General features: G+C 37.8%; 3 protein-coding genes and 1 pseudogene across 9 annotated transcripts; 1 reads left to right on the top strand and 3 right to left on the bottom strand.

The window, feature by feature from the left end:
- Positions 1 to 60,179: 60,179 nt before the first annotated feature.
- LOC137763437 (uncharacterized) lies at positions 60,180 to 61,480 on the bottom strand. The gene is made up of 3 exons (XM_068541956.1): positions 61,449 to 61,480; positions 61,037 to 61,401; positions 60,180 to 60,887 (listed from the first exon to the last, which is right to left on the bottom strand). The coding sequence occupies exons 1-3, from the start codon at positions 61,478 to 61,480 to the stop codon at positions 60,649 to 60,651; spliced, it is 636 nt and encodes a 211-aa protein (XP_068398057.1). The 3' UTR covers positions 60,180 to 60,648.
- A 32,050-nt stretch (positions 61,481 to 93,530) lies between these two features.
- On the top strand, positions 93,531 to 152,014 carry IL15 (interleukin 15). Its single transcript, XM_068542543.1, has 7 exons — positions 93,531 to 93,628; positions 131,296 to 131,394; positions 132,756 to 132,853; positions 134,178 to 134,262; positions 139,471 to 139,515; positions 141,591 to 141,728; positions 151,651 to 152,014. Exons 2-7 carry the CDS (start codon positions 131,383 to 131,385, stop codon positions 151,759 to 151,761), a joined length of 489 nt encoding a protein of 162 aa, XP_068398644.1. The 5' UTR covers positions 93,531 to 93,628; positions 131,296 to 131,382; the 3' UTR covers positions 151,762 to 152,014.
- Positions 152,015 to 311,281: 159,267 nt separating this feature from the next.
- INPP4B (inositol polyphosphate-4-phosphatase type II B) lies at positions 311,282 to 918,245 on the bottom strand. Of its 7 annotated transcripts, none has more exons than XM_068542548.1 (26): positions 810,675 to 810,701; positions 756,588 to 756,683; positions 696,442 to 696,507; positions 660,648 to 660,859; positions 658,379 to 658,423; positions 631,199 to 631,317; positions 629,008 to 629,124; positions 553,925 to 553,975; positions 544,267 to 544,346; positions 517,174 to 517,285; positions 507,081 to 507,153; positions 495,060 to 495,207; positions 472,918 to 473,048; positions 472,423 to 472,527; positions 459,943 to 460,051; positions 443,152 to 443,329; positions 432,679 to 432,882; positions 416,995 to 417,154; positions 398,408 to 398,580; positions 396,949 to 397,072; positions 395,758 to 395,875; positions 389,723 to 389,863; positions 385,431 to 385,528; positions 356,866 to 356,978; positions 352,930 to 353,084; positions 311,282 to 311,604 (listed from the first exon to the last, which is right to left on the bottom strand). In XM_068542548.1, the coding sequence occupies exons 4-26, from the start codon at positions 660,736 to 660,738 to the stop codon at positions 311,472 to 311,474; spliced, it is 2,778 nt and encodes a 925-aa protein (XP_068398649.1). In that variant the 5' UTR covers positions 660,739 to 660,859; positions 696,442 to 696,507; positions 756,588 to 756,683; positions 810,675 to 810,701; the 3' UTR covers positions 311,282 to 311,471. The 7 variants fall into 7 exon arrangements, with proteins under 7 accessions (XP_068398649.1, XP_068398645.1, XP_068398646.1 ...); XM_068542544.1 differs by lacking the exon at positions 311,282 to 311,604 and adding an exon at positions 312,821 to 312,995; XM_068542545.1 differs by lacking the exons at positions 311,282 to 311,604; positions 756,588 to 756,683; positions 810,675 to 810,701 and adding exons at positions 312,821 to 312,995; positions 918,181 to 918,245.
- On the bottom strand, positions 530,714 to 540,836 carry LOC137764426 (large ribosomal subunit protein uL18 pseudogene; annotated as a pseudogene).
- Positions 918,246 to 1,153,433: the final 235,188 nt, after the last annotated feature.

A 1,153,433-nucleotide genomic window follows, 5' to 3' on the forward strand; every position in this document is an offset into this window, starting at 1 on the left:
GCGTAGGCTGCAGTAGTTGTGGCTCGTGGGCTCTAGAGCACAGGCTCAGTAGTTGTGGCGCACGGGCTTAGTTGCTCCGCGGCATGTGGGATCTTCCCGAACCAGGGCTCGAACCCGTGTCACCTGCATTGGCAGGCAGATTCTTAACCACTGGGCCACCAGGGAAGTCTGTGTTTTAACTCTTTAAAAAAATCACCTGCATGTCAAATTCAAGTAGCTTGCTTTGTCCAGCCTTTTTATTTTTATTTTACTTAATTTTTTGGAGCAGTGAGACTATAAATTTTTTCTTGCAGTTTTATTGAGATATAATTGGCACACAGCACTGTATAACTTTAAAGTGAACAGCACAATGATTTGACTCACATACATCATGAACTGATGACCAAAATAAGTTTAGCTCATCCATCATCTCATACAGATATAAAAGAAAAGGAAAAACAAAAATATTTTTTCTTTGTGATCAGCACTCTTAAGGTTTACTCTCTTAACGACCTCCATTTAAAATGTCCAGCAGTGTTAATTATACTTATCATGTTGCACATCACATCCCTAGTACTTATTTATCTTATAGCTTGAAATTTGTACCTTTTGACCACCTTCGTCCAATCCCCCCTCCTCCCAACCCCTACATGTCCAGCCTTTTTAAATTTTGTTTTTGAAATCAGTTTGGATCTTGGATTATTTTGACTATATTTGTTTTCCTAATGATGTTTCTCAATTTTATTCAGAAATGAGTTGCCTGAGTGGATAGAGTTTAATAAAACTCTGATAAACTAAAAAGTGAGTGCTTATGAGTATATTGTTGAAGGTGAAGTTGAGAACTTTTTACTTTACCAAATGGATGTTGTATATCTAATAATTAAGTGCTGGGACTTTATTAAGACAATCTCTTGGGCCTACATCCTGGGAATAGCTGTGTGAAACCAGGGAAGTGACTTAACTTTTCTGAACCTCAGTTTCTCCTTCTATAAAAGGGAAATGTCTTACCTTGAGTTTTCCCAGCAGCTGACTTTGAGACAGGAATTTCACTGCAAGAACTTTATTTGAAAAGTAGAGGGGGAAAAAAAAAGTAAGAATGAGTAAAAGTGAGACAGGGAAGAGAAGGTGGCCAGCAAAATGTGTGTTTGGGGGCAGTTAGCATGTGAGCCTTGGAGCTGAAGTTCACTGGGGAAATTTTGGGAATCAGTGCAGTTACCTTATAAGGTCGGGGGCTATGGTCGTGGGGGGCAAGATATCAACTCTTGTCAGTCTTTGGCAGAAGGCTGCTCCACGGAGAGTTAATTCCCTGCCTGCCTGCTAGCCTGTCACACAAGCAAGTACTGTGGGTTTCAGCAGCCGGAGAAAGCCCTTCAGTACCGGTTAAAGAAATACAGTTGCTGGGGATTGGAAGTTGGACAGTGTGCACTGAAACAGTAAATAGAAGGGAATATGGATGGGACAGCAACAGACCTTATTTCATAGGGTTATTGGGAAAACAGAATGAAGCAATGCATATCAAACACTTAAAACATACTGAATACTCAATGTGTCCGTCCTTCAACCTCAGACTGCGTATGAAGCTTTATATATTAATTTTCTTAAGTCTCTAGTGTTTGCTTTCTTATAATCATCACCCTTAACTTAAAAAGTTTTTTTGGCCGTGCCATGCAGCATGCGGGATCTTAGTTCCCCGAACAGAGATTGAACCTGTGCCCCCTGTGTTGGGAGCGCGGAGTCTCAACCACTGGACCGCCAAGGAAGTCCCAACTTAAACATTTTTGTAACAACGCAATAAATGATTGATTATTTAAAGTACAATCTTTAAGAGTCAAACAATACAACTATTCCCATAATTATAATCTCTCCCTATTGGCATATTAAAGTGATAATATAGTCATGAAAATTACTACATTTTTCCTCTTTTTGTACTTTCCAAGACCTGGCTGTTTAAGAAAATAAAAAAATGTGTTCTTGCTACTGTCATATGACAAAGTCAATATAACAGTGAAAGAATAAGCTGTGTTCCATTCTGTCTCGTATATCAGCAAAATTGCCCCGAGTTCAGACATGCTGTTATGTGAGATAGTTGATGATATATGGATCTACAGAATACAGCTGGGTTCCCAGATTACAGTTCAGTTTATGGCAAATCGTAGTTAGATTTGTAAGGAGAGGTAAAATGGTATGAAAGATATTGATAGGAAATACGTAACAGTAAGACTTTTTGTAACAGTCCATCTTGAGCTATCAAGAGTTTCAAAAGACATTGCTTGAGGCGTTATTGCTTGACAAAGCTCTAAAAGCAAAGAATAACAGTCTTCCTTTCAGATCATTGTCAAGACATATAACTACCTAAAAGCCAAGCTACTAGATAATGTGGATTTTATGGCATGGCTATCTCCATTATTGTCAGGAGTCTTGCTTTGCATGTCCAAAATGTGGAAGAAGTTTCTCTGGTCTGTCTACAAGCTAGATGCTGTTTTCAACAGAGCTTTAAGTTAGAAAAGCTTCTACTATCATCATCTGTTCCTTGGATCTAGGCAGTGACAACAACTTTGAAAGCTTTCAGATCTCTGCTTCATCTTGCCCTAGAAGCAATGCTTCCTAAAGCTCATTGGTAGGGATGGAACTAAATTTCTCTAGTCCTAGTGAGAAGTTCCACTCTTTCTATTTCAATCTTCCTTGCCCCCTTACTAAACCTTTTCAGAAGAAAATTGGTGATGGTATTAGATATCTCTTTGGCATCAGTGGATGTTGGTCCACATTTCCATGAACAATGAAGAACAAAATATATGGAATTAGGTCCTTTGGTTCCTGTGGTTTTTTCTAGGAAGTCAAATAAATGCACCAATGTGGAAATAGGCAGGTGTCTGTCCCCAACCATAGCCAAATCCATTTCATATTCTGGAAACAATCTCAACACGAAGGCAGATAGCTATTGGTATAAAGTTTGGTCTAAAATGCTTGGAAGATCTTTGTAAAGCTAATGGATGTTACATTTAGTCACATGAATCCTGAATGGGATTAAGGTGCTTAAGAAAGCACAGGAAAGTGTGGGAGAATTATCTTCTGTGTTCCTGAGATGAGCATAGGGAAAGAAAAAGTGTTTTATTATCAACAAAGGTAACATGTACGAATCTGATGATTCAGTGAGGAAAATACCTCTTGAATATCATTAGGCAGATGTTCTAAAATGTTGCTTTGCCATTTAAAAGAGACAAAATGTAAAAAATAAATATGCAGTTTGTTTTTTTTGAAAATAACTACCAAGATCAGATTTGAACATCCAAAGACAAATGTCCTGAGTATTTAACTTAGCCTCTGGCTAATGCATTATGTACACGTGTCCTCATCCATCTCTAATCTAGAGCCTCAACTCCTTTCCCCTCATCTCCTTTACTTGTACGATAAGTACCTAGAGTGCTTCTCTGATGTATGATGTGTTAGGAGTTGTATGTATAAGAGCATCAACAAACACAGCTGTGCTCTTTAATCTGTAGATTTTTAAACAAGAAAATACTACAACCAAATTTGTTTCAGAGCTATAACTTGCATGACCACACAGACTTATGATGCTGGCTAGGACTGACAGAGTGTGAGAAGGGGCTCCTGAAGTCCAGGGGTGAGATTATCAGCTCAAATTCAGATAATCTAGGTGGAAATAGATTAGCGTGGACAGATTGGAATAGTATTTTTGTACTATAATCAACAGAACTTGGTGAGTGCTTTTACATGTTTAATAAGAAAGAGAAGTCATTTTTGCTTCCATTTTTCTAGAATAAACAAGAAATTATACATAACAGAGATGATCAGATTTTCTCTGTAGAAATTCCAGAGGAAAAAATAACGGACAGCATGTTCATATCTTAGTGCTTCTTGAGTCATGTTGGGGATCAAATAACGTATTATTTACGAGATCAACATATAAGTTGTAGAGCAACATATAAATATATAATTATCCTTGTGAATTGTTTTGCCAATTATGATTAACATAACTTTGTGCTTTATGGCTTACAATGTGCTTTAGTGTATATTATCTCATCTGACATCCCCTTGGTACCCATATAAATATGCCAACTTCTTTTCCACATTGTGTGTTTGTTCAAGCTGTTCTTTTTTCTGGGAATTCCTCAATGTACTCTTTTCCTGCTAACTCTACTTATCCTTAAATTCTTGGCTTAACTGTCTTCTCCTCCAATCTCAATTTTGTCCTGTATACGCTACCATATATTTTCTATACAATGTATAGAAAAATATTCTTCTTTCAAAACTTACCACTACTTGTAATTATGTATTAATATGTGTGATTCTGTTGTTAATAGCCTTCTTCTCTACTCCATAAAATTCATGAGGGGAATGTTTTGTCCCTCGCTGTATCACCAGTTCCACAATGCCTGGCTCATAGTGAAAGGTAAATAAATACTTTTTTAAAAATGTGAAAAAATAATAATTTTACAATTCCTCTTTGCATATGGAAGACATACTTCACTTCTTACACCATGTTTGACTTTAGTTCCTCTCAGGGTTTTCTCAGCTTCATTATTATTAATAACATACTATACTGTAATTTTTCTAGGTCCACTAGAGCATGAATCCCTTGAGAAAATGTGTTCATGTCCAGTTCATCTTTGCATTCCATCCCTTAGTTCAGGGAATAAAACGGAGTCAGTACATAGTTTGCTGACTGAATGGCTCATTGAGACCCATAAGGAAATTATGTGCCCAGACTTAAAGTGAAGGAGACTTAGGTGATTATATTAAAGTGTTGGCCTGATGGGCAGGCATCTAATTTAACACACACATCTAGGAACATGCTGGAACACTCTCTGGGGATAGAGACTGTTGGATGCCACCATTGAGATTTCCCTTTCCCCTGCTTCAGGGTACCAGAATCTCCCAGAAGGGACCTTTCACATGTATCTGATGTCCTGATCTTCACGGTTGCAGCCCAGGGGAACCTCTTGACAGCCTGACTCTGGAGGCCAGGGGTGACTGCCTTCCTGGTCCCATGGGACTGTAATAATCAGTGTCTCACCCAGAAAGGAGGTCAGACCCTTGTCTGGCACCCTGATGTTTGTAGCAACAGTCAGGGGACTACATCACCTGGCTCTGGCAGCCAATGGGACTTACACTTAGGGATCCCACAGGACTGAAACCAATGGAGAAAAAGTTCTTAAACAGCTATGACCCCCAAGGCACAGGAAGAGTTAAGAGACCCAGGAGCTCAGTCTTTCTGTGAGGGAACCCTTTTAGCTAATTATCATGGCTACAGCCTGAAGGACAGTCTTCTAATTAAACAAGCATCTAAAGGCTGATGGTTATTCTTTCCAGAGGCCTTGAAGGGTGGGCGCTGTCTGCAGTCACTCTCTGCCATGCTCCAGAGCACCAGTATATCCTGGAGGGGAGCTTTGATCATCCAACTCTGGTGACCAGGGTTGGCTTGCATTCCTGGGTCCCATGGGACTATGGCAGTCAGAAAGATGGTTCATGTCAGGCTGCCACCCCCAGGGCACTGTGCAGAAAACAGAAAGGGGAACACCCCACAGTCTTTCTGTGAAGGAGGTCTCTTCTTGTCCTGGAGCTTCAGTTTGAGGGGCAGGCTTCAGGTTTGGCACACATCTAGTGGACTATGGTGCTGCTCTCAAGGAATGTGTGCTGCGGATGCCATCTTGGCTCTCTCTCTCTGCCTTGCTCCTGCCTGCTGGTATCTCCCACAAAAGAGCTGATATGCTCATTTGGAATTCTAATTTTTGCAACTGCTGCCCAGGGGACACTTCCAGAAAACCTGGCTCTTATGGCCAGTGGGGCTTACACTTGCAGTCCCACTGGACTGTATTTATTTGCATACATTTAGAAGCTTCTGTCTGTGGGTCTGGCTTCCAAACAATGTGAATCTAGGTGCTGAGATCCTCCCCTTTGGGACACTGACAGGTCTTGGCACATCATCAACTACTGGGAGCTGTTAAAAATATAATAGTCTGCTTGGACAAGCACAAAAGTTTGAGAGAAGACAGAGCTGGGGCAGGGTTCATCTCCTCCATGAGACCACTCCTTTAAGACTTGGAGAGGTGCTCGTTTCATCTACTGTATAGAAACCAGCACAGAGAGTTAAGGAAAATGATGAAACAGAGGACTATGTTCAAATTGAAAGAATAATATAAAATCTTAATGAAATGAGAATAAGTAATTTACCTGCTAAAGAGTTCAAAGTAGTGCTTATAAATATGTTCATCAAATGTGGGAGAAGAATGGAGGAACATAGTGAGAATTTCAACAAAGAGATGGAAAATATAAGAAAGTACTAAATAGAAGACACAGAGCTTAAGAATATAACTGAACTGAAAAATACACTAGAGGGGTTCAATAGTAGACTAGATGAAGCAGAAGAAAGGATCAGTCAAACACAAGGTGGTGGAATTCAGTCAGAGTAGCGAAAGGAAAAAAGAATGAACAAATTGAAGAGAGCATAAGGGGCTTATGGGACAATATCAAATAGGCTAACATCTCCATTATAGGGGTCCTAGAGGAGAAAAGACAGAGAAAGAGGCAGGAATCTTGTTTGAAGATATAATAGCTGGAAAACTTCCCTAACCTATGGAAAGAAACAGACATCCAGATCTAGGGAGACCAGAGAGTTCCAAATAAGAGGAACTCAAAGAGATCCACACCAAAACACATTGTAATTGAAATGCCAAGAGTTAAAGACAAGGAGAGAATATTAAAAGTATCAAGAGAAAAACAATTTGTCATGTACAAGGGAACCCCCATAAGAGTATCAGCAGATTTTTCATCAGAAACTTTGCAGGCCAGAAGGGAGTCCAATACAATATATTCAAAATGCTGAGAGAAAAAAAAAACTTCCAACTAAGAATATTCTACCCAGCAATGTTATCATGCAGAATTTAAGTAGAGATAGTTTTCCAGATAAGCAAAAGCTAAAGTAGTTCATCACCAGTAAACTGGCTGTACATGAAAAGTTAAAGGGACTATTTTAAGCTTAAAAAAAAAGGTGCTAATTAGTAAAAAGGAAACATACATTTATTTCACTGGAAAGGTAAATATATAGAAAATGTAAAATGTCAGAAGGCAGAAGTATAAAAATAACTCTGATTATAATAACTGGCTAATGGATACACAAGAAAAAAGATGTAGAATGTAACATCAAAAACATAAAACATGCCAGGGAGAGTAAAAATATTCTAAAATGGAAGTTCATAGCAATAAATGCCTACTGCAAAAGACAAGAAAAGTCTCAAACAACTTAAATTTATACCTCAAGGAGCTAGAAAAAGAACTAATAAAGCCCAATGTTAGTAGAAGGAAGGAAATAAAAAAGGTTAGAGCAGAAATAAATGAAATAGAGACTAAAAAGACAATAAATAAGATAAATGACGCTAAAAGCTGGTTCTTTGAAAAGATAAACAAAATTGACAAAAAAAGCCTTTTAGCTAGACTAACCAAGAAAAAAGAGGACTCAAATAAATAAAATCAGAAATGAAAGAGGAGGTATTACAACTGACACCACAGAAATACAAAAGATCATAATAGACTACTATGAACAATCATATGCCAACAAATTGGACAACCTAGAAGAAATGAATAAAATCCTAGAAACATACAACCTATTAAGACTTAATCTTTAGGAAACAGATAATCTGAATAGGCCAACTTTTGTTTGTTGGGAGGATTTTGATTACTGATTCAATCTGCTTATTAGTAATCGGTTTCCCTCTGGGGACATTTTTCAATACTGGGAACATTCTTGGTCATCACAGTTTGGGAAAGGGCTAGAAGATAGCTAGAAGCCAGGGATGCTGCTAAACATCCTACAATTATCAAGCCCAAAATGTCAATAGTGCCAAGGTTTTAAGGTAATTCAAGCTAATTCAATTTCACAAATATATGTTGAGCTGCTATAATGTGCGAGACACGGGGAATACAGCAGTAAACGAAAGTGATACGGTTGCTGCCCATAAGGAATAATGATATTTGTGATACTTGAATCTTATATAATGAGTCCTTTATAAATTAGCAAAAATCATAAAGTCATATTAATTAAAGAGAGGAGAAAGGTGAGCCTTAAAAATATGTTTTCTCTTTGATCTTTTAATTCTACTCATGAAAAATTTTAAGGCAATAATAAGAAATTTGCACAAAGATTTATCTACAGTATGTTTTAATGAATTATTCTTTATAATAGTGGAAATTTGGAAACAAATGTGCAAAAGGAAGGTAAAATAAAGTGTGAACATTCAGTGGAATCTTTAAAAATTCACATGTTTGAAAAATACTGATATGAAAAATATTCATTGTATAAAGTTAAATGAAAAGCAGATGACAAATCCCTAAGTACTGCATGAACCTAATTTTAAAAAATAAACATGGGGAAAAGACCAGGAGGAATTATGCCAAAATGAGTTATGAATGGCTCTCTCTATGCTGTTGTATTATGAGCAATTTTAATTTTTTTCTTTACAGTCTAGGTTCTTTCCAAATCATATGAACACATACTATTTTTGTAATTAGAAAAAGAAACATGCCATATTAATTACTACATGCAATGCCCTATATTAGTATAAAAGCAAAGGAGATACAATTTTCCCCCCATGAGGTACTTAAATATAAAATTTAGATAAATGAGTGATACATGTGTGGGAAGTTTATAAATAATAATAATAAATACAAAGGTTAAAAAAAAGATCAAAACAAATTTATTTTGCATATCTACTAGTCTGGCCCTGTGCTAGGTGCATTCACCAACATTATCACATTTCTTGGTACCAACGGTCCTGTGAGGCTGGTATTATCACCATTTTAGTGATGGTGAAATTAAAGCTCATTGAGATTAAGTATCTTGCCCCAGGTCACCCACAGGTATGAAGTGGTAGCTCGAAGATTCAACCTCAGGCTTGAGTCATTTTTGTAAAAATGATCGTTTCTTCCTTGTATGCTCTTCCATTAGGGAGACACAGGAACAGATGACCATTATCATTAACCTAAGCATTTCAATGGAATCCATGAAAACCCACTCATTTTTCTTGAGAGACTTAGGGGATGGTCCTCAACCAGAGAGGCTGAAAAGTATTTTTTAATTCCTTCAAGGACTAGTGAATGTCTTATATGCTCAGTGTGTTATAAGTACAGAATTTTTATGTTTCCGATACTTGATTGCTTTAAGAGATATAACATGAATCTGCATAGCCATCAATTGCTTCCGCAAAAGGGGAGTTCTTAAACACCGAAGGTGAGGCGGTGATGTGTGATTAATAGCTGCAGCTGGATTACTCTTCTGGCCATTCTCCTTATCTACAAGTGATATAACTTGGCAGAAAGTCAGAGAATGGATGTTTTAATCAATCCTGCTTTCATCTGTGACAGATCTCTGTCTGAAAAGGAGTGGGCAGTCCCGTGTCCTTCCTCTCCTTTGTCTATATTACAGGGTGTTGGGCTCCATTTTCTCTGACACGATAGAAGAATTTATTCAAAATAATAGTCCTCATTTAGATAGGGGAGTTAGATCTAGCATTATGCCCAGACAGCACAACCAGACCTAATTCTCCCCCTCTGTTAAACAAATAAAACATCACCCTTGGGCTTCCCTGGTGGCGCAGTGGTTGAGAATCTGCCTGCCAATGCAGGGGACACGGGTTCGAGCCCTGGTCTGAGAGGATCCCACATGCCGCGGAGCAACTAGGCCCGTGAGCCACAACTACTGAGCCTGCGCGTCTGGAGCCTGTGCTCCGCAACAAGAGAGGCCACGATGGTGAGAGGCCCGCGCATTGCGATGAAGAGGGGCCCCCGCTTGCCGCAATTAGAGAAAGCCCTCGCAAAGAAACGAAGACCCAACACAGCCAAAAATAAATAAATAAATTAAAACATCACCCTTGTGTCTGCTACTGAAAAATGACAGTAGCTCAAGATTTTTCAGTTTGTTCAAGCCCCCATTACAAGAAGCCTAGAATTTCTTTTGTTGTGTAACTCAGAACTTTAACCAAGCAAAAGTTCCTGGGAGTAGCGAAGAGGGGGAAAAATGTAAGGTGCGTTTTATTTAAAAGACACTGAATATTTTATTACACTTTAGCTTTTGAACATTAAAATTCAATTTTATGATCATTATTCTTACTGTTTTAAGTACTAACTTCTTTTTATTTCTCCCTTAATGTAACGGTAAATGACTTGGGAAATGGAGTTTCTTTGCTATCAGAAAAATTGGAATTTCATATGGAATTTTTTGAGTCTATCTAGCATCCTGATATGAAACATTAAATTTATGTTCACATTATTAATAATACTGACATTATTTGACTGTGTACCTTAAAATCTGAAAAATATGTATGATTTCCCTCACTTTCTAGATGAAGACACTGAGGCTCAAAGAGTTTAAATACATTATTCCGGGCCATATAGTGGTAATTATTTGACTTCAATTCCAACCTAGTCTTTCTAAATACAGATTCCATACACTATTCTCTTTCCTATACACCATACTCACTTTTATGTCAAATATAATTGTTGAAGCACATGAAAATATGTTCATCACTAGTCATTGTGGAAGTGCAAATTAAAACCACAATGAGATACTACTTCACACCCACTGGAATGGTATTATAAAAACAAATAAACAAACAAACACAAAATCAAGAATAACAAGTGTTGGCAAAGATGTGAAAAAGTTTGAACTCTTCTGCATTGCTGGTGGAAATGTAAAACGATGCAGCCATTGTGGAAAACAGTATGGCAGTTACTGAAAAAGTTAAACACAGAATTACCATGTGATCCAGTGATTCCACTTCTGGATATGCACTCCAAAGAATTGAAAGCAGAGACTCAGATACTTGTACAGCAATGTCCATAGTATCACTATTCACAATAGCCAAAAGGTAGAAACAACCCCACATTCATCAACAGATACATGCATGAACAAAATGTGCTATATACATACAATGGAATATTATTCAGCTTTAAAAATTAATGAAATTATTATACATGCTACAACATGGATGAACATTGGAGACATTATACAAAGTGTAATAAAGCAGACACAAAATTATAAATATCATATGATTCCACTTATATAAAGTACTTAGAATATGCATAGAGATAGAATGTAGAATAGGTGCTGGGGGGTGAGGAAAATAGGGAATACTTGTTTAAGGAGCATAGAGTTTCTCTTTGGGATAATGAAAACATTCTGGAAATGGATAGGGGTGAGGGTTGCACAATATTGTCAGTGTACTCAATGCAACTGAATTGTATACTTTAAAATGGTTAAAATGTTATGTATATTTTACCACAATAAAAAACGTAATTGTTGAAAATGATAAAATTGGGGTTTATGAAGCCATCTCTCTGATGGATATTAGAAGTTGAGCTCAGTATTTGCATGAAAATAAGTTTGTATTCAAAACATTAGATCAAGTTGTGGGAAATACTGAGAGCTCTATGGAGTAAGGAGAAAATGTCTGGACAGAAAAAGACAACTTAACATCTCTGGTCACATGCATCCCCCAATGTCAATTTGAGGTTCACATGATCACTCTGTGTGGTGTGGCCCTTGCCTTTTGTTCCTGGGCTCTGACCCTTAAGTAATCATTTTATTATCATGAATTGTCAACCTCACTCCTCTGAAATGGTAAATACGCTTTCCTTGATAATTAGGTAGTTTATCAATCACAGGAAGTTTTAAATTAAATGAGATAAGGAAGTATATTAACCCAAGATCATTTAGATCTTGAGTTCAAGGTCTGGAATAAACTTTTTAACCAAGGGGGCAGCTTTATAGATTTGATGTCTAAAGAATTTCCCATGTTTAATAGAACCTGGTGAGTGAAAGGATTTGAGTATAAATTAAAATGTGCAATAGATTTTGAAATCATGCTTTTAAGCTAAAACTATACCTGAGAATTTGATTAAGTTTGTAAAAATCCAAAAGCTGGAGATGCGCTTTATTTTCAATTCTACTTTATTATATATACAAGACTGTTTTAAGTGTATAGGCAGGTTTTCTTTGTTGCAGTTTTGGTTTTGAGTTGTCAGGAAGTTTTTTAAGTGCTCTAAAAATAAAATATATTAAATTTCTAAATACAATCTAAAATATTCTAGAAAATGTAATTTACTAAATTTGTCAATGGGATTATTTAAAGTAATTTTGTCTATTCAACTTGAATTAACTGAACATTCATCAAAGAAAAAGAGAAAATACTTGCTCTTTGCTTATTAGTTTTATAAATAGTAGAATAAGATGTGTTAGTTAAATTAAAAGCCTAAAAGAAGTTAGTTTCCTTTTTAATTACAATTTTGATAAAAGTTATATTAATTAGAAAGCTAAGTAATTAGACATAGTTTTTGCTATGCACAAAGGCCCCTTACAGATATTTAAGAACTCAGACCAGTAAATCAACTATACTTCAATAAAGTAAATTAAAAAAAAAAAAAACTCACACTGATGATCTTGACATGAAAATGACACTAAATCAATGGTTCTCAGCTCCAGTGGATATACTTTTGGTTTGGGGTCAAGTAAATTGTCAATAATAAAATTAGTCAGTGTACAAATCACTTACATTAAAGAGTAGAGTAGATTCTTGGTTATCCCTATAAGAACAGTGACCTTCTTCCTTGTTTTACTGCATGCTTTCTTTAGTAGGAGTATTTGTGAATTGCAATGCATTGGGGTATGTAACTATCACCCACAAAGATTCCCTGCCCAGGAGTCACTCCAAGGACTGTGGAATGACTAGGAGGGTGAGAAGATTATGAAACAGTAAAGTAAGACAAAGCGTTCACCAGAATGTCCCATTCTCTTTGGTTCGTAGCACAGAGCACAATTTCTTGCTAGACATACTTGCATGAATATTCCTGTATTTCTGTCTCTGCCCATAAAGGATTGAAGGATTAATAAGACCTGATATATGAAATTTTAGGGCATGACAAATTTTGACAAAAATTTTCTTGATTCTGGTTGTATATCACTAAATAGGAGTCAATTGAGTACAAACTATCTCTACCTCTGAGTATTCTTTTTCTTTAAATAGAATGTTTTTATTAGGAACTGTTCAAGAAAAAAAGAAAGCCCCAAATAATAAATATGAGTATTAATTCTTAAGAAACTTTGTCTTAAGTGTGAATGAAAAGAAAGCACAGAATAAGACTTGTACATAACCTCTAAGCAGAGTGTTCTGGTACATATTTAATAACCAGGTATCCAGGGGAAAAACAAAAGCAAAACAGAACAAAGCAAAAAACCCTGATATATAGCATTTGCCAATGTCCCTGTTGTAAATAATCTCACCATGGCCAATTTCAAGCTTTCAACATCAGCTCAAGTGTGAGTCAGTTGCAGCACATTAGTACCTTTAAGTCTTGTATTCCTTCTTCTTTATTCTGGTAGCTGATTATGAAAAAAAAAAAGAAAGGAAGAAAAGGAAGGAAGGAAGGAAGGAAGGAAGGAAGGAAGGAAGGAAGGAAGGAAGGAAGGAAGGAAGGAAGGAAGGAAGAGAAAGAAAGAAAGAAAGAAAGAAAGAAAGAAAGAAAGAAAGAAAGAAGGAAAGAAAGAAAGAAGGAAGGAAGGAAGGAAGGAAGGAAAGAAAGAAAGAAAGAAAGACAGACAGACAGAAAGAAAGAAGGAAAGAAAGAAAGAATGAAAGAAAGAAAAAGAAAGAAAAAAGAAAGAAAAAGAAAAAAAAGAAAGAAAAAGAAAGAAAGAGAAAGAAAGAAAGAAAGATAGTGAGAAAGAGAGAAAGAGAAAGAAAGAAAGAAAGAAAGAAGAAAGAAAGAAAGAAAGAGAGAGAGAAAGAAAGAAGAAAGAAAGAAAGAAATGTGTATATCATGTTAACTCAGACTCATCTTACTTTATAGTTCATGACCATGAATCCCAAATGGGCCCTTAATTTGCCAGGCAGACGTGCTATACATTCCTACTCAGTTCACACTCCCACTGCTCTGGATAAATATTTTGTACCTTTTCCTTTCTCCCAAATTCCAAACAATACCTCTCCCATTTTCACTCTCGACTGATGGCCTTGCTCTGTTTCATTTAAAAAAATAAAGCAATCAATCAGATAAGAAGCACTACATACTTCCTCCATCTTAAGACCTACCTCCAAGCATCTGTACTCTCTTCCTCCACCTCCTACTCCTTTCTAAAGCCAATTCCTGCCTTTGTGGGTCAGAGTCCATCCTCTGTTTTACTCAAGTCATCACTCCTGTAATTCTCCCCACTCTCTTCTGAAGCATCAGTTTCTTGCTTTCTACTAGATCAACACAATCTGTTAAAGTGTTACATTTGCTATCATTTTGTTAAAGTTTCTCTCAGCCCCACTACCTCTATCGGCGGTTGTACCATTTCTTTGCCCCCTTTTCAGTAGAATTACTCTTGAAAGAATTGCCTGCACTCATGTCATCAGTTCCTCTCTTGCTACTCTCTCTCAAACCCACTCCTATCCGGCCTTCACCTTCATCACTACTCCACCAAGACTGCTCTTATCACAGACGCTGGAGTGTCCTACTCGCCATTTCTCCATGCTAAAGATCAACCCGAAAACTCCCTGGCTCAACATCTCTGCCTGAGAGTCTTTCCAGATGCTCAGAAAGTCACGGTTATGTGAGGAGGGAGTGAGAAACATCGGGGAATTAACATCACCCGCACTCTCCCCACCCCCACGTGTTAACTAATTCTTGAGGGGTCTAAAATACCACAGCGTCCTGCCTCTTGGGTAGAATAATTCTGAGCTGTGTTTTATACTCTTTCCCAGGGTTTTCTTGTGAGATGGAGGCCCAGTTGTCATACGTTGCTCAATAAGGCACACTGATTGCCTGCCTTTTCTTCTCTTCCTTATATCATGTCCCTGATCCACTATTGACATTCCTGCACTTCTCAAATGAGCTCCTTCCTCTGAAGTTTTTGCTTAGAGTCTGCTGCTGAGGGAACCAAAACTAACACCATCACCAGTGACCTCCACATCGTTAAACTGAATGATCAGTTCTCAGGTTTCTTCTTTTGAGGCCTTTCAACAGGATCTAACACAGTTGTTTACTCCCTTCTCTGGACTAGCTCAACAAATCTTTAGATTTGTCTGCTAAATCACCCATCACTTCTTCTCAGTCTCTTTTAGTTCTGTCTCTTCTCCCCACTTCTACGTTTGGAGTGCTGCAAGTGAGCAGTCCTTGGTCCTCTTCTTTCCTCTATCAGTGACTCTCCAGGTTTTATAGACCATCTCTATGATTTTTGTCAACGTCTGTTCCATTTCTTTCTGATTCTAATTTATATATTAGCTCCATAATGATGTCATTTTTGTCCTCAATTTGTTTCCTTAAGTATGCAGTTTCTCTTATCACTTTATTCTGTTGTATTATCATCTTATGTTTGAATTCTTATTTTATTGAATTCATGGTCTTATTACATATTTCTATAGTGTAAAGCAAATTTGTGGAATTTTTTTTCATTTGTTGTTTTCTTCTAGGTTGAAATATCAGTCTGAATTTTGCAAACTGTTCTTTTCTTTCATCTTTGCCACATTATGTTTACATAGTTGCCACAAATTTTCTATTTATCCAGCTCATAGTTAGGTGGCTTTTCTCCACTGAGTCATCATACTAGCTCTGATACAATGTAGCTTTCCTTTTGACTCCAGGGTCACCATGTCTCTTTGTGCAGCTCTGCTATTGCACAGGGCATCTGGTACAAGAGGTGACTGGGGTTGACAGGTTGACATTCATTTTTTTTTTTAAGATTAATGTTATTTGTTTATGATTTGATGATCAGGTCATGATTTATTGTGCTGCATCTCTTAATGGGAGGTCTTTTATCTAATTGACGTAAGTGTGCCTTAGAGTGGTCCTGCTAGATTCTCTTCCCTCCAGAACTGAGACCAGGCTTTTTTGGTCCCTTCCAAATCTGCTTATTTCGTCTTCTAGCTGCTTTCCTAAAGTTTGAGAGAATGAGGGTGAAAGGAGCTAGGTTGAGGGGATATGGAGACATTGTCATACCTTGATACTCAGCTCTGCTCTCCTGAGATTTCTAAAATGTCCTGTGCCCGGATTCAGGCCATATACTTGAGGATGGTATTTAGAGTGATTTCTATTCTCATAGGGATAATCCCTAAACTGTGAATTCTTTCCTCAGTTCAGGGAGGGGCTCTGGAGCCTTTCTGTCAAGCACAGAGTCACCCATATTTTTTAATAGAAAATATCCTGTTTCTCCTCAGCAGCCATTTAGTCAACTTTTTATCAGTAGATGAGAAAGACCAGGATCCTACTCAGTTGCTTTTCTCAAAATGTGGAGGGTCTCAGTGAGGATATTCAGAAATTTCTCGACTCAGTAGCCTGGTTTCTTTAGGAGATTGCAGTGATTTGTGGCAGAACAGTATTTCCTTACTCTATGCAGAACCATGTTTTTTCTTGACTAACCACCTTTAGTCATTTGATCATTATTAGAAGGTTTGATTTTTTTAAAAAATTAGTTTTTTTCACTCCATTAAGGCAGGGAAATTCTGTAATACATTTTTCATCCATTATTTTAAAAAACAGAACACAAAAGTCAAACTTTAGAAAAGTGATTCTAAAAATGAAACAATGATATCATCTTAAGATGGTTGCTGGTCAGAGCTGTGGTCATTTCAAAATATAAACAAGTATTGTGAACTTGACCACAGCAAATGCTTTGTTTACATAATAAAGCCAAGAAAAGAATTTTCCCCAAAGGCGTAGTTACCCTCTACTCTCAAAACTTCACACAACTATCTATTCCTCATTCTCTCCTTCATAGGAGGGGTCATCATTAAGGAAGGGAGTTAGAAACATTTGCTGCAGGAGGAGTTCCTTGGGTACAGAATAAATCAACTTTTTAGACCAGAAAAATACAGCATCTCCTCTTCCTCTTCTTTCTTCTTCTTCTCCCCTACAAAGATCACTTCCTCACCATAAGAGATTTATACCACTCCTGAATATTTGCTTGTCTGACTTTGCATATAGCAACTCCAGAAAGCAGTGTTTGCAGGTTTAATTGATGTAAGTACAAGAAAGGGCCATTCTGGTATCAGAATTCAATTTTATTATTTTGCTTGTTAGCTTGATTCTTCCTTTAAAAGTCAGAAATAATTTGAATGATAGAAATAATGCCAAGAAGGCTTGACATAAGGAAAAAAATGTAATTAAAACAAATAACACACAATCATTTAAATTTTAGCATATTCTTATAATCCTGTTTTCCTTTCTCATTGACCAAAAGAGAATTATAGTTAATACCTGCTGATCTTGAGTGAAAGATAGAGAATTCATTATTTCCAACAACTTCTCGTCTTCCAGAGAGGTGGGCACAGTGTAAATTTACTAGTAAAGTATGTAGCAAACAGGCCGGACTCTTAGGACAATGCAGATCCATCAAGGCAGAGTTCTCAAGATAAGCTCTATGGGCTTTTAATGAGTGTTTTATTAAAAGACAATTTTGGGTTGAAATAAGCTATTTAAAATGAAATAAATTTAAAATATTATTTTTAACAGCAAGACATCTTATAGCCTTTAATATGTAAATTCTAAGAGACACATTTCCCACCTTATCTTATCATGGTGGAGTTCCATATTGTTTGGCTGTAGGGAGTTTGTTTTACTGATTTACTTGTTTTATATTTATGAGGCACTCTCCTTTTAGAGCACAATGTAGGAAAAGATAATGAGGGTAAGAGGCAAAATTGTGAATAAGTTAAAAGTTTGCTTTCTGTACCTCCATTTCCTTTTTCTGGCTATGTCATACCTTTGTGTGACCTTAATTGTGCTTTCGGGAGTTTTATGTTTTCTTATTTCAAATTATGGAATGAAAGTCTTTCCCTAGTGATGGATCTTAAAGGAAGGGGTGATTGAGGTGGGGAGTGTAGGGAAGCCCACAGGAGGACCACCAACATCCCATGGGGGGACCTGGAAAGAGTTCAGACAGGTTAAGACTACTTCTGCCAACTGAAATTGTAGATGAAAAAATAAGCAGCTCTTTTCATTAACAATCTGATAATCACTTTCTGCTGCTTTGAGGTAAAGAGCCTGGAAATTCCAAACTATTTTGAAAGTCTCCCCACTGATCTCTGCCAGGCTTCTTAGCCTCTGATGCCATGTGCACCTGGATGGGTCTGGCTTGCTGAACCATATGTTGGTTTCCATGTGCCGCACCTGAAGATTCCTCTGGTCCACAGACCCTCTCATCACTTCTGCTTCCCCTCACCATGTCATTTGGGCACATCGCAGTCTTTGTCACATACAGGCAATAAGGAACCATGAGATCTGAATCAGGCTCATCTATATCACGTGTCCAGCTACTTCCATTGCCCCAAACCATGTTGGATAACTTCTCCAGGCTAACAACTTCTCCTTATTACTCCTGAGAGAGCATACTACTTCTTTTGTACCTATTTTCATGTTTTAAAAACCATGCACCATATATACACTACCAAACGTAAAATAGATAGCTAGTGGGAAGCAGCCGCATAGCACAAGGAGATCAGCTCGGCGCTTTGTCACCACCTAGAGGGGTGGGATAGGGAGGGTGGGAGGGAGGGAGACACAAGAGGGAAGAGATATGGGGACATATGTATATGTATAACTGATTCACTTTGTTATAAAGCGGAAACTAACACACCATTGTAAAGCAATTATACTCCAATAAAGATGTTTAAAAAAAAAACAAAACCAGGGAATAAAAAAAAAAAAAAATGCACCAGTTAGCTTTTGCTAAAATAAAGCTGCATAACAAATAACCAACAAACCTTAAAGGCATATGAGTTAGACATTTACATGTGTAGAGTCAGCTGGGGATCAGCTAGGCAGCTCTACTGATCCTGGCTGGACTCACACACCTTTTGAGGGGTAGCTGGTGTTTACTACTCTAAGCTGCTTTGACAGATGCAAGGCAACTCAGCTATGTTCCACATGTTTCTCATCCTCCAGTAGGCTGACCTGAGTGTGTTCTCATGGCAATAACAGAGACACAAGAGAACAAGCAGAGGCAGGAAGACTCCTTAAAGTTTAGGCTCTGAACTGGCTCACTGCCATGTTTGTCTCAATCTATTGGCCAAAGCAAGTCAGTGGTTGAATTCAGAATCACACTGTCCACAGGGGCGGGCACTGCAAAGTTACATGGCAAAAGGGTATAGATACAGGAAGAGATGAGGTAATGTAGTCAAATGATGCAATTTCCACCATCTTGGTACAGACATATTTGGAGTTAAGTGAGGACAAACCAGAGCCTTGGTGCTTGACTTTCCTGCTTTCCTTCCAACGCCTCAATTTTGCACCATTCACCAGGACCCTAAGGACCTGGCTCCCTCCCCTTACTCTTATGACCTGGATGTGTTCTTCCTTACACAATTGTGTATAGTCAAGCCCATCAAGTAAGCCTCTTTAGTTATGAAAGAGTGAAATAAAATAACTTAGAAAATTCTTTCTTTTCTGACATGATTTGCATGACTACAGTTTTGCTAGAGGGACTGATAAATTCAGGTTTGAATCTCAAAGGTGACTACTGGCCTCTTCAGTTTAGGCAGTATCCTTGCTATTCTTCCCTTGAGAAATAAGCTTTGAGCCTAGCTTTGGAAATTTAAGGCTGCCAGTAAACATGATTTGACGGAGAAATAAAAATGCATCAGCTTAATACTTACAAAATACACTCCTATTACATTTTACTTCTAACTTCAGATACAGATTTTACTTCAGGCAGTGGATTTTATTGCTTGATTTCATAGTTTGTTCCAAGTATATTTACATTTTGATACAGGACCTGAGCTATTTCACCTCTCTGAGTTTCCATTTCCTTATCTATGAAAATAAGGGTAGAGTAACTGAAATGTGTAAGCTTGGGAAAGTTACTTAACTTTTCTGGGTTTTAGACCTTGGACCTAGGGCAAGGCAGAATACACTTGACCAAGAACTCATGGAATTAAAAGGCTGGCCTCAGTGGGTTATAGCATTGTGAGAGCTGAATGGGCCCCAGTTAGAAAGCGAAGATGGTCAGTTCCCAAGGCGAGGTGCCAGTGTCAGAGAGCAGGCCATGAAATCACCAGTCACAAACTTCAACACAGGAGATCAGCAGAGAATCTAGTATCAGGTATAGGAAGGACATTGCTGAGGAGTCCCAAAAGACCAAGGGTAGTACAAGTTTGCTGCACTTGTGTGTAAGCTAGTGCTTACCTGACTCACCCACTTGTCAACCCCCGAGGGCATGGTCAACTCCCAGATGCAATCATAGGGCAAGGGGGTGGGATAACCAGTGAGTCATAGCTCAAGACTTGACTATTTATATGTTGGCACAGGATAAAGTCTATGAGGAGACACTAAAATTTGTGTCTGCACCCACACAGCAGCTCTCCACCCAGTTTCATGGGGTCTTATAAAAAACAGCAGATCAATTATAAAGAAAAAGAAACTCCATTTCCTCTTCACATTTGAGAACAGTGTGAGGGAATTCCCAATAATACCATAAAAGTCATTGTGAATTCTTTTCATTGTTACATAGGCTCATTGATAAGTAAAACAATTCTTAAGATCATTTCATATGCAAATGTCAGAAATCTTTATTTTTATTTTTTAAAATTTTTATTGGAGTATAGTTGATTTACAACGTTGTGTTAGTTTCTTGTGTACTGCCAAGTGAATCAGTTTTACATATACGTATATCCATTCTTTTTTAGATTCTTTTCCCATATAGGCCATTACAGAGTATTGAGTAGAGTTCCCTGTGCTATATAGTAGGCCCTTATTAGTTATCTATTTTATATATAGCAGTGCGTATATGTCTATCACAATGTTATAAACATCATTAAGCCCTTTTTTTTTCAAATAAGGCATTTTATATGGTCTTCATAACTGGCTAATAAAGGAATTCTAATACCTACAGGTAGGAGACACAACACTGTATTTCTGTTGCCAGTGTATAGTGGGTATAGCATTTTTTCATTAAACTTTCATGATAATATTAATTGATGAACTTTTGGAACACCGAGTCTGTGTCCCACATGTGAAGTTAAATGGTGCATTGAAACAATTTTTAGAGAACTCCAGTAAAGTGTTCCTTTCTACAAATCATACCAACAAAGCATATTTTCTCCACATTGTCTTTGCTTTTTGTGTGTAACAATCACATGAATGTTTCCTAAGGGGAAAAATACAAAACTATTCTTTTTAAAAATGACTATGTCTATGTATTGCACAAATGTCAATTTCTTTAAATGAAGAGTTTGAGAGCGTTTTTGCCATACAGCTTGTCTTTTTTTTTTTTTTTTAATGTTTTAATGACACTAGGAACTGTACTAAACACTGTAGGTATTCTTTTATTTATTTATTTATTTATTTTTGGCTGTGTTGGATCTTCGTTTCTGTGCGAGGGCTTCCTCTATTTGCGGCGAGCGGGGGCCACTCTTCATCGCGGTGCGCGGGCCTCTCACCATCGCGGCCTCTCTTGTTGCGGAGCACAGGCTCCAGACGCGCAGGCTCAGTAATTGTGGCTCATGGGCCCAGTTGCTCCGCGGCACGTGGGGTCTTCCCAGACCAGGGCTCGAACCCGTGTCCCCTGCATCGGCAGGCAGATTCTCAACCACGGCGCCACACAGCTTGTCTTTTTGAAGAATTATAGTTACCAGTTTAAAGTAGTATTGAACTAGTAAAGCATATTACAAATAATATTACTTTCATCTTCCTGAAAAAACACCTGTAAATATCTGGTTGAATGTAACCATAAATGCAACACTATAAACTTTTCTTATCTAGTAGTTTTTTCTGAAATGAGACAAAGTATGTGAAATAAAGAGAGGACATTTTCTGGGCAGGGGGGGCTCCTAGAAAAAATTAAGTATTATTGTAAATTTTTAATTTTACTCTTTTTACTGGAAAAAAATGATTGAGGTTTAATAGTTATTTTAATTTCAGTAAGCTTGCCATGTGCTCGTAATGAAGTGAGCAACAAAAATTAGATGGGAAAGGCACAGCTTTAAAACACATTACTCACAGGAATTTCAGCAAAAGAAAAACGAGTGGTTGAAAAATATCTATACCAGTTTTCAGAACTCACACACTACACTGAGGGGGCCAACTCACCACCAAGAACATGGAAATGATAAAAAAATATGATCCTCTCCTGGTAATTAATCTGTAGGATAAATCAAAGGTCCAGACATTATCTAAACACACAGAACTCTCGAGACAGGAGGACTTGACTGTTTCCTAATGGGATGTATAAATGCCTCAAAATGATGTCTGTAGCCTTAAAAGCCTGGGGATGGGGGCTGGAAGAACATTGTTAGTGCCCATTGAAGCACAATCCACAAAAAAAAAAAGCCTTAGTTAACAGCCTTTAAGTTCCTTGGCCCCAATGTTAACTCAGCCCCAGTCCCTTGATTTGTAAGCTAATCCCCTTTCTTGATTCTATGCTCACAAAACTACCTTCTGATTCAGATTTGTTTCTCCATTTTAGGGCTACCTCTAGAGAAAGAATGCACTGGTCCTGTAAGTACAGCTATTTCAGTCCATGTAAAAATTATATTTCACTATATAATTAAATAAATAGCTCTTCTGGTAGTGTGTCAGTCTTGAGTATTCCATTAATAGGAGCCTGACTCTGACAGATAGATCCAAATCTCTACATAGTCTCACCAAAGCCCTGTGAGGCCCACTGAGATCTTTCCAGCCTGATTTCTTGCTCAGTGGCTGCAAGAAACTTTATTATTTTTAATAGTCGTGGCTTTTCAGTATAATACGTGGTGAGTCTTAGTTTCTCACCTCTAAAATGTGGATAATAATCCTTCAAAGCCTATAACATCTTGCTAGTACTTTGCTCAGCAAACACTATTGGACTCTACTCGGGTTCCCTGCCCTCAATTCCTTGTCTAGAAGAACCTGCTTCCCACAATAGTGAATACTCTATATAATTCTAGATAATTACTTTCCTAGCTTCCTTTGACATTATACAAATGGAAATGAAGTGATCCGGATGTAAAGACGTATTAACCTTAGAAATCGTGGAGGGCAGAATTCTAAATGCCCCCCAGGATCCCTGCCCTGTGTGTACACACACACAGAATCCCTTGGACTACAAATACGATGAATTTGACTCCTGAGATAAAGCTACATTAGATGGCACAGTTGACTTGGAGAAAGAGATAGTCTTTTCTAAACACAGGAGCCCTTTAAGTCTAGATCTAGAGGTCAGAGACTGGGAGAGTCAAAGATTTGAAATAGCAGAGACATTCTCCCACTGGTCTTGAAGAAGTAACTTCCAAGTTTTGGAGAGGGTGACATGGCAGGAAATGGCAGGCTGCCTCTAGGAGCTGAGAATGGCCCCCTTGGTCAACAGCCAGCAAGAACTACAACAGATTCTGCCAATAACCTGAATGAACTCAAAGTGGCTTCTTCCCCAGAGAACTTCAGACAAGAACTCAGTCCAGCCAACATCTTGCTTTCAGCCAGGGGGACCCAGATACTGGTATAAACACCTAACCCATTGAAACTATGGGTTGTTTTAAGCTGCTGACTTTATAGTACATTGTTATACAGCAATCAAAACTAATGCAGGAGTCTGGCCATATCATTACTAGACTGAAAACAACTAGAGTTTTCAAATAAGAAAAATCCAAAAATACTTCAAGATTAGGACAAATTATGACAGAAAAGTATAATTTTATTTCACTAACAAATGTGGTTGAAAAGCTCCTAAATAAAATACTTAGCTGATTAATCTTGCCCGTATTTTTTTTCAAATAGCAATCAAGTAGAGTTATTTTTTTAAGGCTTAACAAATTACCCCCAAAATTACTAGTTAAAAAAAACAACCTTGTATTTCTCTCTGGACTTTGGGGGTCGGGAATTTGGGGAGGACTGCTGGAGCCCCTCTTGCTCAGGGCCTCCTTTGATTGCAGTTGGACGTGGGCTGGGACTGCAGTCTTCTACTTTGCCTTAGAGTTAAAGGGTGTGAACTTCAACTTGGCTGTGAAGAATCGAAGGAATTTAAAATAACTTTTTGTGGTCTGACCAGTCTTTAATCACTATTGTGTTGCTTGGGTCTCAAAAATCCTATTCAACCGTCAAAGTTGAGACATGACTTTACTGTTTCAGCTGCTACTGCCTCTCCCTTAGAAAAAATGACCCCTATTGCTTCAGTAGGCTGGGATCCACAAAGCATTGCAATCTACAATTTAACCTGATATGAAAATTTCACACCTACTTTTTATTACTTCTATTACACGAGATATATGCCAAGGACTTGTTACAATCTTAGCCATGAAGATGAATAAGATAATATTTCCGCCCTAGAGGAGTTCCTAGCCTCAGGGCTAACCACAATTTTATATAATCAGTCCTATAATAATGGTATGAGCAAGGCATTATGGGATTATGGAGAAGGCTCAACTGAAAATACTCAGAAATAGCTGTGCTTTAGGCAACATGATTATACTCCTGCTAAAATAGGACTATTTCATTGGCAATAGCTAGTGTAATTGAGAGAAAGTATTGTGGTACATGTATACTGTAACCATGGGACAGAAACATCCTTTACATGAAAGGAAAACTGTTTCTTGCCAATTCAAGATGTTTGACCTAGGGTCACAGGAGGAAAACAAACCATTTCCTGCCTTTCTTGTTTCCTGTTTGCTTGCTTGTTTGTTCCTTTTCTTGGTTATGGTTTGGTTTTCATTAATGAAAGATTATTTTCTAAAACTCCATTTCCCTAAGATAAAAGACCCATGCAATTTTGTCTTCAAAATTCGTTTCTGGCCTTATATTCTAGTAGGAGAGACTGTGGCACAAAAATAGTGCAATAGGAAGTAAAATAATAGAAATGCCATCAAAATGTTAGAGAAAATGAGGTGCATGTGCTTGGAGTTTAGTCTTCCTGATTACTGGTTTGGGGTGTGCCTGTAAGCCCAACAACATAACATAACTTCAGGTTGAGGTTTTTAGTATTTTTATAACTTCATTGTTAGTGCAGAATTTTACAGCGGGGAGTGACTCTGTCAGAGGAGTCTAATTATCTGTCCAGCCTCAAGATTCTGACACAATGTTTCACAATGTTTACTCTCTAAACCAGGGACTGCAAATTCATGGCCTGTTTCTAAATTTGGCTCTCAGTAAGTTTTAGTGTTATTATTTTTAGCCACCTCGGTATTTCAGAATAATTTCTTGGAAGTAGTTCTAGCTGGGCATGCCTTCTTAAACATATATGTATGTATATGTGTGTGTGTGTGTGTGTTTATGAGGTTTGGCCATCTTACAATGGTGAGCCTCCAAGGGCACCTGAATCTGAAATTACTTCTGAATCTATGCTCTAAGTATGCACCATATACTACATATACTACATGAAATGCAGTACTTGAAGTTCCCAGACCCTATTAAGTTCTCTTTAGCTTCTGGGTCTTTGAACTTAGAGCTCCCATTTCTTGGGACAAACATTCTCATCTTTTCTTTTTCTCAACTGAATATTATTTATATCCAGACTCAGCTAAGGAACCACCCACCTAGAACGTGTGGCCAGTCTGGTTTTTCCTTATCTTGTAAGCACTGCATGCTAAGTTTATCTCTAAGAAAAACACTTTAACTCTATATTGTAATCATCCATTTACTTCCAAACGATTTGAAGACAGGAATTATCTGTTCATCTTGGACTCTCTAATGCTGTGCAATATCTCTGGCACATAGAAAGATTTCAATAGATGTTTACTGGCAAAGTGTTATTTTTTTAAATGGTGTAGAGATGTTAAAAATGGCATGAGAATTCAATGTTTATTTGTACTTTCTTAGGAAACTACTCTAGCATAAGCACATTCTTTGGATATGATTTAACATCATATGCTTTTTTGTCTTTATTTCTATTTTAAGATCTTCTAGGGAAAATAATTATAAATCTTAAATTATATAATAATAGTCAAAATGATATTGAAAAAAGGGGAATATACAAAGAAATTTTACTATCTTAAAAAATTTTTTTGAAAGTGTGGCTTATATAAATTTGGTTCTAGGCCAAAGGGAAGTAAAATATATAAGAAAGCAGAACAAAAAAAAAAAGAAAGCAGAACAAGAAAATTAGTAAAATTTATAGTGAAACCTAAATAATAGTTGACAACATAACTACAAAGCTTCAGGAACTTGTTAAGCAGTGATGCCTAAAAAGCAAAACAGAGGCATAGATTTTCCAGTGGTTTCAACAAACCTTGGGACTTGGCAATGATAAAGAGGGAGGGAAGAATTAAACTGTTCTAAAAATCTTGCGAGTTTTATGGTTGGCCATGGATACTGATTAATTCTGAATGTTGATCAAAGTGTGATGATCAAAATGTATGAGTTAAATTTTAAGTGTAACTTTTCTGCTTTTACTTAGGGTGTAGAAAGTTGTATGAGTGCATCATTCCACCATGAGAATGAGAAGAAGCTGGATAGCCAACAAACATCATAGCTTTATTGTTTAAGCCCATCTGAGAGCTAAGATCACAAAGCGATCTAATGAACAAAACGTGAAAGAAAGCAACCCTTCCTAGGAAAGAAGAGACATATGTATGGCTAATTCCATCTTGGGCAGGGGAGAGAGAGGAAGAAGGAGCTCCCATAGACATAGGTAAGAAGAAAACAACTTTTAATGAATATTTAAAGTCCAAATGTGGGCTGGTTGGCAGTTTCAATGACTAGAAACCCCAATCACAAAGGGAATCTGTACTCACCTGTCAGCTCTTTTCCATGGGCCTTCACTGAATGTTTGTGAAAAGATTAAAGGCAGAGCAAGAGGGCTGAGGTAGGTCCTATAGGTTTCGTAGGCATTAGATTTAGCAGGAAGCAGAGGTTGTCTATAGTCAGGGCAAGAGCAAGCGAGCTGGGAGAGACACCCCTTACCCCTTCAGAGGACCAGGCATGCGGAGCCCGCTGAAGTCTGGGGCAAGGCAAGGGCACAGAAAGAAACCCTATAGTTACATTAGGCTTTATGCTAAATTCAAGGTAGTGGTTTCCATGGTCTAGGCAGGTCTGGTAAAGCTTATAGAGACCCCTCCCTGGATGCAGTTTTATGGGATCTTCTAAAGGCTGAGAGCAGGGCACAAGAGAACTGAGATAAACCCTCCAGGCACTCAGACCCCAATCTCTGCTAATAGGAGGGCTCTGATCCAGCCCTCAAATAATTTGAAGCCTGTGGTGAGTAGAGTTTAATGAAAACAACAACGAAGCTTAGGCTCAGTCCAAATCCACCTCAGCAGCCTGACAGAGAAGAGGTCCCCTTTTCTAGGAATAAATATTGTTTACTCAGTCTCCTGTCTTTTTTTTTTTTTCAGGGCATTCTTAGCCCATGCTGCTTTATTGCCAAAATATATATGTACACAGGTGCAGATGCTCAGTCTCTACTCTTAATTTACTCACAATGTCCAGCATCGGGTTAAAAGAAAATTGAGACATTCAAAGAAGCAAGAATGACCAATTATCAAGAAGAAGTAGTCACTAGAACTAGGACCAGAGATGACCCAAATATCGGAGTTTTCAGACAGGGACATTAAAATATAAGTGAAAAATACTTTAAGAAATTTAGTGGAGAGGAATGGCTAACCTGTTGTGGACTGATAGTGTATTGGCTTCCAATTGTTGCTGTAACAAATTACCATAAATTTAATGGCTTAAGAAAACATAAATTTATTATCCTCAAGTTCTGGAGGTCAGAACATTGAAATGGGGTTTATGGGCTAAAGTCAGGTATAAGCAGGGGCTGCCTTCCATCTAGGGGGGAATACGTTTTCTTGCTTTTTCCACCTTCTGACGGCTGCCTGCATTCCTTGGCTCATGGCCCCTTCCTGCATCTTCAAAGCCAGCATCACAGCATCTGCAAATGCTCTCTTCAACTCTGACACTAACCCCCTGGCCTCCCTCTTATACATCTTAGAACAGCGGTCCCAACCCTTTTGGCACCAGGGACAGGTTTCGTGGAAGACAATTTTTCCACGGATTGGGGGCATGGGCGTGTGATGGTTCAGGCAGTAATGCAAGTGATGGAGAGCAATGGGGAGCTGCAGATGAAGCTTCACTCTCTCGCCAGCCGTTCACCTCCTGCTGTGCAGCCCACTCACCGGTACCAGTCCAAGGCCCGGGGTTGAGGACCCCTGTCAGAACCTTGTGATTACATTGGGACCACCTGGATAACCCAGGATAATCGCATCATCTCAAAGTCAGATGTTTAGCAATCTTAATCCTATATGAAATCTTAATTCTCCTTTGTCATGTGACATACCATTCACAGGTACCAGGAATCAGGACATAGACATCTTCAGGGGGCCATTATTTTCCCCACTACAGATAGGGAATTTTATCAGAGAGATGGATTGCAAAAGTCAAGTGGAAATGCTGAAAAAAATATAATAAAAAGATGAAGATCTCTTTTGATGGGCTTATTGGCAGACAAACAGCAGATTATATGCTGAATCACAAAGCATGTATCAATAAATTTAAAAGTATTAAAATGATACTACATTCACTGAATTAATATTAAATTAGGAATTAAAAGCAGTAACATACCTAGAAAATACCAAGACATTTGGAAATTATACAACTGAATAACCCATGGGTCAAAGAAGAAATAACAAAGGAAATTAGAATGTAGTTTAAATGACTAGATAATGCATATCAAAAGATGTGGAATACAACAAAAAGGGAGTCCTTAGAGTAGAAGTATATCTTTATATGGCTATAATACCCAAGGGAAAAGTTGTAAAATCCATGCTCTACGCTTCCAGTTTAAAAAAATAGGAAAAGGAGAGCAAGTTATATACAAAGTGAAGAGAAGTGATGTCAATTTTGTTGATCTTTTCAAAGAACCAACATTTGGTTCATTAATTTTCTCTACTATTTTTGTATTCTCTGTTTCACTAATTGATGTTCTAATCTTTTATTATCCCCTACCTTCTGTTCTCTTTAGGTTTAGTTTTTTCTTCTTTTTCTAGTGTCTTAAGGAAGAAGGAATCTTTGGAGATTTTTACTCCCATGTTTTTCACTGATGTTCCTCTAGCCCTGTAGGATACTGGCGTTCAACTCACCACCTTACCCAGTCTTTTGGGGGTTAGAAGGTGCCCAAATTCAAATGAAGGATTTGAGCAGGGTTCATAATGGGTAAAGGAAATTAAGTGAACGTTGTGCATGGAGCTCTTTAGGCCAATTCAAATGTACTTTTGTTGTTGCTTCTACATCTAAATGTGTAATATGATTTGATGTGTCGTAGGCATGTACTTACTAATCGCATTGGTGCCAAAGGAAAAGCCGGATGTAGAGAAAGTGCTAATACCTTTGAGGACTCACAACTAATGACTCCCTTGAGCTGTAAGTTTCTAGGACTGATGATTTTGCCGATTGAAGACTGGAAAAGGGAGGCAACTACTACTGGGGGGGCGGGTACACCTGGGGTCTTAGATTGATCACCTCCCAATCACATTTAACTATTAGCTCGTCTTAGGGTTCTTCTCAAAAATGAACTCCCAACCCAAGGAGCCCTTGTATCTCTCTGGCCTGATATTTCCATTTTGGTGTGGTTCAACTCAGACCCCATAACTAACGAGGTCGGAAGGGTACAAAAAGCCTTGTAAAGTGAAAATAGTATATCCAAAAATGCAACTGGCTTGGCTCCAGTGCTTTCTTGGACTTTGCAAGAGAAAGTAGCAGCTATCTCATTGAAAGAAACTTTCTCCCCCTACTCTGCTGCCTGAAGCAAAGCCAGTGTATTTTCTTGATTCAGGGAGATTCACTTAAATGCCTGGGCCTCATTCACTTATAACTTGGCCAAGCTGAAACCTAATAGTATCTATTGAATTACACCCACAGTTCAGCCTCAGTCCGAGCTATGCAGGATCAAAAATAGACACAGTTACTTTGCTCAGCTAAGGACTTAAGGCATTTCACATATCTCTGTCCAATATGCACCTCAGTGAACATTTTTGTATTTTTATTGACTTTTGGACATTTGTCAATGGTCTGGCTGTTTGGTCTGCCACTTAGAAAATTAAAGACAGACCTCTTCAGAGCCATGAACTATAGAAATAAAATCATGGTTAAGGATGATACTATCTGAGTCACACATGTAGATACCCATGGTAAGGGCCTGTTTTCTGATGAGACTGCATAAAATCAAGCTACCAATGGGGACTTCTCCACCTAGTTGCCACCATTGCTGCCTGATTCACCATTGTACCAGACATAGCAACACATTCAGTATCAGAGACTTGGCAGGCACAAAGCAAAGGACTCTTAGTTTTTGTTCTTGTTCTTAAATTTTATTGGAGTATAGTTGATTTACAATGTTGTGCTAATTTCTGCTGTACAGCAAAGTGATTCAGTTATACATATATATATATTCTTTTTCATATTCTTTTCTATTATGGTTTATCACAAGATATTGAATATAGTCCCCTGTGCTATACAATAGGCAATAGGGCCTTGTTGTTTATCCATCCTATACATAATAGTTTGCATTTGCTAATCCCAAACTCCCAATCCTTCCCTCCCCTACCCCCTCCCCCTTGGCAATCACAAGTCTGTTCTCTATGTCTGTGAGTCTGTTTCTGTTTCATAGATATATTCTTTTATGTCATATTTTAGATGCTACATATAAGTGGTATTATATGGTATTTGTCTTTCTCTTTCTGACTTACTTTGCTTAGTATGATAATCTCTAGATCTATCCATGTTGCTGCAAATGGCATTATTTCATTCTTTTTGATGGCTGAGTAATATTCCATTGTATATATAAATATATATATATATATATATATATATATATATATATATATATATATATATATATATATACACACCACATCTGCTTTATCCATTCATCTGTTAATGGGCATTTAGGTTGTTTTCACATCTTGGCTATTGTAAGTAGTGCTGCTATGAGCATAGAGGTGCATGTATCTGTTTGAATTATAGTTTTGTCTAGGTATATGCCCAAGACTGAGATTGCTGGATCATATGGTAACTCTATTTTTAGTTTTTTGAGGAACCTCCATACTGTTTTCCATAGTGGCTGCACCAATTTACATTCCCACCAACAGTGAGGAATCCCCTTTTCCCTACACCCTCTCCAGCATTTGTTATTTGTAGACTTTTTAATGATGGCGATTCTGATTGGTGTGAGGTGGTACCTCATCATAGTTTTGATTTACATTTCTCTAGTAATTAGTGATTTGGGGCTTCTTTTCACTTGCCTATTGGCCATCTGTATAGGACTCTTAGTTTTTGATTTAGAGGGCACCACTACCAGACTTGTGTCTCCTACCAAAAATTGACCCATTTGGCTTGCAATGGAGAAGACCACATCACACGGGGCATTGCCCCTGCTGTTCCCAGAAGACTGACTATATTAGATCTTTGAACCCTTTCAGGGCTATCGGTAGTGCCTCACTGCTGTTGACACTTTTTCAGATTACAATGTTATTCTTCCAGTTTGATCAGTCAATTCTAGCCACATTATTGTGTCCCTTGAAACTAATCTATGTCATGTTTTTTTTTATTTCTGGACCATTTGCAGTTGGGAGATGACATACCTTTTATCACAAAGGCCACTCAACAATGGGTAATGGTCAATATATTCAAAGGACTTTCCAAACTTCCCATCATCCAGAGGCATCTGGTAACCAAAAGGGAATCTAAGGGATTCAAGCTTAATTCTGCTTCAGACACCTGGATTCACTTGTTGAATGGACAGAGTTTTAGATCCTAAAGATAATAACCACTTGTCTGAGTGTACTGCTCACTGAGTCCCCTTACAGTGGCCCTTGCAGGTCACATGGGGCACATAATTGGTTTCTATTAAGGTTTATTAAAATATCCTTGTTCCTCTAGCACCTGACCTTTCTCTGTGGAAAATATGGGTGAGAGTAAGAGATGACTGGGGAGAAAAAAGTGAAATTATAGCTACCAGAATGGGACATACCAATTTTGTAATGACTGAGCGAGAGTAACAATCCTAGCACCTGGGGAAAGAAGACCTTAGATGCAGGGTGGTATGAAGGAGGACAGGATATTAATGATGTTTCTCTTTCAGAACTACTCTTGGAACTTTCTTTATGAAGGTAAATGCCATGCTCCAGTTCTACCAAACTGTTGCAAGTGCCTTGAATTTAACCAACTGCAGAGTCTGCCAACTCTTACCAGATGATTATGACCATAATTTGATTGATGTTCCCATTAACTTTATTATAAAACCTATCAGAAATATCAGGGAATGATCCCAGGTCCTCTACCTGCAATGCCAAACACTTGTCATCACATCTGAATATCTTTCCCAGTAACTTTCTCATTCTGTGGAGAGGACAAATGTTGCCCAGCTGGTGGTGTGGACAAACAGCATGGATTGGACTGTCTGTCCTCAGAGAGTCCCTAAGGAAAAAAAAAAAGGAACAAAGACAACTATTTGAGCAGAACTGGGAACCCTAAGACCTACCAGTCAACTAGCAGACTGCATTGGAAGCACTGTCAAACTCCTTGACTCATGTAGGTCCCACTGGGAGGGCCCTCAAAGTTGAAAACAACATTTTTTTTCTAGGTAGCATATGTGCCCCTGAAATAGTACTTCGTGTGTAGAAGCCAGGCATTAACTTGCCTCCCTCTTAAAAACTTGTACCATAGGATGCTTATATTCATGTATTTAAGGAAACACTACAAGTAGATCATGTATCTCTCAGATGGCTGCAGAGACCTCTCCAAAATGAGCCTATCTTTAGTTATTTGGGAGAGTTTCCCCAAGGGAAAGCTGTCTAGTTATTTATCCCTATGATGATACTCATTCGATTCCAACTTGTATGATGTTTGTCCTTGATTTTAGCTGAAGTAATCAGTGGCACCACTTCAGATCTGGAAGGGATTCAAGTCTGCCTCAACTCACTGGCCAGGGTTATTATGGATGATGGAATTGCCCTACACCTCTTCCTTGCAGGCCAAGACAGAGTCTGTGTAATCTCTAATATGTCAAGCCACACCTGGGCCAAGTGGAAAGGCCAATACAGAAATGTAAAAAGCCCCTGGGTTTTCAAGGTATACCCTGATGGTTTATGGCTTTTGTTCAGCTAGCTTGGCGGAAACCACAGGAGGGAGAGCATGGTAGAGTTCAGTACTATAGGCTGAACTTATTCTGGTGTTTGGAGCCCTGCTGACAGTAACCTTATTAAATGTTGTACAAGACAAATAAATATATTTAGTTCTAACCTCTGTTAGTCAGATTAATCAGAGTAACAAACAGGGTGTCATACTCATAGGGAAATTTACCAGAAGTCAGTATGGCATAAAAAGCAGGAGCCCATATGGTTGGGGATAATTCCCTATAGGTTGGGTGTTTATGTGTGCTATGTGACCAGAGACACTGACAGTCTTATTTCCAAACTATCGTTTTAAGGGATTTGTTTATTTGTTTTTTTAAATTTATTTTATTGAAGTATAGTTGATTTACAATGTTGTTAATTTCTACTATACAGCAAAGTGATTCAGTTATGCATTTATGCATATATATATATACACTCTTTTTTCATATTCTTTTCCATTTAGTTTTAGTTTTTTTTTTTTTTTTTTTTTATTAGTTTTAGTTTTTTGAGGAACCTCCATACTGTTCTCCGTAGTGGCTGCACCAATTTACATTCCTACCCTTTTCTCCACACCCTCTCCAGCATTTATTATTTGTAGACTTTTTAATGATGGTCATTCTGACTGGTGTGAGGTAGTACCTCATTGTCGCTTTGATTTGCATTTCTCTAATAATTAGTGATTCTGAGCATCTTTTCATGTACCTGTTACCCATATGTATGTCTTCTTGGAGAAATGTCTATTTAGGTCTTCTGTCTATTTTTCGATTGGGTTGTTTGTTTTTTTGTTATTGAATTGTATGAGCTGTTTGCAATATATTTCGGAAATTAAGCCCTTGTTGGTCACATCATTTGCAAATATTTTCTCCCAGTCCATAGGTTGTCTTTTTGTTTTGTTTATGGTTTCCATTGCTGTGCAAAACTTATAAGTTTGATTAGGTCCCATTTTTAAATTTTCACTTTTATTTCTATTGCCTTGGGACACTGCCCTAAGAAAACATGGGTACAATTTATGTCAGAGAATGTTTTGCCTATGTTCTAAGATTTTTATGGTGTCATGTCTTATATTTAAGTCTTGAAGCCGTTTTGTGTTTATTTTTGTGTATGGTGTGATGGTGTGTTCTAACTTCACTGACTTACATGCAGCTGTCCAGCTTTCCCAACATTACTTGCTGAAGAGACTGTCTTTTCATCATTTTATATTCTTGCCTCCTTTGTCAAAGATAAATTGACTGTAGGTTTGTGTGTTTTGTTTTGTTTTAAATAGACTTTATTTTTTGAATGGTTCTAGGGTTATGGAAAAATTTCACAGCAAGTATAGAAAGTTCCATATACTGCCTACCACCCTCTACCACTGTCTCACCACACACAATTTCCTCTTTTATTAACATTTTGCATTAGTGTAGTGTGTTGCTACAATCGATGAACTAATACTGATTCATTACTATTAACTAATTAAGGGGCTTCCCTGGTGGTCCAGCGATAAAGAATCCGTCTTCCAATGCAGCAGACGCAGGTTTGATCCCTGGTTGGGGAACTAAGATCCCACATGCCGCTGGGCAACTAAGCCCGAGCGCCACAATTGCTGAGCTTGCACACCTCAGAGAGCCCGTGTGCTGCAAACTACAGAGCCCACGCGCTCTGGAGCCCAAGTGCCACAGAGAGAGAAAACCCACGCGTGGCAACTAGAGAGAAGCCCGCACACCTCAACAAAGACCTGATGCAGCCAAAAGAATAAAGAAAATAGATAAAATAAATATTTAAAAAAACAGTTAAAGTCCTTAGCTTACATTAGGGTTCACTCTTTATATTGTAAAATTTTATGGGTTTAGACAAATGCCTAATGTCACGTATCCACCATTCCAGTAACATAGAGAATGATTTCGCTGCCTTAAAAATGCCCTGTGTTCCACCTATTTATCCCTCTCCGTTTCCCACTGAACCTCTGGCAACCACTCTTCCTTTTGCTTTCTCTATAGTTTTGCCTTTTCCAGAATGTCATATATTTGGAATCATACAGCACATAAGCTTTCCACATTGATTTCTTTAGCAATACACATTTGATGTTTCACCATATCTAATCAAGTCTTGGTAGCACGTTTCTTTTCATCATGGAATGATATTCCATTGTATGAAGGTACAATGATTTGTTTAATCGTTCACCTGTTGAAAGACATCTTGGTTGCTTTCCAAGTGTTGGCAGTTATGAATACAATTGCTATAAACATTCATGTGTAGGTTTTTGTGTGGACATAAGTTTTCAATTCATTTGAATAAATACCTAGGAGTGCAATTGCTGGATCATATGGTAAGAGGATGTTTAGTTTTGTTAAGAAACAGTCAAGCTGTCTTCCAAAATGGCTGGACCATTAAGCATGCCCACCAGCAATGGGTGAGAACCTGTGCTGTTCCACGTCTTTATCAGCATTTGGTGTTGTCACAAACCCACTGCATGCATAACACCCACTTGGGTGCCACCGTATCATCTCATGAGACTCGGAGGCAAGGGGATCTGATGCAAATATACTGATACTCAAGAGCTTACTGCCCTGAGGAACAAAGTCTTTTGTCTTTGACTCAGTAGTCTCTAGTGTTATGCCAGAATCCATGAAACTGTGCCAAGCAAACTTTTTAGCTTGCAAAAAGGTAAAATCCCAGACTCTTTTTAGTTCTTGGCATGTACATCCAGCAAGAAAGACTTACACAAAAATGTTTATTATAGCTTAATTCATTATTAACACACATTTGGAAATGAACAAAATATCCAAAAACAGGTGAATGGATAAACAAGTTCTGGTATTTTGTACAATAGAATACTACTTAGCAAAATAAAAGAATGAATTGCTGATACTCACAATAACTTGGATAAAAAGTTCCCACATATGCTGACTAAAATAAGGCAGATGTGAAACAGCACATGCTGTATACTTCCATTTACATGAAATTCTGGAGTTAGCATAACTAGTTTATGGTTATAGAAATGAGAACAATGCTTGTGTCTGAGTGGCAGAGATTGATTGGGCTAATATAAGAAGGAAATTTCTTAGGTGAGGGAGATCTTGATAGGAATACATATTCAACAGTCAAGATTTGTGTCATCCATACATTTCCTTGTCTGAATTTACCTTTTCTAATATAATTTTTTTAGAAAGGGGCAAACTGGCATTCAAAAAAAAAGTGTATTTTCAAAGCTGATCAAACTGTACATGCAAGGTCTTTGTACTTAACATATATAAATTATACCTTAGTAAATAACAAAAAATTAAATATAACCAGTAGATGAATAAAAACGTGATATGGAAATTTGCAGACCAAACTAATTCAAGCCAACAATATAACATAAAGGAACAAATGAAGAAGAAAATAGAGCATGTGTAAATAAAAAGCATAAAATAGATAAGTCAAAATATATCAATAATAACAACTAACTCCTTTCAAAAGACAAAAGTTTCCAGATTAAGTGACATAAAATAAATCTGAAAAACAAGTGTTAAAATTCTAGTCATTAGGGCTTTGCTAAGAGGTACCCATAAAGCAATATGAAATCAAAAGTTTTATGGCTAAAGAATGGATAAACATAACTAAGTAAAATGAATTCCTTATGGTACTATCAGGAAACAAATATTCCCAGTCAGACAAAAGACATTTAATGTGACAGTCTTATATATTGTTGTAAAGGTACAACCTACCAGCATGTTATATCTCATGAATCATTTAAAGCTAACATCGTAGATTTAAAGTAAAAGAAAAACTGTTAGAAATTTAAGAAGTACCTCACAAAGGTATAATCCTAGTTGCATCATCCTTATACAAAGTTATCTCAAAAATTCGCTGTTAATGGGGGTGAAATGTATCAATATGTGTGATCTGGCTAATTCTGTTAATAATATTGGACATTAGAGATAGCCTCATCCACCAGAGGGCAGACAGCAGAAGCAAGAAGAACTACAATCCTGCAGCCTGTGGAACAAAAACCACATTCACAGAAAGATAGACAAGATGAAAAGGCAGAGAGCTATGTACCAGATGAAGGAACAAGATAAAACCCCAGAAAAACAACTAAATGAAGTGGAGATAGGCAACCTTCCAGAAACAGAATTCAGAATAATGATAGTGAAGATGATCCAGGACCTCGGAAAAAGAATGGAGGCAAAGGTCGAGAAGATGCAAGAAATGTTTAATAAAGACCTAGAAGAATTAAGGAACAAACAGAGATGAACAATACAATAACTGAAATAAAAACTACACTAGAAGGAATCAATAGCAGAATAACTGAGGCAGAAGAACGGATAAGTTATAACCACTTTGGAAGGCAATTTGGCCATATCTACCAAGATTTAAAGCATTTATATATTTTGTCCCAAAGGACTTTGCTTCTAGGAATATATTCAACAAAATCACTCACGTATGGGCACAAGAATATTTGAATGAAGATGCTGTATAAGACATCACTGTAATATCAAAAAACTGGAAACAATATAAAAAAAATCACAATTAGGAGACTGGCTAAATTATGGTAAATCCATACCATGGAAAATGCTGAATTCATTGAAAAAATGTGTGTGTGTGTGTGTATATATATATATATATATATATATATATAAACTTATAACTATATGAGGTGATGAATAACAATTTATTGTGGTGATCATTTCACGATATATACCTATATCAAATAATTATGTTGTGCATCTTAAATTAATACAATGTTTATGTCAATTATATCTCAATAAAACTTGGGAAAATAAATGTTATATATGTATTGATATATATACATAAAATACTTCAGAATTTATAAATGAGCAGAAATAAGCAAGTGACAGTAGAATTATATATATTATAATATGATCCCACCACTTTGTGTGTATTTAAATGCCTAGAATAATGGAAAGATATACCCTGCAATGTGGAGAAGGGTAACTTCTGAGGAAGAAAATGGGATTTGGTTGTTAAAAGGTAAGGAAGTTTATTAAATGGGACTTATACATGTTATTCAATATTTATCTATAGTTTGAGTATATTTATAGCCAAATATTCATTTATTAAATATTCAACAAAATATCATTCTAATTTAATCTGTAAACTACCAGTCATCTAATTGTTAACGACATCTTGACCCATGAGTTAAGTAAAGAAAAATAAAATTTTATTTCTTAATTCACTTAAAATATGTTTTTTTTTTAAGAACAAGATTCAATATGATTATCATCCATGCTTAATAAAAACTCTGTCATTATGGAACACTTAACAATAGCTTAATATAATGCTCCTCTGGTGTGCACTCAATAAAAAGTTGTTGAATGAATTAATAAGCTCTTAGTATTTAGAGACTACATGCACAACAACGACAGCAACAATATACAGTTAGTAACTAGCATATGAAAGGAAATTTACAGGGCTTCCCGGGTGGCACAGTGGTTGAGAATCTGCCTGCCAATGCAGGGGACACGGGTTCGAGCCCTGGTCTGGGAAGATCCCACATGCCGCGGAGCAACTGGGCCCGTGAGCCACAACTACTGGGCCTGCGCGCCTGGAGCCTGTGCTCCGCAACAAGAGAGGCTGCGATAGTGAGAGGCCCGCGCACTGTGATGAAGAGTGGCCCCCGCTTGCCGCAACTAGAGAAAGCCCTTGCACAGAAACGAAGACCCAACACAGCTAAAAATAAATAAATAATAAAAATAAAGGAGTTCCTTTAAAAAAAAAAAAGGAAATTTACAATATTTTTTCTTTTTTTAAAAAAACATTTATTTATTTATTTTTATTTTTGGCTGCATTGAATCTTAGCTGCGGCATGTGGGATCTTCGTTTGCAGCATGTAGGATCCTGCGCTGGGGTGTGCGGGCTCCTCATTGCGGCGTGCAGGCTCCAGAGCACATGGGCTCTGTAGTTGCGGCACGCGGGCTCTCTAGTTATGGCCCGTGTGCTCAGTAGTTGCGGTGTGCAGGCTTAGTTGTCCTGTGGCATGTGAGATCTTAGTTCCCCGACCAGGGATCGAACCTATGTCCCCTGTACTGGAAGGCGAATTTTTAACCACCGGACCACCAGGGAAATCCCTACAATATTTTTTGTATGTATTTCCCATCTCCATGGATTTCCCAAAACTTGTGTGTTACAGACTTTGGAACCAAATAGGAGATCAAAACAAATAAGAGATTTTTCTAGATGTGAACAGAAAAGTAAAATGGCCTAGCCCTGAGTTGAAGAAATACAGGCAGGGTAAATTTAAGAAGCCGTGAAGTCTTTGATGCGTGCCATGCTTGATAATTTTTAATCAGAATCACAGTTTGGGAGTACTTCAGTCAATACATCATTTTCTTTTTTATATGTTTTAGTTTATTTCTCTCTTTGTTATAGATCTATCTCATCTATAAGTCTCTGAATACGTTCAGAGAGTCTACCTCAGGCACTGAATGGTATATTGGACTAGATCAGATGTTCCCAAATTTTTTTCAGTTATGGTGTTCTTAGTGTCCCAGTAATTTTTCCATGTCACCCCTGGCCCAAAAGAAGTAACTTACAGATCCTTTTTTAAGTCCCTAGGTCCAAAAAGTTTAATAAATATTTATACCTTCACAACTTAATATCCATTTTTTAAAAATAATAAAAATCATTAGAAAAAAATGTCAAAATTTTAATTCTTAAATAAGCACAATTAGTTATTCCTGGGATGTGTTGAGCACTGCACTTCTCAAACCTTGAAACCAGACTGGAGACTGCCACCCTCTTCTCCTGTTTCACGTAGGTTATACTACAGTACTTCTTATCATCTCAACCCAGGAAACTCAACAGTTTCAAAAGGTATCTTGTCGCTCAAAGGAATTTAACATTATCTAAAGTTGAAACCGAAATGCCTTGAGCTAGTAATTCAAACTGCATCTGACAGTACTTGGAAGATAATGTGTTTACAATGAAAATCTTGAAGGTCCTCCCTACTAACCTTTTGAGTTTGTGAGTTTGCTGCAATAGACCAGGGCACACTGGCCCCCAACATGGGAACTACAGGACCTCATGGTTTGCAGGGCTTTTCCAATGGTAAAATGCTATAATTCTATGTTGGGAGAAGATTCTTACATAAGAAGATGATATTCTGTCTATAAAGCAAGCAAATTTAAAGACACCATAATGAAAAATATTGAAATGCAGCACATAGAAGAGTAAGTGATTAGAAGCCAGGCACCTATGGATTTGTATCCTGCATCCACTACTTACCATCTGGGGACCAGCTGGTCATTTGAATTCTCTAAGCCTCAGTTTCTTCAAGTGTAAAATTAAGATAATATTCTGCATACCTCATTGCAGCATTGTGATGATTAAATGAGATAATGCATGTAAAGCTCTCAACCAAATGCCTCATGCCTTGTATGTGCTCAATAAATGTCAGTAAGTGTTAAAATGAGAATTTTTACCACTATTTGAGTCTGAAGAAATTTTTTTAAGATGATGAGTTTTTCATAAACAAATCAAGTAGCCTATAATGTCAAGTATATCACTAAATGTAATTAGGAGATTAAAAGATAAAGCTTTATGAACTAGCTTAAAAAATATTAATCATTTTTCTGAGTACATTCTATCTTGTTTAAGAGCTTACCAACTTCTAAAAATTAAGTATGCATAAATCTCTACTTATTTCATGAAAGTATAACCCCAAAACTATATTTATTCTGTTTTTCAGGTTGTCCAGAGAATTGAAAGATGGCGAGGTCCTAAGAAATTATAAATAGCATCAGTGACTTGTTTTTGATAATTTTTAAAATCCATATTACCAAATTAATTGCATGGTTTAATAATAAAAATTTATTTAATAATAAAAATTCATATTTAATACAGCTTTTCATTCATCGATATAAAGGATAAAAGATAGAATCTCCTGAATCTTTCTTTTTTTCCCCATTTAAGCTTATTGCCAGTTTCTGAAGCTTTCCACCCTGTGCCTGTCAAACAATTTTTTTCTCAATATGAGCAAAATAGATATTGAAAACTAAGGCAGAGTATTTTTATTCTTGCTTGTAGAAACTAATATGACTGAGGCTGGGGGAAGAAGGCAGACAGAACTAAAAGGAAGGACCTGGCCAAAAGGTAAGAGGTAGAAAGGACAGTATCATCAGATAGAGACTCAACACTGAGCAGTCAATCAGTGCAGACCCTCCCTGTAATCGATTGTCTGTGTTCCACTCACTTTGCAGCAGTCTTAGACTTTTTTACACCAGTCTGGGTGTAGAAATGTCTTAGGTGGGGATGAAGGCATGAAAAGGAAAACTCTACTCTTGACCAAGGTGGAACTAAACAGAGCCAGTCAGGCATTTCTTTCAGCCTGAGCAATGGTGAACACACTGCCAATGTTAAGATCTTCCTATAAGGTCATTGGTTTCAAGCAACACTACAAGTTCAAGGAAGTTCTGAAAAATTCTTGAAAGCTAAAGCATTTTTTATGTTCCTTTCTGAAAGCAGAGAAGAACCTGGAGAGGGAGGGAGAGAATGAGAGAGAGAAAGGGAGAGAGAGAGAGAGAGAAAGAATCAACCTACACCAATATTACAGATACGTATTCAGGGGTAAAAGAGAAAACTTGTTATACTGGCTTTTCTCATTTTTATCAGTTTGCAAATCATTTGTGGTAGTTGTGCTCTGGTTGAAGAGCTGAGAGTTTAAGAGTTTAAATAGTAACTTAAAAAATCTTTCAGTCAAATCATAACTGCTAGATAAGTTTCAGATCTGACTGAAAGAGTAGAGTTATTAATTACGTTTGATTATCTTTGTGGCTGTGAGATATATACTTACTACAGGCCTCAAGCACATGCTATTCATTGAGCAGAACTGTTCCTGTGAACTCTGACTTCATAGGATCTAAAGGGAGACAACAAAGTGCTGGACCAGAGCCAGTCAGCTGCCCAGTAGCAGCTTCTGTTCATCCTGGTGGGGCAGGGACTGTGCAATTGTAGTGAAGGGATCACCTCAAATAGAGGAGACAGAAGACACTTGTAGGACTGAATGAAAGCAATCTGCACACTTAAACACAGGAAAGTGGAAAACAATAGCAATGGACCAGAATAAACTAATATTCTTGGCATGAGATCATTGGAATGAGAGCCCAGAAAAAGAAAACAACTGCACACCCAAAGGAAAAGCAACAGTATCCCAAGAGGAATCTAGCTCTTTCTAAAATCTTGAAGAATTTACATATTTTCTGTGCATTTTCCTCTACCTCTGCTTTCTAAATGGTCCTCTAAAGGGAGATTTTTCCCTCCTTCTCTCCCCACTTCTACCATGGGAGAACACAGAAGCAAAAATAATGGCATGACTCTGCATCTATCAAAGACGAGCAGGCATACCTGAAAAAAAGCAAAATTGAACACTTAGAAATGAAAAATACAGTCAGTGAAATTAAAGCTAAGTTTACAGAATAACACTTTAAGAAGAGAATTAATGAAGCCAGAAGATATAAGTTAAGAAATCATATAACTGGTACCCACAGGGACAAAGTGATGGAAAAGTACAAAAGATAGATTAAGAGACATGGAAGATAGAATGAACTAGTCCAACATATATCTAATCAAAGTTCTGGAAAAATACTAGAGTAAACAAAAGCAATATTTAAATGGATAATGGCTAAGAATTTCGTGAGTACTAATGAACTCATTCTGAGGAACACTGACAAACTCCAAATAGAATAAATTATCACATGTAGGTACAAAATTAGAAAAACTGCAGAGCACCAAATAAAATAGCAGATCTTTAGAAAAGCAGAGAGAAGAGATGGATTATGAACAAAGGAATGGTAACTAGATTAATATTTGACTTCTCAACAGGAGCCAGAAGGCACTAGAATAACATCTTCAAAATGTTGAAAGCTTCTTTCAACCTAGCATCATATGCAGCAAAGATATCTTTCAAAGAAAGCCAAATTAAAGACATTTTCATGTAGTAAGCACTTTACCACAATAGCTTCTCCCTGAAATAACATCTGAAGTGTAGACTTCAAGAAGAATGGAAAAGATGCTAGAGAAAAGGTCTGAGATGTATTTAAAAATGGGGCACAAAAGGAGGTAACTGGAGAGGGTTTCCAGGAAGCTTCAACAATCCCAGTAACATCCTATTTCATTATATTGTTACTTACTCTATATTATAAATATATATGTTACATATATCCTTTTATGTACTAAGTGTTTCATAGTGTTAAAAATTGATGAAAAACCCCATATGGTCCCTCTAGGAAAAAGAAATATAGTAGCATAAGAGAAAGAGGAACATATTATCCTGAAAATCCAGGGAAATCAAATCTCTGGAAAAATGATTTATGAGACGAAGCAAAAGAAACTTTTAGACAACTGTTTGGCTTCCGCAAAAAGATTCAAGCAGTTGTCTAGTTGTCGCCCCTAAGAAATATGGGTATCAGGCATATGTAAGGAACAGGCTGAGGAGGAGATAACTGCATGCTGTGTGAGAATAAGAAGCTGGGAATAAAAGGGAGGCGGATGCAAAGATGACTAATCCAATAGAAATAACAGAACGGGCCCTGCTAAAACACTGCTGCAGAAAATTGCATCTGTGTGCAGAAGGAAAATCTCAAAGTTCTCTTAGAATAAGGGATAAAATAAGGGGAAGGAGGTGACGAAAGGCCAATAAACATGAAAAACAGAACAAGGATACAACTGAAAAAGTGTAGATAGTGCTGAGGAGGAAAGCAGATAGTAGGAAAGCAGGCTTGATGGGCTCCTCCTGTCCTAGGCCCTGGGCTAACAGGCACATGTCAGATCCCTTCCTGGATGCCAACATCTGAGTTTATCCTTATCTCCCCAATCACAGAAGAGGAGATTGGGCTTCAAAGAAGCTGCGTGCTAAAAATCACACGCTTGGAATTTGAACCCGGGTTTTTCTCATTCAAATGTTTGAATCGTTTATTTTTTCCAGTATTATCAAGAAACTTAAAATTCAGGTTAACTTACTTTGAGAAGAGGCATTTTTAAATTCATAACAGATAAAATATCAGTGAGGCTAAAACATAGAGAACAGACCTGTGGTTGCCAAGGGGGAGGGGACATGGGGGAGGGATGGAGTATGGAGTTTGGGATTAGCAGATGCAAACTATTATACATAGAATGGAAAAACAACAAGGTCCTTCTGTATAGCACAGGGAACTATATTCAATATCCTGTGATAAACCATAATGGAAAAGAATATAAAAAAATAATGTATATATAACTGAATCACTTTGCTGTACAGCAGAAATTAACACAACATTGTAAATCAATTATACTTCAGTAAAAAAATAATTAAAAAATCAGTGGGCTAAAATAGTATTAAAACTTTATATTCCAAATAATACAGCATAGAAAAATTAAATATACATGAATACAAATATATCTTATAGATCAAAGGAGAAAATGAGTAAGGACACCAATATAATCTGAGTGTGAATGCATATCTCTAAAATCAAATCAACAGCTATTGAATTCATCAGAATTGCAAAAGAATAAAAGCCACATGCATAGTTTAATCTTAGAATATATATAACATGTTATTTAAATATGTCAAAGGAGAAAATGCATTGTAACATATCATTTATATAAACCACAGAAATTCAATCACAAGGTAATCTCAGTTGTACCCTAAAAGCACTTAACAACCTTAAAAAGTCTAATACAATGATTTATTAAATGAGAATGTACTTACTTCTTTTACATAATAAAGAATATTTTTCTAACCAACCAAGAGCCTAATTACATTTAAGGTTAAAATGCTAAAATCGTTCCAATAAAATCAAGAAGCAAGATGCCCAGATCTATTTTAAATTATTCTGTAGTTGTAGCCAATTCAATAAGTATTAAGTGTTAAGAAATACATTTTTGGAAAGCATACAGATTTATGATTACATACAGATGGTAGGATTACTAATTGCACAAAAAGAAAAAACACTTCTCCCTTCTAATTCAACTAATTGGAATGTTTTGTATTTCTTAATATTTGCATGGTGCAGGGAAATGGGCCGTCATAGGCCATGTGTGCTCATGGGGAGGGGCATTTCTGAAAAGAAAATTAGTAATTTAAACTAAGAGACTTGTGATTGTTAACTACTAGAATTTTATCCTAAAAATAGCTAGATATGTGCAAAATATGTATGTTTAAAGATGATTACGATGATGTTAATTGTCTAGTATTGCAAAATTGTAATATTTCTAAGAGTCCAACTAAAGAAGAATGTTTAATTAAAATGGTCAACTATATAGTCATTAAATTTGGATTCTGAAAGATGACAAATGGCATAGAATGTTAACATGTTAGGTGCAAAGTGTATATATTATTTTTATACTCTGAAAAATATAATTTGGAAATAAAATTTTAAAAGACCCTCTATATACATTGTGATCACTACAGAAGAAAAGACTGGTGCTAAACTTAACATTTATTAGCTTTTTTTTTTTGACCACCCCATGCAGCTTGCACATCCTCAACCAGGGATTGAACCTGTGCCCCCTGCAGTGGAAGTGCAGAGTCTTAACCACTGGACCACCAGGGAAGTCCCATTTATTAGCTTTTAATGCTAAGATTACAGGTGATTTTTATGTCCTTCTTTAAGTATTATGTATGTATGTATTATGTATTTCTGTATTCAGTTCAAATGGGAGATAGGATGGGGGTGGAGAGAGGAGAGAGAGAGAGAGAGAGAGAGAAACAGAGAAATGGGGAGGGGAGGGGAAGGGAGGAGAGAGAGAAGAATGAATCACTTCCCAGACCAGAATTATACTTGATTACAATCATACCATCAGAAAGGAATAAAGGGTGAACGAAGGAAGGTTGCTGGGTGGCAGAAGCAGAGAGAAGGGAGGACCTGTTGGTGCTGTCGGTTCATGCACTCTCTAGGGAAAAGCATCTTGATAAGATAGCATGGTTATTTGATTGAGCTATTGAGAAGCAGGGCACGTGATATTATATGATCCTAAGATCCAAAAGCTATTAAACATCAAATTATATAAAAAAAGCCTGGGCCATATTAAATTTCCTGAATTTAGTATGGTGGGGCTCCTGACAACAAAACAGCTAGCCTCTCCTAGGGACAGCCTGACCTCAACTTGTTGACGCCAATGAAAACTTTATCATGTAAATTATCTGAAGTTAATTCTAACAGCACTTGGAAAGTACAATATGCTTGTCATCATTTTGTAAATATGGAAACTGCAGATAAAAATGGACTTGTGCAGGATCATACAGAAATGAAATGGTGAATCTGGTATTTGAACCCAGGTCTCTCTCTCCCTCTCTCCATCCCTCCCTCTCTCTCTCTCTTTCTCTCTCTCTCCAAAAGCCCATGTTCCCTAGTGCATACTTACTGCCAGGCACATGGTAGCCACTCTTCTCTGATCCTAAAACTAGCACCACAAGGTAGGGATTATTAAAAAGACAAACAAACACCACCCTGTGTTCTCTTCAGTCTGTCCTAGCTCTAAGACATTTATTTATCTGATTTTTGGGAGGTTAGCCATCGCAAAGCTGACACCACCATCTAAGTGTTCTCAAATTGTTTTGAGAACAAACACATGCTATCCACAAACAAGTGTGCTCAAGTGCAAAGGAATTATTTAATGTGACTTGAAGTTTATATGGAAAGCTCCTTGAATGGGAACTCTCTTGAGACAGGTTTTGAGAGAGGGTTTGGCTTAATGTGTCAAATATTAACCAGAAAAGGAGCTAGAGAAGCACACCTGAAGGGACAGGAGTAGGAAACAGCAAAACAATGTGTTCTTTAGGGTAAATATAACTATACAAGATTATAAAGGGAAATGAAACTCAGTAGATCAGTTAATGGGAGGCTTTTAAAAATAACGGCCTAAGGAGTTAGTATCTGACTTTACAGGCAATTACCTTAAGGTTCAGCTCTGATTGCTGTCCCATATGTAAAATTGGTGTTTGATATTTTCTTTTCCTTTGCAAGTCAAAATAGCACTTTATCATGTTTCTCTCTATATTAATTCAAAGCATTACTCAATAAAAATCAATGTTTTATTGCTCATTTTGACACTTTTTCACTGAAACTTCAGGTGCAGATGTGATTTTTTTCCTCCACATGTTAAAGATTATTGAATTCAGACCACACAAAAGATCAGATGGCTTAGTGACAAAGCTGAAAGCTCCATAGGTTCCCAGAAAAAAATGTTCATTTCACAGTTACTTTGAAGTAATATCACAAGATCATTTTAATTGGCTAGTTTTCTTTTCCCCCTATGGTTGTTTTGGATTCAGTCTCCAAGTAAGTATATGTAAATCTGTATGTGTTTTATTGAAACATGGGTGGAATTAAGGAAATGGCACTTTACGTATTTCTTCAGCTATATGTCCTTTGGCACATTACTTAATCTCTTTGAACCCCAGTTTCACCGTATGTAAATTGGAGTTTAGTTTTAGGATTAAAAATGATGCATATTAAGCTGCAAGGGTATACTTATCATAGGGTAGGTCGTGAGTAACATAGCGATTGTTAACCATTTATGGGCCAATTCTCAACTGGCTTGCAATATGTTAGAGAAGTTTCTGAATGAATAAAATGCCCACTTTGGCCAGACGGATTAAAACTAGGCTCACGTTAGAGTGCTTAACAATTTAATATTTTCCACATTATATCATGCTGACATCACAATATCTAATCTCAGTGAATGTACATCTGTGAGATAAATTTTTTTTTAATAGTAATCTTTTATTTATTTATTTATTTTTATATTTATTTTTGGCTGTGTTAGGTCTTCGTTTCTGTGCAAGGGCTCTCTCTAGTTGCGGCAAGCGGGGGCCACTCTTCATCGCGGTGCGCAGGCCTCTCACTGTCGCGGCCTCTCTTGTTGCAGAGCACAGGCTCCAGACGCGCAGGCTCAGTAGTTGTGGCTCACGGGTCCAGTTGCTCCGCGGCATGTGGGATCTTCCCAGACCAGGGCTCGAACCCGTGTTCCCTGCATTAGCAGGCAGATTCTCAACCACTGCGCCACCAGGGAAGCCCTGTGAGATAAATTTGTATGACTAATGGTACTTGCTTAAATAGATCAGACTTTAAGCCTTTAATTCCAGGTTTCTTTTTCTCTTACTTTTTTTTTTTTTTTTTTTTTGGCTGTGTTGGGTCCTCGTTTCTGTACGAGGGCTCTCTCCAGTTGCGGCAAGTGGGGGCCACTCTTCATCGCGGTGCGCAGGCCTCTCACTATCGTGGCCTCTCTTGTTGCGGAGCACAGGCTCCAGACGTGCACGCTCAGTAGCTGTGGCTCACGGGCCCAGCTGCTCCACGGTATGTGGGATCTTCCCAGACCAGGGCTTGAACCTGTGTCCCCTGCATTGGCAGGCAGATTCTCAACCACTGCGCCACCAGGGAAGCCCTTCTCTCACTTTTTGAGCGCACAAGAATTAGTACACATCTGGCATGAAAATTCCCACTAAAGAATCATAGGGTTAAAAAGCTAGTCAATTAAAATGACATTGTGATATTACCTCAATGTAATTGTGATAGAAAATTTGAACAGATAGGGTTACCTGCAAGCCACTATTTGCAGTTTTATTAACCTACAAAAATTAACCACAACACATTGTAAACTTCTCAATGGTAGCAATTTTATCATCTATTTTCCCTTTGGAACGGAGGAACTATTCCTTATACTATATCTGTATAATCTGTGGCATGTAGTGGATTCTGAGTGTAGAGTTAGCAATAAATAAATGATAGTGAAAGAATGATTTGATAACATTAGTTTTAGGTCTGTCAAACCTGATTTTGAATCCTCAGATCTTAGATTTCCCGAACTAAACTTAGTTATAAATGCAAACAAATGTAGATTTTAAAGGGAAAATTTGTATCTGCGGGGTGAAACAAGCAAATGAAACAGCAAGACTTCTAACACAATTTACATACCACAATTATTTATTCATGTAGAGATGAAAGTACCTTCAAATACCATGCATAACACTTTCCAACACTTCCATTTTCACTGTGTTTGAGCATAAAAGTCGATTTTGCAAACATAAGATTTTCCTTTGCCTGCACTAGAACGTCATTTCTTATTCATGTTTCAAAAAGAACAAAAACGCCAAACCTTCCTTTTTGAAAGCCCTTTTTCAAGGAAATGCCCATTCAGTGTTTTTGTGAGTTTCTGCACTCAGTATTAAACTATGACATGCTTTCTTGAAATATAGCACATTTTCTGTGTGCTACATTGGACAAGAATCCAAATAGGTATTATATTACACCTACTGAAATTTTACTTTGCTATTTCAACTACATGAGAGGGTTTACTTCTGTGGTTTGTTTAATTAATACAGTGTTTATCGACAATTATTTCTCACACTGGACCAGTCCCGGTTTTTAATGAGTCTTTCTTGGGGATATTTTGGAATGTAATCATTACTATCTCTTTTGATTTAAGATCTACAGGTGAGGAATTTTAGCGATAGCCTTATCACTTCTTAAGGCATGTAGGGGAGGAAAAATAATTTTCCCTCTACCCTTCTAGGTTCTTGGCTGAAACCCACGTGTAATGAAAGACAGATAAAGAACAGGAGAGTGGGGAGGAAGCAGAAGTTTATTATTATTATTATTTTTTAAGGACAGCTTTTAATTTTTTGTCCATACCCCTGCAGTGAAAGCGTGGAGTCTTAACCACTGGACTGCCAGGGAAGTCCTTTATATTTTTATTTATTTATTTATTTTATTTTATGTATATTTTACCACAGTATTTTTTTTTTTTTTTGGTTTTCCAGAACACTTTTTTTAAAATTTAATTTAATTTATTTTATACAGCAGGTTCTTATTAGTCATCTGTTTTATACCCATCAGTGTATACATGTCAATCCCAATCTGCCAATTCATCCCACCACAACCCCCACCTGCCACTGCTATCCCCCCTTGGTGTCCATATGTTTGTTCTCTACATCTGTGTCTCAATTTCTGCCCTGCAAACCTGTTCATCTGTACCAATTTTTTGGTTCCACATATATGCGTTAGTACATGATATTTGTTTTTCTCTTTCTGACTTACTTCATTCTGTATAACAGTCTCTAGATTCATCCACGTCTCTACAAATGACCCAATTTTGTTCCTTTTTATGGCTGAGTAATATTCCATTGTGTATATGTACCACATCTTCTTTATCCATTCATCTGTCAATGGGCATTTAGGTTGCTTCCATGACCTGGCTATTGTAAATAGTGCTGCAATGAACATTGGGGTGCATGTGTCTTTTTGAATTATGGTTTTCTCTGGGTATATGCCCAGTAGTGGGATTGCTGGGTCATATGGCAATTCTATTTTTAATTTTTTAAGGAACCTCCATATTGTTCTCCATAGTGGCTGTATCAATTTACATTCCCACCAACAGTGCAAGAGTATTCCCTTTTCTCCACACCCTCTCCAGCATTTATTGTTTCTAGATTTTATGATGATGGCCATTCTGACCGGTGTGAGATAATATCTCATTGTAGTTTTGATTTGCATTTCTCTAATGATTAAGGATGTTGAGCATTCTTTCATGTGTTTGTTGGCAATCTGTATATCTTCTTTGGAGAAATGTCTATTTAGGTCTTCTGCCCGTTTTTGGATTGGGTTGTTTGTTTTTTTTGTTATTGAGCTGCATGAGCTGCTTGTAAATTTTGGAGATTAATCCTTTGCCAGTTGCTTCATTTGCAAATATTTTCTCCCGTTCTGAGAGTTGTCTTTTCAGCTTCTTTATGGTTTCCTTTGATGTGCAAAAGCTTTTAAGTTTCATTCGGTCCCATTTGTTTATTTTTGTTTTTATTTCCATTTCTCTAGGAGGTGGGTCAAAAAGGATCTTTCTGTGATTTATGTCATAGAGTGTTCTGCCTATGTTTTCCTCTAAGAGTTTGATAGTTTCTGGCCTTACATGTAGGTCTTTAATCCATTTTGAGTTTATTTTTGTGTATGGTGTTAGGGAGTGTTCTACTTTCATTCTTTTACATGTAGCTGTCCAGTTTTCCCAGCACCACTTATTGAAGAGGTTGTCTTTTGTCCACTGTATATTCTTGCCTCCTTTATCAAAGATAAGATGACCATATGTGTGTGGGTTTATCTCTGGGCTTTCTATCCTGTTCCATTGATCTATATTTCTGTTTTTGTGCCAGTACCATACTGTCTTGATTACTGTAGCTTTGTAATATAGTCTGAAGTCAGGGAGCCTGATTCCTCCAGCTCCGTTTTTCTTTCTCAAGATTGTTTTGGCTATTTGGGGTCTTTTGTGTTTCCATACAAATTGTGAAATTTTTTGTTCTAGTTCTGTGAAAAATGCCAGTGGTAGTTTGATAGGGATTGCATTGAATGTGTAGATTGCTTTGGATAGTAGAGTCATTTTCACAATGTTGATTCTTCCAATCCAAGAACATGGTATATCTCTCCATCTATTTGTATCATCTTTAATTTCTTTCATCAGTGTCTTATAATTTTCTGCATACAGGTCTTTTGTCTCCTTAGGTAGGTTTATTCCTAGATATTTTATTCTTTGTGTTGCAGTGGTAAATGGGAGTGTTTTCTTAATTTCACTTTCAGATTTTTCATCATTAGTGTATAGGAATGTCAGAGATTTCTATGCATTAATTTTGTATCCTGCTACTTTACCAAATTCATTGATTAGCTCTAGTAGTTTTCTGGTAGCATCTTTAGGATTCTCTATGTATACTATCATGTCATCTGCAAACAGTGACAGCTTTACTTCTTCTTTCCCAATTTGGATTCTTTTGTTTCTTTTTCTTCTCTGATTGCTGTGGCTAAAACTTCCAAAACTATGTTGAATAATAGTGGTGAGAGTGGGCAACCTTGTCTTGTTCCTGATCTTAGTGGAAATGGTTTCAGTTTTTCACCATTGAGGACGCTGTTGGCTGAGGGTTTGTCTTATATTGCCTTTATTATGTTGAGGAAAGTTCCCTCTATGCCTACTTTCTGGAGGGTTTTTATCATAAATCGGTGTTGAATTTTGTCGAAAGCTTTTTCTGCATCTATTGAGATGATCATATGGTTTTTCTCCTTCAATTTGTTAATATGGTGTATCACGTTGATTGACTTGCATATATGGAAGAATCCTTGCATCCCTGGGATAGACCCCACTTGATCATGGTGTATGATCCTTTTAATGTGCTGTTGGATTCTGTTTGCTAGTATTTTGTTGAGGATTTTTGCATCTATGCTCATCAGTGATATTGGCCTGTAGTTTTCTTTCTTTGTGACATCTTTCTCTGGTGTTGGTATCAGGGTCATGGTGGCCTCATAGAATGAGTTTGGGAGTGTTCCTTCCTCTGCTATATTTTGGAAGGGTTTGAGAAGGATAGGTGTTAGCTCTTCTCTAAATGTTTGATAGAATTCGCCTGTGAAGCCATTTGGTCCTGGGCTTTTGTTTGTTGGAAGATTTTTATTCACAGTTTCAATTTCAGGGCTTGTGATTGGTCTGTTTATATTTTCTATTTCTTCCTGGTTCAGTCTTGGCAGGTTGTGCATTTCTAAGAATTTGTCCATTTCTTCCAGGTTGTCCATTTTATTGACATAGAGTTGCTTGTAGTAATCTCTCATGATCCTTTGTATTTCTGCAGTGTCAGTTGTTACTTCTCCTTTTTCATTTCTAATTCTATTGATTTGAGTCTTCTCCCTTTTTTTCTTGATGAGTCTGGCAAATGGTTTATCAATTTTGTTTATCTTCTCAAAGAAACAGCTTTTAGTTTTATTGATCTTTGCTATCGTTTCCTTCATTTCTTTTTCATTTATTTATGATCTAATCTTTATGATTTCTTTCCTTCTGCTAACTTTGGGTTTTTTTTGTTCTTTCTCTAATGCTTTAGGTGCAAGGTTAGGTTGTTTATTTGAGATGTTTCCTGTTTCTTAAGGTAGGATTGTATTGCTATAAACTTCCCTCTTAGCACTGCTTTTGCTGCATCGCATACATTTTGGGTCATGATGTCTCCATTGTCATTTGTCTCTAGGTATTTTTTGATTTCCTCTTTGATTTCTTCAGTGATCACTTGGTTATTAAGTAGTGTATTGTTTAGCCTCCATGTGTTTGTATTTTTTACAGATCTTTTCCTGTTATTGATATCTAGTCTCATAGCGTTGTGGTCGGAAAAGATACTTGATACGATTTCAATTTTCTTAAATTTACCAAGGCTTGATTTGTGACCCAAGATATGATGTATCCTGGAGAATGTTCCATGAGCACTTGAGAAAAATGTGTATTCTGTTGTTTTTGGATGGAATGTCCTATAAATATCAATTAAGTCCATCTTGTTTAATGTATCATTTAAAGCTTGTGTTTCCTTATTTATTTTCATTTTGGATGATCTGTCCATTGGTGAAAGTGGGGTGTTAAAGTCCCCTACTATGATTGTGTTGCTGTCGATTTCCCCTTTTATGGCTGTTAGTATTTGCCTTACGTTTTGAGGTGCTCCTATGTTGGGTGCATAAATATTTACAATTGCTATATCTTCTTCTTGGATTGATCCATTGATCATTATGTAGTGTCCTTGTCTCTTGTCATAGTCTTTATTTTAAAGTCTATTTTGTCTGATATGAGAATTGCTACTCCAGCTTTCTTTTGATTTCCATTTGCATGGAATATCTTTTTCCATCACCTCACTTTCAGTCTGTATATGTCCCTAGGTCTGAATTGGGTCTCTTGTAGACAGCATATATACGGGTCTTGTTTTTACATCCATTCAGCCAGTCTGTGTCTTTTGGTTGTAGCATTTAATCCATTTACCTTTAAGGTAATTATCAACATGTATGTTCCTATTCCCATATTCTTAATTGTTTTGGGTTTGTTATTGTCGGTCTTTTCCTTCTTGTGTTTCTTGCCTAGAGAAGTTCCTTTAGCATTTGTTGTAAAGCTGGTTTGGTGGTGCTGAACTCTCTCAGCTTTTGCTTGTCTGTAAAGGTTTTAATTTCTCCATCAAATCTGAATGAGATCCTTGCTGGGTAGAGTAATCTTCGTTGTAGGTTTTTCTCCTTCATCACTTTAAATATGTCCTGCCACTCCCTTCTGGCTTCCAGAGTTTCTGCTGCTGAGTTGTTGCTTTTCCCTTGCTGCTTTTAACATGTTTTCTTTGTATTTAATTTTTGATAGTTTGAGTAATATGTGTCTTGGCGTGTTTCTCCTTGGATTTATCCTGTATCAGACTCTCTGTGCTTCCTGGACTTGATTAACTATTTCCTTTCCCATATTAGGGAAGTTTTCAACTATAATCTCTTCAAATACTTTCTCAGTCCCTTTCTTTTTCTCTTCTTCTTCTGGGACCTCTATAATTCGAATGTTGGTGCGCTTAATGTTGTCCCAGAAGTCTCTGAGACTGTCCTCAGTTCTTTTCATTTTTTTTTCTTTATTCTGCTCTGCAGTAGTTATTTCCACTATTTTATCTTCCAGGTCACTTATCCATTCTTCTGCCTCAGTTATTCTGCTATTGATCCCTTTTAGAGTATTTTTAATTTCATTTATTGTGTTGTTCATCATTGCTTTGTTCCTCTTTAGTTCTCCTAGGTCCTTGTTAAATGTTTCTTGCATTTTCTCTATTCTGCTTCCAAGATTTTGGATCCTCTTTACTATCTTTATTCTGAATTCTTTTTCAGGTAGACTGCCTATTTCCTCTTCATTTGTTAGGTCTGGTGTGTTTTGACCCTGCTCCTTCACCTGCTGTGTGTTTTTTTGTCTTCTCATTTTGCTTATCTAATTGTGTTTGGGGTCTCCTTTTCACAGGCTGCAGGTTCGTAGTTCCCGTTGTTTTTGGTATCTGTCCCAGTGGCTAAAGTTGGTTCAGTGGGTTGTGTAGGCTTCCTGGTGGAGGGGACTAGTGCCTCTGTTCTGGTGGATGAGGCTGGACCTTGTCTTTGTGGTGGGCAGGTCCACGTCTGGTGGTGTGTTTTGGGGTGTCTGTGGCCTTATTACGATTTTAGGCAGTCTCTCTGCTAATGGATGGGGCTGTGTTCCTGTCTTGCTAGTTACTTGGCATAGGGTGTCCAGCACTGTAGCTTGCTTGTCGTTGAGTGAAGCTAGGTCTTGGTGTTGAGATGGAGATCTCTGGGAGATGTTTGCCGTTTGATATTACGTGGAGCTGGGAGGTCTCTTGTGGACCTGTGTCCTGAAGTTGGCTCTCCCACCTCAGAAGCACAGCACTGACTCCTGGCTGAAGCACCAAGAGCCTTTCATCCACATGGCTCAGAATAAAAGGGAGAAAAAATAAAAAGAAAGAGGATAAAATAAAATAAAATAAAGTAAGATAAAATAAAGTTATTAAAATAAAAAATAAAAAATAATTATTAAGAACAAAATTTTAAAAAGTAAAAAAAAAAAAAAAAAAGAAAAAGAAAAAAAATACTGGATGGGCAGAACCGTAGGACAAATGGTGAAAGCAAAGCTACACAGACAAAATCTCACCCAGAAGCATACACATACACACTCACAAAAAGAGGAAAAGTGGAAAAAATAATATATCTTGCTCCCAAAGTCCACCTCCTCAATTTGGGATGATTTGTTGTCTATTCAGGTCCTCCACAGATGCAGGTACATCAAGTTGATTGTGGAGACTTCATCCGCTGCTTCTGAGGCTGCTGGGAGAGATTTCCCTTTCTCTTCTTTGTTCGCACAGCTCCCGGGGTTCAGCTTTGGATTTGGACCCGCCTCTGTGTGTAGGTCGCCTGAGGGCGTCTGTTCTTTGCTCAGACAGGACGGGGTTAAAGGAGCAGCTGCTTCGGGGGCTCTGGCTCACTCAGGCTGGGGGAGGGAGGGGTACGGATGCGGGGCGAGCCTGCGGCGGCAGAGGCCGGCGTGACGTTGCAGCAGCCTGAGGCGTGCCATGCGTTCTCCCGGGGAAGTTGTCGCTGGATCACGGGAGCCTGGCAGTGGCGGGCTGCACAGGCTCCCAGGAGGGGAGGTGTGGAGAGTGACCTGTGCTCGCACACAGGCTTCTTGGTGGCGGCAGCAGCAGCCTTAGTGTCTCATGCCCGTCTCTGGGGTCCGCGCTGATCGCCGTGGCTTGCGCCCGTCTCTGGAGCTCTTTTAAGTGGCGCTCTTAATCCCCCCTCCTCGCGCACCAGGAAACAAAGAGGTAAGAAAAAGTCTCTTGCCTCTTCGGCAGCTCCAGACTTGTTTCCAGAGTCCCTCCCGGCTAGCTGTGGCGCACTAGCCCCTTCAGGCTGTGTTCACACCGCCAACCCCAGTCCTCTCCCTGCGATCTGACCAAGCCCGAGCCTCAGCTCCCAGCAGCGCCCGCCCCGGCGGGAGAGCAGACAAGCCTCTTGGGCTGGTGAGTGCTGGTCGGCACCGATCCTCCGTGCGGGAATCTCTCCGCTTTGCCCTCCGCACCCCTGTGGCTGTGCTCTCCTCCGCGGCCCCGAAGCTTCCCCCCTCTGCCACCCGCCGTCTCCGCCCACGAAAGGGCTTCCTAGTGTGTGGAAACCTTTCCTCCTTCACAGCTCCCTCCCACTGGTGCAGGTCCCGTCCCTATTCTTTTGTCTCTGTTATTTATTTTTTCTTTTGCCCTACCCAGGTACGTGGGGAGTTTCTTGCCTTTTGGGAGGTCTGAGGTCTTCTGCCAGCGTTCAGTGGGTGTTCTGTAGGAGCAGTTCCACGTGTAGATGTATTTCTGATGTATCTGTGGGGAGGAAGGTGATCTCCGTGCCTTACTCTTCCGCCATCTTCGAGCCAATCTGGCTTGTGGGATCTTAGTTCCCAGACCAGGGATCGAACCCAGGCCCCTGGTGGTGAAAGTGTGGAGTCCTAACCAGTGGACTACCAGGAATTCCCTTTGTACGATTTTGTATGTCTAAAGCCACTCCTGGCAATAATGTTTTTTAGGCTCTTTTAACCAGAGTGAGTGAAACTTAAGTTTACATTTCAGATTCTCCAGTAATATTTTATATGAGGACTTTTTAATTTTAATAAAAAATAAATCAAGTTGTAAATGACTATTAGTAGGTGAATAGTTAATTAAGTTGTACAATTATTTCATAAAACATCATTTTAAAATAATGTTTATTGCCATAGAGGAATGTTTATAACTCCCAAACATTAAAAGCATCATACTAAAATGTTAGTGAATCAAACACAGAGCATATTCCACAGCAAAAATAATTATTTGGCTGTTATGGCTCCTCTCCCTCAATTAATGGACTTTATTACAGAAGAAAGTAATGTGTCTTCAATAGCACTTTGCAAGTGCGTTTTCTGGAATACAAGGTCTGTTAGAGATTAACCGGTATTCTACTGCAAAATGGTTCTTTGACCAATAAATTTGAGAAATAAGCCAAACAGTATTAAACAGGATATTTTATTGCAGGATTCTCTAGAACTTTTAGTATATTGGTAGTCATTTTGGACCTTAAAGAGAGAAAGACAGTTTATAATTTGATGAAATCCAATTATTTCACTTATTTTCTTTCATAGTTCGTACTTTTTTGTGTGCTAAGGAATCTTTACCTACCTCAAGATTGCAAAGCATTTTCTCCTATGCTTTCCTCTGGAAGGTTTATACTTTTTACTTTTACACTTTGGTCTATGAACCATTTGTGTTAATTTTTACGAATGATGTTTGTTAGGGAAATAAAAATATTTTTTTCACTAAAAAGCCCAGTTGTTCCTATATCACTGGTCAAAAAGATTACCCTTTCACTCTCTTACCTTGGCATAATTGTCAAAACCAATTGGCCATGCATGTGTAAACGTTTTCTGTACTCTTTATTCTGTTCCTTTGATTTGTCTATCTTTACACCATTAGCACATTGCTTTATAAGTTTATATTAAGTGTTGATATCTGGTAGTATAGATCCTCCAACACTGTTCTTTTTCAAAAGTGTTTTGCCTCTTCTAGGTCCTCTGTATTTGCATATCAATGTTAGAATCTGCTCATCAAGTTGTATAAGAAAGCCTTCTGGGATTGCTTGGAATCTGGAGAATTAACAACCTTAACAACTTTGTCATCTTCCAGTTAATGAATATGGTATTTGTCCCAACATTTAGGTGAAGGGAGCCTGAGAGTCAAAGGCTTCTTTTCTCAGGAATTCTTTGTTTTAGAAGCTGTGGAGGGTGGTTGTCAATTTAGAGGTGGCAGAGTACAGGGGTGAGGACTCAAGCTAGACCACCTGAGGTCAGAGCCTTGCGGTGGGGCCGCTCAGTTGCATGTGAATTGCAGGCAAGTTGGGAAATTTCTCTAGGTCTTAGTTTCTCCATCAGTAAAATACAGATAATAGTTGTTCATATATCATAGCATTGTTGTGAGGATTTTGTAAGCTAATATTTGTCTTAGTGGGCATCTGGGCACACCCTGTAGGAACTACAGAAGTAGTAGCTAGTATTGCTGCACCTCTGGGAAAGCAGTAACTTAAGAAGCTCTTGAAAACTCAAGAAATCTGTAAGAGGAAGAGTATTCCTCTATTGTCAGGACCACCAAAAAGACAGAGGGGAGGAGCACACTGAGGTAAGGCTTTAACCAAAATGGTAAAGTCAGGGGTCCCGGGCTATGTTTTTCAAAGACCAGAAGATCAGCTTGTTCTTGGCCTGTGATTTGTTCCTTAGGAGAACTATAAATAAGGTCACTGTCATGGACTTTGAACACTAAGTCAGATGAGCTAACTTTCACCTACTTCCACATAGTCTCCAAAGCTACAGAAAACATTTATTAGTCATTTATTTTAAAGACAACTAGCCAATTGGCTAACATTGTCTATGGAATGAAAAATCAGATGTTAAAAATGTATTCAACTATGATTTTATTGTTAATTTTTTTAATTCAAAGAAAAATTATTATTGCCAGTTCTGTGAGGTTTACTTAATTTTTACTTCTTTCCACATGGTAATTTTATTAGTTACCTTTAGGCAGTTTCAAATTATTTCATCAATCTTGGTCTTTGTTTTTAATTTATACGGTGGAATTTACTTGTTCATTGGTGTGAGCAATTTTCAATATATTGTCAAACAGCCTGTGGCAACTGAAAATACAAGTGGCATACATTAGATTTCTCTGTTTGAGGCAGTGCAACAAAAACATTATGCTGAATACCCAACGTCATTAAATTGCAGGCATTTATATAACTAATTCAAAAATACTTTTTTTTTTTGGTGGTAATTGAGAAAACAAATTTGACCTACATACGTGGGAGGCAAGTAGTTGAGCAAAGTCTCTCTTATGGCCATCAGCAGTTTCAATTTCACTTTCTTGTCATTTATGGTATTTTATCTCCCCAATCTGACTAAATGCTTTATATATCATTCAGCCCATCTTGTTCCAGAACTTACATATATTAGAAGCTCGATCAATATCTGTAGACCAATTTTATTCTTTTGTCTTCAGATTGTACTTTAAAGCTCGGCTCTATGAAGAAAATTCCCATCAGTTTCATAGCGTTGTGAAAACTTCTCCAATAGCTCAGAAAATTCATGGTGGCCACTTGTTAAAAGTGTGCTGTCAGACATTGATGTCTCTCAGCCCCGGGGATAGCTGGAGCGCCCAGGCTAGTGAGCCCCAGCTAAGAACAGCTTTTTCTAGTGCTCTTAGGCAGCCCAAGTGCAGCAGTGTCTGGGAGGTGATGATGTGACCTCTGGTGGCAGAGATATTTGCCTCTGCTAGTTGGTGCTAAGTGAGGCCAGTGACGGGTGGGCCTTACTATCTGGACAACTACTTCAGCCACCAGCTGCAGAGCACGCAGCATATGTAAGGGGGCTGAAGGAGGTTTGGGAGCTCATCTTGCGGGAGCCAAGAAGGACTGGACCAGTTCAAGCGGATGTGCTTGACAGCAGACGTCATTAATTTCGATATTCACATATACACGTAGTTTACCTTTGGGGCTGCTACATCTGTTGCAACAGAATCCAATCCAGCTGCAAGCCCAATCTCACTCAGGATGCATCCTCATTCTGCAAATCAGAGCTTCAGTGTATTGCTACGAAAAAGTCTGATTGGATTTGAAATCATTGGCATTATCACAAGAAAATTCAACATTACATTGTCTTGGACAGAAAGGAATGATCGCTTCATTTCTTTAAATATAATTTCCAACTATGGTAAAGATTTGAATGGCTGTAAAAAACTCTTTACATTTTCATCTCACTTATTTTATTGATCGTGACTATCTAGAGCTCAACTTTTTCATAAAAATGAAAAATGATTTTATGTGGAACTTTATGTACATTTAATATTTAAATCTCTTCAAATATTTTAAAATTTTATTTTAACATGTACGTAATACAAAGAAAAGTTAGTTAAATGTTTTACCAAGCTCCAGGGAGCCTTATCATTATTTCCGTGACATGACTCTGAAAAATTTGGGGAAGCACCCTTCCGTTAGGGATTTTCAGTGATTCACACGTGTGCAAGGTTCTCCAAAGTGCTTCCACAAACTGAAACCATTTCTTCAGGCTCTGAGGCACAAGGATCACTTAGCCTCAAAGAACTCAGTTCCTTCTTTTAACTGTAAAATCCTACAATAACAACATTTCACGTGGTCCCATTGTAATGTGTTACACCGGACGACGCGCTAGGCTGGGAAAGTGGTCCACAGATAGGCACATTCGTTCATGCTCATTCACCCTCCGTGCCAACTACCTTGGACAAAGTAGTCGCCCGGGTGTCTTCCTCCCACGTTTTCTCTAGCAGGACTTCAGGGCCTTCCTTCTTCTAGGCTGTGGGGAGGGTCAAGGTCTCGGGTAGCCGCCCATTCCGTCCGATCCAACGCATTTTCCCCCTTCCTCCGGTCAACTTGGACACGCGCTGCTCCCAGGTCTCAGTCTCAGCTCGGACAGCCTCGCGTGCCATGCCCGGCGCCCGTGGATGCGGCAGGTGGACTCCGGGCCACCTTCTCGCGCCTACCCTGCAGGTGCCGCAGGAGGGATAGGCCAAGCCCCGGGCCAGCGTCCCTGCGAGGCGGGGGCCTTGCAGGCTCTGAGACCCCGGGCTCGGCAGTGGCGGCCACCTCCCTGGGGGCGGGGAGCCAAGCCACCTGGGGCAGTCGGCCAAGGGCTGCCGCCACCCGCCCCTCCCTCTAGCCTCCGCTGGGGCTGTTTACCTTCGCCTCTCCCCTTTTCTCTTTCACTTTTCTTTTCGGTGGGAGTTGGGACTCCCTGGGTTCCAGGCGTCCAGGGGAACCCCAGCTGATTCGTTCTCGGCCGCAGAGGCCCGACGCCCGGGAAGGGAGCCGGACGACCGCGCCCGCCCCGCCGCGCTGCCCGCCGCCCCCGACTCTGTAGCCCGGACTCGATGGAGGTACAGAGCTTGGCTTCTCCGCTGTGGGAGGGAGGTGCTGGTGGCTGAAAGGGCGAGGGAACTCTACCCGAAAGCCTTCGCCTCGGACTCCTCCCAGCTCTGGCCGGACACACCCGTCTCCCCCCGCGACGGGCTACCGGCCGGGCCGCCCCGCCCTCTTGACCGCGACTTCGGTTTTCGGTGGCGCTCCGCGCGGAGGTATTTCCCCTTCTGACCCTTTATTGCCGTCGCGGGCTCTCCTCGCCATCCTCCGCTTCCAGCCGAGCACAGGTTGCTCGTCCGCTAGCGGGTCCCCGCTCGGCTCCGCCCTCCGCTACCCACCGACTCCGCGCCGGCCGGCGGAGGGCGAGGGACGCGCGCCTGGCCAGCCCAGCCCAGCTGCGGGGTTCGGAGAAAGCGAGGTCCGGCGGCACAGAGCGCTTGAGTTCTGCACCTCATCGAGCTCAGAAAGTTCAAGGAAGGTACCGCAGCTCCCCGCTTCTTCCCTGCCCGCTCCCAAACTCCCCGCCGGCTGGTGCCAGCTTGAGTGTGAGCCCGCACGTCTGACTCTATCTTTGTCAATCAAATTACCCTCCTCTGCTTTGATCAGGACACTTAACCTTCCTTGGGAGAGGAATCTACAGGAATGGTTACCGTTTGACAGTCAGGCTTCCGTTTATATTATTTCCAGAAAATCAGTGCTAGAAACTTGGAAGAAATGCAGGAGACTTGTACTGCCGTGACATCCTTATTCAAAGTGGCTTTAAAGGAAAATCCAGTTAATTTTGTCAAGTGTTATTGAGATTGTTGCAAGCATATACAATGTGTTTGAATTTAGCTTATAATATATTGAATTTAACTTGAATTTCTATGCATTTAAAATTTTGTTATCTTCGAAGTATATGTAAGGCAAGGTTAATTCTTCAGTGATGCTTATAACAGATTCTTAAACAGGGTGAGTCAGAAGTTTAGAAACTGGAAGTGAAGTGGTTGTCACTAGCTATCTCCATTATGTTTTTAAAAGCTACGGTCTAATGTTATGACACTGGTAATGGTATGTCCTTGTAACTGATAGGCATTCTTATCTTGTCAGTGGGCTTCAAGAGGCTTCTTTGACTTAATTGAATAGAGGCTTCTTTGACTTGATTGAATAAACAGATCAGATCCACGTGGTTACAGCATCCTGCTGTGCAGAGGTGGACTGTTCTATGGAAAGCATCAGGGTACAATATACATTAAACTCCTGTCATTTTTATTAAAAAGCAGTGTGATGGGCATGATAGACAGAGGGAGGAGATACAAAGGGAAGAACACAAGGATGTAGAAAGGAAAGGACTGAAGACCAAGCAATAGCCATTTTAGATTTAAAAAGTGATGAAAAAATTTAAAGTTTTACTTAATAAAGTTAAGAAGTTTAGAAAGTTCTGAAGGTTTGTTCTGGTTGTGTTTTAATGGCACATCCTTGTATTTCTTCCTCTGTTTTCTCCTGTCAAAGTTTTGGTTATACTCAGAACAGCCTTTCCAGCAGTATCATCTGCTCTATGACAGAGTGACAGAGGGGTTAGGTTGGCCGCTGGACTTCTGGGAGGCAGTGTTCCCATACTTTTGGGTTCACTGTTCTCTGCTAACTTGGAGTGGCAACTCCAGAGCCTGATTTGAAACTACAGTTTCTGGAATTAGGATTTTCCTACAGGTTACCAGTGGGTTTAAGAAAAACAATTTGATGCTTTCCATTTTAATCCATGAAATTAATATGTAAATGTCAACAGCTGTATCACAGGACATAATGTTTGTCAATGCAATACATGTTTATAAACTTCCTTGAAGGATGGGAGAAAGCAGTGGTCTAAAGTTTATTGAAATAGAGTTTGATAATTGAAGAATTTTAAATCCTAGAAGGCTCTCCATCTCAGGTTTGCTGGCTCTGGGTGGATTTCAGGAAGGCGGTGAATGAAGCTCTGAAACGTTGTGTAAAGGGGATTTTTCTGAGGAAAATAGCCATAACTCTAATGAGCTTTTTAAATGAGTCTCGAACCCTAAACAGTTTTTAAAACATTTTAAAACTTAGAAAACTGCCCTTTCTTCCTATCTCGCTTAGAGTTTACTGTGAAGTTGTATTCATTATGTAACTATTCTTTTGAAGGTTAGTTAATGATAATACAGAGAGTACTGTCTTAGGTCCACAGCTTGAACTATGGGAAATAATATGAATCATAGCTAACACTTGCTGAATTCTTACTATGTACTGGATGTTGTTCCAAGTATGTGTTTATTTTTAAAAAATTATCATAATAAACTTATGTGGTGTAGGGACTGTATTTTATAACTGAAGAAATTGGAGCATAGAGTAGTAATTAAATAACTTTCCCAAAGTCACAGAGTGAGAAAGTGGTAGAGCTGGGGTTTGAACCCAGACAGATTTAAGAGCACCGGTATTTATGAAGGATGATATTATTTCCATAGAAATATTTCCCACAGTTTGACAGTGACAATCAACCACTATTTCATTTCAATGCAGAGTGATATAATGATGGAACATTGGTTTTAAATTAAGGCTTATATGGTACTTGCATAATTGACATTATTAATTATATATTTAAAGATTATCTTTATGAGCAAATGATATTCACATGAGAGTCTATATGTGTTTGGTTCCTTGGAGAAAAACTTTTTTATGGTTCCTGAATGAAAACATTTGTCCAGTTTACATAGTTTTTGCTGATAGAGCTTGACAAATAGGCAAATGTGGATTGATCGATATGTCTGTATCTATCTATCTATCTATCTATCTATCTATCTATCTATCTATCTACCTATATATCCATCCATCCAAGTAAAAGGCTGGGATTCAGGGAGCAATCAGAAGACTCACATATCACAGTGGAAGTGATGTAGTCAACTATTTGGGAAGTCCCCTTTTCAGAAGATTTTATGGTCTGCGGGTTGGCAAGAATCCAACTTCTTTCTTTAACTCAGTATTACCTCTTCGATTTATTTACCCAGTGATTACAGATTACTGCATGAGACTGTTGAGGCTGAGCATTGCTTATGTGCTGGCTGCTATCCTATTTTATGGATTGGATGGAAAAATCCCATAGGAAAGTTGAGAGAACATTTGTGGGTTTTGCTCATAGTGTTTACTCCTAACTATTTAATGGTAATGTTACTAACTATAATCAATTTCATATATATTTATGATTATTAACTTGCTATATGTCAGGGAATGTTACACTTTTTTTAAAAAAGTTATTCAGTGCTGGAATCAGAAATAGGAAACAAGAGGCTCTTTGATCTCAGTTCATTTCAACGCTAGTATTTGTACACAATTTATATCTGGAGACAGAGTATGTATACACAATTTATATCTGGAGGCAGAGTATGTATACACATATATTTTCCAGTGTTTTATCCCGCTGCAAATCTAGTGGTGCCTGGCAGGTCATTTTTAGAAGCAGAGGACTATATATAGACCGCATGAGAAGGAGTAAAAAAAGTCTGAATGCCTATAGTAGGTGATCATATTCTAAGTTGTTTCTTTTCCAGATGCTGAAGGAGAGTGACAAGAAAGTATTTTGCCAAGTAAAGGAATTGAAACCGAAAATGATTCCAGAAGAGGAACATATTAGGGCTGTGAGGTTGGGGGTGGGGAGACTCTAAGGTCGTGACACACGAGCCCAGTGACATAGTCAGTGATCGCTGTATCACTGAAGCCTCCTTACTGGCCCTTCTGCTCATATGCCTTTGGATAAAAATTTGGGGCAGGAACTATGTTGACCCTTGAACAGCAGGAGTTTGAATTGCGAGGTCCACTTATACAAGGCTTTTTCTGGACAGTAAGTGCTATGGTGCTACAGGATCCGTGGTTGGTTGAATCCTGTGATGCAGAACCACGGATACGGAACAACTGCGGTACCCAGGGCCTGCTGAAAATTACAGTGGATTTTCCACTGATTGCAGTGTTGGCACCCCTGACCCTGCTGTTGTCCAAGGGTTAGCTGTACCCTTGGCAAACTGTTAGCCCTGACTGCTAACATTTTCAAATAATTATTTTTTAATTGCACGTCTTAGATATTTTACAATATATTTTCCCAACTTTTTTGCTCTCCTTACTCCTCAGCACCAAAAATAAGCATATACAGTGAGATTTCATTTTCTAAAATACATAACTATATTGTTAAAATTATTCGTTATGTTATTTTAAATATTATTAGTACACAATTAACCAAAATATCCCATTCACTTTTTTTTTTTTTTTTTGGCTGCGTTGGGTCTTTGTTGCTGCGCGCGGGCTTTCTGTAGTTGCGGCGAGCGGGCGCTACTTTTCATTGTGGTGCACGGGCTTCTCATTGCGGTGGCTTCTCTTGTTGCGGAGCACGGGCTCTAGGTGCGTGGGCTTCAGTAGTTGTGGCACACGGGCTCAGTAGTTGTGGCTCAAGGGCTCTAGAGCGCAGGCTCAGTAGTTGTGGTGCATAGGCTTAGTTGCTCCGCAGCATGTGGGATTTTCTCGGACCAGGGATCGAACCCGTGTCTCCTGCATTGGCAGGCGGATTCTTAATCATTGCGCCTCCAGGGAAGTCCCCCGCATTCACTTTTGATAAGTACTTACTAGCGTAAAACTAAACTACATTGGAAATGTATATCAGAGTAGAGGTGGTAGTGTGGATATCACTGCTTTGACTAAAGAAGGTACCTCTAATATCAGTTTTTCCACTTGGCCCTGTATTTGGCACCTTGGACAGGCAAGGCGCATGGTAGGATTCTGGATGGGGGAGAGGTCCACCTTTCTTTCGTAAAATTGGAGAAGCATCATTATGAAAGAGGAAGCGGGAAAAGAGAACTTGCTAGAAATCTGCTTTGCCTCAGGCACATTTCAGGCATATCACTTACATAAAGGGGCACCCAAGGAAGTAGTGGGTCTGGAAATTCATTTCTTTAGAGCTCCCTGTGGTCATGCAGACCTTGGAAAGTCATGGGGGTTCCCCAGGAGTGCCCGTCTCTCACTTCGAAGAGCTCTGATCTAGTTCAGCCTCATCCCCATCCCCTACCCGTGGTTTCTGGACTGCCATGGCTCACGGTGCTTGAAAGAAAGTATGTGTGTTCACGCCTGGTGGGGGCAGTAAAGAAGGGAGTGTGGCTGCAATAGAGGCTTCCCACTGAAAGGAGTGAGGAGTGGGCTCCAGTCGGGCTTGGACAGCCTTTGCCTCCTCATCTCCATCATACCTGCTCTGCGCTCTAGACACACTTGCTGTATTCCTTGTCAGCCTTCGAATGTCCTACTCACAAAGCCCACCGTCTCTAACTTTTGCTGCCCCTTTCTACTGCCCAGGCAGAATTATTCTCTCCCTGATATGAATTTATTTGGTGCTGTCTACAGTCCCCTATAATAGATTTTCTCTCTGTAAATTCATCTTATTATGTGTCTGTCCCTACACTTAACGTTTTGAATAAAGACAGGGCAGTGTGTCCCGTGTCCCCAGCCAGGGGTTGGACACATAGCTGACTTGTATTGACCTCAGTGATCACTGAACAATTTGACAGCTAAGCAGAGGCATGCAAAAACAGGTAGGAAACATAAGTAAATAGCAAAACACATTGCTGGAACGTTATAATAAAAACACTATTTTAGGAAAATAAGTCTGGGGTGGGATTTATTGAAGAAAAGAACAAATTGGAGCTGAGGAAACCAGCCAGAAATCTATTGCACTCATTCAGGGATGTAGTCTCATTCCTATTATCCGCTCAAAGACATATCTCTAGTAATTCTTTTTTTTTTTTTTTTTTAATTCATCATCAATTTTCTTCCCTCTCTAACAAGTCTTTCCCATCACCATGCAGGCATGCTATAATTTCTCCCATTAGAAACAAAAAACGAAAAGTCTCTGTTGACCTCATGTTTCTCTCCAGCTACCACGTGGTTTTTCTGTCCCCATTTTATAGGACAACTTTCAAAGTCAACTCTATTCTGTCTCCAGGGTCTCTCTTCTCATCCTCTCTTGACCCAGCCAGGCTGTCATCCCCACTATTGCATGAAAAATGCACTTCTCAAAGGCACCAAGAACCCTTGTTAAATCCAGTGATTAGTGCTGGGTTCTCTTCCTAGGTGACCTGTCAGCAGAACTAGAAAGTTCTTCATTTGGCTTCCAGGCCATCCCCTCTCCTTATTGTCCTTTTTCCTCACCAGCACCTATTGCAGTCTCTTTTGCCAGTTCCTTACTTTCTTAACCTCTAAATGTAGGCATCTGTGGGCTCAGCTCATGACCTTTTCTCTGTGCTCAATCCCTTGGTGATCTCAGTCTCATGGCTTTCGGCACCTTCCTAAGTGGTGATTCATAAATGTATGTCTGGAGTCATGATCTTTCTCTGAACTCCAGACTCATACATAGACGCCTCTTCACCATCTCTGATTGGATATCTAGTACTCACTGGATTCCTGACTTAACCCCCAAAACTGCTTCTCCCACTGTCTTCTTCATCTCACTCGATGGCAAGTCCATTCTTGTAGCTGCATAGATAACCAATCAGTTAGCCCTGGAGGTGTCCTTACTTCTTGTTTTCTCACACCCCACATTTAATCTGCTAAATCATTCAGCTGTGCCTCCAAGATAGATCCCACATCTGACCTGCTTACCATCTTCACTGCTGCCACATGGGCCCAGGCCACCGTTAATCACGTCTCATGGTATAGTGGCAAGAGGTGGTCTCTCTGTTGCTATACTTGTCCCTCCCCCCACCCCCACCCCAAGAAGATTTCAGTTATCTGTTTTTACTTATCTGCATTAAACAAACAAACAAAACCACAAAACAAACAAACAAAAACCACTCCAGAATGCAGTGGCTTAAAAGACAAAAATGTGTTATTTGTCATGATTCTGCAGTCTGGGCTACATGCAGCTGGTCGGTTCCTCTAAGGCTGCTGGGGATGAAACACCCAAGAAGGTTTCTTCATTTGTGCATCTGGCACATCAGCTGGGCTGGCTGAGAAGTTAAAGGCTTCTCCTTTGATTCTTCCTTTTCCATAAGAAATAGCTCTTGCTAGCAGTTGAGCAGGGTGCTTCCTGCTTATGGTGAGTTAGGGATCTAGAGACTTTTTTGTGTGTCCTTTTTTGTTTAGCTGGTGGTGCTTTTTTTGGGGGGGGGTACAATTTTCTTATAAACCTTGGGGGCTTCCTGTAAACTTTATTGAGGTTCACTCCATTGGAAAAGACATACCCAGAAAACTCTTGAGACAGGCTCCAGTTTATTTTGGCTGTGAGTCAGAATGCTGTAGGAAAAGCCTTCGAGGTCTTTAGAAACACCTTTGTCTCACTGATAGGGTCGATGAGGTGCCACTTTAAATCCTTTCTAGATCTTAATGAGGCATCTTCCAGCCGCATACTTGATTTGATCTTTAACCTGAGAGTACATTGTACTAATAGACCCTGGGTTTGATCTTTACCCTAAGACTACTTCTTTCTTTGAGAATCTTGTGTTGTCTCAAGAGATAAGAATGACAGTAAGTTTAATTTTCCAACCTAGCAAGTCCTGGGTTGAATGTTTCTTCTAAATTCAGCTTGAATGTTTCAGTTCCTCTTTCTCTTCCTGCAATTAATCCTAGGCTGCAGAATGAAGCCAGTTATCACATTCAGAAATTTTCTTAGCCAGGTCCACAAGTTTATTAGATACGTTTTCTTTCTTCCATATTATTGCAGGCAACTATGCAACATGAGTTGCCCTCTCTCCAGCCTCTAATAATATTTTCATCACTGCCTTCCTAGCCTCACTCACAGTGAGTGTCCTTGCTATGTACTCTCCAGGTGTCTACCTATCACCTGATCTCATATCAATTTCAGTGTCAATTACTAATTGCTGTGTAAATAACTACCCCCACATTTAGTAGTGTAAAATAAAAATTATTTTATTTGTTTAAAGTTCCAAGATTAGAAGTTTGGACAGGACCCAGTGGCAATGACTTGTCTCTATGCCAGAATGTCTGTGGTCTCAGCTGGTATGACTCCAAAGGACTGCCTGAGATTGTTTAAGAAATTGGGTCATATATGGGGCCTCAGTCCCGGCTGTTGGCTGGGTTCCCTCATGCTTCTCCACTTGGCTTTTCCACATGGCTAGATTGGGCTTACTCACAGCATGGTGGTCTCAGGGCTGTCAGACTCCTTACAGAGTATCCAGCTTCTATAAAAGGGAAGCGGGAACTGCAGATGCTCCGAAGGCCTGGGCCTGGAATTCCCAGACTGTCACGTTTGTCTCATTTTATTGTGAAAAGCAAGTCAGGAGGCCATCTCAGATTCAAGAGGAGAGGACGTAGACTCAACCTCTTGCTGGGTAGTATGTTATGCTTGTTCGTGGAAGGAAGGCATTGACTGGTGGCCACCATCTAGAAGATTATCTGTCACACGTTGTGATCCTGTTAAAGCATTGATCCAGTTACGCCACTCCTCTATTCAAAACCCTCTATTGCCAGCTCATTTTACTTCAATAAAAGCCAAGTTCCATTACAGTGGTCAGTAAGGCCCTCAGTGATTCATACCTCTGCTGCCTCATCTGTTCCTCCTCCCTTAGCTCAGGGCTTCAGTCACACCGACAGCCTTTCTATTCGTCACCCATACTGCTCTGTTCTTGTCTCCATGTCTTTGAACTTGCTGTTCCCCCTGCTTAGAATGTTTTCTCTCAGATGTGGCCCAGTCCCTTACCTCATGGGGGGCCTGGCTCAAATACCCCCTTTGCAGGGAGGCTTTCCCTGACTGGTGTACTTCGTGTTGCATTCCCACCAGCATTCTCGGCTCAAACTCTCCTCCAGACGCCCACATCTACCTGCCATACTGCCAGGTTTACACTACCCTATCCAAAACTCTTAGGGTCAGATGTGTTTGGAATTAAGATTTTTTTCAGTTTTTGGACAGGTCATTTTTATAGACTGAGTTGTGTCTCTCCCTCTCCCCACCAAATCCGTATATTGAAGCTCAACCCCCAGTGTGACTGTATTTGGAGACGGGACTCTCAGGAGGTAATTCAGGTATACGAGGTCATAAGAGTGGGGCCCTAATCCAGTAGGACTGCTGTCTTTATTAGAAGAGGAAGAGACTCCAGGAGTCGACATGTACAGAGGAAAGGCCATGTGCAGACATAGTGAGAAAGTGGCTATCTGCAGGCCAGGTTGAAAGACCTTACCAACCCTTCCAGCACCTTGCTCTTGTACTTCCAGCCTCCAGAATGTGAGAAAATAAATTTCTGATGCGTGAGTCACCCACTCTCTGGTGTTCTGTTACAGCAGCCCTAGCAGAGCAGACTAAGATAGTGACATAATGCCTTTGCTATACACTGTGTGACAACTATGGTATATAGTAAGCTTATCCAGGTACCTCCTCAAAAGTGAAATAAATACAGATTATAAGTAGTCTTATGCCAGTTCATGTTTTGTTAACCAGTAAATTAAGCAAAACATTCAGTTCTTAGAGCTCTTTTGATTTAAGATTTTCAGATAAGGAACAATGGACTTATATATGTTTTATTTAATTATTTGTTTGTTAATTCTCACCTGTCTCCATTTGCACATGAGCTACAGGAGAGCATGTAGTTTTGTTATTTCATTCATTGCTGTATCCCCATCAATCGTCAGTGCCTGGCAAATGATAGTCTCTCAATAAGTATTTGCTGAATGGATGCTAAAGGGTAGAATATGTTAAAAGTAATGGGGAATAAAAGAAGAGCTATTTCAAAGAAGACCTAATTTATTTATACATTTTATTTATTCATTGAATTGATTTAAAATAATTTTGAGTGCCTAGTATGGGCCAGGCACTCTTGTAAGCCCTTGACTGGCCTTCATTCAGTGAGAGGTGGTACAGGGAGGATCCTGAAGACTGAGTGGGAGTGAGGAAAAGTAAACATTGCAGGAACTGATATGGGTCCTAGCTAAAACATGGGCGTGAGGCAGGGAAATGGATGAGCTTCATTGTGGAAAGCTCAAGATTGAGATAAAAGTGGAACATAAAGCCGAAAATGTCCTGTAAGTCATTAGAAGTACTGCACTGAAGATTGCGTGAGCTATTAGTACAAGAGATTTTAGTTTATGGGTTAATAGTCAAGAATTATTGACTGAAGCCATTGACTGTCGGAATGTTTCCCCAGGAGGCAAATGTATGTAGAGAAGGTTTGGGGTCATATATGAAGACCAGAGGGTCTGTTACTGAGCTGCGCACTCTGGAAGAGGAAATGTTCAGGCAATGTCTTCAGGAAAGCGTTGGCCAGTTTCCAGGTCTTCAAAAGAGAATGTTAGGCTTTTCACACGTTCTAGCCCTTGCTTGCCTGTCCTACCCACTCTGTCTGCTCCTCTGGTGATGGATTTTATATTCGCCATATGCCTATTCTTACACCCACATCTTTTCTTTTCTTTTTTTAATTGAGGTATAATTGACATATAACGTCATGTGAGTTTCAGGTGTACAACATAATGATTCAACATTCGTGTATATGACAAAATGATCACCACCATAAGTTTAGTTAATGTGTGTCACCATAGATAGTTATAATTTTTTTCTTATGCTGAGAACTTTTAAGATTTATTCTCTTAGCAACTTTCAGGTATGCACTGTAGTATTGTTACCCAGAGTCATCATGCTGTACATTACATCCCCATGACTTATTTGTATTATAACTACAAGTTTGTACCTTTTGACCCCCTGCATGCATTTTTCCCCCCACCTCTGGCAACCAACCACCCATGTGTTCCCTCTATGAGTCCCTTTCTCCATGAAGTTCTCTCGGCAAAACCTCAACTTTACCTCCTCTCTAGCCACCTGGAAATATTGATCACACCCCTCCTCTGTTCTGTCCCCACTGATGGATACTTCTCTAAGTATTTGCAGTATTTTCTATATTGACTCGTGTTCACATTGCCCCTCTCCTCAAGTAAATGATACAGGTGGTACAAAGGATGACAAGAATTGTGATGGAGTTGGAGGGGCTGAAGTTTGGGAAACACTGTGTCCTTGTGTGCTAAGCACTTGCTTGGTACACAGTAGAGCTTTGATAATGTTATTTTTGTTGTCAGTAATCTATCACATATTGCTGAGGGGTCAAGTAATATCAAGTTCTGAGAAAAGGAGTTTGACTGGAAATAAGTCACTGGTGATCACACAGCTGTTGGAATGTTCCAGCATATGCTTTATTGTCAGGATCAGGAAGGGAAATAGAATTTCCTGAGAGTCTCATTTGGGCCAGGCTACAGATAGAATCCTTACACTCATTTTTAGATGATACAGATGAGCTTCTTAGATTAATATGAGGTTTTTAGAACTGAGAAAAGAAATAGGTTGTTTAATAGTTTTTTTTTTGCCAGTTTTATTATTTGAAAGGAGAATTTTATAAATTGCAAAGTAAATGCTTCAATTAAAGAAAGGAAGTAGAAGCAAGCCACACCGTATTTTCTAAATTCCTTCAAGTAGAAATCCTTTCGTCTTCCTACTTCAACAGTATTTGCTAAGTATTTTGAAAAAAAAAAATTCGAAAGTACAAAAAAGATGAGAGGAATTTTGTAAAAATTGTAGTATTGTTAATATTTAATTTATTTGGTGCATTTTTTCCTGAGAATCCAAGAGAACGAATATGCAGTCATAACAACATTGTCACTTTAAAATTTGCAGTAATTCCAAATGTCAAATTAAAAAAAAAATCTATATTTCATATCTTTCGACTCTACCCCTAGAAAGCAAGATCCTCCTCTTCATTGCTTTGTGCAGGACTTCTCAAACTTCAGACATGTGGTTTTATGATGGCTTGTTAGATTTGATATTGAGGTATGTCTCTTCTGCGTTTTGACCTCTAAGGCACATTCCTCAGCTTCTGCAGTTCATAAAGCATTGGCTTCTAGGGATGGTTTTGAATCAGGTAGGCTAACGACAGACCGGAAGCTCTCCCAGACGATGGCAGATATTTATGATTTATTGAGCACTTTCTCTGTACGTGGCTCTCTGCCAAGTGCTGTGAGGGACAAAAAACATGCACCAAACATGATTCCTTTTAGGGACTTATTATATAGTGGAGCAGTGAATATCTGTGCATGAAGAGCTGAGGTACCCAGTATACAACTGTCCATGCTCTAAAGAGACCATGCTTTCTTTCATCGCTAAACGTACAGACGTGAACGTCCCTCATTGGGACTATTTCATCCAGTGTCTTTTCCTAGCTCTTTCTCCTGACTCACTTACCTGATCCAGAGGTGTCATTTTGATATTGTTTTCTCTGGGAATATTTCCCCTAAGCCTCCAAGATTGGGTTAGGTATCTCCCATTCTTAATTTCATTTAGTAAGTATTTCAATACAGTTGGCCGACTGTATCCACGGGTTCTGCATCCTCGGGATCAACAGACTGCAGATTGAAAATATTCGGGGGAAAAAAAATTCTAGAAAGTTCCATAAAGCAAAACTTGAATTTGCTACTCACTGGCAACTATTTACATAACATTTACATTGTGTTAGGTATTTTAAGTAAACTATAGATGGTTCAAAGTATATCGGAGGATGAGTGTAGGTCATATGCAAATACTATATCATTTCCTATAAGGGACTTGAGCATCTGCAGACGCTGGTATCCGTTAGGGTCCTTGAACCTGGTGGATACAGAAAAAGGACTGTGGTTCGCATTTATTGTCAGCCACGTGCCAAGCACTTTCACTTGTGTAACCCTCCCAAGCTCTGTGAGATGTTTTCCTCACCACTTTTCAGGTGACGAAACTGAAGCAGCAAGAGTTTACATGCCTTGGCCAGGCTCCACGGTGAGGTGGAATTAGAGTTTGAACCCAGGTCTCTCTGCAGAGCCTGCACTCTTCACCTAGCGGGTGCTGCCTCACTGGAAAAACTAATAAGAGGCATAAAGATTAAAAGGGAGGAGATAAAAATTACCATTGTTTATAAATGAAAGCTGTGAATATTAACAAACTACCAAGACTAGTAAGTGAGTTCAGCAAGATGGCCAGGCAGGCAGAAGAGTAACAAAAAATGAATAGCATTTTTCAACACTAAATAAAATGTTAGCTAACATAACACAACAGTAAAGTACTCAGCACAGCAGGAAGACACTCTTACCACAATCAAACAGAGTTTACTTAAAGCTTGTTTGGATGGCCCAATATTAGAAAATCTATTAATATGATCTTAAGGCATGCAGAAAAAGTTATTATCAAGCTCTTAAATAAGAGCTTGATAAGATTAGGTGGGATCATCCAAATAAATACATGAATAAATGAATGAATGAATGATTCCTACTAAAAAATCTCTGGTAAACATCATACTTAACATACAACTTTTTCTTTTTTTTAAACATTTTTATTAGAGTATAGTTGATTTACAGTGTTTTGTTAGTTTCTGCTGTACAGCAAAGTGAATTGGATATAAATATACATATCTCCAACTTTTTTAGATTCTTTTCCCATATAGGTCATTACAGAGTATTGAGAAGAGTTCCCAGTGCTCTACAGTAGGTCATTATTAGTTATCTATTATATATATAGTAGTGTGTATATGTCAAACACATGTGCTTTTAATTACAAACTTTCTCATCTCCTCTGGAACCATGATCCATTAAGTATCACTTCATTTGCCTCTATCTAGCGTTCGTACATTTTCAATCACTCATTTAATTTCACCGTCACTTGCAAACATGATTCACTTCTGACTGAGAAACCCAATCCCTCTATTTCTTTTTTTTTTTTTTTTAGCATCTTTATTGGGGTATAATTACTTTACAATGTTGTGTTAGTTTCTGCTGTATAACAAAGTGAATCAGCTACAAGTATACATATATCCCCATATACCCTCCCTCTTGTGTCTCCCTCCCACCCTCCCTATCCCACCCCTCTAGGTGGTCACAAAACACGGAGCTGATCTCCCTGTGTTATGCGGCTGCTTCCCACTATCTATTTTACATTTGGTAGTGTATATATGTCAATGCCACTCTCTCACTTCGTCCCAGCTTACCCCAGCCCCTCCCCGTGTCCTCAAGTCCATTCTCTATGTCTGCGTATGCCTCTTTATTCCTGTCCTGCCCCTAGGTTCTTCAGAACCTTTTTTTTTTTTTTTAGATTCCATATATATGTGTTAGCATATGGTATTTGTTTTTCTCTTTGTGACTTACTTCACTCTGTATGACAGTCTCTAAGTCCATCCACCACACTACAAATAACTCAATTTCATTTCTTTTTTTGGCGGAGTAATATTCCATTGTATAAATGTGCCACATCTTCTATATCCATTCATCTATTGATGGACGCTTAGGTTGCTTCCATGTCCTAGCTATTGTAAATAGTGCTGCAGTGAACATTGTGGTACATGACTCTTTTTGAATTATGGTTTTCTCAGGGTATATGCCCAGTAGTGGGATTGCTGGGTCATATGGTAGTTCTTTTTTTAGTTTATTAAGGAACCTCCACTGTTCTCCATAGTGGCTGTATCAATTCACATTCCCACCAACAGTGCAAGAGGGTTCCCTTTTCTCCACACCCTCTCCAGCATTTATTGTTTGTAGATTTTTTGATGATGGCCATCCTGACTGGGGTGAAGTGATACCTCATTGTAGTTTTGATTTGCATTTCTCTAATAATTAGTGATGTTAAGCATCCTTTCATGTGTTTGTTGGCAATCTGTATATCTTCTTTGGAGAAATGTCTATTTAGGTCTTCTTCCCATTTTTGGATTGGGTTGTTTGTTTTTTTTGATATTTAGCTGCATGAGCTGCTTGTAAATCTTGGAGATTAATCCTTTGTCAGTTGCTTCATTTGCAAATATTTTCTCCCATTCTGAGAGCTGCTTTCCGTCTTGTTTATGGTTTCCTTTGCTGTGCAAAAGCTTTTAAGTTTCCTTAGGTCCCATTTGCTTATTTTTGTTTTTATTTCCATTTCTCTAGGAGGTGGGTCAAAAAGGATCTTGCTGTGATTTATGTCATAGAGTGTTCTGCCTATGTTTTCCTCTAACAGTTTTATAGTGTCTGACCTTACATTTAGGTCTTAAATCCAATTTGAGTGTATTTTTGTGTATGGTGTTACGGAGTGTTCTACTTTCATTCTTTTACATGTAGCTGTCCAGTTTTCCCAGCACCACTTATTGAAGAGGTTGTCTTTTCTCCATTGTATATTCTTGCCTTCTTTATCAAAGATAAGGTGACCATATGTGCGTGGGTTTACCTCTGGGCTTTCTATCCTGTTCCATTGATCTATATTTCTATTTCTGTGCCAGTACCATACTGTCTTCATTACTGTACCTTTGTAGTATAGTCTGAAGTCAGGGAGCCTGATTCTTCCAGTTCCGTTTTTCTTTCTCAAGATTGCTTTGGCTATTTGGGGTCTTTTGTGTTTCCATACAAATTATGCAATTTTTTGTTCTAGTTCTGTGAAAAATGCCAGTGGTAGTTTGATAGGGATTGCATTGAATCTGTAGATTGCTTTGGGTAGTAGAGTCATTTTCACAATGTTGATTCTTCCAATCCAAGAACATGGTATGTCTCTCCATCTATTTGTATCATCTTTAATTTCTTTCATCAGTGTCTTATAGCTTTCTGCATACAGGTCTTTTGTCTCCTTAGGTAGGTTTATTCCTAGGTATTTTATTATTTTAGTTGCAATGGTAAATGGGAGTGTTTCTTTAATTTCTCCTTCAGATTTTTTTTCATTAGCGTATAGGAATGCAAGAGATTTCTGTGCATTAATTTTGTATCCTGCTACTTTACCAGATTCATTGATTAGCTCTCGTAGTTTTCTGGTAGCGTCTTTAGGATTCTCTATGTATAGTATCATGTCATCTGCAAACAGTGAAAGCTTTACTTCTTCTTTTCCGATTTGGATTCCTTTTATTTCCTTTTCTTCTTGACTGTTGTGGCTAAAACATCCAAAACTATGTTGAATAATAGTGGTGAGAATGGTCAACCTTGTCTTGTTCCTGATCTTAGTGGAAGTGGTTTTTTAACCATTGAGAACAACGTTGGCTGTGGGTTTGTTGTATATGGCCTTTATTATGTTGAGGTAGGTTCCCTCTGTGCCCACTTTCTGGAGAGTTTTTATCATAAATGGGTGTTGAATTTTGTCTAAAGCTTTTTCTGCATCTATTGAGATTATCACATGGTTTTTATCCTTTAGTTTGTTAATATGGTGTATCACATTGATTGATTTGCATATATTCAAGAATCCTTGCATTCCTGGGATAAACCCCACTTGATCATGGTGTATGATCCTTCTACTGTGCTGTTGGATTCTGTTTGCCAGTATTTTGTTGAGGATTTTTGCATCTATGTTCATCAGTGATATTGGCCTTTAATTTTCTTTTTTTGTGACATCTTTGTCTGTTTTTGGTATCAGGGGGATGGTGACCTCGTAGAATGAGTTTGGGAGTGTTCCTCCCTCTGCTATATTTTGCAAGAGTTTGAGAAGGATAGGTGTTAGCACTTCTCTAAATGTTTGATAGAATTCACCTGTGAAGCCATCTGGTCCTGGGCTTTTGTTTGTTGGAAGATTTTTAGTCACAGTTTCAATTTCAGTGCTTGTGATTGGTCTGTTTATATTTTCTTTTTCTTCCTGGTTCAGTCTCTGAAGGTTGTGCTTTTCTAAGGATTTGTCCATTTCTTCCAGGTGGTACATTTTATTTGCATATAGTTGCTTGTCATAATCTCTCAGGATCCTTTGTATATCTGCAGTGTCAGTTGTTACTTCTCCTTTTTCATTTCTAGTTCTGTTGATATGAGTCTTTTCACTTGTTTTCCTCGATGATTCTGGCTAATGGTTTATCAGTTTTTTTATTTTCTCAAAGAACCAGCTTTTAGTTTTATTGATCTTTGCTATTGTTTCCTTCATTTCTTTTTCATTTATTTCTGATCTGAACTTTATGATTTCTTTCCTTCTGCTAACTTTTGGGTTTTTTTGTTCTTCTTTCTCTAATTGCTTTAGGTGTAAGGTTAGGTTGTTTATTTGAGTTGTTTCTTGTTTCTTGTGGTAGGATTGTATTGCTATAAACTTCCCTCTTAGAACTGCTTCTGCTTCATCCCATAGGTTTTGGGTCATCGTGTTTTCATTGTCATTTGTTTCTAGGTATTTTTTGATTTCCTCATTGATTTCTTCAGTGATCTCTTGGTTATTTAGTAGTGCATTGTTTAGCCTCCATATGTTTGTATTTTTTACAGTCTTTTTCCTGTAATTAATACTCAGTCTCATAGTGTTGTGGTAGGAAAAGAAGCTTGATATGATTTCAACTTTTTTTTAAAGGAAGAAGTTTTTTTTTTCCAATTTATTTATTTATTTATTTATTTATTTTTGGGTGTGTTGGGTCTTCGTTTCTGTGTGAGGGCTTTCTCTAGTTGCGGCGAGCAGGGGCCACTCTTTATCACAGTGCGTGGGCCTCTCAGTGTCACGGCCTCTCTTGTTGCAGAGCACAGGCTCCAGACACGCAGGCTCAGTAGTTTTGGCTTACGGGCCTAGTTGCTCCGCGGCATGTGGGGTCTTCCCAGACCAGGGCTCGAACCCGTGTCCCCTGCATTGGCAGCCAGATTCTCAAACACTGCGCCACCAGGGAAGCCCCTGATTTCAATCTTCTTAAATATACCAAGGCTTAATTTGTGACCCAAGATATGATCTCTCCTGGAGAATGTTCCATGAGCACTTGAGAAGAAAGTGTATCCTGTTGTTTTTGGATGGATTGTCCTGTAAATATTAATTAAGTCCTTCTTGTTTAATGTGTCATTTACAGCTCGTGTTTCCTTATTGATTTTCATTTTGGATGATCTGTCCCTTGGTGAAAGTGGGGTGTTAAAGTCCCCTACTATGATTGTGTTACTGTCGATTTCCTCTTTTATGGCTGTTAGCATTTGCCTTATGTATTGAGGTTCTCCTATATTGGGTGCATAAATATTTATAATTGTTATATCTTCTTGGATTGATCTCTTGAGCATTATGTAGTGTCCTTTTTTGTCTCTTGTAATAGTTTTTATTTTAAAGTCTATTTTGTCTGATATGCGAATTGCTACTCCAGCTTTCTTTTGATTTCCATTTGCATGGAATATCTTTCTCCATCCCCTCACTTTCAGTCTGTATGTGTCCCTAGGTCTGAAGTGGGTCTCTTGTAGACAGCATATATATGGGTCTTGTTTTTACATCCATTCAGCCAGTCTGTGTCTTTTGGTTGGAGCATTTAATCCATTTACATTTATGGTCATCATCTATATGTATGTTCCTATGACCATTTTCTTAATTGTTTTGGATTTGTTTTTGTAGGTCCTTTCCTTCTCTTGTTTTTCCCACCTAGAGAAGCTCCTTTAGCATTTGTTGCAAAGCTGGTTTGGTGGTGCTGAATTCTCTTAACGTTTTCTTGTCTGTAAAGGTTTTAATTTCTCTGTCAAATCTCAATGAGATCCTTGCTGCGTAGAGAAATCTTGGTTGTAGGTTTTTCTCTTTCATCACTTTAAATATGTCCTGCTACTCCCTTCTGGCTTGGAGAGTTTCTGCTGAAAGATCAGCTGTTAACCTTATGGGGATTCTGTTGTATGTTATTTGTTGCTTTTCTCTTGCTGCTTTTAATATTTTTTCTTTGTATTTAATTTTTGACAGTTTGATTAATACGTGTGTTTCTCCTTGGATTATCCTGTATGGGTCTGTCTGCATTTCCTGGACTTAATTAAGTATATCGTTTCACACATTAGGGAAGTTTTCAAGTATAATCTCTTCAAATATTTTCTCAGTCCCTTTCTCTTTCTCTTCCTCTTCTGTTACCCCTATAATTTGAATGTTGATGCATTGCTGTCACAGAGGTCTCTGAGACTCTTCTCAATTCTATTCATTCTTTTCTCTTTATTCTGCTCTGCAGCAGTTATTTCTAGTATTTTATCTTCCAGTTCACTTATCCGTTCTTCTGCCTCAGTTATTCTGCTATGGGTCCCTTCTAGAGGATTTTTAATTTCACTTATTTTGTTCATCATTGTTTGTTTGCTGTTTAGTTCTTCTAGGTCGTGGTTAAATATTTCTTTTATTTTCTCCATTCTATTTCCAAGATTTTGCATCATCTTTACTATCATTACTCTGAATTCTTTTTCAGGTAGACCACCTATTTCCTCTTCATTTGTTTGGTCTGGTGGGTTTTTACCTTGCTCCTTCATCCGTTGTGTATTTCTCTGTCTTCTCATTTTGCTTAACTTACTGTGTTTGGGATCTCCTTTTTGCAGTCTGCTGGTTTTTAGTTCCCGTTGTTTTTGCTGTCTGCCCCCAGTGGGTAAGGTTGATTTAGTGGGTTGTGTAGGCTTCCTGGTGGAGGGGACTGGTGCCTGTGTTCTGGTGGATGTGGCTGCATCTTGTCTTTCTGGTGTACAGGACCACGTCCGGTGGTGTGTTTTGGGGTGTCTATGATGTTATTATGATTTTAGGCAGTCTCTCTGCTAATGGGTGGGGTTGTGTTCCTGTCTTGCTAGTTGTTTGGCGTGGGGTGTCCAGCACTGGAGCTTGATGGTCGTTGATTGGAGCTGGGTCTTTGCATTGAGATGGAGATCTCTGGGAGATCTCTCACTGATTGATATTATGTGGGGCCAGGTGTTCTCTCATGTTCCAATGTCCTGAACTCGGCTTTCCCACCTCAGAGGCTCAGGCCTGACACCCAGCCGGAGCACCAATACCCTGTCAGCCACATGGCTCTGAAGAAAATGGAGAAGTAAATTAATAAACTAAATAAAGCTATTAAAATAAAAAAAAATTAAAATAAAAAAAATTTTAAAGTAATTAAAAAAAAGAGAACAACCAAACCAATAAACAAATCCACCAATGATAACAAACAGTAAAAACTATACTAAGATAAACATAAAATTCAGAAACTTGTCAGTCTCATACAGCAAACCCCAAGTCTACAGTTGCTCCCAAAGTCCACTGCCTCAGTTTTGGGGTGATTCGTTGTCTATTCAGGTATTCCACAGATGCAGGGTACATCAAGTTGATTGTAGAGATTTAATCCACTGCTCCTGAGGCTGCATGGAGAGATTTCCCTTTCTCTTCTTTGTTCGCACAGTTCCCAGGGTTCAGCTTTGGATTTGGCCCCGCCTCTGCATGTAGGTCGCCCTCTGGTGTCTGTTCTTCGCCCAGACAGGAGGGGGTTAAAGGAGCGGCTGATTAGGGGCCTCTGGCTAATTCAGGCCAGGGGGAGGGAGGGGTACAGAATGTGGGGTGAACCTGCAGTGGCAGAGGCTGGTGTGACATTGCACCAACCTGAGACGCATTTTGTGTTCTCCTGGGCCAGTTGTCCCTGGATCACGGGACCCTGACAGTGGCGGGCTGCTCAGGCTCCCGGGAGGGGTGGTGTGGAGAGTGACCTGTGCTCGCACACAGGCTTCTTGGTGGCGGCAGCAGCAGCCTTAGCATCTCATGCCCGTCTCTGGTGTCTGCGCTGATAGCCGCAGCCTGCGTCCCTCTCTGGAGCTCATTTAGGCTGTGCTCTGAATTCCCTCTCCTCGTGCACCCCAAAACAATGGTCTCTTAACTCTTAAGCAGGTCCAGACTTTTTCCCAGACTCCTTCCCGGCTAGCTGTGGCGCACTAGCCCCTTCAGGCTGTGTTCACGCAGCCAGCCCCAGTCCTCTCCCTGGGATCTGAACTCCGAAGCCCGAGCCTCAGCTCCCAGCCCTGCCCGCCCCGGCGGGTGAGCAGACAAGTCTCTCGGGCTGGTGAGTGCTGGTCGGCACCGACCCTCCGTGCGGGAATCTCTCTGCGTTGCCCTCCGCACCCCCGTGGCTGCGCTCTCCTCCGTGGCTCCGAAGCTTCCCCCCGGCCACCCCCTGTCTCTGCCAGTGAAGGGGCTTCCTAGTGTGTGGAAACCTTTCCTCCTTCACAGCTCCCTCCCACTGGTGCAGGGCCCATCCCTATTCTTTTGTCTCTGTTTTTTCTTTTGCCCTACCCAGGTACGTGGGGAGTTTCTTGCTTTTGGGGGGGTCTGAGGTCTTCTGCCAGCGTTCAGTAGGTGTTCTGTAGGAGTTGTTCCACATGTAGATATATTTTTGATGTATTTGTGGGGAGGAAGGTGATCTCCATGTCTTACTCCTCCACCATCTTGAAGACCTTCCCCTTAATATAGAACTTTAAACAGCATTTTCTTTCGTCTTGAGAAACGGTGAGGATATTGGTTTCTATGCAACTATTTAAGAGAGTACTGAAGACAGAGATAAGAGTAACAGCTCATTTTCACTGAGTACTTACTACATGCTAAACAGTATTCTAAGTGCTTGATTTGTTTTGCTTATTTAAACGGTAGTAGACTCTAAGTTCTTTACTTATCTTTGCTTCCTATATCTTTCTGCTTCCTCCAAAAATTATTTCAAACAGGATCAATGAAGGGTGAATTCTTCAGAGATATCATATGCCTGTGGCTATATTAATTTTATCTGCACATTTAAATAATGGTTTCCCTGGATATTTAATTCTAGGTACAAGATTATTTTTCTTCAACATTGTAGGGTCTCTACTCCATTGTCTTCTTGCGTCTGTTGTTTCTTTCAAGAACCTGATGTCTGTCTGATATTTGTCCACTTTCACGCTAATGAATATTTCTGAAGTTTCTGCTTGGCTTGACTGTTCTTGAATGCCACTAAAATATTCCTGACTGAGTTTGGGTTTGTTTTTAATTTATGTTCTTTGCCACTCTATTGTCTTCTTTATTTTGAGGTTTTATATTTGCAATTTTAGAAAAATTTTGATGATTATTTTCTCATTTATGCACCCCCCCCTTTTTTTTTGCCAGACCACAAGTGGACAGAAGTTGAAATTTCTGCTTTCATCCTCTATGTCATTTGAGTCTTCCTTCATTTTCCCCTTCTAACCGTTCGTCCCTGAAGCCTTTGAGGACAGTGCCTGATCTAACCGTGTAGCTCATTCTTTCACTGTCCAGCAGTATTCATTCTGGCATTCAAGCTATTTACTTAATTCCTTACTTTATCACTTATTTTTAAAATATTTATTATACCCAGTTATTTCTTCATAATTTCTTCCTCCTGATTCATGTTTCCAAAGTACTTCTTACTGTTCTACAGGGAATTTATTATTTTTTAAAATTCTGGTTTAAATTCTTATTTGTTCCAGTAGGCTTTCCCCATCTGGCATACTTATTTCCAGTCTTTGTCACTCTTTTATGGAGTTCTCACTATATATTCTTCCCTATAAGTTTATCTTTCTTCAATTGAGATTATTGTTAGCCTAGTATTATCAGCCAAAAGACAAAGCCCTTGGCTGTAGCTGTGGTTCTCCAAATGTGTTGCTTGGGGCACCCTTCAGGTTGAAGACCCTTTACTGTTGCTTTCTGGATTTAACAGCTCCACAACTCTCCGCTCTTCTGATACCTTGTTTCCCAAGGATCCTTCCCAGTCTCTTGCTGTTGGTGCCCCATTGTCTGGTAGTAGTGATGTAAAGAGCAATTACTTGGACTCAGGGTATGGGCTTATGCAATTATGTTGACAGTTTTCTGAGTGCCCCACAGTCCAGGCCCAGCCAGCAAGTGTCAGTCAAGTGAAGCAGGCATCTCCTAATCCTGTATTTCAGGGAAGATGAGGGAGGGAACAGGATACAGCAACTAGAACCTCCCTCCTCATCCCATCCTCCACTTCTGGTCCCCGACTCTGTCTAGCTTTGGGCTGCCAAACTGAGATCCAATTTCCTTCTCTCTCTCAAGGGATTTTCACAGATGTGGCATTAGTTCCTGAGCATGCCTTGGCATTCTAAAAACCATCTGATTTCTCCAGAACCCATGAGGCAGATTTCCAAAGAGGGAGCCAGCTGCCCTTGCTGTTTCTTAATCTAACTAGGAACTGCCCAAGATTAATCATTCTCCTTCCCCCCAACTGATTTATTCAAGAAACAGTAAATGTGTAAATATATAATAATATTTGCCATTATTATCATGAAGCCACGTTGGACCAAGATCCCAGAGGTCCCAGTATAAAAGCCAGAGCGTGGTGTCGTGGCCACAGTGTAAAGGAGATTGTGAAATTTCCATCTTCCCCATTCCTCAAAGGTAGAAAACTGTTCATTGGGTGACAATGAGTTAGAATGAAGCAGAGTTTATTCAGAGCAGTTATGGGTGGCATGTTTACCTGAGTTGTTCTGACTCAGAAAGTAGTTATTTGGAAATAAGTGGAGTGAAGTAAGTGGCATTGCAGCAGCATTTTGCCAGTGGTGCTGCTGGTACAGGATTGTTAGATCTAAGGTGTGAAATTAAAACGATTCAAAATCTACCAATACTTCCCTTTAGTTATCGTCATTACATATGGGGTTGAAAGCCCCAAGCGTATGGTAACCCTAGATTTTAGGGATGAGTAGACCTGTTTTGTAATTGGAGCGAATATGTCGAAGCAGCACGGTGCAGAGCACATGCCTTGTGCCCCCTATTAGCTGAATGAACTGCTGGTGAAGGATTAAACTGGGCATCCAAGACACATGGTAGACCCCAGTTTTACCTACTTGTGTAACACTGGACCAGACATTCAGTTTCTCTTCACTTTTTTTTCTCTTCTGGAAAATGAAGATGTTTAGACCAGAGGAATTCCTTCAGGTTCAAATCAGATGGTATTGAGGATTAATATAACATGGATGAATTTGACAATATGCTGGTAACTGACCTGTGACCTTTATTAAGGTGTACTTAGGCACTGGAAGGGACTTTAGACGCCATCCAATTACACCTCCCTATTAAAGATAAAGAAACGAAGGTTAAGAAACATGAACTACCTTGCTCTGGTCACATAGCTGTCTACAGACAGAACGAAGACCAGGGCTGTGTCTGTAGGCTTCCACTCCGTTCCATGGTTGATAAGGTTAGAGAGGCTCCAGATTTCATCAAGGAGCCTTCAATCTCAATATTACGTGAACATCATAACGTTCTAATGATGAACAGAAGGGAAAGATGGTAGTGTGCATGGAGTCTAGTAAAAGAAAAATGGTGACCACCGCCATTGTTTACACGAGTCCAAAGAGACAGATTCTGTTTCTATAAAAATTAATGTTGTGGTCCCAGCACATGGTCGTGACACATTTAATGCTAATTGTTTAGAAGGCTATGTCCTATAGCCTAATGGAGATAATTTTCTTTCTTTTTTTTTTGGCCGCACCGTACATGGCTTCCGGGATCTTAGTTCCCGGACCAGGGATCGTACCCATGGCCCTGCAGTGGAAACGCAGAGTCCTAACCACTAGACCGCCAGGGATTTCCCTGGAGATAATTTTTTATGTTGTAGATACATTCTGCAAGACTTTACAGTTTCCTTTGTTCTCATTCCATGTTTGTCAAAGTATCTTCTTGTGAGTAATTTGGTCATTTAAGTTAATAGTGCAGCCTCTGTTATTTAGGGATGGCTCTGGTGCAAGAAGCAGCTACCCACATTTACCTCTTCATAACCCCCTCTGAAAACAAACAAAAAAGCCCTCAAAAGAAATCTAACACTTTACAAAAATGCAGTCATCTTGGGCATCCTGTACAAGTACACCCAGCAAAAAGGGTCAGAATCTTAAAAGACTATAAAAAATATGTAATCCCATAGAAAGAATTGAGTATTTCAATCCCGTAGAGGCACACTGAATATTTGATGATGTCTGTACAGCCCGTTTTCTTGGCACAAAAGCTGAGGGGCATGGAAGACGTAGAAAGCAGAGAAAACTGGAAAGCAAAGATTAGAAAGAATAAAGGAATGGCAATCTATTCATAGTGGTAGTTTTAGTAACTAGTATTTAAATAAGAATATTTAAGGAGATCAATGAAAGAAAAGGTAAAGAACTAAAACTGATTAAGTCTCCCCATCTGGGGGTAGCCATTCTGTTAGCTGTGTCCCAGGTAAGGACACAGCCCTGGTGGAGAAGAAAGAACCAGCAGTGCTGAAAAGGTAGACAAGTTCTACTGTCCAGTCCAGGAAAAAGAAGGCCAGCAGCCACATGGACCACACTAGAACTCAGGAGTGTAAGCACTCTGTCAATTTTTTTTTTATAAAGGAGACACAATTACATGATTTTAAATTTATTTTATTTTATTTTATTTTATGTTTTTGTCCACACCGTGCGCGGCATGTGAGATCTTAGTTCCCCCACCAGGGATCAAACCTGGGCCTCCTGCAGTAGAAGCCCAGAGTCTTAACCACTGGACCTCCAGGGAAGTCCGTCTGCCAATTTTTAAATAAATTTTATTAATAGAGACAGCCAGCTTCCTAGGAGTTTTGTAAGCCCTACTGCTTTGCTCTGTAGACTTGAGAAGTTTAGTCTGCTTGTCAGGAAGGAGCCCACCAGCAATGCCGTAGAAACAAGACATTTGGGATTACTATAGCAAATCTGTGGCCACAATGTTAATTCAGGGTTTCAAAGTTCAGGGTAAATCATTTGATCCATTTCATAAAGAGCCAAATATTTGGACTGGGAAATACCAGAGGCCTAATCAGCAAGAAAAATAAAACAATAGGAGAATGGTAACCAGCTCTAGTGACCTGGAAACAGGGTACTGAGGAATTATTGGTCTAAAGTACATCTGTATTTAATAAAAGAGCAGCTTTGCCTTAGCTTTCTTTTTTTTTTTTTACTTAATTGTAAGTGTTGTTTCTGAGGATTGTGGTAATCATACCTCTTTGCTTCTGTTAGGGATTGGTGAGAAGCAAGAGAGATGTTTGAATCCAGTTATTTGCCAGCGGGAGATGTGCTATATAATTAAGCTGTTGTTTTCACTGATAGGTTATTATCAGTGGGTAATAAAAAATTGTGCATCATTATAAATTGTCATATGGCGCATTTCATGCTACAACAGCTGAGGTATGTGTTCCGTGGCAGCACCAAGCAATCATGTAGAGATTGGTGCCGCTATGGCGGTTATAAATCACAACATACACTTTAATAGTTAATTATCTATAGTGGCAGAACTGGAAAACTGTTTAGTAATGATTGGCTTATTTTTATGATGAAGAATAATTTTTATATAGATCTTCTTTTTATACAAATACCTGAAGAAGGCAAAAGCAGAACATTCATTTTAGACACATACTTAGGAACTTTTCGGTTTGGGGCTCATTTATCTTTAGCTGCAAATATTTGAAGGGTCAGAAAGTCACCAAAATAGCTTTCCATGTATAACTTTAGAGTTTAAAATTATAGGGGCTTCCCTGGTGGCGCAGTGGTTGGGAGTCCGCCTGCCAATGCAGGGGACACGGGTTCGTGCCCCGGTCCGGGAAGATCCCACATGCCGCGGAGCGGCTGGGCCCGTGAGCCACAACTACTGAGCCTGCGCGTCTGGAGCCTGTGCTCCGCAATGGGAGAGGCCGCGACAGTGAGAGGCCCGCGCACAGTGATGAAGAGTGGCCCCCACTCGCCACAACTAGAGAAAGCCCTTGCACAGAAACGAAGACCCAACACAGCCAAAAATAAATAAATAAATAAATAAATAAATTTATTAAAAAAAAAATTATATATATTTCATATTCCAGTTATATGAAGATACTGCATAGTAGGACTAAAAAGGCCCAAGCTGGCCACTACTAAATTCAGCTCTATCTGGTTTTTTCTTTCGGAAACCACAAGTTAACAAGGGAATGTCTTGGCTTATGGGATACAAGGAAAATATTGCTTTGTTCTTGAAAGGCTAAAGCTGCAAGTCTTCTCTCCCATCTTTCTCTTTCCTTTCTCTTGGTATTACTATATTTTTGTTATTCTTCTCCACTTCTCTTTCTTTCCTCATCATGATTTTTCTGTTCTTCAAAACTGAGCTCAAGTATACTCCCTATAAAAACCTCATCTGGACTGACCCAGCTGTCTCTTCCCCTTCAATTCTGTTGTCTTAGATTTTGCCCTACTCATGGAAAAGTTTAACAGACTTCTCTGTGAGAATTTAAAAATCCTATCAGGGGGTTTATGTGTACCCAACTAGACCATTGCAATCTAACGTATGAAAATGTTTGTTCCCAGAATTTGACCCAATAAAGAGCTTGCCCCAGAATGTAAATTCACCACATCACTAGCACATGTTTAGTTCATCCAACATTTCTTTTTTCCTAGTAAGACTTTTCTGAAGAAGGAATTAGTGCAAGCTTTTTTTTTTTAATTTAATTTTTTTTTTTTTTTTTTGCCACATCGCACAGCTTGCGGGATTGAACCTGGGGCCCCGGCAGTGAGAACGCCGAGTGGTAACCCCTGGACCACTAGGGAATTCCCAGGGCAAGCTTTCTTCATTGTAACCTGGCACTTGAATAACGCTGAGCTAGACTGTGAGAATGTTAAAGGCCACTGTGTCTCTTTCCAGTCCTCTGGGAGGGGTGGAAGAGCCTGATTGTGAGGAACGAGATGACTGGTTCTTGGTGAGGTGCTACATTCACAGTAGTGATGATGGCTGAGAGGTAACATTTTACGTGTTCACTGTGTCCTATGTAGTCTGCATGAAGGAGCTCACTTGAACCTCACAATGACCCAGTGAGGTAGGTATTCTTATTTTCCCTATTCTACAGATGAGGAAACTGAGGCTCTGAGAGATTAACTTTCCCTAAACCTTACCGTTAGTAAGTGTCTAAGTTGGAATTCAACCCAGATATGTGTGAAACCAGTTTCTGTGCTATACCTAGGTCAGTGCTAGCCAGAAGTTTCTGCAGTGATGAAAATGTTCTCTGTCTGCCGTGTCCAGTATGGTAGCCACTAACCACGTGTGACATTTGGGCACTTGAAATGTGGCCGGCTCAACTGAGGATGTCAATTTCTAGTTTTGTTTTATTTTAATTAATTTATGTTTATTTTAAAACAGCCACATTTGGCTAGTGGCTATTGTATTGGACAGCACAGCTTCAGATACTTTTTAAATGTTTCTGGCTATAGGCTAATAAGGGGAAAACCAAACCAGGAAAATACATTAAGAGAATGTGCAGTTCTTTCTCCATTTCTAGAGCTTCCCTGGATCCCACATTTTTAAAAAATATTGTTTTTAGAAGGAAAGGAAGGAAGGAAGGAGGGAAGGAAGGAAAGAAGGAAGGAAGGAAGGAAGGAAAGAAGGGAGGGAGGAAGGAAGGGAGGAAGGGCTGTTTAAATCTATTGCTGTTTAGAAACAATAGGATTCAATTAAAAAGCAAACAAATGATTGGCTCCTCTGGTTCAGGCACTCTGTTAGGCTTCAGGCCTTATGAGTAAATGAATAAGATATGGTTCCCATCTTGAAGGAGTTCACAGTCTAAGTAACTTTGTAGAGGATGTTATACATTTTTTTCCAGAGTTTCTTCATGTATGATTAGACAAAATATTTAAATGTCTGCTATTTATTACTTTACAGTGTTTTGCTTTTCATTTTTAATATGTTAATTTTTTGAAGAGGTCATCTATTTCTATCGTTTAAAATTCAAAGGTCAAAGTGCTTTTAATATCCTCCTGTAGAAACAACTAACGCTATCATTTTCTAGTGTGTGTCTTTACAAATATTTTGTGCACACACAAGAAAATGTACACATATATTTAATCCTTCCCCTTTTTAAAAACACGTACATACTACTGCCTAACCTTGCTGTTTGGACTTAAAAAATATACCTTGGATATTTTTTCATTCTAGTACTTAAAGAATTTCTCATTTTCGTTCTATGGATGCATAATATTTCATTAAACGGACATATCATAATTTAAACATTCCTCTATTGTTATTTTTGTTTCCTTTATTGTTTTTTATTGTTTATTGTTCCTCCATTGTTATTTCCATTCTTTTGCCATTACAGGAAATACTGACATGAGTAACTTTAGCAATTATATTCTCATGTGAGCTACAGTGAACTGCATTCATGTTTCCCAGAACATATTCCACAGAACACAAGTCTCAGAAGATGCTCAATATGAAAAGAGGCTTCTGGGGCTAAATAACTTCCGGTGACTCTGTGTATTCATTGGAGGTTCACAGTGCACATTGTCAAATTAAAGGGGGTCCCGCCATAATCTATGTCCGATTAATCCAAGTGTTTCTCAACCATACATTTTCTCAAGAAAGAGCATCTACTCTTTTTGTAGGTTGGGTTCCCTGGGAAGCAGACTCTGAGATAGAAATGTACATGCAGGAGACTCAATGGGGCATGTTCTCAGGAACAACACTTGACGGAAGTGAGGGGGAATGGAAGTAAGTGGGTAGAGGGAGAAGTTGAGCTAGGATGCAGTTGCAGCAGAAGCCTCAGCCAGTCAGTCTCACGGGGAGTGCCGTGAAGCTGTGATGACCCTTCAGGGATATTCCAACTCCAGGGAAGGAGGCCAGGCCCCCAGGGAGGGGTTGTGACCTTGTGCTGGGCAGCTGTCTTCCACTGAGGGCATTTCTGTGGAGAGGCTCAGCTCTGAGCTCTCAGCTGGGGTAATGAGTGCCTCAGTGTTCACTACAACTCTGAATAGCATCTTTGCATCTTTTATGAAAATGTATATCAATTCTTAGATACCCTTGCTGTCCAGAGAAAGGCATTTGGTCTCTTTGGGACCTTTTTTTTTTTTTTTTCTCTATGAAATATGGATGCCTGGCTGGATGTTCTTTGGAGTATCTAACATTCTTTGTTTCTAATTCCATTTAATATGTACTAATTAAAGTCCAAGATAAGAGACAAATTTTCCCAAACATGTGGTTGGCCACATAGAGGCCAACAATCTGATTAGGTCAGCCTTAATCTGTTATCATGGCTGTGCAGTGATGGAGAACGAGCATGGTTATAGCGCTTTCAAGAATATGTCACTTAACTTGAGGCAGATTATTAGGGCAAAATGGCAGCTGAGCTGAGTTGAAGTTTTTTGTTTTTTAAATATTTTGGTTACCCCTTGTTAGGTGTTTCCTGAAGAAGCTAGCCTGCTATCTTCCTAGAAACATTAGCCCTTATGGCTAATAATTGAAAGATGAAACTACATAGGGTATGGAAGGCAGGAGTCCATCTAGCTTTAAACCACAGACTTAGGTGCTGGTATTCATCCTCTCTTTTGAAGCTCAGGGTAAACAGGTGTAGCCAAAAAGCCATAGCAGTTCTCAGGGTCTTTCCATTTGAGAATCAGATGGGTCTAAGTGCCCATCCTGTGCCTTTCAGGATATTTGCTAATTTCATACTCATGCCTCCTGCAGAATTTATCAGTTGTGGTGGCTATCCAGGAAGCTTATTACTTGGTTGAAGAGGAAAAATGTCCAAGGAAGAGGTCTCTCTTAGGTGTGCCTGATAGAGTTGATGAAGGTTTGTAGAGAGGATAGAAAAATATCCAAGAAAAAATCTCAAAGAAAAAGTTCTTAGGAGATAATAGAAGTGGGAAGTAAAACCAGGACTAAGGAGTTGGCTGTTATGTGAACGTGATGCAGAGAAGAAAGCAAAAAAAGAAAAAAAAAAAAAAGCTAAGATTGATGGCTGTGTCTAAGATCAACTTTTAAATTGAATAAACATTTTTCTCAAAAACCTTAATCTTTTTTTCTTTTAACAAAAAGCTTCATAAGGATTCTTATTATTCTTCTCATTATTATATAATAGTAATGAATGAGGTGAGAGATTGTTAAAAAGAGAGTTTGAAAGGGAATAAACTAGAAAAGTCATTGCTAGAGACTGGAGAAATGATGGAATAGGAATTTGCCTTAAATTGATCCAAAATGAGTTACTCTTTTCTGAACAATCATTGCCTCTTCCCTTTTCCTCCGTAACAGGTGGTATCAAAGACCTATTTATGCTAACTCTTCAATGTTTCTGGAACGACTTCCCTCATAATCCATTTGTAATTATCCGTTTGCAAAAGTGTCAGATCCTATAGCATTTTGGTCACTTCCAATTATTGAATTGTCTAGTCCATTTAAAATTCCAGTCTCATCTCCATATATTCCCTCAGCTCAAGTTAGGCCTGTGGGACCCGTTGGGGGAAGAGGGTGTGGTCCACGTCTTCATGCTTTCTAACCTCCTTCTGGTTTTAACTGCAGGAAGTTGGGGACTGAGAGAGTGGCATAGGGCAGACGGGCCAAACGGCTCCTGACTGAACTAGGCTATCCTCTGTTAGTTGTTGCTTCTCTTCCTGGATAACAAGAATGAATCATTGAAAGCTTCTGTGTAGGAGGTTCCAAAGTTGGGCTCTCCTGTGGGCCATGTGTGTGAGTTCTTCCACACACCTGTAGGGGCCTCCACACCAGCCCTCTGTAGGTGATTAGGCTTAACCTCTTCCTACCCTCTTATCAGTTTCCCCTGGTGGTACAGCCCACCAGGTCTGATTTTGAGTCCCCTTGCAAGGAGGCCAGTCTTGATCCATGGGAAACTCACACAGCTTTGCTGGATCAAACCCTGGAAACAAAATTTGATACTTTTCTTCATTATTTTTTTCTTTAGTCATGTAGGTTTAAGAACAAATCAACCATCTCATGAGCTGATATGATGTCTAGTCAGGGGATGCGATGCCAGTCTGTATTATTCAGCTCAGGCTGCCATAACAAAATAGCACACCTGGGCTTCTGGAGGCTGGAAGGTACAAGATCAAGATGCCAGCTGATTGAGTTCTCGAATGGTGAGGACTCCCTTCCTGGCTTGCAGATGGCTGCCTTCTCACTGTGTCCTCACGTGGTGGAGAGAGAGAGGAAGGAAGCAAGCTCTCTGATGTCACTTATCATAAAGGCACTATCCATCCCATCATGAGGGCTCCACCCTTATAACCTCATTTAAACCTAATTACCTCCCAAAGCCCTGTCTCCAAATACCATCACAATGGGGGTTAGGGCTTCAACATAAGAATTTTGGGGAGACACAATTCAGTTTATAGCACAGTCTCTTGTGTATAATCCCATAGCACTTTCCGTCATGTTCCTCACTGGTGATTCCAATCATTTCCTTTCCCTTCCCATACTGGTATTTTAGTCTTCTGTATATGGACTGGGAATGGGGTCTTGGGATGGAGTTGATGGTTTGGAGATAGTAGAAATAGTAAGGGTTTGCCTACCTCTGAGTTCTCCCTGGAGCAGGTGTCTGGACCTAGCTACAAAATTCTTTTTAGAATGTGGGAAACTTAATGCTTCTTTATCCCCAACATTTGGTTCTGGTCACCAGTTCCAGGGCAAAAGTAAAAAAAATCTTTATTTTAAATGATGTCTGATTCTTTCTTTTCCCAAATGAAGCAGCTATAGACAACATGGATGTGAGTTAAATTCTGAGGAAGACTGAAGATTTTAGGAACAATTAATTTTACAAAGTTTCTATTGACTTCTGAAACTTTCTCCATATGAGGTTTCCTGTCTTTTCTAGCATCATCAGATGCAGAAGTAAGCATAAATTCAAGGAAGGGAAGATTATTCAATACACAATTTTAAATCTTTTTATCCTACCTTTGATTCCTACAGAATCCATTCCTACATATGGTCATGTGGTTCTATAAAACAATGTCCCGTCATGTGCTATGTTGGTGACGTCACAGGAAGCAAAGAAGTCAGTGTTAGAAGATAGCAAACGTACAGGAGGTCATGTAAGTAAAGGTTTTAAGAATTACATCATACAGTATAGACCCGTTTGTGTAATAATGTATAATTAATAATAATGAAGATCTGGCAAACCGGGGATGTTATATATATATCCGGAATTTAAAAAAATGAGCATCTTAGTTAAAAAAGAAAATGCCATTTGTTATAGAATGTTGAAAGCATTTTCTGAGGACAGAGAACACTGCACATAACAGAGGTGGGCAAATTTTTTCTGAAAAAAACCAGACAGGCTTTGCCAGCCAAATGATCTCTTTTGCAACTACTAAACTCTGCCCTTATTGCTGGAAATCAGCTGTAGACATGGATGGGCATGGATTTGTCCCAACAAAACTTTATTTACAAAAACAAATGGCCGGTGAAGTTTGGCCTGTGGGTCGTAGTTTGCCAACCCTTGGCATATTAGACGAAGAAATTCTGCATCTCACTTTTTGCTACTATTAAGTTAATTTTAAAGGAACTGGGGTGCTTAAAATTAAATAATGAATGCAATGCAACTATCAAATTTCCGAATGATTTTACAAGTGTAAGGAAATTAGAGAATAATGTAGATTAGAGTTCTTGAATGACTATTTGAAACTTTTGAAAATTGTTTGAGAATGATGTAAAATCAAGTACAGTCTCAAGAACTAAACAAAATAAAGCTGCAGAAATGGAAATCCAAGGAACTGACTTCTTCTTGATAAAGCGAACACATGCATTTAATTTTTACTTTCAGTTATAATATTTAACTCCTTTAGAAAAATTTCTGAATCATTTGTATAGATCAGGATAAGCAGTAGAGTAAATACAGGGGTTTATGAAAAGTGAAACTCTTTATAAGAGTCCTAAGAGGAAAAAAGTAATTCCTCTCTTGTGCAATCATTTCTGGCATCAGAAAATAATGAAGTAAATATAAACTGGAAGAAAAAGTGTGAAGAAAATGTCCTCTGCTTATAATTGCCTACAAAGTAAAACATATCCTCTAACTTCATGTGCTTCTTTGAAATTGCTCTGTTTCCTAGATTCTTTATAGGGAATCCCCTAAACTCGAGAAACAACTTACTGACAGTCTTAGGGTTAAACACATTTTATGTATTGCTACCACTGATGGCTCAAAGAAGAAGCAGGAGGGCATTTTGGGTGTTGAGGAGTAGAACTGGGACATTTTTGTAATAGCAACATAGCTCTAAATTGTCTTGTCACTGTTTATGAAAATAAATAAACATACTATTTTAAAAAATTCCATTATGATCAATTCTGGGGCAAAAACCAGGGGAATTTTCTTTAAGTGAAATCATACTTGAAATATGGAAGAAATTAAACAGGAATCTCCCCTCAGTTGTTTTGAAGTCATAAAAAAAGTGCTTTCTCTTTTTCAGAATTCTCCTTGATTCCTAGTTTTTGAGTAGGTTGTTTCTTGAGTTTAGGGATTCCTAATAAAAATTCAGAGCAGTTTCCTTTGGGTTACTTAAAAACAGAAGCTTCCTTTGGGGTACTTAAATAATCATATTATGTTGTGGTTATTTGTGGAGGCCTGTGATAGCTGTTCTTATCTGGTGTGAGGAAGGGTCTCAAGATTTTACTTTTAGTTTTTTGTTTTATTTCTTATTATCTTTCTGATTATCAAAGTAACATGTGCTCAGTATAGTACGAGTGAAAACTACAGAAAAGTGTAAAGTGGGAAAAACATCACCAGTAATGCAATAACTAAGAGGCAGCTTATTACATGATTCTTTCCAGGGCTATTTTTTCTACATGGTTGACATAAAAATTATTGAAAATTCACTTTGTACTTTTGTCTGTTTAACAATAAACTGTGACATTTCCCTGTGATATTACACAAGTTAACATTATTTTTAATGTGTATATAATACTCCAACTTAAAATATATCACAACCTATTATAATCTCATTAATTTGTGGTTATTAAAATAATACTTCAGTAAATATATTTTTGAATAAATCCCTGACCAGATTTCTGAAAATTTTATTAGGAAAATTTTCTAGGAGGAGAATTAAAATGTTTAAAGTTATAAATATTTTAATGGTGCTCAAGACATACTCCAGAAAATATGTACAAATTTATATCTTTGTCATCCCTTTGTGAGTCTTGGTGACATTGCATCCTCATCAGTGCTGACATTAACAGCTTTTTTTTTTTTAACATCTTTATTGGAGTATAATTGCTTTACAATGGTGTGTTAGTTTCTGCTGTATAACAAAGTGAATCAACTCTACATAAACATATATTCCCATATCTCCTCCCTCTTGAGTCTCCCTCCCACCCTTCCTATCCCACTCCTCTAGGTGGACACAAAGCACCGAGCTGATCTCCCTGTGCTATGCAGCTGCTTCCCACTAGCTATCTGTTTTACATTTGGTAGTGTATATATGTCCATGCCACTCTCTCACTTCGTCCCAGCTTACCCTTCCCCCTCCCTGTGTCCTTAAGTCCATTCTCTACATCTGTGTCTTTATTCCTGTCCTGCCCCTCGGTTCTTCAGAACCATATTTTTTTCTTTTTTTATCTTCTATGTATATGTGTTAGCATATGGTATTTGTTTTTCTCTTTCTGACTTACTTCACTCTGTATGACAGTCTCTAGGTCCATCCACCTCACTACAAATAACTCAATTTCCTTTCTTTTTATGGCTGAGTAATATTCCATTGTATATATGTGCCACATCTTCTTTATCCATTCATCTGGCGATGGACAAAACAATCCTTCCTGGTTCCATAATGAGCAGTGGATTGGACCAAATGTAATTCTCTCGGAAATCATGTAGAATGGGATTGTGGAAAGAGCCACAAACTAAGTCCAAAGCAAAACTCAGAGATAGTGAAAAGCTTTAAAATCCAAACCCTGTGGAGTATAGGCAAAAGCAACTGAGGCTAGAGAATTTGCACAGGAAGTTCCACTGGAGGAACGGAGAGGAATGGAAGTATGGAGGGGGCCCAGTGATGACAGCTGTCAACAATCACCAACAAGAAGGAAAGAGCCCAGTTCTGAGTGGGGACTGAGGCTGAACAGGGATTCATTGCTGGGAGAAATGGAGAAAAATTCTTTGTGCCCATGGGTGGAAGATCTCAGAAAGCCCATCTTTCAAAAAGGAGGGAAATGCATTGGTAGGAAAGGGCTGTGTCCCTCAGTGGTAGCTTCCAGTGACAAAGCTGGAAGAGGTCAGAACTGGTGCGTAGCAGCTTCTTGTAAGCTCTGATGGACTCCACAAGTACATCCTGACAGGCGGGATGGGTGCACTTGCTCACATCCTGAGTTTCCTGCCCGGGATTTCCTCCTGACATGGAAATGTGGACAAGTTAACGGGCTGTCTGGCTAATCTTTGACCAATGGGATGCAGGAATTAGCAACACATTCTCGCCCCTTCCTCTGTCTGGGGGTGACTGTTCTGTAGCTCTGCGCACGTAGGAATGGCAAGCCCCACGACACGTTCTTCTATGGGCCTCACCCCTTTCCTGCTGCTTTCCTATTTTTACCTTCTCTTGCCTTCCCGGAATTGCACTATTTAATAGAATCCTTTTTCTGTGCCTAATGATGATGTCATATCTTTATTGTTTACCTGAATTCCATTGGAATTTCTCCTCTGATTCCTGAGTTATTCAAAAAGTGTATCATTTATTTTTCACACAATTGAGAATTTCACACAATTGAGAATTGAGAAAATACATTAAGAATTAATTTTTTGGTATTGATTTCACAGCCAGAATTCTGTCACATAATAAACACTGAATAATTTTAGTCCTTTAACTGTAATGACTTGCTTTTTGGTCCTTCCATTTACTTTCAGCCTGTCTTTGTCCTTATGTTACAAGTGTACCTTCTAAAACCACAGATTTTACATTTTTGTTTTTAATTTAATCTGGCAATCATAGTCTGTTACATAGAGCATTTAATCCATTTTCATTTAATATAATTACTCATATAGCTGTGTTTATATCTACCAGTCTACTCTTTGTTTCCATTTGACCCATCTCTTTTCGTAGTTTTGTTCTTCCTTTCTTGCCTTAATTCGGATTAATCGACTTTTTACTATCCCTGTTTCCTCTACTAATTCATTAATTAATATTATTTTACTCTTTGTATTTGTTACCTTAAATATTACATTGTAATATCTTTTGTATCTTTTAAAGTTGTCACTCAAGATTACAACTCAAGATTAGTTATTACCTAGATATTACAGTATGCATCATTTGCAAGTTACATCCTATCCAATGATTTTTTTTCAAGAAGATATTATTTCAGTGTGATTTAAACCCTTCCAGAGGAATACAAGCTCAAATTATTTTAGTGAAGGGAGACTATCATTGGCACCTAAACTTGGTCAAAATTTCACAAGAAGAAAACTATTCCCAGTTTTATTTAAGAATATCAATGAAAAACTCTCCAGAAAATTATTAGCAGCAGCTCATTAAAGGGGTTATATATCATGATGAAGTAGGGTTCATTCCAGGGATGAAAGATTATGAACTCTATTAAAATAATTCATCATGATAGTTGATCTAAGGGAAAAAAAAAATCACATGTTAATTTCTACTCATTTGACAAAAATTCAACAGCCATTCTGGACGTTTCAAAAAAGAGAGACAGCTCAATAAAGAAAGAGTTAAACATTTTATAAGCATGACGGACTGACAGACCGTGTGTTCACACGGACTCACGCGCAAACTCAGCCCGGCGATAGCATTGTAAGTAATGACCAAACGCTAGAGGCACTTCTGCTACTTCTGCTCGAAGTACAAACAAGATAAGTGTGTCCACCTCTCACCCCTGCTGGTGATGCTGTACCAGTGTTGTTAGTTAACAAAGCCAGACGAGAGAAAGAAATTTGAGGTATGAAACTTAGAAAGGTGGAAGTAAAACTGTTATTTGTAAATGACAAAATACATAGAAAATCCAAAAAAATCTAGCTGAAAATGTTCTATTACTCAATTCCACCATCTAAAAGAGAAAGAGATAAAAAGATAAATCTGACTCATTAAAAAAAAAAATCCTTTTGCTGGCAAAAACCAAACCAAACCAAAACAAAAACTCTGGGGAAATTCTAAAGGAGAATAATAAGCTGGGAAAAAAATATCTGCCTCTCAAATCACCAGGAGTTTTCTCTCTAAATATATTTTAGGAATTGTGGGAGTGTGGAGAAATGCAAAGCAACAGAACAGTGGGCAAAGATGAATGAACAGTTTGCATAAGAAAATACAAATAATATTTTGGTTCATAAAAAATATTTAACCTCATGTAAAATGCTAGTTGTTATTTAATTTTATGTAAGGAATGTGGGAATATAAGTATATATTTCTAAATTTGCTTGCATTTCATAAGGAAACTTCCAAGCATTCGCAAGAACTAAAAATGGTTGCCTAAATCAAGAGAGGAGGTTGAGGGAAAAATAGGTTAACAGGGATAAGAATCAGGGTACAATTTCTAAATGAATACCTTTTCCTATTGTTTTGTTTTTCAACCGTGTAAATACATTACCTTTACAAAAAAATATAATAAACTATTTTTTAATTATATGTTTCAGCTGTACAACGTTATAATTTGACATCTGTATACGTAGAGATCACCCCCTAAAAGTCAATAAAATGTAATGTTTTCCCCAATTTGAAAAGTGAAAAATGCATTTCATTTTAATTTGCTTTCTTGATTACTACAGGTATTGGATTCCTTAAAGTGTTCATCTGTTTGCATTTTCACTGAAATTATTTGTTTGTTATTCATATTTAGATATATTTTTGTTTTTCTTAACTAAATGTTATAATCCTTTCATATATAAGGAACAAGTACATTTTAACATATTTATTTCACTTTTTTCACTCTGTTCACCCTATCATTTTATTATACTTTAACTTATAGAGCATATTAATTTTTATTTTGTCAAATTTGTCAATTTATTTTGTTGATTTTTTTTTAATTGCTTTAAAGCCTATCCAGAAATCAGATTCTTACTTATAAATTTTTTTCAGATGTTTTTCGCCATATGCATTTGTCATATGGTGAGATGAGAGTATAATTTTTCTCCTAAATCACTAACCAATGGCTTCATAGAAACTTTGTTAAATAATAACTCTTCCCTCACCTGCTGCTTTAAGATTCAGTGTTACGATATTTCATTGAGTAAGCTGTCAGTATTTCAGTGAGAAACTTATTTTCATTTTGTGATAAATTTTAACATCCACTAGGTCTAGTTCCTCTTTATTACTTTTCTATTTCAAAATTATTCTCACTATTTTCACCAGTGGATTTTCCCAGATGAACTTAAAGATCATAATGTCAATTTCACCCCTGATTTCATTTCTTATAAAATAATTTGGAAAAAATGATATCTCTGTAATACACAGTGCTTCTATCCAGGAATAAAGTCTACTTCTCAAATTATTTGTCTTTTTTTGCTTTTTAATTTAGTTTTATTGATTTTCATATAGCTCTAGTATATTCCTTATCATATTTATTCCTAAGTGAGTTAGATAATTTCCTTTACATACTGCTAAGATATAGAATGAAGAATATGAAAATTATTGGTTATTTAACTTTTATTTATCATTTATTTTGTTCCAAACCATCTCAAATAACTTACCATTTCAGTTCTTATGATGTCTTAGGTACTATGTTTAGCTTTGTTAAACAGTTGTACAGTTTATAAGTAATCGCTTATCGTTTTGAATGGTTATAACTAGAGTTTCTTATTTTTCTGCTTTATGTTATTAATCAGAAATTCCAGGAAAGTTCCAAAGAAAAGCCACCAGGGTATCTTAATCTTTCTCCTGAATACAACAGGGACACTTACAGTGATTTATTAGTAGGTTTGAAGTTGGTATTAGTTTAAAGAAGATTTGATTATGTTAAGAAATAATTATTCTATTCCTTTTATTAAGAATTTTTTTTTTTAGAGAATGGATGCTGAATTTTGTGAAATGCATTGTGGGGCACTGTTGGTGCAGTGTTTAAGAGATTGGGCTGGCTGGAATTTGAAGCCCAGCTCTACCACTTAGGAACATTGTATTAAACTCAGACTAGCTACTGATGCTCTCAGTTTCGTCATTTGTAAAATGGAGACAGCAGGTGTTGGAGCACCGCTGGTTTAATTCACACCCTATTTTTTTTTCAGTGTGCCACTGTCAGTATGTCATGCACCTTCAAAAAAAAAAATGTATTTGCTTCGTCCAGTCAGCATGATTAAGGAACAAGTTTGTCTTCTGCTTTTCAAGGCTCTGTTTATTCAGGAAGGAAGGGTGGAGTTGAGTTAAATACTAATTTAAAAAAATTTTTTTTTAGTTCTCATAGTAGGTGATAATGTGGGGCATGTTTATTTTTGTCTTGGTGTCCTGATGCGCATAATATTCAAAAAGTTGTCAAAATACTTTGATTGGTTAGTCATATGCACATATATACTGAGGGCTAGTCACGATGCATATAAGCATGAACCTCATTACCATCACCTACCATTAGTAAGCTTACTTATTTAATCCTCTATCTTATCTTAATTTTAATTTTCTGACACAGTAAGTTATTTTAATTTTCTGTGGAAACCTAACCTTACATTGTTCACATTTTTATGGGACAATTGAGCTTTCTCTGTCACTGTTATGTAAAGCTCATGCTACAGAACTATAATTTGTGCATTAAAAAAGTATGCAGAAGGGATGTATACCTTTTAATACATATTAAACCACTTTGTGGTTTTATTAAAACTTGTTAAATGATTGATTTTGTAACGGAGATAATGCTTAGTGCTAAATATGCCAGAAAAATATATGCACATCCTTGGTAAGAGGTATTTTCTTTAGAGTGGAGGACATTTTGAAAGATAGATACTGCAGATCCTCTGAGCCTCAGTCTACCTTTCCAGGCCATGCTTGTAAGCTATCTCTGCTGTACTTGGATCATCTTCCTTTATGCCACCTCACCACTACCTCTCCCCTGAAGGTCTGGCTCTCCGTAGCCATCCTCCATGTTCTCTTGTGGATTTCGGCAGAAACTTCTGGGTTCCTTCCAGTGAGGAGGCTTGGGTGTGTTAAGTCAATCCTTCTCTCTGCCGAATTAATCCTCACCTTTATTTTTCTCTCACATTTGGCTGCCTGTGGAGTGGGGCTATCCTTCTTGTCAGTATCCATCAGGAATTCCAAAGTTGGGGCACAGGACTAAGCCTTGCCGCCAAACGCACTCTCAACCCATTCCGCCAAGGGCACCGACCCCTCAATGGAGAATTTGTTTCACACCTGTCTTCTTCTACCTGCTTCTCTTAGCTTTCCCACCCTCCTGGCTGAAACATTTACTTACATCACATCTTTCTGATCCTGAGGGCAACCTGTTGCCCACCCTTCATAGACAGGTAGTGTTTTCACTCTCTACTGTAGAAGAAACTGTAGACTAACTTTCATTTTCAAGGAGCCTCAGGAAAGCCAGACAGTAGGAATTTTCCAAACAGGAGGTCACACTGGTTTAATTCTGAGAAGAGTATAGTACAGTGCTAAAAACACGGCAATAAGCCAGGCTGCCTGGTTTCCTGCCCTGGTGTTGCCACTTAGTAGCTGTATAACTTTGGGCTAAAAATCTCTGTTCGTCAGATTTCTCATATTTAGAATAATGATAGTAACAGTCCCTTCCTTATAAAGTTGTTGTAACAAAAAATTGGTTAATACTATGTAAATAGCTCAGAACAGTAACTAAGTAGTCAGTACTTGATATTTGTTAGTAATTATTCTTTTATTATGATTATTAGTAATAGTAAAAAAAATTCTTCTTTTATATATTTGAAGATGTAGAACGTAAGTAGAATACAATAAAGTGATGGGTCTAGCTGCCGGGAGATAAATAGCTTCTTACTGGCAACCACTTAAATGGAAAATAAAGTTGGAAATGCATGTGCCTGATTAGGTAGGACTTTGAAAATGCCATATAATTTAGACATACAATAGTAAGCAATAGGAAAACTTGATAAAATTTAAGTGATTTATGATGAGAATAAAGTTGTTTTAAATTAACCCATGACGAGCACAGACAGAATCAAAGAGTGAAATAGAGATTGTAGTTACGGGAATTCAGCCTTAAGGTGATGCAAACCTAGATTAAATTGTGGCAAATGGCAGTGGTGACACAGAAAAGCACAGAAATGGTTATCAGGGCTCAGACAGAGACTCTGGCCATGGTTATTTCTGACCCAAGGGTCATGGTTTAATTCAGTTGAATTTAAGAGAAATGGAGAGTTAGAAGAGGGTGTTGTCTGGGCAGAAAAACTTTGATTTTAGATTAATTAAGTTTGAGATAGTGATAGGCTATTCAGATGGAAATATCCATTGATCAGGGATGGGCAAACTTTTTTGTGTAAAAGGTCAGATAGTAAATATTTAAGTCTTTGTGGGCTAGATATGGTCTCTGTTACATATTCTTTTAAAATTTTCTTCTTTTACGAATTTTAATTTTTTTAAGTAAAAATGTAGAACAAAAGCTGCAACCTGATTTGCCCCATCAAGCCACAGTTTGCAAACCCCTGCTAGAATTTATTGTCAAAGAACAGAACCATGGCAGAGATGTCTGGGCTAGAGATCTAGAATTCTTAATCTTTAACATATATATGTTTTGAAAAGTCATTGCTGAATATGGATACTATATGTAGTATTCTAATTAAAATCAAATTGTATGGTGAAAATAAAATGATATAAATATTTAAATTAAAAGTTTTTCTCCCAGAAACAGATTTTATAAAATCATGTCCTACTTCTCATGAGCCCTGTAAAGTTACTTTCTAAGGACTTCTAGCGACTAAATACAAAAGTAATTTCAATAAAATTAATATAGATATGTTTTTTAAAATATTGGTTAGAATTTAACATAATAGTTTCTGAAAATTCCTAATTTCATAATTCTAAGGATATTAATGCAAATAAAGTTTCACTTACTGGGTGTCACAGAGACAAAAAGTGCTACTTTTTTTTTTTTTATGAGAGCATCATGATAAATGATAGAACAAAACATTACATAATTGTAGCCAACTGCACTTGGCATCAAGGAATAAGGATTATTTATGTTTTAACTATAGGATTAGAGGGTGTTATATTCTTTTAAAACTGACCTAAATAAATGCATTATAGAAAGAATTTAGTAAAACAACTTGAGTTCTTTAATTCTATCTAAATTAACCAAAATCAATGGCATAATTTAAAGAAGCCTCTTAAACTAGCTAAAATTAATGAGTCCATTTATTTCCCTCAATTCGAGTAGATCACTGGAGAGTAATTATATTTTCCTGACTGAATTTTATTGATCTTAAGTTTAGCCGAGGCATTTTGCTTCTTACAACAGATTTCTAGGGAGATCTAATCTTTCCCCGTTAGAACCAAGACATTATTTTATTTGTTTTTTTAAGATGATACCTTATTTCAGATAAACTTTTGATATCTACGAAGAGTATTACTTTCTTAAAGATGCAGAGTTCAGATTACAGAAAGTAGTTTTAAATTCAATATTGTGTTTAGCTTCAGGTACTAAATTTTGAGAAAAACATTGATGCATTAGGTTTTACTTAGAAGAAGACAACCAGGAATATAAACTATCTATGTACTAACTTAAGTGAAAAATAGCCAAACAACTAGCATCGAAAAGAAAGACTTTGGAGGGGCTGGGCATGGGGGTGGGCTACATGTATATCAGTTTTCTTAAATATTTAAAGTAATAGAGGAAACAACAAGTTGATTCGTCCATCCATTTATCTATCCATCCACCCACCCATCCGTCCATCCATCCAACCTTTTCAAAATTGACTTTCTGTTTGTCATGTTGCATGCACTTAAGATACAAAGATGAGTAAGACATCCCCCCCCCCAAAGTAGCTCACAGACTAATGAGGATACTCACAGTTTTGTGGGCAGTTATTAGCTAGGTAAACTAATCAGCCTTGGTTTTCTTCTCTGTAAGTCTGGATAATAGTAATAACTAGCTCATAAAGTTATGGTTAGGGAAAAAATGAGGTTGTGAAAAGTACTGCAAAGTGCTATAGAAAGTTAGATGATTTCGTATTATAGACTGAGGGGTATATTGGCAAGAGATTACTAACTCATATTTTCTAAATCTTGTGATTTAGAAATTTATATATGGTGAATCAGTTATCTATTGCTGGGTAACAAACCATCCAAACTGTATTGACTTAAAGCCACAGTGCTTTATTATTTCTCATGATTCTGTTTGTTGACTGGTCAGTTTCTCTGCTGGTCTTGTCTGGGCTTATTCAAGATTCCTTACTCACGTGTCTGGGGCCTTGGGGCTGGCTGTGGTCTGAGTTTTTCTCTCTATGTAGTTTTTTCATTTAGCAGTCTAGCTGGATTTTCTTTCAAGACAGCAGAAGCATTCAAAAGATGGAGAAAACAGAGAGGCAAGGCCTCTTACAACCTAGCCTTGGAAGTTGCATTTTATTTTGGTCACATCCTCTCAGTCACAGCAAGTTATAGGGACAGGGCCAGCCCAGGTTAATGGGAGGGAAAATAGACTTCACCTTTCTATGGAAGGAGTGGTGATGTCATACTGTACAAGGGCACAGGGATGGAGGGATTGTTGTGGCCATTTGCAACGTGGTGAGTCTTCATTTCACATTTGGTAAAATGTGAGTCTTTATACAATGGCTGGCAGTTGCAGTTTTTTTTTGTATTTCAGTGATCATTACTAGCAAATAATAATATGACGTAAGATAAAAGAAATATTGCAGCATCTTCTAACTGGTACATTATGAGTAAAGGTTCTGTCTGTATCTATGAGGAAAAAATCTACTAATTTGAGAGTTTTGAAGTCTCATTAGTTGATCTTCAGTGGTTCAGCAATGGAAGTAAATCTTGCCTCTTACTAGCTGTCACTAGTAAGTGACAAAAAGATAAATATATCTTTCCTTCATGACAAAAAGATAAATATATTTTAATTCAATTTTTCTTTTATTTCAGTGCATAGCCGAGGCTGAGAGAGCACAGAGTGGTGATGGGGAGGAATTTTGTTTTATTTTTTTGTTTTAATCTAGTAGTTTCAATGTCATTTCTAACTGGTTAGTCTCCTTACTTTTTAAATGACATAACAAAATATTATTTTATTGCATTCATCTATCTTTGTTGTTTTATAGTCTCAGTGACTTTATAATTTATATGCCTCATCTTGAGGGTATGTATGACAAAACAGAAACAAATTTCTCCATTTTGCTAAAAACAAGGATTTCAAACATTTGGAAGTGGCAATAATTTTTCTGAAAAGTATTAACAGGATACAGATTGAACAAAAGACTCAGTATGTAAAAGCAGGAGCGCTCCTAACCATTTCTGGTTTGGTGCTGCCCAGTTTAAAAAAAACAAACACATAAAAGCAGTGATAACAAAGTAAAAATATTCCAGTTTATAGGCAATTATATATGTTGATTATAGTCTCTCGTTAGAGGGAAGGTCTTTCATTTTCTTGAAAATGCAATACAATTTCTTATCTTCGGGCCTTTAAATATTCTGCTGCTTTTGGATAGAATGTTTTATATATGTCTGTTAGGTCAGATGGCTGACCTAACATGTAGTTTAAGTCAAGTGTTTCCTTATTGATTTTCTGTCTGGATGATCTATCCACTGATATAACTGGGGTGTTAAAGTTCTCTACTATTACTGTATTTCTTTCCTTTTCTCCCCTTAGGTATATTAATATTTGCTTTATATATTTAGATGCTCCTATGTTGGGTGCATAAATACTTACAAATGTTGTATCCTCTTGTTGGATTGGCCCCTTTATCATTATGTAATGACCTTTCCTTAACTCAAGTCCATTTAGCTCATGTATATAAAATATTTTGCTGTCATCCTGACAGCAGTCTCACAGATTCACTCGCTTTTCAATTTTATTATATGGTTTATCCTCTTTCAAAGTACTCTAGTTTCTTATCCCCATTCCTAATATTTCAACATAATTAATTTTCTGCCCTTTTCTCTCAATCCACATTTCCACTTTCATAGCTATGCATTATTTTGACCGGACAATGTAAGCAAATTGAACATTCACAAAGTACTTAATCTTTCCTGTTTGGATCCTAAAATTTAGAGAGTTTTGCTGAAGTTGTTATTAGATTTGCACAGGTTTAGGTAATTCTTCAGCTGTTCTTTATCGTAATAGAGAACTACAACCTAGAGCGCTTCTGACTTTTATTTATCAGCATTCTAATCCTGTTTAAGGATCTCTAGTTTGGTTTTTTAATTATTATTATTTTTTATGCTCAACTGAAATGGAGCATGTGTAAGATGAACATACAAATTAACCAAAATGATTTTCAAATATATTTTGTGAATCATCTGATTATTCTATTATGTGATCTCATATGAAACTTCATTTTAATTTCACAGGCCTGTTAAGTCTGTTCAAGGTGTAGGGGACCTAGGCAGAAGTAGTATCCACACAATTTTGCAGAGGATTTCAGAAAGGCTGACTTACAAAATGTGTCAGATATCTTTGAAGTTTCATAAAATAAAGTATTTAAAAGTACACTGATTGCCTCTTAAATTCTTACTGCATATGCTAAATACTGTGCTAGGCACACTGCATGCATCATCTGTTTACTCCTCATTACAACTTCTTATGATTTATGTTATCCTCGTTGTTTTTTACAAGCTTCGGAAGTTAAATAAATTGCCCTATGTATTAGTTTCCTATGCCGTGTAACAAATCATCACAAACTTAGTGGCTTAAAATAATGCCCATTAATTATATCACAGTTATGTAGATCAGAAGTCCAGACAAGCTTGACTGGGTGTTTTACTCAGGGTCTCACAAGGTAGAAATCAAGGTGTTTGCCAGGCTGGGCTTTTATGTGGAGGCTCTGAAAAAAATCCAATGCCAAGCATAATTCAGCATCATAATTCATGGTGAGCATAATTCAGTTCCTTGTGGTTGTACAAGTGAGGTCCTTATTTCCTTGATAGTTGTCAGCAGGGGCTACACACCACTCCTAGAAGCTACCAGTATTCCTTCTTACATGGCTCCCTTAATTGTGGGAGACCAGCAAAGGCGTGTGTAGTCCTTCTCATGACTTGAGTCTCTTTGGCTTCCCTTTGTGCCACCAGCCAGGAAAAGTTCTCTGATTTTAAGGGCTCACATGACTAGATTAGTCATTCTTCCCGCCTCCCCCAGCCCCCAATATAATCTCCCCGTTAAGGTCAACTGTGCTGTATAACATCACATATCCACAGTGGTGATACCTCATCATCTGTGCATTTAAGGTGGGATTTGGGGGAGGGTGGGTGAGGCATCTAATTTTGCTTGCCATGCCCTATTGCTCAAAATAGTAATTGACTGAGTTGGAGCTCAAGCCTGGGTTTGGTTGAACTACAGAACTTTGTCCCTATACCACATTCATCAGAGGGCCTGATTTTATACATGGACATTATGGAAATGAGCCTTATTGCTACATAGCCAGACTGTGTTGGTACTACATACTGCTGTGAAAAGTACTGCGTTAGAGGGTGGCAATACAAGCTTTACATGTACGCTGGTCCTGTAAAATAGGAGATCCAGATGGTCAAGAATCACATAAATTATGTTTTGTTATGCTCTGCATATTTCTGTGATTTGCACTTAACATCGGTTTAGTCCACCATATTTTATCTCAAGCTTTGGTTTCTGCTTGTACCTTGTCTCCCCTCTGCTTATCTTATGAGCATACTTTAAGGACTTGGTTAACTAAGTGTCAAGCTCATTTCAGTTTCTTTCTGGAATTTGAGTGAAATTGTAATTCTTCTCCTGTATTCATACTCTTTTCAGAGGTAATTGAGTTGAGTGACTATAATTCCTATAGCAATGTGCTAAGGGAACTGCAAAAAACATAAAGTCAATCAAGAAAAATCCCATTCTCGAGCACACCAAGCTACCATTAACTAGAAACCACATGGAATTTTATGAAGTAGAATATTTGATCTGGTACACACACACACACACACACACACACACACACACACGCCAGATAGTGTTATTTTGGTGATTTTAAATAGCATAAGCGAATATATGGTATATACCCCTTAGGATGTTGAGTGTAACTTTTTCTGAGAGAACTATTGAGTCCTTTGTTGACAGCTTTTGAATCTTCTTTTTTTCCCCCATTAAGACAATGAGAGAATCTGTTTTTCCCCCCCATGATTTATAGGTCAGACAGAGCCTCACAGACTATGACCAGCTCAGCTGTATTATGAACAATGTAGTTTATGGGTGAAACAGAGTCCAACCCTGGTTTACTCAATAATTAAGTAATTAGGAACAAGTCACTAGACATCTCTGAACCTCATTGCCCCCAACTATAAAATAAGCAGTTCCAAATTTTTTTTTTCTTTTAAACACATTTGTGACATACTTTGGCCAGTTTCCAAGTTGCTAGAGATTTTTAATTTATTTTGGTTTTACTACCTAGAAATTTGTTTGTTAGATCTCAAAAAACATATGAAAAAAAATTACAGGTGAATGTGTGTGACTAGTATACTAAAATTGATTGGAATGTGCGTGGGGCTTGCCATACTTAATCGAGTTACAGGATTGTGTTTCTTTCTTCACACAATGAAACTCTTTCTTGGCTTCCAATTTTGCACACTCTGCTCTTCTCAAGTGTTTCGTTTTCTCTTTCTTTTTTCTTTTCTTTTTTTGCTTTTTGTCTCATTTCACCAGAAATCTCTTTTATTTTGATTGTTATTTGGTCACAATCTAGACATGATTGTTTTTACTTTGATGAGACGTTCATATTTCTGCTATCTAAGAGAAATTACCAAAATATGAAAACACAAGCATCATGATAGCAGACCACGGCCAGAGTGGTTCTTACACATTGTCTTAGCAAAGTTGTTTTTGCTTTTCTTTGTGAAATATGTTGTATGAAACACCAGTGTTGTCATTCTGATGGGTTCTCCCCCAAATTGATGGTCCAGTTGTGACAAGTCAAAGCATCCATAGGATGTTTTAAACTGTTAAAGAAAATTAAGTGAACAGTTAAACTAGAAATGGGGTCTGAGCTATAACTTCTCTCCCTAGAAGGGAGGATATTATGAGCTACATGCACCTAGGGAATGATTTTTCTGGTAATAAAGTTTGGAAAATAGCAATCCAAACAGAACAAAACTATTCGTGCTGCCATTCAGTATGTAGGGAACAAAAAGAGTTTTCACTAGGCAAGAACCTTTACTACTATATGTTTGCAGTGATGCCTTAGTGCAAGGGGAAGCAGCTGTTTATCTCTTTTTCTTTTGGTTTTATTTTCTTTTTACACTGCCATTCTGTCAGTGCATGGCTTCATAAAGCTGTAGGATTCTGACAGGAAAACTACCGAGTCCATGTGCTTTGCAAGTCAATGTGTTGATTTTCTGGCTGGATAACAATATTTTATTGTAGCTGGAGAGAGCTTGTGACTACATGTGTTAGAGGCAGGAAGCCTAATGCCACCAATGCCATGTCCAGAAGTGAGCTATCTCCTGTTTTTTATGTGCTTCACTCTACTGAATGAGTATTGTATCACTGCTTTTATTTTTTGTTGTTGTTGTTTGACTATCGGAGACTTGTCAGATGGTTCTGTTTCTGTCAAACACTTGATGGAAAGTTTCGTTGTAAAGCTTCCTGCATGGAGGTGGCTTTATATCTTGGCTATAAAGGAAAGTCCCGTAAAAGTTGATCATAAATTGTCTTTATGAGTTGCTGCCCTGTGTGCTATTAAAAAGCTCAGAACCTGAGAGTTAGTTTTAACTCAGAGCTGTGTTTGCCCAGTGTATTTGGATGCATCTGTCATCTTACCACTTTCTTCCTACAGAGCATATGTCCCACCAGCCTTTCTTCGGGGCTCAATAGTCTCGTTCAGCTCATCCTTGCTGTACATTGGAACCAAGCTTTTGGGGTGTTTGCCTTGGCTATTTGCATTGTCAAGGACCAAACATCATTTATGTTCAGTAATTCACCTCTTTTATTACTCTAGGCATAGCTCCTAAGAAGTGTTTCACGCCAGGGAATCCTCATGACTATCAGTTGAACATTTTGGGGAGATTTTTTAAAATGGAAATGAGCATAATTTAATGCCAGTTTTCCCTTATTAAAACTTCTCATCCTCCACTTACATTTTGTGGTTATGCCACCTGGCTTTGTATCCTTACTGGCTGACCTCTCTGATACTCAGCTTAGCCAGTGCACACCCATATTCTCCCTGTAATTCTGTGACTATAAGCGTTCCTGTTTTGCCTTAATTAAGCAAAGCCTGAGAGAGCTCCTGGTTCCATCATTGTACATTTTCCTTCTTTCCCCAGAACACCTTTTGATTCTTACTCTGAACTCTCACGTGAGATGCACTGTGAAACACGATACCTTTCCTTCCTTTATTTTCTTATGAGTTGGCATGTCTAATTAACCCAAGTAAAAAGAAGAAGATTGTTTTTTAAAAGGGTAATAAAAGTCATAGTAATCTTTTGCTTTGCCTGGAAACAGGTTGCCCAACATCCAAAGGGAATCTAAACAATACAGATAGTTCTTGACTTTTCCTTTAAAAATAGAAAGGGTAGGTGGCAGTCCAGACAGTCTATTTCCTTGTGCCTTAATGACACATGATAGCCCAGATGTTGAAATGCTCTAAGTGGGAAAAGAATTTTCTTTCATCTTCTTTTCTGCTAATGGTGTTTATTTGATGTAAATATTCAGTTCTAGCACGATAATGGGTGCCCGAAGTAATCAAAGGGAAATAACAAGATTCTTATCATATTTTTCATTCCCGTATAATTTAAGTTTTATGTATTTCTGTTGGAAACTGAGAAAACTTTTTTTTTTCCAAAGGCCATTACTCTGCATGGCCTTTTACCCTATTATGGGGCTTTCCTTCTTTTCAGATAATAACCCACAGACTCTTCAGGTGCTTAAGTTAAGTCATTAATTGCTTGATATGAGATTGTTAGTTCAGAGAGCTTATTCCCTCCATTGGTTTTATATAACTCCCCAATATTAAGTGATCCATTTTGTTGTTTCTGAGGCAAAGAATCCTTATTTTCTTTTGGCATCATACATATTGTGTATTTCAATTGAATTCACAAATTTATAGCTCATGTTGAAGTAATTTCTGCTGAAGAGTGATTTTTCTAGACAGTTGTTCAAATTTTTTAATTAAGAGTCAACATTAGATATGTTTGATACATTTGAATGGGTATACTCTAGGGATTATTAATGTAAGACTCTGTTCTTTTAGTGTACTTTTCTTCCTTCAGAAATAGTTTTTGCCATACTGTGAGTTTTTTCTGAACACCTGTTAATGTTAACAACAAAGACAACAAGTTCAATAATATAGATATTATCTTTCTATATGAGTGACTAACACAGTAATATCTAGCTTTGTTCTCCTTATGAATACCTTCTTCTTAAATTCAGATCCATAAGAAAATGTGAACAACTAGAAAAACTTTACTTAATAACGACTGAATTTTCTCTCTCAAGTCTAACCTTGGAAAATATTGATAATTGGATTCCACAAAAATTTTAATTTTATCTAGTTACAAATTTTTCCCCATCAAACTTTTGGTCAAAACTATTTAAGTTATAAGATACTAGCTAGAATTTTCTTTCAGAAAGTCAGTACTGGGACTTCCTGGGTGGTCCAGTGGTTAAGACTCCCCACTTCCATTGCAGGAGGCACAGGTTCTATCCCTGGTCGGGGAACTAAGGTCCCCACATGCCACGTGGTGCAGTCCCCCCCCCCCCCCCGCCGCCAAAAAAGTCAGCACTATTTATCTCTGCATGTCTACATACACACACACAAACACACCCACAATGGAAAGCCAACATTGGGAAATTCCCTGGGCAGTTAGGGAATGGTGAGAGACACTGTGATGTAATAGAAGCAGTGTGGGAACCTGGCACAAATTGTTTGATAACTTCTGGCTCACTTTTATCTTATCTATATATTAGGACAATATTCCCAAGTTGACTTTCACATTCAGTCATTGGAATAATAGTTGTTTGCAGGTGGAGGAGGTGATGCTGAAGGGGGAGAATAGGCTTTAGGCTGGAGAGGGGGGTGGTACAAATTTTCTGGAAAAAAAAGCATTGCTCACTTTTCACTTTTATCAATAGTTAGAGTTCTAAAGGCGCTATAACCCAAACATACTGTGAATGGATTTGTAGAGAGATTGAGTAAAGACCAGCTTTAGTAGGCCAGTCAAAATACAGAAATACCATGAATATTAGATAAAGCAAATTATATATTTATATAATAATATATATAATATATATAAACATATATATAATATATATATAAATATATATGTAATAATATATATATATTTAAGGAAGCAACAGTAACAAAGTGGCCACAACCCAGATGGAAGCTCTTATTGGGCATATGTTCTGGGGAGGCTGGGAAATTTTATGCTGGGATCTCAACTAATTATGACCCAATCCTCTGCTTAGCCATCTAATAATTAACATGTGGGTTCAGCATGCAATCAACTACAAATTCTCACTCTTGAAGAATCAACAGTCTCTCCTTTCCTGTAAAAAGAATGACTGTTACGAAAAGACAACCCTCAGAATGGGAGAAAATATTTGCAAATGGAGCAACTGACAAAGGATTAAGCTCCAAAATTTACAAGCGGCTCATGCAGCTCAATATCAAAAAAAAAAAAAAAAAAAAACCCAATCCAAAAATGGGCAGAAGATCTAAATAGACATTTCTCCAAAGAAGATATACAGATTGCCAACAAACACATGAAAGGATGCTCAACATCACTAATCATTAGAGAAATGCAAATCAAAACTACAATACTACAATGAGGTATCACCTCACACCAGTCAGAATGGCCATCATCAAAAAGTCTACAAACAATAAATGCTGGAGAGGGTGTGGAGAAAAGGGAACCCTCATACACTGTTGATGGGAATGTAAATTGATACAGCCACTATGGAGAACAGTATGGAGGTTCCTTAAAAAACTAAAAATAGAACTACAGTATGACCCAGCAATCCCACTACTGGGCATATATACCCTGAGAAAACCATAGTTCAAAAAGAGTCATGTGCTGTAATGTTCATTGCAGCTCTATTTACAATAGTCAGCACATGGAAGCAACCTAAGTGTCCATTGACAGATGAATGGATAAAGAAGATGTGGCCCATATATACAATGGAATATTACTCAGCCATAAAAAAACGAAATTGAGTTATTTGTAGTGAGGTGGATGGACCTAGAGTCTGTCATACAGAGTGAAGTAAGTCAGAAAGAGAAAAACAAATACTGTATGCTAACACATATATATGGAATCTAAAAAAAAAAAAAAAAATGGTCATGAAGAACCTAGGGGCAAGACGGGAATAAAAATGCAGACCTACTAGAGAATGGACTTGAGGACATGGGGAGGGGGAAGGGTAAGCTGGGACGAAGTGAGAGAATGGCATGGACGTATACACACTACCAAATGTAAAATAGATAGCTAGTGGGAAGCAGTCACATAGCACAGGGAGCTCAGCTCGGTGCTTTGTGACCAGCTAGATGGGTGGGATAGGGAGGGTGGGAGGGAGGGTGACGCAAGAGGGAAGAGATATGAGGATATATGTATATGTATAACTGATTCACTTTGTTATAAAGCAGAAACTAACACACCATTGTAAAGCAATTATACTCCAATAAAAATGTTAAAAAAAAAAAAAAAAGAATGTCTGTTGATGACCAGGAAACAAAAACTCATTTATTAAAGTAGAATGGCTGTCTCTCAGGTTAGGGTAACATTTTATCTGATAGGTAAACAACTGGCTGAGTGTCATACTAGCTGATGTTAAAAAATGATGTGTGATTTGTTTCTCTTCAGTTATGGATTTAATTACTAACTAATTCCTGTCAAGGGCAATTGTTAGGTAACATCACTCTCTAAGAATCCAAAGTTGTATTCCACTTTCCAGAAAAAATATCTGATTCTTTACCTTGCCTTTGAAGGTTAAATGCAGTGCAGCTCCAACCCGCCTATTTAAATGTATTTCCTGTGACTTCCTTCAATACTTCCCAGTTGGTGGCTCCTCTTAAGTTTTCTCATCCTTGGATGGTATAATTTATGCTGGGTCTATATTAGCTGGAATAGCCTTCTTCTTCCTATTTCAGTTATATTCACTCTTCAGAACTAATCTCAATTGCCATGCCATCCAAAAGCCTTCTCCATTTGCAGCAGCCTTTATCCATTCTTATTTATTATTCATTTATTCATGTATTCACAATCACTCCACAAATATTTATTGAGTACTCTCTATGTTACAGGTGCTCTCCTCTCCTAAACGTGCATTTTTATTGCACATATAGTCACATGCAAGTAGTTATACTGAGTTTGTAGTTTAATGTTTATTTTACCTCCACTATAAAACTGAACCCACAATGGCAATAATTATGTCTTTTTTTAAAAAAAGGAAAGCATGAAATAATGTAAGACATGACCAGGCAAAAAATTATGAGGATGGTTCTGTGTCTCCTGTTGGCTACTACCTAGTTCTCGGGTAATTCAAATCAGTGAACATTTATTAAACTTCTATCGTGTTTATTGCAATGTTAAAATACAAATGTATTTTCTGTATGTGTTATGGATATGCAGTAAAAAAATCATTTTATGGAGCCAACAATCTAGAAGAAAGGGATCCTGAGACCTCTAGAGGATTTAATGTTTTAGCTTCAGGTGATTTCATCTAAATTTTTGGATATATGTTTATGTGCATTTTCCTGAGGAGATAGTGCATAGCTTTTAGATGTTAAAGGTGTCACTGATCATTAAAAAAAAAAATGTTAAAGAGCTCATGTTTTCAGTTTGTATAAAACAAGCTCCCAACTAAAGAACAAGAGCCATAGAAGAACAACAATATTCTAAGCTGGGTTTTTGTCTGCATACACTCAGATTTCCTCTTTCATATGGTAATGATTTTTAATATTTTCTATAGAGAGAATAGAAGGAAAAGTTATTCATTTCTCTAGCAAAGTAGATTGAAATTTGTTTTTTATTATTGATGGTTTAGGAAGTATTCATTTACCTTCAGAACACATTACCGGAAGTACCACTTTTCTAACTTCCTCCAGGGCGTCATGCTCAGGCAGTCCCTCTTGTTTGGAGGGAAGCCTCAGAGAAGTCCAGCTTTGGGGTTTCACTTGGCCTGATCTCAGATGGGCCAGTGCCTCTGCAGTTGGTCCAGCCTGGCCACTCCCTCACTGCTCCTCTTGACTCCCCATTCCCACCCTTGTGGGCAGATCCAACTGTGAGAGGAGGGAAAACGCTCATCAGCACATATCTAAATAAAGTATCTATGTAAAGTAGCTGAGAGCCTGAGACATAGTGGCCTTGAAGCGTCAAGGCATCAGGCTTGGTATTCATGTCCTTAGAGTCACAGATAAGGTCCAGATTCTCCATGAGGTCTGCTGGGGTTAGATTGTCATTGGAGTCCAGATAGATTGAGGGGAGTGCTGGCAGCCTGCCTGCTGATAGGACCTGCTGCAAACCCCGGATGACAACTAGAAGGTAGGACGTGACTACCAGGCTGGGGCCCCCCTCCATGCCCCCACTACAGGGCTGCAGCTGTTGCTTCCTCACTAAAGACGATGTAGGATAGAAGCATTAGAGCTTAAGCACCACTAATTTCATGGTAAATCTGACTCATTCTCAGTGCTCAGTATGTTAGCAGTTAACCATTATTATTTAGTCTTTCATTGTCAAATAATTTTTCAGTAAATCCTTAGGAATTTTGCAGTGAATGTCTTTTTTGGTCTTATATAATTTTTAAAATTTTCCAGAGTAATTCTCCTTCTCCACTTTATGCCAAACAGGATAGGATTCCAGGTGACCTAAGCTTTTACTAAAACAGATTTTGAAATGGGTTGTTCCAGGGAATATTTATGTTTAATACTTCATGACCATATTAAGATCAAATCATATTGAGATAAAAGTGCTGTATTTCCTTCATTCATAAATATCATTTGCAGTGGATGCCATGCTGTGGCCATATTCTCCTTCAGGAATGATGAATTTGCTACCCCGACGGCTCGGAGTGCTACTTGCTAGGGTCTTCATCTGACAATCCTCTCTGGGAGAACCTCTCCTTGTCCAAGGTCACACCCACTCCCAGGGCAGTGTGCATTCAGAGTTCTTTTCAGGGAATGGAGTGTTACCAAGGCCCTCTTTTCTCCAACTTGGACAACAGCAAGGGCCATCCCAGCTTCAGAGCTCCACAGAGCCCAGAGATTGACTGCATAATGAATGGCCTTACTTCTCCTTCCTTCCCCCACAGGGAGTGATCTTGAAGACACTTCCCAATATATATCCTGCACATAAATCTGTCTCAGGGTCTCCTTCCCTGAGAACTTACCTTGAAACACCATCATTTTCTTTAAGAAGCACAATCTTTTTACTAATAGCTTTTCTGGAGATGAGGCTAGAGATCATTTATGAGATGCGACCCTATTTCAGAAATGTGCAAATTGAAAAAATGTGTTTTGTACATTCAAGGAAATTGTGCTGAGTCCACAAGGGGGCTGTAATTGCTTGCTGTATGATCATGTTAGCTGTGACCAATAACCCCAAGCAATTAGAAGCCTTTCACCAGAGCCATTATCTGAAGAAAGGTTAAAGATTGTTGTTCTTCCCTTTTCTCACTGCGGTTTTCTCTTTACATGCTCTCCTAGCTTGATCTTGTCTGAACTTATGGTTTTAAGCCCATGCGTTATATCTTCAGCCCTGCCATGTCTTGAGCTTCTCATTTGCATATTCATCTGTCAGACCATTTTCTTTGATATCCCACCAGCCTCCCAAACTTAACATGTCAAACACTGGGTGAGTCATCTTCCCCACAGATCAGCCCTGTCTTGTGTCCAGGCTCAATTAGTGGCCCCACTACCCTGTTATTCGAAACCCAAAACCTGTGAGTCATTCTGGACTCTTCCCCCCCTTCACCCCGCCCCGCTCTACATACCCAGACAGCCAACAAGACCTGCCAATTTTGCTGGAAAATATTACTCCAATAAGTAATACTATTACTACTTCTCAATTCCTATTGCTGCTTCTTCAGTGTGGAGCCTTATGTGAACTATGGACTATAATAATGTTTGATTTGTTTTCCTACCTCCAGTCTTGCTTCCTTTATGTATATTCTCTGCAGGGTGATCAAGATGATCTAAATCAAATGCAAATTTGATTGTGCATTGCACTCATGAACACAGTGAACAGCAAATTCTCCTTTCAAGCAAGGCTCTCCATGACAACCCATTTATCATTGACCATACTACTTTCACTCCCTTTCTCCAACTTGATAGGCTGATAAAACTGAAGTGCCTGGAGTCTACCTGAATGCTTCATAGTGTTTCATGCCTCCATACCTTCGCCCATTATTTTCCCTCTGCCTGGAAAGCCCTTTTCTCCTTTCTTAGATTGGCTAACTTTAATTATTCTCTAAGGTAATCAATTTTTGTCATCTCCTCTAGGATGCTTTCTCTACCTACAAATCTGTGGTACCCAAACTGGTTTAGCATTTACAGTATTATAATGAAAGTATGTGTGCGTTTCTATAATTTCTTCTAGGACAGGGACTGCTTATTCACCTTTGTAACTCTAGTGCCAGGCACACATAGGATGATGCTCAGTAAATGTCTGGTGAACAGAGCTGGAGAGTGAAGACAATAGGTCTCTGGTTCCCTTTGCATTTACTTACTTATTGCTCATTTGGTATATTATCAACATTCCCATAATTATTTCTAGGATCTCTATCTTGAAATTCAGCTCTCTTCTCAACATCTTGATAAAATTGGGTATCTAATAATCATAAAATTTTATCTTTTCAAAACTGAACGCCTGACTTTTTCCTCAGATCATCTCCTCTCCCAGTCTCCCTCATTTTAATAAACAGTAACCCGGCTCTCCCCGTTTCGGGCCAAAACCTTCAACATCATCCTTGACACTTCTCTTTCTTTCATACCTAACATCCAATTCATCAGAAAATCCTGTATCTTCAAAACATACACTTTTCTCCATCTCCATTACCATTATCCTGGATTATTGTAGCAACTTCCCACTCATCTCCCTACACCCACACTTGCCCATGCAGTCTTTCTCAATATGGTAGCCAGAGTGTGGCTTTAAAAGTTGAAGCCATGGGACTTCCCTGGTGGTCCAGCGGTTAAGACTCCGAGCTTCCATTGCAGGGGGCACAGGTTCAATCCCTGGTTGGGGAAGTAAGATCCCACAAAAAATATATATATATCGAAGTCAGTTTACACACTGTCTGTGCTCATTATGCTCCAGATGGGTTTTCCAGTGAAAGCCTAAGTCCTTACCTGCTGGCATACCTCCTGCCACTGTCCCCTATTCTCCTCTCACCTCGCCTCCCGAATTTCTGGCTGAATTAGAGCCTCCTTGCTGTTCCCAGCATGCTTTTCCCGCAAAGTCTTTGTATTCCTTGTTGCCTCTGCCTGGAAAACTGTTTCCTCAGACACCGTTTTCTTATTCTCTTCCTTTAGTTCTCTGCTTCCATTTATTTATTTTATTTTATTTTAAACACCTTTATTGGAGTATAATTGCTTTACAATGGTGTGTTAGTTTCTGCTTTATAACAAAGTGAATCAGTTATACATATACATATATCCCCATATCTCTGCTTCCATTTAATATCACCTTATTGGTGAGGTCTTTCTTGCCCATCTTTGTAAAAAAGAGGTTAACTTCACAAGTACTGTATTTATTGCTCTCCACGGTAATTGAGTTCACTAACAGTCATGCTTTATAGTTGCTCCTTTACTTGTTTCCTGACTTCCTGTTTTGTTTTGTTTTGTTTTCAGTGCTGTGTCCTTAGAAGAATGACTGACACATAGTAAGGGCTCAATAAATATTTGATGAATTAGTGAATGAAAGAAGCAGGACTAAACTCCAATCATGTTCCTTCTTATCATGTGTAACATTGGGCAAATTACTTAACTTCTCTGAGCTTTACTCTCCATTTGTGAAATGAGGCTGATAATAATGACGACTGCCATATTTTTCTCAAGGATTGTTGATGAGTTGCCCATGTAATATTAAAAGATGATGTTGTGAGTTCTTACCATGCCTCATGCACAATATAAAATTTAATCTTTACCATAATCTTCACAGTAATCATAGGAGGTATGTTCTATGATCATCTTCATTTTGCTGATTTGGGGGGAAAAGAAAGAACTAATGTATATGCATGTTTTGGTATCACCTAGAGAGTAAATGAGTGTCAGGATTAGAACCCGTACAGTGTGACCACATCAGTGTTGACTGGCAGCCGTGAGTGTGTGTCTCGTCATTCTGTGCCTGTACTTAGTGAAAATGACCCCAGATAGGAATCTTGCACGTTTGTAGTAGACACTCTTTATCAGTTGGAGAATGTTTCGATTTTTTTGTTTGTTTTAAGAATTTATGCTGAATTTTGTCAAATATTTTTCCATCTACAAAGGCAACTGTATGACTTTCCTCTTTTAAGCTGTTAATGTAGTGAATACACTAATAAACTTCCTGATGTTGACCATCTTTTCAAGAATAAACCTGCTTATTTAATTTTATTCTGTTAACACTGGTGAATTTTGTTAATATTTTATTTTAGTTATTAGCATCTATGTTCATATAAGAGATTGCTATATAATTTTCTTTCCTGGGATATCATTACATAGTTTTGATATCAGATTTTGGTGCCCATGAATTAGAATAATCCTATATTACCTTAAGGATTTGTAAATTCCTTGAATGTTTGGCAAAAACCTTCATAAAGAAATCAGAATCTTTTTATTACATATATTTTGACTAATCTTTAAGTTTTCCTTATCTTTGTGAGTCCATTTTGATATTTCTTAGAAAGTCAATGTTCAAATTGATTTGCATGAACATATAATTTATAAAAATTATACTAATAATGGCCTCTTTTGCATTTTAATATATATGTGTATAATTTGACACTTTCTTTCCTTTTTAGTTTTAACCAGATTTGCTTTTCAAAGATCCATCTCTTAGTTTTACTAACTACCTTCTTCTACTTCATTAACTTCTGTTTTTATCTTTAGTAACACTTAACTCTCTTTTTAAAATTATTTTTATGGATTCTTGAGATTAATGCATAATAAAATATTTCAAACTAATTATTTTCTATGAAAGTCTGTACAATTCTCTATGTTATGCTTTTGCCATAATACTTTTTTTTAATGAAGTGTTATTTTCAAATTGATTTTCTCTTTTATACCAGCATTATTTAAAAGGATAATTTACAAGTGGATAGATTTTTTAAATTTTTCTATTTTTTATTATTGATTTTTAATTCAATATTATTGATATTTTAATTCAATATTATCAATTCAATCATCCAGGTTTTTTTTAAGATTTATTTATTATTTATTTATTTATTTCATTTATATTTGGCTGTGTCAGGTCTTAGTTGTGGCATGCGGGATCTTTGTTGAGGCATGTGGGATCTTTCACTGCAGCACGCGGGCTTCTCTCTCGTTGTGGCGTGCAGGTTTTCCCTTCTCTAGTTGTGGCACGCAGGCTCCAGGGTGCGTGGGCTCTGTAGTTGAGGCGTGCGGGTTCCAGGGCCCGTGGGCTCTGTAGTTTGCGGCACGCAGGCTCTAGTTGAGGCGCGCAAGCTCAGTAGTTGTGGCGCACGGGCTTAGTTGCCCCATGGCATGTGGGATCTTAGTTCCCCGACCAGGGATAGAACCCACGTCCCCTGCATTGTAAGGTGGATTCTTTACCACTGGACCACCAGGGAAGTCCCAGTCATCCAATATTATTGCTATTATTGATTTGTGATTACAAAATGTGGCAGGTGTGATTTCAGATTTTTGTAATATTTTTGAGATGTTACTTTAGATTTAGCACATAACGTTTTAGGTCTATGTCATAAACAACCTTTGATGAATGTTCTATGTGTTTATTTTCTATGTGCTATTTCTGTAAGGTAGAATGTTTTCATCTAACTATAGTTAACCTAATATACATATATACTACATAAAACATTGCTCATTGTGTTTTAAAATTTACCACAGGCAGTGATGTGCTGGAGACAGTTCTAATTGGCTTGTGAGAGCCAGTGGTTAAATATGCAGGAATTTTGTGAACCAGTTGTTAAAACACTGTGGCTTGAAATCAGTAGGGTGGGGTGTTACACAACAGAAATTGGCAAATGCTACAAGGCAGTGTTGTTGTTGTTAATGTTGTTCTTGTTGTTTTTTGAGAGCCAACTAACTTGCATACCCAGACCATAGCCCTACTCATTTTTGTTTATGTTTAAATTTCTGAACAGTGTTTAATATTTTTTAATAACTCCTTGTTTTCCTATTAGATTTTCCTCTATATAATTTGAAGCTATATTATTAGAAGCATAAAGGTTCATGGTTGCTATATCCTTTTGTAGGTTGTAACTTTTATCCATGTGCATTATTGCTTAGAATTCTCATTGAACTTCTCTCTTGAATTCTAATTTTCTGGTATTATTATTATTACTGTACTCATATTTGCTTAGCATATCTTTTTTTGTACTTTTTGTTTTCAGGCTTTTGGTAACAATTTATTTTTGTTCCATTTCTTATAAATAGCATATTTAAAATTTTATCTATCTTTCTGTCTCTATTTTTTTAAACCCAGTGTAAGTGTCTTTTAGTAAGCAAATGTAGTTTTTATCACATCTTTTCATGTGTGGGTGACTGTACTTGTATGTTTAGATTTACTTCTGCTCCATTACTTTTTATATATGAACTTTTTACTGTGATTCCTTTGTTTAATTTTCTCCTTTTATGCCTACCACTGCCTTCTGTTAGATTGCTTAAGTTTTCTTTGCCTTATTTTATTTCATTTTATTTTTTGGCTTAAAATTATGATACATCTAGGGTTTTTTTTTTTTTTCCTGTATTGAACTTTTCTCTTGATTTGTGCAATTAATCGTCATGAATGTGTTGCATGTTCACCAAATAAGATAATAATCTTAGCATGAGTTTACTTCCTTTTCGTCTTTTCTCACAATATTTACCACATGGAGCTAATCTGTGATTTTCCTTCCACATTGCCATTTGGAAAAGTACATATTAGGTCAGGAGTTGCCTGGTGTTGAGGTTGGGAATGGAGTGACTGTAAAGGTGCATGAGAGAAATTTTTGTGATTATAGATTTGTTTTCTATCATTGTTGTAGGGGTGATTTCATGGGTGTATACAGTTGTCAAAACCTGCATATCATATACCTAAAGTGGATGTACTTTATTACCTTCAAGTTATACCTCAATAAAATTGATTTTAAAAGCATAGTGGAGAATGTCAGAAATAACCAGAAATCATTAGCAAGATGTCGAGAAGGGCCGTTAAAGGCTGCATCTCAAAAAATTATAATGGCACATTTTTTTTCAGCAATACTTTGTAGCTTGGAATTGGAAATTGGCCAACTAAAAGTAGCAGAAAGATGAAATGTGGAGGAAATGTAGGTGCTATTTAGGATGGTATTACAGTGGCCAACTGGGACACCTGCTGGACAGGGAGGCAAGTGCAGGTAAGAGGCTGATAGTGTGAGAATGAGGGCAATGTAGTTGTAAAGAAATGAAAAAATCCAACAAACATGTAATATGTGCTTGTTTGTACCTAGTATGCTTTTATATTTTGGAGGTACAGTAATGAACAAGATAAACAAGGTTTCTAACCACAAGAATCTCACATTTTTGCAAAATAAATGAATGAATCAGATTAAAAAAATGGACTTTTAAGAAATGTTGCCATTTGTTATTTATACCCAAGTATAAATATTATATGTTTTATTCTCCATAATTTCTTATATCCACATCTTTCTTTTTCTTGGATAACTTTTTTATTTTCCTGGAATGCATTTTCACATCATTATTTCACAGACATTCTATGGATCTTAAATTTTCTAAGGTCTGGTATGAAAGGTATTTTTTAAATACTAAGAAACATCTTACTTAATCATTTATTTTTGTTGTTTTGATAAACTGTTGAGATTTATAGGCCCTAATAACATGTTGTATGGTCTTATGAGAGAATTAAATACCAACATCAAATCATATTTTTATATGAAGTAGTTTTTAAAAATCTCAGTAGTAACCCATGGTAATATAGTTCATATTGGATTTTTTTAGCCTTAATATTGAACACAGATTGTGTTTAATGAAATTTCTTATTTGGAAATTTCATAATATGGGTGTCAATTGAAAACAGTTTGAAAGCAACTAGTGAAAAAATGCCAGTACCCTTAATGACAGGACAATTTAAGACATTAAAGATATCACTTTCTCAACTATACTCAAATTGGGACTGATTACTAAATGTTAGAGAATTAACATTGAACACTAAGAGATCAGTACAAAGCGTGATATTATTCCCAAGGTCTGAGGGCCTCATTAAAACAAAACAAAACAAAACAAAAAACAAAAAACAAATGTGTATTGGGGTAAATCTGTCAAGAGAGGGGAATACATCACAGTCTGTTAGAAGGAACCAAATGTAGGATTTTAGCCTGGAGAGACGTTACCTCCTCAGTCTCTAAAACACTGCTCTCCATCTGATTTAGAGCACAATTCTTATGGTTAAAAATGTCTGAGCATATCACCCTATTATATGTCTATGCATGTACTTCTACACTAATGTCTTCTGTACACTGTAAAACCTACCAAACAAATGAAAAATCGATATAGATATAACTCGATGTTCTGATGTTCTTTCCCACGGCCCAGTGGGGTGTCTGGCATGTTCCCCAGGGTGTACCCCTCACATGGAAGCCACAGTCCAGACAAGGAGGCACTGAGTGTAGCCAATCGTTTAATCAATTATCTACTTAATAAAATCAGAGCAAAAACTCAGGACTCTAAATCTCTATTAAGCTTCCTGGTTGGTAACCATATATCGATGTGCCAGAAGGGTAATGCACCTTAATTCTACAAGGCTCCGCGATTGGAACCTTAGGTGTCAGAGGCTGGCTTATGGGTCAAATCCACCAACGGTCTATTTTGATAAGTAAGGTTGTATTGGAATATAGCCATACCCATTCATTCATGCCTTGTCTATGGCTGTTTTCACATTATAATCGCAGAGTTAAGTAGTTGTAACAGAGACTACAAGATTTACAAAGCCTGACATTTATATCTGGCCTCTAACAGAGAATGTTTACCAATTCCTGCTTTATACAATGGTGGCAGTTTTGTCCATGTTACCTACCACTACTTTCACACTGTTATCAAATGACTCTTTTCTCGAAATATACACAACCCTTGTTTGTATATGTCCTTGTTCAGGCTCTTTCCTCCATCTAGAATGTTGTTTCTTTCCTTTTACTCATATCTAAAATCTATCCATTCTTCAAGGTATGATTCCAATAACACTTCCTTTATGAAGCCCTATAATTAAAAAAAGAAACCTCTATTACCTAGACATATTTCCCTTACACTCCCTTACATATACTCTAAAATCCCTTGCCTTTCTCTTGGTTGTACTTGCTTGGCATACACAATTGTAATTAAATCCAGTTCTCTACCTATCCCAGGCCTAGCTATTCTTTGTATATAGTAATGTGGCTGTAGAAAACACACACAAGCATACTGACTAATCTTACTTTCTGACCATTCATGACCAATAGGCTAGGCTCTTATAAAATACTTAACAGTCAGTCCATATGTCCTACCAACCTCCCAGAATCCTCTCACTCGAATCCATCTGGCTGAGAGATGCACACCACCAGGAAGGACCGTGAGTCAGAATGATTGGCCAGAGACAACCTGGAAACTAATCCCATCACCATAAAACCCGAGACTGCGAGCCATGTGGCAGAGAAGTTCTCTTAGGTTCCCTTACCCTGCTGCTCTCTGCCCGGGCGCCCCTTCCCAATAAAGTCTCTTGCTTTGTCGGCATGTGTGTCTCCTCGCACAATTCATTTCCGAGTGTTAGACCAGAGCCCACTCTCGGGCCTTGGAAGGGGTCCCCCTTCCTGCAACAAATTCACTGTCCTTCACACCTTGATAGCTATTTCATAAATTCTCCTGTCCTCAACCCATAACACTTCCCCAGTCTCACTCTCTGCTGATGACTTTTTGTCCTAATTGAGAAAATCAAAGCAATGTTGAGAACTTTCACCATCGCATCTACCTCCCTCTCAGCCCATACATCTCAGCCTTCCTTACACTCAGCCTTCCTTGCCGAGATAATAGATGACGATTTTTCACCCCCTTGCGTACGAAATACTCTTTTGGTGTTCTGAGCACTCAATTTCAATGTGAGGAGGGTGGATTTGCCCTACTACCAACAAGCAGTTTTCAGATACCAGCAGGGTGTCCAAGATTTCAACTCAGTTCAGACACTTTTTCCCCAGATAAAGAGTCAGATTGCACAGGTTGAGGGCTCAGTCCTCCAGACTGCCCTCCCACCCCACCGGCCTCCCACCACCTGCCTTCAGTTGCCTATTGAAAGTCCAGGTTGTTATCTATGCTTCTGACCAACTGGCTATAAATCAGAGCTTCCCAAGACCCTCAGTTTACTGGTTTATTATTGAAGGATATGACTCAGGAATAGGAAGAGGGAAGAGCTGCATAGGGCAAGGTACGGGGGAAGGGCACCATGAGCTCCATGCCTTCTCCAAGTGTGCCAGTCTCCCAACACCTCCACGTGGTCCCCAAACCCGGAAGCTCTCTGAACCCTGAACTTTTGGGGTTTTATGGAGGTTTCATTACATAGACATGATTGATTAAATCATTGATCATTGGTGATTGAACTCAATCTCCAGTTCCTCTCTCCGCTCCCAAGGTGGGGGACAGAAATAGGACTGAAAGTTCCAACCCTGTAATCACACAGTTGGTTTTCCCAACAACCAGCCCACATCCTTGGGTGGAGTCCAAGAGTTACCTTATTATCATAATAAAAGACTTTCATCACTCTCAAAGACTCTTGATCACTCGTATCACTAGGAAATTCCTAGGGTTTTAGGAGCTATGGGCCAGAAATGAGGACGAAAACCAAATATATATTTTATTATAAATCACAATATCACAGATATCATCCTCAACTTGCCTATCCAAGAACATCACTCTGACAATTGTTCTTCTCTCTTCAGTTTTTCCCTTAGCATACAAATGTGATGTTATTTCCCTCACTTTCTACCATCTATTATCACCTTTTGGAGTGGTATTCTTCGAAACATTGTCGGCAGTAGCAATTTACAATCCTTTCCTCTCACTTTCTCTGCTACCCATTTCAGGTAGGCTTCTGCCTCTATTACCGCCCTCTAAGTGTTCTTTTCAGAGTCACCCATGACCTCCACGTTGCTAGGCCCACTGGTCAGCATTCAGTCTGTGTCTTCCCTGACCCATCAGCGCATCTGACATGACCATCATTTCCTTTTCCTGGATATACTTTTCTCACTTGATTTCTAGAACATCACACTTTCATTTCTCCTTTTCTCACTTGTCTGTCATTTGGGTTTTTCTTTATGACTCTCTCTTTTTTTGTTCTCCCTGACTAATTACCCTGGCTCAGTCTTTGGTCCTTTTCTCTGCCTCTTCTCTAACTTTCTCTTGGTCATCCCAACCAGTGTCATGAATTCCGTACCTATTTCAGGCCCAACCACTTTCCTGAACTCAAGATTTACGTCTCCTACTGCCTATTTGACATTTCCGTGTGTGTATCTAGTGGACCTCTCAAACTCAACATATCCAACGCTGAAACTCCTGATCGGCCCCCTCCCTTCAAAATATCTGCTCCACTCACAGCCTGCCCTGTTTCAGTTGATGGCAGCTCCATTTCTCAGGTGCTCAGGGTAAAAGACTTGAGTAATTCTTTCTCGTTTCACCCACAACCAGTCCGTCAGGAAATCCTTTTGGTTCTGTCATAAAAATGTTTCCATATTCTAACCGTATGACCCTCTCCACTGCCACCCGCCTTGTTCAACATCACCATCTCTCACTTAAATTCTTAGAGCCGCATGATTCCCTGCTTCCATCCTTGCCCACCCCTACATCCTATCCTTACACAGGAGCCAAGAAGGATTCTCACAAAGGTCACTCAGATGACATCAATTATCTGCTCAAAATGCTGCAGTGGTTTCTCACTTTAGATTCTTACAGTGCCTGCAAGGGCCTGACCTTATCCCCATTTCCCCGTACCTTTCTGACCTCACCTCAGACTGCTCTCTGCCTTGCTCACTCCACTGGTGTCTTTTCTGATCCTCAAACCCATAAGTGTGCAGCTGCCTTTGGGGCTTTGCTCCAGCTGCATCCTCTGCTTCGAATGTTCTTCGTTCAGATATCCTTGAAGCTCATGCCCTCTCTGCTTTTAAGTCTTTGATCTAATTTCATCTTCACTGAACCCTACCCTGACTACCCTTCTTAAAGTTGCAAGCTCATCCTTTTTACTTTATTCTGTTTGCTTTTTCCTATATCATTTAACCACTTTCTAATGAAGTATATAATCAGTTTATTTATGTATACTATATATGGTCTGTCTTTCCCCCGGAAACCAAGGTTCTTTGTCTCCTACATTCACTGATGTACTCCAAGGTCATACAGAAATGCTTAGCACATAGTGAGTACTCAATAAATATATTGGCTCAAGGACAGCCATGCTATCTTACATTCTTTATATTCCACATAAGCAATCAACCTTGGCTTGCCCTCAATTTTAGTTTTTTTGAGTGGCTAGATACATATGTTTCCCAAATAAACCAATACTTATAACTCTTCTTTCCTTGCTAAGTCTATTTAAGTTTATTTTAAATGTGTGACTAGGCAAGTAAATAATTAGACAGAATAAATAAAACAAAACAGCGGTGTGCTAGATTGTATTTCCTCACTGGGAAAAACTCTACTATTGGTATAGAATATAACGTTTACACTTATTTTCACAAGTCATTCCAGAATTAAAGCTGCCACCGCACTGTGTGGATTGTCCTCTCTTCAATGTGTCTTACTCTTGGGCAGTGACATCAGGCTAAGATAGCAGTACTGCCACAAGATCAGTGGGTACCCTGCAGTGAGACCCAGTCACAGGAGTCAAAAAAAGTCCTGCTTAAACTCTGAGAGCTCCTTGAGGGTAAGGTTGGGACTTGGTCTTTTTTATTCCTGGATCTAGGTACCAGGTGAATGAAGGACAAAACCAAAGATGCTGATGGTGAGGGCCTTTCATGACCATATGCAAATTGTATGGCAGGGTTAAACACTGCTTCCATAATTCTTCAAAAATATGACATAAAAGGAAGTGGACAATTTACTTCATTCCTACACTTGTCAGAAAGTAATTAACCTGGTTTCAGCCACTTGTCTCTAACAGGTGTTTTGTGGGAGTCAAATGAGATGACATATGTGAAAGGACTCAAGTTCTGTTTCACGTCAGAACAGTTTGAAACACCTGTTTTTTTTTAAATTGGAGTATAGTTAATTTACAACATCAGGTTAATTTCTGCTGCACAGCAAAGTAACTCAGTTATACATATATAATATATATATATATATATATATACATTCGTTTTTATATTCCTTTCCATTATGGTTTATCTCAGGATATTGAATATAGTTCCCTGTGCTATACAGTAGGACCTTGTTGTTTATCCATTCTGTGTATACTATTTTGCATCTACTAACCCCAAACTCCCAGCCCATCCCTCCCCTAGCTCCCCTTCCCCTTGGCAACCACAAGTGAAAGACCTGTTTTTAAACTATCAGAGAGCAGTGGCTTTTTATGATTCACATGGGATGGGTCAGATGTTTCCTATAGTAAAAGGGGCCTCCACGTCTCAACCATAGAGTTTGTAATATTTCTTGCATCTCTCCTCCACCTGTGCAACCTGGATTTTGAGGTAGAATTCTGAGAGCGACACGTATGACATTTACCTGAAGCAAGTCACTTAATGTCCCAGAACCTCAATTTCTTCACTGTAAAATAAGAGTAATATCTCTCACATAAAGGTATTGCCAGGATGGAATGTGGTAATGTATGTGAGATAATTTTGTAAACCTAAAAGCACTCGGTAAACAATACTTATTCTAATTAATATTGCCATCATTAATGATATTATATTAAATGTTAACACTGAGTCCTGGTCAAAGAGAAAGTTATAGAGTATTTTACCTTTTCAGGTCTTCTTCACGCACGTGGATTACACACACACACATTCCTAGTAAAGTTTTTGATCCACAGAACTACATACAGTAAGTGTAGGAGGTTGAAAGCTTCCAAAGCTGTTATGAAAAATCAGTCTCTGCTGTCAGCCCAGAAAACCACGTCAGTTTTTTTGCCAAATAACAATCAAAGCTGTAAAAATTTCCCTTCTGTTAACACTGGTTTCCATTATTGTTATTTGTTAGAAGTCTTTGAGGCCATTTCATACTAATTCCACCATGCTTGGCATGGAGCATTCTGGCGAAAGCTCTTAGTTGTCCTTGACTGATTGTAGTTGGACGGGGCAGTGAAAGTCTCATTGGTAAGATTTTAACATCTTGCGTGTGTGGAGACTCACTGATGTAAAAGCCCAGGATTGAGATCCTTATTGTTTACACAAGCAGCTTCATGAGGCCTTATTAACAATTATATCACCCTTTGTACTGCTTGGTCCCAAGTCAGTAAATCTTGTTTTTTGAACAATGTGGAGTGGGGGGGGATCCTGCAACTAAAAAGGAGGTAGGGAATTTAAGAGACTTTGGGTGAAATTACAAAGATAATTTTAAAGTTTAGCAAAAAATTTGGAGCACTGAGATAACATAGACAAAGGGAATGATTATAAGATGAGAGTAACAAAGAGAGGTTGCTTTAATTAAACTGATTAATGGATGGTTTAGATTGTATGTAACAGGAGGATTAGACTTAGTATTTAGTTGTGGGAAAAAGGGCATTTTTATTGGATATATTCTTACAGTATCTTTAATACCTAGTTAAATCCTAGTTTTTCTTTTAAAGAGTTATACATCGTATATTATAATCATTTTTATATTTTAAAAAATCTGAAAAATAAAATAATTTTAGTCTACAGAATTTAATTTCAGTGAAAGCTTATGTCAAGAGACATGGTGGATTTTGAGTTTTGAAGGGGAGGTCAACAAATACATACTATTTTAGAAGGGTGGCAAAAATAATTGTTTATATTTTATATATTTTGGTTTTAAATTTTTCTTTAATAAAATGGAATTGAATATGGGAATGTGTAATCTTCACATTCTTCACCACTTTGAATTAAAGAAAACAAATTTTGTTACTTATGAAATTCTCAAATGATGTTTCAATTAACAGTGATTTAAAGACTGAAGACATCTATTCCATGTCTGTAGAAGTAGCTACTTCTGTTATAAATTACATTAACAGTCAGTAGCTTATATACATAAGATATTTGGCTACGTCTGCTTTTCATTAATATGGTTTTGGAATTTAACCAATTCAGGAACATAATATAGTGGAAAGGCCTTGGGCTCTGTAATCAGACAGACCTGGTCTCAAATCCTGGCAGTCTTGTACTTGCTGTGGGACCTGGGCAGCTCACTCAAATGCTGCTAAACCTACACCATAGGATTGTTCTGAGGATTAAATGTGATACACATATCAAGTGACTAATAGAGTGCCCGTGGAAAAGTAGGTGCTCCGTAAATATTAATTCTCTTCCCTTCCTTTCCCCCCATTTGTCCACTTGTGTTTTTAATGGACCATCTTTACTCTGGGTTGTGTTGTAGGAAGTATTCTGGATGGATGGCTGCTGGAAACCCAATGCCTTAGCCAGCTCTTCTTCAATACTTAAGGATTTACTCTGGCATTGAGTAATGAGAATTTTGGTAAGAAAAATTAGATGAAGATAGTATATGGACTTTTCTTAAAAGGTCACTTGTATCTCAGATACTTCATAATAAGTTATATGGCTCTTCTCTAAAGATTTTGGGAAGTCACAGAGGTACGTTCACATATGGATTATTGTTGTTTTGAAAGTAAGTAAAACAGGTTTTTAAAGTCTGTTAACACCCTGATGTGCCCTTCATGTTGTTGTAAATGTATTATTTCACTTATGTCACCCTGTTTTGTTCTTTAAGTGTCTATGTACTCAGTAAGTTGTGTAGTCTTTAACAGGTCTGGGTGTTATTCATCCCTTCAGTGTAGACTACATGAAGCACAGATTCTTAGAGGTTAAGTGGTTAAGTCAATACTGCTGTCTGAAACTATAAAGGGTTTGACAATGTTAAAGAGGCAGGCAGAGGTATTGAAACTCTGAGAAGTTCTAAGGTAAGTGATTTTCCTAAATCACCCAGAAAAATGATTATATATTGACTCTCAGGGTGGCATAGAGTATCTTTGGTTGGTTCCATTTCTATCCAATTTTTCTCCAAATGATATTAATTTTTAATTTCATCATCACATGAAATTAATATATAACTAGTACACCTATATTAGTAATTCATGTTACTAATTCGTGTTGTATGAAATATGTTGGACATATTAGGAAAGAAGGATGAAAAGGAGGTTAAGGATAATAGAAACAAATTAAGCGGTGATATTAGCATATATGTAAATTAGTAAAGATGTATATTTTCTTTAAATTATTGTCATTGAAATGCATCTGGAAAAATATGTATTGAAGAATTTTGCACATAGGAGACAGAGCCGAAGGTAGAGAGGAAAGCAAAAGAAGTAAATTCTAATTTCATTAATTCTGGTAAGGAATTCTGAAATCTTGATATATTTACATTTTGGAACCTAAAAATTTGATAATTTTTAAATTATTTTAAATCTCATTTTTTTCAATCTTATTAATTTTTTTATACAGCAGGTTATTATTAGTTATCCATTTTATACATATTAGTGTATCCATGTCAATCCCAATCTCCCAATTCATCACACTACCACCACCACCCCCCTGCCACTTTCCCCCCTTGGTGTCCATACGTTTGTTCTCTACATCTGTGTCTCTATTTCTGCCCTGCAAACCAGTTCATCTGTACCATTTTTCTAGATTCCACATATATGCGTTGATATACGATATTTGTTTTTCTCTTTCTGACTTACTTCACTCTTATGACAGTCTCTAGATCCATCCACGTCTCTACAAATGACCCAATTTCGTTCCTTTTTAACTAAAAAAATTTTAACTAAAAATTTTTTAACTAAAAAATTTAACCACTTTGTCTATGATTATATTTTTCAGAAACCATATTTGAGAAGTACTTCCATCCAGTGCTACTTGTGTTTACTTCTGAACAGTCATTTTTTAACTGAGGCTGGCATTCATGTCTTCATTTTAGGGTAATTTTATCTTTCAGCATAAATTCATCATGTTAATAACCATGATCATTGTTCTTCAATATCTTCTCTCTTAAACTGGTTTATGTTCAGTTTGCTTAAATCCTTAGGTACTCAGTATTTGGGGTATGATAGAGGACAGATTATGGGAGATTCAGAGGAGGTTTGGTAAACATCCTACAGAGCATTTCTATATTCTTGTAATATTCCAAATGAGTATTATATCCTGCAAATAAATTGGACTTCTTGGTATCTAACTAAAATTGGAAGTACACTCTCTATTAATATCCTGTGTGATTTTCACACCAGTAAAAAAATTAGATATTGAGGGCTCACCCACATTACTTTTTTATCTGTCCCTGGCACTGACTTCTCCTATCCTTTGAGCCTTATGTTAGTTCAGTTTAAAACATTTCTTTCTTTATTGAGGCCTTTTGTTTTTCTTCCTAATAAACATTCATATTTTTCCATGCCTATTAACTTTTTTCTTCTCTGTTAGATGCAACTAATACACTGCACTCACCCAACCTATAGTTATGTAATCTCTCAGTTCAGTTTTACCCTATAATGCCTTCATGCTGTGGGGAACCATAGATTTGTGCAGGTAAATCCTCCTCTCAAAAGAAAAAAATAGTATTGGCTCTCATGCTTCTGTACAGGATCCATCAAAGAGAGACTATTATTCCTGAAGCTCTAAGAATTATTCTACAGTTACTTGGTCAGGGTATGTGTCTTTTGTCCTGATATTAAATTACTGTTTTACAAGCAATAAGTAAGCTATATGATCTAGTTTTATGACTAGATTAGGCTCAAGTCCATAACGTTTATGGAGAAAGCTGCTACAAGGAGCGTGCAAGGGGAATGTTTAACCTACTGTAAAGAATATTTACTGTCAAGATCATTACATGAAAAAGATGATTGCTTATTTTAAGAATTTTACCCATTTATTAGACGTAAAAGTCTGATGGGACCTCTACTTAAAGAAAAGTAATAATTCATTCAAAAACATTACTGAGCACTGCCACACATCAAGCACTGTTTTTATTTCATTGTGATAAATTGCACCAGGTTATTTATAAGTCATCCCTTCAAATTAGGCTTTTCTTTAATGCAAGTTGGTCATCAGGCTAGCCTAAAGCTTCAGAGTTGTACTATATGTTCAGTTTTTATATTCATCTACAAGGCTGTTGACTACACAAAGGCAAGGATAGCACTCATCTTTTCACTTGTTGGATTAAAAAAAGTCTTCATTGCTCTTTTGCCTATAGTATCATCAAGACAATATTATGTTCATTCAAAATGCTTTGCTCTTTGGTTTTGCTTTCAGTTGTATCAGTGCAGGTCTTCCTAAAACAGAAGCAAACTGGCAGCATGTAATAAGTGATTTGAAAAGAATTGAAGATCTTATTCAAGTGAGTACTCATTTTTCCATAAAATATCTGGTATAATTGCTATGGAGTATGTTATTCCTTGTGTTTTGCCGTCAATCTTAGTGAAATCTCACTTGAAACAATAATGTTTCTGTAGAATTGGTGAGCCTCTTAGCACCTCAAGTGAACTCTTTTATTTAGAATTTTCAGACCCTAATTATCTTTAAAACTCAATTTATGAGTGGCCCAGCATGAAGAGCTCTCTGTCACCACAGGCCAAAGAGACTCCCTTTTCCTACCCAAGAAGCCAGGCGGCTTTGTGGCCCTTGTTGGGGGAATGGCCTGACTCAGGGAAGGGCTGTCTGTTCCATGGGCTAGAGAACCCTTCTCCCACCTGGAGACACCAGTTGACCTGGCAGAACCTGTAGAGGGGAGAAATATGGGCTGTACTATTGTGTGGGCGATACAACAGGGAGCAGTGAGAGTCCCGGGTCAGCAGGTGTACCAAACCTTCCAAATTAGCACCACAAAGATTCTGAAAACTGAATCGTCATTGGAATCACAGCATGCAAACATAGGTCAGAACCTCTATGCTAAGCCTACACAGGGTGGCTGCATGTTAAAACAGAAGATTTAAATAGGACCAGGGTCTCCTGACATAATAGCCCAAATACCAGAATACAATTGAAAAATCACTTTTCATGCCAAGAAGCAGGAAAAATCACAACTTGAATGAGAAGAGACTCAGAAACAGACTCTGAAACTGAGATGGATTAGATGTTGGAATTATTTGACAAGGATTTTAAAGCAGGTATCGTGAAGATGTGCCAGCAAGCAATTATGAATATCCTTGAAACAACTGAAAAAAACCCCCCAAAAAACAGAAAGTCTTAGCAAAGAAATACAATATGTAAAACGCACCAAATGGAAATTACGGAACTAAGAAATACAACAAGTAGAATATGAAACAAACTGGAGAGGCTCATTAGCAGAATGAATATGACAGAGGAAAGACAGTCAACTTGAGGATAGAATAATAGAAACAAAATAGACTGAAAAAAAAGCAAATAAAGCCTCAGGGATCTTTGGGGCAATAAAAGATCCAGCATTCCTAGCATTATCATCCTAGAAGGAGAGGAGAAAAAGAATACAAACAAAAGACAGAGATTGGCCAAATTGACAACAAAGGACAAACCAACTTTATGCTGTCTACGAGGAATTCACTTCAAATATACATGTATATACAAAACTATATCCATATATAATATGTATATACAAATATATACATATATAATATGTATATACAAATATATACATATATAATATGTATATATAATATATGCACATATAATGTGTATATATAATATATGCACATATAATGTGTATATATAATATATGCACATATAATATGTATATAATATATATACAAATATATACATATAATATGTATATATTATATACACAAATATATACATATATAATATGTATATATAATATATACAAATATATACATATATAATATGTATACATAATATATACACAAATATATACATATATAATATGTATATATGTAATATATATACAAATATATACATATATAATATGTATATATATATATAATGACATAGGTAGGTTGAAATTAAAAGAAGAGAAACCCATGCTGTAGTGGGTTGAATAGTGTCCCTCCAAAATTCATGTCCACCTAGAACCTCAGAATGTATCCTTATTTGGAAATGGGGTCTTTGCAAATATAATTAGTTAAGGTGAGGTTACAGTGGGGTGGTCCCAAATCTAATGACTAGTGTCCTTATAAGAAGAGGACAGGACACATAGACACAGGGAAGAAGGCCGTACGAAAACCGAGGCAGCTAAAAGCCAAAGGAGATTGGAATGATACAGCCGCTAGCCAAGGAAGGCCAAGGATCGCCTGGAGCTGCAAAGGGTTTGGGAGCCATAAGGAAGGACAGTTCTCTAGAGCCTTCAGAGGGAACAGGCCCAATTGACTCCTTGGCTTTGAACTGTAAGTGAATGAATCGTTTGAAGACACTTACTTTGTGATACCTTGCTACAGCAGCTCTAGGAAACTGAGGCACATGCACATAATAATTCACACAATAAGTTTAAAAATCAGAAGTGGCTATATTCATATCAGATAATGTAGACTTCACAGCAAATAAAATTACTAGAGTCACGAGAGACATTACATCATGGTAAAAGATGAGTCCACCAGGAAAACATAATGATCTTAAATGTGTACCTACCAAACAGCAGAGCCTCAAAATGTAAGAAGCAAAAACTAATAATAGAACCGAAAGGTGAAGCAGACGAATCCATAAATATATTAATAGTTGACTTTAGTACCTCCTCAGTGACAAATAGAACTACTAGACAGAAAATCAGAAAGGATATAAAAGAACTGGATGACACAGTCAACCAACAATGTCTAATTTCCATAGAAAAACACTTCATCCCACAACAGCGAATAAACGTTTTTTTCAGGCACCACTCACCAAGACTGAACATATCCTGGGCCATAAAACAAACTTTAGCACATTTATCAGAACTGAAATCATGCAGAATATGTTATCCAGCCCCAGTGGAATCAAGTAGAAGTCAATTACATAAGTACAACAGGAAAATCTCCAAACACTTGGAAATTAAATGAGACACTGATAAACATTCCATGGGTCAAAGAGCAGGTCTCAAAGGATATTTAAAAATATAGAACTGAATGGAGACAAATAGGCAACATGGACGTTTTGTGGGATTTAGCTAAAGCTTTACTTAGTGGGAAATTGATAAAACTAAACGATTGCCTTAGACAAGAGGAAAGATCTCAGTTCACCAATCTAAATTACTGTCTCAAGAAACTGGGAAAAGAGCAAAATAAGCCCAACACGTGCAGAAGGCAGGAAGTAATAAAAAGGAAGGAAGGAAGGAAGGAAATTGAAATCAGGAAAACAATAGACAAAAATCAACAAAACATAAAGCTCTTTGGGAAAAAAATCAATAAAGTCGATAAACCTTTAGAAAGCCTGACAAAGATAAAAGAGATGACACATGCCATTAGTATCAGGACCGAAATTGGGGTCTTACTACAGAACCTACAGCCATTAAAAGGATACTAAAGAAAAACTATGAACAACTTTGTTCTCGTAAATTTGATAATTTGGAGGAAATGGACAATTTCCTTAAAAACCACCAACTACCAAAATGTAACAAATGCAAGACCCGTTCAGTACCTGAAAATCAATCAATGTAATCCACTATACGAGTAGACTAAAGGAGGAAATCATATGATCATATCAGTTGATGCAGAACAGACATTTTAAAAATGCAGCACCTCTTCAATGATGATAAACATTTCTCAGCAAACGAGGAATAAAGGAGAAGCTCCTTCAGTTTGTTACAGAGCACGTACAGAAAACCTAGAACTGACATTAGACTTAATGGGGACTGACTGCTTTTCCCCTAAAATTGGGAACAAGGCAAGGATGTCTTTTCTTACCACTCTTATTCAACATAGTATTGAAACTGTAGCTCAATTGGCAAGGCAAGGAAAAAAGAAATAAAAGGCTAAGGCAAGAAAAATAAATAATAAGTATGCATATTAGAAAGGAAGAAATTATAAATCACCCTAAGTCTTTTTTGGAGAGAAAGTACCAATAAATGGCTGTATTTCATTTAGGGAATGCAAATTAAAGCCTCAATGACATATCATCTATATGAATATTTAAAATAAAAAATATTGATAATACCAAATGCTGGCAAGGATGTGGAGAAACTGAATCATTTATATATTGCTGGTGAGAATGTAAAATTGTACAGCCACTCTAAAATCGTTTGGCTGTTTCTTATAAAACAAAACATGCATTTGCCATATGATCCAACAGTTACACTCAAACATTTATATCAGAGACATGAAAATTTGCATTCACACAAAAACATGCATATGAATGTTAATAGAACTTTATTTATAATAGCTAAAAACTGGAAAGGACCCAAATGTCCTTCAACAGGTCAACAGTTAAGCTTTGGTACATTATATCAAACAATAATAGTGAGCAATAATAAGGAACAAATTACTGATACAACAAGTTGTGTGGATCTCCAGAGTATTATGCTGTGTGAAAAAAAGCCAGTGGGATAAACAAACTGTAGTTCATCCGTACAATGGAATATTACTCAGTGATAAAAAGAAGTAAGCTGTTTAGCCGTGAAAAGGTATGGAAGACCTTAAAAGCATATTGCTAAGTGAAAGAAGCCAATCAAAACAGGCTACATACTATATGATATGATACTACATGATTCCAACTATCTGACATTCTGGAAAAGGTTGGATACAATACAACAGGGGATAAGGGAAAGGGAAGGATAAAAAGGTGGAGCACAAGTGATATTTAGGGCAGTAGAACTATCTTGTATGATACTGTAATGATCAACGCATGTCATTATACATTTGTCAAAAACTATAGGTGTACAACACCAAGAGTGAACCCTAATGGAATCTGTGGACTTTAGTTGGAAATGTATCAATATTGACTCATCAATTGTAATAGATGTACCAAGCTAATGCAAGATGTTAATAATAGGGGAAACTTGGGAGGGGGCCAAGGGGCCGTATGGGAACTTTCTGTACTTTCTGCTCATGTTCTGTAAACCTACGACTGCTTAAAAAATAAAGTCTATTGATTTTTTCAATAAGCCTATTTCAAAAGGTTATATGCTGTATAATTCCATTTGTATAACATTCTTGAAATGATATCATAGGAATGGAGAGCAGAGAAGTGGTTGCCAGGGATTAGACGGATGGTAGGGGGTGGGAGGAGCATATCTGGAGGAAGTTGATTTTGGCTATACAAGAGTAGCAGGAGGATTCTGTATCTTAACTGTGGTAGTGGTTACATGAATTTACACATCTGATAAAACGGCATGGAACTACACACACACGCACACACACACACTAGTGCACATAAAACTGGTAAAATCTGAACAAAGTGGGTGGATTGCATCCATGTCAATTTCCTGGTTGTGCTATTGTACTGTGTTATGCAGGACCTCAACACGGAGGAAACGGTGTAGGCGCACACAGGATTTGCCTGTATTTTCTCTTACAATTTCATATGAATCTAAGATTATCTCAAAATAAAGAACTTCACTGAAAAAAGTTTTAGTGTTTTCAGTAGGTTGTTCTCATTGTATCTAAAGCGGGAATAGTTTTTCATATTACCTAATTTTGTTTCCTTTCAGTCTATACATATGGATGCCACTTTATATACTGAAAGCAATGCTCATGTGAGTATAGTTTGTTTTCAATATTGCTATATTTTGCAATTTTCAAAGGTCTAAGAAGTATATTTTCATAAATTTACTGAACTGTGTATAGTTTAAAAATCTAACTTTTGGCACGTTCTTACGACATATGGTCAATGAATTTTATACGTAATTGTTGAGTTTATAGGACTTGGGGAGAAAGAGCTACATAGATGTTGTTTTCATTGTAGCATCATTGCCGAATCAAAACATAAAAAAGCTTTTCCCATCAACGTCAAACAAAATATAGTATATATTTCTGTGATGCAATTAAATCATGATGCAATTAAATGCAAGAATCAAGTTAACTCAGGCAATTTAAAAGTATCCAATATATCAGTTGTTTCCAGTGCTGTAGCATATTATCACTTTTAATCATATTTTTTACAAACTGTTTAAATACATTCATGCTCTACATTTTGCCCGAATCTCTACAGTTGTCAAAAAGGGATTCTGACTGCTTACTCTCTATGTGAGAAAGAAAACAAACACAACCCACAAAGTCTATCAGAATTCAAAACGGACCTCGAACTTGTTTCACTAATATGCTGCTGACGTTGCCTTAGGCATATAGGATTTCAGTTGAGTTGCTAGTCCTTTCCCTCTGAATTGGCTACAAAAAACCAAGAAACAAATCCCTGACATCTTCACTTCGTGAAAAACAAACTGTGTTGTGTGCTTTCAGAACTGTGAGTCCTCTCTCTATTATTCCTTAAGTAGAATTTCTCTGCAGTAGAAGGTTTTGCCCTATCAAGACTTTCTAAGCATTGGAAAGAAGCCACAGCCAGAAACTAGAAAGAACAGCTATCCATCATTCACTTGGATAGTGCTGCTGCGCTAGAAATTGTTTCCCTCTTTTGGCTTCAGCATGTTTTCCACTTTTCTTTGCATTTTCTTCAAAGTAGAAAGCAGTCAGTTAACCACCAGCACTCCGAATCCTGAGATGGCTTTTTTTGTAAGAAGATAACCTTGCAACCCGTGGGTTGTAGAAAGTAGTTGAGATTGAAATTTAGATTTAAACCCTGACCCAGCCACTTCCAAGCTTTGTTACCTTGGAAGGCACTAAATATTTCTGAACTTCAGTTTTATTATTTATTTTATTTTATTTATTATTTAGTTTTACTATCGACATGGTGACAGCCTTTCCCCTTTCAATCCGGAGAAGCTGCTGTGGGGGAGTAAGGAATATTGCCAGTCCCAGGCACGGGGCTGTCATCCTTCCTTCCTTCCTTCTTCCTTCCTTCCTTCCTTCTTCCTTCCTTCCTTCCTTCTTCCTTCCTTCCTTCCTTCTTCCTTCCTTCCTTCTGCCTTCCTTCCTTCCTTCCGTAAGCACCTGTTAAGTGCCTGCAGAGTCCCAGGCACTATGCATGGCACTGAAAACAGGAAATCAGACACGTCGTGGTCAAATTCCCACATGCTCATTAAATGCTTCTTTTGTTTGAAGCTTAAGTTTTTGTTAAAGTAATCCTCTTGGGAAATGTATTTTTGTGGGACCTGAAAGGTACCGTTCTGATATGGCCAGCCTGTGAATAGACCATACTCCTGCTTTGATTTTTCTAAGAAATTTCTTGGAATCACGTCTGCCTCTGGAACTTTGGAACTTGCAGAAATAGTATGATTAGCAACCACCACTGTTTAAAATGTTAACAATATGATCTGATTCTAAGAAATACTTCCATACGCACCATCTCTATTAATGTCCTGAGAGTCTCAGGTCAGTATTATCTGCCCTTTACACAGAGGAAATGTGCTTAGTGAGGAAAAAGTGGCCTATTATTTCCACGTTTTCTAGTTTTATGTTCTTTCTTCTATACAGTATCACCCTCCTTCCTGTTTTGTTCTCAGTTTGTTTTGGTTTTGATTTCAAAGCCAAAAGAGAAGAAAAAAAAATCAAGCTGCTTCCTATGTAAAACTTTTTAGGGGTATTGTGTTTCTTTATAAAATAGCTGGATTGACTTTTTAAAACATCAAAATTACATCTGTGTGAAACTGAATAATGGGGAAATAATTGTCTTTTTTTTTTTCTTTTTCAAAATGGTTCTTTGTATCTCTTCTAGCCCAGTTGCAAAGTAACAGCGATGAAATGCTTTCTCCTGGAGTTACATGTCATTATGCATGAGTCCAGAAATTCAGACATTAACGATACGGTAGAAAACCTTATCATCCTAGCAAACAGCAGTTTATCTTCCATTGAGGTGAGTTATCCAGTAGTTATGCAGAGCTACATCGGATGCTCTTGGCTTGATTGGGAGAAATCATTAGCTGGATGGGATGTAATGGACAAGGAGACCCTCTGAAGGGGCACTTGGGAAAGTGAGTTAATTCCAGTGGAGTGGCATCCAGAAGCAGCACCGTCACTAGTGTGCACACACTCCTAAACTGTTTATTGATTTATTCATTCAACAAACATTGACTGCATGCTCTAGGCCGTGTGCTTCAGTGCTGGAATGACAAGGGTGAACCAGATAGTCAGGTCACTGACCTCAAGGTGTCGATCACTAGGTGCAGTGGATAGACATTAATCTAATTACATAACTGTTGAGCATCCATAGTAGTAATCCACATTTACTTGGGTTATTACTCTGTGCCAGATACTGTTCTTCAAGGGTTAGATGGTAATTCGTTGAATTCTCGCAATCAATCTGTGAGATAGTTGTCACTGTTTCTGTTTACGGTTGAAGGAATTGGGGCTCTGGGGGCTTGAATCTCTCCCTCCAATTCACACAGCTAGTAAAATGGGGAGCCAGGAGTCCCTGAGCAGTTTCACTCCAGAGTCTGCCTTCTTATCTACTCAAAGAATAAATGCTGCAAAAGGATAATAATAAAAATATTAATAACTGGAGTATAATTTGGACCATTCCAGGCAACAGGAGCAATATAGGCCTCCAGGAGAGCAAATACCAGGGACCCCCTGGGGCATTGGCTATGCAAAGGCCCTACAAAGGATTATGGCTTCCAGGGCAAAACAGTAGTGGCCAAAGCAAAGTGAATAGAAAAGGTTTTATAAACCAAAAAGGCATAATCATAATTCGTTCATTTCACAAATACTTTTTGGGCCCCATTGTAGGCCCTCAAGATAACAGAAGTGAAAAAACACACATAGTTCCTGCTCTTATGGAAGGAAGAAGCATACAGAAGTCAACCAATAAGCAAATGAATAATAAGTCAGGTGTTTATTAAGTGGAAGGGCAAAGAAAAAAGAGGCAGGTAAGGCGACTGGGAATCTACTTTAGAGAAGGTTTACCTACTCAGCTGACATTTGGCAAAGACGTGAGAGGGAAAGAGCTTTAAGAATGCCGGGGAAAGTATGTTCACGCAGAGGCAACTGAAAGAGCAGACACCCCGAGCTAGTGTGGCTGGACACCTTGGATTTTCCCTAAAAGTGCCAGGTGCTTCAATGTCACTGTGTCAGTGACGTTACCTCTTTATAACCACAGCCACTCCCCCACCTCAGCACGCCCCACCCCCTTCTCTGTATGTCCCTCTGTCTTAAATACTACATATCTTACTTGATGGATATTGTCTGTTTTTTCCTACTAGAATGGCAGCTTCAGAAGGGGAGGGTTTTTTGTTTGTTTGTTTGTGTTCGTGCTGTATCCCAACTCCCAGAACAATGCTTGGCATGTACTAGATTCTCGATCTATTTCTGAAATGAATATATTAATGTTTAAAATACTCTTGTGATATGTTATTTCTCTGTTATTGGTGGAAAGACTGACCCATGCAACAGACAACTCACAGCAATGTCAATGGGGAACACTTTAATGTGCATTTTTATAGTCACCCTCATCATGACATAGTGTGGCCGGACTGCACAGTCAGAAGACCTGGATGCAGAGCATTTCATTGATTATGTCAAATGAGATGAGTCATTTAATATCTCTGCCTTCCTAGCTGATATAATTATTTTCAGGATCAAATAGGACAGCACAATATGGAATATGATAGCGCCTAGCATAGAGTATGTGCTTGATAAACATTGGTGAATCTGAATTTTAAATGCTTAATGGATGGAAAATCTAATTTTGAATTTTGCTGGTGAAGCTTTCATGGTTCAGATGATCCCTGAAAAGTTTAATTTTAATCGCTACATTTGCAATATTCTAGTTATTCATGAAACTCTGTTTATTTTTTTTGTTATTTTTTTTAACATCTTTATTGGAGTATAATTGCTTTACAATGGTGTGTTAGTTTCTGCTTTATAACAAAGTGAATCAGCTATACATAAACATATGTCCCCTCCCTCTTGTGTCTCCCTCCCACCCTCCCCATCCCACCCCTCTAGGTGGTCACAAAGCACCGAGCTGATCTCCCTGTGCTATGCGGCTGCTTCCCACTAGCTACCTATTTTACAGCTGGCCACTCTCTCACTTCATCCCAGCTTACCCTTCCCACTCCCTGTGTCCTCAAGTCCATTCTCTACATCTGTGTCTTTATTCCTGCCCTGCCCCTAGGTTCTTCAGAACCAATTTTTTTTTTTTTTTTAGATTCCATGTATATATGTTAGCATATGGTATTTGTTTTTCTCTTTCTTACTTACTTCACTCTGTATGACAGACTCTAGGTCCATCTACCTCACTGCAAATAACTCAGTTTCGTTTCTTTTTATGGCTGAGTAATATTCCATTGCATATATGGGCCACATCTTCTTTATCCATTCATCTGTCGATGGACACTTAGATTGCTTCCATGTCCTGGTTATTGTAAATAGTGCTGCAATGAACATTGTGGTACATGACTCCTTTTGAATTATGATTTTCTCAGGGTATATGCCCAGTAGTGGGATTGCTGGGTCATATGGTAGTTCTGATTTTTAAGGAACCTCCATACTGTTCTCCATAGTGGCTGTATCAATTTACATCCCCACCAAGTGCAAGAGGGTTCCGTTTAACCACACCCTCTCCAGCATTTATTGTTTGTAGATTTTTTGATGATGGCAATAATGACTGGTGTGAGGTGACACCTCATTGCAGTTTTGATTTGCATTTCTCTAATGATTAGTGATATTGAGAATGCTTTCAGGTGTTTGTTGGCAATCTGTATATTTTCTTTGGAGAAATGTCTATTTAGGTCTTCTGCCCATTTTTGGATTAGATTGATTGTTTTTTTGATATTGAACAGCATCAGCTGCTTGTAAATTTTGGAGATTAATCCTTTGTCAGTTGTTTCATTTGCAAACATTTTTTCCCATTCTGAGGATTGTCTTTTCATCTTGTTTATGTTTTCCATTGCTGTGCAAAAGCTTTTAAGTTTCATTAGGTCCCATTTTTTTATTTTTGTTTTTATTTACATTTCTCTTGAAAGTGGGTCAAAAAGGATCTTGCTGTGATTTATGTCATAGAGTGTTATGCCTATGCTTTGCTCTAGCTGTCCAGTTTTCCCAGCACCACTTATTGAAGATACTGTCTTTTCTCCATTGTATATTCTTGCCTCCTTTATCAAAAATAGGGTTACCATATGTGCGTGGGTTTATCTCTGGGGTTTCTATCCTGTTCCATTGATCTATATTTCTGTTTTTGTGTCAGTACCATACTGTCTTGATTACTGTAGCTTTGTAGTATAGTCCGAAGTCCAGAGCCTGATTCCTCCAGCTCTGTTTTTCTTTCTCTAGATTGCTTTGGCTATTCGGGGTCTTTTGTGTTTCCAAAAAATTGTGAAATTTTTTGTTCTAGTTCTGTGAAAAATTCCATTGGTAGTTTCATAGGGATGGCATTGAATCTGTAGATTGCTTTGGGTAGTATAGTCATTTTCACAATGTTGATTCTTCCCATCCAAGACATTGGTATAACCCTCCATCTGTTTGTGTCATCTTTAATTTCTTTCCTCATACTTTTCTGGATACAGGTCTTTTGTCTCCTTAGGTAGGTTTATTCCTAGGTATTTTATTCTTTTTGTTGCAATGATAAATAGGCGTGTTTTCTTAATTTCTCTCTCAGATTTTTCACCATTACTGTATAGGAATGAAAGAGATTTCTGTGCATTAATTTTGTATCCTGCTACTTTACCAGATTCATTGATTAGCTCTAGTAGTTTTCTGGTAGCATCTTTAGGATTCTCTATGTATAGTATCATGCCATCTGCAAACAGTGACAGCTTTACTTCTTCTTTTCTGATTTGGACTCCTTTTATTTCTTTTTCTTCTGTGATTCCTGAGGCTAAAACTTCCAAAACTATGTTGAATAATAGTGGTCAGAGTGGACAACCTTGTCTTGTTCCTGATCTGAGAGGAAATGGTTTCAGTTTTTCACCATTAAGAACAATGTTGGCTGTGGGTTTGTCATATATGACCTTTATTATGTTGAGGTAAGTTCTCTCTATGACTACTTTCTGCAGGGTTTTTATCGTAAATGGGTGTTGAATTTTGTCTAAAGCTTTTTCTGCATCTATGAGATGATCATATGGTTTTTATTCTTCAGTTTGTTAATATGGCGTATCACATTGATTGATTTGCGTATATTGAAGAATCCTTGCATTCCTGGGATAAACCCCAATGGATCATGGTGTATGATACTTTTAACGTGCTATTGGATTTTGTTTGCTAGTATTTTGTTGAGGATTTTTGCATCTATGTTCATCAGTGATATTAGCCTGTAGGTCTCTTTCTTTGTGACATATTTGTCTGGTTTTGGTATCAGGGTGATGGTGGCCTCATAGAATGAGTTTGGGAGTGTTCCTCCCTCTGCTATATTTTGGAAGAGTTTGATAAGGATAGGTGTTAACTCTTCTCTAAATGTTTGATAGAATTCGCCTGTGAAGCCATCTGGTCCTGGGCTTTTGTTTGTTGGAAGATTTTTAATCACAGTCTCAATTTCAGTGCTTGGAATTGGTCAGTTTATATTTTCTATTTCTTCCTGATTCAGTCTCAGAAGGTTGTGCTTTTCTAAGAATTTGTCCATTTCTTCCAGATTGTCCATTTTGTTGGCACATAGTTGCTAGTAGTAATCTCTCATGACCCTTTGTATTTCTGCAGTGTCAGCTGTTACTTCTCCTTTTTCATTTCTAATTCTATTGGTTTGAGTCTTATCCTTTTCTATCTTGATGAGTCTGGCTAATGATTTATCAATTTTGTTTATCTTCTCGAAGAACCAGCTTTTAGTTTTATTGATCTTTGCTATCATTTCCTTCATTTCTTTTTCATTTATTTGTGATCTGATCTTTATGATTTCTTTCCTTCTGCTAACTTTTGGGTTTTTTTGTTCTTCTTTCTAATTGCTTTAGGTTTAAGGTTAGCTTGTTTATTTGAGGTTTTTCTTGTTCCTTGAGGTAGGATTGTATTGCTCTAAACTTCCCTCTTAGAGCTGCTTTTGCTGCATCCCATCAGTTTTGGGTCGTCGTGTTTTCATTGTCATTTCTTTCTAGGTATTTTTTGATTTCCTCTTTGAGTTCTGCAGTGATCTTTTGGTTATTTAGTAGTGTATTGTTTAGCTACCATTTGTTTGTATTTTTTATAGATTTTTTTTTCCTGTAATTGAAATCAAGACTCACAGCGTTGTGTTTGGAAAAGATACTTGATACGATTTCCATTTTCTTAAATTTACCAAGGCTTGATTTATGACCCAATATGTCATCTATCCTGGAGAATGTTCGATGAGCACTTGAGAAGAAAGTGTATTCTGTTGTTTTTGGATGGAATGTCCTATAAATATCAATTAAGTCCACCTTGTTTAATGTATCATTTAAAGCTTGTGTTCCCTTATTTTTTTTCATTTTGGATGATCTGTCCATTGGTGAAAGTGGGGTGTTAGGCCTCCTACTATGATTGTGTTACTATCGATTTCCTCTTTTATGGCTGTTAACATTTGCCTTATGTATTGAGGTGCTCCTGTGTTGGGTGCATAAATATTTACAATTGTTATATCTTCTTCTTGGATTGATCTGTTGATCATTATGTAGTGTCCTTCTTTGTCTCTTTTCATAGTCTTTCTTTTAAAGTCTATTTTGTCTGATATGAGAATTGCTACTCCCTCTTACTTTTGATTTCCATTTGCATGAAATATGTTTTTCCATCCCCTCGCTTTCAGTCTGTATGTGTCCCTAGGTCTGAAGTGGGTCTCTTGCAGACAGCCTATATACAGGTCTTGCTTTTGTATTCATTCAGCCAGTCTGTGTCTTTTGGTTGGAGCATTTAATCCATTTACGTTTAAGGTAGTTATCGATATGTATGTTCCTATTACCATTTTCTTAATTGTTTTGGGTTTGTTATTGTAGGTCTTTTCCTTCTCTTGTGTTTCCTGCATAGAGAAGTTCCTTTAGCATTTGTTGTAAAGCTGGTTGATGGTGCTGAATTCTCTTAGCTTTTGCTTGTCTGTAAAGGTTTTAATTTCTCCGTCGAATCTGAATGAGATCCTTTTTGCGTAGATTAATCTTGGTTGTAAATTTTTCCCTTTCATCACTTTAAATATGTCCTGACGCTCCCTTCTGGCTCGCAGAGTTTCTGCTGAAACATGAGCTCTTAACCTTATGGGGATTCCCTTGTATGTTATTTGTTGTTTTTCCCTTGCTGCTTTTAATATTTTTTCTTTGTATTTAACTTTTGATAGTTTGATTAATATGTGTCCTGGCATGTTTCTCCTTGGATTTATCCTGTATCGGACCTCTGTGCTTCCTGGACTTGATTAACTATTGCCTTTTCCATAGTAGGGAAATTTTCAACTATAATCTCTTCAAATATTTTCTCAGTCCCTTTCGTTTTCTCTTCTTCCTCTGGGACCCCTTTAATTCGAATGTTGGTGCGTTTAATGTTGTCCCAGAGGTCTCTGAGACTGTCCTCAGTTCTTTTCATTCTTTTTTCTTTATTCTGCTCTGCAGTAGTTATTTCCACTATTTTATCTTCCAGGTCACTTATCTGTTCTTCTGCCTCAGTTATTCTGCTATTGATTCCTTCTAGAGAATTTTTAATTTCATTTATTGTGTTGTTCATCACTGTTTGCTCTTTAGTTCTTCTAGGTCCTTGTTAGACGTTTCTTGTATTTTCTCCATTCTATTTCCTAGATTTTGGATCATCTTTACTATCATTACTCTGAATTCTTTTTCAGGTAGACTGCTTCTTTCCTCTTCATTTGTTTGGTCTGGTGGGTTTTTATCTTGCTCCTTCATCTCTTGTGTGTTTCTCTGTCTTCTCATTTTGCTTAACTTACTGTGTTTGTGGTCTCCTTTTTGCAGGCTCCAGGTTTGTAGTTCCTGTGGTTTTTGGTGTCTGCCCCCAGTGCATAAGGTTGATTCAGTGGGTTTTGTAGGCTTCCTGGTGGAGAGGACTGCTACCTGTGTTCTGGTAGATGAGGCTGTATCTTGTCTTTCTGGTGGGCAGGACAGCACCCAGTGGTGTGTTTTGTGGTGTTTGTGACCTTATTATTATTTTAGGCAGCCTCTCTGCTAATGGGTGGGGTTGTGTTCCTGTCTTGCTAGTTGTTTGGCATAGGGTGTCCAGCACTGTAGCTTGCTGGTCATTGAGTGGAGCTGGGTCTTATTGTTGAGATGGAGATCTCTGGGAGAGCTTTCGCTGTTTGATATTACATGGAGCTGGGAGGTCTTTGGTGGACCAGTGTCCTGAACTCGGCCCTCCCACCTCAGAGGCACAGGCCTGACCGCTGTCTGGAGCACGAAGAACCTGTCAGCCACATGGCTCAGAAGAAGAGGGAGAAAAAAAGAAAGAAAGAAAAATAAAATAAAATAAAATATAAAGTTATTTTAAAAAAATAAAATAAATTATTAAAAATAAAAAATTGAAAAGTAATTTAAAAAAGAAAGAAAGAAAGAAGAGAGGTACCAAACCAAAAAACAAACCCACCAATGATAACAAGCACCAAAAACTATACTAAAATAAACCAAAAACCAAAAAAACCGGAGAGACAGAACCCTAGGACAAATGGTAAAAGCAAAAGTATACAGACAAAATCACACAAAGAAACATACACATACACACTCACAAAAAGAGAAAAACGAAAAAATATATATATATATATTTAAAAAAAGGAAGAGAGCAACCAAATCAATAAAGAAATCTACCAATGATAATAAACTCTAAATACTAAACTAAGATAAACATAAAACCAGAAACAAATTAGATGCAGAAAGCAAACCTCAAGTCTACAGTTGCTCCCAACGTCCGCCACCTCAATTTTGGGATGATTCGTTGTCTATTCAGGTATTCCACAGATGCAGGCACATCAAGGTGATTGTGGAGACTTAATCTGCTTCTCCTGAGGCCGCTGGGAGAAATTTCCCTTTTTCTTCTTTTTTCGCACAACTCCTGGGGTTCAGCTTTGGATTTGGACCCGCGTCTGCGTGTAGGTCGCCTGAGGGCGTCTGTTCTTTGCTCAGACAGGGTGGGGTTAAAGGAGCAGCTGATTAGGGGGCTCTGGCTCACTCAGGCCGGGGGGAGGGAGGGGTACGGAATGTGGGGTGAGCCTGCGGCGGCAGAGGCCTTTGTGATGTTGTAACAGCCTGAGGTGTGCCGTGTGTTCTCCCAGGGAAGTTGTCCCTGGATCACGGGACCCTGGCAGTGGCGGGCTGCACAGGCTCGCAGGACGGGAGGTGTGGAGAGTGACCTGTGCTTGCACACAGGCTTCTTGGTGGCGGCAGCAGCAGCCTTAATGTCTCATGCCCGTCTCTGGTGTCCCCGCTGATAGCCCCGGCTTGCGCCCATCTCTGGAGCTCGTTTAGGCAGTGCTCTGAATCTCCTCTCCTTGCGCACCTCAAAAGAATGGTCCCTTGCCTCTTAGGCAGTTCCAGACTTTTTCCCAGACTCCCTCCCGGCTAGCTGTGGTGCACTAGCCCCCTTCAGGCTGTGTTCACGCAGCCAACCCCAGTCCTCTCCCTCGGGTCTGATCTCTCAAGCCCGAGCCTCAGCTCCCAGCCCCCACCTGCCCTGGCGGGTGAGCAGACAAGCCTCTCGGGCTGGTGAGTGCTGGTCGGCACCGATCCTCTGTGTGGCAGTTTCTCCGTTTTGCCCTCTGCACCCCTGTGGCTGCGCTCTCCTCCGTGGCTCTGATGCTTCCCCCCGTCACCCCCCATTTCCACCAGTGAAGGGACTTCCTACTGTTTGGAAACTTTTCCTCCTTCACAGCTCCTTCCCAGAGGTGCAGGTCCCGTCCCTATTCTTTTGTCTCTGTTTTTTCTTTTTTCTTTTGCCCTACCCATGTACGTGGGGAGTTTCTTGCCTTTTGGGAAGTCTGAGGTGTTCTGCCAGCGTTCAGTAGGTGTTCTGTAGGAGCTGTTCCACATGTAGATGTATTTCTGATGTATCTGTGGAGAGGAAGGTGATCTCCATATCTTATTCCTCCGCCATCTTGAAGGTCTCTCTGAAACTGTTTAAATTACTATAATTTGTGGTATTCTTCGAAATAGTTGAATTCAACCAATAATAATTGGGTGAATATCATGTGCCGGGCCCTATGCTAAATGCTAGGGGAGCAAAAATACATAGCCTTGCCTGTCCTGAAAAAGCCTAGAGAATAGTGGTATGCAAAGCATAAAGCTCCATAATATCAATATAATACATGATGTGATATGAGAGAGAGTCTAAACAAGGGGTTCTGAGAATGTAGAGAAGGGACATTTAGTGCAGCCCCAGGAGCTCAGAGGTTCAGAAAAGCCTTCCTAATGGAAACAGCGCCTGAGTGATCTTAAGCGTGAGTGGTAGTAGCTAAAATAGAAGTGTGGAACAGGCAGAGAGAAAAGCAAAGACAGCAAGGCACTTAACAGCCTGATGTATATATGGGAGCTAAAGGCATGAGCCCAGTGTTCCTAGGGCATATCTTTGAGCTGTGGAAAACGTGAAAGAAATAGGTAAGGAACCTCTCAAGGAGGGCCTGCATGCCATGCAGGGAAGCATGGACTTCCTGCTGGGGTAGATGACCAGAAACTACTGAAGGACTCTAAGCAGAAGTTCATGGTTCAATAGATTATTTTTTTTTCAATTTTTTTTTCATTGTCCTTAATTCACTCTAGGAAAAATCAGCCCTTATCAAATCTCCCATAGTTCTTCCTAATATGATAATTCCTAATCTGCCAAGGAATTTATGTCTCAAGACTTCACCATATGGTTCAAATGATATGATACTCGCCGGAAAGTCATATTTTAGACTTTCCAATCTAATCCTTTCTTTTTATTTGCAGTATAAAAATGAATCGGGATGCAAAGAATGTGAGGAGCTGGAGGAAAAAAGTATTAAAGAATTTTTGAAGAGTTTTGTACATATTGTGCAAATGTTCATCAACCCTTCTTGATTGCAGCTGATCCTTTTCAGCATTTCTATTATTAACAAGCAGCTCCCTGCTGCTTAGAGGCAACAACAAAACACTCAGCATTTCAAATGTGCTGCCAAAATAAATTCTTCCGGCAAGAGGATGAACGGGATCTTTGATCAGATGAACTCACAGAAATGAAGGCCAAACAATGGCATTGAGTACCATGGTGTCTATGAACGAAGGACTTATTTTATTCATTTATTTTTAATTTATTATTGAGATTGTACATATTTGTAGCATAATGTAAAATGTTGAATAAAATTGTGTACATATTTTATCTTTTGAAATTGCAGTGATATTTTATGTCATAAGAAAATAGAGGGTGTTTGGTTCAAGGGTGATAGTCAAATTATTTAACAGCCACTGGGGCTGGGTACCACTGCTGTAGGTAAAGAGGATGACCCAACCAATGCAGAAATTGACTACCAGCCTTCCTTTACTTCTCCTTTAGGTGTAGCACTTGGAGGGAGAATTGACTACCAATGAGAAAGGAGGAACTAGGTGTGAAACCAGTAATTCCGTTATTGATATATAAGGCACTTGTCATGAGAGAGAGAATGTGCAAGTACCTGGCATGGAATGTGCATCAGTCCATCTCAGGTGGGGATGGCAATAATAAACCTTCACTGATCTGTGTATCAAAAACTGATGATTGCACTGGTGTTTATATTTCATGCTTCCCCAAGTACAGGTATTTTATTTTTCCACATTGTATTTGCCATGTTTGTATAATAAAAAAAGTGCTGATGAGTTAAAGTCAACATGATCTGGCATAAAATAATTGTTTCTATTATTTTTTTAGTGTACTGTCTAAAATTTTCAAACTCTTTTCAAATGGAACTGACTGAAATGAAATATTCTCATTTCATCACAAATTTCTTTCCCCCAGTTCACTTCTGGCAGTCTTTACTGAGAGACTAAATGGCAGGAATTGATCTCCTAAGAACTGGATTTCTTTCCATTTCACAGTGCAAACCATTTCTCTATTGAAACATTCTTTTGTAGTCCAGTGCCCCATCCAGGCTCATGTATCTCATTCTTTTAGCCAATGTATGCTTAACATTTTCTTTCAAGATAGTTTTAGAGAAATCTGTATTCCATTTCACTTCCAAAGAGTCCTGTGTTAGCTCTGAGTTTGTTTTCTGTTCTCAGTCCAGACAAATAGTATTTGGCAGCCATTGGGATTGTACCAGTTTTTTAAATTTCATCTGAAATGGATTTTTTTGACAATGCAATTGTTTTGTTTATGGTATCAGAAGGTACTAAGCAGAAATTTTAAAAATTAAAATACAGATTTTTTGATAATTATTCAATTAGAGGTCAAGTTATTGTAATATGTCAAGAAAATTTTACTATGTGCATTAAACCCAAATACATTACAGGAATTCTGTTTTTAGTTTAATCTTTCTAGATGCAAATAATAATGTCTAAAACATGACAGTTTATTTCTCTGAGATAAAAATAGTCTAGATGGAATGATGGCATTTGTAAAACACAGTCATGAGCATGCTTCTACTCTTATTTTGGTTCTTGTGGTACAACATTTTGGTCTGTGACTTGGATAAAGATAGAAAGTGTGCTTATCAAATTTATGGAATATGTAAATTATGTAACAGAATGAAAATTTACAATTCCCCCAGACTAGAAGGAAGTGCCAGTGTAACAAGATGAAAATTAACAAGGATATACAAAGAGTTCTGTACTTGGCCACAATAATGAACTGCAAGAGTAAAGAATAAGGAAGATGCAGCTGGATTCAGCAAAAAAATATTTTAGGGTTTTTATGCACTAGTAACTCAGTGTAAGTTGACAGTTTGATATGACTATTAAAAAGGCAATTGCAATTGTTGGCTACTTTCATAAATATATTACTTAGGTCAGTATTTTTAAAGTGTGACCAATGGCATCAAAATCACCTGGAAGCTTTTTTTGTTTGTTTTTTGTCTTTTACAGTATTGAGAAATAATTGGCATATATCACTGTACACATTTAAGATGTAGAACATAAGGTTTGATTTACATATATTGTGAAATGATTAACAAAATAGGCTTGGCTAACATCATCTCATATAGATACAATAAAAAGAAAAGAAAGAAAAAAGAAAACAGGAAAAAAAAATTCTCCTTAAGATGAGAACTTAAAGAATTTACTCTCCGGGACTTCCCTGGTGGTACAGTGGTTAAGAATCCACCTGCCAATGCAGGGGACACGAGCTCGAGCCCTGGTCCAGGAAAATCCCACGTGCCGCGGAGCATCTAAGCCCATGCACCACAACTACTGAGCCTGCGCTCTAGAGCCCATGAGCCACAGATACTGAGCCAGCATGCCACAACTACCGTGCCCACGTGCCTAGAGCCTGTGCTCTGCAACAAGAGAAGCCACCACAATGAGAAGCCTGCACACTGTAACAAAGTCGCCCCCGCTCTCCACAACTAGAGAAAGCCCGCATGCGGCAACGAAGACCCAACGCAGCCAAAAATAAGTAAATAAATTTATTTTTTTAAAAAAGGAATTTACTCTCTCAACAACTTTCCTATAAATCATAGGGCAGTGTTAGCTAGAGTCATCATGTTGTACATTACATCCCTAGCACTTATTTATCTCGTCACTAGAAGTTTGTACCTTTTGACCATCTTCCTCTCTTTTTTTAAAATGAGTTGTTTCTTTTTAAGATTTCACATAAAAGTGAGATTATACAGTATTTGTCTTTCTCTGACTTATTTCACTTAGCATAATGCTTTTAGGTTCCATCCATGTTGTCACAAATGGTGAAATGTCCTCATTTTTTATGGCTAAATAATATTCCACAGGATACGTGCATGTGTGTGTGTGTGTGTGTGTGTATATACACATACATATATATGCCTCAACTTCTTTATCCATTAATCCATAGATGAACACTTAGGTTGTTTCCATATCTTGGCTGTTGTAAATAATGCTTCTGTGAACCTAGGGGTACAGATATATTTTCAAGTTAGTGTTTTTGTTTCCTTTGTATATATTCCCAGAAGCAGAATTGCTGGATCATATATATGGTAGTTCTATTTTTAATTTTTTGAGGAACTTCCATACTGTTCTCCATAGTGGCTGCACCATTTTACAATCCCACCATCTGTGCACAGGGTCCCCTTTTCTCCATATCCTCACCAACACTTGATATTTGTTGTCTTTTTGGCACTAGTCATTCTAATAGGTGTGGGATAACTTCTCATGGTTTTGATTTGCGTATCCCTGATGGTTAGTGATGTTGAGCATCTTTCCATGTATCTGTTGGTTTTGTACATCTTCTTTGGAGAAATGTTTATCAGGTCCTTTGCCCATTTATTAATTTTTTTTTTAATTGAGTTGTGTGAGTTCTTTGTTTATTTTGGATATCCACCCTGTTTCAGATATATAGTTTGCAAATATTTTTTCCCATTCTATAGATTGCCTTCTCAGTTTGCTGGTGGTTTCTTTTGCTGTGCAGATGCTTTTTAGTTAGATGTAGTCCCACTTATTTATTTTTGATTTTTGTTGCTTGTGCATTAGATGTCATGTCCAAAAAATCATTATCAAGACCCATGTAAAGGATTTTTATTCCTATGTTTCCTTCTAGAAGTTTCATGATTTCAGAAATTACATTTAAGTCCTTAATTCATTTTATTTAATTTTTGTGAGTGGTGTTAAGATATGGGTCCAGTTTCATTCTTTTACATGTGAATATCCAGCTATCCCAGCACAATTTATTGAAAAGAACTTATTTTCTCCATTAAGTATTCTCAACTCCCTTGTCAAATATTAGTTGGCTATATATGCTTGGTCTTATTTCTGGGCTCTCAATTCTGTTTCTTTGGTCTATTGTCTGTTTTTATGCCAGTACTATACTATTTTGGTTACTATAGCTTTATAGTTTAGCTTGCCTCCTTATTTGTTCTTCTTTCTCTGGATTTCTTTGGCTGTTTGGGGTGTTTTGTGGTTCCATATAAATTTCAGGAGTGCTTTTTCTACGTCTGTAAAAAAGGCCATTGAGATCTTGATAGGGATTGTATTGAATCTATAGATGGCTTTTTGTAGCATTGACATTTTAACAATATTTATTCTTCCAATCCATGAATATGGGATAATTTTCCATTATTTGTCTTTTCTTCAATTTCTTTCATCAATGTCTAATAGTTTATAGAGTACTTTAACCTCTTTAGCTGTATTTATTCCTAAGTGTTTTACTGTTTTTGCTGCTATTGTAAATGAGATTGATTTCCTTATTTCTTTTTCAGAAATTTAGTGTATAGAAATGCTACTGATTTATTAAGTCTATTCTTTATTGATATATTAAAAGTTCAATGTATGCTGTTCAGCTTAATAAACTGGATTGGTTGTATTTCCCAAACAGTTTAAAAAGAATTCTCTACATACAGAAAAAGAAAAAATTTCAATTCATATATAAACTACTATCCTAAAATTAAAACTAAGTAGAATTTAGATGTGAACATGACAAGAAATGGTACCAAAAATATGTGAAAACACATTTTTATGATATTAAACTAATGTTTTCTCTTCAAAAATTTCCATTGAAAATAAGGAAGGGTGAGCTTGTGTCTTTTGTAGAAATTTATTATATGATTTATTAAATTATATTAAGCTCCTGCAAGAAATGACACATATGAGATGACTATTTATTTCAATTTTTTCTTTTTTTTTTTTTTTACCATCTTTATTGGAGTATAATTGGTATACAATGGTGTGTTAGTTTCTGCTTTATAATAAAATGAATCAGTTATACATGTACATATATCCCCATATCTCTTCCCTCTTGCATCTCCCTCCTTCCCGTCCTCCCTATCCCACCCCTTTAGGTGGTCACAAAGCACCAACCTGATCTCCCTGTGCTATGTGGCTGCTTCCCACTAGCTATCTATTTTACATTTGGTAGTGTATATATGTCCATGCCACTCTCTCACTTTGTGCCAGCTTACACTTTCCCCTCTCCATACCCTCAAGTTCATTCTCTAGTAGGTCTGCGTCTTTATTCCCGTCTTCCCCTAGGTTCTACAGGACAATTTTTTGGTTTGTTTTTCAGATTCCATATATATGTGTTAGCATATGGTATTTGTTTTACTCTCTCTGACTTACTTCACTCTGTATGACAAACTCTAGGTCCATCCACCTCACTACAAATAACTCAGTTTCATTTCTTTTTATGGCTGAGTAATATTCCATTGCATATATGTGCCACATCTTCTTTATCCATTCATCTGTTGATGGACACTTAGGTTGCTTCCATGTCCTGGCTATTGTAAATAGTGCTGCAGTGAACATTGTGGTACATGACTCTCTTTGAATTTTGTTTTTCTCAGGGTATATGGACAGTAGTGGGATTACTGCATTGTATGGTGGTTCTATTTTTACTTTTTTAAGGAACCTCCATACTGTTCTCCAAAGTAGCTGTATCAATTTACATTGCCACCAACAGTGCAAGAGGGTTCCCTTTACTCCACACCCTCCCCAGCATTTACTGTTTGTAGATTTTTTGATGATGGCCATTCTGACAGGTGTGAGATGATATCTCATTGTAGTTTTGATTTGCATTTCTCTAATGATTAATGATGTTGAGCATTCTTTCATGTGTTTGTTGGCAATCTGTATATCTTCTTGAAGAAACGTCTATTCACATCTTCTGCCCATTTTTGGATTGGATTGTTTGTTTTTTTGATATTGAGCTGCATGAGCTGCTTGTAAATTTTGGAGATTAATCCTTTGTCAGTTGCTTCATTTGCAAATATTTTCTCCCATTCTGAGGGTTGTCTTTTCGCCTTGTTTATGGTTTCCTTTGCTGTGCAAAAGCTTTTAAGTTTCATTCGGTCCCATTTGTTTATTTTCGTTTTTATTTCCATATCTCTAGGAGGTGGGTCAAAAAGGATCCTGCTGTGATTTATGTCATAGAGTGTTCTGCCTATGTTTTTCCTCTAAGAGTTTCATAGTGTCTGGCCTTACATTTAGGTCTTTAATCCATTTTGTGTTTTTTTATGTGTATGGTGTTACAGAGTGTTCTAATTTCATTTTTTTACATGTAGCTGTCCAGTTTTCCCAGCACCACTTATTGAAGAGGTTGTCTTGTCTCCACTGTATATTCGTGCTTCCTTTATCAAAGATAAGCTGACCATAGGTGCGTGGGTTTATCTCTGGGCTTTCTATCCTGTTCCATTGATCTATATTTCTGTTTTTGTGCCAGTACCATACTGTTTTGATTAAAGTAGCTTTGTACTATAGTCTGAAGTCAGGGAGCCTGATTCCTCCAGCTCCGGTTTTCTTTCTCTAGATTGCTTTGGCTATTCAGGGTCTTTTGTGTTTCCATACAAATTGTGAAATTTTTTGTTCTATTTCTGTGAAAAATGCCAGTCGTAGTTTGTTAGGGATTGCATTGAATCTGTAGATTGCTTTGCGTAGTATAGTCATTTTCACAATGTTGATTCTTCCAATCCAAGAACATGGTATATCTCTCCATCTGTTGGTATCATGTTTAATTTCTTTCATCAGTGTCTTATAATTTTCTGCATACAGGTCTTTTGTCTCCTTAGGTAGGTTTATTCCTAGATATTTTATTCTTTTGCAATGGTAAATGGGAGTGTTTTCTTAATTTCACTTTCAGATTTTTCATCATTAGTGTATAAGAATGCAAGAGATTTCTGTGCATTAATTTTTTATCCTGCTACTTCACCAAATTCATTGATTAGCTCTAGTAGTTTTCTGGTAGAATCCTTAGGATTCTCTATGTATAATATCATGTCATCTGCAAAGAGTGACAGCTTTACTTCTCCTTTTCCCATTTGGTTTCCTTTATTTCCTTTTCTTCTCTGATTGCTGTGGCTAAAACTTCCAAAGCTATGTTGGATAATAGTGGTGAGAGTGGGCACTCTTGTCTTGTTCCTGATCTTAGTGGAAATGGTTTCCTTTTTCACCACTGAGGACGATGTTGGCTGTGGGTTTGTCATCTATGGCCTTTATTATGTTGAGGTAAGTTCCCTCTATGCCTACTTTCTGGAGGGTTTTTATCAGAAATGGGTGTTGAATTTTGTCAAAAGCTTTTTCTGCATCTATTGAGATGATCATATGGTTTTTCTCCTTCAATTTGTTAATATGGTGTATCACATTGATTGATTTGCATGTGTTGAAGAATCCTTGCATTCCTTGGATAAACCCCACTTGATCACGGTGTATAATCCTTTTAACGTGCTGTTGGATTCTGTTTGCTAGTATTTTGTTGAGGATTTTTGCATCTATGTTCATCAGTGATATTGGCCTGTAGTTTTCTTTCTTTGTGACATCCTTGTCTGGTTTTGGTATCAAGGTGATGGTGGCCTCGTAGAATGTGTTTGGGAGTGTTCCTCCCTCTGCTATATTTCGAAGAGTTTGAGAAGTATAGGTGTTAGCTCTCCTCTAAATGTTTGATAGAATTCACTTGTGAAGCCATCTGGTCCAGGGCTTTTGTTTTTTGGAACATTTTTAATCATGGTTTCAATTTCAGTGCTTGTGATTGGTCTGTTTATATTTTCTATTTCTTCCTGGTTCAGTCTGGGAAGGTTGTGCTTTTCTATGAATTTGTCCATTTCTTCCAGGTTGTCCAGTTTACTGGCATATAGTTGCTTGTAGTAATCACTCATGATCCTTTGTATTTCTGCCATGTCAGTTGATACTCCTTTTTCATTTCTAATTCTACTGATTTGAGTCTTCTCGCTTTTTTTCTTGATGAGTCTGGCTAATGGTATGTCAATTTTGTTTATCTTCTCAAAGAACCAGCTTTTAGTTTTATTGATCTTTCCTATTGTTTCCTTCATTTCTTTTTCATTTATTTGTGATCTGATCTTTATGATTTTTTTCCGTCTGATAACTTTGGGTTTTTTTGTTCTTCTTTCTCTAGTTGCTTAAGTGTAAGATTAGGTTGTTTATTTGAGATGTTTGTTGTTTCTTAAGGTAGGATTGTATTGCTATAAACTTCCCTCTTAGAACTGGTTTTGCTGCATCCCATAGGTATTGGGTCTTTGTGTTTTCATTGTCATTTGTTTCTAGGTATTTTTTGATTTTCTCTTTAATTTCTTCAGTGATCTCTTGGTTATTAAGTAGTGTATTGTTTAGCCTCCCCTATTGTGGCTGTTAGCATTTGCCTCATGTATTGAGGTGCTCCTGTGTTGGGTGCATAAATATTTACAATTGTTATATCTTCTTCTTGGATTGATCCCTTGATCATTATGTAGTGTCCTTTTTTGTCTCTTGTAATAGTCTTTGTTTTAAAGTCTATTTAGTCTGAAATGAGAATTGCTACTCCAGCTTTCTTTCGATTTCCATTTGCATGAAATATGTTTTTCCATCCCCTCACTTTCAGTCTGTATGTGACCCTAGGTCTGAAGTGGGTCTCTTGTAGACAACATATATATGGATCTTGTTTTTTTATCCATTCAGCCAATCTCTATCTTTTGGTTGGAGCATTTAATCCATATACATTTAAGGTAATTATCGATATGTATGTTCCTATTACCATTTTCTTAATTGTTTTGGGTTTGTTATTGTAGGTCTTTTCCTTCTCTTGTGTTTCCTGCATAGAGAAGTTCCTTTAGCATTTGTTGTAAAGCTGGTTTGGTGGTGCTGAATTCTCTTAGCTTTTGCTTGTCTGTAAAAGTTTTAATTTCTCCCTCAAATCTGAATGAGATCCTTGCTGGGTAGAGTAATCTTGCTTGTAAGTTTTTCTCCTTCATCACTTTAAATATGTCCTGCCACTCCCTTCTGGCTTGGAGAGTTTCTGCTGAACGTTCAGCTGTTAACCTTATGGGGATTCCCTTGTGTGTTATTTGTTATTTTTCCCTTGCTGCTTTTAATGTTTTTTCTTTGTATTTAATTTTTGATAGTTTGATTAACATGTGTCTTGGTGTGTTTCTCCTTGGATTTATCCTGTATCGGACTCTCTGTGCTTCCTGGACTTGATTAATTATTTCCTTTCCCATATTAGGGAAATTTTCAACTATAATCTCTTCAAATATTTTCTCAGTCCCTTTCTCTTTCTCTTCTTCTTCTGGGACCCCTATAATTCGAATGTTGGTACGTTTAATGTTGTCCCAGCAGTCTCTGAGACTGTCCTCAATTCTTTTCATTCCTTTTTCTTTATTCTACTCTGCAGTAGTTATTTCCACTATTTTATCTTCCAGGTCACTTATCCGTTCTTCTGCCTCAGTTATTCTGCTATGGATCCCTTCTAGAGAATTTTTAATTTCATTTATTGTGTTGTTCATCACTGTTTGCTTGCTCTTTAGTTCTTCTAGGTCCTTGTTAAACGTTTCTTGTATTTTCTCCATTCTATTTCCAAGATTTTGGATCATCTTTACTATCATTACTCTGAATTCTTTTTCAGGTAGACTGCTTCTTTCCTCTTCATTTGTTTGGTCTGGTGGGTTTTTATCTTGCTCCTTCATCTGTTGTGTGTTTCTCTGTCTTCTCATTTTGCTTAACTTACAGTGTTTGTGGTCTTCTTTTCGCAGGCTGCAGGTTCGTAGTTCCCATTGTTTTTGGTGTCTGTCCCCAGTGGCTAAGGTTGATTCAGTGGGTTGTGTAGGCTTCCTGGTGGAGGGGGCTAGTGCCTGTGTTCTGGTGGATGAGGCTGGATCTTGTCTTTCTGGTGGGCAGGTCCACGTCTGGTGGTGTGTTTTGGGGTGTCTGTGGCCTTATTATGATTTTAGGCAGTCTCTCTGCTAATGGGTGGGGTTGTGTTCCTGTCTTGCTAGTTGTTTGGTATAGGGTGTCCAGCACTGTAGCTTGCTGGTTGTTGAGTGGAGCTGGGTCTTGGCGTTGAGATGGAGATCTCTGGGAGATTTTCACTGTGTGGTGTTACGTGGAGCTGGGAGGTCTCTTGTGGACCTGTGTCTTGAACTTGGCTCTCCCACCTCAGAGGCAAAGCCCTGACACCTGGCTGGAACACCAAAAGCCTGTCATACACTCGGCTCAGAATAAAAGGAAAAAAAAGAAAGAAAGAAGAAGTTAAAATAAAATAAAATTAAATTAAATTAAAAAGTTATTAAAATAGAAAATAATTATTTTAAAAATTTTTGAAAGGTAAATTAAAAAAATGAAAGAACGAATGAAAGGAAGTAGAGAGCAACCAAACCAAGAAAACAAATCCACCAATGATAACAAGCACTAAAAACTATACTAAAAAATAAAAAGAAAAGAAAAGAAAAAAAACAGACAGAACACTTGGACAAATGTTAAAGCAAATCTATACAGACAAAATCACACACAGAAGCATACACATACATACTCACAAAAGGAGAAAAAGGGAAAAAAAATATATATATCGTTGCTCCCAAAGTCCGCCTCCTCAATTTGGGATGATTCGTTGTCTCTTCAAGTATTCCACAGATGCAGGCACATCAAGTTGATTGTGGAGATTTAATCCACTGCTCCTGAAGCTGCATGGAGAGATTTCCCTTTCTCTTCTTTGTTCGCACAGTTCCTGGGGTTCAGCTTTGGATTTGGCCCCGCCTCTCTGTGTAAGTCGCCTGAGGGCGTCTGTTCTTCACTCGGACGGGTCGGGGTTAAAGGAGCAGCTGATTCGGGGGCTCTGGCTCCCTCAAGCCGGGGGGAAGTAGTGGTACAGAATGCGGGGTGAGCCTGCATCAGCAGAGGCCAGCGTGACACTGCAACAGCCTGAGGTGTGCCGTGTGTTCTCCCGGGGAAGTTGTCCCTGGATCATGTGACCCTGGCAGTGGCGGGCTGCACAGGCTCCTGGGAGGGGAGGTGTGGAGAGCGACCTGTGCTTACACACAGGTTTCTTGGTGGCTGCAGCAGCAGCCTTAGAATCTCATGCCCATCTCTGTGGTCCGCACTGATAGCCACGGCTTGCGCCCATCTCTGTAGCTACTTTAAGCCTCACTCGTAATCCCCTCTCCTGGCACACCAGGAAACAAAGAGGGAAGAAAAAATCTGGTGTCTCTTCGGCAGCTCCAGACTTTTTCTGGGACTCCCTCCCAGCCAGCTGTGGTGCACTAGCCCCCTTCAGGCTGTGTTCACGCAGCCAACCCCAGTCCTCTCCATGGGATCTGACCTCTGAAGCCGGAACCTCAGCTCCCAGCCCGCACCTGCCCCAGCGGGTGAGCAGACAAGCCTCTTGGGCTGGTGAGTGCTGGTCGGCAGTGATCCTCTGTGCAGGAATCTCTCCGCTTTGCCCTCTGCACCCCTGTTGCTGCACTCTCCTCCATGGCTCCAAAGCTTCCCTCCTCCACCACCCACAGTCTCTGCCTATGAAGGGCCTTCCTAGTGTGTGGAAACCTTTCCTCCTTCACAGCTCCCTCCCACTGGTGCTGGTCCCGTCCCTATTTTTTTGTCTCTGTTTTTTCTTTTTTCTTTTGCCCTACCCAGGTACGTGGGGAGTTTCTTGCCTTTTGGGAAGTCTGAGGTCTTCTGCCAGCATTCAGCAGGTGTTCTGTAGGAGTTGTTCCACATGTAGATGTATTTCTGATGTATTTGTGGAGAGGAAGGTGATCTCCATGTCTTACTCCTCCGCCATCTTGAAGCTCCCTCTGAATTTTTTCTTATGCTAGGGTTCATCAAGCTGTTTCATACTTATTGTTATAGTTAATGATATATCAAAATTCTAATTCTGGTACCAATTTATGCTGTGTTGGCAACTGGAGAATGAAACAGCAATGTAGACAACAGGCAAAATTGATTTTTATCCATCTTCTTTGAATTCCAGTGAATGGTTGCCCAATGTGCTTTTCTGTTTCAACCAAACCAAATATTATAGTCTTATTTCTCTCAACTATTAATTATTTTACTTATGAGACTCAAGAATTTCTTAAAGCACAACAGTGCTTTTCATTTGTTAATTTTGTACCCTGCAACTTTACTGAATTCATTGATTCAGTTATACTTATACATGTATCTATTCTTTTCAAATTCTTTTTCCCTTTAGGTTGTTACATAATATTGAACCCACAGTTTAGTTTTTGTATTTTTCAACTTAGGATTTTGGTTTGTATTATTTTTTTATTGGAGTATAATTGCTTTACAATGTTGTGTTAGTTTCTGCTGTACGATGAAGTGAATCAGTATATGTATACATATATCCCCTCCCTCTTGGACTTCCCTCCCATCCCCCCACCCAACACTACTATTTCCTTGTCTAAACGAGAAATGTTTTGTTCCTGCACTGTTTTCCTACTTTCATTTATTTGCCTGTCTCTAAACTTCCTTAAGAAAATGATTCTGAATTCTTTGTCTGATAGTTCATAGATCTTCATTTCTTTAGGGTTTATTGGAGCTTCAGTAGTTTCCTTTGAAGGTGTCATGTTTACCTGTTTTTCATGGTCTTTGGTTCCTTAATTTAGTATCTGTGCATTTGAGTAATCTGGCTCCTTTTCCAGATTGTACAGGTTGCTTTGACAGAGACAGTGCTTCACCAGTCATCTCAGTTTGGGTTTCTGGGTGTGTCTGCTGGTAATGTCCTTAAGCAGGTGGGACCTGCTATTATGGTCTATTTTGGGGCAAGGCAACTGAGCTTTGAGGATGGGGCTTGATGGGAAGTGCCACTGGCTGAGAACAGTTGGCTAGGGCTACTCACTGGTTTCCTAGCCAGGTGAGGCTATAGGATGGACTCTGCATTTGCCTGAATTCTCTGGTCAGTCTTACTAAATGGTCAGGAATGGGTACAATTTTCAGTAGTTGATGGGGCTATGAATTAGCTTCACTGCCCTAGTAGGGAAGCAGGATGGGACTCAGGGCATGTATAGCTCATTGTTTAGGGACCCAAATCAGGCCAAAATGTGCACTGAAATACCTAGTCAGGTGAGGCCACTAGCTTTGCTCTGCAGATTGGGGAAGCCAATGGCTGTGCTGTCTGTTCCAGTGACACTACATAGGCTACTGAATGGGCTCTGCACCTTCCTATATGCTCTGGTTAGGTTACCTGGTAGGACAGGCTGAAAGGCCATGAATTAGATTCCTTGCCAGGACGCAGTGGGAGAAGCACCTCTAAAGCTAGTAAAGCTCTTCATTTGTTGTCTTAACTCAAGCCAACCAACACCCCAAGTTTCCTGACAGAGCAGGGCCACTGGCTTTGTTCTGCAAAGTCAGCTCTGCCCACCTGCCTCTTGGCTCAAGTGCCACTGGGTTGCACAACTTCCAGGAGTTGTCTCCAGCTCTTCTGGTCAGGTGGGATCAGAAGATACTCTCCACAGTGGGTGGAGCTATATCTCAGCTCCCTTGCCTGGATGGGAGGGGGAGGCTACTCTCAATAAAAAAAAATTTTAAAGCTTTTATTTTATCTTTTTCCCTAGCTTTTCTACTGATGGAGAATAGAAAAAGTTGTCACAAAGAAAGAAAACTACAGGCTAATATCACTGATGAACATAGATGCAAAAATCCTCAACAAAATACTAGCAAACAGAATCCAACAGCACACTCAAAGGATCATACACCATGATCAAGTAGGGTTTATCCCAGGAATGCAAGGATTCTTCAATATATGCAAATCAAACAATGTGATAAACCATATTAACAAATTGAAGAAAAACCATATGATCATCTCAATAGATGCACAAAAATCTTTCAACAAAATTCAACACCCATTTATGATAAAAACTCTCCAGAAAGTATTCACAGAGGGAACTTACCTCAACATAACAAAGGCCATATATGACAAACCCACAGCCAACATCGTTCTCAATGGTGAAAAACTGAAACCATTTCCTCTAAGATCAAGAACAAGACAAGGTTGTCTACTCTCACCGCTATTATTCAACATAGTTTTGGAAGTTTTAGCCACAGCAGTCAGAGCAGAAAAAAAAAATAAAAGGAATCCAAATTGGAAAAGAAGTAAAGCTGTCACTGTTTGCAGATGACATGATACTATACATAGAGAATCCTAAAGGTGCTACCAAAAAACTATTAGAGCTAAGCAATGAATTTGGTGAAGTAGCAGGATACAAAATTAATGCACAGAAATCTCTTGCATTCCTATACACTAATGAAAAATGCACCATTTTTAACTGGAAGTTTCCAATCCAGTCCTTAGACAACAGTTAGCCTCCAAGTAGTGCTTGTTGGGATGCAGGAAGGAAAACCATAATGGCTGTCACATTACCAAGAACCATAATTATCACATTATATAACCAATATTGTCACATTATCAATAACCATAATTATCACATTACATAACCAATATTATCACACTACCAAGAACCATTTATAGTGATCGGTAATCTATTCTGGTTATATAAGCACAGAGTGGGCTTAAAATTTGGTATTTTCCAATGCTCAAAATTAGAATTCCTCCCACATTAGTTACCTAATATGGATAACTTCAGTTGATCTTAAGAAACTCAAGGCATAGATGTGCAACTTCTTAAAACGTTCTTAGCTAACTTAAGAAAAAAAGTAATCACATAAAACAATCTAAATTTTATTTTTTATGCTTGTATTCTTAACAAATTAGTCTTTCATTTGTGTTTCAAAATTTTCCCATCTTGAACTGTTCTCCTTAATTAACCAGCTCAATGTTATTTGCCTAGACTGGGATGCTGTGTTTATGTCTCACCTGCCCTAAATGTTGAAGGTATTTGTCTTATATTACATATAATAAAGAAAGCACTAATTCATAGACCTAGGACCTCAAATAGTAAAAGCAAGCCTAATAAAAATCAGGTTTACAGTCCAAAGTCATATTGATGAATTATATTCTTACCTTTCCTTAATTTCTGATAAAGAAGTTGTATCAGAGACTATGATTTGTACACTCTCCCTGGCAATAAGCAAAAAGGACAAGAAGGCAGACGACATGGAAATACGAAGAGAACCAATACATAATTTGTGAGCCCAGAGATTTTAAAACCCAATCACAAGCCTAGTTTTATAGACTCTCATTCTTTATCTTAGAACAGAGAATCAATGAGATTATTTTATTTTGCTGCTGTTGCTGTTGTTGTGAGAGGGGCCTTATATGTTTTGATGTGTTACTGTTTCTATCCATCGAAGTCAATGTTCCCTAAGTTCAAACTGACATATGATATAAAAATCAAGGAATGTGATTGATCCCGCTCCTCCTCCCACCCACACAAATACTGAAAATGCATTTTTTTCTCTTTCATCTGTGTTATATCAGGCTTAGTGTAAGCTCTCTGCATTCATATGTGAGTCATGATTAACATATGCATGTCATGTATAAATATTTTGCCCCGAAGAAATCCCATTTCCATAGAGATTTGGTTCAATGCTTCTGAATGTGTCTGATGACTAAAGTTCATCTTCACTGAATAATTTATTATGCAAGGTAAACTTTAGCTTAATTGAAAAGTCCCCTAATTGTATAATCTACCTGATGCAACATAGAAGAAAAGTTAATGAATCATTAATAAGGAGTCCTGATTTTGGCCTATATTTTATTTCTTTAATCCTGGATTTCCAAGTAAGTTAACTATTAGAAAAATTAAAGATGAAATTGTTACATAGAAGCAGAATTGAAAATTATACCTTTAGGTTTTACAAACTGTGTCAACATTCCCAGAAAGTTAACCATCAGAGAATCCAGGGTCACCCTCCAGCTGGCTCGTCCTCATCATCATTATCATTAGGGAATTCCCTCCATCAATCATATTGTAACCACATTTGTTGAAAACCTACTGTGTGTGAACATTATGCTAGGTGCTGTAGTTACGGCTGTGAATAAGATAGCCATAATCTCAGCCCTCATGGGGTTTACATTCCAGCAGGAAAGTCATATTATCAAATTAATCACTCGAGTGCTTATTCAGGTATTTTCAGTTCTATGAAGGGTACCAGGCAAGCACATGAAGAGAAGAACAGATGCATTTAAGATGTCAGAGAGCTTCTGTGAGACAGTAATATCTGAGCTCTGCTATGAATTATAAAGAGTCAATCAGAGAGCCCGACAAACCTTCAGTCAGGAAGGATGATGGCAAATTCAAAGAACAGAAGGAAAGCCAGAGTGTCTAAAGTTGGAGAAAGCCTTGAAAGAAGTTGCTAAGGTAAGTATCAACTGGTCTCATAGGCTCTGATAAAGACTTTTCTTTATACTCCAAAAAAAAGGGACTCTTATTCTGACATGTGTAAAAAAATATAGGTGGCATTGCTTTTGCCGTTGAGACAAGAGTTGGAGTCAACATCTCCTTACCACTAAATGCCAGCATAATAAAATTATTTCTAATAACATCATCTTATGTGGGCCTCATGATTGCAGTCATTTAATGAATTCCTTGCAACTCCTAATAGAAATAAACTTTAGCAAGTAATTATTTATTCACTGTCAAAAACAAGAAACCTGTTTGCAGTACCTATGACTTGAGAGGCCAACGTCATGAGGATTAACATATATGTCCAGAATTGGGATCTGAGGACAGTCAGAACTGACCTGTAGTCCAAATTTGAACAGCGGGAAGGACTTTCTAAATCACTCTTTAATGAGAACTATTTGATAAAAGGGAGGCCATTCATTCTCATTAAGAAAAATGGGGTAGAGGAAAGAACCAGGATATAATGATAGTGCGACAGGGCACAGTTAGAACGGGAAGTGGAAAGAGGCAAGATAGGCATGACCAGGTGGAGAGAGAGAAAGCTTCAAAAGCACAATTTCACTAACATAATAAGGGACCCATGGGATCAGGCTGTACAATGGCTTAGAAGAGACAAAAGCTGACTTTTTTTAAGGCGATGATAAGAAAGAAAGAAGCAACATTTCTGAATCTTAGTGACAACTAAGAGCCTAAAGGTGAGAGAAGAACATCAGTCCAGGGACAAGTACCACCTTTTCAAGGGTTTTAAAGATCATGGTCATCAGCCAGGTTCAGTTTCCTGAGTTGATTTAATAAAGTCAAAGCCCCCCACAGTGTGTCAATGGATTCTGCTCTCTTAAGGGCACATGGAGGTTGATGCAAGTAATAATGGTCCCCTCTTGCACTTTCATGGTTCTTAAACGTTCACAAAGCACTTTTATCTATATTATTTTTTTTTTGATAAGCATTTCCATCCCTCATGGGTATAGATGAAGAGAGGCAGAACCTATTTGCTTACGTTTCTGATATGTAAGAAACCAAAAAGAAACAAAGAAATCAGCTGAAAATGTTGTCCACATTCAGCTGTGTATTTTTCTATGCCCTATTGTCTTTAGATTTCCTTTCAAAGAATCATGAGCATAATACTTGGGGTGGAAAATTATTTGTTGTTAAGGAAATCAAAACAGAGTTTAAGCAGGTATTTTTATTCCATATTTTGATTATTTTTTCTTCATACAATTCTATTCTGGTGTTTTGTTTGCTTTGCCCAGATGGCAAATGTGCCATTAAGTTTATTCAGCCTGAATTAATTATCTTTTTATAGTAAAAGAAAATCCCCTCCTTTTGACAAGTAAGATGTTTGTGCTGTATTTATGAATAAATAGAGGCAGCTGTTATACACAGCATTATTAATAGCATTGCTTTAAACATCTCATCGGAAAAGAAATCCACTCTTCAATATAATGTAAGCTCCTGGTGTCCCAGAGTTTATCAAAGAGTGAGGGCTTCCTTGGTGGCGCAGTGGTTGAGAATCTGCCTGCCAATGCAGGGGACACGGGTTCGAGCCCTGGTCTGGGAAGATCCCACATGTCGCGGAGCAACTAGGCCCATGAGCCACAACTAGTGAGCCTGCGCGTCTGGAGCTTGTGCTCCGCAACAAGAGAGGCCGCGATAGTGAGAGGCCCGCGCGCCACGATGAAGAGTGGCCCCCCACTTGCCGCAACTAGAGAAAGCCCTCGCACAGAAACGAAGACCCAACACAGCCAAAAATAAATAAATTAATTAATTTAAAAAAAAAAAAAGAGTGAAAACCACAGACCTGTTATCCACACCACAGCATAATAAGAAAAATACCACACTTTCTATAAAAGAGGCACTCAATTCAAACTGCAGACATAAGGCAGTTCTCTTTTAAGTGGTTATTGTCTTTGCTGGTCACGTGGGCCTGATTTTTCAGTGCTTCACAGGTTAAGAGTGTGGGGATCACCAAAGCGGCTCACCTTGGAAACAGAAAGCTAACAGCAGCCACAGACTTCATTTAAATGGTCACAATGATGCTATTTCTTGCTTTTCAGTTGAATGGCTTTTTGATGTGTGATATGGTCATTGTAGAAAGGATTTTTCCCTTCTACAATGACCATTTACAATTTTTCCCTTCTACTCAGTAAGACTGAGTAGGTTTGCAAAGCATAAGAACCCTTTCTCCTCACAGGTCTTCTGAGTTCTATGCCAGAAAAGATAAGACAAAGTATAACCCTTTATCACCGCAATGAGATCATAACTCACCAAGGCATCTGATTGGGCTTTAGAATTTCCCTGTTTGAAGGAACTTGCTTTCCTAGGAGGCCATGCTTTTTTCTCAGCAGAGCCGACTTGTCCCTAAGGATTCATTTCATTTCTTAGTCATCTTTGCTTTATCTTCAACAACAAACATAAACTGTGCTCAAGGGAATGAATATTTGCAATCAGTGTACCGAGGACCAGGTATAGAAGCCCCAGGTGTAGGCCTCAAGAGGGTGCATTGGGGGCTTCCCTGGTGGCGCAGTGGTTGAGAATCTGCCTGCCAATGCAGGGGACACGGGTTCGAGCCCTGGTCTGGGAAGATCCCACATGCCGCGGAGCAACTGGGCCCGTGAGCCACAACTACTGAGCCTGCGCGTCTGGAGCCTGTGCTCCACAATAAGAGAGGCCACGATAGTGAGAGGCCCGCGCACTGCGATGAAGAGCGGCCCCCGCTTGCCACAACTAGAGAAAGCCCTCACACAGAAACGAAGACCCAACACAGCCAAAAATAAATAAATAAATAAATATTTTTAAAAAAAAAAATCTACGAACAATAAATGCTGGAGTGGGTGTGGAGAAAAGGGAACCCTCTTTCACTCTTGGTGGGAATGTGAACTGATACAGCCACTATGGAGAACAGTATGGTGGTTCCTTAAAAAACTAAAAATAGAACTACCATACAACCTAGCAATCCCACTACTGAGCATATACCCTGAGAAAACCATAATTCAAAAAGAGTCATGTGCTGTAATGTGCATTGCAGCTCTATTTACAATAGCCAGGACATGGAAGCAACCTAAGTGTCCATCGACAGATGAATGGATAAAGAAGATGTGGCACATACATACAATGGAATATTACTCAGCCATAAAAAGAAATGAAATTGAGTTATTTGTAGTGAGGTGGATGGACCTAGAGTCTGTCATACAGAGTGAAGTAAGTCAGAAAGTGAAAAAGAAATACCATATGCTAACACATATATATGGAATCTTAAAAAAAAAAAAAAAAAAGGTTCTGAAGAACCTAGGGGCAGGACAGGAATAAAGGCACAGACGTAGAGAATGGACTTTGAGGACACGGAGAGGGGGAAGGGTAAGCTGGGACGAAGTGAGAAAGTGGCATGGACATATACACTACCAAATGTAAAATAGATAGGTAGTGGGAAGCAGCCGCATAGCACAGGGAGATCAGCTCGGTGCTTTGTGACCACCTAGAGGGGTGGGATATGGAGGTTGGGAGACACAAGAAGGAGGAGATATGGGTATATATGTATATGTATAGCTGATTCACTTTGTTATACAGCAGAAAATAACACACCACATTAAAGCAATTATACTCCAATAAAGATGTTAAAAAAAAAAAATAAGGTCAACTGATTAGTCACTTAAAAAAAAAATCCATAAGATTTCTATAATATGACCAAAATGCAGCATCATTTATGTTAAATGTATAGAAGGTGTGTGGTGCTTGGATCCAGAGAGACATAAAATAAGAGAAGAAATTCAATCATAAGGCTGGCACCTTTCTTCATCAGAAATAAAGCATAATATCAGCAGTCTCATATTAGCATTTAATTTTGGATCGGGCTTTATGCCATTATCAAAGTAGATCACAGCTTGATAGCACTCAAAATAAATGGTTATTTAAGCAGGAAAAATAAATAGTCGTTTAACCTCATTTAAATAAATAAATAAATAAAACTTATTCCCCCTGCCCCAGAGATTTTAGGGATTTAAATAATTCATGTTCACAGATATGAACCCAATTTTAAATTAAACTAAGCATACTTAATGCGAGAAGATCATTCACTAGCAAGTGTAAAGCAGCTGTACGGTGGGGAAGTGTCTGAGCATTACAAGAACCTTGACTAATGGATTCATTATCACACAGAGCATGATTTTATAGTGTTTCAAATATGTTAAACTTTCCAAGCCAGGGGACAATTTCTATTTTGCTGTGATGCCTTAAACAATGGGTTATTCTAAAATATTTAGGCAACATATATTTACTAAGACTCACATAGTCCTACCCAGAGCTGCTTTGCAAATATCAATATAGTGCTGAGACAAATTTGCTAACCAACAAATTAATCTCATTTATGTAGTTCAGAGTTGTCCTTGTAAGTCCTTGGATGTAGGTCCTCATGTAAATGATATACTTTTTGATTAAAACCTTAAGGACTAATTGTAAAAATACATGAAAAATACTTATTACAGATTTTAAAGATTGGCTTAATCATATTCTTTATTCAAATATAGTTCCAAATTATACTTGATTATTATTTTTAAAAATTCTATCCTTAAAAGATGGTAATTTTGTAATAACCTATAAGTGAAAAGAATTTGAAAAAGAATATATACATCACTTTACTGTACACCTGAAACTAACACAACATTGTAAATCAACTATACTTCAATAAAAAAAATTTATTCTCAAAAGATGGTAATTTGATACCACTGAGAACATGTAGGAGCTCCATTTGTAGGTCCTGGTGTTATTTCTAAGAACTGAATCTTTAGCTGAAGCATATTAAAGAAGTAGTTTCAAGGTAAATGGCACTAAAATGGGTGATAAGAATATAATATGAAAAATACACAACTTCCACCTATTCCTGCTCCAGCTCTCAAGAGACAGAGAACCAGCCCATGATAATGCCATCTTATAAGTCCATGCCAGAGTTACAGACAATTTGCTATGCCATCCTGGAAGGAGTAAAGAACTTTGGTAGGAAAACAAGGAAGTGGAAAGTGTCTCCAATAGAAAGAACAGCATGTATGATGGCATGAAAGCACAGAGTCAAGACGGATATGCTATATTTAGAGATTTGCAGATTCTCCTATATGTCTGAAGCACAGAGGCCCAGAACAGTAGTTAGGGTATCAGATGATGAGAAGTAGTTCTTATAGGACAAGTTCAGAGTTTCAGTTTTATCCTACATGAGAACAGAAATCAAAGATTCTTAAGCAGGGAACTAATATGTCCATATTTGTGTTTTAGAAAGATTCATCTGCTGCCAGTGGCCAAGAAGGCCTTAATATTCCCTTTCGCTTGACTAAACTTTAGACAGATTTCTTCTGGTCTTTAGGGCCCTGACTTCCCTTTTTTAGAGCATTTATTTTAGAAAACTTGTAATTGCAAATTCTTTCTCTGTTTCTTTGAAATGTCTGTAAATCTTCTTAAAAGCCTCTTTCCAGTTTTACAACCCAAGGAAGGAATGCCTTTCTCAAGGACCTGGGAGCCACCCGTTTGGAATGTAATCATCGAGGAAGATAGCTCCTCTATCTCCCAGCCTCTGAGAGAGGGTAGGAACCTAACTTCCACGGGCTACTTGTTCCAAAACTACCTCCTGTAATGAAGATAGGAGAAACTTAACTTTTCCACTGGGTAAGGTCAATCAGCAAGTTCTGAACGGCAGGCAGGGTGTCCTACAATTCCTCCCACCCTAGCTCTTCAAAACTCACCAGGCTTTTGTTTCAGTGGAGTTGAGTTCAGTCTCTCGCCCCTATTGCAATAGTCTTGAATAAAGCCTTCCTTGCTTATTAAATTTTCTCCAGTGCAATTTTTTACTTTGACACCAGTTCGGATAGTGGTTTTATAGGTAATGGGTAAGGGGAAGAGGGCACCGGGTGCAGGTGATTAGTTATGAATCCATTACCATAAACGGGCAGAGCTATTGAGACTTCATTAAGAAATTACATAAAGAAGAGAACAAAGTAAGAAATATTATATTTAGAAGGTAGAGTCTATAGGACTTGGTGACCATGGATTTTTAAAGATATGAATGGAGAATGAACTCTCAAGTTTTTGACAAGAATGAAACCTTTTGGTCTAGTGAACCATGCTAAAACTCACTAATGAAGCACATTTTTTAAAATTCACGTATGGAAATGGAGATGGGTACGTGCATTTGTCTCACTGCAACTCCCTGGGTTGCCATCAGGAGGCCTGTACAAGCTACATATGTCAAAGTCTCCCTACAGATCTTGAAGGCATAGGGCATAAGGATAAGAATATTGCAGTCGGCAATGTTGGCAGACCTCATTTTGAGAAATGGAAGTCCTTTCACAGAGTTCTTCCTTTCTGTGCCAACCGTGAGTTCTTGTAAATATGGTGCTGTCTGCTGAGGAGTATTGGGGATAAGCATCTTGCATCTGACCTCTACACTGGTCAAGGCAATCTCATCGCAGCTACCATTTGGTTAGATTTAATGTTGGAAGCAAGAGTCCATTTGAGAGATATTGGCAAAAAATAGCATTGAACAGATTCAGATATTCTGCATATTTTCAACCAGAACATAAAACTCTCTGTCTCCCAGGCCATTCTCTATATTTCATCAACAGACGGTGTCACAGTCGATTGCTGTGCTCTTGCACCAGCATATAAAATCTAAAGCAGCTATCCAAGGGTGCATTAAACATAAAACGCCTGAGTCATTCTGTCTTACATGGAAACATATGGGAATCTTTGCTTCTTAATAAAGAAAACAATGGGGGTGGAGGCAGTCACCATGGGATTAATCTGAATCACAAAGCTTCCAGACTCAGCAAACAGCTTGAAATGTGCAACAGTTTAGGTTGTGAACTTTCAAGTAAAATGGAATTTTGGAGGGAGAGTATTCATTTCCCCCAAATTTCAAAAAAAACTCAATTCCTCATTTCCCCCCAAAACCCAGATGATCTCCTCAGCTTAATATTAAGCTTCTTTAGACAATATTTTATTAATCGTGCTCAGTGCACACTTTGTTTCTCTGAAGGCTAAGCCCAGTTTACTCCCAAATTTTAGCCAACCTCCCACCAAAGAAAGGTTCAGAATGAAGGTGCTTGATTTCATCTTCCCATTTGAAACGTTTTAAGAGTCAGTCTGAGGGGAATGAGGCCATTTGGCTCTATCACTGAACTAAAGTGTATTTGGAATGGGGGACAGAAATGCAAGAACAAAGAGCAAGTGCTTTGAAACTGGGATGATTCTTAAATTCTGGAGGTTCTTTGCTTGCCATAGAGACACTTGAACCCGTGGCATCATGTCCATGGAACTGTATTTGAGCAGTTGCATGGTGAGCTACACTGTTTCTACTTGGAGAAGTGTGGAGAATGGAAAGAATACTTTTGCCTTCAGAGATGTAAACTTATGGAAGTTTATCCTCTGTGAATTTGTGCAAGCTCAATGTTAAAACCATAGTTTAGAGAACGGTGCTGATTTGTGCATGTTGACCTCTCTCCTTCCCTCTTTTTCTTCCTTCCTTTCCCCTTTTCCCCCTCCTTCCCTTCCTTCCTTCCTCCCTTCCTTTCTTCCTCTCTCCCTCCCTCCCTTTTTTCCTTCCTTCCCTTTCTCCTTTTGTCTGTCCTTCCTTCTATCCTTCCTTCTGTAGTGATTAAAGACCACTAAGATGTCCTACTGCTGCTTGATGCTGTTGGCAAATCATTGAGATCTTAAAACAGGTCCAACCTAATGGTCCAAAATTCCATTCATCACTAAAACCAAAATAAAACTTTAGGGCTTCTAGTCCAAATCCCCTATCTTTGAAGGTCTAGACATAAATCTCGTTGATGGTATTATTTACTATGTTCTAGTTCTAAGTATTGAGAAGCAGTTTATTTTCATGTCAGTAGTCATATAATCAGTGCCCTCTAATGAAATAGAAAAATTTTATTCTTTCCTTCAGTCTTCATAATTCAAAATAACGAACTCCAAACAATTGGACCTCAGGAAAACATTTAGTCAGAAAGAATGTGCAATTCTAAGTTGGAGTATGGAAAATGTAGGCTGAAATTGAAAAGATTATTTAACTGTCATAAATATTATTTAACTATTACAGTTATTATTTAACTATCACAAATCCTTAGGAACTGACTTATAGCAGATAGTTTTATTTTTCCTGAAGGCATATACTCCTTATTCTACCCACTCATCAACTACCTGAATTTTCTAGGTCATCCATGCCCATCCTTGATGGCAATACCAACATTGTTCAGTTCTGTTTATGAGAATTCAATGGATGGCAGCACAAGTTCAAACTATAAACAATGGAAAGAAGAGAACAGAAGATAATGCAGATAATGGGCTTTCATGGCATGGCTCTGATGCATATTGTGACCCAACAAATAGTGTTCTTTCATGCATCTGAGGTTTACATTCTAATTACCAAAAGGCTGCTCCTTTCTCCATTTCAGGTGGGTAAATGCCAAGGCTCCCTCTTCAAATAGGATATATAAACCATCAGTTTCTTGTGAATGACTTTAAGGGTGTGAAATGAATGTTTTACAGCCTTTTGGGCAGGTTAACCATCAAGCGAATAAATTGATCGACTGAACAGTTATTGGACTTTGACAAAGTGCTCGGTCCATCTGCTTGATGGTCAGACATGTGTGCTCTGGAATGAAGAGTATAATGATTTATATCTAAATTAATGTTATGATAAGGTACTTTCATTGTTTACAGTATAAATTAATCACAAATAAATCCTTAAGGATGACATGTGCATCTCTGTTAGCATAAGAAGCTTAAAAATTGCCAAAGCATCTTCTCTCAGAGATTTTTGTTTTTCAAGGTACAGAAAATTCCAGTAAATTATGAATCCCAAGGAAAGAAATAATATTCATAATTCTTGATTTTCATTGACATTTGGTCCCATGTGTGTAAGTCATATTTTTCTGGAAAGGAGATTGAAATAAAGAGGGACAATATGCTAATCAGTAGTTCCAAGATAGTTTTTGTGTGTTTGAATTCCTACAAAGCTGTAAATGTTTCATTTGCATAAAAAATATGCTATGTTAAAATTTTTTTAACTTCTAAACGTAGATGGCCCAATCATTGTTGAAAGCTTCAAAGGACTTGTATGATACTCTAACATTATCAGTGTAAATTATGCAGATATTACTATGTGTAGGAAAGGCAGTGTTTTCTATTTAAAAAGGTATGTCTCATTCAAATGTGTATTTTAAGGTCATGCTCTAATATTGCTGAGATCTTTTAAATTCCTAAGTTCTTAAGAAAGTAGTCTAGGTCAAAAGGGAGACTATGGAAGTTTCAAGGTACTAGCAATGTTCTCAAGGGAAGAACTAATGTGTAAAGCTAAGCGTGATATGATAAATCAGGGCAATAACTCTAAGTAGAAGATAGAAAAGAGACCTCAGGAACAACGCAAAAGACGGGTAGTCTGTAGGAAGGATAAAATAGGAAATCATGATAATGTAACTGGAAAAGTTATCTAGTTTGTTCACACTGTAGATATGTAGACATGTTACATGGTAAGGATCTCTTCCCGCCTCTTACTGTGGATAAGAAAAACAAGGGAAAGTATGACTGAAGACATGTATAGAATGAAGCATGTTCCTTTTCTATATTATATAAAAGGATTAAAACAGATATAATGGAAAGTCCCCAATTTTTCCTTTGTCTCTTTTCTTTTTTCTTTCTTTTATCTCTTCCTTTCTTGTTTTTCGCTACCTCCATAAACTCCCCCTCATATTTTGCTCAACCAGCAAACTGAAAGGCTTGCAAAAACGGTTCTGGGAGAGTACCGCTATGACAGGTTTTGGGATGGAATTCCACAAACCGTCCTGAGCAGAAGTACGAAACTCAGAAAGCTTCCAACTGCAAGTTTCACAGCAGTTAAAAGACAAAACTGCCACCAGAGCCAAACCACAGGGACAGGTGTCCCAATCTTGTCCTCACCTTCTAAAACTCCAACCTGCTTCCACTTGGGGAGTTACCCGTCTTCAGGTGTTCCTTGATCCTTATCATCTGAATAAAGCCTTTAATCTTGGTCTGAGTCACATTTTTTTCCCCTAAAGAATAGTCTATTTATGTCGCTGATAAACGGAAGTCAGTGAAAAAATATAAAAACACTACTGGAAAGGAATTCAATACCAGGACTGCTGTGAAGAATCAAAGAAATGTGTAAGATACCTATGCCTTAAGAAGGTTTTAGTTACAAACTAAAAGATTTAAGGAGTGTGGTTTTCCTCAAGCCTGGGGATATAAATTGAATACATCAGTTCCCTAATTATGAATAAGCACACCCTAACAATCATGTTTGGCCTCATGCAAATAGTATTAAGCAAAAGGTTGTATTTATATAAAGGAAACCATCAGTGAGTAGAAATAACAGTATTCTCCTTTACTCAGGTAAACATCCCTGGGGGGAATTAACCCAGCTAAAACAGTTCCTTTCAACATCTGCCAGATAACTCTATTTAGAGGCAACAAACCTAGCAAGAGATAGAGACTATCAAACTATATAAATATTTTTCTTCACTGTTGCTTGGTTAGACCATCATTTAGATCTCTTCATTACAAAATCCTTTAAAGTTTTTTAAAAATACATATGATTCTTTAGATTCAAGGCACCGTAATATTGGCATATTTATACCCCTGTGGCCCTCATTCCAGGGCTTCATGAAGCTCACGAGTTTCTAGAGAGCTTGGAAACCTCTAGGGTAAATATTGTGTTTTAGAAATAAATTCTTACTTCTCATAAAAACATGTGTCCGTATACTTTAGGCACGTAGGTCTATTTCTAACCAGTTTAACTCGTATTATCTAGAGAAATCAAAAGGAAGATTCCATGATACACTGAGATATACATACTTAGGAATTCATTTGGAAATAATTATGAGAATAAGGTTTGTCTATGCATTCTGTTGTAAGTCAACATTGATTAAGCAATTCCACATGGCTACTTATAATTAAGGGTTCCAGTTTGGCTGTATCCTAAGAGGCCCTGGAGAGTAAGTAGGAAATGAAAGAACATTTAAATGAAATATATTTTATTAAGGTATGGATTTTTTTTCCACTTGTAGGTTTACACTTCATTTGTTTTAGAAAATTAAAGTTTTAACCTAATTTAGGTGAGATAGTGAACTACAATGAACTAATAAAGATAGATTTCTGATTCACCTCTAATTTTGGAAAAAAGTATTGGTGGCATTGATTCTGTATCACACTACACCAGGACATCATGAATGAAGAAATGTTTCTCTCCTTATTTTACTGTGGTAATTTTGGTCTTGGCTGACATTACGGCAGCCTCCAAAGCTGTAAGAGGGAGGGAACACATATTGAGGGACTGTTTTGCACCACGTACAATTTAAGGGATGTTTTTCTATAATCCTTAAACAGCATTAAGAAGTAGGCATTATAATCTTGAAAACATGATGCTCAGAAAGGCTAAATAACTCATCCCAGGGAAGAAAACTTACAGATATAAAAATCAACACTGTAAACTAAGCCTTTTTTATTTAGGCACTAGTTTGACAATGACAAGATTAAGTCTCTTGAAATGTGTATTCTGGATTTCCTTTTGTTTTAGCTCGTATTTCTTTGATGCATATATGCATAATTGTAATTATAGTAATATGTGCAGTTATAATTATACCATATAGTTATAGTAGTATACATATTAAACTTATAACTTCCCCTAAAAGATGGAAAATTATTTCTCATGTCAAATCCACAACAGGTAGTCCTGATTGTCAAGTAGGTCTTCTAGTGATGATCCCATCAGGCTTCTTCCTTCCATCTTACTGCTCTACCATCCTCAGCACTTGCTTTCCAAGATTTCCCTGTTAGCTGCTTCAAGATGGCAGGAGCGGAAGGAGCAGAGAGGCGTTTTCTCTTTTATAAAGTTGTTCCACTTTTTATTAACCATTTAAGTGTGCAATTCACTGGCATTGATTATATTCACAATGTTGTGAAATCCTCACCATTATTTCCAAATTTTTAAAAAAATATTTTTAAAGGGTGGTAAAAAAACCAAAAAGAATATGCAACAGACTATATGTTGCTCTCTAAGGCTAAAATATCTGCTACCCGGGGCTTTACATAAAAAATTTGCTAATATTTGCTCTAGACTCAAGGAGCTGTCAAAAACAAATGCCCTTGTGACCAAAAGACTCCAAATATCAGATCCACCTCTCACTTCTGTGTACCCTGGGTAGTGTTTGTTTGTTTGCTTTAGAAAAGGCTATTTTTTAAGAGCAGTTATATATTCCCAGCAGAAATGAGAGAGTGGTACAGAGATTTCCCCTATGCCTCCTCTCTCCACAAGTGCATAAACTCCTCCCTTATTAACATCTCCCAGCAGAGTAGTACATTTGTTAGGATTGTTGAACCTACATCAACACTTCGTAATCACCTGAAATCCGTAATTTACCCTAGGGTTCACTCTTGGTATTGCGCATTCTATGGGTTTGGACAAACGTATAATGACATGTATCCATCACTATGTTATAGTATCACACAGAGTATTTAAAATTAACTACATATCGAAACCACTAGGTGCAGCCAAAAGAGCACTCAGAGAAAGAATCATACACCTAAATGCATTCACTAGGAAATAAAACCTTGAGAATAGTACACTTTGTTTTCGTCTCAGAATACTAGAGAAGGAGCAGAAAAATCACCATCCTTTTCTGAGTAGAATGGTACAATTGATAATGATAAAAGCAGAGGACTTTCAGTTAAGGTAGTGGAAAACAAAGTTATTCAGACAAACCTCATACTGCTTACAGCTAAAAAAGCTACATAAATTACTTTATGAATCCTCTTGAAAAGTATAAAGTAATTGACACCTAGTAAGAAATTATCAGAAAAAAAGTGGAAGGGAAAACAAAGCAGGGATTCCAGAAATAAAGGCAGAACCCAGAAGTTTTTTTGCTTTATGAATGTTTGCCATTTCTAAAAATTTAAACTTTGTGTTTAGGTCCATGAAGTTTAAAGGAGGCAAAATAGACTTCAAAGCCCAGGGTCTGCATAAGATGGGGAGTGTAATGTATATTTTAGGGTAGACTTTCCCCATAATAAATTGTTACACAGTAAAAAACAAGACAGACCTCTTAAGTAAGCCAACGTTTATAGTCTGGGGAGAATGGGAAACTCAAGCCTTGAACTTGGTGTAAAACTGTCCTGCCTAGTAACACCTTCAGGGAACTTTGTAAAACATTTGTAAATCCTCTTCAGATAAAGCATCCTTTTCCTAGACCTCAAATCATTTCTGCAAATAATTTTTAAGTACAATGAGCAGTACAAAGTTAGAGATACCTTAGCGTTTCAGAGCACAAGATTTTATGAGCAAGAACCAACTGACAAAAATAGAACAGAAAGTATTTGTAGCATACAGAACAGAAAATAGATTAAGGTTCAGAATATCAGAATTTACAAATCAATAAGGAAAAGATTGTTTTTTAAAAAAAGAAAAATACAAATAAGCCATTCACAAAAAAATACCAAATTGCCAATATAAGCACATGAAAAAAAATATTTAACATATTTAATTATGAAAATGCAAATTCAAACACAATATTCTTTTCTTCATTAGCTTGGGGAGAGTTTTAAAATATTGATAATAGATTGGTAAAGTGTTGGGAAAATTAGCATTCTCAGACACTATTGGTGATGCCAAATATTGCTATTTTAAAAGTGCATTTGCCAATACCTATTAGAATTTAAAATGTATATATGACACAACAATTTCATTTCTGAAATTTTTTTCTCTATACATTCACACCAAAGTATGCCAAGGTGATTATATAAACATTATTTGAACTATTGCATATAAAAGACAAAACTTGACCCACCCAGATGTTCATCATAAGAGAATGGTCAGATCTATCATTTTACGCCTGTTCAATAGTATTCTAAAGAAGCCATAAGAAAGAAGGAGGTAGACCTGGATGTCTTACTATGCAAGGAAATCAAAGCTTCTTTAATATGAAAAAACAAGCAAGGAGCCAAACAGAGATTAATTATAGTATGAAACAAAAATTTGTATACATTTTTAACCTGTAGTATATCTATTTTGTAGATGAGTACATGAGAAATGTTAACTGTGGTCACCTTTGGGGAGAAGAACTAGGAGTCTGAGTGAGAAGGAAGACTTTTACTTATTGTTTTATTGTTCTGTTTGGTTTTCTTTCATATATGTGTGTATAGATATACATATATGTTTTATTTTAAATAATTAAAACATTTACTTTAAACAATTGTTTTAAAATTTAATTCTTAAATTAATAGTTTAATAACATAATTTAAAAATAAAATTTAAAATACATTTATTTATGTAAAGCAATTTATTTAAAACAATTAAAACCCTAATAAGATCATGGTTAAGTGAGAATTTTTCTTTCACACCATCTTCCTGACCTTTCCCCACCTCCCCTCACTCTTTGAAGTGCTCCTCCCTTTCTCCCTGACTGCTTTCCCTGCAGCAGCTCCCAGAAAGGAGGTCAGGCTCCCTGCTCCACAGCTCTGTGGAGATCAACCCAAGCAAGTGTCCCTGCATCCTTCAGGCTCTTTGTGTTCTTTGGGGACAGAAATACAAGAGCTCGGAGTCTGTAATAGTTCTTGAAACTCCTTCTTTCGCTGCAAACCTGTGATCAGGTTTACAGTGAAATATTTACAGAAATCTCAGGTGAGCAAATGCTTAATGTTTTTCCTCAGGAAACAAGAGTAGAGTTTTTAAATTGTTCAGCCAATGGAAAGTACACAATCTGCTTATTCAAAATTTTTATATTCTCCCCAATGACTAGGCTTTCAATCTACTCTCTGTTCATTTTTATCGGCTCCTAATTTGAATTTTATCTCAGTTTTTTTAAGGTTATATTTTTACTTCTTTTAATCAAGAAAACTATACAAATGTTCCTAGGATGAGTTAGAAATTAATTTTGTGATATTTGAAAAATTATTTAGGTATTGTCTCCTTTTAGATTTTCTTTGTCTTTAATGTGAGGATTTTTCCCTCTAAAGTCTACTTTTGCAAAACCAGGGTTTATCTCTTTTCTGTCTGAGTGAAATCATATGGTGACTATAATTTAATTCCCGTAAGCAAGAAAAAGATTACCATACACTCAAATCAGCAATCTGGTCCTGTCCTACAGCCCTCCCCCTAAATAACTCCCTTTTCAGCTTTATGCCTGTGGGTGTGGTATTCTGATTTTCACTGTTACCACTTACAGCATTGGGCTCCAGTGGTGTAAAAACAGTTTCCCAAATGATTTCCAAACTCAATCCATCCTTCGGTAATTACATTTGTAGATAATGGAAAAGAAATCATTAACTGAGAGTGCTTTTAAATCATAATTAATTGCACATGCAAATGCACTGCTAAATTTGGATGCTCAATTAGATAGCTAATTGCATTGAAAATGAAAGTGTGCCCTTAAGTTGACGACCGTAGGCCCTGGCCCACCTGTGTGCACCCTCGCACTTAAACAGGTCTCCTTCCTTGATACAATTGTCGGTATGGGAAGGGGAAAAAAAAGTACCACCTGCAGAAAGTGGAAGATGTAACCAATCATAGTGTCACACAATTTACATCTGGAATACAGACAGTCTATTTTAAACCAGATCCTCTGAAATGAAGCACCATGGGGATTCCAGGAGTTTTAGGGCTCTCTAAAAACATTTTCCACATAAAGGAAATGTTGTGTTTATCCAATAGTTCATTCTCTGAAAACACAGGAGACATTTTCTCATGAGCCTTTAACTCCTATAACATTTAGTGTCTTCAAGCTCTGAGATAAGAAACTAGTGGTTAAATTGGAACATTTAAATTATTACTACTTTAATAGACATGCTGTCTTATACTTGTATAGCAATGACAATATGATATGTTACATATATTTGCTCATCCTATCATAACTGCATGAGATAAGTAGGAAATGTACAACTATCCACATGTCATGCACAGGAAAATATGATTCAGAGAAATGAAGTGATTTTTTCCCCAGAAAGTCAATAACAGGAAAGAAAGTGTTCTATCTTAAGACAGTCTGGTGGTCTTTCATGAAAATAGTAGTGAGTGCTAAAAATACACTTGGTGAAGTAAATGAACCTAAAATCTCTAGCACTCCAAGATAAGTTTGAAACTTTTGACATGACTTTGTAAATTAAATCATAGGCAACCTTAAGAGCAAAAGTAGTGTGTTAGGCAGAATAATGCCCCCCCCAAGGATACGCATGTGAAACCCCTGAACCTGTGAATATGTCGGGTTATATTGAAAAGGGGAATTAAGGTTGCTAATCAGCTGATCTTTAAATGGGACCTGAAATATAATAGGTGCTGGATTATATAATGGGCCCAATGTAATCATATGAGTCCTTAAAAATGGAAGACGGAGATGAAAGAGGAGAGTCAGAGACAGATATGACTATGGCAGAAAGGCACAGGCAGATGAAATACTGGCGGCTTTGAAGATGGAGAAGGAAACTGTGAACCAGGGCATGTAGGTGACCTCTAGGAGAGAGAAGAGGCAAGGGCATCCATTCTCCCCTCAAGCCACCAGAAAGCAACACAGGCCTGCTGACACCTTGATGTTAGCCCAGCGACATCTGTGCCAGACTCTGATCTCCGGAATTGTAAGATACAAATTTGTGTTGTTCTAAGCCAGTTACCTTGTGGTAATTCATTATGGCAGCAAAGAGAAAACGAATACAAATTGTGTCTAAAATGTACACAGCTGAACTGCAAATGCTTGTAGAATAAATGAAAGATGTCTCCTAAGTGTTGTGACTCTATCAGGGTGACATAACTACACATGGCATTTTCCTCTCAACCCATCTCACTCCATTAGTTCTCAGAAAACATTCTTGACGTTTTTCTGAGCATTTACTCTCATTTATTGAAATCGCTGGTTAGAGGAGATTCACAAGCTCTTGGTTTGCAAAGACAATTGTTTCTATTTTTCATTTTATCCAAATAAGACTTGTCAGACTCTGTCAGTGGAGGTCCAGGGCATGTTGAAATAAACTATTTTGATGGCTGACTCTCTAACTCTCTTTTAAACATCAAATGTAGTATTTTGAATTGATTTCTCACTTATTCTTGAGAGACACTAAACATAATGTAACGTAAAATTTGCTTGAGGATATGATAAGTGAAGTAAAAGAGGTGTGATTTGGTTTTAGTTAGATTGAATTGCACCTTGAAATTAATGGCTGTGTTCCAGCAATCATTGTTGGAGTAAAACTTGGACAAAAACAGAATTTCATTGATTCTAAGACAGGTTTTCATATTTCAACATATTAGAAACAACATATAGAATCAATGGTATCTTACCATTATTCCCAGCCAGGTGGGTGTGCACAACTTGGTCATAACTGTTCTTTTTTGTCATCACTTGCATTAACTTACTGATACGTACATTGTATCCTACTGCAGGTGAAGTATAATTGGTACTGAATGGAAAGTTAGTATGTAAGCAGAAAGAGACAGAAACAGTACAGCAAGAAACAAATTTTCTCTCAGTGACACAAATATTCATTGCTGGTGGAATAACTAAATTATAGATTTTTTTTTGCAGAGCAACAACCAAGGATTGAAAAAATAAAATACTGACAAATAATGAAGCTGTATTATATTTTCCTAATGAGATATGTGCAAAAGGATTGTCTATTAGATTCTAAGCAGTGTAACTGAAGTCGGAAGAAATTGACAAGTCCCTCAGAAGAGATGAAAGAAATTTCAAGGCAATGAGAGTGCAACGTGACTAATTCATGACTTGTGCAGGACATTCATTAAAGCATTTTTTCATTATTTTATCAGCAGCATTCTTTTTTCCTAGTAGTACAATCACTGATATTTCAAATTAGGTAAAAAATAACAGGTACAGAAATGAAGGAACAAGATGGGTGATTTATTTTATATTTTGCTCTTGCAGCATGATACGGAGGTAATTTAGAATAATAGAATATGGAAAAAAAAGTGTAACTTTTCTGAACCTTTATTTTGATCTATAAAACGAGATAGTAACATTCACTGAGAATTGTGATGCAAGGATTAAATTAGATTTTCATCTACTTCTCTTTCCCTATAGCCAAAGGGAACGTTTATAGGTCAATTGTGGGAGAACCTCCAAGGATTTAGAGTCAAAAGACAGGAATTCAATTTCTGGCTCTGCCTCTCTCACAGTGTGATCTTAACACTTGTAAGCTAAATTCTCACTTCCTGTGGTAGTCAGCCTCCAGGATGACCCCAAGATGAGCCCTTGTGTAATCCCCTCCCTCACTGAACCAGGTTTCGTCTGTGTGACCAATGGTGTATGGCAGTAATGATGTTAGGTCACTTTCAAGATTAGCTTATAAAGACGGTGGCTTCTGCCTTAGGCAGTGAGTGCTTTGGGAGAAACCTTCTTCCTTGTTTTGAGGATACTCAGACAATTCTGTGGAGAAGCCTACATGGCAAGAAACTTTAGACTTCCAGACAATAGCCACCAGGGATCGGAGGCCTCCAGCCAATAGCCATTAGAGTGAGTCTTCTCCGAAGCAGAGCCTGGAATTCCAATCAAAGCTTTACAGCGCAGTGCAGCCTCAGGTGACTGAAACCTTGCGGAAGATCCTGAGTCAGGATCATCCAGCTAAGCCGCTGTGGGATTCCTGACTCTCAGAAACAGTGAGATAATACTTGTTTGTTGTTTCAATGCAATAAGTTTTGAGGTAATTTTTTATACAGTAATAAATAACTAGTACAGTCTTTTATCTAAAAAAAATGAGGAGAATACCCACTTCTTAGAGTTTTGGGTGGATCAAAAGAGAGCATGTTGTAAACTATAAATTATCAATACAATGCTAATTACTGTGATTATTTCGCATGTCCATTTACCACACTTTGGGTAACCTGGATGCTTTTAGGTTTCCCCCTAATTCTAAATAAGCCACTAAGAAGTATTGTGCTGGGGGTCCGGGACTACCTTCAGGTTCAGTGATTTGCTAGAAGGACTCAGAGAACTCAGATGTTGTTATACTCATAGTTATAGTTTATTATAGTGAAAGGATACAGATTAAAAAGTGCAAAGGTAGAAGGTGTGTAAGGCAGTCTAGCAGAGCCAGCATGACTAAGCACAAGCAACAGAGCTCAAGGGTCACAGCCAAAGGAATAAATCCAATATGGGGTCAGGTTTGCTCTTCTCTGTTACAATTCCCAGACCCCTCTTTCTTGGTCTGCTGACAAGCCCGTGTGCCTGATGTCTGCGAGATTCTCATTGCATATGAGTAAATGAGGATTTTGATTTACACCAAACTATAGAGGGACCTGACCTTATATCTTGAGACAATCAACTTTGTATTTGAAGGTTTATTTCCTCTGTCTCCATTTATTTCCTCTGACCTCTCCTGCCCTTAGGCTGGTATCTGTGAAGGATTTTATATTAGGGTGAGGAAACTGGCTTACAGCCAGAGGCCCTACATTGCCCCCGCATAAAATTTATCTATAAAGGGGGATTGCTGTCCACCTTCTGGATTCCTGTTCCACAAGCATAGCCTTTATATCACACCTTTCTGCCTTTAGCCACAAAAATCCCTTTTACGAACTACACAAAGAACACAAGGTTATCCCCATAAGCCAGGTTTATATATGGATGTAGAAAGAGGTGAGGTAGAGACGGATTGGTGCAGCTTCTGTCCAGCCTGCACGAAACCTCCCAAGCAGCCGCATCACTCAGAGGTCTGGAGGATGGACGGGCTGCCTGCCTGTAGGAGGAGTTCAATGCCCATGGTGCTGCGTGCCCATCAGAGGTCCACCTTCTGCCGCCTGTTACAGGAGTGTCTCCTTGTCTGGACAGAGGGCAAATCCCTTCCAGTGTTTTTGTTCAAGAAAAGTTAAAACAACTGCAGTGGTTTTGATAGATGAGCAATCACAATACAAGGATCTTCAGATGGCTTAAAATGAAACATATCATCTGTTGGAAAGATGCGGCCACTTTGAGTTTCTAGAGTGCCCTTGAGTATCCAATTTTAAGAGCTCAGCTCATCTTCCCTAGTTGCATGCTTCATCTGAAGTTGTTCACTTAGCTACTGGGTCACTGTTTCAGACACAGGTATGCTTTCCTCTCCCTGATACTCCCAAAGTTCTTAGGAGAACTATTCTTAAAATTCCAAGTGATTCAACGTTTGATTTGAGTTACAGCACGGAAGCAAGATACTGGGATGAATTGACTTTACTCCTCACCTCATCTTAGCAGAATGCAAGTCCCAGAAACACATGGCAAAACTCAATCACCAAAGCTGTAAAGGAAAGCTCTGATACTTGAGAAGGAAGAAAACAGTTGACAGAAAGATGGTTAAGAGGCTTGGGTAGAGTCAGCTCATGTCCAGGTTATAAACAGATCCTTCTGTTTATAATTATGGCCCTGGAATGATTATTAAAAGCACCTTTTTTAGTCTAAAAAGTATCCTGGTTTGGATGATAAATTATATGGTGACCCTTAGCTTAACTGGCAGGTGGCCCCTCATGGTCACCCTCAGAGAACTGGAAAGCTGGTGGAGGGCTCCAAGGAGAAGCAGAGGTGTGTGATCCAGAAGTCCCCTGAACGCCCCAGGAAGGGGTATAGGCAAGCACATTCTAAACTGCAGAAAGAATAAGAATTCTGACTGAGAAGACACGATTAAATGGAGTAATTAGGAGGTCACTGGTGACTTCCCGGGAGCAGCTTTTGAGCAAAGCAGAGGCAGAGGTTGCAATTTCAATGGAAAGGGAAGTGAGTCAGAGGTTCTGCACTGGCCACTTACTCTTTAGCAAAATGTGATCGTTACATGAAGGAAAGGAATAAAAAATGGGGCAATTGTATGAATGAACTGATCCTAAAAAAAAGAGCAAGGGAAATGCAAAAGGCTCTTAAACACATGAAAAAATGCTTAACATAAAAAGGTAATTGAAGTTAGAATTATGCTGCAATATCATTTTTTAACCGTCACGTTGGCAATGGTGAGAGGAAAGAGGCATATAACTGGGGGTAGAGAATAAATTATTATAGTCTGAACGGAGGGTGGCTTGACAATATGTAGGAATATATAAAATGAATGTTCCATTTGACCTAGAAATTTCTACTTTCAGAAATGATCCTACAGATATTCTTCCATAAGTACAGAATGACTTTATATGAGAATACTTATTATAGAATTCTTTATAACATCAAAATATTGGAAATAACCTAATGTCTTTCAATAGGGAAAGGGATAGATATAACAGAAAAATGCTGAGTGCTTACAATCTGACACCATTTGAAGTGTTTTATTTGTATTATTTTATTTCCTCTCAGTAAAGCTGTGAGCTCAGATGAGTATTATCCTCCTTTTATAGATGAAGAAACTGAGGCACAGAGAGGTAAGTAACTTGCCCAGGGTAATACAGTTAGTAAATGGTAGATCTGGGATTTGAACTCAGAGCTTAGTCTCAGAACCACTGTTATAGATGTACCTTGGTCTATAAAAGAATGAGGTCTTTTCCCTGAGTCCTGCCAGAGTGATCTGGGATCAGACCCTGCTTGGGTCAGAGGCCACGGCTGTCCTTGAGATTTCTGGACAAGGAAAACCAGGAGACACAAGGTCATTTGAGATATAGGTCAGTGTCCACAGAGAAAGGCATCTAAATAGTTATTTCTTCTGTTTCACACTATCCATAATCACATTTGCTGTTAACAATATAGGTGAAGGTGGCTGTGAGTGTAAGAGGCTGAAAAAATAAAGAATAACTGCAGTATTTTTCTCATGATTCCTTATTTAAAAAAGGATATGGTTCCTGTCTCTGAGGACAGTTTGAAGATATTTTTGCCTATTCTCTCATATCAAACCCAGTGCAAAGAGTAGCTATTTCAGTAGAATAAAAATGTTTCGTTCAAAAAACAAAAATAAAAAAAGAATGAGGTCTTTTAATGTTGGTCTTTAACAAAATGAGATAGACCTATATGTACTTATATAGAATAAGCTCCAAAGCAAGGTTTTAAATGAAAAGAGGATGGTGCAAAACACTGTGTTTAATATGTTATCATTAGTCTGGAAAAATATATTTATGCTTGTCTATACATAGACTCCTTCTGGAAGACTGTACAAGAAACAGGGGGTTGTCTCTGAGAAGACAGGTGGTGGCTGAAAGACAGAGGACAGAGGCAGGAGAAGACTTAGGTTTTACTGTATACTCTTTTGTATCTTTTGGATTTTATGCCATGTGTTTCTATTACTTCTAATTAATATTTAGAAGTGAAAAGTAAATAAAGGTGATACAAAAACAATAAAATAAAATATAGGTAATAATGACAAAATGTAGGGGATAATTGATAAAACCTGGGCTGAAAGGTGGTAAAAAGGCCTAAATTGTTGTGTTTAGGAAAAGGACAAGGGCTTAAAGAAAGACAACACGTTGGGGCAACATTAGGCTTTATAGAAATACCACTACATTTTAAAAACTGGGTAAAAAAACACCTAACATGAGCTCTCCCCTCTTAACAAATGTTTAAGTATACTGTATAATGTTGTTAACTACATGCACATTTTGGTACAGTAGATTTCTAGAACTTGTTCATCTTGCATGACTGAAACTCTACCCCCATTTGTATTAGTCAGTTCAGGCTTCTGTAACAAAAATACATTCGACTGGATGGCTTGAACAGCAGACATTTATTTTCTCATAGTTGCAGAGGCTGGGAGTCCAAGAACAGGGAGCAAAGCATTGTGGGTTTCTGGTGAGGACTTCATTCCTGGCTTATAGGTAGCTGCCATCTTGCTCTGTGCTCATATGACTTCTTTTTCTCGGGGGAAGGGCAGAGAGAGACAGAGACAGAGCAAACTCTCTGGTGTCTCTTCTTAGAGGGCACTAATCCCATCGGATTAGGGCTCTACTCTAATGCCCTCATTTAACCTTAATCACCTGCTTAAAAGTCCTACCTCTAATACAGTCACATAGGGGATTAGGGCTTCACCATATGAATTTAGGGCGAGGAATGAAATTCAGTCCATAGCACCACTGAACAGCAACTCTCCATTTCTCCCTCCCCTCAGCACCTGGCAACCACCATTCTACTTTCTTCTTCTATGAGTTTGACTACCATAGATAGTAACTCATATAAGTGGAATCATGCAGTATCTGTCTGTGACTGGCTTATTTCACTTAGTAAAATGTCCTCGAGTTTCACCATGTTGTATTATATGACAAGATTTCTTTCTTTTTCTTGAGGCCGAGTAATACTCCAGTGTTTGTCTATGCAACGTTTTGTTTGTCCATTCTTCTCTCTACGGACATGTAGGTTGCTTCCATATCTTGGCTATTGTGAATAATGCTGCAATGGAAATGGATGTGTTTCCTCCGGACTTGTGCATGTAAATTTCCAATTCGAGGGGTTTGCTGATTTCTTTTTCAGGAGCTCATAATCTCTTGATCCCTCTGGTGTCTGTCTACAGTACTGCAGTTACAGTAGTACAATATTCTATATTTGTCTATACATTTACCTTTAATGCAGATTTTCTAGAGCTGCTGCAAGCTGCCCAGCTTTTTGTTCTCAGTGGTCCCTAGGCTTCTACAGTATGCCAGGTCCCATCAATTCTTTGAACTGGGAGAGACAGAAATTAGTCCCGTGGGCAGTCCCCCAAAAAAGTCAGAACACGTGTTCTAACTCTTTCTCTCCAGGGAGAAGCTGGGAGTTGGTTTTTTTTTTTTTCCGTGATCCTCCACAGTGAACCAGGGGCAGGAGCTATAGTGGGTGAGTGGGTGTTAGTCGATACCTTATTCTTAGCTTCCCAGCCTGACACCCTTTCCTTTCAGCTCTTAGATTCAGGCAAGACAGAAACCAGCTCCTTGGGCGGCCCCCTGAAAAGTCTGCATGTTGGATGTATGTTTTAGTCTTGTTTCCTTCCCCGTGGAGAAACCAGGAGCTGAGAGTTTTTTCCCAAAAGTGCTGCGCTGAGCTTGTGGGAGGGACTATGGTAAGTGGGGGCCATGAATTTTCCTGCTGGAATTGATGTGGCTTGTTTCACACTCACCTGGGGTGCAGGTGCCTCTTAACTGTTTTCTGGATTTCTCACAAAGGGAATTGGTCTGTGTGTTGTTATTGGATCGGTGTCTCTGTGGAAGGATCTCTATTCTGCCATCTGGCTAATGTCATCCTCAAATATCTCCATATTTTGATTAACGGGTAAAAGTTGCACTGAATCTACATCCTAACGTGTGACACAGAACTTTGAACAGCTCAGTCCAGGAGACCTGCTGCAAAAAACTAGTTTGGAAAAGTCCCAGTGTGACAGCAGATGGTCACCAATGAAAGATCTTCTTTTCTGGAAAATTTTACAACTTTGCCTTATTATCTTATGAAGAGGAAAATAACTCAGCCCGGGACTAAACCCTTCTATTCCAACAATAATAAGGTTCTGAAGGGTGATCCAGTAAATGGGCCATTAGCAGTGGATGCTTTTATAAAGACTGGAAATGCTTTAGTACTGTGGTGGTGATTGCTTTGTAATACATGTTTTCTTTTAAATGTTGTTTGGACCTCATAATTCCTTTTTAAGTTTGCTGCCAAAAATTCTAAGAAGAAGAATGAAATAAGTACAAAATGTTGAGAAGGAATGACTGTCCTAGCCCTGGCTTTTGCACAAGGAGAATCCTTAACAGTGATAAGAATATTTTGAAGTTGAAGAGAAAAGTTGTAAGTCAAAGGAAGCAAAACAAACAACTGGAAATAGCAGATGGGAAGAAGGGCTATATCCCTTAATTTTTTTGATGCATCAGAACTGAGGGTGGGGAGAATGTTCATTTCAAAAATTATTAGAAGTTAGGGAGAAATGAGTTTCCTGAATCTTTTTCAAATAAATGTGTTCCAGTAGCATAGGGGTTCCAGAGAGCAGAGGGCAAGTGGTCCTGAAGTGTACTTAAAAGAACAAGGGATAAATTGATGTGAAAAGAAGGAAGTGGTGATAGGAATGAGATCACCAAATGTAAAAGCAAAGTGGAAAAACTAGCTACTTGGGGCTAAAAACTGTGGACCATGAGTTGGTAGAGGTTAGAGGCTGGGTGAAGCTAAATAGATAGAATTGCTGAGTAGTTGAAGATTTTTTTAAAGCTATATGTGTGAAATTAACTAATCCCAAGGTACTCATCTGAAATATTGCTGCTCAAAGATTTACAATTCAGGTGCTCACTCCTTAGTACTTAAGACTTCTTGGGCTTTCATAATGGTGATGGGGCAAGCTGACAGAAACTTGAAATTTTTTCTTTCTTTTTTTTTTCCAAAAGTAGAAATAATATTGAAGAACTCTTCTGACCTGGTCTACCTGTTTCAGGATTAAACCTGGACCTCACCCTCAGCCTTCTCAATGAAGGCTGCCTCCCAGCCACCTTGATATTGAAGCTCCCTCCACGACAGCTACCTCCAAAGCTGTAAAGCCAGTTCAGAGAAGAGAGCTTTCTCCTTTCACCATCCCAGGCTTCCATGCCTCAAAGAATGATGGTGAGGTGCTTGGTAAAATTTTTACTCATAAAAAGAATATAACTACATTATAGAACTTCTGAAAAACAGAGGAAACAATACCTCTGATTCAGCTATAATCTACCATCTTAAGAGAATCAGTGATGTAATATTGGTATATTTTTTCTGGACATTCATAATCTTAAATATTTTGATCATACAATGAATTTAGTTTGTGCTTGGCTTTTTTATGTATTAACTTATGGCTATCATTTTCCACGATTGCATAAAATTACCTTTATTTACCAGTCTTTAACAGTTCTCTAGCAATTACACGCTTTTATGTGTTTTTTACTTCTGTTAATATTACCACTGAACGTCTTTGTACGAAACACTTTTTTATATGTTAGGTTATTTCTCTAGGGCAGTATCTATATGTGGATTATTGTGCTTAAAAAAGTATAAAACAGTGTCATTTAAAAATCTTATTAGTGGGACTCTCCTGGTGGTGCAATGGTTAAGAATCCACCTGCTAATGCAGGGGACGTGGGTTTGAGCCCTGGTCCGGGAAGATCCCACATGCCGCAGAGCAACTAAGCCCGTGTGCCACAACTACTGAGCCTGCATTCTAGAGCCTGTGAGCCACAACTACTGAGCCTGCGTGCCACAACTACTGAAGCCCGCATGCCTAGAGCCCGTGCTCCGCAACAAGAGAAGCCACTGCAATGAGAAGCCTGTGCACCACAACAAAGAGTAGCCCCCGCTCACCACAACTAGAGAAAGACCGTGCGCAGCAACGAAGACCCAATACAGCCAAAAATAAATAAATAAATAAATAAATAAATAAATCAATAAATAAATTTATTTTTAAAAGTTTTATTGGTGACTTTGTAAACACTTTAGGCAGTTTTAAAAAAAAATCACTCTCTCTATATCTGAGGTTGGCATTTTAATGTCATTAATGGATAGGGAATCTTAAGCTTAGAGAGGGGAACCAACTTACTCAAGATCATACATTGGCAGATGGATGAAACTGGGTATGAACCCAAAGCAGAGAACCAGGAATGAGGAGCTAAAACCTTGTACAAGTTGCAACCCAGTAAAGAAGGTGAGCATGGAGTTTGCTGTTGAGATCTGCAGTTTCAATTCTCTGTGAAGTAAAAAAGCTGCCTTTTGACTGTAAGGACATTCTGTTTTGTATGGGGAACCTAATAGATTCTATATGACTCTAACAGCAAAAGAATCATATCAAAGCATTCATTTTACCATTCATTCCTTTAGACTAAGGAAAGATTGTGCATGATATTGATAGCTGAAATAGACACTTTATGCTTTTAGGTAGCTTTCATTATTGGTTTAATGGATGACCATATATTTCCATATATTTCAAACCAAAAGCTTTAAGGACTGCATCTCAGATTTACTTAATTTGCTGATATCCTTTTTAATCATACATATCCTAGAGGTGTATTTCCCTGTAGAATTAAACTTCTGCTAATAAATTGAACTAGATAATGACTATAGATTTTCACAATTGAATTCAACTAGCTTAAAAATTAAATTGTCATGGTCAAATTAAATAAAAATGTTCAAAAATTGTGTGGCCTGAAAAATGATGTATCTACCCTTAAATGGAGGCCTCATCAAATGAATATGGATAGATAAATCAAAATTCCAGAAGTGCGTTATAGATAGAGAACAAAACTACCCAAGTTTTTTTTTTTTTTTTTTTCCTATAGAAACTGTCATCTGTGCTTTAATTACAAAGCAAAGTCAACTCTTACCCAGGAATCTGTCTGATCCTTTTAATCTCTAACCAGTATTCTTTACATTAGTGATGAGTCCAAAAATATGATCTGAAACCAAGCTTATAGAGGTTCATTATTTTCTGATTTCTTAAATGGATTCACCAGAAGCAGATTGAAATTCAATCCTATGAAAAGCATTTCAGAAGAATCTACAGTGAACTGAAATAATATGGGAGGAATGAAAAAAAAACTCATTCACTAGAAAAAGAAAGAAGAGGCTTTTAAAATCCTAACAGGAAAATATCCTGCTGTTACCTAAGAAATGGCTCATTAAGCTGTCTCACTAGAAGGTGAAGTTATTCCTTCATCTTTCTATAACACATGTGCCTAAGTTAGACATTTTTTCTTTAGCAGATCTGAAGTAATCTGTTGAAATTTAGAAGAGACTAAGATTTCTCTCTTGATACTGTTTGCTAGCTTTTTTCTCAGGGTGCCTCTCCTTCAGTATCCTTGCTTGAGATTTTTATAAGACTGTAAACACCGAGGAACAAAGTGTAAAGAGAAGCAATCCATAATACTCATGAATATTTAGATTAAAATATATATCCTATATCAAATACAGGGAAAAGTCTTTGCTATTTAAAGTGGATACATAGCCAATGTCCCTTTATAAAATCAATGTATTCTGCAGAAGAGCTTTGCCAATACCTTGAACTCATAGTTTAAAGAATTGACTGAACACAATGGGTTTGACTTTGTCATTTCAGAGCTACGCTTGTATATACAGAAATAGAGCTTGTAGTGTAATCGGAACAGATCACATAGGTTTGTATTGTTGGAGTGGGAGGCAAGACCTGCAGGTTCTTGAAGGAAGGGTGAGAATCAAGCTGACTATAGGCCAAGCACAAGAAGACATATCACAGCAGGAAAAATAACCCAAGTGGGAAATTCTCTTCCATCTTTAGCCAGCCTAATAAATATAAGGCCAGTAATGGAGAAGTGTGAGCATGGAAAATAAAGAAGAAATGACAGCTTCTGTGCTATCCACTGAGTTAATGTTAACTTGTCTATTTGGAGTTGATTAGACTTGTCGGCCCAATGTTGATTTTTAGTGATTACATGATTATAAGAACTAGGTTTATATGATATATATTCAGGTATAAATCATGCTATAAAAATACAAGACACTTTATCAGATTCAAAACCGAGGCCCCCTAAGCCAACAATAAGAGATACAGAAATCACTTCTGTCACAGTAAATACAGATACAACTCCAAGCTTAATGTCAGGAACTAACTGGGAGTGGAAGATAGATCCTGTTTCCTTTTTCTGCACTCAGTCTAATCGTTGAAGAAGCTTCACCACTCACAAACAATCAGGTTGGGTAAGATGTACACAAATCCATGGTCCTTAAGCCCAAAGTCATCTCACACTATTGGACTATTAGTGGTGCACACTGATGAAGCAGTGTATTGCTTGAGCACATAGTTTTGTTTGTTTCCATGAAAGTTTTGTATAGAGGAGCCTCTGTGTTAAACTATACATCAATTGATATCAAGGTTACTTAAATTTTATTGAAATGGGGAAGAGAGGAAGGGAATAAATTTTACACTTAGCTACTCGGCCAAGTGTAGGGTTAATTTTTATCCCAAGTGTGTCAATTCTTGTTTCCTGAGAATAAGATGTTGTAGGTAGAATTAGAAGTGCAGGATGTCAATTGAGACAATTCCTGTGAAGGCTGAAGGGGAGAGAGAGGAGAGAGAGAGAGACAGAAGTAGACAGAGAGAGCCCTCGAATGACACTCAGGTATGATGCTTGTCAAAGGAGGAAGAAAAGGAAGGATTGGGTAAGAAGAGTCTCAGACTGCAGTGTATCTCCAAGAAAGTCTAGGCCAGGCCAATGAGGAGCTCAGGGCAATGTTTGTTGCTTAGAAGAGTCCCATATCAACTAGAAACTATCTGGCTCTAGTACCCCAGCCATGCTCATTCATTAGCTGGGAGAAGCCAGGTAACTCAGGACCTAAGTGAGAACACTTCAGTGAATCCCAAAGGTGTGGCCACTGGATTACTCTTGAAGGGAAACCATATACCTCCAGGGTCACCACACCCCTTCCATCTGCCCTGAACTATGAATCCATCCCCTTCCATCTATTTCCCTGAACTTGGTTAAGTCCGGAACAGAGGCGAAAAATTTATAGTAAAGCTTTCCCTGTGGGCCATGAGAGACATCACTAATCAATCAGTGTAATCTTTCCTGATGATCTCAGACACAGACACATGATTCTTCTCAACACAGCTCCCCGGGAAGCCACTATAATAGATTTGACATGTGAGATAAAACCTAACTGCTAGTAGATAAAACCTACTTCCATTTAGGTCTCTGATTTTTCTCTATAGATAGAAGCAAGGATATAAGGATAGGAGCAGCATGAATTGGTACAAAAGCGAAATTTGGGTTTCGCATGTGGATATTCTGCTGGACATCTACACATTTTCAGTAACTGTCTTTTTTTTAATATTTATTGAAGTATAGTTGATTTACAATATTGCGTTAGTTTCAGGTGCACAGCAAAGTGATTCAATTATATATATACATACATATATATATATTCTTTTTCAGATTCTTTTCCGTTATAGGTTATTGGAAGATAACCTATAATGATAGGGATATCATGATAGGGATAGTTCCCTGTGCTACACAGTAGGTCCTTGTTAGTTATTTATTTTATGTGTAGCGGTATGTATGTGCTAATCCCAAACTCCTAATTTATTCAACCCCCCTTCCCCTTTAGTAACCATAAAATAAGTCTGTTTTCTATGTCTGCAAGTCTATTTACTTTTTCAGTAACTCTCTATATGACTTCTGTCAAAAAATATACACACCACACTGAAAAATATATACATGTATATATATATATATATGCACATATATACATGCAATATACATATATATTTTTTCGATCAAGGAAGCTAAATTAATGATTATTTCATACTTTTAGTATACGCACACACTTTTGCTAGACAAAGTCTTCAACTTCTAAACTACATTTTTTCTCACATATGTAAGTGGTTTCTGTATTTTTGAGGTGGGACAAAGCTGCCTACTTTTCCAAACTGTCAGCCCCAAAACTTTGCTGACACTGCACTTCTTGGCGTATCTGTGTGCGTGGTTCCAAGCACAACTGGAAGCAAGTCGGCGATGACTGCCTCAAGGTTTGCAGCCTTCTATAGAGTACTTGGCATAATCTTGACATTATGGATATTATTCTTTAATGCAAAAATGGTATAATACCGTTACAGTGGAGATCAAATTGGATTTTGCCCATCCACTTCTAACATCTCTTTGAAATTTTTCATTTCCTCAAGCTCCCACTGGTTGGGGGGGAAAAAAAATTCCCTGGAGCGGGAGCTCTCTAAAGAGTTATGCTTCTGTATTAAGTTCTTGCCACTGGGCAAATCTCCTGACCCAGAAAGACTTACTCTAAAACTTTTATAAATAATCCCCATCCCTTTTATTATACTTCTCTCTGCATTCTAATTACATTTTTAAGAAAGGCGAGCACAAATTTGATTGCCAGTATTCTTATGAGATGAAGCTGGTTTAACCTGAGCTGAGAAAAGCTCCCATTGCCCTGCTCAATATTTTTTTCCCTAAAATCTTTATCAGTGTGTCAAGTCGAATTTATAAGTCCTGATTTGACTGGATTTTTGAAAGGAAGAGGAGTTGGCAATACTGAATTACTCATTTATGACTCAGTGTGGGGTTATTCTGAAACACCCTGAGGTTCAAGCAGAGCCAGGGATGTGGGCTGAACACCAGTTTCAATTGGGTTATCTGAGATGTGAATTTGGCTCCTGGTCACCGCAATGAGAGGCACTTAAAATTTGCATGTGAATGTATATGTTGAATTCTTAACAAATTAAGGCCTAAGTAATTAGGCAGAAAAGAGGGAGTGGAAAAGGATTTATATCCTTGATAGGAGGGAGTGGAAAGGCTGGGCCGAAGCACGAGTCCTTCGCACAAAGATACTGACAAAACAGAATCAGTGCAATATTTGCTTTAGTCATTGCATGCAAACCGATTAGGTTCCTGTGTCTCACCAGCAAGTTTGCTGTAGAGGTGCCAGATTTGCGTCCAGGCTTCTTGTGTGGCATGTCTAGGAGTGCAGGGGAGAGTGGGGAGGCGGGAACTGTCTGCTGAGAGGAGTTAGTGCCTGAGGTTTTCAATAATCCTGCTCTGTGGTCTGCCCCCTTCCCTGTGTATCCATTTGGCATTTGTGAATTACATAGAAGGTGTAGAGGCTCCTACAATGGGAAAAGGACAAAGATCTGGATTTTGTTTTAAACTAGGCTTGAAACATACAGACACACCTTCAATGTTTGGTTAAGTGGCTTTCTTATTCGATAACAACCAGATTACAGAAGAGGCCTTGGAGGACTCTGAGAAAGAGATCTCCATAGTGGAGAAGGAAATTTTACACGCAGAGCCAGACCCTATGACAGACCCTAAACTGTAGGAAGATTGGTTTCAGATATGTGTCCAGATACCGTATAAACAGGGGTGTGCAGTCTGCACAGACACAAAAGGACCCACCCTCAGGAGAGCCCTGCACTTGGTTTAGGGGTCTGCCGTCACTGTTTTAAAATGCTTAACACTTTTGAACAAGATGCTCTGTGTTTTCATTTTGCACTGAGCCTCACAAATTATGTAGTAGTTCTGAGGGCACCCCTTCCCCTAGGTCCCTCCCCAGTTCCCATCTATTTGAAATAGGCCTTCACTTAATGGGTTTCTCCCATGGAAATACTGTAGGATTAGAGGTTGACCCTTATTGGCTTACTTCTTTCTAAAACCGAGTCAGAAAAAGGCTAATTGCTCAGGGGTCAGGGGAAGAAGTGATTGAATTACTATTGGATTACCTTCTTGATCTTTCATAAGAAAAATGACATAATTAAAACTAATAACAATTTTCTTGCTAGGTTGCATTGATCAGTACAAAATGAACCACTTTTCATTTTAAATTAAAGAACGTGATTCAATTCTCTCAAGAACCATTGCTGACATAAGAACTTTTTCTGTCTTACACTGAGCCTAAACTTATCAGTGTCTATGACTTTCATTTCTAAGAGGAGAAAAATGTAATAATCTGCCAATACAGAGTAAGAAAGTAGGTTCGAGAATCTTGGATTGAACCTAAATTTGGACAAAGTATGAAAAGAAATCGAATCTTTAGATCCCCAGTAGGCGGTATAGCTGGTAAAAGAATGTCTAGAGAGCTGGCACCTCACGAACATTTTCAACCTGAAGATTTAGCTTCTATAGATATAGTCTGATCCAGACTTAGTTCATGTCTGGTCAAAGTCTGTACATAATGCTTTAGTTTGCACTGTCACCCAGCTGTCTCTCTTGGTTTTTCAATATTCTTTGTTTAGCTGTTCTAAAACTAGGGCTGTCTAAATCGCTTAGTTTTGTACACACGTTTCAGTGCCACAAATTAATCTGAAGTAACCCGAATCCATATTCCTCCTCACTTCCAGCTTTACTTTTGGCATTGACAGGAACAGCTATAAAATGAATAATTATATAAATCTTGAATCAAATTGAAAATACTTTTTTATTATGTCTTTGTAAAAATTAAGCCCGGTGAAAATGTTTTTCTTAGATTTTTCAGTGGAAAGATGTTACACATCAAGGGTACCTAGTGCAGTCACCAGCTATGAAATATTTCTTTTGAAGGAGAAACTTTATTGAGAACATGAAAGTAAGTCTAAGGGAAGCACCCACAGTGGTGTCACAATCAGAAGAAAAATTGCAGCAGCTGTGAAATGAGAGGCACCTGCGTAGTCACGTGGATAACGATCCTTTGCACGAATTCCATCTTTAAAATCACAAAATAATGTAAACATAAAATTCCTCTAACATTGTTTAATGGACAAACACTCCTTTAATATTTTAGACTTTAGATGAATAGATGAGCACGCAAATTTTGGATATTGTGTTAGAGCTTTGTAAAATATTGTGTTTATTTTTTATTGCTTGAGATGAAAGACAAAGAAAGCAAGGGACGTTGAATGTAAATCAGAATCTTATTTAAAAGGCAAGGTTAAAGTCTCTATAAAGTATTTGAGAAACTGTCTACAGATGTATGTTTTCATTTTTCCCCAAATTATCTTCTGCTTTTTTCAAAGCCTTTAAGGTAGGAATGGAGATTATAAGAACAATTTGCAGAAATTCACTCTTAAATCCTTTCTCTTGCCTTCTTAAGCTCCCCAGGGAGAAGTTCTTGTTGGAGAGAGTATTTCCAAGAATTTAATTGTGTTCCTTAGCATAAAATCAGACCATTCTGAAACACTTCAGGATAATTAGCAAATTGTCATCCATTTTCTTCTTCTTCTGCACTGGCCTCCAGGGAAAAATGTGGAACTGTCACAGTGGTAATTGCAGGCATTCTTTTGCCTTTACCTTTTCCCGCTGATTCCTAATCCAAGCTTCATGCAAATACAGTTTTAGGGTTTATAGAAAAAGAGCAAAATTTAACTTCAAAGAGCCAAACTTATTTTCCGGTTCCATGGTTTCCTCCCTCTTGGTATTTTACACGGGAACTGATTTCCATTTCATACCCCTGAGAAGGAGTATTATCATATCATCATGAAGAACTAAATTAGCTCATATTATCTCTGAGCCGAGAGTCTGTGGTTGGCCAATTGGAATTTATCCTTGCTGATCTAAGAGCTTGAGCTGCCCTGGAACAGTGAAGCCAGGCAGCAAACCAAGAGTTACCTAGTGTCTCTCCTGAGGACTGAAAAAATGACTATCATTCAGGTCCTAATAAAGAGAAGGGTGATTTCATGCCGAATGACATTAGCACGGTGATCTGAATCTTTTACAATTAATTATTACTTCCAAGCACAAATGCACTTGAGAAAGGTCAGTGTCCCTCACTTTTCAGCTGTCATCATTAGGTATAGCTCTAGGTGTAAACGCCTTGTGAAGTGGCAGTAGCTTACTCGGGGCTCAAGCCTCTCCCTGGGGAAGTAGCACAGTAATTATCACCTCCAGATGTTCCTTTGAGAAGCCTGTTTATCTTCTCTCTTCTTTCCCAACAAATTTCAGTTTCTCTGTCTGGATTCTGTTTGGGCCAGTGAGTGAGTCACAGGGGCCGGAAGTAGCGTTACTTTCAAGCCAGCAAGGTGTGCAGAAACAGTAAACACAGCAGGTCCGAGACTGCTACTATCTTTAAACAGGATGGCAAGTTAGACCAACTTGCAAGGTTGGCCCTTGGCACACCTGAGACTTTGGATTTGGGGAGGATTTCCCACTATTCCCAGAACTGTGCCTGAAATGTTTATATAAATAATGTGGCTTATGCTGGACACCTGCTTTGTTTTTGGGCATCTGAAATTTTGGCATGTGCTAGACAAAGGGTGCCTAGGTGACTAGCCCCCAGTGAAAGCCTTGGGTACTGAGTCTCTAATGAGCTTCACTGGTAGACAACATTTTACACATGCTGCTGGAGGAATTAAGTGAATCTTATGTGGGTCTTCTAGGAGAGGACTTTTGGAAGCTTGTGCCTTGTTTCCTCCAGACTTTGTCCCATGTGCCTTATCCTTTGCTGATTTTGCTTTGCGTCCTTTCATAGTCATCACAACCGTGAGCACAACTATATGCTGAGTCCTGTGAGTCCTCCTAATGAATCATCAGACCTGGGAGTGGTCTTGGGGACCCCTCAAAACACAAGGTGTAATAAAAAGGATGCTCACCCCACTTCAAACCTAGACTTTAAAGTCTTAAGGTGTATTTTTTTATCACTTGCTCTCACTTCAGATAACCTCTAAAACAATATAAACACAATGTTATGATTTCTGAGCTATTCCAATGTAATCTTGGAAATAAGTCACCATTGTTTATTCTATATTTAAATTAGTTATTTCCGTAATAGTTACTGTACTTTACTCAAATTTGATATTGTGGAAGCTTTTATTTTTAAAGTTATCTTATGAAACAATTATCTTCTCAGTAATCCATTAGTTTCTGGGGTGCTATACAAAATGACTTGGGGTTTTGACTTAATTATTTCCCTGGAGAAGAACTTCGAGTTGAATTTTCTGAAAAATAGAAATAAAATATTATATCTGAGAAAATATTAGAGAAAAGAAGCTATAACACTTCTAGGACATTTGTGTGTATGTTGTCTGATATAAAGAACTATAGCTTTAGGTGGTTGTATTAAGCATTACGTCAGATGATGTCAAAATCCTTTAGAAATTCTTCAGATGTCCACAAATATTATTTAAAATTTTAGTAAAATTTAAGTTCATAGGATGGGTGAGGGATATTAGATTAAGTTGGTTATACAGCAAGTGAGGGGCAAAAGTGGAAAAATGAGATTTATCCTAAGAATAGACCACAACCCAATTTTTCTCCACCCATGGACATCTTACATTCATGGGCACAAGAATATCAATAGATTGAGGCAGAGGCAGAGGCTCTTGTGTGTATAAATGCAAATCTAGGCCATCTTGCTAACTCACAGTGCCAGAATCAAAGTCCTGTTTCTACAAGACTAACTCCTCCAGAGTCAGAGTGGATTATTTTTGCTACATATAAACAGCATTATGCTTCAACCCTCTTCTAAACAGAACTCTATCTAGCTCATTAACTAGAGTCAACGTGGTTATAGACTTGGGATTTGGAGCCAGATACCAAATCTGCTTACTAACCATATGCAGTGACTTAGACCACACTGATTATTTTTTAAGTCTTGTTTTTATAATCTATAAAAAGAGAATGACACCACCTAATGCACAGGGCTATAGGAATATTCAGATGAGAAACAATATGTAAGTTCAGGACCTACACACTGTTCCTGAAATATTGTGATTAGATAAATGGTAGAAATTCTGGCCTATCCCTTATTGTTTGAGAGAGCTATAGCCTTTGACAGACAGATGGTCAAGGAAGCATAAATAAATAAGTAAAATACATTTCTACTCAACTCACTCTAGAGCAATGAATTAGAGTTTCCCATGTGAGAAGTAGTTTGATTGAAAATTCATGGTTTGGAATTCAAAGCATCTCTTCTCATCACGTGTGATTTGAAGCTTGTTTTTTTCCACTGCATGTTTCATGTTAACAGCATGGCGTGTTTCTCCTGTTTGATAACCACATGGGTCTCCACTCAACCTTATTTCAGTGAAAAAAGGAAAACCTACTTCTTTGTTATTCTTCCACTTCATGAGTGATGTCAAGACACCTGGTATTCTGTATTTCAAGTCAGACCAAAATGGAGAAAACCCATCCAGTCATTTTCTGGGAATGTAGCAACAAATTAATGGGTAGATGTAAACTTCTTTTCACTTATATCGGAGATAATAACGATAGACACTGATACTTGCTCTACTTCCTGTCTCTAATATATTGACAATACTTCGTGTGCTTGATGTCATTTGTACCCAAGAACAATGTGGTCCACAGTATGGATTTAAAAATTTCTTCTGAAAATTCATATACCCTATAAAGATGTTTGAGGATAGAAAATTTTCAAAAGAAGACAAGCTTTAGATAATTGAACTAGAGCAAGTAAGAGTTAAGTAATAAAGGGAAAGTTTCTGTGGGAAGGCTGGCAAGTTAATTGAAGGTCAGAATATACATCTCCTAGCACTATCATGGGAATGTGAAAGAAAAGAACTGGAGGTTATCAAATCACAGGGTAAGAGAGCAAAAGAAAAAGAAAGGAATAAATAAGAACTACAAAAACAAACTGAAAATGGTTAACAAAGTGGCAATAAATACATACCTATCAATAATTAATTACTTTAAATATAAATGGGATAAGTATGCCAGTTGAAAGGTTTATATGTTCCTATGTATGTGCTTGCAAGAGACTCACTTGAGATCTCAAGACACAGATTGATAGTGAGGGAATAGAAAAAGGTATTTCATGCAAATGGCAATGAAAAGAAGCTGGGGTAACAATACTTATATCAGACAAAATAGATTTAGAACAAAATGGTTATGAGACAAAGAAGGACATTATATAATGATAAAGGGATCACTCCAACAAGATGCTATAACCCAACAAAGGGGCACCTAAATACATAAAACAAATATTAACATACATAAATGGGGAAATTGACAGTAATACATAATAGTAGGGAACTTTAACACCCCACTTACATCAATGAACAGATCACCCAGACAGAAAATCAATAAGAAAACTCTGGATTTAGGACTTCCCTGATGGCACAATGGTTAAGAATCCACCTGCCAATGTAGGGGACACACGTTTGAGCCCTGGTCCTGGAAGATCCCACATGCTGCAGAACAACTAAGCCTGTGCACCACAACTACTGAGCCTGTGCTCTAGAGCCCACGAGCCACAACTACTGAGCCCACATGCCACAACTATGGAAGCCCGTGCACCTAGAGCCTGTGCTCCACAACAAGAGAAACCACCGCAATGAGAAGCCCATGCACTGCAATGAAGAGTAGCCCCTGCTTGCCACAACTAGAGAAAGCCCACATGAAGCAACGAAGACCCAACACATCCAAAAATAAATAAATAAATAAATTTATATTAAAAAAGAAAAAAGAAAACACTGGACTTAAATGACTCAATAGACCAAACGGATATATATATAGAGAGAGAGAACATTGTATCCAAAAGCTGCAGAACACATTCTTTTCAGGTGCACATGGAACATTCTCCAGGATAGATCATGTGCTAAGCCACAAAACAAGTCTCAGTAAACTTAAGAAGATTGAAATCATAGTAAGCATCTTTTCCTATCACAACTCTTTGAGACTAGAAATCAACTACAAGGAAATAAAGCAAAAAACACAAACACATAGAGGCCAAACAACATGATACTAAACAACAAATGGGTCATTGAAGAATCAAAGAGGAAATCCCAAAATACCTGGGGACAATGAAAACAGAGACACAATGATCCAAAAGCTATGGGACACAGCAAAAGCAGCTCTAGGAGGGAACTTTATATTGATACAAGTCTACATTAGGAAACAAAAAATACAGCTAATGAAACTAGAAAAAGAAAAACAAACAAAACCTAAAGTTGGTAGAGAAAAGAAATAATAAAATTCAGAGTGGAAATAAATAAAATAGAGACTAAAATAACAATCGAAATGATCCATAAAACTAAGAGCTTGTTCTCTGAAAAAATAAACAAAGTTGATAAACCTTTAGCCACATTCATCAAAAGAGAGAGAGAGAGAGAGAGGCTCAAATACATCAAACCAGAAATGAAAGAGGAGAAGTTACAAGTGATACCACAGAAATACAAATTAATCATAAGAAATTATGATCAATTATACACCAATAAAACAGACAAACTAGAAGAAATGGATAAATTACTAGAGATGTACAATTTCCCAAGACTGAATCAGGAAGAAATAGAAACTATGAACAGACCAATTACCAGTAATCAACTTGAATAAGTAATAAAAAATGAAATTCCTAGCAAACAAAACCCAGTACCAGAAGGCTTCACAGGTGAATTCTACCAAACATTTCAAGAGGAGTTAACACCTATCCTTCTCAAACTATTCCAAAACTTTTCAAACTCATTCCACAAAGCCAGCACCATCCTGACACCAAAACAGGCAAATTGTACCATAAAAAAAAAGAAAAATTTAAGCTAATATCACTGAGGAATTTAGATTCAAAAATCCTCAATAAAATGCTAGGACACTGAATTCAACAATAAATTAAAAGTATTATACACAATGATCAAGTGGGATTTATTCCAGGGCTACAAGTGTTGTTCAGTACCTGAAAATCAATCAATGTGATACACCACATTAATGAATATAACGAATTGAAAAGAATAAAAATCTTCTGATTATTTCAATAGATGCAGAAAAAACATTTGACAAAATTCAACATTCATTTATTAAAAAAACTCTCAATAAAGTGGGTATAGAGGAAACATATCTTAACATAATAAAAGCTATATATGACAAACTCACAGCTAACATCATACTCAATGGTGAAAAGCTGAAAGCATTTCCTCTAAGAGTAGGAACAAAACAAAAATATCTACTCTCACTACTTTTATTCAACATAGTATTGGAAGTCCTAGCCACAGCAATCAGACGAAAAACAAATAAATAAAAGGAATCCAAATTAGAAAGGATGAAGTAAAATTGGCTCTGATTGCAGATGACTTGATACTATATTTAGAAAATCTGTAGACTCCACCAAAATAGTATTAGAACTCATCCATGAATTCAGTGAAGTTACAGAATACAGAAATCTGTTGTATTTCTATAAACTAATAACGATCTATTAGAGATATAAATTAAGAAAGCAATCCCTTTTACAAGTGCATCAAAAAGAAAAAATGTACCTAGGAACAAATCAAAGTAAGGAAGTAAAAGACTCATACTCTGAAAACTATAAGATATTGATGAAAGAAATTGAAGATGACACAAACAAATGGAAAGACATACAGTGCTTATGGATTGAAGAATTAATATTGTTAAAATGAACATACTACCCAATGCAATGTACAGATTCAATGTAATCCCTATCAAAATACTAATGGTATTTTTCACAGAACTAAAATAAATAATTCTAAAATTTGTATGGAAACACAAAAGACCCCAAATAGCCAAAGAAATCTTGAGAAAGAAGAGCACAAAACTGGAAGTGTGATGCTCCCTGATTTCAAAGTATACTACAAAGTTACAGTAATCAAAATAGTATGCTACTGGCAGACAGAAAGACACATAGATCAATGGAACAGAATTTCTTTAAAATAAAGTTTATTTTAAGAAGAAAATTAACTTTGGGGCAATATCTATCTGCTTAGAGACAGAAGAGACTCTAGGCACAATCTCTGGTCCATAGAACAACCCCACTATTTAAGAAATGGATGTTTAAACAACTAAAAGAGAGAAATAAGTAGCCAATGAATCAAATGAACAACATTATTGCTGTGATATAAGTTCAAAGAAGAGGGATTCTGTCTGCTCACATGAGAAAAAAAGTTATGTAAGACAGCATCTGAATCGTCTGACCTTATCAAGTTCCTGATCTCCTTTGCTTTAGTTTCCTCATCTGTAAAATGGGAATAAACAATAACACTGCTCTCATATGAGTGTTAGGAGACTAATGGGTTAATACTGAAGAGTACTTAGAACGTTGTCTGGCAGAGACAATTCATCACCATCATCAAATTAGTTGTGAAATACAAACATGAACGTGTGAGTTATTATATGTGGAATCTTCCCTGGTGTCTTTAAGTGCGATTGCTTCCCTAAAGCCCTCGAGCTTCTGTTGGGCACTTTTGACAGCCAAGAGTTGTGTATAATCCTGTGAGGAACAAGCAAAAATGGAGGTGTTTGGGGTGTTGTGGTAGCCTATGCTCCTCTATGCAGTTACTACTATGTTTTTTGATTTTTTTTTTCTGCTTTTGCTTTGGGATCTGTTATTTCCAAGAGGAAGAAGAAAATCAAATACAATACAAATAAGCTTCAGGTTGGGTTAAAATATCAAGGGACACAAGTATCCTTCTGACTGTAATACAAGGAGATGTGAATTTTTTACTGAATTTTCTCTCTCTGCTCTCAGAAGGGGACAAAGCTTAAAAGGACATATTTTATTCAGGGCATGATAGCTGTTCTCCAAAGTTGAGCTATTTGTGTGATGTCTCTTTCCAGTTGTCACTTTCCTTTGTGTCAGCTCGGCATAAGCTGACAGAATCACTTAAACCATCTAATAAAAACATTCACACATTGAATTAGGTAACTTTAAGGTGTCTTCCAATTCTAAGATTCTATGATTTTAGCCAATGAAGGTAATGTTGAGGAAAAGTCTATTAAGTTTAATGTTCCTGTGATAGTAACTGGGGTCATTTTTCAGACAATTACAATTAGTGTCACAATTAGGAAAACAAATCCTTATATCCATTAATGCTGAGATCTAATATTCTGAGGAATCACTTAACATTTTCTTTTTGTTTTAATGACTTTTCATTTTATTTTTTAACATCTTTATTGGGGTATAGTTGCTATACAATGGTGTGTCAGTTTCTGCTTTATAACAAAGTGAATCAGCTATACATATACACATATCCCCATATCTCTCCCCTCTTGCGGCTCCCTCCCTCCCACCCTCCTTTTCCGACCCCTCTAGGTGGTCACAAAGCACCGAGCTGATCTACCTGTGCTATGCAGCTGCTTCCCACTAGCTATCTATTTTACATTTGGTAGTGTATATATGTCAGTGCCACTCCCTCACTTTGTCCCAGCTTATCCTTCCCCCTCCAAATGTCCTCAAGTCCATTCTCGAGTAGTTCTGTGTCTTTCTTCCCATCCTGCCCCTAGGTTCCTCAGGACCATTTGTTTTTAGATTCCATATATATGTGTTAGTATACAGTATTTGTTTTTCTCTTTCTGACTTACTTCACTCTGTACGACAGACTCTAGGTCTACCCACCTCACTACAAATAACTCAAATTCATTTCTTTTTATGGCTGAGTAATATTCCATTGTATATATGTGCCAAATCTTCTTTATCCATTCATCTGTCGATGGACACTTAGGTTGCTTCCATGTCCTGGCTATTGTAAATAGAGGTGCAATGAACATTGTGGTACATGACTCTTTTTGAATTATGGTTTTCTCAGGGTATATGCCCAGTAGTGGGATTGTTGGGCCATATGGTAGTTCTATTTTTAGTTTTTTAAGGAACCTCCATAATGTTCTCCATAGTGCCTGTATCAATTTACATTCCCACGAACAGTGCAAGAGGGTTCCCTTTTCTCCACAGTCTCTCCAGCATTTATTGTTTGTAGATTTTTTGATGATGGCCATTCTGACTGGTGTGAGATGATATCTCATTGTAGTTTTGATTTGCATTTCTCTAAGGATTAATGCTGTGCATTCTTTCAGGTGTTTTTGGCAATCTGTATATCTTCTTTGGAGAAATGTCTATTTAGGTCTTCTGCCCATTGTTGGATTGGGTTGTTGCTTTTTGATATTGAGCTGCATGAGCCGCTTGTAAATTTTGGAGATTAATTCTTTGTCAGTTGCTTCATTTGAAAATATTTTCTCCCATTCTAAGGGTTGCCTTTCTTCTTGTTTGTGGTTTCCTTTGCTGTCCAAAAGCTTTTAAGTTTCATTAGGTCCCATTTGTTTATTTTTGTTTATATTTCCATTTCTCTAGGAGGTGGGTCAAAAAGGACCTTGCTGTGATTTATGTCATAGAGTGTTCTGCCTAGGTTTTCCTCTAAGAGTTTGATGGTGTCTGGACTTACATTTAGGTCTTCAATCCATTTTGAGTTTATTTTTGTGTATGGTGTTAGGGAGTGTTCTAATTTCATTCTTTTACATGTAGCTGTCCAGTTTTCCCAGCACCACTTATTGAAGAGGCTGTCTTTTCTCCATTGTATATTCTTGCCTCCTTTATCAAAGATAAGGTGACCATATATGCATGGGGTTATCTCTGGGCTTTCTATCCTGTTCCATTGATCTATATTTCTGTTTTTGTGCCAGTACCATACTGTCTTCATTAAAGTAGCTTTGTAGTATAGTCTGAAGTCAGGGAGCCTGTTTCCTCCAGCTCCATTTTTCTTTCTCAAGATTGCTTTGGCTATTCGGGGTCTGTTGTATTTCCATACAGATTGTGAAATTTTTTGTTCTAATTCTGTGAAAAATGCCAGTGGTAGTTTGATAGAGATTGTATTGAATCTGTAGATTGCTTTGGGTAGTATAGTCATTTTCACAATGTTGATTCTTCCAATCAAACAACATGGTATATCTCTCCATCTATTTGTATCATGTTTAATTTCTTTCATCAGTGTCTTATAGTTTTCTGCATACAGGTCTTTCGTCTCCTTAGGTAGGTTTATTCCTAGGTATTTTATTCTTTTTGTTGCAATGGTAAATGGGAGGGTGTCCTTAATTTCTCTTTCAGATATTTCAACATTAGTGTATAGGATTGCAAGAGATTTCTGTGCATTAATTTTGTATCCTGCTACTTTGCCAGATTCATTGATTAGCTCTAGTAGTTTTCTGGTAGCATCTTTAGGATTCTCTATGTATAGTATCATGTCATCTGCAAACAGTGACAGCTTTACTTCTCTTTTCCAATTTGGATTCCTTTTATTTCTTTTTCTTCTCTGTTAGCTGTGGCTAAAACTTCCAACACTATGTTGAATAATAGTGGTGAGAGTGGGCAACCTTGTCTTGTTCCTGATCTTAGTGGAAATGGTTTCAGTTTTTCACCATTGAGGACGATGTTGGCTGTGGGTTTGTCATATATGGCCTTTATTATGCTGAGGTAAGTTCACTCTATGACTACTTTCTGGAGGGTTTTTATCATAAATGGGTGTTGAAATTTGTCTAAAGCTTTTTCTGCATCTATGAGATGATCATATGGTTTTTATTCTTCAGTTTGTTAATATGGCGTATCACATTGATTGATTTGCGTATATTGAATAACCCTTGCATTCCTGGGGTAAATCTCACTTGATCATGGTGTATGATCCTTTTAATGTGCTATTGAATTCTGTTTGCTAGTATTTTGTTGAGGATTGTTGCATCTGTCTTCATCAGTGATATTAGCCTATAGGTCTCTTTCTTTGTGACATATTTGTCTGGTTTTGGTATCAGGGTGATGGTGGCTTCGTAGAATGAGTTTGGGGGTGTTCCTCCCTCTGCTATATTTTGGAAGAGTTTGAGAAGGATAGGTGTTAGCTCTTCTGTAAATGTTGGATAGAATTCGCCTGTGAAGCCATCTGGTCCTGGGCTTTTGTTTGTTGGAAGATTTTTAGTCACAGTTTCAATTTCAGTGCTTCTGATTGGTCTGTTTATATTTTCTATTTCTTCCTGGTTTAGTCTCGGAAGGTTGTGCTTTTCTAAGAATTTGTCCATTTCTTCCAGGTTGTCCACTTTACCGGCATGTAGTTGCTTGTAGTAATCTCTCATGATGCTTTGTATTTCTGCAGTGTCGGTTGATACTTCTCCTTTTTCATTTCTAATTCTATAGATTTGCGTCTTCTCGCTTTTTTTCTTGATGAGTCTGGATAATGGTTTATCAATTTTGCTTATCTTCTCAAAGAACCAGCTTTTAGTTTTATTGATCTTTGCTATTGTTTCCTTCATTTCTTTTTCATTTATTTCTGATCTGATCTTTATGACTTCTTTCCTTCTGCTAACTTTGGGGTTTTCTTGTTCTTCTTTGTCTAACTGCTTTAGGTGTAAGTTTAGGTTGTTTACTTGAGATGTCTCTTGTTTCTGAAGGTAGGATTGTATTGCTATAAACTTCCCTCTTAGAACTGCTTTTGCTGCATCCCATAGGTTTTGGATCATCGTATTTTCATTGTCATTTGTCTCTAGGTATTTTTTGATTTCCTCTCTGATTTCTTCAGTGATCTCTTGGTTATTAAGTAGTGTATTGTTTAACCTCCATATGTTTGTATTTTTTACAGATTTTTTCCTGTAATTGATATCTAGTCTCATAGCATTGTGGTCAGAAGAGATACTTGATACGATTTCAATTTTCATAAATTTACCAAAGCTTGATTTGTGACGCAAGATATGATCTATCCTGGAGAATGTTCCATGAGCACTTGAGAAGAAAGTGTATTCTGCTGGTTTTGGTTGGAATGTCCTATAAATTCAATTAAGTCCATCTTGTTTAATGTGTCATTTAAAGCTTGTGTTTCCTTATTTATTTTCCTTTTGGATGATCTTTCCATTGGTGAAAGTGGGGTGTTAAAGTCCCCTACTATGATTGTGTTACTCTCGATTTCCCCTTTTATGGCTGTTAGTAATTTCCTTATATATTGAGGTGTTCCTATGTTGGGTGCATAAATATTTTCCAGTGTTATATCTTCTTCTTGGATTGATCCTTTGATCATTATGTAGTGTCCTTTTCTGTCTCTTGTAATAGTCTTTGTTTTAAAGTCTATTTTGTCTGATATGAGAATTGCTACTCCAGCTTTCTTTTGATTTCCATTTGTATGGAATATCTTCTTCCATCCCCTCACTTTCAGTCTGTATGAGTCCCTACGTCTGAAGTGGGTCTCTTGTAGACAGCATATATATGTGTCCTCTGTTTGTATCAATTCAGCCAGTCTATATCTTTTGGTTGGATCATTTAATCCATTTATGCTTAAGGTAATTATCGATATGTATGTTCCTATTACCATTTTCTTAATTGTTTTGGGTTTGTTATTGTAGGTCATTTCCTTCTCTTGTGTTTCCTGCCTAGAGAAGTTCCTTTAGCATTTGTTGTAAAGCTGGGTTCGTGGTGCTGAATTCTCTTAGCTTTGCTTGTTTGTAAAGGTTTTAATTTCTCCATCAATTCTGAATGAGATCCTTGCTGGGTAGAGTAATCTTAGTTGTAAGTTTTTCCCTTTCATCACTTTAAATATGTCCTGACACTCCCTTCTGGCTTGCAGAGTTTCTGCTGAAAGATCAGCTGTTAACCTTATGGGGATTCCCTTGTATGTTATTTGTTGTTTTTCCCTTGCTGCTTTTAATATTTTTTCTTTGTATTTAACTTTTGATAGTTTGATTAATATGTGTCTTGGCGTGTTTCTCCTTGGATCTGTCCTTTATGGGAGTCTCTGTGCTTCCTGGACTTGATTAATGATTTCCTTTCCCATATTAGGGAAGTTTTCAACTTTAATCTCTTCAAATATTTTCTCAGTCCCTTTCTTTTTCTCTTCTTCTTCTGGGACACCTATAATTTGAATGTTTGTGCATTTAATGTTGTCCCAGAGGTCTCTGAGACTGTCCTCAATTCTTTTCATTCTTTTCTCTTTCTTCTGCAATGCAGTAGTTATTTCCCCTATTTTATCTTTCAGGTCACTTATCCGTTCTTCTGCCTCAGTTATTCTGCTATTGATTCCTTCTAGAGAATTTTTAATTTCACTTATTGTGTTGTTCTTCATTGTTTTTTGGTCTTTAGTTCTTCTAGGTCCTTGTTAAACGTTTCTTGTATTTTCTCCATTCTATTTCCAAGATTTTGGATCATCTTTACTATCATTACTCTGAATTCTTTTTCAGGTAGACTGCCTATTTCCTCTTCATTCGTTAGGTCTGGTGGGTTTTTACCTTGCTCCTTCATCTGCTGCGTGTTTTTCTGTCTTCTCACTTTGCTTAAACTTACTGTATTTGGGGTCTCCTTTTCGCAGACTGCAGGTTCATAGTTCCCACTGTTTTTGGTGTCTGCCCCCAGTGGCTAAGGTTGTTTCAGTGGGTTGTGTATGCTTCCTGGTGCAGGGGACTATTGCCTGTGTTCTGGTCGATGAGGCTGGGTCTTGTCTTTTTGGTGGGCAGGTCCACGTCTGGTGGTGTGTTTTGGGGTGTCTGTGACCTTATTATGATTTTAGGCAGCCTCTCTGTTAATGGGTGGGGTTGTGTTCCTGTCTTGCTAGTTGTTTGGCATAGGGTGTCCAGCACTGTAGCTTGCTGGTCGTTGAGTGGAGTTGGATCTTTGCGTTGAGATGGAGATCTCTGTGGCATTTTTGCCATTTGAAATTACATGGAGCTGGGAGGTCTCTGGTGGACCAATGTCCTGAACTTGGCTCTCTCACCTCAGAGGCACAGCCCTGGCACCTGGCTGGAGCACCAAGATGATGTCACCCATAGGCTCAGAATAAAAGTGAGAAAAAAAGAAAATATTAAAATAAAATAGAGCAAAATAAAGTTATTAAAATAAAAATAATTAGTAAAAATTAAAATAAAATTTTAAGTAATAAAAAAAAAGGAAAGAAAGGAGAGAGCAACCACACTAAAAAACAAATCCACCAGTGATTACCAGCACTAAAAACTATACTAAAAAAAAACAAAAACAAAAACAAAAAAACGGAGAGACAGACCCTAGGACAGATGGTAAAAGCAAAGCTATACAGACAAAATCACACACAGAATTATACACATACACACTCACAAAAAGAGAAAGAGGGAAAAAATATATATATGGTTGCTCCCAAAGTCCACCGCCTCAATTTGGGATTATTAGTTGTCTATTCAGGTATTCCACAGATGCAGGTTACATCAGGGTGATTGTGGAGATTTAATCCGCTGCTCCTGAGGCTGCTGGGAGAGATTTCCCTTTCTCTTCTTTGTTCACACAGCTCCTGGGTTTCAGCTTTGGATTTGGACCTGCCTCTGCATGTAGGTCACCTGAGGGTGTCTGTTCTTCGCTCAGATAGGACGGGGTTAAAGGAGCAGCTGCTCCGGGGGCTCTGGCTCACTCAGGCCGCGGGGAGGGAGCGGTACGGAGGAGGCGGGGCAAGCCTGTGGCGGCAGAGGCGTCATGACGTTGCAGCAGCCCGAGGCACGCCGTGCGTTCTCCCGGGGAAGTTGTCCCTGGATCACGGGAGCCTGGCAGTGGCGGGCTGCACAGGCTTCCGGGAGGGGCGGTGTGGAGAGTGACCTGTGCTCTCACACAGGCTTCTTGGTGGCGGCAGCAGTAGCCTTAGCGTCGTATGCCCGTCTCTGGGGTCCGTGCTGATAGCCACGGCTCACGCCTGTCTCTGGGGCTCCTTTAAGCGGCGCTCTGAATCCCCTCTCCTCGCGCACCAGGAAGCAAAGAGGTAAGAAAAAGTCTCTTGCCTCCTCGGCAGTTCCAGACTTTGTCCCGGACTCCCTCCCGGCTAGCTGTGGCGCACTAGCCCCTTCAGGCTGTGTTCACGCCGCCAACCCCAGTCCTCTCCCTGCGATCCGACCCCCGAAGCCCGAGCCTCAGCTCCCAGCCCCGCCCGCCCCAGCGGGGGAGCAGACAAGCCTCTCGGGCAGCTGAGGGCTGCTCGGCGCCGAGCCTCTGTGCGGGAATCTCTCCGCTTTGCCCTCCGCACCCCTGTGGCTGCGCTCTCCTCCATGGCTCTGAAGCTTCCCCCCTCCGCCACCCGCAGTCTCTGCCCGCGAAGGGCCTTCCTAGTGCGTGGAAACCTTTCCTCCTTCACGGCTCCTTCCCACTGGTGCAGGTCCTGTCCCTATTCTTTTGTCTCTGTTTTTTCTTTTTTCTTTTACCCTACCTAGGTACGTGGGGAGTTTCTTGCCTTTTGGGAGGTCTGAGGTCTTCTGCCAGCGTTCAGTGGGTGTTCTGTAGGAGTTGTTCCACATGTAGATGTATTTCTGATGTATTTGTGGGGAGGAAGGTGATCTCCACGTCTTACTCTTCCGCCATCTTGAAGCTCCTCCAATGCCTTTTCTAAATGTTAGAGCAATATTTGATGCTTGCAGGAGGAAGATTTTTACAGGGCAGTTGGTAATTTTGAGGATTTAAATACAAAATATAAATACTTATGCATATATATGTATATATGTGTGTATGTGTATATATATTATACATATATATTAGCTGTAAGAGGAACAATAGCAATAATACATCTATTGATCGTCATTAACTCTCTTAAGATGAGAATGATGATTAATTGTTGTTCCTCCATGAGTCCAGGGCACAAGAAAATAATTATTAACAAACGATTGGAGATGTCACTTTAGTACCTGAAAAAGAAATTTCTGGAAGTGTAATGACATTGAAATGAGTGCCAATGTAGAGATAATTTGCCTTAGAGATAATTTGAATTTGGAATGGATGTCCTGCTGATTGGATGTTTCCTGCATGGCCAGATGAGAATTTAGAGGATGGGCTGATTTTTCCATCAACAATTTAAGATTTATTCAAATACCTGTCAACATCCAAACTGAAACAGCTGTTATAAATCTTTTGCAAATTGACCCATATATAAATAAGATAAACATAGTTTCAGTTAAACATAATGTCACATACAAATATGTCATAATTTTTGATGGTTTCTCATTATTTCCAACTGTCACCATATCAGCATGGAAAATACAGATATATTTATATAAAAGCTTGTTGTCGTTTGGTCCTATGTGTTTTTTTTTTTTTTTACTAATTAATTAGGTAATCCCATAAACACATCTTGATCCACTCTGTCTACTGGGTACTTGATACTGGAAATAGAGCAATGAAGAAACCATTCAGGAGCCTTGCCTTTAGGGACCTTACAGTTTAGCAAAGGGATGAGGCTAACAAACAAACTCTATGTATGCAATGGTTTTTTTCCTGTACATACATACCTATGATAAAGTTTAATTTATAGGCACAGTAAAAGATCAACAACAGTAAATAACAAAATATAATATGTTGTAATAAAAGTTGTGTGAATGTGGTCTGTCTCTCTCAAAATATCTTATTGGACAAATGTAATGCCTTTTTCATCTTAAACTATGCACTTACGCACTGTGGTTGTAATGTTTGTGGTTTGAAGTGCAACAGCAAAACTAACACAAATTTCTTTCTCTTTCTTCACACTTTCACAGTTAGAAGACTTCTTATCGTAGATCTTCGCAACCTCGGCATACAATTTTTTTTTCTTGCCTTGTTAAATTGAGAACTTTCATTCTTTCACTTAAAGGAAGCACACAGCTTCTCTTTGGCATATCTGAATTGCCAGCATCACTACTCTTGTGCTTTGGGGCCATTGTTAAGTAAAATAAGGGTCACTTGAACACAAGCACTGTGATAGCAAGCTTTGACAGTTGATCTGATAACCAAGATGGCGACTAAGTGACTAATACTCTGGACACAGGATGATTCATGTCACAGGTGGGTCAGAGCTGGAGGGCGGGAGATTTCATCACACTACTCAGAATGGTGCACACTTTACAATTTATGTATTGTTTATTTCTGGAATTTTCCATTTAATACTTTTGGACTGCGTTTGACCATGGTAACTGCAATCACAGACAGTGAAACGGCGGAGAAATGAAACTACTCTATAGCTGGAAGGGGGACACTGCCGATAACTGAGATGAGAAAGGTTATAAGGGGAATGCATTTAGAAGGAAGATCTCAAGGGCAGTTTTGGACATTTTAAATTGAAGATGCCTATTGGTGGATGAAAGAAGTTCAGGGAGAGGAACAGAATTTTTGGTCCAGGATGACATTTAAAACTGTGATATTAAATGAGATGAAATTTCCTAGGTGATAAGTAGAAAATAGACAGTTCCCTGGGGCACCGATGCATTAAGAGATCAGAGACACGAGGAAGAAGTGTGAGCCAGGGAGGTAGGACAAACACAGACGAGGTATGCTGAGCAGTGAAGAGGAGGAACTGATCGCCTGCAGCAAACGCTGCTGGTTGGTCAAGTTCGACAACGATGACAAATTAATCATTGGATTTAGCACATTGTAGGAAATTGGTGACTTTGCTGAATACAGCTTTGGTAGACTAGTAAGGATGAAAGATTAATTGGAAAAGATTTAAAAGAGATTTTAAATTTGAAACTCTATGGTTACTATTTATTAACTCAAAATCATTTAAAAATTGTCAGAAGGTAGGCTACAAAAAATTGTAAGTGGGAAAATAAACAATCACTATAAGTGATGCATATTCATTAATAGCCATCTACCAGCTAGAAATATGCTGAGAAAATAGTTGGGATAGATATGAAACTGCTGACTGGAAAAACAAGGCAAAACTGTAACTAGTAGAATTCACACTATTGACATATGTTGGCCAAAGAATTCTGTTTATATTGTATGGAATGAAGCAGGGTCTAATATTAGCATGGGATATGGAAGAAAATTAATCTACTAAAATGGGCTTGAAGCAGCATTTTAAATTTTTCCCAGATTGAGCTGTGTTTGAAAGTTGAGATTATAACCAGCAAAGAGTTATACTGACATCTTTGCATACTTCTAGAAAACACTGAGAACACTACTATATATAAAATAGATAACTAATTAGAACCTACTGTATAGCACAGGGAAATCTACTCAATACTCTGTAATGCCCTATATGGGAAAAGAATCTAAAAAGAGTGGATATATGTATATGTATAACTGATTCACTTTGCTGTACAGCAGAAATTAACACAACACTGTAAATCAACTATACTTCAATAAAAATAAATAAATAAATAAATAATCACTTAGGAAAAAAAACACTGAGAAAGCCAGCTTTATATTCGGAACAATGTACATGTCCCACAAAAAATATTTATGAGCAATTTATACAATAGTGTTCTACTTAAATATGGCAAAAATCAAAATTAACAGTGTTCAAGAGACAAAACCAAATCGACAGACATTTACTGAGTATTTGCTATTATGAAAGACAATGTGGTGATGTCTTGTGGAATACAAAAATCATATGGTATGTCCCATATTTTGCTTTTAATGACCTTAAAGTTTACTTGAAAAGAAAAAGGGGGGGAAAGGACTAAATGCTAAATGACTCTGTGTGATTTAAAAATTAGTGAAAGAGAAAAATCTAATAGCTGTCATAAGGTAGCATATGGTTAATAACATGATCGGGGAGGCTTTCGTTATTATAGAATGCTTTGAAAGGGCAGTGATTGACTCAGTTTAGTAGACTTTGTAAAATAGGTCAAATTGTGTTCTCTTATTAGACACAGTTACTCTCCTGATACTCAACATCAACTAAGGGAAACATATGAACAAAAATTTCAACAGAACTGCTAACCAATCATATAAAGGTATATGATTAGAGCTAAACAGCAGATAACTTTATTAAGAAGATTCAGGATTGGTTTAATAGACCCAGAGCTTTGAACTGAGCTTTGAAAAACAGATAACATCTAGAAAGGTAAACCAGAGAACAGAGATAAAAATAGCCCCAAGTCCTTTTTACAGGACTCCACACAAAAGTAAGTATTGAATATTTGTAGAGAATAAGACTTCATTGGAAGGCTATGATAAAATAAATGTTGTAGTATTATTTTATGATTCTGCTGTCAGTAATACACCAAAAAGAGGAGAGACTTAGAACACCAGATTAACAGTATGTGTCTTTAATTAAATATTGCACACATTCCAAATATATTGATGAACATTATGTTTGGCTACTTCAATAAAGATGTCTACATATTTACAAAAATTTAAAACAATCAAGTGCTATGTTTGCCATATACTAGGTGGCACCCTACTTAAATTACAAATATGATATTTAGGGAATAATAACTATGTCTGCATTGCTACCTTTGCAAACTAATATGTTATTCAAAGTATAATTTTTAAAAAGTTAAAATCATGAATCACACAAATATATAGTGAAAACATGTCAAATATACTTAACTCATTAATGAGGGAACCAGTAGAACAATGAAGCTACATCAAAAAGCATCAGAGAGATTTATATAGTCAACTTAGCATGGCATGTTGAAATAACTTGAAGTTAGACATAAAACTGGTTAATGTCCTACAGGGCAATAAAATAGTAACCTTTTCTATCAGATATCAATTGTTTGCATCTCTAACAGACAACTCTCTGAGAACAAACAGAAAAAATCTCTGGTTAAAACCTTGTTAGAGTAAACACATAATTGCACAGGCCTAATCATGGGTTAAGTAGTGAATCAACTTAAGCATACCATATAGAGAAATAATTTGGGGGTGGGTCTATTAGGCAATGCTCCAGTGTGACATTGAAAAGGCATGCAGTCACCCTTTTCCCTTATTTACAAATAATATTAGGGTAGGTTTTTTTTTTTTTTAACAGACTTTCCTCGTGATCATAAATAATCATCAGAGATTATCCTGTTTATCACAAAAGGCTGGTCTCATGTTTCATCTATATAGATTTGGCAAGAAGCTTTAAGTAACATATGTACATATCCTTTCTAAACGGTCTTCTAATCTAGAGTTATATAAAGTTGGAAGACTACTAAATCCACAGAATTTAACTGTGTGGAGATTTCATTTAAAATATAAGAATGAACTTTTAAAAGCTTCCAATATTTAACTTTCTTTTTCAAGTTATGAACCAGACACAAGAGGTTCATCTCCACCAAGTTTTGCTTGCAGTACAGGTAATGTTGATGAATTCCTTTCTCCTTGAGATATTCAGAATCTGCTGAGGTTCCTGAACTGTCAGGAAATGACCTTCCTTAATATCTGTAAGGCAAGGACCCTATTTTTAGACCAGTATCCTGGAGGGGCTATGTAGACGTTGGTCATATGAAAGGTACAACCCCTTTTCCTTCATTGTGGGCTTTTTAATGTGTGAATAAATAAGATTTAGTCTCAAATATGACACTCTAGCCATATCCTTGATTGTACAACTGATTTGCTTAATTATACTCTGGTTAAAAAAAAAAGAACAGAATCTTAGTAGATCTATGTAAATAATTATATTGTCATGAAAAGTAGAGATTCAGTATCTGCTCCTGTCCACTGATAGGTAGATCAGTGAGAAAAAGATAGCATTTTTTAAAAGTATCATTTCAATTTGCAAAAACATTAATAGAAATTGCTTGCTCATATAGCTATCAGAAAATAGTACATTGAAAAATATTACCAACAATATTCCAAAATGAATAACCACAATTAAATTTTCCTCATCAGTTCATTCAGTCCTACTTAGTCAATTATTTTTCCATTGGCTCTTGGTCAGCAGTCTGGTTTCATGAAGTTGTATGCTTCTTGATTAAAAAGAGCTCTTGACATTTTTAATCAGTCTCCTCTCTAAATGATGTTGGCTTAGAAGCCTTTACTCAAAATCCTTTCCCTCAAAGTATCAGTGAGTAGTACTGTCTTTCTCTGATGCCCTGAGAACATGCTTCTTTATTGAGGACCACATTTCTAGACTATAGCTTATAATGAGCCTTTGGGCAAACATGAGAGAAAAGTATAAACCATCTGCTGATGATAAGACTAAATGACAGTGATTAATTTATTAGAGTAGAACATTATGAGATTTAATGGGAATAATATTCTCTGTTGGGTCATAATATATAATGATATCTTAAGGATGGATTTGATCCAGGTTTCCCCTGTGGGTCAAACATACTATGAACTATAAAGGCATTGCCTCAGTCCTGGAGCCTTCCAATTCTTTCTGTAATGTGGATAAGCCCTGAAACAAATTTGTATTAATAGTATTTTCCTGTATGAAACTAACTTAGGGAAGGTATAGTTTTTCCTGATTTGACACCTATTCCCAACAGCTCTTACAATAGTGTTAAGCTAATTAAGAAATGCTGAGCACATCAAACAACCTAATTATTACTAGTATTCCTCCTTTAATAAGATGAAAGAAGAATCTTTGTAGGTACCTAGGGACCCCTGGAAAACCCCACGCATTATTTACGTATTAAAGATATCTTGAAAAAAAAATTTTCTGAATATAGGATCTGATTTTAGAAGGGCAAAATCAAAAGAATCATTCAAGGAGATTAGACACTGGGTTAAGAGAGGAACATAAGTGTCTAAAAAAATGGTTATAGCCTGGCTACCTAGTAAACACAATGTCAAAAAAAATATTTTAAAACAGATATAGCAAAAGGTAACCTAATTAACCTAATTGTAAGGTAACCTAATTAACCTAATTGTAAGATCCCTTCCCTCTTTCAGAAGTAATTTTTGTTCTTTGTTTTTTTAAAAAAAATAATCAAGGGCATTACAAAGACAGCAGAACAAAAAATTATTCTGATGAGCTACAGAGTCTCTGCTGTCTGAAAATTATATAAAAGCTAAAGAGTAACATTTTATTATTTCTTAAGAGGAACTGAATATTTCAAGATCAATTTTAGCAGAGAGAAAATCCGAATTCTGGTATTGCATTAATATAATATTTGACAATAAAGAACTCATAAACCTTCTTTCCCCCTTGTGAACAAACCCATCAAAACTGCCCCAACACATTGCATTGCTTCTTTTCAGACACATCCTTTTGGGTATTATAATCCAAGTCAAAGAAAACCCACTTTCTTTAAACAACTTGCTATAGCCACTCAAAGTTTGTCATCCACTATAGTCTTTCATATTCTAGAATAAACTGAAACTTTATTTTAGGACGAAACTATTCTCTAGCTCCTTTAAAAAATACAAAAATGCATTCCATTACCTTGTATATACAAGTTGTATTTATTTTCTGTCAGTTTTCTGCATAGATTCTCATCCATCCATGTTAACTGCCACTTTTAACCAAAGTACCAAGTTCTGCTTCACAGCAAAAATGAGAGGTAGGTAATTGAGAACTCTCTTATATAAGCATTTTGGCAGATCAGAAAAGTTCATGAGCACACATTATAAAACCTCAAAAATCACATTCTTTTACACTCTTACAGTGGCAAAAATAAAGATGTTTATTAACACATCTCAAAGGTATAGACACTATAATATTTTAAAATAAACCTTATCCTTGAACAAATTTTCATTGTTCTATGTTTCTTATAATCTATGTCTATGAACAAAGGTTATCTATTAATTAATTCTGATATTAATCAAGGTCTTAAATTTAACTAATCTCTTAAAAATTTTGTTTAAGTTGACCAAAAAAAAAAAAAACCCACAATAATTTGTTTAGTTTGTGTTTATTTATTTATTTATTTATTTTTGTCTTCTTTTTTAAACTAAGGTATAGTTGATGTACAATATGCACAATATGTTTCAGGTGTACAACAAAGTGATGCACAATTTTTCAAGGTTATATTCCATTTATAGTTATTATAAAATACTGGCTATATTCCCTGTGTTGTACAATATGTCTTTGTATTGTATAAACCAGGGCTCCCCAGCCCCTGGGCCGTGGACGGGTACTGGTCAGCAGCCTGTTAGGAACCGGGTCGCACAGCAGGAGGTGAGCGGCAGGTGAGCAAGCAAAGCTTCACCTGCCGCTCCCCATCACTCCCCGTTGCTCGCATTGCCACCTGAACCATCACCCCCAACCCCGTCCATGGAAAAATTTTCTTCCATGAAACTGGTCCCTGGTGCCAAAAACATTGGGGACCGCTGGCATAAACAATCATTATTTATATTTAAAAGTTTGCCCAAATTATAATTCAATTAATTGAACACATAATTTTACATATTTTATAATTTAAAAATTAATATGGAAGAATATTAGTTAATCTGGGCAATAAGCTAATATAGACTTTTAGGACATTCATATTAGCAGCCTCTTCATGAGAAAACAAACCAAAACCTTAAAAAACCTGTTTTTTCATTTACTTTACCCTGATAAAAGTTAGGAAAAATACATAGAACTGTTTTTAAACCCCCAAAGAGCCAACTATCTCATTTTCCCAAGGATTCATTTTGAGCATATAAACTTGAATCCTTATATAAAAACACTTCTGAGCAAAGTTGTTTTTTGTTTTTTTCCCCCCCCCCGAGACAAGTTTTATTTTTTCCCTTTGAAAGCTTGGGATTCCTCATTTGAAGCACAGGACACGGAAGATTGTTGAGTAACTGTTTTCTCAATTCTCTCAAGGATGGTGCATAGCTAATACCACTGTGGGTGCAACAGAGAGAAGTTAATAAATTACATGCAAAGGATGACTTAGAGAATTAAGGTTTAATCTCTGTTGTACGGGGAGGACTCCATAAGAGCACATACAAAGAAACAGAACTTTTACTTTTTTCTGGAAATTCTTGTGCTTTTAAATATTTATATAAAACTTATGTTTTATGATATTCTTTCAATGGCAGAACACACACAATGACACTCTGATGAGAAATAGAACTCTTTGTTACTTATAGTTCCAAACAAGAGAAAGCTGCCAGGGTGGGAGGGTGAAGCTGGGGCGAAGTGAGAGTAGCATCAACATATGTACACTACTGAATGTAAAATAGTTGGCTGGTGGGAAGCAGCAGCATAGCACAGTGAGATTGGCTGGGTGCTTTGCGATGACCTAGAGGGGTGGGGCAGGGAGGGTGGGAGGGAGGCTCAAGAGGGAGGGGATATGGGGACATGTGTATGCATATGGCTGATTCTCTTTGTTATGCAACAGAAACTAACACAGTACTGTGAAGCAATTATACTCCAATAAAGATCTATTTAAAAAAAGAGAGAGAGAGAAAGCTGCCAGGCAGGCCACACAGGAGGTTGCACCTAGGGAGAGATGAAAGCAAGTTGGAGCTGTATGAGGAAGCTTAAATATGGCAACCCTGGTGGGGTTACATAGGTTTCACAGACTCCCTGTGGGTTGGCTAATTTGAATAATTTTGGCAGCATTTGGTACATAGAGGTTGTCCTTAGTTGTCTGGTACCCGGCCCCAGAGTGATTAGGAATGACGTATAGTGACTTGGAGTTTGAAAGCCCCATGAGGGAAGTGGTGGCTGTGTAGACTTAACCAGCAGCTCAAAAAGGGGAACTGTCTGGCTTCTAGCCAGGACCTCAAAACTGGAATAAGGTAGCATTAAAAAAATAAAATAAAAACAAATGACATTATACTTTGTTTCTATAATCCAATCAGAACCAAAGATCTCTAATTTAAGATAATTTGTAATCCTGCTTATTAATACACTTTGAAAATAAGACAATATTTCAAATATTCCACACAATAAGAGGGAAAGAATTTTCTCAATTATTGGCAGATGGACACACAGGTAACGTCTTAGCTCAGGCTGCTATAACACAAAACATAGACTGGTGGCTTAAACAACAGATATTTATTTCTCACAGTTTTGGACAGTGGACGTCTAAGGTCAGGGCTTCAGCATGGCTGGGTTCCAGTGAGGGCTCTCTTCCTGGCTTGCAGAAGACTACCTTCTCCCTGTGTCCCCACCTGGCAGAGGAGAGCAATCTCTCTAGTGTCTCTTCTTATAAGGGCACTAATCCCTTCATAAGGGCCCCACCCTCATGACCTAATCTAACTCTAATTACCTCCCAAAGCCTTATTTCCAAACACCATCACCTTGGGAGTTAGAGCTTCAACATCTGAATTTTGGGGGGAAACAATTCAGTCCATAGACAGCATGCAACTTCAGATCAACATTAGTCATAGGTCAAAAGTAAATTCAGGGTACAAAATCTCACTGGTTCTGATCCCAAAATCTAGATCTCAAAAATGATGTCCTATAAGCATGACATAATCTCTTAATTGAAATAAGTTTAAATATAGGCAAGTATACTATGCAGGGAAAAAATTAGCACAGTAGGCTTGATGTTGCACATTTCTTTAGAAGGGCCTGCTTGTGGGGTTGACCTTGGCTTCACATGGGAATTTGGCTTTTGGAATATTCCCTTCATTATTAGTTGATAAGGCTGTTTTGCATGCTTGGAGCCTGAACTGTGCTGTATCAGTCTGCCTAGGTTGTTTGTAAAAATGTGGTTTATGATGAACACCTGCTCTCCTTTTTGGTGTCTGGGATGTTGGTAATTGTGGCTGGTAGTACAGGTACAGAGTATTTGCATGACCAGCTTCCAACAAAAACTCTCAGCTCTGTCTATTATGCAGGCTTCCCTAACCAGAAAGACTTCATACACATTGCCTCAGTTCATAGCTGAAGGAAGAAGCATGTTCTGTGCAACCCTGGCTGGGAAGAGCTTTGGAAGTTGTGTCTGGACCCTCCAGACCCCGTTGGGTGAGTCTTTTTAACTCGCTGGCTTTGCTTTGTGTCTCTTCACCGTAACAAACCATAGCCATGAGTACAATTAAGGCCCTGAGTCCCATGAGTCCTAGTGAATCATTGAACATGTGGGTGGTCAGGGGACACTTAAAACATATACACGGAAGGCTACAAACCAGACTTCCTGTAGTTTCTCACTTTTAAAGAATAGATGCCCAACATTTCAGTAGAGATCACAAAACTGGATTCCTAAATATTGTCGCCACTTATAGGGAATAACTTATTGACTTTTTGCAAACCAGAACCAGAACCAAAGTCATCCATGAACCAGAAATAAAAACAAAACAGCACAGGGAAAAACAGGGTAAAATAAGTCAGCAAAGGTAAGTTTCTATTGCCACTTTTGATTCACTCTGGAGGAGCAAACTAAGATATGCATAGATAAAGTTGCTTCAAGGGTCACTTGAAGAAGAAGTTCATATAATTCATAGAAAGAGGCATGCTGAAATAAGTGTTCTAAGAGCAAAACAAAACTAGTTAATGCCCTACAGGGTAATAAAATCGTAATCTTTCTAGTTATCTTTTCTAGCTGATAGAAATCATTTATATCTCTTCCAGACAAAAATTAGCATGTAATTTGACACCATCTGGGCCTTAATCAGTGACTCAAACAAAGGTACATCCCTATAACATGATACAATTCTTAGGTACATCGGTTAGGCAACGCTCCGCCATGACGTTATAAAGAATCACAGTCATCCTTTTGTTCTATTTTGAAGTTTTAGGTAATTTTTCTTATCAAAGTGATAAAAACTCTATTGGTAATAAACAGTTGTATATAGTATCCTGCAGGGTATACATGGTTATAATTGGAAAACATACTTGAATCAGAAATAAAATTTACTCATGCAGTCTTAATTCTAACATTGATAACTTATGACAAAAGGTCATTTGACTTGTTCTACTGAATTAATCATATTTATGAAAAGATTGTGCTATACAGTTACCATAGTAACACCAGAATAAAATAATATATTTTTCAGTGGGGACGTATCACACTGTATTCATTTTAATTAAACCAGTGAAGAGACGTGTGCTTCTTTGAGGTATGAAGTATCATGGAAGAGGGTTCTTCCATAGGCTAAGAATTGTAGCTTTATAAAACGTTCTGTGAATTAATGGAGATAGATACTATATACTATTCACAATTGATACTGTAGTCTGCAATACCTAAGTCATGCTGCCATCTGATTCCTAAAAAATGAAAATAACTTTCAATGAGTACATGCTGGGTAAGATCAAATTGGGTGGCCCAGAAGGAAGGACGGGTTAATGAATAGGTTTGACAAAAAGAAGGGCAAATGCAAGAAAACTTGATAAAATAAATAGGCTTATCTAATATTTATGAGCCTGACTATTTCATAACACCTCTAGAAACTGAATTGAAGTCTAATAAACTAAAAAAAGAACTCTTTGCCTTTCATTGCACCAGATGACAGAGAATCATGCCTGTGAAATGAAGCGTTCATTATATTTGAGCTTGCAAGGAGATTGATATTACTCTTGTTAATTTCTACACCTATTTAAGGACTAGTCTTACCTTCCACATTTCACAGAAGAACTGAATATTTCTCAGAAAACCCTTGCATTGATAATGATGAGAGGCTGCTTTTCTCATAATTCCTATAAACATAATCAGGCCAGCATGTTTGCAAGAGTAACACAAACAATCACAAAGCCAAGTCCCGATTAATGGGACGCTAACAGGAAAGAAATATTTGGCAGAAATCCTAGAGTCAAGAGGAGAGCAGAAAATGAGAATTGGGGACAAGCAATGTAATTGTTTTCTATCTCAAAAGATGAAAAGCCTGAATCTTTAGAAACAGCTTGCAATTTGCTATTAGAATTCTGTTTCACTCTTAAGTATTCAATAGGGAAAACAACAGTTATGCCAATGCTGTGACCTTTGAAAAGGGCTTGTAGTTTTCTGGGAGCTGCTATGGCTGGTTAATAGAAATGAGATATGGTCCAAGTTGCTAAAATGCGAAAATCACATAAAGAAAGGGAGGTATAACCTGAAAATCCTTCTTGGACTTTAAGGGACTTTCTCTCCCTCCATTCCAGGGAACAGAGTGACAGCCCATGTGCCAATACTGATAACACAAACTCTTCTTTACATGGTACTCTGGTTCTGGCTCCTTCAGTAAGCTTCTCTGGTGGTCACCCCAGGGATGCCAGACCTAAAACTATGGGCAGTTGTCTTCTTTCTGCAAAGTTTTACTTCACTGGGGGAATAACTCCCACATTAATTTCCCTCAAACATCACTCATGTCAGGCTGGAGTGTTTAATGAAACTGTATTAAAGGCTTAATAATAATAATAATGATAAGAATAATAATAATGGACTCATTACATAGAAAATTTAAAACTGGATATCAGGTAGTAATATTTCCATAATTTTATACCAATACCCATTCCTAGAGTGTTTCTTTCTGTGAGCCTTTTTTCTCAGTCCTCAACTTGTTGGTAGTTTCCATGTCTCACTCATTTTAAATAAAAACTAGGAAGACAATAACGACAACAATGAAGCCTTTTTTTTTTTTTGAACAGCTCTTAATCCAAAGCCTTAAATAGTTTTACCTGGCCCCAAGCCAAGATATAAAAATATTAAAATTAAGATCAATATTCAGTTCTGACACGTCCCAGGCCTATGATATTCAACAACTCAGTTTGAAGCATAGTATTTGTGTTGTTTTACTAGACTCACAACTTTTAAATATCTTGGTCTAATGCTTAGTCTTTTTGATATTTTTCCAGTACAGAGTTTTCCCAGGAAAATATTTTATCAACATGGTTCCTTCCAATATAAAAAAGTATCTCGCCAGGGTAAATTTTAAGTTCATCCCTGAAGCGCTGAAATTGTCTGTGATCCCTAAAATGACAACCTCTATAGCTTTGCTAATTTGAATATTGAAGATCACCTCCAAAAATCAGTGGGACATTTTGTACAAATAGGTGCTCAAGTCTTTAAGATGAAAAGGGGAAAAGAGGGTTGCTCTCGAATTTTTAGTGGCCATTTTAGTAAATGACTGTCATGCAAAGATTTTTTTAAATAAAAAGACAAGCTACAGATTGGCAGAAAATATTTGGAAATTACATATCCAACACAGGACTAATGTCTAGAATATGATATGAATATCTAGAATATGACAACTCAACAGTGAAAAGTCAAATAATTCAGTTAAAAATAGAGCAAAAGTCTTGAAGATTCATTTCATCACAGAGGACAAATAGATGGCAAAAAAGCACATAAAAAGTTGTTCACTATCATTAGCCCCTGGAGAAATGCAAAATAAAACCACAATGAGAATCACTAAACACCTAACAGAATGGCTAAAATAGAAACAGTGAGAACACCAAATGCTGGTGAGGATGTGGAGAAACTGCATCACTCACACATTGTTGGTGGGAAAGCAAAATGGCATAAGTTACTCTGAAAAATAATTTGACAGTTTCTTAAAAAAAAAAAAAACAAATGTACAATTACCATATAACCTAGAAATTGTACTTCAGGGCATTTATCTGAGACAAATGGAAACATATTCATGCAAAAGCCTGTCCATGAATGTTTGTGACAGCTTTATCTGTAATAGCTAAAACCTGCTAACATATGTCCTTCAACAGATAAATGGTTAAGCAAACTGTAAAATATCCAAACCATGGAATTCTATTCAGCAATAAAAGGGAATGAACTACTGATACACGTGACAATCTGTATGAATCTCCAAAGAATCATGATGAGTGAAAAAAAAAGGCCAGTCTTAAAAAGTTACATTCTGTATGATTCCACTTATCTAACATTCTTAAAATTAAAAAAATTATAGAAATGAAGAAAAGATTAGTAGTTACCAGGAGTTAAGGAGGGGGGGTGGAGATGGGAAGGAACTGGGTATAGCTATAATATGGCAATTTGAGGGATTTTTGTAGTGATGGAAATATCTTTACTGTAATGATCTCAACTGTATCAATATCAATTGATATTGATTGTGATACTGTGATAGTTGTGATATTGTCCTGTAGTTTGCAAGATGTTACCATAAGGGGAAACTGGACAAAGGGTCCTTGGCATCTCTCTGTATTATTTCTTAACAACTGCATGTGAATATATAATCATGTCAAAATTAAAAGTTTAATTTAAAAACTATGGTGCAACATTCCTTTTTAAGATAGCTTCCAGGGTCCAGGTTCCCACTAAAATGTTGAACCAGCAAGACTATTGGCTTTCTCCCCCAAGGTCAATCCCTGAGCAACTATGGGGGGAAGCAAAGAAAAAAAAAAAATAAATGTATAAAATGATTTAAAATCTCCTGGTGTGACAAAGATTATTTTGAAGCCTTGTGTAGGTATGTGGTTTTTACCTGGGGAAAGAAACAGCCAGGCGAGACTGTGGGAGGATAACATTTCAAGGAACTGTTGGAGTTCTGCTTTTGTTTCTCTCCTGACATTGCCTAGGGACAAAGAGTGCCCGTCCCTGCACCTGCTGCTACTCAAAGCTCCAGTTGAGCTGTCATCAAAAGTAAATTCATGCCAGATAAGAAGCCTTGTGCCGTGAGCATCAGATTAAAAAAATAAATAAATAAATAAATAAATAAATAAATAAATAAATAAAAGAGGAAGAGGAAGAACTAATTTTAGATAGTCACTTTCCAACACCTCCCTTTCCAAATTTTCCAAGGGCTGGTGAATTGCAATTTAAAGAGGCACTTCTTCTAATACATTTATCTATGGGAAATAAAGGAATTATTTGGGGTGACTTAAGAGTGTTTTGTTGTTTTATTTTTCTTTAAACCCTACGGCTCATCAACCCTTCATTCCATGAGCTCATTGGGGCTCACTGGACTGGAGATGGCTTTGCCCCCACATGTACCACCTGACAGTGTAGTAAGTATCACAATGGGAAAATGAGCTCACAGGACAAAATAATAAAACTTTTGAAGACTCCAAGTATTAAGAAGAAAAGCAACATACTGCATTAAAGATTCCATTAAAGCAAAAATACAAAAACGAAAGAACCAAGACTTTAAAATTAGACTAATGAACATATGAAAAGAGGTAAGGGATGATATTAGCAATATTAAACAAGAATTAATTTTTTAAAAAAATCTAGCTATTTAAGTTATAAAACATAAAATAATTAGAATAGTCACAGAGAAATAAACTTCAACCCCTCCCCCCAAATATGAAATCCCTCAGCCTAAAAGACCCTAAAAGACCAAATAAAATAATTAAGGAAAAACTCTGTCACACTAAAATGGTATGTTTGAGTATCAAAGACAAAGAGAAAAGTTTCAAAGCTGACAGAAGCAAAAGATCTCATATAAAGGAATAAGAATTGGGTTGATAATATTTTTTTCACAAAAAAATGGATATGAGGAAACAATAAAATACTCTTTCAAAACTATTCATGAAAAAGTTATAAAAACTAGAATGTGACATATGGCTAAACTCTTAAAGACTTAAAGACATTTAATTTTATTCTGAAAATAAACATGAGGTTACTAGAGCAAAGATCAGAGTTATTACTTAAGGTAATAACTGTGCCCATTCCCCTGTGTCTCATACCCCACAGGCTATGCCTGAGGGCCAGCTATCACCTTGCACATATCGGGGTGCAGAGGAGGAACCCTGAAATTATTAATTTGGGAGTTTATTTGGATTAGCTGATCATCAATCACCTTTTCTTCTTGGAGAGGGAGATAAATTTAATCTCCCTAATGTAAACAAAATTTTCTTGGAAGAGAAGTGGAAAGTCCCGGGTTCTTACCTTTTAGACTGTATATAAACCTCTCTAGGGGAAAAATACAACAATCATCTCAGCTTACAACTCTTAAAATGTCTCCCTGGTGTTGTGGTTTATCCCCCTTTGAAATGTAAGCACATATCTCTAAGCAGGTAAATCTCCACAGAGTTCTTTTGCTATCTATTCAGCCATCTTTAGAATATCAATGTTTGTCCTTTAACCAAGGACTCTGTTTTCTTCACTCAGAAATCCCTAGCCATTCAGAAACATGAAAATATTTGCTTCTTGACAACTGTCATTCAAATACAGGGACATGATAAAAATATTCCCTGACTTATGATTTTGGATAAATTACATAAAAAAGAGAAAAAACAAATCCAGGAAATACTATAAGAGATATATGAAAAAAATATAGCCAAAACCTTGTTAAAATTAATATTGTCTTACTAAACCCCCCAAAAGAGGAAACAGGTTTATAATAACTGCAAAATGAAAGACTAGAGAATATGAAAGAGGGATCAGAGTGGTGAATAAGTACCAAAAAATGCAAGAGTTTGCTAAAATTCTTGCCATTAAAAAAAGTACCAGTCAAAAAGAAAGAAAAATAAACTTAGATACAATAAGAAAAACTTTAAATAAGAAACTAAAGTGACAGAAACAGATACAAATTCATCAATGTTTACAGTAAATGTAAACAGATTAAAAAACATATTGACAGAATGGATAAGGAAGCAAAAGAACATTCAAAGAATGAGAGAGAAGATAAATAACAAGACACATCAGACAAATATCCATTAAAAGAAAGCTTGTGTAGCTAAATTAATATCAGATAAAATGGATGTTAATATATGAAGTATTTGTTAAAGATTGAGTATCATTAACCAATGATAAAAATGTCCATGAAGTAAGAAGCTCCAGCAATTTAAAACATGATGCTCCTAATTTTAAAAAGCCCAAAATAGAATTAAGGGAGAAATGGGTAAATCCATCATGATGGATTTCAACATATTGTTCTCAATGGATAGATAAACCACAGAAAATAATCAGGAAGTATATAGATCTGAACATGATTAACAAATTTGAACGAGTACACATATGTCCAATTTTGCAGCCAACAATTAAAGAATGCATATATCTCTCAAGCATATATGGAAGGTTTCTTATGACATTTTATCATAAAGGAAATGAACACAATACATTTCAAGGATACCATAGATATTAACAGATCATGAGCTCTAAAGACAATATAATTAAGTTAGAAGCTATTTTTCAAAAGATGAAAGAAAAATGTTTTCCCATATATTTGAAGTTTTTTTTAAAAACTGTTACATAATAAATGAAAGTTTAAGAGAAATAAATAATTCCTAGGATTGTATGATAATGGAAGATAATTTCAGCTTATAAAGCAAAACCTATGAGTTGTGGTCAAAGTGATCCTTTGAGAGGGATTTATAGTCTTAAATATTAATATTAGAAAAGAAGAAATATTCAAAATCAGTTGTGCTAAGGTGTATTTTGAGAATTCAGAAAATGAATACTAGAGTCAACCAAAGAAAAAGGAAAAAGAAAAAGATGATAAAAATGAGTTGTGATTAATGAAAACAATGGTGCTATTTTAACTAGAATGTGATTATAAAGAAAACACATCAAATAGAAGGTAACAGTGACCTAAAAGAAGGAAAGAGCTTTTCTCTCAACCTTCCTCTTATTCAGGAAAACTGATTCCATTTCTCCCTTTCCCTCAATGTTAACTCTACCCTCCACTTCTGGGGTCTTCTGCCACACCACCCTATGACAAAGAGTGAAATCGTGGGAGGTCAGGGGCACCCACCCACAGAACACCCACAGAATTCCTGTGGGAATCACTCCTGTGAGGGTTTAATTTGCCCATGCACTGCCTCATTTTTGCAGAGAAAAATGAAGTTTGGAGAAATCAGAAGCTATTGAACGCAGGTCCTCAAAAGGCTGGGCACATGCTGGTGCTGAGCCGTTTGGCAAAGGAGTAGTGATGTACACTGCCTTCCTTCAGGCTTTCCAGGAACATACTCTCACCCCATCACTGAACAAGATTCTAAAACTCCCCAAAGAGCAGGACTTGTTTGGTGGGGACAGAAAAAAAGATTTTAGCTTAGATTTCCATATCTTTAATTTGTGTTAAATCTAAACACTGGCAGACTTCCTTATTTTCCACCCAATTAATCCATTGCATGGTTCAGTAGCTCTGACTTCACCCTGACACCCTGATTATGGTCATGTGAACACTGGCTCCTACTGATGTTCATAAGTGTCCTGTTCTGCGTTGGGTCCAAATGTCCGAAACAGTCTCACATTGTTGGGGTGGGGAGGAATGTATCTGTGCGTGTGTATGTATGTATATGTATGCATACATATATGCATATGTATATATTTAGGTATGTGTATATGTATGTATATATATGTAAGTAAAATGATGTACTCTGACCCAGGAAGAGTGGTGACTAGAGCACCAGGGTTTAATTGTTCTTTGTACACACTAAGAAATTAGAGAGGAAATATTCTTTTTTTCTCTTGATGGCCTGGAGTTATTTATTTATGAAAGTGTTCTGGCTCTGTGGTTCCCAAATTTGCTCATCACTAAGAGTCACCTAAGTGCTAGTTAAAAGCACAGATTCCTGGACCTTTCCCTAGAGCTTCCAACTCAGGATGTCTGGGGTACAGCCTAGGTTCTGTATTTTGAACTTGTGCCCCCAGGGTGCTTTTATGTTTGAATAGGTTTGGGAAACATTGTTCTACCTAGTTCCAAGGTCTAAAAATTTATCCACAGTCTTTTGGGAATCACCCCAACGGAAGATGGTATTCATTAATCTGCTATATTCATTTAGTACACCTTTGTTTCTTAGCTTCTCTAAACCTTGGTTTTTTCACCAGAAATACAGAGATACTATTAATAATAACATCTACCTTCAAGGGACTTTCAGAGAATGCAATAAACTAAAGCCTATAAAACACTTAGCATAAGACTTAGAAGAGAGCAATCCTGCACCGTTAGCTACAATTATTATTATTTTGTATAACAATCTTTTGCTTGCCTAACCTGATAGATTATTTAGAAAAATGTTGCAATTATTCTCCTCCCTGTACTAAGCCTCTGTGCAATGTGGCTTTTCAACAACTCCCGTCAGGACATGGAGCCTATTTCCCCTACACTTGAATCCAGGATGCTCTCGTCAATCTTTCTGACCAATAAAATGCAGCAGCAGAAGTGCAGTTCTGTTAGTCTGAGCCTGGGCTTCAGGAGGTCTTGCAAATGTCCATTCTATGAAGGAGCCCGCTCTAGCCTGCTGGAGGGTGAGAGACCACATGGACCAGCCCTGTCAGCCAGGTGTCTCAGCCCTGGCCCCAGAGATGTCTGGAGCCCAGTCAAGATCAGCAAGTTGCTACCCATCCTATAGCTAACTGGAGGTAAATAAGTGAGCCCAACTGAGAGCAGCAAAAGCACCCAAATGACCCAAGAACTCATGAGGAGTAATAAGTGGGGATTGTTTTAAGGTACTAAGTTTTGGGGTAATTTGTTACACAGGCATAGATAACAGATACATCTACTATATGCCAATTACTAGGAAACATTAGAGTTGCAAAGATAAATAAGGCACAATACTAGCTCTCAACAGCAGAAAGCATGGTTTCACAAAGGAAAAAGACAGCTAAATACAACTACAAAACACAATTGTGCAAGGCTAAAATTACGGTCTTTGTAAACTTCATTTGTTCAAAAAATACTTTTGGAATGTCTGCTACTTGCCGTGCACTGTTCTAGGCACTTGAGACATATCAGTAAACAAATTAGACAAAGGTCCCTTCCCCAATGAAAATATTAAATAGTAAATGTTATAAATAAATATATTGAATAGGGAGTTATAAAGTGATAATGTTTTGATTTACATTTTCCTGAAGGGTAATGATGTTGAGCATCTTTTCATGGACGTCATTGACTATTTGTCTTTTTTGGAGAAATGTCTATTCAGATCCTTTGCCCAACTTTTTAAACTCCCGATCTTTTAAACACTTCATCTGTTATCGCCTGGATGCCTGCTAAGATCCCATCTGATATGTATCAGAAGACCATCAGAGTTATAGAATCTACTTTAAAGTACATAAATTTAGTGAAAGATTTAGGGCAAGCCACTCACGCTGGTTGTGCAAACAAAAAGAAGAAAATCATTTCCGTATGATTACACTGAACTCAGCAATTTCTTTTGAATTAAGGCTGTATCTCAACATGGTCTCTTGACTATCGATTTTCCACTTGAGTCATTTATTGTTAAACCATCCTACAAACACAACACAGTCCAAGTCCCAGGAAGTGGAATTTTAGGGCTCCGATTTTGTCCATGCCGAATTTCCCAACAAGCTTTAAAAAGCCCTGACAGTTGAAACATCTGAAAACAGCTATAGATATGAAATTGAAGATGGCATCTTCTTGTTAAAATAATTCAGACTTTGGTAAAATCAGCAGCTCAGTAAAGTTGCGGTTTGAAACCACACAGGACTGAGTTTGAATATTTACTCTGTTATTTATTGGCTACATGACTTTGGATGTTACTTAACCTGTTTCAGCCTGTTTCCTCATCTGTAAAATTAGGATAGTAGTATTACTATATATAAAATGGTTGTGATATGTAAGTAAAATAATGCAAACAAGATGCCTGGAAAGAATAATGTTAAGCAACTATTTCCTTCCCCACTGTTCCGGCACTGACGTTTCACGTTAGTCTGGTTCTGAAAAGTATCTCTCTCCTTCAAAACGCTAAGTCCATGCCACCAGAATTTATGCAGTTATGTTACAGAAGACATTTTATCTATGCAACAGGTGAATAAAGTTAGTTATTATATGCTTTATTATAAAAAAATTCTAAGATACATTGAAAATTTAATTCCTTTTTTTTTAACGACAGTAAATAAGACAAAGTGTTAGGTGTCATAGAGCTTACATTCTAGTTGTGAAGACAGGTAATCTTTCTATCTATAAAATCTTTCTTTTCTCACTTTTCTTTTAACATTTATTTAGAGGGTTTAATCTTTCCTTGCCTCTGGATGAAAACTGAGGTCACTTTTAACTCTCAAATGCAGACTCAATTAGATAAATATAGTTTTCATTCCTAGATACTAATAAGATATTCAGACTTGATTTAACATTAAAGTCTTCATCCCTTTCCCGTTTGGATCCACCTAAATAGTTTGCTTTAACGTAAGTTTTGAATCCAGATGGAATTATTGCAAATCATGTGAGAAAGAGATTCACCTTTACTTCCTTTCACATTGATACCTACTTGTTGTAGACAGCATTTATTAAACAAAGTCTTACCCTTCCTACTCAAATGAAATAACGTTTTCCTCTTTTTGTTCATGCTACATTTTCAAATATGTAAGATTGATTTATATATTTTCTGCCTTTTTCCTTTGATCTGTTTCTCTATTCCCATGCCAATATTAATGCGATTAAAGTGACTCTATCACATGGTCAAATAGCAGATAAGGCAAAACTTTTCCCTTCTCTATTCTTCGTTGTCCTACTTTTCTTGGTTTATCTCTGGCATTTAGATTTCCTCATTAAATAATCGGATCCAATCCTTCACCTCCCTCATCCTTCTCCTGTTGGCACTCTGATGGAAATTGCTTTACATTTATTTATTAATTTGGGGAAGTTTAATATTAGGATATCAAAAATTCCTATTTAAGAACATGGAATGACTTTCCAATTATTCAGATTTTGTTTTATTTTCATCAGTAGTATTTTATAGTTTTAAATTTATAGGTCTGACATGTTTCTTATTAAATTAAGCCTTAAGCACTATATGGTTTTTGTTGCTAGTGTGAATATTATTTTCATTTCTAGTTCTAGGAGTTTATACCTATAGAGAAAACTCTATTGATTTTTGTATACTTATACCAGCCACATAACATATTTCTTTTATCAATCCTGGAAGTTCTTGTGTCCCTTAAATGTTACACAATTAAACTATTGGTTAAAACAACTAATAATAAAAATAATTTTCTCTCTTCCAATGTTTTATACATTTTAAAAAATCTTATTTCATTTGTTAGTACCTCTGAGATATCAGTAGCAAGCATTCCTGATGACTGGTTTACAATTTTAATTGAGATAGTTTCAGTTTTGCTCTTTAGAATGATTTGATGTTAGTTTTTGGTAAAAAAAAATCTTTGCAATATTTAAGTGACATTCTATTTTTCTCAGAATTTTCACTGAGAATGACTGCTAAGTTTTATCAAATGCTTTTTCAGCATCTATTGATCTGATCACATCATTTTTCTCCCATAATTTGTTGATGTAATAAGTTCTCTGAAAAGATTTCATGGTAATTGTACTACCCTTGCATTGCAAAATAAGCCTTTTTTACTCATTGTGCATTACTATTTTGATACATTGCTGTAGTCTCCTTGTTAATATTTACTTGGAATTCTTGCATCTATATTAAATAATAAGACTAATATGTTTTGGGGGTATCAGCTTTTGATATTAAAGTTGTTCTGGTTTTATAAAATTTCTTGGTGACACTTACATTCTTTTATTGCTTGGGAAAACTTAAATAATAATGGAAATGTGTATTAATTAAAGCTTAGATGGAAGACAGGTGTGAAACTACCTAGTTTGGGGCCTCTTATATCGGTATATCTGTAATGACATTTTCGATATTGTCTATGATAATTAATATATTTAAGTTAGATAACTTAAATTTCACTAAGAAATCATTCATTTTCTGTAGGTTTTCAAATTTTTTTGTTATAGAGTTCTATGGAGAATTATCTTAATATTACTTTTTTTTTTTTGAGAATTATCTTAATATTACTTTAATTTCCCCTTTTTCTGTGATTATGTCTCATTTTGCTTTTCTAATCTTGTACATTTCCTAGTTTTTCCTTAATCAGGCTTATAAAAGGTGACTCAATTTTGTTTCCAGTTTTATTGAGATATAATTAATGCACAGCACTGTATAAGTTTAAGGTGTACAGCATAATAATTTGACTTACAAATGATTACCGAAATAAGTTTAGCAAACATCAATCATCTCATATAGATACAAAAGAAAAGAAAACAAATTTTTTCCTTGTGACAAGAACTCTTAGGATCTACTCTCTTAACAACTTTCATATGTAACACATGTATATGCTCATATGCAACAACACTGTTAATTATATTTATCATGCAGTACATGACATCCCTAGTACTTATTTATCTCACACTGGAAGTTTGTACCTTTTGACCGCCTTCATCCAACTCCCCCTCCCCCAACCCACTGCACCTCGCCTCTGGTAACCACAAATCTGATCTCTTTTTCTGGGTTTGTTTGTTTGTTTGTTTGAAGTATAACTGACCTACAACCCTATGCTGTTTCCTGGTGCACAACATAATGATTCAGTGTTTCTACCCATTACAAAATGATCACCATGATAAGTCTAATTACCATCTGAGGGTGACTTTAATTTTTAAATAATTTTCGAAGAATTGATCTGGTATTTATTATTTCTACTTTTGCTGTTTTATTAATTTCAGATTTTATTTTATTATTTTCCTCTCCTTCTTTCTTTTGCATTATTATGTTACATGTTATCTAATGAAATTATTTAAGGTAGGTATCCAGAGAGGTATTTATCATCTATTAATCTACCTAGCCCCTTTGGCACCATTCCTATATTTGAGAAGTCTCTGAATTAGAAGACACTTCAAATTAGAGTTAAAATTATAACTTATATCCAGCCTCTCTTGCTGCAATGGTGCAGGCAGATGACATAGATGTTACCTATTAGAATTACTTAAATGAGAATCCAATTTAGCAGATACTGATGTTAAACACAGTCATGGCATGGACTCCTTCCTGGTGAGGATGACCTGAAAAGATGTTTTATAAGATTTAAAAGTCCTTTTGATGGCAGGATAAAACACAGTGACCCTCAGAGAGATGAAAGGCAGAACGCTTTGTTACTTACAGCTCCAAATGGGAGAAGGCTGCCACACAAGGGGATGGAGTAACAGCAAACTGGAACTGTAGGAGCAGGCTTATTATGGAATGGGGTGAGGATGGATTGGTTTCCTGGACTTCCTGGGCATCAACTAATCTGAATAATTACACAGGCTCTGCGGCATTGAGGGATGTCAAGTTGTTTGATACCCGGTCCAGGGGCAATTGGTAAGTTGTGCCTCATGGTCCCAGAGAATGGGAGCCCAAGAAGGGAAGTGGTGGAGTTAGGGACTTAACAAACTGCCCCAAAAGGGAAATTGAGAGTTTTTAGTCACAACTTCAATACTGGGTCAAGACAGCATCTGTACAATATTATATTGCACCAGAAGCATCAGGTTTCCAGCACATCAGTGACATAGGTGGATGTGGAAGATTTCAGGTTTAAACTTGGGCGTTTCTACCCCTTGACAGAGTGAACAGGGTTTTACTGGAGAAGCCCAGTGGTGTAATTTGAGGGTCAGATTGTGTGTCCTCCAAAACTGATTGTCTGGGCCTCGTAGAGATTCTCAGAGCTATCCTTGGGAATAGTATTAGACTGGGTAATAATATTAGTCTGGGTTCTCCATATATAAATAAAGAGTTGTATAATAAAGAATCAGCTCCCACAGTTATACAGGCTGGCAAGTTGCAATATCTGCATGATATGTCAGAAAGCTTGGAGACCCAGAAGAGCCAATGGTTTTGTTCCAATCCGAGTCCAAAGGCCCAAGAACCAGGAGAGTCAATGGTGTGATTCCAGTCTCAATGGTGTAATTCAAGCAGGTTGGAGACCCAGAAAGAGCCAGTGCATCAGTTTGAGTCCGAAAGCAGGAAATAAACCAGTGTTCCTGTTCAAAGGCAGTCAGGCAGAAAGGATTCTCTCTTACTTGTGGGACGGTCAGCTTTTTGTTCTATTCTGGCATTCAACTGATTGGTCAAGGCTCACCCACACTGGAAAGTGCAATATGCTTGACTTAGTCTACGATTTAAATGTTAATCTCACCCAAGAACACCTTTAGCAAAACACCTAGAATAATGTTTGACCAGATATCTGGGTACCCCACGGCCCAGTGAAGTTGACACATAAAACTACCCATCACAGTGCTTTTATGTATTTATTTTCTATTTACTAGAGTAGATTCTGTGAATTTTTATGATTCCCACTCAAAATCTTGACTGATAAAAGTACAGTTTTATTTTAATTTTAATCTTTCATCTTTAATAATGCAAGTATTTATGTCTAATGTTATGTATTTTTCTATGAAAAGAGCTTTTGATAGGTCCACTAGATTTTTGTAATAACCATTCCTCCTTTATATTTTTCTGATAATTTGTCCTTTTAGGTTTAAATATTCTTTGATTCAACCACTATCTCAAAGTTAATTTTCTAATTTTTATGTAATAAAAGTTTCCCCCCTTAAATTTATATCCTCAGGATTAGAGAATTGGTGTGTAAGATTTATACTTTTCTAAATTTAAGGTTTATTGTTTTTAAGTTGGTAAACAGGATTTTTAGATGTTCAATGAACATACACAAAATACTTTTTACTCAAGTTAAAGTTCTATAAATAACTAGTAAATTTGACAGTTGAGTGTTATTACTTCTTACGTATAAAATCTGTTCTATGTAAAAAAAACTATATTGACATCTATTTTTAGTAAGTCCCCTTTGCTTTTCAAATAGTTTTAATTTTACATTTGTGTAGGACTATTTCAGGTTTATGCTCTTTTTTTCATAAATATTGCTTTTCATAGTTACACAATTTCCCTCTTTATTCTGGTAAGTGAATATAACCTTAAACTCTTTCCTATATGATATTAATATAGCCACTCTTGCTTTTTTTTGTGGTTGCAACTACATTTGAATAATATCTCTTTTCCCATCTCTAATTTCAACTCAGATTTAATACTTTGTCCTCTATAAACAGCGTAATTTTTTAAAAAAATTTAAATATTATAGTCTGCCCTATTAAAGGGTAATACTTTACTTGATTTTATTTATTTCACTTTACTTGTATGTATTAATACACTATGTATTAATTTATTATTTTCTTTTCCCCTTATTTCTAATGATTCCATCAATTTACTTATCTCTTTTGTCCTTGTTTATGTTTTCCATTCCATCAAAGTTTGTTTCTTTTCTGATATTCATACACATTTCTCTAGTATGACTTAAAAAGACAAAACTAATAATTCCACACAGGATACTTCCCCATTTCCTTCCTGCTCTATCTCCCCACCCCCCTTCTTTTTTTGCCCTATGCACCCCAATGTCACAGTTTTGCTGAGTCAGCTTTGTGGTTTGCGGTTCAGACATTTTTAAAATTTCTCTTGCAGTTTCTCACATATATTTTAAGAATTCCTATTTAAGTCAGTAAAGAGTTAGATCAAAAGCCTGTGATTCCCACAGAATTCACAGAATCCATGTAGACCAGAACAGGAAGCTAGGACAAGTGCAAAGGTACAGCAGGGTGGGTTGCAATAGCTGTCTTAAAGCACTACACTTCTTACACATTTCAACCCCGCCTCTTGAGGGGAAATGGATGGAGTTTCTGATAGATCCTGCCCATGGAGTATAAAGGCAGGAGCATGTATCTATAGCCACAGAGATTTGCACTCAAATTACTCCTCTGCCACATCTGACGGGGTGCTATCTGTCAGTCACCAGCCGCCAGAGCTTCAGTTTCCTGTTTGTGGAAATGAAAAGTGATTACCGTCTCACAGGGTTGCTATGAAAACAGAGGAGACCACAGACCTCTGAGGTGGGTATTATTAGGTACTCCAGTGACATTTGGGTCTCCGTCTTTCCCTTCCCCAGAACTGTGTGATGATATTTGCCTTAAGACGGTCAGACTGATTTGAAATTCAAACCTCACATCCCTCCTGCTGGGAAGAGGAGCAATTGAAAAATAACACCTCTCCCTCCAGCCAAGCATGTCTGTTTCCATTTTTATGTGCAGTTTCCGTCTTTATCCAGACACACATACAGAGTTAATAAATCACCAGAGCTTTAGATCTGAACCCAAGATCTAGTCAACTGCAAAGTAAAACAAAACTCAAGATAGCTAAGGGAAAAGAAATTAAGTTTTGATGAATCTCGTATCTTTGAGTATCTCTAGGCAATGCTAACCTCCTTACAGGCTGATTTATTGCCTAACACGTCAGCTTGGGAAATACATAAGTTTTCAGCTCAAAAGGACTTTTATAGGGCAACAGGACCACTCTGCCTCCAGAAACAGCTTTCTAACACTGTTACTACCTAAGTCTCTCTCCTTCTGTTCCCCCCTTCTTGGACCTCAGGTTTTCAATTTTTTTTTCCTGGACATATATTAAATAGAAGCTCATTTCTCAAATGTAATTCATCAAAGAGCCTTTGGTAAACTTCACCTAACAGGTTATTGATGGAAACACTCTTTTCTCCGCATCCAGAGGAAAGAGACACTATATTTTGGTTAACCTTACGTTCGTTGTAATTTAGATAAATACAAAATTTTTAAATTTTTTTAAACTTTGAAGCACACAACATTGTATGAGAATCACCTCCTCCAGTTAACTCTGTGATCTTTATCTGGGTACGTAATTTGGATAACCTCATGTAAGGGTGCGGTTATCCTCAAAGAGTGGTCCCCAGATAAGCATTATCAGCATCACCTGAATCTTTTTAGAAATGCAAATTTTCTGATTCCACCAGAGACCTACTGAGTTAGAAACCCCAAAGTCTGTGTTTTCAAACCCCCCCCCCCCGCCGTGATTGTGATGTATCTGAAAGTTTGATTAGATTAGAGACAAATCATCACATTTCTACAGTTTATTTTAAAATAAATGAAAAGTGCATACAAAGCAACAAACATATTGCCTGGCACATGGTAGGGGCTCGAAAATGTTAGGTAGGAGCCTTGTTAATGAAAATCATATAGAGATCCTCCACGTCTCCTTTTACACATCCCGGGTTGGGAATCTGATTTAAGCCAACACGAAGGAGAATGCTAACCGTTATTTCACATATTAGTTTATTAAGTGTCGATCATACAGATGGCAAGAATCCAGGGATCCTTGAGAGGAGGAGAACAGTGTCTGCAGTAAGAATTCTAGTCACAACTAGAATTGTGTTCCCAAATTCTAGAATTAAAGTCATTTGGGCCTCTCTGCCTAAGAAGTCAGCAGTTTGGGAAATCAACTAGAATTCTCTGTCAAAAGAATGGTCCTTACTGCTTGGGAAATTGTAGTTCCTTCTGAAAATGTAGCAAATAATTTGAAGGCAATTTTTGGTATATTTCCAGGAGAAAATAAATTGCAGTCCTCTGTTCGGCGGTGCAGCCTTTTATTGAAGGGCTGAAGAAGCATTAGCTTATGAGTGGGAGATAGCTTTCTGTCACCTTGCTACTGGTGATTTACCCTCAAACAGCTGGCTTAGGGGTTTGGCATATTAACTAGTCTCTTCAAGTCTCATTAGCTTGATGATGGTATGGGAATTAGTCCTTTGAACGCTGCACTTCCTGACTTACTCGATACTGATCGTGGGGTGCCATTTAGCTCCACTGGGTGGTTTTTTGAGGATGTGCATCCCCCCCGCCCCCGCCAACCCCCAACACGGGATTTAGACAACAGAAAATAGAGACTAAAAGACTTCATTTGTTTTTCCATCTCTGCTTTAAATTTTTGTAGTCTTCAAACTGGATATTTCTCCTTAAGAAAGTATAGAGAAAAGCAAATGGATGGACAAATTGTTGTTCTAGTCATGAAGCTTTTTCAAGGCTTCATAAGAAAATAGTACTTTTCTTCTACCAATTCTTCTTCCAACACTCCCTCCATCCCCTTTCCTCATATTCTTTTTTCTCTGAGAGCCCCTGACACAGTTTTAAAGATTTTACAATAAAGGAAGAAATTATAGCCTTTATGCCATTCAAACATTCCCTCAATCTACAGAAGTACAAGAATGAGGCTTACTTCATCACAAACATGGGTAAGTAGGCAGTGTGTATATAAAATAAGAGGGGAAAAACGTAGGAGTGTCAGAAGCTTGCTTTATCTGTAATTCAGACTTGGCCATCTCTTCTTGTGAAAGAACACCTAGGGAAGAAAGAAAATGTCACTTCTAATAAAGCCTGTTACTTACAAAGAAAATCCTGTAGGGACCCCCCTGTGGGCCTGGCAGGAGTGAATGTGATTTCTTAACTTTCTCACTATTTTTGAAGAGCAATCACTTGAGTCATTCCTACAAAAGGATCTTTTAGGATTAAAATGGGCAGGATTTTTCAGAATCCTGCCTGCATTTTCCACGTCTGTGACTAGACTTTATCTCACCAAAATCTGAGACTGTTAAAGACAGTTTGCTCACCCACTGCCTGAGGCAACCCCTATAGCTTCAGGGGTAAAAACTTGGTTGAGTTCCACTCTGACAATAGCAAATTGTTTCTTGTAGAATCTGAAATCTTCTGGACTCCATTGCCTGTAGGGAGAGCTTAGTCTCTCTCATTTTAGCAGCTTCCCTAAGCGAACTGCTTCTGACAGGTTTCAGCTAAAAGATGAAGGACCACACCCAGCAGTGAGTGGACACTGGAAGCAAAAGGGAAAGCAAGTAACTCTTGGGTTGAATTGTTTCCTTTCTGATATCACATTTGTTACTTACATGTACCATTATAATTGCCAAAGTATTTCAAGCAGCCCTGTAGACCTGGGTATTTACCTCCATAGGGACAAGGCTAGGAATTTGGAAAAACAATTAGTTTAGAACTCCACATCTCTCAAAAATGATGTTTTTCCAAAGTTCACTGTCACTTCCTTTATTCAGATTCCCATCACCTGTAGTTTGCTTGGCATCGCAAAATGGTCTCTTAATGGATCTATAGGACTCTTTCAGTGGTTCTCAAACTAAAGTGGGAAGAAAATGCCACTGCAAGAGCAGAGTCCTGGATCTTATGCCCAGACAGTGCATTCTTAACAAACACCAAGGAAATGCTGATATAAGATAAACTATATTTTGATAAAATTACTAACTCCATCTCCCTCGGTCCATTCTTCCTATGGTGTCTGAGCACTCATTCTATAGTGCAAACTTGAGGATGTCAGTCTCCACCAAAAATATAGTTGATAATGTCCCAATGCCTTGAAGAATAAACCCAGATCCTTAGTTAGCAATAGTACATATATTTGTATATACATTTGTCTGATATTTTTTCTAGGAAGTATTTAAATCATATTATAAAGTACATATGCTACTACAAAATAAAGAAATGACAGATGTGGAAATCTTTACAGAGAAAGATGTAAGTAGGAAAAATAAGCTGAAGCCAAGAGTGAGAGTAATACCCATTTGAGGTATACCCAGTGAGGCCCTGTACAATTGTCATGAGTGGGCCCCAAATTTGATTCTAAATGGTCTAGCAGAAAACGCAAAGAGACATACGTGATTGGCTAAATAAGTCACAGTTTTCTAAAGGGAAAAATATATCTAGTTAATGAGGAGAAGCATGACTTGTCTTGATATTGAGACCAGAGACAATTTGTTCTTGTGGGGCCTGAGAAAGTAGACACCTTGCAATATAATGAAAAATATCCTTAGGATAAATATAGCAATAGGTTTCCTAGGGCTGTTTCTTATGTTCCTATGTGTTGATCAGTGGTATTACACCTGACATGAAGCACAGTTCTATAAACACCTTGGGTGTTTGCACCTCTGGCTTAATCAAAGGATATATTTTAAAATATCTAGAGGAAATCTCTACAAAATTTACTAGGAGTGGGGCATGAGTTAAACAAATATATTAAATTCTAATCTAGCAGCTGTAAATATTATTGCCCTTCACTGACCTTTAGGTAAGTATTAAGCAGCAATAAATTCCAGGTTGTACTCAGAAAAATATCTGGAGTGCAACCCTTGTGTGATGTTGCTGAGTGTTGTTTAGTGACCCCCGAATCTGGGATAAGACTGACATTCTGTTGTGAAAATTGATAGCCTAATAACAAGGAAATATTCTTGATAAGCCCTTGCATGTGGAGGGCCAAGGAAGCAAGAATGATTAGCCTCAAGAAGTGATATTTGGGAAGGAGGAGTCAAGATGGTGGTGTAGAAAGATACAGAGTTCACATCTCCCCACAGCTAGGGCATCTGCTGGATGCTGGTGGGAGGCCCCGACGCCCAAGGAGACTGGAAGAACCCCCAAGCAACCTGGTAGGACGTGGCAGGACTGAGGGGGGAGGAGAAGTGGAGGCTGGACAGGACTGGCGTCCCTAAGGGGTGGCTGAGAAGGGGGAGGGGTTCCCATGCCTGGAGGGACTCTCAGGGGTTCGGATCGGGGAAAGTGGCGTTTCTCCTGCCCAATCGGCGGGGGAACTCTGCCTGGCTCTCGGGTCGGGTCCTATGCAGAAAGGAGCAGAGGGCATTAGCCCCGCCCACTCAGGTTCAGGGAGACTGCTTGGCTCCCAGGCTCGTCCCCTGCACTCCAAAGGCCCCTCCAGGCCACATGGGTCCTGGGGGCATAGGAGGGAGGCCAGGGAGTTCAGGAGAGGCAGGCAGGAGGGTCCCTCCCAGACCGGAGGAACAGAAAAGAGAAGGGCATTTGTTCTGCCCACTCGATCCCAGGAAGCCTGCTGGGCTCCCAGGTGCGGTACCCCACCCTCTGAGACCAGAGGCAGGAGGCCCCTTCTGTTCAGTTGAGCCTAAGCCCCACATCCCACACACACACACAACTTTTCCAGCCCTGTGGGTACTAAGCATAGGCCCCACCCACTGCCCAAACCGCACTCCTGCTTAGGCCCTGCCCTCCACAGCCAAGGCCTTTTCCACTTTTTTTCTCCTCCTTTTTTTTACTATTGTGATTTTGTTTTACATTCCGGTTGTTGTTTGATCTATATTTTTATTTTTATATTTTTTCTAACATTGCTGTTAGTTTCCTAGTCTAATTTTATTGTTTACTTTGTTATTGTTCTTTTTTTTTTTTGCCACCCCGTGTGGCTTGCGGGATCTTGGTTCATGAGCCAGGGGTCTAGCCGAAGCTCCTGCAGTGCTAGCTCCAAGTCCAAACCACTGGACTAACAGAGTACCTCAGACCCAAGGGAATATTCATTGGAGTGAGGTCTCCCGGAGGTCCTCATCTCAGCCCCAAGACCCAGCTCTACACAACAGCCTACAAACAGCAGTGTAGGAAGCCTCAGGCCAAACAACCAGTAAGACAGGAACACAATCCCACTCATTAAAAAAAGGGAAAAAAAAATGAGATGGCAAAAAATATGTCACACATGAAGGAGAAAGGTAATAACCCACAAGACGAAATAAATGAAGGGGCATTCTACCTGAAAAAGTATTCAGAGTACTGATAGTAAAGATGATCCAGAATCTCAGAAATGAAATGGAGGCACAGATTGAGAAAATACAAGAAATGTTTAACAAAGATCTAGACGAACTAAAGAACAAACAAACAGAGATGAACAACACAATAACTGAAATGAAAAATACACAAGAAGGAATCAATAACAGAATAATTGTGACAGAAGAATGAATAAGTGAGCTGGAACACAAGATGATGGAAATATCTGCCGAGGAGCAGAATAAAGAAAAAAGAATGAAAAAGAATTGAAGACAATCTCAGAGACCTCTGGGACAACACTAAATGTACCAACATTTGAATAGGGCTCCCAGAGGAAGAAAAGAAAAAGAAAGGGTCTGAGAAAATATTGGAAGAGATTATAGTCGAAAATTTCCCTAACATGGGAAAGGAAAGAGTCATCCAAGTCCAGGAAGCACAGAGAGTCCCATACAGGATAAACGCTAGGAGAAACACACCAAGACACATATTAATCAAAGTAACAAAAATTAAATTCAAAGAAAAAATATTAAAAGCAGCAAGGGAAAAACAAAAAAATAACATACAAAGGAATCCTCATAAGGTTATCAGCTGATATTTCAGCAGAAACTCTGCAAGCCAGAAGGGAGTGGCAGGATATACTTAGTGATGAAAGAGAAAAAAACCTACAGCCAGGATTACTCTACCCAGCAAGGATCTCATTCAGATTTGATGGAGAAATCAAAAGCTTTTCAGACAAGCAAAAGCTAAGGGAATTCAGCACCACCAAACCAGCTTTACAACAAATACTAAAGAAACTTCTCTAGGCGGCAAACACAAGAGAAGAAAAAGACCCACAAAAACAAACCCAAAACAATTAAGAAAATGGTAATAGGAACATAAATATTGATAATAACCTTGAATGTAAATGGATTAAATGCCCCAGCCAAAAGACACAGACTGGCTGAATGGATACAAAAACAAGACCCATATATATGCTGTCTACAAGAGACCCACTTCAGACCTAGGGACACATACAGACTGAAAGTGAAGGGATGGAAAAAGATATTCCATGTAAATGGAAATCCAAAGAAAGCTGAAGTAGCAACACTCGTATCAGATAAAATAAACTTTACAATAAAGACTCTTACAAGAGATAAGGAAGGACACTACATAATGATCAAGAGATCAATCCAAGAAGAAGATATAACAATTATAAATGTTTATGCACCCAACATAGGAGCACCTCAATACACAAGGCAAATGCTAACAACTATGAAAGGGGAAATTGACAGTAACACAAAAATAGCAGGGGACTTTAACAGCCCACTTACACAATGGACAGATTATCCAAACAGAAAATAAATAAGGAAACACAAGCTTTAAAAACACAATAGACCAGATAGATTTAACTGATATTTATAGAACATTCCACCCGAAAGTGGCAGAATACACTTTTTTCTCAAGTGCACACGGAACATTCTCGAGGATAGATGTATCACATCTTGGGTCACAAATCAAGCCTCGGATAATTTAAGAAAATTGAAATCATATCAAGCATCTTTTCTGACCACAGCACTATGATTGGAAATCAACTACAGGAAAAAAACTGTAAAAACCACAAATACATGGAGGCTAAACAGTGCACTACTAAATAATCAAGAGATCACTGAAGAAATAAAAAAATACATAGAAACAAGTGACAATGAAAACACAACAACCCAAAACCTATGGGACGCAGCAAAAAGCAGTTCTAAGAGGGAAATTTATAGCAATTCAATCTCACCTCAAGAAACAAGAAAAATCTCAAATAAACAATGTAACCCTACACCTAAAGCAACTAGAGAAAGAAGAACAAAGAAAACCCAAAGTCAGTAGAAGGAAAGAAATCATAAAGGTCAGAGCAGAAATAAATGAAATAGAAACAAAGAAAACAATAGCAAAGATCAATAAAATTAAAAGCTTGTTCTTTGAGAAGATAAACAAAATTGATAAAACCCTTATCCAGACTCATCAAGAAGAAAAGGGAGAGGACACAAACCAATAAAATTAGAAATGAAAAAGGAGAAATCACAACTGACACCGCAGAAATACAAAGGATTATAAGAGACTACTACAAACAACTGTATGCCAATAAAATGGACAACCTGTAAGAAATGGACAAATTCTTAGAAAGATACAATTTTCAAAGACTGAACCAGGGAGAATTAGAAAATATAAATAGACCTATCACAAGTAAGGAAATTGAAACTGAAATTAAAAATCTTCCAACAAACAAAAGTCCAGGACCAGATGGCTTCACAGGCGAATTCTATCAAATGTTTAGAGAGAAAAGCTAACACCGATCCTTCTCAAACTCTTCCAAAAAATTGCAGAAGGAGGAACACTCCCAAATTCATTCTACAAAGCCAACATCACCTTGATACCAAAACCAGAAAAAGATATCACAGGAAAAGAAAATTATAGACCAATATCACTGATGAACATAGATGCAAAAATCCTCAACAAAATACTAGCAAACAGAATCCAACAACATATTAAAAGGATCATACACCATGATCAAGTGGGATTTATCCCAGGGATGCAAGGATTCCTCAATATATGCAAATCAATCAATATGATACATAATATCAACAAATTAAGGAATAAAATCATCTCAATAGATGCAGAAAAAGCTTTTGACAAAATTCAAAACCCATTTATGATAAAAACTCTCCAGAAAGTGGGCATTGAGGGAAACTACCTCAACATAATAAAGGCCATATACGACAAACCCACAGCAAACATCATTCTCAATGGTGAAAAACTGAATGCATTTCCTCTAAGATCAGGAATGAGACAAGGATGTCCACTCTCACCACTATTATTCAACATAGTTTTAGAAGTCCTAGCCACAGGAATCAGAGAAGAAAAAGAAATAAAAGGAATCCAAATTGGAAAAGAAGAAGTAAAACTGTCACTGTTTGCAGATGACATGATACTATACATAGAAAATCCTAAGGATGCCACCAGAAAACTACTAGAACTAATCAATGAATTTGATAAAGTAGCAGGATACAAAATTAATGCACAGAAATCTCTGACATTCCTATACACTAACAATGAAAAATCAGAAAGGGAAATTAAGGAAACAATCCCATTTACCATTGCAACAAAAAGAATAAAATACCGAGTAATAAACCTACCTAAGGAGGCAAAAGACTTGTACTCAGAAAACTATAAGATGCTGATGAAAGAAATCAAAGATGACATAAACAGATGGAGAAATATACCATGTTCTTGGATTGGAAGAATCAACATTGTGAAAATGACTATACTACCCAAAGCAGTCTACAGATTCAATGCATTCCCTATCAAACTACCAATGGCATTCTTCACAAAATTAGAACAAAAAATATTACAGTTCATATGGAAACACAGAAGACCCCAAATAGCCAAAGCAATCTTGAGAAAGAAAAACGGAGCTGGAGGAATCAGGCTCCCCAACTTCAAACTATACTACAAAGCTACAGTAATCAAGACAGTATAGTACTGGCACAAACAGAAATATAGATCAATGGTACAGGATAGAAAGCCCAGAGATAAGCCCACCCATATATGGTCACCTAATTTATGACAAAGGAGTCAAGAACATACAATGGAGAAAAGACAGCCTCTTCAATAAGTGGTGCTGGGAATACTGGGCAGCTACATGTAAAAGAATGAAATTAGAACACTACCGAACACTATACACAGAAATAAACTCAAAATGGATTAAAGACCTAAATGTAAGACCGGACACTATAAAATGCTTAGAGGAAAACATAGGAAAAACACTCTTTGACATAAGCCACAGCAAGATCTTTTTTGATCCACCTCCTAGAGTAATGGAAATAAAAACAAGAATAAACAAATGGGACCTAATGAAACTTCAAAGCTTTTGCACAGCAAAGGAAACCATAAACAAGATGAAAAGACAGCTCTCAGAATGGGAGAAAATATTTACAAATGAAACAATGGACAAAGGATTAATCTCCAAAATATACAAACAGCTCATGGAGCTCAATATCAAAAAAACAAACAATTCAATTAAAAAATGGGCGGAAGACCTAAATAGACATTTCACCAAAGAAGACATACAGATGTCCAAGAGACACATGAAAAGATGCTCAACATCACTAATTATTAGAGAAATGAAAATCAAAACTATAATGAGGTATCACCTCACACTGGTCAGAATGGCCATTATCAAAAAATCTAGAAACATTAAATCCTGGAAAGTGTGTGCTGAAAAAGGTACCCTCCTGCACCGTTGGTGGGAATGTAATACAACCACTATGGCGAACAGTATGGAGGTTCCTTAAAAAACTAAAAATAGAACTACCATATGACCCAGCAATCCCACTACTGGGCATAGTCCTTGAGAAAACCATAATTCAAAAACAGACATGTACCACAATATTCATTGCAGCACTATTTACAATAGCCAGTACATGGAAGCAACCTAAATGTCCATCAACAGATGAATGGATAAAGAAGATGTGGCACATATATACAATGGAATATTACTCAGCCATAGAAAGAAACGAAATTGAGTTATTTGTAGTGAGGGGGATGAACGTAGAGTCTGTCATACAGAGTGAAGGCAGAAAGAGAAAAACAAATGCCGTATGCTAACACATATATATACATGGAATCTAAAAAAAAAATGGTACTGATGTACCTAATGGCAGGGCCAGAATAAAGATGTAGACATAGAGAACGGACTTGAGGACACGGAGGGGAGGGGAAAGTTGGGGTGAAGTGAGATTAGCATTGACATATATACACTACCAAATGTAAAATAGTTAGCTAGTGGGAAGCAGCAGCAGAGCACAGGGAAATCAGCTTGGTGCTTTGTGATGACCTAGAGACGTGGGATAGGGAGGGTGGGAGGGAGGCTCAAGAGGGAGGGGATATGGGGATATATGTAGGCATATGACTGATTCACTTTGTTGTACAACAGAAACTAACACAGTATTGTGAAGCAATTATACTCCAAGAAAGATCTATTTTAAAAAATGTGATATTTGGTCTTCCCCAGCACATAGATCTAATGAATAACCAGTTCCATAATTTACCTGGAACATCTGTAAAGTAGAACAACTCTTAACTCTGTGGATAGTATAGTTATCCTCATTTTACGGTGACAAGATGAAGCTTAAGAGAAGAGATTTAACTCAGCTAGTAAATGACAAACCAATCCTTGTAACCTCCACACTAGACTACTTCTTTTTCAAATAGATCCTTCCTTCCAACCATGATTCCTGTGGTATCAAGGTAAGTCACTAATGGGAGGAATCCATATGGAACTTACTCATCTGGTCCATAACCAACTTCTCTCCTTAGCACCAATGACTGGAGAACTTTAGCACTGTGTATGAGGTCTTCATAGTTTAGCTAGTACTATTTATCCAATCAATCACTCCTACACACTTACCCTTTGGTACCTAGTGTACCAAACCACTTTCATCATGCTTTTTCTCTGCTCTGTACCTCAGCCTGCCACTTATTCTACAGAGAATGCTCTCTCCATCCCAGTGCAACTGGCAAGTTCCTACTCACCCTTCACATCTCAATTCAAATATTTTATCTACTTTATTGCGTGTGAGATAATATACTTTATATAAAAGTAAGCTGTGATGACAAATTGAAATTATAATGGAGTAATCATGGTTCAGGCATACAAAAAAGGAATTGAGCAGCCATTAAGGATCTGATCTCAGACACATCTGCACCAAATCCAAGGACACTCACAGCTGTATTCAGAACGACACATGCCAACTGCAACCCGATGGTCTCAAGGTCTCCTCTTGTAACTATGCAACCATTTCAGACCCCCACCAATTTTTATTTAACAATCACCCTTGCTTCTTGCCAGCTCCAATTATAATTCTTGATAAACAACTCATGTAACTAACCTTGCAATTTTTGTCTTTATAAGTATCCTGCCCTTTGTAGTCTGGTGGAACACAATTCAACTGCTTCTTGAATCTGTGTCTCCTGGGCTGCAGTCCTAACAAACCCCAGATAAGCACCTTTTTAGTTCAATCAGGTCTTGATTTCTAAAATTTTGGTTAAGAGATGCATGTGTTTATCCAAGTTGTCTTTAATCTATACCATATGGGTGGTTAGTTAACATCTTAAAGTGTCCTAATAAATAATTGACATATAGAGTTAGATATTTAGCACCTCATATATTGCTGTTTGAATCTATACCAGAGAGTTTGTAAATCAGCATAAAGGATGGTCAAAAAAATTTTTTTCATGAAATCAGTGCATCTCAAGATATGTGGTGAGTTATGACAATTTCAAAAGGCCACACTGTAGTATAGGATTAAAAAACTGGCACTTCTGTTGACTAAAGTAATATCATTGGTGCAGCATTTAAATTCTAGAGACCATTGGTCTCATATCCCTCTACATTTCGGGAGCTGGCTAGTCCTGCTAACAGAAGATGTACGTTTCTACCTTCAAAGTGGAACTTTCATCCAATGTCAAGGGCAGAGAGTGGTACTTGCCTCAGCCCTAAGAATAAGCTGTATTATTCTTTTGTCCCTACTTGTCAACAAATGTTCCCACATTCAACAGAATTTAGTCTAAGATTTGTTTGCATCCTAATACGCCACCTGGTAGGATAATAGAGGGAGGGAGGAGTTATAGGCCCTACTTATCCCTAATCAACCAAAGGCTATATTTACCCAAAGAACCAAACTTCACTGATGGGCAAAATTGGCTGAGGTGAGTTTGTAACATCATCTTAGTTGGACCCTTCCCTGAGTATCCCAAATGATGCACTCTATTTCTACTCCAATTTCTATCTTGTTTTTAATCCCATTAGATGAATAATTATAACTTGTCTTACATTACAACAATCTTTCTTGACCTTTTAACACTTATAACCTATCACTATCATGAAGATTTTGTTGAACTTACTAAAAAATAGATTTTAAAAAAATTTACAAATATAATGGAATGCAACATTACATATGCTTTTTTAAACCTCTACAAGTTATTACTATTCCCAACACATTTACTTATTACGGTAAATATCTTCAATCTAACTTTAGAATCCCTGCTAGATTTACACACACACACACACACACACACACACATCTCCTGACAAATTCTGAGCCTCTGTGGAATATCTTATTCATGCATGTACAGCAAGTAGCTAGAAATAGGTCTTATATATACAAGAAGAGCAATAAATATCTGTTCAATGAGTAACTGACAGAAATAACATGTGAGAATATATTTGTGTCATTGGACTCTTCCAGTCATTATCAAGAAACAAAGAGTTGATTCATACTGGAGACGTTTTCAGAAGACTCACTGAACCACCTTGTAGGCTGGTTCATTGAACCAACATGTCTGTGAGTCATCATTTTCTTCCTTTGGTTTTCTTTGCGGCCATTGGGATCTTTGCCAAATAGTTTACATGCTTTCTTTTTAGCAAAATTTCTGGCTGTATCCACCTAAGATTTGCAGTACTGTGTGTGTTTTGTAAACCAAAATCCTAGCTAAAGCTGAGATGGACTTCCTATTGCAGGTTGATTTTACCAGACTAGTAAATGCTGTACAATCAATAAGTTTGTCAAATGTATGTTATTTAGGTGACTAGGTCTAGTGCAGGCAATCAGCAGATAAATTAAAGCAACTGATGCCACAGACTTTTAACTTAGAAGGTTGTAGTGAGTACGAAAAAGAAGGGGAAAGGGGGAGGAGAATAGTGGGCTGAAATTAGACTGTAATATGTTAATTGAATGATTAATATCTTGAAATATCTCAAATGAGCAACATGAGTGAAGTCAGAGAGTTGCTATACATGCAGTGGTTTTCAAGCTTAGCTACTTTGAAAAGGCCTGATATTCCCACTGCATCCTAGAAAATTATATCAGAACCTCAGCAACCCAGGCACTGGTATTATTTTTTAACTCTCCAGATGATTCCAAGGTACAGCAAAGGTTTCAACCACTACTGTTATTGAAATTGACCTAAATGGCAAAACCCTGGACTTGGAGAAAATCATATGGTGGTGGTGAGCATATACACTGAGCAACATATAGAATGGCTTTGATATCATTCCTCAAAAGGTTGAAATCTCTCATGTGTGGGTTATGACAGGAGCTGAATTTTCAAACCCTATTAATGGTAAACTGTTTACATGAGAGAGTTTATCTGGTTTACGACGAAAAAAAGAAAATGATCTGGTTTAGGATTCAAAGAGGGAAAGCACAGAAGCTGAGTTAGATATCTCAAAGGACGCAAGAGTCCCCTTTCCCTTCTGGAGGAAGCAGAGTGACTTTTTTTCCAGACAGCCAGGTATAAGAGAAAACACAGCAGATGTAGTTTGCATTGAATAAAGATCACACAACGTCCTTAATCACCACCTTTCCTTTTTATGGAGTAAGTGTAAAAGTTATTGTCAGTTTCATCATTTGTAATCAGAGCCTGAAACAGATGCTAAAGGTTTAGTTTAAGATGATATGTGTATCTTATAACAACCTCCAATATGCTCTCCAAGGACTATTTACTTTCCACATTCCATAAACTCAGTACAAGGGAATTTATTCTTAAAAGCACTTGAGGTAAATTAAACACAATGAATGCAACTTTCTTTAGAGATAACATTTAGTGGAGTTATTACAGGGCTCACTGTGTCTGCTTTCAGTGGGCATTGGCCTTAATGACTTTGTTTAACCAGTTTCCATTTCCTTGCTTATATGATTTAAAGTGCTCTTACAACTATTTTGTGCTTAGGAGTTTTGCTACCAATATACGGCAATCACAATTTGGCTTTCTTTCTTGCTATCTCTCTCTTTCTAAATTTTTTCAAAACAAAATTAGTATCCAAGAGAAAAATATTTATAGTCTCAATACCAAGGGTAATGGTAAAATTCTTGAGATTGTTGTGTATACTAAACATTCTTTTTTGTCTGAAGGTAGGAGTTAGGGATTAGAATCAGGAATCTGTAATATAAAATCCCCCCATCCATGTACAAGTCGCTCAGTTTACCATGTGAGGTGTCCAGATTGTAGGAGCCAGTCCTCAGGAAATGATGGTTATGTACGTGAATAAGTAAGTGTACACAATGAACAGAGGGAGGAACATACACACTGCATCCTCTAGATGAATCAGAGAACAACACATATTCAGAAGGTATAACACTGTGGGTTCCTTTGGGGAAAGGGAGTCAGACCAAAATCTGTGTGGGGATTCAAAGACAACTTTAGTCTGATCTGTAATTCTTTGGATTTTTACAAGGAAATGAGGTACATGTATGTGTGTAACTAAAGATGGGTTTTACAACAAGGAGAAGACCAAAAGGAAATAACATTAAAGAAAGAAATAAAAAGAAAAAGGCAACAGAGAACTTAGAATCCATCTGCAAATGACTAAATTACAGTCTTCAATAACAGATAAGGACATGAGAACCAAAGGAATCTCAAGAATTAATCAACAAGAGGCAGAATTCAACAAAATAAACTAAAAGGAATTTTTGAAAGGACAATCTAATTTTACTACAAAAAATAAACAAAATACTGGGTAACAGGAATTTTGATTCAAACACCAATTTTAAACTTTTTACTTAATTATTTTTATTTATTTATTTTTGTACGATGGAACAGTCTGTGATACTTCATGGGTGCTTCACTGGTCTTCTAATCAGAATCAGCTCTTGGTGCTTGAGATTTTCCCTTAAAGTTAAGCCATGCTATTCAGAATATTGGTGAAATTTTCATTAATTTTTCAAGCTCCACATATACTTTTCACACCATAAGTTATATGAGGTATATACACTTCTGCTCTCCTTGCCTTTTGAAAAAAAATTGAATGACCAGATTATCTCCCCAAAGTGGATAGCTTTATTATTTTATATTGAAATCATTCTTTTACTGACATTTTATCCAAATGTATCCCAACATTAAAGAAAACAGTGACTCTGTTTTATTTAATAAAGCAACATTTACTGGATTTATAGGAAGTATGGGGTGTTATGGACACAGTTATGTCCACATAAAATTAATTTTTTAACACCCTAACCCTCAAAGTGACTGTATTTGGAGATAGGGTATATAGGAGCTAATTAAGGTTAGATGAGTCTATAAGGGTAGGGTTCTAACCTGATAGGATTGGTGACCTTAAAGAGGAGGAGGAGAGAGATCTGTGGATGCCAAAAGGAGACGTCATGTGAGCAAAAAGGGAGAAAGCAGCCACTTACAAGCCAAGAGTAGGGGTCTTATATTGAAATCTACCCTGCCAGCATCTTCATCTTGGACTTCCCAACCTCCAGAACTCTGAGAAAAAAATGTCTGTTGTTTAAGCCACCCAGTGTATGGTATTTTGTACAGCAGCTCGAGGAGACTAGTGCATGAAGATTCTACTCTTTTCTGTCACTAGGAAAAAGATATATCTGGTCTTTGCCAATAACTCATTTATCTCCATGTAGTGGCTTGAATGGTGACCAGCCTCCCCACCTCTGCCAGGATATGTTCATACCCTAATCCTTAGAACCTATAAGTATTACCTTATATGACAAAAGAGTAAATATTATCTTATATGGTCACAGATGTGATTAAGTTAAGGATCTTGGAGGAGAAGATTATCTGGACCTATCTGGTTGGGCCTTAAATGCCATCAGAAATCTCCTTATAGGAAAGAGGCAAGGGAGATAAGATAGACAGAAGAGGAGAAGGCAGGGTGACCATGGAGGCAGAGACTGGGGTGACGTAGTCACAGGTCAAGTCCTACGGCTAGCCGCCAGAAGCTGGAAGAGGCAAAGAGCTACCTGGCAGCCTCCAAAGGGAGTGAGGCTTTGCCAATTCCTTGATTTTGGACTTCCCCAAAACTGTAGGAGATTAGATTTCTGTTTTCAGCCACCCAATTAGTGGTAATTTGTGGTAACAGCCACAGGAAACTAGTGCACCCCACTTCAGTTTGCGGATCCATCTTCAGTGAACCAATGGTCACTCTCTAGGACTAATGCCAAATTTGGGGGGGGTACATTTAAAACTCTCAGGTTAAACAGTGTGTACGTGCATGTGTATGTGTGTGACATACACACACATAGGTCTTAAAACATTTGTGAAGTCTTTGTCAACTTTCCTTTACATAGAAATTAGTGTTTACCATTCTAATGATGTACTGTTAGAGATATTCTCATTAAAATCAAGAATAAGACAAGGATTCTAGCCATAACCGCCATCTCTAAGGTTTTTCTAAAACGCATCTGAAATACATGAAAATAAAATAAGAATAAAAAATAAGAGGTTACCTATTGAACAGGAGGAGGAAAATAATTGTATGCAAATGATATGACTTGTTCAGTTAAAAGTTTAAGTGAAAATTTTAAAAAGGAGGCAATTAAGAATATATTTAAACATATCAACTATGACCAATTAAAATCAAATTGTAAGCCACAATAAAATGTTGACAAAAATATGAAATATTTAGAATAACCATTATAAGAACTATATAACACACATAAAAAAGAACTACAACTTTATTGAATACGTAGAGAGAGACACATACCATATTTCTTGATGGCAAAACAATATTTTAAAGAAATAAATTCCTCCCAAATTAACCTTTGGGTTAAATGTAATTCTAATCAATCCTAGCTAGATTTATTTAGACTTTAACACCATATCCATTTTAAAGAATAAAAAAGAAAGGCTAATATAAAAAAGAAAAACCAGTATTAGAAAGATTGAAAATCAAACCTGAATAATACTGCTAAAATTCAACATATCAATAATACAAAATAGATTACCATATAATTCATAAAAATTTTGTTTGTGGGGCTTCCCTGGTGGCACAGTGGTTAAGAATCTGCCTGCCAATGCAGGGGACATGGGTTCAAGCCCTGGTCCGGGAAGATCCCACATGCCACGGAGCAACTAAGCCGGTGCGCCACAACTACTGAGCCTGCACTCTAGAGCCTGCGAGCCACAACTACTGAGCCCATGAGCCACAACTACTGAAGCCCGCACGCCTAGAGCCTGTGCTCCACAACAAGAGAAGCCACTGCAATGAGAAGCCCACGCACAGCAACGAAGAGTAGCCCGCACTCGCCACAACTAGAGAAAGCCCGCGGGCAGCAACAAAGATCCAACCCAGCCAAAAATTAATTAATTAATTAATTAATTAATTAAAAAAAATTTTTGTTTGTGATAAAGGAAACATCAACAGGAGGGCTAGTCATCAAATGGTGGAAGGACTAGTCATCAAATAGTCGGTGGACAATAGATGGTTATTTATAAAATTATAACATTTGGTTTTTAGTTCATACCATATATCAAAATAAATTTTATATCTTTATATCAAAAATAATATTATAAAATGCTATACATAATTTATATGAATATTCTTCTGACCTCTGAATAGAGGAGGAATAGAATAGAGGAGGACTTCCCAAACATACAAAGTATTTTTTAAAAAATAATAAAGGAAAATCTTCATATTTTACTACATAAAAATAAAAGTTTTGTTCATAATAACATCGATGAAAATGAAAAGGCAATTTTAGGACAATATTTATTATAAACATGACAGATACGGCTTTTATCCTTAATTATGTGATGGAGTTGTTATTTTTGCCCTTGTTAATTCCTATTTCCAATTAGTGGCACTGCACCTACATACTCAGCCATGAATCTTGAAGTCCTAGAGGGTAAAGGGAGATATTCTATAGAGAGAGAATATGTGCACCCCTTCTGGCTCAAGGCATTATGAGAATGACAAAGAAAGTACAAGTAGAGAAGGAAGGCAGACTTGTTAATGATTGATCACTATCTCCCATCCTCTCCCCAAATCCCTTGAGTCTACTTCTTGGAGAGCTAACTTTAAACATTCAAAAAGTTAAGGAGTAGACTGTATGAAGAGAGGCTCACCTCCCCATATACCAGTAGGGGTCCTGTAACTGCAGTACCCCAGGAGAGGACTTACACGTGGCTGCTTCCACCATTATACTGGAACGATGGCTCAGAACTGCCATCTGACAGTGACAAAGAGCCTCAGGAAGTGCTTCTGGTTCCCACCACCCTATGCATGTCAAGCAAGGGACCCAGGGGTGCCCATATGCCTGTTGAAAGGGCAGAGAGTTACCTGGATCTGGTCAATGAGGCTATGGTAGACAAGGATTTGGAAACCAGGGGCAAATGGCCAGAATCAGGGACTCCTGTGAAGGATGCCAGCACATGAAGCTCAAACTGCTTCATGGGGACCCAATTGCACTCAGCAGGCACTGGTCCCAGGAAGAAACAGCCTCACCACTTTCAAGTGGAGACTGGAGGAAGCTGGGAAGTCAGGGCCAGTCTGAGGACTTCATCCCCTCTGATGCTGTGAGATGATAGAAGACAGAGTTGGGAAAGAACACAGAAGGGAAAATGACTTGTGAAAATCACAGTACTTGTAGGTAACATAAGGGGCTTATGATCTCTTTCAGTATCTGTAATGTGAACACATATCTGGTCTAATTACATGTGCTGCCTACCTGTATATTTCTAAAGACAAAAGCATTTCTTTCCTGGAAAGTGAGTCACTGAGGGTTTGGAGTGAGGGATAGACCCCTTGCGATTACCTTCTTCCTATTTTACTGCTCTGTCCCCTCTTTTCCTCATGTCTCTTGTCCAGAAGGGAAGATTCTTTCATCCTCTTTGTCATGGTCTCCTATGCTATGGCAACAAGCTTCCTGGATTAGCTCCCATATAAAGGACAAAGATGGGAATTCTCTCCAAAATCCATGGAATAAACATTTGGTCCTACATCCTCCAGGTGTAGTTTTTTTTTTTTTTTTTTTTTTTTAGAAATATTTCCAATAACATCTATGCTTTCCTACCCAAGGAGTCAGCAACCTAAGATAAGGTTTAATTGTTTTTTTTTTGTTTGTTTGTTTGTTTTTTTAAATTAATTAATTAATTTATTTATTTTTGGCTGTGTTGGGTCTTCGTTTCTGTGCGAGGGCTTTCTCTAGTTGCGGCGAGCGGGGGCCACTCTTCATCGCGGTGCGCGGGCCTCTCACTATCGCGGCCTCTCTTGTTGCGGAGCACAGGCTCCAGACGCGCAGGCTCAGTAATTGTGGCTCACGGGCCCAGCCGCTCTGCGGCATGTGGGATCTTCCCAGACCAGGGCTCGAACCCGTGTCCCCCGCGTTAGCAGGCAGATTCTCAACCACTGCGCCGCCAGGGAAGCCCCCTCCAGGTGTATTTAACTGGGAAACTTGGGGTGTGATTTGAAAAAAAATAGGGATCTCTGAGAATGAAAATAAGTTGACTTACTAGATTCTAAATACTATCTCCATTAAAAATAGACTCAGAGAACTCACGCCAATGGATAAGAATCCCCTCAAAAATCAGAAAAAGCTGAGCAAGAAATTCTCAAAGGAAGAAGTAAACCTATTAAATAACGTTTAAGTTCACAAGTAATCAAAGGTGTACACATTTAAAAGCACGAAAACATTACATTTGCAATTAAAGAAGATTGTTCCCAATGTGGGAGAAAATGCTCTGAAAGTATTTTTATGTAATACTGCTGGCAACAATAATTTGTTCGTAATTTTCACAAAACAATTTAGCAGTAACTTTTTGTATTCTCCATCTCCTTAGATCGTGTGTTTTTTTATCTTAAGATAATAAATATGCTTTTAAACAAAGCTAAGTAACTCTGCCTGGCATCAATCGCTGTTGACCGTGGTTGCCTTTGTGAGGTTAATGAATCTTCTACCTGGCATTTCATATTGTGCTTATCTGCATCCACCAGACATTTATATCAGTAGCCGAAGACAGGCAGCCAAAGTGACAGGGGTGTTGTGCTAGGACTTTTAAGTAGCTCTAATTTTTCTGCTTCGACTAAAATTCTGTGTAGTTTTATTTCAAATATATGTGAATTGCCAAACACAAAACAAGTGAAAACACTGAGTTAAAAATAAGAATAGTAAAATTATTTTTCAAAGAAAATTTCAAGTTAGCAAGTGAACGAACAGTAACAAATGGACAAAATCTTTTCCTTAAAGATACAACAATGTGCGGCACACATAAAAGTTCATGAAGCAACTTTGTAAAAGAACCTAACAATAACAGTGACATGAAAAATTAGCAAAACGAAGATAAAATCCCAGATTAAGGTGGCAAATGTTCAAGTGAATCACTGTCTCCTCTGACAGGTGACTTCCTAGGGACTGCATTAGCATCTCAGAAAAGCAAACAGACCTCCCTTCTTTCTTCAATTCCATGGTGCGTTTTTCACCAGGGAATTGGTACAAAGTTATCCTCACACAAATAAAGAATAAAGGATTCAGAAGGACTGAATAGGACTATCTTCATACCTTTAACCTTTTCCCATAAAAGTTGAGCTCTCTCTCTCTCTCCATATATATATGTATATAATAATTAAAATTCAAAAAATATGTTTTCCCTGTGCTCCTAATTGAAACTAATGAAAGGGGTCCTATAAAAAGAAGTGCTTTGTAAAATATGACCAAGAGAACTCTTGTTCCAAAGCTGGATTCCGTTTACTTTAAATGAAGAAGTATTTTTTATTTTCAGTTCTATGTTTTTCTATAAATCATTAAAATCTTTGCTTCTCTAGTGTAGGATTTTACTGAAGGAGAGAGTGAGACTGATAAAATATTTTCTTGTCAAACTTGAGAAATATTTGCCGTGAATCTGTAACGTACAGGATTAGTAGCACAGGATACTGGCAATCATGCCAACACCTTTATTTTACCAGTGAGAGCTCAGAGGCTCGGGAAGCACAAGCCACTCTTTGGAGGTCACACAGTCAGTCAATGCCAAGACAAGATCTGACCAGAGCTTGTGACTAACACATTCAATTGCATCACTAGACTAGGGATATCTACTATGCAGCTAGGACAATGTCTTCCCTTTCATTTTTCAGATCATCAGGCAATGATGTGCGTATTACACATGACTTTTAAGCTGAGTCTACTGAAAGGGAGGTTAAAGGGCATGGATAGTGTTCCAAGCCATATGGTCCTCTTTGGTTTCTCCATTTCTCTGTCCTAAGACCACTGATTTGTCGTGATGCCTGTTACTTGAAGAATCTGATGCTGTTTGCAACTTCATATCTTATACGAGCTTGTCATGTAATTCCACAGAATGAAAAAACATTTCAAGTAAACTCAAATCTTTCTGTGGCTTTTTCTCAGCACACATCCTATTAACACCTATTACCCGAGATAATACATATAAAAGGGCTTAACTAACTCCATGCCCACTGAACAGATATAAATCCAGCTGATTGATGAGAATATGCATTTATTTTATAAATCTGATTCTTCTTCCAGGAGTCCTGGGACTTTGGAATCTTCCATGGTGTTTATAATCCAGACCAGGAAGTTCTTACAATATAACTCTTAAAATTCCAGAAGGGTGGGAAGATTATTTTATTTTTCCTGACACATCCCAAGCACCTACAACAGTCCCAGGCACACTGTGGACTCTCAAAATATAATTCCAAATGAACCAATAGATGAGTGTAAGCAGAGGAGCTATGCATGTGTAAACAATGAGTACAGCTCTGATGGTTGAAGTCCAAGTTCACAGATGAAGCAGCTGTCCAGGGTGGGGAAGATGGAACTTATTGCTTAACAGCCAGAAGTCTGATTAAGAAACACAGCTTGTGAGAGGTGTTTCCTTTCAGTGTTAGGGGAATATAGGAAGGTGAGAAATGTTAGGAAGGATTTCTATGATGTTGCTTCAATTATGAGAATTTTTCAGATTAATTCCTATTCCAGTCGAGATGATGTGCCAAATTTGGGGCTGAATTTTTAATGGATACTATTTTAAGAAGAATTGAATAACACTGGCCTCAAAACCAACAATACATTTGCTACAGGTTCATTGACTTGAACTCCCATGGATCTTGGACAATTTCTCTATCAGCTGGACCAGTTTTTTCTTTTCTTTCCTTTTTTTTCTTTAAAGGAATTCCTTAAGGAAGAGAGATATCTTTTTTTTTTTAATGGTATTTAACTTACCAATGTGAATCAGATTATTTAGAAATTAACTTTAATGAGTAATAGTTCCAGATCCCTACCTTAAGATAATTTAAAAAGTAATGACTATATTTACTAAGCTAATTTGAATTACTTGAGTTAATTAGAAGCCTTATTAACAGATATTAATAGGAAGAAATTTCTAATTTCAATAAATGTTTCTAAGCACTAATTTTGGTTTTGGTCAAAACTTTTGAGATTTTAATGATGAGAATACGACCTGTGTTTTGAATCTTTATAAAAGTAATATTGTGGGGCTTCCCTGGTGGCGCAGTGGTTAAGAATCTGCCTGACAATGCAAGGGACACAGGTTTGAGCCCTGGTCCAGGAAGATCCCACATGCCAAGGAGCAACTAAGCCCGTGTGCCACAACTACTGAGCCTGAGCTCTAGAGCCCACAAGCCACAACTACTGAGCCCACGTGCCACAACTACTGAAGCCCACGTGCCTAGAGCCCATGCTCCGCAACAAGAGAAGCCACGACAATGAGAAGCCCACACACTGCAACGAAGAGTAGCCCCCGCTCACCGCAACTAAGGAAAGCTCATGCGCAGCAACGAAGACCCAACACAGCCAAAAATAAAAAAATTTTTAAAAAATTAAAAAAAAAAGATGAAATGGATTTTAATAACATATTTTATTTAACCCAAATACCTAAAATATTATTATTTCAATAGGTAATCAATATAAAACCTATTTCTATTTGTCCAGGCTATTATAACAAAATACCACAGACTGGTGGCTTATAAGCAATAGGAATGTATTTCTCACCATTCTGGAGGCTGAACTCTGATATCAGGTTGCCAGCATGGTTGAGTGAGGGCCTTCTTCCAGGTCTTTGTATCCTCACATGATGGAATGGGTGAGGAAGCTCTATGGAGTCTCTTTAATAAAGGCACTAATCCCATTCATGAGGACTCCACCCTCCACATACCATTACATTGGGCATTAGGATTACAACATAGGAATTTGGGGAGCACACATTCAGACCATAGCTCTATTAATGAAATATTTTATATTTTTTAGTTCTAAGTCTTTAAAATCTCCCTTTGGACAAGTCACAAAAGCCACATAAGGCTGGTGGTGACAATTGTGGGCAGCAGTGGTCAAGAGGTTGAAAGATTTTGGAGTCTGACAGTTCTGGATATAAATCCTGGTTCAATCATTTATTAACCATGAGTCATTGAAAACATTTAAACATTCCACGTGCCAGTGCCAGCAACTATAAAATGGGAGTAATTTATAGCTCAACTATCTTTGTGAAGATTAGAAATAATATATAAAAAACATCTACTACAGTGCTGGGAACTCAGGAGCTAGTACTTCCTGAAGAAGCTGAAGTTTCAATGCTTCAAACATAATTTCTATTAAATGAAGCTGCTATTACTGTCATCACTTTTTCCCTTGGAAATTGCAGAAAAATTCTCTTAGCTTAACTTTCTTCACCAAGAAGCCAATTTTGTACTGATACGTGGAATGAAGGTCCTGACTGTGGACCATCTGGAAGGCGACCTTATTAGCACACAATACGAGAGATAATACTGTTGTCACTTACTATTAAATACACATTTGTCATGAGGAAGCTCACCTTCATTACAGATCACAAGAAAAGTGACAGGAGGTATATTCATTTTGGGGGTGTTATCTCTATCAAAAGGCAAACAATACCTTGGTAAAATAATACAGTTCATTCTGGAATATATTAAAACATTTCCATGTGCTCTGAAAATTCATTTCCTCTTGTTCCAATTCACATCCATACCTCAATTATTTCAGTCTAGATAGATAAGCCTGATTCTTCTGGCCATTACTCTTAAGGATATCCTCAAGGAGACCAGTTCTGGGTTTCTTTGGAAAAAGACAGTGAATTTACATTTCTAGAAATGGTGGGAGAAGACTAGAGACAAAGAGGCTGAAGATTTAGTTTGAAAACATAATGGCAAAAGAAAGCACATTTTCTAGTCATACTCGAACCCCCGTTGACTTGGTCTACATTATAGAATGCTAACACAGTCAATAAAATTGAATATTTTATAATACCTTGTAAAGCTTGCAAAGTGTTCTCATGCTAATAATTAGGAAATTTCTCTTAGGAGAAAATAGAATTATAGAATCATAAGATTAATTGGAAATCTGAGCTATCCTATCTTCGTCACTTTATAGGTAAGAGTCAGAGAAATGGAGCGACGGATCCAGAAGCAAAGTGTTAGCTGGGGACAGAGAGGGAGTGTAAACCCGAGTAGTCTGACTCTTAATCCAGGACTCCTGTTAGGGTTCAGGGCAAGTCGCCCCCAAATATGCCAAAGTGGCATATTGATTATTTAGAACTAAAGTTTCTTAAGAAACAGCCAGTGCAAGAAAACTCTGACTCTCCTTTGTCCCCAGAAAGCAGGACATGAAACCTTCCATGTGAAAAATACCCTCCCTGCACCAGGAGGGTACAGAGACATCCTTATTACCAGAGACAGGGAATTCAGGCCCCAGAAGGTTGAGTAAACAAACTCTGCTTAGATTCTTCACTTATTAAGCACCCAAACCTAAGTTTCCTTGCCTTGTCAATTCTTTACAAATGTATTGTTTCTTTGTCTAAAAAAGTATAAAAGCTGCCTGCCTTGGTCACTGCTTAGGTCCTATATCTATGAGACCTCCGTATGTAAAAAAATAAATTTGATTTTCTCCTGTTAATCTTTCTTATGTCAATTTAACTATCAGACCAGCCAAAAAAAACCCAAAAGCACAGAGGGAAATTTTCCCTCCCCCAACACCTCTAAGGAAAATGATATACAAGCTGGGGTGGGAGATAGTTGAGTAGAATAAAAAGGGTGTTTCTTGACACTTTATCCCTTTGGCTGAATGTGTTCACATATAATGAAGTAAAGAAAATAAAGTTACACTTTATTCTCCAGTACTAGAAAGCTTCAAACTGAGCTATGGAAATTATGGGCATTTTGAGGGGGAGGGGTGTGATTTATTCAAATAATTATTTCAAGGCTGTGCTTTATTTTGACTAGAGATGTCATTGTCATATTTTCAGTGTGACTTTCATTTTCAATTGTTTTGTTATTCATGGATCATGGGCGAAGAAAGACAAGTTGTTATTACTGAAGCATCTCTAGGAAATTCTTCTGGGCAATTAAGCAACCATTTCCTCCCTCGTGAATTGCTGTAAAGCCACAATGCTTAGCAAATGGATTAGATGAACACTGGTTAAGAAAATAACCAGCTGGCATTTTGGATGTCTCACAAGGAACATGTCCTTCTCTACGTTGTTACTTTATTCTGGGACTCACAGATTTATGAGTGACCTGTGAAGGGGTTGCAAAAGCCAGTTCACACCTTGCTCTGAGATGAAGATATTGCTTGGTCTGGCTATAGGGATGCCCCTGTTGTCCCTCTGCCTGGGGTCCCATTGTGCTTCTTGTATACAGGGGTCATTCCAAGTTATAGGAAATTTATTTTTCCAAAGCAAATGACAAGTGACTGTAGAAGAGTTTCAATGCCTTAAAGCTAAGAAGTGGAGTACATTTAAAATAAAAATTAAGATGCATATATGCTTCATTTTGTAATAACCTATAAGGGAAGAGAACCTGAAAAAGAAAAAATATAGATAGATAGATAGATAGATAGATAGATAGATAGATAGATAGATATCTGAATCACTATGCTGTACACCTGAAATTAACATGATATTGTAAATCAACTATACTTCAATAAAAAAAATTTTTTTAAACAGAAAAAAATTTTTTAAATAAAAATAAAATGTATCTATGCTAAAAAGTACAAAAGGGAAAAGTTATGTAGAGAAAACTCTTCTTTAACTCTTAAGGCTGATAGAATGAAATGGAAGATTAAGTCTGATGTCAGTGGTGGCTTTTTATCCTGCTGGTAGCAAAATCAAGGCCGATGTGGGTAGTCAAAGTAAAATAAATGCCCATAGGTCAACCAGCATTGCCTGTCTTCACTAGGAAAATTAATGAGGTGGAAAAATGTTAAGGTTTCAGAAGAAATTTCTTCTTAGTTCCATAGGCACTCACCAAATTTCAATTTTCTTATGCGATGGCATTGTCTCTATGAGCAGCTATTTCTTTCATTATTGTTGACAGTATCTCTCAGCCATATTCTCTATTTCATATCAATACTTCAGCAGTGCTTATTTGATCCCTTTTTGGGTTCTCTAGGTCATCTGCCAATCATATCCTCTTGATTAGTAGAATTAGAGTTGGTCAGAATTAGATTTTGTAGATGCACTATCCCTCCACAGCATTACTTTGTCTTTTTAAGCTATAAGACTGGATCACTAAGCCTCCTTGTTGATTTAGCCCTTCCCAAGATTCTGGGGCTCTTCTTGCCCCAGAGAGAAAGAGGAAACATAAGAATATCAATGTCAAGAGCCCTTTAGGGTCCGTACCAAGCCTCTCTGATTCTTTCACTAATTCTAGGTCCTGAGTGTGGCAAAGACCGGCTAACCTCTCAACAAAGCCCCGTTTTCCTCCTCCTGGACCCACAGCTAGATCACGTTCCCCATTATCTCTGGCTGGTGTTCTCTTTCCCAGCTGGCTTTGGCCACGCCACCGAGTTATGTGTGATTGGAGTTTTGTGTGTCCCTTCCATCCCTGTCCCATGAAAGTCTCTTACTCATGATCCCTTCATTCAATTTCTCGTCCCTTGACTGCTTATGCAGACAGGCATGACAACCTTGAAATCTTCATGATAAAACTGACAGTCTTAAGATGGAAAGAGTATCTGTTTCTGAATCATTACTTGAAGGCGAGACACTCATCAATCAGTAACATTCATTTAAAACTTAAGTGAAAAATAAAGTTCAATGATGAAAAACCACTAATATCTGGTGCTTTATATATTACAGTGGCTATAAATGCCTTATATAAAACTGTGACATCCATACTCCTGCAATAAATTCCAGCCTTAATAGCATGGTTCCTGCCTTGCCCCTGTTTACTGACCCTAAATCTCAGTTGCTCTTTGGGGGCCCGCCTTCTTTCTCAGTCCTTCCAGAGAAGCTGAGCTGTGCTCTGGAAACGTTTCCATGTAACAGGTATTGGATAGACCTGCTGGTGTTAGAATCAGCTGGAACTAGGTGTCTTCTTCTCACCCAGACACACGCTTCTGGAGTGCTATTAGCTCATTCAAGATTCTACTGTATACTCTGCCCTCTGGGTTCTTTTTTCCACATGCCCAACTCTAGAGACTGTTATAGCATCCCCAGCTCCAGGGATGACCATCTTCTTGTGGCCATGTAAGCACTTTACATTTTTAAGGTTTTCTTGCTGTGGAAGAAATAGATTCATGTTGTGCTTTAAAATTAAGCTGGCAGAATTACTTATTTTAACTAGAAAATAACATACACAAGTAAGTCTTTCATATAGTTTTCAAAATGGAAAAAAATTAAAATCTTTTAAGTGATGGAATAAATTATGATACATTGAATGAAATCAATAATACATTAATTTCAACAATACATTGAATTAAATAATCGGCATTTAATCACCATAAGATTAGTGAGGAGATTTCAGCTTCCTAAAACAAATGATTACAAAATTAAGTGAACGAACACAATTCTCTCTAATAAACATCATGATAAATAAAGTTTCCTATAACAAACATTTATGTTTCCAACATTACAGTTTGTGGCTAAGCCCCCATGTCTGTGTACGAAGGCTCCTGGAACTGGTACCCTTGCTAATCCAGATACATTGAATCTGGACTGACCTCATAAATGCTATAGAATGCAGCAGAAATGATGCTTTATAACTTCCAAGTCTAGGTCATAAGAAGCCTTACAGTATCTGCCTTGTTTTCTTGAAACACATGTGCTAGGAGAGACCAATCACAAAGTAAGAAGTCTAAATACCAGGAGACCCTCTTTTCCTCTTATGTGAGGAAGCCCTTATCTGGCCATGTGTAAGAGCTGGTGGAGCGAGACAGCTGATCTTGGATCTCAGTTGAGGTGCCAGGCTTGTAAGTCATGGTGGACATCCAGCCCCAGCCATCTGCTGACTGCAACCACATGAGAAATGTGAGGCAAGAACTGCCCGACTGAGCCCAGTCAATGCAAGGAATCATGACAAATAATATAAACTGCTTCAAGCCACTGAGTTTTGAGGTGGTTTTGTTACACAGAATACAGGACAATGGTTCTTTTAAATTATGAAAGCAAACTTACAAATATAACACAGTTCTTTACCTTTTTCAGTACATGCTAGTGTATGTGTTCCTTCTCTCTACGTGAGCTCAGAATAAATTGGAAAAAGACAAAATAAAGCAGCAAATGGAGGCCAGTATATCACCATCAATATTCACAAAGCCAAAGGTGGAGGTTCTGTGGGAGCCAAATGAATTTCATGACACTTAACAGCTAAATAGTTAGAACTATGTACCCTTCCATGGGCAACTGGACCCGGGCAACTATCTCTACCTGGAGGGGAATTCCTGGGTAAGATTCACAGCACAGAAAACAGAAGCTAACTTGTGGGTAGGTTCACTTCCAAGAAGAACAAAAGGCATTTGTTCTTCCCTAATTACCAGTCAGATAAGTCACTTAGCTCATCTAGGGTGAGGTCAGTAAAAGGGCAAAGAGGGTCCAAGAGTAGCACCAATTTACTCTCCTCCACATGGGAAGGTATACTAGGAGGGGGGAAAAAGTTTCCCTCGATCAGAAGACAGATTTGACAAAAACTGGCTATGAAATAAGCATAGATATAACTGAAATTTTTGACATAAAAGTATGTGAATACTTTCTCATTGTCTCTATTTTCCCTTTAAGCAGAATAACGGCTAAATCAGTGCTTTACACTCTCAAAATCACCTGTGACAATTTCTTCACTGAAATTTTCTAGTTAAATACCTTTGAAATTTGCGCCTATGATTTTATTTATAATTTTATCCAATGCAACACCCAAGATCTGGGGCTCATCAATTTTGCTTGGAAAATTAGATTTTCCTAGGGCAAGGAGAATGTAAAATTTAACTAGGTGGTCCCGGGAATGGCACGAGTACAGATGATTTACTAGAGTCATTTAAGAAATTGAGACTCGGTATATATTTGTTCCCTAGATTGTAAGCTTCAAAAAATTATGTGAAAATTAAAATTTTGTGTCACTGACAACTGATCCAAATACAAATTAAACATTACCCAACAGTAAGTACATATCAATCTTTGTGGAGGAAGAAAGATGAGAATGATAAAAGCTTTTCAAGGATACCCTTAGCCTTGAAGATAGAACTAGGGCAGCTTCCATTTTACATATGTCCATGATTTATATGCATTTAAAGGAAGGGTACTGTCTCTGCTCTCAAAACCTTTGTATGGCAATTTTGTCCTTGATTTTCATCCTTATCACAGCTTTGATCAGCTCTTTACATTAACTAGCAAACTTCTTTCAAGCTGTAGTTTTTTTTAACGCACTGTAGGTTTATTTAACTTCCCAGAGCTGTCTTTTACTCAACAATATAGTTATATTTCATCACATAAATGACTGCTCCGATAGTTCTCTCATTCCCTTATGGCGAACAGGAAATGTAACGCCACTGACACGGTTTGAAGTTAGAAAGGATAGTTAAGGACCAACTACTTACAGCTTGAGTATAACTTCTACTGCTCCCAGGCTAAGCATAAAAACAGATCAGTGAAAGCTTCTTCAGTGGTAGTTAAAAAAAAAACAAAACACTGAGTCGTGATGCCTGAACAGCTCTGGGATCTGGGAACAGGGATGAGAATGACTTTCTAGACTTTGGTACCACCATGGGCCAGATTATATGGTGATAAATGTCTTAGAAATGGTGAGATGGACAAATCAAACTACTGCCATGTGCAGACACATTGAACAGCAACCCAAGTCTTTGGGCAATGAACCCTGGAGGAGACACAGAGTTATTGTAAAAAGTCCATGAATTCTCACGTGTACTAAACACTTTCTGTATGCTAAATAGTTAGAATGACACGCATGCATTTAACTTAAAAACAAAATGTAGCTCCCTACTTGATTAATAAATAAATTTATACCTTTTTACAGTTTTTAAAATGTATAATACCTTTTATATTATACTTTTTCTCAATCAAGGAATTCTAAAATCCAGCTGTGACAGGTAAGAATCTAGGAAACCATTTAATGTGAGGCAGGAAAAACAGTCTTCATACTTAAAAGGATTTACATTTTTCTTCCTAACTTTTAGCATACTGTTTATCCCCAACTCTTTCACATCCATAGAACAGGTTAACACTCTGTGCAACAAAAGCACATTTTTCTTCAGAGGGAGAATTGTGTGACTCAGCACCATTAAACTAGAAATGAAGGCTTTAAGGTGAAAAAGTTATCTTTACAATTCCAGGCCAACCAGGAACCAACCTGTGTGATTTCACTTGAGTCTGCAGGAAGGAGGTGTGTCTATTTGGGACAATCTGTAGGTGGAGGAAAAAAAAAAAAAATGCATTAAGACTTCCAAGAGACCCTCAAGAATTGATTCGCACTCTTGGCTGCATCTTAGAATCACCTGGAGAGTTTTTAAAACTCTGGACACTCAGGCTGAACATGAGGTCAATTACATAGGAAGCCAGGGGTGGGGGGCTGAGAGAGGACAGAGAGCCAGGCGTCAGTCATTCTTACAGCTTCTGAGTGATTTCAGTGTGCTCCCAGGGCTGGCGTCGGCGGCTCTGAGGGTCCTACGGAGATTTCATCAGCTCCTCACATCACGTGGTGCCTGACAGGCTGCTCAAACAGAAGCCAGGCTTAAAGATTTCACAACTGCAGCCTGTTACTCAATCATCTAGTCTCTCAAGAGACAGGATAACAGGATTTGTTGATTTGGCAAAAGGCGTTGTTATGGTCTCTGAGGGAATATTAAGCACATCTCACCACGTTTCCATAATCACTCTGCCTAGGCTTGATTTCAAACATGTTCCCATTATTTTACCTTGAATCAGATATGGTGCACCTGATCTAACTCAGATTTAGAGCCTGATCTAAATCTGCTGCTACATGGACTATGGTTTTATTTTTAAGCCTTCTCTAACAAACTCATTGAACTATTGCATGACAATTGCCTGGAATTACCTCATTGTGTGTGTCTGGGGGGATTGTTTTTCTCCTGTTTCCAGCAATTATTTCATTGGAGTACAACCCAATTGCCTGGAAAGGGTGGTAGAATCAAATTTCAATAAGTATTTAATGAGTACTCACTGTATGCAAGGCATACTGTTATATGCACAGGAGAAAATGCATACTGTTATATGCATTGAATTACGGTGACAGGACTCTTCCTCTTAAGGAAGTCCCACTGTAATCAGGGTGACCAAAGAGCAAAATGTATAAGTCAGATAAAGTAAAATACATTGAAATGCATTCTCAATCGGTTGTTTTTTTTTTTTTTTTAATTATTATTTATTTATTTACTTTTGGCTGCGTCGGGTCTTCGTTGCTGCTCGCGGGCTTTCTCCAGTTTCGCCGAGCAGGGGCTACTCTTCTTTGCGGTGCGCGGGCTTCTCACTGCAGTGGCTTCTTTTGCTGAAGAGCACGGGCTCTAGGCACGTGGGTTTCAGTAGTTGTGGCACAGGGGCTTAGTTGCTCCGCGGCATGTGGGACCTTCCTGCACCAGGGCTCGAACCCGTGTTCCCTACATTGGCAGGCGGATTCTTAACCACTGCGCCACCAGGGAAGCCCTTCTCATTCGTTTAATAAAGACATTTTGTGAAAAGAAAAGGGTAACTTCTGTATAAAGGAGGAAGAAACAGGACACAAGTTATGGTGACAACTGAACTTAGTCATTTAAACACTAAGTTTTTTCTGATTTATGAATATACATTGAAAAAAGTTGGAAATATAGAAGGTGTAAAGAAGAGAAATAAAATATTACTAGTAATCCCACAATCCAGATAAAACAGATATATTTAATTTATATACATGAATATGTATATACATATGTGTGAGTGTACATTGTTATATATATGTTTACATATCATATATGCAGGTATACATACATTACACATTGGTATATGTTTATATATATATACATGTGCATATATATAGTATATTTGAATGCATACTTTTTGTGTGTTATATATACATATATACTCATTTATATATGTACCTAAATATTGATGCATTGCACATTCATATACACTACAGCCGTATTTGAGAGGAGCTGAATAATGACACCCCTCTTCCTTGCCCAGGTTCTTAAATCAGTTGAGAAATAAAGAATAGAAGGTGAAGGCTATAATAATTCTACTGCTGATAAAGACTAAGTCGGAGAACATAGCTTTGTGTGATAAACCAAAGGGCCAGCTAATTGAAGTCCAAAATTATGCACTTACCCACTCGACCACAGGAAATTTTGGACCTGGGGAGACCAAGTTCCACTAGTGGCTGCCTTGGCCCTTGAGGAGCAGAGTAGAATTTAAATCCCTGTAGTAGGCTGGCTCTCAAAAAGGAGAAAAGTATGAGCCAAGTTTAGTCTTTATAAATGTACAGATATATGTAATTATTATGTAATATATATGTAATGACATTACATATACTATTCTGTAACATATGTGTAATTACAAATGTATATGATGCAGAGATTCAACCTAGTACAAAATACATTCTCAAGAAGTTAGCCATTATTATTCTAGTTTTCAAGCCAAATTATGTCTAGCTATGTTGTCCTATACAGGTTATCAGAAGTTTTGCAATGAGATTAAATGGTAACAGTATAATACTCCAATAATGAAATGCATAAAGACCTATTCATAAAATTCCAACAATAAAGATGCCTTAACTTTACCCCTAAGCCCTCTGCCAGTATTAAATTTCTAGGGAGAAATTAAAGTTCAAAGAATAAATACCCTTGCAAGTTAAATCCAAAGGAAATAAGGCTCAAAATCAAATCCCTTTGACTTAAAAAAATAAAAAGTCCAAAAGTCATCCTTCCCAATTTGTAATTCTTCTCAGTTCTGTCAGAGGAGTTCACCACAAATGAGCAGAGTTGGTTTTTGTTTTATTTTATTTTTTCTCATCAACTACAACCTGGGAAGGGTGTGGGTCTTTTAGGGCCTCAGAAATTCTTCACTCAGCGTCAAGACACATCATTCTCACTCTAAAAGGACCCTTTCAAATAAGACTCAAAAAGTAACCCTAATTCTACACCCACTAAATTTACAATGTAAGCCAAACCCTGACCCCTAGAACAGTGATGCATGGTAACAATCCTGTTCCCTAAACTCAGTACATAGTGTCGTCAAAGGCCATCACACTGGTATCTGGGGAACAAAGGCAGATGGTAGACGGTAACCATCTTGGCTTCAGCTTGCCTGCATTGCCGGCCAGTCTACTTTTCTGGAATCCACACCCTGTGAATGTAATTGGTAGGAATCACCCAGCAAATGATTAATTCTGTCACCATGAATTTACCATATGTGGGGCGGGGGACATTCCAGAAGCCTAACATCTCCTTAGGAGGGTGGCCTTGAGACGATGCTGCCATCTTTGTTTGCAATGGCAGCAGCCCTCCGCACAAACGAGGTGTTATCTGAGAATCCTTTCTTTCTCACCCAACGTATTCAAACCCTCTTAACTTCCTTTTCCCTTTAAGCATTTCAGTCCTGGGGATGAGCTTTATTGTTAGTACTGACTCCTAGGTCTTCTGTGAGGAATTTTGTGCCTGTGTGTAGTGGCACCCTTCCTTTGCCTCTTTTTTTTTTTTTTTAATAATAAATGTGAATCATTTATTCATTCAACAAACATTTACTGAGTACCTACCGAGTACCTTTGTCTCTTGGAATGGAATTAATTTGGCTTAAAAAAAACCCTGCCTCTTAGAAAAGGATTTCACCTTAGAGCCACATTTGTTTCAGCTGAAAAAACACCCTCAAAATTTCTCAACTGAAGCTGCTATTGAGGCTGTCGTGAGGCAGGTGCCCTGAGGTCCCAGTGGGGGCAGGTGTCCCAGCCATATGGTCCTCTGATGTCCAGACAATCTCCTTCTTCTCTTCCATCCCATAAATCCCCTGGCTGCTGTGATACCCACATGCTCAGCTACAATAATTGTTTTGAAACTTGCCCAAACGTCCGTTTCTATTTTCATTTTCTATATTGAGCTTTTGGACCAGACACACAATTAAAGGTCAAGTCCTCCACAGTCTCAACCTGTACCGTGAAGGCAGAATGGAACACGACCTCCAGCCACCTAAGCCTCAACCACGTGGTATTTTAATGTTTTCTAGCTAGAAGGTCCCTGGTGTTCTGTGTCACACGTGTAACTTTGCTGACTGGCCATGTATACGCAGGTAAGAGTCCACTTTAGCCTGGCCAGTGATGGCAGGCCAAGCTGTGTCTGCACCACTATCAACTACAGCCGCCTGCAGTCTGAGGCCTTAGCACCTGCTGAAGGCATAGCTCTTGAGGCCCTCAGGTTGCACTACAAGTTTAAGGTCAAACTGCAGCAACCTGTATTCTGAGGCCATCTGTGCTGGCTAAAGGCCCATGCTTTTGTCCCTGTCTCCACAGAAATTCTTTTAGAGTCAGAACCACAACAATTTGCAGGCACCTGGAAAAGCCCAAAATACCTAGTGACTAATGCTTCTGGACTCTTAGCTGCTGTCAGCAGTTCAAAGCTAGCTTTGCAAGGGAAAAACCTCCCTCTGGCCTAGTATAAACTCTACTAACCAGCAATGTCAAAATTCCCTGCCTCCTAGACGTTAAAGACTAGGGTCGCATCAGAAGTTTCTTCCACAGGAAATTTGCTTTCCAAACTCTTCTCATCTGCTTTCTCAATGTTCTCAGTCATCAAACATGGGATTCAAATAAATAAACATATATAAAGTTTAAATATATACGTATATTTAAATATATACCTATATCACAGAATACACATTTCTCACAGTATGAGCTAAAATTAGTAACATAAATAAAATAAAAGAAATATCTGATATATATATGTTTTTCTTTTATGTCTTGTATTTGTTTTATTTATTAAACTTTATTAAATTGAACATATATAATACCCAATTTAGTAAAATATATACAATACATATATGTTTAACTCAATATTTTAATAAATAAAACAAATAGCTGATATATATTTAAAAGACATATATATATATATATATATATATATATCAGGTATTTATTTTATTTATTTTACAAAATTGAGATCATACTATATAGAGAATTGTGTACTCGGTGTTCATACATCAAAAGTACTTTAAAAAATCTTTCCTAATATCATTATTTCAGTGAAAAAAATCAAAATATTTTAGATCACAATACCCCATGAACATGGTGAAAACACCAAATAATATAGTAAAGCTTGATGAAAGGGTACAGGCTCTTCCCCAGCCTCCAGTTTGGCTATATACAGGCAACCATGTTTAATTCTTTCAGCTATTTCTTTTAGTTATTTTTAATTGAGATATAATTGATATATAATATTATATTAGTTTTAGTTATACATGATTAGCTATTCATATATATTGTGAAATGATCACCACAATAAGTCTAGTTAACATCTGTCACCTCACATAGTTACAATTTTTGGTTTTCTTATGATAAGAAGCTTTAATTAACAATTTAATTAAATTGCTACTCTCTTAGCAATTTTCAAATATACAATACAGTATTATTAACTATAGTCACCATGCTATACATTACATCCAGGACTTATTTGTTTTATAACTGGAAGTTTGTGACTTTTGGTTCTTAGCTGATTCTTTTTGTTTTTTTCCATATCTCTGAATGCTGTCTTGTACTGCTATTATTCAATTATTCAATTTTAGAAATTATTTATTTACTCTTTTGTCTCTTAAACCACCAACTTCCTAGTATAGTTAAATCACTCTATTTAATTAAATCAATAAACTATGTAAATGTAGCTTACTTGAAAGCCAAATAGTTTATTTTTTGGCAGCTTTTTCATTTATCAAGAGTTTCTAATTTCCTTTTTTGTCCACTATGTCTCTTTATGCAAACATTGTATTTAAACTGTTTAGCTTATCAGACATTCTACAGAGTGTTTGTTTTACTGACTTTCCCCTGGGACACTCTTTCCCTTACTTGTCATCTGGACAAGTCACTTTTTAGGATAGCTTTGAGGTGGTCATCCTGGGATTTCATCTTGGGAAGGAGATCTTTCCTGGAACTTATCTTTGCCTTTCTTGAATTACTTAGTTGTCTTGCTAGAGCAAAGAGTGTGTGGGAAGTGATATTTCTGAAAACTTGTGTCTAAACATGTGCTTATTCCAAACATTTGACTGAATATTTGTCAAGACATAGAATTCTCATCCTGCATCTGCTTCTTTCAGATCTCTGAAAGCTTTGCTCCATGACTATCTTGCATCAGTGTTATTGCTGAGAAGGCTGGTACCAATTTGATCACTCCCCTATTGATGACATATCTATTTCCCTCTGGAAATTATTAGGACCTTGTCTTTTTTTCTTCCTTTGGTACCAAAATTACACAAATACTTGTCTAGAAAACAGACTTCTTCATACATTTATATGGCATTTAGAACGTGGTTTCAATCTGGAGACTTATGTCCTTCAACTCCAGCAAATTCTCTTGAATTGATTCTGTGATATTCTATAACCTTCTCTTTTCTTCTCTCATTATAAATTGCTATCAATCAAATCAATACTGATTCTTTGTTATTCAATAAACAATTTAAAAAATGAGGTACAGTTGCTTGGTTTGGATTCTCAATCACCTTGGGTCTCATAGAAATAAACTCCTAACTGTTCCTTGAGGGTTGAATTTTCAGACCTTCTCTTAGGCAAGATCACAGAACCAGCAGCTGGATTTCTCCGAGAGATCATGTGGAGACCAACCCCCTTATTTTATGGGTGTAGACATCTGGATAAATAGGTACGTTTTCCAAGATCTTATAGCCAGTTAGTGGCAGAGCCTGGATTAGACCGAATGATTCTCATTTCCTAGCTGAGTTCTTTTTCCATTGCATAATATTTTTCTTGACTGTCACAACTCAGTGGCTTGAAGCAGAAATTCACATATCTTAAGTTCAAACATGATGTGTATGGTTTCCAAAGGAAATTCTAGGGACTGTAATAAAAACTTACAAACAAAGAGTGGAGAAGGGCTACTGAGATGGCAAAAACTGAAGATATCCCTCAGAGAAGTGAGTTTTCACTTACCCTCCTGCCATTGGTCACTGCTGACCAGACCTTCTGCAACTGCTGATGAAGCCATTTGCTAAGATACACAGTGGTCATAGTATGTATTTAACATTTAAACATAACATTGCTTTCTTGGAAATGATTATCAAAGATGTATTTAAATTATGTAAAATTATTAATGCATGTCAAAAACCTGTAGTGGAACAAGGGCCTTAGAATAAGCATAAAGACTGAATTGTGGTGTTAAAGAAAACCCAAAATGGAGCCACAGTCTGAGTATCCAACCACCCACTGCCTTGTAACCCAAACTTAAACTGTCCTGATTTCCCTGAAATGCTGACTCTGATCTCGACCAAAACTCAAGCTTTCTTTCAAGCAGCTTCCTAGCCAATCAGCTACAAACAAGCTTATGCAGTGCTACTACCCTAAAAGGAATGTAAGCTTCTAGTAACCAATCACAATAGAAAACAACGTACTTCCTCATTCACGCTTTGTAAACTGAGCTGTAACGGCTGAGAGCATAGCACTTTTGGTTTTGAAGTCTCCCTGTTTGCCAACAGTTTGTTTCTTGTTCAATAAAATATTCATATCAACTAAAGCTCTCCAAATTTTCTTTTGACAGTTTCTACTCTACCCACTAGGTATGCCACTACAGACAAGTCAGTTAAACTCTGTGAGTTTCCTCATTAGTAAAATGTGGAATTGATGATAAGATTTATTAGAATATTCTAAACATTGGGTGAAATTATGCATAAAAATGAACTAGCATAGTGACTGGTACATGGGACACACTCATAAAAATTTGTTAAATCAATGAATGTTAGCTTATGTTGTTTGCCATACGAACTTCCCATAAGATTTCTTGTGCATATAATTATTTGATAAATATGTCCAGTAAATGTTAAAGGGTCTGGGGAACTTTGTTTTCATGCAAAGTTGCTGACAAGTAGTTTTACTTCAGTTGACTTGCTTATAAGCTAGTAAGAAAAAAAGTTGCAAATGACTAATTGAAACAGAGAATAATTTAGGATATATGTCATTTTTGATATTGTAAGGTTAGAACATTTTGCACTAGGCTAGAGTGGTGTCTTCACTGAATAAAAATGATTTTTTCTCCAATTATATATTCACAAGATTGTGGAATGTATATATACTCAAAGCATACTGTAATAAATGTTCATCGGTGATAAAGACAAATGTTTAAATGTGTGATGTAGGTGCTGCTCAATATTCATTCAAAAAATTCATTCAACTGATCATTCGTTCAACTCATTCGTTCATTTACTGATTGCATTTTATTGAGTTTCAAATCAGTAATACTGAGACTCTGAAGAGAAAGTCATTGCCCAGATGCTAGCTGTCTTACCTCCAATACCTAATTCATTTGGAAAAATAAGGAAGAGTACAGGAAGTTAGAACAGAAGGAGGTGAACGTTCCTTGCTGTTGCTGTGTACTTAGATTAGTCCCTCCGCTTCTAAGAACTATAGCAAGGATATAAACCAGCACTGTCCAATAGAAATAAGATACAAACCACGTGTGTAATTTCAAATGCTCTAGTAGCCACATTAAAACAAGTAAAAAGAAATAGGTGAAATTAATTTTAATAATATATCTTAACCTCACCTTTTCAAAATATTACCAATTCAACATGTAACTGATACTAAGGTTATTAATGAGATTATTTATACTCTTTCATTTATACCAAGTCTTTGATATCTGATGTGTATTTTGCACTTACGATGTACCTCAATTTGGACTAGCCATATTTCAAGTGCTCAGCAGGCTTATGTGAGTAGTGGCTACCATATTAGTGCAGATTATAGACGGGGTTTGGGATGTGGACATATCTTTTTGGAGGTCATCATTTCAACCCACTACATTGCCTTAGAGCCTCTAGAAGGAATGCAGCTCCACTAACACCTTGATTTTAACCCAGTGATACCCATTTTGAACTTCTGACCTCCAATATTGATACTGTAAGATAATAAATTTGTCTTATTTTGAGTAGGTCTGTGGTAATGTGTGGTAATGTGGTAATATGTATAGCCATGTGAAACTACTAGAATTTATCTCAAATCCTGTTTCCTCCAGCCAGTAGTCTCTTATTGAAACCACTGAGTGAGAAGCATATTAATAATCTACTAGTAGGAAAGACGTGAAGGTATCCTCCTGATGAATGAAATTCTGGTTTGGAGCTAGAGAACAAAGTAAGAGTTCTAAAATCAAGTAATTGATTCAGGAATGATAATAATCCCAGACACTTGTAATAAAAGTTGCAGCATAGTCTGGACTAAAGGTCGGTTAGTCAGTATATTGTGTCTTCTGATAGATTTCTGTATCCAGCCATTATTATGCTAAGGCAGAAAATAACCCCAGTCTGAAGCTTTCTGAAGAATGGCACCAGTGAATTTGATTAATTAGGGGAATTACATGGGAAAGAAAGGACAGGAGAAAAGGAGGAAGGGAGGAAGGAAGGAAGGAAGGAAGGAAGGAAGAGAAGCTGGATCTGTGAAAATTCAGAATTCATCAGAATAGTAACCCAAAGATCAAGTAGCTATGTCACATGACCCCAAGCCTGCTAAATAATGAGAAGCAGTGTGGACCTGGGATCATATGATATCAAACATTTAAGCCTATAAGACAGCATTAAAATAAAGAACATGTAGGTGGTACTTTCTAGAAAAGTAAGCTAGGCCTCATTTGTAGTGTTTTTAATATCAGTATCAGATGGGTTGCTTAATTCATTTTTGTTGAAAATAGTGTAACAAAACTCCTTGGGATACACATTTTCTGGGTGCTTTCTGTGTTGATAAATTTCCTAGTGTCAATTGCTACAGAAAGTATATTAAAATAATAGAGTTTAAGGTATAATTAAGAATTTGCAATAGGAATCTAAGACAATTAATAAGACCCTAGAACTCATTATTAAACAAAATATCTACTCTTTTTCAGATTGTGGGGAACATTAGGTTAGAGACAACAGATAAGAAAGAACTTGGTGTTCCTATTGTCACTTGGTAATTGTTGAGAGTTACCAAGCAAGAGAGCAGAAAGGACATCATCAGATAGGGCAAGCCAATGGGCTACTCTAAGGGGAGGCCAAATAAACAGAAAGATATTCAAAGGAATTTATTGTCAATACATCTCTAATAATCCATAAAATGATAAGCAAAGAAACAAAATTGTGGACAGAATTACCATTAATATATATAGTAATTGTTTTGAGGGAATAAAATATTTTAAGGTAGAATAAAATTAATTTGTGCATCTTGAAAATACCATTTTTACTATATAAAACATAAAGAAATGAACATAAGTTTTCTCTAATAAGTTTCTTTCTAAAGTGGGAAAAAAAATTGGATTAAGATTTTTACCTTATGAAATGTTTAAAGACAAAGTGTTTACATATTGATACTCATTGGCTACTCCCCAAAATACTCTTTAAAAGCCTCCTAAGATAAAGATCAGAATGTCCAACTCTGTCTTTCCTGACTTTGATTACCAAAGATATATAAGCTTGCTATATAGCAGTGACAATTTTTACAACCTAAGTATATTTCAATCAGAAGCACAGAGTGTAAAATGAAGAAAACTTTAGTCCCATTTATTGTGATGCAAATAAACCATTGGATACAAGCAAGGTTTATAAGAAGATGTTGTAATAGCACATATTTTCTGTTTTATTTTGTTGCACAAGCATCAGTATTCTTCAGATGTGATTTGGGGAGATGTTTTCAAATTTGTCAGAGCATCCTAAATTTGTCTCTTGGTAAGACTGATCCAATAATAGTCTATTTCTGCTACAACTCAGCTCTTTATTGCAAAGACAAATCCATTCAATTTATTTACACAGTGTCAGCATGGGCATACAGAAGGCAGAAATGGAAAATTCCATCTCTCATTCATTGTAGCAACAAAAGCTGTGGACTCCTCACCTTTCTTTTTATATCAAGGTAAATACATATTTTTCTGGTTTTTTTCTTCCAGTATTCTTAGAATTTTACCACATTTTCCACTTTTAAAGCCAGAAATTTATTTTAAGTCTTGGTATTTCCCTAATTGAACTATTTATGCCAACATATACATAGTTTCTTCATTTCTTCTATAAATATCAGTTCATTTAGTTTTCAGCTGATTGACTGAGGTGGATAGAATAATGGCTACTGACACAGGTTTAGACAGAGATAAGTAAATTGCCTGAAACAGTAGGCAGGAATTTCAGGATTTAAATCTGTATCTGGCTAACTCCAAAGCCATCTACTTTCTATTAAATGACGATGAGTTTACCTCCATTGCAATTGTCCTTCGTTTCTTACAATCATTGAAGTTTAGATGAAAATCTTTGTTTATTGAAGAAATTTACTTTCACCTCAAATATTTCAAAATTCCTGAGTATAATATACCCTACAGTTATATTTTATAGTTCTTATAGTCTTGCATAGTGCCTACGATTAAACTCAACACATTATCTTTTTCTTCTAGCCAGTGGGAACTGAGAATGGCCATAACATTGAGAAAAAGAGTATTTAAACTGTGGTAAGAATGGACTATATTTTCATCATTTTTTAACTTTCATTAAGTCAGAAATATGGAAATGTTTGCATACGATATCATGTCTACTGAAGCCAATTATCTTGGTCTTCAAAATAAGTTATGACAATGTCAATGCTTAAGGCATTTTCAAAATTATTATTTTTTGTTTATTCATCTCCTTCCTTCTCTCTTTTTTTGACTGTCCATAAATTGTGACAGGCTGCCTTCTCAACTCTTTTGATTTAAATGCTCACTAACTTATGCGGGAAAATTAAAATGTTTCCAATAAGGAAGCCAGTTTATTAGGTAAAGCATGCCATCTTGTTTTTGAAATTCCACAAAAATGGGAACACTAATTACAACTTAATCCATTGTGGCCTTAATGGAAGAGAGTATTTTCTGTCAAAGAAAACTGTTTCCCTGTCGCTACAGGAATTCAGTCTTCTACCCTAAATTTGTCTCTACTATTTAATGTTTTGCCCTCTAAGCAATGTGTTGGAACAAATAGCAGAAGAGGTGATTTTTGTTCAAATACTTTCAGGAAAATGATTAAGCATAATTTGGAAAGGAAAGAAACGAATCTATGCTGTTGAAAAGGCCGAGGTTGCTTTTGCACAATTATATAGTCTGAGCAATTTAAATGGAGAGACCATTTGTCAAAAAGTCAACATTCGGCATGCTTAAACATTTCCTATTAAGTCTGGTTAACCCTATTAACTACTTCAATGGAAATAAAAACCACCTATGTTCACATGAAGCCAAGAAAAGTGAGAGTCATTCTATATAAAAGGTCCTTTGAATGCATTGGTGCCTTAAACCTTTTGCATAATTGAAAATAATTAGGCCTGCCTAAGAAGTCATTGTCATAATACAAATTTGGCTGGAAACTAATGAAATCAGCTGTGCATTGTATAACTATTTAACTTATTTTTTATTTGATTAGTTGACAAATCAAACAAATTACAGAGATGAGAAAATTGACTTTTTAAAATTTTACATTAACATATGCCCTGAAGTCTTTCTTAAAAGTCCATTATGGTATAAAATATATCTATTGAAATGAAAGATATTAAGTAGACAACTTATCCTTCACAGTGGGTGCTGCTTGCCTAAAGAACAAAAACAGAAATGTGTGACATAGAACTGAATGTCCGATCCACAAATCCAGAGGGATTATCAGGTGAGAGACATTTCCGATTTTAAAGATGGTATTATTATAAATAAGTCACAAGCATATATTTTAGCAAATAAATTATCTCACACACTAAATGGCAACCCCATTTAAGATGCTGAGGATAAGGGTGAAGTCCTCTATAGCATGAGCCCTATAATGCTGCTTAATAAAAACAATCAATGAATTGGAATCGAGACCTGCTGTAATATGTGGATTGGTTAAACTGGGCTGCAGGTTAATCAATGCAACTGAAAACATCCTGGAGTGATTATTTGAATATATGTACAACAAAGAAATCTGGTCGAACGCCAATAGGTGCATAGGCAGTATGGTGCTATTTTAAAAGCAAGCAAAGTAATAGGCTGGATGTCACGGGATACAGCCCATAGGTAATTTACCTGGCTTGGGAAAGGAGTAACACAGAAGAAGTCCAGCTAATAAGGTAGAAGAAATTATAGGGTTACATAATTGTCATTTTGCACCCCCTAATGATATTACTGATCCAGGTACGATTGATCACCTAAAACAATGAGGTGAGTGATTGATGGGGGAACATGAAAAATTGCAAATATAACCCTTTTGTGAATATCTCTGGCTTGCAAAGGGGGAAAATTACTTTACAACAAAACAACCGGTCTGTCAGTCCCTCAGTCCAATGTTTAATCTTAGCAACACCCATGGCTGCTCAACCAGAAAATAAGCTTTCTGCTGTGATACAATGTAATATTCAGCATCACTTATTATGTATACTTACCCCCAAAATAGTTCTAATTTCTGGTTTGTAGGAATCACAGGGGATGGAGAAAGAAGCTAGACAATGAGAGAGTTTAGAAAACTCATTGTGAAAGGCTGGGCAGGATATGGCAGTGCTTTCATCTTTGCTTCTGGAAAATTTTTGGAAATTTTGGAAAATTCTTGGAAAAAACAAACAGTGAGGTTTTGAAGATATTGACATTACAGAACCATTTAATCTGAAGTAAAGAGTTTCTTCAAGACCTATCATACCTCAACTCCCTCATTTTACAGATAAGGAAAGCTAAGTTCAAAGGTCACCGAAGCTAGTAATAACCAATCAGCATTAGTATTATACCTAAGCCTAGTGCTCTTTGCACAGCTTCATGTGATTCTCCAGGGGCGTGGTGGTACCTCACCAAGTACTATGTTCTCCACCACTACAGAGGTTGCAGAGAAAGCTGAAGGAAAATTTGCAAATAATGCTACAGAGAAAATTAAACAGCAAACTTGTGCCTGCATTAGGTGAACATCTTTAAGGTCTTCTCTGAGAGTGCATAGTTTTATAAGTAATTCACAGTTGGATCTAGCAAAGTTTAGAAGAGTAATTTAGGAATCCCATCCCCATGTGTACTCTTACTCTTAGGAGTAATTTTTGCACAGGGAGTAATTTTAAGAAATGGCTGACCACCATGGACAATTTCATGAAATGGGGAACTTCTTTTAGCTCCTTGGGAATGGATAAAGAAAGCATTACTATTGTTTATTTTTCATTATCTTCTGATAATAGTCACATAGAAAAATGCATTTCTATTCTACTGTCAAACTCAACTATGTAATCATTTCACCTGTACTTTTTTATGAAGAAAAAGAAATATCACATTCAAAATATTTGCAATTAATCTATAACACAGCAGCTACACATTGTGCTTAGGTAAAACGGCAAAACGGATATTAGTAATCATTGCACTCACTTCTGCAATGACCTTTGTAACTGTTTTGTACTAATGCATGCTGGGTAGTTCTCGTTCCCAAATGGAGTTAAAACAAAAGGTCCCAGGTCAACATATTCCTCATCAGGCTAATGAGAATCAGTAGCAAAGCTGTGTCCTGTGTGGTTTTAAAATGTTAAAAATGGTTTTAACAGATTAGGTCTTGAGTTTCCTCATGAGAAGATTATAGCCTTTTAAAGCAAACTGTTGTAAGACATGGCCTTTTAAACCATGCTGGTAAATCAATAGCCCAACAATTTTATTCTCTTTCACTCCAAGTGTATTGAAGATCTGTCCTCAAGAAAGGACTCTCAGAGAAAGGACTCTATACCCATGGAGTAGAGGAGTGTAGTACTGATCTGTTTATTAAGAGAAGGAATAGAGCCTAAGAAATTTGGGTATAGGCTTACATTTCATTTTCTGCACCCAGCAAAATGGAACAGAATAAGCTAAATAAAACCACAAACCACAACTACAATAAAAACTTATTTTCGACATTAACTATATTCCTCTCATTTTATGTTATGCTATAATTGTGATACAGTCCCCATAGGTGAAATGCTATTAAACAATAACATTTTTCTAAAAAAGGCAACCAGGGCAGGCAAAAAGAAAGCCAAAAACATGAGTATTCTACAGTCAGAGACTGAATAGATTTCTGCCCTACTTCCCTTTACAAACCCAGTACAGTAATGCGCCACACTCAGAACAAAGAACAATATTGGAGGTTAAGCCTTTTGAATTGTAGATCCTACTCTGCCACTTATTTAAAATGAGACTACTAGCAATTTGTTGTTTTTATTTTCAAAGTCATCCTGATCATATATATAATGATAATTCCTATTTAATATCTATCTCTAATGTACTGAGAACATGTTTGTTTGTTATTCCATTTAATCCTCACTACTACTCCATGACATAGAAATTATCTTCGTTTAACAGATGAGGAATCTGAGATTTTGCTTTGGCAAAGTATCCTTGTTCACACAGTGGGAAAGTGGAAAATCGGGATTTGACTTCAAGACTATCTGACTCCAAAGTTTATGTTATTTTCTCTATACCACAGTCTTATTTCCTTAAGAAATTAGATGAGGAGTAGTAAATAAATGGGCTAGATTCTACTTTATTTTAACTCTTAAGAAAGTGTCAATATTGTTTACTTTATATTTTAAGATCTTAGCATTATATAAATTAATACCTTAGACTATATTTGAAATAAAGTGAGAAAGAACTTACTAAATAGGTTGTATGGAATTTTAAATAAACAAAACATCTTCTCCAAATCTTTGATATTCATTTATACTATAAAAATATTCTTCCATCACAGTAATGTTAGCTTAGGTCTATTCCCTAGGTGTAGTCAAGTGCTCTAATCAGTACTCACTCCAGGGAAGGTTAGCTAGTATTTCATCAAAAGGATGTATTCCAGATGTGGCCAACACAAGGTTCAGCTCTATTTATGAATGTTCAATATCGCAATTTTCTTAAGTTGTGGAACAGATGTTAGAGATTATGTTTCTTTGGTGAAATGAATGGTGTTGACGAACTGTGGATAGGCTGAAACACCGCAGAGGAAGGTGCGTGGATAAGATACAAGAATCTAGACTAGACTTCATCCCTGACCCAGACAATTGACAACCTTGATCTCACTCCTTAATGGTCCTGTGTTTAGCCAGTAGATTTTTGATCACATGACTCAGATTAATACGGTTAGCTGGAATATGGTCACATTTGCCTTGAGGTAAACTTTTTATGTCAAGTTTTTGTCAGGACCCCCAAGGGACTCTTTAGGCATACAAAAGGGCTCGTGCCCTTGTTTCATACCTGCTGGCAACTAAATATGTGTGACAGAAGTCAGTCTGAGACTTGCTTTTATTTTAACGATGCAGGGGAAGGAAAGATATATTTTCTCACCCACCTCTAACTATTAGAAGTCACTAATATTTATCAAAAGGAATCTAATAGTTGTAGGTGCACAATTTGGCTTAGATCAGTTCAAGACAAATATTATTCATCTCCATGTATTATATGAGCATCAACTCTCCCATTACCTGGAATGATTGTTATTCCTTCACCATTATCACCTTCCTACCACCAAAAGGGAATGCTAAAGGTCAGGCAGGGTGCTCTTGTATCATTTCAAAACTTGTTTTTGGGTGCACTTGGACTTTGCACAGGTCTCTGGAGAGATTGAAAAGTTACTTGGCTGCCTGAAGACATTTCCATCTACATAACATAGAACCAGGCCTCCAAATGGTCCAACAAATTCGTATTCTCTTAAAACAAGGGCTCAATCCAGATCCAAAGACCAGAATAAATAAACATAAATAAATATCCTAAGATTCAGGACCTACTCCTTCAAAGTATTCAAGGTTGGTGGCAATATCTCATAAAAATTGGCAGGTATGTTCTCTCAATAATCCTTGAACATGGCTTTCTAAGACAGTGTGTGGTCATTAAATCCAGAAAAAATTACCCTCCCCATTTCCTACCTCATGGTGGTGGAGAAAAGAAGAAAATCACCGTGGCCTCATGTGATAGAAAATTTAGTTAGGTTGATAGATAGACCTGGTATTGAGATGGGGTTTCTGAGCTCCATAGAAAGAGATAATATGAGCAGTTTTACCATAACAAGGCTTACAGCAGATGAAATCTAACATGATAGAAAATAGTATTTAGTAAGTGTGTACTTAAACCACTATTTTACAAATAGGGTTCCTACCTAAAATTTCTGCTCCGGCTGACATTTGACAAAAGAATGAATCTAGGACACATTCTTTATTTTGGAATGATATACATTTTTATTAGTTTTTATTTTCAAATCTCTAAATTCAAATGACTTCCCTCCTAAAGGCAGATATTTCCCTGGTGGTACAGGGGCCAAGACAGTATATCAGTTCTTAAGTCACAGTGAGTTAAGCAGCTTTTAGTAAAGAATCCCAATTCATGTGCAGAGAGAAGGTGTGTAAAAGGTTGTTTAAATGGAAAATCTCTGTAACTTTTCAGTTTCTCTCTCACATATACTGTCCGAGATGGACTTCTCACTTCCGAGGTTGCCCATAACTTGGTTACTTCCAACGTGTAAGGAAATTTGGGAGGAGGCTGTAGAGTGTCAACAAAACACGTTCTGGACTCAGACTTGGGGGCAACTCTCATATTTATCTCTCACTAATATAATAACAATATCTACCTCATACTCTTACCAACCAGGGTTCTTGGCCTCCTTAATCAATAGAAATTGATCAGAGGCCAGACAAGAAATTCAGGCAAGGCTTTATGGGGCCCCTGCTGCAGCAGGGGGGGAGCGAGAACAAACAACAGGTTTCCTTACTTGCTCGCTCGCTGGGGCCGGGGAGAGGTTGTTCTTTATGTGGGGTGAGGGCAGGGGTGTGTCCAGGATCAGGCTGGAGTTGTGGCTTAGGTGTTTTGCTCACCCCTTAGGTGTGTTGTGTTCGGGGACACACACACAGTACCCTGCTTTTGCTCCTGGCTCTTCAAAGTGGTAGTTGGGTTTTTGGTCTCTTTGTATCTTTTGTCCAGAATTTGTCCCAACTGCAGCATGCAGGCAGTTATTTTTAGTCCCATATAGTTTCTTTGTATTTTGTTGCTTGAGGAGAGGTGTGTCCAGGTGCAAGCACTGCAGCACTGCAGTAAAGGGTCCCAGGTCCCAGCCTGTCTCAATACAGTTTGAGGATTGATGATCATCGCCATAAAGCATGTAGCTCAATGCCTGGCACGTAGTAGGCGATCTGTGTTGACAATAAACAGATATCCAGATTTCTTATTCAAATTCCTTTAAAAACAAATATCTCCTGGTTTTTCTATCTCATCAACTTGTATTTCCACAAATTTTTAAAATTTTTTTGTGGTCATTGCTAAATCACATTATGGTCACTAACCCTCCATGGTGCGTGATTTTGCTGAAAGCCTCAGTGAGGCAGGTGGAGTACATAGAGCATTGGCTTGGAGTCAGAAATCCTGGTTTGAACTATAGCTATGTGACTGGCAACAGACTGCTTCACTTTTCTGAGCTTTATTTCCTCACCTTACAGTGTTGTTCTGAAAGTTAAATGAAGTAAAGTATAACAAAGTGTCTATCACGGAGCCAGCATATAACAGGTGCTCAACAAATAAGAATTGATTCTCCCCATCTAAGGTATATATTCTGGAGCAGTAAGAAATATGAAATGGACTTCTCCTTATCCATATGTAGCTCATGGATCGGCACATCCTTGGTGTCTACCTAATTATTAAATATTCCCAGATGTCATGAGTAAAATGGATATCCAACTATATTTCACTGTGTGATAAAAGACCTGAGTACGTCAATTTGATTGTTTTCTCACTGAAATGTCTGAAATGCTCTTCTGTACCTTAGGAGGATGCTATTTTCTTTGTTAATGATGTCCAAACAAATACAATGTTAAAAATAAATTGCAGGGAAGCACAGTGGGAAATGAAATTTACCAGGTGGAAGATCAAGAGGAATTAAGTGCCAAAGCTCTAGCTCATATATCTGTAAAATTGATTTGACTTAATAAGTTTAATGCAAATAGAGCTGTATTCTTTGGGATGTGTGAATACACACACACACACACATTTTTAACTGTATGAGCCCATCTTGCTGCTGTCCATTTAGAATTCTCATGAATAAATAAATATAAATAGGTTGTTTTCATTTTTAAAAATCAGCTTTTTATCTGAAATTTAAAACTGAGCATAAATGAATATATGAACACATAGACTTTAAAGAACATGATAAATTGGGGGATGCCCAAAGACAGCTCATGGTTGCCATATTCTTCTTGGTAAAAGAAGTACAGTATTTCTTATCTCTTCTTGATTAAACCTGTTTATTTTTTACCGTTCCTGTAAATCATTTTGTTGCAACCACTGTTAGATTTAAAGCATGGAGCTGCTAGTAATCACGCCAATTTTTCACTCCAAAGCTTTGCTGGCTGATTTGGTGTAAAATGTTTTAGTCTGTTCTCCTAGCTAACCCTGTATATATTTCAGGATTCAACTTCAGTATCCTCCAGCAAGCTTTCCTTTATTTTTTCTTCCTCTTCAGGACAAACCAAATGTCCTTCCCTTGTACTCTTAAATCACTCCATATACTTTAAAAATGGTAGCTTTCTTGTCTGTCTTATCCACTACATTGTGAAACCTTGTTTATTCTTCAATCCAATCCCCTGCCACAATGCCCAGCACATAAGAAATTCTCAATAGATACTTGTTCAACTGAAGTGAATCAATAAATGGACCGGTTTGTGTAAATAAGTTTAATCCAAAGTGATTGCCAAGTCTCCACTAGTCTGAGAAGGATGCTTCTTCATGTACAGTTTCCTGGAGGAAGCATGGATGTTACAAAAGTAAATTCTGACTTGTGTTGCAGTGGTAGTTTTCCATCTTCTCACTCTGATATCTGGAAGAATGATGTGTTTACTCAACTCACGAAAATTGTAACATGCAACTCCCAGCGGGCTGAGTTCAGGGATGAGAGCTCTTTAGGCACATGATGAGTTCCACTCAGTGTTTCTGGTTTTCTGCTTTGCAAAATAAAAATAATGATTATGCCTTCCTTCCTCACAGAAGGGACCAGGATACTTGCCCTGCCCAATCAGACAAATAAAAGATGATTTCTAAATTGATTATAGCTCATCCTCTCTGAGAGGGTCTTTTACTTACCTGATGGTCCCAATTATCAATATGGTAAATCTATAAAACAAAGGTGGAAATAACAGATGATTTTAGAACTATGATTTGGTAATAATGCATAAAAGGTGGTTAAGAGGAAAGAAGAATGCTAGCACAGGTAAAAATAAAACTCCTAGTTAGTAGAAGTTCAATATACAATAGGATATCGTTCATTTAGGATAGCAGACATCTTAAGGACATTTGTAGTTATCTTGTAGAGCTAAAATAAGAGGATATGTTTTTATTCTTTTTTAGGACACTGAAAAATCAGAAAACAATTTTACTTGCTCAATTAACATAGATTACATCTTTTAAAAACAGCATGCAAAAAAGAATTCACAATGCAACTAATAATATCTTACTCATAAATGATACCCAAGATCCAAGGGCTCCAGATCTTTTAAAATACTATATTCTTTCAAGAAAACAAATCATTCCTTTCTGTGTGTTTTGGATTTAAAAAGGAGGAAACTAAACAAAAGAGATAGAACATTTTCTGACATAAGAACACTAGTAAGCCAATAGGAGAATTAACCTATTTCATAGTTTTACTACTTTTATATCTGAGAGTCACTCTCTAAAATGTTTATTTTAAAATTACACTCAGAACAAAGAGCAGTTAAAGCAAGAATGGATTCCATTTTTGATGGACCATTATCTTTTCAGATACAACAATACACACATCATTTTAGGCAGATAGATGGCTCTCTGTCCAAGACCAAACAAACAAGCAGACCAAAAAACCCCCCAAAACTCGGAAAAATATTCTATCAACCCCTATATTGAAAATAACTTTACAGAGAGATGCAGTACTATAAGCAGTACTCAGCAGAAAAAGATGTAGCAATGTTAAAAACAATATGACCGTCCCCAATGGAGTCACTTATGCTAAGCCCCACATAGCTAAACCGGGATTTAACTTAATCACAGTTTTGGCTCCCCCAGAAATGAAATCTTACACCAATCAATCAGGAATCGTCTGATCAGTCCTAGTGAGGTCATTTGCCTGATAGACTCCCGTCAACTCCTAAAGGAAAGTAACCTTGCAACAAGCAACACGCTTTTTGCCTAGAGTAACTTCCTTGTTTCCGCTCCTGTATGCCTATAAGTCTTTCATTTTGTACAGTTCCTCACAGCACCTTTCTATCTGCTAGGTTGGATGCTGCCCGATTTATGAATCACTGAACAAAGCTAATAAGATCTTTAAAATTTACTCAACTGAATTTTGTTTTTTAATAGTTTTTTTGTTTATCTCGTTTAAGAAGAAATATATTTTATTTGATACCTTAGCACCGACGCAGCCTTCTCTGATCAAAGGTCAGCTCAACTCATTAAGCAGTTATTGAATGCCTATAATGTATTAAAATTGATATCAAAGTCCGTGTTGAGCTTTCTAGGTAGTTAAAATTGTATTATGTAAGTGAATAACCTCTCTTTGCTAATCTCACTGACTCTGGATTTAATGGCACAGCAGCGGGTGCTTTTCAGCTTTCTTGATGATTTAATCTATTGTCTTCCAATCTTTTTTCTAGTGCAGCATCTGTGAGCAAAATCAATTGCACGTTCCAGGCAGTTTTCTTTTTTTCTCTTCTTTAGAATTCATTATACGTCTTAATATATTAAAAAAGTTTTTTTGGTAGTCTCTTATTGGTTTCTGGTTCCAAGGTATTAAGAGTCAGATAATGTGTTCACTTGCTTACATTTATCTACGTGCTTTTCCGCCTTGTCCAGAACATTTTTATCATTTGGTCTAAGCTGATCTAAAGATTTTAAACTATTATATATGTAACATGGGTGAAATTTGAATTAATTTATACAGAAAAGCTTTTTAGAGTCCTCTCAGTTGTAAATGTTAGATGCTTATATTCTTTAAATGGAAAAAAAAATTCACGCTAAAAAAGATATTAGTGTAGAAACAATGTAAAGACAGAAAAACCGAATGTGTGTTTCTCTTAAACACATAGAGTTAAAATCTAATTTCTACTGTCACCCCTCAGGTATAGAACAAAACATTTAATATCCTTTCACTTTTCTCCCTCAGAAGAATATTCTAGGAAGTAATAATTTCAAGAAATGCCTCAAAATATTTTCTTTTATTATTTTTATGAGAAAGGTAAATTTTTCTCATAAGCCATATTTTTACATTAAGAATTTGAAAAAACATATTTAAACTATTTGTTTTCTCTCAGGCATTTGTATGTGATCTCTTGCATCAGCCTCTCCCTAAAATATTTTGAAAATATATTTACTAAAAAGATTTACTGAAGAGAGAAATAATTCAAATAAAATTCTCACACATAATCTTTTTAGATGTCTGACAGTTTTAAAAAACGTGAGTGATAAACGTTGTGCTAGAAAACAAAATCACTTAATCTATTATCCATTATCACATTACACAGTTTTAAACTAATAATTCCAAATTTTTAAGGGAGATTTTTGGGAATTAATATAGTATCTCCTTTCCCTGTCCATGTTCTGAACAAATTAGGAGGTAGACAATGAGTAAGGTGTCAGAGATAAAGAGAGAAGCATTGATTTTTTTTTCTAAATATTGAGGTAATTTTAGACTTACAGAAGAGTTGTTAAGATAGTACAGAGTTCCCATACAACCTCCACTTAACTCCTCCTACTGTTAACATCTTACACAAGCATTGGTACAATATTATTAACTAAACTTGGACTTTATTTACATTTCCCAGTTTCTGTTCCAGGATCCAATCCAGGATCCCACACTGCATTTAGTCGTCATGTCTAGTCACCTCCTCTGTCACAGTCCTCAGTGTTTCTTTGTAACTCATGACTTTGGCAGTTTGAAAAGTACTGGCTAGGTATTTTGTGATTATCCATTAATTTGGGTCTACCTGATAGTTTTTCATTATTAGACTGAGTTTATGGATTTGGGGAGTACCAAAGAGGCAACGTGCCCATACAACAGATTGTACATGATATTGATATATTTTATTACTAGTGGCCGTGGGAGTAACTGATAATGGTGACTTTCTACTCCTCCCTTCTACATCCATCAATTGGAATTCTCTGTAAGGCTAAGTTGCCTCTTCTCCCTTATTTATTTATTGATGCAATCATTTATTTTTATCTCATGCTTATTTTATTCTGTGGCTTATAATCCAGTATTATCATTATTTATTTTGTGTTTCTAATTGTTCCAACTGTGGCCATTGGGGGTTTGTTCAGGTTGGCCTTTGAGTTCTTTTGATATCTTCCCATTGTGTTTTGTTTTGACTTTTGTTCTTTTTTTTTTTTAATTTGTTTATTTTGTCTTTACTTTCTGACACTTCAAGATGATCCAGATTCAGCTGTGCTTCCTCTGCCCTCACCCTGGAATAAACCATCTATTCAAGTAATCTTGGTTCCTTTTATTGGAAAATGGAATTTTGAAACCAGTATCTAGGTGCTAGGTGTGCTCATTGCTACTGGGGTGTGACTTCTTGTAGGTCCTCTTAGCACATAGAGCTAAGAAATGTATGTATGCATACCTTTCCAGGTATGTACACAAATCTGTATTTCTGTATCCACCTATCTCTGTGAGTGTATATGTGTATATGTGTTTATATGCATATATGTATATGTATATATGTTGCTAAAGCTATATACATAAAACATGAATTTATACTGATATTTCTGATTCCAATCTACCACCACAGGGGGATTTATTTTATCCTTCCTCTTTCCTTATTTGTAACTATCTTCTCAGGGAGAAACCTGGCTCTCACCATCTACAAAATAATTATTTATTTGTTCAACCACAGTTTTGTGGATACTTCGGGGATGGCTTTATTGCCACCAGAGGGTTCTTAAATGAGTCAGAACGGAATACTAAATAACTTCAAGCTGTCTATATTTCACTCTCAATTTTATTTTCCAAGTTAGATCCATCCATATTGCCCAAAATGGCATGAGATTCTGTAATAAGAATAAAAAACAACGTAAAAGTGAGCCAATATAAAATGGCGACAAATAAAGATGCCAACATTTATTTCCATGATTAAATTCCAGGGGAGATTTAAAATCTGCAAACTAAATCTTCTTGTAAGTTACAATACTAAGACGTCAAAATCTAGAGGAATTTTAAGGTGAAAATTCAAATTATCTTGTCCCTATGAGTTACAAATACAGGGCAATTCAGGACTTCACCAATTCATTATATGCTCAGTTTCAGCCTGAGGGGTTTTTGCATCTGGGAGGAATTGCAGTTTCTTCAGCAGCTGCAGTCTAAACTGTTCTGGCACCGGCATATTTCTTTCACAGCTCCAGAAGTTGTATTAGTTTAATGCCAAATCTCTTAGAGTCTCAGTTTTAAGGCATCCAAAGAACTAATAGCAGATACATATACAGTTGTCAGTGGCCTGCCCTTGATTGAAAAGCAAGCTAACTCCCTGGCCCTAAGTCGGAATTCAGTACTCAGTGTTGCCAAGGACCATACAGAAACTCAAATGGCATTTAAAGAAGAAAAGATGGTGAAAATCTAGATTTTAGTTCAACCAGCCTGCCCATCTGGAGTTCATGATCTACAAAGTTAAACTCAATTAGAGGTATTCTTCTTTTAAAGAGTAGTTAACCAGATCTGAATACAAAATGACTACATCTGGACAAAAATTTACTGCTGTATCCTTTCTCGTCTCTCAGAGAATAACTTTTGAGACATTGCTCTAGTTTCGCAATTGTATTTACTTTTAGATAGACTTTATGTTTTAGAGCAGTTTTAGATTCATGGCAACATTGAGGGGTGGTTACAGAGATTTCCCAGATACCTCCGGCCCCCGCACATGCACAGCCTTTCCCACTATAGACATCCTCTGCCAGCGTGGCCCATTTGGTACACTGACACATCATTAGCACTCCAAGACCATGATTCACGTTAGCGTTCACCCTTGGCGTTGCACATTTTGAGCGTTGTGACATGTACAGGGGCATGTATCCATCATTAGTCTGTCACTCAGAATAGTTTCAGTACCCCCAAATCCTCTGTGCTCTCAACTTCCTCCCTAATTCCTGGCAGCCACTTACCTTTTAACTATATCCATAGTTTTGCGTTTTCCAGAATATCATATAGCTGAAAGCATACAGCATGTACCCTTTTCAGATTGGCTTCTTTCACTTAGTAATACGCATTACTCCAAGTTTTTATTTGGCTTGATGGCTCATTTCTCTTTAGTGTTACAAATTTTAAAAATAATTATAATGTTTTCTCCATTTTATATAGATTATGGATTTTGACAAATGCATAGAGTACTCATATATTACCACAATCAAGATGTAGTACAGTTCAATCACCTGCAAAAATTTCCTCATGCTATCTTTTGCAGTCAAGCCCTCTTCTCACACACAATTCTTGGCAACCACTGACCTGTTCTCTCTTCCTGTACTTTGCCAAAATGCCTTGAACCCTAAAGGATGTGGTCTTTTGGGTCTGAATCTTTTTTACTTAGCACAATGAATTTGAGATTCATCAATATTGTTGCGCAGGGAAGTAGTGCAGTTTTTTTGTGTTGTTGAGTAGTGTTACAATGTATGGATGTGCCGCAGTTTCTTTATCGGTTCAGTGGTTGAAGGACATTTGAATTGTATCCAGGTTTTGCAATTATAAAGTTTCCATAAACTTTGTGTGTAGGTTTCTATGTGAACATACATTTTATTTCTCTTCGGTAAATGCCTAAGAATGAGATAGCTGGATTATGTAGTAAACTTATGTTAACCTTACAGGAAACTGTCAAACTGTTTTCCAAAGAGGTCATACAATTTTGTATTCCCACCAGCAGCAACATGAGAGTATTCTAGTTGCTCCACATACTCAAGTATCTCATGGTGGTTTTAATTTGCATTTCTCTAGTGATTAATAATGTTGAGCATCTTTTTGTGTGATTATATGCCATCATGTATCTCCTTGGTAAGTTGCTTATTCAATCTTCTGCTCATGATTTTTTAAATTGAGTAGTTTGTTTTCTTATTGTTGCATATTAAGAGTTACTTATATTTTTAGGTACCAATCCTTTGTTAGATATATGATGTACACATATTTTCCCCCAGTCTGTGTCTAGGCTTTTCCTTCTCTTAACAATGTTAAGTGCAGAGCAAAAGTTTCTAATCAATAAAATTCAATTTATCAATTCTTTTAATTTAATGATTTGTTTTTGTGGTGTAATATATGAGAACTCTTTGCCTAACCCAAAGTCAAAAATATTTCCCCCTATATTTTATCTAGAAGTTTAATAATATTATGTGCTACATTTGCATTTTGAGTGAATTGTTGTATAAAGTTGAAGGTATTCATGAAAGTTTACTTTTTGTCTGAACATCCAATTGTTGCAACACCATTTGTTGAAAAAATCTTGTGTTAATTGACTTAACTTTGTACCTTTGTAAATGGTACCTTTATTGCATTTAAATTGTTAGAAATACAATTAACTTTTGTACATTGACCCTGTGTTCTGCAACCTTGTTAAACTCATTTTTTACTTCTAGTTTTTATATAGATTCCACTGGATTTTCTACATGGTTGATCACGTTGCTTGCAAATAAAGATGGTTTAACACCTTCTTTCATAATTGGGTGACTTTATTTTTCTTGCCTTATTGATCTGCTAGAAACTTCAGTAAAATTTTCAGAAGTGGTGAGAGCAGACATCTTTGCCTTGTGCCTGATCTCAGAGGAAAAGAATTCAACCTTTTACCCGTAAGTAAAGTGTCCACTGTAGATTTTGTGTAGATGCTCTTTATCAGTTGAGGAGTTTCCCTTGTACTCCTAGTTTTCCAATAGTTTTATTTTTTAGGGATGAATTTTGGATTCTGTCAAATGACATATGAGATGATCATGTAGTTTTTCTTTTCTAAGTTTGTTAATGTGTTGAATTATACCAGTTCATTTTCGAATGTTAAACCAGGTTATTCCTGTGATAAATCCCACTTGTTGAATTTGGTTTGCTAAAATTCTGTTTAGAACTTTTCTATCACTTTACGAGTGATATTGGTCAGCAGTTGTTTTTCTTTGTAATGTTGCTGTCCGGTTTTGATATCAGAATAATATTGGCCTCATGAAATGAGTTGGGAAATATGCCCTCCTACTCAATTTTCTAAAAGAAAATGTCATATCTAAAGGTATGTAAATATCAGAAAAGAAGAAAGATAGAGGCTAACCTATGCGTATCCACACACACCGATCAAAAAAGTCACTGCGTGAATGACAATTTGTGCAATGTGTAATGAAAGACCACAAATATTTTCCTAGAGGATGTTGCTCACTGAAAAACGTGAAACAAAAGTGAAAGGAGGTTTAGCCCTCTATTTTATTTCTCTTTAAAAGCAAATCAGCTCAAGCCCATACTTCTCTTTAGGAGTAAGTCAGGGACCTCTGAAATAAAAACATATTCCAGAGGCAATGGGTTCACTTTGCTTTCAGGTGGGTGTTCTCCTTGTTCATTAAGCTAACAAGGGAAAGGCATAGAGAGAGTTATGCTATCTTCTGTTTACATGGGGGGAAATGGAAAATAACCATGAACTGATTCACTCAGGGTTAATGGCAAATCCAGACCCCATTAGACCTCTTGCCTCTCACCTTAGTGTTATAGTTGTTTCTTCAGTTATATTTATTTCAGTGAAATTGCTTTTCATTTTTATCTTACTAGTGACTTTAGAATCTATCTCCAAAATAAAATGCAATTTTACAGTAAAGTAATTCTTATCAAAAGCAGGCTGCTTTTACTATAACCCAACCTCTTAATGTTAAAGCTCCTGAAGGCTTGGTCTCAGGCTTTTTTCTCACCACACTCACTCCCCAGACGAAGTGGAGGTCCATTTTCCCCATCTCTTTTCCTCTTGGGAATTGATCTTTCCCAATGCCATATAAAGGGGTGGAGCTGCCATTCAAAGTGCCATAGAGGTGGAGAGGGGCCCAGACGAGTCCCTCAGAGTCTCCACCCAGGACACAGTGACTGAGGAAAGTCCTTTTGGGAACTGATATGATTGCTGAGAGACAAAGGATCTCTGTGAGACATAAGCTGAAAATACCACATAAGCCTGAACTGGTAGGGACTTTCTGGAAAATTAAACTAAGACAGAGGAAAGAACAGTCAAAAAAAAGAAAAATCCATGGTTGGGGGTGGGTAGAGAAAGAGATAGAAAGATAGAGATGAGAAAGAGAGAAAGAGAGAAAGAGAGATTGAGAGAGAATTGAAATCATCACTTAAAGATTTAAACATCAGACAGCAGATGTGCCCATAACTCAACTCCTGTTCTTTTTCAGTTTGAGTCAAGAAATCGCCTTTTCGTTTAAGCTAGTTTTTTGTCACTTTCAGCCAACAAGTGCTGACTGCTGTTCTGAGTGTTTCTATTCATTTACTCACGCTGACAGCTTACACTGCTCTTCTAGTCCCACTTTAGACTCTTCTCTGAACCCTAGATTCACCTGCATGAATTCCATACTTGAATTTTGGCTTTGATTGGAGGATTTCGGTGGCTGAACTTACCGTGTTCAAAGCCAAACAATTGGTTTCCCTCAAACCTACTCTTGTATCCTTCTTCTGCCTTCTTGCCTCTCAGTGTGTTACCACCACTTTTCAGTGGCTCAAGTAAGTAAGAAATGAAACTTACCTTAATTACTTGATCCCCCCGCTTCCCCCCACTGCCAACCCCTCAGCAAGACCTGCCATTCTTACTCCCTAAATGCTACAGGAGTCACTCTCTCTACTTTTAATTTTCACTCTCTCATCCCAGTCCAACACCATCTCTCAGTGTATTGCAGTATCCTTCCAACTATCTCACACTTTCAGCTAGGATTTCCTATAATCCAGCCTCTGCACAGCACCTGGAGTGAGCCTTTAAAAATATAAACTAAGTCACTTTGATCCCCTGCATGGAACCTTGTAATTGCTTCTAATTACACATAAAATAAAATTTAAATCCTTTCTCCTGGTCTAAAAAAACTTTTGATAACTTTAATCTCGTCTCTCTCCAAGCCCCATACTCTGTGTTCCTGGCACTGGCTTCACACACACTGCCCCTGTTTGTCCCTTACCTTCTTTTGGTTGGACGATTATCTTCCTTTACAGCTTGACCACCTTGTCTGAATCACCAACACCATGATTCTCTGCCAAAACCCTTAGATCGTTTACTTCATATCATACCGGATAACTAATAATTAGTCATTTGTCATTTAGTTGGCTTTATTTTTGTCTGTCTCCACAACAACTAGCCTGGAGTGTGAACTTCATGAATTTAAGAACCATGCCTCTTGTCTGCCACTAAACATCTGGTATCTAACTGCCTGCCAGTTACACGGGCACTCAAAGTATCTTTTGAATGAACGAAAGAATAAAAGAAATATACAAATGAATGAATGAATGACACAGGGTATACTACGGAAGAATTAGAATAGTGGAGACTAATTCCATTTAGAGTTATATGGGAAGATTGCTTTGGAATAAGAAGCAAATGAGTTCAACTTTGAGCAATAACTTTGGGAGTGGTGGGAAGAAAGGAAATAGCCTCAGAGAAAACTTGGAAGAAAATCTGGGTGCCTGAGTGTGTCTGAGCGTGTGCGTGTGTGTGTTTAAGGGACATACACGTATGCAAACTCCTAGTGTGTGTATGTATGGAGGATAGAACTGGAGGAGATAGAAAATAAGCCTTGAAAGAGAAGATAAGGCCACATGGTGGATTTCATTTAGTTTAGAACCATAGTTATGAGGGTAATAAAGGACGCATGTGAAGAAAATAGCTGTGACAATGAAAGGGCGAAGTAACAGATCTGAGGGATATGAAGGTAATATCGACAGACCTTAGTGACAAATGGAATATTGTATGTCGACAGAGATAGGAGAGTTAAAGCTGATTCAAGCTTGTGAACCTGTGTGACTAGAGCATGGATTCTGTAAGCTGAGATAGGAATCCTAGGAGGGCTGTGTGTAAATTGGGAGGAGGGCAATGAAATTATGAATATCTTAAAACATACAGAGAAATAGCCAGCAGATACTTGGAAAGGTGGTGCTGGGTCCCAGCTGAAAATATCAAAGGTAAATAAGTTAATCAGCAACAACTACCACAAAGAAATATATTGAATATGTCCTGGAGGCTGAGGGTATCAGCCAGAGTACAGTGCAGGAAATGGAACACAGTCATTTTTAGCAGAAAATAATTTAGTACATATAATATGGGAATTTGGTGTTCATACAAGCATTAGAAAGGACAGAGGAACTTCATGTCAGAAGCGGACTCTTACCAGGCTTCTGACCTCAAGCTCCTCTGATCCAGTTTTCAGGAACTACTATTGCTGCCCCCAGGTTAAGAAAAAGCTGCTGCTATGGCTTCCACCGTGCTGAAGTCACAGCCACCACCACTAGCCAGCTGCAGAATTGACAATGAGCGTGGGAATCCAGCTGCTGCTTACCCTCTGCTTGGATTATGCCTGTGTGCCCACTTGGGTGCACAAGGGGTAAACACTTCCTGCCCCTTGCCGTCTTCCTCCTGCCTTCCAAATATGGCGTAGGTGGGTCTCATTGGCAGAACCTATGGGATATCCTGAACTCTCGAGGTAAGAGGGCTGAGGAAATGTAGTTTTTAGTCATCCAGCCCTTATGTGCCAGGGAGTGGGACTTCAGGAGCCTTAACCACAGTGGGAACGGAGGCTGAGGGCCAACAGAGAAGATCCAGCACAAGGAGCATGGGGCAAAGGGCTGAACATATATGTTCTCACTCACTTTTCTCAAGAAATATTGTCATATTATTATCCTCATTTTACAGATAAGAACGTGAGGACATGGAAACATTAAGTAACTTGACATATGTCCGCATCTAATGGAGTGGGGGAAATCAGATTTGCATCCAGGCATTCTGACTCAAAAGCCCACATTCTTTGGCCCTGGAGTTTTCTCCTTAGAAATAACAGTTGAAGACCTCAAAAGACAGTATATCGAATGAGAAAAGTAGAATACTGAGTCTAGACTTTTGGGTAATTCCTAAATGTAAGAAGCAAGCAAAGGAAGCAGAAACAGTAGTTCAGTGCAGCACACTCAAATTCAAAAGAGGTGAATTATCACCAAGGAGGTGGTGGTTTATGGTCAATTGGTTTGAAAACTGAGAAGTCATCACCCTAGGCAAGAAGCAGATCATTATCCTCATTGCTATTGTTTAATTCTGAAATGAAGGGCTATAGTAATAAACTCATATGGCTTAGGATAGAAGGGAGCTCTTAGTAGCTGAGTATCACATTCTTGGTATTCTACCCAAGTGTGCTTTCCTCTCTCACTTTACCTTTTAGGTAAAAGTTATTTAAAACTCTGTTTTTGGGTCACCCTTATTCATCAGGATCATTGAGAGAACAGAGAACTCAGTTTCCGTTGTTATAGGGCGCCACAGAATCATGCCCATGCGGTGGCTACTTTGGCTTGACATGCTCCAACTACATCCATCCATCCGCTCGATTCCCCTCTCTGGAGAGATCAAATTATAGCTCTGGAACAAATTTTCTGAGTCCCTTGTACTCTGACTTTGCGTGCATATGTCACTTACGACACTCAAGAAACTTTTGCATGGATGTTTAAGACAGAAGAGTACTCTTACCTCACTCAGGCTACTATACTGCTTAATGGCAGGCAGCATTTTGCTATAATTCACTACGCATTGTTTCCCCATGGGGTTACCTCCAGCATTATTCCTGCTCAGATGTAGAAAGACACATTAGTATGAACATATACTGATGATGATGATGACGTTACAGAAGAGTTTCTTGCTGCAGGATCAGATATGTTCTTGAAATTCTCCAGATGGCAAAACTTCTTTCTTTCTTTCCATGCAATCAAGAGCCTCATTTGGTTAATTTTTTTTTTTTTTTTTTTTTTTTGCTACAAGATCAAATTAAAACTCCTTGGGATTTACCTTCTACTATCAACTACTATAATGAATTATAATTGATCAGATCCAAAGAGCCAATAAGGAACAGTTATCTCATGTGCTCAAATGACTAATATAATCAGGATTACAAAGATTAGTGATTTGCCCAGAGTTGAAGCATTGACATCTGGTTCCTGCACCTTTTAAAATTATGGTCGATTTTGGTCCCACAGAATAGCAACCCTGAAAGATGCATTCTGCTAGTAAATATGAGACTAACCTACCATCAGTGTAAAATTTGCACTGTAATTGTAGTTCATCGGAAAATTCGTCTATTCTCTTTGAGATATTGTTTAGGCTATCCTACTGTTACTTTAATTAATTTTTAGATATTGCTACGTTGACAAAAATGAAAAAAATGTATAATTTGACATTTGAAATGAAAAAGACAGAAACATAAAAAATAAAAATCACATTTATTTAAACAAAAATATACACACAGTGTACAATGAATATGGTTTACACAGAGCAATAAAACAAAATGATATTTCTTCGAATACCAATATAAAATGATCTAACCTATTTGTGCCTCATTTCCTGGGACTATACATTATTGGTTGATCTAGAATATACATTTAACATTAAAACAGATGCCAATGTTTCAGATAAGTACCGTAAGAATCTGAAAATCAGATATAAGGTTAAATAAAATAATAACATCTTCATATGAGTATATGCGTACAAAGGATTGCACATGTGCCATAAAATGGGAGTGTCTATACAGTTACAGACACGTGGAGTCTGCCTTTTAAAAGTTTGAAAGCTCTTTGAAATGGTTTTTAATATTGATAGCGATATAAAAGCATCAGAAGAACTATATAGATAATATAGCAATTTTGCCAATATTTGAGTCAATATTGCCTGCTAGTCAATAAAACCACACCAAGTCATCACTAAAGATGTACTGCTGAGTTGTGACCTAGTATGGCCTTGGAGTAATTTTGATGATTTTAGGAAGATTGTGAATGTATTCATAACGTGTGTGAAAGTGCAACATCTTAAAAGAATGGTTTATCAGGCAACATCACTTGTATTAGGTCTTCTCTCCTTTAATGTTCAGTCTCTCTGGGTACTATACTTAACTGTGAGCCTTGTTGTCCTTTTTAAATTTAAAATTCTAAATATTCATGCAATCTATAAAAGTTCAAGCTCAGGAGAGCTGATGGCATGTACATTTTTCAAGTTAATATGACTTCACAATTTTTTCCTACCTCCTTGTTACTAATAGACTGATATGATTTCTTTGACATCAGAAATGTTTTAGACTTCCTCTTACTTGCTTAGAAATAAAATTAAAAGAGTGATTAATGTACACTATGACTCAGAAAGGAAAAATCCAAATTTCCATACCTTATCTTTATACCTAATTGGCCTGCCATAGTTTATCTACAACATTAACTGTATTTTTCTGTTCTTAAAGACAGTCTTTGCTAGAGATAGCATCTGTTTGGAAAGTTCTAACTTAAATCTTCCAAAGAAACAAAAGATCTAATACATCAGTACTTTGTTTATAAAGCAATGAAACATAAATATGGGGGGAAAAAAGCATAGCTCTTGCCGATTACAGCTGGGCTAAATGAATGTGAATCTGTGAATTCACCTGAAATTGTCAACCCACTATACAACTCTCAGCAAATCATTCTCTTCAGCAGCACATAATTTGTGAAGCCTCCAGCTATTGGGGATGCCTTGTGTTCAATACGTTCGCTTCGCTCTGCAACTGCTCAACAGTTTTTTCTCAGACCAGTTTCTTAAATGGTGATAAAAGTTCATTTACTTTCCAAAAGATTACAAAAGGTGCCCTGTATACTGAACTAAACCACTGACAGACCATCCTGTTTGGAAATCAAACACCTAAAACATCTGTGTGATTTAGTATGCTGCCAGAGTTTAATTTGTTTAATCTAACAGTGTGGCTTTCAATTGAGCTATATTTATTAGAATCTGGGCATGGTAATATGTTACCGTTTTTCTTCTTTTAGCTAATGCTAAAATGATAAACTTAAAATTGGATACTGAAGCAAATTTTTAGTGATACTCTAATGAGGCTAACACTTCCCTGAATTTAGCCTGAAGTTGTTATTACGTACACTAGAGCTGCATTGCTGAGGTTTCTCTTGCAGAACATCATAGAGAGAGACGTTTTTAAAACACATCGTTATGATTAAATGATTTAATTATGAATAAAATATAAACATCAAATATTACTTATAGTCTAATAGGAGTCTTTAAAGAGGGTAAAAACCAAATCAAAATTGTAGCCATCTGAAGACGAGTGATTGCATTTTATATCATTTTAGTAATTTAATACTGCTTCCCATTATTGGTTATTTTCTGGAGAAAAAGTGATGGCGGCATTCAGTTATGTGCTGGTAATTGTTTGACAACTGGCTTTCCAGGAGTTAAAAGCATGGGTTGGTAGCATTTGGCAGTTTCTGTGGTGTAACTCCCACTGTGGTCAATTTCAAGCTACGGATGTGATGTTACTGAATGTGGGGTCCGGAAGAGAGACAGGCACAGTTAGCACGTTACAATATTGTGTTTCCACTGTACAGATACAATTGACATAAACAACCTCAAGAGCAGAGGTCAATAGTAAAATGTACTAAAACAATTAGGAATTGGTAAGTTTTGATTATTACCTTTGTTTTTTAATAAAATCTATTCAACTGTATTTTATAGTTTAATATTTAATGATGGCTGTGTTTTCACAGCTGGCTTACAGAATTTAATGATCAGCTATCACAGGTCAGCATGAGCCACTTTCCAGCACACCACTGCTATCCTCCTCTAGGCACGTATCAAACTTGACATAGGAGGGGGTTTGATTTGCTTGGGAAGAAAAGCAAGGCTCTACAGAAATCTTTTTCTTCTCCACCGTCATATTCTGTGCAAAATACTATACTTAGCTGAGAGGAAAAAAAGGGAAGTATCCTTCATCCAGATGCTAGCTTTTAAGACTCCACAGTTCCTCAGAAGAAGAAGTGTTAGTCTTATAAAGTAAGGACTAGAGGTTAGTTACCTGGGCTCCTGCTCTAACTGGGCAGTTGGTCACTTCAGTGCAATTTGTAAGCAGGATCACATGGTTGCTCTGACTCACTGGGTTATTGGATTGACCAAACTATTTACATCCAAGGATTGTTTGGGCAGAGTGCAGACAAAACCCAAGTCAATATTTACAAGAAAGAAACAACCACACAAGAAATAAATGAATGGGTGCATCTAAAATGTGGGTCTGCTTCAATAAAATATTTCAAACTTTAACCTTCAGCTGTTTTGTAGAACGTTTTCAGGCTCTGGATCTTTGGTCACTGGGTCAAACGTAATTAGGATTCCACCTTCCCTTGTTTTTAAATATGTTTTCTATAGGACTTTGTAAATAGCAAATACAGAATTTTTATCTACATTTGAGGATAGCAGAGGGCAAACATGTTTTTGAACCAAAAAAATTATCTTGTTTGGAAATGTTACTTTCTTGGCTCAGTTTCTGACTCAACGTGATCCTTTAAAATAGAATGATTGGTGCATCTTTTAAATGAAAATGAAGATAGAAAAGCAGGACTGAGCCTGTGCTTGTACAAAAGAGATTTTAAAACTTTTTGTTTAATATTTTTCCTTTGATTTAGAAAGCGCTAATAATTTAAGAAATAATGAAGTAGCTTTCCAAGGATACTTGGAATACCTCTCAGGAAAGAAGCAACATTGTTGTCAATATGAAACAAAAATTTTCTGGATGAAATCCACTTTTAGAAGTGTGCACAAACATAAGCTTCCAATAGGGAAATGCAGATGATTATGCTAATAATAAGTGAGAACTTACATGCATTTGTATTACAGTCAGCTCTACTCTTTTAGAACTTTTATATTAGTACTTAATAAAAAAGAAAAAAAGTCTTTGAAATGTCTTCCCAAAATAGAAAACCCTACTGTTGGCTTTCTAGTTAATATTTTTTTTGCCATATTTGAGTCAAGAGGTTTCATTTTTAAAAATACAAACAAAAAACTCTTGTTTATAAGAATATTTACCAGATGATAAATCACTTTAGTTATCTTGGAACTCAGACTACCATTTGATATACTGAATGAGGCCTTCATAGTTATTCAAGGAAACCTCTGTCATCCCAACCTCTGTACCTTCAATCCAGTGGGATAATGAAAATAATCACAAATGCTACCACTTTCAAATGAAATTGAACAATTCAAAGATTATATTTACTCAGTGAAATGAAGAATGAGGCATAAAGGAGAACACCAAGATAACCTGTCTATGAATAGATCCACGGTACACAGCATCTTGTTATGAAAAAGGCTGTAAATAGTTTGACACCTGCCTCAAGTATAATGCCCACAAGTCCTTAACTAAAATAAAAGATTGATAATTCTAGCATTAAAAGCCCCAAAGGGTTATCTAAAATGCAGTAATTTGAAAAACGAAATATGAGCCTAGAGATATGTTTGGAATTCTTATTTCAACAGGCATCTTCGTGGAGGGGCTATTACATCAGCTATGGAAAGCCCCTAAGATCATCCATTGAATGTGGTCACAGCTAAGAAGTGTCAGTGTAACAGGCCTCTGGCATTGCCAGGGGAGATTTATGCTCTGGATGGCATGCTCCTCTGATGAGAAAGGAAAAAGAATAGATTCTTAAAATTTGGAGAAAAAAAAAAAATCTCATTTGTTCAGACCCTTATACTGCAAGCTTCAATTCCAGCAATAAATGCCAATTTCTATTTAACTAACTAGCATTCTTCCCAAATTTTCATGTATATATTTAGCGTGGCAATTTAGAGAACAGACAAGCCACAAGCTAAGAAGGTAAGAAGAGATTGTAACCAGGGTTCTAAAATTATCTAGCTGGGTAATTGGGGGTATATCTTCCTTGTGCTTTAATTTAGCCATTTATAATGGTGTTATGCATGATGATCTCTAAGGCAACTTCTGATTTGGAGTTTTGGAAAACTTTCAGTGTTATTTTACTAAGTAAGGGCAAATTTGAAATTCCATTTAAGAGAAATAATTGTTTGGGTTTATCATTAGTTATGGTGGCCTATGTTTTAAAAGGTTTATTCACATATACTAATCTATGCTAGACAATGCATACTTACACAGTCTACATTCTATACCAAGATGACTGCTAGAAAACACCTCAAAGATATTTTACAGTCTTTCATGAACTTGACTACATAAAGTTCAGGCTGATGGGGCCATCGAACCTAAGTCAGAGTTTTGAGAAGATATTATGCTTTTGAAAAGTATTTTTACTGCTTTACTAACACTGTCCATCTACGTGTTTAGGAGGACCTGTCACACCTCCACTGGATGACAAAAGTCCTTACAAGCACACATAAACTGCTTCTGTCGTCAAAATCATGAGTTAACTCTCCCTAGTTTCAAGTAACTAGAAAAATATTTTTTAAAGCCCACAAATGGGCTCTCAGGTTATTTGTGAGAAAGGCTATGGACTAATATCTCAAAGTCTCTCTTCCCTTTACACTCTATCATAGCTTTGGAGTGGAGAATGCCACTCTCTGAAACACCCCCAGGTCCCCTGTAGCGACCTAGGTTTTCTCAGAATGTCTTTCATTAAAATACCCCATGAATGAAATGTACACTTTCTGAGCTGATCTCAACCAGCGAGAACCAGTACAAGCTTAGAACTAGAAACGCGATATGATTTAAGGTTTGTTTAATGGATTTCTTTCCGAGTCATAGGCTGATAACTAATTCAAGTAATTCCTAGATTTGGGCAAATATCCCTGATCACCTCCCTCCACAAATTCATGACAATGAAAACATAAAAATGGTAGAGATTATCCAGCGGAAGCGTATTTGTGTTCCTGTTTATTTACATGTTGGTCAACTTAGGTGTCAGCTTTTCCATAAGTCCCCTCTGGAGGTCTGTAGTACTTGGGGAAAGCCATCAGCTGTAGCATGTTGAAAGCATACTTCCTGCATTTGATATTCTTCAGTACATTTTCTATGCGGCATCCTTCTCTGGTGAAAGGGGAAAAAGGACAACTTCATGAAACACAGAATAAATAAATATGCTTTATTTGTCCAATGCAGAGTTGCAGCAACAGTCCGAGTAAAAATAACAAAGGTTCAACTCTACATTTTTGTTTCTCACGAATGATACATCTTACAAAATTAACTCCTAGGCCAGGCCCAATACCATTATTGCCCTCAGAAAAAAGATGAGTAGAGTCCTTTTGCTCTTAACATATATTTAAGGTCTAATAAACTCTTTAAATATAATTTGCTTCACAATACAGCCTCATTTTCATTTCATAAATACATCTGCCTTTTTATAACTTTTCCACAAATGAATTTCTCAGTCTCTTTAAAACACGTGAACATCTACACATAGCCCTAAGGACGTAGGTTCTAGGAATAAGGCATTTAATTTATTACGTCTGGCCATATAGATTTGTAGAGGAAAGTTTCATCTCTATTTGACTGCATTAGTTTAGCTGTGCAACGAAGAGGAAAATGGCTTTGCAGACAGCCTGGTCCAAGTCTCAGCTTTATCAAGAGGAGCGCTTGTGTACAGACAGTACACAAGTCACAGGTGCTGACAATGGGGCATCGAGACACAAACAAGACTTTGTTAAAAAAAATAGAAAAGTACTCTGAGAGCCAAATCAACCCAAACCGTGGTTACAAACGGGTTCATTTAATTACAAAACATAAATAGCCATTCTCTCCAGAAAGTTACTTGACAGAAAAGGGTTAATTGCAGGAAAGAAACCACAGAACTAACAGGTTAAGATATCAAACAGAAGATTCTATCAGCTGATGGCGACAATGAGATCGGCACAGTGGAAATCAAGTCTGGAACCTCCCATATCTCTAGGACTTGTCTCAGGGTTTCAGGGTTTGTGCAAATTCAGAGGGAAGAGGAAGAGGAGATGCAGAACGTCAAGCTTTCAGGATTCTGTTCTTTGTCTTATGCCAAAGACAGGAATTTAAAATTTCTTCTTGAGCTAGTTAACAGAGGGAAACACTTCTCCATGAACAAAAGAGCAAAATAATTCACTTAATGCATAGTACTTCTTTTTTTTTCAGATTTTAGGAAAAACAAATAAAACACAATTCAAACATTTGTTTTGTTTTAAATTCTGTGACTCTGAAAATGTAGAAATTACAGCATTGTCCCCATAATTTAAAGTCCATTGTCAGTTGTAGAAAAGAAAGGAGTACAACATAAAACTTATTGGTATTTGGCTAAAAGTAATGCAAGACTTAAAATAAGCCACACAACTAGCAGGTGTGAGCTGACAAGCAGCAAGGCGACGGGATAGAAGTGTCGAGAAGTTGGCTTGTTATCAGTTAGACAGCCTGTTTCAGGATCATCAGATTCATTCAGTGCTCCCTGGGTTTGTCTGCTGTTAAACAGGGGGGGGGGGGGGGGCGGGGAGTTAGGGGAGAAAAGAAAATAGTATAGCGTTCACACAGTAAAGAAACTCAAACTTAAATATCCTGAAATACAACACATTATCTTATATAATACAGCAGTTTCAGATGAAGATTTTATGCTAAATAGCCCCAAATGCATCCTGCGTATTTTTTCTAACTGGGCTTTTGTGCAAAAGGGAAGAGAGAAATGCTATGATGATATTCACATGGGTTGACTATGTATATGCACAAGGAAGAATCAGAGAAGCAAAACGGGGCCAACAGACAAGGCTACGTGAATAAAACTAAAATATGGATCAGCCCATAAAAATAATCTGATAAGTACATCTTTGGAAAATGAAATGAGAAACACAGTATGTAGTGAAGGAAACGGACGTGTCTGGCACATTTAAACACACTGTCTATTACTGTACCTATATAATGTATTTAAAGTTATAAAAATGATTTATGGAAATGGCTTGGTATTCAAAATGAATGAAACATCTGACATGTCATCCTTGGCAGCCATAAGACTAGTTTAACAAAACCTGACTCAGCACCCTTTCATCGGTTCAGCTCATAAATTATGTTGTCTCCTGCTCATCTTCCTAAAATGAAGCCAAATCTATCTCCTCTGGACTCCAGATCTGAAAAGAGATCCACATTTACAGAGTACATGTTGAAAAAGAAAAGATTCTAAACTTCCAGGTTGTGCATTTTCTGTAAAATTTCTGTGCATTTCCAGGTTGTGTGTTTTCTGTAAAAGTGAAAAATAAACATTTGTAATTGGGCTTAAAGGCAGTTCCAATTATGGCACATCTGAAATACGCCATACTGATGTAAGTTGAAAATACAAATTCTTTTCTATGGTATAGGTCAGCAGTATTCAGAGTATTCAGAATTTCAGTCACTCTCAGTTGTCAAGGAGTTTTTGATCTCTGTCAGCTCCTCCGGGTTTTGAGGCAGAAAACCAGCTGTTGCTTGGTCTGTGAACAGGGCTGTATATGCAAAGGTACCTTCTACACAAGCCCCTTAGCATCCATGACCCCCTTTCAACCAGTTGCAGCTTCCGAAAACCTCCTACACAGAGATTTTTGACCTGGTGTCGACCACATCCAGTGGCCACATGTGGACAAACAGCAGTCGTAATTATTTCAAACAGCGATCTTAGTTTAAAACACCAAATCAATCAACGCTGGGCTGGGCTCTGGTGCTTCCTTGTTGTTCGGTTAAGACCTAAGGACTATGGAGCCAGTGTCAAAGTGAAATAGAATATTAGCTGGAAAATGAGTGGCTTATTGAGTGAAAGGGAGGGCTGACATAATTCCTATTGTCAGTTGTACTTGGTTACTTGTTTAACTTTCTACTGCTCACTAGGTAGGAAACATGCAGTAGATTTTAAAGTATGGATACCTTTGAATGTGACTAGGAAAAGCTTCCTTGTCCAATATTATTTCTCTGATATCATCTTCACTAACACTCTCTCCTGTCCATTATTAAGATGAAGGTTATCTGTAGCAAATCTCAAGTTTGTTAAAACCTTGGTTCCTTTCCTTGTTAAGAGAGAAGTACAGAGTCTCCTATATCATTTATCTATCTATCTATCTAATCTATCTATCATAATGTAAATATTACATTCTGATTACAAATTTAGGTTAAATATTAACCACAATCTATCAATAATAGATAATAGTATAATAATAATAATAATAATAGTAATAATAATAATAATAATAATAGTATAGAAATACTCTTTCTTTCCCAGTGGGACCACCTGTAGACAGGCTCTGGCTGAGGAACAGACAACTGGCCGACCAGTAAGTTGAAAGGATCTTGTAACCGTCCTTACTCCAAATACAGGGCACTCATTCATACCAGATGGCTTTTTTTCCCTACAACTGCCAGAGCGCATTTAATATTTTCCAAGTCTGCTTGTTGAATATGCCTTCCAAGTGAAAGTGCTACATTAAAAGATTCTTTTTTTTTTGGGGGGCAGTTTTATAATTGAATTAATTTGTTGCTTACTAACTGCAATCTCTGGAGATAGAATAATATATTAAAAATGCCTCTGACATAGTCATTCTATTATTCAGCTGAAATTTGAAAGCAACATAGCCTACAAGCCTGCCACAGCACATAGAGCTTGAGGCCCTGACTATGTCACCGAGTGGACACAGGTGCTCTTGGGGCTGCTTCCTTGCTTCCTGCTAAGAACAGCACAAATGGTTATTTCTTCAGGGCCACAGATGAATTTTTCAGCACTTTGCTAGTGTCAATGCAAAGGATGTACTAAGTAATAATATTAGTAATTTCCTCCCTGGGAGATTATGACAAATAACTAATTAGTGGCTGCCTTGCACGGTACCCCGATAATCCAAGGTCAGTAGTTTTAGCCATCACTGGCCGGTAGATCACCACGGAAGCAAATCACAATGTTGTCTCCACTGAAAATGTGACATGATCTGACATTTAAGGGCAGTTACTGAATCTGCAGGATAGAAAATGATTTTTTTTTTTCCTTCAAAGACCTGTCAAAGCAATCACTTAAAATAGAAACAAGTAAAAGGAAATGTCTCACTCTTAAACACATCACTGCCTACACAAGGAGACATTTCCTTAAATAAAACCCAACGTGCGTGACTTGATATTTGCTTATTTCCCCCTCTTTTCTGTCAGCAACTACTGCTGTATCCTAGATCACAAGTCCCCCGCTATAGGTATCCTCTCAAATCATTCGGACCTCTAAAGATAAAAGTTAGAATCCTCCTATCTCCCCACGCTGGGTAATTATTCATGAATAGTGTTGTTATTTAATAGTTTATTCCTTTAACCACTACAGCTCTTCAAGCTCCCCCAAAGGAAAATTACCAGTTATAACTGAATTGAAAAATCTTTCCTTCTGACGAGAAAGTTGATTTCCTTCCATGCTAAAACGAGACTGTTTCACGTTTCATTACATCCAAGTTCGGAGCTATAGGCATACCATCTTGAAATGCTGAGCCAAGATTTTAGGGCCAGTATCTTACAGAACTTTATTTGAGTCTACACTCATCTGGTAAATTGATCTTAATAGAGCATCATGTTTCAGGCTCTAGAATGTTGGATTGTGTCAGATTTTAAACTGGCAGATCTGTGTAAAAATGAATATAATGTAGGTCTTTATCAATAAGAGCTTTGAGAGTGGTACCTACATCATCAAATCAGAGGTTCTTCAGATGTAGAGTGACTTTAAAAAGTCTTCAAGTTGAATTACACATTTTATAGATGAGAAAACAAATTTAAAGGCCTTGCCTGGGCTTCTACAACAGCAAGTTGCAAAAAAGGATCCTGAATATGTAGTTTGCCTGGTTCACAGTTGGCTTAAATGATAAAAAATAAGAGATGAATTTTTTGTTTTCAGTTTAGATCAAGGTCCAGTGTGAAATTTAATGACTCAAAATACTCTTAGATGTCAAATTATCTACCAAAACTTTCCAAAAATTTAATTTATAATTAGAATATTGAAAGTATATTTCCAGGACTTTTGAAAAAAAACTGTGCAGCTGTTTAAACAGAGGGGAAATTTTAATAAAAAGAATACCAAGGTTGGGATAATTTCCACTGGCTTAGAATCAAGATTAGCCTTGGTCGCTACTGAATCACCAGCAACATTTAAAATGATTTCTTCATTTCAACTGAATTTCAGAATCTAATTCAAAATACATTAGGTCAACCACAGGAAAAGCCCCTAAATTAAGAAATTACTTAGAAGACATAAGACTATGTCACTGCTTGGAATGTCCAGGTCATAGAGCGTTTCCAAGAATCATAGACAAGTTTGCTACAAAAGAAAGAGCAGTATTATGCAAAATCGCACTCAGAGGAAGGAGTCCTCCCCGTAGGGCACTGCATGCACTTCTGGACATGACAGTCTAAGGCGAGGGCTACTGTGAACTAAAGGATACCAGAGCATGGTCACCAGGAAGATGATAGTGGGCTTGGGAACCTGGCAAATCAGAAAAGACTGAAGGCTACGGGAATGAGAAGAAATCCATTGGCTTAGAGAACAGGAACATTTATAGTTAAGTGGTTGTTGATTTCAGATAGTCAAAGATTCAGTAGTTTAAAGTCTGGGCAACTTGCAAATCAATGGAAGTGTCTGAAGTAAAGAAAGAGATCTCTCATGTATCATAACCAATCATGTGATAGCTGCTTTATAGATAGTATCTATTCATTTCTTACAAACAGTCCAACTGGTTAGAATTATTATCTCCACAGGCGAAAAAAGGATTATAAAACCTGTGCAAGTTGCAGACAGGGAATTTTTATCTTTGTCTGTCAAATGGAAAAGCCATATTCCTTCTACTTTATGACTGTGATCCTTTGAGCACAGATTTCTCGCTACCTCTCAGAAACTGGCAGGTGTGATTTCTTGCTAGTTGCTAGATTAGATTAAGCAACTTCTAAAATTACTTTCATCTCTACCTTCCTGTGAGTCTTTGATTCTGTTAAAACACAACTGCACACTCTAGAGATGCATATTTTTTCTACTTATAGAATAGGTGACAGTTCAATAAGAAATAGGGTATGGGGCAAAAATCAAAGAAGGCAAAGCATGTTGACACTGTATTTAATCTCTAAAGTGGTTCTTGCTCATTCTTATCTATTTTCAGAATTTAAAAAAAAAAAAAATGACATATTTAATTCTCCCCTGTATCACTTTTTACATTCTTCTTCCAATTTCACTCTTTTAGTTTTACAAAGTGCCTGGAAAATAGGAATATCTTCTTGTCAGAAGAAGCAAGGCTCCAAGTAGTGACACTTTCAGATAGTATTTAACATTGCTTTGAAAAGAAAGTGCAGATGCCCAGAAAAACAACTCAAGAAAAGATTGATGAAAGTGTTTTATAAAAAAACTTTAAAAAGGAAAAAAGAGAGAGAAAGAGAGAATGAATGAATTTGAAGTATAATTGCTTCCATCAGACCATTTTCAGAGAATTGATTCCAGTTTTGATCTTTGAAGTTTAACAAGGAGAATACTTGGATGAGGTCCAGACAGAAATATCATAAATGATTAAAGGGCTAAAGAAAAATGCTTATGAGGAAGGGTTTAAGGTTAATTTTGTTTCGATAAAAGAAGGCTAAATGAAATGTGACTGCTATATTTAAATGTATGTAAGACAGTGGTAAAATAATTTTTGAGGTATTAAATTGTGTTTTGCTCTCTTATATTTTAGGCTGTAGCATCAAGCATGTGCCTCAGGGATTTTAGCAATGCTGAAAGCAAGCGCCGTCTGAACTAAATAGATGTTCTTTAATCTTACAACAGAGAATATGAGGTGTCCATTGAGGGGGCAAAAGGATCTTTGAGGGTTGAAAGAGAAAAGAGAGGGAAAGGGAGAAGGAAAGGGAGGGAGAGAGGGACAGAGAAGGAAACGGGGAGAGAGAGAGAGAGAGAGAGAGAGAGAGAGGGAAACAGTGGGGAGAAGACAAAGGGACAAAAGTTGGTGCCCGGAGGGTGAATCCCTGTGCATTGTTCTGTGTCTGTGGCTTGGGTTGGGGGGGGAGTAGGGGGGGTGGGGGGTTGGGGGGCGGGGGGAGGGTCGCGGTATGGAGGGCCACAAGATGCATCTAGGGAGGCTCTCCCTAAGTCACTGGTCCACCTTGCCAAAGGTTCCCTTGTCTTGAGCTTGGTTTGGATATAAGGAGATGAAGGGGCTTAAAGATACCATAATGATAGGAAATGGGCACATCCGCAGCGGATGACGGATACCGACAAGCCTTCCAGAAGTTTCAGTGCGAGATAAGACCCGTGGCAAGAGGAAAGCTCAAAATAATAGAGACTGACTTTCCACCAGCCTGGTTGGATAGGAGCTGAAATGAGGAATGAAGTTTGTTTAAGGAAATTATTTTAAAAGTAAACAAAACCAAACCACATGCCTTAGTTCGTAAACAGGTAAATAGGGTGGTTCTACAAAGAAATAAGTACTTAGATGTGGATATATACCTATAACTCATTTTCTATTTCCCATGCAGTGTTATTCGCCTTTCTTTGTTCAAGAGCTCCTACAGGATGACTTAGTTTTAATGGCTTCAAAATAACAGTCAGAGAGAAGAAACCAGACTAGTCACTAAAACATTCTGTAAATGTGTTTGTGGCTAAAGTACTTAAAAATATAAACAACCCTTGTCTCACTGCACTAGTTTGGCACTCTCCTGGATTGGGGAGAACTTTTATACCCCAGTGAAGAGGAAAGTAAGAAGCAAAAATATAAGACTTCTGATTCCATTCTTGATAAGTACCAGGCAGAGGATAATGAGGTAAATCCATCGAGAGCCAGATTTCCTGGTGGGGCTGTCCTGAGCTCCCAAATAAAAATAGAAGTCCATATACGTTCGTGTTATTATGAAAGTAGCTTGGGAAGGTAGCGGGTATCAGTAACAACAGATACCCATTTGGACACGTTAACAGGAAAGAACATCAGCCCAGCTTCCCAACATCTATTTGATTAAGTTTCAATCTTCCCTTTTAAAGGGAGAATGTTAAGATCTACCCAATAGGATTATTGAGAGATAACGTAAAGGCACCTGCACCTACCACATTCCCAACAATAGATATAAGTAAATAGGTAAATTAAAAAATTCCCTCTCTAGCCCTCCTTTTGTTAAATCTCAGTTTTTGTGCAGACAAGGAGTATCTTGATGAGATGGGCAGCTGCTCAGTTCCAGCTCTTTCTCCTCTAGTTCTCTCTAATGCTGAAGTGCCCCCAGGATTTAGGACAGCACACTTTACCTTCCTGTACTAGATATACTGCCCTTAGGCAGTATATAAGTCAACCAGTCCCATGACTTAACTATCACTGTATGATGATGAATCTTAAATTTCTCTCTCTACTGTACACCTCTTCTCTGAATTACAGACACATATATTGCATCTTCACTTGGATGCCTAATAGACATTTTAAGGTAATGAAGCATGGCAGAATATGCCACCCCCAAATATGTCACATTGGCATGAGGATTATTTTGAGCTAAAGGCACTTGAAAAAACAGCAGGTGCAGGAAGAGTGCTCTGACCTCCCTTTTTCTTCCTGAAGGCAAGAGATAAAATTCCTGCGTGGAAAGATGCCCTCTCTCTACCAGCAGGAAAGAAACATTCTTATCACCAGATATGGGGAGTCAATGCTGAGAGAATTCTATACAACAGACCTAGATGAAAGAATTCTTATCTTCCTTTAGCACCACACCCCGTGTCCCCATATATTTCAGTTATTTTTCCACAATTGCTTTTCTTTGTTCAACCTAGTATAAAAGTATTTAGGTTTTGACACTTCTTTGGGTCTTCATTTTCTGGTGAGAATTGCCATGTATATGTTAAATGTGTATGCTTTTCTCCCATTAATCTCTCTTAGGGCAGTTTAATTCTCAGGCCCAGCCAGAGACCCTAAGAGGGCAGAGGAAAAGTTTTACCTTCAGTCCAGTTTCAAGGTCACGTCTTAACTTGAGTCCGCCTCCTCTGTCACCATTCCACGTCAGCTCCTCCCTTTCTTCGCATCACAGGAAATGACACTCACCCACTCTCAGACATTCATGTTAAGCACCTCAGTTCTCCCTGATTCTTCTGCCCTCTTTACACCCCACAGCCAGCCAGCCAGCCAGCCAGCCATCCATCCATCCATCCATCCATCCATCCATCCATCCATCCACCAATCGGACCACTTGGCAGCATCTCTACTGCTGCGACCTGCCTGTGACCCTCCGTCATCTTGCTTGTACTAACAGAAGCCGTTTTCCTGCCTTCACCACTCTTACTCCTCTATTAAGTTTCAGTAAATCCTGATGTACCCATCTAGACAAATGGCAAAGCAACCAATGCACTCTTCTGGTCGTATCCTGAAACCATTTCCCAAACAGCTTTTACAGAATGAAAATCCAGCTGCATCTCAGTCTCCCATAGGGAGCCAGGCTTGCCAAAATAGCAGCGGTGCTTACCCATCGGCAAGGAGATGGAAATATTTTCAACTGCTCAGCACTGAGACGAAGCTCCTGAATCATAAAGAAGAAGTTCAGCTATACCTTCTTTCGCCACAATCTCTTGGGTTTCTCAGGTTTTTCAATCCCCTCCCATCCCTGCCATTTCTATGGGATTCCAGTCATCAAGGTAAATCCTGCCAGCCTTTTTCAGTGGTGAACTCCTGTTTTGGGTTTTCCTTGTTGCATCTGAAATGGATGGAGTTGAGTACGGACCAGTATCAACATCACCACCGCAGTATCAGTATTATGACACATTCATTTCCACCCCATCTTGGAATTGGACACGCCAAAAGAATCAGTTTAGAGTTTTTACCCCTGGAATTGTCATTATCTTCTCTAGGAGGATAGGGTCTCTCTCTTTCTCCCCCTTTCAACCTTTTCCCATTTCTATCCCCAGCTCTCCTTTTATTCCGACCATCCCAAGCAAATAGCACAATGCTACAATTTATTTTATCAACTTCTGGAAGTCAAGGCTTATGAAAATCGTTGTGAAAGAGAATAAAAGACATTCAAGAATCTTAGAGTGTAGTGTTTGGATACAACAAGTGCATGGCTTAAAAACAACAGTTACACAACTGTTACACAATGACAGACTATAAAATATAAAATCCACCAAGGAGGAAGAACCCCCAAGGTGTAACTCAAAGTGCTTTTTACATATATTATCACTAATATCTGCTTCAGGGATTCAAAGATCAGGGAAGGTATCTTAGAGAAATAAACTTTGTGATGGATGATGAAGGCCGAATAGAATTTCAATGGTTAGAAATTGGATGGGACATGAAATTTCTAAAAATCTTATATTTGTATGTGCATGGAAATATGTATGGAAATATGTTAATATAAATGTTTCAGACATTAAAAAAAAAAAAAAAAGAAATTGGATGGGGTTGGGGGGATGTAAATAACATGGAAAGGCATGGAAACAGGAAAATGTCAGATGCACTTGGGAATGACCCACAGTCTGCTTTGGTTGTAATGGGGCAGCAGGAAATAGCAAAAACAGGAATATTAAAATTAGGATACTTTCTATTTTTGTGGCTTATCTATTTTAGACATTTTCTAAAATAAACACATATTTTGTGATAAGAAATTCAATTACATTGTTTTAAAATGATATGGGGCTATGTGGCAAATGTTTGTGTCGTCGGTAAAAACTTAGAATTCTCTAAATGGTGGTTGGACAAACACTGAGGATTCGTGAGCAGTGGAGGGGTGTGATTAGCTATGTACAGCGCCTAGCCGCAGTGGGCAGGATGGCTTGAGCCAGGACTGCGGCAGGGATGGAATAAACCAGAGACGTGGAGACCAATTAGGAGGCTATTAAAATAATCAAGGCAAGGAATGATCAGAGCTTGAACTTGGAGTGCAGGAGAAGGGTGAGGAAGTTACAGGTTCTAAAACAGAAGTAATTTGAAAAGTAGACTATATATTAAGAGTTTACGTAGGGGAAGATCAGGGAGAGAAAGTAAAAAAAAATATATGTTCAGGTTTTAGGGGGAAGTGCATTCTGTTCAAATATGCTGTTTTTTAAAATTTTATTTTTATTTTTTTATTGAATGAAAGATTCTTTAAGTTCTATAGTGCTTTACAGTTTTCAAAAGCTTCACACACATGATTTCATATAATCCTGTAATAACCTTTTTTTCCCTCTACCCCTATATCGCCCCTCCCTCCTTCCCTCTCCTGGCTAGTGTGTTCTCTATATCTGTGAATCTGCTGTGACTCTGCTTCTTTTTTGTTTTAATCACTAGTTGGTTGTATTTTTTAGATTCCACATACAAGTGATATCACACAGTATTTGTCTTCCTCTGTCTGACTTATTTCATGAAGCATAATGCCCTCCAAGTCCATCCATGTTGTTGCAAATGGCAGAATTTCATACTGCTTTATGGTTGAGTAATATTCCATTGTGTGTATACGTATATGTACGTAATACGTATACACACACACCACATCTTCTTTATCTATTCGTCTGTTGATGGGCACTTAGGCTGCTTCCATGCCTTGGAAATTGTAAATAATGCTGCTTAAATATACTGTGTTTGATACAAGACTTTTAGTTAGACATTTATAATAAAAGGTAGGTCTAGACAGGATATATACCATAGTTCTATACCATACATTTGGAATTTTCTGGCAAAAAGTGGGCTAATTAGATGAAGTCACCCATGTAGAGAGTATATGATGAGCAGAGATGAGGGCTGAGGGTAAAACTCTGGGGAATGCCTGCATTTGTAAGGCCTCTAAGGAAGGAGCCAGACAATAGACAGCAACGTAAGAAAACAGGCACAGATTCAAAGAAAGAGGATGTAACCAATGTGTCCGCTGGAGCACGGAGGTTGCAAAGTAACTAAAGGTCACTGGACTCCATAATTATGTGACTTGCAGCCTTTGACTTTCAGTAGAATCTTAGAAACAGAAATTAGTTTATAATCAACTGATAAATGAGCAGCAAAGAATGGGAGGCAGCATTTTATTCTATTTTAACTACTGTGTCCAGAGCCTTGATGGTGAAAGGAAGGAAGAAGAAAGACAGCACAGAGCCTCGAAGAGTCAAAAGGACTGATGAAACTGTTTTGGGATATGTGAGGTGAATATGCTTGGAGGGACAGAGGAAAGAGAATATGGGGAAGATTCAAGAAAATGGGATAGTTGGTCATCTCTTTCTTTTTCAGGAAAAAATAGACATTTATGGGTTGAGGACTAGCTACAAAATAGAGAGCTTTCAACGCTTATCAAAAAGTCCTTACTAAGTAGGACTCTGCAAATCAAAGCATTTCCTGACTCATCTGAACATGGAATGGAAGGTAAACATAACCTAATTAGAAGCTTCATCTCTTTCCCCTTTGTGACACAATCAGAACTTTTCACAATATATTATTAGTGCTCTAGTAAACAAATAAAGCCAAGATTGACTTTCTGATCACCTAACCATTCATGCCACAATAACGAATGCCACAACTATAACATCTACGCTTCTGGCAGTGTGGTTGGAGTAACATCTTTGCATACAGTTTTTTTTTTGTTTTTTTTTTTTATTAATTAATTTATTGATGGCTGTGTTGGGTCTTCATCTCTGTGCGAGGGCTTTCTCTAGTTGTGGCAAGCGGGTGCCACCCTTCATCGCGGTGCGCGGGCCTCTCACTATCGCGGCCTCTCTTGTTGCGGAGCACAGGCTCCAGATGCGCAGGCTCAGTAGTTGTGGCTCACGGGCCCAGTTGCTCCGCGGCATGTGGGATCTTCCCCAGACCAGGGCTCGAACCCGTGTCCCCTGCATTGGCAGGCGGACTCTCAACCACTGCGCCACCAGGGAAGCCCTGCATACAGTTTTGAAGCCCAATGTCATGTAAGTCCCAAGAGTTTACACTTTACATTCACATACAGATTTCAATGTATATTTCTCCTGAACTGATGCCTTTTCATATGGCTCTTTGGAATGAAGCTTTCCCATGATCATATAAACATAAAAATTAGAAGCATTTTATCAACACATATGACTATCAAATTGACTATACTAGTATGCATTGTTCTGCTTCCTTTTTAATTTCTAATACTGCTAATGACCTGTAATTATCCATCACTTGATTTTGTATCCAACATGTTATTTTCTGATTATGGCCACTGAGAAAGTCTTACAACTGGCTTACCAGAACTTCAGTACCTCCCTGGAGCTAATACACGATATTAAAAGACATCCAGCTGTCTTCTACTGATACAGATGGATGCTTCCTCTTGTTTTTTTGTTCAGTTCTGGGTATTTTTTTTCCTTTTTAAAATTGGTTTGGTACTAATCTAAGTTATAAGCAATTGGCCATGGATCTTGATTAATTTCCCTTTGCGACCTATACCTCTCAAGCCCCTCTAAGGATATAGAATACAATGCCATGAGAATAATATTTCCTAAGATATTTGTGATGAAATGAGTTGGGAAAATGCTGAGTTAAAAACTCAAACAGGACTCTTTATTTACATATTTATCCAGGGAATATTTTTTGAGTACCAGCTTTGTGCCTTGAATAGTTTGAACTGACTACAATCTAAGAATAAAAAGAAAGAGGAAGGGGCAGTGATATAGAAAAAGTTGATGGATCTTGAAATGACAGAGGCCCCAAAATTCCTGGCTAAAGAACTTGAACGTTATTCTCTACGTAGTGGAAGTCACATGACTGGAGTTGAACTTCAGGAAAAACTCTTTGGGAGGAATGTGTAAAATAGATTAGAAGGTGAGGGACCAGAGAAAAGAGCAATTCAGAGCCTACTGCAGTGGTCCAGGTAAAAAGTAATAAAGGTCTGGAGTAAAGCAAAATAAATACAAATGAATGAGAGACTATATATATGATAGATGGGGAGGTGGGGTGAATCAACATCTTGAACCTGCCCTATAAGAATGATAGACAGAGGTAGCAATTATAAATCCTAAGACCCAGGAGAGAGTATTTTATCTCAGATACATTTTTTTCCTTCTCTGTTGTCTGCTTTTGTAACTACACTGATGCAGATAATCAAATTGAGTCTAACAGAGCCATTACTTCTGTCACTTGCAACCATTTTCTGCAATAATTCTTGAAATGGCTGTGCTGTTTGCCAAACAGATGGCTATCGGGGAGAGTACAAAATATCACTCCGAGCCAACCACAGTAATGGCTTCGAGTCAAATTTCTGATTAAAATAAAAAATGTGTCAGTAGTTTCATTCCAGCAGAACCAAAAGAATTCTAAGGGCACCACAATTTCCTTTTCCATCCATTTGGTTTGTGCTTTGTTCCACATCCGTCAGAAATCATATTCTGTATTGACTCTCTTCTGTTCCATTGAGTAAGACACAGAGACACAGAGCTTAGAAAAAAGGGTCTTTTCCCCTACTTTCCTCTTGTTTAGGCTCCCTCTGAATTGCTTAAAGCCTTTCTTCAACTCAGATTGTTGCAGCTAGAAGGGAACCTTAGAGATCGCCTTGTCCAACCCGTTCATTTTTCAGATGAGGAAGCAGAGGCCTCCAGAGGAGGACCAGGAACTCATAAGTAGTCCACAGGGTGCAGAGCTCGGATTGTGTGCAGAACAATTAGATTAATGATATTCTTCAGTTCTCACACGATGAAACAGAACCTCCTCTCACGCCCCATCCCTAACAGAGAGGAAGGAGCCCTTTTCTCATTCCTCAGGCTTTAAACATTGTGAGGACAAGGTGTCTGGCACCTTGTTTTGGGGAAATGCCCCCGGGCTTGGGAGGGAGCAGAGCTGGAGACTGTCCATATACGACTCACTGTGATCTCACTGTTCCTCAGAAATCCCTATGGTACTTTGGTTCCTTTTTCTAGATAATTATGGCATAAAATTAACCTTTCTGAACCTGTCACCGTGGCAGCTGCTGTTCCAACTTACAAACCACTGAGAATTCCAGGAAGGACGGAAACTAATGGATGGGTTCCTGTAACACTCATTCATAAAGCATCAACTAAGCTCACAGAAAGTTAATAATAAAGGTTACCACTTATTGAGTGCTGACTATTTCACGAATGCCAATCACTTAACCCTAATGATCTCCTTTAACCTTTACACCACTTCTGTGAGGTAGGTACAAAGATTCATTTTGCAAATGGCACAACTTAGAGACACTAGGTGGAATATCCAAACTTACACTGGTAATAGAGGTAGAGCTAGAATGTGAATCTGGTTCCTTCTGACTCCTAAGTCTGTGCTCTTAATAACTGTGATCCACTTTCCTTTTCTACATTCTGCATTGTGCCAGAAACTATGTAGATTATAGTACCTGTATACATGGCCTTACAGTCTACCCAGGGCAGCCCAACACACCCAGAATTATTAGAGAAAAACATGTAGTATTGCCATACATGAAATAAAGGTTTTAAAAAAATTTTTACCAGTTTATTATAGAGGATAATAAAACGATAACATAATATAGGATATTTCACATGCTACAATATGAATGAAATATATGATAATGAAGATGATAATCTGATGAAGAGGTAATAGGGTGAGGTCCAGAGTGTCCCCAGCACAGGAGTTTTTCTCCCTCATGGAACTGGGGTGTGTCACCTTCCCAGCATTTGGATGTGTTCACCAATCTGGAAGTTGATCAAATCTCTTTGTTCAAGAGTTTTTATAGAGCTTAATTTCCAGCCCCTCCCCCTTCCAATCCTCTATTCTGTTGGTCTTTTGGATGACCAACCCCATCTTGATGCTATTCAGGGGCTCCAGTCTCAGAAATCTCATTAGCCTAAACTCCTATGTGCTCAAAAGGGATTTCTTTTTCTCTTTTTAAACTTTTAATTTTATATTATATAGAATTTGAAAAAGAATAGATACATGTATAACTGAATCACTTTGTTGTACACCTGAAACTAATACAACATTGTTAATTGACTATACTCCAATATAAAATGAAATAAAGGTTTTGAATCTAAAGAGTTCTCAGTGTGGGCTTAGGCTTAGGGTGACCACACATCCCAGCGTGCCTGGGATAGCCCTAGTGTATGCTGCCTGAGTGAGATGGAGGGAAGGAGAGAGGACATCTAGGTATTAACAAAGAAAAAAAAGAAAAAAGATAGAGGCAAGGATTTGTGGTGTTTGTTATGTTTGTTACATGTTTGCTGAATGAGAGTGTAGGGGCATGTATTTATGTAAAAACATGGTGAAAAGATGAGGGAGAGAAACACGGCATGGTCCAACAAAGAGATGAGGAGGAGACGAAATGACACTACAAGATTGTATGTTTCTACACGCTATACTTGGGTTTTAGAAAAATTAGTTTGAAAATACTATGCAGGGTAGATTGAAGTAGAGAGATTGGAAGCAGAAAAACCAAGAAAGAGCATATTGAAATAATCAAGGTGTGAGGCAAATAAGAAAAGACCAGGGTGGCAGAGAGAACCTGTCAAAGCCAAAGACATGTTGAAGGGAAGAAATGGCAGAATTTCAGTCAACAAACAAGTAATTAAGCCTTACATCACTGTTTATGATTATATTGGTCCCAACTTCTACATGCCATCATCATGGGCAGTGAGAGAACAATGCAGGATTGCCTAGCGCACTCATGATGCTTTGGGTCTAAGGGGCAGCAAGTTGAAATAACGGCACACGCTACCCGAAGTTTTTATACTCATTTAAAAAAATAAGTGCTGGGAGAATTGTATCACATAGCACAGAAAGTATAGGCAAACTGAACTGCTTTCACATGCAACTTAACTTCAGCAAGACAGTATCATGTCATAGGAAAGGAATTATGCTAACTCAAATTTTGTTGGTTTTGTTCTGTGTAATTTGTATATTTGTTTTGGCTTTATAGTTGTATAAGTGCTAAAGGCATGAGGAGTTCATACCTGGTTTTATGTTTGGCTATAGGTTAGTAACATACTAAAAATAGTTTATGTCAGAAAGGAAAGTATATAATAATTCTCTCTTCTTAAAGAGGTCAACACATGACTCAAGCTTGAGACATAGATCTAATACAAATACGACTGTTATTTACATCTCTGGCTTTGACAAGGAAGTAGTTATCAGTGATGTTCAACTGAACAGTTTAAGTGGCCTGATGGATGGGAGTCAAATGACAGTGGGCTAGGAAGAATATATGGGATTAAAAAGCAAGAGCAGCACTTGAGACCATATCAAGAAGCGTATATTATGTATGACAGGTTCTGAAGGAAAACCATAAACTAAAGCAATATAAGCAGTAAAACCAACTATATAAGCTATGACTGATACTCAAGACTTAGTACAGTGTTGCACTTAGCTAAAATATGAGTTTTGTGGTTATGTGGTGAACATGAAATCTATTTCTTTCCAGAAAGGTGACTATATCAATAGGTAGGAATTAATTTTATGGTCCAATTAATTAATGACAATTTGAAAGATTCATTAAAAGGTAAAGCCTTAAGAAATATGGAAGACAATCCAGGTGACGTACCTGATTACCCCAAATCACAAATCAGTTAACAAAATGTCCATGGATCATACCCATGTGCCATTGATTTAGGAGCAGATTTTATGACCTTTAGTCAGGTTGTTGAGCTCCAGAGCCACATGGCTAAAATACTGACTTTCACTCTTTTAATTCCTTCCTCTAAATAAAAGCAAATAATTCATTGAAAGGCAGTTGCCAAGAAATTGGTTAGGGGATCAGGGACCCCTGACTTTGTATAAATAATATCCCAAAGTTAATCTAGGTATGAACTAAGATTCTTACAGAGAAACAAGAAGCTAAAATTTATCAGGACGCTTATCCTTCGGTTTTAGAGAATTGTATCCTAATGGATTCCATTTTAGTAAAACAGGAATTAGCTGTCGCTCTCATTACTTCCCACTGGAGAAAGATTAATAAAAAGTAAACAGCTGATTGAAAGCCAGAATACAGATTATTAGCCTATGGATTCCTATTTCTATAAATTATTAGGTTTTTAAAAAAATTCCCAGTAGATAGCACCGTACATATTATATAGTGATTCTATATTTCTTTATAGGACTCTGCCCATATACTGGTAAGACAATCCTGGGTTTGAATCTGTCTTTGCCTCTTGCTACCTGTGTAACTTGGACAAGCTGCTTAATTTTGCTAAACTTTAGTTCTGTCATCTTTAAAATGAAGATGATAATAATATTGTCACATACAGGTTAATATGAAAGTTAAATACACACATATACATAAACAAACACGTACACGTATAGTATATTCAGCATACCAAACATATATGATGTGCTCAATAAATGGTAGATATAATTATTGGTGTCATTATATATATTGCTAATTATTTATTGAATACATGGCAATGAAATAATCTGTAAGATCTCTTACTAATGGCTAATGAAAAACATACAATGTAACAAAGAATCATCTCTATGAAAGTTGCAGTGCACAGTAATGATTTTAAGAAAAGAGTATTTAAGAATTATTTCAAATAATACTTTGTTCTAATGATTCATACATTCTAACGATGCATATTGTATTACTCTCTCTAAATATTTTTCTAAACTTTACAAATACAAATTTGATGGGCTGTTGGCCAGTTTGATTCTTTTGAACCAAAAGATATTTTATTTGTAGTATATTTCTTGCTTGCTTTTATTATTACACATGTTATGGTGTTTATTTCTCTTATTTTTCTAGTCCATGTTTAATTTAACCATATATAACAAAAGAACTGAGTCGCTCAATCTTATAATTCATTGTCGTCTACCTGAAATAACCATTTAATTCTGATGATTTTTTTTTTTAACATCTTTATTGGAGTATAATTATTGCTTTACAATGGTGTGTTAGTTTCTGCTTTATAACAAAGTGAATCAGCTATTCGTTTTCCTCTTTCTGACTTACTTCACTCTGTATGACCAGGTCCATCCACCTCACTACAAATAACTCATTACAAATAATGTTTTGCTATAATACTTTCAATCAAAAATCATTAATATATATTTGGATTTTTGTTCAAATATTTATACCTTGAATAATTGTAAGTATTCAATTTAGATAACGATAATTAGAGAGGTTGGATGCATACTAAATTATTAAAATGCATAATGATTTCTAAAGAGAAATGATGTTGCTCTTTGATTATTAGTTTATTTATCCCCTAGGAATTACTTATTTAAAATTTGTTTCTCCAGAAATTGCTACCTGATTACTTAAGTATAACCCATGTTCTTCTATGTTAATAAATACAAACTAAAGCAATCGCATATAGGTATAAATTAAACACAGAGGTTTCTTTTTCTTCTCTCTACTTCTCCTTTAAAAGGTACATATTTATAAAATAACATTAATTCTCTGAAAACTCCTATAGTCAAAGAATCCATTGAATACTTTCATTAAATATCATTTTGAAAATAATGCCTTTATCTTATCTACTGGCCAAAATTTACAGTGCTTAAATTGCCTAGTTTCCTAAGACAGAATTTCCCATAGTGTGTCCCGTGAGTTTCGATGGATGTGTAGCGCTGGGTTAACAAAAGGCAAGCTTCTTTATAGTGGAGTTTTCCTAGGACTTCAATATATAAATGTGTTGGGGGCTTTTGGGAGCCAGAAACATGCTAGTTCTTGGACTTGAGCAGGTGTTCTCAGGAGGTCACTTAGTAATTTTTTGTTAAAGTGTGTGCAAAGGACAGAGTGCTTCAAGGACGCAGGGGTTGGCAGGAAAAGGGCTGTGGAGAAGGAAAAGGCCAGGAAATGAATGATCACATGACAGGTCACTGACGTGTTCTTAAGCACGTAGGAGGGGACTGATCAGATGTGTGTTCCAACATAAATATGAATTCTACACAGAGGATGAGCTTCTAGAAGGCATTCTGGGGAGGGAATTTTGTGAGAAATGGTAATGCCTGATCCAAAGCAGATGCTAAGTAGATGCCAACATTCTGTGTTATTAACAGAAAGGAAATCTGTGTGTTTCTAGACACTGGTGACAGTAGTGCCAACCTTGGTATCTGATTAAGAAACATGAGAGATCCTGACTCATATTCTTTGTCCCAGTGGCGGGCCACCACATTGTCACCTCAAGAAAAGTTAAAATTGTACCTGTAGTCATGGGCCAGCTTCTCAAAAAATACTTTAGATATGCTTGAATGTTTAACTCAGAATCTACCCACATCTTTCAATCTCTAAGAAATCATGGAGAAGATAACCTACACGTAGAAAATTGTGGGATGATAGAGAGTTACTAATTAGCAATCTCTCTACCAGAGAGTAAAAATGATACAATAAGAACCCCAACTCAGGTCTTTCTCGTGTCGATTTTTTTTTTTTAACCCGGTGACATAAACTCCAGCAACCATTCCCTCATCTAGTGGAGGCTTAACTTATTCCTACTTGAATTCTGGCTTATTAAATGCATAAGTAGGCACAATCATTCAACCATGTTCACAAAATGTAATTCAGTGCTTTAGTAATAAAATACTAAATGATGCCTATGACAGCCAAAGGAATGAATGTGTCTTCCTAAAAGCCTAAATGGTGTAAGGGAACTATTTGGACACTGGGGAGATCTGTTCTTTTTTTTAAGAAATATTTTATAATTCTAATCAACGTATTGCTAAATGCACTTAGTGATATACATCATCAACCTTTGCCTTCATGTGTTTTCTTCAGATAACATTTGCTGACATTTTATGCATTAATTTAGAAACTTCTGATGGAAATGTAGCTCTACGGGTCATTTTAAAAAATACTCTGATCATGCTATCATGCTGTTCTGTCATCCTGTTATATAGAAAGTAAAATACAACAAAACCTGCTGGCTGCCCTGTGGTCAGTGTAATAATTTGGGGAGCCCGACACTCCGTTTTTCATCTGTCTCTGCAAAAGTGAATGCCTTCAGTGTAGTATCTGGAAACACTGCTACTGTATCTGAACACTTTTATATGCATGTATGAGATAATCACTGCTGCAAGTTCAAGTTCACTGCAGTCTCATTTCAAGTTCCAGCTGGGAATTAAACTAAAATTGAGACTGAAATGGATTTTGTTATCCTTATTGTGCCGCTTAGAGGAAGATGGTTCATGATGATAGAGAGAGTGATTGCCTCTGGGTCTGAAAACACAGAGTTTGACAGAGTTCACTATATACACACACACAATAAACTAAAAATCAGATTATTCCACTGAGAGTCCAGAGAGTCCCTTTTTTTTTTTTTCTTTTATTGAGAACTAACTTAATTGTGGGTGTCTGCTTGCCTGTATTAAGGATCTGCAACATTTATTTTAATATTTTTCCAATCTATTACTAAAACTAGTGCTGTGATTATAGGAGGCTGGGTAGTCACAAAAGATTCCTAAATCATGCTTAAATATATCCACAGACAGATAATGACATTGTCGAGTATTAAGTATTTAGGAAATGGAGATAACAACATACATAAGTGACAATCTTTATTAGGCACTGTCTGTAAAATAGGAATAGACGAAGGTCTTTGTATCTGCGTTACCTTATTCAGAATGATCTGCTAAACTGAATTTGTATGCATGCTTCACAATCATCTAATTTTAACTATAATCACTAGCTGAAGATTGCTTACTAAGCATTTTGTGACATAAGAGTGACCAAGTATAGACATGTGTGTATAAGATCCTATTCACTAGTTTGAACTTTTTAGATTCTTGACTTGGCCTCATTATTTCAGTTAATGTTGCTTGTGGACCCACTCTGTGCATCTGTAATTCCAAAGTCACAGGAACCATGCAGCTAACTATTATGTATCCATTTTCAATAGCACAGTGCATTAACGTTGGATTGATCGTTAAATAGACCACTATTAATACTGACAATCACTGATTTCTAAGAAGCACCTAAAAAAAGATTTAAACTCTGCATTCCTTCTTGTCATTTATAATGATATGCACAACTTTGAGGTACAAATGAACTCTGGACTTTTCATATGGAAGAGGCTATGGTAAATACAACCATCAACCCCAAATTCATAAAGTAAAGCAGGTCTTTGTCAAGTAGGGAAGTTATTTTCTATCTTTTATCTGATTCTCATATATACTTTAAAGTTGATGAGGTAATGCCTATTAAGTTCTTGAAAACAGTACAAGTAAATAGCAGAAAGGAGGCAATTAATCTACCCACCTGTGTCCCATTCACAAACGATTTTAAAATAAACATTACTCTATCACTGGCCTATTATTTCTCAGATCGTGCTTTATAATTTTTTTTCCTTAGAACATCTTTGAGGAAGCGATTTTAGGTCCAATTTGCTCTCTAGTCCAACAGCCTACAATAGTTCAAGAGACTAGCTACTCTCTAGTCCAATATTATGTTTAAAGCACTGCAGAATTCATACACCACTCTCGCCTAACAATTATGAATGAGATACTCAAGAGCAAGAAGGGTTTGAGATTTTAAAAAAGAGAATAGAAAAACTAAAATGAAATTCTACTTTGCAGAAGTAATATTTTTAATAAAATGGAAAAACCTTAGTCTAGTGTTACAACAAATGGGGAGGGTTCTTGCACAAGAATTCAATTATGATTATCTATTGCAAGCTGTCTGGCTCTAACACAAGCTTCTCCTCATTCTTGGAATAAAGGGTGGAGGTGAATTTGAGTAGTAGTGATGTTTACAAGAACTGAAAGGAGGTCATCTAAAACTGAATCTAATGGGAGAAATTAGGTTTTGGTTTGTAGCACAGATTTCTAGCCCAGATATACTGTCTTGGCTGCCTCAGTCTGACGAAGCCACTTATAAAGGGGGAAGGTGCAGGCGGGTTAAAAATCATGGAGAAAACCTATGTATTTGCAGGGGGATAGGGGCTCCTAAACCTGGATACTTATAAAAGTCATATTTCTAGTTTTTCTAAGGTCATTGCTTTCTCAGAAGTCATAGCTTGATAAAGTAATCTACTTTTATATTTACTGGCAATACGTGCCAATCTTAGGTCTCTAGTAAAACATGCTGAAAATTCGAGCGTAATCAATAGCTTTCTTTTCCTTAAGAAACATCAATGTCTCTTGTGGGTGAAATATGTTCTTTCTTAATTTACCTGTCTCATAATAATACCGAGGTCACCTTCTCTCTGAAGCCCCGACAGTACCCCACACTCCCCTCCCCTCACCTCTCTGGAAATTACCTGCTCCCTTAACTATGTTCCCAAAAGCAGTTTATGTACAATATCATAAAAACTTAATCCACCATTATTTATTTGCATGTGATTCTCTCCTAAAAGGCTTTGAAGATTTTCGAGGACAAGAAACACCTCATATTCATATATATATATATATATATATATATATATATATATATATATCTTTAACATGAAGCATTATGCTCAGTAAATAATATGCACTCAAAAATTGCTTTCTTCTTTGATATAAGAGAGTACTCGGAACCAACAATTCCTTATAGTTAATGACTTCTGCCATAGTGGAATAATGACCCGGAATAAAATGAAATACTTTGGTGGGAACAATGAATAGGGTTCTGGTCAACCAAGAACAGCCTGTAGGCCCTGTGCTGCAGAAAGAAACAGAGCAAAGAAGTAGGTCATCATCAGGCTGTAAATTTGCCTTTTGTGGTGGTAAACAGACCTTGAGGGAGACATGGCTCCAGCCCACCAGCGGCACAAGATTGAGCTAGCTCAGGGATCTGATTGTCCACTTCACTTCCCCCGCTTCCTACTCTGGGTGGGCCTTTATGAGGAAAAGGAACAATGCAGGTCCCTTGTAACTGCAGCTCCTCACTGATACCCTGTTCTCTTTGACATCATTGCTCTGCTTGTTCAGTTGGGGACTGAAGTGAACTTGAACCAAGTCCAAATTGTCTATTTCACTACCTTGCAAACTTGGTTAAGACTCTGTGGTCTGGTTAGGCAAACAATCAACCACAAATGGGTTCCAGAGTCATTACGTGCTATGTACACATGACAAAGTTTTGGTTTTGTACCTTGCACGATTTTTCAATGTAGGTGTTTCACTGTGCCCAAAAAGACTGTCTCCATGAAATTTCTCTTTTAAATATTCATTTGTTTACTTATTTACATAGATGTTTGGTTAAAGAGCCCTTAAATTACCTATTAATTAGATATCATTGTTTAGAACTACGTTCTATTATAAAACTCAGCCCCATTTCTTAAAGCATAGAAAATATATAATGTGGCCACCATACTTATTTGGGCCACCATACTTACCTCATGGGTAAGGTTGACAAGAATAAAAATATATACATTTAAATTTCATCACAAAATATCAGTTATCCCAGTAGAGCTTGGGAGAAAGCTTGTTAGACAGCAGTATATATTACAAAGGACTACATGTTTCAATTTATTAAGCAGTGAGACAAAATTCTTTTATAAAGGTCATGAAGTTTATGCATCCAGGAACAAAGGGCTAAATATAGATCAAGAGAGACAGCCTAGGCTCTTAGAAGCATGGGCCTGGAGTCAGATGGCCTCATACCGCTTGCCAGCTGTGAGGCATTGAACAAGTCACTTAGCCCCTCTGGCGCTGTTTCCTCATTTTAAGACTTAATCCTTAGGTTTAATATAAGGTTTGGGGAAGTTAGTATTTGTCAAGTGCTTAGAAAAGTGCCTGCTACATAGTCAGCATTATGTAAAGGAAGGAAGAAAGAAGGAAGGAAGGGAAGGAGGGAAGGAGGGAGGGAGGGAGGGAGGGAGGGATATGCAGACCTTTGTCCTATTTTACTCTGTGTTCATATTACATTTAGAACATGGTGTTTAATTCTGTTTGTAGTTATTTATGAAGGGCATAAAAACAAAGAATGCATTGAGAGATGGTGGCAATCTATTTTAGGAAGGGCAGAAGGAGTGGCATGTAATTTTACATCTTAAAGGGATCTAAACAATTAAGCAGAACATGGCAACCATCTTCAAATACTTGAGGGTTGACAAAAGGAAGGAGATACTGACTTACTCTATGTTGATCTAGGCAGATGAGTGGATTAATGACCGGAAGTTCTAGGGTGACAGAGTTCAGCTTAACATGAAGGTAAATTTTATAAAATGTATAGCTGTCCAACTATGGAATGGGTTGATACACAAAGTGACAAACTCCCTCCTATTGGAAATGTACAAGTAAAGGTTAGCTGACAATCTGTCAGGGATGTTGTATAAAGAATTCCTGCCTTGGTTGGCAGGGTCACTAGGTAATCTCTAAACTCCTTTCCAAATGTTTCCGTCTTAAAATATCATTAATATGAAAAGTTACAAGTGCACAGAAATGGAGGAGGTTTGAAAACTGACTTTTAGGAGAATAACAATCAAGGCTTGAAAAATAACATTTTATTCTGTACCAAAAGCTTGTGGTCCTTCACCAACCCATGACAGTACTGAGCAAAGTAAGTACTCTGGCATATTTGGGGGAAGTTGACGTGTCAACATATGGTTAGTTTCCTTTTCTCAATTTGTCTCATTTTGACAAGATAACAGGATGGAATTCTTTTTTTTTTTTTTTTTTTTTTTTTTTTACTTAATATTAAACATAGTTGTTGAAAGAGTAGTGTAAGAATGGGTATATCACAAGTCATAATGATTGGGTCATCTGAATCAAGGTGTAATTTACACACAAGACCAAATTAGGTCTAAGCGAAGCAAATATTAAATAATTTATATACATATATATACACATATATTGCTCAATATCTATATCTTTGGCCTCAAAAGCAAGTCAAAGAGTAATATTAAAAAAGTTCATTGCATCTTACTTTTTCATTTTAGTTATTTTATTTGGGTCATAAGTCTTACAAGGGTGCCAAATTCATTTTGGAAAAGAAAAAAAAGTGGCTTTATTCTCTGAAGTGGATTTAGCCTATTTCCTCAAACACAGGGATCTAACCTTGCCCCAGTCATTTCTGTATAAATTCTCACTGTTGCTCAGAGAAGCACATCTTCTCACAGTGGAATCAGTTCAGGCGCAAGAAAGGAATGTCCTGTTTTACTCCAGCATGCCTGCTCTTGCAAACTATCACGTTACATTCAAGTACAGAACCTTCCACTGAAGAACCTTCCACTGAAAAACCTTCCACCAAACTTAATTAAAGGGCTGGTATAGACTTAAGTACAATATCTAGATTAAGAAATAATTACTTTATTAGCCTATATTCACCTACCTAAGATTTTGCCAAGTTTTAGACTAGAAGATACCTAGCTTCCCTTTCCACATGGATTCAACAGAAAAACATATTCTAGACCTCAGGTATATATCTTGATATATGGAAAAAAACCATGTTAACGATACTTGTTCAGATTCTTCAATAAAATTTTTGACCTAAGTTGAAATACTATCTTTTGCTCTTAGGTATCTTGGTACTAATAGAGATATAAGGCCACGCGAGGATAATGGCACAAAAGGTTTCTTTTATATGTGAATAAGAATGCTGCCTCAGTAGTCATTTATTTATTTTTCGGAAGGGCATGGCAAGTGTATCAGATTGCCAAGCATTTTCCTTTGGAGGAGAGGTCAACGTCTATGGGGAGTACAGACTATCTTCCTTGCAGCAACTTTCTCTTTTAGCTGCCGAGGAAACTATTGAGTCCAGATGATCTGAGCAAGCAGACGTCCCGCCCCTGTAGGGGAGAGAAAGCTCTTCCTGCCTGGAAGACCCCTACCATCCACCCTGGCTGAGGGGTCCATGAGACATGAAAGTTGACATATGCCTTTACTTCATCGAACCTTACATAAATCAGAAAGCTTCTTTTTTCCCCTATCTTCCACACACATAGGTCCAGATTCTTTCAAGATCTTTTAGTTTTGCTTCTTCCTGATTGTCATAAAATGAATTAAATCAAAATTTTGCTTCCATTACTAATCAAACTCCAGGAGGAAATTAGCAGAGTTCAGCAACACACTAGCAAAATGTGCTAATACCATTTTAACATTTAAGTGGAGATAAGGATATTCAAAGGGCAATTATCAACTTTTAAATTACACTCAAAATTTAAAAAATACACACACATAAATTCATTTTTCATTAGCACTAATATATCAACAGCCCCAAATTCTTAAAGCTTTTTAAAATATGGGATATTTCTCATTTTCCTTTCATCCCAGAGTCCATACCAAGATTGTTAGTGTTTCCTTCTTTTGTTCTTCAAGGGATGTGAGCAAAGGTGGCAAAAGACACATAGACACATTTATCATAAAACTATATAAAGCAGAGTGCAAAAAAAAAAAAACAAAAAGACTTTCTTTTACCTTGCCATAAACAGAAACAAAATAGTTTCAACTTTCCATTATGATCTGAAACCGTAACCTCAGTAACATAAGGTTTTAATTTATAAAGGAACGTCGAGGATTGCCCTTTGGGGAGGTTATAACAGACTACATGAATATCAAACTGTATTACTTCCTAAAAATAGATTTATTTAGCTCCCAAATAAAGCTTCATGATTTAGAATTAATTTCCAATTATGTAGGGCATCTATACTCTTGTTCAGGAACCACACAATTTATTAGCAACTTTAAAATTATTAACATGTGCAATAAAATCATATTTATGTAATCCAACCTCAGAGGAAAAAAGATTAAACTCAGCAAATGCTTGTTGGAATTTGGGCTTTCCACACATTTCTCATGTGGTCAAGCTGAACCCATGGCAAGTCTACACAGCTGCCTCAGTTGCCTTTTGACTTTATGACCGTGTAATATTTGATCACATGGACCTTGCATATATGTATGTGAGATTTTTGTTTTCTTATAGAAAAAATGGTTTTCCTTTTTTTTTATAGGGATTGGAGATCAGTGGGAGTTTCCAACAAATGTATCTATTTCAAGAGCAGCTGCTGTAAAATCAATTCATTCTTGTGAAGAGGAAGGCATTTGCCCCCTCCTTTTCTGGCAAAAATAATATCTTTTGACAGCTCTAACATGCCTTTTTCTCACTTTTGTTCTAATCTTTCCAAGAGAAAAAAAAAAATCTTTGTCACAAAATCAAAAAAAACTATCTGTTACAAAGATTCCAACTCTGCATTTGTTATAAAATTAAATCAGGGAACAGAAACTGAACAACAGATGATATCTATTGTATTTCTATTTTCTAGAGCAATAGAGCAGTCAAGGTGATTTTCAAACTCTGAAGCATACAAAAATAACATGCCATTATTTTCTCAAATAGTAGAGAAGACAGACATCACTTTGAAAACACATAAATTCAGTTCTTATGTGTAAGAGACTAGATTTTTTTTTTTTTTCCTGCTGTTAGAAAAAACTCCCCATCAGTATTATTCAACTTGATTTGATGGGTGCTAAGAGCAGATTTAGGAAAAGCCTTGAGCCTAGCAGGTAGGGAATGCTTTATGTGATTCTATTCTTAAGTATTCACATCCCGCCTTGTTTTAAAAGGAATTTAAGGCAGTCTAAATGGATACATAAAATTTAGTAAGATATCAAGAATGGATCGTGAGAAAGAGTTATATCAGGGCAAGGGTTATATCATAAAACTGACATAACTAGGAATGAGGCCACTACATTAAAAAAGAAAAAGCTTATTAAAGAATGCTATACATCTGAAGGGCTCAGAACACTTACGTTACTCATTTTCAGTTGAAGATATCATAAGTCAAAAATGCGTTTACTACATCTAACCTACAGATCATTATAGCTTAGCCTAGACTACCTTAAACACACTCAGAACACTTACATTAACCTACAGTTGCATAAAAATCATCTAACACAAAGCTTATTTTATACAGCCTTGAATATCTCATATAAGTTAGTAAATACGGTACTGAAAAACAGAATGGCTCTAAGTGTATCAGTGGTTTCCCCTCATGAAACCGTGGCTGAATGGCAGCCGTGGCTGACCCGCCAGCATCACGCGAGAGGATCTGTGCTGCACATCACTAGCCCTGGGAAAAGAGCAGAATTCCAAGTACACTTTCTACTCAATGCGTATTCCTTTTGCACCACTGTAAAGTCCCCAAATCCTAAGACAAACCATCTTAAGCCAGGGACTGTCTGTACTTACTTCCCCTGACATCCTGCTCTCCACTCAGCTGTCTCGATGGTTAGATTTTAGAGGATTCAGTGCAGTGAAATCCCCAAAACGATGCTGAGAAATATCACATGCGACTTGTTACTACTAATCAGCTAGCAATTTTGTAAATGATATGTTTTATAAATGACACCCTTGATCCCTATAAAGATGTCATTCACATGCACATAAATTCTGATGGGCTCAATGAATGGAAGAGAATGCGGTGTAATTGTGCATAATATATTTTGCCCATAGAACTGGAGATCATTATCCTCGGGTATTACACTGGGCATTTGAACTTCTTTGTTGTCTGTGATCTTCTGATCAGGAGAAAAGTTTGCAGTATTTTGGCTGCTTTTACATAAACTCTATTGCCTCTCAGTCCAGTTTTCATTAGACAGTAGCCTGTGAAGACTTTCAGTTTGTTACCCTGGGCTAGAGACTGGAGAACTACAAGCAAAGTTCAGGTTAGAAGGAGGATTGAAACCCTTTTAATGACAGTGTTTGCCTGAGTATAGTAAGCTCTTTGACGGAGACAGGAATTTTTACGCGGTACACTGACAATGCATTGATTTTTAATAGCTTGGGATTTATTCTCACGTGCATTAGGACAAACACAAACATAACAATTGTATGAATTCATGAACATCCCTGCCCAGGTCAAGGCTAAAATAAATGATGGTTCACGCGACACTTGTGGGAAAAAACCTTTAGGTGGTTAAATGAATGACTGAGATTTGGGAAGCACTTATTGTATGGGAACAGAATGCCCTAACAAACTTGTAAACTTTAAAAGCAAACAGAATCTGAGATAGAACTACGATATTTGTTCCATATCCACGTGTTTAATTCCGAGTTGTTTCTCTCCTTGAACATGGCTTTCAAGTTCAATGATATGAGGCTACACCACTAGCTTCCTTGAGTCCTGTGTCTCAACCTTCTGGGAGCGTAAATAAACTTGCTGGCTTTCGGCATAACTGCTCTGCACACATCATTCAGGCCTGGGCTGCCTGCATCTCTGGCTTCTCTAATGAGAACAAGCCCTTTCTAGGACTAGTTCCTGCTGTACCTCATTTTCCAAGTGCAAAGGCATCAATCGTCTCCCTAACCACCTATAGGTTTTTGTTGTGTCTCAGATGGAAGTTTCCTTCCCTTGTCTAAAGTGGAGTCCTAAAAAGTCTCAGATCACATCACAGGCTCCTGTCAAAACACTGCGCATTTCTCTCTCCAAATCCAAGAGACCCTTCTGTCCTATTTCACTGTGCTTTCATTTTTAAAGAAAGTAAACAAAACAAATAAAAATATTTTTTTAAAACTACCACGCCTGAAACCCTCTTTTCTAAAACTTAAACACCATAAACCAGTGCCTTATAAAGTCACATTTTTAAAGGTCACAGTTATACGCAAACCCTCAGTATATGAAGCAATAAAGATCAGCTACCAAAAGTGGAAACCAAGATGGCCAATCAATGTTTAGAAAGATGTTCAATATCACTTATCATTGGGAAAATACCAATTAAGCCAAAATATCACTTTTTACCCACTGGATTGGCAAAAATTCTTATCATACAAATATTGGGGCTTGTGGAAAAATGGGAGCATGTGTGCATGGTCTGTGGGATATAAATTAGTATAGCTATTTTGAAGGGCAACCTGGTAGCATCTAGTAAAATTGAAAATATAAACACCACGCATTCCACTTGTACGTTTATGTACCCTCATACTTGTGTTCGTAGTTATACATGTGACTATGTCTATTACACTGTTGCTCATAGTACCAAAATATCAGAAACAACCTAAAATTCAATAGGGGAATAGGTAAATTGTGGTCTATTCATACAAAGGAATACTATACAGCTATTAAAAGGGGAAAACTAGACCTTGTATATGAACATAGATCTCAAAAACATGATATCAGCTGAAGAATATGAGTCGTTGAAGGTGACACACACTATGAGACCAGTTATGGAAACAAAAACACCCAACACATATGATGAATTAATACATAATATTCTTAGCCTTAACCACTTAGATATTCCTAGTCAAGACCTCCTAACTCTTCCTTGCTACTTACCTAAATTGTACTCATCCTCAAGACACAGTTCAAATCCTACCTCCCTCAGGACCACCCAACCCACAATGATTCCTTTTCTCCTCTGATCCACTCTAATAATAATAGTTTCAGGCATGTGATCTCATCTACCTCATATTCTCATTGTGGGGATTAATAAAGGTTCCTCACATAGGATGTTTCATGTAGTTCTTAGTGCATAGCAAGAACTCATTGACTCTTAGTTGCTATTATTATTACAAGTTTATGTCTCCCTTTGCTTAGCCTGGTACACTGCCATAGTAGATACTCAATAAATGTTTACATTTGACTATGAATATGATGGTGACATGCTTCTGTTAATGATTACATTTGCCCAGATCATTTCCTGAGGTGGGGTCCTGGCTCATTATTTACTGGATATTCAGTAAAGTCTGTGGGCATTCAAGAGTTGGACATTCCCAAGTTCCACTGGCTGAGCGCTGAGGCACTGCTCTCTGGGGACCACAGACGAGCACTAACCCCTTATTCCAGGCTCAGCTGCTCCTAGATTCCCCTGAAGTTATTAGTCGAGCTCTAGCAAAGCTTACAGACCTTCTAGCCCAAAGTCACTGAAAGAGTTTAAGCCTTTTAGAAAACAAGTATTAATCCTGGGATTTTTCTTCTAAGATCTTGAACACCAGGAAAATTCCCATTTCAGGAGTCTCAGAGGAGGCACTTTTAGACAAACATGGGACAGGAAACGTTAAGTAGGGTAGGTAAAAATGGGGAAAGCATGGAGAACAGGGTAACACTTATTAAGCATAACACCTCATATCCGCCGGGCATAGAGAATTCAAATAGGTGATGCCATTTAACACAACACCTACAGGAGAGAGGGAGAGAGAGAGTTATTCCTGGTTTATAGATGAGGAAACTGAGGCCTGGAGATTAATTAACTTAAAAGCGGCACAGAAAATAATTGCTGGAATAAGGATTTAATCCCAGGTCTTCTTGATTTTAAAAAGCCGTGTTTGTGGCAGAAGTTAAATCTATTTAAATTAGATTCATTTACATTTTGTTTTGTTAAATTAAGCGAAAAGCACATATTCCATACACTTATGTGTCTAGGTCCTCAGTTAATAATTTGAGGAACTGAGAGAAGTGACTTATTTGGAAAGGTGTGTCTAGAGCTTGTAATGGCTCTGAATGATAAGCTCCATACTAATAGGGTCTCAAGTCACTAGTACTTGAAAACAAAATTAAATACCAAACAAATTAGGGAAAAGAAACAGACCTCAAAACTACTACTTTTTAGTAGCAAAATAATCCGACACACATAAATGTATGAAGAAGATAGCCTAAAACTAGCACATACATTTTGTTCAGGAAGTTGGAAGTCTTTTTGTAGGTCATTCTTTGATTTCTCTAGTACGAGCAGTTCTTTTGTGGCGGTTCATCTGTGGGTATCTTGTTAAGAGATATTTGCTCAAACATGATTTCTGTAGAAGTGTACTCTCTGCAGCATCTTTCACCTTACCAGCAGCTGAAGCAACAACGTCCTAAGTGGGGTAAGTTTTCACGTAATTATTAGCATGCCTAAGGAGACGGTGACTTCATCTGGGCTTATTACTGTTACTTGTCACAGATACGGCCTGAAATAATGCAGCAAACACAGCACTGAAACTCTCAAGGGAAGAGATAAGACGAAGTGATAATGTAGAAACTGCTCCAGCTCGTGCTGTTCTACATAAACACATCCCTTTCCAATAGTCAAGAGACAACTGGAAGCTTCAGTTACCTATGTCTGCAATGCCTCTTATTCACTTCAATATTTGAAACAGGGGATAATATGAAATAATAGGAGCTCTTCTCCAGCTAGTACAATCAAAAGTAAAAAAAAAAAAAAAAAAAAAAAGCCAAAGTGGAAACAAGACTGAGGAAAGAAGGAAGACATGTTTCTATTTGAACACAAATGACCTTTGTGACTCAAAAGCAAATCCCACAAAGGGATACTTAAAGGAGTAAGTCATGAGAAATAAAACCTATACTGACGTCAGTTGATAAAGGTCACTTATTTATAAAGAAGAACATTTCATGAGTTACACTCCCCGACACGTAAACTTCATGTTGAGAATATGACGCTCAGCAGGATAATAAAACTCAGTAAGGCTGATGGACCTTTTAATCCCTCTCTTGTGAATTAAATATTTACTAAAATAGAAGGATTAAAGCCCTGTATCTTAAGGGTGATAAATAGGTTGTATGCTGAAGCACACCTTGATTAGTTTTACTAATGGCATACCAACTATCTTAACTTTAAAGAGCCATTATAGAATGACAGATTGCTACCCACCACCAGAGCCTCCCATCAAGCCTCTTAGATAGCCTCAACCACCAGAGGGCAGACAGCAGAAGCAAGAAAAACTACAATCCTGCAGCCTGTGGACCAAAAACCACAGTTACAGAAAGATAGACAAGATGAAAAGGCAGAGGGCTATGTACCAGATGAAGGAACAAGAAAAAACCCCAGAAAAACAACTAAATGAAGTGGAGATAGGCAACCTTCCAGAAAAAGAATTCAGAATAATGATAGTGAAGATGATCCAGGACCTCGGAATAAGAATGGAGGCAAAGATTGAGAAGATGCAAGAAATGATTAACAAAGACCTAGAAGAATTAAAGAACAAACAAACAGAGATGACCAATACAATCACTGAAATGAAAACTACACTAGAAGGAATCAATAGCAGAATAACTGAGGCAGAAGAACGGATAAGTGACCTGGAAGACAGAATGGTGGCATTCACTGCTGCGGAACAGACTAAAGAAAAAAGAATGAAAAGAAATGAAGACAGCCTAAGAGACCTCTGGGACAACATTAAACGCAACAACATTCGCATTATAGGGGTCCCAGAAGGAGAAGAGAGAGAGAAAGGACCAGAGAAAATATTTGAAGAGATTATAGTCGAAAACTTCCCTAACATGGGAAAGGAAATAGCCACCCAAGTCCAGGAAGCACAGAGAGTCCCATACAGAATAAACCCAAGGAGAAACACGCTGAGACACATAGTAATCAAAGTGGCAAAAATTAAAGACAAAGAAAAATTATTGAAAGCAGCAAGGGAAAAACGACAAATAACATACAAGGGAACTCCCATAAGGCTAACAGCTGATTTCTCAGCAGAAACTCTACAAGCCAGAAGGGAGTGGCATGATATACTTAAAGTGATGAAAGGGAAGAACCTACAACCAAGATTACTCTACCCGGCAAGGATCTCATTTAGATTTGATGGAGAAATCAAAAGCTTTACAGACAAGCAAAAGCTAAGAGAATTCAGCACCACCAAACCAGCTCTACAACAAATGCTAAAGGAACTTCTCTAAGTGGGAAACACAAGAGAAGAAAAGGACCTACAAAAACAAACCCAAAACAATTAAGAAAATGGTCATAGAAACATACATATCGATAATTACCTTAAACGTGAATGGATTAAATGCCCCAACCAAAAGACATAGACTGGCCGAATGGATACAAAAACAAGACCCATATATATGCTGTCTACCAGAGACCCACTTTAGACCTAGGGACACATACAGACTGAAAGTGAGGGGATGGAAAAAGATATTCCATGCAAATGGAAATCAAAAGAAAGCTGGAGTAGCTATACTCATATCAGATAAAATAGACTTTAAAATAAAGAATGTTACAAGAGACAAGGAAGGACACTACATAATGATCCAGGGATCAATCCAAGAAGAAGATATAACAATTATAAATATATATGCACCCAACATAGGAACACCTCAATACATAAGGCAACTGCTAACAGCTATAAAAGAGGAAATCGACAGTAACACAATCATAGTGGGGGACTTTAACACCTCACTTACACCAATGGACAGATCATCCAAAATGAAAATAAATAAGGTAACAGAAGCTTTAAATGACACAATAGACCAGATAGATTTAATTGATATATATAGGACATTCCATCCATAAACAGCAGATTACACGTTCTTCTCAAATGCACACGGAACATTCTCCAGGACAGATCACATCTTGGGTCACAAATCAAGCCTCAGTAAATGTATGAAAATTGAAATCATATCAAGCATCTTTTCTGACCACAACGCTATGAGATTAGAAATGAACTACAGGGAAAAAAACGTAAAAAAGACAAACACATGGAGGCTAAACAATACGTTACTAAATAACCAAGAGATCACTGAAGAAATCAAAGAGGATATAAAAAAATACCTAGAATGACAGATTGAAGAATAATGTAACATAAGGAAAATAAAAGTTACAGACAGACAACTAAGCAATATGGTGTCACACTGCTACACTGTATATACACAAAATCCTAGAGTTCCTCTTAAGGGAAAATAACAGTGCACTGGCATTTTCATTTTCATTTACTTTTTAGTGGCAATTAAATTTCCTGACACAATTATTTTTTGATAAAACATGACATTTTATAATCCAGTCAAATTTTATTATTTTTCAATCCAATCCCAATCACCTGTTAATCAAATATAAGTTTGAAAAGTCCCTACTAAATATGCTTTTTGCAAACGCATTGTGACAAGATGGCTCTTAGCATTCAATGGTGATTCCATAGGAAACAACTGAGCGCTGATACTGAATGCATTCTCCCTTTCTTTTTAAAAATAAAAATCTGCCAATTATTCAAGCCACCATTTCATAAATTCCTGCCACAGATGATCAAGGGAGAATTTGGCGATACACATACACTTCAAAACTCGAAGAAAGGACAGTTATACCAGGCTTATAGTCATATCACAAAGCCATTAAAATCAATTACTGAATGGTGGCTGGTTTAAATGAGGCAGACTTTATAGTCAAGCGGCTCTCAACCCCGGCTCTATCCCAGAACCTAGTCTGTGATGGGACTCCTGTGAGAATCATTGTTTTGGTCTTATAATATAGGCAACCGCTAAGAGTTCCTTACAGAGTCAGTTGGCACTCCTTGCCAACTTCCTAGTCTGAAGAGGATCTTGTGCCACTTCAGTCAAACAGACTGTAGCTAGCAGCACATGTCGTAAGTGTGAAGCTATAAGCAATACTGGATATGTAAGAAAAGAGAGAGTCTGAAATTTTAAAAAAATGCACAGAGGGTATAATGACAAGTTGAAGTTTTGATAGAGTAATCATGGTTCAGGCATACAAAAATGCAGTCGGGCAGCCATTGAGGACCTGGTCTCCGACAAGTCTCTGCACCACTGGGAACCTGAACTTCCTTTGAGCTGTACCAGACCCAAGGACACCCCTAGCCGTGTTCAGAACAATACCTGCCAGCTGCAACCTATGGTCTCAAGGTCTTCCATTGTAACTATGCAACCATTTGGGATCCCAACCAATCCTCACTTAACAAGCACCCTGACTACTGCCAGCTCTGATTATAATTCTTGATAAACAATTCATGTAACTAACTGTAACCTTGTGGGTTTTTGCTTTTATAAGCCTCCCCCATTTTGTAGTCTGGTAGAACACAATTCAAACGCTTGTTGAATCTGTGTCTCCCGGGCTGCAGCCCTAAATAAACACCTTTTTATTTCAATCGTGTCTGTTTCTAAACTTTTGGTTGACAGATTCAGCCTGTGCGTTAAGGTAGATTGTTTGTGGCCTGTTTGTTTTTGAATTTGAGTTGAAACCTCTCCAAAACTTTCACTTTCATCTTCTGGAACTTTTGCTTATAAATATGTCACAACTGAGCAATAATTTCATTTGCTTATTTCCAAATGCCCATGTATGCACAAAACTTCCTTATAGGACTTGAACATTTTAGAAACCTATGTTATGTTATTCATTCACTCACTCATTGAATATTTATTGAGAACCTACTATAAGTAGGCATTATTCTAGGTACTGGATAATTAAAATATAGCAGTGAACAAGATAACAAGAGTCCCCACTCTCATGAACCTTATTCTGGTGAGGGGGCTTCTGAACAAGCAGGTAGATGAAGCTTTATTTCTTTTTATCCATAGCATTTCTCTCATCCATAAATAATTTGAAAATTTAACAGAGATAAGCACTATACAGTAGAAAAATTTAATATAGATAATGAAACAAATAAAACTACAGAAACAACATTGATATTATAACCCCGGTGAACTTTTAAAAATATCCAGAGTAAATAGCCTGAAAGGTGGTTAGAATAATTCAAAGATAAAATAAACTGCAACTGATGTCAAATAAAATAAAAAACTTTAATACATTTAAAAACATAAAAATCAAACTCCTTTAAAACACTAGCTTTTTTTTTTTTTCTTTTTTTAATCCAGGGTTGTGTCCTGGAATATTTGTAAAGTTCTTAAAAATTCTGGATCCCTGAATCCACCTCAATGATAAACTGCACAGGGTCCAAATATACGTAGTTTTTTAATGTCCCAGAAGCAGCCACTGTCTGGAGGCTGGGACTGTCCAACAGATGGCAGAGCAAAGAGCTCTGCAAATCCTCTTCCTCCTCCCAAAACCATGACACTGAAAGATATTGTCAAAACCAACCGTTTCAGGACCCTAATAATCAGCCAAAGACAAGCAACAAGTGGAAAAGAGTTTCTTCTTGGAAAACTGCTGACTGGCAGGTAAGAAGAGGGCGAGTCTGTGGTCTTTCTGCCTGGGGCTGCTCCCACCCCGCCCCTCTCAGCTAAACCTCTACCAGGGAGAGGCTGCCATGGAAACTGGCAACTTTGCTGCCCCAGGGTCTAAGTGCATTGGAAGTGAAGAGTAGAAAAGCCTACTCCCAGGCACTGTCCGAAGCATTAGCGTCCTTGGAGGCAAACAAATGCTGACTGCCAACCTCACAGCTGGCCTGAGCCTGCACTCCCACTTGGGCCACTCCCCAGACCAGTGGACTAGCCATGAATGTAATGGGAAATGAGATCCTGGACATGAGAGAACCATGGAGGGCTTTGATCAATTTCCACACATCCTGGGTTGACCAGTAGGACCTAATAGGGCCTGGTGGAAAGAAAAGGCAGGATGGATATGAAAACTCCTGAATTTGAACATGTTTCCCAGTCCATACACAGACATATCAGCAGAGGTTGAAAGCCTTCCTGGATTGAAATGTTTGAGCACAACTTCTGGCTAATCACTGACTGACCACTGAACTACAGAGACCCAAGTGCAACCCTAGGAAACAAGGCTTAGACATAAAAGTAAGAACTGAACTACTATCTCAGAACATAATTGAAAATACAATTTTAAAAACAGATGAAAAAGTTGCTACACGGTTCTGAAAAACAGAAGGCAGCAGAATGAATTCCTATTTGGACTGTTCTTTGTTTATTCAACCACTATTTATATTTATTTCATTCTGGACCAGACACTGTGCTCAAATGCCCAGACACAATAGTGAACATGACAGATAAGGTAGAAAGTAAAGAGTTAACATTCTAGAACTAGAGTTTGTTCTTCAAGGTCTCAGGATTTGCGCAGACCACTCTGGTCTTGCACACAGTCTCCAGTTTCTAAAAGTACATGGTTCTTATGACTCATATGACTTACATACTATTTTAACCAACAGATGTGAAGTAGTCAAATACATAACCAAATAATTATGGGATTGACATATATACACTAATATGTATAAAACAGATAACTAATAAGAAACTGTTGTATAAAAAATAAATAAATAAAATTTATAAAAAAAGGAAAAAAAAAAACAACTAAGGAAAATAACAAGGTGCTACTGTATAGCACAGGATAAAAAATGTAACTAAGGCATCTGTGTTTTAGTGCTGGCTCTAGTATTTTCTGAGTAGTCTTTGCTGAAACACTCTGTAGAGCTCAGTTTCATTATTCATAAGGTGAAGCAGGTTTGACTAAATTTTTAAGGTGACTCCTTGATCTCAAATTCTATGATTATTCGTAAGGGCATACAATAATACACATTAACATAAAAAATACTTATAAGAAACCTATCCAGGCTTACTTTAATGAATGCAATCCATCCATAATTAGCACAGCATTTGTAAACACACGCACAGTTTCAAAGTGGTATTTAAAGAGCTTATTTTCTTAAATAGATAAAACATTGCATTTGAAAGCTTATTTACAAGATTTTAATATATGGTATTGGAGTCAAACCGTATGTCATAATATATTCAAAAAAAATACGAGGCTCATAATTGCCTAGACCTGATTGTCTCAGGAAGATCATGACCTTTGACATTCATTTTATTAACAAATATCGTAGAGTGAGCACTGTGTCTCAAACGTTGATCTAATCACTTTACACGTATCAATTCATTTAATCCTGGAGACATTCCTAAGAAGGGCTACTATTATTAGCATGTCTATTTTTACACAAGAGAAGACTGAGGCACCAAGAGGTTGACTAACTTGCCTCAGGCACTGAGAGGCAGGATGAGATTAACTTCCTCTTGGCTGCTAAGTGGCACGTGACCTGGATTCAAACTCAGGTCAGCTGACTCCGAAGCCGCATCCTCTCATCTACTCTGCCCTGTGGCCAGAGCTTACAAACCTATGGGCTCGTGATGTAAGACAGTACCCAAAGAGGGAAAGGACATCAGTTATTCAAGACAATAACACATCTATTTCCCTTAAACACATGCACGCACGAACACACACACGCACGCATACACACACATGGACAAGCCCTCACACTCTCATGCAGCCCTCACATAGACACAAAACCAAAGGATAGATTTGGCAGATTTGAAATTTCACTAGAGTAGTGGGGATATGGAAGTTAAGATCTTTAGTATTTTGGGATTACATTTCTAGTGCCTTACTTTTATTTCACAATCCCAAACTAAATCCTCATAAATGTTATGTCATTAGCAAATGTGTTGTATATATAATGTCAGGTCCATACAACCTTTATGCTATTCTAAAATATGTAGTTTTATAGTTCAACATATATATGACAGATATGCCCTTTATTTACGGATTGGAAAAAATTACCTTTCTAATTTAAGGGTCCTCTCTTACCCTTACCTTAAATAAACAAGTAACAGTTTCACCTTCCAGATACTTTATGCTGGTTGAATCATTTTAGCCCTCTAGGATTTCTGGCCTGTAAAATCATGTGCTCTGCCCTCCTCACCTGGCATCTTTGTTCCATCCATAGTGACATCTGTACTTTTTAAATGCACATTAGAAGATTTTATACTCAGATTCTGAACCTTCCCTGTGAGTGTTGAGAGATTATTATTGAAAAAAGTCTTTAATGACAACCAAACATGTTTCGTACGGCTGAGATGCTCATGTCAGGCCTTGAAGATATCCTCATACATTTATCCAAAAATTATGGTAGAACTCCACCGAACAACGAAAATGCCAAGAGACATGAAATGGGGTAAAAGAGAGGACTTCAGAACCCTCTCATTAGCGGGGAAAACATACAGCATAGAAGGAGCGCAGACAAGCATCACTCTCACCATGGAAAGACGGTAGCAGTTAAAAGAAAAGGGGAGCTAATGACATGCCAGATAAGAAGCAGCCCTCTCACAGCATCACATGACATTCCTTTCTGGGATCAGGGAGCCTGTCCCATGTTTCCTGTTGTGCTTCTGAGTCGGTCTTTGTGGCAAAGAGACAAGTTCGCTAAAGTTTTTAATTAACGTTATGTCCTCGCTGACAGATGTTGTGAATGAGGCACTTTTTCCTTCCCATTATGGCTTAGACTTTAGATTTAATTACTGCGGAAATGAATCAAGATACATGACTTCAGGCAGAACATTTTAAATGTCAGCAGAGTAACCATATTAATTCTCAGTCTTAAAGGATCCGTGTAATCCCGTCTTTATGATGAGTGATGTGAAAATAATTTTAGGAAGGAGGTTAAAGACAGGAAGACCCTGCAACCCATGGGAAGATCACCTGTTAGTTGCCACTTTTTGGATAGTTGCTTTGTTTGCATAACGACTTAGTTTTATTTTGTGCATACACATAACGACTTGTATGAAAAGCGACTGTGCTCTTCAAGTGTTATATGTGAAAGGACCGGAGCCCTTCAATTTAGGTCTAAATGTATTAATGAAATATATCCTCCATTCAGATGATCAAAATCTGGCCACATTTTTTTTTATTGCCTAAAATGAGTATTCACTTAAAATTATGTTATCTCTCATGTCATCAGCTCTAAGCCATGGAAATGCAGTGAAGTAACTAAATGTTTAGTCCTCCAGTAAAACACATATTTGGAAAAAGAAAACAAATCCAAACCTTAAAATGACCTAAAAGAAGCAATGAGGTCCTATTATATAGCACAGGGAACTGTATGCAACATCCCGTGATAAACGAAAATGAAAAGGAATATAAAAAAGAATATATATGTATAACTAAATCACTTCGCTGTACAGCAGAAATTAACAAATATTGTAAATCAACTATACTTCAATAAAATTTTGTTTTAAAAAAGAAAGAAAGTGGAAGACATATGGGATACCTTCTCATACAATCCAGCGCTCGGATAAAGAAGTCCTTGTGTAACTGGTGTTCATCCCTCAAGATTGAGCATTGTTCAAGCGTCACTGACATCGACGTCCTGTCTTTGGCACTTTTACAACAGGTGAAACGAATGCCATTTAGCTTGCGACAAATCTGTAACAGACATATACACAGTTTATTGTTCATCTGCAGATTACTCTAAAGTGTCAGAGTCCTCTAGACACTTCTAGTCTAAACCCACCAAATTTATGTTAATTTATGAAAGTTAACTGGTTCAATCTGCCTATGGAATGGGAAAATAGTACCTTTTCATTTCAAAAGCTGGTGGAATAGATTTAATTTATTTAGCTCTTTGTACATGAGGTGTAGGGCTGTTGAAGGCATATAAGATGGTAAATATCCAGCAGAGGCAGCAAAGCTCTCTGAGAGGGGATCTAAGCTGCAGGGGATAATGATAATCACAGCTCAGAAGCAACATCTTAATAGTGAAGGGGAAAAAAATAATCTATATTTCCTGGATCAGCCACTTGATTTGAACCTTACATAGCTAATACCTTCTTACTATATATTTAAAATAACCTTTACTAATCTCTGCTGGATGTTACGAGATTTCAAACATCCACATGGTGCCAAGTGCAACCGATAAGGAAACCACTCATCAATGCAACTAATAAGACCACCAAAAGTGGCCACTGTAATTGCATATCTACTGTGCACCAGGTACAATGCTAATAAATTTCATATAGATTTGCTCTTTTAATTTAACTGCACATGAACCCTGGAGGAAGGTATATTAATCTCATTTTACAGATGAGGAAATTGAGGTTTAGATAGGTAAGGTGACTTATGCACAACAGAGCAGAGCCAGGATGCTGATATAAGTCTACCTAACAAGGACCAAGTCTTTAACTTCTGTCCTGTTCTGTTTCTCTCTATTAATTCTTTCTTGTTGTTACTCTGATGTAAGCCAGGAGAAGAATCTGTAAGTAGCAATAATTTATGGTCTCATTGCTTTACGGTTAACAGGTGAATCACTCCATTCTTTTCTCTTCCCTAGTCCATGGTAATGCATCAACAACGTTAGTCAACATGCACTTAAGATACATCTACTCTGATGAAATACAGGCCTGCTTTATTATCTGCCATTGAGGAGGCCTTAACAGTTGCCTGATTTGAAGAGAGGATATAATAATACAGTTTATCAAGGGTTTTTATCATGATTTAATTGTGATTCGGATACTTAGCTTAGGATTTACAAGTCCTTATTAGCCCTTAGGTACTTTCTCACTATCTCCAATGTAAGTGACTAGAGAAATGTGAGAGCATGATTTCAACATATAATCTTTTTTTTTCTTGTAGAAAACACTAACGCATTTAAATAAATAGTATTTCAAAAATTTTAATATAAAATAACAAAGGCTTGACTATATTTATAGTAACAAAATACAGACCTCAATGGTCACTTATGAGAGGTGATTTTTAAAAGGAATGAATATTCTTTAAAGTGCATTGTCACAACTGTATGCAACTATCCTACTAAGGATATTTCATGTTACAAATTTAAAATCAAGAGGAATCTGGGGCGGGCTTCCCTGGTGGCGCAGTGGTTAAGAATCCGCCTGCCAATGCAGGGGACACGGGTTCACTGCCTGGTCCGGGAAGATCCCACATGCTGCGGAGCAACTAAGCCCGTGTGCCACAACTACTGAGCCTGTGCTCTAGAGCCCATAAGCCACAACTACTGAGCCCATGTGCCACAACTACTGAAGCCTATGCACCTAGAGCCCATGCTCTGCAACAAGAGAAGCCACCACAATGAGAAGAAGCCTGCGCACCGCAACGAAGAGCAGTCCCCGCTCGCCGCAACCAGAGAAAAGACCACGTGCAGCAATGAAGACCCAACGCAGCCAAAAATAAAATAAAATAAAATAAAATAATAAAATAAATAAATTTATTAAAAAAAAAAGAAGCTGGGGCAATTCCATCAAAGCAGACAGGTTGGGTCTTGGTTTCTGTATTTCACAATTCTTCTGAACTATATGAGCTTAATTTAACATTAGCTTAATTTGGTATTTGGTCTTTTTAAATTCTCATTTTCATTTTTTAAAATTCATTCAAGATAAAACCAAATAGCTTTACATTTTTCAATTAGAATGTAAAACATTAACAAAAGCAGTATTTCATTAATTGTTTTAAAGAAGAGAGGATAATAAAACAGAGACAGAAATAAAAACTTTTTGGAAAATGTCAAAGGGAATTTCTGTATTTCTTTAAGAGTAATACCAAGGTCCCTGGTTTACAAAGAGCATATTGAAACTCATGTATCACTCTATAGACATGCTATTAATAATAAAGTCAATATTCCTACAGAATGCCAAATTTGCACACTATGGGTGCTGTATATTTATCAAGGCAAGTAATCAGCCATTCATGAATTCAATGGTAAGTTGTGAGTAAGCCATATTTGGTTGGTATATACATTTCAAAAAAAATTTCAGAAACGTAGGATTTATGGAAGTTATTTTAATATATTCAAATGAGAAAACTACATGTACTAGAGAAAATATACGTTTGTGGTTCTACCTGTGCATCCTTCATTTGTCAATTTACATGACTGCACGATATGTGTATAATGACATATGTATATGTTCCTAAGTTGTCAGATGGCCTTGGGAAATGATCAAACTACTTTTGTGCTATCATGTCATTAGTTATATAGCAAAAATAACTTACGACCTGTCTTTGTGAAATTTTCGTGAGAATTAGCAACCATAGTAGTCTTTGAAGGTATATAGAGCAGACACAGGAGAAAGAACTATTAAAAACAACCTTCATGTAATGTAGTATGATGCTAAATGGGACCAGTGTAAATGAGCTGCCTGAAAGCAACGTTTCATACTGTTGTTACCTTTGATGTTCTTCCCTGGGGCTCCAAGAGGGCATGAAGGGAAACTAAAGCAGCTTTCCTCTGCCTTGCTCTTGGTAAATTATTTTATGAACTCACGGTAAATTATCCATTCCTTTTTCCCAGAAGAGAGTAAGTAATATTAGATTATAATTGAAGCGCTGGCAGCAGGGGGAAAGGCTTTGTTTTAAATGCTATTGATAGAGAATGAATAGCACATGTGAGAAGATCTGTTACACTGAACTCCAAATTACACAAGCAATCCTGTGCAGTAAGTTCAAACATGGCGTTCATCAAAAAGATCTCCAATGTGTGCCTTTCCTGATGAAAAGATCCCTTCCTAGTGAAAGGATCTCGGGGTCTGAATGTTTAACAAAACTCATGTGAGCTATACCTAAACGGTTGCCAGATAAGAGCTTAAAAACTATAGGCATGATTTTCTCCCTCAACCTTGTAGAGACCTGGTGGGGGGGGGGGGGAAGCAGGCAGATCTTCTACCCTGAGGGTGCCATTAAATGAGAAAGAAGCATACAAAATATAGCTCATTACCCTAAGAGCAATACATCAGTAATAAATTCTATGCCAATATCTAAATTGACAAACGCATTTACAAGCTCATTAACAAAACAATATGTCCAGGAGCCTTACTGAGGCTGTGAGTCAGAGATCTAATAACCACTTTCTGTTGAAACCGTATGTCTCTAGAGCAGCACTTCAAAACCCTGACTTACATGGGCTATGGACATTGCAACATGCAATATCAAGAAAATCACAGACCCTTGATTTTAGCCTCAAACACATCCCGAATTTATAAGAAAAGCCAATGAGTAAGATTCTTTCTCGTTGAATACATCTTCCTCTATCTTGTGTTCTTGTTTGTTGATAGACTAGATGCCTAATCTCCTGGATAATGGAGAATGACATCTGGTAGCCCAAAGTGCAGAGGTTGGACCCTACATAGCAGATACCCGATAATGCTTTCTGATCATCACGGTGACAGGCAATACCATTTGACAGGAGAGTGCCTACCGTTGCAGCCAGCCACATGATTTCTACATTCTTCCTCTTTTTGGCTTGAATATTTTGATGGAGATTTTCTAGTAATCCTTTTAAATCATTTTGTTCTTGAAAATATGAAATGTCTGAAAAACAAAAAAGGAGGGAAAAAAAAGGAAACCGTATTAGTATTAAGCTGCCCATGGAGCTTTCCTTAATATATTTGCAAATGTAATTTCCATAACAACAAATGCCATTTGGAGCACAGAGTATCTGAGGATAATCATACTTATTAATCCTTCCGGTTTTATTCTTCTACTTAGAAATATGCCTCAGTTTCCCTCATTCCCTATTGTGTGTAACTGGGGTAATGTCAATGGGTGATATAACACTCACCAAGAAGGGAACTGTTTTTAATAACAAAGGCTGCCTCACTTCAACCAAAGTATAGGAATGAGGATGAAACGTGAGATACAACCTTCCATTTTGGGCTACTGAGCAGCTAGTCTGAATCATGAGACTATATCAAACTGAACATCTCAGAGGTGGAATTGGAAAGTTCAACCAAAACACATGAAGTCAGTTTCTACACAGCAAGATTCCTCAAACTAGGCAATATTGACATTTCGGACTGGCTGACACTTGGTTGTAGGGAGTGGGCCTATATTCTGCATTGTGGGATGTTCACTAGCATCCCTGACCTCTACCATTTAGAAGCCAGTAGTACCCTTCCCATTGTGACAATCAAAAATATCTCCAGCTATTGCCAAATGCTCCTTGGGGGCAAAGTCTATCCTGTTTGAGAACAAGTGCTACTAAGGAGCACAAGTATGGATGGAAAGAGGAACAACGCAAGAGGCGATAGTTAATTATATGAGATAATTGGGAAGGGAGCAAGAAGTGACTGATTGCTCAGATCTCTACACACTCATAACTAGAGCATGGGTAATCCATGGCATATGGTTTATATTAAAACCTAAGGCAATGCACACTATGACACCAGTATTCCTGAGACTCAGTGAGATAGGATTCAAGATTAGAATATACAGATGGAAACAAAAAGTCTAAGAGAGTGGTTGGGTTAGTACTGTACAGTATGAAAATACACTCTACTGTGGAAGCCACAAACTGATGGATGAAGAACTCCTGAGAGCTTTAATTGAGGCTAAAAACAGGAGAAAATACATAAGAACAACATGGACTATACCTAGGCTATCCAGTTACATTGAAGAAATAGATGATCTGCTCCTGAATCAGATCACACACACACACAAAAATGACACAAATAAGCTTTAATCATAATGAAGCTTGTGGCACTTTCCAAAATTGTACCAGATGTTTCATTTTATTAGAATAAAATATCTGCGTAGCTCTTAACTTTAGCTCCAGAGAGTAGAGGAAATATCCTAAAGAACTGTACTAGCAATCTATATCTACCAAAGAATGGAAGTGGTTGGTAAAATGGAACTGAGCATTGAAAACAATTATATATCATCTTGAATTTCCTGTCCACAGAATAGAGGAAGGTCAGGTACAATCCAGATTCATACCTTGTTTTAGGGAGATGAGATTCAAAATATTCATATAAATATATGCATGATTCTACTTTATTAGTTCCTAAATGGGAAAACTGTTAAACGTCAAATTTTTACCGTGTAACTAGAGACGATTTTTTTTTTTTTTTTTTTTTTTTTTTTTGGCCACACTGCGCACCATGTAGGATCTTAGTTCCCCGACCAGGGATCGAACCCATGCCCCCTCCATTGGAGGCGTGGAGCCTTAACCACTTGACTACCAGAAAAGTCCCAATGAAAGAGAAGCTTTCCCTAAAGACATTGCTTTGCTAGGTAGGAGACTCTGATACACAGAGATTTTAACAGGACACAGCCCAAGGATAAAGGGAAGGAGGCATAACGTATAATGCCTTGAAGAGAGTTGCAAAGCCAGCTCAGGACTCTACAGCTAATTGAAGAAAGTAAGGACAATAATGGTGCCTTCTAATTGATACCTTTAGCACACAAGGAATAAGTCAGATCTGCCATCACTGCCCTTAATGTTGATAAATGGCAACGAAAACAAAACCCAAAACAGTCCATGACTTAGAATAACAAGCAGCAATTTAAAATTGTGTACAGGTATATCATTGACAGAGAAAGTGTCCTTGACATTGTTGAAAGGAAAAACTGGTCATATTAATAAATGAATTTATTGGTGTAACATTGGGTGTGTGTGCCTGCACTTGTGTGCATGCTTACCTCTCTCTCTATGTGAACGCAGGCAGAGCAGGACATCGGTTTAGATGTTAACAGCGCTCCTTTCGGGTTATGGGATTTAGGGTGATTTTCCAACTGCCTTTTAAATAATTTTTTATTTAATATTGGAGTATAGTTGATTAACAATGTCATGTTGGTTTCAGGTATACGGCAAAGTAATGCAGTTATACATGTATGTGTATCTATTCTTTTTCAAATTCTTTTCCCATTTAGGTTATTACAAAATACTGAGCAGAGTTCCCTGTGCTATACAGTAGGTCCTTGTTGGTTATCTGTTTTAAATATAACAGTGTGTACATGTCAATCCCAAACTCCCAATCTATCCCTTCCTCAACTGCCTTTTTATGTCATTTGAGACACAATAAATATGTATTGTTTTAAAATAATACAGTTATTTTAAGAGCAAGGGAAAACAGAGTACATATGTATAAGAAAAGGAAAAAAAAAACCCCAAATTCTTATGACACAAAGACCTGACCTCCAAATTTCCATGGTCTGGTAGGGTGGGATAGAATTTTTACACCATTATTAACTGCAGTCAAGTGTACCGTGGGCTATGACACAAGACAGTAAAAATGATAATAGGGACCTAAGAAAAGGAGTGGCCAATTCAATGAAGAATAGTTGAGTATGGAAAGGTTTCTAGTAAAGGTAATGCTTTGTGTCTACAGAGAGTATTTGAGGCCAAGAGAAAAACGTCAGCAAAGGCATGGACATACGAGGAAGTACTATGGAAACAGGAAGCTTGTAGTTCACCATGTCCTAGAGGGCAAGAATTATGAAGAGTCTTTTCTGCTATTTTGGGATATCTGGGCTTCCTCCTAAAGATGGGAGCACCTGGTGAATTTTAATTATGGACATAACCATATCTGAGAGGTCCCCGAGACTGTTTTTAAAATCACCTGGTAAAGATGACTTTCAAATATTTTTAAAAGCAATACAGAAGAAGTTTACTTTATACAATGTCCCATAGCAGTTATGCACACTCATCCCTTTGTAACAAAAATTTTATGCAATAATATTTACCCTGAGTGCGTTCACTGCACCCTGAATATATTTTGTTCTATTCCATCTTGCTTTCTTTTGAATGTTGGCCCCAACCCACTAAACTGATTTAACACCTATATAGGGTCAACATAAAAAACTTGCAAAGCACTGATTTAGGGCAACCCCATGTCCAAGATGCTTAGGTGACTTTTTCACAAGGTTCATAGTCAGACGGTCAAGTCAAAAATCCAGTCTCCCAAGTCCTATGCCAGTAATTTCCCTCAAATCTGTATTAGTGTCTTCACAGTTGGCTGCTGATACAAAAAAATAATTCCAGTATTAACACAATGGACCAGTTTCTTCAGAATTCTGAGGATTCAGAACAAAGCATAATAATTTTTCAAAATAATTTAGTTTCATAGTTGACATGGAGATTTTAAAATCAGCCATTTTAAACAGACTACAATGTTCCTAAAATAAGTCAAACAAATGGCCATCCTTTGCTCATTTTTATCTACATAAAGATAGTACTTTCAGATACACAGAAATGATATCCCATAGAAATTTCACCCCTTCTCCCCATGGCATGCTTTTTAGAAGGAAGTCAATTGATGTTCTTAAAATTTTCAAGCCACTGTTTCTATTTCTGTAATGATAAAACTTCATTTATTCAGTCCATCACTCTGATTGCTGCCATTTTTTTTTCAGCCTGACAAAAATCCTGCAGGCCACAGAAATTCAGGTCTGGTTCTGGAAAGAAGTAGCATTAGTAATGACTAAATAGGTGAGATTTCAAGATATAATGATAGATCCTGATATAGCAACTTTAAATCATGGTATACACAGAACATGGATTGGTTTTGTTACTGAACCAAACTTGGGTCTGCCCACCCATAAGCAGTAAAGCTAATCTACTGACACCGGGTTGTAGTGAAGGAAAGTGCAGTGTTTACTGCAGGGCAACAAGCAAGGAGTCCTGGTTACCTAGTGCCCAAAAAGCCCAAACTCCCTGATGGACTTCAGCAAAGCATTTGTAAAGACAAGGTGAGGGAGTGGAGTCCCAGGGTATGTGATCAGCTCGTGCACAATTCTCTGATTGGTTGATGGTGATGTAACAGGGCAGTGTCACAGGGGTTAATATTATCAACCCTTAGGTGCCGGTAGGTCTGGGGGGCTACCTGCTCATGGTCATCAAGTAGGTAACTTCTTCCATTTGGTGGCGGTTTTAGCATTTGTAAAACAACTCAGGAAATGTGCATCAGATACTGTTATCTGGGTACTTCAGAGAGGAGCTAAATCAGAGGATATGGGGGAGGGGTCTGTCTTGGGAAGGCCCCCGTAAGGTTCTGCTCAGTAACCGTTTTAGATTTAGAATGAGTTTCTTCAAATGTAAATATGGCCAACAAGTCTTGCTTCTGGTACTCACTCCTGCATTACTCTAGGACCGAACTTAGACAGAGCAATTGAATCTCTATGCTTATCTCCATAAAAGTATTCTGTTTTTCCAGGGGGGTTCATGAAAGTAATCAGAAGGTAAAAGGTAAAAGAATGTACACTACATTATTGCTTATGATATTAAACAGCAGCAAAAATCTAAATGATGGTAGAGATAATCTGTCATACATATGTATATATATTTATGACATAGAATATTATATAATAGGTAGAATGAATAAACATGCTAGATGTATGAGCATGGATATATACTAAAAAATATGCTGAGCAAAAAAAAAAAATGATTCATACAAGATAACAGCAATAATATAAAGTTAAATGTGCAAACCTGTACCATATTTTTTATGGATACACACATACAGAGGAAAAATACGTATGAGAACGTTAAATACCAAATTCAGGATACTGATTTTCTCAGAGAAGGGAAGGTGAGGGGTGGGAACCAAAAAGGGTACCAAGGGGGTTTCCACTATGTCTACAAATATTTGTTTCTCACAAAATTTCTGAGACTGGGTGATGGGTTCCAAAGTGCTTGTATTTTATGACCTGTTCTCTTTCTCCGTTTGGAACTTTCATAACTCTTTGTAAAGAAAGCACCGGGCCAAGATTCCAGGAAAACGATTACTAATGCCAACTCCGTCCCTGCTTCGACATGTGGTCATAGCAAGCTGTTTAACCCTCTGTCCCTATTTTCTCAACAGCAAAGTGAGGTCGATAACCCCGTCATGCTGCATCGACCTGCAGTGGAAAACAATGAATAAAAGTCTTGGCAGAAGAGTCTACATTATTCAGTTCTGCGTCAGCTCTGAAAAACAGAGGAAGACATTCACAGTTCTCGAGAAGAGTTCATAGCCTCAGATAGAAAGCCTACTTTCTCAATCAAAAGTCCGAATTTATCCAAAGTAAGAAATATTCTCTCACACAGACACAGGTGCACACACATGATCCCAAACATTCAGAAAGGCAGTGACTGTTCTCCCACCACTCCTTGCTGGGAGAGAACAGCCAAGTTAGTTCAGAGTCACTTTTTTAGTAGCTATTTTTTCCTTGTTTTGTCAAATGGGATTTCTTTAACAATGGCAGCTCTAAATATGACATTGGCCTGACTCAAAGGCAGGGTGCTGACCAGTGAACAGGAATGGGACCATGAACTCTCGGCTCACTGAACTATGATGCTAATGAGGCCAAGGCAATAGCTCCATCACCTCACGGTCAAATGATTTCATGTTGTCAGAGAATGTTCCAAGATGAAATAGACATTACAGCCGCCTTCCCATCACCTATTCCAGCTATTTCCCAGTGGGTAGCAGGCACAACATTTACAGGGATCAATCACACCCCCATTATGAAGTCAAGTGGTATAATTCCATCCCCTTTGAAATCAGGGCTAGTTCAGGGATGAGCATCTAAATCTAAGCCAATCAGAACTTGACTTTGACCTCAGAAATTGTTTCAGGGTTAAGTAAGTGACCTATGCTGTTCCAGCTGAGTGAGGCTCAGGACTCTGTAAAGTAGAAGGGGAGGAAAAGCTCTTTTTATCTCTCTGCTTGAGCATACAGTTGAGCATGGGAATAACTGCTCACGCCAGCAAGACTTTCTTCATGAAGGAACTAGATGTAGGATCAAGTCAACACTAAGAGTCATGAAATAAGGCAGAGAAGTGGCTTTTCAGTACTGCTAAGCCACTAAGCCAACCCTCTCTTAACTGGTTGCCTGCCTTACTGCTGAAAGTTTCAGTTTTGTTAATTGATGCCAGTTTGAGTCAGGGTTTCTGTCACTTGCAACCCAAAGCATTCTAAGGTCAACACCTGGTTATATAGGCATTTTTAACACTGATCAGCCATATTGAAAATGTGTACTGTTGCTTTAGAGGTGAGGAATCACAAATAAGGAAGAGTACTTATGGAAAGCATCCCATTAATCACTTCTTTTTATGATTTTTTTACATCTTTATTGGATTATAATTGTTTTACAATGTTGTGTTAGCTTCTGCTGTACACAGAGTGAATCAGCTATATGTATACACATATCCCCTCCCTCTAGAGCCTCCCTCTCACCCTCCCCATCCCACGCCTCTAGGTGGTCACAAAGCACCGAGCTGATCTCCCTGTGCTATACAGTGGCTTCCCACTAGCTATCTATTTTCCATATGGTAGTGTATATATGTCAATGCTACTCTCTCAATTAGTCCCAGCCTCCCCTTCCCCTGTACCATGTCTACAAGTCCATTCTACAGTGATGGTTTTAAAACATGGCTCCACGTTCTTTGACACTCCTTCTATAAAGAAGGTGGAGTCTTCGTACCTTCATCTGGAAGCTAGGTGGGCTTGTGACCATGTTGATTAATGGCAGACGTGATGCTACGTGACTTCGGATGCCAGGTCATAAATGACTCTGAAGCTTCTGCCTTATTCTCTTGGGACTTTGCTGTCTGTATTCCCTCTTTTGGGATATTCCCTATAAGAACCCATGTGCTGTGCTCGGAGAAGCCCAAGTCACATGGAGGGTCCTATTTAGGTACTCCGGTCAACAGTTTTAGCTGAGCCCAGCCTTTGAGCCATCCTAGCCCAGTGGTCAGAATGTGAGCGCAGAAGCCGGCAGATGACTCCAGTTCCCAGTCACTTAAGGGATACCAGCCATTCTTCTTTCCAACTGAGGTCCCAGATATCTTGGAGTGGAGACAAACTCCCCACCTTTCCTGTCTGAATAACTAACCCACAGAATCTGTGAGCATAAATAAAATGATTCTAATTTTGTATCAGTAAACATGGGATAATCTGTTACCTAGCAATAAGTTACCAGAACAACTACAGTAAAAAAACAAACAAACGTGGAAGGGCCTGTTCTTCTAAGTATGATAAAATGAACATATGAAGAACAAAGTTTTCACAGTCCATTCTGGTTAGTACTACATTCTGTAATATCACATCTTTTCTAGAATTAATTCTGAAACAATTATAGTTAAACACACTAACAAGCAAACAAATGCAATTAGGTGAAAGCCATTGAGATGTCTTAAAATTGGAAATTATGCTCTTTTAGAGGCTGTAAAATCTTGAAAACTACAAAAAAAAAAGCCCCACTGACACCAGCTTTACTTAAATTTGAGTTACAATTTACAATTTACGAAAAAGGCAGTATCAGAAATCAAATATCAAATTCCCAACCTGATCAGAGCTGAAAAATATTTTTGGCCTGTACATTTTCATCGTTTCCTCTTAAATAAATGTCAAGGTTGCATCACCCATAGCAAAGGAAAAGATGAACTTCAAAACGAATTGTTAAAATATATGAAAAGTAATGTGTTAACAATTTGTTTAGAATTTCCTCACTCACTATTGCACATTGAAGGCCATGGGACTTGGTGTGTAGGGAGAAGAGTAGAATTGTAACCCATTAATATTTTTTTCTATTTCCATTCTTTCAAAGAAATCATTCATTATTTAATTTCAGAATCTCCAAACAATTTAGAGTCATGTCAAAGGTTGGGAGATGGATTGTAGGCAGATGAGTCTCAAAAATTTAAGTTCTGCTCTCAAGATATTGAGATATTTTTATTAACAGAAAATAGAAAATTTGAGTATGAAAGGGGCTTTATACACATCCCCAGGTCAGTCTTCCTGTTAGCCTGGTTGCACTGCTTGGATTATTTTTTGCCTGCTTTTAAGTGGCCTGGGTCCTTAGCACTGAGGGGAGTTGGATGGTCCCCTTTCTTCCTTCCAGCTCAATTTCTAAGTCCTTGCATTTTAGAGCAACAGCAAGAAAATACCTGTTGAGAGCACACACTACACACAAAAGTCTGAGGACCAAAGCAAGAATAGATTTCTCAAAACTTAGGACTGAGAGGGAAGCAGCTTTTGGGGGTAAATCCAGCACCTCACCTCTCTGCCCATGTAAGAGCCAGGCAGCCCGTGAAATATACCAAGGTCAAATGGCAGGCCAGAGAGGTAGACACATAATAAGGCCTTCTCCAAAGAAGAAGGGCTCACCTCTTCCATGGCCCTCCTTTTTTTGATAATGCAGAAGGAACTGACTCCAAAACTGCCCAAATAATGGCCAAAGAAAAGGGGAGACAGTTGAGAAGAATGGGCTTTTCTCCAGTGGTCTCTGGATTACCTCTTTAGGTTCTTGGAGGCAAGTAAGAATGAGATCTTGAAACAGACTCACAGACTTAGAGAAAGAACTTATGGCTACCGGGGACATCCCTGGCCAGTCCAGTGGTTAAGACTTCGCCTTCCAGGGCAGGGGGTGTGGGTTCAATCCCTGGTTGGGGAGCTAAGACCCCACATGCCTCATGGCCAAAAAACCGAAACATAAAATAGAAGCAATATTGTAACAAATTCAATAAAAGACTGAAAAACAGTGGTCCATATTAAAAAAAAAAAAATCTTTTAAATAAAAAAAGAACTTATGGTTACCAGCGGGGAAGGCTTGGGGGGTTGGGACAGATTGGGAGTTTGGGGCTGATATGTACATACTACTGTATTTAAAACAGATAACCAACATGTTGCTCAATATTCTGTAATAACCTAAATGGGAAAAGAATTTGAAAAAGAATAGATACATGTATATGTATAACTGAATCACTTTGCCGTACATTAACACAACTTTGTTCATCAACTATGCTCCAATACAAAATAAAAATTAAAAAAAGAATGAGATCTTTAATGCTTCATACTGTATAGAATAAAATAAATAACTCCTGAGGTATTTAAAAAGTTATAAATGAGGTAAAATAGAGGACGATGATTATGGAACTAAAGCTGCTTTAGAAGGCTCCAAAATGAAGAGAAAAGGGGTAATAAGAATATATGGCCTACCTTTTTTTCCATTCATATAGCTCCTTTTATTGGCTTTAAGTGACCTCCAGTTTGATAATCTAGGATACTCATACATTTATGATTTGTTGATAGCAACAAAATATATTAATCTATGTGTGTTGCCATATTTCCCTTTTTTGGTGGGTCTGATAAAGATAATTTTATCTTTGAGTCTTCAATATTTCCCCCTTACCTGACTTCAGAGAAGAGTTGTGCTTTATCTGGAGTTTTGTCCTGCAGAAGTGGAAGCATGAAGAAAGAAAGGTGGATGGGGAGGTAGACTGGAATGAAACAGAAGGCCTTGCACTCATGGTTTTGGGAAAGGTGGAATGGTAGTAAATAGTGAATGTCTGAGCAAGTGATGTGCTCAATCGATGAGTGACTTGAACATTTGGCAAAAAGGATTTAAAAAGTAAAATAATGAGTTGTCAGTTGTCTCCTCTTTGATGTTTAATTGAAAGTTGGAACTAATTTTTAGTTATTTTTAATTGTTGGGCTGTTTACTGGATGCGGTACTATCCTGAAGCTGAATTCATAGGAGACTGGTATTAATTCAGGTCAAATTTAGATATTTATTTCCAAAAGGGAAGATGAGTCCTAAGATTTCTAATATCCACCTCATTCCTCACTGTGGGGCCAGTTCCAAAGAGTAATGACTTTGTTAGGCGGGAGATTGATGGGCTCCAGGCTGGGCATTTAGAACTAGCTTCCTGTTTACATTTCCTGAGGAAGGAGGCAGGTGGGCTCTAGGCTAGATATTTACAACCAGCCTCCTGTTTGCACTTTGAGATAGAAATTACAACAGGAACAGGGTAAATAGCTGCACTTTGTTTCCTGCGGACACTTTAAGATAACAGTCATGGCAGGGACAGAGAGGGGCTAAATCCTGTTTGAGTAAAAGATGAAGAGGTCACGTGTTTCCCATCCCTGGGGCAAAGGGAGACACTGCACCTTGGAGGCTTCTTGGGGGTCAGAAAGGAGGGGGCACCACCCCATAATAGGTGATGCCAAGGCCCCCCATAGGCCTGTGGGCTGGAATCCATCTGTGAAAAAAGTTGTGCACACGTGTTGGGGAGGTCCTAGGGGAGGTCAGGTGTGGAAAAAGAAACCAGATAATTGGCCAAAGGTGAACAAAGACCCAGAAGAACTGCCCTATAGAAATGATTCAACCACCTCTTTACTGCATTCCTCCTCATGAGGGGGGATGCCCACACCCTTTCTCTCCTGGTGTGTATCTCTGCCTCGCTTCTGTCTTAACTCAACAAACTGTTTCTCTGTGTGCTCTCCCACTTGTTGCACCATGTCTCTAATAATAAACTTTGTACCTGTTTCTACACTTTTTGCCTCCTTGAGAAATGCATTTCTCATTGCGGGTAAGAGCCTGGGGAACCTTGTTTCTAGCCTCTAGCCTCTAGCCCCTGGTGCACTAGCGGCTAGGATTCCTGGTTTCCATCCAGGCTGCTCAGGTCCAATTCCTGGGCAGGGAACTAAGATCTCGCTTCATGCCACCACTCTCTGCTGCCTCTCCAAGAGCAATTTCAGGAACTTATCTCTATGTGGGTGTTCCAAAAAGAAAAATGTGCTTTTTTTTAAAGATTATCAGAGAAGCAGTGACTATATTAAAAAAATCATTAAGATTAATATAGGTAGGTATTTGAAGGGTTACAGACAAGACTGAGAAGGAAAGAGGCTGTTGAATGGAGAAGAGAGGCAGGTTAGTTCAAATTACAGAAAGAGCTTTATAGGACTTCCCTGGTGGTCCAGTGGTTAAGACTTCACTTTCCAATGCAGGGGGTGCAGGTTTGATCCCTGGTTGGGGAGCTAAGACCCCACATGCCTCGTGGGCAAAAAACCAAAACATAAAGCAGAAGCAGTATTGTAACAAATTCAATACAGACTTAAAAAAAAAAAAAAGAAAGAGCTTTACAATCAAATTTAACTGGATCAATGTGTGTATACAGGAGAAACAGAACTCTCTTGAGAAGCTCAAAGCACATACAACCATTATCTTAACCATCTCGCTAATGTTCGTAAGTGTGGTGTGACAACTTATCAGGAAACTGACACTGGAAATATTAACTTCCTTTCTCCAGTGAGATAATGGTAGATGAAGTACAGGTACATATGTATTAGTTATTCTCATTTAGCTGATAATGAAATGGAGGCACTCAGAGCATCAAATGATTCACCTAAGTGAACTTTCAATTGAATTCATATCTTTTGTTTTCATGCTATTCTGTGCATACTAACTAGACGGGTTTACTGGAAGTCCAGCCAATCTTCAGTGAGTGATGAAGTCCAAAGAAAGGAGAGCCCCAGTGAGAGGGAAAGAACATAGAAAAATGGAAGGATGACTAAAGGGCTGGAAATCTGAGTTTTTACCCACATAAACTTGAGAATAGTGTGGATACAACTAATTTGTGAGGGCCATGAAGTAACATAGAAGATGCAGAGATCAATGCTGAGTTGAACAGGGAGGTGGCCATTTGTATGTGTGTATGAGAGTATATGTGTCTACCTTTGTTACTTGTAGTGTTGTTTGTATTTGTTGCTGCGATTCAGAATACAAGTTAATGGACACTAAAAGTTGATGTCTGTGGTTTAACGTGCACATAGAAAATTAAAATTCAGTATTGTTTAGTATCACTTTTCTTTTCAAAAAGACACAGGAGTGCTTCAAAAGACATATCAAATTAAAAAATTATCTTAATCTTTATCAACATTAAAAATTTCAACAGGTAAGTACGTCGGAGGTTCTCTGCAATGAGTTGAAAATAAATTTTAAATTTAAAAGAACAGAGTCCTTAGACAGCAATGGAAGAGTTGCGGCATAAAAGTGAGAAGAACACTTAACTGGGAGTCAGAAAATAGAGAATTTATCCTTGTTCTCCCACTAGCTGCATGTGTGAATTTAACAAAATCTATCCTGGATCCCAAACCCCTCATAACAAATTATAGGGTTAAACTAGATCAGTGTTTCTTAAACCACGTCCTGAGGAACACTTACTTAACAAGATGCTAATGAATATTTTATGGGTTTTTTTCGGTGGTCTTATAATGTGATAAAAATGCTATTTTAAACAAAATTAAAGTACAGGCAGTGTAGATTAGGGTTGGGAAACTATGGCTTGCAAACTAAACCCAGTCAATTCTGTGTTTTTATAAATACATTTTCATTAGAATTCAGCCAAGTTCATTAATTTACATACCGTTAATGGCTTATTTTGCACTTCAGTAGCAGAGTCCAGAAGTTGTGACAGATCACATGGCCTGCAAAATCTGAATTATTTACTTTCTGATCCTTTACATAAAACGATTGCTGGCTATGCTACAGATCTTCTCAAAACTTGCAGTGTGATAACGTGAATTCCAAAATCATTTGACTATAGAATTCTTTCATTGCCTAACAATTATTAGCAGAAAGAGTGTTCTTTGGAATACTTTAGATTAGATTATTTCCAAGATCGAATTGTTCTCTGATTCTTCAAAACATCCAACTAAACAAATGACCTAATCTATCCCATTCATTCAACAAATATGTATGGAGTATAAGCTATGTGCCAGACAATGTTTTTGTTTATTGGTAAATAAAGTCAACAAACAGACAGGAGACTTGTCCTCATGAAGCTTATGTTCTGATCAGGAGTTATAACCAAGCAAGGTACGTGATAGACGTTGTGGAGAAAAATAAAGCGAGAAGGGGACCAGGGCACCGGAGATTGCAATTTTAAAGAGGGTGGTCAAGAGAGGCCTAACTGAGAAAGTGACATTTGGAGAAAGACTTAAAGGAGGTAAGTGATCCCTATGGGGGAAGCATTTAAGGCAGAGGAAACAGCCAATGAAAAAAGTCCTAAGAAACAGCAAGAGGTCAGTGTGGGGCAGAGTGAAGCAAGGGAGGAAGGGAGGGACATGGAGAGGGAGAGACACAGAGAGAGAGAGAGAAGAGAGTGGAGTCAAAAGATCCAATTTTTTTTGCCAGATTATGGGGACCCTTAGAGGCCATTGTAACAATTTAGATTGTTATTCTGCAATAAAAAATAGGGGGTTATTGGAAGATTTTGAAGAGTGACATGATTCGATTTTCATTTTTAAAGGTCACTTTGGCTGTTGTGATCAAAAAAGGGTACTGAATGAGGTTGAGAGAGGAAACAAAGAGACGGGGAGAAAGTTTTGCCATAATCTGGAAGCAAGAATAACAAGGATTTGCACAGAGTGGTAGCAATACAGGTGACAGACCTGATCATACATTTCGAAAATACAGCCAATGAAATCTTCTGATGGACTGAAAATGGGGTGTGAAAAAAAGAGATGAGTCAAGGGTGACTCCCATTTTTTTCCGAAACAACAAAAAGTTGGAAATGACAAAAACTGAAATGGGGAAGATAGTGGGAAGAATAAATTTTTAGGGGCACATCAGGAAGAGAGTTTGAGGTGTTGAGCAGGATATATAAATTTAGGGAAGAGAGATGGGCTGGTGATGCAGGTCCACGGAGGTGGATAATTAAAGGATGGTATTTAAAGCAGTGAGGCCGTTCAACAAGGGAGCGGAGTAGACATCCGTGGACCAAATCCTGGTACCCTCAGCATTTAGAGGTCAGAAAGATAATGTGGAATCAGTAATGAAGGTTGAAATGCAGCAGCCAGGGGGGCAGGAGTAATCACAGAAAAGTAGGGTGATGGCCTGGAAGACCAGTGATGAAAGAGGGAAAAATTAACCATCTGAAACCTATTACTAGATCAAATAGGATGAGGACAGAGAACTGAGCATTGGCTTTAACAGGTAGAGAATCTGACAAAACCAGTTTCGGTGAAGTTATGTGGACCAAAGGCTGACTAGAGCAGCTGACTAGAAAAATGGGTAGAGAAAAATTGAAGACAGTAACCTTCGAATTCCACTTCTGTCTGCTTTTTGGGGAACATTTCCAACTTTCAGGAAGTCCTGCATGATAACGTATTTTTCCTGTGTACTGACAATCCCCTTTATTCATCTTTTTATATGTCTATGCAATGCCAAAGATATGGATAACATGTGAAAAATTCCTCAGCCATCTGTATGTTTCCAAACACACATAGTTTGAAACAAAATAAGCAAAATATTTGGATGACTTACAGGATTTTTCATTTGTCTATCTGGATGTCTACATAGTATCAAAGTTGAGATGTCTGTAAAACAGAAATTATTACTAAATAAATTATGTAACCTGGGTTAGCTCTGCTAGTTTCCTGCTATTTATTGCTAAACTCTGGGTGGCTACATCGCCCTGGTTAATTTCTCCCAAATTTCTTCATGTTTATCTCCGACACTCTGCAGGAAATTCCTAGAATGCTCCTTTGCATGGCTGGGTTCTGACTACTATGGCTGCTAAGAATTTGGCATTATTTTTCAATTTACCACAGGACAGTTTAGGCTAGCATATCCTTTCTAATTCAGACACCCGTCTCTACCCGATCCTACTGCAGGTTAATCATAGCCTGACCTCACCCCCAAAGTTTATAGACGGTAGAAAGGCAGCAGAGATGAAAGAGATATCGGGAAAAGGGAGACAAGTGATGGGGGAAGGGTCTAACAGTGCTTTTTGTCACCCACAGCTGAACCTCAGTTGACAGAATAAAACCGTAGCCTCTGATGTCACCGTTCTGTGAATGTTGAGAGGCTGGCCTCATGTTAAGACAGGGTCTCTCTATAGAAATGTGAACCTTTCAGAGGAAATCTAGTATTACCACGTGTGGGTAGAAAGGTCATAATTTAGAATTTTACTTTGAAACCTGGGAAACAGTTAACCTGTATCAGAAAGTCCCTATGCTAATCAGAAACACTCAGATCGTTGACTTTTAGTAAGAAGTTGTGCCTGCGCGCGCGCGCACGCGCGCGTGCGTATGTCTGTGTGTGTGTGTGCAATCATATGTCTGCGCGTGTGTTTGTTTATGTCTTTTGAGATATTTGCCTTACCTCATTTCCTTACTTTATAAATTCAAGTCATTTCCAGAGCCTACTAAGGACTGGGGAGCCAGGCTCCGTTTAGGCGGTAGTCTAAGGACAGAGGGCTCTGAAAAGCAGGGACAAGAAACACCCACCACAGCTTATTCTACCAAGTGAAAGCAACATGTTCAAACTCATGGTGGCAGCGAGCCACGCTGTGAGTGTCAACACACGTGGGCTCCAACTGTAGGTAAATAAGCAGTAAGTGAGTGAATATTCAGAGGCAGCGTTCTTTGTTTATGGAGAATTGCCCGCCTATGCGGCACATGGAGTTGATGCTGTCAGTATCGATTTCATCGCACACTTTCTGGTCTGCAACAGAGCTCAGAAAATAACCACTAACTGAAGAGAATATCCATTTAAGTAGTCTTAATTTTCATTGATAAACAGAGCAAATGTGGTGCAATTCTTTTCTCTGATATAGGCTCAATATTCCAAGAACTGATTTACATGCTGCTCCTCGGTGATTTTATCCATTTGTAACACAACATACCTGTTAGCATGTGACAGTGACTGCACTCCCACACTCCCTGGCATCGAACAGTGTGGAAAGTCCAACAGTGTGATAGGTTAAAGACGTTTGCCAAGACCTAGGGCCGATTTCTTACAGAGCACAATATGTGTTATAAACGTTGTAACTAATTCTTTCTCAGCAAGAGTCTGATGTGTATCAATTTGTAAATTCATTTCACATGAAGTACAATTATGAATCATATCTTGGTAGTTCCAGTCTTTTCATTCCTTCTAGAAACAAAATCCAATAACTTCATTCAGGGAAGTATTACCACATACTTGTTCTAGAAAGATTATTTTGATTTACTAGAGAGCTGTCTTAAGTTTGAAAAACTGGTTAAATTTTCAACGGCTATATTTTAAAAAGACAAAGTATTAGATATAAGGAATGAGTTGATCCATTCTCTGATCTAACAAAAGCCCGTTTTAGATATTCAACATTGTATCCATAGTCAAGCTTTTCTTTTTCATCTATTTCTGGGAAACCCTCTCATTTGAAGGTTTTCCTTGTCCCAGTGGAGTCCTGTTAACTTTTTTCATATTTCACATTATTTTGAGTTTTAATATTTATTATAATTTTCTTTCTAATGTTATCTTTAACTGCACCAGCTTTGCTCCTGTGGTCTATCTTTAAATGAGAGATCAGATAAATCAAAATACTAAAAATAAAAAATGTTAACTGAAAATATAAATTCAAAGGGCACAAAAGTAAATTGCACCCTGTTAACTAAATCTTAGCTCGGCAAAAGTGTGCATCAGAGTGTATAGCATGCATGCAAAGCTTTTATGAATTATAGCTAAATAATTGCGTTAAAAGAATTTGATAAGATATCAAGGAAAACCATGATTGATCTGATTTTGAAAGTTAGTACGGTGGATGTGAACAAAATCTTTCTTCAAGGCTTTCTCCTCTGAAGCCATCAAAGGACCATGGGAGACTTGACGACATTGGCGGACTGGAAGGGGTATGAAGACCAAGCCAGAACTACTCTTTGGACTCTTTTCAAACTTTTTATGCTCAGAACATCAATCTTAAAGAATTAACTGTGATCTTTGGTTGGAATTCTTCAGGTGTTAAAGGGCTTCAGCCAGGCAGGGCAGATTTCTTTTTCTAAAAGCCAGAATACTACCGTTTCCCTTTCAGCTAAGGTTCTGGCTCTGCATCACATGGGAGGCCTGTCCTCTGCTCTCTCCCAGGGCCTCTCGCAGGCTTTCTGACTAGTTCAAGGGGCCTCATCATTGTACTCCTCTCCAGAACCTCTAGGCAGGGTCAAGGGCACGTGCTTAGCCCCTAGCCACCGGCTGGCAATTTCAATCTGTCTTTATAATTTCGCTCTCTCTTTGGAAACTAAACCAAAGAAAAACAAAGGGGAAAAATCTTCTTACCTGATACTTGCTTTTAGCCTACTTTTTCATTTCTCTGTATTCACTTTAACTTTCTTAAGGGGTGGCTTTCACTCTGTTTCTCTACTTGTACAACACGAGTTCTCTCCTTGAATGCCTTTGATGTGGTTTCATCCCATGCTTTTATTAAAACTACTCCATCGAATGTCATCAAATACTCTTAAACACCAAATCCAACAGCTTCTCTTTAATTCTCATGCTTCTTTCTTCATCAACACATTTGTTATTCTTGCTCACCTTCTCCTGGTTGATATTCTTCTCATTTAGCTATAGTGATGTTCGAGGACCCTCAATCTCTAATCATTTCTCCATTTTTTTGTGGGTTCCTTAGTCCTCCTTTCCCTATACTTATGGATAATCTCCCCTTATGATGTATTTTTTCTCATTTCCTATGTGGAATGCATGGAAAATTATTTAAACAATTCCTCTAAAATTAATTATCCATAAAATATTAGCTTCTTATCCTATTCTCTTATTTCTAAGAATGGAAAGAATGCATAGAAACTTTTCTTTTTCCCAGTGCAGAAGTGAAACCTGTGGCAATGCATCACCAAACAATGAATGTCAAAAATGATCAAGGAGAAACTAACACTTTTTGAACAACAAAAGCAACAGAAAACCAAATTATTCACAGAAAGGATCAATACTACAGAATAGCAACTAGTATTCTGGAAAGAGATTTAGAATTAAGGTAGACTGTTCCTTGATCACACTGAGTCATTAAAGTGTAAGCTATTAGAAGCAGAGACTGTATCTTATTCATCTTTGATCATCCATAGCGATGGGCACAGAGTTTTACACATAATACGATCTCTACCAATGTCTGCTAAATTGAATGGGAGACTTCCAGCAACAAAGGCCAAAAAAAAAAAAAAAATGCAGGATGAAACATGACAACAACATTTTACTTACCCTCATCACAAGCCTAAGATTTTTTCTAAAAAATATTTTGTGTGCGATTGTTATGCTACAGTTGATGAAATATTATATGTAAGACAGGGATATCAAATATTGTGGAGATAGTTGATAACAGCTCACAAAAGGCTGCCTGATTTTCCTCCGTAGCTCACATGCTAGACAGCCCACCCTTATAGTACTCACATAGGAGCCAATAAACGGTAGCATTCCAATAGAACCATATGAAAATATCCTTCTCCTGTGTTTTGGAAAAAGGACAAGAGAAGGGCATTATTATCACAAAGAGAAATGAGAGATTGGAGATTATAAATTGACACTTGGTCAATTAAAGGGGAAAGAAAGAAGCATTTCATCCACCAAAGTCAGGAGCCCCGAATTATGTATGAGATGCGATGGTGACTCTAAACCGTAGAGCAGTTTGCACTAGTGAGTTACAGCAGTACTTTATTTGATCTTATTTTGCTAACCCAACATTGAAGTGTCTTAATGCTTTAGGTGGGTGCGAAAGGGGCCTTGAAAGGTTTCTGAGATCATCAAACCCATCTGGAAGATCAGAGCCAGAAGAGAGGGAAACACTCATACCTGCCCCATGGGAGTTTCGCCTGTTGATCAAAGGGGCCAGTGAATATCACTGGCAGGGCCTGAGGGGAAGCAGCTCCTGATGATTTACTGTGCCTTACAGTCAAGGCATCGAGAACTACTGTCTGAAAGCTGCATCACTAAGCCAAGAAAATGTGAAGGGAGAAATCCACAACACACAGTACTCAGACAGAGCAAACAGACCTCCCAGTCATCAATAGCTCTGTTTGATACCAATTTCAGACATTATGTATTTCTTGCTTCAGAAGAAGTTTCAGCAAAGATTTACAGGAAAGGGATCATCCATTCTTGGGTTCCTCCTCTGTAACAGGTACTTCTCAGCTCTAGATCCCATGAATCCTCCAAGAAAGGGAGAGAGGGAGAGAGAGAGAGAGAGAGAGAGAGAGAGAGAGAGAGAGGCCATCCCAACCTACCAAGCCTTCCACTAATGACCTTTCTGCAGATACAAGGAATATGGGGTTGGAGGATAGTAATACTTGAATTTGACTGAATATTTCTTCCAAATGAACTTGAGATTTTCAAATACATTAGTCTACAAATCACCAGACTATGTTGAACACACTGAAAGGAAATGAGGTACTGTTGTTTGGCAACTTTAATTTTATTCCCCTCCCCATTACTAACTCCTAAGGAGTGAGTGCCCAGTAAAGCCGACAGAGGTATTAAGATAAAAGGAGTCCATGTGTGTAGACTGCTGAATTGAGACTATCAATTGAATCTACTACATATTTAACAGAATTAGAGAATATTTGGGGAAGAACAAATGTTTAGACCATAAAAGCTATGTATAAGAAGAATAAACAGAAAGGTTATAACTATTTGATTAGGAGTGAATATATAGGTTAAAATGATTTATTCATTACATCCTGGTATTGCAAAAGTAGGGGACATCCCTAATTTAAAAAAAAATATTCTGGGAAGAAAGGAAAATTTTTTATTTAAAACATGTAGATTTTGACTAACTCATAAATCATAAAAAAACGGGGTGAGTAAATTAATGCACAGGACATCCAAAATGGATGAATAAGTGAAAGTAATATATTTAGAGGGTTAACTTAGCCTTTGAACACTGCTACAAATTATCCCTTGATTTCACTGCGAAAGAAAAATAGTAGATTCTATGGATTATAAGTATGATCCCACATAGTAGTTTTTCCCTCCTTAACAAATAGCCTAACCCTCATTCCCACTCTTAATAAAGCTTTTAGGTACCTCCTTGAATGGACTGCAACCCAGTGATGCTTTAGGTTACAATATTTCTGCATGAGGAAAAACCCTACATATGTTGGTATAATTTCATAGATACGGTTTGGACTTTTGTTATGGAAAATAACCACAGTCACATCATACCTTCATTCTGTGCCAAATCTATGAGAGTGTTGTCTCAAAAATATGTTGACATAACAGGAAACAAAATAGCAGGAAGAATTCAGTCAGTTAAGACAACTTATTTCAACTAATGAAATAAAATTGATTTGATGCAAAAGTACATCCTGTTTTCAAGGATGAGATATATTTATATATTTCTAAAACAGCTATATTTAATTAGCAATAATTTATATGAGGTCTCATGTTCTTCCAATTTTTAAAACTTACACTCCCATGAAGAGTTTCAATGACTTGAATGTAGGGATTACTTTGTATTTCATATATCAGAAATACTTCAACAATTACTTATACATATTTCTTTTTAGGTGTATAATTGTTTATGCGTAGTATTGAAATCTTTCATAGACTTTGCCAACAAACTACTTTTTAATATAATGTATGTTTTGAGTAAGGATGACACAGCATTGGTTCTCAAAAATTAGTATGGGGCTTCCCTGGTGGCACAGTGGTTTGAGAGTCTGCCTGCCAGTGCAGGGAACACGGGTTCGAGCCCTGGTCTGGGAGGATCCCACATGCCGCGGAGCGGCTGGGCCCGTGAGCCACAATTGCTGAGCCTGCGCATCTGGAGCCTGTGCTCCGCAGCAGGAGAGGCCGCGATAGTGAGAGGCCCACGCACCGCGATGAAGAGTGGCCCCCACTTGCCACAACTAGAGAAAGCCCTCGCGTGGAAACGAAGACCCAATGCAGCCATAAATAAATTAATTTAAAAAATAATAATAATCTTAAAAAAAAAATTAGTATGGATCAGAAATCACCTGGAAGGCTTACTAAAACAGATTACAGGGCAAGTTCAATAGACCAGCAGAGGGCCCTGAGAATGTGCATTGCTAACAGATTTCCAGGTGACACGGATGCTGCTGGTCCAGGGACCTCACTTTGAAAGGACCCATATAAAGAGAAATCAAGTTGTTTATAAAAATTATGGGAATTACTTAAAAATTACAAGTAACTGTAAGAAAATTATCCACCAACAAGTCACTGGGAGAGCCTTTCCCAGAAGCATGGAGTGACACTTTGTCTTCAGGAACAGGTGTTATTTTATTCTATTTTTGTTTTGCTGTGGCTTGTGGGATCATAGTTCCCCGACCAGGGATCGAAGCCGTGCCCTTGGTAGGGAAAGCTCGGAGTCGTAACCACTGGACCACCAGGGAATTCCCAGGAAAAGGATGGTGGGAAGCCTGGGTGAAAAAAAGAAGATGAACACAAGAACCAGATTCAAATCACCTGTACTCTTTGAACACTATTAGGTGAAGCCAGAGAGAGTCCTTCACATAATGACATCGAACTGCCTGTTTTCTAAAAGGAAGACCAATAGAAAGGTTAAAGAAAAAATTCCTGTTTTCTACAGGGTCTTGGTGCTCTGGCCGGGTGTAAGGTCTGTGCCTCTGAAGTGGGAGAGCCGACTTCAGGACATTGGTCCACCAAGACCACCTGACTCCATGTAATATAAAATGGAGAAAGCTCTCCCAGAGATCTCGATCTCAACACTAAGACCCAGCTCCCCTCAACGACCAGCAAGCTCCAGTGCTGGACACCCTATGCCAAACAACTAGCAAGACAGGAACACAACCCCACCCATTAGCAGAGAGTCTGCCTAAAATCATAATAAGGTCACAGACACCCCAAAACACACCACCAGATGCGGTCCTGCCCACCAGAAAGAAAACAATCAGCCTCATCCACCAGAATACAGGCACCAGTCCCCTCCACCAGGAAGCCTACACAACACACTGAACCAACCTTAGCCACTGGGGGCAGACACCAAAAGCAACTGGAACTAAGAACCTGCAGCCTGTGAAAAGGAGACCCCAAACACAGAAAGTTAAGCAAAATGAGAAGACAGAGAAACACACAGCAGATGAAGGAGCAAAGTAAAAACCCACCAGACCAAACAAATGAAGGGGAAATAGGCAGTCTACCTGAAAAACAATTCAGAGTAATGATAGTAAAGATTATCCAAAATCTTGGAAATAGAATGGAGAATATACAAGAATCATTTGACAAGGACCTAGAAGAACTGAACAGCAAACAAACAATGACGAACAACACAATAAAGGAAATTAAAAATTCTCTAGAAGGAATCAATAGCAGAATAACTGAGGCAGAAGAACGGATAAGTGACCTGGAAGATAAAATAGTGGAAATAACTACTGCAGAGCAGAATAAAGAAAAAAGAATGAAAAGAATTGAGGAGAGCCTCAGAAACCTCTGGGACAACATTAAATGCACCAACATTCGAATTATAGGGGTCCCAGAAGAAGAAGAGAAAAAGAAAGGGACTGAGAAAATATTTGAAGAGATTATAGTTGAAAACTTCCTTAATATGGGAAAGGAAATAATCAGTCAAGTCCAGGAAGCACAGAGAGTCCCATGTAGGATAAATCCAAGGAGAAACATGCCAAGACACATATTAATCAAACTATCAAAAGTTAAATACGAAGAAAAATATTAAAAGCAGCAAGGGAAAAACAACAACTAACATACAAGGGAATCCCCATAAGGTTAACAGCTGATCTTTCAGCAGAAACTCTGCAAGCCAGAAGGGAGTGGCAGGACATATTTAAAGTGATGAAAGGGAAAACTCTACAACCAAGATTATTCTGCCCAGCAAGGACCTCATTCACATTCAACCGAGAAATTAAAATCTTTACAGACAAGCAAAAGTTAAGAGAATTCAGCACCACGAAACCAGCTTTACAACAAATGCTAAAGAAATTTCTCTAGGCAGGAAACACAAGAGAAGGAAAAGACCTACAATAACAATCCCAAAACAATTAAGAAAATGGTAATAGGAACATACATATCGATAATTATCCTAAATGTAAATGGATTAAATGCTCCAACCAAAAGACATAGACTGGCTGAATGGATACAAAAAAGACATAGACTGGCTGAATGGATACAAAAACAAAACCCGTATATATACTATCTACAAGAGACCCACTTCAGACCTAGGGACACATACAGACTGAAAGTGAGGGGATGGAAAAAGATATTGCATACAAATGGAAATCAAAAGTAAGCTGGAGTAGCAATTCTCATATCAGACAAAATCGACCTAAAAATAAAGACTATTACAAGAAACAAAGAAGGACACTACATAATGATCAAGGGATAAATCCAGGAGGAAGATACAACAGCTGTAAATATTTATGCACCCAACATAGGAGCACCTCAATACATAAGGAAATGCTAACAGTCACAAAAGGGGAAATTGACAGTAACATAATCATAGTAGGGGACTTTAACACCCCACTTTCACCAATGGACAGATCATCCAAAATGAAAATAAATAAGGAAACACAAGCTTTAAATGACACATTAAACACGACGGACTTAATTGATATTTATAGGACATTCCATCCAAAAACAACAGAATACACTTTCTTCTCAAGTGTTCATGGAACATTCTCCAGGATAGATCATACCTTGGGTCACAAATCAAGCCTTGGTAAATTTAAGAAAATTGAAATTGTATCAAGTATCTTTTCTGACCTCAACGCTATGAGACTAGATATCAATTACAAGGAAAAAAACCATGAAAAATACAAACATATGGAGGCTAAACAGTACGCAACAAAATAAACAAGAGATCACTGAAGAAATCAAAGAGGAATTCAAACACTACCTAGAAACAAATGACAATGAAAACACGACGACCCAAAACCTATGGGATGCAGCAAAAGCACTTCTAAGAGGGAAGTTTATAGCAATACGATCCTACCTCAAGAAACAAGAAAAATCTCAAATAAACAACCTAACCTTACACCTAAAGCAATTAGAGAAAGGAGAACAAAAAAACCCCAAAGTTGAGCAGAAGGTAAGAAATCATAAAGATCAGGTCAGGAATAAATGAAAAAGAAATGAAGGAAACAATAGCAAAGATCAATAAAACTAAAAGCTGGTTCTTTGAGAAGATAAGCAAAATTGATAAACAATTAGCCAGACTCATCAAGAAAGAAAGGGAGAAGACTCAAATCAGTAGAATAAGAAATGAAACAGGAGAAGTAACAACTGACACTGAAGAAATACAAAGGATCATGAGAGACTGCTACAGATAGCTATATGCCAATGAAATGGACAACCTAGAAGAAATGGACACATTCTTAGAAAAGCACAACCTTCCAAGACTGAACCAGGAAGAAATAGAAAATATGAACAGACCAATCACAAGCACTCAGATTGAGACTGTGATTAAAAATCTTCCAACAAACAAAAGCCCAGGACCAGATGGCTTCACAGGCAAATTCTATCAAGCATTTAGAGAAGAGCTAACACCTACCCTTCTCAAACTGTTCCAAAAAATAGCAGAGGGAGGAACACTCCCAAACTCATTCTACGAGGCCACCATCACCCTGATACCAAAACCAGACAAAGATGTCACAAAAAAAGAAACCTACAGGCTAATATCACTGATGAGCATAGATGCAAAAACCCTCAACAAAATACTAGCAAACAGAATCCAATAGCACATTAAAAGGATCATACACCATGATCAAGTGGGGTTTATCCCAGGAATGCAAGGATTCTTCAACACAGACAAATCAAGCAATGTGATACACCATATTAACAAACTGAAGGATAAAAACAGTATGATAATCTCAATAGATGCAGAAAAAGCTTTTGACAAAATTCAACACCCATTTATGATAAAAACTCTCCAGAAAGTAGGCATAGAGGGAACTTACCTCAACATAATAAAGGCCATATATGACAAACCCACAGCCAACATCGTTCTCAATGGTGAAAAACTGAAAGCATTTCCACTAAAATCAGGAACAAGACAAGGTTGCCCACTCTCACCACTATTATTCAACATAGTTTTGGAAGTTTTATCCACAGCAACAGAGAAGAAAAAGAAATAACAGGAATCCAAATCAGAAAAGAAGAAGTAAAACTGTCACTGTTTGCAGATGGCATGATACTATATAGAGAGAATCCTAAAGATGCTACCAGAAAATTACTAGAACTAATCAATGAATTTGGTAAAATAGTAGGATACAAAATTAATGCACAGAAATCTCTTGCATTCCTATACACTAATGATGAAAAATCTGAAAGAGAAATTAAGGAAACACTCCCATTTACAATTGAAACAAAAAGAATAAAATACCCAGGAATAAACCTACCTAAGGAGACAAAGACCTGTATGCAAAAAACTATAAGACACTGATGAAAGAAATCAAAGATGATACAAAAAGATGGAGAGATATAACATGTTCTTGGGTTGGAAGAATCAACATTGTGAAAATGACTCTACTACCCAAAGCAATCTACAGATTCAATGCAATCCCTATCAAACTACCAATGGCATTTTTCACAGACCTAGAACAAAAAATTTCACAATCTATATGGAAATACAAAAGACCCCGAATAGCCAAAGCAATCTTGAGAAAGAAAAAAGGAGCTGGAGGAATCAGGCTCCCTGACTTCAGACTATACTACAAAGCTACAGTAATCAAGCCAGTATGGTACGGGCACAAAAACAGAAATACAGATCCATGGAACAGGATAGAAAGCCCAGAGATAAACCCACACACATATGGTCACCTTATTTTTGACAAAGGAGGCAAAAATATACAATGGAGAAAAGACAGCCTCTTCAATAAGTGGTCCTGGGAAAACTGGACAGCTACATGTAAAAGAATGAAATTAGAACACTCCCTAACACCATCCACAAAAATAAACTCAAAATGTATTAAAGACCTAAATGTAAGGCCAGACACTATCAAACCCTTAGAGGAAAACATAGGCAGAATACTCTATGACATAAATCACAGCAAGATCCTTTTTGAGCCACCTCCTAGAGAAATGGAAATAAAAACAAAAATAAACAAATGGGACCTAATGAAATTTAAAAGCTTTGGCACAGCAAAGGAAACCATAAACAAGACAAAAGGATGACCCTCAGAATGGGAGAAAATATTTGCAAATGAAGCAACTGACAAAGGATTAATCTCCAAAATTTACAAACAGCTCATGCAGGCTCAATATCAAAAAAACAAACAACCCAATCCATAAATGGGCAGAAGACCTAAGAAGACACTTCTCCAAAGAAGATATACAGATGGCCAACAAACACATGAAAGGATGCTCAACATCACCAATCATTAGAGAAATGCAAATCAAAACTACATGAGGTATCACCTCACACCAGTCAGAATGGCCATCATTAAATATCTACAAACAATAAATACTGGTGAGGGTGTGGAGAAAAGGGAACCCTCTTGCACTGTTGGTGGGAATGTAAATTGATACAGCCACTATGGAGAACAGTATGGAGGTTCCTTAAAAAACTAAGAACTAAAACTAAAGAAAGCTAAAAAACTAAGAACTAAAACTAAAAACTAAGAAACGTAGAACTACCATATGACCCAGCAATCTCACTATTGGGCATATACCCTTAGAAAACCATATTTCAAAAAGAGTCATGTACCCCAATGTTCATTGCAGCTCTATTTACAAAAGCCAGGACATGGAAGCAACCTAAGTGTCCATCGACAGATGAATGGATAAAGAAGATATGGCACATATACACAATGGAATATTACTCAGCCATATAAAGAAATGAAATTGAGTTACTTGCAGTGAGGTGGATGGACCTAGAATCTGTCATACAGAGCGAAGTAAGTCAGAAAGAGAAAAACAAATACCGTATGCTAACACATATATATGGAATCTAAAAAAAAAAAAAAAAAAAACTGGTTATGAGGAACCTAGGGGCAGGACAGGAATAAAGATGCAGACATAGAGAATGGACTTGAGGACACAGAGAGGGGGAAGTGTAAGCTGGGACGAAGTGAGAGAGTGGCATGGACATATATACACTACCAAATGTAAAATAGATAGCTAGTGGGAAGCAGCCGCATAGCACAGGGAGATCAGCTCGGTGCTCTGTGACCACCTAGAGGGGTGGGATAGGGAGGGTGGGAGGGAGACGCAAGAGGGAGCGGATATGGGGATATATGTATATGTATAGCTGATTCACTTTGCTACAAAGCAGAAACTAACACACCATTGTAAAGCAATTATACTCCAATAAAGATGTTGAAAAAATAATGAAAAAAAATTATCCACCAACGTCCACGTTATAATAAACTTTTCCCATAATTACTAATGCAAAATAGTTTTGTTTATATTATTAATCTTCCAAGTAATTAACAAATTTAAAATTCATAAGTATGCTGGCTGCCAAAGAATCTCTCTGTATTTAATTTCATTTTGGCTTTAAAACTATTTTATTTGAAATAAAATATAAAAGTGGCAGTTAAATTTTCTAACTATAAAAACACACAGACGTGTGCTTATGCCACTGTAATATTTTGAAGCAAGATAACTGTGTTATAAAAAGACCTAAGTACTCTGCTACCTAAGATATTTCAAACTAAGTATCAGAATACAGATAGTGAAAAATTGCGAGTGAATAGATGACAGGTAGAGTTTTATTACAGCTTTTGGTAACAAATATTAAGATATTTCCTACTTTATTAAAACCTAGTTTCTTATTGTGAATATCTAAGTATCTCAACTTATTTCTTTACAGCACTTACGGATGAGCTCCAAATACATTCTTTATTCTCTAATTTTGCACTGCTCAAATATGTGCTTAATTTTGTGGGAAAAAGGATGGCAGGACTGAACAATGGCATAAGACAAAACAAAAAACAAAATGTAAAACACAGTTCTGTAGGCTTATGCCCCAACATTTTCACATAAATATTGCAATTAGTATATTCAATAATTTGTCCCTTAATTTGTATCACTTTTTATTACCTGTAAAATTTATATTCTATCTGACATATATATATATATATGCATAAATATAAAATATATAAATATATACACACACACACACATATATATATGTGAGAGATATATCTGATGTAGCTTATAAATCAGAAAACTAAATCTTTATTAAAGTCTTTTACATGGTTAAGAATTCTACAAAATTTCTGTTGGACTCAGTTGAGATTTCTAATTATAAGTTCCTTATTTTTGACTTCTGGCATTTTCTAGTGGCACTGAAATTAACATCCTAGCGTAAGCAGCAGGACACACTTGAGTGCAATCAGGGCAGCGAGGCAGGTGTCGGCCAGGCCACCTTGGCAATCAGTCTTCTTGGCGCAGACAATCTCAAAATCACTCTCACATTCCCACACCGTGCTTTATTCTTCCATTGACCTCTATGTCTGACCTCTCCCCAAGAATTATAATCAAGAAATTATTATTGTTGCTTTTCTTTGTAACTTGCATACTTACAATCAGGAGGCATCTTTTCCATAAATACCGTGTAATATTCTTTTAGAAGTTCAAAATTTTCCTGATTAATACTTTCTTGCAAAGAGACATCTCCAAACCTAAACATAGAAAAAAGAGAATAGTTACGGGTTATAAAATAGCACCCGAAAGTTACTATTTTTTAATCTTTCTTTTTCAAATAGGTGGCAATAGTTTTCTAAGGAAGGAGTCTCTGTTTTCTAAGCAACATTGCGCAAAGGTGATTTCAACTATATTCCAGTCTCCACTGGCCCTGACTCCACCAATCCCTATTGACACACCAAAATATTCTCACAGTCATCAGATGTGAACCTGAATGAAATATGAAATCTAAAACACCAACCCCGTGCCTCTGCATAATTGATACTCAGTTAATGTTAGTCTCCCTACCTCTGCAGGGCTATATCTCTAAAGACCTAAAAACTCTTCCTTCTCTCTTTTTATCCCTCCTATATTCCTCTTCACCAATGACAGCTTGAGGAGAGGTCCAGAAGACCAGGACTGAACATTGGGTTGCATACAGTCTTAAACACACTGTCAACTGCTGTAGACACATGTAGAGTACTCCAGTCTCCCGGGGACTGGTTCACTTCTGTGGACCTTTCTTTCTGTCCACACCATGAAGGATGCCAGCCTCTGTACTGGTGCTCTTCTGCCACCTTCTTCAGGCAAAACTTTCTACCTGTATATCACTGACCTTGTGTTTTCTTTAAGCCTTTCCCAGGTTTAAACTTAAAACCTCTTGTCTCTCTATGAAAGGATGCCATGCAAATGGCTTCCAATATGTATCCTCAACCAAATATCTCCATTCAAATCTGTACTTCTAGACGTCAATGGAAAATTTCAAAGTGAATTAACCCACACCACTTCAAATGCAACCTAACCAAAAACTGAAACCACTTCCTCCTTTTGTTTAGAAATAGGCGTGTTTCTAATATTCTGCCATTAATTCAGGTTCAAAATCTAGGCACCCTTTTGGATTTCCTCGGTTTTCCGCACTCCATCCACTATTCACTGATATATTCACATCTCTGGTATCCCTTCCTTCTTTTTCTTCACCACTGTCATTTTAGGTATTTAGTTATATTCAGTCTCGACTGGATATAAAGCCTCCCAAATACAAGGAGCGCTATGCCTCCAGGCTCCTTCCCTTCCAATCTATCCCTTACATCATGGTCAGATCATTCATTCATTCAACAAACATTTATTTAACATCAGCCATGTGCCAGATGCTGCGTGGGCAATGAATGAAATGTTGGAGAAGTTAGTCTACCACCTGTTTCATCATATCCGCTCACTAAACTTCACTGCATATCCTCTCCATGTAAGAACAAAGTCCAGTCTCTTTAGTTTAGCATCTAACATCTCCACAAAGGCCTCCAAAACCCTTTGTTTGTGGGAATGGAATTACACCCTTCTACTTTACCCGCAGGATTTTGATGCCTTTGGGACTTTTCACATGCTATTCCTCCTCTGACTAGGAAGCCTTACCTTCCTTATCAGCTTGATTAATTCCTATTTGTCCTTCAAAGCCCTGTGGAAGGTACATGTATACTATGAAACCTTCCTGATGAAATGTTCTCCCATCTGTGAATCACTTTCTTTCCTCCATGAATCCTGTCGCTTCTACATCTTTGCTTATTGTATGAGTCGAACTGTAGTGTATCATTTGTTGAACTGTCTTCCTTACTGGATGGTAGGTCCTTTCAGGATGGCGATCATGTCAGTTCTTCTTGTTACACTGCCTGTTCCCTGTGTCCCACAGCTTGGCAGAGTAATGCCTGGTGCAGACTCACTGTTCAATAACTTTACTGAGTTAAACTTGGAGGACAGGAATACGAACCCAGGAAAATCTGCAGGAGAGTTAGTCTGAACTCTGAAATACACTCTTCTACCTTTTTCAGACATTATAAACAACTGGTATTTAAAAAATGTTATCCTTGCTGGAGTAATACTAGTGTTACAGACTAAATGTTTGTGTCCCCCCAAAGATCATATGTTGAAGACCTAACCCTCAGTGTGGCTGTGTTTGAAGATGGAACCTCTGAAGAAGTCATTAAGATTATGAGGGTGGGGCCCTGAACCAGTAGGATTGGTGTTCTTGTGAAAAGAGACATCAAAGAGCTGGTTCCCTCTCTCTACACACACAAAGAAGAGGTCATGTGAGCACACAGCAAGAAAGCTGAAGACAATTCTCACCAGAAACCAAATTGGCCAGAACCTGGGACTTCTCAGCCTCTAAAACTGTGAGAAATAAATTTCTGTTGTTTAAGCCACACAACCTGTGGTAGTTTGTTATGGTAGCCCAAGCAGACTAATTAGTACTTACTAATTTAAAAATGGATATACATTACATACGTTTTGGCTACGGATACACATGTAGTAACGTATTATACCTGGATTACATAGCATACCTAACATGTGAATGTTGATGGAAAAAGCTCAAAATTCAGAATCAGAAAAATAAAGCTCAGAGAACAGAGACAAAGTGATTTGCTCAAAGCAGTAGTTGGTTGATATCCGAGGGCCAGCCTTCCTGCTTCCCTTTGTTTCTCTCTATTTTGTAGTTGTGTTTCCTTCTCAAATCCTATGTGTCTTATACAGCATCCAGATACGAAAAAATACATTTTTATAGGCAAGACAGATGAGAGACAAGGGAAGGGGCATTTAAAAAAAAATAAAGTGACTAACATCTAAAATAGTAACAATGACATGTAAATTAACCTAATCTAGAAGGCTTGAAAATACAATGCCAACTACTCCTTAAAAAGTCTGTAAATGGAGATTCTCACATCTCTCTCAAGACTGCACTCACAGGCCTTAAGTTAGTAATTTAAACTCCAAACACTCTGTACTCTAGTGTACCAAAGAAGACACAATTAATTTAGAGTGCTGTTTTTCCCCCCAATTGTTCATAAATATCATTTACCTCCCAAATTGTATAATTTATGTTCATAAATATCATTCTCCTCAACCTGTGAACTTGCTATGAGACAACATATAAAGATGACTGGAATATAATCTGATCTTACATAATTATTTGCAAAAGTGCTTAATTATTGAAGAATCAACTCTTTGTACAATACAGTGAAAAAAATTATATTCTGATTTAAGCACACTATAAGACAAGAGACTAATAGCTTCCACACAGTTTGAGATTAAACATGCAATACAAAGCTGGCATGGAATTTTGTAACTGGCAAGTGAGAATTATGAAAATCTATGTTGTCCAGAAAATCTTTTGGATGAAAGGGAGAGACAGAGAAATCGTTGAAAATAGTAGCGAAAAACAGGCAACTTCACCATCATTGAAATTCAAGACGGCTATAAATGTAGTGGTAGTTTTAGTTTAGTAAAAAACATTAATAAAGGATTAAAACATACTTATCAAGTCATGGCAAAGAATACGCCGGCTACGTATGGGGGAAGGAAACATTTACAGAGTGAATTATTGACAAGGAAGCATTTCAAAAGTTTTGCTTTGGGGGAACTTTTCCAGTTAGGCTTTATAGCAAGACACTAACTTCTTTCTCTGAGAAGTTTTAGAGAATCTTTTAAAAATGTGTTCTGTGAATCTTAACTCTTATCCACGTTTTCAATAATCTCTACATGGGAATCATGTAAGATGCAAAAGTAATTCCTTTGTCTGCTGAAAGCGTTTTTGACAGTTGCTTATGTGATCACATACAATCATCTGTCATTTAACTGAGCAAATTATTATGAAAAGATGTGTTGTCATCCTCCAATAACAATTATTATAGTAAATAAATTTTAAAAATTATTTAAATAAATAAATAAAATTTTAAAATTATTTAAATAAATAAATTTTAAAAATTAAAAAGTTTTTTGAATAAATTAAAAAATTATTTTAGTAAATAAAACAAAAGGAAAAAATAGCATGTTTTATTAGGTCCAGAAAATTTGGACACAGTTAGCAGAGTTTACAATGTTGAAATACATAGAAGCACAAAAAATTCTAAAATTTGATACACACATGTAGGTATTTGGAAACATGAAGAAAGTTAATCCATGTGAATATTTTGGTATTGACACCAATATTTTCCTTGTTATTTTGCCATATTTAAATTTGATGTGGGCCAGGAATCCTTAAATATGAATAATTCTGCTTGCCATATCAAATAACTTGGTCCTGATGAAAAGGAAAATGTTACCCATGAATCTAATTTCTATGTGCAGGCACACGTGGAATTACTCAGCATATCCATAACAATTAAACAAAAAAATCAAGTACCGACCTTATATCTGAAGCTTACCTCTCAGCAAGAGTTTGCTGTTCATTGATTCCAACATTAAAAAGTACTGGATACACATGAAGCAATTGTCCTTCTTTAATCTGTAGAGGCAGGGACTCAAACATTCTCCCTGGAAGCTTCACCTCCACCACATAATGTTCACTGGAGAAAGAGGAGGGCAAAGAGAAGCAGCATTGCTTTATTTCATTCAATTTTGTGTTACTTTAGATTCATAGGGAAGAAACAATAAAACAGTTGGAATATAGCAGTGATTTAGGTTTTTGGCTTCTATCTGCTTATTTTCTTTCATTAATTCATTTGATAATCATTTCATTCACTTCACTATTAAATTACTTGGCATAAAGAGTCATTTACATTTACCTCCATTACTCTGAGTTTTTTGTAGGAAAGGAAGAATATTTAGTGCGTCTTCGTATAAAAGGGCCATGTGCATAAGAGCTTCAATATTTGTTTTCTTGATTTAATTATTTAAAAACCCAGTCTCAAGAATAAGAAAAGCAATCTAATGATGGATTTTTTAATATAGTGAAACTAATGAACCAAATCATTTATACATTTTTTAGCATGGCCTCCTAATTGTTATTATTTGATGAACCTCCGTTTGTGATGACCTGATGGAAATGTAATGGTTTCATTATTTAAGATGTAACCTTTCGGCTTTCCTGATCATTTTGCAACATTAACATATCACCAGAGCACTTTTTCTTTGGAAATTTCCATTAAAAGTTACCCCTAATGTTTAGTGTTGAAAATTTAAATTAGGATTCACAAAATAGGGTCAATAAGAATAGCCGCTTGTAGATTCTGAAACTTGTTATCTTCTGATCCAGTGTGAATTGATTAAAGAAATGTCAAGTTTCACCTGGAATTTAGGAAAATCCATGTGTTTCCTGAACTATATAGAGTGCTGGTGTTGTAATATGTGTATGGGGTAACGAAGAACAGGACAATTAGAGAGTCTCTGTGAAAATCTGTCCAGTTTCTCTAGTATAATAATACTGATACGTACTCTGGATACTTGACAGTGAGACTTGCTTCTTACCTCAGCTTTGAACTAGAGAATCTGGAAATACCATCAATCCAGCAAGCAGGGATGTTAGCACTACCCTCAGAGGATGGACACTTTATTTTTCTTTTTTAAATTGCTCTCAGTGCCCTTTACAATAGCCTGGCTAACAGAAGGCTGATGTTTGTTTATTTCAAAATTTTCAGGAATATGAGAAGATTCAATGAGCCAAGCCTGCATTTAAAGATTTCTCTGAAGGTAAAGCATTATACACATTCTTTATGATAACTTGTTTTTTTTTAAATTGAAGTATAGCTGATATACAATGTTATGCCTCAGGTGTACAGCAAAGTGATTATTCTTTTTCAGATTTTTTCCATTATAGGTTATTACAAGATACTGAATAGTTCCCTGTGCTATACAGTAGGTCAATGTTATTTATTTTTTATATAGTAGTGTGTATCTGTTAATTCCATACTCCCAATTTACTGCCCACCCCTTTCCCGTTTGGTAATTGTAAGTTTGTTTTCTATGTCTGTGAGTCTATTTCTGTTTTGTAAACAAGTTCATTTGTATCATTTTTTTTTTTTTTGATTCCACATATAAGAGATATCATGTGATATTTGTCTTTGACTTACTTCACTTAGTATGATCATTTCTAGGTCCATCCATGTTGCTGCAAATAACATTATTTCATTCTTTTTTATGGCTAATATTCCATTGTATATATGTACCACATCTTCCTTATTCATTCATCTGTCAACGGGCATTTAGGTTGCTTCCAGGTCTTGGTTGTTGCAAATACTGCTGCTATGAACACTGGGGTGCATGTATCTTTTTGAATTAGAGGTTTCATTTTTTTCCAGAGATATGCTCAGGAGTGGGTTTGCTGGATCATATGATAACTCTACTTTTAGTTTTTTAAGGAACCTCCATACTGTTCTCCATAGTGGCTGCACCAATTTATATTCCCACCAACAGTGTAGGAAGGTTCCCTTTTCTCCACACCCTCTCTAGCATTTATTATTTGTAGACTTTTTGATGATGGCCATTCTGACTGGTTGTGAGGTGATACCTCATTGCAGTTTTGATCTACATCTCTCTAATAGTTAGCAATGCTGAGCATCTTTTCATGTACCTGTTGGCCATCTGTATGTCTTCTCTGGAGAAATGTCTGTTTAGGTCTACTGCCCATTTTTTGGTTTTTTTTTTTTTTTTTGATATTGAGCTGTACGAACTGTTTGTATATTTTGGACACTAATCCCTTCTCAGTTGCATCATTTGTAAATATTTTCTCCCATTCTGTTTGTTGTCTTTTTGTTTTGTTTATGGTTTCCTTTGCTGTGCAAAAGCCTTTAAGTTTAATTAGGTCCCATTTGTTTATTTTTGTTTTTGTTTTCATTACTCTAGGGGACGGATCCAAAAAAATATTGCAATTTATGTCAAGAGTGTTCTGCCCTATGTTTTCCTCTAGTAGTTTTATAGTATCCAGTCTTACATTTAGGTCTTTAATCCATTTTGAGTTTATTTTTGTAAACTCAACGAATGTTCTAATTTCATTCTTTTACATGCAGCTGCCCAATTTTCCCAGCACCACTTATTAAACAGACTATCTTTTCTCCATTCTATATTCTTGCCTCCTCTGTAGTAGTTTTAATAACCATAAGTGTGTAGGTTTATTTCTGAACTTTCTATATGATAACATTTTGTCATCTCTATTAAAATATAATTGACATAGACTCATCGTTTTAAGTGTATAATTCAGAGTTTTAGCAAATTTATAGAGTTGTGCAATCATGACCATAATCCAGTTTCAGGACATTTCCATCATCTTAAAAAAATCCCTCGTGCCTGTTTGATTCAAACCCCAACCCCACTGCCAGCCCCAGGAAGCCACTGATCTATTTCTGTCTCTACAGGTTTTACTTTTCTACATATTTAATATAAGTGAAATCATACAATATGCAGTCTTTTGTGTCTAGCTTTTTTCATTTAGCATGACTTTGAAGTCACATATGTTGTGGCATGCCTTAGTAGCATGCTGAATAGTGTTCTATTGTATAGCTATACCACATTTTGTCTATGCATTCAAGTTGATGAACACTCAGATTACTTTATGATTTTGGCTATTCTGAATAATGCTGCTAGTTTTGTGTGGACATATGGTTTTTGTGTGGACATATGGTTTTATTTCCTCTTGGGTATGTACTGAAGAGTCATATAGCAATTTTAAGTTTAACTTTTTAAGCAACTGCCCAACTGTTTCCAAAGTGGCAGCACCACAAGTAATGAAGGAGGAGTCCACATTTTCCATATCCTTGCCAACACTTGTTACTGTCTGACTTTTTAATTACGATGATTCTACTGTGAGTGAAGTGGTATCTAATTCCGGTTTTAATTTGCAGTCTCCTAATGACTAATTATTTGAGTATGTTTTCATGTGCATATAAGCCATTCATATATCTTATTTGGCAAAATACCTATTCAAATTTTCTGCCCATTTTTAAATTAGATTTTTTTCTTTCATTATTGAGTTGTAAGATTTCTTTTTATACTCTGAATACAAGTCTTTTATCAGATATATGATTTGCACATATTTTCTCCCAATCTATGGCTTGTCTATTCATTACTTAATGGTATTTTTGATGCTTAAAAGTTTATAATTTTTATTAAATCCTATTTATCAAATCATTTATTTTATGAATCTAGATTTTTGAGTCATATCTAAGAGCTCTTTACCTAAATTAACTTACAAAAATTTTCTCCTAGAAGTTTCATAGTTTTAGCTCTTATATTTAGACCTATGATCCATTGTGAGTTAATTTTTGTGTATGATCTCAATTGATGTTCTAAATTCTTTCTTCACATAGATAATCTATTGTCAAAGAAACATTCTTTGAAGAGACTCTCCATTCTCCATTGAATTGCTTTGGCACCTTTGTTGAAAAGCCATTGAACTTAAAGATAATAGTTTATATCTGGACTTTAAATTTTGTTCCATTGATCTACATATATATGTATGTATATATATATATATATCTACTTATATATAAGTAGATATATATATATATATACTTATGCCAGTACTATACAGCCTTGATTATTGTAGTTTTATATTAACTTTTTAAATCAATAAGTAAAATTCTCCAACTTTGTTCTTCTTTCATAGAATTGTTTTTTGGTATTCTGGATCCTTTGCAGTTTCATATAAATTTTAGGTTTAGCTTGCCAATTTCTGCCAAGCTTTAGACGGTGATTGCATTGAATCTATAGATCAATTCATGGAGAATTGCCATCTAAACAATATTGAGCATTCTAATCTGTGAACATGTACTGTCTTTCCATTTACTGGATCTTATTAATTTCTCTAAGCTTATTTTATGTGCTCTGTGTACAACTGTTAGAAAGCTTTGCTAAATTTAGTCTGATGTAGTTATTACTTTTGATGCTATTGTGAATGGAATTGTTATCTAATCACCACTATTTCTAATAACTTTTCAGGAGTATGCTTTTTTCTCTTCTCTGGTGCAAATCAAGTCAACCCCCTCTGGTAGGAGACTGTTGGTTTTCATGGCCTGCTTCGCCCTAGTGAAACTGTGCTGACAGAGCTGGGGGTGATGGGAGCAACTCCTGGCAAAAACACCACACACTCCAACTGACTTATCCAATATTCACTAGTTTTTCACGAATAATTACTTCTAAATTTGTGTGTGTGCAAATTAAGTCCTTAGTCGTAAGCTGGTTGTTTTAGAAAATTCTATCCAATGGTAATGTTGCTTTCTGGAAAGAGGATTTTCCAAGCTGTTCACTTTGCTACTCCAGAAGTCTCACTCCCAACTGTATGATAGCTTTTGAATTTAGATACAGCCTAAAGAACTCCCTCAGAAAAAGCATCCGTACTCTGTCTATATCAAATGGCCTGGTAAGCTTCCCTTATAAATTGTGATAAAAGTATCAGTTTTCCACTTTTTATAATAATCTTCACAGTAATACAAAGTGGTACTATTTTCTAGGTGTGTGTATGAGCAATTTTATTCCTCTTTCTTCCAATGAATGGCAAATTAAGCTTTAGTCTGCAGATGAAATATTTAGTTTCACGAGGATGTGTTTTTTCTTTATGTATAAGCAACAGTTACCTTTCATTCAACCGTGTGTTTCTGGGCATCCTTCACACAAAATTTTAAGTTATTATATGTTTACTATAGATAAGAAAACAAGTTTAGTGTGAACTTTTATACTTAAGTCTCTTCTCCATCTCTCTCTAGCATGAAAAGGGCTCTCTCTTTAGTAAATTCATGTTTTTTCACTGTGATCTGAGACTGTTTCAAATTTCAAATATCCTCATGCAGCGCTTAAAAGTGTTAATGCCAGAATGGTTAAAATTTGGAGGACTTCTGATTAAAATAATTTGCCCATAGGATGTAATTCTTCTATTAGAGGTCTATTCTACATACCATCATTTTTCTTAATTATTTCTAATATTTTGCCCATTATACACTGACCTTCAAAACTATTTATTTAAAACCATTCTCAGAAATCTCAGTCTGGCAGTGAATTGTCAAAAATAATTAAGAAGAATGGTGGTATGTGCCCCTGACATAGGAATACACCTTTTCTAAAATGTTGCTGCTTTTAATAACAAGAATTTAATACCAAGTCATCTCAAGAATTATGACACTATTAACCGAATGATTCCAGCAAAAGTAAAAACATCCAGAGCTTTAGATTAGATAGTAATAAAGAGAAAAATGTTTTTCTCATGCCTGCTATTATTTTGAATTTCTCATATTTCATAGGGGAACCTTACCCTACTTACCTCACTATAGTACAATTTACAAACATTCATGAGACTTTTATGAGTTTTTCAAGATCTTCCCCTGTCATGTCACCTACATTTATTTTTCACCAAAAAGGAAAAGAGAACAAAAGAACATTTCCAAACCAAACCTTAATTCTCCTTGGCTCCTTTGTCAGGGGTTAATTAAAAATATCTAACAAAGCTTGGTCTTAGGAAATGAACACCACTTACCGCCTTCCTGTTATAACTGGCAAGACATCATTGGATGTGGCTTCAGTTATTTTAAAAGCGACTTTCTTCAAATCTGAAATACCAACGGCCATGTCCTCCAGCATTCCAATTTCCTCACCTAAACAAGGGCAAAGGAACCTAGTTACAAACATACTATTTGAAGAAAGTCACTTTGTACTCCACCTCCCTGCTGGAATTTGTTCTAACAGTTTAGTGAATGAGTTTCTGAAGGCAGTGAATCCATTCTCAATACGTTTTCCTGAGTCTGAAGGTTTTCATCCGTGAAACAAGAACCATTTAAATGGACTCCGGCTGTCCACGTACCTTTTGAGGGAAGGAAAGAGGAATGCCTTTGCTGGAAGGTTAGAGAGAAGTTTTAATTATTTTATGGCACAAAGTATCGTGCAGATCTCTTTCCCTTGGCAGGACTGACATTTGATTTCTAGAAATAATAGAGATGGCTGAATTGAAGGTCACTGACCCAAGTTCATGCTAGTTTTATATCTTAATACACTGACAAATAAAGCCTAAGAAGGAGGTAACTAAATAAGATTCTAGATCAGTCCTGCACAACAGAAATATAACGCAAGCCACATATATACTTTTAAATTTCCTGGTAATCATCTTTTTAAAGAGTAAAATTTTAAAAGGTGAAATTAACTTTAATAATCTGTTTTCCTTTAGCCTGATAGTTCCAAAATAACATTTCAGCTGTAAATCAATATACTATGATTCATTATTCATTAATTATTAATATAAAACTCTTTTTTCACTAGTCTTTGAAACCTGGTGTGCACGTTGAGTACTTATTGATTTGGACTAGATACATTTCAAGTGCTCAGTTGCCACACCAACCTATGTATTGAACAGGGCAGCTCTAGACATTACAGAGTTGGGATTTTAAAAATCCAGTCATTGAAACTAGGTTGGCAAAAGCCTTTATTTAAAAAGCCAGATGGCTGCTCAGGACTCCACTGTGAAATAATCTATAATTCCGTTTTCAAAACATAATGAGAGTAAAAGCACAGTGGCAAGGAAAATGAATACAAAGAACTAAAAATTACATTCTTTCTCTAATGCTTGATGCAAGAAAGGTTTACTACTCATTTTTATGTTTAACTGAAGAATCTATGGATCACATATCTTTATGAATAGGAATATTGTTTTAACATGGACTAAAGCAATACTTACTATATGTACTTAGCAGTCCTTCATATTGTACTATCAATCCCACCGTGTGAAGCTGCTCAAGGAAGCCAGGGTCATACAAACTTGTGTGCAATTTGATGATAAAACCACAGACCAATCCAGCAAGCTAAAAAAAAAAAAAAAAAAAAAAAAAAAAAATCATTGAAGAAATTACTGGGGTCAGTAAACTTTAATTTAAAAATATATAAGTCTTTGAGACATCACAGACATAATTAGAAATTTTCAAGTATATGTAACAAAATTATAACTATTTATATATCCATTTTGAAATCTGTTGACTGCATTTACTCTAGTATGGCTTGGGGAAGGCAGCATTGTGAAATGGGAAAGACCATGGACTCAGAATCTGCAAATCCTGTCCCTCCCATTTCTAAGCAGTAAAACCATAAAAAGTTATTTAACACTTCCAAATCTTTCTGTTCTTATTTTTTTGCACACGGAAAATAGAGATAATAGTTCTCATTTTGCAGAGTCGTTGAAAGGACACAATGGAGAAATGTGTATAAGGTAGATCATAATGCCTGACACTTAGCTCCGTTTGCTACTGGGTCATGCATGAAATAGGGGGGACAAGAGATATTTTGGGTAAAACATTCCCTTTGTGTGGAAGGTGTAGAAGGAGAGGCTTCTGTCTCTTTCCTTCCACGTGTCTGTCTATAAAACTCAATCATGGTGGTGGAGGCAGGAGGGGAAAAGGCGCACAGCCATTGTGATGGAGGCCAACCTTGGTGTCATGGGCTAGGGTTGGGTATAGACAAAGGAGGTGGTCCTGTCAAACCTCCCATTCAAGACTATGGCCTGGTGAACTTATTTTATAAACACCAAAAAAGAGATCATTATGAAGTCCTGTCCTGGGATTCATGAGGGAGCTGTATAAATAAGGGGTTGCAAACAGATCCCTTTTGCCAGTCCTGGCTGCCATCCACACTGTGCACGGTGTGGAGAGCCCTGGGCGTAACATGAGGACAGGACGGGGGACCCTTTCCTCCACAGACTCTGTGTCCTGTGAAACAGCATGGACATTTCAGAGACTTGGCCACCTCTTTGCTGAAATAAATACTTCAGGTCTCAGACACTGTTTCTATTTGGCTTGTATTAATTACGAGTAAGAAAAACTGGGTACTAAACTTTAAGAAAAGAATCCCTTTAAAAAGAAAACTGCTAAAGGACCTATGGCATAGCACAGGAAACTCTGCTCAAAATTATGTAACAACTTCAATGGGAAAAGAATTTGCAAAAGAATAGATATACGTGTATGTATAACTGAATCACTTTGCTGTACACCTGAAACTATCACAACATTGTTGATCAACTATATGCCAATATAAAATAAAAAGATTAAAAAATAGAAAACTGTCAAAAAAAAGACATCTATCTTCACCAAGGATACTATTTGACAACCCATCACTGTGCTGGGCTCACAGGATCAAGCGGCACCTACGGCTTGGCTGAAGACGACGTCTCTTCTCAGCGTCAGCATCAAACATTGGGGAAGGCTGTAGGCAAGCTCCTGAAGGAGCACGAACGTCAGGGACTGCTTGGCTCGATTCACCACTTCTCCCATGCAGTCCTTCAGGGTAAGGATGAGGGGATACAACTGTTCATACCAGTCCTCTGCAGGATGGATGGGGCATAAGAACAGCGGGATAGATGAAGGAAGGTGTTGGAGGATAGAACCAATTTATTTTTTCAGTGAAGTTCTACACATTATTAAGGAGTCACAAAGATTAGATTTAAAGATCTCCGATTCCAATCTCTCCTCTGAACTCCGGGTGTCTATTACCAGCCACCCACTTGGGTGGATCTAACTCATTAATAGTAGAAGTCTTCTCCTCCCTACTCATCTCTGATCTGTGCCTAGCCTGTATCTTAGTGGATGGTGCCACCAAACTCTTCCTATGCTGGAAACAATTTCCTGGACTTCTACAGTCTCCACATTTACTGGGTCATTAAATCAGTTCTACCACCATAGTAAGCCATCAAACACTCATTTTCCCCCTTGCCCTCTCCCATCATCATTTATCTATCTCCTTCGGACCACTTTCTATTCCGCTCCATAACTGACCCCTCTTCCTCCAGTCATATTCTACTCGAATCCTTTCTCAACAGAGTTGCTAGAGGGGGCTTTCTAATCAGTCTGAATCCCGTCACTCACTCTTTTGCTGCCTTAACTAAAACTATTTTAAAGACACCAAAACATTCAGAACAAAGTCCCAAAGCATGACAGACCCTGCGTTATCTGACCTCTGCCTACGTGTTCAGTCTCATCTCGCAGAACTTTTTCACTTGCAGCCTTGAGTCCCAGGTGAGCTGAACAACACGGCTTTCCCCAAACCTGTTCTCTCTCATCTCAGTGCTGAGGGTGAGAAACTTCTGCTTTAATCACTGAATCTCCAGAAGCTAGCATAGCAGATATTCAGCTTTTAATTGAATGAGTAAAGTTATAGTAAATACAACAAAAGTCTTTCAAGACATAGACACGTAAGAGAAAATCAAGTTTTTGGCAATATTTGGAATTCGAATAGCTTTCCTTCAAATCAGGATACAAAATTGAAACCATCTGTGCTTTTTGTATGTCTAGAAATTTAACATGTTTCAATTATATAATTATGACTTTGGCATGTGAAATAGAAACAAGTTGTATTCTATTTCAGTTTATTTGGAAACCAAACCCCTGACAAATGTCAAACATTATAAATTCCAGACTGCGTGCTATTCCATTAATACATAAATAAATTAACAGTAGTGGGAAAAATACAAATATGATTGAAAAGAAACAAGCGAATGCTGAAAAACTAATTATGAATCAAGATCTGAAGTGGTATGACCTTCTCAGTTTACAGAAGTGAGTGATATGAAAGGTCAATAATCAGTTAAAACCTTGAAAGAGTTATAGGTAGTGATGAAAAGAATCGTAATCACTATTGTATCATATCTATTGTCACTTACTTATTTTATGTTGTGGTGAAATAGATTAGATGAAATAAACCAAAATGGGTGAAAGGATAATTAATGGCCCCAACTCAATAAAAAGATGTGCTCCTGTTAATACTCCATGTAAATGCTTATGTGATGCTCTAATGCAAAATACATTAGGAATATTAGGAGTTATTATTTTAAAATATTGTAGAATTAAGTGTTATGATAGGAATAAAAAAAAAAAACACTAGAGAAAGGGGAGTTCAATGAAGGCCTATTAAATCTGTAATCATTTAATAAAGGAATCACTGTGGGCAGTCTAGGATGAGATATGAACAGTGGTTCAAGTGAAACAGGCATTCGGTGACTATTGATTTTTATGTCATTAGTAGCTGTAAAAAGGGCAAATGGAGGTACTTTAGACTTATTTTCAGAATAAAAGACACATCAGTAGACACCAAGAAGGAATATTGGATATTCCTATTGTTATCATATTTACATTCTTTTATCTCGCATTCTCTCCTACTCTCTTATTTAATTATTCTCAATATGAATGTGCACACACACACACACACACACAGAAAACAAATATCTCAATAAATTGACCCAGATGTAGATCTTAAAATAACAGACTGAAAAAAAACCTATTTTGTGCTGAGGTCTGCAGAGATGAATTTCTACTGAAGAATTCTCCAACATAAAATAAAGCCTGTGTGCAGTAGGTGGCACTGTTTTATCAGGCTGAAGTAGAACTACTTGGTCACTTACTCCATTCAGGTAACTGATTTATACTCTTTTATATACTTGCAGAGTTCCCAAACAGCAGGTACATGTTGTCTGGGCACTTTACATCCTACTCTCCTGTGTCAAGTGGTCAAAAACCTGGCCAAAATTGTAATAGGCTCTTTCTATTAGAAAATGGAAAATTAACTTAATTTTTTCCCCTTGGAAGATACTAAGTGACAGCTCCAATTAAATATAGCTGATGATTTTCTTGAAGATCTTTAAAACAGGAATCTTCACAGACTTCTTCATTAGCATCGGGATAATTTCTTTACTCACTTCTAAACCTATCTTCACACTTATTTAACCATTTGACTCAATCAGAAATTACAATGACATTAAAAAAGAGACAGAGAGATCACCTGATTTCTAGTCCTTCTAGAATAAAACTGAGGACCTGGAAAAATAAATAAATACACTGAAATTCTAAATCTAGGAGTGTTGTTAGGTATTTGTCTGACACTAGCAATATTCCAGTGTCTCTGTTTATTATAATTATATATACTTTTTTATGGCTAAAAGTTAAGGAAAGTGACAATATAAGAAAACATTAATGATGAATGAGAAAATTACAAGTTGGTGAGCAAGGTAGAACGGCTTAAAGATAGTAATAAGCTTCCTATAAAGAAGCATACTTGAGAAAGCTAAAAATACATTTTTTTTTCTAGAATAAAAGCAATTGAAGTTCAGCAGATAAAGGAAAACCTCACTGGCAAATGCAAATTGTGATGGCTTCAGGTTTTGTTCCCTGTTAATATTCACCCAGTGTAAATCTCAGGTTCTGAAATAAACACAATGGGGTGTGACAGGCCAAAGAAAGGCCAAAGTAGTCAGTTCATAAACAGCCTTTTTGCTCCTATGAGCATTCCAAATCACTCTCACAAAGGCAAAAGAAATGCTTCAGTTTTCTCTTTAAAAATATTTTTGGGAACAACAAAAAAAGCGGTAGCCCCCTGACAGTCTTGAGTCATATCCCTCTCAGCTTCCTGTCTCTCCATTCTTACAATTTACATGGGGTTTATTTTGTCCTGATGGGAAAACCATTTTCCGAGAGGGGATAAAGATGGTGTTCGTTCTGTATTTTCTAGTCCAAGGAAGAAATCTTGAAATGCACACATCCACTCTTCTGAGTTTAGTTTCCTTACATTCCAACTGAGATTTTACACACACACACACACACACACACACACTCCTGATATACAAGGACGCAGGGTAGTTAAGGGCTCACCACAATATAGTCACTGCACCTACACCTCTCACAGAATCTAACTGGCCCAGCAGGCACTTAAGTGCCCACATCGTTGACTCTATCCCCTGGGCTCCTTTTAGTGACAGAGGAAAATGTGAAGAGAATGTTCTAGTGTCTCTATAAAAACTTGCTGAAACTCCTTAACCCTGAGACCAAGAAGCAGAGTCTTTCCTCAGGAAAGCATAAAATGCGTGTGGCTTTGCTGAGCTTTTCCTGAGCTTTGTGAAGTGTGTTGGAAGGCATCCAAGCAGAGCCTGTCTTCCAGCCCTTTACTCAGTTTCTCTAACGTATTCAAGTGAATTCACTGAAGAATTCAAAGAACGACTGCCGGGCGTCCCCCCTCACCTCCTCCACACACCATCTATTTCCTGTACAGGGTGTTCACGTCCTCTGAGCTCAATGGCTCTTAGGTTGCTCAGGAGAAAAATAAAAGAGCCAAATACCAACCAACAGTAGCAGAGCATAATGCTTTCTTTCCAATTTCTGAGCCACTTTCTTCTCAGGGGCTTGGTCTCCTTCTCTCTTTTAAGATAATGAACTTCACGGAAGCTTGTAGACATTGTTATTTTTGTTATCACCACTTTTTAGACATGGGGGTGGGGGGATGAAAAGCTCACAGCTTGCATGCCCGTTAAACTTTATGCAAGGAGATAAGAGAAGAAATGAGCCTGGCTCTTAGGATTCGCCTAAGTTAAGAAGATGATGAACTGTGGAGCCAAGCAATTAGAATGGCCTTTAAGGAGGGTGATAAAATTTCCAAGGTTCTGAGAGGAACAGAGACCCATCCCACAGCTGACAGGGTTTTTATAGGATGCCCAAACCTCAGGTAGCACAGAACTGGCAGTGAGTTCAAGGTTGGGGGCTGGGAGTGGGTATATCATATCCCTGCCCATAGAGTCCTTGTTGGTTTTGAAGAGCCTATGTCTTCCGTCAACCCAGAGATGGCTACCTATGTGCCCCTCTGTCTTTTGGGTACAATTTTACAATGTGAACATCAGCACTCGGAGGGGTCAACTAATAATAAGTCTTCCTCTCCAGATACCTTCTAGCAGGACTCCTTTGTATACTACACATGGCCAACTTTGGTCATAGACTCTAGACACCCGGCCATCAGAGGCCTCCAAATATCAGCCATATCCCTGAGATAGGGGACACAGAAATGAGACTAATCCAGACAACAGATGAGTAATCAGGGAAAGAAAAGCACCTGCTGAGGCTGGGCTGCCTAGAATGACTTCCTTGGCCACTCAGAATGACCTCCTCCAAGTCTTCCTAACTCCTTGCCCATCTTTACAATCTGGTCCAGGAATTAAAAAAAAAAACAAAAAAAAACCCCGTATTTATCTTTCTTTAATAAATGCTAACCTGTCTTCCTTATATCAATTTCCCCTCTTTTTTCATTGCCATCATGAGAAATACATTCGTCCTTCAGTATCCATGGGGGATTGGTTCCAGGAACTCTTGCGAATACCAAAACCCAAGGATGCTCAAGTCCCTTCTATAAAATGGCATAGTACCATCATCCCTCCATATCCACGGGTTCCACATCTGGGGATTCAACCAACTGTGGATGAGGAACCTGCAGATACAGAGGGCCGACTGTATCCTTATTCGTTAGACAAATAGAACCTCTTCAATGTGAGGTCCTATGGTTGATACTAATATTGAAACTCATGGCCCCTACCATCAAGGAGCTTAAAATACAGAACCCATAAACTAACTGGAGGAGGTCGGAAGTGGGACTGGGGGGGAGCTGGGAAGGGACTGAGCTGACTTTAAGGACTTGGAAAAGGCAGGAATAAAGGCGAAGTAAGTGCTGAGCCTGAAGCCATACGAAAAACCAATGGAAAACCAGGGCAGTCACCATGGTAGGCATAGGGAATGGAATAACTAGGGGTGGGGAGAGAAAAAGGAAGGTGCAGAGTATGAGTGAGCAGAGAGCCAAAAGCTAAGAAGCAAGGCCAAATCTGGAAATAATGGGTATCAGGTAAGGCAAGGTTAACGATAAGCCTGGGAGGAAGATCACATATAAATGTGGTACCTTCCTTTGCATCGGGTAGGAGCAGTCTTAAAGGCTCCAAGGGTATTCACACAAAGGACAAACGTGTATCTTCAAATGTTATCATCGTAGGGTCCAGTGAACTATGGTCCAAGGTAAGTGACTGATCTTGGCACCTTCCAGTTGTATGAGAAATGAGTGGACCGCTCAACTTGACAGACTGCTAGGAGAAGAACAAAGGCAACTCTTCTCCTGTCAAGGGAACCTTATTTGTTTAAGTCCTGCCAGTCTGAGAACAATGTCATAAAACTTTCCAGTCTTGCTCTTAGAAAAACAGCAAAGGAAATGCATCACCTGATATCCTGCTTAAACTTCATAGCACAAAGTTGAAAGCCTTAAGTAAATTCTGCTAAGACAGTTTCCAGGAACTAAATCCATTAATCAAACAAGTTCTGCATTGGTTGTAGCACAAAAGTTTTGAATCAGAGTTTACATTGGACCAGGAAGAGTCACATATTCACATTTCTTGAGCTTATTTTGCCTTTTGGCCTAAAAAAATCCGTAACCTCAGGACTCTGACCTACAAACACACTGAGCTTTTAAGAATAAGTGCGTAGGTCATAGGTCATTGAGCAACCTAAAATCACCAATACATCAACCTCAGACAGCTCTTGTCATTTAAATTTTGTCCAGTATCTAAGACTGAGAAAAGAGGGGTGGTGGATATTGAGTTGATGAAAGACTGATTAGAGCACAGGCACCCAGAGGGGAAAAGGAGATACATATCTACCCTGCAGCGAACTAGGTGAGTGTAGTAGTTCGAGGCCAGTAAAGTTCAAGGCCAGTGGAATACAGTGCACCCTTTGAAAAATTATTTCTACAAATCCAACAAAGCCTCATGTAAACAGATTCAACTTATAAGTGCTGAGTAAGTAGGCAAGTATGCAAACATAACATAAACAGTACCATTTCTCACTCTATTCCATAGTTATATGCCCCACAGTTCCCACATGGGAGATATGAATCTTTTTTCTTTGCCTATCCCAGTTTCTCTGTGGGAGTGAGTATCATCGGATTTATGAGAACGCTAAATAATATTTCAATTGTAATTATGAATACTTGGCAATTCTTAATTTCTGCATAAGGTACAATTCCATAGTAAACTTTTAAGAGATACCGATGGGATTGATTTTCATGAAGTTATCTCATAATACCGCTAATTTGTGTCTGATAAAACTTAACATTTTGCTCAAAGGGTGACAGCAAAAAATTATCTGTACAGAGTTAAGATTAGAGATGCTTTTTCCTGGAAAGAACAGAAGCAGTGCAGCATCGTGGTTGAGGGGACAGGCTCTCAACTCAGACCACCAGGGCTGGAATCCAGGCGCTGCCACTAGACTTGGCATGAAAGTGCACAGGTAACTTCAACTCTCTACTTCTTCATCCATTAAATGTGTGGAATTACTCCTATGAGTGTTGCAAGAGTGAAATAATAAAGGCAGTATCTTAAAAACAAGTTTTAGCACATATTAAGCCACCCCAAATTGTTAGCTACTATCTTTAAAAAGATGGAAACAAATATAAAGTCATTTCGACATGTGACCCAATGTCTGTCCACTCACCAGCACTTATTTCTTATGCTCTTCCTTCTCTCCTATTTCTGCGGATGACTATTTGTTCTACGGCTAAGACCAGCTCCTCTATCCGTACAGCAGGTCTCACCCACTCTCACTACTGAAGAGTATCACTCAAGCAATTCTCTCCCCTGCCTCTGACATCATCAATATTTCCTTTGTTACTGGATCATTCCCATTAGCACACACACGGTTATCTCCCCATCTTTAAAGAATAACCCTCTCTTGACCCTACTTCGCGCTAGAGCTTCCACCCTATTTCTTCTGCTTCCTTTCACAGTGAAAGTCCTCAAAGAGTTTTCCATACATGCTGTCTCCAGTTCCTTTTCTTCCTTTTCCTCTTAATCCTCTTCACTGGAGCTTTAATCCCTATCTGTTCTAGTAAAGCTACTCTCATCAATGTCACCAGTGGCTTCCACGCTGCCAAACCAGTCACTTCTCAGTCGTCATTTCACTTGACCTACCAGCAGCACCGGGCATGTTGATCACTCCTTCATGGAACACTTCCTAACCCTGGATTTCAGGATATCATGCTTGGTGGTCACTCCTAAACCAGTGGCCACTCCTTATCCAACTCTGATGCTGGCTCCTCACTTGTTAACATGGAGCTGTCCCCATTTGTAATCTGTAGGTCATTTCCCTCTTCTCTGAACACTCAATTCTTTGCTGACATTATTCAGTTTCATGGCTTTAAGTACCATCTATATGGTGGCAATTCCCAAATTTAGATCATTTATCTAAACCTCTCTCCTGAATTTCAGATTTTTATATCTAACTGCATACTTGATATTTCCATGTAAACTTAACATGTTCAAAGTGAACGTGTTTCTGTTCCTGACCACAAAACTTGTTCTATCCAGAGCCCTCCCCAACCACTCCACGGCCACCCATCCTTCCAGCTGCACAGGCCAAAAATTGTCCAATGATTCTTGACTCCTCCCTTTTTTCTCAATCTCCCATCCAAACCATCAGAAAACTCTGTTGGCACCACCTTCAAAGTAAGTGCAGAGCCCAGATACCTTTCATCATCTCCACTGTGCTTTCTTATTAGTCCAGGCCACCATCATGTCTCATCTAGAGAATTATGTTCTAGGATTGGATTCTATTGGATTCTAACTATTGGATTCTAACTGGTCTATACCTGGTTCTACTCTTTCCATCTACAGTCTAATCTCAACATAACAGCCTGGATGTTAAAATCTAAGTCAAATCAGGTTAATCCTCTGCTCAAAACCCTCCAATTACCTCTCGATTTTCTCAGAGTAATAGCCAAAGTCAATACAAAGACGCTGCATAATCCTTCCCCCAACAAGTTACCTCTAAATTCATCTTCTACTCTCTCCCCTTCACTTTCTCTGTTCAAACCAAACCAGCTTCTTTGCTGTTTCCTGATCATGGAAGGCATTCTTATGCCTCAAGGTTTTTGCATTAGTTGTTTTCAATGCCTCAAATATCCTTACCCCAGGTATCCACATGGCTCACTTCCTTACCTCCTTGTGTCTTTGTTCAAACATCAACTTCTCAGTGAAGCTTGCACTGACTACTAAACTTCAACAATATTCCAAAACCTTTTTACTTCGCTCTACATTTTTCCACAGCATTTGCCCCTGTTAACATATTAGGTAATGCCATTATTTCTTATGTTACTTTTTTATGTCGAGAGATGTAAAAAGAATACAAACTTCAGGATGTCAGGTGTTTTGTATGTTTTGTTCATTATTGTATCCCAGTGTCTAGAATAGTGCCTGTATAGTAGATGCTCAACTAAAATATGTTGAATGACTAAAAGAAAAAAAATCACTTTAAAAATAATGTAACATCTTTATTATCGTAAAACTTCAGAACTGGAAGAGACCTTAAAAATTTGCAGATGATCTGTATTTTACCAACAAAGAAAGTGAGGTCCAGAGAATCTAAGCAATGTGCCAAAGGTCATGCAGCCAAATTAGTAAACTGTGGACTTGCCAAGTATCTTGGCTCTGGGTCAAGTGTTGTTTTGTTACATCAAAATTCACGGCACAATTTTTAAGGGAAACAATATTAATTTTCTGGTAAGACTAAATGTTCAACAATGTCATAGGGTACAATTATTATTGGAATTCTAAGTTTATAATAAAAATCTCTGTGTCATCTTTTATTTTTTACCAAGTTTTAATTTTAACTTGTAAGTGTATTTTAAAAGTTGTCTCACCTGCTGACCTGTGAGTTTAAAAAAGCCTCATTCATTGATGTTTCTTCCTTAATGAAATTCTAAACATTCATGTGTAGAAATTCATGGACTCCAGGAATATTAAGGAATGTTAAGTGCAAGTTCCGAGGATATAATGATTTTCAAGCATGCATGCATAAATATGCACGTACACTGAAGATAGTCAATAATACCAAGAAAACCTAAGCATTTCTTGTCTGGTAGCAGTTATAGATCAAGGTGACTACATGTTGGACTCTACTTGCCAAGAATCATGTTAGGCTCTGGAGATTCAAGAGCAAATCAAAAATACTTGGCATATTTTCTCACAGAGCCAAGACTAGTAGGGGAAATAACATTTACAACAGCATTACCAATAAATCAGAGATACAGAGGCTGCAAACTAGTGGCCCATGAACAGCTTCATTTGGCCCTCAAATGTATTTTATTTGGCCTTCCTCACATTGTAATAATTTTTAAAAATCTATTATCAACCTTTAAAAAATTGGGATATTTTATATAAAAATTCAGAGTCACTTGAAAAATCAGAAGATATGGTAACTTTAGGTCCAGATTCCCCCATGGGAATGACTGGCTAGAGCTGTAGTGGTAGCCCTCTTTGTAGGGACATTTACTTCCTAGTTTGCTCCAGTATCCATCAATTTCACCTCACTCATTCATGTTAACCTGCACGATGACTGTGGGCCTTTGTACTTACAACCCTTGTAGAAAGCATGATTCCATCATGTGCAGAATCCAGTGAAAAATAAAATTGTGAGACTTTTGTTCAAAAAGCAGTAAACAAGCTTTTTTTCTTTCTTCCTCAGTGGTATCTCTCTCGGCCTGTCGTGGTGATTTCTTTCTTTTTTTTTTAAATTAATTAATTAATTAATTTATGGCTGTGTTGGGTCTTCGTTTCTGTGCGAGGGCTTTCTCTAGTTGTGGCAAGCGGGGGCCACTCTTCATCGCGGTGCGCGGGCCTCTCACTATCGCGGCCTCTCTTGTTGCGGAGCACAGGCTCCAGACGCGCAGGCTCAGTAGTTGTGGCTCACGGGCCCAGCCGCTCCGCGGCATGTGGGATCTTCCCAGACCAGGGCTCGAACCCGTGTCCCCTGCATTGGCAGGCAGACTCTCAACCACTGTGCCACCAGGGAAGCCCTGTCATGGTGATTTCTATTTACTCTTTCATGTCATAGTCCTTTGGGCATGGGGATGCTTGTGTGCAGAGCTTCAAAGGCACCCAGACTGACCCTGCCTCTCCAGCACTCACGCCCAGGTCCCTTAGCAGGTGAGGGTGGGAATGCGAGATGGTCACTGGACTGGACAAGGATGGGGAAGCTAGGCAGGCACTGGAGAACCAGGGAGACAGAACTGGAGATGAATCAAGTCTCCAAGTCCCAGGCATAGCCTTCTTTGCCCATTATTTATTTACAACACAAAGCTAACACTATTAAAAAAGGCAAGATGGTGACCACAGAGCATTAAACCCAGAGCAAAGGGTCCTGCTGACTGAGGAATTCTGTGCACTTGCAAGTGGTCCCCCGCTTGTCGTGCCAACTCTGGTCTGAAAGATCAGAAAAGGTGCCCTAGAAGATGTGAAGACTGAGCCTGTGGACAGTAGAGATGGGCAAACCTTTGAAAGCCTGGCATTGAAAAGCACAAGGTGAGCTCTCCAAAGAGTCCAGTGTGGCTGGATCAGGAAGGATGAGGTAGGGGGACATGAAGAAGATGGCAAAGCACTTGAAGAGGCAAGTGGGAGTCTGGGAATTTAGGGCCTTGTAAGATAAGGAGAAAACGTAACCAACAAGTGAAGCATTAGCTATGACTACCTGGGAAATCATTCATCAAGATATAAAGAGCAAACATAAAGGTAAGTAAACACACATGCAAAACTGCTCTTAAAATTTAAGCATTCCTTGTCCAACAGTTATTCTGCAGACCCAGTTCTTTTTGACAAATTCAATCAGGGATCACTCTGCCTGGATGTGAATCCTCGCTCAGACGCCTACCAGCTCTGTGGCCTTAGAAGCACTGCTTAACTTCCTCACCCATAAAATGGGGATAAAAACAGAACCTCCCCTATAGGCTTGCTATGAGAAGGAAGGGAGGCAGGGATGGAAAGCTTAGCAAAGTGCATGTCACAGAAATGTGAGTGCAGTCAGTTTTAACTGTTAAGGTGACTATTTCCTCTCTTTTCCCTCGTTTGGTCTCCAAGTTGCATTTGATTTTCATCCCTTGGTGCCTCCTACTCCTCAGCTGAGGGCAATCTCCACACCCCAAGGCTCTGTATTAGGGATTGTGCTCATTTTTTCCCATACTTTCTCTTTTCATTTTATCCAGTTTCATCTATCTATCTGCTGAAGAGTCCCAAATGGATACTTCCTCTTCCACTTTCTTTCTCTTGTAGATGCTGTCTTTGGAAAAATCTCTGTGTATCTCCTTTCAAATACAAGTTGCTCACCCACCAGACTGCAAGAATACGACAATGACTGAATGTGTTTCTAGATACAGTGCCTGGCATAGAATAGATGCTCAAATAATATCTATCAATTGAATGAAAGGATCTTCCTCTTTGTCTTCCAACTAACATGTATTTGGTATGTCTCTTCCATAAGGCTTAATGCCATGAACTGTTTTAGATATATTTAGATATAATTGTGTCAACTGATTAATTGTTCTATTCATTAATTATTTCAGGTGTATTAGGAAGATAGATACTCTGGCCAACCAAAGAAAAAGATAGGAAAAAATATTTGCTAAAAAATGTGATTTGCTAAAACCTTGGATTTGTCCCTATTTGGAGAATGGGGGGGAATTTTTCAGACGACTAATCTTTGGCATTCGCTAGTCATGGATAATTGGTGATAAATTACTGATAAATTCTTGGTAGTTACCAGACAATTGTGTTAACTGGAGGCAGGCAGCGATAAAGTAAAAGATGTGGGGGAAAAATAAATTCTCAGATCCCAAGGCATGTGCCTTCAAGTTAGAAGAAAATTATGAATTGGGGAAGAACGTGAGAATCAAGGAACATGAAACTAACCAGTGGTACGTGAACTAATTCTGTGATCTCCAGGGATGTTTATCTCCTTTGTATGAGGAAGCAGTGATGACTTGAAGCCAGCATGGGCTCATTTGGGAAAATTATGGCACAGGAACTTCATCTCATTTTTGATAGGGCTTACAGCTGGGTAGATTAGAAAAACGTATTCAATGACGTAGGGTATTTGGCCTTTCACAGGGCACTTCATGACATTTGCGTGAAAGACAGAGAAATACAGGCCATGCAATAACACAAATGGGTCAATACATAGCCGGATCAACACTCATCCCCAAAGAGTAGTGATTGACAAGCGTATTCCAATGCATACAATTCTTTTTAGTAATATGCCTCAAGGATATATATTTATCTCTGTTTTCCCATCATTTTTATCTATTACTTCTGCGAGTGGACAGGAAATGTTTCCAAGATGTGAATAAAATAAACCTGAGTAAGGCAGTAGATATGATGGATGAAAGAAACAGGTATTTATTAGCATGTACTCAAAAGTGTACTATATTACTGTTGTGGGTTTAGACATCAATCTCTTCAGGAGAATTGAGATAGACTGTGTCTTAATCTCCTTGTGCTCCTAATATTTCACAATGTCTAGCACAGAGTGGTGCTTAAATATTACTTGAATTTTGAGAAGCCTGAAGGATAGGTCCAATTTAGCACGGTTTATGGATTTCAATGAAGTTAATAGTAAGATACGACTGTCAAAATAGCAAATGTAAACTTAGATATCAATAAGAGAATAGTATCTAAAAGTAGACAAGTGGTCCTCCTGTGTTACTCTGCACTTGATGCTAAACCTTTGAAAAATGACCAAAACAGTGGCAATTCAAAAAATAACATGATGGTTGCTTTCAGATATGTTAGGCTATAATGTGCAAAAAGGAAAGTAAATTTGTTCCGTTTGTTGCAAATGATTAGATCTGGGCTAGTGGGTAAAATTAAAGAAAACATATTTAGATCAACATCTGGAGTATGCCATTTTAGGACATTAAAAAAAGGTTTTCTATCAGTGGAGCTGTGTATCACAGGCTAGGGGAAAATTGGCAGATACTACAGATAAGCGTCTTAACATAATTTAGGAGGTTTAATTACATAATCCTTAAGGGCACATCAAAATCTAAGATTCTAAATTCACTGGTTTTATCGTTGAGTCCTCAATTTATTATGCAATTGAAAGCATGTGGTACTACACATACAGAAGATGCTTATAAGTATGATTAAGTGTACAAAAAAATAAAAGGACAATCTTTTTATTAAGAAAATATATGAATATATATAAGCCATGGGAGTTTGGAACAGTTTGGAACAGTTAATCTATTATTTGTGCTCAGAACAGTAGAGAAAGTTTTATTTCTCTCAGCACTATTGTAGTAAGTCCGAAATTTATGAAGTAAGATATACCGCCAAATCCTGGATCTAAAACAAACAAAAAAAACCTTCAAAACTACAGGTTTAAAACATTACTAAACTGATACAGTGTAAAAAGAAAAATCTGCAACTTGAAAAGAGAAATATGTGCAGGTTATAGAGGAACATAAAAAAGTGAATAAATGTAGCAACAATTCAGAAGACCATCTGTTTAACCAACAAAGAAACACCAATTATGGTTATAATGTAAAAATAAAATGATGGTAAAGAAAGAAAAACTGACTGTCTAAAGGTTAATTATGAGATTTCAAAATGTATACCAGGGCTTCCCTGGTGACGCAGTGGTTGAGAATCCACTGCCAATGCAGGGGACACGGGTTCTAGCCCTGATCTGGGAAGATCCCACATGCCGTGGAGCAACTAAGCCCGTGCACCACAGTTACTGAGCCTGCGCTCTAGAGCCTGCGAGCCACAACTACTGAGCCTGTGTGCAGCAACTACTGAAGCCCACAAGCCTAGAGCCCATGCCCCACAACAAGAGAAGCCACTACAATTAGAAGCCCGCACACCACAACGAAGAATAGCCCCCGCTCGCCGCAACTAGAGAAAGCCCGCGCGCAGCAGAAGAGACCCAATGCAGCAAAAAATAAATTAAAAAAAAAAAAAAAGTATCCCAATATAAAACACAATAGTTAAAAGCACGTGAACAAAATTGGACCAAATCCACTGATTATTTGATCAGAAATTGATCAAATTTAGTGTATTGACTAAAATTGATTAAAAATATCTGCAGAACTTAATTATAAGGAAAAACTAATCAAATGTGAGGAAAATAATCACTAATAAATGATGTGACAACAAACCTCTATCAGTATTTAGCACCTTATATAGAACAATGAACTCTAGATGACTCAAATCACTCACAGAGTCAATTTATTAATTAACTATAAAAGGAAAAGAATGTAATGATTTTCCACCCCAGCTATGGGCTGGGGATAAATTTGGTGCTATTGAAGAAATGGATTTAATTACCAAAATAATTTTTTGAAATATAGTATTAAGTTATATAATGTCAAGTCACAAATAATCAGAAATTAAAATATGATTTTTTCACCCCAAATGGCATGAAATCAGTGAAAATATTTAAGGCTGGGAAGTTAAAAGAGTGTTTACAGGTACTGCTGGTAAGAGTACCTATTGTTACAAAGAACCATCAAAATGTCCCTACCCACCCAAATGTTGGTTTCTAAACGCTATTCTCCAATAAAAGAAACCAGGGTTCCCTGGAAAATAGCTGAACCTAGAGTTGGGGCAAATACAGATCAGACTAGAGTAAGTCCCTCATGATACTAGAGAATAAGGGAGTGAATAAAAAAGTAAGAAAGTAAGTAAGAAAGTATGTAGCCTGTAGCAGGAGAAGCTGTCAAAAGGCCACTGAGAGCTCCCAAGAGCGAACTCTAGAACAACTGGAGCCCAAAATAAATAATAACACTATTGGTTTATAAACCAAAGAATAAAATTATTCACAAGTCCACACTGATATAAACAAGTAATTGTATAAATAACTACATTGGAGAGAAGGGGTAACTCTTCCTTACAAGATAATTCCACTTGTAGCAATCTAACTTAGGGGACAATTTCTGAGATGTAGTTAAAGATTTACATATTCAAAGATGCTTACATGTTAATTGCAGCATTATTATAATAATTAAATATCTAAAATAACGGTTTCTCTTCTGATGAATTAGTTTATAGTCATTATAATCTCATTATTTCCAGAGAATATTTATCAGGAAATACTCATAATATAATGACATGCAGGATATCAAGAAGTACATCTGTATTTATATTGTGCACTCCAGTTTGGTTACTCTGTGTGTGTGTGTGTGTGTGTGTGTGTGTGTGTAAACACAAGATATGTTCAAATGTCTGATGGAAATAAAATAAAAATCGTATGCAATTCTATGTTTTCCTTCTCAAATTTTAAAAATTAATATTTCTAATAAAATTTTAAAATACAGGTAAATTGAGGCACATATCATTAGTGAATGTATATCTCAAATATCTTTGTCTGCAATAGTTTGGGGGGAGTAGTATAGGTAAATATGTGACTTTAGGTTGTTTGCTTTATATTAGTTCAGAAAGGCACTATGTATTAATTTCTTTACTGCATTGTTTTATGGGTAGAAACTGAAAGTGATTTTTCCCTAACTAAAGAGGAAGATTAAAATAAGAATAATAAGCATTATTATTTTTATTATTTAATAAAAAGTTTTTATTAAATAACTGACTGAGCTAATCAATCCCACTCCAAATATGCAGTAACATCCATAATATATGTTAAGTATACTTGAGCACACACTCATTTGTAAGACGTCTATTTATCTTTGTTAAGCATCCTCTTTTATGTACCACTATCCTTGCCAAAACATGCGTACTACACACAATCGTCTTAACACATAAAATGTTAACAAAAGATTTAACTTAGAACTATTTGATAATACTATATTGAATAATTTTCAGACCAAAGTATAGATTTCATTTTGCACATTTAAATAGTGTCTTGTGTCCTAAAAATGTTTCTAACACAAAAAAGAATGGATGAAATAAACATGGATAATAAAATAGAAATAATAAAATCAGTTACAGGGCACTGTGTTGTAATTTGACTCTAACCATCTACAAAGCTGATCAAGTTGTGAATTCTACTTTGGGAGCAAATTCCACCTGGTTTTAGACTATATCCAAACAATCCTTTACATTCAAATGAAGGTGATTCATCTAATTTTACAGATGATATATCTATCAAATATTTTTACTTTTTAACTGGAAACTTTGATTGCACAGATACAATCTTCTGATAAAATATAAGATATGAATAAATGCATAATTTCAAATACTTTGGAACTCCATTCTCATCAATGAGAAGTTTTGGGGAACATGAAAACAAAAAGATGTGGCAAAATTCGGTATCCTTTAATCTCTTAATCTTACTCGCTAAAAATTATTATGCCTTGAACACCCATCAATGGACAAAACAAGTCACTAATATGGATTCTGCTTCTTTACCTCATTTTCCAGAGCAAAGCACAGTGTCTGGCTCATCACTGATGGTCAATAAATATTCAGTTAAAGAAAATTGAAGTATACTAGTTCCTTTTGACATAAGTTATGACAGGCTTTCATTTTGATTCATGTAAAGTTATGGACCTGGACTAGTTTCATTAATAAAACTGATATTATTTTTAAAACATTATAGAAAATCAGAAAAAAACCTGATATTATTTTTTAAAAATCCCCATATACAGTTAGATCAAGTAGAACGTAAAGAACACCAGTGTAAACTTTCCACCTATGTAAACGTACTCTAGAGGATTAGGACCATCTACAGTAAGCGAACTTTAGAAAGCCATTGTTTACAAAAGTGATTTGGAAATGGTTCTACTGTTAATCAGGTGACGAAAGATTGATGTTTCCCGTAATTAAACTCCTGATGAAAATGTGAGTAATGAAAAAGCAGGAAAACAAATTGAGAAAACAAATTTAATTTGATAAGCATCCATATTTTATTATGACTCATTTTCCTTAAGGAAAAGGAAAAGCAGATTTTGGAAGAAGAGGGTAGGGCAACACTTTTTTCTTTCCAAACACTTAAGCATCTAGCTGGGACCACTCTAAGAGCAGTTCTTACTATCATAGAGAAATGCAGGCATCTGTCTTAGTTTTTGTTGTCAAAATTCATTAAATTAACGAAAAATTTTAACAAAAGAAGCCATTTATAGGGATGCAACTGTAGTGAAAATTTTAATTATCGTCTTTGCTAATCAATAAGCCATACAGGGCTTCCCTGGTGGCGCAGTGGTTGAGAATCTGCCTGCCAATGCAGGGGACACGGGTTCGAGCCCTGGTCTGGGAAGATCCCACATGCCGCGGAGCGACTGGGCCCGTGAGCCACAACTACTGAGCCTGCGCGTCTGGAGCCTGTGCCCCGCAACAAGAGAGGCCGTGACGATGAGAGGCCCGCGCACCGCGATGAAGAGTGGCCCCCGCTTGCCGCAACTAGAGAAAGCCCTCGCACAGAAACAAAGACCCAACACAGCCATAAATTAATTAATTAATTAATTAATTAATTAATTAATTAAAAAAATAAGCCATACATTTGAAAGTATCCCTCTCTATGTGTGTGTGTGTGCGTGTGTGTGTGTCTATCTACAGAGACATAGACACCCACACGTGTATGCATATGTATGCATCTGTGTGTGTGTGTACATATACATATATCCATGAAAGTCTAGACCCTGTGAAAATATGTCTTTGGAATAACACACAAATACATTCTTCTTATACAGAATTAAAACTTCTTATATGTTTTTGAAATAATTCACAAAATCACTCCTCAGAATAAGGCAAGGAACATTTTTATCATACTGACTTCTTTTCAGGAACCATTTTGAGATACTGTGTCCTGAGATTCTTCAAAGTTTCTAAGCGTTTTCAGATGCTTGTTTTTCTTCCTAATACAATTTTGGAGGAATGTGTAAAAGTAGATTAAACTATGTCAGACTCTTTAAAAGAACACACTGTTCTCCTTTCAAGAGGGCTTTTATGTAGCAAAAACAAAATAAAAACGAGCATTGCAAGCAGTTCCGAAAACACAACTGAGATGCAATTTGATAAACAGCTTTCCATCACCCCAGCCAGAGCAGTGGAAAAGCACGCTATCAGCACTTTCATCTAAGGCACTGTTGACTCCTCTTTTTCAATCTCATTGTATCTTGGCTTCCTCATTTTGGTTACTCGTCAATGACTGGGAAAAAAACGATTCCTTACCCTGTGGATGAGTTATGATGGAGTCCCCTAGAGAATGGCCCTTTTCTCCATCTTTGCCACTGCCATCGTCTCCTTCACCGCTGCCGTCTCTTTCAATCAGTTTATCCACCATAGCAATAATGCAGTTCAGGCTCTTGCCCACGTGGGCCCACACCCTATCCTGAAAAGAGTATGAGTATCACTACACATTTTTATTGCAAAACCGAGATCAGGCAAAATCAGATGAATCCATCTGAGAGCATCAGGTAGAGGAACAAATCAGAAGGATGCAGACTGAGCAGCTCTAATACTTCCATTAATTTGGCCAAATTATGGATAGACAAGAAATCTCCTTTCTCCTCATAAAGAATAATTTAAGTGTTGTGAATCTTTTTATTTAGTCCATTATTTTTCCTCTGTCATAAAGCAATGATGAACTACCGTACGGCATGAATCCATAATTGAGCACCAATTATGACATTTTACACTGGAGATATCAATTTTCTTTATCAATACTTAGTAAGAAAGCAGAGATACACCAATATTTTTAAAGAATGACCGCCACTTGCATTCAAACTTCTTGTTTTTCTTTTTATCGTGATAATATATCCATAATGGTAAAGTTGACCATTTTAACCATTTTTAAGGGTACAGTTCAGCGGCATTAAGTACATTCACATTGTTGTGCAGCCATCACCACCATCCATCTCCAGGAATTTTTCATCTTCCCAAACTGAAATTTTGTACCGTGTAAACATGAACTTCCCACTCTTCCTTCTCCCCGTCCCTGGCAACCACCATTCTACTTTCTGTCTCTAAGGATTTGACTGTTCTAGGTATTAGAAGTTCTTAAACTGTGATCTTCAGATCACTTCTAACAGAATGACCTAGAGAATTAAAATGCAGATCCCTGGGTGCCACAAGTCAATCTGAACAGTTTAGGATTAACATATACACCCTACTATATATAAAACAGATAATCAACAAGGACCTACTGTATAGCACAGGGAACTTTAGTCAATATTCTCTAATAACCTATATGGGAAAAGAATCTGAAAAAGAACAGATATATGTATATGTATAACTGAACCACTCTGCTGTACACCTGAAACTAACACAACATTGTAAATCAACTATACTCCAATATAAAATAAAAATTAAATCAAAAAAAAGAACCATTGGGAACTCAAAATTGAAATTTCGAGAAGCTCTTCAGGTGCTTCTGACCACATTAAGTATGAGAATTTCTACTCAATATTATGTGCTTTGTCTACATAATAAGTCACTTTGGCTGATTTAAGCCTAAGAAGCAGCCCCTATCACCAGGGAGCCTCTCGGTCATTGGTCACTAATCTTCCTTATTCTGATTAGCAACCATTTCTGTCAAGGGCAACACATAACACTGAATTTTTTGAGTCATAAACATTTCTATTTTTAAAAATAAAAATTTTAATATAGTTATCGTCGTGGTAGCCAATCATTCCTGGCTTCCCTTCTTGCTTCTCTTTCCACATCATTCAGATGGAGGCACTGACTCCCTACCTGTGATGTTAATTTTATGAATCCGCTTGACTGGGTCACAGGATACCCAGATCTTTGGCCAAACGTTATTTACTTATATTACGGGTGTGTCTGTGCGAGCATTTCCAGATAAAATTAGCATTTGAATTGGTGGACTCAATAAAGCGTTTTGCCCCCTTCCCCCAAATGAGGGTGGGCATCATCTAATCCACTGACAGCCAGAATAGAACAAAAAGGTAGAGGAAAGAGAAATTTGACCCTTTCTGCTTAATTGTTTGATCTGGGACATCAATCTTCTGCCCTCGGTGCTCTTGATTTTCAGGCTTTTAAGCCCGGACTGGAATCTACACCATTGGCTCCCCTGGTTCTCAGGACCTCAGATTAAGACTGAATTACACCTTCAGCTTTCCTGGGTCTCCAGCTTGCAGATGGCAGATTGTGGGACTTCTCAGTCTCCAAAATTGTGTGAGTTAATTCCTTATAATAAATCTTAATAAAACTCTTTATATATATGTATATATATATATATATATATACTTATGCACATATATATAAATAATTTCCTATTGGTTCTGTTTTTCTGGAGAACCCTCTCTAATACATCACTGCATATGAACCAAATGGAGTCTTAGTGCTTTTCCTGCATCTTGCCATAAAGGAATCTTTCAGTAGGTGTTTTCTCTGTAACAGAGTTATTTCAGGCATTTAGAATTGCGCTTAGTGGAAAGATAATATGCAATTATACTACTTTCTTAGAGGTTTATATTTTTTTTACTGAAATGTATTATTTTAGCTAAATTAATTTTGTTAGTTTATAAACATATAAACTACTTTTGGGTAGGAGTAATCTAGGAAGAAAGAACTACATTTGAATTTAGATTATTTGATGGTTGTCTTGTAAAGACTGAGTTAAGTTGAATAATTCAACCACATTAAACCAAATATGCGAGTGTACAGATATGCATACTAAAGCTGAGGGGGAAAGAGGGTTTAGTAGAAAAACAGCACATTCAAAGTTAGAAAAGGTAAGTTTGAGGTCCGCCTATGTGACATGCTACCTATGATACCCTGGGAAAACCACCTCATTTCTGGGGACCTACAGTTGGTTCATCTACAGTTTAGAATGATGATTCTTGCCTTGCTTACCTCACCATGCTGCAGTGAGAGACAAATGACATGGTATCTATGAAAGTGCTTGGTAAAATTATTGCAATTTGGCAAAATCACGTCCTATCCTTGCTGGCTTTCCTAAATGAATCAAGCTTGCTTTTTATAACCCTGTAATCTTGAGTATAAAGTATGCTGTTAATCACAAGTAATCATAACAATTTTCCCCTAAACGAAGATCTCCTTTCCGCCAAAGAATTAAAAGCACTTTTCCTCTGCTATTAGTTAAAGCAATCATATCCATAAATTACATCATTCTCTGCCTATTGTCTGAGAAAATGAGGTAGAAACCTCTGACACCTAAAAAGCTCATTACTTCCAGGAGGAAATGCTGGAGAATGGCAAGCAAGCTGAGGACGTGGAGTCACTCATTGGAATTTGGTGAGGAGCTTATATTCTAGATCATATAACCAAACTAACTGGCTCCCATTCTGAATATGCCTTAATCACCACCATCACCTGCATCTTTCAGGCTCCTAAATTGAAAAATGAAGCAACTCTCCAGCTAATACTGGGAATAAACTCTACTACTGAGGGGAAAAAGGGGAGAAGTTTTCTCTTAATTTTCCAGATTAGCTGTGTATAGGAGATAGGTTTTCAACTCTCTTCCTGTTGCCCACGTTGAAAGGAACTTATTTTGATCAAAGACGAGTAGTATTGCATGATGTCTTTCTTGTGTAAAGGCATATAAGGGTTGGATCAACTGCTCTTAATCACATCTTTGAAGAGTGTGAACATAAGGGTATATAAGAGGATGATTTTACATTCTACTCCTATACATTGTTCTTCTTCCTTCATAGATACCTCGGGTTACAGGATTCCACTGGGAGAAAAAGTAACCTTTGCAGTCAGTAGACAGATCTTTTTCGGCATGAGGAGCAAAGTCAAGCATGTTCACTGACCAAAACCAACAATCATATAGTAAAGGGTTATGTGGTAAATGGTAGCAAAACATTTAAGTCATGAAAACGCTTGGAGGACACATGAGCTGGGAGTATGTTTGCTGGGGGTGAGAAATAGAGCAGTTTCTCATGCAACACTGACACATGAGTCATGCATAATCAAATACTCTATTGGAGGCACCCTCAGCAGCTGACCCCAAGCAGACTCATTCTGTTCTTTATCTTTTGGAGATCAGATCCTGCCGAGCTAGTGGTGAGAGAACACTGAGCTTTGCCAGACACTGCTTCCTTCTCTTTCATGGCATCAACAAAGTAAAGTCACTGATTTACTTTTCTGTCTCTCACATTAGACTACAACTTATTTGAGAGCTGTGTCCTCACTACACTGAAGAAGGCCTGGAAGAAAGGCAGAGAGAGAGATAGAGAGGGACCAAAGGATGGAGGAGGAGAGGACTTCAACCCAAAGGCAGATTGAGGGTTGCTATTTATATTCAACATTAGCTAACTTACCTCTCAAAAACCATCACATAAGGTCAATATTATTGGCTTATAGTTTTTAGAGATGAGGAAACTTCAGGTAAGAGATGTTGAATAACAGTCAATATTAAAATGGTAGACTAGAAATTCCATTTTGATTCCAAAGACTTGATTCTTCCCCTATAGGTTCCCACAGCATTCTGGTACCCAGTAGGAATTGCTCTTCATGAAATTACTAGAACCTTGGGGACAAGCCAGACAGAGGAAGGTTGGGGAGAGGGAGCCCAGGAAGGGCCAGGTATAGGTGTGTGTCACCTCACAGGAGTAAGATTAGGTTTTGGTTATCTGAGATTTGAAAATGAGCCCAATGGCAAATTCTGAACTAAGAGATGACTCTAGAAAAAGGACAGGCTGGCCCCACGTACCCTTAAGTCTGAAAACAACAGTATCATGCAATCATGGATGGAGCAATCACTTGGCTAACGGATCAATCAGCTTGGGTCAAAGGACATAAGTGGCCAGTATTAATAGAGGACAGTGTTAGCATCAAGGCCCCAGATCCATTCATCAGCCTGGGATATAAAACAGGGAGTGCGTTACAGGGAGGAATGGTGATAATTCACTTTGTAGGAGATAATTATGAATTATTATTAATTCCAAGCAAGATAATTATTTTGGAGTTAGGATGCTAAAAATGGGTAGGCAAAGATTCTTGAAGATGTACCTCGAATATCTGATTTCTATCCTAAACAAGCCACTTTCCATAGTATCTCTGTGAAAACATATGCACAGAGGAAAATAACCAGCAAAACTCCATTCTCATTCTGATAATTTTTTATTCATGAGGTCAGTGCATTTAGGAGATTCTTTTTGTTTAGATTGCTGGTATGGCTGGGACCTACTCAACTTTCTTCCCTGCTAAAATCATCCAACCCCTCCCCTTTTCAGGCCAGGGAAGAATAATCAGTCTCCAGATTCTGTTTAGCCCCTCAGCCACATGAAAGGTTTAGAAACAAAAACAAAACAACAACCAAATAAAACAACCCAACAACAACCTATCAGAAGAGAAGATTGCTGGGCCATCCCCCTGCTCCCCCCCTCCCCCCAAATAGCAGTCATTAGCCTGCTATTGAAGGAAGTAATGGAAAATTGGTGGGTTAAAGTCTAACCTTTATTAAATGGAGCTTAATGTTGTCCTTGACCTTAATGAAACCCAACTTCGTGAAGGTGAAGTGGCTATCAACTTTTGCTCAGCAATGAGGGCAAAAGTCAGTGGGGAATGAGCAGCAATATTTATTCCATTCTGAGTCAGGTAGCTGATCTTGGTTCTTATTTATTTCTGGGTTAGGACCTAAGCTAACATGCAGGTCAAACCCAGTGGCAGTAGATGCACACATCTGATGGATGTAGCCAGGAGTAGCCTGGGGGCCATTACACCTGGCAGAGTGAGCCATGAGGGCAGGGAATATGGTGCTTACTCAGCATGTCACACATTTATGAGCTTGGTGGCATCAAGAGACATCCTGACTGCTTTGGATCAGCTGTTAACTTAAAAAAAAAAAAAAAAAAAAAAAAAAAAAAGTTCAGCAATGCTTAGCTGATCAACTTTTCTAGGGACAACTTTTGATCAGCAAGAATGTAAAGGCTAAACCAGAGCTGATATGGGGGCCCTGTTGTATCTTAATCTCCATGCATAATTTGTCACTTGTCATTACCAATTTCTGAACACTTTGATTAGAACCAGTTAGTAACTTAACAAGGCCAATCTCATCTTTAAAAAGAAGCTTCAGTCTATCTTTGAGTTGACTGAGAGCAGTTTGCACTATACTGCCCAAGTTCCTCCACACTGCCAACCTTTGCTCTTTCCATAGCTTGATAGCTCTGTTCTCTGAATCCTAACCTTACCCAGACTTTTAGGTGAAAGGAGTTGTACATAAAATACTTTATGGTACAAATTGGCACATGTATGGCCCAAGCTGCATAATACACACATACCTGCACACACACATATAAACATACACATACATCATGTCCACTAAAAATAGCCAGATAGGCGACATCCATCAGAATTAAGTGAGATTCCCCAACCTCTGCTTCTTATTGAGCCTCTTGCATAATTTCATCCACCCACTCATGTAAAAAATCCCTGACCTTGGTTTCCCAATGAACACACTGCTGGCCTCACTCTGAAATTCAGTTCCTAGTTACACGGGTGGACTCAGATGGTCAGACACTGTTTCTCCAGCAGTGACCTCTCCACAGTCCTTGGTTTGGATCTTGCCCAGACCTATACGATTAGCTCTCACATGATCAGGTCTACACTTCATCTTCACTGATCATCACGCTCATGCCATCACTCCACTGATCAAAAGCAGGCTTAGTACTGCAGCAAGTATTCACTCTTCTCTCAGCCTAGAGGCACCTCTGTAGTTGGGTCGACCTAGATAATTCTACATATTTCTCTTCAGTCTTCAAAATGAAAGCTTCACCCAGGTCGGTCTCCTTGCTATCCTAGAAACATGCTGCTGATTAGCTCAACATATATTTTCTGGGCATCTGCTACCTGCCTGCTGAGTGCTGAACATCAAAGATATGAAGGAAACCTTGGAGGAACTAATATTTCTAACTTGACATATACTGCTTTTTAGGCTTCAAGTGCCTTCTCCCTTACCTTCCATCAATCCAAATTCTCACCCTTTCAAGTCTCACCATTTCCAAGAACTATTCATGCTACTCTCTCTTTGCTTAACTTGTATTTTCTTTCTAATAGACAGTGGGCTCTATGAGGGAAATGCCTATTATTTATTAATCCTTTTATCCTCAGGTCATAGTACTTACCAGGTGATAGTAAATAAAAGAGTGAATAAAGGAATGAAGGAAGGAAGGAAGGAAGAAGAAGGAAGGAAGGAAGAAAAATAAAGGAAGGAAGAAATGGTTTCTTCATCTTCTTCGACCTTCACATAACTTCTCTCTTAATCCTTCTGATATTGTTAATGTGTATCACATAACCACCTCTGCTCTGGGAATACCTTTCAATAGTATCTCTGTTTGTTTTATGAGTGCTGGGCATTCACCTGAATTAGACGATATGGCTGTTGAGGTCAGGATCCATTTTTGATGCTTAATTTGTTTTTCCCCAAGTACCTATAGCACTGCTTCACATTATTGATGCTTAATTAACATTTGGTGATTGACTTAATAGCCTGCTACTTAGGAGTAAAAATAAATTAAGATACAACTATAAGAAGTATTAGCACATGTATCTTCAAATTGAAGTTAGAATTAAGCTCATATTCTGAATGGTTGAGTTCACCCTAATATGTGTCACATCAAGCTAAAGCTTTCAATTCAGTGAAAATATGAAATAAAGCTTTTGTTTAATAATAAGTAAAAATAAATCACTGATTGACTAAAGCTTTTAATTTTAAATTGGTAATTGCGTGTCAGCCACACACCATCAAACAGTCGTACAAGTGGTTGAATTATATGACGTTAGTGAGTGTGCTGCATGCAACCAATTTCCAGGATTGATTTTTTTTTTTCACTGAATGTACCCTGATATAGCAAGACAATAGTCTGCCTGTATAGACCTCGGCATTTCTTTTAACTATTCATGAAATTTGGTGTATTCAAAAATTTCTACTTAGGAATAATATCTCACTATTCACCTCAGAATGTATTAAAGTTTAGGGGCACTTGATTTAAATGTAATCATACATTTCTAAAGTGTGTGTTTGCAAGTTTGCATAATCATTATACGCAGGCATATCAAACTATCTGCCGCTGAACCAGGCATTGTAACAATCAGCAAAGTATCCAAGGGAGATGATGGGATCCATTATAAAACCACAGGAAAATCACCATTACATGAATAAGAAGAAAATATCTCGGTTAAAAACACTAATTTGAGTTGGAAGATGAATTGCTGATTCAGCAAATCCATCTGTTCACTTATTCTGACTAATTCTGAAAAATACATTGAACTGGTATGTATAAAACACTGTATTAGCTGCCATAAAACAGGGGGCTGAAGGTGAATGTATTAGTAGGATTTCATGAATACGCATGCCCATAAAGGTCTCCTTTGGGGTTTCTTTTCTTTATTTATTAAAAAAAAATTTTTTTAACATCTTTATTGGAATAGAACATTTGTGCATTTTGACAGACAGTCGTGAACTTTGCCTAATCACCTTTTGTGGACTTTAATATCAGATAAGTATTCGGAGCACATTTCTCCTGGGTGAAATGGACTGGAGAAGGTCAGGAGGGTTTCCCATCCATCAGGAAAACAGATGCCAGAACACTTGCTGTTGCCATACAGAGAACAACTGGCCTAATTCTCCCTGTCCTTTCTGATGGGGAGAATGGATGCTTTCAATGTCCCCTCCTCACAGCAAGATTAACAAAACCAGGCAACCCTATTGGGCGTGACGTAGGAAGGAAAAAGAAAGAGCTGGGACAAGGGGAAAATAGTTGCTTCCAATTCATATTCACCGGTAAACATCTGAAATTATTTCTGTGTAACCAGGCCCTTTGTAGTCGGCACATGAATAATCAAATAAAACGAAAATCCCCACCACTGGGTTTCCGGAAGCTTCTGGAGGCCTTAACTCATCATGTTCTCAACTTTGGTCATCTCTGATGATGTTCTGTGTCCATCCTGAATTTTCACCACTTTCTATGTTTGGAGATAATTGTGAAGATGACTTGAACAGTCACCTCAGAGTTGATTATGACTCTGGGAAATATCCACTAAGGAGAGAGGGATTTAACCGGGTACTTTTGATTGGAAGAGAGAAAGAAAATCCTCCAAAAAATTCATGAATTCTAATGGAGGAAAAGGTACTGACATGGTGCAGAGTTATATTAAATTTAATTATTCCATGTTTCCAGCCAAATAAGAAGGTAGACAAGAATAATAACTTGAGGGGAAATTTCAAAGTCATTAATTTATTCTACAGATGAGTATTGGGTACCTTTTATGTGCAAGTGCTCTGCACATAAACACAAAAGTGAACACAACACTGTCTTTGCCCTTTAGGAGTTTATAAAGTTGATGAGCACATGGAAGAAACAGACATATAAACAACTGATTATAATTCAGCGTTCACGAGGCTGTGTGATCATGGGATGCAAGAATAATGCTTTATTATATAAAATGTTTTGGAGTTGAATGCATGCATATGTGTATATACATACATCTCTATCTGTGTATCAATAACAGAACATTTGGAAATAAATGGCCATATTTTAGTGGACATTTTACTGATCCACGTAACTAAGTCATAAGGTATTGCTTTAGAAAAGATAAATCACAGATTAGTATCTAGTTGCCTATAAGAATTCATTACTTTTAAAAAATGTGAATGATTTATTTCCTTCTTATTAAGATCAGGTCAATGGTTTCACATAGCATAATTCTAGCCAGTCAGAGAACTGAACAGAATTGCTTTGGAATATAAATTTGCATAGGTACTTCTGCATTATGCATGACCTTAACTATTTTCCCTAGAGGTAAGGTCTAAGATGGAGACAGAATCTGGTAAGAGAAGCTGAGAATACAGATCACTGCAGATTGTTTGTGGAGGAGGAAACTGGCTAGATAAGTTTTGTCCTTAACAGTTAGTAATATTTTGCAGCCATGTATGCTTACTGCTACCAATGTTGACAATATAAATAGCTCTATCAATACTCCTGTCAAACTGAAACATTCATATTTGTTCTACACATCATTAGAGAAAGGTGTAGTAGAAAATGAACTGTGAGAATTTGGTAAAGAACATACCAGAAAGATGTAAGTCTTATTCCCAAATTCAATCTTTGGGAATACTGAGTTACAGAGAAACCACAATTTTTTTCAGGCTGTACAGAGACTTTATTCAAAGGATGTCTGACATAAGTATTACTGTGAATTTGTGCTATTGTTTCTATAAGCTATGAAATTACTGAAAACGTATATGGATTAATGTGAACCATCTATTGTGCTTATGTGACATAAACACATTTTGCCATAATAAAACATAGCAAATGTTCTCCTAGCTTAAGAATGGAAACTAATTTTAAATCTGATTTACATTTGCCACATGAAGAAGGGAAATTAAGTGGCTAATCTGGATGCTGAATCGTTGCCTGATATACAAATGTAGTTCAACTAAAGAATGGGTTTGGGATATGGCTAAATAATAACAAGAGTTTTCTTAGTCCTACACCTTGCTGGACTGGATCAGAATATAAAAGATCAGAAGTGTATCTTTTTTCTTTAACAATTATTGAATGAGGGTAGGCAGATTTAGCCTCAAACCCGTCAGTGTAGTAATGTTGAAGTTCAATCACAGTGTTCTAGAGAACAGCATAATTACTGGAAGCCACAAAAACTGGGTCAATTTAATACTTTGGTTGGATGACATGCCTTCACATTTTGGACAGACTAATCTTGGAATCCCAGCTGTTGGAAGCATCTGCTGTAGAGATGTAGCGACAGAAAAGCAATATGTCATCTTTACCAGCTAAAAGATGAAGAATGCGATATTAGTCTATTTCTTTGCACAGATTGTCATAAAATGCCAATATTCCTCTGGGGTTTAATTGTTTACTAACTTTTCACGAAACTAAACCTTTAAAGCTCTCAATTATTTAAAAAGTAAAATTCACCAAATAACAGATTTTTTTTGGTCGGTGATCATTTTAGTTTCAATCTCTTCCTTATTGACTAGATAATTATTATCCAGATTCATATGTCATCAATTGTGCCAACAAACAAGCTGAACAGAGAAAGAACCTTCTCACACTGATAGAGAGTTAACAGAGATTCTCCTGACCTCCAAAAGAAAGGTGTCTTATAGGCATCAGCTCAGTAGAACTCAAGAGTAATTTACTAACGTGAACTTACTTTCCAAATATTTATTATTAGAAGCTAAATGCAGTTGTGCAAGTTAGGCAGTTGTTAAACCTACAGTACCTACCAGAAATTAAATAAAACAGATTTTGTAAAATGGAACTACTTTAATCTTATGTGCAAACCTAAATCAACCTACGTGATCAGAGAATATTTTTGTATGTCACAGAAACCCAATTAAATTAATTGTTTAAAACACTGAATTATTTCAGGAAGTTGACTAGACTTGTAATCAGTGCTGAAACTTTTCTAACACTTAATTAACTAAGAAAAGTGGTACACAAAATTATGTTTCCAATTCATTTAATAGCACAGTCTCTAAAGGCATTTCTAATTAGCTACATTTTCTTTGGGTTTACTCAACTTTTCAAAGTTAGATAAAGATTTGAAAATAATGTTAAATGGTTATGACTTTGGTGAATTCTTTTAAATAAGGGATTTCCATCTCTTAACAAAGGGGTATTTGTAATAGAAAGTGGTTGCTAAGGAACGTCAATAAAAAATGTTATATAACAATCAAACTTGGTTATTGTTTGCAAATAGAGTAAAATTATATTAGGAGAGGAGAGTTAGAAGTAACTTTTCTGAGTGGGAAAGATTTTCCTTGTAATTGTGATAAATTTATCAGGGCATTTATATGCTTTCTAGAAATAGTGGGTTCTGGAAGAAATTCAGAAATTGTATGAAAGGAGATAAAGAGGAAGATGCAGATCATTATTACCCTACCCTAACCAAACAACCCTGGGAAACTGAGAAGGCACTCCTGCATCAACCGGAAAGAAAATCAGGCAGACTTTTTCCTACCAAGGTATTCGCAAGTCAATGACTGAAGGTGAGCCAGCATCCGTACAGACTCCTACTGGAATACTGGCTGGCCCTCACAAGCACTGGAATTTCCAATTTTTTTCAAATGTTGATAATAAGCAACCCTACCCATTTTCTTTGGTGCCTATTCGGAACTTTCACCACTCTCCTCAGCCTGTCCTCTCTGCCCTCTTCTGAACATGGTTCTGCTTTAATGATAAAAGAAGTCATGCAGGTTAATATCTAAAATACAAAAAGAACTCATATAACTCAATAGCTGAAAACAAAACAAAACACATAATTAAAAAATAGGAGGAGGAACTGAACAGACATTTTTCCGAAGAAGACACAAAAAGGTGCTCGACATCACTAACCATCAGGGAAATGCAAATCAAAACCACAATGAGAGACACCCCACACCTGTTAGAACAGCTGTCATCAAACACATAGTAGATAACAAGTGCTGGCGAGGATGTGGAGAAAAGGGAACCCATGTGCACTGTCGGTAGGAATGTAAATTAGTGCAGCCATTATGGAAAACAGTATGAGGGTTCCTCCAAAAGTTAAAAATAGAACCACTTTATAATCCAGCAATTCCACTTCTGGGTATATACTGGAAAGAAACAAAGTCACTGTCTCAAAGAGATATCTGCACCACCATGTTCATTGCAGCATTATTTATAATAGTTAAGATATGGAAACAACCTAAGTGTCCATCGACAAATGCGTGAATAAAGAAAATGTGATGTATATATATATATATATATATATATACATATATATGTGTGTGTGTATATATATATTATTCAGCCATAAAAAAAGAAGGAAATTCTGCTGTTTGCACCAACATGGATGGGTCTTGAGGGCATTATGCTAAGTGAAATAAGTCAGACAAAGAAAGACAGATACCATGATCTCACTTACACACAGAATTTAAAAAATACAAACTCGTAGAAACAGAGAGTGGATTGGTTGTTGCCAGAGGTGAGGAGGGGGAGACAACATGGGTGAAGGTGGTCAAAAGGCACAAACTTCCAGTTATGAGATAAATAAGTCCTAGGGATGTAATGTACAACATGGTGACTATAGTCAACAACACTGTACTGTATATTTGAAAGTTGCTAAGAGAATGGGTCTCAAAGTTTTCATCCTAAGAAAAGAAAATTGTCATCCTATGAGGTGCTGGTGTTTAAATATATCGTGGTGATTATATACATGTATAAAATCATTTTGTTGTACACCTTACACTAATGCAGTGTTATATGTCAGTTATAGCTCAATAAACCTGGAGAAAAATACGTCAAACAAAGAACAAAGAAGCCATCCAGGCCCACGCACCCTCACAAAAGTAAAATCCATTTTTACACCTTCCCTGCGTCTCAGCAGAGGAGCACACGTCTGCCCAGGACTCGTCCTCTACCTGCCTGCTTGAATTTATCATCTTCTCTTCTTTGCAAGGACCTTGTTCTATCAGTAATAGCCTCTCAGTCTCATAGCCTCTTACGTGGCTTTTGGAGTAATAAACACGGTCAATTTCACGACCTTTAAAACAAAACAAGTAAGCAACACACACACACACACACACACACACACATGACCTATGTCAGCTAAAGTGTTCCTGTCTAAAGGGTCACCTCATCTTCTTTCTCATATTGTTAACTTCTATTCACATTTAAATCTCAGGAATTACTTCTGGAGATCCCACCCTGACCACCAGACTCCCACTTCATCCTGTGTATAATCCTAAATTGCACTGTCATTGCCATTGGTGTCTCTAGAGCCCTGAATAGGTCATGGAGCCCTCGCAGCCGTGGGCGGGTCACCTATGTTTCCCCAGCACGCGCCACAGTGACCCAGGCAGAACAAGGGCTCCGTAACACCCACTGTACCAAATGCTTCACCATAGACCTCAACTCACCATGTTTCCTACTCTCTCCCTCTTTTCCCATCATAAAAAGTTTCTGTATTTAAAATGTTGATCTGAAGTCACATTAGCAGAGCCAACCTTTTTCCACCTGTCTCTCTCCATCCCTATCACAACATTTTAACTATTTATTAACATATTTTTATCTACCACTAGACTCTGAGCTCTAGGACCTAATGATCTGACTTATCTTCCCTTTTGGAGCACCTGTGGATATAGAAGTTCTCAGAAGTTATCTAGAAGAAGGGAGGGAAGGAGAGGGGCGATTGGAGCCACAGGAGGAGGGCGAGGTGTGGGAGCGGGTTTGCATAACACAGTAAGGTGAAAATTATGAAAACAAAAGATACCCAGTTCCAAAACTCTCACTCGACTTCATATAAAAATGGCAATCATTTGTCAAAAAGTTTACTGTATGTTTATTTAAATGAAATACAAGTTCTATATCTACCCAAACTTTTTCAAATTCACATTCCGAATTATGATCTACCCCATCTCCCCATTTATCTCAAGGAGTAGTACTGATCCTCATAATAAGATTATATAATTTACATATCTTAAAAAAGGAAACATACAGCAATAATATTAAAGTAATACAATGCATTTGCCTGTGCTTTTCCAGGTCATGCGGCATTATCACACAGGTAAATCATTTATCTTAGGACCACACTAAGAGCTAAACAGAACAGGTGCTGTTATTTTCACTTTACAGTTGAAAAAAATTGAACTTCAGAGAGGTTAAGAGGTATGCACGCCTTGGAGCTATGAATAAATTGAAGAAGAAGGTGACGGTAAAAGGCAGAAATATTAGATTTGCTCTTTTGAAAATGATGCAGTGGGAGAAATGCAATCTTAATCAGCAACAACAAATACTTATTCAGCATTTACCTCATGGAGCCCAGCTCTGTCTTTCCTGTGATAGAAATTTTCTCAAAAGAAAGAGCAGGTATCACTTCACAGCGCTTCAGACAGCAATTTTTTTGAGAGGCCTGAGCCTTTCAAATAATTTACTACCCAAACACTTTTAAATTTAGGGTGGCAGGAAAAGTAATCGTTAACTATTTAACATCTAATACAGCTAGCATACTACAGCATTTTCTTGGTTTAACATATGATACAGTAAAGCGTTTCCTTCTCTCTCTGTGTGTGTGTGTGTGTGTGTGTGTGTGTGTGTGTCTGTGTCTGTGTGATGTGCATATACTTCAAAAGGTTCTTGGATAATGAATATGCATTGATTCAGGAAAAGCACACTGTTCCCTCTCACCCAGAGAGAGAAACCTTGATTTTCTCCTGTCTTTTTCTGCCCACCTACGGTTCCTATCACCATGTTGGCTCCTTTGGTTTATGTGCCTTTACTAGTTATTTTTTCAGATGCTTTTATGTGGCCATTCTCCTGTCAATGTTAGAGCCACCTGGAGCAAACATCTTTTTTAAACAAATAATAGAACCCATGAACAAGAAGGACTTAAGAGATCTTTGTGTCCACTGCCATATAAATGTTAACACTTCTTCAGGTGTGTCCAGAACTTACACGCTGGATTGCACCAATGAAAATACTCGTTGCATCTAAGTAGTAGATTATAGATGATTATTGACTCATTTTCTAAAGAACAGTTTTAATGGTTTATATTACCTTGGCAGTAAATAAGGAAAAGTATTGATATTATAGAGTCTTGCAATTGTGGCATCCTTGCTTTGACGACATTTCTTGGAGATATTTATTCTTTGCCTGCATTATATGTATATAAAATATATATAGTGTATATGTTATATATAGAAGCTATTTGAGAGCAAATAGGTTTTCACGTCAAGTAAATGTGGTCAGGAATAAAACTTTCATTTTATCATTTGCCCCTGAGGAAAAGTGTAACCTATTTATCCACAATCTGTATTATGACTGCTTTCCGACTTGTTTTCATGAAAAGCAGAGATTTTTTTTTTTTTGAACATTCTTGCTTTACTCTTCAGGACTAGACACGGAGAGGCAAGCCACGTAAAAAAACAAATAAAAAACTTACCCACTCTTCCTCATCGTAGTCCGAATGATGCGGTATGGAGTCCTGCCTTCTCATCGGCGGGGGTGGGTCCTGGGAACTGCTCTCCTCTGTGCTGTTCTTAGGAGAGGATGGCTTCTTAAGGACACCTCCTGGCCTGGCAGTGTAAAGTGCTAAAAGGGCACTTCTGACCAGCTGATCCTTGAAGGCATGTACGAAAAGCTCTGTCTGGAAAGAAATTGACAGGGATTCAGCACAGACCTTTGAAAAGGTCAGTGGCAGATTTGCTGGCACTTGAGTGGTGTGGATGGTGGAAAAAGTGCAGGCAAGAGAGAGAGAAAATGATTCATACGGATCAATGGAAAATAGTTTGGTTTGGGTTTCCGCCAAGGCCTTGAGTCCTATTCTAAAGTTAATGCTGAGGTTCTATATGCATTATAAACGCCATCTGTCTCCTCAGCCCACTCTCTTTTAGTTCCAGATCCTGTCTTTGGAGATGTATTTCACTGGGGATTACCATTTGAACACCATCTCCCTGCTGTGCCTTTCAAGTAATTCCAAATACACCTTTAAAGAAAATGTGATCAGACTATGTTTATTTTGTATTTTAAACAGAGTTAAAGGCTAAAGAATGACATATCTCGTCAAAAAACAAAAAAATAGAGGCAGGAGACCTTTTTTTCTTTTTAGCATCATGGACAGATTTCAGCAGTAGATATGACACAGGCAGTCTTCCTCATGAAAACATTTGGCTTTTATTCCCCATTACTACCCTCTAAACTGTCTCCTCCACCAAATGGTTTCAGTAATGTTCAATGTTAACGAGGTTACTATGAAACTTGCCATGTAACTTTTACAAGCTGGTGGTAAACACCTAGTAAGTACTATGGTAACGATGGCTTTCCAACAATAAAGAACTTTACAGCTGTACTCTGCAATTTCCTGATGAAATGTTTAATGGCTTCACCCTGTTATACACTGCAGGGTGCAGTAATTGATTTTCTGTATTATAGTACACTTAACATACACATGGCCTACCAATCTGTCCAAAGAGTAGAGAAGTAACTCAAGCACTGACCCACATTGTTAACATATTTATGCTTTGTAATCTGTTGGGACGGGGCCCTTTAACCCACAGCATTATTTTGAATCACAGATCATTTACTGAGACACTCCCGGATATAATGCAGTCTTCACCAATGCTGTAACTCAAGGTAATCATTTACTGGTGCTCCCTCAATATGTAGTCAGCAGTGCCATGCTCAGTAACTGTTACTAAATTGTCTCTCAATCTCCCTGTTGTGAGTGTGGACAATTACAGAAAACCAGTTAAACCAAGCGCAAAATAAGCACCTAATTAATACGACCCTGTCATATCTGCACAGTTATATCTTTGCAATGGATCGTGAAATTCTAGAGCTAGAAGGGAGTTGAGTGAGTGGACTTCTTCACTAACCAGATTAAAAAACTAAGAAAAAAGTGTGATGATCTGTTCTAGGGCAGACTGCCGATTGGCAGCACAAAGGGAACAGAGTCAAAGTTTTCTAACAAATTCAGTAGTATTTCCCCTTACTCCACACCATCCACCATGACCCTCAGCCTCGATCCTTCTGTCCTTCTTCCCCTTCTTCTCTAACTCTGGCTCCCCATGTGTTCTGAACACCTACCAGCTCTCATAGTTAATTGTGTCCGCGATTGCTGATGTTAACTCTCTGCCCTGTGAAATTTTAATGGATATTTTAAACACTCTTTGAATCTGTTAGTCATATTGAAGGCACTTTGAAGGTAAGTAGACAAGAAATATGGTAAAAAGAGGATATATTAGAATAAGAGGTTGGAAAATATTTTTATAATAACTAAGAAAATAAAAATAAGGCAGAGCTTTTTTTATTAAAAGAACGGATGAAAAAGTTGGCTAGACAGCACAAGTCAGTATAGTTATAGCAAAATGGGGGAACATGCTGTTTACATAATTTTCCAGAGAGCATGGATGTGTCTATCAATGTGAATTTAAATATTAAAAATGTGAATTTACTTCCACTCAGCTTAACCTAACTATTTCTTTCTTGATAGTTTCAATAAATTCTTTTGATTTATTTTTGGAGCAAAACAGCTTGACTTCTTTGACTTCCTGCTACTACAGCAACAGTCTCCATAACACTCACTAATTACTATGTAGCTGAATACTATTCACACCCAATGAAATTTCCTATGGTTCTTGTAATCACCACTATTTCCTCCCATAGCACGCACACACAGAGTTTCCTCTTAATTTACTCAAGTCTCATTTGGGTTGATTTAGCACCAAAGACATGGGAGATAATACAGTAGATTCTTGCAGTTTTACAACCTAGAATTTTGGGGGAGGGTAGCTGAATATAACGCACAAAATCTTAAACAAACACAATAAAAGCTGCTCTTCTACTTTGTGTGTATACTGAAACATGTCTCTGACTCCTTGGAAACTCTCTGGATCACCCAGATGCTGTGCATAGAAGCGTATTCTGTTAGAAAATAGCAAAATATTCCATTGCAATTTCCATCTGACCCGGAAAAAATCTTAATTTTTCTTGACCGGTATTACTTGGTAAATGTAGACCAATATAGACCCAGGTGTTTTACCATCAAAATAAATCAGCTTGAAGAGATTAATGTAGTCACACAATCCCAACACATCTGTATGTTGCTGTTCTTACAACTGAGATAATACTAGGGAAGTTAAGCATCAGGGAAGGAGGTGACCATGTCTCTCTGAGCTGCCTATTGACTCAGAGTTCTGAAAGCCTTTTTCCTTTTCTTACTTAGCTCCAACTACAATAAGCGAAAGAAGAAAGGCTGACTAAATGTTATTGTAAGGGTAGGCAAAGCAATTAATTTAAAATATCGGTGTAAGATTATAGTAAAAAAGCATAAACTCTGAACCCAAGGCAGATCTATTTCACTTGTTCTATATTTTAAAAAGAAAAAGAAAAGAAAATGTTTTCTTGCCTTTCTGCCATTTGTCCAACTCATATGCTCATACAAGTATCCTTCAAAGTGACACCCAGAATTATCTGCAAGTACAAAACTACTAAAAATTACTTCTCCTGGGGATACATTTCCTAGTTTCCTGAATACTAATGCCAGAGGAATAGTTAGAGCATGTTCATTTAAAAACACTCTTTTAAACTAGAGAACTCAACAAATTAAGCAAAGTCCCATTCTATTTAGAATTTCCTTAGAGTCACTGAAAAAATTCAAGGCCATGCCTAATCTCATCTGCAATACAAAATACCATAAAACAAGTAATTATCATTTCAGTAGTCATGTATATGGCAAGAAAAGAATCCTGCTTATTTTAAAATTTGATATGCTTTAATTATTTCATAGTGTTATTCTTGACATTAGTACATTGATCTGTGTTTAACATTCCCTAAAGCAAAGAACATTGAACTCTCAGCCAGGAGAGGTAGCTGACATCTGGGCAGCTTATATAAATTATCCACTTGACCTTGGCTAAATCACATAACAACTTTTCCCCAGTATGTACAAAATTACAATGCCGATCTGTGAAACCCTTATGGGAGTTCACTGAAAACTGTAAAGTGTACTCTTCTATTTATGCTTCTCTTTCTTGACTGACCTTTTCAGTTTCTGCTGTTGACTCATAATCCCCTGCTCACTCAAAATGTGGTAAGTGGACCCCAAGGGACCTTAAACCACATTCTCAAAAGCATTTTTTCCATTGGTGATGTAACCCCTTCTTCCATAACTTCAAGTATCATTTTTTATTATGCCAAGGTCTTCAAAATCCATTTCTGCTTACCTCCTGAATCAGCATGGTCAAGGGTTTCCATCTGCAAGCTTTTTGAGAAGTCCCAGACCGATCTCAAGTTTTTCAAATAAATGTGTTCTTCCCTGTTTTCCATCTGAGTGGTATCATTACTACTCAGCAACTCTGAGTCCAAACGTCTGGATCATTTTCAGTAATACTTATTTTCTGGGTCAGTGATCAATTTCTAGTCGTTAGATATTTTCAATAATTTCAAAGATTGACCCTTACGTTATATCCCCACAGCTAATCCTAGTTAATACCCTTTCTGCATTCCATGTTGATATTTCCATAGTCTTCTTACTGGTTGATTTACTTTTCTTTAACTCTTCTTTTTCAGGATGTTATCCAAGGTCACCAACACTAAAATGTTGACTTCTGGGTCCCATCTCAGAACTACTGAATCAGAATTTGTATTTTATCAAGCTCCCCAAAAGCATTACTGATATTGTGATGCTCAATAATTCAAATCTCTCTGTCCTTACTCAGCCTTGTTTTGGCTCTGAGGATGATCTTCACAAAGCAAGCCTCCAGGTCTTAGGCCCTTAACAACCTTCTCAGTACCTACAGAACAGACCTTCTCTTGGGTAAATAACTAGGAGTGAGATGGATAGCTCACATATATCTCTTTTAACTTTATGAGACACTGATGAACTGTTTTTCAAGCTGCCAACAATTGCGTACCCATCAGTGATAGACGGAAGTTCCAGTTATTCCATATCCTTCCTAACTTTTCCTATGCTCAGCCCTTTCGATTTTAGCTATTCCAGTGGGTGGTTAGTGGTACCTCATTTTAGTTTAAATTTGCATTTCCCTAATAACAAATAATGATGAGTATCTTTTCACGTGCTTATTTGCCATCTGTCTTTTTTGGTAAAATGTCTTTTCAATTCTTTTGCTCATTTTTAATTGTTTTATCATTCAGTTGTAAGAATATACATTCTGACACAAGTCCTTTGTCAGGTACCTATTTTACGCATATTTTCTCCTAGTCTATGACTTGCCTTTTCAATTTCTTAATAGTGTCTTCTGAAAACTTTAATGAAAGTTTTTAACTTTGAAAGTTTTTAATTTTGAAGAAGTCTTACATATCATTTTTTTTTTTTTTTTTTGGTTCATGCTTTTTGTGTTCTAAGAAATCTTTGCCTAACCCAAGATGACAAAAATTTTCTCCTATGTTGTATTCTAGATGTTTATTTAGTTATCTTTTTTTTTTCTTTTAGCTTGTATTTTAAGGTCTATGATCCATTTTTAATCAATTTTTATATAAGTGTGAGGTAAACATAAGGAAAGGTTTATTCTGCATATGGATATCCAATGGTTCCTGCACTGGATGTTAAAAAGATATGCTTTCCCCAATGAATTTCCTTTGCACTTTTGTCTAACTTTATTAAACACATATGTATGGGTCTATTTCTAGATTCTGTATTCTATTCTGTTGATCTATATATCTGTGCTTACACTAATAAGTTACAAACCATGCAATGAATATTATTTTTGTTTTAAAGAGTAAATAAGAAGTCTTTTACAATTCTTATTTGTGTTCCTCTGCACATAATGTGCCTTTTTTTTCTTTTCTTTTTATCTGGTTGTTCACAATTTTCTCTTTACCTCTGTTTCTCAGCAATTTAATATCTGTGTTTCTTTCTTTTTTTTTCATATTTACTCTGCTGGAGTACATTTTGCTTCTTGGATCTGTAGTTTCATAGTTTCATCAAATTTTGAAAATTTTGGTCATCATTTCTGCAAGTATTTTTCTGTCCCCCTCTTCTTTTATTCTAGGATTCTAATTATATGTATGTTAGATTTCTTGGTATTGTTCTATAAGTCATTCATGCTCTGTTTTATCATTTTCAGTTATTTTTCTCTTTGTGCTTCATTTAATTATTTTCTAATACTACGTTTGCAAGTTCACTATCTATTCTTCTGAAGTGACCAATCTGCTAATTCCACCCAGTGCATATTTTTATTTCAGAAATTATATTTCACTTTTCTTTGAGTTCTATGTGATTCTTTTTTTAATTTTCCTTTTTTTCTCCTCATCCTTTTTATATGTTTCTTTGCTTTCATAAGTATGTGAGCATATTTATAAGTGCCATGTTAAGGTTCTTATCTACTAACTGCATCATCTCTGTCATTCCTGGGTCTGTTTCTATTGCTTAATTTTTCTTCTAGTTATGGGTTATATTTTCCTGCTTCTTTGCATGCTTGGCATATGCTTGTTGAATACCGGGGGCATTTTGAGTTTACATTCTTGTTTCTATATTTTATTGTATTCTTTTAAAAAATGTTGGGTTTTGTTTTGGTATGAAGTTAAGTTACTCAGTAGGAGGACTCAGTAAGATCATTTCACACCAGGAGGACTCAGTAAGATCATTTCAAACCTTATTTTTAAGCCTTGTTTGGGTGAATCAAGAGCAGCCTTCTTTAATCTAGGACTAATTTAGCCCCACTACTAGGGCCATGCCCTTCTGAGGGCTCTATGCAGTGCTCTATGTATGACAAAGTCTTCTCACTCTGCTGGTCAGGAGATAAACCATTCCGAGTCACGTATGACCACCAGGACTTATTTTGTATGCTTATTTCTCGTACTTATTTCCCTGGATTTTGATAGTTTATTCACATGCATATGCAAATCAGTACTCAGGTAAAGATTTTAAAGCACCCATTTACAGATGTCCAAGGCTCTTTCTGTATGCAGCTCCCTCCATTTTGGTACTCTGCTCTGCAAATTTTAGCCATCTTGGCTTTTCCTGAACTCCACTTTCTGTCTCCTCAACTTGAGAAGTTGCTGTTTGGCTTCTCCCTCCTTGTGCTGCAGCCTGGAAACTGCCTCCAGGAAGAAACGAGGCAATTATAAGGTCACACTGTTTGTCATCTTCCTATGCTGCCTATTTTCCAATGCCTAAAAACCATTATTTTATACATTTTGCCTAGCTGTCTTTTTGTCATTTGAGAGGATCCGTATTACCCTATCATGGCCAGAAACAGAAGTTCTAATTCCATGTATTTTATGTATAAGTATCATTCTTAATATTATTTTACTTTCTTACCTTTATTTTCCTTGTTTGTAATATTCTAATAAACCCAGTTTTGTTTTTATATAACAGTACTTATTTCACCAATTAAATATTTACCATATGAGGGAGACTATGAAAAGAAGAAACATAAGTTCTAATCCTGAAATTTCACCTTCATTTACGCTAGTTACTTTCAAGTTCCCTTAGAATTTAGTATGTATGTATGTGTGTATATGTAGATATATACTTTCACCAACTATAAAAAAAAAACGAAAACTCATTGAATTCTTCTACTCAGTTTGGGATTGAGAGAGTAGTGGAAGTAAATAAACAATAAGAAATTCCTTCTCAGTACCTAAGTGATCAACATAATCAATGTCCTGTATATTATATATATCTTCAACTTCTTAGCATACTGACTTTCCAGCATTGTGATTAAGGAAACCGGAACATTTCTTAAGAAAATCCTGAGTTAAGTTTTAGAATGGAATGCTTGTTTCTTTCTTTGAATACAGCAGAATGCTTTGGTATACTATGTTAGGGTTGAAAAGATACTAGGAATTGGAAGGTGTTGGGTTTTCTCAAATATATTGTGAGCAAAGCCTCTACTGTTTGTGACCAAATCCTTTTTTGTTGTTGTTTACCATTTCACAGCTGCCATATTGTGAAATAGTCCATGCTTTTGATTTCTTAGACTGTAAAATTAAGGACCATGTCTGTGTAGTATTTGTCATACAATATTGAGTACAATACCACACACAATTAGGTGCTCAATACTGCTTTGTGATGAGAATAATAATAATAATGACTTTCTAAGCAAGGTCTATCAGTCTCTATGGAGTGGAGACTATGATGGGCATTTGAAACTAATGTCACACATATATCTGAGTAATGAGATACATGCCTACATTTGTGTCCTTACGTTTTCATTTTGAATTTCTTTACTTTACTTTTCTCTTTCTCTCTCTCTCTCCTTTCTTTTTGTCACAGTATTGTATAATTTGAGTCTAGAAAAAAAGGAAAATGCATTTTTTTATCCCACTCTATTATTAACCTTTCATATCTTATGTTAAAAATTTGGCTTATGCTTTGTTTTCTCTGTTGGGATTAGTTATGTAAAGTTGGAGTTTGTCTTTTGCTATAAACCTACATCATAACATTAAATAATTCTTTAATATTTTCGTAAACTAATATGCAGCGAACAAACCCAGTTATCCTTCAGAAGATTCTCTTTTTCAGAACTATTTAAAAAAAATAGAATAACTTAATTGAGGTTGTGCACATTAGGATATGAAAAATTTATAGTAAATTTTATTGTGAAATTTCAGTTATGTCCTATGGATGAGTTCCTAAGAAAACAACTCAAGAACTTATTTTCCAAACATGTCAGTTCAGATTCATTAAAAGAAACAAGGGGACTATCAGTGAAGAAAAAGACCTATTCTCTAACCCACAGTGTGCAAGTCCCTGATCTTAAACATGAAATGTTTTTAAGTTAAATCTTGCTAGTATTAAATTACACTAAAATTTAAGATGCCACTAAAATGATTTATCTTTTATGCTAGATTCATGGATCATAGTTTATTTTAAACCATGAGCTAGTAACTGTCTTCATACACTATGCAAAACTCTGTTAACTTAGATACTTCTTTGAAATTCTGGGCATGAATTCTTAAAGAAATGCATGGCTTGCAAATTTAACTTTAAAAAATCCGCGTGATTTCAAGTGTTGACAGATTTCTTAGTAGACGAAGCTTGTCTACTCAGTAACAAACAAACAAACAAAAACATAGGGAAAAAAGTTGGAGCAATGCTGAATTAAAGGAGGAGAAAATACCTGCCCTGCCGTGCCCCCAAATCACTGCAGCAAGATGTGAAGGATGTATGAAATGACAAATCCCTGTCCAATGCACAGGAAGAATATAAATACTGCTCTGAAATCACCACAGTGATGTTCTGTTTGCTAGAATTTTCTGTTTAGGTGAAGCCAGGAAAACCTCACCTCACCTACAAATCCAAAACAGAAACGACCCAAAAAGAAATTCTATTATTTTACTGGATGCGACACCCTCCACTTTTTTTCCCTTTTTCTTAGCCATAACATATTCATTGACTATTAGACATATTCATTGACTATTAGAATACTTAAGTATTGTTGAGAAGTTTGTCTAACAATTTTTTTTTTTAATTTTTAAGAAAGGAAATATCAAAACATACATTGCATGGAGGATACCAGAAAGAGTTTCCATTCCGGAGTCAACCAGACCTGGGTCGGAGCCCTAATTTTGTTTGAATCCTGGGTTTGACTTTAGTTGCATGACTTTGCACATTTTTTAAACTTCTCTGAGCTTCAATCTTTTGCTTTGTGAAATGGAGATAATATGGACCCACAGTTTGAAGGTTAAATGAAATAACCTAAGTCACTGAAGTCACTAGCACAATATTTGACAACGTAGGTAGTTGTGAAATTTGGGTCAATTTTTTCCTCCCTTTTCTTGATGGAGGTACCTGTTTTGGCATGGAAGGAAGGTTGCATTTTGAACTGGAAGTCTTGGGTTTTGATTTTTCACTTTTTAATTTATTAGACAATTCACCCCACCTTTCTGAATACATATTAGCTAATTTTTCCTGAAAATATATACTGGTTATATCCTATGAGAAAAATATGTGAAAATGTAGACTTTAAAACGTTAAAGAAGGGCAAGGTATTATTATTATTATAAATTAACATAACTGAGTCAAAAATATATACAGATATAGTATTCAGGTTTCTATGAATCTGTTCTTCAGGGACGCAAAGAACTACACTGTTATCTTATTCTAAAATGTTACCGTGAAAATTGTCTTTGGTCAGTTTCTTCAAGGGCATGTTCATTGGAAGTATCTCATAATAAATTTCAAGACATCCTCAGAATGCAGAGGTTACGAATGAGTGTACTGGAATTGGACTCCAGGATACTTGACTTTGCATTTCTATTCAAGCTGCAATTTGACTTTTTCTATCTGGGTTCTCTCCATATCATTCAGATGCCTTAATTCATTATGGAAATTGATGCTGAGTATTTACCCCATGCCAGACTACCATTCCTCTTTACATATACAAATGTAAGTCACCTTTGGAAAAATTAAGACCTAGGTCCTACTACATTTCAAACAATAACTAATACTTTTAGAAATTTTTAGAACCTTCTCCCAGTTGATAATGTTACAGAAAGTAAACTGAGGCAGAGGAACTACCCCATGTCACTGATAAGAATCCACATAAAATTCTGCTCTCAAATGAAGTGACATTCTGACTCAAAGGTATAGCTTCATATGCATAAAAATTAGGTGATCACCAGAGAAAATAATTTTCAAAATCTAATTTACTTCATTTAATACAACCAGGAACCAAAGAAAATGAAAGATGTCAAGGAAAAGAGAAAATATACCTCAACCAGTACTAGGTTTCGTTTCCTACTAGGAAAAAAAATTAACGCTCAGTAAAATTTGAAAAGAGAACGAGGCCAATTCATTTTGATCCTGTGGCAATACTTTGAAGCTTACTTTTTAACCCAGTCTATTTTACATTTCCAGATGTTATGAAAGGCAATGTATGCAGAAAGCAGTACCAACGGGGATTTGGGTATTTCATTTTCCCCACTGCAGTGATGATTTGGATCTTACTTTTTCTGAAAGCATCTTTAAAGAATTCTTCAAGCTGTCTGGAGAATGCTGGCTTGCAGAATTAAGCAGTAGGTCTGCATGGGTTGCTATAAGAGGTTGTAGTTGATTGATGTTGCTGAGAACTTCTTTTGCTTTGGCTGTGTTTTCAGGTGAATAGTAAATAAACTGGTATCCAGTACTGCAACAACAAAGATAAAGGCAAGTTGCACAACGAGCAGGAAGACTTTTCAGCACTTAGTGCCAGATGGCAAATGATAAACAGAACTCCAAATAGCATTACTTCCTATTGAACAGACAAGAACTATTCTAAGAGATTTTTATGATATCCAAAGAGTGTTTAAAGTCAAATAACCAAGATATTTTGTAAGACTAGGTGAGATAAATCCAGTCCTTGCTCAATCACTAGGAAGATTCTTCATGATTATATATGTCAAGTATTAGTATCCAAAACAAATTAGTATTAATAGTATTAATAATTATTAGCGAACTTGAGGTCACACAGTACAGAGAGAAAAGTATGAGCCTTTATATTTAGGCCAATATGAATATAGATCCTGGCTCTACCACTTACTAGCTGGGTGATCTTGGGCAGCCTTTAGCTTCCTCATCAGGAAAGTGGGAATAATTATGCAAACAGTTCTAAGAGGTGGGTAAGATCGGTCATCATTCATGTGAAATGCCTGACACAGAGCAAGCATTTAATAATTACTGTGTATATTTTCCCCATGATACTTAGGGCAGGGGGCATAAATAGCTGAGAAATGGGGAGAATATAAATTAATGCCAAGTGGGCATATGGAGAATTTTATTGGATAGAAAAGGGACATGACGGCATAAAAATTCCATTATGCTATTTTTTTCATCACCTTTTTTGTTCCCCTTGTGGTTTCTCATTTGACTTGTAAAAATACCTAAAATTGATTACAAATGAAAGAATGACTTTTATAGTCATCATTTAGGAGTTGGTCAAGCATGTTACGGATGTAAGAATTCCATGGAATGAAGGAGTCTTTGGCCAGTTTTATTAGGAAAAACAAAGGAGGCATTCCAGCAGGGAAAGAAGTAAAACAGCAAAACATCAGCCAAAGAAAAAGAAGAGAGTGGCCATGGATGGTGCATTTACATAGTGGGTGCAACACTTGGTTATATCCCTTTATATCCAATCATCAATGATTTCTTCATAGTATCTTTGAAACCAAGTCCCCTCACAACAAAGTTCCCTTACCGAGAACTTTGTTTAATTATGATTAATTATCAATCAATTATAAATTAATTTATGATTCATGTCTCTATCCAAAACTTTATTCCCTTTCTTGTCTCCTCTGACCTCAATCTTGTGCTCATCGACCAGTCAGATGACTAAAATTGCTGTTGTCGATAGCATCATTAACTTACAAACTCAGGTTGTTTCTCCAGGGCAGGATGAGCTAACAGGACCCCAAGCCATGGCCACCTGGTCTGAGAATCATAAACCAGTTATCCTGACTCCCAAAACTACGATTAAGGATTAAGGACTATCACAAGAGGATGATTAATCCTGGCCCCTTTTTTCTCCCCCTTTAAAAAAATCTCCAACTCAAAGACCAAGTTGGAGTGGATCTGAGGCTTGCCTCCCCCTCCCTTGCTTGGTGCCCTGCAATAAATCTTCACTTTGCTGTCAGAGTTTGGCTTTCTGACCCATGGGCACATGAGCCCTTTGCTGGGTTTCACCTTGCACCCTGTGATGAGTATTTACTGAATATTTTCTTTACATTTACCAGCTAAATGATTAACATTCCCATAATTTCATTTCTTATTTTGAAATATCAGCATCCAATAAGACACATTAACATCTAGGAAAGCACTCTCCCCTTGCCCTGACACTAGTGATTTTCAGGGCAAAATATCGGTTTCTTCAGGGAGACCATATAATAAATATTTCTATTATTTTATTTATTTTTTCACAATTATTTTTAAACATGACCTTGGTGCTTGGACTATTCAGGAGATAAGACAAGAAGTTGATGAATGAGGGATACAGGTGTCTAAAAGCTAAGAAACACATTGCTATCCTGTGACACTGATGAGAACTCACTCTTAATTCTGTACTTGTAGATTTTTTTTTAAATTTCAGAAGCAGGAGCTTAAAAATAAAACATACCACTTATTTTAGTGCAAACTGAAGCAAATGACAAGTAACAATGGCGAGGAGTTTTTCATAGGCATGAGATTCACTCGGGGATGAGGTCAGGGCCTGGGTATTTTTAATAAAGACTGCAGGTGCCCTGGCAACACCAAGAGATTCTGCTGTAGTAGGTTGTAGTCTTCGTAACAAGCATCTCAGGAAATCCTGATGCAGGTGGACAGCTGACCACTTTTAGAAATACCCTCTGCCACTGTTTTGACTGTGAGCTGCCCTCTACACCTCTGAGCACACTACACGATGACTCCGATAAAAGTTCCTTATTCTAAGTTTCTTATTCTTAACTCATTCTCATTTTCATAATGCCTTCTATAAGGTTACTTTTGCACTCCATCTTTTTTTTTTTTTTTACAATTCTGTGCATTATTAGTCATCTATTTATTTATTTATTTAAATTGAAGTATAGTTGATTTACAATGTTGTGTTGATTTCTGCTGAACAGCAAAGTGATTCAGTTACACATATGTATATTCTTTTTCATACTCTTTTCCATTATGGTTTATTACAGGATATTGAATATAGTTCCTGTGCTACACAGTAGGACCTTGTTTTTTACCCATTCTATATATGCTAGTTTGCGTCTGCTAACCCCAAACTCCCACTCCATCCCTCCCCCACCCCACTTCTGCCTTGGCAACCACAAGTCTGTTCTCTAGGTCTAGGAGTCTGTTTCTGTTGTACCCCATCTTTATATTCAGCACAAATTGCTTTGGTTCACTTCTCATTACCAGTGTTGCCCCCATCATCCTTTCATCTTTTCCCTCCCAATATACTCTCCACCCTCTTCTTCTCCTTCCCCAATACATTCTTCAATCATCATCACGGGACCTAACCATAACTCCTGCCCCCCTGTTCCTGAGTCAGTTTCTATTTGAGAAGAGTTATGTAGCAGGCATTGGTTCTCCTGGTTAAGCCTTTTAACGATGAGCATCTTACGTACGGAGGCTGAAAGATTCATTTTCCACAATAAAAGCCAATGTTGGCGTCCAGGATGAAACAGTATGGTATGGGAAAAAAAAAAAAAATCACCACCCACAAAATAATTTTAAGTATACATAAATTTCATCTATGTATTCAGTGCCTTACTCTTTAAGCATGTCATATATTTGAACAGTTAGAGCTTCTTAAATAGAAAGTTATGAGTATAATTTAATTATTGAGATAAAAAGAATATAGCTAAACTCTATTTTATAGTGGTCTGAAGTTTAAACTGAATCCAAACACTTGAATCAACTATCAATCAGGCAAAAGCAGAAGAAAGACAAAATATGTGCTTGGACAAAGAATATTTTATAGGAGATAAATAATATAGCAAATCACAGATAATAAAAATTGAAATTAGTGTCATAATATTTTTATATTGATGAAACAGTGAATGAAAGTATATATGTATGTATGTCTATATATACACTTTAATATATATTTATTTAAATTATTTAATATCCAGTTAATTAGCATACACACATAGTCATACTCATATGTTCACGTGCATATTGTTACTACTAGAGGTATCATTTTTGAGATACTTCACATAGTGAAATAATATTCATATTCATAAACCAAAATATGATTAAAACAATGATATATGTTCTTGTGTGTATATCCCGCCTCAGTCACTTCTTGCTGGGCCTCCTTATTTCTCCTCTAGTGTTCCTTCCTTTTATCTACATGTCCTTCCTAAGTACTCTCATTTAATCTTGTGGTTTGAAAACCTCAGTTATGCTAATGATTTTCGAATTTCTTCATCTCCAGCCTAGACTTTCCCCTGAACTCCATTAAAAGCAAAAGCTCTCCTCTTGACAGTTCCAACTTATCATGTTCCAAACTGAGCTCCTGATCTGCTCCCCATTCTCTACAACCAGCTCCTTCTACCCTCTTCCGCATCATAGTTCACACCAAGCTCATTTGATGCGGCCAATGTCTGTTCTCTTCCTCTCCTAATATTTGCCCAATTTTTCAGAAAATTCTGCCTTTTTTTCCCACACATATGCAGAATCCATCCACGTATTTCCACACTCACTGCAACCATGCTGGTGCAAGCCACCATCATCTACTGCCAGGATTATTACAGTAGCCTCAAACTGGTCTCCCACCTCCGTCCATACTCTGAGACATTGAAATCCTTGACTTGTGCTTAGTTGGATGGAGGCGGGAAGCAGGCAAGGAGAGAGAAATAAAGCAGTTCTTTCTTAGTCCCCTGCCCACACCCCAAATCCAAGGACTTGCTCCACCATTTATCTGTGCCTTCCTTCTCCCAGGCCACTCCTTAACCCATTTGCTCAACCAAGCTACTATTTTGGCAAATGGAGTCATGGAAAAATACAGATGAGAGATGATGGGGAGGAAGGAGGGGAAAGGGAAGGAAAACAGAGGGAGATGGGGCATGGGCAGGTTAGGGTTGATGAGCTCAGGAAAAAAATGCTATGGAGTGATGTGCCTCACTCCATAGCAGAAATAAATCTCCGGAGAAAAATCTAAGGACTATTTCCACTTCTTTTTTTTTTTCCCCTACTCAAGCACTACTTGTAAAAAAAACGATTTCTTGAATCCAGAGGGAGGGACAGACGTGCTTTCAGTTCTGAGAAGAAAATCATGTGGATAATAAATGAAAATTTACAGCTTAGTGCACTTGAATATACCCTTCTGGCTTCACAGGGTTTAACAATGTGCTTCATGAAACTGTAGAAGGTAGAAAAACATACAGCTCTGCTTTCCCCCCATGCGTCCTCTCTTTTTTTTTTTTTTTTTTTTTGCTTAGAAGTGTGGCTTAGAAAAAAAAACTTAAAGGAAAACAATATTTGTTTTGTTTACCTCCTATGGATTTCACTCGTATAAATTGAGTTAATTAATTAATTAAACTTAAATTGATGTTTGTCTCAGAAACTACTCTTTCTAAAAATATTGGTTTCTTGGAAACTTTAGAATCAGCATTTTGAACAAAGCTTGACTCTCTTGTTTATTAGCTCTGTGACAGGTAATGCTAATTAAAGGGGAAAAACCTAAAATTCATTTCGGCTCAACTTGCCCTCAAAGGAAATTTGCCTATTGGCTCTGGTCACACTGTCTCCTACGATCATCCCACTTTTCAGTTTGAAAGTTCTTATCTGCGATTTTTTGACCATTAGAACTAATATATATATATATATATAAAATCCTTTCCTTCGTCCTATTCTTGCTCTAACAAAAGGTTCCCAGACACTGTTATATGACAAAGTCCAATGAGTTTTCACTTCCTTCCATGGCCTATTCCCATTTATCCTTGGTTTCACTTGCCCTGATTTCCTCTGCCAACTTCCAAGAGTCTGGTAGATCTATTTCTGCCTAGTTTGGCTTCTGGTATTTTCATGCTCACTGCTCTGTGCAGATGTGATGCAGTAGCACCCAAACCAGGTCCCCGATTCCCTCCCATCCAAAAAATTTCTCAACTCCATCCTGGACCTCATTCATTCACACATCTAATTAAAGTACAGAGTAAGATAAGGTGTAAGAATAGAAACCATTCCCAAATACACTGCAAGGTAAATGTTCCCCTGACTGCAAATGGGCCTGAGGGATATTTTTAGAGGTGATGGAAATGTCCTAAAATTGGCTTGTGATGAGGATCACATAACTCTATAAATTAACTAACATTCACTGAACCATACACTTAAAAAAATAGGTCAATTGCACATTATTCTACACAAGTAGAGAGTAGAATGCTGGTTCCCAGGGTCTGGGGGAGTGGGAAATGGGGAGATATTGGTCAAGAGGTACAAAGTTTCATTTACCCAAGATGTATATGTTCTGGAGATCTAAAGTACAGACTGGTGACTAACACTGACGTATTGTATTCTTGAAATTTGCTAAGAGGGTCGATTTTAAGTGTTCTCACCACAAAAAAAGAAAAGGAAATGGTAACTATGTGAGATGATGGGTAGGCTGATTAGCTTGATTGTGATGCTTATTTCATAATGTATACATATATCAAAACATCAAGTTATACACCTTGAATATATAAAACTTTTATTTGTCAATTATACCTCAATAAAGCTGCAGGAAACAAGCAAGTGTTCCCAGCATATGATATGATAGTGCTGGTGATTATGATTCTGGGATAAGAATACAGGAAAACAGAAGGTATATTTAGGACCCATTTCATTTTTTTCCCTGTTAAATCTGATATTTTTATGGAGGGTCTCTAAAAAAGCCAATAATTAATACTGTGGAATTTACACTAATAATCCAAGTCTCTCTCTCTCTCTCTCTCTCATTTTAATAGTTAATAATTATTGGGTCTATAATATGGACCTAGAATTATGCTAATTTCTTTTCAGGAATTATTTTATTTAGTCATGAGAACAACTCTCTGAACAACAAATATTATTCCATTATAGAGATTTAGGAATTGAAGCCTCAGTAGGTTAAGTAACTTGATCTAGAACATACAACTACTATAAATGGTAGAACCAGGATTCAAATGCAGGTCTTTATGAATACACAGTTTGAACTCTTAATTGTGTTTTACTATTTTATGAACATGGTATTGATCCATTTGAGATTTGAAAAAAATTACAATCCCATAACTAACACAGGAAACATCTTTTATTTAGTAAAATAATGGTAGGTACAGCATATAAATATTAAAACAAAATATAATTGAAGTTCTCATCTTCTAATGAAAACAAAGCTCATTAGAGAAGATGTATGATTCTATTTTATAACACAGATTAGACACAAGAAAGAATTTGAAAATCATCTCACCATAAATTGCTTGCAACAAATATTTAATGACTGCTGTTCAGTCAATGCGCTGAGAAAAGCAAAAGGCTGGAGTTAGCCAGCAAGATAGTCACGGGATGAGTGTGGTGATGCTTGTCCTCTAAATGCTACAGCCAGGGCTGGCAGCAGAGAAGAAGAAAAAGGGGGATAAATAGCTGCTTCCCACAAGTCCTTGCGAACCTAAGGCTCTATATTGTTAACATATGCAAAAATCGCCCAGGTAGCCATAGTTTCAGGGTTTGTTTACTAACCACTCAGTACTATAGCTCTTTACATTCCCCAGAGCTCAGACCTTCATTTAAGAGCAATGTAAAAGGATGTCAGGTTGCATCCAAATTTCCTAGGCGTTTTGTTGTTGGAGATTTTTTTTCATGATACCTAGTTTTCCATATTTGCTAGAAGTAGAAGGGGCAAAAGGGTTTTACAAAGACATTTCTCTTATTCTACAACTAGGAGAGATAGAAAACAAAAAAGAAAGTCCTAAAGGAAATAGAACTCTGTATCTATCTCTACCACTCTAAGTTAACTTGTTATCCTTTCCAAAACATTCACCAATACCTGTCCTCTGCGTATACATAATTTCATGTTTTATTACAAGTACCTTTTTATATACACCTCTAGATACCTCATAATCCACATACTAATTGAAATGACTACATAGTGTTCCACTTTAGTGATGCAGAATAAGCTTTCTTAATCATTCATTCAAGATGTTTCTAAAATTTTACCATTATGAATAGAATCTCTGAATACCTGAAATATTTCCTTTTTGAAAAATTATTTTTATTATATATAATTCCTAAATAAGTGGTTTTCCTGAGGTGTATTTAGGAAAGCTGTAGATAGAGAATCAATAAGGCCAGAGTCTTAAAAATATTTTACTGACTATTTTCTTTAGCAGATTAAAATAGTAACTGATCTGAGTGAAAATTACCACATCAATTCATTCATTCTTTTTTGTAGTACTGATAAGGTAATTTACTTTGAAAATTATATTCTCATAAAGGCCCAGAAAGGGTCAAATGCATCAACTTTTAAAAAATTTCTATCCGGTGGGTAGCAAAAATCAATTCTTAGAAAGGTTATCCGTAAACTAACATCATTCATTCATTAACAGCATACACATTTTGTGTTGAAAATCTATTGATTGTATGAGGATGAATGCATATAGAAGACCTTGAGACTGGGCACCGAAGTCTGATTTTCCAGCTCTGTTATTAGCTGCATGGGCGATTCAGTCTTTGAAACTCATTATTCTCATTGATAAAATAAATAGGGGAATTTGTAATCTGAGATTCCCTGTAAATTCTAAGATCTAAAAGATTCTTTAATGCAAAAAAAGGCAGACTCAAATAACTTTCTTGTTTCCCCAAACTTCTTTTCATATTGAATATAGACAACTGATCTTATCAAGTAAACATGGTAAACACATGGTGTATTTCCTGTATTCCCTTTCCTCGTGAATTTTTCCTTTACCCAGTTATATTAACCAGAAACCTGAGTCCTTCAACCCTGCTCAGTCCCTCAAGTCCTCATCCAATTGGATTTAAATCCTGTAAAAATTTCCTTAAATCTTCTTCAACTCCATACTCACCCATCTCCTCTCACCAGCACTATTATAATAGCCTAATTGTTTGCCCTTAGTTCTCTCCACATAGTAACTCAAAATGCGCATCTGATCATGTTAATACCCAGATACGAACCTGTCAATGAGCCCTCTTAGCCTAGCCTAGCCTATAGGATGAGAAGCCAGGACTTGACACAGCAAACAAGGGTCCTTCAGATTTGGTTCCCATCCTTTAACCCTTCTCTCTCTCTCTCTCATTCTCTCTATCTGTCCCTTCTGTCTCTCTGTCTCTGTCTCTCTGCCTCTCTCTCTTTCTCCCAGCTGCTCTATGTTGCTGGAGTTCCTAAGCCAAGGTGCAGTGAATGGCATCACCCTGCCCAGGTGTGCTGCACAGAAGCTTGGGAGTCTTCCTAGACACCCCTGGATTTTTACCTCCCACTCCAAACAGACACACAAAGTCCAAACAATTGCCAAGTCCTTTAAAATATCTCTGTAACTGATCCTCTTCTCTACATCTGTGCTTAAACCACCCTAAGCCAACCCACCTTTCTTCAGCAGAAGCACTGCAATAACTACTTACTTACGCAAGCCTCTTGACAGGGAAGAAGACATTGGAATAGCTTAGGCAAGGTCCCATCTAATAAAGATTCTGCAGTAACTATTTTTTCTCATGTCACACAAGCTGATTGTGTGATTTTCCCATGACATAAATCCCATGTGCACATTTTTTTAAGTTAGTACTTTCACTATAATCTTGCAAAGAATGAGATACTCTAGAGTTAGTTTCTAAAGCTCTGGAAAATACAGCACTTTTAAAATTTTCTGGCAATTTATTTGTAGATGACTTTCCTTTCTGCTGTTTGCTGCCTCTAAAATGATGGATATTAAATATCTAAGCTAATAGAGAGCTTTAAAGAACATGCTGTAAATTACTCAGCATTTAATCTGAGTACACAAGGTCTTCCTTGGATTAAAAGCATACTAGTTAAGATGACCTAACTATGTCACGATTCCAAATATTTTTTTAGTTTATAGTGAAGAAGAAATGCAACTCCTGATTTACAGAAAATAAGTCCTCAAACCATATATTCTTTTCATATTTAGTTTTTTAAGCAGAAAAAAAAGGTTTCTATAGTTTGCTATAGATTCTACATTTTAACTCCTAATATTCCTATTGATTAACTTTTTCTTCTGAGCTAAAACCAGAAGTCATATCTTAATAATTGTGCGAAATTAAAACATTTAATTGTAAAGTCAAATTATCCAAATTATCTTCCTGAGAGTGATGATACACTTAATATGTCTTTCCTCAAAAATCTCAAGATTGTAACCATTCTTTCTAACAATCTAATGATTTCAACAGAAATCAGCCACATCCACAGTGCAGATAAGGAAACTAAAGGGTAAAAGCTCAGTGGTGTTCTGACATCACACAGTTAAGATTATGTGTTTTATCATTTTCAGACAATGTTCCCTTTACCGAATCTATTATCACTCTAAATTCTAGGATCATTTAGCAAACTTGTTTTCATTTACAATTGAAGTCATTTTCTTTAAAGGAAAGATTCAATTTTTAAGAAGTTTGAACTGTTACACTTGACACAGTGCTTCTTGCTTCAGATTATACTTTGCTTCACAAGCTTTTGGGTAGGTGATTGGAAGAATGTTGCCAACTTTTAAACGTTAAAGTCACCACTGCATTACTAATATTGAACCGGATTTTAGGTTGGCTATTTTTATAAAAATTATCAGCTTTCCTCTTTCAGAACACATAAAAGTATATTTTCACTTCCTAGTGAGGCGCAAGCAAGCGCAAACATTCTAAGAGCTGACAAATGGCTGTCTGAAAGCTTACGAGACATTTTCCACAAATGCCCCTATGTTTCTGTCACCTAATTCCAACACAATGATCTCTTTAGGCAGAGCAATTTGTTCATCCTTTTACTCCTCTGACAGACAGTGCTTTCACTTCTTTTATTTACTTCTTCATATACTTAGTCATTCAAGGAACACTTATCAAGTTAGTTCCTGGGGATACAGACACAGTCCATGCCCCCAGGGTACACAGTCTAGAGAGGAAGAGAGGCAATTAGGTATGTTTGTATAAAAGCAGATGTGGGGGCTTCCCTGGTGGCGCGGTGGTTGAGAATCTGCCTGCCAATGCAGGGGACACGGGTTCGAGCCCTGGTCTGGGAAGATCCCACATGCCGCGGAGCAACTAGGCCCGTGAGCCACAATTACTGAGCCTGCGCGTCTGGAGCCTGTGCTCCGCAACAAGAGAGGCCGCGATAGTGAGAGGCCCGCGCACCGCGGTGAAGAGTGAGTGGTCCCCACTTGCCGCAACTAGAGAAAGCCCTCGCACAGAAACGAAGACTCAACACAGACATAAATAAATAAATAAAAATTAAAAAAAAAAAAAAAAAAAGCAGATGTCGCCTTGCCAAGGAGTTGGAGAAGACTTAAGGGAAAAAAAAAAAAAAAAAAAAAGACTTCAAGGCAGACCTGAAATTGAAGAACTTCGGTCTGGTTCACCGTGGAGGGTGGTATGAGAGGAGAAGATGATGGTGTGAGTGGAGAAAGATGAAGCTAGAGAAAAAGTCAGGGTCAGATGACACATGAGTATCTTATGCACCTTGTGCTTTATTCTCCAGGCAAGAGGCAGCTATGAACTGTTTAACATGGTGAAATCACAAGATTGTACTTGCCTCTTAGAGATATTATTCCAACCAAGGTGAGGAAAACGGATGAGATGAGAGCCAGTCTGGAGGATGAAGAGTGATTAAGAGATTTGGCAGTAGGACATTTAAAAACTGGTGATTCTATGGGTTAGGATTATCCTAAACCACAACTGATTATTGAAATGAGCGACTTCCTGAGATATAAGAAGGTAGAAGTGATGGAACTGATTTTTTTTTTTTCTGGGAAGTGGAAGCAAGGGAAGAAAAGTAGTCAAGGATTTTCAAGCTTCAAAGTCGAACATCTAGATGGATGTGGTGTCTTAATTAAGAAAAACAATCCCCAAGAGAAGTTTGAGGATAAGGGGATGAGAGATGACTGAATATGTCGACTTTGAGGTGTTTGGAAGATACCATCAACGTGGAGCTGTCTACTAAATGGTGGTAAATACATGTCTGAATCTCAAGAGCCATGCCTGGGCTTAGCACAGAGATGGTGTACGAAGCCTAGTACTTAAGAATATGTGGGCACAAGGACTTCCTGTATAGCACAGGGAACTATGTTCAATATCTTGTAATAACCTATAATGGAAAAGAATCTGAGAAAGAATATATATGTCTATATATACATATATATGCATCTATATGTATAACTGAATCACTTTGCTGTATACCTGAAACATTGTAAATCAGCTATACTTCAATTAAAAAATTTTAAAAAGAATATGTGGGCAATTAGGCATATTATGCACATTAATACAACTTTTTTGGAAGGCAGTATGACAGCATGTCTAAAGTGTAACCACTTCAACTAAGAAATTCCACTTTTAGGAATTTTATCAAAAAGAAACACGAATTTGCAAAAACATAAGAATAAGAATAAGGGTTTACCTTGCAAACACAGAGTTATAACAAATAATAGGAATTATCTAAATGCCCATTAATATTGTATTGGTTAGATAATTCTGCTACATTCAATCAATAAAACCCTACTTAGCTTTTAGAAAAAAAAATGAGATCTAAATGTATTGAAATTAAAGGTTGTCAGACATTTTTTTGAGTAAAAAAATACTTGTTTACATGTTTTATATAAATAATAGCTAATATTTATTAAGCCCTCATTATGTGCCAGGTACCACTATAAATGTTTGGTGTATATGAAGTCATAAAATCTTCAGAACAATCCTATGAGGTAAAGCAATATTATTTCTGTGTCACGAGTGAGGAAACTACGGTACAGAGGGGTGAGGTAATTTGACTAATGTCACAATGCCAGTAAGTGCCCAAACCAGGATTCAAATCCATACAAGGTGTAGAGTCTATGAATTATCTGAGACGAGAGTTTCTGCCTTGCCCCAGAACGGAGGCCAGAAAAAGTAAACTGAATTATAGGAAAGTCGAGAACATGACATTCCCATGACCTGAGTTTGTGTGGACAAAGTGTCCTGATCACTGAAAACTCAAAGAGTTGGATAGCTAGAAAAAATGGTATAGGGAAATGCATTAAGCTGTTCAGATTGGTTTACTCTGAGGAAGGAGAATGGAAAAGGCAGACTTTTCACTTTATGTGCTTCTTTATTCTCTCAATTTGTGTGCTAGAAGCAAATATTGTTTTTTTGTATAGTTAAAAAGAGAATGGAAAAGGCAGACTTTTCACTTTATGTGCTTCTTTATTCTTTGAATTTGTGTGCTAGAAGCAAATATTGTTTTTTTTGTACAGTTAAAAAGAGAATGAAGGAGGAGAAAAACTGCATTACAAATTCATTTAGGATCATATGCGACTTAGCAAAAATCCTTTCATTCCCTTATATTACATTTAGTTTAATGCTTTGCAAGTGTCATCATTTAGTTTGTAGAGTATGTCCAAGACTCAGCAGGGCTATTTAATTGAAGTATTTTATTCTCTCCTGACTCCACGCTATAGATGTTGTAAGAGCTGAAACCCACCTATTCTTGAAATTTTGTTGTTGTGCACAGGGGGCTGCACAGAGAAAAGTGCACATTGATGAGAAAAACCTGGTACACAGTTTTGGCAGACCTAGCGTTGTATTTGCTCAAACAGGAACCGAGCTGAAAGCTAAGAGTGGCCGAGGAGAAACTGACTCACTGGAAGAAGAAAATATACCTCCAAGGAATCAAGTTATAATCAACACAAAAATTAAATTGCTATCTCCTCGGAAATGATATGTTGTCAACTACTGGACACAGTTCAAAAGAAAATAAAAAGGAATGAACAGGGCTTTTATTCACACTTCTTATTTCTACGGCATCTGTATGATTTTATTATACTTTTAAAATTTCTTTATTTTTTGGTGCTATAAAGTGTTTTTTTCCAAAAAGGAAAAATGTATTTGAAAGTGAACAGGAGATGAATTGTAGCTATAACTTGTAAGACTGATATTATTAACTATAGTAGCTTTGTTGTATTGGGCATGACTTCCAAAAACCAAAAACACATAAGGACTTTTAAATGGAGAGCACTCAATGTATATACTTCGAAGAATTAGTCATTTTAAGCCATTTTGAATTTTTTAATTTATAATAGAAAAAAAACATAAGATGTAGATTACATGTGGAAAAACAAACTGGAAGAGACTGTACCAATATGATCTCAGTAACTGTCTTGTTGAGGAGGGCGATTATGGGTGATTTTAACCTCCTACTTTTGACTTTTCTGCATTTGCCAATAAACGTATTTACAAAATTGGAAAACTGTCAATAGAAAGCAATATATTAAAAATATACATCACTAAAAGATAAAAAGTATTTCTATTTAAAAGATATATGACATGAGACATGGATTTACAAAGAGTTATGATCTCAGATTCTAAACTGCTCTACCAGTGAGTGACAAGATAAATTTCTGAGAAAAACCCAGAGATCAAGGTACAGACAGGGAAAGACCTCCAAGTAGGGGAAAAAAAATTGGCTCTCAAATATCAAATCATGGATGCAGTCTTATTGCTGTCAATGAATACATTTGAATCACTCATTCCCTTTCATAAAAGAAACGAAAATCTTTGTCTTAAGCATGAAAGTGAAGGGTTTGAAAACAAATACACTTGTAACTGCTGCCTAGTCTGCTCATATGTTACTGGAGAAAGTACATAAAAAGAAGAGTTGGAAAACTCTGACCGTTTTGCTTAGATATCTCAGCTTTATACCACTAATGAAAAATGTTAATTTATGTTTTAAACCCCGCCCCCCCCCCAATTAAGCAGTGGTTAGTGATACTGTCTGATGAATATATTTCAGAGGTAGTGGTATGATTTTGCATCCAGTTCTCCCATTTCTGGTTTATTGGATTCTTGCTACACTATAGGCTACAGAGAACTTTCTTCCCTGATGTGGTATTTCTCCTTTTACTCAAGAAACTTCCTATTTATAATAGAGAATTGGGAAACTTCTATTCATATTTCTTCTTACAATAATAAGGAAAATTTTCCTTAGAAATTGTATAACCATTGTGACTGTATAACCCTTGATCTCATAAAAAGTAAGGCTGGTTTGTTTAACTCTTTGTATTGTTTTACTTTCCTTCGGAAAATTCCCCCAAATTCTAGTACGACTCAAGTGTTGTAAGCTCAAGGACCGCCTATAACATTTCTGTTGGTAAATATTAGTTTGTTTTCCTTATGATTTTTCCAAATGATTTTTTTTTCTCTTCCATTTGAGATTTTGGGGTAGTCAATCTTGATTATGGGACCAGGTTGAGGGGGTGGGAGGTGTGGAGGGAAAACCATGGTAGATACTCAAGGCAGGCATTTGACACCAGGATCTCTTGCAGGGAGTCAACTCTGAGTTCGTCCCTAATGAACAGGTAGCTCATAAGGAATTAATATTCTCCAGGAGTGAACAATGCCCCTCATTGGCTTTTTTTCTTCTTTACAAAGGCTTTTGGTTTTCATGAGGTGCCTCTTTATCTCAGTGAAAGGGCTGTGCTTTCAGGTCATGATCTTACTCAGTGAAAGTTCTGGCTTAATCTGAGGTTCCTGCTGAAATTACAAATGATCAAAGATGGCAAAGTATGTGTTGTTGTGGTAGATTTTCCCTTTCTTTTACGAAATACTGGAAGTAAAGAATTGATTCATATTTTGAGGGAGGAGTCCACAAGCTTTCAAATAGTGCCTAGGTAAATCACCGAATCCAGAAACACATAAGTGTTTGATGAACAAGTGAATACATGGGAAAAAGTATATATATATGTGTAAAACTGAATCACTTTGCTGTACACCTGAAACTAATACAACGTTGTAAATCAACTATACGCCAATAAAACATTTTTAAATGATTAAAATGGTAAATTTATATGTTACACACATTCTACTACAACAAAAAAAGCTTAAAACAATTTAAAAAACAAATAAAAAACCCCCAAATAATATATGAGTAATTAGGGTTTTGTTTCTCCTAGAAAAGTCTCATGTCTAAAGCATGAAAAGCTCTATAATATGCTCAGTTTTATTCATCCACGTTACTCAGGCCCAAGTTTTCCCGAATCAAAACTCTTACAGCTTTATCCCCATCTTTGGTTCCATTTCGTAACAATTTAATGAGTTGGGGGATTCTTTAAAGAAAAATTTCCAATAAGCAAGATGTAATGCTTTCCTTCTGTATCGCAACAAATCTTCCTTTATGTAGATTTTCTTTCCTCCTGATAGATCCTAATTGAGGTTCTATACATTTTTCAAGTTTAACTCATCTGTGTCACTATTCCTGTTTCTAGTCTCCACACCCTTCACCTGTCTTCTCCCAGCATTATTCACTTACATCTGTATCAGTGGTTCTCAACCCAGGCCACACATCAGTCTCACCTGGGAAGCTTTTAATACTTACCAATGCCTGGGCTCCATTCCCAGAACTGACTTTATATGTCTGGGGTGATATCCTGGCATAGATAAAATATTTTAAAGATCCAAAGGTGATTCTAATGTGCAGCCAAGTTTGAGCCTGTATTCCATGCTTATTCTCATTTCAGTAAAGGGATGGCATCCCTTTCCCCATGCGGTCTGTCACTGAACTGATTTCTAACCTCCATGAATTACATAGAAGGTGCCCTCAGAGCCCCTAGCTGGAACTCTGACGTCCACTCCCTGTTGAAATAATAAGGCGAAAGAACCACTTTCCACAGCAAAAGGGTCTGGGGGAAAGATATGACAATTAAAGGATAAGCTGAGGGGGTTTCTATGTGGTAATGGGACAGTTATTTATGATGATTATGGTGATGCTTACGCTAATCTGCACCTGTGATACAACCTCATAGAACTATATACGCTGCCCACCAGAAAGCCAAAACCAAAACTAAAAACAAAAAAAACTAGAGAGATCCTAATAAGGAGGTAGCTGAGTTAATAATATTGTATCAGTACAGAGACAATTTCTTTAAAACAAGAAAGACAACTATATATATGCATTGCTAGTTTATACATTTATATAACAGTGTATCAGTTACACAATTCTAACATATTTTTAATGCTTTCTTCCTGAGTAGGCTGGAGATGTCAAGAACTATTCATTGTGATGCACCCAGCCTCTTTATCTCCTAACGTGGTATACGAACGTCCCCAAAGAGAAGATAAATATCATTAATGCATCCTGTCATCACTTACTTTCTTCTTTCCGTTTCAAATCTATAGAGTAGTTTCCGAAGACCACCATTCTTAAATCCCTGAAAATGCGCAGCTGGGGCTCCCACAGTTATGACATCGTAGAGAGCATCTGGAACAGGAATGGACAAGGAGATGAACAATTTGCAAGCATTTATCTCCAACACGCTATTTGCATTGAAGCCTACACACCGAGGAGAGTTTGAGAAATTATTCTGTTTGATTTTGCAGGAATAAAAATGAACTCACATCTCAAGGGGGCAAGAGGAGCTAATCAATCTTTCTAAAAGCCACCTGTGCACCTGAACGAGTTATAATATTTCCTTGATTTGTGACTACATCTTAATTATATGCTACTGTGTAGAACAGGATGTTCTCTCATTCTTCTCTATACTTGCTGAGATAACATGTTAATTGGTCTTTTGTGTATTTCACTTTATTGAGTTTTGCATCATTTAATTTGCAATCATATTGAAATTCAACAATAATGAACAATCTTTCAACCAAAAGTTGCCGAGAAAAGAACCAAAATATTAATGCATTTTGACTCAAGGGCAGAACAGTAATAGCGCATTTAAAAAATCGATACATAGTAGTTTCCTGCCTGTATATACTAAACCTTACACAATTTTGGATGCATGCAATTGAATTTTGCAATTTCCTTAGGTGACATAGAACGAATACACAAAATGTCTCCTGATCTATTTTCCAGTGAGATACTTTGTTTTTTTTTTTAATTAAAAAATCCATACATTTAAATTGAAACTCAATCCTTTGATCTTCAAAGCCATCAAGTTTGATACATATTAAATTTACCACTTCAAAACATGCCATCATTTTTACATTCTAATGAAAAGTATCACCATAAGAAGGAAGACAAAGTGAATGCCCTCTTGTTAAACTACATTTTATCTCAGAAACCTAATTTCATAGTAGATCCTTTTCAAATTGATTTTGGTATTGACACCTTGGTTGTTTTTCTGATCTCATTTACAGGGAAAACATAAATTATTTTATTAGCTTCAGGTAAACACCATAACTTCTTCACAGTGGTTCAATCCAAATGCACCTGAAATAGTTTTTCTTCTTTTTTTAATAAAATATGTCTTAAATTGAAAAGACTTCAGCTGTACTCAGAGAACTCAAGGTGACAAAAAAACAGAAATACAACCCAAACCAAATGGTTAGTAAGGCAGATACTGAACAATCACTTAATGGATTGCTGGAGTGGTGAGCTTTTGTTCTTTTAAAAAGTCACTAATCAACTAGAAGTCATCTTTTCTTAAAATAGCAACACATTAGACTAGTGTGAAATTTTCAGATTTCGTAGTCCAGGGGATTTTAGCCTAGGGCTAAGAACAGGGTTTTAAGGTGTCCAGGGATGGATGGTGAATTGTATTGGTGCATCTGTTCTACTTCATGGAAAGGGGGTCACAGCTTTATTGAACAGTCATGAGATCACCCAAAATGCGCCAACTAAAGACTTGTCTACCTGCATTTATCTGACGAGAAACCTGAGGATCTTGAGAAGTTACCTGCTTTGTCTGAAGTCCCAAAGATGTTATACCCAGGGCCTTCTAACTTATAACCCAGGGATGGAGAACAAGTGATTTAAGTTATTGACTGTCAGACCCTGAGTCCCTGGCTCCGGATCCCAGCTCTGCCATGTATAAGTTGTGCAGCATTGGGAAAACTACTAACCCTTTCTCAGGGTTACAGCTGTCTCAGCTCCTCAGCTAGAAGATGGAGTGGAAAGTAGTAAAAAAGAGGTTAGCATTTAGTAAGTATTGTCTATGATTATTTTCCCTATAGGAAGTAATCCTACCAATTAAGCAAAGAAAACTGATTATTTTAACTTTTGCTTATTTCTCCATAAAAATAAACTTTTCAGTCTGAAAAGGAAAGTGATTCTGAAGCTCAGTCTTCTGAATAAGATCAGTTCTTGTGTTAATCTAAACTAAATACAAAAAAAAATCATGATGTTGTAATGAAATACACTGCATTTCTGCTAAAACCTGGGTGACCAGCAATACCAACAATATACCGAAGTGACTATAAACTGTATCCACATATCCCACCAAGCCCAAATTAAATGCATTCCTAACTCAATTTTCAAAAAAAGTTGTCTGTGGACTTTCACTGGATCCAAAAAAACTTGTAGCCTCTCCAACACCACCCAGCAAGAGAGGAAGGATGAGGGGAGTGGAAATCTGAGTGGAGAAAGCAGTCTTAATTGATGGAGATTAAAATGACTTGATTATGCAAAATTTGCAAAACCATTTGTCTTTCTCTGTCTGGCTTAGTTCACTTAGTATGATAATCTCTAGGTCTGTCTATATTGCTGCAAATGGCATTATTTCATTCTTTTTTATGGCTGGATCATGTTCTATTGTTCTGACTTTTCCTGCTCTTCTTCTCTGGTTCCCTGTGACCCATGTAGACACTTCATTCCTTTAAGTCTTCCAGTAAAGTCCTCAAGATCTGAAGATCATTTCCAATTTCTCTCTTTCCCTCAACATTATATCTGATCAGTTCTAACAACTCCGCTACCAAAATTTTATTCTCTCTTATACATGTTAAACATCTTTACCTTAATTTTGATCTTCCTCATGCCTTGTCAAGATTCCTACTGCCTCTTCAGTCCTAGCCTCTCTGCATTCACAATGCAGTGGCTTGCTTCTCCTATATGGGTGGCCATTCAATCACTCTGACCAAAACACAGGCTTTGAGACTTATACCCCTCCTCATATCTTTCAAATATAAATAGAAGAACATTCAAATGTCTCAGCATCATGCATGTTTTAAGTGCTCAATAAATGTCAACAAATAGATAAACAAATATTTTGAGGGAAAATTCAGTTTGTCATGTTTGTCTTCAGATCATACATGGAATTACTATTTTTAGTTGAAGAATAAAAATTGTAGATACACTATACAGAAACAAATATATTAGAATCTGGAATATATGTATATATATTCTCCAGGGTATGGGAATGAATATATATCCATTCATGAATCACATTCTGTAGAATAACAGAGAGCTTACGATTATCACATGCGAAAGAATGAAATTAGACCCTTATAGCAAGCACAAAAAATCAACTCAGAAAGGACTGAAGATTTAAACATAAGATGTAAAACTGTAAAAGTCCTAGGAAAATATCGTAGGGAAAAGGTTTCATGAAATTGGTCTTAACAATGATTTCATAGAAATGACACAAAAAGCACAAGCAATGAAAACAGAAATAAACAAGTGGGACAACATCAAACTAAAAAGCTTCTGCATGGCCAAGGAAACAATCAGTAGAGTGAAATGGAAATACACAGAATTAGGAGAAAATATTTTCGAATCATATATCTGGTGAGAGACTAATTTCCAAAATATGTAAGGAACTCCTACAACTCAATAGTAAAAAAAAAATTAATAACCTGCTTAAAAAATGGGCTAATGACTTGAACAGACATTTTGCCAAGAAGACATAAAAATGGCGAACAGGTAAATGAAAAAATGGTAAATGTCATTAATCGTCAGGAAAACGCACATCAAAACCACAATGACATATCACCTCACATTTATAAAATAGCTCTTATCAAAAAAAAAAAAAAAAAGACAAGTGTTGGCCATGATGTGGAGAAATTGGAACCCTCGCACACTGTTGTTGGTGGGATGCAAAATGATGCAGCTGCTATGGAAAACAGTATGGAGGTTCCTAAAAAAATTAAAAATACAACTATTATATGATCCAGCAGCCCCACTTCTGTGTATTTATACAAAAGAATTGAAATCAAGATCTTGAAGAGATATTAGCACCCCTGTATTCATTGCAGCACTAATTATAATAGCCAAGACATGGAAACAGCCTAAATGTCCATCAACAGGTAAATGAATAAAGGAAATGTGCTGTATACATACAGTGGAATACTATTCAGCCTTAAAAAAGAAGGAAATTCTGCAATATGTGACAGCATATATAAACCTTGAGAATATTATGCTAAGAGAAATAAGCCAGGCACAGAAAGACAAATACTGCATGACTGCACTTATATGAGGTATCTAAAATAGTCAGTGCATGATATCAGAAAGTATGTTAAGTTAATATGTATTACTTGATGTTAACTGCAATTCATTGGTCAAGGTGATATCTGCCACTGCCTAGAGTTGATTCTTTACTGTAAAGTTACTAAATATTTGAAGGGGCATACTTTAAGATTATACAAATCTCCTGTTTCTGTTTAAACTGGTACCCATTAATTTTAGCATCCACTGATGAACCTTGCCTGTGGCAATTATTACTGTTCAAATGGTAATTTTCCATTTCCCTCATTCTTGCCAAATTCATTAATTGGAATTCTTCTGGAAGGAATAGATGACCCTTCTTCTTCCTTCATTTGTTTATTCAGTTATTTATTAACATCAATATGAGTATTTTGTTCTTTGATTCATAATCCAACCCTAGCTTTATGTTTAAATTGTTCCAGCTTTGTCCACTGGGAGCTCCTTCGGAATGGCTCCTGTATCACTTTTTTTGCCCCTTCTGTTTTTTGTTTTGTCTTATTTTATTTTGCTTTTTGGTTTTTGGACACTTCCTTACTTTCTAGAGCCACAAGATACTCCAGACTCATATTTTCCCTGCCACAGCCTTGGAATCAACCAGCTTTCCAAGGAACCCTAGTTCTTTTTATTGGAGAATGGTGTTTAGAAATCAATTATGAGCAATTACACTCATTGCTACTGCTTTCAATCCCATTCAGCAGCTAGAGCTAGGAAATATATGTATGTGTACTAACTTGTGCACACACATCTATATTTATCCATCTAACTATTGCTCTATCTATACTGTACCAACAACAACAAAAACCATGAGTCAGTGCTGTTACCTCTGACTTCAGTTCAGCCTCACAAGATTCCTTCTAGCCTTCCTTCCTTATTTCTACCTTCTCTCCCTGACATTGAGAAACTTGACTCTCCCTACCCACATATTTAAATATATGGTCAATCCTAGTGAAAAATAAAACAGCTTCAGAATTGTTAACCCTACCTCTGTAAGAAAAAAAATTACTAGCGAATGTACAGTGTTTGTAGTGTTTTTTAATTTAGCATTACAACATCCACTCCTTTCCAAAGTTTACATAGGCCAGGTCCTTTCCTTCCCAATCTTTTCAGTAAATTATCATTTTTATAATTATCTTTACCATTAATTACCATTTTAAACAAGATAACAAAAGTAAGTTAATAAAAGCAGGTTGGAAATACGAAATTCTATGGAAAACTTAAACAATAATTAGTAGCACAACAATCACGGTTTGAAAAAAATAAGAATAGAAAGGGAGCCAAGGTGCAGGTACCGAGAAGTAAAATATAGAAGCATTCCCCAAATATTCTTCACTTTTGGACTTCATAGAACACATTTCAAATAGGCAAGTAGAAAATAGTACTACTGTGGTTCAGCAGAGCTAGAAGTGCAGCATCTTATCTATGTTCCAGAAGCCATGTCTCCCATTTCCCAAGCCATAATATCCTCCCAAGCCAACCATAATATCCCATTAGTATCAAGAGGTCTTCTCTGCAGGGACACTAGAGTTTCTGTCTGGATACTGAAAGAGCAAATAAGGTCTCTCTTTTGCCTCTCTCACTTTTCTCTGTTGCCTTTTGATTTTACCCATCTTGATTAGAACCATTTCTCAAAAAGCTGGGATCTTTATGTCCACATTTTACAGAGGTTCAAAGAGCTTAGGCTTAAATAGTGTTTGTACATTTGAGGTTCAAAGGGTTGCTCAGAGGTATTAACTTTTAAACCTTGATTACTGTGATACTGTGATTTATAATATGAAATAAATACTTGGTCTTCGTCCCCTTTTCTGGCACAGAGTTCCCCAAGCCCCAGGAATTTCCTAAGTGTTGAGAGCCACAAAGGTGTCTTCTGTTAGGTTAATGAGGTGACTTTTGGACTGCACCTAAGGATGGGGGCTGGTGGCCAGTGAAACCAACCATGAGATTATAGGGTTGAAATTTTCAGTCCTTTCTCCCTTGACTTCCCTACGGAAGAGGGGCTGAAGATGAGTTCGGTCCCAATGGCCAATTATTTTATCAATATTGCCTGTGTAATGAAGCCTCCATAAAAACCCAAGAGGACAGGGTTTGGAGAGCTTTTGGGTTAGTGAACACGTGGAGGTACTGGGGGAACTCAGAGAGCATGAAAGCTCCACGCCCTTTCTCCATACCTTGCCCTATGCATCTGTTGCATCTGACTCTTCCTGAGTTCTCTCCTTTTATAATAAACAGTAATCTAGCAAGTAAAATGTTTTTTCTGAGTTTTGTGAGTCTCTCTAGTGAATTAATCAAATCCAAGGAAGGGGTCGTGGGAACCTCTGATTTATAGCCAGTTGGTCAGAAGTATGGATAACTACCTGGAATTTCAATTGGCATCTGAAGTAGAGGGCAGTCTTGTGGGGCTGAGCCTTTAACCTGTGGAATCTGATGCTGTCTCTGGGGAAATAATGTCAGAATTGAGTTAAATTGTAGGACACCTAGTTTGTGGCTCTGGAGAGTTGGACAAATGAGGGTGGGGGAAATCCCCTCCCCACAATCATAAATAACTAAAGAGTGGTTCTGAAGAAAACAATTAGAAAGTAGCTGCTGAACTCTATTCTCAGAATTTATATGATTTTAAGCAAAAGAAAACAGCTTTGTTCTTCAGCTATTAGGTATTTTTGGTTTATCATATAATCTGAAATAAGAACATACTGTGTACAGCTGTATAATATCTAATTTTAATTGAGACAGTTTCTGTCACAATTAACATTGATCACTAATATTTTTAAGTATCAGCATTCTTTATGGAAATCACAAAAATCACAAGACTCCAGGGAGTCTTAAAAGTTTGCAACTGTTATCTGATAATTATTAGTTACCAAGACCACAGTACTGGAACAGCTAGATTTATCCCTTTTGGCTCCTTCATCCTTGAATTTCACTTGCAATTACTACATAAACAGTAGATAGATCTATGTACACCAAGGGAATTATGTTTTGGTCTCTTAGTTTAGTTAATGAAGAATGGTATACACTTACCATACCATACTCATTCTTGGCTACAGCAGTCGTACTCCTTAAAATTTAGTTAGAATTAACTGTAATTGACTGTTTTCCTCTAGAAGAAGTCAGATATACAAAAAAAAAATCAATAAAAAATTAAAATTCTAAGATAACAGTCTGATCAGTGATATTTGTCTCACTTTAAAATTTCCTCATTTTATCCTGCTGTTTAAGTTATGTATCTTTGTGACATGAATAGCCCTTAACTTTCAGATTTTTGGTACTCAGACAATTATAAAAATCTAAGTGAGCATTTTATCTTAAAGAAAAGTCAAGCAAAATAAGTGTAAAGTCTTTTTCTCTTTTTTAAAAAAATATATAATATGCCTCTCTTCTTTCTTTGATATTTTATATGTCAAAAATTCCTTGTATAACTGATTCACTTTGTTATAAAGCAGAGGCTAACACACTATTGTAAGGCAATTGTACTTCAATAAAGATGTTTAAAAAAAAAAAAAATTCCTTGGTTTTGTGAAAATGGCATCATATACACCATATGAGGACAGTGGAGTTCAAATTGTTGAGTCTTGTCAAACTAAAGATACCAGGTTGGTTTGAAATCTAATAGTAGGGCTGCCTCATAGCCTTTTAAAAGCCATTTAATAATAGAAATGAGATAGAAAGCCTATTTTTTCTCAGAAGATCTCTTTAAAATTCCTACAACTATAAAAAGAGTGCTGATGAAAAAAAAATGTAGACACGCTGATCTCATTTCAAGGAAAAATTTAAGCATAATCCCTGACTTTAAATGACCCACAAAATGACTTCAATATGAATCTCAAGACAATAGGGAATTCTAAGGGAAATCTGTTTCAAAATAGTCCAAGCAAGTTGGCATGATGATTAAACACATCTAAAAGGTAATTGCGCTTCACTGATGAGGTGATACACCTGAACTCTTGAGACACAGAAATCAGGGAGCTCTAAATAGCTCCTCTTGTTTCCTCCTTCCTTCTGTGTAGAGATTAGAAGACTAAGGGGCAGAGAGGTTAGCTGACTCATCCATATTAAACAGGAAATCCTGGCCGATCTTGCACTTGATTCCAGCCACAGCTTTATGATATAATATAGTAGGTTCTTTCTTTTTTTATCCTTTCTTTCTTTCCCTTTCCTTCCTCCCTCCCTCCTTCCCTCCCCCCCTTCCTTCCTTCCTTCCCTTTTCTCTCTCTTTTCTATGTACTATATGCTATTATACATATATATATGTATAAAACATACAAACTAACTTAAACATAGAATAATATCACAAGAATCCATACTCTATAACATTCACAACTGTTTTTCTATGAAAGTAAAATATACTGGAGAGGGAAACTGCCTTCTTAATTTCAGGGATTTGTGTTATTGTTGTCACTGCTGCTAAGATCTCTACTGTGGTGGGTATTCTATTTGTTGCATTTAAGTAATGGACAAGGATGAAAAATTAACTTAATGGGTCTGGGGGCACCTGAAGTTAAATGAAGGTTATTTCATTTGTCAGTATGAGACATGACATCATAGTTCCGCTCAGTTACTTGTTTCAAGAGCTGGACATTAGCCTTGTCTTTGGTGAATCTGCCTGCTACTGTTTGCAAAGCTACCTCTCCAAATATAAGAGACATATTAATCAAATGTGGATAGATGCAACTTATTAATGGTAAGAATGAAAATAGATGTAGACTACATCCAAATAACTCACCAGTGAAATACCAAGGCTTGGCCAACCTTACTTGCATCATTACCTGGAAAAATGTTGTCTGTAATTGAGCTAAACATTCAAATCAGTAACCATGGATCTTAAATACATTTAACTTGATTCATTTAATCTGCTAAATATATGTTATATAAGCAAGTAGAAAATCAGACTACCATCTAACTTTTAACCATTTTATTTTTCAAGTAAAGAAAATCAAAGCTCAGAAAGGTTATCAACTTGGTCAAAATAAAAAAAAAAGTAAGGGGTAGAGCCCCCCAAATTCAGTCAAGATTTTAATTTCTATTATAATACATAGTTGGTGATGTAGTATATAAACACCTACTTTAACTGAATTTCAATTTAAAATAACATTTAAACTTCTAAAAACTTAAATATTTTAAAAACATTTATTTAATATTATACATAGGACATGCATATCATATATATATATTATATACTCACATATTTATATGTGAGTACTTATATATATATAATATATATTTATATATATAATATATATATATATATATATAATATATATTATATATATATGTGAGTAGCCTTGGGGAAATAAACCAGCATGTAATAGAATTCAGTACTTTCGAATTAATTCTTGGCTGTTAGACTCTCTAGTCCTTTCCCCCATTTACTCCTTAAGTCTTCAAAGAAAGGAATCAGTCTTTCTGAAAACTATGTCAAAAACCCTCTAGTTGTAAAATAGATAACTAGTGGGAAGCAGCCGCATGGCACAGGGAGATCAGCTCGGTGCTTTGTGACCACCTAGAGGGGTGGGATGGGGAGGGTGGGAGGGAGGGAGATGCAAGAGGGAAGAGAAATGGGAACATATTGTATATGTATAACTGATTCACTTTGTTATAAAGCAGAAGCTAACACACCATTGTAAGGCAATTATACTTCAATAAAGATGTTTAAAAAAAAAAAAAACCCTCTAGTTGATGAGTTGTACCCTAGTTCCTTAACTTCTTCAAAATATTGCTTTTCTCTTTACTGTTTGATATTTGTCATCACAAATAGGAAATTCTTTTATATATCCCATTATGGGTTGAATTGTGCCCCCACTCAAGAAAGATATCTTAGAATATGACCTTATTTGGAAATAAGGTTTTTACAGATGCGATCAAGTTGCAATAAGGTCATTAGTGCAGGTCCTAATCCAACATGACCTAATCCAAAATGTCCTTAATCGGGAAATGTGGACACAGAAACAGACACAGAGAAGATGGTGTAAAGGCATAGAGGGGAACGACATGCAAAGACGGAGGATCTGTGGGATGCACCAACAAACCAAAGAAAACTAAAGATTGGAGGAATACCGTAAGAAGCTAGGCATGGAAGGAGGCAAGGAAGGAATCCCCTGTCACTTTCAGAGGATGCACTCCTCTGCCGACACCTTGATTTTAGACTTCCAGCCTCCAGACTGTGAAGCATTGCATTTCTGTTGTTTATGACTCCCACTTGGTGATACTTTGTTATGGTGGCTCTAGGAAACTGATACATATCCCACTAAACTAATTAGAAGAAAATTTGTTTGCTTTTCTAAATATCTTTCTTTTAGTTGCCAGTTTCTTCCTTTTACATTGGAGAAACAAAAACTAAATGCCTTGTATCATGCCAGTTCACTCTAGTCTATTTTCAGAAATTACCTTAGAAAAAACAGCATAATGTAAACGGTTCTTTTGTTTTCAAGAAATAAGTATAAAGTAAAAGGCCACATAGATAATAATTTCCCTTTGTGTGGCGGATGTATTTTAAAGATCATCACCAAATATTTGAATGCACATTTAAATATAAATTCCTATCAGTTTGGCTCCAACAAACTATCTGCTTTAATGATACTGCTACCCATGCATGGCTGTAACCTGATTAGTCACGGTACTTGCATGTGATGATTTTTCCAGAATGCCTCTCTAAATCATCTTTTCTCTAAATCTGGCTACTTCTTTAGTTCAAGATTTCAATGTCTCTTAATAGGCTCTTAACTGATTACTTTCCTCCAATTTTAACAGTCCTGATAAAACTGACAGATCCGTTTTGTTCCAGTGATGGCAAATGCCACATGTATCATAAAAACTATTATTGTTCGTGTTTTACATGGTCTAGTTCACTTAATCAGGAAGGAAAAGACAGTGCTGAGAAAGATTAAATAACAGGCTTAAGGTCATATATAAAGTAGTAAAGCTGAAATTCTGTTCTACTCCAAAATATATAAACTTTTTACCATATCATAAAAGTCTCTTCACGTAGGCCATTAGGAAAGAAAAAGTTATGCTGGTTGTCAGATAGCTTTGAATGTTGCAGCTTCTTTATGACCTTGGTTTTGATGATTTTTTTAAAACCATTAGATATTGTTATGTTCAAACTATTAACAGACACTCAGTATTCAGGGAAGAATTCCTGAAAGCCTTAGGCCAATCCATCTCATTTTTAATTCAGTTGACATAATTTTTGGTGAACAGGATGCAAGTTAAAATTTCAGATAGTTGATAAGGGTTACCAAAGATAATACAATTACATATCAGAATGATTTATAACTACACTTGAACTTATACGTTAGCTAGTTGTGTATACACAATCAGTATGCACCAACTTGAAAATTTTAATTTTTCTGATTATAAAACTTTAGGTAATTTTAAAACAGACAGAGATTTTATTTTAATTTTTTAAAACCTCTAACCTCTAACCTGTAGCCTCATTGTGACAATGGCTATAAAATTGGGTGTTAGAATGCTTCTTTAGATGTATCTGTGTATGTTTGTATGTGCATGTTTGTATGTATATGTTGATAGACTCAGCATAAAGGATTTGATGAGCTAAAGTAACTTTTAGCTTCCTAGGAAGATGAGTACTCATAGGATGACCACAGCATTTATGATTCAGAGAGACCTTTGAGATGGAAAGGATGTGGAGGGCATCATTAACAAAGATGCTGGACAAACAGGCATAGTATGGGACTTCTGCTGATAAATAGGGGCAGGTGGTCACCCTAAATATGCACAAAACTGATATAGCAATAAGTTAAAGAAAAGGGAGATGAGAAGAATATTTTAAATATATTTTACTGAGAAATGGCAAGGAATTATGTAGAGTGGCAATGAATTCAATCCCATATCATTCACTCTAGAACTATTCAGGTATGTTATGAAAATCTATGTGTATTTTCTTGAAAAATGTCTCTCACAACCAAGTACATCAAAATACTGTAGCACCTCCTATCTGATAAACCCGCTTCTCATAGGGAAGCGCGTGATTCTGGCGATGGCCACCACTAAGTCAGAGAAACAGCACTTGAGTCCATCTTTGGACTTTGGTTTCTCAGGATAGGCACAAAATGAACCAGTCTTGTTTTTCTTTTTCTCTAATTCAAACAGTAGCAGAATGGGGAGCTATTAGGCATCGCTGATAATACTTAATAAAGCTAACACTCATTTTGCATAGTCACCTGTAACCCAGTTCAGGTGGCATATCTACAAAGCATTGCCCAGAAACACAGCAACGAAAATGTAATGGTTTCTTTTGTAGTATTTAGGGTCATTATCAGCTTCCATTGTTTCATCTTCATCTTTATATAACTGCTAAAATTTCTAATTCTGCCAATAGTCAAGCCTTTTTTTTTTTTTTTTTCTAGTCAAGCCTTTTAAAGAAGTACACACTACCATAATTTGCCCATTTGAAAAAGAATACTATATACTACCTTTCAAGTGAGGGCTGTGTACGTGCATTCTTTGCAGATGTAGATTTATCGGAACAAATTCTAATGTTTTCTCTCCTTTGCTGCTGCTTGATTTGAAAGAGGACCCTAGGTGGAAAAAAAAAAAAAAATCATTAGTAAATAAATAGTGTGTGTGTGTGTGTGTGTGTGTTGAAAAGTACATTTGACATAGAAAAATGTTATAAGAATTTCAGAAAGAAAAACATATTCTGTATGAGTTGCTTTTCTTCTCAGAAATTTAATTTAAAAAAATTCTCAGTTATCCCTATAATGATACCATGAGGTAAAATAGTGCAATTTTTTTCTTCTTTGTTTTTCATGCCAAGATGGTAGAGTTGGAAATAAAAGTTTTCTGCTTTTTTTTTTAAATTAAATCTTGACTTTTCTATGTCCATAACAACAGTATGTATTATTGTTTTCACATAACATACATGAAATTCATCTCAGTTTGAATATGTAAAGTCATTGATTGCACACCTGTTTCCTTGCTGAGTTCTGTCAGAATGTCTTGGTACATATTCACCATTTGATCACAGTGAGTAAGGACATTTTTTCGTAGATTGTCCCAGTGTGGAGAAAGCTCACCAAGTTCTTTTAGCTCCTGGTTTCTGTTAAGAATGAAAAAGAAGAGAAAATATTTATTTTGATCTTAAACCCACAGACACAAAATGCTTAATCAGGGTTGCCAAACTAATTGATTCACCATCCCTTTCAGGAAAGCTCTGTGCTTATTAGGAAAAAAAAATCATTTTAACAAAAAGGAAGAAGTAACTAGGTTAGGCCACACAAACATTAAAAGTCCTGTATGTCAAAGAGCAAAAAAAAAAAAAAAAAACAGAAGTTTAAATTTATTGATAAAAATTTCACAAAGATGGCAAAGACTTATTATCCTTAATATAAATAGGGGCCATTCAATTAAAACAAAACAAAACAAAACACTAAACCTCAATAGAGAGATAGTTAAGTTCTAGGCTTTGACTATCCCAAATGAAATAATTTGGAAAGGGTTATCTGACTGTCTGAAGGAAACACAAGCTAATCACGTAATCTAGTTTATATATAATATAGTTGTAATCTTTTTAAAGCCCATAAATAGTATGATCAGGTATGATTTTCCTGGTCTCAATTTCTCCTGGGGACAATTTAAGTAAATACTGTATGTCTATATTTTGTCCCCTCTTTATCAAAAGAAGATCTAATCAAGATCTAGGTTTTAATTATTAACTTTAATTCTCTACCCTTTAGCCATGTTAATTTAAGTCATCAGAATGCCTTTTTAAATTATAATGATAAATGGTTTAATATGCTTCTTGGTTAGATTTCTCATTCATTTCTATAACTTTTTACCAACAACATTTTCATGAGGCAGTTTAACCAGCAATAATGAAACTTCTTTGCCATTTTGACTGTGAAACATGCTAAATACCAAGCTAATAAATTCAGAAGATGTAGAATCTTTAACATCCTGTTAAATTCAAGAATAGTGGATGGTGTGCAAAAATGTGACTTGCTTTCAAATGCTTGTAGCTGCCTTTGTTTCGTTTCAACGGGAATGCGATACAGTATTGCTGCATCTTCCATCTGAGGTCTTCACAGTTTTTGTGAACATTAATCTCATTCTCAACTTTTCCATAGATTAACTTTCATCAGACAACATTCATGGAAGTAATTAATCAATGGACAATGGGAGTAAAGGAAATTCATGACCAAAGAGGGGTTAGGAGAGAAGGTTGAAGAGTTGGGAAGTCAAGTTCTCTGTGTGGACTCAGACGGCAGGGTATTCAAATTCAGGACAAAACAACAACAACCAAAACAAACAGGTAATTCCAAAAGCTGGAGATATCAAGTCTAGAAGAACCTGGGCAATTAGGTCAAACCTGAGGTAGAGAGCAAATGTGATATGTCAACTTAATATGTAAGATTTTGGGTTTTACTTTCAATATATGGTTATAATAGAAATCTTAACTAGGTATTACAGTTTAACACTAATAAACGCACCATGGGTTTACAATTTATGTTGTCTCTGAATTCCTATCAGAAATAATAATTATAAGGGAGGTGGTGACGGAGGGGACGGTAAGAGTGAAGCCCCTGACTACGGTGTGAAACACTGGGGTGGAGTACACCTCCCTGCCCAAGAGGAGTCCGACAAAGTGTGATCAGAAAATCTTAGTGTTCTGTAGGGAGTGACTTGAAGGAAGCCGGGAGGAATCTATAAACTGGGGTTTAAAATTCATTACTCTCCTCCAATATGTCAAAACTTACATACAGGAATAACTAGACAAAACCTGGCGTTCACTGCTTTTTTGTTCTAAGAGAGGACATTAAACAGATACACATTCTGAAAGGGACAAACAAACAACATAAGGTTTCTCCGCATTAAAAAAGTTCAGGGACTTCCCTGGTGGTTCAGTGGTTAAGACTTTGCCTTCCAATGCAGGGGGTGCGGGTTCGATCCCTAGTCGGGGAGCTATGATCCCACATGCCTTGCGGCCGAAAAACCAAAGCATAAAACAGAAGGAATATTGTAACAAATTCAATAAAGACTTTAAAAACGGTCCACATCAAAAAAAATCTTTTTTTAAAAAAGTTCAAATATAGGAGAACTATAGAATAAAGGTCTAATGAACTAGAGTAATGAAAAAGGTGTAGAACAAAATGGGGCAGAGTAAGAAAGTAAGTTTTTAGAAAACGAAAGAAATTAATTACATTAATACATTAAAATAGAGAAGATAATTGGCTGCATCAAAATCAGTAAACTTTTCAATCAGGAAGGCTAGGGCTGTTTGTATTATACTTTGATTTGTCACTCAGTAAACAAAAACTTTAGCATCTAAGAGCCTTGTTTTATATCTCCATCCAGGTTCTCTGGAAGGCAGGGCCTGAGATCAAGCAATCCCAGGTCAGTCAGAGGGAGGTAAGAAGGCAAGTGCTGAAGGGAAAAAGCGAAAACAGGCATAACGTGGTTCGTTATCAAGCTGGGCAGAACTTCACAAGAAAACACAGCTGGTTAGGTGGCCATGTGGAACGACTCCAGAGAAGTCATACAGAATCTCTGCACCTTGGAACAGATTGTTAGATGGAGGAAAATGCATTTATATGCCAGTTCCATACCATCCACTCTATTTCACTGGTAAAGATTCATCCGATGGGACTTTAGCTCCTCTGTACTTCTAGTTATGCAATCTGTCTCCTCCAGGCAGCCACTGGGGTGGGGGGGGGTGCAATATTCCAGCAGAGACAGAACTTTCCTGGGTCTGGTAAAATATAGGTGCCAAATCCACTCTGGATATTTCCATGGCAGATGCCATTGGGTGCATGATAATGGCTGGTCTTCACCTTGAGGGAGACTGATAAGCTGGTGGCATCAGGAGATAAGGTGACAAGGGTGGCACCAATTGGGGCTCTCCATTGAGCAAGTGGTCAAAACTTGAAGACACATTCCAGTTAAGCCAGCACAGAAAAGCACATAAACTGAGCCCAGGAGGGGCTCTCCACTGAGCAAGTGGTCAAAACCTGAAGACGTGTTGGGGGTGAGCGGGCATAGGAAAGCACAAAAACGGGGCCCAGGACAGGCAACTTCTTGCACAATTCCGATCCATTTATGAAATCCAGATAGCATATAAGACAACATTCTTTATCTTCTGCAAGAGGAAAGTTCAAGTGCAATCCTTCCAAGTGACGGCCAGTTGCAACTTCCCAAAGATTTAAAGAGAAGTAGTGAACCAAGCACAATAGTCAATACTCCAGCTGATTTGGGGGCCTTAACTGGTGATATTCATCATTCTACCACTCATTTCAAATTTACCTCATATTCCACTGGCATTTCTGGAGTACTGCCTTGTGAGGTCACCTAGACCTTAATCTGAAGACATTAGGCTCTTAGTTTCCTTGCTTTTATGGAATTTTAGTTGTGGCAATTTCCCATGCACTTCTGGCCATGGAGCACCTCTGAGTTCTAGATATATTCCTCTTTGCTCAGCAGCCCTATTTCCCCATGGTGATGAGCACAGTATCTCTTACTATCTTTGCTGGTCCATTTAGTTAGGAATGTATGGTAGTCAGATCACACATGAAATCAACCACAACTTCCAGATAAGTGGGACTCTTAATGGGTCCCCTGACAGAACGCCTCTCCCCATACTCCAAGAACCAGGATTCTAACCGGCAAAGTCTAAGCCTGTAGGGAAAGGAAGCGCAGATCCCCAAAAGTGAGGCACTGTGATTGATTATAAGGGCTCACCCTTTCTTCTAGAGGTGGTTATTTTAGCTATGGCGGGCACAGCATCCTATACCAGCTGTTGGTTTAGCATATAAACTTCATCCTGGAGGACAGTACCCCAACCCTAAGTTTTTTTACCCAAGCTGATACCTCAGCTGAGTCTTTCATGGTTAATATTATTCCACTGTTCTATCAGGTCTGTGGCTTTTGGGTGGAGGGGAATGCAGTGATTACAAACTCATGTCGCACCTCGTTTTACGTAGCACTTGTCCTTTGGTTGGAGCAATGTTATGTGGGACACCAGATCATTCTGTGAGCCATCAGATGGGGGTGCCAGCAGTGGCACTGTGAGTAGAAAAGGGAAACACACATTCAGACTACGTTTCATGTCCCCAGGAGAAACTGCTGCCCTTTCCAAGGTCAAAGGGATCCAATGCAATTGACCTGCCACCAAATAGCTGCTGGCTCTCCCCCAAGGAATGGTACCGTATTCGTGTCCATTGCCAATCTATTTCTCGCATTTAACATTTAGCAGTGACAGTAGCTATATCAGCCTCGGAGAGGGAGGCCACGCCTTTAGGTCCATGTATAACCGCTGGGTCTGCCACCAAGGCCACTCTCTTCATGGGTCTACTTCACAAACTCTGGAGTGTCCAAGAAAGGAGTCTGGCTAATCCATGGGCAGGTGATAATGTTCTCTGGTCATAAAGAGTATTTGCTTTCTGATGGGCATGGCTCAGGCATACTTGTGCTCACTCCTGTAAGCCCATCTACATACCCTCGCCCCTACTCCTTGAATCCAATCTTCTAGTCTTATTTCTTCCAGGCCCGTGAAGCCATTCACTTTGCTAAACTCGATATATATCCATACCTCGGGCCAACTCTCCCTCTAAATGATTAACAATCATTCTGTTTCTCAGATCTCCCCACTGGATGGATTTTCTTCATTATTGACCTTAAGGTCCACCTAACACATCAGGCTGACCCACCTTTTTAAGAGTTTGAGTGTTTTCTTCCTCCATGAGTTAATCAGAATGCGAGAGAAGCATCATAAGATAGAGGTACTAACATGAGGTCAGTGACATGAGACTCTGGGACAGCTCTTTACGATATATGCTCATACCTCCTGGATCTGCTTAAGCCCAGTTCCAAATGTGTCACTTCCACCACACAATACATTTACTCCTACATCATACAATGGGGTCACAGTAGTACCCAGTTCATAATGGGCAGCTCTAGGCCCAGAGTCACTCTGTGCCCCATCATCAGGGGTTTAGTCTCTAACTAGGACCCAGTATCAGACCGGGATGATGCAGGAGCCACCAGTACATTTCAGAACCCTAAAGGTCTGCACTGAAACAATCCTACCTGAATTTGCTGAAGCCTCCACAGGGCAGCATTGTTTCTCACCATGGATACTTTCAGGCCCATTGTTCAATCTCATGTACCCAAGGGCTGGCAACACAGTTAGGAACTTCTGAAATGTTCCTCTTCCTTGGGCTCTGTTTGACACACTCTGCTTCTCCATTAATGGTTATATATACACACATATATATACACTATATTTTTGATAAACGTGATATATATGACTTTCATATATATTTATGACATATATATGACTTTTATATACATAAAGTCTGAATGGTATATGCATCAGAAATATAGTTCAAATCACAGCAATTATTTATGTACATAGATGAAGAAGGTCTTTTTTGTGTATGTATATGTATGTGCTATATTCCTGACTTCCCCCATTATTTGTCATTGAACCAACATATGTTAGAGATGGAGCAACCATATGTGCCAGTTTACACCTGTTACTCCATTGTAATTATTAGCACCTCTTTCATTTGCAAAATATCCCTTTAAATGACCCAAGTTTTAGGATATCAGAATTAACATATCTTTTTTGATATAGTAAAAGAAAACAACAACTACAAACTCACAGAATGTCACGGCTGGAAGGAAATTTAGGAAACAATTTGAAACCTCTTGTTTCACCCATGGAGGCATCTAAATAAAACTGCTTGTTAATCTCAGAGTCACTAGAAAACCATAAGCCTTTTAGACTATAATTCTATACCTACTCTTTCCTCACCCCATAAGATTCTCCACTGTAAGAACAAAGACATACAAAACAAATTAACAAAATTACAAACAATAAACACAGTGCCTTGTTTATGAAGTTACTCAATGAACATATATGGAGTGAAGGGGTGTAGAACCTGGAGCTATTGACTTCTAGAATCACATTTATAAACTTTCATGTACTTTTAACATTAAACCTGAACAAAGGGTAAGTTATAATTTGAGATTTTTTTACTTCTGTATCTTTCAGTTCAAATGGCATGGCTACTAGGTATGCAGTCATAATCTCTAAAATATGTTCAAGTGCGTAGTGGTGTCTAGTATTCTGAGATGCATAGATAATGGCCCCTGTGGTCCAGTCTGCATGTTGCCACTTTTATCTAAACAGAAATCTGGCATCAACATTATAATTAAACAGTCACACATCTTTACTAAACCTTTGGTGTGAATGGAAAAAGTGATGAGCTGTGTAAATGCATTTTTAATCCATAGAAAAATATATAAAAATAGAAAAAAAACACTCCTTCTCCATCTATAAACATTATCATTTTACTCACAGTAACAACAGCTTCTGCTTTCAAAAGCTGTCTCCTTCCATTGCTACCTTACAACAATGACAATGAACATTTCTTTCTGGAAAATCCACTGCCCTGCTAAACACACACAATCTCTTATGAATTCCCTACCTTACTCTCACTAAAGTTCTATTTTTAAAACAAATTTTCTAGCTTGTCTCTAACTCTTTCCAATTCTCCAAGACTCCAATAGGTAGGCACAGGAAGTTGAAAAGAAAAGACTGAATATTCAAATACTAATAAGCTTAGGCCGCTTACACATTAAAGTTCTTTTGGCACTTACTGCCATCCATCCACTTTCACTTTGCTACCTACAAAAATAAAAGGCAAATTATATAAAATATGTCTCCAAATGAGACAGGTGATTGCTAAGGCCTACTTGAGAAATATCTAATGCTCTATGGTTCTTGACATTTCAACTGTAAAGATTGACATTCTTGATACTTGATGAAATATTCATACAGATCTCTGGAAATAACCTGATGGTGCACTTTTTGCCTATATGGTTTGTCTCATCTTACCTTGTTTAAATATTTCAAAAATACATGCTATTTCTCTTCAGGAAAATTGCGAATTCCTGGAGGTTATTATGACCCTCTGAACCTTCCATAATGTGAAACACACTACTAAGTATAACATGTTTGAAACACAGACTATTAAATAACATGAAGAGAAAATGAGACCAAAAAAAAAAAAAAAAACAAAACCCAAATGACTCTTGAAGAATAAAAAGAAAGAACTGAACACAAAATGAGTCACAGAGAAACTGAAAGGGAAATAGCCAAAGCTGCTTTACAGCTTTCACATATAATGCATGAAACACTGGAAAGATTATTAAATAGGTAAATGTTTTTTAAACTTCATTACTTACATCCCTGGGGCTGTCATGGCTAGAAGGGCAGGGAGGGTGCTGGGCAACAGGGAAACCAAGTAAGCAAACTGGCATCCAGCCCTTTTCCTTACTCCAGCCATCCACCTGCTCTAACTGAATCTCCCTAATTAATACTGGAATTCCCTGTACAGAGCTGTAAACAGTTTCTACTGCTAAAAAATAAAGCTAGGTTTAAGACTACCAAAATAGAACCTAGTTCAAAGAGGAAAAAGTTTAGCATCTACTTAAAGCCTCTGTTTAAAAGTAGTTTCAAAGCCTGACGATGATGTATTCAAGGGGGGGGGGATTTCCAACATGGGGAAAACTTTGCTCTGAGTCTGTGAGTTACAGAGACTTGTCTTGTTTATCGTTTTGCCCACCACAGTCCTTTGTCCATAGAAAGTGTTCCATGTAGGCCTGTTAATGGAATGAAAGATTTGCTTGAAGACTGTAATTCTTAGATTTTCCTGAAATTCGAGATAAAGTCAAAATATAAGCTAACCCCAAAGTAGAATGCTGAGCTCTGCCCCAGTTAAAATGGATACGTGCAATACATAAATGAGTCACTGTTGAGTCTTCTAACCTTATGTGGTTGAGATCTGTAACCCTAGTTTGGTTATGTCTTCCTCAAGGATAGAGAAAGATCTGAAATGTATCCTCATATGGCATTTCTTACTGTGATGGTTAATTTTACGTGTCAACTTAGCTAGACCACAGGGTGTCAGATATTCGGTCCAATGTGATTGCCGGTGTTTCTATAAGGGTGTTTTGGATGAGATTAACATTTAAATCTATAGACTGAGTAAAGCAGATTGTCCTCCCTACTTTGGGTGGGCTTCATCCAATCAGTTGAAGGCCTGAATAGAGCAAAAAGGCTGACCATCCCCTGGCCAAAAGAGAACTCCTCCCGCCAGGCTGACTTTGAGCTGGGACACTGGCTTTTCCTGGGTCTCAAGCCTGCTGGCCTTCGGACTAAAACTACACCATAGTCTTTCCTAGGTCTCCAGCTTGCTGACTCACCCTGAAGATCTGAGGATGAGTACACACACACACACACACACACACACACACACACACACACACACACCCCTTACTGGTTCTGTTTCTCTAGAGAATCCTGAGTAATACACTAACTATGTAGAGATCCCATCAGAAAGCTTTCCTTCTGCTTGGTGTAAAAGAAGTTGGGGGTGGTGGTGAGATGGAAACATCTAGAATATAGTTTAGGCTCTTTCATGAACTTTTATCCCTCCCACTACATTTTACAAATACTCTGACTTCTTCAAAAGAAAAATAACCGTAGAAATGCTCAGCTTGTCTAAGGGACATACACAAGAAATCTCTAGTCCTGAGGCCAAAGCGCCACATGTGAGCACCTATCTTATTAGAAGTGTAAACCCAGAATAATCAACTTAAAAAAATCTGGTTATGTGAATTCAAAAATTCCTGAAATTACAAAAAGTAATTATTGTGAGAAAGAGTGCCCAAGAGTAACAGTTAATTCATTTATAAGAAGGTAGTAAGACCAAATAGCCTGATAAAAATTTATCTACCAAAGGATACAGACCAGTAAGAAAGACATTAAAACGTTATTTGAGATTGTTATTATCTAAGCAAATAGAAATATTTTCCTACAATGAGCTGTACAATACCATTTTGTAGAATAAAAATGGCTACACAATTTAAATAGAGCCTTTTGGCTCTTTTAACACACTCTAAAATTACATGCGGGGGCTTCCCTGGTGGCGCAGTGGTTGAGAATCTGCCTGCCAATGCAGGGGACACGGGTTCGAGCCCTGGTCTGGGAGGATCCCACATGCCGCGGAGCAACTGGGCCCGTGAGCCACAACTACTGAGCCTGCGCGTCTGGAGCCTGTACTCCGCAACAAGAGAGGCCGCGATAATGAGAGGCCCGCGCACCGCGATGAAGAGTGGCCCCCGCTCGCCGCAACTAGAGAAAGCCGTCGCACAGAAACGAAGACCCAACACAGCCATAAATAAATAAATAAATAAATTAATTAAAAAAAAATAAAACTACATATGGGTGTACATGGGTGGCAAGTTTAAGAGCCAAATGGCTTTCATTCATTAAGCAAAATTAGACCTTAAAACAAACCTGGAAGAAGCCATAAAAATTTACCCATCAGGAAAAAAAATTAAATATGAAATAGTCAATGAAGTATAGACTCCATAAATGACTGGTGGGTGGCTTCATTTCATAAAGTGGCCGGGTGACACCATAAAACTGAACAAAGTTCAACTACATGTCAAGTTTCACAGTATTTTCAACCCACAATTCAAACTGTCTGTGCTTTAACCCGTAGAGGGATAAAAACTGCATCCATAAATCACAGGCTTTTTTTAAAATGCATTTTTGTAAATGACAGCGTGGGTAATGTTGCAATCCATGAGCCACTATTTCACTGGAAAAAGTGACTGGATATTCTGAGTGGGCATTCACTCTGATTTTCACGTGACATTAAAATAAGCGGCTGTTGTACTATCCACTCAAGGTTTCAAGTTTATATGCAACGACTAAGCATTGGAACACGGTAACTACAGGATTTAGTTGTAATCACAGAATCTGTTTGTATCTGATAAACAGCCAGATTCTATCATTTAATTTTAGGTAGCTGCATTAGAAAAAAAATGAGGAATGATAAGTATGTCTTATTCCATCCTGAGAGTCTATTTCCTGCTCCTGATAAAGGTGATTTGGTGTTTATTTACTTCCACATAACATCTTCTTTACCCTTCAAAGTTTGTCAAACATGGTCATTTACTGTTTTAATATGTTAAAGCTCAGTGTTCCATTTATGCTTAAAATGGTGGCGTGTTTATATGAAGTTTCTCCTAAATCCACATATACTAATATATGTCTTTTTATTTTGGGTAGCCATGAAAATTACTCACTGTACCTGAAAGGCTACTAAAGCAAGAACATATGCTCACACTGTTACCATTTTTCATTATCCATGCCCATACTTTTAGAAAGTGCAAATGTTTGTATCACCCCTTTGAATTCTCACTCCTGCATCTGGAGTGCAGATGTCACCCAGTTCAGTTTCATAGGCAGACCGAATTCAAGAAGCTCTCAAAGTGCTGGCAGTAGAGCTCTTTGGGGAACACCATAAGGCTTTCCAGGTAATCAAGGTTACTTTTGTATAGAATGTGTCTCTTTTCTTATTCTTCAAACACTCAGATACAATTGTCCTGGAGCCTGACTAAACAAAATAAAAAATTCAGTCTCACTAGGCACATTTCAAGTGCTTGATAGACACATGGCTATCAGAGTAGGCAGTGCAGTACAGAACATTTCCATCATCGTGGAAAGTTCTAGTGAACAACATTGCTCTGGACAAATGGGAAGAATATAAGTGAGAAGTAAAGTGACTTATTTGATGCCATATTGCTAGGAAGTGGCAGAATCAAGACATGTACTGAGGTCTTGTGAATGCAAATCTTGTTCTCTTTTTTATTTTAATTTCTGGTGAGTATGATTTCTCTTAAGCAAGTATCCTTCAATAGGAGGACAAGATTGGAATCTCCCATCTGAGGGACTCATCTGTATGTAAATTCCACCCAGGTCAACAAAGAGCCAGTGCAAACATTTTGCTCAAGTGTGCACTTACCAGACAGACTTGGCTACCATAATTGCTGGAATCTCAAACAACAAAACAAGATTCTTATGTATTTTCTATTCCTTTAACAAATATTTAGCAGTGCTGATTATCCTTATTCATGCCAGGCACTATAATAAGAACTTTATAAATATTCACTCATTCTATATGCATAACAGCCCAAGGAAGTAGGTACTATTATTATCATCCTTATTTTTTAAATGAGGAAACTGAGACTCAGGGAAGATAAGTAATTTACCCAAAGTTATCCAGATAGTGAGTAGCAGAGTTGGGATGAAGCCCAGGAGGTCTGTCTAGGGTGCCTATGCTTTAAACTACTATGCTAGATAGACTCTCCATTAGAAATACAGCACAATCTCACTCTCACTAGAAATCACATCAAGAACATATATCTTGATACCATCAGCCTGAGGAAAAAACAAAATAAAACGCTTCTGTTTTTGCAGACAAGGGTAAAGCTTGATATCAGCCTTCTTATTCTTTACATTAAATTCCAATAAGCAGGAAGAAAGGGGGATTTTACGTTACTAGAACTCTTTAAAATTAGAGATGCTACTGCTGGTTATCCTAGATCAGTGCTGTGCCATAGAACTCTCTGTGTTATGGTGATGTTCCAAAGCTGTGCTATTTAATTACAATGGTGACTAGCCATATGTGACTACTGCACACTTAAAATGTGACTAAGGTGATGGAGAAACTAAATTTTAAAGTTCGTTTCATTTCAACAAATTTTAACTTAAGTTTCAACAGCCACATGGAGCAAGCAGCATCTGGATTTAATAGCAAAGACCTCGATGGCTCAATTAAGAGCCAAAGAGGGCTCCTTTTTTTCTTCTAAACCTTGTGCTTGCCCACTATGTCCTACATCAAAGAATTATAACTTATCTATTCAGTCATGCGGGTCAGAATGCTTAAGTTATTCTGCACGCCTTACCTCCAGAGATAATCCATCACCAAACTCTGCTCGTCAAAAAAAAATCCCAAATGTTTGTACATTTCACCATTTCCCCCCAACCACCATGGTCTAAGCCACCATCATTGTTAGCCCAGGCAAACACAACATCCCCTAAATTGTTTTATCCCTCCACACTTGCTTCCCTTTTTCCAAGTGTAATCATGTCATTCTCTTCACGCAATTTCAGTTGTTCTTGGGAAAAGATTACATTCTTGAGTGCTTGTTATATGCCAGGTATTATGCTAGATTCCAGGAATAGTACAATAAGAAAATTGACAAGTTCCTCCTTTTCTGTGTCCCAGAAGGCCCTAACTAATCTGAAGTCTGAAGCCTGACTATCATTCCAAAATCACTGTCTCAGCTCTAAATACACCAGTTTTGTGAGAGAAGTCCATTTTTCTGTCCGCTGGGAATTTGTAGTACCATATAATAAACGTATCTATGACGTATGCTAGGTTAGTAAACTAAAGGAGATTACAAATAAATTATAGGCTCGGTTTTCTGACTGAAACACTATCAACATTCAGCTAAGATAAAAAATAACGATAATAGTTTTGATATAATGGGTGTCTATTGTGTATATGATTCTTTACATAAGTGGTAAGAGTGGTTTCCACACGTTAAAGGCCTATGTACATATGCACCAGGCATTTTTCAAAAGCTCATTTTAAACCTCGCAATAACCTTGTGCATTTATTATTTAATCCCTTCTTTACAGTTGAGGAAACTGAATTATGGCAGTTAGTTAAATTGTGCCATGCCACATAGCTATTAAGTAGACTTAGGAGAGCCAGGTTTCAAACCCAGAGCTGCACTTACATACACACACACCCCCAAATCCCATAGCCATAAGTGCTAGAGTCTACTGATTGTTCACTTAATTACTACAGTAGCCCTGTAGGACAAATTATAATATTATCTAAAAAGTGAAAAAAAAATTGAAAATTGAGAAATTGTGTAATTTTCTAAAAATTATAAGTACATATCAAATGGCAGATAAAGAGGTTTTGGACTTGGGTTGATAATTATTCCAATTCCGTATTTTTATCATCACAACATACACTCTCTCCTACTCAATCCATGTGAAATAAAGAATCCTGGCACAATGGACAAATATGCTTCTGAATGAGCTTTGCCTTATTTGTACCTGTGGGGCTATTGTAATAACCAAACAGCAAACTAAAACACATATTTCTATCGCCAGCTTGGTGATACTAAGCGCTCTACAGGACATCTCATTAAATGATACCAAGAATCTATAATGATGAACTTAATGGCACACAGCATCTGCCCTCAATACTAGGAGTTGTTAGGGCCAATGCGCTCTTTCCATGATAAATAATATACCACATGGTATTCCAACTGCGCATTAACGTTGCATGAAGAAAAATGAACAGAAGAAATAACACTCATCAGGTATGAGTCAACAGTGGAGTCCCAATGGGATATTTTTTTATGCATCACTTTTGGATCTTTAGGACTTAAGATTTTCCTCAGAGAAAGCAAACAAGAGAGACAGAAAGAAACACAAAGAGAAACAAAGCGGAAGAGATAGAACACTATAAAAAACATCTATGAAATTCATCAGTTTGAGGTTTATTCGGTATCTATGAGACCTAAGGAGAATAGCTGACTCCCTATTACTTTTCCCACTAATCAATGTTTCTTTAAGGTCAGTAAAGATTTTCAGTGTGCTTTTATCTAAGTATGCAAATGTCAATAGACGTCTCAAAAGTCATGTGCTTCAGCCAGGCCAAAATAAACAAGGTGTAAGATGAGGCTGGAGATGTAGGTAGACAGGAGCCCTTGCTTGCCTTGTAGGCCGTGTGAAGGGGAAACCTCGTCTGGTGATAAATTTTGAAAAAAAGATCTAACCACATTCAATAGACAGGTTGGCTCACTATGTGGTAAAATCCTGCTGTACAACTTTTTGTACAGTGAGGATATTTTTGAAATAGAATTTATATGAATATATTCTAGTTCTAGTTCATAATTCCTAGTATATAGTTTTAACATTTTTTAAATGGCACTCCCGTAGCATTATCGGTTTGAAATAATATGAACCTTTTTGAATGTAATAGTCACAAAATGCTTTAAGATAAGGTTCAAGGTCAGAAAATTAAGTATCTTCCTCATTTCTTTCAAACTAGGTATATTGCTTAGAAAACCCATTTAACAGTATATGATAATATTTAAGTCAGCATGTAGAACATGTCTCTGAAATGTAACCCTGTGCAGCAACTAGGCTTTCAACCTGGGATTTCAAAGTATCTTACTATTTTTTGCATATATAAAAATATACTGCATTCAAGAAATAGATTTAAGACTAGATAGATAGAAAGATAGACAGATAGATACACTTATCATAGGTCTGTAATATAGCTCTAAAAATGAAGAATATAGAATATTTGAAATATATAGTATTGAACAAAAAAGTGTCTTCATTGACATAAAATGTTTTATCGTCATGAATTTAGTATATGTACGATATTTACAAACAGCAATATCTAAGAGAAAGCATTCACGTTCTCTAAAAGAAGTGCTAGCAAAACTTTTATTTAAACTTTCTATGTCCCAAATTCTATTACATTTTCCCTACTAAAGGGTTTGGTTCAGATGTTTATATTCTATTTACAGGATTGTTCCTCTGCCTGGTACACACAAATATTTATGTCTTATATAAAACCTAAGGACATCTTAAAGTTAATTGTTATAAATTATTCTTATCCTTTCTTTTAGACTCCCAAAATTATATTCAAGGAAGTTTTTCTCCTTCCTCACCCCTGGGACCAATGAAGAAAAATATAGAGAGAGAAGAAATGAAGCAAGAGAAAAAGAGAAAAATACATGATATAAATCAAACTAATTTTTTCCTGGGGAGTTTTATGGACCATGAGGTTCACTGTCACTGAAATACTTCATTTCTTTAAAACTTTTGTACCATAATAAGTTTTCAAACATCATATTATAATGTAGAAAAGTATATGTTTTGATAAAACCAAACACCCTATGGCCACCCAAGCCTGCCATCTAAACATATATGTGTGCACACCATCATTTAATATGGTATGTGTAGCTGCCCTGGAGCTTCAATGCCACAAGTTCCATCATTTCTTCTATTAACTAACATATTTCAATGCTGACTAAGCAAAGCAAACTTTTTTTTTTTAACATCTTTATTGGAGTATAATTGCTTTACAATGGTGTGTTAGTTTCTGCTTTATAACAAAGTGAATCAGTTATACATATACATATATCCCCATATCACTTCCCTCTTGCGTCTCCCTCCCTCCCACCCCTCTAGGTGGTCACAAACCACCAAGCTGATCTCCCTGTGCTATGCGGCTGCTTCCCACTAGCTATCTATTTTACATTTGGTAGTGTATATATGTCCATGTCACTCTCTCACCCTGTCACACTTACCCCTCCCCCTCCCCATATCCTCAAGTCCATTCTCGAGTAGGTCTGCATCTTTATTCCTATCTTGCCCCTAGGTTCTTCATGACCATTTTTTTTGTTTGTTTTTTAGATTCCATATATATGTGTTAGCATACCGTATTTGTTTTTCTCTTTCTGACTTACTTCACTCTGTATGACAGACTCTAGCTCCATCCACCTCACTACAGATAACTCAATTTCATTTCTTTTTATGGCTGAGTAATATTCCATTGTATATATGTGCCACATCTTCTTTACCCATTCATCTGGTGATGGACACTTAGGTTGCTTCCATGTCCTGGCTATTGTAAATAGAGCTTCAGTGAACATTGTGGTACATGACTCTTTTTGAATTATGGTTTTCTCAGGGTATATGCCCAGTAGTGGGATTGCTGGGTCATATGGTAGTTCTATTTTTAGTTTTGTTTTTTTTTTTTTTAACATCTTTATTGAAGTATAATTGCTTTACAATGGTGTGTTAGTTTCTGCTTTATAACAAAGTGAATCAGTTATACATATACGTATATCCCCATATCACTTCCCTCTTGCGTCTCCCTCCCTCTCACCCCTCTAGGTGGTCACAAACCACCAAGCTGATCTCCCTGTGCTATGCGGCTGCTTCCCACTAGCTATCTATTTTACATTTGGTAGTGTATACATGTCCATGCCACTCTCTCACCCTGTCACATCTCATCCCTCCCCCTCCCGATAGCCTCAAGTCCATTCTCTAGTAGGTCTGTGTCTTTATTCCCGTCTTGCCACTAGGTTCTTCATGACCTTTTTTTTTTTTTTCCCTTAGATTCCATATATATGTGTTAGCATACTGTATTTGTTTGTCTCTTTCTGACTTACTTCACTCTGTATGACAGACTCTAACTCCATCCACCTCACTACAAATACCTCCATTTCATTTCTTTTTATGGCTGAGTAATATTCCATTGTATATATGTGCCACATCTTCTTTATCCATTCATCTGGTGATGGACACTTAGGTTGCTTCCATGTCCTGGCTATTGTAAATAGAACTGCAATGAACATTTTGGTACATGACTCTTTTTGAATTATGGTTTTCTCAGGGTATATGCCCAGTAGTGGGATTGCTGGGTCGTATGGTAGCTCTATTTTTAGTTTTTTTAAGGAACCTCCATACTGTTCTCCATAGTGGCTGTATCAATTTACATTCCCACCAACAGTGCAAGAGGATTCCCTTTTCTCCACACCTTCTCCAGCATTTATTGTTTGTAGATTTTTTGATGATGGCCATTCTGACCGGTGTGAGATGATACCTCAGAATGGGAGAAAATATTTGCAAATGAAGCAACTGACAAAGGATTAATCTCCAAAATTTACAAGCAGCTCATGCAGTTCAATATCAAAAAAAACCAAACAACCCAATCCAAAAATGGGCAGAAGACCTAAACAGACATTTCTCCAAAGAAGATATACAGATTGACAACAAACACATGAAAGAATGCTCAACATCATTAATCATGAGAGAAATGCAAATCAAAACTACAAAGCAAACTTTGAAGTAGTACAAAATCTGAAGAAAATACTCAATGTAAACAAAATACGTGGCAACACTAAAACAAGCTATAAAAATTTTATAAGTGGTAGTTTGGCAAGACCTACATAACTTGCCTGCATGCAACCCAAGGTGAAGGACTGTAAAGCCTGTGGCATTATAAACACAGGGAATAATACACATAAACACACACACACACACACACACACACACACACACACACCTTCTCTGTATTTAGGATCTCTGAGCTGTCTTCAACATGTACTCTCCTTTTTCTCTCCATTGCACTAACTCTATAATAAACCAGTTGTCTTCTCCCCCACATCCTTCAAGGAGGCTGGATCAAAGAACTGGGCTACTTTATAATGCCACATCCCTTAGATATCATGATTATAGAGTCATTTAGTAAACTTCTCAGAAGCGAGGTGTTACACTGATACCTGGTAAGCCAGGACCTCCCCCTTTTCTCTTACCAACACATAATTCCAGAATAGCTCTCAAGATGTTATACATCAGTGCTGTCTCCTTGATACTCCTGCTGGAAATCTGCATATTTATAACATTTTTAATCAGATTATGGGAGTCTGCAATGTGAACCATGGATCTTTTTCTTTTTTATTTATTTTTTAATTGAAGAATGGTTAATTTATAATGTTGTGTTAGTTTCCAGTGTACAGCAAAGTGAGGTAGTTATACATATATGCATATATTCTTTTTCAGATTCTTTTCCATTATAGGTTATTACAAGATATTGAGTATATTTCCCTGGGCTATACAGTAGGTCACTGTTGTGTACCTGTTAATCCCAAACTCTCTGCTCTCCCTTCCCTCCGCTATCCCCTTTGGTAACCATAAATTTGTTTTCTATGTCTGTGAGTTTATTTCTGCTTTGTAAATAAGTTCATTTCTATCATCTGTTCATAAAAAAGTGAACCATGGATTTTAAGGAAGCAAGGCCATTGGCAGAAAAGCCGTTATAGACCATTACACTATCACAGACAAGAAATGATGGTGGTTGGGATTAGAATGGGTAGAGTGAAAATGTAAAATATAAATGAATTTGAGAGAAATTGTGGAATTAGCATGATTAGAAATTGATACTTGAACTTGAATGTGGAATGTGGATAGGTTTGGTGAGACAAGACAAAAATACTTATGTTTTATGTTTCTGCATTGAACTGTTGAAGAGAGGGTGGCATTTACTGAGACGGGAATTACTTGAGGGAGAATGACTTAAATGTGATACCAGGGCGTGACAATCATGGGAACCAAAAGTCTGCTTTCCACAGTGAGGCTCACGAAGATGAGGGTAGATGTAGAAAATAAAGACACAGTATTTCTTCTGGGTGGTGGGTTTAGAGTGATTTTGTTTTCTTTTTAATATTTTCACTATTTTCTATAGTGACCATATATTATTTTTACAGAATAAAATTACCATATATTTTATATATTTTTAAAAATATGGCTTCAGGAGCAAAGAAGCAGAAAATTGCTAATATAAGCCTTTCTTCACAGCAGTAAACATAACTTGTCATCTACGATTTCCTGCTTGTGAATTTTTGGGGCCTAAACCGTAATATAAAATTCAAAGTTTAGCATTGTGAAAACACGTCACAGCCAACGCAAAAGACGTTATATATCTGAACTTGAACTCAGAAGGTATTAATGCTTAGGCTAATCAGAGGAAGTCCCCAAAGAATTTAAACTCTATCACAGCCCGAAGACTTTGTGCATGTACAATCTCAAAGTTAATAAAAGTAGTTCACGTTGAGTCCAATGTCACACTAAGGGACTAGTGTGCAAGAGAGTTTTTAGATGGCAGCTGCAGGCAAGGGCACTGGGTATGAGTGATGGAAAGTAGCTGCTGTACCATTATGTCTCTGCCAACATTTACACTCCATATCATGACGGCTGAGAAGGACAACATTTTCCTCATTGATACATACAGGTATGCATTAGGCAAAGAGGCGTACCATGCACACACCTGGTCCCTGCCAACAGACTCACACTAGCTTAGTCTGTCAAGTGTTTACCAATCCCAGACATGATAAAATTAATACTATACCTTTAAATGCATGAGTGGGATTTCATTCTCACCGAGTTAAACAGATTACAAAACTACTAATAATGCCTTGTCTTTAAGACACAGTTGTGACTAGACATATACCTAATATTCCCTAAAGTCCCTTTCTTACTTGCTATTTTCGTTCACAGTTAAATCCATACTCAAACTTAGGAAATCTCTACCTGCGAGTTTATGAGGCTGATGTCAATCATAGCAGTCTTTTCAGAAAATTTTCCATTTTCTACTCCCTTGGTAAAGGAGGGAAGTTATGTAACAAAATATTCAGATAATACCCTAATTACCCCTATAGGGAGATGACAACACACCAACACAGAGAAGTTGTAGAAAAGTTTACGTCTGGGGTGAAAAGTGAGACTGAAAGAGTCAGTGGATCATGAAAGAAAGTGTAGGATTTTCAAAATCCAGACTTCACAGAAGTCTGACCATGTCTGCAAATTCATCATCTTGGTAACTGAGAGGAAACAGCTCACTTTTGTAAAATATTTTGTAAAATATTTATTATTTGGTCCTTAAGGAAAAGTTTTTGTAACCCCTGTTATACAGCTAAATTCATACTGTGTTTACTGACTTTCCTAAGAAAAAAAAAAAGAAAGAAGGAAAAGGAAAGAAAGACTGTATATCTACGTCTGTGTGTCTGTCTGTCTTATCTCTCTGTCTATCCATCTATCACTATCTCCATCTATCCACAGGTCCTATGCAGAACAAAATATAAATAGGGACTTAATGGCAGCTCATTTACTTACTGCTCATTTACTTACTGGTCTTCACCAACTAAAATGATATAATTTAGTTAATAGTTATTTTAAAGATTCAGAAAATAGCTGTTTCAGTTACTTAGCATAATATAAAGTTGCCCTGGCAATTTTTTTTTTTTGAAGAAAAGACTCAAAGCTTTTTAAAAAGTAATTCTCTCAATATAGATTTCCAAGCATGAAAATGAAGCACCTTGTACTCTTTGCAACTACTGAAAGATAAGGGCACGACGGCACCCACAGTCTTCATCAAACCACGTAAGAAAATCCATTAAAATTGTGCTGTTGAGAGGAAGGTTGAGGTAAGTATAATACTTTCTGGGATCTGAATAAGACTAGGGGTAAAAGAGTCCATTTGCAGTGACATGGATGGACCTAGAGATCGTCAAACTGAGTGAAGTAAGTCAGACAGAGAAAGACAAATACCATATGATATCGCTTATATGTGGAATCTAGAAAAATGATACAAATGAACTTATTCACAAAACAGAAATAGAGTCACAGATGTAAAAAACCAACTTATGGTTACCAGGAGGGAAAGGGGGGGAGGGATAAATTGGGAGATTGGGATTGACATATACACACTACTGTATATAAAATAGATAATTAATAAAGACCTATTGTACAGCACAGGGAACTCTCCTCAGCACTCTGTAATGGCCTATATGGGAAAAGAATCTAAAAAAGAGTGGATACATGTATATGTATAACTGATTCACTTTGCTGTACAGCAGAAACTAACATAACCTTGTAAATCAACTATACTCCAATAAAAATTAAAACAAAACAAAAGAGGCCGAAAAAAGAACTTCAGAGTAAATCTCTGTCTGGGCCGGAGATTCCACCCAACTAAGAAAAATGTTTCAAGTCCTTCTGTAGGACAATGTCCCATTCTTACATTCTTAAATTTGTTATGTTATATCATATTAATTTCATAATATAATTTAATGATTACAGTATATTAATTTATATTATATTATAAATATAATTCTTAATTTAAATTATTCTCTCAGTTGGATAGCATGTGTCTTCGAGGGTAGATTCTTTAAGAAAGTTTGGCGGATGACATTTTCTGAGCTTCCGCGTATTTAAGTATGTCATTTCCATTGTCTTCATTCATTAAAAAAAAGTCATAACTTGACCCTATATAATAAAGTGAGGCCACAACCTTTTTCTCTCAAAGAAACACAAATCAGTAGATGTTACTCTGTGGACTTCTGCAGAGAAGTTAAGTATAAGGTTAGTCCGATTTTAGCATGTAAAATAAAAACCTGCATAAGTTTTCACTGTTTTCAAGTTTTTGCATGAATTGTTCTATCCCAAGAAAGAACATTTGAGAAGAACTTACTGTGTTTGTCTTCCACATCCGAGATGCGATTTCTCAGTGTCAAATCTGTTCTTCTCTGCTGGCTTTGTGGATCTAATTTGCCTGCTGCATTTTAAAATGTCATTATTCTCTCCACTATTCGTTTCTTCTCAGCATTTTTCCTAAAAGGTGATGGTTCTCACCTTAGGGCTTTCTAATTCCTTTTCATAATAACCGTACCTTATATTCTACTGAGATCGCTAGTCAATTTCCTTACAATCTTTCCTATTTCCCTTTTGAGGCTTCAAGATGATTTTGTCTCTACTTTTCTTTAGAAAATTTTAAAGATTCATAATTGAATTTTTTTCAACACATTTTAATGGTGGGAGATTTACACAGAAAAGGTGTAATGTAAGCCACAAATGAGAGTCACATATGTGATTAAAATTGTCTAGCGGTCAGTAGTCATATGCAAAAAGTAAAAAGATACCATATTTTAGATTCCACATGATATCACTTATATGTGGAACCTAAAATATGACACAAATGAACCTATCTTTGAAACAGAGTCATGGACATAGAGAACAGTCTGGTGGCTGCCAAGGGGGAGGGGTTTGAGGAAGGGATGGAGTGGGAGTTTGGGGTTAGCAGATGTATGCTTTTATATATAGAATGGATAAACAACAAGGTCCTACTGTATAGCACAGAGAACTATATTCAATATCCTGTGATAAACTATAATAAAAAAGAATATAAAAAAATGCATATAATATCTATAACTGAATCACTTTGCTGTATAGCAGAAATTAACAAGACATTGTAAATCAACTATACTTCAATAAAAAATAAAATAAAATAAAAATTAAAAGTAAAAAGAGAGACACATAAAATTAATAACATATTGTATTCAACCCCAGTATAGCCAAAATGTTAACATTTCATTATGAAATCTGTCTTTTTTTGTTTGTGTGCTACGAATTCAAACTCTGGTGTTTATATTACACTTGCAGAACATCTCAAAGTGGACTAATTACAGGGCTAGGAGCCATGATACTAGACAATGCAGATCTAGATTTTTATGTTATCATCATACTTTAAGAAAAAATGTTTTATAAAAAAATAATTAATGTAAGAGACAATCATAAATCATTTTCTCTTACCTACACAAATCTTCTTTGATTTGAAGAGAGATCAATTCCTTAGGAATATGAAAAGAAAGTATGCTCTCTGACATCTGCTCCCGGATTCGCATCCACTTATTGTCAGATGTGGGAAATCTATATAATTTACACACTGGGTTCTTTAACACTGGAAAAGGAGAAAAAAATAAAGTTAATAGTTAAATTATAAAGATATGCACTTTAGATAAAGATCAATTAACAAAATCATTAATCAGGCTACCATTCTAATTATTTGATCAAAATTTTTTATCATAATCCGTAGTGTAATTGAGTTTCTAAGAATTTTCTCCTTATATCTTATTTTTTTCAGTAGCTTCTGGGATATAGTCTTTATTAAATTAAAAAGTGATACATCAAATTCCAATTCATAAATGTGGCTACTATGGTTCTCTGATATACCACCTATTAATTCTTTTTCCTTCTAAAGATTTTCTTAAAGTATATGTATTTATAAATATAGATGAAAATATATGGATTTATACACCATACATGCTTTGAAAAAATACATTTCTGGATTTCTTCCACTCACTCTTAGTCAACTTTACCCACTTAGATAGTAGGTGACAACTGATATGTTATATTAGAGGTTTTAAATGACCCTACTACCAAAAGTGACTTTTTTCTTAAATGTCAGAAAGGTTCATTCCTTGGCTTAAGATCTATTACAATTCAAATATTACTCATACTTTAGTGTCAATAAGTCAATAACACTCTCCTAAAACCATATATTATCAGAAGCAAGACATGGAGACTATGAACAAACTGAATATTTGGGATGGGTGACAGTGATTAGGGAAGAAATAACATGGTCATGTCATCAAGGATTTTAAAAGATTTAAAGAAAAAGTGTAGGGCTAGATATTAAGATAATACTTGATACATTTTTTGTGAGGCCAGCATTCCTACCACACTACCAAGCCCTATATTTCAGGGCAGGATTTTATTTCCATTGCTGTTGGATAATGAATATAAGAGAAATATATCAAAGCTTAATGGACAACAAAATATCAGGTCAATCACCAGTCAAGTATGTATGATTATTTGGCTCCAGTTTACCAATGAAGCTGATTAAAAAGAGAATTTGATATTGAAGTGGATGTAAGACTTTAAATAATGCCCAGCCTGGTATGTGGCCCAAGTCTCTCCAACATATGGAGTAAAATGCCTTTCTCATTTTAGGGTTCTATAAGGCTGTGTCTCATTCATTACTTGGAAATATAAATATAAATATAAATATATTTCTGAGCATTAAAATGAGGAACTATTCATCCATTCTGCAACTATCATTCTCAGAGGTCCAGTCTGACAATTTTCATTATCAGAATTGATACTAAATAGGAAACCTTTATTTCAAACATCTCATTCTTTAACGACCAGATTCAAAGCTCCCGGCACGCTTATCTACCCCCTACAAGAATTAGCTAGAATGTTCACTTTTTAAAAGCATCAATAGAAGCAAGAAGACGATAGAATATTTCCAGGGTGTTGAGAGACAATATTTTAAATCTAAAGTTGTATGTCTAAAGGATTATGTTTTTGCCATAAACATGACCTTTAAGTTTTATCAATTAGATTATATCACAGATCCATATATAAGGCTAATTATACTTATTTTCTTTCTCTTTTTAATGAGGTATAAAGGTATAATTGACATGTAACGTTATATTAGTTCCAGGTAAAGAATGTAATGATTCAATATTTGTATATATTGTGAAATGATTACCATAATAAGTCTTGTCAACATCTGTCATCATACATAGTCACAATTTTTTTCTTGTGATGAGAACTTTAAAAACCTCTCTTAGGAACTTTCAAATATGCAATACAATATTATTAACTATAGTCACCAAGCTGTACATTACATCCCCATTGCTTATTTATTTTAGAATTGAAAATTTATACCTTTTGACACCCTTCACCTGTTCCAGCCACCCCCATCCCCTGTCTCTGGCAACCACCAATTAGTTCTCTATATCTATGAGTTCTTTTTTTATTTGTTATGTTTTATTTTGTTTTTGCTTTTAGATTCTACATATCAGTGAGTTCATACAGTATCTGTCTTTCTCTGTCTGATATTTCACTTACCATAATGCCCTCAAGGTCTCTCCATGTTGTCACAAATGGCAAGATGCATTCTTTTTTAAGGCTGAATAATATTCCATTTGTGTGTGTGTGTGTGTGTGTATCACACTTTCTTTATCCATTCATCAGTGGAAACTTAGGGTGTTTCCACGTCTTGGCTATTGAAAATAATACTGCAGTGAACACTGGGATGCATATATCTTTTTGAATTAGTGTTTTCATTTTCTTTGGATAAATACTCAGAAGTGGAATTGCTGGATCATATGGTAGTTCTATTTTAAGTTTTTGGAGGAATCTCCATGTTGTTTTCCATAGTGGCTGCACCAATTTACATTCCCACCAACAGTGCATGAGGGTTCCCTTTTCTCCACTTCCTTGCCAATAACACTTGTTATTTCTTGTATTTTTGATATCCATTCTAACAGATGTGAGGTGATATCTCACTGTGGTTTTGATTTGCATTTCCCTCATGATTAGTGATTTTGAGTAACTTTTCATGTACCTGTTAGACATCTGTGTGTCTTCTTTGGAAAAATGTCTATTCAGATCCTCTGCCCATTTTTAAGCAGAATTTTTTTTTTGCTGTTACTGAGTTGTATGAGTTCTTTATATATTTTGGATATTAGCCCTTATCAGATATATTTTCTTTTATATGAAATACAGAAACTTACAGCCAATGAAAGAAACTATGATATTTCATTCATCTTTAAAGTGACAATGTTTTAAAGATGTAAGAATTTTACTATAACCTCTATTGCCCTATCTCTAGAGTTGGAGAAGAAAAACAATGTATGTACAGAATTCAATATATTGTAAGTCAGGTTAAACCACTTATGGGATCTCAGAAATTCTAATATAGCTAACATGATCAGGAATATAAATGCATCCTTTTATAGTAAGACAGAAACAGTCTCTGAAATGTCCACATTTTTCCTTAGTAACCTAAGTAAATATTCAATTACTTGGGTTACCTATACTTAGTATATGCACTGCTTTTTAACCTCTGCTTTTTTTTTTTTTTTTCAGGATTACACAGAATCTTTGTATCTCCCAAACCATGGTTAAAAACCCTTAGATTTTTCTTGCCTTTAATAAAACAATAATATTTTAGAAAATTTGTATTTTTAATTAAGTTGAAAAATATAATATTCTTTATTTTATCTGTTATCACAAAACTAGTCCTTCAACTTTTGATTTTACTGTTTTCATTTTACTGCTTTTCAGTGTATTCTAAATATAAATCTTTGTTGAAATAGAGTGGTAGAAATCAAGGACAGTGTGATTAATGAGCTCCAGAACTATCCTCTGACCACCCGAGACACAACATCCAGGACCCTGTGGGAATGCTGCTGTTTTTTTAAGGAAAGCACTTGGGGCAAATAATAAACAAAAAAATCAGGCCACATGATCTACCCCCCCCCCGAAAATTCCCAATAATGTCTCCTATCTAACTTTCATGCTATAGGTTCTAACCTTTTGAAACTCATAGATCTCCAAACATTAGTATTTAACTGTACATAGTTATTAGGATCTCAACGTAGACATAGCAGAATCTACTTTACAACCAAGTCTGATCCAGTAGCATTGCTTATTGAACACCTACTACATATAAAGCAAGAACACTTACTCTTTCTCAAAATGCCATATAATGGATTATGACTTAGAAAATAAAAAAAAAATACATGGCCTGACTTTTAATTACCATGAAATTTGTTCCAATGGCTACAAACAGACCAGATAAGATGTTCTCAACTCAAAATTTTGCTGGGTTCATAGTGAGGAGATTTTTGCCATCCTCATATAAAAGAAAGGCAAGGTATTCATGTATCAGATATTGAACAGATATTGAACATTTATTGAACATAAATGATGAATGTTTTTGTCGTTTTATAAATGCTTCTCCCCTATAGCAGAGATACAGTTTCAACAATTCTGCACACATACTCCAGCTGTGTAAATGAGCCCACCACTTTCAGCTCTGGCTTTCCACTGATGTCAAGTATTTCTTCATGTAGGAGATGCATTTCTGACCACACAATAGGCTCAACTCAGCAAAAACAACTATCTAACTTATCTATTATAAGTTCTTTTTGAAGAGAGCCCTGTGTGTATTATCTGCATTTTTTTTCACTGCTTTTGCCAAAACAATTGCTAAAAATATCATGTGACAGAGTCTACCAAGGGAAAAGTAGTGAAGAGATTTTGGACACCACCACAGTCTTAATAATGACTTAATAAGGATAAAGTTCTAAGATGGTCCAGATATGAATACATTTCCACCGAGATCCACCCTCTAACGTGAACACAGGGACAGAAAGTAAATGACGGATTTTTTTCTCCTAAAATTGCAACACAACTCAAATTTCCATATCATTTATTCCAGACACTGTAAAAGGCCTTTTTAATACGGTAGCACACCACCTGCTTTTCCAGCAATTGTGAAAGCCAAGTGCTCCAGTTCTGAATTATCAAAGTAAAGATGCCAAGGAAATGTTCAACAAAGCCAAAACGTAGACAACACATTAAAAAAGGATGGCTGTTCAAGCAACCTGGGGCAGAAAAGATAAACCAGAGTGATATCATAGGGATGATCTTCTCTTTTCTGTGTCTGTGTTGGGGACATCAGTGGATTAGACGAGGAATTTTGGAAATTTGGATTCAGGGTTGAGGGGATCATCAAAATGCCAAACACTTAAGATTGTCTTTAATACAGTTCTCCAGAATAAGCTCATCTGTGATTATCTTCATGCAATTTCCTGCTTTCAGGTGGTGGTAGATGTCACATATTTAAATGGAATCTGACTTTCTTGGCTTCAAGCTTTACAAAATCATTATTTTAATGTACTGTAGATTCTTGTAGAGAATCTATTCATTCTATAGCTTTTAATTATGCAGTTGTTTAATAGTTTCATCATTCAGCTGAATGTACATGCATTGCCTATTCTCCAAATGCTACATTACACTTAGTAAAGATAAGTCTGTGTAAGCCAATTAGATAATGACATTCTCTCATCTGTAGTTGAAAATATCTTAGATTTAGATACATACATCTTAAATGTAGATTGGCTCTTTTTAAGATTAGATGAGAACTAAAAATCCTAAATAGAAATCACTAAAAGACTATCCTAAGCAAGGCTTAGAAAAGAGAAAGTAAGAAAGCATGACAGGAGCTCAGAAAACACAGCAAAGAAAGATCTCTTTTAAAATAATAAAGAGGAAACAAACTATTAAAAAATAAATTCCCCCAGAATTTTAAATTACTTTTCTTTATGTGTGTTATAAAATCTAAATTATGTTATTGTTTGTGCTGTTTTTAAAGGAACAAAAAATAAGAATAGAAATAGGATGTAAGCTGAGTCAAAGTGCTGCTTCCCTAGTCTAGCCAAACCCACAAGCTCTTGGCCTTCCATCTTCAATTCAAGGCCAAGAACAACAAAAACTATTACAGATGCAGAATAAAACATAAAGATAATATTTGTGGGCATTTAGTCTCCAACTGGTGAAAACTGGCGAGTTCCACGTGTAGAATTTGGAGTTTTGGTTTTGGATGGTCAGAAAAGAGGTTTGCTTCATTCACTCTAGTTTGGATGATTTTCCCTGTTCATTCTAATTCAGTCATTAAAGTAAAGGACAGATCTACAAAAGTGTCCTTTTCTGGTTCATATTTTATGCTGAGCAACCTGGTACGACCTGCGGTTCATGGAACTCAAGTTGTTTCTTGCCAATTTGCCTCTGTTCAAGGTATTCCCTGCACCTCAAAGGAACGCTCCTTTTATCCTGGCTACATGTAATCATCCTATAAACTCAGCTCAGCAAACACCTCTTCCAGGAAGCCCTTCTTGACTTCCCTCTGCTCCCTGCCTACAGCTGTCTCTCTTTTGTACTCCCCATCCCCATCTCTATCATGGTTCTCACCAGTTGTGCTATAATTGTCTGTTTACTGCTCTGTGTCCCCCATTAGAAGGTAAACTTTGTGAAGGCCATGACTGTACTGTTTTCTTTGTCCTCATTTTATCTCTTGCACCTAGCATAGTGCCCAGTATATGCAAACATTCCACAGAAATGAGCTTAAACCTTACACCTCAGATGTTTCTCATCATTACTTTCCCTAATAGACGAACAGTTAGGGCCCTGACAACTGTGTAAATTGAGAGGGGAAAATGCAAGGGGGAAGGACATAACTAAAAACCTCACTTCAAGAGAGAACACAGGCATCAGAATGAAAGAAGGAAAACCACAGCTGAGAGAAAGCCCTCCTCACATTTGTCCACAAAATGTTAACCTTTTGACTATATCCTCTTCTTGCCTTTATTTTTCTTCTAGTTTACCCAAGGTGGGCAGTGGAGGGGGTAATAAACTTACAACAGGAAGACAGCTGAAGTATTTAAAGGTATCTAAGAGATGATTTCATTGATTACTAGACAGTGAGATTCACTCTTCCATTGAAGCTACTTAACACCATAAATATGTTAATACACAGTAATGAAAACATATGAAAATTCCAAAAGAGCAAGGTTAATGGTGTGAACTAAGAATGACACCTGACATACTAGTAAACAAAAGATGTTGCAGCCATCAAGTCATCACATTACAGCCTCCCAGAGGGAGATCCCTGAGGGAACTTGGGATGGAAACAAAGAATGCCTGCCATCTAGCTGTCAACTGCTATAGCCACCCCGATGGCACACCCTGAGGAGACTCAGGATAAGAAAATGCAGGTTTCTGGCCCCAGATAGCTGAGGTGCACATCAAAGGAATGATTTCAACGAGCCCAGACTTCGCATCTTCCCATACATAGAAAAGCGCTAATTTCATTAACTTGAGATGTCTGGTTTTCTTTAATTACCAATAATCTGTTGATGTTCCGACTACCTGCCCTTTGTTGCAAAAACTCCTATATATCTTGGCTCCCCACCTCGCCTCTTCGGAGCAGTTCCTCAGAGTGACCTGAGAGTCCTATCTCTGGGGGCTTGAAGTCCTAAGAATATCCGCCAAATAAAACATAACTCTCAACTTTTAGGTTGTGTGTGTGTGTTTGGGTTTTTTTTCAGTAGACAATGGACTCCATTGGATTTGTTAAAACAGCAAAAGGCAAAGAAATCTGGTGAGTAAGTAAGTATAAAGGATAAAGGGCCAATGTTATAAGCCAAGATGGTCCCATATTTTACACATCATAGAGTTATAAATACAAGGGCAAAATCTATTTAAACTAGTCTGGAGAAAATACAACAGAGATACCTTTGTTAGCATAAATTGATATGATCTAAAATTTGACAAGGTAGTTGATTTAGTACCTCATGAATGAAGAGAAAAAACAGGGAAAATGGGATTTGCTTTTTGGCTGGAATTCCTCAGGACTCAAAATGAATATAGAGGGAAATATTTTTCAATGTCTCTCAGAATATCTCCTAAACTATTCTGTCCTGCCTTGCTTTACATGAGGCGGTAGCGAGGAGAAGGTCACCCAATACCCAGTTCAGCTGTGTGGTATTGTGAAAGGCAGTTAAAATCAATGGTGCCATATGAGGCAGGAAAAAACTCAAAATAAGAATTTCACAGTAATTTTTAGGGAGAGTAATAAATTCTTTTACTTCAAACCTAAATAATTCAATTTGAACATCTTTCTCATGGAGAGAAGAATAACAGTGCAGTTTTCTGTTACCTGAAGCGTTAATTCAAACGATAAGATATACCCATTATTAGTCATTTGACAAATATTTACTGAGTGCCTATTGTATTCTGGCCCTGGAGACACAGAACTAAATAAGCAACGTTTCTTCTTAAGTAGCACATAATCAGGCATCTTCCGTAAAGCAATAGTAGTAGATGGCTTAATCCTATTGGGGGAAAAAGAATCAAGGATATCGTGGACTAATTCGAGAAAAATTGCGACTTATCTGTGAGGCAAGAAGACAAACACCAATAAATTCTCCAAACAGGAGGGAAATTGCCTGTGTTTAGGACTGAAAGAGTGGTCCCCGCATTGTGGCTTAGACTCTAACTTACACAGTCATGGAAATCATCGTTGTCAGATACACCCTCCGTGAGGGCAATGGACAGCACACACTTTAATGTACAGCATGAAAGTGGTCTTTAAAAAATATCAAGGATAATTTCATGACTCAAGCAGTATGGAATTCAACCAAGAAAGATGCTGTATCAGATCGAACGCTTGCTGACAGGGGGAAACTCACTTGAAATGTGAAGATAATAGGAAACTTGGTGACAGGGCCCATTAGCTCCTCAGATTGGGCATAATAATAGCAAAGTCCATGGACTTAAGTATTCTGTAGCACTATACTTTTACAAGGAAAACTGGTAGATTTAGGAAATCTAGAGAGAATTGTCTCCTTGACAAAAATTTTTAAAAAGCTTATCTGTGGTCAGGCTTATGAAATATAAATAACTCCTGAGAAAGACAACTGTAAGTGACAAAGAATAGATATGTGACTCCATGTGAGACTGATGAAAAGGAATACTTCCATGAAGTATTTCTAAAACGAAGGAAAACATAGCAAAAGCTAAACTATGCTCTACAGACTTCAGACATTGAGAGCCAAAAAGGAAATCAAAGACTGTCCAGGTCAATTTGGTCATTGCGAAAGAATTGATGTCCAAAGAGGCTGACTTGTCTGGCAGGGTCACACTGCTGGTTAGCAAATTTAGGCTGTGACACCAGTTCTTCAGAAGAGTCTGTCCAGTGCTCTGATATTAACACCACCAGAGCACATCTGTTCTTGTTCTGCTGTAGACAAGGCACCTCAGTTGATGAGACTTAGTAGGACACCCAACTCCGTGACCAGATAAGAGACTCTGCTGTCTACACTTCCCTCTGTTCAAAAATAACTTCCGCTACCCCCATCGCCCAAACAATACCTCAACAACAAATAGTGTGAAGTGTTTTCACTACCATTTGCTTAAATGAATAAACCAGTAATTAAACGGGTAAATCTATTATTTTAACAACTTTATTTGATGAACTACAGAATTATAAAATCAAGCAAAATGAGAACCTCACAATTCTAATACTGTACCTTCTAGTGTGTTTCCTGTTTCAGAGACTATAAAAGCCAACAGCTGAAAGGAATTTGTTTTCTCCTATAACTAAGGTACTTATATATCTTTTTTTAATGGAATTGTAAATTCTGCCCCCTCTCCTCCTCCTCATCTCTTTTCTCCTCCTGCCCTCAACTCCCCAAGCTCCCAACATATACATTCAACTTGAGAGGCAAACAGGGCGTGAAAAAGGTGAGGCCCAAGGGGGAAGAGCTTTTTCTTTGGAGTCTCACAATAGATAAGTGAATTTCCCAAGTTATGCATTAAACCTCTAGAGATATAAATAGAATAGTGAGGAGCAGCTATGAGCTATGACTTCCTCTTGCACTCGTTCAGTAAGAACTTCGTCACTCACTTGAGACTGGCAAGTTCCATATAATACATGAATACAGAGACTTGAGAAGAATGTCAATAACTCCCTTCACCTAAAGATTTTGAAAAAATACCACATGGGAATATAGTGGATTAATTCCAAGGTGGCTGAGTTTAGACAGATAGATAAATAGAACAGAAGACCAAGGTACACACAGACCAGTCATAGGTGCATAGTCTAGCTACATATGCTATATGTGCACAACACACTTAGATTTGGAACAGAAACATTTCATATATAGCACTTAGTTGTACTTTAAAATAACTTTTAAAAAAAAATCTAGCTTTTATAACACCTGACTGTCATTTAGCCTTATCTTTCCCTGATATAAGAAGGCTCATAGAAAATATTTGTGGCAAATATATTCTAGGCACTTCCGGATTGCCTGGACTAAGGACATTGAGAAATATCATCGGACCTAAGTGGAGAATCACCACCAAAACTGTCACCTCCAGGAAAAGGGAAAAGCAGTAATCGATCATCTTTCACTCCACTAAGTGAGTATATTTAAATTGCAGAATGCAGCTGCTTCCATCACTTCCGTGTCACTTGTCTTTGTCATATTACAGTTCATATGTTAGGAATTGTACCCTAGTAATTTGGAAGAGTTATTAGTACGCTTCCAAGACTCATGCCTTGCAGATTTTATGGCACAAGAATTAGGAGGTGCAGATTTACTTTTCACTATGTTCCCTTTGTCTCTTCTTCCTTAGGTGATATATTTTCTTACTCTGGGAGCCATTTTTCTCTTTCTCTTTAAATTTATATTAAACCAATCAGTTTTTTAAAATGGCATTTCTCTTTGTGGGTATAAAAAATTACAAGGTTCACATGAGTGAATCACTTAAAAAGTGTCTTATAATTACAGTGTAGATGATTCTGATGATAATTTGATTCATTCAAACTGCATTTAACATGAATGTAAAATCTCCCACATTCGATTTTATTTCTCAAAATTGACATCTGGTAAACTAAATAGATTATCTGGATATATTGAAATAAAGGACTAAAGGTTTGGTCAACTTTCAGGTGAAAAAAATATATGTGAGGAAGACCCTTTGAGGATACATTAGTTATTTTATCCACATGGATAACTTATCAAGTACTTTATGGTACATGGCTGGTCTAGCTGACCGGGTAGCCCCTTCACTGTTTAATGCATGTCCCTCCTGGTATTACATCCTTAATAAAAAATTTTTAAAAACATGTCACTTGGTCATAGGTTGAGAAGCAGCTGCTCTTCTTTGGTTTAATCCTTAATTCTAATAAGTACATTTAATGGGTTTTTTGTTGCTATATTTTATTTTGAGTCAAAAGGTTGCCTGTCTTTCTCCATCCCTTATTATTAGTGGCTTCCTGCAGGGGAAAATTGCTAATAGTTCAGGGGTTATGTATTAGTAAGCCTTTGAAGTTTGTATCACTCATTATCATGCTATCCATGTCACTGTTGAAATGTACAACATAGAAGGCTAGAAAAATATTAAGGTTTATTCTATTGTTACACCAACTTTTTAATTAATGGCTTTTTAGTAATAGCATGACCTGGTAATTAAGAGCAAAGGCCTTGGGATTAAAACTGGATTTAAATTCTGGACCTGCTATTCACTAGGTAGTGACCTTGAGCAATTTCCTCATCTGTAAAATGGAGATAATAATACTGCCTTCTTCATAGCACACATCAGAAAGCAAGGTAAGGCAAGGCATATGAGTGGCATCTCTCCTGCCACTTATTTGCCATTATTATCACTACTGGTAACATAATTTATAACATAAATTATAACATAATTTATGTTATCATTCAAAAATCAGTTAAATAATTATAAATTATAAATAATTATAAATTTATAATTTATAAATTTATAATTATAATTTATAATTATAAATAATTATTAATTATAAATTATAAATAATTTATAGATACATATTATCACATATTTTGTAATTTTACCAGATGTCTCAAAGTCATCATTTATCAAATTGTTTAGTTCCTTGTTGAAATTCAAATATATTACTATAAGTAACACTATACACACACACACACACACACACACACACACACATATATGTGTACACACACACTCGGGAACGTACAAATGTGTATATGAATTTTTCCTACTGAATCCATATACATACTGTTTTAACAACTTCATTAAAAGTAATAAACTAAAACTCAAACTAATTAAGAGCTTGACATTCCTAATACTCCCTCTTCTAATATCTCATTTCAGATGATACAAAATCCAACAGCTAAAAGGAATTTGTTTTGCCATATAGCCAAGATATATACATGTATTTATATATATTATATATCTTTCTTACAGAATTGTCAAGTCTAACACCACTCTGCTGACTCCCATGATTACCAATATTTAATAAGTGTCTACAATGGCTCTGTAAGAAAGCTGCTCAGATTCAGTATTGAGTTCATAGTAAATTAAAATGTATGTTCATATGAAATGAATGTAAGTTTCCAAAACTGAGGTACATACCTGCATTCAAAAAAGGTAGGTTATCTTTTCCACTCACACTTTCTGGGGCTGTACATTCACATACCAGTGCACACTAAGACGGAATAAAAGAAAAAAGAAAAGAAAACATATTTGAAAATGATCAAATAAGAAACGAGATTCTTTTTTTATTTGCAAAACATGAGGTCATGCACACGGTTTCAAAAAGTTCTGAACAAACATTTTTGTAAAACTATTTTCAGCTTTATCTTTACAATGAACCTTGTTTAACTTGTGATTATTTACTTACATTTATATATAATATGATTATATTATACAATTATAGACTACATTTCAGTTCCAGTTAAAAGACTACTTAGGAAAGAAAGTTTGTACTTTCTTTGTGGAAAAGGATTAACCGCATGCTAGAGATAGGTTCCTCCTATAGCAAATCATCTATGACAGGCTGAATGGCTTTGTATTTCTGTTGCCTGGGTTGATTTTCGATCAGTAAAAAGCAAATTATCTTCTGGCTTTTAAGTAAAGGCAACTTTAAATAAAAAATAAAATATGTTACAGCATCTAATTTCATAAGGCAAAAAGAGATGTTTGTTTCTGGCAAAACGATGCAAACACTTGCTCATAAAGTATGAGGATACTTTATAAATAAGCTGACGTCTGATTTATGAATAAGCAATTTATAAATAAGTGGATCCAGAGATTATAGATCTATTAATCCATGATAAATACATTCAGCTCACGATCCTTTACAGAACCAACACTTCTCTGGACAGAAGGAGAGAAGAGAGACACAGAGCGCATTGCCATGTTCCTAACGAGTGAACCATGGGTGGGAGATACTATCTCAGATAAGCCATCCCTAAGCATGGGACTCGGCTTCAACCTCCTATGAAACTGTAACTAACAGAGGAAGCAAAACTTTTCTGGCTCCAGAGAGGCTGACAAGAAACCTATATTCACATAGACAGAGACCAGTAATTATTTCTTCAGATGACTTTCCTTTTATCTCTAGCAACCGCCCCCCGCCCGGCCCCAGAGAAGAAAAAGGAGGGCTGGGAGAAGGAGGAAAGTAAATTTTTAGAACAAATACATCAGACATAAACAAATAAATGCAAACAAAAACAAAACAAACAGACAAAACCCCAGAAAGTTCTCTGCGTGAAGAGTTCTAAGGGAAACAGCCATCCTTCTGTAGCAAGCATGGTGTTGTCAAGAGACTCCAAGGGCTCAGACTGCCCTCCCTAGTAGGATGTATCAGAATTGCCTGGGCTATTTCCCAACTGTTCTAACTATCTGTGACCCACCTCTGTTCCTCCTCCGGGGAGTGCCCCCCCGCCTTGAGATTCACCACCACCGAGGTCACTGTTCATGATAGAATGTATTATGTCCCTGAAGCATTTTGAGAAGGAAGACAAATGACTTAAAACATTGATTTAAGTGTTACTTTCTGTATTCTTAAAGCCCACTACTCATTCCTCTATCATAACATTCGTCACATTACTCAGGAAATTTCTTGATGGAGAAAAATGTGCTTTCATACTTTCTTTAGTGCTTATATTGAGATCCTAGTTTACTGAAAAAATGAATAACTGCAAACAGCTCTTAAAATTTTATGTTCTCTAAATCATTTTCCTGACCAACCAAAAGTCAGAGGTGATCCCTTCTTTTAATCCACAGCTATTTTGGAGATGTACTTCCCAAATCACTACAGCAATGTACAAGGATGCTTGGACATACTTAAAATTCTTTATTTCTCTTATTTGCAAAGTTTTCTCGACTTCTTTCAGCCTACATAGGGCTGTTAAAGTAATCTTTTGTAAACATTATGTTCGTCATATCAATGTTCTGCTCTAGAATGTATATAATGGTTATTTATTGTCCAATCAAATCCAGTATTCTCAGACTGGTCCTCAAATCCTTTCATGTTTTGTCCCTGACATCCTTCCACATAATAACTTGGTATACAGCTCTAAGTCATCTTCCTTTCCAAAAGAAGATCATCATCTACAATATAACTTATAGGAATGGTTTAGACTAAACCTTTTTAGTGAAGAAGTCCATAATTCACAGAGATAAGGCTATTACCCTGAGAAACTGCTTCCCTTTACGGAGGCAACCCTGTGTCTTTGAAATCAAAGATAACTTTCTGTTTCCTAACAAAAGGCCCATTTTATTCCACCAAATGAATACAGACATACGACTTTTATATATTCATACCTTCCATCCACACTGGAAGGCTGATATTTAGGACAATTTTAAACTAATGTTCTTACTTTGTATTTTACAACTCTACTATTCAGAATGCTCTCAAGATTTAAATCCATGGAACATAAACAGAAAATATCCAATAAATATTTACTAAATTAATTAATATTTTCATATTTGGACTCAGCAATTATTTTCTTCAATTGTTTCCTGAGTGTACCTTTTCTGTCTCTATTTATTTAGATTGAAAGTTTTCAAAGCCAAGAACCTTATTTCTTATTTCCTTAGGCCGTTTTTTTTTTTTTTTTTTTTTTTACTTTTTTTTACATTGACCTCAGAATCTTTTTGCACTGTGCTGGTTGCTACAGAGAGTGCAAAGATGGAAATGATGTGGAATCTGTGCTTAAGAAGGTTCAGCTATTTCTACTGTTCATTGCTATTATTATGATGGATATTTGCAGCATTACACACTTACGTGGGGTGCGCTCTCAATGTAATAACTTTACATTTGTGATTCTGAGCAGGAATAACAAACATCACATGCTTTTTGTACCAGATGTAGCGCCATAAGCCTATTGATTTTGATTAATAGTTTAAAAAGTGTCATTTGATGGTAAGTGTGGCCAAGCAGACGAACCATATGATATGTAAGATTCTTGGAGCTAAATGATTTTGACTCTCAGCTAACATATCAATTTACCATGCACTGAGCTAGAAAATTAGCAATATTGTATGAACAATAATCATAAAGCTCTGTATGAATCCATCAAGACCAACACTTCATGGCCAAGTACTTTCACATCTGTTGATTTATTCCATCAATCATGCTTTTCAAAGTTTGGTCTGGAGTCTCCTGGAAGTCCCTGATAACTTTTGCCTTTGCACCCTTTGTAGCATCTAGCACAGGGAAAAGACAACTTTATTTTCATATTAATACTAAAATATTATTTGTCTGTTTCCTTCTCTTTTTCTTTGGGGGGGGGGGACGCGTGGCTTGGGGGATCTTAGGTCCCCGACCAGGGATTGAACCCAGGCCCTTGGAAGCGAAAGCGTAGAGTCCTAACCACTGGACCGCCAGGGAATTCCTGTCTGTTTCCCTCTCTCTTACAAGCATACGGTAGAATTTTCTAGAAGCTATATGACACAATCATTTGACAGTTAATGGTATGTGTGCTTATGTACTCTTCTGTTTTAAACATTTCTTGTTTGAGTTTCTAATATGATAAATGTCTACGGATATAATCCAAATAAGCAAAATCTCTAATATAGTAAATATCAATAGATAAAATCCATATAAATATAAATTTGAAGAGTGTAAAATATGAGAATTGCTATGCTTTTGTGATCTCATTCAGTCTCATGGTGTAAATACCATCCAAATATCATTTGATGACTCACAAATATATAATTCTAGCTTGGACATCTCACCTGAATTCTGACTTGAACCTCCAACTGCTTAGATATATCCATACTTGGATGTCTAAGAGGAATGTCAAACGTAACATCTCAAAATCTCCTGTCTTCCTCCAACTGCTACTCTCAGTGTTGTGTTTTATATATATATATATATATATATATATATACACACATATATATCTTGCTTGGAGTGTAACTGCTTTACAATGTTGTGTTAGTTTCTGCTGCACAACAAAGTGAATCAGCTATATGTATACATATATCCTCATATCCCCTCCCTCTTGAGCCTCCCTCCCACCCTCCCTATCCCACCCCTCCAGGTGGTCTAAAAGCACCGAGCTGATCTCCCTGTGTTATGCTGCTGCTTCCCACTAGCTATCTATTCTACATTTGGTAGTGTATATACGTCAATGCCACACTCTCACTTCATCCCAGCTTCCCCTTCCCCTTCCGTGTCCTCAAGTCCATTCTCTACGTCTGCATCTTTATTCCTGCCCTGCCACTAGGTTCATCAGTATCGTTTTTTTAGATTCCATATGTGTCTGTTAGCATATGGTATTTGTTTTTCTCTGACTTACTTCACTCTGTATGACAGACTCTAGGTCCATCCAGCTCATTACGAATAACTCAATTTTGTTTCTTTTTATGGCTGAATAATATTCCACTGTATATATGTGCCACATCTTCTTTATCCATTCATCTGTCAAAAGACACTTAGGTTGCGTCCACGTTCTGGCTATTTTAAATAGAGCTGCAATGAACATTGTGGTACATGACTCTTTTTGAATTATGGTTTTCTCAGGGTATATGCCCAGTAATGGGATTGCTGGGTCATATGGTAGTTCTATTTTTAGGTTTTTAAGGGACCTCCATACTGTTCTGCATAGTGGCTGTATCAATTTACATTCCCACCAACAGTGCAAGAGGGTTCCCTTTTCTCCACACCTTCTCCAGCATTTATTGTTTGTAGATTTTTTGATGATGGCCATTCTGACAGGTGTGAGGTGATACTTCATTGTGGTTTTGATTTGCATTTCTCTAATGGTTAGTGATTGAGTATCTTTTCATGTGTGTGTTGGCCATCTGTATGTCTACTTTGGAGAAATGTCCATTTGTTTCTGAGAAAATGGTAATTATATTTTTTGCTAGCCTTTCCCCCTGGAGTCTGGCCACGTCTCACTTTCTCCATCAGTCACACCCTGATCCAGCTCATCTGCACTTCTCCCCTGAATCTTCACAATAATCAGATTCCATTCTTCTGTCCTGGCCTCCTTTCAGGCCCTAGTCAACACAGCAGCCGGAGCAGTCCTCTTAAACATGAATCAGATTTCATACCTATACTCACAGCTCCTCAACTGTCTTTACACATAGCCCAGAGTCTAACACCTTCATGGGAGTCGGTCTTCCCTGCCCCATGAATCTCTGTCCTCAACTCCTACCACTCTGCTCCTTGACCCCTCAGTTCCAACCACACTGGCTTCCTTGCTGTTCCTTCAACACCACCAGCATCTTGTCTCCTCAAGACCTTTGCTCTTGCTATTCACTCTGTCTACAATTCCTACTCCTTTCAGATATCTATGTCTTGTTCCCTTCTTTCTTGCACGTTTCAGCTCAAATATCACATTACCAGTGAATCTATCCTTGACCATCCAGTTTAAAAAGGCCACAGCCCAGCACTCCCTAGTCCTTGCACTCTGTCTGATTTTTCCTATAGAACACAGCACCATCTGATCACAGTATATTACTTTCTTTTTTACTGTTACTTCCCCAGAAGGTGGCATCCGTGTCTATTTGTTCCATTGCTGAATACCCAGAAACTAGTCCAATGCCTAGAACATAGAAGGTAGTATTGTTTGATGAACGAATGATGAATATTATATGCCTTTTAATATTCTATAAAGATAAGTAGGGCCTGTTATATAATTTTCAACTTTTATATTTAGGGTAGATAAAGGGAGGAAACCTTTTGAGACTGGTCCTTAGCTACACAAGGACTCTAGTTTTCCCCTGATTAAGTCTGATGAAAGTCCACTTAAAACACCTCTTCAAAGTATGGGGTCAAAATAACCTAAGGGCAGCAGGTCGTCAAAAGACTAGCTGGGTTAGGTTCATAGTCAAAGGGAGACATATTATTATTCCACTTATACCATTTTTGCCATGGTCATAAATAAGTAAGGCATTTTCCTTCTTTTTGAATAAATCACTACCACTTTGATCATTAGTCCTCTGCAACGTTCAAATATAATATAGACATTAAACAAAAGGGGAAGACAAGGCAGGAGCTGGGTTTAACCAGCCTCACCAGAGGATTGTTAACCCTCCTGCCCTAACAAGAAGCCCAGGCATCTCTGGGGCAGGCAAAGTGGTGAACTGAGCTCTCTCAGTTGATCCTGTTGGCTTTTACTTACATGAGTTTTCTCATCTGTCACCTGACTTGATGATTTTGTTTCCTGGTTCTCCTTTCCTCAGTAGCATTTTTTCTTGACTACTTATTTCAAAGGTTTTTTTAAATTTAATTTCTTCCTCTTTCCTTCATAATCCTACACTCTTCACTACATCCTTATTACACGCTTTATTTATCACTCTTCACTACATCCTTATTACACGCTTTATTTATTGACTGGTCAGTTTGTACAGCGCCATACGTAGCCAAATATTTTCCCTTCTAGGAGACAATTTTGGATTTAATTTCTTCAAAGTAAAATTGACTTCATTTATTCACTCATTCATTTTTCTCGTGTCAGGCTCTGTTCTGGGAGCTGAGGGTAAAAGAGAGGACAAAATAGACAAATATCTGGCCCTCAGGAAGTTTAATTCTAATGAGGGAAATAAACAATATATGAGATAAACTAAAATGATATAGAATGTTGGACAATGGTAAGTACTAAGGACAAAAAAATAATGCAGAGAAGAGAGACAGAGTTTTGTGTAGGCATCGCAGTTTTAGATATGGTGGCAGAGAAGCCTTCGGTGAGAAAGTGATTTTGTATAAAGATCAGAGGAAGTAAAGGAGTGAAGCACAGTTACTGGGGAAAATGCTTCACGGGTAGATTGAATAACAAAGTTTAAGGACCCAATTTGGAAATATACCTGGACTGTTCAGGGAGCAGCAAAGAAGATAATGTGACTGGACTGAAATGAACAAAAATGAGGAGTAGAGGAGGAGGTGAAGGACATGAAGGGGGCCAACACTTAGAGGACTTTAAGTGAGAATTTGGGTTTATACTTTCAGGAAGGTGAGAGGCCGTTGGAGGAATGACAAGTTCCGCATTACATTTTACTAAGCGCTGTGCTGATAACAGACTATGATGGTGGCGGGGGCGGTCAGGGAAGGAGGATGGAGGGAGTCAGGGAGACGTTTAAGAGACTACTGCAAAAATCTAGGTGATAGACAATGTTGGTTATAGTGAAGGGCTCATGAGTTGCCGGGTTCTAGATTTATTCAGAAGTCAAAATCAACAGGATTTGCTGACATACTGACTGTAGGTATGAGAGGAAGAAAGGAGTCAAAGATGACCCCAAAATTAAAAAAAAAAAAAGTTTGGTATACCTAATGTGATATTTCACCTAATATGTTAGCTTTGTAAAAGGACGATGTTCGTAGGCCTTTTGTGAATTTTTCTTTCTACTGCTACGTGATTTTAACACGCTGTGTTCTATTTCTATGTATGTATATATGAAATAGAAGTTTGAACCAGTATAATATGGTGAATGACCCTCTGTACAATCTTCCCTTGATAAAAAATACATAATAATATGGTCTTAGGAAACAAGTAAGTAAATGTATGTGAGAGGAAAGAGTTTGGATTTTCTTTTATATTTTATTCCATGCTCTGGAGGTAATGTAAGAGTCAAGATTAAAATGTAATATTTTACATCGGGGTATTGTTATGAACTGAACTGTGTTCCTCAGAATCATATGTTGAAGTCCCAATGTCCCATGTAACTGTATTTGGAGATAAGACGTTTATGGAGGTAATTAATGTTAAATGAGGTCATAAGAGTAGGACCCCAATGCTAGGGCTTGTGTCCTTTACAAGAAGAGGAGAAGACACCAGAGTTCACTCTCTCTCTCCCTCTCTCTCTCTGTGCATCTGTGCCAAGGAAAAGCCTTGTGAGGACACAGCAAGAAATCTGGAAGCCAGGAAGAGAGCATTCTCCAGGAACTGAATCATCTGACACCATCATCTGGGACTTCGTAGCCTTTCAGAACTGTGAGGAAATAAATTTCCATTGTTTAAGTCTATGGTATTTTATTATGACAGCCCAAGCTGATAAACATAGGTATGAATCTTTTAGCTGCTCCTTATAAATGAGAGATAGCATGTGTCACTCAATACATGACTATGGTTTTAAGAGTAGTTCCATTTCTTTCTCCCCCATTCACACAAACCAGTGAGAGGGATGTTGTTTTAGGGATAACCTCCATTTCAGTTACTTTGTCTTTTCATATATTTCAGCCACTGACTAACTTCAGGACTTAAATCACTATTAGTAACAGATTGTGTTAATACACTTCATAGAGATTCTGATTTAGCAGATCTGCAAAAGGGTCCCCACATTTGAATTTCTAACAAACACCTCTGATGATTCTGACCGCACTTTGAAAAACACCGAGATAAAGTTATTTCCACATAACTCTTCTAAATATCATGCATAGTGAACCTTATTACATGTTCTTCATGACTATTCCTAGGGATTGCCAGTAGGGTTTACAGTAACTCTATAAAAAACTTCACAAGAGGTCAAGGTTTACTAAGAATCCAGATAGGACAGAGCTAAGACCAACACTGCTTGATGGGTTTACCATTTTAGTACACTTATGACTCCTACAAGGTACTTGCTGACACTACCACTTCCTATTTCTAGAATGGCTCAGTTAAGTCAGTTTATTTTTAAGTTCACATTACTAAGTCAGAAACATTATGTACGACTTTGGTGGGGCATATTCCTGGGTGTCAAGTTCTCCATTTATGAAAAGAATATGATTCAATTTGTGCTACCCCATAATAGCAACGTTATAAAGGAGTCAAGGGGTGAGCCAGCTTTGAGAAAAGTAGACAGGTGGCTGGTAATAGATTGGGAACAGGGAAAGCAGGCCTGCTTTGAGATGGGAAGTGTTTTAGCTCCTGGTCTCCTGGCACATGCCCTTAGTTCATTCTGTCCCCGTCTCCCACACCCTCCCCACCTTCTTAGCCTACAAATCCTCCCTCATTAATCTTAGTACGTATAAGCATCCATGTGGTGGTGACTAATAGGAGTCTTACACAGAACTCCAAAGTTAACAAGGGTTGAATGACAGAACCTAGCCACCAGACAAGAATCTTAAATACCCACATCCTAAGACGATCTGATGCATGACGTCACCATGGCCCTGACATTTGCAAGCAACCTGATTCAAACACTGGGCCTCACTGGAATGTGTTCGTGACCTGGAATATATCCTGAGGGATAGTAGGGAACAGAGAAGAATGAGGCTTGGGGAAGCGGTAAGACCCTAGCCTATGCTGGGCAAGAACAATATTTTTTTTCAAAAGGCAGTTTAGATTTTTTTTTTTTTTTGGTAAAGTTAATGATTTGTTAAGTATTAGATAAGCACCGCACCGTCTCCCATGTAGATGTACCAAAAATTAAAATATGCTCCCAGATAAGCAACACTAAGCCAGAAAATAGGTCACAATAGACCTTGTCATTAAAAAAAATGCTCATTTATAAAAAGGTAGGCATTCTAGTACACAAACAAATTCATTTCCCTGGGGGAAGAAAACTATTAGCAGTTTGTAAATCTGTCCCCTGCGCCTCAGTAAAACAGGCAATCACATTCCCAAGACAGAACTTTAGACTAATACTTATATCAAGTCTCTCTCTTAAAGAAAAGAAAGTAGAAAACAAGTAAAAGCCCTGGATATTGATAATATTGGGCTTTTTATCCTGGCCTTCAAGGAAGCTGGTTCGCTTCCAGCTGGTATCGCTCCTCAAGCAGAGCTCCCCCTCCACCGTTTACTACTTCCTGCTTCTCTCTCTGCAATTTCATAAGGCACAAAGTTGTTAAATCTGTCCTCCTTCACATAAAAATGAAATCCAAAGTCAAACTGCATCTCTTTCCAAAGAGAATTTCGAGAGCGGAGAAGTGGTTACTTTTGGCAGTAGGCCTTCCAGAATCTTCTGTGCATCTCACATAGGGTTAATTACGGCAGGATGCAACAGTGATCGATACTTTTGTTCGAACTGAGAAGAGGCTGTGTCCACATGGGAGCCAGCTACGAAGAGAATGGTGTTTTGAATGGTGCATGGCTTTGCACAGTTCCATGCAAACAGTCTGTCGGGTTACGAGGATGAGACACACTTACGGTACTCCCATTCCAAAGCTGATTTCTCATTTAGCTTTGGAATAATGCGATTTCATATCCCACAGAGGTAGTGGCGATCCAGGCAGCTGGCAAAGCTGATCGTTTCTAATTTAACCTGTGCAGTGAGCTGACTGGGACCCTACCTTTTGTCCCTGCACATCTGTCGTGATGTGGTCGGCTTCCCCATCCTCAATCTCCCCCATCTTCACGACACTGACTTGTATGGTGCCAACAACCTTGCCACCATCTGAAGTTCTGCAATCAAAAATAAAGGAAGCGGAAAGGTAAGAATCGTCTCTTCCCTGAAAGTATGTCCAAACATGTTTGTTTCTGAAAACCACTAACACCGCTCTTTACCTGCGTCGGTTGTAATAAACAAATCTGCTTAAAATACATTGAAACCTGTTACTAGAATCACGAATTGGCGTGGTAAGTGCACGAAGCTACCTCATGAAGGTTAAACCATCTCAGGGCTCTCAGGAGTAGCTGCCAAGATCACGGATCCATGCCCTGTTTGGTAACCCCATGTCCCTATAACGGCATCAGCCATGGCTCCTCTATACCAATCGCATGGGACACTGTGCTCATCTATTAGAGAAACTACAGCTGAATAAAACAGAAGAGAGTACAAATAACCCTATATTCCTCTATGACCCGGCCATCGGTTATAACACCCGATTTTGTGCCTTTTCATTTTTCTTTCTCAGAGACCAGGTAAAGAAGATTCTCTCCCAGCAAACATCAGAAAATCACAGTACATGAGGACAGAAATTAACCACTGAGATCATTTAGGATGACCCATTACTTTTTCAGATAAAGAAACTGAGATTCAAGAAGATAGAAAGACTCAGCCATGGAAACAAACTGGCAAAGCCAGAAACCCAGGTTTTTATCTTCTTTAAGTTTGTTGGTCATTGAACAACTCTGCTCAACTTAATGATGATGAAAATTTTATTATTAAGATTTTCATCATCATCACTGTCATCAACATACAAATTTTACGGCTGACAATAATAATGAAAACCCAAAATAAAATTAACAACCACCATCCTTTAAGATTCTCAAATTTTCTTCTCTGGGCAAGAGAAAATACAGAATAAATGTTGGCATCATGTCACGGGAACACTGTAACACATAATGATATTCTTCCCTTGCACCTTTTTTTAAGATAGGTAGCAAGTCACCCATTGGTATGGGGTGTTGCTGTAACCTATATCTAAGCCTAATTGACCAAGCGACACTTCATTTTCTTTTAGTCATTTTTTTTCTTTTTGAAAAAAAATCTTTTTATTATGGAAATTTCCAAACACACATCAAAGTAGAGGTGAGTACAGTGAATCTCCACATACCCATCACCACCCACCTTCAACAATTCCCAGCATTCTACCTTTCTTGTATCATCCATCCACTGGCCCGGCCCTTCCCCAACTTTTTTTTTTTTTTTAACATCTTTTTTGGAGTATAATTGCTTTACAATGGTGTGTTAGTTTCTGCTGTATAACAAACTGAATCAGCTATACATATACATATATCCCCATATCTCCTCCCTCTTGCGTCTCCCTCTCACCCTCCCTATGCCACCCCTCTCTAGGTGGTCACAAAGCACTGAGCTGATCTCCCTGTGCTATGCGGCTGCTTCCCACTAGCTATCGATTTTACATTTGGTAGTATATATAAGTCCATGCCACTCTCTCACTTCATCCCAGCTTACCCTTCCCCCTCCCCATGTCCTCAAGTCCATTCTCCACGTCTGCGTCTTTATTCCTGTCCTGCCCCTAGGTTCTTCAGAACCATTTATTTTCTTTTTTTTTTTTTTTTAGATTCCATATATATGTGTTAGCATATGGTATTTGTTTTTCTCTTTCTGACTTACTTCACTCTGTATGACAGACTGTAGGTCCATCCACCTCATTACAAACAAATCAATTTCGTTTCTTTTTATGGCTGAGTAATATTCCATTATATATATATATGTGCCACATCTTCTTTATCCATTCATCTGTCAATGGACGCTTAGGTTGCTTCCATGTCCTGGTTATTGTAAATAGTGCTGCAATGAACATTGTGGTACATGACTCTTTTTGAATTATGGTTTTCTCAGAGTATATGCCCAGTAGTGAGATTGCTGGGTCATATGGTAGTTCTATTTTTAGTTTTTTAAGGAACCTCCATACTGTTCTCCATAGTGGCTGTATCAATTTACATTCCCACCAACAGTGCAAGAGGGTTCCCTTTTCTCCACACCCTCTCCAGCATTTATTGTTTGTAGATTTTTTGGTGATGGCCATTCTGATTGGTATGAGGTGATACCTCATTGTAGTTTTGATTTTCATTTCTCTAATGATTAGTGATATTGAGCATTCTTTCATGTTTTTGTTGGCAATCTGTATATCTTCTTTGGAGAAATGTCTATTTAGGTCTTCTGCCCATTTTTGGATTGGGTTGTTCGTTTTTTTGATATTGAGCTGCATGAGCTGCTTGTAAATTTTGGAGATTAATCCTTTGTCAGTTGCTTCATTTTTTAAATTTGTGTTTAACTTTAATCTGAATACGAACGGTGTCTTTCAACCAATTCCTTCAAAATGTCACTATTTTATTACTGGAGGTGTCAGAAAACAGGAATAGGAAAATTAGTATAAGTAGTTTACTAAAATGCTAATTAAAACAATGAATAAGTTAGGCAAAAAGGAAACCCAGTTGTTACCAGATCATAGGAAGATTTTTCTCAAAATATATAAAGTACAAATTTAAACACATCTTTTGAATTATGCTTTTAAGAAAACCGAAATAGAAAAACTCTGGTGACACATACATAGCTAATGTCATAATGTAACAAAATAAAGATTATGTACATAGAAAAATACAAGTGGTTTACTTAAATAGTGTATTAAGGTTCTTACTAAAATATAAAATAAAATGCTTCTTGGTGATTTTTAAATCAGTGTAAATCATAATACTGACTCAATTATTTTAAATTAACATAGAAAACTTAAGCATTCATTACAAAGAAGATGTGTATACAGATGACAGTATAACCTATGATTTCATAAAAAACTACATTAGCTCCAATTCTGGGATGATTTTAATAATTAATTATACCATTTTCCTACTTGAAAATGACATAATAACTTGTCATAAATCATGATGTGACATATCTCTGTACAATTCTTTAGTTCCTGATAGTGAAATAGATATTTTAATAAAAGCCCTGGTTCTACTCACAGGTTTTTCTAGAAATTTGCAGACTTCTTTTTCCCCCAAACTGATACTCAATAACAATTAAAGACACCTTTTTCTTCTCATAGGCATTGTTTAAAATTTTTGCTTGAGCAAACTGAGCTTAATTTCTAGGTATACAAAGCTTAGGTATAACGTTTCAAATTTTTTCATTGACTAAACCAAATAATGTCATAATGATTTGAATGAGAGGATAGACTTCTCACACCCTCTCCCAGGACTGGGTAATAAAGCAATACATGCAATAATAGTTAAAAGTGTGAACTCAGGAGTCTGAGTTATCTGCTAGCTTCATGACCTTAGACAAGGAACTTAACCATGTGAAACTTTGTAAAATGGAGATGATAATTTTGTTGTAAGGATTACATTGTGACACGATTTATGTAAAGTTCTCAGCACAATGACTTACACAAAATAAGTGCTTCTTCCTACCCCGCCTTCATCCCAGTAGTAATAGTAGTAGCAGTATCAACAGAATTGCTATTGTCATTAATGTATTATATTTCATTCAATTCTCTTTAGAAATTTTACTAAAATGGGCATCTAAGACTATAGTAAAAGATTATAGGATTTCAGGACACATGCATTTCAAGAGTGATTAAGTGCTCGTTAGAGGTACAAAGACTTAGTAACGATAGATGGTGTTATAAAGCTTACATTCCTAGAAGTGCAAAGAACACAAGTTTATAACCAATTACAGTACAAAGTGAACCTTTCAAAGTGCCAAAGGTAGATGAAGACGCAATGCACCATGGGAGTATGGGAGTAAGCTTCCGAACTATAGCTTTATTTATTCCCTTTATAAAAGCTTCTGGCTGCTTTTTAAATACAGGCATATCTTGTTTTATTGTGCTTTATTTTATCGTGCTTTGCTTTTTTGGAGCTTTACAGATATTGTGTTTGTTTTTTACAAATTGAACGTTCGTGGGAACCCTACGTTGAGCAAGTCTATCAGTACCATTCTTTCCAAAAGCATTTGCTCACTGTGTCTCTGTGTCACATTAGATATAGGGACACTAGAGAGATTCTAAAACCTTTTTGTTTTTCACAAACCATTTTGGATAAGAATCTCTGAGTACCCTAAATCATGCTTCTTCACCTGAGATTTGTGGGAGACCGAATGGAGAATTCAGGTTATAAACTTAAGAACTAAACACAAGACACCCAAAATCATGGGTCATTCTGTCAGTGAACTGCAATGTGAAATGTAGAAGCCGTTTCCTATTTATTCTGTAACAATTTACAACCCACAGAGCATGGATATTCAACACTTCTCTTCAGTCAGGACAGTCACAACTGAAATACCTATTTCATGTTTCCAAAGGCTGTTTCAAAGGTGATTTCAAAAACATTTAGAAAAAAATCATTCTTAAGTGATTAATGATACTTTCAATTAATCACCCATCAAGTTCAGGAGGCTCCTACTAATTGCTTAACCATTATTCATTACCAAAATTCGACTAACTTTTATCTAATAGAAATTCATCCTCTCTGCATGGGAGATATATTGAAGAGACTTCTAGGCTAGGAATCAAAAAACCAATACTCCCTCCAGCTCAGCTGCTCACTAGCTATGTGACCAACAACATATTGCTTCAGTTCCCTGGATTTCAGTTTCTGTTACTGCAAAACAAGCATTGGTCTTTGACAGTTATCATATTAACACTCAAGCTTCATGCTCTGACATGGTTGGAATCCATCAGGTGATCTCATCATAGGCTATCATGGGCTGATACAGCCTTGGGGAAAATCTTGGGCACACATCCTAGCCTCTTCTCCTCACTCCCCACCTTCCCCTCCAACCTTTCCCCAAAACAAATGAAGCAAACAAAATGCATGCCAAACCTAGAAAGTAACTTTAACACTTACAGTCAAATACAAGGGCTAGTTTTCCTTATAGTATCCACCGTATACGTATATATTTTACTGCCATTATGGCACTGCATCTTGGCACTTTCACAAGGATACAAATTTGACTGAACTAAGAAACAAAAGAGGTCTTCGTACACTTTCCTAGAAATTTATATGGCAATAAGAACAGGCTGCAGTAATAAGTAACTATCTCAATCTATAGGAAGGAGAAAAAAAAAACTACGTCATTTCACTCTCTTGCCAGGTCATTACCACTGCTTACTGCAGAGAGCTATAAGAGAAGTAAAAGATGAATAGTTCACAGCAGCCACCTTATTTCAATCACAACATCAAGTTCCCATTTCCCTCAGCAGATACACTTAAATATTTAACCATGCCAACAAGATGGAAGGCAGAGAAAGGGAAAATTTCAGCAACACAAATCTACACTTCCTTATCACTTAGTTTTTCAGCATGCATAATATATTAGTGATTAAGTTTCTTTAAAAATCTTCCTTTAAAATAACACCCCTGGGACTTCCCTGGTGGTCCAGTGGTTAAGACTTCGCCTTCCAATGCAGAGGATGAGGTTCGATCCCTGGTCGGGGAGCTAAGATCCCACGTGCCTTGTGGTCAAAACACCAAAAACATAAAACAGAAGCAATATTGTAACAAATTCAATAAAGACTTTAAAAATGGCCCACATCAAAAAAAAAATCTTAAAAAAATAAAATAAAATAACTCCCCTAACGCTTCCTAATGAAATATTCAATTTCACATGCTAAAACATACAAACATTTTAGAAGACTGAAGGAAAAGGGATGTGAAACAGTCTTCTAACAAAAGACAATTTAATGACACCTTTCCTCTAAACTTCTTTACCACCTACTGTACCATCCTTAGTAGAGCAAAAAGAAAAAAAAAAATCCTATGGAAATGTTAAAGGGCAACATGTAAATACCTCCTCTATTTTGGAAATGCCACAGAGACACAAATGACTCTGTAAACATCCAGGAGAAAATCATCATTAGCACTGTCAGTCTTTGTGAATATAAAGTAGTCTTGGGGCCAAGCACAGGGATCATCACCTGGGAGACATGCCTGGCATTTAACCCATCTAGACACGTAACTGGGAAATGAAAATCTCACCTGGACAGAAAAATAAGCAAAGGCCATAAGTAAACAAGTGCCACTAACTAACTAACAAGTGCATTCTGACTGCCTTTCTGGTGAATACATTTATCTGGCAGTGCTAGATTTACTTTGGCCTCAGAGAAGTGCGAGTTCTACTTAAGTACGTATGCCTGAACACACCTCTATTCTGGCTGAACTTCACAAACTTCAGAAGCCATACGATACTTTCATACTAATATTCAAATAAAACTTTTCAGTAGTTCTTAATATTGTAGCTTATACACTCAAAGCTTTTTTTTCTTCTCTTTTCTCATTATAAACTTGTCTTCAGAAATTCTACCCATTATTATGGGATTCAATTATCCCATCTTTGACGATCTACCACAAACCTATATTTCCTACTCTGACCTGATTTCCTATTCCAGAATTCCAAATTCCTTTCGTCCTGGTATAATTTTACATTCTATAAGCTTGAAACCTAACTCGTCCTTTTCCGAAACCCCAGCTCACATCAGTAGCATATCATTCTCCAAAGACCAAAACCACAGAATATTCCATCTCTACCAATGCCTTGTCTCTACCATCCAATAAGTCATCAAGCGCTACTGATTCTTCCTCTATAATGCCCCCTACATGTGCCCCTTCCCAATGGTAACATCCCAATTAGTTTCACCAACTTTCTTTCATTACACTTGAAGAACCTACTTCCCATCTTCCAGAATCTTTCTCTTCCATCCCGTCCATGTCAGGTTTTCTTCTTAATACCCGCTATCACTATTTTATTTTATTTTCTCTGTCAAAATTCCTTAGACATTGCCTAATGCCTACCAAGAGAGTTTGAAGTGTAGACTGTCTTTTAAGACTTGTCCGAGGTTATGGACAGCTCAGTATTTTTGGTTCAAACAGATCCATGTCATCACACACCAGTAAATAACGGAGCATGGTTTAGTGGAAAGCACAGTGAACTTTGAGTGACAAAAGTCCTTGGTAACGGTGTTGGCTCTTCATAGTAAACAACTATGTGATCGTGAGAGGGCAGTTCAGCCTCTATTAAGATTTACGAGCTATAAAATATGAAGGTAGTAAACCATTCTACTTATCTCACAAGATTTATGTGTCCAAAATTAAAAGATCTTAAAGTTTAAATATAAAAATGCTTTTGTGGGAACTGCCTGGCGGTCCAGTGGTTAGGACTCTCACTGCCACGCTCTCACTGCTGCAGCCAGGTTCAATCCCTGCTCAGGCAACTAAGATCCTGCAAGCATGGCAAAAAAAAAAAAAAAAAAAAAAAAAAAAATGCTTTTGTGTATGGTAATGAGTACAACTGTTATACCATCCGGGACACAAAGTTCCAAGAGCACATCATAGATACGTTGACTACCAGTTTTTCAGACTAATTGGCTTGTAGATTCCTCTTTACTGCTGAAAACAGTACTATACAAATATGAGTAACTGCCTCAATACAAATAAGCTAAAGAAATCTTTCCCTCCTCATGACTCTATTAAATATATATATATATATAGTGAGTTGTATTTGGAAACGATTCAATGCTAAATGTAAAATATAAACTATCTCTATTTGTTATTCAAATATACATTTTTATTGAAGTATAATCGCCATATAGCAGTATATTAGTTTTGGGTATACAGCACAGTGATTCTATATTTGTGTATATTGCGAAATGATCATCACAATAAGTCTAGTTAACATCTATCGCCATACACAGTCACAAAAAACTTTTTTCTTGTGATGACAACTTTTAAGATCTACTTTCTTAGCAACTTTCAAATTAACTATAGTTAAAAATGTAGGTCATCTATTCAGTGATCTGAGGAGCCAGGCTGATGAAGGCTCTGCTATATTCACCTTGTGGCATCTAAGGTCTCCAAACAGCAGAAGGGGATAAAAGCATGGAGGAACTCTTATTGGACAGACCCAGAACCGGTGTGCTTCCCTCTGTTTACAATCCAGTGTCCAGAGCTCAGTTACATGGCCACCCCTATCGAATTTGGCGGGTTGGAGGTGGGGGGCGATAGACATTTAAAATAGGGCAAAGACTGCAAATCTTAGTACACCTCCTCTTCTTGGGCACACGGCTAGATGACATTTCCAGCTCCCTAAACAGTTAAGCTATCTCTTGAAATGTAAGAAATATCCATCTCTTTAAATGTAAGATATACCTCAACAGCAAGGTGAGAAAACATCTTGGCATCTTGTAAATGTCCTTGTCAGGATTCACAGGCAACCAAAATTACATTCAAGTTAACAGGTCACCATCATCTGCCCTTTGGTAGATAAGATGCTGCAAGTAAGATAGAGGAAGCATACTCTATCCTCTTGCACCCACTGGATGAAGCTATAAAACCTGGACAGAATGCACAGAGCAGCTATTTAGGGACTCAAAGTAAACACTGCTGGGCATACTGGGGAAGAAGATAGAATTTTAAATGCCACTGAACCAGCAATTAGTTTACCATTTCTTCTCCTCTCGTATCTCATGATCTAGACCCCAAACAGCCCCAAGCCCAGAGATGGTCATGGTGTAGACAAAGATAGCTCCAGGAGAATCTCTCTGGTTCTGGCTCAAAGAACAGAAAAGAGGTCTCCTAATACTCAGAAGAATGATGAAATCACTTTTCTTTTTTCCACTCTCTTGTGTCTCAGCCCCCAAGCAATCCAGTGTGGCAGCAACAAAAGTGACAGCTCGGAGGGAGTGCAGGAGCCTAAAATTATGAGGAGGGGAAAGTTTCCTCTCTGATTGGAGCTGTGATCCCAAGGGCATGGGATGAATGTCCTTTACTTTTTCTCTCTCTTTTTCTCTCTCTCTTCTCCTACCTCTTGGCCCCAGAAGAGGGTGCAGTTTCATGGCAGAGAAGGGAAAATCAAACCCCAGCTTTCTGAATGAAGGGTCTTTTGATCTTTCCCTTCCAGGGAAGCCACAGGAAATGGGAATAGGCCAGAGAGAGTGTAATGAGGAAGGAGCTCAGGAAGGGACTTCTTAATGTCGTTCATGGACTTCTGGGCTTACCTCAAGCTGTGCATGCATGGATCTAAACCACATATCAGATACTCTGAGAAATAATCTATGGACTACACCATCCCCCAGGTCCCAGACTGTCACCTCGGTGACAAACTCGAAGGACAGGTACGAATAACACTACAAAAGTTTTGAAAACAGAAGTGATATTGAAACTACAAAGTTTCACAAGACACATGGTCAGCATACAAATATGTAGCAATTAGAAACTGAAATTTTTTAAAAAATATATTTATCATTGATAGTAAGTCCAAAGCAAATACTTAGGTATAGATCTAACAAAAATGTACAAGATCTATATGCTGAAAACTATAAGTGTTGATGGAAGAAATCAAAAAAGGTCTAAATAAATGGTGAGACATACTGTGTTCATATACTGGAAGCCTCAAGTTTATAAAGATGTCGATTTTTCCTAAATTGATCTACAGATTTAAGGCAATACCAATTAAAATCCCAGCAAGATTTTTTGTAGATAATGACAAGTTGATTCAAAAAGTTATAAAGAAAGGCAGAGTAAACAGAATGGCCCAAGTACTTTTCAGAAAGAAGAACAAGAATGGAGAAATTGCATCTACTGATTTTTAAGACTTACTGTAAATCTATAGTAATCAAAACTGTGGTATTGACAAAAGGACAGATATATTGATAAATGAAACAGAATACAGAGACAATATGGACAACTGTTTCTGACAAAGTTACAGTCAATGAAATGGAAAAAGAGTAGTCCTTTCAACAAATGGTACTGCAACAATTAGACATCCATTTGGGGAAAAAAATGAAATTTTACTTAAACTTCACAACTGAAACAAAAGTTAAAATGGTTCATAGACCTAAATGTGAAACATAAAAATTTTAAAGGAAGACATAGGAGAAAAGTCTTCATGAACTGGGCTTCGTCAAGTTGTTCTTAAATGTGATACCAAAAGCATGATCTGAAGAAGAAAAGAAATTGATAAATTGAACTTCATCAAAATTAACAACTTTTGCTTTGTGAAAGACACAATGAATGAAAAGACAGGCTACTGACTGGAAGAAAACATTTACAAATCATGTTTCTGACAAAGAACTTGCATCCCAAATGCATAAAGAGCCCTCAAAACTCAACAGCAAGAAAATGAACAACATAATAAAAAAAGGGCAAAGTCGAAGAGATGTGTCTCAGAAGAGGATATGCAGATAACAAGAGACCACGGAAAATTGTCCAACAACACTGTCCATTGGGGAAATGAAAATTAAAAGCATTATGAGATGTCACACTATATTTTACAATGTCTGGTGAGAATGCAGAGCCATTGAAACTCTCATACACTGCTGGTGGGGAAAACAGCACAGCAGTTTCTGATAGAGTTCAACACACACTTACCATATGACTCAGAAATTCCCATCCTAGGTATTTACCCTAAAGAAATGAAAACTTAGGATCACAGAAAAACCTACACGTGAATATTTTAGCAGCTCCATTTATAATCACTCTAAACTGGAAACAACCAAAATATACTTTCATATGAATGGTGCAACAAACTGTGGTACAGTTTGTTGTGGTACAGTAGCATGGAATACAACTCAGCAATTGAAAAAAAAAAACCTGTTGTTGATATGCACAACACCTTGATGAAGTTCAAAGGCATCAGACTGAATAAATGAAGCCAGTCTCAGGAGGATCTGCAATCGATGATTCAATGACTTTCTCAAAAGGCATTTCTCTATGGTGATGGAGAACTCACATCGTGGGTGTCAGAGGTCGGTGTGGGTGGAGGCATGCATCAAAGGGGCAGCAGGTAGGAGTTTCTCTGTGGAGATGGAAGAGTTCTGTATCCTGACTGCAGTGGTGGTTACAAGAATCTATACATGTGTTAAAATTCACAGAACTGCACAACAATAAAAAGTCAATGTTTACTGAATGTAATTTCCAAAATAGAATAAATGAGAAAAGGTATAGACATTTTCGATGATAATGAATGGATAACAAACTATTAGCCATTTAATCTGGGAATACAAAACCAAATGACTGAAAGGTTATTGCCTTCCATGTGAACAGAACCTTCTAACTGCTGGCAACATTGATTTGTAATGGTAGAGTCAAAGTGTCAATTTATCCCATGCTTTATGCTTTCAAAATATCTGCTGACATAGAACTGCCACATGCGAGAGAAAAATGTTCCACCTGAACAAGGGGTGGGGGAGGGTATTTCATCAGAGATTGGAGAGAAAAATGCTCTTGCAGGAGGTGCAATGAATTTCCCAAGCCCATGACTCATCCATGGGATAAAACAACTGGCCACCCATGTCTGAACTGACTCACGTTTAGACCTACAAGAGAAACTATTGCTAAGGATTTTTGTTAATTTATTCTATTCTATTGTATTGTTTGAATTTTAAGAGAAAGAAAAATGTTGAAAGGAAAAGAGCACTATATATATTAAGCAGAGACCATTGGAAGTGGAAGAGAATAGTAGCAAGAAAGGAATTATGGGAGGTTATACATAAATGGCCGGGAAACCCGACTTAATGCTGGCATTTTTAAAAGCAAAAAATGTAGACATTTTTAAGACCAAGTGTAAACAGTCTTGATAGAGAGTTAAGCAAAAATTTTTTTCTTACTAAAAATGGACATGCTCCGACAGCAGAAACTCTTTACAAGAATAGTTTGCAAACGTCAAAAAATAAATCACAATATTCTAGGCCACTATGAAAACATTCTACCAAAGATAACAGGCATGGAGGATTAGAGGATTTAATTATTAAATAATTAGTATCAAATACTAGTGATGGGTCTATATTTACTATTGAAGTTTTGAATTATTTATATTTTTTCTGGATTTTTTGTGCTGTTCGGTTGAAGGACCACAAACCCAGTGACTTACAATACCACCCATTTACTCTCTCACAGTTTCTACAGATCAGAAGCCAGGCCAGGTCCTCTACTCAGGGTCTCACAGGACTGAAGTCCAGATGTAGGCTGAGCTACACTCCCACATGGAAACTCTAGGGAAGAATCTACTTCCTAGCTCATTCTGGTTGTTAGTGGAATTTATTTCCTTGCGGCTGTATGACGAAGGTCCCTGTTTTCTTGTTCATCCCATAGCAGGTATGAAGAGTAACCACTTGACAGGGCTGCAGGGGAGACAGCCAGCTTCCAGTTAAACAAAGAGAAATGAGTGAGGATAGGGGACGGGGCTGAGGAGGAAGCTCAAGGATCAGAATAGAGTCAGGGAGCAAAAGGCACCAGGGCCACAGTAGGGGGTGGGCGAACAGGTAAAATGATGGGCGGCCATGTGGATGAAAGATGACCTAGGAATCCAGGGTTCCTGGGTGGTCACCAATCCCGGGAAAATGAGTCATAGTTACCGCTACAATAAGGAAACTCAGTTTAGCTAGGCAAAATATGCCGGGCAGACAGGGCAGCAGTAATTTAAAAATACTCTAAAGACCTGAAATTTCCCATTTTGAGACTTTAACTTGTTCTGCTAACAGTCTTCACAATGCATTACTAAATCATCTGGTAATTATTTTCGAGGTCAAAATGTGACTGAATCACTGTTAAAGGAGTCTAGATAGAACAATAAAGATTTCTACAGAACTTTTTTTTTGTTAAAAGGAAGAAAAGTAATTAATGCAAAGTTCAAGACACCTGCTGTATGGAAACAGAATACTGCTTTTATTCATGTTAAATAGATTCTGAAGATCAGCAGGAAAAAATCAAATGTCCCATACCAGCTTTGCATAAAGTACATGAGAAAGCAATTACTTGTTCTCTGAATATCTCCCTTTTAAAACATTGAGATTTCATTATAAGAAGAAAGTATATCTATTAGTAATTAAAGGTCTTTATTGCATCATTAAAAAAAAAATCCATATAAGAAAACAAACGGATTTTGGTATTTGGCAGGCTGATGTGCTAACGGGAAGGAGAAAGACAGTAAAAATTAAAAGTCACGGGATTAAAATTTTCAGTTCAGGAGTGATTGCTATATACCCTTTTGTAAATATTTGAGAACTGAATTGAAGTTTGTATACCAAATAAAAATTTCACCAGCTTTCAATAACCTTGGGTGCAGCTATTTTCTCTTTTATTCTACAACAAATTCCTCAGATCTCAATATTAGGATTGAATAAAATCAGAGAATGCTTAAAACAGAAAGTAAGGTTAAGTATCAGCCAATTCATTCTGTAGAAACTGAAGCCCAGAGAGGTCAAGTGAAAGGCTTACAGCCGCCTCACAGGTCAACAGCAGTGCTGATATTTGTCAAAGAACAGTAGAAACCAGAAGTCCACACCTGATTTTTTTTTTTTTTTTTAATTTGTTTCTGAAACCCAAAAGATGAAATTGTGGTAACTTTTAAATGTATTTATTTTTAGCTTCTTCATCAATAAGTTGATTGTCCTTATCTGAAAAATCTTCATAGGAATGTGGTGTTTTGGTTCAACCCTCACTAGCCCACTCTAAAGCTTGGAGGAAACTTGCTTTCTGAGCTACCTGATCTTCTGAGCAAGAGACATTTTGGGATAGTTCCACCTCTTCTTTTTAACTTTTTTCTTAGGTGTCTTCTCATAGATTGGATTCTCTCATACAGCAGCATGAACTTTCTTGCACATCTCTTCGGAGTCTGGAGTTACCTTCTTTGTGTGCTGAGTGAATTTTTTCCTGTAAGCATCACCATCTCCTTCCATATATAATCTGCAATGTTTTGATCACTGATCTTCTTCCAAAGTACTTATGCCTTGAATTCCTTGTTTCCTGAACCATAACCAGGGAATCGTTTGGTTCTGTGAGGGATGGAAAAGCTTCTTTCCACAGCTCTCTTCAGGGCCCCCAAAACTTTATTTCCAGTGGTAGTTCAGGTGTGAACTGAATCCAAGTACAAAATACCTTCACACTATATTTTAAGTTCATGAGTATAAGCTGCACCGACTATCATAGCCTCTTCAACACAGGCATAAGCAATCTGACAAATGATCTCTCTGCTGGTTACATGAACTATCATCCCATATTTGAGTGTACTGTATTTATTTTTATCCTGGATTGCTAAGCATTTCCAAGCATACCAATCAGTTTTACCCTCTCGCCTTCTTCTAAAGTTCACTTGGCATCTTTTGAAGTAGGCCTTATTCTTGACAACTTTAACTCCATCCCATGAAGCAGAGATGCATATCCGTGGCTCCCCATAGACATGCAGCAATGGTGGTAACTTTTATAATTTAATTTTTACTGCTAACAATAAGAAAACACAGTCAATGTAAGAGGAATATGATTTTAAAGTGTAATCAAAGAACTCTATCAGAATCTAATAACTCTTTGCTCAGGCTGTTATAAAATACCATAGTCTGGGTGGCTTAAACAACGGAAACTTAATTTCTCACAGATCTGGAGGTTAGCAGCCCATGATCAGGGCACCAGCAAGGTCAGATTCTGGTGAGAAACCTCTTCCTGACTTGCAGACAGCTGCCTTCTCCCTGTGTCCTCAGATGGCAAGGAGAGAGCAAGCTCTCTGGTGGCTCTTCTTGTAAGGGCACTAATCCCATCATGAGGGCCCCACTCTCATGACCTCGTCTAGCTCCAATTACTTCCCAAAGTCCCCATCTTCAAATAACATCACAGTGGAGTTTAGGGCCTCAACAGATACATTTGGGGGATACAAATATTCAGTCTGTAACACTCTTAAAACCTCAAACTTTAAAAATTAGCATAGTATTTGTTTCAAGAACTAGTGGGGGTTCAAGGGAAGAAGAGATGGCATGAAAGAACGAGGGAGAAAATATTTTTTCCTACTAAAGTATAAAGAGATTCTTAAAATCTGCCTTATGAATTCATAATTTAAGCTCATCTCAGTGGCATTATTATCATTAGTAGTCAGATGAAGAAATTTAAGGAAAGTAATTACCCCCTGGTGACAGTAATGGAACTCGAACTCCCTCCAGTGTTACAATCACAGGCCAATCCTTAAAGTGCTTGAAAGGCATATCACTTGGTCAGAGAAGCAATTCACGTTTACTAGTACTAGAAGTAAGTCTCCATAGCCAAGAAATTTATTGTTAGTTGGTAGTCTGCCCAACAAACAAGCAAACCTCAAAACTCTTAGAGTCTCTCTCTCCTACTTACTGTGTAGGTCCCTGGAAAATCTTCAATTTGATTCTAGATAAGAGAAAAATAATCCCCACTATACACCTTTTCTAAGTTTAGGATTGAACCTTAAACCTGCTTTGAATTCGAGAGACTGCATCGATGCTGGGGAAGATTAAAATAAAATAAAATTCAAGTTATCTGCTCTGGTCTTCGATGGATGGATGAGGATTAGACCAAGTTTATTATGGCAACCTAAATTTGTTTTTAGCAATCAATTTTTATATTAAGTTCTAAAGGAATGTGTTTACTTTCCAACTTACATGTATGAACATCAGAAAGAAGCAACCTACAGCATGTATCTACAAGCAAAACTGGTCATTTCATCTGCTTGTCATAATGTAATATATGCCAAGTAGCACTTAGATCAAGTCTAATTAAACCTGCATTCAATGATTTCAATTGATTTTTAAATCTACTTTCCCTGTAAGATGGTAAACTGTCCCATAATGTAATAAATTCATCAGTGCCACACAATGTATAAAGACTAATCTTTAATTACGTAACATTTTCTGTCAAATTCTAATAAGCTTGAGTACACTGATCAAGGGACCCAATGGGTCACCAATAGGCTGAGCCCATTGCTAGAAGCAACCAGCCCCTATTGTAGCACAGCACTGAGAAAAACAATGTGGTTATATTGGTATTAAAAGTAATTAAGTAAAGCAAAATAAGTGTGTCTGTTCTCTTCTCCCTCTTATTCTACATCTTTTTATCTTTGATCTCATCCTTCTCTTCTGCCTTCTTAAAATCTTTCATGATATGACTTTGTATATTTTCTAGTTTTCCTATCTTCCATTATAAAATTGCACTTTTCTTCCTTTTCCTGACTCAGTTCTTTATCTTCCTGAAGTCTTATTGCAAACAATTTCATTCAACCCCACTTTTACTATGAGGCACCATGCTATACCACAGAACAGCAGACATCAGTGCATTTCACTTAATGGATTAGGGTGGAAAATCCTAGGCTAGAGAATGCTATTAGGGGAATACACTGTTAAGGGGCAGGTAACTTTCTACAGTTCCTCAAGGATGGTACCTCCAGCACAGCTCACTCATACATATTAAGTAGAACTGACAATGTGTAAATGAAAAAGCAAAGCCAAACCTCACTAGGAACGCAGTTGAGAATAGTGACCTTCCAGTGATCATTAAGCCTGTGTTAGCTGGAGCAGGAATAATGAGTTCTGACCTGCTTCTTCAAAAGCCTGATGATAGGAAAATGGTCAATTTGGTCTTAGGAAATTGAGGAGCCTGGGTAGGGGATAGTGACCAGCCCTTTTCACTGACATGCCTGGAGACTATCGCCTCTCAGTTCCTAATGAGAATAAGTATGGAGAATACTAGGGACTTCAGATGGGTGAGACCATCCCAGGCAAGGGATAACAAAAGATGGAGGGAAAATAATAGGACATCAGTGTGGGGAAGAATCTTAGGAGCACCATCTACACCTACGGACATTGCTCTCTTGCTGGTTGAGGTTGAAACTGAGCTCAAAACCCTGAGAAGAGGGGTTTCCAAAGAACTACAGACTCTGACTCCACCTTTGGAAAGCGTTATGTGCACATAAGCCACTATAAATGACAAAGGAAGTGATGATCAATGTCAAGGGTTATGTGTGTGGTTGCAGATGAAGCTGAGAAAGCAGACTTACTATCTTGTATCTCTTGGCTGAGGCTTTTGCACGCTTATTTTCATGTTCATGTTCATTTGGGTGCAGGGACAGGAAGACATAAATTTAAAGCAGAAAAAGAGCTTTAGATGAGATCAGACGAGAACTGTAGAAAAGATCAGTTGGAAATGGATGCTGCGATTTCTAACTTGGGCTATAGTTAGGGCACCTAATGGTTCTGAATTTAACCAAGAAAGGACAAGCACTAAAAGGCAGAACCTTCAGGAGAAGACCTAAATTCAGTTCAGGGTGGTTATAATATTAAGTGATTGTGAAAATAAGTGTGTGTCCACTTATGCAAGCTTAAAAAGAATCTGTCAATGACTGTAAAAAAGAAAGCATGTATCTTGTCACTCCTTTCCCCTTTCCACATATTCTGTATAAATTTCACAAATGGGTGTGTATATAGTCCGTGGCATGGGTGTAAAATGCCACAGGGTTGGCAATGCCTGTGGACAGGGAGTGGGGGGTGGGAGAAACAGGGCTGGGTAACTGCATGTGGACAGGGGCAGAATGTGTGCAGGTGCAGGGTGTGTGTATAGGATGAGGGTTCATTTGGATGAAGACCACAGGCCTGTCTACAGAGGTGTCTGTTCGAGAAAATGCTCATGGTGGGGAAAAGTGGATGAATACATATAGAGAGTGTCTCATATATTTCTCTGGAAAATACTTGGTTGTTTATATTGTTCAAAATCAGCATTTTCTCAACTATGCAGCTGCTTTTCTTGGAACACAGGGTCTGTCTGATAAGCTGTTAAAGAAAGCTTTCCATAAAGAAAGCTTCTTGGGTTCAAATTAGTTAGGGAAAAGCTGTAGGCGACATTGCCTCTGAGAGTCCTAGAAGGACTTGAGGACCTAATGAAGGCTTTGAGAAATCCTACAATAAGGTCACCCTCTTCATTTTTTTGAATATAACATTTTCAAACTTACTTGACATAAAACTCCTTCACTCGAAGAACACATACTAATAACTGAAGGGATACCGGTGTTCCAAATAACATTCTTTGGAAAAAGCTGATATAAATGTGTCCAGAGCAGCAGAAATACAGGGTGATAATGATGAAAGTGACTTTGGTAAATATGGGCAAATCCTATACAAAATTTTCAGGTCAAATATAATTCCTTGCAGGCCTAATCATTCCTGCAAATTATCTTCAAAGCTAAATTAGCTCTCAAACTTCTTAAGCAGGTAAGTCTGTGTACAGATATTAACTTTACGCGATCTGCATTTTATAAGAGGGAAGAGTTCAGGCTTTTCTCTACAAATTGAGGAGCTATTGAAGTGTACTCTAAGTACGCGTTGTCCCTTCAGCGACTGAAAACTCTAATTTGCAATCTGACAAATACGACATATTTTGAATAATGCAAACTAAGGAAGTGCTAATCAGTTTCCATGGTCATACCTCCGGCCCCATGAAAATGGATTAGGAACATAAAGAAAAATGCAGACTATACCACCGTAGAGCCATTTAAATTATAAATGAAAGACAGTCTAGTTGGATGAAATGGGGAATAATAATACTGATGAGGATGATAATTTTAAAAACAGGTGACAAGCATGATGGGCACACACTTTGCATCAGGTACTGTTTCAGATGGGTTGGGTACCATTTGTCTAATTCTCACCTGGGAACAACAAAAACAACATCAAAACACCTAAGGCTAGGGCTTCCCTGGTGGTGCAGTGGTTGAGAATCTGCCTGCCAATGCGGGGGACACGGGTTCGAGCCCTGGTCTGGGAAGATTCCACATGCCGCAGAGCAACTGGGCCCGTGAGCCACAACTACTGAGCCTGCGCGTCTGGAGCCTGTGCTCCGCAACAGGAGAGGCCGCGATAGTGAGAGGCCCGCGCACCGCGATGAAGAGTGGCCCCCGCTCGCCGCAACTAGAGAAAGCCCTCACACAGAAACGAAGACCCAACACAGCCATAAATAAATTAAAAAAAAAAAAAAAAAAACACCTAAGGCTAGAGAAGCTAATCAATAAAAGATAAAAAAATAATAAAAATTACAGCCAACATTTATTGAGCACTTACTATGTGTCAGGAACTGTTATAAACACTTCACGTTAGTAATTCATGTGAGCTGAGGCTGTGAGATGGGCACCACTGTCATCCCCTTTTCACAGATAAGAAAATTGAGTCTCAGAGTAATCAATCATCCTGCTAGGTAATAAAAAAGCCAGGATTTGGGCTCAGGCATGCCTCTAAATCCCATACACTTCCTATTTCTCTACTGTCCTAAGCCCATGATATTTGTATACTTTGCATTCTCTGATTTTATAATAAATTAATGTCATTTTAGTAGTTATTACAAAGTGGCTCATGTTAGAGCCTTTTGATAATTTTAGACAGTCTTGTTCCTAAATGACACTGACACAGTTACATATAAGAAGAGAATCAGTTTTAGAAGCAAACAGCCCTACTTCTGCTTTTGATGTTTCCCTTCCTTTTCACAGACCAGTCCTGAGTAACATCACTTGAATTTATTTCTGTAGACAGTTTATTACAGATTTGGAATAACATGCATCAGTAAACCCTAAAAGCAATTGACACTCTGTGTCACTTTTATGAATTTCTGTCCTGATTTCAATGCTATATTGCTAAAATTTCAAGTCAAAGCAAATTTGAGATTTTTCCCAACTCTATCAGAATGCTGCCTGTTTCAACCAAACAAATACTTCCCCTATGTCTCTTGCTGGTATCTGCCATTTGATAAGAAGCCAAATCTGGTGTCAGTGTGATTAAAGCCAGAACTTGGGTTTCAAGGAAGCCTCCATTCCTCAGATAATAAAAATGTTATGTCCAGATCAAAGGTTAAATCAACCTCTCTGCCATTGCCCAATTTCGAGAATTGTGGATGTCACACTTTAAGAAAGAACTACAACTAACTAAGCAAACTAAGCAAAACATTAAGTGATGGGTGAAAGAATTAGTAAGTTTAATGCAAGAAGCAATCTTTATAGAGTGTTTTTCTCTAATGCATGGCAGTGCATGGAACTTCACTGCATTTATTAATTGCCCAGAATCACCCTGGGAGGAAGGTCATTACTATTTCCATTAACAGATGTTAGAGAATAGACAACACGCCTGGGGCGACACAGCTGGTGACACAGCTAGGACTTGAGCCCGAATCTGGTAGGAAAGTCTGGTGCTCTTTCTACTACATTACATTCCTTGCTGAGTGAAAAAGGAGAGAAGATTTAAAGTAGGGCAAAAAAGTTGCTTTCAAATGCGATCATAGAGAAAAGGCATGAGACTTATTCTACTTAACACTATGAAGGAGAGCTGGGAACATGGCAAGAAGATAAAGTCTGGGATAAAATAGGAACACTTTTCTAACACTGACCTGTCGGAAAATGGGAAAGACGTATGGCCTCCTAAGTTTGATTTCCAGGTCACTAAAGGGGTCCAAGAAGAAGCTAAAGTGTCAAGATCTCTTCTGGTCTGTAAACTTATTTAATCCTAAAACGCTAAACAAAATATATATTCTCTAAGAACCCTTCTTCTCTTCTAATTTCCATCCTGTCCCAGCTGTGTGACCTTAGAAAGTTATACTGCTACTCCTCAGTTAGCTTATAAAACAAGAATAATATCACCTTCCAGGCAAGGGTATTAGAAGGCTCAGTAACGTAAGACATTTGAAACACTTAATCCATCATAAACCTCAAATAGTGTTAGTTACCTCTTCCTATGTGTCTGTGAGGTCCGAGTCAGTGTCAGAATCAGAGAAGCCATCCTGGAGGAGCTTCCTGTCTTCGTTTTGAATTATGCCAAAAGCACGGTGAATAGAGCATTCCAGAGATTTGAGGCTTTCCCCATATGTGTGCATCTGGATCAAGCATGAGTGTGCATTTGCTATTGACGTGCATGTTTTCTTGCTGTTCACTCCCAAAGGAGAAGAATGCAGTGTTCTTTTTCATTGCTTTCAGCGGTTAGGATGGGCATTTTTAGAAAATTCTAGGCAAAAGCATCAAGTTAGCTTTTACATGACATCCTTATCCTCGAACTTTTCCACGAGTGCGTTTAATAAAGTTTAATACTATTCTGTTTTATAATTAATCACTGATATACTATTTTCTCTTAAAGCAGGCTTTTTGGCCACCAGTCAATGTCTACCACCCTTATGTAATATAGAAAATGTTTTAGACATGTATAAAACTTAGTGTGGTGGAACCAGCAGAACTTTCTGCCGTAATCGTACTTTCTGATACCTAGAAAAACTAACTGGAAGCGACTTTTAAAGGAGAATAAAACATATTCAAAATATACGTGACTATTAAGATGCTTGGATGTGAGTTTTTAAAAGCATCTCTGAAGTCCAGGTAAATAAAAGAAAATATGTTGTCATCACACATACAATTTTAAAGACGGTATCTGGTGCTTAACGTAAGCATTATTTGCATGCAGGAAAAGAGTTGCGGTAGGGAACGAAAAAACAAAGTTTAATTCCATTTCAAATGAAAAATACATTTATCAGTTAAAACTGTATTGTCAATCTACGGCCAAGTTCGGTCTCAGGTTACCGTGGGGATTCACATGCATTCGTGCGTTCCAGGAACAAACATTCTGATCCTATGCCCTACAGAACGGGCCTTGGCTCCCAACCTGCGAAATACTAGTGACTTTCATTTTTTTTATCGCTCTGACTATGCTGGTGTAGAAAACTGTGTGTCAGAGCCTAAGGAACCTCTCCGTAATATTGCTTCCAGCTCTTAAATTAAGAACATGCCTTTGGGAGATTCAGTTAAAAATATGCGGGATTTTTGTTGTTGTTGTTGTTCTTCTGTTTTTAGAAATAAAATGGAAGTGCGTGTTTGTGCCTGTGTGTGTGTGTGTGTGTGTGTGTGTGTGTGTGTGTGTGTGTAAGGAGGTTAAATTAAGCAAAACACCAAAAAACAAAATCACACAAAACTTAAGACTTCATAATTTGGATCTTGCCTTCTCTAAACACACACATTTGACAATAATGGAAAATAAATAGTCAAGTTTGTGAGAAAGCAAAATAATCCTAAAAGAATATAAATGTACACACATACCCATCCGTACAATCCATGAGGTATCTGCATGAATATGTACACATAGAAAACGTTACATAAAATAGGAAAAATTTAAAAACACCAGAAATTCATTGTTTGTTTCTTTCAGAGCCCCTCCCATACATCTGTATATTGTAAAACATAACATCATATGTCTGTCTAGGATCATTGGAGTCATGCTGTACGTTTCACGACAGCACTACTGTAAACGTGGCAGAAGTAATAAACGAAGAGGAAACATAAATTCTCTTTTTGTGGATAAATTCTTATACATCTGCATTCAAGAAAATTTGGTCACATCCACTATGATAAAATTATATAAATGCTTGCTTAATTTGGGGGGGAAGGTTACAAAAGAAATAACAGACCAGTTGCTAAGATGATCTGAATGTTTCTGTGGCAAGGCAATGTGACCTACACTGAAATAAATGTGAATTCTAAGTAAGGTTTTCAGCCTTTCAAGCAAATCACAATCTATTACTCACTATTACTCTGAAAGTTACTTGTCTCAGATATACTCTAAAGCTTAGACTGCATTATATTCACTAATTTAGGTGGATTGCACTCGGAAATAAATGGTACCAGGTTCATATTTAGCATCCATAAAAATATAAGTCATCATCATGAATCAAAGTCTCAACAAATAATTATTGAACCTCTCTACTCTGTCACAGGCATATAAAATTGAATTTTAAGATTAAAACGTTAAGAAAAAGTAATTGAGGCCCCTAAAACTCTCCAAAAGATAGAATATAAAATGGAGAAGAAAGCAAAGATGCTATGAGATCATTAGCTTCTTATCAGGCAGGAAAATAAAAGCAGAAGAACCTCTGGAGTCAGACTCAACTGAATTCTAATCCTACTTGTACAGTTAGTACCTGCGGAATCTTAGACAAGTTGCTATAAAACTGGGATGATAAAGCTGCAGACATTAAATGATATAGTTCAGGAGAAGCACCCAACATATCCCTTGCATGCTAGTAGATGATCAATAAATAACAAGATTTTTCATTAACAGTGTGATTAGTAATATCAACTGCAACATGTTAACTCTGTTACTATTTTAAAAATTTCGTAAAGAACCTATTACTATAGTTAGCATATGAAAAATTCGCGATAAATGCTTGCTGAATGAAGTCACTGAATGAAGTCCGAACTGTGTGGAGACAGGCAACAAAGGTCAGACAAGGTCAAAGCACTTCTATCTGTCTCAGTTCTTCTGAGAAGGATTTCCTAAGAAAGAATTTTTATCCCTGCCTCTTTTTCTGCCTTTGTGATTGTTTGACTACTTTAAGAGCAACGTAATTTTTTCCCTGATCTCTAGCGCCATTGCCAGAGAAAGATCTGCTTCTCCATTCTGTAATTAAATAAGACAGTATTATGATGTTCTAAATTTCTGCTTGTTATGATTCCAAGAGACTCAGGCCAGGTTGGTAGAACAAATAATATTTAGGTGCTTGGGCAGTAAACCAGGCTCAGGGCCATGGTTCTGGGGTGAGAATAGATTCCCCAGGTTTCCCTTAGTCTCCATTCCCCCTTAACCTAGCAGGCTGGTTCTCACTTTCTGCCATCATGGCTAATATTCCTGAGTTCTCCATGGCCATTAACACTCATTAGGTCTTCATTTGCTATAAATCCAGCCACTGCGGTGAAATCAATGTGGAAGACACCTTGAACGAGTGGTCCTGGACCTCGGTCCTTGCTTTGTTCTGCCATTACCAAGTCACGTGACACAGGACATGTTTTAACTAGATCTCGGTTTTCCCCTTGGTCAATGGGGACAAGAAGTGAGTCATTAAGAGCACAGGATTTGTAGTCAGAAACGTGCGGCTTCACGCCTTGGCTTTCTTATGTTAAGAGCATTGTAACTTTGTGCAAATTACTTAACTGCTTTCTATACCTCAGTTCCTTAGTTTATAAAATGACGAAAGTAATAACATCATACGCTGATAAGGGTCAATGAAACAACATCTCTAACATACTTATCAGAGCATAAAACACGTAGTGTCTCATAGTATCTTCCTCCTCCTCCACCTCCTCCTCCTTCTCTTCTCATTATTATTACTATTATTGTAATATTAACCAGTGTCTTCCATGTCTGCAATTGTAATCCTCCATACAAGAACCTTAGCTTGTTTACAGTACAGTATGGAAGTCAGGAATAGATAGCAATGAGCTAGAAAACGAAACAGAAAGTATGATTCAGATCTAAAGGAAGTCAGAGTAGACGGGAACTACCAAATGTAAACTAGAAAAACAAAGCAGATGTTAAAAACAAAGCAAAGGGTTAATAGTAAATAAAGATACCGATTGGGAAACTAGAACACTTAGACAGAAATTTAGTGGCTATGCATGTAAATGAAGATGAGTTACATGAGTGGGAACCACTTTCTATATCGGAAGCATTCTCCCCAGTACATGCAAACAAATTTTAGCCTACAATTTCAAAAATGCACTGTACCATATTTCATGAAATTTGAGTCTAAGTCTATAAATAAGACACACACTTCTTGCCCTTTTAAGTTTTTTGTGGAAAAAAACAATTCAACTCAAACTCAAAAATTCCAGTTCACAGCACATAGGACAGGCCACATTAAACTATGGTATTCCATGAAACTAGTTTGAGAGTTTCCAATCTGACTTACCTGATAAGAAGCAACCCAAAGGGAAAGTGAACGCAAACAAAACTAGACAGATTCTGGGGATACCACTATCCAAGAACGGTACCGACAAATACACCCTGACCCTTATTTCTGTGAATTTGTTTTCCAGAAATCTGAGAATTCTATTCTTTAAAAATTACGACCTGAATATAAAAGGAATAAAAGTCAGATATTGTCAGTGCAAAGGAATAGTAAAAACAAAACTAATAACCCCAAAAAATGCTTTTTATCCCTGATCTAACGTTTTTCTGCCTCAGTACCCTCAGAGGTTGCCAAGTCAGTGGAAAGAAGATAAATGATAACAGATGGAAAAACACGAAGCATCAGAAATCAGCAGGTTATGATAAATCTATAATGTGTCTTGTTCATAGGGAGAGAAATCTACAAATTCGGCAAAGCGCAAAAAGGGAAAAAAAATATTAACCTCGCCATTTCAAAACTGGCTTTCAAAAATTATTTTTTCTAGAAAATGCAATGCTTTGTTGCTAAATTTGGTTTCCTTTTGTACAATCAAAATCAAATAAATAAGAATCAGGAGTATTAAAATCAAAAGTGGAAATGTGTCTTGATTTCCTCTAAATCTGGAATTATTATATTCCTTTTTCCTTCTAAGTGTAGTACTCTAAATTAGATCTTTCTGTTCCTATCCTTCCTCTAATTGTGTGCGTTCACATATTTTCACCTCACTAAGGATTTCTGGGTCCCTGATATCTGTTTCAAAGCCAGTGTCTAAATGTTGTGCAGAGGGCTGCGGACATTAATGACAGTTATGATACAATCAATACTGCAGTTCGTAATCAGCAAGGTGAGGAATAAAGTACCACGCAACTTATAGAGAAAACATGTGACGTGCTGGTGGTTCTCAGCAAGTTCAATGTCTGACATCTTATATCATGAATCCAGGGGCACTTGGGTCAAATCTAACAGCCATGCTAGATGGGTAATAGATATCTTCTGGGATACCAGTGACAGTGACAGATAGACATTTTAGCTGGCACTTACACACTTCCAACAGAAAATAAACACAGCAAAATTTTATTGGGAATAACACCACAAAACTATAAAGATTTTTAAATGCCGTCCCAAATAAAATGCAACAACAACAAAATTTACAGCCGACAGGAAGCCAAAAAGAAGATGACAGCCTCAGTAGAACCCTTCAACACTGATTTTTCTGCGTGAGCATGTGTTACTTTAAATTGTTTTATACCATCTCTTAAGTCAAAATGCAAAACTGTAAGGGTCAGGAAAAACTCAGACAGGAGACAGCCAGCAGTACAGATCCCACCACAAACCATGACATCTACACTGAAATAAATTGGTTATAATGGGTCCTTAGGGGCTGGGCAGAGGGCAAACAAACTTGACACATTGTCTGTTCCCTGACAATGGTCTCTACATTTCATCGAAAGAAGAGCATCTTGAGATTTACAAACAATGTTCTCTACAATTTTTATATTCATTTATACTATATAAATATTGTAAGGCAGTGTTCTCCATGTATACATAATTTTAAAGTTATTATACAGTTAGAAAATAACATACTATTTTTCTAATTTATAATGAAGTTAAAAAGAAATGATTATTCTCTTTAATACTCTTCTTAGTATGAAAACACGGCGCAGTTCCTAAAGATTGCTGCATCATCTGTATCAAAACAGACTGTACTCATACTCAAGCATCTCTGATCTGCTGTCTGTTGCAATGAGTCTGTTTTAACTTATACTTTACTTTTTTAACTTACACTTTATATTTAATAGTATAGCAGCAAAAGAAACTTTTAAAAAAGAGAATAAATCAGCTTACCCTTTATTATCATACATCTGCAAGTTGCCTCTAACAAACATATTTCAAACCTAGAAACTCACTTGATTTACAAAGTAACATTTTGATAAGTAACAGAAATATTATTTAGTAACATGCCTATAATTTCTATTTACTTTCTTACTTTCAAAGAATTTTATCACCTTATTTTTTGAAGTTTCATTTCACGTTTCATCACTTTATTTTTTATTTTATATTGAAGTATAGTTGCTTACAATATTATATTGGCTTCAGGTGTACAATACAGTGATCTGATATTTTTAAAGATTAGGCACCATACAAAGCCATTATATTATTATTGATTATATTCCCCTGCTGTACATTACATCCCTGTGACTTATACATTATATAACTGGTAGTTTGTACTGCTTAATCTCCTTCACCTTTTTGTCCATTCCCCACCCCTAACCCTCTGGCCACCACTACTTTGTTAATAATGTCATTTTTTTTCCCTACAAGAGCTGATAACTTTTGACCATGTGAAACACAGACTTGAATATGAACCTGAATAATTGCTGTTTCCCTGTAACTTGTTGCAGAGGAGAACGTAAGCTGTTTGAGAGTTGACATCCAAACATCTGCAAGAATTGTGACTTTCAAACCCAACCAGCCTTCAATAAATATCACAGGCTGTTAAATTTAACAGCATTGAGACCCACCTCAGGCTCAGGGTCAGCACTTGCTCCTTGGACTTCAGTAGATCCCCGACTTTAAAACTGGCATAGCCCAGAAAGCTTCGCTGAAAATAAGAAAGAATGGTTTCCATTAACTTCTGAGGTTCTCAGTATTTTGTGTCACAGCAATCACACAAAATTAGTCTTCAGAAGAGTGAAATGTTAAATCTATTAGCCTGACAAATATTTCATTGACAGAAATACAACCATCAGTAATAGATATCCACTTCATGGGGCAAGGTTGAGGGATGCAAATGCATTCTTCTCATTAAAAACAGAGATGAATAGCCAGGAAAATAACAAAATGTCTAACACAGAAGCCAGGACTTTTCCATGAACACATTTTCTCCCCATATGAAAACTGGGATAAAAGAAAAGATGACAGACTTTTAATATTTACCAATGCCGTCCTTGTTCTTATTAGAATTCCTCAAGTCATGGGCAGCAACAACTTTGTATTCCAGATATGAGCAAATCTGTTAGTTGGAGCTATTTTTATGTGGGATTCTGTGCAAGTTATAAATAGAAATGCTACATTTCTCCCCCATCACAGCAATGTTTAAAAGTATTTGTTTCCTTTGTTATTTCTACACTAGCATGGGACAATTTCACTCCAACACACAAAAAAGAATGGTACTTATTCAATTACATTTTCTAAAATTGCTTTTTTAACCTATCATACTGGGTGTTGACTATCTATGAATATATCTATCTTCTAAACTCTCTTACTCATAATATAAAGAATAAAACACTAAATTGGTTTTGCTTTTCCAGGATAAAAATCTTTCATCTCTTTTTAATATTCCTGGCTGCTTGTGATTTAAAAGTCACAATATTATGGTATACCATAAATAAGATTTCTCATTCTCCTTCCAAGGTCAAGATGTAAACATGAAAATGTCAGTATCAAACCCATATTATTACCTATACCATTGCTGCCTAACACACTGTAATACCTTACAAGAAGTCTACCCTACATCTTCCAGAACATTCTCTCTTCATAGGTCTGTTGCCAGCCTGCCCTAGAATGAGATGCTGGACTTAAGTCAACTGGGTCTTTTCAGAGGAAAGTGCGCAGTGATTCCATACATAAGAGGCGGCATCTACACAAAGTGATCTTTTAGCATAGAGAAGACAAGCTTCAGGTCAGAATTTTTCTCCTTCTTTTCAAAGTTCTAACTTAGAAGAACTGGTTCAAAAGTCTTAAAGGCAAACATTTGAAATACAAGTCGGTTGTAAGTTGGAGATGCCTATATGTTAGTGATGATAAAACCTAATTAATTCACTTGAAACTCGAAGAAGTGGTTTAGATACCAAGTCGTCCAATTGGGGATCATAGAAGACTAAATTATTAGGTGAAGAATGTTATGTGAAAACAGAAGATTTGTGGAAACAAGCTGTGATGACATGAGTGTTGAGAGTGAATCAAGGCAGAGAAGAAGTCCACGAGCTGTGTGAACACAGCCAAAATTTAGGGTGACTTTTCAGTAAGGGGCAGAGAATGTCTAGAAGAGACCCAGCTGAACAAAAGCACTTATGCCACCTCAGCAGATAGCCTACTAGGACGTCCCTGTAAAAAAGGGCTCTCCTTCGCCACACTGCTCGTCTCCATTCCTTATCCTGTTGTATTTTTTCTATTGTCACTTAAATATTATGTATTTAATTGTTTATTCTGTCCTCCCCTCAAAATAAAAATTGAGATTTGAAGTTCCACAACGAGCTTTGTTTTCTGGTAACCTCCTACTGCCTAACACACATTAGGTGTGTGATAAATAGTGACTGACAATAAATGAATGAATGAATGGCATAGACACTAGCTTTCAAGTAATTTATTCTATGAGATATAAAAGAAATGCTCCTTCTGCAGATATGTATAAATCACTATAATTCACTGAACTGTGGGAAATCAAAACAATTTTTTAGCTTGCGGATTGTATACCGTGGTAGTGAATTTCACTTTAGCATTTTGTATTTTAAAGAGATGTCTTGCTTATTACTCTTTCACCAGTAATTAGGGTTATTAATTTAAATTCTACCCCTCACTCATTATCCTCACTTGAAGAAAATGCTCCACCCATCAGAAATGTCACGGTGTCCCCAAATTTCAAGTTATTTCTTCTCTTTGCCTTTTGAGATTTGTGAAGGAAGGGATGGTTTTAGAACTAAGAAAACAAACTGCACATGCCATGAATGTTAGTGCGGTCTTTTCAGCAATAGAAGCAGCAGATGTCCCAGACAGGAATGTAGCAACGAGAGACAGGTGGAGGGGCTATTTTCAGACATGCGCCCCAGACACACCAGCAGGCACAGCTGCAAGTCGTCTGTGACCACAAGTCATTGAATGTCTCTCCTGCCCACCAGGCCGGGAGCTCCTGTGGAAGCAGGACCTTGGCTCGTCCATCTTCTAGCTCAGCCCATTGTCCGGAACAGAGAGGCTGCATGCTACGCCCACTGCTGCACTGTGAGTGTTTGCAGTGTGCCAAAAAGGATGCCTGTGAGTCAACCTTTTCCATCACAACTGTCAGCCATGTGCTTAATCTCAAAGGGTATTATCCTTTGAGAGAGAGCTTACAGAAATCATACAATCCATTATAAATCAACTTAGGTAATGGCATTATGAAAGCGTGTTAAACCAGAGGAAGTGTTATTTATTCTAAAAATATTTTTTTAATTTGTTCTAAAAATAACTGTACATTAGGACTACATGTTGCATAAAATGCATTTAATAAAATCCCCCAATTTAAAGACAGTGCCTAATTGTTTCACATTGCAATACCGAACAATGGACTTGCCTATACTCTTACTTTCTAGCAGGTTTTTTATGTGTTTGCTTCACCTCAGTATAAATAAAACTAGGACCTTCCACATCCCTGAAAGTGGAAAACACATCATTCATTTACATGAATATTCATTGGACTCCTGGTCAAAGAATGAATTACAGAGAAAACAGTCTTCTCTGTTATGAAACCTGAATTCCCATGGAGGGAAAATAGCACACAATGCTAATGCAAAAGAATAACTTAATATAGAGTTATTTTATCTTTACTGTCACTTTAATCATAATCATAGAATTTAAGAAAATTATTTCAAAAAATCTGTTTATATTCCAAATATAACTCAGGGAACAATTTTTTCATCTCTCCTTCGGTATTGTTTCTAAAATTCTTATCTTCAAGGTTTTAAACTGGGAGCTCCAATAACAGTGGAAAATTTAAAAACAAAGAAGAAAAAAAAATTAAAGTGTCACTGGAGTTGGAGGTCTGAAGTGTAGTTCTAAATCCATGACTATGTCCAAAAATGGAAATCTGGGCAATTAAATCACTTCTCCCAGCCCCCAGGCTGGCTGTCCACTGATGGGCACTGTCAAGCTCCGTTTGTCTGTCTTCTCTCTCACAAATCTGGGCCTTGGACAAGTTACTCCACCATAGTAGGCCTTAGTTTCTGGATGAAAAAGTTGCGTATGATAACTGTATCTTTCTCATAGTTATTGTTATGAGAATTAAAGTAATCCAGGCAAAGCACTTAGTACATTGCTGGGAAAATAGGAAGCACTGCATAAATATTAGCTTGCATAGTGCTTAAGGAAAATAGGCCCAGAAGTCAGATGACTTAAACATAAGTCCACTTCAAATACTTTTTGGAAGAGGCAGAGTATTTAAGAAAAAAAGTCTATGAGAAATTCCTATTATAAAAAAGAAAAGTGTATGTTTAAAAATAAAAGTTAGATTCAGGGAAATATATACTAGAATAAATTCTAGTGAAAAAAAAAGATACGAAAGTTATGTGGTCCTTTACAGTTCTTAGTGTTGAGCACATGTTACCTCTGATTCCTTATAGCTCAAATTTTTATTAGATCATGTGGAATGTTTATTAGAGGCCAAGAAATGTCTGAATGAAATCAACAAATATTAAGACTTGTTAAGACGTGGCCAGTCTGTAGATGAAGAGACAGGAACCCAGGGAGTTAACTGGCTTACACCTGGTCACAGAACTAGTTAATATGCAGAGGCCAAGTTAGAATCCAGGTTTCTTGCTCTTCAGTCCAGAATCCTTTCATCCCCCTCACGCTGTGCCTCATTTCCAGGACAGGTGGCAACTGCCTTTCCTTCTGACAGGCTCTCTGCCTGCACTCTGTGCGGCTCTGACCTTTCTTCCCTGCTCATGACAATGCAACACTCACCATTATCATTCTGGTGCAGGCACCCAAAGCAGATGATCATTAAATTGCTAGATGCACGATTTCAATCACTCACCTGGCTGGAGAGAGATATCAAGCAGGGTGGAGAATGCAGGGCACCTGTCTCAATCCCTGGCTCTGCTCTACGGGGTGCGTACAAATAAACCGTTCGTCCTGCCTGCCCTGGCCGGGACTCAGCGCAAGTCACAGACATCCAGAATGCTCAGCAGGGTTGCATACCTGCCTGAAGCAGGTCCTCAATGGTCTGGTTCCCCTGGTACTACACAAGGATCCAGAGGAAGTACTCCCCCATACACATACCTCCATCACCTATGTTCATCTCACAAAGCCTTTATTCAAAGTTTAGGTTTCCTTTATACTACAACTTTCATGGATCTCCCAAGTTTTTCCAAGTACTGTCCAGAGCTGCATTATCCAGCAGGAGCACTAGTTTGTGGCTACTGTGAGTTGAGTTGTGTTCTAAGTGTAAACACAAATCAGATTTACAAGATGTGATATGAAAAACGGAGTGTGAAATATATCATTACTGATTTCTGAATTGATTACATTTTGAAATGATAATATTTTACATATATTGAGTTAAATAAAATATTACAACTGATTTCACCTGTTTTCTTGTTACTCTTTTAAAAGCATGGGCTGCTAGAAAATTTTAAATTACATATGTGGCATGCATTAAATTTCTAGGAGACAGTGTTGTTTTTTTATTTTTAATTTTTATTGGAGTATAGTTGCTTTACAATGTTAGTTTCTGCCATACAGCAAAGTGAATCAGTTACAGGTATACATATATCCCCTCTTTTTTAGATTTCCTTCCAATTTAGGTCACCACAGAGCACTGAGTAGAGTTCCCTGTGCTATACAGTAGGTTCTCATGAGTTATCTATTTTATACATAGTAGTGTATATATGTCAATCCCAATTTCCCAATTCATCCTCCCTCCCCCCTTGGTATCCATAAGTTTGTTCTCTACATCTGTGTCTCTGTTTCTGCTTTGCAAATAAGTTCATCTGTACCATTTTTCTAGATTCCACATATAAGCGATATTATGCAATATTTGTTTTTCTCTTTTTGACTTACTTCACTCTGTATGACAGTCTCTAGAAGACAGTGCTGGTTTTTGAGGGTAAGTGAAGATATCCATAATACTCTGACATATTCTCATAAAACTATATACTGGAACTGTGGTGTAGGTTTTAAAAGGTCTTTGAAGACCAGAAGTTTCTATTGTGAGGCAGGCTGATACACAGCACCTCCTGCACATAACTTACAGGATGGGCCCTTTTTCATACTTTTGTACAGGTACTTCTTCTTCCCTCTCTACCCTAACAGACATGGTTGTGTGGTTTCCCACTCTATAGGAAGGGACAGAGGGTACAGGAACTATATGCGCTGAAAAAATACATCACAAAGAAAAAAGAACTGAGAGAATATCTATTACAACTTGATGAACAGTCCAAAGAACACATTAAAGTGCAATTTAGGGCAAAGTCATATATTATAAAATTACATCTTTACTATGAATATACCTCACAAGGTCTCAGAGCACAGATTGGTATCCGCTTGACTAAGTCATCAACAAAGGTGTGGTTTCATCTAATAGATGCTGCTGAAGAATGCAAAGAAATGTATGGAACATATTTGAAAGATTTATAATAAAAAATTTTAGCTCATTTTTTAAATTGGAGTACTTAGTGGCTAGAGTCCTTGGCACATTGTAATGGCAGAGCCATTACGTGCTCTATGTTCTTGGCCAAGAACTTAAATTCTCAAGAATTTTTTCAGTATCCAAAAGAATATTTTGGAGGAGTGATGAGATGTATATTAATCAGCGGTACTTCACAGCTGCTCAAGGTGTGACAATTTTTCTCTATCCAGAATATCATGTACTCTGAAGGTGTACTCGATTCTTACCATGTTATTGCAATTATTTTTAGACACCCCATCCCTTTTTATTCTGGTGGTTCTAAAAAAATATAAGATGGTTGGCAAACCAAAATCATGGTATGCTTCCTAATGCATTCAATACATATATGATGATTTGCTAATTTCCGGGCACAGAACTAGGGCTATTAAAGTAAACAAAATATACATGATCTTTGCAATCATGGAGTTTAACATCTAGTAGGAGAGTGGAGACATTACTAATATCTAATACCCATTCTGCCCAAGTTGCATTACTAATAGCATCTTGATTTTGTTTAAATGGGAATTGTATCCCGATTCCCTTCTACCCCGGGACTCTGATCTTCTCAGTGATTATGTAAGTGGTGGGACAGTTGGCCCTCTGTACCCTGGGATGCAGAACCACTGATATAGAACCCGCAGATATGCAAAGCCAACTGTAAGGGACTTGAGCATCCATGGATTTTGGTATCCGAGGAGGATCCTGGAACCAATCCCCTGAGGATATTGAGGAATGACTGTATACCAACTGAGTTTTCCTTTCCAGAATTGAAGGAACAGGATGAGTTGCTCAGAACCCTTTCAATTTGGAATGTGATACCTGGAAGTGTAATGGTCAGACTGTACAACACTTTAAGAAAGGAGAAGCACGACAATGGACAGAACCTGGTTGCTTTAAGTCATTTTGAGTAGCTGGAGCCTTGGGCAATTTCCCCATGACTTTTCTTAACATGAGAAGAACAAGTCTGTTACCTACTGTTCATCCAGTTACTTGCTTCTGAATGCATTCCTAACTGATACAATAGGCATGTCGGAGAATGCCCATTGAAAAGTTTCTTTTGGTCCAGGAATTATAGAAGAGTCTTTGTCAAAGATGAGGACACAAGATAACAAATGTTCCACATTATAAGTTCAGAAAACCTCATCACAGTGCCTAAAAGGAGCCAGTTTAGAGAAACTGGTCTATTAGTAACACAGACAGTTCATATAAAGGTAGTGTTAGAAGAGAGAGGTCAGAATTTGGGGAGGATACAATTTAGGAAATGAAGCGGATCTCTCTCTTCATTACCTTCAGGAAGACATATTTATCTCCAAGGCCAAAACCAAAGTCATGGGAGTATGGACCCAAAACATGACTTATGAAGCTTGAAGGTGTCCAAACCATCTCTGCCTCTGCTGTGTTGGGAGCTGGTGATCGTGTCTCCTTTGAGAATCATTGATTATCTAGTACCCGATGCTGCTGGGGCTCATAGAAACGGTCAGCAGAGACATGGCTCAGCCAGAACCAGATCCCCCATGATGGGAAAGTATATAGTGGGAAGGGGCCTCCAAGGCCTCCAGAAATACCTATATTTGTGGTCACAGGAGAGCCAGCATTTCATTCTGCCACAAAGAGAACTCAGGCAGATTAGGTTGAGAAGCATCAAAACCAGCATAAAGGGCACCACACCTCATGGTGGGGAAGCAGAGAAGGAACCTCTCCCCTTTCCTTTCTCCTGAGCAACTGAGCAATGAGAGGAGGAAAGGGGAGAATGTGTGAGAATGGACCATTCCCCCTCCCCCCACCACAAGTTGCTAGAAGCACAGAGATGTCTACAGCCTGTAGCGGGCAATGGTGGAGGAGAGGGTGGAAGAGAATAATTTAAAACCAGAGAAGAGACTCAAGTTTTAAAATGAATAAGATGCATTCCATTCCAAGAACTTGAATAAGAGAAAAAATAGGGGGGAAATTCATACAATTAGGCCAAGATGTCATTAAAATCTCAAGCAAGGGGGATTTAACACAGAGAAATTGTGGAACTGAGCAGTTAGAGGAAAATAATTAAACCAGCTCATCTTTCTTGAACCTCAAAAAATAAATGGGAATTTAAAAAAAAAATGATTAACTTATTAAGAGTTATAAATTTCATTCTTTTTTTTTTTTTTTTGCCATTTGCAGCAACATGGATGGACTTGGAGGGCATTATGCTAAGTGAAATGTCAGACAAAGAAAGACAAATACTGTATGATATCACTTATATGTGAAATGTAAAAAACACAACAAACTAGTGAATAAATCAGAAAAGAAGCAGACTCACAGATACAGTGAACAAACTAGTGGTTATTAGTGGGGAGAGGGAAGGGGGAGGAGCAAAATAGGGGTGGGGCAAAAGGGTTATTATGGGATTATATGAAATCACGTGTGTGAAACGTTTGAAAATTGTAAAGCACTATAGATTTTTTTTTTAATTTAAAAAAAGAGTTACAAATTTCAGAAGGCCTTACATTATATGAAGGAACTGTAAAGGGTGTGAGGACGGCTTGCACTGGCGGTTCTAGTTTGAAGGAGGACGTCTGAGTGGTCGTAGGCAAAAGGCCTGTGACCCGAGTCCTGAGCTGGGAGAGAGCGCCAGTGGGGAGCCAGGCAAGGAGACCGCATGTGTCCTGCAGGGAGAGAGGCCTGAGGCTGGGAGGACTTGCTGGTTCCTTGGGAGAAACTCTAGAAGCCCAGGTAGTCTTGGCACCAAGATTGGCAGTGGAAGTGAGAGCAGCACAAGAGGCTGAAGGGACTGGCAGGAAACAAAGCATGAAGATTCATTTAAGTCAAAGAGAGTTATTCAGCCTGTTCCAGGAAGAAACTAGAAGGTTGTGTTCGGCATGAGCGAGCACGAAGTACTCTTTTCCTTCCCCTACGCTGAGAGATGCCGAGGTGGCTGACTCACTTCTCAGCCAATGCAAGGCACGCTTTCTAGAGGGTTCCCTTGGCCGGTTGGGATGGCAGCTGTTGCCAATGAGGAAATGAATGCTACCTAGTACAGGGCTCCCCACACCCACCGGAAGAAGGTTGCCAACTGCCTGTAGGATTTCAGGGAATTTCAAATAGGCCTTTCCGTTGGCAGGGCCTCTTAGCCTCAACTTACTTCTGGACTTTTTCCACCTTTCTGAATGCAAGATCCCAGGGACCAGCCTGCTGGGCTATTCTTCAGGAGCCTCCGTTGCCTAATCTAAACTTGTCTAAGCAAAATTACCTGTTACCCTCTTGCTCTCCCAACTTTTAAAAGCTTGAGATGCAATGGCTCAGATGCAGCAGGAAAACCTCAGCTGGATTTTCCAGCACTGGGCTGCCCTTCGGTGGCAGCTTCTGTTCTGACCTGCCCTACAGTGTTGAAGCGGCTGGATGCAGAAAACATCACAATCCCACGGCTAGTCAGCCCTCTGCGTCCTTGTGGAAGCGGTCGAGCTCACACCTGCAATTTCCCAGCCTCCTGTTGGTCCAGGAATGTTGGCTCCGAATCACGTCTCAGTTACCTGCAGGGCAATTTCTAGACTCATCTCTAGCCAGCTGAACTAAATAAGAATTCACTTGAGGATGATTTTCAGGAGACAAGGAATGAAGTCCATGCAATTCCGCAAATATGTGACTGTGTCTCCTTGCATGGTCACACCCTATTAAGTTAACTCAATTTTATTTGTCAGCTAGCAGGCAGGAGGCCAGAGAAAACCCAAATGATTAGCTTAGAAGTGATGTGTGTGCCTTTTGGAAACAAAAGAAACACTTACCCCAACCTCTGGCGGGGGATCCTTATGTTCAGGGAGGACACTGGTTCTAACCTAAGGAGAAAAACAAACACTTTCTGTATGACTTTGGAGTAGAAACCAGTGCAGAAGCTTCACACAGGTGCTGTTTGCATTTTCCCTCATCTGACGTCAATTCAGACTCTGTGGTTAATCATTACTGAAGGTACCTGTGTATGACATCCACTGTGGGCAACAACGACGCTATCCTTTTATAGTTCCTGAACTTCCTGAGGTTCTTAAGCAGACAGAGTTCACCCCATCACTCCTTGTCAAATACAGAGATATCTGGGCTTTAGGTGAATCACTTTTAATCTCCTTGAAAAGCAAAGCTCATTCGACATTCCAGGGAAAGGACAGAGTTGGCACAGAGAATGTCATTCCATGAATGCTTATAAATATTTATTCTCTTTTAGGATATCTCTCTCTCTTGAGAATTCTGGGCCAAACTGTGATATACCATCATCTAGATTCCTTTGAAAACTAATTCTCAACTGTGGGAGAGGATAATAGTGTAAAATAATTAGTCATTTGGGGAAGCTATTCATATGTTTAAAAAGCATTCCAGGTGAAAAATCAACTCCTTAGATGATAAGTAGACATATTTCTTCTAGTGGGTGATGATTCTCAACCCTGGCTGTGCATTAGAATTACCTGGGGACCTTTCAAACTACCTGTGCTCTTCCTTGTCCATGGATATTGACCCTAATGTATAGTTACGAGTCTATGATTCTCTAAGAAAAAAGATGTTTCCGATAAAAGGAAGTCACAATTATCTTTCTCACTTAAGAAAAAGCTAGTAAAAGCAGGAAGAGAACATAAAAACCTAAATCTAGTATATCTAAATTTGAAGTAAGGATGAGATAAACAAGTTAAATGAATACACAGCAACATACAAGAACACTGTGTTTAATTGGAGAGGAGAGGGCTGCGGGGAGGGATGGGAGAGAGGAACCCGGGACCATATAATGGATCAACATTTTAGGGGGTCATTTTAACAAAATCCCTTTGGAGGTGCAGCAAGGGCAATCATACTTCTTTGTTTCTTTATGACAGATCCAGCATTATCACTTGTACAATTTGTCAGTCATAATGACTCAAAATTGTTCACCATTATTTTGTCACACAAAATAATGACAGGAGAGATCCCAACAGAGTAAACAACACAATTGACAGAACACGCTCGGCTCAGGATTTCATGACAGAGAGCTCACTGTTTAAGAGCATTTCCAGGTTGGTAGCTGCATTAACGTTCTTTGATCCAGAATGTTCAGAGGTACCCTTCAGTCTCATTATCTGGAAATCATTAGCTGGCCTCAAAGGATGAGGAAGCTTGGAAACTATATATTAATACATAGCGCGCTGTAATGGACCATATAGTGTGTGTGTGTGTGTGTGTACACACATAGACTATATAAATACAGTGTGTGTGTGTGTGTTTGTGTGTGTGTATAGACTATATACATAGCATGTGTATATACACACACACTATATACATATATACATATGTATACTAGAATAAATTAAATACATAGTGAATAAATATTCACATACATGCAACTCATACACACACGTATATATGTGTATATTTATACATCATCTTAAGAAAATATTTGATATCCAAATAACATTACCCAAAAGGATATATAAATATAGTATATGTATATATACATATATAGACTATATACATAGTGTGTGTATATACACACACACTATATACATATATACATGTGTATATATATATATATTGGGGCTTCCCTGGTGGCACAGTGGTTGAGAGTCTGCCTGCTAATGCAGGGGACACGGGTTCGAGCTCTGGTCTGGGAAGATCCCACATGCCGTGGAGCAACTAGGCCCGTGAGCCACAACTACTGAGCCTGTGCGTCTGGAGCCTGTGCTCCGCAACAAGAGAGGCCATGATAGGGAGAGGCCCGTGCACCACGATGAAGAGGGGCCCCCACTTGCCGCAACTGGAGAAAGCCCTCGCACAGAAAGGAAGACCCAACACAGCCAAAAAAAAATAAATAAATAAATTAATTAATTAATTTTAAAAAAAGAAAATATTTGACATCCAAATAATATCATCCAAAGGGATATATAAATACAGTATGTGTGTGCACATATATATACATATATGTATATATTTATATAGACTATACACATAGTGTGTGTATATACATAACACTATATACATATATACATATATATACCAGAATGAACTATATATACAGTGAATAAATATTCACATACATGCAACTCATACACTAATGTATATGTGTGTATTTATATATCATTTAAAAAAAATATTTGACGTCCAAATAACACTATCCAAAGGGATATGCTTGAATTTAGAAATAAAGTGAAAGAAGTCCGAAACTGTTAAACATATGTAGGACGGCGTATAGTGTGTGTGTGTGTGCGCGTGTGTGTGTAGACCATGCAATCTAATGTTGGACAAAGGTAGAATAATAGTGACAATTCCTCCAACATAGTCATTAAACTCCTAAATTTAAATTGATTTTATCAGTATAACATTTATTTCTTAAATGTTAAATAAATATGAATAAACTATATAGAAAAAAAGATTTTTAACACAAAGGTGTATACTATGAAAAAGTCTAAAGATATTCACAGACCGGTTTGCCATATCCAGTGTGTGCGTGTGTGTGTGTTTGTGTGTGAAGGAGAGAGAGAGAATGAATTTCACTTTACATAATAAAAGTATTTTTGAAAAGTACATGTACATCACATTTTATTAAATCATGGCACGTTTAAATCACTAGCAGAGCTCTTGATTTAGAGGAACTGAAAGACAAAATTATAAATCAGTTTTAAATTTTACAAAGTCAAATTTTTACAGGAAATGTTTGTTTAAATCAGCATGTGTGTACAGTTCTAAAACCTTTATATTTAAGGTCAGTACTACTTATGTTTAGCATATAGGCTACATATCGATGATGCTTTTCTTGCATATCATACAACCCTCTTCACAGTGAACACAAACTAGGTGGCAAACATTGGGTTTGCCAGTGAATAAGGTCCCACTCCTTCTCTTCGGGACTTCAGAGTCTGGTGGGCAGGACAAATGTATGAATAATCCAGGACAATGTCGTAAATTCTATAATGGAAAAGTGAGCATTTTCATGTCTGCATTCAGAGTGAAGAGTAACTAGTTCAGCCTGTAAGTGTCAGGAAAGGCTTCACAAAAGAGGTGGTGTGGGTTTTGAACAATGCGTAAGAGTTTTAGGTAAAGAAGGATGCGACAAAGCAAGCAAGGCGTTATGTATCAGGCATGCGGCATGGAGTCGTAAAAGCCCATCTGTGTTTGGAAAAGAGTGAGTATTCTGATGATGCTATAACATGGGGGCCTCTAGGGATGTGACAAAAGCCGACTGTGTTTGGGGAGAGAGGTTGGGGGCCATTTGCTGTAGAGGTCCATCTATCATGTTATGGAATCGGAGCTGTACACAATTTCTAGGAAATCTAGCAAGGCGTTCAAGTAGAGGAGTGATGTGATCGGAGCCCCCTGAATCATCCCAACTCTGCCCAGAGTCACCTCGGGAGAATTATTTAACCTCTTTATGCCAGTTGCCCTTTGCCTTCATGTCAGCTATCTTTAACACGGGGTTAATAAGAGACCCCATAAGTTGTCACGAGTATGACATCTTTTCAGCACTTAGAACAGTACTTAACACAGAGAGGGAAGGAGGGAGGAAGTGAGAGAGAAAGGGAAGGAGGAAGAGAGGAAGAGAGGAAGTGAGGGGGGAGGGGAAACAAGAAAGAAGACAAAAGAGAGAGGGAAGAGATGACAGAGGAAAGATGGGAGGAAGCAGAGAGACAGGGAGACAGGACCAGAGGGAGGAATATGTCACTGAAAAAAAAAAAAAAAAACGTAAATAAACCCTGGACAGATTTAGCTGAGACCTCTTGGTGAGAAAGGGATGAAGCAATGGCTGTCACTGTAGCATCTGGAATATTCCAGTTCATCGGCAATGTCATGCCTCCTGAGATTTCCTGGCCTTCCTTAGGAATTCATTTTCCCTTTTTTGGTCTTATTAGCAGTTCTTCTCCCTGTTTTTCTTCACCATACCCCTCCCTGTCCCCTGTCCCTTCCTGGAAGATAAGAATGTCTGCCTGACTACACATTTAGAGTTCTTATAACTTCCTTTTGTCTGGATTTTTATGATATCAAATAAAGCAAGAAAGATCAATTACTAGGAGAGGTCATGTAGAAAATTATATATTCCGTCTTGAATATTTCTTAAGGTTCCTGTGAAACAAATTCATTTCCTTCTCTATCAACTTCATAAGCTCAACATTCTATGCACTAAATTTACCCTGAAAAAAAAAAAAAAAGAAAAAACCAAAGGAAAATCAGGTAGCATATAGTGAGTGACACTCTTTCATCAAATCCTTATAGACTAGTTCATAAACTTTGTTTCCAAGCAAGAGGCTACTTGGGCTACCACTGCAGTGGCTGAACACAGCACTTCAGCCCATGGGGGACAACTTATTAAAAGAGTCACCCTTGCTACAAAGAGCCTGGGCACAGCTACCCTGAGCCCGGGAGGAGGGTGATTGCTGTATTTTTCATAGGTGAGTGGTGCTAGGATATGGTTGGGTAACCAGATCCACAGAAGGGGAGGCCGTGCTGCCATGACGCTGTGCACCAGGGTGTCCAGGCCTGGACCTCACCGGTAGGTGAGGAAGGAGCAACCTTCCCCTGGAAGGCAGAGTGGAAGATGTTGGCAATAGTGGAGGAATACCCTCGGGGCAGGGAGAAAGCCCAGATTCTTTCCTCAGGCTATTGTCATATCTGATAAGATCTCTGATAATGAATGTGTCATTGAAACACATCCCTTTTTTCTAATAAATGCATTACTCTTATTCTTTCTGTATCTCAAATTAAAATGTATAATATCATCACATTTACTTGTTCCACTTGGAATGAGATACAGAATTGCCTTAATATTCAAACACATGGAAATCTGACTGCAACAGAAATGTTTAGCCCTCTTGCACAACATGAATTTTTGGAGAGGAAGCTGCTCAGTCAGGATTTTATTTCCTAGGATGCCTTGTATCGACAGATAACCACGTAACTAGTTCCTATCGATAAAATATACGTATAAGTGATGTTTGCCGCATCTAAACTGGATTTTTCAGAAGTGGATCTAGAATGCCCTCTCCACTGTCTCTTTAGGTGACTGCAGAGCTGCCCCTGGGTCCCAGAATGACCACATAAAAGGAAGCCATCCACCATCCATCACTACCAGTATTAGGCTATCAAATGATTGGTTAGCTTTCTAGTGCTGTGTAAAAAATAACAACAAACTTAGCTGTTTAAAACAACATTCACTTATTAGTTCACAGTCCGTATGTCAGAAGTCCAGGCCTGGTATGGCCGGGCTCTCCCATCCAGTCCTACATGCAAGGCTCAAACCAAGGTGGCAGCTGGCCGCATCCTCATCTGAAAACCTGTCTAGGGAAAGGTCAGCTGCCAGCTCCCGCAGGCTGTTAGCAGAACTCAGTGCCTTGCAGCACCAGCACTGAGGTCCCCGTTATCTTGATGGCTGTCAGCTGGATGCTGCTATAAACTGTTGGAGGCTGCCCTCGTTCCTTGCCGTGTGGCCTCCTCCATCTTCAAATCCAGCAATAAAGAATCTCGTTTGCATCAAACCGTCTTGCACTTCAGATCTTCAGATTATGTAAAACATGTACAACATGGGGTGGTACCTTGGGGCCATCTTAGAGGTCTGTCCACCACAATGATAAGAGCTAAACGTCCATTGTGCTAAGACACTGAATTTGGATGTTTACATTTGTTTCAGCAGCCAGCATAACTTAGACCTCCCATTGGTTGTAAATGAAATTTTGAATTCAGTTTATGGCTATGAAGAAATGAAGCAAAATAGGTCACATTAAATCCTAATTCAGTATTTTAATGTCAACAAACAGGCATTAACTACTTATTATGACCCAGCCACTATTATAAACACTGGCAATCTCAGAGGTTAAGAAGACATCGTATTCTTATAGGCAATACTAATAACATGGTTAAGAGTCAAAATATGCAATAATAATTGTTAAGCATTTTCAACTGTCTAAAACCTATCAGCCACTCAGATACTGATTTTCCAACTGTGGATGAAGAAAATGATCCCTGCACAAATGCCAACAATTTAGACCACAGAATATTAGAGATGGAAGGGGTCTTAGAGCTAACCTAGAAAAACTACCTACGCAATGTGAAATTTTTATCTGAAATATGCCTGAGAAGTACATTTAAAATTTCTCCTTGAACATGTTTAATCTCTAATTTACTATCTCACTAATTAGTATGGTAGAGATAGTGTTACAAACTCACATACCCAAAGGCTCCAAGCATGTTAAATTAATGAAAGAAGTGAACTGGGTATAAGAGACAATAGGGATTGGAGAAGACTCTGGCAAAGTAGAAATCACATTCCCAGTCTATAAGGAGCAGCAACTATCTAGCTCCAGATGATAAAAAATTCCTGAGAAAAATTTCTTCAACTATCAACTGTGGGTAAATCCTACTTCCTTTGCAGGTGGGCTGTGACCAGCGTTTACTTACTTTTACCAGAAATGGGCCTGGTAAATGAGGTGGCTGGTCAAAGCAGCTCCAGTACTATTTTAGTAAAAATAAATAAACAAATAAAAGTGCTACCCTAAAACAGTTGTTCTTAATCTTGACAACACATTGGAATCATCCGGCATAATTTTAATGCCAATTTCCAGGCCACATTCTAGAATAATTACATCAGAATCTCTGAGGGAAGGGTCTGTTCCAGCATCAGTATTTTTTAATGCTCACTCCCCACTTGATTCCAATGTGTAGCCAAAGTTCAGAACTACTGCTCTAAAATAAATGAGCTTTTTTGAGTATGAGCCTCATAAACTAACTCCAAATCCTATACAAGTTCACAAAAATGCACTGTGCAATGGTCAAGTGATAGAATAAGTCTTCCTTTGGAAAAGATTTTTTTTTTAAAGTTAACAGAATGTCAGAGCTGGAAGTGATCTTAAACATTATTTATTGGGCAATTTTTCTTAAACTCCAATGTATACACTCATCACCTACTGGTCTGTAGCTGGTCAGGAGGATGGTCTGAGGACTGTCCCCTGGAAGCTTGTTACAGAAATGCAGAATCTCAGGCTCATTCCAGACATACTGAATCAGAGTCTTCATTTCATCAAGGTTCCCACGTAATTCATGTGCATGTTTATGGTCTGGTCTAGAGTACTTCCGAGTGAAACAGGTCACAGATGAGAATGGTAGATATTCATTTGCAACTAAACATACTTAAATAAGGAATGGGATTTATTCTTCTGGTTATGAAGGTAATTAGTAATTTTTTTAATGTCAATCATCTGTAGAGCTCCAGATAATATTTTCTTTCAGACATGTCTTTCCTTTGTTATGCTTTGTTACATCATGTTATGGGGAAGGGGTTGCTCTTGTTTGTCATCAAGTCAGGGATTGATTTGGGACAGAGCTAGTCTGGAATTCTAGTAAGACTCGGTGTTGTAGGCTGAATCTCCACCTCCCCAACCCCTCTACCCCCAATCCCACACTCCCCCAGTCCCAAATTCATATATTGAAGCCCTAAGCACCAGTACCTCGGAATGTGACTATAGGAGACAGGGTGATTAAGTTAAAATGAGGCCACTAGGATGGGGCACTCATGCAATAGGACCTGTAACTTGACGAGAAGAGGAAGAGACACCAGGGGTGCAAACACGAAGGGATGACCATGTGAAGAGGCAGCAGGAGGGTGGCCATCTGCAAGTCAAGGAGAGAAGCTTCAGAAGACCTCACCCCTGCCAACACCTTCATCTTGGACTTCCAGAGTCCAGAAATGTGAGAAAATAAATTTCTGTTGTTAAAGCCGCTCAGTCTGTGGCACTTTTTCATAGCAGCCTTAGCAAACTAAGACACTCAGTCTACCTGTATTGTAGGGTACGGCCTTCCATAACTTTCAGTTGAGAGCCTAACTGGTCTTTGCTCCTCAATCCTTGAAAGGATGCTGGAGATCCTTAGCTGTCTCAGTGTACCGCTTTTGTACTGGGCCTCAGCTTCAACGTCTGGCAAATGTCTTCAGAGACAGACCAGCCATGAGTTTGAGTCCCTTCTGGTCTCTAAGTTTGTCATTTCAGCTACACATGAAAACCAAAATCTCTGCTGGGTTCTGGGCCTTGCAGCTGCCACCTTGTGTTTAGCAAAGACGGATAGTCAGACTTCCAACTACAGAGAGAATCTGTAATCGCCCCCAGGTGAGAAATGGCTTTTTCGTCCCTCATTGTCAATTCAACACTCCCTCTAGGGCTGTGGCTCATGCCTGGTTTTGGTTCCTTTCCCTGGTTTCCTAAACACTGTGAAACCGTGGGAGGTTTCACTCTGCTTTTTATAAGCTTTTGGCCTGGTTCTTTCGCCTCCTGCCACGGCCAGGATTCAGCGATTCTCTTCTGAGAAAAAGTGCCCATTGATTTGAGGCCCCTGAAGTCTCAGTTTCTCAGTCCATCCAACACAACGGCTGAAAGCTCTGCTACTTTCTCTTCTTCTGAGGAGCAGCGGCCCCATGTCCAGGCAAATGCCTGTTCTTCAACCTAATCACCAAATGCCTGGAGAGGAAAACTCCACAGGTTCCTGATGGCTCCACTCTGAAACGTCCTCCTCTCTCTGGAATTTTAGTTTCTCGTGTTGTTATTACTGTCACAGCTTGATGATGTTTTCAAACGTGATTGTTATAACACGTTCGGCTTGTTTCTAGGTGGCTTCAGAGGGAACATTGCCTGTTCCAACTGCCACAACCTACCCAAACTAACCTCTGTAATATCTGAAAGCTATTGCGAAGCTAAGGGATCTTCCAAACGTGATTAAGAGATGAACAATGATACTCAAAAGAATGTAGTAGTTAAACATGATTGGAGAGGGGAAAAGATGTCATTACATGTTGGGCTGTCTGTTAAGTCTTCGATACACCAGTTACAAATGGGTAACTACAGGTGGTTCTCTTCGTAAAAGCAGAGTTAACCCTGAAGCCTGAGCACTATCTAAAAATGATCCAATGATTATTGAGTGTGACGTGCTATCTTGATCTTTACTAGGTAAACGTGATCACCTTTCACACGTCAAAACATATTATGCAAATGATATACACAAGAACATTCTAGAGATTCCCAAGCCAAATGAGATCACAGTAAGAAAAGTGTAAGCACTCTTAGTTTGGATGCATCTAATCGTAGGAGTTTTCCATTTCTCTAAGGCAATGATGTTCACACCACAGCCCTCTGGTCACATCGGTCCCTTTATGTTTAATTGGTGGCCCTTTAAGACTACTAATTTCACTATATGAATGTGCCATTATACTAAATTCTACCAGTCATATAGGAGTCACGTGGTTCTTTAAGTTAACGATGACAGCAAATGTGGCTCCAGAGTCACGTAACTCTGGGTATCCCTGCCATTACCCACATTTTATCCCATTTCCCTTTCCAACTCTTACAGAGATCTATTACAGGCAGGTGAAAAAATACTGAAGAGCAAAAGTATCTTTAGACATTCGCTTCCTTTGTCAGAGAGTCACTGAAAGATACAGGCTCTACTGAAAATAAGAGATGCTAAAACTGAGGTCTAGTTTTCATGAAGTCAAAGAGGTCTCTCTGTCTCTGTTCTGAGCATAAACTCTTCTGCCTTTCGTACTCTTTACTTCTGGATCCTCCTGAAAGGGACACTAGGCTGGGAAAGGCAGCACTGGTCAGACCCCATCAGGTATCTTACACTTGCATAGAGTCAAGTCTTGTCCTGGGCACTTACCTAAAACAAATAGGACAAACCTCCAAAGAGCTGTACAATTTAAAACCAAAAATTTTTTTTCGGTGTTAATAGATATTTAGCTATTTTTAAAACTGAGGTAAAGAATAAAGGACCTCTCTGCACTGCAGAAACAGAATCTAAGAATGTGTTTTAGAGGCACTGAAGATATTGACTAATAATTTGCTAAACAGCTGCTCATTATAAGTTGAGAATTCTATTCCTGCTGACTTCCAAAGCCTCACGTGAGAATATTATTAACATTTCAATACACAGAGCATTCGACTCAAATATCATGTATCCATATTAATAGTTTTTTGGTCAGGTTAAACCTCCATTACTGCTTTCATTCCCCTTCCTCTATTTCTCCACAGCTCCAATATACAAAAATAACTGTACCATCATTCTGAAAAATGGAAAGAGAGTCAATGGGAACTGATCTCTTGATCCCAGCACTAGACCTGGGTTGAATATGTGCTACCCTAGAAAGAAATAATACAAACTTATAATTGATAAATAAGGATAATGGAATCAAAGGAAATAACTAGACTTTCTTCGCCTATAGGTTAATTATTTCAGAGGCACATGTATTAATTTTTTTTACTTGTATTATCTCACTCAATTCCTATAGTTCTGTGCTGTATTATTCTTGTTTGGCCCATTTTACAGATGAGAGAACTCAGTTTCAGAAAACTGGAGTAATTTGCTCACTTCAATAGCAAGTGACAGATCAGACATGAAACGGTCTGCTTTCAAAGTCTGCACCCCTTCCACGGTGGTGTGCCTTTCTGAGCCCACGCTGGTGGTGACTTTACTTGTCTTCCCTAGGGCTGCTTAATGAGTTTCAAAAACCAAAAATCTATTGGCCTCAGGGAATAGAAACAGACACAATTTATCACATTGCCAGACTCAAAAACACCATCCTTAACGTATTAACAGCCTCCAATTAAGACCACAGTCATGAGTTAATGAACGAGCCTTTAGACAGAGAACAGTAATATCAACACAAGCACATGTCTATTAATCTGTTGCTCAGTGAAAGTCATTAGTCCCAGCGCTGTAAGGCTAAATAATCTCTAGGTAGCTTTAAAGCAAAATTATTGCGACATCACTTAGTATTTTAAGAGATCATTTACAACCCAGGCTTTTGTAACCCCAGTCAAAAGAAGATCACCGAGCCCTGGGTAAAGATCAATTGATTTATATAATCAACCCACAAAGCATATTTTTTGACAGACTGGAATATCACGGTGTGTACCGGCACAGAGGGAAGGCGCTTTTGATGTAGCTCTCCGACGAAGTGCTGTGTTCGTCTTCAGGCAAAACTGGGATAATTCAGCAGCTCCATTCTACCATCACCCTAGTTTCTTTCTCTATGGAATTCCACCAAAGTATCTAATAATTTATTCCATCATTGGGTCTGAGCACTGGCTGCACTTGAGAACCACCTGGAGAAGCTTTAAAAATTCCGAGGCATTATTTACACTCCTTTAAATAACCCGTTTCTAATCACTCAGAGTTTTCACCGCTTTCTCTTCTCATTTACTCTTCAAAGCAACCTTATGAGAAAACTGAGGCTCACACTTTCAGTACCTTTCAACCCGCCTGAAAACAAAACGGCAGAAGATAAGTAACTTTCTCCCCAGGTTACGTGGCTAGTACGTCAAAGAGCCAACGTCTCGACCCGAATCTTCTGTATTCCCAAACCAATGCTTCCAACACCGCCTTTGTCGCGTTGCCTGCAGCTCGGGCTGAAAGGATAGTACGCTTCCACTACAGTGGACTGAAGACGATGCGGGCAAATTGAAACAAAGTTCGCAGTTTCCCCGCGGGGGGGAAATGTGACTGTGGCATCTCAAACAGGAACCAAGGATGGCTCTTCTGAAACGTTATCATGCAGTGGCCAGGGTCTACTGCGGGACGCACTCAGGGTTGTCTTAAAAGAGCAAAGGCGTTAAACTGAATGCTGTGAGCTCTTCCTAGGAAGGTAATACTGATGAAGAACCCTGCCTGTATAGAAAAATGTATTTAACGTTTCTGAAGATTGATTTCCAAAACTGGGGACACGATCTCATTAAGTTGAGGGCAGCTCGTACGTTAACAGACCAGGTGCATACTGAATCCTGTGACACGTGAGTAGCAGCTGGGACACGAAATGCCTGCAGTTTAGGTCTTACTCAAACCCCAGATCAGCAGTTCTCTAATGGGGTCCAGTCAGGGGATCTGCAAGGTCAACACCATTTTCATAATAATTCTAAGACAGTATTTTACTTTTTACTCTCATTCTTTCACAAATGTACAGTGGAGTTCTCCGGATGCTACAAGAATTGTGATTTGCCTACAGACTGAGGCATGACAATGCAGGTCTCCCCTATTAATCACACATTAAAGAGACTTACACACATGTAAAACAATGCCACTCCTTCAGTATATTTTTTTTTAGTTTTCCAAAATACAATTTATTTTCAAAAGCATGTAGTATGGATGTTAACATATAATGGGTTTATTATTTGCTATTGTAAGTGAATTAATAAATATTTTTAAATTTTCTGAGTTTTCATTTCTAATGTAAACATCCATGGTCATTAAAACCTACATGAACAAAAGCCCTTTGGGATTTGAGATAGCATTTAAGAATGTAAAAGAATCCTGAGACCAAAGGTTTGAGAAATACTGCTTCTTCCTCAACATCTGAGACTTGTGTTTCACATTGTCTATTTCACAATCTTACCATTGTTAACAAGATTTTTGCTGTAGAATCTCTTTCAGAGATGGATGTGATGTTTACTACATGAACCCACTAATCCAGCCGATCTGAATCCCTATGGTTCCTTTAATATGCGTTTCTCCCATCTCCCTGATGCCTTTGCCTATATTGATCTTCTGTCATTCTAAGTATGAGGGACATGGTTGTGAACAAGGAATAATCCCTTCATAGACTTACATTCTACCAACAAGAAGAGATGGAAAACATCAAAATGGGTAAACTAGTAAGTATGCATGGAAGTAAAATAAGGTAATGGAATAAAGTGTTAATTGGATGGGGGTATTTTACATATAATGGTGAGGGTGAATTTCTCTGAGCAGGTGACTTTGATTAAGACCTGCTAAAGAGGGGCTTCCCTGGTGGCGCAGTGGTTGAGAATCTGCCTGCCAATGCAGGGCACACGGGTTCGAGCCCTGGTCTGGGAAGATCCCACATGCCGCGGAGCAACTGGGCCCGTGAGCCACAATTACTGAGCCTGCGCATCTGGAGCCTGTGCTCCGCAACAAGAGAGGCCGCGATAGTGAGAGGCCCGCGCACCGCGATGAAGAGTGGCCCCCGCTTGCCACAACTAGAGAAAGCCCTCGCACAGAAACGAAGACCCAACACAGCCATAAAATAAAAAAAAAATAAATTAATTAATTAAAAAAAAATTAAAAAAAAAAAAAAAAAAAAAAAAAGACCTGCTAAAGAAGAGAAGCCAGTTCAGAGGAAAATAAGGGGGAACAGTGTTGCAGGCCAAAGCAACATCAAGTGCAAAGGCCCTGAGGTCACAGTGTCTGAAAAAAGTAGCTGAAGGAGGAAGAAAGAAGAGGGAGGTAGATTCAAAGGAAGGGAGGGCTCTGGGAGAGTAGAGGCCTCATTCTAAATACAGTGGGAAACTCAATCAGGGTTTTGAGCCAAGAAGTGATGTGATCTTTTTCATGCTTTAAAAATACTACTCTCATTCTATAAGGAGGACAGACTGCAGAAGGTCAAGAGTGGAAAGGGTGAACAATTAGGAGTCATTTGCAAATTAGAGTTTTATTACCATCACTTTACTTTTCTAGTGTCAGGCTCAAGCTAGGTATTTAGGCTTTAGAAGGATAATCATTAGGTTGCCTTGAGTCATTTAATTCGTTTCTGAATATTTACAGAAAGCACTTTGATACTGACAGAGAAATAAAGTTAGTATATAAATTCCCTGTATGTGTAATTACATTAATCTCTGAGTATAATAATGCTCAGCTATCATAAGAATATTTGTGGATGAATAATTATTGAAATATATTTAGTACTAAATAATAAATGTACTATTTACATCCTATTTACATTATGCATATTAAAGAACAGCACAGCTCTTGAAATAGAAGAATCTTTAGAAGAAGCATGCTACCTTAAAAGCGTGAAGGACCTCAATTCCCTGAAAAAAAAATTATAAACAGACTGAGTGATAACAGAATTATAATTACTAAAGAAACCCCTATGAATAGGATTGTTTATGAATGGATTCAGTGCTTCTGGCAGGTACCTGTGACAGTAGAATTTAGAGAATATCTTCATTGTTTCATCTTTGCATTTGAACCATATCAGCAAGCAATGATTCCAAGACTCATGAACAGCAAATAATGATGGATGGACAGAAGATCATAAAAGGGAAGAACAGCACCTTTAATTTTGAAACCAAACCCCTTCTTTCCAGCACAAGAGACCTATTAACAGGACTTCTGAAAAGCATCTTTCCACATACGCACGATTTTGCACATCATAGGGCCTGACTTAAAATACACCTTGGAGGAGTTTAGGATTAACATATTCACACTACTATATATAAAACAGATAATCAACAAGGACCTACTGTATAGCACAGGGAACTCTACTCAATATTTTGTAATAACCTAAATGGGAAAAAAATCTGAAAAAGAATAGATATATGTATCTGTATAACTGAATCACTTTGCTGCACACCTGAAACTAACACAACATTGTAAATCAACTATACTTTAATATAAAGTAAAAATTTAAAAAAATATACCTTGGAAATCCAACTCTGGATTTTTTAAGTTAAAGCTGTGGAGCATTCTTCATCTGCACTGGAGCTGCCTGTGAGATGGCTCTTTCATTTTCTAATCAAAGTTTTTCTGTCTGTTTTAACCAAAGACACACACATCCGTATGCACGCGTACTTGCATTCGGTAAAGCAATTTGATTAAAACTATAACTATTCAACAAAGGCCAAAGTATACCTATCCCTTCAAACCATTCAGAGCTTTTAAAATATATCTTCTCAGATGTGTAAGGAATTTACTGTCTCAAGGAGACATTTAAAACCTAGAATCTTAACACTGAAAACTCTTTAACGGTTGGAGTGTTTCCGCCATTTATAATGCACGTTTGTGCTTAAAATGAGTTCATAATGCACGTTTGTGCTTAAAATGAGTTTATACTTAGTATTCTTGCTGCGTCCGCACGTAGAGAGGCAGGCTAATTGGAGCTAATGAGTTCAGGCACTTAAGAGAGAACCGTTTAAAACTAAGAGCACTAAGCTAAGTCCACTCACAGGGACAACAAGGGGCATTTTCATAAATTCTTTTTATCAGAAGTTGTGCTTTCACCTTTCCTACTTCTTAAAGTGAATTTTCCTTTGATGCTGTCAGGAAGAAACTTACAAACATTCTCAGATAAGGGTGCTCCTTCTTGGCACTGGATGAGACCACAGGTAAGGAAACTCAGGGACTTTAGTCATACTGGATAGTATTCTGCCTTTAAGAGTAGTGGGGTGCCACTGAAGGTCTAACAACTGGTTCTCAGAGGTTGGGGATGGGAGGAGAAGCTACGACTTATAGAGGGTGCCAATTTCGGTGGTGAAAATACTCTCACCCTGGCCCGCTACAAGCTACCACTTGGGATAACTGATTGTGTAGTTGGGAAGAGGTGTGGACGATCAGCTCTCCGGGGCTGATGGAAGCAGGCTCCGGCACCCCACCGTGGGGTCATGGCAGAGAAATCGGCACAGCGGAGGTGCTTGGGACCCAGGTCAACTGAGATCTCAGTGTGCCATGAGCCTGACTACAGCCAGCTCGGGCATCTATTCCAGGAAGAACTGAGTGTAATAACCACTATATTACCATTAATAATCTGAAAGTAAAATCATCCTTAGTCTCGTATCACAGGGAATAAAACCATATCTCAGAAGCCAACGATTTTTTTTCTTTTTTTTTAATTGAAGTATAGTTGTTTTACAAAGTCGTGTTAGTTTCAGGTGTACAGCGCAGTGATTCAGTCCTCTCTCTCTGTCTCTCTCTCTCTCTCTCTCTATATATATATATATATATACATATATATATATATTTGTTTTCAGATTATTTTCTTCTAGGTTATTACAAAATACTGAGTATAGTTCCCTGCGTGATACCATAGGTCCTTGTTGTTTCATATTTTATATGTAGTAGTGTGTATCTGTTAATCCCAACCTCCTAATTTATTCCTCCCCCTCCTTTCTCCTTTGGTAACCATAAATTTGTTTTCTGTGTCTGAGAAACCAATGATTTTAATCAAGTTTAAACTCAGGGGAACACAAATATCTGGCTAAGAGGTGACCAGTTCTATCTATTCAATCAGATTCCCAGTAGCTGCTGAGAAATTCTTTTAAAATCAATGGAAACTTTGGCCATGGGAAAGATGCAGAAACGCACAAAGAATCTGGCTGACCAGAATTGGTCTCATGACATGTCTGGGCTCCAGGGTCAGTTTTAAGTACCCTGGTAGCTAGTATTAGGATGCTACAAAATGTTCTCTATCTTTAGAACCTCTGATTGTAAACTGTACAGGCCACAGACCATGTTATGTATTAGTATTTAGGAAAATATTTTTACTGAAATGTACCACAAAGTTGGGAAAAAAACCTAAGGTTGTCAGTATGTGTCCTAGTCCATAAACAGGTTTATTCATATCTAGGACTTTTATTAGAGTCTAAACTCTTAGGAAAATCTTCCATTAAGGAATTTTTAACAGTTGTTTCAATTAAGCAAACAAAAATTACTTTAAGGGAATTAACAATGCCAGTAATTTTGCCTCCTTAAGAAAATCTAAATTTTAGAACAGCTGTCTTGTACAAGTTTTATTTCACAGCTTATTTCAAACCAAGGTATACAATATGACAGTTTGTACTTATATTATGTTTCAGGGACTTCAGACAATTTTATATATAAAAAAAAAGAAATTTACAGCACCATGAGACTCTGTTTTTGGCTTTTTTTCACTTTCTTTAAAATAAAAAGGGAGGTAAATATGGCTAGACACTTAGTACAGGTTTTGTAATAATAGATTAGTAGCCTTCATAGGCATATCGATATTCATAAAAAGAGCTCGGAACAGAAGTGTATTAAATGCTATTCTTAAAGCAAAAGAGAAATATTTCTCAACGTCCTTGAGAAATGAATAGGAAACCTTATTAAAGGAGAAAAAGAAGAACACTTATAGTGAGGAAATTTAAGAAACAGAAAAAAGGGCAGATCATATTTGTCATCACAAAAACCCACATCAGAGTGTTCTATCACTTATGAGCTAAGGGGCCTTGGGGCTAGAAAAGACATTAAAAATAATTTAATCCAGCAACTTGAAAAAGTATTTTGCAAAATTAAAAAAAAATTAATTTTTCCAGCTTTACTGAGGTATAACTGACCCATACAAATTATACATATTTGAAGTATACAGTGTGATGATTTGATATATATTGTGAAATGATTACTGCACTCGGGCTAATTAACACATCCATCACCTCATTTTGGTTACCTTTTTTGAGTGTGGTGAGAGCGCTTAAGATCAACTCTTCGCAACTTTCAAGTATGCGAGACGGTAGTGTTAATTACAGTCACCATGCTGTGCATTACATCCCCAGAACTTCATCTTATAACTGCAAGTGGGTCCCCTTTGATCAACAGACCCCTGGCCTCACAATTAGCTCAGAACAAAATTAGGCCTAGGCCCAATGTTTTATTTTTCCTTTAAAAACTTATAAAATCGCAGACAAGTAGCCACAGTGAAAACTTTGAAACACGGAGGCAGATTATGGGGACCATCTCAGGTGCCTCCTGAGCATGCTGTCCGATTGGATCAGCTGGGGCCACACCTTTGTTCTCTGTGTTCCTGCCCCTCAAAGCCAGGTTGTGGGATCAGCAGCATTGGGGTCCTTTAGGAGCTTGTTAGAAATGCAGAATCTTAGGTCCTGCCCCAGACTGTAAACTAGAATCTGCATTGCACCAGGTCCTCAGGTGATCCCTGAGTACATTAAGGTTCGACAAACCAAGACCGAAAGAATGCATTCTTTCAATACAGAGTGAAGTAAGTCAGAAAGAGAAAAACAAATACAGCATGCTAACACATATATATGGAATCTAAAAAAAAAAAAAAAAAAAAAATGGTTCTGAAGAATCTAGGGGCAGGATAGGAATAAAGATGCAGACATAGAGAATGGACTTGAGGACACGGGGAGGGGGAAGGGTGAGCTGGGACGAAGTGAGAGAGTGGCATGGACATATATACACTACCAAATGTAAAACAGATAGCTAGTGGGAAGCAGCCGCATAGCACAGGGAGATCAGCTCGGTGCTTTGTGACCACCTAGAGGGGTGGGATAGGGAGGATGGGAGGGAGGGAGATGCAAGAGGGAAGAGATATGGGAACATATGTATATGTATAACTGATTCACTTTGTTATAAAGCAGAAACTAACACACCATTGTAAAGTAATTATACTCCAATAAAGATGTTAAAAAAAAAAAAAAATGGAGGAGAGGTTGTTAAATGACCAAATCTTTCCTCTCCATCCTTTAGTTTTCAAATTTTTTTTGTAGAAATCAAGAAGACTGGAAAATAATAGTACATTTAGTTAACATATATAAAGATATATGATGTTACATTACAATAAAGTTGTCATATATAAGAAGAGAAAAGGATTTGTACATATACACTCTAAAATTCAATAGCATAACTGCATGATCTTGTGGTTATTACAGGTACTAAATTCACCTGTTTTTTGTTTGGTTTTGTTCTGTTTTTTAATGCATACTGCACTGAGGCAGCTGGTGAGCTGCATTTAAATACAGAACGGATAAATTCTCCAGGGAGCAACCACACCTAAGGCAAACGCTCCCCTGAAATCCCACTAGAAGTTTGGCCTCCTAAGACCTCCCAAGGATGATGCCTGTCACTCAGTCTGATTAATGCTCTGTCTGCTGCTTCCTGGGAAAAAATGCAGGAAAAAAACCGTCTCTCTAAGGATCCAAGAATTCCCAAAGCAGCTGGAGGAGTTATAAAAAGAAAGGCATCCGACCATTTCCATGGGACCTTCTTCACTTCTCCCATTTTCTTTATTAATAGTAACTCAGATTAAACCTTTCAGGAGCAAAAACAAAAAAAAATTCTAGTGAACTGGTTCCTAATGTTTGCTTGAGGTACAGGATTCTTCTCTTCTCCAGCTTCAGCTCTGGTCCTGTTCAATTTTTTTTGGCCAAGATACCTTGTGTTAACTCCTCACCTCACCTAGCTTACTCTTTAGAATTCAACTGTTAATAGCAGCACTGATTTTCTTCCTCATGACACCAGGTTTCTCACGTATACCTTAAAAATGGCTTTGCTTTCACATGCCGGAAGTGAAAAAATATGCAAATCTAATGGACATATACTATATAGTCACATTTTTTGTTATGCTAGTCATGTTAACTTCTCAGTCACTAAAATGCAACCTGAAATTTAAAAATAGTGCCTTCAGAGAGATCAGGGCTCAGTGCTTTGTGACCACCTAGAGGGGTGGGATAGGGAGGGTGGGAGGGAGCCGCAAGAGGGAGGAGTTATGGTGATACATGTATACATATAGCTGATTCACTTTGTTATACAGCAGAAACTAACACAACATCGTAAAGCAATTATACTCCAATAAAGATGTTAAATAAATAAATAAAAATAGTGCATTTAAATACCCCTGAGAGACAGGCAGGATCAATCATCAAACTGTAGAACATGGAGAATGGAGAGTCAATTGACTTTTTAAAAGTCGTTAATCTATTCTTAGCAGGAAGAAAACTGCATAATCTTATGTGTATAGTTTAATATGTACAGATTAACACCAGTGTAACCACCACCTGTGGAAGAAATGCAACTTAGCCAGTAGAAAACCTCCTTTTTGAGCCTCTTCCTCAATACAACCCCTACTTTTTCCACCAAAGATAACCATTGTCCTTTTGTAATGATTTCCCTTTTCTTCCTGAAGAGTATTACCACTAAAGAATGCATGCCTAAACAAAAAAATGTGGGCTTTCTTTTTACCTACATTTTCACTTAATATAAAATACATAAATACTTTATAAATCCCTTTGTGTTGCTTTGTTTACTCAATCATTTTCTTGAGATTTATCCAAATTGTTGCATATAGCTAAGGTTCATTTATTTTCATTGCCAGACAGCAATTTATTATATGACTATACCACAATTTATTTACCCCTATTACTCTTGATGAATATTTGGATTATTTCCAGGTATTGGCTGGAATGAACTGCTGCTATGAAATTCTTCACGCATATTCTGGAACACAAGTGCAAATGACTTTCTAGGATAATTACTCGGGAGAATTGCTGGGTCTTTCGAGATCACATCTTTCACTGAACAAGAATGCTAAATTGTGTTTCGAAATGGTTGTAGCATTTACCTCCAACTGTATGAAAATCTCACATCTTTATCGATACTTGAAATGATTCAATCTTTAAATTTTTGGCCAACAGCTGATATGCAATTATATCTCAACATAGTTTTAATTAACATTTCTCTGTTTAATGAGGCTGAATCCCAAATGTTTATTGGTCATTGGAATTTTCTCTTTGGTGAAGTGCTGGTCCAAATCTTTTGCCTTTTTTCCCTATAATTATTTGCCTTATTTTTATTGATTTGTAGGTGTCCTTTATAGATTTTATATATACAATGCATCTTAATCCTTTGTAATTTGTAAGTGTTGCAAATGTTTCCTCCCCTCTATAACTTGTCTTTTCACGGTATCTGTTCCACCTGACTCTTTTAAATGTTCATATTTGAAAGCATTATGACAAGGTGAGGAAAAAGGAATGTATAACCATACATGTCTAAAAGACATCTCAAGGATGTATCTAATATCATTATCTCCAATTTTGCATTCTGGAAGCAATGTGTCAGCACTTACATACCTGCTTTCAACTATGTCATCCTAAAGTTGCCTATGTGTCACTTTGCAAATGCTTTCAGGACTCTCCATATGTGTCTGAAACCTTCCCTGCCATAGAGACCAACACCTAGATACTGACCTATATAGAACAAACACTCTAATTTTAAAAATCCAGTTGATTAAGTGCCACATGACAGACTAGCCATCCAGTTGTCCGAGGAGTTTATAATTAAAGTCAATTTTGAAAGAAAATAACTGCCCTGCATATAGAAATCTGCTCCTTTGCCTTGACATAGGCCCTACTAATGAGTGAGTTATTTTTCCTGCCTTTCAAATTCAAAAAAGTAAGGCTCTCAAAGCCTTAAAGCCTCATAAGTACTAAGTATTTGCTATTAATTTATTCTGGTTATCACAAGCCATTAAAAAAAAAAACCTTGCATTTCAAGATCCTAGTTTCCATATGTTGGAATTTGTGTCAAATGTGCCAGATCCTATTTGTTCCTCCACCCTTTCCCACCTTGGTCACCCGCCCCTGGGGGCGGAGCTCTGTGGAAGACATGAAGGGACTTCCTTGTCCTCTGGCTTTTAGCTGGGTTCTCGTGGTGGGGACCCTGGAGGCAGGCTGGAGGGCCCAGAGGGGGAAAGGGAGGTTAGGAAATGACCTTGGCTTCCTTCCCGTGAGGTAGCTTCTGGTGGCTGTGTCCCTTGACCAAACTGGCTGTGAATGAAAAATACTGCCTACCATATCCATAAAGAAAGGCTGTTGCAGCCGTCAAGCCATCACATTACAGCTGCCTGGAGGGTGAGCCCCGAGGGAACTCAGGATGGAGACAAATGGGTTGCAGGGCTGCCACTGCTAAGCCCTCAACCGCAGCCGCCACCCCCGACTGTGCACCCTGAGGGGATTCAGGATGGGGAAAAGCAGGATGCTGGCCCCAGACAGTGAGCTGCATACCCAAGGAATGATTTCAGTGAGCCCAGACTCTTGCATCTTCCCATACATAGAAAAGGTTAAATTCCTTAACTTGACCTATCTGTTTTTCTTTAATTAACACTAAGCTTTTGATTCCGAGTCCTGGTCTTTGTTGCAAAAGCTCCTATATATCCTGGCTACCCCCCCGCCCTTGCCTCTTTGGAACAGTCTCTCAGAGGTATCTGAGATGCTGCGTCCTGGGCTTGAAGTCCTCAGAATGTCCGCCGAATAAAACATAATTCTCAACTTTTAGGTTGTGCAATTTTCTTCCAGTCGACATGACCTTCTCTACTCAAGTCTCTCTTTCTATTTTTCGGAAACTGTTCCCTGCCTTGTTTCTTTCAGGCCTAGGAATGGTAACTGCTCTACCATTATTAAACCACTTTACTGCACTACTCTTTGTGGTTCCACTTTGCAAATAGTCTCTTTGTAAATAAACCCTCCTGGAATTATCCTAATTTGCGAGGGCCAGGTGTTTCCTATTGGGACCATGACTGACACAGACTTAATAGTCATGCTCGTGTGCAAAAAGAGAAGCAAAACAAAGCATTAAGGTATAGTCCGGTAAGTGCCGCTTTCCTGGCCTCCTGTCTAAAGCACATAGAAGCACAAATACTCTTTTCTTTCTTTCTTTCCTTTCTTTCTTTCTTTCTTTCTTTCTTTCTTTCTTTCTTTCTTCCTTTCTTTCTTTCTTTCTTTCTTTCTTTCTTTCTTTCTTCCTTCCTTCCTTCCTTCCTTCCTTCCTTCCTTCCTTCCTTCCTTCCTTCCTTTCTTTCTTTCTTTCTTTCTTTCTTTCTTTCTTCCTTCCTTTCTTTTTTTTTTTTTGAGTACTCTTTTCTATGGAGGTAACAGAAGAACCAAGGAACACAAAAATTATGTTGGGCCTTGGGAATATAATAAATAATGAAGAACAACAATTATTCTCCCCCTTGGAAGGATGGGTTTTTTTTTAACAGGACTAGGTTGTAGACCCCAATCATTATCTGCTAGCTGGATAGCATTCAGGGGTTTGGTGAAAAGCACTTCCCTCACACAACAATTCTTTACACCTTCTTGCTTATCTCATTCATTCTCACCTCCACATCTTGAAACTGAAAGGGGACATTATTTAGTGAAGGGAAGTGAATTATGCTTCAAGTGACCCCCATACATCCTGGCTTTGAACTTCATTCAGAGTTTTTTTTTTTTTTTTTTTTCCTTACTGTTTTTTTCTCTTTCCCTAAAGAAATAAGGCAGTTCCATTGAGGCTTATTTATCTATTCCCCATTGCATAGATTTCTTATTTTCTCTGCTTTGATATAATATTAAATAACAAAAATGTCTCCTCTTATTCATAGTTCATGCAAAACGAAAAAGCAATTATTAAACTGGAAAAAAAGGAACAAATTATAATTAGCTACATGAATGAATACCTCAGGATGCTACAAAGAAATATTTTTATTTCTCAGCTACAAGGCTGTCTTCTTAAGGAAAAGCCTTATTATTTATGTACTTTAGAAATGAAAGTCTCTCCATATACACACTACAGTATAGAAAATAGATAACGAATAAGGACCTACTGTAGAGCATAGGGAACTCTACTCAATACTCTGTAATGACCTATATGGGAAAAGAATCTAAAAAAGAGTGGATATATGTATATGTATAACTGATTCACTTTGTTGTACAGCAGAAACTAACACAACATTGTAAATCAATAATACTTCAATAAATATTAAAAAAAAAAAGAAAGGAAAGTCTCTCAAACTAGGGTACATTTAATACCACAAAAAGCACATCAAACGGAGGAGAGATTTTCTTAACTGAAATTACTAACTGGAAATACATAAGGTGTAGTATCTGGTAAAGAGAGGAGCAGAGGGGGGCCTTTTCCCACCTGTTCACCTATAGGGAAGGCAGTCTAAACTCCACTGGAAAAAGTCAGGAAGGCTTAGTTTGAGGATCCCTTATTTCCCAACTTCCTAGATGCTGTAGCAGGTAGCAGAGGCAACAGTGGATAGGAGAGGGAGCCACTATATGAGTAAGAATCTTCCCCTTCCTTAAAAACACGACCCCATGTGGGGTCCTTCTCTCTATCCTGCCAGTGCGGAGGGGCCTTGGGCTCTATGCTTCCTGTCTGTTAGCCATCAGTGCGACTAAACAGGAAGTGATCTGAAGGCTCCCTAAAGCAGGCATCAAATCAGGGAGGAATGTTTTCTAATAGGTCTTTAAATACCACCTGGAAAGGAAAAAAGAACTGCAGCTCTTTTGTTTTCTCATCTCCAGTCCTAAAAAATACCAAGACAGCTAAAAATCCACAGTCACAACCTCACACTTAAAGGAACTTAAAGTGCAGTTCATAATGCATTTGCCATTATCTTACTGGAGCTTCTGATGATAAAATTTAAGTTACACTTTTTAAACAGAAAAACACTCTACAGGTTCTACTGCGCTTACTAGTGAATATATAAATACACTTATTTGACTGGAAAAGCCACTTTCATCTCTCCCTTGACCTCACTGATTACTTTTTGAAAGCAACAATTGCTCTCTTTAAGTCAATGCTATTTGGTACCTAATTCAACACTACATTTATTATTTCTAAACAGATGTGATAAAACATACACATATTTTATTTTAAGGAGTAGATCAGGATTAAGAATGTCTCCAAATGTAGAAATTACATCACTTAAGTTATACTTTATACAAGTCATCGAAGTATATGCAGACAATAATCTTATACAGTTGTGTTTTATTTCTTTTGGATCCTATGTAGATGGGAAAATATGGTAGTAATGCATGGACATTTAAGTCAATAACATCTAGCTCTGAATCCCAGTAGCTGTGTGACCTTGGTTAATTAATGTGGCAGACAGACCTCAGGGTGCCTCTCGTGGTCCCGGCTCCCTGGTGTTCCTGTCCTTTATAATCCCCTTACCTTGAGAGGAGACAAGACCTGTGACTTGTTTTTAATCTAGAATATGGCAAAGGTGATAGAATGCCACTGTTAAGATTGTTATATTACGTGTGATAGAATGTCACTGTTAAGATTGTTATATTACGTGGCAGAGGTGATAAGATGTCATCCTGTGATGATATTACATTACATACAACACGTTTTTATCAGACTGTAAGATAATAAATATGTATCATCTGAAGGTGCTAAATTTGTGATAATTTGTCATACACTTTTCTAATCATCAGATTCCTTACATGTAAAATACAAATGATAGAACCTCCCAGAGTAGCTGTGAGCATTAAACGCAATTCTGTTTTCAACACATACTCCCAGGACCTGGCTCACGGAAAGCTCTTAAAAATCGGTAGTAACATTATTACTCCCAGTATCCTAGAAAATTAAATCTCACAAGAGTGAATATAAAAACAGGCCTTAGGAAGGAAGAGGTGAGTTCTACTAATGTTAATAGTGAAGATGCAATCAAATAGAGTACTGATTAACCAAGAACTTGACAAATTTAATTTTATTACATCCAATGTCTGGAAATGTACTAAATAAAATTGAGAAACGGAAGAAATTGGTCTTGAGTACCCTCCCTTTATCCTTTCAGCCCTCCCTACCTTCTTCCCACCTCTCTCAGTTCTTAGGTACTTGATTTCTCTTAGTAGCTGTGTATGCTGAGAATCAAGGAATCTAGTTTAAGGTAGGGATGCTTATAATAGCTTAAGCTGCACGAAAAACACAATTGCCTCTTCTGCAAAATATAAGAATTGTCGCATATTTGCAGAAGGAGTTTTGCCAACTCCTTTTGCAAATTAAAATTACAGGGAAATGTTTATAAGAATGTGAACATTTTCGTAATATAGAACAATTTCAAAACAGACTCCATGCATTTTATATAGAAAAATTTTGCCGAAAAAGCATTCGTGTTTCTTAATAGCAGTCCAAAGTATCTTGCTTACTGCCTTGATCTCTGACGCTAAGCTTTATTTACTACTCTCATTTTGATTTCAGATCATTTTAATTACCAATAAAAAGCAAGCACCAACACGGAATGGATTGTTACTTATGTGGATGCTTTTAAAGCTGGAATAGTTAGTGGCCTCATTCCAAAGGTTCTAAAAACAATTTTATAAGTGAACACTGTCATAAAAAATTTGGATAAAAACCTGTTATTAGTGGAGAAATGTGAAGCAAAGAGTGCCTAGAGCTTTAAACGTGTCAAGTACAAACCAACACCATTACCTTAAAAGTGTAAAATTTCATTCATCCCTCAGTTTCATTAGAAGAAAAACCATCAGTAAGAACATGACAGATTTCATTTCTATGGTGTCAGCTCAAACATCTGAATTAGAAGAAATTTAAATACTAGCAGCATAAAAGCCTATAGGAAACAATTTTGTGATCTCAGTTTATTCCTATTGAATAAGCAGGATGTTTTCCAATATAACCAAACAGGTGTCACCGAAATTGATATCCTAACTAGTAAATTAACCAGGGATCTCAAGAACTGAGTAGACTATACAGCCCATTGTAAGGGATGTATTTCATATTATGTAGTGACAAAGATATCGATATTCTAGAGATGAAGGGATAGACAGATGTAGGACATTTATTTAATGGATTATATGAATATCCTTTGCTTCTGAGTTCACATAAATCCCTATACCTGTGAGGGCTTAAAAGATACCTGAAAGTTTATAGTAAATCAAACTAATATTGGCCTTTGACTAAACTGGGGAATTGGATCTTTGCCTGTTTTTTTAAAATATGAATTCCACGATCAGAGTTCCTAGCTGATTGGACAGAATAATGACTAACAGCTCCAAACCACCCCAAATGCCTTTTATTTACCCTATATTCTGATTTATCTCCTCATCCACTGGAATGCTGATGAAGTTCAATAGTTAGTTATTAGTGACAGCTTAGCCACAAATTAATTGTGAATTTGGTCAAACCACTTAATCTCTTTGACCCTTTGTTTGTCTCTAGTTAAAGAGAGGAACCATTTCCTTTACCCTTTTCCTTTGTTTAGGGCTCAGAAGCAATAATACATGTGAAAACACATTGAAAACAGTAAGGCACTAGACAAATTAAACACAAAATTACTATAAATATTAATATTACATTTCTGGCCCTAGATAGCTCATTGAGTATCACATTTGCTAAGTAATAAGCTGCAACTTAATAACATTTGTTAACAGTGAGATTTCCTGTACTTCCAAGATGTCACCATTTAGCCATTTTTAATATTGAGTGTACTCTGCTTATCTTTCTAATAATGCCTATAAATTAGTTTTAATCCATTCACATTCTCTAAAATAACCCCTTATTTGCACAGAATAGCATTCTTTTAAAGAGAAATAACCACAGAAATAAGAAAAAAAACTTTGCTGGTGGAAAAGAGAACATTATTCTCCTTAACAGTGAGATACTCTAGCCAGATCCAGACTGCAAAAAAGGGAAGCTAAGGGGGAGGGAAAGTATATACATATATATTTACAAAATTTTATATAATGTATGTTTTATATAAACAGCTTTATAGGCCCATTACCCAAGCTACAAGGTTTATTAGCAACTCAAAGGATAGCATCATAATGGGAAATGTAGATGTAGCAAGTTTTCCTATTTCCATCATGCCTGTTCCCAAGTAGCTCAAGTAGCTCTGCACAATCATACAACTTCTACAAGGTATAAATTTACATGAATGGAAAAAAATATCAGACAGAGCAAGAACATCTACTACTTTTCCAGCAACACATTCATCAGTCATCCAAGAAACAAGGACATAGCTTTGTTTGACAATATGATAAATGCTCATATCACTTAAGATGTTGATAGTTTTTCTTTACAATATGAAGATGTAAAATTATCCTCAATTTCCACTTTTTTGACATTTTGTGTCATTCAGTTAGTATGCAACAATATTTTCTCTAGGTGGAGTATTTAAAATTAAACATTGTTCTCTTGTTGTCTATTATGTCATTTGATTTGTATATAAGTGCTTTATAAGCACTCCTTAAATTTTTCTAGGCTAACTGCTTGGTCCCGCTTACTTCTATGAAGTCTCAAATTCACAACTTTATAACATTTGAGTGCACCTAACTCACTTATATTTGGGGAAATATGCACAATAAAAAAATCTTTATGGAGGCATCTGTGCATTGCAGAGTCATAACATTACTCTTTAATAGAGGAAGAGATGCTATATAGTAGCAGAGGTATTATACTTATAACTAATTAGAGTCTATTACAAGACACACTGCGGGTGACAGATCTCTAGAAAAAGAAGCCATTTTTTGATAAGAAGGATCAAAATTCACTGTCATAGAATTATTTCCTGATTTAAAAAAAAAGCCAGAGCGGGGGGTAATATTGTTGAAAAATAAAGCATTTGAAAAACAGGGACAAGAAAAAAGATTTAGAGAACAATGTACACCATACATTCATAGAGGTGTGACAGGAGCCTTCCAAATGCCAGGAGTGGATAAAGGGATGTGGTTACATCACTCAATGTGCATGGCCTTTTGGACCAGGAACGGTACACGTGTTTACTTGGTGGGACATTGAAATATAAATCACGGCCATATCTGAGCAGAGGTAGATAATTCATTTAATTCAAGTCTCACTTAAATTGTCTGGTTCCCATGAATTCCGGTGGTCTTCGTAGGAAAACAGAGTCACAGTGATTCACACTTGACTTACTATAACGATGACCAAAAGAACCAGAATAATCAAAGGAAATAGCTTATGTTGCCATAGATTTAGGGCTTATAATTGTCCATTCTCCCTACAATTGCTAATATTTCACCTTCTTAGTGTATACCTAGCTTAGGAAGCGGACCTTTGAATAAATGGCTTCTAGATCTTTCTTTTTCTATTGGGCAAAGTGGTCATCGTCTCAGTTGTCCACCTCAGTTTGCTAATGTAAACATACAGTTGCGACTAAGTCATGCAGATACGGTCACAACAAGGAGGAAATGGGATTGTAGAAATGAACAGACAGCAGTAGCTCTAATTTATCAGACAACATTATCATCATCTTATGTGGTGCTGAGCTGGGCACGTAATTTAAATAGACATGGTCTCTGCAGCTTAGGAATTTATGAACTAAAACATAAATAGCACACTCTTGTTCCTTTCCAACAAGCGAACGTAGATCTGCCCTGTGGGCTTCCTAATTAAATCCAATCATTAGAATTCTAAGACAAACTGGTCATTAGCTTTATTCCATTTCACTTTTCTTCTTTTTGACTCTTGCCCTCTATTACTCCATAGTTTAAGGAGGCTTTGGGAACAAGAAGGCTTATAGAAGGAATCAAAAAGGCAAATATCCTCAAACATTAAATAGCATGAAACAGTAGAAGCCAAAATGAGACTAGAAAAAAGTGACATATTGATGAAGTGGAAAAGGATAAAAGTCTCTTTCATAAGCCAAATTAGCACCCAAATAAACAAAGGAGGTAAGAGATAGTATCTGGATGAACAATGATAATCAAAAAGTGTAAATTAAGGCCAAGAACAGAAAAGGACTCAAGAATATACAAAATAACAATAAATAATAGAACAATAAAAGAGGGCTTGGGAGCTGTTTAGCAAAACAAATTTCCCTAAATGGAATTATGGCTCTAGCAACTCAGCAAAAAATACCAGATTAAGACAACCATTAAGTAATTCAAGCCTACACTATCTAAATGATTGAAACATTTGGTTTAAATTGGAATCTTTCAATACTTTTTAACATAAAAGTGCAATGTTGAGTAGCAGTCGCATGAAAGTGCTGAATAATGACATTTTAAGAGGCAGAGCAAGTTCCACAAATGAGACCTCTCTACTTGAAAGGACACAAAAGGTGGTTCCTTGTGGTCCAACCACACCGTCATGGACCAGGTTCAGTTTCGTGACCAATCCAGATGGAACAGGTAAAGATACCAGGCTTAATTAAATTCTATAGTTGCTTTAATTTTCATTTCCCTTTGTGTAGCAAATATTGCCATCCTAAGTCACAACAAAATTTCCTGATACCATGAAGGAAAGAGAGGAGGAATCAGGGAACTATAATTGTCCAAAACATGACAGAACATCTCAATCTGACAATCTGCCGTATGATTATAAAACAAAATCATAGCTTCATTATGTGGCTGCATACATATCCACACATTTTGACGAAGTGCACGTCAATAACAAAGATAAACTATGAGCTCCATCTTGTGAATAATGTTCTTCCATCTTGAAGCCCTTGCTTATGATATAGGGGTGGGTACAGGGCAAGGGAATTAGATCTGAGGAGGGGGCATTGTAAATAGCCCCATCCCAACCCTGCTCCTGCAAACAGGTCACTGAGGAGCCTTTGTTTCCCTTAGCCTCTAAGTCAATTGTTCCATCATTACCTTGATAGGCAATAAGAAATGGGTTGACTTTTGCCATTTTAATGAAGTTAAGGCATTCGCTATCCAGTCACTTCCGTGTTTGCACCTGCTTAAGGAGAATCTTTTATTTCTGGACTATTGTACCTTAGAGGAAGAATCACTCAGCAATCATTTGTGGACACAAATCCAGTTAATTCTGGAGCCCCAGTAACAGCCACCTGCCCTGCCTTCTAATTCTATTTCAACACAGATGATCAAGGAAGCCCTCGAAATCGTCAGCATGTGGGAAGCCTTTTCTCTCTTCTCTTTTTTTCATCCTTACAGTTGACAAGTGCAAGTCTGGGACATAAGGAAATAAAAGAACCTCTTTCTTAATATGAGTTTGGCGACACACTAATCTCAAATAACATAGCTCCAGGATGGCAAACCAGAAGTGGGCAATGATTGTCTAACATATCCCTAGTGAATGATTTGAAGGAAGAGTCCTTCCTTCTATACCGACAGAAGGTTAGCAAAGCAAAGCCTTATCTGTCTTAAGAATTCCCCATGTCAGTTTCAGTGACTGCCTACTCCCAAGGGCTATTCCGCAGGCAGGAAGAAGAGTGATTTCATGCACTTCACAGCCAGCTCAGTGCAGGGAGCTGGAGGGCGCTGCTCTCGGGAAGCTGATGTTACAGCTCAGCCTTGCCAGCACCAATGAGGAACACAGAGCACATGTCATTTTCCTTGTGTTTTTACGCTCCTTTGGATTTTTTGTTTCTCTTCCAGATTTCCACCATATTTGGCTCTTTATTAGCTATTGCTACATACACTGTCTGGTAGCCAAGATCGTTATGGCGAGAGCCCTTTATTTATAATCTGAGTTAAACTAACGTGGGTCAATTACCAGTATTATATCTTAATTTAGATAGAAACTTTGACATCACAGAAGATAGCCCCTTCTCAACATACCTCTTTTTATTTCCCCTCAGAGAATAAGAGCATCTCATATACAGTGATGAAAGAAACATTTGTGGATCACTTTCCAAATGAGGGGAAAAAAGAAAGATGACATAAAAGGGATGCTATTTTTCTTATTGCCTGTTGAACTGTCTTTGTAAGTTATGTTCTTAGGAAGAAAGATCTACTTGCTTACAGTAGTTTAGCACTAAATGGTCCTCTAAGAGAATGAAAGTCAAACTACTCTCTTAGCAAATAACTTAAAACCAGAGAATGATTTAGACACCAGGAGAATCTCATGGATCAGCTTTTCCATCTTCTTGTAAAGACATAAGAATATTACATTTCGTTGAAAATATAAAATATAGGGCTTTTTTTCAACATCAATAATTCATAACAATAAAATATTGTATAAAGATTTATTATGTAGCCACAAAACACTCTTTCAAGTGGAACATTTTGTGAGACAAAAAGGAAAAATAGTAATCACTCTACCTGAATGTAATATCAAGAATTGTCCTCTATAAAATTCACATCTTTAGATCCCCTACCCTCACCTCCACGGAATCAAGGAATGACACATTGCTTCTTTATTTTTTAGCTATAGTTTAAAAATAGACAAACCAAGAATTTTATGCTCGAATAATTTCAGATCTTCCTGAAACCAATACTGTCAGAGAAGTTGTAAAAAAAAAAAAAAAAAAGCCATCATCATTACTATCTGACCAGAATATCTGTTTATTCTCTTCAATGTAAGACAGAAATAAAAGTTATTCTTTTGTTAAGATACCCAATGCACTCTAAAAATAATCTTGCTCTAGGACACAGACTGTTATCACCACAATCAATGCTATTTTTTATGCTCTTAGATACAACAAGCCATAGAAAGAAAATTATCTTGAGATGTGAGCCTGAAGAACTTGGGACGTAAGTTGCTTTCCACTATTGAACAGCCTACTCTTGGTGCAAAGAAAAGGGAACCGTCCTACACTGTTGGTGGGAATGTAAATTGGTGTAGTCACTATGGAAAACAGTATGGAGGTTCCTTAAAAAAATAAAAATAGTTACCATATGATCCTGCAATCCCACTCCTGGACATATATCCGAAGAAAACTCTGATTCAAAAAGATACACGCACCCCCATGTTCACAGCAGCACTATTTACTATAGCCAAGACATGGAAGCAGTCTAAATGTTCATCAATAGGTGAATGGATAAAGAAGATATGGTAAATATATACAATGGAATATTACTCAGCCATAAAAAAGAATGAAATAATGCCATTTGCAACAATGTGGATGGACCCAGAGATTATCGTCTTAAGTGAATTAAGTCAGAAACAGAAAGACAAATACCATGTGATATCACTTATATGTGGAACCTAAAGTAGGATGCAAATAAACGTATTTACAAAACAGAAACAGACTCAAAGACATAGAAGATAAATTTTTGATTACCAAAGGGGAAAGGGGGTAGAGGAGGGGTAAATTAGGAGTTTGGGATTAGCAGATACAAACTACTATATATAAAATAGGAAAACAACAAAGTCCCACTGTATAGCACCGGGAACTATATTTAATATCCTATAATAAACCATAATGGAAAAGAATATAAAAAAAAAAAAAAATATATATATATATATATATATATATATATATATGTATAACTGAATCACTTTGTTGTACACCAGAAATTAACACAACATTGTAAATCAACTATATGTCAATTTAAAAATTAAAAAAAAAAAAACAAACCCAAAAACGAGCTTACTCTCTTAGCTTTTCTCTAAGTGTTTAGGTATATGTTATGTCAAGTACATAAGGTATGCCCTTGCTTTATTTAAGCAAAATAATAAAAGTGGAATCATCATTGTCACATTGTGTTCCATAATTGCTGTTCATGTTTCAATTGCCTTTTCCCTAAGATAACGTGAAGATAAATCAGAGCACATAATGAACAACATTCAACATCGTCCTTCTTGGTGACCATTCTTCCAAGTGTTTTTTTTTTTTTTTTGGCAAAACAAACAAAACACCAAAACCTAAATCAGTTTCTCTTACACATCATCCATACTAACATAATTCAAATTCTTACCCCACTTCCCCTTACCCTAGATTCACCTCATTCTGTATTAATTTTCTAATTCTTACTTTATTATAGCAGAATAAGCTTATTATTCATAAGCCATTGAGCCTCAAACATAAGAGGCCCACATGTGGTGTAAATATCGATACTAAGTACCCTATTATTGGTAAGATATTTGAACAACATGGAGGTCATTTAAGAATATCTAAGGCACTATTATTTTTCAAGATTTAAAAGAGCTGAAATGTAAATGATTATAAAATTCTACCTTTACATTGTGAAATTATAACCCATATCTGTACCTTAATTTTCAAGGCAGTTTTACATACAACTGTGCCCCGATTAACTCTCAGCTCCAAATCCACTGTCAACACTCTGCCTTCTGATGCTGAGGCTGAGATTCTCAAAACCCTGTTTCTGCTTTCCCAACGGGGCTCTCTGTTAGCCTTTATTACCAGGGAGTATACTAGATGGAGTCTGAGAAAACTAGAGGAGGGACATACATCTGCACCCCAGGCCCAGCTGTTCCTTGCTATAGCGCAAGCCAAAACCAGTTTGCAATACTTCCAACATCTGCAGCCCAATTGCACCCCTCTCAGAGATACCCCACTAGCCTGCCCTCTGCAGAGTAGGGCTCAGGCTACAAGGCTTTTTGCCCAAGCTCATCCACATCAATAAATTTTAGCTCCACTGGTCCTTTCCTCCGAGGTTCTAAGTTTTTACCATTTCAAACTCTTCCCTTTGTTCCTCCAGCTCTAGAGGTGAAAGCTACCTCTTGTAGTTGCCATCTTTGTGATAATCTTATCTCGTTAAAAATATTATGCCTACTTATATTCAATATCTGTGTTCAAATAACTGGTGTGGTTTCTGTCTCCTGAGTGAGCCCTGATCCATTCAACAGCCCTATGGGGGCGGTTAGAGCAAGCCTTACTGCCCCCATTTCACAAATGTCCACAAAATAACATTTTAACCCTGGGAAAAGAACACCTGGGATTTGAGCTCCAATCTTGGCACTATTTTCACAGAAACTGCTTCTATGTGTAAACTGAATAAAGTACTTCTCCTAGGTACTCCACATGTGCAATAAAATACATAGGTAAAAATATCTAAGGTGGCCCAGATGAACATGGCTATTTAAAGTCAGATCTTTTGGACAAGGCCCCAGGTTAATTTTTACATGAAAATTCTTCAATTTCAATCCATTCTAATAATTTTGAGAGTTTGAGTTAAGATGTATTCTTATTCCTGTAGTGTAATAAACAGTCAAGATCCATGACATTTGAGGCCACTGAAGAATGTCAGAACCATACCTGTGAGCTCATTCTTTCCTATACAGTTTTAAAAGTGGGATTTAAAAAGCAAAAGCAAGATATGAAATAAAACGTACCTTTCGGGATTACATTTGTCTGCTGCCAGGTATCCTATAAATATGAAAATGGATCTTGGAAGCTGCTGTTTAAAATGAAAAGCAATGAATATTTCCTGATGGGATGTTCAGCAAGCTTTTCTCGACCTGGACTTCCTTACTTTTTTTTAGCCAAATAGTGTGTTTTTTTCCTCCTGTCTGCTCGGTGGATGTGTTTCCAAAGGCTGCTTTGTGTTCCTGAAAATTACAGGAATTCCTTTACCATACAACTGGAGGCCCTGGCAGCAAAAGCTAATCAAGTTGAAGAAAGCACCACAAATGCTTCCCAAATGGCCTTCTTCCACAATTGGCAGCATTAAGACAACAAGAAAAGTGAAAACAGAAGCTAAAAAAACAAATACACCTAAAGACTAAAGACGCAGACGTAGAGAATGGACTTGAGGACACAGGGAGGGGAAGGGTAAGCTGGGACGAAGTGAGAGAGTGGCATGGACTTATAAATACTACCAAATGTAAAATAGACAGCTAGTGGGAAGCAGCCGCATAGCACAGGGAGATCAGCTCGGTGCTTTGTGACCACCTAGAGGGGTGGGATAGGGAGGGTGGGAGGGAGACGCAAGAGCGAGGGGATATGGGGATATATGTATATGTACAGCTGATTCACCTTGTTATAAAGCAGAAACTAACGCACCACTGTAAAGCAATTATACTCCAATAAAGATGTTAAAAAAACAAACAAACAAATACACCAACTTTTATTCTTCTTCCCTCATTTTGTCTAGATCCTCAGGACTGAAACACAGGGAAAAAAACCAGATTAAAAGTACAATCACATCTGCAGTACCTACACTATATAAAGAATACATATCCTGTATGATATGAAAATGAAATTTTTACTCGTAAAGTATGTATAGAGAGACAGATGCGTACAGATGTTATTTTTCAACACTAGAAAATATTCCCAAGCCATATGTTCCTATGTTTCACCAGGAAGTTAACAAATTCACCTGTTAAATTAATAGGATAGGACCCTTTTGGTGGCTTATGACAGATCACTCACAGAGAACGTAGTAAGAAATGAGAAAACGAAAGAAACCTTCCCACCTCTCTTAATTACTGTCTATTAGTTGAACACCTGTGAAAGAGCAGCCCCCCCCCCATTTTTAGAGCCCCAACATGATCAGGATTTGCCATGGAGAAACTAATGTTGAATGGCAGCATCTGTTTGCCTCTGCTTGTTGCTGGATACAGCCTGCTGCACGACAGGCAGCAACCTACCACCGTGATGTGCCAAATGGTCCCTGGGGACTTTAGTTGATGACATGTGGCCTATTCAGTTATGAAGAGAGTAGCTTAGCAATAGAGGGTGGCATTTCCCAGCTCACTACTCAGATAACTACGCCCCTATTCAACTTGACTTTGGAGATTATCTGATACTTTGGGTCACAGAACCCGAACGTGCTACCACCCAGCACATGTTAAAAGGGGAGGTCATCTAATGTATTTTTTTTAGATGTCCATCATAAAAGAAATGATGTCTATGACTCCAACCTTTAACTCGTGAGATACACCCGTGGATATTCTACCTTCGCTCTGTTAACATCTGTTAAGGTAATGAATAGAGATCATGCTGATATATTCATCAGGGAATTGTTAAGACTGAAAACACACGATCCCTACAATGCAGTGCTTTTAAAGTTGCATGTATAAATGTTAGCCTCTAGGGGGAACTCCAGGCTCCTCGCCTTAATTTTCCTAAAGGCTAAGTTAGGAAGAAAGGAGAAATCTCCATTTCACTAAGAAAAAATGATCTGCCTGGTCAGCGTCCAGGACACTGATTGCACCATGTCTTGTAGGACTGGAGCTTTCAGAGGGCTAAAAGTCAGCATAAAGGATTACTTCTCTCTTAATGCTATTTATTTCTTCTACGTGGAAAACAAGCTAAATCACTGCCTTGACAAACTCCTCTCTCTCTTTTTGTGCCTATATAGATAGTAATAGATCTAAATATCTATACACATACACACCCACAATGTATACACACATATGCATATCCAAATACACCCAGGATTCTCTGATTACTGCCTTTGTTCAGCCATCCATGTCCATGTTTGGGTGGACAAATATTGTGCAAGGTATATTTGGCATTGCTGATGCACTGGTCATAATATCACAGCACCCTAGAGCTTCCTCTGATTCCTAACAGTACGCAGCAGTAGTATAGAGTGTTTATTTTTAAACTGCATGGAATGCCGTTAACTAGTTTTGTGACTCTGGGCATGTCCTATGAGTTCCACTTTCCTCACTAAATGGTTTCTAGAGTGCCTTCTGGCTCCAGTATTCTATGCATTTTATATCTTCATCAATTTCTTTCCAATGCTAAGAGCAATTATGTTCAATGACTATTGGCAGTCTAAGTCATTTCTCCACTGGGTGATTTCACTGACGTAATGCCACTCGGGGTCATGGAGCAAAACCCAATACATCCAGTGAGCACAAAGAACTCGTGTCAACTGTATATGACCAGTGGGCTGAAGAGACCTGGAGCACAGCAGCCCAGCCGAAACCAACCTAAACAGACAACTCCCAACAGCAAACTCACAATCTGCCTTTAGTCAAGCATTCTGGGTATTGTGTGTGGCGAAATTTTCTTAGAGCCTTGGGTCATGGGCTCAGCAAATGTGTACACTGACTCTCACACCTAAAAATTCAATGGAATGCACAGACACATTGCATAAATCATCTTCCAGCAGCTTTTTCTTCCTGTAACTATGTGGCAGTTCAGAAGAGGTTTGGATGAGCACAGTTTATCTATACGAAGAAGGCACAAGGTTTTCACAGGAAAGGCATAGTAGAAGGATTCCTGCCCCTCCATATAGTTGGAGCTCGCACACACTTCTATTTTGTATCTTTTATCTGGCATAGATGCTCAAGGAATAAATTGGCCAGAACAATTTAGGTAGAGAACAAAGAAGAACATTAGAATCATGAATTCTAATTCTTCTGGAGAATCCAACTATCAAAACGAGCTGGTATTTCAGAAAATAGAGCAAAAAGATCTTAGACGCATTTAATGCAATGCTCTCACTTTACATTTAGGAAACTGTAACTCAGAGAGGTCCAATCCTTCATTGGGATGATCTTTATTCGGGGTTTACCTTAGATGCTATTATGTGAATAGGAAATTTTGTTTGTGCACACTCCAGAGTCAGAGAATCAAGCTAAATACACCAAATTCACATAAGTTTATTGTATCACTTACCTATTTCTGCATAGCACCCAGCTCAATACTTAGTGACTTTACCCCAGTGATGCATCATTCCATGTGATTCTGTTAGTGGCCTGGGCAGTTTTGTTCACCTCATCTGGCCTCACTCAGGGTGGGTGACCCAGTCAGCCAGTGGCTTGGCTGGGGCTGGATGCTTTAAATGACCCCAAGGCCTGGGGGCTTGGCTAGAATGGCTGGAAAAGCTGTAACATCTGTGACTCTCTCTCTATGAAAACTTTCATCTGGATTTTTTACATGCTGCTGGAAGTATCCCAAGAGGGCAAAAGTAGGGATCATAAGGCCTATAGAAATAGAGGTCCAGAAGTCCCATTTTGCCATTTCTGTTGAATTGTACAGGTCAAAGTAAGTCACAAAGACAGGCCAGACTCAAAGGGTGGGAAAATAGACCCTGCCTCTTTTTGGAGGAGCTGCAAAGAATCTGTGTGTGTGTGTGTGTGTATGTGTATGTGTGTGTGTGTGTGTGTGTGTGTGTGTATACATATAATCTACCACACCCAGACAGAAGAAAGAAGTCAGGAGGTTAAATACGAGGCAGATATGATTTCCTTTGTTTTCAACAGAGTCTCTCCTTAGGGACAAAGGTGATGTGAGAGGTCACTGATTAATGCTTTCAGGTCATCCATTATTTTGAATACTAACAAATAGATACTATGCCATTGCTATGCTTTTATACAATGTCTACATCATAACTGGCACCCACTAAACACCCAGTCATAACAATGGGGACAGAGGAGGAACAGGCAGGTTTGATAGAAACTAAACTAGATTTTGTCAGTTTATTTATTAAGCACATATTCTTATCTACTATGAAAAGTCGTGACCTTTTCAGCTGAGGAAAGCAATTACTTTTTTGCACAGAGATTCTTTATATAACAACACAAAGGAGAGTCACAAGTTACCAGTTTCTGGCAAGACTAAGACATCCAAGGCAGGCAGCATGTACCAAGCAAACTTTGAGAAGCAGTTCAGTGTATCAGAACATGGGGCTAATGAAGTCAAAGCTTTGATCCTCAGACAGGCCAATTAATCCCACAGAGAGAAACCTTTCTTTTCATATGTAAGGACAGCCTTGATCACTCTTCTTCCTATGGAATTCTTTCCTAACCTCAGGAGAAATGGACAGTATGATTTAATAAGATGCATATTTTGTTTAAATGCCACATATTTGGATAGATGCTATAGGGCTACAAAAATAAAAACTATGTAATTTTATTCTTCCAGAATTTTAAAGATTGTTACCAAAACAAATAAGACTATTCAAACAATTAGTTTGCAGTGTACAAAATGATACAGTGATGAAGAGGAGGTACAAATTACAATCCAAATTCAAAAGAGGAAGATATGTTAGGGGATCTTTAAAAATGTACAAAGATGGTGATATTTGCACTATACTTTTACAGACACAGAGAGGAGGGCATTCTAGATAGAAGACAGAGGGGAGTATTAATTAAACAAAAGTGAATGATCTACCTCTGTAAGAATGTAGAGTCTAAAAAGAGAAAATTCATGGGAAAGGAGTATGTATGTAGCTCAAGAGTCAGATTATAAAGAACTTACCTTGCTTTAGAAGGTAATGAAGAGCTACCAGAATAAAATAACCAGAGTGGTATTTTTAGGAAGATTATTCTGGCAGCGATGAATGTAGTTGATTACAGAGGAAATGAATGGTTAGGGAGAGAGGTTAGGTATCACTACAGTAAACTACACGAGAATACTAAAGTCCAGGACCTTGAGGAAAAAAGATCAAAAGCACCAAAGCACAGTTTACATTTGTAAGGAGATGGCTGATCTACCTTTCTTAGAGACAAAGGTCAAGTAAGGAAGGAATATAAATCTTACATAAATGTTTGAAATGAAGAGGAGAAAATGTGAGCAACACATGGATAAGCTCAGTATTTTCAGTTAGCTAGATTCTAGCTTCTAGAGAATGATGTTTTGCTTTGTCAGGGCACTTGATGGGTCTGGAAACTTCACCGTGATCCGTGCATTGAGGCACTGCCAAGGCAGGAGAACAAAAGCAAACAGCAGTGAAGGAGCAGTGAAGATGAGATACATGACTCTGTAGGAGAATCAACTCAGCATGATTTTGCAAATTTCTCCAGCCATACTCAGTAGTCCTGGGAGATGAAAGGAATTGAACAATGGGAATCATCCAAGCTGGGAACCAGGATGAATCAAGTGAAGATGGTGAGAGAATCTGGGGTACTCTAGATTCGTTGCTGAGGACATTTTTGAAAACTCATTTTATGGTTCCGGCTGAGAAAGGAGACAGGAGAAGGCAGATGGAGAGGGGCAGACAGACAAAGAGAGTGGGATGGAAGTACTGTGGATCCTGGTCAGCAGAAGCCAAAGACCAGGCTCTGTGGGCACCATGAGGAGCCGGGAGGACAAAGGGTGCTTCTGAGTTACTGGAGTTCTACACAATCCATCACCTCTCTTGTTGGAGCAAGGGAGAGGGGCACACCCAGGCACTCTAGCCTCCTCTTTCTCTCCAGACAAACCTCAAAAACAATGTGACTTGTGGTAATGGAGAAAAGACCTCACCTTCCTCTAGGAAAGCCCTTATACTCATGAACGTAATAAGGGTAATGACGAAAATGATTCTGTGGTCCGTTCTGGCATTAGCCTTTTATGATTTTGTGCTTTGGACTATGGTAATTCTCATCCCCTGACCCCTGAACCAATTTGTAATTAATTTCAAACACATAGACAACTACAGAGAACAATAGAAAATGACATAAAAAATCTCCATATACTTACCATTAATCTAATCATAACATTTTGCCATATTCGCTTTAGTTCTACTTTTAAAGAAAGATGTAGATAGAGAAACACATTAAGCATTTTGTCTGTCTTTTCTTGATCTTGTTTCTCTTTCTCCAATTCCAAAAGTAATATCTGTCCTGAATTTAGTTGTTATTGTTCTCGTATGTGTTTTACATTTTTCATAAACATATATGCACCGTAACTTTTTTTTATTTTTAACTTTTTTTGCAAATTATATTCCATTATAGGTTATAACAAGATATGGGGTATAATTTTCTGTGCTATGCAATAAATCCTGTCGCTTATCTATTTTACGTATAGTAGTTTGTTAACCCCATGCTCCTAATTTTTCCCATTTGGTAACCATAAGTTTGTTTTCCATGTCTGTGAGTCTGATTCTGTTTTGTATATAGATTCATTTGTATCATTTTTTTAGATTCCACATATAGCTGATATCATATAGTATTTGTCTTTCTCTGTCTGACTTATTTCACTAAGCATAGTATTCTCTAGGTCCATCCATGTTGCTGCCAATGGCAATATTTCATTCTGTCTTATAGCTGAGTAATATTCCATTGTGTATACATACCACATCTTCTTAAGCCAATCGTCTATTGATGGGCACTTGGGTAGTAATTTTTATTTTAAAATGTCTTGCTTTTTTTACAATGCACGTAAAGAGTTCATTCATTTTTACCTGCTCTAATAGTGTGAATATACAATTTATTCATTTTACGTGAATGGGCATTTAGATCTCTTGCAATTTTATAGTAATACAAAAAAGAAATATTGCAAAGAAATTTTAGGAGACTGGATGGTAACCCTGTCTGAACACTATAATTATCTGGAGAGTTTTGTTTTGTTTTAAATCCAGATGCCCTGTCCTATGGCTATGCATGCTATTCTGTTTTACATCATGACAGACAAGTGGTAATATTTATAGGCTGCATTGCAGTAAAGGGAAAATGTTACTCATAGAAAGTTAAAGTAGACCAGCCATTTTACCTCACCAAACACATGCAGCCACCCCAAAGGCTAAAAAGAATCAAATCTCTATAGATTGCAAACCTTTCCCAATTTCCAGCACAGTGATGTACAGGTAACACTGGCTAAGCAACTCTGTTCTAGAGCAAGGATTCTCAGATTTGGCTGCACATTTAAATCTGCTGGGGAGCTTTTAAAAATCTACTCATGCCCAAGCTGCACCCCAGACCAATTAAATTAGAATTAGTAGGATCAAGACCTCAGTTATTTTTAAATCTCTCAGGTGATGTCCTGATTATGAGAAGCACCTAAAGCACTTGTTACTAATGCATATCTCCAGGACCCATACTCTTTAGTGGCCTGCCTGAGAAGCTGTATGCTTAAAAATACCTGAGGTATACACCTAGAAACAGAAGTGCTGTGTCTTAACTGAGCAGTGGTGAGAAGAGCATTTATTTATTTATTTATTTTGCCACTCACAAGATTTTTGTTTTGAGAGTCTTCTAACACCCCCAGAAACTTGGGGCCATTCTTGAAACCTCTTCTTTCATCAAACCAACATTTGACCAATTTCAAATGTCTCCAAAGCATATGAAATCATTATTATCTTTCTTCCTTTTGTACAACCAATAAATAGCACAGCCCATTTCTTCCAGGTACCCTAACTGATTGTCCTCCATCCACAAGTGCCCCCTTCCAATAATTCTTCATTCTGCAGTCAGAATAAGCTTTGAAAATTTAGAATATGATTTATTCATCAAAACCAAAAGCTCCTTTAGGAGCTTCTACTGTACTTAGAACAGAGTCCTAATTCCTTATCTTAGCCTTCAAGGTACAGCACAGTCAGCCTTTATCCACCACTCCAGCACCAACTCACACCATTTCTCTCCCGTTTGGTCTCTTCAATCCAGCCAAATTTGCAGTGTTTTAAGTTCCTGAATCTCACTTAGACAGAGAAGACCACTTTAGAGCCACTTGAGAGCCCCTACTGGTTGGAGCGATCATTCCAAGCAAGTAAATCTTGCCTTTCTAGATAACATCTGTATTCAAGTGGTCATTCTGACCTGTGGATTGCAATGATTGGTTTGGCTGGAGTTGAAAAAATCAGATCCCTCAGGAAAAGATCCCAGTTGGATGTCATTAGCTTTCCGAGGGGCTTCACATAGTAGCTGTAGCTGGCATTGTCACACCACTACACATTCATGTATCATATTGTCCACTGTTCCAGGATATAACCTTTGGGATTCCAGCCACAGGACTCTTGCTTACCTTTGTTGACGAGGCCGTAAGGAACACTGGGAAAGAACAGGCTGTGGAACCAGACTGCTTAGATAAGTCCCAGCTCCACTAGCAATCAGCTATGCAAAGTGGGCTACACACTTAATCTAACCACGCCTTGCTTCCCTCATCTGTAAAAATAGTCATAATAATAGTACCTACTCTCATGTTGTTGTTGTGAAGATTAAATAAGATAAATAATTATATGGGGGAGGGATGGATTGGGAGTTTGGGGTTAGCAGATGCAAACTATAATATATAGAAGGGATAAACAACAAGGTCCTACTGTGTAGCACAGGGAACTATATTCAATATCCTGTGATAAACCTTAATGGAAAAGAATATAAAAAATGTATATATATGTATAACTGAGTCACTTTGCTGTACAGCAGAAATTAACACAACATTGTAAATCAACTACACTTTAATAAAAAAATTATAAATGCCTGGAACTTAAGTGCCTAATAAAAGTTTTATTATTATTACTCTCACTAGTTTACATTTTTCAGTTCTCCTTTCATACAGGTATTCTTGCATGTTTATCATTTAGAATTCTTCCCATTTTCACCACCCAAATTCTTTTATTCTTATTTATTGTAGCAAAGGAAAAAAAAAGTAGTAAAAATACCTAAATGATTAAACCTTTTATCAAATAACAAATTCTGTATGTTTTCCAAAATATATTAAATATCGTTCTCTCCTTTTGTCACCATCATCAGTAAATAATGTCGAGAGACATGAATTCAAAAATAATACCTTGGTTGGGTCTACTTGAATAACACTTTGTGCTATTCTGATTCAATTTTTTCAAGGATCTCTGGGTCTTGGAATCCCATAACCCACTTTAATAACTTGTTATAGAGTTAAAATAACCCTTTTGGGCAGGGAATTCTTTTTCATGTCAAGGTTTATTCAGTCATGCTGAGCTTTAATCCCATTTTCTCTAGGTTTGGCTTTTGTGCCCGTTTTATAAAATGGGACTTGTGATAACTATTATCACTTAGCATTTATTGTAAAGGGAACTTCAAATCTTTAAAAATTATACTAAATATCACAATATGTTTCTTTTTGAGTTCAATTTCATACATAAGTTCAATTTCATACGTAAGAGGGGCTTTTAAAGAAACACCATAGGAGGGCTTCCCTGGTGGCGCAGTGGTTAAGAATCTGCCTGCCAATGCAGGGGACACGGGTTCGAGCCCTGGTCCGGGAAGATCCCACATGCTGCGGAGCAACTAAGCCCGTGCACCACAACTACTGAGCCTGTGCTCTAGAGCTCACGAGCCACAACTACAGAGCCCGTGTGCCACAACTACTGAGGCCCGCGCACCTAGAGCCCGTGCTCTGCAACAAGAGAAACCACCACAATGAGAAGCCCGCACACCGCAATGAAGAGTAGCCCCCGCTCGCCGCAACTAGAGAAAGCCTGTGTGCAGCAATGAAGACCCAACACAGCTAAAAACAAACAAACAAATAAATAAATAAATTTATATTAAAAAAAAAAGAAACACCACAGGAAATGTTATTTGAGGTAATTTTAACCATAAAAGGGACCCCATCATAGACCCTGAGATCAGGATTTGGGTAACATGTGTATGAATTCTGAGCCTAATGTTAATATAAACATGTTATACACACGCCAGTAATAAAGGTGAATAATTCCAAAGGCCACTTCTAGAAGGGCAAATGAGCAGCCAACCCAGCAGACATAAAAACAGGGTCAAATTGTAAAATTTGTTCAATTATGCTTTTTAACAATATTCAGTACTTTGTCTTGTCCCTGAGAAGCAGCTGGTCAACTAAAACTATCCACTCTTTTGTGCTGGATAGAAAGATGTCAACAGTCAAGGTGTTAAAAAGTCATCACCACAAAAGCATACATGTTCGGAACCAGAGAAATTCACTGAAAGGTACCCTGAAAATACATCTCAGATACTTTTACTTTCAAGGACTACTTCATATTACAAAGCCAAATGTAGTTACTGATACACTGCAAATAATTAATGCTAAAATCCCTCTGTAGGCTGAGAAGAATTTAGGTCATTTCAGGGATGGGATAATGTCTCTGTTAATTCTGCAAATCCCCTGGAATCCAGGTCAGAGATCTACACACTGCAGGAAAGAAAAACATAATTTTAGATAACGGTTGAAGGTGATGATTATGGTGACTATGAAAATGGAAAGCCTTTTAATTATGTCAGCTCACAAAAAAATGATTATCATTTATAAAACATTACGTAGAAAAAGTAAATTCCAGTAGCCATGCAAATAGTTTGAAAAAGCTACCAAAGTGACTCAAAATCTGTATTGGTTCTTTCCTTGTAGCAGTTGAGCTGGCACCAATGGTAAATATTTAAATAGAGGTGTAGTTGTTATTTTATGTAGTTTGTGTGTGTGCCATATTTTGTGTACATCATTTGGGCGTCATCCTTGATGCTTTCTTTTTACCTCAACTACTTTATCCTATTTTTCACTAAGTCTAGTTGCTTTTGTCTCCTAAGTATGTCTAAAATCCAACCACTTCTCTCCATTTCACTGCCAGTTTGCTGGTCCAGCCACTGTACTGTTTACTCCTAACCCCCTTAAGTCCATGTTCCACATAGTAGCTAGTGTAACCATTTAAAACTACAAAGAGAATTATGTCTCTTCTCTACTTAAAGCCAATCAGTGGTTTCCTAAACCAGATAAAATTAAATTAAAATATCTTTAAGACTGACCATGACCTGCCCCTACCCCTATCCCCAGCCTAATCTCTAATAAAGGATATAAATAGTTTTGGTAGGTGGGACAGGCACCTACCTATTTGGCCCACCTCTTATTAATTTGTCACTTCTTCCTTACAGCCAGAAGCCCAATTTTGTTAGAATTGGCAATCTTCCCAACTTTCCTTGTAGTTAGATTTTTTTTTTAAAGACTTCTTTTTTTTTATGCAGACCATTTTTAAAGTCTTTATTGAATTTGTTACAATATTGCTTCTGTTTTAGGTTTTGATTTTTTGGCCATGAAGCATGTGGGATCTTAGTTCCCCAACCAGGGATCGAACCCACACCCCCTGCACCGGAAGGCGAAGTCTTAACCACTGGGCCACCAGGGAAGTCTCAGACCTTGTAGTTAGATTCGGCACCAAATTTCATTCCATGAGATGTAAGTAGATATATATGCTGAGGGGCTTCCTTCAAGTTTCCAACCGAATATCACCTACTCAGACGCTTTCCCTAATTATACTTTATAAAATTAAATTCTCTCCTCTTAATCTCTCAAAATCCTGTTTCTTCTTAGCATTGATTACAATTTGGTATTATGTTATGTATCTGTTGGTTTGTTTGTGGCTCTCTGACTTCTCTGCAAGTTCTGTGACAGTAATGAACATTTATGCCTTATTTACAGCTGTATATTGTCACCTCTCACAGGAGGAGATAAATATTCGTGGACAAGAGAATGAATAAAAGAATTACTTTTATGAGTATCAACACTATGAACTATATTATAAATCCATTATGTCAACAGATGTTTGTCTTATATTTTTTTCATTTAAGGTATTATGCTTGGTGGTGTGGGAAATACAAAAGTAAATACAACATGCTCTTAAGAAAGACACAGACTTAGTGCAAAAGAAAAACATGTACACAAATAACCACAAAGGGCAGCAGGTACAGATGCTATGGGAATTAGGAGAAGAGAGAAATCCCTAATGACTGGAGTGTTAGGAAGAAATCCTGGGAGAATGTCCAAGATGACCATGAAGTTGAGTATTATTTCAATGGAGGTAGTAGATATCTGAGTGTGAGAGGGTGGGAGAAAAACAGAGAAAAATCCATAGGCACTTCCAGAAAGCTCAGTGTATGTGAGGAACAAGGTATAGCCCACCCCCCCCCAAAAAAAAAGATGCAAAGAAATATAATATCCCTATTTGTTCGCTTCTTATAACACCTTACCTTGAGGCAACACTTAATGATGACCCAGTTTGGCCTAAGGAATAAGGGTAACTGTGCTTTAATAAGGCTGACTTAAGGAAACACAACATAGAGATGGAAGAAGAGAGCCAGAAGAAACAGGATATGGTATCCTGCACAAATTCTATCAAAATCTTAAGTGGGGGGTGGAGTGGGGTGAGGTGGGGAGCTGCAGTACTTAACACAATTAAAAATTATGTACATCTAATAAAAACTATGCTGCCCCAACTTACAGCTTGACAACCCTTAATAAAGAAGGGACTTTGACCAGAGACAAAAAATTACGTACATCAAAATTGGGAATTAGTAAAGACATAAAAGAAAGAAATCAATTATGAGGGTAAGAACACAGATGATTAGATGTTTCACAAAAAGCTAAAATGAGACAAATGAAGAAAGCATAGCTTACAGAATGTGTGAGGGGTTGAAGTAATTCATCTATAAATGCAGATAAGTCTACGAACTCCCTATAGTTCTTTTGTCCTCTAAATGCCTTTTGACTATGTTGTAGCTCAAGTGCCATAACCAGAGGGGAGGTACAGAGAGAGACAGAGTTTCGAATCAATTTTGGAACGTGGGAGAGAGTCTAGTATTACACATGTGTGCACACATGTAAACACACACACATGCACACACATGCATGTGCAACAAATTTTTAATTATTATAAAAATGAGTTGCAGTCTATATCATTTGTATATATCAACTTAAGAAACTTCAAGGTTCTTAATTGTGTCATGTCATTGACATAAATGGAACGATATACATGACACATACGTGTGTCTATGGAAAAGTATAAGGATATATTATATATAATCATATCAAGCTATATTATATATATATTCATACAAAGACACTCAGATATAAAAAAAAAAAAGACACTCAGATATATTTCAAAATATGTTACGTGTCTCACTCATACCTCCTGGTGTATTTGACTCTCACAGTGCCTCCGAGGGGTAAATAATACCATTGTCTGCCGCACATTTTTTTAGATATTGAAGTAAACGTAAAGAGATGGCACAACTGACCTAAAGAAATAGAGTCTGTTAGTGCTCAAAGCCAAGCAGAACCATGATGTTAAAGCTCGTTGAGTCCGGGGATCTTTCTATTACGTTTAGAACAGCACAAAGACATCTCGTCCGATAGCGGATGGAAGAAAGATGAGGGTGGTGTCTCATGTATAATGCCACCTAGATTTATACATCACATTTCTTCCAAAGGGTTTTCAGATATTATCTTGTTTGTCTTCCAACAACCCTGAGAGATAAGTAGGGGCAGTAGTTTCATCTGCATTCGCCAAGATGGATCATCTGAGGCAGGGACGGATGTAAGTCCCAGCGAGCTGCTGAGCTCTGCTGAGATCAGACTAGACTCCAGGTGCCTGTCTCCTTCCCAGGGCTCCTTCTACAGAGCTGGGTAACAGAATCTCCTGAGGTGAGGTTGTGGGGGGATGGGGAGTGAGGTTGGAGAGATTCCAGAAAAGGGATGTAGCTCTAACATCTCTCTCTGGTGCCTCTGCCGACAGGAATACGAGACCAGGTAATAAGATCTTAAATGGGACTTTTCCTGTTGCTCCAAATCGGTAATTAATTCTAAGAAAGGAAAGAATATAAGTATCTCATATTCTAAAGAGAACTACAAACAATAAGGGCTTCTCATCTTCAGAGCTTTCTAAGACAGTTGAAGTAATCCTACCACCCACAAACCTCACTCTAGCCTCCTGAATTCTCTCACCTGTCTACTAAAAAAAATAAAAATAAATGGGAAGGGAGAAAGGGACAAGGTCATCCAGAGTCATAGATTCTTGACCTAATGGGAAGTAAAATTTGCCCCCGTCAAACAAGCTAAATAAGAGGGATCGGAGAGCATCTGTACTAGACACTGGGATTCTAGCGCCTCACTGGTTTCCCTTACTGCAGGTATCTTGATCTTCCCTGTACCTACCTAAGCAGAGGAAAAGGGAATTGACAAAAGACCAAGGACAGAAGGAGATGATTTTGATGTCGTAGCTTGTACTTCCAGTACTTGGTTCCTATGGTCAAGTGGGCCTCGTGGAAAAGAACTGGATTGGAACCACCATACCAGCAACCCACAGAAAAGGACTGCAAGCCAGGTGAGAGCCCCAAGCAGCAAGAGGCTATGGGGTACACGAACAGGATCAGGTTCAGGAACCTGTGCATAAGGGACGCCCCCCCCACAGAGAACTTCAACAAACTCATGCATGCCCCCTACCCACACCCCCAGGAGAAAGCCAGCTATGCAATAATGAGACAGCAGTAGCCTGAGAAGCAGCAGTGACAGACCAAGAGAAAATTACAACAGGTTCAGTCAGGTAAGGGACAACTGTTCTTTTCCCTTTTTTCTTGCTCCCCACCTGAGCACACAAGGAAAATGAGAGGAAGAAAGTGTCCAAAGGCCGGCCAACCAATCCTGCCCTGGGCTCACAGGTGAAGAAGGGGTAGGAGGAGAGGACAAGCAAGCCACGCCCCTCCCACATGTTGTCAAGGGGCTGGAGCCTGGCCCATGATGTTGGAAGGGAAAGTTTTGTAAAAGAAATGAGATTGGAATTTTCCAGTGGACAGAATTTGAGTAATGGGAAATGACTTGAGAGTTAACAGCATACGCCTAGGATGTCGCTAAGGAATCTGCTACCCAGCTGGGAAGGGGAATTTGACATAACACAATAAGGGAGCAAAGACTGGTGAAAAATAAAACCATTTCATGTGTGTTCCCCACTGAGCCGGGCCTTCTCCATAAACTAGACACACACAGATGCAAAAATCAACGGAGACCATGGAGGCTTTAGCAGCGAAAGGAGACTATTACTTATGCTTCTCTATGGAGATGATTTACTGGAATAAAAACAACCCATAAGTAATAGGTAGAAGAAGAAATAAAAAGAAGTGGACATCCATAGCCCTCTCTTTCAGCAGAACCTGCAGTTTTTCAGATTCCTACTTTTACACTCAGACGTGGGCAGTGCACATTGAAGAATCTAGAGATGTTTACACTCGACACTACACGAAGCATTTATTTCAGACATGTGGCTACATCAATTAAATGTAATGTGTATTCACAACATTAGTCATTTCACACAGCAGCTCATTATAATGCATGTGCCTTGCTAAAGCAGCCAAGATTCATTGAGGCATAAAACCACAAAGCATCATTATAGATCATACGTTACTATTTTTAAAAAACATGAAATTTTTACAATAGTTTTCTTCTCCAAATTACTAATAATGGTCCAAATAATCAAATACTTTCTTCACTTACTCCATTTGACCCTGCCTCCTGATTATATAAATTGACCCTATCACTACCTTAATTCAACAATAATTTTAAAAAGTGTTTTCCCACATTATAAAATGATAACCATAATTTTGCATAAAATACTAAAGAATAAATGGTTCTAATAAAATATTATTACAGGCAGCTATTTCTAATTTAAAAGACTCATTCATTAAGTTTCTGCATGAGAATAACGAAGGTAAATCACATATATAGAAAAGGAGAAATAAAGCGCAACATGATTATAACAAATGACTATTTTAGGTTAAGTAGGCAAACTGTCACTCAAAAATCTATGTTCAGTTCAGCATTATTACTCATGATGTCCAATGAAATGAAAATAAGAGAATTCAGTGTGAATTCACGTCAGTTCAATTGACCAAAGACTTCCTTAAAACATCCTATGAGGGATACAATGTGCTGTGAGTTGATACAGACTTAGAAAGGCAAAGATAAATAGGACATAGTCAATAGGGAGAAAAGAGTGGAACAGATGTAAATGTCGTAAAGTTTGAAGTTTTCACCATCAGCAAAAGACTATGTAATAAATAAGATATTTCCTGTCTAAAGCAAGTCATATTTGCTGCATCAATCCGGGCCTAGGAAGAAACAGATGGCACACTCAAAATGGTTTAACTGAAGAAGATTAAAGATAAGGACTGTTATAGAGTCGCAGGAGGCTCAGGGACCTAAGAAGGGTCGGGGAGGCACCAGGGAATGTAGCCACAGCTATTGGTCCTCAACACTGCTGGTGGGAAGGGAGAAGGGAGGGACCACATTTGCTGGGGACCTGCTGAGAGATGGAGCCAGGAGTGGTTCTGCAGGACTGGACAGGAACAGTGGGGGGCGGGGGGGAAGCAGACAATTCCAGAACCCGAGCAAGAGTTAGGAATGGGACTGAGGGCTGGATATTGTCTGATTCTCTCCCCCTCGTGCCCTGATCTTCAGCAGGGCCTCACGGTGCCTGGACTCTGCGTAGAGCTAAAAGGCAGGAAATCTCAAATCCTGAGATTGGGGAGACCAGAGCAGGATGGAGAAGCGTGGAGAAGAATGGCTGTGGGGTGGAAGAGGCAGAGGCACAGTAAACAAAATAACCCACTCCTCTGCTAATACGGAATTTAGAACAGAGTAAACCAGACTTTTCTTAACTGATAGTCTGAGGTTTCAAAAACCTATTTTGACAATGAAATGAGACACAACACTGAATATAGAAAAACTTTCAAAGATTTCAAAGAATGTTTTAAAACTACAGTTCTCCAAGCATCTGACAGCCCAACATTGAGAGTTCACATGACTAATAGTAAATTAAAGAAGAAAGTGCCAAACAACATAAGCTTCGTTCTGCCTGGAGCCATTGATACTTGGAACAGGATACAAAGATCTAAACTTCTTTGATACAAGAGGTGTGTTCTTTTTCCTAATTCAGCACTGAGATCCTTACCTCCATCTTTCCTTGTTTTAAGAGAACAAATTTGTCCCACCTTAGGCACCTGACAAATTATTCTACACACCTCTGGTAATTCAGGAAACATAGGGAAGAAAATATAGAGAGCTACAAAATGTAATGTATAATTCAGATTCAATGAAATACTTATATTAAGGACACATAAGGATTAAATGGATCGAGGATTAGAGAAATAAGAGTGAACCATGAAAGCTGCACTTTTGAGGCATGGAGGGATTTACGCCAAACATTTATATCATCACAGCTCTGTTAATGAAGATTTGGTGGAGAGGATGAAATGTTAAGAGCTGTTTCACTGAAGACTTGAGAGATGTCCTCGATTATTAACATTTGGCTATGAACAGACCCTTCTCAATAATTCTTGGATTTTGTGATATCATTGAATTCTTTGGAATTGATAACCATGATTAGCTTCATTAGTCAGCTTTTTGTTCTCCTCATTTTTCATGACTGCATTCAAGACAGGGACTGCATTTTTAATTGTAAAGGGAAACGGTGAAGGTTTCTGCCAATGGGAAATGAGCAAGGCCATGGTTCTTCTTCTCATGAATAAGTATATAATGATAATAAAGATCATGTGATAGGACTAAAAAGGAATGCAGGATATCCTCCCAGGAATCTTGTGAGGATTCTGGTCATGCTGCCTGTTTGGCTGCATCAATTTATGTCATGAGGTTTGATTCTCTAGAGATAATGTGTGTATGTCAAAGGATATAAAAGGGAGCTGCAAAAACATAATTACTCTGATACCTTAGTATTGGTTACAAATCGTAGCTCTTAATTTTAATCTAGGTGCATGAAAAATAAGACAAATTTCTATCTTTTAGACCATTCAATCTAAATAGAAATCATCAGAGAAATACAAAATTCAAATACTAACTGGGCAATTGTATTGGAAGTCTTCATAATTAACAAAGTTTAATAATTAGTTCAGTACAATTTCATAAAGAGCTGTGAAAAAGCCAATAATTTACAGTGGTAAGAGATAACATATAAGCATATTTAGGAACAAAAAGAATATCCCCTGGGATCAGTTAATAAGGTTGGGGGTTAAAAAAAGACATCTTTTGTTGATTTTTCACTAATGGATAGATAGCACCATCAATCATTACAGCATCCCTGTGCTGTGGGAGGTTGTCATTCAAAACCATGTTATCTGAAAAGTATTGCTGGACAAGCTGCAGCTCCTAATTCAGAGGAGTACAATGGTATGGATTCAGCAACTGTGCATTAAATTAAAAAAAAAAAAAAACACTTTGGAAATATCCTTAAACTAACCACATACTTTTTAACACAAGGATTCTCATTTTTATGTTTTCTCCCAGGGAAAATGCTGGTTGGATAACTAATAGCTTTCCTCAACCAATCTTTTCTTTTGAACCTTTTGAATTTTGTGAGAAAATTCTGTTTGTACCATGTTTTTTACCAAGCTCCCTGGTCTCCGCTTCAACAAATGCTATTAATTTACTCTTGCATCACATGAGAACCCATGAAGGGATACAATGTTTTTATTAAAAATAGAATTATCTATGTCTGGAATGCTTCTAATTTACTTCTCTAGGATGAATGTTCTATATCTTTTTATTGATTAACATTTTCGATTAGTTCATTCATATGTATGTATATATGTGTATATGCAGTCATGAAGGGAGGTCTAATTTGTCTCCATTATACCCTTTTTTCCTCCTAATTATTTCCATCTCCATCCAGAAATGAGAGCTCAATAGTTCTTGTCCGATTAATAATTGCATGATTTTTCCTACCTTGATTCAAGTAGATTAAAGATGGAGGAGTGAACTTTCTTTAGCACACAATTCCCTGGAACTTACAAATACAAAATAACCCATTAAAACAAAGGTCATTGTCCCTGCTTCTGGAATTAAAACACCTAATTTCTCATATATCTTCCAAGTAACACTGTAACATAAGAGTCACAAATCATAATAAATGGTTTAGTGTCAAGTGAGGATTCTTCTCTGTATCTTATTCCACACGTTGAGTTAAAATCTGGTACTTTCAGTAGTACCATTATCAACTTAAAATTCATTGTCTCCAAAACCAAATAATAATTTCCTTCTTTTCCAATATTCAAAATTTAGGACAATGGCATCCCTATTCCCTCAATCATGTAATATTAGGAAATAATATATTTTTCCTTTATGTTCTGTATAATAATAACTACTGCCTGTATAGCACGTAACCATTTATGAAAAAAAAGTTATTTGCCCATACTTATTTGTTCGTTCCAAAACCACATAATCTGAGAGACAGTGAGGCTACAGAATGGCGAAAGATACTACTCTAAGTCAAAAGGCATATGTTCTAGGCATTCAAAGAAACAAAATGCTCAAACCACCCAAGTGATTGCTCGATTATATGTTTGTACAAACTCTTATGGGCTCAGAGAAAATAATGGCCTAAATTAATGGAAAAAGACATCAAGGAATGCTTTCCAAAGGAGCTGCACAGGACATAACAGGCAGATGAGTGTAAGAGGAGAATTGGTGAAAGGGAAAAGAGTGACTGCCAAGGAATAGAGACATGATGGGATGTCCAATAACCCAAGAAAAATAAGCCTTTGGGGGAAATACAGGACTCCAGGTGTGTGTAGAAGAATAAAAGAAGACATTTGCTGAGATAATATGCCTGGGCCACTTCAAGAAGAGACGTGTATGCCAGGTTAAGGAGCTTGGATGTTTCTTACAGGTGATGGTGAGAGAGGAGGAGGCGCCAACAGGAAGGAAGGAAGAAATGAAGGAAGGAAGGGAGGGAGGGAGGGAAGGAGGGAGGGAAGGAGGGAGGGAGGGAGGAAGGGGAAAGAAAAGTAGGGGATGTTGGAATTTTTCAGCTCCCCTAAATATACAGTGGTGATTCTTGTTCAGGCACACCTAAATCCTGGTGTTAATATCATCCGAACTCTTGGGGTTCTGATTTTTCCCTCTTGTTCTCAAACAGATTCTTCCCAAGAAACAACAAAACTGTTGAGAACTTCATTTCATATCCTAAGAAGAGGGCTTCTTCCTCCAGAATTTCCAGGCAAAACAAAATCCTGATAGATCAGGTAATGTCTCATTGGCCTGGCTTAGGCCACATGCCTACACAACTTCTGACGGAACACATTGATATGCCAATAGAAATAAACATATTGACTACCTAGACAATATCGCAGCTTATATTCATATTCTTATTCATATCTCCCTCTAGAAATGAGAAAACTCGATATCCAGGGTTAAATGCTCAAGGTCTTCATAAACAGCCAATATTCAAACCCAAGTCTGTTCCTCCCCAATGTCCATGTTCTAGATATAAATAAAGGCCTTCAAAATACTCAATTACCTGCCTGGGACAATGGTACATTGAAAAATCACCCAGTCTCATGAAGCACACCAACCTCTGCACAATGAGTCCCCATGGAGTTTGTGTAGAGTTCTAAATCTCTTTTAGATTTTCCTTAAAGATAAATCACCTTGATAAAAGTAGTTCAGATTCTGACTAGATACCCAAGCCTTATATTTACAGTAGTTCAGATTCTGACTAGATACTCGAGCCTTATATTTACGTAACACATGCTCTACACTGAAGAAAAGTAAAAATTAAAAAAAAAAAAACAGGCAGCAAATATCACTTGGATTTGGTTCGCCAATGGAAAAGGGCAGAGAAGCTTGGCAGGCCTTTCAATGATGGGCAGTTTTCCCTTCACAAGTCCTGACTTTGTTTCCAGTCTGGCTTCTGACAGTTGGTAGGGATGTGTACCTCTGACTAAGCAGCTTGACACATTCTCAGGAACAAATAAGTAAGGTTGATGATATCCTTCCCATCCCTACCTTCAGCAAAAGTGTTTTCCTCTCCGGGAAGGCATTTTAGTTGTCTTCTCGTATTGGAAGTGAATACCTGAGCATCTTTACTCCTGCTGCCTTGGAATCACCACAGATAGTATCTCACATGATGGCTTAAGTAGATTCTACCTCAATCTCAGTCCTGATACCAAGGACTTACCCTCTGTATCTGCCTACAGGTAAATAAATAAATACAAGGGCATGCAGTGCACTTCTCTCCTGGACTTGAAATATACAGGGTTTTAAAGAGAATCATTTCTTTTCTTTGCTAGAACAGAGATAGTTCTCAAGTAGCTGCAGGCTCTCACAATTACTATTTTGAGAATCTGACTCGACTCTACGTAATGCAGCATAGTGGAAAGAACTCTGATTGAACAGCCAACACCTGTATGTGTCATAAATTCTACTTTTGCATCTATATTGAATAGATGGGTGCCCTTTCATAAAGCAGAAAGTGTTTGAGAAGATGAATAGAGTAACAACGTTTGACCTTTTAAGGTGCTGAAATCCTAAGATCAGAAATCTCGAACACTTAGAGAAAAATATATTTTAGTGAAATTGCTAGAATTTCTCCCTTTAAGGCCTAAATTATACAACTAAAAACACTCTCGTGGTAAAATATAATAGGTATCCAGACAATAAGTATTATTTACCATGTTACTTATCGTCATTTAAAATGTAGTGATTGGGGCTTCCCTGGTGGCGCAGTGGTTGAGAATCTGCCTGCCAATGCAGGGGACACGGGTTCGAGCCCTGGTCTGGGAAGATCCCACATGCCGCGGAGCGACTAGGCCCGTGAGCCACAACTACTGAGCCTGCGCGTCTGGAGCCTGTGCTCCGCAACAAGAGAGGCCGCGATAGTGAGAGGCCCGCTCACCGCGATGAAGAGTGGCCCCCGCTTGCCACAACTAGAGAAAGCCCTCGCACAGAAACGAAGACCCAACACAGACATAAATAAATAAATAAATAAGCCTTTTAAAAAAAAAAAAAGAAAGAAAAACTTAAAAAAAAAAAAAAAATGTAGTGATTAATTAGAGCACAGACTCCGGAGCTAAATGTCTTGGTTTACATCTGAACACTTGTACTTAAGAGCTTTGTACCTGTGTCTCAATTTTTTTTTCTGGAAAATGGAGGTCATACTAATAGTATCTATCTCTTAGTAGTGTGTGAAGCTTAAATGAGCAAATAGGGAAAGCCTAGAGAACAGTGTGTGATACAGAATAGTGCTATAAAGGTATTGCCGTTATTAGGATAAGGATAATGATGATCGTACATTCAAAATATAACGAGACCTTTCTGTATGTTCACTCACACTCCTTTAAATATGGAAAGTAATCAGCCATTTAGGAAATACTAGGTTTTATCACATTCCCAGTTGAGAGTCTTTCTGCAATTATTGTTAAAGCAAACAAACAAACAAAAAAAAACACAAAAATTTTTCCAAAGTTAATTGTGGTGCTAAAATAGAAATATCATCATCATCATCATCATCATATTAAGAACCCCAGCAGTAGCAGCTAGCCTGCACTGAGCCGCCACTACATGCCAGTTGCTATACGAGAAGATTTACACCAACCGTTTCATTCTGTCCTTATAACCACCCTGTGTAATATTTACTCCTATTATCATTTCATTGCTGAATGAACTGAGGGCCAGAAAGATTAAGTAACTGGCCCCCGCTTACAGAATTAGTGTCAGAACCTGGAAATAAACCCTGGTTCAGATGAGCACAGCTCACAATCTAAGACATAATCTCAGAGACTATAGTTCCAAACAAAGATGCATTTTTTCATGCTAACATTTTCCTTATAATTTTTTTTCCAATGATCCAGATTTCTTAGCAAAACCCATTTGGGTAAACATTTTGGAAGATGTAGAAAAAAGAAGGATCTCCCCCAAAAGAGAGGAGGGCTTTCCGTCTTGCACTATTGTTGAGATGCTATGGGAAAAGAATATATAAGCCATAACTGAATGTAGTTTCATACATATTCTTCCTCTCATTCTTCCACGTGGTTTTCTTTTATCATAAATATTTTGGATTCCTGGGGCTTGTCAAACTAGTTAAAATAAATTTTTATTGAGAAATGATTAGGCAACACTCATCTTATGTTCCTTAAGGAAGTCATATTACTGGTGACCCTCACATAACATGATTTCTTTCCCATCAGAATCTCCAAACACATAATAAAAATACTTGTCAGCTCCTCTTGTTACCCAAATGAAATAGGTTCAAGCCAAGTATTTCATTATTTCTCATGTGGTAAACTGACCCAAGGAAGAGACTGTAACATAAATACTGCTGCAGAAGAAACTTTGAAATTAAAAAAAATAATAATAAATCAGGAATTTCTAGTAAAGGTGAGACTAATTATCAAGAAATTTCCAGCTCTCTATTCTGTAACCCCTAATTCCCACTACCCCAGAATCTTTGGGGACTCCTGCAGTTTGCTTAGGTGGCCTAGTTCTTCTCTACAAATGTGTTCAAACTTACCCTAAACTAAAAGCTTTCTGTGAGTTCATTCACATTTCTTTCCTCTTTCTCCTTTTTGCTACCCAGTATTTACAATCTCAGCACCTCACTTATTCCTTGATCCCTTGGATTCTAACTGTTTTCTGAAAGGCTGTTGACCTCCCAATCACTAAATCCAGTCATCTTTTTTCACCTTCCTTGGTATCTCCGTAGCACTAGGCAACACTGATCTTCATCTCTATCTTAAAATTTCCCCCTAATTTGGTTTCTAAGGCACTGCACAATCTGGTTCTCTTCATTTTTTTTTTGTTTTCTTACTGTATTTTTAATCTTTTTTTCCCTATCTTTTTTTATTCAACACACATTTATTCAGGAACAAATAGTGGGTTAGAACCTGAGGATGTAAAGACAACCTAGATGGTACCTGTTCTAAGAGTTCACAGTCTGAAGGAGAGCTAGACTATAAACAGAGGATTACGGGATTGAGTGATACGTCTTACGTCAGAGCAGTGATTCCCAAAGTATGACCAGTGGGCCAGCGGTAGCAGCAGTACCTGGGAACTTGTTAGAAATTCGACTTTTTGGGCCCCAGCCCAAACTGACCGAAGTAGAAAGCTGAGGTAGGTTTGGGTTTTTTTTTTAAACTGCGGGGAAAAAACATATAACCTATGATTTATCATCTTAACTATTTTTAAGTAGACAGTTCAGTAGTGTTAAGTATATTCATATTGTTGTAAAACAGATCTCCAAAGCTTTCTCATCGTGCAAAACTGAAACTCATTAAATAACAACTTCCCTTTCCCTCTCTCCCCAGCCCTTGGTAACCAACATTCTACTTTCTGTTTCTATGAATTTAACTACTTTAGATACCTCATATATATGATGTCATACAGTATTTGTCTTTTTGTGATCGGCTTATTTCACACTGCATAATGTCAACAAGGTCCATCTGGTTGTGGCATGTGACAGGATTTCCTTCTTTTTTCAAGGCTGAATAATATTTTGTTGTATGTATATACCACATTTTTTTTTTTTTTATCTATTCAACCATTGATAGACATTTGGGTTGCTTTCACCTCTTGGCTACTGTGAATAGTGCTGCTGTGAACATGGGTGTACAAGTATCTCTGAGATCCTGATTTCAATTTTTTGGATATACACCCAGAAGTGGGATTGCTGGATCGCATGGCAATTCTATTTTTAATTTTTTGAGGAACCTCCATACTATTTTCAGTAGTAGTTGCACCATTTTGCATTTCTACTGACAGTGCACAAAGGTTCCATTCCCTCCACACCCTAGCCACGGAGGAACAGAACTTGTTATTTACTGGTGTTTTGACAATAGCCATCCTAATGGCTGTGAGGTTGCTCCTTATCTTTTTTACTGAAACCTGGTCATCTCTCATTCTCCATAGTCACTATTTCCCAAGGTTCTCACTTTGATCATTTTCTCCTATTTCTCTTTCCTGATTCTCTCATTTTCAAAAATCACTTCTGTAAAGGTGCCTTCCAAATCTTTATTCCAAATACTATGGTTACTTCATAATTCAAAAGTCATTTCCAACTTGCTTCTTTTTTTACACATTCCAACAAAGAAAGTTTGAAAGAACAGATACTTGTTTTCTCAACTTCCCTTGCTATTACTCATGAGTATGGGACACAATTCTAGCCAATGAAATGCAAGAAAAAGTCTGGGACAAGTTTGCTTTCCTGAGGAAACAGAACAGAATGAGATAATACTCCCCTTTCCCCTTTGCTGTGCGAGAAAAAATACGCAATAATTTTTAAGCGACTGTTAGGTGTTTCCAGACAATATAAATCTTGTCACTTTCCCCTAATTCCATGTGCCTATTTCCAAATGATTGCTTAGATATTTCTACATGGATATCTCATCTGTATGTCAATATTATGGTAGCAAAAATCAAATTAATATAAAGAAGCCTGTGCATTTGTCATATCTTTGTGTTTTCTTAATATAGCCAATATTAATATTTCTTATTTCACAGAATAAGTTTAAAAATACTTAAGTGAATTAATAAATTGTGACATGACTGTTAAACAGGGCAGAGCAAATAATCTCTAGGAACTTCCAATTGGAGGAAACAGCATTAAGATATACAGCTTTTTTCCTCATTTGACTATTTTTATCATGATATTGTCAGCATCCTAGAATAAGATCTCATGATCACTTGGCAACGTGGCTTAGCTCCTCCAGGATGTCTGTTCACTGACACTGAAGTCTTCCACGCTGTAACTCAGCTAACCTGAGACAGGCACCAAATAACACTAACGTAGCTATAGCTACTACATGGGAACCCAAGGTAGGCATATCCAAATTGAAATGAACAATGGGAAGGTCATCAGGGCATTTCAGCACCCGAAGGAAGATACGCTGACCCAGGAGAAAGATGCATTATCTAAGGCAGTTACTCCAGATATTGATAGAGCCTTCAAAACATAAATTCTCCCTCTTCCCTTTCCTGGAGGTCAATTTAAAGAGGAAGTTCTTAACCACATTTACAAGGGTGGTCACCTTCAGCAGCAGATTGACTGAAAGTCATCAACCACTTCAAATTATTAATAGAGTTAGGAAACTCACTGTTCCTGAGAAACCTCCCACACTCCAATAGATTCAATATCAGAAGATTGAGATTCTGGTTGACATTTCAATATGACCTTGAACAAATTATTTAAATTTACTTCCTAGCTCCCTGACTCAACAGGGTCTCTATGAGGTTCAATTGTAATACTACATGTACAAATTCTTTGTAATTATTGAAGTTTTATGTAATTTATTTGTTCTTTATTTTCTGTGCTGTCCCAAATAAAATTAGCACTGCTGTAAAAGGTGAAGTAATATGTATAGCTATACGGTAAGTTAATCCTATCCTTTAATCTGCCATCCAAAAATACCACTTGTACTCTGGTCTGATGTTTAATTAATTAATAACTCTTAAGCCTTTTCTTCTACTTTATCTTTGGTGTTTCTGAGAGTCTAAATGCTTAAGCCATTTGTCTTGCAGAAGAAAAACAAAAACAAAAAAAGGTTTTTTTCATAACTTTTAGGTGGCTTTGGTCTCAGAAGTTCCTTCAAGCAGTCTCATCTAGTTAAGCATTCATGAATTTCATGAGGTCAGACTAGAGAAGAAACATTCTGCTTCCGTCTAACAAATGTTTTAAGAAAGAAAGCAAGATTGTAAGGAAGGTAGACAAGAATTCTTTATTCTCCACTTTTACTTTCTGCTATATCCGAGGTCAAAGAATCTTACAAAAGCATCATTTCATTTGGGGCAGTTAGAACGATGTCTCAAAAATCAAACTGGATGATGACTCAGAGTTGGAAGAGTGGAAAAGAGGTACAGGGTGATTCACTGGTCAGCCCATCTGTATAAGTATGATTTGAAAAGTGAATCTTAAAGAAGAGGGGTTTTTTTCTCTCATTCTTTCTCATGTGTGGTTTCAGAAGATAGACCCATAGACAAAATGTCCCTTGTAACCCAAGTCAGAAGATGAGAGTCAGGTATCAAAATGACTCTTATAATGAAAATTGTGGACATGCCTTGCATTATCTGTTGCTGTTTTTCTCCCATTTTGTAAAGAAATACTCAGGAAATGAATATTGGAGTATCAGAATACAGAGTATCAGGTTAATGAAATATTAAAATAAGAACAGAGAAAGTTGATTCTTATTCATTGCTAGTCACTTGTTTCAAACTGAAACAGCTCTGGTGTACCAGCATAGGTTCAGCACCCAGCCACAAATCATCTCACGAGAACACAGACAAGATATCTAGACTGATCAATTCACTGGAAACATGGTCAACCTTGAGGAGTCTAATACCAGGAAACCACTAACGCTTCTCTTGGAAATACACTAGTGTCACTCGGGAAAGAATGCCCTCAGTACAAGAATAATATCTGCAGTAAACAATGATGATACCTGCATTGCTACTGTATTTTTAGTTTTCAAAGCACTTTTACATGTGTTAGCCTCTTTTCCTTTCAGCAGTAGACAGAGCAAGTATTATGGTTTCCATTTCAGAGCTGGGGAAACTGAGACCCGAAAAAGATAACTGGTCTAAAGCCACACAACTAAGTAGCAGACTTTAGATTAGAGCTTCTGATTCTAAACTTGATGTTCTTTATTCTCAGTGTGGCATCACGATTGGGAAAGGATCCTTGAGGGGACAGAGAATTGTATCCTTGATCCCAAGTTTGAAAACGTCCTTGCTACGCTTGTTTCCAACACCATGTGAACCTGATTTTCCCATAATGGCATTCAGAAACCTTGCTCTTGCACCCACTGGTGTGGTTTTCAAATGCCTCTTATGGTCTCTTAGAACAATTCAATAATTCATCTCCAGTTTGGTATTGTCTTTTTTCAGATACTTGTTTAGATTGCAAGTTCAAAGTCAAAGACGCTGATACCAAGGGGAAGCGACTATTACGTGTGTGTGTGCTGGGGAAAGCAGAATGGGGAAGGTAATAAAACAGAATTTGAAAGACATCCTTCTGCCTCTAAGCCTACACTAACTGAAAAGGTTCTCTTTACAAATAGAAGAATATTTCTCTGAATATTAACATTGCCCTAAGCATATTTTTGGCCTTGCATGGCAACAAATGAACTTGATCCTGGAATTTCAACTTTAAAGCCTTACCTAATGTACATAAATACAAATTTGTGAATTTTACTCCGTGTACATACTCATATTTAAAATTGTTATATATGTAGGTATGAAGACACAAGCACATGTCCAGAGTTTCTAATATGAGCCCTCAGTTTCTTTGTTGCTTGGAGGCCAGAGCAAGCTGCTATGAACATTTCACTGTGCCTCAATTTAAACTTAGGAATGAAAAGCAAATGTTGTAGCCATAACACATGCTCCAAATTCCCTGAGTGTGGGCAGGCGGGGGTGACGTGGGTGAGCTCTTGTTTACACTTAAATCCTATCCAATTAAGATTTTCTTGGGAAACTGCTTTCCCACATTCCAACATGCTAAGGTGACTATCAGTGCCCTTTTCAAAACAAACAAAAAACAAAACGGCAGTTTAAAAACTTATCAGTATGTTATTTAAAAGTTTAAATATCCTTAGAGACCCCTTCTGATTAAACAAATCTCGATAGTGTCTTCCAAGAGCTGCTCTCTCTCTCCTGGTTAAAAACTATTACCCAGGTTTGTCTGAAAGACCAGTATCTCTGTGAACTCACACACTGAATTCCTTAGGACATCTGCCCCCTCACCATTTAGCTCCACCCTCAAGGGGGAACATCTTAAAAGATAGCTTGACTTACTGCCATGAAACCTGAGTAACCCGGCTCATGGCAACTTGAGAAGAAAATCTTTGTAATGTGGAACCAGATGTCCCTCAACTTTTTTCAGAATGTGGCCTCACCTTCTGCCTTGGTAGATACACATGACTTTTCCCCGTATGTTTAAAAATCCTTTTCACGTGAACTTAAATACCAGCTGGAACCTAGCTGTAATTATCGTTCCATTCAAATGACTCTAAAGAAAGCCTAGGTTTCTTTAGAATTTCCCTTTGTTCCCACTGTGCTGCATATATAAACTTAAGGTAATGAAAAGCTATTCTGAGCTGTATGGCACACGGACCTTTTAAATCACTAGTTTCTGCTCCTTTCTAATCAGAAGAAATGTTTTGGCAACATATCACATTTCAGCTTTGCAAAACCAAGCAGGAACGGGAAGCCAATGCAAGACACACGTCCTCTGTGCCCACGTCGGGCTGTTCAGGGATCCGCCCCATCAGACAGAATGTCCCCTAAGCTTCCACCTGCCCTCACAGCTGTGCCAAGAAGGCTGCCGCATGAATGAGACAGAGCTGGCCAGCCAGGCGCCCACAGCCTAAGCCACTGGAAAAATGGTAACAACCCGCACATGCTTGAAAACTCTCAGAATGAGGTCAATATCTCAGAGGGACATAAGGTGAAGCAGAAATAAACTCTCTCTCAGTTCAGGGTCCAAGTTAGACTCACAAATCCCAGTGGGCAGTTATCAGATCATTTGATTGGTGTTAGCAGGTAAATAAATAAATAAATGCTCCTAAATCTACTTGGAAGCATGAATTCATCATCCAGTTTACTGACTACAACAGCACCAGAAGACGGAGCTCCAACTTGTGATCTCAGATCCTTGAGTCCCCTACAAGTTCCCCTAGTTATTTCAGGGAGTTCCCAGGGCTTCATCAAGTAATGCAAATGATGACCATCTTCTTCCTCTTCTGCTCTGACTGGCCTTGGTGAGGTTTTCAGTTACTGCCTTCATTCCCTACAGATGATCCCCCCCGACAGTAGGTCCCTCAGGTCTGCCATCTCCCCAGGCACTGCCCCGCACCTGCCAGCATTCCTATAGGTGGCCACTTGTTTGTAGCAGTTCCCTCCCATCCAGGCTACTGACAGCCCTCCTGCTTTGAATCTTGAGGATGCAAAAGTGACACTTCTCTGAGGACAATGTATTTTGCATGGAAGTAATATAAATGACACTTACCTTTTAAAGTTACATTTATTTTCGGAAAATCCACTAGCAGGATTGTTTGATCATACTATTATTTTATTTCATGCTCTCCTGTTTCCTTTCTTTCTTTTTCTTTCATTATCTACTCCTCTTCTCCCCCATTCCATTCACTGCATTTATTCTCTTATATTTTTCTACATATTCAACAGTCATTTACAATTATATATTGCTTAACTATAAACACAACACACATACATATATAAAGGCATTTTTTATTATTCGTTTTCAAAAAATGGTATTCTATTATACATTATTTTCTGTATCGTGCTTTTCCCAAGTATGCAATACCTTGTGGATCTACTTCTAAGTCTACTTTTAGAGCTCCAATTAATTAATCGTTCTTTTCTAAGGCTTCATAATATCCCTAATTAGGATACACCAGAATTTATTCACACTTTCCCTCTAATTTTTCACAGTAATGCTCAAACATTCTTCTCCATATATCCTTAGGTATTGGTGGCTTTACGTCTAAGAGGTTGACAGCTAACAGTAACATTGCTAAATCAAAACGTACACTTGCCTTTCATTTGACTAGATGCTGGCAGATTTTTTTTCTTTTTTAAGTTGTAAAATTTTACATTCGATCAGCACTGTACGAAAGGGCACTTTTCCCACATTCCTGCCAGCAATGGTCTTTAAATTTTTTGCCAGTTTATTAGCAAAAATTGATGATCACATTGCTCTTTTAATTTGTGTTTCCAAGAAAATACAGTTAGAACACTTTTTATGTTTCTTGGTCATTTGATTTTTTTTTTTCCTGAGGACTGGCTTGTCACATACTTTGCTCAATTTTTTGACCCTACTTCTAAACTTGGAAGAACTCTTTAAATAGTACGAGGATCACTAATCCCCACCAATCTCAGTATTCCATTAGGGAATACAGGGTAGACTAAGTTTCTCTATGTTTTTGATGAACATGAATACAGTTACCCTGTTTTGGAAAGAGAATGGGAAATGGCCTTAACTAACCATTTCTACTTTAATTGTAAAAAAACAAATTAATTTTTCTTTTATTAATTAATATTTTATTTAGGTTTTTTTTTTTTTCTTTTTTAAGCTAGGTTAAACAATGTTTCCATAACTCACACATCTGAAGACAGTCAAGGGTGAAAACACTGAAACTACAGTTCTGCTGATCTCCATGAAATAAGGATATGGCTGCCTCATGGTCAAGCAGCCACTCTGCTATGGCCCCCAGAAATTTGTAAGAAGCTTGTTTTGCTTCATGAGTAAATTCATTTTCTTATGTTATTGTCTAAGAGCCAGTCTTTCTCCAAGCAAACAACATTTTTCTCTGGAAAGTGAGGAGGTATTGATGAATATCCTTTTCTCTATTGTGGGAATCCAAACAAAAACAAAAAACAAAAATCTCTGAACAGATGCTATAGAGCAAGTACTGTGCCCATGCATTGGATAGTGGCACAAAGAAAGAATTGGAATACGTGAGAAAAGGGAAAACAATGTAAAGAGCAGGGTAGAATGGAAGGCACTTGATATGTAACTACAGAGAAGAGGAAATTAAAGGAAGAGATGGAAATGCAGATATACAGAGAGTAGCATAAATGCTAAAGGGAAGATGTTAAATAAGTAGCACTTCTGCTTGTGGTTAAGATGTAAAAAAGTTGCAAGAGATTGTCACTCCCATTGTTACACTGAGAAGAGGTCATATATGCCACCAAATCATATTTTTTGTTAAACCTATCAGAAAACTGAGGGTATAAATAAACCAAAAGGAAATGAAATCCAGATGGTGACAGACCCTTAGTAGAGGAAGAAATGCCCAGGGCTGGTGTCATCCTTGGCTGAGCAGCAGGAAGTAGAGGATCTTCCATAGAAACCAGCTGAACTTGTAATGAATTTCTAATGAGCCCATGTGACCTGGCGTGAGAAATCTGAATCCCTAGGAGCCCTAGTCACAGCCTGAGTCTCACCCATCCACCTACTTTTCCCCATGGGATGTCACAGCATGCAGGAGGGTATTCCAATGAAGAATGGGGGCAAAAGAGCAGTGAGATTCACTGCTAAGGTGCACAGGGCTTTCTCTAAGGCGAGGGCTGAAGAGCAGAGGTTGATTCCCCCACATACTAGGCTGAAGCTTGGCAAAGACGTGGAAGAACAGTGAATCAAAGAAAAAAAATTGCTCCAGGAATCTAAGGTTGGTTTAACATACAAAACTAAAGTAATCCATTACACTAACAGAATAAATAAGAAAAACATTTCAGCAGCTCAACACATACCAGAAAAATATAGTTTGACTCAATCCAACACCATTCATGATAAAAAAAATACACAGAAAATTATAGATAGAAGGGAAATTCCTCAATCTGATAAAAAGGCATCTATGAAAAACCTATGGTTAAGATCATACTTAATGGTGATATATTAACACTTACCCCTTAAGTTTGGAAACAAAACCAGGATTTCCACTGTTACCACTTCTATCAATACTGTATTAAATGTCCTACCTAACTAGTGCAATAAGGAAAGATAAAATGCACAATGATTGGAAAGGGAAACATAAATATTTCATTATTCGCAGATAACATAATTGTGTATTTTACAAAACTCTATGGAATCCATGAAAAAATCCTTTAGAACTAATATGTGAATTTAGCAAGGCTGCAGCCTTGGCTACAAAGTCAATATAAAGAAATGATTATATCTCTACCTATTAGCAAACAACAATTAAAAACTGTACTTTTAAAACAATACCTTGTATACTAGCATAAAAAATCATACACCTAGAAATAAATCTAAAAAATATTATGACTTGTATACTGAGCACAAATACATTGCTCATAAAAGTTTAAAGACCTAAATAAATGGAAAGATATCCATACCATATTTATAGATCACGAGACTCAATGTCATTAAGATGTCCATCTCTCCAAACTGATCTATAGATTCAGTACAATTCCAGTCAAAATCCCAACAGGTATTTTAAAGTAACTGACAAGTTGTTCTAAAATTTATATGGAAAGAAAAAGGGCTTTCAAATGGGCAAAAACAAAAACAACAACCTCGATAAAAAGAACAAGCTGGTAAAGATAAAGGATTTAAGCTACCAGATTTCAGGACTTATTATGAAGCAACAAAAATCATGTTATTGTCATGAAGCTAGACAAACAGATCAATGGAACAGAACAGAGCATCCAGAAACAGACCCACATGTATCAGTAGACACTGATTTTCCAGTCAAGGTACCAACTAAATTCAGTGGAGAAAAAAGTATTTTTCACAAATGATGCTGAAATAACTAGATATCTACATAAGAGAAAATAACTTTAATCCCTACCTTATTCCTATTACAAAAAATAATTTGAGATGGAGCTTAAACCTAACTGTAAAGGCTAGAACTATAAAATATTTTGGAGGAAAACACTGGAGAATATTCTCCTGGCCTGAGGTTAGGGAGGTTTCTTAGGACACACTTAGCACTTACTATGCATGAAAAACGGACTTAATCAGGATTTAAAATTTCTGATCAACAAAATACATCATTAAGGAAATTATTAGGCAAGCCAAAGACTCACAGAAAACCGTAACACATATACCTAACAAAAGCACTCATACCCACAAAATATGAAGAATTCTTAGAAATAACAATAAAAAGAAAACCAATTTTTTTACATAGGCAAAAGACTTGAACAGACACTTCATTAAAAAAAAAAAAAGATGAGTGGCCAATAAGCACAGGAAAACCTGCTCAACATAACTAGTCACCAGGAAAATGCAAATTAAAGCCACAGTGAGATACCTCTTCATATCTACTAGAATGCTAAGTGAAAAAGATTGACAGTATCTTAATTTGTGCAGTAACTAGAACTCCCATGAATTACTAAGAGGAGGAGAATAAAGTTGCAAATAATTCTGAAGAATAGTTTCTAGAAAAGTTAAACAGGTATCTGACCTATAATGTAACTATTATACTCCTCGGTATTTACCCCTCAGAATAAAAATAAAATTTACCCCTCAGAATTTACCCCTCAGAATAAAAGGACAATTTCAAACAAATACTTGCACTCAAATGTTCATAGAGACTTAGTCATTGTTATTAAAAGCTGAAAGCAATTAAATGTCCATCAATATGAGAATGAATACGTAAATTGTGGTGTATGACTACAACAGAATACCATTCAGTAATCAAGTCACTGAGCAACATGAATGAATCTCAAAAACATTATGTTCAACAGAAAACACCAGATACAAGAGAGTGCACACTATGTGATATCATTCACATAAATTTTAATAAGCAAAACAAATATATGTCGGTAGATATGGGAAAGTGATTGCCTTGCAGTGTGTGTGGGGGAGTGGCAACTGATTGCGAAGGGATACAAGGGAACCTTCTAGAAGGATGAAAACGTTTTACATCTTGCCTTGGGTAAAGGCCACATAGTCATATGCATTGTCAAACTCATCGAAGTGAGCGCTTAAGATCTGTCCCTGTTATTGTATGTAAATTATGCTTCAATAAAATATAAATATGCTCTTTGTAAATATATACCACTTATCAACAGGTAGAAAGGAAAAGAAGTTATTTATTTATTTTTTTTAACATCTTTATTGGAGCATAATTGCTTTACAATGGTGTGTTAGTTTCTGCTTTATAACAAAGTGAATCAGTTATACATATACGTATGTTCCCATATCTCTTCCCTCTTGCATCTCCCTCCCTGCCACCCTCCCTATCCCGCCCCTCTAGGTGGTCACAAACCACCGAGCTGATCTCCCTGTGCTATGCGGCTGCTTCCCACTAGCTATCTATTTTACGTTTGGTAGTGTATATATGTCCATGCCACTCTCTCACTTTGTCACAGCTTACCCTTCCCCCTCCCCATATCCTCAAGTCCATTCTCTAGTAGGTCTGTGTCTTTATTCCTGTCTTACCCTTAGGTTCTTCATGACCTTTTTTTTTTTTTCTTAGATTCCATATATATGTGTTAGCATACGGTATTTGTTTTTCTCTTTCTGACTTACTTCACTCTGTATGACTGACTCTAGGTCCATCCACCTCACTACAAATAACTCAATTTCGTTTCTTTTTATGGCTGAGTAATATTCCATTGTATATATGTGCCACATCTTCTTTATCCATTCATGAAGGGCGGCAACATGTTAGAACTCTGAACTACTTCCGTATGGAATTAGCAACTCCCCTTGCAAACTATGTCAAAACATAAAGGCGAGCATTCCAAAAGGCCAAGGCTGAGTGAATGAAGAGGTTGAGAGGACCATGCAGCACACATAAAAGAAAAGGGAAAAATAAGGCCAGGGGGACAAAAGCAAAAGTATGAGACATAAATGTAGCCATTTCACAACAGGCAATAACAGCTATGTTTTCATGAATAGTAGCTGGTCACTCCATTACAAAAGTTTTTCAGACAGCTGCAGTTAGTTATACATACTGAATTTAAGTGCTTAAAATGTTTGGATATGAGTATTTTTCCTATATTTGATTATTGACATTTTTTCTCAATTAACCAATTTTTAGGCTCCAAATGAAGAATGCTTTTAAAGTATCAGTTGAAGTAAAAAATATCATATTGTGGGAGTGAAAAATGAGAGAAATCCTATCAACTATGTACGTACCATAGTGTAGCATGGAAAAAATAAAGGATCTTTGACTTGACCTACTTAAGTTTTCAGAATCCCAATTGCTTCATCTTTAAAATGGGCATAATGTTACTTCTTCCCTCAAAGAAGTTTTATGGAGATTAAAGAAGAAACTAAAAATTAAACATAGTGCTTGGTATATACTTAGTGATCAGTAATCTTAATTTCTTTTTCCTTACCCAGTTCACCATATCTTCCAGGTAGAGTGGAAGGCCAGCCACAGAATTTGTCTCAACAAGTATAGTTAGACTTAAATTTGTAAGAAGTCAATGGAGAAAATCAAGCCAAGCCAAAGTATACTAAATAGAAAATGGTTTTATTTTCCATTGAAAAACATAAAAACTGAACCGCATAATTCTGCCTAGGGAATTGTACTAGTACTAAACTTCCTTGGACGTATAACACACAAAATACATTGCATTTACATCCAGGGGACTTCCCTGGAGGTCCAGTGGTTAAGACTCTGCACTCCCACTGCAGAGGGCAGGGATTCAGTCCCTGGTCAGAGAACTAAGATCCCATGGGCTGCACGGTGTGGCCCAAAAAAATAAAAATAAATAAAAATAAATTTAAAAACGTAAATTTACATCCAATCTAGATAAGGTCACTTTTTCTGAAAGGTACAAATGTGGAGTTGTTACTTATTGGCGGTAAAAAATGTCTTAGGACATAGATTCTCACCTGAGAAATGTTCAGTGTCTATTGGACACGGGACTCTGTCCTATAAGCTAAACATCTAACAATCTGGGGAGACAGCAAACATTTATTTAACCCTAGAGCAAAAGGACTGAAGTCAATCTGCAGTCCTGAAAATACATCAGAAATTTAAATTTCTACCATGGACAAAAACAGTTTGGTGACCTAATCATGTGTTTCTAGATTGATGGTGGTCCTCATCTGGGTGTGGAAAGAACCTTCTTCAGTACCTTCCAAAACACCGTGTTGCTTGGGAGGAAGGGGAAAAAGAGAAAGGTTTGATGGTGATGTTCTTTTCATTCATAAATTTCTCCTTCCTCTGAGTTTTTGCTATAACGTATGAAAGACCCAGATTCCCAGCTTACTTCCCTAGGGCTGAATATTGTAAATGATGTGCTAAAAACACTTTTGTCTATGTTGTTCCAGTTTGCAAGAGTATTAAAAAAGAGTCTACAACCGGTATATATCCAGAAGACATCAACTTCCCTGGTAGAACCTGGGCTCTCATATTCTAGCCATGGGCTTCAATTTCACTCTTTAAAGTCTCCACCAAATAGCTGGGTGTTAGAACAGCCCATTCTGAGAAAATAGATAATTTCCTTATGGTAAGGAAAATAACAGAAAGGTCACTCTAATTCTAATAATGACCCTATCTCCCTCGACTCCAGCCTCCCTACCTGCCAAGCATTATCCATCCATCTGCTGCAGAGGGAGACTCATTGCAATGAATGCGAAGGATGAAGGATGTGGTAGGGGGAAACAAGAGTCTTTCTGAATCAGCAGTTAGACTCTTTTCATTCTTTACAATGACTGATTGCATTTCTGCTGAAGTTATTAAGAAAGACAATCTCGGCTTCAATTGTTTAGAGGAGTACGAGAACAAGTTAGATAATAGCCACATCAAGGGCGCCGATGGAAGGTTATCTTATCCCCTTCAAAACTTCCAATTTTAATATGTATGTAAACAAACGTGAGATGGCAAGGTAACGCATTTATCTGACCGGCTAATTCCAAGTAATAATAAACTCAATAGAAAAAGACAAGGAACTTAGTCAGCTGACTCCATTAATTAGTATTCAGCCAGTAGAGAGTATCTCATTGTCCTGTCCTAATATGATCAATGGTTTACTAGGATCAAATATTTAAACTCCTTTTAAATACATGCACGTAATTTGTTGATTTTCCAAAACACATAAATATTCATAATTTCATTTCTTAATCCTTAAAAGTATTATGATCTTAAAATAATTAGGTTCTTAAATGCCCATAATCTAAACTGTACTTTAAAACCACTTTGCCACCTCCTTCACTTCTGCATCCACCTCCTCCACACCAAAAAATAACAAACCTTAAGAAATAAGAGGAAAGGTGCCAGCCATAAAAAAGAACGAAATAATGTCATTTGCAGCAACATGGATGGACCTAGAGATTGTCATACTGAGTGAAGTCAGATAAAGACAAATATCATATGATATCGCTTGTATGTGGAACCTAAAAAAGTAATACGAATGAACTTATTTACAAAACAGAAACAGAGTCACAGATATAGAAAACAAACCTAAGGCTACTGGGGGAGGAAAGGGGGGGAGGGATAAATTGGGAGATTGCGATTGACATATACACACTACTATATGTAACATAGATAACTAATAAGAATCTACTGTATAGCACAGGGAGCTCTTCTCAATACTCTGTAATGACCTATATGGGAAAAGAATCTAAAAAAGAGTGGCTATATGTATAACTGATTCACTTTGCTATACAGCAGAAACTAACACAACATTTTAAATCAACTATACCCCAATAAAAATTAAGGCAAAAAATGGAGAAAAGGTGCCAGGATAAAGACTACATGTCCATGGAGACTATTAGCATATTAGTGAGCTGTGTTTCTATTTACACTTCCATCACCAGAACTGTTAGTTATTTTAAGGAAGAAGTTATGCTTTAATTAACAGCACTTGGTAAATGAAAGCTGGTTGCATTTCTTAAGTATGTTCAAATTTCACAAGTCTTCTTTCACAGCAGGGATTCCAGTTTGTTCAATACTTTTATGTGATAAAACCTCTGGATCAAGGAAGAAAGTCTTTAAAAGACCCTGATTAATGAGTTTTCAGAATAGAAGCCCATAAAAAGCATAATTAATGAGTAAGCTAACTACTTATCCCTAGAGCATTAACATACATAACATTTTAAATGAGGCAGATTGAAGGGGATAGAAACACCTTTGGTATTTAATATTTCTAATTCTGATATCTCTAAGGACTTAACCAACCCAAGAGCGCAACATTTTCATCTCTGTAGCACAGTGCTTCTATAACTCTGGCCCTTCCATATTCTCCATCCTGTCTACACCTTGGGACCTTTGGGGAGCATTGAATTTGACCATGTGCTTGGAAAAACCATAAAATCCCATAGTTTCTGCTTTGCTTTCCCTGTCACCCTGATCACCTCCCTGCTTATTACTTCTCCGCATAGTTGTGTCACCTCCTCCCACCATCCATTTGAACCATATCTCCCTTTTCCCCAATTTTATGATTTTTTTCCCTCATTTCCCTCTCTTCTTGGCAGAAGGCAAAAGAAAAAAAAAAAAAAAAAAGTCATGCTGTAGGTTTTGTACATAGTCTTTGGTCCAGATACCCCAATCACAGTCTACTCCTTTTCCTTGTTACCTCAAAAATCAAGGAAAAGGAATAGAAAGGGTAAAAACAAAACTCCCAGGCAAATATTAATATTTTTTTTAGTTGCTAGCTTTAACCCCAATGTTTGTCTCTTAAAATATTTTTATCGTATACATATATCCCCGTACCCACTCCCTCTTGCGTCGTATACGTATAGCTGATTCACTTTGTTATACAGCAGAAACTGACACAACAATGTAAAGCAATTATACTCCAATAAAGATGTTAAAAATATATATATATATTTTTATCTTCCACTTTTCTTCAAAGAAGTCAGAAATAATAAGTGTAGGACTACTTAAGAAAAAACAAAGTTAGTATATATGGGAAAAGCCTTTGGTTAATATTCTTTTATTTGATTATTACTATTTATGAGAGACCACAAGGCAGCAGCCAAAACAATAACTACAGCAATAATAAACTTGCACTTACGAATCTGTAGCTGTGAAGTCTTCTAAATATGTTTCATATATTAGCTTATTTAATCCTTACAACACCCCCTTTGCCCCCACCAGGTAAATATAAATGAGGATCAAGTCTCCCAGAGTCACAAAGTGGAACGGGAACCAGAAAGTCTGCCTTCTCAACCGCTCTACCTGACCGCCATCACTGTTTCTATACCACATATGTGCTGCGCATTTCATTGGGCATTTCTTCTGCAGTTTTGAAGACATGAACTTTTCTGGGGCTGAGTAGAAATGCCTTTAATGCAGAAGATTTTTTTCTCTGTTACATATACCCAGCATCTACCTATGTTACATGTTTCGGGGTAAAGAATGAAAAGGAAAGAGAGACTCATGAGCGAGACAGAAATGCCTAGTGAGGGCAGAGCTGAAAGGTGCATTTCCCCTCAACCAGGTGTGTGTGACTCTCCAAGCCGGGCAGCACCCCAGAGCCTCAAGAAGAATTCTCCCAGAACCTACTGGTCTACCTGCCTTCAAAGTGTTTCCTGGCTTATACTTCACTGTGGACCATCAATACTCCCATAGCTCACCCAGCCTTGAAAACAGACAAAAATTCATGCTGATGGGAGAGATTTAAAGAAGAGGGCTAAACCAACCCCTTCTCAACACCTATCAATAACATCATTCTCTCCTGTCCAGGGATTTTCAGAGTGGGCTCCAGAGGCAGTGCCTGGGTACCTAACGGTCTCACTTGAACCCACTGATTCAAGCGGAGGAAAAGTCAGACCCATTAGGAACAGCCTAGGACAAAAGACCATCAGGACTTAACATGACCTTCCTGTAACTAGGCCAATGAAAGCTTCTGCCTCATGCTGACGGTTACTTCCTCCTCTGTTTGCTTTGGTCCCACGGACAACATCAGAAGAACAGAGGGAGTTTCTCTTATTCAGTACGTAAAAGAATAAATTGTGAAAGCAGAACACTTTATCAATCCCATTTTAGAATAATGACAATATCTAGAAAGTTCTGAAACATTATTTACTCTCTTCCACTTGCTTTCCGCTCACGGTGCTACTCCTTCAACAACTCCTAAAGCAATAAGAACAAAAATGTAAACCAAGACATCCAGCCAGCCTCCCTGAAAAAGAGGAGAAACTGTTCTGAAAGCTTTTGCTCCTAACCAGTTGCCAGTATGGCACTAAGCCAAGTGAATTTGAAAGAAATCCCAGCAAACTATAAACATAAGACAACCATAAACACAGTACAAAGCCCCTCTTCGAAAAATGCCAGTTACATCAAAAACCCAATGGTTTGGAAAAGCTTACTGCTTTTCCCAAAGAAAGAAATAAGTACAAGTACTTACAGTGTCATAAGACTTATCCTTGACATCATAGACTGTTAGTTTTATTTTGGTCTCCTCATAGATGGGATACTCAGATGGGAATGTGACACCAGTCAAGAACAGTGGGTCTCTTGTTCCCTGTAACAGCACAAGCAGACAACTTTGATTCAATAAGGCAGCAGTCAGCAGCATGCAGTGACACGTGAGAATGCAGAAAGTGTCTGGGTCTGTTTTTCTAGGAAGTGGTTCTATTAGAAGAGATATCTGAATTGCCAAATGATGCCCACAGGGAACAACACGACCCAGGGCCCCAAAGTACTGATAGAGCTGTTGATAGTAAATGCCCTGCATCATTGTCAGAGCTGCTAAGAATCTTGAAAAACAATTTATTTTCATTATATGCAGCACCCTTCTTTAGGGTCAGTTGTCAGTCCATTTAGAATACATGTAATGGACATAACCTGTGATTTATGCAAATAACCTGAGATATTGACTGATCAAATTAAAATGAAGCTCTTTTCTCATCAAGAACCATTTGGCAATCTTACGCTGTCCCTTTATTTCCTTTCTGTAATGATTCAATTGAAAGCCATGCTCTGATAGCGTCCATTTGTTTTTAGATGTTCAGCTGTATTTTTTTTTTCTCAGACTGATTTGAAAACTAATGAAAGAAACTAAATATGATGCATTCGGGGCTATGAAATTACTAGCTCAGGATGCAGTGCACAGGGTTTTTCCACGCCTCAGAATTCATTTTTAGAGAGCTGACATCCAACATTAAATTTTATATCTATATTTAAATATGCATAGTGCTGAATATCATGGAGATGTTTGCTAGAGTTCTGTAAGCCAGTTGTTTATGGAAGTTTCTGGAAGCTGAAGTTATTCATTTATTCATTCATTCTTTCTTCCTTTTATTCAACAAATACTGCTTTTTGTTTGGCACGGTGTTAGATGCTCTGGAACATGCAGTGAATGAAACAGTCAACAACAGCTATGTATGTTCAAATAAATGTGTCAAAATAAATAATTTCTTTTAAGTTTTGACAATATTTTTAAAATAATCAAGTTGAAATAATGCTTGTAAATAGTTTTCATATAAATGAACAATTTTCCAATTTTAGTTTTCCTTGAATGAATAAGACTATTTTTGTTTAGTCAACCACAGCATTAACTACAAACGATACCAGCATTGGAACCTAAAGTTTCCCAAGGACAGAGTCAGGGCTACGTGTAGGATCTGGGTCATTCCCATTAGAGAAATGAACGGAGTTTCGTCTGAATCATTTATTCCACCAATGGCACTCAGCAAGTCAGGTCTGGGGTAGGCAACTTAGATTCTGCAGAGAAACTCCTCGTTCAAAACAGACAGGGCTCCCAAGTGGAAGAAAAGCAAAGCGTAAGGAGTGTAGAGAACATTTTCTTTAGTCCCAGAGAATAAGTATCTCTCATTCACTAAGGCTGTGAAATATGTGATGAGAACAAAATAATCAAAAGGGAAACACTTCCTCTTTTGAATCTGGTCCAACACAATAACAAGTTTCCTCCCAACACATTTTGAATGTTATATTAGCAACAATAAATGTAAATAGGAAATCTCTCATCGGATGAATAATATTTACACCTTTTGCCTAGAAACATTACAGTGTCTCAAATTAATCATCCACCTTTCTTTGAGAAACATCATACTTTAAAAAGACACACACGAAAGGCAGAGAATATGAAGCTTCTGACATGCACGAAAGGCAGAGAATATGAAGCTTCCACAGACAATCTGAAGAATACAGGAAAAAATGAAAAGGGCAAAAACACTTAGGTTTAAAACGCCTCTAGGTAATTTACAACTTTCTTTTTTGCCCCTCAAAGAAATATTCATTCCATTTAATTTAAAATTTATATATATATATATATATATGTATTTTTTTTTCTCCCTTATTTAGTACTCTATTCAAAGATCCAGAGTGGGGATTTTCCTTCTACTTACTAAAGAAAAATAGGTCTTTTATTAAAAAAAGGCAAGTTCTTTCCCCATTTGTTTATTCTGGTAAGTTGCAAATGCATGCTTAGTAACCTCAGGTATGCTTTCCTAAATGACGGAGGGTTGCAACCTAGCAGAGCTGCAGGCCATGATCTAAAGCATTTCAGCTGTTTGCTCAAATCCAGAGAGAGACTGAGAGATAGCGAGAGTAAATCAGGCACACAGCACGCTCACCTCCACAATTTCCGTGCTGGAGTATCTTGTCAGACCTTGCTCCGCCGGGTGGATTACTGAGATCTGCACCAGTGTATTCAGCTTCCGATCACGTACAGGAGCCACAAGATCCTTGCATGCTGGCAAGGGCAAAGAAAAGAGAAAGAAGAGAAACTAACGTCGTATCTCAGGGAAAACTTTTGTCCCGGGTTGGAAGGAAACTCAGCGCCGGCGCTGAATGAAATCTTCTGGGACGCTGGCTGATTTTACAGAGGAAGTCCCTTGGAAGTACCTTACAGAAATAGGAAGTCACGTGCTGCGGAGCGGAATTGAGAATTCATTTCCACTGGCCACATGTGCAGCTCATGCGAGTCTCCACTGCCCTCGGATCCCAGCTCTCATGTGTGACCCGGCACACACAGCTCAGGGGCTTTGAGCGACTTTTATTAGTCATTAAACCCCGGGCTTTACTTCACACCCCTAGACTAAGTAAACTGACTTGGGCCACATCCGGGGAACTTTACGCTTCTCCTTATTGACACTGGCTGGATTAGTTCAAATGTTGGAACGCACGCTTGGTCCTTACCTATCTATTCACTAGAGCTGGCCTCCTACAGTCCTACATAGGGACAGACGCGGGGAAGGGAGGCTACCCTATCACAACAACACACAAGCCCCGGGCAAGGAGCAGAGGAGGAGATTGGAGGGGTTAAAAGCGTCCTCTGTCCAGGATTCCAGCCAAGTCTGGGCGGCAGAAACGTGGAAGAAAAATGATGGGTTAATTCTTGCCCAGGGGCCACAAAAGTAAGACCTTTCCCTTGAGACACCAGGCTCATGTTACAGACGCTCTCCACCATACCATATTTACTTGAATATTTTCTCCTCCCACATATCATTCCCACAATTTGGGGAAGAAAAGTCCAAAAAAAATTCCTTTTCAGCAAGTCCAATATCTCCTCAGGTGTTTCCCCACCTGGCTTTGAAATAGTAATTTTACTACCTGCATTTGGATCCCGAAGTATCATGCAAAGTGTCCTCACTACAGGGAAGAGGTTCAAATTAGGCTGAGCTTGTGGCTGGGGTCAGGCTGGAGCTGGGACCAGGGACTAGCCGTAGCCCTGGGTCACGGATTCATGGTGAGAGTATGCTGGGCTCTATACCATCCACATCTCACGCCTCTGACCAGTGCAGAAAGAGAAGCAAGGACCCAAGTATTTAAGCTACATTCTGGCTCTGCAACAGTGTACACCTACTAGGACAGAGGTACTACGGCTTAAACCTGAAACTTGAAAGCAAAGCAAATTATAAATGTAATTATCACCTTTCCTTTGCTTACAGATCAGCTCATTTATAGAAGCAGAATGGGACAGAGGAAAAAGCAGGAGCTTTGGAATGAAACTGGCCTGGTTTTCGGCCAGTTCTACTAGCTAAGCAATGCTAGGCAAATTCTTCAACTTCTTAATTTCTTCTTGACAGACTTTGAGATCCTTTTACTCCTGTACGGTATTTTGTTATAATTTTCCTTATTTAAACCATATGCCTCTAACCATACAGGAAAGCTTAGGAAAGCATGCTTGGAACAAATTAATAGCAACAGTTTATTTAGCCATCATTATTTTTGAGGCCTTTTGCCAATTATCTCTTTATTTCTCAAAATAGTGCTTTGAACTATTATTTCATTTTTACATGCTAAGAACTAGAGGCTTTGAAATAGTAAGTGCTCACATTTACATTACTAGAACTCTCTGGTAGTTTTCTTACATCATACCCCAGCAGTTCCATTTCTTTTCTTGGCATACTGAATTCCTCTCTCAGACAATGGCACCTCTCTTTGGAAGACCAACTGCCATAATTCTTTACTGTCTAACCCAAGAGATCTAGTTTTAGAAAATACTGATGCAAGGTTTCAATAATGTCAACATATCACCAGAAGAAAAAAAAAAGGCAGATTTAGACCTCACTGTTCTTTGGTGGTTATTTTGATCATTTCCTCCACTTGCCTAATGAATGTTTAATTTTATCACTCATTCTCTTGGCTTTCTGCTCAGAGTGTACAGCTCTCTCTGCATTTACTGATATCTCTCCTTAGATTTTGAAGCTGGAGTCAACTTGTTTCCAACACAAGCATTTTGTCCACTTTCTGCTGGTAGCCTCATCTCTACCTTATGAACTTATGACACGTTTGCTCAAAGTAAGTTACTTCTTTTCTGATTTCTTATCGGGCTTGATTGTGGGCTGTGGTTAGTTCTCAGAAGTGAGCATCTGTTCTCCATTTTATCAGCGAACCTCTCAGACTCACTCCTAATAAAAATAGAGATAATCTCCATTAAACTCAGATGTTCAGTACAACCCAATTTGCAGATTCCCCCAATCCTGACGAAGTAAAAACAACCGTCATGGCACTTTGCATGTCTTTATATTTTAGATCTAAAATATGGCCTAGAAAACAACAACAACTAAAGTCACATCTTGGCTGTCCATATCCTTTCCTTCCTGACAGCCCAAAGATTTTACTGTTCCCTACTTTTATGTGGCAAGATGTTAGGGAAAGACCCTGACATCAGTCAGACTTACTGAGCTGTAGTCCCAGATTCCTCATTTTCTACTTATGTGCCTTTAAGCTACAAACTCTTAGGTGCTCAGTTTCCTCATCTGTCTATTTCTCAGGATGGAGGCAAGGAAGAAATTAGGTCCCTTTTTATGAATAGACTTTTCTATGCAAAATAAAGCTTACTAATATCACTATACTAATATTTACCAATATCAATACCAACATTTACTAATAGTGTTTTATTCTTCCATACAATGGTTTTTATTGGTTCAGCCATATTCTGACAGCTCCTTAAAAACTATCATTAGGTCCAATATTTCTTTGTAAATATCAAACTAGTACATGAGTTATTGCATTTAGTAAAGTGAAACCCATACACACTATGGATCTATACATACTGAAACTGTCCCACTGGAGGGGTGATAAATGATGAGTGATTGAATTGCTTCACAGAGATATTACTCATTGGGTCACTATAAAGTATAACCTGCATAGGAACTTTTTAGTTACCACTAAAGAAGCCTGGAAAATCTGTTTTCAGAAATCAAAAAAAATGTCATATCAATTTTCCAGCCATACTTAGCACTACATATTACCCACACAAAATTCGACTCTATGAGGGAGTGACCTGCATAAATGGCCTTCAACTCACAGGACTAAAAGAATACTTCAGGGTTTTGCTTTGGTTGTTTCGTTTTATTTGAGAATTCTTGAATCAAATGGGTAGTAACAAGTAAATACCTCTCTGTCATTCATTCACCAGTAGATTTTTTACTTTTATTTCTGCCTTTTTATTAGCTTTGTTTTGGACTGAGCTATTTAAAAGCATTCTCAGAGCCCAAGAGAGTTTAAATATACAAGATGTTGATAGGTTGGGATTCAAATGTGCTTGTGTCCACTGAATTGTTTATTTTTTAATAAAAAGGGGAAAATCACAATGTAAAAGTAATGAATAATTTTTTAAAAAACTACAATTTGAAACTTTTCTTTAGAAAAAAACAAAAGAGCTATGAGTGACTGTTTTTCCTGTCACCTTTGCTATAGTAACTGGCAACGTTGAGAATTCACTTTCCATCGTCAGTGCTGGTGAATGAGATGCTCACAGGCTTTCCCAGCTCAGATTTGTACAGGATCCAGACAGCTCTCTGCTGGAAGGGAATCCTCAATAGAAGTGTAATGATAAAAACAAACAGAGCTTCAATATCTCAGGAGAGGGCTAGGCACTGAGCAAACTGGAAACCTATGCTGTACCAAAAGAGGGACCCTCCATTCAAATTCATTGCCTGAAGAAATAAAAGCCCACGTGGCTGGATTTGAGGATTTGTCCAAAGCTTGAAATCCCAGTCATTGTATAAGTTAAATTGATATATCTGTGACAAAATTTGGCCTAAGGACCAGAAGATGCCAACCTCCGATCTAGATGCTTAAAGCTACTACTTGGATTCTTAGGGAGAAGTGCAGACCATCTGTTGCTCCTATAATTCCTCTAATATCTGAGAATCCAGAAGCTAAGGGGTGGGGGTTTCTGGGTTCTTGTTGAATTAATATTCTGCCCACCCCAAAATACCATTTTTATAAAAGATCTGCTTTTGTTTCATTCAGCCATCACTTCTAAAGCACGTCAAGTCTTTTGAGTCCATACAGCCGTTCCATCCTTCTAGCCAACATTGGCTGGAAGCCTAAAAATGTCTCCAGACTCTTCTACCAGAGAGCTCAGCCCCAGCAAAAATCAATTTGAACACGACTGTCGGTTCAGGTGCCTTTGCATTCAGCAGCACTGGCCAAATCCTAGTCGTTCTAAGACCTGCCCTGGCTACGGAGTGTGCAAATGAGCAGAGGTGCCTGTCACAGGCTTTCACAAGGGCAGTGGCCTGAGCCACTGGGGTAGTGTGAGTTCAAGGCTGACTCCAAGCAACTGTCTCTTTCCCCTTAAGAATTCTTTCTTCTGTGAAGTCAGGTCATTTTTCTTGCCCCACTCCATCTCATCTCTCTTCTTGCCATTCAGCGTTAGTAGCATCGAACAAAGTTTATCCTCAGTCCTCCAGAAAAAGCAATGGCCACAAGCGCTGGCGGGTGGGGGGAGACTTTCACATGAATCCCCATATCTCTACAATTCTGTTCTTAAATTAGCCAGAGGAAAGTTAGGCTTAAAGGAGAAACCACACAGGAGAGCAAATAGAGAAAAAAGAAATGTTTGCTTGTTTGTTTTTCAACTCGGGATAAAATTGTATTTGAAACTAGGATCTAGCCTAAGGAATTATGTGACTTTGGATACATTACTCTTATCTCTTTCAGTCTCTATTGTCTTATCTGTAAAGTGGAAGTCAAAGGACAGATTTCATAGATTTGCTATAAAGATTATATGAAGTAATATATGTTGAGTGCTAGGCACATAATAGGTCCTTTTATTATATATTAAGATTGATATGAATATAATTATACATTGGCACAAAAATGGATTTTATCTATTCAATATTCTTATAGTAATTAAATGCTCAAGATATCCCAGGTTGGTCCTGATTTTATGTAACCTTATTCTTTTTTTTTTTTTTAATTAATTTATTTATTTAGTTATGGCTGCATTGGTCTTCGTTGCTGCGCGCAGGCTTTCTCTAGTTGCAGTGAGCTGGGTCTACTCTTCGTTGCGGTGCACGGGCTTCCCATTGCTGTGGCTTCTCTTGTTGCGGAGCATGGGCTCTAGGTGCGCAGGCTTCAGTAGTTGTGGCTCACGGGCTCTAGAGCGCAGGCTCAGTAGTGTGTGCACGGGCTTAGTTGCTCCGTGGCATGTGGGATCTTCCCGGACCAGGGCTCGAACCCGTGTCCCTTGCATTAGCAGGTGGATTCTTAACCACTGTGCCACGAGGGAAGCCCAACCTTATTCTTTTTTAATAAAAGTATTTTATTAAATATATACCTGTGATTTCTTGGTACCTTCTTGTTTTCAATACAAAAAAATTTTAAACCCCTTACTGGATTATTTGTTAATTTCAGAAATCATAGTTATCATTAATATATTGCTTTCTGTGAAACCAGATGTGCACGTTTATACTTGTTAATTTCACCTCTGACTAGGCACTTCCAAATGAGAAGCCAAAAATAGCAGAAAGCTTTATTTATTTTCTGTCTGTCCTCAGATGTACTACATGTAAATGGTAAACTCACCCTCTATGCAGGGATTTATCTGGGAGGTTAGTGTTCCTTTACTTAGAGAGGGACTTCCCTGGCGGTCCAGTGGTTGAGACTCTGCGCTTCCACTGCAGGGGGCAAGGGTTCCATCCCTGGTTGGGGAACTAAGATCCCGCATGCCGCGTGGCCAAAAAAAAAAAATACTTAGAGAAAGTTGGTCCACAAAGAATCATTCTCTGAACAACTGAGATGTCCCAAGGGGTAATGGGAAGACTTGCTCCTCTGTTCTGTACGTTCCTTCCTCAAAAAAAAGAAGGCTGTGAATGCTTATAAAGCTTCTTTTTCTTGCAATTAAAAAAAAAATATGTTACAACTCAAACCCAATATAGCCTGATGGAAACAAACCTCCCCTGATGAAAGTTCATTTCTTTCCCCTTTCTTCCCCCACCCCAGACTCTTCATAGGGAAAACAGAAGAGGTAAATCCATGCCCCTCAAGGGCAAAAAGGGCCAGAGTACAGAAAATAGGGGGCATCTTGAACAGGAAAGTGGCCTTACAGGGATTTAGGGAAATAACCATCTAGCTCCAGGCTCCCCCAATAGCACTGTTCTTATTTTACCATCCCTAAGAGAATCAACCATTTCCCTAAGGCTGTGGGTAAGCCTCTTGCTGCCTAGAATGCAGTTTTTTATTTACTTTTCAAATTCTTGATGTTTGGTTAGGTTTCTCAAAAATGTGACATATATATCCTTGCTCCTTGTACTCCAGAAAAGTAGATGCCACTTATCAACTGATATGCCAATTTGGGTTATATTCCCAGTCCAATAAATTACTGGATTCCTTTGCATGGTTTCACAGCTACCATTCTAGATCAGTGATTACATCTAGATTCAATGAATTGACATCATACATTAAGAGATATATAAATACAAATGTAAAGACAATGTAAATATATGTCACATTTAAAAAGCCTAATAGCCCCGCTAATTGCCAGTACAATACGCTTTCCTACGTTGAGTTTCTTCTGCCTTTCTGTTCTTTATTCTTCCTTCCTCTCAGGAATTTTAAGACAGCAATTTTCTGAAGCCTAGGATGTGAACCTCTACAATTCAGATCTACTGAGTGGATTCAGAAGACAACACTGCCTCGTTCCCAGGGCACCGCGTTCCATCATAATTCCATTTTCTGCAGTAAAATGGCAGAATGTACAGTGTCCTGGACTCATACTAATGTCCACACAAGGAGCATTTCATAAGTAATCAGGAACACGCTATTCACTTCTGAATATGTTCTTAAGGTTACTTCTTAGAAAAATGTGGCTCTATATCGTGTTGTGCTGATTGATGCCCATTAATAATATTCTTCCATGTTCATTCTGTATTCTCTGTAGAATCTTTGAGTCTCTGATTCATTGAGCTTAGCATCACATCTTGCCCTCCCTGTTCATTTTAGCTTACTTTCAACTGATAGAGCCAATTTTCTGTAATTTTCTCATTTGGTATTACTTTTCTCATTTGCGTTCTCTTCTGCTTTCTCAAATGTCTTTGCTATGTGTTCCCTACTATTTCAAACGTCCTCACTAACATGTTTCTCTCATCACTCGGAAGGATGAGGTTATCAAAACCATCACTTGTATATTTATAAGACTTGGAACTCCTGGGTCAGGAATACATCTCTCTTAACAAACTACAGCTTCTGCTTCCAGTTAAGTAACCATTTTTTCAGTCTTCATAGAAGTAAAACAAAAATGTGCTATTTTCCCCTTAACTGTTGTGTGGGAAATTTTAAGTTACACGTACTTCCCTAAAGAGTATGTGAACCATGCATAGCTGCCAACATAAGCAATATTTGTTGGGAAAATTAAAGAACTGTAGATAGAAGAGCTGGTGTGAAAAACGTGATTAGAAAATTTGGACTTATTTTTCTTTTTTCCTTTCATTTTTTGTTTGTTTTGTTTTCTTTTCTTTTGTCTTTTAAGACACTGAGTTCAAAATATTAATGTTCTAAATACAAAATTGGAATCTTACTTTTCAAGGAGGATAAAGTATACCCACATAACTTGAACAAACAGTATTAATTTTAGGTTTCTAGAAAACTTTCTAACTAGAGGGCAAAAAGCAACTCAGTGTTTAAGGTTGAAAGATAAATCAATCCAGGGAATCAATACACACACACACACACACACACACACACACACACACAGACACACACACACACACACACACACGAGACTAAATAAATAAATAAATGAATAAATAAAGCCATCCTAATGAAAGAATTCCTTAGATATACTGAAAGAATACTAGGGTTTTTGCCCCTTTACTACAACAATAAAATGCTAATATAGGGAATTCCCTGGCAGTCCAGTGGTTAGGACTCTGCAGTTCCAGTGCACAGGGCATGGGTTCGAACCCTGGTCGGGGAATTAAGATCCCGCAAGCTATGCGGTGCAACCAAAAAGAAAAAAAAATGCTAATATAATACAAATTTTAAGGTTGTTCTCAATTAAGATAATAAAGGAAGCATGCAGAGAAGATGGGGGTGAGGGGTAGGAAGCACAATTTATTGCATACTTATTACGCATCAGGTGGCATTAGGCTTAAACTTTGCTTGTGTTAGCTCAAATTCAGAACAATAATGTGCCTAGTGCCCCCTCATCATTCCATTAGTTCCATATCCATATTTTTGACTAATCAGTCAGTCAGATTTGTAGATCATGAAGACTATTTATTTATTACCAATAGCTCAGTAGCCCAGTTAATTGTTTTGTCAATAACATCATTCTGTTCCGTCTGGTCCGCTGCATGTTCATTGGTGATTTAGCTTTTTAAGGAGAATTTTAAGACTCTCAACACTCTGAAAATAGAATCCAAATAAAACTTGAGGAAAGGATGAGACTAATGCCATAGGGAGAAAGCAGATGACAGAGTTATTGAGGAATATACGTAATAATTTGCATGAGGGAATTGAAGAGATCGTGTTATAGAAATATTGCTTCAGAATTCTTGCTACACTGAGATTTGAGCACCACTGCTACATTTTGTTACAACTGACTCACTTATAAATTAAACTAATTTCCTTGATGTAAAAAGCCAGATTCCGATTGTTGAGAAATAGGTCCGGAAATAAAATGTGTTACTTTTTTCCCCCATAACAAAACAACATAAAAATATGCCACCATATTTTATGTGTATCTGTGTGTGTTTAAAAAAAAAAAAAAAATGTTGGCTTTAACAACAAATAGCCGAGAAGATGAAATTCACTTCTACAGTTGGGAACCTTATACTAAAATAAACTAACCACTCAGTACTGGTTCTCAATTTACGTATCATTGAACAATCTGTAGAGAGAGAAAAGAGTAGCCTCTGCCTGGAACAATGGTGCTCTCGGGAAATGCTCTTTGATCGTGCTCTGAAGCAGCGAAGATGCCAGCTGCACAGAAGACAGCGTATTTGCATATGAAAAGAGCAAATTTGGTTCAAATCACTGTTGTCTGTATCAGAAGACTCCCATTCTCCAGCCCGTCCCCTGCTCCCCCAGCTTCTCTCATTTCAATCCTCAGAAAATTCTATTTTGTCCTGTTTTCATGAATATTACCTAAATGGCTGACACTCCATTCTCAAGCAATTGAATTAAAAACAAGTCTGTGCTCGTGTCTCTTCCGGTGTTGACCTCGCACGCTATATGATGTAAACCCCAAACTGGCCTGGCATCATCGCCTAATAGTTTGTTCAGACTTGGCTCTCTGTGCGCATGCTCCAAATCCACGTTCCACTTCGGAAACGCGTGCTTGCAGCTTTCTGCTGCTCTTTTCAGCAGGAACATATGTGCTGCTTAAGAAAGGATGAAAATGTTATTCCAAGAATGGAAGCTGTTCTCAACCCTTCATTCTTCTCGATTTCTTATGAAAGCAGTAACCTAACTTCTCACACAATTTCAATTACCACTTGAATAAAGGGTCTTCCAAGATCTGTCTCCTGTGTTGCCTTCCCACCTACCCCCTCTTGTTTTCAATATCCTTCAGTCACAGGCATTTCCTCTCAGGTATATTATTGATAACTAACACTAAATGTATCCAAAACTAAGCTAAGTAGTTATCTGTATATTTAAGCTCTGAAATACAAATAAAGTAAATTAAAAGTAAAAAAAAAAAAAAAAGAATGGAAGCTGGTCCCTCTGAATACTATAAGAAATGTTGTGAGTCAGTGAATGGAAATCTGTAGTGTTAGAACTAGGCTTGCAGAAGAGGAAGAAACACAGGCAACAACCTTAAATCTTATACCCGACCAGGGACCAAGATGACAATATTTTTCCAGAACTGCCAGTTTGACATAGGAGCCAATAGGGTTCCCGTTCAGGACAAGCATAGAGCCCAACGGTGGATCCAGCTGGGCACGTGGTTAGTGGGGAGGGGATGCTTCCTTGATTTACCTCTGAACCACAAGATGAGGCTAGCGTGGCTGGTGGAGACAGTTAGTTACAGGAGTGGTGGCAGGAAAGTCAGAGCCTGAGTCGCCAAGTGTGGATGGCTAACAGAACTGTGCTCAAAATTGACGAACTCTAACTGAGGACACAAAATGATGTCCAGAAGGTATTTGGGAGCCTGAGGCAGAAAAAAGGAAATTGGGACCTTAGAACGTTACCTTCAGGGGTTGACAGTCCCCTGAGGGAATCTGAGGTCCATTTGCTTGGGCAGGAAGTAGGAAGCGCTCTGGAAGGCAGTTGTTTAACCTGGATGATTTCACACACAAAACACTGACTCATGGTCTGGGTTTCACCATATCCTGCATGAGGCAATTTTTAGACACGCTTTCCTGAACCAAAATGTTTCAGAAAAATTGTACTGTATATATTGCACCCAAGGGCTAAGTTTTAGAAGGTGGTATTTAAATTAAGGTAATTTTTTAAATTTCAGTAATTTTTTTCCCATAAATGTATTGGACTTGGTAGCTATATGTGGAATTAATAGTCTTTTATGAAATTCCCACCCCTCTAGTGTCAAATATTTTACAAGTAGATTTAAAGTATTAAATCAAAGCCATACATGGATAGATTAGGAAACAAGCGGGGGAAGGGAAGCATGAGAGGAATAGGTGGCTCTGGAGGGATGACTAGCCTCTCATTTCATTGTCTCTATTTAGAGCATCCTTTGTGGAGGGGCAAGTTATCACTCCCTATTTTTCCTGAGTCCCTTGAGTCAATCATATGTGTGATTTTTTTGTAGACCAAAGAAAATCTCAATATCCATGTTGAATATGGAGCTTTAAGGGTGTCAATCCTCCCATCATAAGACAGTTGACTCACAGGAAATAAAACAAGGTTGGTATAGATAAGCTAAAGCTAGAAATGACTAGTGAACCAGGACACATGACACAAGAGGAGAAAGACAGTGAGTCTGTGGGTGAGAAATCAAATGTGGACTAGCTTGAGGGCAGAAAGGGTCTAATTATTCAGAGCAAAATCCACAAGTTCAACACCATGTGGAAATAGCGCAGCTTGAGAGTGGGAGAGCGTGATTCTAAGAGAAACCAAGTTTGAAGGAAACAAACAGCACACTTCTCAGAATATCGGGGATCTCCAAGGAGAGCCTCAAGCTCAGCACAGCACCTGTGAGCTGAATGTAGAATGCTTCAGAGCCCTAGCTACACAGGAAGTTTCAGAACAAAGCAGCAGTTGTTTACACTACCCAAACTAAACTAGAGAAGAACCACCTTCGCAGCAATTCCAAGACATGTGGGAGACTAGGTAAGATAAGAATATGAGACATCTTCTGTTTGAAGGTCTCCCTGGCAGTTCTTTCTTGCTCTGTGTAGTAAACAGTCAAAGGCTCAGGGTCGTAGATTCCAGTCCTGACCAGGTAACTTTGGATTTGTTATGGAATCTCGGTATCCTCCTCAGGAAATGAGGATGGTAATTACAGTTATTCTCACTGCGTGCTTGTGAATATATGTAGGGAAAAAAGATGTGTGAATTTCCTAATGATGTATTAATAATGTACTTCTCCCTTTCATGTATATTAGCTCAAACACTCTGTGAAATAAGAATTATTATCTACAACTTACACACAAGGAATCAGATTTTCAGAGAGGGTAAGGGATTAACCCAGAACAGTCATTTTAAAATATCATTAAGCAATCATTTATACACCTAGCACCATTCTTAGTGCTTGAAGTACACTACCTTATTTAAGCTGCAAAACAACCCAGTCAACATGTAATTGTTCAGAATCACACAGGTAGCCAGTAGCAGGATAAGGATTCAAATGCTCTCATAATGGCAGCCCAGCCCATGCTCTCAAACACTGCCCTTGTACTGCCTTCTCTCAGGGTTACACGTGGTAGGCTGAAATCTAGGCTCAGATCTCTGGACCTCAGTCCATTTCTCCGATTTTAGTTCTGTTATGCTTCTTGCTATTTGTGTATATATGTTCTTAACAGCACCTCTATAGGAAGATAGCTTGCTTCCTGACGCTATCATAGTACAGGAATCTTGAAGTTACTTTGTGAAGAATTTGGGGCATAAAGTTCTACACAGATAAGCAATTGTCAGCGATCTAGTCTAGTTACAGAACCCACTTGTTCAGCTTGGCCCATGACTGATTCTTCCTGTCAGTTCTCTCTAGATGAACCCCAAGGGCAGTCAGGCTCTGCCCTTCCTGATATAATTTGCTAACAACAAAGCATCAAGAGTTAAATAATTGTCTTCACTGAGAATACTAAAATGAATTGCTTTTTACAAACAATTGTGTTAGCGACAATTACAAAACATTTCAAGGGCATTTCTAAACCTATAAATTTATTTTATGAAGAAATGTGAGTCAAAAAGCAATGGCATTCATGCCTGCGTTCAGTTCATGGATATTTACTGAATGTCTAAATGTGCCCAGCATGATTCTAGGTGACAGTTTCATAGCAGTGAATAGGAAAGCAAGTTCTTTATTTTATGGAGCTTACAGTCTAGCAAGACATAAAGTTAAAAAAAACTAATAATTTAGTGAGCATTTTAAACAGGGTGATTAAATTGAGAGTGTTGGGAGGAGCAAGAATCAGGAAAAGCTTCTCTGATGAGGTGACATCTGAGTTGTGATCTAAAACTTACCAAGGGGCCAGCTGAGGGGCGGGGAGCGGGGGAGAACAAATGCCAAGACCCAAATGTTTGGCTTGTTTGAGAAGCAAAAAGAAGACGAATGAGGTTGAGACTAAGGCTGCAGAGTGAGCTGGAAGACCAGCACAGGTAAGGTGAGAAGGGCCTGCCGCCCAAGATCCCTGTAGAGTGCGGTAAGATATTTCAATTTTATTCTTTTTTTCAAATTTTATTGGAGTCTAGTTGATTGACAATGTTGTGTTAGTTTCAGGTGTACAGCACAGTGGTTCAGTTATACATACATATATATACATTCTTTTCCAGATTCTTTTCCCATATAGGTTATTATAGACTGTTGAGTAGACTGCCCTGTGCTAGACAGTAGGTTCTTGTTTATTTTATATATAGTAGTGTGTGCATGTTAATCCCAAGCTCCTATTTTATCCCTCTCCCTACATCCCCCTTTGGTAACCATAAGTGTGTTTTCGAAATCTGTGAATCTGTTTCTGTTTTGTAAATCAGTTCATTTATATCATTTTTTAAAAATTATATTCCACACGTGTGATATCATATGATATTTGTCTACCTCTGTCGATTTTATTCTAAGTGAAATGGAAGCCATGGAAGGATTTTAACTAGGGAAGTAAAGAAATCCCAATTATATATATATATATATCTTTATATTTTTAAATTATTTATTCTGGCTCTCCCATCAGGAAGGGAGTGTGAAGGGGTAAGAGCAGATGCAAGCAGACCTAGGAGGACTCCCTTAACCGGCTCAGGTGAGAGCTGACAGCGGCTGAGAATTGAACGATATCGGTGGCAACGGATAGAGGTGATCAAATTCAGAATACACTTTGTACATAGAAAGTATAGGACTTGAAGATGGATTTGACATGAGGTTAGGGAAAAAGAAGAATCAAGGAAGAGTTAAGAGGTTGAGGATTTGCATAACAGAATGGATGGTGATGTATTTTAAGGAGATGGATATCACTGGGGAAATAAAATGTTTGGGAGGGACAGGAAATGGGAATCAAGAAATCAGGTTTTAACTACCTTGAGTTTAAAACCCCTCCTAGGAAGTCAAGTGTCTTGAGCAAATGACACTGTGGAGTTCAGAGGAGAGCAAGGATCAACATTCCAGCTGAAGGGAGCGCTCCAAGGACCTGATCCTAAGATCTGATGATTTACCTCTCAGGCACAGGATTAAAGATGCAATGAGAAATATAAAAATGAGGGAGAATTCCACTTAAAAGCCTTGGTCTTAAAGGTGTGTTCCCTTCTCATGCATCTTCCTTGATTTACTTTTAAGTCCGGGATATTTCTTCCCCTTTAACAACAAAATAACCTTTGGGGTCTGAAATAGCCAAAAGTGCATTTTTCTTCTTTCATTCTCGGATGTCGCACAATCCACAGTGTCGAAGAGAATGGGCTCTAGAGTGAGCCTGTGAGCTTCAAATCTCAACTCTTCAGCCTCTCCATAATTCAGTTTCCAAAATGTAGATTAATAATGGTGCCTAATCAGAGTTATTGTGAGGATTAGATGAGATAAAATTGGTAAGGTACTTATTTAAGAGCCTGGAACATAATAAATATACAATAAATGTTTGCTATCCTCAAAAAAAAAAAGACCTCCTAGACAAGCAGGTGGAGATATTTACTAGCCAGTTGAAAAAGGGAGGAGGGAGATTATCATACTAAGTGGTAAGTCAGACAGAAAAAGACAAGTATCATATGATATTGCTTATATGGGGAATCTAAAAAAATGATACAAACAAACTTATTTACAAAACAAAAACAGACTCACAGACATAGAAAACAAACATATGGTTACCAAAGCAGAAAGGGGTGGGGAAGGATAAATCAGGAGTTTGGGATTAACAGATATGTACCACTATATATAAAATAGATAACCAACAAGGAACTAATGTATAGCACAGAGAACTATACTCAATACCTTGTAATAACCTATAATGCAAAAGAATCTGAAAAAAGAATATATATATATTTTCCAGATTCTTTTCCATATATACATTATATATATATATAAACTGAATCACTTTGCTGTACACCTGAACCTAACACAAAATTGTAAATCAATTACACTTCAAGAAAAAAAAAACAAGAAAAGTGAAGGCAAGAGTTACAAATTTTGGAGACAAAGACCCGTAAATATTCTTTAAAGCCATAGACTTTGAAACTGCTTAGAGCAAGAGGGTGTTTAAGTTTCGTGAGTATTAGGATAAAACTGATATTCTGAATTTGAGCAAGTTTTGACCTGGGAATACCTCTTGTGTTCAGACTGACTTCTGCCACCTTACCCCTGTAGATGACAGCCAAGAGCCATGTCCTTGTCATGGTCAAGTAGAGGGAATGGAGGAGTAAGGGGCAGAGAACTTGAAAAGTTTTGGGCTTTGCTATACCACAAACATGAGCGCAGGCAAGTCACTCAACCCATCTGACAGTCAGTTTCTGCTGTTGTAAAATGGGGAGAGCACCACCATTGGCAACTGTGAAAGGTCAAAGCTCAAGTAAGAAGCATTTGGGAAAAGACTGCTCTGTACAGTGGACGTGGGAAGGGACTTTTCTTTAATCCCACGTTCCACTCTACTAGGTTTCTTCCCCCTGGCTTGGATCCCAGGTAGCCTTAGATACATTTGCATGCCATCTGCTTGACAAGAAGCCCCACTGACAAATCTCAGCCGCACAGACAACAGCATCAGGGGACCTCGCTCCCTCATAACCTCGGTGGCTTCCTAATGAACAAAGCTGCTAGGCAGTCCTGATTCCTCAATTACCCACAAGCAGCAACAGATGCTGAAAAGGTAGACCTGTTCCAGTGACCAGCACTCTCAGTGATTAGACAATGGAGGAAAGAAAGTAATTAGGTAAATCACACACAAAGAGAAATAAACTGGATGGGGCATGTTGATCGTGGATGACAGACAGATAAACAAGGTAGATGTGAACATTTAAGAAAAAAAACCTCTAATTTAACAAGTAATTAGCTAAACCCATGTGGAATAATCAATTTAGGCCTCCCTTAACTAAATGTTCCTGTGGTATATTATTCAGAAAGAAATGGGAACAGAAGAATAGATATAATTTATTGCAACAAAATTCAGTTAAATGGTACACTCCTAGCAAATAGGAAGTGAGGCAAAAAGAGACGTTTGTTCTCTTATATACTTTTCACTTATTAACTGATGTCATGTATCTCAACCTCCTGAAGAATGCCAAGCTAGAATTTAGACCAGTAGCAATAAGAACAGCTACGTTCCAGAGGGAGCACACATTAAATCTTGAGTCGCCAGAAAACACTACCCACACGACAGACCTGTTAAGAAGCTCTAATTAGTTCACTTTCTCTTCCTTCAATTAAATCTCTATCTCAGCAGTACAAAAACGTGATGCAGGTCTTAGATAACCTTTTATTGTCTACCCCCCTCCAATCCCGTACTTTTAATAATCAGCCACAAGGAACATGGCCTTTGGAGTTAAAAATCTATATTTCTCCACTCCCAGCTTTATGCCCTTGGGCAAGTGACTGCACCTGTGAAACAGGAATAGTGAGAAGCACCTAGCTGGTCTGTTCTAAGATCAGAGATAAAATGTGAAAAGACACATTGGGAAGATTCTTGTGTCTGCAAACTCTGCATAGGTAGGCAATTGTCAGGGGCACAGCACAGCTACAGATTTTGCTGTGTCCCACTCAGCATGGTCTGAGCCTTCTCTGAGTTTCATCTAGTTTAGCCCCAAAGCCAGTAGGACTCAATACCTGGCAGTTAGGAGTTCAGTAAGTGATAGCAATTATCATGCACAAAAATTCAGTGCCAAGACCCCTTTCCAAAAAAGTACTCACTGAGTATGACAAAGTGATTTACCCAAGGTTAAATCCAAAATAGCAAAGGCTAACCAATCGTTAGGTATATGTCAGATACCAGTTTAAAGGCTTTCTGGATATTAATTCGTTTAATCCTAACAAGAACCATATAAGGTAGATACTGATCCCCTTCCTGTTCTACAGAGAAGAAAATAGGGAGTCAGAGACATTGTGTCATTTTTCCAAGGCTGCCTGTGGAGGTAGTAACAAAGACATTGTTAAAATTCTAGAGTAGTCTTCACACTCCCATCTCTTAGCTATATTGCCTCCTCACTCAGATTGTAGACTGAAATTTGAGCCTGAAATGCAAAACTACTGTCTATTATTTTGGTTGTGGTGATAAACTGTTGTTCTGAAAAACATCTCTTCAAAAGTAGTGCTAGTTACCCGATGTTGTCAAAATTGAGATAGCTCCGAGAAAGATGCGTCTGGCAGATTCTTGTGTCTGCAAGCTCTGCATAGGTAGGCAATTGTCAGGGACACAGCATGGCCACAGAGTCTGCCGTGTCTAGCTTAGCATGGCCTGAGACTTCCCTGAGCTTCATCTGTTGATAGCTTAGCGCCAAAGCCAGTAAGCCTCAATTCTTCCTGATCCCCAACTACAATTTGCAAGCACTAGAATAATGTTGAAAGACTTGTGTTTATTTAGAATTTTAAAACAAGTTTCTCATGTATGTGCAACAATTGTAAAATACTGCAAGAAGATTTCTAGAGCCTTAATTGATTTTTAGAGTGGGATTATAAGTAATAAAGAGGAAAATGTAAATGAGCATTAAACTCATCACCTTAGGAAATGAGCTGTAGGATTTTCTTTCATGTAGTTTGCTACTCCCTTTGCCTGAATTGTCTCTTGTGTTCCTTCTAAACCAGCTGAAATCCTGCTCATCCTGGCAAACCTGGTCCAAATGCCACTTCCTCTGAGATGTTTTTTCTGATGCCACAGTTATATTTAATCACTGCTTGCTCAGTACTTCCATAGTTCTTGGCTTATGTCTTTATTTTGCCCTTATCACAATCTACCTGGCCTGATAGTTTGTCTCTACCATGTCCTGGAAATTCTTGAAAAACAGGAATCAAGAAGGAGGGAGGACAGCCTGATGGTTAAAAGCAGGAGTTCAGATCAGACAAAACTCAGCTTGGATCCTGACTCTGTCACTCAACTTCCATAAGATCTTTGGAAAGTTGATCATTGGGAATCTTAGATTTTTCCTCTTTCCATTGAAGATAATATGGGCGAGTTTGTTCTGTACTCAGATTCCTGGGTTCAAATCTTAGGTTCATAACTTTATTTGTTTATGTCTAAGTACCCTTTCCTATAAGACAAAGATGATAATAGAGAATTTATCTCATAATGAAATTCTGAGAATTAAAGTAATTAGTTTATGTAAATTATTTAGAACAACGTGTGGTGAACAAACAAGCACTTAGTAAATGTTAGCTCTTTTAATATTATCCTGTAGAATTGTGGTAAGGAAAACATGGCATCCTGTTTGTAAAGAGATAAGCACATAGTAGATGCTCAAAAAATGGTAGCTATTACTGTGATTTCCCGGTACTTTACACTGTAGGAATAAAGAAAATGGCAATCAACGTATAATGAGCAAAAAAATAGAGCAAGCACATTCTTAGCAGTTGTTTCTCTTGTTGCTTGAAAATCATCTTGCAGCTTATATGAAGAAGTATTTCATATAGTATTTTTATCAATAGATTAAATACAAAAATATATCTCTGTGCTCAGTATTCCCTTTAGTTTGCCTATAATACCACATAGAGGGTAAAAATACTAAAGAAGATATAATAAAATCTTCCATTCTCCCATTGGAGCTTTAAAAATGTCAGAGCTTTATGATCACTTATGAACACAGATCAGCAGGACAGTAGAAGTGTGAACACAGGAGAAAATTGGCAAGTTGAGCCTCCTCAGATATTTTTTTTCTTTTCCAGAAAAATATAAAACAATGGCTGATTTATAGCAGTTCATAAAGTATGAATGGATGTGACATGCAGGTTAATGAAGGCCTTAGCAAGCTATAAAAGCAGTGCCTATACAGAGATGAGACAGGTTTTGTGCAGCTTGTCAGTTTGGGCGTATTTTATACACATTTTCAAATTCTGAACACAGAAAACTGATCACATGATTTACATGACTTTTTTTTTTTTTTTCCTAGCTGGGTTATTAGAAATATTGTGGCTGTATATATAAAATCTAAAATCAGTACACAAAATCACCTATATGCTCCAACAGAACAAAGAACAAAGCATTTAGAATCAGCATTCTTCTTGTTCTTATTGAAAGTCACTCTGATATTTGAAGCAACCTACCCAAGGACATCTTGCCATTACACCATAACGTAATGTTGTGATAGAACTGAATTTTAATCACTGAATTCTAGGCTGGTACACATCATCTACCTGGTACAGGTATATAGTGGGTTGCATGCCCACAGATTTTTTAAAGTCTCTATTTCCATAGAGAAAACAGAGTTTCTACAAGGGTGTACTTCAATTTGTTTATTTAGTCACATTACGTATGGCAGAACTGACATGGCTTACAGAGTGAATGTGAAGTAATTTCCTATAAAGCACTTGGAATCACTGATTTTTCAGTATATATCACGATTCCAAAGGACCAGGAAGTAGATGAATCAAGAATCCTATTTAAGAGCACAGTTTTTATTTTCAAGACAAGATGGCTGGCTTTTTATACGTAACTTGGTGTAATACAAATAAGTATTTATTGCACGCCTTTGTGTGTCTGTGTTTTCTGAATTTGGAGTATTTATCTTGTTCCAAGCACCAAGCGTCTGTTTCTGCTGCTCTCCTGGTCTAAAATGTGATTCCTCCTTTCCTCTACCTGTTCTAATGCTGCTTTCCTCCTTCAGAAACTCGCTTTAGTTAGTCTTCCTTGGAAAGCCTTTCCTGACCACTCCTTCTCATACTAGTTTGATCCTTTACACCACCTCTCATATTCTTAGACACCCTGAAAAATAGCTTAGCGTTTAAGGTTCCTTTTAATTACTTCAGAAGTCTTAGTTTGATCTCTCTACTTATACTATGAGTTAACTGAAAGCAAAGAGCAAAATTTGACTCCTTCAAATATGCCCCCTTTCTTGTTCAGCTTTTTTAGGTATTTATTTAAACAAACAAACACTTGATCATGACATTTATACGGGCACGTTGCAGAGATTTTAAAAGATATAACAAAATATCTTTATGCTTTCCTTTGGAAAGCATAACAAAGGAAATAAAAACTGTACCAAGTTGTGAGAACCATGATTAAAGACACTCATGCCTAGTCTTCCAATCTTGTTATTTTGTACACACAAACACTGTTAACACAGTTAAATAAGGGTTATGTTGTACAAGCAGTTTGTTATCCTGCTTTGACAACTCTTGTATTCCTGTTTGATGAAATATCCTTTTGAAAGATGATGTTTTTAATGACTGAATAGTTTTCTATCTTAAGAATCTATGTTTCACTATAAAAATTAAACAACACGTGCTGATTGACTCTGAGTTGGGGATGAAATACAGTGGCTTAAACCTCTCCTTTATCTATCCTGACTTTGAAGCATTAGGAAAAAAAGTCAAGAAATGAGATGGGAAAACAGAAATCAGGAGAGATAACTATCTGAAAATGTATGAAAATAACTATCTGAAAATGTATGACAATAACTATCTGAAAATGTATGACCACTTTACAGAGATAACTGTGATATATTTCTGCATTGCCTATTATTGATTGTTATCTGATATAATTTTCACTATAGTACTAAGAAAATTATAGCAGTTAATATAGATTTACTGATTTTAGAGAAAATTGAAAGAAAAAGTAAGGATCTGTTAAATAATTTGAACCTCAGATTAGTCTTATTTTACGTACTAATAAAACCTATAGGGGAGGAATTGATCCATTTTCAATTCCAGGGGAAAAAGTCTCAGGAAAAATTCATTCCATAAATTTATGTACTGATTCTTAAAAGATAAATCAGCTTCACACAAGGCAAAGGATCTAACAATCAGTTGGCTTTGAATCCCATCTCTCTCTATCCTTTACTCACTAGAGTCTTGGCATCACCCAAGCACCAGGGCTGATCCTATTGTCCAGGGGTGAGGTACACGGTGAGGGTGAGGGAGACTAGAAGAGGCCATGGGAGTAGGGCTCTCACTGGCTCAGCCCATCTTCTATCCTACTACTGTCCTAATCTGACCTTGGCATTCCAGTAGCCCAGCAAATGGTCCTTCACTATTTGCCATTTCCTCTTTTACTAAGAGCCCAGATCAGCTCATAGCTTGGTTTCATGCCTGATCAAACTAGCAACCTGATTGCCTATCCTTGAACCCCAGTATTTCCATTCTTAAAACCCTATTACCTACTGCACAAGTATCTACTATAGCCTGCCCCCTCCTGCTGGGAAAGTCAACTGGGTTTTTTTTTTTAAACCTTTTTTTAAATTGAAGTATAGTAAATTTACAATGTTGTGTTAGTTTCAGATGTACAGCAAAGTGATTCAGTTCTATATATCTATAACTATATCCATTCTTTTTCTGATTCTTTTCCATTATGGGTTATTATAAGATATTGAATATAGTTCCCCATGCTATACAGTAGGTCCTTATTGTTTATCTATTTTATTTATATTAGTGTGTATATGTTAATCCCAAATTCTGAATTTATCTCCCCCGCTTTGGTAACCATAAGTTTTTCAATGTCTGTGAGTTTATTTCTGTTTTATAAATAAGTTCATTTGTATCATTTTTTAAGATTCCACATGTAAGTGATACATGACATTTGTCTTTGTCTGACTTACTTCACTTAATATGAATCTCTAGGTCCATCCAAGTTGCTGCAAATGGCATTATTTCATTCTTTTTTATGGCTGAGTATATTCCATTGTATACATATATACCACATCTTCTTTATCCATTCGTCTGTCAATGGACATTTAGGTTGCTTCCATGTCTTGGCTATTGTAAGCAGTGCTGCAATGAATATTGGGGTACATGTGTCTTTTTGAATTAGAGTTTTCTCCAGATATATGCCCAGGAGTGGGATTGCAGGATCATATGGCAACTCTACTTTTAGTTTTTAAAGGAAACTCCATACTGTTCTTCATAGTGATTGCACCAATTTACATTCCCAGCAACAGTGTAGGATGGTTCCCTTTTCTCCACACCCTAGCCAGCATTTATTATTTGTAGACTTTTTGATCATGGCCATTCTGACTGGTGTGAGGTGATACCTCATGGTAGTTTCGATTTGCATTTGTCTAATAATTAGCAATATTGAGTGTCTTTTCATGTGCCTGTTGGCCATCTGTATGTCTTCTTTGAAGAAATGTCTACTTAGGTCTTCTGCCCATTTTTTGATAGGGTTGTTTGTTTTCTTTTTTTTTTTTTTTGATATTAAGTTGAATGAGCTGTTTGTATATTTTGGAAATTAATCCCTTGTCAGTCACATCATTTGCAAATATTTTCTCCCATTCTGTAGGTTGTCTTCTTGTTCACCTGGATCTTACATTTAGTATGGATACTTTCCAAATCAGCATCTGCAACATGCATAAGTCCCTCTGGACACAAAGAGGCCTTCCTTGACCCTCTATATTCAAAATAGGCCCTCTGAAATATAAACGTTTTTGGATATTTGATTATATTAAGGAATTTTTATCACTATTTTTAGGACTAATAAAGGTATTGTGGTCATGTTTTGAAAAAACAATGAACAAAAACAAAAACAAAAATAGTCCTTCTGTTCCCCAAGTCAACTACCTCTCCCCCAGGCACGTTCTAGATAGTTGTCCTGTTTCTGTCTACATAGAACTTGACACTACCTGAAATTACTTTATTTATAAGTTTTCTATGCTCCTAATACACTTTAGATGAGTGAATTACTTGCACTTGTTAAGGATTTCACTCCAGCCTCCACATCCCCGCATCCTATCACAATTGACACTGAGGCTGTTGACACGTATAAAATGTGTGTTTTGATGTACCCTGTGTCTGGCTTCCAGTAGGTATCAGTCATCAACGTGTAAGTTATTTAAAGAATGTGACTTCACAGTGTCAAATAAAAAACACAAGAACCACATGTACACACACATGCCATTCCCTCCTGTGTATTAACATGCATTAGTGACTATTGCCTTGGATTTATGGTATGTGTGGTATCTATATAAAAATATGAAAACATATTCTTCTAAGTATTCTATTGACTTTGGAGATAGTAAAGGAGGCATGAAAATAAACATTATAAGCATAATCAGGGGGATAAACTTAAGAAATAGTTCATAGGAATTTCTTTTCTTTCATATCTTTGTCAAATGACTCACCTCTATACATTTTCCACAGTGGTTTCAAGAAAGAAATGTTACCAGATTGTAAGAAATGATCCCTCTTCTTAAATGCCAGCTTTGTTGAAATGAAAACAATTTTATTAGACTGTAAACAAAATCTGTGTTCTTTTGGGTTTTTAATTATTTTTCTCTTTGTGAAAATAAAAAGGGTATCAATGTACTCAAGTGAAACAATGAAAGACATGTGGAAGCAGAGTTGTAGGTGTAAGGGTGAATTACAGAATTTAAATGCAGTCACCCACTAGAAATACAGTTGACAATGGGCATGAGATACTCATTTTATCAGTACGTGCATATATTGTACTATTTTTAGCTGATTAGCTTGCTCAATTGACTAAACATCTCCTAACTCATTTACTTAGATAAAGATGTAGCAGAGGAAATTCAGCAAGATATAATGATTTTATAGCGGCATATAGACAAGGCAGAGACAAATCCTTGATGGAATATAACTCATACAAAGCAATATGACACCTACAAAATTAGTGTGGCTGTTTTCCCAATTTAAAAAGCAAGGCCATTGAAACTCTTAATTTGTTTGAATACTTTGGTACAGAACTGATAATCAAATATAAAAAAAAAAAATTAGTTGGATGGAGAAACAACAAGGTCCTACTGTATAGCACAGAGAACTATATTCAATATCCTGAGATAAACCATAATGGAAAAGAATATATAAAATATGTATATACATGTATAACTGAATCACTTTGCTGTACAGCAGAAATTAACACAACATAAATCAACTATACTTCAATTAAAAAAATTCCCCCCCCCAAAAGAATTTAGTTGGAAAATTAGGTAGAAAAAAGTCTCTTACCTTGTTTGTTCCATTTTTTCCTAGATTTTTTTTTTTTGTATTAAGATGCTTTGCTTTCTTTCTGATTAAATAAACATGCACATTCTTAAATGATGACAAAAGTATTTAAGAAACTATTATTCTCTCATTTTTAATTATGAAGTGAAGTCAGCTATATAATAGATGAAATCTTGAATAATTTGTGAGTAAAAAAAACTCACAGGAAAAAAAGAGACAAAAATATACTGTAAATCCTACATGGGTTTAGCTGTAATCTCCTTGAAAGAGTAGTTTTTTTCAAAAAATTCTTCAAGAGATGGTACAGTTAAGGATCTTAAAGTGCTAAGAAACATAACAAACAGTTTCGGAAATACATCTTCCAGAATCAAGAACACAATTCCCTGAAGATTCTAAATAACTTTCTTTTGTTTACTCATCAGGCATTTCCTGCCATATGATAAAATTACCTGTTGTTAAGAATTCTACTGTATTTTTTGAATAGATATGAAAAAAGAAAATTAAGGTTTTTTTTTTAAATGGGAGGCATATTATTATGAATAAATTCTCAGAGCTGCTCATCTCTGAGATTATGATTCAAAGCCAGAAATGTAAGTGACGACAGCATTGTTCCCAAACTTGACTGCGCTTTCAAAAGAGTTAGTATAGTTAGGTCTTTGAACAAGATAAATAACTTTAATTGAAATAGAAGACAGGGGGAGGGGGAAGCTGGGACGAAGTGAGAGAGTGGCAGTGACATATATACACTACCAAATGTAAAATAGATAGCTAGTGGGAAGCAGCTGCATAGCACAGGGAGATCAGCTCGGTGCTTTGTGACCACCTAGAGGGGTGGGATAGGGAAGGTGGGAGGGAGACGCAAGAGGGAGCGGATATGGGGATATATGTATATGTATAGCTGATTCACTTTGTTATAAAGCAGAAACTAACACACCATTGTAAAGCAATTATACTCCAATAAAGATGTTAAAAAAAAAAAAAGAAATAATATACATAAGTATAAAAAAAAAAAAGAAAAAGTATATATTAATTGTTTGGTGAGAGTTATGGGGTCTTCAAGGATCCCCAAAGGGCAATTTAACTGGGAGAAAAAAAAAAAAGAAACAGAAGACAGGTATTTGGCCCAGGCATTCTGTCTCCATCTTTGACTAACAGCCTCCACTCCAATTGCTTCTGCCTAGTTCAGATTTCCCCTGTTCTCAGGATGCAAATAAGAAAGCTTTCTCTGTGTTTTGAAATACACCAAATTAGTCTAACAAATCTTCATTTTTCAGAAGTCCTGCTAAAAAGGTAAAAAATGAATTTCTTCTCTTAAAAATAAAAGATGAGTAAATGAAGGCTCAAGTAGCAAGAGTCAAGTAGTCAGTGAGTCAAGAGGTGCCTAGGCCTTCTTTGCTACTTGGCTCCCTTTCTGAAAAATGAATTCTTTCTATATCTGACAACATCTGAGAACTCTCTAGAAAAATAAATAAATAAAGTATAGTTTTATCAGTGGTTGTCAGGGATTACAGGAGAGAGGGGGATGAATAGTTAGAAGTCAGAGAACTTTTAGGACAGTGAAGATAATAAGTGTGATATTATAATGATGAATACATGTCTATACATTGTCCAAATCCATAGAATGTATCACACCAAGAATGAATCCTAATGTAAACTATAGACTTAGGGTAATAATAATCTGTCACTGTAAGTTCATCAACTGTAACAACTGTACCACTCTGGCAGGGGATGTACTTTCTGTTCACATTTGATGTGAGCTTAAAACTGCTCTAAAAATAAAATCTATTAGAAAGAGAAAGAAAACAAAACCAAAAAATTATGATTATTTCTTTTCAATAAGTTATGCTTCAAAATGTAATATTTTGAAAGGATGTAAACTTGAAACTTATTTCATTATATAATGAAAAAGTATATTCCTAAAATAATTGGAACTTCAAACAACTAAAACCTACTGCAGATAGTGGATGTATCTATTTCAATTTTCCCATAACTTTATAAAATATGTATATCAATATTTAAAGATTTGGATACTAAAATGTATCTGGTGTCTCTATATGAAATTGAATACATGCATTTACAATTCTATAAAACTTCATACAAATAAAATGTAAAGATATTGGGGGCCTTTCAAAATATTTGAGAACAGTGAGAGAGGGGGGAAAAAAACCCTCTCTGAATAGTTCATAGGAACCATATTTTTACCCCCTTTAAATACCATTTTGCAGCTAATTCCCTAATAGCACTTTGTAGTCATACCTGATTCAAACACAAAGCAGCTCCCACTCACTAGCTAAGTAGTGGACCAGCCTCAGGGTACACATTTTTTTTTAAAACCACTGATGTTTAAGCAAAAAAAAAATTGTATTGAAGTATAGTTGGTTTACAATATTGTAGGGGTGCACATTTTTAATAATTAACCCTTGACAAAGTTAGAAATTTCTACATGCATCAGATCTTTAGAGTTGCTTAAGCAAATTAAAGCTTTGAATTAAAATTAAACTCTCAAAGTCAAGGATCTGTCCACAACATCAAGACGGAAGAGTAAGGGGATTGGGACTTCCCTGGTGGCACAGTGGTTAAGAATCTGCCTGCCAATGCAGGGAACACAGGCTCGAGCCCTGGTCCAGAAAGATCCCACACGCTGCGGAGCAACTAAGCCCGTGCGCCACAACTACTGAGCCTGCGTTCTAGAGCCTGCGAGCCACAACTACTGGAGCCCACACACCGCAACTACTGAAGCCTGTGTGCCTAGATCCCGTGCTCTGCAACAAGAGAAGCCACTGCAATGAGAAGCCCACACACTGCAACGAAGAGTAGCCCCCGCTCGCCGTAACTAGAGAAAGCCCGTGCCCAGCAACAAAGACCCAATGCAGCCAAAAATTAATTAATTAATTAATTAATTATTTTAAAAAAAAGAGTAAGGGGATATTTTTGAGTGAGTGAGACCGAAAGGGGGCATGAACCTTATAAATGGCATAAAGGAGGATAAAGGAAAACTCTACATGAGCCCAGTCTCCAGCCCAAGGAGTAGATAATTAGACACATGCATCTTGAGAAATGTTGATTAGTAACAAAATCGGGTCACTGTATTAGAATGAGTGCTGGGTACCAGATTTGCGGAGAGCAGACCTGATTGAGAGGCACAAACCCATCACCACTGAGCCCTCAATCCTTGGGTCATGAGCTGACCTGCTCCACAGCTTGGATTCTTTACTAATAAATTGGGGAAAATAACACTTACCTTATAGAATGAATTTTTTTCACAGAATGATATTCAAAAGTTTATAAAATATATAATGATATAAGTAACGTATCTAAAGTTGTAAATTATATGTACAAATGGCTTATTACATTTATAGCTATAAATAAATAAGATGGAATTTCTTACCAAGGATGAATTCCAGCTGAGGTTCATTTGGAGTCTTCTGAATACCTATGAATAATAGGAACAAATTCAGATTGAAGATATTTAACTCATTATGAAAATTATGTCAGCATATATTACTTTCAGCCTGCCCAGTATGTATAAATGCATTAGCTGGCAGAACAAATAAACTCAGTTAATTGTCCTGACATATATATAAGGAGTCGGTTCTCAGGGCAGGACATAATATTTGTAGCAGAACTAGATATGACTACAGATTTGATTGATCTGTTTAGCACCATGGCCATAAAAAACTCAGAAACATTGCTTTTGTAAACCGCATGACAAATATAAAACATATTTTCAACTGTTTCTGTTTCTTTTGGATACATGTAGACAGAGATGGGACCTTCACAAAGGATGACCTCACCAAAGTCCTCTCTAACATAGATTTCTCTTTCACACCACTCCAACCTGGTGTTAATAGTAAATTATTAATTAAAGAGCTACCTCTGGTTAGGTTACTCAGGACATGATGATGGTGGTTATTCAGCCAACTTACTGATAGCTCAAATCAGCATTCTGTTAATGTTTCTATTCCTTTCCTGGCAATTAAAAAAAATCTATTAACAGGGCTAAATGACTGAAGATGAAGTGGGAGGGAAAGTGAGTCTGAGAAAAAGGTAAGGAAATGGGAATGTCTAATGGTTAGAAGGTAGAAAGGTAAGGCTGGGGCAAGTGATAATGTCCTAGATGGACTCTCTAAGACCACACATGGTGTGGGGCTTCCTAAACAAGAGGGGCTGAGGACTGGGATGTCATTTGTAACCACTCATGGTGACCGAGAAATGTAAGAATATTGTAAAAATCTTTTCCTCATTTATTTTTACTGGTGCACCCATCAGATACAATTTAAATTTATTAGCATTTGGTCATGAATATACTGTGTTAACTACAGATTGGCACTTGCCATCTGCCTCTACAGGGATGAAATCATGTGCTGCAGCTGCTGACCTTCAAAGGAGTTCAGGGTGGAGAGCAGGAATGAGGCACCCTGTGCTCTGTGAAAAACTGGCAGAACCGCTCTTCAGATGGTTAGATATTTTCAGATGATGATTTTATGAGCCCAATTCTTGCATCTCCTCATAGCTAGAAAACCACTAAAACCCTGCATGGTGACGTCTGCTCCTGGTACCTAGCAGAAACCTTCTGCAAAAAATATGTGCTTGATTGCATGTACTCTCCCTTCACCAAAATCACATATATACTGACCTTCCCTCCTGCCTCTTTGGAGCTGTTTCTCAGAGCTATCTGAAATGCTGCCTCCCAGGCTATAATCCTCATTTTGCCCCAAATAAAACTTAACTCACAGCTCTCAAATTGTGCATTTTTTTTTCAGTCGACAACTGTTAGAACCACCTCTTTGTATAAAAATCATCCATTTTTTATTGACAGAGTTCACATTTTTTTGCAGAGTAACCATTTATTTTTATTTCCTGCTGACATTTAACATTGTTATGGTTAACAATTTTAGACTTTCCAAGAGAGGGAAAAGTGACAATCATTAGGTAGGTCTTTGTTAATTTCAAATACTGTGGGGTTTTTTTTAAAGGTTATTAACAATCTGCTGTAAGCTCTGACAATCAAATTTCTCAAAATAACTCATCCAACCAATACCATTTTCTAAAGATTATTTTTATAATATAAATGAAATGAGAAGCTAGGCATATGTTTGCCAGGGTTAAATAACTGGGCAACAAGAATCTTCTGAAAAGAAAAAGACACAATTTATGCTAAACAATCAAACCCAAACTCTAAGATGTTAAGCATGAGAGAAAACGTACAATTCTTCCAATGATTTTAATTACTCGAGTAGCACAAAGACCAGTGTTAATGTTCAACTGCAAATCTTGGCCAAATAGCCAAGCTTGCTCTATTTATGTGACTTAGTGCTCTCAGGTATGGCAGCGACAGGCTAAGCATCTAGTGTAACTATTGTGCCCTAATGCTTTCAACTGAAACGTCTTTGGTTTTAAAGAGAAAATTTCCATGTTCCAAAAAATAATTCCACGTGAGATTATAAAAATGTTCAATAGAAAGTGTACTTAAAAAGTATTTATTAATGTCTTAATACACATTCAACAATGATGATTCTATTTGCTATTTAACCATTTCATAGATGATCATCTACCTCACCCAAGGTAGAAGATGAGAGGCATATCATAGATTCAGAACACTGAAACAAACAGCGCAAAGGAACAAAGTTAATTTGGGGGGGTGCATGCATACTCACTTGTGAACTGAAAGTCCCCAGTATCATTTGCCTGGGGTGTGGGCAGAAAGTTCTGGCCTTCTTCTGATGCTCCTTCCTCTTTGATTTCCATGATCAACCTTCACAGTTCTTTAAGTCTTCCAAATATTTGTGCCCAAATGTCACTGCCAATGATTCTTGGTTTAATATAGATGTGTCTTCACACTAAAGTCCTGATATCTCACTCTGAAATTCTGCATTTAGGAAACAGCAACAGCAAAAATCTCGGTTACTTCAGAGTTCAGTATAAAGCTAAGAATTAAAGGTAGGCAGAGCCTACAGCTACCTTCATATGAACTTCCTTCCTGCCTATCCCACTTTTACTTTCAGAAACAATCCACCCAGTTAATGTACCATAAACACTGGGTTAAATGGATAATCTCTACGCAATCACTTTATAGTCATATGAGGGACTTCTAAATTCTGAAAGGTATATTATTTCTCTTCTAGTTCATTTTGTAAAATAGCAGAGAGCTATATGTACCTAATTTAGCAGCGAGAGCAGATAGCATCTTTTCCAGGCATTAGCATGTTTTGCTAAGGCGAATCTTGCTATCATTCCTTCCATTAGAACTGCCCTCTATGCTCATCTCTCCATCCACCCTTGTTAGAACATTGTTCATGAGCATATAAAGATAATTTGGCATGATGCTCTTCTTCCAAGGTGAGCCAACAGGTTGTTCAGGGGAGTTTCCAACCTCATCATTATCCATAAAGTCTCTTGCTGCTCTGTCTGACAAAGGTTTAATTGTTTAATGATCGGGGTATACGGGGAAAAGAATGAATAATAATTCTAAAAAGCTAAAGCTCCAAGGGAAATGAAAATAATGGCAAAATGATGAAAATTAGCATGGGGAAAGAAACCTCCAAGAATTTAATACCCTGTTGCACAGACAGCCTCAAATAGTATCAAATTCATTTTGATATTTAGTATGTTATACATGACCAAGAACGATTAGGAAAAAAATCAGTGCTGTTTTAAATCAAGTTACCAGCTGAATTAAAATGTATAAAAATCTTTAAACATCTACCCAATGCTGTTTAATGAGATAGCAGCAGTAGAGTTTGGTTTGGAATACTGATTTGGTTTCCAACTCCACAAGTCCACAAACTCACTCTTTGTTGTTCTTAACAAAAGCAGCTTCATTTATAATTCAGCTCTAGTTTTTAAATATCATCTGGCAAAAATTAAATCCACAAAGCATCCTGAATCTTTAGAAACGATTACAATAAGGTGGCAGATAAATACACATTGGCTTCTAAGGATACAACTAGGAATACTTGCTAGGGTAAAGGGCCATAGCACTATCAATAAGACTAAAACCATCAATTTGATAATTATATTTTATTTATATTTTTATTGAGTTATGGTTGATGCACATTATTATATAAGTTACAGGTGTACAATATTGTGATTCACAATTTTTAAAGTTATAGTGCATTTATAGTTACTACAAAATATTGGCTATATTCCCTATGAGGTACAATACATCCTTGTAGCTTATTTTATACATAATAATTTGTATCTCTTAATCCCCTACCACTATATTGGAAATGAAAGCAAAAATAAACAAATGGCACCTAACTAAACATAAAAGCTTTTGCACAGCAAAGGAAACCATTGACAAAATGAACAGACAACATACTGAGTGGGAGAAAAATATTTGCAAATGATATGACCGAAAAGGGGTTAATATCCAAAATATATAAACAGCTCATAGAATTCAACATCAAAAAACAAACAACCCAGACGCAGACTGGCTGAATGGATACAAAAACAAGACCCATATACATACTGTCTACAAGAGACCCACTTCAGACCTAGGGACACATACAGACTGAAAGTGAGGGGATGGAAAAAGATATTCCATGCAAATGGAAAACAAAAGAAAGCTGGAGTACCAATTCTCATATCAGACAAAATAGTCTTTAAAGTAAAGACTATTACAAGAGAAAAAAAGGACACTACATAATGATCAAGGGATCAATCCAAGAGAAGATATAACAATTGTAAATATTTATGCACCCAACATAGGAGCACCTCAATACATAAGGCAAATGCTAACAGCCATAAAATGGGAAATCGACAGTAACACAAGCATAGTAAGGGACTTTAACACCCCACTTTCACTTTCACCAATGGACAGATCATCCAAAATGAAAATAAATAAGGAAACACAAGCCTTAAATGATACATTAAAAAAGAAGAACTTAATTGATATTTACAGGACATTCCATCCAAAAACAACAGAATACACATTCTTCTCAAGTGCTCATGGAACATTCTCCAGGATAGATCATATCTTGGGTCACAAATCAAGCCTTGACAAACTTAAGAAAATTGAAATCGTATCAAGGTTCTTTTCTGACCACAAATTTATGAGACTAGGTATCAATTACAGGAAAAAATCCGTAAAAAATACACACACAGAGGCTAAACAATACACTACTTAATAACCAAGAGATCACTGAAAGAATCAAAGTGGAAATCAAAAAATACCTAGAAACAAATGACAATTAAAACACGATGACCAAAAACCTATAGGATGCAGCAAAAGCAGTTCTAAGCGGGAAGTTTATAGCAATATAATTCTACCTCAAGAAACAAAAAAAATCTCAAATAAACAACCTAACCTTACACCTAAAGCAATTAGAGAAAGAAGAACAAAAATACCACCAGGTTAGCAGAAGGAAAGAAATCATAAAGATCAGATCAGAAATAAATGAAAAAGAAATGAAGGAAACAATAGCAAAGATCAATAAAACTAAAAGCTGGTTCTTTGAGAAGATAAACAAAATTGATAAACCATTAGCCAGACTCATCAAGAAAAAAAGTGAGAAGACTCAAATCAACAGAATTAGAAATGAAAAAGGAGAAGTAACAACTGACACTGCAGAAATACAAAGGATCATGAGAGATTACTACAAGCAACTCTATGCCAATAAAATGGACAACCTGGAAGAAATGGACAAATTCTTAGAAAAGCACAACCTTCTTGGACTGAAACAGGAAGAAATAGAAAATATAAACAGACAAATCACAAGCACTGAAATTGAAACTGTGATTAAAAATCTTCCAACAAATAAAAGCCCAGAACCAGATGGCTTCACAGGCGAATTCTATCAAACATTTAGAGAAGAGCTAACACCTACCCTTCTCAAACTCTTCCAAAATATAGCAGAGGAAGGAACACTCCCAAACTCATTCTACGAGGCCACCGTCACCCTGATACCAAAACCAGACAAAGATGTCACAAGGAAAGAAACCTACAGGTCAATGTCCCTGATGAACATAGATGCAAAAAATCCTCAACAAAATACTAGCAAACAGAATCCAACAGCACATTAAAATGATCATACACCATGATCAAGTGTTGGTTTATCCCAGTAATGCAAGGGTTCTTCAATATACGCAAATCAATCAATGTGATACACCATATTAAAAAATTGAAGAATAAAAACCATATGATCATCTCAATAGATGCAGAGAAAGCTTTTGACAAAATTCAACACCAATATATGATAAAAAGCATCCAGAAAGTAGGCATAGAGGGAACTTATCTCAACATAATAAAGGCCATATATAACAAAGCCACAGCCAACAACGTTCTCAATGGTGAAAAACTGAAACCATTGCCACTAAGATCAGGAACAAGACAAGGTTGTCACCTCTCACCACTATTATTCAACATAGTTTTGGAAGTTTTAGCCACAGCAATCAGAGAAGAAAAAGAAATAAAAGGAATCCAAATCGGAAAAGAGGAAGTAAAGCTGTCACTATTTGCAGATGACATGATACTATACATAGAGAACCCTAAAGATGCTACCAGAAAACTACTAGAGCTAATCAATGAATTTGGTAAAGTAGCAGGATACAAAATTAATGACAGAAGTCTCTTGCATTCCTATACACTAATGATGAAAAATCTGAAAGAGAAATTAAGTAAACACTCCCATTTACCACTGCAACAAAAAGAATAAAATACCTAGGAATAAACCTACCTAAGCAGACAAAAGACCTGTATGCAGAAAACTATAAGACACTGATGAAAGAAATTAAAGATGATACAAACAGAAGCAGAGATATACCACATTCTTGGATTGGAAGAATCAACGTTGTGAAAATGACTCTACTACCCAAAGCAATCAACAGATTGAATGCAATCCCTATCAAACTACCAATGGCATTTTTCACAGAACTAGAACAAAAAATTTCACAATTTGTATGGAAACACAAAAGACCCCGAATAGCCAAAGCAAACTTGAGAAAGAAAAATGGAGCTGGAGGAATCAGGCTCCTGGACTTCAGACTATACTACAAAGCTACAGTAATCAACAAAGCATGGTACTGGCACAAAAACATAAATATAGATCAATGGAACAGGATAGTAAGCCCAAAGATAAACCCACGCACATATGGTCTCCTTATCTTTGATAAAGGAGGCAGGAATATACACTGGAGAAAAGATAGCCTCTTCAATAAGTGGTGCTGGGAAAATTGGACAGCTACATGTAAAAGAATGAAATTAGAACACTCCCTAACACCATCCACATAAATAAACTCAAAATGGATTAAAAACCTAAATGTAAGGCCAGACACTATAAAACTCTTAGAGGAAAACATAGGCAGAACACTCTATGACATAAATCACAGCAAGATCCTTTTTGAACCACCTCCTACAGAAATGGAAATAAAAACAAAAATAAACAAATGGGACCTAATGAAACTTAAAAGCTTTTGCACAGCAAAGGAAACCATAAACAAGACCAAAAGACAACCCTCAGAATGGGAGAAAATATTTGCAAATGAAGCAACTGACAAAGGATTAGTCTCCAAAATTTACAAACAGCTCACACAGCTCAATATCAAAAAATCAAAAAATGGGCAGAAGGCTTAAATAGACATTTCTCCAATGAAGATATACAGATTGCCAACAAACACATGAAAGAATGCTCAACATCATTAATCATTAGAGAACTGCAAATCAAAACTACAGTGAGGTATCACCTCACACTGGTCAGAATGGCCATCATCAAAAAATCTACAAACAATAAATGCTGGAGAGGGTGTGGAGAAAAGGGAACCCTCTTACACTGTTGGTGGGAATGTAAATTGATACAGCCACTATGGAGAACAGTATGGAGCTTCCTTTAAAAACTAAAAATAGAACTACCATACGACCCAGCAATCCCACTACTGGGCATATACCCTGAGAAAACCATAATTCAAAAAGAGTCATGTACCACAATGTTCATTGCAGCTCTATTTACAATAGCCAAGACATGGAAGCAACCTAAGTGTTCATCAACAGATGAATGGATAAAGAAGATGTGGCACATATATACGATGGAATATTACTCAGCCATAAAAAGAAACGAAATTGAGTTATTTGTAGTGAGGTAGATGGACCTAGAGTCTGTCATACAGAGTGAAGTAAGTCAGAAACGGAAAAACAAATACCGTATGGTAAAACACATATATGGGAACAAAAAAAAAAAAAGGTTCTGAAGAAACTAGGGGCAGGACAGGAATAAAGACACAGACGTGGAGAATGGACTTGAGGACACGGGGAGGGGGAATGGCAAACTGGGACGAAGTGAGAGAGTGGCATGGACTTATATATACTACCAAATGTTAAATAGATAGCTAGTGGGAAGCAGCCACATAGCACAGAGAGATCAGCTCAGTGTTTTTTGACCACCTAGAGAGGTGGGACAGGGAGGGTGGGAGGGAGCTGAAAAAGGGAAGAGATATGGGGATATATGTATGTGTATAGCTGATTCACTTTGTTATACAGCAGAAACTAGCACACCATTATAAAGCAATTATACTCCAATAAAGATGTTAAAAAAAAAAGTAATTAAAAAAAAACCCAATTAAAAATGGGCAGAGGCAATGCAAATGGCCAACAGGCACATGAAAAGATGCTCAACAGCACTAATCATCAAGGAAATGCAAATCAAAACCACAATGAGCTATCACCTCATGCCTGTCAGAATGGCTATCATCAAAAAGAACACAAATAAATGTTGGAGAGGATGTGGAGGAAAAGGAACCCTCATACACTATTGGTAGGAAATTGGTGTAGCCACTGTGGAAAACAACATGGAGATTCCTCAGAAAACTAAAACTGGAACTACCATATGACCCAGCAATTTCACTCCAGGGTATATATGTGAAAAATTAAAAAAAAGTGAAAACACGAATTCAGAAAGATACATGTACCCCAATGTTCACAGCAGCACCATTTACAATTGCCAAAATATGGAAGCAACCTAAGTATCTATCAACAGATGAAAGGATAAGGAAAATGTGGTATACAGTAGAATACTACTCAGCCATTAAAAATGTTTAAAATTTTGCCATTTGTAGCAACATGGATGGACTTAGAGGGCATTATGCTAAGTGAAATAAGTCAAACACAGGAAGACAAGTACCATATGATATTACTTATATGTGAAATGTAAAAAATATAAGAAACTAGTGAATGTAATAAAAAAGAAGCAGACTCACAGATATAGAGAACAAATTAATGGTTTCCAGAGTGGAGAGGGAATGGGGAAAGGGCAATATAGGGGTAGAAAATTATATTTTAAATTAAGATAATGTTTTCTACTTTCTTGTTGGATTATTTAAATTCAGAAGTCTTTTTAATAAGGACAGGCACATATTTATTGCACCACATTCTCTCAAGAACCTATGATAAATGCATTAGCATTAGTGGAATGCATTAGCATTAATATCTGTGGAAGACGGCCATGTATGTGGGACTTGGATACACGGACTTTGTTAAATTCACTACACTTCTTGATCAAAGACTCAACCCCTAATCCTGATCAGTTATCTTAAAAACTGACAAGGAGACCTAAACAAAGCAATATGGATGAATCCTAGCAAAATAATAACCCAGCACACTAATGGTAAATAATTAATAAATCTCAACTCTGTGTGTGGGTTGTGTGCACTTGTGTAATTTGGGGGTGAGTAGAGAGGACTAAAGTAAGACGTCCTAAAAGACTCAGTAACATGGCCCCATCTTAAGCATACCCATTCAAAACTGAAAAATGAGTTCAATTTTGGAGAGAATGGAGCCAGATATATGAAACAAAGATTATATGACAACCTCTTATGATTCTATTCATCTTCATTCTATCTTTGTTGCATTTGAGGACAAATTTCAGATTTGATACTTGTTATCAAGGCACAGACATCAGAAGGAAACAGCTGCATTACTAGCAAAGTTCTAGAAAACCAAGTATTTCTAGTTGGTAAACATAGCATTTACGTAGGGCTATGGTTAGATGCAATAGTTCCTTTTCTGTGTCTGTTTGGAAATTTTTTGGTTTGGAGATCATGCTCGAGAATAGATTGAGGTTTTTACATACCACACAAAATTTTAAAACAGATAGCCAGAGACTAAACTTAATTCTTAAAGCAGAAAGAAGTCACATTATATATACCTTAAGCAGGAAAGTAACATGATCATATTTGATTTTAGGAAGTTTACTGAGGGTCAAAGTAGAGAATATACTAAAAGGTGGCAACTTGATAAGGAAATCAACCTGTTTGGAGGTAATTTTAATATTCTACGAAAATAAAATATTAAAAAAGATCTATGCCAAAATACTGAATAGAAGCAGATATCTAGAGAAGAGAATCTGGATTCCAAAAAATTTTATTAAATAAAATTACCTAGAGGAGCTTTAAGATGGCGGAAGAGTAAGATGTGGAGATCACCTTCCTCCCCACAAATACATCAGAAATACATCTACATGTGGAACAACCCCTACAGAACACCTACTGAACGCTGGCAGAAGACCTCAGACCTCCCAAAAGGCAAGAAACTCCCCAGGTACCTGGGTAGAGCAAAAGAAAAAAGAAACAACAGAGACAAAAGAATAGGGACGGGACCTGCACCAGTGGGAGGGAGCTGTGAAGGAGGAAAGGTTTCCACACACTAGGAAGCCCCTTCGCGGGCGGAGACTGCGGGTGGCGGAGGGGGGAAGCTTCAGAGCCGCAGAGGAGAGCGCAGCCACAGGGGTGCAGAGGGCAAAGCGGAGAGATTCCCGCACAGATGAGCGGTGCCGACCAGCACTCACCAGCCCGAGAGGCTTGTCTGCTCACCCGCCGGGGCGGGTGGGGGCTGGGAGCTGAGGGTCGGGCTTCGGGTCGGATCCCAGGGAGAGAACTGGGGTTGGCGGCATGAACACAGCCTGAAGGGGTTAGTGCGCCATAGCTAGCCGGGAGGGAGTCCGGGAAAAAGTTTGGAGCTGCCGAAGAGACAAGAGACTTTTTCTTGCCTCTGTTTCCTGGTGCGCGAGGAGAGGGGATTAAGAGCACCGCTTAAAGGAGCTCCAGAGACGGGAGCGAGCCGCAGCTATCAGCGCGGACCCCAGAGACGGGCGTGAGGCTAAGGCTGCTGCTGCTGCCACCAAGAATCCTGTGTGCGAGCACAGGTCACTATCCACACCGCCCCTCCCGGGAGCCTGTGCAGCCCGCCATGGCCAGGCTCCCGTGATCCAGGGACAACTTCCCCGGGAGAACGCACGGCGCGCCTCAGGCTGGTGCAACGTCACGACGCCTCTGCCACCGCAGGCTCGCCCCGCCTCCGTACCCCTCCCTCCCCCCGGCCTGAGTGAGCCAGAGCCCCGGAATCAGCTGCTCCTTTAACCTCGTTCTGTCTGGGCGAAGAACACATGCCCTCAGGCGACCTACACGCAGAGGCGGGTCCAGATCCAAAGCTGAATCCCGGGAGCTGTGCGAACAAGGAAGAGAAAGGGAAATTTCTTCCAGCAGCCTCAGAAGCAGCAGATTAAAGCTCCACAATCAACTTGATGTACCTGCATCTGTGGAATACCTGAAGAGACAACGAATCATCCCAAATTGAGGAGGTGGACTTTGGGAACAATGATATATATATATTTTTCCCTTTTTCTCCTGTTGTGAGTGTGTATGCGAATGCTTGTGTGTGTGATTTTGTCTGTATAGCTTTGCTTTTACCATTTGTCCTAGGGTTCTGTCTTTCCGGTTTTTTTTTAATTTTTTTTTTAATACTTTTTTATTATTTCAATAACTTTATTTTATTTTACTTTATTTTATTTTATCTTCTTTCTTTCATTCTTTCTTTTTCTGCCTTTCATTCTGAGCCATGGGGATGACAGGTTCTTGGTGCTTCAGCCAGGCATCAAGGCTGTGCCTCTGAGGTGGGAGAGCCAAGTTCAGGACACTGGTGCACAAGAGACCTCCCAGCTCCACGTAATAGCAAATGGCGAAAATCTCTCAGAGATCTCCATCTCAACGCCAAGACCAAGCTCCACTCAACGACCAGCAAGCTACAGGGCTGGACACCCTATGCCAAACAACTAGCAAGACAGGAACACAACTCCATCCATTAGTAGAGAGGCTGCGTAAAATCATAACAAGGCCACAGACACCCCAAAACACACCACCAGATGTGGACCTGCCCACTAGAAAGATAAGATCCAGCCTCAAGCACCAGAACACAGGCACTAGTCTCCTCCACCAGGAAGCCTACACAACCCACTGAAACTACCTTAGCGACTGGGAACAAACACCAAAAACAATGGGAACGACAAACCTGCAGCCTGTGAAAAGGAGACGCCAAACACCGTAAGTTAAGCAAAATGACAAGACAGAGAAACTCACAGCAGATGAAGGAGAAGGCAAAAACCCACCAGACCTAACAAATGAAGAGGAAATAGGCAGTCTACCTGTAAAAGAATTCAGAATAATTAGTAAAGATGATCAAAAACGTTGGTAATAGCAGGCTTCCCTGGTGGCACAGTGGTTGAGAATCTGCCTGCTAATGCAGGGGACACAGGTTCGAGCCCTGGTCTGGGAAGATCCCACATGCCGCGGAGCAACTAGGCCCATGAGCCATAACTACTGAGCCTGCGCGTCTGGAGCCTGTGCTCCACAACAAGAGAGGCCACGATAGTGAGAGGCCCGCGCACCGCGATGAAGAGTGGCCCCCGCTTGCCGCAACTAGAGAAAGCCCTAGCACAGAAACGAAGACCCAACATAGCAATCAATCAATCAATCAAATAAATCTTTTAAAAAAAAAAAAAAACCTTGGTAATAGAATGGAGAAAATACAAGAAACATTTAACATGGACCTAGAAGAACTAAAGAGCAAACAAACAGTGATGAACAACACAACAAATGAAATTAAAAATTCTCGAGAAGGGATCAACAGCAGAATAACTGAGGCAGAAGAACAGATAAGTGACCTGGAAGATAAAATGGTGGAAATAACTACTGCAGAGCAGAATAAAGATAAAAGAATGAAAAGAATCGAGGACAGTCTCAGAGAGCTATGGGACAATGTTAAACGCACCAACATTCCAATTATAGGGGTCCCAGAAGAAGAAGAGAAAGAGAAAGGGAATGAGAAAATATTTGAAGAGATTATAGTTGAAAACTTCCCTAATATGGGAAAGGAAATAGTTAATCAAGTCCAGGAAGCACAGAGAGTCCCATACAGGATACATCCATGGAGAAACACACCAAGACACATATTAATCAAACTCTCAAAAATTAAATACAAAGAAAAAATAGTAAAAGCAGCAAGGGAAAAACAACAAATAACACACAAGTGAATCCTCATAAGGTTAACAGCTGATCTTTTGGCAGAAACTGCAAGGCAGAAGGGGGTGGCAGGACATACCTAAAGTGATGAAGGAGAAAAACCTACAACCAAGATTACTCTACCCAGCAAGGATCTCATTCAGATTTGAGGGAGAAATTAAAACCTTTACAGACAAGCAAAAGCTAAGAGAATTCAGCATCACCAAACCAGCTTTACAACAAATGCTAAAGGAACTTCTCTAGGCAGGAAACACAAGAGAAGGAAAGGACCTACAATAACAAACCCAAAACAATTAAGAAAATGGTAATAGGAACATACATATTGATAATTACCTTAAATGTAAATGGATAAAATGCTCCATCCAAAAGACATAGACTGGCTGAATGGATACAAAAATAAGACCCATATATATGCTGTCTATAAGACATGCACTTCAAACCGAGGGACACATACAGATTGAAAGTGAGGGGATGGAAAAAGATATTCCATGCAAATGGAAATCAAAAGAAAGCTGGAGTAGCAATTCTCATATCAGACAAAATGGACACTACATAATGACCAATGGATCAATCCAAGAAGAAGATATAACAGTTGTAAATATTTATGCACCCAACATAGGAGCACCTCAATACATAAGGAAATGCTAACAGTCATAAAAGGGGAAATTGACAGTAACATAATCATAGTAGGGGACTTTAACACCCCACTTTCACCAATGGACAGATCATCCAAAATGAAAATAAATAAGGAAACAAAACCTTTAAATGATACAGTAAACAAGAGGGACTTAATTGATATTTACAGGACATTCCATCCAAAAACAACAGAATACACATTCTTCTCAAGTGCTCATGGAACACTTTCCAGGATAGATCATATCTTGCGTCACAAATCAAGCCCTGATAAATTTAAGAAAATTGAAATCGTATCAAGTATCTTGTCTGACCACAACGCTTTGAGACTAGATATCAATTACAGGAAAAAATCTGTAAAAAATATAAACACATGGAGGCTAAACAATACACTACTTAATAACCAAGTGATCACTGAAGAAATCAAAGAGGAAATCAAAAAATACCTAGAAACAAATGACAATGGAGACACGACAACCCAAAACCTATGGGATGCAGCAAAATAAGTTCTAAGAGGGAGGTTTATAGCAATACAATCCTACCTTAAGAAACAGGAAACATCTCAAATAAACAGCTTAACCTTGCACCTAAAGCCATTAGAGAAAGAAGAACAAAGAAACCCCAAAGTTAGCAGAAGGAAAGAAATCATAAAGATCAGATCAGAAATAAATGAAAAAGAAATGAAGGAAAGAATAGCAAAGATCAATAAAACTAAAAGCTGGTTCTTTGAGAAGACAAACAAACTTGATAAACCATTAGCCAGACTCATCAAGAAAAAAAGGGAAAAGACTCAAATCAATAGAATTAGAAATGAAAAGGAGAAATAACAACTGACACTGAAGAAATACAAAGGATCATGAGAGATTACTACAAGCAACTCTATGCCAACAAAATGGACAACCTGGAAGAAATGGACAAATTCTTAGAAATGCACAACCTTCTGAGACTGAACCAGGAAGAAACAGAAAATATGAACAGACCAATCACAAGCAATGAAATTGAAACTGTGATTAAAAATCTTCCAACAAACAAAAGCTCAGGACCAGATGGCTTCACAGGTGAATTCTATCAAACGTTTAGAGAAGAGCTAACATCTATCCTTCTCAAACTCTTCCAAAATATAGCAGAGGGAGGAACACTCCCAAACTCATTCTACAAGGACATCATCACCCTGATTCCAAAACCAGACAAAGATGTCACAAAGAGAGAAAACTACGGGCCAATATCACTGATGACCAAAGATGCAAAAATCCTCAACAAAATACAAGCAAACAAAATCCAACAGCACATTGAAAGTATCATACAACATGATCAAGTGGGGTTTATCCCAGTAGTGCAAGGATTCTTCAATATATGCAAATCAATCAATGTGATACACCATATTAACAAATTGAAGGAGAAAAACCATATGATCATCTCAATAGATGCAGAGAAAGCTTTTGACAAAATTCAACAACCATTTATGATAAAAACCCTCCAGAAAGTAGTCATAGAGGGAACTTTTCTCAACATAATAAAGGCCATATGTGACAAACCCACAGCCAACATTGTCCTCAATGGTGAAAAACTGAAACCATTTCCACTAAGATCAGGAACAAGACCGGGTTGCCCACTCTCACCACTATTATTCAACATAGTTTTGGAAGTTTTAGCCACAGCAATCATAGAAGAAAAAGAAATAAAAGGAATCCAAATCGGAAAAGAAGTAAAGCTGTCACTGTTTGCAGATGACATGATACTATACATAAGGAATCCTAAATATGCTACCAGAAAACTACTAGAGCTAATCAATGAATTTGGTAAAGTTGCAGGATACAAAATTAATGCACAGAAATCTCTTGCATTCCTATACACTAATGATGAGAAATCTGAAAGTGAAATTAAGAAAACACTCCATTTACCATTGCAACAAAAAGAATAAAATACCTAGGACTAAACCTACCTAAGCAGACAAAAGACCTGTATGCAGAAAATTGTAAGACACTGATGAAAGAAATTAAAGATGATACAAATAGATGGAGAAACATACCATGTTCTTGGATTGGAAGAATCGATATTGTGAAAATGACTCTACTACCCAAAGCAATCCACAGATTCAATGCAATCCCTATCAAATTACCAATGTCATGTTTTACAGAAGTAGAGCAAAAAATCTTAAAATCTGTATGGAGACACAAAAGACCCCTAATAGACAAAGCAATCTTGAGGGGAAAAAACAGACCTGGAGGAATCTGACTCCCTGACTTCAGACTATACTACAAAGCTACAGTAATCAAGACAATATGGTACTGGCACAGAAACAGAAATATAGATCAGTGGAACAGGATAGAAAGCCCAGAGATAAACGCACACACATAGGGTCACCTTATCTTTGATAAAGGATGCAAGAATATACAGCGGAGAAAAGACAGCCTCTTCAATAAGTGGTGCTGGGAAAACTGGACAGCTACATGTAAAAGTATGAAACTGGAACACTCCCTAACACCATACACAAAAATAAACTCAAAATGGATTAAAGATCTAAAGGTAAGGCCAGACATCATCAAACTCTTAGAGGAAAACATAGGCAGAACACTCTATGACATAAATCACAGCAAGATCCTTTTTGACCCACCTCCTACAGAAATGGAAATAAAAACAAAAATAAACAAATGGGACCTAATGAAACTTAAAAGCTTTTGCACAGCAAAGGAAACCATAAACAAGACCAAAAGACAACCCTCAGAATGGGAGAAAATATTTGCAAATGAAGCAACTGACAAAGGATTAGTCTCCAAAATTTACAAGCAGCTCATGCAGCTCAATATCAAAAACTCAAAAAACCCAATCCAAAAATGGGCAGAAGGCTTAAATAGACATTTCTTCAATGAAGATATACAGATTGCCAACAAACACATGAAAGAATGCTCAACATCATTAATCATCAGAGAATTGCAAATCAAAACTATAATGAGATATCATCTCACACCGGTCAGAATGGCCATCATCAAAAAATCTGCAAACAATAAATGCTGGAGAGGGTGTGGAGAAAAGGGAACCCTCTTGCACTGTTGGTGGGAATGTAAATTGATACAGCCACTATGGAGAACAGTGTGGAGGTTCTTTAAAAAACTAAAAATAGAGCTACCATACGACCCAGCAATCCCACTGCTGGGCATATACCCTGAGAAAACCATAATTCAAAAAGAGTCACGTACCAAAATGTTCACTGCAGCTCTATTTACAATAGCCAGGACATGGAAGCAACCTAAGTGTCCATCAACAGATGAATGGATAAAGAAGATGTGGCACACATATACAATGGAATATTACTCAGCCATAAAAAGAAACGAAATTGAGTTACTTGTAGTGAGGTGGATGGACCTAGAGTCTGTCATACAGAGTGAGCTAAGTCAGAAAGAGAAAAACAAATACCGTATGCTAACACATATATATGGAATCTAAAAAAAACAAACAAACAAAAAAAACAGCCATGTATATGTAAGAACTTAATATGTGACAAAGCTGGGATTCCAGTGGGAAAATAGTTGTTTCTTTGGTATAATAAATGATGCCGATGTATAGAAAAAGAACAAAAAAGAATTACCTAGTCTTAGTGATGGAATTAGATGTCATATTAGAGTTGAGATAATGAAAGACAGAAATTTCAGTTCGAACCCAGTAAATTATGGACTATTAAGCTATCTGGAGAATAAAGAAGAAGGAGCTGTAGTCAAGGATGATGAGTTTTATTTTAACCATGTTGTTTCTGAGATGCCTTAAGATACTCAGGAAGCAGTGGAACACATGGGTCTAGATCTTGGGAGAGATATTAAGGTTGGAAAAATATGTTTTTGGAAATGTTGGCCAGTTGTTGAAGTCAAAGGAATGCACGGAGTCACTGAAAGCAAGTGCATGCAGTGAGAAAAAGGATGACTGAGGACTCAAACTTAAGGCACAAAACTATTTCAGGGAGCAAGAAGAGAAGTTAGCTGGTAAGGGAGAGCAGCATAGCGGAGCAACTGAGGGAACACCATCATCACTCCACACAACTAGGGTTTCTCAAGTAAACAATACCATTGAGTTAAGAGATGGCTTCATTTTTTTAAGAATGAGGACACTTGTGCATATTTAAATACTGAAAGCACATAGCCAAAAGAAAAAAAGAGGAATTAAATATAAAGGAGAAAGGGAGATGATTGATGGGACAAGGAAAAATCCAAATTCTTCTATCTGCTGTAATGAAAGGAAGGGGGTAAGCAGAAAATGAGGTATGATCTGAAAAGTAAGCAACAGAAACTTGAGGATAGTCTCCCTAACAATCTCAGTTGGTTTTTTTTTTTCCTTTCAAGAAAAGGGAATATTTGGGAACTATGAATAAGGAAATATTTCTTGACTTCAAAAGCATAGTTCAGATTGTCATACTGACTGAAGTAAGAGAAAGACCAATATCATATGATACTGCTTATATGTGGAATCTAAAAAAATGGTACAAATGAACTTATTTACAAAACAGAAATAGAGTCACAGACATAGAAAACAAACTTATAATTACCAGGGTGGGACGGGGGAGGGATAAACTGGGAGATTGGAATTGACATATACACACATATACACATATATAAAATGGATAATTAATAAGGACCTACTGTATAGCACAGGGAACTCACCTCAGTACTCTGTAATGGCCTACATGGAAAAAGAATCTAAAAAAGAGTAGCTATATGTATATGTATAACTGATTCACTTTGCTGTACAGCAGAAACTAACACAACAATGTAAATCAACTATACTCCAATAGAAAATTTTAAAAATAATAATAAAAGTTTTAACAAAACAAAAGCCTAGTTCATAAAGGAAAATATTAATAAATTTGATTACATTAAAATAAAATATTCTGTAAGCAGAAGATACAATAAAGCATGCGATAACAAATTACATCCTGGGAAAATATGTTTGTAACACAGTAGTTTTCAGCTTCTGTTTAGACAAAGATGTAATGAATATTACTCCTACCGTAAACTCAAGAAAAAGCTGAATAATATATAAAATCGTAACTTTTCCTTAACTAATCAGAGAGCTTAGGTCTCAGAGCAACCAACCAGGCTGAAATCTAAGGAAAGACAAAGGCCTCCATAGAGCAGAGCTTTCAGGCACAGGAGGAAGGGGTGTCAGTCTCCAAAGAAGCTGGTAATAAGAATTCAACTGAAATATTTAATGACTTACTCAAGGTCAGGAGTAGGCCAGCATGAGTGTATAGAGCTTCTGATAGCCACAAACTCAAAGGTAGTTTGTCCCCACTAACACACTTTTATGGATCTCATCACATACTCATAAGAAAGACTGGGAGCACAGTAGGATCTGAAGAAGGCAATCCTTGGTGATACAGGCCTGCGAGAGCAGAGCAGCAGTCACTGCAGAGAAAACATAGCACAACACTTGCATCCTCATCCCTATAGAACAAAAATGGCAGACCCTGCTGCCATCAGCACACAGCTGAAAACTCATTGCAATTAGGGGATGGAACAAGAGAGGGGAAGGAAAGTTTCCTGGGATCAGATCATTAGAGATCTTCTGATCCTCTATTTCTAAGACAGGGACAGGGTCATTGAGAAAGCCCCATCCCTAAGACCCAGGAACACAGATTTTGCCTAAGATCAACGTTGAAATAGAACAACAGAGAATGTTTCTGCTCCCAAACACCAGGCCAGCAAACGCTAAGAAATAAGTTAACAGTAGGTTACCACCGGGGGAGACACAGAAGCATGAATGGTGGACCTCTCTGACGTAGAAGTTCCCAGGAAAAGTCTAAACTGGAGGGTGGAGAACAAATTCTCCAGCCACCCAAATCCCACCCTAACCACAAGTGAACACAGGAGTAAATCTGAAGCTACAGGTGCATTGAGGGTGGGCATAGCAACAACAAAACCCTAACCCAGCTCAGTTACTGACTAGATTGATTCAACTCCCCCAACACACAAAGGATTAACAGAAAAAGAGGAAAGCCCACTTCCAGGCCTAAGTACTAATTCTTTCATACCCCACTATCCTACACACAACACAAAATAGACGAAGATAAAGATGAAGAAGAAGATGAAGAAGAACAAAAACACACTCAAGAGAAAAAGCAAATATACAATCAAGAGATCCAGACTCAGAAAATACCCAAATTTGGAACTATCAGAAAGAGAATATACTAAAGACTGTAATGGGAAAGGTAGACAACCTGCATGACCACATGGAGATTTTTAGCAAAGACAGAAACTAGTGGAAAAAAGTCAAATGGATATGCTAGGAATGTAAAACACCAGTATCAAAGATGAAGAATGCCTTTGATGGGCTCATCAGTAGATGTGACACCATCAAGGAAATAATACAGAGAAAAAAAGAAATACAGAGAAATACTGTAATACAGAGAAAAAAAGTGAAAATGCATGAGAGCATTCAACAACTGTGAGACAGTATCAACCAAAATGCATTATTCGAATCTCAGAAAAAAGAAAAAGACAGAATAGATATTTGAAAAGACAATGGCCTAGGATTTTCCAAAAATATTTAAAGACATCAAAACACCAATTTAAGAAGCTCAGAAAACACCAAGCAGAGTAGTGTACACACACACACACACACCCCAATAATCAAATAAGCAAATTCAACAAAAATTTAAAAAAAAAAACAAAAAACTTCTACATATATTCAACCTACTGAAAACCAAAGATAAGAGAAAATTTTTGAGGTAAAAAAATTTTGACCGCAAAAAAGGCAAAGTACATGTAGAGTAACAAAAGAAGAAAATATCTTGGACTTCTTGTTAGAAACTATGTAAGTGACATCTTTAAAAATCTGAAAGAATAAAAACTGTCAGCCCAAAATTCTACACAAAGTAAAAATAACTTGTAAAAATTAGGAGAGATAAAGACTTTTAGCCAGAAAAATAATTGACAAATTCATTATAAGCAGACCTGCACAGCAAGAAATATTAAAGGAAGTTCTTCAAGCATGGCATTACAGAAAGATACTTGGATCTACAAAAGAAATGAAGAGCACTATAAATGGTATGAAGAAAAATATATGTTAATTTCATCTTTTCTTACTTTGAGTGACTATAACAGATCATTGCCCAAAGCAGGGCTTGACATAATTTTCCTGTTAAGGACAGACAGTAAATATTTTAGGCCTTTTGGGCCATACAGTCTCTGTTACAACCACTCAGTGTTGCTGCTACAATGTGAAAGCAACCATTGACAATACATAAATGAATAGGCATGCCCATGTTACAATAACATGTTATGCAAAACTAATTGTTATTTAGGATTTGGCCTGCAGGCTAGTATTTGCCAAGCACTGATCTAGAGCACAATTAGTAGCAATGTATTGTATGCTTATAGCATGTGTAAAAATATAACATATAATATCAATAGCAAGAATGATGGGAGGAAAGAATAGGGAGTTATTGTTTTTACACTAAAATTATAGTATACAATTATATCACTAAAATATATGAAAGTAGACTGTGATTAGTTAAAATGTATATGGTACTTCCTAGGGTGACCATTCATATTTTTTAAAAAATAAGTATAAATAATAAGCCAATAGTGGAGGTAAAATGGAATAACAAAAAATACACAATAATCCAAAGGCAGGGGGGAAAGAACAAAAAAAGATGGACTAAATAGACAACAACTAGCCAAATATTTGTTTTTAATCCAACCACCTCAATAATTACATTAAATGTAAACAATCTACATACACAGACACACACACACACACACACCAGTTAAAAAGAGAGATTATCAGCTTGGACAAAAAAGCAAGGACTAACTCTATGTTTCATAGTTATATTTAAATATAATGACATATATAGGTTAAAGTAAAAGGATCAAAAAATTTAAACCATGCAGACACTAATCAAAAGAAAATTGAAGTGGCTATATTAATATCAAGTAAAATAGATTTCACATCAAGGAATAATATAATGACAAATGGTTAATTCACCAAAAAGACGTAACAATCCTAAAGGTACATGCACCTAACAGCAGAGCTTCATAATACATGAAGCAGGGACTTCCCTGGTGGCGCAGTGGCTGACAGTCCGCCTGCCAATGCAGGGGACACGGGTTCGAGCCCTGGTCTGGGAAGATCCCACATGCCACGGAGCAACTAAGCCCGTGTGCCACAACTATTGAGCCTACACTCTAGAGCCCACGAGCTACAATTACTGAGCCCACGTGCCACAACTACTGAAGCCCGTGTGCCTAGAGCCCATGCTCCGTAACAAGAGAAGCCACCGCAATGAGAAGCCCGCACACCGCAACGAAGGGTAGCCCCCACTTGCCGCAACTAGAGAAAGCCCGTGTGCAGCAATGAAGACCCAACACAGCCAAAAAAATAAATAATTACAAAAAAAAATACATGAAGCAAAAACTTAAAAAACTAAAAGGAGAAATAGACAAATCCACAATGATATGCGTGGAGACATCAACATCCCTCTCTCAGTAATGGCTAGAACAAGTAAACAGAAATCAGTGAGGATATAGAAGACAACGACAGTACCAACAACTTGACCTAACTGACATTTATAACACAACAAATTCAACAACAACAGAATATACATATGTTTTTCAAAGTATACATGGAATATTCACTAAGATCATATCCTAGGTCCTAAAACAAACCTTAACATATTTAAGAGAATTGCAATAAAAACAAGTGTGTGCATATATAAAACATACTAATACTCAGAATCAGAATGAAATCACTACACTACATATCAAACTACGCTTTCAGGGAAATTTATAGTATTAAGTGCTTATAATAGAAAAAAAAAGGTCTCAAATCAATGATCTAAGCTGTCACCTTATAACTAGAAAAGGAGCAAATTAAACCTAAAACAAGCAGAAAAAGGAAATACTGTGTGTAATAAAGATAACTGATAAAGATTTACTTTCCAGAATATCTTAAGAATGGTAGCAAAACAACCCAACAGAAAAAACTAGCAAAATATGTAAACAGGTAATTCAAAATTATTAAATACAAATTGTCAAGAAACTTATTAAGAGATTCTGAACTTCACTAGTTATCATGGAAATGCAAATTAAAGCCAAATGAGATATCATTATACGACCATCAATAAGTAAAAATTTTAAAGTCTCAAAACCTCAAATACTGATGAGGATTTAGAGCAATATAAACTGTTATGTACTGCTGGTGTTCCAGTCACAATGGAAAATAATTTGGTAATATCTAGTGAAGTTGAAAAGCAATTCTACTTCCAACCATACGTTCTAGAAAAATTCTTGCAAATGCATACCAGAAGACAGTTAAAAGAATGTTTATAATGAATCAACTTCTAATAATAAAATACTGAAACAGGCTAAATGTCCATCAATAAGAAAGTAGATAAATATAATGTGATCTATTCATTCTGCATAGCCTGGATTTTCATTTCACATACCAACAGTGATTAACTTCACAAAGTATAGAGAAAAAGGGGAGAAAGAGTGAAGAGGAGCGTAAGACAGGGGCGGGGCGGGGGGAAAGAAAGAGGATGGCACTTATAGAAAATTTTAAAAAATGTAAAATAATATTCCAGTTCTGTATTGCATAGGGGTACACACACATGAGGTACAATCACAGAGAAATGCATGATAAACACTAAAATCAGAATAGTTATGATATTTGGGAGGAAGGGTGTAGGAGATGTGATCCGGCAGGGGAACACAGGGGTTTTCAACTGTATTGGGAAAGTTTGATTTATTAAACTGGGTAATAGGTACAAAACATCTACTATATTTTTCTTTATGACTTTGGTAGGTCGTAAGTACTCATGAATTTAACAAACTAAATTATGTTATCATGTGGAGAGGAAATGGGAGGAACTAAGAAGCTTTGAGAAGACAGGTGGAGTTTTGTGCTGGCCTTTATGAGCACCGGATAAGGAACGAGTGGGGCAGCTGTATGGGTCCATCTGGGCCTGGAGACACAGGTTTGTGGAGGCCTCGGTCTGACTAGCTGTGTGGCTGTCTCCAGCAGGGCTCAGCAGCCTGGTGGAGAAGGACACCTTAGTTGACATAGTGTTGGGGTTTTGACTGTGGACGCAGTGAGAGAAGGGTGAAGCCGAGAATGTAATACTACTAATGCGACTGACAAGTTTCTAGGCTAGATTGGGAAGTCATTAATGGGGAAAGATGTGACAGACTGGGGGCTGAGAGAAGAATTCAGTCCTAAGTGATAACTCCAGGGTATTGTCATGGGATAAATGCGTGGATGAAATAGAGTGGTGTTGATGGTCACTAGAGCACAAAAAGACAAAGAAACTGTACCAGCAAGGATGCTAGATGGGTTATTCCTATAGGAACTGCAACTGCCCAGAGGGATAGCAGGCAGAACCTGGGGACCAAGGGAAGACTATGTGTCTGGTAGAAAAGTCTAAAGAGAACAGGAGTTTGGCCAATGAGCATGATAAATAGGGACAGAGGTGTGGCATAGCCAGACATAACAGCTTAGGAGGCCTCTTGTGGCACCAGGAAAACAGTAACCCTGACTCCAGGCTCTGTATATGCGGCCGATCTACATTACAGTAGGCAGCAGGGTAGCAGAAAACTCCAGAAAAGCAGGTTTCCATTAAGACAAAGAGACAAAGAAAACATTTTCTCAGGAGGTAGAAGGCAGATGAGACTATTTTTCGTAGAAACAGAAGACCCCAAGGACCTTATATAATTATCTCAGACGTGAGAGGATCAGAGAAAGATTGAGTCATAGCCAACTAAGCCCGTGGCAAAATGGGGACGAAATAATGGGCCAGGATACATGACAGGAGGCACTTGTGGTTTAGGACTTATCCCAGGATGACATGGGTGTGAGGCATCATACAATGGGCCATTCTTGGGTTCTTTTTTTTTTTTTTTTAAATTTATTTATTTATTTATTTTTGGCTGTGTTGGGTCTTCGTTTCTGTGCGAGGGCTTTCCCCAGTTGTGGCAAGCGGGGGCCACTCCTCATCGCGGTGCGCGGGCCCCTCACTATCGTGGCCTCTCTTGTTGCGGAGCACAGGCTCCAGACGCGCAGGCTCAGTAGTTGTGGCTCACGGGCCTAGTCGCTCCGCGGCATGTGGGATCCTCCCAGACCAGGGCTCGAACCCGTGTCCCCTGCATTAGCAGGCAGACTCTCAACCACTGCGCCACCAGGGAAGCCCCATTCTTGGGTTCTCAGTGGACCTCTGGTTAAAGATGCTTCCTGGCCTGTTCCAGCTGAGGTCCAGGCAGGGAGTACTGGAGGCTTGATGACACTGTATACCTATGACTTTCATTTAGGTTTCCAAACATTGCTCCGATATGAAGTGTTGAATGAATTATTATTTCCTAGCCATTTCAAGAAGAAACATAAAGTCTCCATTATGTTGATGGTATAGCCTTTCCGTAGCTAAGCTACTAAACTGCTCGCTTCACGTCAGTGTTGCAAAACTTCTGGAGCCTGGACTTCATTCTGATAAACCAGATATAATTCACAATGCCAGATCCCTTTAAAACCTTCTAAACATCTGGAATTTGCAACATGGCGTGTGGATGGGCGGATCTTCTAAGAATCAGCCGAATGCTATATGATACTAAGAAGAGGTAAAATCAGGAATGTGATCCAGATGGGATTCACCTCTGCTTTCTCAGCTCCTTTCCCCTCATGGGAAATGTCAAGTACTTTGAAGACTACCATCACTGCAGGAAAATTATATTCACAGTTTTTCAAGCAGGCCCCTATTCTCAGTAACAGGGATTTATTCTTATGTTATATCATTCAAAAGTAATAGCAGAATTAAAAATAAGGTTTCAGGAAAAAACGTTTCCTTGGGAAAAAAATGGCATAAATTGGCAAATATTTTACCTAAAAAATTCAGGCACGTATTTAAGGTCAAAGTCCCTCCTGGCTTCTCATGAGGGCCCTGACCAGACAGGGGATATGAGCCAGCAATGGGTGAATGTTCAGGGGCAATGATTCTGCCCAGGAAAACCAACTGTGTCAGGAGACAATTGAATGCTCCAGGCCATCAGTATGGTCTTACTACTAATATTAAATTTGGTGAGGACACGCTTTGTCACAAGTAGAATAAAGATGAGAGTTGTTAGAGCTCCACTTTGATCAGAAGTCCAGCTTTGGGGGCTCAGTCAGCTATGTCCTCCTCAATTTTACCACGAGGAAGCAGCACGGATATGAAATAGAAGACATGTGGATTAAGCAAAACCAAACAGCCACATTCTTTTAAGGCTCTGCCACTCAAAACGTGGTTCCTGGAAGAGCGGTACCTGCATCACCTGGAAGCTTGTTAGAAACACAGAGCCTTAAGCCAGGCCCCAGATCTACTAAAGTGAATTCACATTGTGGCACAGATGATTCCTATGCACATTCAAGCTTGAGAAGCATGACTTTAAGGCAAAGAAGACCACCCAGATTCCAGGCTCATAAACTGGGAGAGGTGAATAGGGAGTTCCCTCAGATAAAAAGCCAGTAGGGGCTAAAGGCCTATGTCATTTAACTAGACTTTCTAGACTGATGCCAGGAGCTGTCATGGGTCCTGACATGGGCTTCAGTCTCTCCAGCGATTGGCTCATGTCCTACCTCCAGTGCTTCCATCTCTCCAGGATTTTACAATCTGGGTTATCTGCCTGGGACCCTTGATACCCACTTACCCTCCCATCCACACCTATTATTAGCTGGCCTCTTTGAGATGGAGTCTTGTCAGTGACGAGGTCTGACCCACTCTAGATTCAGTCCCCCGCTTGTACTCCCTTTTCTCTTTGCTCTCTCCAGCCTCCACTCTGCTGCCTGACTCTCGGCAGTACACTCGGTTCTTGGCAGGGTCAGACCAGGGTACCTCTGGGCCTAAACAGAGCCAGGCCACTGCATGCCACACTTCGGAAAGTGTTGGAGGTTGGCAAGGACAGTAAGATGGCAGCTCACATTAAGAACTAGTGTCATAATGTCATCAAAAGCATGATCACCTAGAGTTCAACAATTCACTGAAAATGTCTGGAGACTGGGGGTTTTAGGGCACACAGTGGTTGCTTGTGACACATGGAAACAGGAAGAGAGAGGGTAGAAACAAGAGAACCATTTCAATAAAATACAATTGACCAGCATATTACACTTTCCTTTTCTCCTGTGAACATCAAATCAACAGAGAATCTGCTAATATCCACCCTCATTCTTCAAAGGCTTCTATCTTCATCACTGCTTTAGAAATTCACCTTAGTCAATAGCAGCTGTGATTTTCTGAGTAGTTATGTGCCCTTTCTGTATACATATTATGTGCCATGCTCTGTGGCATCACGTTATATGCGTTATATTAATTTTCATAACAAATTTAAGACGTAACTCCAGGTTTACTGGTGAAGAATTGAAGCTTAAGAATAATTTATTCCAGGGCCCATCTAATAATTGGAGAAACAAGGACATGAACTTGAGTTTCTGATTCTAGAGCCCTATTCTACCTGCTACTACTTTTTAATTTTACCATGCAAAAATTTTCAACCTTTTATTATCCCTTAAGAAAAAAATTAGGGCAGAAGGGTAGGGAGGAAGGAGGGAGTCTAGGAGACATTTATTTTACTTATACTGTCTTTTATTTAGATTATTCTCTTTCTTAAACATAAAAACCTTTGGAAAACCTATAGCCTATCAATATAGCATCTAATGCCTAAGTACCAGAAGCCCCAGGAAAGAGAAAACCAGGTCATGATAGATGTTTCTATAATTCTATTTATAACATCCTGTCTGATTGAAACATACTAATCTCTGGTTCTTTTACTTGATCCTGATGTAAATATACTTTCAGTGGTCAAGTCAGCATGAAAAAATAATCAAGACCAAAAATTCAAAATAATTGAAATTTTAAAATAGAACCAAATGATTGAACACATCCAACTCTCCGGATCCATCATTCTGGTTACTTAACAAAGGGGTAATATTTTCTTCATTTGTTTTTTTAAATTGCAGAGCTGTCTTTCAGAGTTCACAATCCCAGTCAAGAAATAATCCCAAATTACAATGAGTATTAAATGGTCACTGAAACTAGCAAAATCTTGATGTTCAGAAGGACAGAACACAAAGCAGCAATACAGAGAACTCAGTTCACCAAGCATAGTCAAAGGGACTATGTCCTTGGCTCGTTGTCAACCAGAGGTCAGTCTGTCGCTCATTTGTTTCAAATTAGTATAAGAACAATGTGGGTCTCCACTGTATATGAAGTCAGAAAGGGAGGCTCTGTCAATCTCTGTGACGAGTTACCCTTAATCCCGAGAACTCAGCACACCTCAGCACTGCAGCAGATCTGCACCAGAATTTAAAGTTTCCAACAATGATCAGATGTCCTAAGGGGGAGGAGTTGGACCAGCTTTGGGAATACAGCGGGTCAGCCGTCTGACTTGTTAGACTGTGTTCCGTGTCAGTTATAAAAATGACAGCAACCTGAAGAATTACAAAGTAAAGATGTGAAAACCTGTTTGATTTAATCTCAGTCATCTCTTCACAAGAGGTGTGTTACCTATGTCTACCTATCAGCACTCTTTAAACACTGAGATAAAATGTTCTAACAGAATATAGAATTGAAGAGACTTAAGGAAACTAGGGGTCATTTCATTCAAGAGGTGAGCACACTGAGACCCAGAGATGGGACAGAAAAACTCCATGCGCTAGGTGGCCACACTGGGATCAGCGAGAAGGTCTTTTGTTCTAAGGTGGGCTTTTACCCTTTTGTTCACAGTGTGACACTCCTGGTTGCTTCTCACATGTCATCCAAAGGATAGGAACTTTCATTGAATGTTCCAGAAAAGATTGTAATTTCATGGAAATTTTTTTCTATAAATACTTCATGTGACACATTGCATTTTTGCTTACTTAATAAAAACTTGTAAAACTGGTCTCGAGCCCCAAATACACTGTTTTGTTTTTTGTTTTTTGAATTGCTGTCACACAGCACAGGTTTAAAAAATGGTACAAGAGGGTTTTATGGCAATTCACTAGATGCTTGGGTATTTTTAAATGGCCTTCTCTTCATCTGAAAACTAAGTAAAGGACAGGAGTCTACTGTCCACACTTAAGATGACAGGGCATTTTTCCTGATACTTTTATTCGGCAGCTGCGTATTCTAAATGTAATGGCTCCTAGCAGCCCATCTCAAGCCTATCTCAAGAAGCAGAGATGTAAAGAGAGAATCTTACTTTGGATGGAGGTTGATTCTTTTCCCACCTGTACTAAAGAGGACTCCGAGGAAACGCTGCTGCGGCAACGGCGTTTCCTCTTACAAAATGATGCAATAACATTTTTCACCAGCTTTCTTGAGGTATAATTGACAAATGTAATTGTGTATATTTAAAGGGTGCAAAGTGATGATTTGATAAAGTGATGCAATAACGTTTAAAGAACACCCTAACTAGGCAACAAAGTCATCTCAAATATTTTAATGAGTGTGAGGCCCTCTCCCTGTGTCAGGGGACAACAAATTAATGAGTTGTGCAAAGTATGTGTAATGAAAAAAATGACATGAAAGGAAGGTATACACGTGATTTATCACATGCTCTGACCAGGGTATATAAGCATCCCTCTACACATGCTGATAGTCATACTCAGGATCTTGTCTTGAACAGCAAACCAAAGTCACCACCCCTGACACCATGAGCCATTACAGGAACTATTACAGAGGCCTGGGCTTCAGCTATGTTAGCTTTGGTGGCAGCTTCTGCAGACTGGGCTATGGATGTGACTTCAGAGACTACGGGTATGGCTCTGGTTATGGAAGCTTCGAATATGTCTGCCATGGCCTCCCATCCTTCTACGGAAGATACGGATTTTCTAGCTTCTGCTGAAATCCTACCCCAGGAGCCCAACAGCTGAAATGATAGGGGGCTTTCCAAATTGTGATCTCAAAAACTGGAAAACGAAGATCATGCTGGAGTTATTGCACAAAAATATCTAGCTTCTCAGAATTTTGGACAATTTTTCAATATACTCCTGTATCTCCATCACAATCCTAGGATCCTCTAATTTTGCTTTTATAACTGATAGGGATTATCCATTCACCTTCCAGTAAAACATTACATTTGAAACAAACAAACAAACAAACAAATAATAAACAAGAAAGTTTCAAAATCCTTATGAACACTGTCACACATGTACACCCAAGGCCAGTTAAATACCACCTGTTCAAGCAAAACTAAAACTGAAGCGTCGGCTATGTCTGCAGGCCATTTCTAACATAGACATCAGAAGTTATTCACTCGCAGAACTGACTGAATTCCTTATGAGGATACATTTCAGGTTCAAATTAGTATTGACTGAATTAGCTATAGTTTCTGATGATTAATTGCTCGTTTTCTTTTGAAAGCTGAAATTTCAAAGTAAGACAGATAATGAATTTAATTAAAATTTTATCTTCTGCTTTTTCTTATGACAGGCAAGAATAAATGTGTATTTGTGATGATTGTAATTTCACTTTAACTCTCCAGAGACATTCATAGAGTGCCTGAGGTTATCTACAAAGACTATAAGATGACATAACTAAGTTTTCTCATTCATATTGCAGATGATGAGTCTGAATTCTTTCACTGCAAGCAGTTTCTTTACACACAAATGTGTACACAATCACACATTCTACCTAAAATATTTACTCAATAAAACTGCACCACAATAAGAGCAAACATAGGGACTCAAAAATTTTAAAAAAAGGAAAAGAAGAAGAAAGAAAATTTAATTGCTAAACTTGAATTGGGAAGAATATCTACAAAAAGAACAAGGCTGAGTAGTGAAGTTCCAAGCCATTGTTCCACCTGCAAATTCAGTTAGAGTTTCTCTGGTGCCTCTCATGCAACTAAAAAAAATCATGGATTAATTTAATGAATTCCTCTATAACATGGGCTAATCTTCTGTGATCAGCTGGAGTAAATGAAGGATTATTACTGAGGCAGTATGGTATTTAAGCTCAGATTTTATGTGAAAAGTATGTCATTAATTTATGCCTGAATACTGAATAAAACTTTTTCCTTCCCCACCTTTTCAATCTCAGGATGAAGCTCTCCAACTTTTAGGATTGTTTTGATCCCACATGTAAGGAAAAGTAAGGAAAGGAAATACCATAATCATTAGTTCATGTGACATGTATTTATTGAGCATCTACTATACAGAATGTAATGTTGTAAATAGAAAAATTTCCTTTTATATTCTGTCTTTGCCAAAGTACTAATTTTCAATCCTTAAATAGCATAACCAACATAACATCCACCTCTGCATGCTTCTCTCCCTCTTTCTCCACCCCTCTACTCCCCACACCCCTCTATCTCCCACCCTGTAACATTGTAGCACTTAATACTCCCTGGCTCTTTTCCCTTTAGTGAACTACTCTGGGAATTTCTTCACCAGTTGTTTTTCCTTTGTCTGGCAAGTTAGTAAGTCTGTCTTTGTTTGACTATTTCCTGCTGCTGTGTTCTGGAATCTTTTATAATTTAACTCTATTTTAGTCTAGCATGCATATCTGAATCCCTATTACAGTAATTTAGCATGAATGACATTGTAGCAAAGTGGTGAAGAGAGCTATTATGGACCCAGACTACCTAGGCTCTGCCACTTTGAGACCTTGGGCAATTAACTCAACCATATTATTCCTTAGTTACCTCATCATAAGCTGGTAAAATGGTAATACCTGTCTAACAAATTGTGGAGAGAAGTAAATAAATTAACATATGCAAAACTTTTAGGTATTCCATTTCTAGCAGAAATGGACCAAAGCAACTGAATACTATATGTCCTGATGATCAGAAGTAGATACAAAAAGCAAGGTACCTGAGCATTTTGATAAATAAACAAAAGCAGGAAAATTGTAAGAAGGAGCTATAACTTGAAGAATTAAATCACATGAGGGTGAAGTTTTCATTTCCCCTCTGTTTTCTTATAGTTTTGACCTGAAGGCAGTCCTTATTTTTTAGACATGGGCCATAAAACTGTGACAGGTTTAAAAGAATTTAAATCATATAAACATGTTTTCAAACATAACAGTATTAAACTAGAATTTAATTACAGAAAAAAATCTGAAAATACAAATATTTGGGAAATAGGCAACACATTCCTATATAACCACTGGGCCAAAGAGGACATCACAAAAGTAATTAGAAAATAATTTGAATTATGAAAGTAAAAAGTAATATCAAAATTTGTCAAATGCAACAACTAAAGTAGTGCTTACAGAAATTTAGTAAGCCACTATTAGAAAAGTCTCAAATCTATGATTTAAGCTACCATCTTAGAAAACTAGAAAGAGTGCATTAAACTCAAAGCAAGCAGAAGGAAGAGAATAATATAAATAAAAGCAAAATCAATGAGATTGAAAATTAAAACAATTGAGAAAATCAATAAATCCAAAAGCTGTTTCTTCGCAAAGATAAATAAAATTGATACACTTCTAGCCAGACTGACCAAGAAAAAAGAGAGAAGCTATGAATTACCAATAAACTACATTTCAATTTTAAAAAAAGGTATAACTTAGATAAAATTGAACACTTTCTTGAACAAAAACTACCAAATCTCACTCAAGCAGAAATGTATAACCTGAATAGCTCTGTACCTATTACAAAACTTGAATACATATTTAAAAACTACAAATAAAACTCCAGGATAGATGACTTTCCTGATGAATGGTTCTAAAAATTTGAAGAACAAAGAACAAAAATCTACACTTACTCTTTGAGAAAACCAAAAGTGGGGAATAATTTCCAACTCATTTTATGAGGTCAGCATTAACCTAATGCAAAATCAAAGACACTGTAAGGAAAAAAAAAAAGACCAATATCTCTCATGAACTTAGACTCACAAAAAAATTATCAACAAAACCTTAGCTATAGCAAATCTAATTCAAAAGTATATAAGAGGGGTTTATTCTAGAATAAACCAGTATACAGAGGGGTTTATCTAGGAATGAAAAACTAGTTCAACATTCAAAAATCTCTCAATGTAATTCACTATATCAACAGAATAAAAAACAAAAACATGATCATCTCAAAGATGCAGAAAAAGTAACTGACAAAATTCAATGTACAGAAAATAAAAACTCTCATCCAGAAAACTAAAAACAAACAAACAAACAAAAAAACCTCTCAATTTAGGAATAGAATGGAAGTACTTTAGCTTGATAATGGCCATCTACAAAAATGCCACAGCTATCATCATAACTGGATAATAAAAGACTCAGTACTTTGCTGCTAAGGTCAGGAATAAGGTAAGAATTTCCACTCTCATCTTTCCTCTTCAATATCACACTGGAGGTCATGACCAATGCAACAAGGCAAGAAAAACATAAAAGACATACAGATTGGAAAGGAACAACTAATGTTCTCTCTTTGCAGACAACACGATTATCTATGTAGAAAATAACCAAAAACATCTACCAAAAAAGCTAGAAATAATCAGTTCATCAAAGTTACACAATATAAGGGCAATATACAAAAATCAGTTGTCTATAAACTGCCAATGAAAAATGGAAAAAGTTTTTTAAAGTACCATTTATTATAGTACCAAAAAACATAAAAACATTTAGAAATAAATCAAACAAAATATGCACAGAATCGGTATGCTATAAATCTATAAAACATTGATAAAAGAAAATAAGATAAAATCAAATGAAGATATATACAATGTTCATGGATTGAAAGGCTCATTATTGTTAAGATATCGATATTTTCTAAACTGATCTATATATCATTAGGAAAATACAAATTAAAACTCTAATAAGCTATTATTATGTGCCTACTAGAATGGTATAATTAAACATTTAAAAAATTGTCAGTATCAATCTCTGACAAGGATGTGGACCACCTGGAATTCTTGCACATTGCTGGTGGGAAGGCAAAATAGTACAACCACTTTGGAAAAAAGTCTGGCAGTTTCTTATAAAGTTAAATATAACCTGGGTCATACCATATGACCCAGCAATCTTGCTCCTGATTATTTACTTAAGAGAAATAAAACATGATCACAGAAAAACATGTTTTTTTAAAACTAAAAACTCAAAATCAAAATAAATGGATAATCACACCAAAGCAAATCCACACAACGGAATATTACTCAGCAATAGAAAGGAATAAGTCACTGATACCCACAAAACTCGGTGAATCTTAAGCACATTATTGTAAGTGAAGGAAGCCAGACTCAGAGTGCTCCATTCTGTATGATTCAATTTACATGGCATTCTGGAAAAGGCAAATTATAGAAACAGAAAACAGTTCAGTGCTTTCTAATGGTTAGAAGTGAGCAGGAGAGGTTGGCCATAAAGGTGTAGAAAAGAGATTATAGGTGATGTAACTGTTCTGTATCTTGATTGTGGAGTGAGTATATGACTGCTTACATTTGTCAAAAATTCTAGAACTGTACACCAAAAAGTATGAATTTTACTGTGTGCAAATTTTAAAACAGTGAAACAAAAGAAGATATTAGAAAATATAGCATGTGGTCAATAAATATTACTAGCATTATCAATTTTAATACTATTTACTATTAACATGGCTAGACAAGTGGAAGATGGCCTTAGAGAGGTACAGTTGGAATGCTTTGATAATAACCATTCAATCAGGAGGAATGCAGAGACATAAATGGAAGAAAAAAGAAATCCATTCCAGAGGAGTAAGAAGAATAAACTGGGAAACAAATATTGACTTATAGGAGCCAAGAGTCCAAATTATCAAGACTTAAGTGATAAACTTAAGTTTGATATGAATGGGCCTCAATAAATAGGGGCACTCTTGAGTCTGGGGTGGGGGATAAGGAAGCAGTAGAAAGGGCTTCTGTGGAGGGGCAATTCTCAGCGTCACATGTGTATCCAAGTCATAAATCAAGGAAGGATACCCAGAGTAAGGTAAGGACATGGGGAAATAGATGCAGGCAGGTGTCCTGGGAATCAGGGCACCTCAACCACTGGGTACAGAGCCAGGCTCCTGACTGCAAGGTACACAGCAGCCAAAACTAAGGAGAGATTCAGAAAGCCAACCAGGCTCAGACAACTGATGTGACTGCAGCCTGGTGTTCAATGGCAAAAATTCATACCACCAGTAACCCAGACACCAGTGTGCAAGCAAGCAGCAAACACTGCCAGTGGGCTACTCCTTTGATGAGATTTTTGGTAAAAGGGTAACAAAATGGAGTGGAGGATGGAAGTAAAGAGCCATTAACATACTATGTGGCTGGGATCTCATTGGCTCTGTGTTCAGGGTCACTTTCTAGACAGGGAACAAGGAATGGTGCTTGAACACAAAACAAACAAAACAAAACAAAAATCAAAGGAGGTAAGAGAATTATCTCAGCAGATACCTGTGACTGCATCATGGAGGAGGTGATATTTGGTCAGACTTTAAGAGATATGTACATCAAAAAGATGGGTATAGATAAAAGGAAGAGGGGGGAGAAGGGAGGGAGAATGAAAGAAAACAAGGAAGAAAATATTGAAAGTGGAGGCAGTGCAAGCAAAGACCTAAAGCCACAAATGTACAATATGCATAAATAACAGGAAATGAGCTAGTCTGATGGGAGGAGAGTGCACGGAACAGCAGCAGGAAGTGGGTACACTATCATTGAATGAAATCATTCACAGGGAGGCATAACCACTTCTGCTTCAGATGTTAGACATGGTGTTTGTAAGCCAGAAGATAGGATAATCTGGGTTACCTACTTCCTGCCCTGTTAGTTCACAGCCTCACTCAAATTAAACAAATATGAATTGAGCAACTCTCATGCCTAACCAGCATGCAAAGTACTGTAAGTCAGAAATAATATATGTCACTAATACCTTTAAGTGGGATTTACAATCTGGACAACAGAATCCAAAATACCCACCAGAAAGAAAAATAGCTTAAGGAAAAGGATTAATGAATCTGCCTTCCAATCTTTGCCTCCAAGGCACAGAAGCAACAAGCACTTTCTGAATGTATGGTATTGGTATTCTGTGCTATACATTTATATATATTCTCAAATTTAGCTTTGTTTCCTTTTGACTTTTTCTCTTCTTTCCTTTCTTTCTAGAACTGAATATATCTAGTCAGTGTATAAGTCAAGAGACAAATAAGAAAGAAACCACATTGCAAAACAGGATTTTAAAATTTCACTTTAAAGATGGGTAAATGGAGATTGAGAACAGTTGGAAAATTTGTCCAGGGTCAAACAGGGAACAAGTTAGGGAGCTGGGATTTAACTTCAGCTTCAAAACGTTAAAACTATTGTTTTTACACTGAGCAAAATCTAGTCCCTGAAAATTACAATTTATAGAAATTAAAAGACTTGTCATTTGGTTGAGAAAATTCCTCCTGAAAGAGGAAACAGTAAAGTTCCATTTCATGCCACAAAATATGTTCCCCAGGCACCAACTCATTTTAAGATAGGTGATTATTCAATCTGGCTGTAATATTACCATTTCTATTTTCCTCCCTACTTTTATGTTTTCATGTTGATCATTTTACTTTCTTTTCCTTTTTTTTTTAAGCCATTTTCAATTAAGATTTCTAATTAGCTTCCAAATTTGAGACACATCTCTAGTACAAAGCAAATGGCAGGAGTAGTAATTAAGGGACAGATGTCTCTTGTCTTTCTGGGGATGAAACAAGGCTTTTTTTCTAAGTTATGAAATACTAGGGAATTTTTCATGATTTTTTTCTTATTTTTAATAATAGTTAACTGAATTGAGAGATACTGAATTGATCTAAAAAAGTCAACATCCTTTCCAACACAGATGCTGAGAACCTCTCTTCTGGGATAATCTTAGTTTAACTCTCACGCTCTGAGTCCTTGAAGCTTTTATTGCTGCGAATAGACAATCTCCACATTTTATATGAAATCAAATCATTTCTTCAGGTGCTAAAGTAGGCACTACCCCAAGTCATCTTCCTCACTTTCAGACTTTTAAAACTTAGGTGAATTTTACAAATCAAGAAGAATAAGCATAAGATTCAGAGCAGCTAAGAGGCAGGCAGTATTTTTTGTGGTTTTCCTTTGTTTGATTTAAGAAAACAAATATTACTAACACTAACACTGAAAATTACTTAGTAAGCTCTAACTCCAGTGCTCCTTACTGGTACTTAAGGCAGTATTTTCACATGCAAAGTATAATCAGGATTTAAAGCAGTTAACCATATAATTCAGGTCAAGAAAAATCTTCTGCCTTAAAAAGCTAAACCACTGAAGCAAACATTTATTTATTAATTTTTTCTTCTGGCTTGAATTATCCAGATTCTAGAAAATTATCAAACATAATTTAATGTGCATAGCCATAAAATAGGTCAAGTGACCTAAATGCAGGCCAGCCTCAGGAGTATAAGGAACCCCTTAAAATACATATTTCTAAGAGAGAAAATTCTGAAACATTTTCTAATGTAAACCTGGAAATACTGGTTAAATATTAAGTTCAATAACAGTGCACACACACACAAAACACATATACATCTGTTTGTACTACAGAACTTCCCAGAAACTATAACATGTTAATGTGTATTTAAATCTCCTGAGAGTGGTACAGTATTCAGAAATTTTCAAACCTTCTTGACCCCAAACCATTTTATACAGAACATATTATGGAACTAGTATTTGGACACATTGAGAACCTCTTTGCACAGTCATAAGCCCTTTACACTGTACTTTGGCAGGAGATGTAGAAGTGTAGGGTTGGGTGGCAGATTTGAAAGCTTCTATATTCAAGGGACCAGCAGAGAACAACAAATGACATAGCACAGAAATGCCAAGGGCAGAAAGTGGCCAAGCAGAGCTGGTCTGAAGACACTTTACCCGAGCCATTAAGGCCCTATGGGACTGGGCCGGTTACCATATTCATGTTCATCCCATTTTCAACCCAGCTTCATCTTATCCTTGTCTCCACCTCTGTGACTTTGCTACAGCCACTTTATTCTTTTTTTTCAGTTACGTTCTTTATTCACTGCTGTTCCATCTGCCTGGGACTCTTTTCCTTACACTTCAGCTCTTAGTTGAAACATCATCTTCCAAAGAAACACCTCTGTCTAGTCCATCTACAGTACATTCCTCCCTTATTTCCCAATATTTTCTCCTACAGAACTCTGCAATTTCTCTTCATAGCATTTATCACAATTTTTGTTCACATATTGATATTGCTTATTTATTTCATGTCACTTTCACTGGATTGTAAGCACCATGAGGGTGGGAATGGACCATGCCTGTTTTGTCCAAGTCTATAAAATCACCAAATGCCTCATAGATGAGTGTTTGCCATATAGCAGGCCTTTAATGAATATGTGTTGATTTAATAATAAGTAATAATAATTAGTTCATTCCTTTACATGTCTACCTAGGCCTGGCCTAACTGAAACCTTCAGAATTGATGTAAAGTATCCATAGAAATCAGTTCCTCTTTAGGATATGGTCAGCCATCTGCAATATTCAGTCACACACATTCTAAGACACCAAGCTGGCTTTTCTGGAAAATATTTTTAATAATAGGGCCTGTAAGTTTGACTTAATCATCAATCTAAATGAATATTATGGGTTAATTATTGAGAACCACTCTTGTACCTGCTTTCTTGTTGGATTCCTCAAACAGTTCTGCTCTTTGATTACTGCCTTGCTGATTTCAGAGCTCTGTAAAGAACAAAAAGACAAAACGTGAGGATTTGGTGTTTCACTGGGAACTCCTCGTTTTTAAAACACTGCTCGCTAAAATATTTAATTTGCTCGTAATGCCCATTATCCCAAACTTGAGGACTTATGTCATGATCACAAGATCCACGGAATATAGCGATTTCTTGTTTGTATTCCAAATTAATCTGCTTCGTTCAGCTCATAGAGGTCCACAAGAAGGAACTCTAGCTGACCATTATTTATTTGCTTACATGAGCCAGGCACTATTCTAAGTTAATTGATTAACTCATTTATTCCTCATAACCACCGGGCAGGCAAGGGTTAGCTCAGCAGGCATAAGTTCCTCAAATGCTACACATTCCAAAGAAAGGCCCTCCTTCAGAATTGGCCTTAGGCCAGTTCCTGGAAGATAACCTCTGAGCTCTTCGAACAGTCTGACTGATAAGAGAGTTTGTGTATATGTTAGAGGCTTCTGCTGTTCCAAGTGGATCAGATACATTCATGGTGAACACCTGTTTTTGCTTGGAGGAGGGGAGGCTGAGGTCTGAATAGCTGAGGTCAGTCATCTGGTGCTGCAGGCTTCTGTGACTGACACCTAATCAAATTCTAGGGACCAGAGCTCAGTTGAGCTTCTCTGGTTGACCACGCTCCACACATGACGTCACACACTGTTGTGGAGAGAATTAAGGGCACCCCCATGTGACTCCACTGGGAAGGGACATCTGGAAGGTGGCAGCTGGACTTTGCCTCATGTGTCCTTTCCCTTTGCTGATTCTAATCTGTATCCTTTCACTGTAAGAATCCATGACTGTGAGTATAACAGCTTTTCTGAATCTTGGGAACCCTTCTAGCAAATCGTTGACACTCAGGGTGGCCTTGGTGACCCCCAACAAAACCACCCTATGAGGTAGGTACTATTATTACCCACATTTATAGACAGAGGAATTGGCAAAGAAAGGTGAGGCAACTCAGAATTCCACAGCTAGTTTAAGTGTCACTATTTAAATTTGAACCCAGTGATCTGGTTTGGGCATTTTACAACTATGACATGTGGCTTATCAAAATATTTATTATGTATCATTCAACAGATGTATCCAAAAGTGCCACTTGGTTCTTTTTCCTATTTTATTATCAGGAATGATAATTTTCAAATTGTAAATATACTATCAATTACCAAGATTTCATTTTATCTGTCAAAAAGAGAGCAATAACTTTTATTGGGTTCAACTTGTTCTTTAACTGCTGTACTTAATTCAAAACTTTCTTCCAGTCATGTCAACAATGCAGATGTGACATAAGATTTTCTCACTCACATTCTCATATATTTCTTCCCAATCTACATGCTTTTTAATACAGGAGGATGAAAACTACAGTCAGCTTTAAATCAAACACCAGGTTTTATTTAATTTGGAGGAAAAAAACACCTTATCACAATTTTTCTGAAGATTTATAATTTTTGAGTCTGATAGATCCAGAGTTGCCTTTAAGTGTTGGAAAAAATAGTTTCATAATAGGAGAAAGTATGAGACTAATCAGTTGCTACTAAAGAAAATGTAAACCATCCACTGATTTCTAAACACAACAGATAAAAATAATATGCCAGTTATGTAAAAAAGTCATAAGTTTGCTATGTTAAGCTTTTTTCAGGTAGACTCTGCAAAAAACACTTTGGTCTAGTTCATCATTAGGTGTCTGAAGTAGCTTTATTCATTAGGCTTATTCTAACACTTGAACAAAACTGTAATTCATTATCTTATCTTTTTTAATCCACCCCAAACTAAGCATTGGACTCTGTTGTACTCATAGTGGATTAGAGTGTCTTGTTCCTATCACCAAAACAGACTGCACATCTCTTGATATTTTGAGGTGTCATGACATCTGCAAAAGTAATGAGTCTATCTTGCAATGCGGATATCCAGAGGCCAATGTAGTCTCAGAGCGTCCAAACAAGCCCTTAAAATAACTTCCAAAAATACAAGTAAAGCATGTAGAGGAAGGTCAACCCATGACACAGTGATGATGTAATACATGGAATGTAAACTGGATAACTGTGCAAGTCTAAAGGATAAAATTTTATGATGCAGAAGGATCAACGGTGTTATGTGAGCCTGGGTCTTTCATACTTGTATTGTCCCCATTGTGTTATTATTTGTCAGCTCCCATCATGTAGCAAGAACCAATATTTACCCAAACCCACCAAAGTGTTAGTAGCCTTAAATAAATATCCCACAGAGTTAATGCAAACAAAAGCCTTATTTAACACTTATCATTACCTTCACAATAAATGATCAAATAAAATATTTGCCTTAATTAGGACACAAAAGTTTTCTTTAGAAAATAGAAAATTCTATCTTAGACAACTTCTAGATGTTCAACTAAATTGAATGTTATTGATTAGGAATAAAATATGCAATATTTAAAAAATGGAATAGACTCTATTGGGCTCCACCTTATGCTTCTTTGTTTCCTATATCCATTCTCTTGTGACCTTAAATGGGGCTCTCAAAACTCACATTTTCTCTCTACCCAGGAGTCCTGGTGTGATGGGGACATAGCCAAAGTCAGAGCTGGATATTTGCCTTTTCCATGTTGCCGCATGAAAGAAAGCTGGGCTTGAGATACCTTGTTGTTGATCCCAGACAGCCTGGTGATTCCAGGTCAAGAGCCCCCATCCATGAGAGGTTTGGGGATATTATGCCAAAGGCAGGAGCTAAGCGGGGTGGAGTATAGAAAAGACCAGGAAGAGATAATAACATGTATGTCAGGAAATTGTATAAGGAGGTCCTCATCAGTTCTGAAAAACTCAAATATTTGTCCCCTGAAAGATCCAGCAGTTAAAACCTGTTTCCCATTTTATATATATATATATATATATATATATATATATATATATATATATATATATATATAATTACCAGAATCTATTATAATATCTATCTCTAAAATAGATGTAAAAATTTAATCCTATCTCCAAAAGCAGGTTTTTTAAATCTTACTTTTGTTCTTCAATTTCCATCCCTTATTGTAAAAACAAAATAGAATTTAGCTGACAATGAGATTATTCTCAAGCGTTGAAGATCTTCACATCAACTAAAAACGTACAAAAATTTTTCTGTAAGAATTAATAAAATGGTTCAAGAAAAGTTTCAGGATGCAAGATAAATTTGTAACAATAATTTTTCTATATAATAACAAAAAGTAAATAAACAAAAAGTAAAATTTTTTAAATAAATAAATGCAGCTCCCAATAGCATCAATAATCCTGACACACTACAGCAGTAACAACAAAATCAATAAAGTACTTATGAATAACATAATCTTTGCTTCTTCCCAAATTAATTTGTATTTTTAGCATAATTCCAATCAAAATTCTAGTACGGATAATTTTAGATTCTGTTAAAACTTTCTAAAGTTAATGTGACGAAAGAGTCATGGGACTTCCCTGGTGGTGCAGTGGTTAAGAATCCGCCTGCCAACGCAGGGGACACAGGTTCGAGCCCTGGTCCAGGAATATCCCACATGCCGTGGAGCAACTAAGGCTGTGTGCCGCAACTACTGAGCTTGCACTCTAGAGCCCGCGAGCCACAACTTCTGAGCCTGCGTGCCACAACCACTGAAGCCCATGCACCTAGAGCCCATGTTCCACAAGAAGAGAAGCCACCGCAATAAGAAGCCCATGCACCGCAACAGAGTAGCCCCTGCTCGCCGCAACTAGAGAAAGCCCGCGCGCAGCAACAAAGACCCAACACAGACAAAAATAAATAAAATAAATAAATTTATAAAAACAAAAGAAGTATAGATCATAAAGAAAATTCTGAATATAAATATTAATGAGATGCTTTGTTCTACCTAATGATAAAATATATTGTTGTGACACAACATTTAACATAGAACAGAACTGGCATAGAAACTGACATACAGAATAGTGGGAAAATGTAGGTATCCCAGAAACATCCTATTTTATGCATTCATTCAACATATATATAATGCCTGTCATATGCCAAGCACTATGCTAGTTATTAAAGGAAAAACACAACTCCTGCCCTCAGAAAGATTGATGGGGAAAAAAATAGCTATTTTCATTATGATAGAAATGGAGACAAATGGGCATAGGACTTTATGAATTCATATAGAAAGGGAATCTAAATTCAGTGTATGACAAAATGAGCACCACCAATTAATGAGAAAGAAACTGTTCAATAAATAATGTTGAGATAATTGCCTATCTTTTTAGAATAAAATCTAATAGATCCCATTAGACATAGATATAAATTGCAGCTATATTATGGAATTAAATACAAATGAAATGTAACATAAAGAAATGAATAAAAGTGGAATTGATTATTTACATGCCTCTTTGGAGAGGGCAAGTCTACTTCTGAAGTATATAAGTGCTAAAAGAAATTAGAAAGAAAATGTCAGGTAGATTGGACTATGTAAAAAATTTCCCTAAGTTTAAAAAAAGTTAAAAAGCAAAGCAGATGTGAAATTGCTCGCAACAAATGCAATACACCAAAATCTGTTTTACATAAATACTAAATACCAAAATACCAAAGGGTACTTCAAAATGAAGAAACAACTCATTAACGAACACATGGAAAAAATGTTCAGCCTCATTAGTACTCAAGGAAATAACCATTAAAACAACGACCTATAATATTTCATCTAACAAACTGGCAAAGAAGAGAAAACGTTCATCCTTGTTGCCATTTTGAAATTACTTTGAATGCCACTTTCCTATAACCCCTAAGAACTCGAAAAGTATTCCTACCTTGTTGCAGAAAATCTAGGAAGCATTCTTACTATATATAATTCATACAAGATGCTCATTTCGGACACACTCTGTTTTAACACCCACTGAACCATAATACCCTTTAGGTAAGACCATCAAATATTCATCATGGTATTACAGGTACCATGCCCAGTCCAAAGGAGGCATGCAATAAACGTTCTGAATGTTGAACAGATGAACTAACAGGCTTGTTTTTTCATCATTAAAATAAATAAAAGTGTGGCTGGTGTCTCAAAAATATGTTTTCATACCCTTTGACCTAGTAATTCTAATTCTGAGTTTTTATCTAGGGAAGTAAACCCAAATAGAGAAAAAAAAAAAGTGTATACATAAAGAATTACCACAATAGGACAAATCTAGAAATAGCCTAAATATTCAAATATAGAGGACTCTTTGAAAATATTGTGTTACATTAATTTGGTGTAATACTATGTCACTATTAAAAAGAAGAATTTAGAATCCAGGTTTAGAAAAGCTTATGCCAAAATATTAAAAGTAAAAAGCAGGTTTTAAAGTTGTATATCTCTTATATAACAGGTGTAGTATAGCAGGTATGACTCAGCATAAAATCCCACCTTCATTAACTGTAGCTCCACGAACACCTTACTTAGCCTCTTCAAGTCTCAGTTTCCTCATTTATAAAATGGAAGAGTAGTAACAATATTGCCTATTTAAAAGGCTGTTCTTTTTAATTAAAATCAAATTAGATAATTCAAATAGTGTTAATAGCACCTATTACATAACACATATTCAGTAATCACAGACATAGCTTTTATTTGAACTATTAAACAAAAATAAAGCATATGCACACCAGAAAGTCCAGATGCTAATATTTCAATGCATTGGCAGCAATTATCGTGTGGTGGATTTGGCTGTTCACTACCTTTGGAACACCTCTCCTACATTTGGGAAATTTCCACATTCCATGTTTACACATCACAATGACGGATGCCCAAAATCCACTTCTCAGTCTTCCTTACATGTGAAGAGTCTAAATTATCCATGAATGGATAGATACATGGTGAGAATGCTAGAGTGAAAGCCTGTGACCAAGGCTTTTCTGATGACATACCCTTGTACAAGGCTTCAACCAATTTATTTATTTATTTATTTTTAATTGAAGTATAGTTAATTTACAATGTTGTGTTAGTTTCTGGTGTACAGCAGAGTTATTCAAATATGTACCATATATATATATTTTTCATATTCTTTTACACTACAGTTTATTACAAGATATTGAATATAGTTTCCTGAGCTATAACAGTAGGTCCTTTTTTATCTATTTTATATATAGCAGTGTGTATCTGTTAATCCAAAACCCCCAATCCATCCCTCCCCCACTTCCCCTCCCCTTGGCAACCACAAGTCTGTTCTCTATGCCTGTGAGTCTGTTTCTGTTTTGTAAATAAGTTTGTTTGTATCATATTTTAGATTCCACACATAAGTGATATCATGATATTCGTCTTTCTCTGTCTGGCTTACTTCACTTAGTATGATGATCTCTATATCCACCCATGCTGCTGTAAATGGCCTTAATTCATTCTTTTTATGGCTGAGTAATATTCCATTGTATATATGTACCACATTTCTTTATCCATTTGTCTATTGATGGACACTTAGGTTGCTTCCATGTCTTGGCTACTGTACATAGTGCTGCAATGAGGAACATGGAGCTCATGTATCTTTTCGAATTAGTTATCAACTATACTTTGGGCACATGAAGGTCTTCAGTTTAGAAGCACATGCCTCACTGAATCCATCTGGGAGCTGACATCTCTGCCAGCCTTCAGAGGCAGTGGGGGCAGAGGATCTACCATCAGGCTCACGTGAGGGCAGTGGAGCCTGTGCCAGGGGCAGGAATCAGGGGTTTGTCCTGGAGCGGTCAGTGCTCATGTGTATTTGACTGGGCTGAGAGCTCCTGAGTGGGTAGCCTCTAAGTCCGAGCCAATGTTCTTTAAGACTACAATGGGTCCTGTGCACTTGTGCCTTCATCTGCCTTTTCCTCCATCACACACACACACACACACACACACACCCCTTTATATATGTATATGTATATATAATCATAGTTTATGACTATGTTGGTATAAAGATAGATACAGTATCATATAATAAAAATTCTTCCAACCTAAAAATTCTTCTTTTTCCTTCAGATTTTAAAAGAAATTAAGACATTTTCATGGGCCCATAAAAGCATTGTAGGTCACTGGCACTGTGCCTACTGGGTCCCTGATAGAAAAGTCGGCCCTACCTAATGTTTTCAGATTAATTCCTTTTCTCTTAAGCTAGCTAGCATCTATTCTGTGTTTGCAGCTACGAAACTGGATTATACAGATGACAAAACTACAGTGAAATTTTACTTTTTTTCAACTTTGTAGGAATCCTCAAATTTTTTGAAAAAGCATGTATTGCTTATTAAAGGGAAGATGATGGGTTAAGAAAAAGAAGAAAATCTGACCAATTAACATATCATCGGCAGTTAACAGCCTTAAATGACAAATTTTACATGCATATCTCAGAATCTCAAGCTAGAAAGGGACTGCAAAGATCACTGTGGAGAAAATGTCATGTAGTCCTATCACCCATCTGTCATCTGAATCACCTCTACCCCATCCACCCTGACCAAGTTATCACAATCAGTGATACTGAGCTTAGTAGTTCCCTCTCTCAGGAAGAAAATCAGACATTCTATCTCTTGATATCTTTGACTATTAGAAAGTTCTTCTTTAATACTGAGTCAAAATGTATTTATTCCAGAAACTTTCTCTTTTTTCCCTGAATGCATCTTCAACATCTGAGAATTCCTTATGGTCCCATCTTAGATATGCAATATCAATGCCTTGGAATCATTGCATAGCAACCCAACTCAAAAGACTTTTATATCTACTGCACACACTTGATATTTTGATTCTGTATCAGTCTATCATTCCCCTGGGTAACCTGTTGCTCCAAAGCAGAGATGTGAATTGCTAGATCAGAGAGACTGTCTCTTTTTCTTTCTCTTCAGATCACCAACTCATCGTTTCTTTGACTCCCATCAGAGGAAAACAAAGTGGTACGGGGCCATTGTTTTAAAAGAAATTTGGAACCCAATACAAAATTCATATGTGAGTGTTTTGGAAAGGAAAACCTTTCTACTTTGTTTTTCTTGAAGCAGCTAGCTGAAATGAAATAGTGAAAACTGTACAAAACTAGGAATCTGGCAAAATAGATTCTAAGTCCTGCTTCTGCTACTAAATACTATGTACTTTATAAAATCCAGGTTCCTCCATCCCTTGAGGGATAATTTAGATTCTTAACATTTGATGACTGGATTTCTAATAAAGAATTAGATCCCTAAGTCATTATCTGATTAAGTAAATTTAAAATAAAACTATTGAGCAATGTCATTGCATTCGTATTTAAGATTTCCTTTTAACCAATGAACAGAAGAATTAAGCGTGACTGAAATCAAAAGTACACCATCATTAGGTACCCATCTGATCACCATCAGGTATGCTTTTTTTGTGTTCTTTGACACCATCAACAGATGACTGGATTAAGAAGATGTGATATATATTACCATATTATTCAGCTGTAACTAATGGAATGTTACTCAGCCTTAAAAAAATAATGAAATACTGCCATTCTGCAGCAACATGGATGGACTTAGAGAATACTGTGCTTAGTGAAATAAGTCAGGCAGAGAACGACAAATACTATACGATATCACTTACATATGGAATCTAAAAAATAATACAAATGAATGTATATACAAAACAGAAACAGACTCATAGATATAGAAAACAAACTTGTGGTTACCAAAGGGGAGAGGGAACGGGGTGGGGGGTGAGGGATAAATTAGGGGTATGGGATTAACAGATACAAACTACTACATATAAAATAGATAAGCAACAAGGATACACTGTATAGCAAAGGGAATCATACCTGTTATCTTGTAATAACCTAAAATGGAATATAATTTGCAAAGATACTGAATCACTATGCTATACACCTGAAACTAACACAATATTATAAATCAACTAGATGTCAATTAAAAAAAAAGTTACTGACTCATTGATCCAATTTTTGGCTGAGGGGGACAGTTAAGGAGTTCTGTTTTATAAAGTCCTTCAGGAACCCAGGCTAAGGGAGACCTCACCATCTTTCAAGCAAGTGGTTTAGTCGCCCTGACTATGGAATTCCAGCAGGGAGACTAGGGAAAAGAGAGAATGGGGATCACATGAGAGCCCTTTATGAGCAGGTCTGGACTGTCACATAATACGCCTGAGGGCAAGGTGGCCTGAGCAGCTATAATTCTACACCTTGCAAGGGAACCAGGATCTCTGATGGACAGCTGGCCATCTCCATCACAGTTGAGTATAATTAAAGATTTTGTGAGTCTCAATTAGTCCAAGGCAGTTTGCATACATTTGTCTATACCAATGCCAGAGCCTAAATAATGAAGTATTGAGAGATAAGATGAATGATTTGGAATTAAGGGCTTTGGTAGAATTGGCATCACAAATAGATGAAGGTGAGGATAATCAGAATATGGTCATTATAAGCTGCAAGCACTTCTGAAAGGATAGACAACAGGGTTCCAGGAGAAATGTAGTTCTGGATGAGAAGTGTCAGAAATATCTTCGAGGCAAAAGTCATATGAGAAAAGAGAATTTTTAGGATTGTTATTTTCATAGTCATATAATAGATGTATTAAAGGGTATAATGAAATAAAAATGCTCCTCAGGCTGCTATTCAGAACATTTTATGATTAGCCCCTTTCTAGTCTTCTTCTTTACTAGTTCTCTACATGAGTTTTTGTCTCAGCCATTTCCACAGTGGCTTTTGTTCTGTGGCCTCTGCAAATTTCCTGTCTGAAGGCAGCTTTCATCAGGTTGCCACCCACTGGGACTTCACCAACCCAAAAAAGCCTGCTCCTATGTATGCCATATACATGCCAGGAAAAATGTTATCCCTCCCTTGGAATTCCCATATTATTTATGTAATGGTGGCTTATTATGTGGTTGTTTATTTGCATGTTGTTATATGAATCTACTTTTTTTTAGCTGTAAATGTTTTATTTTATTTATTTATTTTAATTGAAGTAAAATTGATTTACAATATCATGTTAGTTTCAGGAGCACAGCACAGCAATTCAGTTATATACATATACATACATATATATATATATATATATACATACACACACACACACACACACACATAACTGAACCGCCATCTTTTAGACTAGTACTTTATACCATGGTACAGAGATAAAGTTGCCAGGGATTTGGGGGGCAGATAGGGGAGGTACAGTCCCTTACTTTGTCAGTGTAAAGCAATCACCCCATTTTCTTTAAAGCAGGGTCAGCCAGATTAAGACACTTAAAGGTCCTGAACTTCAAAAAGAGTACTGTTCCCATCTCCCACCTTACCTCATTTAAAGTAAAAGCAATACTAAACTGTAAAATAAGTGTAACAAAGTCTGATAAGGTTTTTATTTTTTTCTCTAAAAAGTACATGTACATATATTTCTTCAGATTCTCTTCCCTTGTAGGTTATTGCAAAATACTGAGTAGAGTTCCCTGTGCTATACAGTAGATCCTTGTTGGTTATCTATTTTATGTAAGTAGTGTGTGTGTATGTTAATCCCAACCTCCTAATTTATCCCACCCCCCCGCCCCCCTTTCCCCTTTGGTAACCATAAGTTTGTTTGTTTTCAATGTCTGTGAGTCTCTTTCTGTCTTGGAAATAACTTAATTTGTATCTTTTAAATTTTTTTTAGATTCTACATATAAGCGATATTATATGATATTTATCTTTCTCCGTCTGACTTACTTCACTTAGTATGATGATGTATGGGTCCATCCATGTTGCTGCAAATGGCATTATTTCATTCTTTTTATGGCTGAATCTACGTTTTTTTGACCCTTTACACTATCATATCTCCTTATATGTAGTAAGAAATTAAACTGTTATTGAGTGAATAACTGAAAAAGTCAACAGATTTACACATTAAACAAGTGGTATTTAAGCATGTTGCATACCAGAATTACTTGGTGATTCAAGAGTCTCAGTCAATATAATTGGGGTATTTTGCATTTTGAAAAAGCTACCAGATGATTTGATTTCATCAGCTTTCAGAAAAATAGATGACTGATTCTGTTAAATCTATGGTAAAACTGTTAAATCAAATTTCAGACAAAAACACAATGAGGTCATCGATTTTAACTACCCAAACAACAACAGATAGGCCTATGATTTAGCACTGGAAAGTTTAGAGAGGATTGGGATCTATTTCTTAGAAAAAGTAGTTAAAACTTTTCAAGAAAGGAGCATTCTATTTTGTGTGGCCTAGTGTGTAGGAAGTAGTAAAAACGATGACTGAGTGAGCCCCAAAGTAATAATCATCACAATAACATTACCTTTAGTACCCTCATGAGAGTGAGGAAACAAAAGAAACAGTTAAATATTAGAGAAAAAGACATATGGTGGCAATATGTCGGTATTAGTTGAGAAATCATTTTAAATTAAAATAGAGAAAGTCAATAGCCTACAAGAATCCCCGTGACTGTGTACCAAATCCCTTACTATAAGCCCAGGAAAAAATGCATGCTGTGGTTCAAAACTATAGGCATGGCTAATAAAGGGAAACAATGATACTATTGTAAGGGAAAAGGTACACACTTTTATTTGTTTAAAGTTCAGCCAGCTCTATCAATTTGGAGATAACACAGCTTTGAAATTTTGCTCTTTCAAGTAGTTTTGCGCACATGCGGTAAATACTACCAGTCAAATGCCATAAAGTGTCCCTATTAAAGATCATCTTTCAAAATGTGGACAACACGCAAGAGTGAGGATGACAGGGAGGCCCTCAAAAGAGCCTACAAATGGAGTATTGTCTAGGAATAGAACGTTTTCCCCCAAAAACAACTTTCAAGATTAACTTTCAAGGAATGTCAAAGCAAATAAAAACACTTGTTTTCAATATATCAAAGGCAAGGAGCCAGCTAGAGGCTCAGTGAACCCATGATTACGGCCTGTCAAAGACAACTTAGGACTTAGGGTCTTAAAAAAAAAAAAAAAACAGACTAAATCTGATAGGCTGCTTTTTTTAAAAAGGATGGACGTTAGGAGAGACCACATATTGTCCGCTAAAATGGTAGATTAGAAGTGCAGGATAAAATAATTATACAAAAATCTTACCATAGCAGTTAACATTTTTGAGGATTTATTATATTCAAGGCCAGTGCCTAAAATTACTATCTCATTATCATTCTTGCTTTAATTGTTTCCATATTGGAAGGACTGATTGAGACCCAAAATACTGCGGCCAAAAGAAGAGGGTCAAGAACTAAAAATAGACCAGAATGACTTCTCCTAAGGGAGATGGGATCTAGAAAGCTATTGAGGTACATGCTCTTGCAGAGTTCGTAATATGAGCAATAGGCAAATCACACCTTGAAAATCCCAATGGTTCTATCTTTTTAGAGCCAGAAACCCCGACGTCATAAATCAGGGTTATGTTTGAGCAGCAAAGACCCAAACATCAGTGTCAAAAACTCAGAATGTTACTGGGTTAGTTTCAATGTGGTTCCATAACTGTAGATGGAAGGCTGGAATTGTGTTTCCCTAAAGTAGTGCTATGCCAGAGCACCTTCTCCAGCCCATGTGAGCCACATCTCCCCCAGATCTGCATTTAGTAATATCACAATAGTGGCTTGAAATCAGTCATGGGAGTATCTATATCTGGAAAATGGGTAAATACTAAAACTCAGGATTTTTTGTTTAGTTTTGTTTTTTAGAGAGCCAGTTTACCAGCACATCACTGTCCTAAAGGGATAAGTTCAAGACATTAATGAACTATGACTCCAAAAGAGGAAACAATTTAGAGGAGACATACTAAAGAAAATACAAGGAGGAGGATGCTAGAGCTCATCTGGGTCTATATTGGATGTTGACTAATGAGATGACAAAATACTTCTGAAATAATGTTATGCCATTCAGGGAGGTGAAGATAAATAAAATTTGTGTGAATATTAGATGCTTTTGGTGCGTCTAGAAATGGGTGGTTTTATAGCTCTCACAACAGAAGCTCCTCTATTAAAACATTCAGAGGAATATGAGAGAAAAACAAATGCGTGGACTAAAATCAAAAAGAAAGAAGATACTCAGATGCAGCAAACCCTACCTGTGCTACATGAAGTAGAGAACAAAAGGGTCCAATGTAAGAAGCAGATCTGAAAACTATAAGAAACTGAAAAAAGAAACTGAAGATGACACAGATAAATTGAAAGATACATAATGCCCTTTAATTGGAAGAATTAATATTGTTAAAATGCCTGTATTACCCAAAGTAATGTACAGATTCAATGCAATCCTTATCATTTTTCACAGAATTAGAACAAATAATCTCAAAACTTGTATAGAACCACAAAAAACCCTCAATAGCCAAAGCAATTTCAGAAAGAAGAACAAAGTTGGAGGTATCACACTCCCTGATTTCAAACCATACAACAAAAGTATAGTAATAAAAACAACATGGTATTGGAACAAAAACACACACATAGATCAATGGAACAGAATAGTCCAGAAATAAACCCACACTTATATGATAGCTAATCTATGAAAATGGAGGCAAGAATATACAATGGGGAAAAGACAGTCTCTTCAGTAAATGGTTTTGGGAAAACAGTACAGCTACATGAAAAGGAATGAAACTAGGCCATTTTCTTACACCATATACAAAAATAAACTCAAAATGGATTAAAGACTTAAATGTAAGACCTGAAACCATAAAACTCCTAGAAGAAAACATAGGAAGTATGCTCTTTAACACTGATCTTAGCAATATTTTTTGGATATGTCTCCTCAGGCAAGGGAAACAAAACCAAAAACAAACAAATGGGACTACACCAAACTAAAAATCTTTTGCACAGTGAAGGAAACTATCGACAAAATGAAAAGGAAACCTACTGAATGGGAGAAGACCTTTGTGAATGATATTTCTGATAAGGGGTTAATATCCAAAATATATAAACAACTCATACAACTCAACACCAAAAGAACGAACAATTGAATTAAAAAATGGGCAGAGGACCTGAATAGACATTTTTCCAGTGAACACATACAGATGGCCAACAGGCACATGAAAAGGTGCTCAACATCATTAATCTTGAGGGAAATGCAAATCAAAACCACAGTGAGATATCACCTCACACTGGTCAGAATGGCTGTGGTGAAAAAGACAACAAATAATATCAAATGTTGGCAAGAACGTGGAGAAAAAGTAAACCTAATGCACGGTTGATGCAATGTAAATCGACACAGGCACTACAGAAACTATAGAAAATATTTTGGACGTTCCAATAAGGAAAGGAAGGAAGGAAGGAAGGAAGGAAGGAAGGGAGGGAGGCAGGGAGGAAGGAAGGAAGGGACTACCATATGATCCAGCAATGCCACTTCTGGGTATTTTCTAAAGGGGAAAAAAAGAACACTAATTCAAAAAGATATAAGCACACCAAGGTTCATTGGTAGATGAATGGATAAAGAAGATGTGGTATACACACACACACACACACACACACACACACACACACACAATGGAATATTACTCAGCCATAAAAAAGAATGAAATCTTGTCTCTTGCAACAACATGGATGGAACTAGAGGGATTATGCTTAGTGAAATAAGTCAGACAGAGAAAGACAAATACTAGATGATATCACTTATATGTGGAATCTAAAAAATACAGCAAATAGGGAATATAACAACAAAAAAAGCAGACTCACAGAAATAGAGAACAAACTAGTGGTCACCAGTGGGGAGAGGGAAGGGGAGAGGCCACCAGAGGGGTAGGGGAGTAGAATGTACAAGCTATCGGGTACAGGATAAGCTACAGGGATCTTTGTACAACACAGGGAATATAGCCAATGTTTTATAATAAGAATAATTGGAGTAAAACCTTTAAAAATTGTGAATCATTATACTGTACAGCTGTAACATATAATATTGTACAGTAACAATACATCAAAAAAATAAAATAGTCAAAACAAAGTGAGTATATTTTTGTCTTAGGGTAAAGCAAAGTCCTGGAGTTCACTAATGCACTACCCTACCCCATTTCAGGGCAATCTAGAGGAGTGTTATGCAATAGATGGTTCTTTGATGATGCAAATATGTTCTAATCTGTTCTGTCCTAGAGTGTATCCAGCAGCTACATCTGGCTATTTATTGAGCACTTGAAATGTGCCTAGTGTTACTGAGAAACTTAATTTTTTAAATCTGATTTTAGTTCATTTGAACTTAAATAAGCCATAGGTGCCTAGTGGCTACTATATTAGGCAATGCAGCTTTAGAAGTAAAAACTAAATTTCCCACCAGATACACAAAGGAGAAGTATCATTCTCAACTTTATAAGTGAAGAGCAGGAATTCCTGGGAACCAACAACATCTTCCTCCATAGGGGCCAGACTTAACTCTGGCGAGCCATAGGGTTGACTGTTAAACCACATGGATTAAGGGAACAAAAAGAACCTGGTTGTGGTATGGTATGGCTTCCATTCCTCAGGACTCTTTTGAGGACAGACTTGCACTAGGGTAACACTCCTGCCCTTCACCTCCCCCCTCACTCAACCTGGGCTTCTCACTCTGTTTTCAATCAGAGGAAACTGTGCATTCTTTCTGCTTCCTACCTTGTGCTAAGCCCTATAAGAGTGGGCTCTGCCCCAAGAGAGACATGCTCTATTTGCATTTGTCCAGCTCTGTCTGACTGGGTGGCTAAGTTTGATTTCAGAGTGAAATGTCAGAAGCTTCATCTGGCATCAAGTATGTCACATCATCTAATCAAGCTTTTATTAGTAATAAAACGGTTATTTAAAGCTCCATTTGTCTGATTTCTGTGTCTACTAATAAGTTCCTTCCAAAACATTAGGGGAGAAGAAAAATAGTTTATTGACCATCTCCCCTCTCCCCCTCAGAACTCCAACACTCAATATTTCTGACATTTAATGGCTTCAAAAGTAAAACGTAGAATGTGTCTTTGTGCTGGACTTTCCTTGCTCTGAAACTACTTGAATGATAATTAGGCATATATACAAGCTATGTATGTATCAGTGTGTATTAAGGCATCCATGAGCCAGAGGAGTAAATCATATGAAAGTGCTTTGTACAGAGATTAAAGCCTTTGCTGACCTTCTTGAGCTGGTCCATTCCTGCATTATTTGCTTTCATAGTATCTAGTACTTCTCCTTTGTGACACATCGTGTCTTAATTTGTGCAATTCGTTACTGAAGAGCTTACAATTCCCATTAGACTGTAAACTCCATAAGCTTCATAAGGAAAGAGACTATGCGCATCTTTTAATCATTTTATTTCTAGCATTTGGAATAATGACCAGCACATAGACGACACGCTCCATAAATAAATAATGCAATATTACATTTAATGACATAAAAGATTATCTTCAGTATGAGCAGAGACTATGATGCAAATTTAATTTTTGGCTTCTTTTATCCACAGTCCTCAGAAATAAGGGTCTTACAAGAGGAGAACTCTTGTTTGAAGGAGTGTAATAATCTCCAGGAATATAAAACTAATCATGGTCATACAGTAGGAACCAATAATAATCACTGAACTCATGCTATGTGTTTGCTTCCATTTCACAGGTCAATGTCAAGGATCTGACAATAGAGTTAGCTAAACAATTCAAAGTACGTAATCATGGTGCTCAGGCAGCAAAACCAGCCTCCACTTGTGAGTGTTATTATGTTCAAAGCACTCTAGAAAACATAATAGACTCAGGATAGAAAGAGTTTTTTGAGCCAGTTTTTGTTTGTTTGTTTACCACTTTCCCAAAATACCTCCTCCTTGTGGCATTCTTTCGGTTCATAGAGCAAAGGCGAATAAGAATTCTCTGTGAGTGGATAGTATTAATGGACTTAAGAAGCAGTGATACCTGATATTCAGTCTTAAGTTTCCATTTTTGCATCACAGTTTCCCTAGATCTTAGTCAAAGTTGTAAACTTGAAATCCTATGCTTTATGAACTACTGTAGAGCCTGTGTGTATGTTTTGATCAAACTGGAAAGCAAGGAGCTAAGACAGGATTAATGCAACTATAGGATTAAACGAAGTGGGATGGTCTAAAGAGATAAAGAGCACCCAGAACAGATTTGTGGAATTCAAGAACACTTGCTAGAGATTCTCAGAAATTCTTAGGGAGAAACCTAGATTTCTTGCCATTGTATAGAATGAGGACTCAAGGAGTATTACTACTTGGATATTTAAGGAAAATGTGACACTGAAAAGATGACCTACCCATAGAATCCAGGGCTCAAAATTAATTAGAAAGGGTTGGAATGGGGTCTGGAAATCTTTAGACCACTGCTTGAGAACATGAATCTTAGTGATGGAGACACTAAGTGACAGTGACAAAAACAAGCATCTTAAAAATCAATATAACTTACAAATTTAATATAGATTTGTTCAACAAATTTCAAAGTATTTGGACACACGAATATGCTTTGAGGAAATAAAGTTATCAGTATTTTAATAACACCAATATACATATATCTGGAAATATACATATATCGGATAAGAATTTGTCAAATTTATGAAAAACTTAGAAATAGTTATTAAAGGAAACCTCGGATATAGCCTATCTTTAGGTTTTAAAGCCACAGCTTCCAGTAAACCATACCTTAAAGCATCCAAACACTAGAATTAGAAGGGCCTGAGTATATAATCAATTCAGTTCCAGAATATTTTGAGAAAAGCAATTTAAACAATAGTTGACATCTAATTTTCTGAAAGAAAACATCTGTACACTAAGGAATTCCTCAGAAAAAAAGGCTCTTTGTTCAGATACTGTGAAAACAATTACAATTAGCGGTCTTATACTTAGTTTCTGATGAATAATGATGTCTATGTTTAAAATATCCATGCAGTCAAGAGGGGGACTAAAATTAGAGTGTTAACTTGTCATTTGGGGACTAAAGCAGAGATACGTCACCACTCATCAGAGAATCCTTGTTCTTTGTGGGCTTTTAGGAGATTAGCTTTCTCTTTTCTGGGGAATGTAAATAGCTTTCAGAGAAGGCATGCATAGATACATTTTTTTTTTTTTTAACATGACACTAAGGGAGATATAAAGTTACTTTGATAGAGGAGAATTTGATCTTCGGCCAGAAAACTGAGAGAAGAGAACAAAGCAATCAGAAACCAGGCATAATCTCAACCTTCATCTAAATGTTTTTAGAAACATCTCATTGGAGTGGAAATTTTCTCATTAAGAAAAAACAAACAAGAAAACCTTAGGTATTTAACTTTTAGACTGAGAGTCTGTATCTCTGAGCCACAGAAACCAGTAAATAATGATACTCATTCAAAAAGGGCTCTCTTTTCCAAAATCTGAGTTTATGTGACCATCATATAGATCAATACTTCTTTGCCAGCTAAGGAGAATAACATTTTTCATAACATAGTTCAGATAATTCAGAGACACTATCTCATTTGCTCCTCAGGACATTCCTAGAATGAATAGGAACAGGTATCATGATTTCTTTTTTACAAAAGTAAAAACTCAGTCTGTAAGAACTAGTAAGTGTATCAATGGCTGCCTATTTTATAATATCCACGGCGTGAACTGGTTAATTAGGGGGCAAACTAGGTTAAGAAATTGGCATTTCAATGAATCTGTCTGATTCTAATCCCATTCCCTTAACCCCCCTACATTTTAAATTTCTTGTCCAAGGTAACATGCATTTACTGCTAGGACTAACAAACTCCTAAACTAGTGTTTTCCTTATCAGACAAATTGCTGCCCACATCCGTCACAGCACTGTGAGTAAGGCTGACACTGGCTAGACATTCACCAGACCCTTTTCCCCTTGCTCTTAAGCACACACCTAGACCAGCGGTCCCCCCAACCTTTTTGGCACCAGGGACCGGTTTCATGCAAGACAATTTTGCCATGGATGGGGGAGGGGTGGGATGGTTTCAGGATGATTCAAGACCATTACGTTTATTGTGCACTTTATTTCTATTATTACATTGTAATATATAATGAAATAATTATACAGCTCACCATAATGCAGAATCAGTGGGAGCCCTGGGCTTGTTTTCACTTGCCACTCACTGATACGGTTTTGATATGAGTCTGCAAGCAATTGATTTAGTATGGTCTCTGTGCAGTTAAACCTCTCTGCTAATGATAATCTGTATTTGCAGCCGCTCCCCAGCACTAGCATCACCGCCTCAGCTCCACCTCAGATCATCAGGCACTAGATTCTCATGAGGAGCGCGCAACCTACATCACCCACACGTGCAGCTCACAGTAGGGTTCGCGCTTCTATGAGAATCTAATGCAGCCGCTGATCTGACAGGAGGCGGACCTCAGGCGGTAACGTGAGTGATGGGGAGCAGCTGTAAAAACAGAGGAAGCTCCGCTCTCTCACCTGCCCACCACTTACCTCCTGCTGTGTGGCTCAGCTCCTAACAGGCCATGGACCAGTACCGGTTGCTGGGGGGGGTTGTGGACCCCTGACCTAGACTATACTTCCAAGCCATCTGTGTAATTGGGTGCAGCCATGTGACTGAGATCTGGCTGATGGAGTGTAGACAAATGTTCTGTACACATTTTCCAGACATGACCTATAAAATCCTCTTCCACAATCCACCATGTTCTCCTTCCCTCTCTACTAGTTGAATGAGGAAGACACCAAGAAGTGCAGATCCATAAAAGGAAGGATCCTGGATCCCTATATCATGATGCTATACTTCTACCTACCAGGAATGGCCAAATTTAAATTTATATGAACAAGAAATAAACTTTTATTTCCATAAGCTACTAAGATTGTGGAATTTCCAAAGTGGTTGTACCATTTCATATTGCAAAACATGAGAATTCCATTTGCTTCACATTGTCACCAAAATTTGGTGTTTAGTCTTCCTAGTCTTAGACGTTCAGTCCACAGGTAGTGATAATTGTGGCTTTAATCTGCATTTTACTGATGACCTGTAATTTTAAGCATTTTCTATCTATCTATCACTCATTTGTTACATGTTCATTTGAGACTATTCCAATCTTTTTCCCATTTTTATCTTTTTTTCTTCATGCAAAGCCATTTTTATTTTAAATATAGCAGTGTTTACATGACAAGCCCACACTCCCAATCTGTCCCTCCCCCTCCCCTTCCCCCCCCCGCCGGTAACCATAAATTCATTCTCTAAGCCTGTGAGTCTGTTTCTGCTTTGTAAATAAGTTCATATGTATCATTTTTTTAAAGATACCATACATAAGCAATATCATATGATATTTGTCTTTCTCTGTCTGACTTAGTTCACTTAGTATGATAATCTCCAGGTCTATCCATGTTGCTACAAATGGCATTATTTCATTCATTTTAATGGCTGAGTAATATTCCATTGTATATATATATATATACCACATCTTCTTTATCCATTCTTCTGCCAATGGGCATTTAGGTTGCTTCCATATCTTGGCTATTATAAACAGTGCTGCAATGAACATTGGGGTGCATGTATCCTTTTGAACCATGTTTTTCTCCAGATATATGCCCAAGAGTGGGATTGCCGGATCATATGGTAGCTCTATTTTTATTTTTTTTTAATTTATTTTTTTATTATTTTTATTGTGCAATAGCAACGTTTAAATTCTGTATATAATCTTTAGTCAAATACATTTTTGTTGGAATACTTTTCGGTTGGGAGTACTTTCTTCCTAACCCTGGCTTGCCACTTCATTTTCCTATTGGTATCTTTCAAAAAGAAGTTTTACATAATTATAAACTCCAATTATCAGTTTTTCTTTTTATGGTTTGTGTGGTTTTTTTAGCCATATATTACAAATCATTTCCTGCACAAGTTCTTGAGACTAGTCTATTTTGTTGGCTTTTAGATAGCTTATATTTTAGCAACTGCAATTTGGAGTATAGCTCATTAGTGACAGTAAGAGCTGGTGTTCATTTTGTTACATAGATTCATCCAGTTCCAGCAACATTTATTGCAAAGAATTTCCTCAAGGATTGCCTTGGTGTCTATATCAAAAATCAATTGACCATTACAAGCAGGTCTATTTCTGGACACTCTATTTTGATCCATTGACCTATTTGTCTTTCTTTACACCAGTACCACACTGTCTGGATTACAATAGCATTACAGTAACCCTTGAAATTAGGCAATATAAATTCCCTAACTCTATTATTTTTTCAAGATGTTGTCTATTCTAGGTTTTGTGCATTTCCATATAATTTTAGGATTAGTTTGTCAGTTTCTACCCGGCCCCCCAATATATGCTGGGATTTTGACTGGAATTGCATTGAATTTATAGATCAATTTTGGGAGAATTAATATCTTAATAAAATTGAGATACTTAACCCATAAACATGAATTAAAGATCTTCTGTAAATTCTCTAAGCAAAATTTTATAATTTTTATTGTAGAAGACTTGCACATATTTTATTAAATCTCCCTGATTATTTTTAGGGGTTGCTTCTATAAGTAATGTATCTAAAATGAATTTTCTAAATGTTTCTCTATGTGCATAGAAATAGATTTGTGTAAAATTGGCCTTTCACCCTATGACCTTTTCATGTTCACTTATAATTTCTAGTAGTTGAATTTTAGACCTGTTAAAATTTCCTACATACATATATCTTCTGTGAATAAAGACAGTTTTAACTACTCCTTTGAATTGTTATGACTTTTATGTCTTTTTCTTGTCTATTCATATTGACCAGGACCTCCAGTACAATTAGAATAAATCAGACACTTTGCTTATTCTTGATCTTAGCTGGAAAGCATTCAGAATCTCACCATTAAATAAGAATGATGTTTGCTCCAGAGTTTTTACCATGAATGAGTGTTGAATTTTTCAAAGGCTTATTCTGTAACCATTGAGTGGGTCATATAATTTCTTCCTTTTTTCTGCTAATGTGGTACAATATAAGATTAATTCTTGAATGTTAAACCAATCCTGCATTCCTGGGATAAACTCCAAATGCTTATAATAAATTATCCTTTTTATATGTAATGGAATTGCTTTGCCAATATTTTGTTAAGGATTTTTCATCTCTGTTCAAGAGGGATAATGGGATGTACTTTCTTCTAATGTCTCTAGGTTTGGAATCATGATGTCATAAAATGGGTTGTGAAGTGCTCATTCCTCTTATATTTTATGAAAGTTTGTATAACACTGAAAATTCTTCCTCCTTAAATATGTGATAGATTTCATCAGTGAAGCCGCATTGCCTTGGAGTTTTCTCTATGGGAAAGTTTTGAATTATAAATGTAATTTGTTTATCAGATACAAGACTGCTCATATCTTTTATTTTTTCTTGTGTCAGTTTCGATAAGTTGTGATTTTTAAGGAAATTCTTCATTTCAACCAAATTGTAGAATTTACTGGCCTAAAGTGGTTTATTTTTCATATCCCCTTATATTTCTCTTAGTATCTTTAGGATACTATTAGCCTCTCATTCAAATCCACTATTGGTAATTTGTACTCTCTTTTCTTGATCAGTCTTGCTAAGGGTTTATCAACTTGATTAATCTTTTGAAAAAACCAAGTTCTAGCCTTTTAACTCTGTCTTTTTCCATTTCATTGGTTTTCTGTCTTGCGTTTACTATTTTCTTTCTTCAAATTACTATTTTCTTTCTTCAACTTACTATTTTCTTTCTTCAACTTACTATTTTCTTTCTTCAACTTACTTGTTTTAATTTTCTCTCCCTTTTCTAGTTTCTTAAAGTGAAAACTTAGGTCACTGATTTTAAGTGTTTCTTCTTTTCTAGTATAAGCATTTTAAAATGTTCATTTGTTTCCAAACACTGCTCTAGCCGCATCTCACAAATTTAATGTGTTGTGTTTTTATTTCTATTTAAATTAAAGCATTTTCTAATTTTCCCTGGAAATTCTTCTTTGACCCATGAGTAACTTAAGTCATGTGTTACTTAACTCCCAAATATTTGGCCAGTTTCCAGGTAACTTTTTTTTTTTTTTTCTAATTTAATTCTACTGTACATATTGAGGTCAGAGAAACTACTCTGTAAATGTCAATCTTTTGAAAGCTGTTGAAACTTCTTTTATGGTTCAGCACATGGTCTATTTTGGCAAGTGCTCCGTGTGTTCTACAGATGTTGAGAAAATTATTCTACAAATATAACTTAGATCAATTTGATAGATGGTGTTTTCAAGTTTTTTATATACTTACTAATTTTTTTTTTTTTTTTTTTTGTCTATCAGTTGCTGAGGCGGGGGCCTGCTAAAAATACTATGAGCGTTTGTGTATTCTCCCTTTAGTTCTGCCAATTTGTGCTTCAGGTATTTTAAACACTGTTATGGGTATATATATATATGTAGGATAGTTATGTCATCTGACATATTGACCCTTTTATCATTATGAAATATCTCTCTTTTTCAAGTAACAACCTTATTCTTGATGTTTACTTTGTCTGATCTAAATATAGCTATATCAGCTTTCTAATTTCAGGTTACTGTTTGCATGTTACACATTTTCCCATCTTTTACCACAACATATACTGGTTGAATAAGGGTTCATCTCTTGTAGATAGCATTTATTTTATTTCTTCTCTGGCCTTTTTATTAATTTTATACCTCTTCGTATAATTTTTTACTGATATCGCTCAATATTGCATTTTACATCCTTACTTTATCATACTCTACTTCTAATTATTACTGTATCACTTCAGATAAAAAGTAAGAATCTTAACAACAGCATGATATCATCTACCCTCCTTTCTTTGCGCTATTGTTGTCATATCTTATAAACTCCACAGATAATATTCTTTTTGTTCTAAATAGTCAGTTTTCAGTTAAAGAAAATAATAAAAATATAATAGGCTTTCATATTTACTGACACATTTATGATTTCTAGTGCCCTTCATTCTTCCCTGTTGATACAAGTCCCTACCTGGTATCAATTCCCTTCAGCTGGCAGAACCTACTTTAACTTTTCTTATAGTGCAATTCTGCAGACCAAGAATTCTCTTAAATTGGAAAATGTTATTTCATCCTCAGTTTCTTGCATATATTCATCAGATTTGAGTTTTTGTTTTCTTTGTAGAACTTTAAAGATAGAGTTCCATTGTTTTCTAGCTGCCATTGTTTCTGATTAAAAAGATCATCCATAATTTGTGTCATGTTTCTCCTATGAGTAATGTGCACTTTTTCTCTGACTGCTCTTAATCTTTTTTTTTTTTTTGGCTGCACCGTGTGGCATGTGGGATCTTAGTTCCCCGACCAGGGATCGAACCTGCACCCCCTGCACTGGACCACCAAGCAAGTCCCATCAATCTTCTTTCTTTATCTTTGTTTTTAACTATGTAATGACTAAGGGTGATTTGTTTTGCATTCATCCCACTTGTGGTTTTCTGGGGTTCTTGATTTTGTAGGTTAGTTGTGTTATTTTCAGCAAATTTGGGAAGTTTTTGGCCATTATTTATTCAGACATTTATTGCCCCATCCCTTTCTCCTCTCTTTCTGGGACTCTATTTTCACATACTAGACCTTTTCACATCACTTCACATGTAACTGAGACTGATTATTTAAAACAACAACAAAAAACTTGTTTCTTTGTTCTTCCAATTGGGTAATTTCTGTTGGTCTCCCTCACCCTTTCTTCTGAAGTTTCCACCTACTGTTCATCCCACCCAGTAATGTTTTTAAAGTTCAGATTTTGTACTTTTCAGTCCTAGAATTTCAATACTATTTTTTTCTTTTAGCTTCCCATTTGCTGTTGAGAATCTCTATCCTTTCACTGATTTTTTTCCTATGATTGCTTTAAATTCTTGAAAATATTTATGATAGTTATTTTACATAGTTATTATAAAGAGACTGCTGTAACACCTAATTTTAGTATTTTATTTTCAACATCTTGGCCATTTAGGTTTCTGTGTCTGTTGACTACAGAAAGGTGTTTTCCTTTAAATAATATTGAGTTGTTTTGATGGGCAGATAAATTACTGGATGATCTTCTCAATCCCATCAAACTTGTTCTTTATTCTTTGTTAGGGAAGACTTACTGAAGTTTTGTCTTTAGCCCTAGGGTGTGGCCCTACCTCTATGGTATGGTCCTTACTTGCAAAGCTAGACCTTTCTGGGATTTCAACTAGTTGAGGTATTCATCAGTGTTATTCTACTCTGGGCAACGGGATGGTCATTTCTTCTAATATTGTACAATTTCTGGCATCTCCAGTCAACTCTTAGGCCCCCAGGAAATCTCTACCTTTGAATCAGATAATTCAGCCCCAAATTCAATCTTAGCCTTCTTTTCTCTATTAGATCGCCACTCTCTGCTCAGGATTACTTCCCTCCTCCAAGTCAGAAATGTCGAAAGAATGTGAGGCTCACCTCACATTCTTTTCCTTTTAACAAGGAGCAAATTCTTGGACCGTTGCCCAATGACAGTAGACAGTTGTTTACTGTATTTTGTCCAGGTTGACAGTTGTTTACATCAGGAGGGTAAGTTGAAAACCAGTTAATCTGTTATGGATGGAAGAAGTCTCATATCATAAGCATCTTAATGACTAATATTCTACAGAGTTCTAATGCAGTACTGTAAATTAAAAATCTTGTATTAACCAATATATGTTAGTTAAATACCTCTGTCTATTATAGATAAAGTTATAAATGTATTTCTTAAAAACTTTAGTAATGTCTCCTTGACATTGATCCCCAGAAATTGGTCAAGGGGTAGGAAAATATTCCTCGTTCTTGAAAATACTGAAAAAGCAGTATCCTCAACTCTGTTTTGAGAACAAAAAGAGGGTAAAATTGTAAAACCATATATATATATACACATGTGTATATAAATATGTGTGTATGTGTGTATGTACATATATATATAATTATTTCTATAACAATTACATCAATGTATAATGCCATTAGTAACACAATAGAATACCAGTTTCTCTACATACTTATACACACTGAATATTTCATTTTGTTTCATAATGGTGCATATTAGGGATAATATAAACTCAGTATTAATCTTTGAAAAGGCAGAATACCAAGTTCTGCTAAACTTGGCCAAAATAAGCAAAAGCTTCCCCTGGTTTCTCTGTCTTCCAGGAGCAGCCCTCTGCCTGAGGCCATCCTGGATTCTCAGCCTCCACTTACCCCAGAACCCTTAGAAAAAAGGTGCTTGTAGGGGCTTCCCTGGTGGCGCAGTGGTTGAGAATCTGCCTGCCAATGCAGGGGACACGGGTTCGAACCCTGGTCTGGGAAGATCCCACATGCCGCGGAGCAACTGGGCCCGTGAGCCACAATTACTGAGCCTGCGCGTCTGGAGCCTGTGCTCCGCAACAAGAGGGGCCGCGATAGTGAGAGGCCCGCGCACCGCGATGAAGAGTGTCCCCCGCTTGCCACAACTAGAGGAAGCCCTCTCACAGAAACGAAGACCCAACACAGCCATAAATAAAATAAATAAATAAAATTAAAAAAAAAAAAAGAAAATGCTCCCTATTTCACTTACAAAATTAATTTTTAAAAAAAAAGGTGCTTGTAGCTCTTCACTGTCAAGTCCCCATTATCATTTTACCACTAGGATTTTCAACTCTTTCGACTCATGATTTTGAGGTGAGAGTAATTTCACTCTGCCTATCCAAGGCTTTTGGTCTAGTTGCTTTGGTTTTCATGCAAAGCTTCAAAATGTACCGCATAATAAACCAGCTGTGTGTGAAGTCCCTAATTTCTCTAATTTTGTTACTTTGATGCTGAGTGACCACTATGACTTTGTGGGAGTGGTGCTTTTCTTGGGTCAATCTCTGCTCCTCAGCCTCCAGACCATGGAGGAAAATGCCACAGGGGAAGAGCTGCTGTCTTCAGCTCACGTCGGAAATGTTTTCCTCTCTCTGGACTTTCGGTGCATCCAGTACCCATTGATTCCACAGCTTTAAGGTATCTTTGAAAACGTGATTCTTGTAATTTATGTAGCTTTTCTAATTCTGTCAGCAGTTTTGTGGGCCACATGTAGCTTACTACATTCTACTTTGAAGCAGCAGTCCAGTTTTGCCAGTTTTGAACTTAATATGAATAGAATTATATAATATATATTATTTATTTTTGTCTGGCTAATTTTACTCAATATTATCTTTTTTAGATTTTCATCATTTCCTTGCATGTTTAGTCTCATTGCTGTAGATTCCATTTCATTATTACAACAAAATTTATTGCATTCTTTTGTTAATGGGTATTTGAGAAATTTCCACTTTCTGGCTATAATGAATAGCGTTGCTTTGAAAATTCTTGCAAGTGTCTGTTTTTGAATATATAAACACATGTAATAGGATTGGGTCATGGGTACACATGTGTTCATTTTTAGTAGCTATTATTAAACAGATTTCCAAAGTGGCTGTTCCTATTTATGTTTCCATCATTAGTGTGTAAGAGTTTCCATTTATATTTTTAATTGTCTGTAGTTTCTCTAAGACCTATTACCGTGTTTTTATCAGGGTATTGCTTTTCCTATTGTTTTAGATAAATATTTTACATAATAAAAATATTAACCATCATATGTGCAGCAAATATATTCCCATATATTCTGTTCTTCCTGTTTTAATTTCAACTATGCCAAACATAATGTGTAAATTCCTTTGGATTACTCATACTATGAATTATTCATATATCTGCTTCAGTTCATTAGAGTAGATAATTAAACCTTAACTTTATCACAACAATAAACTCCTTATCAACAGATTTACCTGTCAGTATTCAATACTGACATATTGAAATATTTGATATTTATAAAACAAATTAGGAATAATCTAGATTCACTGTTGTTCCTTGGGAAGATAGAATTACAAAATGGTAAATAGCACAAAAAAGAAAAAGAAAGAACAAAGGATGCCTGTATTTTCAAATGTTTATAGCTATATAATCAGAATAAAATTGATCTATAATTAATAAAATGAGGCTGGTTTGCTTTTTGGGTTTTTTTGGTTTTAGTTTAATATCTTTTTGTTTTGTTATTGCCTTACTTTGGATTTCCACAAAATACCACATATGAATATTTCTCCATCTAAAAGAGGTCTTTTTAACTGAGACTTTATTAGCCACGTCACATTCCATTACCTCAGCTGTGACTAATATCAGGTGAGAAATAAACAATGTTGAGCTACTGTTGAGGAGCCAACTCTCCTATCCTAACTGTAACTGATAGAATCACATAATGCCAAACTAACAAGCAATGCAATATGCCCAAATAATATTGATCTTGATATTCAGTAAAATAATATATTTTTGTAACACTATCTTCTGGAGAATTCACACTTAAAAAAATACAATAGAGAATCAAGGCTATATCTGTTAATGATAAAAATCTCAAATTTATACAGAAGAGACTAACAAGCTCCAACAGTTTTAAATTGGCTTTAAATCCACAAAATGTGTCAAAGTGTTTAATCTCTGCCTCATTTAAAGTATATTTCAAGCAAATGCCTTATTGGCTAAACACAGGATAAATAAACCAAAGAGTCAAAGTTATAAATAATTATATCCACAAACGGTGCTACACTAACCGAAGTAAAACCATGTCTAAATTCTTAGTTTGCTTTCAATTTCATTGTTTTTCAACATTACCTTGAAACAACAGTGTTTTCCAACAATAGACTTTATCTTCTCCCACCAGTATATCACTGGCTTGTCATTGCACTAAAAGCCTACAGCATACTTTGTGCTGGATAGAAGGATGCAAATGCTTACCTCTACTAATACGTGTCCACTCACTACCCACAGGAAACGTGTAGACGAAATGAAAAAACATTTCAGAATGAGCTGAAGTAGATGACTACTTGGAGTTATGTGCCAACTAAGGCGCCGATCACATTTACTGGCACAGAAAATGATAAAGGTATTTACAAATGAAAAGACAAAACTGCAGTCAAAGGACATCTTATGCATATATATGTTAGTTCTTTTTATGAGCTTTGAAGAGACTCGAAATCATGATATAACCATTTTATTTCTATCTTGCAATTTATTCTTTTGTATTAACTTTTCTTGGGTGATTTCATCAGGGGAATAAGTCAGTATCCAAAACTGCCAACCCAAGCAATGAATGACCGGAACTTTGCCAATCACATTATTCTTCTAATGGGTAACCCACTTCCTGCAAAGCAATGTGACAAAGAAATTGACTGAGAATTATAACTACCTTAAAAGTTGAAGATGGCTGTGACTTTGTGAGAAAGCCAACTGTCATTACAATGAATCTACCTATTTAAAAAGTCTTATTTAAAGAAATATTCATTTGAAACGTTCTGGTTTAGATGAGAAGATAATCTTCACAATGTATTACTAGAAAACAAAACTATGAGTTAGAATTGTCAAATATAGAAAGAGCGACCTAAAGACAAACCTGTGTGTCTTTGTAAATATCTAGACTCAGGTTTTAAGAGAGGAGAGCAAGTTTCCAAAATGTACAAAGCATTTTGAAAAGTTATTCAGAAGACGTTTCTCCCTGTAAGGACTGGTTACCAGCATCTTTGTAGTTGCATAATGCAGAAGCTGTTCCTTTATTCCTGTGCATCTGACTTGGATCTTTGAGGATAAAGAAAAAATGTCTATTCCATAAAAAGCATTCAACCTATCTAAGGAGCTAGAACTGAGGTTTAATACCACTGAGAAAACCTCTGGTTGTTTACTTGACTTATCAAGAAGTCAACAACCCAGCACTCAGAGAGAGAGAAAATAATATCTGATAGAGGCCTCAATCATGCAAAATAACAATAACCAAATACCTGAGAACAAGGAGATACTGTTAGCATCTGCCACTTGGTTAAAAGGAGGTTTAATCAGGAAACAAAATGGTTTAAAGTAATGCAAAATAAAATTCAGAACAGGTTTTAATTGTGTTTAGCTAAATGTATCTATACCTATAATCTGCTTTATTGGACAGACACACTGAAGCCAACTAAGATTGCATTATGTTACTCAGGTTATAAGATAATTTTGCTTTTTTTAGTGATTTTATTTACAAGCTATCTTTTGTCTGAGATTTACTGCACAGGAATAGGAATTGCTTTCACCAGAAAACTGAATGTGTAACTGTTCAGGCAGCCCATGGAATCAACTCTCTGAAGAATGTTGTTACCCATAACCCCTCAGGGGTCGTAACTGCTGAAAGATACCACTTACCAATTCAATAATCCTCCAAGTATTCTTCCCTTTAACCAGTAAAACAAGACCAAACCTATGGGCTGTTAAGAAATTATTTAAATCCTGTTATACCCTGAAAGAGTAATACCCCGTACCTTTACTTCTTTCCCCCTACTCCAACCCAGCAATCTAACAAGAACCCCATCATCACTAATGTGAGTCAAAAGGCCAAGTCCCCTACCAGTCCCCAGGCTTCCCCCAGCATGCCTCTCCTCTGCAGCCTTAGAAAATATTATTTCTATGAGAAGCAGACTGGATTCTGGAAATTAGAAAAATAAATTCAGCAGCTTCCTTTCCCTCCACATCAAGCTCTAAGGTTTTTGCCAATTCTGAGTCAAACCAATAGCTAGCATACTCAGAAGCGAGGGAGGCCATGCATGGGAAAATACGCATGAGGTTTTGCAATATTCTGAGAATTTCACTGAAGCCCAGGAGCAGGACCTAATAAACTGTGTTTTTGGAGGCAAACTTGGTGCTTAAAACTATACGTACTCCTAAGAAGGTTGACTTCAATAAACTTTGGTGTCTCCTACATTTTGGGTTGGAGAAACTACATCAGGCAGATTGAGTCTCCCTGACCCTGAGGCCGGAAGATTACAGAGAGACTTGAGAACTGAATAGCTTTTCAAGGAGCAATAATAATTGCAAATTCTTGCATTTGTAAATTCTTTCTCTACTTCTTTGATATATAAATCTTTTCCCAGCCTCTGGCCAATTTTACAACCCAAAAATGTCTTCTTCAAGGATCCAGGAGTCTTCCCCTTGAAATGTAGGCATCAAGAAAGATAGTGCCCAGAAGAAATAGCCCATCTGAATTCAAGTCCATATCTATTAAAGACATTGAATCATAATTAAAACTTTCTAAAACAGAAAGCAAAACAAACAAACAAAAAAGGGTTCAGTAGTGAATTGTACCAAACATTTAAGGGAGAAATTATACTAATTTCCTACAATCTCTTTTAAAGAACAGAAGCAGAGGGAATACTTCTTCACTCTTTCTATGAGGCCAGCATTACTCTAATACCAAAAATAGACAAAGATATTACAAAAAAGAAAACTAGGCCAATCTTTCTCATGAAAATAGATGCAAAAATCCTCAACAAAATATTAGCAAATTGAATTCATATCTCAGATATGCAAGACTGGTTCAACACTCAAAAATCAATTAATGTAATCTATCACAGCAACAGGCTAAAGAAGAAAAATTACATCATCATATCAATTGCTGGAGAAAAACCATGTGACAAAATTCAACTTTCATTCATGAGAAAAACTCTCAGAAAAATAGAATAGAGGGAAGCTTTCTCAACTTGATAAAGAACATGTACAAAAAGCCTACAGCTAACACCATACTTGATGGTAAGAAACGTGAAACTTTCCCACTAAGATCAGGTGCATAGCAAGGATATCCCTTCTCACCACTCCTTTCCAACATTGTACTGAAAGTCCTTGCCAATACAATAAGACAAAAAAAAAAAAAAAAAAACAAAAGAAAAAGAAAAGGTATGTAGACAGAAAAGAAAGACATAAACGGTCTTTGTTTATAGATAACATGATCGTCTGTGTAGAAAATCTGAAAAAACTGACCAAAAAACTCCTGGAATGAATAAGCGATTATAGCAAGGTTGCAGGATATGAGGTTACTATACAAAAGCCAAAGGCTTTCCTATATACCAACAATGTGCAAGGGGAATTTGAAACTAAAACCATAATACTATTTATATTAACACCCACAAAAATAAAATACTAAGGTAAAAATTTAATAAAGTATGTGCAAGATCTATATGAGGAAAACTATAAAACTCTGATGAACAAACTCAAAGAAGTACTAAATAAAGGGAGAGATATTCCATCTTCATGAATAGAAGACTCAATATTGTCAAGATGTCAGTTCTTCCCAACTTGATACATAGATTCAATGCAATCCTAAGAAAAATCTCAGCAAGTTATTTTATGGATACTAACAAACTGATTACAATCATTATATGAAGAGGCAAAAGACCCAGAATAGCAAACACAATACTGAAGGAAAAGAATGAAGTTTGAAGACTGACACTATCCAACTTCAATACTTACTGTAATACTACAGTAACCAAGACAGTGTAGTATTGGAAAAATAATAGAAAAATAAATTAATGGAACAGATTAGAGAGCTCAGAAATAGACCCTCATAAACAGAGTTGACTGATCTTTGACAAAAGAGCAAAGGCAATACAACGAGCAAAAATAGACTCTTCAAAAAACAGTGTTGGAAAAACTGGACATCCTTAAGCAAAAAATATTAGTCTAGACACAGACCTTTCTCTCTTCACAAAAATTAATTCAAAATGGGTGATAAACCTAAATGTAAAACTGAAAACTATAAAACTCCTAGAAGATAACACAGGGGAAAATCTAGATGACCCTGGGTGCGGCAATGACTTTTTATATACAAAAAACACATGATACATGAAACAAATAATTGATAAACTGGACTTCCTCAAAATTGAAAACTTCTGCTCTGTGAAAGATAATATCAAGAATTAGAAGACAAGCCACCAGGAGAACATATTTTCAAAACTCATATCTGATAAAGGACTGTTACCCAAAATATATAAAGAACTCTTAAAATTCAATAATAAAAGTCAACTTAATTAAAAAATGGGCAAAAGATCTGAACAGACACCTCACCAAAGAAGATCTACAGATGGCAAATAATCATATGAAAAGATTAGCCACATTTATGTCACTGGGGAAATGCAAAGTAAAACAGCAATAAGATACCACTACACACCTATTAGAATGGCCAAAATATGGAATACTGACAACACCAAATGCTGGCCAGAATGTGGAGCAACAGGAAATCCCTCACACATTGTAAGCAGGAATGCAAAACGGTACACCACTTTGGAAAACAGTTTGGCATTTTCTTAACAAAACTAAACATACTCTTACCACGTGATCCAGATACTCCTTGGTTTTACCCATAGGAACTGAGAATGTAAGTCCACACAAAAACCTGTACACAAACATGTATAGCAGCTTTATTCATAATTGCCAAAACTTGGAAGCAACAAACATGTCCTTAAGTAGGTGAAAGGATAAATAAACTGTGGTACATCCACACAATGGAATATTATTCAATGCTAAATAAAAGGAGTTATCAAGCCATGAAAAGACATGAATGAAATTTAAATACATATTACTAAGTGAAAGAACTCAATCTAGAAATGCCTGTATACTGGAGGATTCTAACCAAACCACATTCCGTAAAAGGCAAAACAATGGAGACAATCAAAACATTAGTGGTCATCACTGGAGGCGGAGGGAGCAAGAGATGAATAGGCAGAGCTCAGAAGATTTTTAGGGCACTGAAACTATCTTATATAATACTATCATGATGAACATGTATCGTAACACATCTGTGCAAACCCATAAAATGTACAGTATCAAGAGTGTACTCTAAGGGAAACTATGGATTTGGGGAGATTGTAACGTGCCAATGTCGATTCATCCTTGGTAACAAATGTACCATTATGGTGAGTGATGTTGACAATGGGGGAGGCCATGCATGTGAGGAGGTAGAGAATATATGGGAAATCTCTGTACCTTCTTCTCAATTATGTTATGAACCTAAAACTGCTCTAAAAAATAAAGGCGTAAAAAAAAAAAGAAATACGGTGCATTCTTTTTTAAGGCTGAATAATATTCCATTGTCTATATATACCACATCTTCTTTATCCCATTCATCCATGGATGGACATTTACATTGCTTCCACATCTTGGCTATTGTGAAATGTGCTCAATGAAAGTGAGTGTGCAAATATCTCTTAAAAAAAGATTCTTGGGCTTCCTTGGTGGCGGCAGTGGTTGAGAATCTGCCTGCCAACGCAGGGGACACGGGTTCGGGCCCTGGTCAGGGAAGATCCCACGTGCCGCGGAGCAACTAGGCCCCGTGAGCCACAGCTACTGAGCCTGCGCGTCTGGAGCCTGTGCTCCACAACAAGAGAGGCCGCGATAGTGAGAGGCCCGCGCACCGCGATGAAGAGTGGCCCCCGCTTGCCGCAACTAGAGAAAGCCCTCGCACAGAAACGAAGACCCAACACAGCCAAAAATAAATAAATAAATAAATAAAATAAATAAATAAAAATAAAAATAAGGGAGAGTGAAAGCATCCTCTCTCTTAAAAAAAAAAAAAAAAGATTCTTAAAAAAGAAGGAAATCATGTCATAAGTGACAACATAGATGAACCTTGAGAACATGATGTTAAGTGAAATAAGCCAGTCATTGAAGGACAAACACCACATGATTCCATGTGTATGAGGCCTCTTAAGCAGTCAAACTCATAGAAGCAGTAAGTAGAATCATGGTTGCCAGAGGCTGGAGGGAGGAAAAAAATGGGGAGTTACTGTTCAGTGGGTATTAAGCGTCAGTTATGCAAAGTAAAAATGTCTAGAGATCTGTTGTACAATATTGTAGTTACTGTACTGTACACTTAAAATTCTGCTAAGAGGGTAGGTTTCATGATCTTATGTTATGTTTTTAGAGGTTTTTTTCCCACAGTGAAATATATATAGTGCTCCTATCTCCCAGTATCTGTAAGGGGTAACTTAGATAAGCACCAATTAATAAACACAAATGGCCTAATCACATTGACCAACCTGCCTGCTAAATTCCAATAGTTCATCTGGGTAGTGATAACCGTTGGCTCCTATGTCGCAGACCCAAAGATGAAGAAACTGCAATGCCTTTCACCTTCTGTAGAACATCCCAATAATAAAACCTAAGCCACAATGATGTAACGAAGGAAACTTACATGCCACTTTAGGAAATAGAAAGCCAGAGACAAGAGGAAAATTAGAGTAATCAGAAAACCTGCTCAGAAAATTAGAACTTCTGGAAAAGACAAATGGATATTTGAATAAAATTTAGTTCAGCTCAGGCATGTCTGTACATGCACATGTGCATACACACACACACACACACACACACACACACATACACATACAGTTAATAAACTTGATTTCCAAACTAAAAAGTCATTAAACAAAATAAAAGGGTGGATTATCAACACCAGGAACCAAAACTGTAGCTTGGAAGATCAAGAGTTGCATTACAAAATTCAGAGCAAAAAAAAATACCAGAAAACAAAATTGAGATGGAAAATATGAGGGCAAAGATAAGAGATAAGAGATTTGGAGGATAGATACGACCTAGTATTCAAATAATAGAAATTTCAGAAAAAGAATAGATGAAGGCAGTGATAACTGACCTATAGAAGAGAATTTTTCTGAGGTGAAGAATAATTTAAATGGACATTTCAAATGATTCATCAAGTTCCAAACTTCATTGCTAAGAAGGATTGCTCGACCTACGAATTAAAATTTCAGAAATCTGAAAACAAATAAAATAATGTATGAGTTTAAAAATCACAATGGGAACAAGTTACCTAAGGGAAAAGAAAACCAGACCAGTATGAGATTTCTCACAGGAACCCCTGGCAGCTATTAGACAGTGGAATAAAATTTAGAACTAATTGAAAGACAAGCCTGGAAACACTAGAATCCTTTCACCAGCCATGATATCTATCAATCACCCATCAGGGTGAACAATCAGTATTTGAAGACAGACAATAATACAGAGAGTATCGCCCATATACTACATGTGAAGAAAATACTTAGAAAAATACTCTAAACAAACAACCAGGTCAGAATTCGAGATGAGGGGAGGTTAAGTCAAGCAAAGAGTAGAGAGTGGGCTGAAATAGTTATGTCTTATGCACCTGATTATGGGTGCTGGGAAAGTGAAGGTCATTGTTAATGATAACGTTGGGTAATTTGAAACAATATATAAAAAATTAGCCTTTGGCCTTTATCTTCTCCAGCAATAACAAACTTGAAAATAAAATGGAAAAGTATACCATTTATAATACATATAAACATTACAAAATACTAAGCGAATTAATAAAAATGGCATAAGACATATGATATATGAAGAAAAACATACAATTGTATTAAAAGTTATTAACAAGATCTGAACCAAATAGGAAGGTCCTTGGGTGGGAAGACATAATATCATAAAAATGACAATTTTCCCCTAAATTAGCACATACGTTTAATGGAATTACAAATAGAATCTCAACAGGAATTTAAGTAGAATTGAATAAAATAATTTGGGAATTATGGGAGGAATAGGTATCCAAAAACAGCTAATGAAATCATGTAATAGAAGATCAGCGAGCAGGTTCTTAAGAACTTATGATAAAGCCAATGTATTATTACCATATTCAGTATGTACTGGTATAGAAATAAACTAGATCAATGGAATGAAAGAGAGTCTAGAAAAGGATCTTGCTATATATAATTAGTAGAGAAAGAACAGATGATTAAATAAATGTTGGCACAATTAGCTATCTAAAAAATGTAATGATTTATCCCTACTTTGTATCATTGCAAAAAACAAATTCCGGATTAATTATAAACTTAATTGTAAAAAAAATTTAGGTGACAGCATATATGGTCAAGGGACAAAAAAACTAGACAAAATTGGAATCTCACAAATTATGTATATCTGATTATATGAAACCTTTTCTGAGGCAAACAAGTCAATAGAAAAATGCCAAGCAAATGGTAGGCCAAAGGATTAATGATCTGTTAATTAATATCTACAAATGTATTAAAAAGTATTAAAATTAATAGAAAAAAACAGCTGAATAGAAATAAGGGCAAAGGACTGTGAAAGGGCAGTTCACAAAGGAAAAATGTTTAAATCTACCAATAGTTGGGGAAACGCAAATAAAGCACAATGAAATATCACTTTACACCTAATAGACTCCGAAAGATTTTAAAAAAAGCTCTAACACCAAATAATGGCAAGGATGTGGGAGAAAAAGGCCCTCTACTATATTTCTGGGAGTGCAAAGTGTTACAGCCTTTTTGGAAAGTGATATAGCAACATCTATTAGAATCATAAATGCATTTACTTTTCCCACTCCTGGGAATATGCTACATAGAATTAAAGCCCCAACTCATTAACACTTATGTACGGGATGATTATCGCTCTTCCGTTTATTTTGCCCAAAAATAAACACAGAAACAAAAACAAAGCCTTGTTAAGTGAATGCCCATATATAGGGAAATGGTTGAATGGACGATGACGTACCACACAATGGAATGTTATTCAGCTATTAAAGAGAGTGAAGTAGAGGTTTACCAGTTGACCTGGAAGCATTTCCAACGGACGATGACGTACCACACAATGGAATGTTATTCAGCTATTAAAGAGAGTGAAGTAGAGGTTTACCAGTTGACCTGGAAGCATTTCCAACGGACGATGACGTACCACACAATGGAATGTTATTCAGCTATTAAAGAGAGTGAAGTAGAGGTTTACCAGTTGACCTGGAAGCATTTCCCATAATATGCCACTTTGCGTACAGATTATTTTGAGCTGAAGGCCAAGAGAAGCTCTCTGCCTTCCCCTTATCTACCCGAAGGCGGAACATGTACTCCTCTTGTGAAGATGACCCCTCTCTACTTCTCACACCAGGAATGGAATAATAATTTTATCACTGGAGACAAGATGGCACTGAGAAAGGGTCTACACAAAGAAACCTTACTAACTGGCCTTATTTACCACTAGTTTCCCCTAAAATTTGTCTTCCCTCAATTTGCCACCCCTAGAAGTTCGAAGTCCTTTTCCTTTGTCTTCTCCCTTTTCTACAAAATTAATGTTCTTTGATAGGATGCCATCTAAGTCCAAATTCTAACAACCCCTTTGAGTTACTCATCACTAAGTTTTCTCCCACGTGAAGTGTACAGAATGTGTTAATAAACTGTTTTTCTGTTGTTGTGTTTTTGTTTGTTTGTTTTATTTATTTCTTTTACGTCTTTATTGGAGTATAATTGCTTTACAATGGTGTGTTAGTTTTTGCTTTATAACAAAGTGAATCAGCTATACATATACATATATCCCCATATCTCCTCCCTCTTGCGTCTCCCTCCCACCCTCCCTATCCCACCCCTCTAGGTGGTCACAAAGCACCGAGCTGATCTCCTTGTGCTATGCGGCTGCTTCCCACTAGCTATCTATTTTACATTTGGTAGTGTATATATGTCCATGCCACTCTCTCACTTCGTCCCAGCTTACCCTTCCCCCTTCCCATGTCCTCAAGTCCATTCTGTACATCTGCATCTTTATTCCTGTCCTGCCCCTAGGTTCTTCAGAACCATTTTTGTTTTGTTTTGTTTTGTTTTTCTGTTGTTAATATGTTGTTTTGTCAGTCTAATTTAGAGAAGCCCAGACAATGAACCTAAGATGGGTGAAGTAAAAAGTCTTTTCTCCCCTACACCATACTGTATTGTTGAATCTCTCCCCTACACCATACTGTATTGTTGAATCAGGAAAGGAAGGGACAGGAAAATGTGCAAAACATAATTATTTGCAATATAAGTGATTACAAATATACATAAAATGATTACAGATCATATAAACATATTTATATCGTTATAGTATCATATGAAACAGAAACTTAGAAGGATAAATATTAGGACACCACCAAGAATTACCATGCTTTTGGAAGTAGTTAGTAGGGTGATTTGTGTTGAAGATGGAGAACAGAAAAAAAATCAGGCCAAAAAAAAAAAAAAAAAAGAATAGAATAAAAGAGTATTAAAAATTGAAAACTATTTATTTAAATATGCAAAATTACATATGTGAATAGAATTTTTAAAAATTAAAAAACGGTGATCACTCTGTTGTCTTTAAAGCTCTTTCCTCAGTGACTAGGAAAGGTTTTGTGGGTACGTCTAGGAAATGGCAGGGAGGCAGCAGGCCCACAGGCTTTGGTGTTGGGCTGCAGAGTTCATGTCCCAGCCCCGTCACTGACTGGAGGTGAGACTTCCATTGCATTGCATTGTTCACTTTTCCCAACTCAAAATTTCCTCATCCATGGAATAACATTGTGAAAACAAAATGCAACAATGTAATTAAACTGTTTAGCACAGTGCCTGATACATATAAAGTGCTCAATAAATATTGGCTATTAATATTAACATTCTTATAGCTACTGCAAATCGACCAGTTGTAGGTCCTTGTTAGAGAAAAGGAGGAGAGGTGGAGAGCAAGATGGTTTTGAGGTTCAAGCATAAGTGACTTGGAGTCATGGTGCTATATTTTAAATTCTCCTTCCTAAGTTTTGATTGGGTAGTAAAGAAAGTTAAAACCTTTTAATATGATCTTCAAGATGCTCAAAATCAGCCTTTCACCCAAATGCAATAATTCTCTTGTGCCCAGACATTCTATTTGTTTCCCAAACAATTCTTGCAATACCTACTCAGAGTTGCTATTAGGATCAAATAGGGAAGATGTTGACTCACATTTTTTTTTTTTTTTTTTTTTTTTGATATCCTGCTGCCTGCCAGGCACTGTGCTGCAGGCAGTAATACTGAAAAGTGCGTTCTATCTCCCCCATTTTGCAGATAAAGGAACTAATATTCCCGTAGTTTAAATGAATGTCAACGTTTGTTTTGATGTTAGATGCGTCTAGTTCCAAATCCCAGGCTTGTCTAATGCAGCTTGTTGCCATCAATGTATACATGTTCTATAAACAGTAAATATTCTACGAATTTAAAAGTAGGCAGGATATTTAATGGGAGGTTTCAGTTGTCTCAGAGTCTTGGCTGAGGTTCTAAAATTGAGGACAGCAGGTGATAAATGTTCACACATTCTAAATAGAGGTGCCAGACACTCTTACCCAGACATGATGAGATAAATCTAAACATGGCCTTACCTTCTCTGTCACCTGTCACCAGGCTATATAAAGTTAATTAGGTAATGGCGCTTTTAAGGAACTTGTTAGCAGAGGTCAGGGTTGGGATTTTCACCTCCCCACTTTCAGACTATATTCAAGAAGGATCCCATTACAGAAAGAGCTGGCAATTGGGCATCTGAAATACAGGGCACTGTGCTGGATTATAAGAGCCCCAGACAGGAGAGAACTTGTTCCTTTACTTCTATTTCCCACTCCCATCCCAATCCTGGAGGACCTATAGACTGAAGAGCTTTGGGGAAAAAAAACAGTATAAGAACAAAATGGAGGAAGAGAGAAAAAAAATAGATAATTCGTCCATCCCTCCTTCCCCACTGTTGGTCTGGGGAATTTCTGTGTCAGGACTTAGCTGGAAAGATAGAGCGATGCCTGAAATTGGATTAGAGGTGAAAGTTATGATATGTGATTGTACTATATTTTTAATATCAGAGAATGACAGTTCTAATAGCCAATGACTGTTCTAATATTATTTCTGGAAAGATCTGAAATCTTCCTGAGGTATTCCCCAGTGGCAGAGAAGGGAGATCCAACAAAGTCTGTTGGAGGGCTGTGGTGGGAGAAGGAATAAGACCATTTATCCCTTATTGACTAGTGACATAAGAAACCACTGCTTCTCCCCTCTGCTTTGGCTGACATTGTTCATATACGTTGTTCTCTTGAAATTCTGGCCAGCATTCTAATCTCACCTTCCATGATCCTGCTTCTATAATGTCTTTCATAATGTCTCCGGCTAAATTAATCTTTTTTTTTCTATGTTCCCCGTAGCCTTACACCCAATCAATTATACATTTGTAGCCATGAGTATAGTCAGACGCCTCTGAAACTGATCTCCTTCAGGATGAGTATGGAGTTTTGTCTTTTTCTTCCCAGTCCTTAGCACAGTATCTTCCTGATGCTAAATGCTCAGTACTAGCTGATTAAATTGCTGTGGAATGAACTGCTCATTGAAATCAGTCACAGAAACCCAGACCATGCTGTATCTGCTGTGCCCCAATATCTCTCGAGGATAAATCCAGAAATCATCCCCCAGGTAGCAGAACACTGTGTCTGCTTTCCTGTGAACTTCCCAGGTAAGAGTCAAGATAACTCTGCCACAGCTGAACATTCATGAAAATAGAGACCCAGAAGCCACTGGTGAACGAAGCAAACAACTATTAGACGCCTACTATTTGTCAGGCCTTAGGAATGAAAGGTAAAGAAGCTAGCACCCGCCCTGTTCTTTTAATCTATGTTTAGAGCTACTCAAAATAGATCTCAGTTTGGAAAATGTATGATCATCATTTGCTGAGAGCAGTGGCAGCTAAAATTCGGAGCTCATGGAGCTCTGGCTGTGAGTTATCAGTTCTATAAGATGAAGATACGGAAACTGAAGTAGGAATAGGCTGAGGGCAATGAAGTAGGCCATGGCACCAACACCAGACCCTTCCACAGACATCCTTTACTGGGAGTGTGTGATGGCTGCACAAATCCCAACCCAACCACTGACAATAAGGTCACATCCTAGATGCACACTAAGTATACAAGCTTATCATAACCCCGACCAAGAAGGCCTTAACGTTGTCCTCAGCTTGACTAAACTTCAGATGGTTTCTTTCTGATGATAGGCCCCTGACCTCTTTTTCCGTAGAGTATTTACTTTAGAAAACGTGTAATTGTAAATTCTTTCTCTGCCTCTTTGATGTGTAAATCTTCTCCCAGGTTCTTGCCAGTTTTACAACCCAGGAATGTCTTTTTCAAGGACCTGGGGATCGTCCTTTTGAAATGCAATTGAGAAAGCACTCCATTCACTCAGTCTCTGTGGGAAGGTAGGAGCCTAACTTCCATAGGCATCAATTAGTAAACCCAGATGGCCTCCTCAACTGCACATGGACCACCTGCCCCCTAATGTCCTCCAGTACTTTTCCACTAGCTCACCACAGTGCTGAAAAGCTCTCCAGCCTTTTGTTTCAATGGAGTTGAGTTCAATTTCTCTTCCCCGTTGCCTTAGTCTTTATTAAATTCTTTCTTGCCTGTTTAATTTCACCCAGTAGGAGTGTTCTTTGATAACCACTGTAAAGCACTTCAGCCATAACATAGTGATGGTCATAGTTGTGATTAGTAAAATATTTAATAAAACTTCTTCACCCTATCAACCAGTAGTTTTTAACCAAGAGCAATCTTGCCAAACAGGGGACATTTGGTAAAGTCTAGAGACATCCTTGGTTGTCACAATTAAGGAGGAGGGAAAGAAGGAGGTTTGCTTTTGGCATCTAAATGGGTAGAGGTCAGGGATGTTGCTAATCATTTTACAATGTACAAGGCAGCCCCTCAAAACAAAGACTAATTTGGTGCAAATGTTAATAATGCATGGTTGAGAAACGCTGCTATAAATAATTAAGACCCTAAGGGCACTCCTTCCTAAGCAGAACCCACAGATGGGGACGGCCAACTGCAGCTCTGGAAAAGGATCTCACTGAGAAATACTTTGAGACCAAGCTAACTCTTCAAACCCCATTATTTTTTATGAGAATTTAAGATCCAGATAATCCAATCTGTGGGCTCATGGACTCATAATCACATCAAGGTATTTCCTAGTAAGAATCTAATCAGATGTTTAATTAGTCTATATAGGCTAATGAACTGCCACTCTGCCGTTATCTCCTTTAGAGGTCCATCTCAATCAATTTGGGTACACAATAATAACCATGATTAATCCAGTATAGATTGCCACACCTATCACTAGCTCACTGACAAAGAATGGCTCTTCATTAGCCCATGGCCCCCTTAGAAGAATTACTAAGTTTGCAAATGCTCTCTTAGTAGCTGGCAGGTTAACTTAAATAGGTTACCTGATTTCTATTTCACTTACTCAAAGAGCAGTTACTGTAGCAATAATAAAGAACAAACACACACTTAGTTCACACGTTGATCTCATTTTATTTGGCAAGCACACAATAAAAAAAATAAACACCTTCCCTCCTCCCCTTTTGCCCACAGCTAGAAAACCAGTATAAGGACAAACTAAATTAAAGTGATTCTATGTACTTCAGATGTAAATGAGTTGGGCTTATTTTGTAATGTAAGACTCTAGTGAATTCTCACCAACTCCACATCGAGTTAACAGACCTTCGATATTATGCCTTATTTTTATTTATCCCACGTTTAGAGCTTCTATTATTTACATGTGTCTTGTGCTTTCTTGACAATATGTTAAAAGATTATCTGAGTTTCCTCAAGAGCTATATTTTAAATTTAAAAATGCATTAGTCTATGAGCAGTGAAAGCATGAAATCCCTTAAGTCTCCACTCAATAATTCACTACTAAATCAATATCTAAAGAATGTTCTTAAGCCATCAAACTAAAGGAAACTTAAAATTGAAAACAATGGATATCTTCCCCCAAATTTTCTAAACTAATTATTCCTTCAGATAGACTTGTCAGTTCCAAATTGAACATGACTTGGGTTTCTGAGATCCTGGGAAATGAGAGAGATCTTATTTCATTTTCTATTCCTACATAAAGCAGAGCTGTATTAAAATTTTCAAATTTCTTCCCTCTTTATGAGCTCCAGAGGGTACATTTTGGTTAGTTCAATATGCTATTCCTACTTTAACTCATAAGTTCATTTTTCAATTTTATCCTAAAATTTGAGTCAAAGAATAAAATCTTCAAAGTGCTAGTTCTCTCTAATGTACTTCTAAAAAGGGGAACGTTAAGGGTAACCTCAATGAGGTACAGATCAGGACAAAATGCTAAGAAGAACTTAAAAAAAAAAAGAATTATTAAGAGTGGGAATCCACAGAATCACCCTTTACAATAACCCTAACACGAAAGCAAATGATCTGTGTGACAGTCCGTCTAAAAGGGAAAACTTTTATCATCTAGAAATAGTCTATAGACATTGTTTGGAAGGAGCTTTTCTGTGGACCACTTAGTACCAGCTATAGATTCTCAGCTAACAAAAGTCAGTTTGTTAGTTTGTTTGGAAAACAATACCATAGTCTAAGGAGATAAGGTTGTTAACAGTTTAATCAGTGGATCTCAACCTTGGTTGCATATTAAAAACACCTTTGAAGCTTTTAAATACTTGAATGCCCATTCTGCCCCCAGATCAATTAAATCAGAATGTATAGGCTGGGAACCAGGCATCAGTATTTTTTTTTAATGCTTCCCCAGGTGATATTAATATGCAGCTCAAGTTGAGAACAAATGCTTTTAAAAACTGGAAAGTTTATACAATTGCCACTATAGCATAGATTTAAAAGGAATATTTGGATATATTTTCATAACTGGAAATAGAATTGGTCAGACTAAAAGAATTACCTTTCCATCCCCTACTATAATATTTAGAATGAGGGTCAGAGCCACTACTGAAATAGATTTTTAAGTTTTTGTACTTTTTTTTATAATACTCTAGCAAAACATTGAGATCATTTCCATATGTGTATATTCAAGTTGATGCAACTTGATATGACATAGCCATTTATAAGACCCTAACCCATTCAATTGACTCCAGGTGAAATAGAAGATTCAGTCACCGGTTAGGCAACTTTTTCCTCAAAAACAGAACAGTAATATAAACTTTGGCATAAGAATATCATAATATAACAGAAGAAATAACGCTTGGTTCCATATGTTTAACATTATTTTTAAAATACCATAACTAGTATATTAACTTACTATAAAAACAGTTGAGGACCTTTTAGGTACCTGGCACCACACTAAGCCCTGGGGATACAAGGTGTCTGAAAAGACACATCTCCTGCCCCCATTGACATACAGTCCAGCTGGCTGACTTGTGAGTCAGGCCAAAGATTCTGATGCCATCTGTACACCCACTGTGAACTCAAGATACTATTAAACTTCAGTAATACATCAAGTCACAAATGACTTGCCATTTGTCCATATAGCACATTTTCAGATCATCTTGGTTGACATTCTATGCCTTTCTCTATACCCCACCTTCTAAAAGATCAAGAAAAGACTGATAATATGAACATTACTAGTTGAGCTTGCACAGGTTTATGCAAAAACAAAAAATGGTAAATGATTCTCATATCTCCACTTCCCCCAAATTTTCTGTTCGATTCTTGCTTTCCTAATGTCTCATCACCACCATCATCACCACCACCATCATCGTTATCGTCACAACTTTCTAGGCAGAGTCTCTAATATGTAACTGGAAAATATGTCTGAAAGCAAAACTATGGCATTGGAAACAATAATTGGAAAATTATTGTTGATCTACTTAGATTTTTTTCAGTCCTTGATTATTCTATATTTCCTTATAAAATTTTTGTGCTCATTATACTGTTACATAAATACAAGAAAATTACTCGTAATCCGCCACTATAGCAACCATATGTAATATTTGACATCTTTACAAGCTTTTCTCTGTCAAGCTTTTACAAAGTCACACTGAATTTAAAATTATGTATGCAGCTCTTTAATTTTATTCATATTTTAAGAATTTTAAATTCTTATTAATAACTCTATAAACCTGATCTGAAATGGTATATGGCTGAAATTCTTAATATTACAGAGTACTTCAAGAACTTCAGAATATTAATTTAATGAGCAAATATTTATACACTGCCTTCTATGTACCAGGTACTGGTCTAGATTCTGAAGATACAGAAGGGGCCAAAGACAAGATTCTTGCTCTGTGGAGTTTATATTCTAGCGGGGAGAAGTAGACAGGAAAAATAAAAGATAATTTTATTCAAAAATGAAAGAGATGATTTTAGGCAGTAATTTTTATTTTAATAGTCATGGGATTGTGACTCTGGAGATGAGGCTGGTTAGCAAGGGGAGGTGCATGGGAAAATATCCATCACCAAGTAGACAACGTTTGATCTGAGATTTGAATGATAAGCAGGAATCAGCCAAGTGAAACGCTCAAGCATATGAAAATGTAAGAGGAGTGGAATAATGTTACCTTCATGGAAATTCTTCTTTGCCTGGAATAGATCTTCATGAAGGTACAGGCAAAGGATGAGCAAGCCTGGAAAATGTCCCTTCCTTGCCAGTTCTCATATGGTTTCTCCTAAGCAAGATCTCAATCTTCCTTTATCCTTTCCCCAGAAGGCACTTAGAGGCCAATTCCTTGGTCACATAGCTCACCAATCACAAGAGAATAGACATGACCAAATTCTTCCCTAAACTTCTAACCAAAGATGTAGTTAGAATTTATAATAATCTGATTAAAATGTGTGCTGTCCTTTCTTTTTACCATAAATTTACCATGATTCTTGGTATTTCAAATTTATGTTGCTGTTAGTGTCGTTCTTGTCAATTTTGGAGCTGAACTGTGTCAAGCTTGTACAAATGATGTAGTATGGCAGTTAAGAGCATGGGCTACAGGCAGATTCTAAGACATGACCTAAATTACTTAAGCCAGCCACAGTTTCCTTATCACAATCATAATAATGTGAGTTTTAAATGAAACGGTACAGGGACTTCCCTGGTGGCGCAGTGGATAAGACTCTGCACTCTCAATACAGGGGGCCCAGTTTCGATCCCTGGTCAGAGAACTAGATCCCACATGCATGCTACAACTAAGAGTTCGCATGCCACGACTAAGGAGCAGTGGAACTGCAACTAAGGAGCCCGAGAGCCACAACTAAGGAGTCCGTCTGCCACAACTAGGAGCTGGTGCAACCAAATAAATAAATAAATAAATAAATTTTAAAAATTAAAAAAAGAAATAAAAGAAACACTACAGAGAACTCAGAGGCTGGCACACAAGCCTTTAATAAATAGGTAGGGTAGGTAGAGAGAGAGAGAAACAGCATAAATGCGCACGCACACACACACACACACACACACACCTTGAGATTATTTTAAATATTGTATGGATAAAGATCTTACTACATGGTAGTAAAAACAAGAATTAGTTATGCCATATTACTCTTTGGCATCTTGAAACTTTATAGCTTAGGAGACTGCATGTGGTCTGCTGACTAAGAAGGGCTATCTACCCATTTTCACTTGGATGAATTATATAAGGTGGGATTGGGGGAACTTGAAATCCCAAACTCCACTAACTCTTGGTCATAGATGTTACAATAAGTTTCAGACACAATCACGATGGGGCATAAAAACAAGATGCGAAGGGTCCTCTTGATGCTCCTCAGTGTCTCCTTCTGTTCTCAGAGCCCTCATTAAGTGGCTCCCTCCACACTGTCAGGGAAGACTGTCTTGAGGCCCAGCACTCTGCATTTGGAATAGAACCCCAAAATGCAGTGGGATGACTGAGCCCTGTACCCAAGGAAGGGAGGGAATCCAGAAAGAGACTAATAAAGTAGCTTTCACACTGTCCTCCACTATCGACGTTATCTCAGAGTGGGGGAAAGAGGGTTGCCCAGAAAGCTCCATTTTCATGTGCTCGAGATTACATGATGTTCAAAGGGTTCCATGGCTAAAACAAGGCTAGAAAACCACGGAGCCAGTAAATGTGAAGGCCCTTTGTAAACTGTAGTGTGATTTACAAATGCTAGTTTTTAATATTATCACTGCTGTTTCTTGTTTCCTGAGAAAACTTAAATGCCTGTTTTATTGGGAAATTGCTTAATTCGATAATAAATTTCAAGAAAAGGCACGGTTCCGAGTCAAATATTCATTTTCATCTCTAGCATGCTGTGCAGTAAGCACATTGAAAATGCTTTTAAAAGGAATTCCTAACGGGATTCATTTATTGGGGGAAGCAGGAACAGTTGACTGAACTTTTCCATCACAAATTTAATTCACAAGGGGTCAACCCAGTCATTCATCATCTGCAGTAAAGAAATTCACCACAGTTCCCAGTTCTCACAAGGATATTAAGGGAAATGTTCCCTGCCTCCTTTGGTTGGAAGTGGGGTTCCTAAGGATCTACATTCAATTACTGCAACCTGCATGTTTAATCCCAGGTTACAGCCAAACACCAAGGAATATTGAAAAATAATAACAACAGGAATCCAGCTTAACCCAATGCATATTATTTGTCCTAAAAAAGAGCAACACAACTACACAATACTACATGGGATTCAAGTAAGTAATAGTAGCAAAGACATATCATACTTACTATGTGCCAGGCACTGGTCAAAAGTGCACTGCATACATTATTTATCCCTCACAACAACCTGATGGGCTCAGAACCATGACTAGCTCTTTGACAGAGGAAGTGCAGAAAGTTATTGTTGGAGGTAGGATTCAAACCCAGGCAATCAGCCTCTAGAGATGACCACACGATGTTTTAGTGGTTTAGTTTCAGTGCAGTCAGGTATAAGAGTATATATTTTGTTCTGATTTCTGCCAATTATAGGCATGCCCTTGTGCTTGATATCTTCCTTTGGTGCCTCCGGTTCCACTCCCAACACCTTTCTATCTTGCTCTATGCTCTAGAGTCTGGCCTGTACGACCAGCATCAACGGGTTTCCAGTCAGGTCTGGCACTAGCTAGAGATTAGGGGTCAACGGGAGAGCAAGGTCAGGGTATTTATTTTCCTGGGTCCCTCAGTCAGGTCACTACTGGTCCGCTGTATCCCTCTGTTGACACCACAGTTCCTGTCAAATGACTTACTTCACTCTGGATTCCCTACCTCTCCCTTCCTCTGCCCCTAAAGGCCTACTGCTACAATTGCCATGGCGCGGAACCATATTCCTTTATTTTCCCTAAACCCTGACCACATCTTTGTAAATGGTCCTTTATTAAACTTTCCTCAAATCACCATTCCAGGAATCTGAGCAGAGAATTCCATTCTCCAGCTAGTTTACATATGACTGGACCCCCAAAAATGCAGCATAACCCTCACTATCCCCACCTTCCACCCTCTGCACAACAGGCCCAGGACATAAATTCTACAGCTGTCCAAAAAAAGTTCCATTCCTCCTACTACAAGCCTATGTGAAAATTATTTTTCAATTTTCTTGGTTTTTGTAAGAGGCCAGAAACTGAGGTCTACAAATAGAACAGCATTTTTTTTTTTTCAGATTTTCAAGTTTATTGGTATTTTGAAAGTTTATAGTTTTATTTCTATTGTGTCTACATTTATTTTGCCTTGTCATTTGTATTTTGTACAGGAGTTAAAATGAAAGAACTAGAATTACAAGATTAAACGTGGATAAATCTCAAAAATCTAATATGGAAATGAATAAAACTAATTCAAGAAAAAATACAATGGTACAAATAGATTTATATAAAAAATTTAAACATGCAAAGCAATGCTATATACTGTAGAACAGCATTTTTATTCTAACAATAGTCACTGGGTCTATCAAATCATCCTGAGTGTCAGGCAGCCGACAGTAACAGACTATTCATGTTGGGTGTTGGTCTCTTTGAGTTGAATGACCTTACTGACCTTATGACTCAGGTGTCATAAATCAGACACAGCCTAATTAAATACAAAAATATCTGATCTATGCAGCTGATAACACTAGACAGTTGGCTTCTTGGAACCAGGTAGTAACATACCAGGAAATGTGATCCCATGGTGCAGAAAGATACCAGGTGCATCCTTGTTTTTCTTTCAACCTAATTAGCCATTCATCAGAAACTATGCATGTTTATAAAAATGTCTTGACCTCAAAGACAGTGAGCATCTGAACGGACCTTAACATCTCTTCTTCAAAACATCTCAAGTTGATCTTGTCATTTAATTTCACCCTTGTTCACCCTGTGGTGACAGTAGAGGTTGTTTTCATTGAAAAGGATGTAAGAACAACACCCTGGGCCATAATTCAAAAAAATATGGTTCCCCACCCACTCCTCTCCCCTAATCCACCTTAATAGTGCTGATAACTCTTCACTGTTCTACCCTGGTTTCCATGTTGAAGGTCGAGCTTTATAGCTAGGCTTGTTTAGAAGGATGCACTTCTTTTTACCATTTTTTGATGTTTGCAAGGTTATATGTTTGCAGAGGTAAAGCACTCACTGTCTTTAGTTCATCATCAGAAGGTGTCACAACAGTCTTAAAATCTATGAGCATGTACAATTACCAGTGGGATATATACAACAAACTGACATCTCTGAATTACAGTGTCATAGAAAAATAGCTAGAGATGGACACATAATACACTGACAGATTTCAGCAATAAGCATTTGGGGACTCTCTCAGGGTACTTCTGGCCTGGCAGGAAGCCATGATCATGACCCAAAGTTAAAAGACAGGAATTGTAGATCTTACTTCTCTAATTATAACTCTGCCACCTTCTTGATGTGCCAGAGTTCCTACACCATAAAATGAAAATTATCTGTATGACCTGACTGGCAGAGTCACTGGCATTAACAAGAGTGTTACGTATAAACAGTAATATCAAAAACCTTTGTGCTACTTTGCCTTGAAGAAATCAGTCAGAAATTATTTTAAGTGATTGAGAGCCTCATTGTCCTGAAACAAAGTCAAGATATAGCGTTTCTTTCAAATTACAGATGCTCTTTCTTTTCCTCCCTACCTGTAGTAGCTAGCCAGCCTCTAAGGTGGTCTCCTCCAATGATCCTCACCTTCTGGTATTCACACACTCACAGAGTTCTCTCCCACACTGATCAGGGATGACCTGTGTATCCAATAAGATATTCTGAAATGATAGTGTGTGATTTTCAAGGTTAGTTCATAAAAGCTAGGTGTATCACTCACTCTAGGAGAAATCATTTGCAATGTGAAGAGGGCACTCGAGAAGCTTAATGGAACAGACCACATGATGAGGAACTAAGACGCCCTACCAAGAGCCAGCACCAACTGCCAGTCGCGTGATTAAGCCGTCTTAGAAGCAGATCTTTACACACCACTCAAGCTTTCAAATGAACGTAACTCCAACTGACATCTTGACTGTAACCTCATGAGATCCCAAGCCAGAATCATTCAGCTAAGCTGCTCCTAAATTCTAGATCCATAGGAACTGTGTGAGATAATAAATGTTTGCTGGTATAAGCCACAAAGATTTTGGGGGGGCGGAAGGGTAATTTACTATATAGCAATATACAACTAAAATACTATTTATTCTGATTTTCTATTCTATACAAGGTTTACCTTGACTGTATATATATTCTTTCTCCCAACCCTGACACACATACACCCATTTTTTCAAGCAAGCCCTTTATTCAAGAGTATGGCAAAATGTCTCAGAGCAACAGGAGGGTGTGGACACTTTGATAATGACACAATTTTAAAGAATTAATGCTCCAAGATATACATGTCCATAGTTACACCTGTACAAATAATGAAGGCCTATGTGAAAAAATGTCCTCATCCAAGAAATTGTTTACAAAAATAAATACCACATGTTTGATCTTCATAACGTATATAACCCTATTTATAACACGGTAGATTATTTCATTGTTTTATAGCAGCGTAAGTGGAATACTGGTGATATCATTTTAATACCCAGACAGTTATAAGTAGTGAGTCAATGTCCTGCCATTAACTCCTATTAGCTGCAAGAAGTGAGTCATATTATCTAAGCTGATAGTGAAACAAATGAGTTACACGGTTAAGAGGAACATCTTGCTGAAATACTGCGAAGGTCTAGCAGTGCATGTAAACTAAGTATGAGTTTCTTCAGCTGCACAGAAATTTCAAACAATTATTAACTGTAACTTTGCTATGAGTCATGATTACATTACACAAAGAGTGCTAAAGAACTAATATTACCAGAAGCACCCAAAGCAGATAATACATCACTCTTCCCCACTTGCCTTCATATAAAATCAGTTTATCATTAGCATTTCAGATCAATATTAAAATGTAATAAAATTAGAGAAGATACACATTTACTGTTTATAAACCACTTAAAAACTGTTCTCAGTATTAGATTCCAATATAGTATTAGACCTGAAAACACAGATTACTTTGGTAGTATTGATATGAATTTCTCTTAACAAAATCTGAATTCTAAATCAAACTAAATAATATTAATACTGAATTGTACTTCAAATGAGGTTTTACTGTACACAAATTTAGTTTCTGCAAAGGGCAGAAATTTGCTTTTATACCAGTCCATAAAATAATCTTTTAAAGCTGTAAGAACTATACCAAACTGAAAAATTCTAAAAGAATGAGATTCAATGTTTTATCTTCAAAACAACAGCAGCAGAATTTTGCCAACTAGAAAATGGTATAAAGGGTAATGGTTATGGAATAAGAATTACAAAATGCTTTTCTGAAACACTCCAGTGAGTTTTAACTCCTTAGGTCTTTGTACTAGATCTTACGTATCTACAGGCATACCTCATTTTACTGTGCTTTATTGCATTTTTTACAAATTGCATGTTTGGGGCAACCCTGCAACGAGCAAGTCCGTCAGCGCCATTTTTACAACAGCATTTGTTCACTTCATGTCTCTGTGTCACATTTTGGTAATTCTCACAATATTTCAAACTTTTTCATTATGATTATAACTGTTATGGTGCTCTGTGATGAGTGATCTTTGATGTTACTATTATAATTATTTTGGGGCACTACAAACCACACCCAGTAAGACAGTGAATTTAATCAGTAAGTGTGTATCTTCTGACTATTCGACTGACCGGCCATTCCCCTAGTTGGGTAGATGAAACAGTCAGAAATACACATTTATCTCTCTCTCTCTCTTTCTTGGGGCCTCCCTATTCCTTCAGACACAAAAATATTGAAATTAGGACAATTAATAATCTTACAATGGCCTTTAAGTGTTCAAGTGAAAGAGTCACACACCTTTCACTTTGAATCATAAGCTAGAAATGATTAAGCTTAGTGGGAAAGGCATACTGAAAGCCAAGATAGGCTGAAAGGTAAGCCTCTTGCACCAAATTATAATTTGCCAAGTTATAAATGCAAAGGAAAAGTTCTTGAAGGAAATTAAAAGTGCTACTCTGGTGAACACACAGTGATAAGAAAGCAAAACAGCTTTATTGCCGATATGAAGAAAGTTTTAGTCATCTGGATAAAATAATCAAACCAGTCACAACATTCCCTTAAGCCAAAGCCTAATCCATAGCAAGTCCCTAACTCTCTTCAATTTTTGAAGGCTGTGAGAGGTGAAGAAGCTGCAGAAGAACAGTCTGAAACTAGCAGAGCTTGGTTCGTGAGGTTTAAGGAAAGAAGCCACCTCCATAACATCCAAGTGCAAAGTGAAGCAGCAAGTGCTGATGTAGAAGCTGCAGCAGGTTACCCAGAAGATCTAGCTGAAATAATTAATGAAGGTGGCTACAGGAAATAACAGATTTTCAATGCAGGCAAACAGCCTTCTGTGGGGAAAAGATGCCATCTAAGACTTTCATAGCTAGAGAGGAGAAGTCAATGACTAGCTTCAAAGCTTCAAAAGAGAGCCTTACTCTCTTGTGAGAGACAGAAGTATTAGTCAAGGAATTTGTGCTTAATCAATTTTATTTATTGTTGTGTTAAAATTACATCCTTGTGAACCAAGGAATTTAAGACATACCTAGTATTTACAAATCTTTAAATGAATTAATTATTTAATAAAATTGTAAGTGGATTTATGCTCAATATAAATTCAAAAGGATTGAGTTATTTTACCCTGAGAAATCATTGATGATTTAATTCTGAAAATTCCTATGCATTGGATTGTATCTACTTTTTATAGATTCAAAGCTATCATTTCTCTTCAGATAATTTTATAATATCTGTTGAATGAGATAAAAAATAAAGGAAGAAAAGTGTTCAGAAATCAATTCTGGCAATGTTTTGGGATCAATATTCTCCATTTGTTTGAAAAGTACTGTTATCTTTATGTTGATCTTTGTGTTCTTGAGTTTTGTTTTTATTTCCATATAAAATTGTATGCAAGGAATGCTTTTACTATTTCCTCCCCTCCAAAACCTACATTGAGTATAATGACCTGCACAATAATCTCTCAGAAAAATCAAACAAGCCATCAAAGTATTACTTGTATGTCCATTTTATGCCTAGCTAAAAGGAATAAGACTTAGGCTCTGACAATAAGGAGATGGAAATATAACCATAGAAATAAAGTTAAATTACGTGAAACAATTAGGAAAAATCAAGTGCTATGATATGTAACAGTGTTTCCCAAAAGATCCATGAGATGTTAATAGATGTTTTATTTTTTTTTTAAAAAAAGGCTTCCATGGTCAAATACGTTTGGGAAATATTTCATAAAACATTACCGTGTTGGCAATTCACAATGTCTATTAGCATATTAATGACTGAAAAGTTTTGCAGCAAATAAAATGATTGTACTTTGATTAAACCAGAATATTCAAAAAAATTTCAACCATAGACGCCTCTGTTAAAATGTTCTTTTGATTATGAACATTTCATAAATGAAGAGAAAAAAACACAAGTATTTGCCATATTAATTTAACAAGCATTAGCATTTTGCTATATTTGGTTCAGATTTTTTAATGTAAATAATAATAAAAGATTACTTATGCAATTAAGGCCACCCTTATCCCTCTTTTCCTCCTTCCTTCCCCATAGGTTACCATCATCCTGAAATTGGTGTATATTCCTGTCCATATATTTACTTTAACTCAGATGTTTGTATCCATGAGTAATACATAGGATTTCTGTATGTTTTAAATTTACAAAAATAGTATCATTTTTGTACATACTGTGAAGTACTAATTTTATTTGACATTACGTTTATGAGACAGAACCATGATATCGCATACAGGTTAACCTCGTATATTTTAACCGAGGAATTATGTTCTTTGTATAGACCACGAAAATTAATTATCCAATAACCTATTAAGGACATGTGGCTTGTTCCCAAAGTTTTCCTAGCATAACCAACATTGTGGTGAACATTCTTGTACATATATCCTTGTGTTTCTGTTGAAGAGATGTTCTAGAGGATATGCCTAGAAATAGAATTAATAAGTCATAGGTACCTACATTATTAACTTTAGTCAATATTTCAAACTTCTCTCCAAAGTAAATGAACTAAGTTACACACCAATCAATGCACTGCAGGAATTCCCAGGGACTCATCTGCAGACACTCAGACATTACTTTATATTAATCTGATGTATATGAACTTACAATGTGCTGATATACAATGTTAATTTCCCTTATTATTTTTTAAATCTGAACATATTTTCATAATAACCTTGGCCATCTGTCTTTCCTCTTTTGTGAAGTGGGAAGATTTGACAGAGTTGATTATATATTTCCTAAACTAATACTTCGTTGTTCAAATTCACCATGAATAAGTTCCCTGATTTATGGTTTAATTTTCATTTTGTTTATTATTTCTCTGGTTGTATTTTGACAAGTTTTTATGCTTATCAATTTTATAAAGTTTGTACTTTGATGTCATGTTTTCTTCCAAAATTTTCAGGTTTATTTTTCTCATTCAGGATTGTGTTCCATGGCTATTTATTTGTGTGTTGTGTCATACAGGCATTTAATTGTCCCAGTGACATCTCTTGATAAATCTTTCTCTTCCGTACTGATTTTTGATGCCACCTCATCATATATCAAGTCTTTGTAACACAGAGGAGATCATTAGCAGTTGAGAGAAGGGAGAGGATTCACTACCACACTGACAATTATACACGAGGGACCGCATGAAGGAAGTAGGCTTCAGGTAAGGGCCGAATACTGGATGGACATAAAGGTTTTGGTGTCAGACAGACGTTCATTTTTATCCCTTCTGAAATACTGCAAGTTATTCTTACTGCAAAGGAATTTCTTCACTTGCGAATGGGGATAATACAAATTATCTAATAGTATTATTTAATGAGATAATATATTTAAAAGTGGTTAGCATATTTTCTTGAATATAGTAGGTATTCAAAGAAGTTAATAGTAGTAATTGTAGTTCTGTCGTTGCTAGTAATAGTAGGAGTGGTAGCAGTATCTGATTAGGTTAGTAGCTATAAGACGGAAAAGATAAACAAATCCGAAAGAAATTTCTAGGACAGGAAAGATAGAACTGGGGTATTGTCTGACTTAAAGGTGAGAATCGGACATGACTCTAAGCTGAGGCTTGGAGGGAAAGATATAAGAGGAATTGAAGATACTAGTTTAGGACAGAGGTTCTCAAAGTGTGGTTCCAGCAGCAGCAGTAGTTCTGAGAACTTATGAGAAATGCAAATTCAAGACCCCAAACCTACTGAGTCAGCCACTCTGACTGACACATGGCCCAGTAACCCGCATTTTAACAATCCCCTCCACCCCTCAGGGGATTCTGATGCTCACTCAAGTTTGAGACCCACTGGTTTAGAACCTGATGAGCCAGAGGTGATGCTGAGAAACCAGGTGAACAAGGTGTACAAGGAAATGTCAGAGCTGAAGATGTAGATTTCTTACTTAAAAGGCTGACATTCTCCTTTCCTGATGCCTTTGCTTGCTTCCAGTTATGGGTTTGATTTTACTTAATGGCTTCCCAATCTCAGAATCATGTCTCAGCTTTCAAGCTCTCCTTGCTGTCCACCTATTCGTCAAAGCCATGGCAAGTTTGCAACCCTTAATTACTCTCCATCCTGCCCCCAGTCTCCCTCCTGCATTGTTCTTCTCCTGCTTTCGGCTAGGAGGACGCAATGTGTCTGGCACAATTTCATCTAACATTAAATACCATGCACATTTACAGAGCTTTATATATAATAAATAAAGATAGTAATAGCCTAGAAAATGGCTTTTAATAGTAGGAATCCCTAGCCATTAAATATAAAACAGTTATCAATATATGTATATCTAGTGACCCTTCTCTGGCCCCCGAAACACAGAAGCCTGCAAAGAACATGCTGGGTCTATATTATTTAAGACCACTGTTATTTTAAAAACTGATTTCATCTTGAATCCAATAGGTGTAAGTGTGAAAAAAGAGGTGAGCAGTAGCCAGCCACAGAAAACATTTAGCAATTTTCAGATTTCTCCATTGTGTCTTTCAGGGAGTTTTACTGATTCTTTGATAGAGACAGAGGTAATAGGTAATGAGAGATCTCATTACAATAGCTTATCAGAGACCTAACCAGTATATTAATTTTGGCCATAAAATGTGTCAATTCCAGCTGCAAGCATCAGCTCAACCATGGTGTCAAGGATCAACTGTGTAGACCTTTGAGACAGGTAAATCTACCGTGGCATTCTCTGGAGCAGGATAATACCACGGGAATACCACCTGCATTTTAAACTAGTGCTGACTGCCTTGTAATATCTGGGAATCCACATTTAGTAAAACGAAATCAATCTTCAGGGACTTGAAACATGTCACTCCTATTATTTATAAATACAAGGTGATTCCTGTGTGTTTCTTTATGTGTTTTTCCTTTTACTTTATCATTTGTGTATTGCATGCAAACATAACATGTGAACTTAAACTCTATAAAATATATGGGATAGTATGTAAAAACTAGACCAATAAAAAATATATTTTATTAACACTCTATATATCATATTTAACAATAGAAGCAAAATTAACCTACCCTGAAAAATAAAATTAACCTACATTTCTCAGTATTTTGGATAGTTGAATACTGCTTCCTTTGTGATGTGCCTTTCCTCACAATAAAATTAATTACTTGGGTGTTTATCTAGAATCACAACTAGAACTTTGAAAGCAAGTGATAGGGTTGAAATCGCCCATTAATATTGTATTTCCTAAATTGCCCATGTATTTCTTAAATTCCCTATCATAAGGAAATAAGTATTATTATTCATTACAGTACCAATGTTAGTAATAGTGACACAAATGAAATATGTAGGTGGAAATATTTGTAAATCTTATTCAAACTTGTACCAGATTCCTATTTATAGAATTCATACAAAAGCAAAAACAAACACACACACCCGCAAATGAACACACAAAAACATATGGACAATGGCTTTCTTGATAGTTAAGAAATAAGATAACAATATCAACAGCAGCAAGTAACAGTGAGAGTCAAAACTGTTTTCTTGTTATGTTACGTTATAATCTGAGACTAGGATAGTGAACACTGAAGTGAGGCAATGTTTCAGCAGCCCTGAATTGATAGGCAGAGGCAACCACGTGCACATACTCCATAGGAAGGATTTCAAAACTTAATGAAAACGACTTTTCTTATTTAAGTGAAGAGAACTGTTCTTTGCCTTTCTTTTGGGCAACATTACTATGCTGTAAAATATTGACTAGGGATAGTAAATTAACAATTCATCTGATGTAACAATAGGGATAGTCTATATCAGCCGTTCTGAAAGCATAATCCACAGATCCCTAGAAGTCCCAGGAAACATTTCAAGAGTTCTGTGGAGTCAAAGCAATTCTCACTCTATTATTTATCATTTTCATTTTTTGTCGTTTTCGTTGTGTTGGTCTGTGCTAGGTTGGCATTTGCACTGATGGTACAAATACAATGGTGGGTAAAATTACTTGTGCTTAGAACAAACCAAGGCAGTAGAAACAACCTGGACTAGTGCCTATTTCATGCACCACCATTCACCAAAATGTCAGTTTTACTTAAGAAAATCATTGATGAAGTAGTAAAAAATTGTAATTCTGTTAAGTCTTGGCACTTAAGTACAAATCTTAATATACTGTATGACAAAAACTGAAGATATATAGAAAGCATTTCTACTATGTAATGAAGTAGATAGTTGTATTCGTTACCTGCTGCTGTGTAACAAATTACCCTAAGATTTAGCAGCTTAAAATGATATACACTTATTATCTTAGTTTCTGTGGGTCAGGAACTCATGCACTGCTTCGACGGGTCCTCTGGCCCAGGTTTCTTACCAGGCTGCAGTTAAGGTGCCAACTGGGGCCACACGCATCTCAAGCTCTAACTGGGGAGGGATCCACTTCCAACCTCACTCATGGTTGTTGGGAGGATTCAGCTGCTTGAGGGATTTTGGACTGAGGACCTCGGTTCCCTACTGGTTATTGTCTGGAGGCCACTCTCCCTTCCTTGCCAGGTTGCCCTCTCCATGAGGGCAAGCCCTGGAGAAGAAACAGAGAGAAAAGCCCAGCAAGATGGAAATCACAGTCTTTTGTGATCCAAAAACAGAAGCGGCACCTTCTCACTTTTGTCATATTCTATTTGTTATAAGCAAATTACTTAGCCCATCCCACACTTGAGGGAAGGGAACTACACAAGAGTATGAATCCCCAGGGGCTGGGATCATCAAGAACAAAATCAGAAGCTGCCGTCCACAATGGTCATCTCTGGGAAAAGCACTTGTGTGACACTTTGCACTGCAAAGTGAACTAGCTTCTCTTTTCATTACAGACCATTTTTACTTGGAAGAATCATTAACAAACAAACTTTAATGATTCGGGCTTGGGTATTTTTTTAGATATTTGCAGAATTGAGTATGTCTTGAAAATGAACCAAGTCAGTTTTGTCAATTCAAGGAAAACAGCGTTGATACTCAATATGCCATAGAACTCAAATATTTAACTGAATGCTAGAATTTTGGAAAACTTGTACCTGGCAACAGTGTCTTACCAGTTTCTCAATATATATAAAACCTTTGCTAAAGATTTTGGCAGCAATATTAAAGAATGTTGGGTTTGATATTGTGTACGGAAATGTGTTAACATTCAAAAGAGCTGTGAAACTCAAGGAGCCAATGTTTTTCAAATGACCAATTGATGCTTTTAAGAATCATGGATGTAACCATTTCAAGTGCAGGATAGACCAATGGAGTTCACGGAACAGTATAAAAAGTTCATTAATACGGTGTCAGTTCTACCTTGCAATCAACCTTTAAGAAACTACTACTTACAGAGTTCTAATGTGGTGTAAAAGGAGAATATCCACAGCTGTCTGAAAAGGGTGTTAACATACTTCTTCATTTTCAACTGTGTAACTATGTGAGGCTGGATCTTCTCCATGTACCTCAACCACAACCACAAATGGCAACAGTCTTACTGCTGTGGAAGCAGATACGAGAATCCAGCCAATTTCTATTAAGCCAAACATTGAAAATATTTACAAATATGTATAAAGGCATATCTCATCTCATGAAGTTATTTTTATTTGAAAAATACAGTTTTTTCATTAAAAATATTTACATTGTTACTTCTAAATGAATTATTTAAGAATGTCTCTTTAATTCCCAGCATGATATATATTGAAAGATATAATCCACATAAACAAAAGTTTTCTGAGTTCCTCAATACATTTTAAGAGTGCTGAAGGATCCTAAGACCAAAACATTTGAGAACCACTGGGCTGGATTTGGCTGTTTTACCAGTAATCCCAGAATCTCAGCAGCTTGAACAAAATGATTTATTTCTTATTCACACTACAAGTCCACTGGTGTAGGCTGAGGGAATGTGCTCATTGTTTCCTCAGGAAACCAGGCTCACAGAGAGTATATCTCATCAAGATTCTGCACTCACAATAACAAGAAAAATAGGGGTATGGCAAAATTTGCAAAGGCTTATAAAGTTTACCTGGAAGTTATGTATGCGACTCCTACTTGCTAGTCATCTTCCTAAGAAAGCCACATGGCCACACCTAATTCAGGGACACACAATTCTGCCATATACCTAAAAGGAAATCCAGAAATATGCAGTAAACAATACTAATGACCACCAGATATGCCAACTCTCCTCCATAGACAGCAGGGGCACTGAGTTGAAAAGGATTATGAGGCTGCATCTTAGCTCATAAGGCTCACTAATTTCCTATTGCCATTGAAACAAATTACCACAAATTTAGTGTCTTAAAGCAATGCAAATGTATTTTATTAGAGTCCTGGAAATCAGAAGTCCTAAAAACAGAGTGTTAGCAGGAATGTGTTCCTTGCACAGTCTCAAGGAGATAATCAGTTCTCTACCTTTTCCAGTTTGTAGAAAACATGGATTATAACAATATTTATCCCTTAAACCAAATATGACTGAGCACCTGCTGGTATGAGGCACTATTATAATGCTAGGATACTGAGCTGAACAAAAGGCACAGTCCCAACTCTGAGAGCTTACATTCCAGTGGAAGGAGAAAGAGAATAAACAAGTAAACAAATATGCACATATATGTTAGGAGAAGGATATGCACAACAAAGAAGAAAGTAATTGATAGTGATGTAAGATAAGGTGGTCAGCAAAGGCCTCTCTGATCAGACAATTGATTGAGTTGATCCATGAATAAAGGGAAGGAAGAAATCATGATATCTGGAAGAAGAACATTCAGGTACTAAAAATAGCAACTGAAGAGGCCTTTGTGTGGGAGGATGCTTGCAATGTCTGCGAGACAGCAAGGGGGCCAGTGTGTGGCTGGGGAGGAGGAGAGGAGGAGATGAGGTCAGAGAGAGAGAGAGCTAAAGTGCAGATAAGGTAGTGTCCCAAGGACTGTGAGAAGGATATAGCCCTTGCTCTGAGATGGACAGCCACAGGGACATTTACTTATGGGAGTGTCATAATATGGGTTACATTTAAGGGGTCACTGACTAATGTGGGGAGAATATAACCCCAGGGTCAAGGCTAAAAGCCTCAAGAGTAGTCAGGAAGTCATTGAAATAACATGGGAAGGAGATGATGCTGATTTGGATTAGAACTGTAATGGTGGAGGTACTGAGAACTGTCTGGATTCTAGATATAATTTGAAAATAAAGTCAATAGATACACTGATGGGTTAGATGATTTGGGTGTGAAAGGATCACTACCAAGAAAAGTGATTACTCTTCAAAACTGGAAGGGAGGGAGAGATGGAAGGAAGGAAGGAAGGAAGGAAGGAAGGAAGGAAGGAAGGAAGGAAGGAAGGAAGGAAGGAAGGAAGGAGGGAGGGAGGAAGGAAGGAAGGATTTTTGTACCAGAATGAATATGTCTTCTTGGAAAATTAATTCCATGACTTACGGAAGTCTTTGGATATTAGTTAGAAGAAAGATGAATCTTACACAAGCAAAACATGCTTACCTAGCATCAAAACCTTGAATGGTGTTAGGCAAGTCTGGCATATGTAGCTGCTTCTGTACATTTGTGTAGTCTACGAGAAGTAATTTCCTTTATGAGTCCAAGTTGATGATGTCGTTTTCAACATTATTACAACATGATTTATTGTTATCTAATCCACATTCGAGTAAAATGGCCCTCTCCTTCTCTGAACAGAATAAAATTTCTCTTGAGGAGATTTTTTAACAAGCCTGTGTGAAGGTCACATTTGCTGTCAATTCCACAGTCTCAGGCTAACAGGTAAGCATTCTACCAAATAAACCAAGACACTAATCAGAGGTGGACTGTTTCTCCACAAAGGAGCCGTAATTTGCTAGTGCCATCTACAAAGCCCTGTTCTTCAGTTTCTTTTCAAACATTGATATTAAAGCATTGATTAAGCTGAATAGACTTATTAAGCACATATATTATTCATCTACTTTTTAATGCATGAGAACATTTTAAGTAAGTAATACTTTTGTTTTAATTTACTTTTGTTTCCACAGTCAGACATTAAATCCTGAGTCAGCCTGCACAGAGAACACACATCAGAAAACTGTGTTATAGATGTCCAATTTCTATTTTCAGTTTATCACCGTATTAATTTTATTTTCTAATTATTATTAGATACATCCACTTGTCTCCATTGTCACCACCATCACCTTCCTGGTCCAAGCTAGAGTCACCTGCAGCCTGGGAGTAACAATGTTCTCCCACCTGATCTCTGCATCAGTCTTGCCCAGCTCTGATCCTTCTCTGCAGAGCAGTTAGACTGATCTTCTCCAAAACTCAAATCACATAATATTTTCCCTTGACTTAAAAACTTATAAAGGCTTCCAAAGGCTCATAGGATAATGAAAAACCACTGGGGACCTGTAGATGCCTGTGATTAGCTTCTCCATCCTCTTCAGCCGGGGAGACCGTTCTGCTCTCATCGCTTTGGCTCTGGCCTTTCCTGGACTAGCTCTGCTCCCAGCTGTTCCAAGATCTTTGCACAGGCTGTCCCCCGTCAGGACACTCTTGATTCCCATACTCTCTTAGCTCCTCTTTATCCTTCAGGTCTCTAGCCATTCTGCTTTACTTTTTCCGGGGACATTTCCCTGACCACCCTGCCTCACCCCATCGAGGTCAAATCTCCCTGTTTTATGCTCTAATCACCCCATGTTCCTCTAGCTCCTAGCACTTACGAAGACAGCAACTTTACACTAAGCTGGGCAGTTATTTGATTAATAGCCATCTCCCTTACCAGATGGCAAGCTTCGAGAGGGAGGGACCCACACCAACCTGCTCTAGAGTAAGATGGGCACTCAGTAACTATTTGGTGAATAACAAGTATATATAAATTATTCGCAAAAGAAACGTTTGCCAAAAATTAGAAAAGTAAGAGTTAAAATGGAAGATATCAAAATACTTGAGTAAAACTGATATATTTAGACATCTAAATATTTAAATAACCAACTGTGATTGTGAAATGGATATTTGGAGGAAAAGAGGCTTGGTAAATTCAGATCTTTTGATTTTACTCAAAGGTCACTTTTCTGTTGACCTACTGCCTCGAGGGCTTTGAAAACCTTACAGTTTTGTTTTGCTGTACCTCAGCAGCTGTAAACTCTAATGGTAAGTATTAACGTTTTGCTTTTGTTTTTGTTTTTTTATAGCAGTGCTAAAAAAGAGATCCAGATGTCACTAACTGGCTTAGAAAGCAAATGAAACACATGTCAAAAACACAGCCCCAAGAAATAAGTGAATCAGAAAATCATTTCAGTGTTACAGTGTCCAAAATTCCAGGGCTATTTGCCCTTTTATCTTTGGAGGTCCAAGTTCAACACGTATTGTAAATATATCGGCAGTCTCACAATTTGAATGAGCTCAATTTTGGTTGTATGAATATATATACAAGACAAATGTTCTCACTGCTCTGGAGCAATCATAAGGCTCTACTCAAAAGACAGTCTGCTCTCAAATCAGTGTAGGACAAACTGACGCATCCTTCTAGAAGGACTGTACAGTGGCTTTTTTTTTTTAAATTTTATTTATTTATTTATTTGTTTGTTTATTTATGGTTGTGTTTGGTCTTCGTTTCTGTGCGAGGGCTTTCTCCAGTTGTGGCAAGCGGGGGCCACTCTTCATCGCGGTGCGCGGGCCTCTCACCATCGCGGCCTCTCTCGTTGCGGGGCACAGGCTCCAGACGCGCAGGCTCAGCAATTGTGGCTCACGGGCCCAGCCGCTCCGCGGCATGTGGGATCACTCCCAGACCAGGGCTCGAACCCGTGTCCCCTGCATTAGCAGGCAGATTCCCAACCCCTGCGCCACCAGGGAAGCCCTGTACAGTGGCTTTTTGTCTGATCTTTATCTGGGCTACAGACTCAAAGCAATAAGCTTTCAACCATTTGTCTTGATTTTTAACAAAGAGAAACCAAGGCTTCCCTGGATTCTAAAATGTATGAAAATACTTCTGAAAAAAAACAAATAATAAAAACAATATCAAGCTTTAGTCCAGGTTGACCCAACAACTTCCCATGAACATAGTAAGAACTGTTTTTGACATTTTTAAGAAGGAGGAAATCCATTCCCAATCACCCTCCCCAATTCCCATATTGCACTTTTCAAAAGACTAGACTTAGATAATCAGTTTGATTTTCAGGAGCAAAGCGAGGTGAAGCGGGGCTAAAAATGTAATAAAAATTTCACCTGACCTCATTAGCAAAATGCTTGAACAGATGAAATAATGTGTTCATAAGAATCAGCAGGAATATGACCCAACTTTAAAAGCTGTGACAACTCATGAACTTCTGAATCCCACATGTGCCTCTTTGAACCCACAGCTAGAAGCAGAGCTAGTGTGGTAATCGTCAGTGCCAGTCATCAAATATTTTCACTTTTTTTTTTCCTTTCTGTGCACATGGTAGGATTGCATTTATTATCACGGCATGACCGTGAACTTGCTTTGGCCAATGAAATGTCAGAAGCTGTGGGTATCACTTTGTTATAGAAGCTCTAACAGCTAGTGCACAATTTGCAGTGTTTGTTTCCCACTGCTGTGGCACTTGTGTTGCTGCAGATGGTAGAAACTCCTTCATTCTGGGCCTCTAATTGTAAAGACATGGATGAGAGCCCCAGTCAACCCCTTGTGGACACACATCTTGAGTGAGAAGTATGCCTTCGCTCTTTTAAGCCTTTACAAGTTGAAGTTGTTCATTTCTCTAGCATAACCAAGTCCATACTGAGTGATATACATTTGTAAATACAAGTCATCAAAAATAATTTCAAATTTTATACTATGATTATATATACATGCAGATATATAAATATATATACATTTATTTATATTTATATACGGAAATCATGGGATGAAAGAGACCAAAGGATGCAAAAACTGTAGAATGTTATCAGATTTCAATTCATTAAAATCCTTATTCTACAGCTCTCTTAAATTTCCTTTTAGGCTTTTTAACCTGAGACAGGAAACCTATATGCATTTCTAGAATTATTGAAGGGTAAGTACAGCATCTGCTGTACCCTCTTTCACAGGTACAGCACAATTTATTGGTTACCAAAAACAATACCATTTGTTCTTCAAATGCATCCCCTGGGGAAGTCAGAGTTCATTCTCTAGTGTTTTCCAGTCTTACGTTCATATTAAAATATCTGAAAGAACATCCATTTTCATGCATTATCAAAAGGAACACATATCGTCTTAAGAGATGGTACAGCTGACTATATTTATGCACAATTTGCTGAGCAATGCCAAACCCTGGAAACATCATGAATCAGTTGATGATTCAACAGAAGTCGCTGAGCACCTAGAATCACATCTTTTGTCTGCTGTCTAATGACGTCCCTTGAATTAAGTAACAACTCAGAGACAGAGAAAAGCTGAGGGAGAGTTTAGTTCATCCACCTACACAGAGCAGGGTAAATCTGTTTTTCTTGCTTCCAGATAAATGTCAACAATTTCGTCATTTAAGCAAAAACAAAATTCCGAGAAAGGACTTCCTGTATTTCAGGCAAACCGCTACCTATTCTGTGCCCACGCAGATCTCTTGCCTCTTCTTAGGAGAATCTGGACATAAATGAGAGCGAGTTGTATGGCAGTATAACAATAGTGAGCAGTTTGCTTTGCCATGGCTGCTTTCCTTGATTTCTGAAGAAGAAGTGCAAGAAAAGGAACTGAGCTATAACAATACCCTTATCTCTAACACAGGGCTAATAATATCATTTACAACTTAGGGCTCTGAGGATTAAATGAGCTAATCCACACAAATTGCCTGGCACATAGTAGTGGCTCCATAAACTGTAATTGTTATAATAATAATAAGAAGAGGGTGGAACTTCAAGATGGCGGAGAAGTAAGACATGGAGATCACCTTCCTCCCCACAAATACATCAAAAATACATCTACATGAGGAACAACTCCTACAGGACACCTACTGAAGGCTGGCAGAAGACCTCAGACTTCCCAAAATGCAAGAAACTCCCCACGTACCTGGGTAGGGTAAAAGAGAAAAGAAAAAACAGAGACAAAAGAATAGGGACGGGACCTGCACCTCGGGGACGGAGCTGTGAAGGAGGAAAAGTTTCCACACACTAGGAAGCCCCTTCACTGATGGAGACGGGGGGTGGCAGGGGGAGAAGCTTCGGAGCCACGGAGGAGAGCGCAGCCACAGGGGTGCGGAGGGCAAAGCGGAGAGATTCCTGCACAGAGGAGCGGTGCCGAGCAGCACTCACCAGCCCGAGAGGCTTGTCTGCTCACCTGCCGGGGCGGGCGGGGCTGGGAGCTGAGGCTCGGGCTTCGGTCGGATCGCAGGGAGAGGACTGGGGTTGGCAGTGTGAACACAGCCTGAAGGGGGCTAGCGCGCCACAGCTAGCCGGGAGGGAGTCCGAGAAAAAGTCTGGAGTTGCCGAAGAGGCAAGAGACAATTGTTTCGGGGTGCATGAGGAGAGGGGATTCAGAGCACCGCCTAAATGAGCTCCAGAGACGGGTATGAGATGCGGCTATCAGCACGGACCCCAGAGATGGGCATGAGACGCTAAAGCTGCTGCCTCAGCCACCAAGAGGCCTGTGTGCGAGCACAGGTCACTCTCCACACCTCCCCTCCCGGGAGACTGTGCAGCCCGCCATGGCCAGGCTCCCGTGATCCAGGGACAACTTCCCCGGGAGAACATACGGCGCCTCAGGCTGCTGCAAAGTCACACCGGCCTCTGCCGCTGCAGGCTCGCCCCGCAACCGTACCCCTCCCTCCCCCCAGCCTGAGTGAGCCAGAGTCCCCGAATCAGCTGCTACTTTAACCTGGTCCTGTCTGAGTGAAGAACAGACGCCCTCAGGTGACCTACAGGCAGAGGCTGGTCCAAATCCAAAGCTGAACCCCAGGAGCTGTGCGAACAAAGAAGAGAAAGGAAAATCTCTCCCAGCAGCCTCAGGAGCAGCGGATAAAATCTCCACAATCAACTTGATTTACCCTGCATTTGTGGAATACCTGAAGAGACAAAGAATCAGCCCAAAATTGAGGCGGTGGACTTTGGGAGCAACTGTAGACTTGGTGTTTGCTTTCTGCATCTGATTTGTTTCTGGTTTTATGTTTATCTTAGTTTAGTATTTAGAGTTTATTATCATTGGTAGATTTGTTTATTGATTTGGTTGCTTTCTTCCTTTTTTTTTTTTAAATATAGATATATATATCTTTTTCCCCTTTCTCTTTTTGTGAGTGTGTATGTATATGCGTCTTTGTGCGATTTGTCTGTATAGTTTTGCTTTTACAGTTTGTCCTAGGGTTCTGTCCGTTTTTGGGTTTTGGTTTTTTTTTGTATAGTTTTTAGAACTTGTTATCATTGGTGGATTTCTTTTTCAGTTTGGTTGCTCTCTTCTTTCTTTCTTTCTTTTTTTTTTAATTACTTTTTAACTTTTTTATTTTTAATAATTTTTTTTCTTTTCATAATTTTCTTTTCTTTCTTTCTTCCTCTCTTTCTTCCTTTCTTCCTTCCTTCCTTCTTACCTTCCTTCCTTTCTTTCTTTCTTCCTTTCTTTCTTCTTCTTCTTTCTTTTTTATTGCCATTTCTCCTGAGCCATGTGGCTGACAGGGTCTTGGAGCTCCAGGGGTCAGGCCTGTGCCTCTGAGGTGGGAGAGCCGAATTCAGGAGATTGGTCCACCAGAGACCTCCCGGCTCCACGTAATATCAAATGGCGAAAGCTCTCCCAGAGATCTCCATCTCAACGCTAAGACCCAGCTCCATTCAACGACCAGCAAGCTACAGTGCTGCACACCCTATACTAAAAAAGTAGCAAGACAGGAACACAACCCCACTCATTAGCAGAGAGGCTGCCTAAAATCATAATAAGGTCACAGGCACAAAACACACCACCGGACATGGTCTTGCCCACCAGAAACACAAGATCCAGCTTCATCCACCAGAACACAGGCACTGTCCCCTCCACCAGGAAGCCTACAAAACCCACTGAACCAACCTTAGCCACTGGGGGCAGAAACCAAAAACAACGGGAACTATGAACCTGCAGCCTGTGAAAGGAGACCCCAGACACAGTAAGTTAGGCAAAATAAGAAGACAGAGAAAAACACAACAGATGAAGGAGCAAGGTCAAAACAAATCAGACCAAACAAATGAAGAGGAAATAGGCAGTCTACCTGAAAAAGAATTCAGAGTAATGATAGTAAAGATGATCCAAAATCTTGGACATAGAATGGAGAAAATACAAGAAACGTTTAACAAGGACCTAGAAGAACTAAAGAGCAAACAAACAATTATGAACAACACGATAAATGAAATTAAAAATTCTCCTGAAGGAATCAATTGCAGAATAACTGAGGCAGAAGAATGGATAAGTGACCTGGAAGATAAAAGAGTGGAAATAACTAACGCAGAGAAGAATAAAGAGAAAAGAATGAAAAGAATTGAGGACAGTCTCAGAGATCTCTGGACACATTAAATGCAACAACATTTGAAATACAGGGGTCCCAGAAGAAGAAGAGAAAAAGAAAGGGACTGAGAAAATATTTGAAGAGATTATAGTAGAAAACTTCCATAATATGGGAAAGGAAATAGTCAGTCAAGCCCAGGAAGCACAGAGAGTCCTATACAGGATAAATCCAAGGAGAAACACACCAAGACACATATTAATCAAACTATCAAAAGTTAAATACAAAGAAAAAATATTAAAAGCAGCAAGGGAAAAACAACAAATAACATACAAGGGAATCCCCATAAGGTTAACAGCTGATCTTTCAGCAGAACCTCTGCAAGCCAGAAGGGAGTGGCGGGACATATTTAAAGTGATGAAAGGGAAACACCTATAACCAAGATTACTGTACCCAGCAAGAATCTCATTCAGATTTGATGGAGAAATTAAAACCTTTACAGACAAGCAAAAGCTAAGAGAATTCAACACCACCAAACCAGTTTTACAACAAATGCTAAAGGAACTTCTCTAGGCAGGAGACACAAGAGAAGGAAAAGACCTACAGTAACAAACCTAAAACAATTAAGAAAATGTAATAGGAACATACATATCAATAATTACCTTAAATGTAACTGGATTAAATGTTCCAACCAAAAGACATAGACTGGCTGAATGGATACAAAAACAAGACACATATATATGCTGTCTACAAGAGACCCACTTCAGACCTAGGGACACATACAAACTGAAAGTGAGGGGGTGGAAAAAGTTATTCCATTCAAATGGAAATCAAAAGAAAGCTGGAGTAGCGATTCCCATATCAGACAAAATAGACTTTAAAATAAAGGCTACTACAACAGGCAAAGAAGAACACTACATAATGATCAAGGGATCAATCCAAAAAGAAGATATAACAATTGTAAATATTTATGCACCCAAAATAGGAGCACTACAATACATGAGGAAAATGCTAACAACCATAAAAGGGGAAAGCGACAGTAACACAATCATAGTAGGGGACTTTAACACCCCACTTTCACCAATGGACAGATAAACCAATATGGAAATAAATAAGGAAACACAAGCTTTAAATGATACATTAAGCAAGATGGACTTAATTGATATTTATAGGACATTCCATCCAAAAACAACAGAATACACTTTCTTCTCAAGTGCTCATGAACACTCTTCAGGATAGATCATATCTTGAGTCACAAATCAAGCCTTGGTAAATTTAAGAAAATTGAAATCGTATAAAGCATCTTTTCCAACCACAACACTATGAGACTAGATATCAATTACAGGAAAAAATCTGTAAAAAATACAAACGCATGGAGGCTAAACAATACACTACTAAATAACCAAGAGATCACTGAAGAAATCAAAGAGGAAATCAAAAAATACCGAGAAACAAATGACAACGAAAACATGACGACCCAAAACCTATGGGATGCAGCAAAAGCAGTTCTAAGAGGGAAGTTTATAGCTATACAATCCTACCTCAAGAAACAAGAAACATCTCAAATAAATAACCTAAACTGACACCTAAAGCAATTAGAGAAAGAAGAACAAAAAAACCCCGAAGTTGGCAGAAGGAAAGAAATCATAAAGATCAGATCAGAAATAAATGAAAAAGAAATGAAGGAAACAATAGCAAAGATCAATGAAACTAAAAGCTGGTTCTTTGAGAAGATAAACAAAATTGACATACCATTAGCCAGACTCATCAAGAAAAAAAGCGAGAAGACTGAAATCAATAGAATCAGAAATGAAAAAGGAGAAGTAACAACTGACACTGAAGAAAGAAAAAGGATCATGAGAGATTACTACAAGCAACTCTCTGCCAACAAAAAGGACCACCTGGAAGAAATGAACAAATTCTTAGAAAAGCACAACCTTACGAGACTGAACCAGAAAGAAATAGAAAATATAAACAGAGCAATCACAAGCACTCAAATTGAGACTGTGATTAAAAATCTTCCAAAAAACAAAAGCCTGGGACCAGATGGCTTCACAGGCAAATTCTATCAATCATTTAGAGAAGAGCTAACGCCTATCCTTCTCAAACTCTTCTAAAATATAACAGAGGGCGGAACACTCCCAAACTCATTCTATGAGGCCACCATCACCCTGATACCAAAACCAGACAAAGACACTACAAAAAAAGAAAATTACAGACCAATAGCACTGATGAATATAGATGCAAAAATCCTCAACAAAATACTAGCAAACAGAATCCAACAGCACATTAAAAGGATCATACACCATGATCAAGTGGGGTTTATTCCAGGAATGCAAGGATTCTTCAATATACGCAAATCAATCAATGGGATAAACCATATTAACAAATTGAAGGAGAAAAACCATATGATCAACTCGATAGATGCAGAAAAACTTTCAATAAAATTCAACACCCATTTATGATAAAAACTCTCCAGAAAGTAGGCATAGAGGAACTTACCTCAACATAATAAAGGCCATATATGACAAACCCACAGCCAAGATTGTTCACAATGGTGAAAACCTGAAACCATTTCCTCTAAGATCAGGAACAAGACAAGGTTGTCCCCTCTCACCACTATTATTCAACATAGTTTTGGAAGCTTTAGCCACAGCAATCAGAGAAGAAAAAGAAATAAAAAGAATCCAAATCAAAAAAAGTAAAGCTGTCACTGTTTGCAGATGACATGATACTATACATAGAGAATCCTAAAGATGCTGCCAGAAAACTACTAGAGCTAAGCAATGAATTTGGTAAAGTAGCAGGATACAAAATTAATGCACAGAAATCTCTTGCATTCCTATACACTAATGATGAAAAATCTGAAAGAGAAATTAAGGAAACACTCCCATTTACCACTGCAAAAAAAAAGAATAAAATACCTAGGAATAAACCTACCTAAGGAGACAAAAGACCTGTATGTAGAAAACTATAAGACACTGATGAAAGAAGTTAAAGATGATACAAACAGATGGAGAGATATACCATGTTCTTGGATTGGAAGAATCAACATTGTGAAAATGACTATACTACCCAAAGTAATCTACAGATTCAGTGCAATTGCTATCGAACTACCAATGGCATTTTTCACAGAACTAGAACAAAAAATTTCACAATTTGTATGGAAACACAAAAGACCCCGAATAGCCAAAGCAATCTTCAGAAAGAAAAACGGAGCTGGAGGAATCAGGCTCCTGGACTTCAGACTATACTACCAAGCTACAGTAATCAAGACAGTATGGTACTGGCACTAAAACAGAAATATAGATCAATGGAACAGGATAGAAAGCCCACAGATAAACCCATGCACATATGGTCACCTCATTTTTGATAAAGGAGGCAAGAATATACAATGGAAAAATGACAGCCTCTTCAATAAGTGGTGCTGGGAAAACTGGACAGATACATGTAAAAGAATGAAATTAGAACTCTCCCTAACACCATACACAAAAATAAACTCAAAATGGATTAAAGACCTAAATGTAAGGTCGGATACTATAAAACTCTTAGAGGAAAACATAGGCAGAGCACTCTATGACATAAATCATAGCAATATCCTTTTTGACCCACCTCCTAGAGAAATGGAAATAAAAACAAAAATAAACAAATGGGACCTAATGAAACTTAAAAGCTTTTGCACAGCTAAGGAAACCATAAACAAGACGAAAAGACAACCCTCAGAATGGGAGAAATACTTGCAAATGAAGCAACTGGCAAAGGATTAATCTCCAAAATTTACAAGCAGCTCATGCAGCTCAATATCAAAAAACAAACAACCCCACCCAAAATGGGCAGAAGACCTAAATAGACATTTCTCCAAAGAAGATATCCAGACTGACAACAAACACATGAAAGAATGCTCAGCATCACTAATCATTAGAGAAATGCAAATCAAAACTACAATGAGGTATCACCTCACACTGGTCAAAATGGCCATCATCAAAAAATCTACAAACAGTAAATGCTGGAGAGGGTGTGGAGAAAAGGGAACCCTCTTGCACTGTTGGTGGGAATGTAAATTGATACAGCCACTATGGAGAACAGTATGGAGTTTCCTTAAAAAACTAAAAATAGAACTACCATACGACCCAGCAATCCCACTACTGGGCATATACCCTGAGAAAACCGTAATTCAAAAAGAGTCATGTATCACAATGTTCATTGCAGCTCTATTTACAATAGCCAGCACATGGAAGCAACCTAAGTGTCCAACGACAGATGAATGGGTAAAGAAGATATGGCACATACAGACAATGGAATATTACTCAGCCATGAAAAGAAACGAATTTGAGTTATTTGTAGTGAGGTGGATGGACCTAGAGACTGTCATACAGAGTGAAGTAAGTCAGAAAGAGAAAAACAAATACCATATGCTAACACATATATATGGTATCTAAAAAAAAAAAAAAATGGTTCTGATGAACCTAGGGGCAGGACAGAAATAAAGATGCAGATGTAGAGTATGGACTTGAGGACAAGGGGAGGGGGAAGGGTAAGCTGGGACGAAGTGAGAGAGTGGCATGGACATATATACACTACCAAATGTAAGATAGATAGGTAGTGGGAAGCAGCCGCATAGCACAGGGAGATCAGCTTGGTGCTTTGTGGCCACCTAGAAGGGTGGGATAGGGAGGGTGGGAGGGAGACGCAAGAGGAAGGAGATATGGGGATATATGTATATGTATAACTGATTCACTTTGTTATAAAGCAGAAACTAACACACCATTGTAAAGCAATTATACTCCAATAAAGATGTTTTTAAAAGAAAGAAAGAAAGAAAAGAAAAGAAGAAGAAGAATGTTTAAATCCATAAATTGTGTGTAGACATATCCCAAGTTCAATTTATAATCATCCTCTTTTTTTCCACTCCATACTCTTTTTTCATGGAAATCTCATCTAATCTGCAGACTTCAACTATCAACCCAAAAGTAAGATTCCTAAGTTTAATTACTCACCCCTTCCCTGATTTCCAGGCTTATATTTGCAATTCCTTCTGGAACACTGTCAAGTAGATTTCCCATTGTTTCCTCAAACTCTTTATGTCTACAGCATGCATCATGTCCCCAATCCAGTACTGACCTTAGACATAGGTGAGGATGGCCCCTGTCTTAAAGTCTGATTTGGAGGTGTCTACTCTGACCGCACCCCTCCCCACAGAGTAAGGATTCATCAGAACCAAGAGGTCTCATCGCTATGTAGTTATATCATAATTGCCCTATTTTTTCAAGGGCAAGTAAAATCATTGACAGATTAATAGTATAGAAGTAAATTTCCCAGTTATCTGTATAAGAATTAAAATAGGTATTCAATCCTTGGTTCATTTAATCTAACAAAGTCGTATATTTACTATTTCTGTAAACAATGCTAGTTGATTTGCTAAATCTCTTTTCTGTGTATGTCTTGGTAATTAACTGCCCTCCTTTTCTCCACTTTCCACTTCAGAATGCATTTCTGATTTTAACTTCTAAAAATCGGAACTGAACGATTTCTAAGCAGGGAAAAGATAAATGACCATTAATTCAACTGATAATTAACCACCTGAAAATTAACAAAAGACTATATTATCATCATTTTCTGCCTTTCTACAATTTAGGATTTTATTTCCCTCTAAGTAGAAAAATCGTTATTTTTTTCAAATCAAAAGAAGTGGCAGCTGCACATAGAGTAGTGCGCCCTGGCATTTCTAGAGCTGAAGATGCCTCTTCCTGCACTTCACCAAACAGCTTCCATCAGTACGTAAGGAATCTAGGCAATGCTATGTATGATGGGAAGTGGCTGTCTCAGCACCTGGAAGACACCTGTAAGGCTAGTTTCCTGATGACTCCATCCCTCTATTATCAATGAATTGACTGTAAGCAAGCAAAATAACCAAGGTTGGGGGGAATGATATTGATTTTCTTTTCTGCCTCCGGCAAGGTGCTGCCAAGTCAATTGGGCAGGTTGCTAAAACTTTTTCCAGCTTCACTTTCCTCACCTCTCAAGTGCATTGCCCTCTCACATCTAAAACTCTGCTCCTATGTATGTGACCTATTACTTTGTTGGAACTTGAAACACACTACAAATCACTTTTATATGAATAAGTGGTTTAACATGCTTCTCCTCCTTCACATGTGTGCTATGATTCATAAGACCACCTGATCAAGGAAGTAGACACACATGGCATACCAGGCATTGATGACCTCCAGCTACTGTCTGTAAAAGTCTACTTTTCATCTGATAAGTGCGGAGTTTCCAGGATACCTCATGTTCTTTGTCATCTATAATTTTTCAAATATTCTCTTTTTCTTAGAGTTGCCCCATTTGGCTAGAAAATCCCAATACCTACCTGAAGATGCCATTCACTTCCTTCTAAGACCCCACCCTGATCACTCCCAGGAAGGATTACGTATATATGAATTAATGATAAAATGCATTGTTTTGGTGATTGTTTATATGCCTGCCTCTTCTGCTAGACTATAGGAATCTCTGCATTCTCAGACCTAACACAGTATTGGGCATAAAGACAGAATTAAATGCAATTTAACAAATACTATAAAATTACTTAGTGAAAATATTTTTTAAACTTCTGATTTTTCTCTTTCTTGTAGTTTGGCATTTCATTGCTATTTCATGAAATTTCTAAACGTTAAGTTTGCATCTCACTTGTGCTCTTGCCTGTCATTGTGATCTTAAAAATGTGCTGCTGCCACAAAAAGTAGGCCGAGCATGATTTCTGTCTAATGTATTTGAAATAAGCTGTAGATTTTTACCTCATGTGTTTTCTGTGTTGGCCCAAGCACCCAGTGTAAGGTCTAGCCACACTTGATGTTTTACAAAAAACTTGCATCTTCCCTCAACTCTTCTACAGATTAAAAACCAAATTCTGGTTTCCAAATGTAATTCTTAGTCAGAATAGAAATTGATGTTTATAGTGAGCACTCTTATGGATCATACTAGTCAATAAGTAACATCTATAAGATAAATTTTTCAGATCAAGTTAGAGGTATTTGAAAAGAATTCACAATCTAGAAAACATATTGTGAGGTTTTTTTTTAGTGATTAATTTTGGAAGTATTATTCCGGCCTGATGAACACTACCGTGTTGTAAATGTCAACAACCCTCATCATCTACCTAAAGATATGTTTTGATTGACCTCAAATATACTGCTTTAATGAAAGATTTAAGGTGAAGGTCATGAGCCATTTCCTCAACACTGAAATGAATCCTTAAAAATACTCCACTGGAATTCCTCTATCGCTCCTTAAGCCTGGTTATGCTGAACTCCAGAGAGAGGAGAGTGAGGAAATGAAATAGCCTATGTCACTCATGCGTGCTACATTCATCTAGGGCTTCAGTATGTGTAGTCAGATCCCAGCACACTTCCATCTGAGGCTTGAATGGGGCCAAACTTGGATGAGTGTGGTGACTGAAATTTGACCCTTTTTTAATGTGACTTTCCACTCCTGCTTCCCACTCTCCATCCAACACCACTCCAGCCGATCCCAAATAATTTTCAAAGAGTTTACCAGGCATAGGTTCCAGGAAAGAGGGGAGGGTTAATCGTGCTTAATTTAACAGGACAATACATCGATTTGTAACTAGCAAAGGAAAACTTTCAAAGCACAGTGGTATATATTCAAACTGACAGCTGCTGAGTCCTGGATGATCAGTAGATATAGATTTCTAGAGATGGGAATGGGGAATGAAGGAAAGAGGACCTAGGTGGGAAAGTGGGCAAGCCAGATTCTTAAAGGGAAACCAAGGAATATACCTTAGATGGAGGCTGAGTACATATGTCTAAAATGTTGCCTAAACGAACAAAATAGAAGGTAAACAAGTTCCCAGAGAGCAGAGGTTACACACACACACACACACACACACACACACACACCACACACACAGAGGAAAGATGAAAAATACCTTACTACATGAACCCTAGAAATATTTAATAATTATTCCAAAATTTACTTCGAATTGTTCAAATCTTAGTTTCAGAGGGGATGCAAAGGAAAACCAAAGTAAGCTAGAGTTCAAGATGTATAAATTCTTACTTCAGGAAAATGTACTCTTCCCAATCCTTTCCTGAAAACATTTTGTACCTTAAAAAACAGCAACAAAACCCTCACCTAAACTTGAGGATTCTGGAAAATGATCATCACAAATGACCTTTTTAAGAGAGGCACCAAAAACCACAGCTTGCTTTTGATTGCCCATCATCCCCCTAAATCCTTATGTAAGTGGCTTCCCATACTCTTTCTTTGTAAGCATTATTTTTTAAACATGAACACGTTCAACACTGACTGCTAAATTGGTTAAATCCACATGGCAAGAAGGGCAGCCAACAATCTGGAGTGTGTTAAAAATGGTAATAAATTAAAAATAATGTCTTGTGACAGCGTAGAAATTTATAAAAATAATTTCTAACTATGATCTAGCAAATTCATCAAGATTATATGTATGTGCATATATATACATACTTATATCAGATATAAAAAATTTACATAACCATGACGCTAAATACTTGTGCTATAGTCTTTCAAGCAAACTCACATTTGTTTTGCCTAAATGTAAGACTAGGTATCATAATTCTTTGTGATATTATAAAAGGATTCCTTGAATGAATATGCCAGTTTAAGAAAATATGACTCATGCTAAGTATAACCTTAAAGAATTTGAAGGGTTCTCTTTTTATAAACACTGAGAAGCATATAAATTGCATTGTCCTTGGTGAACAAGCCACTTTGAAATTCTATTTTCAAGATGAATAGTATCCATTCACATACCCATATTGCAGGCATGGGCATGAAAGTTAAGGAAGCTAAAAATACTTTCCCCAGAATTATTTCAACAAAATAATTTCCCTATTTAAATAAGACTACCTTCCCAGAAGCTTTTGGGTAACAGCAAAGAGGTTACCCATATTTACATTTATGTGAGGTACCAACTGACCACGTAAAGATGGTCTTTGTAAAATAAGATGTGCGCTCAATGAAATTTTGCTTAAAGAATAACAGACCAGACAAAACCCCTTTGCTCTATTCATGTTTTAATTATATATCCACTAGCTCATTTGCTGCTCACAACCACCATAAGATATACAGCACACAGCATTATAATTTACCATCATCATTTCCTTTTTGCGTGCAAGAAAACTGAGGACCAAAGATATTAAGAGATTTGCTAAGGGTAGTTAATAGAGTTGGAATTACTTCTGTAATTCAGTTCAGTTCAGTTGAACTTCTGACTTTACAGCCTACGTATTATGGTAAAGCAATACAGGACAATACTTCAAAGCACACGCTTATTACTCTGCTCTCTGTATCTACGTGTTTGTTTTGGTTTGGTTTATTCATTTATTTTGTTTTTGCTTGTTTATTAGTTTTTTATATACCAGAAGGGATGGGGCAGGGGAGAGGGCAAAACTGGTAAAAGGGATCAACTGTATGGTGACAGACAGAAAATAAATTTTTGGTGGTGAGCACACTGTAGGGTATACAGAAGCAGAAATATAATGGGGTAAACATGAAACTTATATAATGTTATAAACCAACGCTACCTCAATAAAAAAGGAAAACAAAAGCTCAGGTTAAAAAAAAAAAAACAAAAAAACCTTAGTCAGAAATACCTGGGGGGGAAAAAAAAGATATAAGACTTCCTTCAACTTAGATACTGCAGAAGAACATTTACAGTTACAAACTACACATTCTTTTACCAAAAAACACAAAAAGAACCAGTTTTTTTTTTTAAAAAAAGGAGTTTTAGAGGGACACACACTGTAGTTAGAAATTATATGAAATTATATGAACTTGATCCTAGCTCTCTTCAGGCCTCTTTTTGTGTATATTAAAAAAAAAAAAAAAAAAAGGTACAAGCCCTCCCCACCAACACACACACACACACATTCACACACACACACACTCACACACACAAACATAACGCTGAGGAGACAGTCATTTGTGAGTCACGGCTCAAAGAGAGCAGATGTACACCAGAACTGTTCCTTCATTCTCAAACCAGGAAGTGTGCATGATCTCCAGGTTGAGAATACAAGACCGGCCTCAGGCTGTTCACCCCACCTGCTAGCTGGTTACCATACTTGGCACCCAGATACCTGAGAGTCTGGGGAAGTCATAAAGCAGCCAGATGACATTTCTCTTGCACATCTACAGGACAATATAACAGCAACAAAAAAAATGTTTCCCTACTGAAGAAGAACATGATTCAAAGTATATTCGAATGAAGAATGCTATCAGGCAAAATAATTCTGCTTTTAAAGATTTATCTGTAATAAGTCAACCAATCAGTCAATGAGGTAAATTCTAAGAGCTGATACTCGATAGAGGTCACAGTAGCTCAGCTCAGCTGTGCTGACGGATGGAACCAACCAATAAAATTAAAAGACTGGATTGGTAATCTAGTAAAGAACACAAATTACTGCAGCCTCCTTCCCCTGGCCTCAATTTAGTCTTTCTCACACTGTGTCTTGCCGATGTGAGAACAAAACCTATATTATTTTATATAGACCAGTGAGTCTCAAAGTTTCTTCCCTGGCTCCCACTGTAAGGGTGCCTGTGAATGCCTGGTGAGGAAGAGATTGGCCAAACTGAATAAATTTCCACATCGTTCCCCCACTCCAATGTTAAATTAACATTGCCCTTTTGAATCTGTTGTATGTTTTGTGCTTCTGTTTGGGACATTTGATTAAAGAGTTTCTTGGGAAAAAGGGGGACTAACAGGGAGAAGGGGGCTATGCGTTTATGATAAAGTGAACTAGTACATTTTAGATAACTTCTAGAAATACTAATTATCGAGAAGGAAAAAATATTACTAAGCTTTTAATAAAATGACTGATTTCAGGAAAAAAATAAAAACCGCACTGACTTTGAAAATAAAACATCGGTGCTGATACTGGATCCCCTTTCATCCCCTGCCCATGTTCTGTTTCTTGTCAGAACTACTGAACAGGGAAGGCAAAAATCTCACTTTCTCAACCCCCTTGCTCTGATGTTCTGGGATGCGATTTCGTTTCTGCCCTAAGATTTGGAGAATGCAAGGGAGACAGTGACACTGTGAGGGCCAGATGGGCTCCTGCACACGTGGGGGTCAGCAGCCGCTCAACTCCAAGTTTTTCCCTTGCTTGGTGGCTGTGGAGAGACTATGAATTTGGCAGCAGTCTGGCTGTGGTTGCAGCAGTTCCAACCTCTGGAGCCTGAGATGGTGTGAAAGCTTTGATGCCAGAATTCGAATTCGTGGGGTGGCTCCTCCATCCGTTAAAGATTTTGTAAGCACTTAATCCTCGTGCCAAATCTGTTTTGCCTGAAGAACCCAGAGTTGTTTCTGCTTCTTGCACTGAACCCTAATGATAAAATGCTGCCATATAGGAAAAATAATGTGTACTCTGGATGACGTTGTACACAATGTACTTTGGATGACATTGAAATTATGTTTAGAGTGTAATGCTGATGCTGGTGCCTCTATCACATTGCATTTGTCTTGTATCATCTCTATTTTTATATTTAGCCAAACACAGATCTAAGCATTGCTTCAAATTCTCCAGAAAAATCTCTCTCTTGCTGTCGTTCTCATCCCCTCCACCTCCAACCCCACTGCCACTCCACTAGCCCAAGACTTTTCTAATTTCCAAAGGCTTCCTGCAGTTGTGCCCTCCCCTGGTGTTTTTCTTCCTGGTCCTACCTTCAGTCTTTATCAGCCTTCCTCATTCCTCTAACACTTAAAGATCCTTTTGGAATGTCAGTCTTCTCTCTTCTTCTCTATCCATCAGAATAATTCAGCTGTGCCAGCTTCTACCCCCAAACTGAATAAGCAAATTCATCTCAATAGTCAGCAAAACAGAAGGATGTCGTTAGAATTCTGACGGGTTTTTTTGGTTTCTGATTTTTTTTGTTTTTGTTTTTAGTATGGGCCTGACATCTTACTCTTTGCCTCAAATGGCTTATCCAAATTTTTCTTCTAAGTAAGTACTGATATAATTCTCTTCCTGGTCAGAGTTCTGTTACTAAAATAGCAACCAAAAAAACCCTCTTCTTCACTAGAGCATAAATGACTAGCTGACTATCCCAAATGTGTTCTTTTTTAAATTTTTTTTTCATTTTTTGCCTTTTAGCTTTTAGGTAATTTTATTTATTTATTTATTTATTTATTTTGGCTGTGCCACATGGCATGCAGGATCTTAGTTCCCCGACCAGGGATCGAACCTGCACCCCTTACAGTGGAAGGGCAGAGTCTTAACCACTGGACCACAGGGAAGTCCCCCAAATGTGTTCTTTCCTTTCACAGTGTAAAGTTGGGGGGTGACATTTCTTGGTCTTTGATTCAGGTCAGCTTTATGACAAGTTTTGACCAAGAGGACGTAGGAGGAAGTGATCTGTGGTCTAAGGTGGTTATGTACCTAGTGGGCCTTCTCCATATTCCCATCTCCTTCTGAAATGACCTTCACGGCCATGTGGTGAGGATGCGGGCATTCACATTGAAGGTGACAGTTTCCCTGAAAGACTATGTGGAAGACTCCTCACCAACCACACCTGCCTCTTGCATTAGACCGTGACACCAGCAAGCAATAAACTTTTACTGCTTTAAGACGCAAGGATTCGGGGAAATTCCCTGGCAGTCTGGTGATTAGGACTTCACGCTTCCACTGCCTAGGGCCCAGGTTCAGTCCCTCCCTGGTCGGGGAACTAAGATCTCACAAGCCACGGAGTGAGGATGAAATGAAAAAAGATTTAGCCTCACCATAACTAGTTGAAGCACAGGTTTTAATTTCAGTACCTAATTAACATGAGCACGTGCTTCTAGCCTTGACTAGATAGGCCACGTCAGCACTAATCAAAATGATGCTGTTAAAAACTAGGGAGAGAAAGAGATTACTGAACAAGGGGGGAGGAAAATAATATCCCTTGTCAAAATACACTTATTTTCTTCATAAATAAAATTTTACATATTTTTTTTACTACTATATGCCTCCAATTTTTAAATGTTAATATGTTATGTGAATCTACAATAAAGCAAATGATCATGAAATTCTTACTTCTCAGAGCAACAAAGTGTATCGTTTGAATTAAACACAATTTGGGAAGTAATGAGCTCTAGCATTCATGCAACACCTGGACTGGTCCTGTTTCATCAATGATTTGAATACAAACATAGAGGATAAGTTTCTTAAATTTACAGGTAACACCAAATTATATGAATAAGAAAATGTAGTAAATGACTGAGTCACGTTTTCCAGAGAGTTTAAAAGCTATTGCAGTGGGCAACTTAATTAATATTCTAATCTATGCTTAGGTTCTAATATTCAATAGCATATGTATGAGCAAGGAAGCAATTTATAAGGAAAAAAATGTACAGGTGTTAGTTCTCCAAAATTTTAATGAGCCAATATTCGAGGCAGCTGCTGACATTAACGCGGTATTAGGCTATATTAATAAACGTGCACTCTCCAATTCATGGGCTGTTAGTCTCATTTAATTCTCCCCAACTATATCTGGACTATTTGGCTTGCTTCAGTGGGGCAGATTTTAGAGGAATGCTGAAAAATTAGAATTTGTGAGCAAGGAGACAGATTAAGAATGAGAGGGATATAGGGATTATAATATATTTAATAGGTTGGCTTAGAGACTTCTCTTGCTTGGGGAGAAGTTGCTAGGACAAAACCAAAAAAAAAAAAAAAAGGTATAAAATGCTTGAATTTATGTTTTTTTAAAAAAATTACTGACCTGAGAATTAAAAAGAAAAAAACAGAACAAAAACAAAGAGTTGGGGAAACAAGCAAGGTAAGGTTTCAGGGGAAAAATAACAGCCCTTGACTCTGTTTAATCTTTTGCTCCAGATATGTTAGGGAAACTGAATATAGAGGAAATCTGTGCCCAGCATCTTACCTGAAATCCTTGGTGTTATCAGGGCACAGAGACACCCCATTACACTGGCATAGGCCTCTATAGGGTGGAGGAGATTCTTAGGAATATCAGGAACAAAGTCATCTGGGAATGCCTCATCCCAAAACTTCCCACAGCAGAGAATGGTTTAGAAGAATAGCCAAATATTTCTGTGCCTCAAGAATTATGTAGATCTTGGGAGGGAGGAAGGGAAAAAGGATGGGAGGGAGGGAGGGAGGGAGACAGAGAGTGCTATTGAATCTGAAAAGGGGTTTTAGACCATGACAACTGATATTACAGCAGAAAGTGACATTGGTCACATGGTCCTCATCGAGCAGCAAAATACCAGGAGACACCATAACAAAGCTTATGACAGAGGGTCAGATAATTTTGTACATGGTCAGGTCAGAGGGAATAGGTCTACATGGCCCCCACTTTTTGTTCCAGAATGTGATAAAAGCCCTCCGGGACATAAGTGCTGCCTAGAGTAGAAAAATAAAGTTACATTTTTACAGCCATAAATTTCATGACCAGTAGAATTTAGATCCTCCACTTGAAAGCGAGGAGAGCTCTGGCCTCTACTTTTAATTGGTCCCTTGTACTTCTATCCGTTGAGTAGCTGAGAACAGATTTCCGGATAATCCTGGGATCAAAGCGCATCCAGCTGGGTTTCAATCTTCTCTAGAATATTTGCAGGCATTTTCTTTAGTATTAAAATAACATAACCTGGCACATATGCCTATAAAAGTGTTATTATTGATAGAATTGTGAACATTTTTAACACATTTTTTGCAACATTGCAACTTCATGTTCCTTATTCTCTGTCCCTTTTCAGGTGAATTTTTAAGGAAGAATACTTTTGCATCAAGTTCCTGTATTAGTACTATTACCAGACGAGCTCCAGTTATTATTTTAAGACAAGTAGGATGGAATAAAAAATCTACACGACTATTTAATGAGTTCAGGATCAGAAAAGACACTGTATGATCACATCACCTTTTGTCCTGAATGTCTCAGGCAGAAATGGAAGTGGAGATCCTAAAAAATGAAAACCAGAGCAAAAAAAAAAAAAAAAAGACATTTCCCTTTCATTTCCTGAGCCTAGCCTATTTAATTTCCAAAGAGTAGGGTCAAATTTGTGTGACTCAATGAAACCTTCATGTGGAGACCTGATAGGGTGGTCCTGAGAATACCTCTCAGCAGCTATAGAATCACCGGTGTGAAGATTCTGAACTTGAGTTGAAAAACCCAGCAATCCTGCTTCTAGACTTTCTAATTTCCAAACTTGAGCTCCCGCTCCTTTGTCTGCCTTCTCCAACTGTCCTTGCTCAACAGCAATCTGGGCATAAAAATACTCTTCTGTCATCCAGGTGAAGCCTGAGGCAGTCTGTGTGTCTACAGGAAGTTTTACTTGATAATAGAAGTAACTGATACATGTTGAATATCTTTGTTATGCTAGGAATGATGTTTAGTGCTTTAGACACACCATCGTATTTAATGTACTATAAGGTATGTATATGTGTGTGTGGATGTGTGTGTATGACGATGCATGTTCCTCCTTACACACACACACACACGTGTATGTGTGTGTGAGTGTGTGTGTCTGTAAAAGAGGAACATGCATCATCATACACACTGGCTTTGTGGCCAGAACACCTCAATTTTCTCCTCAAAAAAAAAATAGGGGCTTCCCTGGTGGCGCAGTGGTTGAGAATCTGCCTGCCAGTGCAGGGGACACGGGTTCGAGCCCTGGTCTGGGAAGATCCCACATGCCGCGGAGCAACTAGGCCCGTGAGCCACAACTGCTGAGCCTGCGCGTCTGGAGCCTGTGCTCCGCAATAAGAGAGGCCGCGATAGTGAGAGGCCCGCGCACCGCGATGAAGAGCGTCCCCCGCTCGCCGCAACTGGAGGAAGCCCTCGCACAGAAACGAAGACCCAACACAGCCAAAAATAAAAATAATAAATAAATAATAAATTAAAAATTTTAAATAAAAAAAATATATATATATAAATATATATATTCACACGTATATATGAAGTATATAAATATATATAAAGTATATATATAAAGCATATAAATTTATGTAAAGTATATATATATAACATATATAAATTCATGTATAAAAATACATATATATGTATAAATTCACTTCAGGAGGAGAAAGTTGAGGTTAAATAATTTGACAAAGATTAATATGTGGAGTTTCTGGCCTGCTTCAGTGGGGCAGATTTCACAGGAATGTTGAAAAATTAGCATCTGTGCTCAAGGAGAAGAATTAAGAATGAGAGGGATATAGGGATTATAATATATTTAATAGGTTGGCCTAGAGACTTCTCTTGCCTGGGGAGGAGCTGCCATCACAACTGTGTGCAGCGCCTGAAGATCACCATGGCCAACAGCACTCACTCCGCAGCAGATTTTCCTGGCAGTCCTCTCAGGTGGTTTTGTAGCAGAGCGCCTCTGGGGATACACCTCCCTGCAAACAGAGGGTGGATTTCCACAAGTGCCAGAGGGCCCATGTCCTGCGGGTTCTGCCAGCAACTTCTCTACCATGCTGTGACCATGGCTTTGCCCTCTCCAAGAAGATCTGGATCTCAGGTTTGGAGGCAGGAGGGAGGAAACCCTATCACAGCCCTCGGGGAAGTGATGGCCCCTTAGGTCCACTATTCTTATATTATTAGTTATTCCAATCCTCCCTTATAGTTGATCTTTCTTTATATTAAACTTTCTCCATCCAAATTAATGAGTGGCTTCCATCTCCTGATTAGACCCTGACTGAAGGAATAATCAAAACCTTCCTTCTCCATTAGAGGAAAATAGAGCACTATTTATCAGAAAGCGAATAAATCACCTGATTTTTTGTATATGAAAACTAACAAGAAAAACTAGCAGATTCTGATCTGATCTCTGATATAAAATTTATATAAGTCTCTGATATAAATCTCATCTCTGATATAAAATTTAAATGTCTGCCAATCTTTAAATAATCTCTTGCCTTTAATTAATACACATGAAGCAATTGCTTAGGATGGTATCTGAAATGTAATTCAGGACTATGGAGTCAAATATTAAAGAGTTAATTTTATGAAATACTTTTCCCTTCTTGGGATACAAATGAATCTTGGCTTCCAGGGCCACAGGTCATGGTGCTTGTTTTTTTTTAAAAATAACCAATTTCAAATGAAGCTCATTTCCTTCTCAAATTGGGAATACTGTAAACCAATAAAGCTATTTTGCCAGATCAATAATAAGTAGATTGTATTCTTCTAATACACATAACTCAGTAAGATGAAATAAGATGCTGTGTATCCCAACGAAAACTCACTGAATGAATGAGTCTTTTACGCCGTGTAAACACTATAAATTTTCCTTATTCAAAATGAGCATCAATTGGTTTGATTGTGTAATAAAATAAAGGTGGCAGATGTTCAGAGAGAGAAAAAAATGCATATTTACATGCCCCCAAACAGTATCTTTTTCACTATCATGAGTAAAAAAAACCCTCTGGAAATATCATACTTCTTGGGTCTAAAAATTACATTCATGGGAATTGGAAGCCCATTTCTCAAAGTACTGATGCCTGTGCACAATTTCAAGTGCCTCTTGTTTACACTTACAAATTAAAGTATAATATTCTTACATTTAAATGCACTAATCCCAACAGAAAACATTACGGTTGTCCACATGTTCAATCACTACATTAATGCTGTTTCCAATTAAGTTTAGTGGTGCACTTTGTTCTATGATTTAACTGTGCTGGTATCATACCACTTCTTTAGGGATCTGCAAATCTGGTAAATATGAGTGCTTCTATTTTCAAGTAAATGAATTTTATGCAAACTCATTTCCACTGTCACATGATTAATTCCCCTTTACAATTATTATCTATTATACTTGTGGATAATAAGCAGAAAATGAAATGGAACTTTTCTTTCTGATGGAGCTAAATCCATTAGCGAAACTTCAAGCTGTGTAGCTAAAAGGTCACTTTACTTCATTGTAATATAAGTGTTCTTTGTTCTTAATTTTAGAATTCAATTGTAGAGTCAGCATTAAAAAAAAAAAACTTCCCAATGACGCTCAGTAATGTTTGCTCTCCTTCACTGCAGGGCATTTTTTCCTCTTTAGATTTTCAACTATTGCTCAAAGTTTAAAATGCATAGGTGTTTCTGTGGCCTTATTTTTTTTTTTAAGTTTTGTTTTCTTATTCACTTATTTATTTATCCATTTTATTTATTTATTTTTGGCTGTGTTGGGTCTTCGTTGCTGTGTGCGGGCTTCCTCTAGTTGCGGCGAGCAGGGGCTTCTCTTGTTGCGGAGCACGGGCTCCAGGCGCGTGGGCTTCAGTACTTGTGGCTCTCGGGCTCTAGAGTGCAGGCTCAGTAGTTGTGTTGCACGAGCTTTGTTGCTCCACAGCATGTGGGATCTTCGGACCAGGGCTCAAACCCACGTCTCCTGCATTGGCAGGCAGATTCTTAACCACTGCGCCACCAGGGAAGCCCAAGGCCTTAGTTACCTTTAACTTGAAATCTTGACAGCTTTTATGTTGGATAAAATGACTGAAATATTTTTAAACTATATGAAAAAGTCCTACCTGTTCCATAAAAACGGAGTTTAAACCTGACGTTGCAAATGAGACGCCAAATGCTCAAGATTAAAAGGCATCAATGTAAGTGCAGAAGTGTCCACCAGGGGGAGCCTCAGAAAAGACCCCAAGAGCCAGCTGCATGGGTATGGAAGTCCCTAGTCTACATGAAGGTCTAAAACCTGGAAGAAGAAAAAAAGCAAAGAAAAGTCTTGTGAAGAAAAGTCTGTGTGGAAGTTTTCTTTGGAGAAAGTTGCACCCTGTAACTAAAACCTAGTGAGGGCTTCCAATTCCCATGAATGTAATTTTTAGACCCTAGTGAGGGTGTCTTCAAGGGGGCTACTCTGAAAGTGTAATGCATGACTACTGCAGGGTATGTGTGTCGGGCGTGGCCGGGGGCGGTGCATAGCGGACAGGGTCTGACTTCTTGTAAAGTCTACGGACAGATGGAAGGAGTAACTGCTCTAGGAGCATAACCAGGTCATTACTAATACATTGGAATCCCCCTGGTTCTCTGAGTTCATCAGAACAAATCTGTGACTGTCTTCTGCGGATCAGATGTGGGAGAGCCGGCCGAGAGGGGCTGTTACTTCTCCTCAAGGGCAAAAAGGACAGGAAAGAGAACGGAAAGAGGCCATGTAGAAGGGCCCACCACAAAAACCACAGGCAGAGTGGGTTGTCCCAGCTGGATGGATGGAAATCTTTCCCCAAGTCATGGACATTGCTATCAGAGGGAAACTTCTAAAGAACCTACAGAAGCATCCATGCAAGAAAAAAAATCTTTTAACCACCCCTGCCAGGACAAGAAAGAACAAAGCAAGTTGTGATGTTATCACTCAAGAAAGAATGATCTCCATGACCATACACTCCCTCTCTCTTGCCCTGTTTTGCCTTTGGTAGGGCTGGAAGCAAGAGCCGCAGAGAGGTACAGAGGGAGGGGCCAGTGTGAAGATTGAAGGGGCTGATCAATTCCTGCAGGCAGGTGACCCACCAAAACTGTGCCGCAGCTGGAGAGGATCAAATAAAGATTGAGTGTGGACTAATATATTGGACTAGACAGCTTATTTTCTGAATCGAGACTGTATTTTTTTGTGTAAAGTGACCCTATGACTTCCTGTTATCCAAGAGTAATGAACTTGTTGAAAGTTTCATCCAGTAATGGAGGAAAAACTTCTCCTACTGAATATATTTTACATGGACAGTGGAAAACAAAATCAAGTGTATTTTATGGTTACATTCTGGGAGTTGTACTTTTTCAGTTACGTATATTATTTATGGAATCCTACAATTTGTATCTGAGGGACCCTGATTATAGGTGTGTAGGAAAAAATTGATTTATAGAAATGTTTCTACACTAATGCCCAAAGAGTTATGGGTTTGCAGTCTTAGAATACAATATATCAAGGAAGCAGCACCTATAAGGTGAAGATTCGATGTATTTACAGCACAACAGTTTTATAGTTAATGACAATAGTGATAATGATAAGAGCTAATAATAATAGCTAATAGCTAAGCACTTCTTTGGTGCCAAACAACATCCTGAAAACTCTATAGTGGGAGCATGCATGAATGCTCTCGTCAACCCTATGAGGTAGGTAATGCTATTATCCCCATTACTCTTCTCTAAAGATAAGGTAATCAAGGCACAAAGGAGGTAACTGAGTAACTCACTCAAGGTCACTGGGTAAGTACTAAGTGACAGAGATGAAACCCTCAACCAATCTCAGTGATAACCAAAGAGACACAGGAGTAAAGAAGATACCACACGTCCACTGCAGAACCCCTGCTCTAGCTGTAATGCAAGCTCGTATGCGGACAACTTCGTATCCAGCTCTAGTTCTCAAAAGCCTCCTTTACCCTCAATTACATTCATTGTCACCTACTATTTTATCTTGCCTGTGCAAGAGCAAGCGATGTTAGATCTAATACAGATACAAAAATGGCTTGCATTTCAGATAATTGGGGATGTAAATTTCAGAAAAAGTGACTGAGACATTCATTTCAGACTCAGTTTGTTTCATTGCATCTAGAAATGTTTATTGGATAGAGTAAATACTACTGATGGAGTTTTTTGACCAGAGTTTATGTCCCAAAATGAGAAACCTAGGAACCTGAGGTGACACAGTGAAGGTTCTCCCCTCTAACAAGCCACTTACCAGTTGGGGGAATTATAATACAAGTTGAAGGAAATATGATACGAGTTGGGGAAATTTTAATGCCGTGTTGCCACAGAGATGTTAAAAGAGTCCAAATGGATAGTGAAAGTGTAAGTGCTTAAAAGCTGTTCAGTGATATATTTATAATCTATTATTGTAAAGTCAAAATATAAGAATCCTCAAACAATATTTTAAAGTAAGTTTTTATATACTTTTCTTAATCCCCACTCCATCCCCCCCCAAGAAAAGGCCACACCATTCAACAGTAATGCAACTTGGACAAAATACACCCTTAAGCACATAGAAAAACCATCTAAGGGAATACTCAATTCCCAATACATTTACTTTTCCAGTTTATAAAAGTTATACATGCTTTTTGAAAAATATGAAAATACTTCAGATTAATATAAAAAATGTAGAAATCATCTATAATTTTACCATTTGGATGCAAACACTATTAATATTTTATGCTCTTTTTTAAAATTAAGATCATATTATCGCTTATATGTGGAATCTAAAAAGAGGCTACAAATGAACTTATCTACAAAACAGAAATAGAGTTACAGATGTAGAAAATAAACTTACGGTTACCAGGGGGGTAAGGGAGGGGAGGGATAAATTGGAAGATTGGGATTGACACACACACACTACTATATATAAAATAGATAACTAATAAGTACCTACTGTATAGCACGGGGAACTCTACTCAATACTCTGTAATGACCTATATGGGAAAAGAATCTAAAAAAGAATAGATGTATGTATATGAATAACAGATTCACTTTGCTGTACACGTGAAACTAACACAACATTGTAAATCAACTATACCCCAATAAAAAATTTAAAATAAATAAATTAAAATTAAGATCAGATTATAAATCATTTTGTCTGTAGCATTCTGGTTAACTTAACAGTTTGAGCATTTGTTTCTTCCAATATTCTTTCAAATCATACTTTTGACTATATATTTCCTATTGTACAGCAATACATATGTTCTTTATTCCCCTTTTCCTGATTGCATTTTTTTTATATTTTTGGTACATTTTTACCAAGGCAACCAGGAGAGCAAATAAGCCCTCAAAAAGCTGAGCAGCTACTCCCTACAAAGTCAGAGAACTTACCCTCAAATCAATATTTTATGTACAAATATATTTTGGAGTCTCAGAAGCCTTTGAGAATGCTAGCCAGACCCTTTTTAAAATAAACTTTCTGGGACTTCCCTGGTGGTGCAGTGATTGAGAATCCGCCTGCCAATGCAGGGGACACGGGTTCGAGCCCTGATCCGGGAAGATCCCACATGCTGTGGAGCAACTAAGCCCATGCGCCACAACTACTGAGCCTGCGCTCTAGAGCCCACGAGCCACAACTACTGAAGCCCACGCACCTAGAGCCCGTGCTCCACAACAAGAGAAGCCACCGCAATGAGAAGCCCGCACACCGCAACGAAGAGTAGCCCCCGCTCGCCGCAACTAGAGAAAGCCTGTGCACAGCAACGAAGACCCAACGCAGCCAAAAATTAATTAATTAATTAATTAATTTAAAAAAATAAACCTTCTGACTAAATAGTGCATATACTCTAACCCACCCACCGGGCTCTGGGGATCTTTCAGATGGATTAAAGGACCCTTCACCTTCTGAACCCCCATGTCCTTGCAGGACTGCCCGGGCAATAGTTAAACATTAACTACTTGTGAGTACCTCCAACACTGCACTGATTTTCTGCTACCCAATTAGCCACATTTGGCAAAAGAAAAGTGACCTTCATCTTGTGGCTCACTAGCGAGTCAGACAGTGAAAGAGGCAAATGGGCCATCGGAGGTCACTGAGTTTACACCCCATTTCATATCTCAGGAAAACGAAAGACCATGAAGGTTAAGTGACTTGGCTGAAGTGACACAGAGCTGCCAGAGGAGCCAAACCCTGGCTGGCAGAACAATGCTGCTTTTACCTTTCCCGAAAGGAAGATGCCGCCTCCAATTATTTTACACTGAAAGATCTCCTCGCTTTCTATTGTATTATATTTCCTCGTCTGTGGGGAACAAATCTGGAGAGCAGTTTACAATCTGATATATTACATCTGGTCTCTTCTTGAGACCAAAATGTTATGCGAACCCATAAGAAATCCTGGTTCTGTAATATTCAGGTAGCAACAACACAACTTCATGTGTTAATCACCACCGTATTTTATTTGAGAGACTGCATTCTTAAAGATAGAGAATAAAAGCTAAAACATCCTTCAATGTTTTTGGAAAGAGATATAAGCTAAGGATCGCTATTAACACAGGTCACAGTTGAAGGGGAAACAGGTTGTGACTCTGTAAGTTTGCCGAGAAGCCCAAAGGTACAGCTTCGAAAGATATATCTCAAATGCCTCTCCAATGGCTGCAAAACTCTCTCCCTGGAACACTTTTAAATAGTGGAAGAACCAAGTCTTTCATACCAGTCACCACAGAGCAATATTTCCAGCAATGAGAGACTCATGGACTTGATGGCAAATGAGTGAAAATTTTAAGTAGTCGTCTCAGCATTTTAAGCTTCTCTGTCAGCAGCAGAATAGCCAAAGCACTTTGAATATCAACATCCAAACAGAAAATCAAAGAAGTCATCAAAGGAAAATCTCCTTCCTGAAATATAAGTGATAAGATCAATGTATAAATTAGTCGGAGAAAAGGCCAACCCAGAAGGCCCTGTCTTGTAGAAGAAATTCAATATGACATGAGATTAGTGTGTCAAAACTTAAAATACATATTAATGGTAAAGCAAATCTGATTGCCTCCATAACAATCCATCTAAATTGTTTAATTTGGAAAATTTTTCTGTTATTGGTAAGCACTTCAGTATGAAGCAGTTATCTTGATCAAATGTTTTATAGATACATTATGCTGCACTCTACAGAATCCTAAAAACTGCTGTCATTCTAGACTGCACCAATTTTCAGCAAAACAGAGGGGTTACCTTTCTAGGAGCGAACATAGTATATGCTTTTTCCACTTAACATTCTGACAGAAAATCTTTCTAAAATGTATTAAACTATACGAGGCCTTCCTTAAAAGTACATTGGGCATAATGTCATTTTCCTTGATGACCCAGAGTCATTATTGTGAATATGAATTATCACACTGGCCTGTAATAAAATCACGTCTGTGATGCTCAACATCACTAATTATTAGAGAAATGCAAATCAAAACTACAATGAGGTATCACCTCACTCCTATTAGAGTGGGCATCATCAGAAAATCTACAAACAACAAATGCTGGAGAGGGTGTGGAGAAAAGGGAACCCTCTTGCACTGTTGGTGGGAATGTAAATTGATACAGCCACTATGGAGAACAATATGGAGGTTCCTTAAAAAACTAAAAATAGAATTACCATATGACCCAGCAATCCCACTACTGGGCATATACCCAGAGAAAACCATAATTCAAAAAGACACATGCACCCGAATGTTCATTGCAGCACTATTTACGATAGCCAGGTCATGGAAGCAACCTAAATGCCCATCAGCAGACGAATGGATAAAGAAGTTGTGGTACATATATACAATGGAATATTACTCAGCCATAAAAAGGAACGAAATTGAGTCATTTGTTGAGACGTGGATGGATCTAGAGACTGTCATACAGAGTGAAGTAAGTCAGAAAGAGAAAAACAAATATCGTATATTAATGCATGTATGTGGAACCTAGAAAAATGGTACAGATGAGCCAGTTTGCAGGGCAGAAGTTGAGACACAGATGTAGAGAATGGACATATGGACACCAAGGGGGGAAACTGCGGTGAGGTGGGGATGGTGGTGTGCTGAATTGGGCGATTGGGATTGACATGTATACACTGATGTGTATAAAATTGATGCCTAATAAGAACCTGCAGTATAATAAAACAAACAAAACAACGAATACTAAACTTTTATTGGGTTATTTGTATGGAAATATGTTAATATAAATGTTTCAGACATTACATGAAATTTCTAAAAATCTTATATTTGTATTTGTATGGGAATATGTATGGAAATATGTTAATATAAATGTTTCAGACATTACATGAAATTTCTAAAAATCTTATATTTGTATTTGTATGGGAATATGTATGGAAATATGTTAATATAAATGTTTCAGACATTACATGAAATTTCTAAAAGTTTTATATGTTCTGGTATAATGTTATAAGTAATAATCCCAGTTATTACTTTAAAATGTATATCTCAGAAATAACTAATTTTCTTGCCAACTGCATTATTATGAACTTTCATCAAATCTTTAACCGTGGTCATTTTTAAGTCTTTTGTCATTTACAGACAGTTCTGGGTGTACTCTGATGATTTTGCAAATATGTTCCTATAAAAGGGTTTCATCTTCAAGAAATTCATGGAAAAGACTCTGACAAGTACAGGTTTCTGGTAACTGACTGTACTGCTGAACTGAATGAATAAGAATTTTCAGAACTCTAATGAAAAACTGATGAACTCATAAAAGTGCTAACAAAAGATCAAGATGAAAAAAAAAAAATTAATTACATGGGACTGAGTGAACTGATGAGGATGAGTATAATTTTTGTGACTTTCTGTCTGAATTTAAAAAAAAAAAAAAAATCCCACAAGGACTCAGAGGCAAAGAATATACAAATCAATTTTCACTGCAAAGTAAAGGAGCTGTTACAGTGGAGGATTACTGCACTGAATGTCAATATTATGACATAGTATGAGTGTGTTTCATGTTTGGTAATTGCAATCATTGTTGCTTTTTTTGTGGTCATCCATGTACAATGCTTGGTGTCAGTCTATTTGTCTCTTGTAAAAATAAAATACAGTGTGTGTGTGTGAAAAAAAAAAAAAAAAGAATAACAATAAAATTTTTTATTGTTTAAAAAAAAAAAAATCACGTCTGTGAGGCCCTCAGAAATGCATTCTTTCTGTGGCGCTTAGAATGACAGAATGTCAGCATTAAACAGGACTTGAGAGCTTGTCTAGATTTTTCAATTACAGATGAGGATACTAGTGACGCGAGAGGAGCGATATGATGTAATGGAGGAGACGTAAACGGTGACCTACCCCAGGTCTCCCACCTTCTCCAGAGTCCTTTCAAGTACCCCACATTGTACACCACAACCTGTGCCTTTCATAAGTTTCTCTGTCCGTTTTTCTTTTTTTTTTTTTAATTAATTTATTTTATTTATTTATTTTTCTTATTTTTGGCTGTGTTGGGTCTTCGTTGTTGCACGCAGGCTTTCTCTAGTTGCAGCGAGCGGGGGCTACTCTTCGTTGTGGTGCATGGGCTTTCTCATTGCGGTGGCTTCTCTTGTTGCGGAGCATGGGCTCTAGGTACACGGGCTTCAGTAATTGTGGCACACGGGCTCAGTAGTTGTGGCTCGCGGGCTTAGTTGCTCCGCAGCACGTGGGATCTTCCCGGACCAGGGCTCGACCCGTGTCCCCTGCATTGGCAGGCGGATTCCCAACCACTGTGCCACCAGGGAAGCCCTGTCTGTTTTTTTTAATAGCTTTTCTCTACCCTTCCTGTTAGGTTCTACGCTCACCCTCCTCACCATTGCTGGTGATTTAATCTCCTCCAGCACCATGCCCTCTGATGGTGATTAGTGCGGTTCTGGCACAGAGGGAGGGCATGGGGAGCCCATGGTCATCAAAGGTGATGGCTGGAAGTCAGGATCTGGGGAGAACTCAGGTAAAATTTAGGAGAGTGATCTAAAACGTAGAGGGTAAACTAACCTGAACCACAATGAAGAGATCTAACCAAATGTTGGAGTCTAAGGTCCAGAGCCAAAGTGGAGAGGAGAGGCAGGAACCAAAAATGCCAAGAAAGAGGGAGGTCCAGCAAGGAGCAAGCCTTGGGAGGCAGAGCAGAGGAATATGAATGACAGGGATGTCTGTGCTGTCTTTTATCCCCCTTCCAGCGTGATTACATTTTGAAAGTAAATACCTTGGGAGGGAGGGAGGGTGCCTGCTTCTTTTCACAGCCCCTCAATCAATCCCAACTTGAACCTGGCTTAAAAGACAACTCATGCCTTGGATGGTGAGACACGTGAGTCACGGAGATCTGAGTGAGTAACCTAATGGTCTTAACCCAGGAGAACAGGCATTGGGTATAAGGCATGGGAATGTGACGGTTCGCAAGTCTTATTTGTTTACTTCCTGGGAACAGCTTTTCCTGCCCTTGTCCCGGAGCCTCTGAGGTTTCAGAGCACCTAAATTCCAGGTAGGTGAGGTGTTCTGCTTCGGTTTCCATGTCAATAAACAGATAAGGCAACAGCCCAGTGTAGTAAGTAGAGGGGGAAATGACAGTTTAAAAGCCAGCTGCATTGGAGCCTGTTCTAGCAGAAGGGTGAATTCTCACTTTCTGGAAGAATCGCCCTTTTGTCTTACATGAGATGCCTGAGGCTCCCCGGGGGGCAAATGACTTGTCCAGGTTGATACAATGGCAAGGCCATTGCCTGTGATTAAAAGCATCAAGTATTAGAGCCCTGTGCACCACCCCCCCCCCACCGTGGTGGTCACAGGTCAGGTTATTATCACCTCAGAGAGGAAACGCTCCCCGATTGGTGGGCAGAGGAGCGTCTGTGGTACTTTCCTCCTCACTTTTTCCTGTAGTGGCCAAAGTAAGGTGTGCTTTGCTCTACTGTCTGGAAGACAAATTGGTGTTCTCTGTAGGAACAGATAGGATGATTCATGCTGTGTGCTACATAATTAAGGTCTGTGAACTCAAAATGAGCAAACCAGGATGTTAGTAATCTTGGTAGAAGAGTAGCTCACGGGGGCAGCCATACCTCATTCTTTATTTGAATCCCTTTGAGGTGGGAGAGTTAAACTTCTCTGAGATAAGGGAACTTACCCAGAATAGAGTTCTTTTCAAGATTTTTCTCCCTTACCTCTTGATCTCTCATCTCTACCACGAAAAAAAAAAAAATATATATATATATATATGTGTGTGTGTGTGTGTGTGTGTGTGCATGAATTTTTTATTTTACAGCCAAGAATCTAGGTTTTCCTCTCACCTCTTGTGCTTTAAAATGTTTATTCAACCTGAACAATGATTGAGGCCCTACAACAAACTAGAGGACCAAGCACTTCAAAGCCACATATGAAGACAAGGCGGATTTTGCTTTCCCAAAAGCCCACAGTCTAGCTGTAGAGGCAGATGGAAGTCAGTTACATGGGTACTTACTTACCTGGCTGTGTCACTACGGCTAAAACTCCTAAATTCCATAATCCCGGTCTCTTCGAGTGTACAATGACAATACTAATACTTATCTTGCCAGTTGTTTCATATTTTTAAAGTCAATTGTATATACATCACTGAGGAGTGGGCTTGGTACCTATAGGGTACTTAATACCCAGCAGTAAGTGACAACACACACTAATGGGTATTCTAACCAAGGAATGACCATAACGAGTCAGAACCACAAGGTGACAGGAGGCTACTCCTCCCACAAGCGGACATTTGTTACTTTATGGCTGCTCAACAAGCACACAGCCTTTCTTTGGCAACAACATCCAATTTCCTTGGACAAGCCCCCTGTCCCCTGTGCTCAGCCCATGTGTTTCTGATTGCGTGACATGGCAAGTAGCCTTTTCAAAGCCTCAGCAGAGTGTGTTAAAAAGGGAGCCCAAATACTAAATTATAGTGCACTAAAAAATGGAAAGAATTAGTGGGGCATTTTTTTTCTGTCATTTCCTTTCTGAGATTGCACAGAAGCAAGAGGGAGGAGAGAGGGAAGGGCGGAAAGACAGGGCAGGAACTTGGATCCGAGTTGTAAAAATGTCCAAGGGGCATTTTAAGGCAAGGATTGGCTAATATTCTACTATTAAATTGTTTGCATTTAAATGACGTAAGTCCTTTCCATCTCCCCAAACCTGTTATTATTTGTCCTACACACAGAAGGTCTTGTGTGAGTGTTTCTGTTTGTTTTTCTGGAAAGTGAGGGAAGGGGTGAGCTCTGTATCTGTGTTGACACAGAGTGGAAGGGTAGCATGCAAGGATGGACACACAGGATCTGCAAACTAAACCAACCCAGCTAAAGCAAAAGCTGAGAATGGCAGATGGCCAAGAGAATGTCAATTACATGGAGCAAACTTCAAAAAGCTGGATGGCAAGAGGGCATAGGCTAGGACATGGAGTAGTGATTTGAGCCCATTTTATCTACTTTTGAGGGAAGGATACCCAAGCTGATGCTGGGGTTTTATTTTCAGTCCTAATCAGGTTCATCTGAACTCTGATGCCATAGACAGTTTGAGTTCCTCGTTTAAATCCCTGCCCTGGTTCTGTACCAGGAGCATATGATGGCCAAACTGTGGGGTGCCTATTTCGGAGGAGAAGCAATAACTCAGCATCAACCAATTAGGTCAGGGGATTTCTACCACAGTCACAGAAAAGCTGTGCAAAGTACTCTAAAATCACTCTTAGAGAATCTGGGTAAGGAGTCTATTTGAGATTGTATGCTTGTGGCAGAAAACCAAGCACATGCAATGTACTATGGGCTCTCAAGAACATGCTCCCTACCTTTTGAGGTGCACGTGAACCACCAGGAAATGCTGTTAAAATGCAGATTCTGATAGTTAGGTCTGAGGGAGAACCTGAGATTCTGCATTTCTAGCCAGCTCCCAGACAATGCTAAGGCTGATGGTCTGGGGTCCATACTTGGAGCAGCAAGGCTAGATTCCCTCGTGAAATAACAAACAGTAGAGGACCCTGACACGTATTAAATAAATTAACCTCATCATATATAGAATTCCCTGCAACTTGCAGCCTTTATGGAAGAAAAAAGAGGGCAGTTACTGGAACCCTGCACTGTCTATCAGAGCACAGTGTCAGAGAAACTGGATTCCTACAGTAGACTTTTGTGCCTTTGGTAAGCCTCACATATTACCAAAAACTAGAGATCTGGGAAACTGCCATACCAAGAACTATGGAGAATTTATAGAAGGAAGAAATACTGATTTTCAGAGAAATAAACAATATAAAGAATAAAAGTGACAGTTGCTACTATTTGTTTAATGTTTACCATCTGTCAGGAACTGTTTTAAGTATTTTATCACTTCATTCTTAATATCACAGTAACGCTATGGTATAGGAACAACTGTTATCTCTGTTCTAGAGATAAGGAAGCTGAGACTCAGAGAGGGTAAGTTACCTGCCCAAGATCACACAGCTAATAATTAGCAGGATAGGTGTTTGAACACAGGCAGTCCTGCTCTACAGTCTACACATATAACCACTATGCTCTCTCCCTCTCCTGTTTCCATGGCTCCACCAAAACAGCTTTTCCAATGGAGATGGATAATCTCCATGATGCAAGATGCAGTAGACATTTTTGTTCCTCTCAGCAACACTGGATGCTACGGACCTCACCTTCCTTCTCTAGTATTACCTTCTCCTGGTTTTCAGGGCATGGACTCTCCTGGTTCCTGTTCTATTTTTCCAGAATTCCTCTCAGTTGTCATTTTGGCATCCTTCTCCCATCTCTGCCTCAGCAGACGCTGCTTCCTCTGCCTGGGAAGCTTTGCCCCAACCCCTTCGCTTAGGAATCCCGATGCACCCTCCTGGGATCCACAGCATGCTGTGGTCCTAAGGGCCCGGTGGGGCTGTCAGCCTCTAAACACTGTCCTCCAGGTAGTACCAGGTGTAGCTGAAGAGAATGCAACATACCCAAGTGGGGAGGACTGAAAAGAGAAGCTATAAAGAATCCAAACATCTGGCTGTAGGATGGCTACCCGCCATATCAAGCCGAAGAGGGGGTGTTGGGAGAGAAGGTAAGAGGTTGAACCTGCACAAGTTCCTTCAGCCACCAGGACTTTTCTGGGACACTTGGGCACACTGGGAAGGACAAACTGGAGGCTGACAAAATAGGGCAAAGATACCGTATTTAGAAAGCTAGTTCAGCAGCCCAAGTGAGACCCGTAAGCACATTTGTAAAGATAGCAGCTGTCAGGTGGGGAGCAAGGGCATCCATGAAAGACTTTCCGGAGGGAGACTCTGAAAGGCTTGGTTACAATGCATTCTACCTCACGTATTTATTAGATACTAGCTAGTTGTAAACGGGTCTTTTACAGTTGACTTACATATAGTTTCCAGAGCCAACTTTAATAGGGTGAAGACCTTGAGGCTGGTTGAAAAAAAATATTCCTATGCTTCCGCCTACTGGCAGAAAGGACATCTATTTATTTTTTTCCTGTTCAGTGAGAGAAGAGAGTTCTTAGCTGTGGGTGACCTGTGTGGGACACGGAGGCAGGACTGTAGAGGTGGCATGGATTGCAACCTCTGGTAGGTAAAGAAACTGATGCTCAGAGTTTCCTTGTCTTACAAGCAAAGTGCCACAGCTACAACCAGAACCCAGGACCTCAGCCAGCCAGGGGAGGGCTTTGTCCACAAAGGCACACGGGGTCGAAGTGCAGTTCCTGAACAGGACCCATGAGAATCTGCTCTTTACTTCCCTAGCCCTGCAGACTCCGTTCCCTCTGCCACCGACCAAGCGGGAGTTGTACTGCATCACCCCTCAGTCATTAAGGCAGGTCGCTGCTGGGGTCCCTGACTCCAGCATGTATGTGACTGGAGAAAAACAGTTATTGCTTTTTAAATGAGGATGTAGCTGAGGTGTATGGTAACTGACATAGAAAAAAAAGGGCAAATATTAGAGACAATTGGGGAAAAAGGTGAAAGAACTTACTGCCTGACTAGGTGAGGGATAAAGAGGAAAGAAGTATCTAAAAAAACAAAACAAAACAAAAGAACTCAAGACTTGGAGACTGGGAAGAAAGCTGGTACCAACCAAACTGGGGTCACAGGGGAAGGAAAGGCTTCCAGGGTCACAGGGAGAAAGACCATTAGCTCAGTCTGGGATAAATTAACTTTGACAAGAAGGCAGGATAGGCATGTGGAGATTTCCCGCTGATGTGTTATCTGGGGAAAAGATGTTTTATATCACCTAAGACAGTTTTATTTCCACTCTGAGTCAGAAGGATGACCTGAGCAGTTAGGGCAAGAAGGGAAAGGCCCAAAGAGGTGCACAAATTGCAGGGGAAAGTATCGATTGCAGTTTTGATCACCTAAGCTGATACCTGGGAAACCTGCGCTCTCTCCCCATATATTCAGGCAGGAGAAGAGAGAAGACGGAAGGCTGGAAGGGGCTCTTTCTTCTCTTTCTGTGATGCATCAAAACCGATACCACACAAAGCTGACCACCGGGGGCCAGCGACCAGCCTGCTGCACCACAGCCCATGTCAGGTTTCCACACAGCTGCTCAGCCCGGGAGAGGCTTTCAAAGAGGCTGCCTGCAGAGGTTCGCCTGTGCAGGGGGGAGCACCTTCTTAAGCACTCAGAGCGCTGACACGGCTGGAGGGAGGCTGGCAGTTTGCCGGGGGGGGGGGGCTACTGACGGGAAACGTGGAGAAAGAGTTGTGGAGAGGAGAAAATCAAGAAGGGACAGGAGTCGGAGCTGAATTGAGGTTCGGATGTTAAGATCAACGCAGAGAAGAGGCAAAGAGGGGGAGCGTGTCGAGTTCCTTTAGTTCCCAGAAATGGAACTTCTGGGAAAGGTAGACTCACCACAGAGAATGACTGCAGAGAACTGAAGAGACACAAAGGCCTTGATGTTCATCAAAGGCCACCCACGCCTACCACCTCCCACAAACACACAGACCCACTGCCTCCACAGAGGAAGAAAGAGCCAGGGAGGTCACATGACCCACTGGTGTCACACGGGCAGCTGTCAGTGGCAGAACAGGGTAGACACTCAGGATGACAGACACACGCTCCAAGGGACCTTCTTAACGTTCCACACGACATCATAAAATCTGTGATAGATGTGGTCACAGTAAATATAAACCCCCAAATTGTGGAGAGTCCTCGTAGGTATCTGACAAATGGTAAAACAAACGATACAGGTAGTAACAGGGACTGTCTGTGATGAAATATAAGATGGAATTGACATAACTTAAGCTCCATACAAAATAAAAAATGGAACTGAGAGCCCCAAAATAGGTCCATCAGAAATGGTAGAGTTCCCCACCATGGTGATCTCTAATGCCTGTTCTTGCAGAGATTCTTGTCTCATCTGTGGGCTCAGCCCCCTCCTTCCCCTTCTAGGTTCTGGCCCTGGCCCCCAGAGCCACAAGGAACGCCAAACAAGCAATTCGGAGACAAAAAGCCAATCTTGTTTCTAAGCCCTGTATTTGAGGCACGGTTGCCCGGGGCTGGGTTTGGCCTCACTGCCCAGTTCCTCTGCATCTGAGGCTCTGCTTCCTTGGCAGGTCCTGGACTCACATCCACGGTACCAACCACGACAGCCATATTTGCTCTTTTCAATCCTAAGCACTGGTCACAGCCTTTCATTCTGAATTCTCCACCCTCCCTGTCATCTCAAAACTCTGGACGAGCCCACAGCATGGCCTCATTCCTCTGTCTGAGCCTTCTTCACAACCTTGACCCCCAAATTCCAAGCCCAGCCTGTATATTCCGGTCACTTGTTGCCCCTTTTGCTTGTTGTGGCTTGATATTTAGACTGACTCTGCTCTGTCCTCTGGATTCATGGTATTTATCTGTCCTGCCCCCTTTTCTTTACACCCTCACTATCTTCCAGATTTCATCATCCTGGCCCAAATAAGACACTGACCACAATTTGCTTTTGGAAGCAGAAAATAAGGAAATTAGAAAGACGAAAACTGAAAGTTAAGGAGGAAATACGGCTTCTTTTAGAAACAGTTATTACTAACATACCTAAATATGAAGCCTAAAGTTAAGGAAATTATTCAACCTGCAGGAACTATTTAGGGTAGGCTAGGTTGTGCTCCTGTTAACAAATTTCCCTGGGAATCTCAGTGGCTTAACATAAGAAAGGTTTATTTCCTCCCTCTCCTATATATTCAATGGGTGTTGGGAAGTGGGAAAGAATTGCTCTAGGTAGGAACTAGGGACCTAAAGGAGGCCTCAACTCCTTGAAGCTTCATCAGGACCAAGTCTCCTTCTTGACTTCCTGGCAGGTGAAGACAGACTAGGGGATCACAAGGGAGTTTTCACAGCCTCAGGCTGGAGCTGACACTATCAATTCTCACAGCTCATTATCCAGAGGTGCACATCTGCAAGGAGCTGAGAAGCCCAGCTTTTCCACGTGGCCCAAAGGCCAGGAGACCTGGAGGCTGAGAATCCTAGTAACATCCAGACCACAATGATTCCAGATGATGTGGCTCTGGAATTCTCCCAATTATCATGTTAGCTGAAGGGCTAATGCACCTGAAGTCGTGACAATGCTTCTCATTTTTAGTTGATAATAAGCAAAGCCGTCTGCAATAAGTGTGATAAAAAGGAATGAATATGGACTAATGGAATGATGCAATGACAGTGCGTGTGTTAAAAGCTGAGAACCTAAGGTATCCGAGAATGGTTGTGAGGCTACAATTTTATTTCACTCTTGTGTGTTTCTGTTTCATTTTTGTGGCTTGAGGGGAATACTTTTTTTAATGTTAGTTTTGAATGTCTGCTTTGTATTTAATGAACCAAGATTAAAGTGGAGGATTTACCTCTCATTTTTATGGATAATTGCATATAATATTCAAAAGCATAAAACAGCAAGGATGTCTTGTTAAAAGCAACTTTTAATGCTTCAATACAGCAGTAGACTTGCAAATAGTAAAATCATATGTGTCTGTCTTATCAATATTGTGATTTAATTCTAGAGTATTGCCTGCACTTCTACACATATTTAATCTTGTAATCATAGTCCTTTACAGACAAACCCATGACAACTCAATACTCATATATTAATTATGGCACTAGTTTACCCAGACGTGGCATTGAGATGCTTTAAACTCTTAGCACATAAACTGAACATTTTGCCAAGAGGACACTAAAAATAATGAGGAAAGAAAGCTACTGAATTACCCTTTATTATTGCTTGCTCTTCTTCCTCTTATTACGTGTTTAAAAAGCTTTGAGTAATTTATGTACATTTAATCCACGGACAAGGCTTTTACACACTTGAAAACCCTACAGTAGGATTAGGGCGGCTGTAATTCTGTCCATCAGATGTGCCTGGTCTGAGCAGTGTTCTGGGTATGGACTCTGTAGAGCCTCATCCACTCACATCAGATAAGCAGCAAGAAGTACAAGTAATCAAATAGGTCTCCTATCATTTCCCAAAATGGGGGTTTATCAAGCAATGTTGTCTCTACTGAGATCACCACAGAAGTGAAGTGTTTCGGCAAGATCTAATCCTCAACACCAGAAGCCTGTCCTTTGAAAGACGTCTTCCGAAACCCTCCCCTGCTCCAGCCATGTGTCTCTTCCAAGCACGCCTAGCCCCCCACGACAATGATAGCCCTGACCTGGTCCTCCCTTCTTCCGCTCTGAGGCTGCATGAGCACAACAAGGCAAGCAGCCTGTCTATGGAATTTAAGACACTTCTTAATCCTGAAAGCTCATAAACGCCAGTATTGATTTTAAAAAATCATTCTCACCCCAGTTGATAAAACCTTTACTTTAGGTGCTGTCATTTTGGTGAAAACTGCCTTTTTAATATCACCTGTTGTTCTCCAGGGAATAGTTGCCAAACCAGCATTATAAATTCCAGAGAAAAATATTTCATGAGACCATACTTAAATTTACAGAATACATATGTTAGAGCTAAGCTCACTAATGATATAACTCACAAATATACAGGAGATGAGAACTTAAAATATTTTTTATCAGATCTGCTAGAAAACCAAAAATTAAAAATTAAAAAAATTCTCTACTCACTAATTTTTCTAGATATATTTTCTGGTGGGGAAGAATATAGTAGAGTACTGCTCAAAAAAGAGAATTGATGAAAATATACTTCCGAAACAGAAATCAGTTCACAAAATTATTTCACTTGAATAGATACCATTTTATAAACAGAAAAACTGAAGGAGAAAAACTATATGGCTTGTTCAAGTTTCTAAAGTTGATTTGTGAATGGAGCAAGTAAGAGAATGCTTTTCTCGTAACTTTAATTCAAATATCTAATTTGAGATTCTTATGGTACTGATCTTCTAAAGAGCTGAAAGACTGAAATGTTTTTTATGCACACACTGTATGAAAGATTCTAACTAAAGGATAAAAAATATTATTTTTTTCAAAAAGTTTCTATGTACATTTCAAGTCTCCAGCATCCTGTCTAGATTTGTTTTTTCTCTCTCTTTTCTCTCTTTCTTGCTCTCTCTTTTTTTCTCCTTGAGATTCTCATGGGGGAAAAAAAGAGGAAAATAAGATTTCATGAGAGGACAGTTCTGACCTAGAAAGAAAAAAAAGATCTTTAACTCAGAGAAAAACTGAGACAGATCTTTAAAGGGGCTTGGTGGGGGGGAGGGATGTTACTGCATTGTTTTGCTTTACGTGGTTGTAAAGAAAAAGGTACCAAGTTTTTTGTTGCTTGAACAAGGAGAGGGATTTTCTTATGAGGCCCTGAAAGGTTTTATAGTTGAAAAGTAATATGAAAAATAATAACTTCTGCCACTGAATGATTGTTATAAGGCTCAGCACCTTCAATAAAAAGATGCTTCTGTTCAATTTCCAGTCACATCAAATTCTCATTACAAGCAGCTAAATCCCATCTCTCCATGAACCAGACTGTATCAAAAGTAGCAGCTTTATGCATTAAGTTTTATAACACACACTTACATTCCATATATCCCAGGTCACAAAGCAAATTCTAGGACCTTTTCCCCTCAGTGAATGATAGGCTTGGATGCTAAGCTTCGATGAGACCAAGAGCCGGGAAACTCTGGTGACAAAGGTGCCCTCAAAAATAAGAAAGAAATTCTGTTGCTTTTTGGAAACAGAATTGTCCAGTTCCCAAGTGCTTGCATAAAATCCGTTTTTGTGCTGAAGAATAAAATATCAAGGATTGTTGAGAGTTTAATTCAAAATCCATGAGGAGGAAAATTAGAGAGGCATTAAGGTCAAAAAAAACAAAAAAAGAAGTCCCTATGGTAGAAAACTGCAAAGCCTGCTTAATAATTTCCATGCTGTTCCCTCTTATGTTATTTGGAAATGTTCGATATTGCTACATTTCCTTCTAAGGTCTGGGGAAGGGAATAAAATGTCAAGGAGGTTAAAGTTCCCAGACGAACCATGGAAATCGGGAAAGGAAGGTGCAGACTCTAATGATGAATGCTAGGGTTCAGAGCACGAGCTCTAATTCAAAGCATAACTCTCCTTACCGGTACACAGGCCAACGGACTTGACCTTAGATGGCTTTGCGCTTTAAAGAAAGCTCTTTTTAGCAGTGAAGGGACCCTCCAGTAGTCAGAAAGATGAATATCACTTTCAAAACAGAAAATATGTCAACTGATATGGCAGAACGAAAGCTGGCTATTGTCGATTTTTTAAGGCAGTAAAGCTGAAAATGAAAGGATTCAGGATACATTCAAGGATACGGGAATGGTATGTTTTCCTATTGGCAGCCATGTCCATTTTCATAGTTAGAGTCTGTTGTTTGCTGTGCTGGGGAATGTTGGCTTCATTTTAAGACTTAAACCAAATCCAAGTAATTAACTAAATGGTACATGCTTATTTATATTGTTCATGAATAGATGCAAATGGTACTCCGGAAGAGGCTAATTGAAGAAGAATTAGGTGATAGAACTGGAAAAGAAACATCAACATTTGGCTATAAAATGGTTTGAAGATTAAAGAAATAAGGGTATTTAAGAGGCAAGAGCAGTGACAGTGATAGAAAATTATAATCCAATTTATAGTTACATTGTAAAAGATATTTATCAATTCATATACATAGACCCATGGAATAGATTGCAAAAATGGCCATAATACTTTGCAGTGCCTCCAATCAATAAATGTAGTCTATTTGCTCATCCTCAAATTTGACCTGGTGTTTAAGTTGCTTTGGCTAATAGAAAGTGGCAGAAATGATATTTTCCCAGTTCTGAGAATAAACCTCTCTCTATCTCTCCCTCAGAACCTGCCACCTCCGTTTGAACAAGCCCCAAGCCTGGCTGATCTAGCCTTCTACACACTGAGGTAGTCATTGTACAGCAATTGCCATTGCTCCAGCCAACAAAAAGCCAATCTTAGCGGCAGAGCCACCTAGCTGACCAGCAGCTCCCTGCAGACGCAGGAGTAACCCCAGTTAAACACCTAGCTGATTGCAGACCAAACTGCCACCCCACGGACTTATGAGCTAAATAAGCAGTGGTTATTTTAAGCCACAAAATTTTGTGGTGATCTGTCACACAACAAAAGATAGTGGATAGAATCCATATACTCTAAGGAGCTTCATAGAAATCTATTATTAACTTAATTTGCCAAACCATTGTTAAGGATGAACTATGCACCAGGCACAATGACAAAGCCCAGTAATAGTGCGTTGAGGAGACAGAGCTCTCTGGTGCACAGTCCATTCTGGAGATGCCAGGAAGACTTGCAGCACAGATACCCAAATGAGGACTTGAAATTAGTTATGAGTGGGCCAGGAGAAGTAAGGGGAAAGAGGTATTTCAGTCACAGGGAATGGTAAATGTACACAGAAGTTGAACAGTAAGGTATAAGCAGGAAGACACAGGAATTTACATTAGTAGAATGTGAAGTTTTAGTTAGGAAATGGCAAGAAATAAGACGAGCGAAGTTAATAGGAACCAGACCATGAAGGCCTTGGACGGTCTCATAAACACCTTGGATAGAGGTGTCTTGATATAGGCCTAGGACAGTAGTAGTTCTCAGACATGAAAGCATATAAAAATCATCTGGTGGTGGTGTTAAGAACAGAAATTTCTAGGGCTTGATCACCTATAAATTCTGATCCAGTAACTTGGTAATGGACCCCAGACTTCGGCCTTCAATTTTTTTTTAATTTGTCTTTTTAATATATAACCCAGGAGGGTCTGATGTAGGTTGTACATGGTCCACACTTAAAAAATGTCACTAGGCAATGGGAGGTCTCCTGAAGTGATTTAAGAAAGAGAGTGACTCAGGCACTCTATATTATTTTCAGGTTGGCACTTAAGACTGACTTTTCTGGCTGAGGTTTGGTGGGTAACTGAAGGCTCTCAGTGAAAGAGGCAAGGATGAGAAAATCTGAATTAGGACAGTAATAGTAAAAACTGGAGACCAATGTGTGAAATATTTAGAACGTTAAATTGCCAGGGATTTTTGTTGATTGAAGAAATGCAAGTGGAGGGGAAAGGAAGGGTCAAGGATGGCACCAGATTAAATTAGATTTGAAATATCTTAAAAATGTCCAGAAAGCACTGGTTTGGAAGTTAAAGGTACACATTTAGGAGGTATCAGTGTATAGATGTAAACCAAACTATGGGAGCTGGGAGAGTTCTGGGGAGTTCCTGGGAGATTGATTGGAGTAAGAAGGGACCAGGCCAGTGGCAGAACCCAGAGGTACCGAAACACTTAAAGGACACATAAAAGATGAATAGCAGCTTAAGAGGCTGGGAAGAACTACTACAGAGTTAAGAGAAAAATGTGGCTACAATGACACTATAGTCCCAGTAGCCATAAAACAGCACTGTTCCAGGCAAACTACAGTGAGTGGTTGCCCTACTTAAAAATTAAGTGTCATTCAAAGTCTCTTGTGATCACTGTGATCTCGCTTCACTAGAATTTTGGGTGCAGAAGACTGAAGAGTGTGGTTTGAGTAGTTATCTTGAAGTAAAAATGAGAAAACAGAATTCATACAACCCTTTTAAGAAAGCACAAGGTATACATAAAATTATAAATAAAAATGTACAAAAAAAGGACCTACTTATGAACTTTGGTGAACAACCTTGCAGAGTCTCTCTGTCATAACTAATTTTAAATTAATAGGATTTTTGATTTAAATTATATATATACAGGAGAGCGATCAAGATGGCCAGAATAGGAGGATGTGAAACTCACTCCCCACACACAAATATATTAAAAATACATCTACATGTGGAATAATTCCTATTGAAAACGAAATGGAAATTGGCTGAAAGACTCCTGTAAAATGAAGGCTGTAGGAAAGATACACATGGAATCAGGTAGGGGGGGAAGAACAACAAAAACAAAAAAATCCCATTTAAAATTACATCAAAAAGAATAAATTCCCAGGTACTTTCAAGGAATAAACTTAACCAAGGAGGTGAAAGACCTATACTCTGAAAACTATAAAATACTGATGAAGGAAATTGAAGTTGACACAAAGAAATGGAAAGATATCCCATATTTTTGGATTGGAAGAATAATATTGTTAAAATGTCCATATTACCCAAAGCAGTCTACCGATGTAAACAATCCTTACCAAAATACCCAGGATATTTTTCACAGAACTAGAACAAATAATCCTAAAATTTATATGGAACCACAAAAGACCCTGAATTGCCCAACAATCTTGAGAAATATAAAAAAGCTGTAAGTACCATGTGCCCAACTTTAGACTATACTACAAAGCTGCAATAATCAAAACAGCATGGTACTGCACAAAAACAGACACATAGATCAATGGAACAGAATAGAGAGCCCAGAAATAAACCAATATACCTATGGTCAATTAATCTACAACAAAAGAGGCAAGAATATACAATGGAGAAAATACAGTCTCTTCAATAAATAGTGCTGGAAAAACCGAACAGCTCCACATAAAAGAATGAGATTAGAACACTTCCTCACAGCATGTACAAAAATAAACCCAAAATGGACTAAAGATCTACATGTAAGACTGAAACCATAAAACTCCAATAAGAGAACATAGGTAGAACACTCTTTGACATAAATCACGCAATATTTCTTTGGATCTGCCACCCAAGGCAAAAGAAATAAAAGCAAAAATAAACAAATGGGAACTAATTAAACTTAAAAGCTTCTGCACAGCAAAGGAAACCATCGACAAAACAAAAAGACAACCTAATGAATGGGAGAAAATATTTGCAAATGATATGACCATCAAGGGGTTAATATCTAAAATATATAAACAGCTCATACAACTTGGTATCAAAAAAACAAACAACCCAGTTAAAAATGGGCAGAAGACCTGAATAGATATTTTTCCAAGGAAGATATACAGATAACTAACAGGTACTTGAAAAGATGCTCACCATCACTAATTATTAGAGAAATGCAAATCAAAATAACAATGAGATATCACCTCACACTTATTCAGAATGGCTATAAGCAAAAAGTCTCCAAATAACAAATACTGGAGAGGATGTGGAGAAAAGGGAACCCTTGTACACTGTTAGTGGGAATATCAATTGATGTAGCCACTATGTGAATAGTATGGAGGTTCCTCAAAAAACTAAAAATAGAACTACCATATGATCCAGCAATTCCATTCCTTGGTATATATCCAAAGAAAATGAAAACACTAACTCAAAAAGATACACACAACCCAATGTTCATAGCAGCACTGTTTACAATAGCCAAGATATAGAAGTAACTCAAGTGTCCGTCAACAGACAAATGGATAAAGAAGATGCACGTGAGCACACACATGTGTGTGTATAGTGGAATATTACTCTGCCATAAAAAAGAATGAAATTATGCTATTTGCTGAAGGTGGTTGGACCTACAGAGTATTATGCTCAATGAAATAAGTCAGACAGAGAAAGACGAATACCGTATGTTATAACTTATATGTGAAATCTAAAAAACTTAAAAAAGGAATGCGTATAGCAAAATAGAAACAGACTTACAGATACGGAAAACAAACTAGCGGATACCAGTGGAGAGAGGGAAGGGGGGAGGGCAAGATAGGGGTATGGGATTAAGGGATACAAACTACTGCGTCTAAAAGAAATAAGCAACAAGGTTATATCGTACAGCACAGGGAATTATAGCCATTATTCTGTAATAACTTGATGCAAGAGGGAGGAGATATGGGGATATATGTATATGTACAGCTGATTCACTTTGTTATAAAGCAGAAACGAACACACCACTGTAAAGCAATTATACTCCAATAAAGATGTTAAAAAAAATACTGAATCACTATATTGTACACCTGAAACAAATATAATATTGTAAGTCAACTATATTTCAATTTTTCAAAAATGAAAAAATTATATATATACAGACCTATAATAATATATGTAATAAAAATGTGTCTTTTTCACAGAATATTGTCATTCTGCATGTAATAATCCATATCAGGGTTGGGAAACTTTTGCTGTAAAGGACCAATAGCAAATATTTTGGGCTTTGTGAGCCATATGGTCCCTGTTGCAGTTACTCAACTCTGTCCTTGCTCTGTAGCATGCAAGTAGCCTTAGACAATATGTAAATGTAAAAGCAAGGATGATCTGGCCCATAGGCTATAGTTTGCTGATCTATATCATAATTTTTAATGACTTCATATTGCTTATGGCTGTACCATAAATTATTTAACCAACCTTCAAGAAATGTATACCAAGGAGATTTTCAAATGTTTGAAAATGTATGTAGAAATATGTTAATACAGGCTTACACATCAGCTGGGGAAATTTGAAACAATGTAAATGTTCATCAAAGGGAGATTAATTAGATAATTTGTGGTATACATGATCATTTCTTTCAAAAATCCTAAATGATATAGTTAGAATACCAAGTATAATTTTATTTCTCTTCTGAATATCCTGCCCCTAATTTAGATCAGTTTCTTCAATTGCAGAGATCTGAATTATTCTTTTTTAACAACTTTATTGGAGTATAATTGCTTTATAATAGTTTGTTAGTTTCTGCTTCATAACAAAGTGAATCAGCTATACATATACATATTTTTTAAATCAATAATAATGTGAATGGTCATGTTACTTTGAGTTGACCATTACAGGAAGATAAATATGTATAAGACTATAATACAATATACAGTATTATTTAATCTACAGAACTTACTCAAATTTCTCCAATTGCCCCCCTAATGTTGTTTTTGGTTCAGGATCCAACCCAAAAACACACTTTGCCTTTAGTTGTCATGTTTCCCTTAGTCTCCTTTAATCTGGAACAGGTCCTCAGTCTTTCTTTGTTTTTCACAACCTTGACAATTTTCAAGAGTGTTGGTCAGGTATTGTGATACCCCAGTACTAATGAGCCCATTCACTGCCCAAATCTTGGTTTCTAAACACCATGCTCCAATAAAAGAAAACTACTAGTCCTTGGAGAAACAGCTGATTGCAGGAATGGGACAGGAAAAGTGAAAGATGAGCCTAAAATATCTTGCAGTGCCAGAAAATATCAAAGTGTTTTCAAGAGAAATTCTAAAAAGATACAGGAGCCAACTTGAAGGGGGCTCCCAAAGGCCAAATCTGGGAAAACCGAACAACAAAAAAAATGATTGTGACACATTATAAGCCATGGAATAAAATGAGTTCATTTGCCCATACTAATATAAATAATGAGTGAACGGATGAATGGATGAATAAATGAATAGAGTAAAATTTTCCTTACTGCAAATTTCCAACTAGTATTTGGCAAACCCCACAGTAGTAATTGTCTCAGGCAAGAATCTTCAAAGGATTCTAAAATTAGTGCTAACAGTGTTTTAAATAACAAGCTAACTAGATACTCTCCAATTATTTCTCCATAAGATCTTCATTAAATACAAAGAAATACAGTAACTTTGCAGTGGAGAAACCTGACAGACATCACCTTCACCAAGTGATCAAAGTTACCATTTTCAGTAGCGGAACAAACCGACATCAAATCCCTTCTGATTTGATATGCTGAGAAGGTCACAACCTCACTTTGTGGCATCTTTGCCAAAAATGTAAAACCTGAACTTAAATATGAGGAAACCTCAGAGAAAATGTATCGATTGCCAGAGCCTTGTCGACCTAGTATTAGACACACTAGGGTACACTCACGTGTTACATGTACTTTCAGTTTGGCCTCGATTCAGTTCACAGAGATGCACTGAAAGACTTTTAAGAAGAAAATGACAGGATGACAGCTGTGTCTCAAGCAGAGAGTAAGATATAAAACGAAGGGGGTGGAAATGAAAGCTGGGGAAGGCATCTATGCCTGATAGGAATCTGTCACATTATTTCAGGCACATGGTCATAATCTCAACTAGCGTACTGGTATTAGAAATGCAGAAGAGGAGAGCAAGCCAAGAAATAATGGGAACAAAAATGAAAATTAATTTTCCACTCACTGAATGTGAAGGGACTGCAGAAGGAGGGAAAAGAAGGTCTCTATTACTAGACTTAGCACCTGGGTGTCTAGGCAGCAGGTGGGTCAATGGAAGGAGAGGTAAGGGAATTCCATTTGGGACAGATGTTTGAGGCATCACCAGGATATCCTAAAGAGAATGTCTAGCAGGTAGTAGGGAAGATCAGTCTGCAGTCCAGGAAGGAGATATAGCACGTACGAATGGGTGCATTTTCCATTAAGAAACTGAGTTTGAAGAGCACATGTACCTTGTGCGGTGTCACGATGCCAGTAAGGGGCAGAACCAGTTTTTAAACCCAGTTCTTCCAAGTTCAGAAGTTTCTGTGGCCTATGGGAATTTTTGTGTATATCAAGACTCTCCAAAGGGTTCAAAAGAACTGCAAACGTCAGCAACTGTCAATCTCTAAGTGCACAATCAGGCTATGTGCAAAATTATAAGCCACTCATTAAAAAATGTAAAGGAATAAGGGAAGTTCCCTTTTTGTCTGTGAGTCCCATTGGGCTTTACACAAAAGACCATATTCAGAGCCTCCTAGGACTTTCAACGATCAGTTGATTGACTGTCAGAGCCTAGTCGACCTCAGACATCACCCACTCAAGTGCTATAATGTTACAACTCAGGTTATCTAGTCCTGCATATTCGAATATTTATACATAGGTTAGATGGAAAAGTTCCTGGTATATGCAATTGAATTCTTACCAGCTCTCCCCATCTCTATTCTATTTGTTTGTTTTTAATTTTTATTGGAGTATAAGTGATTTACAATGTTGTGTTGGTTTTAGGTGTACAGCACGGTGAATCAGTTATACATATACATGTATCCACTCTTTTTTTTTTTTAGATTCTTTTCCCATATAGGCCATTACAGAGTCCCCACCTGTTTTAAGAGCAGACAGGAGCTAGAGTTTTAGGTTTCAATGTTCTGTATTAGCTGGCAGAAGTGTTGCATCCTGAATATCTACATTGAAGAAGAGTCTCATTCCCTGAATATATTTGAATCCACAGGGAGCAATATAACCGAGGTCAGCTCTGAGGGTGGGCAGGAGACCCACCACTCAACCCGTTGGAGTCTAGGGCATCACTTAGCCTTGACAGAAATGAGGACCCAGGCAGAGGTCGCTGATCACTCACTACAACTGTTCCAGCAGCTCCGTCCCGGTGGTGGGAGAGGTGCTGTTTAGCCCAGAATCCCACCCTCCCACTGCTCACCCCTCACCCACACCTTACACTCCCACCCCCCCACCCCCCGCCCATCACCCTTCCGTTAAAGGCAGGTGATGAGACAAAAAGAAGCAGAGTGCCTCCCTTCCTCTTTGCAGAAAGGGTAGCATGACCGAGAAAAAGCTTTCTTTATAACTGATACTTTATAAGGCTGAATGACTATATTGCTGAAATCAGTGTTTATCCTCATTAAATACTTTTTTCTTATTCTGATACCTGTAATAACAATGAAATAAATATATACACGTGAGAAAAGTACACACAGAAAGGCATATCCCCTACATAAACACAGCTCTTCTCTTAAATTGCCACAGCCAAAGTAATCACATTCTTAAATCCTTCTCCAACCACAGTTCATTACATACTCTAAGAAAGGTTTTTCATTATTGCTGTTTATTTACTTATGCACCTGAAAAGGAATAAAAACCATTTCTAATTTGGGTACTCTCAAATCATACTCTACCTTCTTGCAATTAAAACACAAATTTACTTAAGACACTACTTGCCTAAAACAACCCTGTTTCCAAAATAGACACTCCATGAAATTTGTTAGTAACAGTAGAACGCTCAGGAGCAGAGCAAAGCTTCAATTAAAGGATTACACTTCTGGAGCTAAAAGAGGCTGGAAGCTCAGCACCGAACCTTTCTGCTTTCATTGTCTCTGACTTTAGTTTGGTTTTGATTATTCTTTTCCCTTTTCCTTTTCTATTTTTCTTTTTGCCATTGGGTAGAACTAGCAATTACAGGGAGAAGGAGCAGTCTGATCTTACCAAGGAAGTTGTTTTGCTCAAGTCGTTTCTTTCATTTTCAAGTTGGCTCTCAGCCCTGCCTTTGTGCGATCTGAACCTTCATCGCTTCTCTCGTGAGTCACCAAGGTCCAAAGTCTGCCCCACAGCATAACCTGAACGCTTGAATCACCCAGAAACTGGCTTGCTTGCAGGAACTCTGTTTTGCCTCGTATAAAAATGGGCTTCAGAAATGTTTAAACAATAACTAAATGAAGAAATAAACGACCGGGACATTGGATTTCACTCTTATCAATCATCATGTCCTTTCTCTCTCTCTGCAATATCATGTACATTTCTAAGCATCCCAAAGAAGTTAATGAATATTGGGCACTTAATGGATTTTTCCAAAAACACTCGAAAGTGACAGCTCTCCAAAACCAACGGTCTCTTTCCCATCACTGATGTGTTAAGAGCAGAAAGAGTACGTCAACAATCTTGCTAGATAATCATAGATATACTTAACTGGTACTGAAGATGATATTATCTGAAAAGACATACTTCAGTATAGAATTCAGTGCTACTCGGGATTGAGGCAGAATTGCTTCTCAGCTGGAAAAAATACCAAATAGATATTTTTGAACTTCTCAGTAGGTGATAATCCAGTAACTCTGAGAAACAATTCATAGGCATATGGAACAAATTACTATGGTAATTGCAGAAGGATTATGAATACTTCTAGGTCAGTAGTCTTGACCTTTTCAAAGCTAACTGTTCTGCTGAAACTAGAACTTAAACATAAACTAAATGGTTGCGATATTTGCCTAATTTTTTTACATGAATGAAAGAGCAACTTAATGAATTATTTAAATATGCCACCTGCATTTTTAATCTGTATATGGGCATGAATAAGAAAGAATATTTTTGTACTACATGGGACTGAGCACACCCACACATTCTGTCCCTCTGTCTTACAAATTCTAGATGGCTACTGGAGACAAGAAGGAAAGAGAAAACTACACAATCTTCCTTTATTTATATTAATTTTGACCTTACATTTGGAAAAGATGAAGGATAATTCTGACCAGTGTTTGTTCAATTCTATAGCCTTCTGGAACAGACAATATCAATTCCATAGGAATGCCATAACCATTTATTCCCATCACAGCAGGGCCGTTTGCCTGATGAAAACATAATTGGAAAAACGTCTTCTTATGTGGCATTGTAAACCATCTGCCATATTCAGGTTCTACAATATGTAGCAAACTCAAGAAAGAAAAAGTAGAAATAGAAGTTTCTGGAACAACATCAGCATCAAAGAACTCCAAAATATCACGTTATTAGGGAAAGATACACAAAAATAAACAGCAAATTAACCTGCAAAATACCTACCACTGCAAATAATAACAGATTTTTATTGCTTTATACACATTCCTATGTATGCTTTAATATATTCCCAGCCCCTCAAGGAGTGATTTATTTGTTTTTGTTTATTTACAAGCACATAGTGCTACATACCAAATCTAAGTACTTTATAAATATTAAATCACTCAATCTGCATAACAACCTTATACTGAGAGCACTGTCAGCATGCCTATTTTACAAACGGGAAAAGTGAGCAAAAGAGCCAGGTTCGAAACAGTTTATAAGAGGATCTTTACCACCACCCTGAGCTAGTGATTGCTTCCTTTCTCTCCTGTATAGTTATAAAAATTTCTCTAAAATATAGGTAATTCTTAAAACAGAGGATTATATTCTAAGATTAATTTCAAAGCTAGCACCAACATCCAAATTCACATTCTGGTACTCTGTAGTTCATGGAATATGTACTTTCTTTCCTGAAAAGCTTTCATATAAAACATAGGTCGACATAAAAGGTGAAAGAGGGCTTCCCTGGTGGCGCAGTGGTTGAGAATCCGCCTGCCAATGCAGGGGACACGGGTTCCAGCCCTGGTCTGGGAGGATCCCACATGCCGCGGAACAACTGGGCCTGTGAGCCACAATTACTGAGCCTGCACGTCTGGAGCCTGTGCTCCGCAACTAGAGAGGCCGCGACAGTGAGAGGCCTGCGCACCGTGATGAAGAGCGGCCCCCGCTTGCCACAGCTGGAGAAAGCCCTCGCACAGAAACGAAGACCCAACACAGCAAGCAAGCAAGCAAGCAAGAAAGAAAGAAAGAAATGGTGAAAGATGCTTTCATTCCACCACTGATGATGAAGAACACTTGAGACAGTGGATTAGACCAACTGTGTGTGTATGTTTGTATATATGTGTGTGTGTGTGTGTGTGTGTATGTGTATAAAACAAATGCCACCTCTCATATAAAAATGTTCTATATATATTGGAAATATATAGGTAAGAAAATAAAATCAACATTTATTGTTCTGAGTGAGTAGGTAGGTATAAGAATAAGACCCTTCTATGCAAAAAAAAAAAAAAAAGTAGGAAAAAGTAGGGAATACATAAAACTAAGAAAAAATTAATTCCTGTCTCCCTGCAGAGAACTACAATATATACTAAAGAAGTCATATCATTTTTCAGTGTCTGTGAAAGAACAGAAAGAAACCAAATTTGTTTCTTTATGTACTTCATTTCATACCAAATCATGAACTAATTTCCAATGACATTAATAATATGTTCTCTTGCTAAACAACCACAACCACAGCCCAGGAGCCCCAGACTTTTCTCTCTCCGTCTCTTTTTTTTAATCCCTGAATACTCATTTGAAAATTAACTTAGAGCCCCTCTTACACTCGTTCCTTTATCTGCTGAAAATTCTCAATGCATTATGAAAACTAAGTAAGTAATGTTTTACTGCAAAGCTTTTTTTCATTAAAAAGGAATAGAAGACTTCCCTGGTGGCGCAGTGGTTAAGAATCTGCCTGCCAATGCAGGGGACACATTGCATGTGGGAAGATCCCACATGCTGCGGAGCAACTAAGCCCATGCGCCTCAACTACTGAGCCTAACGCTCTAGAGCCCGCGCGCCACAACTACTGAAGCCCATGCGCCTAGAGCCCGTGCTCAGCAACAAGAGAAGCCACCGCAATGAGAAGCCCGCACACCACAACGAAGAGTAGCCCCCGCTCACCGCAACTAGAGAAAGCCTGCGCAGCAACGAAGACCCAAAGCAGCCAAAAATAAATAAAATAAAATAAATAATTTTTAAAAAAGTAATAAAGCTAACATTTCTCAAAGTGTTATAATTTGGCGGGGGGCATAAAATACAAACTGAAAGTTTGGCAAAAGTAATTTGGAGCTCATTTGAGTTGAGGGGGAGACTCAGTACCCTGCAATTGACTATAAGCTCCAAGAAGGCAGGATCTAAGTTGATTCTAAACTTGGTAGGAAACTCAGAAGATGCTCTAGGATTAAGCCATTTTAAACTCTACTTAAAAGAAAAAGAAACGTTATTAGCCATTTTTAAACAATATAAGTCACGTCAACATTTCTGCATATAAATAAATGTTTTTAAACACCTCAAATGAACTCTTAATCATAGATTTCACCACCTGTAGCATATATGCAGCACATGTGACCTGACTGTTAATGAATTGTACTTCCTCCTCTTTTCATTTCAGCCCTCATTTCTCTTTTCTACATCTTATCACGCACACCACCACCCCTGAAGGAAGACATATCCTCTTCCAGCCTATAACAACCAAAAGTCCCTCATCAGATCTCTCTTATTCTCAAGTTACACCTTGTAATTACTCCCTCTGTTTTTCTACTTGGCTCCCATTAAATTTTCTTCTTTTCACTAGCCCACCCCACCTAACCAAAAATTTCTGGGAGTCCTCATTGAGTCCTACACTGTCTCCCAGAAAAGGAAGAATGCAAAGTGGGCAGGAGGGGGAGGGGAGAAGATGGAGAGGACCTTGACATCCCCAGTTGGAGACCTACTATGCATTCAGAAAAGCTTCAAATCCACCCAGCTCCCATCTTCCTCATCTTTTCTCTTTCTCTTCCTGCCTCTGATTTTTCATTTTGACCCCACACCTTTACAACCTGGTTAACCTGAGCAAAGTTTGATGTGATTATGTAAAGGAAGATCGCTAACCACCATTCACATATACTGATTAATATTTATGTTTACAGTAGGCCAATAATGGTTATATATAATCATAAGCACCTAAGAATCGTTGTTGTGAGTTTTATTTAATAACAACACTCCATTCTTATCACATGTGTTCATTCTTCATAAATTGTTGCATGAGTAGCATAATTATCTCCTTGCAATTAAAAAAAATCAAAGAAATATTGTTTCACACCTTTCTAGAGATTGAAAATATTGGCCTGACAAGTGGAAAAGTAAGTTTTATTAACAGCCATGGAAGTAAATAAAGTGATACTTTGAGGATTTTGGCAAAGGGATGGCAAAAAGTTAATTCAAATCACATTATTATAGAAGTAAAGAGAACACCAATTAGTTAAAGAAAACATAGATGTATGTTTTAGCCAAGTGGTACTTTTAAAGGCTATGTTGATAAATAGTGCTTAATAGTGCCTGCTAAATAGAAAACATTCAGTAATCCTTTACTAATTGAATAAATGAGTGAATGAATAAATGAATTGCTTTCTGGTTTATACCAGGATGGTTAAATTGGAAAGTAAATTTGGAAACATTTAGGCATTTTCTACATGCTTCAGTTATATATTACTGCTTCATAGTTATCAAAACCGACGATTTCGTTTTCTTGGGTTGTCAGTAACAGGTTCCATTAATTGTATCTTCCCTTTCCAAAGCCCTTCCTGTCTTTGAAGATGGGCTGTCACACTGCCCTGTTGTTGAATTCAATAGATTTAAAAAGATCTATATCACTGGCACATAAAACTATGAAATTCTGCTCAACAGCTGGATTGTAAGGAAATGATGCCGTCTCCAGCCTCCTGAGAGGTGCTGGGCACTGGCACACATGTAGCACCCGGGGAGGCCTGAGAGCAAAGTGTACCTGTGCAGACAAGCTCTGGAGTATCTCCCATCCGGAAGCTTCCTCCAGGAATAAGTGAGAAGTTACACTGATGCTGGTGTAGCAATGGGACGCAATCTCTTAGCAATACTGAGGAGTTGGTGGGAAGTTGGAAAGACATCAAAATACAACATTGCTTCTCACAACCACAACACTATATTCTGGCAAAAGCCCAAGTAGGTGAGAAATTTGCATGTGATTATTATTTACAGAGAAAGACCCTCTCTGCTCCTCAGCTTGTAGGAGTAGTATAAATACAGACAAATAAGAGAGGATTTAGTGATTTGAGATTTTTTTAAGTACGGAATTTTTTATCTGGGTGAGAATTTTCCAATTCCCCCTCTTATTAGCCCTTTGACCTTAGACCAGATTCTTATACGTCCTGTACCTTTCTTTCCTATATTGTAAAATTGAAAGAGATAATATGCACTTATCTTCCACATTTGTGAGTCTCATAGTTGGCACTTAGTAAATTTTCAATGAATGGCTGACAAGCATTAAATAGGTACTCAATAAATGTATATATATGTATATACACATATTTACATAATATTATATAATTATATACTGTTTATTTATTATATTAAGTGTATATTACATATATATGACATATAATATATTACATATATTATACATTATATATTTATTATATATTATGATACAACATACTACATAATATGATATATATTTGAATTATATATTATATTAATATTATATATGTGCATGCTATATGTTTTATATATATATATATATATATATATATATATATATATGCTTACATGTATTTTAAAGCATTACAGTGGCAGGGAGGGCACCTTGGCTAGTTTGGGTGGGTTACACAAGATGTGGCCCTCAACTCCCCACAATAGTCTCTACCTCTTGCAATCCTTACCCCAAAACTCCTGGTTACAGCAGGAGGAAGGGAAATAGAAATACCAACCCCAGGGGGCTTCCCTGGTGGCGCAGTGGTTGAGAATCTGCCTGCTAATGCAGGGGACACAGGTTTGAGCCCTGGTCTGGGAAGATCCCACATGCCGCGGAGCAGCTGGGCCCGTGAGCCACAACTACTGAGCCTGCGTGTCTGAAGCCTGTGCTCCGCAACAAGAGAGGCCGCGATAGTGAGAGGCCCATGCACCGCAATGAAGAGTGGCCCCCGCTTGCCGCAACTAGAGAAAGCCCTCGCACAGAAACGAAGACCCAACACAGCCAAAAATAAATAAATAAATAAATAAATAAATAAATAAATAAATAAATAAATAAAAGAATAGGTCATGTGGAGACTTGGAAAAAAAAAAAAAGAAGAAATACCAACCCCTGTACTAAGCTCTTTATCACATAAAAAAGGGTTGGTGGAGCCAAACAAAACAAAACAAAACAAAACAAAAACATTCTTCTGTCAGCTGGTTCATTTGCCCCTTTTACTGCTCTCTGTACCCTCTTGCTTTCCACAGTGGAGAACTACATCTTTATGTACCAGTGACTAGAAGTGGGGAGAGGGCCCCAGGGAACGGCCGGCAAAGCACACACGTGGAAACCTGAAGAATAATTAACTGTCACATCAGAGTAAAGTGTTATACGCCAATCCACAGAGAGCCCTCGAGGGGATGGGGATTCAGAAGTGGCTTCTTCAGTCTATCTGGCCTGTCCTTCTGAGTAGTTCAGCATGGCCTGGGCCCTCAGGACACACACGTGGCCACCATCTTCCTTGACAGAAAACATTCCTTTCCTATTTTCTAGCTGGAATCTTGTGCTACCCAGTTCCTTTGTTCTTTTAACAAACCCTTCCCTCTCTTCCATGCCCAAGACCCCACATCTATTCATGGCTTGCTTCTGACGTAGGTGGGCAGAAATTCTTTGTTCTTCAAGATAATATAGTGGAGAACTTTGTTGTGAGGCAGGCTATCAGGGTTCTGGCCTGAGGATGAAAATTGTAGAAATCAATCATACACCTGACTAGAGACAGGTTATCTCCCCCAGCCTCTTTCTAAACCTTACTATGCTGAAAAAAATATGTCACCTTCTCACTCTCAAGATCCATCTTTTAAAAACCCCCATCTATTAAATTTGGCTTGAGCCATATTAGTTTGGTAAAAAAGATGTGGTGGTGGGGGGCAGGATTTAGCATACCATTATAGACTCCTAGTGCTAAATCATGGTTTGACCAAGTTTAGCTTGAGAATGGCCACAAATGACTTCTGAACAGAGGCCCTCATATTGGACCACAGCCATTGCCACCTGCTGTCTTGACTTTAATCTCCTCCTCATCAAATCCATCTTGAATTCCACTGACAATTTACATCCTCCACTGTCGCACGTCTCTCTACTTGCAACTTCTTGACTATGCATATATCTATTTATTTGCATAGAGCTCTATAATTTACAAAATACTTTTATATATATTCTTTTAGTTGATTACTTTAAACATCCTGATAGGAAAAACGGTATTATCTCCATCTTATAGGTGTAAACTTCAGAGAAATTCGGAGACATGATTGAGATCACACAACTAAAAACTGCCAGAGCTAAAATTCTAACCTAAATCACTTAACTCTCGGACTGGCACTTTCATCAATATCGAATGCCTTAATGTGACACTTAAGGTATTACAAAATCTGAACTCATCTATTTCCAACATTATATCCAGCTGTTTACAGCTAACCTTTCTACTCTAGCAAAGCCAGTCTTCGCACTATCGCCCAACTTCATCTGGAGAGTTGCTTCCTTCCTTGGTACTCTGTATTTCCCAACCTGGAATATTCTTCAGCCTTCTTATTTGCTGTGTTTCCTGACCTGGAATCTCTGCTAGCCTTTTATCTGTGTATGGTCCAGTTCAAATCCCACTCTTCCTCCAGTCTTTCCCACATTGCCACAGCCTAGCACCATCTCTCTCCTTTCAAAATTTTGTGCAGTTATTTTCTACCCGTCATGTGGACATCGTGAGCAGGCCCTCTGGACATTAAATGCTGTTTCTACGGTAACCCTCAGCCTTACGTTGGCTGGACAAAGTTACACGAAGCTTAGGGAATGAGAGTCTCCCCCAAGATATCATGTTCTCATGTCACCTTCTGCTACACTGTCACTGGAGACAGAAAATCACCACTTATCAACAGTACTTTTCAAAACTGTCAGGGCTCAACTCAAATATCCTTCTCTCAATATTGGCTTCCCCATCTCTTTTATTCAGAATATAGGAAGCTTTCTCCTATCTTCATGTTAACGAGTGTGTGCTTCTTATAAAGCACTTACTACAACATATTGAATATTGTGTTTATTTATACAGCAGTCTCCTGCCTTCAGTTCCATAGCTCCCTGGATGCATGGAAAGTGACACTCACTGTGACCCACTATGGCACTGGCTTCAGACAGAGAGACTTCACTAAATGTTACATGGTTGGATGAATGAATGAACGAATGAATGGAAATGTAGATTTCATGGAAGCCAGAGCAGTTTCCCTAAATGACATTTAGCTAGTACTGAGAGCCTCAGGCTATCCAACTAAAGCCTTGTTAATCCTTAATTTGGCTGAAATAACTTTCAACTCTGATAAGGGTCAAAAGAAGAGAAATTTACTGTGGAATATTGTTTCCCTTAGGAAGTGTTAGCCACGTTATTTTTGGTTCTCGGTTCAGCCCCAAATCCCATTCGACCCATCATGCAGCAGAATCACGATGGGAGGCCAAACAAAAGGAAAAAGAAATGGAAAAGGAGAAAAGGGAATACAAGAAGAGTTTCCATTGGACAGAACAGTAGGCAGGTTCACTCAAGGAGAAAATCAAAGCAAGAATTAAAGCAACTTTAAAAAAAAAAACAACCTGCAGATTTTGAAGACCTACTCAAATTTAACAGATGTTACTACTGTGTGTTGTGAGGTGGCCAAGATTAATTAATGGAATCAAGATTTTCTACCAACTATCTACTTTCTCCACCGTATCTCACTGGCTTTCTAATATATTTCAATTGTTGCTATATTATAAATTTAAAAGTCCTATAGTAAAAAATAACGCAAGTATTAATAATAATAATATGTATACACCTCTGAGTCCTATTTCCTCATCAATAAGGTGGAATGATCAGAATAGCTAAGAGAGCTATTCACAGACGCTTCATCTGTATTAAATAAAATAGTATAAAGTGCTTAGGACAGAGATGGCATATTGAAAACATTCAATAAATATTACTATTATTAGCAACTATCACCTGCCTCAAACTCATGCCTGTCTCAATGAAGATCTTCCTGGAAAAGCTGGCATGAAAATAGAAGTACAAACATGACATATTTGATGCCATGCCACAAAAAGAAAACTTACAATAACTATGCTCCACCATTACACCCTTGACCTTGTGGTTACTACTATGTATGTCACCTACCTAGTCGCTCAAATAATTCGAGGTATTGTATGCAAAATTATATATTGTGTGTGCACAGGTTGCATTTAAGAGATTGAATCCCTGCCTGTGCCCTTTCACAGCTGGTTACAAATCCACTAAGTTGTAGGATGGGAGCTCTTAGCTTTTAAACTAGCCTGGATATCATTCGTGATCCCCCCATAGTCCACATGTAACACAGCAACATTCCCACTCAATATCCGGCTGGGGCTAATTCGTTTGTTTAACAAATATTTACTGAGCTTCTAATATGCACCGGGCATTTACTTGGTGCTGGGAATATAGCAATGAACAAAGTTGATAAAAATCCCTGACCTATTAGAACTACATTCTAGTGGGAGAATGATCCAGAATAGTAAAGGGCAGAAATGAAAGTGTTTAGTCTTTGGAAATGCCATCTCATCAGCCCAAAGATAAGTTGTCCTTACATTTGAAATAAAGGGATTTTTTTTTTTTAATTTTTATAAAAAGTGGTCTTTTACCTTGACATTATACAATAGTAAGATTTGGAGTATGACTTTCTACGTTATGACCAACTGTTTTTCCTTATATGCCTTTAACTTCCTTATTTGAACAAGGGATATCAAATGAGAATAACATACCAAACGATATAATATGAGAAATAGCTAGCTATCGGCAACAAGGATAGTAATTACAGATAACTTAAAGCAGAAATGTCAAAGCTTTAAAAAGAGTGCATAAATCATGCCTCCAAGGGAAAGAAGGGCACAAAAGTCACTTTCTGGGCCCATTCACCCCATCTCTACTATCCCCACCTTCCTCCCTCACTCTGGCATCTCAAACGTCTTAAATCAAAAGCAGCACCTGTGGTTAGCGATCACACCCAAGGGTCTTCACTGCTACATATCGCCTCCCCCCTCCACACCTGCTACACTAGGAATATCAAATCCAAATCCAGAGTTTTTAAATACAAGGAACAATTTCAAGATAACAGGAAGAACCGTCTGACCATTGGCAGAATGTGCTCCCTTTTCCGTTGTCAGGCTCCTGCTATTTGTAAATATTTTACGTAAAACGATATAAAGAAACTGGTGATGTGCAATAAGAGGAATAGTGAAGAAGGCCAACACTTATCAAGTTCAAGGCACTATTCGACACTACACATGAAAGCAAACTTGGTTCTAGAAATGGAGACAGACATTATGCCCATTTTACAGATAAGAAAAGCTAGCACTCGAGGCTAAACTAATTTGCCCCAGTGTTCATGACTGGTAGCTGACAGAGCTGCAGCCCACCCTCTGACAGCCTACTGCTGACTTCCACATGCTAAAGCGTCTCTCTCAATATGGTCAGCTCCGTCTTTTAACCCAAGCTTCCATGAATTCCTTCCTGCTCTCTCTTCCCATTTCTGTTTCTTACGGGAGACAGAAAAACTCTTATAAGACAAAAATTAGGTCACGTGATTTTACATTGTCCATAGAGATGGAAACAATCTTAAAAACCACAAATCAAACCTGAAAATCCCCCAATTCTGCTTTGTTCAGGTGTCAAAGGGGTTTATAATCCTGGCTCTTTTAATATCATGGATATTTATGAGATCAATGTGATTACACGCATGAAAAGTGTTTTATGAACCAAACACTAAATTGTAGAAGAAATGTTGTCCAAAGGGTAGTGATAACTTTCATTTTTCTCTTGAATCCCCTATCCAGAATTAACTTCTCCCTCTCTGGGCTTTCCAAGTGCAATTTCTGAATGTTTACTATAACATTTATCTCATTTGCCCTCAACGTGAGCCAGCTCACAAGAGTTGATTGTAACATTTTCAGCAATTTTGTGAGCCAGCTATTAAACATAGCTACTATTTTTTAAAGTATATTATGTAAACTTATCATTTAACAAATTATATTAGGGACAAAGGTAGGCTACCCAAAACTCATTATTCCTAACTATCGTACAACTCTTACTATTACCTATGCTCATATATATCTACTGTATTTGCATGGTAGGAAAACCATACAATAGTGAGCTATTGAGCACCCTTTCCCAACTTTGTGTTCAGGGATCTCATTCTGGTAGCTTGAAACTGACCATGATAGAAATATTTTCACCACAGATATCAGCAGACTCTACAAATCAAGGCTTAATTTGTTGGCTTGTTCGTTATCTAGACTTAAGAAAGCGATGGACAATGTGTTAATCATGCAGATTCAGCTAAAAACTGTTAAATAGCATTAAAAATGGTCACATCATAGGTGAATTGTAATCATAAGTTGGTATGGGTACAAGAATTGGGCAAAAATGAATGAAAGCATTATCTGAGAATCAACGACTGTATGGAATTTAATAGTGTATTCCATATCATATCATTTGTAAATTGCATGCCACCTTTATATCTGTAAGATTTATAAAAAATGTATGCATTTGTATATATCTATGCATATATGTGTGTACACATTACAGTAAGTCCCCTACATTTGAACCTTCAAGTTGTGAGCTTTCAAAGATGCGAACGTGTGTTTGCATGTCCAATCACGTAAGTTAGTTCATGTGTCTGCCGTACACTGTCACATGCGTGCATCCTCTACAAGTGGTTGTGCTTTTGTGTACTTTACTGTACAGTGCTGTATACAGTGGTACAGTATCTTTAATTCAAGCCCAGGATGTCAGGAAGCGAGCGTAAAATCAGCGGTGATGTGGCTGGTACTGTAGTGTACTTTTCAAGGTACTGTACTGTAAGATTAAAAATGTTTCCTTTATTTTTTGTGTTTGTTTTTTATGTATTAGTTGTGTGAAAAGTATTATGAACCTATTACCATACAGTACTATACAGCTGATTGTGTTAGTTGGGGACCTAGACTAACTTCGTTGGACTTACAAACAGATTGGACTTCCTACTAATGCGCTCTCAGAACGGAACTTGTTCGTATGCAGGGGACTTACTGTATATACTATTTATATACACAGATATACATGTCGGGGGGGAGTGTAAGCAGCCATTAATTAACCTTTTACCAGAACCCTACTGTTAAGAAGAGAGAAAAGGATGCTAATGCAGGAATGGGGAGAGGAGGAAAGAAAAGGGGAAACTGCAATGGCACATACTAAGTGGAGTGGCAATGGCTTGCCATCCCTTGGAGATTAAGGACAGGAAGTGGAACACCAAATCAAGCCTGAGACAAAAGAGTGGTCAGGAAAGGTGTCCTCAACACCCCCAGGGAAGGCTACTGGAGCTAGTTTTCGTGATGAACTGAAGCTAGCCAAGAGAATGTCTTGGGAAAAGACAAGGCACAGATGAGATAAGAGGATGTGTGGTCCTGTACAAACTATGAGTTGTTCAGAACACGTCTAGGAGAGCATGTGCATGAGGCATAGTAAGAAATGTGTCCTCTTTTATTTCCCTTCACTGTGACCAGGGGCCACACTTCATGTATCCAGTGTGCCCCAGAGTACAGGACGCAGTGCCCTATACATCACAGACACTCAATAAATGCTCTAAGAATTAAATAGCATATATTCAGTAACACTCGGTCAAGTAATAGTAAAACCCAGTAATAAAAAGCACATTCAATACTTAGTTTTTATATTTTCTCACGCTCTAATTTCTCACTGAAAAGAAAACAGAGTGCATAGGAAAAACATGTTGCATATTTCTTAGCCCTGTTTCTCATTAACTAGAAAGTCCTGCTAAATCTTGAAGGTCCAAGTAATAACCTTACAAAAGTGATCGTTTGAATTACTTGTCTACAAACTAGTCAGCCCACTGAGTTTAAACAACAACTAGCTTAACAACCTCATTACAGGAATGCTTGGCTCACCTAATAGTCCTGCTTTGGATCATTTTAGTTTAATTGCCCAAATTATAGTCAAGGATAGCCAACATTAATATTCCCATAAAGACTTGTTTTTTCCCTGCAGGTTGAAACACAAGGGATATGTAAGCATTTAGATTTAAGGACGTGTAAATATAAATAGAGACGTATCAACATAAAAAGGCTCTATTGTTACTTGGCAGTACCAACAGAAGGCCCATTCAGAAGGCAGTACTCTTCCCTAAGAAGCCTCTCATTTGTTATCTGGATGAATCCATGTCTTGTCATTCCACAAAGGAAAGGTCTACCTCTGAGGAGCAGACTCACAACGACTAAGCTTGTGAGTCTGGTGAAAACCAAAATACCAGTCTCTTAATCTACAACAAGAACCAGAGTGGACGTGAACTGGAATAATAATGAAAATAGGACTAACCCAATTTTTTTCCAGTAAACAAACATGCATGTAAGCTAAACAATATTCAGAATGTTTACTTACTCATTTATATGGAGAAATCACCACCAGATGAACTAGAGTCCATAACTTTGGTTTAACCATGAATTATTTCCTACAGAGAGGCCTATTGGGAAACCAAGCATGTTAGCTATCTATTGCTATGTAACAATATTACCACAAACTTAGTGACTTTAAAAAAAACATACATTTATTATCTCACTGTTTCTATGGGCCAGGAATCCTAGCACATCTGAGCTGGGTCTTTTGTTTAGGGTCTGGTCTCACAAGGTTGCCACCAGGGTGTTGGCTGGAACCATGGTCTCATCTAAGGCTTCACTGGGAAGAATTCCCTCCCAGGCTCACTTAGATTGTTGGCAGAATTCAGTTGCTTGTGAAATTGAGTGCTTCAATTGAGGAGTGAGGGCTTCGCTGTCTTGTTGGGGGTTGGCCAGAAGCTGCCCTCAGCTCCCAGAGGTCACTACAGGTCCTTGTCATATGGGGTTCCTCAACATGACTGCTTACTTCCTCAAAGCCAGCAAAGAAGACTCCAGCAAGATGGGTGCTAAAGTCTCATGTAACCAAAACATATTAAGGTTACATAGCATGTTCCACACATGTAATCTCGTATATCCTGTCACCTCTGCCATTGTCTATTGGTTAGAAACAAGCCACAGGTTGTACCCAAACTCTAGGGAAGGAGCTCTCACAAGGGTGTGAAACCAGCAGTTGGGGATGATGAAGGCCACCCTAAAAGTCTGTTTGCTACACCACATAATAAGGGTTGTTTTGTGAATGATGCAAGAATCAAATACGGCCAAGACAGACTGATGAATCTATCTCATTGCCATCATAGAAAGTCTTGCCCACAAGATGAGAACACACAAAATCTATGGGCTCTCCTTCCTTGAGTGATACTTAAACAGCTAATGACAAGGTTTGCCTTTGTGACTATCTTATCTCTGCCACTGGATGCCCAACTTTCCTCTGATTCTCAGATGCTGTATTAGACCGCCACGGCTGCCTCACAAAATATCACAGACTAAGAGACTTAACAGAAGTTATTTTCCCACAGTTCTGGAGGCTGAAAGGCCAACAGCAAAGCACTGGTAGGTTTGGGTTCTCCTACGATGGCCTCTCTCCTTGGCTTGCAGATGGCCACCTTCTCCTTGTCCCCCCACGTGGTCTTTCCTCTGTGCATATGCATTCCTGGTGTTTCTCTGTGTGTCTAAATTTCCTCTTTTTACAAGGGCAATGGTCAGATTGGATTAGGGCCTCATTTTAACTTCATCACCTCTGTAATGACCCTATCTCCAAATACAGTCACATTCTGAGGTACTGGGGTTAGGGCTTTTAACATCTGAATTTTAGGGAGCATAATTCAGTCAATAACCAATCCTGTCTTTTCTAACTGTTGCAACATCAGTCACCTTACAATCGGGCCTCACTTGTCTGCAATCTCTTTAAAGTGATTGACTGTGACCCATCCCATTCCATTTTCATGTGAAACTTTAACTCTCAGAGAGAAATTATGTTCCTCTTAACTTTAAGTTTCCAGGGAACTCGTGACTGTGGTGGACTCCTACAACTGAAAATAAACATGCCTTAGTTTTGTAATCTATCCCTACCAAAAAGACAAACACACGCAAACAAAAACTGCAATTTCGCTAAACCCAATGTGTTAGACATTGTATGGAACATCTGCCTTAGTTCACCTAACACAATTTATTGAGTCCCTAAAACAAAGCTACATGGTCTGTTCATTCATGGAGCCAACACCTAAGAGGGGAACACTGGGCTTGGGTGGAGGCAGGTAATAAACAAGCAAGCACATAAGCACATATTACATTCATAATGTGAATTACGGAAAGCTACAAATTCCAGGAAGAGGCTGTGAATGTGAATGCCAGTGAAATAAGAATGCCAGTGGGTTGTGGGGGGAGAAGAAACCTACTTGATGTTGGGTGGTGAAGGATGGCCTCCCAGAGTTGGAGACATCTCACCCAAGGCCATAAGCATAAGAAAGAGTCAATCACGTAAAGAGGGAGGGAAGAGTGCCTCCAAATCAGGCACTGCAAGTACAAAGACACTCAAGGCAAGACAGATTTTGGGGTGTTTGAGGACCTGAGGTTAGAATACAGAAAGCAATGGGTCGTGAATGAAGACTTCAACCCTTGTTTACGTTGCCTAGCAGCTGACCCATACAAGCATTAAACAGTATAGCATTGCGGTCAAGAAAGCAGGCCCAGGCACGAAGGGTTTTGGTAGGGATGAAACACTTGGGTTCTAATCCCATCTCTGCCACTTACTAGCTGTGTTAACCCAGATTCAACTTTCCAACTTCTAAAGCATCAAGGAGTTGTTGTATTTTCAGGTCAACAATGCAAAGCACTTAGCATTTGGCACGTAGTCTGAGTTCTACAAATATTAGCTATCTTAACGTGAAACAAGCCCAGCATACAATTTTCTCTCTTTATGTTACTTCTTGTATTAAACTTGCATCTGAATACAATTCTAAGAGTTAGAAAGTTTTTTTTTTTTTTTAACTAATGATCTCTAATTAAGAGATAGAGTTAATTTGGGGAAGACTGAGACTTGGAAGACTTCACGTAATAGCTGTGGTTAAAATCCAGGTGTTAATTTCTGCCAAGAAACAATATCCCAATGCAGGTTACAAAGAATGTATTTATATAATCCATTTTTATATTCAAATATTAAAAGAAGACAGAAAACCTGTATTAAATATTCAGTTTTCTCTCTTTAGTTTTTTTTTTCTCCCTCCCCAAAAAATGCCTGAAACATTTTGGCAGACTCAAGAAGGCAGAATCTGTTCCATTTTATGGGATAAAGTTAAACCAGAGAGAGAGGGAGAGAGAGAGACATTAAATAAATTGGGTCAAAATCATTTAATCCAGCTCTCACACAGTTTCGAATTCTGGGGCAGATTAGAAGTTTCATAATTCAGCAGGCCTGAATTCATTCATTGTTATATGGGATTTTATGTTATTATATGGCATCTGGTCCAGGGTCAGGACATTTCTTAATTACACATTATGTACAGGATTCATCCTTAGATCAAAGAGTAATTCCGGACTCCTTCCTCTCACTTCATCATTGTGAGATTTCTGGAAGAAATATGTCTGGAATAAGTGTAGAACATGGGCTAGACGGGGCAGAGAGTGGCATGTCTTGTCATTATTTGGGGTGTAAAGAACGAGACCAAAGAAAAGAGAGCTGAGAAAAATCCATCAGGTTTAGAAAAATATACTTTTGTTTACTTTTTGAAGAAAGGATAGGAAATCTTGGAGGACAAAAATAAGGACACATTCTATATTCCTCAAAGAGTTTTAGGGACTTTTTCTCCAAGTTTTGTAATGCACAAAGAAAAGCACTCAAGTATTTCTCCAGAGCACTTATCTCTCAGATCCAGCCTCCCAAGTCCTATTGGAAATCAAGTGCAAGCAAACAGACTACCCAAGTTACTGTCAGATTAACAGGTTACTGATCGATACCCTATCTTTCAAATCATCTTAAGGTCAGCAGACAACAATTCTCCATGAACTTTCGGTTACAAAGAAATAGATAGGAGTTCTGTTTTTCCCCTAATATTTATTTCCAATAATTCATCTTCCTTCAGATTACCTGGAAGACAGACCATTACAATTATTCTAAATTGGGCATCAGTGCAGGCACATTGTTCTTCGTATGAGATGATCCCAGAATCCTGCAAGGATATGACTTCTGTACCAGCTGATACTGGCTCTACATGAATTGAGGATGGGACAGTGGATGCTACTTAAAAATTACTAGGGTTGGGGTGGAGGGATAAATTAGGAGGTTGGGATTAATATATACACACTGCTATATATAAAATAGATAACCAACAAGGACCTACAGTATAGCACAGGGCACTATATTCAGTATCCTGTGATAAACCATAATGGAAAAGAATATCAAAAAGAATGTATACATATGTGTAACCGAATCCCTTTGCTGTACAGCAGAAACTAACACAACATTGTAAATCAACTGTGATTCAATTTAATAAATTAATTAATTTTAAAAAATTACTAGAGGTAACGGCTGGCATGAGTGAGGCTCGCCATCTTCTGCAATGGTGTTAAAATAAAAGAATGTTAATCATACCAAGGAAAAGCCTACTTTAAAAAACATAAAAAGATATGCCATCGCTGTGCGTTGTGGGAGCCAGTAATTTGGCAAGCACATGCTGTACACGCTGCTTCTTTTCCCAGACACCTTACACCTGCTGCTGCCGGTTTGTTCTTACTGTAAAGGCCCTGGTGGTCTTGAACACCTTCTCCACTCACTCCCCTAATCTGCTAAAAAACACAACCATCAGATGGTTAAGGAAATACATCTATTCATGGATGGCTACCGGTTGTGAAAAAAGAAGATGCTACAAAATTATAAATTAGTTTTTAAACGCCCAAGACTGGACCTAGAATCTGTACCCTACATTTATTAAAGCCGGCAAGTGAAACCACAAAAATATAGAAAAGAGCATATGCCCTGACATTTGCTTTACCTCGGTCTGTTCAAATGGGTGGAAAGGAACCCAGGCAACCAGAGGTCTGTGAAACTTTAAGTAGATTGCTCAAACAATATTTTGCCATGTGTGTAGGAGAAGCTGGGCAGAGAGGATGCAAATTAAAATTTTTGTCACCTGGAACTAGAGAGGTTCCAAAAAGAACATCAATGACTCATAAAGGGGATAGCAATAGTTATTAATAGTAGCAGAATCAATCTATAAAGAAGATGATCTAACCAAAGAGAAAAGGAGTTCTTTTGAAAAAGCCTTTTCGATGGAGAGAATGGTGAGTATAAAATAAACCTCTTCAACAAATGGGCATGGGCCAAGGCACTTGTGCGAGGCACAGTGCAGCTTTCCTCTCTGGCATTTTTCACACTTGTTAATCTGTTACAGCTAAGTAAAAATCAGGAAAAAATCAACTTCCCGCATAGTTGCCTATAAAACCAAAATGAATACTATAGTCCTCATGATCGTGTCATAACACGTGAAGAGCCTGGCAGTTTACTGTACATTTTGCTATTGGTGTTTAATGTACAATTTCTCCTAACCAGAGACTAATTACCATTTATATTGGGCTATACATCTATAATACAGAGAATAAGCCACTAAGATTCAGTCTCACTAACTAGTTTATGAGCTGTGTGACCTTCATCTGAACTTACCTAAGCCTCATTTTCTTTACCTGAACACAGATATAAGAATAATCGCGTGCCTCTTACCTCCAAGGATCGAATTAAATATATGTGTATCTCCAGCTAGCCCTGCCATTTTTTTTGCTCTGAATGGGGTCATGTTTATTTTTAGGCCAAGATTACCATGATTCTGAGACCCTACCTGCCTAAGTGAGAAGTCAGCACCTCTCAAAGATAACATCAATTATTTCTGAGAGTCTAGAAAAGGGCCTTTATCAACTGCAGTCATTCTCCCTCTCCTCTGCTGCTCTCACTTACCATCCTGCTGCCCAAGTCCTGCTGGGAGAGGGGAGACTTACCACTGCAGAACGAGGCAGCTGTGAGAACACTTTTGTTCTGGGCCAAGTCAGCTGCCTACTGATGCTTGTGAAGTTGCTAGTCTTCAACTTGCTAAAGCAGTGCCTGATTCCCTGCAGAGCCAGGAAACATGGTCTTCTTCCCAGCTCTGTGATACACTTTACACCCAGGCTATAAGCAGCCCCACCAGCTAGAGGGCCACCTCTTCCTGGAATCTCAGAGTCTCCCAAACTTGCCCTCTCCTTCCATAAGGGATCTCCCAGTCCATGGAACTCCAGAGAGAAGACATCCTTCGTCATCCCTTCCAACCATCTGTCTCCTCCCATACCTCACCTCAAACAAAACCTCTATAACGTTTTTCCAGTTTCCAGACACAAAGCCCCAAGCAAATAAATGAATGCAGACAAACACTAGTGATAAGTGCAAGGCGGGTGGGATATACAAACAGCACATGAGACACAGCTCAATCAACAAAATACCTGTTTGTGTGCATGCATTTATCCAACAAATATTTCATTGAACCAGTTTATTGAACTAGCTGGATTTGTAGTGAGAAATCAAAAAACAATACTATTTGTTTCATAAAATAGCTTTCAAATCCACTCTTTTGGATAACCCTTTCTTCCCCTGAATAATACCTCAGAAAGGCCCCATAGTCTTTTCTGGTTGTATTCAGGTATTGACAGCTGCATTATTAAATATTAAACAATTCTATCCCAATCAAAGTTAAAACTGTAATCTCTCGGTCAGGTTAAAGCTTCTCTTCATCCCCCAGCTGTTCTCTCAGCCTTAGAAACCTGCTGTGTGCTCTGTCCTTCACCCTCCTTGTTCAATATTCTCTGTACTCTCTTCTGACAGGGAGAAAGGATGAACAAAAAGAAAATAAGAGCCTTGTTTTGTTTCTAAAACGTTTTTTAAAGATAGGCTATTTATTTTTTTTAACAGTTTACATATATATAGACAAATTGCTAAGATAATAGAGTTCCCATGTACCCCCTCCCCAGTTTCCACTCTCATTAACATCTTACATTCATGTATCACATTTGTTATAATTCATGAACCAATATTGATGGATTGTTATTATCTAAAGTGTATACTTTATTCAGACTTCCTTAGATGTTCCCTAATGTCTTCCTTAGTTCTTAACCAGAATCCCATCCAAGATACTTCATTCCATTTAGGCACCCCATCTCCTTAGGCTCCTCTGGCCTCAGACACTGTCTCAGACTTCCCCAGTTTTTGGTGACCTGTTTCAGGGAAGACTGGTCAGTTGTTTTGTAGAGTGGCTCTCAATTGGGATTTGTCCCATTTTTTTTTGCACACGATTAGACTGGGATTGGGAGGAAGTTCACAAAGGTGAAGTGCCATTTTCATCATGTCACGTCACGGATACATATTATCAGCATGACATATGACTGTTGATGTTGACCTTGATCACCTGGATAAGGTACCTTTTTGTCCGTTTTCTGTACTGTAAAGTTACTCTTCTTTCCCCCTTTCCATACTGTAGTTTTTGGAAGAAAGTCACTATGTGCAGACCACACTGAAGGAACGAGAGTTATACTTCACCTCCTTGAAGGCAGAGTATCTACATAAATTATTTGCAATTCTTCTACGTGAGAGATTTATCTATCCTCCCCCATTTATTTATTTATTCAATTATTTCTTTGTATCTGTGTGAACTCATGGGTATTTATTTTATACTTTGAGTTATAATCCAATGCTACTTTATTTTGTCATTCAAATTATTCCAGCTTCAGCCAGAAAGAAAGAGAGTTCTTTCAGTTGGCCCCTGAGTCCCTTTGATATATTCCCATCATTGTGTGTGTGTTTGGGCAGGGCCATGGGGGGGTGGTTGTGTGTTGTTATTGTTGTGTGTTGTTATTGTTGTGTGTTGTTATTGTTAGCACTTTCTTACTTTCTGGCAGAATGAGAAAGTCCAGACCTGTTTTATGTATTCACTGTCCTAGCCCTAGACTCAACCATTTCCCCAAAGAGCCTTGGTTTCTTTTATTGAAGAATGGTATTAGAAACCAAGATCTTCAGTTTTGTTTTTCCTCATTCTTTTAAATAACTACACATCATCTGCTTTATGGATATACCATACTAATAAATTTAACTTGTCACTGATGGGTGTACATTTAGGATTTCCCCAATCAGAATCTGCACCCTAGTTCTAACCTGCAACATAAGGAGAGAAATATTAATATTCCCACGCACTTCAAGCATTGTAAACAATGTTGGAAAGTAAAGCAACTGTCAGTGTTTGCTATGACACAGAAGTAACCCTGCACTGGATGATTCCCAGGAGTATAGATCTTTTTCCTTCTCTTGGATTATTTCATGAGGTAAATATTTAGAAGTGTGTTCACTGGGACGAAGTGAAGAACATTTTTATAGTGTTTGATATGCGTTGCCATTTTGCATTTTAAAAGGTTTGTATCAATGTCCAGTGCTAACAGCAATAAAACACTAGCTAATATTTTTCAAATGTTTACTTTGTACCTGTTACTATTATAAGTGCCTTATTTCTATCAACTCATTTGTCTCACAAAAACCCTAAAAGGTGGATATTATTATTATCATCATTTAATCAGATGAGAAAACTGAGACACGGAGGAAAAGTAATTTGCCCAAAGTTACATGATGAGTAAGAAGCAGAGCTGGATTTGAATCCAGTCAGTCTGACTTCAGAACTGGGGCACTTCATTATTGCCTCACATTGACTAATTCCATATGTTATATCACTTAGATATTAGAATTCTGGCAGGAAAAAAAGGGACGTATTCATAGCATAAAATACTACCTTAAGATTGCTTTGTTTTGATTTCTTTGACTCTTAGCTACAATGACTTTCCCATGTTTTTGTTGCTGTTGTCATTATTTTGCTTTATTTGTATTTCCTTTTAAGTAAAATGCCTATTTAGGTATATTTTTGCAGTTATTAGTGGAACTTACATTTTAAGTTAGAGTGTGTGAGGTTTGTCACATTACCTAAGTTTTAGTGATAGAGAGATAGATATTGAGTCTTTACTTTCTAGATGTTTCTCCTCTCTCTGCCTATTTCTTTCTGATTCTTTTTTTTTTTTTTTTTTTATAATGAAACTCTCTAGGAGTTAAGCCAGCATTTTATTTATTTATTTATTTTTGGCTGTGTTGGGTCTTCGTTTCTGTGCGAGGGCTTTCTCTAGTTGCGGCAAGCGGGGCCACTCTTCATCGCAGTGTGTGGGCCCTTCACCGTCGCGGCCTCTCTTGTTGCGGAGCACAGGCCCCAGGCGCGCAGGCTCAGTAGTTGTGGCTCACGGGCCCAGTTGCTCCGCGGCATATGGGATCCTCCCAGACCAGGGTGTGAACCCGCGTCCCCTGCATTGACAGGCAGACTCTCAACCACTGCGCCACCAGGGAAGCCCTCTTGGATGAAGCTGGCCCTTGGGCAGTTCCAACAAACAGTCTTGCTCAATAGGCATCTTCTTGCTAACAGGTTCTATTGCTACAAACTAATGTATCAGGGACAGAAGTCCCTGAGATGGTGAACTTTTTCTAATCTCCCTTCTTCAGATACACTCTTCCTCCAAAGTGCCCACTGTGGGGCAGAAATGTCAGAGGTTAGTCAAAGTGATTTTTTTATTATGGCATGATGGAATCTCAAGGTATAAAATGTATATAGTCAAACTATACTTAATGTCATTGTAAAATGTATTAACCAAAAATTTGAATATTTTGAGAGGGAAAAGGGGAGCTCTAGGACAGCAGACATAAACAAAACTGTCTTGAATAAATCTGGACATACAGTCATCCTAGCCATGGTAAACAATCAACCTGGCAATGTACAAGCTATGAGACAGTCATTGGAGGGAGCTCTTTCCTTTCACTCTTCACATTAGCAGATTCCCTTCTACTGGTCATGTAGCTTCACTTTCCTTGTTGTAAATCCACCTTCCTCCTTATGAAATGCTGAGATAGAGTCTTTTTTTTTTTTTTTTTTTTTCCAAAAATGGCCACAAGAATTACTCCCATGATCACTGGCCACGGGACTCTGCCACTTATTCCACTAAGAAGTAGAATTTATTTTCCCTCCCCTCGAATTTGAACTGGTCTAGTGATTTACCTTGACCAGTAATAACATGTGGAGGAAGTGATGTTATGTGATGAAGAGGGCCTAGACCTCAAGAGACTTGGCAGCGTAAGCAGCTTTTTGCAGGCGGCAGCTCTCTGCAGGAGACCCCTTTTGTCTTGTCACTTTAAGCAAAGCTATATTGTAACTAACTTTTAAATCAGGAACCCTCATGTTCTACTCATCTCCAGCCCAAGCACACCTTTCAAATCTTTTGATCTTACAATACCTTGCCTAACCTGTTGATTCTTTCCTTAGATCAAAGAAGTAGAAATAAAGAGTAAGTAGTTAACAGATGACCAGGTCTTTTCCCCAGCTTTCCCTTCAGTAATCTTGTGCACAGGCTGGGTGAACGAGATAGCATCTAAAGAAAGATCACAAGAAGTTGACAAGTCTGCACACAAAGCCTGCACACAGTTGGGGGCAATGACTCTATGACCCCCTATCTCAATGATTAACTGAGATTACTTCCCCTTTTTCTCTCTAAAAACTTTCATGGCTGAGCAGAATCTTTGGAGCTGGTTCTGGGACATGAGTCTGCCTTCTCCCCAGGTTGCCGCTTCCTGAACAAAGCAACTTTTCCATTCCTACCAGCACGTGTCTCTGGAGTATTGAGTTTTCGAGTGGCAAGCAGCCGAACCTGAGTTCAGTAACAGCAGCTTTTTCCTTGGCCCTTTTAGAATCACGCACTGAGACCACATTCATGTGAGGAAGCTTAGAATGAAAGCTCCAGCAGCGGGGTTAATCCCCCCCCTGGCAGAGGCCAGCCCCCTCAACCTACACCCTGAATGACTGAACCCAGGAAAGACCAGCAGAAATACCATCTGGAAAACCCAAAGAATTGTGACTAATAACGAATCACCTTTTGTTTTAAGCCAGTAAGTTTGGGGTTGGTTTCTTATACAACGAAGGAAAACTGTAACAAATGCTTAAAATAAATTATTTTTCTCTCTACAGTTCTTTAGACACTTGTAGTTTAATAACTACAATAAAGCCAATTGGGATTTATCCAAGGCACCAAGTTTTAAAGACTGTGCAGGTTTTAAAACCACCGCAATCTGGCCTCTCTGCTACCAGCTGAAGCAGCCAGCGTGCCCCTCCCTGTCAGCTCTTCGGTGTAAACTGGAAACCAGTAAAGCAGGGACTTAGTTTGTACCAAGTCAGGGACCACTCTCATATCTCTAGAGGTTTCACACTGCCCAGATTAAAGGGCATTATTTTTTGCTTTTGGTTCTGTCCTCCAAAATTAATGTCACCTCAGTTACCCTCAAACAAGCAACACCTTTTACTGCCTGGGCTCCAGAGCCACTGTTCATTCATTAAAAGCTTCTATTATGATGAACGGAGTATTGAGCTGGATGAATTACATCATGTCATCCGACCCTCACAGCATCAACATGTACGTGACACCAGGGAGAAAAAAATTCCTTGCTCTGGTTTCCCCAAATAGATCAGGACTCCAATTAAAGGACTATCTTATACCAAAACTTGTGGAATTTCCTGCTTATTTATGTCTACCTTAATGCCCAAATTAAGAGGGTTGCAATTTCTGGAAAGGGCCTTTCTATATACCCTGCAGATTCCATGATTCCGTACATGGAGAACTATGTAAGTCAACGGTGCCAACATTTACTGGCTTAGGTGAGGCTAATGTCAGTTCTTAAACATTTCACAATAACTTTTACAGGCTTTTCAGATAATGTCAGATGAAAAAATAATTGAGATAAATGTGCAAATTTAGATGATGTAGATCTGGGTAATTTTTCACGTGAACGACTCCTTGAGCCACTCAGAACTCCCCTTTACCCTAAAAACTAAAGAATCCCCTCTGAGATAGGATTAAATTCTGGAAGGTGACGTCAGCAGGTTTCAAAAGCAGACTTGCTGCTATAAAAGTCCCTTTATCTGTAAGCATCTTTCCTTTGGGGAAACTCAATGAGTATCATGATGTGTCATTTAAGAATCATTAACAATTTATATTCACTGTGGTAAAATATCTATCTATATCTAAGGCTACTGTGCTTTTTTCTAGAACACCAAGAGCTGCAACAGGCAATAGTAATTAAAGTACCACCAAGCTAGGAGCTTACTTCCTTTTATAGAATCTATAGTTTGAAAAACAAATGCCCCTAACTCCACAATAAAATTGTTCTGGAAATAACCACTATTCTTATAATAAAATTTTTTTAAAAAAGTAAAACGAGAGAGAGAGAGACTGAGACAAACTTCCTGCATCAAGAAGAGCTAAACAATTTAAAAATGTCAGATTACAACACAGCTGTTCAAATACATATTTTCAAATATTTCGGATCTTAAGTCTGTTTGCCTAAAGGAATTTTACAATCTTTTCAGATGCAACATTCTGGCCTTGAAAGTGCTAAAATTCCACAAGGAAGCTGCTAGCAATATTTCCGTTTCATTAGAGAAAGAATACTGAAATCAATTTACTCTGAACTCAGATCAAATTATAAAATGAGAAGTACTGAAAATGACAATTTCCACTCTCGGTAGTAAATGGATAAGATTTTTAAGTGAAAATCAGAGGCAAATTCTTTAAAACACAAAGAAAAAAATGACTAAAAATGTTTTTAAATTCTAGTTTTGCTGTTTTTTCTTATTAGAAGAGATTGTATACTCAGTGTAGAAGAATTGGAACATCTAAAAATATAAACAAATAAATACAAAAAATAAAACAAAATCTATAGAACATATTAACAAGATTATTAACTCATTGTATTTTGTTATATTCTTTTTCTTCTTACACACGTGGTATTATAATGAAAACATAATATTATATTGTGTTATTTTTTTAGTCGACATTTTGGCATGAGTGTATCCCCATGACTTTCAATAAAAATAAAGTATAAAAGACAACAACAAAAGGGAAATGCACAAACTTTAGTGCTGTATAAATTCCACCTTATAGATATCCAACAATTCATTTAATCATTCCTTTTTTTGTTGAATATTGTGGAAATATACAAAAAGCAGATAAACGTTTTATTTAAACATAAAATTAGCCACAAAATTGAGTAGATGTGAACATCTAAATAAACTATACTAAAGGCTATAGTGGTAGCTTTTTTTGTTACTACACACTCTGAGCACTCTCTACTTGGAAAAATTAATACAAAGCTTTTATAAATTGTCATGTGTGTGCTTATATGTGTGTGATGTAGCTTCACAAAAAGTGTTTCAGTCCTGGTGCATACAAAGCTTGACACCAACATTGGTCTGGCCTTGGAACCTCTCAGTCTCTAGAGAATGTACATTGCATTCTGGTCTGTCAATCTGATCCAAAATAAAAACTAGAAAACTCTGAAGTTGTTTTTTTAGATGTCTATATTCAAAACAGGTTAAAAACTACTACTATGTTAAGCCTCTGTGTACAGACTTACTTTATTTTGGCACACGATATCAGCTTTCTTCTACAGAATAATTATAGAGAAGACAGACAAATTTATAAAGAAGCTATACATTTTTTTTTTTTTTAAGAAAACATATTAGCTTTCAGGATCAGGAGGTTTCAAGTCATATACCCTGCTAGGGATGAAGGGAGGAAAAGGACTTCTATTACTGCCCTCAGTTATTTGATCATCTGCTTTTCAACATGGGTGGTTGTTTCTACTCTAGGGTGCAAATGGCCACAGCCCCCTCTATGGACAAGGACGCCATGGAACATTCTCAGGCATCAGCATGGAACTGGGTTCTATGCACTCCAGGCACTCCTCCCCAACCACTTCCCATTACCTATTTACTGTTGCATCTTCAGGGCACAGGTAAGCATTTAGGAGGCTTTGTGGGGTTTGTTTTGTTTTGTTTTGTTTTGTTTTGGGATGAATGAATGAATCACCGAGGGCCTGATCCTTTCTAATTATAAACAGCTGTAGTGACTGCTGCCCTTCTCCATTAGATTTCCTTAAAAAAAAAAAAAAAAAAAAAAAGGCAGAGATTTCCTTTTGGAGTTTCCCGCCAGAATTACCAGGACTTCTTCCCTTCATTGACTGACTTGCATAAGGTGAAAGCCAATAAAAGGCCAACTATTCCTCTCACAGCCATGGAAGTACCACACCTTCAACATTATAATGAATTTGGAGAAAACAGGGATCACGAACAAACATGATAATATAAATGGTCTAAAAAAGAAAAGCATCTCATTTTGTGATGTCAGCATTCTGGTATATGAGGGATTTATAAGCCTCCTATACCTTGGAACTACTCTTTCCTTTCTTACTACCTTGTAATCTTCTGCCCGTTGCTCTAAAAATCAGTCTCTGGCTTGTCTCTACTGTATCTCCAGTGCCTAGAACAATGCTTGGAAGATAGGAGGTGCTCAAGAAATATTAGGGGACTTCCTAGGTTACAGCAGTACCCTCTGGCTTCCACCACCACTGCTCCCCATCTGATCCACCTTGAACAACACTCTTCAAGACTCACTGTCTTGAAAGAACAGTCTGGTCACATCCCTCTCCAAACAAGAATCAGCCAAAGCTGCCTTTGATAGCAGCATCCATAGCCAACACACTTGCTTTCAAGCTCCTCTCTATCCATGCTGTATTCTACCTCTGTAGCCAATGCTGTCATCACTAACCAAACACCCACTTTCTGATCCCATCAGGCCTTCCCAAGGTCTGTTCCTAAACTCCACCCTTGCCAAAATGCAAGCACATTCACATACATCTTCAGGACTTCTCATCACTGATTCAGAGCAGCCTTTCTTTCTCCCGCTCAAAATCCCATGTGCTTCAAAGGAAGTTCAAATCTTGCTTTGTGAAATGTCTTTTCTCACTCTACATTGAGGTTTACTTTATCTGAATTCATACTTACTTACTACTTTAGCCCTTTATTTTTTTTTTTCCTGTGGTTTGCCTCTCAACTGGACTCCCTCCTGAATGCTCCCAACAATTTTCCAGTGTCTTAATGTAATTCACATTAAGGCTGTGAGGCTGTGTAGAGAGTCAGAAATCACAGAAGCTGCCTAATAATTGGTGCGAGGCTAGTTTAATTCACCATCCAAGTCCTGTGAGAGGCACAATATTGCCATGTAAAAGTCACAGAAATGAATCCGAAGGTTTCAGCTCAATCAGAATGAAGGCCTGTGAGTATATGATTATGTGTGCATAAGTAAATGTGTGTTTTATCCTAAAAGACAGAACTCAGCTTTCTCTCTTGTTCTTCTCTAGGTACTTCTCTTTTCCCCTTTTCTGAAAGATTATCATGCTCAACTTTACATTTTTGGGTAGCATAGTAACTCAAAATGTTTAAAACTTCACTGACAGGGACCTGAAATGAACACTGTCCTCAAAATGCTTTACCAGTGATAAAGAATATGATCCAAAAAAAGCTTATCTAGGGTACCATCTATAAATATCTATTGTGCTGATGACTTCCTAAAAACCATTTATCTGCTTAGCTGCACTTATTATCCTAATTTTACACATACTCATTTTCTCTTGAATAGGAAAAATATTTCTTCAAGAGTCAACTATTTTCTAAACCATTTGATACTGATTGTTTGTTCGCTGTTCCTGCCACCCCAATGCACCAGCTGAAACACAAGAATGTAATCATAATTCACCTAGCAGTAACAAATATGATAGCCTTCTAACAGAGCTCTGTCTAGTAGAACTTTCTATGATGGTGGAAATGCTATATAATTGGCACCGTTAGAGACAGAAGCCACTAGCCATTTCTGGCTATTGAGAACTTGAAGTGTGACCAGTGGGACTGAGGGAGTGTTTTCATTTTAGTTAACTGAAACAGCTAGCTAGTGACTACCATTTTAGACAGTGTAATCCCAATACAATCAACACTGTTAAGATTATGCATTTACTGAAATTACAAAGGATTAGTAAATAACATTCAGGATAAAATGACATGTGTTCTAACAGTAAATACTTCTCATACTTGGAGTTCATATCTCTGGGTAAATAAAAATAAATATTTGGAAAGAATATTTCCAGATAAGGCCTTGAATATGGTACTAGATGTATATTGGAATTGGAATTAGAAGCTATAGCTAGATAAGGAAGTGGATAAAACATATTCTTCAGACAGAAACATTTTTACATAAGTATTTATGAATGAAAAGATATGCTATCTGGGATTTGCCTTAAAATCATACAATAAAAATGAATGTCATTAAACACAATAACATTTAACTGATTATTCCTAGCCTACCATTAACAAGCGTACATTTAAAAATTTTTTCTCGGCTTTCTGGGTTAAAAAAAAAGATGACCTGGATTTGCATAAAGTACAAATCTCTCAATTTAAATGTAAAATACTAAATATTGTAAAGAAATGTTTACCAAGTCTTTTGTTACATTTTCTAGATAAAAAAATAAAAGTCCCTGATGGGTGTTTTGGCTAAAAGGAATATTTCCCAGGAGTCAGAAGATGTATGTTTTCAGCTATATTCCTAAGTAGTTGTGTGGCACTGGGAAAACTGCTTTATGTCTCAGGGACTTAAAAATTTAGAACACGTGATCACCCACTTTGAAATTATTTGATTCTATCTATATATCAGTCTCATACTGTTCAAACTACTTTAAGGATATTTTTGAGGCTCAATTGAGGAAAAAAAAATGTCTGAACACTTTGCAAACTGGAAAGTGACACACTAATGCAAGCCTACTTAAAGAAAAATATGATTCAGGATCACCAATTCTCAAATTTACTAGGATCTTGACGCTGCTACCCTAGTTCATAAGTTTTCCTGGACCACCCAGAATATATGCTGGGATGTGCAAACAAGAATCTAGCATATTTCAGATCTTGTGTTGTTTTGTTTGCTCCAAGGAAAAGCAAGTAATGGCAAGCACATAACACACAATAACTAGGACTTAAACACTTTATCTGGCCTGGGTATTTATAAAATAAATATCTTTTATTTCTTCACTTGTGTGCCAAAACGAAATTAAGTTCTCAAATGCTTCAGTTCTCCTCTGGTAGGTCCCTCTTGAAGGACTGGTTTCAGCAGCCCACTCTATAGCACACGCAGGATTGTACACACTATTTGCACACACAGGTGTACTGTCAACAGTTCTACCCAACTAGCCACCTTCAGGAGGATGAGAGGTGGGAGGAGGATGATGGTGTCTTCCAGTTGTGGCTCTCTTGAGAATGGCCAGTGTGTTGGAGAGCAAGGCTCACTATCCCTGTTGTTTCTGCCTCCCGTGTGACGGGGCCCACCCTGGTAGGTGCTTAAGATGATACGTGTGTATACAGAAAGAAAATATGAAAACTTCTTATATTTAGTGTTCATATAAAAAGCTAAAAGAAAAATTATGCTTCACAACATTTAATATACACTGGCTAGAGACTGCTGAGTGCCTACTGCAATATCCATCCTTTCTCACTTGGTAACAAAATCCCAACTTCTAGCTCGATATGTCAGAATAAATGTTGTCATTTTCTGGGCTTCCTGGCAGCTAACTTTTGGGCATTGTGATGCAATCACAGTACTGCTGCTTAGAATGTGAATGTCACGGCTAGAGATCCAGCAACTACCTTATACCATGAAGAAGAAAATCCATGTGAGGAAAAAAGTTCAGGAAGAAGAGAGTTTTTTACTTGATGACCTCTGGGAGCTACCAAATAGTCTTCAATTGTCAACCTCCAGATTTCATATGAAAGAAAAATAAAATGTCATCTAGTGTAAGACACTATCTTTTTAAAATAACTTTTCTCTTGCATGCAGTTGAACCTAAGCTTAACTGACATATATACAGACTTGTTAGTACTGCATCTTTATAATATGCAAATTAATATACACATAATACATACAAAAAAAGAAAACTACAGACCAATGTCTCTCATGAATATGGATGCAAAAATCCTCAACAAAATGTTAGCAATTCAAATCTAATAATATATAAAAAGAATTATACATCATAATCAAGCAGATTTATCCCAGATATGCAAGTCTGGTTCAACATTCAAAATCAATTAATGTAATCCATCACACCAATAAGTTATGAAAAGTTTTATGACCATATTAAGAGATCAGAAAAATCATTTGATAAAATGCAACTTCCAACGTGACAGAAACTCTTAGCAAACTAGAAATAAAGGGGAATGTCCTCAACCTGATGAAAAGCATCTATAAAAACAAAACAGAACACCAATATCATACTTAATGGTGAGAAACTGCTGAAAAAATGCTTTCTGACTGGGAACATAGCAAACATGTTCCTTCTCACCTATGCTTTTCAACATCGTACTGGATCTGCTAGCTAATGCAATCAGATAAGAAGAGGAAATAAAAGGTAGACAGACTGGGAGGGAAGAAATAAAACTATCTTTCTTCTCTGATGACGTGATCCTCTACGTGGAAAATCCTAAACAATCAGAAAAACTCCTAGAACTCATAAGCAATTATGGCAAGGTGGAAGGGTACAAGGTTAATATACAAAGTCAATCACTTTCCTACAACTCAGCAATGAACAAGTGTAATTTGAAATTAAAAACACATTACCATTGTATTAGCGATCAAAACAATGAAATACTAGTATAAATCTCTCACAATATATACAAGATTTGTATGTAGAAAACGGCAAAACTGTGATTAAAGAGATCAAAGAAAAACTAAATAAATGGAGAGATATTCCATGTAATTGGATAGAAAAACTCAATATTGTTAAGAAGTCAGTTTCTCCCAACTCGATCTATAGATTGAAGGCAATTCCAGTCAAAATCCCAGCAACTTACTTTGTGGAAAAACTGATTCTACAATTTATATGGTGATGCAGAAGACCCAGAATTACCAACTCAATATTGAAGGAGAAAAACCAAGTGGAGAACTGACATTACCTTACTTCAAGACTTACTATAAAGCTATGGTAATCAAGATGGTGTAATATTGGTGAAAGAAAAGACAGACAGACCAGTGAAAGGGAAGACAGACCAGAAACAGACCCCAGTAAATATGTGAACTGATCGTTGACAAAGGAACAAAGGCATACAATAATGCAAAGATGACCTCTTCAACAAATGGTGCTGGAACAACGGGACATTCACATGCAAAAAAATGAATCTAGATACAAATCTTACAGCCTTCACAAAAATTAACTCAAAATGGATCATACACTTAAATGTAAATAAGCCGTGAAACAATCTAAATTTGGAGTTTTGGTTATGGATCTTATTTTTCTAATAGTGATAGGATTATACATGTGTCAGTTTGGGTAACTTTCATTTTTTAAGTAATTTGCATTTCTTTGAAGTAGTTAGATTTATTTACATAAAAATATTTCTAATATCCTCTTTTTATCTTTTTATGTCCTCAAGGTCTTAGCGCTGCTCCTTTTTCAGTTCATTTATTTATCTTATTTTATCATTCTCTCCAGCTTTTTATCAATTTTGTGTCATTTTACCTTTTTGATCCTCTTTAATGTGTGTTAACTCAATTTGTTTTCCTCTTTAAGTACATGCGATTGTTGTTAGGTATTAATTCTTCATATATATTTAAGCTAATAATGATATTTTTTATCTCATAGAATCAATATCCAGTTATATCCACATATTTCTTAATTTTCTTTGCTTTTTATTTCTTCCTATATTTCTAAACTTCCATTTTCATTGATCTATATCAAATACATCATTTAGTATTTCCTTTTTTATGGGTCTGCTATTCATGCATTCTTTTAGTTTTTATTTGTCTGAAATATCTCTATTTCACCTTCATTCTTGAAGAATATATTGTTTTGGTACAGAACTCTAGGTTGGCATGTATTTTTAAAGCACATTAAAATATCATTTTATTTTTTCCAGCTTCCTTTTTTTTTTCTGTAGAAAAGTTAGCTGTTAAAATAATTGTTGCTACTTTGAAGTTAATCCTTTCTCTTCTACTTCCTCTTTTAAGATATTTTCTTTATCTTTAATTCTTTGCCAGTTTACTATGATGTGTTTAGCTGTAGGTGACATTTTATTTTGTGTTATTTCGAGTTTGTAAAGGCTTTTGAATCTGTGGCTCACTGTCTTCAATCAATTTTGGAAGTTCTTACTTGGTATTCTTTCAAATAATGTAGTTACCCTTTCTTCTCTTTTTGTTTTGCTCACATTTTCCAAATTATAGATCCTCACCCTCTGTATTCCTAGTCTCTTACTCTCTTTTTGGCATTTTTCTACTTTTTTTCTCTCTATGCTTCATTAAACATAGCTTCTTCCAACTCATTTTCAAGTTTACTAAGTACTCTTGCCACTGTCGCTATTTTGCTTTTAAAATTGTGCATTGAGTTTTTAGTTTTCATATTTACAGTTTCTAGAATTTTTATGTTATTATTCTTCATGGCTTCTACTCTTCTGCCAAAATGTCTAAGCTCTCTCTGAAGATACGAGCCTAGTCACTTGAAAGTCTATTCTGATATCTGGAGGTCACATTAATCCGTTTCTGTTGTTTGTTGTATCTGGAGGTTTCATACCTAATGACTTGTTGCCTTGTACCCTTATTTTGGATTATGTGGTGAAATAGTATTTTTAAATTAGAGAAATAACTTTAGTCCTGGCATGATATTACTTTCCTCCAGAGAGGATTTATGTTAGCTACTTCCAGGCACCTGATGGCGTTGGTAATACAGGAGTGCCGTGATTCAACTGCAGTTGTTGTGATAACTTGGAGCCAAGCTGCAGTTACAGTGAGGGGGTGTTCACTTCTGGTTCACTGTTACTTCTAACATTAAACCTTTCCGTGTCTGAACCCAAAGAGATGGATTTCCCTATCTCCCCACCTTAGTAGGACCTGGACTCCAACCTCATTCTTCCATATGCTGATAAGCTATATAGATTGATTTTTTTAAATATTTTATTTATTTATTTTTTTAATTTCATTTTTGGCTGCATTGGGTCTTCGTTGCTGTGAGCAGGCTTTCTCTAGTTGCGGTGAGCGGGGGCTTCTCATTGTGGTGGCTTCTCTTGTTGTGAAGCATGGGCTCCAGGCACGTGGGCTTCAGTTGTTGTGGTGCACGGGCTCAGTAGTTGTGGCATGTGGGCTCAGTAGTTGTGGCTCGCAGGCTCTAGAGCACAGGCTCAGTAGTTGTGGTGCACAGGCTTAGTTGCTCCGCAGCATGTGGGATCTTCCCAGACCAGGGCTCGAACCCATGTCCCCTGCATTGGCAGGTGGATTCTTAACCACTGTGCCACCAGGGAAGCCCAGACTGATTCTTAAATGACCCTTCAGATTCCTCAAAAAAGTGGCCCCAAAGTCAGCTTATCTTCCTGGAACTCTGTCCTCCTCTGTATCACGGCCTTGCAATTTTTTCCTCTCCTGTTAGCTCTGCACAGTCTTAAAAAACATTCTCTTTTATAACACTTGATTCAGATTTTCTAGTTGCCCTCAGCAGCACTATTAATTTGTATGAATCAGTCTGTGATGAACAGAAATAGAAGCCTTAGTAGAGTCTATTTAGTTTACTTGTTGAAAAACTGAATACTGCCCCACCCCCCAAAAGCATAAAATATCACTAATGTTTTTAAAAATTAAAAATAAAGTACCTGGGCTTCCCTGGTGGCACAGTGGTTGAGAATCTGTCTGCCAATGCAGAGGACACGGGTTCGAGCCCTGGTCTGGGAAGATCCCACATGCCGCAGAGCAACTAGGCCCGTGAGCCACAACTACTGAGCCTGCGCGTCTGGAGCCTGTGCTCCGCAACAAGAGAGGCCGCGATAGTGAGAGGCCCGTGCACCGCGATGAAGAGTGGCCCCCGCTTGCCGCAACTAGAGAAAGCCCTCACACAGAAACGAAGACCCAACACAGCCATAAATAAATTAATTAATTAAATTATTATTAAAAATAAAGTACCTGCAATTTTTAAAGCATTTAATTTGGCCAAAAATAAAAGATTCAAAATAAAATGTAAAATTATTGGTTTAGTTTAAACAGAAATATGATTTTAATTAGCTTGAACATAAAAGTATTGGCTTATCTAACCAAATTATTGAAAAGCGCTATAAGAAGCTTGCCCTTAGGAATGATTATATTTATAAAGCCAAACGCTGTTTGCATGACACTTCCCCCAGTTCTTGTGCCTCTTATGCTCTTTAGATGTTAACTTTACCCTATTGCAGAAAAGCTTAGTCATCATGTCAGGGAACACAACTTGTGATAGTGTTAAGTTTATAGCCTTAAATCTTGCCACCAGAAGGAAAAAAGAGGCTTTTCCTGGCTACTATTCCTCCTTTCCACCAATATCCAATAAGAAGAATCCTAGGAAATGCCCAGCTTAGGTCCTATTGGACCTATTATGTCTGTCTTTGGATCTTCACTGTGGTCCATTTCTCCAGCTTGGTTTAGATCCTATGTCCATCCTGGATCCATCACTGTGGTCAGTTTCTTTAGAAGGGGTTATTCTTATTGGCTATAGCAGATGCCAGCCATCAGATTAGGGTCTCTCTGAGGGAGAAGAATGGGGAAGGACAATTGGGTATAGGAAAACAATTACCCCTTTGTTATGCCACACGAAACCTTTTACAAGTAAGTCCCATCCTGCTCCCAACTTCACATTTTACTATTGCTTCTTTTATACATTTATCCTTAACACAGTAAACTTCTTGGCCTTTTCTCCAAATGTGCTGTGTCTTTTCATGAATTCATGTTGTTTTCTTCCCTAGAAAAACCTTCTGTTACACAACCTGTCATTGCCTACGCATTTTTAAAGACACAGCTCAAGGATCACCTCTGTGCATTCTCTCTCTTTCTCCTTCCCCCTTCTCACACACACACTCATGCATACACTCACCCACTCTGGATTTTCCTTCAGCTCCTCAGGAAATAAATACTCTCTCCCTGCTAAAGCAGTCCCTCTGTATCCATCCTATTGAAATCAATCTCGTTATGTGTACTTTGTTACATCAAACTCTGATCATCTCCAGTTAGTTGCCATTTCTTATATTTATATACTCATACTTTGCCACATCAAAAACAGCCCATAAACATTTGTTGAATCAGCAAATGAAAATCAACGTCCTCCAAGGTTTAGCACTCAACTCACTAATCAGTCAATACTGAATAACTGCCTATTCTCCTGGGAAGCAGTTCTAATATATGCCTAAGAATCTCCTCACTTTTCCATCAGTCTAGGGTTGAGAGAAGAACCACTGGGCATGCTCTTTAGCCACTAATTACCTTTGTTTATTTCCTTAACCCCGGAAGAGAACAGCATATTCTCATCTGTGTAGTAGTATATTTGTTTGTTGGGTTATTAATCGAAGGAAAGTTGGTTAAATCCTGCTTCCATAAAAAAAAAATAGGTGAAAAGAAAGTAATAAATGAAATGTGAGAGAGGTAGATTTTTTTTATTGCCTCTTATGGACATATTGTGACTGAACTATAATAGATTATTGCTCAGGAAAGAAATGTTTTGTGTCGTCCCTTGAATGTTTCATTGGTGCTCCCCACCCCTCCCCCCGCAGTACGCCTTCCCTGTTGTGCAGCCTGAGCACTTATTTGTGTTTATTATGTGTTTGGGAAACTCCTTGGGAAGAATCAACCTGTCATAGAGAATGAATATGCCCTCTCTGAAAAGGAAAAAAAAACATTAGGAATTCCATAATATAGTGGGGCCATATCTTATGAAATGCCCAGCGAAAAGATGAATCAAAGAAAAACATAAGCAACCTGAGCACCCAGAGAATAATCACAGCAAGAAAATGGTGCTCTAGTAACTGACAGATTCAAAGAATATGTCCTGAGAGCGGTGAGTTGGCTGAAGTGCCCTGATATTCCACAAAGGTGCGAAGATGGAAGAGTGTCATTTAGATCATGCTCTAGTGAAGGGCTCTTGTACCAGGAAGCTGTGTATCAAAAGCTTCAGTGATAGCAGACAGAGCCACCTGCAAATGTCTCTCAGGCAGAGTCCTTTAATCATACCTTAGTTATGTGAGGCTTTCATTTGGATGAGCGATGCCTTCAGGAAACATAGTTTTATGGGTGTTATCGGATGGAGATATATACCACAGAATGGAAGAAATATTCACCCTAGAGCATCAAATAATATTTATTTATTTGACGAAATTTCACCAAGTGTTAGGAACAGTTAACTTTTTTTTCTGCCATTTGGGGGAGATAGATTTTTCAAATGGGAAAAGACAGGATGGATGTATTAGTATTTTTTAATTATTGTGTAAAAAATTCCTACAAACTCAGTGGCTTAAAGCAATGTCCATTTATTTGTTCATGGTTTTTTAGGGCAGAATTCTGGATATGGTATAACTGGGTTCTCCACTCAAGGTCTCATGAGGCTGAAATCAAAGTGTAAGTTAGGCTGAAATCCTACTTGGAGCCTCAGGGTCCTCTTCGGAGCTCACGTGGTTGTTGGCAGAATCCGGTTATTTGTGGCTGTAAAACAGAGGTCCCTACCTTCTTGCTGACTGTCAGGTGGGAGTTGATCTCAGCTTCTAGAGGCTGCTCTCAAGTCCTTGCCAGATGGCTCTCTCCATCTTCATAGCCTGAGTCAGAGAATCTCCCGCATGTCAAATCTCTCTGACTTTAGGAAGGGCCATATCCCTTTAAAGGATTTACCTGGTTAGGTCACTCCCTTTTGAATAATTCAAAGCCAACTGATTGTTAACATAATCATGGAGATGACAGTCCATCCTACGCACAGTTTCACCACATTCAAAAGGAGGGAAATATATAAGGCATGAATACTAGGGGTGGGACTTAGGATTGGAGGCCATCTTAGGTTCTGTCACCATAGAGGATCTCTGTTTTAGGAAGGTGACTCTGGCCAAGTATGAATGATAGATCAGAAAGGTAAGAAGACACAGCCAATAAGTGTCATCTTGTGTGTCGATTCCAGTTACATGGTGGGAGCTTCCTAGAGCACAGTGCTGATTCACCAAGACAGAAAGAGCCTCGTAATTAAGCAAAGGACTGGAGAGCAGCAGCAGATGACATTTAGAGGGCATCCAGGTAGTCCTGGAAATGGACAATGTCAACCGGAATCAGAGCAGGTAGAGTAGGAAGGGAGAAAATGCAGGAGATATACATACCATGAAGCTGTGATAGACGTTGGACAAGGAAACTGGAGAGAGAAATGAAGATGATTCTGCTCTGGAATCATATGCAGGCAATTCTCACAGGTTGCCTCAGGCAGTCAGCAGTGTACAAGTGTCTGGGATAAGAGGGCATTTAGGAGTCTCACGGGCCAAAGCATCCCTCTGGGCAAAAGTCAATTCCCATGGCCTTAGCCATATCCTGTGGTAGCTTATATTTTTTATAGGGGCCATGATTGGCTATGCCGATCTTTTTCCTTTTCTTGGATCATCACTGACCTTCACTGATGTTTCTCTTCTAAGTAACCTTTTCTATCCTCTTCTCTTGGTCCAGGGAGTTTTCCTGATGACTTCCTTTCTCCTTCTTCACTCAGGCAATCTCACGGGCTCTTTTCTCAAAGTAAGGCAACTTATTTGCCAGGACTGAACTGCAAAAACTTGCATTTTTTCTTCGTTTTATGTTCCATCTCTTTATCTACCACAATTCCCTATTGTTCTAACCATTGTGAACAGGTGTGCCATGCACATGGAGATGTTTGGGAGCAGCTGGGCATCTGGGTCCAGAGCTTGGGAGAGAGATTAAGGGTTGGGAACTTTTTTAAAAAAAATGTAAACCTTCACTTTTGATTAACATCAGCATTAAAACGAAATCTCTGAATTCGCTGCACTGGAGAAGGGAAAATGTAACGAAAACTATCACAGTGTTAGCAAAATGGTTTTATTTACATCATTCACATTGGTAGCCCTGTCCCACTTTGAGATTCCAGGAGCCCAGTGAGATTAGCTTGCCATAAAAATTAAAAGTTATGGTTAAAGCAGCAACCATTAGTTGAGCATCTACTCTGTGCCAAGTCATATATACATGAGGCAATAATGGTGACGTGGTGTAAGCAAATGGGCTCTGGAACCAGAATGTTTGGGTCCAAATATCAGTTTCCAACATAACTATATGATTCTCAGTAAGTTACTCACTTAATCTTCTATGTCTGTTTTGTTATCTGTATGATTAGAATAATAACAACAGTTGTCTCTAGACTTTTTCTGCAGGCAAATAAATTACACTACTTAGCACTTAGAATAGTGTCTTATACATGGCAAACACTAAATAAATATCAACTGTTATTATTTTTATGCATCAGGATATATTATCCACACAATTATCTATCGAGGAAGGGAGGATTTTTCCATTTATCAGTGAGAAAACTGAGACTCAAAGATGTTTTTAAAAAACTGTTCAATATCTCAGAGTGAGAAAGGGCATGAAGTTGCAATTTGAATCCCACTGTGTGACTGGTGATCATGTCCTTTTCACGCATAGTGAAAAGGACATGATCACCAGTCACACAGTGGGATTCAAATTGCATTAAATACAGATGATTGACATTAAAAAATATTTCTTTTTCTCTTGAATGATTGTTCTGGACTAGATATAATTGACTTCCGTCTAGCACAGTTTCTAGTGCACAGGGAGTTCATAAATGGCAAGTAGCTGTAATCATTATCTATTTCACCATGAACTATTTAAAACTGACCTAAATGGATATAATTCTCAAAAAGTTTTGGTAGAACCATATAGCTTACCTCTGCACTCAGTTTCTCACACAAAATATTCTCTCTCTCTTTCTTAATCTTTCTCTCTCCCTCTCTCAGATTTGGTCCATGATAGGAAGAAGAATTTACACTTCATTATTATTTCATTATTTTACATTTATATTTGATGATAGAGAAATTGCATACAGTAAAATAGTAGGTCATCAAATACAACAGAATCAGTGAATAATGGACAAAGGAGTTAAAATGTCCTGATTTTATTCTTGGTTTTCTACTGAAAACAAATAAGAAATTATAATATGAAAAATTCATATACACTGGATACAAACCAGCTTATTCAATAACATTGAAAGTTATTTTTTAGATGTTTCTAATTTACTTTTTGTGGTGTGCACTTCTACGAATTTTAATATATATATAGACTTATGTAAGTACCAGTACAATCAGGATACAGAGTAATTCCATCATCTCTGAAAGCTCCCTTAAAGGTTATGCTTTATGTGAGTCTTTGGAAAATAATAAATAAAAAGGTTAAACTCAGAGATACAAAAAAGAATGAGAAGATAATGGAAAAAAAAGATTTAAAATTTGAATAAAATTTAAGTTCTTCTCCTGACTCTGCTGCTTATTAGCTGTGTAATTCTGTGAACATCTTTAATTTTTCAAGCTCCAGTTTCTTCATTTTTAAAATAAGAAGGTTAGGCTAAATGAGTCCCTACTACTCTTACTTGGTCTCAAATTCTGGAATTATGATTCTATGTAAATCACATGAACCCAAACATTTCAGAAAGAATCCTTACTTTTCTTGCTAAATAAATATATTTCTTCTATTCCTTCTTTATGATCTACTCCTGAGATGTAGTCTTTAATCTCTTGTTTATATTCATTTCTTAATCTACCCATTGGAAAAATGACTACAGCACATAAAGTATATAGCATCACATTTTCCTTAATTCCCTCTAGAATGTATGATTTGAATTATGGTTTCAACATTGTTATGACATTTTGCTATATTGCTACTTCAGTGTGATATTTTGATTGATAAATTGTAATAATTTTTAGTAGCTTATCTTCAAAAGAAGATGAAACCTGAGGAATGACAAGTGACTTGAGAAACTCCAACTTTCATGCTGTTCTCTTTATTGCATTTTCTGGAAGTTGTGTTCATGTGATCCACCTTGGCAAGACAAGGTTAAGGAAAATATGTGTGTCCTCCACCCAGGGTTTTCTATAGAATTTCTGTGGTGGCTGACGAGTTTAACAGATGATTTAATCAGTGCAATTTCCCCCTTTCATCTGTGCCGTTTCCTCTGAACTCCAGGAGACACTGTGCTTGGAAATGAGACACTTGGCGCCTGAAATAGCGCCAGCTTTTGTTTATTGCTTCACAGGCTCAATTTTATGAGATTAGTGGCAGAGTGTTCCTTCATTAAGTCACTAAATCTCATTTCCCCTGATGGCCATTGAGCGCCCCCCTGGGTGTGAAGATCTGGCTGGAAGGTGGCTCCCTGTGGCTAACTGCCCATTGATGTTGGGCCAGTCTTTTTGCAGGGAGGGGGGAGGACACTGGGCAGTGAGCGGTGGTCCCTGTCTGTAGGTGTGCCCCCTCCCAGCTGGATATAACCCAGAGGGAAGGTGATGCAGGTCAGCTATGCATGTGTGCAAGTGGGAGTGAGCGTACGTCGGCTACATTCATGTCTCTGCAGCCAGGGAAAGGGTGGAATCTACTTTTAGTGTCAATTTGTCATTATCGAGAGTGGCTGTAGGCATAGAGCTTTCTCATAGACTAGAAACTCCCGGTACTCAAGGAAAGCCACTGAGTAGAATTGAAAGGTCATTATAAGGGCTCTTGATTTGAACATGCTTGGGTCAATTGAGAGTTTATTTTAACCACTGAGTTTAAGTGTGAGTTTCTATTAACCAAGAATCTTTCTGTAGCCTGGAGGGATGCAGAACAGACTGGCTATTTAATACAACAAACCCATGGTATTTGTGGATTCAACCTTGGAGGACTCAAATCATTTGCAAGCAACCCTAATGTGCACTGTGAGACTGATTGCATGGGACTAAGCCATTAACTGATGGGTGAATCTAGCCAACCACCAGCAGCTAAGTATTGATACTTTTTTGCATTCTCCATTTGTTACCGTATAGCTTTCTGTGTAGTGATTTAAGCATATTTCTTTGTAATGTGTGATGGACAGATATATTCAGAGACCATGAGATTCTGGACAGAAATTTTATTTGTGAAAAATTAAGGGGTCTTTAAAGATCTATATGTTGTGAATTTTAGATTTCCCAAGGATCTTTAGCTATAGCTCCCCCAAATATTGAGTCTGCTGTAGTGTAATTTGTGTCTGAACTACGGTAACCCTTTAACTTCTATTAATTCAGAGTAGAGATGACCTTGGTAGTAGCATGTAACAGTCCTTGAGTCCTGTAATCTTGATACTATTTTACTGTACATCCTATCAGAGAAAAAGTTTATGCATATACAGTAAGTCCCCTACATACAAACCTTCAAGTTACGAACTTTCAAAGACGCGAACGTGCATTTGCAGGTCCAATCATGTAAGTTAGTTCACATGTCTGGCGTACATTGCCATGTGTGCATCCTCTACAAGTGGCTGTGTTTTGTGTACTTTACTGTACAGTACTATATGGAGTACAGTAGTATAGTATCTTTATTTCAAACCCAGGATGTCAGGAAGCAAGCACAAAAGCAGCAATGATGTAGCTGGTACTGCTAAGAAGCACCAAGAGATAACGATGGAACTTGCTGTGCAACATGAGGAGCTTATTAATGAAGACCTGATGGAATTGGAGGCCCAGAGAGAGGACGAAGAGAGACAAGAGGAAGAAGAAAGTAACTGAAGAACCGAACAGATTCACGACGCAGGAAATGGCAAGGGGATTTTCTGTACTTGAGGAGGGACTGTTAGTTTTTGAAGCACAGGACCCGAATGTAGAAGAGTACATGAAGGTTGCAGCAGCTGTTCAGAATGCAATGCAGTGCTACCACGTCATCTATGATGAGAAAAAAAGAGCTACTACCCAGACATCACTGGATCATTTTTTTCAAGAGGGTAGATAGAATTGAATCCAGCAAGGAACCAGAACCTGTCCATCAATGTTAGGTGTGAGTGAGGTTGCAGCTTGCTCTCCATCTCCTATTGCTGAGGACCCTTCAGCTCTACCATCTCCCACCTCCTCTCCCTCCTCCAGTCCGTAACTCTTCTTGCCTGTTCACTCAATGCCAGCCCCTGTATGCCAGCTGTTATACTGTACTTTTCAAAGTGCTGTACTGTAAGATTAAAAATGTTTATTTTTTGTGTTTGTTTGTTTTTCATGTATTATTTGTGCAAAAAGTATTATAAACCTATTACCGTACAGTACTGTATAGCCGATCGTGTTAGTTGGGTACCTAGGCTAACTTTGTTGGACTTAATGAACACGCTCTCAGAACAGAACTCATTCATATGTAGGAGACTTACTGTAATGTCTTTGTCTGGTTTGCATTAGAGTAATACTGACCTCATAGAATGAGTTAGAATATTTTCCCTCTGCTTATACCTTCAGGAAGAGACTGTAGAGAATTGGTATAATTTCTTCCTTAAATGTTTGGTAGAATTCACCCATGAACCCATTTGGGCCTGGTGCTTTCTGTTTTTGAAGGGTAGTCATTATTAATTCAATTTCTTTAATAGATAATAGGCCTATTTAGATTTTCCATTTCTTCTTGAGTGAGTTTTGTCAAATCGTGTCTTTCAAGGAATTGGTCCATTTCATCTAGGTTATCAAATTTGTGGGCATAGAGTTGTTCATGTTAAAATCCTCCTCCCGAATATTTTCACAGGTATTGACTCTGCCTCATCTCAAAGCACTGTTTTTTAACAAATATTTTTATAAGGTATAATTTTTCAAATATACCATAGGCACAGCAGGTGACTGACAGAGACAAAAACATCAAATACTATAGTTTTCCCACCACTACCCCAGATCAGAATGCGTCAGCTATCTCTAGGTCTTCATGTTTGATTTCACCTCACTTTATCAGTGAGCACACTGCTTGTTGTCTTTGAATGGGAGATATTAACAACACTATAATAGGAATTAGTTGAGAAAAGAGAGGTGGATCATTTATTTCCAGATATAACCACAAGTAAAAGTGAGAATTCTTATCACCGTACATGTGTCTCATCCACTTCTAGATGAGACCGTGCAAGAACTAAGATTAAAAAGTAGAGGTCTAGCAAAACTTTCCCTGCTTATTATAATTTAATAATGATAATAATAATAATAATAATTAAAAGATGTAAAACCTCAGGCAAATACTAAACTACATAGGATACCAGGAGTATAGATGTAAACTAGGAATGTTGTAGGCAAACCAGAAAAAGAACATACTTTGCAATTCTATGAATTCAGTGCAATTCTAATAAAAATAGCAACAGGTTTTCTAGTAGTACTTAAACTAATTTTTAAATGTATATGAAAATGTCAAAGGAAGAACCAAGACACTCTTTTAGAAGACCAACAAGGTGGGAGGACTTTTCTATTGGTAATCAAAATTTATTATAAAGCTACAGTAATTGGGCTTCCCTGGTGGCACAGTGGTTTAGAATCTGCCTGCCAATGCAGGGGACACGGGTTTGAGCCCTGGTCTGGGCAGATCCCACATGCCGCGGAGCAACTGGGTCCGTGAGTCACAACTACTGAGCCTGCGCGTCTGGAGCCTGTGCTCCGCAACAAGAGAGGCCGCGACAGTGAGAGGCCCGCACACCACCATGAAGAGTGGCCCCCGCTCGCCGCAACTAGAGAAAGCCCTCGCACAGAAACAAAGACCCAACACAGCCAAAAATAAAAATAAATAAATTAATTAATTTTTTAAAAAAAAGCTACAGTAATTAAGATTATGCAGTATTGGTACAAGGATGAACTAATAGATAAATGGAATGAAACAGAGAGCCCAGACATAGAATTATTAATGTATGAATAGTTGAATTATGAGAAAGCTGATACTGCAGAGCTTTGGGATAAAGATAATTTTTAGTATCTTATGCTAGAACAATTATATATCTACATTTTTAAAATGGTCTAAATATGGAAGCTAAAACAGCAAAGCTTCTGAAAGACAGTATATGGTAATATGACATCAACAACTCCGCAGAGGGAAACATTTCTTAAAAGAATTTAAACAGCACTAAACATAAAATAAATGAGGGATAAATTGGACTACATCAACATTCAAAACTTCTGTTCATCAAAATTGAGAGTAAAGAGGCAAGCCAGAAAGCTGGAGATTTTTGAAACACAATCAAGAATTCCAAGCAATTAAAAAACAAAGACAATCAACACAATAGAAAAAGGGTTAAGGTCCTTTAAATAGCATTTGCAAAAAGAAGATAGCCAAATTGTCAATAATCATATGAAAAAGTGTTCATGCTCATTAGAGTTCAGGGAAATGCTAATTAAAATCACGAGATATCACTATACACCCAGTTAACTGGCTAAAATTGAAAAGATTCCCAATCACCAATATTGGAGAGGATGTGAAGCAGTGGGAGCTCTCTTTTACTGCTGACGGGAATATAAATTGCTACTACTTTGGAAAACTATTTTGACAATATCTACTAATGTTGCAGAAAGATGTAACCTAACATGCAATAATTGCATTCCTAGGTATATTTCCATCAGGAATATATGCACATGTGCCCCCAAGAGACATGCAGAGAATGTTTGTAAAGCAGTATCATCTGTAATTTTCCCAACAGTAGACTAAAAAATAGCTAAAATGTGGCATGTCATACAATAAAATGCACCAAAAATGTTAAAAGCTACAGCTTTTCACAATAACATGATGAATGCCATAGACACGAAAAAGGAGGTAGAAAAGAATAGTGTATGCTTCACAGTATTTACATAATAAATAAAGTTCAAAAACAGGAGAGGTTATACAAAGTGATTAGTAAGGATACATACTTCGGAGGTAAAACTACAAAGAGAAACAAGGAAGTGATTAAATCAAAGTAATCCTAGTGATTATATTTAAGGGAACAGGGGTGGGCAATTCAATGGAGACACAAAGAGGGTGGCAATGCTTTATCCTTGACCTGATGATGGTTACAAGGGTGCTTGCTCACTTTGATAAATCATTAAGGACTTTGTTGTGTGTGCGTATGTGCGTGCAATTTTCTGTATTTTTTCTATATTTCAATTTTTTTTTAAAAAGATAAAACCTACTGTAACAACTGTTCACTCAATCCTCATCTCACCTCATTATTTGGAGTATATTAAGCTCAGCTTCATTTGCCTGAACTATTTTCAGTGCTTACCATGAAAATGCTTAACAGCCAGTTGGGTGGAGGTTTAGGTGAGGATTTCATAAAATGTCAAGTTAAGACTGAGAGCAACAACCAGTAAGTGTTGTGTTGCCTAAATCCTGCCCAGGTGTGTGTGGAGAAATAAAAGCTGTCCTCAGAGATGGTTTATCTCTTTTACGGCCTCTGGTGCATGCAGCTCAAACAAAGTCCTCCTGATAACCCTGCATGATTTCAGTGAATCCTCAAGTACTTTTTCGTAGCTGTGGAGGGAGCACAGTATAGTTGAAGGAGCATGGACTTCAGAGAGAACAGATCTGAATTCTACTCCTCTCTCTTGCCCTTACCATCATAGCTACCTTAAGCAAGTTACTTCACCAAGCTCCAATTTCCTCATAAATGATGTGGAGGTGATAGTATCTTCCACAGTGGATGGATGTGAGAATCAAGTAAGATAGAAAGCACAGCATTGAACTAAGGGCCTTGCTCAAAGCAGATGCTGATATATGGTACTTACTTCTTGTCCTTCACTGTTTTACTGTTTTCCACCATTGGTAGCAAGTGATTAATTGGCTAGTAAGTCCTAAATAAATAACTGTCTATTGATTGTGTGCATGCAAATGCATTCCCTCTCTTTTTCTCCCTCTCCCCAGCCCCATCCCAGTTAGATTCGACTCTGAACTTCCAAATGCCTCAGAATTTGAAACAAAGTAAAGACATTTCTTATAAAGGAACTCACTATTTCTCAGCATCATCCCCTCTACAAAAAAAAGAAGGTGAGGGCTTCCCTGGTGGCGCAGTGGTTGAGAGTCTGCCTGCCAATGCAGGGGACTCGGGTTCGAGGCCTGGTCTGGGAAGATCCCACATGCCGCGGAGCGAGTAGGCCCGTGAGCCACAACTACTGAGCCTGCGCGTCTGGAGCCTGTGCTCCGCAACGAGAGAGGCCGCGACAGTGAGAGGCCTGCGCACCGCGATGAAGCGTGGCCCCCGCTTGCCGTAACTAGAGAAAGCCCTCGCACAGAAACGAAGACCCAACACAGCCATAAATAAATAAATAAATAAAGAAGGTGTTTTCTTGGTTAGTTTGCCTACTAGACTGCTAAATTGTAACATACACCTTTACTCAAAGCTATGAAACTAAATTGGCTCAAATTAGCAACAAAATACATTAAATGGCTTAGTAAATTGAGACCATAAAAGGCAATGTTCCCTTACCTCTAGATGTTCTCTTACCTCTCTGCTCTACACAGTTCCTTGCAAATACAATAAAAATGAATAAATCTTAAGGAAATTCACACACTCAAAAAACTCTGGTAGAATTGTATCGTTTCAAGGGAGTGTCAAGGGCTTGCTTGATTAATGTTTTCTTGTTTCCTATTCCACATCCTTTTGGATTTTCTAAAGTTCTTGTTTTCAAAGCCAGACCGCCCTCCTTCCCTGAACAGCCTCTCCTACCTAATATTACAAAGGAGAAAACAAAGTCAGAGCTACAGTTTCAGTTTCATTTGAAACCCAATTACTCAATTAAGTTCAGTAAATATTTTTGAGGACATTTTGGAAGAATTGTGGTCAGCAATGAGGTGGATAAAATAGTGAGTAAGAAATAATGTTCCAAAGTGCAAAGCGACACAAATATCCAAATAGGCACAATTCACTGCAGATCAATCCCAATGCCACCATCAGGGAATACAATCCTCTATAGCTTCCAAAAAAAAAAAAAAAAAGAGAGAGAGAGAGAGAGAGAGAGAACATGTAATTGAAAGGGTTCCTGAATCTAGTACCTGCATGAATCACTCTCAGATCTAGCTTATTCAATTCTCACAGCAACTACATGTAGGATGAGAAGTTACCAGTTTGGTCGAGAATTCAGGTTTTCTGTCTTCTGATCCTTTGCATTTCAGCATGGTTTCAGAACTCTTAAAAAAAAAATAACAAGAAAGAAAATACTTCCTGTGAATCCTTTCATCATGCTTGTATGGCGTCCATTTTCCTGGTTAAAATGATATTTATGAAAGTCATCTCTGCTGGTGGTCCAGCTCAGTAGGTGAGCTCCATTATCTCCATAGTTGGGCAGTTCTTGTCATTTTATTTTCTAAGCTTTCATTTACAGGGAACAGTAGATTAACATTGTCTATCCTCAGTGAATTCCCATTTTGTTATGGAGCACACCCTGGTTCCAATGAACCACACTCTTTCAAAACTGGCCCAAATCTAAATCAGAGGATCATCTACATGCTCATTTTTAATATCTGGCTTGAAAATTATCTGACAAGTGCAGCTGATGTTGTGCACCCTGAATATTTAGGGCACCTGCATGAGTTATAATTCTTAAACAAAACACCTTTGCTTTACATTTTCCATAATTAACTAGCATGAGGCTGTGGTTAAGTAACAAGACTTAAAAGGATTCTGTGAAGTTAATGAGTGGCACAGTTAATTATACAAGTATAAAAATTGGAATCTGTGACAACATACTGTAGGTTATAAATTTAATTTAATTTGGTTTTTATCATTTACATGTGTTATTCCATTGAAAGTCCACATGAAGGGCATGGGGAGCTTCCCACTATTCTAACCTATCTGCTATTTTCACTTGTACTTTTACTGGCTTCCTGCATTTTTGTTGGTTTTCAAAAGCAAGACTTACTGTCAGAAAGCTAATATTATTCCTTAAATATTGACAGGGATATAATGTAAGAATATTTGTTGGATTAATTCTGAAATGCAAGCTACCAGTAAAATCAATACTTCAATACTGAAGACTGAGGGCAAAATTAAATTATAATCCTGGGGAAGATTTTAAAATTATCTTATCCAAAGGGAACCCTCCTACACTGCTAGTAGGAATGTAAATTGGTACAGCCACTATGGAGAACAGTATGGAGGTTCCTCAAAAAAACTAAAAATAGAATTACCATATGATCCAGGAATCCCAATCCTGGACATATATCCAGACAAAACTATAATTCGAAAAGATACATGCACCCCTATGTTCATAGCACCACTATTCACAATAGCCAAGACATGGAAACAACCTAAATGCCCATTGACAGATGAATGGATAAAGAAGATGTGGTGTATATATATATATATATATATATATACACACACACACAATGGAATACTACAGCCATAAAAAAGAAAGAAATAATGCCATTTGAAGCAACATGGATGCACCCAGAGGTATCGTACTAAGTGAACTAACTCAGAGAAAGACAAATACCATATGGTATCGCTTACATGTGGAATCTAATATGATACAAATGAACTTACCTACAAAACAGAAACAGACTCACAAAGAGAACAGACTTGTGGTTGCCAAGGGGATGGCAGGACAAGGGAGGGCTGGATTGGGAGTTCGGGACTAGCAGATTCAAACTATTATATATAGAATGGATAAACAACAAGGTCCTACTGTATAGCACAGGGAACTATAGTCAATATCCTGTAATAAACCATAATGGAAAAGAAAAAAATTTTAATAAATAAATAAAATAAAATTATCTTATCCATAAAAGAATAAGAACATGTGCGATGATAAAATAAATTTCAATGGGCCAAATATCCTAACCAGCAATTGTCTCTATCCTGTGGAAGAATAATACAAGAGAAAATGAGCTTAATTATATCATGAAAAATTTCAGTCAGATTCCTGACATTCAGTCCTTAAAATGGATATCAGTAAGATGTGGCAGAATTTAAAAAATAGGCTGCAATCTCAATACTAGGTAATGTTTGAGAGGTTTTCCAGTTGCAATATCATATATTTTTGTGATAGCTAAACCACGGGGGCTTCTTAATTTAGCAATTCTTTCAGAGTTGAAAAATCTTTTAAAAACACAACTAGATCTTTTTTCGTGCTCTGTCAGATCTTAAGTATGGTTATTTAAAATATGAATCTTTCAACACCATTCACCTATAGCGCACCAGCCACTGACTGGGAAATAGTGAGGCTGTTACTTCCATCTGAAGTAAGAGGTGCTGAGGGAATTCCCTGGCGGTCCATTGGCTAGGACTCGGTGCTGTCACTGCGGTGGTCTGGGTTCAAACCCTGGGTGCAGAACTAAGATCCCACAAGCTGCATGGTACAGCCAAAAATAAAATGAAATAAAATAAAAAGTTAAGTAAGAGATGTTGGAAGTCTCTCCATCAAAGCAGGAGACAGTCCAACTGAAGCTATTGGTAGATGCTTAGTTGGGGACGAGATGTTAGTAAATGGGGCCCACGAAGTGCTGCCTTGAGCTCAAGTCTTCTAGATGATCAGATGAGGATTGAGGTAGACAGGATTCCGAAACAGAACAAATCAGAAGAGTGGGAGACGTTGAACACAGTTTGATCCTTTGCACACAAGTGGTCTCTTAAAAACTTCCCTGCAAAATCCTGAATCTCACTGTTATTGCCTCATTATTAAATAGCATCACACGTGTGATCTTTGGAGTATTCATAGTGTTAATCTTCGATCACACTGATGGCTGTCCCCCAAAAGTTTGCCCTCTCTATTTCATAGCCTGGTGTTGACTCTGGGAGGTACTGGCCCAGTCAGAGATGCATTTCAGGTTTGTCCATGTGACTAGTTCCCATCCAAGGAAGATGAGAAGAAGGATTGTGTCATCTCCATCCTGAAGCTTTTAAGAAGCAAATGGATCTGGAGGAAGAGAACTCAGAGGCCCCGGGAGATGGTAGAATGAAAAGGTGGAAAGATACTGAGTTCCCTGAGTAACCTCATGGAGGAAAATTCTCCACTAATCAGGAATACCCACATTGGACTCTTACAGAAGTGAGAAGGAAAGAAAATTTGGTGTTTATTAATCAGACCACCTAGAGTAACCCTACAACTCCAAACCCTAGGACAAAGTAAAAGAAAAATACAGATACGTAGATTTTTATTTTAATTCCTGGCTGGGGAAATGTCATCTTTTTATTAAGGATTGAAAAATTATTGGCACAGGTTAGGATCCCTTGTTGAGACAAATTATCAGTTTGGTAACTGAGAAACTGAAAGAGATTAAAAACGTGATTGAGAATAAGAGTGTGAGGGAGGAACAGAGGACATTCAGTGTTTTTCTGGTCCAGAAATACTCAAACAAGTTACTCCATCTCAAATTTATCCTCCTTGATATGGCTAATATCCTTCTTGTTTATTTGCTAAAATATCAAGTCAGATTAAAGATGTGACAGCACTTGAAAACTGTCAAGTACTAACAAACGTAAAGCAATATCATTGCTAATAAATTAAGGTAATCAGAACAGGTCTGTAGATAGAAGGATAATGAAATTATATTAATTTCATTTATCTTTCAGATTATATTGAGAAGTTTGTGGAAATTTGCAATTACACTTTAATATAGGAGATAGAAGTCTAGAATTAAAATGAGAGTGAGAAGTAAGTGGGTGATATATTTAAGAATGGGCAAAGTTAACATTTCAATGCAAAGAATATGTCTTCTTTTAGAGAAGAAGAATATTTGGACAATTAGACAGGAAGCAGGTTGTTTTAAGACATAGCCATTTAATTGTGTATTTTTTAAAAAATCTGTCCAATTTGCTGAATAATTATATTTCATATTTTTAAATAGACCACATATTATTCCATAAAGAAAAACTAACAGATTTGAGATTTGTATTTATTTACAAGTTGAAAGACTATTTTAATTGTTTTGATCTGTTTCTGAGAACTTCTATGGCAACTGTCACCATAGTTTTTAGATTTTCAGATAAAGCCATTAAAAAAATTAGAAACCTTTCAGTCAGTGAATTTTTGTGCAACTCCAATAAAATTAAAGAGTATGGAATATGAGAAGCAAGTAAAAAAAAGAGAGAGAGAGGGATGTATTTTTTTTTAAATCTTTGCTTATGTGAGCTAATTATCTTGGGAAAGTATTTCCAGATATTCCTAAAGGGTGACAAAGGACTAAAATGTATCAGAGAAATGGCTCAGGAATGTCAAGTACGTAACTCTCAGGGCTGAGGATTCTAATTGTTCACCTGAGGGATCCAGCAGGTTCACTCAGCAGCTTCAGTTATTTACCTGAACAGGAAGGCATGAGAGTCCTCCCCTGCCTTGGAAGACATTAACGCAGCATCTTGTTGACTTTCCCTATACACCACGATCCATGCCATCTCTGCCAGGACTTTGATGGTGGCGGGCTAAGCCATGCCCCATAAAAATATGCTCATCAAGGCACTCAGAGCCTGGCCCGTGACTCATCTACCTAGTTCCACTGTGCTTGAGGACCATTCTGTTCCTTAGCCCAACCTAGGTCTCCCTACTTCCACCCCAAGCTAATTGCCTGCTCGCTGGCCCCTGGATCTCTTTGCCACCTCTGCCACCCACTGCGGCCATGTCACCTATGTCACTTTTCAGCTTTCCGTCTAATATTTCACCAAGGTCTCACCTAGTCCTGGGGCCATTCTTTCTGGACCTGGCTGAGGTTGCTGCCACCCAAAACCTGGTACTGCAACATATACAAACTGGGGAATGTGAGGGTCTAACGTGGGATATTCCAACCCTTCAGAATACCAAAATCAAGTTAATCTCCTTTTATTCAAAAACATGAAACAGACAACAAATAACAGTAAAATAATAATAAACGGTTTCATATTTGTATATATATTTAATACTTATAATTAGAAAAATTAAGTTTTAAGAATTTCTTTAATTTAAAGGAAAACACTAAAGAAATCAATGTAAATATTTTAATTCACTAAGAGAAAAGAAAAACTAGAGACACAGGGCAAACTAAATTACAAGAAAGCATGGAAAACAGAAAATATGAACAAGATAACTGAAGTAAGAAATTAAATCTTACTTTTTTTGAACCCAAATCCTATATTTCATATAGCTTTTTTTCTCAGAAATTTCACTTCTAGGATTTTATTCTAAAGAATGATTGATGTGTCAAAGACAGCTACAAGGTTATTCACTGCTGTTTTGTTTACTAATGCAAAAATGGAAATAATGTAAATGGCCAAAAGAACCTATTTAAAAATTATGATACAGTGAGATGCAATCTGCCATTAAAAATATTTTCATTAACTATATGAAGTGATATAAAACTTTCAGAATATTTTATTAAGTAATAAAGAGCACTAAAAACAATGGGATCTCATATTTAGAATACTTATTTTGCTTGCTAAATAAGTATATGTGTGTGTATATATATATATAAAAAATTAAAAGTATACATCGAAATATCAACAGTTGGGGGAGGAGATTGTTGATTTACATATAACTGATCCATAATCCCAAATTATTCTGCAAGAAACACACTTTCACTTCTGCAATAAAAGAATAAAAATGTATATATAATCTCAGATTAGGCTAAAAAAAATTTAAAAACCTATTTACAAGAGATACACCTAAAGAAAATAATAGGAGAGTTTAAAAACACGAAGATGAGGAAGAGTTTAGAAGTAAATAAAGTTAAAAAGCAATTGAAGATAAAGCCATTACTTGTACCCAAAAAAAGTTAAATGAATTAAGAAAAATTTAATGACATTATACAGCCATTAAAATCATGGCTCACTCAGTATTTATTAATTAATATCTTATGATACAGTATTAAGTTAAAAGAGACACCAAACCATATGTATATTACAAGCCCTATTAATAAAACATGCAATAGATATGCTATATTACATTAAACTAATACATTAAATACACATATAAGAAAGTTTAATATGACTATATTACGTGCAACACATATTATGACATATGCATTATTAAAACAGACTGGAAGAAATAAAGTAAAACATTCATAATGATTTTCCTGGGTGACTCATTATAAGTGATTTTTTTCAATGTTCATAGCATTTTTTTCATATTTCTATACAAATATATTGTTTTTATAATCTGAGAAAACATTTAAAATATAAAATAGGTATTAGCTATTAAAACCAGTCATTTCATGTGATATAAAGATAAGATTAGGAGAGGTAAATGAATGAAAAAGTAACAAAAAGTTAAGCTTTTCTTCTGTTTTTTAAAATAAATTCACTAGCGTCATTGCATCGAATCTAGAAACACAGAGAATGGTATTTTTAACAACAGCAAAAATCAATCACATGAATTTCCTTTTTTTAACATTTTTGAAGTTGTTCTAAGATTCAGACCTCAGAAATGAAAATTTTTAACATGCGATTGCTATTCTCTGTGTATGCAGGTCCTTACTTTCCTACAATTCATTAATGTCCAATGACATCACCAGCACTGCAGGGGGAACAAAAGGGTACAGAGAAGCACAACCTATCTATCTGTCAACCTTCTAATTTGCTAAAATCCCTTAATGAGGACTAATAACCCTTAATATTCATGTGCTTGATAAACAAGCCATTTGACTGGAATGGAAGGTCAACACAGCCTGAGGCGATTTTCCTGCTGTTCTGTCAGATTTTAATGGCTACTGGAGTGCAGTTGCTACAAATACACACACTAAATGCCCACCCGTATATTTAAGCATGGACTTTAGAAATAAAGGAAATCACTGAACATGATGTATTTGTCAACACCTATCCTCCTGAGCCCGGGTCAGTCTTTGTGGTCGGACACTTAAACCTGAAGTTCTGGGGCAATGCCGACCTTATTGACATCATAATGGGCTCAAGAACCACCTCCAGATGAGGGTCATCAGTAGGACTTGTTGCCTAAATGGCATAACTGGGGGAAGTGCTCAGAATCTGTGTGCCTAACTGTAGCCCTCTTTCTCCATCCCTGCTATGCTTGTCCAATCTTCGTGTTTTGCCATTTTCTTGTTTCCTGATCTGTCCTCCAGTTTCTTTCCCCAGAGTCCTGACCCACTTGGCCAGGACTTTGATATTGTGTTGGCCCAAAAGTTCGTTCGGTTTTTTTCCATAAGACGTTGCAGAAAAACCCAAACGAACTTTTTGGCCAGCCCAATATCTCTATATTGGAAGCTACTTTCACCATCGGGTACACTGATCATGAAGATGAGAGCATCTGGCTCCATCCACAAAGTACCGACCGCCAAGTCCAATAACTGTAATGCGTGTACTGACCTGTTTGAATATAGTCTCTACCTGGACATTAGAGAGGCCAGGAGTGCAGGTTCTGGAGTCAGACCACTGAGTTCCAGTCCTGTGTCAGTTGCTTACTAACTGTCTGAATGCGAATGAGCCATTTAATTTCCCTAAGCCTGTGTCTCCTTCTGAGAAAATATCTCCAAGGGGTTATTTCGGGAATTAAATGAGATTCTATATAAGAAGCCAAGCAAATGGGCAGCACTTAGGAAGTCTAGGAGTAGGCTACCTGTGGATAGCAAAAAATATATATAAGATCTTCAAGAGCAAGAAGGATGATGAGAACCTGCCGAGGCTTCTGCCCAGGATGGAAGACTTAGAGAAGATGATTGGGTAGGGGTAACTGGGTGCAGGAACTAACTGCTGGGATTACGATTCAAGGTTAAATCTTTGTCCTGTGAAAATCTAGAAGTCTAGATATCTAGGTATAAGATTAGTGCCAGGAAAAAAGCAAGACTATCTTAATATAAATTTACCTGAAAAGCTATGATAAACCTTAAATTTCATTCAACAAGAAAGATAATTAGCTCTAGAGCAATAGATGGGGATGAAAATGTAGATGTAGGTGAAAACATAGATGCTTTGGGGTTTGGAAGCATGTCTAATTGAAAGTGAGAGGGTCATTACAATCACCTTTACTCCTGAGCCATATAAATCCATCCTAAGGACTGCTGACCCACCAATCTTGCTAAAGTGCTGCAATGACCATCAGCCAATTCATCTCTCAAAGCCCTTGAATGGATTATAGAATTACATATGATCTCTTCTGCATGACATCATCATATTGTCCAACTTTCCTTTGCAGCCTTTATCCCAATATGTTCCTACCTATTCTTAGTGCTCCAATGAAACACACTCTGAAACAAACTATGCATTTCCTGCCTTCATGGTTTTGCTCTTAACAATTTCTTCTTCCCAGAAATCCCTCCAACTTTGTAAATCCCTTGCAACTCTACCCATCTTTCAAGACTTGTCTCAAATACAGTCTCACTGTATGATGCTGCAACTCGAACTGTGTATAGAATATGTGGGTCCAGAAACCAAGGGATGAAAGTAGGTGTGGTCCTACTTACTGTCATTGCCAGTGACACTTGAGAAATTTGTGCTTATCGTCCTCATAACTTTAGGCTTTCAGGGCACAGAAGTCTTAGTTCCCAGAGAGTAACACTTTCACCAGGGGATACAATAAAAGTTTCATTGAACCAATCAAAATTTTAATTTTACTGAGGTATAATTTACCCTTTTTAGTGTACAATTCTGAGTTTTGTTAAGTGCATATGATCAAGCTACCACCACCAAATCAAGATACAGAATAAGTCCATCACTCCAAAATATATCCTCATGCACCTTTGTAGTCAAATCCTACCCCATCCTCCATGTCTCATGCCTCAATGTTTTCTACCCTTATAGGTACGCCTTTTCCTGAATGGAATCATACAGTATATAACCTTTTGGCTTCTTTCACTTAGTGTAATGTATGTCATTGCATGTATCAGTAGTTCATTCTTTTTATTGCTGAGTAGTATTCCATTGTATGAATGTACCACAGTTTATTTATTAATTAACCAGTTGCAGGACATTTGCATACTTTCCATTTTTGGCTATTATGAATAAAGCTGTTATAAACATTCACATACAGGTTTTATCGTACTTATGTGTGAATCTAAATTTTCATTTTTCTTGAGCAAATACCTAGGAGAAGGATTGCTGGGTCATATGGTAAGTGTATGTTTACCTTTACAAGAAAATTCCAAACTTTTTGAAAGTGGCTGTTCTGTTTTGCCTACCAGCATCATTTGAGACTTCCAGATATTCTGGATCCTTGCCAGCCCTCAGTATAGGTATAGTCCTTTATATTACTTTTTATAAAAAAAAAAACAAAACTAGACATTCTAATAGAGGTATAGTAGTATCTCATTGTGGCTTTGCTTTTCGTTAATGACTAATGATATGAGCATATTTTCATGTACTTGTTTTACATCTGTGTATCTCTTTTGGCAATGTTGTCTCTTCAATTATTTTGCTTTTTATTGGGTTATTTTGTTTTCTTATTGAGTTTTGAGAATTTTTTGAATGTTCTAGATACAAGCCCAATACTAGATATGTGTTTTGCAAATATTTTCTTTCCATCCGTGGCCTGGCTTGTCTTTTCATTTTCTTAACAATGTATTTGAAGAGCAGATGATACTAATTTTGATAATCTAATTTATAATTTTTCTATAGATCATGGTTTTGGAATCTTTACATAACAAAAGGTCACAAATCCTTTCTCCAGTTATTTTTATAGAAGTTTTATAGTTTAGGTCTTACATTTAGGTCCATGATTCATATAAAGTTAATTTTTGTATGTGGTGTATGGTATGGGTTGAAGTTCATATTTTTAGCATACGGATATTCAATTTTTCCAGTATCATTTGTTGAAATGACTACCTTTCTACAGTGAATTAATTTTGTTCCTTTGTCAGAATCACTTGACTATGTATGTGTAAGCCTATTTCTGAAATTCCCAATCTTTTTCATCAGTCTGTATATCTATCCTTTTTCTACTACCACACTCTCTGGATTTCTGTAGTCCTATACTAAGTCTTGAAATTAAATAGTGTGAGTCTTTCATCTTTGTTCATCTTTTAAAAAAATTATTTCAGTGATTTTAGTTTCTTTGCCTTTTCAAATTTTAAAATCAACTTTCCAATTTCTATAAAAATATTTTTATATTGCATTTTTTTATATAGGACTAGTTTTATTTTTCTTCATATTAGCATCCAGCTTTCTAGCATTTTAAATGTTTGTAAGTATTTCCAGCATCTACTTGTATATTTTTCCATTGTGGGATTTTTTTTCTGTTTTCAATCTAGTAGCCTTACAATATTTTTTGCAACATTTTATTATAAAATTTTTCAAATGTACTGAAAAGTTGAAACAATTTTAGTGAATACACAAATACCCACCACCTAGATTCTATGATTAGATTTCACCCTCCTGTTCTGGTTCTTAAGGGAAGATATCAGTGCAATTTATAGAATTTATATAATTTATAAAATTGCTCTGATAATATTTGGAGAGAGTCCTGTTGAATATTGACTGATGAATGCTGACAGTCACTCTAGGCTCTTCATGTCAAACACCAGTAAACAGGAAAGGAGTCACACACTTGACTCTGATTGTCATGAGGAGGTAGGGATACTGTTACTCAGCAGGGGAAGAAAGTAATACATTTGCAACCTGATGATAATGGGCATTTCTCTACCCTCTCCTACCCAGTGTTGATGGTAAATTGGCAAATGCAATGGTGTACATTGGCCTGTGAAGGGTATGGAAATCGAGGGCTCTGACCCTTCAGGGATTTGGATCAGCCCACCAGGTAAGCCATCTAGACCAGCAGAGGTTCCAGCCAGTGGGTGAATGTACTCTGGAATGAGTACAAGCTGTTGGAGACCATGAGTATCAGTTGCAGCTACACGTCCTGCTGCAGGGGCAGGACTGAAGTTGATCAGACTAAGCTTCTTCTTTTACATTTCCCCAGGAAAAGAAGCCAACCATAATCCAGGAAGAGCTGTCCCTAGATGAGGTAAGTTACTACTTAAAGCAAGTGAATCTGGGTGTAGCCAGCACCTAGATAGCCTGTCAGGCCCAGGTACTCATCTCCCTAGCTGCCAGGAGTGTTGGCTGTTAACAGCTCATGGCCCAGAAGGCAGATGGGAGCTGTCTCATCCTAGGTTACACTTCCACCCAGGAAAAGTCTGCTTCCAATGACTTGGCCCTACATCCTTCCCTAATTTGGAGCTACGTCCAAATCTCCCCATAGAATTGTCTGAGGCCTCCCTTTAATGTAACTATATTTCTTTTCAATTTCTCCCTCTGCCCACCCTGCTCCTCCCAATTTCTTACAGGAGTTGTTTCTAAGAGTACTTTCCAGTAAACCCCCTGAATACAAACCTACTCAGAATCTGGTCCCTGGGTAATCTGTCCTAAGATACACTTGCACGTACTGCATCTTTAGTGTTTCTCTTTCTGTGTATCTGAGGTGCAATCTAGCCCTACCTGGTCTTAAAGCTTCCTCAGGTGTTCATGATGCACACTCCTGATTGGGAACCAATGGCATTAAGGATTGAGTTTTGGCAGTGTTTTGACCCAATTCTGGTAATCAATTTTCAAGAAAAAATAAATATATGCCTGTTAAAGGAAAGACTTTTGCCATGTTGAGATCAATTAGTGGTGACAATATAAATTTACCTTTACAGGAGAAATATAAATATGAAGGCAGATCATCATGACATTATTTATTAGAAGATTATGGTGATGGTGTACTGAATTAAACCTACAAGGCCAGCTGACTGGCCATGAGGAATATAAGAAGTGAGTCACCCAGAGAGGTCAACCATATCGAACGTCCTCTAGTCCTGCAACATTTCTGGTTCCTGCTAGTTAATAAAACCAATCTTATTTTGTTAGAAGAAATATTTAATTCTAAGTATCTGATAATGCCCAAACTAGTAACAAATATTTAAGTTCCTCTAGGGAAGTGATTTTTTTTAGATGGTATAGACTCTACGGCCAGCATGTATTTCTCATTAGACAGCTGACTTTGTGTGTGAGTTTGGGCAAATCAATTTACATCACTGGTTTCATTTCCTTATTTTCAAAATGTTCATGTTGAGATAAGTACTCCTTAGGTTTCTTCTGACTCTACAAGATGTTGATTCTATGATGTGCTTCTCCAAAAAGGAAGACCAAGTATAAAAGAGATCTGACACTCAGTGTAAGAATGTTAGTGAAAGGAAAGTTGTATTTGTCTTATATCCATTCCTGAGATAAATTTTTAGTCTGTATTTTGAGCTGGAATAAATGTTAGACAGCCTGTCCTCAAATGGCTTTATTTTAAAGATGACTAACTGAACTGAAGTCAGAGCAGCATTTAGCAAGTTGAGTATCTCATCCACTCAAATATTTGTTATTTCCTTTAGCTGTGCAATGAAGAATTGTATAAAACATTCCTGAGACATCTTCCCAAGAGACTTTCATTTATCTTCTCTGATCCTTAAAAATTTCTTTTAATAGTAAGGCTGAGAGAATGGTTCTATTGTTCTAAAAAAAAAAAAAAAAAAGTTTAAGGAAGAAGTCACTTCCTTACTAGTAAAAACAGATTTCCTTTCATCTGCTTCAACTTATATTTAGCTCAAGGTATCACTGAAACAATCAGATATCCAGACCCCTGGACCAGTGATGCTTCAGATACAGCCACTATGGCAGACAGGAAGTAGAGAAGAGCTTTTATCTGCTTTATATACTATTTATATATTATTCCTCTGAATATGATTTCTTTGGAAGACAGGGTCCTGCTGCTTTAGCAAGTCAGAAAAACATCTATCTAGAATCCAAAGGGTTGACAAGACACTTAATATACTTTCTTTAGAAAGCAGAGAATCCGGGCTTCCCTGGTGGCGCAGTGGTTGAGAATCTGCCCGCCAATGCAGGGGACACGGGTTCGAGCCCTGGTCTGGGAAGATCCCACATGCCGCGGAGCAACTGGACCCGTGAGCCACAACTACTGAGCCTGAGCGTCTGGAGCCTCTGCTCCGCAACAGGAGAGGCCACGATAGTGAGAGGCCCGCGCACCGCCATGAAGAGTGGCCCCCACTCGCCGCAACTGGAGAGGGCCCTCGCACAGAAACGAAGACCCAACACAGCCAAAAAAAAATAAATAATAAATAAAAAAATTAAAAAAAAAAAAAAAAAAGCAGAGAATCCTAATGGGATCACCATGGTCCCCTCTGAGTTTCTTGGAAACTAAATGGCATTAGAAACTGTGGAGCTATTTTTTTGACCTCTGGTAAAGTTCTGCATGAGTAGTTACCTATCGTCAGACATATTCTTTTATTATAAATTACTTTTCTTTTTATTTCTCCATTGTTGGCATTAGATTGATTTTTAAAAATTATGTACATAGGTAGGTTGCATTATTTCTGAATTTTATTTCAGAATAGTAAAGCCGGTATTACAAAATAGTTGTTATAGAGAGGTTGAGAAGGTTGAGAGGTTGAGAAGAAATGTCATTAGAGGGTCGTGTGTAGTTGGCCTGTGTTCAAGCATAGGCAGTCTCTTCCTTGACACCATCAGCACTCAAACCCATACAGAGGTTTGAGGTCTAGTCCTCATCTAGCAGAAAACACTATTCTATAGAGGAATCCTTTCGGGTATCTCTATAGGATTCATCTTTACCCAGAAAACACTAATGATCACACTCACTGTACCAAGAGAACATTCTCCTTAAGTCAGTCAAGTGGGAAATAAGAGTCGTACATCCTTCAACTGTATTCCTGATGTCAATACATTTTTAAAAAATTGATACACTATGATTTTAAGGTTGTAATGATGATCTGTGACCTATTTCTAAAATGTTGTGTTTTTTAGAACATTTTGAAAGTGTTTATCTTAATATACTCAATTCTGAATTATCTATGCTTATGGGAGTCTGATAAGGAATTGATATCTGAAAATTGACTCATGCATGCAAGACCAAATCTTTACCAACACTACGAAAAGGTAGCATATAGTAACTGTCTTGTCACTACTTATTCTGGGGATATAAATGAGAATTAAAATTACGAGAAGGTAGGTAGCAGTAAGTGTGTGGGATGATCTGAATTAAAAACAATCAACTGAATTATTTTAGAAAAAGGTAAGCATTTTCTGTATGATTGTATAAACTTTTCTGATTATTCAACACAAAAATACAATTCTTCAATTAATTATAAAAATAAACCCAACTTCTACTCAGTGAAAAAAATAGATGCACCATGGTCTTTTCTAGACATAGAGACTTGAACGACTGAATTTGGAAGTAGATGGCAACTCTCAGGGAAGACATAGCTTCTCTTCTAGCTGCTCTATTTTCTTTTCAGCAATGGACGGACTGGCTGGTTTCAGCTAGCCTTATCCTTCATCTACTTTGAGTTCTGGTTTGGAGCCATAACATCACAATGCAAAATTCTAATTACAGGTCTTGGCTGATGAATTCAAACTAGGCTTGATTATATTTAGACTAATTTTAAAATGGCATTTTAACATGAAATACTAAAACTTCACATATTCCTATTAATCTGATTTCCACACTTTGTGCCAGGAACCCCAGCCAAGAAATCAACAGGGAAGCAAATCAAAATATTTCTTAGCTATACCGCATTCCAAAATTACCTACTTCATGCCAAATCCTATTGCCCATTCTTACCTATCACACCCCCCCAAGGGAAGCACTTCCGCGAACATGACCATTTGTTTTCAGTTTGCTTCCAAATTAAAAAGGCATTTAGTTCCCCCTGTAAAGTAGCTATTGCCAAACAACCTGAATCTTTATTTATAGCTGGTTATTCATCTCTAAATAACCATGAAAAATAAAAAACATGGAAAATTGTAGAACCAAAGACTCTTGCTTGATATGAAATGGTTTCCAGCAAGTACATAATTTAAGCCTCTTTTTTTAAAATAAGATACTTGCAAGCTATTTAAGAATTGAAGTCACTAAAAAAAACAGGCATTTTTTGGACTAATTTTTACTAGAGATGTGCTAGTTTCACCAAGCACAGTCCTAGAATTGGGCTGCCAATCCTAGAAATGTCTTCTCAACCATCTTCCTATTTCCATCCCTCAGGCATCTCATTTGAGTTTTAGGCTTAGGACTTTGGAGAAGTTTTTGAACTACCAGGACAAAGTAGAGTGGACTAAAGTGGTTCTCTTCCCTTCCTCCTGGTCTACTCCATGGCTGTCATGTTATGAGACGTATTTGGACATATACCCACAACCCAAAGGTAAGCCAGACACTCTTCCCAGCCATTCACAACAGTCAGAAAATCCAAGTATCATTTACTCCTTAGTAAATTCTCTTGAGCAAATCCCTTCTCAGGAGACAAGGGAATAATCCTATCCAGGCCCAAGGCTATACATTTATATGGAAAGACTGCTGGCCTGAGTTTTTACTCAAATCTATATACAGTGTATGTTATTATATTGTTATAGCAGGTTGCATGCAGAAAACCTCACTTTTCCATAGTTTTACTCAGTATATACTCCTATAGACTGTAATTACACGGCCCTTTAAACAGTCTAAAACACACCTTCATGCTAGCGTCATTTTTTCTACTCTGTATGGTCTTTTAATGACCTATGGATCTGAAGTCAATACCCTTTCCTAGCACAGGCATTATACCCTATCACACTGTAAAGAAGAGAAACATCCTGTTTAGAGAGACTGATTCCACTTAACCTGGGGACATCAGAACCACGTGTTTTAGTTAACAAACATGGAAGAGCCCTCTGAGCCAAATTAGACTTTACGAAATTCTAAATGCAATTCAATAGTGAGATAAAAGGCATTTCAAGCAAGTGCAAATGTCCCTCCTCCTCTGCTGTGGATGCTAATTAATGAGCTGCCCTCGACTACCGGGTAAAGATTTTTTTAAAAAGAGAAATAGGCAGGAAAGGTCAGGTGTCTAAGGCTTAAAATTAAAGAGTAAGTTTTAAAGTGTCATTAATTTTGGCATTAAAGCCAACAACTGGATAACAGATGGCCCAGAAAGAAAGAAAGGAGAGAGAATAAGAGACAAAAATGAAAGGCTTTTCAAGGAGGTGGCTGTCTGCAAATGCCAAAGAAATGAAAGTGGTTAATGATGAGAGAAAAAAAAAAAGAGAAGATTTATAGCAGAAGGCAAAGACAGTCGATTTGTTCTAATGTCAATTTTTAATCTGCCTTGAAATTTCTTAAAATTCAACATAACAAATTGTATTGTATGGCATTTTAATGCTCCATGTGCATTCAGTCTTAATAAATATGGCTGGCAGATATTGCTGTCTGTGCTTTACAATATTTCATCATGTATAATTATCCCAAATCCATGCAGAAACAACTCAAAAGTTCAGTCATAAAGAGTAGCATTCTTACTGCTCAGTGAGCAATCTCATCTTGCTATACACCTTGGGGAAGTTCTGTATCCTCCATTGTTCTAGTGCTCTGTGAGTTTCAGTCTCATCCTTGAAGCAATATCTGTAGTAAAATTATTTCATCTGCTTCTGACATTTGAAAACAAATATTCTAATGATGTGGAAAATTATTTTACAAGAAGTTAATTTAGTCTTTCCATTTCCACCACTTCTCAAGTTTTTGGACATTTTTTTTCCCCCAGAGAGAATATTTAATGTAACTACTTGGCAAGAATCTGCCTCTCTCTCTCCCCCTCTCCCTCTCTCCCTTTCAGTTTTTAAAACGATACCTACCCAATGTAACTTGTGCAGGGAATGTAAAATAAAAATGACATCTTAAAAAATCTGAAGTGCTATCACATTATTTTTTGAAGACTTTGGCATTAATGTCAATAAAAAAATAAACACTGGAAAAGGAGTCATATTTCTACAATATGTAGCGAATACAATAATGATCCTTAAAAGTCAATAAATTATGTCACTGATAAAATAATTACAATATTCTATTTTTCATTAAAATAGCATCACCAATTTCCCCATAATAATCTTTAACTAAAACAGACAGTGTCACTTTAATACAAACATATGACTGAGATGGTTTGCAGAGCAAGCCTCACAGGAAGAACTTGGGCACCTAGATAACTGGACTATTACCCTGACACCTTCATGTACCTCACTGCTATAGAATAACTTCCTTATCTAACTGACAAGGATTCAGTGATAGATGAAAATCATACTTAGCAATAATTTACAAGACAAAATCAGCAACTTATTTTATTGAAAAAGATGAAGTTAAAGTTATATTAACCAAGATAAATATTACAGTTAAATTACAAAAATGAACACTAATTTTACCTTATGTGAGGTCACATCAGTATGACAGAGTCAGTATTTTTAATTATTCTAATGAATAAATGTAGAAAAATTATTTTCATTTACTCTGTCACAGACTTATCCAGACAACCAACTAGCCTTAACACGGAGTAACTATTTTGATTACGTAGACAAAAAACAACATTTGAGAGATGAAATGAATCCTTAACATTTAGAAGTATTATACCAATGCATACTAAAATACTGTTTTCATGCCATGCATGAAATATGAGGAAGTACAAGTTGATGATAATTTTATACTTTTAGTTGGAGAGGAAATAATAAGACTGACAACGTAAAAGATAGGCTCAGAATTTTGCGTACATTTTAAACATGTAAAATTTGTTTGGGAACAAAATGTATTGCCCTGCTTCTGTATGAAGCTGAACATCTTTAGAGTCTACCCTGATAAGCACCAATCTTTTGTGTGTATTTATCCAATACAATATTGATTTTTCCTCCCAGTAGCACCTATTATTTGCCGGGCACAGAAATGGAAATAGAGAGTTGTTGGAGGAATTAAATTGTATGCAGAGGTAGCTTTGTTAGGAAAATGTCAATAACCTACATTTCCTATGGCTGCTCCAATCTCACCGAGGTTCGTAATCAGTAAAGAGAGGTTAAACTCTAGCTACTCCCCAATCCAAGGTAGAAGTTTCAAGATAAACTCAGGTTCATCAACACTGAATCAATAATTCATTACTCAATATGTCTACCCTTCCCAGGGATAAAAAAGTAGTGTGACTATTAATATTTTTTCCTGCTTCTCCTCTCATTTTTCTTAAAATGATGTTGAAGTTGCTTTAAGACAAAAAATGTTAATTTTCTACTTTTACCATTATTACTAAAGACATTTGCAAAGGTTTCTAATGAAAACACCAAACAACGAACAATGAATTTGTGAATTATGCAGAAAATAATTTTTCTATAAAATTAAATCCCGAGCATTAGGAGGTAAGGAGATCTTGAAGTTCAGCACAGCGTAATCCAAATGAATAACTTCTTACTAATTTATCAGCACTGCTCTACATCTGATTTGATAAAACATAGATAACTTCTATAAAAAGAGAGATGGTTCATTCACTGACAATCTGACTTTTATATCAGGGCACTGGCCCATACTCAATGTGAAGCCGGTCCTGCTGTTCTAACAGATACTGCACAGTTGAGCATCTTTAGAGTAGCCATGCTGATGCTTCCCTCCAGTTTTAAGAAAGCTGGCAATGCCCCTTCCCATGTGCAGAAGAGAGAGATTCTTTTTCTTTTTTTATTGAAGTGTAGTTGATTTACAATGTTTCAGGTGTACAACAAAGTGATTCAGCTTTATATATGTGTGTGTGTGTGTGTGTGTGCACATGTGCGTGTTCTTTTTTAGATTCTTTTCCATTACAGGTTATTACAAGATATTGAATATAGTTCCCTGTGCTATACAGTAGGTCCTTGTTGTTTATCTATTTTATATACAATAGTGTTATGTGTTAATCCCAAATTCCTAATTTGTCCCTCCCCCCCTTCCCCTTTGGTAACCATACATTTGTTTTCTATGTCTGTGAGTCTGTTTCTGTTTTGTAAATAAGTTCATTTGTATCATTTTCTTTCAATTCCACATACAAGCGATATCATATGATAGTTGTCTTTCTCCATCTGACTTACTTTGCTTAGTATGCTAATCTCTAGTTCCATCTGTGTTGCTGCAAATAGAATTATTTCATTCTTTCTTATGGCTTCTTTAAGAGAGAAGGTACATGCTGCTGTGTAAAACAAAATGTGTGCATCAATCAATGAGAAGAGCTCATCCCATTGACTTCCTGTATGCAGGCAAATCCTCCACAGGATGGGGGACAGAGTACAGAGTGGGGACGGGACGGGGACAGGTCAGTTTCACTACAGCATGCTCTGGAGCACAAGGACAAAAAGAGGACTCTCCACATCCCCACTTTATTTTTTTAATTTATTTATTTATTTATTTATGGCTGTGTTGGGTCTTCGTTTCTGTGCGAGGGCTTTCTCCAGTTGCGGCAAGCAGGGGCCACTCTTCATCGCGGTGCGCGGGCCTCTCACTGTCGCGGCCTCTCTTGTTGCGGAGCACAGGCTCCAGACGCGCAGGCTCAGTAGTTGTGGCTCACGGGCCCAGTTGCTCCGCGGCATGTGGGATCTTCCCAGACCAGGGCTCGAACCCGTGTCCCCTGCATTGGCAGGCAGACTCCCAACCACTGCGCCACCAGGGAAGCCCCACATCCCCACTTTAAAACACAATTTGTTCCCTTACATGCCATCTCCTTCAGTATCTTTTGTTTGATAGTGAAACCTGGAACTATAAGAGGACCAGGTGCTCACACGTATTTAAACATGCTGCATGACGATGACTCTTGCAGTATTTCTATTTGTGATGGCTGAAAATAACTTAGTTACCTCATTTTTTTTTATCTTCACTTCATCCTTATGTTGTGAGCCATTTCATGGAGATGACAAATTTAAGATCATTTTAAGCTCATTAGAAGCGTTTTTAGCAGATGAGACTGGGACAGGTAGGAAATTTAAAAGCCAGTGTAAGGGAGGAATCCAAAAAATGATACATGCTGCTTTCAACATTTTATTTTAACTGAAAATATAGATATATTGCCAATCTTCTGAGGTTGAAACAAGACCTTTTCTTTGAGTACACCTACACTAATTGGTGGACCATGACTGTCTTTCTTAAACAAAATGCAACTGTATGCATCATTTCAACTGGGGTGTCTCCAAAGAGAAGTCTGCAATAAAGGGTTGACTTAGTAGGCTTGGGTGTGTGTTCAAAGAAACAATTGGCTCCTGGGAGACAATCTCTAAGCCCTTAGAATATCCTGCCTGGTAAGACTGTATACCTGGGGCCTTGGGCCATGGCAGATAGTTTATGCTAACAGTGCAATGTGATTAATGCCTGTACTTTTATCACCTAGGGCCCGGACCGCCACTCAGTTTGACATCTGGGAGAGCTGGAGACTGAGTAGGTCAGTCTCCTGCCTACGTGACTGGCCCCAATAGGAACCCTGGACACAGGGTCCAGTGAGCTTCCCTGGTTGGCAATACTTTCTATACATCACATATCATTGCAGGGAGAATTAAGTGTTGTCCATACAGCTCCGCTGTGGGAAGCAAACTGAAACTCTTGCCTGGTCTCTCCCAGACACTACCTTACACACTTTTCACCTTTACTGATTTTAATCTGTATCCCTTTGCTGTAATAAGCTATAACTATAACTATGAGTATAACAGCTTTTCTGAGTTCTGTGAGTCCATGGAGTGGATTATCAAACCTGAGGGTGGTCTTGGGGATCCCCTGTACCAAAGTGAGAATTAAAAATACTTACAAAACAATTGATACAAAATAAATATAAATTTGTAAACTCTTCCTTTATCTATTAAAGTTGTCTTCCGACACCAACTTTGGCAGCTTTTGTGAACTCTTTTCAAACATGAAAATGAATTTAAATTAATTCGATTAATTTATAAAAAGACCAAGTCTCTTTCCGTTTGCATCCATATTTTACCAAGTTGCGAAGGTCTTAATTTGGTTATTTAATGAGTATAACAAACAATTTCTGCACAAAGAGTGTAATTCTTTGAAAAACTAAAACAAAGTGCTTTCCCTATTACAAGGGAGTAGAAAATATTCCCACAGAGTATCGGTGTGTGAAGTTAAAAATATCCTCCTCCCAGGGACTCTGATCATGGGATTCTGAGAGACAGACAAGGAAATGATACCTGGCATTTCATCATCAAAAGGAATAGATCTCTGTTTCAAAAGTTCAGTGTTATAAAAATACTTAATAGAAAATAACTTTGATACCTATAAGATATCAATCAGTAGGGTTGGAAAGAAGCCAAAAACAAGAGTATTTTAGCAATTGGGGGTGGCAAGGAAGAAAGTATTGTACAATAAAAGCATTGCAATAATCATGTATTATGTACATATGTACACACACACATACATGATAAGTGGAAAGCCTCTCAGGAGAATTTAATTCTTGGGTTTTGAGATAGATGACTATTGTAGATAAGTGAAGGTTAACTTAGCCAAAACTTTTATTTACTTTTTGGTTCTCTAGCAATATGGCACTTGAACTCCGAAGTTATTTTTAATAGAGTATATGCATATTACATATACAAACAGCTTCTTACCCTTAAATGTGTAGCCCTGGAAGAAAAGGACTTATTTTCCCAGTGTGTTTTGTTTGTGTATCTGTGGAAGAGGAGGGGCACTAGAAGAGTTATTTTATAAAAACTTCTGTAAGGCACTGAGAGCACAAGACAGGATTCATGGTGACAGTGGGATAGACCACAGGGCTAGAGAGAGGGAACAGAATTTCCCCATCAGGGAAGCTTTTGGAGGACACTGGTGCACAGAACAAGCATGGTGATTTAAACAGAACACCAGACCAGTCTCCACGTGGAAGAGAAACGGAAAAGCAAAGGGTATTGGGCTTTGGTGGCTTCCAAGGGGTATCAGTGAACAGGCTGTAGAAGAGAGAAGTGTTATCTACCACTTGGAGGATAAAAGGACCCCCCATGCCTACCAGCTTTTGGGAAAGAAGCCATACAAATGCCTTTTTGTCAAGTTATTGTGACCCTATGTTTTATACTCTGGGCTGGAACACCTGGAGATACAGGAATCACACATGTAAACAAACCAGCAGATCTGAATACAATCTATTAAGTATTACAACAGGTATAAGTATACAGTGATCTGAAAAAGGGAGTACCAGAGCCAATGTGTGTTGGGGAAAGGGAAGGAAATTTGGGAAAGCTTCACAGAGGAACTGGTGCTTGAATTAAGTCAGGAAAAGTGAGTATACATTTACCAGGCAGTAACGGGCTTGATGGGCATTCCAGGCAAACATCTAGAGGCAAAAGAGAGCACGGTATGTTCCAGGACTAGTCATTATTTGAGTAGGCTAAAGCATAAGGTATACATGCAGATGGAGTGACAGTAAGTAAATCTGGAAAGGTATAACTTGGATTTGTCCATTGCAAAGCTCCTTCAATTTATATGCATCACAAAACTTTCTTTGGGATCTTTGTGGTCAGCATGCTTGCAAGTGGGGGAGTTGCTACCAGTAGACAAGGCTGCCCAGTGGATACGTCTGCCAAGATTTTGGTGGGTTTTGTGAAAAAAACACTAACCAGGAAATTGTTAGAAGGCAATCTGGACCTTCACAAATGGCTCTACCAACAAGGATTGCACATATATGATCCCTTTGTGGGAACTCAAGATATTACTACCAAAAGGTTTCATATAACTTGTCCAAGAGCATACGACTGGTTATTTACAGAGCTACGAGTATGACAACATTCTCAGACTAGAGATAAGTCTAAGTTAAACGTTGGAGTCTACTATAAAAATTCCTCCCCTCCACTCCTACTTAGGCAAAAGAGCTCCACCACCAGTAATTCCCAAATAGCTCAACAGTCACAAAACTCAGAAAGGCCTGAGAAATTAGAAGAGAGGCAGAAAGGGAGTTTGGTAATTTAAAAATAAAAACGCTGATCATTTAATATGATTTCATATATGCCATTAATATTTCATTGCATTTCACCGAGTGTTCAGGGACATTATTTTGAAAAGGCATCCTTGATATTCAGCCACAGCCATTTCAGCTTGAAATGAAGAGCCAAACTGCATTTAACTAAATATACCTTGGTTGCATTATTCCTATATGAGAAAAAAGACACTTCTCTATTAGTAATTATTTGGCAAGATTATAACTGGACTAAATTAGCATAAGACTACAAAAAAATTACCCAGAGTGATAATCCAAACCTCAAAAGGTGAGTTTGAACACTTCATGCTGGTTATATATTAATAAAAGCGAATAAATCAAAGAACATGCGTGTGACTTCGAACATTTCTAAAATTTAATATATTTTAAACTGCTGCCCAAAAAAGTGGACATTTATTTTCTCTAACATTATTCCCTGATTCAGACTTAAGTATGCCTTCCATAATTCTGAAAGGCATAACAGTGAGTGATATATCAAAGGAACACTGCAGCTTCAGATACACTTCTTCCCAATTTCACAAGTCATGGCAATATTACTTAATAAGCAGAAGCTGACTTCTGCCACCATAGACCTCTACTTGCTTGAGACAGGGAAATATATAGTAGTTTACAAGAAGAACATTTGAATATTTACCATTTTATAGATCCTCCTTGACTGCAGAGAAGAGAAAAAAAGCCAACTGCACTTTAGAACAATCCTTCATTGGGGAGATGTTTTTAGTGAGTAATATTTCAAAGACTGTTCGAGGGTGAAAAAAATGTTTTATAAACTATAAATATTTTAGTGACTCCATGGTGAAAATTTCATAGTATGGGTTTTTTATATGGTATATTTTCATTCCACTGAAATTCCACTAACTGCAATCATTTCTAAAGATACAAATGGTCAAGAGTTTCCCTATCAAGTTAAAGGCATCTGTATATTTCCATACCAATTACACCTTCTAGAGAATCGAATAGGTTTCTACATGTAAATGTGTCCATAGTATTTAAAAAATACTTATCAAGACAACTCAAATAGGTAAGTCTATGAAAATTATCTACTGCTATATAATAACAAGAAATGAACTGCACATAATATATGAGCCATACATAGATTTGATTTAAAAACTAGATTATTGAACTTGGTAAAACAAATGACAAGGTACAGATTTACAAATCTCAGAAGGCTTATTTTCAACATTGCGTGCAACTGAACCCCTAAGCTGTTGATCCGATTTTCCAAACTCTAGAATCAGGTGGGAATTGAGACCAGAAATACTTCCAAGACACTAAGACTGTAGCTTCTACTCCCTAGATAGCCCATAAGGATTTATTAAATCCTCTAGAATGCTAGAGTTTAAATGCTTACGTGGTATAAGTGAATATTCCAGTTCTCAACTAACGGAAAGTGGAAGTCAAGACAAGCTTAGGGAGGAAATGACAAAGTCACCAACTGTAGGTTAAGAACGCTTAGTAGGGGAAATGCTGATTCTGATACCTTGGCTGCCAACTTGAAAAACAATATATAGTTGTACTTTGGGTCAAAGCCAAGAAATGAAGTCCAAGTTGAGAACCAATCTGAGTCCAGCTGGCCCTCTGTGGGAGCTGCTCTGATTGTATAACATGCCCCACAAACAACTTCAATTATAAATGATCATCTTCATTTATTCCTGGGTTCCATATGCAATTTAAAATTTGGAAAAGAGAAAACCTTTGTTAAGAGAAAATAGCTCCAACAGAGAGAAGATTATGTGTCTCCTTTACTTCCACCCTCTAGAAATTAGAAAGCAGGCCATCCAACCCAAGAAAAACTGAAGAGCAGAAAATATTCATTATATAGGAGATATGGGGTGATGACTAAAACTCGTTATTAAGAATAAAGTAGATTTGGAGAAGCAAATCCATTGTATGGAAAGGTTTTATTTCCTGATCGCTCGAAATAGTGATGATTTCAGGAGGAAAAAAATCAGGATTCTTCAGAAAAGTGGAAAGAAACAAAGAGTTTTGCAACTAGTAAGATGGGGGATTTTTTTAAATTGAAAGCTGTAAGTATTGAGAGTTACTAAGAAAGAACATCAGACAGAAGAAGATGTGAAATTGACCCAGTGACAAAGAACACGCTCCAAGGAAGAGGGGAACTGAGAGGATTATGCCAAAGGATGCATGAGATTAGAAGGAGTATTTGATTACTTTTTCTTATTAATTTTCAATTCATTTCAAATGGGCCTCAAAGGACTTTCTAAAATAGCTATAAATACCAAAGCATAAAATTAATCAATGAATAACCACTGAAAATTCAATAAAGCTCTGATTGGGGTCTGGACACAGAAGTACAGAGTATAAGGTGTTCTAGAGTTGCATGAGCTGGGAAACAAATTCAGCTTTAATTTTTCCAGGATTCAAGGCAAAAGGGGATGCAGGGAGGGTGAAGTTGCTAATTCTTCCTCTTTAGCGGATCGTCCTTCCTCAGGAAAACCCTTGAAGGAAAAACGAAAGCCTTGGGCTGGTCCTGGTTGCATGAGCTGTGAGGGTTCTGCAGGGAAAAGCCAGGCAGGGAAATGATAACAGGAAATAGCAAGAAAGTGGGAGGCATGGAGAGCACCAGAGCCTCTTGGTCGCCATATTTAAATTTCGAGGAATAGATGACACAGTCCCGGTGACTATGAATGATATGGATATTTACTGAGATGTTCCAAACAGTGTGGGATGTTGTAGGACTCTCCATATATATAACCCAGGTCTCACATTTCTCATCCCTGCCAGGCTCGGGGAACACCTACCCTGCCAGGATGACACTGCCCTTGTCCCCGTACCAATCTGTGCCCTGCCCTCCCCTTCTTTATTTGTTTCCCTCTCCACTCCGTTCTTCCTGCCTCATCCTATGGAACCGCTGTCCCAGTGTGGCACACCTGACTAAGCTTCACTCTGTGCCTCTTTGCCTCACAGAAACACAACTCCAGCCTGACTGCGCATCTGCCCTATTCATTCTCCCAGTACCCACAGTCCATGGATGGATACCAAAGCTGCGCTCAGCCGTCTCTTACAAGCACCTGTCTTTTCCAGGCCACCATTTTTCCTTATGTTACAGTATTATAGTTTAGATAATTTTGTCTTCAGTACATTTTCCTAATTCATTTTATCGCCCAAATAAGCTGTGTAATCAATACTAAGTCATCCTCTTTAGTAAATAACTGAAGGTCATTTCTTTATCATGTATCTCACAACTGCTGCAGGCAATATACTTTGTTTTCTTTATGAATATTGAAATAAGAGCAAGATTCTAAAAGGAAACACTACAGGACTATATACACGTCCCTAAATATACTACGATATTTCTTGACTCCATGACTTTGTATATGTTATTTTCTTTTTCTGGGATGTTTTCCCATAACATTTTTATCTGGCCAATATTACTCCTCCAAGAGTCCCCTCTTTTCTGGTACATGTCCTGAGCCATCTCAGGAAGCCAACGGTCGTCTTTTGTGTCACTGCTGCACTCTGTATATACACTAATGGAAAAAAAAAAATCTCTCACAGCAATTAATTTACATGTTTAGTTGGTATATACTCTACTGAGAACAAGGCCTAGTACTTCAAGTGAAGGTCCCAGTACATTGGCAGACAATAAATATTTGTGAAATAAGTGAAATTTTCTCAAATTGTAATCTCTTACTCAAAAAATATATTAGAATTGCTATCAATAGGCATGGCCAAGCTGCCCATGATAATCTATTTGGTTAGGTTTAAACCAAGAAATTACGATTCCTTTGAAAGACTTACCCACACTCTGTTTCAAGGCCATTTTGGAAGAAAAAGGCCACAAAATATTTGAAGAGCTAGTGATATTTCTCTATTCAGTAGTATCAAGCCTCAAGTTTGTTAGAGATAAACATTTGTGAGTAAACAAATTCACCTCCACATTAACACATATGTTCATATACGGCTGAGTAGTTCTTTAGAAAATAATATTTATCTGCCTCCTTTCCTGTAAAGCCATATTCACAAGTAAGTACTAAGTTCTGATTTCACACAATTTTAAAAGTCAAACTTTCTTTATCTTGCAAAATAGAAAGGAAAGTAGGAAGGAAGGAAGGACGGAGGGAGGGACAAAGAGAGAGAGAGAGAGAGAAAGAGAAAGGGAAAGAAAGGGAGGGAGGGAGGAAGGAAGAAAGAAAGATGGGAACTACCATCTGCATGACAAAGTGAATTGACATTTATACATTTAATAATCTTTTCCACGATGCACTATCTTGTATATTGCTTTGGAGGTTTAGCAAGAAAGTGAGTGACATGTTTAGCTATATTTTGCTGATAAGAGATCTGGTCACCATCAGCAGCATGCCTTTTCAGGTCAGCATCCAGTTCTTAATATCCTGTTAGGACACAATAGGGCGTCTTTTATTGATCCATTAATATATGACTCAGGTGTGCTGCAAAACACAAAGACACTGCCTAAGAGCTTGAGCCAACAAAGTGCCCTGCAAGCAGGGTAAAGGATGATCTGGAGGGTCTCGGCCTAAATGCAACACGGAGAAAAATGTTTCAAAGGTCATTTTTGTTCTTTTACACTAGAGAAAACACTCACCATATAAAACAAATAATATAAGAGGTGCAGTGAGGAAAAGACATACAAGGAGAGAAAAACATATTTTGAAAAAATCGCAAAGCCGTCTAATTTTGACTTCCCACTCGCCAGCCTCTATAGTGGTTTTATCTGCTGTCTCCTGCCTTCTGCAACAGCTCCCCACAGGGGACCTGGCTCCTTCAAAATTTCCTTCCCTAAAAAAGACTAGGTTGGGGCTTACTGTGCTCTTGATTCAGTGTAAATTTAACATTGAAACAATCTTGAAAGAAACTCGGCTCCCCTGCAGAGAACTGCTGGAAAATTAGCAAAAAGGACCAGAGAAGGCATTGTAAATGGTCACCTCCCATCCCTCCAACAGTCTCCCTGGCGCCTTCAACTTCATTAAAAAAGCCAATTTAGACCTTTAAAATGGCTCCCAATACTGACTTTTCTATCTCAGTGAAGAGTGAAATTGACCTCTTTGTAAAGCACAGCAAGGGGGTAGAAATTAGTTTGGAGGGCCCCCAGCACCTGCCCCCTCACCCACCTCCAGAGACCAAGAATCACAGGTCCAGGACCTTTTCCCTGGCATCTGTTTTTAGAAAAGCATTCTCAGAAGCTGTTTACAGCCAACAACTGGTCTCTTTTTTCCACCGCTGTTTCAAGTTCTGAATATAATTCTCAGTTATCATAAAGCCTACGATTCAGTCTGTGATGACCAGCTGACCTGCGGGACTTGACAGGACGAAGAACTCGGCAGGAACCATCAGTTTAAATCCATCACCACGAGACTATGATGCTCTAAGCGCATCTCAGCCCTCCAATGTGTCTGTTTTCCTTCTCATCTTAACATTATCTTCAGCTGAACTGTCACCACATTTTCTAGTAATCTCTAAAAGCCCAGTGAAAAAACTCAGAGGGGAATGACAGCCCTTAGGACATCAAGACTTGCATGTGATTTAGAAGCATTTTGAAACAAAGAAAAAGAGGAGTGGGTCCAAAATGCTCACAAGGGCAGGCTTTTTCCTGTTGTTTTTTGTTAATTTTACTTTCCAGGATCCATATCATAATACAACATAAGTCACAAGATCCATGTTGGGAAAACAGATGCTACTAGAAAAATGTCTCCTGATTAATATTGTAATACTCAGGTTGAACATTTAATAAGGTCAAACCATGATATACATTTATTAGAATCAGGAAGAGGTAGGAAACCACTAAAGAAAATGTCAGAGCAGGTACCACATGTCTCAAAATCGTTAATAAGATCATACCTACTTATCCATCAACAATCCAGACTTAGAAACACAATCTCAGCATCCTAGTTATCCTGACCCGGACAGCCTCAATTTATCTTCTGACTACTGAGTACTCTGCTTGCCTTCTCTCGTCTCTATACTTCCTCAGTCTAACTCAGGAGAGGGAGAATGTGGGGTGGACACATCTCAGTGACAAAATCCCTAAACTACTGACCCTGGGTTTCAAATACCCCTTTGTTTATGCTTTCCCTTTGAGAAACTAAGTGGAGCTCCAAGTTAAGAAATGTAGGGGAGAACCAGAAGGCTTGAGTTTCACATCTGACTCTGCCACTGACCAGTTCGACAGGCCCATCACTTTCCTGGGCCTCACTGTCTCCTCTGGAATGAAGCGGATGGATTAGATGACCTGAGAGCCCCCTTTCAACTTAAAATTGATGAATTACCCAGCGTTCTCAAACCAGATTAATACTGGATCTTCACATGGAACAGAAACCCTATGGGCCATGTGAAATGCTTTCTCTTCCCACTAAAAGACCTCTTATTCAGAAGTCACAGATGGGACAAATCCAGTTGGGTTCTCAAATACCTTACTGTTACTTTAAGTAGATTACTAGGACTTCGCTGATGGTGCAGTGGTTAAGAATCTACCTGCCAATGCAGGGGACATGGGTTTGAGTCCTGGTCCTGGAAGATCCCATATGCCATGGAGCAACTAAGCCCATGTGCCACAACTACTGAACCTGTGTTCTACAGCCCTCGAGCCACAACTACTGAGCCTGCATGCCACAACTACTGAAGCCCGTGCGCTTAGAGCCCGTGCTCCATGACAAGAAAAGCCACCGCAATGAGAAGCCCGTGCACCACAACAAAGAGTAGCCCCCGCTCACTGCAACCAGAGAAAGCCTGTGCGCAGCAGTAAAGACCCAATGCAGCCAAAAATAAATAAATAAATAAATTTATTTAAAAAAATAAAATAAACAGATTACTAAAGACAAATAAACAAACAATACTGGATGAGAAATAAATATTGAAGGCAAAAATAATACAGAATATTAATAGGAAGTATCCTCTTCACCATTTTGTAATTCACTTCCTTCTATTTGCTAACAGATTTACAGTGAACCTAAAAATGTTCTCGGATTTAATTTACCAAAATGTTGTCTGATTAAATTACTTAACGTTCTTAATAAATATATTTGCTTTTACAGAGTTCAACTCTGCTAGCACATGCTGCTCTTGTTCACTCTGACTCCTCTGTCTTCTCCAGCCTACCTTCACTGACCTTCCTAGATCTAACCTCTTATTAGCCTAGATGTGAATTGTCAGCAAGCATCTACTACCAAGGAGAAAAACTCTCAAATCCCACCTAAACCCAAGTTGTGCTCCACCATCATCTGCCACAGCACCTGAGATGAACTTCTCCTTTGAGATGTTGTAAAACTGTTTGGGCTCAAAGCACTATAATCCTGAATTTCAAGATCTACTTGAAGGTCTGTATGGGTGGAGGACCTTCAAGATGGCAGAGGAGTAAGACGTGGCGATCACCTTCTTCCCCACAGATACATCAAAAATACATCTACATGTGGAACAACTCCTACAAAACACCTACTGAACACTGGCAGAAGACCTCAGACTTCCCAAAAGCCGTGTGGCTGACAGCGTCTTGGTTCTCCAGCTGGGTGTCAGGCCTGAGCCTCTGAGATGGGAGAGCCGAGTTCAGGACGTTGGACCACCAGAGACCTCCTGGCCCCACGTAACATCAACTGGCGAGAGCTCTCACAGAGATCTCCATCTCAACACTAAGACCCAGCTCCACTCAATGACCAGCAAGCTCCAGGGCTGGACACCCCATGGCAAACAACTAGCAAGACAGGAACACAACCCCACCCATTAGCAGAGAGGCTGCCTAAAATCATACTATAAGTTCACAGACACCCCAAAACACACCACTGGATGCAGTCCTGCCCACCAGAAAGACAAGATCCAGCCTCATCCACTAGAACACAGGCACCAGTCCCCTCCACAAGGAAACCTACACAGCACACGGAACCAACCTTACCCACAGGAGACAGACAACAAAAAAAATGGGAACTATGAACCTGTAGCCTGCAAAAAAGGAGACCCCAAACACAGTAAGTTAAGCAAAATGAGAAGACAAACAAACACACAGCAGATAAAGGAGCAAGGTAGAAACCCACCAGACCAAATAAATGAAGAGGAAATAGGCAGTCTACCTGAAAAAGAATTCCGAGTAATGGTAGTAAACATGATCCAAAATCTTGGAAATAAAATGGAGAAAATATGAGAATCGTTTAACAAGGCCCTAGAAGAACTAAAGAGTAAACAAACAATGATGAACAACACAATAAATGACATTAAAAATTCTCTAGAAGGGATCAATAGCAGAATAACTGAGGCAGAAGAACGGATAAGTGACCTCGAAGATAAAATAGTGGAAATAACTACTGCAGAGCAGAATAAAGAAAAAAGAATGAAAAGAATTGAGGACAGTCTCAGAGACCTCTGGGACAACATTAAACACACCAACATTTGAATTATAGGGGTCCCAGGAGAAGAAGAGAAAAAGAAAGGGACTGAGAAAATATTTGAAGAGATTATAGTAGAAAACTTCCCTAGTATGGGAAAGGAAAGAGTCAGTCAAGGCCAGGAAGCGCAGAGAGTCCTATACAGGATAAACCCAAGGAGAAACACGCCAAGACACATATTAATCAACCTATCAAAAACTAAATACGAAGAAAAAATATTAAAAGCAGCAAGGGAAAAACAGCAAATAATATACAAGGGAATCCCCATAATGTTAACAGCTGATATTTCAGCAGAACCTCTGCAAGCCAGAAGGGAGTGGCAGGACATATTTAAAGTGATGAAAGGGAAAAACCTACAACCAAGATTACTCTACCCAGCAAGGATCTCATTCACATTTGACAGACAAATTAAAACTTTTACAGACAACCAAAAGCTAAGAGAACTCAGCACCACCAAACCAGCTTTAAAACAAATGCTAAAGGAACTTCTCTAGGCAGGAAATAAAAGAGAAGGAAAAGACCTACAAAAAAAAAATAACCCAAGGCAATTGAGAAAATGGTAATAGGAACATACATATTGATAATTACCTTAAGTATAAATGGATTAAATGCTCCCACCAAAAGACACAGACTGGCTGAATGGATACAAAAACAAGACCCATACATATGCTATCTACAACAGACCCACTTCAAACCTAGGGACACATACAAACTGAAAGTGAGGGGATGGAAAAAGATATTCCATGCAAATGGAAATCAAAAGAAAGCTGGAGTAGTAATTCTCATATCAGACAAAATCGACTTTAAAATAAAGACTACTACAAGAGACTACTACAAGGACACTACATAATGATCAAGGGATCAATCCAAGAAGAAGATATAACAATTGTAAATACTTATGCACCCAACACAGGAGCACCTCAATACATAAGGCAAATGCTAACAGCCATAAATGATGAAATCAACAGTAACACAATAATAGTAGGGGACTTTAACACCCCACTTTCACCACTAGACAGATGATCCAAAATGAAAATAAATAAGGAAACACAAGCTTGAAATGACACATTAAACAAGATGGACTTGGTTGATATTTATAGGACATTCCACCCAAAAACAACAGACTACATTTTCTTCTCAAGTGCTCATGGAACATTCTCCAGAATAGATCATACCTTGGGTCACAAATAAACCCTTGGAAAATTTAACATTGAAATCATATCAAGTATATTTTCTGACCAAAACGCTATGAGACTAGATATCAATTACAGGAAAAAAACTGTAAAACAGTACAAACACATGGAGGCTAAACAATACGCTACTAAATAACCAAGAGACCACTGAAGAAATCAAAGAGGAAATCAAAAAATACCTAGAAACAAATGACAATTAAAAACAGGACAGCCCAAAACCTATGGCATGCAGCAAGAGCAGTTCTAAGAGGGAAGTTTATAGCAATAAAACCCTACCTCAAGAAACAAGAAACACCTCAAATAAACAATCTAAACTTATACCTAAAGAAAGTAGAGAAAGAAAACCAAAAAAACCCCAAAGTTAGCAGAAGGAAAGAAATCATAAAGATCAGATCAGAAATAAATGAAAAAGAAATGAAGGAAACGATAGCAAAGATCAATAAAACTAAAAGGTGGTTTTTGAGAAGATAAACAAAACTAATAAACCATTAGCCAGACTCATCAAGAGACAAGGGAGAAGACACAAATCAACAGAATTTGAAATGAAAAAGGAGAAGTAACAACTGACACTGCAGAAATATAAAGGATCATGAGAGATTACTACAAGCAACTATATGCCAATAAAACGGACAACCTGGAAGAAATGGACAAATTCTTAGAAAGCACAACCTTCCAAGACTGAACCAGGAAGAAATAGAAAGTATGAACAGACCAATCACAAGCACTCAAATTGAGACTGTGATTAAAAATCTTCCAACAGACAAAAGCCCAGGACCAGATGGCTTCACAGGCAAATTCTATCAAATATTTAGAGAAGAGCTAACACCTATCCTTCTCAAACTCTTCCAAAATATAGCAGAGGGAGGAACACTCCCAAAATCATTCTGCGAGGCCACCATCACCCTGATACCAAAACCAGACAAAAATGTTACAAAAAAAGAAAAGTAAAGGCCAATATCACTGATGAACACAGATGCAAAAATCCTCAACAAAACACTAGCAAACAGAATCCAGAAGCACATTAAAAGGATCATACACCATAATCAACTGCGGTTTATCCCAGGAACGCAAGGATTCTTCAATATACGCAAATCAATCAATGTGATACACCATGTTAACAAACTGAAGGATAAATACCATATGATAATCTCAAGAGATGCAGAAAAAGCTTTCAACAAAATTCAACACCTATTTTATGAGAAAAACTCTCCAGAAAGTAGGCATAGAGGGAACTTACCTCAACACAATAAAGGCCGTATATGACAGACCCACAGCCAACACCATTCTCAATGGTGAAAAACTGAAACCATTTCCACTAAGATCAGGAACAAGACAAGGTTGCCCACTCTCACCACTATTATTCAACATAGTTTTGGAAGTTTTAGCCACAGCAATCAGAGAAGAAAGAGAAATAAAAGGAATCCAAATCGGAAAAGAAGAAGTAAAGCTGTCAGTGTTTGCAGATGACATGATACTATACATAGAGAATCCTAAAGATGCTACCAGAAAACTCCTAGAGCTAATCAATGAATTTGGTAAAGTAGCAGGATACAAAATTAATGCACAGAAATCTCTTGCATTCCTATACACTAATGATGAAAAATCTGAAAGAGAAATTAAGGAAACACTCCCATTTACCACTGCAACAAAAAGAATAAAATAGCTAGGACTAAACCTACCTAAGGAGACAAAAGACCTGTATGCAGAAAACTATAAGACACTGATGAAAGAAATTAAAGATGATACAAACAGATGGAGAGATATACCCTGTTCTTGGACTGGAAGAATCAATATTGTGAAAATGACTTTACTCCCCAAAGCAATCTCTAGATTCAGTGCAATCTCTCTCAAACTACCAATGACATTTTTCACAGAACTAGAACAAAAAATTTCACAATTTGTATGGAAACACAAAAGACCCCGAATAGCCAAAGCAACCTTGAGAAAGAAAAACAGAGTTGGATGAATCAGGCTCCCTGACTTCAGACTATACTACAAAGCTACAGTAATCAAGACAATATGGTGCTGGCACAAAAACAGAAATATAGATCAATGGAACAGAATAGAAAGCCCAGAGGTAAACCCACGCACATATGGTCACCTTATCTTTGATAAAGGAGGCATGAATATACACTGGAGAAAAGACAGCCTCTTCAGTAAGTGGTGCTGGGAAGTTGGACAGCTACATGTAAAATAATGAAATTAGAACATTCCCTAACACCATATACAAAAATAAACTCAAAATGGATTAAAGACCTTAATGTAAGGCCAGACACTATAAAAATCTTAGAGGAAAACATAGGCAAAACACTCTTTGACATAAATCACAGCAAGATCTTTTTTGAACCACCACCTAGAGTAACGAAAATAAAAACAAAAATAAGCAAACGGGACCTATTTAAACTTAAAAGCTTTTGCACAGCAAAGGAAACCATAAACAAGGTGAAAAGACAACCCTCAGAATGGGAGAAAATATTTGCAAACGAAGCAGCTAACAAAGGATTAATCTCCAAAACATACAAACAGGTCATGCAGCTCAACGTTTAAAAAAACAAACAACCCAATCCAAAAATGGGCAGAAGACCTAAATAGACATTTCTCCAAAGAAGATATACAGATTGCCAACAAACACATGAAAGAATGCTCAACATCACTAATCATTAAAGAAATGCAAATCAAAACTACAACGAGGTATCATCTCACCCCAGTCAGAATGGCCATCATCAAAAAGTCTACAAACAATAAATGCTGGAGAGGGTGTGGAGAAAAGGGAACCTTCTTGCACTGTTGGTGAGAATGTAAATTGATACAGCCACTATGGAGAACCGTATGGACGTTCCTTAAAAAACTAAGAATAGAACTACCGTACAACCCAGCAATCCCACTACTGGGCATATATCCTGAGAAAACCATAATTCAAAAAGAGTCATGTACCACAATGTTCATTGCAGCACTATTTACAATAGCCAGGACACGGAATCAACCTAGGTGTCCATCGACAGATGAATGGATAAAGAAGATGTGGCACATATAGCTTGGTGCTTGGTGCTTTGTGACCACCTAGAGGGGTGGGATAAGGGGGGTGAGATAAGGAGGATGGGAGGGAGATGCACGAGGGAGGTGATAATGGGGATATATGTATATGTATAGGTGATTCACTTTGTTATACTATACAGCAGCAACTAACACAACAATGTAAAGCAATTATACTCCAATAAAGATGTTAAAAAAAAACCTTTAGAAAAAAAAAATATATATATATATATATATTTGCTTTTACTCTATGTATAGGGATACCAGCTGAAGTCCTTCAGGAAAACCTTTTTCTCTAGTAGGAGCAAAATCTTAAGAAACAACCACTTTCAGATGCAAATTTACACAGCCACTATGGAGAACAGTATGGAGGTTCCTTAAAAAACTAAAAATGGAAGTACCATATGACCCAGCAATGCCACTACTGGGCATATACCCAGAGAACACCATAATTCAAAAAGATACATTCACCACAATGTTCATTGCAGCACTATTTACAATAGCCAGGACATGGAAGGAACCTAAATGTCCATCAACAGAGGAATGGATAAAGAAGATGTGGTACATATATACAATGGAATATTACTCAGCCATAAAAAGGAACAAAATTGGGTCATTTGTAGAGGCAGAGATGGACCTAGAGTCTGTCATACCAGAGTGAAATAAGTCAGAAAGAGAAAAACAAATGTCATATGATATCGCTTATGTGTGGAATCTAGAAAAATGATACAGATGAACTTATTTGCAAAGCAGAACTAGAGACTCAGAGGTAGAGAACAAACATATGGATACCAAGGCGGGAAGGAGGGGTGGGATGAATTGGGAGATGGGGATTGACATATATACACTACTATATATAAAATAGGTAACTAATGAGAACCTACTGTATAGCACAGGAAACTCTACTCATTGCTCTGTGGTGACCAAAATAGGAAGGAAATCCAAAAAAGATGGCATATATGTATACGTGTATATGTATAGCTGATTCACCTTGCTGTACAGCAGAAACTAATACAACATTTTCAAGCAACTATACCCCAATAAAAAATTTTTTAAAAAAAGAAACAACCACGCTCTTGTTTAAAAACTAACCACATTTTACCATTGGTCCAGTAATAAAATAGGATCTTGGGGAAGTGAGTAGGGGGTGACTACTTTTATAATACCTAGAATATCTTTTAAATCTTCTATTTTTTTTTTTTTTTTTTTTTTTTTTTTAGTTTTAACATCAATGCCTGCGTGGTAAAAATTATCTATAAATTGTACAAAGCATTACTTGACAAAATAATCTCCATTATGGAGACATCAAAATCACTGACACTGTTTCAGGATTATACAAAGATATAAAGTTCTGAAATTGAAGTCCAACAATGAGACAGGAAACTGAAGAGTCCCAAATATGGGGCTAGTTCTCAAATAGCCCTGCCAAAGTTGAAGCCTGCATTCTGCTAGCCAGAAAGCCCATAACAAATGATTCTGCCAAACTGAACAGCTATTTTGTTTAAACTTTTAAAAAATTAATACATTGAAAGAAGTTTTAATGATGCTGAACACATTCTTTCCCGTGCAAAAGATCTGAATGTCCCAGTCCTTAATGTGTTTTTTAAGCAAAGGATCATGTATAATGCGGCTGTCACATTCCTCATGCAATTATCTGTAAATTAGTAGCTTATTTTTAAAATACTATGCACAAGTCTATGATCGGAAATATCTGGCTGAAGGAAAAATAAGATGCTGTATCATGTTGTTAGCAACATGCTTCAAATGCAGGAACCTATCCAACACGTATGATTTAATAAACTGTGTAAGAGAATTTAAATCATTTATATAATGCTCATTAAGACAGCTTCAGTGCTCTATTCAGCAGAGTACTAAGTTATCCATCCATGGTGCCAACTGCAACCAAACCTTATCGTCCAACAGAGGACTAAGTGGTTATATGCAGGTCATTCACACACATGAAGGCAATATTTATCAGGATGTTAGTTTGAAAGTGATGGGATGGGCCAGGAAAAACTGAAACCTAGATACTGTCACTCAGGTCAGAGGTCAAGTTCCAGGAGCACAAGCTGGGACTCTGAGAACTGGACAGGTATCCTGGATCAAGCAGGGAAATGTTGCGTGTCAGAGGAGTCCTTAGAAGACAAAAAGAATAGAAAGATACTAGGAGTCTAGAAGGACAGTGTTTAGGGTCAAAGAAGGCAGATGGTGACACTAGCCTAGTGAATGAACCAAAGTGCACTCTGACCCTAAACAGGTCGTTTCCTCTCTGCCCTGTTCCATGTCTTCTAAGAGAGGTGGTAGCCCTGGGCTTACTAGCACTAACTGTAGTCCTCAAGAGGTCGAAAATCCATAGGAGAGCTTCACAAGTGATCCTCATGAAACAATCAATCTCATTTCATAACTGCCCAGCAGCTCGAGGAGACAATTTTAAAACAAGGCTGCCACCCTCAAAGAGAATAAAATCTAGCCGAGGGGACAAAATAACCACCCATCTCAGTGCAAGGCAATAACTGATCCAGTGCCTAACTTTGTGGCACAAACACTCCCTTTCCCATCCTAGCCGCAAGATCTGCCTCCTACATAAACACACCGTCAGTGTCTACACAACTTTGTCACTTATTTCACCACTTACACCCACTGCAGCTGTCGCATCCTGGCATCTGCAGGGCCCACTCAACCCCTGCCTCTCTCTGTCTTACCATCAGCTACTACCTAAGTCACTCTCTGAACATTTCAAAACTAGGCACTAGACAGTCATCCACCTTGTGCCTCTCAATTCACCACTGTCTTTGTCAGCCAGCCCATTGAGGGTCCTAGTAAGTGGGCAAATTGGGTAACACCAAGGATATCCAAGCAAAAGTAGATTTATAGTTCCACTCTTTTATTGTAAAATTACTTCTTCTATTACCTCTCTTTGTATGTTTTACTTGTTTTTATAACAGCACTTTCCTCCAGCAAGGAAGTGGATAAAACCTCAGTGTGCAGCCCAGCATACTCCATCGTATGCATTTATTCTTAAAACGGTAAATCGGAGAGAGTGAAACACAATAGAAAAGTTGGCAAGCTTTCACTTTCTTTTAGTTTAAAAGTATGTCAGTTATAGTTTATTATCTCAATGATAAATTTAAAAGAAACTTATTGGAATCACATTTTATGCATGTAATGTTGTTGTCAGTTGTAAGCAGCCTAAGTTATGTTGTTATTAAATTATTTGTTTTACAATGCTTTGTAATTTCCATGAAAAGGAGACATTTAAATGATAGACTTCTAATGAAAAGACATTTGTGATGGAACATAGGGCAAGCAACCCCAATATCACCCTCTCCTCTGATACTGTTAATTTTTCCTTAACCCACATCAATGCCATCAACCTCACTGCTAGAAAAACTGCCTAAACTTACGGAGTCGTCATTAATAAAAAAGAGAGAGACTGGTGTCAACTGTGAAAGTGAATTATATATATTAGCGTATAAATCAAAACAGGTAAGCCAAGCTTATTGTTTCTGGCAGTAGGTTTTAATCACATGATAGTGCTTTGTTTATCTTCTAAAAATCCCACCCAATTAGATAAAATTGTTAATTGATCTCAACTGAAAAAGGTTTGGACAGCATATTCTTAGTAGGCTTTTCTATAGGATTAAATAACAAAGGTTTATTGCTGTCCATTAATTTATGTGGTCAGCTTATACTAGGAACCTACAAGAAAAACAGGAGACAAACGTCAGAGATGTATGAAGTGTGGAAGGAATACAGCCATCAGATTTCTCAGTATCATGAGTTAAACATATTCAGATCCCCAAACTGGAGACCAAGTGTAAATCTCAAACCACTAGGCATGGGTAAAAGTTCCTATACAGGGATAAGACATTACAAATCACTTTTTAGGCATTGACTTACTTAACCCCCCCCCAACCCTTTTTCTTCTCCACTCATATACTACTACTACTACTACTGCTAATCATAATTCAGACAAACTCAGAATTCTGAAGATTTTTATTTGGGAATTTCAAATTCCCAGAAAATAAAGGGCTGTATATGTGAAGACTAGGTTCTCAGAATGTGACACGTGCTTGAATTTACAAAGAGAGTAGTGCATGATGATCGGCTGTTAAAATTCTGATCTATTTATAAAACACTGGGCTAACCTGCAGAATGGGAGAAAATATTTGCAAATCATTTTTCTGATAAGAGGTTAATATCCAAAATGGATAAATAATTTTTACAACTCAATAGCAGAAAAGCAAATAATCCAATTTTAAAATGGGCAAAGGACCTGAATAGACATTTTTTCCAAAGAAGACATACAAATGGCCAATAGGTAGATGAAAAGGTGCTCATTATCACTTATCATTAGGGTAAAGCAAACCAAAACCACAATGAGCTAACACCTGACACCTGTTAGGATGACCATGATCAAAAAGACAGGATATAACAAATGTTGACCAGGATGTAGAGAAAAGGGAATCCTTATACACTGTTGGTAGGAAAGTAAATGGCTGTTGGTACAGCCATTATGGAAATAGTTTGACAGTTCCTCAAAAGATTAAATATAGAACTAACATATGATCTAGCAATCCCATGTCTGGGTATACATAAAATGGAAATGAAATCAATATCTCTAAGATAAATCTGTACTTCCATGTTTGTTGCAGCATTACTCATAATAACCAAGAAAAGAAGCCAACCTAAATGTATTTCAATGGATGAATGGATTAAAAAAATGTAGTATGTATGTATATGCAATGAAATCTTATTCAGCCATAGAAAAGAAGAAAATCCTACAGTTCGGGACAATATGGATAAATCTGGAGGGCATTACACTAAGTGAAATAAGCCAGACAGAGAAAGACAAATATGTATGATATCATTTATACGTGGAACCTAAAACAAAAAAGGCGATTTCCTAGAAACAGAGATGCTGGTTGCCAGGGGCTGAGGGGAAAGGAAAATGGGGAGATACAGGTCAAAGGGTACAAACTTTCAGATAGAAGAATAAGTTCTGAGGATCGAATGTACAGCACGATGACTAGAGTTAACAATACAGTGTCGTATATTTGAAAGTTGCTGAGGGTAAATCTTAAGCATCTTCACCCAGGGGGGAAAAAAAAAAAAATGGAGTTACCTATGTGAAGTGTGATAGATGTGTTAATTACCTGGGTCTTGGTAATTATTCCACAGTGTATATGTACATCAAAACATCACATTGTACACTTTAAACATATACTTTGCCAAATATGTGTCAATTATTCCTCAATAAAGGTGGAGAAAAAGAAAAAAAACCACTCAGGATAAAATGAGCCTTGGTATAAATCAAGACAAACAACCACAGCCATCTTATAAGGTCAACTGCTAGCAGGAACACACCCTATCACTAAAGAAAAAAAGGCAGTTACAGATCTCACAGCTTGAAAAAAAAAATCCTGATACAAACGTGATTTTGATCAATTTCAAAGCAATAAATTATTCATAAACTATTTTTCATAGAAAAAAAGACATAGATGAGCTAAATTTTGACTTAGCACTGACAGAAGAGGTCACCATTTTTTTCCCCAGCATTATTCCTGTCATAACTCTCTCGGATTTCAATTTCCACAAAGATGACTCTGCCTCTCCTCACTCAAATGATTTTTTCCTACCTTCTCCAGACCACTCATTTCCATCACCAGACTCTAGATCTCATCATTACCAATATCCTGAATCTCCAGATCTCACTTGCAAGCATCTCATTTCCTAATTGTCCTCACTCATTCTCTATCACCAGCAATCTGTAGACTCCATCAGGATCTACTGATCGGTCCAGCTCCTGGCAAAAATTCTGTCTGTGATCTTTCAGGCCAGACCCTAGGCAGTTGCAAAGGCTTTACCAGCCAGGCCTCATGGGAGAAGGCTGCCCTCCCCATTCCAGATGTGATGCACAGCTGATGCATCACAGGACCTGAGGGGAGGTGCAGTCAAGCGCTCAGGCCCCCAAGGTTCGCCACACACTCTTCGGCATGCGCCCCTCTTAGCGCAGCACCTTCATTCAGACGCCTCTTTACTAGGATCTTTGGCCAAGACTTTCCTCAGGAGCTTCTGCCTAGACCTTCTTACTGGAAGGAGAGGAAACTTTCTTTTTAATGGTTTTTTTTTGTTTTAACTGAAGTATAGTTAATTTACAATGTTGTGTTACAGGGGAACATTCATCATCTTATAAAGATAAAACATCAAAGAAATAGAAAAACCTTTTTTCTTTGTGATGAGATCTCTTAAGGTTTACTCTCAGAGTAGAGTAGATCATTTTAAAGCTGGCCCCATTCAATAAGAATTACATGAACTACACACATGAGATAAACTCTACCCAACACCTATTGGAAGTCTCTCATGTCTAATGGTAACAGACACTTGGAAGTTAAAAGGATAATTTAATAAAAAACTAAAGCTTAAAGAGGCCGAGGCTACAGAAGCACAGAAAAGATGACAAGTGACATGTGTGATATTACAAGTCAGGAAAATCTTGAATGGGTAGGACTGTTAACAGGTCTCTCAAACTCCTGACTTAGGCTTGACTTGGGTGAGCTTTTGGTGTAAGTAGCAGCCTCTTTCCAAGAACCTGATTTGGTATAGTTCATTTTATGTTGAGCCATCATAATATTCTAGATATTCCTTGTATTTACTCATGTTTGAGGAACTGAGGTAGTTCACTGTCAACCTACCCATGTATTTATTATGATAGACATTTAGAAGGACTTATCCTCCCCCATGTCAGATTTTCAGTCTCTCCAGAGTTGACACTGTTTTCTGCATATCAGGGTGGAGGTACCAGCCCCTGATTTTTGAAAGCTTTGAATATAAGCAATGATTCATGAAGGCATCTGGCAGGAGAAGTGGTCACTTTCCAGCTAGTGTTCAAAACATGATCCACTATTTCATATATTTCACTGACTTTCTATGCTTTCATTTTAATGCACAAGGTCTTGTCACAGGGCTGACAAAGAGTTAGATACTCAGTATGTATTAGATAGTATTTCCAGGCTGCCAGCCTTACTCCTTGGTATATATTTTCCACAATGCAAAATGAGTGATCTTCCTAAACAGAAGTCTTATAATGTCACTACTCAAATTCAAACCATTTGGTGTCTCCTGTTGCACGTGGCATAAAATCGAAATCCACTAAGATGTTTTACCAGATTGTTCAAGACATGGCCACTGTCACTTTCTCAGCCTTACCTCTCAAGTTTCATTCCTGCCCTCTATGTTATAGTCACAGGTAATTTCCATCAGTTCCCCCCACATCTCATGCTCCCACATCTCCAGACTTTGCAAATGCAATTCTCTTCATTTGAACACCTTTTCCCACTCCTCTTTGCCTGGCACTCACAGCCATTGCCTTGGCTATGAATACCCACAGCATCTTGGAATACCAAGTGCATGGTGCTGTTGTGATTGCTAAATTGTCTGTCTCCTGCTCTGGGTTTTAAGCTCTGTGAGGGACAGAAGCATATTTATCTATCTACTTATCTGTCTGTCTGTCTATCTATCTATCTATCTATCTATCTATCTATCTATCTATCTATGTTTATCTTTGTAAGTCCACAAACTAGCAGACTTCTTGACTCTTGGTAGGTACTCAGTAACAATTTTGGGAGAGTATAAGTAAATGAATAAATAATTTAGACTGCTGCATGGCCTTACACACAGGAAAGGGGTGCTCTGTTCATCATCTAGTCTGGTCAGGAGTACATGTTTATTGGTAAATCTCTCATGTGTTTTATTGACATGAATCAATCCCCAGAGCTCAGTCATCAGGGTTGGTAACCGGACCTTAAAAACCATTAATCCACTGAGCTGCAACCACCTTAGCCTGACTAGGCTGAGGTTAACTAAGTAAGCTTGCCTTTACTACTTTTTTCAAAGACAAATCCCATAGGTTTAAAGCAGGGATTCCACACTCATATGCCTACGGGGCCAGACAAGCATCCTAAGTGAGCAGCATGGATAAATGCACATCGCGTAATTGTGGGGGGTGGAGGGGGGTGGGGGGGAAGGCAGAGATACTGAATGAAAGGAGAATGCGGGCCTTTACTAAAGGGAGTAGACATTGCTCAGCTCCAGTGAATTATCCCCAGATCTTCTAGCTGGTTTTTTTTTTTTTTTTTACACCTGGAAAACTAAAACTTGCAAGTGAAGCTACTCATTTAAAACTCTGACTTATTAAAATAATGGGGAATAAACAAAACAAATCTATGGCGCCTATCCAGCTTCTGTGAATTATCAATTCATGATCTTGGCTCTAAACCAATGGGAGAGAAGATGTAGAATTTGAGAGGGCAGACAGGTCTGCACTGATCCATCACATCCATCAATGTCCTGACCTTGGATCAGCTCCTTCTACCCAATGACAACTCTAAAACCTCAATGTTATCCTCAAGCACCCTCCTAACACAGACCCTCTCACTCTCAACAGAAGATCTTGATTCCTAATTCATAAAGAAAATCACAGACATTAGGAAACAACTGCCTCATCTTCCCATTCTCAATCTACACACTTAACTAACATTGAAACCATCCAAACGCAAAGGAGAGGTGATCCTCCTCCTCTTTAAGTGGAATCCTCCCACCATTGCTCCTAAAACATCACCTCCGTTAATTATCCTCTTCTCTCAAAGATCTTCAACTTCATCCTCTGCTCAACTTAGCAACAATTTCATCTTTGGGGGGGACAAAGCTCCTTTGACTGCCTACTGCCTCCTCCCCTTATCTCCTTTAAATTAAAGCTTATTTTTCATACCGTTCGATAACCTTTACTATTATTATTAGCAAAGATTTATAGAACAGGAAGCAACCATTATTTTTATTGACATATGCTAAGTTTTCTGACTCCCCAAAAATATATTACTTAAGGCCATCTATTTATCTGATAAATATTTATTCTCCTAGTTAAATACCAAGCACTGCTCACAAGTGGCTCATTCTAAAACCCAACTGAGTTCAAAGCTCCTCAACACAGTTGACTCACTCTGCCATGGGTCATGGATCTCCCGCTTACCTGTCATAAAGACAGAATAAAATCAAAGTAGGGAAATGGGCCCAAATTGCTTAGTTGGCAGGAAACACTTATCTATGAGCACAGCCAATGTCTTTACTATACACTGAGTCTTAATGATACTAAAATAAGTTTGGATTAGCTATTCTATTGATATTCAGTTTGTGACTATAGATGGAAGTATAAAAATTCCATATGTATAAAAGAGATTGTGTTTCTGAAAGTTTCAACACAAAAGCCAAAATATGAGACGGACAGGCATGTAGGTAATGTGGGCAATGGTTCTAATGGGTAATCTTTTATCTTGATTATGATCATGTTTTCCAAATCATGAGTTAGACCCTAGAGTGGGCTATAAAATCAATTTAGTAGATTGCGGCAAGCATTTTTTAAAAGAAATTACACAGAAGAGAATAGAAAATGGAGTGCATGGCACATATAAAAAGTAGTAATTATGTCATGAAAACTATGCAAATTGGTATGTGTGTACATGTGCAGTGGACCACAATATAAAATGTATTTCTTACTGTGGATTGGGGAGATATATATACAAGCACTGGTCATAAATGAGTAACCTATATTCTCTGTCTACACCCTTTCACTTCCTGATCTCAATCTGTTGTTTCTGCTCTAGCAAATCCACTAAAATTGCTCTTGATAATGTCACTGAGAACCTTCTACTTGTCAGATTTGAGGGACCACCTTCAGACACAGTCACAGTTGAATTCTCTGAAGTGCTGAACATTGCTCATACCTCCTTCTGACTTGCGTTGCCTTTGGTTCTGTGACATCACTTTCTAATGATTCTCCTGCTATCTCCCTGGTATATCTCTCTAGATTTTGTTCCCTGGTTCCCCTCCCTCAGGCTTCTCTGGAAATCCTGGTATTTCTGAAGAACAGAGCATGGGCCTCAGAGATGCCATACACACTAAGATTGAACTTTACCTATGCCACTTATCACCTCCAGTACTACCTCCCTAGCCCCATCCACTACCGTCTCTTGCCTGGATTATTGCAGTAGCCTAATGACTCATCTCCCCTTGTGTCTATTCTCAAAGGGTAGCCAGAGTGATCCTGGTAAAAAGAAAGTCAGATCAACTCATTCCTTTGATCAGAACCACTCACTGGCTCCATGACCTCCTTCGGGTCTTTGCTCAAATAGCATCTTCCTAGGGAGGATTTCCAAGCCTCTCTCTTTAACTATGTCATTCTAATGCCATTACAAGATGCCCTGTCCCTCTTTCCTGCTTTATTTTTCTCCATAGCCCTTGTCTTAAATACAGTACAATTATTTATTTTGCTTACTGTCTGTCTCCTCTTACTGGGACATAAGATCCAGCAGAGCAAGGATTTCTTATTATTTTGTAGACTACTACATGCCCCGCATCAAGAATTAGTGGTCCATAGTAGGAGGCCGCTAAAATTTATTGAAAGAACGAATGACTATCGTCAATCATGTATTCTTCTTTTGATGGTGGTAGGCCTGAGTACACATGGCCCTGTAACTCTCCTACACTATTCTATGCACTATTATATGTGTAATATGATTTTTAATAGGGCTTTTAGCTATTAAGCAAAATATAAGGGACACTTACAGGAAATTGTCTGAAATTCATAACCAGGGCTTAATCTTGTGTTAGCAGTGTTCCTGCTGGCTGACCGTACAAGATGCAGATATCTTCACATTGGCCTGGGTGTACAGATAATACAAATGTCCTAGAGATGCTACTCTGGGGTCCTTCTTTTTTATCTACTTCATCATACAATCAATTCTGTTGGCCTAATGGGTGGTAAAGATAATTCGATTCCTTTCCTTTATTTTCCTGAGAATAGCCCATAATTGTGTAATGAGAGGAGAAAAATATTAGTAACTTATTTTCCCCTGAATTCCAACCAAATCACAACCTTAGTTTTTTTGCTTATTTACTACTATAGTATTTTAAGAGACATTTGCTCCTGTAAAAACACTACCTAACCCATTAAGAATTTTCCCCTATTAATAAATAAGTACTTTTTCCCTCCATTAGGGAGACAAAAAAAAAGTCAATTTAATCAACTTAATCTTCTCTCTATTCCCTTAATTTATCTCCATTTAATTTTCACAAGCTCACAATAACTCACTTAGGCATTACTATTATCCCCGTCAATAAATGAGAAATTGAGGCACAAGAGACTAGAAAGCTTGTCCAGGATCACTCAGATGTCAGGTAGAAGTGCTATGATTTGACTCTGGAGCCTAAGGCATGGAAGGAGATGTGGATGACAAGATAGAGGAGATTATCTTGAGAAATGTGATTGATTGGGGTAAGGGTAAGAGCAACTCCTACATGGCTAGGGTGACCAGGTAAATAATGGTTCTTCCAATGATCTATAGGAGAAAGAGGTTTAGCGTACAAGTTTATAAGATCAGTTTTGGATGTAAGTATGAGATGCCTGTGGGAATGAATTTTGAAGCTCAGAATGGTGCCCTGGGCTGGAGATATAAATGTGGAGCTTAAAAGCAGTTAGGTAGAATCCAAAATCCTAGAGGGCAATACGTTCACCCACAAAGAGTTCCCTACATTTGGCAAATAGAAAAACAAAACAAAAAAACTGGTTATCTGTGAAAGAGGAGTTTTACTGGAATGAGAGATTGAATGAAAGACTGTTACAGGTCAAAGAGTGAATGGTTAGTGAGAAAGCAGAAACGGTGATAGTGATCTACTCCTCTGAGAAATGGCTATTTGCACAGGAGGAGGAAGTGATTGAACACTATCTGGAAGTCACAGGAGCTATTAAAAGTTTCTCTGCTAATCATCTACTTTTGATGCCTTCTAAAACTGACCTTCCTAGAAACATAGCTCTGAAAGTCTCATGTCCCAGGAAAGACTTTCCTGGAGATGGTTAGCCATCATCTGACTTCCCAGGAACCCTCCTGAAACAGCCCTCCTTAGAAAACATTCCATGTTATGGCCTCTCCCACGCCATCAGGGTCCTAGGATCCTGCTCATTGAGGAAAGTTAATCTGTACTGGATAGATGCTAATGGCTTACAGTGTTATTAGGTAACTTTCGTGTTATAAAGCAAGCCCTCTTGGGAATTCATGTTGTATTCTAAAGCAACATTTCACGAAGTTTGCTTTCTTGAAACCTAGCCTCTGGATGCAGTGAGTATTACATTGAAATATACTAAAGTAGGAAAGGTTCCATGGTCCACGAATTTTAGGAAATGCTGGGTTAAACAAAGTTAAACAGGTTTCTTTACAGCAGGATTTTCAGAGACTAATATTCTAATGTGCATCATAAAACTACAGGAGGGAGATATAAAATTCAGCATTTTCCAAAATTACCTGATTATGAGACTTTTTAAAAGTGTTATCACATGGATCAGAAATTTAAGAAGATGCCTTCCCATAGGACCAATGCTAGGGGAGGTTATTTCAGGCAATGTGACTGACTGATCAGAGATCAAAATCAACACCATTTTAATTGTACCAAGTACCATCCCATTGAGCAGCCATGTTTGCTTCGGTTCACCCCACTTTTAGCACTCTCTTCACATGATGACATTAATTCGGGCACAGTCCCTTTTATAATGGGGATGGACACTTGCTTGAATGTTTAAATATTTGCTTTCCCTTTTGATGAACTAAATTCTACGGACTCCATAATAAAACTGGGATTAGGGCATATAGTACATTTCATTTCACAGCCCTGTGTGACTGACTACACGTGAGATAAATCTGGTGAATAAACTTGTTGATCGTTGATATTATTTCCCTGCCTTTTTTTTTTTTTTCTTTTCTTCTTTTATAGTTTGTAAGCTCAGTTGTTACCAGGAAAATCAATAAACAAGCTTTCAAGAAAATTTACACCTAGGGAGAAGAAAGGCCCTTTTGTCTGGAAGTCATTCTTTTTGTTTTCTAAGGGAGTAATATCCACTCCACAGCCAGAGTTCACTTTCAAGTCAACAGAAGCCCAGTGTGCTCATGAGGACTCTCTGCTGGGAGAATGGGGTCCCCAAGTATTTTCAGAGGGATAGCATTTGTAACTGGGATAACTTCTGTGAATTGAATTTTTCTGAAAGTCAGGCAGGACTAAAGAAAGGGAACTAATGTAGCCAAGAAAATAAACCATTATCCACATGTCCAGGGCCTAGAAAAGAATGCAGGAAAGGCTACAAAAGACAGCCTTTTCATGTGAATGGAAATGAAACATAACCCTATTAACTAGAGCAGAGATTCTCATCTCTGTCCTCTCCTGGAGCTCATACCTAGGAGATAGAGACCGCATCCTTTAGAGTTCTGTTCTGGGTCAAAAGATTTTTGTCATTGCAAGCCAGAGTTTAAAGGAGTTAGCCTTGGACCACATGTGGCCAATTAGAGCAGCACCATTCAAAAGAACATAGTAAGATGGTGGAAGTGTTCTACACCTTTGCACTGTTCAGTATGATGGCCAGTAGTCACATATAAATACTGAGCACTTGAAATGTAGCTAGTGTCGTTAAAGAACTGAATTGCCAATTTTATTTAATTTTAATGAATTCAAATATAAATAAGCGCATATGCCTCGTGGCCACCATATTTAACAGCATAGGGCTAGAAAATGGAAGTGTGAATTCATCAAGTCAGGATTCCCAGCCTTTTTATAGGGGCATAGAGCAATATGCATATCCCAACCCGTGTTCCCTAACCATTTCCATCCCTGCAAAAAGCTACATCACAAAGCCAATGGGGGTCGGGGGAGGAGTGAGGAACAAGCGTTGAAAAAAAATGTCCACAACTACTTGGCAAATTGAAGTAAGTTTAAGTAAAGGCAAGGGTCAAAGCGGAATGGCAGTCACTGGGTGGGAGCAGGGTCTGACATATGTTTTAGTAAGTAAAGGGAGTCCTGAGGAGGAGCTACAGGGTAAGAATGTAATGATAGTGTTGCAGTTGTCTATGGCTGCGTAACAAATTATCCCAAAATTTAGTCACTTAAATCTATGACATTTGTTTTGCTCATGAATCTGCAACAACTTGGGCAGGACCCATGGAGGGAAGAGTGCATCTCTGTTCCACTCATCATCACGTGAATTGTCCCAAGGCTGGGTGCTGGGATCATCTGGGCTTGTTTACTTGGATGATGCTGGCCTTTGGCTGTTAGGCTATCAGCCAAAACACCTTACAAATGGCTACTCCATGAGGCGTGTCTCAGAACATGGTGACTGGGCTCCAAGGGAAAGTGTCTAGAAAGAAAGAAAGTCAGGAGGATTCTGTAAACTCTTTATGACCTCACTTTGAAAGTCCCATAGCATCACTTTGGCAGTACTGCTCTGCTCGTTAGAACAGACACGAATCCACTCAGCTTCAAAGGAAGGGAAAATAGTCTTCACTACTTGGTGAGGAGTGCCAAGGAGGTTTGGGAGGAGCACATGGATTAGAAATATTGCTGTAGCCATTTTTGCAAAATAATCCATCACTGTTAGATAACATAGTTTAGGCTTCCAATGATAGAAACCTTAGTCAAACCAAACTAATAACAAAATAGAAATGTATTGTTTTAAGAAACCAGTAAGCTTAAAGTTTCAAGTATGGCTGGATCCAGTGGCTCAAATGATATAATTGCAACTTTCTCATACTTGTTCATTCATTCTATGTTTCTTGTCTCTTTCTTGTGTGTCTGTCTGTCTGTCGGTCTCTCTCTCTTTCCCCACCCCTAACTGTCCCATTATCCTCTCCAACTGGCAGAACAAAAGATTACTGGCAACTCTAAGTCAATATCCTGATAATTTTTTATCCTAAAGGAAGAATCTTTCTCTTGAATAACAAGTTCATGGAAGAACAGTGATTAATTTTTTGTTCAGGTCACAAACTCACCTCCTGTCCAATCACTTGGGTCCTGGGAAATAACGTTCCATAATAGGTCAGGTGAAGGTCCCCAGTCCACCCTAGCAATAAGTTATTTAACCTCAACGCATTTCAGTTTTCTCACATGTAGAATAAAGATTCTGGTAGATTGACTGTAAAAATGACCCTAAGCCTCCACTCTTCTATATCCAACCAATTGCAGTGTGATTTTGTAGCTCCTTTCATCCAGTGGCAGAGTCTATTTTCCCATCCCTTTATTCCAAGCTAGGCCAACAGAATGTTGGCCAACAGAATGTGGTCGAAATGGCCCTGAGCTAGTTCTGACTCTTTAGCATTTCTGCTCTTTTTCTCTCCGAACTCTGATACCACCATGAGGACAAGCTCAGTTTAACTGTTGGGGGGAACAGAGATTCCATAGAGCAAAGCCAAATCAACCTAGTTGTCCCAGCCAAAATCACAGACACATGAGAGAATTCAGCCAAGATCAGCAAGACAAACCCACAGCTGACTTTCCAGCTGACTGCAGAGACATGAGCAAACCCGCTAAGACCAGGGTAAACCACCCGCATAATCTGCAGACTTGTGCCAATGAGTTTTGCTCATTGGGTGTTTGTTCCACAGTATTAATGACAAAACTGAAACAGAGATAACAGTAGGCCCTAATGCTTTGTACCGTGTTTAGAACAGTGCCTGGCATCAAATAAGCAGTCAATAAATATTTGCTATTATTATTATCCATGACAGCACCACACAGAATGTGTTTCCCAGCTTCCTGAAGAAAATGAGATGCCTACCACAAGTGTCGTGAGAGCTAATAGAGAATACTGATCTATCAAATTTTTTGCAATTTTAATAAATTAGTAAGAAAAGTATCAAAAGCTAAGCATATTCTAATAATGGAAAGTAAGATATTTATTGCCAATGTAGTAAAAGTACATGATCTCCAAAGCCCTTCACACGTCCTGTACAAACATCTAATATCTGACCTATGCACAGCTAACATATCACCAATTAGATCAAATACCAAACTTCCCCCGGGAAAAAAATGGACAGGAACATTTTTATTACATGATTAACTGTTGTTAATGATATTTATATTGAGTCAAAAGTTGGGACAAGAGTAATTTTATCTGCTCTAGTATTTTCCGACATAATAGTTTTATGTCTGATGCTATTTTCAGCTGCAGACTTTAAAAGAATACATGCATTGGTTCCAAGAAAACATTATTATACACCTTACCTTTACAAAAACTGGAGAAGCACATGACTGAGGTTCAACTCCCTGATCACTGTGTGCATATGGTGTGTGTGTGGGGAGCTGGGGTTTGCTTCATGACTACTCTTCTCTGTCTACCCTCTCTCTCCCTCAGATAAGTCACTCACCCACTTAAACAGCTTTGGGCAAATTCCATAAGTTTCCAAACTCACGCTGTAACTTCTCTTTTGAACTCAACTCCACATTTCCGTTGCTGTTTGACTTTTGTATTTGGATGTTCTGCCATCTCCTCATCCTCAAAAAATGTGAATTCATTGCCTCTCATGGCCATCACCCACCAAACACGTGTATGGTGTTATGTGATCAGACAAGGGAAGGAAATCTCCTAATTCAGTTCCTTACACATAACAAAAGCAGGGTGAGTGATAATTCTCACCAATCCTGTTATTACTCCTGTTCTCCAGTTTTGTCTTCATACCCTAGGTATGGCTATGGCAAGTATTATTATCCTACTTTATTGAAGAGGAAAATAATACACCCAGTTGTATAGATCGTCAAATATAAAAGTATTGGTGGGTGGGCAGGTAGAGCTGCAAATACACACCGATGAGATTAATAATCATTGTATGAAGAAGGAGAAGAGTTGAGGCTAAATTTTATGGAAGTGATTTTGAGACTGACTTGAAATAATTAATAGTAGCTAACATATATTAAGCACTTACTATGTGCCAGTAACTATTACAAGTTAATATTAATATGCTAAGTTAATATTAACATTAACTCAATTATTTATGTATTTTTCTTTAACAGTTTTGTACAATAAACCAATATGAGATTCCCCTGGGTTAAACAGCCTGCATTAGGTCAGGCAGCAGTAAGCTAATACATCAGCAATCTGGAATTTGAATGCAGACCATCTGGCTCCTGAGAAGTGTCCCTGCCACACTCTGCTTTCTGAAATGAAGAATAAGAAGTTGGGGAGGGGAGAAAAAAGTAACAGCAAATGCAAAGTCAACAAGGTAGAAATAAGTCAATCATACACAGGCGTGGGACTCAACCAGGTTGTATGGGCTACGAAGCCACACCTGGGTGAGGAATTGGGTGGAAATGAGGTTGGGAGGATTTGAGATGCAGCAGCAGAGAAGCGGTCTTTGAACGTCAGGCTGAGTTGTTTGGACTTCTGGAACCACCCAAAGGGAACCTGACCCTCTGTCTGCTTTAACTTAATCCGTGTCAACACGCAGGCAAAAGAACAGGTTGAAGAGAAGGCACTGGTGCATATGGAAGTGGGAGTAAGTTTCTTAATGTGGAGCTAAAACACTTTGAAACTGGCCGCATCTCTCACTCAAAAGACTTCACATACATCTGTGTCATTGAACTATCTGCAAATGATGAAAAGAGGGACAGACTGAAGACAGATGCCCTGGTCACATCCCAGTCCTGACCCCCTTCTGGAGGGTTAAGTTCTGGAAGCACCGGGACTGTAATAGCTCGAGCAAGCTGTGTGCTTCCGCACCAGGTTCAATGCTGAGAGTGCCTTAACTGAACATCTGGCTAATAATGTACCTTCCATGTATTAATGGCACTTACTCACTGCACCTGCTCCATCTGAGGAAATTACGTGGGTCAAGTAACGGCAGCATGATTTCAAATGTTTGCCTCATCACCTACAAACATAATCAAAGAATAACAACCACAGTCTTGGGGAAAATCTTGGTAAGTCTTTTTCACTAGCAGTTCTAAAACAGAAAGGCAGAAGATAAGAAACTTGCTGATAATCTCGTAAACCAATAATTCTCAAATATAACAAGTTCAATGTGAAAGGAATTATTTCCTTAGCCCCCTCCCCGAACCAACTAAAACAATTTTTTGAAAATCTTAAAAGTGATAAGGGTGTAACATCTACAATTAGTATATTCCTTGGTGAAACTGGTTTCAGGAAAGGAAATGTTTCCACAATTCTCTTTTCCAACTTTTGCTAAGGTATTTTTAAAAATGCATTGAAAGCAGAATTTTTCCAGAAGAGTTGTTCCAAATGGGAACCTTTTTTCATACCTTTTTCATAACCATTTAAAAATCTGCTTGGTGCTTAGCCAACTCATAACTAATCACCTAAGACTGAGTTTCAACTGATAACTAAAATCCAGCAGATTAGTCTGAATCTTCCTGGTAATGTGAGTCAGATCTGACCAAATATTAACTGCATTGTTTAAAATAACATTACTAGTATCTATTGAACATTGACCAATACTACGATTGTTTATTAATTTCTGGAAAAAAAAAAAGCATTTGCTTTAATTTTACCTGCCATTTTAAGGACTCGACAATTACGTGTATTATATTTCATGAAAAATCGCGTTCTTTTTGTAGTTCTAGATTGTTTTCTTTGTCAACTGGTGAGCAAACACCCATAATACTCTTTGGCATCTATCAAAATGTTCTGAGTATCTTGTGACAAGATAGCACAGATCCGAGAAAGTTTAGACATTACTAAGGAGACAGTGCACAGATGTGGATGCTGAAAAATTAATACCACACCATCTTCTGATAGGCTGTAACTCCAAAAATGCTTCTACAGAAGCAGAATGAAACAAGCCCAAAGCACAAATATTCGTGCCATCGCAGCATAAATGAATCATAAAGCATTAAAACCGAAATTTCAAGCTTTGGCAGCAGGTCCAATTTCTGAGCAATTCCTCAGCCTCACACATATTCTTCATGTCATCTCATTGGTAGAGAGAATACTGGGAGTAAAAGTAACCTGTCACATGTGAACAAAAACAAGTTGAAAAAATATTTAAATATTTTATGATGTTTGTAGTCTTCCTCCTTATATCTCAAAAAATATTTTTTTAATCTGCAAAACAGGTACTTACTATCCCCAGGTAAGATGTTCTAATGAAGTACCAATTTTTTTTACTAATTAAGGCCCCAGGAACCCTAGGAGGCTGCTGCTGACATCTAGTGGCATAATTTTTTAAACGTTAAACGCATTAAAAACATAAATCTAGAGAGAGAAAGGGACAGACATGCATACATATGCGCCTGCAAAGTCTAGTGGACAGCCCATGTTACGAATTATTTGCCTCTGCTCACACCACTCTGCCTCCAATGACGTGCTTCCCCTTCCAAAGTAAGGCTACTACCGCAAAACTGAAGAAAGGAAAACCAATACATCTGCTAAAGCCTTAAAGGAACCGTTTACCCTCACAGTCCTGTGTCTTTTACTGGGAATTGCCAGTTCCCTGGAAGCCCCAATTCCCAAAAGCCCTGTCCCGACCCTAACAGTCCTAATTTTATCTCAATTTCCCAAATAACCACAGTCCGTCCCCAATTTCCACACCTATTAGCATTTAGGTACTTTTAGGGTGCCAGCCTAAAGAGATTTGACTGTAGAGCTGAGCATATGTTATTTCAGACTGCATGTCCACAAACATACCTGCACATTCAAAATGGCCATGAAATCCCTATGCGTGAGATTCAATAATTATTGAAAACTTAAAAATAGCTCTCAGGGACTGCTTTAACGTTTCCAACCATCCACATGAATGATGAAATTGATATTGATGTGAAAAATGGTAAGGAGCATAGAGAGAACTTCTACAAGCAAGTAAAAAGATTTATTCTGTAGCCTCTATATGTCTGTATGTATGTGTGTATGAGGGGTGTATATGTGTGTGTGTGTAAAACAAGAGAAAGACTCAAGTTCTACCCATACCCCACTCCCCCTAAAGCACTTGTGAGTATAGCAGGTAAACACTGAATTGATGAATGAGGTGGCAAATTACAATATAACATTTTCCCCCTATTGATTCTAATGTAAGATATGAAATGGGTAGTGTTATACTCTTAGGCAAAAGTGTCTTTGTGGAGGAGCTCAGGTTAGATTTTCCTCCCATCACATGTGCAGAGTGGTACAAAGCCAATGGGTGATCGAATTAGGCAAAGTCCCTTTGGTGAAGGGAGTGTACTTTTTTCTTTTTTAATTAATTACTTTTTTGTGTGTGTGGCTGCATTGGGTCTTCGTTGCTGGGCGCGGGCTTTCTCTAGTTGCGGTGAGCGGGGGCTATTCTTCGATGCGATGCGCGGCCTTCTCATTGCGGTGGCTTCTCCTGCCGTGGAGCACAGGCTCCAGGCACGCGGGCCTCAGCAGTCTTGGCACGCGGGCTCCAGAGCGCAGGCACGGCAGCTGTGGCGCACGGGCTTAGTCGCTACGCGGCATGTGGGATCCTCCCGGACCAGGAATCGAACCGTGTCCCCTGCATTGGCCGGCGGACTCCCAACCACTGCGCCACCAGAGAAGTCCGGGAGTGTATCTCAAGAGTTGAAAATTATTTGCCTTATAAATTAGTATATTTGAATTTAGATTTTATTCACATTGAAAAGATACGATAAAGGGAGAGAAGGTTCTCAAGTTAGTCCTAATTAATACAAAACATTGCTAAATTATAATTCTCATAGTACAGAGGAATCTTCTAGCCTTTTAAATATTCCTTCGGTGGAAATCTTAGAGAGGCAAGGACCTCATTCATTCAAAGTCTATTTCACTCACGAGTGGGAGTAAAAGTAGATGACAGAAGGATCTTCCTTACGGTCACACTGAAGGAAAAAACGTCCCATGTCTGTGTGTGTATCTTTACACATAATAAAGTTCTATATGTACATACACATACATATTTAAACACACGCACACAAGAGAGCTACTACAGAGCGATATACGCAAATCAGTGACAGTGTGACAGATAGTGTATATAGGTTACTTTACGGACTAAATATGGTTTAAGGAAGAGAAATTGTTGTAGCATGATGAGGAACTCAGAAAGCCCCCTAAAGAACAGTTTTAAGGTTATGTAGGCTTTGGAATAAGGAAAAAGAAGACTGGGCATTCCGAGTGGAGTTATCAGCATAAGGAAAGACAAGAATGTTTAGGGTATACAGTGTAGTAAGAGAGAAACCAATACGGTAAGAAACAGATGTGGGGAGTAGATGCAAGAACTTGAACATTAGCAGGAGACAATTCTAGACAGTGCTATGGCTTCTATATGACTATTCCATTAAGACTATCCTTGGGAGTTTTCTTTAAAGTTTTAAAAAGATGGAGTATCCCACAGAATCTAATACTCAGAAGAGTAAAGAGTACCAAGAACTTTGGCAAATGATGAAAATCATAAAAACACAAAAAAGGCAAATTCATAAAAATGATCATAATAACCCTTCCTCATATAAAGTCCTCTTTAAAAATTACTTTTTAATCACTTCTCAATGAAAGTGTTCAATGATTTGTTCTCTGACTTTCAGTTTAAATTCTCTTTGGGAGCATGTATGCCTGATGTTATAGCTCTATTTCTGTAAAGCATTGTGTCTATCCTATGTGAATTAGTCCAAGCATCGTGACAATTACATCACCCCTTTCATCACATGTGTAGAGGTATTTGTAACTCTCATTGTAATTCATGGTCATTAACTTATTAATCACCTGAAAATCTGATGCTTTACTTTCCATTGTTACCTTATAGTAGTTTATAAAAAATAATATAAAATATAATTTGTAATAAGCTCTTAAAATATCAGAAGAATTTTATCCTTTAAAAAAATTTTCAACGTGTACTACATCTACAAAATATTCTACAGCCAATAATAATAAACCACAATGAAACCAACCTCTAAACAATATATTTATACCTTATTTCTTAGCGCCCTAGAACATAAAGAACACTATATACTAACTAGCCTTATGACAGTTTATTTTCAGTTCTCAAAAATGTATTTAGAGTACATCAAAAAACTGCTGAACCCTTAATATCCCATTTCATTTTCCTACAGGGAAGTTAAATATATATGAAAATAATACTTAATATTCCTACATAATACAAATAAATTACAAACATGAAATTTTCTTAATTGAAATTCAACTTATTTCCAGGACATATAAACCTGTGTAAAAACAGAACAGAATAATGGTCTCTATTTTTTTGCATAATCTTACTAGGTACAGAGAAAGATATTTTAACCCAACTAGGTAAAGTTGCCTCTATTTTGGGGTGACAAAATTAAGAATATTGTGACCAACAGACATCAATAACTTTAAGTAACGAAACACTACATGAAAACTTATTTTAGACCCTTTTTGAAAAAGTCAAATGTAGAACTTTCAGGTATCTGCACACACAAAAGTACCTGTTAACCCAGAAGATTGCTCTCCGAGCCCCATTGCCAGAGTTAATGGTGCACAAAATGAGTGTGTTAGTCATCACGTGCAACTGAGAAAGGCTGAATGGTCCCATTTGTCCAAAAATAGCACCTTCACTAATATGCCTTCAACTTCTACTATTTAAACACTGAAATTTAAATGCATATATCCCATTTAGGATAATAGAGACAGAGCATCAGAACATTAGCACTCTTTGTCTTATTAACAGGAATATTTTATAAAGTTGCAAACACCCCTATTTCAATGAGTCCAAAGGACCAACCTAAAGAGGTGATGACATGAACACCATTTCTCACACCCCAGTTACTCCTTCACACCCCACTCCCAACCTCCACACAAAAACCAGCATCCTAGAGTATAATCTCTTTGGGAGTGTTATCAGACCAAAGTGCTTGGACTGCCAATATACAGAACTGGTTCTTTATTGGCACATCGGGGAGAAGCAAACTTTGTTACTCCGGGTACATGATGCTGGACATTCTGCCACGTTAATGGGAATTTCCCTCCTACACCCCAACCCTTTCTTTACTACATTCAGTTCGAAGTAAGTTTATCCCTATCTTAAATAAATGAAATCAAAGCCTAATAAAATTGAATGTATTGGTATATACATACCTCCGAAAAAAGAAAAATTTCACAGGAATGCATCCTGGGTAGTCTGTGCTTCCTCTCTTCATCCTTATTTTCATTCTAAAGGGCATGGATCCTTGACCCTCTTCATTAGCTCCATCTCACTCAGTGTGTTTCCTTCTCTGTCTTTACTGTGTCATCTTCTACTGATTCCGCCTCAGCCAGCATTTTTCTACCATACATCTCCCTATGCTTGTATCACAGCACTCAGCTTCAACCCCTTCCACATACTGTCTAGGTATTAGTTCTCATTATAATGCCTCTCTTTAGGGAGTCACAGTTAATAGTTCTAAGCTAAAGGAAACCCTCCATTGATTTCATTAACCATTTTAAAAATACCTTACAGTTTGACTTAACATTTTAGTATAGTGTGCCTACAATTGAAAATCACCATTACAGGAGAGAAGCTAGTTCTTTAAGGGGTTTACTCCTCCCTTGAAGCATTAACTAAAAGCCAAAAATAAGTAGAAACACCCCAGTTTGTAATTCAACCTAACAATTTATTTTTGCTCCACTGCAAATTAAAGTTCATAAACCAGTTTTCTGCTGATGTCCATTAAATTCAAATGCTTCCTTTGTTTCAGCACTCATTTGTTTTATAGGAATTCGACAATTTGTCAAAAATAGAACCCAGTTAGTTCCAATTAGTATGTGACCTAGTACACATTTCAACAAATCCAGTATGTGTGTTGATATATACAAAGCAACATCATATCTTCATAGCTATATAAGCAGATAGTAGTGATAGATGGGTTTAGTTCCCACCACAATTCTAACTTTTCAGAAACTTTTCTATTAAAAACTCTTTTGAGACATCACCTTTATTCATAAATCATACACACATTTTATATCTGCATCTACGCTCCACTTTGCTTACACATATATGTCATTAGAATATTTGCATGATTGTTCATATTCTTAGGCTAACATATATAAACAAAACACATAGCAATTGGAAAATTTAGCAACTAAATATGCAATCATTGAGTATAATCAGGCATGCTATTCAACAACTGTATGATATAATTCAATCTTTCCAAAGAAGATATATGTTTTGTGTAAGAGTGTCTTCGTCAAACTCGATGAAGTTTTTCTAGGAATTTGTACTGAACTTTTTTGTCTATTAAGAAAATAATATGTAAAGCCATCTGACTGATGCTTAAATAAGAGGAAAATTTTAATTAAAAGAATCTGATTCTCTTATTGTCTACCATTTGTAAATGTAATACACTAATTGGACCTATTTCCAAACAAAGAGAGTACAATCTTCTAGTCAAGATCCTATCCACACATTAACATAAATGCAAGAGTAGTGTCGGAAAATTAATCATTAACCACAGTGCTTCAAGCTAATATATATTTTAAAATTTACTGGTCACTTCCTAAATATGATGGTCATCAAAAATCATTCCTTTTACTTTTCAGATAGTGATTTACTTTTTTGATGGATTATTCAATAGTTAAAACCAGTAATCAAGAAAAACCAACCAGTTGAATGTATCAGAGTTAAACAGACTAATATATATATTAAAATAAGCATTACCTTGGTCTGATTTTTCATAAAGGATAGCAGATCTCTTGCCAGGTGACACCATTTCTTTGGGTTCTGTGGGTAAAAAGAAAAGAGATTAATAAAAACCTTTCTTTTCACCCTTTAAATGCTTCTTTAAAAAGATTTATTAGTAATAAAGGTCAGAGAAGAAAATCATTTAACAAAATATTCAGCTCCATTCAGCAGCTGCCTTGGGAACCACTTGCTTTAAATGACAAATAACTTCCCAAAAGCTCCCCTCTCGCCCGCAGCTGAAAACAAGGGTGACTGCCACAGATCCTCAGCCCTGTTTTCTTTGCTTCTCTCTCTTTTCTCACATGGGAACAAGACTAGCACTCGAGCAAGGAAAAGAATTAGCTTCAATCATTTCAAAAGATAAGATGTAATCCATGTTGGGACAGAACATTTACTTGGAATGCAACAGACTGAAATGGAATTTGCAATTATCTAACTTAGTTTCCTCCCTCCCCCAGTGAGTATGGCTTTTAAAATATTTGTGCAAGTTTGGGTGTTTTTCTATTCTGTCTTTCCACAAAATTGATAAAATGAGATACTGTGGATTGACATGGTAAATAATTGCAGATTACCCTCCTTAGGAGCTGCAATTTTAGAGCTTTTCTAAGCTGCAGTGAGGAGAAAAGTACTTTATAGGAGACAAAAGTTATGAAAATATATCTTATTCCTTCCCTTAGCATATAACCATCTTGAGGAGTGTCCCAGGAAGGATTTTATTACATCATTATCTGAATGTTCAGATTGCAGGATAAGAAATTCAAGTCTAAGCCATAGCTCTCCAGGAAGGACTATCACATAGATAGGTAAGAATTTTAAATTCACCCCTTAAGAAAGTTATTTGACTGAAGAAATGTTAACAGTTAAAAGCAACGTTCATTACTTGACTGTAACAGTCATTATAAGAACAGTCATATAACTGCAATCACCAAAACATCTTACTAGCTGTGTGAACGTAGGCAAGGAAATTAAACTCTGTAAACCTTCCTTTCTCACCTATAATATCGGAAAGCTAATTCTTTCTACTTCATAGAACTGATAGGATAAATAGGTGAGATAAATACACAGAAAGGACACAGAATTAATGAATGTTAGCCAATATAATTATGAACATCACTATTACTATTATTATCATTGTTCTCCTTTTAAAAAAAAAATCTTGCAACCCCTTTGAAAATCACTGCCCTGGTGAGCCACAAGGTAGAATGATTAAAATCCTACCATACTGGATGTTATTTAATTTGCTGATTTATTAGTCACACTCTGTGATGGCAAAGGAAATAAAGAGTTGTTTTAGGTCTTTGGGCAGGTAAGGCAAAAAGATTAAACAGCATTTCAGGGGAATAAGTAACCTGTCACTCCACTGCAGTAGCTTCCTTTGACTTTGCTGGGGATTTTAATTTAAAGATGTCCTCCAAGAAATTGGGATACTTCAAGATTCACTTAAAGCAAATGACCCCTGTCTGCTCTTGTAAATACTCAATCAAATTCAGAAAACATCTACTGAGCTCTGATTGCAAGGAAGGGTATACAACAGACTTTAGAGAAACCATTATAAATAGAAAGGACTCAAGAAAAACAGTTTAGTGGAAGAAAGGTTTGTAAGTAATTCATGAAAAAACCATCATTAAACAACATACAACAAGACCCATATATATGCTGTCTACAAGAGACCCACTTCAGACCTAAGGACACATACAGACTGAAAGTGAGGGGATGGAAAAAGATATTCCATGCAAATGGAAATCAAAAGAAAGCTGGAGTAGCAATTCTCATATCAGACAAAATAGACTTTAAATCAAAGACTATTACAAGAGACAAAGAAGGACACTACATAATGATCAATGGATCAATCCAAGAAGAAGATATAACAATTGTAAATATTTATGCACCCAACATAGGAGCACTTTAATACATAAGGCAAATACTAACAGCCATAAAAGGGGAAATCGACAGTAACACAATCATAGTAGGGGACTTTAACACCCCACTTTCACCAATGGACAGATCATCCAAAATGAAAATAAATAAGGGAACACAAGCTTTAAATGACATATTAAACAAGATGGACTTAATTGATATTTATAGGACATTCCATCCAAAAACAACAGATTACACTTTCTTCTCAAGCACTAATGGAACATCTCTAGAATAGATCGTATCTTGGGTCACAAATCAAGCCTTGGTAAATTTAAGAAAATTGAAAACGTATCAAGTATCTTTTCTGACCACAACGCTATGAGACTAGATATCAATTACAGGAAAAACTCGGTAAGAAATACAAACACATGGAGGCTAAACAACACACTACTTCATAACCAAGAGATCACTGAAGAAATCAAAGAGGATATCAAAAAATACCTAGAAACAAATGACAGTGAAAACACAATGGCCCAAAACCTATGGGATGCAGCAAAAGCAGTTCTAAGAGGGAAGTTTATAGCAATACAATCTTACCTTAAGAAACAAGAAACATCTCAAATAAACAACCTAACCTTACACCTAAAGCAATTAGAGAAAAAAGAACAAAAAAACCCCAAAGTTAGCAGAAGGAAAGAAATCATAAAGATCAGATCACAAATAAATGAAAAAGAAATGAAGGAAATGATAGCAAAGATCAATAAAACTAAAAGCTGTTTCTTTGAGAAGATAAACAAAATTGATAAACCATTAGCCAGACTTATCAAGAAAAAAGGGAGAAGACTCAAATCAATAGAATTAGAAATGAAAAAGGAGAAGTAACAACTGACACTGCAGAAATACAAAGGATCATGAGATTACTACAGCAACTATATGCCAATAAAATGGACAACCTGGAAGAAATGGACAAATTCTTAGAAATGCACAACCTTCCAAGACTGAACCAGGAAGAAATAGAAAATATAAACAGACCAATCGCAAGCACTGAAATTGAAACTGTGATTAAAAATCTTCCAACAAACAAAAGCCCAGGACCAGATGGCTTCACAGGTGAATTCTATCAAACGTTTACAGAAGAACTAACACCTATCCTTCTCAAACTCTTCCAAAAAATAGCAGACGGAGGAACACCCCCAAACTCATTCTACGAGGCCACCATCACTCTGATACCAAAACCAGACAAAGATGTCACAAAGAAAGAAAATTAAAAGCCAATATCACTGATGAACATAGAGGCAAAGATCCTCAACAAACTACTAGCAAACAGAATCCAACAACACATTAAAAGGACCATACAGTATGATCAAGTGGGGTTTATCCCAGGAATATAAGGATTCTTCAGTATACGCAAGTCAATCAACATGATACACCATATTAACAAACTGAAGGATAAAAACCATATGATCATCTCAATAGATGCAGAGAAAGCTTTCAACAAAATTCAACACCCATTTATGATAAAAACCCTCCAGAAAGTAGGCATACAGGGAACTTACCTCAACATAATAAAGGCCATATATGACAAACCCACAGCCAACATCGTCCTCAATGGTGAAAAACTGAAACCATTTCCACTGAGATAAGGAACAAGACAAGGTTGCCCACTCTCACCACTATTGTTCAACATAGTTTTGGAAGTTTTAGCCACAGCCATCAGAGAACAAAAAGAAATAAAAGGAATCCAAATCAGAAGAGAAGAATTAAAGCTGTCACTGTTTGCAGATGACATGATACTATACATAGAGAATCCTAAAGATGCTACCAGAAAACTCCTAGAGCTAATCAATGAATTTGGTAAAGTAGCAGGATACAAAATTAATGCACAGAAATATCTTGCATTCCTATACACTAATGATGAAAAATCTGAAAGTGAAATTAAGAAAACACTCCCATTTACCACTGCAACAAAAAGAATAAAATATCTAGGAATAAACCTACCTAAGGAGACAAAAGACCTGTATGCAGAAAATTATAAGACACTGATGAAAGAAATTAAAGATGATACAAACAGATGGAGAGATATACCATGTTCTTGGATTGGAAGAAACACCACTGTGAAAATGACTATACTACCCAAAGCAATCTACAGATTCAATGAAATCCCTATCAAACTACCAATGGCATTTTTCACAGAACTAGAACAAAAAATTTCACAATTTGTATGAAAACACAAAAGACCCCGAATAGCCAAAGCAATCTTCAGAAAGAAAAACGGAGCTGGAGGAATCAGGCTCCCTGACTTCAGTCTATACTACAAAGCTACAGTAATCAAGACAATATGGTACTGGCACAGAAACAGAAATATAGATCAATGGAACAGGATAGAAAGCCCAGAGATAAACCCACGCACATATGGTCACCTTATCTTTGATAAAGGAGGCAAGAATATACAATGGAGAAAAGACAGCCTCTTCAATAAGTGGTGCTGGGAAAACTGGACAGCTACATGTAAAATAATGAAATTAGAACACTCACTAACACCATACACAAAAATAAACTCAAAATGGATTAAAGACCTTAATGTAAGGCCAGACACCATCAAACGCTTAGAGGAAAACATAGGCAGAACACTCTATGACATAAATCACAGCAAGATCCTTTTTGACCCACCTTCTAGAGAAATGGAAATAAAAACAAAAATAAACAAATGGGACCTTATGAAACTTAAAAGCTTTTGCACAGCAAAGGAAACCATAAACAAGATGAAAAGACAACCCTCAGAATGGGAGAAAATATTTGCAAATGAAGCAACTGACAAAGGATTAATCTCCAAAACATACAAGCAACCCATGCAGCTCAATACCAAAAAAACAAACAACCCAATCCAAAAATGGGCAGAAGACCTAAATAGACATTTCTCCAAAGAAGATATATAGATTGCCAACAAACACATGAAAGATTGTTCAACATCACTAATCATTAGAGAAATGCAAATCAAAACTGCAATGAGATATCATCTCACACCGGTCAGAATGGCCATCATCAAAAAATCTACAAACAGTAAATGCTGGAGAGGGTGTGGAGAAAAGGGAACCCTCTTGCACTGTTGGTGGGAATGTAAATTGATACAGCCACTCTGGAGAACAGTATGGAGGTTCCTTGAAAATCTAAAAATAGAACTACCATACGACCCAGCAATCCCACTACTGGGCATATACCCTGAGAAAACAATAATTCAAAAAGAGTCATGTACCCAAATGTTCATTGCAGCACTATTTACAATAGTCAGGACATGGAAGCAACCTAAGTGTCCATCAACAGATGAATGGATAAAGAAGATGTGGCACATATATACAATGGAATATTACTCAGCCATAAAAAGGAATGAAACTGAGTTATTTGTAGTGAGGTGGATGGACCTACAGACTGTCATACTGAGTGAAGTAAGTCAGAAAGAGAAAAACAAATACCATAAGCTAACACATATATATGGAATCTAAAAAAAAAGAAAAAAAGAAAAAAAAATGGTCAGAAGAACCTAGGGGCAAGACAGAAATAAAGATGCAGACCTACTAGAGAATGGACTTGAGGATACGGGGAGGTGGAAGGGTAAGCTGGGACAAAGTGAGAGAGTGGCATGGACATATATACACTACCAAATGTAAAATAGATAGCTAGTGGGAAGCAGCCGCATAGCACAGGGAGATCAGCTCAGTGCTTTGTGACCACCTAGAGGGGTGGGATAGGGAGGGTGGGAGGGAGGGAGATGCAAGAGGGAAGAGATATGGGGACATATGTATATGTATAACTGATTCACTTTGTTATAAAGCAGAAACTAACACACCATTGTAAAGCAATTATACTCCAATAAAGATGTTAAAACAACAACAACAACAACAACATACAATGTGTTGAAGCAACAGAACAAATTGAAAGAATATTCTGCAGTTAGGAAAGGGTCATTTAAAAAATAATCATATGACATCACTTATACGTGAAATCTAAAAAATGATACAAATGAACTTATTTACAAAACATAAACGGACCCACAGACATAGAAAACAAACTTACGGTTACCAAAGGGGAAAGGGGGGCGAGGGGAGGGGTAAATTAGGAGTTTGGGATTAACATACACACACTACTGTATATAAAATAGATAACCAACAAGGACCTACTGTATAGCACAGGGAACTCTACTCACTGCTCTGTGATAAGCTATATGGGAAAAGAATCTGAAAAAGAATAGACATATGTATATGCATAACTGAATCACTTTGGTGCTGTACACCTGAAACTAACACAACATTGTAAATCAATTATGCTCCAATATAAAATAAAATTTTTTTAAAAAATAATGATAAATAATCTTTAAAAAAAATTCAATCAGAATAACTGAACTGATGTACACTCACTGACCATCAGTCCTGTTTGGTCTAAGAAAATTTCACAGGAGGGAAGGACTTGGAAAAACTAAGTCTGTCAGGCAGGTAAGTAGGGATGGAAGTTAAGATGACATTACATGGAGTAAGGGTAGACCCTTAATCTAATATGACTGCTGTCCTCATAAGATGAGACACAAATACAAACATACACGCAGACAGGAGAATACCACGTGAAGAAAAAGACACAGAGGGAGATGTCCATGTAACTAGGGAGGCAGAGATGTGCTTACAAGCCAAGGAATGCAAGGATTGCCGGCGACACCAGAAGCTGAGAAAGTCATGATCCCCTAGCACTTTCAGAGAGAACATGGCCCTGTTGACATCTTGACTTTGGACTTCTAGCCTCCAGAACTGTGAGAGAATAAACGTCTCCTGTTCTAAGCCACTCAGGTTGTGGTAGTTCGTTACAGCAGCCCGAGGAAACTAATGCAACATCTTTTGAGCCAAAAAGAATTAGGCCTTTACCCATACCCTGAACACTTGAGGCTTAAAAAAAAAAACAATAAACTTGTAGTTACATTGATTCACCATAGTCTCAATTTAGAAATTAGAATGCCCAGCTACATATAAAAAGCTGACTTGAACTTCAAATTGTCTACCCTCCATACCTAGGATCTGCTGCAGTGGAAACCAGCAGCCAGTGAAGAAGGTCCCCTTTTGTTTCTCCAGGTCCTTCCTCCCCAGCCAGCTAACCCTGGTTCCAATGCCTCTGGAATATGGGAGTGGAGTGAAAGAGGGGAGGTGGGGACAGAAGTGGTCAATGGAGAAGGAAAGGTGACTTTCTGGTCACTGATCTAAGTGGGCTGCTATATATTTAACGCTGATTCTTAACCAATGGATGCTTTTCCAGGTTCTTCAGTGATTGCTCCCTCTTCTCCAATCACTGGGGACCTTTCATCTGTACAACCCTTGATGGGAGTCATACACCTCACTTTATCACTTAACTACATCCTCAGCTCCAAGTGACACCTTCAGCTTCTCTCTGCTGAGACCAGCTCAGCCTCAGGGCAGCCTTTGGGGACAGGACCTAGACAGACTCATGATGACGTCCACGTTCACTGCACACATCTGCTCCACAGGGAACTCTCCAGCAAACCCTGGGAAAATGGGCTAATCCCAATTCAGCCTCTTTCCTTTGTTCTATCATGAGCTGCTCACTAGCTCATCTCCTGGCCTTTACATTCATTAGAAACCAACACTGTCTCTACTGCCACCTCCAAGACTTCAAGGAATACATATTAAACTCTCACTGAGTCTCCTTGATGCACCTCTTTCTAGCACTTAGAGGGGAAAAGTGGAAGTACTACAAAACCTACCTCCTTGTGGACATGGCTAGTGAAGCCTCAGTTCACTAAAAAGAAATCTGCCTTTAATTTCCAGATCCCCCACCCCTTTTGTATTGGGAACGTAGGGGTCATCCATCTAGCTCTCATGCTCCTACTAGGGAATTTCTAGAAGGTAATGTATCTCATATATCACTTTGGTGTCTGATAGCTATTGCCTTAAGAGGTGAAAATTTTCCAATTTTACAGACTGTGATATTAGTTTTCATAATTTGAGCTTTAAAAGACCCATGGGGGAAGCAGCTACAAATTGTAAAATATGTCTACTGGATTTTTTTTAAGTTTCCTGAACATTCCATGAATTTTACATTGTTCTTCAATATAACTTCTTTTCAGTCAGGAAGGTGCTCAATGGCTCCCATGTTCTTCTCTCCCAGTTCCTTTTCTCCATGTCTATTCCTTCTGCTTGTGGTTCAATTCTTACTTTTCAGCACCTTCAAATTTACTGCCTTATCAAAGCTTTAATGCCAACTTCTCCCCAGGTGATCCCTGGGGTACTTTGGACTCTGTTGATTTTATCATTCTCTGACCTTGTACACCAATTATAATCAATGCCTATAATTTATATTGCCTTTTTGGGTTGTCTTGTGCTGTCATGTCTTCCCAACTATATTTTAAGTTCCTAAAAGACCGTTATTGTATCTTGTGCTTCTCACCTATCCCCGTCAGTGCTTAATTCAATACTCAGCACATGGGAAGGAAAGTCCTAATAAGAACATAGCCATTTGCTATGTATTAAATATCTATTAACCAATATAAGACAGAGCTGACATGCAGCATAAATATCTCACCATGTTCTGTGATAGAAATTGCATAACAAATCCCTATTGTTGTGAAAAATTTAAAGAACGTTTGAACAAATATGTCAGATAGGAAGGAGGCATAGGGAAATGATAAATGAGAGAGAAGATAGGTCATCATATAACAAGCGTGCTATTATTTGGAAATATATCTACATTTAATACTTTTGCATTTTTCTATGTCTGACCTCACCTGTCTGCCAGGGGTAGCACTTGCCTCAAGAAGGTTTAGGATTGTTACAAGATAAATAAAATAAGAAAGGTGTTTAGAGTTTGACATCTAGCAAGAATTCTTGGTCCAGAGCAAGACTATAGTCTTGTAGATCAAGCTTTCCTTAGAGAAAACAGGATTTTAAAGAACACAATCTTTGCTGTCATTAACATATTGGAAGTCGGACCTAGAGAACCAGATCACAGAGTTCTGCAATGTCAAGAGCGCAGAAAATATAGGGTATGATGTAAAGGATATGGAAAACTACCCTGGGTTCAAGAGTTGTATGGAGAAGATAGAAGAGAAAAGGGTCAAACATCGAGTCATTATTTTCCTTCTCTAAGTTTAAACCCCACATGAACATGGCAATAGGAGCGTTAGGACTAACAGACTACCTTCCAGGGCACAGACTGGAGAGAACTCTGAGAAAACCAGCATTCAGCATTTAACATGACATAGAAGCAATCAGGGGGCATTAGAGGAGGGAGGGAAGCTTCTACAGACATGAACCTGAGACAGAATCCCATTATCCTATAGCCAACGTGTGGCATCTCAAGGAGACATAAGTTCCCAAGGGCCCTGAGTAGGGGACACAAGAGTCCTGGGTGGGCATGGCCCCCCTATTCCCCTCCCCCAAAATGAGATCATAAGAGGCCCATTGCCCCCACTCCAAGTCACAGTGCCATAGGGGAAGAGTAGAAGAAAGGAAAAAAAATCTGAAAGCACAACCATTCACCCAAAAGTTGTCTGAGTCATCCAGCCCTAAAAGTTACTAAAAAGGTAAAAAGGAACTAAAAGGTATCTAGTCCAGTGTCATCATTTTTCAGATGAGAAAACTAAAGGCCAGACTCATTTACTCAAGAGTGTGATGCAAATGAGGACAGACCAGAAGCAATAATTCCAATTTTACTAGGACCTACTGAAATGCTAACACGCCTTCCTACTCTCTCACCTAGAGTCCAGCTTTTCTTTTTATTATGAATATCAATTAATGCTACCATTCAGTTAATATTTTAAAACAAAAATTCCAATAATATTTTTAAATAAAAATAACAATGGAGACAATAATTTTAAATCCCTTTCTTTTAATGAGTAATGAAATGGATTTAAAATTAAACTAACAAATATTGAGTCTGCAGAAAAATTATTAGTTTTATTTAATTAGTAAATTTAGCAAGGTTACTGAATTAGGGTTATTGTACAAAAATCAATTGTGCTACCATATAACAACAAACAAACAAAACATAGAAATTATACATTATTAAAATAGAATTAAAAACCTCAAATATCCTGAAATAAACCTAACAAAAGATGTTTATGACTTCTGCACCAAAAAACCATAAAACATTACTTAGAGAAAATAAAGCAGACAAAAAGAGATACCATCATGCTCATAGATTGAAAGACTCAGTATAATAAGGTTATCAATTCTCCCCAAATTAATCCATGTATTCAGTGTACTCACAATCAAAATCACAGTAGTTTTTTGGTTTTAATTTTACAAGCTAAAATTTATACAGGAATGCAAAAGGCCAAGATTAGTCAAGGTGATATTAAAGAAAAATAAAACTGGAGGTCTTCAGTTACCAGATATCAAACTTATTGGAAAGCTCTTGTCATTAACAAGTGTGTAATTGGTACAAAAGCAGACAAACAGATATACGGAATGAAAGAGAGTCCGGAAACAAACCTATACGAATTATGACAACTAATTATACAAGTAAATTACGGCAAGTGTGACAATGTTGAGCAGTGGGAAGAGGGCAACCACTCTACTAAATCATATCGACTGAATTGTACAACCATTTGTGATAAAAAGTGAATCTTAACTCCTACACATACAAAAATATGTTTCAGAAGGTTATATATCTAAATGTGGTTGATAAAACAATAAAGCTTTTAGAAGAGAGTATCTTTCCCTTTGGGGTAGACAATGATTTCTTAAAGAGAACAGAAGTGGTAACCATAAATGGAAAACACAGTAAGTTTGACTACATTTAAATTAAGAACTTTGGTACAGAAATATCGAATCACTATGTTATGTAACAGAAACTAACTTAGCGCTACAGGTCAACTACACTTCAAAAACAAAGAAACAAACAAACTCATAGCAAAAGAGATCAGATTTGTGGTTACCAGAGGTGGAGCATGGGAGGGGGGGATTGGATGTAGGTGGTCAAAAGGTACAAACGTCCAAGTATGCGATAACTAGATACTAGAATGTGATGCACATGATAGATATAATTAACACTGCTGTATGTTATGTGTGAGAGTTGTTAAGAGAGTAAAACCTAAGAGTTCTCATTACAAGGAAAAAAAATTTTTTTTAAATTTTGTATCTGTGTGAGAGGATGGATGTTCACTAAACCTGTGGTCATCATTTCATAATGTATGTAAGCCAGATCATTAGGCTGTACACCTTAAACTTATACAGTGCTGTGTGTCAATTATATCTCAGTAAAACTAGGAGAAAAATAAAGTTTCATTCTCACCCAGAAAACAGGGTTAAAAAAAAACCCACTAATGCTCATCAAATGATGCCAAGTAGACAATGAAATGGTAAGCCACAGAGTGCAAGAAGAAACTTTGAAATACATATATCAGATAATGACTCATATTCACGATATTTAAATAAACTCCTATAAATCAATAAGAACAAGGCAGACAACTCAGTAGAAAAGTGGACAAAAGACATAAACACAAATTGTACAAAAGAGGACATTCAAATTTTCAATAAACATATTAAAATTTCCTCAACTCTAGTCCTTTGTAAATGCAAATTAAAAATCACAATGAGATACCGCTACACACAGACAAATGTGACTAAAATTAAAAGGACAAAAAAAAAAAAAAAAGGACAGAAAATGTCAAGAGTGGACAAGAATATGGAACAATGATACTGTCACATCCACTTGATGTGGGCAGAGAGTAGAAACTGGAGTAATTTTAGAAAACAGTTTGGTAGTATCTACTAAAGGTGGACATATACAATACCTTATGGCTGGGCAAATTCCACTACTGGGTTTATAACCACTCTAAAGGCGTACTATGGTTGCCAAAAATTATGTACAAGAATGTTCATAGTAGGACTCCCTACAGTAGGAAAAAACTGGAAACAGCCCAAATCTCCATTAACAGTAGAGCAGGTGAACAAATTAAGATCTATTCATACAATGAAATGCTATACACTAATGAGAATGAACAAACCACAGTTACATGAACAACATGGATGAATATCACAAACAACATTTAGGGTAAGAAGTCATACGCAAAAAAGTACATACAACATGACAGCATTTATATAAAATGTGGGAGGGACCTCTTGTGGGTTATATAGTGACTGGGAAGAGGACATAAGGGGAGCTTTTGAGGTACTGATATTAGTCTCTTTCTTGACCTGCCTTTTGGATCTTCAGCTGTGTTCACTGTGCAAAAATTTATCAAGTTGTACACTTAAGATCTGCCCACTTTTCCATATGCATGTTATACTTCAATAAGTTTTTTTAAGTGGCATTGGAATCTCCACCCATCTGTCTGAACCACTTGAAAAAAAGGCACAAATAAATTTTAAGATGATCCCTGATTTTAAAGATGATTGGGAAGAAATAAAAGAGCAGATTTCAATCTGTAAATGTTTTTCCTCAGCATCTACAAGTTCAATGACTCAAGACAGCAGCTGGAGACAGAACATTAGTGTTTTCCCTGGAACACAAGCCATTTTTCATATTTTTAACATATAACGTTCCTCCCAAATTGAACAACTCGTTGATTTTGTTTAATAAAAGGGAATCTAGCATAAAATGTATGTATATGCCATTTTAAAGCATATTTGCATATTTAACAGTACATATGTTTGAGAAATTTTTTTAATTTGGGCTACATTAGCCAGGAAATACCTAGAGACAGATTTTAAGCATTATACCTGATCTTTGACATTATTTCCTTTTGCAAATACTAAAGTTGCTGCCAACTGGATACCTTTCTAATTTCCCCTTGCTTATTATTTTATGAAACAATTATTTCAGGGAAGGAAAACACAAACAAAACAAAGGTTTAGAACTGTAGGTTTTTAGAAGTGTCTGCATTTAAACTTTGGAAAGAAAATATACATATAAAAGAAGAAATACAATTAACACTTATCTCTGTCTGCAAGCAATAAGATACAAAAAAATTTTTCATCTCTTTATTATAATTATACCTAGATTAAGCATCAATAATGGATAAACCACAAAGGTAATAATCAGGCCCAGGCATTTCCTGCCAGAGGAAAGGCAGAAATAAAATAGCAACAAAAAAGCCACATTCCATGTTTAAAACATACAAAAGAATGAATACTGGGAATAATTAAAATCTATCCTTTTGTTTTTTAATATTTAGACCTTTTCTCAGTTGATGAAAACAGTCTTCTCTAAATGATATACTCTAATTTCACTGATAATTTTATTTACTTAATCTTAAATTTTTCACTTTCTATTGTTTATTCAAATAAATAATGAAAATATTTTCCCACAGGCAATTTAGCAAGAAAATGGACCCAAGAAAACTTTTACTTTTTGAACACTATTTTTAAAATTCTAGGTCTGAATTAGAAGTACCTTATTATTATCATTGTGATAATAAAAAGTAAACATTTAGTGCTGTCAAATATAAACCAGACATTGTTCTGAGTTGCTGTCTTATACATTTAATACTCATAACAATCTTAACTGCTGTGTATGCTATTATCCCATTTTATAGATGAGGAAAGTGAAGGACAGGTTGATTACTGGAAGTTACCTGAGCCACAGAGCTAGTGAGCAAAGGCAGGAGGATCTGAAGGCAGGTAGCTATCACCAATCCCATTCCCTTAACTCTTCCACTGATACTGTACCTCTGCTATTTCCACGTGAGTTCCCATTACTATGGTACATATTCTGTCCTGTGGTCTTATTATTTAAATATATTAATATTAATTCTTACTGCAAAGCTTCCCATTGTACTCTAAATGTACGTTGTATAAAAATTTTCTATTCTATGTATATCTTTGCTATTTTTTATATTTTTCATGTATTCATTAGAATTGCAAACACACTATACTTTGAATTTACAGGGGGTACTATCTCCTAAGATTTTAAAGCAATTTACATATATCATGCCACTTACATTTAAACACACATATACATTCGGTACTTGTCTCTGAATTGATTTTTATACATTTTATTGTATATTTTTCTCACCTTTTATCTCATGCTATTGCCAAAGTCAAATTCTCAGACTCCAGGCCCTTTATTCTCAAAGGGTGGTTCATAAACAAGCAGTCTCACCATGTCCTCAGAGCTTGTTAGAAATACAGAATTCCAGGCACCACCCTAGACCAATGGTAGACCAACAAGTGATCTCTAGGAATATTAAAAGTTTAAGAAACTTGCTTTAGATAATATATTCCTCTAAACTAAAGGTTTTCTTAATCCTTGCTTCAGCTAATTTATTTCTGTAGGTTTTTTGAAAGGTATTCTTATCAATTTTACCACTAAGTGTTTTGGTCTGTTAAAATTATTATTGAGGGCTTCACTGTCTCTATTAGCTTTACTGCCTGCAGTGTTACTGAATTTTACTGAATTAACTCTTGAGGACGTAAAACAGAAGCTTCCTTTCTAGGGTTGTCTGTAAAGCTATTTGCTTGCAACGTGCTGTATCCGCCTCCCCCCCAAGTGACTACAAATGCCATCAACTGGAAACAGACAGGCAGAGCTGACATGCTTGAGCTCTGGTGTATAGCCTTGTAAATGTCTAAGAGAGCTCCTAAATTAAACGATCAATAGCAGAGTAGCTACTGTTTTCTCTAAATCCTGGGAGATTTTATGCTATATTACAGCACAACGTTGATCTCAGTTCCTTTGTGAATTCTTCTCAGATTTCCTTAGTTTTCAGGTATTCACTTATAAACTGCCCTAGGGTTTCCTGTTTTTGTATATAAGTTGTCCTGAAAAGGTTCCAGAAAAATATCTTAGTAGCAATACAGGATTTTGCTTCTGGCTGAGGCAACCACCATCAACACAACCAAAATCAAACGTAATAATTAATAAAACCCTCAAAGAGAAATATCCATATGGAAAACCATCAAAATAAGTTTCAAAAACAGTAAATTAATGCAAAAAACATAAACCTTAAAATAAGACAAATTTTGTAATATAAAATTCTGGGCTAGTAAGTGCTTTTTTACTATTTTAATGAAGCACCAGTACCCATATCGTGAAAAAAATTATCAAATTTCTTTACCACCTTATCTCTTGCTGTTGGTTCTTGAACGGATTTCCAACATACGAGCTAGCTGAGGCAAGAAGGTTAATCCGCTTGACTATATAGCATCAAGGAAGATCACTCTTTAAAATTCTGCCAATAGGAAAATAAAGAATGAGTATGACATGCTTATTAAATAGTAAAAAGGAAATAATTTTAATTGTGTCAGCTGTGATAACCATAAATTGGTTACATAGGATAAATATCCTTATCTTTCAGAAATGTACACTGAAGTAAATTGGGTTGAAATGTCAAAAAAATTGCCAATCAGGACATACTAGTACACACCACCACCAGTAAAAATGAAATAAAAGTACCACTAACAAAAAGAGAGAGAAAGAGGGAAATAAGGAATCCAGAAGCCATCAAAAATAAATTTTAATATCAATGCAGGAGGCTTAAATAAGCTATTATTAGTCCATTGGATTAAAAGTGATGAAAGAAAAGATAATTTTTTAAAAATATTCATAATATCACTGAACTAACACCTTATATTTGAAAAATGCTATGAGCACATTTTATTGGCCTCTTTCTCAAGCTAATTACTATGATAAGTTTTTAATATATATCATTACTCTTAATCTTTAAAATAACAATTTAGGAAAGACCTGACGAACACTTTGCCCACTTTCATACTGACTTGGCCCAAGGAGAGAAGTTTTGCACCTCTTTACAGTCTTTCTATTTGATATTATCTACCCCCATAGGATAGTGAAAGATAATTTGATTAGTCAGATAGCCATATTTTATTTATAGGTGGGTTCTGTGCCTAAATGCATTAAAGCAAGTATAAACCTTTGTCCAAAAATTTGGAAATTAACTAACCCATTAAAAATATTTTTAATTAAATTAACTCTTACTTTCACCCTTGTTCTAGGAGTCAACAAATTTGGTGGAGTATATAAACAACAAAACTAACACAGCAAAAGACAGTGTTATGATGCTGAAAGTATTCGTGCACAGAAAACCCAAACAATATCTAAATGCAAGAAAAAGAAGTAATCTATAAAAAGGAAATTACAGTTGAATGTCTCCATATTCCACTACCAAAGTACTACAGAAAAAAAGGGGGACAAAAATAAAAACTGTATGGTGCTCAATCAGGAGATTTCTGCTTCTGGTAACACAGACACTAGTAATTTTTAAAAGGCCCCTGCTTCAAAATATCTAGAATGCTTACTAGAATACAACAAACATATTTTAAAATGCATTGTTCAGCTCATAATGAAATAAGAATGACCTTACAGTGCCAAAATGAAGACAGAGCTGAAACAATAGTAGCATCCACATGCAAAAATCACGACTGCCCTGCGAGTGTTTTACTAATAGTAGGATCTTGAAGCCTTGGATTTTAATAGTCTGACAGGAAATAGTGGACAAGACTTTAGGTTTGAAAATGATCGGGGAGGGACTTCCCTGGTGGCTCAGTTGTTAAGAATCTGCCTGCCAATGCAGGGGACACAGGTTGGATCCCTCGTCCGGGAAGATCCCACGTGCCGCGAAGAAACTAGGGCATGTGGGATCTTCTGAGCCTGTGCTCTAGAGCCTGGGAGCCACAACTACTGAAGCCCGTGCACCTAGAGCCTGTGCTCCACAACAAGAGAAGCCACTGCTATGAGAAGCCCACACACCACAACAAAGAGTAGTCCCCACTCGCCGCAACTGGAGAAAGCCCCTGCGCAGCAACAAAGATCCAATGCAGCCAAAAATAAATAAATAAATAAATATTTTTTTAAAAAAAGAAAGAAAGAAAATGATGGGGGAGTTGGAATTAAGAATATCAAAAAGCCCAAAAGGGTATGAAAATTTTTAAATGCCTTCTACTAAGGGAAAGTGACAAGGGGAAAATGATCTGTGACGTCCCTAGCTTGGAGTAGAGAAGAAAAGCATTCTTCTAAAAATGCGTAACTCGTAGTTCTTCCCCTATGGCTTTTGGGCTTGGATTACACTGATTACAAATCCTGACAAACTTCAAGCAGGGAAATTAACTTAAAGAAGCAAATTAAATCCCCTCCAAAGTAATATAACCTCATTTCAGACCTCTTAGGATTCCCAGAATTTTTAAAAAGCCAAAAATGAGCTCCAAAGTAACACAACCAACAAGAAAATGGGCCTTCATAAAGGAGAGTCCAAAGAAGCATCAAACAGCAGAATTAGACTGCCAAGGACTTCAGACTTTGTAATTGTCACATACATAACATAGAATGAATATACTACTAAACATATAAAACAGGGAACAAAAACATGAGAAAGGAAAAAGAGTACAAAAACCAATTGGAATTTTAAAAGACAAAAGAAAACTTCAGGGAAAAAAAAATAAAATTACAATCTCAATAGATGCTTTGAACAGAAAATTGGGTACAACTTTAGAGAGAGTTAATGAACTGAAAGATACACTTGAACAAATATATAAAATACAACAAAGAAAGGAAAGGCGATGAAACATACGTAAGATGAAGGAGAGAATATGTGACCAATCAGATTCCCTGAAAGGAAAATAAGAGAGAATGCAAGAGAGGCCAGGGCCAGACCTAGGGTGAGGCAAGTGAGGCAGCTAGGGCAAAAAATTTAAGGAGGCATTTACTCTTCTTAAATTTTGCAACCTGGAACAGGCAATACCCAGAAAGACAACTGGCTAAAGGTTTTTCAGAATTGAAACTTGGTATCCAGGAAACAATGTTTTCCAAGCGGGATAAATAAAAAGAAATTCATACCTGTAGACAACAGTGAAACTGCTGAATACCATCAAAGACAAAGAGGACTTAAAAACGGCCAGAAATAAAAGATCGACTACTTTAGTAGACTCTGTTGGTTCGCTGGCCATATCAGCCAGTGGACTCACACCTACTCTTCTTTGATAATTGTCTTCAGCTTACTAGAAATATCTCAGTTTCCATACTCCTTCTGGGGACAGGCCACTGCCAAAGAATGACTAATCAAGGGATACCAAAGACCCAAATGTGGGACATTTCTCTGGTACCCTTAGGATGCAGAGCTTCATGTGGAATCAGGCTGATCTTCCACTAAATCCACTTCTTTGGCTAGCTGCTTTTCCTGTCTTGTACGGCTTTCCTAATTTTCTTTTTCTTATTTCAACAAACAAAATCAAGAATCCCCAATTGACTCTAGGAAGTACAATTACCAACAAGCAAGTGATAAATAGATCAACAGCAGATTCTCGAAACAACAGTGGATGCCAGAAGACTAGAAAATAATACATTCTAATACTCAGAAAAAATAGCTGTCAGTTAAGACTTCTATTCCCAAACTATAATTTGAGGCAGAAGTGAAATAAATATTCAGATGTATCAAAACAGAGTTTACTGCCAACAGATCCATACCAAAAAATTTTTAAAGAAAGGATTTGGGACAGAAAGAAAATAATCACAGACGGGAAGTCTGAGACACAAAAGGAACTAGAAAAAAAGAGAAAAGTAATTAGTGAATATGTGGGTAAACTTAATCAATAGTGACTGTATTTAAAATAATATTAATAATAATGCTTAATTCAGTGAATAACAAAAAAAATGTTGAACTAATTATTTTACAAAAAAAGAAGAGAGGTAATTGAATTTAAGTTGTAATATCTTGCATTGCTGAGGAGTAGACAATAGAGATTAAATTTAGACTTAAAGTGTGCAAGCAAAGATTTTATGGTCAATCTCTAAAAAACAGAAATCAAATATATTAACTTCAAACCAGCAAAGAGGGAATAAAAGAATAGAAAAACCTCAATCAGAAAGGAAGCTTGAGAAACTTCTATTTCTGGCAACAATAGTGTAACCATCCCTGGATTAGTCCACTCACTATAAACAGCCATAAAATTGGGCAAACTATATAAGGTAAATCTTTCTGGGCATTATACATGCAGCACAAAACTGCACTTTATGAGTTAAGGGAAAGCTCCATCATTTCCCCAACACTCTCCTTAGGAACAATTTTCCAACCTCGGTAAAGCAAGCTGAGATCCAAGCAAAGCACATGACCCTACTGCACTTAGAAGGCAATAATTAGAGTTCAAGGAAGCTGAAGTAGATGGAATATGCAAGGCAAGGAGTCAGAAAGGAAGAAGCTGTGTAGAAGAGAGGTCTCAGATGTCTGAGTAGTATTCCCTGTAAGTTCTCAGGCAAGGACTGAGCTATACAAGCGCAGGACAAAAATACATGAGACTTTTCAGGGACTCACTGCTACTGGTTGAGAATGAAACAGAGATGTTAAGAGGTCAAGCAGTGATAGTGGATATTGGCATCCATGCCAACCAGAGTGGAGGTAGCTCATTAACACCTCCTAATATTGTAACATTTTAATAATGTCAGTATACATTAATTACTAGATGTACAAAGAAAGAGAAAAATATGACATATAGTAGAGAAAATACATCAAAACAAACTAACAGAGAGATGACACAATTCTTGCATATAGTAGATAATGACTTTAAAGCAGCTAATAAATAGATATTCAAGAACCAAAGAAAAATATGTTCGGAGAATTAAAGGAAAACATGGCCTTAATGAGAGAGCAGACAGTCGCAGATGAGAAATGAAAGCTATTTAAAAAGCCAAATAGAAACTCTGGAACTAAAGAGAATAATAAATGAACTTTAAAAATTACTGGATGGGGACTTCCCTGATGGTGCATTGGTTAAGAATCCGCCTGTCAATGCAGGGGACACGGTTCGAACCCTGGTCCGGCAAGACCCCACATGCTGTGGAGCAACTAAGCCCATGCGCCACAACTACTGACCCTGCACACTAGAGCCTGTGAGCCACAACTACAGAGCCCACGCACCACAATTACTGAAGCCTGCATGCCTAGAGCCCGTGCTCTGCAACAAAAGAAGCCACTGAAATGAGAACCCCGTGCATTGCAATGAGGAGTAACCCCCACTCGCCACAACTAGAGAAAGCCCACGTGCAGCAACGAAGACCCACTGCAGCCAAAAAGAAATGAATAAATAAATAAAATTTTTAAAAATTACTGGATGGGATTAACAGCAAGTTGGAGATGATAGAAGAGTCAGTGAAGAGAAATCTATAGAAATTATGCAATCTGAGGAAAAAGTGTTTGAAGAAAAATGAACAGTATTCCGGAGACCTACAGTGCAATGTCAAATAATCAAACATATGTACACTAGAAGTCTCAGGCAGAAAAGAATAGGACGTATAGATATTTAAAGAAATAATGTCTAAAAGTAAGCTCAATCTGATGGGGAAAAAAAATTAATTTACAGAGTCAAGAATCTGAGGAAACCTCCAAAATGATAAAATCAAAGACAATTACACCAAAGTACATCATACTCAAATTGCTGAAAACAAAAGATAAAGCAGTCAGAGAAAAAGACATATAACTGTAAGAAAAGTGGTAAAGATAACTACTGACTACTCATTTAAACAAGGTAGTCTAGACAACAATGGAACATCATCTTTAACATTCTGAAACAAATTGCTATTTAAAAATTTTATATCTAATAAAAAATATACTTCAAAAATAAGGTAAAATAAATGCATCTTATTATAAAGAAAAGTGAAAAACTATTTGCAGCAAACATAAACTACAAGAAATTTTAAAGAAAGAAGGGAAATTATGCCACATGAAAAGGCAGATCTACAGGAAAAAAAGGTGAACACTGGAAAAAATAAATAGTGGGTTATATAAAAGACTATAATATTCTCCTTACTTCTTTAAAAGATAACTGTTTTCTCAAAAGCAAGAATAATAAAATTATAAGGTAGAGTTTATAACATATGAAAGAAATCGAGGATATGTAAACAACAGCACAATACATAAGGGACAAATTAATGGAATTCTACTGTTGAATGGTATAATATTTTGAAAATGGGAAGTAGGAACTGGGAAGTAAGAAGCATCAAATGTGAAATAATAAGGTGGAATTGTGAAGAATCAGGTGTTAAACAGAATAATATTGACTCAAAATAGAATTCAAGGATAGTTAAATATTTAGAATTTGGGAGGGATAGAATATTGTTAATACTAGAACAAATAATACATAAATTTTAAAAACAAAAGAAATAACAAGCAAGAAAGGATATAAACAGAGTATTAAAAAATATTCAATCAGCCCAAAGGAGTCAGGAAAGAAGCAACAAAAAACAAACCAAAAAAAATAACGAAAAAATGGAAAAAATATGAAGACAAAATTAAAAACAACAGTATAAATAATTATATGAAACGTAAACAGAGAGAAAGAAAGAAAAGCAAACAGACTAAATGTTGGGTTGAGAAACTATGACCTGCAGGCCAAATCTTACTCGCTTATTCTGTATATAATTTTTGAAAAATAGCCTTGTTTATCCGTTTACTTTTTTTTTTATTACCTATTTATTTTATACATATTAGTGTATATATGTCAATCCCAATCTCCCAATTCATCCCACCACCACCACAACCCCCAGCATACCCGCCTTGGTGTTGATACGTTTGTTCTCTACATCTGTGTCTCTATTTCTGCCTTGCAAACCAGTTCATCTGTAGCATTTTCTAGATTGCATATATATGCGTTAATATACAATATCTGTTTTTCTCTTTCTGACTTACTTCACTCTGTATGACAGTCTCGAGGTCCTTCCACGTCTCTGCAAATGGCACTATTTTGTTCCTCTTTAAGGCTGAGTAATATTCCATTGTATATACATACCACATCTTTATCCATTCGTCTGTCGATGGGCATTTAGGCTGCTTCCATGACCTGGCTATCGTAAATAGTGCTGCAATGAACATTGGGGTGTATGTGTCTTTTTTAATTATAGTTTTCTCTGGGTAAATGCCCAGTAGTGGTACTGCTGGGTCACATGGTAATTCTATTTTTAGTTTTTTAAGGAACCTCCCTACTGTTCTCCATAGTAACTGTATCAATTTACATTCCCACCAACAGTGCAAGAGGGTTCCCATTTCTCCACACACTCTCAGCATTTGCAGTTTGTAGATTTTCTGATGTTGGCCACTCTGACCGGTGTGAGAGGATACCTCATTGTAGTTTTGACTCACATTTCTCTAATAATTAGTGACATTGAGCAGCTTTTCATGTGCCTCTTGGCCATCTGTATCTCTTCTTTGGAGAAATGTCTATTTAGGTCTTCTGCCCATTTTTCGATTGGATTCTTTGTTTTTATAATATTGACCTGAATGAGCCGTTCACATATCTTGGAGATTAATCCTTTGTCCGTTGATTCATTTGCAAATATTTTCTCCCATTCTGAGGGTTGTCTTTTTGTCTTTTTTACAGTTTCCTATGCTGTGCAAAAACTTTCAAGTTTCATTAAGTCCTATTTGTTTATTTTTGTTTTTATTTCCATAACTGTAGGAGGTGCGTCAAAAAACATCTTGCTGTGGGGCTACCCTGGTGGCACAGTGGTTGAGAATCTGCCTGCCGATGCAGGGGACATGGGTTCGAGCCCTGCTCTGGGAAGATCCCACATGCCATGGAGCAACTGGGCCCGTGCACCACAACTACTGAGCCTGCACGTCTGGAGCTTGTGCCCCGCAACAAGAGAGACCACGATAGTGAGAGGCCCGCGCACCACGATGAAGAGTGGCCCCCGCTCGCCACAACTAGAGAAAGCCCTCGCACAGAAACGAAGACCCAACACAGCCAAAAATAAATAAATAAAATTTAAAAAAACAAACAAACAAAAAAAAATCTTGCTGTGATTTATGTCAAAAGTGTTCTTCCTATGTTTTCCTCTAAGAGTTTTATGCTGTCTCGTCTTATATTTAGGTCTTTAATCCATTTTGAGTTCATTTTTGTGTATGATATTAGGAAGGGTTCTAATTTCATTCTTTTACATGTAGCAGTCCAGTTTTCCCAGCACCACTTATTGAAGAGACTGTCTTTTCTCTACTGTATATCCTTGCCTCCTTTGTCATAGATTAGTTGACCATAGGTGGGTGGGTTTATCTCTGGGCTTTCTATCCTGTTCCATTGATCTATATTTCTGTTTTTCTGCCAGTACCATATTGCCTTGATTACTGTAGCTTTGTAGTATAGTCTGAAGTCAGGGAGTCTGATTCCTCCAGCTCTGTTTTCTCCCCTCAAGATTGCTTTGGCTATTCGGGGTCTTTTGTGTCTCCATACAAATTTTAAGATTTTTTGTTCTACTTCTGTAAAACATGCCATTGGTAATTTGATAGGGATTGCATTGAATCTGTGGATTGCTTTGGGTAGTACAGTCATTTTCACAATATTGATTCTTCCAATCCAAGAACATGGTATATCTCTCCATCTGTCTGTGTCATCTTTGATTTCTTTCATCAGTGTCTTATAGTTTTCTGAGTACAGGTCTTTTACCTCCTTAGGTAGGTTTATTCCTAGGTATATTATTATTTTTGTTGAAATGGTGGATGGGATTGTTTCCTTAATTTCTCTTTCTGATCTTTCTTTGTTAATGTTTACGAATGCAAGAGATTTCTGTGCATTTTGTATCCTGTAACTTTACCAAATTCATTAATTAGCTCTAGTATTTTTCTGGAGGCATCTTTAGGATACTTTATGTATAGTATCATGTCATCTGCAAACAGTGACAGTTTTACTTCTTCTTTTCCAATTTGTATTCCTTTTATTTCTTTTTCTTCTCTGGTTGCCATGGCTAGGACTTCCAAAGCTATGTTGAATAATAGTGGCAAGAGTGGACATCCATGTCTTGTTAATGACTTAGAGGAAATGCTTTCATTGTTCACCATTAAGAATGATGTTTTCTGTGGGTTTGTCGTATATGGCCTTTATGATGTTGAGATAAGTTCTCTCTATGCCCTCTATGTTGCGGTAAGTTCCCTCTATGCCACATCATAAATGGGTGTTGAGTTTTGTCAAAAGCTTTTTCTGCATCTACTGAGATGATCATATGGTTTTTATTCTTCAATTTGTTAATATAGCGTATCACATTGATTGATTTGCATATATTGAAGAATCCTTGCATCCCTGAGATAAACCCCACTTGACCATGGTGTATGATCCTTTTAATGTGTTGTTGGATTCTGTTTGCTAGTATTTTGTTGAGGAGTTCTGTGTCTATATTTATCAGTGATATTGGTCTGTAATTTTCGTTTTGTAGTATCACTGGTTTTGGTATCAGGGTGATGGTGGCCTCATAGAATGAGTTTGGGAGTGTTCCTTAGTCTGCAATTTTTTGGAAGAGTTTGAGAAGAATGGGTGTTAGCTCTTCTCTAAATGTTTGATAGAACTCACCTGTGAAGCCATCTGGTCTTGAACTATTGTTTGTTGGAAGATTTTTAATCACAGTTTCAATTTCATTACTTGTGATTGGTCTGTTCATATTTTCTGTTTCTTCCTGGTTCAGTCTTGGAAGGTTATACCTTTCTAAGAATTTGTCCATTTCTTCCAGGTTGTCCATTTTATTGGCATAGAGTTGCTTGTAGTAGTATCGTATGATGCTTTGTATTTCTGTGGTGTCCATTGTAACTTCTCCTTTTTCATTTGTAATTTTATTGATTTGAGGCCTCTCTCTCTTTTTCTTCATAAGTCTGGCTAAAGGTTTATCGACTTTGTTTATCTTCTCAAAGAACCATCTTTTAGTTTTATTGATCTTTGCTATTGTTTTCTTTGTTTCTATTTCATTTATTTTTGTCTGATCTTTATGATTTCTTTCTTTCTACTAACTTTGGATTTTGTTTGTTCTTCTTTCTCTAGTTCCTTTAGGTGTAAGGTTGGACTGTTTATTTGAGATTTTTCTTGTTTCTTGAGGTAGGCTTGTATTGCTATAAAATTCCCTCTTAGCACTGCTTTTGCTGCATCCCACAGGTTTTGGATCGTCATGTTTTCATTGTCATTTATATCTAGCTATTTTTTGATTTCCTCTTTGATTTCTTCAGTGATCTTTTGGTTACGTAGTAATGTACTGTTTAGCCTCCATGTGTTTGTGTTTTTTACATTTTTTCCCCTGTAATTTATTTCTAATCTCATAGCATTGTGTTTGGAAAACATGCTTGATATGATTACAATCTTCTTAACTTTGCCAAGGCTTCATGTGTGGCCCAAGATGTGATCTATCCTGGAGAATGTTCCATGTTCCCCTGAGAAGAAAGTGTAATCTGCTGTTTGGGGATGGAATGTCCTATAAATATCAATTAAATCTATCTGGTCTATTGTGTCATTTAAAGCTTGTGTTTCCTTATTAATTTTCTGTTTGGATGATCTGTCCATTGGTGTTAAGTGAGGTGTTAAAATCCCCCGCTACTGTCGATTTCCCCTTTTATAGCTGTTAGCAGTTGCCTTATGTATTGAGGTGCTCCTATGTTGTGTGCATGTATATTTATAATTGTTATATCTTCCATTTGGATTGATCCCTTGATCATTATGTAGTGTCCTTCCTTGTCTCTTGTAACATTCTTTATTTTAAAGTCTATCCTATCTGATATGAGTTTTGCTACTCCAGCTTTCTTTTGATTTCCATGTGAATGGAATATCTTTTCCCATCCCCTCACTTTCAGTCTGTATGTGTCCCTAGGTCTGAAGTGGGTCTCTTGTAGATAGCATATATATGTATTCTGGTATTGTTTTTGTATCCATTCAGCGAGCCTGTGTCTTATGGTTGGAGCATTTAATCCATTCACATTTAAGGTAATTATCGATATGTATGTTCTTGTTACCATTTTCTTAATTGTTCTGGGTTTGTTTTTGTAGGTCCTTTTCTTCTCTTGTGTTTCCCACTTGGCAAAGTTCCTTTAGCATTTGTTGTTGATCTGGTTCGGTGGTGCTGAATTGTCTCAACTTTTGCTTGTCTGTAAAGGTTTTGATTTCTCTGTCGAATCTGAATGAGATCCTTGCCAGGTAGAGTAATCTTGGTGTAGGGTCTTCCCTTTCATCACTTTAAATATATCGTGCCACTCCCTTCTGGCTTGTAAAGTTTCTGCTGAGAAATCAGCTGTTAACCTTATGGGAGTTCTCTTGTACGTTATTTGTCATTCTTCCCTCGTTGCTTGTAATAATTTTTCTTTCTCTTTAATTTTTGTCAGTTTGATTACTGTATGTCTTGGCATGTTTCTCCTAGGGTTTATTCTCCCAGGGACTCTGCGCTTCCTGGACTTGGGTGGCTATTTCCTTTCCCATGTTAGGGATGTGTTCGACTATAATCTCTTCAAATATTCTCTCGGGTCCTTTCTCTCTCTCTTCTCCTTCTGGGACCCCTAAAATGCGAATGTTGGTGCGTTTAATATTGTCCTAGAGGTCTCTTAGGCTGTCTTCATTTATTTTCATTCCTTTTTCTTTATTCTGTTCCACAGCAGTGAATTCCAGCACTCTGTCTTCCAGGTCACTTATCCATTCTTCTGCCTCAGTTATTCTGCTATTGATTCCTTTAGTGTATTTTTCATTTCAGTTACTGTATTGTTCATCTCTGTTTGTTTGTTCTTTAATTCTTCTAGGTGTTTTTTCCTTAATTCTTCTAAGTGTTTGTTAAACATTTCTTGCATCTTCTTGATATTTGCCTCCATTCTTTTTCCGAGGTCCTGGATCATTTTCACTATCATTATACTGAATTCTTTTTCTGAAGGTTGAGGTTGCCTATCTTCTCTTCATTTAGTTTTTTTCTGGCGTTTTATCTTATTCCTTCATCTGGTACATAGTCTTCAGCCTTTTCATTTTGTCTGTCTTTCTATGAGTGTGGTTTTCGTTCCACAGGCTGCAGGAATGTAGTTCTTCTTGCTTCTGCCATCGGCCCTCTGGTGGATGAGGCTATCTAAGAGGCTTGTGCAAGCTTCCTGATGGGAGGGACTGGTGGTGGGTAGAGCTGGGTGTTGCTCTGGTGGGCAGAGCTCAGTAAAACTTAATCTGCTTGCCTGCTGATGGGTTGGGCTGAGTTCCCTCCCTGTTGGTTGTTTGGTCTGAGGCAACCCAGCACTGGAGGCTACAGGCTCTTTGGTGGGGCTAATTCTGGAAGGGCTCACACCAAGGAGTACTTCCCAGAACTTCTGCTGCTTCTGTTCTTGTCCCCTCAGTGAGTCACAGCCACCCCCACCTCTGCAGGAGACCCTCCCACACTAGCAGGTAGGTCTGGTTCAGTCTCTTATGGGTCATTGTTCCTTCCCCCTGGGTCCTGTTGTGCACACTACTTTGTGTGTGCCCTCCAAGAGTGGAGTCTCTGTTTCCCCCAGTCCTGTCAAAGTCCTGCAATCAAATCCTGCTAGCCTTCAAAGTCTGATTCTCTGGGAATTCCCCCTCCTGTTGCTGGACCCCCAGGTTGGGAAGCCTGATGTGGGGCTCAGAACCTTCATTCCAGTGGTGGGATTTCTGTGGTATAATTGTTCTCCAGTCTGTGAGTCACCCACCCATCGGTTATGGGATTTGACCTTACTGTGATTGGGCCCCTCCTACCATCTCATTGTAGCTTCTCCTTTGTCTCTGGATGTGGGGTATCTTTTTTGGTGAGTTCCAGTGTCTTCCTGTAGATGATTGTTCAGCAGTTACTTGTGATTCCAGTGCTCTCACAATAGGGAGTGAGCGCACGTCCTTCTACGCCACCGCCTTACACCAATCTCTATCCCTTTACATATTGTCTGTCATTGCTTTTGTGCTACAATGGCAGGGTTCAGTAGTTGCAACACAGACTATACAACTTGCAAAGCCTAAAATGTTTACTGTCTGGCCCTTAACAGAAAATGTTTGCCAACCCTTGGACCAAACACTTTAATTATACGGCAAATTTTACAAGACTGAATTAAAAAGCCAGATCCAACTATACACTGCCAACAAAAACCTCAGTTTAAATTTAAAGAAGACAAATAAGTTGAAAGTGAAAGAATGGGAAGAGATCTACAATGTAAATAGGAAGCATAAGAAAGCTGGTGTCATTATATTAGTACGAGACAAAGTAGATTTCAAGACAAAAATATATTCCAATACATAAAGATGGATATTTCACAATGATAAAAGGGTCAGTCCATCAAGAAGATAGATTACCTTAAATATGCATCCACCTTATAATAAAGGTTCGAAGTTCATGAAGCAAAAACTGAGAGAACTAAAGGGAGAAATAAGCAAATCCATAATCATTGTTGATTTTTAATATCCTTCTCTCAATAACTGATATATATAATAAAAAGACAAACAAGTCAATAAAGAAAAAGATAATCTTAACAACATGACTCAACCATCTTGACTTAGTTGACAATTATAGAATCCTATAGCCAACAGCCGCAGTACAGACATTCTTTTAAAGAATATATGGAATAGTCACCATGATAGAATCTATGCCAGCCAGAAAATAAACCTCAATATATTTTAAAAGATGGAAATCTCACAGTGCACATACACTTTTCGAAGTGGAATTAAAGGGCTTCCTTGGTGGTGCAGTGGTTGAGAATCTGCCTGCCAATGCAGGGGACACGGGTTCGAGCCCTGGTCTGGGAAGATCCCACATGCCGCGGAGCAACTAGGCCCGTGAGCCACAATTACTGAGCCTGCGCGTCTGGAGCCTGTGCTCTGCAACAAGAGAGGCCGCGATAGTGAGAGGCCTGCGCACCGCGATGAAGAGTGGCCCCCATTGGCCGCAACTAGAGAAAGCCCTCGTACAGAAACGAAGACCCAATGCAGCCATAAATAAATAAAAATAAATAAATAAAAAATTTAAAAAAAAAAGAAAGAAAAAAAAAGTGGAATTAAATTAAAAATATATAACAATTATTTAGTATAGAAAAAGAAACAATTAAAAATTAAATAACCCATGTCTAAATAACACATGGGCCAAAGAAAAAAATTGTAAAGAAAATTAGAAAATGTCCATACTGTATGACAACAAGAATACAACATAGCAATATTTATGGGACATAACTAAAAGAAGTAATTAGAAACAGATTTATAGCTTTAAGGGCCCAGATTAGAAAATAAGATCTAAATTTCTGACTTAAGAACCTGAAAACGGAAGAACAAACTAAACTCAAAGGAAGGAGAAGGAAAGAAATATTAAAAATCAAACATCAAACCAAGGAAATATTAAATAGACAAACAATAGAGAATATTAAAGAGACAAAACCAAAGAAACAAAGAAACCAAAGAAACATTAAAGAGACAAATAGAGAAAAATTTTTAAAAACACAAGTTGATTTTTTGAAAACTTTAATGAAACTAATAAACCCCTAGCAAACTAATCAGGAATAAAAGAGGGGAAACAAATTAAGAAAATTAGTGACAAAATAATAGATATCGCTAGAGGTCCTACAGACATTGAAGGAAAAAAGGAAATATGCACAAATTTATGCCTATTAAATAACTCACTTAGAGGAAATTCACATATTCTCTGAACAACTCTACTTACCAAAACTGAATCAAGGAGAAATAGAAAACTGAATGGTATTCCTCCTTCTATTAAATAATTTGAATTCATAATCAGAAACTTTCCCACAAAGAGAAGACATAAAAATAGAAAAAAAAGTAGAAGTGTAAGAGGAGAAAAACGACAAATAAGAAGCACAAAATAATAGCAGTAGGAATTTCAAATATGTTAGGAAAGACAATACATAAAAATAGACTAAATGAGTAAAAAGAATAAAAGTGGTGTAGCTATATTACTACAAAATATCAGACAAAATACATTTTAAGCCAAAAATCAGTATTGGGGAAAATGAGATCTCTACTTAATGATAAAATATCCAATTCACCTGAAAATATAACAATGAACAATTCTAAAATTGTGTTCACCTTGCTATATAAAATAAAAATTGATAGAATTACAAGGACAAAATGAAATATTTATCATCGCACCATTATAATGGGAGATTTGAACACACTTAACATATTTTAAAATGTCTTTGAGTACTCACTATAACAAGGAAAGAAAAATTAATAAATATGCCAAATATTTGAACACAAATGATAGAAATATATTTTATACATTTAATAATACATGAATGATGGAAATAATAAAATTCTGTATCTATCAAAAGATAAAACATATTCTTCTCAAGTATACATGGAATATTTACCCAAACTGACTAAATATTAAGTTCTTTTTAGACTCTTGCTCTAATCACAATCAAAAAATTAGAGGTCAATCACAAAAACATCCAAGCAATTAAGAAAAGTCTCCAAAACAGTTTCTGATTTTTGTACCATCATTTTAAAATGCATCCTTTGATCAAGTGGTTTAATACTGATCTCTTCTAGGCATCATACTAAAATGTTTTGCATGTACTAAAAAAATTAATAATAAAAGGATGATATAGCAATAAAGAATGAGAAGATAGAAAGAAGGCCGAGAAGACAGGAACATGAAGCCTAGAATGTGATTCTGAAATTGATCTTGTTTCACAAAAGGAAAAAATGTTTTAAATAACATTATTGGGACAATTAATGGAATTGGAATAAGGACTGCACATTAAAGAAAAATACTGTATCGATACTAAATTTCCTGGATTTGAAAACTACATTATAGATTTGTAACAGAATATTCTTGTTCTTAGGAAATACTCATGGAAGCACTGTGAAGGGAAGGGCCATGATGTAGGCAACCTACTTTCAAACAGTTCAGAAAATAAGACATGTTGTGTGTGTGCACATACATGCACATGCACAACTCTGTGTGTGTGTGTAATAATCAAGCAATGTGGCAAAATGTTTAAAAAATTAAATTAAAAATGAAATGTTCAGAAAAATGATTCTAAGTAAAAGAGCCTAGTTGTATGCATATTTTTTACTTTTGGGGGCAACTCTTCTATAAATATGAAATTATTTCAAAATAAAACATATTTAAAGACAGAACCAGATAAATTAGCTTTCTTCACCACCTCTTCAACTTAACACATTACATGAAAGTGCGTGACATTAATTCAATAAAAAAGGATTTTGTCATTTAAAAACATAGAGGAAATTTAAATTCATAAATTTTACACATAGAAAATATAGATATTATCCTCTAATTGTAACTGAGTTCAGAAGAGTTGTAATATATGAGACAAAGCAGAACTATCAAGAGAGACAGTGTAAGGAATTTATCTTTGGAGGCACACAGACATGGACTTGAATACCAGATCTGGTGTTGACCACTCATGTGTCCTTAAGTAAGTTTCTTAATCTCTGAGCTTTAGTGGCTTCATCTATATCTTGGCAACAATGGGCCTACTCTGCAGCATTGTTGTGAGGATTAAACATAATGTAAAGCACTTAACATAAATTAAACACTTCAGATATGGCAGCTGCCATTATCATAAAGTAGTGACACAGCTAGAAATGTACAATAAAAGAATGATTCCACTTACAACACCAATGTATTCAGGCTACGGCTGTTGATTCTGTTCATAATACAAAAGTTATTGAAGTAGAAGGAACAATCAGAACAAGAAAATATAGGAAGACAGAAATAAATGTAAAGACTAGCATTGTCCTGGTTAAGATTATTAACTTAAAATGTACATTTATCCCTAAGCAAACATTTAATGTCATACCTCAGACAATCCCACAAAGACAGTGGTGATACAACTCATTTGGAAGAATAAGGAAGATGAAATTATATAAGGATAGTATTAAAGCCCTGATACACTTACCTGATGAAATGCTAACCTATGCTACAAAGTGAAAATTATTGAAACCACAAAGTATCTAACACAGAAAAATAAATTAATAGAATACAAAAGATAATCAAGAAAAGGAACCAAATCATTATCAGACCTTAATAAATGCCAAATTAAAGTAACAAAATAATGAAGAAAAGAATCATTATTAATAACTATTAATGAAGATAGTGTGGAAAAGAGTTGCATCCATAATTTAAAACTTCATGGCCATACATTTCAAAATGGTCAAATAATTTAAAACCATTTTAATATAAAATATAGTTTTTTTTCCCATCTGAGAATGAGATTAAAACTTTTGACTATTAAAGAGATGAAGAGAGATAGCCTCATCCACCAGAGGGCAGACAGCAGAAGCAAGAAGAACTACAGTCCTACAGCCAGTGGAACAAAAACCACATTCACAGAAGATAGACAAGATGAAAAGGCAGAGGGCTATGTATCACATGAAGGAAAAAGATAAAACCCCAGGAAAACAACTAAATGAGGTGGAGAGAGGGAACGTTCGAGAAAAACAATTCAGAATAATGATAGTGAAGATAATTCAGGACCTCGGAAAAAGAATGGAGGCAAAGATCGAGAAGATGCAAGAAATGTTTAACAAACACCTAGAAGAATTAAAGAACAAACACCTAGAAGAATTAAAGAACAAACAAACAGAGATGAACAATACAATAACTGAAATGAAAACTACACTAGAAGGAATCAATAGCAGAATAACTGAGGCAGAAAAACAGATAAGCAACCTAGAAGACAGAGTGCTGGAATTCACTGTTGTGGAACAGAATAAAGAAAAAAGAATGAAAATAAATGAAGAGTGCATAAGAGACCTCTGGGACAACATTAAATGCAACAACATTCACATTAAAGGGATCCCAGAAGGAGAAGAGACAGAAAGGACCTGAGAAAATATTTGAAGAGATTATAGTCAAAAACTTCCCTAACATGGGAAAGGAAATAGCCACCCAAGTCCAGGAAGTATAGAGAGTCACAGGGAGGATAAACCCTAGGAGAAACATGCCAAGACATATGGTAAGCAAATTGATAAAAATTAAAGAGAAAGAAAAGTTATTACAAGCAACGAGGGAAAAATGACAAAAACGTACAAGGGAACTACCATAAGGTTAACAGCTGATTTCTCAGCAGAAACTTTACAAGCCAGAAGGGAGTGGCACGATATATTTAAAGTGATGAAAGGGAAGACCCTACACCAAGATTACTCTACCTGGCAAGGATCTCATTCAGATTCGACAGAGAAATCAAAACCTTTACAGACAAGCAAAAGTTGAGACAATTCAGCACCACCGAACCAGATCAACAACAAATGCTAAAGGAACTTTGCCAAGTGGGAAACACAAGAGAAGAAAAGGACCTACAAAAACAAACCCAGAACAATTAAGAAAATGGTAACAAGAACATACATATCGATAATTACCTTAAATGTGAATGGATTAAATGCTCCAACCATAAGACACAGGCTCGCTGAATGGATACAAAAACAATACCAGAATACATATATATGCTATCTACAAGAGACCCACTTCAGACCTAGGGACACATACAGACTGAAAGTGAGGGGATGGGAAAAGATATTCCATTCACATGGAAATCAAAAGAAAGCTGGAGTAGCAAAACTCATATCAGATAGGATAGACTTTAAAATAAAGAATGTTACAAGAGACAAGGAAGGACACTACATAATGATCAAGGGATCAATCCAAATGGAAGATATAACAATTATAAATATACATGCACACAACATAGGAGCACCTCAATACATAAGGCAACTGCTAACAGCTATAAAAGGGGAAATCGACAGTAGCGGGGGATTTTAACACCTCACTTAACACCAATGGACAGATCATCCAAACAGAAAATTAATAAGGAAACACAAGCTTTAAATGACACAATAGACCAGATAGATTTAATTGATATTTATAGGACATTCCATCCCCAAACAGCAGATTACACTTTCTTCTCAGGGGAACATGGAACATTCTCCAGGATAGATCACATCTTGGGCCACACATGAAGCCTTGGCAAAGTTAAGAAGATTGTAATCATATCAAGCATGTTTTCCAAACACAATGCTATGAGATTAGAAATAAATTACAGGGGAAAAAATGTAAAAAACACAAACACATGGAGGCTAAACAGTACGTTACTACGTAACCAAAAGATCACTGAAGAAATCAAAGAGGAAATCAAAAAATAGCTAGATATAAATGACAATGAAAACATGACGATCCAAAACCTGTGGGATGCAACAAAAGCAGTGCTAAGAGGGAAGTTTATAGCAATACAAGCCTACCTCAATAAAAAAGAAAAGTCTCAAATAAACAGTCTAACCTTACACCTAAAGGAACTAGAGAAAGAAGAACAAACAAAACCCAAAGTTAGTAGAAGGAAAGAAATCATAAAGATCAGAGCAGAAATAAATGAAATAGAAACAAAGAAAACAACAGCAAAGATCAATAAAACTAAAAGCTGGTTCTTTGAGAAGATAAACAAAATGGATAAACCATTAGCCAGACTCATCAAGAAAAAGAGGGAGAGGCCTCAAATCAATAAAATTAGAAATGAAAAAGGAGAAGTTACAACAGACACCACAGAAATACAAAGCATCCTAGGAGAGTACTACAAGTAACTCTATGCCAATAAAATGGACAACCACAAAGAAATGGACAAATTCTTAAAAAGGTATGACCTTCCAAGACTGAACCAGGAAGAAATAGAAAATATGAACAGACCAATCACAAGTGATGAAATTGAAACTGTGATTAAAAACATTCCAACAAACAAAAGTCCAGGACCAGATGGCTTCACAGGTGAATTCTATCACACATTTAGAGAGGAGCTAACACCATCCTTCTCAAACTCTTCCAAAAAATTGCACAGGAAGGAACACTCCCAAACTCATTCTACGAGGCCACCATCACCCTGATACCAAAATCAGACAAAGACACTACAAAAAAAGAAAATTACGGACCAATGTCACTAATGAATATAGATGAAAATTCCTCAACAAAATACTAGCAAACAGAATCCAACAACACATTAAAAGGATCATACACCACGATCAAGTGGGATTTATCCCAGGGATGCAAGGATTCTTGAATATATGTAAATCAATCACCATGAAACACCATATTAACAAATTGAAGAAGAAAACCCATATGATCATCTCAATAGATGCAGAAAAAGCTTTTGACAAAATTCAACACCCATTTATGATAATAACTGTCCAAAAGTGGGCACAGAGGGAACTTACCTCAACATAATAAAGACCATATATGACAAATCCACAGCAAACATCATTCTCAATGGTGAAAAAGTGAAAGCATTTCCTCTAAGATCAGGAACAAGATAAGGATGTCCACTCTCACCACTATTATTCAACGTAGTTTTGGAACCCCTAGCCATGGCAATCAGAGAAGAAAAAGAAATAAAAGGAATACACATTGGAAAAGAAGAAGTAAAACTGTCACTGTTTGCAGATAACATGATACTATACATAGAGAATCCTAAAGATGCCACCAGAAAACTGCTAGAGCTAATCAATGAATTTGGTAAAGTTGCAGGATACAAAATTAATGCACAGAAATCTCTTGCATTCCTATACACCAATGATGAAAAATCTGAAAGAGAAATTAAGGAAACACTCCCATTTACCATCACAATAAAAAGAATAAAATGCCTAGGAATAATCCTACCTAGGGAGACAAAAGACCTGTGTGCAAAAAACTATAAGACACTGATGAGAGAAATTAAAGATGATACCAACAGATGGAGAGATATACCATGTTCTTGGATTGGAAGAAGCAATATTGTGAAAATGAGTATACTACCCAAAGCAATCTACAGATTCAATGCAATCCCTATCAAATTACTAATGGCATGTTTTACAGAATTAGAACAAAAAATCTTAAAATTTGTATGGAGACACAAATGACCCCAAAGAACCGAAGCGGTCTTGAGGGAAAAAAATGGAGCTGGAGGAATCAGACTCCCTGGCTTCAGCCTATACTACAAAGCTATAGTAATCAAGAAAATATGGTACTGGCACAAAAACAGAAATATAGATCAATGGAACAGGATAGAAAGCCCAGAGATAAACCCATGCACCTATGGTTCACTAATCTATGAGAAAGGAGGCAAGGATATAAAATGGAGAAAAGACGGTCTCTTCAATAAGTGGTGCTGGGAAAACTGGACTGCTACATGTAAAAGAATGAAATTAGAACACTCCCTAACACCATACACAAAAATAAACTCAAAATGGATTAGAGAACTAAATGTGAGACTGGACACTATAAAACTCTTAGAGGAAAACTAGGAAGAACACTTTGACATAAATCACAGCAAGATCTTTTTTTGATCCACCTCCTAGAGTAATGGAAATAAAAACAAAAATAAATGGGACCTAATGAAACTTAAAAGCTTTTGCAAAGCAAAGGAAACTACAAAAAAGACGAAAAGACAACCCTCAGAATGGGAGAAAATATTTGCAAGTGAATCATCGGACAAAGGATTAATCTCCAAAATACATAAATAGCTCATGCAGCCCAATATTATAAAAACAAACAACCCAATCAAAAAATGGGCAGAAGACCTAAATAGACATTTCTCCAAAGAAGATATACAGATGGCCAAGAAGCACATGAAAAGCTGCTCAACATCACTAATTATTAGAGAAATGCAAATCAAAACTACCATGAGGTGTCACCTCACACCAGTTAGAATGGGCATCATCGGAAAATCTACAAACAACAAATGCTGTAGAGGTGTGGAGAAAAGGGAACCCTCTTGCACTGTTGGTGGGAATGTAAATTGATACAGCCACTATGGAGAACAGTATGGAGGTTCCTAAAAAAACTAAAAATAGAATTACCATATGACCCAGCAATCCCACTACTGGGCATATACCCAAAGAAAACTGTAATTCAAAAAGGCACATGCACCCCAATGTTCATTGCAGCACTATTTACAATAGCCAGGTCATGGAAGCAATGTACATGCCCATCGAGAGATGAATGGGTAAAGAAGATGTGGTACATATACACAATGGAATATTACTCAACCATAAAAAGGAAGGAAGTTGGGCCATTTGTAGAGACGTGGATGGACCTAGAGACTGTCATACAGAGTGAAGTAAGTCAGAAAGAGAAAAACAAATATTGTATATTAACACATATATGTGGAACATAGAAAAATGGTACACATGAACTGGTTTGCAGGGCCGAAATATAGACACAGATGTAGAGAACAAATGTATGGACACCAAGGGGGGAAAGTGGCGGGGGGGTGGGGGGGGTGTGGGATGAACTGGGAGATTGGGATTGACATATATACACTAATAGGTATAAAATAGATAACTAATAAGAACCTGCTGCATAAAAAAGTAAATTAAATAAAATTCAAAAATTCAAAAAAAAGATGAAGAAAAATTATTAGACACATTAATTAAGTACATGTTAAAAGTGCATACTAGAATGTAATAAAGCTATAACAAATAGAATGCCAAGACACAAGTGGAAAAAGTCATTTTGCAAAATATTTAGGGAATTTGTAAGTGACCAATGGCCAGATTTCTCCAGAAAAGTGACAAAGCAGATGAACTAGTAGTAAACAGACTGAAAAATACAAAAAAGAAATCACCTCACAGGCTGTAAATCATGTATGTAACCCCATTAAAATTGAAAGTATTCAGAAACAACCCAGCTGCCCAATGAATGGGGAATGATTAAGGAAGCGGTCATTTGTCTAGTTGATGGAATAGAGTTGGTGCTCTGTTTCCGTTGGTTCTGAGTCCTGGTGGTGAGTCTGCAGGTGTGGAACCCGCGGATACTGAGCTGATTGTACAGGGACTTGAGCATCCGTGATTTTCATATCCCCCGGGCGTCCTGGAACCAATCTCCCCGAGGGTCGACTATATTGTTTTTGAAAATGACGAGTGTCAGGAACAATGCATCTGTCTTCTTAGCACTTACACCCATCATTAACTCTCACTCTCATTTGCCAATGAAGTTACAACCAAAGTGTATTTGTGTGCTGCCTAAATAAACATGTCTTAAAGAGTACCCTCTATCTCTTTTCTTGCTTCAGCTTTTTCCCATGCCTACTTTTTAAACATTTTCTTTTCCTTTGTTTCCTCAAAATAAATGTCTTTTCTTTACATGAAATTATACAATCTACTTCTTTCTTAAAATCTTTTCTGCTCTGACTCCCAGAATGAATCGTCTTCCTGTTTATTAAATACTAGTGTTTATCCATCTCACAGCATTGTGATAGGGCTGAGAGAGAGAGAGGAAATCAGGCAGAAGTCCTATGCTTTTTGTGACCCAGCTTCAGAAGGCACAGAGTATCACTTCAGTCACAGTCTATTAGTTGGAACAGTCATAAGCCCCTACTCACAGATTCAAGGGAAATGACAGATCCCATATTCAGTGGGAGGCATGTTAGTCATATGAAAAAAACATGTGTGATGAGATATCTATATATTGATGTGGTCAAAATACAATCTGTCATGAACCCTGAACAAAGGAATGGCAAATACCTAATATTGTAGTTGATATTAAATTAAGAGGGATTACTAATGCCCTCAAAAATGAAAAAAAAAAAAAGATTAAAGCTCTCTTTTTCATGATTATTGAAAGGAGTATAACGGTTAAGAGCTTCAACTTTGGAGTCAGACAGACCTGGGTAAGTTTCAAATAAATTACTCGTCATGCAAAATGGGGACAGTAATACCTATTCTATATGGTCGTTGCCACATACATAGTAAGGTTCTGTTGTTATTGCTGTAAATACTAACTGCAATATTTTTTAGTAAAGAATATTTGGAAAATACAAAAGTGTACAGAGAAGAAAATTAGTCACTCAGTTGCACCCCTCAGGAAAAATGAAACTCATTTTAAAATGACCTTGACAAAACAACATGAGCCCTATTTTTTAAAAAAGAATACATTTCAGTAGGAAAATGATGAAAAGAGGCAAAACTCTTGCTCTGCACCACTTTATGATACCTACCAAATGGCTATGGCAATGTAGGACAGATGCAGGGCTGGGAGAGGCAGGGGTCTCCTACACTAGGCGGCAGGGTTAGGATGAAGCCCCTGAAGGGACTCACAGGAGATAAGCTGGGCCAAAGTCAGGGTGGGCTTCAGATCACTGGGAAGCAATGGGAAGGGGTCTGAGAGCAGTGGTGAGAGCGGCACAGACACAGAGGACAGGCAGAGGGATCGTTTATGAGGGGCCCTGGGCAGATGGGTCTGATCATATTGTCGGGTTCCTTAGAGGAACGAGTGAATGAGGGAGGAGTCGTCTCTTAGGTCATCTAATGAGCATGGATGCCACAATAGGGAATTTAAATGTTATCCTAGGGACTTCCCTGGTGGTCCAGTGGTTAAGACTTGGCCTTTCAATGCAGGGGGTGCAGGTTCAATCCCTGGTCGGGGAACTAAGATCCCACATGCCTCACGGCCAAAAAACCAAAACATAAAACAGAAGCAATATTGTAACAAATTCAATAAAGACTTTAAGAATGGTCCACATCAAAAAAAAAAATCTTAAAAAGAAAAATACCAAAAACAAAAAACATGATCCTTATAGGTAGTGGGAAGCTTTGGAGGTTCCTGAGGAGGGAAGGGTTATGACCTATGCTATTGCCTTTTAGAAATTTAATTTGTGAAACCCATGGGAGAGTCTAGAAACAGGGAGATAAAATGCAAAATATCAGAGGAGAGAACTTAATGAGGAAAAGTGTTTAAAAAACAGAAGAGTCAGGAATGAATACAGTATGCAAAAGACTAAGTGCTAATACTGTAGAAAAACCTAGATATCCTGTAGACACATGCCATATTTGGAGTACAACTGTAAAAATAACATGATGTTGAGAAATATCGAAAAGGAATGTGATAAAAAAAAAAAGAGCCAGTAAATGCTATATAATCAGAACTTTGTGGGGTAGTTTCATTCACCAAGTGTTAAAAGGGAGATACAGGAATAGCATGATAACAGGGTAAAAATAGAAGTTTTGTTGTTGTTGTTTTTGTAATTTTTACAGTACTGGGGGCTAACAGACTCAAAAAATAAGCCCAATAATGACAATGGCCTTCAAGTATATAGAGGGAGCTAGGGAGCAAGATGCTGATTAGCTGATCTCTGCGATAAATCTGCAGAGCACAGTGCAATTTTAAAAAATTGGCTTAAATATGAAAACAATATGTATTTCCCCTGGAAGTAATAAAGCATGTCTCAACACATACCTTCTGTTCCTTCTCTCTCTTTCACCCCAATTCCATGAACACCTTTAAGAATCAGTATCACCCTAAGTCCTTTATAAAGTCACATTCTTCAAAGGCCTCCTCAAGGTGCTTCTAATCCCATGATTCTGTGACTCTCTATCCTGCCCCATCCAGTAAGTTTCTAAGCACATGGCTTCTGCCTGTGGTACATGAATCTGGGAGGAGAGAGAACTCCTTGAAGCCAGCTTAAACATAATGAACCAGTGATCAGTAGTTAAAGGTGTGATAGATATTATGGGCTCATCACTTATTCCATATTTGACTCCAATTTTTAAAAATCATTAAACAGTTGACCTCATTTTTACAAAAGTGTCCTAAGGCCTGGAGGGTTAGGTACACAAAAAAGACAATTAGAACCTGGGGTTGTCTCATTCCTTTACTAGGCACTGCTTCACTGAGCATGTTTTCTATTTTCTATTGTTTTCGCTTTAATACTTTTCCATGTACTTCAGGAGTTATTTATTTCGCTCTCCCCAAACCATGTCATATCCCGTATACATCCTGTTTGGGGCTGAGTGTTTGTTTCCTTCCAAAATTCAGTGTTGAAATCTAATCCCCAACGTGATGGTATTAGGAGGTGGGGCTTCTGGGAGGTGATTATGTCATTATGGTAGAGCCCTCATGAATGGGATTAGCGCCCTTATAAGTAGAGGCCAGGGCTTCCCTGGTGGCGCACTGGTTGATAATCTGCCTGCTAATGCAGGGGACACGGGTTCGAGCCCTGGTCCGGGAAGATCCCACATGCCACGGAGCAACAAGGCCCGTGCGCCACAACTACTGAGCCTGCGCGTCTGGAGCCTGTGCTCCGCAACAAGAGAGGCCCGCGCACCGTGATGAAGAGTGGCCCCCGCTTGCTGCAACTAGAGAAAGCCCTCGCACAGAAACGAAGACCCAACACAGCCAAAAATAAATAAAGTAAATAAATAAAAATTTAAAAAAAAAAAAAAAAAGAAGAGGCCAGAGAGCTAGCTCACTCTCTTTCTCCCACATGAAGATGCAATGAGAAGTCAGTGGTAGGTGACCTGGAACCCAGGACCCAACCATGCTGGCACCCTGATCTCAGACTTCTAGCCTCCAGAAGTGTGAGAAATAAATTTCTGTGGTTTATAAGCCACTCATTCCACGGTACTTTGTCATAGCAACCCAAACTGACCAAGGCACAGCTAAGACACATCTTAAAGAAGAAAATTTCCATTTTAAGCAACTTAAAGTTTTTAGGATATGGAATTCTATTCTATTCCTACCTGGAGGCCTGCCTTGTAACATATAAGGCTAAGACACAAACACCACAAGCCTTTAGACATCCAAGTTGAGGTTTCTTATAAGACCTGCTTAAGGAAATAGACATTTTTCAGAGCTGTAGAATGGAAGCCAGCCATGTAAGGTAAAGATCAGTGAATCGAATCACATGCGGCTGAAAAAGAACATTAAATTGTTCCATGTGGAGAGCTGAGATTTAGGAGGCCAAAGTTGCCTTGTAGTCAGAGGGATGCAGGCCTGGGAAAAGAAATTCTGATCCAGGAGCAGGCTGTCCGGGTAATCTTCTCCTGAAGATCAGCATTAAATCTCACGTGTAGAGAGAGTCCAGGGGCCAGGCGTGTCCTCAGTTTCCCCATCTATACATCCTTCCCAGCTGTAGCTTGTCTAGGGTCAAGAATCACAGCCTGAATTTCTGCCCAAGCCCCTATCCCTAAGGCTTGGAACTCTCTGTCTTTTAATGTGTCAGAGTGAAACTCCATGCTGGTTGCTGGAGGAGAAAGAGGCTTTGTCCTTTCCCAGCTTCACTGTTTGATTTTAAGCAAGTAGATGGGGAAATACTGAACTTAATGAGCCCTTCTTCTGTCCTTGGAAGTCACAGAATGCAGCTGTCAGGCAGCAAGAGTTGTACAGGAATCTTACAGATCCTCTGTAATTCTTCAGATGACATCATATTTTACACTATCATTTCCCGATGGCCAGAAAGCTGAGATTCTACCTCCCGTAAATTCCCCAACAAAGGAGGCCCAGGTGTGTCTTCTTTATTGGCCACATTCTCCTGCATATTCTGAGAGTCTTTAAAGAAAACCAAATTTTCTTTTTTCTTCTATGAAAAAGGGAAGGAACAACATGTAATAACGTTAAGTTACTAGAATTCAGTGATCCAGGAAGCGTTTCCTAAGTATCTCCTTTGGGCCAGGCACTGAGTTAGGGTTCATAGATCTGGTTCCGAATAATGTAAATAATTCCTGGCATGCCCTGCCCAGGTGGAAACAGTTCTGTGCAGAGGACAGCCCTAAGCCTCAAGACACGCGATAAAGCCTTTATTCTGACATACCTATAAATGTCTAAATCAGGAATTTATTAGTCAGAGTAAACATTCTACTAAGAGGTAATAGTTCCAAAATACTCTCAGCACGAGTTTTATAAGGCCATGCTTACAACAATCAGAGGTGGCCTAACATCTGGTTATAAAATTGGTCATTCCTTGCGCTAATAGTGACGTAAATTTTCTTTCAAATCTACTTTTCTCAGGATTAAACTTTTAACTGTACATGGGAAGGCAACAATGATGATGTGGTATATCTTTGTCGTTCTTGTTATCATAAAATATTTAAGTGTATCCAGCACTACTTGGTAGCCACCTTGAGGTTGTTAGATTATTTGTGAAGTTTCACTTTATAGTGAAGCCAAATCGATTTGTTGTCAACTTGCTGGTTACCATCTTGACATCAGCAGTCGAGTTGGCATGATGCAGACCGGGTCAGCCCAGGAGAACCTCTCAAAACAAATTTACATATTGATTCTTCTCTCTCCCTAACCCTTTCTGACTCTTTGAGGCTTGCTGTGATCTAGGGACACTTGGGAGTAGATATCTTTTCAAAGAGAGAAAAGCTCAAATCTTTCACAAATTTGTTTTCCCAGTGAATTTTACTGTTGAAAGCTCCTCTAGGGTAGAATATGCTTCTCAGGGAGGAAAATCAAACATTTTTCAATAAATTGTTTCCCCCATGGAAAAAAAGAGATGAGCTTTAGGTCAGTATATTTATGGCCAAGAAAATATTTAAGAACTATATCAGTATCATTTTCTGTTTGTGCAAATTGCTACCAAAAAAAAAAAAAAAATCTAGGCTGCTTTTTATGTGTAATGTTACTGAAAAACGGCCCAGTCCAGGTCTTACTGATTCCTAAGAAAACCCTAGAAGGCACTACCTTGGCGACTGATTTCCACCTTCGGCAACTGAAAAATAAGAAGAATAGCAATGGTACAAGTCCAAGTAAGGTCATAGTTAATGGCTTATGTGGAAATTGTGCTTATTTCCAAAATAGCTGATCTGGAATGAAGACTAGTGTGAATTTTTCATTGGGAATTTCCCTTCATACCTCTAATCATTCCCCTATATCTCTTCTTTTCTCAAAAATAACTCCAAAATATTATTAGCTAGGGGTTTCTTTTGCATGCGAGTTCTCAAGTAAATGAGTCATGCTGTTCTCTGGGACATCTTTTACTAATGAGCTTCTTTATTTGGGCTGAAGCAATGGTGACACTGAGTGCTGACAAGCAGTGAAAATAATTTCTTGGAACCCAAATACCACGTTTGTTTGTGAACAGGACAAGTGCACTTTGAAATACATAACTGCTTTGTCTCTCCTTCTTTATCCATTCCCCCAATCCACACCAATATTTACTATTGACTTGTGTCTTTTTTCACAGTTATGCCACATCCAGGCTTAAGTACACTTGGGGCAGTATTTTAAATGCTGCTCTATGCTAATCAGCAAGATGTATCCTTTTCCAAAACCAAAAAATAATTTTTAAATACTTCAAAGATATTGAAGTGATCTAGGGGGTTCGTCTACTATTTGCCAATTTAAAAATATATGTCTATCTGCAATATGAAAGGATTCAGTCTCAAGGTGTGGTGTGGCTTGTGAATTTGATTTTGTAACTCATTCCTGCCATACTGGATTTATTCAGTACAATGACATTTTGAGGCTATGTATTGGGTAAAATTGCATAATGATTCTCATATAGCTAAACTCTGACCCATGCATGGGCTTTTGTGCATTCACCTTAGAACGGAGGAGAGTCAGTTAGCCCAACAGTAGACTGACATGGGTGCAGGAAAACATGGACTAAAAATATCTTGCATGTGTATGGCACATTACAATTTAAAATTACATAATTCTTCATAATTGTACCTGTCTCATATTGCACCTGCCTCAAAGGGTTGCGAAGATTCAATGAAACAATGTAAGTAAGTTCCTGACAGGTACTAGGTCACAGTCAATGGAAACTCTTGTTCCTGTTACTTATTTCATTTTCTTCTGTGGATGACACATGTTTCTCTTCTATCTCTTCTCATAAATCTATGAGTCTTTCCTTCAAGTTAGCATTGAAATCAAGTAATAGCCCCAGACTTTCACTCACCTAGGGTTTTCTTTCCAAATGGCATTGAGTAATTCATAGTACATGAATTCTTCAGACTGTAAGTCTACACCAATTTCTCCGTTTCCTGACTCTAGATTTCACTAGGATCAATTAGAAGTAATATTACATTGGCTTTTTGTAAACTTTTTGAAATAAATTTTTAATTTGCATTTAATTATCTAGCTCTTTGACGATTATATTTTCCTCTCCCAGATTCTTTTCCTCTGTCAGGGATCTCAATTAGTCCTTTTTTTTCCATTACTTCCCAATTGGAAAGCTACAATTTTTAACTCCTTTTAAAAGAGTTGTTCTAAGGCTGACAGACTGAAGGAAAAAATAAAAACTAGAAGAGTTGTTGCTTCTAAGAGCTGAGGTCCTCACTTCTCAGCAAGGATGGAGCACATGTACATAGGACTGACAATCACAAAGAGAGGATTAATCTGGAGTCCTGCACAAATTGTTTTTTTAATTAGGCTTTAATCAATTTGCTTTAGGGAAAAAGAAAAGGTTACCATGTGGTCAGCAGAATGATTTGTCCTGTTACCTTTGCCCTGTAAAATGGTCTCTTGATCTTTAGCAACAAGCCAACACCCACAGCATCTCACTATTTTAATAACATTTTCAGTGGCACAATAACAATATCTACTCTATGAAGAAAGAAAATGCTGCTGAACTTGGGGAGTATAATAGACACTAGTACTTGCTCACCCAGAAATCATTTTCCACATCCACCTTCTTCCTCACTCACCGAATACCAATTTTGTTCAGGTCCTGCTTATTAAATCTCAATTTTTACCCGGTCTCAAACCCTCCATCAGCTTCAGGGGAGGTGACCCCCTTTCTGGATCCAGTCCCAGCCCTAGACCTGGGGGTGAATCACAATTCATCCAGTTCCCTTTGCCAATGTCTGTCTTACACTGGGACAGGTGATAAGAGTTCAGGAATATGAGACAGGAGAGGATGTATGATGAGAGGATTCCAAAAAGACATGATGGAGAAGAAAGGGCTCCTCTCTGCTCCTGGATACTGTCATGTCTCCATATTGTTATAAAACTGCAGCCCCCATCTTGGGACCATGAAGAAAGTTAGCCTGAAAGGAAATGCTGAGGATGGCAGAGTACAAAGATTAAAGTCGAATTTTGATGACATTAGAAAACTGCTGAATTAACTAACCTTGGGACTGTCCTGCCTCTGGAGTTCTTGCTATGTAAGATAATGAATGCCCTCATTATTTTAGATATTTTAAGTTGGGGTTCCTGATACTTGCAGCCAAAATCAGCCTAACGAAGCTAAAGCAATAATATTTTATGAGATGCTTGCCAAGGGCTAAAAGATGTCCATCACTTTAGTGCTAGGCTGGGGGTTGTGCCCTGAATTTATAGCATTCCAAGACCTATTCTCCATCAGCTTTCAACTCTATAGGCATGTGTTATCATTACTTAGAAAGGAAAGGTGACTCAAAGCATTAGGCAAAATAATCAATATGTCAAATATGAAAAAGTGAGAGCAATACATAACACTCACCAGAGAAGAGTAGTGATAAATAAGGACAGATCCAAATCTGTAGCTTTTGTTATATTTATCATTCTGCAGTGCCTACTCAGAGCAAATGAATCCTTAAAGGTTATCTGAATAAGGTATGTGAGATTGAAAACAATATGGATAAACAGAATGATGGGTAGAAATGCCCAAGATGAGGTGTAGCAGGGATAAATGTAAAGTCTTAGATCTAGGTCCTAGAAAAAGCAGTGTACACATCTAGGAAAAGAGCTAAAAAGAAGCCCTCATGGTTTTAGCTGTTCCCAAGCTCGGCACACACAGATAATGCTATGTGGCCACCATAAACATCATGCAATCTTCCTTCTAGACACCACTGAGTATGGTGTCTAGATAGGTGATTTGTAGCCCCAGCTAGATATCAAAATTATCTGGGTCTTTTTAAAAATGCAAATATCTGGGCCCAACTCCAGACCTAGTGAATCCGAATATTTTGGAGTTGGCTCTGGCTTTGTGCATTTTGTAAAATTCCATAAGCAACAGTCGATGAACTAGTCTAGACTCCAGATCAAGCAAGATCCGCTGAACTGATCTCTATACAGGTCTCATCAGTGGGACTTTATATAGTTCGGGAACCACAGTTTCAAAGAGACATTTAAAAGTTGGAATGCACACAGAGAAAGCCAACCAAGAGGGTAAGGAGTCTTGTAACTATGTCATATGATGAGTAGATGAAAGACCCAAGGATATTTAATCTAGAAGTGGAAGTACTCAGAAGAAACCCACGAAAGGAAACTACATACACATGTGGGATATTTCAGATTTGACCTATGGAAGAGGTTCACTGTTTGACAGCTCTGAAATAAAGGATTAGAGAACTAATACATGAAGTTAGAAAATGACAGATTCCAGATCAATATAAAGAAAACTTTTCAAGCCATTAAATGGTCAACAATGGAAAGGACTGCTTTAAAAAATAACAATTTTCTCACAATTGTAAATTCCCTCAAGAGGTCAGATGACTGACATTGTGGAACACAATTAGGAAGGCTACAGTGGAGACATCTGCCCTCAATAGGAAGTGGACTAGAACACCTTTGAGGTTACCTTTGACTCCAAGATTCTACGATACTCAGAGCAAATATATCACATAAAGATCACAGAAACACAGCACAGAAAGCAAACTTGGAATTCACCTGTTAAAAGTCCTTCATTCTATGGATAGCAATTGCTAACAACTACTATATACACATTATCCCCAATTCTTACAGCAAACCAGAAAGATCATCTTGTTAGTCTCATTGATATTTTACAGGTAAGGAAGCCAACTTTCTGAGAAATTATGTAACTTAAATATTTAAATAGGAAGTGCAAGAGTTAGGACTTAAAACCAAGTCTTGACAAAGTCTCTCCTTTTCTCTTTACAACCCCCAATGATGTCTCAAGATCTATAAAATGAACACTAAACTCCCTGTTTTGTATTCAAGAACTTCTATGATCTTTTGCCAACCTATATTTTCAACATTGTTTTTCCTCATTACCCTTAATTCACCTTATGATCCAGTTAAATTGAACTACTTGTTTTCTTCTAAGCACAAGGTCTCCAGACTGTCAGCCTTTTATTAAAGCTGTTCCTTCATTTCCAACACCGTTTCTAATACCATTTCTTCTATTCTCCACATCTCTAAACTCAAATTCAAGGACCAGTTCAAATACGGCACCTTTGAGTCTCCTTCCTCCTCGGTTTGAAGTAAGTTTTCCATCCCTAGAAGCCCCACTGCATTCTACACTAGCTCTCTTGCAGTATTAACACTTTCTGCTTTGCATTTATTAAGCATGTATGTGTGCATGTGTGTATGGTTTACATTATAACAATTTTTGTATTTGTCTATATTTTCCTACTAATTTCTAAAATTCCCCCAGAATTGAATGTACCACCATGCACATGGTAAACGGTCAATACCTTTCCATTAAATAAATGAATGGAAAGAAAAAAAAAACTCCAGCCACAAAGAATTTAAGTGATTTGCCCAGGATCCCAAAAGTAATTTCTACCAAAACCTGAGCCAACATATTCTATAGGGTTTTATTATTATTATTAAAGTATTGTTTATTTTTTATTATTAATTATTGTTAATAATTACTTATTATTATAATTTAATTATACCATGAAGCAATTCTGCTACAAACTTAGTTAACTAGCAACTAGAAAAGAACACGTACACTCTTGATCCAGCTTTCCAAGAGGCAGAAAAAGAAAGGCAGGCAAAAATTTTTAGGAAAAGTCCTCTGTTTTCTTTTCCAGAAAAAAAAAACAACAGAAAATCTGTTTGTTTTCATGTTTTTGAATGATATTTCAACTTAAATAATGAAAGCCAAGCTCAAGTACCTCAAATGGAGATCTGTCAGTGCAGTCACTAAATATTCAACTGCCAAAATTCACAAATATCCAGAAACCTACATTTCTAATTAAGTAGATAGTATCATGGATTTGAGAACACAGTCCCTGAACAAATAAATCTGGAAAATGCTCTTCTTATGCCATCATATTAAGGAATGGCAATAAATCATTTTAACAGCTTCTCTGCCATGTCACACATGGAAAAGACAAAGAAAATGTCTTTCAACTCACAAAAGAGTTACACAGAAAAGAATGTAAAATCAGAGAACTTGGTAGAAAAACATAGCAAAATATGTAAATTATTGTGAAAGGTTATTGTTTTAAACAAATTGGCTATTTACATGAATGACCAGCAGTATACTCGAAGTTAGTGTCAACATTTATAAAGGCCCTCACAGCCGATTCCAGAGAGGACACCAATTATGGTTGAAGAGCCAAGATACTCTTAAGAAGCAGTAAATTATGCTGAAAATATTGTCAATGATTGACTTAAAAAAATGAAATAGTCATGTTATAAAGAAGCCCAATAAGTAAAAACAGCCAATTGTAAAAAATAAAAGATTGTGATTTTAATTATTCCAACTGTTCTTATAATAAATTGGTGTAAAACCCACTGAAAATACATGTTTTGAAGGAAAGTGTTTCTTGAACAAACCATGCTCACTCTTTTGCCTTTGGCCTAGCAATGGTGTTACCACAGCTCAGAACATCATTGTCAATTACCACCCTCCACTCCCACTTCTTCTCCTCTGCCTGAATTGCACTCACTCTTTAAGCTTCAGATGACAAGTTCTTCAAGATTCTTCCCTGAACACCCTCCCCAAAGCCGGGTTGTGTGTCCCTGCCAAAATAATCACTAGCCCTAGCACTCCGTACTGTCCCCTAACATAGCGCAAAGCACACTGTCTTGACATTTCTTATTTCTTATTTTATTTTGTACTGCCCCCCATCTTGTGCACATGCACAAGCACACACACACACACACACACACACGTGCATGTGCGCACACACACACAGACTATAAGAGCCTTCTGAGCCAGGACATAGCATCTAGTTATCTTTTCAAGAACACAGTATGAACCTAACATATTTTTCATGAATAAAGACATTGTGGTAAAAAATTATTTTTTGCTGTGAGCTACAAAGCATACACATCTTCTCAAACATTTTAACTGCATTCTGCAACGTTCTCCATTTCATCTCAAGGCCATGGTAGCAGGAGACCTCAGTCCTTTGACAAGCTGGAAAACCAGTTGAAGTTTGGTGCATGGATCCCTTTTGATACTTTTGCATACTGATTTCTAACTTTGCAAACAGAGAAAAGGTATAACATCATATAATTTATTTAAAATCATTACCATGAATGCCTTTTTACACAAATATATCACAGTGGCATGTGGTCAAGATTGAGAAATGTGTCCGTTTGAGCATTCATAACAGTATTTTCAGATGACTGGGTTCTATATTTTCAATTAATTTTGTATTTTTTTTAATGTTCACAGTGGATCTTATTGTGGTCACTGCTGTGAGTGATTTTTAAAGTTCATTCTATATCAGGAAAATTCACTTGAAAGTCACTGTCAAGCTGACCCCACACGTGTGATATTTGATTGTTTCTGTTTTCTACACATTGACAGAGGCCGGCAGATTGCACAGTACTTTTTGTCAGATGTTATATTAAGTGAATTTTGTTATGGGTGCCCTGCTAAAATGGAACACTGGGGCAGCTCTGACTTTGTGTCCATTCAAATATGAATCAGTCACACGTAGGGACAGTTAAGACAAGGTAACACAGTCTTAGCCAATGGTGGAACATAAACCATTTCAAAATTTTTCAGAACACATGGCCAACTGTGTAGACATGGAAGCTGGCCAGATTCAGCTTGCTCACCAAAAATGACCATTTCTGATTTCTACTTCCAGTGAGAAACGCTGACACAACTGAATTTAAAACACAAATGTGTTACATAACTTGAGCCCTTGACTTAGGGGTCAATGCCCTTAATTGTCTCCGGTAGAGAGAGTTCACTGTAACATACACGAACCGCACACAGACATGCCCGCACTTTTTTCATTTGCTCATTCTGATGCACTCTATATTTCTGTGCTGTTCCTCATTCTGCAGACCACTGGCATTCTGGAAGCATGTTAGAGCCTGTGGGGCTCTTGGAAACACTCTGGCTGATATTAGACTGGAATGAGAGAAATCCACGCCCACACTCACATCAGTTCTCCAACTGCATTCCCCCAAATACCCAGGCACAAACACAGATGCATGGGGTTTGTTAAAGTTCAGAAGAAAAATCTTGGGAAGATACATCACCTTAGTGATTTAAATTCTCAGTGTAACTCTGGGATCCACAATAATCCTGTGAGGTGAGTTTATGCAAGAGTTAAAAATAGCTGCCCTGAGCTAACTCTCCTCTGGTTAAAGCTGGCTTACGGCACATCACCAGTAGTAAAGCAATCCTGCAGAAGCTCTTTGCAGCAAGCCAGCCCAAAGTTTTCCATGAATTTCCCTGCCTGGTTAGAGTAGGTCCAATCCACTGTGGCATACTCTTCTAAGAGACAAGGAGAACATATCTTTAATCATTGCAGTAGAATGCAATTTATATGGGGGGGGGGCAGGTGAGGGTGGATGTCATACATTTCAAGAGATTGTGTAGCAAGAGGAAAGAACATCTGACCAAGAATGAAACCATAGCCTCTCGCTGTGTCATCTTGGAGAAGTCATTTAAATTCACTAGTTTTTACCAGCTTGCAACTACACTCTTACTTGAATACCTACATAAATACTGTGAACACTGGTTAAAAGTTTATCATTAAATATACTCAAGGTCCTTTTCCTAAGTATAGTAACTTGTCAGCACTAATGGAAGCCCTTACAGAGAGACTGGTTCAAGACAGCGGAGTAGAAGGATGTACTCTCACTCCCTCTTGCAAGACCACCAGAATCACAACTAACTGCTGAACAATCATCGATAGGAAGACACTGGAACTCACCAAAAAAGATACCCCACATCCAAAAACAAAGGAGAAGCCACAGTGAGACGGTAGGAGGGGCACAATCATAATAAAATCAAATCCCATAACTGCTGGGTGGGTGACTCACAAACTGGAAAACACTTATACCACAGAAGTCCACCCACTGGAGTGAAGGTTCTGAGCCCCACGTCAGGCTTCCCAACTTGGGGGTCCAGCAATGGGAGGAGGAATTCCTAGAGAATCAGACTTTGAAGTTTAGCGGGATTTGATTGTAGGACATCGACAGGACGGGGGAAACAGAGACTACACTCTTGGAGGGCACACACAATGTACTGTGCGTATTGGGAAGCAGGGGAAGGAGCAGTGACCCCGTAGGAGACTGAACCAGACCTATCTACTAGTGTTGCAGGGTCTCCTGCAGAGGCGGGGTGTGGCTGTGTCTCACCGTGAGAACAAGGACACTGGCAGCAGAAGTTCTGGGAAGTACTCCTTGGTGTGAGCCCTCCCAGAGTCTGCCATTAGCCCCACCAAAGAGCCCAGGTAGGCTCCAGTGTTGGGTCGCCTCAGGCCAAAAAACGAACAGGGAGGGAACACAGTCCCACCCATCAGCAGACAAGGGGATTAAAGTTTTACTAAGCTCTGCCCACCAATCAACAGCCAGCTGTACCCACCACCAGTCCCTCCCATCAAGGAACTTGCACAAGCCTCTTAGATAGCCTCATCCACCAAAGGGCAGACAGCAGAAACAAGAAAAACTACAATCCTGCAGCCTGTAGAACAAAAACCACATTCACAGAAAGACAGACAAGATGAAAAGGCAGAGGGCTATGTACCAGATGAAAGAACAAGATAAAACTCCAGAAAAAAAACTAAATGAAGTGGAGATAGGCAACCTTCCAGAAAAAGAATTCAGAATAACGATAGTGAAGATGATCCAGGACCTCGGAATAAGAATGGAGGCAAAGATCTAGAAGATGCAAGAAAGGTTTAACAAAGACCTAGAAGAATTAAAGAACAAACAAACAGAGATGAACAATACAATAATTGAAATGAAAAATACACTACAAGGAATCAATAGCACAATAACTGAGGCAGAAGAATGGATAAGTGACTTTGTTTGGATAAGGAAGACAAAATGGTGGAATTCAATGCTGCGGAACAGAATAAACAAAAAAGAATGACAAGAAATGAAGACAACTTAAGAGACCTCTAGGACATTAAACGCAACAACATTGGCATTATAGGTGTCCCAGAAGGAGAAGAGACAGAGAAAGGACCCGAGAAAATATTGAAGAGATTATAGTAGAAAAGTTCCCGAACATGGGAAAGGAAATAGCCACCCAAATCCAGGAAGTGCAGAGAGTCCCATACAGGATAAACCCAAGGGGAAACATGTTGAGACAAATAGTAATCAAATTGGCAAAAATTAAAGTGAAAGAAAAATTATTGAAAGCAACAAGGGAAAAATGACAAATAACATACAAGGGAACTCCCATAAGGTTAACAGCTGATTTCTCAGCAGAAACTCTACAAACCAGAGGGAGTGGCATGACATATTTAAAGTGATGAAAGGGAAGAACCTACAACCAAGATTACCTGCCAAGGATCTCATTCAGGTTCGATGGAGAAATGAAAAGCTTTACAGACAAGAAAAAGCTAAGAGAATTCAGCACCACCAAACCAATTCTACAACAAATGCTAAAGGAACTTCTCTATGTGGGAAACACAAGAGAAGAAAAGGACCTACAAAAACAAACCCAAAACAATTAATAAAATGGTAATAGGAACATACATATCAATAATTACCTTAAACGTGAATGGAGTAAATGCTCCAACCAAAAGACACAGGTTCGCTGAATGGATACAAAAACAAGACCCGTATATATGTTGTCTATAAGAGACACAATTCAGACCTAGGGACACATACAGACTGAAAGTCAGAGGATGGAAAAAGATATTCCCTGCAAATGGAAATCAAAAGAAAGCTGGAGTACCAAAACTCATGTCAGATAAAATAGACGTCAAAATAAAGAATGTTACAAGAGACAAGGAAGGACACTACATAATGATCAAGGGATCAATCCAAGAAAAAGATATAACAATTATAAATATATATGCACCCAACATAGGAGCACCTCAATACATAAGGCAACTGCTAACAGCTATAAAAGAGGAAATCGACAGTAACATGGTAATAGTGGGGGATGTTAACACCTCACTTACACCAATGTACAGATCATCCAAACAGAAAATTAATAAGGAAACACAAGCTTTAAATGACAAAATAGACCAGATAGATTTACTTGATATGTATAGGACATTCCATCCCAAAACAGCAGATTACACTTTCTTCTCAAGTACGCATGGAACATTCTCCAGGATAGATCACATCTTGGGTCACAAATCAAGCCTCAGTAAATTTAAGAAAATTGAAGTCATATCAAACATCTTTTCTGACCACAACACGATTAGAATAGAAATCAACTACAGGGAAAAAAACGTAAAAAACACAAACACACGGAGACTAAACAATATGTTCCTAAATAACCAAGAGTTCACTGAAGAAATCAGAGGAAATCAAAAAATACCTAGAGACAAATGACAATGAAAACACGACGATCCAAAATCTATGGGATGCAGCAAAAGCAGTTCTAAGAGGGAAGTTTATAGCAATACAAGCCTACCTCAAGATACAAGAAAAGTCTCAAATAAACAATCTAGCATTACACCTAAAGGGACAAGAGAAAGAAGAACAAACAAAACCCAAAGTTAGCAGAAGGAAAGAAATCATAAAGATCAGAGCAGAAATAAATGAAATAGAAACAAAGAAAACAATAGCAAAGATCAATAAAACTAAAAGCTGGTTCTTTGAGAAGATAAACAAAATGGATAAACCATTAGCCAGACTCATCAAGAAAAAGAGGGAGAGGCCTCAAATCAATAAAATTAGAAATGAAAAAGGAGAAGTTACAACAGACACCACAGAAATACAAAGCATCCTAGGAGAGTACTACAAGCAACTCTATGCCAATAAAATGGACAACCTGGAAGAAATGGGCAAATTCTTAGAAAGGTATGACCTTCCAAGACTGAACCAGGAAGAAACAGAAAATATGAACAGACCAATCACAAGTAAAAAAATTGAAACTGTGATTAAAAATCTTCCAACAAACAAAAGTCCAGGACCAGATGGCTTCACAGGTGAATTCTATCAAACATTTAGAGAAGAGCTAACACCTATCCTTCTCAAACTCTTCCAAAAAATTGCAGAGGAAGGAACACTCCCAAACTCATTCTACGAGGCCACCATCACCCTGATACCAAAACCAGACAAAGACACTACAAAAAATGAAAATTACAGACCAATATCAGTGATGAATATAGATGCAACAATCCTCAACAAAATACTAGCAAACAGAATCCAACAACACATTAAAAGGATCATACACCATGATCAAGTGGGATTTACCCCAGGGATGCAAGGATTCTTCAATATACGCAAATCAATTAATGTGATAAACCATATTAACAAATTGAAGGAGAAAAACCATATGATCATCTCAATAGATGAAGAAAAAATTTTTGACCAACTTCAACACACATTTATGATAAAAACGCTCCAGAAACCGGGCATAGAGGGAAACTACCTCAACATAATAAAGGTCATATACAACAAACCAACAGCAAACATCATTCTCAATGGTGAAAAACTGAAAGCATTTCATCTAAGATCAAGAACAAGACAAGGATGTCCACTCTCACCACTATTATTCAACATAGTTTTGGAAGTCCCAGTGACAGCAATCAGAGAAGAAAAAGAAATAAAAGGAAAACAAATTGGAAAAGAAGAAGTAAAACCGTCACTGTTTGCAGATGACATGATACTATACATAGAGAATCATAAAGATGCCACCAGAAAACTACTAGAGCTAATCAATGAATTTGGTCAAGCTGCAGGATACAAAATTAATGTACAGAAATCTCTTGCATTCCTATACACCAATGATGAAAAATCTGAAAGAGAAATTAAGGAAACACTCCCATTTACCATTGCAATAAAAAGAATAAAATACCTAGGAATAAACCTACCTAGGGAGACAAAAGACCTGTATGCAGAAGACTATAAGACACTGATAAAAGAAATTAAAGATGATACCAACAGATGGAGAGATATACAATGTTCTTGGATTGGAAAAAGCAATATTGTGAAAATGACTATACTACCCATAGCAATCTACAGATTCAATGTAATCCCTATCAAATTACCAATGGCATGTTTTACAGAACTAGAACAAAAAATCTTAAAATTTGTATGGAGACACAAAAGACCCCGAATAGCCGAAGCGGTCTTGAGGGAAAAAAACAGAGCTGTAGGAATCAGACTCTCTGATTTCAGACTATACTACAAAGCTACAGTAATCAAGACAATATGGTCCTGGCACAAAACAGAAATATAGATCAATGGAAGAGGATAGAAAGCCCAGAGATAAACCCACCCACCTATGGTCAACTAATCTATGACAAAGGAGGCAAGGGTATACAGTGGAGAAAAGACAGTCTCTTCAATAAGTGGTGCTGGGAAAACTGAACTGCTACATGTAAAAGAATGAAATTAGAACACTCCCTAACACCATACACAAAAATAAACTCAAAATGGATTAGAGACCTAAAGGTGAGACTGGACACTATAAAACTCTTAGAGGAAAACATAGGAAGAACACTCTTTGACATAAATCACAGCAAGATCTTTTTTGATCCACCTCCTAGAGTAACAGAAATAAAAACAAAAATAAACAAATGGGACCTAATGAAACTTAAAAGCTTTTGCAAAGCAAAGGAAACTACAAATAAGACGAAAATACAACCCTCAGAATGGGAGAAAATATTTGAAAGTCAATCAACAGACAAAGGATTAACCTCCAAAATATATAAAACAGCTCATGCAGGCAATATTAAAAAAACAAACAACCCAACCCAAAAATGGGCATAAGACCTAAACAGACATGTCTCCAAAGAAGACATACAGATGGCCAAGAAGCCCATGAAAAGCTGCTCAACATCACTAATTATTAGAGAAATGCACATCAAAACTACAATGAGGTATCACCTCACACCAGTTAGAATGGGCATCATTAGAAAATGTACAAACAACAAATGCTGGAGAGTGTGTGAGAAAAGAGAACCCTCTTGCCCTGTTGGTGGGAATGTAAATCGATACAGCCACTATGGAGGACAGTATGGAGGTTCCTCAAAAAACTAAAAATAGAATTACCATATGACCCAGCAATCCCACTACTGGGCATATACCCAGAGAAAACCATAATTCAAAAAGAAACATGCACCCCAATGTTCATTGCAGCACTATTTACAATAGCCAGGTCATGGAAGCAACCTAAATGCCCACTGACATACGAATGTATAAAGAAGATGTGGTACATATATACAATGGAATATTACTCCGCCATAAAAAGGAACGAAATTGGGTCATTTGTAGAGATGTGGATGAATCTAGAGACTGTCATACAGAGTGAAGTAAGTCAGAAAGAGAAAAACAAATATCGTATATTAACGCATATATGTGGAACCTAGAAAAATGGTACAGATGAACTGGTTTGCAGGGCGGAAATTGAGACACACATGTCGAGAACAAACGTATGGACACCAAGGGGGGAAAGCGGCAGTGAGCAGCGGTGGTGGTGTGATGGATTGGGAGATAGGGATTGACATATATACACTAATATGTATAAAATGGATAAGTAGTAAGAACCTGCTGTAGAAAAAAATAAATAAAATAAAATTCAAAAATTCAAAAAAAAAAATGGAAGCCTTACATAATTTTGTTAAACTCATTAACACATTTTACTTACAAAATAAAATGGATAGATTTAAGAGAAATACTATTTCAGTATATATTAATTAATTTTTTCCTTGTTTAGATTTAACCCTCAGTAACAAGGTGTAACACCAAAAAATAAACAACAGAACACACTGTAGAGAACCCAGATATTGCCCTTGCAGACACAGAATGGAAGTTTCACCAGAGAAATTGACACATGATTGAGAAGGGAAACTGAGCTTGAGAATTACAATATAATATTATATATTAAGGAAGAATTCTGAGACCATAAACATATTCAACTTGGACTTGTTGCTCTTCTAAAGGAGAAATAAAGACTATCATGACGAAATAGGAAACTTGTAATGATAAATCTGCATATTGGCTACGTCACCAGAGTAAAAATCATGCCAAAACCAATTTTAAGTAAGGTTCAATTGTTATGCTTATACCTCTCTGCAGCTAGGACATTTTCTAAATACAATCCCATGAGTTTTGCTTAGTAAAAAGGAATTTTAAATGAAAAAAATCAACAAAAAAGCAATATAAATCGTCCGTAGATCAATTTATTCCAACTCTTATAGAAAAGAAACAAAAAGAAAGTTCTGTAGGAAATTAATGATTAAACATATTCATTGACAGCTTCATAAAAGCTATAATCTGCTGTTTAAAATTCTTTGAGCTATTCAGTTTTAAAATGCTTTATTTCAAGTTCAAAAAGTTATGACAAAATGCAAATTTTATCACTTAATTTCTGAGACCATAAATTTTTCTTTCCTAAAAAAAAGTTTTATCACATTCTTGATATTTCCCATCTCCCTTTTTCATGTGTCAGACAAAATTACTCGTGTCTACAATAAAAAATAAAGAATTTACATCCAAAATATAAACTGCATTTAATTTATTTGTAAGTAAAAACTTACAAATAAACCAAAGACCACAATAAAACTCTTTTCTGACTAAAATCGTTGTGTTCATTTCTTGACCCTGTTAAAACAGTTGTTGAAAAAGTATATGAATGAACACATACATCAAACAGATGCTGAAACCCTCAAAGGTCATTTCTTGCTTTATATAGTCATGAAAAATTCAAGACAACTGTCGAAAAATAGCTGGCACAGCACCACACTGTGCTGACATCAAAGAAGCTGTTGATATTATAGTTACTTTCAAACAAAAAAAAATAACTTAGTTGGGGCTCTGATGATCCTGGGATCCCACCCTCTGAACATAACCATCTTATTTTGACAAGAAGAGGAACCAGCTGTTCTCCCCAGAGCATATTAGAATTCAGAGAGCCATTATTCCTCAAGAGATGTTCTTGAGAGATACCCTAGATCTCCAAAGGTTTCTTTATTATGCAACACCCAAAGAGTCAATACCCATCCTCTCTATTCCCCCCCTTCTATCAATGATCATCAGAATCGGTCCTGAGAACAAGAGATCCTTCAGGAAACTTAAGAAACTGGAGACCCTCAGATAAACACACAAGAGCATGGAGGTTGGGGCCAGAGTATGCAGGGTCTTGAACATGTGGCCAAGAATTTGGACTTGGTGAGAAAGACCACAGGGGACTGCTAACTCATTAAAAGAGGGGACATACGTGATCTCAAAGTAGACTAAGTCATCTATGCTGGGAGCGGTGAGTAATCAAGTGTTTGAAAAATAGTGAAAAAGATTTGGTGCAATTGCTCTCAGAAATATTCTAGAAAGTCTGTAAGAAATAAATAGGAGGTTAAGACACACTGAGGACATAGCTAACAGGAGAGACTGTGAATCGCCATGGCTTTCTGCAACAAAGCTTGGTTACCTGGCAGTGGAAAAAGCAGATAACGGGGTGATCCAACATTAGAGATTAGCAAGGCAACGGAAATGTTGAAATGACGAACCATGGATCCTGGGAGACAAGCAAGGCAAGTGAAATCTACAAGGTGCTTATGAGCCAAAACGATATAGGAGGGAGGGGGCTGAAGGACTAGATCTGAATATTGTGAAATAAAACACAAGAGTCATGGTCATCTAAGTATGTCCTGAGTCCTAAGCCACACTGAGTGGTGGATTGCACAAAAACAATCTCTCCAAATACAATGCAGAAGACCACTGGACCAATACCGTTGATTGTATTTGGAGGAAGAGTTGTAATGGAGTATCCATAGACGGATGAAAGGTGATCCCTGTGGTTGGAATAGATGGGTCTCGCCACCCTCCTCCAATCAATCACCTGAAAGCCAGTTTGGTACAAAACAAAACTAACAAAATAGAATTAGTTTTGGTTAGATTCAGAAAAGGGTACAGGATTTTCACTGCTAACATCATCATAATTCCTATCACTCTGAACAGAAACATTAACTAAACCAGTACAATAGCATATTATGCCATCTTTCTTTTATTTATGCAACCTGAAATAAAATTGAGCATTGTTTTACTGATCATCATTATCTCTCTTTTATAAGCGAAGATTTCAGCTCATAAAAAGGGTATAGGAAACTGTCAGCAAAAGTTACTAGTTTCATGAAAACACAGGACGAATACAGTGTAAATCAAAGCTACCATTCATTTCCAGCTAATGAGGTGCTCTATTTTTTTTAAAATAAATATATCATTTCATCGAGGTTGGTCTGTTAGTTTTCCCCAGCCCATTAGATTCTCACTTAATGAGATTTTTCTCCCTAAAGAAAATAGAGATATTGAATCAATATAGTCTCCTATAGAAAAGTACAGAGCAATTTAACATTGCATGAACATCCTAATTTTAGACACTAGATGAGTAATAGAAATATATGGAAATACCTTTTTGTTTATTCAATCATCTTCTTAATACTTTTTAAATTCATTTATATTGTACAGCAAATATTACCTGTAGGGTATAGCCCATCAGTCAATCATTTACATATTCCATTGCCATGGTTTAAAAAGATATCCAAACATAGAATAATAACAGAATAAGATATAAGTAAAATATAAATGTTTGCTTCTTCTCACTAATGTCTATTTAAAAATCACCTGGACTTTTATTAATAAGTGATCCATTCATGGTGAGTCTGGTAGTTAGCAAAAGGCATAAATTCTTTTCTCATAGAAAAATCTTAAGCAGGATGAATTCAGAGTGCTTCCTTACCTAAGATCATAGGAGGCTAGAGTTGAAATGGAACTCAGAGGTCATGTCTATGGGTCCTTAAACCCCGAAGGTCCACAGATGATGCCAGCCCCTGAAATTACCTGGGGGTATCATACTTGCACTTGTGCGCATGCATTTGGAGTCAAGGAAGAGACAGTGGGGAAGACAGAGACTGAAGCAGATTCTTAAGTGATTCCATGGCTCCAAAAGAATATAAGAAAAGCCACTTTCTCTTTATGCTGCACATGAGGTTTATTCCCTACAGTCTACACATGTAGAATAAACTCTTTATTCTTATTCTACACCTTAGGAAATCGAGACCCAGGTTAGGGAATAGAGTCACCCAAGGTCATGGAACTACTTAGTGGTTCAGATGAGCTGGCCTCCCAGAGGATGATCTAAATGCCCGCTCTTCTTTCGCTGCCACTATTCAGAGGCCTCCAAAATGAAATATTAAAAATGGAGCTTTTAACTCCCCTGCTGATCCTAATGTCAGTCAGGGTTAACAACACTGCTCTAAAGGGGTAAAGGAATCAAGAGAAAGTGAAAATAATAATATGAAAGAGTCAAAAATTAATGAACAGTATAAATAGTAATTTATCTATATTTTCCAGAAATTTCATACATACAAAATATGTTTCTATAAACCCATTTATGCTTGTTTTCAGTGGGATTACTGACAATACTGTTGAAAGAGAATGTGACAAAACAATAGCTATGTCTGGGTAATTGCATATAGACCAAATATTTCTCTGTTCCTTTATATTTTTCACTCCTCTCAAGAACAGATTTGTAATTGCTACTTTTGTAATCAGGAGAAATAAATTTCAAAGACACAAGGAAAAAATGGAGTTTTTAAGAATGGTAAGTTATAATGCTTTGATGTCTCCTCTGTCACTCTTCTGTACGCTTCTTCCTCTGGAACAAACAATCTGGAACTTAATGAGCTCTGCAGAGAGACTGAGTTCAAACCCAGTTTGTCTAACTTTCCAGCTGTAAGGCCTTAGGCAAGATATTTAGCCTTCCTGTGCCTCTGTTTCCAATACAATGAGGATAACAGTAGTAGCTGTCTAAACTTGGGTTTCCCCCAAATAGAACCTGATGAGATCTTGTGTGTAAGTAGTTTACTTGAGAGATGCTTCCAGAAGGAGTGAAGAATACCAAGAGTGAGACAGAGCTATGTAAGAGCAAATTATCAAAGCTGCTTCCATAAGCAATGGAAGCTTGATTCAGCTGAGACCTCTGAGAGCATACAAAATGCCTCTTAGAATTGTTGACCCAAAGGAGGGAAAGCTGGAGCATTTACCCACCAGCTCTTTAGCGCCTTTGGTTCAGGGTTGCCCTGAGGATGTTAAATCCCCTTCACTTTTGTGTGAGGCTCACAAACAGATCAAGTGGCTTCCTGCAGCTTTGGAGAAGGCCTGAGACAAAGCAGATGGGCACACACAGCGCTTGAGGTGAGACACTCAACACGAGTCTGAGCCCACACAAAACTACCTGCCACAGTGACGACTGAGATCAGAGTTGAGTCAAAAAACACTGACACAAGGCACTGAAAGCACTGGCTATATTATTCACCTCAAAGCACTGTCATAAGGATTTAATAAGTAATTCATGTTAAAGTGGTTAGAACCACATAATAAGAAATCAGGTCATGTTAGCTGTGGTGATTAGTCTTTTAATATTTGTGAAGTGCCTACCAGATGCCAGGTACACTGTACCAGGTGATACAAAAATAATAATAATAAATAAACAAATATCACAGACTCTGCTCTTGTTACTGAAGCAAACTTGGATCCACCCATCCAGGCACAGTAAAGCCAATCTACTGACACCGGGTTCTTGTGAAGGGAAGTGCAGTGTTTATTGAAGGTGCCAAACAAGGAGTGTGGGCAGCTGATGTTCAAAAACCCAAACTCTCCCATGGGTTTCAGGGAAGAGTTTTAAGGGCAAGGTGAGGGAGGGGAGTCACAGGGTGTGTGATCAGCTCATGCAAAATTCTCTGCCTGGTTGATGGTGAGGTAACAGGTTGGTGTCACAGGGGTTAACATTATCAATTCTCAGGCTCCAGTGGTCTGGGGGCTACATGCTCATGGTCATCACACAGTTAGCTTCTTCCATTTGATGGCGGTTTTAGGATCTGTAAAACAACTCAGGAAAGTTCATCAGGTACTATTATCTATGTACTTCAGGGAGGAAAAAAAAGATTCTGTGACTGCTATATGGCAGATTTACTGTTTAAATTGTTACCAGTTCTCCTGGCCCCTCTGCTACTTTTGTTACGACATGTTCACATCCTTTCAATCATTAGTTTTTGAGCCAGGTTTTTGTGACTCAGGGAAGGCCTGGGAGACTACAGTTTTTCTACAAACAATAGGCAGGCAGAGGACTAGAGGCAGCAACGAATCAAGCATTTATCACCCAAAGCAGTACATTTTATGATAAAGGCATACATTGAGTCTAGTTGCTACACGATATAGGGAGAAACACACTCTGCCCAGAAATCAGAGCAATCAGAAAGGTTTCACAGAGGATGTTGTGTCTGCACAGAATCTAGACAGATAAGTAGAAATGGCCCCAAGGATTTCACATAGTGAGAGCATCAAACACAGAAGCATGTCACGGGGCAAGGAAGAACATGGAGCTTTTAAAGAACAGCAAGGGCTCAAGGGTCTGGAACATACACTTCCACAGACAAATGTCAGGAAACAAAGCTATGGTGTGAAGAGGCAAAGCATGATCATGAAGGATCAAGGATAGCTTTTGCCTTAGTTTGGCATTAATTCCATAGGCAGTAGGGAACAAGGGGAGGATTCATGTTTTAGGAACGTGTTAGTAGTGTGGAGGATGGACTGGTGGACAACAAAACTGAATGCAGAAAGAATCAGATGAATGGCTATTGCAATAGCCCAAGGTCAATGTGAGGGAGGGCAACACTAATCTAGAAGAGTAACAATGAGGATAAGAGGTAGAATTCATAAGTTTTAGTGACTAGATATATATGGAAGTTGAGAAAGAATAATTTTTCTAAGATGACCTGCAGGTTTCTGGCTGAAGTAGTTGATTGGTTAGTAATGTTTTCAACAAACACGGGAAATAAAGAAAAGACTATGTCTCAGAGAAAGGAAGAAAGAAACAATGAGTTCATTTTGCATATGCAGACTTTGAGGGCTCTACCAAGCTCATGCGGCCCACAGCTGCTGTGCTTGTTTCCACAGTTAATTCAGCCAGAGGGACCACGCTGATGTGAGAAGGGCACAGAGAGTTTCCCATGATGCACTGCAGGGCACTTTTGAGTACTTTTCTGGGCACCAAACTGAAACTAGACCTTAATAAGTCTAGCGATAAACCTGTGATATTTTAATAAACTATAGCTAAGCTACATACAACCATTTTTTTTAACTCCCTTAATTTACTCTATCCTCATTAGAGCAGACGTTAGGCGCATGATGGGCGTTTTAAAACATGATACGGATTAATGTAGTGTTTAAAATTCCACCACTGATAATTTATTAACCTTAAAATACTGTTCTCCCCAGGAATTTTCATTTTAAAAGTGCAAATTCCTTTGGATCCACACATGGAGGTGTTATTACTCATTGACAAATCTATGTTTTCTTCATTAATCTAGTTGGAAGAAAGACACTAAGGAAACAGGAGTTTTGACAAGGGGCCAGAGGAATGACGTCCCCTCGTTCCTTGAAGCACGAGGGGGAGGACAGCTTGGAAAGAGTTTCTAATTTTTCTTTGGGCTCAGAAGTCATTATCACAAGGCCCAGAACCTGTCTGGAGGGAAGGTGGACTTGGGTGGGAGTGGGGCTGAAAGGAAATGGGAAATAATTAATGACCAACTCCATTGTTTTAGCTCCTTGGGCTCACCTTTCAAAATCTGGTACAGTGTGTGGTGTAAGCAAACTATATTGGAGGGACTTTCCTGGCTGTCCAGTGGTTGAGACTTCGCCTTCCAATGCAGGGGGTACGGGTTCGATCCCTGGTCGGGAAGCTAAGATCCCACATGCCTCGGGGCCAAAAAACCAAAACATAAAACGGAAGCAACATTGTAACGAATTTAATAAAGACTTAAAAAAAAAAAGAAAAGAAAACTGTATTGGAAACATTAAAAACAAACTGGGTCATGCTTGCAGAATATTGACAACAGTTTGTTTGTTTGCTTGTTTTACAAAATCAGATCGTTTCTTGGTCATGAGAATTTGCCAAGGAACCTGAAGCAGCCCCTTGGTTGGGAGTAAGGCCAGTGACATAGGTCCAATGTCACTGTACAACTTAAAATATCAAGTTATATAATGTAAAATTTTATAATAAAGATAAATCTTTATTTAACCATGTTCATATAAATGTAAAAGGGATGCAATTTGTGAAAAGACCTAAGCCAGTCTCTCAGCTTGTAGAGCGGATGAACTCTTCCGACAGATCATTTTTTCAGTGAACTAATAGCATTGGTTTTTCTGCCTAATAAACTGCTACCATGAGCATCAAATCTTCATCTCCTCTACTAAGCGAAACAATTCCCACTGTCCTCCTACCACATTCTTTCATTAGGCAAGTTCCTCAGGTCAGAGTTTCTTTTCCCAATTACAGGCCTCATCAATTCTCCAATCTCCGTTTTAAAAGGCTCTAATAGGAATTTAAGTTTCCTATAACTAACAAGCAATTCCATTAGAAAAAGCATGAGGGAGGAAAGAGTGATTACAGGATTAAAAGGAAAACACATGTGCTCATCTATTTCAGTACTACTCCGTGCCCAGTTCTCTGAGAAGCAGTGGTGAGACAAGCATGGCCTCTACTTCGAAGGGGTTCACAGTCAAGCACAGGAAACAGCTGTGAGGTGCACGGATCATTACAAGACGGGGCAAAAATCCTTAACCACAAAAAAGAAACCAACTACCTAGAGATGCAAGACAGGCTGCCGACGAGATGGCATTAGCCTATCAATCAATAAATACGTCTTAAGGCAGGTGCTGTTTTAGATTCTAGCGATCACTCCCTAGTTGGGAAGTGCCCTGCGCCTAGTAAGTTCTAGAAAGACATGAAATTATGGAAGAGGACAACTGATGGTGCTCATTAGCCAAGGTGGTCAGGATATGGTCACGCGAAGCTCTGAGCTGAAACTACAGCAAAAAAAAAAATTCCTAGGCAGGAACAAACTAGCTTGCCATGTCTGGGGACAGGAAGGGGGTCAATGTCATTGCAGCACAGTGAACAGAGGGGAGAGAGAAAGAAGGAAAGTCAGAGGTACTCAGGGGTCAGATTATGAAGGCCTTTAGATGATGTAGTTAGAAATCTTCATTTCATTCTAAGTACGAGCCACTGGGGAGCTTTAAAATGGGAATGCTATGGTCTGATGTATGCCGTAGAGAGTTTTATCTGGCTACTGTGTGGAGAACCCATTTTTGGGGAGCAATAATGGAGGCCAGGACACTAATTAGGCTCTCGTGTAGTTCAGGCAAAATTATGATAGCACTAACCCAGGGGGCGAGATCACAGTGGCTTGGACCAGGGCTATGGATATGGAGATGGTAAAAATGCATAAGATTCAAGATATATTTTGGTAACGAACTGAGAAAACCTATTAATGAATTTGATATGCAATATGAGGAAAAGGGAAATCAAGGCTTACTGTCAGGTCTGGCCTGAACGGTGCTATAAATGGTACTTGCTTTTACTGAGATGAGGAAGGCTTAGTAAGGAAAAAGATCAGGGGTCTCCTGGACATGTTAAGTTTGAGATTCTAATTAGAAAGCCAATTGGAGATAAGTAGGTAATGGCAGACATGAGTACAAGAGAGGCAAATGGGAGGTCCAGGCCAGGGATATAATTTTTTGAGCCATTAGAGAATAAACAGTTATTAACAAGACCTTGAGTTGTGTCATAAAACTCACACCTATGAGGCATCTGCAATGTGTAAAGCAGATACTAGTCCTCGTGCTGGGATACAGAGGATGGCCGTCTGTAAGTAGCTTCCAACAGAGTGTGTGCATGCATGTGTTTCTGGGGTGGGTGTGCGACATAAATACATAAAACACACAGCAGAAGGAAATAACTTTATAAAAGAGACCAAAGCAAAGTGGAGTAGGAATACTGTGAAAGATGTGATTAATTCCAACTGAACAAGCTGTTTCTCAGAGGCTATGACATTTCAGGTGACTCTTAAATAATGTGTGAATATTAGTAGGTGGGTGAAGAGGGAAAGGCTTGAAGGGCCAGGGTGGGCAATAGCAGGGAGGCACAGAAACGAATACAAAACACCATCGTGGAGCCAGAAGGAATGAACAAATATACACAACACTGTCCCCAACAGTGAAGGAGCTTAAAGTCTATGTAAGGAGACCTACATGTACACAAATAATGAAAGTGACGATCCAAGGGGATCAGGGAAGGGTGTGGATGAAGTATGAAAGCCTGTTGACACCATGCGAGCCGATGCTTTAAAAATCCATTCTTGGGCTTCCCTGGTGGCGCAGTGGTTGAGAATCTGCCTGCCAACGCAGGGAACACGGGTTCGGGCCCTGGTCTGGGAGGATCCCACGTGCCGCGGAGCAGCTGGGCCCGTGAGCCACAATTGTTGAGCCTGCGCGTCTGGAGCCTGTGCTCCGCAACGGGAGAGGCCGCGGTAGTGAGAGGCCCGCGCACCGCGATGAAGAGTGGCCCCCGCTTGCCGCAACTAGAGAAAGCCCTCGCACAGAGACGAGGACCCAACACAGCCATAAATAAAATAAATAAATAAATAAAATTTGAAAAAAGAAAATGCTCCCTATTAAAAAAAAAAAAAAAAAAAAATCCATTCTAGTGGTACCATTGCTCTTGGGGCCTGACTCCAAGAAATGGATACTCTTAGAAACTGATGCTGGAGACAAAAATCAAGAACCTTCTCCTAGACTAGAGATAAGAAAGAGATAGGTCAGAGAGACCAAGCTGTTATGCCTGCAAACTCTCAATAAAAAACAGATCTGGGCTGTCTTTTGCACTTTGTCATACACCATAGCGTTAATTTGACTATAATTTATATCCACAAAGAAATTAGAACACTAATGTGGTATGAGAGTAGACATAAAATCCAAAGGTCAGTGTCTTCTACTAAAAGCTTACCTTATTTACATTTACTATTGCAGGCAAACCACTGCCAAGAGATACAGAACCTACAAATGACAGATTATTTACTATGTACTTATGTACTTACATTTCAATGTGGTGAAACTCTCTAATTGGACATTTTTATCATTAAAAATCACACAGGCTATACACACACACACACCAATTTACATATGCACATATTACTCTACAGCAGCTATACTGAGATATTTCTTGATCTGAGATCTACTGGCTAAATTATTTTTTACTGGAAGGCCTACACTTTGCCTGAGCTTCAATGTATACATTTGTTAGAGAGCAGACATGATAGAAGTTGCTGCAGTTTCTGTATCCCTGAAGTTCCTTACTTTTAGAGTGTGAATCACAAAGTAGAGATGTGTGAAGAAGAAATGCATGAGCATGGAAACATGTAAGCAAGAAAATACTCTTTTGTCAGTAGTAGCAGAAGGGCAGTGACTAAAATTGCTGCTGGTGCTGTTCATTTCAGAAGAGGATGAAATTGATCTGGATTTCCAGGGGGTAAGAGCCATCTGGTCCTATGGATAACAGTAGTGGTTGCCTGCCCTCCAAAAGTTATCCCTATTCACTGGAGTTGGCCTCAAGCATCATTATTACCAGTAGTATTGAAAACGGAGATGATAATATTCAGTATAAACCACTGTGGGGTTTGTTTCATGTCTCCATTTTTTCTTTTAATTTTGTTTGTGTTCTTTTTAAGAGTGCGTATCCATAAATATAATCTCAGAGGCTTTTCTTAAACCCATTTCTCACAGTGCTCAACAATCATTTCTCCCTTCCTATCTAGAGTGTATAATTCCAAGATCATCAGAGAAAAACTTGCCATCTGGTCGTCCTAAGAAAATAACTAGTCTCGGACGCCTGCCTGCAGCCACTTCACCTGTGCGATCACACTGGTGTTGGATAGCACACAGCGAACCACTGCATCTGAGATGAAGACTCCTTCGGGCTCATTCTCCTCCAGCTGTTCTTCACCATGACGTTCCTTTAGCCTCAGCTTGACGATCAATACGAGGAAGGGCTCTGCCACCTTCCAAAGGCAGATTAGTCACATTTGGACAGCTCAAATAATCCAAAAATTCTTTCAAAATGAGTTGAAATCTGCTTCCATGTGACTTTGATCAATTTGTTCATGGTCAGCCACTGGAGACTACACTGAGCACGATGCCTTTACCTTCAACGTCTGAAATATCTGAAGGCAGGAATGACCAGCCCTCCAATTACAACTACTGCCTAAGCATGTATTCACTTATAAGTACCTCATACGTATTCTCTCTCCGTTTTTTCAATTCAGCCATTCCATCTCTAACCTGGGTGCCAGAGTCACTCATTGATTTTGTCTTCTGCACTTTCTGCTTGTCCTTTTTTAATTGAAATCTTTGTCTTCAACGTATTTTAGATTTTCAGGAAAAAAATTGCAAAGGTAGGGGAGAGATTTTCCATATACCATGCACACCCAGTTTCCCCTATTATTAATACCTTACATTAGGATGGGACATATGTCATAATTCGTGGACCTGTAGTGATACATTATTATTAACTAAAATCCAGACTTTATTCAGATTTCCTTAGTTTTTTTCCCAAAGTCCAGGATCCCATCTAGAGATAACATTACCTTAGGCCCCTCTTGACTGTGACGGTTTCTCAGATTTTCCTTTAATGACCTTGATGCTTTTGAGGAACACAGGTCAAGTATTTTGTAGACTGTCCTGTGCTTCAATCGGGATTGTCTGATAATTTTCTCAAGATTAGACTGGGATTATGGGCTCGGGGAGAAAGACCACGGAGGTAAAGTGACATTTTCAACACATCAGGTCAAAAGTACATACTATGAACATGACATGACTGTTGATGCTGACCTTGACTACCTGGTGAGGTAGTGTTTATAAGGTTTCTCCACTTTAAAGTTACTCTCCCTCCACTCATCTTTCCATACTGCATTCTTTGGAAGAACACCACAGTCCAGTGCCCATATTTAAAGACTGGGAGGTTAAGCCTCATTTCTTTGAGGATGGAATATCAATATACATTATTTGGGATTCATTTTCATGGGATATTTGTCTATGACCCCCATTTACTTATTTATTAAATAATTTATTTATATCTTTATGGACCCATGGATTTTTTTAATACTTTGGTTATACTCCAGTACTGCTTTATTTATTTTCTTCCTGGAACTGTTCCAGTTTTGGCTACTGGGAGCTCTTTCAGTTGGCTGTTGTATTTCTTTGAAATATCCTCATCATTGGGAGGTTTTATTAATTTATTTGCTTTATTTATTTGTTTATTTAAGTACTTCCTTACTTTCAGGCACTATAACATTCTCTGGGCTCATTCAGTATATTTCCTACCATATATCTAAAATCAATCATTTCCTCTAAATGCCCTGTTTTATATTTATATATATGTGTATATATATATTTATATATTTATATTTATATATTAAAGAATGATATTAGAAACCAGGAACTGAAAGTTAAGTATGCTTATTGCTATTGGGATGAAGTTGCTGCTAGGTCCTCTCAGCTCACAGAATAAATATGTGTGTATATACTTAACCATGTTATATGCATATCTAAAAATATCTCTGTATGTAACTACTATACCTATATTAAGCTAAACAGGAGTTCATATTGATGGTTCCAATTCTAATCCATTACATGAATCATTCTAACCTTCTCCCTTGCTTATCTAAAAATAAGTTGGAGTGGAGTAAACTTCCACTCCAACTTTGAGAAATCTGGCTCCCATCATCCCTCCCCCATTTACTTAACTGTTCAATTCCAATACACTTGTAAAGCAATACCTGAAGTGTAACCTGTCCCCAGGTGAGAAATGACTTTATGTAGTGCTTATGTATGGTATCTTTTGACTTTATTCTTACGGATTCAACTCATTTCCAGAGTTACTTAATCAGTAACTTTTCCCCCTTAACCCCATTCAGTGAGGCTATTTCATATACTTTTGTAATACAGTTACATGTTTTGTTAAACTCTGCATTCTATTCTGGAAATCTTCCCAATGTACTAACGATTTTTTAAAATTTGCATACATTAAGGTTCACTTATTGTGTTGGAAAGTCCTATGGGTTTTGACAAATGCGCAGTGTCATGTATCCACCATTATAATTTAATACAAAATTGTTTAACCATACTCCAATAAAGATGTATAAAAATAAACAAATAATCAGCAAGTCAAGGCCAAGAACAAAGCTTGCAGCTGTTTTAGATTTGAAATGTATCAACTCAGCTAAACGGGAACTACATTTCCCAGAATTCCTTTCCCTCGAGGTTCTGAGCTAAGATTGGCCTCAGGAGAAGTTTAGGTGAGATCAGGAGGCAAAAGTGAGGCAGCCACTCACTGTGGCCCTGGGTGCAGCAGCTACCAGGGCTACAGTTCCTTCAGCTTCTCCGACTCCCAGGCCAGGTGCAAGTTTGGACCTCAGCTTCTCCTGCCAGATACCTGCATCATAGAAATTGGAAACCTGAAGGCTGAAGCAGGATCCAGACCATCCTCCTTGCTCTCCCCAACTTCTCAATCATCTTTTCTTCCTGATTTCCTGCTTTCCTTGCCGAGCTGACTTCGGACACAGCAAAAGTACATAAACACTTTAACCAGTTCCCACAGTTGTGTAGAGTCAAATTCCTATAATCAGTGCCTTATTTCGTATCATTCCTAGGAGTTCTACAGTTGAACCCTGATTGATACAGAGACCTACGATCAACTCCTTTCCTCATATTTGTAATTTAACTTACAGTAGATAATCATTCAATCATTCATGAATTTATTTGGCTGTGCTATTATCTGTACCACATTTCTACATATAGTCTATAAAGATATCATTAGAAGATTTGTAAATACCTATCTAAAATCATATTTATATGGGGTCTCCCACTCTTAGAAACACATTATAAGAAAGACAAATGAAGTTAATTTGGCATGATTCCTGGTAATCACCACGTCTGTTCCTAAGCACTGACAAGTTATCTGTTTAATAATTCCTTCCAGAATTTTGTAGGCAGTTGCTGTCAGACTCACTACCCGGTAATTTTCAGAATTCATCTTTTCCTTCCTTTGAAAAAAATAGGCACCTCTCTGGTTCCCTGTGATTCTTCAAGATTACTGATGGTGTTTCTCTAATCACAGCTATAAATTTTTTTCTGTACCCCAAGGATGTAATTTGTCTGACCCTGGAAATGTGTATTAATTTAAAGCAGTGTGACGTGCTCTTACTATTTCTTTTCAAGATTGTTACCAGCTGTGGACTAAGGTCTATTACCCACTTGCTCCGGCCAAGAAAAAAAAAGTTGGATGCAGCCCACGAGGAAGCAATGCTCCTCAGCATGTGGTATATTGTGGTGTTTCTCAAACACTGATGTGCATATAAATTACCCAGGATCTTGCTAAAATGCAGGGTTTTCTTTAGCAGGTGTGGATGAGGCCTGAGATTCTGCGTTTTAACAAGCTCCCAGAGGTGGCAACACTGCTGGTCCACGAATCACTTGTTGAATAGGGAGGATATAGTGAGAAGCAAAGACACATTTCCTGGAAAGCTAATGAAGCTTCAAGGCCCATCATTTGCACTACGTCCCCTGGGTATAGGAAGTTGCCAGTGCCCATAGAATTTCTATATGGGAATGGGAGGAAACCAGGCTGCAGTTAGGAAGCATCTCTAGTTAAGTATTTCTGGCAAAGTACTTAGAGATCTCAGAAAAGAAAAAAAAAAAGACCTGAATCTCCAAGGTTTCAGTAATTTTTTTGTGATTTCTTCTCTCATTCAAATTGTCAATTTGTATATAATCTTGTAAAGTATTGTTTTGTATTCTCTTACTCAAAGTGGGCTCCCCCAGATCTGAACATTTCAGACCCCAGAATACCTGGATCTATCCCAGGGAAGAGTGTGAAATTCAGAGTCACACAAACCTGGGATTAAACCCCAAATCTGCCAGTTACTAGTGAGTTAGTGCAGACACAGATTCTGGCCTGGATTTGAGGTTGATCATGAATAACAACTGGAACTCAGTTCAAGGTTGCTTTTAATCGTATTCCTGAAGTAGCAAAGCAATGAAAAAGAAAATACAGGATATAAGTACAGATGGGGAGTAAATATCCACACTGCCTTCTTGATATCTCAAGGATGTATATCCAAAGTTTTATGTTCTCAGCAATTGTGTGAAGGGAGAGGTCCACCTAGGCAGAGTGTTCTACATCTCTGGACTTTTATATGTGGTGGACAGACCCTATGGTGACCCCCAATACTCCTCACCTCCTGTTGTTAAGGTCTTTGTGTAAACCGCTCCCCTTGTGACTTGCTTCTAATCAACAGAATATAGCAAAGGTAATAAAATGTCACTCTAATGATTACATGACAGCAGAATGGAGAGGCAGACAGACAGACAGACACTGACTCTCCCACTAGCCTTAAAGAAGTGTGAACATGTATGAACTGCCAGTGAAGAGAACCATACATCAGGGAACTGTGGGTGACCTCTAGGAGGCTAAGTCTAGTCTAGGCTAGTCTCTAGGGCCTCAGTCCTACAACCCCAAGGAACTGAACTCTGCCAACAACTACATGAGCCTGGAAGAGGACCCTGAGCTCCAGAAAGGAACGCAGGCTGGCCACACCTTGATCGTACCCCGGTGACACTCTGAGCAGAGGACCCAGCTAACCTGTGCCCAGACTCCTGACCCACAGAAACTGTGGGATAATAAATATTTGTTGATTTAAGCCACTAAGTATGTGGTAATTTGTCATACTGCAATAGAAAATTAATATAAGGCATCAAGCCACACTGGCACCCAGGAACCACTTACACTATCATATGCAGCATTGATTCTTCTGAGGAAGGTACGTCCCCAAGCCTAATATCCTCATTCCAGAACACAAAGTTCTTGCTGTGCAAGCCCTGCAGCTACCTCTCCTTCTCTTAGTCTGCCTTACAGGGCTGAGGAGTTTTCAGTATACATCTTTAGGGACCTCCACGAAAGACCTCAACAAAGCCTACCAGAAAGACTGGCTATGTAATTTGTAAGGCCCAGTGAAAAACGAAAATATGGGACCTCTTGTTAAAATTTTTTAAGAATTTTGGGATGGTGACAGCAGAGCATTAAACTAAGCATGCGGCCCATCTAAGGACAGGGCCGGGTGCAGCTGGTCATGAAGCTGGATCTTACTACCATATTAGATGTGCCTTGAGCAAATTATTCAAACTGAGCCTCCATGTACTCTGCAGAAAATGCAGGCATGCAGGAACTGGCAGCACATAACACTGTGAGATGTGTGTCTGTGGAAGTTCCTGGTCTAGTGTAGGTATGCAATAGACGTTTGCTTTTTTATCTTCCTTTCTATCTGCTTATTATTGAACTATCAACCTCAAACACACACATGCTTCCTTATTCTTTTTTTTTTTTTTCCCAAACACACATAATATAGCAATTTTATTTGTCCAAAGACACACTGGTGACAGGTCAAGCCAAAAGGTGATGATTTCTTTTGAGACTTGTTTTCAGATTCTTCTTCCTGCTGTAACAGTTTAAAAAATTGGCAAGTTACGTAAAGATTTACAGCACAGATTCAGGAATATCTCAAGGTTTTCCAACATAGCTCTCTGTCATCTTATGACCCTACTTGTATAAGCTGGTAGTTAGAGAGCTTTCTCCCACCCAGTACTCCCAAGCAACGTGACATGCTCGCATCAGTATCAATGACACCACAACAGAGACTCGTGGCTGGGTAAGTGTGAGGGTTGGAAGGAGGAGCTGTAGGAAAGAAGGTAGGTGGGTACATGGAAGAAGACTCTGCCTAATGATTCTGACAAGGCAAGCATATGACTCACCACTATTACTTTGTTGGGAATCATTATTTTAGAAAGATTTCCATACAGTTTGCCTTCCAGGGATGTACAAAGTTATGTTTGTTTTCTATATCATTTTCTTCTGAGTCTGCAGCTTTTTACAAATTGCTACTCTAAAACCTCTCTATCATGTAAGTTTTTGTGCAGGCAACATATGATTTTTAATGTTGGGTGAGAAAGGGATTCTTACTGAAAAAGATGGCTGAGGATCTAAATTCAGAGCATTTATACTTGTCCAACCCCGTGAGTGTAAGAACCATTGTAGCTTCTGGAGAATTAGCAGAATTACCAACTTATTTTCTTTTATGTAAGTAGGAAAGGTAGCTTTCTATATGGATAAGTAGAGTTAATATGCCCCTGATTTTTAAGTGACCCACTGTTATAGCCCATTCCAACTCAGTCACTTGTTAGTGAGAGCCAATTGTCCCTGGCACCCTAAGATAAAATTTAGATTTTTTTTTCTGAGACAATTTCATAAATGCCAGTTACGAACACTGAAATTATTAAAATTAGGGCTTAAATTCATTATAATGCATTGAATGGTGTTTGGGGAACTAACCTAAGACCCTAAACATTGGTAACAATGTTTTAATTATAGAAGGTCCCAAGTAAGTCATTTATGAACAAACTTTTGGAATTCAAACTTCATGTAATTTGGGGTCCACATGAATCTATAACACTTAAAACTATCAGTAGTACAGACCAAAGGAGATTACAAAAAAAGACAATGATAAATTAGTGATATATGTTTACTACCCTATCAGAAAATTTTTCTTTCTATTCTTTCTATAAATCTATGACTCCCAGCCATTATTGTTACTAATTATGTTGTACCAATATGGTACACTGAGGTCAATATCGGTGTGGCATCCTTCCCCTCTTTTCCTATATTCCATGTTCATAGAATAAAAGGTATTAGCTGAAACCATGAGAGGTTGGTCCATGTTCCATAATCTCATGTTCTAAGAAATCAGTAGGCTCTATCTGGCTTTTTTAGGTAAAACTGGTATATAATATTACATAAATTTCAGGTGTACATCATTATAATTCAATATTTGTATATATTACAAAGTCATGACCATCACGTCTAGTTACCATCCATCACCCCTTCTTTTAAAGAACAGGAAAGTAGATTACAATAAGACAAAAATGAACAAAGGGAGGAAAAGAATGAAAGCCAGAAAACAGGACGGATGAAAAGAAAGCTAGAGGATTGTTTAAAGTCATGTGGTGACGTAAGGTCACAGTGGCAGAGAGCACAAAAGGGAGCAAAGCAGAAGAAGAGACTAGACTTGGGGAAGGTTGAGCCAGAAACTAAGAAACTAAGGCAGGTCTGAGAAATGTCTGCAGCTCGCAGTGTCTTCAAGAGAAATGAGCTCATATTTATTAAATAAATACCATTACTTTTATATTCACACAAAGAAAGAATAGGGCAACTTCTGGCACCTTAATGACAGCTTAAATAAGTTCAGGGTCATTTAGAGAGAATTACATTTTTTCTTTAAAGGGAACATGATTTTCACAGTTTATTAATGTCAATTTCATAAAGTTAAGTATCTGAATCTTCACATACGATACAGTCAAGTAGAGCTTCTCATCTCTGACCTTCAACAAAATTCCAAAAGTGTGGTAAATGAGAGATTCAACTAAGGCTGAATATCAGAGAGAATGGAGAGAAGGGGGTAAATTCCAATAAATTTTCAGGAGTAGAATCAACAGGACTTGTTCAAACTACAAAATGGTGAGGGAAGTAGGACAGAAAAGCAAAGTTATGTTTGATCTGATACATGCTGAGGACACATCCATTCAGCACTAAGGAATTAAGGCATTAATAAATTCTAGGAAAGCAATTTTCAGTTTAAACCAAAATTCGATCCTGTCTAGACTGAATCTGATCTTAGTGTACTTCTCTCATAAAGGTGTCAGAAGCTGTGTGATTGTTTCTTTTTCGGTTGCGAATATGAAATTAATGAGAATAGAGAGAGAGAGTCTATGAGCTCATTTATCTCAAGACCTTAGAGGCTTTGAAGAAATCAATCTCATAATGCTCACTGAATTTGTGAGCTAAAAACAAGCTACAACAAAGCATGGTGTTACTGCCATGGTTCTTTACATGCATGTGAGATATTCTTAAAACTTAACAGATTTTCAGCAAGACCGTTGTGGGGTTGAGTGTTGGTATAAGAACGGTTGTCAGGAAAGCAGGCATGGGGTGAGGTCGTTCATTTAGAGATGACTAGGGGGGCACTTCTCCCCATCTCCAAATCACAAAAAAACCCTCAAAAACCTTGCACTCTGCCTATCGCTCCCAAGCAAGTTCTCCTCTGCTGATGAGTCATTTTCCTACTGTTGATCCTATTCCGATAGGCAGGGTTCACTTCTTCCCCACTCACTGGCTGTCCTGTTGTGAACACTCACTCACTCTATGTTGAGAGAAACAGGAGGGAACAGCTTTCAGTCATTATATGAAGGAACCTCAGTATGGAATGGGTCACCTTATAAGGAGGTGATTTTCCTGACACCAGAAACGCCCAGGCCCTTCACTGGCCTGGGTGCAAATATGAAGTGGATAATTGTGGTTGGATTAGATGAACATTTCCCATCTATGATTAATGAAATTTGAGAAGTATTTTAAAAAATCAAAGACGAAAAATCAGGTCGGATGGAAGACTTAGCAAGGGAGGAAAGAATCAGTGAGATTCAGTGAGAGCGAATCTTTATAAATTAGGATGTAAGTCTTCATCTAAGTTGTGTACCACTGGCTGGAAATGTAAATTGGTGCAGCCACTTTGGAAAACAGTATGGAGGGTCCTCAGGAAGCTAAAAATGGAACTACCATACCATCCAGCAATTCCACTCCTGGGTATATATCTGGAAAAAAACGAAAACACTAATTCAAAACGATACAAGCACCCCAATGTTCAGAGCAGCACTACTTACAATAGTCAAGACATGAAAACAACCTAAATGTCCATCGACAGAGGAATGGATAAAGAAGATGTAGTATACGTGTACACACACACACACACACACACACACACACACACAATGGAATATTACTCGGCCATAAAAAAGAATGAAATAATGCCATTTGCAGCAACATGGATGGACATAGAGAATATTATGCTTAGTGAAATAAGTCAGAGAAAGATAAATACTGTATGATGTCACTTACATGTGGAATCTAAAAAATAATACAAACGAATGTATATGCAAAACGGAAACAGACTCACAAATAGAGAAAACAAACTTGTGGATACCAAAGGGGAGAGGGAAGAGTAGAGGGACAAATTAGGGGTATGGGGTTAACAGATGTAAACTACTATATATAAAATAGGTAAGCAACAAGGATATGCTGTATAGCACATGGAATTATACCCATTACCTTGTAATAACATATAACAGAGTATAATCTGCAAAAATACTAAATCACTATGTTCTATACCTGAAACTAACATAATATTGTAAATCAACTATACTTCAATAAACAATATATATAAATACATAAAAGCATATAATATATATATACGGTGTGTACCATTGGCATTACAATATTAAACGTACAGGATATAACAGTAAAACAAAAGATAACCTCATGAAAGTGGACTTACCATGAGAAAACAAGCACTAACAATAAGAATTTAATTACTGCCCTTTAGAGAATTACTACAGAAAGGACATTGCTTACTTGTTAGCCAGTGGTTCAGGTGGATTGACTTACTCCCTCTTTTTGTTTTCCTAACCTTTTTTTAAAGCAACCTTATTTTAAATGAAGTTAGGCATCTTTCATATTAGAAATATTTATGTTAAAGGAAGGACTAAAGCACCACACAGAGACAATGTTTATTGACCTGGTTTCTTTTTCCCCTCTTCTGAGTTTTTAGTTCCCAGTTTTATTTTTAGGCATCCCTTGTGGAAGATTTTTTTTTTTTAAACACCACATTTTGCTACATTGGGATTATGATAAACAGAAATTCAGAATCCTCTGTGTACTCTGCAAAGAATTAAAATGACAGAAAATATGCATCCAAAAAAAATAGAGAGTATAATAACCCTTCATGTAGCATGGTATTACCTGCTTTCTCCCAAATTTCCCCACCTCTTTCTTGCCAATTACTGAGGTGGGTTCAGCACCTACAAAGTGCTAGGTCTGGGTGGCAAATAGTCAATGTAGAATGGAGGGGGAGGAATGGCAGTGTGGTTGAGAGCAAGTATAGGTGCATCATTGAACAGTAAAGAATAAGAGATTTTAAGACTTTTAAGGCTAAGAGAAACGCCAGAGACTTTTGGTTTCTGCATGTAAAGAGCTTAGAAGTCATGGTTTCCATGCTTACAGAAAGAAAAAAGCCGAAAAAAAACCTAAAAATCAATAACTATTCTTAGGCCAATCACTGAACTGAGGTCACAGGTCACCAACCCAAAATCTGCAAAGACAAGCAAATACAGAGAATCACAGCCAAGAACAGCTTACCTACAGCAAAAGTTGCTGGAGCCAGAAACTGCTAGAAACACCTTAAGTGCATATCGCTGAGTGAAAGAAGCTAGCCTGAGACGGCTACATACTGTACAATGCCAATTATATGATATTCTGGAAAAGGCAAAATATAAAGTTTTTTTTTTTTTAATTAGTGGTTGCCAGGGCTTCAGAAGGGGACAAGTAGGGATGAATAGGTGAAGCACAGAGGATTTTTAGGGTGATTAAACCATTCTGTATGATACCGTGATGGTGGATTCATGACATCATGCATTTTTCAAAACCCATATAACTAACAGATGTGAGTAACGTTATGAGCTTCAGTTAATAATAATGTGCCAATATTGGTTATTAATTATATCAAACATACCACATTACTCTAAAATGTTAATAATAGGGTAAGTTGTATGTAGGAGTATACAGGAACCCTCTGTACTATCTTCTCAATTCTGATGTAACTCTAAAACAGTTCTAAAAATGAAATCTATTAAAATAAATGTCAAGTTCAGGATAACTAGAAGTCTTATATTCTGGGTTCCATTCTTATCCATGTTACCAGCTTATTTTATGCCATCGAACTATCAGTTGTGCCTCAGTTTATGCAACAGTAGTTGGGGACTACAATAGCCAATGACAAATCTATCTCCAAATCCTACTTTGAGAAAAATACTGTATCAGTGCTTAATTACTATAGGAGATAGTAACTGGTCTCAAAAAAATAAATCTACCATCAAGATGAGGGATAGAGGGAGAGACATACACATAAAAAGGCAAATAGGAATATAAGAGAAAACACAGTAAAAACGAAGTAAATATAAGTGCTATGTAAGTTCAGAAAGATTGGTCTAAACTTGAGCAATTAGAGAATGTGCCACAGAGAAACCAGTACAAAATCCATAGAGGTGGAAGGGAGAGAGGCAGAGATGTGACCAGTACCGAGAATAGAGAAATTCGGACGGAGTGGAGGAAAGTCCTTAAATTCAGATGGGACCAGCTGAAGCACTTGTGATTACAGAAGGTCTTAAAGTCAGCGTAAGAAATATAAACATTATCCTCACTTGCAATGTCCCCAAGAACACTGACCCATGGGGCAAAAAGCATAACAAGTATGATACACCAGCCAATAAACACTTGGTAAGTTCAAAGCAAATATTAATAACTTTAATAATGTATCTTTATTCCACAGAGCTCAAGATATTTTTCAAATATAATTTCACTTAACTTTTCACAATTCTTGAAAGTAGTAAAAGAAGGAGCTCCAAAATGCCAATATAAGAGAACAGAAAATAGACTTTCTAAGATCGACCCGAGACTAAAATTTGAATTCCCAGAGTCTTATACAAGAGGGATTTTCTCTTGGTTCTGCTGCATCTTTTAGTAGGTAATCCCTGAGTGTTCTTTACAAGGTTAGAAGAAGATTGAAAAACTTCTAATAGACATATTTTCAAAGCCAGTGGGCCTGTATGGGGAAAAGAAACACAAACTGGGACAGAAAACTGATGTAATTAATTTGATTGAATATTAAACTATTGATATGTTATATTTTAACATTTATACAAATGTCTATTTCTATATGGTGCAGAATAGAATATTGTTTTCGAATGAGATCATTTTCCCCTCTCATATTACAAATAAACCAGGTTTAGGGGCTGCCTTGTTTTCCTTTCTCCTTTAAAAGCTTGAAAGGGAGAAGGTACAGCATGCAAGTGGGCATACTGGTTAATAATGAACACCACATTTTGCCTCAGTCCCACTTCCCAACACCAAACACTAACTCCATCACAATCTTTTGGAAACCTGCCCACATTTCAGAATGTTCTACATTACATAAAAATAATAATAATAATACTTGACATTTGTATAAATGTTACCATGTGTTTTCACACACATTACTGTCTTTGACTTTGGACTTCACAGCCCGGGTAAAACATATCATGCTTTCAAAGAAAGGAAAATAGAAACTTGGAATAGTGATGTGATCTGCCCAAGATCAGAAGCCTAAGAAATGGCATGACTTACTAGTTTTATCACCGAAGCTGAATTTCATATCATCAAAGACTTCATCTCAGAACTGTACTGCTGTATGGAGTGGGACTTTTAAATATTGCTGCTCTATAAGGGCTTTTGTTTCATTTCATTTCATTTCAGAGATTCAGCAAATACCCTTTTCTATGGACAATTCACCAGGAGAAGGGAATGGTGTCAAAACTAGAAGGTCAGAGATTATAACAGCATCAATTAAAGTGGGATTCCGCCTACAGCATTAACACACTGCCCACTCAGACTCCAGGATGGATATTACCATGGGTGTGTGTAGAGGGAGGCCAGCAAGGGGCAGATCCACTGGGGAGGAGTTAGAATGAAGAAGTCTGTCATGTGTAGCTGAGGATCAAGACCTCCATCCAGTAGGCTTATACCACGCCCCAACCAGAAGTATGGCCCTTCACTTCTTGATGACTAAGCTCTAATTTAGTGATTGGTTCAATGTCTTGCCCACACCTTCCTACGGAAGAACTCGCTACTACCTCGGCTCCCTACATCCCTAGAGATTAAGAATGGCCTTCTTTTGCCTTCCTTCTCAGCTAGAATCATTTTCAGAACCACGATCCCCCAGTACAGTTTGGACCCTGAGACTTGGGCTCTGCTACTTACCCACCAGTGACTGTTTCCTAAACCCACCACCATCAATGTGATTCTCCCAAACACTGACTCCACACCCAGATGTCCTCATGTTGGCTCACACTGCCTTCTTGGATTCATTAGCCCACCTCTAACAACCCTAGCACTCAAGTATGGTTAACAGAAACTCTAAAATAAACTTCAAATAGCAGTGACCAGGAGAAACTTGCTTAAAGTTAATTTCAAAATTTTTTTTAAGTTCTAAAGTAAATAACCCTATAATGTCTCATATGTAGTCCCACTGGTTATATTTGTGTATGTGCAATGGGTTTTTTAAATAAATTTTATTAATTTTGTTAGAAATTTTCCCTCCAATTGTCAAAACAATACATACAACTTAAAGAACTTGGTTGGAGGGGGAACAGAAAAATACCGAGACTCACTCATTTCTCACTTAGTACTTTATCATAAACATTTTCACCTGACGTTAAAAATTCTTGACGCATGATTTTCCATTAAATGAAAGTATGATTACTGATTTAATCATGTCCCCAAGACTTTTTTTCCTTTTAGTTTAAGGAAACTGTTTTCAGGTGAGGTGACACAGAGACACTGCTTAAGAAATGAAAAGCATTACTATGGGCTCGGAGAAGGTAACAGATTTTTTGGCCATATTCTCATTGACATTAGAGTGCTAGATGTCTTGAGAGACATCCCGGATGGAAAAAATCACTCCACACCCGAGCACAGCAGCCTTTCCAAGCCACAGAGCACAAGACAAAGGAGATACTCTGGTAAAGTGTGGACTGACAACAATACCAAACTCAATTCAAACATTGCTCTGACTTTCAAAACTGAAAATGAACTGTCCAAGATATTTTTAGAAACACAAGATTTAAAATTGCCAAAGATAATCTCAAAATGGATTGGGCTATGCAAGCTTTCTCCATACCCCAATCTTCACTCCCATGTTCCCATCACCAGATGATGTCTGTGACCAAACCCAGGAGCTGGAAGGTCCAACTTCTTTTCTGGCAAAATACTGACCTTCCAACTTTTTCGAGTGTCCCAAGATGCCACATGAAATAAAGAGTGAATGGCAAAAAAGCTACAGAACCAGAAATGGGTCAATACCACCCACATTTATTTGTTTAAACGCGAAAAAAAAAAAAACCATGAAAGACCCACATAGAGCATTTTGCTTCCAGTAACTGCCCATCAGAAACGGAGCTCCCTGAAGAAAATAAGTTACCCTTTGCAGCACAGAAGAATTAATCAGGAGGAAATCTGCCCAAAAGTCCACCAGCCTCTCAGTTACTGGGAAGATAGGGACTGACTTGACCATTCTTGTATCCTCAGCACCCAGCCCACTCTCTGGATCAGCATGTAGCCACAATAGAAACTCAGTAAATGTTAAACTAAACAAGGAAGCAAAACTGTGAGCAGGGCACATATTTCAATGTAATTACCAACTGAACAAAAAGCATTAAGGACAAAACAAAGCAAATGACATATTTGTTGCAGCAGCTAAGGTTCAGACCTTGCAAGTAACAAAATGTATCTGTAAGGATTTCCTCAGAGGCCTCAAAGTCCTAGAATGACAGCAATCCTAAACATTCTCATCCACTGTGCACAGAAAACTGTGATTCCAAAAGTCAAACAGAAAAGGCAAAAATAAATAAATGAGGTGCAGTGTTAAGCTCATTGTATTTGTTACTAAGATTAACAAAACATGTTAGCAAGGTTGCTGAAAACAAAATCAATATACAAAAATCAATTGCATTTCTAAACACTAGCAACAAGGAGTTATAAAATGTAAGAAAGATTGCATAAAAACACAAAGTATTTAGGAATAAATTTAACAAAATATATGCAATACCTTTATGAAAAAAATTAAAACTTTATTCAAAAAATTAAAGAAAACTAAATGGAAAAGAAGAAATTAAAGACGACTATTATGGAAAATTCATATGACTATCTCAATAGGTACAAAGAAAGTATTTCTTAAGTTCAACAACCTATCTTTGATAGAACCAAAGAAAATAAAAATAATAAAGCATTTCCTTGCTAATATACTTAATGGCCAAACACTACAGTAAATATACTTTACACAGAAATTTTTGACGCAGTCTTTAAATTCAGGATTAAGACAAAGATAACTGTTATCATTGTCATTTAATATAAAAATGAGGTATAAGAATTGGAAAGCAAGAAGCAAAACTGTCTTATGTGTAAGGGAGATGATCATCTACATGGAAAATCATTAGAATCAATAGGAAAACTGAATTAATAAAGAGCTTAGCAAGGTTTCCAAATACAGATTAACTTACAAAATCCAGAAACATTTCTAAACCACTAATAATCAGCTAGAAAATTTCATTTAAAAAATAAGATATCATTCATTAGCGTGAACAAATTAAAAGTACTAAGAAATTAAACTTAGCACAAATTATACAAAACCTACTGAGAGAAAACTTTAAAACTTTCTTATGTGGACAAAAAAAAAAAATGTTGCCTGCCATTTCAGTAAACAAAGGATGTTGCCTGCCATTCCGGTAAGCAATGAATCTTGCCCACCACTGAGCCTTTAAGCCATCAGCCCTGGTGGTGCACCCTGAGGGGAATTTAGGATGGAGAAAAACAGGATACTGGTCCTACATAGTTAAGATGCATATCAAAGGAATAATTTCAATGAGCCCAGACTCTTGCATCTTCCCATACATAAAAAGCACTAAAATTATTAACTTGAGATGTCTGTTTTTTGTGATTAGCAGTAATCTTTTGATGTTCGACTACCCGGCTTTGTGTTTTGGGTTTTTTTTTTCCCCCAGCAGAATCTCCTATATAGCCTGGCTCTGCCCTTACCATTTTAGAATAGTCCCTCAGAGCTATCTGAGAGGCTGCCATCCTGGGCTACAGTCCTCAATAAGGCCACCAAATAAAACATAACTCTCAACTTTAAGTTGTGTATTTTTTTCAGTCAACACCTGAAAGAGAAAACTTTTAAGACTTTTCTGAAACTTTAAAAAAGAAAGATTTCAATAAATGGGTAACATATTTAAGGATGGAGCAAATTAAAATTAAAATACTCCTAAAACCAATACTCCCAAAATTAAACAAAATAGTCCATCTGTATTTTTAAGAACGTATTAACTTATTTCATGATATGTATGTGTGGGGGTGATATCCCTGAATAGATACATCAAGTTAGAAAATAAAAGAAGGGACTCTCTCCCTACCACTTTTTAACACATAACAAAAAGACCACAGTAGTAAAAACTATATGCAATTATGAAGAAAAAAATTAAACAAGGGAACCAAAGTTCCACCTGAGAGATCTGAAAATAGAGCTGATAAGTGAGGAAAGGACAGATTGTATAGTAGTTGATGTTAAGAAATCTGGCTCATTATATAGAGAAAGTTAATACTAAATATCAATCTTACATTATGTACAAATGTTAAAGACCTAAGTATGAAATAGAAAAATATGAAACTAATAAATATGAGAGGATATTTTTTGAACTTAAGTGGATGAGGACTTCTTAAATAAGACACCACACCATTAGGTGAAAATTGATAGATTTAACAACATTAAAGCATTAAAGACTTCTATTATTTTAACGATATAACTGAGAAATTCAATAGAGTGATATCAAATAAGGAGAAATAATGAATATCTAGCATGTAAAGAATCTGGGACGCAAAGAATTTCTGCAAATATAGACAACCAACCAGAAATCACGTGAAGGTATAGACAAGAACTTCACAGAAAGCGAAAACTGAATGACTAATAAATATACGAAGATATGCTCATGCATATTAATAATTAGAAAAAATCAAAGCAGCCATTCAATTGGTGATGGTGGGAGGGGTCCTGAATCAGGATGAATAGGAAACAAAAAGAAGACTAAATGAATGGATACCATGTTCATGCATTGAAAGATTGTATATTGTATAGACATCAATTCTCCCCAAATCAATCTATAGAATCAATGCAATTACAAGTAAAGAATCAATGGGTTGGTTTTGGTGGTTGTAATTCTATCTATCTGTCTATCCATCCATCCTCCTACCACAAGCTAATTCTAAAATGTGTCTATGGAAGAACAAAAGACCAAGAATAGTGAAAGAAAAATAAAAGCAAGGTAGGAGAACCTGTTTTACCAGATATCAAAAACTAACTATATTTAAGTTATAAATAAAGTATTAAGTTTATCAAGCTGTAGTTTAAGATGGCGTGGATTGGGGATAGACAAATAGAACAGGATCAGTATAAAGGATCCAGAATCAAAGGTATATGAAAGCTTGATTTATTACAGACCTGAACTAAAAGTCAGTAAAAAAAAAAAATGAACCTTTCCACAAAAGGGGCTGAGGCAAAATGGGAAAAAAATATAACATTAACTCTGTACTGATACCATACACAAAAAATTCTGTGTATTTAAGAAATATAAAAGACCAAGCAATAAAATTTTAAGAAGATAAGATAGAATATCTTTAGTACTCTCGGGCAAAAAATGATTTCTTAAACATAAAAAACCCAAGTCATAAAGGAAAATATTGATATGCTAGATTATTTTAAAATAATCTGTTCTGTTCATTGAAAGATATCATAAAAAGAAAGTGAAAATTCAAGCCACATACTCGGAGATAACATGTATATTTTTAAACATTAGCATAAAAATATACAAAGCACGTACGCAAATCAATCAGAAAGACAACAATATATAAGAAAAATGGCAGTACTTACCAAAAGAGGCCACAAAAAATACCCTAAAAATTTGGAGGATGTAATTTGGAAAACAATTTGGCATTAAATAGTAGGATTTAAGTATGTGCGTACACTGTAAGCTAAGAATTCGACTCCTGGTTTTATATATACTTATAAATATATAAAGATACATAAAGATATAAGTATATATAAAACCAGGAGTCGAATTCTTAGCTTAGCTAGATAGACAGACATGTACATATACATATATATATACACACACACATATATATGTCTAAAAAAAAACATTTCACAAGATATTCATTTAACATTCTTTGTAGTGACAAAATGTAATCCAAGAGTAAAATGGGTTAAATAAATAAATTGTGGTACATTTATACTGTGGAACACCATGTAGCATCAAAAATGAATAAACTACAACTGCATGCAACACCATGAATATGGAATATAATGTTCAGTGAAAAAGCAAGTTACAGAAGAAGCCAAGCACGATTTCATTTATATAACTCCAAATGCATGAAAAACTGAACAATATAGGTTTAGGGATAGAAACACATATGATAAAACCATGATGAAAAAGCAAGAGAACTGTAACAAAAAATCCAGGGTAATACCTATTTACCTCTTAGGAAGCATAGATAGGGATGACAATGGGACATGCACCCAAGGAGCCTCAAAAGCAATGGTCCTCTTACTTAACTTGAGTGGTAGTGAGACAGGCTGGTACCTGGTATCCTTTGCTGCAGTGCTGCAATGCTTGCACCTGGACAAACCTCTCCTTAGAAGGGGACAAGATCCCCACGTTGGGCACCACAAAGTATGTTACCGACCTGGGTTCTTGGCCTTCCCCAATCAATAGAAACTGACTAGAGGCCAGACAAGAAATTCAGGCAAGGCTTTATGGGGGCCCCTACTGCAGCAGTGGGGAGAGAGAACAAACAACAGGTTCCCTTGCTCACTCGCTCGCTGGGGAGGGGGGCAAGCTTGCTCCTTATACGGGGTGAAGGTAGAGGTGTGTCTAGGGGTCAGGCCGGAGGGGTGGCTTAGGTGTTTTGCCCACCCCTCTGGTGGTGATGAGTGCAGGGGGCATGCTCATTAGGCTGCTTTAGCTCCCAACACCCTGTTTTTGCTCTGGGCTTTTCAAAAGTGGCAGCAGGGATTTTTTTGATCTTTCTGTATCTTTTATCCAGACTTTGACCCAATTGCGCATGCACACAGTTATTTTTAGTCCCATATAGTTTCTTTGTACTTTGTTGCTTGAGGAGAGGTTTGTCCAGGTGCTAGCACTGCAGCACTGCAGCAAAGGGTCCCAGGTCCCAGCCTGTCTCAGTAGGTATGCAAGAAATTGCTGTGTTGTCATTCTCTACAACATATGCCTACTTTATAAATAGTTTTGGTTTTGTGTGGTAGGTAACAAAATAAAATATAAAAGAGAATGCTGTCTGAAGGTCCTCTTAACGTCCTTGGGGTGATAACTTGCCCTTTTAAAGTCTGTTTCCTCAGCTCGAAGGACAAGTTTTAACAATACCTACCTTACAAGGCTGTGTGAAAATAGAGCAGATGTTAGAATAGTATCTGGTATATAGTAGGTGCTTAATGATTGTTAATTATCCTTATTATTATCATTAATATCATCATATCTACTGTTACCAGTGCAACTATCAATGTGGCCAAAACAATCTATGGCCTCTCTGCTTACCTAATGTTTTAATCCTTTCTACAACCAAACAAAAGAACTCAGTTGATGAATTATGCCTTTATTCAACTACCTTTTTAATCTTATATATCCTCTTATTCTCACTACAAACCCTCTTTCTAAAACTTCCATAATTGCTGCCTCTATTCAACATGCCTTATATGCTTTCACCTAATTTAGGTCATCATTTTTAATTTAAGAATATTATCCAATATGAGAGAAATGTACAATGCTCCACATTCATTCCATTTTTATATCCATTCCTCCCAAAGAAAGGCCCCTCATCTCTGAATTTGATTTCAATATTCATGTACCATGAATGTGAGCATCTCGAAGACGAGGGTCACATCTCGTCATTGTTCTATCCCCAACCTCTCGCTCTACGTGACAAGCACATGTATATGTGTTCAAAAATGTTTGAAGAATGAACGACGTATTTTAAAACGAATGAACTAAGGAGTAAACGCACACGGAGGATTCTTGTTTAAGTTAAAGGAGAAGGCAGGTACGTTTGCCTCTCTCATTTTGTTCGAAGACAACAGTGCCATTAAAGTGATAAAAATCAACACAAAAGGGACTGAAACTTTCGAAGCAATCAGGGGTTCAGCAGTCAAAAGATTTCACCAAAATCCTAAGAGGCGGAAAGTAGCTGAGAAACGTGCTATGAATGAAACAGAATGGAAGAATCCACAGCCAGAGAATGAGAGCCCTGAACACGCTCTGGGCTAGAAATCAGCAGGGACGGATGGTAGGAAAAAGGATGCTGAACGCGGAAGGTAAGTGAAAATCTGACCAAGGAGAACTCCACCTCCGGCCAAGGCAGAGAGGCAGAGAGAGCTTCCAGCAGCTTAACATTTACAGTCAGGCCAAAACAAACAAACAAACAAAAAATCTAAAAGAGTTCTTTCTGCCCATTTGAATAAGTGCTGCAGAGACTACTGGTGTTGAAGCAGGCACTTACCCACTCTCGCATTTATGAGTTCTTGACCTAAAAGGCAGCTTTCTTTTCAATTCATCCTTGAACAGAGACTGTCGGTTTACAAGACCCATCCCTGTACAGAGAGTTTACAATAAGACTCTCTCTTTAGGAGAGACCAATGTGGAGGAAAAAAAAAAAAAGTTTCCACAAATGTAAATATGATTACCAGGAGACCAAAGTTCTAGAGGGTGAAGACAAAAAAGTCATGTGTTTTCACAGGAGAAGGAGTCACCAAATTTTCCAGCCCAAGAACTAACAAGAGGAAAAAAAAATCTAGACATAACTTTCATGGCATTTTATACTCCCTAGCATAAAAAGAATATCCTAAATGTTTCCAAAGTGAAAAAAATAATAAAAGTTCACTGAAAAAAAATGTACGGCAGTCATCCTGCCATTGTCATCATTAAATTCTAGGAAATAAATATAGAGCAACGTTTTCAAAGTTTAAGGCAAATTTTTTGGTACATAGATTATCTATTTTCAAATGTGAGGTTAAATAAACATATTTTCAGATAGTCATAAATTCAGAACATGTATCTCACATCCACCTCTCAGAGGAAATCACTTGAGGCTGCCTCACCAAAACAAGAATGGAAATCAAGAAAGAGAAATGTGTAAGAAATAACAACAACAGAAGAGCAGAGCACAGTGAAAGGGACATCTTAAGATATCAGCTATGCAGCAAGCCTGGAAAGCAACTGGTCTCAGGACGAGAAGACATAGGGCCACCAGTAGAAAATCTCAAAGAAGAAAAATGAGGTAGACTTCAATCAATATAAAAATTAGTCCAACGAGATTAGTGCTATCATGAAAGGTTGTTTACCATTACCAAAGGGAGGCAAGAAGGAGAGGGAGGAACAGAAACATCAGAAAAGATAGAAAACTCTACAAGAAAGCTATTTTTACATGTATAAAGCAAAGCAAAATGCGCCATGATTTTGAGCAGTTAGTGGAGTGTGAGATCACAACAGAACTCATTTGACTTGATGCTAGGTTGATTCAAGAGGTATGAGGGGTAGGTAACTGGGCCCATGAAGAAGGAAAAGTAATTTTACTCATCATCTTTAGAATCTACTTAGATTCTTAAAGCATGAAGGAATTGATTATGGTTTCCGAACAGAATGTAAATGCTATCTACCTGGATAATATACAAGGAAACGAAGGCAACAGGTTGGTAGGTGGAGTTGGAAAGAAGTGTAGAGGAGATGGGGGGTGTTAACATCCTCCCTGGACATCACGAGGAATAAAGAGACCTTATCTAAAAGCTAGGGAACAAAAGGAGAAATTAAAAGGCATTATCAAAATTATACAGATACCCACCTGAAGAACTTTTCTAAAATATATATTTTAAATTGAAAAGGGGAGGAAATTGTAGAAATGAGATAAACAACCATATTTCAAAAGGAGAAGTAGAAGTAATGCCTAAGGTTGGTAAATCAATTAGTATTTAAGCATATTATTTAAGGTTAGAGTATTAGAAGAATACTAATAGAAGAACCAAAATCAGAAATGGTTTACATGGTTAAAGTGTCTGTGTCTGAGCGATGGGATGGGGATAGTGAGAAACAGCCTGTGCTTTTCTTGATGAGCCCTTTGGTATTACTGGATTTTACCCACTGGTAATTTAAGAGTGCATTTAAATAAATAAAAAATAAAAAACCCCCACTAGATTCAAAGACTGGGATTAATCCCATTGAAATATTGTCATAAAATATAAAGGAAATTTCACATTCAACCTCTATTAAATGCTTTACAACTAGTATTATTTAAAATGTCACTTTAAAAAAATCTCTTGATTCTCTTTTCCTCATATGTATATTTCAGAATTACTGTCTATGCATTGCTATCTGAATCTCATCGGTTCCAATATATTTTAAATAGTTGTGTGCATTTTTTGCTGACTTTAAATAATCCATATAAAAGGTATACATTTTGTGGGAAAATCTGGCAATTCTGAAAAAAATATGTAGAACAATCATAATCCACTCTTCAGAAGTCACTGCTTGTGATACTTTGGCAATCGCCTTCATTCTTTACTAAAACCATAGCACAACTAATATTTTGCATTCTACTTACAAAAATTAATATTAAAAATTCCATGTTATTAAAAGGACTATTCAAATATAATTTTGAAAATATATGTTTAGGGATTATAAAAATAATAACAAATGTAGGAAAGTCAGAAAAGAGAGAAAAGTATAGAAGAGAAAAATAACAATCCTTTACAATTCTATATCTATTCAGTTTTAACATTTTCATATATCTACTCCCATCTTTGCATATACAGTGTGTTTTAATGCTTGATCTATGTAAGTTTTTGTTTCTTGCTTTTCTTTACTGAATATTGTAACAAAAAGTATTCTCCCATACATAAGCCTCTTCATAAATATCTTTTACATGTTTTATCGACTTTTAATTAATTATTGTCCTAATATCAAATACTTAGTGTTCTTCCAATCTAAAAAAAATTTCAAATTATAAATAATGATGCAAAGAATACATCTGTGCATAAAAATCTTCGCCTCTTTTGGATTGTTTTCATAGCTTAAATTTCCAGAAGTATAAAACGAATACTGGCTCTAAGAGAAATAAAATAAACTGTATAAAGATCATTCTGAGTACAACTGGAAAAGCATGTAATTTAGATAAAGGCAGGGTAATTCTTTGACTTGTGTAAAATGGCACTGCGTAAATTAAAAACAAAAAAACAAAAGATAGGCGTGAGTTCTTTTCAAATGTTTTGAGAATCGGTAAGAAAATATGATCCCTTTTGGGCTGAATATACACACAGCAAACTTAGAAACAGCAATCCCCTTTCTCCCAAAAGTGAGCAATGATTTATATCAGGGAAACAAACAATACTGCTGGTTTCATTCTTTTTATGGCCAATGCATCTCTGCAGAAGCAGTAGAGCAGGTAAAGATTCTGAGTCAATGATAAAGTACCCATGCTTATTTACAAGTAGTTAAAAGGGTTGCTTTAACCAATCATGCTTCCTCTTTGTTCCTAATGATTCTTAGAGGGCATAAAGTTAAGGCAACGGTGTGTATATCTGATTAAATGGAAACTGAATCACCAGATGTATTACAGAATCATTTTTTTTCAAGAGATATTAAAGAACTGAGGTTTATATGCACATCTCCGAAAGAAGAGATCCAATGACTTCCAAAGATCTCTTAGTGTTTTAAGCTCTAAAGGAAAAACACTAACTAACCTTACATTAATTAGCTTATAACCCTTAAAACACCACAGGATGCTGGTAGTGTGACACTTACTTTTGTTTCAGGGATTTCTGCTAATTACTTGGGTGTTCAATGTTAGGGGGTCTCTTTTAGTATTTCCACCTTGGTACTATGCTTGGAACTTCTTAAATTCCCATTAAGTGATTCAAGGTGTTTGGAGAGTAGTGATAACTCAAAATGGTGGAAGGAGTAAGAAATAGGACATTATTCTACATTGGGAGTAAGTTACAAACAAAGAGGGTGCTTAAGGGCCCAGAGTCTGTAGAGCAGGCCACTTTGGGAATCTGAAAATAGATCCACATGGTGAGAAAATGGATTTGATGAGGAGAAACTGTCCAGAGATAAAGATGGAGAAGTTGACCAGAGATAGATCACAGACAGCTTTGTATACCAGGTTAAAAGTCGTAAAAGAAAACCATTGAAGGCATTTAAACACAGAGTGTCATGATGATAAAGAACACGCTAGCTGAAGAATAAAGAAAAAAATGGGGGGAAAGAGGGGGTTTTAGTTAGTAATCTAGACAAGAGATGATGATGGCCAAAGTTAAGAAAGTAGAACTAGGATGGTGTTATGGGCTAAATTGTGTTCCCCAAAACGCAGATGTTGAAGCCCTAACCCCTCGTACCTCAGCATGTGACGGCATTTAGAGACAGGGCATGTAAAGAGGTGATTAGGTTAAACGAGGCTGTTAGTGTGGGTCCTAATTCAATCTGACTGGTGTTCTTCTAAGAAGAGGAAATACGGACACACAGAGGGACACCAGGGATGTGCGTGCACAGAGAAAAGATTATATGAAGACAGGAAGGAGGCAGCCATTTGCAAGCCAAGGGGAGAGGCCTCCACTTGGTCACAAGGTCACAAGGTCACAAGGTCAAGAGACCTTGATATTGGGCTTCAAGCCTCCAGAGCTGTGAGAAAATAAATCTGTTTTTAAGCCACTCAGTCCGCGGTATTTTGTTTTCAGTCCTAGCAAACTAATACTGATGGCTATAAGTGAGTGGACCTGACAGGTATTCAGAAGTCATGACTCACAAAACTCAGTGACTGGCTATGAGTTTTAACAGAGAGAGAGGAGTCCAGGTGACTCCAGAGAATGGAGCCATTTTCTGAGGAAGGGACTCCAAGAGGAGGTGCAGGACGGACTAAAACTTAACAAATTCAGTTGTGGACATGTTGAGCTTTTGTAATTATGACACACCTAAGTAGAAAGTCTAATTATACATTAGATGATTTGAGAAATACATGGATCTGGAACTCAGGACGGAGAGCTTGGCTGGAGAAATGGGCCCAGGTCCATCAACTTACAGATTAATGAAGACCCTGCTGGGAAGCAACAGAATGTTTGCTTAAACTTGGTGACCTATGGATAAGAGCATATGGAAAGGAGACAGTGGCAGAGAATTCCGTCTTCCCCTTGTAAAGGTCACTAAGGGTTTGGCTCTTAGGTACTGAGGCAGCCGCTTGAATGTCCACTCAGAAGATGTTTCTCTTTGTGAGTTCCCTTTAATAGGAGCCTACTTTGGTTCAGGTTTTAGGCAGCAGCATGTCAAGCCCCAGAGAACAAATCATGATTGACACATGGAAATCATAGTTTCTTTTGCCAGGGAATGTTTAGCAGGCATTTGACCTATCCACCTCCAATGGAGATGTATCTGAAAAGATTTTCTTCTTGATAAAAAGAGGAAAAAAATGTGTGATGAAACATTCACCTCCTTCTTCTTGAACTTAAGGACTGGTGAGACGATGTCATGCTTGGTACTGTGGCAGCCACACTGTGAGAATGAGGGAAGGTTAAGCGAACTGAAGAGAAGCCTCCCCAGAGGTCTGGACTTGTGGAGTTGCTGAACCAATCCTGGAGTCACCTACCTCGTCACTTGTCACGGGAGAAAAACAATCCCACACTGTTTATTCCACTTTGGCCAATAATCCTATTTTGAGAAGCTGAAAGCTTTCCAATAGGTACCAGGATTTTCCTCAAATAGCTCACCTACTAAATGATAGGGAAGGTACTTTTCCCCCAGTTTTATTGAGATGTAGTTGACATGTAACATTGTATAAGTTTAAGGTATACAATGTGACGACTTAATACACGTATATATTGCACAATAAAGTTAGTTAACACCTCATATAATTACCTTTTTTTTGGTGATAACATTTAAGATCTCTCTTAGCAACATCCAAGTATACAACACAGTATCGTTAACTGAAGTCACCACGTTGTACATTAGAATCCCAGAACTTATTCATCTTATAACTGAAAGTGGCTACCCTTTGACCAGCACTTCCCCATTGCCCCCAGCCCCAGCCCCCAGCAACCGCCAATCTCTTCTCTTTGTCTATGAGCCCAACTTTTTTTTTTTTTTCATTTTTGCCTGCACCACACTGCTTGTGGGATATTAGTTCCCCGACCAGGGATTGAACCCAGACCCTCGGAAGTGAGAGCGTAAGTCCTAACCATTGGACCACCAGGGAACTCCTGAGCTCACCTTTTTAAGATTCCACATGTTAGTGAGATCATACAGTATTTGTCATCCTGTGTCTGGCTTACTTCATTTAGCACAATATCCTCCAGGTTTATCCATGTTGTCATAAAAGGCAGGATTTCCTTCTTTTTTATAGCTGAATAACATTACTTTGGTCGTTTCCATGTGTTGGCTACTGTTAAGAATGCTGCACTAAACATGAGGGTGCAGATATCTTTCCAAGATAGTGATTTCGTTTTATGGAAGGTATTTTGAAAGTGCCCACCAAGATGTCAGCTCGTTCAGCCTACTACAGCTATGAGCCTCCAGCTTTTCGTCTGGGGGTTCCTTTCTCCTCTTTCAGTTTCTATGCAGAAAATAATAATAATTTAAAGATAGCACTGACCACCCTCTCTGTGCAAAAATAATAAAATGGAATGAAGTAATTGGTAGGATGTAAGATAGAAAACATCAAGAATTAGTTCTTTACAGCACCTTATACAATATCCAAGTTTTAAAATGGGTTTTTGCAACAGTCATCAATTAGCCAAGGTACAATATAATTTCAAGTCTGTATTCATTTAATAATCAGACAGTAGGTGCTCAACAAAGACTTTCTATTAATTGAATTTGACATGAGAATCACTGAAAAATTATCAGCAAAATAATTTTCAGTTTCCTTGCTGTATAAGAAAAAGCTCACAGAATGTCATTGCACTTTTTCATAAAAGGAAAGTTTTTAAAACCCAGCTATTTTTACCACTTTTCAATTTTGTGACATAGAACCCTACAAAGTGAATTCACTTCTGTGGTCTAAGGCAGGAATAGAGATAAGAAATGTGTCTCCGGTTTCCCAGGGGAATTCCAAGAAACCTTTAAAAAAAGACCGGGGCGGGGGGGGGGGGGGTGCTTTCCTGGTGGCGCAGTGGTTAAGAATCTGCCTGCCAGTTCAGGGGACACGGGTTCGAGCCCTGGTCTGGGAAGATCCCACATGCCGCGGAGCAACTAAGCCCGTGCGCCACAACTACAGAGGCTGCGCTCTGGAGCCCACGAGCTACAACTGCTGAGCCCGCATGCCACAACTACTGAAGCCCGCGTGCCTAGAGCCCATGCTCCGTGACAAGAGAAGCCACTGCAATGAGAAGCCCGCGCACCTCAACGAAGAGTAGCCCCCGCTCGCCGCAACTAGAGAAAGTCTGCGCAGCAACGAAGACCCAATGCAGCCAGAAAAATAAATTAAGAAGAGGGTTAACATAAATTATAAAAAAAAAAAAAAAGGATAATGCCAATTCTCTTTAAGCACTACAATACATAGAAAAATGAAGAAAACCTCTCAATTCTATGAAGTGAACAAAATTCTGAAATTAATCTTGAGGATATGTACACTACTCAAAACACACACACACACACGCACACACAAATTCCAAAGACCAATTTCACTTATGATTACCAACGTAAAAGTCCTAAAGAAAATATTTGCAAACAGAATCCATCAATACTTTTTCAAAAAGAAGAGTAGTGCATCACGATCAAATATGGCATATTCTAAGATCATTCAATCTGAGAAAATGTATTAATACTATTTATACTTTAATATTTAAGTCAGATCATGTCACTTCCCTGCTCCAAAACCTCCAAAAACTTTCCATTTCACACAGAGTAAAAACCACAAATTCTTACATGACCTAAAGGGTTTATATAACCTGGCAATCTATATAGATAACTGTTGCGGGACTTCCCTGGTGGCGCAGTGGTTAAGAATCCGCCTGCCAATTCAGGGGACGCGGGTTCGAGCCCTGGTCCGGGAAGATCCCACATGCCGCGGAGCAACTAAGCCCGTGCGCCACAACTACTGAGCCTGTGCGCCTAGATCCCGTGCTCTGCAACAAGAGAAGCCACCTCAAGGAAAAGCCCGCACACCGTAACTAAGAGCAGCCCCCGCTTGCTGCAACTAGAGAAAGCCCACGCGCAGCAACAAAGACCCAATGCGGCCAAAAATAAATAAATATTTTTTTAAAAAAGTATTTGCGTCAACATCTTTAAAAATAATAATAATAATAATAACTGTTGCCCCTGTCTCTTACTCTCTCCACTCAGTCACACGGCTCCTGCCACACTGGACACTCTGCTGCTCCTCAAACAACCCAGGGATGTTCCTGCCTTAACAGCCTTGCACTGCTACACCCTTTGTCTGGAACACTTTACGCAAGTATCTGTGGGGTTAAATCCCTCACCGCCTTCAATTTTTTGCTTAAATGTCACCTTCACCATAAGGCTTATGCTGCCCACTCTGTTTAAATTTGCAACTGTTCTACCTCCACCCCTGATGCTTCTGATTTTATACGCTGCTCTGTTTTCCTTTTTCTGTAGCATTTCTGTATCACCTAGAACTGATTCAATGTATTTATACATCGTGATTTTTATTTATTGTCTCTCTCTCCAGCCACAATACAAACTCTAAAAGACCCAGGACTCTGTTTTGTTCACCACTGTATTCCACATGCCTACAATAGTACCTGACACATAGTTAGCATTCAATTGATTTTTTTAATAGATGACAGAGTGATTATTTAGTATATCTGAAGAAAAGTCACATGGTATTCTTTATCGAAACTAAAAAACCATTTGACAAATAAATATACATTCTTGCTAAATACTCAGCGAAATAGAAATTAATGGCTAAATCCTTAAGATTTACCTCAAGAATATTCTTAGTGGGTAAACACTGGATGCACTCCACTACCAACAGGTAAAAGGGTGCTCACTATTACCACTAATACTTAACACTGTATGGGATGTATTAGCTGATTCAGTTAGAAATAGAAAGAAATTATCAATACAAAAGGAATAGGCAGAATAAACTATCACTATCTGGAGATGAGAGAATTATACAACTAGAGTAAAAAATCAAATAAAAAACTACCAAAATGAACGTAAGATTTAGTGAGGTATCAGAACATAAAATTAGTACATAGAAAGCAATAATCTGCATATGTACAAACAATGATCAGACAAAAGATATAATGGAACAGAAGGTCAAATTTATAACAGAAACAATAACACAAAATAATAGGTAAAGTACTTAGGGATTATTTTTCAAATAAATGTGCAAAACTGTATTAGGAAAACCTAAACATGATTAGAAATGGCAATTGAAAAAAAATACATGTTATAAAAATGTCAATTCTCCCTAAATTAACTTATACATTTAAAATTATATCAATAAAATATCAGCAGATATTTTTTCTCGAAGTAAGCTGATTCTACAGTTAATATGGAAAAAACAAGTAAGTACAAGAGGAAAGCTCTATAAATTAAGAGCAGTGAGAGAACACGAGATTGTTCAGATTTTAAAACATACTACAAAACCTCAGTAATCAAAATAAAAAGTATTGGGCACATGATTCAGCCAACCAAAGGAGCAAAACAGAAGTCTAGTGAATTCAGAAATACAAATGGCTCTCAAATATGTTAAACAATATTCAGTCTCACTTATAAAAAAATTCAATTAAAACTATACCAGCTTTATAACAAAGTGAATCAGCAGAAACTAACACACAATTGTGAAGCAATTACACTCCAATAAAGATGTTAAAAAATTAAATTAAATTAAAAAATTAAAAAAAACTACACCAGGATACCATTTACACCTCACAGATCTGTTAAGTTCCAGCGGCTTTGATAACACATTGTATTGGTAAGCATAAAAAAAATACACTCGCACATGCTGCTGGTGTCAACTGGAGGGCAACTTAACAATATCAATCAACATTACAAATACGTGTATCTTTGATTCAGTAATTCTACTACTCAGAATTTACCCTAAAGAGGTGCTCATGCTTCTGAAATGATGCCTTTCAGGACTATTGTAATAAGATTAAAAACTAGCTAATGTCTATTAATAAGAAAGTAGTTAAATAAATTATGGTGCATCCGTTCGGTGGAATGCAGTGCAGCTGTAAAAATGATACTGAGGTCTTTATTACTGATTGGGGCAGACTGGGTTACCATTCACCAGTTAGTCAAAACTCCCCTACTGTGATGTTTCTCCCTGCAGGAGGATTATATATCCCCATCCCTGTTGAACTTGGGAAAAGGTATGACTTGCTTTGTCCAATGAAACGTGGGCATATATGTCATGTGTCACCTTCAGACAGAAGATTTAAGAGCCAAGATGTGATTTTCCATGCCCTTTTTCCTCTCTGTCATGAACCTGGCAATGTTCCATATAGATGTTGCTCAATCAGCCTGAATTCTCAAGAGACAATGACCTGGACAAGGGCTACAGATGACTCACAATAGACATGTATTGTATGAGTGAGATACCAATCTATGTAATTTTAAGGCACAGAGATTTTAGGATCAACATAGTAACCTATCCTGGCCAATGCACTCATGTAGAAAACTCTCCAATATATGTTGTCAGGTGAAAAAAGCAAGGTACAGAAAAGTGTGACCAAGTATGCCACACTCTGCTTAAAAAGAGAGGGGAATGTTCATGGCAGGACTATTCACAATAGCCAAGACGTGGAAACAACCTAAACATCCATTGACAGATGAGTGGATAAAGAAGATGTGGTACATATATACAATGGAATATTACTCAGCCATAAAAAAGGAACGAAAGGATGCCATTTGCAGCAACATGGATGCAACTAGAGATTATCGTACTAAGTGAAGTAAGTCAGAAAGAGAAAGACAAACACCACATGATATCACTTACACGTGGACTCTAAAGTATGACACAAATGAACCTATCAATGAAACAGAAACAGAATCAGGGACATACAGAACAGACTGATGGTTGTCAAGGGAGAGGGGGTTGGGGGAGGGATGGAGTGGGAGGTTGGGGTCAGCAGATGTAAGTTTTTATATATATAGAATGACTAAACAAGGTCCTACTGTATAGCACAGAGAACTATATTCAATATCCCATGATAAACCATAATGGAAAAGAATATTTAAAAGAATGTATGTATGTAAAACTGAATCACTTTTCTGTACAGCAGAGATTAACACAACATTGTAAATCAACTATACGTCAGTACAAAAATATTAAAACTGAAAAAATAGAGGGGAAGAATAACATAAACATATGTGTGTACTAGCTCATACAAGCATAAAATTTCTCTGGATGATTTTTATCTCTTAGGGCCACTGGATCTGGACAAATGGAAAAGACAGTTGAGACTTTTGACAGAATACTTCATTTTACATTTGCTGACACCTGATTCTATGTAAGTATTATTTATTCAAAAACTTAAATACATTCTTACAGAAAGAAACACCTGTCTCTAAAACATATGTTGGCATAAAATCTTAAGAAAACAAGTAGGAGAGAGAACAATGACCAAATTATCAAACGCCTTAGCAGCTTATTCCCACAGTTTAGGCTTCGTCCTTGGAAGATGTGGAGCCAGAAGAGCTTTCAGCAGGGAGAACACAGGACCAGACTCATGTGCTCACCAGGCAAGCAATGTGGAAGATGAATTAGAAGGGGCAAAACTGAAAAGTGAGATATGATGAGAATGATATTTCCTTCAGGTTCATCTCAGTGTCCTACTCAACAACATGCACAGTAAATTTCCTAGGGTGACACCCAATAGCCACTAACTGTCTGCAACATCATTCAACTTTTCCCTGACAATACCTAAGCTTGAAGAATAAAATCGTGTAGGAATCAATACACCTTCAGCTGCTCTAGCATATTGGAACAACATTTTATCTAAATATGTCAACATTTATACTAGAATTACATGAAAATCAAGATTTATCTTCTATGTTATTCAAAATTCCTTTGACTCTGGCTTCTGTGAATACCAGAGATGGTGTTTTGATTTTTCAATTTTCTTATAAATACTTAAGCTGCCAAGTTCCATCATCTCTCATTCCACCTAAATAAAAGACTTTACTGGAACCTTACAGTTTCCCCAATAAAGGAGTCCTTCCTTCAGGGGGAGTAGTTTTTCTTTTTTTTGTTTTATTCTACTGAATAACAAATGTTGAAAAGAATTACCAAATAGGGTTTCACAACAGGTGAAACTTCCTAGGAGTCTTGCTTGAAGGTTTCTAACTGGAAACTATTAATAAAAATGCAGAGAAATCACGACTTCCCAAATTGAAAGTCAGATGAAGATACTTAAGAAAATGACATACAAAAAGCCTTTCAGAGGATTTATAATATACCTGTTTTAAGACTCAAAGGATTATCCAATCAGGAAGAAAAAGAATATACCACCTTTAATTAGAAATAGAACCTAATCTCAACTGTACTCATCTTTTTTCAGTGTAACAAGACTACTTTAGATGAATAATATGCATAAGTAATTAATAAAAATATAAACTGAATACATTACGGGGTAGTTATGATGGAGGAGCTAAAACTTAAAAGAGAATTTTTACTTGGAAATAGCCCTTGACAATGCAAACATAAATCCCTATCATTCTGTATATTTATCCAACTAATTCATGATCAGGACACCAACAGAAGTTGCCACATAAGATTTTTTTTCAGAATGCTTTCTTTTTTAATGCTGTTAGAATATTTATTTATACAACTCATTATTGAAAATAATGAAGATTTTGAAGAGCCAAAGAACTCCAGAATGAAAATCATCAATATCTTTTATTGATAATATGAGACCACAATGCCTAAGCAGCTAACATTGTTATCCTAAATATTTCTGGATTTGCTAATATTAGAATACAGTTTTCAAAAATTAAGACTCAAATATACAGATTGGTTAGGGAAAAGGACACAAGGAATTTTAATCTTTTTATTTTCAAAAATATTGGCATAAGAAATGACTTTACCAGTCGTCCTGGATGAAAACCTTATTACTAAAGAAGGAAAGTTTAATCTTATCAGTAAATAGATTTTTATCAATGAAATGTGTTCTGAAATCGGTGCATGTTGAAAGAATTTCAAGGTCAAAAAAAAAAAAAAAAAACATAAAAAGGAAAATGGCCAACATTTTCATTTTGAGAAAAAGATATAAAAGTTTTAAGATTCTAGAACATAAACATATTCCTTCATATTTAATTTCCACTTATGTAGTATAAGAAAAGATATTTAATAGGACTAAATAGCAGTGCCAAATTTTAATCATGACTTTGCATATTGCCTTAATGCCTATAATTAATGTTCATTTCACTCTGAAAAAACAAAGGTCTTCTAGAAACCCAGCTGTTCTAAGAAGTGCTCCAGAACTCCATTAATCTTTAACACCTGCAACATTATATTCAGGACAAATGTTTGATCCTTTAATACATTTCTTACCCATCTCCATGTATCTCTACAGTAATAGGTAGCAGGCATTGCCCACTTGAAACTTATGTAGATTACTGAGGATGGATTCATACACTGAATTTCCATTTATAAACTATTAGTAATAACCTGTCATCACATGAAGAAACTACTGACACAGATGCAAAGAAGAGAACTGTACGAACATCCTAGAATATAAACTAGAATTTATTATGAAGTAGTGACGTTTGCACCAAATGATCTGTATTCTTCTTGGGTATTCTCCTTATGACTGATGTTCCTGGATCAACAAGATTCAGTCAAGCCGCAGTCGACTGCAGTCGACTTTTCGCAGTGACTCGAAAAGATTTGGTTTTCCCATACTAAAAAAAAAAACCCTATAGGATATAATATGACCTTGCTCTTAATAAGAATTTATCATCAAATTGTACAACAATGTAAATGAACTTACTGCCACAGAATTGTACACTTAAAAATGGTTAAAATGGTAAACTTTGTTATGTATGTGTTCCACAAATTAAAAAAAGAATTTAACATCAAAACACTTATTAATAATGCTGTCATATAGCATTTAATTATAAAATAATATAATTCACATTTTTCTACTACACAACCTCACTTAAAGTTTTGTTCCTATTGTATTAGCTTCTTTTACTCATAACCCTGAACTACATCTTGATCCATCAGCATTATTTATTCATTAATTCAGAATATGAATATTTTACTGCCATAAATATGAGCAGTAATCTACTGAGATTAACATTTCAGTTATGGGACCACAGCTAGTATATACAATCATATTTTCAATGCTGTACCAGTGGCTTCATAAAATCAGCTCAACCAACATCTACTGAATTCCTATACAGCACAAAGGACGCTCTCAAGACATTTTTATTGTCATCTCAATATATGGTTGACTAACTTGTAAGCTTTACACTCATACTACAGATATATTCGTATGTAAGGCTGCTATTAACCCCACACTGTGATCCCAAAGTCACTATGGAAATTTTCTAAGACCAAATCTTGTTGTTATCGTATGTATCCTACACTTATCCTTACATCAGACTTCTAATCCTCTTGTCTACCCTCCCTAAAAACGTCTTGCATACAAATTGTCATTCAACAAAGATACATTAAACAGTATTTTTTCCTGATTTTACTAATTATACATGTCCAGACAGAAAAGAGCTCTTTTCTAGCAATTTAAAAATTAAAGATATTGTATAGGTACCAGTATATAATGCTGACTTTCTTTTTGCACTGGTTGTTAAAATATTAATCTACTGTGAATCCAATGGTGGAGTTCTACATATTGCTGTATCAGGAGCTACCTAAGGATACTGCCATGAAGCAGTGGCAGTAGAGGCTGGGAATGGGGCCAGGTGCAGTGCTGGTGACTATGTATATATGTATATATGCTGGTGTGCCCCTACCTCCACCCATACATCTGCCTAGTACACCAAGGGTGACCAAGGCCGTGGAATCATGGGCAACAGCTGTCACTGCCTCAGAGTAGCACAGTGCAGGCAGGGCAGGAGTGTGGATGGCAGGGCAGGCAGCACGTGTGGACGTGCTGTTGCCAGAGCCAAGCCAGCGTTTCCCCGAGTCTGGGTCATAAGGAAATGGCTTGATATCCGTCTGTGTATCCTGCTTTGACCCAAGGACATCATGCCAGCTGCCCTCCAACTGCATAGACGTGCTGGCTAGGGGAAACCTAATGAGGAAGTCATTGGAAAAGTTTGATGTGATTTATTATGTTACTACTATCTAAAAATCAACCAATGATTTGGAAATTGTTGGAATGATGTGTTAAGTTTAAAAGAATTTAAAGTACAACTTATAACACTTGGGAAACTGGCTTATGATACATGTCAGTTAAGTTAGAAAATAAAATAATTATATTTAAATTTTTTCTTGTGCCTTGATTTATAGATTGATTCATCTGACCATCTGGTTAGTAATATTTTGAATATTAATTTTTTCATTTAACTCTCACCCCACCCCCCTGCTTCATAAGGATGAGGGCCTATATCTACATTTGCTTACCAATATATCCCCAAAGGCAAACCTGGTGCTGGCACATAAGAGGCCTCAAAATATTATCCAATGAATGATTAAATAATTGAATAAGTATATATTTAACCAGCAATTATAATTTCCCAAGCCCCCCTAAAACCAAAGTCAACAATTCCATTTCACACACACACACACACACACACACGCACACACACAAATTACTGAGAACCTAGCAGTGTAAGGCACTCTAGGAATTCTATGGAGGGTATGAAGATGAAGAATTACCCAGTCCCTGCTCTCAAACAAACTTAAAATCTAATGAGAGACACAGTTTCTTGATAAAAATTAAAATCCCAAATATTTATAGCACACTTCTCTGCTGAACTCCACATTCTAAGGACAGTGGACTCTTCAGAAAATGATGTACCTAACAGCATGCATGTGGCCACACACCTGTGGTGATTTAGCCTTGACAGTGGATAAAGGGTTTGGCGTTTCAGGATTGTGCCTGTCCTACTTTGCCCGGAAGCACTGCTCCCCTCAGCTGCGGTTCCAATGGAGAAGATATTGCACTTTCTGATTCTCTAAGCCGTGAGAGCTGCTTCTTCACCAAATGTCTTGGCTTTGCTTTGTTTTCCCTCCTTTAAAGTTAGAAAATAATATTATGCATTTTTAATAAATACAGATGTTTTATTAATTCCACTAAATTCTGTTTGATCCCATTCTTGCGAACATGTTGCTCTTCTTGCCTAATGTGTGGAAATGGATGTGACCACATGCTGTTCATTTTGAGAAGCAAACAACATGGACGCTTAAAGGATTTAATCAATAACTAGGCTGCCACAGAAGGAAAACAAACAATTTTGTTACCTCGTTAGTGCCTTATTTATACATATTCATAAGAAAATAAGGGAAAAAAGACATCAGAACACTTGATTTTAGTAAAATATTTTTGAGCAGTAAAGACTTCTAGAATTCATAGACTATTTCCCAACATCTTCAGCTATATGGATTTGACAGGCTTTGTATATGTAAAAGCATGACAATCCTTTATAATTATTAGAAGAACACCCTTCTGGAACATCGCACCAGTCACAGATGGAGGACTCTCATCTATCATTTAGATGCCAAAAAATGAAAGGCTTTACTATGATCAACATCAAATTTATATCCATAACATAAGGTACATCCAGATATTTAATGCCGTACACCCTGCCTCAGCTTCTCCTCGTGTGCTTGTGATCTCACTCCTAAAAATGTTGAAAGTGAAATTTCAAAACAGCCTCACTGTAGACGGAGTTTCTTCCACTCCACTCTAGTGCCTAAGCCCTTTTTCTTAAACCCAGCAAGGAGACTTATTCATGCACTATTCGTGTCCCAAGCTAATAATAAGTAAAAATAACACTACCTTGAAAACTTATAAAGCTTCCATAAACATTATGTTATTTCAGAATGGAAATTAACATCATTTTCTGAACATTCTTACAGTAACCTGCTCTGTCATTCCTCACCATTCATTTGATAAAAGGTAAAGAAATGTTAATGGGTCTCTTAGGAAAAACCTCTCCTGACAAATCATCACATGGAGCTAAAAGTCTCCGGATGAACAGAACCCAGACTTGTAGGAGCCAGTTGGGTTAATGCAGTAAGTATAACACAGAGTTTCTCTAATATCAACTTCTCCATGTCTTTCCATCACCCCCGTGTTACTAAGCGATGTAATGGGGTTTTGTGCTATTCAGTTGAGCTTTGCTCTGTGCCTTGTCACTGCCAATAAAAGGAAAAAGAAATAAACAATAACACATCAAAGAAGTCGGAAATGCTTTCCAGTGACACATATTATAGATCCAAGCTAATAAAAAGTTTCATTTTCAAAGATCATCGTGCCAACAACAAAATAAATGAATACTAAATCAATGATTTACAATATATGTGTCCTATATACCGAAAAACAACAAAGTAACGGAAGAACTCCATCTCTTATCTCTCACTTCCTTTTGTTATGTTGCATTTTGTGTCTTTGGGCAGTATTTATATTCTGAACTGAAATTTTAATACTGCACAAAACATGGTGGTAACTGCTTTAAAAATCATGATACCAATTTCTCTATAAACCCTAAAAACACAAAAAGGTATGGACCTTTCCCCCAGGTGTGGCCAGATTGCCAACCGCTTTCATCTGCAGGCTGAGGAGGGACAGCAAATGGGCAGTGGCTGGAAAACAGGACATAATCTCTGCTCTAACAGGGTGTTTCCCCATCACTGTGCAAAAAACAAAAGGGGAGGAATGGCAAGAAAGTAGGTGAGGGCGATAGAGGAGGACCATGCATTTTCTTTCTCTATGGAAGAGATCATATTTTAAGTACAACATCTTCAAGCAAAAGCACAATGTCAGTGGATGACAAGAGGGAACTGCAGTGGGGTTGGAGGTCCTTCACTATCTACATCACCAGCTTTTTTCCCAACACCCAAGAGGTTAAAAAAAAACTAACTAGAGAGTGAATTAATTGACAAACATATATTAAAATAAATTGCAAAATATAAGTCTATTTTTCTTAGATGGTATAAAATGCCAAGATAAAAATAAAAACAAAGATAGAAAATAGATATTACTATCTGGTCAAGTTACCTACTAATACCATGGGCAAATAATCTGTCCTCTTCTCCCAAATTATTTTATATAGTTATTGTATAAAGAGGGAAAGAAATGTCATGACTATTAAAACTCAATTTGGCCTGCCTAAAACTACACATAAGACACAGGAACCAAGTGAAAGAGTTCCCAGTGGCCAAAGCTGGAACAATTTGAGCAAATAAATTCATAAAGTAGTACTGGATTATAATCCAAAGCATAAAATAAATATCCACGAGTCCACACTAATGTAAATAAATGATTGAATAAGTCAATATATAGAGATGAAGAGATAGTTCTCCTATACAGAAGGAGATAACGTAAGTAGATACTCCACCCTCAAGGAGATGGCGCATAACTGCTGCCCCCCAGGACTCCTTAAGTGTGAGCTATACGTAGTAACTCCCTTCCAAAGAACACAATATGGAAAGGGGGGGAAGGACTAACTTTACAGAGGAGAAATCTGACAAACACCGCCTCACCACATGATCACGGTTAACTCAACAGTGCTGAGACATGTGAATTGTATGATAAGAATGGCGTTTTACTTCTATGGTCTTTCTCCCAAGAACCCATAAGCCCAGTGAAATCATGAGAAAGTATCAAATTCCATTAGAGGGGCAACTTACAATATACCCAACTAAAACTCCTCAAAATTGTTAAGGTCTGCAAAAACAAGTGAAGTCTGAGAAAACTGTCACAGCCAAGTGTAGCCTCAGGAGACATTACAACTAAAATGTAATGTGATATACTGGATGGGATCTTGGAACAGAAAGAGAACATTAGATAAAAACTAAGGAAATCTGCATAAAGAATGGACTTTGGTTAATAGTAATGAACCAATGCTGGTTCATTAACTTGAGCAAATGTACCATAATAATGTAAGATGTTATTAACAGGAAAAACAGTATGGGGTCCCTGGGAATTCTGTATTATCTCGTAATTTTTCCATAAATCCACAACTGTTCTAAAATAGAAAGTTTATTTTAATGAAAGCCATATAAATATAAATTTATCATGCCACTCATGTTTCAGTTTAACAAAGCAATTATTTTTCATGCTATTCATTCTACTGAACATAAGCTGTGATGAGAAAAACAAACCTGGCATCCCAATCGAACTTTGTCTTTCTATGGGGATTTAGTTGTTGTTAGATTTTTAACATTATGAAGACAAATTAGGTAAGCCTGACAAAACATTAACTCAATTCTACAAATATTTTTATATGCATTAGCTTTATTCTCTGTGTACGTTTACTTATTACAAATCATGTGTATGGTTTGGAGACATAATTCAAAAATTAAGATATCATGCTTTAAAGGATAGGTTAAAACCAACCTCAGAAAATCCCATTTTTTCCCATAGGTAGTTATTCATTTTGTCTCCACTTTTCTAAATTGCCAGCTTTCTACTCAAAGAAGATACTTTTTCCCCCTCACAGTAGATCTTGTGCACCTACCGTGTAAAGAAAGTAAAGTTGCACTTTCTGTTGTGAAGTCATGATGCTAAATTTGGGTCACCATAATTATTTCTGTGGCAACAGACTGATGTCAGAAAAGTGACCAGAACCACGCCGGTGCAAAACAGAGATGTGTCTTCTGCTTCTCTCCTGGGTAGGCCCTCTTGGGGAAATACCTCCACCTTTGTACCCATGATAGAGTCTTCAGGCATAGGTATCTTATTGGAGGAATGTTTTACCACTCTCCATTCGTAGGGTTGTAACTTCCGAGGACATCATTCTCAGAATAGATTAAAGCAGGTTAAACTCCAAGGAGCCAATTTCCATTTCATACGACATTATTTCATCAAGAACATTACAATGGCACTCTTTAAGTATTTAATTGAGTATGTGTTCATACTTTCCATACCCTTAAGTTAAATATGCTGTTATAGGAAAAGTTAAGAATTAGTGCAAGAAAGGAAAAGGATCCACTTAGTCATTTCCTTCAAGCTTAAACTATTTTCCATCTTAAAAAATAGTAAAAATAGTAATATTCTGTAGTGCCTAACTTCTTTAAAAAATCATATATAAAAATATATATATATATACATATATAATCTGTATATATACATATGCGTGTGTGTGTATTACACATAGAGAAATGTTCTTGGGTACCATTTGAATCTCTGGTCATTTTTTCTTTATGGTACATTTGAATGTTCAAAGCAAATCTGTTATTTTATTTAACAACAATTTATTTAGCATCTACTGAGTTTCAAGTGCCACTGTAGACATACCTAAAAAATTTAAGGTATAGATAGGCCTGTCTTTCAAAAAGGTTTATAATCTAGTGGGATGGGGGTTACTGGTTGAATAATGTCCCCCCAAAGTTCATGTCTACCTGAATCTCACAATGTGATCTTATTTGGAAATAGGGTCTTTGCAGATGTAATAGGTTAAATTAAGATGAAGTCATACTAGATCAGGGTGGGCGCTAATCCATGACTGCTGTCCTTATAAGAAGAGAAAACACACACAGGGAGAATGCCATGAGAATGACAATAGGGGCAGAGTTTACAGTGATGCATCTACAAACCAAGGACACCAAGGATTGCCAGCAACTACCAGAAGCAATGAGGGCAAGGAAGGACTCTCCTATACAGCCTTCAGAGAGAGCATCGCCCTGCCAACACCTTGATTTCAGACTTCTGGCCTCCAGAACTGTGAGAGAATAAATTTCTATTGTCCAAAGCATCAAATTTGTGGTACTTTGTTACAGAATCCCTAGAAAACTAATATGGTGGGCCAGAGAGATATACACACAAATAAGAATTTCCATAAGAATGGATTCAGTTTAGTTAGTTTTTTAATAAACTTTATTGAAGTATAGTTGATTTACAATGTTGTGTTAATTTCTGCTATACAGCAAAGTGATTCAGTTATACATATATATATTCTTTTTCATATTATTTTCCATTATGGTTTGTCACAGGATATTGAATATATTCCCTGTGCTATATAGTAGGCCCTTGTTTATCCATCCTATATATGCCAGTTTTCATGGATTCAGTTTAAATAGCACCCTTTGAAATGCTCATACACACCAGGCCTCCCATATCAAAATGGTTGTCCTCGATGTAAAATTATAAAGCACAAACAATGAAGATGGGGATCTGGGAGGAAATGGGATTTCATCATTTTTTCGGTTGTTTATGGGCCTCTTCCTATATACCTTGCATTGCACTCGTGCATTCAACAAGGTGGTTGATCATTCTGATTATAGGATAAAAGTTTTTTCGTGAGCTTTCCAGCCAGGGCTAAAAAAACACACATAAAACTAAAGACGTGTGAAATGAAATTACCAGTCACAGACCTGATAGGTTTCCCAAACACAAGCAAGCTGCCTACAACAAGCCTCTTCATGCCCCTTACTTTCCCCTTGATTATCCAGTCCTTTCAAAGTCAAACTGCATACAAAGTACTTTCATCTTTGACTATGCAGCTGCTTCTGATGTTCCCTGGCCCTTATACACCTTTCATGCAACCAGTTCATCCCCATTCCAAGGGGCATATCCAGGGAGGTGACAGCCCAGCTACAATAACGCTTGGGCCACAACAAGCCCTCGGAAGAGCGATGACTAACTGATTAAATGCTTCGCATGCATGCCGACGCACAGAAACCATGGAGCCAGGGATTAAGACGCCCTGCAGCACATCACCCAGGAAGTCAGCTTTCAAGTAGAGCTAAATCCGTTTTAAATAACTTAACGTTAACATTTCCTGGGTCTCTTCCATCATCATATTTGTGCCATATTTATATTCTGGATGTATTTGAACTTAAAAAAAAAATTAAAACATCTAAACCCGCTTTAAGACTGCTATATACTGATACAAAAAGGAAACCAAAATAACAGCAAAAGACACCAGGAAATTAGAACTTCTTAGATAAACTTATCCTGGTGGTTTTTTGGTTTCATTAGAATTAGAAAAAATAAGCAACAAGCTTTCCATAAAGAGAGAGGAAAAGGGAGAGAGAGAGAGAAAAAAAAGCGAGAGAGAGCACTTAAATAACGAGAAAGCAACATGATAGAAAAAAAAAAAATCAAGTGGTCAAAAATTGTAAGAAAATGAAACTTCAATAATGTTAAAGAATGAAACGCAGCTCCTCCTGGCATTACATGTGAAAGTGGAGAGAAGCCCCTAGAACTGCATGCAGCCCGGGGGGGCTGCTCTAATCCCCTTTCCGTGCCAGCATTTCACTTCCCCTCTGACATCACACAAGTTTCAAAGGCCATCATTCTTTCACCGAGCAACGCCTGCTTTGCCAGAAACAACATGAGGCCAGCTTTTGATTCCATTATTGGCATTTCTGCCAAAGTAAAATTTCCACGGCTTTTTCTCATCAGAGGCCATTCTAGGGCCTGGTTTTTCTATAAAACAAGGAAAGCAATTTAAACACACATACATGTGTATGTATTACCAGTGATATCTATATTTCAGTAGAATTACCACTGCTGTAGGAACCAAAATTTAAGTCAATTGTATGCCTCAAAGTCTTGACTGTAAAAATGGCATGACGATATTAAAATAAAAATCAAGATGACATTAGAAATAGAAGAGACTTTGGGTGGGAATTCCCTGGCGGTCCAGTGGTTAGGACTTGGCGCTTTCACCGCTGAGGGCCTGGGTTCAATCCCTGGTCGGGTAACTAAGATCCCACAAGACACAAGCTGTGCTACGTGGCCAAAGAAAAAGACTTTGAGGCTGGGTGAGCTCCTGGGCGCTGCCCCGGCCCTATCCTGCCCTGGCAGCCCAGCTACTCTCCCAGGAAGGTGTCTCTCCATACTTGCATGTGCTGTACCCAGTGCTTGGAACTCTCTCCTCCCTATACCCTTGTAGCTCTCTTGGTTGCCCCTCAATTGTTCCTGTACTAGAGAACTCCTTCCCCCTCACTAGTCTATACAAAATCTCAACCACCCAACTTTCCTTAACTCTTCATCCGATTTTATTTTTATCCACACTGTATCTCTCCCTCTGATATATTTGCTTTTGAGTTTTTGGTCCACTAGCATGTGACTACCGTGAGGACAGGGACTTTGCCGCATACTCAGCACCCAGAAGAGCACCTGGCTCTCACAGGCTCTCGATGAATCTTTCTTTTTTAAAAATTTATTTGTTTATTTATTTTTGGCTGCATTGGGTCTTTGTTGCTGCACGTGGGCTTTCACTAGTTGCGGCGAACAGAGGCTACCCTTTGTTGAGGTGCGCGGGCATCTCACTGTGGTGGCTTCTCTTGTTGCGAAGCACAGGCTCTAGGCACGCGGGCTTCCGTAGTTGTGGCACGCAGGCTCAGTAGTTGTGGCTCACGGGCTCTAGAGCGCATGCTCAGTAGTTGTGGTGCACGGGCTTAGTTGCTCCGTGGCATGTGGGATCTTCCCAGCCCAGGGCTCGAACCCACGTCCCCTGCATTGGCAGGCGGATTCTTAACCACTGTGCCACCAGGGAAGTTTCTCTCGATGAATCTTTCTCGAGGAAGGAATGCCTCTCAGCTCTGCGCTGTGTGCTGGGACTACCTTTGCAGCATTTACTCTAGAAGGAAGAGGGACTCAGACACTTGTGCTCCCAGCCTTCCTAGACTCAAATGCTTTGGAGTAGAAGAAAGATCAGGAATTGAGGAGGGAGTATATATTGATGAAAGTAAACAGATTCAGCAGTTTGAATAAACAACTTCACTTTCAAACACCAAGAGGCCTAAGGAGCTGCATCCAGGGCTCACCTCGTCTTATCACATGGCCTGGGGAAAATGTGTTGAGGTGTTTGATTCATTTCTTGCAAATCAACTTGTAAAGGTTTACACCCCGCTGAGGCAGAACATAGAGTCTGGTTAGCATTTGAGTCCCTCAGCAAGCAACGGGGAAAGAAACTAAGCCTACATAGGGGGATGTCTTAAAATGGCAATAGAAAATTCTAAGTGAGTCTCAGGGAATTACCAAACAGACGCTAAATAAAGACTTCGCGCTGCATCCAAATCTACAGCTATCTATCAATGTAGGTGAGACACCAGTATAACTTTTAGGCTGCAAATTCTAGCTGCTTTCCTTCTCCCTCCAGCAAGATATATGGAAAAGGTATTTCTGTAGACCATCGCAAGCTGGTAAAACTAAAATTCAAATGCATATGTGGTAAAGGCTATGCTGATGTCCTATGCATTATCTGCCCCTTTACTGGGCAAGTGTAGACAAGAGCCACCTCATCAGGAAAGCTGCCACACGCCTTTCCCCCAACACCCTACAGGTACACACACACACACACACACACACACAGCCCACAGCCAATGACCGACGGGCATCCTTGGATGACCATTCAAGGTGTGGTGTGGTTTGTGGTGTGGTTTATGCCTGCACAATCTCTCCTTTCACCCTCACTGTGAGTCTACACCTAGCCAAAGGTAGAATTTACCCCACACGTAGCCAAGACTAAAATTTACCTGAAACCACCTCTTTGCTCAATTCTTCTCCCTTCCCTCGCCTGCATCACCCCCTCCCTTAGAGACTCTTCCGGAAGAGCATCCTCTAAATAAATCATGGCACCTGAACCCATGTCTCAGGCTCTGCTTCTGAAAACCCAACATAAAACAGTATATGGCCGGGTCGGCTACTGATTTCAAATCCAAAATTAGAATTGTTTAAATTAGAATAAACTGGAGTAAATCCTACCTCATTTTAAGGTCACTTGAATTTATCAGATTCTGAGTAAGATTCAGAGAACTATGATGATATTGTATGCAGAGGAGGAACTTTCCCTATTGCAACTGACCAGTTCACTGCCCATTTATGCTGTAACAGTATTGGGTAGGAAGCTGAGCATGCCCAGTTGCAGGGAATGCCTGCAGTGTACTATAACACGGTTTCCTTTTGTTCCTTTTCTGCACGTACAGTTGGTTGGTTGGTTTTTCTTTGCGCATTTGTTTTACTTTTTTTTTTTGCATTAAAAAAATTTTTTAATTAATTAAGTATAGTTGATTTACAATGCTGTGTTCGTTTCTGGTGTATAGCAAAGTGATACAGTTATACATATATATACATATTCTTTTTCATATTCTTTTCCATTATGGTTTTTTACAGGTGTGTTATTTTTTTAAACTTCCTCTTTTTAAATTTTTTTAATTTTAATTTTTTAATGAATTTTTATTGGAGTAGAGTTGATCTACAATGTTGTGTTAGTTTCTGCTGTACAGCAAAGTGAATCAGTTACACATATACATATTTCCACTCTTTTTTAGATTCTTTTCCCATATAGGTCATTACAGAGTATTGAGTAGAGTTCCCTATGCTATACAGTAGGTCCTTATTAGTTATCTATCTTATATATAGCAGTGTGCATTTGTTTTTAATCTTTTAATGTAGAAAAGTTGACTCTGAAGTAACTTAGCCAACTCTGAGTCCCCTGATTCTAATTTAAATTTTTTTGTTTGTTTTATGAAGTTGGTCTTGTGTATTTGATGGATTTTAAGAGGACTCTATCTCATGGTTTCTATTATAACTTTATATTGGTTATAGTCAGTTAAGAATTTAATCTGCCTCCTGCATTTTATGAGCAAACCGTGTGAATTATCTTCACAGTATGCAGGCTTGCTTCTTTCTGGTCAGTTATTTCTCATAGGAATTATGATGCCTCTTGAGAACTTGGTCAACTGCTTTTTTATTTTTAGTTCACATTTTTGGTAATAACATCATTAAAAAGCTTCAATGAAGATATAGCATTTATTACATTCTCTTGAGCCTAAACTCTCTTGAGTGCATTTATTTATTTGATTTATACACTACTTGCTCATGGAACAGTTAGATTTATATTTCAGTCAGTCTTCTATTTTCACACATTATGTTAGAAATACACCCTGCCTTAATTAAAATGACACCACAAGGTGGCTATACCTTTTTTTTGGCAGAGAATGTTCTTTCTTTGTTGCTTAGAATAATCCAAGAAGTTACCAATCTGCCTAATAATAATACACATTTCTTGCATTACATTATTGGTTTACCTGATTAATATTAATATACGGTTATTTTCATATTTTCTTTTTCAAATTGCCATCAACTAGGTAGGCTTAACGTAGTTTTTATTTTTATAGTTTATTCTGTGAGTTGCCAGTTATAACTATATATACAAATAGTCTCCTATGTAATCAACAGTCTTAAGAACAGGTAGAATGATGTATTTTTACTTTTCTCAGTTTCTTAAATATAAGAGGCAGATAATAATAAAAATGACCTCATAGAATTGTGGGGAGGACACAGCCTGGCAGGCAGTAAGCACTCACTAAATGCTAGCTCGGCTAATTATGGGACAGGGGTGTCACTGGTTCAGCTGTCCTATGTGTAGGTCTGGACCCGCAGCATAAATGACTCGCTGCCCCATGCATCCAAGTGCATCTGAAAAAGTGAGGGCATCTGGAAGGCTCATCACCTAAAGACTGACTAAAGGAACTGCCGCTATTCTGTGAAGGAAGCTTCGATTTTGCCCTGAGTGTCCCTAAGGGCCAGGATAAGAACCAAGAGGTCGACGCTATGGGAAGCTAGCCTTTGTTTCCAGCCTTTCCAGGAGAGGTTTCTGCTTGCTTCGGAAGGCAGCGAGTTCCCTGTTACTAGAGACTTCAAGTAAAAGCAGGACAACTACCTGAGATATTATACAAGTGATTTTTTTTTTTCACCTCAAATGGTGAAAAAATTTGACCAGAGGAATTTGGGTTCCTTACAACTGAAACAATAAAAAACAAAAAAATGTAAAGCTCGCCGCATATTTATTATGCGGCACTGTGTGAGGTACTTCAAGTGCATTCTGTTACTTAATCGTCACAACCACCGCAGGGGGTGAGTACTAAGATAATCACTCCCATTTCGTAGATGGGGAAATAGTGACTCAGCCTCTTTACCTTAGGGGACTTGGCAGCCCTTACCCCTGAGGTTATATTGCCTTCCGTGCCATGGTAAACCTGACTCAGGTCCCCTCAATTATACCAGTGTAGTTGGACATCCCATCTTTTTTAATTTTTTTTAACACAGTCTCCTAACCTAGTCCTACGGTTTAGAATTCCTTCCGCATCAGTCAAAATATGCAAGGTTGTGCTCTATGAACAAACAACCCCTAAGCCTCCCCATCTTCTTATAAAGGTTTCTTTCTCATTCACTATACATGCTCATCATGGGTCGGCATGAGGACCTGCCTGCCTCACATTTCCTAATACTGGATCTGGGTTGATGGAGCAGCTACCATCCCAAAATATGTTGGTGGCCATAGCAAAGGGAGAAAGAGCTCTCAAGGGGGCAGAGCTGGCAGTTAATTGCTCAGGTAAAGAAGTGACACAAGGGCCATTTTTACTCATAGGTCACTGGTAAGACTAATCACTTGGCCACCCAAACACAAGGGATCGGGAAGTGTGATCCTGTGCTAGCTTAGCAGGGAGCCAGGGGTATTTAGTGAAGGAAACTAATGATTACCATATCTTCACTACAAAGTTTTCAAGTATTCTCTCATTCAAAAGCTGATGACTTATGGCCACCAAAGGGGAAGGGGGAGTAGGGGGATAAACTGGGAGTATGGGATTAACAGATGCACACTACCATATATAAAACAGATGAACAACAAAGTCTTGCTGTACAGCATAGGGGACTATATTCAATATCTTGCAATAAACTATAATGGAAAAGGAATTTTTAAAAAGGATATAGATATATACACGTATATATGTGTAACCGAATCACCTTGCTGTACCCCTGAAACTAACACAATATTGTAAGTCAACTATACTTCAGTAAAAGATAAAAATTTAAAAAATTTTTAAATTTTTTTAAAAGCTGACGATAACTCACAGCTTCTCAAAATATTTTTCCCAAGTAATTAATGAGACAGGAAACTTTCTTTGGTAGCACAATATCATGATGGTATTGCCCCTTCATTTCTCTTTCACAGTATTCATACCTCTTCTGAAAGTGTAGTGTTTCTTCTAACATGAATAAAAAAACAATTAAGACGTAAAATACTACGAGAACATGAGAGTATCTACCCACTGCTGAAACAATCCACTGGAGTAGAGCTAGTGACACAATTTTAATACATAGGCTTTTGAAACGCATTGACTGAATTTCTATCAATCTTGATCATTTTAAATGAATATCATTTTTCATTAAAGCTCTTTATTGTTGCTTGCAGCTCATCTAAATCACTAAATATTTCCTCTTCCAAATGACCTCTGCCTTCAATACTAATTCACAAATGTCTATTCAGCCTTGGGGACACAAGACTTTGGGTTGTTTCATTTGGACTGACAGTGCTTTAGGATAAAAGCTGTCCCCTTCTCTGAAAGTCTCCAGTGAGAAAGCAAAAGCTGCACCAGGCAGGAGCAGATAGTCCTCTGGGCTCTTACCCTAAACCACGTTTTCCTTCCTCTAAACCCTCTTGGCTTTAAAACACCCTAGAACAGGCTAAAGCAGTTGGTTGTTAAGTGTTGTCTTGAACCTACTCAATTAAATAAGTGGTTACTTTGAAATTCAGAATTAACCCTAACTCCAAATCCAAGAGCTATAGTTTTTCTGGTGTGAATCACCCCCTCCAAAGACACAATCCAAAAGCTTTTTCTACACAATATCAGAAGAGTAAATTTCTTTGGTTATGAACTGTCATGGCAATCTCACACTAATTCATTTTCCCCAGTCCTTTATTCAGATATAGAGTTTCAATGCCTGCCTCTCAAAAAGATAGTTTGATCACCTCAACATTATTCAACTAAATACTGCCAACGAAAAATTGTCACTCGCCGTCTGGTTCTTTAAGAATGAAGACACTAGCCACTGCAGGTGCTGACCTTCAACACACCCTGAAAGGAGTTCAGGGCAGAGATCAGGAATGAGGCACTTTGTGTTCTGGGAAAAATAGGCCTTCAGATAGTTATTTTCAGGAGAAGAGTTTATGAGCCCAATTCCTTGCATAGTCTCATATCTAGAAAAGCACTAAAATCATTAACAGAGACATCTAACCCTCATGGCTAGCAGCAACCTTCTTGTGACCAGCAGTAACCTTCTGCCAAAATGTGTGCTTGATTACCCGTATCCCCCTTCACCAAAATCGCATATATACTGACCTGCCCCCCACCTCCTCCGAGCAGTTCCTCAGAGCTGAGAGGCTGTCTCCTGGGCTATAGTCCTCATTTTGCCCCAAATAAAACTGAAAGCAGAACTCTCACTTTGTGCATTTTTTTCAGTTGACAATGCAAACAATTTTTTTTAAATAGGATCCTTTCTTTGCTTAAAGAAAAAAGTTCAGAACTAAAAAAAAAAAAAAATTATACCTTAATTTTAATGACATAAATTAGAAAGAGTTCAAAAATGGATAGCTTTGTGTTTGGGTTTGGAGACAGATTTCTTGGCAAAGTGTTGACGACTTTCTTAAGTCATCTCCATTTCATTTCAGAGAATTTAAAGCTAGGAAATATACCAGAGGGGGAAAAATAATGGCAGTTTTGTGTAATAGCACTGCAACCTTGGATTTGTGTGCTAGTCTCTTTGATGAGCTAAAGTTCATGTCAGACTTTCCTAGGAACCATGTTCCTTTTGACATATTTTAAAGGGCAAGTTATTTGCATTTTGTGAATGTGATACCTTATTTTCTTTCTTCTGACTTCTAGAAGCCTTAGCACTTTTCCAAGAGGGGATATGGTTACTAGAATTACTTTAATGTGAGTACTGATAATCCAACTTCTCGTCTGGAAATAGAGATGTCAAAAAAAGTTCCCATTTACTTGTTTTAGACTCTAGATCATAAAATTTGATTATTTCACTAAATGCATTACGTAAGTTTAAGATTTCACTGTAACTTTATCTAGTTGACTTTAACCTACCAGCAAATTGTTTTCTTTACTCAACTTTCAATTCAATGTATAAAGAGACAATGCCTATTATGTGCAAAGCACGATGCTATATGTTATTGAGAATCTAACAATGGAATCCCTGACCTCAAGAAGTTTAAAATCTAGTCGATGGGCATGTAAACAAATAAGCATAATACAAAGAAGTATGTGAAAAGTATGATAGCAGAACTACAAGTGCTTTGGGGCACAGCGCCTAGAGGTCACTTTCAGCTAGAAAACCAGGGGACAGCTTTGTGGAAGAGTGACAAACGACCTGGGTTGGACCTTAACATATGAGTAGAATTCTGAGAGACAGAATTGAGAAGGAAGCCCACCCTGAAAGGAGGAAGGAGGAACAAGCAGGGGGTATGTTTGGGAAAGATCAAGTTGTCTTGTTTGCCTGTAGTGTAGGGCACAGCAAAGAAGAAAGAGGAAATAAAATGCACACCGTAGATTCTCAGAGCTATATAATGTTCGAGCTGGAAGAGAGCTCAGTGACCCTATGTTCAAGCTCTTGTTTTTACAGATGTGGAAAATAACAGCCTCTTTTCACATGTTTCTTTGTTTATGTACCCTGTTCTAGACACTAAGCTTCCTTTTTAATTCGATTATGTGGCCTATTTTCCATTAACAGGCTCAAATATCATTTCCATTCAAGTAGCTGGAATGAAAGTTAACAAATTCATCTGTGAAATCTACATATGTATGAGAAACAATTACCACACTTTTTTTTTTCTCTTTCCAGGTCTCCCAGCCAAAATTTCAGGATGGTAAAATTCTTTCCCTAAATTTAGTTGATTAAGTTCATAAATGTATTTGCCTGCAGGGGAAGGAGGCTCATAGGCCCTTGAATTTCATAAAATGAATTCTTCACTTTGAATATTCTTATACATCAGGACAATGCCACAAGAGAATGAATAGCATGACTTCCGGCATTTTACCTGAGAAGTGGAAGCCCTTCGGGTTTGCTCCTGGAGATTTTGCCTACTGTTCCCAAGGCCCTCTCTGCTAGTCCAGACTGAGCCCCATCCCCCTTTCCATTCTCCTAACGCTAAATTGTTTTCTGAAGCTGAAACACAAACAAAACAAACGGAAAACCTTTCCCACTCTCATCTCTTAATATTGCACAGTATCTGTTCTCCTGAACAGGCTCTAACTCTGTGATATTTTGTTTGCAGTGTCCTCATCTTTAATACTGTTCTTTTCAAATGTTGTTTCTCTGGGGAAACTCTCGGCCAGCTAAGCCTGTGTTTCTATTCAGTTTGCCAAGAGCTCTCTCCACTACGGTCTTCACAAACTCAACTCTCTAGCTTCTGACATATAGGAAAAATGAATAACCCAGCAAGCTCTCCAAAATAGCTGAGATAAAGTACAATGACCATTTTCATCTTTAAAAGCTCCTGGAAGCTTGTCACTGTTGTTGAAATAGCTTTACCTTTGCAGCTCCTGAAATCTGTAGCAGCCTCTCTTTGTCCACAGACCTATCAGTACCTTTCTGTAGGGTCTATGACTCCCAAAGTCACCATCCCCACCACTGTTTTCAAGGCTCGCTGTAGAACACAAATCAGGTCCTGTGTTACCGCTTCTAACAGTCACTTGCTTTCAAGGTCAGTCACCACTTGTTTGGAAAAACCAGAAGTTCTTTATGTCAAGGGTCAGTCTTTGGTTTGCCTCTACCCAGCAGGAGCTTGTTCTCCATACTTTTCTCTGTGGGAAGGATCTTATAGACACAACCCAGTCCCGTGCTGTTAGCATAAAAGCCGTGCAACATTGATAAAGACAGATTTCACCCTAGCCTGCTACCTCTCTGCACTTAAAGTGCTTTTCCATATATTCAGGTGTTGTCTGCTCTGAATATGAGCAGAAGTTAATGCCATTTTATCTGCTCTACATGAAGAGAAGTCTTCAAGCCCAATCATCAAATGTAATAAAGTCACAGGCAAACTAGAAGGTCCTCATAGTAATTGGAAAAAAGGCCAATAATAATGTGTTACTATTCATTAGATGTAATAACATCCCCCTCAGCAGATGGAAAAAGCCCATTACTGACTAAAGCTGTTTAGAATTCTACATGTCCACGTATATTAGGGACAAATATATATTTAAGGGAGGGGTAAAAATACTCAACATTGCCTGCAGCATGAAGGTAGAGACAAATCCAAAGGCAAGATATATTTCCTCAAGAGAAGTGCAAACTTCAAGAAACTGAAGTAAAATGAAGGTATTTATCCATTATAGTACCATTACTTTTCCAACCCCTCCCACCAACAGTACCACAAACTAATCATCCTCTAGTGAGACCACATTAATGGTTCTTCCATTCACTCATTCATTCAACAAATATGAACCCGGATACTTACTATTGTGCTACATATTATTCTAAACACTAGGGAGATACTGGTGAAGAATATCTACACAATCCCTGCCCACAATAGCTTTTGAATAGTTTGTGAATTAAGTAATAATTGATTCATAAATTACAATAGCTTGTGAATTAAAGCAATAATTGATTTATAAATGTAAGATGATATGGGAAGAGAGAATTGGACAGAACTCTGAAGTACCTCGAGTTTAAAGGACAGGCAAGGAAATGACATTGGGAAGGATGACAAGGCAAGACAAGAAGTTAAAAAAAAAAAACCCAGGAGAAGTGAAAATCTCCTTTCACACCAAAGTCCTAGATGTCAGATAAACTGCAATGATATTTACAATACTGAGTCCACCAGAAATTAAAGGAAAGCCCTCAATGGCAAATTAAAGCAAACAATAAACCAAGAAGGAATAGGACAAATGTTAACACCAGGAAACCAGACCTTGGAAAATCCAAGGTCCCGGTATAGGAGATAGGCATTAAGGCCTTGGACCTGCATCCTAGGTGGGGAATGACCCTGAGCCCCACACAGAACTGCGATTCTCCAAAGTGAAGTACTGTTTGTACCTCATGGGCTGGAAAACTTCCACACATCAACAAAGGGAATAGATGAGCAAATCTGCCTCCATCACAGTCTGAGCAGGAAAAAAAAAAAAAAAAAAGGATATTCTTCTTGGAAAAACTGTATTTATAATTATTCTTTCACAAGAGTCTGAGGTTTAAATGACATGCTCATACAGAGTAGGTTGTGGAGGTCCATGGTATCTTGCAGAAATAAATGTAACTCCTCTTTGGAGAAAAGATCCTCTACTCAGGTTCCTTAAGAATCACACAGATTTTTAGCCAAAATGTGCTCACTTTAAAAATGAACATAAACTCAAGAAAAAAGAGTCAGCAAGAGTCAGCAGAGGGACTTCCCTGGTGGTCCAGTGGGTAAGACTCGGCGCTCCCCAATACAGGGGCCCTGGGTTCGATCCCTGGTCGGGGAACTAGATCCCACATGCATGCCACAACTAAGAAGTCTGCATGCCACAACCAAAAAGATCCTGCATGCTGCAACGAAGATCCTGTGTGCCGCAACTAAGACGCGGCGCAGCCAAAATAAATAAATAAATAAATAAATATTAAAAAAAAAAAAAAAAAAAAAGAGTCAGCAGAAATACCAAAAACTATAGAACCTCAAGATATCAGACCTAACAGATCTAATATAAACAACTATGCATGAGATGCCTAAAGAATTAAAAGATGGGATTGAAATTTGAGAAAGGAACAAAAATGATCGAAAATGACTAGACAGATTTGAAGAGAAAAGTAAATACAATGGGCTAAATATCTCATGTTGAACCCTCCAGATCCACACTCTCCACCTTTTTCCACCAAGCTCTCTGCCCCCTATATTTATCTGACCTGTATTTATCATCACGTTAATCATATCATGGCCCTTGGCTTCTTCTTGGGTTTAGTTAATGTAGACCACAAGCAGGAGATCAGAGGGAGGAGGGGGAATGAGTACAAGTGTTCTCGGCCTTGGCTCTTTCCCTGGGAGGCCCCCAAAACTGGCTGTACCTCTTGACACAGGGTTACCGTTCCTGTACTACACAACCCTCTCTTCTTCCAGTTTCCAGTAACCTCTCCCTCTCCAACAGCCCTGTTGCTGTTATTCCTGAGCTTCTACACTCTTCCTTGTGGTTCCCCCTTATCTTAATCAGAAAGGAAAGCTAGATCACTACAAAGAAATGGCAATTAGACTGACAGCAAAATTCTCAATCATAACAATAGAAGCCAGAAAACTGTGGAACAATATCTTCAAAGTGCTGAGAGGAGAACTGTCAGCTTGGAATTATATAGTGCTATTATTTAACAGCAAGCCCAAAATAAAGGCAATTTAAGATAAGCAGCAACCAAGAGCGTTTACTAGCAATGGACTCTTATCGCAATATACTCAGAAAACAGCAAAGCTGCAGAAAATAAAATGTCAGAATAAGAGAGTTTAGTAAAGTGGCTGATGATAAGATCAATACATTAAAATCAATAATATTTCTATACACCATTAACAAATAGTTAGACAATGTAATTTCAAAAGAGATACCACTTTAAATAACTACAATACAAATGAGGTACCTAAAAATAAAACTAACACAGGATGTAGAGGACATTTATGGAGCAAATGTTTAAACTGTATTAAAAGACTCTTAAGAAGAGAGAGATACATTGTGTTCATGGATACAAAGATTATAATCAATATTATGAGGTCAAATCTACCCAAGTTGACCTAAGGATTTAATGCAATTCCAATCAAAGAGAGGGATATAGTTGGGAGAGAGGAGTACAGCATGCTGATTATCTTTTTCTTATAATATACAGACTTTTTTTTAAAGTACTATTTATTTTCTTTTAATTTTTGGCTGCATTGGGTCTTTGTTGCTGTGCGCAGGCTTTCTCTAGTTGCGGCGCACAGGCTTTCTCTAGTTGCGGTGAGCGGGGGCTACTCTTCGTTGCTGCATGGGCTTCTCCTTGTGGTGGCTTCTCTTTGTTGCAGAGCACGCGTGCGGGCTCAGTAGTTGTGGCGCACGGGCTTCGTTGCTCCACGGCATGTGGGATCTTCCCGGACCAGGGCTCGAACCTGTGTCCCTTGCATTGGCAGGCGGATTCTTAACCACTGCACCACCAGGGAAGTCCCAGACATTTTATACATACATATAATCAAAGATATTTTATATTCAAGAATTAAATTAGAAATAGAATAGACAAAATGCAAGAAACATTTAACAAGGACGTAGAAGAACTAAAGAGGAACCAAGCAATGATGAAAAACACAATAAATGAAATTAAAAATACTCTAGGTGGGATCAATAGCAGAATAACTGAGGCAGAAGAAAGGATAAGTGACCTGGAAGATAAAATGGTGGAAATAACTACTACAGAGCAGGATAAAGAAAAAAGAATGAAAAGAACTGAGGACAGTCTCAGAGACCTCTGGGACAACATTAAACGCACCAACATTCGAATTATAGGGGTCCCAGAAGAAGAAGAGAAATAGAAAGGGACTGAGAAAATATTTGAAGAGATTAGAGTTGAAAACTTCCCTAATATGGGAAAGGAAATAGTTAATCAAGTCCTGGAAGCACAGAGAGTCCCATACAGGATAAACCCAAGGAGAAACACGCCAAGACACATATTAATCAAACGGTCAAAAATTAAACATAAGGAAAACATATTAAAGGCAGCAAGGGAAAAAAAACAAATAACACACAAGGGAATCCCCATAAGGTTAACATCTGATCTTTCAGCAGAAACTCTGCAAGCCAGAAGGGAGTGGCAGGATATACTTAAAGTGATGAAGGAGAAAAACCTACAACCAAGATTACTCTACCCAGCAAGGATCTCATTCAGATTCAGTGGAGAAATTAAAACCTTTACAGACAAGCAAAAGCTGAGAGAGTTCAGCACCACCAAACCAGCTTTACAACAAATGCTAAAGGAACTTCTCTAGGCAAGAAACACAAGAGAAGGAAAACACCTACAATAACAAACCCAAAACATTTAAGAAAATGGGAATAGGAACATACATATCGATAATTACCTTGAATGTAAATGGATTAAATGCTCCCACCAAAAGACACAGGCTGGCTGAATGGATACAAAAACAAGACCCATATATATGCTGTCTACAAGAGACCCACTTCAGACCTAGGGTCAAATACAGACTGAAAGTGAGGGGATGGAAAAAGATATTCCATGCAAATGGAAATCAAAAGAAAGCTGGAGTAGCAATTCTCATATCAGACAAAATAGACTTTAAAATAAAGACTATTACAAGAGACAAAGAAGGACACTATATAATGATCAAGGGATCGATCCAAGAGGAAGCTATAACAATTGTAAATATTTATGCACCCAACATAGCAGCACCTCAATACACAAGGCAAATACTAACAGCCATAAAAGGGGAAATCGACAGCAACACAATCATAGTAGGGGACTTTAACACCCCACTTTCACCAATGGACAGATCATCCAAAATGAAAATAAATAAGGAAACACAAGCTTTAAATGACACAGTAAACAAGATGGACTTAATTGATATTTGTAGGACATTCCACCCAAAAACAACAGAATACACATTTTTCTCAAGTGCTCATGGAACATTCTCCAGGATAGATCATATCTTGGGTCACAAATCAAGCCTTGGTAAATTTAAGAAAATTGAAATCGTATCAAGTATCTTTTCCAACCACAACGCTATGAGACTAGATATCAATTACAGGAAAAGATCTGTAAAAAATACAAACACATGGAGGCTACACAATACATTACTTAATAACGAAGTGATTACTGAAGAAATCAAAGGGGAAATCAAAAAATACCTAGAAACAAATGACAATGGAGATACGACAACCCAAAACCTATGGGACACAGCAAAAGCAGTGCTAAGAGGGAAGTTTATAGCAATACAAGCCTACCTCAAGAAACAGGAAACATCTCGAATAAACAACCTAACCTTGCACCTGAAGCAATTAGAGAAAGAAGAACAAAAAAACCCCAAAGCCAGCAGAAGGAAAGAAATTATAAAGATCAGGTCAGAAATAAATGAAAAAGAAATGAAGGAAACAATAGCAAAAATCAATGAAACTAAAAGCTGGTTCTTTAAGAAGATAAACAAAATTGATAAACCATTAGCCAGACTCATCAAGAGAAAAAGGGAGAAGACTCAGATCAATAGAATTAGAAATGAAAAAGGAGAAGTAACCACTGACACTGCAGAAATACAAAAGATCATGAGAGATTACTACAAGCAACTCTATGCCAATAAAATGGACAACCTGGAAGAAATGGACAGATTCTTAGAAATGCACAAACTGCCGAGACTGAACCAGGAAGAAATAGAAAATATGAACAGACCAATCACAAGCACTGAAATTGAAACTGTGATTAAAAACCTTCCAACAAACAAAAGCCCAGGACCAGATGGCTTCACAGGTGAATTCTATCAAACATTTAGAGACGAGCTAACACCTATCCTTCTCAAACTCTTCCAAAATATTGCAGAGGGAGGAACACTCCCAAACTCATTCTATGAGGCCACCATCACCCTGATACCAAAACCAGACAAAGATGTCACAAAGAAAGAAAACTACAGGCCAATATCACTGATGAACATAGATGCAAAAATCCTCAACAAAATACTAGCAAACAGAATCCAACAGCACATTAAAAGGATCATACACCACGATCAAGTGGGGTTTATCCCAGGAATGCAAGGATTCTTCAATATACGCAAATCAATCAATGTGATACACCATATTAACAAATTGAAGGAGAAAAACCATATGATCATCTCAATAGATGCAGAGAAAGCTTTCGACAAAATTCAACACCCATTTATGATAAAAGCCCTGCAGAAAGTAGGCATAGAGGGAACTTTCCTCAACATAATAAAGGCCATATATGACAAACCCACAGCCAACATTGTCCTCAATGGTGAAAAACTGAAACCATTTCCACTAAGATCAGGAACAAGACAAGGTTGCCCACTCTCACCACTATTATTCAACATAGTTTTGGAAGTTTTAGCCACAGCCATCAGAGAAGACAAAGAAATAAAAGGAATCCAAATCGGAAAAGAAGAAGTAAAGCTGTCACTATTTGCAGATGACATGATACTATACATAGAGAATCCTAAAGATGCTACCAGAAAACTCCTAGAGCTAATCAATGAATTTGGTAAAGTAGCAGGATACAAAATAAATGCACAGAAATCTCTTGCATTTCTATACACTAATGATGAAAAATCTGAAAGTGAAATTAAGAAAATTCTCCCATTTACCATTGCAACAAAAAGAATAAAATATCTAGGAATAAACCTGCCTAAGGAGACAAAAGACCTGTATGCAGAAAATTATAAGACACTGATGAAAGAAATTAAAGATGATACAAATAGATGGAGAGATATACCATGTTCCTGGATTGGAAGAATCAACATTGTGAAAATGACTCTACTACCCAAAGCAATCTACAGATTCAATGCAATCCCTATCAAACTACCACTGGCATTTTTCACAGAACTAGAACAAAAAATTTCACAATTTGTATGGAAACACAAAAGACCCCGAATAGCCAAAGCAATCTTGAGAACGAAAAATGGAGCTGGGGGAATCAGGCTCCCTGACTTCAGACTATATTACAAAGCTTCAGTAATCAAGACAGTTTGGTACTGGCACAAAAACAGAAATATAGATCAATGGAACAGGATAGAAAGCCCAGAGATAAACCCACACACATATGGTCACCTTATCTTTGATAAAGGAGGCAAGCATATACAGTGGAGAAAAGACAGCCTCTTCAGTAAGTGGTGCTGGGAAAATTGGACAGCTACATGTAAAAGTATGAAATTAGAACACTCCCTGACACCATGCACAAAAATAAACTGAAAATGGATTAAAGACCTAAGTGTAAGGGCAGACACTATCAAACTCTTAGAGGAAAACATAGGCAGAACACTCTATGACATACATCACAGCAAGATTCTTTTTGACCCAGCTCCCAGAGAAATGGAAATAAGAACACAAATAAACAAATGGGACCTAATGAAACTTAAAAGCTTTTGCACAGCAAAGGAAACCATAAACAAGACAAAAAGACAACCATCAGAATGGGAGAAAATATTTGCAAATGAAGCAACTGACAAAGGATTAATCTCCAAGATTTACAAGCAGCTCATGCAGCTCAATAACAAAAAAACAAACAACCCAATCCAAAAATGGGCAGAAGACCTAAATAGACATTTCTCCAAAGAAGATATACAGATGGCCTACAGACACATGAAAGAATGCTCAACATCATTAATCATTAGAGAAATGCAAATCAAAACTACAATGAGATATCATCTCACACCAGTCAGAATGGCCATCATCAAAAAATCTAGAAACAATAAATGCTGGAGAGGGTGTGGAGGAAAGGGAACACTCTTGCACTGTTGGTGGGAATGTAAATTGATACAGCCACTATGGAGAACAGTTTGGAGGTTCCTTAAAAAACTACAAATAGAACTACCATACGACCCAGCAATCCCAATACTGGGCATATACCCTGAGAAAACCATAGGTCAAAAAGAGTCATGTACCAAAATGTTCATTGCAGCTCTATTTACAATAGCCAGGACATGGAAGCAACCTAAATGTCCATCGACAGATGAATGGATAAAGAAGATGTGGCACATATATACAATGGAATATTACTCAGCCATAAAAAGAAATGAAATGGAGGTATTTGTAATGAGGTGGATGGAGTTAGAGTCTGTCATACAGAGTGAAGTAAGTCAGAAAGAGAAAAACAAATACAGTATGCTAACACATATATACGGAATCTAAGGGAAAAAAAAAAAAAAAGGCCATGAAGAACCTAGTAGCAAGACGGGAATAAAGACACAGACCTACTAGAGAATGGACTTGAGGATATGGGGAGGAGGTGGGGTGAGATGTGACAGGGTAAGAGAGTGTCATGGACATATATACACTACCAAATGTAAAATAGATAACTAGTGGGAAGCAGCCGCATAGCACAGGGAGATCAGCTCGGTGCTTTGTGACCACCTAGAGGGGTGGGATGGGGAGGGTGGGAGGGAGGGAGATGCAAGAGGGAAGAGAAATGGGAACATATTGTATATGTATAACTGATTCACTTTGTTATAAAGCAGAAGCTAACACACCATTGTAAGGCAATTATACTTCAATAAAGATGTTAAAAAAAAAAAAGAATTAAATTAAAGGAGAATTCAGTATCAAGAAAAACAGAAGGAATTTTTTAAAGGAATAGTTAATAGACCTGATATTGCCAAGTGGTCAAGGACAGAGAACCACTTGTGAAATATAACAGAGTCTCTAAGTGATCTTGGCCAAAGCAGTTTCACTGGAGCTGTGGGGATGAAGTCCAGACTACAATGAAATTGGAAAGTATAGGAAACGTTAAATATCTACTCCAAGACACTTGGCTCTCTCCTGGAAGAGAAATGAGCGTAGCTGGAGTGGGTATGCCGTAGAGAGGGGTGAAACATGAAAATCTTGCGTGTGTTCACTGCTCATTGGAAGGTAGCAGAGAAGTGAAGATACAGGAGACAAGAAATGATGGCCATGTAGAGAGCCCTGAGATTTCAGAAGGAAACAGGATTGACTGCAGAGGTGCAGGGTTTAGTTTATCCAGGCAGGAAGGAGGAAAGGATAGTGATAAGATGCATGAGTGCAGTAGGTGGGTGGTGGGTTATTAAAGGTCATGCTTTTGTTGGCTTTGACTTTTACTGGAAATTAGTGGTAAAAGAGCCTAAAAACACACCCTCCCCTAACACCATTTTCCAGTGCCTAACTTTGATGCCGGGAAATCAAGTAGGTAGTAAATTCAAGTGGATGAGCAGGAAAATCTCAATACCTTCACCTAGACATTTATTCCACCAGAGTGAGGTCACAAAGGGCTTGGCGGTGCCACGTAGCAGAGTCCTCAAGTCTAGACCGAGGATGTGACTTGGCATTAGTGGCTCTATTTGACTCTACAGGAGTTTTTAGGCAGCCAAGCTACATGGGGAAAATAAAGCAATAAAATTGTGTAGCTCGGAGTGCCAGGGCGCAAAGGAATTGTGGGTTGTCTGCTTTTGCATATTAAAACATTAATCACCCCACGGGGGAGCAGCTCCAGTAATTTCTCTGCAAATGTCTTCTAAAAGGATTCACAAGGGTGAAGAAAGACTTCTCGATCCCCATTAATTTAAAGCACATGGTTCACACAGATCCCCTCATGCTTTCAGTGAATTATGATCAAGCTGAAAACGCCAATTCCTCTAGTGTTTTTCAAAAAGCATATTTTTCTTCTTCCCAAGATTAAACCTCTATGTTGGGTGATCTGCAAATGAGCCACCCCTTAGAGACCAGCAAACAAATCTGCAATGGTCATGCAACGCTAGCTCGCAAATACCACCTTCCATTAAGACAGAGAAGATTCTTCATAGACTGAGATTTACTGCATGCTTATCTTAATGAAGAGATGTCACCCAAGGTGTGCTCATTTTCTTCCAATATATTGTTCTTACAGTGTCGATAAGTACCCGTGGCACAAATAAACCTTAGCAGCATTGGCACCATACGGTGTAAACAAATCCTTCCTAAAAATAAAATATACTTTGTGCTAAAGATATATCTTCTAAGACAGCAGGAGGGAAAAACAATCCAGCCTGGACAGTGTTTTTTATACCTTGAGCTGCCAACTTCTATAGATGGCTTTCACCAGTGGATTTTTACAGAGGTTAACATTTATTTCTACGCATGGGGAATGTTCTCAGTAGAAAATTCAGGGACAAGTAAAATTCTTAAGTATGTCCAATGCACATAAAATGACTGTGTAAATGAAGCAGACTGGATTCCACAGCTCTCATGAAAAACACAGCAGATGTCTCCTTCCACCTATGATGTTTTTTAGGCCACAAAAATTTTGGCTAGAATGTTGAAAGTGTATGATTAAAGGTTTCCAATCACCGGGCAATTTTATGCTCATAAGCAACATAGCATCTCTATATATTATGTATATATATATATACTCAACAGATGGCTCCAACTAGAACTAAATAACCATGTTTCCCAGCTAGAAGAAACAAATGGCAAAGGGAAGGATCCTACAGATAGCTACATTGTTTTTAGCCAGCCTCCCTCCTCTGGGACTGGAACAATCACCTTCGCCTTTCCTGACCCAACAAAGAGAGAGTACACTTCGCCCCTGGCACCATGGCTGCAAGCTACCCTCAAGGGCACATTTTCCTGTCCCATCAACTGAAGCTCAAGTGAAGATCCCCGACATGGAACTGGCAAGAACATCAGGCTTCCTCTTAACTTCTGCAGCTGATATTCGAAGAGTCAGATGGCAAGAGTATGGTTCTGAGTGGTGGGTGCTTAAGGAACTTGCTCAGAATCCTGGATCTACCATTTCCTAAAGACGAGACTGCAGCACATTACATTTCCTCTCTGTCCTCACAGTTCTCACCTGTAAAATGGGGATAACGGCAGTGCCTAGCTCAGCTAATTGTGGGGAGTAAAAGAGTTAATGTAAGTAAAACATTCATGGTGTTCAATAAATGCCAGCTATTGTTATTTTTATCTGGATAGAGGAAATATGTGAGTTCCCATGAGGATTTATTTTTTTCCGATTTACTGAGACCTTTCCTTGCTGGTTCTCATGGATAAGACGAGGGTGATAAAGAGCTCTACAAATTACTCAGCCTCAAAAAGACAGAAAACAGTTGACCCCACAGTTCTACAAATAGTTTGTAATTGTTTCCCAGAGTTCACCTGCCAAAGCGTGATAAACATTTCACTGGGTGCATTTCAGCAGGCTCTGATGCAGCAAAAATCCCCAAGAAGAACAGACCATATTCAAAGCAACATACTTGGCAAGTGCCTGACACGTGGCAGGGCCTGCACAAGTGTTCATTCCCTTCCAATGTCCTCCACTCTGTCCCTCACTCACTCTCACAAAACCACATGCATGAAGGAGCACACATATGTGTGCATACACACACACACACACACACACACACACATATACACACACACACAGACTTTTCAAAGACCAGAATCTTCCCTGGTGTAGCAAGAGCTCTACTAATAGATTAAAGTTCTTCTAGACCTTCATCAAGAAGGCATTATTTCTAGATCAGTCAGTTTATTAATTGATATTTCATTTCCTGTCCTTTTCATACCCTTACACCTTTAAAAACACAATAATTTTTCTCAGGTAGAATAAGCCTCACTATGCTGATTATTCATTCATCCACAAAACGTTTTTGAGGCCTACCATGTACCATGCATTCTACTGGGCATTGGGTCCAAAAGATAAACCTGAAGATGCTCCCAATCCTTAAGAAATTTGCAATCTAATAAATGCTGGAGACGGTGTGGAGAAAAGGGAACCCTCCTGCACTGTTAGTGGTAATGTAAATTGATAGAGCCCCTATGGAGAACAGTATGGAGGTTCCTTAAGAAACTAAAAATAGAAGTACCATATGATCCTGCAATCGCACTCCTGGGCATATATCCAGAGAAAACCATAATTCAAAAAGACGCATGCACCCCAATGTTCATTGCAGCACTATTTACAATAGCCAGGACATGGAAGCAACCTAAGTATCCATCAACAGAGGAATGGATAAAGAAGATGTGGTACATATACACACTGGAGTATTACTCAGCCATAAAGAGGAACAAAACTGTGTCATTTGCAGAGATGTGGGTGGACTGTCATATAGAGTGAAGTAAGTCAGGAAGAGAAAAACAAATGTCGTATGATATCACTTATATGTGGAATCTAGAAAAATGATACAGATGAACTTATTTGCAAAGCAGAAATAGAGACACAAAGGTAGAGAACAAGCATATGGATACCAAGGGGGGAAGGAGGGGTGGGATGAATTGGGAGATTGGGATTGACATATATACACTACTATATATAAAATAGATAACTAATGGGAACCTACTGTATAGCACAGGGAACTCTACTCAATGCTCTGTGGTGACCTAAATGGGAATAAAATCCAAAAAAGAGGGGATATACATATACATGTATATGCATAGCTGATTCACTATGCTGTATAGCAGAAACTAACACAACATTGTAAAGCAACTATACTCCAATAAAAATTGTTAAAAATAAATAAATATTTTAAAATCATATATATAAATACAAAAAAAAAAAAAAGAAATTTGCAATCTAGAGGAAGAAACTGTATAAACCAAACAAAGGCACAAAATAAAAATACCAAATAAACCAAAATCAAATAAAGACACCAAATTTTAAAAAGGAAAGAAAACAAATAAAACAAGTAAAAAATATATTTCATGATGGAGCAGACATAATTGCTCAAATATTATCTATAAGCACAAAGTCTGCGTATTTGTGTTCAGCAAAGGAACCTCCTTGTTTTCATTGATTGACCTTATCAATAAGCATATTTTTAAAATGTGAACTTACAAAGTGCATCTATGCTAATAAAATATTGTTTGTATGTCTACTTTCTACACTGAGACTTTAGATTTCATTTAAAATTCTACTGTCGAAAGTTTAGAAAATATAGCATCAGATAACTCTAATATCTCAATTCCTCATTCATTAATAAAAAAAAAAAAAAACTATTAATCACAGTAATAAAATAGCTTGAAGACTTACTACTCATTGAAGACTTACTATGGCCTGACACTGTGTGCTTTACATCCCTTATTGTATTTAATCCTCATAACATCTTTGCAAGGTGGGTGTTCATGAACCAGTTTACAGATTAGGAGGCTATGCTTAAAATTCATCAGAGTGGACACTGAATCCATATAGTTTTCTTGGTTACATGTCAAGCTGTAACTGAGTCCCAAATAATCATTCTGAGTATAGGATATAACAGAATAATAATCACATTAGTGGTTGTCAATATATTTAATACCATGCTTTTATAGTATATTTTATAAATTGTAATTTATAGTTTTTGTATACAGTCCCACTTAATTCTCACTTCAAATCTGAGATAGTTATTATTATCTGTACTTAATAGATGAGAAAACAGGCTCAGGTAGATTTCAATGACTTTCCCAAAATCACTACAGCCTAGATTTGGAGGAACAAAGTCTTATAGTAGGTCTTTTAAATAAATGCAACAGTCTTTTCAATGCAACACAAATGTGTCTAAAGCTAGAATGTATGGAGACAGAATCAAAAACATGCCTGTGAAAGAAAGCCGCCAGTCCTGTTTGGATGGGCTCAGAATTCTTGTCTATTGGGCCCTCTCCACGATAGCTCACCCAGACTGTCTCGTGGGAACCTTATAACATCAAATCATTGTTCAAAAAATTGCTACTTTTTTATCCAAAATCATGGGATTTGGGTAGTGATTTTTAAATGTCCCCATATGTGTTTCTACCTAGAGTACCTCAGATCTCGTACTGGTTAGTATTCATATTATCAAATTTCATTTTTAAGGCATGGTACTTTTAGTCAAGCTCCAAAATATATCTTTTGCGTTAGTACTGAACTGCTGTAAAAACTCAGTATCGGGGCTTCCCTGGTGGCGCAGTGGTTGAGAATCCGCCTGCCAATGCAGGGGACATGGGTTTCAGCCCTGGTCTGGGAAGATCCCACATGCCACGGAGCAACTGGGCCCGTGAGCCACAACTACTGAGCCTGCGCGTCTGGAGCCTGTGCCCCGCAACAAGAGATGCCGCGATAGTGAGAGGCCCGCGCACCGTGATGAGGAGTGGCCCCCGCTTGCCGCAACTAGAGAGAGCCCTCGCACAGAAACGAAGACCCAACACAGCCATAAATAAATAAATAAAATTTTAAAAAAAGCTCAGTATCTTTTTATGTTGTTTTACTGTAAACCACCTCAAATCATTTTTGGAAGTGTGCAGGGAATAAATTATGAATAAATAAGTACATAAATTTAAAATATCCAGTTTCTGCCAGAAAAGAATAACCTGAGTCCAGATTTTCTATCATCCTGGGGTGATTATTATTCATAGAATGTTCAAGTAGCACTTTCACATACCAAAAACTATCTCTCCTTTCTACTGAGCACAATAGATTATTTGAAAACTTCTACCTGTTAATCTCTCTATACTTTTCAAACGTGTTTGTGATGATAAGGTGACCAACCAGCCCATTTGCCCAGGTCTCTCCAGGTTTCAGCACTGAAATCCACCAGCCCTGAGCATATCAAAACATTGGTCATCCTCACAGAGAACAGGTTGCCAAGGGGGAGGGGGTTGAACAGGTTGCCAAGGGGGAGGGGGTTAGGGGAGAGATGGAGTGGGAGTTTAGGGTTAGCAGATGTAAGCTATCATATATAGAATGGATAAACAACAAGGTCCTACAGTATAGCACAGGGAACTATATTCAAAACCCTATGATAAACCATAATGGAAAAGAATATTTTAAAAAGAATATAGAAATGTATGTATATCTGAGTCACTTACTGTACAGCAGAAACTAACACAACATTGTAAATCAACCATACTTCAATCAAATAAATAAATAAATAAATAAAACCTTGGTCATCCTAAAATGGTGCAGGGAAATAGTTAAACTAGAGATGTCTTCTTGAACTAAGTATTTTTCAGTGATTTTTTAAATCATTTTTAAAATTACAATTAGTGTTTATGTGCTGGATGCAGAAAACACTATGGAGATATAGGTCTGTATGGGTTAGAATCCCAAGATAAGTGTCATATGATTTACGACCCCATTGCAGTGTCTTTGCCCTGCCCTGTCTACAATGGTCGATCTTTTTCTCTCTCACACACTCTTTCGCAGTATCACATGACCTGAGAAATTTTGACAGGGAAATTTAAACCAGTGGGAGAAAAACTCTCCTGAGGCTTTGAGAGGACTTTCATCACTGCTAGTGCATTGTTTCTTCAAGCGTTCAACTGAAAGAAATACAGAAACCTAAGCATGGAAGTTAGAAAGTCTCAACAGAAGCAAATTATAAGCTTTTCACTTGCTTCCACTTGTTGTTTGAGCTCAGTGATCTAGTCTATGAAATGGAAAGTGGATGTTAGTAGAATCTGACTTAGTGACCCATCCATGGGGAAGTCCTCACAGTTTTAAACAGAGAGATGAACGTGGTTCTTACCACAATCCGATGTTTGTAACTTGAATGTAACTTACATGCAAAGTTCCACTACGCAGAAGAACTGCCACTGAAAATAATATAACTGAACTGGGAGTATGGATGAGCAGGCCTGAAGACGCCTCCACACACACAATATTTCTCCCACTTGTCTATCTGCAGCTTCCTGAGACAGGGCACCAGCAGATGCGGGGTCCATTAGCCTGAGATAGACAAGTCTCAGCTTCAAGAAAACCTGGAGGACTCATGTTCATAAAAGCAAGCCTTTCTCTTCTGCATGATTCCAATAAGCAAATTGTTTTATACACCCGTCAATGGAAGAGAGCTGGAGTATACAGCTATGTAGCATTTTAAAAAGACATAAACAAATTGTGTGTACAAAAATCTTTCTGGATATTCATTTTTTTTTAAATCTCTATAACTGGAGCACAGACCCAAATAAATGAGCTGTAGCTTCAGGCTAGTTACCCAACCCTGTCGCTCCATTGTAATGGGCCAAAACTGATGATCTTAGAGGTACTTTCACCAGATTCGACAACTGGAAACCAAATATCAAACTGAGCAATGTTTGCTGGATTATATTTTTTTGATTTACAGGTATTACAAATTTTTGGACAATTTTATGATACTTCCTTGGTGAGCTGTTGAAAAAGTAGAACTCACATTTTGATATTTTAAATATTTATACTGAATGTATCTTCTTAGGCTAATTTAAGTAAAATAATTTAAAATAAACATATGTTTAGAGCAAGGCTGTGGCCCAATAATGGGAAAGAGAAGCTTTCGAGCCTCGTGTGCCCCTCTCTTTCCTGGACAATGAGATGCCATTAAGCCAAACACATGAACAGGAATGGGCAAAGCTAAGGTGGGCCCATGGTGCATGGGGCATGCTGCCTAATTCCCTGGTCAGTTTGGAGAATGAATACTAAAAAAGGAAAATACTTAGACAGAATGATTGATGTCTAATACAGGCTCTTACATATAGCATGAAAAACCCTCCAAATCAAAACTGTACTGAGAGGCACACCAGGTTGCTTACAAGAAGACTAAGTCCCATTAAGTTGCCAATTCTCCTCAATTCCATTTATACACTCAAATTTCAACTAAAATCTAAAAATATGTGGGGGTAACTTTTCCAAGCTATTCTAGAAAGAGTCGAGAAGAAATATCAGTGAGAATGTCTTAAAAGCTACAGAAAAATAAACAAGAAGAGAGCATCAATACTACCAGATATTAAGCAAATAACATCTAAACCTGTGTAATATTAATAAAAAATACTGACAGAACACTAGAATGAAGTAAGTATACCAGAACCAGAAACCCACTATGTGGGAGTGTGTGTGTGTGTGTGTGTGTGTGTCTGTGTCTGTGTCTGTGTGTCTGTGTGTTTACCTCTAGAATTAGATAACATGATGTGATAGAATCACAAATAAGTGGGAAATGGATGCATTATTCAAAAACTGCTGCTGAAAAATGTTATTAGGAGGGAAATCAATTTAATTCTTATCTCACACCATACACCAAAACAATGTTGGGTGGAAAAGTGATAAAAAAAATCATTAAAGAATTAGATGTAAATTGTTTTAGGGGAAGAATAATTTAGGTAAATGTTAATCTGTTTTATAAATGAGAAAGTATTATCTAAGCAAAAAAAAAAAAAAAACAATGGGAGAAATATGACATTCAACTTAACAACCCACACATTTTCAACCTTCATATGTTAAAAGAAAGAAAAGCAATACAGATAACATAAATGACAAAAAGACAGTATCATAAAGGACACTAAAATTGATGAAAAGAAAACCAAGGCCCCAATATGCAAAAATGCTAAAAATATAAATTAATATTTAAAATAAAGTACAAATGAAAATAAGCATTACAAAAATGTTCAGCCTCAAATGTCAAGGACCTAGTCAATAGCACAGGAAACATTATTCAATATCATGTAATAACCTATAATGGAAAAGAATCTGAAAAAGAATATATACATATGTATAACTGAAGCACTTTGCCATAACCTGAAACTAACACACTGTAAATCAACCATAATTCAATTAAAATAAATATATATAAATAAATCAAATTTAAAAATTTGGAGCTTTGAAACAACAACAACAAAATGTTCAGCCTCACTTAATAAAACAATAGTAGAAGAATGCAGTAGTTTAAAGCCTAGACTTTACAGTAAAATCAGTCTTGGTCCAAGACCCAATTCGACCACTTACCAACTGTGTGACTTCAGGGTAGCCACTTAACCTCTCAAAATATAACTTTCCTAACCTTTAAAGTGGGATGGTAACATTGTCCTCCTCCTACAGTTGTCGCAAAGATTAAATGAGATAATATAGATAAAGGTCTTGTTTGATGAATGGGCTGCACGAGGTGCGCAATAAGTTTTCTTGTTGTGGTTGATGTTAAAATCATCTTCCTCATTCCAATGAACAAACTTAATAAAAAATAATCATATCCTTCAGTGCTGGTGAGGATGGAGATGTTACTTATGTACTTCCAGGGAGAATGAAAATGGGTGCAGTCTTTCTAAAAAGCAGTTTGGCAATATGTATAAGGAATTTTTTAAAGGTTTATACTCTTTATCCAGAATACTAGTTCTAGGAATCATTCCTAAGAAAACAGTAAAAAGGATAGACAAGGGATATTAGAAAATGAGGTCATACAGAAAAGATTCATCACAGTGTGTTAACAGGAAAAAAATGCCAAAAAGTCAAAGTTGCAAGGATGGCTAAACAAATGATAGTGATTTGTATGCTTAACTACCAGATGGCAATTTAAAAAAAAAAGAAAGAAAGAAAAGGTTAGAGCAGTGTTTACAGGCACAGGAAAAGTGATTTTCTTTTTTATTCATTGTTGTAAACCAGAAAAGAGCTTAGCATAGTACCTGGCACATAGTAGGTGCTCAATCAAATTCTAAACTGAATTGAACAACAGAATTCTAAGTGGAAAAAAAAATCAAGACATTTTCACACACACACACACACACACACACACATGCATGCACGTACTATAATCTCAACTTTTGTAGAAGAATCACAAAATCTAGAAAGAATCACAGGATTCTAGAAAGAAATATGATAAAACACTAAAAATATGTCCTTGGATGATTTTTTTCTGCCTCTTTAGACTTTTCTCTACTTGCCAAAATTTTTTCAATGGAGATCTATTACATTTATAATCTGGAAAAAAAATGAGTAGAAAAAAAAAAATCAACTAGAAGCCAACTGGCTCAATTATTTCTTGTTACACTATTCTGAGTATGTACCATTCTTCTCTCCCACCCAAAATATAAAGTGAGAAATCGGAATATGAATAGCATGAATAAATTGGGAGGCAGTCTTTAAAACACAGCCCAGGAAAGAAAACATTATAGTAAATTTCAAAAAAGTCAAAAAAATTATCTGTCTAGTATTAAGAAAATTATACAGGGCCTTTGTTCCTTATATAATTTTTACATATGAAAAGTATGGCATGGCTTCAACCCTTTAGATACAAAATACTTGTTTTCTCTACCATGGAATTATATTTTCTCTTAGACACATAATATCATAATGATTTATACATAATGGTTACTGTCAATTTTTTGAAATCTGAAAAAATCCTACTCATTTAAAATTTCAACTCAACACAAAATCTTACAGGTATATTTTAGGAGATTCATGACATTTTCAAAGGGGAGGACCAAATGATTTCTCAGATTGCCAAATTCTCAAACACACTCACCAGGGATAACTAGCTCTAGAAAGTGAAGTGCCATGTTACCTAGAGCATAAAATCACCTGGAGGTATGACCACTGGCCCACTGGCTGGGTTCATTCACTGAAAGGCCAGTTTCCAGGACTGTGTGATTTAAATTCACACTTCAGCAAAATTATAGATTACTACGTGTAAGTAATTTAAGACAGCTGGTAAAATCTTGACTCTTGCAAACTAAATTCTCGCATGCCAAGGGCCCGCTGTTGTCTACAATGTCTGCCTCTTTAGAAGTAAAATGTTACATAAGAGAACTGTAGTGACAAGGTATGCAGACAGTCAGTATTTGTTTTAATCTAAGAAGCCTAATGCAGTCATTGGTTTATCAAGCATGTACTAACTACCTACCATGTTCAAGGAACATTACTGCACACTTTTGTTGATTAAAAAAATACGACATAGAACCTAGGTTGAAATCAATTCCTTAATTATATAGTCTGACACATTTTCCAGAAACGAATTCATAATTTGTACATAATTTAACTAATGCCAAGATTCCTAATTTTTTAGTTGAAATATGTAGTGTTCTTACTTTAGTAATTTTTTTTAAATTGCCCTTCATATGATACCTATTTTTGTAAATAACTGCTTCACAAGTATATTTCCTTTGATATAATTTCTAGGATTTGCTTCCCAAAACTGCAGAAAGGGGAAAAGCTAGTGAGATTGTGGATGAAACAAGAATGGCCATGATTTGACAATTACTGAAGTTGGCTGGTGGGAACACGAGAGTTCACTGTACTATTTTTTATTATGTTTAAAATTGTACATAGTACTAAAAAGTCTTTTAAAAGAAGTATATTTCTTAATTATGCAAATTTATGTTGATTAATTTTTCCCTTGGTTTCCATTCCCACAACTGCCCCATCCAGTGAACATGGTTTGAAACACCTACCCTGTTGACCTTGAGGAGGTTCCAATCAGGTGGCTACACTATACACGGGACCCATTCTGGTGCACGGAGGATGGAATAAATTTTAATTCTGCCATGGCCCATGATTTAGTCATTCAGCCAAAGAAAGGGATGCTGACATCCAGATAAACCAAGAAGAAATGGTTTGGATAAATTTCAGCTGTCACAATAAAGTAAATTAGAGTGCTACGTGGCTAATCCAATTTGGTCACTGTGATGGCCAGGCCATCACTATTACAGAGGACATTAGGGAACTGCTGAAGTGTCAGGGAGACAATCTGCACTTTTTTTTCTTTTTTGCATTGTCCCAAGGGCAATAAGATAGAGGAAAAATTAAGAATTATAGCCTTCAACACCTAGAAAAAAGAATTTGCTCAGCCCGTGTAATGAGAGGATTAGGATTAAAATGCAAATGGTTAATACAATGTCTGTTTTAGAATGACCATACTGGGGGTGGGGAAGAGTTCTACCATGTTCACTTAATTTTGTCTTTACCTTTTTCTTACCCAGTCATAAGCAGAATTCTGGCACGTTTAGTTCAATTAATTGCTAAGAATTCCCCACACGAGCAGACCCCACATAAAAGCAGAGTGTGTTAAATATTACAATCAAATCTTTAAAGTATTACAAACAATAGATCTTCTACATATACTGCTAAGGATTTAGCTGCCTGTTGATTTTAATTTCATTAGCTCGCCCGTGATATAAATAAATTCTGTGTAAAAGAACAGCTTTAATAATGAGTATATTGCAATTAAAAAGACCCAAGGCTACTAAGCATTGCACACTGCCACCTAGTGCTGTCTCTTTCACTCCAAATGCACAATGGACGCCTTCAGGAAAGTGGAAATGCTCTATTTTAAAGCAAATTTATCCAAAAAACACAGCTCTGGAACATATTTATTCATAACTGCTTCAAGAGAAGAAAGCTATTAGGGAGAAATGAAATTACACATACCATAAAATCATCCCTGTCTCATAAATTTAGGTAAAAAAGATCTGATTAGATTAGTAAATATAAAAAGTTATGGGTTTTGTTAATGAAGACATGAAATTTTTTTAAAGGGTGATTTTTTTTTTAATACTGTGCAGCAAGTATGTAACATATTCTATTATGAATGTGATATATGCCAATGCTCCAAGTGGAATATGTTGTTATCTAGCAAGTTCGGTATATGAAAATGTTCAAAAGGGCTTTGTAGGATGTTAAATAATCACTAATGATACTTTCAAGCTTTCTTAAGGACATAGCTATAATCTCCCCTCATCTACAGGTTATAACTTCAATTTAAGATGTCACTGATTTTTAGTTCTACTTTATTTTCCCAGCGGTGAATAATTTTTATGGTTTGGTTGTGCTAATTGCTCAGGCTCATCTCTGATCTTTTGGCTAGAAGAGTAAAACCCCAAGAAAATGAAATGAGAAATGTTTGAAAGACTGGATTAAAGAAAGAGTTGTTATAGAGAACTTTGCTATGGGTAAGGGAGTGCATTTTATTTGCTTCATTGTATTCTACAATGGTAGTCCCCAGTTTGGTCTACTTAATGCACTGTAGCTACCTATTTTAAGAACTAAGGTGAAAGGTGAAAGACTCATATTTCTGCCCATTAAGTTTGTTATAATGAAAAATGCTCAGAGGATTCCCTTTAAACCACTGCTGCTTAACTTTTTAAAAATCACACTCCGTTTTGAGACACATAAAAATCTGTTTCTCCTTTTAAAGTACTTATAATTTATAAATCCATGATATATTAAAACAACTCATATATGGAAATTTTAAAGAACTATATTTTATGTTGATCTTGGAAGACATTTTTCATTGCTGTTGTTACTCAGATAATTCAAATTCAGAGTGAGTATTAAGGCCGCCTGTATATCCCACAAACTTCTCTCCATCCTTGGCAATGTGGAAAATAGAGCACATAGCTCAGTAATTCCAACATCAGGCCTGTTGCAGTGCTTCATTTTAACAACCAGAAAGGCAGGTAGAAAAAGAAAGATAGATAAGAGACAAATCGACGGAAGGAAAGGAATGAAGGAAGGAAGGAAGGAAGGGACGGAGGGAGGGAGGGAGGGAGGGAGGGGGAGAAGGAGGGAGAAGTTCACCTTTGAGGGAAGTGTTGCCTCCATCCCCTTGAAATCATTAATTTAGATAATTCCCAAAGGAATCTCTGATCACAGCCACATGATCTAGACAACTTCTCACTACTTCCTTTAATCAGCTTAACCAAATGAATACTGCCAAGTCTATTCCACTTAGCTCTGCATAGAGCTATTTTGAGGCCTCTCCACACAATTAGGACACCTAGTTGGCATGGCTGCCAATGCAGAAGACAGAACTTACTCAAAATATTGCAATGTAAGAAACTCAGTTTGGAAAACATGATTTAAGAACACATATTACATTGAAATCCAATTCTTCACACTATGTTGGGATTACATCTATCAGTGTTCGATAAAATTACAAAGTCAATTGGAGAAAACAAGTCTGAAGTTGCAGCTCTTAGATATTCCACCGGCCTTATGGTATACCATGTATTAACAAGATACTTCTAGGACATAAGATAGTGGTTACAACTGTCCCTTATATAAGAAAAATCCCACAGCAGTTGCAGGTATACAAACGAGATAATTATAATAATAAAACTTCATAAGCCTTTTCAAATGCTCCTATTGGTCGACAAGGTCATGAAAACATATAAAGCAAGTGAACTAACAAGTCTTGATTCAAATGATAATAATGCCTGGGACTCTCAAGATTGCTTAAAATTTTCTTCCATATTTTAATGTGTTTCTAGGTATCAATACATACTGCATTTAAAGTTTTGGAAAACAAAAGCTATGTGCATCTTGCACACAAAAATGCAATCATGGCATTATCATTTGGATTTATCTAAAAATAAATGTTTAAACGGAAATTATTTGTCTAATAACCTCATTTCTTAGCCTGAATATGAAAGTATGTATATTTGTGTATCCTAAAGAGCTTTATAATCAAAGATTTCTAACTCAATATTAAAAAGTAGTAACAAAGTGGCTATGAAGCACATTCCCTAGGGCTTTAGAAAGATAGATAGAACACATTGAAAAATTAAGGTACAGAATACAGAAGAGGCAGATACAGCTTTCAAATGAACATTAACATTAAACTTGAGATTATTTAAAACAGCACATTTCTAGCTATTAAAATCCCCATGGTTATGAAAGACAAGAATTTATTCCACACAGATTACAAAAATAATGATATTTGTATCTCTAATATTAGTACTGGCTGGGGATTGTGCACTATGAAATAAGAAAATGTAACATATTCAGTAAGCATTTTGCTCACTAATTATTTCATAACTTTTTTAACTTTGTATTCTCAGATGTCAGGTAATTACCTGACAACTGACATCTATTCAGTTGCTAAGAGATATGAGATCAGTTTGCACTTTTTTCTTTGTCTTTAGGAGAACTGCCCTCTTGGGTTTTGCCTCAAAGTAGTGAAAGTAGCCTCTGTCACCCATGTGCGAATTAATATTACTTGTACTAGAAGAAACTCCCAGGTCTCAGAAAGGAAATGAATTGCTTTGAATCTGCACAATTTAGAACAAATATCTGGCTTTTCCCTAAGCTTAAGGAGTTTTCCATTTCACACCACTCAAATATAATAGCATTATTTTATAATCAAATTTAACTGGTGAGCCTATCTTATGAGCATTTTGACAAAAACCTTACGGGGAATGAAGTCATTCAGTCGATTTGCATCCCCAAAGTGAAGCTCAAACCCAACATTTGGAAAGTACTTTCTGCCTATAACTTTGACCGTGTGCTTCTTTAAACAGCTGGAGGAACAAGACTAAACTTGGTCTATCTGGTTTTTCGTATACTTTATCAATGGATCAAAAACAAAACACCGTTATAAATATGTACATCCTAACTGGTCATTAATTTATCACAAATAAATATTGATTTGCCTAATCACAGAGAATATTCTTCAAAAATACGAGCAGTATTTCAAGCAGCACATATGTTTCTGAAAGACACTGAGGATCTAGACTCTCATAACCTTTCAAGGACAATGTTCTAAAGCACATTTTAGAGAAATACATTGGAAAAGCATTCCACTGCAGTCGCGTTTTACATTACTACAAATCCAAGAGGTTCAATTTTTAACGCTCAAGTACGTATTACAAAGCCATTGATCATTTACTCTGATGTCACATCAATGCTCTACTGGGGTATATCACAAAAGAACACAAGAGCATGCATTTCTTTGTCTATTAAGTGAGACAGTGCCCACTTACCCAGTCCTCTTTTTACTCAACTTCTTGCACTAGCCAGCTGCCCTGTCGGTGGTTCCTTGCACCTTATATGCTGCTTTAGCATCGTCAGATTACTACTACTGCTGGTCCAGAACCCATTAAGAAAACTCCTATGACAAGCCAAGGTCTTGGAAATGTAGTCCTACACCTACAAACGGGCTATCTAGTGCCCATCTCGAGGGAAAGAAGACAATCTACCCCCTGTCTTCCAGGCTTTCACTTATTTTATAGAGCCACACCTTTACAAACAGGTTCTGTCACACTGAGAGGAAGGAGATATGTAAAATGTAACACCTGGAGTCATAAAATGTAATGACCTCAAATAACACACCTCAGAAAGAGGGAGGAAACCTAGTTCCCGGCGGAGGGGACTGGGGGGAGACAGGCAAAGTTAATCTGCATCATTAAAACGAGAGTAATAGAAAAAAACCCTCTCGGGTTTTTCCAGTAAGTTTGGGGCGGCAGCGGCAACCTAACCCACATGCACATCCTCGCCCTTATAAACCCCTTGTCCCCAAACAGAAACTGCCGGTGCCTCTCCACCGTGTAGGGGCAGACACCACCCCCCAAAAGGGAGGAGAGTTCAGAGGCATAGGGAGGGGCAAAAGCAGATACGTGGGGCTCCAGCATCCCGATCTTAGTCCCAGCTACAAGCCCGAAAGTCCATTCAGGAACCAGCCCCTGGCTCCTAACATCCCCGGCCTGGGCCCTCCCTGCCAAAGGTGCCAGAGAGCTCGCAGACCCTGCAGCGCAGCTGTCAGACGCCAAACAATGACTTCCCCACGCCAGCCCCGCGACCACGGCCCCCCACCGCCCTCCAGCCACGGCCCCTCGCTGTCGAACCCCTTTAAAAAGGAGACCTCTCTGGGGCAGGACAAGAGATGCTTGGTGGCCAAGAAGAGACGCACCGGGCTTCTCTGCCGGAATGAGTTGCCGGGAGTGGAATGGGGGTGGCCATGGAGAGGGGGCTCCTTAGGAAACACCGAACCATGGGGCAACGGAGACCCCAGTATCAATCTCCCTTACTCCCACCCCACCCCCACCCGCTCGCCTCGAAGACGGCTTCTCCCGAGGCGGGCGGCGGCGGCAGGTTAGCGGCCGGGAGGCGATGGAGAGCGAGTCCCCCGGGGCACCGCAGCCTCTCCAAAAGGACCGCGAGGCTGGGCGGGCGCCGCCTTGGAAGGTCAGTGAGGCCAGAGCTCAGAGTTACGCGGGGCCCACAGAGTGAGTGTGAGGGGGCGAGGGTGACGGTGAACCTGAACCTGCGCGCGGCCCGGCCAACGGGCGTCCGGCCAGGGGGTCCACGGGTGTCAGGGGTACCGCGGCAGCCCGGGAGAGACAGCACACCACAGCGCTTAGGAACGAGGGCTGCATGGGGCTATCGGGGCCGCCAGGCTGAGAAACTTGAGGCCAAACAGACTGGCTCCCCGCCCCCCGCCGCCCGCCGCCCGCCCCCGCGCTCTCAGACCCGCTCGAACGCCTCGCGAGCCCCCCACCGTCCCCCAGCCCACCCTGCCGAAGCCCCCGCCGAGCCCTCGAGCCCCGGCGGGTAATTACCTCTCCCGGAGGCGGAGTAGGGGGCGGCAGCAGCAGCAGACACTTTGAGCCTGACTTTCCGGCGTTCGCGGGTCAGCTTGTGCACGCCAGCGGGAGCTGTAACCTGCTATTTATAGACCGGAGCCTCAGCACCCGGGGCTGGGAACCCGGAGGAAGCGAGCCGGCGGCGCGGCGGCGGCGCAGGGCGCGGGGCGCGGGGCGCGGGGCGCTGGAGGCGGCTCCCCGAGGCTCCCGCGCCTCCCTCCGGCTCCCGGCGCCCGCCGCGCTCCGCGCTCGCTCCCCGCCCCGCCGCGCGCGCCCCGGAGAAGTTGCACCAGCGCGGCCGCCTCTCCGGCTGCTCACACGCCCCCTGGCACAATCGCTACTTTCTGTCCCCCCACCCCAGCCCTCCCTGCTCCTCTTCCTCCTCCTCCTCCGCTCGTTACCAGCGGTCTCCTCCCAATGTCACCGGCGGCCGAATAGAGGCAGCGACGGCAGCGACAGTCGCGCAACTGGCGCAGCTCGCTTTCCGCTACCAATGGAGTGGAGTTGGTGACCCGGCCGCCCAATCCGAAATGACCCCAACACGCTTGCTCCGGGTGCGGCCACCCCGCACCCCGACCTTCTGCTGGGCCCTTCTGCCAGTGGGGACGGTCCCCAGCCTGGGCTGCTGGGAGCGCCGCTGCGGAGCGGTGGGGAGAGGTGACCCGACGCCGCCACGCTGCGGCCGGGGCCGCGGAAACCACAGGGTTTTTAACCGGCGGGAGGAGGCGCCCCGGACCCGGGCTCAGACCCGGGAGGTGGGGGGGAGAGGGGGAGGCGGTGTCCCGCGTGACCGGACTTCTGCCTGCCACCGCCCTGGGTCCCGTCTCTCGTGCCACTCCTCCGCCTTGGCCCGGGATGAGGTCGGGCGGAGGAGACCTGGGCACTGGCGAGGCTTCCAACTCAGCGCAGCCCACGGCCACCCACCGCCAGCCCCCAAGTCGCGGCGCGGTGACTGAGGCCGAGCCGCTCCCAACAAGCGTATGACGCGCCTGTGGCAGCCCGGGCGCGTGGAGACAGGTCTACACTCTGCGTGTTTGGGGTGTGGGGAAAACGGGGTACGTAACCGCGCAGTCTGAACCGAGGCTAACACTCCCCCTCTGCCTCGCCAACAAGCCCACTGGCGAAGGCGCACAGCCCGGTTATTCCGGTTGGCTGGGGTGTGGGGGGAATGACTCTCCCTATCTGCGCCTGACAGGTGCCACCTGGCGGTTCTCTTGGGGAGGTTTCCACTGCGCGGCTCAGAGGTCACGGGGATGCTGGGAAGGCCGGGCGAACGCCAGTCCCGGCAGGCACTCTCAGCCTTTCCCCTCCCTACGGGCACTTTAAATTTACAGTTTAAATAAGAGTGAGAATGCTAGTACACGCGGGTTACAGTTTGCTCCGTGGAGACGGGACTCCCAAAGTTGGGATGGTGAAGTCGATTTGGGGAAGTCAGTACTTACACAGAGTGGGCAGTTGGAGCTGCCCCCAGCTCTCACCCCTGCTGTCGCTCCCTGCATCGAGGCATCCCTTCACTCTGCAAGCATTTAACTGCCGCTAGGTTATAAGCTTTATCGATGAGAGCAGAGACTTCGGTGTTTGGGTTTTTTGTTTTTCCCATCACTCTTCCTCAGAACTTGGAACAACGCCTAACATGCTGTAGCTTCCATAAATGTTTACAGAATGAATGAATAAGCACTATGGGCCAGAAACTGTGCTTGGCCCATTCTCTCCCTGCAGCCCTTCCCTTTCCTCCTCTTCAAGCTCTTTCTGCTACACTCAGCCACCATCACAGGTGAGCTGGATGGAGAGAAGCAGAAACAAAACGGACGAGCAGTCCGTGCAGGCCCTGCGAGGATGTGGATCACACCTGAGGAGCCCATTACACAATTAAATTTCTCCTCCATGGGGTAGTGCTGAACACACCCATTTCTTGGAAACAAAACAAAACAAAACACCTGTGTCATACTTGGGGCTTGAAGCAATGGATAAATCCTGTTTGCAGAGATCTGCTGGTGAGATGAGACAACTTTCTCATTGGGCAAGAGTTTCAGCCTTTCCTTAAAATACAGAAAGAGGGAAAGACTATCAGAACATCAGGGTGCCAGAGCTTTGCCACTAAAGCGAAAAGATGTTTGATATATCCGTCATCTAACTTTAAACAGAGATTTAGTGTGTGTGTGTGTGTGTGTGAGTGTGTGTTTATGAAGATCGCCACAGTGCCAGAAGCATTAAACCATTCCTTCTAAAAGACAGGGTTGTAAGACAGATGCAGCAACTGTCTTTGTGGAAAAGAACACGTAAAGTAAGATACCCAGAAAACCGTCTTATAATTAAAACCCAGACATTCATCATGCTGACCAAGACCTTTTACAGACCATTTACAGGGCTGCTGGGGACAGCCCTGTGACATACCCATGCATGTCATCTAGGAAGTTTTAATTCCGGAGATAGAGAGAATGAATCAAATACATGTACCACATGACATTTTAAAAACCCATCAATCAGCCTGGTATTTACCTTTTTTAGTTATTTGGCGGTGTTTTCCTTGAATAAACCTAGCAGGTTCAGATTCTTCTATGGCTTATTAAACTCGTTCAGCACCCACTTTTACAAACCTTAAACTTTTAGCCACTTGTGCCCCCAAAACATAACTCCATTTGCCAATGAAGGACAAAAAAAATTTTTCATTTCCTTTTGATATATCTTTATAGGGCCAGAGGCCAAAGGTGAGTCCCAGTAGTTACCTTGCTGTCTAAAGCAATAAAATCAAGCCAGAATCTGCAAGGCTGGCACTGCACCCCCCTTTTTCAGTGAAGTAGCTCATACTTTTTCTTTGTATAGATTCATTATTCCTGGAGATTTTTATTTCAGGTGAGATTGGTATGGCACAAGGAGGATTCTCCATTTTTGTGAGCCTTCACTATGAAAAATCTCTTCTAAAATACAGCACCAAGTATGGCATAGTGGTTTTTTGTTTCCCAAACTTGTTCATTTATATTAATGATAACTTTGTAGATCAAGTCAGTTTTCCTCCCAATTTTTTTTAAATAAATTTATTTGTTTTTATTTATTTATTTTTCACTGCGTTGGGTCTTCGTTGCTGCACGCGGGCTTTCTCTAGTTGTGGCGAGCGGGGGCTACTCTTTGTTGCGGTGCGTGTGCTTCTCACTGCGGTGGCTTCTCTTGTTGCAGGGCACAGTCTCTAGGCACGCGGGCTTCAGTAGTTGTGGCTCGGGGGCTCTAGAGTGCAGCCTCAGTAGTTGTGGCGCACGGGCTTAGTTGCTCTGTGGCGTGTGGGATCCTCCCGGACCAGGGATCGAACCCATGTCCCCTGACATCGGGAGAGTTAAGTTTTGATATTCCTACACTAAGATCATCTCTTGCGTGTGCATATGTGTATGTGTGTGTGTGTGTGTGTGTGTGTGATGAAACTCATGGGAGATGTTATTAGAAATAGAAATTGTACCCAACTTAAGGGGGGGAACTAGTGTAAAGATACCTGGCTATCCATGGAACTCGAGGACAGGAATGCAACTGGGCATCAGTGACAACTTGGAAACAGGGACATGCGTTAAGGACTTTATCTCTCCTTTTTCTCCCACTACCCTACCTGCTCCATCCTTTCTCTCTCTCTCCTCCTTCCCTTTCTCTCCGCATACACGACTTTCTCTGCTTCTCTGGTGTGCCCTGAGTTACATGGTTACTCACAGATCTTGAACTACATGACCTATGGGCCAGTTCCAAATTCTCAAGGAAGTACCACGATTGGCTGTCAAACTCCAGTCCAGACAACCATGGCGAGGGGATCACGGTCAAGTTGCATTCCCATAGCAGCTACTGTAGCAATCAGATGGATAATAGTGGTGGGCTGAGGCAGGAAGGGAAGGAAAAATTCCCAGAACATGGGGAGGAGTTCCTGATCCTCTCCCCTGACCACTATCATCTCTGAATCCTTGTTGTTCCGTGAATAATGGCACAAAAGGCAGAAGGAGGCGGGAAGGAGAAATATAACGTGCCATGACATCTGTGTGTGCGAATGCATATGCCTGTTTAAATCCTGAGTGACGGAGAATGCCTCTTGCTGATGGTGGTGCCCTAAGATGCTGGTCCCAGTGAAAGTAACCGGATGATTTTATGATCCCTTGACCTGGGACTAGGTGAGCATGAGAGTGGAATCAAGTATTTCACAGACAGTTTACTTTAGCTCCTTTTTTCATGGCAAATTAAATAAGCGATTTTTTTAACTGAAGGAAATGAGTGTGATATCATTTACATTTATCAAAGATAAACATTCTGCTCTCATTTACATAATAGTTATTTCTAAAATGTATATAAATCATGTACTTGAAATTGAATCACATTTCAAATATGATCAGATGGTGAATCTTAACATTTTTCTGGTCCGAAACGCCTTTGAGAATTTGAAGAGAGCTGTGGACTTTCCCCAGAAAATCTTGAGCAGATGCACACATATTTTTTTTTAATTTTATTGACGTATAGTTGATTTACAATGTTGTATTAATTTCAGCTGTATAGCAAAGTGACTCAGTTATACGTATATATTCTTTTCCATTATGGTTTGTCACAGGATATTGAATATAGTTCCCTGCGCTCTACAGTAGGATCTTGTTGTTTATCCATCCTATATATACTAGTTTGGATGCACACATATTTATAGTGGGATGATATATGACATATTTATTTGAGATCTGGAACTTCAAACATGTTTCTTTTGGCTTCCTCCAATCAAGCCCATTTGAACAAGTGAAACAAAGACTCCAGATTCGTCAACAAAAGATTCAAAATGCCCAGTTAAGTCAAAACATTGGTTAGGGGTGGGGAGTGCCGGAGCCTATGCGAACTTGGGGAAAGAGTTCCCCTCCCCCCCACTCCTGCCCTGAATGAGATACAAATGAGGTAGAGGTAAGGAAAGAAGACAGAGCTGTTAGAAGTTGCAATGTGGAGAAGGATGCTGTATTCATTTGCTAGGACTATCACAACAAAATACTACAGACTAGCTGACATAAACAACAGAAATTTATTTCGCACAGTTCTGGAGATTGGAAGCCCAAGATCAAGATGCTAGCAGAGCTGGTTTCTCCTGAGACCTCTCTCCTTAATTTGGTGATGACCACCTACCTCTGTGTCCTCACATGGCCTTTTCTCTGTGTGCCAGCACTTCTGGTGTCTCTTTTTGTGTCTAAATTTCCTCCTCTTAGAAGGACACCTCCAGACTGGGTTAGAGCCCATCCTAACAGCTTCCTTTTAAGCTGATCACCTTTGTAAAGACCCTATCTCCAAAGAGACAGTCACATTCTGAGGTACTGGGGTTAGGGCTTCAACATATGAATTTGCAGGGCACGGGGGACACCATACACCTCCTAACAGACATGCACTGCATCGAACTCCAGAAAGAGTCTCGGGGTGGAGGTGAGATAGAGATTTCCCCTTTATGTTAAGAGAGCCCAATAGTAAAGAAATTTGTATCCAGTTTTCCCACTGAAGTATTTGGAAAATCTCAGTCTTGAGAAGAACCCAGAACACAAGGATGTAAAGTGGGAATGTAAGTGGTAGTCTGCCTTATCTAGATCCTAAAGGGCTGAGGGTTACAGCCTTTCCAGCCCCCTGGACTTTCTCATGGTGACTGAGTGGTGACGAATGGGTGCCTGTGACCTGCAGGAGGCCTGGAAGTTAGTGGGAAAGAGAGCCAACGGGACAATGGAAAAGGCCACCGAGGAGGGTAAACAGACACAGGACTAAGGAACAGCGTGTCCTGTTGACTGGTATGCAGAGACATGGCTACCATTCTGTGGCATTGCACAGAGCAGGCATGGGGCCAAAGCAGTGACCTCAGAAGAGTCAGTGGCTGTGCCCTAGAGCAATGTCGTGTGTCACTCACACCTGGAGAACAGAGGCCAAGTCACCCCTGCAGAAAATGAGAGGAGAGATCATCAACACCCAGACATGTCCCCCAATATCATGATGCTTCATAAGTCTCCCCTGGACTAACAAGCTGCCCCAGAGGCGAGAGAGAAGGAAAAGAGGGAGCAGCAGTATCTTAAACTGGGTAAGTTTTAAACCAGGATAGACTTGGTTTAGGTGACTGGATAGGACTAAGAAAACTAACTGAAGTTTTCTGTTTCTGAGTACAAATGGGTGCTTCTAAGTTAATTTTACTGTAGGAAAATTATGTTTCACTTTTTGTACCTGAGATTTAAAGACTCTATTGACTTTTTTTTATATATAAATGTATTTATTTATTTATTTATTGGCTGTGTTGGGTCTTCGTTGTTGCACGCGGGCTTTCTCTAGTTGCGGCGAGCGGGGGCTACTATTCATTTCAGTGCGTAGGCTTCTCATTGCGGTGGCTTCTCTCATCGCGGAGCACGGGCTCTAGGCACGCAGGCTTCAGTAGTTGTGGCACGAAGGCTCAGTAGTTGTGGCTTGTGGGCTCTAGAGCGCAGGCTCAGTAGTTGTGGCGCACGGGCTTAGTTGCTCTGCAGCATGTGGGATCTTCCCGGATCAGGGATCAAACCCATGTCCCCTGCATTGGCAAGAGGATTCTTAACCACTGCACCACCAGGGAAGTCCCTCTATTGACTTTCAAAAATACATCCTTTACACTTCACATTTTTAATGTATTTTCAAGAAGTACGTAGATCTCCTGGAATAGCATTTATGAATCCAGATTGAGAATATTTGCCCTAGGGGATCTGTTTTTTTTTTAATACATCTTTATTGGAGTATAATTGCTTTACAATGTTGTATTAGTTTCTGCTGTACAACAAAGTGAATCAGCTATATGTATACATATATCCCCGTATCCCCTCCCTCTTGAGCCTCCCTCCCACCCTCCCTATCCCACCCCTCTAGGTTGTCACAGAGCACCAAGCTGATCTCCCTGTGCTATGCGGCTGCTTCCCACTAGCTATCTATTTTACATTTGGTAGTGTATATATGGCAAGGCTACCCTCTCACTACGTCCCAGCCTCCCCTTCCCCCCACTGTGTCCTCAAGTACGTTCTCTACATCTGCGTCTTGGTTTTTTAAATCTGATTGTATGAAGAATCTTTTTAACTGAAAAAAAAAAACCTGCTAATATATATAATTTTCCACTAATATATTATTTGAAATTCTGTTTTCTTAAAGAGTAGTATCTGTAAGTTACAGACAATAGCTCACATGATTGTGTTTAGTAAATGCCAGAGAAAGGATAGAATCGTAAATGCAGAAATTATAGACAATCACTGGGTAAAGATAGCTATATTCAAGTAGAGGTGACAGTATTATGCTGCTTCACTTTGAGAAATATAAAGCTTTTTATTTTAACAGAAGTCTTCAAAATGAAAACATCTGAGTTAATTGTTTTTCTTTCTCCCCATTTTCAAGCAAATACTTCTTTATTACCTAATTATGTCACTAGTGGCATAAAATGAAGGAGACACTTACACATCAGACATATTTGTAGGGAATGTTTGTGTTAATGGGGGCTATTGATTGTAGGGATATTCCTGAATCTTTTCTTACTTCTTGTTCATCAGTGTCTCTCTCTTGCATTCCACTCTTAAACATGCAAATAGATCCTTCTCACCCTATTTTCAAAGATTTCTCTACATCCAATATTCCTGTCAATTTACCATCCTGGGTCCCTTCTTCCGTGGTATAATCAAGCTCTATCATCTCCTTCTGACCTGATTTAGGCTGGAATAGACCAGTTTTGATCACCAGAGTAAGTCAGAAGAATTGGACCCAACTGTATCTCCCAATTAAACCTGTATCTCCAGAGACCTGTCTCCATCAAGACTTAATTTGTTCATCAAGACAAGATGTGTGCTTTGGTATCAGACAAATTAGGGCTCAATCATGGTGCTCCCATTCACCAGCTGTGTGACCTTTGATGAGTGCCTTAAAATTTCTGGGTCTCTTTATCTGAAAAATGGGGACAATAGTACCTACCTCACAGACAGATTGTGAGAACCCCCTGTGACACTACAAGTACAGTAAGTCTCCTACATACGAACGAGTTCTGTTCTGAGAGCACAAAATTAGCCTACGTACCCAACTAACACAATCGGCTATATAGTAATGTACTGTAATAGGCTTATAATACTTTTCACACAAATAATACATAAAAAACAAACACAAAAAATAAACATTTTTAATCTTACACTACAGTACCTTGAAAAGTACAGTAGTACAGTACAGCAGCTGGCATACAGGGGCTGGCATCAAGTGAACAGGCAAGAAGAGTTACTGACTGGAGGAGGGAGAGGAGGTGAGAGATGGTAGAGCTGAAGGATTGTCAGCAATAGGAGATGCAAGGCAAGCTGCAATTTCACTCACGCCTGACGTTGATGGCACAGGTTCTGGGCTTAAAATAAAGATACTGTACTACTGTACTCTATACAGTACTGTAAAGTACACAAAAGCACAACCACTTGTAGAGGATGCATGCACGTGACAGTGTACACCAGACACGTGAACTAACTTACGTGATTGGACATGCGAACACACGTTCGCATCTTTGAAAGTTCACAACTTGAAGGTTCGTAGGTAGGGCACTTACTGTACACGAGGTGAGCTGGCATCCATCTTGCACGATGTATGTATCCAATATGCCCTTGCCAAGACTGAAGAAGATGGACAGGGAAGGGGCAAAATCAGAGTTTCAACATTAAACCTTCTAATTTATATGTTCTAGTCTCGCTATTTCACTATTACCTACAACCTGACATTTGTCACAGAGATATTGGTCAGCACCTGTGAAGAGTAACAGAGTTCTAAAGAATCTGACTAAAGTCTATGGCATCTGAAAGGAGAATTTTCCAGAAAGCTTCAAATAGAAACCTTCTGCAGAACCACTTCTAACTCCCAGTTTATCTTTACAACTTCCCCATTCAGTTCTAACAAGCATTCACTGAGCACCTACTGTTTGCCAGGAATTGTGCTAAATTATGGGAATAAAAAGGTGAAGAAGGCATAAACTTTGTCTTCAGAGAGCACATCATTTAGTAGGTTTAGACTTGATTTTTTCTAAACCTAGCCTCTCCATTTATTTACCGACGACTCAATTCACTGGAACGTTACATTTATTGAGTGTCTAGTACACAAAGGGTACAGGGATGTGGCAACACAGGGGTGAGCACAAAATGTAGTTGACAGGACAAGGTAAGTATACCAACAGGTATAAAACGAGGCGAGAGATTAAGCGGACATGCCATGAAAATCAAGAGACGAGAAATCAAATCCAGTTGGAAGGATCAGAAAAATCTTCATGAAGGAGGTGATGTTTGATATGCGAGAGATTTCAGGGGACGTAACTGGCACAGATTCCACAGGGAGGCCTGTTAGTACGTGGTGGATGGTGAAAACTCTCACCCATCAGAGCGGGTCTCCTCACCCACTCTGAGGAGCCCGTCCATTTAGTCCTCGTCCTTGCTTCCCCATCACCGTGAACCTGCCTCCGTTGTATCACTTACTGCATTGGATTTGTTTACCCATGTATCTCCTTCACTGGGTCACAAGCTCCTCCTGAGAGGAAAAGCCATGTTTTATTTCGCTTTACAACGGATGCGAAGGTTCCAGAAAATGCTGAGAACTTAGAACCTAGGGAATTTTACATTCATTTACTTTTTTTTTTTTTTTTAACAAATTTATTCATTTATTTATGGCTGCATTGGGTCTCTGTTGCTGCACGCCGGCTTTTCTTTAGTTGCGTCAAGTGGGGGCTACTCTTCGTTGCGGTGCGCGGGCTTCTCACTGCAGTGGCTTCTCTTGCTGCATGGGCTCTAGAGCGCAGCCTCAGTAGTTGTGGCGCACGGGCTTAGTTGCTCCGTGGCATGTGGGACCTTCCCGGACCAGGGCTCGAACCCATGTCCCCTGCATTGGCAGGCGGATTCTTAACCACTGCGCCATCAGGGAAGCCCCACATTCATTTACTTTTAAAGTAAATTCATTTACTTTTCAAGTTTATATCCAACTTGAACCTCTCACCACACTTGCTGAAAAATCTATCACTTTTTAGGGTCGGCTTCACCTCTTTTGGATCTTCTGCTTGGAAGGGGGTTTACCTAGTCCCGGGGCATCTCTGACCCCCGGTTCTCTCAGCACTTCTGCATTCCTCACAAGGTCATCAGGAACTTTAGACCTCCACATGGCACATGAAGGTCGTGGGAAGCCAGGGCCCATCCATCTAGACCCTTCCTCTGTCAAGGCTCTCTAACATGCTCCCCTAGGCTGAGTGTGGAACTTCTCTGAGACGTGCCATGTTTGGGGTTCTTCAGAAAGTATCTCAGTGTATCTACTCTCCAACCCTTGAAGATTAACCGCTAAGGGGGAAAGACAATCACATCTATATTTCTGCCCTTTTTGCATTTCCTGCCCTTTCTCTCCACACTTTCTACTTCCCTACCCTGTTTACCAAGGCTCCTACGTCATAGCCGCCTCTTTTTCTGGCAGCAATTGTACTTATTTTCTTGTAGCAATACTGCCAGAGAAGATACAGAGAAAGAATCTGAGCTGTCATGAGGAGAAAATTCATCTGGGTTACTTCAAAAAGCTCCTCCCATGTTACACAAATTGATGAATGAGTGTGTACATGCGCATGTGTGTGTGTGAGTGTGTGATCGCTTTTGGAACACTTTAGAAATTCCTGAGTAACATTTTCATGTACACTCGAGTATTGTTTTCTATAACATTCAAGCAAAGCATAAAGTTACAGATCTTTTTCTTTGTAAATAGAATATAAGTTTCTCACGCAGAGTGCACTGCAGTATTCTGTAAGGTAAAAATTGAGAAATCATGACAGATAGCTTAAAAGTGTTCTTCTTTTGAAACACAGCACTTGTGGGCAAACAGGATCGTTTGAAACCTTAGGAAAAGGTTGAGGAAATTCATCAGTGTGAAAAGACAACTGTTTTATTTGGTCTAAAATGAAGTAACATTTTATAGGACTGAATTTCAGTTTCCTGAAAGTTATAGTGAAAACAAAGGATTGACTCATTTTACGCTTTCTATAATATAAAAGTAAAAACCTCCCTATCTGAGTTAGCCTTTTCTCGTTTTGTAACCAAAAGCTGTAGCTGAGAGTAGACTTGAGTGTTTTCTTTTTAAAAAAAAAAAAAACCTTGAAAGACCGGGTACTCAGAGGTGATTGGGAGCAGGGGGCAGGGAAACACCACTATTTTAATACTGTGAACATTCTATCAAGTTCTCCAAATGGAAGATTAACTTGAACCACATGGTCAGATTGCTGTTGACTTGGGGGGAAAAAAGGACTTTGGTGGGTTTTTTGTGATGGTAAAACCAAAAAGAATATTATTCTACAATGGGATATTCAAAGTAGTGAGGAAGCAAACAGCTCTACATAACAATGTAAAAGTTTGTCTTCATTCTAGGCCCTACTGTATCTCTGAAGATGATTATGTCTCCTGAAGGCAGGCTTTGAACTGGAGGTTAGGAGTGGTGGATGAGAGAGAAAATAGATCTGTCTCTCGCTGGACTCAAAAGACTTTGGGGCAACTAAACTCCAGGCAGGAAGCCCAAGAGCAAAGGCACTTTTTGTTCAAGGATGCCAAGTGTTCCCTGCGCCATGTTGGCAGACCATGTAACATCCCCGTTCCACCCTAATCTGTCCCTATCGTCACATCCCAGGTGCCCTCATAGAAGGACGTGGGCCTTACACTTTAGAAAAAGCCCTAAGAATTCTCCTGTTCTTTGCTTGTTCTTCCTCTGTTGTCATTCCTTTCTGTGCCCATCATTTGTCTGTGAAGTGTCGTTGAACACAATAGCAGGATCTTAGCTGAGCCTTGGGGACTTTGTCCTGTCAGGGTGAATCAGAAGGCAGCAAGAGTGTGGAGAAGCCGGAAGATACAGAGAAAGAACTTGAGTTACCATGAGGAGAACCAGAAGATGATTGGTTGAAGGGACTCTCTAAACTGGAATAAATTGGTAGAAGCATTCTTTGGATCAAAAAAATACTGGACTTCCAAAAATCAAATAGGATACCAGCTCCAACTATTCTTTTTTTTTTTAATAATACTATTCTTATTGCTAAAACTATTCTAAAACTTTTCTTTTTAATTCTTTATCAAAGTATAATTGATGTATAATATATGTTACAGGTATACATTACAGTGATTCACAATTTTTAAAGGTTATATTCCAGTTATAGTTATTATAAAATATTGACTATATTCCCTGTATTGTACAATATATCCTTGTAGCTTATTTTATACATAATGGTTTGTACCTCTCAATCCCTTATCTCTATATTGCCCCTCCCCCTTCCCTCTCCCCACTAGTAACCACTAGTGTGTTCTCTAAATCTGTGAGTCTGTTTCTTTTTTGTCATATTAACTTGTTTGTTGTATTTTTTAGATTCTACGTATCTTAATTGCAGAGAGGTGTGATTCCCCAGAGGTTGGAGAAGCCACACATTTGGGTGATAGTTACAAGGAACAGAGGTACACTGGGCAGACATGAAATACTAGGAATCCGTGGTGTTGGCCTGATGGGTCCCCTCTCTGTACCTCTTTCTCTGCCACAGAAGCCACTGGTATCACTGTTACTGGGATCCTGGTCACCTTATACTGAACAGCTAGGAGTGGAGGGATGAAGAAAACTTGGGGGATACGGCCATTCAGAACCACAGCTTGGCTCTCTTCTGATCTGAATCCTTCCCTTTGAACGTTAATACTTCTCAGCAACTTTCATTGTCTATGCTTCTTTTTGGAGGTTCTTCTTTGTCTTCCTACCACTAATTGAATGATCTTCTGCATTCTCCTCAGTCCAAATTGCAAAGGATAGCATCAGATTGAGGCAATTAATCTCTCTCCTATTAAGAAGAGAGAGCAACGGCCTACGTCATATCTTGCTGATGTATGGTTAGGCTATTCTTTTATCAGGTGTCCACATTTCTCTGCAGAGTATAAAGGGCAACCTAGCATCGTTTCCAAGAGCAGGGAATCGTGAATTAGGGATATTGGGCACCAGGCTAGTAAAACCCTGAATGAAACAAATGCACATTCAAATACATAAGAAAATGGCTTTTGTGAAAACATACACATATGCAGTGAAATATGTTTCTGCTAAAGGTCATGAAATCAGAGAAAGAGGTTCAAATACCTGTCACCACTACCGACCACGCTTACAGATGGGGTTAAGCCAACGTGGCAGCAAGAAAGTCAAATCTCTCACTGTTCAGGTCAAATTCCTAACATCTGATTCATTGATGAGCTTTGTCTTTCTGAAATAAGGAAAACACTGCCCAGTTTTTGTTCTGCTTTTTATAATAAAGCATGCAGTTGTGGCTTTTATTAGCTCTGAAAGAGAAAGCATACTGCATGAAATAGTAAACCACAGTATGATTGTCCCTTGATAATCTATATTCCAGGGAGGCTGCAGTTTACTTATCCAAGTATTAGTGAAAGGCTAAATTTTTATTATGCACAAACCAATTTAAACTGTGCTTAAAATGAATAAAGAAGAAAAGTCATCTCTGCTTGCACAACTACACAATTATATGGTTTTCAGCAATCTCTGAATGTTTCTTTCTTTCAAATTCCCTTGGAACATAGCTTTTTTTTTTTTTTAATAGCCTATCTTATTTATTTATTTATTTTTATTTTTGGCTGTGTTGGGTCTTCGCTTCTGTGCGAGGGCTTTCTCTAGTTGCGGCAAGCGGGGGCCACTCTTCATCGCGATGTGCGGGCCTCTCACTATCGCGGCCTCTCTTGTTGCGGAGCACAGGCTCCAGACGCGCAGGCTCAGTAGTTGTGGCTCACGGGCCTAGTCGCTCCGCGGCATGTGGGATCTTCCCAGACCAAGGCTCGAACCCGTGTCCCCTGCATCGGCAGGCAGATTCTCAACCACCGCGCCACCAGGGAAGCCCCCATAGCTATTCTCATATTACCTATAGGTAGATTTTGTTTTTCCCTGGGAATCTAAGGAATAAAACTAAAGTCAAGTTTTGACTTCTTCCTATCCCAACGTCAGACAACACCCTCAATAAAAATGGCTTACTGGTGAAAGAGGCTCAAAATCAATATTGCAGGGACCTATTTCATCAAGCCCCCGGTTCCTGGCCACGGCACTTCTCCTCTCCTTGCATTTGGAGCCATTTTACACCCTTACATAGACTCAGCCATTTCTCAGTTCCAAAGGCCCTTGGTGGGAAGGGTTTGAGGCCAGCCACACCACACTGGAGGGGCCGGCTTCAAGACACACTCACTGTTCATCCATCTCAGAGCTTCGGCTCAGTGCTCCTGATGGGTTTTCCTGGTTTCTGAAACCTAGAATTAAGAACAACTTTCTGGACATTAGCTCTGTGACTTGGAAACAGGTCGCCGAACTTTCAGAGGGTTTCTCTTCCATTTTTGACATCAGTATGTCTTCCCCAGGACATCCAGGACTCCTTTCTGCTTCCTGGGTTCGTAATTACAGCATGATCAATGCAATGGAGCAGCCTGATATCCTGTGGACTGGTGAGATGGCTAAGGAGCCCATGAGCCAAATCAGGAGCCAGCAAACTATGGCCTGCAGGTCAAATCTGCCCTGCAGCCTGTTTTTGTAAAGCTCGCACGCTAAGAGTGGTTTTTACTTTGTCGAGTTGTTAGAAAAAAAAAAAAAAAAAAAAAAAAGAAGAGGAAGAAGAAGAACATGCGACAGAGATTATATGTGGCCCACAAAGCCCAAACAATTTACCCTTTGGCCCTTTACAGGAAAAGTTAGCCAATCCCTGAACTAAAGTACCACACAGAGCCAGAGAGTTGATGTAGCCGGTTGTCCACTGCTGCCCCCTGCTACTTAAAAGGAAAGTGCATCTGTGGTCCCTTGGTGTATTTAATTTCAAAAAGAAATTTGCCAACTTGACAATTCCACATCAGGCGTCAGGATCTGTGTGCCCTGGCTTCAGAAAATAAACTATGTACGGAACATCTTCTCTTGGAATCACCCTCTCATTAAGTTTCTGATAATCCATTGATATTGTTCCCAAGACGCATCTATCTTCTCACTGGTCAAACAGGAGAGCTTAATGAGGATGGGGGAGGGGGGGAATTTGGGAATGTAATAGGAATTATTATCCCCGCCTTTCTCAAGGGTTTGATATTAACACTCATCTCTACAACCCCTCTAGGTGTGTGGCATGGCCTAAGTTAACTATTATGGCAGCATCTTAGCACAGAAGCTTTCTCTTGCCCATCCAGAGCCTTCATGCTATGCATCAGGAAGCCAGTACGCACATGCTGATGAGTAGGTCTACTCCAACTACCCTATGCATATGGAAACTGGGAAGGTAATCACAGAACGAATCAGGAGGAGACCCACGTTGACCCACTGTGAGGTAAACGCAAACCAAATCTCCATTTATACTCCCTAACCTCAATAAGTCCCCTCTGAGTAGGGAACCACACTGGCATTTCTGGGTCCCCTGGAATGAATATTAGCTACAGCTCATGTCAATAATCCCACAGAGATCTGGGTGGTTCCTTTCCCCTGGCCATAGCCATTTTCCTGACAGATGAATGCAGGTCCTTTTCAGGAGAATACAAAGATGAACAGTGCTTGTGGCACTATCATAGGGTACATTCACTTATGGGCTGTGGGTCTATGAACCAGTAAAGGGCTGTCACTCATAATTATAGTTACTCAGGTCACCTAGAGCTTTGGTTTTGGTGTCAGTTTATGCAGATCAAGGAGGATGATAATAGGTCTGCATATTTCTTTCAGTCCTAGGCACCTCTTGTACAGTTAACCACTGTCAAACATCCCTAACATTCAAAACCTGTGATCACTGGTCCAGCCCCGCTGCCTGTTATGGTAACCACACCCATTTCACCTCTGTCTTGGGTCCTATCATTGTGCTGTCTCTTGAACTTTGCCACCTGGGACCCCATCACCCCCAGAGAAATCAGGGAGCCCTTTTCTTTGACAGTAGCTCCTACCGTCAGAGGACAGCCAGTCTGACACTTTTCAAGGTATATATTTTTTCTATTTTATTGAGGTATAGTTGATTTACAATGTTGTGTTAATTTCTTCTGTACAGCAAAGTGACTCAGTTATACATATATATATTCTTTTTCATATTCTTTTCCATTATGGCTTGTCACGAGATATTGAATATAGTTCCCTGTGCTATACAGCAGGACCCTGTTGTTTATCCATCATTGCAGCAACATGGATGGAGCTAGAGATTATCATACGAAGCAAAGTATGTCAGAAAGAGAAAGACGAATACCATATGTTATCACTTACTTGTGGAATCTAAAATACGATATAAATCAACATATCTACGAAACAAAAACAGACTCACAGATATAGAGAACAGACTTGTGGTTGCCAAGGGGGAGGGGGAGGGAAGGGAAGGAATGGGAGTTTGGGATTAGCAGAGTCAAACTATTATATATAGTATCAAGTTATTTCTTGATGAAGGTAGTACCTCACTGAAGGAAGGTCCTTTAGTCTCTCTTGGGAGACATGACTAGGTGTAGATGAGTGATTTTTCACATCGTAAAGAAACCCCAATATTTCCTTATCTTTACATCCATTTCTCTACATTATCCCACGAAATTTCTGGCATCATAGCTTAAGCATTGGCTGTGGATGTTGGTATGGCTATGGGTATGATAGCTATTGGCTACCATACCCACATTTCTACCAAACATTCTGAGCTGCTCAAGTGAGCATATTAAACTCAGAATCTCTGGCAAGTGCACCCAATGCAAAATAATCAACCGGATCTAAAATTAAGCTTCTCCCTTCTTGGTCTGACACCCTTGGAATCCATTCCCACACATATTGCAGGTTTTTGCCATTGCAAATGAGCAAAATCCTGTGGTTCTTTCTGTTGTATAAACCTTTCCCTCCAGCTTTGACGGTGTTTGCCACCACACCAGCAGGCTGGGCTTTGATTCTGGCTATGGATCTGAAGGTAATGCTGGGGTGTAGGGCTCGGGGAGGGCTGGCATTCCTGCTGACTGAACTCCCTCAGGTGAAGACATCACAGAGCCTTCTGGCAAGAAAAGAGCAGCCTCATGAAACAGGAAGCAAGTTTGCTTCTGCTTTCAAGGAATACTTGGTGGAATGTGGGCTTTTAAGGTACTCGGAGACATAAGACTCTACCAAATTCCCTATTTGTTTTCTGGTCCCATTCTTTCCCCCAAATACCCTCTTGTCCACATAAGAGATGCGAAGTTTATGAATTCACCCTACATTGTGGTTCAGAAACTCAAAGGATCTGCCTCTGTTTCTATCTTTTGGCTCTGTCAGTTCAACAGCTACAAGACAGAGGAGAATCTTACAGGCAGCCATGGAAGTTCTCTGATTCTCTGACCATACCTTAATCAGAACACTTTAAATCTCATTTTATCGTTTTTCCTTTACATTCTACAGAACAGATAGAAAAATCCACCCCACATCCCCACAACAGTCCTTACATCCTTTTTCCTTCCATAATGACCAGCATCACTGAAGCCACCAAAACCTTGTCATTGATAGGCCTCTTATTCTATACAACCCCAGGTTATGATTTAAGTTAATACATCACCAGTATGCACCCGTGTCTATCTTATGATGCTAGCAGAATCTTAGCTGCCTTTATTTCAAACTGGTGAGCTAACCAATCTTAGAGTCTCATTTCTCTGAGAGTCTGTTGCTTACGATCACAATAGCCAGTAAATACCCTGTGAGGGTTCACTTATAGAGAACAAAACCTACTCCAGATTGTGTCAGCAGAAAGGAATTTGTTTTACAGGATATTACATGGCTTATAAAACTGTTTATAAACTGAAGAGAATTTAGTCTGATCTTCCAGATAAAAAAACTCTTAAGTCATGATGCAGAACTGCTGTTGCCCTGGCCGTAATCAGGAAGCTGCCTGATGAAGCAAGAAGTCATGATGACAGCTGCTAGCTCAAGATCAAATCACTTCCACTTCAATCTGCACCGGCAAAAATAGGAGCCTCATGCCACATTCCCTCCACTCTTATTTCAGTTCTGGATTCTGGTCTTATGTAAAGGCATCTGGTTGGCAGAACATAAATCACATCCAGAAATGTGGGAAATGTGGATTTTAGCTCACCAGCCTCTGCAGTATAGGAAGCCACGCTAGAAAGAGGTGGGAATTGGTCTTGAACAAGCCAGTCTGCAATATCCATCACAGTACTTTTCTGGTGAGGGCGGGGGTGTGTGTGTGGCGGGGGTGGGGGGGGGTGTCCTGTGACTGGAGCTCTGCCACCTGCCGACAGGATCTCCTGATGCCCACCTGCCCGTCTCTCTACATTCCGTATATTGACTGCTCCTAGATTGTTCATGGCCATCTATTAGACAAATACCCTCCCCCCAACTATTTACTATTGAAACTCCTCCTCTATATGAACTACTTTCCTGGACTATTATTATCTGCTTCTCCTTGTCATACTCTTTCCATGCAGTTTTTTCCTTACCAGGTTGAACTTTCCTTCCCTTACTGCTACTTTCTTCATTGCACCCACCGAACAGAAGGACCCAAGACTCTAACATACCCAATGCAGGCAACTTGGACACGTTGCAGCCAATCTCATGATATATTGATAGAGGCTTTTTAATGGCATCACTCTGGATTACTATTCCAAATTCTCAAAGAGGTCCATATCATCTCTTAGGAACAGCCTAACAGCAATATTAACATTTATCAAGTTCATATCTAGAAGCCAAATAATATCTTACATCTTCCTTTTAAATCAGGTACATGTACAAGACAGTATACTTTTTCTGATTCAAATATTTCCTCTTATTCCCAAAAGAACATTAATTATGCTGATCAGTCATCTGCTGGTGACCACATTTACCTTAATGAGTTCATCTCATTTCTTCTAAACCCCTTGACTCTGGAGGCTTTATGTTTGAACTTATAGTTTTTGTGAAGAATCTAGTACAAAATGAATTATGTAGCTTCTTTCTGCACATAATTAGATTTCATAAAGATTTTTTTTCTATCAGTGAATCACACAAAGATCACTTTTACCATCACTACCCAACGACCTTTCTATACTGGTCACAACAGAATTTAAAAGGAGCTCATTGAAATGGTACCTTTGTCCAACTGTGTTGAATCTTCCTAATTACTGGTCCATTACAGAATCTTATTCTTGATCTTGTTTATAGTTTATATCACGTTGAATATAGTTTGAGGAGAGAGCTCTGTTTTATTTCTATTTGAGATTTTTGTTGAGTTATTACTTGTACCACCAGTAAAATAGACATTTGATTCTAAAACAGTCATTATATATTTCTTGGAGATTACATATCCAGCATGTAGTTCCAAGGTTTCTATCTTTGATGAGTTAGGAAATTGGTTTTGTGTAAATGTGTCTGACACGTCTGATTCTAAAAATAAATTGTGGATTGCTCCCAGGGTAGCCTTCAGAAATTACATAATTTTCACAAGTTATTATTATCACTCAGAATTTCTCTTTGCATGCTGTTTGAGAAATCAACACGTTGTCTCCCGCACTATCACCACCACCCCTAAGTCATTCTTTTTTCTTTTAAGGGAGGCGTTAATTGACTCTGTCTTTCTGACCAGGAGTAATAGACGCCCAAGCCCACCCCATGTACTTTCAAACCTTTAAAAACAGACATTTCTATTTGTTCTGAATTCTTTTTTAAATTGTTGCCGCACTCTTTTTCAAGGCAAAAGCAAACCACGTGACAAATATGTTTCCAACCAGGTCCGCGTGCACGTGGTTACCGAGGCGTGCCACAGAGGGCAAAATCGATGGCTTCAGTTCTCTGCAGCTTGTCTCTGTGATCCATGGATTATTGCAGCTGGGCTAATTATGCAGCAATTTATATCGATTGTGTAGAGCGGCAGTGGTGAATCCTAGTAACCAAACTCGACGTACTGAGATTTTCTTCTTCTCGGGCTGTACAGACTAAAGATACACCTTGTGAACTTTCATATTTTTTAGGTGTCCACAATTGCATGTGGCTTCAACAAACCAGAGAGGGAACTTAGCTTTCTTAGCGATTATAGCTTTAAAATGGGACTTATAGACTAAGGTGGAATTGTCCAAAACTTTTCTTACCACTTTTCAATTATTATCCTAACTTTTCCTCTTAAAGTAAAAGTAAGTGCAGAGATTATCCATGCCGTTAATTTTATATATGAGCAAGCTGGGTCAGTCGATATCATTGTGCTTACAGAGTTGATTGAATATCAAGTAGACCTTAAGCCTTTTTTTTTTTTCACATGAAAACATTGAACTAGATGGAGTCTCCAGGCTCTAATTAGCTCACATTTAAGAGTCAATTTTTGAGTGATTTCTCGGTTTTGAAGAATAAGTCTTTTCAGCTGGAAGAGGAGGAAAATTTTCACACATGAGGGTAGTGTTCTTTATAACTACAGCTCACCAGTGACTGGACTGTTGTCATATAGGGGTAGGGGTATGTGTGTGTGTGTGTGTGTGTGTGTGTGTGTGTGTGTGTGTGTGTGCAAATTGCTAGGGAAGAGCCACTGGTGTTTTAAAGACAAGTACAATAGTTTTCTAAAAGGAAAACATTGCAAAAGACTATTGACTGGCAAGTTGTAGGTGACTTCAGCTGCTCTTGAATTACTAAAAATAAGCAATGCTCCATTTGCTCTTTACCTAAAATAAATGAAGTTCTTCCGACTCATGAATGCTGCAATAAAAGGTCAAAATCTTTTATTCCCATCTCAGGAGCAATGTCTCTAAAAGACACTGTGCCCTATGCCTTTGCTAAGCGAAACAGCTAAAGCAATAGCGATTTTTAATTATAGGATACCAGGCTTTTCTAAAGACCTTATTATGACTTTGGGACATTAAAAAGCCAGTTCACAGACATGAGTGAACATGTCAATTTAAATGTTACATAGGAATTCATTTAACAGTACATAAATGAAAGAAAATGGGTTGTATGTCTTTTTCAGAAAAATTTAATACCTGAATTTTGTTTGCTTTCCTTATTTGTGTTTTATTTGTTTAAATACATGAATGTGCACTCCTTTTTGTTACACTACAGAAAGTGCTACTGGAATGGCCTGTGGTTTGGGTAAAGTAATACAAGATTTAAGTGTGAAATTTTGATTACAGTTATAGATTAGGTATTTCACAGAGAAAGAAAGATAAAATGTTTTTAAACTCATTGGGTTACCACTGGTGACTGTGAATTTCAGGACAACAGGTAAGGAAAAGTATTCCGCAGGATAGAGTCCACCACTGAATTTTTTTATGGTACTTTCAAATATTTCTATTTACAGAAGTATTAACACTCGTCTAGAAAATTCCAAAAAGCATTTTAATTAAAAATATCTACTCAGAGATATTTAGTATTAATATTTTGGTGGACTTTATTGCAATATTCAGTGGTTAAGAGCATGGAATCTAGAGCCAGTTCAAATTACTACTCTGGCAATTATAAGCCTTGAGACTTTGGGCAAGTACCTTAACTGCTTTTTGACTCAGTTTCCATATCAATAAAATGGGCATAATAGAGATAATCCATGAAGTCATTGAGACAATTAAATGAGGTAATACATGTAAAGAGCTTAGGAAAAATTCCTCATATATAGTAAGAGTGTAATATATAATAGCTTTATTATTGTTAAGGTTTTCCCTTTCATATGTTTCCTTTTATTTATTGATGATTTATTATGTTTGGGGGCATCACTAACTTTAAAAAAAAAGATTCATGAAACTTCTGGAAAATTTGGAAAATATGGACAAAAATTTTAATATAAAACTATACTTGTTGTTACATTATCAGACATAACCACTGTTAATATCTGGGTATACAGTCAAAAACCATCTCTGCTCATGATAGATCCCAAATACTCCAGTGAGATTTAAACACTTATATAATACACAGAAATAAATTTAACAACAGTAGTGGAAGACTTGTACACTAAAAATTATATATATTGCTGAGGGAATTTCTAAATGATTGGAAAGACATTCCATCTACATTAATTGAAATATTCATTAGTCATAAGATGAAAATTGTCCCCAAATTGGCCTATAGATTCAAGATAATTTCTATTAAAATTCCAGTAGGTCTTTTTTTTTTTGGCAGAAATTGATGAGATGAAACTAACACGATGTTGTAAATCAACTCTATTTCAATTAAAATATCATAGGATTGTATGCTTTAAACAGGTGAATTATATGATATGTAATATATGCCTCAGTAAAGTTACATTGAAAAATATTCTAATTGATTCCATCCTCAGCAATGTATCTCTGTGTCTCAAAAACAGTGCATGGTCTACATATTACATACACAGAAGCATCATTGGAGCTCATTAAAATTACTTATTTCTAAGTCACCCACTAGGAGTTCTATAGGTAAGACATAGAAGTCTACATGTTTAGCAAGGTCCCATATAATTAGTATTTAATAAATTCTTAATCACGCTATATCAGAGAATTACTGTGCTAAAAGTACTGTAACAAATGGCATCACTGGCCAGAACAAAGCAAAAATCTAAACAACAGATCGTCAGTGAAACAAAAGGATTAGTTTATGAATGTGAAGGCAGGCCAGGGTGAATAATCAAGAAGGTAGAACTCCTTGAGGATGTATGGTTTGAGGTGAGATCTGAAATATGAATAGGACAAAATAAGGAGAATAGAGCATTTCAGGCCCACTAACAGTTGGAACCTGATAATTAGTTATGTTTTAGAAAAGATCTATACAGCTTTTGGCTGCAGAGGGTATAACCTGCCCTGGGCCCACCGCTGTATCCTGTAAATAAAGAGCTAGTTTGTTGGTGAGGAGAGATGCATTCTGATGGAGGGTGGGGTACCATCAGGACCTGTAGGAATATTAAGATTACATGAAAGTTCTAACAATAATAAAGCCACATGGACATCAAGATGACAGATACACCTAGATTTTAATTGTTTTAATCATTCGCATCATTTTCCAAAAATTTCTGAAGGTATGATTTACACACTATATAATTCACCCATTTTAAGTGTGCAATTCAATGATTTTTTAATAAATCTACCAAGTTGTGCAACCATGATTATAATCTAATTTTTAGAATATTTTCATCACACCAGTAATGTGTGTGTGCTTATTATTTTGTATCATCACACATTTAGGAGTATGACTTCTTTCACTTAGCATAATGTTTATGAGATTCATTCATGTCGTATCACATAACAGTACTTCATTTCTTTTTATTGCTAAATAGTACTCCATTGTATGAATATACCACATTTTCTTTATTCACCAGTTGAGGAACATCTGCCCTGTTTCCACTTTTTGGCTGTTGTGAATAATGATGCTATGAACATTTACATGCACTTTTTTAAACATGGATATATGCTTTCACTTACCCAAGATAGATATCTAGGCATAAAATTGCTGAAATGTATGGTAAATTTATGTTTAACTTTATTTAAAAAAACCTGCCAAACTGTTTTTAAATTAGTCATATCATTTTACATTTTCACCAGGAATGTAGGTTTTCTAATTCCCCACATCCTTGATAACATTTGTTGTCTGTCTTTTTGATTATAGCCATTCTAGTGGGTATGAGATGGTACTCACTATGGTTTTATTTTGCATTTCTCTACTGATTAATGATGTTAAGAATCTTTTCATGTGCTGTTGGCCATTCACATATCTTCTTTGGTGGAATGTCTATCCAAATATTTTGTCTATTTTTAGTTGGGCTGTTTTGTAAAATTATTATTGAAGTATAAGAATTATTTGTATTTTCTGAATACACATCCTTTATCAGATATATGATTTATAAACATTTTCTCCCCACCTCTGGCTTGTCTTTTCATTTTCATAATGGTGTCTTTTGAAATACAAAAGTTTTGGAACTTGATGAGGTCCAATTTATTATTCTTTACCTTTATGGATCATGCTTTTGGTATCATATCCAAGAAACCTTTGCCTAACCCAAGTTATCAAGATTTTCTCCTATATTTTCTTCTAAAAGATTTTTTTCAGCTCTTACATTTATGACCCTGATCCATTCTGAGTAAATTTTTGTGTATGGTGTGAGGTAAGGGTCTAATTCCATCTTTTTCATGTATATCCAATTGTTCCAGCATAATGTGTTGAAAAAATTATCCTTTTGCCCAATGAATTGCCTTAGCACCTCTGTGGAATATCAGTTTAACCACAAACAGAAGGGTTTATTTTGAGACTCTTAATTCTGTTCCATTTTTCTACAGTCTGTTCTTATGCCAGTACCACATTATCTTGATATCTGTATCTTTAGAGTAAATTTTCGAATTAGGAATAAACTTCCTTCAATTTTATTTTTTAACTTGTTTGGCTATTCAGGATCTTTTCACTTACTTATCATTGACATTTAGTTATTAAACAGATAAGTGCTTTTAAAGTTTCATTTATCTGTCAGTTTTTTAAGTCACCAGAGTGCTGTGTTGTTCACATAACAGCAAAAATGAGAAAACGCAAACTTTATTTTTGAGGCACAGTGATAGACTGGCAACTATAGGGGTATGGCAATGTACATGAAAGACCATATGTGAGCATGATATATTTTATTTTGTAAAATCGTATATATTTGGTACCATGTCATTGAGAAAACAGTCTAAAAATACTTCTGGTAAACACACGGATATGAAATGCTATGGCAGAAGTAATCTCAATTCAGTCATTTTGTTGTTGATTCCTAATCTTTCTCGTAGCATAAAGATGTTTTCCATATATTGTAGATGATAACATTACAAAAGACGGGCATACATCATTTTATTGTGCTTTGCTTTATTGCGCTTCACAGATATTGTGGGTTTTGGGTTTTTTTTTTGACAAATTGAAGGTTTGTGGAAACCCTGCATCAAACAAGTCTATTGGTTGCCATTTTTCCAACAGTATTTGCTCACTTCGTGTTTCTGTGTCACATTATGGCAATTCTTGCAATATTTTAAAACTTTTTCATTATTATTATATTTGTTGCAGTGATCTTTGATCAATGACCTTTGATATTACCATTATAATTATTTGTTTTGTATTTTTTAATTAAGGTAGGTACATTTTTTAGACATAATGCTATTGCACAATTAATATACTATAGTGTAAATATAACTTTTACATGCACTGTGAACCCCAAAACTTTGTGTGACTCATTTTATTGTAATATTCACTTTATTGCCATGATCTGTAACCAAACCCACAATATCTCCAAGGTCTGCCTCTATTGTAATTGTTTTGGGGCACCACAAACCATGCCCATGTAAGATGGCAAACTGAATAACTGTTGTATGTGTTCTGACTGATCCACTGAAGGGCCATTTCCCCATCTCTCTCTCTCTCTCTCCTTGGGCCTCCCTATTCCCTGAGACACAACAACATTGAAGTTAGGCCATTAACCAAATGGCCCCAATGGTTCAATTGAAAGGAAGAGTCACACTTTTCTCGCTTTAAAACAAAAGCTAGAAATGATTAAGCTTAGTGAGGAAAGCATGTCAAAAGTTGAGATAGGCTGAAAGCTAGGCCTCTTGTGTCAAACAGTTAGCCAAGTTGTGAATGCAAAGGAAAAGTTCTTGAAGGACATTAAAAGCGCTCCTCCAATGGACACATGAATGATAAGAAAGTGAAATAGCCTTATTGCTGATAGGGAGAAAGTTTCAGTGGTCTGGATAGAAGATCCAACCAGACACAACATTCCCTTAAGGCAAAGCCTCATCCAGAGCAAAACCCTAACTCTCTTCAATTCTGTGAAGGCTGAGAGAGGTGAGGAAGATGCAGAAGAAAAGTCTGAAGCTAGCAGAAGTTGGTTCATGAGGTTTAAAGAAAGAAGCCATCTCCATAACATAAAAGTGCAAGCTGAAGCAGCAAGTGCTGATATAGAAGCTGCAGCAAGTTATCCGGAAGATCTAGCTAAGATAATTAGTAAGGTGGCTACACTAAACAACAAATTTTCAATGTAGACAAAACAGCCTTCTATTGGAAGAAGATGCCATCTAGGACTTTCATAGCTAGAGAGGAGAAGTCAATGCCTGGCTTCAGAACTTCAAAGGACAAGCTGACTCTCTTGTTAGAGGCTAATGCAGCTGGTGACTTTAAGTTGAAGCCAATGCTCGTTGACCATTCTCAAAATCCTAGGGCCCTTAAGAATTATGCTAAACCTACTCTGCCTGTGCTTTATTAATGGAACAATAAAGCCTGGATGACAGCATATCTGTTCACATCATGATTTACTGAATACTTTAAGCCCATTGTTGAGACCTACTGCTCAGAAAAAAAGATTCTTTTCAAGATATTACTGTTCATTCACAATGCACCTGGTCACCCAAGAGCTCTGATGGAGGTGTATAAGGAGATTAATGTTTTTGTGCCTGCTGACACAACATCCATTCTGCAACCCATGGATAAAGGAGTCATTTCTACTTCCAAGTCTTATTATTTAAGAAATACATTTTGCATGGCTATAGCTGCCATAGATAGTGTTTCCTCTGATGGATCTGGACAAAGTAAATTGAAAATCTTCTGGAAAGGATTCACCATTCTAGGTGCATGTAGAACATTCATTATTCATGGGAAGAGGTCAAAATAATAACATTAACAGGAGTTTGGAAGAAGTTAATTCCAACCCTCATGGATGACTTTGAGGGGTTCAAGACTTCACTGGAGGAAGTAACTGCAGAACTAGAATTAGAAGTGGAGCCTGAAGATGTGATGAATTGCTGCAATCTCATGACAAAATTTTAATGGATGAAGAGTTGCTTCTTATGGATGAGCAAGGAAAGTGGTTTCTTGAGATGGAATCCAATCCAATGCTGTGAAGATTGTTGAAATGACAACAAAGAATTTAGAATATTATATAAACTTAGTTGATAAAGCAGCAGCAGGGTTTTAGAGGACTGACTCCAATTCTGAAAGAAGTTCTACTGTAGGTAACATGCTATCAAACAGCACCACATGCTACAGAGAAATTGTTCATGAAAGGAAGAGTTGATCAATGCGGCAAACTTCACTGTTGTCTTATTTTAAGAACTTCCTACAGCCACACCAACTTCAGCAACCACCACCCGGATCAGTCAGCAGCCATCGATATCAAGGCAAACCCTCCATCAGCAAAAGGATTAAGACTTGATGAAGGCTCAAATGATGGTTAGCATTTTTTAGCAATGAAGTATTTTTAATAAAGGTATGTACATTTTTTTAGACATAATACTATTGCACACTTAATAGGCTACAGTATAGTATAAACATAACTTTTATATGCACTGGGAAACCAAAAAATTCGTGTGATGCACTTTACTGAGATATTCACTTCACTGCAGTGGTCTGGAACGGAACCCACGATATCTCCAAGGTAAGCCTGTAATCAGCTATGTAAGAAATCTCTGTCATAAGTACCAATTAATCCATCAAAACAAGTTAAAATAGCTGTGCAAACTGTTTGTTATGATTGCTAAAAAGATGCAGCAGTGTCTCTTGGCAAATATGTTTCTTTTATGTTTGATACTTTTTTTAGGAAATATGCTAAGGAGGCAACAAAAATGTGATAAAAATTGGCATGTGTTTCTTTATGTGATAGATAATATCGAATGTTTACCACTTATTTATGAATGTAATATCCAATAAACCTTTAATGACTTTTTTACCTGTGAGAAAAACAAAATGAGCATAGCAATCTCAGTAGGCTGGAAATATATGAATACTAAGAACAAGATAGCAATTCTTAGAATCAAACCCAGCCTGATGATTCTTGGGCAGAGTCGGCTATTAAAAAGATATGGAGGACTTCCCTGGAGGTCCACTGGTGAAGACTCTGCGCTTCCAATGCAAGGGGCATGGGTTTGATCCCTGGCTGGGGAAATAAGATCCCACATGCTGTGTGGCACAGCCAAAAAAATTAAAAAGCAAAACAAAACAACTATGGACCAGGACTCACCTGGCGGTCCAGTGGTTAAGACTCCACGCTCGCAAGGCAGGGGGCACAGATTCGATCCCTGAACAGGGAACTCAGATCCCGCATCCCACATGCCACATGGTATGGCCAAAAAATAAATAAATGAAGCCTGTAACCTACAAAATTCCTCTTGCCATTTACATAACATATCCACAGGTTCCAGAGATGAGAGTGTGGACATCTTTGGGGGAAAAAAAACAACAACTATGGACCACATTTATATGCAATCATATCAGTATCCTGCACTAGCTCCTTTAATCAAATGCATCCTGAAGTTGTGGGAAATATTCTGGCTATTTTTCACATAGAAAGAAAAATTTCCCCATATAACCCTGCAGTAATGTTGACTGTGCTGAATGATATTACTCATTATGAGTGATGATAGAAGATTTCCTTCTACATGGAGATTCAACAGGTCACAAAATAGTAGAATTCGTCATTGGATGGTTCCTGAAATAAAAACTTTTAAGCAGCACCAATCACTCCTTGACTAGATTCTATCAGCCTCCCAATTGTTCCTCACTCATGTGTGAACCAAGTGTGGCATGCCCCTTGTCTGCCTTGAATCATGGCATACATCAAGGGTCACTCCAAACTGCTCACATGCTTACATCAGGAAATACACTTTGTGATTACTTTTTAAAAATGTTTTTAAGGTCTTCACCTAGGAAAGCAATGACTGCCCAGTTTATGGACATATAGGGAGCCCAGCTGCCTGATCTCTTTCTCAAGTAGCACAGAACCTATAGAAAGTCTTCCACACTGTTAAGATCAGCTAATTTACAAAGAAATAGCTCAAGTTTACATGTCATGAAACCATCTGGCAAAAGCATCTGTTTCTTCCATAACTTCAAAAATCCAGAAATCTCTCGGACATGCTTTGTATGTTCAGTGACAAATAACAAATCAATTGACACTAAATAATAATTGACTGACAAACCCCTCAACTTCCTGAACAAAGCATTTCTTTTTTTTAAATTTAATTTTATTTTGTATATGTCCATAAAAAACAAAAACACTAATTTGATAAGATACACGCACCCCAGTGTTCATAGCAGTATTATTTACAATTGCCAGGGTATGGAAGCAACCTAAGTGTCCATAAACAGATGAACTCATAAAGAAGATGTGGTGTATATATATACAATGAAATACTACTCAGCCACAAAGCATTTCTAAATCCATCATTTCCCCAGTACTAAACACAGTCTGCTAATATTAGATCATTTAGAAACAAGTTCTTTTCGTCAGTAATAAGTCAGAATGAACAAAGTCGACCCAAAACAACTTTAGGGTAGCTGCATTCTCTCAGTCCCCTTTCTCAACCATATGCATGGGGGGCCCAGAAGCTTGTTCTGATACCTTGAGTAAGTGCTTTAGAACAGTGCTTCTCAAATGTTAATGTGCATATGAATCACCCAGAATCTTGTTAAAATGCAAATTCTGATTTGGTAGTTCTGGGGTGGGGGTCTGACATTCTATATTTAACAAGCTCCCAGGTGACACCAAGGCTGCTAGTCTGTGAACCACACCAGGGGGCAAAGTAATTGAGTTCTTGAGGGAAGAAAACATATCTGTAAGCATGACAATATCCAGGTCAAGAATGCTTCCATTCTGTCAATGGATTATGTACAAGCAGTTTAGGAGCAAGAATATCATCACAGAGTAGGACTTTAGAAAAAAAAAAGGTAGGAGGTACTTGTAAGCCCAAACATTATTAATCCCCAGCGCAGAGCTTTGAAACCACAAACTGAGTCCTTTGTTCACTTACTCATTCAAGCATGTGAAATATATTGAGTACCTCCTCTATGGTGCTAGATCCTAGAGCACAATGTTGAACAGACAAAAATCCTAGTTTTAAGGAGCTCACAACCTCATCTAAAAATAATAAATTATGAGATGAAGGCAACCATCTATGATTGCACACAAGGAAGAGTAAAAACACAAAGGAGAAAATGTTTCACTCTGCAAGATGGGATGAGGCAGACAGCTCAAGGAAGAGTTCATAGTACAAATCAATAATAATTTTTTGATAACTTGTGCTAAGTTCTAGGTACTTTTCTAAGCACTTTTACTCTTATCATGACCTTTTTACGATAGGTGATTTTATTATCCTTATTATAGCTGAGGAAACAAAGGCAGGGGCAAATTATGTAATTTTCTCAGTAAATAACTTAATGATATAGTGAGAGTAGCGAAATTTCCTCTAGTGTCTCCACAAATACCATTTACTAATATATCCCACAAGGTAAACGTTACCGATAATCACTAAGATTTCTGGTTCTCCTTTCCTTAGGGCACTTTTCTCTTTGAATATATGCATGGACACATGTAGTTGAAATGTGATCAGAAATGACATGTGTCACTTCCAGGAGCATTTAAGAGGCAGTTCACAATTCTCCATCCTGTCTTTACCTTTCCCAGTGGTCACTGAAGCACTTGTTGATGTGGAGTTGCTACAAGATGGAAAGATACTGGGGGAAGCTGAACCTCCACAAAAAAGACATCATCCCAAGATCATCTCCCAGACGCATGCAGAATCTTGCAAGCAGAAGAAATAAACTTTTGCCATAAGTCACATAGATTTTGATGATGTTTGTTACTGTAGCCTACCTTGGCCTATCTTGATAATACATTATAGTCGAAGCAATGTATAAATTATCTTGCAAAATAAGTGTGAATTTAAGTCACCAGAGGAGGGGAGGGTGTGCTGGGCAGGAGACTCAAGGTGGGCATAGGAGATGTTCAGAGGCTTTAAACAGGACAGCAGATTTAGGAAACTTCAGGTAGTTGGACTCTGCTAGAGAATAAGGCTGTGACGAAGTTGTGGAGGAGGAAAGAGGAATGGTACAAGTCTTGGGCTCCTCTGAAAGGAAGAGAAGGCATGTAAGTCTGGGCAGTGGTCGTCAGGGCTGCACATGGAGGAAGTTAATTAGATTCAACTCAAGGTTAAATCAAAGAAATGAGTTTCTGTGGAGGAAATCGAAGAAAGCTCCATGCTGGGAAGAGAGGTCAGCCACGAATACGGAGGCAAAACAGAGAGAACAGAGGAAAAGAAGCAAAACAAACCAAGAATAAAAAACCTAGACTAGAGCTGGAGGAAATGGGAAATACAGGAGTGGGAGGATGGGTTCAAACCAAAGAAAGGAATATGCGTTTATTTACAGGATATGGCTCCTCTCACCCACACACCTAGCACGAACTGCTCTGGGGTTTGCCTTTCCTACAGGTCCTCACCTGCATGATGCCCACTAACCAGGCTCAAAGATGTGGCCTCTGAGACATCGTCACCTCCCGACACTCCCGCTGCCCTTACCCCCCGCTCGCCCGGCACACCTTCTGCCTCTTCACAGAGTTCCTTCACTGTTATCACTATATTAAACCAAGGGCATTTTCATTGTCCATTCATTTGTCTGCCTCCCCAGCTCTGATGGACATCTTTAGGAGACTGATTGCATCTAATTTATTTTTGCAGTTCCAAGGCCAAGCTCAGAGTTTGGTCCGTATTCACATAAGTCTAGGGTAAATCTGTAGTAAATCCAAGGAAAGAAATCCCCCTGAATGTTTTTGTTTTGTTTTTTTAATAAACTTATTTGTTTTATTTATTTAATTTTGGCTGCATTGGGTCTTCGTTGCTGCACGTGGGCTTTCTCTAGTTGCGGCGAGCGGGGGTTACTCTTCGTTGCAGTGCATGGGCTTCTCACTGCGGTGGCTTCTCTTGTTGAGGAGCACGGGCTCTAGGCACGCAGGCTTCAGTAGTTGTGGCATGTGGGCTCAGTAGTCGTGGTGCACGGGCTTAGTTGCTCTGCGCCATGTGGGATCTTCCAGGACCAGGGATTGAACCCGTGTCCCCTGCATTGACAGGCAGATTCTTAACCACTGCGCCACCAGGAAAGTCCCCCCCTGAATGTTTAATATATGACATAGGAGCTCAGAAGTAGGTCTCAGAAAAAGATTAAAATGTGGCCATCTTTAGTGAAATCACTCATTCAACAAATACTTACAAGCGCTTATTATGCTAAATGATAGGTATTCTGGTAACCAAATAAGATACAGTGTTTTGGTGATACTTGGATACTTATGGAAGAAAAGATGCTAACTGAATGAAAACATACACGTTCATTATAAAGAGCTCTTCTCAAGATCTTGAAGGACCTCTACATTGCTAACTCTAAAGCTCAATATCCAGTGCTGGTCTTAATTGACCCATCAGTAGGATTTGACACAGTTGATCACTCTTTCCTTCTCGAAGCAGGATCTCACATTCCCCTAGTTTTCCTTTTGCCTTGATCCATCTCATTAAATGGTTCCTCCCTACCTCTCAAACTCTGAAAGTGGGTGTGCCCAAGGATTTCTTCTGTTTCCTTACACATTCACTCCCTGGCTGTGATCTCATTCAAACTCATGGCTTTAAATGCCATCTATAAGCTGAAGGCACCAGAAATACATTTTCAGTCCAAACCTCTCCATTGAAATCTAGATCCTTATGTCCCACTGGCTTTTCAACCTTTCTACTTGGATGTCTAATAAACATCTCAGCGAAATATGTCCAGAAGTGAGTTCTCGTTATTTTCCACATGACCAGCTCCTCCTAAAGTCTCCCCATCTCAGGTCATTGCAAATCCACTCTTGCAGTTGCTCAGGACAAAAATTTTGGTCTCATCCTTACCTCCCATCTTTTCCTACACTCCACATCTTGTCCATCAGCAAATCTTACTCAAAATATATTCCTAATTGTACTACTTCTTACCACTTTTATGTCCACCACCCTGGTCCAAGTCAACATTATTTCACACCTGAATTATTTCAGTAGCGTCCTAATTGATCTTACAGTTTTTATACTTGCTATCTTTTCTCCACACAGAGACCATAGTGACCTTGTTAGGACATATCATGTCACTCCTCAAAACCCTACAGGTATTCCTTATTTCACACAGATTAAACACCAAAGCCCTTCCAATGGCCCGTAACTCTCCAAATGATTAGGATGAAATATGGTCTATTCTGGAAAACATCCTATGATTTTAGAATTTAAAGTACTTTTCTAAAATTCATCTCACATAAAAAAGAAGACCAAAAGACAAAACTATTCAGCAAAGATCCATGATATCTTCTTTTTATCTATATTTTCTGAATGGCAGTATCAGAGCAATCGAATGGAAATGGATCTATCCTCTTTTAGTAATACCTTTTAAAAATCATAGTTCATTGTCCTTCAAAGGATATTGTGAGTCCATTTATATAGGCTCCCAGAATCTCTTCCTTATTTAGACAACATCAGAGTTTCAAAGCAATCAGCTGGAACAGAGATTTAAAGAAAGGGAAAAAGCCTACTTCGGCTGATAGAGTTCAAAAAGCATTACTTAAGTCAAATCTCAGCAAAAATTTTTTTGTGCTACTTATTTCCTCTAATTCTGTTTCACCACCAAATCACAGCGTTCTTCATTGCTAACCTACAAGTGTATACTACTTACCTTATACTAAATAAGAAACTTATTTTCTATTCTGATCTTAAATGGAGTGAGTGTATGTGTTTGAGCATGTGTATATATGTTAAAGACAGAAAGAAAGAGATAGAGAAACAGGAAAAAGATGAATCCAGAAGAAGAAAAGGTAGTAGGCTGCCCTAGACTTTGTACAAAATGGACAGTCAGTCACCTAAAGACCAAGTTGGTGGAGGAGGGGGCAAGACAGAGCTAAAACAGAAGTATAAAAGGTGTTTCTCCCACCGTTCCACTCACTGATACCTAGAGACAACAACAAAGATTAAAAACAGAAAGAAGGAAAAAAGAATACTGATACTAGAAAAGACCACAGCCTCAACCCAGAATCTATTTAAAATAGCCACCAAATTTAAGACCAAGCCAAGAAAGGATATTAAGAGGGAACATATTTCCATGCAAATCTCAGGCACCCTAAGGAGCTCTCCAAAAGTAAGTGGCAAACAAAGAGGAAGCAAGCCAATGACCCTTGCTTGGAGCTCGGAATGTGAGAAGACTAGGTGAGCATCCCTGACCCCGATCCAACAGCTCAGGGTGGCAGAAGAGGCACTGCTGAACCAGGAGCCAGACAGACATGCCCCCTTTGCAGGAAGCAGGTGTGGAAGGAGTGGGGAAGAGGCGGGAATGTAGCTGCTGACCCAGATCTGCTGAAGGAGAGCAAATGTCAAATCATGATGCAAAAGAGCTGGGGATTCAGGCTTCTCTCTGAGTTCTAGGAATCCCTGCCTGATGCAGCCAGTGATCTCTATTCACCCAGCAGATTCTCTGCCCTTGCCCTGAGCTACCAGCACAAAGAATTTATCTTCCCAAATCTTCTTTGTGTATCTTAGAGGCAATGGCACATGTACAGCCAACTGGTACACCAAATGGCCAGCAGAGGCAGTAGCAAAGAGGATTTCACCACCATCACCAAATACCAATGGTGTAGCATGTATTAGAAGTTCATTCCTTTTTATTGTCAAATAATATTCCATTGTTTGAATAGATCGCATTTTGTTTTTCCGTTTGTCAGTTGATGAAAATTTGAGCTGTTTCCACTTTTTTGGCTATTTTGAATAATGCTACTATGAACATTAGTGGCAAGTTTTGGGCTGGACATGTTTTCAGTGCTCTTGGATATATAACTAGGAGTAGAATTGCTGGGTCATATGGTAAGTCTACGTTGAACATTTTGAAGAACTGCCAGACTATTTTCCAAAGCACTATGCCATTTTACATTCACACCAAAATGTAGGATTCCAGTTTCTCTACAATCTCACCAACACTTGTTATTGTCTGTCTATTTTATTATAGCCATCCTAGTGAATGTAAAGTATTTCTCTATATTTTTAAAAGTTCTTTATGTATTAGTTCTTTTTCTAAATGTTTTACTATTATCTTCCTAGTTATCACTTTTTTTTTTTTTTTTACTTAATGGTGTATTTTTTACCAGGCCAAAGTTACCTACTTTTATGTAATTGAATTTATCAATGCTTTCTCTATTGCATCTAGATTTTGAGCCATAGTCAGAAAGCCTTTACCTGTTCTCAGAATATAGAGGAAGTCACCCACTCATACTTATATGGTTCATTTTTTACACTTAGATCTCCCATCCATTTGGAGCTGTTCCTGGTGTAACACATGGAACAAACTTTATCTTCTCGCAGCTGTCTATACTATTGTCCCATCAGCATTTATTAAAAAGTCCATCTTTGTTCCAGTGTCATCTCCAGATATGAGATGACACTTTTGTCATCTCCTATATTTCCTGTGTATTTGGGTCTATCTGAACTTTCCATTTGCTTTCGCTGGGCTATTTATTAATTTACTGTTTTAATTACAGAAGTTTTTTTTTTTTTTATATATTTTAATATCTGGAGGGCTAGTACCACACCTTCCATAACTTTCCTATTTCAGTATTTTCTTAACTATTCTCTTATGTTTGTTTTTGCACATGAACTTTAGTATTAACTTGTCTCATTTCAGAAAAAAAGGTGGTTGGTTGGGTTTTTATTGGAATTTCATTAAATTAATAAATTAACTTATGGAGAAATAACATCTTTATGATGCTAAGTAATCCTACCCAAAAACAAGAAATGTCTTTCACTTATCCTAGTCAAATTTTGTGTCTTTCAAATGTTTTAGAGTATTTTTCATATAAATTTTACATATTCTTATAAGGTTTATCTTAACTATTTTTATCTTCTTTTATTGTGAATGGGGTATCTCAACCATTATATCTTATCCTGGCTATAACTTATGTATGGGAAGATTATTGATTTCTGTATGCTCATTTTATATCTTGCTTCATATACAAATTATTTTATTGTTTGAGTTATCATCGATCATCATTATAAAAGCTGAATTTATCATTGATTCTGTAGAATTTTCAGGTGTTGCCACATAATGTGCAAATAGAAATAAAATAGTTTTACTTATGTTCTAATTTTTACGCCATTAATAGATCTCTCTTGTCTAACTGCATTGGCTAATATGTCCAGTACGGTATTAAATAATAACATTCTTTTCTTCATATTTTTAGTGGAAATGCCTCTAGTGTTTCACCATTAGGTAAAATACTGGCTTTAGGACTAAGAAATATAGAGATAGGAAGATAGATATAAAATTATATATGTACATAATTTATATATCAGATAAATATATAATTATACATAAATTCATGTTAAGTAAGTATACATAAATTCATGTTAAGTAAGTATACATTAATTCCTGTTTTTTATGCTGTATGTTTTTATCTAGAATGGGGGTTGAGATTTGTCAAAGGCTTTCAACATTTATGGAGATAATCATATGATTTGTCTTCTTAGAACTTTATATGGTATTGTCTGTGACAGTTCAAGTAAAAAATATATTTGTTAAAATGTTCTTGAAAAAGTATTTGAAACTTTCATTTGCCAGGAAAAATATTTCTTAAACATATCTCTATTCAACAATCATTTCTTAATTGAAATTGATGGTGGAAATGATTTAACTTGGATATCTTAGACCACCAAATACATAGTTTCAATGGGTTTTTGTGTGGGTGTGTGTTGTTGTTCTGTTTGGTTTCTTTTGTTTTCTAAAGAGATACACTCAATAACTTTCAAAATCAGCTTCTTTGGCTACCCAAGATAACCATTATTTAAATCGTGATTGAGTGGCGATCCCTCAAGAAGTACTCCTGAGATGACGCTGTTCACATTGCCTCATTATTCAAGAGGCTCACAGCATGAGGAAGGTCATTTATACATAGTTAGACTGTATTGTTTTAAAATACTGAACTGGGGCTTCCCTGGTTGGCTCAGTGTTTAAGAATCCACCTGCCAATGCAGGGGACACGGGTTCGAGCCCTGGTCCGGGAAGATTCCACATGCCGCAGAGCAACTAAGCCGGTGTGCCACAACTACTGAAGCCCATGCGCCTAGAGCCTGTGCTCCAAAACAAGAGAAGCCACCGCAGTGAGAAGTCAGTTCACCGCAACGAAGAGTAGCCCCCGCTTGCCTGTGCGAAGCAACAAAGACCCAACGCAGCCATAAATAAATAAATAAATAAATAAAATGAAATAAAAGTTAAAAGTAATAAAAACAAGTGTCACGGAAGTGATTCTATATTTGAAGAATTCTACATTTTTCTGGCCCAACCTGCATGTTCCTTGTTTTTCCTCCCGGTGTTTACTTGGTAGCTGAGCATGTTTTGAAGTTTTCCTCAAAGCACGGCTGGTCCAAGCAGCCCTGGCATTATATATGAATTCATTAGAAAGGCAGAATCTGCATTTTAACAAGATCCCTAAGTGATTTGTATGCCTATAGAACTATCAGAGAAGAGGGAGACACTTGGGGTTCTCCAAGGGCCATAGCCTTCTACCAGCAGTGACATCATCTAGGAACTTGTTAGAAATGCACATCCTTAGCCCTACCACAGAAGTACTGAATCAGGAACTCTGGGGTGGGGCCCAGTAACCTATGTTTTAACAGGCCTTCTGGTTTCTGCTGACGCTCACCAACGTTTGAGAACCGCCTGCCATCCAGGCAGATTGCCAGTAATCAGTGCAGGGGTTGTGAGTACACGGTGCAGTCAGAGGCCAGTGCCACAGCAGTCGGAGGGATGAGGGGGCTGGAGCTCTTGCCAGTTGCAATTAATTAGCTGTGTGACTTCCGGGCAGGAACTTGGCTAATTACCTGGATCTAGTTTGCTTAGTCTCAAAGAGAAAAGTGTATAAGTTCCTTGGAGTAAAAGTCCTCAAAATGTGGTTTGTAGGGGTCCAGGTTGTTTACTGAAGGCCCAGCAGGCAATTAGTTATTATGGAGATAAATATAACAGCACATATAATAGGCAAAAATGTATTTTGCTTAAATGTAAGATATGAATGCCACAGAAATGTGATTTTGAACAATGATTTGGAAACGTAAGAGATGAATGCTACAGAGCCGTGATTCAACATCACTGCACATGTGCTCTGAGGTCTGGGCTGAACAAAACTGATCAATTCATCTCAGCTAACTTTTAGTTAACAAGGTATAGGTATTTTCTCTAACGTGTTTTCACAGCATTTACTTCTTACCATTTACATTTGTTAATCTCCCATCTTTGTTGCAATTACACTATATTATAATCACAATTTATAAAAATGGTAAAAAGAATATTAAAGAATAATCATAAAAACAAGTTGTAAAATTTAGAGTTAGGGAAAATTTTAAAGATCATTGAATCCAACTTTTCCACTTTATAGAAACTGAGGTCCAGAAGATGTGTACAGTGTATCTAAGGCTACACAAGTAAGCCAGTTTCATTTGATTCCAAATCCAGACTTCTTTGTATTCTCTATAGTAAAGTTGTACTTTGTATTGTAGGCTCTTGTTCACTGTCTGGATGCTAATCTCCTAGGAATGAGAGTCCACACCTAAATGTAGACTCAATCCAGCACTGAGACATGCTAACTAAGCTTTCTCCCTAAGAAACAACTGGTGCATGCCAAGCCCAGCTAAGGAATCTGGAGGTAGAGTTTTCTATTCCTCATTGTGTATTTGTAGCCATATGCATTTCTGATATGACTTTACACGTCTGAAGAGTGCAAACTCACATTTTTATTTATGTAATCTAATTACAATATTCCCCATTCATTGGTAGAGTCAACTGTCCAATAATTAACCTTGGCATCTGCTATATAATCTGCTCACTATTATGGGCAGATTATGGTTGCTCACTATTTCATTATTAAAAATAAGATTAAGTGGAATAAATAAGTCAGCTTATCAAAGCTCCCGGAAGCCAGATAACATGAAAGCTATATTTCAGTAGTTGATAGAAGATACTTATCTTTCAGTTTGAATCTTTTAATCTTTAAGTTTAAAGTAAGTACTTATCATAGTGAGTGATGAAGCAGAAGGACGATATGAAGGTTTGACTGTCATAACAGATCTTCAACGCTTGAGCAGAGCCTTTGTTAAACATCTACTGTTAAAAACAACCATCGATGGAGCAAAATATGATACATTTTCTGTCTGTGCTTCATTTTAGTCTAGATCTGTAATAAACTCAAGTGGAATGTTGAACATCAAGATACAATTCTATCATGACAATAAAAGAAGACTTGGGAGACTGAATTTTCTGCATGGATTTAGATTTTCAACACAAACTATGTAATTTCTTAGCCTTCCATTGTGAAGATGTAGTCAGTGAAATAATCTGCTTGACTTTCTGCTGGCACATCTCTCTAAAGCCCAAATCTAAGGATGCTAAGCCCTTTCCTTTCACTGTCTTCCTACCCTAGTCTCTGGAATCAGTATAATTCCTATTTGGGACCTACTAAAGCATCTCTATATTAGATCATTAGCCTAAAATCAAGGTAAACTTTCCTTAGCCATTCATTAGAATATAAAGTTTGAAAACAGGGAATTTTTCTGTCTTGCTTAACCCTGTGTGTATTCTGCCCTAATTTTTGCCACATAGTGTATGCCCTATAAATATGTACTGAAAGAGGGAAAATTAAAGAATAAGTAAATGAATGAACTAGTGGCTTCTCTGGTGTCCTCGTTTAGCTCTAAGCACCACGCCCTTCTTGTAACTGAATTCAAATCAATGAATCGATGTATTGCTGCATATTTCTGAGGTCTTGCCTTGCTTGGCAGTGGTCCTAGGAATATGAGCACTGCTCCTGAACTATGGTCCCCTGGTTGAGTTCTTCCCCCAACTGCTTCCTCATCTCCCTTGTGCCAAACAAATTTTAATTTCCCACCTACTGCTTCTTTCAGACTTCACGACACCATGCTCAACGCATCTACTAGGATAGTCACACATGAATTTTTCTGTGCATCCCTAACCCAGACCTTCTTTCTGCTTCTCCAATCACCATATTCTTCTCATGATCCTTTTTTGGTAGTGGAAAAAAAAAAAGAGTTGTCAAGCTGGTATGTGATTATGAACAATTTTGTGCTGGAATATTTGAAAAGACGGCGTGTTTTTCTTAAAGCAATACCTACACCTCACTGAATGTTACAAATGATTAGTAGTTTGGTGTTTATCTTTCTGCCTTTTCTGTTCTATAAATATCATAAAAGGCAGAAAGAAGAATGATGATGACCAATTTGTAATTAAGAAAGCTCAACCAAGGGTCAGGTGTGGATGGTATAAGAACAGGGTTACTCTGAGCCGATCTGTTGCAACCCTATAATTATTATATCCAGACACGCTCTGAGTCATTGTCAAACTTGAATGAAATGTACTGATTAGTGATGAATATAGTCCTGAGATAGGGTCCAAGACAGACCAGGAGCAATTTGTGCCAGCTTATCAGCACTGGTTATAAAAAACATACAGGGACTTCCTGGGTGGTGCAGTGGTTAAGAATCCGCCTGCCAATGCAGGGGACACGGGTTCGAGGCCTGGTCTGGGAAGATCCCACATGCCGCGGAGCAACTAAGCCCTTGCGCCACAACTACAGAGCCTGTGCTCTAGAGCCTGCAAGCCACAACCACTGAGCCCGTGTGCCACAACTACTGAAGGCTGCGTGCCTATAGCCCATGCTCCACAGCAAGAAAAGCCACCACAGTGAGAACCCTGTGCACCGCAACAAAGAGTAGCCCCTGCTCGTGGCAACTAGAGAAAGCCCACGTGCAGCAATGAAGACCAAACACAGCCAAAAATAATTTAATTAATTAATTAATTATTTTAGAAAGTTAGAGTAAGATGTGGAGATCAACTTCCTCCCCACAAATACATCAAAAATACATCTACATGTGAGACAACTCCTACAGAACACCTACTGAACGCCGGCAGAAGACATCAGACTTCCCAAAGGGCAAGAAACTCCCCATGGACCTGCAAAGGGCAAAGAAAAAGAAAAACTAGAGGCAAAAGGATAGGGATGGGACCTGCACATCTGGGAGGGAGCTGTGAAGGAGGAAAAGTTCCCACACACTAGGAAGCCCCTTCACTGGTGGAGATGGGGCGGGGGGGGCGGGGGGGGAGGGCTTCAGAGCCACCAAGGAGAGCGCTTTGCAAAGGGCAAAGCAGAGAGATTCTCGCACAGAGGGTCGGTGCCGACCAGCGCTCACCAGCCCGAGAGGCTTGTCTGCTCACCCGTCGGGGCGGGCGGGGCTGGGAGCTGAGGCTCGGGCTTCGGAGGTCAGATCCCAGGGAGAGGACTGGGGTTGGCGGCGTGAACACAGCCTGAAGGGGCTAGTGTGCCATGGCTAGCCGGGAGGGAGTCCGGGAAAAGGTCTGGACCTGCCTAAGAATCAAGAGACCATTGTTTTGGGGTGCGTGAGAAGAGGGGATTCCTTCCCTGTCTGCCCACAGAAGGCAGGGCACCACCTAAATGAGCTCTAGAGACAGGCACGAGCAGCAGTTATCAGCTTGGACCCCAGAGACTGTCATGAAATGCTAAGGCTGCTGCTGCCGCCACCAGGAAGCCTGTGTGTGGGCACAGGTCACTCTCCACACCGCCCCTCCCAGGAGCCTGTGCAGCCCGCCACTGCCAGGGTCCCGTGATCCCGGGACAACTTCCCCGGGACAATGCACGGCACGCCTCAGGCTGCTGCAATGTCACGCCGGCCTCTGCCGCCGCAGGCTCGCCCCGCCTCCTCCGTACCCCTCCCTCCCCGCGGCCTGAGTGAGCCAGAGCCCCCGAATCAGCTGCTCCTTTAACCCCGTCCTGTGTGAGCGAAGAACAGACGCCCTCAGGCGACCTACACGCAGAGGCGGGTCCAAATCCAAAGCTGAACCCCGGGAGCTGTGTGAACAAAGAAGAGAAAGGGAAATCTCTCCCAGCAGCCTCAGGAGCAGCGGATTAAAGCTCCACAATCAACTTGATGTACCTGCATCTGTGAAATACCTGAATAGACAACGAAGCAACCCAAAGTTGAGGTGATGGACTTTGGGAGCCACTGTAGACTTGGGATTTGTTGTCTGCCACTGACTTCTTTCTGACTTTTATGTTTATCTTAGTATAGTTTTTAGCACTTGTTAGAACTGGTGGATTTGTTTATTGTTTTGGTTCCTCTCTTCTTTTTTTTATTACCTTTTTTAATTTTAATAAGTAAAAAAATTTTTTTTATTCTGATTATTTTATTTAAAAAAATTTTTTTTTCTTTCTTTTTTTCTCCCAATTTTTCTGAGCCGTGTGGCTGACAGGGTCTTGGTGCTCCAGCCTGGTGTCAGGCCTGAGGCTCTGAGGTGGGAGAGCCAAGTTCAGGACACTGGACCACCAGAGACCTCCCAGCCCCACATAATATCGCTCGGCATGAGATCTCCCAGATATCACCATTGCAACCCTAAGACCCAGCTCCACCCAACGGCCAGCAAGCTCCAGTGCTCGACGTCCCATGCTAAACAACTAGCAAGTCAGGAACACAACCCCACCCATTAGCAGAGAGGCTGCCTAAAATCATACTAAGTTCACAGACACCCCAAAACACACCACCAGATGCAGTCCTGCCCACCAGAAAGACAAGATCCAGCCCCACCCACCAGAATACAGTCAACAGTCCCCTCTACCAGGAAGCCGACAAAATCCACTGAACCAACCTTACACACTGGGGGCAGACACCAAAAACGATGGGAACTATGAACCTGCAGCCTGGGAAATGGAGACCCAAAGCACAGTAAGTTAAGCAAAATGGGAAGACAGAGAAATATGCATCAAATGAAGGAGCAAGGTAAAAACCCACTAGACCAAACAAATGGAGAGGAAAGAGGCAGTCTACCTGAAAAAGAATTCAAAGTAATGATAGTAAAGATGACCAAAACTCTTGGAAATAAAATGGAGAAAATACAAGAAACGTTTAACAAGGACCTAGAAGAACTAAAGAGCAAACAAACAATGATGAACAACAAAATAAATGAATTAAAAATTCTCTAGAAGGAATCAATAGCAGAATAACTGAGGCAGAAGAATGGATAAGTGACCTGGAAGATAAAATAGTGGAAATAACTATTACAAAGCAGAATAAAGAAAAAAGAATGAAAAGAATTAAGGACAATCTCAGAGACCTCTGGGACAACATTAAACACACAAACATTCCAATTATAGGGGTCCCAGAAGAAGAAGAGAAAAAGAAAGGGTCTGAGAAAATATTTGAAGAGATTATAGTTGAAAACTTCCCTAATATGGGAAAGGAAATAGTCACCCAAGTCCAGGAAGCACAGAGAGTCCCATACAGGATAAATCCAAGGAGAAACACGCCAAGACACATATTAATCAAACTATCAAAAATTAAATACAAAGAAAAAATATTAAAAGCAGCAGGGATAAACAACAAATAACATACAAGGGAATCCCAATATGGTTAACAGCTGATCTTTCAGCAGAACTCTGCAAGCCAGAAGGGAGTGGCAGGACATATTTAAACTGATGAAAGGGAAAAACCTACAACCAAGATTACTCTACCCAGCAAGGATCTCATTCAGATTCAACAGAGAAGTTAAAACCTTTACAGACAAGAAAAGCTAAGAGGATTCAGTACCACCAAACCAGCTTTACAACAAATGCTAAAGGAATTTCTCTAGGCAGGAAACACAAGAGAAGGAAAAGACCTACAATAACAAACCCAAAACAATTAAGAAAATGGTAATAGGAACATACATATCGATAACTACTTTAAATATAAATGAATTAAATGCTCCAACCAAAAGACATAGACTGGTTGAATGGAAACAAAAACAAGACCCATATATATGCTGTCTACAAGAGAACCAATTCAGACAGAGAAACACATACAGACTGAAAGTGAGGGGATGGAAAAAGATATCCCATGCAGACAGAAATCAAAAGAAAGCTGGAGTAGCGATTCTCATATCAGACAAAATAGACTTTAAAATAAAGACTATTACAAGACACAAAGAAGGACACTACATAATGATCAGGGGATAAATCCAAGAAGATATAACAATTGTAAATATTTATGCACCCAACATAGGAGCACCTCAATACATAAGGCAAATGCTAACAGCCATAAAAGGGGACATCAACAGTAACACAATCATAGTAGGGAACTTTAACACCTCACTTTCACCAATGGACAGATCATCCAAAATGAAAATAAATAAGGAAACACAACCTTTAAATGACACATTAAAAAAGATGGACTTAATTGATATTTATAGGACACTCCATCCAAAAACAACAGAATACACTTTCTTCTCAAGTGCTCATGGAATATTCTCCAGGACAGATCATTTCTTGGGTCACAAATCAAGCCTTAGTAAATTTAAAATTGAAATCGTATCAAGTATGTTTTCCGACCACAACGCTATGAGACTAGATATCAATTACAGGAAAAAAACTGTAAAAAATACAAACACATGGAGGCTAAACAACCCACTACTAAATAACCAAGAGATCACTGAAGAAATCAAAGAGGAAATCAAAAAATATCTAGAAACAAATGACAATGAAAACACGATGACCCAAAACCTATGGGATGCAGCAAAAGCAGTTCTAAGAGGGAAGTTTATAGCAATACAATCCTACCTCAAGAAACAAGAAAAATCTCAAAGAAACAATGTAAACTTACAAGTAAAGCAATTAGGAAAGAAGAACAAAAAAAATCCCAAAGTTAGCAGAGGAAAGAAATCATAAAGATCAGATCAGAAATAAAAGAAAAAGAAATGAAGGAAACAATAGCAAAGATCAATAAAACTAAAAGCTGCTTTTTTGAGAAGATAAACAAAATTGATAAACCACTAGTCAGACTCATCAAGAAAAAAGGGAGAATACTCAAATCAACAGAATTAGAATGAAAAAGGAGAAGTAACAACTGACTGTGCAGGAATAAAAAGAATCATGGGGAATTACTACAAGCAACTATATGCCAATAAAATGGACAATCTGGAAGAAATGTACAAATTCTTAGAAAAGCACAACCTTTCAAAACTGAACCAGGAAGAAACAGAAAATATAAACAGACCAATCATAAGCACTGAAATTGAGACTGTGATTAAAAATCTTCCAACAAATAAAAGCCCAGGACCAGATGGCTTCACAGGCGAATTCTATCAAACATTTAGAGAAGAGCTAACACCTATCCTTCTCAAACTCTTCCAAAATATAGCAGAGGGAGGAACATTCCCAAACTCATTCTACAAGGCCACCATCACCATGAAAGCAAAAACAAAGATGTCACAAAGAAAGAAAACTACAGGCCAATATCACTGATGAACATAGATGCAAAATTCCTCAACAAAATACTAGCAAACAGAATCCAACAGCACATTAAAAGGATCATACACCATGATCAAGTGGGATTTATCCCAGGAATGCAAGGATTCTTCAATATACGAAAATCAATCAATGTGATACACCAAATTGAAGAATAAAAATCATATGATCATCTCAATACATGCAGAAAAAGCTTTTGACAAGATTCAACACCCATTTATGATAAAAACTCTCCAGAAAGTAGGCATAGAGGGAACTTACCTCAAGATAATAAAGGGCATATATGACAAACCCACAGCCAACATCGTTCTTGATGGGGAAAAACTGAAACTATTTCCTCTAAAATCAGGAACAAGACAAGGATGCCCACCCTCACCACTATTATTCAACATAGTTTTGGAAGTTTTAGCCACAGCCATCAGAAAAGAAAAAGAAATAAAAAGAATCCAAATCGGAAAAGAAGAAGTAAAGCTGTCACTGTTTTGCATATGACATGCTACCATACATAGAGAATTCTAAAGATGCTCCCAGAAAACTACTAGAGCTAATCAATGCATTTGGTTAAGTATCAGTATACAAAATTAATGCACAGAAATATCTTGAATTCCTATACACTAATGATGAAAAATCTGAAAGAGAAATTAAAGAAACAATCCCATTTACCATTGCAACAAAGAATCAAACACCTAGGTATAAACCTACCTAAGGAGACAAAAACCTGTATACTGAAAACTGTAAGACACTGATGAAAGAAATTAAAGATGACACAAACAGATGGAGAGATATACCATGTTCTTGGATTGGAAGAATCAACATTGTGAAAATGACGATACTACCCAAAGCAACCTACAGATTCAATACGATCCCTATCAAACTACCAATGGCATTTTCCACAGAACTAGAGCAAGAAATTTCACAATTTTTATGCAAACACAAAAGACCCCGAATAACCAAAGTAATCTTGAAAAAGAAAAACGGAGCTGGAGGAATTAGGCTCCCTGACTTCAAACTGTACTACAGAGCTATAGTAATCAAGACAGTATGGTACTGGCACAAAAACAGAAATATAGATTCATGGAACAGGATAGAAAGCCCAGAGATAAACCCACGCACATATTTTCACCTTATCTTTGATATAGGGGGCAAGAATATACAATGGAGAAAAAACAACCACTTCAATAAGTGGTGCTGGAAAAACTGGACAGCTACATGTAAAAGAATGAAATTAGAACACTTCCTACCACCATATACAAAAATAAACCCCAAATGGATTAAAGACCTAAATGTAAGGCCAGACACTATAAAACTCTTAGAGGAAAATATAGGAAGAACACTCTTAGACATATATCACAGCAAGATCCTTTTTGACCCACCTCCTAGAGAACTGGAAGTAAAAACAAAAATAAACAAATGGGACCTAATGAAACTTAAAAACTTGCACAGCAAAGGAAACCATAAACAAGACAAAAAGACAACCCTCAGAATGGGAGAAAATATTCGCAAGCAAGGCAGCTGACAAAGGATTAATCTCTAATATATACAAGTAGCTCATCCAGCTCAATATCAATAAAACAAACAACCCAATCCAAAAATGGGCAGAAGACCTAAATAGGCATTTCTCTGAAGAAGATACACAGATTGCCAACAAACACATGAAAGGATGCTCAACATCACTAATCATCAGGGACATGCAAAATAAAACTACAATGAGGTATCACTTCACACGGGTCAGAATAGCAATCATCAAAAAATGTACAAACAATAAATGCTGGAGAGGGTGTGGAGAAAAGGGAACCCTCTTGCACTGTTGGTGGGACTGTAAATTGATACAGCCACTATGGGGAACAGTTTGGAGGTTCCTTAAAAAACTAAAAATAGAACTACCATATGACCCAGCAATCCCACTACTGGGCATATACCCTGAGAAAACCGTAATTCAAAAAGAGTCATGTACCACAATGTTCATTGCAGCACTATTTACAATAGCCAGGACATGGAAGCAAGCTAGGCGTCCATCAACAGATGAATGGATAAAGAAGATGTGGCACATATAGACAATGGAATATTACTCAGCCATAAAAAGAAACGAAATGAGTTATTTGTAGTGAGGTGGATGGACCTAGAGACTGTCATACAGCGTGAAGTAAGTGAGAAAGAGAAAAACAAATACCATATGCAACATATATATAGAATCTAAAGGAAAAAAAAGGTTTTTATGAACCTAGGGCCAGGACAGGAATAAAGACGCAGACATAGAGAATGGACTTGAGGATACGGGGAGGGGGAAGGGTAAGCTGGGATGAAGTGAGAGAGTGGCATGGACATATATACACTACCAAATGTAAAATAGATAGCTAGTGGGAAGCAGCTGCATAGCACAGGGAGTTCACCTCAGTGCTCTGTGACCACCTAGAGGGGTGGGATAGGGAGGGTGGGAGGGAGATTCAAGAGGGAGGAGAAATGGGGATATATGTATACACATAGCTGATTCACTTTGTTATACAGCAGAAACTAATACAACATTGTAAAGTAATTATACTCCAATAAAGATGTTAAAAAAATAAATAAAATAAAATGACCAACAGGTTAAAAAAAAAAAGAGAGAATAATTACAATAGACAATTGGCAATTCTTAGTGACTGACTAGATTTGAAGGGTGACTAAAAGTATGTCAAGGATTTCTGGTTTGATCAAATACCTCTGGAATGAAGGCCTCTTTATACATTTTAAAAGGTAAAAAATAAATTTATGTCTGTGTAGGGAAGTTACCAGCAATGTGTCAATAAAATGAGCAACTGGGGACATTCCTCGTGGCGTAGTGGTAAAGAATCGGCCTTGCAATACAGGGGATTCGGGTTCCATCCCTGGTTGGGGAACTAAGATCCCAAGTGCCACGGGGCAACTAAGCCCCTGCGTCCCAGGTGCTGAGCTTGCGGGCCTCAACTAGAGCCTGTGTGCCGCAGACTACAGAGCCCACGCGCCCTGGAAGATGTGCACCACAACCACAACCAGAGAAGAGAAAACCCGCACGCCACAACTAGAGAGAAGCCTGCACGCCGCAACGAACAGCCTGCACGCCTCAACGGAAAGATCCCACATGCCTCAGCGAAGATCCTGCGTGTCGCAGCTAAGATCTGACACAGCCAAAAAAATAAATAAATAATAAATAAATCTTTGGAAAAAAATATGTTAAAAGAAAAAGAAACATGCAGATCGATGGTTTGCACTTGGTTTCTGTGTGTTCTCTTGGTTTCCATTACTGAGGCTTGTCATAAAGCCTGGTTTGAGGGACATGGCCAGAAGGGTATAAAAGACATCTCCTCACATGGGACTCTGATTTCCCTGACATCAAGGCAACTTGTCTTTTGTGACTAAGAATGGAACCTGGGAGCTGGCCAGAAAGTCTTATACCTCTCTGATAGTTGTGCTTTTTTTTCCTCCTGCTATACCATATCCTTCACCTTTATTTAAGCTTAAGTGAATATACCATGGAGAATCTTGTAGGTCCTTTTAATTATCCAACTCTGTGAAAATTAATGCAGCTGACATAAATCAAAGGTTTTTTGTGTGTTAACTTCTCTTGACATATTTATTTGTGATGGTGATCTCAATAGCAGATCATGTTGACCAAGTTTTCAGGTCAAACATGATGCATCTTGGTGGAATAAATGGCCTGGATGTCAAACTAATCTGGCTTTCTGTTTCTTTGTGGGGTAGATTTACAACCATAAATAGCTTCAGTATCTTAGAAAGTTGGAAATTTCCTTTGCTAAAAAATTTGACAAATCTTTGTCCCTCCACTCATCAAGCTATACTTTTTTTTATTCTAAAAATAGATCTAACTACTCAGCCATAAAAAAGAATGAAATAATGCCATTTGTAACACCATGGATGAACCTAGAGATTATCATACAAAGTGAAGTAAGTCAGACAGAGAAAGACAAATACCATATGATATCACTTATATGTAGAATCTAAATTATGACACAAATAAATTTATCTATGAAACAGAAACAGACTCACAGACATAAAGAACAGACTTGTGGTCACCAAGGGGGAGGGGAGTGGGAGAGGGATAAATTAGGAGTTTAGGATTAGCAGATACAAACTATTATATATACAATAGATAAACACAAGGTCCTACTGTACAACACAAGGAACCATATTCAATATCATGTAATAAACCATAATGGAAAAGAATATGAAAAATAATATGTATATATATGTATAACTGAATCACTTTGCTGTACACCTGGAATTAACACAATTGTAAATCAACTATACTTTAATAAAAAAAATAGATCTAGAACGGCAGAGTCACAATGGAAAGACACCAGGGACTTTGGATTCTTAGATTTTGTCCCTTAGTAATTGTGTTACCTTCAAACCCTCTGGACAAACATATTTTATCTGTAAATGGGGATAAAAATTCCAAATTCATAAAGTTGTTTGAGGATCAAAAATAAGAGGATATTTTGAAAATTCCTAACACTAGTTAAGTGCTTGATAAACGCTAGCCGCTATTAACTATCTTAATTTGAAATCATCTAAACATAGTCTGCCCATTTGTTCTGATTCTGTCATCTGAGGTCAAGACAGAACACGTGAGTCAAAATTTACCTGTATTTGGTTCTAGGTGCTAGTGAGAAATCTAGCAGCAAATGTCCCTTGGAAATGCTTCTTCCGGCCAAACAAATGATAGATGGAACATGCCAAGCTGCTTTAACAAGAAAACACAAAATACAATGGCTCAAATAAAATAGAAGTCTATTTATCTTTTACATGACAGGATGGCTCTGCTATCTTCAACAAGTAATTTCCATCACTGACTCCAGGTTGGATGCTCTGGTGTTGCCATTTGTAATTCAGTGGGAAGGGGAACGAAGAAGTGAAGTGCAAAGAGGCCTCCTTTGTACGTCCATGACCTGGATGTTGCACACGACTTCCACTCACACACCAATGGCCAGACCATATTCTGGTGGCCACACATTGTTGCAAGATAGGTGGAAAATGCAGTTTCTAGACGGATGGACCACATGTCCAGCAAAAAGTCATTCTAGTTTCTATTTGTGAAAATAAGGGAAGATAAGCAATTGATAATAACTTTTCTCTCCAACAATTTGCTTATGAATTGGCTGTTAAGAACAGCTACTTCCCAGGCCTAAATGGATCCCATGATGCAGCAGTATACAGATAAAGGAAGTGGTCTCCAAAATGAGTGCGTAGACATTCCAAGAAGTGTGCAAAATGATACATAGTAGTGTGGGAAGAAAATATTAGAATCACTGCTCTGTTTATTTTAAAAAGAAAAAGGAAAAAAACTAAGTTTCCCTGATAGTTAACATGTGGCTTGACACTAATTCTGTATTGCATGACCTCCTGAGATAAGCACTGAGGGAATGTCCATGGTGCTTTCACTCATACTTTCAATATATTCGGATATATCACTATACATTGCCATTCATGAGTGGCTAGTTAAATGAACTCGCAGATTATATAATTCTAACAAGCTAATTTTCACAAAATAAAGTGTCTTAAAAAGACTCCTGCAAAGAAGCCATAGATTAAAGGTAAGACTATTATAGAAAGTACTAATAAATATCAAGAAAGCAGGTTTCTTTTTTAACATCTTTATTGGAGTATAATTGCTTTACAATGTTGTGTTAGTTTCTGCTATATAACAAAGTCAATCAGCTATACATATACATATATCGCCGTATCTCCTCCCTCTTGTGTCTCCCTCCCATCCTCCCTATCCCATCCCTCTAGGTGGTCACAAAGCACCGAGCTGATCTCGCTGTGCTATGCGGCTGCTTCCCACTAGCGATCTATTTTACATTTGGTAGTGTATATATGTCCATGCCACTCTCTCACTTCGTCCCAGCTTACCCTTCCCCCTCCCCATGTCCTCAAGTCCATTCTCTACATCTGCATCTTTATTCCTGTACTTCCTCTATGTTCATCAAAACCCTTTTTTTTTTTTTTTAGATTCCATATATATGTGTTAGCATACGGTACTTGTTTTTCTCTTTCTGACTTACTTCACTCTGTATGACAGACTCTAGCTCCATCCACCTCACTACAAATAACTCAATTCCGTTTCTTTTTATGGCTGAGTAATATTCCATTGTATTTATGGGCCACATCTTCTTTATCCAGTCATCTGTCGATGGACACTTAGGTTGATTCCATGTCCTGGCTATTGTAAATAGAGCTGCAATGAACATTGTGGTACATGACTCTTTTTGAATTATGGTTTTCTCAGGGTATATGCCCAATAGTGGGATTGCTGGGTCATATGGTAGTTCTATTTTTAGTTTTTTAAGGAACCTCCAAACTGTTCTCCATAGTGGCTGTATCAATTTACAGTCCCACCAACAGTGCAAGAGGGTTCCCTTTTCTCCACACCCTCTCCAACATGTACTGTTTGTAGATTTTTTGATGATGGCCACTCTGACCAGTGTGAGGTGATACCTCACTGTAGTTTTGATTTGCATTTCTCTAATGATTAGTGATGTTGATCATCTTTTCATGTGTTTGTTGGCAATCTATATATTTTCTTTGGAGAAACGTCTGTTTAGGTCTTCTGCCCATTTTTAGATTGGGTTGTTTGTTTTTTTGATATTGAGCTGCATGAGATGCTTGTATATTTTAGAAATTAAACCTTTGTCAGTTTCTTTGTTTGCAAATATTTTCTCCCATTCTGAGGGTTGTCTTTTTGTCTTCTTTATCGTTTCCCTTGCTGCGCAAAAGATTTTAAGTTTCATTAGGTCCCATTTGTTTATTTTTGTTTTTATTTCCATTTCTCTAGGAGGTGGGTCAAAAAGGATCTTGCTGTGATTTAAGAAAGCAGTTTTTCTTATACGACATTTGTGTAATTGCCCAGTAGATGTGAAAAAAATTTTATCAAAAATTTTAAATATAGCCAAAGATGTGCTTCCTTCTTTAGGATCTGTATATCTTCGTGAGGAATCATTTCTATAGAGTTAGAACAATCCATTAAAACCAAGTATCAAAATAAACTGAAGTTAGAACCAATCCTTTTAATCACTGTATCACAAAGTGTTGACCATGGTTTTCAAAAATAACAAAGTATATTTAACAAGACAGAGCCTAGTAAAATACTATACCTAAGGATAAATATTTAAAAGTACATTTTTGTGTCATTAATATAAAGTATTTTTAAAACATAATTTACTTTGTTTTTATTTTATCTTTTTTTATTTTGTAATTTTGTATGTGTTTTAAATGTACATAAAATTTTAGAAGGAAACGTATATAATTTATCATTAATAAATAAACATTTATAGTCAAGATTTTACTGGAAAAGGTGTATGGTTAAAAGAGTATGGAAACCACTGTTCTAATCCAAAGTTTCTCAAAGTGTGTTCTTCAAAATGCCTCTGTGAATTACCAAATGATCTACAGGTGATTTGGGTGATTTCAAAGGAAAAATCATGTTTACTGCCATCCATTTCACAAAGATTAGATGCAGTATTACCTCTGAATTCCAAGAGAATTCAAGTTCTTACTTGTTGACAAGAATTCTCTAAAGTTCTTATCAATCATTACAGCATTAAGTGTACATATATCCTGCAAAGATTAGGCTGATTAGTCACCAGAACTAACATCCAGTTAACAGATTACAATTCATCTCAACGAACTTGTTTTCACATCAACTGTGTGCTTATTACTTACATTTGCTATTATTGGGTTTTTATTGTTTCTGTTGCATTTTACCTTTATTATTGTCTAATGTCAAGTTGCTAAGCCCCAAGAGCAGAGAATATTGTTTAGAATTAGTTTATTGAAGCATAATAGTACTAAAGAAAATATTAATCTAAATATTGTAACAGAATAATGTCATAAACATATATAATGAATATGACTGCGGAGCAAACACAAAATAGGCTGGGACAACTGTGTCTTCAGTAATGGTTATTTTACATAAGCCTTGATATTGAATTTTATTGGACCTGTGATCCAGTTCCTTCTGGTCTCCATGGCAGTTTGAAGTACAAAACATTGTCAAGGCTTCTGCTTCATTTCCAAACAAAGCACAATGGTCTCTTCAGTAAACCAATTGTGGTTTTTTCAGAAAAATTATAAAATAATGTTCCTGAGGAAAATATTCGGTGGTAGTTATTACTAAAGAAGGAGAAGAGACAAAAATACAGAAGCATTATATTTTATTGCACACCTTCTTGCAAAAATATAGAAACCATACGGTTGACGAGAAGTGTCTAAAGTTAATGAAAAATATTGTGCTAAAAAGAAAACAGAACACATCTGTCTTAATCAGTTCAGACCACTGTAACTGAAAAACCATAAACTGTATGGCTCAAATGACATTTATTACTCACAGTTCTGAAGCCTGGAGGTTCAAGATCAGAGTGCCAGCAAGGTCAGGTTCTTGGTGAAGGCCATCTTCCTGGTTTATAGATGACAGCTGTCCTCTCATTGTATCTTCATATGGCAGAGACAGAGAGCTGGGGTTCCTTACTCTTCTTATGAGGACACTAATCCTATCACCGGGGCTCCACGCTGATGACCTCATCTAAGCCTAACCACCTCACAAAGGCCCTGCATCCAAATACCATCACATTGGGCGTTAAGGTTTCAACACATGAATTTGTGTGACAAAAATATGCAGTCCATAACAACATCACTGGCAAAATTCCTTTAATCAAATGAACTTGTTGTATGTCACCAAATATTAATGGTACAAAATATACAATTACAAATATATATGTATCCTACCAGATATTTCACCTTGCGTTTGGAAGAAAGCATTGATGTACAGTGTGAAACAGTTCTTGTAATATGCACGGTGGAGACATGAAGGGAAAGTAATGATTTCTTGTAACATTTCACACTAAAATTTCATACTACAGGAGAAAAGGCCTTTTTAAAAATTTTAGCTCCAAGTTTTTGAGGCACGACGTAGCTAGAAACAGTGTGGTGGACAACGTACTTAAGTAGGACTGACTAGCTGTGCAGCCAGAAAGGCTGTTATTAAGTTTTTGTACCAAAATATCAAACACCTTGTTTTATCAATACAAAAAAATAAATAATTTGGGGTTGATTCTGTGTTGCAGGAAATGGCAATAATTTTTAGTATAATCAGGTCAAAGTACTTTTGTTACAGTCAACCAAACCAATTTCTGGCTAATTTAAATAAAATTAAGCTTATTGGAATGGTAAAGGGAGCTCAAAGAATTGATGGCAGGCCAGAGAAATGAGCTTGGGAATGGACAGGACTGAAATCAGCCCCAGAGGCTAAGGATCAGGAAGCCCAGCAACTGTGGTTTATCAGAGCCAGGCTGGTAGAAGCCGGCCACCGGTGTGGCACTGGAGGCCAACTGTTTAACTTTATTATTTTCTCTGCACAGGATTCAAATACTCCACCTTGAACTGTAGAGGAGAAGACCCCTGATAAGGATTCCACCAGATTATAACCGGTAGACAAAGGATAACCAATGTTCCATACTCAGAGTCTCTGAAAAGTTTATTTTCAGCGTGCTGTATAAAGAAATGGTCAGGTGGGAGAGGAGACCTTCTCCACATGAAGTGCACCCTATGAGAAGGAAGGTCACATTTTAAATGAGGGAATCAGTTATGTAAAAGAGATCATTTCTTTTTTTTTTTTTTTTAAAGGAATTCCTTTATTTTTATTTATTTATTTATTTTTGGCTGTGTTGGGTCTTCGTTTCTGTGCAAGGGCTTTCTCCAGTTGTGGCAAGCGGGGGCCACTCTTCATCGCGGTGCATGGGCCTCTCACTATCGCGGCCTCTCTTGTTGCGGAGCACAGGCTCCAGACGCGCAGGCTCAGTAGTTGTGGCTCACGGGCCTAGTTGCTCCGCGGCATGTGGGATCTTCCCAGACCAGGCCTCGAACCCGTGTCCCCTGCATTGGCAGGCAGATTCTCAACCACTGCGCCACCAGGGAAGCCCAAAAGAGACCATTTCTTTTACTTCAAACTATTTCCTCAACTGACATATTTTAGGGATATACCCAGTAGAGTTGACCCTTGAACGACACAAGTTTGAACTGCGCAGGTCCATTTATATGTGGATTTTTTCAATAGTAAATACTACAGTACTACATGATACACAGTTGGTTGAATCTACAGCTGGAACCTCGGATACGGAGGATCTGCATATATAAATGGTCTCCGATAAATTATACATAGATTTTCCAGCTGAGAGGAGGGTCAACACTCCTAACCCCCTCATTGCTCAAGGGTCAACTGTATTTTGAAACATTGAGCCTTTCACATCAGGACCGAAATATTGCTATTGTTAAAGACAAGATACCATGGCTTCTTAAGAAATCAAACTGTGATACAAATGGCTTACTTACCTCCAAGAGTTTAAATTTATAACAGTTGATTTTCCTCACATCTACAGACAGAAATTGATGACATATTTTATATGCTATAAAGCAAATTTTATTACCATGTGTAAATTCTGAAATGAAACAAAGTTAAATGAAACTCCAGAATGAATTTAGAGGGCTACTGGTCTCTATGCCTCAAAATGAAACCTTCACCAGCTCTTCCAGCTTCTGTGTGTGATCTGTTTCTCACTTTACATCTGATGGAGTGCTAACTGCTGTCTTCAATATGAAGAATCTGTAATATTACTAGAGGTATATTTGGTCTGAACATCCAGAACTATTGGCCAATTCACCAAGTCCCTGCAGGTTGGGATTTGCTAGGTAAATAAAGAGAAAGACTAGAAAGTGGAATTTGACCAGTAACTCAAACTATCCATCACCAAATGGAACCAGGTGTTTTTATTCTGGGGAAAGTTAAAGCAATACGATCTCACTGAGATTAAATAACTATAATTTTAGGAATTCTATCTTTTATGTTTAATTTGTCTAATGTTTAATATTTTAATTTAGCTTTTTAAATATTTTTTAACTTCTGGGAAGTTCATGAGCTTCACCTTCTCATGCTGAATGCTCCCTAAGTCTACACAGATGCCACAAGTTGAGAAATATCCCACCAGTAGCTGTTCAACTGCACCTGTACCTCTGGAGCATATTAATCTTTGCCCCAAGTTCAAATCAGGAGATACAATGGGTAGCACTTAACGTGGATCATGAGCATGAACACATTTAATAACAATTATAGGAAGTTAATCCAAGAACTTAGGCATTCCAAGCTCTCTTTTTGGAAACCTACCCTAGAAAATAAAGTGATAAAAATAGATAAGCAACAAAGATTTATTGTATAGCACAGGGAATTATACACACAATATCCTGTAATAACCTATAATGGAATATAATCTGAAAAAAAAGAAAGTGATAAATTGAGTGATTGGCCAAATAGTAGGTAGCTTTTCAAAATATGAATTATCAGGGTTGTTTGTCTACTATAATGAGAGGCAGTGTGGTATAGTAGAAAGTATACAGGATTTGGAGACAGAAGTTGCTTTAGTCTTGACTTTTCTACCAAGTGAATGTATGTTGCTGAATGAGTTACTGTCTCTAATATCGCTACACCTCACTTAATTCCTCTGAAAATTGGAAGAAGTAATAATAGTCTTATGATACCACATGAAAAGTAAATAAGGTACATGTACATGGTAAAGTAATCTAAAAATAGTGCTGACTTTTCTACATAATTTCTCAAGTCTTCACTCTACTTAGCCTAGAGAAATAAGATTAAACATGTGTTTAATCTTCTGAAAAAGACTAACCTTTTCTCTTGCCCTCCACGGTTAAAATTAAGGGAGATAAGCATCATCAGAAGTGATAATGTCAAGTAGATGTAATGCATCATTCTTATAATATTTCAAGTGTCAAAAATATGCTCTCTTTGGCACCAATCCTAACATCAGCCAGAACTAGTAATGTCAAAACGACCATTGCACTTTTATCATAGTGCATGCTGTATTTTTAATATGGCCTTCATTTCAAATTCTTATCAAATTATTGTGAATTACCCCCAACAGCATTTACGTTTGCATGAATAGGAGTAAATACATTTCTGCACTGTGCATTAAAGGCAAAATTTGAGAGACTGAGACCTTTCAAAGTACATAATAAAGTTATTTTCAGACCTTGAAGGTATCAATATTCCCCACGTTGAATAAAGTAAAATATACTTGTCTAATACCAATATCACTCCTAGACTTTTTGTCCTTTCGTCAGTGCAGATCTTAATTGAAAAGCCTAATATAAATATAAGATAAGCTAACAAAGATAAATAATGATTGGACAAGAGCACATATTAAGAAAAATGAATTATGAGTGTCACAATGAGATTTATAACAAGAAAATACTTACTTACTGTATAATTTCTCCCTTAGCAATAAATGTACCTCAGGTTATTGAATATTCGCATCAAAATCCTAAACCAAATGAATTCATGAACTTCCAAATTCAGCTCCAACGTCAACTCCCCCAAATATATAAGATTTATGGATCCCAGGCCATCATCTCATACTTTCCATTTCTCATTAAAAATATTACCTGCTTAGATGTTTACCTTCAATACCTTATTTGAGGCAACAACAGCCGATTATGACCCAGAATATCTCCCTTTCTTCTTTTTACTAATAAACTTCACAACATTTCTTCTTGACGTGTGACCACCCAGATAGTAGCTACATTTCCAGCCTTCTTGAAGCAAAGTGTGGTTAGTGACAGGGCTGGCTGATGAGATAGGAGCAGAAATGATATACGTACTATCCAGGTCATCTCCTGAGAGTCATCACTACTTGCCTGTACTGTTCCTTTACCCTTTCTCATTTCCTCAGAAAATGGAAATGACTGGGACAAAGTTGGAAGCCCCATGGAAAAGTTATAGCTTTCCTACTAACAGTGGACCCCTCACAGCTGCATTCTTACATTGGAAAGTAATAAGCTTCTCTCTTGATTGAGTTAGTGTATTTTGGGGTCTCTTAGCTATAGTGTCATGACCAGTGTCCTAACTAATAACCACCACATCATCAGCTGCATAGGATGAAATAAATGAGCCTCAAAGTTGTAAGCCAGTGGCTCTCAAAGGGTGTTCCCAGAACCAGCAGTATCAACATCACTTTGGAATTTGTTAGAAATGAAAATTCTTGAGCCTAATCTAATACCTATGGATTCAGAAATTCTAGAGTGAGGCTCAGAAATCTGTGTTTTAACAAGGCTTCCAGGTGATTCTGGTGCATTTGAAAATCATAGATCTAGACTTAGACACATAATGAGGCTTACAGCCTGCAGTCTTACTCAAGGAACCCAACAGAATATTGGTGAAGAATTATTCTGTTTTGAATGATGAATGACCAAGCCTTGAAAAAAGATGGTTGAAAAATAAGGGATTTCCCAGCCCTCAGTTCAACTCTCCAGATTAAGATGGCATCACTCAAAGAGTCTCTGAAACAAGGGAAGGAGAGCTCTATTGTGAGCATGGAAAAGGGGCCAGGAGGTTCTGGGGGACTGAAATTTGATGGGAAGGTGATGACTCTCTGATGGCCAAAACATATTGCCCAGAAACTCAGATACAAAATGATCAGTTGTCTACTTCTGGCAAATAAGTTATAAATTTCTGAATGAATGTTCCTAAATATTGTTTGTCTTTGAATCCTAGTCAGAACTAACTCAAAGAAAAATGTCTGAATGGGAAGACCTAGAACTAAGCAGACAAGGGGGAGAGGGGTTGCAGGTCACACTCCTCTCCCACCAGCAGGGAACTCGAGGTCCTGGAGTTCCCTCTACAACAGAGCCCTCTCTCTCTCAGGTCTTGAGAGCTTGTTGAGTGGACACCCTAGCACTGCAACAAAGCAGCACATTTCGTTCCCATCCATCCACTTTCTGAACAGCAAAACAATGACTTGATCCAGTTGGACTTGTGGCTGGCAAAGATCCAGAGGAGCTTATTTTCCTCACTCCAGAGGTTTCACTAAGCACAATTTTGAGAATTATTCTCACTCTTCTGATCCTTCTGGAAGGCTTCATCCTGACCTCGGAATGCCAGCAAATACAAGAAAATGGCCATGTATTTGTTCATTTGCTTTTTATTCATTCATTTAATATCCATCAAATGCTTATGTCATACTCAGTACTGTGTTAGGCACTGAGAAGCAACATTCCTAGGCCTTTTAAAAATTTTAATCTGGGGAGACGTAATTCAATGTACTAAAAGTGCCATGGATGAAAGAAAAAGATCAAGAAGGAGAAGGCTAAGCTGGATCAGGAAGGAAGATTCGGCATTTACAGGAAAGAGGAGAGCGGAGAGCAGTCCAAGCAAAGAGTGCAGCATGAGCACAACAGGATGGAAAATGTCTTCCTTATGAGGGGAAGAGTAAAGAACCGGTGTGGTTAAAAGCACCGAGTTCATGGAGTTGGGGGCAAGGGCATTAGGACAAAAGGCTCTGTTGGGGCTCCATTTGTAGAGGTAGCTTCAACAGAAATGGAAAATAATCTAGAGTCGCCCACTAGGCATGAGGGAATATCCCAGCCTGAACTTTCTTACACATTAAACAGAGCCCACTCCCTACCCACCACGCAACCACCTTTGCCTTCTTCACCTGTAGGAACCGTGCAATGCAGGACATTTTCCTGCTAACCTTGAGGAGGAAGCAATCATACTATGTCCAGAAAAGCCTGAATCTTTCGATCCTGAAGCCCTGAAGCCCTGAGACCACAAAATGCCAGAAGCTCCTGAGCAAATAGTTGAAATAACAAACAAATTTCCTTTGTCTATCTTGAAAATGGTTACAGCTGACCCTTTAATAACTCGGGGGCCCACCACCCAGTTGAAAGCCACGTATAACTTTACCGTTGGGCCTCTTCATTGGTGGTTCCACATCTACAGAGTCAACAAAACTGGATGGTGTAGTACTGTAGGATATATTTATTTTTAAAATGTGCATATAAGTGGGCCCATGCAGTTCAAACCCATGTTGTTCAAAGGGCAACTGTACTCCACTCCCCTAGCATTCAGTGTGAGTAGATAAAGCTCTGAGTTGGAAGGGAAGTGAAATTATCAGATTATGAAACTTTGGGCTGGGAGAAAGAAGTGTTTGTGACCTTTATGCACATTGTTAAAAAGTAAAATATTCATCATTGAGTTCAATTTCTGGAAATGAAGTGGATTAGAATCTCTAAGATCTCTTCTACTTAAGTACAACCAGATCCCAGGTGAAGTACTATAATGCATTGCTGGGTACAGAAAGGAAGTTCCAGTTCTACTGGAAAAGAGTGAAATAAAGTTAGAAAGTCAGCAACAAGTGAACACAAGACCAGTGTTACTCTGGAAAGATCTGTTACAGTTCTGGGACATGAATCTAGTTTTGGGCCCCCCTCAAGGTGGTGGGACTAATCCAGAGAGGCCCACTTGGCTGCTCAAATGGGGCTCAGGTGACCCCATGTTAAGAGCATGACAACGGTTCCAAGCTAACAAATGAAAACCTCTCTGGAAGAAACATAAACCAAAGCCACTAAGAAATAAAACTTCACAACAGCCAGATTGGCAAAACAATAAAAAGAATAAGAATAATAACGTCTGATCATATTAAATGTTGGTGAGGAAGCAATGAGAATTCTCATACATACAGAAAACCAACAAAGAGTAACAACTCAAATGTCCATTGAAAGATTGAATTTTTTTAAAGTTATATAATAAGACAATGAAATAATATACATATACTCCTCTTATCTGCTGAGAAGACCTAAAATCAATCATGCACAGTAGCAATGAGCAATCTTGAGCCAAGTTCTTGCTTTCTAAATGCCATTATTTACTTCAATGAACCAGAAATCCTTCAAAGAAATGGCTGGTTTCAGGGATGCTTCAGGAAAAGTACAGGATGAGCCTGGAGCATTTTTTTGGTGCCTTTTATTGTGCCCAAAAGTAAGGGAGTGTTGAAATAACTATGGGGATTTGGCAAAAGGTCACAGGAAGCAGCTAGAAGGTATCCCACTGGCCAAATCTGGGCCAAACTGAGCAACAAACTAATGATAATAATGGATTATAACTCAATGAATAAAATAATAATCCATGGATTCATTCTTACATAAATTAATAATAAAATAAATGGGGAAGAGGAAAATCTCTTATAGCATAATGACAACTAATACAGAAAGAATGATGGAGTAGAAAAATCATCAATGGATGCTAAAACTAGGAAGTGAAAGCTTGGTATGCAACATTATTTTTATATAGTTGCATCGTATCTTCCTATAAATTACTTGTTACAAAAATAAAAACGGTACAATAAGTGTACAGTGCAGAAACCTAATATCACCAATATTGGAACAAACTGATATCATGTGCCTCTGAATATGATGGTCTAAAAAATAGACAGCATTTCTTCAGTTGCTTTCTTACCAAAAATACCTAAAAACAAAATTTTGAAAGTCTAAAATTAGGAAAAATCAGATAAACTCAAATTAAATGTCATGTTACAAAAAATTTAATAACTAAATTAAATGTCATTCTATAAAGTACTCTTCAAAAAGCCAAGAAAAGCGAAGAAAGGCTGAGGAATGGCTCTAGATGGATTGAAGCTAAATCCATCATAAGAACAACCATGCTCCTAGATTTGATCTTAGACCAAAAAAAAAAAAAAAAGCTATGAGACAATTGATAAAATTTGAATAGGCAATAGATTAGATAATGGTATTGTATCAATATTAAATTTCTGGATTTTGATAATAAAAATAGAGAAAATATTCTTTTTTCTTAGGAAATACACACTGAATTATTAAGGTATAAAGAAGTATAATGCCTCAACTTACTCTCAAATGGTTCAGAAAAAAAGTTTACACACACGTGAAAAAAATAGAGAGAGGGAGACAGAAGGATAAACATATGGGGCAAAATGTAAACACTTGGTGTATCTGGGTCAAGTGTATATTGGTATTTCTTGTACAATTCTTGAAAGTTTTCTGACTGTTTGAAATTATAGAAAATCATGTCTTCTTTTGATTAATTTGCATTTGATTCTGCAATTCTGGAATATATTGCCCCTAGAGCAATCTCTTCCAGTACCTGATTACATCTGACCACCATCTCCAGCCTTCCAGCTGTCAAGTTCCTCTCCCTATTCCTTGAAACCAATAGGAAATATATGTAAGGTCCAATGGGAAATATAAGCAAGGTCAAATTGTCATATCACCTTTCCTTCCTCACATTCTTCTCTTCTCCTTAAGGCCATTATATTCCATGGAGTTACTATCCCCACTGACAAAGCTCTTTCCTTTCCTTAATGCAGAAAGCTCATTTATTGTGGGGGTGGGGGGGGGAGTAGGAAGAGGAGTGCTGTACATTACCATTGGCAAATACAAAGGGGAACTCAGATTAAATAGGAGCTTGAGCCCATAGTCTGACACTAGGGTATCAACAGATTCCCTTGCTGTCTGGCTTCCTGTTGGTTTCAGTTAATAGAGAGAACTGTAAAGAGTTGAAAGAAAGGAAAGTAGAGTTGAGGTATTTATTCCCTAAAAGCTTTCTTGTTGTGTTGCTGTGCACTGGATGCCTCCTCCACAAAAGGGTCCTGATCAGTGGTCATCCATATACAGCTCTATCTGCACCACTTCATGACCCCTTTAGGCCTAGGATGGAAAAAATGCCCTTCTGGAATTAGCCTTGGATTTGTATGCTATCCTGAGTGTTTCCCTTAAACACTGCCCAATCCTTAAATAATCCCTTTTTAGATGTTCACCAAATGACTCAATTGTAAACTTGATCTTAAGGTTTACAGAACTATATCAGCAATTAAATGCTCAGTGCTTCCAGATATAAGGCCCTAATGTAAAGGGAAGAAATAGGACCCTGAGCTGTGGGATAGGACAATTGAGCAGATATAGATGAGGCTGAAGATTCTGAGCCCACGACCCTCTGAACATCCCTCGTAGAGTTCAGGGATCTCTCTTTCCCATAAGAATACTCTCCCTACCCTCCCTCTAAAGGAACTAGCTTAATCCTTAGTAAAAGCCTTTCACTGACTAACGAGGAAGAGTTATCCCACAAACTAATGCTTATCCTCAGGATTCACCCCAACCACTCCTCATTGACTCTGGACCCTAACCAGAGTCAAAGCCCTACAAAGTCCAGACAGAGTAATACAAGGCCAGCTCCAAAGGAGACAATCTATACAGCAAGATACAACAAGTGCTAGCAGGGCTGAGGAGCATATATGGAAGCAGATTCTGAAAGTATTACATCTAGAAGATTGAAACATAAACCTTGATCCAGGTGAATTCACTGACTAGCATCTGTTCACCCAGGACTCACACCTAATGTATTAGATCATCAAAAGTGGTGCTGATAGTTTGCTAAGTTAGGTAACTGAAGCTGGATCTAAAAGTTATCTACGTCAGGGGTCAACAAACTACAGCACATCAGCCAAATCCAGTCCTCCATCTGTTTATGTAAATAAAACTTTACAGGAACACAGCTAAACTCATGCATTTTCGTATCATCTGTGGTTGCTTTTGAGCTACAATGGCAGAGCTGAGTAGTTGCCATGTAGACCATATGGTCCTCATAGCCTAAGATATCTACTATCTATCCCTTTACTGAAAAAAGTTTGCCGACCCCTGATCTGCATCACTGAGGTCAAAATGTGGGAATGCTCAAGAGTTACAGGAGAGGAAGGAGTCCTACTGGGAAATGAGAGGCTGGAATGAATCCATTATATGGCAACTCACTCACTATCCCAACCGTACCTCATAGGATGGCGTAAAGAATACTTCCTTTACTAAGGCACTGATGAGAAAGGCACCAGAAGATTGAAAAGCTCTGTGTCAGATGTCCTCTGCAAGCTGGAGATAACAGTGGAGGATGCTGAATTAAAATTTAGTTTCCTGATCTCAGTGGAAATAATGTTTTCCCAGGGGGGTGGAGACCAGGTGTTGGCAATTAACCATCAGTGATAAGGTGCAGGCAATTAAACAATAAGCCTCTGGGGAAAATGAAGTCAGACTGTTTTGACCCTCAAGGATCAAAATTGGTGAATAAATGATGGACTCACCAATGATCGCTAGAAATAAAGCAGATGGGCTGCCCAATAAGGCATTTCTATACATATACTGGCAGAAATATTCCAGATTTAGTCATCAGAAGCTTTACTTAAATCACCATAATGGAAGTGTGTACCTTATCCATCCAGAATTAAGCCAATTCACAAACCCAGAGCCTTGACTGAGGGGGAGGCTTGGCCCTTTGAAGGACCATGCAACACAGCCAGAGGCCTATATCCTAAATCTTACCCCTATCCTTCCCGCAGAACTTGAGGCCATTTTACCAGTTGGCTGTGCCCTAAAGAAAGGAAAATACTGAGAACTTCTGAGGCTTATTAGAGCCTGGCTCTGCTCTGAGGCTAATCCCAATGTCTGAAACACCACCACTGTCCTGAGAGCGTGCTCCTGAAGTTTTGGCCCAAGTTCATCTAACAGTTGAGCCAGTAGGTCCAGTCGGGAGAGTGAGAAGAGGGTATTTATTCCTGCAGCTCCCTCCCTGTGTAACCACAGGCTGGCTGCCTCCCTCAACTGAAGTTCACAGCTCTGGTTTCTATGCATTTCTCTCTCTCTAAACTCCATTAACCACTTTCTCCCCTTGTTCCTTCAGGCCTAGATGTGGTAAGTGCACCTTGCTGCTACCACTCCTGAACTCTGCTGTACCTAAACTCTGCCCACACAGCTTTGTAAAAAGTTGCCAAAATTAAACTCTCAGGTTATTGTCACAGTACTGTATAACAAAGCCCACAAAGCTTCTATAGCCTTGATAATGAGCATTTATTGCTCACGTGTCTAGTATCAGCTGGATGGTCAGCTAGTCACTCTTGGTCAGGCTCATTCATATGTCTGGCAGTGGTCTGACAGCTGATCTAAGCTAGCCTCAGACCTGCTCCTCCTGCTTCCCGACCTCAGGAGGTTACCCCTGACGTGCTCCCATAGTACTAGTAGAGGCATAGAAAAGGAAGCCCCAGTGCACATATCCATTCTAAACTTCTGCTTGTATCCTTTCTGCTAGTATTGCATTGGCCAAAGCAAGTCACATGATTGAGCCCAGTGCTGACGGGGAGAGTGGGTGGATATAGCAGGGAACCCTAACTAGAGTAAAAAAGTTCTGCAAAGTTACATCAAAGGGACAAGGGGAGGAGAATGGAGAATTCAGATCATCACTGCAAAGCAGTACACTCATCAAATTACCCCCATTTGAATGCGCCATCTTTTCCTGATAGGGTCCTGTCTGATTCATTTAGAGAGGTTAAGAAAGGACTTGAGTTTACCCACTAACAAATCACAGGTGGGAAATAAACCCAGGCAGTCTACCTATAGTATCCACAACATTAACCATCATCTTGCCTTGGGTACTAATCCAGACAGAAGTAGCTCCAGACAAAGAACAAAGACAAACTGGAAAAGGCGAACCAACTTTCAGCAGTAAAAGAGCTGCACCTCTGGGCAGGTCCACACAGGTGAGCATTGGAAGAGAAAAAAGAAAATGAGGTAGTATCCATTTGAATGGATGCATGGAGCAGAATTATGAAAATCTTCTAGAAGGAAGAAGCTGAGATGTTAAATATGAGCGATGTGAGGAAATCCCAGAATTTACACTTATTGGCTTGAACTACATAGTGGTTCCAACTGATCTAAAAGTATAGATTCATAATAGACAATAGGGAATAACAAAACTTATAAACATGCGTATGTTGCAAAGTGTTTAGAAGGTCATTTAGAATATTGCCAAATATTCTTTCAGTCACTGTATCTGTAGTTCTGGATCACTTTCTTGATCACTCCTCTCCTGCTTCCGTCTTTGAACTTCTTGGGTCTGTGTCATGTTGACCTCTTTTCTCCTTCATTTCCTTTTTGTCCCCCTTTTCATCTATTAGTACTAAAGATGTGACCAAATGAAATAATGGGTATATCCTAGTATTAATTTATGTGCCCCTTTTATCTCTAGGAGATACTTTGCATTTCAGAAGTTTGCCACCCATTTCAAATAAGTTCCACTTTCTCATTTTCTCATTAGACTGGAGGAATACTTTAAGATTCCTTAGGTTAATCACTGATGCCAAAATGAAGTGAGGAAATGCAGGAACACAGTTGAACATGAAGAAGTCATAGCTTACAATGCAAATCATTGCTTAATCCATAGAAAATTATTATCTAAATGTTCTTTCACAATTCCATTATGATGAGTTGAGGAAAAACATATGTGTCTATATTTGAGTCAAAGTATAAAAGGAAAAACAAAACACTCTCCCTACCCTACCAAGTCACGAGTGGTGGCAACTGGGAATGAGGCAAGTGAGGACACATGCATAGAATGAGTATCACTAAATGTTACAAAAATAGAAGCTAGTATTTTGGAGACACTTTACACAAAGATTTTCATATTTCCTTTCATCATCAGAAACACACACTTCTGCAAACATAACAGTCCACCATTTTCTCCAAGTTCTCATTAATGTTTGACTTAACAGGATGCCAGGTACAAACCAAAATAAAATGTCATCTTGAACAATACAAAAGGATTGAAATCCTTCAGAATACCTACATGATGGCCCAACCTCCATATGAAATCTCTTCTATAACAACATTCTATATTCTGTGTCATACTGTGTATTTTGTATTCCACAGTCACTGTAACACACACGTAGAACCAAAAATAATGTTGGCAGTCAGAAAAGTAGCAAAAATATTGCCAAGACACAAATAACATACATCATTAACAAAATTAAACCCAGAACATGCAAGGCTAGTATTTGAAGAAGTTTCCTGGTATAAGGATGAGCAGCTGGACTTCACATCCCACCTCTATTCTCTCTGGAATCACTTTCTCCATTCCTTAATTCCAGTGCCACTGCCATCTCTACCCCAATGGCATCCCCAATGCCACTGGGGTAGAGAATATTATTGTTCCCCATTTAATGCTCTGGTCTAAACTACAACTGAGGGCTTCCCTGGTAGCCCAGTGGTTAAGAATCCACCTGCTAATGCAGGGGACACAGGATCGAGCCCTTGTCTGGGAAGATCCCACATGCCAAAGAGGAACTAAGCCTGTGCACTACAACCACTGAGCCTGCGCTCTAGAGCCCGCAAACCACAACTACTGAGCCGTGTGCCACAACTACTGAAGCCCACGCACCTAGAGCCCAAGCTCCGCAACAAGAGAAGCCACCACAATGAGAAGACCGCGTATCGCAACACAGAGTAGCCCCCACTCACCACAACTAGAGAAAGCTGGAGTGCAGCAACGAAGACCCAACGCAGCCAAAAATAAATTTTTAAAAAAATTATATATATATAAAAAAAGGAGGACCTTCAAGGTGGCAGAGGAGTAAGATGAGGAGATCACCTTACTCTCCAGAAATACATCAAAAATACATATGCATATGGAACAACTCCTACAGAACACCGACTGAACGCTGGAAGAAGACCTCAGAATACCTGAAAGGCAAGAAACTCCCCACGTACCTGGCTGTGTGGCTAACAGGGTCTTGGTGCTCCGGCCAGGTGTCAGGCCAGAGCCGCTGAGGTAGGAGACCCGAGTTCAGGACATTGGTCCACCAGAGACATCCCGGCCCCATGTAATATCAATTGGCGAGAGCTCTCCCAGCGATCTCCATCTCAACGCTAAGACCCAGTTCCACTCAGCAACCAGCAAGCTTCAGTGCTGGACACCGCATGCCAAACAACTAGCAAGAAAGGAACACAGCCCCACCCATTAGCAGAGAGGCTGCCTAAAATCATAATAAGTTCACAGACACCCCAAAACACACCACTGGATGTGGCCCTGCCCACCAGAAAGACAAGATCCAGCCTCACCCGCCAGAACACAGGAGCCCATCCCCTCCACCAGGTAGCCTACACAACCCACTGAACCAACTTTTACCACTGGGGGCAGACACCAAAAAAAAATGGGGACTACGAACCTGCAGCCTGTGAAAAGGAGACCCCAAACACAGTGAATTAAGCAAAATGAGAAGACAGAGAAATACATGGGAGATGAAGGAGCAAGGTAAAAACCCACCAGACGAAACAAATGAAGAAGAAATAGACAGTCTACCTGAAAAAGAATTCAGAGTAATGATAGTAAAGATGATACAAAATCTTGGAAATAGAATGGAAAAAATACAAGAAACATTTAAAAAGGACTTAGAAGAACTAAAGAGCAAACAAACAAAGATAAACAACACAATAAATGAAGTTAAAAATTCTTTAGAAGGAATCAATAGCAGAATAACTGAGGCAGAAGAATGGATAAGTGACGTGGAAGATAAAATACTAGAAATAACTACTGCAGAGCAGAATAAAGAAAAAAGAATGAAAAGAATTGAGGACAGTCTCAGAGACCTCTGGGACAACATTAAACGCACCAATATTCGAATTATAGGGGTAACAGAAGAAGAAGAGAACAAGAAAGGGACTGAGAATATATTTGAAGAAATTATAGTTGACAACTTCCCTAATATGGGAAAGGAAATTGTTAATCAAGTCCAGGAAGCACAGAGAGTCCCATACAGGATGAATCTAAGGAGAAACATGCAAAGACACATATAATCAAACTATCAAAAATTAAATACAAAGAAAAAATATTAAAAGCAGCAAGGGAAAAACAACAAAGGATATACAAGGGAAACCACATAAGGTTAACAGCTGATCTTTCATCAGAAGCGCTGTAAGCCAGAAGGGTGTGGCAGGACATATTTAAAGTGATGAAAGGGAAAAACCTACAACCAAGATTACCCTACTCAGCAAGGATCTCATTCAGATTCAACGGAGAAATTAAAACCTTTGCACACAAACAAAAGCTAAGAGAATTCAGTGCCAACAAACCAGCTTTACAACAAATGCTAAAGGAACTTCTCTAGGCAGGAAACACAAGAGAAGGAAAAGACCTACAATAGCAAACCCAAACCAATTAAGAAAACGGTAATAGGAACATACATATCGATAATTACCTTAAATGTAAATGGTTTAAATGCACCAAAAGACATAGACTGGCTGAATGGATACAAAAACAAGACCCATATATATGCTGTCTATAAGAGAACCACTTCAGACCTAGGAACACATACAGACTGAAAGTGAGGGGATGGAAAAAGATATTCCATGCAAATGGAAATCAAAAGAAAGCTGGAGTAGCGATTCTCATATAAGATAAAATAGACTTTAAAATAAAGACTATTACAAGAGACAAAGAGGGACACTACAAAATGATCAAGGGACCAATCCAAGAAGAAGATATAACAATTGTAAATATTTATGCACCCAACATAGGAGCACCTCAATACATAAGGCAAATGCTAACAGCCATAAAAGGGGAAATCGACAGTAACACAATCATAGTAGGGGACTTTACCACCCCACTTTCACCAATGGACAGATCATCTAAAATGAAAATAAATAAGGAAACACAAGCTTTAAATGACATATTAAACAAGATAGACTTAATTGATATTTATAAGACATTCCATCCAAAAACAACACATTACACTTTCTTCTCAAGTGCTCATGGAACATCTCCAGAATAGATCATATCTTGGGTCACAAATCAAGCCTTGGTAAATTTAAGAAAACTGAAATCGTATCAAGTATGTTTTCCGACCACAATGCTATGAGACTAGATATCAATTACAGGAAAAAATCTGTAAAAGATACAAAACATGGAGGCAAAACAATACACTACTAAATAACCAAGAGTTCATTGAAGAAATCAAAGAAGAAATAAAAAAATACCTAGAAACAAATGACAATGAAAACACGATGACCCAAAACCTATGGGATGCAGCAAGAGCAGTTCTAAAAGGGAAGTTTATAGCAACACAGTCCTACCTCAAGAAACAAGAAACATCTCAAATAAACAACCTAACCTTACACCTAAGCAATTAGAGAAAGAAGAACAAAAAAACCCCAGGGTTAGCAGAAGGAAATAAATCACAAAGTCCAAATCAGAAATAAAAGAAAAAGAAATGAAGGAAACAATAGCAAAGATCAATAAAACTAAAAGCTGGTTCTTTAAGAAGATAAACAAAATTGATAAACCACTAGCCAGACTCATCAAGAAAAACAGGGAGAAGACTCAAATCAATGGAATTAGAAATGAAAAAGAAGATGTAACAACTGACACTGCAGAAATACAAAGGATCATGAGAGATTACTACAAGCAACTCTATGCCAATAAAATGGACAACCTGGAAGAAATGGACAAATTCTTAGAAAAACACAACCTTCCGGGACTGAACCAGGAAGAAATTGAAAATATAAACAGATGAATCAGAAACACTGAAATTGAAACTGTGTTTAAAAATCTTCTAACAAACAAAAGCCCAGGACCAGATGGCTTCACAGGCGAATTCTACCAAACATTTAGAGAAGAGCTAACACCTATCCTTCTCAAACTCTTCCAAAATATAGCAGAGGGAAGAACGCTCCCAAAGTCATTCTACAAGGCCACCATCACCCTGATACCAAAACCAGACAAAGATGTCACATAAAAAGAACACTACAGGCCAATATCACTGATGAACATAGATGCAAAAATCCTCAACAAAATACTAGCAAACAGAGTCCAATAGCACATTAAAAGGATCATACACCATGGTCAAGTGGGGTTTATTCCAGGAATGCAAGGATTCTTCAATATATGCAAATCAATCAGTGTGATAAACCATATTAACAAACTGAAGGCAAAAAACCATATGATCAACTCAATAGATGCAGAAAAAGCTTTCAACAAAATTCAATACCCATTTATGATAAAAACCCTCCAGAAAGTAGGCATAGAGGGAACTTACCTCAACATAACAAAGGCCATATATGATAAACCCACAGCCAACAGCATTCTCAATGGTGAAAAACTGAAACCATTTCTTCTAAGATCAGGAACAAGACAAGGCTATCCATTCTCACCACTATTATTCAACATAGTTTTGGAAGTTTTAGCCACAGCAATCACAGAAGAAAAAGAAATAAAAGGAATCCAAATTGGAAAAGAAGAAGTAAAGCTGTCACTGTTTGCAGATGACATGATACTATACATAGAGGATCCTAAAGATGCTACCAGAAAACTACTAGAGCTCATCAATGAATTTGGTAAAGTAGCAGGATACAAAATTAATGCACAGAAATCTCTTGCATTCCTATACACTAATGATGAATAATCTGAAAGAGAAATTAAGGAAACACTCCCATTTACCACTGCAACAAAAAGAATCAAATACCTAGGTATAAACCTACCTATGGAGACAAAAAACCTGTATGCTGAAAACTATAAGACACTGATGAAAGAAATTAAAGATGACACAAACAGATGGAGAGATATACCATGTTCTTGTATTGGAAGAATCAACATTGTGAAAATGACTATACTACCGAAAGCAATCTACAGATTCAATGCAATCCCTATCAAACTACCAATGGCATTTTTCACAGAACTAGAACAAAAAATTTCACAATTTGTATGGAAACACAAAAGACCCCGAATAGCCAAAGCAATATTGAGAAAGAAAAACAGAGCTAGAGGAATCAGACTCCTGGACTTCAGACTATACTACAAAGGTACAGTAATCAAGACAGTATGATACTGGCACAAAAACAGAAATATAGATCAATGGAACAGGATAGAAAGCCCAGAGATAAACCCATGCACATATGGTCATCTTATCTTTGATAAAGGAGCTAAGAGTACACAATGAAGAAAAGACAGCCTCTTCAATAAGTGGTGCTGGGAAAACTGGACAGCTACATGTAAAAGAATAAAATTAGAACACTCCCTAACACCATACACAAAAATAAACTGAAAACGGATTAAAGACCTAAATGTAAGGCCAGGCACTATAAAACTCTCAGAGGAAAACATAGGCAGCACACTCTATGACATAAATCACAGCAAGATCCTTTTTGAACCACCTCCTAGAGAAATGGAAATAAAAACAAAAATAAATAAATGGGACCTAAAGAAACTTAAAAGCTTTTGCACAGCAAAGGAAACCATAAACAAGATGAAAAGACAACCCTCAGAATGGGAGAAAATATTTGCAAATGAAGCAACTGACAAAGGATTAATCTCCAAAATATACAAGCAGCTCATCCAGCTCAATATCAAAAAACCAAAAACCCAATCCAAAAATGGGCAAAAGACCTAATTAGATATTTCTCCAAAGAAGATAAACAGATTGCCAACAAACACATGAAAGGATGCTCAACATCACTAATCATTAGAGAAATGTAAATCGAAACTACAATGAGGTATCACCTCACACGGGTCAGAATGGCCATCATCAAAATATCTACAAACAGTAAATGCTGGAGAGGGTGTGGAGAAAAGGGAACCCTCTTGCACTGTTGGTGGGAATGTAAATTGATACAGTCACTATGGAGAACAGTATGGAGGTTCCTTAAAAAACTAAAAATAGAACTACCATATGACCCAGCAATCCCAGTACTGAGCATATACCCTGAGAAAACCATAATTCAAAAAGAGTCATGTACCACAATGTTCATTGCCGCTCTATTTACAATAGCCAGGACATGGAGTCAACCTAAGTGTCCATCGACAGATGAATGGATAAAGAAGATGTGGCACATATATACAATGGAATATTACTCAGTTATAAAAGAAATGAAATTGAGTTATTTGTAGTGAGGTGGATGGACCTAGAGTCTGTCATACAGAGTGAGGTAAGTCGGAAAGAGAAACGCAAAAACCGTATGCTAACATATATATGGAATCTAAAAAAAAAAAAAGGTTCTGAAGAACCTAGGGGCAGGACAGGAGTAAAGACGCAGATGTAGAGAATGGACCTGAGGATACGGGGAGGGGGAAGGGTAAGCTGGTACGAAGTGAGAGAGTGGCATCATATATACACTACAAAATGTAAAATAGATAGCTAGTGGGAAGCAGCCGAATGGCACAAGGAGATTAGCTCGTGCTTTGTGACCACCTAGAGGGGTGGGATAGGGATGGTGGTAGGGAGATGCAAGAGCGAGGGGATATGGGGATATATGTATACGTATAGCTGACTCACTTTGTTATACAGCAGAAATTAACACACAATTGTAAAGCAATTATACTCCAATAAAGATGTTAAAGAAAAAAAAATTAACTATAACTGAAATCATACTGGCACAGTTAAATAAAAATTGTATGGAACCTGTGGATCACAAAAGGGAAATCCACACAAATAGTAACGTTAAACTACATATATATGTAATCGCTATAATATTTTGAAAATAATGTAATTTTTAATTCCCTATGGCTCTCTCAGGCATTGAATCAAGGGCTTTCATTGCTTGAGGGGAAGAGCCCATAATACCTAGAGAAAAGGAATTGCTCAGATTTGAGTGTTAAATCAGATTTGTAAAGCCCATAGTGAGAAATAAGTCTTGAAAGCCTGGTTTCCTTGAGCAAGAGAACCGCCCCCTCCCCGTACACGCATACCCTTTAATTTCCAAAACCTCTCCAAACTTGAGCAAACGAAATGTGGAAGATTTTGTACATAGCAGATCATCACACAGAACAGTCAAGATACGTACTAAAGAAACTTCCCACTCAACTGCTAAACCTCTCTTTGAGGAAAAGGAAGAGAAGAGAGAGGAATGCAGAGTAAATGAATGCAAAGGGGCTTCCTGCCCTCCCCTACCACTGGCGCCAAACCCACCTGTGCAGAGGAAGCCCTCAGGTGAAGGGAGGGGGGCTGAAAGAAGCAGACAAGTTGTGGGGCATCTCAGAGCAGGAGGCAACTTTGCTTCCCCTGCTGTGCAAGCCTCTCAGAGAAACCAGTTTCTTCGAGGTATACTCCCAACATGACTCAAAAGCCAAAGCGTAGAAATGGCTGAGGGAAATTTCCTGCAAAGCCTCCACATTCCTAGTGATGGGTAGAGGATGACTTTCTACACCCCTGAGGAAGACGGAAAATCACTTGCGGATGCAGACTGGCACAGTTGCTGCAGGGGGAGTGGGTGGAGGGTGGTCCCTCTGAAAAATAAATCAACCTGAGAGCAGATGTCCAGGGCATATGCCAAGGGGTTAAGGAGCACCCCTGACCATGTCTCAGAGGGTGGGCCACATCAAGAGGACATAGGAGGTGTCTCAGTCAGCAAGAAAAGAGTAATGACCTTGATGAGGGTAAGAGGAAGAGCCCCTCAGTACCCTATCGGACACATTCATCAGAGGAATCAGTCTGTTGTCTCCCTGCCCTGAGGATACCTAAGGTCCCCCTCTTGGGAAGCAGAAGAGGGAGAATACTTTTGACAAGATGGAAGCAGCCTTTTTAGGAAGTTTGATCTCTGAATCAAGTGAATACTGAAATGAACTTTGAATCAAGTGAATATTCACTGGTACAAAACAGAAGGTATCGGGTGGGCTTTACATGGCAGATGCAAGGAGTGTGCCTTTCCCTACCATGAGCAGCAATGAGGGCCGAGGAGCAGTTGATCTCAGATACAGCAAAGAAAGCCCTATTTTTTGTACACGCTTATCTGTTGTGACTGTTAAATTTTGACCCTGTAACATGAAGAATATAGCTTAAAATTTTTCAGCTCACATATTCCAGAAAATGTGGCAATCTCCCCAGAGCATGACAGGCAGTGCTCACCACCCTGGCCTTTGACCACTGTCCTGTACACCTTCCCATACAACGGTTAAGAAATGTTGGTATTGCAAACACATAAAAAGATGCTCAACATCACTAATTATAAGAGAAATGCAAATCAAAACTGCAATCAGGTATCACTTCACACCAGTCAGAATGGCCATCATCAAAAACTCTACAAACAATAAATGCTGGAAAGGATGTGGAGAAAAGGGAACCCCCCTACACTGTTGGTGGGAATGTAAATTGGTACAGCCACTATGTAGGACAGTATGGAGGTTCCTTAAAAACCTAAAAATAGTGCTACCATATGACACAGCAATCCCTCTCCTAGGCATATATCCAGACAAAACCACAATTCAAAAGGATGCATGCACCCTGATGTTCATTGCAGCACTATTTACAATAGCCAGGACATGGAAGCAACCTAAATGTCCATCTACAGAGGAATGGATAAAGAAGATGTGGTACGTATAGACAATGGAATATTACTCAGCCATAAAAAGGAACAAAATAGTGTCATTTGCATAGATGTGGAAGGACCTAGAGATTGTCATACAGAGTGAAGTAAGTCAGAAAGAGAAAAACAAATATCGTATAATATCACTTATATGTGGAATCCATAAAAATGGTAGAGATGAATTTATTTGCAAAGCAGAAATAGAGTCACAGATATAGAGAACAAACTTATGGATACCAAGGGAGGAAGGGGGGTGGGTGGGATGAACTGGGAGATTGGGATTGACATATATACACTACTATGTTTAAAACAGATAACTAATCAGAAGCTACTGTATAACACAGGGAGATCTACTCAGTGCTCTGTGGTGACCTAAAGGGAAGGAAATCTAAAAAAGAGGGGATATATGTATACGCATGACTGATTCACTTTGCTGTACAGAAGAAACTAACACAACATTGTAAAGCAAATATACTCCAACAAAAATTAATTTAAAAAAAATAAGAAGTGTTGGTTTTGGAGTCAGGAATACATGGGTCCAAACTCTGGCTATACTATTTACCAGCTGTTGGATCCTAGGTAACTGTAACTGACCCTAACCTCAGATTTTTCATCTTTGAAATGAAGATAATAATTAGGCTTGCCTCACAGAACTGTTGTGAGGGGTAAGTGAAACTATATAGTAAAGAGCTTAAGAGAACACGTGTCATGTAGTAAGAGCTCACTGTGTGTGTGCACGCATAGGCACGCATTTCCCACAAAAATGCCCTAAAATGTTACCAAAGTGTGCAAGATTTATACAGCTTTGCACTAAAGGCTCCAATAGTTTCACATTCTCTAGAAGGTGATCTGCTTTTAGTCTGGCAGCTCCTCAAATAAAGAGATGCACTCAAGGACTATTGCAGGTCCCCAAACTCTGCACCCATGGCTTGCGTGCTATGTAGCTGGGGGTCAGGGGCAGGCAGTGATACACACCTATTCAGGCGCTATGTAAGAACGTTCATCACAGTGACTATAAAGGCTCAAACTCACCGAGCGCTTTTACTGAGTGTTTCATGCTGTTCTAAGTGCCTCAGCTATATTAACTCATATAATCTCACAACAACCATCCGAGATGAATACTGTTATTCCCATTTCATACATGGGGAAATTTAGGCAAAGAGGGAGTAAATAACTTCCCCAAGGTCATGAGAGCTGGAATTTGAAACCAGGCAGTATAGCTTAATATACCCAGCTCACAACCGCTTCACGACTCTGCTTGGGAAATATTTCTTCTCTCTGCTCCGTGGCATCTTAGCTCGAGGCTATGGAGCAACCCCTGCCTCTTCTAGGGTTGCTTCTTCCTTTACCTTTCCTTTCCTAGCCTTGGCAAACCAGCATCCCTGCCAGCCAATGAGGACATGGCTTCCGTGAACAAACCAACCAATCAAATTCCACTTACTTTCATTGTAAGTCCTGGTTCTTCTCAGTAATAAATGCACGTGCTCTGAGACTGCAGTTCTTGCTGAGCTCACAGCTGCCCCAAGCAGCTGAGCCAGCCAAGTATCTCTGAACTCTTTTTCCCATGGGGGTAACTGAAAAATGGATCCACATGTGCAGATAGATATCCCTTGATCCTGAACTGCAGGCGCACAGCTCAGCTGTGGATGTGTGGATGGCTCGAGGGACCTGCTCTGGTTCCTCGCTTGCGGTGGACTCCAGGCAGGTCTGCAGAGTATTGCAGCTGGCTCTGGCCACGTCACAATCTGTTTACAAGGCCATCAATGTGTTCAAGTGGACACCAGGAGCCAAAACAGACTTGCCTCACTGATTCTGAGAACCCAGAACAGTGTGTTCTGCATATATGCACTATGCTTAGTGTTTGTCTTATTTATCATAACTTACAGAGACACATAGCTTGTGATTTGAATGTTTCATTATGTGTCATTTTACAGTTTCAGGAGACAGCCAGAATGGTTGTCTTATGTCCTGGGCCCTGCCCTGGACTTGTTTTCTATGTCCACGTCATCCATAGGTAACTTAAAAAAAAAAAAATTTAAGATCATAACCTTTGAAAAAAAGTGAAACCCAAACTTAGATGGTTTAAACTAAATACTTAGTACAGAAATGAAAGATTTTCCTGAATTATCTAAGTAATTCCAGAGTCAACTTTTCTCTGAGGTCTAGCTTCAGAGGGGTTAACTATTGTCAGAAAATTCTGAGGGACATAAACTCATTTTTATATTTTAAAAAATTTCTCTGGATGTATTTAGAAACTAAGGAAAATGCGGTTCTCCATTTTCCATTGGTGACTATACTTACAGCTAGCTAGGTAGGAAGTATTCATTTTCTTCATAAGCAACGTTTGTGCCCATGTAAAAGGCTAAGTTTTTTCTAGTATAAAAGTGCTTTAGGGCTTCTCTGGTGGTGCAGTGGTTGGGAATCCGCCTGCCAATGCAAGGGACACGGGTTCGAGCCCTGGTCTGGGAAGATCCCACGTGCCACGGAGCAACTAAGCCCGTGCACCACAACTACTGAGCCTGCGCTCTAGAGCCCGCGTGCCACAACTACTGAAGCCCGCGTGCCTAGAGCCCGTGCTCCACAACAAGAGAAGCCACCGCAATGAGAAGCCCGCGCACCGCAATGAAGAGTAGCCCCCGCTCGCCGCAACTAGAGAAAGCCCGCGAGGAGCAACAAAAATGCAACGCAGTCAAAAATAAAATAAATTAATTAAAAGAGAAAAAAATAAAAAACCAGCAGCCCAGTAATTTTCAAAAAAAAAAAGTGCTTTAAAAACTGAGTATCTATAAATTCATTTTATGCTTTAATTTTTGAGACAAGGTAATTTCAAAGAATAATTCTATTAACTATAAGTACTAAGATGTTATGAATATTTCTATATTAATCCTTACTTCAGTATTATGGTTTTTATTACCAATAAAAATTAAATGTATATATTAAATATCTAACATATAATTATGATCTAAATAAAGTACAAAATTTTAATTAGCGTGTTCTAAATTCAACTAAAAATCTATAAAATAGTTTGAATAGTTAAACGCAGACCTAAGGACAATATTCGTTTCCTTTTAAAATATGCCATTTATAGCAAATAAGTTAAACTATCTGTAAGGAAAAAGACCACATCTCAGATATCTTTTTTTTAGAAAGCTCTCGGTAAATCTCAGAGCAAGAAGAAGATCTGGGAGGAGAGAGGAAACTGGGATGTGTGGGCATCCTGGCAGTAAGTGACTGAGATCACCTGACAGGACAAGAGAGCTAGAAGGAGGACAGAACCCTGAGCCACCAACATTTGAAAGACCGGAACCGGAGGGAGGCAGGGAGTCCATGAAACAGACTGATGAGAAGTATTCAGAGCTTTATGGGGAACACCAAGAGAAAATGGTGCCATAAGGAAATGAAAATGGCCGAGGAAACAGGGGCAAGGACATCTTGTGGGATGAGTGAGAAGGTTCCTTATGGCGTTTAAAAGACAGAGTGGGCAGGGCGTGGGCCTGCATGCCCGACACGCATGGGTGGCTAAGAGAGAAGCTCTGTTGGCCTGTGCTGTGGTGACAGTTGTTGTGCAATTAGCATAGATTACCATAGTGGGTGGTGCCTGGCCTAGGATGTACCAGCAGAGCAGGTCAGCAGGTGCTAATAGCAATAGTACTAATGCACGTGACTTCCGCCCCTGTTATCCCTCAAACATCTGTGCTCACTTAGGAGCGGGTTCTGTGGCACCTGGTCAGTGAGCCTCCTCGGAGGCCACTCTGCTGGGCCCCACAAGCCACCACTGGGGTCGGCTGTTGTCACAACCATCCTCTTACACTTAGGGGATGAGAATTTCCACTCCTTCTCCACAGCACAGCTCAGTCAAGCTGTAAGTTCTCACAAGGCTCCACAGAGAGTATGGAGATGACCAAGAGCCCAATCCAAAGATTAATGTATAACTTACTTCCTGATGTGGCTCCGCCTAGGGTCCTCAAAACCATCTCGTTTATAGAATCTCTTTCAGGATTTCTCACTGTCTGCATGTAGCAGGGGCACCTTGTGTGTCCAGACTGTGGAATCCAGGCCCAACCTTCGCAGTCCCAGAGTTAGGAAGGATCATACCCACCCTCTAGTCAATGGTTCACCTTCCCAGTAAAATCTCTGCAGTCCCTTGCAAAGATGGCTGCCCTTCCCCAGTAGCCTCCTCCTAGAATATAGGAACCTAGTCTTCTATCCCAAGCTCATGTGCACTCAGGGCAGGGCCCCCCCAGAATGGTATTTCACAGGCAAAGCAGCCCAAAGTGTATAGGGGAGCATTTCTTCCTGGCACCGCATGCAGAATGCATCTGGATCTAGGCAGACAGAAGTCTCTCAGTCCTTGCGTCTCACTGGGGACATTCTTCACTGACCTTCTTCTGGCCTCGGTTTGGGACCAAGATGTGAAGAGTGGCATCCTCTGTCAAACCCTGTTTAGGAGGCACGGGCAGAGCTAGCCCTTCCCCTTCCCTTCCACAATCACCTGGTCCATGATGACACCTTCAACCTTTTTCCAGGGACTCATCCACCTGGATCTACTAGAGAGGTCAAAGTGACTTATCTCAGTAGTCCCCATGGAGTTTTCCAAACCCTCTGAGGAAACGGCTGTTTCTTTATAGCCAAGACCAAACAGGGGATGTTTTCATTTCATGAGTTCCTAAGAAGAACCTTAGGTCTTTCGGTGTTGAGCACTGCCCCTCCCAGACTGGGATGAACATTGAGGGTCCACCCTGAGCAGTGCTGAGCTGTCATCAGTGGCTAAAGTTCTGCTAGGAGTCTTATGGAGTTTCTCACTCTTGCTATCAAGCATGGTCTGAATTACTCTTTTAAGCTATTTGACTGGTATTGTTAGGGTGAGGGCACTTGAAGTCAATGTATGGGTTGGAAAGAACTTAGAATCTGGCTTCTGAATGCCCAGGTGCAAGCACTGGCTTTCTTTGAATTAAATGGCTGTAAGCAAGTCATTTAGTCCTTTTGAGTCTCAGTCCTCACATCTGAAAATCGAGAGTATTAGCATAAACCACCTTGAATGTTCTTTCAAATGATAAAATTCTAAATTTCTGTAATTATTCTCTGCAGTATCTGGAGACCTAAAAGTTAGATAAAATAATTATCCAAAGACTTCTGCCATGTGAATAGCTATGTAAGATAGCTAGGGAAAAAATTAGTTCAATCCTACTTGGGGTTAAGAATAGCTTATACCTTAAATTAGTCACTTTAAAAAAGTAGAATAGGAAGAAATTCTTTCACTAAGCTCTTTGTTAAAAATTATGCATTTTGGGAAAATAGAATTCATTGTGTAAGTCTGGCAGAAATATATGCTGATGGAGTTAAGGATGTAAAGGAACTAGAAACATCTTGCAGCATTACAACTCATTAAAGTAGTTACTGGATCATAGAGTACAGCATCTGAGAAGCAAATAGGGCTCCCAACATTGTTCTCTTAATTAAAATTCTCTATTTAATCCACTTGGAATATATAGTAAAAAAAAGAAATAAACAAAAAGAAAATTCAAAGCAGAACCATTGTTGGGAAATATCACTCTAAGTCCTGGTTATTTGTTTTTCAACTTGGAGAGGAGTTCAAGTTGTATAATCATTATGTAGTTAAAAATATAATGAGGAATTGGCACTGGGAGTTTTATAGGGTTTGAAGATTGGTTTTCATGCACCACGCTTTTTTGCTATTTAAACTTTGTTACTGTCATCATTTTTCTAGCTGTTGAGTTTAACCTTTGCAGGCCCATCAAGCGTGCTCACAAACAAATGAAAAACGTTAGTGGGCCCAGTGATCCAGAGGGCGTGTCATTCCAAGGGGAAATTTGCATGAAATGAGGCCTCTTTATTTGTTCATGCGTTCTTAAGCCAGGCATAAACCATCCAATTTATAAACCACTGTCTATGATTTCAGTTATAGGACGCCTAAACTCCCCCCAAAAAATCAGTTAAAGAATGAATCTACATCCAGATAAAGTAGAGAATTAAATTATTTGAATAACCCTAGAATCTGAGGACTGGACCGTACCTCAAGGTCTTCTAGATAATGATTCCCAAATGTGGCTGAAAATAAAAATCAGCTGGGATCTTTTTTAAACTGAAGTATAGTTGACTTACAACATTAGTTTCAGGTGTACAACAAACAGTGATTTGATTTTTTATAGATTATACTTCACATAAAGTAGTAAAATATTGGCTATATTCCCTGTGCTGTATACTACATCCTGTATCTTATTTATTTTATACCTAGTAGTTTGTTCCTCTAATCCATTTTACCTATCTTGCCTCTCCCTTCACCCCTCTCCCCACTGGTAACCGCTAGCTTGTTCTCTGTATCTCTGAGTCTGTTTCTGTTTTGTTATATTTGTTCATTTGTTTTATTTTTTAGATTCAACATATAAGTGAAAACATACAGTATATGTCTTTCTCTGTCTGACTTATTTCACTTAGCATAATACCCTCCAGGTCCATCCATGTTGTTGCAAATGGCAAAATTCCATTCTTTTTTATGTCTGAGTAATATTATATTATATATATATGTATGTAAATATATACACATCTTCTTCATTCATCTGTTGATGGACACAGGTGGCTTCTATATCTTGGCTATTGTAAATAATGCCACTATGAACATTGGGGTGAATATATCTTTTCAAATTAGTGTTTTCATTTTCTTTGGATATATACCTGATTATAAAATGAGCAGAGTACCTTTTGGAACTTTTCCAACTAAGACATACTGATGGCCGATAGGCATAAGGAAAGATGCTCAACATCACTAATCATCAGCGAAATGCAAATCAAAACCATGAAATATCACTTCACACATGTTAAAATGGCTATCATCAAAAAGACAACAAATAATAAGTGATGTCGAGGATGCGGAGAAAAGGGAAACCTAGGACTGGGAATATAAACTGGTACAGCCTCTACAGAAAACAGTAGGAAGTTTCCTCAAAAAATTAAAAGTAGAGCTACCATATGATCCAGGAACCACCCGGAATCTTATTAAAATTTTTTAAAATTAAAAACTGGAAAAAAATTATAGGCCTCAACCCTGCACAACTGAAACAGAATTCCCAGTGAGAAAAGCCTTGACCAAATAATGCTCGGGCAATACTTGAGAAAGGTTGATCTGGTCCAACTTTCTATCTGAAATTTGAATCCCAGCCTTACATGGTTCCTAATACTTTATGTACATGAGAATCGCCTGACGAGTTGCCTTGTTTTCAATATGGAATTCAGTATTGCCACAGAGGTACCTCCAGAATGGGACTTGCAGCCTGTATGTTTGTTCTCGGTGTTTGTTTGTTTGTTTGTTATTTATTAATGCTCTCAGATGAGGCTGCTGCCCAGGCTGGTTTAGGAACAACTCCAAACCAAGAGCCCAAACCATTTCCACCTAAAGTAACTGCAAACATTCTGTTTTCTCTACCTAGGAAAACTCATATTTTTCCACCTCCTTTTACACACAGACACACCCAGTCTATAAAAGGAAGTAGATCATTTGATTCCTCTTATCAATGCATTGACAGTGAGTTGGAGGTAACATTTGTGCTGTGACAACATCCTCTCCAGGGCAAGATGGGAGGGATGGAAAGGGGGGGAGAGAAACAGTCAAAACCTGTTATTTTGCAGCATGAGCACAAAACAATGAGTTTACTAGCTAAATTGTTAATGCTAACCGATAAACCCATCAGAAATATGGCATTACACATTTTGAATACTGGAAAACTCAGCTGTTTAGGAATCACTTTGAAGAAAATTACTGTTCACTTAAGGAGCACAATTCTTATTCTAAATTGATGTTTTGAGCCTTGCCAATATTATGGGAAATCACTAGAAATATACTAGACTGAATTTTTACATTTTTTACAGCAAACATATATCTTGAGGGTTTACTATGTACAGGCACTGTTCTTGACTCTGGGGAGACAGCAGAAAACAAGACCATTCAAAGGCCATACCCCCCTGTAACTTCTATATAGTAGAGGCTAAGAAGGAAACGATCTATAAAGAAATAAATATGTAATAAAATACCTGGCAAAAATAAGGCTGTGAAGAAAATAAATCAGGATAAGCAGATAGAAAATGACTTTAAGACTTTTATGGAATACGGTGTTCAGCCCATCACCATTAGCCGGCACTCATTAGTGTGATTTATGGATGTGCACCTTCTTCCTTCATATATGGTGATAATGATGCTGGCAATGTTGCTCTCCATATTTATGGATGCAGCTTTAAAAAAAAAACCCGGCAAATTGCTCTAAACAGGGAAGCTTAGCTGGTGAAGCCCTGCCTTCTGACTCCAGGCACCAATGCAGGGCCTGTCGCTGTTTGCGGATATTCCTAGCTTCACAGGCTGCTCAATACCTTGAATCAAAATGATCCCCCTCTGTCACACTGCCGTGTGCCATGTCTGTACCCCTCATTCATCACTGACGGCAGCTCCCTTGGTGTCACACCAACACGTCCGATGGGCTTCTCAGTGAGCGCCTGGACGGAGGTTCCTTCCCACGAGTCTTGCTGTAGAGCAGCTGCCCCAGATCCGGCCACCATCCATCCTCAGCCAGGGCGCAGCCGAGCCGAGTGATGCACGCGGCTTCCGGGCTTGCAGACTGGCTGCTTTCCAGGGCAGCTGGGAAAGGCTAGTGGGACGCTGTGTTGCTATGCATTTACATAGCGATTATCGTTCTTATGGCACAGTCACAGGCTGATCTAACAGTATATCCAAACTAAATGGAACAAATTCTCTACCTCTCTCCACCTCTTTTTGAAGAGGGAAACGGGGAAAAGTGAGCCACACATAGGCATTAGAAATGAATAGCTTATAAAAACAAAGAGTTAGGAGGCCTAAGTTGTCTTTTACAGCATTACTGTGGGTATAGACAAACACGGGAATGCAAAGAGGCTTGGCCCAGTACACTCCATATTTTCACCAAATGGTTGAGGAATAGCCACCCCACGCTACACATACAAACCACATCTTTTATTTTCATGCTTTGTTTAGGTCAAAAGTTCTTTTGCATACATTATATCATTGTATGTTCTGAGATTTTATTGTAAATATCTTTCAAATGCACTATACAAATAAAATGTTCATAAAACGATATTTTTAAATATGTTTAGAAAACTTCACTTTACTACCCCCAAACAGACCATGTCCATGGATGGAAACAATGGAATAAATTGTAGATAATCCAAAATAATCCAAAATCCAGTTGTACCACAGAACTCAATTAACAACATAACAAACGTATCAAATGTTCTGTTCCACCCATTTCACAACAGACTCTTGCTTCCCCACTGGTTAGTACCGCTCTCTCCTTATCTTGAAATTTCCCTAATCCCTAACTTCCATGGCACCATTCTGGGTCCTTCTACTACCTCTTGGTTAACTCCTTTTCTTCCTCTCTCTAAAGCACGTGTCCTAAAGTTCGGGATGGTAAAAGGAAAGCTATGCAGAGATACTCACACAAAGAAGCATACACATACTCACTCACAAAAAGAGAAAAAGGAAAAAAAAATACATATATATATAAAAGGAAGAGAGCAACCAAATCAATAAACAAATCTACCAATGATAATAAACTCTAAATCCTAAGCTAAGATAAATACAAAACCAGAAACAAATTATTTGCAGAAAGCAAACCCCAAGTCTACAGTTGCTCCCAAAGTCCACCGCCTCAATTTGGGATGATTCGTTGTCTATTCAGGTATTCCACAGATGCAGGGTACATCAAGTTGAATGTAGAGATTTAATCTGCTGCTCCTGAGGCTGCTGGGAGAGATTTCCCTTTCTCTTCTTTGTTCGCACAGCTCCTGGGGTTCAGCTTTGGATTGGCCCCGCCTCTGCATGTAGGTTGCCTGAGGGCGTCTGTTCTTCGCTCAGACAGGACAGGGTTAAAGGAGCAGCTGATTAGGGGACTCTGGCTCACTCAGGCCGGGGGGAGGGAGGGGTATGGATGTGGGGCGAGCCTGTGGCGGCAGAGGCCACCATGACATTGCAACAGCCTGAGGCATGCCATGTGTTCTCCAGGGGAAGTTGTCCCTGGATCACGGGACCCTGGCAGTGGCGGGCTGCACAGGCTCTGGGGAGGGGTGCTGTGGAGAGTGACCTGTGCTCGCACACAGGCTTCTTGGTGGCAGCAGCAGCAGCTTTAGCATCTCATGCCCGTCTCTGGGGTCTGCGCTGATAGCCACAGCTCGCGCCCATCTCTGCAGCTCATTTAGGCAGTGCTCAGAAACCCCTCTTCTCGCTCACCCCAAAACAATGGTCTCTTGCTTCTTAGGCAGGTCCAGACTTTTTCCCGGACTCCCTCCCGGCTAGCTGTCGTGCGCTAACCCCTTCAGGCTGTGTTCACACCGCCAACCCCAGTCCTCTCCCTGGGATCCGACCGAAGCCCGAGCCTCAGCTCCCAGCCCCCGCCCACCCCGGCGGGTGAGCAGACAAGCCTCTTGGGCTGGTGAGTGCTGGTCGGCACCGATCCTCTGTGTGGGAATCTCTCCACTTTGCCCTCCGCACCCCTGTGGCTGCACTCTCCTCCGTGGCCCCGAAGCTTCCCCCCTCCGCCACCCCCAGTCTCTGCCCATGAAGGGCCTTCCTAGTGTGTGGAAACCTTTCCTCCTTCACAGCTCCCTCCCACTGGCACAAGTCCGGTCCCTATTCTTTTGTCTCTGTTTTTTCTTTTTTCTTCTCTCCTACCCAGGAACCTGGGGAGTTTCTTGCCTTTTGGGAAGTCTGAGGTCTTCTGCCGGTGTTCAGTAGGTGTTCTGTAGGAGTCGTTCCACATGTACATGTATTTCTGATGTATTTGTGGGGGAGGAAGATGATCTCCATGTCTTACTCCTCCAGCACCTTGAAGGTCTCTAAAAACGCATTTTAAAATATTTCCTTTTTGGCTTTTGAGTTTTATTGCATGTGTAGAAAGGCCTCCCTTATCCCATAGTTTTAAACAAAATATCATAAACTTTCTCCTTAAACAGGATGACCAGAAGTTCTGGAAGCCTAAGTAAATATGCATAATAAATGCCTTATTGATATTGTGTTGCAATAAATATGTTCAGTGATATTCATGATATGTTCAACATGTTGTTCCTTATTAGTGATGCACAGTTCAATGCACTACAAATTGGCAAATTTGATACATTAACATGAAATTGCATAAATCTCTGCACATGCATCTGTGATGCATTGATTTGTATCTCTGATTTTCACTCAATAAGTCTGTGCCTTTAGCATATCTCAGAAGACATCATCAAAGAAGTTCAATTTGTAAATATATATTTATATTACATTATAATAATAAGTATATATTCTATATATATCCAAACTGTATGACTACTCTATAATTTAAAAATTATTTTTTTTTAATGTTTGTCTCTTTAACTCAACTAGAATTGCATTTTGTATGTTGTGAAGATAGGATCAACATTTATTTTTTAATTTTTTCCTAAATGAATCATGAGTTGTTCTAATACCCTTTATGGGACAATTCAGATGGGATTTATGTATGCCCATCTTAAGGTGGAAAATAAAGGTTTGTGAGTCATCCACTAAGAGATGAAAGTTGAAGATGTGAAGGTGGATGAGATCTCGGAGACAGGAGTAAATAGAACCAACCTTACCCACTGGGGGCAGGCACCAAAAACAACAGGAACTACGAACCTGCAGCCTGCGAAAAGGAGACCCCAGACACAGTAAGTTAAGCAAAATGAGAAGACAGAGAAACACACAGCAGATGAAGGAGGAAGGCAAAACCCCACCAGACCAAACAAATGAAGAGGAAATAGGCAGTCTACCTGAAAAAGAACTCAGAGTAATGATAGTAAAGATGATCCAAAATCTTGGAAATAGAATGGAGAAAATACAAGAAACGTTTAACAAGGACCTAGAAGAACTAAAGAACAAACTGACAATGATGAAGAATACAATAAATGAAATTAAAAATTCTCTAGAAGGAATCAATAGCAGAATAACTGAGCCAGAAGAACGGATAAGTGACCTGGAAGATAAAATATTGGAAATAACTACTGCAGAGCAGAATAAAGAAAAAAGAATGAAAAGAATTGAAGACAGTCTCAGAGAGCTATGGGACAACATTAAGTGCACCAACATTCGAATTATAAGGGACCCAGAAGAAGAAGAGAAAAAGAAAGTGTCTGAAAAAATATCTGAAGAGATTATAGTTGAAAACTTCCCTAATATGGGAAAGGAAATTGTTAATCAAGTCCAGGAAGCACAGAGAGTCCCATACAGGATAAATCCCAGGAGAAATACACCAAGACACATAATAATCAGACTATCAAAAATTAAATACAAAGAAAAAATATTAAAAGCAGCAAGGGAAATACAACAAAGAACATACAAGGGAATCCCCATAAAGTTAACAGCTGATCTTTCAGCAGAAACTAAGCAGGACAGAAGGGTGTGGTAGAACATATCTAAAGTGATGAAAGGGAAAAACCTACAACAAAGATTACTCTACCCAGCAAGGATCACATTTAGATTCGACAGAGAAATTAAAACCTTTACAGACAAGCAAAAGTTAAGAGAATTCGACACCACCAAACCAGCTTTACAACAAATGCTAAAGGAATTTTTCTAGGGAGGAAACACAAGAGAAGGAAAAGACCTACAATAACAAATCCAAAACAATTAAGAAAATGGTAATAGGAACATACATATCAATAATTACCTTAAATGTAAATGGATTAAATGTTCCAACGTAAACATAGACTGGCTGAATGGATACAAAACCAAGACCTGTATATATGCTGTCTAAAAGACACCGAATTCAGACCTAGGGACACATACAGACTGAAAGTGAGGGGATGGAAAAAGATATTCCATGCAAATGGAAATCAAAAGAAAGCTGGAGTAGCGATTCTCATATCAGAAAAAATAGACGTTAAAATAAAGTCTATTACAAGAGACAAAGAAGGACACTACATAATGATCAAGGGATCAATCCAAGAAGAAGATATAACAATTGTAAATATTTATACACCCAACATAGGAGCACCTCAATACATAAGGCAAATGCTAACAGCCATAAAAGGGGAAATCAACAGTAACACAATCATAGTAGGGGACTTTAACACCCTACTTTCACCAATGGACAGATCACCCAAAATGAAAATAAATAAGGAAACACAAGCTTTAAACGACATATTAAACAAGATGGACTTAATTGATATTTATAAGATATTCCATCCAAAAACAACATATTACACTTTCTTCTCAAGTGCTCATGGAACATCTCCAGAATAGATCATATCTTGGGTCACAAATCAAGCCTCGGTAAATCTAAGAAAACTGAAATTGTATCAAGTATCTTTTCTGACCACAATGCTATGAGACTAGATTACAGGAAAAAATCTGTAAAAGATACAAAACATGGAGGCAAAACAATACACTACTAAATAACCAAGAGATCACTGAAGAAGTCAAAGAGGAAATCAAAAAATACCTAGAAAAAAATGACAGTGAAAACACGATGACCCAAAACCTATGGGATGCAGCAAAAGCAGTTCTAAGAGGAAAGTTTATAGCAATACAATCCTACCTCAAGAAACAAGAAACATCTCAAATAAACAACCTACCTTACACCTACAGCAAGTAGAGAAAGAAGAACAGAAAAACCCCAAAGTTAGCAGAAGGAAAGAAATCATAAACATCAGATCAGAAATAAAAGAAAAAAAATTAAGTAAACAATAGCAAAGATCAATAAAACTAAAGGCTGGTTCTTTGTGCAGAAAAAAAACCTGATAAACCATTAGCCCGACTCATGAAGAAAAAAAGGGAGAAGACTCAAATCAATAAAATTAGAAATGAAGAAGAAGTAACAACTGACACTGAAGAAATACGAAGGATCATGAGAGATTACTACAAGCAACTCTATAGCAATAAAATGGACAACCTGGAAGAAATGGCCAAACTCTTAGAAAAGCACAACCTTCTGGGACTGAACCAGAAAGAAATAGATAATATAAACAGACCAATCACAGCACTGAAATTGAGACTGTGATTAAAAATCTTCCAATAAACAAAAGCCCAGGACCAGATGGCTTCACAGGCGAATTCTATCAAACATTTAGACAAGAGCTAACACCCATCCTTGTCAAACTCTTCCAAAAAATTGCAGAGGGAGGAACACCCCAAACTCATTCTATGAGACCACCATCACCCTGATACCAAAACCAGACAAAGATGTCACAAAGAAAGAAAACTACAGGCCAATATCCCAGATGAACAAAGATGCAAAAATCATCAACAAAATACTAGCAAACAGAATCCAACAGCACATTAAAAGGATCAAACAGCATGATCAAGTGGGGTTTATCCCAGGAATGCAAGGATTCTTCAATATATGCAAATCAATCAATGTGATACACCATATTAACAAACTGAAGAATAAAAACCATATGATCATCTCAATAGATGCAGAGAAAGCTTTTGGCAAAATTCAACACATTTATGATAAAAACCGTCCAGAAAGTAGGTATAGAGGGAACTTATCTCAACATAATAAAGGCCATATATGACAAACCCACAGCCAATATTGTTCTCAATGGTGAAAAACTGAAACCACTTCCACTAAGATCAGGAAAAAGACAAGGTTCCCCACTCTCACC

The sequence above is a fragment of the Eschrichtius robustus genome, chromosome 4 (assembly GCF_028021215.1).
Source record: "Eschrichtius robustus isolate mEscRob2 chromosome 4, mEscRob2.pri, whole genome shotgun sequence".
Lineage (NCBI taxonomy): Eukaryota > Metazoa > Chordata > Mammalia > Artiodactyla > Eschrichtiidae > Eschrichtius > Eschrichtius robustus.

What these genes read in the sequence shown, in the direction of transcription:
- LOC137763437 (XM_068541956.1), bottom strand. Translation starts at nt 61,480, where the DNA reads ATGGCGAGGAGAGCCCGCGACGGCAATAAAGG. An exon ending in GCCCGCGACGGCAATAAAGG is followed by an intron (nt 61,402 to 61,448) that starts GTCAGAAGGGGA and finishes CGAAAACCGAAG; the next exon opens with TCGCGGTCAAGAGGGCGGGG. An exon ending in AGAAAAGGGGAGAGGCGAAG is followed by an intron (nt 60,888 to 61,036) that starts GTAAACAGCCCC and finishes CCCGCCTCGCAG; the next exon opens with GGACGCTGGCCCGGGGCTTG.
- IL15 (XM_068542543.1), top strand. An exon ending in ATTCATGTCTTCATTTTAGG is followed by an intron (nt 132,854 to 134,177) that starts GTAATTTTATCT and finishes TTTTGCTTTCAG; the next exon opens with TTGTATCAGTGCAGGTCTTC. An exon ending in GCAGTTTATCTTCCATTGAG is followed by an intron (nt 141,729 to 151,650) that starts GTGAGTTATCCA and finishes TTTTATTTGCAG; the next exon opens with TATAAAAATGAATCGGGATG.
- INPP4B (XM_068542545.1), bottom strand. Translation starts at nt 660,738, where the DNA reads ATGGAAATCAAAGAGGAAGGAGCATCAGAAGAAGGCCAGAACTTTCTG. An exon ending in TTTGAAACGGAAAGAAGAAA is followed by an intron (nt 443,330 to 459,942) that starts GTAAGTGATGAC and finishes TTGTTGTTGCAG; the next exon opens with TACTGGATACCAGTTTATTT. An exon ending in CAGCAAACTCTTGCTGAGAG is followed by an intron (nt 385,529 to 389,722) that starts GTAAGCTTCAGA and finishes TTCTATGTTTAG; the next exon opens with GTTTGGAGATGTCTCTTTGC.